The 1074953-nt window shown below is 39.4% G+C and overlaps 3 protein-coding genes across 6 annotated transcripts; 1 reads left to right on the top strand and 2 right to left on the bottom strand.

Moving 5' to 3' along the window:
* Nucleotides 1-78718: 78718 nt before the first annotated feature.
* On the top strand, nt 78719-83124 carry LOC149228265 (KH domain-containing protein At4g18375-like). Its single transcript, XM_089378128.1, has 9 exons — nt 78719-78880; nt 79452-80107; nt 80306-80818; nt 80960-81208; nt 81314-81568; nt 81821-81894; nt 82033-82150; nt 82270-82454; nt 82628-83124. The coding sequence occupies exons 2-8, from the start codon at nt 79505-79507 to the stop codon at nt 82435-82437; spliced, it is 1980 nt and encodes a 659-aa protein (XP_089234254.1). The 5' UTR covers nt 78719-78880; nt 79452-79504; the 3' UTR covers nt 82438-82454; nt 82628-83124.
* A 17101-nt stretch (nt 83125-100225) lies between these two features.
* On the bottom strand, nt 100226-629744 carry LOC149228263 (fanconi anemia group F protein (FANCF)). Of its 4 annotated transcripts, XM_089375663.1 has the most exons (10): nt 629464-629602; nt 629084-629210; nt 519779-519877; nt 519085-519674; nt 433900-434104; nt 340887-341057; nt 190606-190706; nt 102397-102462; nt 102238-102275; nt 100226-100496 (listed from the first exon to the last, which is right to left on the bottom strand). In XM_089375663.1, exons 3-10 carry the CDS (start codon nt 519818-519820, stop codon nt 100426-100428), a joined length of 1284 nt encoding a protein of 427 aa, XP_089231789.1. In that variant the 5' UTR covers nt 519821-519877; nt 629084-629210; nt 629464-629602; the 3' UTR covers nt 100226-100425. The 4 variants fall into 4 exon arrangements, 3 of the variants coding, with proteins under 3 accessions (XP_089231789.1, XP_089231787.1, XP_089231788.1); XM_089375661.1 differs by lacking the exon at nt 629084-629210 and having other exon boundaries at nt 100234-100496; nt 629464-629744; XR_016247192.1 differs by lacking the exons at nt 190606-190706; nt 629084-629210 and having other exon boundaries at nt 100230-100496; nt 629464-629744.
* On the bottom strand, nt 331519-332402 carry LOC149228264 (uncharacterized). The gene is made up of 2 exons (XM_089375660.1): nt 332276-332402; nt 331519-332152 (listed from the first exon to the last, which is right to left on the bottom strand). The coding sequence occupies exon 2, from the start codon at nt 332125-332127 to the stop codon at nt 331672-331674; it is 456 nt and encodes a 151-aa protein (XP_089231786.1). The 5' UTR covers nt 332128-332152; nt 332276-332402; the 3' UTR covers nt 331519-331671.
* Nucleotides 629745-1074953: the final 445209 nt, after the last annotated feature.

Here is a 1074953-nt window from a genome sequence, read left to right as displayed (position 1 = left end):
AGGGTTACTAGACCAGTGTCTTCCTGCATCCTCAATCTGGTTCAGGGACCACTACCACCATGTGTTTTTCAATTCAGAGATTCACCCCACTCAGCTTCGAATCCAATCCGGCCATCCCCCACAAAACGCATGAGAGAACCCATCTCATCAAAGCTATCAGGAAATGGCAAGGCTAGGCTGAAAATATTGTCACACCTGGAAAAACCCATGCAATCCCATGCATGCCAAATCTAGCAAGGAAAAATACACATGCAAGTTGATACCTGCAATGAAGCCTGTTGTAGCTATTGATCTTGCCTTCCCCTGCTTGATCTTTGCTTCCTCTTGCCTTCTTTGCCTTTCTTGCTCCAATGCCAAAGTGCTCCAAGAAAACTCTTAAGTGTCCAAGAGTATGAGAGAGAGAGAGAGAATAATGAGAGAGCTCTAAAGCTAAACTGACAAAAGGTTACCAACTGATCCTCAGAAGCCTTTTTATGAACGAGGCCTCTATTTTCTTCATTTTCCATTATTTTCCTTCATTTTCCTCCTCACATGCAATTTGTGACCTTTCACCTCCTTTTCTCCTAATTTCCATTATTTTCATAAATAAATGTGAGAAAATGCCTTTAAATGCCTTAGCCATTGCCTTTGCCCATTTCGTTAGCCATAAACAATCAAATGAACACCCCTAAGATGTCTTGCCCAACATTTAGCATGGAATAAGTGTCCCAGTCATCCGTGGTTATTGTTTTTAACATTTATTACATGGAATTTTCACCAGGGCTGTTACAAAACCCTCCCCCTTGGGGGACATCGTCCTCAGTGTTCAATCACACATATACCTCAGCAACCTGCTGAAAGAAGACATACTGCTCATGGAGCTTTATAACCCAACTCGATGTAGTATTTACAATGAAAGATCTGCTCAAGACATAACATCATGAAAACATGACAACATACCACATAGTGGACCTTTATAACACAACTCATTATGATATTATGCATACAAGAAAACTCATATGTCATCATAACATCATGATAACATAACCACATGATAGCGTAATAACATAACACCCATACCACATATTGGAGCTTTATAACATAGCTCGTTACGATATTTACATCCATACACGGGTGTACACATAACAACATCATCAAAATATATATATACCAGAACATATGCCAAATCATATACCAAACATATACTAACGTTATATAGCATATATCAAAACATCATAAGGCATATATCAAAACCATCATAAAGCATATACCAAATCATCATAAGCATATATCAATCACCATAAAGTGTATACTAAACCAACATAAAGCAAATACTAAACCATCATAAAGCAAATACCAACCATCATAAGCAAATATTAAACCACCATAAGGCAACCACCAAACCACCATATCAAGCTGCTTTGCCTCAACTGGCAAACAAGGAAGGATACATGGCCCACATCTGATCCGCCATCTCCCATGTAGCTTCATCAGGCAAAAAGTGCTTCCTTTGCACTTTAACTTGCTCTATTGCTCGGTTTCGGAGCATGAGCACCTTTTTCTGCAATATACAATGAGGCTCCACTGGAATTCTCCATCTGGTTCCACTTGCAATACAAAATAGTCAATCACATGATAAACATCCTTAACATATTTCTTAAGAAAATATACATGGAAAACATCGTGGACTTTCATTATCGGAGGCAATGTAAGTTGATAGGCTACTGGCCCAATCCTCTCGATGATACTAAAGGGTCCACAAAACCGTGGTGCCACCTTGGCACATGAGCCAATCCGCAAGGAGCTCTTATTCAGTTTGATGCGCAAGTACACCTATTACCCAACCTGAAACTCCTTAAACAGCTTGTTCCTATCAGCATAGCTCTTCTACCTATCATGTGATGCCTTAAGATTTTTCTTGATCACCTGCATCTCCTATTCCATGTCTGCCAATGTATCTATTCCAATCAATACTTTGCTAACTGGATCATTCCAACTAATGGGAGTGTTACAACTCCGCTCATACAACTCCTCAAAGGGGCTCATCCTCAGTGACTCCTGATAGCTATTGTTGTATGCAAACTCGACCAAAGGGAGATACTCTTCCCACTTCCTCTGCTGATGCATCACATACATCCTCAACATGTCCTCCAATATCTTGTTGACCCTCTCTATCTATCCATCTGTCTGCCAATGATAAGTTGTGTTGAAGGCCAACTCGGTGCCCAATCCTGCAAATAACTCCTTCCAAAACTTGGAAGTGAACTTTGCACCCCTGTTCGACACAATCTTCTTGGGAACACCTTGTAGTCTAACCACGTCTCAAAGGAATACATGTGCCACATCACTAGATAAGAATGTAGACTTCACCAAAATAAAGTGCGCAACCTTTGATAACTTGTCCACAATGACCATGATGGAATCATGCTGCTTCACTGTCTTTGACAACCTTGTGATGAAATCCATGGAAATGACCTCCCATTTCCACTCGGGAATAGCGATCGGCAGTAGCATTCCACCTGGATGTTTGCACTCTGCTTTCACTTGCTGACATTTGAAACATCTCGCCACAAACTCTGCTACATCCCTCTTCAAATTTGGCCAATAGTGATATCTCTTCATTGTTGTGAGTGTCTTATGATAACCTAGGTGACCTAAATAAGGTTTCAGATGAAATTCCCTCAATATCACCTTCTTGAGTTCACTATTATCCAATACATATATCTTGTCTCAAAACCTGACCAACCCATCTGATGTAAGACAATGATCCAAGTCCTATGCACCTGTACCTGTACCAATATATGTACCTGTACCTGTGCTATCACATGTACATGCACCTATATTATCGCCTATACATGTACCTATACCTGTACATGTACCTATACCTATGCATGTACATGTACCTATATTATCACCTGTACATGTACTATCACCTGTACCTGTACTCTGCTGCAACCTATGCACAATCTCCATATACCTGACATCCTGTTGTCTTGCCTGCAAGATCCTATCATGTAAGTCTATCCCATAAGAGCTCATAGCTGCCAAGTGATGTACCTGTACCCGTTTGTTGAGAGCATATGCCACCCTGTTCTCTTTACCCTTGATGTACCTAATCTCAAAGTCAAACTCGTTGATCATGGCCAACCATCTAGCCTACCTGGCATTCAAATTCGGCTGGTCAAACAAATACCTCAGCCCAATGTGATCACTCATAAGCACAAACCGCTTGCCAAGAAGATATTGTCTCCACATCTTCAATGCATGTATAATCGTTGCCAGCTCGAGATCATGCGTGGGATAGTTTTGCTCGTGCTCGTTTAGTTTTCGGGACTCATAACATACCACCTGTCCATCCTGCACAAGGACTCCACCAAACCCTCTCTTACAAGCATCTGTACACACTACAAACTCTTTGTCTGGATATGCAATCTGTAGCACTGGTGCATGTGTCAGCAATTCCTTAAGATGCTCAAAGCTAGTCTCACACTCTGTGGTCCATTCAAACTTCTTACCTTTCCTCTGCAAAGATGTAATAGGATGAGCAATTTATGAGAAGTTCTTGATGAACATCCTATAATAGCCTGCGAGACCCATGAAAGATCTCACCTCATCCACATTCTTAAGAGCTACTCATTCCATAATGACCCTTATCTTCTCTAGATCTACTGCAATACCTTCCTTGGAGACAACATTTCCCAAGTAGTGCACCTCAGTCTGAAAGAAACTACACTTGCTGAGCTTAGCATATAACTGATGCTCTCTCAACAACCTCAATACTACTGCTAAATGCTCGGCATGCTCTTCCTCATTTTTAGAATATACCAGTATATCATCAATGAACACAATAACAAACTTATCCAAATATGGACGCAACACACCATTCATCAAACACATGAATGTAGTTGGAGCATTAGTTAAACCAAATGGAACAACAACAAACTCATAATGCCTATACCTGGTCCTGAATGCAGTCTTGTATATGTCCTCCTCTTTGATGCGTACCGGATGGTATCCAAATCTCAAATCAATCTTTGAGAACACTGCTTCTCCCTTCAAAATCGAACAAGCCATCAATTGATCCGAACTTAAACAAGAATGCAACAAATTACAGATATAACCATAAACACAGAGATGCAACTGAAATAATACTTCATTTCATTAATGTAAAATACTGAAATATGCTCACAAACAGAAATGGAAATAAACCAGCTAGGGCGATGGTAGCTTATCTCTGAGAAGAGATGTGGTGGCTACATGCCTCTAAACTGTGTTACAATGAGGCTCGAAGCCCTATTTATTGTTGAGAAACAATGGAAAACCCTAAACATCCAAAAACCTAACCCCAAAAGATGAAATGCCAAATTGTGGGCCCCGTTTGGGTAAATTGGTACATCAACTTCCCGAGGTCGTAACTTTGGCATACGATCTTCATTTGACGCGGACAATATCTCGTTAGAAAGATCTATCCAAGAACTACAACATTGGGAAGAGCAACATCGGTCCATGGACCATGTTGCTCCCACTTTTCCCAAAAGAAACGTCGTTTAGGGCCTCAAAACGGTTCCGGAAGTTCAGGACCCGAAAACTGCTAAAAATAGTAAAACTGTGCTACAATTAAGGAAGCTAAAAAGCTAAAAGAAGCAATTTTGGGGGTCTAAGTGGACTTGTCGGGTGGCCACCAATATCCACATGGATCATTCCTCCCCCCTTAGGAAGCAATGGTCCCCATTGCGTTGAGTTCCTCCATGAGATGAGGAAACTTCTGTTGAACTTGGTCCCTGGTGAGCCACTTGCCCTGGTGAAGGAGTTGGCCTACTTTGACAACTTGATACAGTTGGATATTCTGTTGGCGAGTGTGCTTGATCTGTGTGTCCATGATCCGATCAGTTGCAGCTTGTTCCATGCAATCTGGATTTAACTCTGTGGGTGTGAGTTGTTCTGCAATGTCGGATGTGTCTAGTAATGGTGGAAAGTATGGATGAAGGCGGTCCACATTAAACACTGGGTGCAGGCCAAGGAATGGGGGAATCCTGAGCTCAAATGCATTATCTCCCACAGCCTTGGTAATGGTGTAAGGACCATATCAAAGTGGTCTGAGTTTCCGATAGGCTCCGATAAGGCGTTCCTTTTGCAAATGCAACCAGACTTTGTCGCCCACCTGAAACTTGTGTGGCACCCGATGTTGATCATGTCACTGCTTGTACTTGGCATTTGATTTCTCCAGAATGTCATGGACCTGCTGGCGAATATGTTGGATGTGCTCAATGAAGTTGTTTGCCTTATCTGTTTCAGACTGGACATGAGCCAAATCTGCGTGAGTAGCTGCAAATGGCATGGCCACATCAATGGGACATATTGGCTGGAATCCCAAGCCAACCTTAAAAGGGTTGTGGCCAGTCGAGCTGTGGGGAGCTCGGTTGTAGCTGTGTTGAACATAAGGGAGACTCTCGTCCCATGTGCGTGGATGCTTTGAGTTGTACATGCGCAAAATGTGTACGATCATCACGTTGACAGCCTCTGTTTGACCATCAATTTGAGGATGAAAGGCTATGGACTTAGTCATTTTGGTGTCCAGCATCGACCAAAGACTGGACCAAAATGTACTGAGGAACCTACTGTCCCGATCTGATATGATAGACTGTGGGATCCCAAAGTGTACCCACACTCGTTCAAAGAAGAGTTTAGTAATGGCTTCTGCTATGATATTCTTCTTGTAGGCCACCATAATGGCCATCTTCGAGAACCTGTCGACAACCACAAAAACATAGTCATTTCCATGCTTAGTGGAAGGAAGGTATGACATGTAATCCATGGAGATGGATTCCCAAGGTTGACTAGGGGTAGGTAGCAGGGTATAGAGGCCTTGCTTCTTGATGGTCGGTTTGGCAATGGCGTAGGAAGTGCATGATCTGATGTACTTCCTGACATCTTGTCGAAGATTCGACCAATAGAAATACTTCTGCAGTACTGCCACCGTTTTCTCGACCCCGAAATGCCCAGCAGCCCGATTGTAGTGTGCTTCCCAAATCATCTTGGCACGCTCACTTGAAGGAACACAAAGGTGACCCAGGTGGCATAACAGGGCATCCTGGAGGTGAAAATCTGGAACATGCTAACCCTCTAAGAGTGTCTGGTATGTGTGGCCGAATTCTGGGTCACTTTTATAGAGAAGTGGCCAATCAGAAGTCTCATGCCCACAAGAGTTGAGCACAGTGGTTAATGCCATGATCGGTGGTCGATTGAGGCAATCTGCAACATTATTGGTGCTGCCCTTCTTATACTTGATATTCAAATGGAACTGTTGTAGGTATGTGGACCACTTCTGATGGTGATCATTCTGCAATTTCCCTTGGGTCTGTATGAACTGCAGGGGTCAGTGGTTTGTGTGGATGACCATTTCCTTCCCTAAAATGTAATGCTTCCATTGTCGGCAGGCCTGCACAATGGTATACATCTTTTTGTCATAAGTGGGATACTTTCGGACTGTATCTGAAAGTGTCTCGCTGTGATATGCCATTAGATGCCCGTGTTGAGTAAGGACTGCCCCAATACCATAGTCAAAGGCATCTGTCTCGACCTAAAATGGTTGTTGCAAGTCTGGTAATGCAAGCACTAGTGTCAAGTAGAGGCGATCGTTCAACTCTGTGAATACCTTCTGTTGAGATTCATACCAAAAGAATTTTGCTTTCACTCCTCCCTTGGTGACTTGCCTCAAGGGCCAAGTGATATGAGAAAATCCCAACACGAACCTACGATAGAAGTTGGCAAGACCTAGAAAGTTGCAGAGCTCTGTCAAAGTGGTTGGAGATGGTCAATCTCGAATGACTTGGATCTTGGCTAGATCCACATGCACCCCTTGTTCATCAATAATGTATCCCAGATACTGAACCTGGTTCATGCCAAAAGTGCATTTCTCCAAATTGGCACATAAATTGTGTTGCCGCAGTGTTTGGAGAACCTGTCGGATGTGGTGGAGGTGCTCTTCTCAACTCTGTATGAAGATCAGGATGTCATCCAAGTATACCACTACAAATGAGTTGGTGAATGGCCACAAGATGTCATCCATTAGCCTCATGAAGGTTGTCGAAGCATTCGTCAATCCAAAAGGCATAACCAACCATTTGAAAAGGCCCTCCGTGGCTTTGAAGGCAATCTTCCACACATCAGAGGGTTCAATTAGTACCTGGTGATATCTTGACTTCAAATCGATCTTGTTGAAATATTTTTCCCCCTTCAGTTGGTCCAGGAGGTCATCAATCCGTGGGATTGGGTACCTATTACGGACAGTGATCTTGTTCAGTGCCCAATACTCAATACAGAGTCTCCATGTCCCATCCTTCTTATGTACCAACACGATCGAGCTCCCATAGGGCGATGAACTTGGACGGATGTGACCTTTCTGCAGCAGCTCCTGAATCTGGCTCTTTATTTCATCATTCTCTAGAACGGAGCACCGATAGATTGGTCCATTGGGTAGTGGCGCACCTAGGGTTAGATCGAAGGAGTGCTTGACCTGACAGTGCAGAGGAACCCCTGCAGGGGAGGTGAAGATGTTCTCGTACTCCTCCACACCTTGTCCATCTGTAGTTGTCATGCGGAGGGCCTTGTCTGGAGGTCGTGGCCACGTCTTCTTCTTTCCTTGAGGGCGTATCATCAGGAAAACAAATTTCCCGGTTTTGGAAATGAGCTTATTGCATTGTTTTGCAGTAACCAAAGAGATGGCGGTAGGCGGTGCTACCTCCGGTATCCTGTACAACTTATTTCCCAAAGTAACAATAATAGCACGGGGCCTTGATTCATACACAGCATGTCGCTTCCACAAGTATGGTTGTCCTAATAATACATCACAAACTTTAAGGGGAGAAATGTCACACAATACCTCATCCGTGAAGGGCTTGATGTTGTATGGAAGGCGACATTGTTGGCTCACGCGAAGATCCCGTCCTTGGTGAAGCCACCCGATGGTGTAGGGTTGTGGATGTGTTATGGTCAGTAAGCTCATCCGCTTCATGACCTCTGCCAAAATGAGGTTCTTTTGGCTCCCGCTGTCGACATTGAACTGTAGTGGGGAGCCCTTTACCCACATCTGAGAATGGAAGAGACTCTCCTCCTCCTCTGGATCTTCGAGTTCCTCCTTTTGGATCTTCGTGGTGGCAACGGTGGCATTGGGTTCCGCATCAATAATCTGTTTCCCTTTGTCATTCCCCTTGTTGGGTTCTGACTCAAAGTCAGAACATGCATCTGATTCTGAAACCTTTAGCTGGGCCACCAATGACTGCTTGGCCCAACACTCACTTGTGTTGTGAGTGGAGCACTTATGGAACTCACACCACTTTCCTATGTCCTTTTTCGGCTTTGCGACGTTGTTCTTTGCTTGTAGGTTTGACGGGTTGTCTTGGGTCACCCCGCCTTAGCTTTGTCCTTTGTTCTGCAGTTTGGCGGCACCTTTCCCTTGATTCAGATTCACAGATCCAAAGTCTCACTTCTTCTGTTTAAACTTTTGCTCGACCTTGACGACATATCAGTATGTCGTGCCAAGCGAGGAGATGTTCAAGAATTCTATTTATTCCTAGATGTACTTGTGCAGGCAGCTGCAGTATTTGAGTACCAAATGCTACTCCAAATCCTTCATACCCAACTTTGTGCGAAGGGTAAGGAAAATATTGGTAAACTCTGGCACATCTCGGTCCCTTCCCTACCGTAGCGTGGTCCACTTTATGTATTGATCCTCATAGCTTCCGACAGGGTAGTACTACTCCTTGATGGCATCCCAGAATGAATCTCAAGTGGGTGCGGCTGAAAATAGTGAGCCTGTACTTTCATCGTTTTGCTCGCAGTAGGTTTCCCACTAGTCCTTGACGTGGGGGGCTTCTTTGAGAAGAGCGAAAATAATTTTTTCCCAACTAGAAAAATCATGAACAAAAAATAACCCTCTAGCAGATTCAACCATTTATCGACCGCATCTGCGTCTATCTGACCCTCGAATATGGGGATTTCAAAATTAACTTGTATCTTAAATGGTGTGGTGTTTCGAGAATAGCTGTTGGAAGCCGATGTGTCGCCCCTAGGTAGCCGCTGAAGGATCTGGGCAAAGTTGTCCATCATCGCGTTCCTTTGTCGCTCAAGGGCTTCTTTGAGCAATATTTTGATAGGATCTCTTGCCCCCTCATCTTTCTTTTCATTCGCCATGGGAGGCCGTCGGGATTTGTGAGGCTGGTCTTGCAAAGGTTCGACCAGTTCAAGCCCTAACTCCTTATATCTTGACCTCGTTGGGGACATGCAAAGAAAAACAAAGAAAAAGCAAACCGCTCTAATACCACTGATCCAGATTTAAATAGGAACGCAAAAAATTACAAATATAACCATAAATACAGAGATGCAACATAAATAATACTTCATTTCATTAATGTAAAATACTGAACTATGCTTACAAACAGAAATGGAAATAAACCAGCTAGGGCGATGGTAACTTATCTCTGAGAAGATATGTGGCGGCTACATGCCTTTGAACTGTGTTACAATGAGGCTCAAAGGCTTATTTATTGTTGAGAAACAATGGAAAACCCTAAACATCCAAAAACCTAACCCTAAAAGATGAAACGCCAAACTGTGGGCCCCATTTGGGCAAATTGGTACATTAACTTCCTGGGGTCATAACTTTGGCATACGATCTTTGTTTGACGCGCACAATATCTCGTTAGAAAGATCTATCTGAGAACTACAACTTTGAGAAGAGCAACATTGATCCATGGACCGATATTGCTCCCAGTTTTCCCAAAAAACGTCGTTTGGGGCCTCAAAACGACTCCGGAAGTTTAGGACCCGAAAAATTGCTAAAAATAGTAAATTGTGTTACAATTAAGGAAACTAGAAAGCTAAAAGAAACAATGTTGGGGGTCCAAGTGGACTTGGCGGGTGGCCACCAATATCCACCTGGATCATCAATCCTCAGCAAAGGGTATATGTTCTTGATAGTCACTTTGTTCAATTGCCTGTAGTCAATACATAATCTGAGGGTACCATCTTTCTTTCTCACAAACAAGACTGGTGCACCCCAAGGTGATACACTTGGTCTAGTGTACCCCTTGTCCAACTTCTCCTTCAGCTGTAACTTTAACTCAACTAACTCAACTGTGCTCATCCTGTAAGGTGCCTTTGATGTTGGAGCTGCCCCTAGCACTAACTCAATCGAAAAGTCTACCTCCCTGTGAGGTGGCAACTCTGTAATGTCCTCAGGAAATACATCCTTGAACTGCTACAACATTGGGTACCTGTTCAATACATCTGCATCCTTGGCCTCCTTACCCTTATCACTAGAAATGTGTATGGAAAATAGCTTGCACCCTTTCTTGTGGCTTCGCTTTGCTTGCATAGTTGTCACCATCCTAACTGATGTGGCTTTCTTCTTACCTTGCAAGATTCTTGGTTCCCCATTGTCATCAACACACTTAATAGCTTTGTCATATCAATCAACCTTGGTTCTATGAAGATACAACCAATCCATGCCCAATAAGATACTGTATGAACCCAACGGTGATACATTCAAATGTGTTGTTGTAATCATACCATTCAAATCAAATGCGCAAGCTCTTACCCAATGATGAACTCGCTTCTTCGTACCTGTAGCCAACTGCACTAACCAAGACTCTGCATGCGACTCCTTATTCAAACCACACTTATCCACCAAGCTAGGACTAACATAGCTATAATTAGATCCAGGGTCAATTAAAATATAAATAACTTGATCACGAAGCTTACCATACATCTCAATGATAGATGTCTGGTGTTTTGCTTGCCCGTTGTCCACTACTGCATAGATACATGGAATACTTTGGCCAACATCCCCAATAGTCTGTGCCTCCTGTGCATTATATATCTTAGACCTTTCACCCTGATGATGCGGACAATCTCTCCTAAGGTGTTATTCACCACATGTCCAGCACTCCAACCGACCAGTGCCCTCACCTCTATGTTGTTTCTGCTGCTGCTGTGGCCCATATCCTTGTCTAGTTGCATTAAATCTCTTTTGTGGTGCCACATTTTCTTTCCCATCTGCATGTTGAGGCCTTGTCCTCTTAGGCTTCCATTTACCTCTACCTTTATCTTTTCCTTTCCATCCATGTTGATATTCATTCTTACGCTTTGATTGCTCATAGCAATGCTTCAGTTTCCCAATGACTTCCTCAAGTGACTGAGGCTCATCATACTCAATTCGATCTCTAAATGCTAATGGCAAACCACTGACAAATCTTTGAACCTTAGCCTTCTCATCAGTAAGATACGGTACATACCTCAATAACTCAAGAAACTTGGTTGTATACTCTTCGTTTGTCATTGACCCCATCTTTAACTCATAGAAATCTTTAGCCTTGCTATCGTAGTACCTTTCTGACAAGTACTTCTTCCTGAAAAGCCTCTTGAATTCCTGCCAACTCAAGTCATCTGTCCTGATGTCTCTAACCCGCTTAACATCTTCCCACTAGATGTATGCTTTACCTTTCAAGCTAAAGACAACTATCTGAGCCTTCATGTTATCTGTGTACTCAAACCTAGCTGTTTACCCTAACGGCTAGTTAGGAGCCCTCTACATCTATTTATTACATTGCCTGGATCTGGTTCCTCATCTTTTCCTCAAGATGAACCACACTAGCTGGTTTGAAACGCGTCGATGAGAATTTTTTCTAATTATAACCTTTTCTAATTTCTTCCCTTAGTCAAACTAGCTGTTGACCCTAACGGCTAGTTAGGAGCCCTCTACATCTATTTATTACATTGCTTGGATTTGGTTCCTCATCTTGTCCTAAATATGAACCACACTGGCTGATTTGAAACGCGTAGACGATAATTTTTTCTTATGTGATTTTTACCGAAAGATGCTAGTAAACTTATTATGGATCACAGAAGTCTTAATTCAAAAACTACTATACTATTACATTTGCATGTAAGCATTTCTTCAAACACTTTACATGCAAACTAATATAGCAAACTATTTGCATACAAGTAAGAATATATCAACTACAAAAATACTATTGCACATCAATACTATCCCCAACCACAAACAACATACTCACTGGGGCATTTTATCAAACAATTTGTATGCAATTAATCATTGAACCATTTAAGCATTTCATCAAACACTTTGCATGCAAACTAATATAGTGAATGTTTCAATGCATATATCCTAAACTGTAGTAGTACAAGTTATGGAAGCTGAACCATGTGATTAGTGGTATTTTCTCTCACTATGGTTCAAGTTTCAACTTCTAAGATTTCATAGATGAAAAGTTATAACAAAAATACCAACACAATTATATTTGGTGCACAATTCTAGGAGTATCGAGAAAGCTCGACTTCCACTGGTCATATCTCCTAAAATATAGCGAATTAATACTTGAAATTTTTATCACAATATCAATGGGATTTCCCCTCATTATACAAAAAAAATTCAGCTCCTGAGAGTGCCCAGAAGAAAGTTATAACAAAAATGTCAGCGTGACCTGTTTGAGGCCTGATTTTAGGAGCATTAAGAAGGCTCGACTCCCTCTACTCATATCTCCTAAAATATTGCGACCTAGTGTCTAAAATTTCTACCACATAATCAGTGGTATGTCCCCTAAATGTGGACAAATTTTCAGCTTCTAAAAGCCTACAAAAGATGAGTTATTGCAGAAATTCCAATATGGCATGTTTAAAGGTGCATTCAGGAAGGTCATCATCCTTAGATCATAATTCCTAAAGTATTATGAACCAATATCTGAAATTTTTACCACATTATCAGTGGGATTTACCTTCAATATGGACAAATTTTCAACTTCTAATATGCCACAAAAGAAAATTTATAACAGATATGATAGAAAGGTCTAAACTTTAACCTTTGTTCTTCATTTCACCTATGATAGAGCCCATCCAATCCAAGTGTTTGAACCTGGAAGCTCTGATACCACTCTGTAACACCCTTTGGGGTAAATTTGCATATAAACAACACAATAGGAACACAAATACGATAAACATATCAGCCATCAAAATCTATATATACATCAATACATTTGAACATGAAAATCAAGGGAATGATTTTTTCATTAATAATGCAATGAACCAACAGGTGATGGGACTACCACATTCCACCCGACCATAGATTGGTTGAGCGAAGTCTCTCTTCAGCCAATCACCCTCGTGCCATATTCCATGCATGAATGTGGGACTCTTAGAACACATCAAGAACACCATTCAATGTGGATGCCACCGGAGTTCTTCGCCTACACCGTGAGGAATTTGAGTGCCTCCTAGTCTCTTAGGCTTTACCATGCATCCACAGTCTAATCTAGGGATCACTAGGCCCTACAACGAGGCATACTCTCCAGGATTTACCATGCATTCCATCCCGGAATCAATAGGCCCAACGGAGAGATCTACCTCTTGGCTTTACCATATATCCCGTCATTCACCAGCAAGGATTCCTAGGCCCACCGAGGCACACAATTTGGCTTTACCGCAACCCACAGTCTGGTTCAAGGGTTACTAAGCCGGTGGCTTCATGCATCCTCAGTCTAGTTTAGGGACCACTACCACCATGTGTTTGTCAATTTCGAGAACCACCCCACTCAACTTCGAATCCAATCCAACCATCCCCCACAAAACACATGAGAGAACCCATCTCATCAAAGCTATCAAGAAATGGCAAGGTTAGGTTGAAAATATTGTCACACCTAGAAAAACCCATGCCATGGTAGAAAAGAAATCCATGCAATCCCATGCATGCCAAACCTAGCAAGGAAAAATACACATGCAAGTTGATACCTGTAATGAACCCTATTGTAGCTGCTTGATCCTGCCTCTCCCTGCTTGATCTTTGCTTCCTCTTGCCTTCTTTGCCTTTCTTTCTTCAATGCCAAAGTGCTCCAAGAAAACTCTAAGTGTCCAAGAGTATGTGTGAGAGAGAGAGAGAATAATGAGAGAGATCCAAAGCTAAACTGGCAAAAGCTTACCAATTGATCCTCAAAATTCTTTTTATGAATGAGGCTTTATGAATGAGGCCTCTATTTTCTTCATTTTCCATTATTTTCCTTCATTTTCCTCCCCACGTGCAACGTGTTACCTTTCACATCCTTTTCTCCTAATTTCCATTATTTTCAGCCCATTTCCTTAGCCATAAACAATCAAATGAACACCCCCTAAGATGTCTTGCCCAACATTCAGCTTGGAATAAGTGTCCCAATCATCCGTGGTTATTGTTTTTAACATTTATTACATGGAATTTTCACTAGGGCTATTACATTAAGTTTACAAGCCCTTCAAATCAAAGAATTTTTAATGATAAGTAAATGAATTGGCAATATGTCTTCTATCACATGCAGCTTGAATCCTTTCTAAAAATGAACCTCTTTGGCTAATAAAAAGTTACAAGTGTTCTTGTACGCCAGCTAACTTGTTTGCTGAAAATTCCAAAAACATTGAAGTAAGCCAGTGTGTGGATAAAATGAAGATCATTGCAAGATACATTGAAATATAGAAGTGATATACAAGTAACATGCGTATAGGAGAGATCAAGACATGCCTGGCATAAACAGAGTACCAAAGCCATTGACTGTTATGACCAATGGAAGCCTAGTCCCCGGGTAATTCTGGAGTTGTTTATTCGCCTCCCAAAGGAGAGAATTGCCCAAAGTGCTTGTACCTATTTATTACCCATCATTTCATGTTTAGTGCAGTTTTTCTCTGGCTTTAATTTGTAAGGAATAAAATCAAATCATCATCATTTTAAAGAAAAGGTGAAACGTCATAAAAAGTTAGAGCAAACTAAGCTTAGAACATTTGAAATTTTTCGAACAAAATAATGAGAGATGGACCTTTATATATGGAAATATGCATGGAACATGAGACAGTTAAGGAAATTGACGCAGAAACCAGTTATCCATTAATGACAATATAAAACATAATCCATAATCCAAGAACCATTAAATGAAGGATTTGGTTAGTATTCTTTAGAGACAGAAATCATAAGAAGGGTACATCTGTCAATGAAGAAGAATATACATTATTGTTGACAAAAAAAACATGTTGTGGAAAGGTTGTTGTTCTAGGAAATAAGTTAATAAAGAAAAGGTCAATAGGTACATAAATGATAATGAGGTCGTTGAAAAAAACATTATTATGAATTGAATCGACATGCAATAAAGCGGACAGAAAAAATGAGCACCAAATTTTTTTTATCACTACAAATCGAAAGAGATACATACATCACTTTCACTTATGAATAACACTAAATAAAAACTGGCTTGTAAAGGAAAAGCAATTCAAATGCCTTTCCTCAGAAGGTAAAATTATGTACTCGAGGGAAGAACAAAGCACAAAAAACATGTGCTATTTGTCAATCTCCTCACATCTAACATAGGGAAACCTCTAATGCAACCAAGAGAAAATTTATAGAAATAGATGATGGTGAGAGAGGCACATGGTAAAATCATTATTAATATTATGATTATTCATAAGGCTGCTTTGTCACACAATAAACACTCATCACTTCCTACTCTTTCGCATTGTGTTTTCCATGCAAGGAGATCTAGGGATGCCTACAACAACCATTTAACTATAATAATTTTTATTGCTTTTAAAATTTAAAAGTAAATGTTAACATAACTAAAATTAAAAGTAAAAGTAAATGTTAACATAACTATCAAGTTGTGGGGAGGGAGGGGCATCAGGGGTAATTCATTGCCTTGATGAAGAAATAGAGATTAAATTTGCATGGGGGTTGGGGAAATCCTCTGATAACCAGGCAAAAGCATTAGCTCTTTGGCAAGGTGTGAAGTTAGCATTAGCAAGATGCATTCGCCAATTTGTTGTAATGGGAGATTCGATGTTAATCATTCAAAATTTTCACAAAGTCAAAGACTCCAATGAGAAAGAATCATATCCCTTAGATACTCGGATAAGGAGGCAAATCAAAAAATTTGACTCTATATCATTCTTCCATATTAAAAGAGAGAATAATCAAATTGCAGACGAACAGACCAACAAAGGAACACAACTTGAACAAGGTGTTCTTCTCTTGGATCTAGGCGATCCATCATTCCATGATGTCTGGATGGTATAATATAATGGAGGTTGGGAATAGATTAATCCTAAAGTTAAATTGGAAGAAACAAACCCCAAGGACTATCATGACCTTAATTAATAATATATTTGAGCCATCAATGATATTCTTGGAGCGACGTTTCTTGGTATTTACAATATGACAGAGTGCCCTCCTAAGTGGCTAATGAAGAAGGCATTTGTCATCGTTTAGGACAAATGTTGTCATGCAACATGCGAATACACCTTGGGACATAAAAATCTACCAGCCAAGTACATCATTCCCTTCTATGCGAAGTAAATGTGGAGAGCTCGAACTTTGGGTGAACGATTTGCTGCAGGATTTAGGTGAAATCAGAAGGTAAACATAGTTCAGAGACTTTCAATATGATATGATGGCAGTGGGAAAAGGAATTGGAAACATTCCCAAATATAAATTAAGAACGATAGGGATGGAGTTGCTCAGAATTACAGTGAAATTTCACGTGTGAGAGCATGGCCTCTCCAAATGTTGAAGGTGGTGAAAATCCCAATATGGTACAGTCAAAGGTCACGATGGCAGATAACCTTACCAAATTGGATAGAGTTTGGGAGCAGATAGTGTTAGAAGCATGACCACACTTCTCACTGATAATGTGGCAGCTAGAGGAACTACAGGAGGATGTGAAGTGGCTTCGATTAACAATGGAAAATTTGGCCACCGAGGTTGACAATCTTAGTTTGAAGGTCGATGCTATAGAGGTGACGATTGAAATGGTTGTTGTAGGCATCCTCAGGGAGGTCTTCGGACTAAAGGAGCCTTCCTCTCCCGATGTTGATCTTCTAGGCAAGCTTGAGGAGAAGATGAATCTAGAAATCCCAATGCAGTCGGTGAAGGAAAATGGGAATGCGCTAGTAGACAGTGGGACACCAAGAATGTAGATTTATGTTAGAATCTCTCTTTATTTTGTTTAAATGTTGTGCAAAACGATAATATATAGCGACATATTTTGGAGAATATATTAAATCATGTCATGGTATAGTTAGAAATAAGCTAGACTTCTTTTTAAACAACTTTGAAATACAATAAATGATAAATAATCAATAGATGTAAAGGCACTCACTCGTTTACCAAATTGATCAATACAAATTACCCATTTCTTAAAAAAAAACCATACATAACTATCAAATTATAAAATTGAAGTTAAACTTTCTCTTTCTTTTACGTATTAGGATTTTTTTTTCTTTTATTTGTCGTGGACTTCTTTCATATGTCTTGGAGCAACACAATTATTTTATTGCGCCTATAAAAAAATCTCTTTGACCCACAAACGTGCAAAAGCACAAGGAATGCGAATATTAAAAGAAAATGCTTGATACCATTATTGTCACACCCCTACACCTGCGGTAGTCTTTCAACAGCTTATAGCGAGGTGCGGCACCACCGAACACTTTCTTCTCACCAATACTTATGTTCATGGACTATGCCTTAACATTTGATACTTAGTTTTATTTTTCTTCACCAATTATTATTATTATCCTTTATACTAATGAACACCCATACACATTCATTATCCACAACAATTATAAATATACAACACAACTGCAACAGTATAAAGGGAGGGGCAACTCCCTAAATATGAGTCTTGCCCGAATTCAATATATATTCAATCTTTCATAAAATACAAGTACACCTTGGAAACCCCAAGTTTAATACTTAGCCAAAATTCTGACTTCGTGTCTTGCCACGAGTTGCCCACCTTATGCACACCTTGCACGGTGGTCACTCTTGCTTCCCACACTTAGCCAAATTTTCCAACCGGTAGCACCTCCGTGCAGCGTCACCCAAAACTCCAACCGTGTTCACCGTTTCAACACACAAGTCTCCTTACCCGAGTTGGGTAGGCACGCCCTCACACGGACCGCCAAACAAAACTCCACAACTGAAATCGTGTTACCTGGCGAGCGGGCGCCTTCGTGCACCCTCCACCCACACTTACGACCAATAGGCGAGCGCCTACACACACCCTCCACCCGAGTTTACCTCCAAACGACAGGCAGGCGCCTTCGTGCAACCCACGACTCGTGCTTCGACCCATCACCAAGACTTCGTGCCAACCTCGTGTAGAGTTGCCCGATGAGCGGGCGCATCACCTACGCTTTGCTGCGGCTCCTCTCTACCCTTCGCACTTCTCCTTCGATGAGCGAGTGATGTTCGAATGCCTTGATCGATTTGCTTGATCAAGTTCGATGATGCCTTTTCTCCAATTCTACAACGTCCATATATATGGGCAGTTGGGCGAGTCGTGCCACCCGGCCGACTCATCCAACTCGTTCAGCCGACGCCCTCATACTTGCAACTTGTTCGCCTTCGTTTGGTCGGCCCGCCCATCACACGGGACCGCCAACCCATCCTTCGCCTGAATCTTCAAGTCTATGAGGTCGGCCTATGGGTGATGTCAACTCGTCCCCACGGTATAAAATCGCCTTAGCCAAGACTCCCACACGCATTTTACCATCGTTCACTCGCACGCCTTAGTTGTAGCTCGTCGTTTCACATCGCATGACTGCAGGTCCTTACATCCTCCTCCACCTGAAGTCATTGTCGTCCTCGACAATAAGCCATCCCGGTAACCATCCTGCCACTAAGATCATCATCTCAATTGTCTCATCCTCGGTCCATGATATCGACCAGTCCATACACTGCAAACATCCCTGCAACATATGTAAAACAATTGTCTCCATCATGTGTCGTCCCATCTTGTGAACTGTTGCCAGATACTCCAACATAACGCCAACATCTTTCTGCACACTTCCGGACCTCACGATTCGAACTAGTCAGGTGATCAGTCCAACTGTCACGCTCAAACCATAAGAATGCACATCCTTATGTCTACACTAGTCTTTCTCAGACTCTGCCACATCCTGGACTCACCAAGAATCTCTCCCATGCTCAGGTCCATGGAAACTCCATCCCATCTGCAACATGTCATGATGCTAATGCCAAACCATTCCTGCACCATCTGTCATACCTGCTCAACCTGTTTTAAGGACTCACTGCTATGAGCAGCTAACAATGAGCCCCATCTTCTATGTCATCTAAGAAGATGTAGAGGGAGTAGAGCCTGAAGGCTCACCCTCACTAATAAGCTCAATCCATCTGTCAGGATCCTCTATCTCCATCCTCTACAGATATGCCACCTGATCCTCCTCATGGACATTCGGTCTCACATAAACATCCTCGTCGTCATCATCCTGACCTCTTCTAGCCTTCTTGACAAATCCAAGATACTATCAGATAGTGTCTCGATAACCAATGACTGCTCAGTAAGCTTTGCCTCAATAGTAGACAACCGCTTACATGCATCATCCAAACGCTTCTCATCCTCCATCTGCATCACTGCCAGTTTACAATCAGGTCTTGTCACACCAATGGTTGGAACACCAATGGGCACATCTTCCCTTCCATCGCAAATGTACAGCTTCTTCAGATGTGGAACAATCATAGCATCATATTGTTTCAAGAATTCCATCCCCAACATAGCCTCATAGTCATCATTCCGCACTATAGTGAAGTCGACTTTCCCAGTCCACTCACCTAGTGTTGTGTCCACCCTTTTAGCTACACCAAGTACAGAATCAGGAGGAGAATTCACCGTCTTCATTTGTGCCTTCATCGGTACAAATTTCAGCCCAATCCTTCTCGTAACATCTTCACTCATGAAGTTATTGGTAGTTCCACTATCTACCATAGTGAGTACCTCCATACCTCCAATCTTCATCGGAACATACTCCAAGTTGTTCCTTTCAGGATCTCTTCGAGAGACCATTTCCGTAGCAGTAGCAGCTCCAAGAATCTGCATCATCCCCACAGAAGGTTCTTCTTTCTTCGTATTAGATTGTGAAATAGCGGCCACTTTTGGTCTAGAAGGGCAATTCTTCACCGTATGTGGTTCAGCACAAATCCAACACTTCAATGGTTTCTTCGTCTTCGTCTTCTCATCCAATTTCGAAGCATCATCTTTCTTCTTCTCTTTCGGCTTATCGAACTTCTTCTTTTTCTCATCAGAAGCTTCGTCATAATGCTCCACCAATCAATCCACAACAGCAAAAGCTTCTTCAAGTGTCTTTATCTTCTGCCTCTTCACTTCATTGCGTGCCCAAGGTTTCAATCCAATAATGAAGTTGAACACCTTGTCCCTCTCTGCCATGTCAGGAAGTTCCAAAACCGCACTTGCAAACTCTCGCTGATATGTCTGTAGGTTCCCTGTCTGCTTAATAAATTTAATCTTCATCCTTGCTTCCCACGTTTCATCCTGAGGACTGAAATGAGCCTACAAAGCTTTCTTCATATCATCCCAAGAAGTAATGTCATCAGCACTACCATTAGCAATCTGATCCATTCTCCTTCTCCACCACATCTTAGCATCCTTTGTCAAGAATTGAGCAGCCACTTTCACCTTTGTCTCATCATCGGATAGACCCAAGCATTTCAAGTATTGCTCCATATCCCAAAGAAAGTTACCAAGAGTCTTTGCACTTCTTGTACCATCATAAGATTCTGGTTCCTTGACTTTCACATGAGACACTCCTCCACCTGAGTTATGTCTCACGGCCTTCTTCAACACTACGATCTCATCTCTTGCATCGTCAAGAGATTTCTGCAAGTTCAAGATCTATGCCAGACCTTGATCCCTCGCTTCTCCAATCTCCTTGACTTCATCTTCAAGTTGTGTACACTTAAGATCAGTGTACTCATGTCGAGTCCGGAGTTCATTGAATTCTTCCCTCGTCTGCACATTAGCCTCTAGTTCCTTCGTGACCAGAGTCATCTTTGTAGTCCAGTAAGATTCCAATTCCTCCATTCTCTCTAGTATCCTTTCGATAAAGGCCTCGGTCGCATTGTGGCTAGATTCACCCGATACAACATGAGTTTCACCTGCCATCTCTGCTTCCTCTTTCCTTCTTTGTGATCTAGTATAGACCATCCACCAGCTTCACCAGTTTCCCTGCAAACCGAACCAGTTCTTGTTTCACTTGTATGTGAAACCAACTTCCTTCACCTGCAAGTACCTGTTTCCACTGTCACTTCGTCACGAACTAGCTCCAGCTGTGAGCTCTAATACCAATTGTCACGCCCCTACACCTGCGGTAGTCTTTCAACCGCTTATAGCGAGGTGCAGCACCACCGAACACTTTCTTTTCACCAATACTTATGTTCATGGACTACGCCTTAACATTCGATACTTAGCTTTATTTTTCTTCACCAAGTATTATTATTATCCTTTATACTAATGAACACCCATACACATTCATTATCCACAGCAATTATAAATATACAACACAATTACAACAGTATAAAGGGAGGGGCAACTCCCTGAATATGAGTCTTGCCCAAATTCAATATATATTCAATCTTTCATAAAATACAAGTACACCTTGGAAACCCCAAGTTTTATACTTAGCCAAAATTCTGACTTCGTGTCTTGCCACAAGCTACCCAGCTCGTTTCTTGCCACGAGCTGCCCAGCTCGTGCACGCCTTGCACGGTGGTCACTCTTGCTTCCCACACTTAGCCAAATTTTCCAACCCGCAACACCTTCATGCAGCCTCACACGAAACTCCAACCGTGTTCACCGTTTCAACACACAAGTCTCCTTGCCCGAGTTGGGCGGGCGCGCCCTCACACGGACCGCCAACCAAAACTCCTCAACCGAACTCGTGTTACCCGGCGGGCGGGCGCCTTCGTGCACCCTCCACCCGCACTTACGACCGACGGGCAGGCGCCTACACACACCCTCCACCCGAGTTTACCTCCAAACGACAGGCGAGCACCTTCGTGCGACCCACAACCTGTGCTTCGACCCGTCACCAAGACTTTGTGCCAACCTTGTGTAGAGCTGCCCGATGAGCGGGCGCATCACCTGCGCCTTGCTGCGGCTCCTCTCTACCCTTCGCACTTCTCCTTCGATGAGCGAGTGATGTTCAAATGCCTTGATCGATTTGCTTGATCAAGTTCAATGATGCCTTTTCTCCAATTCTACGCCCTCCATATATATGGGCGGTTGGGCGAGTCGTGCCACCCGGCCAACTCATCCAACTCGTTCAGTCGATGCCCTCATACTTGCAACTCGTTCGCCTTCATTTGGTCGGCCCGCCCATCACACGGGACCGCCAACCCATCCTTCGCCTGAATCTTCAAGTCTATGAGGTCGGCTCGTGGGTGATGTCAACTCGTCCCCATGGTATAAACTCGCCTTAGCCAAGACTCCCACGCGCATTTTACCATCGTTCGCTCGCACGCCTTAGCCGTAGCTCGTTGTTTCGCATCGCATGACCGCAGGTCCTTACAATTATAGTGGAATATGTGTAGCTTTAAAATAAAAAAGAAAAGGATTATGAAAGAATCACTTTTTATGGTTGTTCATTGTAGAGTTTAATAATATGGTATTAATAAGGATAGAAGCATGATAAATATATTAAAGAAGTTAAAAATAAGGGGGAATTATAAATATTTCATAATTGAAGTTTAATTAATGGTGAAATTGTGTTTAAAAAAAATTCATCTTTTGGGGTGCATTAAATAATTAAACAAGGTTTCAAATTCCATTTTTTTATAATACTAATTTATAAATAGTTTTCAATTAAATAAAATAATTATAAATGTTGAATAATGTAAGAATATAGTATTTATAAAGTAATATTTCATTTATTGTCTATAGGATGTAGACTAATTGGTGATAGGGTGCTGTGTTGAGGCATTTTGTGGTAAAAAAGTCACCGGATCAACACCCTATGAGTATAAATCTAGCCATAAGTACATGTTCATGTGGTCCAAGCTAGGTGTGATCCCTGGGCGATTTGGCAACTTAGATGCCCTTAGGTTGTGGGTTCTCAAGGCACAAGTTAGTCCTCTCAATTTGTGGACAAACTAACACAAAAAGTGTAATATTTTATTAGTCAATTAGATTTATTTTGGGTGGTTGGGATGAATATTATTCTCGCCATCTAGGTTTAATTCCCTTTGAGCTCATATTGAGTGTATTATTGTAATGACTTTGAGTCTTGACGAATATCTTACCTTTCCCTACATGCTAGAGGGTGAGGTATGTGTGTGTGTGTGTGTGTATTATTTTATTTTTGCCCTTATTATATAGAGTTATAATTATTGTTACATTGTTAAAGTGTCTTAACTTTGTATTATTTTATAAAAAAAATTACATAATTTTTATATTTTGTTTGCTCATTTGTTGATTTAACTTCTTGGGGGTTAGCTTACAAGTGATGAGACTAGATATTTTTGGTGGAGGGTAATATTTTTCAAGTATTTGTTAAGTGTCAACAATTATTTAGAGATAAATAAAATTGAACATTGGTTAAAAATTGAATGCACCTAATTTTGTAATGAATAGTATTGATTCAAGCCACTATACCTAATTTTGAAATCACGTAGTTAGGTAGAGTAATTAATTAATCTAGAACACGATTGGCAAAGTAATTGATTGATCTATAACACGATCACTTGACCCATGAATATTGCTCAAATAGATCCATCACCTACGCACACCCAATAACCTAAGTTTTTTCACTCATCTCACAAACTTTGTTGCACCTCTAATTGCTTTAACCACCTAATCAATTTCCCTTCTCCACCACCATGCTAACTACAATTTTCTACATTATCATTTTTATATTGTTTAGATCGTGCTTGGCTAGGGGAATCAATAACTTCTAACTACGAATTTCAATCTCTTTGTTATCTTCACCATGATTGCAATCTAAAGGTCGTGCATAATAATTTAGAGAGTATTGCTAAATGGCCCCATGTAACCATGAATTTTTTATTTCTACATGGCGAAATTGCTATAATATAGAGGTTGCTCATAGCAACCTAGAAATATCCTTGTAAATCATATGTCTAAGGATGTTTGAATCGCTCAAGGTTAACCAAATACTTATTATGGGTTGGCGATCACTAAGAAGAAGAGTGATACCATAACTTTCTAATTTATTGTGTTTCAGTGGCGTCATTGGTTGTTTGCTTATTAGCTATAGAGTAAATAGAACAACATTTTTTTCTTCCATAACTATATAGATCCAACAACATACAACATATAACTTGTCATAATTTTTACATGGCTCAGCTCTTAGACAACGAGATTTACTACACTACAAGGTAAATATTTTTTAGGTAGGCAAACTTTACCTAATTTTTTTTAATTAAAGGATTCCTATTGTGGGATAACAAAATTGAAGAGAATCATAAAAAGCTTTTGCACTAACATAATTGAAGAGAATTATCAAATGAGTGTGCATACTTAACATACAAAAGACACTGACTCGCCTAAACATGGGCATTGTGAATCTCTTATGATCCAATTTCTAGAATCTTTTTTTTGGAGAATTTTATCGACCTTCACAAACAATGTCTCCCATCTAATAACAAAGGGGACATGGGGAAGTCTACGCTAGTAGAATTGAAATATAATTATAAGCCTGAGAAGTTAATATATTTAAAACCCTCTCGCTACCATGAATTCTTTATAAGGCGTGTAATGGCATCATATGCAAGGACAATGGTAAATATTGATATATCAACAATTATTGAAACCACCTCTAACCCATGTTAAAACATCGCTTTGTTGAGAAAAACACAATATTTGTAATATTATTTAGGTAATCTTGAATGGTTATTTTAATGTATAGATGTAGCTCCATTTACCAATAATAGTTTGAGCAATATAAGTTGTGTTTAAAGATAATAAGTCAATCATGCAACTAGGTACAACTAGTAAACAAGAAGTGTGAAGGCATATGTTGATGTCATTGCAAACATTAATAAACAACCATAGGGAAGAATGTCCTAAATGGTGTCATGATTTTAGAAGCTTGGTAACAATAACAACCATCACTTCTCCTTATTTGTGAAAGATAAAGGAGAGTTATACATGTCCCCTTAGCTTGATCTTGGACATGAAACAATGCTTACACCCTCTAAAAACAAGTCTTGGAATGTGCAGGTATTTTTGTTAAACATGGAAGTGTTAAGCATTCGACATTTAATACAAACACTAAAATCACTAGGAAAAATAATCTTTCGATATCTAGAAAGTTACATATCACATAAAAATCAGGACAACATTGTCATGGTTCTGTAATGACTTGAAATGTGGACATGGTTCTAGACTTCAACAAACAATTATTGATTTCAATAACAATATTTCCACTTGACAATACCTATTGTCGAAGATTACAAACAAAACTAATAAATAGTTGTGCATTTACATGCTTGAAAAGGAACGTGTTATATTTACATGTGTGCTTGTGTAGTTATAATAAAACGCGTGGCATATGTTTCCAAAAATTACCAATATTTTTAAACAATACTTCTTTAAAATTAGCAGACAAGCATCCATTCATATATGTGTGCACACACATATACATACATACATACATATATATATATATATATATATATATATATATATATATATATATCCTAACATTTAAAAAATGTTGATATACAATCTTACATTATGTCTACACATCTCCCCTATATTGGGTAATAGAGTGCCTCTCGGTGCAACAACTATTCATATTACTAACAACCATTTAACTATAATAATTTTTATTGCTTTTAAAATTTAAAAGTAAATGTTAACATAACTATCAAGTTGTGGGTAGGGAGGGGCATGAGGGGTAATTCATTGCCTCGATGAAGAAGTAGAGATTAAATTTGCATGGGGGTTGGGGAAATCCTCTGATAACCAGGCAGAAGCATTAGCTCTTTGGCAAGGTGTGAAGTTAGCATTAGCAAGATGCATTCGCCAATTTGTTGTAATGGGAGATTCGATGTTAATCATTCAAAATTTTCACAAAGTCAAAGACTCCAATGAGAAAGAATCATCTCCCTTAGATACTCAGATAAGGAGGAAAATCCAAAAATTTGACTCTATATCATTCTTCCATATTAAAAGAGAGAATAACCAAATTGTAGACGAACGGACCAACAAAGGAACACAACTTGAACAAGGTGTTCTTCTCTTGGATCTAGGCGATCCATCATTCCATGATGTCTAGATGGTATAATATAATGGAGGTTGGGGATACATTAATCCTAAAGTTAAATTGGAAGAAACAAACCCTAAGGCCTATCATGACCTTAATTAATAATATATTTAAGCCATCAATGATATTCTTGGAGCGACGGCTCTCGGTATCGACAATATGACAGAGTGTCCTCCTAGGTGGTTAATGAAGAAGACATTTGTCATCCTTAAGGACAAACATTGTCATCCAACATGCGAATACACCTTGGGACATAAAATCTACCAGCCAAGTACCTCATTCCCTTCTATGCGAAGTAAATGTGGAGAGCTCGAACTTTGGGTGAACAATTTGCTGCAGGACTTAGGTGAAATTAGAAGGTAAACATAGTTCAAAGACTTTCAATGTGATATGATGGCAGTGGGGAAAGGAATTGGAAACATTCCCTACTATAAATTAAGAACAATAGGGATGGAGTTGCTTAGAATTACAGTGAAATTTCACCTGTCTGAGAGCATGGCCTCTCCAAATGTTGAAGGTGGTGAAAATCCCAAGATGGTACAGTCAAAGGTCACGATGGTAGATAACCTCGCCAAATTGGATAGAGTTGGGGAGCAGATAATGTTGGAAGCATGACCACACTTCTCACTGATAATGCGGCAGCTAGAGGAACTACGGGAGGATGTGAAGTGGCTTCGATTAACAGTGGAAAATTTGGCCACCAAGGTTGACAATCTTAGTTTGAAGGTCAATGCAATAGAGATGACGATTGAAATGGTTGTTGTAGGCACCCTCAAGGAGGTCTTCGAACTAAAGGAGCCTTCCTCTCCCGATGTTGATCTTCTAGGCAAGCTTGAGGAGAAGATGAATCTAAAAATCACAATGCAATCAGTGAAGGAGAATGGGAATGCGCTAGTAAACATCAAGACACCAAGAATGTAGATTTATATTAGAATCTCTCTTTATTTTGTTTAAATGTGGTGCAAAACTATAATATATAATGACATATTTTGGAGAATATATTAAATCATGTCAAGGTATAATTAGAAGGTATAGTTAGACATAAGCTAGACTTTTTTAACAACTTTGAAATACAATAAATGATAAACAATCCGTAGATGTAAAGGCACTCACTCGTTTACGAAATTGATCAATACAAATTACCCATTTCTTAAAAAAAAAAACCATACATAATTATCAAATTATAAAATTGAAGTTAAACTTTCTCTTTCTTTTACGTATTAGGATTTTTTTTTTCTTTTATTTGTCGTGGACTTCTTTCATATGTCTTGGAGCAACGCAATTATTTTATTGCGCCACAAACGTGCAAAAGCACAAGGAATGCGAATATTAAAAGAAAATGCTTGATATCATTATAGTGGAATGTGTGTAGCTTTAAAATAAAAAAGAAAAGAATTATGAAAGAATCACTTTTTATGGTAGTTCATTGTAGAGTTTAATAATACGGTATTAATAAGCATAGAAGCATGATAAATATATTAAAGAAGTTAAAAATAAGGGGAATTATAAATATTTCATAATTAAAGCTAAACTAATGGTGAAATTGTGTTTAAAAAAATTTCATCTTCTCGGGTGCATTAAATAATTAAACAAGTTGCAAATTCCATTTTTTTATAATGTTAATTTATAAATAATTTTCAATTAAATAAAATAATTATAAGTGTCGAATAATGTAAGAATATAGTATTTATAAAGTAATATTTCATTTATTGTCTATAGGAAATAGACTAATTGGTGATAGGGTGCTGTGTTGAGGCATTTTGTGGTAAAAAGGTCACCGGATCAACACCCTATGAGTATAAATCTAGCCATGAGTACATGTTCATGTGGTCCAAGCTAGCTATGATCCCTGGGCGATTTGGCAACTTAGATGCCCCTTAGGTTGTGGGTTCTCAAGGCATAAGTTAGTCCTCTCGCTTTGTGGACAAATTAACACAAAAAGTGTAATATTTTATTTGTCAGTTAGATTTATTTTGGGTGGTTGGGATGAATATTATTCTCGCCATCTAGGTTTAATTCCCTTTGAGCTCATATTGAGTGTATTATTGTAATGACTTTGAGTCTTGACGAATATCTTACCTTTCCCTACGTGCTAGAGGGTGAGGTGTGTGCGTGTGTGTGTGTATTATTCTATTTTTGCCCTTATTATATAGAGATTATAATTATTGTTACATTGTTAAAGTGTCTTAACTTTGTATTATTTTATAAAATAAAATTACATAATTTTTATATTTTGTCTGCTCATTTGTTGATTTAACCTCTTGGGGGTTAGCTTACAAGTGATGAGATTAGATATTTTTGGTGGAGGGTAATATTTTTCAAGTATTTGTTAAGTGCCAACAATTATTTACAGATAAATAAAATTGAACATTGGTTAAAAATTGAATGCACCTAATTTTGTAATGAATAATATTGATTCAAGCCACTATACCTAATTTTGAAATCACATAGTTAGGTAGAGTAATTAATTAATCTAGAACACGATAGGCAAAGTAATTGATTGATCTATAACAAGATCACTTGACCCATGAATATTGCTCAAATAAATCCATCACCTACGCACACCCAATAGCCTAAGTTTTTTCACTCATCTCACAAACTTGATTGCACCTCTAACTGCTTTAACCACCTAATCAATTTCCCTTCTCCACCACCATGCTAACCAATTTTCTACCTTATCATTTTTATATTGTTTAGATCGTGCTTGGCTAGAGGAATCAATAACTTCCAACTACGAATTTCAATCTCTTTGCTATCTTCACCATGACTAAAATCTAAAGGTTGTGCATAAAAATTTAAGAGTATTGCTAAATGGCCCTATGTAACCATGACTTTTTTATTTCTACATGGCGCAGTTGTTATAATGTAGAGGTTGCACATAGCAACCTAGAAATATCCTTGTAAATCATACATCTAAGGATGTTTGAATCGCTCAAGGTTAACCAAATACCTATTATGGGTTGGTGATCACTAAGAACAAGAGTGATGCCATAACTTTCTAATTTCTTATGTTTAAGTGGCGTCATTGGTTGTTTGTTTATTAGCTATAGAGTAAATAGAACAACATTCTTTTCTTCCATAACTATATAGATCCAACAACCTACTACATCTAACTTGTCATAATTTTTACATGGCTAAGCTCTTAGACAACACGATTTACCACACTACAAGGTAAATATTTTTTAGGTAGGCAACTTTACCTAAATTTTCTTAATTAAAGGATTCCTATTGTGGGATAACAAAATTGAAGAGAATCATAAAAAGCTTTTGCACTAACATAATTGAAGAGAATTATCAAATGAATGTGCATACTTAACATACAAAAGACACAGACTCGCCTAAACAAGGGCATTGTGAATCTCTTATGATCCAATTTCTAGAATTTTTTTTTGGAGAATTTTGTTGGCCTTCACAAACAATGTCTCCCATCTAATAACAGAGGGGACATGGGGCAAGTCTATGCCAATAGAATTGAAATATAACGATAAGCCTGAGAATTTAATATAATTAAAACCCTCTTGCTACCGTGGATTCTTTATAAAGCATGTAATGGCATCATATGCAGGGACAATGGTAAATATTGATGTATCAACAATTATTGAAACCACCTCTAACCCATGATAAAACATCGCTTTATTGAGCAAAACACAATCTTTGTAATATTATTTAGGTAACCTTGAATGGTTATTTTAATGTATAGATGTAGCTGCATTTACCAATAATAGTTTGAGCAGTATAAGTTGCATTTAAAGATAATAAGTCAATCATGCAACTAGGTACAACTTGTAAACAAGAAGTGTGAGTGCATGTGTTGATGTCATTGCAAACATTACTAAACAACCATGGGGAAGAATGTTCTAAATGGTGTCATGATAATAGAAGCTTGGTAACAATAACAACCATCACTTCTCCTTATTTGTGAAAGATAAAGGAGAGTTATACATGTCCCCTTAGCTTGATCTTGGACATGAAACAATGCTCACACTCTTTAAAAACAAGTCTTGGAATGTGCAGGTTTTTTTGTTAAACATGGAAGTGTTAAGCATTCGAAATTTAATATGAACACTAAAATCACTAGAAAAATAATCTCTCGATATCTAGAAAGTTACATATCACATAAAAATCAGGACAACGTCATCATGGTTCCATAATGACTTGAAATGTGGACATGGTTCTAGACTTCAACAAAAAATTATTGATTTCTATAACAATATTTCCACTTGACAATATCTATTATCGAAGATTACAAACAAAACTAATAAATAGTTGTACATTTACAGGCTTGGAAAGGAAAGTGTTATATTTACATGTGTGCTTGTGTAGTTATAAGAAAACACGTGGCACTATGTTTCTAGTAATTACCAATATTTTTAAACAATATTGCTTTAAAATTAGCAGACAAGCATTCATTCATATATGTGTGCACACACATATACATATGTGCATCAATACCAACTCATAAAAGCAATAGGTTGTGACCATTGTGACTAATAAAAGTTAATACCAACAACACAAACTTCTTTTCAAATGGAAATAAATATTGAACTCATGAGTTTAGGTGACTAACAAGCTCCCATACCTCCTAATCCCACATAACTTTCATATTCTATACCATTACTTCTTACATTTTTTATGCTAATAAATTATGATAAATTCTCCTTTGAAAGAATCTTTCTCCACAGTTGATTCAATTTGCAAGTAACTAGCTAAAACTCTTAGGTTAAAGAGAATTTGGTATTGTTTCTAACATGAACCTCTCACTCACAAATTAATTAACTTTCCAAAAGCAATTTTTTTACCTTAGTGTCCAATAAAACTACTTTTTGCAATGACCAAAGAGAGGGATTAGTTTCCCTACAAAGTTCCTTTGTTATTTAGATAGTTTTATATGTTTATATTAAAATAAAATAAATTAGGAAACTTTATACTATAAAGGTTGTAGCAAAGCTAAATAACAATCATACATAAAATGTTGACCTAAGTTTCCTAACAAAATAGGCAACCCTTATATGCTAAAAACAAAGCTTGCAAATGCCCATAACTAATGCATCCCAAAATTCCTTGTAGGTATACAATCTTAGGAAAACATCTAGAATTCTAATCACTATACTCTCATATTAATATAAGATTTGTTTTTTTAACTTTAAATGGGGAAATTTATATTGTAGAGGGTGTAGAAAAACTAAACAACAAGGGTACATAACATTGTTGGCTTGAATTTCCAAACAAAATAGAAAACTCTTATATGCCAAAGACAAAACTTGTAAATGTCAATGATTAACATGTCTTAAAATTCCTTATAGGTATACAATTTCCCATAAAACATTTAGTATTTTATTTGTGCTACTAGACATGAATTTTAATGAAAAGTGTGTTGAGTATTAGCTTCTTCTAGCTTAATGTTGGAAAAAAATAAAGTTTGATTTCCAAGATCCAAGTCTTCTATCATTTTGTGAATTTTATCTTCCTCCTTGAATTCTATTTGATATGAATTTGTCAACATCTTGTGATTAGAAGCAACAAATTAAGATCCTTTGATTAGATCAAATATCATATTTCTCAATATATTAATTAAAGGTTGAGGGGACACTTACCAAATAATTTTTCAATGGAACACCCTTGCCGAAAATAACAATGATTTCTTCTCCCATGCAAATTTACATGATCCCACCTTGTGTTTGATAAAGCTCATTGGGTGGTTCAAGAGACATACCAACATTTAATCCAAGCATGTGAGAGGAGGTGTGCATGTCCTTTCATATCTAAACACCTCTTTTGAAATGAAATGGTGATGGTCTTGTGACTTGTGGTAATTTATTGTGATTTTGCATGCCTTCACATGCACAACTTGTCATAATTGAAATATCATTTGATAGTGCCAACCCCCATTTTTCCTAAACACCTCTATTTTGAGAGTGGTGATCTTATTAGCTAGAGAATCAACTTGATAATTGCATTATCTTAAAACCTAGAAGAAAGAGACTTTTTGCAAATTGTGCACCTCCTTTTGAATATGAGCTAAAATAGATGCAATCTCACTATTAGATAGGGTTGATTTCCGTAGCATAATTGGATGATTGTGTCTGAGTTACTTATGGTAATCAAAGTCCTTGTTATAGGTTGATTTGTTATAATATGACCATAAGAAAGGACACAAGCCTCGCCTTAATTATTTGTGGGATTTTCTAAACCTTAAATGTAAGTTGTTTCAAGCTTTTCCTTGAGATCTAGGATGACCCCCGGGGCACCCGGCACTCCTGAATATAAGATTCACTACAAATATCATGTTTTTTCCCATCAATGTGTATCACCTTTTTTAATTGGAGAGCATATAAATTTATTGAATAGATTATATTTCCTTATCATATTTCATTATTTTATTGTGTGGATATATCAGAAGAGACACATGAATTTCATTGACTTTTAAAATGATACTTGACATGAGATTTTTCCTATAGTTTAAAGCACAACCTTTATTTATAATCCATATTCATTGCAAGGTATTGCTCTCTTTTTTTCAACCTTAAGTACTAAGAAATGAATCATGTTGATAGTATAAATTCATCGTAGCATAGTATTCCATTTTCTTTGATCTTGATTGGTAAGAGAGATCATTCTTCTTGTATTCCTTCACCAAATGATATTTTATCCTCATCTTTGTACAACTCCTTTGTGAACCAAGTCTTGTTGTATTTATTTCCATCTTCCCTTGGCATTATTTTAAAGATCCATTTTCTCTTTTTGATACATATTTTTTCTTAATTCTCATTAGTACACACAGACACACAAAAGGAAAACCTCATGGGGAACTCAGGGGATGTTTCCCCACAATCATGGATGATACCCTTAATAAACCTATTGGTGTAATTTGATGCATCTCACCCAAGGGATTTTGTAATATTTAATTGAGTTAACCCTTTTGGCATTGTTACTCACTAAAAGAGGGTACCCCTAAGAGAACACTTCTCCTATTCATCTTCTTCCAACCAATAGCCAACAACCCCTGACAACCACCTTGTAGCCGATGTGATGTGCCATTTTATCTCTTCCACCTGTATAAGTTGTATTATTTCCCCGTCCATTTGTCAAGAGAATATGTTAGAAGGTGGACAATGTGACCCAAAAGGTATGTTTTTCATTGTGAAATCGGGTGCTTATGCTTGTTTTTCATTTGGGAATTTTGGGCATGGATTATTGGGTGAATTGGAATAAGGAATGACTTTGACCATGGTTTTGTTCCCTCACCTTAAATAGGGGGTTAATCTTCAATCTTAGTCACGTGGGATATCCCCTATTGGCCTATGGCTTTAGGAAGGACACTACTCGAGAAACTCTGATTTTGGTAGCATGGTCCCGTTTTCTTGTTCCATATTTTCCACTCACTGGTGCACATTAAGAGCCTTATTCCACCATTTCCCTTCTCTGGAGTCCACATGACCATTCGGTCCATAGGGTTTGGCACACACCTTCCCCTTGTCCATATATCTGGGTCAACCCTGGAAACGTTGCCCCAAAGGTTGATGCAACTAAAAGAAAGTTAAAAGCATATCATGGCCACAAGCAAGAACCAAAAGAAAAAGAAAAACATAAAATGAAAAAGATGGTCGAGACATTAGAAAAAGCACATGGGCCAAATCTAAGCATGAACCCTACCCCTGATCATTATGACCATCACCCTGGTTCCTAGGGTCAATGAGTGCCCCATCACATCATTAAAGGAACCCATGTATGTCTCAACCCCTGCTAGGAGATGAACTGCCCCACCTTTGAGGGAGTAATAGCTGCTACACATAATTCACAACATGCTCTCATTTCCTAGAGCTTCGAGCAGTAATACAAAGAAAAATCAAGAAAAAGCAAAAAGAAAATAAAGAGTGGTGGAAAAAAAAATGTTGGGGTAACTCATGCAACCACGATTGCTCCCTCCTCACATTTGTACACCCAATACGTGTACTTCCCCATTATTTCTATCCATGTACCCATAAGGTAGGACAACTTAACTAGGACCCATAAGGTATTATATCCCCATGAGACCTTAACTGGGACCCATAAGGGGCCTAGGTCCACTAGAGGATCATTATGATACCCTATAGGTGTTCAACGTTGACAACCATGGGACTCATATCACTTGTAGAGCATCATTCCATTCCATGGGCACCTACAACACCCTAGAAGTTTGTGTTTTGCCCCACATTATTCATGATATGATGCACTTAGACCAACATGCCCCTAGAAGGCTTAGTAATATATACGAGTTTTGGCAGTTGATTTGAGGCCCAAATGAGGTTTGTATCACCCCTTGAATCATGGGAGGGATAACACCATCCTAAGATCCCTCAACGTTGGAGCAGAATAAGGTATTATATCCCCAGGAGACCCATGGGACCCACACACAAAACTGGGGTTCGCAAGATGATTTGCATGGAGATTTAAGAGCCATCCCATAGATCGACATTTATGGATCCCTCTACACTCACTTTGGCACCGGAGAAGCCCAATGCATACCCTAAAAGGGCTGACACATGCATGACATCAACATTTCAGCCTCTTTTGTGGGTTAATTTTTATGTTTTGCATTGGCTATGAGGTTGGCTTGAAACCTCATCAGATATCAAGCCCATCATTTTACAATTTGAAGGGCTCTTCAACTAAATTAGAGATCATTGGTCACGTATAAATAAGAGAGAGGTCATTTCTCTCTCTCTCTCGTCAGGATCATCTTGGAGAATTCAAACCTCTTAAGAATTTCACACTTGTTCCTTCTTGGTTATTGGAGATTCTTGGAATGCATTTTGATATTTGTAAGTTATTTTGGATTGTATTTGGAGCCATTTCTTTGGTGAATGAATGGATATACTACATGTTATCTTGTAAGTGACTATTGGTGATGATTATCATTTTGAATTTGTCAAATGCATGGAATTGTTGCTTCCAGATTATGCTTGATTGTGCCCTAATTTGTTGAAAATAATTTTTAAAGGCTATATAGTTGAGAAATGCATGTGTTATTCATTGTATATCATGTAATGAATGTTCTTATTGGAGGAATTCTTATAACTCTCCATCAAACTCCATTTATCATTGAGTGGGTAAATGTTGAAATTTTGATACATAATGCATCAAATTTCAATCTCCTTATCAACAAATTTGGCTTACCTATCACATCCTTGACTCCATATGCCTGAAGGACAAGGGACTAGTCCAAGTCTCTGGTGATCATCCCAAAATTTTCTCCATAAATTTATCTCCTTAAATTCGATCCCTTTAAGGCTAAAGAGAAAAATGAGGGCTTGGAGAGAAAGTTTAGGTAGGAGTCTTTTTGGTGGTTTGAGAGCCTAAACATCAAGAGGTAGTTCTTGTCTACATGATCTATCATTTTGGTGGGCGCCTACTCAAATTTCATCCATAAAATGCCTTTCCCCATGTGTTTCCCTAAGAGGGAAACCCTAGTTTCTTCTCCCTCAACTTGAGGACTTTCTCGTGTGTTTCATGAGCCTTGGAATACCTCATCATTTTTGTAAGAAAGCCTTTATTTTTGTTCTTGGCCTTATGAATACCTATCACCATCTAAAAACCTCATAACCTTACGTCTTGAACCTTGATTTATGGGGCTTTTCTTAGGGAGCATTTTACTTCCTTGAAGCCTTGAGCTATTATTGAGCCCCTCTCTTGAATGAGACCTAGCTTGATCACTTTGTGCCTTACACCTAACATATCTATTTTGAGTGATCATCCTTATATTAGGACTCCTCCCATTGGTGAAAGTTTGTAAAGAGCAGGGGGTTTTTGCCAAGGTGAAATTGGGCCTCTACCCCATTGTTAGCACTCTATCTAGCTTTTGTCTTATAAGGGTTCCCTCTCCAAGGCTTGCTATATTTTGTGGTAACAAACATTACTTGTCGGTACAAAACTGACCAAACACCTAATAACATTTGTGACAACTAGTTAAGGCAACACCTCAAGTTTATGGCCCCCACACACACATGTATGTATGTATACATTTAATGTTTTTGGTTAATACAAATGGCATTGTCTAGATAGTAAAATTTAGTGGAGAACCTCACATGTTATGAAATCTTTTTAAGCTAGACAATTGTGATTAAGGAATTACACTATTAAAGTTATTTGAGACTTGCACTTAGTTTATGTTGCATTAAACAACCCATGTATGCATCACACCAATACAGTGGGAGGCAAACATTTATATTTCGATTGAAAATTAAGTATCCATTAAGTTGATCTAGGTTAGGGGTAATCCCTTTTGGCCTACTTAGGATAACATATAATGGAATAACAAGGGAGGAAATACTTCTCATTGGAATTGGGCATTCTCCACGTTAGTTAGGCATCAATCTACTCCAGTCTTCTGATGAATCTAACCTATGACCTCTTGGAATATGCAATGAATTGGAGAATGTTAGAGAACCATCTCACCTAGAAGCATAGGCTTACAAGTGGCAACGATATAACTACACAAATTTAAACTTAGCAAGAGAAGGATGACACGTCACTTTACTAACCAACAAACCAAACACTAATTAACATAATGATATTGGACTAAAAATAATATTTAATGGAAATGCTTTCTTGTTTATTACACCTTTAGGTTATCACAATGTCCTCTTGCGTAAGAGGTTAAACTACAACCAAGTAGAGTATTTGGTCACATGTATGGTACTAAAGTGAGATGGTACTTTAAAGCACATGACCCCAATGTCGTAGCATCAATGATGATGACAATGCAAAATATTGACCTCGTCACGGATACAATTTAAGCCGACATTTCTATTTGGTCCTAGAGTATGACCTTAAACTACCTATGATTTTCTAAAATCTTATCTCCCTCAAACATAAGGAAACACGTGGATGGCTTGAGACCAGAGGCATTTAGCATGAATGGCAGTTTGTGTCCCTACAGACAAACAACTAATTATTCCAGGTGGCTAGGTTATGTTTGCACATAATAATGTAGCTACACGACAAGGTTTTGATATTATATCAAGAAAGGCCAGGTCATTAGCCATGACAATTATGGCATTTTTCTTGCTTTGGAAAAAAAGGTTGTAAGAGTGACTTGGAGAGTTTGAAGTGCAGATTTTCCGGTAGATCCACAAGCTCATGCAATTTACTAAGCATGGAACAAGAATCTACTTCTACTTTCAACTAGTAGAAGCCAATAGATCGATGAAAACAATATGAACAAGAATAAGATAAATCAATAGCACATAACACAAGATGTATCTGGGGAAAGCCACTACTCAAAACCCCTGCTATCTATATTACATTAAATTAGAAATCCAAGATGAGAATACAATGCTTGTTCTCACAAGAACAATCCCAACACTCAACATGATCAATCTCCCTGCTCACAAGCAAGCTCAATCCAATCTCTAGCCTCTTCTACTCCTCTCCAAGCCCCTGATTTCCTTGCACTCTTGGTCAAAAAAATTGGATGAATACAATATGATCTCCTCAACCTTGAGCTCAACCTGCACAAGTATTTCCTATCCTCCACCTAATGACTTCCTTTGGCCAACACTTAGCCAAATTTCCAAGCCTCCAAGCTTCTAATTCCTTGCACAATTCCTAAGAGAGTTAACCATATTTAAAGGGAAATCCTCACTCTATAATTGCGCAATCCAAACATAGGTCCTCAACTAATTGCATGCACCATTTGTACAACTCGGAAAATCATACAACTAATAGTACATTGTCCATGCACTCTAGTCTCAAATGGGTCTTCCTCTGAATTTACATGCATGAGTTTCTCATGAGTGAATCTTCAGTTAGTTGGAGTAGTGCCCTAGGATGCACCAATGCACCAACTCACTACTAATCCTCTACTAGTTCCACAAACAGTTAGAACTAATTTAACTGACTATAACTCAGTCAAACCGAGTTATAATCTGGACCCCTAAAGCTTAGGTATCACACTTACATGATTCTAGATAGACTTCCAACTCGAAATTCCTAAGAATTAAACTTAATTAACTATTTACAAGTTGCTATGAGAATAGAATTCGATTTTAATTCATAGTTTAATTCAAGGACAAATTAAACTGGAATTTCTAGATGTTATTTTAACATTTCTTGTTGTTATTTTCAACACTCCCTCTCAACAAGAAAGGAAATCAACTATATCTCGATCTTGAACCTTTGGAATGTTCTGCATGCAACACTTCCCTCTAGTGTTGTTGCTACAACAACTATAGAAACAAAAAAAAAGCATCCAACCTAAATCAATATGATGCATTTGTCATCAAAGTCTCTGACTGTTATTGCCTCTGTCGACTGAAAACTCTGCGCTTCTGCTAACTCTACCTTTCTGCACTGTTTTCAACCCTTCTCTGCGCTCTTCAGTATCTAACTGCTCTAACCTCTGTCACTATGATCTCTGACTGCATCAATTGCCACTTATTCCTCCCACTACTATGTACTTTGGGCTCCCGTAGCAAGGTACGATCCATGAGATAAAACCTATCAATAGACCCTGCTCAGTTTCGGCCCACTTGGGACTATCACTTCACATCGCCCCACCTCACACCTGGAGGTATGGCTTCATGTGCTCCCTATACCCACTTGGCTCGAAATTTCCCCCTAATGGAGGTCTCTGCATGAGTGGATGCCTCCACTCGATCTCCTCTCTGCTTCTCCAATTGTGGTTGCTCCACAATTGTCTAAGACTGCTTTTGAGGCTTCTTTTAGGGCTGCATGTTGAGAGGTAATTTACTCTCCCTCTCAACCACCAAGTCTCTAACCTTTGCCTTGCTCCTCAAGGCTTTGCATGCATTTTGTACCTCAAGTGCATACAGATTCTTGACTTGCACATCTGCAGTCACGAAATTTTTTGAAAGAAGAGTTGATTTTAAATCAACTATATCTCCCTTATCCAAACTCTGATTCGAACAATTATTATTATTATTATTATATTTAAATTTGGGTATTTTTTCGCAAGGAATCTAGATTTTCTATTTGTTTTAAAAAAAAATCAGATCTGCGCTACAAACTCGTCGCCCAAATAATTCCCGCTCCTCAATCTGCCAATATCAATTATCACAACTACTTTTGTGTCAGTAAACATTCACTCATTTATCTTCCCACTAGCAACCTTCTAGCTCCATTAAGAATTTTGCACATAGGTTCTTCTAAATATGCTCTGAACTTGAGCTCCATAATTATTCTCTTTTATACTGTCTTCAGCTTCGATACCATGTAGATTTTCCTATAGATTCACAAGCTCATGCAATTTACTAAAGCACATGACAAGAATCTACTTCTGCTTTCAACCAACGTAAACCAATACATCGATGAAAACAATATGAACAAGAAGAAGATAAATCAATAGCACATAACACAAGATGTATCTAGGGAAAGCCACTACTCAAAACCCCTACTATCTGTATTGCATTAAATCATAAATCCAAGATGAGAATACAATGCTTGTTCTCACAAGAACAATCCCAACACTCAGTATGATCAATCTCCCTACTCACAAGCAAGCTAAAGCCAATATCTAGCCTCTTTTGTTGCTCTCCAAGCCCCTGATTTCCTTGCACTCTTGGTCAAAGAATTTGGATGAATAGAATATGCTATACTCAACCTTGAGCTCAACCTGCACAAGTATTTCCTATCCTCCACCAGGTGACTTCCTTTGGCAAATACTTAGCCAAATTTCCAAGCCTCCAAGCTTCTAATTCCTTGCACAATTCCTGAGAGAATTAGCCCTTATTTAAAGGGAATCCTCACTTTATAATTGTGCAATCCAAACATAGGTCCTCAATTGATTGCATGCACCATCTGTACAACTCATAAAATCATACAACTGATAGAACAATGTCCCTGCACTCTAGTCTCAATTGGGTCTTTCTCTGAATTGACATGAATGAGTTTCTCATTAGTGAATCTTTAGTTAGCTGGAGTAGCACCAGAGGATGCACCAACTCACTACTAATCCTCTACTAGTTCCACAAATAGTTAGAACTAGTTTAACTGACTATAACTCAGTCAAACTGAGTTATCTAATTACAACTCAAATAAACTCAATCTGGACCCCTAAAACTTAGGGATCACACTTACATCACTCCAGATAGACTTCCAACTCAAAATTCCTAAGTTAATTAAACTTAATTAACTATTTAAAAGTTGCTATGAGAATATAATTTGATTTTAATTCATAGTTTAATTCAAGGAAAAATTAAACTAGAATTTCTATATGTTATTTATAACATTTCTTGTTGCTATTTTCAACATGAAGGATCTCTCTCTCTCTCTCTATATATATAGATATATATTTTCCAAGTAACATATTTTAGGGAAAACCCTCTAAGAGGAACTTCCCTTTCATTTTGAGGATTAACAAGAGTAAGCTATATTCTTTATGGCTTAAGCCCAAGCCAATAACTCATGAATATATCATATTTAACTTATCAACTAATTTGAAATTGGAGGAGAACTTCTCCCTCCTAAAAAACTAACCATCTTTTGATGCTTTGCAAGTAAAAATGGGTCATATGAAAAAAACATTTTTTATGGTCTCTTCAAGGATAACAAGTTAGTTTTCATGTGGACTTTAAACAAGCAACATATCATCATGAAACTCAAAAAATCAATCAATAAGAGAGACAAAACATAATTTGGTGATGGAGTTCACCCCTCCTAGGCTACATCTATGGGTTTGCTAACATAGTTAAACTGCTCCATAGATTTCAGTGATAAAAGAGTACATGAAATGTGTTGACAAATGAGTGGCTAGTTTCCCCTTCAAGGAAACATTCTCCTGCAAAGAAATCTCACTCTAAAAATCATGACAACCTACAGTCAGTCATGAAACAATCAATAAGAAAAGGGCTTTCACATCAAGACCATGTACTCCATTTGAAAATGAGCATACATGTACAACAATTCCACATTGAAGTACTAAAAGAGAGCTTTCCTAAAAAATATATAATGAGAAAAGACAAACATGAGCTACACCATAGAAGTCACAGTTGCTGTAGATAACTTAAGAAGGCAAGAAAACCCCTACAAGGTCCTCTCCATGCTCAAAAGCCTTCAAAAACTATTTCAAACCATTAATTTTACTTGGCACCCTATGACTCAAACCTGCAAAAAGTCCTTCTAGAAGTGCTCCAATTAGTAAAAAAAGGCTTTCATTGGATTCATAATGTACAAAAACCCCTATCTGGGTTCTTCTTGGGCTCAAAAAGACCAAAATCTCATCAATTTATGGCTCTCCCAAGTTTCTTCCTGCTATTCGTCCTCCAAATTGGATCAACCTGCAAACTGAGCGACATTTTCGCCCTTTTATCCACTCGGGAGGTGACAAATTCACCCGTAATAGGTGCAAATTGTCGCTTTTTTAAAATTCCCAATAACCCCTTAAGCACAAATCTAGGGCCACATGGGCATCATAAAGACGAGGGGTGGGACAACGGTTTGCCCCTGCCGACCTTGGCACCTTTTCCTCTTGGTTGTTGATGCTATGCGAGTGATGTGGTTGGGGGCTAAGGATAAACGCTCGCCCCCTCCATGCTAGTCCTCGAATTCTCTGCTGGAGGTTATGCACCATCAATGTGGTTGGGAGCCAGTGTTGACCGCCCGCCCCCACCATTGGAGCCCTCTTCCTACCTGCCTGCAGTCACACGAGCTGCAATGGGACCCAGGGCTAGGGCCTACAACCCCGCCCCCTCCGCCAAGCACCTTTCCAGTATGCACTCGGTCCTTTGGGGGTTCTGTGACCAAAGGGTAGTCCCCTCTTCATTTCTCTATCCACGATTGCGCCAGGTCCTATGGTGTTTAACATGACCGGGGATCGGGGCTCACAGCTCGACCCCTCTCCCAAACGCACCATACCATATGGATTTAAATAAATGTGGAAAACATATGGGTTAAGACCCAATGGATAGGTGAGATGGTAAGGCTTTAGACTGTGTATTGATAGGTCATCGGTTCAATTCCTTCTGAGGCCGCTGAGCCCATAACAAAAAATTTAGCTAGTGTGGAGGTGCCACGTGGCGGCCTCCGATTGGGCCACGTGGTGGCCTCCGATTGGGCTACGTGGCAGCCTCCAATTGGGCCACCAAAAAAAAAAGAACCAATCAGATTTGACAAACTCACCCTATATGATCATAACACGTGGCAAGTTTTGGTTGGTCCCGTACACCCATTTGGCACGCTGATGTCATCATGACATCAACAGTATGAACTTCTCAGTCAGCCTACCTGTAAAAAAAAATTGTCAACCAAAAACTTCATAACAACATAATTTTGTCATATGACATCGGATTGAGGCGATTCAAGTGTCGTTGGAATCAGAACGACAAACACTATGACTTGACACCAATTTTGAAATATTATAGGCACATTAATTGTAGAGCAAACTTTTGATCTCCGGATCATACCTCCCCACTAGGAACTTTTGGACTCCAAAAGTTTAGCTTCTCCTAGTAGACAAAATGAGGAAAATACTCAAAACTTTCCAAATCTCAATCCTTAATGTTTTGTTATCAATTGGTGTCGTCAAGCTCTAATCAAGGTACTCCACCTATCCTCTACGTGAAGTCCTTACCTTCCTGTCAATTCTTATAACCATGCAAGAACAAAACATCGATGGATGGAATCTGAACATTCTCTCCAAACCATCTTTCATGGCGCAAACAAGTTCATCCTACAATTCCTTTGTTGAAGACAAACTTGACTTTCCATCTTTGAAATCGGAAGCAAGTCAATGTTTGCCATGCACTGATTCAAACTTTGCTTTATTGTCCTAAAACCGTGCTTGTACACAAAAGTACTCTAGCTGCAATAATTCAATGACACCTTTGGTTTTGTCCACAAAAACATAGTCATTTATTGTACTATCTTTATCAAAGATTTCATTCACAACAAGCTTCATCTTGGACACTTGTATTAGTGAGTACATGACGCAACTGTAGACATCGAGGATGACATACACATGTTCATCCCAAAAGTCCTCAAACAATTGGACTCATAAACAAGCCAACATAACATGACATGTCGATGAAAAACATACTTGTTTCAAAGAGTGATTATCCTAGTTTCACTTTACAAAATACCCAAAACAGGTAATGAATAACAAGTATTTACAATTTACAAAGCAACAAACTATACAAAAAAATCTACCCAATCTTTGCCTCTCCTAGGATTATGGGTTCTCTTTTTGCATCTATTCTGCTTTGAAGGTTTCCTTAGGAACTATGCTAGTATCCTCTTTGCCACCTGTTTCTTTCCTTGCATTGGATTGCATGACCTCTTTATCCTTCTTGGGACGAAGTTCTGGATGAAGTTTCCAACACCTTTCATTCCCATGCCCATTCATGTTACAATGGGTACATAAATACTTTCGCTTGCCCATCGACAAGGAAGTCTTCAAATTTGAGGGAGGTTCTTCATGCTTGATGCCATGAATTGGTCCATTCTTTTGACCATCATCTTGCGTTTCTCACAATTAGCCACATAATGGTCAACTGCATCACAAAAAGTGCAAGGATACATGTCCCACAAATAATCAAAATTACCAACATTTGGAAAATTCCCATGACATTTATACTTGTCCCTTGGGCTACAACTTTGACGATGTGGACTGGACAATGACATGCAAATTCCTTTGAAGCATTCATATCTCTTGGGAGACAAATTTCCATTATCACTACCATCTTGGTGTGACATATCATCATCTCATGATTTATTTGCCTCAAATAGTTTAGAACACTCTCCAAACTATCTATGACCATAACCCAATCCTTGATATCTTGGTCTCTCCTTCACCATGATAGGATTAGTGATACCTTGGCCATTGATTCTGAGGTCTCCTCCTTCATAACCCATCCTAGCTAGCAGCTTCATACCAATGCCTTTAGTATGTTGTTCAAAGACTGCAAAATATGTGTTATTAACAAAAATTGAAGGATTTGAATTAGAGATGTTGATTACCTCCTTGGATTTGCCACCCATCTTTTATGCTTCAGATGTTGATGATGAATTTGAAGATGACTCAAACCACCCACTTTTACCAATAGGCATATAATGAGAATCTTTGAGATGCTGACAAAACTCACAAGCATCATTCTCCACATAGGATCCATAACCTATGTTTGGACCATGCCCACAAATTGGTTTCACTTGGAGGAATTCTTTGTTGCTCCTGTTAGGGTCCAACCCTAACCCCTTTATTTATGTAATAAGCTCAATGGGCCGAGTCATAGTCATAGTTAGTTAGAGAGTAAATAAATCCCACATTAATAATTGTAAGTGGTTGACCCGCATTGGAGAAAAGGGGCCATAATTAGTTGTAAACGGGACCACAAGTAGTTAGGGTTTTGAATGTCATTTAGCTATAAATAGTCTTAGCTATTAAAGGAAAGATCATCGAGTCTTATTGTAATCGAGCTCTTCTCTGCTAGTGAACATTGGATCTATTTCTGAATAATAAAATACTTGTTGTTTTTCTCATTCTATTTTGTGTTTCGAGCTATATTTCTTCGCATTTATGGTATTCTGGAATTTCTTGCAGGTCAAGAGCATAAAAACTTTTGGAGTGGAACTTTCACCAACTTTTCCCTCAAGCACAAGATGCAACTGGAGGCGCATATGCCTCTTCTCCTCTTCAACAACTTCAAGCAATCTCCTCAATTCAACATTCTCCATTCGAAGAGACAAGTTCATCTCCTCTAGCTCTTAGAGACTTTCACGCTTGTTGTCGATACCTGCAACTTGGTCAGAACCAACTTTGATACCAATTTATATGAAATTGGAGGAGAACTTCTCCGTCCTAAAAAATTGATTGTCCTCTGATGCTTTGTAAGTAAAAATGGGTCCTATGAAAAAAATAAGTTTTATGGTCTCTTTAAGGATAATGAGTTAGTTTTCATGTGAACTTTAAACAAGCAACATATCATCATGAAACCCACAAAAGCAATCAATAAGAGAGACAAAACATAATTTGGTGACGGAGTTCACCCCTCCTAGGCTACATCTCTTAGTCTACTAACATAGCTAGACCGCTCCATAGATTTTAGTGATAAAAGAGTACATGAAATGTGTTGACAAATGAGTGGCTAGTTTTCCCTTCAAGGAAACATTCTCCTGCAAAGAAATCTCACTCTAAAAATCATGACAAACTATAGTCAATCATGAAACAATCAATAAGAAAAGGGCTTTCACATCAAGACCCTGTACTCCATCTGAAAATGAGCATACATGTACAACAATTCCACATTGAAGTACTAAAAGAGAGCTTTCCTAAAAAAAAACATAATGATAAAAGACAAACATGAGCTGCACCATAGAAGTCACAGTTGCTTCAAATAACTTATGAAGGCAGGAAAACCCCTACAAAGTCCTCTCCATGCTCAAAATCCTTCAAAAATTACTTCAAACCATTGATTGTACCTCGCACCCTATGACTAAAAACTGCAAAAAAATCCTTCTAGAAGTGTTCCAATCAATAAACAGAGGCTTCCATTGGATTCAGAATGTCCAAAAGCCCTTATTTGGGTTATTTTTGGGCTCAAAAACTCACCAAGTCATGGCTCTCCTAAGTTTCTTCCAGCTATTTGTCCTCCAAATTGGATCAACCTGCAAACTGAGTGACATTCTCGCCCTTTTATCTACTCGAGACGTGAAAAATTCACCCACAATAGGTGAAAATTATCGCTTCTTTTAAATGCCCAATAACCCCTTAGGCGTAAATCCAGGGCCACATGGGTGCCATAAGGCCGAGGACTGGGCCAACAGTCTGCCCCCGTCGACCTTGGTGTAACAACCTCGATTAAAAACCCATGTAAAAATATATAAGACCACGGTCATGGGACACGTATTCCATGTTGAATGTTGGGCAAGACATCCTAGTGTGGATGTTCATTGGTTTATTATGGCTAAGGAAATTGGCAAAGACAATGGAAAATGTTTTGGAAAGGTATGAGGCATTTTTGGCACATTTATTTATGAAAATAATGGAAATTAGGAGGAAACGAAGGTGAAAGGTCACAAGTTGCATGTGATGAGGAAAATAAAGGAAAATAATAGAAAATGAAGAAAATAGAGGCCTCATTGATAAAAAAAGGCTTTTGAGGATCGCTTGGCAAGCTTTTGATCAGGTTTCGTCAGTGCAACCTTTTGTCAGTTCAGTTTTTGAGCTCCCTTATTATTCTATCTCTCTCTCTCACTCTTGGACACATAGAGTTTTTCTTGGAGCACTTTGGCATTGGATCAAGAAAGGCAAATAAGGCAAGAGGAAGGAAGAGCAGAATTAAGTAGCTACAATAAGATTCTCTGCAAGTATTGATTTTCATGTGAGATTTTCTTGCTAGATTTGGCATGCATGGTATTGCATGTGGTTCTTTGCTGTCATGGCATGGGTTTTGTCAGATGTGACAATGTTTTCAGCCTAGCCTTGCCATTTCCAGATAACCATGGTGTGATGGGGTTCTGTTGTGGTAAAAACACAACCCCCCATTTTTTACTTGTTTAACTCAAATAATGGGGACCCTTTCTATAAAAAATTTGGCTAAGCACCCTTTTGGATTTTTATTTTAGTTGATTGCCCTACGCTTTTGTTAATTTTAGTTTTCTTTGGATTCTTGTTTTGATTGTTTTCTTAGAATCGATTTTTTACAAGCTTCCCATTGACGCTTGTTTCGCCTCATTTGGTCAACTGGTTTGAAAACGGCACTCCTTTGAAGTCTCATCATTTATGTAGCCTGGGTTAAAAAATGCATAAAATGTACAATATTGCATTTGTAAATAAATTAGGTCAATAAGGCATTCATTTTAAATATTAACCCGTAGCGAGTTTTTACTAACATTTTTCATTTTTAGTTATGCGGCCAAATCATTAAGCAGCGGGATTTTAGTAATCTACTCCAATAAATTACTAATCTCGAAAATCATAATTTCAAAGTGGCTGTAATTTATTTTTCATAGCTTAATTTTCATTTTTTTAAAGTGGCTGTAGTTTATAAATAACTAACTTCATAGAAATAAAACCAAAATAAAAAATGATATTAAATCTTAATTTAATTAAATTAATATATAATTAATTTAATTAAATTAGAATTTAATATATAAAAAATAATATATATATAAAAAAAAAAAACTCAATCGCATCGAGGATTTGAATCGCATCGGGGATTTGTATCGGCACATATCATTTCATACCCCCGATACACTCATGCCTCCGATTGCGAATACCACATGTCGCCGATCACCGAATGACTTAAGTCATTTAAGCAAAGGTTCTTGTATCGCATCGGGATTTTGGCTTGACACATTTTAATAAGCCCCCGACACCACTCCTCCTCCGATGCGATAAGTCAATCTTTGACTTCAAACTCCATTCATTGTTTTAAAATGGTTCATTCATTAACGTATGGTGTGATAGGTGCAGTTTAATATGTTTTAATATATTAACATATGGTGTGATATGTTTAGTTTAATATGTTTTAATATATTAACGTATGAGTGGAAAGTAGTTTAGGTTAGTATATCTTTAATATTAGTTTATATATGTTAAATGTAATATATTATATTATATTAATTAAATTAATTAATTATATGTAATATTTAATTAATTTAAATATCAGTTAGATTAATATTAATTAGTTTTTAATTAGATTAATATTGATTAGTTTTTAATTAAGAATGGATTTGTTTATAAATCATTAGTTAGTTAAATTAATAAATAGTTTAGTTTATAATTAGCAATTAAATTAAAATTAATTAGGGACTAATTTAGGATTTAATTTTTAATTCAAATTCTCATTTTTTAGCCCAGCAACAAAATTTCCAGATTTACATCAGATTTGACCCATCAACTTTGGAAGCTCATAAATTGAGTTCTACTTGGCCAAATGAGGCCCATGACGGCTCATTGGAAAGAGAAAATCAAGGAGAACATTTTGAAGGAGGTTTCACCAACAGATTTGATCATTTATTGGGCCAAAAATCAGGCAGAAGATCATGCTCCGAATTTTGAAGACAAAATCAATTTTCTGAGTTATTTTCTTCAATTTCATTTATCCAAAGCCTCTTCTAATTGCAGATCCATTGGCCAATGATATCCTTTGCCAATCAAATCATTCCAAGCATCAATACAGAGCTTATATTTTATTTTCAATTATTTATTTAAATAGAATTTGATTGGGTTTGATTTAATTGCCAGAAATGATATTTTGATTGCATTTTAATTTATTTTGATTTCTTTTGCAGAAAAACAGTGGAAAAGATATGGAGAAAAGGATTTCAAGCAATGAGAATGCTCCAGCAATTGAAGATCAGAATTAGGAGCAATTAAAATTATATTTGGCAGATTTCTCTTCAACAAACTCTCCTCTCCAAAAATTCCTTCACAAATATTATAAATAACTGATTGCAGAATGTAAAAAGGGCTGCTCTCCTCTGCAATTTTAGACTCCATGAAAGCACTATTGTAATTGGAATTTAGAGTTGTAGGAGAGAGGAGTGAAAAATCTCAGATCTGGGGATTATTGAGGATTTTCCCTTTGTATATTGAATTATGCATGAAGAACAAAGCTTGCACTATTGTGGCTCTAGTTTTGAAAGCAGAAGTTCAAGCAATGTAAAGGGCTGTTGGAGACCAAGGACAGAGAAATGGATGCAATAAATTGGTATTTTTAATACTACTGTTTTAAATATCAGTTTCATTTTATGGTAACATGAATGTGTCATTTTATTCATGTTTGTGCATTATTGTCAATATGAGTAGTTTGTCTTAATGTTGTTATCATGTATCTCTGTTCTTATGGATTAATTTCTGATTTCTGAGTAACTACTTACTCTGAAATCTGTCTTATGAAACTGATTTATTGAATGATAATGTGTTGTGAACTATTTCCACATATCATTATTCAATTATTGGATTTATTGATTTGATAATCAATATCATTTTGTGAACTACTTCCTGAATGTTGTTGGTTTATTATTTCAGTTTTAAGGTCTCAATAGAATGTGTTTTGGTAACCATAATATCAGTTAATTGAACTACTTCATTAACTTGATATTCATTATAAACAAGACATATTTAAATCCCAATATTTTAATTATCTTGCTCTTAGTTGGGTTAGATCTATATCTGCCTAATTAAGATAGGATTTAGATTAGTTTCTTTTGCTTGCATCATAGAATAAGCTTGCATTTAGAGTAAATTCTACATTCTTTTAAGTCCTCTCCTCAAAGAGGCAAAACTTTAGTTGTGGCTTGGCTGAACCCAAATCAGCTTAAGGGTCATTCTCTTGCCTGATCAGCAAGAAGAAGTGATCTGATGTCCCTGTCTATTGGTAGTTAAGGATACATTATAAACCAATAGCAATAGGGAGAAGGTAACTGGACCTAGATGAACAGTCGGAGCCACCACACCAAACGGAAAAGGAGCTGCTTCTAAGGTCCGGACCGGGTGGTTATCCCCCAATGTTGTTGTAGCGATTTTCGAGGCATCAACATTATTTGGCGCTAGAAGGAGGGCCTGAGATTTTTGTCTATTGGAGTCTTTTCAATTTTAATATTTTATTTATTGTGATGGCTCCTCTTAAACTTCCAATTTGGAGTTGTATCGATGGACGTGCATCCTCCAATACTCCACCCGAAGTGGTAAGACTCTTGTCTCAGGTAAAGTTTAATGGTAAGAGAGATTCTTCTGCTTTTAACCATGTCTTTCAATTTATTCAAAATGTGTCAAATTACGATTTTCAAGGAATTGATGAAGGCATTTTATGCAGAATTTTTACTCTCACATTTGCGGCAAAAGCCAGAAACTGGTGCAAAACTCTTCCAGTTGCCTCAATCCACAGCTGGGATCAATTTGTTACAATTTTCGTTTGTAAATTTGACGGCTATGATTATGAACAGGTATGTGAAGAAATTGAATATCTACGAAGGTTTAAAAATGAGTCTGTTAATGATTTTAATATGCGATTTCATTTGAATTGCTTAAGATTTAAAGACGAAGATAAACCCACGGAAGAAGAATCATTAGATTGGTTTGAATATGTATGTTCTCTGCCTCCCATTCCCAATCCATATGAAATTAGTTCAAGTTTTGTTTCATCCCCTTCCAACATAAATGAAAATCCCAACATGGATGTGCAAATAAATTGTGATGAAGTGGTTTCACAAAGCTTGGAAAATATTTCCATTCAAATGCAAGAAGACAACAACAGCAATCTTGGAGAAAAAGCAGCCTGGAAATCTGAAAGCTACTGTGAAGAAAATTCGGAAAATCAAATCGCAAATCAGCAAGTACAAGCAGCAATCAAAATGCAAACTGCTGTACAAATTTCTGAATTTCTCCATAATGAGCAAATGCCAAAATCAGAGCAGCAAAGCAGCGTTCTTCAAGAAAGTATGCGCATGCAAAGGAATGATCTGCAATCTGAAATTTACAATGAGCATAATGCACAAGAGCTCTCAAACAGAGACAGTTTTAAATGCATTGTTTCAGGTTCACATTTTTCCCTTTATCATGATATTTTTAATGATAGTAATTTCTCTCCTCTTAGTATTAATGATATTTCAGAAATTAAAGAGGATGAATTAAATGAATTACCATTAAATTTTTATCGAGATAAAGAAACAATAATTGATCATTCTTTTGCCATTAATGAACATGAGATTTTTGTTCCTCATTGTTTAGATATATTGGATGAGATCGAAGGGAATTTTAGAGAATCTTGTAAGGTCATTTATGATAATTACTCTGACATTGAGGATATTGATTTTTATTCTTCTCAAGAGAATTCTCATGATAAAATTCAAATAACATCTGAGGATGAAGAACACTTCAATTTAGGAATTATCTCAACTAATCCTCATTTTAGAGCAGCAAATTATCTTCATGATTTCACCATTCAAGAAAACATTCCAATTTATGATTCACATGAGGATCAAACTCCCATTCCTACTCATAATCATAATTCGTTTTCTATTTCACAAGTTGGAATTCGAAACGTTTCAAATTCCATAATTCTGGCCATTCCTTGTGAAAATGAAATCATTTCAAATCAATCCCAATTGTGCTGTAAAATTAGTTGTAAAAATAGTGATTTCATTTTAGTTTTTCTTTCACAGCTATTTTGTTTAAACTTAGATTTATTTTCTGATTTTATTTTGCAAAATTTTCACACTCTTCGCTGGCATATTGAACACCTTATTATCAAACACTCAATTGATGCATTGCCCAGTTGGGAAATTCAAGTTTCATATTATAATCATCAGCATCGAAAGATATTAATATTCCAATTTATATCAATGCTAATGTTTCATCAAAAGCTTCTATCTTTTCAAAGGCAATGTCAACAAGAGAATGTATTTTTGCAATCTGGCCAGCAATTCAATTCAATTAATAAATTGCCATTTTATTTGACAGGCTTCCATCCATTTTTCATTGACTCATTTGAAAATTGTTTGGGAATTTTTCCTTCAAGGAAAATTGTCAATGATTTAACATTTGTACAAAACACTAACAAATTTTTTCGGGTCAAAGAATCTAAAAGTTCATCTTTACAATCTGGCCTGTTATCTCTTCCTTTGAACATTTCTCAATCCTTAATAGAAATCCATCCAGATTTTTATGATCCAATTGGTAGTCAATTGGAAAGGAAATTTCAGGAGAGAGAGATTTTAATTAAATTCCTAACAATAACTGTACATTCTGATTTCATATTTATTTTCCTTAGTTTAGTCAAATCTGTATTTTTATTACTAACATTTGAACTGTACATAAACGCGGGAATAAAAATGAGAAAATGGCTACACTGGAAATATGACTATACCTAGTCATTTTCATGTATATGGTTAGAATAGGAGTAGAATTAATTTAGTTAGTTTGTTTTATGTAGTTAATTTATTTTCAACAGCTCTGTAGATTAAAAATAAAACAAAGCAATCAGCCATTCTCATGTATGTTCACTGAAACATTTTCTCCTTATCAGAAAGTTTTAATTCTTGCTTGCCTTTTAAAATTTCTTGCAGCAATACTTTAACTCTGCTTATTTTGAATAATGTCTTCAATTGAGGTTGCACTTGGCATCGATTGCCTCAAAGCCACTTTTCTTCATTTCGGGATTTCCTTCTAAGATTTTCTTTTGAAATTTATATGGTAAGGATTTGAGGATATAAAAGCTTCATGATCCCATTATCCTATGAGATGTATGATTGACTATGATAAGCCTAATTCTAATTCAATCATTATCAGTCAATCTAACCTGTCACAGCAATCATATGAAGTTCATATTATATTCCTCGGAATTTGCCAAAAGCTGATCTTAAGGATGCCCATTTTGCCAAGTGCACACATTTAAATCTGTTTTGACATTTTTCTACAATTAGTGGCTTAATCTCATTCTAATCTTTAGTTTATTATCTGATGCTGTAAAAACACATCATGTCTATTTACTAAAGGCATTATTAAAAAGTCACTATAACAATACAGATTTTTCTCAAGATTAATTCGGACTGAGCAGAGGTAATAAATTGTTACTTCACTTCGAAAGGGAAGCATAGTTTCATATTTATTTCTGGTAAATTTTATATTCCATGAACATGAATGATTGATTTCATTTAGGCTGATTGCGCACTTAGATTTAAAATAAATAATGAGATGATTTTAATCAAAGGAAGAATTTGAAGATTTATCAGGTAAAATTTACAGACAAATTCTTTTCAGGTACGCATTTATAACTTTATTTTCATCCATTATTAGTTCTGTTTTTCTTAGCTTATTTTTTATTTATGTTCTGTTTTATTTGCAGGTTTTTATTTCTTTTCAAAATTTGAAGTAAGCAGCAAACTCATTTTAAATTTGCAAACAGGTTCAGGGAAATTCAATTCTGATTCATTAGAGTTTAAGCATTTTTTGTAGCTTTGCTTTCATTCATTAGAAAACCCAATTGAAATTTCAAGAAATATCATAAGACCATTCGCATCATAAGATTTCATCGGAAGTAGTTTTTAGTATTTCTTTTGATAAATTGTTCATCGAAGACCTCCGATGTATTATCATACTCATATGCCATATTGCATTTCGCATATCGGAGCTTTCCAAGTGAAGTATACTTCCATGAATATGAATCGCCGATCTCCGATAATCGACTTTACCGATATTGCGATGACTACATAATTCCGGACCCGATATGAAACTCAAATCAAATTCATAAAATATCGCGTCCGTTCAATCGCAATAATGGTAAGAACATAACTTTAAAAGGACTGATGTTCTGGATCCGATATGTTATTAAATTTTCATCATAAAATTATCGGGTCCATTCTTCATCACATATCGGCATATTGAGAATTGTTAAATCGTGCGCATAACATTGTCGATCACGATCGCCGATTAGCCACGTCATTCATCGCATATCGGCATCGCAACAATCATATTGTGTTACATCGGGTGCTTAAGATTGCCGATCGCCGAGCTACGACTTCCATCGCATCGCCGATATTGCAATCATTTCATCACATTCTTACGCTCACATCACCTCTCTGAATCTACAATGTGTATTTTGCAATATGGGAAGCACGATGCAATTTATTCTCTGATCCCCGATATAATATTTCTTTAATGATGCGATCGCTTCATTTCATTGCACATGTTCTTATCGGCAATTTGCCATTGCAATCTCCGATGCAATAGCTTCCAATGCATGCCTATGAGCCATTAACATTTAATCGATATATGGCATAGCAATAAAGGTGAAGTTCTGCAGATTAAATTTGAAGCATGGTAAAGAAACATGTTATGTGAATCATCCGATACGGCAATGTGTTATTTTAAAAGCGAGCTGGGGTAACCACTATGGTAAGAAAGCAGTTAATGACCAATTTGCAGCATATCCGAATTATTTCAATTTCTCATACATTTTAGTTTAAATATATAATTCCATAATTAAAAATGGAATTCAAGACCTCTCTATCTTCATATTTAAATTTTATTATCATAGATTTGGTCTTGATTCCGAACTATTTATAAAATCATGGAATTTATATGAAACTTGTGATATTTTGAGAAACAGTCATTGCTGCAAATTCTCATTCTCATTTTTGATGCATTTGCTTTAATTTCAACTCCCTTGAACACTAGGCATTTCATTTTTACGTTTTACTGCTTGCTTTAGTGTAAATAAAATAAATAATGATTTTGGGTTACAAGATTTTGGTTAGTGTGACTTCTTCATGTTTTTAATGATAATTAAAATAAGGAGTCAGCTAGTTTGGAGAAATTGATACCTTTCAGGTAAGATCAAAAGCAATTATCCAATGGTAAGATTCATGTGCCCACTTTCATTAATTTCCATTTCATCACTCTAGTTTCATTTTTGTTTTTAAATTATGCTGATATAAAACTCTGTTTTGCAGCTCTCCATTTAAAACTTTCAATCCTTTGCCAGATCATATTTTCAAAGTCCATACTCTTCTCCTGGCTTTATTTCAATAAGCAGCGATAATCTTCATCGAAACAGCTACACCAGGAAGTTTCTGAACCTTTAATTTGTTTCTTTAAGCATTCCTTTTCTTTTGGAAAATGATTAAGATGATGCTTGGAAACAAGAAGACTCATATCAAACAGAAATTATTCATTATGGCTGAATTTTACGATCACTGTTATCTAAAAGCCCAAAGCATTCACAACTCTGCAAGGTATGTTTTTCTAAATCTCAACATAAGAAGGAATGATTACATGCTTATTTTCTTTTTCTTCATATTGTTGGAGACATTGGTATAAACATTCTTGTTTGAGTTTATCATGCGAAACTTGGATTTTCCTTCCCATTTTTAGAGATTTCTTTGTTTTTATTTTTATTGCTGATTTCTTTTCTCACTTTAGCATAAGACTTCTTTTCTTTTGGTTTTCAGTTTTGATTTTGGTGACTTTGCCGTGATTTATATGGAAGGCTTATTGGTTACCTAACAATGGTCAAGATACGTGGAGAAAAATTGTTAATAGTCACCTATTAGCTTTTTCTTAAATCTCTTAGTAAAGTTTGATTTTCTTATTATTAAAGTAGATATACTTAAGGAAGAGATTATCCATCAAGAGAAGTTGGCAAAGTATCATAAAATCTGCAAAAATTCATTTTTCATCAAAATTGTAATCATTTTGAGATTTCAAAATTTTATTAGAATCTTTCAAAGTTTTATTATCAGTCAAGAAAAGTTATTTTTAACCAAGTAAAGATACTTTACAGCAAAGCACCTTTAACTCTGAAATTGTCATTCTTAACTCTTAAGGAGTCAATGATTCTCCCTGTCCCAAAAAGTTTTATTTTTCTAGAGTATGATTCAGAAATATATTTAAACTTAAAAGATAAGAGGTCTCATCATGAGCCTGCTTACCATGATCATAGGGGAAAAATAGGCTGACATTACCAACACTGCTAAACAAACCAGGGTAATGGCTTATGATTGCAAACAATTATAAGACAAGGGGTCTCATCACGAGCCAGCTTGTTCAGTCCAATTTTAACCAGTGAGTGGCATTGTCAACTATCTGGCTACCAAACCAGGACAATGGCTTTTAAGAGAAATAAAAAAAATAAAAATTCAAAGAAAATAAACATATATAAATGGATTTATCTCTAGATCAATAATTCTTAAACAGATGGGATTCTGAATCATTTATGATTAAAAGGTAACCCTGTCGAAACTATAGACGTTTGCTGGCAACAGTGGCTCTACCTATGACAAATGAGTATATCTTAAAAGCTAAGCTGTAAAGTTATCCCTGCTTTATCCCTTCAGCTAATTAATGACTGATATAGAGTTTTGAAATATTTTAATTTATGAGAAATTTTAAGAAAAATTACAGTGAGATGATTCTTGTTTTTATTAAGATTAATGAACCGAGTCAAGCAGAGATAACTGGTTCTTCTCCCGCGTGTCGCCATTGTTGTGGTAAAAACACAACCCCCCATTTTTTACTTGTTTAACTCAAATAATGGGGACCCTTTCTATAAAAAATTTGGCTAAGCACCCTTTTGGATTTTTATTTTAGTTGATTGCCCTACGCTTTTGTTAATTTTAGTTTTCTTTGGATTCTTGTTTTGATTGTTTTCTTAGAATCGATTTTTTACAAGCTTCCCATTGACGCTTGTTTCGCCTCATTTGGTCAACTGGTTTGAAAACGGCACTCCTTTGAAGTCTCATCATTTATGTAGCCTGGGTTAAAAAATGCATAAAATGTACAATATTGCATTTGTAAATAAATTAGGTCAATAATGCATTCATTTTAAATATTAACCCGTAGCGAGTTTTTACTAACATTTTTCATTTTTAGTTATGCGGCCAAATCATTAAGCAGTGGGATTTTAGTAATCTACTCCAATAAATTACTAATCTCGAAAATCATAATTTCAAAGTGGCTGTAATTTATTTTTCATAGCTTAATTTTCATTTTTTTAAAGTGGTTGTAGTTTATAAATAACTAACTTCATAGAAATAAAACCAAAATAAAAAATGATATTAAATCTTAATTTAATTAAATTAATATATAATTAATTTAATTAAATTAGAATTTAATATATAAAAAATAATATATATATATATATAAAAAAAAAACTCAATCGCATCGAGGATTTGAATCGCATCGGGGATTTGTATCGGCACATATCATTTCATACCCCCGATATACTCATGCCTCCGATTGCGAATACCACATGTCACCGATCACCAAATGACTTAAGTCATTTAAGCAAAGATTCTTATATCGCATCGGGATTTTGGCTTGACACATTTTAATAAGCCCCCAACACCACTCCTCCTCCGATGCGATAAGTCAATCTTTGACTTCAAACTCCATTCATTGTTTTAAAATGGTTCATTCATTAACGTATGGTGTGATAGGTGCAGTTTAATATGTTTTAATATATTAACATATGGTGTGATATGTTTAGTTTAATATGTTTTAATATATTAACGTATGAGTGGAAAGTAGTTTAGGTTAGTATATCTTTAATATTAGTTTATATATGTTAAATGTAATATATTATATTATATTAATTAAATTAATTAATTATATGTAATATTTAATTAATTTAAATATCAGTTAGATTAATATTAATTAGTTTTTAATTAGATTAATATTGATTAGTTTTTAATTAAGAATGGATTTGTTTATAAATCATTAGTTAGTTAAATTAATAAATAGTTTAGTTTATAATTAGCAATTAAATTAAAATTAATTAGGGACTAATTTAGGATTTAATTTTTAATTCAAATTCTCATTTTTTAGCCCAGCAACAGAATTTCCAAATTTACATCAGATTTGACCCATCAACTTTGGAAGCTCATAAATTGAGTTCTACTTGGCCAAATGAGGCCCAGGACGGCTCATTGGAAAGAGAAAATCAAGGAGAACATTTTGAAGGAGGTTTCACCAACAGATTTGATCATTTATTGGGCCAAAAATCAGGCAGAAGATCAGGCTCCGAATTTTGAAGACAAAATCAATTTTCTGAATTATTTTCTTCAATTTCATTTATCCAAAGCCTCTTCTAATTGCAGATCCATTGGCCAATGATATCCTTTGCCAATCAAATCATTCCAAGCATCAATACAGAGCTTATATTTTATTTTCAATTATTTATTTAAATAGAATTTGATTGGGTTTGATTTAATTGCCAGAAATGATATTTTGATTGCATTTTAATTTATTTTGATTTCTTTTGCAGGAAAACAATGGAAAAGATATGGAGAAAAGGATTTCAAGCAATAAGAATGCTCCAGCAATTGAAGATCAGAATTAAGAGCAATTAAAATTATATTTGGCAGATTTCTCTTCAACAAACTCTCCTCTCCAAAAATTCCTTCACAAATATTATAAATAACTGATTGCAGAATGTAAAAAGGGCTGCTCTCCTCTGCAATTTTAGACTCCATGAAAGCACTATTGTAATTGGAATTTAGAGTTGTAGGAGAGAGGAGTGAAAAATCTCAGATCTGGGGATTATTGAGGATTTTCCCTTTGTATATTGAATTATGCATGAAGAACAAAGCTTGCACTATTGTGGCTCTAGTTTTGAAAGCAGAAGTTCAAGCAATGTAAAGGGCTGTTGGAGACCAAGGACAGAGAAATGGATGCAATAAATTGGTATTTTTAATACTACTGTTTTAAATATCAGTTTCATTTTATGGTAACAGGAATGTGTCATTTTATTCATGTTTGTGCATTATTGTCAATATGAGTAGTTTGTCTCAATGTTGTTATCATGTATCTCTGTTCTTATGGATTAATTTCTGATTTCTGAGTAACTACTTACTCTGAAATCTGTCTTATGAAACTGATTTATTGAATGATAATGTGTTGTGAACTATTTCCACATATCATTATTCAATTATTGGATTTATTGATTTGATAATCAATATCATTTTGTGAACTACTTCCTGAATGTTGTTGGTTTATTATTTCAGTTTTAAGGTCTCAATAGCATGTGTTTTGGCAACCATAATATCAGTTAATTGAACTACTTCATTAACTTGATATTCATTATAAACAAGACATATTTAAATCCCAATATTTTAATTATCTTGCTCTTAGTTGGGTTAGATTTATATCTGCCTAATTAAGATAGGATTTAGATTAGTTTCTTTTGCTTGCATCATAGAATAAGCTTGCATTTAGAGTAAATTCTACATTCTTTTAAGTCCTCTCCTCAAAGAGGCAAAACTTTAGTTATGGCTTGGCTGAACCCAAATCAGCTTAAGGGTCATTCTCTTGCCTGATCAGCAAGAAGAAGTGATCTGATGTCCCTGTCTATTGGTAGTTAAGGATACATTATAAACCAATAGCAATAGGGAGAAGGTAACTGGACCTAGATGAACAGTCGGAGCCACCACACCAAACGGAAAAGGAGCTGCTTCTAAGGTCCGGACCGGGTGGTTATCCCCCAATGTTGTTGCAGCGATTTTCGAGGCATCAACAGGTTCTCATGTTTTGGTTGAGCTCGATTGCCAGATGGATTCGAAGCTGAGTGAGGTGGATCTCTGAAAGAAAGAACGCATGACCTAGTGATCCCTGAACCAGACTATGGATTGTGGTAAAGCCACTGGCCTAGTGACCCCTGAACCAAACTGTGGGTTGCGGTAAAGTCAAGTATTGTGTGCCTCGGTGGACCTAAGAATCCTCGATCGGTTAATGATGGGATATATGGTAAAGCCTAGAGGTGGTTGCCCTTGATTAGGCCTAGGAATCCTTGCCGGTGAATGACAGGATATACGGTAAATCCTAGAGGGTGGAGTCTCGGTCAGGGCCTAGTGATCCATTGTGGATTGCGGTAAATCCCAGAGACTGGTGTCTCGGTTTAGGGCCTAGTGATATGGTGTGGATTGCGGTCAAGCCTGAGAGATTAGGTGTAACATCCCTGGTGAAAATTCCATGTAAAAATATATAAATACCACGAATGATGGGAAATGTATTCCAAGTTGAATGGTGGGCAAGACATCCTAGGGGGTGTTCATTTGGTTGTTTATGGCTAAGGAAATTGGCAAAGGCAATGGCTAAGGATTTAAAGAGGCAACAAGGTATTTTGGCACATTTATTTTTGAAAATAATGGAAATTAGGAGAAAAGGAAGGTGAAAGGTCACATGTTGCATGTGAAGAGGAAATTGAAGGAAAATAATGGAAAATGAAGAAAGTAGAGGCCCCATTAATAAAAAGGCTTCTGAGGATCAGTGGGAAAGATTTGGTCAGTTCAGTTTTGGAGCTCTCTCATTATTCTCTCTCTCTCATACTCTTGGACACTTAAAGCATTCCTGGAGCACTTTGGCATTGGAGCGAGAAAGGCAAAGAAGGTAAGAGGAAGCAAAGATCAAGCAGGGAAAGGAAGGATCAAGCAGCTACACCATGCTTCATTGCAAGTATCAACTTGCATGTGTATTTTCCTTGCTAGATTTGGCATGCATGGGATTGCATGTGTTTCTTTTCTGCCATGGCATGGGTTTTTCCAGGTGTGATAGTATTTTCAGCCTAGCCTTGCCATTTCCTGATAACTTTGATGAAATGGGTTCTCTCATGCATTTTGTGGGGGATGGCCGGATTGGATTCAAAGCTGAGTGGGGTGGATCTTCGAATTGACAAACACATGGTGGTAGTGGTCCCTAAACCAGACTGAGGATGCATGAAGCCACTAGACTAGTAACCCCTAAACCGGATTGTGGGTTACGTTAAAGCCAGATTGTGTGCCTCAGTGGGCCTAGGAATCCTTGCCGGTGAATGGCGGGATATATGGTAAAGCCAAGAGGTGTATTTTCTCTCTGTTGGGCCTAGTGATTTCGGGATGGAATGCACGGTAAAGCTTGGAGAGTATGTCTTGGTGTAGGGCCTAGTGATCCCTGGATCAAACTGCGGATGCACAATAAATCCTGAGAGACTATGAGGCACTCAAATTCCTCACGGTGTAGGCGAAGAACTCTGGTGGCATCCACATTGATTGGTGTTTTTGATGTGTTCTATGAGTCCCACATTCATGCTTGGAATATGGAACGGGGGTGATTGGCTGAAGAGAGACTTGGCTCAACTAATCTACGGTCGAGTGGAACGCAGTAGTTTCATCACCAGTTGGTTCATTGCACTTATTAATGAAAACTTCATTCCCTTGATTTTCATGTGCAAATGTGCTGATGTATATATGGATTTTGATGGCTGATATGTTTATTGTATTTATGTTCTTATTATTTTGTTTATATGCACATTTACCCCAAAGGGTGTTACAGAGTGGTATCAGAGCATGGTTCAAACACTTGGACTGGATGGGATCTATCATAGGTGAAATGAAGAACAAAGGTTTAAATTTTAGACATTTCTTTCATATATGTTATAACTTTTCTTCTGTGGCATATTAGAAGTTAAAAAGTTGACGATATTGAAGGTAAATCCCATTGATAATGTGGTCAAAATTTCATATATTGGTTCACAATACTTTAGGAATTATGATCTAAGGAAGATGACCTTCCTGAATGCACCTTTAAACATGTCATGTTGGAATTTATGCAATAACTTATCTTTTGTAGGCTTTCACAAGCTGAAAAAAAATTTCCACATTTAGGGGACATACCACTGATTATGTGGTAGAAATTTCAGATATTGAGTCGCAATATTTTAGGAGATATGAGTAGAGGGAGTCGAGCCTTCTGAATGCTCCTAAAATCAGGCCTCAAACATGTCACGCTAATATTTTTGTTATAATTTTTCTTCTGGGAACTCTTAAGCGCTGAAATTTTTTCCACAATGAGTGGAAATCCCACTGATATTGTGATAAAAATTTCATACATTTATTGTCTATATTGTAGGTTATATGACCAGTGGAAGTTGAGCTTTCTGGATACTCCTAGAATTGTGCACCAAATATGATTGTGTTGGTATTTTTGTTATAACTTTTCATCTATAAAATCTCAGAAGTTGAAACTTGAACCATAGCGAGGGAAAATACCATTGATCATATGGTTCAGTTTCCATGACTTGCACTACTATAATTTAGGATATTTGCATTGAATCATTCGCTATATTAGTTTGCATGCAAAGTGTTTGATGAAATGCTTAAATGGTTCAATGATTAATTGCATACAAACTGTTTAATAAAATGCCCCAATGAGTATGTTGTTTGTGGTTGGGGATAGTGTTGATGTGTAATACTATTGTTGTAGTTGATATATGCCTACTTGTATGCAAATAGTTTGCTATATTAGTTTGCATGTAAAGTGTTTGAAGAAATGCTTACATGCAAATGTAATAATATAGTAGTTGTTTGAAGAAAAATGTAAAAGTATGGTAATTGTTTGAAGAAAATGTTATTTTTTTGGATGGGATAGTATTGTAGTATGATAATATGGATGTAGATGATACATGCCTATTTTTATGCCAAGAATTTGAAGAGTTGCATGTAGGGAATTTGAAAGGTTGCATGCAAGGAATTTGAAAAGTTGCATAAGGAAATGGAAAAGTGGCATGTTTTTAGTTATTATGCTACAATTGGAATAAGTGCAATGTTTTTTTACTTAGTCTCATACTAATGTATGAGAAATAAAAATCAATTTATTTTCAAGTGTGGTTAAATTTAGTAGAGCTTTGGAGATCCCATTTCCATAATTGGACATTGGAGATCGGGCCATTATAGTAGCTTCCTCCTTCTACCTTAGTGTGGACCATGGATAGTAAGGGGGTATGCTTATAGGTTGTTAGTATTGGTGAACGCTGATTTCAAATTCATAGACACAATTTCTTGATTTTTGGAACATGTGACTGTCTGTGTATGATATATGTCGCTTACATGTTGATTTCATGATATCTACTTACATCCTTGTATGTTAGGTTACATTTTTTAATATTTTGATTACATGTATCAGTCTTGTAGGTTGATTACAAGAATTGATCGCTTATGTTCGACTACATGTGTTTATGCATAGGTGTAGTTGATTTGGCATTGCTTATGCATACTGTTGGTTGCATGTGGCAATGTGTACAATGGAGTAATGGTTGTTGTTATGCATGTATGGTCGTGGCTATGATTATGCATGTATAGTAGGTTAAACATGCCTTGTGAAGTCATTGTATGCAATTTAGGTCATCATGATGCTATTGGTTGTTATGATGCTAATGAGCTAGTTGAGATAGAGCAAGCGATGCAGATCATCATAATGAGGTTGCAGCATTGGACTTTGGGATAAGAGAAGATCGTCATACATGTATTGTATGTTTGGCATGCAGGTATGTAGATTAAGGATTGTTATATGCATTAGGGTTATATACATTAGGTTTATGTACATGCATTTGATGTTATGGTTACATTCATGATAAATGTTAGATGATTAGTGTAGTTATATGCACATGTGTCAGATAGTCATGAGTGATAGTAACATGTGGTTGTATGCACTGCTTTTGTTGTTTATGTTAGATAAATTGATGATTATGTTATATATTGTTGTTGAGTATGTTCAAGGATAGTTAGCTTGACGATTAGGTTTTATGTTGTGATGAGCATGATATATAGCTTATTATTGTTATGTGTTATTAACTTGATCATTAGGGTTATTTCATTGAGATATTGATGTTGTAATTTGGATTGGTTATATGTGCGATGGTTATGTTCATTGCATTGAAGATATTGATGTTATATGTATTGTGTTAACCTGGTTTGACCTATGCAGATGGTTATGGTTGCAATATTCAGGTATGAGCCGACATATTTTGATATGGTGTCATACTAATCTAGACTGATCGTACATATGTGATTGTTATGCATGAACGACAAATGCTTATGAGCTTATGATGTGAACATATTAGTTAGTTATTGTTATGGATATCATGATTTATGTTTGAATTGATATGTTGTGAAGTTATATTGTGCTAACTAGCTTGATTGTGCAGACAAGATAGCCTCCCCTGAGATACATTAAGGTACGAGCTTGATTATGCCATATATGTGGTGCTTGACTGTTTGATTAGGTCATCTAGTTAATTTAGTTAACATGGTATGTTTGCAAGTGGTTTAATGTTTGATGAATTGCTTAATATGAGTATGTGTTCAAATGATTTCGTTTTAAGATGATTGAACTAACATGTATGTGTTGAGACAATTGATATGTACTTGAATGTAGTTGATAGTTGTAGCATCATGTCTAATGACTGTGGATTATGACATGATTGTTTGTAAAAGTTGATTTCAAATTGATAAATATGATTGTATTGATATTTGGAACATGTGGTTGACATGTGTGAGTAGTTGCAGGGAACATGTCGGTATTAGCCTGACAAGGTAGTAGTTGATATGTTTATATCACTAACAGTTGGGTGATGTGACAGTGCATAGTAAGCCTCGATTGCAACAAGGAAAAGGTCAAAGAAAGGAATTGGGCAAGAATTCCTTTGCCCATGTTTGGAAACCCTAATTCCAAACGAATGAGTTCTTTGCTTACATGAAGTATTCTTAACCTTAATATAGTATGAAATTATGTGGATATGTGCTATATTCATCAACATGTACTTGACAGGTATATTAGCTAGTCTTTAGTTACAGGAGGATCTGTCAAAGGATTGGAGTCCCTTGAGAGATGGCATGGATGTGTTCAGTTGCAAGCAAAGTGCTTGACACAACAAGATGAGGTAACTGGTGTATTGTTATGTTTATTTATGCACTAACAATTATGTGACAATTATGTGTTAATGAAAGCATGATGCAGGGAGTTGCATGGCAATAGAGGTTGCCATGAAATCTTGAAGAAGGCTCGGTTTGAGCTTTCCCTGGGAACCATGGGGATTGAGTCATGGTGTTTGTTGTTAGCATTGTGCTTTTGGTATTTTATGAATTGTTGAGCTTGATTTGCGGCTTTGTTTATGTCTAATGTATGGCCATACCACTTTGTTTGTGGAGTCATGTTGTTATTGGTTTTTATGATCTTCTTCTTTTTTGTTTCTTGACTTGCCTTTTGTGTTTGGATTATTGGGAATTGGTTGAGAAAGAGAAAAATTAATGGAGCTCGGGGAGAGCTGTGTGGTACCCAAAAGATGATGTAAGACTCAGATGAAGCTCAGTGTATGAGTAAGCACCACAGAAGGTAAGACTATGACAATCGATTGGAATGGTTGTGTCCATTGCGATAAATGGACAATGGCAATACAGTCATGAGAAAGGTAACTAGAAAAGGTAAAGTAAATGGATCTAAGGTATCAGTTTCCTTAGCTATATTGGGAACGATCATTCTAGATGTTGTGTAGGAATAAAGGAAGTTCTCTTAACCTAGACCTTATTTTATCTGGCAATTTTGTTATGATCATGATTATGTTGATGTTTATATATGTATACATGTATGTGTGTATGTATGTCGTTGTCTAACATGACCATGATTGTTTTATGTTAATGATTATATATGCATGTATGTATGTATTGGTGTCATTGTTTTACAAGGTCGTCAGGGATCATTATGTCGAAGAATGATTGCTTATGCAGGCGAATGGCATGAAGAGGTTCCTCATCTTACGAGGAATCAATTGGGAAGAGTAGTCACGACAAATATACGAGGTCAATATCATGTGGATATGATTTGGTATTGTATACTTGTATTATGCCTATGTTTATGTTATGTCAGGTAATGTTGAAGGATACATCAACAAAGTGAAAGTAGTGTGGTTTGCGACATGCTAGGGTAAGCATGGATAAGACATAGGAAGCAAGGTTTCTTGGTAAGGACAATATGGTTTTCGATGTGTGGTACCACTATTGTGCATATACTATATATGTTGTACATGTTTCATATATGATGTGTGCACATGTGGTGTTGTGTATATATAGTGTGCGTACATGTTGTTTATGCAGTGTTATGTACAGGTTGGTACAAATAGGGTTGTGCGAATATTGCATATGGGGTGTTGTATACATATTGTACTGTCTTCATGACGTATATGCAATGTGTGTGCATATGGTGCTCTGTGCATGTTGGATATGCAGTGTTGTGTATAGATAATGCTATGTACATGTTGGGAATGCAATGTTATGTACAAGTGGTGTTGCGTGCATGTTGTAAATGTGGTGCTATGTACATATGGTGTGGTGTGCATGATTGTACGAGTGGTGTTGTTGTACATGTGGCATTGTGTGCAGGTGGTGCTGTGTACATGTCTTGCATGTGGTGTTGTGTACATGTGGTGTCGCGTACATGTCGTGCGTGTGGTACTGTGTACATGTGGTATTGTGTACACATTGTACAAGTGGTGTGGTGTACATGTGGCATTGTGTACATGTTGTGCAGGTGGTATCGTGTACATGTGATGTTGTGCACATGTTGTGCAGGTGGTGCGGTGTACAGGTGGTACTGTGTACATGTTGTACATGTGGTATTGATGCACGTGCGGTATTGTGTGCATGTCATACATGTTGTGTTGAGGGCATGTGGCATTATGTGTGTGCATCATGTAGTCGTGGTATTGCGACGTGTGTACTTGTTGTGTTGTACTCTACGTAGGTACATGTATTGGGTGGTATTGCACATCGGGTATAGATGGATGCACTGTGTTTTACAATGGCTGTAGGTGTATGCATTGTACGTCAGGGGTAGGTGCATGTAATGCATGGTGTATGTGTCAGGTGTGGTTGTAACATTCCTTGTGAAAATTCCATGTAAAAATATATAAATACCACGGATGATGGGACACGTATTCCAAGCTGAATGGTGGGCATGACATCCTAGGGGGTGTTCATTTGGTTCTTTATGGCTAAGGAAATTGGCAAAGGCAATGACTAAGGTATTAAAGAGGCAAAAAGGTATTTTGGCACATGTATTTATGAAAAAAATGGAAATTAGGAGAAAAGGAAGGTGAAAGGCCACATTTTGCATGTTAGGAGGAAATTGAAGGACAATAATGGAAAATGAAGAAAATAAAGGCCTCATTAATAAAAAGGCTTATGAGGATCAGTGGGCAAGACTTGGTCAGTTTAGCTTTGGAGCTCTCTCATTATTCTCTCTCTCTCTCTCATACTCTTGGAGACTTAGAGTTTTCTTGGAACACTCTTAGAGGGTGTGGCATACTTGGATTCTTGGAGAAAGAAGGTAAAGGAAGAACAGGAAAGCACAAGAAGGCATCAGCATCAACAACTACATTAGATTTTCTTGCAGGTATCGAGTTGCATGTATGATTTCTTCACTTGTTTTTGCATGCATGCATGCATGTGGTTTCTTGGTTATGATCTGTCATTGGAATGGAGGATGGCCGAGATTGACAGTGGATTGCCTAACCTTGCCATTTCCTGGATAGCCATGGTGATTGTGGGTTTACTTTCATTGCTTTGTTTTTGTTGGTTCTCATGTTTCCTTAGCTTGGGTTGAGTTATTAGTCTTGGAAGCCCTAGTTGAACAAACACTCTAGAAGCCCTGTAATAGCTTGGGTTGAGTTACTAGTCTTGGAAGCCCTGGTTGAACAAACGCTTTGGAAGCCCTGTAACAACTTGGGTTGAGTTACTAGTCCTGGAAGCCCTGGTTGGAAAAACGCTCTGGAATCCATTAGTGGGTTGAGTTACTAGTCCTGGAAGCCTTGGTTGGACAAACGCTCTGGAAGCCCTGTATAAGTTGTGGGTTGAGTTACTAGTTCTGGAAGCCTTGGTTGGACAAACGCTCTGGAAGCCCTGTATAAGTTGTGGGTTGAGTTACTAGTTCTGGAAGCCTTGGTTGGAAAAACACTCTGGAAGCCCTGGAAGGCTTGGATGGAGACCAATCTGATGATGGTTTTTGGTGATGTCCGACCGTGAGGTGGAATCACTGTTTGATGGGTTGAGGTGGGTGGCCTCTAGAAGCCCTAGATGAGTTTTGATTGATGTGTTCTCTAAGATCCCACATTCATGCTTGGAATATGGCATGAGGGTGATTGGCTGAAGAGAGACTTGGCTTAGCTAATCTATGGTTGAGTGGAACGTGGTAGTCCCATCACCGGTTGGTTCATTACATTTATTAATGAAAAAAAAATCATTCCCTTGATTTTCATGTGCAAATGTACTGATGTATATATGGATTTTGATGGCTGATATGTTTATTGTATTTCTGTTGCTATTATGTTGTTTATATGCATATTTACCTGGAAGGTGTTACAGTGGTTGTATGCGTGTGATGCACATTATGTGTATGTGCACCTAGTAGAGGAGAAGGCACTGGGTGTTTGCTGCATATGGCAACTGATCTGGTGTGTGTATAGAAAGAACAAAGGCAGATATAAGGATCAATGAAGGACAAGTATTAGTATTGTATTTCAGTTTTATTATGCATGTGATTTATGATTACATGTGAATTATGATTCTGATTTATGATCTATGATTCTGATTTATGATCTATGAATTTGGTTTATGATCTATGATTTTGGTTTATGATGGTTGCATGTGATTTATGATTTTGATCTATGATGGTTGTGTTTGAGCTAGCCTGATGTGATATCTTTATATATGTTGATTTGATCAAGTATTCTAGTTTGACTTGTTGTGACAGAAAACGAACAAGATTGCAAATATACCTTATTGATGAGCTACCAATGAGGTATGATGTGAATTTATTTCAATTTATTATAGATCTAATGGAAGTTATGTTCTTGGTACAGGAATGCGTGAACATGCCCGACTGAGTGACCGAAATCGATTACAAGAATTAGCAGTAGCAACAAGGGAATTGAAACAAGCAACAGTATGTTGGCAAAGCACTTCAGGAACATGGCCATTATGGGACATTGGTATCCAATGGTGTCCATTGATTGTCATGAGCATGCTATGACCGATATGATGTGTTGAGGTAGGTATATGCCTTGGTTTTTGTATCTTCCGATGCGGGGAAACCTTGCCAAGGGATGGACTGCCTAGGATGGGGGTGCTAGTGGAACTTGGAAGGCGAGTGACCACACGGAAGTAGTGATCGGATTCTTGAGGGACTGTGTAGCATAGAAGGGAAGGCCGAAGATAGATTTGTTTTGGTCATTAGCATTGCCATAGGGAATAAGATGCACATTGGGAGTGTCCCTAGAACAATGAGTCGGTAATTGTTCGCTGAGAGGACAAGTGGCGCAGGATTATAACGTTGGACATTGGATGCAGATTTGACTTTGCAGTGGATTTTGGACTTCCTGGGAAGGAGGTGAATCCTGGTATTACTTTGAGGGTGGAGGTGTGAGCCTCTAGATTCCCTTGTTGATTGATACAGGCATCATATCCTTTATTTGTTGGTTAAGCAAATGTGTATATGTGGTTATTGTAAATATCGTAATGAACTATGTTATAAAGCTCTAGTATGCAATATGTTGTCATGTCATGATGTTTTGCTTTTGAGCAGGTCATTCATTGTAAATACTGCAACGAGATGTGTTATAAAGCTCCATGGGCAGTATGTTTTGCTTTCAGTAGTCATGTTGGTTATAGGTGTCATTGAACACCGAGGACACGTTCCCCCAAGGGGGAGGGTTTTGTAACAACCCTGATGAAAATTCCATGTAAAAATATATAAATACCATGGATGATGGGACACGTATTCCAAGCTGAATGGTGGGCAAGACATCCTAGGGGGTGTTCATTTGGTTGTTTATGGCTAAGGAAATTGGCAAAGGCAATGGCTAAGGCATTAAAGAGGCAAAAATGTATTTTGGCACATTTATTTATGAAAATAATGGAAATTAGGAGAAAAGGAAGGTGAAAGGTCACATGTTGCATGTGAGGAGGAAATTGAAGGAAAATAATGGAAAATGAAGAAAATAGAGGCCTCATTAATAAAAAGGCTTATGAGGATTAGTGGCAAGACTTGGTTAGTTCAGTTTTGGAGCTCTCTCATTATTCTCTCTCTCTCATACTCTTGGACACTTAGAGATTTCTTGGAGCACTTTGGCATTGGAGCAAGAAAGGCAAAGAAGGCAAGAGGAAGCAAAGATCAAGCAGGGAAAGGCAGGATCAAGCAGCTACAACAGGCTTCATTGCAGGTATCAACTTGCATGTGTATTTTCCTTGCTAGATTTGGCATGCATGGGATTGCATGTGTTTCTTTTCTACCATGGCATGGGTTTTGCCAGGTGTGACAATATTTTTAGCCTAGCCTTGCCATTTCCTAATAGCTTTGATGAGATGGGTTCTCTCATGCATTTTGTGGGGGATGGCCGGATTGGATTCGAAGCTGAGTGGGGTGGATCTCCAAATTGACAAACACATGGTGGTAGTGGTCCCTGAACCAGACTGAGGATGCATGAAGCCACTGGCCTAGTAACCCCTGAACTGAACTGTGGGTTGCAGTAAAGCTAGATTGTGTGCCTCGGTGGGCCTAGGAATCCTTACCGGTGAATGACGGGATATATGGTAAAGCCAAGAGGTGGATTTTCTCTCTGTTGGGCCTAGTGATTCCGGGATGGAATGCACAGTAAAGCCTGGAGAGTATTGTAGGAATTTACAGGGTAAGTTCCTCAGAAAGAATACCAAAAGGACACCGCTCACAACCAGATCTCAAATCAATACACCAGTATTTTTGACGTGGTTAAAACCCTCAGAGTGCAAGGAGGGAAACAGTCCACGGCCTGTCCCAACGTGGGTACAGACAATTTATTAATCAAAGAATGAAAATTTACATAAGCTTCTCTCATGCACGGATTACCCGAACAATGACCCTCCATGCACTTTAAATAGAACTCATGGACCAATCGGGTGTCAAGCCACGGATCAAGTGTCGGTAATACCGAGGTGAGAGTGAACCGTCGGATCACTACATATCGTGACCGTCGGATTGTAAGTTACAAAATGTACAACGGTAAAGAAACACACTTTACCTAACTCTAACCTAACTCTATGCTAGACCAAGTTGAACTTAACTATATCCTATGTGTCGGAATATCCTAACATCCCCCCTTAAGAACAACTTGGGATAGGATTGAAGGATTTACAAATATGACACAATAGGAGAAGGAAGGAGGCACTAGAGCCTATCCCCCCTTAGTGACAACTTCCTGAACTCCAAGCATATATCGAAGTTTAGTGAACTTCGCCTCTGTGAGAGCCTTTGTGAAGATGTCTGCAACCTGATCATCCGTTGGACAATATTGCACTTCAAGAACATGGTCATGAATGAGCTTTCTGATGAAGTGCATGTGTAGTTCAATGTGTTTGCTGCGCTGATGCTGGACTGGATCTTTGCATAGCTGAATGGCACTTTGATTATCACACCAAAGTGTGGTTGGATGCTGCTGCTCAAAGCCAAATTCTGATAGGATCTGACGAAGCCACAAGGCTTCCTTACTAGCTTCCACGGCACCACGATACTCTGCTTCTGCTGACGAAAGAGAAATGGCAGCCTGTTTCTTACAAGCCCATGTAATAGGTCCTGAACCAAGAGTGAAGACATAACCGGCAGTAGACTTCCGATCATCAAGGTCACCAGCCCAATCAGAATCAGTGAAACCAACTAACAGAGGAGTTGCTTTGGCACTGTAATGAATCCCAAACTGTACTGTACCTCGAACATAACGAAGTATTCTTTTAGCTGCTTTCCAATGACTTTCACGGGGGTTTTGCATAAAACGAGCAACAAGGCCAACAGCAAAGGAAAGATCAGGACGAGTATGGGTTAAATACAAGAGTTTTCCGACAAGTTGACGGGATAAGGTAGCATCAACTTCAGGAGAAGTACAAGAGACTGAAAGTTTGACTCCAGACTGAAAGGGAGAAGGGGCTGGCTTACAGTCTTCCATGTGAAAATGACGAAGAATATCACAAGCATACTTGGACTGGGAAAGGAAAATACCTTCTTGGGATTGCAAGACTTGAAGACCGAGAAAATAGTGTAAGTGTCCTAAGTCTGTCATTTCAAATTTCTTTTTAAGGCTGGACTTCACATGGTTTATAAGGTTGGGATCACTACCAGTAAGAATAAGATCATCAACATAAAGAACAAGGATGATAAGAGAGTTGCCCACTTTCTTGGTGTAGACAGTATTGTCAGAATGACACCTAGAAAAGCCAGATTCTAAAAGAAAGCTATCCATTTTGGCATACCAAGCCCGAGGAGCTTGTTTGAGGCCATAAAGGGATTTCTTAAGTCGACAAACGAGGCTGGAGTCTGTTTGTATGAAGCCAATGGGTTGTTCCATATAGATTTCTTCCTGCAAGTCCCCATGCAAGAAGGCAGATTTAACATCCATTTGATGGACTTCCCATTTTAAAGAGGCAGCAAGGGAAAGAACAAGGCAGATAGAGTTCATTTTGGCAACTGGAGAGAAGGTTTCAGTGTAGTCAATGCCTTCAACCTGTGAAAAGCCCTTAGCAACTAGACGAGCCTTATGTTTATTAACTTTCCCATCTGGTCCATACTTGGTTCTGTAAACCCATTTGCATCTAACAAGTTTGCGTCCCTTTGGTAGAGGAACAAGATCCCATGTATCATTTGTCATCAATGAATGATATTCTTCATTCATAGCTTCTCTCATGCACGGATTTGCCGAACAATGACCCTCCATGCGCTTTAAATAGAACTCATGGACCAATCGGGTGTCAAGCCACGGATCAAGTGTCGGTAATACCGAGGTGAGAGTGAACCGTCGGATCACTACATATCGTGACCGTCGGATTGTAAGTTACAAAATGTACAACGGTAAAGAAACACACTTTACCTAACTCTAACCTAACTCTATGCTAGACCAAGTTGAACTTAACTATATCCTATGTGTCGGAATATCCTAACAAGTATGTCTCGATGTAGGGCCTAGTGATCCCTGGATCAGACTGTAGATGCACGGTAAACCCTAAGAGACTTGGAGGCAAATTCCTCACGGTGTAGGCGGAGAACTCTGGTGGCATCCACATTGATTGGTGTTTTTGATGTGTTCTATGAGTCCCACATTCATGCTTGGAATATGGCACGGGGGTGATTGGTTGAAGAGAGACTTGGCTCAACCAATCTATGGTCGGGTGGAACGTGGTAGTCCCGTCACCGGTTGGTTCTGTTGGACACCTAATCCTCTATGGGTTGGTGTAGAACATGAACAACCATGAGAGTCCAAGAGACCTTGGGATGTGGAACCCAACGGTCACACGAATGTACTATAAATGTATATCATTGTCAAATAATAGATATACTCTCATGCTTATCTTTAATATAATGTTGCTGCCATGTATGTGTTTAACATGGTATCAGAGCGGGCGATCTCCTGCCCTGCTCAACTGTGAGCCACTTGTTTTTGTGGCCCTTTTGTGCATGCTTGTCCTGCAGCTTTGCCCATTTTCCTGATATAGAAAAATTGACATCTTTCCCTCATACCTAGGTGCACAAGTCTCAAATTAATTTTCTGTACTGTAACTCCTATCAGATTTATCCCTCTGTTGTGCATCTTTTATAGACTAAAAGCACTCTCAGGCAAGCATTATTCCCATGACGGTTTTCTCTGCTCGACTGCTACCTTGTCAGAATGTTGACACTTAATGTTTTGCTGGTATGGACCCCGAATCTCAAAAGCGTTACTGTGGCCTTTACCTGCATATCAATTTTTCCCTCCGCCCATTGAAATTGTTGTCATACCTCATTTTCTCATCATAATTGCTGCCACGACCATTTATATTTTGGATTCTGCCTTGAAGAGCAATTTGTGGTATGTGTTGTTTTTCTGTGATGAATGTTGAATGATTTGCGTTTAGGAAATCTTCTACACAGAGAAATGCTCAATTTCAAAGCAACTCTCCAATCTGGATCATTAGATTCTATTCAGTAGCACTGTATTCTTCTCCTGGGGGAGCTACTGTGACGAACAAGGTTACTCTTGGTCGCTGACAATGGTAGGCTATTTGCTCTTTCACCCGACGAATCAATAGTGTTATAGAGAACTGGATTCTGTTTGAATGTGTTGTTAATAAGCTGTTCACCAGACTACGAGCCTTGTGCCTGGCACATCTTCGACATCTGAGAGCTGCAAAAGCTGTTTTGGGACATCTCCATTCCATTTTCAAGAACTGAAGCAACGTGATTGCATTTGCCCACATCCTCCTCTGCAATGCTACCTGAGCTTCTCTTTCGATGGGAAGAGCTATGAACAACGATTCCAGGATAATTGTTGTGTTCCTCTAAGTGTTTAAATTCTGCAAGATATCAATGGTAATCACCCTTCATCTTAAGATAAAATACCTTGGACTCACCAGATGTGGATGACAGGATAAGATGTGTATCCAGAAGACGTAGAATGCCATCACAAATATTACTGAGCTCAGACTCAAAGTAATATTCAATCACAGCAAGCCTTGCCACTTTCAAAAGCCAAACCATTGTTGTGGAAGATTATTCGTGGGTCAATGGCGTAAATTCCTTAGCTTCCCACTATTATTGTTGACAAATGGTGATGTATTTCAGCTAGCTTGGAGGGATTATGTATTTCTAAAGGCTTTGATAATGCCAAAGTCAGGGCTGAATTTGGGAGCATGGATTCTCCTTCAACTGGTTTGGATATAGTCATGTCAGAATCTAGAGGTATAAAAATTTGGTGAGTTTGTTCTTGCTGAGAGACCCATCGTTGAAACCTTAGGCTGACGGTTCGAGTCTCCTCAAGTGAACTGTGCGCTCATCCTTTAGGGGTTTTGAGTTTTGAAAATTATGTGAGCAGTGAATTCCTTTGTTCCATATTTTCTCTCTCTTTCAGTGCCTACTGCATTCCAGAGGCTCCCAGCGTTAAAAGTGCATATGTGCTAGCATCGTTGATTGAAATGAAGTCCAAAGTCAAATGATTTAAGTTGATTTTGGTTGTTTTTCATCTGCAATTTTCTGCCATAGTTCTGGTCGCTAAAACTAGTAGCCAACTTTATTGTTTCCTCGAGAAGTAACTACCACAACTCGCAACTGCTCTTTGCATAGGGAATTTCTAGTTTTCTGAACAAGGACGACCAACCACTGTTTTCTTAATTTCTAGTGCCAACACTAACATCAACTGAAGGCCCTGAATGCCTGAGGAAAGCTGTTGAAGATGTTTCATTATGCTGATTGATGTGGTTAATTTATCAAATGGTGAGGCACGAATGAGAAGTCAATCATACAAATATTAGGACATAGAACTACAACACAACACAAATTTATCTGGCAAAGTTATTTTCGAACTATATGAAGAGGATCTCTTGAAGTGACTAGAATCTGAGCTTCTATTGGTGCAAGTTAAAGTGCTAATATTCTATCCTTTCCACGCTATATTCAAATCTCTTGTGAGAAAGATGTGGATTCTTAAACACAAATGATGTTAACTTGTGTGGAGAAGGTGTGACCATAGTAACACCGATGTGGCTACATTTGTGGCATTGTATTTAAAACTCATTATGGTTTTTGTGTTCAGTGTTGAAGTTCCCATAGAGTATTAAAGTATATAGAAGTTATCCCCTTATTCCAAACGTTGTATGATTTCACCATTCAGCCAAAACTTGGTGCAAATCGAAATTGGAGCAACTTCTAATATCTTTGAAAATAAGTTAAATAAGTGTATTTTTAATTGAAGCTGACACTCCACATTTACAGAGTTTGATTTGTTGACAAAATGGGAAGACTTTATGGAGTATTAGAGTTATTGAATACACTAATACATTCTAGTGTCGAAAACATAGTCGAAATCAACAAAGACTCTCTCTTTGAAATGCAGACCTGTCTACAAGATGCACAAGAACAAATTGATTTTTTGCAGCTTGAATCTCAACTACAACAGGAAGAATTACAACAATGGAGTCATCATTCTGAACATGTTTCTGTTCAGAAGATTGAAACTCTCTCATAAGCAGCAAGACAATAATGTTACAGTTGATTTAGATCCAGTGCCCAATAAAGCAGCAAAGTTACATGTAGATGCATAAGTTTAGTTTGCACTTCCCCAACCCATCATCAGACCTTGGGAAGAGCTTGCCCACAACAAGCACAAAAATGGTCTTGGATATGACAAGGACGTGTCCTTTCATATTCCAGATTACTCAAAGCCCATTCAGTTTCAGAGTGCTGGATTTCTTCATGGCAGTTCATCTTCAGCTGTTCCAGATTCTGCTCCTCTTCCACAGCAACAACAACAAGTTGTGAAATGCCAAAACTGTGACTGAGTTGGCCATATTAAAGATCATTGTTTTGATCTTCATCCATGTAAGCACTGTTATAAAACCAGTCATTCTTCAAACAAATGCTTCAGAAACAAACCTCCTGCAAGAACAAAGATTCATCTTGGATGGATCGCTTCTTGGCAATGGGCATCAACAGCCAAGAAGATATTCCAGTCATATGTCAGAACTTGTTCTAGAGTATTGAACAATCTTGCAGTTGAGTTTTCTCCATCATCTCACCTTGTATCTGACAGGGGGGAAATGATGGTCATCTACAAGTTGCAAAGCCATATCAAGCGAGCTTGAGCCACAACCTGCCATACTAGATTCAGAGTTGTAGACAGAGACAAATATGCCCCTAAGCATGCCTTTAGTCGATGATACCTCTTCAAAGAATTGGGGACACTTCCTCTAGTAGAAGACTTTAACTTCTTGCCAGTTTCGGAAGAGTTCCAGGAATTGCATTAAGCATTCCAAAGTTGTTGGTAATCCTTAAACCATCATAGGTTGAGACCTCCCTTTTCAGGTTGAGGTTCTCCCTTTTATGCGGGGTGAGACCTCCTTTTCATGGTTGAAGGTTTCCCTCTTCAAAACATTAGGAGCACTTCCTCTAGCAGAAGACCTGAGCTTCATGCTAGACTTGGAAGAGTTCTGGGAACTGCACTAAGCATTCCAATGTTGGTGGTCATCCTTAAACCACCGCCCTTTATACCAACATTTTGGAGAGCACATTTAGCCTAGTGCTGCCATGCATTTTTGCACATTTTGTATTATAGATCTCTTCTTGGACTCATACATAACCCTTCGGATTAGGAGGGGAATGTTGGACACCTAATCCTCTATGGGTTGGTGTAGAATGTGAACAACCATGAGAGTCCAAGAGACCTTGGGATGTGGAACCCCACGGTCATACGAATGTACTCTAAAAGTATATCATTGTCAAATAATAGATATATTCTCATGCTTATCTTTAATATACTGTTGCTGCCATGTATGTGTTTAACAGGTTCATTGCATTTATTAATGAAAACTCATTCCCTTGATTTTCATGTGCAAATGTACTGATGTATATATGCATTTTGATGGTTGATATGTTTATTGTATTTCTGTTCCTATTATTTTGTTTATATACACATTTACCCCGGAGGGTGTTACACTAGGAGACATGAAAATTCCTCACGTTGTAGGTCGAGAAATCCGGTGGCATCTATGCTTGTTTTGGCTTAGTGATCTAGTGGAGATCATGGTAAACCCTGTTATTACATGTTTATTGTGTTGACCTATTGATCCAGTGTGGATTGCGGTAAAGCCCGGTTTCTATTTATGAGGGTGAGGTGGTTTAGCCTCAGGATGCCCTGGTTGGTTCTTTTGGTTTGAGTCCCACATTCATGCTTGGAATATGGCACGAGGGTGATTGACTGAAGAGAGATTTGGCTCAGCCAATCTATGGTCGACTGGAACGTGGTAGTCCCATACTGGGTTGACTTTTGCATTCATTAATAAGAGGTTCTTTCATTGGTATCTTATGTGTAAATGTACCGGTTTATATGTGGATTATATGGCTGATGTATCCTTGATATTTCTATTGTTATTATGTTGGTTATAATCATGTATTATGATAGTGATGATGTATGGCTCTCCTCATGTTTTGATTTGTAAATGAATGAACAATGTATCTATGACGTAATAGACAATAATGCAACTAATGATATAAGGAAACAATGCTCCTTAGCCATTCTTAGATAAGTATGAGACCCCTATGCTTAAATATGTTGTTTAAACCTATAGATTACATATTTGTGACATGTTTGAAGAAATCCCTGTCATGGCTAGTAGGGGTCCAGTCTAGACTTTGTCAGTGTTTTTGCAAATGTATCATTGTTTTGTTATGTAAATTCATTTCTAAATGTGTCATTAAGTTCTGAGCAGTGACCTGGGCTTTGGGCCCGAAAAAGTGGCACAAATCCCAAAGTTGCAGGCATAGGTTTGAGGAGAAAAATCCCCAGACGCATGCATACCCATGCTATGGGAGCATCCAGAGCCTCCTAGACGCACCCTTGTCCATATCATGGGAGCGTCTGAGGGTTTAATGGTCTAAAAAGTCAGTGAGACCCATGAGCTAGTTATCTGAGTGGTTGGGATGACTCTTGGGAGTTTTGTACTAATGTGGAAGGTTTCTATGTTGTGTTTCCGTCAATTCCACTTCCTTAAGGTGACTTAGGAGGTTGAATCCCATTATAATAGCCTCTCGTTGCATATTTACCTCCGTTGGGCGATTACTTAGGTAGATGTAGGACGAGGATGTTACACTTCACACCTTTTCCTTCAGATTATTGGTCATATGCGAGTGATGTAGACGGGGGCCAAGGCTAACCATGTCACAAAGTGAGAAATAAATTGAAATAAGTAAATAACAACTTTCCATCCAATTATATAAACTACACCTAATTAACCCATTAAAAAAAACCAAAAAAAACAACTTTTAAATACTTCCGTGTATTTCAAAAATAATATCCCATTTAAATTTGTGGATACTCATTATAACAACAAAATGTGATAAGGACGGGACTAAAATACCCCAACTACGTAAACAACTTGAAAAATTAACCCAAAATCTCACAAATAAAATACCTAATTAACACATTGATAAAAACAAACAAAATAACTTTTAGATACTTACGCATATTTCATAAATAATATCCCATTTAAATTTAAATTTAAATTTAAATTTGTGGACACTCATTAAAACAACTACGTAACAACTTGAAAAATTAACCCCAAAATCTCACAAATAAAATTCACTTAACCACTCAATCAAACCAATATAATAAATTATAAGAAAGAAAACCCTTCGTTACACATAAGGTCAATATAAAATATGCATTTCCATCGGTGTGTGAACACGGAGCCCCTCCCACACAGTAAAAAAACTCGACCTCTCGATGCCTCAATGAAACCCTAAACCCTGACTCACACACGTCGGTGTTAGCACGAGGCTACCGGGTGAACAAGTGAATCCCTAACGCATGGTATATAAAAATGGGAGACTAGAACCCTAGAGTCTGTGACTTGTTTCGTTTGATGCTGGTAGGCTGTGGTTTCTTGTTCCTGTTGAACGACCAAGGAGAGTCAAGAAGGCGATTAGGGTTTAAGTCCACAAACACTGAAGAGCGTTTTCTTCTGGCTTATTTCTCAATAGCTCGCCTGTCATTACCAGGTAGGTATTTATGCCCTGGCTTCGGTTTTCTTTCATATTTACATGCATATTTGTTCCTTTCCTAGCATTGTATCTCCGCCCTGTTTTTCTTTTTCCCCTTTGGTTTGGTTGTTGCGGCGGTGTTTCAATAGATCATTTCCCCTCTTCTTCTGCGAGTGTGCATTTTTCTTCTGAATTGTATGAGTTGTAGAAACAGTGCCTACTGTCTCGGACGTTTTGCTCTGTTGGAAGGAGCAATATACCCTTTTTTTCCCTTCGTTTTTACTGTCAATTTCTTTCGGTAATCTGTCCTCGTCTTTATTTAGGTCTTCGAGGGTTTTTTTTAGGCTTTCTTGTGGGAACCGTGATTTCTTGTCTTGCATTTCGTCTGCGGCTGGCGATTGTAAATAATTTTTGAATGTAATAGTCAGTAAAAGTTGTCCGAAGTTGTGTACAACCCTTTTATTTCCTGAAAAAATGGACCCGTTAAATGATTGAAGCTTGCTTTAATAGCTGGTTGGTGCATGCCGTAGTTATTTCGTCACTGAATTGGAAGTTTATGTTTGGCTTTGGCTTTTATATTTTATTGTAGGTGTGCTCCCTTAAAATAAGGAGAAGACCCTATTTGTGAAAGGAATTTCTGCCATGGCCGGGTTGCACTCTGCGATTGGAAAGCGAACACGCTTGGAAAATGATCTTGCGGATACCAATGACAGAAATAAGAGGCGGAACCCTGACAGTGCTAGAGAGCAAGCTTGGCCTGTCGCTGATAGTGCTGTGTATCGCATATTGTGCCCTGGTAATGTTGTCGGAAATGTTATAGGAAAAGGGGGTAAAGTAATAAGATCTTTGAGACAAGAGACGCGTTCGAAAATCAGAGTTGCAGATGCTGTTCCAGGCGTTGAAGAGCGCGTAATAGTAGTCTTCAGCCCACCTCCCAGCAAGGAGAAGGAGAAGGATAATGAGGACGGGGATGAAAACGAACCTATTTGTCCTGCCCAGGATGCTCTTCTTAGAGTCCATTCTGTTATTGCCCAAGAATCTTCTGTTAAAGATAAAGATAACGACGCTGACAAAAAGGGGCAACAGAATGCTCGTTTGCTAGTTGCTAACAGCCAGATTGGAAGTTTGATTGGAAAAGGTGGAAATAACATTCAAAAAATGAGAACCGAATCTGGTGCACAAATTCAGATACCGCGAAAGGATGAGTTGCCAGGCTGTGCTTTTAGTTTTGATGAACTCGTTGTGGTATGTGGTATTGAACACCACTCCTTCGTTCTTTTTGTTTGTCTCAGGTCTTTGTGTTTTAGTGTCATTCTTGAATCACGACTATGGAGTCTTCGTACTAAATTTATGTGTAATAGGTGGTTAAAATGTATTATCATGTTTGCTTGCAATTGTTTTAGAAATGTACATACTACTTATGTCGTGTTTATCATTGAGCAGATATCTGGAGATGCAGCAGCTGTAAAGAAAGCATTATATTCTGTTTCAGCATTTCTTTATAAACACCCACCCAAGGAGCAAATTCCTTGGAGTCTTATCTTACCCGCAACTGACCAAAGTTCAGCTGTTCCTGCTGGGGTGCCTGCATTTCCTCCGGCAAATTATCTTCCACAAGGAGATTCACTGTTTACACATCAAAATGTAGGTGCTCCAATTCTTAGTTATGCCTCACATTTATCAGGACTTGGGGGATATGGAAGTGAAGCTGGAAGTGCATGGCCTCTTAGTAACGCTACTCTTCCTATTCTTTCAAAAATTGGTAATTCTGCTACCAAGAAAAGTTCTGAGGAGTTTTCTATTCGAGTACTATGCCCAAGTGATAAAATTGGAGGGGTGATTGGTAAGGGTGGCAATACTATCAAAACCATGAGGAAGGATACAGGAGCAAATATTAAGGTTGAAGACGAACAAGCAGAGTCAGATGAGCGTGTTATTGTAGTTTCTGCGACGGAGGTGAGTAGGAATTTTGTGGTCTTGTATGTTTGCTATATTTTTTTTGTTTCAAATGTTTTATGTTCCTTCTCATTGCATTCCTAGTTTCGATATTTTACAGCAGCTTTTTGATATCTTTTGCGATGTCACTTTCTCCTGCAGTCGGCTGATGATCGTGTTTCACCTACTATTGAGGCCGTTCTCCAATTGCAAGGAAAGACTACAGGAACCACTGATAAAGATGGTGCCATTTCTTCGAGGATTCTTGTTCCTTCTAAGCATATTGGCTGCCTCCTAGGTAAAGGTGGCAACATCATAAGCGAGATGCGGAAGCAAACTCGAGCAAATATTCGTATATTTCGAAAAGATGAGCGACCAAAATGTGCCTCTGAAAACGAGGAGCTTGTTCAGGTTAGTGAGATGGTAAATTTTTTCGTCTATACAGGCATTTGATTAGCGGTCTTGGTGTTGTAGCTGTGTTAAGCCATCTATTTATTATTTCTTCAATCTATTCAGGTTACTGGAGAGGCCAGTGTGGTAAGAGATGCACTCATCCAAATTCTAACAAGGCTCAGGGAGAATATTTTCAAAGACAAGGATGGTGCTAGCAACACAGATGCTGTGCTTCCTTTATCTAGTCTATCTGCGCCTAGTGCGATTTCTCTTTCATCAAGCTATGGCTATGGCACAAGGCAATTTGATTTAGGATCTCCAAGGGGAACGATTGCGGGTAGATCAGCTGCTGGATTAAGCAGTCTTGGAGCACTCCAGGTATAGAATGCGTGTAATGGCAATTCTGATGCGGTTATCTTAATTATTATGCTACTTAATAGCAGTTGGGGTTCTAATTGTTCATTTGCTTGAGTGATCTGTTGTGAAGATTATTTTGTGTATTCTACTTGGTCCAGATTATTAGTCGGCATGCTGTGTTTTTTTGGTTTATGAGGGCAGGAACAGTAAGCTTTGTATCTCTGCAGTGAAAATTAGTGTGTATTCTAATTGACTATTTTCCGATTGATGAAGGCTGGGGCGGGAAGCTATGCATCTCTTCAACCATATTCAGCAGCATATGCTCCAACGAGGACATTTGGTATCGGGTAATGCCTATTTCTTAGTTTAATCAGGTGTATCGTTCTTTTTGCTGTTCGTGCTTATTGATTAATGATATGTTTCATCTGTTGTTATGAGTTATATTTTTATTATTTTGTTAAGCTATGGAGCGTTTGTTGTTGTAGGTTGCCTGGTGGGCATCTGAACAGCTCAATTGGCACAAGTTATGAGATGGGTATACCCAACAGTGCAGTCAGTTCAGTTCTTGGGAGAGGTGGTAGTAATATTTCACACATACGGGAGGTATACTTATATTAATATCCTTTATTTATGATATATTAATTTTCTTTATTCATAATACACACGGGAAAGTGCTTTGGTTTTTTACCTGCTTTTACATAAGAAATGTTTGGCTATGACAGATATCTGGAGCTTCTGTAAAGTTGCGTGACCCTATTACTGGTGCTTCAGAACGTGTTATTGAAATATCAGGCACCCCTGAACAGTCTCGTGCTGCCCAGAGCCTGATTCAAGCTTATATGTTGACTGGTCAAAGCCAACAGTCTCGTGTGACTTCTCGGGCATATTAGCCCTGCTTTACGGCTGGGTAACAATTACTTTTCCTTAACTGGATGGATTTTGGTTCTAATTAGATTATAGCATCTACCATTTATCATAGATTGAACTTATCAAAAGTATTAATCTAAAGTTGTAGTGTCTTCAAGAAGAATTCTCATGCAATCTGATTTACCTCGTTTTCCCTTGTTCTCGTATCCTTAGTTTACACAGCCGCGATCTTTGAAGCCTCCGCCCAAATCTGAAGAACGAATGAGCAGTGTTGTTTGGGAAGCTTATATCCCATTTTTTGGGAGCTGTTGATTTGAATTCACTCGAGGTTTTATTGAAGCCTGGACGAGTCTCCTTTATATTGAATCTTTTCTGCATTATATTAAAATGCCCAGATTTTTACCAGTGAGCTATGGGAACAGGTTTTGAATCGGCTTTAGTATTTCAAAAGCCTCCAAATATATTGCGAAGATTTAGGCAACATGTCATGTTTTGGAGCCGCAACCTGTTATATTGTGGATTTCTAGGACTCTTCTCAGGATTGACTAGATATAGGGGTTGATACTGTCTTGATAGAAAGCTATTTTCGTAGTGTAGCACATGAGAGTCCATCAGGGCATAAATAATCTTGGGCTTATTTGTTTGAGCATATTTATGGATAATGATCGTTAACTCCAATTTGCCTTTAATTCAGACATGTACTTTTGGTACCCTGAGATTATGTTTTAACATTTTCCTTTGTGACTACTGTTTACCCAATGGTAGTCTTCTCTTCTATGTGATTTCCATAATTTGGCAAATCCTTGATTTGATAATTGCTGGTTGGCCAGTCAAAGAAACTTTTCGAATCTTGTCACCTCTCTTTTCTTTCATGCATTGCTTGTTCCCTTTCTTAAACCATCTTGATTGGGTCTACTGATCTTTCAACGTTGTTCCTTAGATTATAGCTTTGTTCATTATATATTTCCTTAGATTATAGCTTTGTTCAACGTGGGTTTTTATAATCCTATAGCCTGTCTCTTTAATCAAATTCTGGCTATTATAGTTTAACCTTTTGGGCATTGCTTAACATTCCCTATGTCTTCTATCTCGGCAGAGATTCTATTATATAATAGCTAGCTTACATTGCCTTTCTTCCTCATTTTCTGTGACTTGGTCACGGATGTTTTTATCCTTTATAATCACATCGCTACTATGCCTTCAAATATTATTCGCTACTATGCCTTCAAATATTATAGGTTTTGTTTGAAATATAGAACATGATCATAGTCTTGTCACCCGTGGAGCGTATGCTAATGCTTTTGCTAGTGTTTCTTATTTCCCCATTCCATCAGCGATAGGGCTAAAAATTGTTGTAGTCGGCTTTTTGACCTGGTACCCATTGAAAGTTGTTTTACTCGGTACCCCTCACCAATACGAATGCTTGTTTCAGATTGTTAAGAAACTAGTTAACCCATTAATATTTTTTTAATCCGACTTCAGAACACTAGAATTGCGCTTAAAAAGCTCTGTTGGCAGCAAATTTTCCCATTCATAGTCATTCTGGTATAGCATCTTTCAAATATGAAATAAACTAGTTATACATCTTAATAAATATTGATCAATAAAACTAGTAAATTTGGTAAAAAAATTCTAAGTTGGCATCTCAGTATGAAATTTAATTGGTTGTGAAATTTATTCATGCTGAATTTATTCGTAGTTTCACTTTACTTTTAAAGAGTAGAATTACGCTGGATGGTGCCTTCCCCCATTGAAAAACGTTTGACATAGTAATTTGGCAACACCAAAATGTTTTGACTGCCTCCGTGTAAATGGCGGTTCTAAATGCTGTGTAGAAGTCTTGCTTGTGACTGTCACGGTCACTGGTTTTGTGAAGTGAAAGTTAAATGTCCTCCAGTGAAAAACATTTGACATAGTAATCTGGCACACCAAAATGTTTTAACTGCCTTTGTGTAGATGACGGATACTAAATGCTGTGTAGAAGTTTTGCTTGTGACTGTCACGGTCACTGGTTTTGTGAAGTGAAAGTTCAATATGGTAAGCAAACATGATTTTTTTATTTTATTTTTATTTTCTCCAAGAAACTTCATTATTTAAAATTTCTCAAGGTTTTGATTCGATTATTTTATTTCTTTTAAACTTGTAGAATTTAGACTGATTAAGTGCTTTCAACTAAAGTTATCTGTGTTGATTGCAACTGCTTAGTTTCTCTCCAGCTAGTTAGAGGGGCTTTTCGACATTTTGAATAGCAAACATGTAACTAACTTACATTTGTATTGGAGATATTACTTTACGGGCCTATATTGGTGTACTGGAAAATTGTAGTTTTTCAAAATTATAAAATGCAAAAATACACGTCCGTGTGCCTCCATGGCAGGCTGTGTGGTGTTATGTGGCTAGTGATGTGTGCTAATTTCTTTGATTTAGTGGTTTATTATATACCGCGCTGTATTCGTTGCATGATGAAAAACATATCGTCTTTTTGCCAACCACTGAGGGAAAATTTCGTTGTTTTGTACAGAATTAGTATTATGCATGTTTCTATTGTTTTCTATTCCATTATGTAATGAGTTTAATGCCAAGTTATAATGTGATTACTATATTTTTAATCTGTTGAGGGTATGTTTATGATTATATGTTAGTGTAGATTAGTGCTTTGAAGGTTTTGATCAAAGTTGTCAGAGTTATGAGCCTACTGTTATGGAAACAATTTATGATTTATGAAGATATGGTACCTGATTGGATTTATGAAATTATGGTATCCGATTTGATTTATGAACATGTAGCAATTGAGAATGATTTATGATTTGTATCAACGTGGTATCTGATTTGATTTATGAACATATATCAATTGGAAATGATTGAGAAGGGCCATTTTATTTTATTTAGTTCATTTATTTAAAAATCAATGGAAAATTTGGAAGGTCAGTAATCTGATAGCAGCAGTTTTAGGAGGTGAGCATGTTGCAGCACGTGGAATAGATCAATCAGATATTGTTATACATTCCTATCTAGCGAGAGGGAATGGATGATTGAGGTTGTCCATTGCGTTGGAGAGTAGGATGAGTTGGTGCTGACATGGATTTTTGGAGAGAGAAATTGCGGATGGTAGTTGTTGTCTTCTGAGTTGGCTATTTTAGATTAACTGGTGATTTGGTGCTGACATGGATTTTTGGCGAGAAATTGTGGATGGTTAATGTTGTCCACTGAATTGGATATTTTATATTAACTGGACGATTTGGATAAACCACTTGAATTTTATGTTAATCAATCAAATCTTAAAAAACCAAAACCTGAAAGAACATTCAGGAATTCATGAAGTTGAATGAAATGTTAAAATTTGAATTGGAATTTGAGATAAAATGGACAATCATAAAAGAACGTTGAATTCATAAAGATGCAATGGATGGAGAAAATAACGAAAAACATTGAGAAAGTTCGATAAAACGTGGAAAATTTCCCAAATTAATTTGAGATAAAATTGAGGAAATCATAAAATGAACATTTAAAGAATTTGAATAAAATGTAGAAAATTGACAAAATTGAACTGAAATTAATGTATAAATCTGCCTTTGTCTCTGGCTTTTACAATGCACAAAAGTCCTTCAAATGCGAAATTGGTTCAAAGGTGCTAGTCTCGAGGCAAATTGGTAACAAGCTAAATATGCTTAAACTTCGGAATTATATGTGGGGTTATTTGATACATACCCACAATTAATAAATTCATCTTCTACACAAAATATAACCAGCTAAATATGAACTGACTATTGATAATGTAGCATGGCATAATTGGTGGTTGTGATTTTATTGCGAAAATACTCGAGGATTTTTAAAAGAGGATTTTTAAAATGGGGAACAAGAGAAGAGTAGTGAAGCTTGTGAAATAGATATTATAACCAACATTTTTGAAACAAGTAGAGTCTATGATCTATTATTTGAACAAATAGTCTTAATCACTATGATCTAGTAAACACAATAATTTATTTCTTTAGGGCATTGACGTTCTCAAGAACACTGCTATTTCTTTTACTTCCACTTTGAATTCAACTTGTTGGAAAGCTGTGGGGGATCTTCGCTATTTCTTTTGCATTCGCTATGAATTCAACTTGTTGGAAAGCTGTGGGGGATCTTCGCTATTTCTTTTGCATTCGCTATGAATTCAACTTGTTGGAAAGCTGTGGGGGATCTTCGCTATTTCTTTTGCATCCGCTCTGAATTCAACTTGTTGGAAAGTTGTGGGGGATCTTCGCTATTTCTTTTGCATCCGCTCTGAATTCAACTTGTTGGAAAGTTGTGGGGGATCTTCGCTATTTCTTTTGCATCCGCTCTGAATTCAACTTGTTGGAAAGCTGTGGGGATCTTGGTTTGTAGGGACTAATAATGGATGAATGGAATGACTTTGCTATTTCTTTTGCATCCACTTTGAATGACTTTGCTATTTCTTTTGCATCCACTTTGAATGTGGGGGATCTTTTTCGTAGGGACTAATAATGGATGAATGGAATGACTTTGCTATTTCTTTTGCATCCACTTTGAATGACTTTGCTATTTCTTTTGCATCCACTTTGAATGTGGGGGATCTTTTTCGTAGGGACTAATAATGGATGAATATTTGCTATTTCTTTGCATCCGCTTTGAAATCAACTAGTTGGAAAGCTGTGGGGGATCTTGGTTCGTAGGGACTACTAATGGATGAATGGAATGACTTTGGTATTTCTTTTGCATCCACTTTGAATTCAACTTGTTGGAAAGCTATGGGGGATCTTTGTTCTCGTAGGGACTAATAATGGATGAATCTTTGCTATTTCTTTTGCATCCGCTTTGAATTCAACTTGTTGGAAAGCTGTGGGTGATCTTGGTTCGTAGGGGCTAATAATGGATGAATGGAATGAATATATTTTATAATTAAAACATGCATGGAACTCCTTGCATACATTGTAACTCTAATTGGCTCAGTTACAATTGCCTCAATCTGAGGACATTGGCTTTTACTGTTTGGCAATATATGCATAGCTGAAAAACCGACTTGTTTTGCTCCCGATATATCTAATAATAGTCGCAACATAATAAATATTATACAGTGAATACATGTAACTAATGTAACAGTACGTTCTTAGATAGAACCAATAAGCATATACATAATAATAAGAGGTTAGTATAAGTTATCCCCATATAATCTATTATGGAGAAAGCTAGAGTGACACATATTAATAATGTCATAACTCTAATAAGCTAGTGCTAGATTAGAGAATACGATAGGTTACGTAGTATGTGTTATAAGTAAGCTCTAAGGTCCATAGATTAGGGATAGACTGTTTATACAGGAGCTCTAGCTTCTCTACTCATATTGTGAAGCTACTCATATTGTAAAGGTAAGCATTCCATGCAAACAAGCTTAACTAGAAACCAGAGCTCCTCTACTCATATTGTGAAGATACTCATATTGTAAAGGTAAGCATTCCATACAAACAAGCTTAACTAGAAACCAAGCTATAATACAAACAAGCTTAACTAGAAACCAAGCACAAACAGCTTAAGTGTTATAGCTATATTATGGATTAGCTTAGACCCTAGGTAAGCATTCCATACAAACAAGCTTAACTAGAAACCAAGCACAAACAGCTTAAGTGTTATAGCTATATTATGGATTAGCTTAGACCCTATGTGTTTATGAAGCTATGATGGATAAGCATTAATATAATAGTCGCAACATAATAATATTATATTAATAATACTCACAACACAACATAATAATATTATATTAATAATACTCGCAACACAACATAATATAATAATATTATATTAATAATACTCACAAAACAACATAATATAATAATATTATATTAATAATACTCATAAAACAACATATATCTAATAATAGGCACAACACAACCTAACCTGATATAGGCACAACACAACATAATATCTAATAATAGGCACAACACAACAGGAGTGTTCATCAACACCCAAATAATATTAAACACAACATTATATCTAATAATAGGCACAAGACCCTATGTGTTTATGAAGCTATGATGGATAAGCATTAATATAATAGTCGCAACATAATAATATTATATTAATAATACTCACAACACAACATAATAATATTATATTAATAATACTCAACACAACATAATATAATAATATTATATTAATAATACTCACAAAACAACATAATATAATAATATTATATTAATAATACTCATAAAACAACATATATCTAATAATAGGCACAACACAACCTAACCTGATATAGGCACAACACAACATAATATCTAATAATAGGCACAACACAACAGGAGTGTTCATCAACACCCAAATAATATTAAACACAACATTATATCTAATAATAGGCACAACACAACAAGAGTGTTGTTCATCAACCCCCAAATATAATATTAAAGCAGTGTTAACTATCTAATAATAGTTAGAATAGAAACCCATAATATTTTGTATAAGCTTAAAGCATTGTTAACCATCAACACCCAAATATAATATTAAAGCAGTATTAACTATCTAATAATAGTCACAATAGAAACCCATAATATTATAAACCCATAATATTTTGTATAAGCTTAAAGCAGTGTTAACCATCTAATAATGGTGAAAACATAATATCTAATAATAGTGTATAATATTAAAGCAGTATTAACTATCTAATAATAGTCACAATAGAAACCCATAATATTATAAACCCATAATATTTTGTATAAGCTTAAAGCAGTGTTAACCATCTAATAATGGTGAAAACATAATATCTAATAATAGTGTGAACAGGAACAACATAATATCTAATAATAGTTGCAACTTGATCATCAACATTCAATTTCAAATATAGTATAAATCACAATGTTTACCATTTAGTAATAGTCATAACATAATATCTAATAATAGTTTCAACTTGATCATTAATATCTAATATCTAATAATAGTTGCAACTTGATCATTAATATCTAATAATAGTTGCAACTTGATCATCAACATTCGATTTCAAATATAGCATTAAAGCACAATGTTTACCATTTAGTAATAGTCATAACATAATATCTAATAATACTTTCAACTTGATCATCAACATTTAATTTCAAATATAGCATTAAAGCACAATGTTTATCTAATAATAGTTGCAACTTGATCATTAATATCTAATAATAGTTGCAACTTGATCATCAACATTCGATTTCAAATATAGCATTAAAGCACAATGTTTACCATTTAGTAATAGTCATAACATAATATCTAATAATACTTTCAACTTGATCATCAACATTTAATTTCAAATATAGCATTAAAGCACAATGTTTACCATTTAGTAATAATCATAACATAATATCTAATAATAGTTTCAACTTGATCATCAAAATTCAATTTCAAATATAGCATTAAAGCACAATGTTTACCATTTAGTAATAGTCATAACATAATATTTAATAATAGTTGCAACAAGAGTCTTGACCATAAACATCTAATAGCTGCAATTTGATCATCAACATTCAATTTCAAATATAGCATTAAAACACAATGTTTACTATTTAATAATAGTTGGAAAAAGAGTCTTGACCATCAACATCTAAATATAGCATTAAAGCACAATGTTTACCATCAAATAATAGTCGAGATAATATCTAATAATACTTGCAGCAGGAGTGTTGACTATCAGCATCTAAATATAGTATTAAAGCAGTGTTAAAGAGCAACATCCAAATATGGCATTAAAGCATATTAAATCTATGTTTCCCAATACATCAGATTTGATTAGACTTCATATAAAAACATAAATACATTAGATTTGATTTGATTGATACATTAGATTTGATTAGACTTTTTATGATGTTAAAACTATGTTTCTCTTAATATATATAGCAACATCTAAATATAGCATTAAAAGCAGTGTTAAACAGCAACATCCAAATATAGCATTAAAGCATATTAAATCTATGTTTCCCAATACATCAGATTTGATTAGACTTCATATAAAAACATAAATACAACATTAAAGCACATTAAAACTATGGTTCCTGATATATATAGTATTATATTATATATAGCATTATAGTATTATATTATATATAGCATTAGATTTGATATATATAGTATTATATTATATATAGCATTATAGTATTATATTATATATAGCATTAGATTTGATATGGAAACATATACGACAGTATTATAGTATACAGTGTTCTAAACAATATTACAATGTTTTAGGTGGGTTATTACATGTTCGATATATGTTTTGATTATCAATTATGTCATGTTTGATTAAACCAAATTAATTTATTTGTTTCAATTTTTAAATTTTATTTATCTAAAATTTGATTGGTTTACAAGGCTTCACTCTTATTTTGTAATCATTGTTTTACCGTTAGCAGCAGGCAGATCTTGCACTTGCAATATTGTGCTAGATCTCATTCTCATTCGTACTTAAGGGCGACAATACACGTTTACTCGTTTCTAGATGTATGAAACAACCTCTAAATTATAGGTATTTCTCTGGATCATACGTACTTAAGGGCGACAATACACATTTACTCGTTTCTAGATGTATGAAACAACCTCTAAATTATAGGTATTTCTTTGGATCATATACTTTAGTGACATAAATGACATGACATGCAAGGCCTTATTGGCATATTGATTATTAAACATGAGATTTAATGGACATGTTTCAAGCAACACATGCTTTGGGCGTTATTTTTTATTATTATTTTGTGTGTAATTGATTAAGTAACTAAAAACCCATATTTCTACAAAAAAAAACAATTACTACTTTTAAAGAGGTGTCTTAAACATTTAATAACTCTCCCACTTTAATAAAACATTAAAACATTGTAATATTGTTTAGAACACTGTAACACTGTTTTATGCTAATTCGTGTCTTAAACATTTAATAGCTCTCTCATAGTTTAATAAAACATTGCAATATTGTTTTATGCTAATTCAAATCATTTTTATTTAATTAAAAACACGTTATCTAATAAGTCTCCCTCATAGTTTAATAAAACATTATAATATTGTTTTATGCTAGTTCAAATCAGTTTTATTGAATTAAAAAAATATTCTGTCCATAAAAATCTTGTATATTTTTAATTTTTATAATTTTATTACGTCTATTTCTCACCTTTATAATATATTAATTTTGCTTTTAATAATTTAAATAATTTTATAAATGAAAAGAAATATATAAATAGTGTGTTATTTAAATTTAATAAAATATTTAAAAATTACCTTATATTAATTAAAATAAAGAATATAGATAGTGATAAAATTTTATGAATAGTTAGTTATATTTAGTGAAAAAGATTTTAGGATTTTGAATTGAATTGAATTGAATGCAACTTGGTCAAAGATAAATTTTATCCACAAATTCATAATTGATATTTTTTTTTTCAAACTCTGTCAATCATTTTCGTAAAAAATTTTCAACAAATTATTTTTAAAGGAAGTGGACACGTTTAGAAAGTCAAAGTGTTGATGGACATTAACTTGTATTGGATTTTTAATTTTTTTTGCAAAGGGTTTATTATTTTAGTTAAATACATTGTTTATATTTTAACAAAAAGTTGCACAAATGCACATAAAATAAAATAAATATATTATTGGTTTTTTCCACCAAGTGCTTCATTTAATTTGCAATAATCATGCACTTCACCATCCTAATCACACATGATAACTTATTTTTAAAATTTATTATTCTCAATTTTCCAAGCCAAAAACAAAACAAAATTTTTTCGTAATATTAAATTTATATAGATATGAAATCAAAGTTTAATAAAAATTCAAAAATTCTCACCAGGAAGTTAAAGTTCTCTACCTGAATGGTAACATTTTTAAAGAATGCCCCCTTGACTTGAAAAGTGTAGGAACCTATGTTATATGTGCGGAAAATCATGATACAAAGGAATGTCCTTCAATACTAGGTCTTAAAGTTGTCTATCAAGAGAAAGTAATACCAAATCAAATAGAACCCCTTTGTTTTATTGCTAAGAGACCATGGCAAAATCCACAATCAAATATGGTTCAGGGTTTCAACACTTAAGCATATGCACAACCATCACAAAGTAATTACACTGCGCCCATGCCTTGGCAACCTTGGCCTCAAACTTGGGCACAAGGATGGAAAAATCCTTATGGAAAGTATGCTCAATATCCTCAATTTCAACAACCTTATCCTATTTTTCCACCACAATATTTTCCTCAACCCCTTCAACCATCTCAACCTCAAAATTCAAATCCACAACTTTCATTATCACTTCCACAAAGACCAAGTCAGCGGCCTACCCAACCACTTCCAAATCCAAATAATAATAAAAGTTCATAGCCTTTTTACAATATGGAAGGACAATTTGCAAACTTACATGATAGTTCCATTAGATCTAAACAATGTTCAACTTAGATTTGGTAGAGTATTGAAAAGAAGTCACCATCTATTGTTATTCAGGAATCTGAAAAAGAAAACCTCTTTGAGGAAGAAACATCTCATCATCAAGAGGAAAATTCTCAAAAACAAACCACCCCTGCACATCTTGGTGGTGTTCTAATAAAATCAACTTCCATCATAGAACAACCTTCAGTTTATGTTCAAACACCACCTTTTCTTGAAAGATTGAAAATTGATAAAGGGGTATAAAAATAGATATTTGTTGCCCAATGCTTGATTATGATATGATAGATGAATTGGAGAATGTTTGCATAAAAATTCTTTAGTTACAAGCTATCAAAGAAATATTAATATTTGCAAAGACAATTAGGGAGTTAAGTATTCAAAAAACTGGAAGAAAAAGAAAAAAAGTAAAAAGAATCCAGTTAATTGGAAAAATTGCAGATATCATGATGGGAAAAACAACAATTCAGAAATATCTTGATCTTGGAAGTCCCATTGTGAAAACACACATAAGTGGTATTGAAATTGCAAACACATTGATTGATTTAGGAGCAACGATAAACATCATGAGTAAACAAACTATGAATCAATTGAAACTTCCTAATTTTCAATATACACCTGCATTTTTGCAATTAACAAATAGATCTGTTATCAAACCTTATGGTGTTAGAAGATATATTTGTATCCTTAGATTCTTGGGAATATCTTGTTGACTTTATGATCTTGACATCCAAAAATAATTTAGGAAGACACCCATTGATTCTAGGAAGACCATGGTTAGCTACAACTGATGCTTTTATAAGTTGTAGATCCAGTGATATGTTTATCTCTTATGGAAGTTCAACAAATAAATTCACATTATATCCTCCTGCAAAAACAACAATAGAGGTAGAAAGTGAAGAATGGATAGATGATGATATTGATATATGACAAATCTTTGCTACTTCACAAATAGATGAAGAAGATCAGATTTTAAATCTAATGGAAAGTAATGAATCTTCTTCATATTGTGAATCTAGTCAAAGTTTTCAAGAACAATGTAATATTGAATATCTATCATCTCGTCAAATGTCTTTACATTCTATGGAGAAATTTGGCAATTCTTTAATAGAATTTTTTCTAAGGAAAACTTTAAATATTAATGATAATCTGGAAGAATCTCAAAAGGAAGAATTGATAAAGATGTTACAAGAACATTCCTCTGCTTATGCATGGGAATACATTGATATGAAAGGAATTGATCCTAACACTTGTATACATCATATCTATATTGAAGAAAATGCCAAACCAATCTGACAACCCCAGAGAAGAATGAATCCAAATTTAAGGGAAATTGTTAAAGAGGAATTACAAAAATTATTAAATGTGAATTTCATTTATCTAATATCAGATAACCAGTGGGTTTCACCATTGGTATTTGTTCTAAAAAAGAATGGAAAATGGAGAGTATACATTGATTACAGGGAATTGAATAAAGCTACTTTAAAAGATCATTTTCCACTTCCTTTTATAGATCAAGTTTTAGATACATTGACAGGGAAACAATATTTTTCATTCTTGGATGGTTTTAGTGGATATAACTAGATCCAAGTAGCTCCATAAGATCAAGAAAAACCATTTTTACATGTTCATGGGGAACCTATGCTTACCGAGTACTTCCTTTTGGGTTATTTAATGCACCTGCAACATTCCAAAGAGTAATTTTAGGCATTTTATCTGATCTAATTCATGATTGTGTAGAAGTTTACATGGATGATTTTACTATCTATGGAAATTATTTTAAAGAAACTCTTAAAAATCTGGAAAAAAGTTTTCATTAGATGTGAAAAAGCAAATCTCTCATTAAGTCATGAAAAATGTTATGTTTTATGATGTTTACTGAGGGAATTGTTTTAGGACACCATATTACAAGAAATGGAATTAGAGTGGATATATCTAAAGTGGAATTTATTTCTAAATTATCAGTTCCACCCTGTCAAAGAGATATTAGTTTTCTTGGTTTTATTGGTTATTGGAACTCTGACTGCCAAAAATCTCTTGAAACATTGAAAGATAAGATCTTTGAAGCACCCATTTTAAGATGACCAAATTGAAAACCACCTTTTCACATTTCAATTTATGCCTTAGATACAGCTTTAGGAGTTGTATTAGGAAAAAATGATTTAACTCATGCCATTTACTATATCAGTAAAAATTTGCCTCCTGCAGAGTTAAATTATACTATACCAGAAAAGGAGTTTTTAGTTGTTGTACATGCCATTAATAAATTCAGACATTACATCACTAGTTATGAAACCTTCATACACAGATCATTCTACAATTAGATATCTAATGAATAAACCAATTACTAATGGTAGAATTACAAGATGGCTATTATTATTACAAGAATTCAATATTACTATTTTGGATAGACCTGGAAAACAAAACACAATAGCTAACTTTCTATCTAGAATCCAAAATGATAATAATGATGTTCCTGTAGAGGATAATTTTCCTCAGGAATATCTTTTTGCAGTATCTATTAAATCTCCTTGGTTTGTAGATATTGTTAATTAGTTGGCTATAGAGAAGTTACCATCATATTTGTCTCCTTGAGAGAAAAAGAAGATTATTCAAACTAGTGCAACCTATTCCTGGATAAATGAAGAGTTGTACAAGACATGACCTTACCTAATCATTCGAAGATGTGTTAGAGAAAATGAAGTACTAGAAAGTCTCTTAGGATATTATTGGCCTTCTCTTTTTAAGGATGCCAAGGAATATGTTAAGAGATGTGACAGTTGTAAGAGAATGAGAAAATTTGTTCCATTAGATGAAATGCCTTTACAACCTTAGTTACTTATTGAACCTTTTGAAAAATGGGCTCTGGATTTTGTTGGTCCAATCAATCTACCATCAAGACAAAAAAGATATATTTTTGTTTGTACAGATTATGTCACAAAATGGGTAGAATCTAAAACACTTTCTTTTGCTATTGAAAATGTTGTATTTTCATTTCTTTTTAAAGATATTTTCACTCATTTTGGTGTTCCAAGGGAAATTGTGATAGATCGGGGCACTCAATTCACATCCAAGCTAGTACAGAAAATAATGGAGGAATACAAAATCAAACATAGAAAGTCAACTCCATATAATCCACAAGCCAACGGACAAGTTAAATCTACCAACAAAGTAATTGAAGCAATTCTTACCAAAATTGTGCATTTGCATAGAAGGAATTGGGCAGAAAAGCTTCCAGAAGCTTTGTGTGCATATCATACCACATGGAGAAATACAACTGGACACACTCCTTATGAACTTGTTTATAGAAAACAATTTTTGTTTCCTATTGAATTCCAGATAAAGACTTTTAAAACAACAACCAAATTGAGTTTTGATTTATTAGAAGCCCAAAGACAAAGAATGGATCAATTGAATGAACTTGATGAGATGCGACAATATTCTATTCAAAGAACCAATCCAATCCAGTAGCAAAGATCTAGGTGGCATGATAAATTTATTAGAGAAAGAAAATTTCAGCCTAGTGATTGGGCATTGCTTTTTGATTCAAAATTTAAAGATTTTCAAGGAAAATTTGTAACTCATTGGTTTGATCCATATGAAATTGAAACTGTGTTTGATAATAGAGCAGTCAAAATCATAATTATTGATGAAGAGAAGTGACATTCTTTGTAAATGGTCATAGATTACGAATATATCATAAACCATTAACAAAGGAAGAATTCATAAGAAATTTGCAAGATAATCTTGATTTGAAGTTGGTCAAGGAAGACTCTTTTTCTCCTCCAACTTAGTCTTTTACTTTCTTTTTCAAAAATAAAAAATATAATGATAATAATTATTATATAACTTAGTCTTTGGCAGCTTATATTTTATTTTCCCTATTCCAGTCCCATTTTATTTTTATTCCTCTTTTTCTACTTTGAAATAATGCAACTATGGAATTATCAACACTCTGCATCTCTAACAGAATGTTGCAGTTGAATTGGCAGATTGTGACCAGAGAAAATGGAAATGATGATAAAAGAAAAATCCAATGAAGATTGCAGCTGAAGCAACTAGACAACCTACAAAAGACAAATCAAAAGCAGTAAGATAAAGGAGCAAAGGTATGTAAATATTGAGTTATATAATAAAGGTAAACATTTGAATTATGAAATAAAAAGATGATTAACCATTGCTACTACCATATTGAATAATGATTACTCTTAATTGTTTTCACACGATTGTGTGGCTGACGCAGAGGGTTAGAGAGCCAGCGCAGAGAATCAGTAGGCTGACATAGAGGCTAGGGAGGTTGACGCAGAGCCTCATAGAGGTGTTGGAGAGACTTACTGAATATCTACTTCCGAAGAGAGGTATCATTGCCAAATTGATTTCTCTGTCGGGTGAGCCAGTTTGGAACCCATTTGTACTCAAGAAAAACTGCTTAATAATAAAACCCTCATAACTATTGCACTAGTTTTCCCAATTTGGGTTTTTCTGGGGACGATTGTCCAAAAATAACAGTGTTTCTTGTGTGTTTGTCTATTTCTTTTAGTTGATGATATGTAGATGGTTGAGACTACATTTGTGTTTGTTTTCAATATTTATATGGTTAAATAACTTGTTAAGAAATTAAACAAGTAGGTGAAATAAACTAGATAGTGCAGGAAGAATTTCTAACGGGTTAGACTTAGAAATTTCAACAATTGTCCCAGAATTGCTATAGGATTGATCTAGATTTGCTACAGGATTGTGATTAACATAAAGAGAGGGGTCAGATCTTATGTTTTATTTGGAGGAATGAAAAAATAAGTATACCACACCTCCATCATCCATCCTCCGACCCATTTAGTCACTTCTCATCCAAAAATTCATCTTTTCCCATGAAAAGAACCCATTTTCACCATTTATTCCACAATTTTCACCACCACCAGAGTTTCTAGTCCGTATCAATGAGCTCACCATGAATTATCAAAGGTCTTGAATGTTTTTCATGAAGATTTTTGTGATCTTGGAGGGGTCTATGTGACTTCTATAGAAAAAAATCCAATCCTGTAGCACCCTGCACAAACCCTACAGAACCACAGTTGGAGCACCAAATTGAAAGGGAAACCAACATGAAGGTATTGGAGGGTCGCTACTTTGGTCTAAAGAAGCTACAAGACCCTCTATAATCTACTACAGGATTCTTGATCACCCAACAAGTAGCAACATCTAATCCAAAGCGTACATGCATGAAGAACATACCTTGGCATCATCATCTTAACCATAAACAAAACTAAAAAATGAAGTAGATCTCCATTTAGTGAAAAGATAAGCATATCTCCATGCATTCATAAATGAAAGAAGAAGACATCCAAAAACACCTGCAAACACTCTTCAACTCCGAAGTACCATCAAGTAGCTCCATAGGTAAGCAAGGTATGCAAATCAAACCCTTTGGATTCCATGAAGTACTATGTAATTGCTCTCTTGTGTGTCTAAGTATTGGTGGTCACTATAGGCATCCAAGAAAGACCAAATTCTCAACCACCCAAAATTAGGGAGTATAATCAATGTGCTACATGAGTGACCAAAATGCTATAGGAAGGAGAGAAAGTGCATAATTAAGGATGCATCAAGCCTATACCATTGGAAAGGAAAAGTTGTACCCATTCCTATTTTCTCTGGCACAAAAAGCTATAGTAAAGGTTTTTAATATATACCATTATGTGTTTTCCTACAATTTGAGTTGAAGGGATACCCTTATTTTGAGAATAACAATATAAAGAACATGTTTTGTGTTTTATCCTTCACCTCCAGATTTTGAAACACCCTTTAGATCATGCTGAGCCCATAACTCTATCACTGGTGCTGAATTTTTTGGATCTTATAGCAAAGCCAACGAGCACTAATTTTGACTTGTCAAAGTTCTTTTTGAGCCATGGGAATGGGTTTTAATTAAAGGGAACCTACAAATCCCTCAAGTATCCATCAACACCCTAAGGTGCTCACCATTTTCCAGGCCACTGTGTGCATTGATTTTTTTGTTCAAGGTGGGCCCCTTAAGGGTACTAGGCTTGGCAAAGGTCTCATACAACCTTGATTTACCCTCCACTACCTTTCCCTACCTTTAGATCACCTTTTCCACACTCAGGATGCTCATTTATTCAATCTCATAGCACTCTGTCTTGATCTTGTAACACTATGAAAAAAGTATCCAAATGCATTCCAATTTTCCCCACAACACTCCTGACTATCCCTAGGCACTCCATAATGATTATAAAACCATAAAAATGAATAAAATGGAATCATAGACCTAGTAGGACTTTTTTTTAGTTAATAAAGTAGATAGACAATCATTCCCAACAATCTTGTATCGAAACGGTAGCAATTTTCTGTGACTTTTTAGCACATGTTAGCAATGGTATTTTGAGTGATTCCACTTGGATTAAGTCCTAAAAGCATTCTATTTAGTAACAAAATTTATCCCATAGCATTTATATTTGATCAAGTTAGACATTTGATAGGTTAACTAGCTCATTGATTCTAGAATTTTTGGTTTTTAGAGTAGTAATTTTCAACTATTTTTTAGCAAATGTAACAATGGTATTTTTGAATGATTCCATTTGGATTGGAGTCCTATGACATCCTAATTAATAAAATTTTTTTCCCCATCTCATTTTCATTTGATTTGCTTGGGCATTTGGCAAGTTAACTTGAGAGAGAGACATTTTGTAACAATCATATAACAATTTGTTTTCGAGATCTTCCTTGCCCAAATTTGCTCAAAATTCATGGTAGAAGTAGATTTATAGCCTATGAATGCCCTGATACCACTTTGGCTTAGGCTTGGTTAGATCATCATTTAACTCTTACATTGCTTACTTCTTAAATGTTGATTTCTGCAATTAGTCTAGATTTACTTTCCAACAAAAGTAGAATATATTTGCTTATTGTTATTTACCTTTTGCAACTTAGGATTGACGACTTACCTAGATATTTGCTCATTTGAAGTTGATTCATTACCTTTTTTCACTTGCATCAAAGGGAATCAGACTAGGATGAGGAAGGTGTCTATTACACATATAGTGTTAACCTCTCTTAAGTTTGTATGAACCCCAGGTTGATAATTTAAGTCGATAGCTTCAGGAATTGCAACATTATTGTTGCAATATTGAGAATCTTCAATTGTGACATCTCTGAACAACATTGAACCAATTGATGACATTTAAGAAGTTTCCAAACACTTGAAGATAGTGACAATATTTTTCCAAAGCCCAACATAAGAGAAGTTTTAGAGAACCTTTTCAAATTTTTTATTTATAATATGCATGCAATTTTATGAATTAATGCTCTTGTGAATTTGGCAATTGTAATGAATATGTCTTTTATGTTTTACTTCCATGTCTCTCCTCTTGATAGTAAGCATATGGACATAAAAGGTATACATAAGGTATATCTATTGACATGTGTTTAATAGTTCCAAAATTGTATTGTCACTATTAAAGAATATATGATTTTATATTAAAGTTTTTATATTTCACCATAAATCTAATGCATGAATACAATGTGTATATGATGATGTCCACAATGAAATTCACATTGTAGTGAGTGGTTAAGTCTCTTATAATTCCACTTAACAATATAGAGGTGGTTAATTGGACACATCATTATATTGGGTAAGTTGGAAAATGTAAAGACACCATATCCTTTCGCCAATTTCACCTGCAAGAAGGAAACAACTCTATGAGCAATTGTCCATCATCTTGTTATATCTATTTCCTATACAAGAAAAGGGTTCATGCTCATGCTCCATTAGCCATTTACATTAATTTTTATAGACAAAAGGTGATAAATTATTTTCTTAAACCTATTTCCTATACAAGGGTTGATGCTCATGCTCCATTAATCATTGCATTTTACATTTTTCTATAAACATAAAAAAAGATTAGAAAAAGCCTTATTAAGCATACTTTAAGGTGAAAATCAAGAATTACAAATGACATAAACCAAAACAAATAACTTTCTTTGTAAATATTATATTTGGAATTTAAACACAATTCAATAGACTACCAAGTAACATATTTGTTCCTAACAGTAATCAATACACACTACACATTACAACAATCTGCAATCATAAGGCCCACAACTACTAAAATCCCCAAAATCTTATGAGTTCATTAATGATGAAAATGGTACTCCAACAAATAAATAGTATAACTCAAGAATATAGTTAACCTTTTATACCTAATGCAAGTCACTTCAATTATTGTATTTTACATTATTTCTATGAACAAAAAAATTGATTAAAACAAACTCATCAAGCATACTTCAAGGTGGAAAACAATTTCAAATGCCATAAACCAAAACAAACAAATCTATTTGCAAATAATATCTTTGGAATGTAATGAAAAATCAATAGAACACCAAATAACATGTTATCATTTCCTCACATTGGTTGGCACACACCACACATTGCAACAATCCACAATCATAAAGTCCAAGTCCACAACTACTAGAATCGCCACATCCTTAACAATGAGGTCATTAATGATGAAAATGGTACTAGAACAAATAAATAGTCTAAGTCGAGAATCTAGTAAATCTCTTCTACCAAATGCAAGTCCCTTTCAATCATATGTTTGTAGTAAATTTCAACTTTTCCTTCGTTTTTGGTCAGACAAAACATTATCATGATGCATGTGAGAGAGGGAGATAAAGAGAGAGAAAAGAAAAAAGTGCCTAGGAAAGGAAAAATATCAACAGAATGCAAATTGGGTAGAATAAGAATGTATGTGCTTGGAAGGAAAGGTAGATTTGAAGGCAATAAAAGTTCAAAAATTGTATGTGGAAAAAGGATGCAAGCAGGAAGTAACAAATTTGCAAGGGTAATTTCTACTAAACCCATTAACACAAAGTGTTTGTATACTTAGAAGCAAGCATTTAGAAAATTCCTTGATGGCTCAACTATGCATAAACTCTCATCAAGCTCCATGTGATGTTGTAGAGTAGAAAAATTGAAAAGACAAACAAGGAAAAAAAAATTAGTCAAATCCGATGTTTATGAACACCAAAGTCCACGGAAAAAAATTATGGTAAATCAAGGGCCACAACACCCATTCCAAGAAGAAAATCTTGCCTGTACCAGTAAACATTAATTGCAAGCACATAAAAAGGGAAGAAAAAGCTTCAAGAATTCACTCAAGCTAGCAGCTAAGCATATGACCATGATTCTAAACTACTTCCTTTTTCTTCCTTACATGCAATTACAATGTAACCTTGGGTTCTAAATTTTATATAGAAAACATTTTGGGTTCCATTAGATGTTATTATCTTATGCACATGAATAAAGTACACTATTATCTCTCTCTCTCCCCCCCCCTCTTTGATGTGCACAAATAAATGTGTACAAATATGTGTGAATGAGAGGATAAATTATAGTTGGGTTGCACCAATTTTTACTTACATTCTAAATGTTTGTCACAATTCGGATGACAAAAATATCTGCTTGAAAGTAAAAAAAGAAAGCAAACATTAGTTAACATGCAAACAACATATCTTAAAGTAATATCACAAAATATAAATGCATAAGAATGCTGAAAATGTAATTTTGTCAGAAGATAACCTGGTTGTTCCAACATTGTCAATTTGCTTATGTATTTCATTCATATAAATAGGAAACAAAGTAGACCTGAAAATTCAAAAATTAATCTTCAATAAAACATGATAAAATTTGCATGACTATCCAAGATAATCTTCCTAATAGCACATGATATCGTGGTATCTAGAATTAAGAAAATAAATAACCAATTAACAACACATAATGAACTTGCCAACTTAACAAAAATTGTACCGAATTCTCGTTTTTTAAGAGGCTGCATTAAATCATGATTTTTGTACTGATTTTGAAAAGTGTTGATGCAACACTAACCTTTTTTTTCGAAAAACATATTTTTGAAACTTTAAATTTTTGTATGTATTAAGTATGGACATTTTTTTTAAATGTTGGTGATTTTCATACCAATTTTGAAAAGTGTTGATACAACATCAACCTTTTTTTGGGACATATTTATGACAATTTAATTTTTCTTATGTATTTGGACCCTTTTTTTTAAATGTTGGTAATTTTCATGTTAGATTTCAAAAGCATTGATGTAACATCAACTTTTTTTGTTGGGTGGGAGGGGACGAGGGGTGTATATTTTTCACACTTTAAATTTTCTTATGCCTTAAGTATGCACATATTGTTTTAAACGTTGGTTATCTAACCATTTTTCAAGTTGTCTTCTTCTTCTTCTTCTTTCTTCCTGAGATGTTTGTTTTTGAAGTGTTTTTCAAGTTTGTTTTTGTTTTTTTTTTCAATGTTTTTGTCATGAAATTTTCAGTTTTTTGCAAAGTTGAATAATAATAATAATAAAATTAATATTTTGAAGTTATTATTATTATTATTATTTTTAAAATCGGAATGAGTAAAATTTGTATTAAATATGTGCCCAATCACAACATATACATGGGAAGTTTTAAAGTATGATCCCTTTCTTCTAAGTCCCTGGGGCTAGAATTTTCTATAAGCATTTTTTAGGACTACATACTATGGCAAAAATCAGATCAGTTATGGAGGTATAGATTTTATAAAAACGACCAAGTAGAAGACAAAATTTACGACATAATGTATGTCAATTACAGATGACTTATTCCCCAAAATTTGTCTGATTGAGGTCCAAACCCTACTTGCGTTGCCTCTAAGTTTCACTATCAATTTCACAGAGCCTAGTATTCAGGAAGTTTACATATTCTTCGAGGTCCACTAGCTAACTGTGCAAAGCCTTTGTCTCATCATCTTGCCTAGTCAATTTTGTCGTTGAGTCTGGAGCTCCTCCAACGCTTGCATGTTGGCCATCATTTGATCCTTGAGTTTCAGATTGGTTACAATCAGGTCCACCTGGAGCACATCAATTTTCTATTGAGAAATCTAAAGGGCTACAACTAAGATGATTTCTCTTCAACTTCATAATTGTTTGTGATGTATTTTTAATTTTCTTGATTATTAACTTATCTTATTATTATGTTGTTATTATCATCAAACAACTACCAAAACAAAAAGATCAACAATACACAAGAACACATGATGTAGGTTGCAAGCAAGGGCCAAAACCTCTCCAATTGAGAGGAAAACCCGCAAATCTCTTCTCTTCTTATAGAATCTTCAAATGACGAATTCTGAGACCTTTAGACCAAGACCAAATACCCTTCCAAGGCCAAGTCAGACCTTCTTGATGATGTGCTTCCTCTATCAAAGTCAAACCCAATCAAATCTCCTCCAACTGCAACTTCGACCCCCAGCTACAGAATTTCGGCCTCTACTGCAGGTCTGAAATTTTCGACCCTTGCAACAGTTACTGCTTCCACACGTGAGCATTTTTTAGGCTTCCAAGGCTTCCTTTGACCTTCGCTTGGGTTTCTCCTTCTTCTAGGGCTTGTAGGTGACCTAATAGACCTTCCTTCGACCTTCTTTCTACAATTTCCTCAACTTTGACCTTGCAACATCAAAACCCTAGCCTTCCTCTTTCACACGTGTGTGTGTGTGTGTGAGAGAGAGAGAGAGAGAGAGAGAAATAACCCAAACCTTCATCCTTCATTCTTCATCCTTCTTCCTTCTTCGCTAGCCTTCTTCTGCTTCTCCTTCACTTAGATGATGAGAAGATGAGTGAGTGTCCATAGGAGGTCGAGTTCCCTCCTATATATAGGCTTCCAAGGAGGACGACATGCCCTAATGAGGCTGACTTGGTCTTGGAAGGTATTTTGACACTTTTAAATACATAAATAATTCATTTAACAAGGTACAATGTGCTCGATGGGGTCTTATTCATATGCAATGACTCTTTTGACTTCTTGACCCTAGGACAAACCTTAGAAACACTCAATGGGTGCTTGACCTCTAAATAAAAGACAAAAATAACAATAATAAGATTTTCTTTCTTTTTACAATGTACAATAATCAAAAGTACATTTCATATTTATGAAGACTGAACCTAGTTACACATTTCAACACTCCCTCTTAACTAGGGAGGTATTCATAATGGTACATGGGCATTATCAAACTGAAGAGATCTCCTAAGAAGAGTTGAATTGACAAGCCATCTCATAATCTATCATTCCAGCTTATCTCTTTGCATCATAGCAACCAACATTGTCACATAGCAAGGCCTTGACTAACATCTCTATCTCTCCACAAGATCAGAGCACAATGTTGACGAAACCAATGACTGATAGACACCATCATCATTGTCTCTCAAGGCACATACCCCACCCAGGTGTTCACAGGGCATGTCCTTTTAGGAAAATTCCTATCTTGGAATAACACATCCTCAAGGAATTTCCTCTTTGACTACTCTTACATCTTGGATTCCCTACCTCATCCTCAAAGAGTATCAGAAACCAAATGCTTACCCAATCCTCCATTCTTTCTTCATGAAGTGAAGACAAGAATGATGTGTCTATCTCTCCCTCTCAACTAGGGAGGATATATCAACCAATCCAAGCTTGTCTCTCAAATACACAAGCTTCTTATTAGGAAGAGATTTTGTCAAGATGTCAGCTACCTGCTCATCAGTGGAGATATATTGTAGTTGCAACACTCCATCTTGCACCAAATTTCATATGTAGTGATACTTGTTATTTATGTGTTTTGTCTTTCCATGGAACACTGGGTCTTCAGACAACCTTATACAGCTGGTGTTATCACAATGTATCACTATAGGGTCCATCGATCCTTCAAACAAGTTGGAAAACAACTTCCTCAACCAGATAACTTCTCTGCTTACTTCACAGGTTGTAATGTATTCAACCTCAACACTATTCAAAGCAATTGATTCTTGCTTTCTACTCATCCAAGATATCATGGAGGATCCCAAACTAAAACATCCTCCAGTAGTACTTCTCCCATCCATCTCTCTGCCTCCCCAATCAGAATATGTATATCTAGTCAAGTGGACATCATTATTTCTATCATATTTCAGGAAGTAGTGGATTGCTCCTTGCAGATATCTCAGTATATGTTTGGCTACTATCCAACGATCATGCTTAGGCTCTACCTAGAACTGACTGAGAATATTCATAACAAAACAAATGTTTGGTAGAGTATTTACCAAATACATCAGTGAACCAACCAATTGTATATACCTTGTCAGATCCATAGGGCTTAATTAAAAACTTCTTAGCCTCTTCAAGTTTGTGATCATATGGGTTGTCATAGGTTTGTAATCCATCATGTCAAACCTTTTCAACATTTTGATCACATACTTTCCTGGACCTAGATATATCTCATCAAGTCCTTGCCAAACTTCCAACCCCAAAAAATATTGCATCAACCCTAGATCCTTCATATCAAATTCTGCTGTCAATTTCCTTTTACACTTTTGAATACAAACTTCCACACATGTCATGAAAAGATCATCCACATATAGAAGAATGATTACAGGCTCATCCTTCACAACCTTGATGTAGAGATTTGGATCAATAGAACTCTCCATGAAGCTCAAACTTTGTAGGTATGTGCCCATGCTTGCATACCAAGCCCTTGGCGCTTTCTTAAGGACATAAAGTGCCTTCTTCAACCTGCATACACGAGTCTCTCTATACTTTACTTCAAATCCCAAGGGTTGTTCTATATAGACTTTTTCATCGATAGTACCATTCAGGAATGTTGTCTTGACATCCATTTGATGGATGTTCCATCCCATCAATGTTGCCAAAGAGACCAACAATCGTATAGTTGTATACCTTGTTGTAGGTGCAAATGTCTCTTCATAATTGATGCCTTCCTGTTGGGAGAAACCCCTAGCCACAAATCTTGCCTTATATTTATCAATACTTCCATCTGCTACATACTTAATCTTGTAGAACCACTTGGAAGTTACCACAGATTTGTCTTCAGGCCTAGAAACAATCTCCCACACTCCATTCTTCATTACTGGTTGATATTCTTCATTCATGGCATCTTTCCATTCTTGATGTTTGACAACCTCTTCAAAAGTGGATGGTTCTGCTTCAATCAATTTTGTCATATAGGCTACATACCTTGAATATCTTTTAGGCTTCTTACTTTCCCTAAATGTACCCTTGGCTACTCCATGTCCCTCTGCATCTAGAAGAGTAGACTTTAACCAATTAGGTCTCTTTCTACTCTCGGGGATGATGACTTGTTGCACAAGTTCACTGGGACCTACTTCTTCATGATTTGAATCCTCTTCCTCCCTAGTGCACTCTTCTTCAAATATTGGAAGTTCATCATTAGAGTCAATCGGGAGGTCCTTTGATTTCTTGAATGTAATTCTTTCATCAAAGATCACATCTCAGGTCACTTCTATACGATGTCTTCCTTTATGTAGATTTTATATTCCTTTGAAGTATTACTATAACCAACAAATATTCCCTTCATGCTTGTAGGATCCAACTTCTTTCTCTTATCTTTCAGAATGTGAATATAGACAAGACAACCAAATATTCGGAGATGGTCTACACTTGGTTTCTTCCCAATGAATGCTTCCTTAGGAGTCATGTTATCTAGTGATCTGTGAGGACTTCGATTTTGAACATACATAGCATTTTTTGTTGCTTCACCCCATAGAAATTTAGGCAAGTCTTGATCATGTAACATGGCTCTAACACTTTCCTCAATCGATCGATTCTTTCGTTCAACAACTCCATTTTGTTCAGGATTATATGGGACTATTAGCTCCCTCTTAATCCCAACCTCCTTATAGAAAGCTATGAGTTCCTTAGATGTGTATTCTCCTCCATTGTCAGATCTTAGTACCTTTATCCTCCTTTCTGTAAGGTTCTCTACTTCAACTTTGAATTCTTGAAATTTTTCGAATACTTCATCCTTGGACTTCAACAAATAGATCCAAGTTTTCCTTGAGTGGTCATCAATGAATGCTACATAGTATAGATGACCTCCAAGAGACTTTGTAGACATAGGACCATAAACATCAGAGTGAATGAGATCCAAAATTTCTTTTGACCTTGAAGCACTGCTTCCAAATGGTCTCTTAACATTTTAACCTAATGCACATCCCTTGCATACTCCTTCATGATCCTCCTTGAGTTCAGGGATATCATTCACCATCGAATTTAGCGCCGGTGAGATTTTGTAGTGAAGGTGTCCAAACCTTTGATGCCAAAGTTCACATGTGACTTACTTCAATGTGAACCAAAGCTTGAGAGAGAGGGTTCATTAATCTGTAGAGTCTTCCTTCACAAATCCTAATGATTTTTCAATTGTCGATGCTAGAGATTTTATTCCATACCACAACCTTTCTATCTATAAAAGCTACTCTATCTCCCTTATCTTCTAGGCATGATATAGAAAGTAATTTTTTTTTGCAAACCTAGTACAAATAGAATTCTATTGAGATAATGTTTCCTCCATTTTCTAGCTCCAGTGAAGTTGATCCAATTCCTCTTACAGGATAACTCTTCTTATCACCAAGTTCAACAAAGTAGGAATATTTTCCTCTTGATAAGGTCTTTAGTTGTTTGTGCTCACCTGTCATATGTCTTGATGCTCCATTGTCGATTACCCAAATATTTTCATCTTCAAACGTACCTGTAAGTGTTGAGAATAACCCTTTGTCCTTTGTAGAAGTCTTGGTCATACTATTCTTGATGGATAATAGGAGATTCCATAATGCCTTGATACCTTGCTTGAGATGACTTGCCACCATAGAACATTGCTTCAATGATTTCTTCAAGGATGTAGTGATCTTCATCATGCCCTTAGCCAACCTTAGCTCTGATACCATGTTGAGAAATCTAAAGGATTGCAACTAAGATAATTTCTCTTCAACTTGATAACTACTTGTGATGTATTTTTAATTTTCTTGATTATTAACTTCTCTTATTATTATGTTGTTCTTATCATCAAACAACTACCAAAACAAGAAGATCAACAATACACAAGAACACGTTATGTAGGTTGCAAGCCAGGGCTAAAACCTCTCCACTTGAGAGGAAAACCTACAAATCTCCTCTTCTTATAGATTCTTCAAATAACGAATTCCAAGACCTCTAGACCAAGACCAATACCCTTCCAAGACCAATTCAGACCTTCTTGATGATGTGCTTCCTCTGTCAAAGTCAAACCCTATCAAATCTCCTCCAGCTACACAACGTCTACCCCCAGCTACAAAATTTTGACCTCTACCGCAGGTCTGCAATTTTTCGGCCCCTGCAACAGTTACTGCTTCCACACGTGTGAGCAATTTCTAGGCTTCCAAGGCTTCCTTTGACCTTTGCTTGGGTTTCTCCTTTTTCTATGGCTTGTATGTGATCTAATAGACCTTCCTTCGACCTTATTTATACAATTTCCTCAACTTCGACCTTGCAACATCAAAACCCAAGCCTCCCTCCTTCGCATGTGAGAGAGAGAAATAACCCAAACCCTCGTCCTTTGTCCTTCTTCCTTCTCCGATAGCCTTCTTCTGCTTCTCCTTTGCTTAGATGATGAGAAGATGAGTGAGTGTACATAGGAGGTTGAATTCCCTCGTATATATAGCCTTCTAAGGAGGACGACATGCCCTAATGAGGCCAACTTCTAAACTGCCAGGCCGACTTGGACTTAGAGGGTATTTTGACACTTTTAAATACAAAAACAATTCCTTTTAAAAGTTACAATGTGCCCAATGGGGTCTTCTTCATATGACAATGACTCTTTTGACTTCTTGACCCTAGGAGAAACCTTAGAAGCACTTAAAGGGTGCTTGACCTCTAAATAAAAGACAAAATAACAACAATTAATTTTTCGTTGTTTTTACAATGTAAAATAATCAAAAGTACATTTCATATTTATGAACATTGAGCCTAGTTACACATTTCAACATTTTTTTCATAAATTGATTGATTGTACTTTGGCAGCTACAATTGATTTTCCCAACACCACTTTTGTTGCCTTTTTATCTGTTGGACCCCTCCACATTGTGTTGATTATCGTCCCCTTAGTCGCATTATTGAACCCCACTTCTAGGTCCTTCCTTCTCATAGATAAAAGTGTCAACATGAGTTGAAATTTCCAAGTCCCTAGATGAACCCGTTCAAATTTCCCTCAATCACCGTTGGGAGTTCAACCTAGGGGTGCTACACCCTGCCAAATTGATAACAATCTCATGCAGGCTAGTAAATTGATAAGTCGTCGAATCTACTGCTTCCCCAAACAACTTAACCACCGACTTTCCAGACTTGCTTATGGGCTCAATTATTCTAGTTCCTCACACACTAATAGTATTTGACCCAGAACACAGGGGGAGATAAATAATGGGACTCTCAATTGGAATTTGTGCATTGTCAAGCTATCTTTGCCATGCAAACCACGAGATCTTCCATAGTCATCGAAAAATGTTAATTGGGCATCTTAGTGACAAATTCCAACCATGGGACGAGATTCCCCTTTTTCAGAGGACCAATTTTGACTATTGAAGCGTTCAATTTGGACTAGGGAAAGTGTACTTTTGAATTTAAAGCCCACATGTGCATATTTGATCAGGTCGGCCCTAAAGCAAATTGGACACCCTTGGAATGCTATAAATACAAGTGACCTCAACCTCATTTGGACATCATCATCATTCGTCTCACACAAGTCTGAGGTAAGGTCACGGAGATTGGTTGGAACAAGTTTGAAATTGCAAGGTCTGAATCTCACATATTTGTTTTTAGGGTTTTGGGTCTCAGCCGCGGGCATGTCATGGAGAAATTTCGACTACAATCGCAGACACAAGGAGAAATTTGACCGAAGCCTTTCAACCACATACATGACACATCTTCCCTACAACTGGGACTTAAAGGTTTGTTTCTCAGTTGACCGAAGTTTTTGCTCGTTGATGACAATGTTCTACAATTGACTAGAGACAGTGACAGTTGATTATATGCCTATGAATCAGGGTTTTGATTATTAGCATTGTTGGGTTCATTGCATGAATATTGCTTATATAGTTGTATGGATGAAGATATGGATCATTGTATTCTCATTTGTTGAATCATTCAATGATAATCTAATAGGAAGAAGAATTTGAAAGGGATTTCCCCATAGTGGGGTTTTCCTTGGTCTTTGACCAATCCTAGTGTCTCTATGTGTGAATGTTTTTCTTCTATTGTTCCTTTATGTTCCGTTGCATTGATGATGATATTGTTCTTTCTATATAGTTGCATATGTTGCTGAATAATGATGTAAATCTGAATAATGTTATGGTGTTGTGGGGTGAATTTAATATGGAAATTATGAAATGAAATTATCAAAGCAAAGAACAATATAGCCCTAAGAAAAATTAACAAATTCCTTACAGAGACAAAAATGAAAATGGAAAGACCCCTCTGCCTATGTGAATCAGGAGCCATGGATTTATGCCTTCGGCTCATGATCCCACATTCAAAAGGAGTAATGACCGCATGGGTGATTTCAATGACTTTTCTTCAACCCAACTTTGATACCATCTTAATTTTTTCTAAGGGCTATATTGTTCTTTGCTTTAGATAATAGCATTACATCTTTTACACATTGAATTCACCCCACAACATCATAACACCATTAGAAATTATGTAGAAAGAACAATAAAAATGCAACAAAACATAAAGGAACAACAGAAGAAAAGCGTGCACAAATAGAGACACCATAATTTGGGTGGAGACCAAAGCCAAACCCCACAAGGAGGAAAACTCGTAATTCAATTCTTCTTCTTCTATTAGAGATTCATCAATTGTTCAACCGAGATATAAAGTACATCCATAGTAATATACATCATCCCATCAAACCTCCCAGGGCTAACCCAAGTCAGTTCACAACTTCGATTATGAATTGACTTTAGATAATCAAATGAGTCCAAGAAGGCTTCTGCCATAACACTGTCTCATAAGTTGTCGTGTAACCACCTGGCCCTGCGAGCCACTGTCACTAGGCCACCCTGGGCCATGCGAACTACTATCTTCGGACCACCCTGGGCCCTGTGAAACATGTCAACAGGCCACCCTGGGCCATGCCAATTGTTGTCACTGGGCCACCCCCATGCCAACTGCTATGACTAGGCCACCCTGGGCCATGCCAACCACTGTCACCGGGCCACCCTAGGCCATGTGAACCACTATCTTTGAGCCACCCTAGGCCATGCCGACTGTTGTCATCGGGCCACCCTGGGCCATGCCAACTTTCGTCACCGGGCCACCCTAGGCCATGCCAACCATCGTCACCAGGCCACCCTAGGCCATGCCAACGTCATCACCGAGCCACCCTTGGCCATGCCAACCATTGTTATCGAGCCACCCTAGGCCATGCCAACTGCTATCACCGGACCACCATGGGCCATGCCAACCATTGTCATTGGACATGTTAACCGTTGTCACCGGACCACCTTGGACCATGCCAACTATTGTCATCGGGCCACGTTGGGCCATGCCAACTGTTGTCACCGGGCCATCCTGGGCGATGTTAATTGCTATCACCAGGTCATCCTGGGCTATGCTAACTGCTGTCACCAGGCCTCCCTTGGCCATGCTAACCATTGTCATCGAGCCATCCTAGGCCATGCTAACCATTGTCACCAGGCCATCATGGGCCATACTAATCATTGTCACCGAGCCATCCTGGGCAATGCTAACTGTTGTCATCGAGCCACCCTGGGCCATGCCAACTGTTGTCACTGGGCCATGCTAACAGTTGTCACCAGGCCATGCTAACTGAGCCAAACCAAATAGGCCATATCATTTGTAGAGAATGCCATACATAATGTGACATTGAGGATGCGACATACATGAGACATAGAGAAACTGTGATGTGAGTGTACCAAAACATGATCGTAGTGATGTGAGACCAATCAATGAATATCGTCATAGAGATGTGACCATATTAATGTGAGAAATCAAAACACTAGTTACGAGTCACTGCAAGCCATGGAATCCTCAAACCATCCTTTAGTATAGGGATTGGTCTTGCATAATACTAGCCTATATCACATAGATATGTGAGCGTTGTAGGAAACATGACAATAATATAAATAGATCGAACCACTGTGCTAATTTCAGACAAAACTGCAAGCCAGTGTGGAGTGTAGCGAGCATCAAAGACTTATGGGAAGAAGATCAAGTCGTCATTTGATCTACAAACCTCAGAGAAGATAGACCTCATAACTCCAAAACAAATTGTTCAATAGAGGAGTATCGACATGTATATATATATATATATATATATATATTTGTTTCCCCATTCGAAAGATCATGACTTATGGTTGAACTATTTGAAGTCGACCTTAAAAATTAGGCAGGAAACTCAAAATTTTAAACTCAAATAATTGTTTGCCTTCAAGATTATTTTTTCAAATAAAAATTTGCGCCAAATAATAGTAATTACTTTATCAATTTTGAATTTTACCCTTGGGGTTTAACAGATTTCCCCTCGACGCTGCCCCATATTTTAACAACTCATAGCATCAAAGAATCAACCATAGAAAAATACACAATAATATATATCTATTTCATAAATCCTGCAAAATTTCCATTGACCTCTTCATCAATACTAAAACAAAAGGAGTTAATAAAAAAAAATTGTCATATTGCCTCTTTGCCCAAACTCTGAACTCTATTCACCGCAATACATAATGTGCATTCATTGTATTTTACAAATACTAAATTATAGAGACAATCCTTGATCTCCATATAAAAACCTTACGTATAACATCACTTAGTCTATGTCTGCAAGTTGAGAAAATAGCAAACCACAAGTGAATTTTGTCATAGAAAAACCTCTGCAAACTTTGTCATAGAGAATCCTCTAGCCTTGGTGAGCAGTACGCAGATCTCTACCCTATGCATTCACTTAACTCCTAGATCTTTTGCCATACCTTTTCCAAATCAATCACATCGATCTGAAACTGATGAAGCGCATGTAGCAAGGGGCTAAGATCAATTAATTATGTGCACAATATATCAATACGTATTCAATTATAACTTTGTGAACTGATCCGGACAAAATTTTCAGCACTGGAATGGATCACATTAGATCCTTCACTGCAAACCAATACATAAAAATAAAACTCAAGCACTCTTGATACAGTAGCATACAAAATTCTGACATTGACGTTATGTTATTGAAAAGTGCACTCTTTAGAGTTCTCACTCACACTGAATTACGATCCCAAACGCCCATGTTCACAACAATCTAAGGTAATTTTTGTTTTCAATTGTAAGCAGTAGCACCTTTAACAAATACAAGATTGTCCTTGTAACAAAACTGAGATAGACATTGTAGTTGTTCGCACCTCTTGATTCAAGTTGAGTCACACTGGTCATATAAATTGATCCTAATCTACAACGTTTTCTCTTCACGTGTGTGCACATCACACTAGCCCAATCAAAGTATGGCATTCATTCAAGATCAATTCGTAGGATGACTCTGTGATTCATCTACAATTTGGTTTCCAATTACAATTGCGCACCACATCATGGCCTTGCATATGTCTACACGAACCGAATCAACCATTCTTTACATCAGGATATATATAATGGATCAGGAAGTAGGCCTTCTAAGGCCTTAAAGCTCTAACACTGGGCTAGGGAAGGGTGGCCGAGAAATAATGATGCATGGGCAGAAAATGATGATGCATGGGGGTTACTAAGCTAACGTTGGGAGCTATTAGGCCAACACAAAGGTTGAGGAGGGAGATGTTGGCCCTGGAGGGGCTTGATCTAGGCCTACGAGGCCTGAAAAATAAAACCCTTGCTTCAGAAAAATATTTCTCCTCTAGATCTGAATTTTGCTGCAAAATCTTCAGTGGGTAACCCTGCAAAATTTTCTAGAGACTAGATCTTACCCTCAAGGGCGTAGATCTAGTTCTACTTCAAATTGATCTCTTGATTCAACTTGCAAAAATGAAAGTGAAACACCCCAAGACCCCAAATATATACAAAATCTCTTAAAAACTCCCAAAACCCAAGTTAGCAAAAATAATTTACAAATTATATTTACAAAAATATTTACAGAATCTACAACTATATAAGGGTTTTGAAAATTTAAATGTTTGAGAAAAATATTTTTATGGCTTTTTACTTTGATAAACGACTAAAAACGCTTCAGAAACCCCATTCACATTATAGCCTTAGCGAAGATTAATGCACCACATAAACACTCAGGATCCAATGAAAATGATACTTCCCCACAGTTTGTGAACTTGGAGACCAAGGACTGAAGTACCTACAAACACTGTATTTATCTCAAAATAATCATATATTAGCACAACACAAGAAATCCCGTAGTTAGTACATACCACAAATCAATGAACATGGACACCTCGAGTTGCACCCCAAAGTCTTTATTATGATAGAAAAAATAGTTCGTAGCAGGACAATAGTTTACACAAATGCTTCAACAACAATTTCTTAGCCAAAAATCAGATGGCTAGAGACTCAAATGACTATATAATTTATAGATAAATCCTCCAAGTGAAAAATAACGGCTAGTTTCCTTGATCCTCGTCAAATAATCTTGGCCGTCGAAAAATACTTGATCATCTTTTAATCTTAGCTGTTGAATTTTTATTTTTGAGGAATTTTCAAATTTATCATTTAATTCAATTTTAATTCGCTCAAAAATAATTATTTTTGAGCTAATTTCCTAAAAATTTGACTTTGAGTTAACCACCAAGGCCCAAGGGTCCAATTTTACTTGAAATATTCAATATTCTCTTGGTGGAGGACCTCCAAAAATTACTTATTTTAAGACCCACATTTTTCACTTGGAGAATTTAATTTTCCTAAGACATTTTAATTTTGACTCTAATTAATTAAATTTGTGGCTTAGGATTTTAATTTAATTCTGCCAAAAAATTTAATTAATTGACAAATGAGGGGATTAATTATTTTTTTCACTGTTTAATATTTTAACCATGGTGTCTAAGTACCAGGGACCATGCATATATATATATATATATATATATATATTACAATTTCAACTCTCAAAGGGGGAATACTCATTCGGCTTAGACCCTCAAGAAACATACCCAATCTGCGACACAATATGAGCTAGTAGACCAAGTGTTTTGTAATAAAATAATTTAGTCAAACAACTTAAATTATTCCCAAATCACTTTTACATAAGACTCCACTAGAACTCTAAGACTCACCTAAGACTTTGACGAAGAATTCCACCCTAGCTTTGGGGTGAGGTTGGAGGGAAAACTATGTCAACCATGTGCGTTTAGAAACACAAATGAATCAGTGAGACGAAAAACACCCTAGGATGAAACTCTCACCAAAATAATAGGCTTAACTAGACTATTACATACATTCATGGTCTTACTATCATCAATTACATTACGTAACTTGTAGAATGGGTTTACAATGACACATGAACTGTTGATAGATGATCCAATCCTGTTGAAAAAATTGGTACTTCCACTTCCTTGGAACTTGGACAAAATGTGTGCAACATAGTCCTCACTAGGAGGTCATGGAAGAATGATTACAACCCAACAAAATAAGCAAAGACAAAAGGTTAATAGTAAAACAACAATGACACTAATAATCGAAGGAAGAGAGATATAAGGTACTTGTCTTTTGAGGATTATTGGAGAATGTTAGCGCCCTATTAATATTAGCCTTCTTCCATCCATCTTGCAACTTTACCATCCTTGTCATCAACATAATGCCATTCTTTCCATGCATAGGCTAGGGGTTCTTCTTTCAGCTGAAATGTTAATTTGGGTTTAGTTCTAGAGTTTTTTCCATAAACCCTAAGTCTTTCTTATTCAAAACCAATTTAGCTGGTTAGGGTTTTCAAACCCTAGATTTCTAAAAAAATAATGCTTTTTTAAAAGATTTCAAACTATGATCCCAAATATTAGAGACAAGGGTGCATATATCAAAATGGAACCAAGTTCAATACATATCGTCAACAAAATACATAATCAGTGAGGCTCTAATTGGTCTCTAGAATCCAAAAACAATGCTACAACTCAAGCTACTAGGCCACTAGCCTACTACAAATCACTAATCAACATGATCACTCATCAAATTCATCACCACTACTAGACATGGGATCATCATCATGAGCCACATAAACATCATTTGGCCTAGAGTCAGAGCACTCCTCAGACTCCTCTACAAGTTGAGTAGTAGTACTAACAACAACAAAAGGCCTAGCAAAACTAGAAACATTAATTGGTCGAGCTACACGACTAGTGGTTCCCTCACCATGTGCCATGCTTGGTGGTTTGCTTCCTTTAGCTCTTGGTTCGGTTAACAGATCTACATTGGGATCAACCCCGACCCCCCCTCCTCCTCCAACTCCATGGCATCAATATAAAAATTAGGATCAAACTCAACTAGTTGAGTCTCCTCCACCCATTCTGAAGTTGGACCAATATCATCCAACACAATGGGATCTATATTGTTGAGAAATCCAAAGAGTGGCAGTTACATGATTCCTCTTATTAATGACATTATCTTGTGATGTTTTTCATTATTATTATCTGTTCTTTTGAATTATCTTTTCTTATCATCAAGACTAATGTCAGGCAACAAATAAAAAAGAACATAAGATGTAGGCACACTACCAGGGAAAAACCCCACTCTAGGGGAAAACCTAGTCAAAGTTCTTCCTTTAGTAGATTCAAGATGAGATGACCAAGACCCTTACAACTTAGACTTGAGACTACCTCCATCAAGTCATCCTCCTTTCATTGTGTTTGCATATCAAGATCTATGTCACACTGTAATAGTACTGAGACCTCATAACACCGAAACTTCATTTATGTGGTGGGACCGATGTTGGATAATCAAAGATATTATATTAGGCTTTGATTCTCCTTTCTTGATAATTACTTGTGAGTGTGTTGGCTTCTTTTACTTCTTTATTATCTTATCTTTCATCAAGCAATTATACATGTATGAAGATCACAAAACAAGAGACACAAGATATATGTTGATTTCTGGTAGCATCGGATGTGCTTTAGCCACGAAATTCGGTGGAGAGGTTGGGGCACATAAGATCTCCAATACCCAGAAAGGGTTTGGGCAGATTCTAAACAGTTCAAGAGATATTATAATAATTAATATTTTTAATGGAGTCCCTAAGTCTAAACTTAGAGAAATTAAAATATTAATGTGGATCAATATAAAAATGTGTTAGAATGGTTCAAAAGACATGGATCAAGCTAGATTTAATCTTAGCCGTTGATTAGGGACTTAATCTTGACCGTTGATATGTCAACAAGAAAAGTATAAGAAGGGGCTTGAGAGTCACTTGGAGAGTACACCACATGAACAGTCATTTTATTCTCTAGAGCATGGTTTGCTAAGAGAGATAAAATCAGTGATTGGAGTTGCAGCTGAGGGGCAATGAGTACAGAGAGACAAAGAGGCAGAGATAGTGCCGGGAGATCAGCGCAAGAGCCAGAGAGTGACGCAGTAGCAGCGAGGGCTCATGCATAGGCAACCAAGAGCTGCGTAGTGCTTCAGAGAGGCTAGTGTTGCTGACACAGAGCCTCCTGAGGCTGACGCAGGCCCATTTAGGGTGACGCAAGGCCAACGCTGGGCAGAGAGAGGTTGATGCAGTCCAAAAAGGCAGATGTTGGGGTTTCTGCGGCAAGTTGGAGTTGAGGAGTCGCGGAAAGGTTTATCTGGGGTTTCAGCCGAGACATTTGTCTCAGACTGAGAGGTACTACTGCCAAGGAAATTCTCTGTTGGGTAAGCTAGATTTGGCACCTAGATTGTACTTTGAAATTGCTTAATAAGAAAACCCTCAGATAGATGCACCGGTTTTCCCGCATTAGGTTTTTCCGGGGACATTGGTCCAAAATAACGGTGTCATTTTGTGCGCTTGTTTCTGTTTTCTTCAATTGATGATTTGTAATATGTTGAGCATGCACTAGTGTTTATTTTTAGTATTTACATTGTAAATAACTTGTTAAGTAATGAAACAAGTAGGTAGGAATAAATCAGTAAAGTGCATGGAGGAATTCTAACTGGTAGACTTAGAAACTTCAACATGGTATCAGAGTGTGGTTATAGATCATAGGAGAACTGAGGACATCAACCGAATGGAGCAATAGCAGGAGAAAACAACTGTCCCGAGTGACAGAAGCTGTTTCTAGCAGAGCAACAACAAGGGAAGGGTGATGCAGTGCCTGCGTCAACAAGGGTGAGCCAGGAAGAGGCAACACAGACGCTAAGGGAGGCAAACGGAGACTCACGCAGAAGATAGGAGGGTTGACGCAGTTGGCTGAGGAGGCCGGGTTGCTCGTGTCAAGATTACGCAGAGCCTAGGAGCTCTCACCTTCAGGTTGCTGGGGTTTAGGAGGCTGTGGGAAAGTTGCAGAGTGGAGCTGGTGAGGTACTGTAGTCAGAACAATACCTGAAAGGGCAAGGTCAAGAGGAGGGAGTTGCTACCGAGGGTTTCTAGTTGAGAAATCCAGAGTAGTGGTGCGATTGCACAGACGATCAGAGTAGGGGGCATCTTGACATCGACAAAAGGATTTCCAAAGAGGGAAATCGAGACTCAGAGGGAGTCACATCGAGAACTTCCAAGAGGGAAGTAGAAGAACATCATGGCGCTACATGAATTAAGAGATCAGGATAGGTTGGACAGAGCATCAAACTTCGCAGTCTGGAAGGCCAGAATCTTTATTCGTACTTGACAAAAATCATGTCAAGCACTTCACCTTGAAGACGATAGGTATCCCAGTCGACCTAGCTGAAAATGACAAGTACGAGGAGGTAATGGTGAGGGCCAAGAGCATCATCCTTGATGGGGTCAAGGACCATGTAGTACCACACATTGCCGAGAAGGAAACGACAAATGAGATGTGGGAGGCCCTAAAGAAATCGTACCAACATATTTTTGTGCATAGAAGAATGTTACTAGAAAATCATTGAGGTCATATCAGATGAAGAAGGGAGAATCGATTGACACCTTCCTCAGAGGATTGAATGAGATCCGAGATCAGTTGACTGCCATAAAAGCCACGCCGAATCAGGAATTGATGGTGAGGATAGCCTTGAATGCAGTCTCAGAAGATTGGGAGGTATTTGTCCAAAGTATATTGGGCAGAGGGACACTTCCACCTTAGGATGAGATGTGGGCGGCTCTTCGCTAAGAAGAGATCAGAGAGCAGACAAAGGCGGGAAGCAACAGTAAGGGGATTAGAGTCAAAAAGGAAGAGGAGGAAGATGTTTCCCTAACATTTGAGGGAAAGCAAGAAAAGCGGAAGAAGGATCTCTCCAAGATCAAGTGCTTCCATTGCAGGGAGCTGGGTCATTATGCGACCTAGTGTCCAAGGAAGAAGAGTAAGGGAGAGTCTTCTGAGACTAAGGCAGCGCCAACAAGGGCAGAGAAGGAAGTGGAGACAGATGATGACTGTGCCATGAGTGCACACGCACCACTTGAGCGGAAGTGGGGAGACATCGAGCTATAGTTAGGCGGACTACAGGCGATGAGGGGCAGGATCCTCGAGGTACCTAGCCTCTTGGATTAGACCTTGCTACGGGAGTCCCAAAGAGGAGTAGCAAGACTGGTTGATGTGGGTAGAGATGGATGTGGATGGAGCAGCAGAGAGAGCTACAGTGCAGGAGTCCCGAGATAGCGCGAGGCTAGCAGGCTGCAAAAGTGCGAGAGGAACGGGAGTGTTGCACCAGTATAGGATGACACAGAGAGGGGTGCAACGGTGCAAGATGCAGGGAGTTGTTGCAACAGCGCAGAGGTCAGAGAGGGAGCACTTGTCAGTGACAGAGGGAGCTTTAGCATCAGGAGGGTCTCTAGGCCAACATAGAGGTCAGTGTTGGGAGATAAGTTACTTACTTCTTAGTAATTGAGTTGCAGTGCAACAGTGGGTAGCATGATGCAACATGATGAGAGGAGTTGCAGTGTTGGGAAAAAGGACCAGCAACAGCACGGATGTAGAGGGAGCTGTTGTACAGATGCAACAGTGGTAGTGGCAGAGCCATGGGCAGCAATACAGGATACAACAGTGCAAAGGATGGTGGGTAGCAGGCCTAGCATCAGCACATGGACCGATGCCGGATGATCAGAGTAATACTCAGTGAGTATTGCTAGAGCACAATCCTCGCTAAGAGGGAGTGTTGATTTGTGGTAGCATCGGATGTGCTCTAGCCACGAAATTTGGTGGAGAGGTTGGGGAAAATAAGATCTCTAATACCCAGAAAGGGTTTGGGCAAATTCTAAACAGTTCAAGAGATATTAAAATAATTAATATTTTTAATGGAGTCCCTAAGTCTAAACTTAGGGAAATTAAAATATTAATGTGGATTAATATAAAACTGTGTTAGAATGGTCCAAAAGACACGGATAAAGCCAGATCTAATCTTAGCCATTGATTAGGGACTTAATCTCGGCCGTTGATATGTCAACAAGAAAAGTATAAGAGGGGGCTTGAGGGTCACTTGGAGAGTACACCAGATGATTAGTCATTCTATTCTCTAGAGAGGGGTTTGCTAAGAGAGATAGAATCAGTGATCGGAGTTACAACTGAGGGGCAGCGAGTACAGAGAGACAGAGAGGCAGAGATAGTGTCGGAGATCAGCGCAGGAGCCAGAGAGAGTGACACAGTAGTAGCCAGGGCTCACGCAAGGCCACACAGAGGCAGCCAGGAGCTGTGTAGTGCTTCAGAGAGGCCAGCGTTGCTGACACAGAGGGCCAGAAGGTTGACGCAGGGCCTTTTGAGGTTGACACAGGCCCATTCAGGGTGACGCTGGGCCAGCGCTGGGCAGAGAGAGGTTGACGCAGTCCAAAAAGGCAGACGCTGGGGTTTCTGGGGCAGATTGGAGCCAAAGAGCTGCTGGAATGTTTATCCGAGGTTTCAGCTAGGACATTTGTCTCAGACTGAGAGGTACTACGGCCAAGGAAATTCTCTGTTGGGTAAGCCGGATTTGGCACCCAGATTGTACTCTGAAATTCCTTCATAAGAAAACCCTCAGATAGCTGCACCGGTTTTCCTGTATTGGGTTTTTTTGAGGAAATTGGTCCAAAAATAACGGTGTCATTTTGTGCGCTTGTTTTTGTTTCCTTTAGTTGATAATTTGTAATATGTTGAACATGAACTAGTGTTTATTTTCAGTATTTACATTGTAAATAACTCATTAAGTAACGGAACAAGTATGTAGGAATAAATCAGTAAAGTGCATGGAGGGTTTCTAACTGGTAGACTTAGAAACTTCAACAATATAGGCACATGCCAGGGCAAAACCCAGACAAGATAATTCTTGCTTTCAATAGTATTCTTTGAGACTCTTTACCCTAGACCAAGACCAGAATTTCCCTCCACACCATGTTAGCCTCCAAGATCTTCGACCCCTTCCAACAACTTCAACTAGGCAACAACTTTCGGCAACAACAAAATCTTAGGAGAATTCGATCTCCCAACCCAGACCACGAAACAAAGAGAGAGAGAGGCACCAAAAGTTTGATTTTCTTCCTCTCTAGACACTCCACCAAAATCACACTTCTTTCGTCCTCCCGGCAATAAACTTCGCACTTCTCCAGCTCTTCTTGAGATATCGAACTTGCTTGAGAGTGAGTGATCCAAATGAATTCGACCTCCTTCAATATATAGGCTTCTTGTGGGTTGAATGGGGTTTGTAGGCCAACATGATGTGGAGGGTACATAATTCATATTTGACTTGATACAAAACCTTTTTACATGGTTTGAAAGCCCAAGAAGGGTCTCTTCGAATATACAATGACTCTATACACTCAATATTAATACTAGGAGTCCACAATGGGGACTTTGACTATATAATGATACAAATGCTTTAATAAGTCATTTTTACATTAATAAAAACCTTTTTCTTTATTCTTTTGACAAGTACATTACATAATGACTCAAGTACATTATTGAAGACCGAACATAGTTACATTTTCTAACAACCTAAACCTTCTTACTGCAACCTTCTCACTGTTGTGGCACCAAATCCTTATCATTGAGGTTACACCAAGACAGAGATTGCATCAAGACTGTGTTCTGTAGTAGCACCGAAATTGTGATAACACCTTACTGTGATAGAACTTTATGTGATAGCATTAGATCCGAAATTATCTTACTGTGATAGCATTGAGAGTATGCATGTACCCCATCTGAGCACCTATAGTGACACCGAAATGTTTTGACTAAACTTCTCACTGTAATAGCACCAAGACTTTCTTTCTGAGATGGCACCGAAACTTCCTTTGAAAGATACGAACTTTTGTGATTGCACCGAGAGTATACCCTTTGATATTCAAATTTCATTTGAGAGATATCTGAAATAAGGCGACATGATAGCTTGAACAGTTGTGACTCCAATTTAGGTGAGGCTGACATGATTTCATTGTTGATTTCTGGTAGCATCGGATGTGCTATAAGTCTCAAAATTTGCAGGGAGGCTTGGACACATGTATTCCACAATACCTAGAAATCGTTTTGGGAAATTCCACTCGAAGACAATTTAATTAAAATAAATAATTATTTTTAATGGGACCCTAAGTCTAAACTTATGAAATTAAAATAATTAAAGGGTATTAATCTAACTGTGGGTGAAACTTATAGAAGAAGGTGAAGATCAAATCCAAATGATCTAAGCCATTGATTATAATCTAATTTGGGCGATTGGTTCTCAATTGGAGGATTATAAGAAGGACTTCGATGGGCATTTGGAACACACACAGGCAGATACTCAATTACCCGAGTTAAATCGATTTTCTCATTGGTTGAAGTTCGGCAAGAGGAAATCGATTCAGAGGGAGAGTTGCATGTGACGAGGAGAGAGCGGGTAGCAGCATTAGTCGGGAGTGCAAGAGCAGAAAACACAGAGAAAAGAAGGGACAGCGTAGAAGTTGTGATGCAGAGGGACAACGCGGAGGCTGATGCTAGGACTGCGCAGTCCTCACGCAGAAGTTGACGCAGTGAGACGCAGAGGGGGGTAGTAGGTCCTCTCCTGGATCAGAATCTCATCGGGAAGTGTGAGAGAACTGTCAGTAAATTTCTCACAAAGATTTCTCTTATATGTTGCTGGTTGTATCTTGTACATGAGATTGTTGAAGAGTAATAAAGAAACCCTCATCTGCTGCACCGGTTTTCCCACATTGGGTTTTTCAGGGGGCAATTGTCCAAAAATAATTGTGTCATTGCGATTGTATTTGTGCTAGTATTTTTCTTTACATTTACTTTCCACAGTATTTTAATTGTGAAGGCTAAAATATAATTTATTTCGATATTTACCATAGAAACACGGTGAATATCTTATTTCTAAATTAATAAGTAGAAGAAATAATATCAATCACTGTAGTTGGATTTCTATCTAGAAATTTTCACATCCATTTGAATGTAGCAGACTAGATGATGATCTATTTGAAGTCGTCTTGATGGAGGAGTCTTTGACCAATAAACAAATTGTCTTTAACCCAAATAAATAATCCTAAAGCCTACAATGGAGGCTTGACCTATAACAATTGACCCAAGATGAAACCCATGCTTTAACAAGTCAATTAATAATAATAATAATAATAATTCTTTTTTCTTTTCTTTTGACAAATATATTACATTTTGACTCCAAGTACAATTATGAAGATCGAACCTAGTTACATTCTTCAACACTCCCTCTTAACTAGGGAGATATTCATATTTACATATAATCAAAGAGGTACATGGAAGATCTCAAAACACATCATCTATGAAAAAGTTTAGGCACCGCAATGCCATGGACTAGATTCCTGACCAGGGAAATCTATCCATTGGTCTCTCAACAATTTAGGCACCGCAATACCATAGACTAGATTCCTAACCAGGGCAATCTATCCGGGTGGGACTAAGATGGACTCAAGCTTCCAGCCTCTCTACGTACCATCAGGCTTACCATCAACCATCAACCCAGGGATTCGGGTGTGTATCCGAAATCAAAGCTCTATGACTAACACCACCTTTCCAACTTCGGGACCTAGATATCAACACAAAGTGTCGTCCAGATGTCCTCCCAGGGAATGCTTCACTCACAAAGTATCAACACTGCTTGATCCGACAAATCAAGTACAACAAATATCTCCTGATCAAACTGATCGGTAACCAGCATGCTATCAAAAACTTCAAGAGATTTACATGTACAAACACAACCCCAATCAATAATATACTTTCACGTGTACATAATCAAATCAAACCTTTAGGGTATTGATGTTGCTTTTTAACATAGTAGGGCTATCAACTGAATCTTTGACAGAAGATTCTTCAATTTTCATTTCCTACTTCACATGCAGCAACATATCCTTCAAAATCCATTCTCCAATCAATATTATGGTCTCCGTCTCAACCAGGGAGTTTTCCTCTATCCAGGCTCCCTCTTAATCTCAGGGAGATCTCTTTTAACCGGGCTCCCTCTTAACCCAGGGAGATCAGCTTCTTCTTTTTGACATCAAAGAATCTTTCATGGCCTCCATTCATCTCATTAGAGTTATCATTACCATCACCATTCTCATCATGCTTATCACATCAACTTTACATCTTCACCATTTTGAAGATGATGTACCTGCACAACTTAGATAGAAAGTATAACCAAAACTAAAGAAGCATGAAGTTAGCCATATCAAAATCTTATAATAACGGAAGCATTAGACAAACATAATCAACAAGAGACGATACTTCAACTTCTTGCCCAAGTTTTGTTACAAACCCTAAATCACATCCACAGCTCATCAAGATATCAAACTCATTATATCTATGGTTTCAATATTTTCAATGACATGACAAGTTCTTTCATATAGCAATCCCTTAAAAACGATTCAAACAAGTAATATGTCTATCATAAGTCATATGTTAGACGACTCACTAGGATTTCATACATATCCTAGATTTCATACATGAGCTTCAATAATCAAAACCAATCACATTTTAATCAACATCCTGATAGCATTTACTAGGGTTTGATGTAAACCCTAGATTTCCATCTATAAATTCTCAACAATCACTATATAGATTCATAGATTCTAGATTGTCCTATCACACATACTAGAGAATTTAACTACTACTAGGATTTAGCTGCTAAACCCTATATTTTCCAAACAACATCATCCTAGACCATCAAACTTTAACTAGGGCTTGTTTCCAAACCCTAGGACAAATGACCATTAACACTTAGGTCAACACATATATCTAGGAATTCATCAACATACCATAAGCACATCATATGTCAGGAAATATTAATACATTAAAGATATACCGACCTAGACTAGGCTAGGGTTTCAACCAAATGAACACATACCTAGGGCTTCATTCCTAGGATCTTACTTTAAATACATAACAAAGGTTTTGTTTATAGGCCTTGTTACCACTCAAACCAGCAGGGGACCTAAAAGGGGTTCCTAAGAGGGCAACTGCTAAGTTAAGGGCAACGGTGGAGGCTTAGCCCACTGTCACCACAGCTAAGTCTCCCTGCTCTTTACGGACTTTCATCGATTGGAGGAGTCCTGGTAGTGTAGGGATCACTTGTAAAGTATATGTCAATGGATAGGTGGAAAGTGACCCTAGAAACCCTTTCCCAAGGATGGAGTGAAGAATGGAACCTGCTTGCTATTTAAGCAAGGGACTTGGTCCTACAGGGGTAAGGGGTGAGGATTAGAGGGTTGAGGGAGAAGGAACAAGCTTATAGACGAGGTTCTCAATACCTATAATCCTTGGGAAACTTGGATTCCCAAATGATCCTTGACAAATCATCTTTATTGAGAAGAAGGACCACACGGGGTCAAGTGGACCTAGTCCAGGTTCGAGGATGGAATGTAGCAACCAATGATGTTCCTATCCTGGACAAGGTGAAAGGAAAGGACCAAACAAGAATATTTACTTCAAAAGGTTGAATTGATCCTGTTGAGGTCTAGCCTTGGGAATGCCTAGGCAAAATTCGATCATAGAGCTAGGGCTTGGGATTCCTGGAGATTCCATCGTTAGAATTGCCTCAAATTTGGAGGAGAGGGAGGGTACCCACCAGTACAGTAGCCTATAGGAGATCGAAGTTTTTCCTTGGTCAATTCCTAGAAAATTGATGTCCTAAGTGACCTAATGGGGCTAGACCTAGAGAAAAAGTGGAAAAGGGTAAAAGAGGGTTAAAATGATCACCCTTTTTTAGGGATCAGTGCCTAATTCACTTGGGGATATGGAGTCAAGGATGATGATGAGTAAGAACTTGGTTTCTTGATCAAGGAGGCCCAGAAAGTCAGCTTCATCCAATGTTGAGAGAAAGAAAAGAAAAGTGACCTTCAAGCATTTATACTTCAAAGCAAATGATGCAAGCTTATCGAGACAAATAATCTCTAGGACATTTCATTCATATAAAAATGGTCCATACATTAAATTACCTCAAACATGCTTAATTCCACCTTTCAATCATGCAACAACTAGCCCTAATTTTAACAGTATGCAACAACAAGAATAACAACATCAAAATTTACTTACAACATTATAGAATATATCCAACCAACATTTCGTTTGCAAGACAAAGCTCCAAGACAAGAAAAATAGCCCAAATCCATACGTCAAAATTCATCCATCTCCAAAAAATATCCTCCAAGGAAAAAATGTGAAGTTCTCTATGATTAGAGAGATCCCAAGTCAAGTGATGATCCAAATGAATGTATCTAACATCAATATATAGCCTCCTAAGGAGTTTGAATTAGCCTATGGGCCTACATTAGCCCCTAATGATAAAATAATGTGCAAATAAAACCCCTATTGGTGACAAGCCCACCAAACTAGCTCACAAGTGTAAAAATAAGCGTCACAAGGGGCCAAATAATAATATGTACATGTCGAGGGGCCCTCCAGAGGCCTAATAATGTCTTGAAGTGCCATATTGAGGAATAAATTCCTCAGAATATGATGGACAAGGGGGTAGCCCCTTGTTCTCCAAGTAGTAGACCTATGGTGCTCCCAGTGGGTTTGAGGGCACATAAATGACCCCATGGGTCTCCATATGAATCGAAGATGTATGTAGATCCTCTGCAAGGGTCCGAGTGATGGAATGAATGCTTCCATGACACCATACAAGTCCTGGGACACCTGCCAAGAGTGTGGGGCTCCTGTAGGGGCCTGCTGGGCATAATGTACCAAGCATATCACCATCATCCGAAAGTGGATCACTAGTAGTCTCTCAGCATCGATGAATATTCGTGGGGTGTTGTCTGCTGCTGTGGAGGCCAATGGCTCTCTATGCACACCCTATATGTGCCAATGTAGACCTCTGGGGGTTAGGATCTCGTATAGGGAGACCAAACCCAAATGGAAACCACCTGTAATCCTGCATAAGATCCAATGTGTCCCCTAGGCTTCTAGTACAACCAGTGATTAAAATAATCAGGTAAAAGAGTTTACAAATCATGGATAACAAAGTGGGCTCTTCATAATGGCATGCCCTTCCGTAGTGGGCTTCAGCATGTGCTAGTGTCTCCAAGCTCCAAAGGGGGTTAACCAAGTACCTTATTAGGTAGTTTCAGCCTTTAAAGGGGATAGTATGTCCAACGTACATCCCTCTAATGGAGGTGGCAAGTGATAAATAAGTGGAATGAATAAGGAATGAGAGGGGCAACCCTGGGCCACATATTGGGGCATAGGGGTATTTGGATAAGGGGAAGCCCATACCTGTGTATGTAATGTGTAGGAGGGAGCAATCGTGGTACACGAAGTGCCCCGGCCTTGATTTTTCCACCCTTCTTTATATGCCTTTTGCCTTTTATGAATTTTCTTTCATTAACTGCTCGGGGCTCAAAGGACAAGAACATGATGTGTAAGATATAGCAGTGATTACCCCCCTTTAGATAGGGTGGTTCATTGCCCTCCAGGGGTTGGGACACGTTATCACTCCAGGAAGCTCTCCTAGGTTGTAGCTTGGAGATGCCTGGTAACATATAATCTTCAATATTGTTCTCGGAACGATTGGAATGGATGAAGGTTTAGATCAAGCCAGATAACCGTTTCAACTTTGTTTTCACTCCAGACATGCATGAACACCCTCAGCTTGACAAGGCTTTAGACCACTAATGCTCAATAGTTTATAGATTCAATGGATAGATGGAGAATACTGACTGTACCGGCAGATGCATACATAAACATATATGAATGGCTAGTTACAGGAAGTAAATGAAGCTTGCAAATCTAATTTATCAACGCAGAGATAAGATGATAGTTATTTGGCATTAGACACAGAAGAAAACATGAATAACCTATTCAATTGCAAATCCAATTTATCAACGCAGAGATAAGATGACAGTTATCTAGCATTAGACACAGAAGAAATCATGAATAGACTATCCAAGTGCAAGCTTAGAACATAAGAGAAATGGATATTGAACATGTAACAACAAAAGAAGCTTGTATTACTGGAATGAAGATGAGACGCTGCAAGGAACAGAATATCCATAGTCTCCAGAAGTTGAACCTTTCATACATTTAACTTTCAACCATTTATAGGCCTTTTACAATGCTCCTGAGCTCTCAAAGGCTTGGAGTGTCTTAATCTATCCCTCTGTCTTTTTAACTGTTTGATGCCCTGACTAGGCAAGCGTGGGCTTGGAGGTTTCTTCTTCTGACAGCAGAGTAACTGCATTCTGGTAGTTTACTGCGCTGTCTGGGAGCTCGCTCGTGCAAGCGATGCTCCATGATCGTTTGTTGGTTGTGGCTGTGTTGCGTTGTTGATGCTCCACGATCGATTCTGTTTCAGGCTGCATCGTGCTATGGCCCTTTTTATCCCTCCGGCCATCTGTCTCCTGGCAATCTGTTTCCCAGCCTCTGTTCTGTGATGGAAAGGGTCTTTGGGCCTCTGAAATCCTTTCAAATGCGGACAATGACTGTTTTCTGTTTAATACAGAAAAACGCTGCAACACTGTGCAAATCCCGCCAATCTCTGTTTATTTCGGACTTCAAAAGTCCTTGAACTCTGTCTATTCCTCCATCGGGTCCGCCTTCTGGGTCGCTATCGCAAATCACTGATGGCCTGTTCCCAGTCTTCCCTTTATATTTGGAAATATGTTAAAAACACTGGAAATACATGAAAAATTGGCTTCGGTGGACCTGAAATAATATATATTTTCATTCCCGAACCCCTTCGGGTCCAGGTCTTATCGCATCGTCGCTGCCCCTTTGTATTTCGTTAAATAATGAAAATACACAAAATACATATGAAAATGGCCTTCCTGTGGACCTGAAATCTTATGAAATAATATTTATAATACTGTCGGGTCCGGTTCGTCGGGTCGCACATATACCTGTGCATAGGCCCCGCCCCATGGTGCTGCTCCACTGCGATATAGCGATGTGATCTGATCGCAATCGCATATTGCTCGTGCCCAGGGCCATTGCTAGCACTCCTTGTAATGCCCGATAGCAATCCTGTGATGTGATGTGGGCCGTCGATCTGCGCGCTTGATTGACAATCCACATTGCATCACTGATCGCCATCGCAAGTTCCACTTGGTCTGCCCTTAATCCATCGGCTTCCTCTGCCGATTGCGACCCACCGATCCGATCATCGGAGATCGCTGATCGGGGGTGTCTTCCGCCCAACCTTAAGTCCTCCTCTGTGTTGGCCGATTGCGACCCGCCGATCAGATCTGGATCATTGATCGGCCAGATCAGACGGTTGCTGTGCGTTTCAATGTTTAAGCCTGCGATACATGTTTTTTCACGGTTTTCTCTGGTTTTTGCCTCCCGATAGTGCTTTTCCGCCCTTCCAAGGGCTCTTCTCCTGCGTTGGTTTTCATCTTTGGCAGGATTTTGCTGTCTTTTGAAGGCTTAAAGAGCATATTTGGATTCATTTTTGGGCCAAATGCCAACAAGGCTAACAGGACAATCATGGGTTTCTGAATGATAAAGGAGGTTCATATAGGGCCTATGGAACCAGGGTGATGACCATGGATTGGGGTAGAGCTCATGTATTGGCTTTTTCCCACATCCTAATTATTTTTGCCCCGACCATCTTTTGCATTTTGTGGTACAATTTCTTGTTAAATGTGGCCAATTATGCTTTTTTCTTTTTCTTTTAGCTGCTTCGACCTCTGGGGCATCATTCTAGGCCGGACCCAAGGTGGGGGCAAGCGGATAGGGAGGTTGGCCCTATGTGGACCCAAGTGGGAGAAATAATGAATGGGGGTATATTGAGTGGAAAGGTAGTAATATATGTGGATAAAGGAACAAGACCACGCACCCAAAGGCGGGTTTTCCCAAATAGTACCACCCTAGAACCAAATGGCCGATAAAGGAGATCCCACGAGACTAAGATCCAGGGGTAGCATCCAAAAGAGATCAAGGGGACAAGAGCACAAACTAAACCCACCCTTTCCGCCAAATCCCCCCATCAATCCATACCCAGAAGTATCCATGAGAAGTAAACCCAATGCTCAATTACCAAATGACAGGACATACCTTTAGATTTGGGAGGCCCACCTTCAAACATACGATCAATACAGGTGGGTGAGGGACCACATGGCTAGCTCAGGTGGCAGAGAAATGGCACAAGCTAGCAGGAGGCTGCAAGGGGCTATTGGTTGCCAGCTGAGGTCCATCATGGAGAAAAATTTCTCCTAGGATATCACCCATGAAGTGGTGGGTAACAGGCCCAACTAAACCCTAAAGATCTAGGGTTTCATAGCTTAGCAAAGCAAACCCTACTATATCAAAATTTCAAAATTTCGAGATTTTAGACAACATCATTCAACCCTAACAAGTTAGGGTTTTCATGATCATACCAAAACCCCAAACATGACATCATCAAAATATCAAACATAATAGCAATTTCTTTAGACTCCTTCAAAACCCTAAGTAGATTAGGGTTTCATTCATTTTCAAAGTACCCTTAGGTTAGGGTTTTCCAAAGAACCTGTCTAAGGTTCTATAAGAGCAATCAAGGATGTACGGAGGGTAGATTTATCAAGTGATGAATCACCCTAAACAAGAATCTTTATGATTCAAGACAGCTAGACATAATGATGTTAGTAATGTAATACAAACTTCAAAAATAAGATGATCATACTTTTAAGAGAATCTTGTAAGGTGTATAGTTTAAGACAAACCTAGAGATGTCTTTTGGCAAACCTTGTAAGAATTCCTTGAGGTGTTCTCTTTGTATCAAGCCATCATTTTTTATACCTGTAGGCTGTAGTCCATACTTGCAAGCACAGCATGTGATACCAAGAACATGAGTTAATTTCTTAAGTTAGATCTTCTACATAATCATGGAGGATGGAATCCTATGATAAGTTGTTCAATCTTTCAATCAATAGTAGGACATTTTACTTTACATCCTAGATTACTTGTAAATCCTAGAGGAAGAAGATTAAGCTTCTAATATGTTATCGAGAGAATACATTCTTTATCCTAGACTACTTAGAAACAAGGATTATATGAACCATTAGAGACAATAGAAATCTAAAAGCTTATAAATATACGTACCTTGTGTTTACATACCTTTGATTTGATAGCTAGATGGAAGAGCATCTTATTGATACTTGATTTCTTTTTCCATAGGCCAGACTTCAGATAGTCTTCAAATAAATGTTCTTGCTTTAGCAAATCCTCCTTTCGTTGCCTTCAATTTCATATATGCATGACTAGTGTTATTTGGTTAGGGCTTCTATAATCTCAGAGTTTGTTGAAGAGGTTTCTAGACTTGTGATGACTCAGTTCATTGTTGTTTCGATCTTGCACATATCAATGGTCATAGTAATGCTTCAACCCTTATATCAGTTCTTCGAGCATACATCACTGAGCCCGAATTTTTTTCTTCTATGACATGACTGTGACTGTGATTACCACCGAATTTCATATTGAACTTGCTACACAAGTTTATCACTAAAGTTGATCCGAATTTGTTTTATCAAGATACACTGATTGTTTTTATCAAGATACACTGAAATCCATCACTATTATATCAAATTGTCTGCTGAGATTTGCACCAAACTTATACTGTTTCTGAGATTATCACTGTCATTCTCCTCTTTGAAATTGACCGAACTTCTTTACTATGACATATTAGAACCCATCATTAAGACATCCAAACCTTCTCCTTCTTCTTCAAGGTGTCTTGAAATAGCTTATAATCTTAGTTTCATTAGATCAGACACGTTCTTCAAGACAAGTGCAAACAGAACCTTTCACTGAGGATGCTTCAAAGATGTATAAGTGGTCTTCAAACTGCCTTTTTGACCTTGACCATAGCTCTGATACCATGTTGAGAAATCCAAAGAGTAGTAGTTGTTGATTTGGGGTAGCATCAAATGTGCTCTAGCCATGAAAATTGGCGGACAAGCTAAAGCACATGAGATCTCCAGGACCCAGAAATGGTTTGGACAGATTGTACCTGGTTTGGGAGATATTAAAATAATTAATATTTTTAATGGAGTTCCTAAGTCTAAACTTAGGAAAAATAAAATATTAATGTGTATTAATATAACAATGGGTTAGAAGGTTCCAAAAGTCATGGATCAAGCTAAATCTAATCTTAGCCGTTGATTAGAGATTTAATCTCGGTTGTTGATGAACCAACGAGAAAGTATAAGAGGAGGCTTGAGGGTTAGTTGGAGAATACACCAGAGTGATCAGACATTCATTTTGCTAGAGCGAGGTTGTTAAGCAAAGTTGAATCAGTGATCAGTAGTGAGGGGCAGTGAGTACGAGACAGAGAGGCAGAGATAATACTGGGAGACCAGCGCAGAAGCGGAGAGAGCGAGAGCAACAGCTAGTCCAGGATATGCAGAGTCCAACAAAGGTAGCGCAGAGCCCAGAGGAACTATGTCATCCACGCAGAGGGTAGAGGGAGTGACACAAAGGGTCCCAGAGGCTGCGCAGTGCCTCAGAGGGCTGACGCAGAGGGTCTTGGGGCTGACGTAGATCAGTAGGAGGCTGACGCAAAGGCCAGAAGGGCCAACACTGAGCTTCAGTTGTGTCGGACAGGGTTTCGTGAGACAGGTTTTCTCAATACCTGTTTCCGAATATAGAGGTATTGCTATAGTGTATTTTTCTCTGTCGGGTGAGCCGGTTAGGCACCCAGTTGTACTCAGATAGACTGCATAATAATATAACCCTCTGAACAGCTGCACCGGTTTTCCTGCATTGGGTTTTTTCGGGGACATTTGTCCAATAATAACGCTGTCACTTGTGTGTTTGTTTTCTTTCAATTGATGATCTTTAGATGTTGAGACTGTACTTGTGTTTATTTTCATTATTTATATGGTTGAATAACTTGTTAAGTAATTAAACAAGTAGGTGAAATAAACCAGATAGTACATGAAGAATTTCTAACGGGTTAGAATTAGAAATTCCAACAGCAGTTACACAATTTCTCTTATTAATGACATTACCTTGTGATGTTTTTCATTATTATTATTTGTTCTTTTGAATTATCTTTTCTTATCACCAACAATGCCAAGCAACAAATAAAAGAGAACACAAGATGTAGGCACGCTGCCAGGGCAAAACCCCACTCTAGGGGAAAACCCGGTCAAAGTTCTTCCTTCAGTGGATTCAAGATGAGACGACCAAGACCCTTACAACTTAGACTCGAAACTACCTCCATCAAGTCATCCTCCTTTCACTGTTTTTGCATATCAAGATCTATGTCACACTGTAATAGTACTAAGATCTCATAACACCGAAACTTCATTTTTGTGGTGCGACCAAGACCTTCTTACATCAACCTTCTCACTGTTGTGGCACTGAATCCTTATCACTGAGGTTACACTGAGACAGAGATTGCACTAAGACTGTGTTATGTAGTAGCACCGAAGCTGTGATAACAACTTACTGTGATAGCATTAGATCCGAAATTATCTTATTGTAATAGCACCGAGAATATGCATGTACCACATCCGAGCACCTGTAGTGACACCGAAATGTTTTGTCTGAAATTCTCACTGTAATAGCGTCCAGACTTTCTTTCTGAGATGGCATCGAAACTTCCTTTCAAAGATACGAACTTCTGTGATTGCATCGAGAGTATACCCTGTATTATCCGAACTTCATTTAAGAGATATCTGAACTTGTTCTTCTATGTTTGAACGAAGTGCTTATGCTTGTATATACAGTAGTCTCCATGAGAAATAAGCCGACATGATAGCTTGAACAATTGTGACTCCATTTTAGGTGAGGCCGACATGATTTCACTTGAATGTAGCAGACTAGATGATGATCTATTTGACGTCGTCTTGAAGGAGACTTGATGGAGGATTCTTTGACCAATAAACAAATTGTCTTTGACCCAAATAAATAATCCTAAAGCCTATAATGGAGGCTTGACCTATAACAATTGACCCAAGCATGAAATTCATGTTTTAACATGTCAATTAATAAAAATAATAATAATAATAAATTTTGCTTTTCTTTTGAAAAATATATTACATTTTGACTTCAAGTACAATTATGAAGACTGAACCTAGTTACATTCTTCAACATATATCAGGGCTTTTGTTCAACAATTGGTTGTGTCTTAGTCAAAGGTTCTATTGCATGAAGATGAGATCATTTAATCATTTTGTTCCAAACAATTTATCTTCTTCATTTGAATCTGCTAAAAAATAGACCAATTGTACTCACACTTAAAAGCACTACGAGTTTGATTAAGTACTCTAACTGCAAATTTTTGCAACTGAGGGTATTGGCTGCCAAACGATTCCCACCAATGTTTACAATGACAATGACTAGAGTTACTTCATTTTTCAACAATTTAGATGATAAGTTTGACATAAAAAGCAAGTATTTACAGTTTGAATATTAAACAATTGAACTTAAAAAAAAAATGCAATTGCCTACCTAGTTGATTCACATATTTTGCAATCTTTGCTAGGTTTTTGTCAGATGTAACGGTGGCCCTAGTGAAAGTATTGATTTTTCGATGTATTTTCCACTGCTCAGACTCATTAGGGACCATGTGCTCCAAACACTCGTACAACCCATCTTTGACCTCCTTAGTCTGGTCTTCTCCTAACCGAGCTCTCTAACGATACCTTGGGTTCAGGAAATACCCAATTGCATGTATAAGATGATGGAGTTGATGGTTCCCTCTATTATCAATGATCTCTTAAATAGGCCCATATTTATCTTGTAGGTTGCTCGTATCTACTCCTTTTCCTAATCCATAGCCTCATAGATGTAGCCATGGCCAATTTTTCTCCATCCACCAAGCACAACACATTAATAAGGGGCTCACCAATTTTTACAAGCCCTATTCTTTTTCCAAAAAGCGTTGTAAAAAAAATTCATTTTAGTGTCTTTTCCTTCTGCTCTATGAGACCACTGAAATGAACTCCAATAATCACTGGAAACCATTTTTTGCAACTTTTGTCCTAGGAAATGAAAGATTGCAATGTGAGGAAGTTACTTGCAAATCTTGTGATGGCAGGTTTAATAAGCTCCTTGCCCCTAGTGTTTTTCCTCATTAGACTCAATACCCATGAGTGATTGTAGATGTATTTTTTAATTGACTTGGCATGCTCTACAGTATTCTTTATCCACTCAACTTTCATTATGTTCTTAAGCATGAGATCTATGCAATGTGTAGCACATGGGGTCCAAACTATTGTTCTATATTTGGACTCTAGCATCTTTCCAGCAAGACCATAGTCTGAGGCATTATCTGTGATGATATACACAATATTTTACTTCACCATTGTCATAACAATCTCATCCAAAAGCTCATATATCAGGTTGGCATTTCACCATAGCAGATGCATCAATTGATTTCAAAATCATGATCCCTTGAGGGCAAGAGACAAGAAAATTTATGGTAGTGTAGTTATTTCCATCAATCCATCCATATGACATGATGGAACAACCTGTTTTGGTCCATAACTCCTTAAACTCAATCAAACATTCTTCAATGGACAAAACCTCTTTTTGCAAAAGAGTTCCTCTCAAGTCATGCATACTAGGGCCTTCGAAGCCCTTTCTTACAAATTTAAAAGTGTTCCACATAGCTTGGTAATAAGGTGCGTAGACAACATTAAAGAGGATATCCACATCACATCAACATTAAAGAGGATATGTTGGGTTGAGTTAGCAATGGTTTGGTAGCAATGGCATTAACAGAGGAAGAGGTGGAGGAAGGTGTGAAATAGCTCTTAATTTCCATCCTTTTTTTATCTTTAACTTGACTTTGAGGTCCAAGAGGGGGAGGAACATAACATAAATGGACATTGGTGGAAGGGATAGAGGAGGAGTCTTGAAGGTCAAAATCATCAAACCCACTTACACGTCTCCTAGCCATGCTTTTGCAAGTTTCTTCTTCCTTAGAATTTTATCTTGTATAGCCTTTTCCCTAGTCTTCTCCACAAACTTTTCAAGGTATTCTACCCTACTAGCCCCTGTCACTTTATCTAGTGCATCACATGGGTTTACTTAGCCACTTATATCAACCAAGTGTTGCTTCGACCTATAAATACCACCCCCTCCCCCAATTGGGTGCTTGCAATATTTGCACAATATTTTTCCATCAACAACATCAAAATGAACCAATCTTTTAAAAATCGAACTCAGACTCTGAACTTGTTGAGGGTCAACTTCGACTCAAACTCCAACTCATAATCGACTTAGACTAGTTGATTCCAATGACTTGATCTTTGTAAAAAGTACATTAAATATTTAATTTTTAATGAAGAAATATAATTTTAGAGATTTTAATTCATGTTTCCAAACTCAAAGCATTCGAGTAATAGATAGAAGACAACATATGATCAAAGTAAGCTCATGAATATATCTATTATATTAAAATGGCACCCAATGCACTGTCCAATACATGTAGTATATGGAGATCAGAACAAAAACACATAACCAAGGAGGCTCTAAAATTTAAATCGCCTCTACAACAAAACAATACAACTACAGGAAATGAGGGGGTTGGCTTACCTTTATAGGCATAGGAGAGGGGCAGAGAGGCTAGGATTTAGTAAAAAAAAAAATTGGAGTCTGCAGCCTGTCTTTTTTTCCCACCACCGAGCCGAACTGGGTTATATCGGGCTCAGTCGGCCCGACCAATCCATTACCGAACTGGATGAGTCAGGGATCAACTCAACCGGTTCGATAACGGACCGGTCCCCGAACCTGTTTAAGAGCCTAGTCTCTGATCACTGTAACGAGCTCTTCGCTCTGTAAGTTCCACATTTTTTTTAGTAATATAAAGAAGCCTTTGGGCGCAAAGTTATGGTGTTATTCTTCAGTCTATTATGGTAATATCATTCTGATCTATTGTGCTTAGTATTCTACTGATGTTTTAACTTTTTATTCCCATTTCCCTCTTGGATTCATTGGTGTATAGTTATCTTGAACCATTATTTGGATTGGGAAGACACTTTAGATTGGGCAAATCTAGTGGATTCTTGTTTGAACCATTAGACTTCCTTCTCACTGTGCCACCCAATCCTTGTGGATCATACAAATTTCTCAAAAAGTGTGTATAAATTCTCTTGTTTTATCAGATTTTGGGCACTTGGGGACATTCTTGTTTGAATCAACCAACTACTCAAGACATAAGAGCTACGAACCCATAGTGGGATTTCTCAAAGGCTTACCATTCAGAATTTGGAGGGAGTTTTCTTGCCATTTGCTCCACAAAAAAACTTATTTATCTTCAAATATTTTTTATTTTAAAGTTCTTAATTAAATAGATCTGCTAATAAAGAGCTTATTATTTGCTATTGCAAACTTGTAAATAATTTTGCATATAAATCTAGCCCTTGTATATATAATTTTTGTTTGTCTTTTATATATTTTTTGGGGTTTTTTCTTGGTTCACTTTTTTTTGCAGATTTGGAGACAAGGGTTTAGTGCCTTATTCTTCATAATCGCAGGTCTCATTTGAAGTTTTAGAGCACTTCAAAACAATTCTCAAAGGAGGCCACAAAGGTTTAGGCCCTTTCTTCCAAGGCCAAGGCCAAACCCTTGACATTGTGTGCAAACGTAAGCTTTTAAAATCTTGGAGGAAGTCGTAAGCCTTTGGAGTGTTGAAATATGTAACTAGGTTCGGTCTTCAAAATGACATATGCAATCATGATTTTAAGTATTTAATGAAAAAAGAAATATAAATTTATTGTTTGTGTTCTTGAGGCATGGGTTTCATGCTCAAGGGAAATTTATTTTTAGGTCAAGCACCCATTTAGTGCTTCTAGGTTTGTCATGAAGTCAATTGAGTCATCGTCATGTATTGAAGAACCATTGGGCATGTTACATATTGTAAAGAAAAACTTATTGAGTCAAAATAGAGTCAAAAGACCCTCCAAGACCTCGTCATGGCACAAAGATCAAGTCGACCTACATGAAGGGACAAGTTGGTTTCAAGATAGCAATCCGTACCCCTCTTAAGCCTATAAATAAGAAGGAATTCGACCTCATTTGGACACTCACTCAAGCAAGTTCGATCTCCACAAGATAGAAGCTGGAAAAGGACGAAGAAGGAGAAGAAGAACAAGTTCAAAGTTTTGGGTCTCTCTCTCTCTCTCTTTTGTTAGGGTTTCTACATTTACTAGGCAAGATGAAATTATGAAGTTGCATCAAAGTTGTGAAGCTGCATCGAAGCTAGGAAGTTGCATTGAAGCTATTTCCTAGCATCGAAACTATGAAGCCACAAGGTCGAAGCTATGAAGTTTTATCAAAGTTGTGACGCTACAAGGTCGGACCTGTGAAGTTGCAAGGTAGAAGTTATGAAGTTGCCTCTATGTCAAAGTTGTGAAGTTGGTTCTAGGTCGAAGTTGTGAAGCTGCTAGGTCGAAGTTGTGAAAGTTGCATCAAGGTCGAAGTTGCAGAAATTGTTGTTGGAGTAGAAGTTATTGGAGAAGTTGTTGGAAGGTTGAAGTTTGTTGTTGGAAGTCGTTCAAGAAAGAAAAAGTTGACTTGGTCTTGGGGGGTCTTGGTCAAGGGTTATAGGTCTTGGAATTCGTCAATTGAAGTTCTATAAAAAGAGAAGAATTTTTATGGGTTTTCCTCATAGTTGGAGAGGTCTTGGCCCCGGATGAACGCCTACATATTGTGTCCTATTGTCTCACTGTTCTTTATGATTTGGTAGTTGTTTGATGATAAAGAACACTAATAATAATAAAGGAAAGAAGAAGTTAATCATTTTAAGGTCTAGAGCATTATAACCCCTTTCCTAGCATCAGAACTGAGATTTATTCAAAGGGTTTTCATTTAAATATGTTTATTAAAAAATTTCCAACATCTATTTGTAAAATCTCACTTGGTGCTTCATCGTTTTGCAGAGCCATACATCATCCCTTTGGGTGAGACCACAAGCCCCTTTTTGGGCACTGATCTACTTAGTCGCAAGCCTAGAAGCGTTTGATCATTTCATTTAATTTTTATCTCATCTAACCCTTGGATTTTTAAGAGAAAATTAGTGTTTTGAAGCGCGTTTCAATCAAGGTTATGATCATTCGGAGGTCTAGTTTTGAGACCATAATTTTCTAAGAGGAAGCCATCCTTCATTCACAGATTTGAGCTTTTCATCACTTGAAGGAATATCAATTATTGTTTAAGGGATTGAGGGCTTAATTTTTTTTCCAAAATTTAATTGAATTTTGGGCCTATTTCTTTGCAAGGTCGTGAGTATTTTAGGCTTCATTTTCATCTCAGTTGCAAGCATTTAAAATCTTGATCCTGCTCTTGATTCTCTAACCCTTATTTGTTTTGGAGATGTTGACCACTGGAGTGGCACCTGATGATTATATGAAGACTCCATGCCCAAGGATGATCCAGAGGACACTTGTACCATCATATACAATCAGTCAACATATTTTTTTAACTCTACTTCTATCTTTTCATCATCTTTCTTGTACCTAGATTCCACACCCCGCGGGGAATTGTAATAAGTGATACTAGTAATGATGAGTTTTTGAGTCTGTAACAGGCCTAGGATGTTGGGACTCGATCAGCAAACGAGTACACCCTGGAGTGTTTTTTTATCTGGTTAATTATCCTTTCTTTTTCAAAGGCGGATAATTTTTTGGGTTTTTTCATCTAGTTTTTACCCCAAAGCCGAGGTGACAGTTTGAAGGTTGAGCCCCTAACACATCTTAGTGTCTAGAGTCAATGTATATTACCATACTAGATCACACAAAAAAATTCGTGGAATTTCGCTACATCTAAGTAGGATTTTTTAATAATTAAAAATTTCCTGCAAAATAGGAGTTTTAAAATATTTTCTATGTAATGATGTAAATAAGTGGCCTTAGGAAATGTCTGGGGCATGTGACTCGAAATCCATTCTCAGAGACCCAACATTATCCTAGGACCCACTTTCGGGGTCAAAAAATGACTTATAGTCCCTCAAAAGCCAATTTTCCTACTGACAGTGGCAAAAATGAGGAAAAAATAAAAAAAAATCAATAATTGGAAAAAAAATTAAATTTTTCCAAGGTCAAAGAAAGTCAAACAAGTGACATGGCAATTCTAGTGAAGGTCAAAGGTGATGTGGCAATCATGTGGGGCCCACCAAGCAAGCCACAACTCAAGTCAAAGTTTCAAATCAAAGTCAAAGGGTAGTCAAATGTAAGTCAAAGGTTCCACGTTGAGTTTATGAGGCACATCGAATTGTTAAAGTTAAACTTTTGATTTAGTATTAAATCAAATGTATGTAATTAAAGTGCAAGGCATATAAAGTTAAGCCTTAATAAAATGAGTGGGAAATGGACCCCACTCACATTCCTTGTCTACATAGGAGGCAATCAAAACAACTATACACACATGTCAAATTGGAAGTGGCAATGCAGTTGTCAAAGGCATCTCAACGCAGATTTGGAAAGATCATTTAAATGCATGAAATCAAGGATATATCTCCACCAAACTGTACACATGTACCAAGCAGCCAGCATAAGGGAACCCGCAGCAAATGAAGCCAACCCATACGCACAGTTAACAACAGCTAATACGTAGCACATTTTGGCATATTGTGGGCACGGATTTTATGGATTAGATGTCAGTTATTACTGCAGTTCTGATTGGAGTTTGTCTCCCACTTAAACTCATGCATTGGTGCTCCTTCTCCACTGCCAGCCAATCAGAAGTTATATACCAGCAATCAAGGAATGCACACAACAGATTTGAAAATGTTCGATGGGCAGTTTGTTGGTGCGATTGGAGAGGTGTCATTGCCTTGGATTTTGATGGAGATTTGATGATAGTTTGTCTCCCTACCACTCCTACTCTCAAAGCACTTGGCAGCCAGGGATATCTATGTTGATTTATGAAGATGACACCTACAGAAATTCACAACAGTCAGAGAACATGTGCTAACAGTCACCTACAACAATTTGATTTCACACATGGAGATATGCACAGCAGTCATAACAACCACTTGTACAAATTCGTTTTTATCATTGGGATTATCTCCATTCCACACTTGTCACTTGCACTCACATTGGGATTGGCTCCCATAGTTCTATTTAAATGAGCTTTGGCTCTCATCTTTGTATCATGTAATATGCTATTGGGCTTGAGGAAACTCTGTCATTTTGTACTTGCATACTTTCTTAATACAATCAAAACTTTGGGGCCATTTGGCTGGTGTTCTCTTGGTGTTATGAAGTGATGTCCTTTCATGCTACTACTATTGTGTTTAATTTCTTTCGCATATAGAGTTAATATTAGTTTATACTTTCAATTTTACTTAGGTTGATGTGTGCAAGCTATCTTGCACATAACATTGATTTAGAGTAGTATTCTAGGGATAAGCTTGCCAATTCATTTTAGGAGGAACGCTTGGTTTATCTTATTCATTATATTGCTCTAATCTTGTGCAAACTAATATGTGTTCAAGTGTGTAGAAAAGATCTTTTGTATTGTGTGCAGGAATCCATCTGGAAGTGGGAGAAATCTCAATTAGATCAACTCACTCCTAGAGTCACAACGATCCAAGACTCGACCATTTTTTCGCTTCAAGTTTTCCATCCAACGAAGAGAAAAAGGGAGTTTTCTTACTCTATAACTACTTGATCATTTATTTAAATTCAAAATACTTATTTGATTCTAGTTCTTTCAAAGTTATATCTCCTATTCAAGAGTCATTTCCAAAGCTAGAAAAGTACAGGGTTCACTCCCATTACTTGAGCTAGTACTTTGTATATTAAATTTTAAGTTTAGTTTTGGTTTCTTTTTCTTAATTTCACACTAACAATTGGTTTTGTGTTTTGTAAACCATAGGTTTGAGCATTGGGCAGCAAGGAGACTGAGGAGAAGCTTTGGAAAACTATTCACTCATGTGTATGCAGGACCCCCTCACGCTATCCAAAGATTGATTTCTAGGGAGGTCATAAGCACTTGGGAGAGAGTTGCAAACTCATCTAGGCTGTGGACCTTTTGAGCCTTGTGAATCTCTTTTGGAGAGTTTTTTCTATCTTCAAGTTTGTTGTTGATATATTTTTGGGGAGAGAGTCTAGCTTTGTTAAAGTCACATCTTTGTAAAGATCTCTCTCGTATTGTGGGTTGCCCTCTTAGAGGCATTTTTACCCGCTTTAAGCGCTAATAAAAGATAAAAAAAAATGTTGGATGGAACTTGGGATTTTTCCCATAGCATCCCCCTTCCTCATTTAGAGGAAGGATTCTTGTGGGTGGCATAATCTTGTTTCTAGTTTTTCTTAGCTTTCTAGCTTTTAATATCATATTGTGCATGCTTAAAATCAACACATTTCACTTCACATGCAAATTTTTACTAATCTTGTATTTAAATTCCCACATGCATACGCTTCCAAATTGAAAACTTGAGAAAATCTCATCTTATGTGTAAACACTTCATACTTTGGCAAGTTTTAATTGTTTCATAATTTCTTCAAGTATATGCTTTACTACTTGGTCAATTTATGCTATATGTCATGAAAACTATTGGAGCACTATCATTTATTTGAAACAATTGTAGCTTAAAGAAATCTATTCCATTTTACTTGTTTATTTTCCATTCAATGGTGCAAACACATATGAGTTTATTTACATTCTAGCCTCTCAAGTTTTGCAAACTATTTCTCTTTGAAGCATTAGTTTAATTTGGGGAATTAACACAATTTGCACTTCATCTAGGCATTTTAGTATAGGAAGGCCCCAAGCCTCACTAAAACTTACCTCCAACTTAAGTTGGTTGAATAGACTTTTAGAGACCCTCTACCTCTATTGACTCATCATTGTGAGATCCAAATATTTGGGCAAGGATGAGGTCTGAGGATTAGGGTTCAACTGTAACTTTGCCTTAGCACTAATCAAATAAAATTAACCAAGAACAACATTCCATCACATTTGCTTTGGTTTAAAGTGTCACATGCAAATCTTATTTCAAGAAGCACTTTGGATGCAAGCATTGTAATCTCTTTTAATTTTGCAACAAATTTACTTTTCTTGTACTTGGAAATTGGCTTATCTTTTGGTTTAATTGCATGTTGTCATGAATGGTTGATTTCACTTTCAAGTACTATTATTTTGGGTTGCAAACTTAATTGCATCTTGGTCTAACATTTGAGTTCTTTTTTGTATCATTTTGAGCAAGATAGTTTCCATGCTTTGATTTGTAGACTTATTCATCTTAAAAGCATTTATAATATCTTGTGTTAACAATTTATTGTTTCACTTTTCAACATTATTTTGGCTTTCCATTTGAAAGCATTTCACTTCATTTTAAGCAAATACAATTTCATTTCTTAAAGAGCAATACTTGGAAGGCACTAGTTGTTTATGTATTTCATGCTTATCTTATGATGGCTATTGCTCATATCAGTTTTTGCTTATAAATCTTAAGGAGATAATCTATTTAACTGTAACAATTCTCCTAAAAACTCACATCTCTTTTTAACTTGACTTTTCATTAGGGACCACCCCCCTTCGCTAACCTAGGAGATAGCTCAAACGGAGAGAGTCGGATTAGTTTGACAACCCCTTCTCTGAGTTCCCTGCCACCAACCACCCCTTGTGCGGTTGAAGGCTTTTCTCAGTGACTTGTAGGTAGGTGTAGGCGGCAGGGTCAACAGGAAAGATTACCAATTTTTTTTTAAGGGTCTAAGCCCTAAAAGCTTAAGAATATTAATTTGAAATTCTGGGCTAGTCATGAGCTTATTCAGGCCTATTTCATCAAGGCCATGCTGAGAGCTTCTTCAAGTGGAACAAATCATCATTTTAAAAAAAATAAAATTTGAAGCCTCAACTCACATGGAATTTTTCATAAAATTTTAAAGAAATGTTTTGAACCATTTTTGTCAAGATCGTGAGCCTTTTGGAGATTTTGATTCATCCTTGTCGGGCTTGTGAGGCATCTGAAGTTTTAGAGCAAAATTGTTGAGGAGTTTGCAGTCAAGTTCTCAAGCAGATCTATTATCTATTGCCTCATCAATATGTTGTAGCTTGAGGAAAGATTTTTATTGTAAGGTTCCATATCATTTTGTAAGTTTTCTCAAGGTTGAAGAACCCTTATTTCTATCTAAAGGGGGTTCTTTCATTGTAATATCATAATAAAAAAACTTTTCCTTGTGGGAGCTTGGGACTTTTCCCATGGTATCCCTCCTCATTTAAAAGGGAGGATTTCTTGTCTTCTTGTTTCACTCTCCTTTTCATTACTCTCCTAGTCTCCAGATCTAATTTGCTAACTAAGTCTCTTGCATTTCATTGGCATAGTTCTCAGTTTTCATTATCATTGCATCTTGGATCTAGTCTTTTGAATTGCATTATATTGGCTATTATTAGATCTGAGATTTATTTTCTAATTGCATATTGGCTATTTGATATAGTTGCATTCAAGTATTTTTGTCTTTAACTCATTTCTATCTTAGATCTGAAGTAGTATCTCTATTTTCTGATTAGCAATCTCCTTTGCCATCATTTACTTGTGCTTTATTGCCTAATTCTCACTTATTCTATCCATCATAATATAAGTGAAGAAACATTCTAAAGAGCATTTTTTATTAAGGAATTTGGGATAGTGTTCTGGTCTAGCAATCATCCCTTTCACTTCTCTTGTTTCATTGAGTAATCTTTACATGCTTTGCTGGTTATTGTCATAAACTAGTCTAATTATAATCTTGTGTTTTAAGTTCTTATCGAAAATCCTGATTATAAGTTTAGATTGGAACATCGTTTATTGAAGCATCTTGTTATAATTTTATCTCATTGAAGCATATCATCTGCATTTCATTCTAGATTTTGCCTTGCATCTCTAAAATTTACCTCCAAGCATAAGCTTGATTGATAGAAATTTTAGGTTGCCTTCTCCACTATTCAATTTAAGAAGCTTGACCCTTAAACAACGGTTAAAACATGTGACCTGGCAATTCTCTTGTGGAACAGTCCCTTGTAGGAACGGAGGCACTTGAGTTGCTAGAAGTCTTGGGTAGCTATTGTTAATGAGGCCAGAGCCTCCTTCCCTAACACTTCTTCCAACAACTTTGTTCTAAGATGGGTTTTGACAATTGAGAAAAAGGCATTCACCATAGTCTTAGGCATATAACTTAAAATCAACCAAGACTCTTGCATCACACATAATTTAGTCTTGCATTCATTCATTCTAACATTGTCATTTTTTGCATTTAAATTGGTTATTGTAATTGGAATTGTGGGCTAATCACTTACTTGCACTTGGAAATTTCATGCTTATTGTCTTTTGAATGTTATATCATATCTAACCATCTTTACTTGAAGTACAAGCTTTCTTTTCTTGCAAATTTAATCTCAAGTCTTATTTCTCATATTTCTAATTGCATATAATCTCTTGTACTAACTCTTGTCTTGCAGCATTGCCTATCTTGTAACTTGGATTGTTATTTTTCTTGCAAGTATTATATCTTCATTTGAGCATTGGCACTGGTTTGTCATTCCTTATCTTGTTGAAAGCCATATTGATCTAATTGTATCTATCTTTTGCATTGCTCATTAATTTTCACACTTTCTAATTAATCTTAGTTCAAGTTATCTAGAAAGGTAATTGCCTTGCCCTGTGTCTCCTAGAACTTGTTGTTTCAACAAGTTTTCCTTTACTAACCATCTTTAGGGACTACCCTCCTTAGCTTACCTAGGAGAGAGCTTAAACAGAGAGAGTTGGGAATAGGTGACAGCCCCTTCTCCGAGCGTTGCGCCTTAAAGTCTATACCTTGTGGGGTTGAAAAAATTTCCCACTTAGGTGTACAACTTAGGCGACAACACTCAACAAAATAGTTTTGTCTTAATGAAGCTTTTCTAGTTTTTCTACATTTGAAAGATAGCAGTTTTGGCCAAAAATACCAAGTTTGGAGAAAGTGCAAAAAGGGGCAAAATTCACAATTCCAGATTGATGTACAAAGAGACCGGAGCACTAGATCACTAATCTAAAAGTTTCTAAGTACTCACAATCAAGAGTATTATCTCTGCCCCATACAAAAGTTTTCTTGATTTTCACTAGATTTTCTTTTATTATTATTATTGTTTTTAATATATAGGTGGATGAAGTAGGTATCCGACCTTCATTGCAGCATTGAGAAAATTGCACAAATTGGACAGAAATGGTAAATGTAGAGACCCGTCACTTTCAAAAAATAGCTCAAAATTAAGCATGATTATAGCCTTAGAAAGGTAATTCAAAGGAGACCATGATAGAAGGTTTAAGATTTCAAAGGATGCATATAATTGTTTCAAAAAGTTGCAGGAACAAGTTCACTTGGGGTAGCTCAATTGGCAATGGCCGTGGAGATGAAGTCTCACCGAACCGGAAGTTTTGGGTTCAAATCTTGTGCTGTCGACCCCGATTGGGGTGATAAGTTGGACATGATGAAGATGTAGTCCTACCAAGCTTACCAAAAAAAAAAGTTGCAGGAACAAGACCTATAAGCTTGAGTGAACAATGCAATTGTCAAATGTGGAAGACTTTTAAAGCAATTTTAATTTGGAAAAAAGAGTTCAGCATGATAGAGGTGCATAATAGATGTAAAAAATGAGCAAGAAAGGTTGCAGATACTTCATGCTGGTGCCTGTGAAGTGGTGTGGAGGCACATTTGGAGGTACAAAAGCATGGTAGTGAAAATGGTTGTTTAATAATAAGTTGAAGGGACCAAGGATCAAGAATGAGAAAAGATAATCAATCTTATGGCATTACTGCAATGTTAATATCAATATAGTTGAATTAATGAAAATTGTTAAGGCTTTTGGAAAATTTAATTTTTGGTTCAATCAAGGAGAAAGAAGGGACCAAGAAGCTAGTGTCTTGAATAAGAATGCATATAGTGTATAGATTGTAGAAGAAAAACTATGAGGGTCATGACCATTGCAGTTAATTATTATGTATAGCCAGGAAACAATGACAAGAATGAGAAGCATAGAACAAGCTAGCAAGTGAAGAAAGACATTAGTATGCATAGGAAATTAATTGACAAGGGTTGCAAAGCATGATTGCAAAAAAGAAAGTGATCGAAGTTTGGTATGGTAGCGAAAATATGTGAAGGAGAAAGAGAACAAGGACTGTATGAGGTGATGTGTGGCTCATATGATAGGTGACTCATATCTATAGGAAAGCATATCAATGCTTGGAATATTTGTAGGCTATGAACCAGCAACTTAAATGTAAAGAATATAGTGAAAGTTCATTCACTTTAAAGGTGCCAATAACACTCCATCGTGTGTGGATTGGTCTTGGAGCATTAGATTGGACTTCATAGAGAATTATCTAATGAAGTGAAGAGAAATTTCAGAATTGAACAAATATACAAACATATAGAGATGAGGACAAAGGATTCCATAATGTGGATACTTAAGCCGTTGAAGGAAATGTAACTAGGCTAGGTCTTCATAAATGTAATTTTGATATTTGTACTTATTCAAAAAAAGAGAAATTATTTTTTGTATTATTTGTCAATGAGTTTCTTGCTCATTTAAAATAGGTCAAGCACATTTTGAAGTGCTTCTAGAGAGTCAAAGTCAAAATGTAATTATGATAAGACCCTTTGAGGGCATGTTACATCATGTATGACATCATACAAGGTCAAGGGAACACCTCCAAGCATGGTCAAATCCTCTCCTAGCATCAACGTGGTCTCCAAGCAGCAAAACGATGGGTAAAAATTGAATTATAATGCAAACTGTAAGTCGGCCTTAAAGACAGTCAAGTCGGCCTAAAGAGGAGGGACAAACCTCTATTTATAGAGGTTGTCCACTCCTCATTCAACGTGCAACATAAGCTCTGAAATCCGCAAGCAAGAGGAGATAAGAAGGACAAAGAAAAGCCAAGGAAAAGGGTCTGTTAGGGCAGTGAAGCAAGGAGGAAGGACAGCGAAGGTCAAGGGGACTGTCTATAGGGTTCAAACAGTCACACGTGCAGAGGAATGAAGGTCTGCCTGCGGCCATAACAGCAGAAAGGTACAGGTCATCGCAGCTCACTGTTTTGGGTGCAAACTAGGCCTACAAGGCCTCTCTCTCCAGCAAGGAAGGAAGTAAGAATCAGCGAAGATAAGAAGACTATATTAAGGCTCTTTTCCACACATGCCGCAAGAAGACACTCCCAGACTTGACAGCAGATGAAGGCAGCATATTGAGAGACCTCATTTGGAGGTATAACAAGGTCTACAAGGTCTCCAAGAAAAGCGAGGAAGGTCCTCCTTATAGCGAAGTAAAGGAGCCCATGTTCTAGGGTTTCCTAGCTTAGACAAGCAGCAGAAAAAGACGAAGTGCTAAGGAGCAAAGTGCTGGAAGGAAGAGGTTCATGTGCCAGAAGTAACAGTGTAGAAAGAGGAAGGATTTGACTTATGCTTGGAGGATATCCTAGTCAAGGGTCTAGGGTTTGGCAGGTGTTCAAATAAGACGCTTCAATAAGAGAAATCTTACAAAGGGTTTTCCTCTCAAGAGTGGAGAGGGTTTGTCCCTGGCAGAGAGCCAAATTTTGGGTTTTTGTTATTTTGTTTTGGTAGCAGTTTGATGAAGCACACACATATGCACTAATAATAAGAAGAAGAAGTATAAGCTAACTAGAAAAAGTAAAAAGATTTCACAAATTGTTATCAACAATTGGAGAATCATCACAACACTACTTTGCCCTAGATTATCCAACATAAGCTGGTTGAAGGTATTGTGGCATTAAGGGAATTATACAAAAACAAACGAGAATTGTAGATGCAAGTAATGCTAAGTGCATTCCAAGTGTGCAAATAGACATTAAAACAAAGAACAAAATAAATGAAGTGATTTCTAGAATGAAAGTATCCGTGAGGCATATTAAGGGGGAAATTATATCTATAGCGGGTGCAAAACATAGTGGACTCTAGAGAAGTCTCTATGAAGCTGGAATGACCTAACATGCATCATTATAGTGTGTTAAAAATGCTAATTAATGAAGTGAAAAATGAGGCCATAATGGCCAAAAAAAGGCAAGTGGTTAATAAGGCTATATTATCAAGATAGAGTAATATAAAGAACAGCACCATTAGTTCTAGAAGGTTTAGGCAACATAAAGTTGAGCAAGATTGACTTAGAAAAGGAAGCAGGTGCTAAAGATGCAATAGCAATATGATATACGAGTTATTTTTCTACCTAAATTAGCATCTAAGTGGAAAATCTAATCCACGATGCAAACATGGGATAACAAATGAAAGTTTTATCACTGTCACTTTAACATAACTTCCCCTTCACTTTTGGCTAGCTCTCAAGAGGTCAAGTGGGGTATCATTTTGATATACAATTTGTGACAAGGAGAGCCTACGTAAATCTTAATTTTGATTAGACTAAGAGATGCAAAGATTTACTCTAACGATGAAAAAGCTTGAACATGAGAGATAAAGGGTCCAATTACTTGATGATATAATGCTTTAAAATGAATAATCCTTATTTAAAGTGAGCACATATCATATCAATCCACTTAGATGCATAAGACAATGAAGCAATATGTGGATTAAACTCAAATCTGGTTTATTATGTGTTAAACCCAAATTTTCATAATTGAGACTATTACGCATCCACATACATGGGTAACCCTAGGACAATATTTTTTTTCCTCCTATGATACAACTTTCCAACCAACAATCCCTATTATGATCCACGAATAGTCAACCTCAAATGGCTCTCACCCATTCTCCTGTCAATACACTCATTGATCTAGCCTCCTCATCCGATGAAGGTGGGTCATCTATTGTGAGGTACATTAACCATGTTTGCATTCAAGTGCTTTCATTTCATGTTTAAGGCATTTTATTATGGATCATAGGTTGAAATTGGATTATAGACCCACTATTGATTGTGTATTGTTCCCTTGCTTCACCTTGGATGTTACCATTTGTCCCTAGTCCACTATGACCTTCTTTAAGGTTTTTCTTTCACTATCTACGAGGGGAATGAATAGGAGGCTCTAATGATGGTAGTGCTTCATGTTATTCGTCTTTAACACTTATCAACATTCCCTTTATTTCATTATCCCTTGTTTTGAATGGATGTTTCCAATCACTTGTACTGGTTTACTCTTGGTCTTATCTTGTGAGAAGGGGTTGGAAATATCGAAGGTTGATGCAGTTGTAAGAAGAGAAAAAGCATAAGCCAAATGTTAAAATTCTAAAGAATGGAAAGAGATGTAAGCAACTGAAAGAAAATTATAGCTTGGGATCTAGCCCCTTTTATATAGCCACTCATCCCTGAGTCTATCCATGCATATAATGCCTATCAAAGTAAAAGGAACTCTCAATGAACATCTCGATCCTCATGAAGTGATAAATTGCCCATCATTAAAGCGTGGTTACATCATCATGATTCATTATTACTCGGTAAATCAATGAAGCTTGTTAAATAAGTCAAAGCATGAAAGAAAAAGCCAAATATGGGTGGTTGGAAAAACAAAGGCAAGGGAAGGTAACTCAAGCAGCTAAGAACTCCCTCTATAAAGGTGGTTATGGACAATGGCTTTACATAACCTAGTATAAGACTATGACACCTTTCATGAAGTGTACCCCAAGCAATAACACCTAATACTTGTACCTATCTTTTGAAAGGGTTAGCCTAGGAACTGTTCCTCCCCATAGGTTGGAAGTATTTAATAAGGTCATATGATAACCCTCCCATACATGAGTATGGCAAGCTATGAGGCAGTATGGCTTCGCAAGATGCTTGCAGGACTATTTGACCTATAGATGGGGCCAACAGTGATTCACTGTGATAATCAAAGCTGCATCAAGCTCTTTGAGAATTTTATGTTTCATGATCGATCCAGATTCCAAACACATCGGGATCAGATACCACTTCATCAGAGACAGGGTCCAAAGAGGTGCTATGAGACTACAATACATTCCTACAGATGAGCAGGTGGCAGATATTCTCACTAAGCTTCTAGTGAAAGGGAAGTTTGTGAAGTACCAAGATAAGTTGGGGGTGGTCGAGAATTTGTCCCTTGTTAGGAGGGAGTGTTGAAGCTTGTGGTAGCTTTGGAAGGTCTTCTGCATAGGCTTGGTGTCTTAGCATGTGGAAGATGATTTATTGCCTCTTTAGGTGCTTGCTTGGTGGAGTAAGTGATTTATGTCTTCTTTCCTAAGTCTAACTTAGGAAAAGTACAATAATTAAAGTCAATTAATTATTGTGGACTATTAAGTCATTTTCTAAGGATAAATAATTTAATTATTTAAGTGACTTAGAAATAATCTCAACCATTGATCTCCAAGATCTTCTAGAAGGGAGATTAGGGTTAGGGATTTGGGCTTAATGAAGATTATAAAAGAAGCCTAGCGAAGAGGTGAAGGCACACAAGAACTCAAGAGAGCAAGTCACAACAAGAGAGAATGATTTTCTCTAGTGCGAGTGGCTCAGTAGACTAAAGCGTAGAGGAGAAGTACGAGAGAATTTGAGGGTGAATCTAGGAGGTTGAGTTATGGAGATTATAAGGATGAGTTGATGAAGAGAGGGAGGTCGAATTTATTGGAGTAGCCAATTTACTAGAGGTTGAGTTTCCTAAGGCACAAGAGCAGCGCATGGGAAGGCGTAGGGTTGATTAGGACGAATTTCTCTAGGCCGTTTTCCTTCAAGGCTTGATTTCCAAGTGGCCAAATTCCTTAGGCTGAATTCATCCTGTGGGGACCGAGTTTCAGGTACCAATTATTGTATTTTTCGTTGTATCTCTTTGGGTCGAAAACCTAGATTTTCCAGATTAATTGATGACAGAGAATTGTTGTGGGTGAATTATTTTTTAAATGTGTTATTGATCTCTTTGATTTAAATTAAGCTGCATATCAATTTCTAGATGTTAAAAATACCAATGATTTTATCTTTCAGTAATTCAGAATTTATTTTGCTAAATAAATAAATTGTTGGGACTAAAATTAATTGCAGTTAGAATATAAATTTTGGCTAATATTTGGAAGTTTAACATTTTTCTAGTGAATTTCTCCCTCATAAAGTGATAGCTAGGGCTAGGAAGTGAAAACCAGGGTTTTCCCCCTTACTCCATTCAAAGATTTGATATTTCCATTGTTAATGTTCCTAAGACTCCATCACCCAAGTAGGGAAAGGGCACTAACATCCCTCTTAATGATCAAAACTTCAAAAACTCATCTTTTACCTCTCTTTTTCATATTTTCAATCCTTCAAGGCAAGCTAATACGGCTAGGGCAAGGGTCGAATTCAACTAGGGCTTGGTCTAAGACAATGTTGGAGCTAATTTGGATGGTTTCCACCTTGCCTGACCTTCATAACTCAAAATTGAGCCTCTTCTTTGATGGAAATTGCCTAATTAGGGCTAACATCATCAACCATTAGCAATTTAGGTATCTTTAAAAAACCCTAGTTCAGCAAAAGGCTTTAGCTTAGGGCTATTTTAAGGTTTTTCATTCCATTAGTTGATTATATTTTTCAAAGAAAACTTTTTCTTTATGCGTGCATGCCTAGATGTACCATTGTTGAGCTACATCTTTAAACCCTAGGCTTCAATTGTTATTTCCTAGGCTTCTTCAAAGGTACATTGTTCCTTTGTACAAAGAATTGTGCCTAACTCCAAGTGAGAAGTGTCGGAAAATCGGGAGGCTCTATGACTAAATTATCGGGAGGCTTTATGACTAAATTAGATTTTCCTTTCCTTAATAATTGCTTGTGAAATTTGTTGCCTTTTTATTTGTTTAGTTCTCCTTCATCAAACAATTATCAAAACGTAAACATGAAGATCACAAGAAAATAGAGAACATAAGATATAGGCTCTAAGCCAAGGAAAAACCAGTGCAAGGAGAAAACCCAGAAAATTCTTTTCCTATATAATCAGATCAAATGAGATATCTAAGACTCATGACCACAGAAAACTTCACCCTCTAGATGTCAATTCAAACCCTCCTTCCCAGCAAATCCATTAGCCAGAGACTAGCAACAAGAAATGTATCAAGGCGGAACTTCCACAAACTTTAAGTTCAAGAAGAAACTCCTTCTCTCATTCTTTGGCCCTCCTCTTCACCTTTGTCCTCTTTGCGATATTTCAGACCAAAATCATCCAAGTGTGTGTGTCGAAATGAACTCCATCTTCCCTCTATTTATACAATCCAGAGGGGTGCGAATAGACATGTCCATTGGGGCATGGCCGACTTAATAGGTAGGCCAACTTAGCACCTAGAAGGGTTATTGACCCAAAAATACATATTTAAAATTATTTTTCTTTGCAATAGGTCCAAATAGGACTTTGACTCTTTTGACTCAAAAAACTAGAAGCATGAAGAACATGCTTGTCTAGAAAACAAAAAAAAATGTTTTTCTTTTCTTTTGCTTTTTACATAAAATACATAATGGTACAAATTATGAAGACCGAAACTAGTTACAATCTCCAACACTCCCTCTTAACTAGGGAGGTATTCATAATTGTACACCTGATACAAGGATACTCTCAAACTAAAATATTCTCATAACAAGAGTCAGATTGACACGCCATCTTGAAGCATCAATATCATAACCAACATTGTCATCATAGCAAGGCCTTAACTTAACAAGCTCTTCTCATTTCATACCATAATGCTGGGAGGCTTTACGTGAGACACCACACTACCTCTAAGGAACATACCCTATCTGAATGTTCACTAGGTATGTCCTTTTAGGACTTATATTTATCTTGGATTACCTATCCTCAAAGAACATTGGTCCTCTTCGACCACTCTTGTCTTGGATACCTGTCCAATCCTCAAAGAGTGTCGATCTACTTCCTATCTTGGATTCTCTATCCTCAAGGAAATCTCATATGCTTATCCAATCCTTCGGACCCCATTCTCCCTCCATGGCCTTCACTAGACATACAATTGTTAGTCGTGGCCTAGTCCATGACACATGAAGAAGAGAATATAATGTCCATCATCACTCCCTCTTAACTAGGGAGATAATCCTCATTCCCTTTAAATCCTTACTCCTAAAACACGAATGATATTTCTTACTTCCTTTCAATTGGGAAGTCATAGCCATGTGTCTTTATCACTACATAAACTACTGGTTCTTCATGGATATCTTCAAGTAGTGGTTGCATGGCTCCTCCTTTCCTTTGCCTCTCATCATAATGGACTTTTGCTATGGAGCAAAACTTTTTCTTCAATCTATGACAAGGTTCAAGCCATCAACCTTTCATATCACTTTCCTCTAGTCATCATCAACAAAGGCATTTTATTGAGCCAATCAAAGTAGAGCTAGACATAGCTCCTTCTAATCATGAAAGTGATCTTCATTATCATCGAAACATAAACATCAAGTTATCCATTTGTATTGCTACCTTTCAATCCCAAGATGATGTAGACATCTTTCACCACATAATCCTCCAAGGATTACCAAAGCCATCCACTCAATCCATGTATTCATTGAATTGAGTTCAAAACAAACAATTGTAGATACACTTGCCTCAATTGCCATTATGCATTCTTGGAACATTTTTCCAAGTAGCAAAATTGTTTCCTTTAAGATCAACATCCTTCCACATATTGTACAAAAATCCTTCTCCATGCTTTTCAAATCAAAGTGCCCATGGAACGAACTAATCAGCAAGCTACAATATCTTCTTCCTTGGAGTTGTCATTGTCAACTCTCTCTCTTTCTTCAGGAGACCATATCTGATGTTGATCAATATCATCAAACGAACTCTCCTTCCAGCCTCTTCACATGCTTTTGCAATATGTCCTACCAGGGAGCCAAGTCATATCCCAAGAAGATCATCACTATCAAAGTTGTCAAATTATAATAGCCTCTTAGACAAGGTGTCAAATTTTGTTATTTGCTCCCTCTGAAGTCAACATTTATTTGCACAATTTATCTTCATATTGCAACAAGATTTTACTTCATCTTTCAATCATCAATGTGCTCCTGAAATGAACTCATCAACTGAAAATTTCAACATTATGTCGATCAAGGTCCTTATAGTTCCCTCTTTTCCATCATGCTCATCATTTTCAAGAAGTCATCAACAAGAACGAGTGTTGCTTGGCTTTGTTCTTCCATCCTTCTCATTGAAAATAATTAAATGAAAACAAAATAATATCAGAGATACAGAAACTTCGACGGAAAAGGCTTTTAAGCATGATTGTCTATTCACAAGGAATGATGATACAATATATATACATCAAGCTATGTCTCAAGATAGTTAATCTATCTTGGACATGCAATCTCTTGGTTGAGTGAATATCTCAACCACACACTAATCTAGGAGGCTAACTAGTTGGAGAGAATCTCTCAACCAACTAGACCTCAACAAACTCCCAAGTATTAGGAACAGACTCATTCTAGAATTGATGAGCACATCAAAGACTAGTAGGAATTATATTTTCCAGCTTTCATAATTTTATTATTTTGGACTTATTGATTGTGAGTATGAGGCCAACATTCCCCCCCTCAATCATAAGTCCAGAGTAAGAACTTGGTACCATCTCTAAGTCTTCATGTTGAAACTACTGAGTTGAGCCTCAATGAAAAACTGCCTGAAAAACTGCCAAAACTGGATGTTGAAAACTCCAATATGAAGAGAGCAAACCAAGAGAAGTGAATCAACTACAAGTTTGACACATCTCTGAAAATGCTTGACAACTCAATCTAATGCCAAGCTACAATGCAAAAGGATCTATCTATCCTTTGTTGGGTCCAATGACCATCCAAGTGAACAAAAATGCCCACATTTTCTCTCAATCAGCATCCCAATCGCTTGTCCACTGACAAATTTTGATTCCCCCTGGAAAATTGTGTTGTTGTCAAAACTTTCAGTCTGACAACCATCATCATCAATTCAATTTCAATTTCATCATCAATTCCCCCCTTTGTCAACTGAAAGGAGAGACCATAACCATTTGCATTTGTTTTGAACTAACCCCTTAAGGTGTAGGAGAGTTTCACTGTTGTACTCCCCCTTTCAGGTGCATGAGAGTACCATCTTTTCACTATTGGCTGCAATATTTGTCTTCATGTGAGATTGAATTTTGCGGTAAAATATATGCAAGCGTTTATCTGTAGATAACCACTCTCAAGGATCAATCCATGCATAATTGATCTTCAATTTGGCTGGCTGATTTCGTTTGCAACATCTCTCTGATGAGTGATTCTTCTTGCCACAATGGTGACAAGGATGGAGATCAAAACAATGATCTTCCATATGACTTGTTCTTTGACAATGTTGGCATTTTGGTTTTTCTTCAACTTTCTCATTGATTTCTGATGTTGTTCGATAAAGAAATCCTCCACTGATGAACTTGATTGGTTTTGAATAATCAGGGATATGCAAGTTGTTGTCATATTTGTCATATCCTAAGCCACGTCGATTTTTGTTGAATTGAATTTCTTCCCATGGTTTAATGATTGGCTTGGAAAAAGAAGGTTGAACTTGTTCATGTACAACTTCTACACTTGAAATTGTATCGTTGAGTGGCTTGGAATCATCTTCATCATTTGAAATTGTATTGTCGAATGGCTTACAAACACGAATCTTCTGTTGTAGCTCATCATGTTGTAGCCGTGACTCAAGTTGGAGAAACTCAACAGTCTCATGTGCATAATGTAGATGCCTTTTAATGTCAGCAACAGTGGCTTTGCTGATTTTCACTATGTCCTCAGAAGTGGATAGGATCAAATTGTTAAGAACCTCTAACAATTGAATACTTTGCTCCATTTGAACTCGCTCGCCTAAACTCGTGCTCGCTTACTTTTAACACTTTCTTGATTTTCACACTCGCTTGATCTTAGATTTGTGCTTTGCTTCCCTCAATTTCACGCTCACTTGATTTTGTTTTAACAAGCTTCGGGTGTCGTCTACCACCGAAAATGCACCCAAGTTAATGATTTTAAAACAAGTTCAAATGAATTTGAAAGAACTTAACCCCCAATCAATTTGACTTAATGACAAGCTTGGGTGTTGGGCTCAATGGAGAATGCACCCCAAAATTCGATTACAATCTTGAATTTAATGATTCAACTCACCCTCTCTAATGCAGCTCCAAGAGGGTGCTTTTATGTTTAATATTGTGCTTCCTTTTGAACAAGGATGCCCCCTTTTGAATTCTACAATTCTTCTTACAAAAGAAAAGAATAAATAATGGCTCTCTACAAACCGTGCGCTTTACCTTTTTAAATCTTTACAATTTCCCAAAATATGAGATAAGGGCTTAATTTGGTTATGGCTCCTCCAATGTAGCAATAATAAATTAAAGCTCATAAATGTGGAATTTAATAAATCTGGAAAACAAATTTAGGATCTTCTTGATCCATACAATCCACACTGCCAACAAATGCACCTACCAAGTTCTTAATGCAGATCTTCACGCAGATCTCAACACATATGTAGCATCCGCAACACAGGTCTTAGCACATGTGCAACATCCACAATGCAACTCCAACGCAAATTTCAGTGTAATCTTCTATGCAGCAAGCTCCAACTCCACGCTAACACAAACTTCATATTAACATACATCATCCAGTCTCCAACGCAGTCTCCTCATGGCTTCACAAACAGTGCAGGTAACTATGCAGTTGTCACACTATTGTAGGTCCATACGACCTCTGCAACTCTTAGCCTTTCTTCAACAGCTGCACACAAAAATTGGCAGCAATCTTCTAGGAAAAATGGCTCGATGATGGATCTCACAACTACTCTTCTCCAACACAGGTTTACAAATCTTCAATGCTCACTTTCTCCACGACTTCGCACTCGATGTAGGGGATCTCTCTACTAGTGGCCTCAAGAGTTCATTTATCACCTGAACAATTTCTCTGTTGAGACTCGTAAGTCTACACAGCTTATTGTTTAGAATTCAATTCTCCCTTCTTCACGCAGGTCGCATCCTTCGTCCGAGTTCTCCGCTTTTCTCCGTTATCTTGGACGTAGGCACTCTTCCAACGATACCGTCATGCCTACTTCCACATGTGACTTGAGCAGTGATTCTCTGACCTCCACAGAAAATCATGCAACCTTCTACAATCGTGCGCTTTTCCTCTTTTGGTCACTACAATTTTTGAATTGGCCCTAGTCTCGGAGTTTGCAGATCGCGGTAAATTGACGCAGAGACCCGGCCAATTTTTCCCAATCTCGTTTGCGCTGAGGACTCACGCAACTACGCAACAATTGGTATTATTTCCTACCACTTTCTCCATTGGCGTGGATTATTTCCACCTAACCTCGGCTTCCCAAACCGCAAACAAAGCATGGGACGAGAATGAGGATCGAGATCGCCGACGTAGAAGAAGAATAGTCAGTCAATCTCATTGTAAATGCACTCTCTTTACAAAGCGGTTTGCCACTTAATGCAAAACCGACTCTTCCCCTTGCCAAATCTCACAATAGTCAATCAATATTTCCTTGGGATCTTCAAATTCTTGTTCTCATCGCATTCTAACTAAGTGTAAATGCGCCTTTTTTCTCCTCGGCTACATTGAATTGTGAACTGGCCTTCGCAGTGTCGGTCATAACCTGCCCTCGATCACACTGGATTGTGTTGAGACCACATCAATATTAACTCTAGTCACATCAGGCTCCATAGAGCGTTGATCACATGGCAATTGACAAACCAACACGACCTCCACTTGTCTCAGTCGTTGGTTCGCTAGACTTAATCGAAGACTGATCATGGTCCTCCTACATTGAATTCCAACGAGTGATAGTCGAGTTATCTAGCGTCAAGATGTTTGGTGCTCGATTGTCGAGCCGTCTAGTGTCGAACTACCTTGAAGATCAACGTCGAATTACGACATCCCGTTGAGTTGAACCACCGAGAGACTATGTGTCAGGTAGTATTGGACTATCGTCAAACTTTGCTCCTGCTACTTGGTGATAATACACCTATGCAAAATATGTAGAAGTCGAGCATCCTAAGATATACAACATCAAATGCCTCAGAACAATTAGAGTAGCATTAGCAACCTACTCGTTCTTGATTCTCTACAGCCAGAGCGATCTATCCTCTATATCTTTCGACCAAGACATCTATTGATTCGAAATAGATGTCCCCCTCAGCTCACATGTCCAATGCTCTATTCCACGCAGCTACACACTCCTTTCTCACGCAAAAGACTCTTCCCGCACTCAACAACACAGGAAATACCTATGCACTGATACCAATTGAAGATAATTAAATGAAAACAAAATAATATGAGAGAGACAGAAAATTTGGCGGAAAAGGCTTTTAAGCCTGATTATCTATTCACAAAGAATGATGATACAATATATATACATCAAGCTATGTCTCAAGATAGTTAGTCTATCTTGGACATGCAATCTCTTGGTTGAGTGAATATCTCAATGACACATTAATCTAGAAGGCTAACTAGTTGGAGAGAATCTCTCAACCAACTAGACCTCAACAAACTCCCAAGTATTAAGAATAGACTCATTCTAGAATTGATGAGCACATCAAAGACAAGTAAGAATTATATTTTCCAAGTTTCATAATTTTATTATATTGGACTTATTGATTGTGAGTATGAGGCTAACACTCATCTTGCTTCCATAATTTTGTGCCTGCAATTCCAGTAAGTATAACCAAGCAAAATATACAAAGACAAGAGCATGATGTCAATTTTGTCAATCTATGGTTTCCATGGTTTTTCAGAGGGTGTACTTCTAGGGTTCTAGATACAAACCCTAAATTTCTTGATCTAAACCTTATTAGGATTTTTAATGGAAACATCAGCCCTAGGGTTTTAACTTTCAAACCCTAAGGTTTATTCAATTCAACCCTTGCTAGGGTTTTACCACATACCCTAGATTATCCTTTCAAAATTTAGATCTGCAAACCCTAGATGTCAAGAGCTAGGGTTTCCTTAGAGGGAACAATCAATTAAGGTTTGGGTTTTCACTTGTAGGGTTAATTCAATCTAAACTAGGGTTAGAAAAATTAAGTGCCAAGAGTCCTCAAGACTCCTCTATTTTCGCACATTTTGCAAACCATAGATTATTAGGATATGCAAAATGTTAGCTTTATACCCTAACAATTTCATAGTCATTTAGACCTATCATGAAGGAATTACAAAACCCTACAAGCATACTGCAAAACCCTAACATGCCCCACATGCAAAGACCAAGCATTATCATCATATCATCACTATTGATCATGATTTATATGTACATTTGACTTTCATGGTTATGGGAAGCTACTTCAAAGAGATATTTGAACTAAAAACATTTTGTCCCTCATCTTTTATCATGGATTCATGCTACAACAAGGCTTCTTAAAAACAATACACTTTTCCACTTTATTATATCTCTTCTTTGTGATATCTTTGTTGAGTAGCTACATTATGTATTGACTTTACCCAAGACTACTTCTTGTAGAGATGATCTCAAAATCTTGATCTTCCTTTTAGAGTTTTGGTCAGCTTCATAGTTAAAGTAAGTTCTTCATTTATAGTTCCTCATACTTGTGCTTCTCACAGGATACAACGCTGGAACTAATCTTGGGTTATCCTTAACGAGCCATAAGCATAAGAATGTATATATGTGATTTGTAAACCAATATGTAAGTCACTTTGATACCATCCTTCATTCGCAGGTCGACTTCATGGTAGATCCTCCATTTTATGTACAGGTCTTTTGTACATTTTGTCCATCGATGCCCTTTTAACTTACATAACTTGTAATTGTTCATGCTTTCATAGTAGCAAGTATCATAAAAATGAGCAATTGAGCCTTTGCAGATTACAAAAATATGGGCCACAAGGAGAAGCCATGAGCATTGTAATATATGTTTTAGAAGTGATCTGATCCATTAGTCCTTGCCATGCGAGCTCAGGAATATAAGTGCCAGCCAACTTCGACGTGTCACTATCTCATGGAACAGAATATATGAGCTTCAAAACAAAGTCACTGTCATAAAGTTAGATGCATGCGAGAGCCATAGAGGATGTGATTTAAGCAGGCCACAAATTGATAGCGAACCATGAGTCATATAAAGAATATATACTCGAACCACAGAGTCGAGCTTCCACTTTCATAATGTGATGTCTGTATAATATTGATCCACTATCACAAGTGATAGTTGCATGCCATGAAGAGGATGTCATGTCGTTGTATACTAATGCAAGCTACAAGATAGTGTTGGAATTTCTAAGTCTATTCGTTAGAAATTCTTCCTGTACTATCTGATTTATTTCTTCCTACTTGTTCAGTTACTTAACAAGTTATTTATTATCTAAACAATGAAATTAAATACAAGTACATTATCAACACATATGTTGATTTGGGGTAGCATTGGATGTGCTCTAGCCACGAAATTTGGTGGAGAGGTTGGGGCACATGACATCTCCAATACCCAGAAAGGGTTTGGGCAGATTCTAAACAGATCAGGAGATATTAAAATAATTAATATTTTTAATGAAGTCCCTAAGTCTAAACTTAGGGAAAATAAAATATAATGTGTATTAATATGAATCTGTGTTAGAGTGGTCCAAAAGACATGGATCAAGCCAGATCTAATCTCAGCCGTTGATTAGGGACTTAATCTCGGCCGTTGAGATGTCAACAGTAAAAGTATAAGAGGAGGCTTGAGGGTCACTTGGAGAATACTCTAGAGTGATTAGTCATTCTATTCTCTAGAGCGGGGTTTGCTAAGAGAGATAGAATCAGTGATCGAGAGAGTAGCTAAGGGCATTGAGTACAGAGAAACAAAGAAGACAGAGATTGTGTCAGGAGAGCAGCGCAACAACCAAGGAGAGTGACGCAGAGCCAGCAAGGGCTCACGCAGGGCCACGTAGACGCAACCAAGTGCTGCATAAAGCACCGAAGAGGCCAGCATGTCTGACGCAGAGGCCCAGGAAGTTGACACAGGGCCTCCTAGGGCTGACGTGGGGCCAACATGAGACAGAGATGGGCTTGCGCAATCCAGATTGGGCAGACGCTAGGGTTGCATGAGCAGTTTGGTGCTGAGGAGCTGTCGGAAGGGTTTTCTGGGGTTTCAGCCAGGAGATTTCTCTCAAACTGTGAGGTATAGCTGCTAAGGAAATTCTCTGTTGGGTAGGCCATGTTAGTGTCAGTCTTTCCAGCCTTCCTCCAGTGATCAAATATGCTCTTACAAAGTGATTGTGAAGTGTCAAGGTCAAATTTTGTCATTTCAGTGAGTCTTCAAGCAAAATTTGGTCACTAGGCATTAGGTCTAGGGTTTGCTTTTACTCCTTCTAAAGTTGTCCAAATGGCGGTCCATGTCATCATTCAGCTGAGTCTATCATCATTCATAGGGTTTTCATTATCATCTCAGTGTCTAATGAGTCTTTTTACAACTTATTCATGCTTCAATTGTGCCTAAGCAAGGTCATTTCCCTCTCCTAGGGTTTTGAAGGCAATTTCTCTTGGGCGGCTAAATAATCGGAAAAACTCATATCCTGATGTTCATACACCTTCCCCTATCCTTAAAGTACCTTATCAAACACTTCCCAACACTCAGATCCCCCAAATTCCTCATTTTTTCACAAACCCTAATTTCTAGCTACAACCTGGCAATTTTCTAGGTTGGGCCTGTGTTTTTCCCTTTTGGACCCCTTCCCCTTGCTCAATCTCTGAGATTCCACTTTCCTCTGCTTCCTAACATCCCTCCCCACTCCCACAAATTTCCCCAAGAATTTAGAAGCCCCCTATCCCCTTCATTTCGCTTCATTTCGACAGAATTCCTTGTTTCACACATCGGGACAAGTTTCACTCAAATGATGTTTCAGAGCAATCAAAGATGAATTTTGGGAAACTAAGAGAGGTTTTTGTCCAGAACATGCCAAAGAAGAAAAAACTCCTTCAATTTTTGCACAGGTGTCATGGTTTGAGAGAAATGTCAAGAATACCGTTGTCTCAGGAGAATCAAAGGCACCTCTGAAGTGACCTTGGGAAAATCAAGTTTTCTCATAGCTTGGTTGGCCAAATGTTTTGCTTGATGGGTAAAATGATAACTAGACACAAATAGCTTTCCAATGAGCTATCATGAGCTCAATTTGGGGTTGAGGAAGGCATTCAAAAGTTGACTGCAACAGTACTCTTCTTTCAGGCAGCCTCATTTGGCACTTTTTGACCAGTCTTGGGAGATTTGATTTTTGACAAGTCAAATCAACTCCAAATTGAAAAATTCCAGTTGGGTTGGAAAGTAGACTCATAGACCTTTCCAACGAGCTATCCTGCACCTCATTCTGACACCGGGAAGGCCTCCAAACAGGGCTCCAAAGTGCGCGACCCGTTGAGGAGGATGTGCGCGACCCGTTGAGGAATTTGTGCCAGATTTGACCAGTTCAGCTCAGAATTTGCAGTTTAGCTCCAGTTTGACTTTCTGAGGTCGATGGTGGTCCTTTTGATTGTACTTGTGGCATTTTTTGGATACTTTTACCCTTGTTTTACTCTTCTAGAAGTTTCTCTCATGTAAAAGGGTAAAATTGACTGTATGAACTGGTTTCCAAGTTTTTAGAGGCAAGTTGTTTTGACTGCCTATTTTGTAGTGCTTAGTTTAAAAGTTGTTCAAACAGCTCCTAGGATAGTGAGCTCGACCCATGGAGGCAGGGAAAGAGGTTAGATCATCTATATTATGTACTTTCATGCTCATTTTCATGGTTGGACTCTTGAGGGAGGAGCTATCATTGTATATTTCACTTGTATCTCTGCAATTTTTGGCTAAGGAAGACCAGGGTTTTGCAGTCATCTTTGGGATTCTTGTGGACTCAGGTGTTGATGGTGTGTTTCTTCATGTTATTGTAAGCTTTGTTATGTGATTCATTTCCTTTCTATACTGCTGCATATTAAACAAATGAAGCGATAAAGTCAGAATTCATGCTTGCCATGCTCTACTTTTAAATTTGTTTAATTTCTATGTTTTCTGCTGTCTAAAGAGAATTCAAATCCATTGTTTGCTCTCTTTAGCCTTCTTATCTTTCTTCCTAATCATCCACTTCAGCTAAAGACATCAATACAGGTTCCTACCTCGCCCCAAAGAACCCCCTGCAGAAACTATGTCAAATCCCCGCACCCAAAATTGCAATTCCTCAATTTGCCACCAAAAACCCAAAAAACCCCAAATCCACCTTTTTAATCAGTTTACTAGCCTAATATCAATGTTACCTTGTTGGTCATCTCATCCCATTGAAGATCTACCGAGATTGACCGGAGAGAGCCTTCTCCTGCCCCGTAGGGCTAGCTACGAGGCTGAATGGTTTGATGTAGCCTTGAGGTTTACCTGTCTCAGCCTGAGGTGAAATTTCAAGCGCTAACATACTGGCGACCATACTGGGGAGAACATATTGATCGTTTGCTCATTGACGTGTTATTTCATAAGTCTTAGACGGAGCCTGAAGTTACGCCAGGAAGCCTTCGAAAACGCTCTTGTTTTACATCAGCGTTAGTAGATAAACGCTGCTTCAGTCAATCTCCGTGAGCTTGTGAATACAACACTTCATTTGCATTTTACCCCAGTACATGTATCAAGTTCAGATCTGATTGTTGATAGTGGACAACGATCAGACACTTGAAAGGCTGAAATCATTCACTTGGCGACTCTAAATCAGTTTCGAGATCAGATCCAAAGACTCCACTGGAGGATGATCCCGACCAGCAGAAACATGAAAGGACAACATGCACAGATCAGGTATTCAAGTTGGAATTTCATCCAAGACATTTTGTTCTTTGTCATAAATTATTTCTTCTCTTTTCCCAAGAATGTCAAGAAGGCTTTGCAAAGTATACTATGCTTGAGAAAAGATCCTCGGCCTGCAGTTGATTCTTTCCCTTTGAAGATTGTGAATACCAAAGATTTGCATGCTTTTAAGCTTGATCAAGATCCTTTTTCTGAATTTTGTGATGAACCTATACCTGCTGTACATACCCCTACCCCTTGTAAAATTCCAGATCGGTATAAACCTCTTGTTTTACCTCCTGTTCTTCATGCTTTCCCCAAAAATTATGATCTATACTTGCCGATGTTTGATGGTGAATGTAAGAATGTCAATGCTGAGCAACATGTGCAGAATTTTGAGAATTTTCTAGATCTTTTTGAAGTTGATGAAGAAGATGTTAGTATAAGGCTTTTTGCTCTTTCTTTGCAAGCCAAAGTGAAGAGTTGGTTCAAAGCCCTGCCTGATGCGAGCATCTCAGATTTCCAGCAGTTCGTCAAAGTTTTTCTCGATAGGTGGATGATTGGGCAGAACCTTTTCTTGATTGTAGAAGAGTATAACCAGCTGAAAAGATTGCCAGGTGAGACAGTACAACAGTTTTCTGCCAGATTTAATCAAGTTTATTATTCAATGCCAGTTGATATAAGGCCTACTACTAGATCTGCTCTCTTGCACTATCCGGGTGCCTTTGATCCGGAGATGGAGTTTCAGCTGAGAGAAAGGGATATTGCAACACTTCATGAGATGCAAAACAGTGCAGTAAATGTAGAGGCTCATCTGCTGATCCGAAGGGCAAGGTTGAAAGAAGAAGAGATGAAAAACATAGATCCGGAAAAAACAACATCTCTAGAGGTAAAGCTTGACATTTTGGTAAGTGCCGTGGAAAGGATGATGGACAAGATCAATGCAAGAAATGCTTATGATGTTCAAGCCCATGGCTCGCTGATTGAAGAAGAACAAGTTGCTGATCCAAAACATTTTGTTTCCCATCCTAGTTGTCATAGCACTGATAATGATTGTTTTGTAGATCACCTTGGCGAAGAAAGATCTGTTGATATGACCTGCATGCTTGATGATATGTTTTATACCGATGATTTGCCTCAGTATGATCAGTATGATGATGATTATGTTCTCCAAAAAGAAGCTAATCTTGCAGACAAATCAGCATCTAGTTTGTGGGAGGAAAAAGTTCATTTTCAGCAGTTTGAGAACAATATTCAGCCATCACATATCAGCTATGATATTGACGAGGAAAGTGCAGCAAATTTTGAAGTAAGTGAAGGATCTTTGCCTTTTTGTTTTGATTCATGTCAGTTCATTAAAGACAACTTCCATGAAATTAGAAATCAGCTGTCAACAAGTTTTGATCTAGACCATCTTGGAGGCAATAAAAACCTTGTTCCAGACTTCTCATATTCAGATTTACAGCCCCCAAATGCCATTGGTTTTCAAGTTGCAGATGAAAGCATGGAAGCTGACATATTTGATCAAATGATACAAGAAGGTGACTCTGTACCATTCTGTTTTGAATCATTTCAGTTTTTGAAGGGTAGAGTGCATAGTAAATCTTCAAATGAACAGCCTATAACAAATCAACAATCTCTCAGTGTAAATGTTGAGGATGAGACAGATGACAACATTCTTGAGCAGCCTGTAGCATCAGATTTGCAGCTACCAAATGAAATTGAAAGGCAGATTACAAATGAAGCTGTGGCAGCCGAAATACATGATTTGATGATACAGGAAGATTCTATACCCTTTTGTTTCGAAGCATTTCAGTTTATAAGGCAGAATTCTCGTAAAATTTCTCAAGAACAAGATGAACAGTTAGAAGGATGTCATACATTTTCAATGGATACATTGCAGCAGTCTTTTCAAGTTTTTCATGATCCAATAGCTGATGTTTTGGATGAGGTTTGCAGTCAAAGTCTTTCTCCATTAACTACATGTGAGCTTGAAACATGTGTTGATATGAATTTGATCCGGCAGCCAATTTCTTTGTCATTTTCAGCAGAGGTCTCGTCACAAGGCTCAGATCAAAGTTTGCATTCATGGTATGAGGAGAAGAGAAATCCATTGGATGAGCTAAGTTCCAGTGTGCTTGAATTTCAAGATCCTTATGCAGTGTTTTTGGAGGTGGATAGAGAAGCCATATCTTTCAATGGATCTGTTTCTAAGTTGTCATGGGAGTTGCCTTTCAGTAGTTCTCTCTTGTTGTTCATAAGCGAGAACTTGTGGAGAATTCGAACAGCAGATCGAATACTTGCTTGGTTACATTGGTTGTTTCATTTCACTTGATCAGGTGATGTATGAAACTGTTAGAGTAGGTTGTGATGAATAAGCTCCCCTTTGAGCATCATTTTCAGTTTGTCGGTTGTGCTTAAGTATCGAGTCAGTTTTTAGTTGAGTGAGAGTCAATTTGTGTTGTCAACTCATCAGTTTTTAGTCATGCATTTCAGCTTGAGTTTTTGACTCCATTGCCCAATGATTGAAAAGCACTGGTCTGCTCTCCCAGAGGTCTAAGGTTCTTGGCACCTCCAAGGAGCTACCATCCCCATTGGAGCCAATGTTAGTGTCAGTCTTTCCAGCCTTCCTCCAGTGATCAAATATGCTCTTACAAAGTGATTTTGAAGTGTCAAGGTCAAATTTTGTCATTTCAGTGAGTCTTCAAGCAAAATTTGGTCACTAGGCATTAGGTCTAGGGTTTGCTTTTACTCCTTCTAAAGTTGTCCAAATGGCGGTCCATGTCATCATTCAGCTGAGTCTATCATCATTCATAGGGTTTTCATTATCATCTCAGTGTCTAATGAGTCTTTTTACAACTTATTCATGCTTCAGTTGTGCCTAGGCAAGGTCATTTCCCTCTCCTAGGGTTTTGAAGGCAATTTCTCTTGGGCGGCTAAATAATCGGAAAAACTCATATCCTGATGTTCATACACCTTCCCCTATCCTTAAAGTACCTTATCAAACACTTCCCAACACTCAGATCCCCCAAATTCCTCATTTTTTCACAAACCCTAGTTTCTAGCTACAACCTGGCAATTTTCTAGGTTGGGCCTGTGTTTTTCCCTTTTGGACCCCTTCCCCTTGCTCAATCTTTGAGATTCCACTTTCCTCTGCTTCCTAACATCCCTCCCCACTCCCACAAATTTCCCCAAGAATTTAGAAGCCCCCTATCCCCTTCATTTCGCTTCATTTCGACAGAATTCCTTGTTTCACACATCAGGACAAGTTTCACTCAAATGATGTTTCAGAGCAATCAAAGATGAATTTTGGGAAACTAAGAGAGGTTTTTGTCCAGAACATGCCAAAGAAGAAAAACCTCCTTCACTTTTTGCACAGGTGTCATGGTTTGAGAGAAATGTCAAGAATACCATTGTCTCAGGAGAATCAAAGGCACCTCTGAAGTGACCTTGGGAAAATCAAGTTTTCTCATAGCTTGGTTGGCCAAATGTTTTGCTTGATGGGTAAAATGATAACTAGACACAAATAGCTTTCCAATGAGCTATCATGAGTTCAATTTGGGGTTGAGGAAGGCATTCAAAAGTTGACTGCAACAGTACTCTTCTTTCAGGCAGCCTCATTTGGCACTTTTTGACCAGTCTTGGGAGATTTGATTTTTGACAGGTCAAATCAACTCCAAATTGAAAAGTTCCAGTTGGGTTGGAAAGTAGACTCAGAGACCTTTCCAACGAGCTATCCTGCACCTCATTCTGACACCGGGAAGGCCTCCAAACATGGCTCCAAAGTGCGCGACCCGTTGAGGAGGATGTGCGCGACCCGTTGAGGAATTTGTGCCAGATTTGACCAGTTCAGCCCAGAATTTGCAGTTTAGCTCCAGTTTGACTTTCTGAGGTCGATGGTGGTCCTTTTGACTGTACTTGTGGCATTTTTTGGATACTTTTACCCTTGTTTTACTCTTCTAGAAGTTTCTCTCATGTAAAAGGGTAAAATTGACTGTATGAACTGGTTTCCAAGTTTTTAGAGGCAAGTTGTTTTGACTGCCTATTTTGTAGTGCTTAGTTTAGAAGTTGTTCAAACAGCTCCTAGGATAGTGAGCTCGACCCATGGAGGCAGGAAAAGAGGTTAGATCATCTATATTATGTACTTTCATGCTCATTTTCATGGTTGGACTCTTGAGGGAGGAGCTATCATTGTATATTTCACTTGTATCTCTGCAATTTTTGGCTAAGGAAGACCAGGGTTTTGCAGTCATCTTTGGGATTCTTGTGGACTCAGGTGTTGATGGTGTGTTTCTTCATGTTATTGTAAGCTTTGTTATGTGATTCATTTCCTTTCTATACTGCTGCATATTAAACAAATGAAGTGATAAAGTCAGAATTCATGCTTGCCATGCTCTACTTTTAAATTTGTTTAATTTCTATGTTTTCTGCTGTCTAAAGAGAATTCAAATCCATTGTTTGCTCTCTTTAGCCTTCTTATCTTTCTTCCTAATCATCCACTTCAGCTAAAGACATCAATACAGGTTCCTACCTCGCCCCAAAGAACCCCCTGCAGAAACTGTGTCAAATCCCCGCACCCAAAATTGCAATTCCTCAATTTGCCACCAAAAACCCAAAAAACCCCAAATCCACCTTTTTAATCAGTTTACTAGCCTAATATCAGTGTTACCTTGTTGGTCATCTCATCCCATTGAAGATCTACCGAGATTGACCGGAGAGAGCCTTCTCCTGCCCCGTAGGGCTAGCTACGAGGCTGAATGGTTTGATGTAGCCTTGAGGTTTACCTGTCTTAGCCTGAGGTGAAATTTCAAGCGCTAACAGGCCAGTTACGGCACCCAGATTGTACTCTGATATTTCTTAATAAGAAAACCCTCAGATAGCTGCACTGGTTTTCCCGCATTGGGTTTTTCCGGGGACATTGGTCCAAAAATAATGGTGTCATGTGGTGTGTTTGTTCTTGTTTCTTTTAGTTGCTGATTTGTAATATGTTGAGCATGCACTGGTGTTTATTTTCAGTATTTACTTTGTAAATAACTTGTTAAAGAAAAATAACAAGTAGGTAGGAATAAATCAGAAAAAGTGCATGAAGGGTTTTTAAATTAAGTAAACTTAGAAACTTCAACATGGTATTAAAGCATCCTTGCAGATCACAGGAGGACTAAAAGACATAAGCCGAGCGGAGCAATAGCAGTAGAAAAAAGCTGTCCCGAGGTGACAGAAGTTGTTTCTAGCAGCACAGAAGCCAAGGAAGTGTGACGCAAAGCCAGCCAGAGCCACGCAGAAGAAGCTGGGAATTGCACAGAGCCTCAGAGAGGCCAGCGTTGCTGAAGCAGGGCATCCCAGGGCTGACGCAGACCCATCCAGGGTGATGCAGATCCAGTGTGAGGCAAAGAGGGGCTGGCGCAGACCCATCCAGGGTGAGGCAGAGAGGGGTTGGCGCAATTCACAGAGAGGTAGTTGTTGGGGTCTATAAGGCTGCAGGAATATTGCAGAGTGGAGCTGGTGAGGTACTGTAGTCAGAACAGTACCTGACAGAGCAAGGCTAGAGGAGTTGTTACCGAGGGTTTCTAGCCGAGGAACCTGGATCAGCAGTGCAGTTGCACAAGACGATTAGAGTAGGGGGCATCTCAACAAGCGACAGAAGGATTTCCAGGAGGGAAATTAGGACTTAGAGGGAGTCTAGAAGAGAACTTCTAGACGAGAAGTAGAGACTCAGAGGAGTCGAATAGAGAAATTCCAGGAGGGAAGTAGAGGAGCGTCATGGCACTACACGGGGTAAGAGACCAGGATAGACTGGACGGAGCATCGAACTTCGCAGTCTGGAAGGCTAGAATTTTATCAGTGCTTGACAGGAATCGTGTCAAGAACTTCGCCTTGAAGGTTATAGCTATCCCAGTCGAACCCAATGATAACGACAAGTACGAGGAGGCGATGGCGAGGGCCAAGTGCATTATCCTTGTCGGGGTCAAGGATCATGTGGTACCACATATAGCCGAGAAGGAAATGACAGTTGAGATGTGGGAGGCTCTCAAGAACCTGTACCAGCATACTTCTGTGCAGAGAAGAATGTTGCTTGAGTACCAGATGAGGTCGTATCAAATGAAGAAGGGTCAATCGATTGACACCTTCCTCGAAGGATTGAATGAGATCCGAGACCAATTGACTGCTATAGGAGCGACTCTGGATCAGGAGTTTATGGTGATGACAACCTTGAATGCTGTCTCAAAAGATTGGGAAGTGTTTGTCCAGAGCATCCTGGGCAGAGGGACTGTCCTACCTTGGGACGAGATGTGCGCAGCTCTTCGCCCGGAAGAGATCAGAAGGTAGTCGAAGACAAGTAGCAATAACAATGGAATCAAGGTCAAGGAGGAGGAGGAGGATGTGGCCCTAGTATCTGAGGGAAAGCAGGAGAAGCGGAAAAAGAAAGATCTCTCCAAGATCAAGTGCTTCCACTGTGGGGAGATGGGTCATTATGCGACCCAGTGCCCAAGGAAGAAGAGTAAGGGAGAGCCTTTTGAGACTAAGGCAGCGACAACACGGGTAGAGAAGGAAGTTTTGACAGACGATGACTGTGCCATGAGTGCACACGCACCACTTGAGCGAAAGTGGGGAGACATCAAGCTGTAGTCAACTGGACTACGGGCGATGAGGGACAGGATCCTTGAGGTACCCAGTCTCTTGGATTAGACCTTGCTATGGGAGCCTCGACGAGGATTAGCAGAACTGGCTGAGTGGGTAGAGACGGATGCAGATGGAGCGGCAGAGAGAACTACAGTGCAGGAGTCCCGAGACAACGCAGAGCTAGTAGGCTGTAGCAGTGTGAGAGGCACAGGAGTGTTGCACTAGTGCAAGAAGGCACAACGAGGTGTGCAACGGTGCGAGATGCAGGGAGTTGTTACGGTAGCGCAGAGGTCAGAGAAAGGGAGCACTTGTCAGTGGCAGAGGGAGCTTCAGCATCAATGGGTGTTTCTAGCCCAACAGGGAGGTCAGTTGGGAGATCAGTTACTTACTTCTCAGTGACTGAGTTGCAGTGTAGCAGTGGGCAACACGATGCAACATGATGAGAGGAGGTGCAGTGCAGATGCAATGCTGGGAGGAAGGACCAGCAGCAGCACGGATGCAGAGGGAGTTGTCGTACAGATGTAGCAGTGGCAGTGGCAGAACCATGGGCAGCAGTACAGGATGCAGCAGTGCAGAGGATGTTGGGCAGGAAGGCCTAGCATCAGCACAGGTACGATGCTGGATGATCAGAGTAATACTCAGTGAGGAGTATTGCTAGCTAAGAGGGAGTGTTGATTTGGGGTAGCATCGGATGTGCTCTAGCCATGAAATTTGGTGGAGAGGTTGGAGCACATGAGATCTCCAATACCCAGAAAGGTTTTGGGTAGATTCTAAACAAATCAAGAGATATTAAAATAATTAATATTTTTAATGAATTCCCTAAGTCTAAACTTAGGGAAAATAAAATATTAATGTGTATTAATATGAATCTGTGTTAGAGTGGTCCAAAAGACATGGATCAAGCCAGATCTAATCTTAGCTGTTGATTAGGGACTTAATCTCGGCCGTTGAGATGTCAACATGAAAAATATAAGAGGAGGCTTGAGGGTCACTTGGAGAATACTCCAGAGTGATCAGTCATTCTATTCTCTAGAGCGGGGTTTGCTAAGAGAGATAGAATCAGTGATCAGGAGAGCAGCTGATGGGCATTGAGTACAGAGAAACAGAGAAGGCAAAGATTGTGCCGGGAGAGCAGCGCAACAACCAAGGAGAGTGACATAGAGCCAGCAAGGGCTCACGCTGGGCCATGCATAGGCAGCCAAGTGCTCCGTAGAGCACCAGAGAGGCCTAGGAAGTTGATGCAGGGCCAACGTGAGACAGAGAGGGGTTGAAGTAGTCCAGATTGGGCAGACGCTAGGGTTGTAGGAGCAATTTTGTGCTGAGGAGCTGCCAGAAGGGTTTTCCAGGGTTTCAGCCAAGAGATTTCTCTCAAACTGTGAGGTATAGCTGCTAAGGAAATGCTCTGTTGGGTAGGCCAATTACGGCACCCAGATTGTACTCTGATATTACTTAATAAGAAAACCCTTAGATAGCTTCACCGATTTTCCCGCATTGGGTTTTTCCAGGGACATTGGTCCAAAAATAATGGTGTCATGTGGTGTGTTTGTCCTTGTTTCTTTTAGTTGCTGATCTGTAATATGTTGAGCATGCACTGGTGTTTATTTTCAGTGTTTACTTTGTAAATAACTTGTTAAATTAAAATAGCAAGTAGGTAGGAATAAATCAGAAAAAGTGCATGAAGGGTTTCTAAATTAAGTAAACTTAGAAACTTCACAACATACAAATCATCAACTGAAAGAAACAAGTACACAAATGACACTGTTGTTTTTGGACTAATGTCCTCGGAAAAACCCAATGCAGGAAAACCGGTGCAGCTATTCAGAGGGTTTTATTATTATGTAGTTTTCAGAATACAACCTGGGTGCCAGATATGGCTCACCCAACAGAGAATTCCCTCGGCAATAGTAGCTTTGAGTTAGAGAAAAATATTCCAGCTAAATCACCGGATGAATGCTCCCACAGCAACAATACAACTTTTGTTGCTCTGCGTCACCTTGATAGGGACTACGTCACCCTATCCAACTCTCCAGCTCCAATATGTCCCACGAAAATCTCCTAGCGTTGCCTCTAGGGCCTGCGTCAGCTTCTCCCGGCTTCTACGCTAATCCTCTCGGTACTAACTCGAACTCTCTGCTATGTATTCACTGCCCCTCAGCTGCAACTCAGATCACTAACTCAATTTTCTGGGGTAAGGTTTGCTGAGGAAATTGAATAAATGATCTGAGTTGCAGCTGAGGGGCAGTGAATACATAGCAGAGAGGTAGAGTTAGTATCGGGAGGATCAACGCAGAAGCCACGAGAGGCTGATGCAGGCCATAGAGGCAGCACTGGGAGATTTTCGTGGGACAGATTGGAGCTGGAGAGATGGATAGGGTGACGCAGAGCAACAAAAGTTGTATTGTTGTTGTGGGATCATTCATCCGGTGATTTAGCCGGAATATCTGTCTCCGACTGAGAGGTACTACTGTTGAGGGCATTCTCTGTTGGGTGAGTCATTTCTGGCACCCAGGTTGTATTATGAAAACTGCATAATAATAAAACCCTTTGAATAACTGCACTGGTTTTCTCGCATTGGGTTTTTCCGGGGACATTAGTCCAAAAACAACGGTGTCACTTGTGTGCTTGTTTCTTTTAGTTGATGATCTGTATGTGGGATCATTCATCCGGTGATTTAGCCGGAATATCTGTCTCCGACTGAGAGGTACTACTGTTGAGGGCATTCTCTGTTGGGTGAGTCATTTCTGGCACCCAGGTTGTATTATGAAAACTGCATAATAATAAAACCCTTTGAATAACTGCACTGGTTTTCTCGCATTGGGTTTTTCCGGGGACATTAGTCCAAAAACAACGGTGTCACTTGTGTGCTTGTTTCTTTTAGTTGATGATCTGTATGTGTTGATACTGTACTTGTATTTAATTTCAGTATTTACATGATAAATAACTTGTTAAGTAACTGAACAAGTAGGAAGAAATAAATCAGATAGTACAGGAAGAATTTCTAACAGATAGACTTAGAAATTCCAACATGGTATCAGAGTGTGGTTGCAGATCACAGGATAACTAAAGGCATCAGCCGAGGAGAGTAGCAGCAACAGAAACAACTGTCCCGAGTGATAGAAGATGTTCCTAGCAGTGAGCAACAAGGAAGGGGTGATGCAGAGACCCTGCGTCATCAACTCGAGCTAGGAGGAGGATCAGCATTGAGGCAAAGAGGAGCAGACCTGACCTACGCAGTGCCTGGTCATCTTTCTTAGTCAGGAAGGATCGACACTGTGGCCAGGAGGTGCAGATTTCGCCAGTGCCGGGATTGCGCAGAGCCTAGAGGCTCTAACCTTCAGATTGTTGGGGCATAGGACGCTGTGGGTAAGTTGCGAAGCGAAGCTGGTCAGGTACTGTGGTCAGAACAGTACCTAACAGGGAAAGACCAAGGAGGAGGGAGTTGCTGCCGAGGATTTCTAGCTAAGAAATCCAGATCAGTGGTGCAGCTGCACAAACGAACGGAGTGGGGCATCTCGACATAGGCAGGGGGATTTCCAAAAGGGAAATTGAGGCTTAAAGGGTGTCAAACCGAGAACTTCCAAACGGGAAGTTGAGAGACTCAATAGGAGTCGATCAAAGGACTTCCAGGAGGGAAGTAGAGAGACTCGAAAGAGTCCAAAAAGGAGCAGCGAAATGGCATTGAATGGGCTAAGAGATCAGGATAGACTAGACGGAGCTTTGAACTTCGTGGTCTAGAAGGCCAGGATCTTGTCCAGTCTAGACAGGTATTGCATCAAACACTTGCCTTGAAAAAGATAGCGATCCTAGTTGACCCGGCTGAAAATGAGAAGTATGAGGAGGCAATGGCCAGAGCTAAGTGCATCATTCTTGACGGGCCTAAGGATCATGTGGTACCACATATTGCCGAGAAGGGTACGACAAATGAGATGTGGGATGCCCTGAAGAAGTTGTATCAGCATACTTCTGTGCAGAGGAAGATGCTTCTAGAAAATCAGCTGCGGTCATACCAGATGCAGAGGGGAGAGTAGACAGATATCTTCCTCGGGCGATTGACAGAGATCTGGGACCAGCTAACTTCCATAGGGGCCACGCCGGATGAGGAGATGTTGGTGAGGACCTGTTAAAATTGGCAACTAGGGCCAAACTCCATGTGGATCATCTTATTTATGGCAGCTGATATTTTCCCTAGATACCTCTCATCAAGAGGTGTAGGATTGATCTAAAGATCATCTGATTCCGATAAGTATTCATGGAGTTATGAATTTATTTGTGTTATAAAACAATTCGTCAAGGTCGACCAACAACCAAATAAACCCCACATGTGCTCAATGTTTTAGTATAAAAGGAGATGACTTGAGAGTCATTTTACACACACTTCTCTCTTGATTTCTCTCCACTCGCTTTGGGTTTTAGCGGAAGAGAAATCTAGGAGAGGAAGCCCTAGACGTTGGAGGAAAGGAGGCTGCCCTAGCCACAACAAAGAAGACAGGTCGGCGAAGCTATGGAAGGGATCTATACGTTGACCTAAAGGAGCCCTTACCTTTGTCATGGAAGAAGTTTAACACAGCTATGGAGGAGGCCTTAACAAGCCCTAGCCGCAGTCCTAGAGGGGAGATCTAACCCTAGATGCAGTGAAAGAAAGAGCCCTAATTGTAGACACCTATACGCTGCCCTAATGAAATCTAACCACAGTCAGGGAAGAGATTTATACATTGTCCCAAGGGTGATCCTACGCTGTCTATAGGATGCCATAACCACAGTCAAATAGAAGGTCTTAGCTGCAGCGAGTCATGGGTCTTCTGGAGGGCCAAATTGTTGTGAGGGAGGCCGAGGTAGGGCTGCGTAGAGGTGTCCTGGGTGGGAGAAAGGACAGCGTATGATGCTATATGGAGAGGCCTAAACACAGGTCCTATGCTGCCGTTCTAAAGATCCCTAGCCACAGTCAATAAGTATCTAATCTCACCGTAACTGCTGGTCATGAAGCTAGCTGCAGTCCTTATGCGGTTGACTGTGGGATAACATGGAGGATACAATAGTGTGCTCTAACAAATAGAGTTGGAGCAGCATGCCAATAGGTAGGACTATTGATGGCCTCACCTAAAGGCTGCCCACCAATGCAACAAATAGAAAATCTTCTAAATAACATGATGATGCAGTTTAGGAGCAATGTTACAATGATGGCATGGGACAGCAACAAAGGCATGCTGACAGCAGCAATGACATGTGCAATGGGACAGCATCAAAGGCATTCTAACAGCAGCAATGACATGTGCAATGGGACAGCAGCAAAGGCATGCTAACAACAACAATGACATGGTGCAATGGGACAACAGCAAAGGCATGCTAACAATGGAACAACAGTATGTTAAGCAAGGTGCAGTAAGCACATGGTGGCAAGCATGGTGCAGCAAACACATGGGACAATATGGCAAACATAGTGCAGCAATGGCACATGATGGTACATGATGCAGTATAGTGATGGGTACAGTCATGATTGATGAAGCATGATGAGATGCAACATAGTGATGATGGGTGCAGCATGGTGCAGCACAGTGAGGTGCAACATGATGACGAGGAGCAACACAATGATAGGTGCAGCATGGTGATGGAGTCACCTGGGAGAATCAATTGAAGCAACATGTCTTCAACTGAGTTCAGCTACTTCATGTACCATCTACTTAGAGATGATCTATGCTCTTATTTAAGATAAGTCGAAGTGTTGACTTCTATTGTAAATGTACTATCTCTCTCTCTCACGCTCTGCTGAACTATTGAAGAACATATAAGAAGAATTAATCAAGCGTTTCCCCAAATTGGGGTTTGTCCCTGGCTAGCGCCACATCTTGTGTCCTCTTGTCTTGGCTTGTCTTCTACGATCTATGTTTATGTTCTCTTTGCAATTTACTTTAATGTTGATGTGATTGCTAATCTGGGAAAGATATTGAGCTAACTGTGAAAATTGAAATAAATTGCGCTAAGCATAGAACATACCTAAAATTAACATGGTATCAAAGCTGAGGTGAAGACAAAGCCCAAGCAAGAGTGAAAAAGCAATCACCGAAGACAGTTGGGAAAGGACAAAAGGATCAATGGATCCCTCATCCCTCTTCAAATTCACCAAGGGTGAAGTCGACGCAGAGAATATTATCAGATGGCGCAACAGAAGTTTCTGATGGCCCACCTAAAGATCACTTCAATTGGAAGTCCGGATCTAAGGGTGGAAGAAAAGGCAGATGCCTTGTTTGTGATAGTTCGGCCACTACGCGAAGGAGTGTCTGAAAGGTAGGGACACATCTCTTGACGAAGATAACAATCATTCCATGGACATCTTAAATGATCGCAGGAATGACAGGTAATGCAGGTCATCAAGGAAATGGCCGACTCTTCAAGGAAAGCAAGGAACCCCAGGTATGAAGAATCAAATGTTGTTTTGATAAGATAAAGAAGAGTTATCTTGTATTTGCCCTCTCCTTCAGATTCTTTGGGAATCTGGCTTATTGATTGTAGTGCTTCAAGGCACTTCATTGGATAGAAGGGTGCTCTCTCTAATTTGGTAGCACTGGAAACAATCGTGGGATTATACTTGGAGCCAATGCCACCTTCATTGGATAGAAGGGTGCTCTCTCTAATTTGGTAGCACTGGAAACAATCGTGGGATTATACTTGGAGCCAATGCCACCTATCCCGGAAAGGGTGTAGGGAATGTTACCCCTCAATTGAATGAGGGTAACTCGATTCATTTACAAGAATCTCTTTATGTACCTGATCACAAGAAGAACCTGGTGTCCATTTCGGTAATGAAAATCAAAGCCTTCTTGATGGCATTCATCGATGGAAAGGTACGTGTTTTAAAATAGAATTTTCAAAGATGCTTTTACTCATGGGTTTAGGGTTGGCGATTTGTATCAAGTTGCAGGAAGTCCATTGGGGACCATGTTGGTTGACACATCTCATCTATAGCACTGGAGGTCTACTTATTGTGGGGCCCTACCCGATGTGAGTCAAATGGTGACAGGGATGCCTGAATTCAAGAAGAGCATGAAGGTACATGTCTAAGATGTACCGAAGGAAAATCTTACAAGGGGACCATTCCCCTCATGTAGCAGGTCCACAGGTTTGGAACAACCCGAGGGGTTTGAGATTCATGATCGGGAATCTCATGTGTGCAGGTGGAAGAAAGCCCTCTATGGCTTGAAGCAAAACACCCCGGGCTTAGTATGAGAGGATTGATAGTTGTTTGATGAAGCTGAGATTCACTAGGAGTGAAGCCGATCCAAACCATTGCTCAAAGGTTGTGGATGATAGACCTCTCATACCGGCACCTTCTGACGACGACCTATTACTGACAAGTGCAGACACTCTCATTCGCAGAAGTAAGAGGGAGTTGGATTTTGGATGTGGAATGGTAAACTGCAAGCCTGTGACTACCTCGAGGATCTTAACTTTCATAAGTTATATGGTAGTGATGCTGGACTAGATTTGGGAAATACCTCTGAGTTTCATAAACTCATTCGTGTTGATGTTCTTGGTGAACTTCTGTCCGGACATATGATTTGTAGTTAGCTCATATATGGTTGAGCCTCATTGGATTGGTGCCAAGAATCTTTTGAGATATCTTCGGGGCACAATCTCTCATAGATTGAGATAAACTACCGGAAATATGAAGCTGCATGATTGTTTGAACGCTAACTAGGCAGGCAGTGTGGAGGATCTCAAGAGCACTTCTGAGTGCTGATTCTCTTTGGGTTCTGCTCAATATCCTGGATGAGCAGGAAGCAAAATATGGTGGCTTTGAGCACTGCTGAGACTGAATACATAGCTACGAGTATGACCTCGTGTGAAGCCCCTTGGTTGCGAGAGCTCTTCAGTGAGATGTTTGTACACATGATGGATACCACCGTGATCTTCTGTGTCAACCAAGGGGGGATTTGATTGTTGAGGAAGCTTGTATTCTATGATTGCTCCAACATATAGACATTAGATACTACCTTATTTGGGATATGGTACATCAATGAGCGAGGAGGCTCTATCGCATTGAGATTGATGTACAGGTCGCAGACATTCCGTCGAAGCCCCGGGGAAAGGTCAAATTTGTGACTTTCTCGAACGACTTGGAGTCGTTGAGAGACCCTCTTATGAGGGTCCAGCATGATGCATGCATTGAGCTCTGGGAGCTTCGGGGGGCTTGGGGTACTGCTTGGAGCAACAAGCGACCATAGGGCGACTCACCCTCCCCTAATGGTGCGTTGTGTATAGGGTGAATGGTTCAGCCTTCCCCTGTGATACCCCGTGGCGACTTAGGGACAGGATGAGTGGTTCTCCTGTCGAGGCATCCTACCCATGCAGTCTGGGACTCATGGGAAGTACCTCTCATCTAGCCAATGAGCAGGGAAATGGGGTTAGGGACCATAGTAGTACTATCGATGGACGCATCGTTGTATCTACCGTACTCCCTATGCTAGGATGACCTCCATTGATCTGGGATCAATGAAATTGATCTGGGATCAGTATGAGTGGTTTGAGACACTCTCTTTTGATATTGATCTCGGATCAATTGGAACTGACTTCGGGTCAGTAAGAGTGACATAAATCACTCTCTTGGAACTGATATGGGATCAGTAAGAGTGGTATCACACAATCTCTTCATATGGAACTGACTTCGGGTCAGTAGAGAATGGTATGAGACATTCTCGATCAATTATTCTTCATAGTTCAGAAGAGCATAGCGGAGCAGAGTAGAGCAGAGAAATGCAAGGCACTGATGGCAGAGATAGTACAGTGGGACAGATGGATCAGCGGATGGAGTTCTTCCTAGTTGAGAGGGAGTGTTAAAATTGGCAACTAAGGCCAAACTCCATGTGGGTCATCTTATTTATGGTAGCTGATATTTTTCCTGGATCCCTCTCATCGAGAGGTGTAGGATTGATCTGAAGATCATCTGATTCCGATAAGTATTCAACGAGTTATGAATTTATTTGTGTTATAAGACAATTCGTCAAGGTCGGCCAGCAACCAACTAAACTCCACATGTGCTCAAAGTTTTAGTATAAAAGGAGATGACTTGAGAGTCATTTTACACACACTTCTCTCTTGATTTCTCTCCACTCGCTTTGGGTTTTAGTGGAAGAGAAATCTAGGAGAGGAAGCCCTAAACGTTGCAGGAAAGGAGGTTGCACTAGCCGCAGCAAAGAAGACAGGCCAACGAAGCTATGGAAGGGATCTATACATTGACCTAAAGGAGCCCTTACCTTTGTCATGGAAGAAGTTTAACGCAGCTATGGAGGAGGCCTTAACAAGCCCTAGCCGCAGTCCTAGAGGGGAGATCTAACCCTAGACGCAGTGAAAGAAAGAGCCCTAATTGTAGACACCTATATGCTTCCTTAATGAAATCTAGCCGTAGTCAGGGAAGAGATTTATACATTGTCCCAAGGGTGATCATAACTTGTCTCTAGGATGCCCTAACCATAGTCAAACAGAAGGTCTTAGCCGCAGCAAGTCATGGGTCTTTTGGAGGGCCAAATTGTTGTAAGGAAGGCCGAGGTAGGGCAGACTGTTTTAGGGCTGCGTAGAGGTGTCCTAGGTGCAAGAAAAGGCATCATATGACACTATATGGAGAGGCCTAAACATAGGTCCTATGTTTCTGTTCTAAGGATCCCTGGCCACAGTCAATAAGTATCTAAACTCACTTAACTGTTGATCATGAAGTTGGCCGCAATCCTTATGCGGTTGACTGTGGGATAACATGGAGGATACAACAGTGTGCTCTAACAAATAGAGTTGGAGCAACATGCCAATAGGTAAGACTGTTGATGGCCTCACCTAAAGGTTGCCCACCAATGCAACAAATAGAAAATCATCTAAATAACATGATGATGCAGTTTAGGAGCAATGTTACAATGATGGCATGGCACAACAATGATGGTATGGGGCAGCAGCAAAGGCATACTGACAGCAACAATGACATGTGCCATGGGACAACAACAAAGGCATGCTAACAGCAACAATGACATGTGCAATGGGACAACAACAAAGGCATGCTAACAACAACAATGACATGGTGCAATGGGACAGCAGCAAAGGCATGCTAACAATGGAACAACAGTATGTTAAGCAAGGTGTAGTAAGCACATGGTGGCAAGCATGGTGCATCAAGCACATGGGACAATATGGTAAACATAATGTAGCAATGGCACATGATGCAATACAATGATGGGTACAGTCATGATTGATGAAGCATGATGAGATGCAACATAGTGATGATGGGTGCAGCATGGTGCAGCACAGTGAGGTGCGGCATGATGATGAAAAACAGCACAATGATAGGTGCAGCATGGTGATGGAGTCACCTAGGAGAATCAGTTGAAGCAACGTGTCTTCAACTGAGTTCAACGACCTCATGTATCATCTACTTAGAGATGATCTATGCTCTTATTTAAGATAAGTCAAAGTGTTGTCTTCTATTGTAAATGTATTATCTCTCTCTCTCTGCTGAACTATTGAAGATTTGTCCCTGGGTTTGTCCCTATAAGAAACATCTATGGAGTTGTGTTAGTTTAGTAAGCGGTAATGAAAGGCCCAAAGGGTAACCTCCCCGAAGGGTAACCTCATGACCTGGAGTCTGATGGCTGGGATAGATGGATGGGTAGGTTAGATAGGCAGGCTAGGCAGGTAGTTTGTGTAGGCAGGTAGGTAGATAGAGAGATAGATAGAGCTGGGGTATAGCTGGGGATAGAACTAGAGACTACGGATGGGGCTTTGACTCAACACGGATGCAGATAAACACGGATTAAGCATAACGAAGCAATAAGATCAAGCATTCATATTCCAAGCACGTATGACCGCATGAGCTTTGATTTCGTGTAACACGTTTTCAAATCTTAGTCCAAAAGCAGATGTCGATATGAATGAGTTACAGGACACAGATATGGCTCCCAAAAGACAGCGCAAGCAGAAAGAAATAGTGAAAGAGGCCAGCCTAGAGAGATAAATGTCAGTAGAACCGGAAGCTTAGGAAGCATCTTGTGTCCTCTTGTCTTGGCTTGTCTTCTGCGATTTATGTTTATGTTCTATCTATAATTTACTTTAATGCTGATGTGATTGCTAATCTGGGAAAGATATTGAGCTAACTGTGAAAATTGAAATAAATTGCTTTAAGCATAGAACATACCTAAAATTAACAGGACCCGCATTGAACGCAGTCTCAGAGGATTGGGAGGTATTTGTCCAGAGCTTACTGGGCAGGGAAAGCCTTCCGGATAGGGAGGAATTGTGGGCAGCTCTTCGTCAAGAAGAGATCAGACGGCTGACCAAGGCGGGAAGCAACGACAAAGGGGTCAGAATCAAAAAGGAGGAAGAGGAAGATGTCGCCCTAGCATCTGCGGGAAAGCAAGAGAAATGGAAGAAGAAGGACCTCTCTAAGGTCAAGTGATTCCACTGTGGGGAACTAAGTTACTATGCGAACCAGTGTCCAAGGAAGAAGAGCAAGGGAGAGGCTTTTGAGACCAAGGCAGCGCCAGCGAGGGCAGAGAAAGAAGTGGAGACAGATGACGACTGTGCCATGAGTGCTCATGCGCCACTTGAGAGGAAGTGGGGAGACATTGAGCTGTAGTCAGACGAACTACAGACGATGAGGGGCAGGATCCTTGAGGTACCCAACATCTTGGATTATACCTTGCTACGGGAGCCCCGAAGAGAAGTAGCAGGACTGAAGGAGGTCGATAGAGATGGATGCGGATGGAGTGATAAAGGGTGCTACAGTGTAGGAGTCCCGGGGCAGCATGAGGCAACAGCGCAGAGGTCAGTAGAGGGAGCACTTGTCAGCGACAGAGGGAGCTTCAACATCGGGAGTGTCTCTAGCTTGACAGAGATGTCAGAGTTGGGAAAATCAGTTACTTACTTCTCAGTGACTGAGCTGCAGTGCAACGGTTCGCAGTGGCAGTGCTATGGGCAACATGATGATAGGGGATGCAGTCAATGTTTTATAACTCCGACTCCGACACTGACTTGGCCAAGGGTTGACGCCGACTCCGACTCCGACTCGGTATCGACTCGGCCGACTCCATTTCAATGACTCGGTCGTTGTAAAAAATACATTAAATATTTATTTTTTTTTATAAAAAAACATAATTTTAAAGATTTTCATTCATGTTTCCAAACACACAGCCCAAGAGCCATTATATGAGGGACATGATCTTTGATTGTGTCCTTTAGTCTAAAAACAAAGTTAATTAGGTTAGAATAATTTTATACATAACATCTTCTTAAGTATTGCGTGTGTTCTTAAAGGTCACAACAAAACCTTGTATACATGTAATCTACCTATCCAGTTAGTCATTGTTACCATTGATTTACCTATGTAGACTAGTATGCATGGTTGATGCATAGTAAGGACACTTCGACATGAGCAGAGACCCAAGAAGTTGATGCACAATCGCTTCTGAATGAAGCAAGGCTTTGAGGGTGGGGAGATGTTGGAAGGGCTTTTAGGCCCTTGTAATAGTCATCATAGATTGAGACACTAGACATTAGCATAAATTAATATATGAATGTATATGTAATAAAGCACATGATAAAGAGAACCTAACAAATGATTAGTTGGAGTGGGTACAAACATTTCAACCATCTCTCTATTGCATAAATACTCATGAAGATGGAATAAGAACTCATTTGGTTAACCTTCCCATAAATACTTATTAAGTATAATGTAATCTCCTCTTGAATGAATGTGTTTAATCTAAAAGACTACAACAGAGGGCATAGTCGGCCAGACTTAAAATGCCATGTCAGCCTTGCTATTGTATAAGAAAAAAGCATATTACACTAATTGAACCTTAGTAAGAGGAATATCAGTACCCCCCTTGCCCAACCGATCAAGATCCTGGTAGTGATTTAACATATAAAGGGAGTAATTTGTAAAGTCAACATTGAAGTTTATTTCAAATTGTAAAGAGCAGGGTATAATAATGCTGATTACAGTGAATGTCATATATTACTTACCAATCAATCAACTAACTATACCCTAAGGCCATATTACAACTGAATGCCGCATTCAGATGAAATTTTAATCAGTTACTTTACATATTTACAGTTTAAGGTTGTAGGATACCGATATACCATGCCATCAAAAGTTCAAAACATCAGAGAAAATATAAAAAAATGCGTTTTTTGGGGTTCACTGGTTGCTGTCCGTGACCCGGCCGGGTTGATATGGACTCGGCCGAGCTGGCCGGGTTAATACCGAGTTGGCCGAGTCATGTAATGACTCAGTTGGCTCGTTATTAACCCGGCCAGCCGAACCGGTTCAGAGGCCGGGTTGAAATTTTTTTGACCGGCTTGGACCAACTCGGCCGAGTCGGTTCCGAGCCGACCGGGTTTAAAAACAATGGATGCAGTGTAGATGTAGCAGTGGCAGGGCCATGGGCAGCGACATAGATGCAGAGGAAGTTGTCGTACAGATGCAGCAGTGGCAGTGGCAGGGCCATGGGTAGCAGTACAAGATGCAACAGTGCAGAGGATGTTGGGCAGGGAGGCCTAGCACCAGCACAGGGACCGATGCTGGATGATCTAGATGATACTTAGTGAGGAGTATTACTAAAGCATAGTCCTCGCTAAGAGGGAGTGTTGATTTGGGATAGCATTGGATGTGCTCTAGCCACGAAAATTGGTGGAGAGGCTAAAGCACATGAGATCTCCAAGACCTAGAAATGCTAAGAGGGAGTGTTGATTTGGGGTAGCATTGGATGTGCTCTAGCCACGAAAATTGGTGGAGAGGCTAAAGCACATGAGATTTCCATGACCCAGAAATGGTTTGGGCAGAATCTAACCGGTTTGGGAGATATTAAAATAATTAATATTTTTAATGGAGTTCCTAAGTCTAAACTCAGGAAAAATAAAATATTAATGGGTATTAATATAAAACTAGGTTAGAATGGTTCAAAAGTCATGGATCAAGCCAAATCTAATCTCAGCTGTTGATTAGAGATTTAATCTCAGCTGTTGATGGACCAACGAGAAAAGTATAAGAGGAGGCTTGAGGGTCAATTGGAGAATACACCAAGAGAGATCAAGAACTCGATTTTCTAGGGCAGAGTTTGTTGAGGAAAATGAGTAAGTGATATGAGTTGCAGCTGAGGGGCAGTGAATACATAGCAGAGAGGTAGAGTTAGTACCGGGAGGATCAACGCAAAAGCCGGGAGAGGATGACGCAGGCCCTAGAGGCAGCGTTGGGAGATTTTCGTGGGACAGATTGGAGTTGGAGAGCTGGATAGGGTGACATAGTCCCTATCAGGGTGACGCAGAGCAGCAGAAGTTGTATTGTTGCTATGGGATTGTTCATTTGATGATTTAGCCGGAATATCTGTCTCTGACTGAGAGGTACTATTGCTGAGGGCATTCTCTGTTGGGTGAGCCATTTCTGGCACCCAGGTTGTATTTTGAAAACTGCATAATAATAAAACCCTCTGAATAGCTGCACCGGTTTTCCCGCATTGGGTTTTTCCGGAGACATTATTCCAAAAACAACGGTGTCACTTGTGTGCTTGTTTCTTTCAGTTGATGATTTGTATGTGTTGATGTTGTACTTGTATTTAATTTCAATATTTACATGATAAATAACTTGTTAAGTAACTGAACAAGTAGGAAGAAATAAATCAGATAGTATAGGAAGAATTTCTAACGGATAGACTTAGAAAGTCCAACAGATAGTCAAAGTGATCCCATACAAGATATGCGGGCAATTCAGATTGATGCCAATAAATTTCGCTAGCTCCAGATCACTGTAATGTCCTCGCTATGTAATAAGACTATGATGCAAATCCATATAAAGGTGAGACCTGTGATTACAAGCCTTAGAGCGAGCTACTGCATACAACAATATGAACCATGCGAGCAGTGTGATTTATGTAGTTATAAATGACCCATCATATCATAGAGCAAGTACTGTATAAAGTCAATGTGCCACGGTGTAATGATTGGATTATAGCGAGTCTTGGATTTCAATTTTATTTCATGCCACCAAGCATAGTGAGAACAACCCATACAACGAGACTTCCATAGAGTAGCGAGACATCCACAGGGAGATACTAGATGCCTTGGATGTGGAATCACATACCAGAGATGTGTGACCATATGAGACAAAGAGATTACCATATAGGAATATAAAACAAGACAGAGAATATGAGTTTCTCACAGTAATGCAAATCCTTGAATTTTAACATCAGTACAGATTTCACATGATCAGATTTTGATAAGGGTTTTCACAGAGTCTTCGTTAATTATGCCATTGTAATATTGACAGCGAGCCTCAGACCATTAATAGATACGAGCCTTCAATAATTATAATGAACAGTTTTTAGGGATACGACAGCGCATGAATCTAAGCCAACAGAAGTGATCTTCAAAACGTCATCCTTCAGCCTTAGCTCTGATACCATGTTGGAAAATCAGGAGGCTTTATGACTAAATTAGATTTTCCTTTCCTTGATAATTGCTTGTGAAATTTGTTAGCTTCTTATTTATTTAATTATGTTCTTCTTCATCAAACAATTATCAAAACGTAAACATGAAGATCACAAGAAAACAAAGAACACAAGATATAGGCTCCAAGCCAGGGCAAAACACCTCCAAGGGGAAAACCCAGAAAATTCTCTTCTTATAGAATCAGATCAAATGAGATATTTGACCCATGGCCACAAAAAACTTCACCCTCTAAATGCCAAGTCAAACCCTCCTCCTTCCCAGCAGATCCATCAGCAAGAGACTAGCAACAAGAAACGTATCAAGACAGAACTTCCACAAACTTTAAGTTCAAGAGGAAACTCCTCCTCTCATACTTCACCCTCTTCTTCATCTCTATCCTCTCTACGATATTTTAGACCAAAATCATCCAAGTGTGTGTGTCGAAATAAGCTCCAACTTCCCTCTATTTATACAGTCCAGAGGGGTGCGAATAGACATGTCCATTGGGGCAGGGCCAACTTGATAAGTAGGCCAACTTGGCACCTAGAGGAGTTTTTGACCCAAAAATACATATTTAAAAATTCATTTTCTTTGCAATGTTAATTTGGCAACTTAGGCACAAATTCCCTCCTTTGGACAACCTTCCTCATCTGGAGAACACCCTCTTTGCCCTTGGAAGAATTTAATATGATCGAGGAAAATTTTAATTTTTGATGGAAAACCCACAAAGTCACAAAAGTACAAGTCGGCCTAAACAAGGAAAAGCCACCTCCAAAATCAGATATAAATACAAGTCAAGGCAACCTCATTTGAATATCATCACACAGATCTTCTTCTTCTCTTTGGAGGTTTGACTACCTATGAAATATTTCTGGTCTCTTTCACACGTGCAAGTACGTGCAAGTAGGAGAGAGGAGAAATTTGATTGGGCCAAAATCTGTCTTTGACCAGTGTTGACTTTTTGGAGTTTTGGAGTGGTTTGACTTGGGGTTTTGGATCTGTTTTGGAGAATGAATTTTTCTATGGAGAGATCGAAATTTTCTAGGCACTTTGACCTTGGTTGATTGCAGTTCTGCAACTAGGGTTTTAACAAACTTTGACTTTGACTTTGACCAATTTTGGAGGACTGTTTTGGGACTATTTTGACTGCATTTTGACCAGCATTCAAGGCCACATTTTTGGATAGCTGACCAAGCTCTTTTGAAGGCAAGTTGACCATTGACCATTGACCATTTGGGATTGTTGTTGTTGCCATTGACTTTGACCAAAATTGCAGATTTGACTTGTTGACCAAATTTGACTATTGGGCTCATCTTTTGGATATTGATTGGTTGGTTTTGTTGGATAGTCAAAGGTTTGACTTTGACTCTTGATTGATGAATTGGAACATTGTAATCTTTTTGTTGAACATTTGATGACAATATAATAGAAGAAGAATTTGAAAGGGTTTTCCCCCTGGTGGGGTTTTTCTATGGTCTTTGACCAAATCTTGTCTCTTATTAATGCTCTTGATTGTCTGCTATTGGTCTATGGTCTCTTCGCTGAACATTTGATGACAATATAATAGAAGAAGAATTTGAAAGGGTTTTGCCCCTTGTGGGGTTTTTCTATGGTCTTTGACCAAATCTTGTGTCTCTTGTTAATGCTCTTGATTGTCTTCTATTGTACATTGCATTTCCTTTTCTATCTACAATTGTTATTTATCATTGGAAAATTAAATTTGATTGGTAACTGAAAAAAAGATAGGGCTAAGAGATTGTAATAGCATAGAACAATGGAAAATTAACATGCAATAGGTCCAAATAGGACTTTTGCCTCTTTTGACTCAAAAACCTAGAAGCATGAAGAACATGCTTGTCTAGAAAAACAACAATAATTTTCTTTTGCTTTTAACATAATACATAATGGTACAAATTATGAAGACCGAAACTAGTTACATTCTCCAACAAGAAGTACTTTGATCAGGCCTCTTAAACATCACCTTCATCCTATCAACATAGAATATCTCTAGGTGATCTATACTGGCTTCCCGTGTGGTGAAATTCCACTAAAGAGCAAAAGGTGGAGTGTTAAGTTGACAGTGGCAGCCACCTCATTGCATTAGGGTCCATCCCTTGCCTTGTGAGGCCTCTAAGAAGGCCTACTAGATTTTGAGGCAACATGCCCATCTAACTATCCTCATCCACCAGTGCATGCTCCAAAGTTTGAATGTCAATCCAATGCAACGGAAGGAAATACTAACAATAAATCTCTAGAAGCCTAAACAAGAAATGTGTTAGATCTTCGAAAGCCTAAGCGGGAAACCTACCAAAAATACCAACACGCGTTGTCCTCCTTGAATGTGGATCTCTTGATAATCTTTAAAACTCATACATTGCTACTCGTGAACAAGGGTGTGCTGGAATAAAGCATTACAACAAGGTACCCACATGGCCAAGGTACTCACAAGTTATCAATGTTGAATGTAGAACTCTGTCATGTTGAGTCCACCCCATGCAATTTCCATGAACCATTGATGTCGAATGATGAACTTTGTAATGTTGGGTTTCCCCATATAATATCTATAAACAGATGTTGGAACTACACCAAAAATTGTATAAGCAAATCTAGTGTTAACAAGACCTAAAATAATTTTAAAATCATTAGTAACATATCTGCCCCCCTTCATTATACCACGAATTTGTTATCTTTGGCATGTCATCATATGGATGGATAGGGTTGAATCATGTTCTGACTATCAATGGTACTTTCAAATAGTGAATACAATGAAAATTGAGAAGACAAGCTACCTATCAAAGAAAATACCTTATAGAAAGGCCACATGCCACAAGTACAGGTGGCATTCTCCAAAGCAACTGCACTCTGTTGGTCAGCAGCTGCATCAAATACTCCTCAACTTCTATTCTCTGTCACAAGAAAAGAGAGAAATTGCCATGTAAGAAAGTCTTCGAAAACTTGTTTTGATATAGATAAGATTCTTAGCAATCAAACTAAAATTTTGACAAAGAATAAAGGTTAATCCTCTTACAAATATTCATTAGATTGCACAATGATTAACCAGACTAATAAATTATGGATTTGCATTAAGAGATACCCTACAGATACTAATGTAACTTTAAATACTTCAATAGTTAAACTTGAATAGGTTGATTTGTTTAGTTTCAACCAAAGTAAAATGTATCTATAAAGATTTGTTTCATTTAAAGCCAATGCCAGATTCTATTCCATTACAAGGTGGTCAAGACAAGTTAGGCTGATGGTGAGAACAAAATTAACCTAAAGTTCCAAAAAATGACTGGTATAACCTTAGCGATGAGAAAAGTTAAAATTAAACTTTAATACAATATAAAAACCCATACCTTATAAAGTTAAAGAAAGTGCCACCCATGGGGACGAATGTAAGGGTTCAAAGGGCTTAAGAAAGAAAACTCCTTCCATTTTTCATCCATGAATTGATTGTGGCACAATTTTACTTCATATTTGTTTCATAATTCTTCCATTGTATATGAATGGGGAAACCTTTCTTCTTTGACATGGAATAAGTGACCAAATGTTGGGAAGCTTTTCAACAAAAACAAACGATAGCCCTAATCATATTTTTCTTATTCATTTGTCTGTTTCCATGCTGATTGTAAACCATATTTAATTTATTTTTTAACTGGCTCTACCACAAGAAAAGGAAGAGCTAGCCAAATTGTCCTTGGCTGATCCCAAAGATGATAACTTGTATATATGTGTTACATTGAAATGTATTTCTATGTTTTTCATGTTATTATGTGCACCAAAAGTGGCATGCATGAATAAGTAATAAGAAATGTTAGACCTTATCCATAGAAAATTCTCATAGGGTAGCACAAATTTCAATTACGGTCTGCTACCCACCAAAAGTAGGTGACCCCTAGGAGAATTTTTCTCCTAATCACCTTCTTCTAGTTGGCAGTCAGCTTCCCCTGATAGCCACCTTATAGCCGATGTGATGTGTCATTCGATCTCTGCCACCTGCATCATCCATATGTTTCCTCACCCATTTTTCAAGAGCACATGTTAGAAGGTGGGCAATCTGATCCAAAAGGTATGTTATTCATTGTGCAATCGGGTGCTTATGCTTGTTTTTCATTTGGGCATTTGGCATGGATTATTGGGTGACTTGGAAAAAGGAAGGGTTTTGACCATGGTTTTGTTCCCTCACCTTAAATGGGGGGTTAATATTCAATCCTAGTCTAGCGGGATCTCTCATAATCAATGTGGAAAAAGTCGAAGTCGGGATTAATTCGGCAAGGGTCCAAAAGTTGAAAAACTCGTTGAAGTCGGGAGTTTTTTGAAAAAGTCCGCAAAATTTAAAAAACACAAAAATATTCATTTTCTTTATTTTTTTTAACATCTAGAGTATCCATAACATCAAATAAATGCATTTCCACATAAACATGTAAAGAAAGCAAATATATAATATGTATATGAAGTCTAGTGCTACATCGCATATCAAAATAGTGAATCAACTCTTGAATCTTGAGTCTTGTCTGAGTCTCAACTCTCAAGAGTCAAAATATCAACAAAAAATATAATAAATGTATATCATGAGTCATCTAAAAGTCATAAAGTAATCAGTCACTGAGATCCTCTTCCCCTTTTACGGGAATAGGGAATGACTTTGCCTTTTCCTCTAGAGGAAGAAGGCCCAGCCCCTGGAAATACAAATGGAGTCAGTCGTCCTCTAGAAGCCGATGGAAGAGGTGGCCTCTGTCCTATGCTGCTGCTGCCCATCCTAGATGGTGTCACCTCCTCCTCATCATCCTCAACCAGCTCTGCCTCCTGACCCTGATGTTGCTCCTCCTCCTCTACCTCTGGCTCTCCCTCCCCTGCAACTGCTACCTCCTCTAGATCCACACCTAACCAATCCGGGATCGAGTCCATGATCGGCCTCTCAGTCTCGACCCTCCATGCAGCAGTGGTATCAATATTGTCCAATGAGATGGCTTCCACATCAGTAGGTGTTTGAAGTTGTCTCCCCCACAATCAAAGATTGTAGTAGACGCAGACCATGTCATTGAGGCGTTGGGATTCCAATCTGTATTAGGGTCATAGATTGTAAATTAGTACTTAGAAAATTTAAATATTAAAAATAATCAAATGAATTCAAAAAAATTTAGTTTGAATCTTTTTTACCTATTGCGCTTTTTGCTGTGTATTTTGTCAAATACACTCCAGTTGCGCTCACACCCAGAGGAACTGCATGTTTGGCTGAGCACTCGAATGGCAAGCTTTTGGAGATGGGGTACTCTGGCACCATAGCTTGTCCACCAAGCATCTACAAGGAAAAATGAGAAACATAAAAAAAACATTGAAATTCTAAACTTGAAAGTTTGAAACAAACTGAAGCTTACTTGGCATTTTGGTCATCCTATTCTTAATAGCCATGGTAAAACCAAATGTGCCACCTCCCATCCTATATACCTCCATTTCTTTAGAAATATCTTCACGTTCTTGCTCAGATGACACCATCCTCTCGACACAAGTGAAGAATCCATCCATCACCTCGGCATCAAATCTGAAACCACGGGCGTAAGAAAATGCGGGGTTGAGGTAGATACCGGCAGCATGAATGGGGCGATGGAGCGTATCGTTCCATCGCTCATCAATCACTCTCCATATGACCTGCTGTTTCTCTAACCCCTCGTCTCCCTTATCTTCATAATAAGCATGAATGGCTTCTTTGGCCCTATCCATGGCCTCATACAAGTAGCCCATTGCGGGCTTGTCTCCATCAACCAACCGATACCAAAGGTTCTGAAATGGCACACACCTCCTCTACTCCTGCCCAGAAGCTCTAATCATATGAAACTAATCTACATATGCCCTCTCCCTCTGGTTTGTGGCTAATAGATAAAGCACGCCAATTTGGTGAAAGAAACATGGTCTTCACATCCCACATGGAATTCAATAGAGACTGAAGAGATATGAAAGTAGTGGCAAATCATGTAATGGCAGGATGCACCAACTCTTTGTTTTTTTTTGAATTTTCTCATCAAGCTAAGCACATATGCATGATTATATATAAATTTTGTTATGCTCCTGGCTGATTCAATAATATCCCTCACAATAAGAATCTTACCTATATCCTCCAACATCAAGTCAATGCAATGAGCAGCACAAGGTGTCCAAAACAAGTTAGGATACCTCTCCATAAGCAACTTACTAGCCGCAACATAATTTGCAACATTGTCCGTTATGACTTGGACAACATTGCTTGGGCCTACTTCCTGAACGAAGAGGTACAACAACTCACATAATGTACGTGCATCTTTAATGTGTGCAAATGCATCAACAGATTTCATAAACATTGTCCCCTTGGGACAACTAACCAAGAAGTTAAGAAGGGTCCTACCCTTCTGTTCAGTCCAACCATTTGACATGATTGTGCATCCAATTTGTTCCCATGATGCCCTAAACTCCTCCAATCTAGAAGTGCAATCAGTCATTTCATCTTGAAGAAGAGGCCCTCTCAATTCTGCAAAGGTGGGGGCTTTGTATCCCAGGGCAACGACAACAACAACATCAAACATAGGCTGGTAGAATGGGTTTGTCTTGGCAATGTTGAAAGGAACATCACTCCATAAAAGACACTTACTGACCAACCTGTCAGCTTCTGCCTTTTCCTTTTTTTTAAGTGTTGATTTGATGCCAGGTTGTGCACCAGGTGTGGTTTTAGGAACAAAAAAAGATGAGATAGATGAGGGGTTGGGACATATGGGTGAGGAAGGTGATGCTAAAGAAGCACTGCCACTCTCAATTCCCCCACTCTTGAGGCCCCTACAAGTTGGAATTTTAGTGCTTCCCTGGTGTCTTTTCCCTCCTCTTTATCCATCAACGATTGAATGGCTTGTCAGATGATTTCTAGAGTTGTATTTGGGCAAAGGTCAACATTTTGCCCCGGAATTTGCCCCAAATGGAATTTTAATCTGTTGATACCTCCTGGCATATGCTTGGCACACAACTTGCAAGTCAAATACATTCTATTGATCCCCACAGATTCGTGTATAGTATCAGGTTCACCATATTTCCACATAACGTCCAAAAGCCTTGGCATTTTGCTCTAAACTTTGAACTTGAATTTAGCGTTGGGCACAAAAAAAATTTGAAACAAATTAAAAATTTCCCATCACATAAGAAGCAAACACAAATGCAATAGTTGATTTTAGATTTTAAAAATTAAATGCCTCTTCTCAGTCACTTGAAAACAATTAGATTCAGTAAACAAGGGTTTGAATTTTTGTCATTTTATTCTTGAAAGTTGAAGTTTTGCTTCAATCTAGATTCTAAACAATGTTTCCCTTTCAAAATTCTAGGCAAAAATAAGATATAAACAAACTAATAGAATTTTAGAGAAGTATAGAAAGATTTAAGAAGCCATTTGTGTAAAAAAACTAAGAGAGAAATTAAAATACATACCTGGCAGCAACAATTCGGCACTTTGAATCTCTCACGTTGAGCAGTGGACAAATCTCCAAATCCCCACCACAAAACTCACAAATATTCTCCTCTAGGGCAATGGCAAACAACTATGAATCTCCACAACGCCGAATGGGAGAAAAAACAGAAGAAAATGATATCATTTTCGGCCTTTTCGGCCTCTTTATTCGCGGCCTAGGAGGACGACCGAATTTTTGGGTCGACTCTTGATAAAATCAAGCATATAACGAAAAAATCACGATTTTTTCGCTTCTGAAAAAGTTTGCAAAAAATTGGAGGATTAAATCGTTTTGTTGAAAAAATCGCAATTTAAGGATTTAATCCCGATTTTTTGCAGACTTTTTCCACACTGCTCACAATGGCCCATGGCTTTAAGAAGGGCACTACTTGGGAAACATTGATTGAGATAGTGTGGCCCCGCTTTCCCATTCCATACATATCACTGCCCTTCGTACATTACGAACCCTATACTCCACCTCCCATCTGCAAGCCCACATGACCATGGGCCCACTGGGTTCTGGCACACCTCCTCCCCTTGTCCACATATCTGGGTCAGGCCTAGACACTTTGCCCTAGGAGGTTGATGCAGCTAAACGAAAAGTGAAAGAAACATATCATGGCCACAAGCAAGAAACAAAAGAAAAAGAATATAAAATGCAAAAGATGGTCAATACATTAACATTAACAAAGTGACCCATAAAAGGGATTTCCTTGTATGTCTGTAACAACCCCTCCAATTGTTGTTTTTGTTTCTTAGTACACTCCTCCAAGGATGTCTTGCCTCTTATTGACTCCTCTTTAGACTGACTTTCTCTTAAAAACAATAAAACATACTTCTTGCTGGAACTAATCAATTTCCTGGCTTGGTTGGCACTTACAGTGAGATTTTTGACTTGCCTTTGTGTGTTATTTTTTGTAGCATCGGATGTGTTCTAGCCATGAAATTTGGTGGAAAGGCTAAAATACATGTATTCTCCAAAACCCAGAAATCGTTTCTGGAAATTCCACCTAGAGACGAATTAATTAAAATAATTAATCAGTTTTTAATATTTCCAAAGTCTAAACTTGGGAAATATGATTAATTAAAGGGTATTAATTAAGTCATGGTGAGAATCTTCTAGAAAAAGACTTGGATCAAGTTCTAGCTAATATTAGCCATCGATTAAGTTTTAATCATGGTCGTTGATGTCTCAACGAGAGATTATAGTAAGAAATTCAATGGGGCTTGGAGAACACACTAGTGTAGTTCGATTTTGCTTGGAAATTGATTTCCAGAGTAACAGTTGTGTGTTGTTGTAAGTGAGTCAATGAAGTCGAAGTAGTGAGAGAAGGGCAAGGATATTAAGGGCGGAAGGAAGTTTCTCCAGTCCGGTGAGTGCATAGTAGAGAGGCAGTGAGCACCAAAAAGAGGCAGCACAGAGCTTCAGAGGGAGATTCGTATTTTGCTGATGAGAAGTCGAGATTCAGTGCCAAAAACCAGACTGGAAGCCCGGAGACCAGGAGGGTTGATTTTCCAGATAGCAGTTGATTAGTTAGCGAGAGAGACGTTGGTTCGAGCTAGGTGATGCAGATCTGCATAGGCTGACGCAGAGGCAACATCTTGAGCCAAGGCCAATGTCGGATCATCGGTGGGAGTGAGATTTTTTCTCACTAGATCTCCTGTCATTTATTTCTCTATATGGAAAGCTAGATTTGAGCTTCCATAGATTTGTACTCAGATTTACCACTACATAATAATAAAACTCTCAGCTATTGCACCAGTTTTGCCAAGTTGGGTTTTTCTGGGGACATTAGTCCAAAAATAACAGTGGTATTTGTGTGTGTGCGCATCTATTCTTCCAGCAGATGAAGAGGGAGTACCAGCTACAGCACAAATGCAGCATATATCAGAGTTGCGCAGTAGTTGATGGGCAGCAGCAGCCAGACATCAGCAGCGTGACAGGAGGTGGTGAAGAGACTCGTTGTTGCTTCAGTGGGTTGCAGCACTAGAACACATTTTTCGTTAAGAGGGAGTGTTCGTTTTTGTAGCATCGAATGTGTTCTGTTCCATGTTACTTGGGAGCCGGAGCGGGAGCGAAAACGGGAGCGGGAGCGACCATTTTCAGAAGCTCCCGATTTGGGAGCGAATCCCGGAGCGATTTTTTTAAAATATATATATTTTTTAATTTTTGATACATATATGTCAACAAAAACATGTAGAATGATGAATTAGATATAAAAAACATAAAAAAGCATAGATTGAACCATATAACAACAATCATCTAGAAGTTATAATCTTCATCAACCACGTCCGCAAGTTAGTAACATAGTAACATACAACATATTGAGTCTCATGATTCATCAATCTTAAAGTTTCAAGCTTTCAAAATTCAATATATAACATTTATCATCATTGATCACCAAAGTTGTACTTGTAAGCTAAGTGTAACCATTACAACAAATAATATCTAACATGAAATGAAATGTTATAAAATGAAATGAAATGAAACAACTTTCAACTTTCATGAAGCATCATATTCATAATTCATTACTAATGAGTTATAATTGCCAACTTAAAACTTAAATTGTCATATATTGTTTAAAAAAATATCATAATAAATATGAAAGAGTCAATAGTTATAAAAGCTACTAGAAACTAGAAAAGAGAAGTAAATCTATTATCTATTTCTTATGCTTGGGCCTCTTGCCACCACGAGAAATCTCTAATTTTTTAGTCTTGTTGCAAAATCAGGATCATTGTCATTAATATCACCCTCCAAGCATTAATATCCAGAGGTATCTTTGTCATTACCTTTGTATCTGTATGGGGATCTTTGTCATTAATATCACCCTCTAAGCATTAACATAAGATAGAAAAAGCATAGTATGTCAAGTCAAGATTTTGTTTGAGTGATGCGTACATTTTTAGAAGGGTCATGATAGAGGAGTTCGACAACCAATGTCACTAACATCAAGGTACATAGAGGGATTGGTACTCTTGATTAATTACGAGTTCCATACCCTAATACATGACAAAATTCAATGGAAACATTGCAATCCCCCAATCCTGAAATCCTGAAAAACTGATAAGTCTGCTGGATTTTGAATGAAATCTAAAATTCTACTTTCTCCATATGAAATCCAATGAGGATGAAACCACTCTCAAACATCCTGAGTCATTTCATGGTAATGTTAAAAATTTAAGTAAAAGGATGAAAATGAAAATTAAAGAAAATGTCACTTTTACTTTAAGAATTTAACTTTCCATGAATAGCATATCAATTCTAGGGCCTAGACTTGATCATTAAGCTGCCCCACTCAAAAACTATTTGTTTCTTTCAAAAAAAATTGCATTTCGAACATTACTACAAAAAAAAAAAGCAAAAAAGGCAAAACGCTCCCCAAAACGCTCCTGAAAAGGCAGGGAGCGAAAATTTTTTTAGGGAGCGCGCTCCCGAAATCGCTCCCTTTTCGGGAGCGCGGTCCCGGCCCGCTCCCGAGTCGCTCCCGCCCGGAGCGCGGATTGGGAGCGGGTGCGAGGGGGGGGGGACGCTCCCCCGCAACTATGGTTCTGTTGATTTGGGGTAGCATCGGATGTGCTCTAGCCACGAAATTTGGTGGAGAGGTTGGGGCACATGCGATCTCCAATACCCAGAAAGGGTTTGGGCAGATTCTAAACAGATCATGAGATATTAAAATAATTAATATTCTTAATGGAGTCCCTAAGTCTAAACTTAGGGAAAATAAAATATTAATGTGTATTAATATGAATTTGTGTTAGAGTGGTCCAAATGACATGGATCAAGCCATATCTAATCTTAGCTATTGATTAGGGACTTAAACTCGACCATTGAGATGTCAATAGGAAAAGTATAAGAGGAGGCTTGAGGGTCACTTGGAGAGTACACCAGAGTGATCAGTCATTCTATTCTCTAGAGTGGGGTTTGCTAAGAGAGATAGAATTAGTGATCGAGAGAGCAACTGAGGGGCATTGAGTACAGAGAAACAGAGAAGGTAGAGATTGTGTTGGGAGAGCAGTGCAGCAGCCAAGGAGGGTGACGCAGAGCCAGCAAGAGCTCACGCAGGGCCACGCAGAGGCAGCCAAGTGTTGCGCAGAGCACCAGAGGGGCCAGCGCAACTGACGCAGGGCCTCTTGGGGCTGACACAGGCCTAGAAAGGCTGACGCAGGGCCAACGTGAGATAGAGAGGGGCTGACGCAGTCCAGTTTGGGCAGACGCTGGGGTTGCAGAGCAGTTTTGTGCTGAGGAGCTATCGGAAAGTTTTTTCGGGGTTTCAGCCAGGAGATTTTTCTCAAACTGTGAGGTATAGTTGCTAAGGAAATTCTCTGTTGGGTAGGCCAGTTACGACACCTAGATTGTACTTTGATATTGCTTAATAAGAAAACCCTTAGATAGTTGCATCAGTTTTCCCGCATTGGGTTTTTCAGGGGACATTGGTCCAAAAATAATGGTGTCATGTGGTGTGTTTGTTCTTGTTTCTTTTAGTTGTTGGTCTGTAATATGTTGAGCATGCACTGATGTTTATTTTCAGTATTTACTTTGTAAATAACTTGTTAAAGAAAAATAACAAGTAGGTAGGAATAAATCAGAATAAGTGCATGAAGGGTTTCTAAACTAAGTAAAATTAGAAACTTCAACATGTTCTAGACACGAAATTTGGTGGAGAGGCTAGAATACATGTATTCTCCAAAACCCAGAAATCGTTTCTGGAAATTCCACCTAGAGACGACTTAATTAAAATAATTAATCAGTTTTTAATATTTCCTAAGTCTAAACTTAGGAAATATGATTAATTAAAGGGTATTAATTAGGTCATGGTGGGAATCTTCTAGAAAAGGACTTGGATCGAGTTCTAGTTAATATTAGCCATTGATTAAGTTTTAATCGTGGTCATTGATGTCTCAACGAGAGATTATAAGAAGAAACTCGATGGGGCTTGGAGAACACACTAGTGTAGTTCGATTTTGCTGGAAAAAGAATTTTGAGAGCAACAGTTGCGTGTTGTCGGAAGTGGGTCACTGAAGTCGAAGTAGTGAGAGAGGGGCAGGGATAGTAAGGCCGAAAGGAATTTTCTACAGTCTAGTGAGTGCATAACAGAGAGGCAATGAGTGCCATAGAGAGGCAGCGCAGAGCTTCAGAAGGAGATTTGTATTTTGCAGAGGAGACGTCAAAATTCAGTGCCAGAAACCGGAGTGGGAGCCCAGAGGCCAAGAGGATCAATTTTCCAGATAGTAGTTGATCAGTTAGCGAGAGAGGCGTTGGTATGAGTTGGGCGACACAGATCTGCGTAGGCAGACGCAGAGGCAGTGAGAGGCAGCTCATCTTGAGCCAAGGTTAGTGTTGGATCACCGGTGGGAGTGAGATTTTTCTCACTAGATCTCTTGTCAATTATTTCTCTGTATGGAAAGCTAGATTTGAGCTTCCATAGATTTGTACTCAGATTTACTACTGCATAATAATAAAACCCTCAGTTGTTGCACCGGTTTTCCCAAGTTGGGTTTTTCCGGGGACATTGGTCCAAAAATAACAGTGTTATTTGTGTGTGTGTGCATCTATTCTTCCAACATTATTTTTCTTCCACGGTATTGTATTTGTGAAGGCTGCAGTGTATTAGTTTCGATATTTACTGTAGGATGCAGTAAATAATTTTCTCAGTTTATTTAACAAATAGAAGAAACTTAATCAGTTGTTGCAATAGGATTCGAGGTTTCCGAATTTTCACATTGTGTGTGTTGATGATGAATGATTTTCCGTCCTTGACAAGTCGATACTCATTGGCTCTCCTCATGAATATTGCATCACGTATGTACATGTATGGACTCCCAACATGACTCCACATACATCAAGGTAAACCACATCTAGGTCTACTTCATCAATAAAATCAGCACTGATAGCAAATCTAATTTTCACTGTTTTGTTACCTTCAACTCTGCATCCTTATTTACCCATCCCAATGAATATGGGTTTGGATGATCACGAACTTCTAGCCCCAACTTCTTGACAAACTTTGCTGCAATGAGAATCGCCTTTGATCCTAAGTCAAATAGAGCATGAATCTTTGTCTTCTCGACCTGTATCTTTATATGGAAGAGTTTGGTCATTTCTTTCTCTTCCTATTGTTGAAGACTATTCAGATTCATCTCCTTCTGTACTAACGTGCAGACGATATTCTCATCCACATCCAAGTTGCTTTCAACTTGGTTGCTCGAACCAGTGGCCATGAGATTCTTCTTTTTGTTATCTTTCTTCTTGTTCTTCAGGTTTAGGTCTGGATGCAACTTCCAACATTTTTGCTCTGTATGGCCATCGATGTTGCGGTGGTTGCTAGGATCTTTGCACAAGTGTGTTGTGGATGTCGTCTTCTTATCTTTTCCCCCTTTTTGCTTCTTCTTCCCCTCCTTAGAAGCTTCTTGTTGCTCCTTCTGCTTTGATCCACATGGTTCCACTCTCTTTAGGCCTATGTTTTCTAGGTATTACGCTTGTACACAACCCTCGTCCACTGATTTGGGCTTGAACAACATGACTTGCTTGCGCAGATGGCGGTGCAGACCCCCTAAATACTTGAGGAGTACATCTGGGTTCTTTGGAGAGATAACCAACATTATAGCTGTCTTTTTGAATTTTGTGGTGTACTCCTCCACACTTTGGCCCGGTTTTTGCCTGAAGTAATGCCACCGGATCCACTGGTCCTTCACGTAGCCAATGGGATAAAACTGTGACTTAATGAGGGTTTTGAAATCCTCCCACTCAGTCACTGGAGGTTCTCCCTCCAACCTTAGGGCTTTTGTGTGGCTTTCCCTCCAAGTCAATGCATGGCCCTCTAATTTCAGCGGAGCAAATGAGATCTTTTACCCTTCCTCAATCTGATGGACACTGAAATAAACTTCCAGTTGCTGCAACCAGTGGTTTAGCTTCAGAGCGTCGATCTCGCCATGGTATGGCTTGATATCGACTTTTGCTTCCATTTTAAACAGGGACTATGATTGGTTCACGGCACTTGAATTGGGTTGATCTTTTTTGGGTCCTTTCTTCGATTGGTTCTCTGTTTCTTCCCAATCTTTTGATCCCCGTTCTAATTTGTCCTCTACATTCGAATCCCCATCTTCTCCAAACATGCCCACCTTGTTATTCAATGCCGCCATGAGGAGGCTTACATTACGGTTGATATCTGTGACTTGTTGTTCCAACTGCGTAAACCTCACCTCTGCAGGGTCACAAGGTTCGTTTATAGATTCGTCGACCATGATGAGGGGTTTACGATTTTCAGCCCTGTTGATCTAGATGTCTGCAATCTCCACAAAATACCCAAAGAAACCTGCTCTGATACCAAATGATCCGTTAAATGTCGTGGATATTCCATTGGATAGTTCGTCACAACATATCCGATAATATTATATTAAAAATTTGAGATTCTACACAATTACAGTTTTATTAAACTTTAAGATCTGTAGATTTAACTGTAATTAGTGCATGCATGCCAATGGAAATTATGCAGAAAAGTAGAGAACGACAGAATAAGTTCACACACACACATAACACACAAGATATGCTCTATGGGAAATCCTTTCGGGGGAAATCCCAACTGGAAGGTGAGGTCACTCCACTCTCTTTCTCTGTCTGGAAATATGGCTGCAGGTACAAAGAAGTAATGCCTATGGCCCGTTGGGTAGTTTCAGAGGCTCAGAAGCGAAGGAAGCGAGGTTGGGTAGTTTCAGAGGGAGATCTCAAGCACTAGTTTCTAGATCTGCACAGTCCAGCCAGGCAGTGAGAGTAGTAGAGAGGTAGAAATCAGTTTCCAGATCTACACAGTCCAGCCAGGCAGTGAGAGTAGTAGAGAGGCAGAAATCAGTTTCCAGTTCATAGTGAAGGAAAAGTTCGATTTGCGTTAGATCTGTAGCAGCAGGCAGTAGGATTGCCAAAGAAGGGTTCCCGGTGAGCAAATCAGTTGATTCACAGGGAAAATCTAGAGCAAAAGATTTGCAGCAAGGGTTTTGCAGTTGCAAATTAACACAGGAAGGAAGATAAAAGCACACGAAGAGGGAATTTCCATAAATTCTCAAAGGGTTTCCAATTGTCTAGTTGCAGGATAGGAAGTAATAATTTCTAGCAGCAGAAGGTTGTAGTAGACTTGTCAGTCTAACCAGTGTGAATTTCAAGGTCAACAGTGCGTGTGTCAGTGCTAGAGAAGGACATCCCTAAGGTAGAGCAAATTTCCCAGAGGAGGATTTGTAGGCTGTGTGAATTCCGGGAAGGACAATGGAGGAGAGTGCAGTAGCAGAGCTGCGCATTTCCAGTTGGGAATCCATGTAGCAGAAGGGAGGTCAAGTGAGTTGTTGGAAGGAAGAGATTTCTTGCATATAGTTCTCTAATTTATTTGAGTTTCACAGAGATGGCCACAACAGGACTCAGAGATCAAGACAGACTTGACAGAGCCTCTAATTTTGGCATCTGGAAAGCCAGAATGCAATTCCTATTGGATGAGCATGGTTTGAAGGAATTTGTCACAAATGTAATGGTTGAACCGACAAATCCACAACAGTTGGCACCCTTCAAAAAAGAGATGGCCAAGACCAAGAGGATGGTCCTAAACAAAGTTCAGGATCATATTGTCCCACATATTGCAGATAAGAATACAACAAAGGACATGTGGGATGTCATTGTAAAGTTGTACCAAGATCCATCTAAGAATCGGAAAATGATTCTCAGGGAGAAGTTGAGGACAATAAAGATACAAAAGGGTGAGAGGGTAACTTCCTATCTCACCAAGATTCAGAGTGTTCGAGATGAACTTGCAGTTGTTGGAGAGAAATCGACAGATGATGAGCTAGTGTGTCCAACTCTAGACGGGTTTACCAAGGAGTGGCGAACCTTCATTCAGGTGATCTAAGGACGGGATAAGATACCAAATTGGGAGTGCCTATGGAGTGATTTCACTCAAGAGGAGCTAAGGCTCAACCTCACTGAGGGTATTATAAGCAACAACAGCAGGAAGAAGAGTGTTAAGTTATGGTATGTTCTATGCTTATAACAGTTTACTTCTTTTTCTTATTATATTCCACAGATTAGCAATCACATGTACATAAAGTAAAGTGCATATAGAACATTAAACGATCGACAGAAAACAAGCTAAGACAAGAGACACAAGATGTGGCGGCTAGCCAGGGACAAACCCCACAATGTGTGGGGAAACCCTTTGATCAAATCTTCTTTTATCTTCAATAATTCAACAGAGAGAAATAGTACAATAAATCTGACTTATATCAGCAGTAGCAAACCCTAGATCAACAACATCAACATTAGTAGCTTCATCATCAAACTAGGGCAGACGATATCTCACAAACTGATCGTTGGATTGGCTTGATTCCACCACCAAAAGTTGCGGCTTCCAGAGGAGGTTCAGATGAACCTATAGCGCAGTTCAGATGAGGAGATCTTCTAGTCCACGCAGGTCAAACTTCACTTCTGCAGTTACAGCTTCACTTTCAGCAGCTTCCTTCAAACTAGGACAGTCGATATCTTGCAAACTGTTTGTCGGATTGACTTGATTCTGTTAGCGCTTGGAATTCACCTAGGCTGAGATAGACAAACTCTCAAGGCTACATCAAACCATTTCACCTCGTAGCTAGCCCTACGAGGTATGAGAAGGCTCTCTCGGGTCAGATTCGATAGATCTTTCAATATGATTAGGCTGACCAATTAAGAATAAAGATTTTAGGCTAGTAAATTGATAAGGGGGTTGATTTAATGATTTTGGGGTTTTTGGTGGCAATTGGTGGAAGTGCAATTCAAGGTGCGGGGATTGAGCACAGTTTTCACAGGGGGATCTAAGGGGCAAGGTAGGAATGAGTGTTGATGCCTTAATCTGAGATGGATGATCAGAGATGATAGAGGAGAAGCTAAAGAGGGCAAACACACAATTCGAATCCTCTCTAGACAGTAGAAAACATTAAAATTGAACAAACTAAAAAGCTGAGCATGTCAAAACATGAGTTCAAACTTTACCACTTCATCTGTCCAATTTAGAAGCATAAGAGAGATGTGAAACACATAAACAAACTTACAAGAACATGTAGAGAACACACCATCAACAATCAGATCCACAAGAATCCTCAAAGATGTCTGTAAAACCCTGGCTTTCCTTGCCTTCAATTGCAGAAATAGATGTACAATACACAATAATGCTTTCTCCCACAAGAGTCCAACCATGAAAATGAGAAGGAGAGAGCATAATATAGACCATCTAGACCATCTAACTCCTTTCCCCACCTCTAGGGGTCGAGCTCAGCTTCCTAGGAGCAGTTTGAACTAATTCTAAACTAAGAACTAGAAAATAGGCAGCCCAACAACTTGTCTCTATTACTTAGCTAACTCATCCATGCATTAATTTTTCACTTTTTACATCATGGAAGCTTCTAGAAGGGTAAAGAAAGATAAAATCTACCAAAGTGCCATGAAAATATTACATTTATCCATCATCTACAAGTAAAAATAGTCAACCATAGTCAAAACAGTGTTTTTTGACCAAAAATGTGAATTCTGGCAAATCTGGAAGTTCTGGTCGCGCCCCTGGAAGTTCTGGTCGCGCCCCTTTACAGCTGTTTTTGAGTGGGTTCCACTGGTCCAAATCAGGTGCAAGATGGCTCATTGGAAAGCTTGGCCTGTCTACTTTCCATCCCAAGTGGAATTTCTGAATTTGGTGTTGATTTGACCCCTCAAAAACCATTTCTCCCAAGGTCACTTTCTGCAACTCAAAAAGTGGGCAGAAAGTCATTTTTTTGATGTATTTTGAGCTTTTGGAGGCTCAAAACTCAAAATCAGGCTTCTCCCAAGTATTGGTAATTTTTCTTTTTGAATGCCCTTTCCAAAAATGCCAAGTTTGCAAAATTCCGAGCAGCCCTTCAAAATGGTCTCACCCGGGGTGAGACCAAACCGTGGGCAAAACCTGTAATTGCACAAAAAATTCACAAATGACAAAATTTTCTCCAAATTTCTTGAAATTTGGGCTGGGAGTCCCCAATCAAGTACCATGCTCAGTCAAAGAGGCTTTGGCCAAAGTTTGGAGTGGGTCGGGCGTTTTCCTTCGTTTTTGTGTTTTGGCCAACCGTCCCTGGAGCACCTTCGTTCTCGCCGGTATTTTTGACATTTTTCTCAAACCATGACACCTGTGTAAAAAGTGAAGGAGGTTTTTCTTCCTTGGCATGTTTTGGACAAAAACCTCTCTCAGTTTTGCAAAATTCATCTTTGATTGCTCAAAAACATCTTTTGAGTGCAACTTGTCCCGATGTGTGAAACAAGGGATTTTGTCGAAATGGAGCGAAATGAAGGGGATAGAGGGCTTCTAAATTCTTGGGGAAATTTTTGGGAGTGGGGAGGGATGTTAGGAAGTAGGGGAAAGTGGAATCTCAGAGATTGAGTGAGGGGAAGGGGTCGAAAAGGGCAAAACACAGGCCCAACCTAGAAAATTGCCAGGTTGTAGCTAGAAACTAGGGTTTGCGCAAAAATGAGGAATTTGGCGGATCTAAGGGATGGGAAGTGTTTGATAAGGTACTTTAAGGATAGGGGAAGGTGTATGAACATCTAGAAACAAGTTTTGCCGGTTATTTAGCCGCCCAAGAGAAATTGCCTTCAAAACCCTAGGAGAGGGAAATGAGCTTGCCTGGGTGGCAACTGAAGCATGAACAAGGTGTGAAATGACTCATTAGACACTAACATGACAATGAAAACCCTCTGAATGATGATAGGCTCAGCTGAATAGTGACATGGACTGACATTTAGGCAAACCCTAGACCTAATGCCTAGTGACCAAATTTTGCTTGAAGACTCACTGAAATGACAAAATTTGACCTTGACACTTCAAAATCACTATGTAAGAGCACATTTGATCACTGGAGGAAGGCTGTAAAGACTGACACTAACAGATTCCACCACCAAAAGTTGCGGCTTTCAGAGGAGGTTCAGATGAACCTACAACACAGTTCATATGAGATCTTCTAGTCCACGCAGGTCAAACTTTACTTCTGCAGTTGTAGCTTCAGTTTCAGCAGCTTCCAGCTTCACATGTGTGAGGGAGAGACCCTTTTCTGCGTAGTAGAGAAGAGACTCTTTTCTGCGCAGTAGAGAGAGAGAGATGTGATGAGTTGAGTGAGTGCAAATGAGGAAAAGTCCTCTTGTATTTATACACAACTGATGATGTTTGAATAGATGCGACTGTTGGGCTTCTGAGCCTACATGAGTTGTAGGTCGGCTTGATAATAATTCCATAATCAAAATAAATTTATATCTCCATAAATACTTATCGGAATAAGATGATCTTTATATCAATCCTACACCTCTCGACGAGAGGAATCTAATAAAAATATTATTAGCCATGAATAAGATGACCCACATGAAGTTTTTCCCTAGTTGCCAATTTTAACACTCCCTCTCAACTAAGGAGAACTTCATCTGCAATCTGTCTATTGGTCGTTACTATTCATCCATCAAATGCACTGCCCTGTACAGCCTGACCCTTGCCCTGCTTTGCTCTATTCTGCCTGTTCTGCTTTGTCTTGTTCTGCCCTGTACTGATCTGTACGGCTCTGCTCTGTTATGCACTGCTCTGCTTTGTTCTGTTCTGCTTTGCTTTTGTCCGAATTATGAAGAAGAAGAAATGATCGAGGATGTATCATACTAACTCAAAGTCAGTCTCAGAGTATGTACCACTGGTCGTAGACCAGTCTCAACCAACCCGAAGTCAATGTCATAGTGAGTACAACTCCACTGGTCCCAGACCAATATCATCCTCCACTGACTCAAAGTCAGTCTCAGAGTGCGTACCGTTGGTCCCAGACAAGTCTCAACTGACCCAAAGTCAGCTTCATAGTAAGTACCACTCCTACCACTGGTCCCAGACCAATCTCAATCGACCCAAAGTCAGCGTCATAGTATGTACCACTATCACTGGTCCTAGACTAGTATTGCACTGACACGAAGTCAGTCTCAGAGTATGTACCACTGGTCCCAGACCAATCTCAACCGACCCGAAGTCAGTGTCATAGTATTGTACAACTCCTACCATTGGTCGCAGACTAGTATCATTGATCCCAGATCAATGGAGGTCATCCTGATTCCTAGCGTAGGGAGTATGGTAGATACAACGATGCGTTCATCGGTACTACTATGGTCCCTAATTTCATTTCCCTGCTCATTGATCAGATGAGAGGTACTTCCCATGAGTCCCAGACTGCATGGGTAGGATGCCTTGACAGGAGAACTAATCAATCCAGGCCTCACAAGAGAACACATCAATCTTGCTACAATCGCCATGGAGAACACATCAATCCAGGCCTCACAGGAGAACACATCAATCTTGCTACAATCGCCATGGAGAACACATCAATCCAGGCCTCACAGGAGAACACATCAATCCTGCTACAACTGCCATGGAGAACACATCAATCGAGGCCTCATAAGAGAACACATCAATCCTGCTACAATTGCCATGGAGAACACATCAATCCAGGCCTCACAGGAGAAGTAATCATCCTGCTACACAGGAGAGCGAATCATCCTGTTCCACAAGAGAGCGAAACATCTTGTCCCACAAGAGAGCGAATCATCTTGTTCTAGTGCGCACCACCAGGGGAGGGTGAGTCACCTTGTGGTCGTATGTTGCTCCGGTAAGAACCACAAGCCCTCAGAGCTCCTAGAGCTCAATGTATGCAACATGCAGGACCCTTGTACAAGGGTTCCTTGACGACTTCAAGTCGTTTGGGAAAATCACAAACTAGATCTTTCCTCGGGGCTTTGACAAGGTGTATCGACCTGTACATCATCTTAATGCGATGGAGCCTCCTTACTCATCGACTTACCATATCCCAGATGATGTCTATCTATTGGAGCAATCGATGAATACGGGATTCCTCAATAATCGAATCCCACCTCTGGTTATTACAGAGAATCACAGTGGTATCCAATGTAAATCCAAACAGCTCACTGAAGAGCTTTCGCAACTAGACTGCCTCACAGGAGGCCGTGCTAGCAGTAATATATTCTGCTTTGGCGGTGCTCAAAGCCACCGACTTTTGCTTCCTGCTCATCCAGGATATCGAAGCAGATCCCAAGGTGAAACAGCACCTGGAAGTGCTCGTATGGTCCACCACACTGCCTGCCCAATCAACATCAGTATATCCAAGTATTCTCACATCTTCGGCAGTGTATCTTAACGCATTAGTAATTGTGCCACGAAGATATCTCAGAAGATTCTTGGCATCAATCCAGTGAGGCTGAACCAAATATGAGCTCACAATGCTAACTGCAAAACATATGTTCGGACGGAGGTTCACCAAGAAGATCAATGCGAATGAGTTTATGAAACTCAGAGGCATTTCCCAAATCTGGTCTGACATCACTACCATATAACTTCTAAGAGTTAAAACTTAAGATCCTCGAGGTAGTCGCAGGCTTGCAGTCCATCATACCGAATCTTTCCAATATCTTTACCACATATTTTCCTTGGGATAGGAAAATTTCCCTTGGCTTCTGCCACACTTCAAGTCCTTGGTTCTTCATTTCAAATTCAGAAGCCAAGTCCCTCTTACATTTGTGAATGAGAGGGTCTGCACCTGTTAGAAAGAGGTCATCCACATACAACACTAGTATGAGAGGCTTGTCATCTTCAACCTTAAAGTAAAGGTTAGGATCGGCTTCACTCCTAGTGAATCCCAGCTTCATCAAGTAGCTACCGATCCTCTCATACCATGCTCGAGGTGCTTGCTTCAGCCCATAGAGAGCCTTCTTCAACCTGCATACATGAGATTTTCGATCATAAATCTCAAATCCTTCGGGTTGCTCCACGTAGACCTCTTCTTTGATCGAACCGTGCAAGAATGCGGTCTTGACATCCATCTAATGTAGGTTCCATCCTTGGGAAGCCGCAAGGGCTATGATCGAGCGGATGGTCGTATATCTGGCAACAGGTGCAAATATTACATCATAGCCTATACCTTCCTTCTGGGAGAAACTATGAGCAACAAAACGAGCCTTATACTTTTCCGTACTTCCATCTGCTGCATGCTTTATCTCGTAAAGCCATTTTGAAGTAACAATTGTCTTGTCCGAGGGTTTGGGAACTACTTCCCAGACATCATTCTCCATAGTGGTCATAACATCCTTCCATACTTGATGCTTGATGGCATCTGAGAATGATGAAGGCTCATTTTGTATGATTATGCTCATACTGGTCAGGTATCCCTGATACCTGTTGGGTTTCTTACTTTCACGGAAGGTTCCTCGGGGTGCAGCATGTCTTTCAGCATCATCAAGTATCCCCCTAAGCCATGAAGGCCTCTTCCTGGAAGAGGAAGGCTCAGGTGGATAAATAGGATCCATCGGTTCTTCCACATCAGGCATTGTTACATCATCATAGAGATAGCTTCCACAATCGTATGGTGTCACGACTCACACCATTCTCCTCTAGAGTATGTGGTGTAGTAGTCTCCCTCTTAATGCCAACCTCAGGTATGCCTGAGTGAACCAACTGTAATATATCGGAGGTCTTGCTTAGGCTTGAGGGGAATGGTCCCCTTTTGAGCTTTCCTTCGGCACATCCCGAACATACACCTTCTTTTTCTACTCGGAATTCAGGCATCCCTGTTACCATATGTCTTACATCGAGTAGATCTTTGTAATGAAGGTAGGCAAACCTCCAATGCCAAAGTTCGGACTGAAGAGATGTGTCATAAGACATGACACCTACCTGACTTTCATTGACTTGATAACATGAAACCCAAGAGTAAAGGCATCTTTAACATTATTTTTCGATACACATACCTTGCCATCGCTGAAGGTTACCTTGTAGCCTTTGTCTTCCATTGCCGAGATGGACACCAGGTTCTTTCAGAGGTCAGGTGCATTTAATACATCCTGGAATTTCTAGCCTTCTTGAATGCTTGTCCTCTTCCTTGATTCCCAGCTCTCCTCTTACCTTTGCTATTGAATTTGTCATTCCTTTGATTGCCATCAGAGGGATTTTGATCATCATCCCAGTGTGAGTCCTTTCTATCAGGGCACTCCCTTCCATAGTGACCTACTTTATTACAAATGTAACATCGTCCTTTTCTTCCACCCTTAGGTCTAGCCTTTCCTTTTGATTTAGACCCGGAATTCTTTCTTTTCTTAGCATGAGAAGAAAAGGCAGCAGGAGGGCCTTTAGGTAATGGCATTTCTTGCTCTTCTACCCTTGTTTCTTCTTAAATGCATCTAGCCATTAATTCCTCGAAACCAGGAATAACATTATGGTTCAGAAGAGTAGTCCTGAACACGTACCATTTGGATGGTAATCCTCCAAGAGTTGTGAGTGCCATTTCCCTGTCAGTAATAGTTTCCCCAATAGATAGGAGATCGTTCTTGATCTCGGTGATTCTTAAGAAGTATGCTTGCATACTCTCATCTTTACCCTTCTTGATTTCCCTCAGCTTATTTCTAAGAAACAAAACTTGATTTGCATCATTAACTTTAAATAAACTCACCAGTCTATCGTAGATTTCCTTGGAGGTGTCCAGTTCAGAGATGTAGGCCACCAAGTGCTTGTCGATAGAGTCCCGGATGATCTTCTTTGTTTTGACTTCTCCATTTTTCCATTTGTTCCAGGCAACAGCGGATGCATTTGATGGAGGCTCAACAATATTGCCTCTTACATGGTCCAACACTCCTTGTTCTTCTAGGGTTAGATTGATAAACATCTTCCATCTGTGATAGTCAGCTTTCTCACGAAGCTTGTCTTCGGCAGGAAAGAATGTTGAAGACCGCATAGTTCTTTTAGGATAGCCTTGCCTATCTTCTCTTTGGTGATTGCTCTTGCTCTTGCTCGGGCTTTGTCTTCACCTCAGCTCTCATCCCATGTTATGGTATGTTCTATGCTTATAACAATTTACTTCTTTTTCTTATTATATTCCACAGATTAGCAATCACATGTACATAAAGTAAAGTGCAGATAGAACATTAAACGATTGACAGAAAACAAACCAAGACAAGAGATAGAAGATGTGGCAGCTAGCCAGGGACAAACCCCATAATGTGTGGGGAAACCCTTTGATCAAATCTTCTTTTATCTTCAATAATTCAGCAGAGAGAAATAGTACAATAAGTCTGATTTATATCAGCAATAGCAAACCCTAGATCAACAGCATCAGCATTAGCGGCTTCATCATCAAACTAGGGCAGACAATATCTCACAAACCGACTGTCGGATTGGCTTGATTCCACCACCAAAAGTTGCGGCTTCCAGAGGAGGTTTAGATAAACCTACAGCGCAGTTCAGATGAGGAGATCTTCTAGTCCACACAGGTCAAACTTCATTTCTGCAGTTGCAACTTCACTTTCAGCAGCTTTCTTCAAACTAGGGCAGTCGATATTTTGCAAACCGTTTGTCGGATTGACTTGATTCCACCACCAAAAGTTGCGGCTTTCAGAGGAGGTTCAGATGAACCTACATCGCAGTTCAGATGAGGAGATCTTCTAGTCCACACACGTCAAACTTTACTTCTGCAGTTGCAGCTTCAGTTTCAGCAGCTTCCGGCTTCACATGTGTGAGGGAGAGACCCTTTTCTGCGTAGTAGAGAAGAGACTCTTTTCTGCATAGTAGATAGAGAGAGATGTGATGAGTTGAGTGAGTGAGTGCAAATGAGGAAAAGTCCTCTTGTATTTATACACAACTGATGATGTTTGAATAGATGCGACTATTGGGCTTCTGAGCCTACATGAGTTGTAGGTCGGCTTGATAATAATTCCATAATCAAAATAAATTCATATCTCCATAAATACTTTGCAGAATCGGATGATATTTATATCGATCCTACACATCTCGACGAGAGGAATCTAATAAAAATATTATTAGCCATGAATAAGATGACCCACATGAAATTTTGCCCTAGTTGCCAATTTTAACAAAGAGAACGTGGCCCTTGCAGGTAAAGGAAAGACCAAGAAGAGTCCCAGTTAGGGACAAGACTCAAAGGGAGAGAAGAAAAAGGACCTATCGAAGGTCAAGTGCTTCGGATGTGGTGAGTTTGGTCACTACGTCACCCAGTGTCCAAAGAGGAAGAAGGAAAAGAAGGGGCAGACAACAGGTTTGATAGAGATCGATGAGTTGACCTCCAGATTGGAGGAATTCGCATTGATAGTAGCAATACCTCTAGATGGAGGGGGAGCATGATGCTTCAGATTGCCAGTATGGGCAGGGTCCATGGGGAGCAACAGGAAGTCTAGATTAGATCCAGTTGTTGTTCACATGGATCAGTACCTTTGCTATGGGAGCCCATAGTCAAAGTAGCAGGAGGATCGAGATGTCAGCAAGGCGCAATTAGGTCTTGAGAGACACTGTAGAGCTAATTGTAGTCAGATACTTTAGAGTCACTTGTAGAGCCAGTAGGGCACATTAGGTGTTTAGTAGACAGTGCAGAGCAAGTTACAGTTGGGAATTCAAGGGACAGTTTCAGAGCCAGTTGTAGGGGCACAGTAGATTAGCATGAGTTTGAGACTCAAAGGGAGTCTAGATTCAGGGGGAGCAACCGTGTGGAAGCTTGATCTCCAGGATCTGAGGTGGTCAGTACACAATTTGTAGTGGTAGCAACAGTGCAGGGGTACCAGCAGTGTGAGATCAGAGATTGATTCAGTTACAATTAGTAGTAAGTGAATCATAGTATGTGCAGTAGTTGATGGACAATGTTGCCAGATTGACTTCTTCAAAGTGATTTCTGATGAAAACTTGATTAAACTTAGAGGGGTGATGAATCAATCTAGTACATTCATGGACATTAAAATTGATTTTCTTTTGATTGATTAACTGAAATTTTTAAAAGAGCAGCTTAACATAGTGAACAACAGATTTAATATGTGACTAGCAAGTAATAAATAAACCAAAATATCACATAAGCACATAACAACAACACATATGGACATCAAATATAAGTGGAAACCTATATAGGGAGAAAACCATGACTTTGTTATTGTTGTGATGCAAAGGCGGGTTCCTACTCCCTTATTACTTCTGATTTTTTGTAGGATACAACCTACATGAGGTTGCTACCTCAATTTTTTTACAAGCTACAACATGCAAGGAAGCTCCAACTCCCATAAGTTTTTTGTAGGCTACAACCCACAGGAGGCTCCTACCTCAACAGGCTACAACCTGTTCTTTATCAAGCTCCAACTTGAAAGGAGACTACAATCCCCTAATACATACAAGAAACAACATGTTGGTTTACCTGGTCATCAATTTTGCATACCTCCATCTTTATCTTTGCCTCTTCTCCCCTTCAAATCTGCTTCACATCAGCTTCATGTGTGCCAAGTAACTCACGAACAATCAACTCTCACATGTGAAAATTTCATGGATCACAGCTACTGGAAATTATTTTCCTAATAGTTAATTTATTTACAATTTGTTATGGCAAATACCAAATAATTCAAATTGTGATCTTCACAAATAAACTACGGAAGAAAATAGCACTGGAAACTGAGAAAATCTAGCACACACACAAAATTAAATTTACGGTTATTTTTGGACAAATGTCCTCCCAAAAACCCAACTTGGGAAAATTGGTGCAGCAGCGGAGGGTTTTTATTATTATGCAGCAGTGAAATCTGATTACAATCTATGAATGCCCAACTAGCAATCCAAACAGGTATTTGACAGAAATAATTAAAGAGAAGAAATTCTCTCACTCCACAAGCAATCTCGGCACTGGCTTCCCAAGAAAAATTGGTCGTCCAAACCCCACTGTATGCCCTCCACACAATCCTTGTGTTGCCTCTCACACATGTGGCTCAAATCTGCCTCTAAGCAAGCCTTCTAGCCTGTGTCTGTAGCTGGAAGTGACTCTCCGGCCCTCTGTAAGACTTTCCCGGCGTCTGGAAGCTTAATCGACTTCCTCCGCAGCTCAATCGAACTGCTCTACTTCAGCTACTGCGCAATCCCTGCATTGCTTCTACGTGGATCACTTCTGTCACTTGTTGCTGCCTTTTCAGATCTGGGAAACTTCCTACGGATCACTGCCCCTGCCCCTTCTTGACACTGTGTCCCTCTCTGGCTTGAACTCTACTACTGCTAACTCAATTTGCACAAGAAACTGCTGCTCAAGTGTGTTCTCCAAGTGCCCATCAACTTCTTCTTATAATCATATGTTGGGACTCCAATGGCCAGATTAAATCTTAATCAAGGGTTAGGATCATCTTGAAGTCAATCTATGTGAGTTTCTAGATTATTTTCACCTTGACTTAATTAATTATGATTAATTAACCAATTTTCCTAAGTTTAGACTTAGGAAACCTTAAAAAATAGGTTAATAATCTAATTAAGCCATCTCTAGGTGGAATTTCCAGAAATAATTTTTGGGTTTTGGAGATCTCATGTATTCTAGCCTCTCCACCAAGTTCCGTGACTAGAACACATTCGATGCTACAAAAGCTAACACTCCCTCTTAGCAAGGATTGTGTTCTATTGTTGCGCACCCTATCACAACACTCTGTCTTTGACTGATACTAGCTTCTGCGCTGCCACTGAAGAATCTGCGTTGCTGCTAACTCTCCACTGTGCCACACTGCATTGCTGCCAACTCTGCACTGCGCTTCTCAGTACTTGACTGCGACTAGTCTGCAACTGTCACTCTGTTTCTAACTGCATCAACTGCCATTGATCCATCCTGCTACTGAATATTGTAGGCCCCTGTAGCCAGGTAATGATCCATAAGGTGGGCTCCTCAATGGATCCTTCCTATGTTTGCAACTGTCTAAGACTACAACTCCATATCGCCCCACCTCCCTCTTGTAGGTATGGCTGCAAACATCGCGAAATTTGATCTACTCATACTGTTGTTGCTACTATTTTGTTGATGCTCCTGCACTGTAGCTGCAACTACTGGATTAATGTGTCTAATCTCCCCAGATCCTGGAGTACTAGCATCCATAGAGATGTTCCCTCTGAAACTAGACTCTCTTTGAGTCTCGATCTCCCTATGGGAAATCTCTCTGCTTCCCCCTGGTAACTCACATTATCCTCCTGCACTGGAAACTGGACTGCTTAGCTCTGCGCTGGGAATCTCTTGGCTGGAATTGCACCTGCACACTGCAACTGGGCAATTCGCACTGCCTATACCACTACAACTAGTTTTGCAACTGTCTCTCGGCTATTGACTGCAACTAGCCTTGCAACTGTCTAATGACAGATTGCCTCTACTGACACTAAACCTGCTACTACAATATTGTGTGCTCTTGTAGCAAAGGTGATGGTCTCACTGCAACAATATGGAACTGATCTGATTGATCTCCTTGTTGCAACTACGCTGGACCCTGTCCATTCGGCACGCTGGAGTTTCATGCTCCTCCTCTCATTTCAAACCTAGTCCCTGGTTAGGACCCTTTATTACTTTGCAACTCGCACTAGACAACTCACACTTCCTCCGACACTTATATCCGGCAACTGGAAGTCGAACTGCCGCCCAGATCTACATTCTAGCTAACTCACACAACCTCCTCTGGCAATCGCGCACGATCATCCTTGCAAAGCTGCAAAATTTGTGAAACTCAAAACTAGAGAAAATAAACCTGAAAATCTCCCTCTTCCTTGTTGATCGGTTGTTGGATCTGCTACTCACATTCCCTCCTGGAGTGAGAAGATCTGCTCACAACTACTGCAAATTTGCAACTGGAAAAATTAGATCTCTAAAACTTGAGATCCCCTTAGAGAGATTTTCCCTCTATGTGTGTAATTTTTCTCCCACCTGATGTTGGTTTTGTTGTTGCAAAACCCTCTGCATCTAACCAAAAATATGCTCAACGAAAATATGAGCTGTTGCAGCTCCCTTTGATTGTTGGAATCACTAAATTTGGCAAGTCGAATTTTTCTGCAACCCTGCAACTAAAAATTGAACTCCTGTCCTGCAATTCGAACTACCAATCTAGGTAGTGCGCGACTTTTGAGAATTTCGGACTGCTGCTCCCACTGAACAACGTAATTCCCTTCTCCGCTTCTGAGCTTCCCAGCTGATCACTCACGCTCTAATACCATGTGAAAATTTCATCTATCATAACAACTAGAAATTATTTTCCTAATTGTTAACTTATTTAACAATTTATTTGCAATTTTCTATGGTAAATACCAAATAATTCACACTTTGATTTTCACAAATAAACTACGGAAGAAAATAGCACTAGAAACTGAGAAAATCTAGCACACACACACAATGAAATTTACACAGTTATCTTTGGACAAATGTCCCCGGAAAAACCCAACATGGGAAAACCGGTGCTGCAGTTGAGGGTTTTTATTATTATACAGTAGTGAAATCTGAGTACAATCTATCGATGCCCAACTAGTAATCCAAACAGCAAGTATCTGACAGAAATAATTAGAGAGAAGAAATTCCCTCACTCCACAAGCAATCTCGACACTGGCTTCTCCAGAAAAACTGGCCACCCAACCCCCATCATAGGCCCTCTGCGCAGTCCTTGTGCTGCCTCTCACATGTGTGACTCGAATCTACCTCTGAGCAAGCCGTCTAGCCTGTCTTTGCTGCTGTGACTATCGGCCTTGTGTAAGACTTTCCCGGCCTCTAGAAGCTTAGTTGACTTCCTCCCCAGCCAAATCGAACTACTTTGCTTTAGCTACTACGCAGTCCCTGCACTGCTTCTACGTGGATCACTTTTGTCACTTGTTGCCGCCTCTTCGGATCTGGAAAACTTCCTCTAGATCACTCTCCCTACCCCTCACTGACACTACGTCCCTCTCTGGCTCGAATTCTACTGCTGCTAGCTCGATCTGCACAAGGAACTATTGCCCAAGTGTGTTCTCCAAGTGTCCATCGACTTCTTTTTATAATCCTCTGTTGGGACTCCAACGACCAAGATTAAATCTTAATCAAGAGTTATGATCATCTTGAAGTCGATTTGTGTGAGTTTCTATACTATTCTCACCTTGAATTAATTAATTCTAATTAATTACCCAGTTTTCCTAAGTTTAGACTTAGGAAACATTAAAAATTAGGTTAATAATCTAATTAAGCTATCTCTAAGTGGAATTTCCAGAAACAATTCTTGGATTTTAGAGATCTCATGTATTCTAGCCTCTCCACCAAGTTTCATGACTAGAACACATCTGATGCTACAAAAACTAACATCATATGTTCTCTAACTCTCTAACATTTATGCCTTCCAAAATCACATCTTTTATAAAGATAGTTTGTTGGTTGTTTGTATTCCACATAAGAATATGGAGTGAACAAGTTTGAATCTTTGCCTTCCACTCATTCATTTCCAAACTCTTCATATTTTGAATATTAGAACACAAATAAGTGCTCAAATATTATTTTCAGCCACCTATAATGATTAAATACACCAACATATGCAAGCAAGTAATACATTATAACATCATAACACATGTAAAACATTCATTCTCCAATGCAAGCAATATGCACGCAACATATGAAAGTAATGCATCACTCTCCAAGGCCATACATTTGTTCTGCAACATCTTGTATCACTACTTCATGCCATTGCCTCAACAACCTTGAGTCTTGCCTTGTCTATCATGGAGTCTTACTTTTGCCTTTCCCTAGCATCACAACAATCTCCTCAAACATCAATCATATGTTGTCAAACATCAATCTCCTCTGCCATCTCCTCAAGCAATCTCCTCAAACATATGCAAGCATCAATCATCATCACAACATATATGCACCTCTTCAACAAACATACCCAAGCCATCAAAACATAATAGACATGCCTTGTTGTTCCTATTGTTCCTTTGCCATCACCCCTTGCATCACATGTTTGTATTACATTCTCATCACAACATGCAATTCATCGCCCACCAGCGGTTGGGACAATCACGGGTTCCTTAATCATCAAATGGGGCACTAGGGTGATGGCCATAAAAGGGTAGAACTCATGTTTGACTTTTGCCCACGTGCTAAATTTTTTATGTCCCAGCCATCTTTTGCATTTTGTGGTACATTTCTTGTTGTAAGTGGCCAAATTATGCTTTTAACTTTCTTTTTAGCTGCATCAACATTTGCGACATCGTTCCAGGGCTAACCCAAATGTGGACAAGGGGAGTGGGAGTCTAACACCTTGTGGACCCAATGGACAAATGTGGACCTAGATTGGAAAATTATTGTTCCTACTAGGAAATTAACAGTCATATTAAGCTAAAAATACAAACACAACACATAAATATTTAGAAAGCGATTAAACAACCATAAATTGCACCAGAACTGTGCCTAACTGAGTCATTTTATTATAAGAAGGAGAGTGAAATGCATGGAATGTGTGCACCTAGGCTTGCCAAAGCAAGCTAGACAATCTCAGGTGAGAAAAATGTTGCCCAGATGCAAGAAAATGAATTATCCTCAATGTTTTGCATTGGTCCTGGAAATTCTGCAACTACTAGCTAAAGAAACCCCTATTTGAGCCCCCAAGAGTGCTCTGAAAATTCTTCCAAATTAATCTTGGATTCTCCGCCACAAACCCAGAAAAAACCCAGGAAGGGTTTGGTCTAGTTTCAACTTTCCAAAATCACCCCCAATTCATATGAGCTCCTCCACTGACTGGAAAATTCGCCCTCCAGGAAATCAACATCTGCAACCCCTCCAAAATACTGAGAAAATTCCCCAACAATCCTTCTTGCACCTCCTAGCAAGCCAGCCCCAAAATTTCTCAGCCAAGTCTTCCCCACAATCAACCCCCACAAAAAAAATGCAAAGTCCAGAACACCTTCTGCGCAAGCCCTAGGAAGAATAATTCGACCTAGGAAATAGTCACAACCTCAGCCTGCAAATCCACCTGAGGTTTGTTGCAAAATGCCCAAGGATTGGTCCTGCAAACACCCGAAACTAGCTCAGCCGGAATCCCTCTCCACAAGAGTACGTGGTCCCTTTTTCTACACCCAGATTGCTTCATAAAGCAGCCCGAATTTCCTATAATCTTCTCTAGAAAGCCTCCAAGGAATTATGACAATGCTCCCTGTTGTCATGCAAAATGTCTAGGCACCACGACAACAGTTCAGATCGGGGGTTGTCACCCTGATCCCCAATCTCTTCGTTTAAGTTGTCTCCCTACAGTAGGCTAAGGGGGGTAGACAATATGGAAAAACGAAATGAAGAAGAACTAGATGGGAACCTACCAGTTTGGGAGACAGTGAAGCAACCAAGTACTTGATTAAGATTTAGCAAGAATTATAGGAGTTGATTAGATTTTAAATGATTGATACCAGTGTCTTATGGAGTCAATGATCTTGCTAGGGAAATTAAGACCAAGTAATTGATTAAAAACCACTGCTTAGATGAATGACTATCTTATATGAAATGCAGATCCTAAAACTGATGTGGGATGCAAGAATCTTGGTTAATTTTAGTTAAATGCCTAATTGAATTTGAATCCTTCGATCCTTTCTGTGTTGAGCTTGATTTCGTAGTAATTGGCAGAAAGAAGATAAGGTGAAGCACACTAAGGTGTGATTAACGATATCTCTCCTGAAAATCTAACATACTCGGTGCCTCCAACACTGCAGAGAGTTGTGGCTCTGACGACTGCAAGGTCACTGTTTTAAGTACTATTAAAAGTAGGCTTCTCAAGCAAAGATGGATGGATACCTATCTCTCTATCAACCAAGCTTATGCTTGGAAGTAAATTTTATTTATGCAAAACTAACTTAATATGCAAACGCACGAGATGATTAGAAGATGAGATGAAGTTAGATTCAAGGATGAAAAGTGCTTATGCTACGATCTGATTCAGAGTTATATATCAAAGCCCTTAATTGTCAAAATGAATGTTCACTTCACTAGACAAAGATTGAAAGATAAACTTCTTAGCAATATCATAATTAGACCACAAGCTTACTTCAAATCTTCTAGATTCTTTCAAATGCAATTATAGCTCAAAGAGAACAAAAACTTATTTGCAATCAATGTCAACAGATGCTCAAAAAATACTCAGTTTATGAAACAAACTATATGCATTTTATCACAATTCCATAACAGAGTACTTAATTTTTAGAAATTAGTTTTTCAGACAGCAGTAAGAAAATTCTTATGACAGCAGCGATATGACAATGAAAACAATAAGCTATCAATGATATTTTTATGCCAAAAATTTACTGAAAAGTTTCCATGCTTGCCCACATGAATTATCAAAAAAATTCAGCCTATTATGATGTGATTTCCAGAATAATATCAGATTTGATATACTTATTACAGCCAACAATTAAAACATAAAATAAGCCTAATGATGAATGCCCAACTCAAGAAATTAATTCCTTAATATATTAGACAATTTAGGAATTGATTTTAGGCTAACCCACATAAAATTTTGCCATTGTTATATTTTAGACTTCAGAAACAGAATTATTCAAAGATAACAGTCAACCAAAATGTAGATCTAGGCCAAATTTTTGATACACATCAAACATAAATGACTTATTAATGTTTTAGCAATTTTTTTAGTTAATTTCAAACCACTTAGATGCGTTTTTCCCCACTATTAGAAAGGTACATGACTGTTGTAGCAAACAGTGAGGAAAAATATGGTTTAGATATCAAAACCTTACACCCTAGGCCTTGAAGATCACTTGCCCAAGTTGTACAAAAAAATTCAATACCTGAAACACAAATTTTTAGCAAATTTTCTACAAAAGGCCACCAATGATTAGCTTCAGAAAATCAAATATTCAAATCAGAAATGGAGCAAGGGGAATCTAGGGCTAATGAGAGCTAGTACTAGGCCCAATAGAACTAGCGTTGGGCTAGGAGAAGGCAAATTTGGGCTTAGGAGCCCCAAAACTTGAAACCTTTGTTCTGAAAAAAATTATTTTGCTTTAAATCTTTAGATTTATTGCAAAATCTTTAATGGCTAGCCTTGCAAAAATATTTTGGACAAGATATTGCCCTCCAAGGCCTAGATTTGTCTCAAAACCCCCAGATCTACTTGAAAACATATCAAATCTGAAGATTTTACTTGGCTGATTTCCCAGATCTATTCCTGCAAACAATCTTTGATCCCAGATCTGTTCCTGCAAACAAATTTCTGAGTCCAGATCTTGCCCTCCAGGGTCTAGATCTTGCCCAGACCTGAAGATCTCTTTGGATAGCAAAATAATTTTTTGGTTGGCCTTGCAAAAATATTTGGGATAAGATATTTCCCTTCTGGGCCTAGATCTATCTCAAAACCCCCAGATCTGCTTGAAAAAATCTCAGATCTGAAGATTTACTTGGATGATTTCCCAGATCTATTCTTGCAAACAATCTTTGAGCCCAGATCTGTTCCTGCAAACAATCTTTGAGCTCAGATCTTGCCCTTCAGGGTCTAGATTTAGCTCAGATCTGAAGATTTTCTTGGCTGATTTCTCATATCTATTCCTGCACAAGTGAAAAGAGAAAAACCCAATACCCAATATGTACAAAAATAGAGAAAATCTCAAAAACCCAAGTGTTAAAATTCAAAATTATGTTACAAAATTTCAGATCTACACAAGTAAATAACAGATCTATACAAATAATTTACAGATCTATCAGATCTGAGGAGTATGAGTCCAACTCCGCTCCCAGATCTGATAATCTAAGGCTCTTAATAGCCAGATCTATCAAAATTTCCACAAAATATTTAAAAGATTTTGAAATTTTAGAGAGGTACTAGCCCAAAAACACCCTGCAGAAAAAAGATTATCGTTAGATAAATCCTGAGGCTTATATGAAGTAGGCTCTTTAGAAAATATGTGTTGAGAGTTGGCTGGTCCAACTGAAGACTATCCCCAAATGCTCAATGAGAACTTGAGAGATCTTCTGCAAACACTAGATCAACCATCAAATCAAGTAGAGAAATAGAACAACAATAAAATTATGAAGAAATAGAGATACCTGCTACTTCAATCAAAATTAAAAATGTTACCCTAGATCCAACAAACTGAATAAGATACCTGTATTCAGATTATTCTAAGAGAGCTATTGATTGATAGTTTTCACATAATATTAAGCAAAAATTAAAACAATGTTACCATAAATTCTTGAAGAGGAACATTACAACACACTGAAACCCCAAAGGCTTTTGCATTAATTCAAAAAGTATACAAGAGAGCTTGAGAACTTAGTACACGATCCAGAGATCGGATCTACTGACTGACAAATGACCTCCTATTTAGAGATAAATCCTCCAACGACTAGTTCGAGTGATCTTCATCAAAGCAATCGACCATTGATGAGGATCAAAATTCCTTTTAATCTCATCTGTCGAAATTTTAAATTCTTGAGGAAATTTGAATTTTTCAATTAAATGCATTTTAATTAATTCAAAAATTAAATTTTTGAATTAATTTCCTCAAAATTTTGACTTTGACTTAACCCTAGGGACCAAAGGCTTAAAATTTAGCAAAATAATTAATTTACGTTAGTCCCTGGACCTCTTAAAATTTAATTTTTAAGGACTAACGAATTTTGCCTTCGGAGAATTTAAATTTACCTAGGACCTAGAATTAATTAAATTTTTAGCTTAGGATTTTAATTAATTTTGGCCAGAAATTTTAATTAATTAACCTATGAGGGGATAAATTATTTTTCCAACCCTCAAGATACTTTACATCATGATTTTTACATTTTTTACATCTCAAGGGGGAAAACCCATTTGCAAAAGACCCTCACAGACTACCCAATTCTACGACACAAATATAATCTAGTGGACCAAACACTTTGTAATAAAATAACCTAACCAAATAGTTAGGATTATTCCGAAATCACTTTTATATAGGCTCGATCTAGAACACTAGGACTCCCCTAAGATCCCAGTGACAAAATCCATTCCGGCTTTAAGGTAAGGCTGAAGGAAAACTTTGCCGACCATCCGAGAATGGATCAGTCAGACAAAAAACCTCTCAGAATGTAGATCGTCACCAGAAAAATAGGTTTACCTAGGTAATTACATACACAACATGGATCTGCTGAGATTATTTACATCATACACAGGCTGGTGATGATAGTTGAACGACACGAACATATCGATCAGGCACTATCCCTTTTGCGAAAAAAGGGGGTGTACTGCTATGGGTCGTTGACACGTAGTGGTCAACACTCCCATAGGATGGTACTCAAGGTCCACCGAAGGAGTGAGATTTCCCCTTAGAAATCTCTAGTGCTGAACAACACTTTGTGACCCAACTAAACAGCTTGAGCAACAATGATGTAGAAGTCAAATTAGCAAAAGATTCCAAATGTTGCATTCAACCTTCTATTTATAATTGTTGCTTCACCTTTCCTTGTGGGTCCCTCATCCAAATATTTCGACCTCCTTCCCGCATAATTGATTTTCCTCCAACGGGTGTGTATTTCCTTGAGGGGTGGCCCCCACATTTGACCAACTCTAATTTTTACCCACTTTTCCTAAGGTGGCCTCCAAAATTGTGTTAACTCCAAAATTGCAAAATTGTAGACCTTCTCGAATAGAATTTATTGAGAAGGGACATTACAGTCCTCTCCTCACAAATGTTGTTTGTCCTCAAGCAACTGTAGTGCATGATGCTGCAAGATCTGCTCAACCTCCCACGTGGCATCCTCAATTGAGAAGTCCTTCCATCTGACCAAGTACTCTTTGATGATTTTGCTTCTTAGCTTTGTTTCCCTTGTCTCCAAAATGGCCTCCAGAGTCAATATCAAGTGCCCCTCATCATCCAAAGGAGGCAGTTCAGTGGTTGTTGTCCCAAGAACTTTTTCTGGCATGAGACATGAAACACATTGTGGACCCTACTTCCTAGGGGAAGCTCGAGCTCATATGCTACCTTCCCAACTCTCCTGTTCACCCTGTAAGGCCCAACGAAACAGGGCTTGAGTTTTTTTGTGCCCTTCTGCGTGAGGGTGGACTGCCTGTAAGGTTGGAGCCTCAAGAAAACTAGGTCCCAACCTCGAAATGTCTCTCCACTCAGCTCCTGTCTGCGTAAAGCTTCTATTGGTTTTGTGTTGTCTGCAGGTTATCCTTGATGGCTCTAAGGATATCTGACTCTCCTGTATCCAGTCCTTGGCCCATACAGTCTCCAAAAGTCACATCAACAAATGTCAAGGCATCATAGCTATACAAGGCACGGAAAGGAGTCATACCTATGGACATGTGGTGGGTAGTGTTGTAGCAGTACTCGCCCAAATGCAACCACTTCACCCATGCCCTTTGTTGCCCGGTCACATAATTGCACAAGTAGCCCTCCAGCCATTTATTTACTACCTTCGTCTGGTCGTCCGTCTGAGGGTGGTAGCTCGTGCTGGGAGTGAGCTCCGTCCCCACAAACCTAAACAGCTCCTACCAGAACCCCCCCATGAACCTGTTGTCCCTGTCACTCACAATGGTCTTCGGGAGACCATGGAGTCTAAACACCTCTCTGAAAAATAGCTCTGCCACCTGTGAGGCTGAATATCGAGCTGGAATGGCGAAGAAGTGAGCATACTTCGTCAACCGATCCACCACCAGATATATACAGTCTCGCCCTTGCACTATTGGCAACCCAGTGATGAAATCCATCGAGATGCTCTCCCACTTCCTCTCAGGAATAAGGAGAGCTTGCAATAGATCTGCCAGATGTATCTACTCCATCTTATTCCTCTGACAAGTATCAAACTCCCGAACATGCCTCAATATGTCCTCCTTGAGGCCCATCCATGTGAAACGCTATCTGATGGGTCGGTAACTCTTTTAGAACCCTTAATGTCCGGCCAAAGGTGAGTTGTGATCCGCTTATAAGATCTCCTTCAGTTGGGAGCCAAGCACTAAGTAGATCATGTCCTTGTAGTAGATCACATCATGCACCACCCTATAGCGCTCATCGTGTGCCATGCCATCAAGGATCTCGCATGCATGCTTATCCTTGGAGTACTCAACCAGTAGTTGCGCTCTCCAATCAGGGGTGATGCTCATGAGTGAGAGGGTTGCAGGCCTCCTAGACAATGCATCTGCCACCACGTTTTGTCGGCCCTTGACATACTCTATGTCAAAGTCATATGCCTGGATCTTGCTGACCCATTTTTGTTGCCTCTCCTCTAGCTGCTTCTGCTCCAGGAAGAATCGAAGATTGTTGTGGTTAGTCTTCACCTTGAACCTGTTACCCACCAAGTATTGTTTGAACTTGGCCAATGCATGCATGATGGCCAGCATCTCCTTGTCATATATGGAGTACAACCTCTCATGCGGTTGTAGCTTCCGACTCTCGAAAGCAATAGGGTGGCCATTTTGCGTCAATATTGCTCCAATGCCCTCCCCTGATGCATCACACTCCAATACGAAGGGCTGAGAAAAATATGGCAATGCCAAAACTGGGCAAGTGCTCATGACCACCTTGAGGCACTTAAAGGCCTCCTGCGTTGTGTTTGTCCAACTGAACGCTCCCTTCTTCGTAAGGTCTGTAAAGGGTGCAACCAGCTGTGGAAATCCCCTCACGAAGCGTCTGTAATAGGTGCATCTGCCTAGGAACCCCCTCAACTCCGTAATGTTCCTGGTTGTGGGCTAGTCAATGATGGCATGGATCTTCTCGTAGTGAACTTTGACCCCATCCTCGCCAATAACATGCCTCGAGTAAAGCATCTCAGTCATCCCGAACTTGCACTTGGACATTGTTAATTTTTCTTAAGGCTATATTGTTCTTTGCTTTGATAATTGCATTTCATTATTTCCATATTAAATTCCCCCCATAACATCATAACATTATTCAGATTTACATCATTATTCAGCAACATATGCAACTATGTAGAAAGAATAATATCATCATCAATGCAGCAGAACATAAAGAAAAGCATTCACAAAAGAGACACCATGATTGGCGAAGACCGTGGCAAAACCCACTATGGGGAAAACCCTTTCAAATTCTTCTTCTTATTAGATTGTCACTGAATGATTTAGCAAAGAGAGTATAATGATCCATATCTTCATCCATACAACAATCCAACAAAATCAACTAAACAACATCCATGAAATGAACCCAACAATGCTCATACTCAAAACCCTAATTCAGAAGCCTGTAATGAACTATCATTGTCTGCAGTCAACTGTCGAACACTGCAGTTAACGAACGAAAACTTTGGATAACTGAAAAACCAAACCCTAGACTCCAGCGGCATGGAGAGAGTGTCATGCGTGCAACAGAGAACTTCAGTCATTCCTTTGAGCCTCCAAGCCTGCGACTACAGTGGAAATTTGCCTTTGTCAAGCATGCCGCTAAGACCTAAAACCCTAGAAACGTGTGCGAGCTTCGAACCCTGTAATTTCTCCTTCATGTGAACTAATTCTCCACGGACGTGCCTCAAACCCGTGCAAGCCAAAACCAAAAAAGAGAATAGAAGAATGTCTCATGATGATGTCCAAATGAGGTTGAGATCACTTGTATTTATAGCCTTCCAAGGGTGTTCAATTTGATTTTAGGATCTACCTGATCAAATATGCACATGTGGGTTGCTAATTCAAAAATACACTTTCCCTTATCCAAATTGAGCAGTTCAATAGTCAAAATTGGTCCTCTCGAAAAGAGGAATCTCGTCCCATGGTTGGAATTTGTCATTGAGCTGCCAAATTAACACTCCCTCTCAGCTAGGGAGAAATTCCAACTGCATCATGTAATCATCGCAAATATCTTGTCATCAAATCATATCCAATCTCAAGTATCTCATCATCAAATATTGTCACTGCTCATCTCTTGCCTATTCCTGCTTATCTCTTGATTGTCCCCGCTCATATGTTGAACATTCTCGAATGTAAAAGAAGAAGAATTTGACATCGAAGGGGAGCTCAATCTACCTCCCTCTATTCATCAGGGAGCCACTACTACCAACCAAAATCACTGTCAGAAGGGAGCCAAATCTACGACCCGCATCAACATCGGAGAGCCTAGCTCAATATGAAACAACATTAGGGAGCACATCTCAACTTGGAACCACATCAGGGGGCTTAATCTCAACCCGGAACTCATGGTGGAGCTAAACATCTACAATCCCATATTGAGCAATAGGTGATATAGGGGAGCGCATCTCAACCCATCATATTTCCCATTGATCTTCCCAACAATGACCCTCAAGAGTCAAGTGGTAGAACACCTACATCATAATTAGTTTGGTTTGTACACCCCCAACTACACTCTCAACCTGTTGGCCAGAAGGGGAGCGATATTTCCAACAAGCCTAGCTTGTGGGTATGATGGCAACTCGGGTATACTCTACATAGACCAAGATAGGGGAGCTAACATCTCCGACCCTATGGGTGACAGATAGGGGAGCGACATCTATGACCCTATTGTCCAAAGATACCTCGACCCCAGGAACCCTCCGCCTCAATTCCACACCCTGGGAGCTCAAACAGGGGAGAAGAGTTGGCTCAGTGTCCTTGATCAACGATGCTCTCTATAGATCAGAAATATATCATCATTCTCATATCTAATAATCATCATGTCTCAATAGCAACAATCTCTTGTTCATACAAGACATATCATAAAAAGGATACCATAGTCATCCTCAGTGTCACTAGATGCCAATGTATGCAGGTTCCATCCATTTATTGTGAGATTACTTCATACTGAATCACAATTGTTTATACTTTAACCATTGTGCCAAGGACAATGAGGCCAATACAAAATATATTAGTCACTGGACGTTACTATGCTCATATAGCATTGTCATCAGGGCAACTCATCAAGTCAAAACCCTAGTTTGTTATCACAGTGAGTTCAATTAGTCCATAACCCAAAAACATGTAAAGCTTCATGTCAATGTTCTAAAGCATATGCATGAACTATCAAACATCATGCCATTTCTCATCTTTATTAATTAGCCAGATCTTGTCAAACCTTTGCAATTGTTATCAAATACTAGCTTCAATGGTTAAATCATAATGACATATTGATATGAATATCCTGGTCACCTGGAAACACAAATTTAGTCAACATATTCACATCATAGTAAGTCAGACATTCAAACTTTCCTGCTCATGGAACTTTTTGTTGTTCGCTCCATGTTTGTAGGACTGTCATCAAGTCTATTTCTGATTTCATGCGCAAAGCTTCACTTTTGTGACCTACAGGCATAAACACACCCATAGGTCTTCTTCTTGTGGGTGAGAGGCTACAGTCGCACCCTTAAGCTTGCTTCTGTGCGGTTGAGGCTTAGGGTAAGCAAAATTCTCTCTTCTCAGACCAAAACTTTGTTGCAAACCAACAATATCAGGTATTTGTCTATTCATGTTCACAAATCATACTTCAACAGTAAAGAAACTTCTATACATATACTGCAAATGATAATAGGTGTAGGGATCTTTATGAAGAGTTTCTCCCTCATAAGACATCAACCTGTCTATAATAATGTCATGCATCAGCAGAACTGTTAGATCATGAAGTCAAGCTATATCATGTTATAAAACATATATCCATCATGGTCATAACATCTCAGCATTAGCTACTTCATCATCACATCAAACTTTCATCAAGGGTTAGAGTCATATGATTAGGGCAGCTGACAAGTGTATTATCATACTTCAAGGATTATGATCACTTCACCTCTTCTTTATCATTAACCATCAAGTCAGGGCATCAAATTTTACCATATGCCATAATTACCAGGCTAACCAAGGTCAACAAGAAGATCTTGAATATCAATCTTATCATCAAGGTTGTCATGCTTATCACAAGCATTATCAATAGTATCAAGCCACCATATATAAGAATCAATGAGCTAGCCTTCTACATGAAATCTGTCATGTCTATAATGAAAGATACATGCCAAATATCAAATATACCAATATATCAAAAATCAATGTAGCTTTACCATGACTACAATGTAAGATACTTGTACAATAACAAGTGCACCATCTCATCATAAATATTAAATACCATGAATCAAACTTACTTTCATATGCATGTATGAGCCATTTGTGAAGTGATATCCTAACCATACCTTAGGGCTTACCTTGCCATCCAATATTGTATTTGAAACAATACACCATACATACCTTGTAGTATTCAGATACCTGTGCACCTTCTTATTTGACATTGGCAGTGGGAACACTTGTCAACTTCTTTGTCATGGACAACTATAGCTCTTCTCCTCTTACACTAGCCACCTTTTCCTACATCTCAGATGATCCTCAAGAAGGATCCACTCATCACAACTCATTAGGAGGTTAGAAACATCCAAATACTCACATATACACACGGGAATTAATAATCAAAACAATAATCAGATCAATAGGTCTAAATAAAAGTAAAGAAATCAAGGAGCACCATAAATCGAAAAGTACTTATCTTCAATGAGAGGTGATCATCTCCCTCTTGAACCAGCCTTCAAGAGCCATGACTATCCATTGACCATATAACATTGTTGCCTTCAATATATTTACCAACTTCATCAGCAACCAAGCCTAATAGAGACTATCCCATCTAGGGCTTCAACAAATCTGTCACAAGTGCTTGAACATCTTTACATTGATCATGCTAGGGTCTCTAGATTGTATATCTCAAATCTTTGTCATAAACCAGGGTTTCTTCCAAACCCTAACCTCATAATATCCATCAAACCCTAATACACAAATTGCCTAGGGTTACCTTCAAACCCTAGTATTCTTTTAGGTCTCCATCATCTTCTCTTGCTTCCATCAATGGTGTCTTCATAGGGGTGATCTTTAATAACTTTTCTTCAACCCAACTTTGATACCATGTTAATTTTTCTTAGGGCTATATTGTTCTTTGCTTTGGTAATTGTGTTTCTTTATTTCCATATTAAATTCACACCATAACGTCATAACATTATTCAGATTTACATCATTATTCAGAACCATATGCAACTATGTAGAAAGAACAATATCATCATCAATGCAGCGGAACATAAAGAAAAGCATTCACACATAGAGACACCAGGATTGGTTCGAAACCATGGTAAAACCCACTATGGGGAAAACCCTTTTAAATTCTTCTTCTTATTAGATTGTCATTTAATGATTCAGCAAAAGAGAGTACAATGATACATATCTTCATCCATACAACTATCTAGCAAAATCAACTAAACAACATCCATGAAATGAACCCAACAATGCTCATACTCAAAACCTTGATTCAAAAGCCTGTAATGAAATGTCATTGTCTGCGGTCAACTGCCGAACATTGCAGTCAACAAGAATTTTTTTTGGATAACTGAAAAACTAAACCCTAGACTCCAATCGTATGGAGAGAGTGTCATGCGTGCGACTGAGAGCTTCCAGTCACTCTCTTGAGCCTGCAACCTTGCAACTATAGTCGAAATTCGCCTTTGTCAAGCTTGTAGCCAAGACCCAAAACCCTAGAAATGCGCGTGAGCTTAATACCCTATAATTTCTCCTTTATGCAAACCAATTCTCTGCGGATGTGCCTCAGATTTGTGCGAGCCAAAACCAAGAAAGAAAAATAGAAGAATGTCTCATGATGATGTCCAAATGAGGTTAAGGTCACTTGTATTTATAGCCTTCCAACTTTCCAAGTGTGTCCAATTTGCTTTTAGGGCCGACTTGATCAAATATGCACATGTGGGCTTTTAATTCAAAAATACACTTTTCCTTATCCAAATTGAGCGCTTCAATAGTCAAAATTGATCCTTTTGAAAAGAATATTCTCATCCCATGGTTGGAATTTGTCATTGCGCTGCCAAATTAACCAACATCTTAGCATAGAACTACTATTCCTCCAAAATCCTCAAGACCTGCTCCAAGTGTTGCAAGTGCTCCTCCCATGTCCTGTTGTAAATGAGTATATCATCGAAGAATACCAGGACAAATCTGCACAGGTGCTTGCAGAACACGTGGTTCATGCAAGACTGGAATGTGGCGAGAGCATTGGTGAGCCCAAAAGGCATCACCAAGAACTCAAAATGCCCATAATGGCATTTGAAGGTTGTCTTCGGAATATCTTGCTCACGCACCCTAATCTGATGGTACCCCGAGCACAAGTCTATCTTAGAGAAGTACTTGGCTCCTCTAAGCTCATCCATCAACTCGTCAATCTGGGGTATGGGGTACCGATTCTTCAACGTCTTCTTGTTCAATGCTCAGTAGTCAATGCACATACGAAGAGACCCATCCTTTTTCTTCACCAGTACCACTGATGAAGCAAAAGGGCTAGTACTCGGCCTGATATGCCCCAGCGCCAACAGCTCCTGGACGAACCTCTCAATCTTGTCCCAGTAGGCCTTGGGGTCCCTGTAAGAGGTAGTGATAACAACGTGAACCCCTTGCTCTAGCTCTATGGTGTGCTCAAACCCCCAATCCGGTGTCCTACCTAGTGGAATATCTCCAAAAACCCCTCGATACCTCTCCAACAAGGCCAATATGTCTGGATGCACCAGTCGTGTCTGCATCCTTGTCTCTGAGATCCTGAGCTCCACTGCCCACTCTGTATCTCCATGCTGCAAGTCTGCCTCCATCTGGTGAGCAAACACCGTCTGAGGTGGGTAGGAGTGCATACTCCTCAGCACTACCAACTTCCCATCTGGGCCCGTGAACTCCATCTCTAGCTTCTACCAGTCAGTGGTGACCTGTCCCAACGAGTACAACCATTGGACACCCATCACCATGTTGGTGTCTGAAACATCGACTACAAAGAAGTGGTCAGTGACAGAGTAGTTCCCCATAGTCACAGTTAAGTTGGGAACATACTTCGTGCACTGCATCGTCTGGTCTCCGGGTACCAACACCAAGAACCCCTCAAATGTCTTTATACGTATGCCCCTCCGCTCTACCATCTGGGCATCAATAAAATTGTGGGTAGCCCCATTGTCCACCAACACTGAGACACATTGCCCCTGCACTATGCCTCTAATCCGAAGTGTCAAGTACTTCGAAATTCCCGGAAGCGAAGCTAGTACACCCCCAAATGGAGCAAATGGTCCCCCTCCCCGAGGTGGCAGTGGTGCTCCTCCTACTGACTGTGGCCCCTCATCTCTATGGCCTACCTCTAACTCAGTCTCCTCCTTCGGCTTACTGTCTAACTACACATCAATGTAATGGGCCTTGACCTTAGTGCACTTGTGCCTTGGTGCCCAAGGCTCCTTGCACGTGAAGCATAGCTTCCTCCTCCCGAGGTCCCTCTGAGTCTCATCATCCAACTGGCCACGCCAAGTCTCCCTCTAAGATCAATGAATTTCTCAGTCCCTTTGAGGAGCCGCAGGTCTAGTGGGTATGAAGGCCCTAGTCTCGGGCACTGCGCCAATCATGTTCCGGGCCCTTGAGATAGCATCCATCAATGATGTGGGCTTGTAGGTCCTCACCCAACCATGCAAAGGCTTAGTTAATCCCTCCACAAATGGCATAATCAACCGGGCCTTTGAAATGTCAGATACCATCACAACCAGCGTCTGGAACTTCGAGATATAGACCTCAGGTTGCCTGTCTATCCCAAATGGGCTAACTCCCCGAGAACTGTAGCTCTAGATCCTTCTTGTCGAACCTATCGATCAACCGCCTGGTGAACTTGGTGTAAGAGGTAATGTGAATGTGCCCTAGTGTAATCAGGATGTGGTACCACCACTCTTGTGCATCTCCCGACAGATGTAGCATAGCAAACCAGATAGCGTTTGTCTCTCGCATGGGGTTCAGGTGAAAGTAAGTATCTATCTTCTGAACCCAAACCCTTGTTGAAAAGTGTAACTAGGTTTGGTCTTCACAATGACATGTGTAATTGTGATTTTATGTAATTGATGAAAAGAAGAAAAATAAAATTATTATTGTAATGTTTGTCTCATGGGTTTCATGAGCAAGGAATTTTATTTTAGTGATGGCTCCCATTGTGAGCCTTTAGGATTTGTCATCTAGTCATAAAAGTCAATTTGAGTGTATGTCATGTATGAAGGACCCTTCTTGGGCATGTTATATATTTATATAAGTCCTTAAAATAAGTTAGAAAGCCCTCCAAGACCAAGACAAAGTCACCTCCTTCAAGTCGGCTTCAAAAGAATAATATAAATCTCTCAAATAGACATGTCGACTCACTATCATGTCATGTCGGCTTATTTTGATGGGAAACAACTATAAATAGGGTTGTTTGTATTCATTTTAGAGAAGAATTTCAAAGATTCGGTCATCATACAATCTAAAGTGTGAAGTACAACGAGGAAGCCTAAAGACCAGCGAAGTAACAAAAGGGAAGAGCGAAGTTCTTAAGGGTATTTTGGGACTGTTTTAAGGGCAGAAAACCTCTATACAAGAAGTTTGTTGCAGTAGTAAAGGTAGAAGGTAAGCAGTGAAGGAGAAGTCTGTTGCAGTAGTAAAGGCCAAGGAGAAGTCTGTTGCAGTAGTGGAAGCCGAGGAGAAGTGCAGTCCTCCTAAGGAGCCGAAGTGGAAGAAGGACTAGTCAAGAAGGCCGAAGGTCTAAAGCAAAAGAAAGCCAAGGTTGAAGAAGAAGCCAAGAAGGAAGAAGGAACTGAAGGTTGACTATCATTGACTAAGGATCTTGTGTCTTGGTCTTGGAGTGGCAAATAGGTCAAGGGTCTTGGTCTTGGTATTCGTCACTTGGAATCTTTATAAGAAGAAGAATTTGTTCGGGCTTTCCTCTCAAGTGGGAGAGGTTTTGGCCCTGATTGACAGCCTATATTCTGTGTCTCTTGTCTTGTTTTGGTTTATGCATTGGTAGTTGTTTGATGAAGAAGAACACTAATAGCCTAAGTAAAAGAATATCCTAATCTAAAGAAGTAAAAAACATTCACAAGCAGTTACTAATAGAAGAGAAATCACTTAATTGTTGTGCCCTAAATTTCTCAACAAGTTATCAGAACTAGTGTTGTGAAAATCGCGATAAAATGAAATAATCGCGATTTTTTCGCTGTCCCGATAAAATTGCGATAACTATATGAAATTATCGCTGGAAATTTTTTTAGCCGATTTTTATGAAATTATCGCGATAAATTTGAATTTATCGTGATAACAATCAAAATTATCATGGGGGTCTCCGACAACGAGGTTTTATAATGTTTTTTTTGGTTTTTTAAGGGATGCTAAATGTTTGAAATGCAATTTTTTTTGAAAGAAACAAATAATTTTTGAGTGGGGCAGCTTAATGATCAAGTCTAGGCCCTAGTATTGATATGCTATTCATGGTAATGTTAAATTCTTAAAGTAAAAGTGACATTCTCCTTAATCTTCATTTTCATCCTTTGACTTAAACTTTTAACATTACCATGAAATGACTCAAGATGTTTGAGAGTGGTTCTAGCCTCATTGGATTTCATATGGAGAAAGTAGAATTTTAGATTTCATTCAAAATCCAGCAGACTTATCAGTTTTTCAGGATTGGGAGATTGTAGTGTTTCTAGGTGACACCACCTACCCGGGCTACCCCTGCCACCAGTAGAGGACGTGGTCTACTTCCTATAGCTCCTACTTCTAGTTCTTCAGCTTCTAGAGCATAGTAGACTCCACTGCCAACTCCACCAGCACCAGCATCTACATCTAGAGGGAAAGGGAAAGCTGTGGCATTTTCTCGCAAGAGGGACAGAGGAAATCAATAGGATTAGACTTTAGTTATTTTCTTCATTTTATTGTATATGACATTATGACATGATGAGATACATTATCATATTTTTTGTTGATATTTTGAGGCTGAGTTGGGACTCAGGAGTCAGGACTTACTATTCAGGACATGTTTCAATGTTATGCGTGATTTTAGCACTAGAAATGATATTAAACATCTTATATATTAGTTCTTTTATCATATTTATGTGTCAATGTATTTATTTTATGTTGTAGATGGTTTAGATATTAAAAAAATTGAAAAAAAATGAATTTTTTTGTACCAAACGATTATTTCCCGATAATTCCGATTTTTTCCGATTTTTTCCTCGTGCCAATATTATCCCAATAACGATTAATGCAACATTGATCCCAGGACCTTTTAAAATTTAACTTTTTAGGACCGACGAATTTTTCTTTTTGTGAATTTAAATTCACCTAAGACCTAGAATTAACTAAATTTCTGGCTTAGGATTTAAATTAATTTTTGGCCAAAAAATTTAATTAATTAACCTATGAGGGGATAAATTATTTTTCGAACCCTCAAGACACTTTATATCATGATTTTCATATTTTTTACATCATAAGGGGAAAAACCCATTTGTAATAGACCCTCACAGACCACCCATTTCTGCGACACAAATATAATCCAACAGACCAAGCAATTTGTAATAAAATAACCTAACCAAATAGTTAGGATTATTCCCAAATCACTTTTACATAGACTTGATCTAGAACACTAGGACTCGCCTAAGATCCTAGCGACAAAATCCATTCCAGCTTTGGGGTAAGACTGGAGGGGAAAACTCTGTTGACCATCCGAGAATGGATCGATGAGACAAAAAACCTCCCAGAATGGAGATCGTCACTAGAAAGGTAGGTTTACCTAGGTTGTTACATACATGACACGGTTCTACTGAGATTATTTACATCATATACATGCAGAATGGGTTTACATTATAACATGATGATCAGACTGATGACGATAGCTGGATGGCACGGACACATCGATCAGGCGCTATCCCTTTTGGGAAAAAGGGGGTGTATTGCTATGGGTCATTGACACATAGTGGTCAACATCTGGCTCTACTTGGGGACACGTTGCTGCACCGGAGCAATGTGAGAATCCAGTATCTACATCCACACAACACACAATATAACATAAGTAGCATCTATCCAAAAATCATCATACAACATTACGTAGAGGAAAAATATAAGCTCTTCATTTATCAACTATCCTAATAACATGAAAAACTCAAATCTAACTACAAAATGAAATACTGAAATAATAGGGTATAAGGTTAGAAATATGATATAAAGATGCCCCATGGCATCAGATGCGTTCAATATTGTGCATACTGAGCATTTGCCTCCTTTCAAGCATATCTGTTGGCTGTTTCTCAGATATGCCATGTCCAATCCTGCACATGGTAAGACTTTTTCCTATCCGAAAATTGAGTTGCTTGCGGCCATCAGATTCATCAAACCGCTTTCTCATTCTCTTTCTCTTGCGCCTTTTCTTTGTGACAGGATGTATCACTGATGATGTGGAACATTCTGCTTGAAAACTCTTAGATGAAGTATGTAAGATATGCATGACATGTCTTTCTTCATTCTGCATCTGCTCTGTCAAGAATGATGGATCAATCTCACAGGTGTCATGAGTTATAACTTGACTTTTTATTTATTATTATTTCTTGTTTGATCATGTCATTTTTAGTTAAATTTTCATTAATGGAGTTAGCCTCTTTCTCGGGATATTCACAACAAGACAAGACCTGTGATTTCCTCTCTTCCAGCCTCTTATGTAATGAACTTATTTCTCTGGCATGTCTTACTATTAACTTCGCTTGATTGAGTTCAGTTTTCACGAATCTTTCTTGCAGAGTGACATGATTAACTTGCATAGCCTTTATTAGATTCTGAATAATGGACGTTTGATTAGAATGATTAACTTCCATTATTTTTAATCTGTTTTCGATGATATCTATTCCCTCTGTATTTATGATACATGGTACCTGTTTTCCTCTATGGCCAATAATCTATTCTGAAGAGATATTTGACCAACTTCGATGCCCTTTATAATTTTATCATTCTTTGCTTTCATGACCATGAAACAATTTTGCATATAGTTTATCTCTTTCTTATGATTTGCTTGCATGGTAGCTAACTGATTATTATAATCGAATCTCATGATGGTCATTTCTTCATCCATAGTTGACATTCTGTTTTGAATCGAACTTATTTCTTCTTGATAACTTGCTTCCATGGTAGTCACTTGATTTGAATGATTGAATTCCATGATCGTCATCTTTTCCTCTAGGGCTAATAACTTGCTTTGCATAGAATTAATTTCCTTGGCATGATTAGCTGTTAATCTTGCTTGATTAAGTTCCATATCTTTAACAAGTTGAGCCTGATTAACTTCTGCATTCTTGATTACTTGAGCCTAATTTATTGTATGTCTTTAACCATTTGAATTAACTCCTTGAAATTATTTTCAACTTCTATAGTTTCCTTTACTTCAGCTTTCGCTTTGACCTTTTCTTTATCTCCATATCTATCTTCAAAGGCATCAATGATTGATTGTAGAGAATCAAAAGTGTTATCAGGGAACTTAATAAACCAATCTAAAGCATCTCCAGATAAGGTGAGAATGAAAATCTTCATCTTCACATCTTCATATTTAGAATATGGGCGACACTTGCTTATATAGAGGCTGACATTCTGAAGGTGAGTTTCGGCAGTAAAAGCATTGTTACCTTGAAAAGGAGGAAATTCATTGATGGTTTCACCCAAAACATAAGAATAACCATGCGGAGCTCCCTGAATGTTAGTAAAATCACAAGGAGAAAACAAGTCAAAATCCATGATGACCTGCTTAACGGGAAAAATATGGGCCAAATGGATATCAGAGAGAGAGATCCCTACTCAAGAAAATCAAAACATCTACAAGAAGCGAGCTTCTAGCAGAAATTCTTGTAAGAAATGGAAGAAGTGGAGTCGCCACTTGAGCATGAATCTCTCACAAAGTTTCCAAAGGTGAAACCGAAAAGTTAGTGGATGGAGGCAGATGGATATTCAGGGAGGGCTCCTTGTCTGGGATTAAATGAATGAATAAGTGGAGTCACCACCCAAACAAGAAACCAACCAGAATGTCCAGGTGCAGAAAGTGAAGATGAAAGGATTAGATGAGAGAGATGACAAGAGTTAGGATGGTGAGAAATGAAGAGACAAAATGACGCCAGAAAAATGAAATGAAATGTCGTAAAGCCAAGGTCCAATAAATTGGTCCTTGATGGCAATGCCAAGGAGTGTTGGCTTTTTCAGCTCGCATGAGAGATGAGAAATGAGAAGAATGATAAGGAAATGTCGTTGAAATGTCAATAATAAAATATCCCCGACAACGATGCCAAAACAATGTTGTGCCGCTTGATGGGCTAATGAATGACAAAAAGATGAGATGATTAGACCAAGGACAGAAAAACTCTATCCCCGGCAACGACGCCAAAAAATGTTATTGCACATAATGTCTAGGCACCGTGACAACGACTCAGATCGGGGGCTGTCACCCTGACCCCCAATCCCTCCGTTTAGATTCTCCCTAGAACAGACTAAGGGGGGTGGACCCTATGGAAATGGAATGAAGGAGGACTTTTGGGAACCAACCAATCCGGAAGACACAGTTGAGTGACCAAATACTTGTTTAGGTCTAGCAAGACTTAAATGATTCGATTTATACAATTGATACCAGTGCGTTGTGGAGTCAACTATCTTGCTAAGAAATTTAGGACCAAGTAAATGATGGACAATTGCTGCTAAGGAAAATGTTATTATGATGAAAAGAGATGCAAGATGCGATTATCAAAGGGATGGGTGAGTAGTCTTGAGGTAAGATCGTTTAAGACTCAAGTACTTAGTATTGATTAACTTTATGACAAGAGTACTTAATGAAATGAAGAGACAATCTTATACAAGACAAAGCGCCAAATATCTCAAGTGCCAATAAGATACACAAGATATATACTCTTAAAGAAAGATCATTAATATGCCAAAAAATTATAATAACCACAAGTCAATAATGATATTAATGTCAAGAAAGAAAACTAGAGCATTTATCCAATTTATGCTTCAATTACAATTATTTGAAAATTACAAAACTAATTAAGAGATAATCAAATAGCCCAAGTTTTCTATTAGATCCAAATCGAATACAAGCTTTTTTCAAAAATACTTAGCTCAATAGATTTCAAAATATTTACCATTCACCAAACAAGAAAACCTTTGGGCAATTTAAAATATTAGACTTATTTGTTCCAAGTGTGTGAAATGAATTTCCTTTAGGCAATGAGCTTGTGTGTATGTGATTTAGAAACTCAGAAAATAGGGGTTTAAATTTGGATTTTATTGCCAATAATTGTACCAAAAATTAGTTGACCTGAACTTATGCAAACAATGATCCAAAAGCACTTATTTTGAAAGATTAGATTTAGGACAGCAACAAATTCTCTAATGACAACAGTAAAACTAAAATGCCAAGATAAGCCAAACATGTGAAACAAATTCTGAATTGTGTTATGAACTCAAATCACTTGAAATTTTAGAATTTGATCTATGGCAGCCAATATGTTTTTGTAATAAAAAAGAGCAGCAAAAGAGACTTTATGACAGCAGGGAAATGCTTGCTGCAATAAAGAAGATCACCCTTCTAGATTCTTATGACAGTTACTTTCACAACAATATTAAAACTCCTAACTTTCATAGAATTGTTTTTTAGGACAACAGTGAATTGTTTAGGACAACAACAAACGAATGTTATGACAACAACAATATGACAATCAAAACAATAAACTATCAATGCTATCTTTATACAAAAAATTTACCGAAAATTTTCCAAATTTGTCCACATGAATTATCAAAAAAATTCAGGTTGTTATGTTGTGATTTGCAGAATTATATCAGATCTGATATATTTATTACAGTCAGCAATTAAAATATGAAATAGACTTAATGATGAATTCCCAACTCAAGAAATTAATTCCTTAATATATTAGACAGCCTAGGAACTGATTTTAGGTTATCCCACATGAAATTTTGCCACCATTAGAAAGGTATATGATTGTTGTAGCAAACAATGAGGAAAAAGAGGGGTTAAAGATCAAACCCTTAGGCCCTAGGCCTTGAAGATCACTTGCCTAAGTTGCCAAAAGAAATTCCAATGCCTGAAACACAATTTTTTTACCAATTTTTCTGCAAAAAACCACCAATGATTAGCTTCAGAAAATTAAATATTCAGATTAGAAATGGAGCAAGGGGAATCTAGGGCCAACGAGGGCTAGCACTAGTCCCAATGGGGCTAGAGTTGGGCTAGGAGAATGCAGATCTAGGCTTAAGAGCCCCAAAACTTGAAACTCTTTTTCTGAAAAAATAATTTTACTTCAAATCTTCAAATTTGTTGCAAAATCTTTAATGGCTGGCCTTGCAAAATATTTGGGACAAGATCTTGTCCTCTAGGGCCTATATCTGTCTCAAAACCCCCAGATCTTCTTGAAAAAATCTCAGATCTGAAAATTTCCTTGGATGATTTCTCAGATCTATTCTTACAAACAATCTTTGAGCCTAGATCTTGCCCTCCAGGGTCTAGATCTGGCTCATATATGAAGATTGTCTTGGCTGATTTCTTAGATTTATTGCTGCAAACAATCTTTGAGCCCAGATCTTGCCCCCCCAAGGTCTAGATCTGGCTCAGATTTGAAGATTTCCTTGTCTGATTTCTCAGATGTATTCCCGCACAAGTGAAAAGAGAAAACCCAGTACCCAATATGTACAAAAATAGAGAAAATCCCAAAACCCAAATGTTAAAATTCAAAATTATGTTATAAAATTTTAGATCTACACAAGTAAATAACAAATCTATACAAATAATTTACAGATCTATAGAAATAATTTACAAATCTGAGGAGTATGAGTCCAACTCCGCTCCCAGATCTGATAATCTAAGGCTCTTAATAGCCAGATCTATCAAATTTTCCACAAAAAATTAGATTTTTTAAATTTTAAAAGGAGGTGCTAACTCGAAACCCTCTGTGTATCACCAACAAAATCTTATGATAAGCTCAGAGCTAATTTAGCTGGGCTCTTTAGAAAACACAGATCGGGAGTTGGTTGGTCCAACTGAAAACTTCCCCTAACGCCCGAGGATCTAAAATCAAGATTTCATTGCAAAAATCAATCCAACCATAAAAAATAGAGTGAGAAAATAATAATAAATTCAGACAAATAGAGATACTTGCTATTACATTCAAAATTTAAATTATTATTCAAACCCCAACGACTGAGGAAGATACCTATACTCAAATTACTCTTCAAAAGTTATCATCAACGGCTTTAGAAAAATTTATGCATGAAAACAACACATCTTACAATATTCCCATGAAGAGTAACACCAGCAGAGTTTAACCCCAAAGTCTTTCTTTATTATCCAAAAAAAAATTACACTAGAGCTTCTTGATAAGCACACGATCAAAAGATCGGATCTATTGACTGACAAATGACTTGCTATTTAAAGATAAATCGTCCAACGGTTAGTTCGAGTGATTTTCGTCAAAGCAATCTCAACTGTTGATGAAGATTAAAATTACTTTTAATCTCATCCGTCGAAATATTTAATTTTTGAGTAAATTTTGAATTTTTCAATTAAATGCATTTTATTTAACTCAAAAATTAAATTTTTGAGTTAATATTCTCAAAATTTTGACTTTGACTTGACCCCAGTGATCAAAAGTTTAAAATTTATCAAAATAATTAATTTACCTTAGTCTCGGGACCTTTTAAAATTTAGTTTTTTAAGATCGACGAATTTTACTTTTGAAGAATTTAAATTCACCTAGGACCTAGAATTAATTAAATTTCTGGCTTAGGATTTAAATTAATTTTTGGCCAAAAAATTTAATTAATTAACCTATGAGGGGATAAATTATTTTTCCAACCCTCAAGACACTTTACATCATAATTTTCATATTTTTTACATCATAAGGGGAAAAATCCATTTGTAATAGACCCTCACAGACCACCCATTTCTGCGACACAAATATAATCTAGCAGATCAAGCAATTTGCAATAAAATAACCTAACCAAATAGTTAGAATTATTCCCAAATCATTTTTACATAGACTCGATCTAGAACACTAGGACTCGTCTAAGATCCTAGCGACAAAATCGATTCCAGCTTTGGGGTAAGATTGGAGGGGAAAACTCTGCCGACCTTCCGAGAATGGATCAGTGAGACAAAAAACCTCCCAGAATAGAGATTGTCACTAGAAAGGTAGGTTTGCTTAGGTTGTTACATACATGACACGGTTCTGCTGAGATTATTTACATCATATACATGCAGAATGGGTTTACATTATAACATGATAGTCAGGCTGATGATGATAGCTAGACAACAAAGACACATCGATCAAGCGCTATCCCTTTTGCGAAAAAAGGGGGTGTATTATTATGGGTCGTTGACACGTAGTTGTCAACACAACTGTAGTCATTTCTCTATCAGACATGACTTCTCCCAAATCTTGTAGTTGATCCCGAATCTCAGATATCCTCATAAAGTATGAGGCTATTCCATCTTCCTTTGACATCTTCAACTTGTAGAGTTCTTGCCTTAATGAGATGACTTCACCAATAGCGCTTACAAAATACAACTCTACCAGTTTGTCATAGATTTCTTTTGAAGTTTCGATTTTAGATACATATGGGATGAGGGGATCCTTGATGGATTCTATGAGACTCTTTTGAGCCCTAACTTCCCCTTTCATATACTTGGCAAGATCTTGAGCATCTTCCTTTCTTGGTTTGGTGATAGAACCTTTGACATGTTCCATAACCTCATTTTCAATGAGATTCAGATCTGTCATTTTCTTCCATGCAAGATAGTTTGAAGCCTCAACCAATTTGTTGCTTTCCTTGCAAAAGGACATTTTGACAAATTCAAATGTGGACATAAATATACTTACTTGATAGGATGATCCTTCTTGTTGTTGCTTCATTGTTGTTGACGATGATATAGATAGAAAACTTCTCCTTGATGAAGGTAGTTTTCTCCAAGAATGACCCTTGATCCCACAGAGAGTGAGATGACATCACTTTTTGATCTAATTTCTGTTGATTTGGGGTAGCATCGGATGTGCTATAGCCACGAAATTTGGTGGAGAGGTTGGGGCACATGAGATTTCCAATACCCAGAAAGGGTTTGGGTAGATTCTAAACAGTTCAGCAGATGTTAAAATAATTAATATTTTTAATGGAGTCCCTAAGTCTAAACTTAGGGAAAATAAAATATTAATGGGAATTAATATGAAATTGTGTTAGAATGGTCCAAAAGACATAGATCAAACCAGATCTAATCTTAGCCGTTGATTAGGGACTTAATCTCGGCCGTTGATATGTCAACAGGAAAAGTATAAGAGGAGGCTTGAGGGTCACTTGGAGAAGACACCAGAGTGATTAGTCATTCTATTTTCTAGAGCGGGGTTTGCTAAGAGAGATAAAATTAATGATCGGGAGATGCAGCTGAGGGGCATTTGAGTACAGAGAGACAGAGAGGCAAAGATAGTGTCGAGAGAGTAGCGCAGTAGCCAAGGAGAGTGACGCAGGGCTCACGCAGGGCCACGCAGAGACAGTTGGGAGTTGTGCAGAGCCTCAGAGAGGCCAGCGTTGCTGACGCAGAGGGCCAGAGGGCTGACGCAGAGGGCTAGAGGGTTGTTGCAGGGAATCCCAGGGCTGACGCAGACCCATTCGGGGTGACGTAGGGCTAGCGTGAGGCAAAGAGGGGCTGACACAATCCAGAGAGAGGCTAACGCTAGGGTTTTTGGGGCAGATTTGTGCTGAGTAGCTGCCGGAAGGATTATCCGGGGTTTCAACAAGGAGATTTGTCACAAACTGAGAGGTGCTACTGCCAAGGAAATTCTCTATTGGGTAGGCCAATTTCGGCACCCAGATTGTACTCTGATATTGTTTAATAAGAAAACCCTCAGATAGTTGCACCGGTTTTCCCACATTGGATTTTTCCGAGGACATTAGTCCAGAAATAATGGTGTCATATGGCGTGTTTGTTTCTGTTTCTTTTAGTTGCTGATCTATAATATGTTAAGCATGCACTAGTGTTTATTTTCATTATTAACATTGTAAATAACTTGTTAAGGAAAATAACAAGTAGGTAAGAATAAATCAGATAAAGTGCATGGAGGGTTTCTAACTAAGTAAACTTAGAAACTTCAACAACTTCCTTTGGATGATTAGTATTCAAAACACTTTAGCTTGAGTAGATGTAGGGTTTTAGCCTTCTTTTCTTGATGATGATACCAATACTTCTTTGTAGACTTCTTTGATCTAGGGTTATGATGCTTCCTTTGACTTCAAGATGATCTTCGCTTTGATGCCTTCCTTGAGATTTGATCCCTGAGTGTCTCTTGATAAGATGCCCTTCCTTGATTTAGTCACCTTAGTTCTGATCAATGTTGCATTAATCGTTATCGGGATAATATTGGCACGAGGAAAAAATCGGAATTATCGGGAAATAATTGTTTGGTACAAAAAAAATTCATTTTTTTTCAATTTTTTTAATATCTAAACCATCTCCAACATAAAATAAATACATTGACACATAAATATGATAAAAGAACTAATATATAAGATGTTTAATATCATTTCTAGTGCTAAAATCACGCATAACATTGAAACATGTCCTGAATAGTAAGTCCTGACTCCTGAGTCCCAACTCAGCCTCAAAATATTAACAAAAAATATGATAATGTATCTCATCATGTCATAATGTCATATACAATAAAATGAAGAAAATAACTAAAGTCTAATCCTATTGATTTCCTCTGTCCCTCTTGCGAGAAAATGCCACAGCTTTCCCTTTCCCTCTAGATGTAGATGTTGGTGCTGGTGGAGTTGGCAGTGGAGTCTGCTATGCTCTAGAAGCTAAAGAACTAGAAGTAGGAGCTATAGGAGGTAGACCACGTCCTCTACTGGTGGCAGGGGTACCCGGGGTAGGTGGTGTCACCTGGAAACATTACAATCTCCCAATCCTGAAAAACTGATAAGTCTGCTGGATTTTGAATGAAATCTAAAATTCTACTTTCTCCATATGAAATCCAATGAGGCTGGAACCACTCTCAAACATCCTGAGTCATTTCATGGTAATGTTAAAAATTTAAGTAAAAGGATGAAAATGAAGATTAAGGAGAATGTCACTTTTACTTTAAGAATTTAACATTACCATGAATAGCATATCAATATTAGGTCCTAGACTTGATCATTAAGCTGCCTCACTCAAAAATTATTTGTTTCTTTCAAGAAAAATTGCATTTCAAACATTTAGCATCCCTTAAAAAACCAAAAAAAACATTATAAAACCTCGTTGCCGGAGACCCCACGATAATTTCGATTGTTATCGCGATAAATTCGAATTTATCGCGATAATTTCATAAAAATCGGCTAAAAAAATTTCTAGCAATAATTTCGTATAGTTATCGTGATTTTATCGGGACAGCGAAAAAATCACGATTATTTCATTTTATCGCGATATTATCGCGATTTTCACAACATTGTTTGCAGGAATAGATCTGAGAAATCAGCCAAGGAAATCTTTAGATTTGAGCCAGACCTAGACCCTGAAGGGCAAGATCTTGTCCCAAATATTTTTGCAAGGCCAACCATTAAAGATTTTGCAACAAATTTGAAGATCTGAAGCAAAATAATTTTTTCAGAAAAAGAGTTTCAAGTTTTGGGGCTCCTAAGCCCAGATTTGCCTTCTCCTAGCCCAACTCTAGCCCTATTGGGCCTAGTGCTAGCCCTCATTGGCCCTAGATTCCCCTTGCTCCATTTCTGATCTGAATATTTAATTTTCTGAAGCTGATCATTGGTGTTTTTTTGTAGAAAAATTGGTAAAAATTTGTGTTTCAGGTATTGGAATTTTTTTTGGCAACTTGGGCAAGTGATCTTCAAGGCCTAAGGCCTAAGGGTTTGATCTCTAAACCCTCTTTTTCCTCATTGTTTGCTACAGAAATCATATACATTTCTAATGGTGGCAAAATTTCATGTGGGTTAGCCTAAAATCAGTTCCTAAGTTGTCTAATACATTAAGGAATTAATTTTTTGAGTTGGGAATTCATCATTAAGCCTATTTCATATTTTAATTGTTGACTATAATATGTTTATCAGATCTGATATAATTCTGGAAATAACATCATAACAGCCTGAAATTTTTTGACAATTCATGTGGGCAAGTTCGGAAAATTTTCAGTAAATTTTTTATATAAAGATAGCATTGATAGTTTACTGTTTTCATTGTCATATTGCTGTTGTCATAACATTTGTTTGTTGTTGTCCTAAACAATTCACTGTTGTTCTAAAAAACAATTCTCTGAAAGTTAGGAGTTTTAATATCGTTGTGGAAATAACTGTCATAAGAATCTAAAAGGGTGATCTTCTTTATTGCAGCAAGCATTTCCCTGCTGTCATAAAGTCTTTTTTGCTGCTCTTTTTTATCACTGAAACATATTGGCTGCCATAGATCAAATTCTGAAATTTCAAGTGATTTGAGTTCATAACACAATTCAGAATTTGTTTCACATGTTTGCCTTAGTTTGGCATTTTAATTTTACTATTGCCATTAGAGAATTTGTTGTCCTAAATCTAAACTTTGAAAATAAGTGTTTTTTGATGACTGTTTGCATAAGTTCAGGTCAACAATGTTTGGTACAATTACTGGCAATAAAATCCAAGTTTAAACTCCTATTTTTTGAGTTTTTGAATCACATACACACAAGCTCATTGCCTAAAGGAAATTCATTTCGCACACTTGGCACAGATAAGTCTAATATTTTAAATTGCCCAAAGGTTTTCTTGTTTGGTGAATGGTAAATATTTTGAAATCTATTGAGCTAAGTATCATTGAAAAAGCCTTGCATTCAATTTGGATCTAATAGAAAACTTGGGCTATTTGAATATCTCTTGAGTAGTTTTGGAATTTTCAAGTAATTGTCATTGAAGGATAAATTGGATAAATGCTCTAGTTCTCTTTCTTGACATCAATATCATTATTGGCTTGTGGTTATTATAATTTTTTGGCGTATTAGTGATCTTTCTTTAAGAGCATATATCTTGTGTATCTTATTGGTACTTGAGATATTTGGCACTTTGTCTTGTATAAGATTGCCTCTTCATTTCATTAAGTACTTGTCATAAAGTTAATCAATACTAAGTACTTGAATCTTAAACGATCTTACCTCAAGACTACTCACTCATCCCTTTGCTAATCGCATCTTGCGTCTCTTTTCATCATAATAACATTTTCCTTAGCAACAGTTATCCATCATGTACTTGGTCCTAAATTTCTTAGCAAGATAGTTGACTTCAAAAGGCACTAGTATCAATTGTATAAATCAAATCATTTAAGTCTTGCTAGATCTAAACAAGTATTTGGTCGCTCAGCTGTGTCTCCCAGACTGGTTGGTTCCCAATCAGTCCTCCTTCATTCCATTTCCGTAGGGTCCACCCCCCCTTAGTCTGTTGTAGGGAGACAATTTAAACAGAGAGATTGGGGATAAGGGTGACAACACCCGATCTAAGTCGTTGCTGTAGTGCCTGGACATTCTGTGCGACAAGAAGTTGTATTAAATGCATTGTCGAGGGAGTGGGGTAACTTTACTTCGAGTATTTATGGGAGGAAAGAAGCTACTCCATTCCAAGATCTATGGTCACTATGAAAGATTGAAGAATCTAGGCTAAAGGCCAAATCTGATGTGGGAGCAGGTGAGCAAAATCAAGCTTATGTTGCAATGACAAAAAGAACAGGACTATTTGGAAAGTTTGGACCTTAGAAAAAAAAGATGAGCATGGCTAAAATACAATGCTATGGGTGTCAACAATATAGGCACTATAGGAGAGATTCTCCTAAGCTCAAGAAGGACAATAACAAAAGAGGAAGAGAAGAAGCCCACATCACCAAGGAAGTGGAGGAAGTTGAAAAGAAGAAATCCAAGCAGGAGGAAGTAATAGATATCCACTATTGAGATAGTCTTCCTCACATAAGTTCTTTTCAAAATTCCTAAGTCTTCTAATATATGGCTATCATGATTCACTAAGTAAAATAATGGGATGCATCAAGGCATCATGGAAGCATTGAAAGCAAGAGCTCGAAACATCATCATAGAAAAGCATGAAAGATGGTTAGAGTCTGATGAATAGGTTGTCATTGATGTCAAAGAAAGAGTAGGTGCATGTATCAGGTAAATGAGAGGTTGCAGAAATGAAACCCTAGCCCTAGGGTTTGAGTTCCTTGGACGAAGAAGAGACCTCGTCTTTTGTTGGCATTTTTGGAGCAGCAAATCAGTGTGCTTGCCTTATAGACACTTGCCATTGGATTCTCCTTGTCTTACTGATTCCGATGGTATGCTGAGCATTTTATGGGTCCTTACCCTTTGAGAGAAATATCCAATAAAAGTTAAAGCCTCGGCCAATGGTCCTATTGTCGCACAAAGTGTCTAGGCAATGCGACAATGCTCAGAGTAAGGGTTGTCACTCTAATCCTTACTCACTCCGTTTAGACTCTCTCCTAGACAAGTCAAGGGGGGTAGTCCCTAAGGTGAATGGATGAAGATAGTCTATGGAACACAGACTCTAGGAGATTTTAAGGATGAACAAATTAATGAATTTAGAATAAGTCTTGGTCAATTGAGATAGATAGATGAAAAATAAGACACCAACATAAGATAAAACTGATTATAGACCAGTGTCTTTAAATTGAATTAACCATAGACTAAACAGAAACAAGTTACCTAGAGAAATTTTATAAATGTGGCAAAGCGACGATCATGAAAAACAAATGCCCAAAACTTTAGCATGTAGGATAATCTAGAAAAATAATCTTTTTTCAACAGTCTACGATTTTTAAACATTTATCGCATCTTGACAATAGAGAAATCACAGAAATTAAGATTATGCACTTAACACCAAAAACACCAAGGAACTTTAAATTAGTATTTTAATTATTCCTTAGCCAATTAGTTGAATGTGGAAAATGAGTATGTAAAACAAATCAAAGGGTCAATAAAATAAATTTTTAATGGGCCATTTAAAAATATTTAATGTGAAAGCGCAAATACACCTTTAATATATTTCATTTTCAATTCTTAGATTTTTTAATTTTTTTAAATTTCTAAATTTTTATGTCTTTGAAATGTTTTTCAAATGAAAATGAAAAAAAAAAAAAATCAAAACCATAAAATGAAAAAAATAAAACACAAATAAAAATGTAAAACAAATGTAAAAATCAAATAAAAAAAAAAATCTAAAAAAACAATAACCAAAATAAAATAAAAAAATCAAACTTCAAACTAAAATGAAATTTGATCAAAGTTTTATTTAAATGGGATCAGATTTCCTTAAAAAAAAGAAAACAAGACTAACCTAACTCATAACAAAGAAAATGAAATCAAAAAGAAAAGTTGAATGATGCTAACCCTAACGAACTAACCTAGAACATAAGAAGTAAAAGTAAAAATAAAAATCGAAATGTTTGCACGGTTTGTTTGCAGGGCTCGACGGCGGGGAAAGTATGTGCATGATGACGGAAGAGAGAGATCGTAGGGAGATAGAGCCGCAGGTTAGGGAGTTTGCGAAAGCGAGTTCGATGGTAGTGGGGAGTTGGATGATGATCACAGTGAGGAGGGGATGTGCAGATGGAGGTCAGATGAGAGCAGCAATGAGGGACGTGGGTTGCAGGTTTGGAGCCGCAAACAGAGCAAGAGGACGCGGGGAATAAGAGAAATAAGAGGGCCGCAGGGTATGTAGGGCTACGAACAGGAGGGAGAACTGTAGAACGCGTGGAGGAAGGAGCTTCGATTTACAGGTTATGGCAGCAATGGAAGGACGCAGAGCTGTAGCTGTGGGTTTGTGGGAGCAGCAGAAGGAAGGATTTTCAAAGGGTTTTGCAGTGGCAAATGGAGGAGAGGGTTGTGGTTGGTAGAGAAAAAGAGGCAAAAAATGCAGGTAGACAAGGGTTAAAAAAACCCGACAGACAGTAAAAAAATTTCGAAGTTTTCCAGAGGGGGAAAATGCAGCAGACAGAAAGGAAAATGGTAGCCCAATAAAACCCTTTAAAAAATTCTCAGAAATTTCTGATTAAGTTGATATATTCTTCTTTAGATTTATCAGTGAAACCCTTGTAAAATTATTTCCAGGTTAAAAAAAATAAAATTAAAACCCTTGAACCGTGAAAAAGATGGATAATATCCCCGCAAAAAATGATTTTGAGGCCAAATCTTACCCTCCAAGGCCTAGATCTGGCTCCAAATCAAACTTTTCCTTTAGATCTGCAACTTGTACATGAAAACAAAAATACCTAGAACCTAAATATACAAAAAATAAATAAAACCCTAGAAACCCAAGTCAAAAATCCCAAAAAAAAATTACAGATCTATGCACAGGAATGGTAGATCTAGCAGGTCTGAGGAGTGTGAGTCCAACTCTACTCCCAGATCTGATAATCTAAGGCTCTCAACAACCAGATTTATCAATTTAGCACATAAAATTTAAATTTTAAAGGAGGTGCTTAGCTCAAAACCCTTCGTATATCACCGCTAAAAATCTTATGATAAGCCCAGAGCTATTTTAGTTGGGCTCTTCAAAAAATACAGATCAAAAGTTGGCTGGTCCAACTGAGAACTTTCCTTAATGCCTGAGGATCTAATAATCAAGATTTTCCTGCAAAACTCAAATCAACCATCAAAATAGAGCAAGAAAATAATAATAAAATTCAGATAAATAGAGATACCTGCTATTACATTCAGAATATAAATTATCATTTAAACCCTAGCGATTGAGCAAACTACCTGTACTCAGATCACTCTTCAGAAGCTAACATCAATGGCTAATAACAAATTTACGCATGAAAATGACACATCTTACAGTTTTTTGATGAAGAGTAACACCGATGAAAATTAACCCCAAAGTCTTTCTTTATTATCCAGAAAAAGATTACACGAGCTTTTCGCTTAGCACACGACTCAAAGATTGGATGGATCAACTGACAAATGACCTCCTATTTAAAGATAAATCCTCCAACGGCTAGTCCAAGTGATCCTCGTCAAAGCAATCTCGACTGTTGATGAATATTAAAATTTATTTTTATCTCATTCGTCGAAATATTTAAAATATTTGGGGAAATTCGAATTTTTCAATTAAATGCATTTCAATTAACTCAAAAATTAGATTTTTGAGTTAATTTTCCCGAAATTTTGACTTTGACTTAACCCTAGGGATCAAAGGTTTAAAATTTGTCAAAATAATTAATTTACCTTAGTCCCGGGACCTTTAAAAATTAAATTTTTAAGACCAACGAATTTTTCTTTTGGAGAATTTAAATTCACCTAGGACCTAGAATTAATTAAATTTCTGGCTTAGGATTTAAATTAATTTTTGGCCAGAAAATTTAATTAATTAACCTATGAGGGGATAAATTATTTTTCCAACCCTCAAGACACTTCAAATTATGATTTTCATATTTTTTATATCATAAAGGGGCAAATGCATTTGCAATAGACCCTCACAAACCACCCATTTTTGCGACACAAATATAATCCAACAGACAACAATTTGTAATAAAATAACCTAACCAAATAGTTAGGATTATTTCCAAATCACTTTTACATAGACTCGATCTAGAACACTAGGACTCGCCTAAGATCCCAGTGACAAAATTCATTCCGAATTTGGGATAAGACTGAAGGAAAACTCTGCCGACCATCCAAGAATGCATCAGTGAGACAAAAAACCTCCCAGAGTGTAGATCGTCACCAGAAAAATAGGTTTACCTAGGTTGTTACATACATGACACAAATCTGCTGAGATTATTTACATGATATATATGCAGAACGAGTTTACATTATAACATGATGATCAAGCTAATGATGATAACTGAACGACACTGACACATCAATCAGGCGCTATACCTTTGTGAAAAAAGGGGGTGTACTGCTATGAGTCGTTGACACATAGTGGTCAACATCTGGCTCTACTTGGGGACACGTTGTTGCACCGGAGGAATGTGAGAATCCAGAATCTGCATCCATGCAACACACAAGATAACATAAGTAGCATCCATCCAAAAATCATCATATAACATTAAGCACATGAAAGATATAAGCTCTTCATTTATTAACTATCCTAATAACATGAAAAACATGAATCTGACATAACTACAAAATGAAATGTTGAAATGAAAGGGTGTAGGGTTAGGAATACAATACAAAGGATGCCCAGTGGCATCAGATGTCCTCTCTGAAGTACAATTTGAGCATTTGGCCATTCGCGGGTAAATCCAGTGGTTCGCCTTCCAATGTGCTCAAATGGAATGAGTTGGGTCCAACAATGCCTCGAATGATGTATGGTCCCAACCACAAACTGTCAAATTTGTTATGCTTTCCTAGTTTTTCATTCTTTCGATCCCACAACAAGACCATATCTCCAACCTGCAAAGATCTAGGACGAGATTTTTTGTCAAAGCTTTTCTTGATGTTAGATTGATTCTTATACATATTATCAAAAGCCTTCCTACGAGTTTCATCCAACTCTACAAGCTGATCAATTCTATTCTGGACAACAGTTTTATCGTTAGTAAAGTGTTGAAGGAGTTGGTAAGCTAGCAATTTAAGGTGCACTGGCAAAGTTGCATCCAGGCCATAGACTAATTCAAAGGGACTTTTACCAGTAGCTTTCTTTTTTGTTATCCTATCTGCCCACAAAGCATACTTGATTTTACTGTCCCAAGATCGCTTGTTATCTCCCACTATTTTCTTGATAATGGTTATAAGATTTTTATTACTCGATTCAGCTAGGCCATTACCCTGAGGATAATAGTTAGATGAATGAGATAACACAATGCCGTACTTAAAACAGAATGATGAAAGTTCCATAGAACTGAAAGCCTTAGCATTGTCAGTAGTGATCTTGGCAGGGACACCAAATCTAGTAATTATTTGATTTTCAAGAAAGTCCATAATAACCTTTTCAGTGGCATTCTTAGCTGGAATGGCTTCTACCCATTTTGTAAAATAATTAGTAGCGGTCAAAATCCATGAGTAGCCATTGCTAGAATTTTCATGAAATTTCCCTATGAAATCCAGACCCCAATGCTGAAAAGGAGCCTCAACAACCACAGGTTGAAGGGGCAGGGCAACTAGCTTCTGTTTCCCAGTGAATAGTTGACAGGATTGGCAACATCTAACAAATTTGTGCACATCAGTAAAAATTGAAGGCCAGTAATATCCAGCTCTAAGGATTTTGTGGGTGGTAGTTCTAGCAGCATAATGCCCTCCACAAAATCCAGAGTGAAACTCGGAAATCAACCTTTTAGACTCAACTTCATCAACACATCTAAGTATAATGCCCTCTGGATTTCGCCACCCAAGGCCATCCTTCATGAGGCAATACTTAGAAGCCTTTAATCTAAGAGCCCTTCTTTTATGAGCAACTAAATGGCTAGGACATGTAAGATTCAATAGGTAATATATAATATCCTTGTACCATTCATGCTCTCCTAACCTTTGCAGCTTAGGTGAAGATGAATCGTTAAGACAAATCAAACCAAGAGCTTTCTCGTTATTTTCATTTAACATCTCAACTAAACCTTGACCCTTGACCAACTTGGTAGGTTTAATTTCCAAATCATATTCTTGAATTTTCGTTACCCACCTAGCATGAGTTCCTAAGCAAACAGTTTGAGTTAATATATCTTTGACAGCCGAATGTGGGACATAAGATATGACTTTGGAATATTCTGCATATGTCTTGAAATGCTTAAGAGATTTAACTAAGGCATAAGCTTGCTTTTCCATGGTAGTGTAATTGAACTCAGAATTCTAAAGCACTCTACTCATGAAAGCAATAGGCTGTTCTTGCCCATCCTTATTTTTCTGACGTAAGACACCAGCGATGGTGTCCATAGAAGCAAAAGAGAAAATCATGAAATCCTGGGAATAATTGGGACTGATTAAAACAAGAGCTTTGGCTATAGCATTCTTTATTTCTTGAAAATCCTTTCTACTGTCTTCTTTCCACAGAAAATTTGCGTCTTTTTTCAAAAGACTTTGAATAGGATTTGCTAATTCTGCGTAGTTCGGAATAAATCTTCTAAGAAAATTTATTTTTCCTAGGAAGTGTTGAAATTTCTACGTCTATTTGTTAGAAAATTAATCTGTATTCTGTTGGTTTATTTCTTCTACTTGTAAATTCTAAACAAGTTATTTAAAACATTTAAATATCGAAATAAACACAATACAGTCACAACATCTACAGATCATCAACTAAAAGAAAACAAGCACACAGGTGACATCATTATTTTTGGACAAATGTCCCCGGAAAAACCCAATGCGGGAAAACTGGTGTAGCGATTTTGAGGGTTATATTATTATGCAGTTTTTTTGAGTACAACTGGGTGCCTAACCAGCTCACCCGACAAAGAAAAATACATGGCAGCAATACCTCTATATTCGGAAACAGGTATTCAGAAAACCTGTCCCACGAAACCCTCTCCGACACAACTGAAGCTTAGCGCTGGCTTTTCTGGCCTCTACGTCAGACTTCTACTGACCTGCGTCAACCCCAGGACCCTCTGCATCAGCCCTTTGAGGCGTTCGCAGCCTCTGGGACCCTCTGCGTCACTTCAGCAGCCTCTACGTGGATGACGCAGTCCCTCTGACCTCTGCGTTGTCTCTACTGGGCTCTGCGTAGCCTGAACCGGCTATTGCTCTCGCTCTCTTTGCTTCTGCGCTGGTCTCTCAGTATTGTCTCTGCCTCTCTACCTCGTACTCACTGCCCCTCGCTGCTGATCCCTGATTCAACTTTGCCTAGCAACCCTGCTCTAGCAAAATGAATGATTGATCACTCTGATGTGTTCTCCAACTAACCCTCAAGCCTCCTCTTATACTTTTCTCGTTGGTCCTTCAACAATCGAGATTAAATTTCTAATCAACGGCTAAGATTAGATTTGGCTTGATCCATGACTTTTGGAACCTTCCAACCCAATTTTATATTAATACCCATTAATATTTTATTTTTCCTACGTTTAGACTTAGGAACTCCATTAAAAATATTAATTATTTTAATATCACCCAAACAGGGTACAATCTATCCAAAACATTTCTGGGTCTTGGAGATCTCATGTGCTTTAGCTTCTCCACCAATTTTCATGGCTAGAGCACCTCCGATGCTATCCCAAATCAACAGGAAGGACTAGAGGGATTTTAGATTATGGGGCAGAGGAATCTTTTGAATTGCCTCAACCCTTTCAGGATCAATCTTGATCCCATCCTTTGAAATTATGTGACCAAGTAACTTCCCTTCAGTTACCCCAAAGATAGATTTAGCAGGATTTAAAGAAATGCTAAATTCCCTACATTTGTCAAAAACTTGCCTAAGATGACTTATATGATCAATACAATTCTTAGAAAAAACAGTAAGGTCATCTTGATATATTTCAATGAATTTTCCAATTAAACCTTTAAAAGCATAGTCCATGGCCCTTTGGAAAGTAGCCCCAGCATTCGTTAAACCGAAAGGCATTCTTATGTATCCAAATGCTCCCCATGGTGTGGTTAAAGTCGTTTTATGTCAATCCTCCTTTTTTACCCAAACTTGATTATATCCGGAAAAACCATCTAACAATGACATCATCCCGGATCCTGTCACTCTTTGCAACATGGTCTCCATATTAGGCAAAGGGTAATTATCCTTTTTACAAGCTAAATTAAGGTTTCTGAAATCGACACACAATCTGATCATACCGTTCTTTTTCCTAACAATCACCAAGTTTGAGCACCATGTAGAATGGCTAGTTTGAGCAATAATTCCAACAACCAACATCTTTGTGAGCTCCTTTTGGACAAAGGGGGCCAGTTTAGGATTTATTTGTCAAAGTTTCTGACGAAATGGCTTAGCATTTTCATCCTTTAAGGGAATGGTATGTTCCATAACATCTTCCCTATAGCCCTTTAATTCATCGTAAGAAAAAGCTAAAACATCCCTATACTCATGAAGTAAATTTATTAATTTCTTTCTTTCATCTTCATTAGTACCTTTACAAATTTTTATAATTCTAGGATCTTTAGATGTACCAATGTTTACTTCAACAAACTCTCCAGGATCAATTTTATTTTCCTCTTTCTTCTTAACAACATCATGCCGATCAAAGTGTTTCTCAAGAGCAACAACATTCCGAGGAGTAGGATTTAAAATATCTTCATCGATATCAAGTCCATCCTCCTTATAATTTACTTGAAAACCCTGAAACTCATCCAAATTGTCTAAGAAGCGAATAATTTGTCTTTCATCATCAAAGACCTACCAATGCTCAGAATTATCTGGGATAGAAGGTCTAAAAACAATTTCCATCTTAATTTTATCTTCAATTAAATTATCAGATAATTGCATGGTGGAAGCAGCAACAACTAACTCATCGACCAAACTATTTTTCTCCCTTGGGATAGCTTCAAGGTTAATGGCATCAAAATACTCCATGGTATCCCACACAACATTCCTATAATTTTTTAATCTCTGATTTTTACATGTGAATTTATTTTTAATTTGCATGATAACTAAATCTGAATCACCCTTGATACTTATCAATTTAACTTTTAAATATTTTGCCAATTCAATACCCAACAACAAGGCTTCATATTTAGCCACATTGTTGGTCGCTCAAAATTCTAACCGATAGGCAAATTTGAAAATATGACCAAGGGGAGATTTTAAAACAATCCCCACACCTTTACCATGCCTAGATGCTACACCATCAAAGTATAAATACCAAACCTTATCTTTTAAATTACCCACTTTTTCTTCAACCTTGGCCTCCAAGGGAATGATAGAATTAGACAGGATAGCATGATTCCCTAGGCTAGGTTGTTCACTTATGATTTCATTGTGGGGACTTTTAGGATCTTCCACATGGAATCTCCTTTCAGGCTCTCTGTTTAACTTAAGATATCTTTGACCATTAGGGGAAGGAATCATAGCATATGACCAGTTCATTTGTATGCTTCCTCCTAAATCAGAGGCCCATTTCCTAGACAACAACATACCCCAAGCATCAGGCACATCAACCACAACAATGTCCATAACAATCATGATATCAGGGTAGACAGACAGATGGACTTGTAGGTCCTTAATCAACCCATGAACTTCAATTTGCTTTGAATTCATTTTGCATATTTTATAGTACGGCCTATATATCTTCAAGTTAAGTTGTTCCATGACTCTCTTAGTCATCACACAAGCGGAAGCACCAGAGTCAAGCATGCAGTTATATAAGCGATAATTGTTCACAAGCAAAGTAATGAAGAATGGAGAGTGTTCTTTATTATCAGAATCCATACTTTGCAAGTATATGGGAGCATCCTGATAGAAAGCCTCAGGAGGTTCCTCTTGAGTAGCATTTACCTGGGTGCTACTAATAACATTCAATAACTTAGTCCTTTGGGAGGGGATCTTTACTATTTCGGTGACAGGGACCAAAACTTTAGAGTTATTAAACCAACCTCCTAAATCAATATTCATTCCAGAAGCTGATCCAAAATTAAGACTTCGAGAATTAACCGGATTATCATTTTGATTTCTCCTTTGATAAGTTAACCCCTTGTCCTTAGCGATTTCAAGGACTCGCTCAGGCGGAGGTTTCTCACCAAAGAGCTTAACTAAGACATTAGTTTCCTGACCAAAATTATTGATACTATATGAAGATGTAAAAGGTTTGACAGATTGACTATTTCCCTTGACCTCTTCCCAATTTTCTTGCGACAAGCGATATTCTTTACCAACCACATTTATCTAGTTACTTGTCCCAAGCATCTGATGATGCATGATTCTCTTGATAGTAGGACAAGTGGCTTCTTCATGAAGCTCATCATAGGCTCTACAATAAGGCGAGGTCTCCTCCACAAGATTATTCATTTCAAGAGGGTGAGGAGGCCTATGCTCACTAGACTGACCTTTCTTTTGCCAATTATTTCGATTATTATTATTATTATTATTCTGACCCCTAGGTTGAGCTCGTTCCATTTGAATCAACCTAGACTATAATGCAATTATCACCTTGGCATGATCAGCGATCATCCTAGCTTGATTTAACTCCATATTTTCTAACTTCTTAAGCAATTGTTGCATAGATTCTTCTTCAGATTCCTTTTCTTTTCCTTTAGGTTCTTTTAATTTAACAGTAGATCTATCAAACCCAGGAACTTCAGATTTGTCGAAGCCTTCTTATCTTTTTCCAGCTCTTTAGCTGTGATTTGACAAGCCTTGTAATCACCAGGCTTGGACCTTCTCAATTCATAAGAAGTGTCAGGATTGAAAGCATCGAGATAGTGTTCAAGAAGCATTTTCTCAGTTGGTTTGTAATTAGTAGATATTTCTTTAAGCATACCATTAAACCTTCTATTAAATTCTTCACACGTCTCATTTTCTTTCTTTTTAATGATGCTAATGGCTTTTGCTAGAAATCGATCTTCTTTCTTATCACCAAATTTCTCTTTAAAAGCATTAAGGAGGGAATCATATGAATCAATGCTATGATCAGGCCTATCCCTAAACCAATCCATAGCATCCTGCTCAAGGGTCAAGACGAAGCATTTCATTTGCACATCCTCATAATTTTGAGCTAGAGCGAATTTAGCCCACCAAGTCTGAAAAGCATATAAATGATTTTTAACAGTGATTGCATTATTTCCTTGGAAAGTGGGTAGCTTGTCTAGACCAGTATTAGGAAGGTTATGGGGATAACCCTGGATGTTAGCAAAGTTAAGAGGCTGATAGATATCCATGATGTCTAGAACGGGAGGATTCAAGAAGAGTGAATGGATGTCACAGAGAGCTTCCTGGCCGAGATTGACAAGGAGTGTACGAGAAGAGAGCTTGTGTAATCTAGCTCTAAGAGCCCTTTCAGGATTAGAGCAGGATTAACAAAGCTGCTTGGATTCTTCCTAGTACACGCCCCTATAGAAGATCAAGGAAGTGGAGTCGCCACTCGGACAAATATCTAACTTAGACACGGAAGACAATACGAGATGAAGATGAGATGAAGACGGAAGGATCAAATGATGAGAAGAGATGAGAGGACCAAGGATAGAAAATTTTTCCTCCAACAACGGCGCCAAAAAATGTTGTCGCACAAAGTGTCTAGGCACCGCGGTGGAACACAGACTCTAGGAGATTTTATGGATGAACAACTTGATGAATTTAGAATAAGTCTAGGTCAATTGAGATAGATAGATGAAAAACAAAACACCACCATAAGATAAAATTGATTATAGACCAGTGCTTTTATATTGAATTAATCATAGACTAAACATAAACAAGTTACCCAGAGAAATTTTATAAGCGTGGCAAAGCGACAATCATAAAAAAAAAATGACCAAAACTTTGGGATGTAGGATAATCTAGCAAGATAATCTTTCTTCAACAGTCAATATGATTTTTAAACATTTATCGCACCTTGACAATAGAGAAATCACAAAAATTAAGATTTTGGACTTTGTTGTCGCGCAGATTGACACGACAACGCTCAGACCGGGGGGCTGTCACTCTGATCCCCGGTCTCTCCGTTTAAGCCTGTCTCCCACGGCTAAGGGGGGTAGACCCTGAGGAAAGATGAAGGCCAACTGCCAGACAGTTGGGCCAGGAGACGAAATGCACTAAAATGACTTGACGAATTGAGCAGACCAGTGCCTTAAAAGATCTAAATGATTGCTAGCTAGATGATCGAAGAACATGAACCACGACTAGCAATCATCAGGAAAAGAGAGCAATGCTTTAAATATTTAGTGAAACCACAACGCTCTTCAAATAACGATATCCAGCAAACTAAGAGAAAATAAATTGCTTCAAACAACAGAGAAACCGGATATCAATTTCGTGCTCAGATCTCAGCGTGAAAGGTACAGCACAAAATAAAAAGACTGAAACTGGCAAACAAATTTTCCACAATTTTTTTTTTTTTTTTTTTTTTTTAAAAGAAAATTTCTATACTAAAGAAAGATTTAAAATCTAAAATCTAAAACTTTTTTTTTTTAAATGAAAATCTAAAAAAAAAAAAAAAAAAAAAAAAAAGAAGCTAATCTAAGACTGAAAATAAAACTAAGCCTAAGATTTAATATATGAACCAAAATAAATAAACAAAATGAAATTTATATGTAGCCTATATACCAAAATCGCATTTTTTTTTTTTTTTTGTATGTAATAAAATGAAAATATGTAAAAAATTTAAATCTAAATACGTAACAAACAAAACCTAAACGAAACCTGCGATGAACCTATGCCTAAAGATCAAAACGCATAGAATATATTTTTTTTTTTAGTTTTTTGTTTGAGGATTTATAAACGTGAAACGTAAATGACAGAGGGGATCTATGGCATACGTAACCCTACGCAAGCTTTGGATCTGAAGAGAACGCAGGCACTGTGAGACTTGGCGGGCGTAAAACGGCAGCGGTAGCAGGGGTCCGTGTGATGGCTCGACAGGGCAAACAAACCAGTGACTCGAAATCAATATGGCGGGGCAAGAAAACGGCTCAGACACAGCAAAAACAAGACCGGAATCTATTGCAGCCACGGGATAATGCGAATAAATACAAACCGACGGTGAATGGGATCGAATACCTCCTAGAAAACACGCAGATGATTGAAGGACGCAGTTGGAAATGAATGCGTTTCACGCGACAGTTTTTTTTAGCGAGGACGTGGGTTTCATGGACGTCATAAGCACAATCAGATGCATGAACAAGTTTGGACGGCAGGCAGAAGGAAAAATGGACAGCGTGAGAATACACACCAGCGAAATTGCAAGGGTATTCAGAAAATCCGAAAATGAAACACTGAGCCGTAATCCTAAAAGGGGCCACGTCTAAATGCAAACAAGATTCCAATGCGATGGGAAAAACAGCAATCGTTTGAAGCTTACCTGGACGCAGACGCAGAGATCTAATAATCGATAAAAATGCTGGTCACGTGCTTGGTTTGGAAATGGCAGATACTTGGACGCTTTACATCTGACCCATTGAATTTTGAAAGTGCTGCAACCTGAGGGTGATCTACAGCTTGGCGAATTGATTGTGACCCTGGCTCGCACAAAAAAAATCAAACACAGGCCAAGGAAAATACGATGCTACACAAGGCCTCTCAAATGTATATGCCTTAACTTCAGATACAAAGATAGAAGATGCATAACCAGAATATGATCAAAAGAAAAATTTGACTTAGCTGTTACCGCCAATGAAACCCTTCAAATCACTGAAATAGGAATCTTGCAAAATTTCCTTCTCTGGCTCTTATTTGGTAGCCTGCAAGATAGACAAATAAAGCCCGCAGATATATGCAAAATTTTGCAGTAAAACCCTTGAAATTTCACCTAAAATCAAAATTTTATAGCTCTAGAACAGCCAAATTTAACCATGATTGCAGTAACATTTTCAATATATCATAAATTTGAACTTTACTGTGAAAATAAAGAAAAATCTCTCATGTAAAAACAGAAAATGAATTTTAAAGATAACCCAGGGCACAAACAACTGGGCTCTGCACAGAACAGCCTGTGGGAGTCGGCTGGTTCAGCCCAGAACTTCCCCAAACGCCCACAAATACTCTTCACTTAAAGTTTTCCTGCACACCTCAAGCAAAAATCAGCAAAGAGGGCAAGAAATGATGCTAGATTTCAAGGAATAATGGAGACACCTGCCACTATTCCAGAAACCCTAACAGCATTCAAACCCTAGCACGTGAGCAAGATACCTGTACTCACAATGCTTTAAAAATCAGCTATTTTAACTGCATGAAAACTGAAATATGCAGAAAAGCAAACACCTCACAGCAATCCCAGAGAGTAACACCAGCCAGTTTGAACCCCAAAGTCTTTTTATTAATCATAAATCGGTTTACAAGAGAGCTTTCAGTACAGACTCACAGATCAGATAAAAATAAAAAATGACCCCCTAAGACCCTATAAAGGAAATGATCCCAACGGCTAGTTTTGGGTGATCCACAAAAATATTATTATTTTATTGCTTAGGGTTTTTGCTTTATGCTTTTTTTTTTTTTTTTTTTTTTTTTTTATATATATATGAATTTATTATTTTTATTCATTAAAAAAAAAAAAAAAAAAAAAAAAAAATTTAAATTTATTTTAAGATGGATCATCAAACCCAGCCGTTGGAATCATCACCTAGCACCTAGGACCTAGGACTCATGAGGGGATTTACAACATTTTCAACCCTCAAGACACATTTCATCATGATTTTTTTACAATTTTTACAATTTACATCTCAAAGGGATGAATCCACTTTAACATAGACCCTCATAGACCACCCAGATCTGCGACACAACTATAATCTAGCAGATTAACACGCTAGGATTCTCCTAAAGTCCTAATAACGAAATGCATCCTGGCTTTGGGGTCGGGTTTGAAGGAAAACTCTGCCGATCCATGGATCGGTGAGACTAAAAACCTCCCGGGACGGAGATCGTCATTAGAAAGTTAGGTCCACCTAGGCAACTTTACATACATGACTCTGATCTGCTTAGATTATTTACAATTCAAACATGCAGACTGGGTTTACAACAGGAAAGATCAAGCTGTCGATGACTGTAGGCTGGCACGGACATGTCGCTCAGGAGCTACCCTTCTCTGCCAACAGAAAGGAGGTGTACTGCATGGGTAGTTGACCAGTAGTGGTCAACATCTGGCTCTACTTGGGGACACGTTGCTGCACTGGTAGGAATGTGAGAATCCAGAATAATACAAAAGATGCCCCATGGCATCAAATATCATCTCTGAAGAACAGCTTGAGCATTTGGCTGTTCGCTGGTAGATGAAGTGGCTCACCATCCAATCTGCTCAAGTGGAATGAGTTTGGTCCAGCTATGTCTCTAATGATGTACGGTCCCAACCACAAGCTGTTAAACTTTTTATGCTTTCCTGGTTTTTCATTTTTGCGATCCCAAAGTAAAACCATATCTCCAACCTGCAAAGATCTAGATCTAGAGCATTTATCAAAGCTTTTCTTAATATTAGATTGATTTTTGCATATAGTCTCAAAAGCTGTCCGACGAGTCTCATCTAATTCCACAATCTGATCTATCCTATTCTGAACAACATCTTTATCAGTGGAAAAATTTTGGAGAAGCTGATAGGCTGGCAATTTTAGGTGCACAGGCAAGGTAACATCCAAGCCATAAACCAATTCAAAGGGAGATTTACCAGTAGATTTCTTCTTAGTAATTCTGTCTGCCCACAAAGCATACTTGATTTTGCTGTCCCAAGACTTCTTGTTATCTCCCACTATTTTCTTGATAATGGTTATGAGATTTTTATTACTTGATTCAGCCAAACCATTACCCTGAGGATAGTAATTCGACGAATGAGATAAGACAATGCCATATTTGAAACAAAAAGATGTAAACTCTGAAGAACTGAAAGCCTTGGCATTGTCAGTAGTGATCTTAGCGGGGACACCAAATCTAGTAATGATATTATTCTCAATGAAATCCATAATCACCTTTTCAGTGGCATTCTTAGCAGGAATGGCTTCGACCCATTTAGTGAAATAATCAGTAGCAGTCAAAATCCAAGAGTAGCCATTGCTAGAATTTTCATGGAACTTCCCCATGAAGTCCAGACCCCAATGCTGAAAAGGTGCCTCTACAATAACAGGTTGTAGAGGAAGGGCAGCAAGCTTCTGTTTCCCAGTGAACAGTTGACAGGCTTGACACGTTCTAACATACTTGTGCACATCAGAAAAAATCGAGGGCCAATAATAGCCGGCTCTCAGGATTTTGTGGGCAGTAGTTCTAGCGGCATAATGACCACCACAAAATCCTGAATGAAATTCGGAGATTAATCTTTTGGACTCAATATCGTCAACACACCTAAGCACTATGCCCTCTGGATTTCTCCATCCAAGGCCATCCTTCATAAGGCAGTATTTAGTGGCTTTTAGTCTAAGAGCCCTCCTCTTATGAGCGACTAAGTGGTTAGGACATGTAAAGTTTGTTAAGTAGTAAACTATGTCCTTATACCATTCATGCTCAGCTAACCTTCTTAATTCTGGTGAAGCTAGATCGTCAAGGCAGAACAAACCAAGAGTCTTTTCATTACTTTCAGCTAACATTTGAGCTAAACCTTGGCCTTTGATCAGCTTAGTGGGTCTAATGTCTAAATCATACTCCTGTATCTTAGTAACCCACCTAGCACGAGTCCCTAAGCAATCAGTTTGAGTTAATATGTCCTTAACAGCAGAATGTGGGACGAAAGCGATGATCTTAGAATAACCCACATAAGTTTTAAAATGCTTAAGAGACTTGACTAGGGCATAAGCCTGCTTTTCCATGGTATTGTACTTCAATTCGGAGTTTTGAAGTGCTCTACTCATGAAAGCGATAGGCTGCTCGTGACCATCTTTATTCTTTTGAAGCAAGACACCGGCAATGGTATCCTCAGAAGCGAAAGAAAAAATCATGAAATCTTTGGAATAATCAGGACTAACAAGGACAGGAGCTTTCGCGATAGCAGACTTGATTTCTTGGAAAGCCCTTTTGCCCTCTTCTTGCCAGACAAATTTCACATCCTTCTTCAGAAGACTTTGAATGGGCTTCGCTATTTCCGCATAATTCGGGATAAATCTTCTAATAAAATTTATCTTTCCCAGGAAAGACTGAAGGGACTTGAGGTTATGCGGGAGAGGAATCTTTTGAATTGCTTCAACTCGTTCAGGATCGACCTTGACTCCTTCCTTAGAAATGATATGACCCAGAAGTTTCCCTTCAGTTACCCCAAAGACAGATTTAGCCGGATTCAAAGAGATGCCATATTCTCTGCATCTATCGAAAACTTTCCTAAGATGATCTATATGGCTGATACCATCTTTAGAGAAAACAGTAAGATCGTCTTGGTAAATTTCGATAATTTTCCCGATTAATCCTCTGAAGGCATAATCCATGGCCCTCTGGAAAGTAGCCCCAACATTTGTTAACCCAAATGGCATTCTGATGTATTCAAAAGTGCCCCATGGTGTTGTGAATGTGGTCTTGTGTCGATCTTCCTTTTTAACCCAAACTTGATTATACCCAGAAAAACCGTCTAGCAATGACATCATCCCAGACCCAGTTACTCTTTGCAACAAAGTTTCCATTTTTGGCAAAGGGTAATTATCCTTTTTGCACGCTAGATTAAGGTTTCTAAAATCGACACAAAGTCTTATTGTACCATTTTTCTTCCTGACAATCACCAAATTCGAACACCATGTCGAATGCCTAGTTTGAGCGATGATTCCTGCTGCAAGCATCTTCGCAAGCTCTTTTTGGACCAGGGGGGCTAACTTAGGATTAATCTGCCTAAGTTTCTGCCGAAAAGGTTTAGCATTTTCGTCTTTTAAGGGAATAGTATGCTCCATAATATCTTCCCTATAGCCCTTCAACTCATCATAGGAAAAAGCCAAAACATCTCGATATTCACGAAGTAAATCAATTAACTTTTTCCTTTCCTCCAGACTAGCACCTTTACCGATTTTAACCATTTTCGGATTTTCAAAAGTACCAATGTTAACTTCAAGGTACTCGCCTGGATCCAACTTGTCTTCTTCTCTCAGCTTCGTGGCATCATGCCGATCAAAATATTGCTCTAAGGCAACTACATTTCTGGGAGTGGGATTTATGATATGTCCTTGATCTAAAGACCCATCCTCGCCAGAAACTAACCGGAAATCCTCAAACTCATCTAAACTATTGAGAAAACGAACGACTTGCTTTTCATCATTAAAAATTTGCCAATGCTCTGAGTTGTCTGGAACAGATGGTCTGAATATTACTTCCATTTTAATTTTATCGTTAATTAACTCGTCAGTCAATTGGAAAGTGGTAGCAGCTACGGCAAGCTCATCTGCCAAACTATTTAGACCTCTAGGAATTGCTTCAAGGTTAAGGGCATCGAAGTGCTCCATAGTATCCCACACAGCATTTCGATAGTTTCTTAATCTCTGATTTCTACATGTGAATTTGTTTTTAAGCTGCATGATAACCAGATCGGAATCCCCCTTGATGCTAAGCAATTTAACCCTTAAAGCCTTGGCCAATTCAAGACCCAACAATATAGCTTCGTACTCAGCAACATTGTTGGTTGCTTCAAATTCTAAACGATAGGCAAACTTGAATACGTGACCAAGGGGAGATTTAAGCACAACTCCCGCACCTTTACCATGACTAGAGGACGCACCATCAAAATACATATACCAGACTTCATCCTTAAGATCTTTAATCTCATCATCGGGAGGAATTATGAAATTAGACATGATAGCATAGTTCCCGATGTCAGATTGTTCTCTAATTATCTCGTTACGAGGCTTCTTAGGATCCTCAACATGAAATTTCCTCTCAGGCTCTCTATTTAGTCTAACGAAACCATCATCGCTAGGAGAAGGAATCATAGCATATGACCAATTCATCTGAATGCTTCCCCCTAGATCAGAGGCCCACTTTCTAGATAACAGCATACCCCAAGCATCAGGTACATCAACAACAACAATATCCATAACCACCATGATGTCTGGGTAGACCGAAAGATGAACTTGCAAATCCTTGATTAAACCATGTACCTCGATCTTCTTAGAATCCATGGCGCATATATTATAGTAGGGTCTGGAAACTCTTAAGTTAAGCTGTTCCATAACCCTTTTAGTCATAACACAAGCAGATGCGCCTGAATCCAACATGCAGTTATTCAATTTATACCCATTGACTAATAAGGTGATAAAGAAGGGTTGATGATCCTTGTTATCAGCATCTACGCTTTGCAGATAAATAGGAGCATCATGATAGTCAACCTCACGAATCTTCTGCTGAGAAGCGTTGACTTGAGGACCCTAAATTGCTTTTAGTAACTTGTCCCTTTGGGAAGGGATCTTAGCGATCTCAGACACGGGAACCCAGATTTTAGCATTATTAAACCAATTCCCCAAATCGACATCTATTCTAGAGTTCATACCAGGGCTTAAAGTTCGAGGAGGAATTTGATTTCCGCTCTGATCTTTATCCCTTCTTTGGTATGTTAAACCCTTATCTCTAGCAATTTCCAGAATTTTCTCAGGAGAGGGTTTCTCACCATATAACCTGGCCAAAATGTCATCTTCGTTTTCAAGGTTATTTATACCAAAAGCAGATTGAGGATTCACAACATCATAGCTCCTTTCCTTAACCTCTATCCAATCATTCATGGGCAAAGGGAACTTGCTCCCTACTACGTTTATTTGCTCACCTGTCCCAAGCATTCCATTATCGAGAAGTCTTCTGATAATGGGACAAGAGGACTCTTCGTGAAAATCAGCACAAGCACGACAGTAGGGAGGAGCATCATCCACCAGATTGGTAAGCGGATTAGGGGGCCTCTACTCACTAGTTTGACCCTTTCTTTGCCAGTTACTATTTCTGTTATTATTATTTCGAGGCTGAAAATTTTGCGGTTGCGCTCTTTCCATTTGAATTAACCTATTCTGCAAAGTGTTTATCTCCTTGTTATGATTAATTTCCATGGTTTCAATTTTCTGAAGCAATTTGAGAACAAGTTCATTTTCAGGCTCCTGGGCTGCTTTTCCCTTAGGTTCCTTTAGTTTCGTAGCAGCCCTATCAAAGCCTGGGATTTCAGACTTCCCAGAAGCTGCCTTGTCCTTTTCAAGTTCTACAGCTAAGGCTTGGCAATCTCGATAATCAGTAAGTTTAGCACGCCTTAACTCATAAGATGGTTCGGGACCAAAGGCATCGATATAAAAATCTTGGAGAGTTTTATCTGAAGGTTTATAGTCTTGAGGTAATTCTCTAATAATACCATTAAACCTTCTGTTAAATTCTTCAACAGTTTCGTCTTCTCTCTTTTTCATCAGAGTAAGAGCTCTTACAAGATGTCTTCCCTCTCTCTTATCTCCAAATTTTTCTCTAAATGAATTAATGAGTGATTGTAGAGAGTCAAAAGAATTAGGAGGTTTTTCTGTATACCAGTCATGAGCATCACCTCCTAGAGTCAAGATAAAAAGGGTCATCCTGACATCTTCATGATCAAAATCAGGAGATCTAGCATACTTAGCCATCCATATGTTGAAATCACGCAAATGGGAATTAACAGTAATGGCATTATCTCCATGAAAGCTAGGCAATTTGTCTATCCCAACAGATGGAATATCATTGGGGGCTCCAGGAATGTTGGAAAAATCACAAGGGGCAAACAGACTCATGGTGTTGCGCCTAACTTGACCCCTAAAGAGCAGATGAACGTCAGAAAGGGCTTCTTGTCCAAGACTTGTAAGGAGTGCACGAGAAGCGAGTTTGTGTGATCGCACCCTGTAAACCTTTTCAGGATCCGGAGTGGGGTTGCACAGACTGCCTGGATGTCTTCTAGTGTACACTCTTCCAGATAATATGGGAAGTGGAGTCGCCACTTGAACAAGAAGCTAAGCACGGAAAAGCTTGAAAAACAAGGACCAAGGACAGAAAAACTCTATCCCCGGCAACGGCGCCAAAAAATGTTGTCGCGCGGATTGACACGACAACGCTCAGACCGGGGGGCTGTCACTCTGATCCCCGGTCTCTCCGTTTAAGCCTGTCTCCCACGGCTAAGGGGGGTAGACCCTGAGGAAAGATGAAGGCCAACTGCCAGACAGTTGGGCCAGGAGACGAAATGCACTAAAATGACTTGACGAATTGAGCAGACCAGTGCCTTAAAAGATCTAAATGATTGCTAGCTAGATGATCGAAGAACATGAACCACGACCAGCAATCATCAGGAAAAGAGAGCAATGCTTTAAATATTTAGTGAAACCACAATGCTCTTCAAATAACGATATCCAGCAAACTAAGAGAAAATAAATTGCTTCAAACAACAGAGAAACCGGATATCAATTTCGTGCTCAGATCTCAGCGTGAAAGGTACAACACAAAATAAAAAGACTGAAACTGGCAAACAAATTTTCCACAAATTTTTTTTTTTTTTTTTTTAAAAGAAAATTTCTATACTAAAGAAAGATTTAAAATCTAAAATCTAAAACTCTAAAACTTTTTTTTTTTAAATGAAAATCTAAAAAAAAAAAAAAAAAAAAAAAGAAGAAGCTAATCTAAGACTGAAAATAAAACTAAGCCTAAGATTTAATATATGAACCAAAATAAATAAACAAAATGAAATTTATATGTAGCCTATATACCAAAATCGCATTTTTTTTTTTTTTGTATGTAATAAAATGAAAATATGTAAAAAATTTAAATCTAAATACGTAACAAACAAAACCTAAACGAAACCTGCGATGAACCTATGCCTAAAGATCAAAACGCATAGAATATATTTTTTTTTTAGTTTTTTGTTTGAGGATTTATAAACGTGAAACGTAAATGACAGAGGGGATCTATGGCATACGTAACCCTACGCAAGCTTTGGATCTGAAGAGAACGCGGGCACCGTGAGACTTGGCGGGCGTAAAACGGCAGCGGTAGCAGGGGTCCGTGTGATGGCTCGACAGGGCAAACAAACCAGTGACTCGAAATCAATATGGCGGGGCAAGAAAACGGCTCAGACACAACAAAAACAAGACCAGAATCTATTGCAGCCACGGGATAATGCGAATAAATACAAATCGACGGTGAATGGGATCAAATACCTCCTAGAAAACACGCAGATGATTGAAGGACGCAGTTGGAAATGAATGCGTTTCACGCGACAGTTTTTTTTAGCGAGGACGTGGGTTTCATGGACGTCATAAGCACAATCAGATGCATGAACAAGTTTGGACGGCAGGCAGAAGGAAAAATGGACAGCGTGAGAATACACACCAGCGAAATTGCAAGGGTATTCAGAAAATCCGAAAATGAAACACTGAGCCGTAATCCTAAAAGGGGCCACGTCTAAATGCAAACAAGATTCCAATGCGATGGGAAAAACAACAATCGTTTGAAGCTTACCTGGACGCAGACGCAGAGATCTAATAATCGATAAAAATGCTGGTCACGTGCTTGGTTTGGAAATGGCAGATACTTGGACGCTTTACATCTGACCCATTGAATTTTGAAAGTGCTACAACCTGAGGGTGATCTACAGCGTGGCGAATTGATTGTGACCCTGGCTCGCACAAAAAGATCAAACACAGGCCAAGGAAAATACGATGCTACACAAGGCCTCTCAAATGTATATGCCTTAACTTCAGATACAAAGATAGAAGATGCATAACCAGAATATGATCAAAAGAAAAATTTGACTTAGCTGTTACCGCCAATGAAACCCTTCAAATCACTGAAATAGGAATCTTGCAAAATTTCCTTCTCTGGCTCTTATCTGGTAGCCTGCAAGATAGACAAATAAAGCCCGCAGATATATGCAAAATTTTGCAGTAAAACCCTTGAAATTTCACCTAAAATCAAAATTTTACAGCTCTAGAACAGCCAAATTTAACCATGATTGCAGTAACATTTTCAATATATCATAAATTTGAACTTTACTGTGAAAATAAAGAAAAATCTCTCATGTAAAAACAGAAAATGAATTTTAAAGATAACCCAGGGCACAAACAACTGGGCTCTGCACAGAACAGCCTGTGGGAGTCGGCTGGTTCAGCCCAGAACTTCCCCAAACGCCCACAAATACTCTTCACTTAAAGTTTTCCTGCACACCTCAAGCAAAAATCAGCAAAGAGGGCAAGAAATGATGCTAGATTTCAAGGAATAATGGAGACACCTGCCACTATTCCAGAAACCCTAACAGCATTCAAACCCTAGCACGTGAGCAAGATACCTGTACTCACAATGCTTTAAAAATCAGCTATTTTAACTGCATGAAAACTGAAATATGCAGAAAAGCAAACACCTCACAGCAATCCCAGAGAGTAACACCAGCCAGTTTGAACCCCAAAGTCTTTTTATTAATCATAAATCGGTTTACAAGAGAGCTTTCAGTACAGACTCACAGATCAGATAAAAATCAAAAATGACCCCCTAAGACCCTATAAAGGAAATGATCCCAACGGCTAGTTTTGGGTGATCCACAAAAATATTATTATTTTATTGCTTAGGGTTTTTGCTTTATGCTTTTTTTTTATTTTTATATATATATGAATTTATTATTTTTATTCATTAAAAAAAAAAAAAAAAAAATAAAAAAATTTAAATTTATTTTAAGATGGATCATCAAACCCAGCCGTTGGAATCATCACCTAGCACCTAGGACCTAGGACTCATGAGGGGATTTACAACATTTTCAACCCTCAAGACACATTTCATCATGATTTTTTTACAATTTTTACAATTTACATCTCAAAGGGATGAATCCACTTTAACATAGACCCTCATAGACCACCCAGATCTGCGACACAACTATAATCTAGCAGATTAACACGCTAGGATTCTCCTAAAGTCCTAATAACGAAATGCATCCCGGCTTTGGGGTCGGGTTTGAAGGAAAACTCTGCCGATCCATGGATCGGTGAGACTAAAAACCTCCGGGACGGAGATCGTCATTAGAAAGTTAGGTCCACCTAGGCAACTTTACATACATGACTCTGATCTGCTTAGATTATTTACAATTCAAACATGCAGACTGGGTTTACAACAGGAAAGATCAAGCTGTCGATGACTGTAGGCTGGCACGGACATGTCGCTCAGGAGCTACCCTTCTCTGCCAACAGAAAGGAGGTGTACTGCATGGGTAGTTGACCAGTAGTGGTCAACAGATTTAACACCAAAAACACCAAGGAACTTTAAATTAGTATTTTAATTATTTCTTAGCCAATTAGTTGAATGTGGAAAATGAGGAAGTAAAACAAATCAAAGGGTCAATAAAATAAATTTTTAATGGACCATAGGCCACATTAAAAATATTTAATGTGAAAACGCAAATACACCTTTAATTTATTTCATTTTCAATTCTTAGATTTTTTAAGTTTTTGAAATTTTTATGTTTTTGAAATGTTTTTCAAATGAAAATGACAAAAAAAAAACCATAAATTAAAATCAAAAATGAAAAAAGTAAAACAAACGTAAAAATCAAATAAAAAATAAAAAATAAAAAATAAAAAATAAAAAATAAAAATAAAACAGTCTAAGAAAACAATAACCAAAAAAAAAAAAAAAATCAAACTTTAAACTAAAATGAAATTTGATCAAAGTTTTCTTTAAATGGGATCGGATTTCCTTAAAAAAAAACAAGACTAACCTAACTCATAACAAAGAAAATGAAATAAAAAAGAAAATTCGAATGCTGCTAACCCTAACAAACTAACCTAAAACATAAGAAGTAAAAACAAAAATAAAAATCGAAATGTTTGCTTGGTTTGTTTGTAGAGCTCGACGACGGAAGGGAGAGATCGAAGGGAGATAGAGCCGCGGGTTAGGGAGTCTGCTGAAGCGAGTTCGATGGTAGTGGGGAGCTAGGTGATGATAGTAGTGAGGAGGGGATGTGCAAATGGAGGTGAGATGAGAGCAACAATGAGGGACGCAGGTTGCAGGTTTGGAGCTGTGGACAGAGAGAGAGGACACGGGGAATAGGAGAAATAAGGGGGTCGTAGAGTATGGAGGGTTGTAGACAGCAGGGAGAACTACAAATCACGTGGAGGGAGGAGCTTCGATTTACAGGTTATGGCAGCAATAGAAGGATGCAGAGTTGTAGCTGTGGATTTGTTGGAGCAGCAAAATGGAGGATTTTCAAAGGGTTTTGCAGTGGCGGATGGAGGAGAGGGTTGTGGCTGGTAGAGAAAAAGAGGCAAAAAACGCAGGTAGACAAGGGTAAAAAGAAACCTAAAATTTTCAGGAAAAAACCAAAACGCAGAGTAAAAAAAATTTCGAAATTTTCCAGAGGGGGAAATTGCAGCAGACTGAAAGGAAAATGGTAGCCGAGTAAAACCGTTTAAAAATTCCCAGAATTTTCTGATTAAGTTGATATATTTTGCTTCAGATTTATTAGTGAAACCCTTGTAAAATTATTTCCAAATTAAAAAAAATAAAAATCGAACGGTTGAACCGTAAAAAAACTGGATAATATCCCTGTAAAAAATGATTTCAATGCCACATCTTACCCTCCAGGGCCTAGATGTAGCTTCAGATCAAACTTCACCTTTAGATCTACAACCTCTACCTGAAAACAAAAATACCCAAAACCCAGATATAGAAAAAATAAATAAAACCCCAGAAACCCAAGTCAGAAAACCCAAAAAAAATTACAGATCTATGCACAGGAATGGCAGATCTATCAAATCTGAGGAGTGTGAGTCCAACTCCGCTCCCAGATATGATAATCTAAGGCTCTCAACAGCCAGATTTATCAATTTCGCACATAAAAATTAAATTTTTAAATTTTAAAGGAGGTGCTTATAGCTCAAAGCCCTTTGTATATCACCACTAAAAATCTTATGATAAGCTCGAAGCTATTTTAGTTGCGCCCTTTAGAAAATACGGATCAGGAGTTGGCTGGTCCAACTGAGAACTTCCCCTAATGCCCGAGGATCTAAAAATCAAGATTTTCCTGCAAAACTCAATTCAGTCATCAAAATAGAGCGAGAAAATAATAATAAAATTCAGATAAATCGAGATCCTGCTATTACATTTAAAATTAAATTATCATTTAAACCCCAGCAACTGAGCAAAATACCTGTACTCAAATCAATCTTCAGAAGCTATCATCAATGGCTAAAAAAAAAATTACACATGAAAACAACACATCTTACAGTATTTCCATGAAGATAAACACCGGCGAAAATTAACCCCAAAGTCTTTCTTTATTATCCAGAGAAAGATTACACGAGCTTTTTGCTTAGCACACAACTCAGAGATTGGATGGATCAACTAACAAATGACGTCGTATTTAAAGATAAATCCTCCAACGGCTAGCTCGAGTGATCCTCGTCAAAGCAATCTCGACCGTTGATGAAGATTAAAATTTCTTTTAATCTCATCCATCAAAATATTTAAAATATTTGTGGAAATTCAAAATTTTCAACTAAATGCATTTTGATTAACTCAAAAATTAGATTTTTGAGTTAATTTCTCCAAAATTTTGACATTGACTTAACCCCAAGGATTAAAGGTTTAAAATTTGCCAAAATAATTAATTTACCTTAGTCCTTGGGCCTCTTAAAATTTAATTTTTAAGTACCGACGAATTTTGCTTTTGGAGAATCTAAATTTACCTAAGACATAGAATTAATTAAATTTCTGGCTTAGGATTTTAATTAATTTTTGGCTAGAAAATTTAATTAATTAACTTATGAGGGGATAAATTATTTTTCCAATCCTCAAGACACTTTACATCATAATTTTCATATTTTTTACATCAGAAGGGGGAAAACCGCTTTATAATAGACTCTCACAGACTACCCATTTCTGCGACACAAATATAATCCAGCAGACCAAGCAATTTGTAATAAAATAACCTAACTAAATAGTTATGATTATTCTCAAATCACTTTTACATAGACTCTATCTAGAACACTACGAATCGCCTAAGATCTCAGTGACAAAATTCATTCCAGCTTTGGGGTAAGACTAAAGGAAAACTCTGCCAACCATCCTAGAATGCATCGGTGAGACAAAAAACCTCCCAGAATATAGATCGTCACTAGAAAAGTAGGTTTACCTAGGTTGTTACATACATGACACAGATCTGCTGAGATTATTTATATGATATATATGAAAAATGGATTTACATTATAACATGATGATCAGGTTGATGATGATAACTAAACGACACGGACATATCGATCAGGCGCTTTCCCTTTGCGAAAAAAGGGGTTGTACTGAAATGGGTCGTTGACACGTAATGGTCAACAGGTCCTAAATCCCCAAGGACTGATGATGTGGCAATAATTAATTATGGATGATGAGGCATCACATTGTTTATATGGTAGAATTTGTATGATGACATTAAATGATGATGTGGCAGCCTAAGGTTGATGAGAAAGTTCTTCATTAAATTAATTTTTAGAGTTAAGTAAAGGAATCAATATTTTTATGCAACCCCCATACTTGGTCAATAACCCCAAAAAGGTGTTATGGTAAGCTTATCAAACAAAATAAGAATAAAAATTAAAATTGATTTTTTAAATTCAAAACCCTAGTCGACTTTATATTTTTGGGCGGTAAATCCAAATCTCTCGAACTGGCTCTCTAGAGACATCTATTCGGTTCATATGAAGTCTATATAAACCAAGGATGTAATCCAAGCAAGATACAAAAAAAAATAACTCGTTTTTCTATCTGCGGCAAGGAATGTGTCAAAGGCTATTTGGTTCATAATATTTAGTTTGGGTTCTTGGCATTTATTTATCTCGTGGGCTCCATCAAATAAACTCCCTGCGGCCAACATATCCTTAAAAATCGAACGAATATTATCTGAACCATTTTCTATTTTTCATTGGATTTTTCTCAAGTATATGTAATATTCCTAATTAGCCATGGCTAATTGGAATATTCGATTTTGTTCAATTTTGCCTTCCATAGTTATTTACAAATAAAAAGGTGAGGAAAGGGGGACATAACTCACTTTATGAATAAAGTCACTCCCTAGTAGCACAACGTTGTAACTTAAAAGGGGAGCCAAGGGGGCCCAAGGACCACGTAGAGAAGGGGCCCACGTAGACACTTGGAGGGACTGCGCAGATGGAGAAGGAACACGTGGCAAGAGAGAGGCTACGTTGGAGGAGGTGGGCCTTAGAGTTTTGAGAGAGGCCAACGCTATAAAGGAGAGAAGAGCCTCCTCATTTTGATCATTCGATTATGTTGCATTTGAGCTAGTCACTTCAACTTAGAGCATGCTGGCTGTTTAGCTTGTCTGTAGCACTGTTTAGTGCATTGAATGTCTCTGTTCAGAGATCTCACCCTTAGCCCTGGGGGCCTTCGAGTGCCTGCTTGGGCAAGGTAGTTTCATCAGTATTTTGCAGGAGGAGCGATTTCTAGAGTTGAGGAGGAGCTGAGTATTTTGATGACTACGCAGTCTTGAGAGGGGAGGACGCAGTTCTTTTGGTAGGAGCTCTGGATTGGGTTTTTGTGGAGGATTTGAGCTTGGAGATTGAGCAAGGGATCAGCCCTTGCATATTGGAGAATTTTGGTAGATTTTCGGGTAGAGTTTTGGAGTATTCTCTTCAGGAGCAGCGCAGAGCCTTGAGGGATAGCGTAGATCCTCAAAGGGGTGATTTTCGGGGGTCAACTATTTTAGAAAAGCTTTCTGGGCTTTTCTGGGTTTATTGAGCAGAGGCTGATTCCAGAGTTTCAGCATTTTCTAAGGAGGGGAACAACCCCAAATCATCATTTGATTACAGCAGTAACAGTAACATAGCAGTTCTCCGGCAATTTGGACACAGTTCAGAGAGAGGCCATTTCCTTACCATTCTGAGTGTATTTCTTCACTTGCCTTGGGCAAGTCGAGGTGCTATCTTTCTGATCACCTCTTGTACTCTTTCCATTACTCAGTATAATAAAATGGCTTAGCATTCCTCTCTGCATTTCTCGAGTTTCTGCTTATATTCCACGTATACATTATTGTATGTTGCATTACTGTTATTTCTCTGGTTGGAATCTGCTTGTGTTTGAGGGATATCTCTGATAAGGGATATTATAGTGATATCAGAGCATAGATCTGGCTCAGCCTGTGGAGCTAGCAGTCTATGACACTGAGGGAGAAGCCCTACATTTGTTACAGAGGTAGGAAATACAGAGATATTGAGCTGAGGTTGGAGAACACCTACTGACAGGGAGACTGTGTTCGGGTGGTGGACACAGAACAGGAGGATCCTGTGGTGAACACAGAACAGGAGGAGCTTGTGGTGAACACAGAACACAAGGAGCCTGTGGTGGACGCAGAACAGGAGGATCAGATGGCAGATGAGGACGGGAAGAGATTTGCGGACATGCTCCTCAAATCAGTGCAGGATCTGTCAAGGCAGATAGAGGTGATAGGGCAGAGATTCACGACGGTGGAGGCTAAATAGCATGAGAACCCACGGGTTTTCCAGGTTGGTGATGGATCGGGTACATCCCACCATTTGCCAGAGCAGGGTGCCACTCAGCGTGATACTACTCAGCAGATGGCCTCACATGCCCCTACACATTCTACCATGCCCACTTTCCTAGGAGCAGACACGGGGGCCGGAGCCCAGCAGGGGGCAGAGCCTGGTCATATGGGCGATTATTTTGCAGAACCAAGCCTATGGGCAGGAGTTCAAGGATGCTCTCTCATTCAGAGACTTTGTTCAGCTCCAGTACAATAGTAGACCCCACGACCATCATAGAGGGTACCAGCATTATCATGATGGAGACACCCACCACACAGCTAGTAGATTCCACTTGCCTACGTTTGATGGCTCATCAAACAGTTCGACAAAGTCTTGGGTGGAGAAGCTGGACATCTATTTCCAGCTTAACCAGATGTCGGAGACGGAGGCCATCAAAGTGGTGACATCACATTTGGATGGTGAGGCCCAGGACTAGTGGTTCCATGGGTTGGTTACACTCTGACACTCCACAGTGACGACATATGCCGAGTTCACCAGGAGACTAATAGAGAGGTTTCACTGGAGGGATCCGGAACAACACTTTGTTGAGCCGACGAGGCTCAAACAGACCGGGAACCCAGAGACCTACATTGCAGACTTCTTGAGGGTTTCAGTGATAGTGCCAGATCTATCCGCGGCACGGAGGATCTACAGGATGCCTTAACCAGGACCCGGACACCTTAACCCCAGAGACAGACTTTCCAACCTAAGGGGAAGGATGTGAGGATTCCGCCTCCAAAGGGGAATCCAGGACAAGCACAGATTGATGATGATGCCAGGAGGGAGCTGAAGAAGAAGCGATTGTGCTTTACCTGTCAGGAGCCGTGGGCATCGGGACATAGATGTGCTGCTGGCCAAGCACATTTTATTGAGGTCTTCTCCGAGAGTAGCGGGGAAGAGGATGATGTGGAGGTAGGAGATAGTCATGCCGTGCAGGATCCTTTGCCACCTCCACCACCAGCAGCAGGTGTTGCAGCTTTTGCACCTACCAGAGGGGCCCTTGCAACATTGCAAGGAGTTCCTAAGTATTTGACGTTGCATGTACGGGGGACAATACGTGGCCAGCGAGTATCAGTTTTGGTTGACAGTGGGGAAACCCACAACTTCATCGATGCATAGATGGTTGAGCGAAGAGGTATACAGACAAAGAGCTTCGATGGCTTTTCAGTTTTGGTCCCAGGAGATCAGACCATGGTGTGTGCTCATTATGTTCCAGAGTTATCAGTGACGATGGGCACCTATACACTGACTGCCCACTTTTTCATGGTCGATATTCCGGACACCAACATGATACTAGGTGTTCAGTCGCTGATCACTCTAGGGAAGGTCACGACAGATTGGAAGGCCCTAGAGATGGAGTGGGATGATGAGAAGACAGGGAGGCATGAGAAGATACGGGGACAGCACACATATCCACCTCAGACTGTTTCGGCTCATTGGATGGAGGCAGTCTTCCAGAAGGGAGACATAGAGTGGGCAGTGGAGCTGCATGCATCAGAGGCAGGGACTATAGGGCAGACGGTGCACCCAGAGATACAGTCCATCCTTGACCAGTATGCCACAGTGTTTGGGGAGATTCCGCCGGGACAGCCACCGGACCGGGGGTTTGAGCACACCATTGAGCTTGAGCAGGGCATACAGGTAGTGATTACTACCCCCTATAGGCATCCCAAGGCCTATCGGGATGAGATTGAGTGAGCCATTCAGGAGTTGCTGGCTCTTGGGCACATTTGGCCGAGCACGAGCCCTTTTGCTTCTTTCGTGGTGTTGGTGAAGAAGGACGACACATTGAGGATGTGCATTGACTACAGGGCCCTGAACAAGAAGACCCTGAAGAAGAAGTACCCCATACCCAGGATTTATGAGTTGATGGATGAGTTGAGAGGAGCACGGTTCTTCTCAAAGATTGATTTGAGATCTAGGTACCATCAGATTCGCGTGAGGGAGCAGGACATTCCCAAGACCGCTTTCAGGTGTCACTATGGGCACTTTGAGTTTTTGGTGATGCCCTTCAGGCTAACCAACGCCCCAGCTACATTCCAGTCCTACATGAATCACATCTTCCGCAGTCACTTAAGGAAGTTTGTGTTGGTGTTCTTTGATGATATTCTCATTTACAGCAGGACTTGGGAGGAGCATCTCCAGCACATTGAGACAATGTTGCGCATCTTGGAGGAGCAGCAGTTCTATGCCAAGCTCTCCAAGTGTGAGTTTGGGTTGACGGAGATGTTGTACTTGGGACACATCATAGGGGTGGACGGAGTGAGAGTTCACGAGGAGAAGATCAGGGCCATTAGAGATTGGCCGGAGCCGAGGAACGTGACAGAACTTCGAGGATTCATTGGCATTTGTACTTACTACCGGAAGTTCGTCAAGAGTTTCTCACAGCTTGCTGCACCCCTGACAAATCTGACGAGGAAGGGGGCATTCAGTTGGTCGGATACAGCGCAGCGAGCCTTTGACAAGCTCAAGGAGGTTATGAGCAACTGCCCAGTGCTTGTATTGTCGGATTTTTCGCAGCCATTTGTTTTGGAGTGTGATGCGTCGGGAGAGGGGATCGGCGCAGTGTTGATGTAGGGAGGTCACCCTATAGCCTTTGAGAGCCGGAAGCTCCTTCCGCATGAGAGGTTGTATTCTATATACGACAAGGAGATGCTGGCCATTATGCATGCATTGGCCAAATTCCGACAGTATTTAGTGGGTAACAGGTTCAGGGTGAGAACTGATCACAACAGCCTCAGGTTTTTTTTGGAGCAAAAACAACTACAGGAGAGGCAACAGAAGTGGATCAGTAAGATCCAAGTGTATGACTTTGACATTGAGTATGTCAAGGGTAAGAACAACGTGGTAGCAAATGCCCTTTCACGTAGACCAGCCACATTGTCTCTTATGAGCTTGGACACAGACTGGAGGGCTCAACTCTTAGTAGAGTACTCCAAGGACAGATTTGCATGTGAGGTTCTGGATGGGTAGGTGGCGGATGACAGGTACAGGGTAATCGATGAGACCATCTACTATAGGGACCGGATCTTCTTAACTGAGGGATCTCAGCTCAAGAAGAAGATACTTCAGGCATCACATGATTCACCATTGGCCGCCCATCAGGGGTTTACGAAAACCTACAAGGCCATTAGAGAGAGGTTCTCATGGAAGGGCCTCAAGGAGGACGTACTCCAGCATATCCGGGAGTGCGATATTTGCCAGAGGAACAAGGGGAAGATGAGCCATCCCGCAGGATTATTGCAGCCTCTTCCCATTCCAGAGGGGAAATGGGAGAGTATTTCGATGGACTTCATCACAGGGTTGCCCATGGTGCAGGGCAAGGATTGTATCTTTGTCGTCATTGATCGATTGACAAAGTACGCACACTTTTTCGCCATATTCGCACACTACACAGCAGCGCAGGTGGCCGAGCTGTTCTTCAGAGAGGTCTTCAGGCTACATGGTCTTCCTAAGACCATCATCAGTGACAAGGACAGCCATTTCATGGGCGGGTTTTGGCAAGAGCTTTTCCACTTGGTCAGGACGGAGTTGACACCGAGTACCAGTTATCACCCACAGACGGATGGGCAGACAGAGATAGTTAACAAGTGGCTGGAGGGCTACTTGCGAAACTATGTCAGTGGGCAGCAGCGAGCATGGCTGAAATGGCTGCATATGAGGGAGTACTGCTACAACACTACACATCACATGTCCATTGGTATGTCACCATTCTATGCTTTGTATGGATATCGTCCTTTATCTTTTGCTGACGTGATGTTTGGTGCTAGCAAAGCTCCGAGAGCCAAGATTTGGATCCAAGAGAGTCAGGATATCCTTCGAGCTCTCAAGGATAATATGGCTACAATGCAGAACCAGCAGAAGCTGTATGCTAACAGGGGTCAGGTGGAGAGACAGTTTGAGGTAGGGGACTTGGTCTACCTACGATTACAACCATACCTACAGTCGTCACTGAAGCAGAAGGGAGCTAATAAGCTCAAGCCCCGCTTTTATGGGCCATACAGGGTGATCTGCAGGATTGGACAGGTTGCATATGAATTGGAGTTGCCCCAAGGCAGCAAGATTCATAACGTTTTTCATGTATCATGCCTGAAGAAGGCATTGGGGCAGCAGGTGACAGTGACAGATGAGCTACCACCCACGGATGATGAGGGGCATTTGGTGTTGCAGCCAGAAGCTATTATTGATACCAGGGAGAGGCAGCTACAGAGCAAGACGGTCCGGGAATTCTTGGTGAGGTGGAAGAATTTACTAGATGAGGATGCCACTTGGGAGAGTGAGAAAATTTTGTAGCATCCATCACTTCAGTTGCTTGAGGACAAGCAACATTTTGCCAGGGGAGACTGTAATATTCCTAATTAGCCATGGCTAATTGGAATATTCGATTTTGCTCAATTTTTCCTTCTACAGTTATTTACAAATAAAAAGGTGAGGAAAGGGTGACATAACTCACTTTATGAATAAAGTCACTCCCTAGTAGCACAACGTTGTAACTTAAAAGGGGAGCCAAGGGGGCCCAAGGACCACGTAGAGAAGGGGCCCACGTAGACACTTGGAGGGACTACGTAGATGGAGAAGGAACACGTGGCAAGAGAGAGGCTACGTTGGAGGAGGTGGGCCTTAGGGTTTTGAGAGAGGCCAAAGCTATAAAGGAGAGAGGAGCCTCCTCATTTTGATCATTCGATTATGTTGCATTTGAGCTAGTCACTTCGACTTAGAGCACGCTGGCTGTTTAGCCTGTCTGCAACACTGTTTAATGCATTGAGTGTCTCTGTTCGGAGATCTCACCCTTAGCCCCGAGGGACTTCGAGTGCCTGCTCGGGCAAAGTAGTTTCATCAGTATTTTGAAAGAGGAGCGATTTCTAGAGTTGAGGAGAAGCCGAGTATTTTGATGACTGCGCAGTCTTGAGAGGGGAGGACGCAGTTCTTTTGGTAGGAGCTCCGAATTGGGTTTTCCTGGAGGATTTGAGCTTGGAGATTGAGCAAGGGATCAGCCCTTGCAAATTGGAGGATTTTGGCAGAGTTTCAGGTAGAGTTTTGGAGTATTCTCTTCAGGAGCAGCGCAGAACCTTGAGGGATAGCGTAGATCCTCAAGGGGGTGATTTTCGAGGTTCAGCTATTTTAGAAAATCTTTCTGGGCTTTTCTGGGTTTATTGAGCAGAGGCTAATTCCAGAGTTTCAACATTTTCTGAGGAGGGGAACAGCCCCAAATCCTCATTTGATTCCAGCAGTAGCAACAACACAGCAGTTCTCCGGCAGTTTGGACGCAGTTCAAAGAGAGGCCATTTCCTTACAATTCTGAGTGTATTTCTTCACTTGCCTTGGGCAAGTTGAGGTGCTATCTTTCTGATCACCTCTTGTACTCTTTCCATTACTCAGTATAATAAAATGGCTTAGCATTCCTCTCTGCATTTCTCGAGTTTCTGCTTATATTCTATGTATACATTATTGTATGTTGCATTACTGTTATTTCTCTGGTTGGAGTTTGCTTGTGTTTGAGGGATATCTCTGATAAGGGATATTACAGTATAGCATTGCAGGTGGATCTTTGATCACATATCTGATTGTTATTTTGGCTTAAATTTATTTGAAGGGTTTCGTTCTGAAAGGGAAAACTCGCAATTTTTTCTTTTTCTTTGCTGCCAAGAGCATCATGAGTCTAAGATCAGCAAAATTCTTTGACTAGTGTTCATATTTATACACTGCAGGTAGCTTGAGCCGTTTTAGGTCATCTTAAGTTTTAACAAGAAGCTCGTTGTTTTCTTGAGTCCTGAAAGGCAGCACTGGATGGGCTGAATGACAAATCTCCATGACATTCTTAGCATCATGTAATGGCCTACGGTCCTGAGGAGCAATTGAGTGAAGGGGCTCTGTAAAAAAAAAAAATTGTTTAAAGGGTTTTCACTCTGGATGTCGAATTCTGTTTGCAGTCTCTGAGGCATGCTTTCTTCAAGATCACATAATTTTTTCTGAAGACTATTACTATGACAGTGGCACGTTCATTTTTGAACCTTCCAATCTGTCTTTTCTGGGCTATTCTCTGTCATCTATGGTCTGTCATTCATTCAACAGAATCAATCACTGCGGCCAGTCTCATTCCTCATAAAGATTCGCTCATATATATACCCATATGGTGAATATCTGTCGATTTATGGGTTGCAACTAAGATTTGGTGATATCACAGTGTATAAAAGTTCGTTGCCTTCACTAAGACTTCGGTTATGAACAGTTGATGCCACTTATAGATTTATGACCCTATTCAAGTCTAGAAGTCCGAAGACTCACAACATCAGCAGAATTATGGAGATGATTTGAAGTGGGTTGTCATACATTATTCTGAATACAAAACTTGACTGCCATTTTGTAGACCTTGATGTTTGATACACTTGTCCATGTTGGAAGTACAACCAACCCAGGCCTGCACATTACAATGGTTATCCTATATTCTGTAGTAAAAATCTTGAGACAATAAGGTAGAAGTCAGCATTTTGAAAAAGTGTGTTATGTTCTTGAAGTAAAATTGGCAACAAGTATATTCAGATTAAGGGTCACCACCATTGTATAGAAGAAGTTTGTTTATACCTTCAAGCAGCATGAGTTACTGAAGAGCAAAAGTTTCTCCCTCAATTTATTAATCATTGTGTATCAGACTTGTGCCTCACTATCACAACATTTTTGTTATCTTTGTAGCAAGGGCTTTACACCATCAGTCAGCATTAAGAGTAGCTTCAGATTGGCATCTACAGTATGAGTCTTGTTGCAAAAGTTTAAACAATATATTTTCTCCTTACAGCAAGGCATCATCAAAAGCACAACAACATTCTTTCCAGCACTCAAGATAAGTCAACAGAAGCAGAAGCAGTTTTGACTCAAGTATACAGCAATAAGCTTTCATCACTATCTCTCTAACAGCAAAGGCATAGTTGAAGTCAAGTCTTTGCACATCATTTTTGCAACCTGTTTCTAGACAGAGGAGTTGGACTGTGATGTAGAGATGTGTGACAGAGCAATAAATGATGATGACCTAGATGACAACAGCACCCATGACCTTGATACCGTAATGACAATGGTGTTATGATATAACCCTGATTGTAGCAGTGATCCTAATTACATATCAGTGACAGCGGACCTGATTATTGTTAGTGGCAGTAATCTTATGACAAGTAGAAGTCCAGTGGACAAAAGGAGCAGCAGAAGTAGCAACAGTTGTGTGTTGCAGTATTCATGTTCAGCATGTGCAGATGTAGTAGCTTAGTAGACAGCAGAAGCAGTGATTTGTGCCTGAAGCAGCAACAGTGTTGGATAACAGTTAGATGTAGAAGCAGCAGGTGACAATAGTGGTGCGGCAGAAGGAGAGGCAACAGTTGAAGGCTTGAAGTAGAGAGTGTGGCAGCAACAAAAGAAGCAGAGTGTGGAAGTGGACAATAGGTACAACAGCTGCAAAGATGGGCTTGAAGCAACAACAGAGGTAGATTAATTATGGCAGCAGAGGCAACAGTTGAAGTAGATGTGATAGTGGCAGCAGAAGCAGCACATGTTTGTAGCAGCAGTTAATTGGTTCATTGTAACTGGGCCATTATCCCTAGTACGGGAACCCAACCATCAGGGAGCCTTGCTTCCTTCCAGATTGCTGGAAAACTCTTGGGAGTGTTTCACTTCCTTCTAGGTCCTCCTGGTAAAGTATTGTATGTACATTGTACACTACATAATACAACGCTTGTTAAAGCTAAATCCCTTGTGTATTGCTCTTCATGTGATATGTTTTATGGTTTTATAATGATGCTCTGAATTGTCTTTAAGAATTAACCAATTGTGAAAAATAATAGGAAATATTGATTCACCCCCCTCTCAGTATTTCCAACAGAATCTACGGAAGTCAAGTATATAGCTCTTGGGAATTTCATTGAAAAAACAAGTGGCAAGGTCATCTAGTACAAGGTTCATCATACATTTGTCAAATGGAAACATCTGCTGATGGGGATACTTTAGATCCTCAAGATTCTCTGATGGAATCTTCATTGAAAGGTTCACCGATCATGAGGGGAAGCAAGTGTTTCATCAAGAATTCCAAATTTGTGGAATTCATGGGATGATGGTATGATGACATAAAAGTGAAGCAAATCAAGGGATTGAAGCTCTTTCAATCAAGGAAGCTGCTGCAAGAAGTCTAGATGACCCAAAGGAAAATGAGGTATGTATGCTTATATTCAATATTAAAGAGTCATGTCATATGGTTGCAGGTAACATGGATCAATGCTCTATCTTGAGAGCATAATCAAAAGGAAGGATCTCCTCCCTCGAAGGAATGCAGGAATGCATGGGTCACACATTCACTAGATGAAATCAACATAATATGTCCTCATATGAAGTATGAGGTGGTTGACAACAATTGAGGAACTTTTATTGGAAGCTCTTGGGAATGAGATGTGTGATGAAAGGAAGGAAGAGATCATGGAATATGCAACCATGGTAAATGCAATCAACATTTGAAAGACCAAGAACATTTGACTAGATATCTCCATGAAAGATATGAAGATTTTGATGGAGTTTGAAAAAGAAAGTGACCCTTAACAATATATATGTTTGGGAGATGTGTCGATATGTATGCAGGATGCTTATGCAAACTAGTAGATGTCATGATGAAAGACCATCACAAAGGTAATGTTGATTTTTAATGCTCATTCCTTTATTTTTATTTGGATAGGTTTATGTAGGGCTTGATGAGCCACAGAAATGGGTAATTATATGGGTTCATTCTGCCTCTTATTTCGACTTAATCCACCATTCTCATTAGTTTAATGCATGTTTTTGAATATATTTATGCTAATAGAGTGAATTGGGTTAGTCACTTTGCCATGTAGTCTAATGAGTGTTTTATGCAGATTTTTTGGACAATTTTGGACAAAGACAAGGAATTTATGAGCAAATGGCAGCCAAACTCGAGGAAAACAGGGAAGAGGACTTGTAGGGGGGGTGTCTCCTTCATTAATGACCCCTTTCCTCGAATCCTCCATCAGCAACTCGGAGCACAAAGGCCCACATTGATGATTCCAAGGGGCAACCGAGCAAGTCAAGTAGGACTGCTGTTTATCTTCAGTTCTAGGAAGCCGAGTTCCTTGATTTTAGGAGGACTGTTGGAAGTCCCCATTTGTATAAATAAGAAGGCTTCAAGCCTCAGTAGGTTAGCCAGTTCTTAGTAGATTTTCGCACTTTTGTGCAGCACATTGGTCAGCTTATTTTCGAGTTCTTTTTTAGAACAGTTTATGTGATGTAACTGTTATTTTTTGATAAATGAAGATGAAACAGTTTTTGAGCCAACACTGATCTCTTTCAGAGGGCTGAAGCTCTTGGGTTAGGGCCCAACCCAAGTTGCCCAGCACCTCCTTTGTGTATTTATATGTTTTCTTGCTTCCATTCATGAGTTAATTTCTGTTGCATAGATTCATTTTGCTTTGTTAGAATAGGTTGCTTTTGATGGTTAACATAGTTGGTTTTGTTTTAGTTGCTCAAGTAGGTTGTTGCAGTGAAAAAATAAGATTCAAAAAGGCCATAGCAGACCCTGATCTCCTTTATCCCTTCTTGGTTCTTGGGACTATGATTTGAGGTCAAGGCACTACTACTGCCACCAAAAACACAGTTTTTGCTCTTCCATGCAACTGCTAGTGTGATAACTTGATTTGGAAAAGTTGATATTGGTTCAGATTCACTTGCTTAGATCATTTCTTGTTCATTTACCATAGTTCTCTCGCATGCTTTTCTGTTCACAAGATACTGTTTAGCATTTTCTGTTTGTAGGTCAGAAATTAGGTCAAGATAGAAAAAGCTCTGTTTTCATGGTATAGTAGTTCTTCCTTTGATCAGTTTTTGTGCAGATCTATTGCAGGACCTTCCAGCTCACCATCCATCCATGCAACAGCCAGCACCAGCTCACTTCTCATAGATTTCCCAGCTCATTCGCAACATTTCGCCAATCTGCCCTAATTTCTGTGTTTTTCCATAAAGCTGTTTTCTTGCCATTTGAACAAATCCAACCATCACGTTCATCCCTGATCTTCTTTGACAAGTTCTAGACACCTCAACACCTTCATCCAGCCTTCAGTTCCCCTTTCCCATCATTTTTCCACTTTCAAAACTCCAAAAATAGCTCTCGGCCTCCTCTTGTAGAACCTCCTGTAGATCCCCTACAGCCTCCTGTAGAATTTCCTGTGAGTGATTTTTCGAACTCTGATCGCAATGGAAGTCTTCAGAAGGGTACTAGGGGCTTTTTAGGACCTCCCCACACCTTCCTCCACATCGGCAACAACCAGCTCCATCTTCCTTTGCCACCGAACCTCTACACAGTCATAGCCAGAGAAATCACAAACATAATAATTTCACATAAAAACACTCAAAAATACAATTTGATGTTTTCTTCTCATTTCTTTTCAGAAGTAGCTTGAATAAATGAAATTTACCTTTTCAGTAGTCAATGGCACTCATTTCATCAGTTTTGATCTCTTTTCCTGCAACAGTAGGGTTAGTGGATAGATTAGGTTTGCTAGGGTTTGCGTTACATTTCAGTTTTCCTTCTCTTTCTGCAAGTAGAATAGCCTCTTTCGAGTTAGCTGTCTTTCATCACAGTTAGAAGCTTCTTCTGAGAATTCATAGAAGTTGGCTTAAGTTCCTAATGAACTTGCGCTAGCTGATCAAGTAATAGCCTGCAGTAAGAGCTAGTACTTGTGCATATAGCACCGTCGCTTCCAAGTTTATTACGAACTACCGGGTTGATAAAAATAAAGAAGGGAGCCCTAGGAGTTGCAGCATTATTTCTGCAATACTAGTGCTCACCAGGGCTGCCAAGCGAAGATCTATGGATGTCTTCCACCACAGATGCACATGTAGTAGGATGAAAGATCCTTAAGTAAACATGGCATGAAGATAGCAACATGGCATGAAGGAAGGTCAGATATGGACTGATGGATCACTTTTCAATGATGACATGGCTGACTCATGGATGAAAGTGATGGATGGTTTGTGTCCTATGTATAAGTCCCTAACATGAAGACTCCTAGATAACGAAAAGAAATTCATGACATCGTGAATGTTGATTTGGGGTAGCATTGGATGTGCTCTAGCCATGAAATTTGTTGGAGAGGTTGGGGCACATGAGATCTCCAATACCCAAAAAGGGTTTGGGCAGATTCTAAACAGATCAGGAGATATTAAAATAATTAATATTTTTAATGGAGTCCCTAAGTCTAAACTTAGGGAAAATAAAATATTAATGTGTATTAATATGAATCTGTGTTAGAATGGTCCAAAAGACATGGATCAAGCCAGATATAATCTTAGCCGTTTATTAGGGACTTAATCTCGGCCGTTGAGATGTCAACAGGAAAAGTATAAGAGGAGGCTTGAGGGTCACTTGGAGAACACACCAGAGTGATCAGTCATTCTATTCTCTAGAGCGGGCTTTGTTAAGAGATATAGAATTAGTGATTGGGAGAGCAGCTGAGGGGCTAAAGTACAGAGAGACAGAGAGGCAGAGATAGTGTCGGGATAGCAGTAGAGCAGCCAGAGAGAGACGTAGGAGCAAACAATGCTCACACAGGGCCACGCAGAGGCAGCTAAGTGTTGTGTAGAGCACCAGAGGGGTCAGCGTAGCTGACGCAGAGGCTCAGAGAGCTGACACAGAGCCTCCTGGGGCTGACGCAGGCCAAGATAGGCTGACGTAGGGCCAATGCTAGGCTAGGAGAGGCTGACGCAGTCTAGATTGGGCAGACGCTAGGGTTTCTGGGGCAGCTGGTGCTGAGTAGCTACCGGAAGGATTATCCAAGGTTTTAGCCAGTAGATTTGTCAGAAACCGAGAGGTATTACTACTAAGGAAATTCTCTGTTGGGTAGGTCAGTTTCGGCACCCAGATTGTACTCTGATATTGCTTAATAAAAAAACCCTTAGATAGTTGCACCGGTTTTCCCACATTGGGTTTTTCTGGGCACATTAGTCCAAAAAGAATGGTGTCGTGGTGTGTTTGTTCTTGTTTGTTTTAGTTGTTGAACTGTAAGATGTAGAGCATGCACTAGTGTTTATTTTCAATATTTACATTGTAAATAACTTGTTAAAGAAGATAACAAGTAGGTAGGAATAAATCAGATAAAGTGCATGAAGGGTTTCTAACTAAGTAAAGTTAAAAACTTCCGCATGGTATTAGAGCGTGATTGCAGATCACAGAAAGACTAAAAGACATCAGCCGAGCAGAGCAATAGCAACAGAAAACAGTTGTCCCGAGGTGACATAAGTTGTTTCTAGCAACGCAGAAGCCAAAGAGTGTGATGCAGAGCCAGCCAGGGCCATGCAGAGGAAGTCGGGAGCTGCACAGAGCCCCAGAAAGGCCAACGTTGCTGATGCAGAGGGCCAGAGGGTTGACGTAGGGCATCCCAGGGCTGATGTAGACCCATCTGTGGTAATGCAGAGCCAGCGTGAGGCAGAAAGAGGTTGACGCTGTTCACAGAGAGGCAGTTGCTGGGGTCTAGAAGGCTGCAAGAATATTGTAGAGTGGAGCTGATGAGGTACTGTAGTCAGAACAATACCTGACAGAGCAGGGCCAAAAGAGTTGTTACCGAGGGTTTCTAGTCGAGGAACCTAGATCAACAGTGCAGCTGCACAAGATGATCAAAGTAGGGGGCATCTCAACAAGTGGCAGAAGGATTTCCAAGAGGGAAATCAGGACTCAGAGGGAGTCCAGAAGAGAACTTCTAGATGGGAAGTAGAGACTCAGAGGAGTCAAACAAAGAACTTCCAGGGGGAAGTAGAGAAGCATCATGGCACTACAAGGGATAAGAGACCAGAATAGACTGGAAGGAGCATCGAACTTCGCAATCTGGAAGGCCAAAATCTTATCAGTGCTTGACAAGAATCGTGTCAAGAACTTCGCAGTCTGGAAGGCTAGAATCTTATCAGTGCTTGATAGGAATTGTGTCAAGAACTTCACCTTGAAGGTAATAGCTGTCCCAGTTGACCCCAATGATAATGACAGGTACGAAGAGGCGATGGCAAGGGCCAAGTGCATTATCATTGACGGGGTCAAGGATCATGTGGTACCACATATAGCCGAGAAGGAAACGACATTTGAGATGTGGGAGGTTCTCAAGAAGTTGTACCAGCATACTTCTGTGCAGAGAAGAATGCTGCTCGAGAACCAAATGAGATCGTATTAGATGAAGAAAGGTCAATCGATTGACACCTTCCTCGGAGGACTGAATGAGATCCGAGACCAGTTGATTGCTATAGGAGCGACACCGGATCAGGAGCTTATGGTGAGGGCAGCCCTGAATGTTGTCTCAGAAGACTGGAAAGTGTATTTCCAGAGTATACTAGGCAAAGGGACACTTCCATCATGGGACGAGATGTGGGCAGCTCTTCGCCAGGAAGAGATCAGATGGCAGCCGAAGACAGGGAGCAACAACAAGGGGATCAAAGACAAGCAGGAGGAGGAAGATGTGGCCCTAGCATCTGAGGGGAAGCAGGAAAAGCGAAAGAAGAAATATCTCTCCAAGATCAAGTGCTTCCACTGTGGGGAGATGGGTCATTATGCGACCCAGTGTCCAAGGAAGAAGAGTAAGGGAGAGTCTTCCGAGACTAAGGTAGCGCCAGCAAGGCAGAGAAGGAAGTTTTGATAAATGATGATTGTGCCATGAGTGCACACATGCCACTTCAGCAGAAGTGGGGAGATATCGAGCTATACTTAGGAGGACTATAGGCGATGAGGGGCATGATACTTGAGGTACCCAGTTTCTTGGATTAGACCTTGCTACGGGAGTCCCGACGAGGAGTAACAGGACTGGCTGAGATACTTAGGAGGACTATAGGCGATGAGGGGCATGATACTTGAGGTACCCAGTTTCTTGGATTAGACCTTGCTACGGGAGTCCCGACGAGGAGTAACAGGACTGGCTGAGTGGGTAGAGACAGATGCGGATGGAGTGGCAGAGAGAGCTACAGTGCCGGAGTCCCGAGACAGCGCAGAGCTAGTAGGCTACAACAGTGCGAGAGGCACAGGAGTGTTGCACCAGTGTAGGAAGGCACAGAGAGGTGTGCAACAGTGCAAGATGCAGGGAGTTGTTGCAGCAGCACAGAGGTCAGAGAGGGAGAACTTGTCAGTGGCAGAGGGAGCTTCAGCATCAGTGGGTGTCTCTAGCCCAACAGGGAGGTCAGTTGGGAGATCAGTTACTTACTTCTCAGTAACTGAGTTGCAGTGCATCAATAGGCAGCACGATGAACCATGATGAGAGGAGGTACAATGCGGATGCAGTGTTGGGAGAAAGGACTAGCAGCAACACGGATGCAGAGGGAGTTGTCGTACAGATGCAACAGTGGCAGTGGCAGAACCATGGGCAGCAGTACAGGAGGCAGCAGTGCAGAGGATGTTGGGCAGGAAGGCCTAGCATCAGCACAGGTACCGATGCCGGATGATCAGAGTAATACTCAGTGAGGAGTATTGCTAGAGCACAGTCCTTGCTAAGAGGGAGTGTTGATTTGGGGTAGCATCGGATGTGCTCTAGCCACGAAATTTGGTGGAGAGGTTGGGGCACATGAGATCTCCAATACCCAGAAAGGGTTTGGGCAAATTCTAAATAGATCAGGAGATATTAAAATAATTAATATTTTTAATGGAGTCCCTAAGTCTAAACTTAGGGAAAATAAAATATTAATGTGTATTAATATGAATCTGTGTTAGAATGGTCCAAAAGACATGGATCAAGCCAGATATAATCTTAACTGTTGATTAGGGACTTAATCTCGACCGTTGAGATGTCAGCAGGAAAAGTATAAGAGGAGGCTTGAGGGTCACTTGGAGAACACACCAAAGTGATCAGTCATTCTATTCTCTAGAGCGGGGTTTGCTAAGAGAAATAGAATTAGTGATCGGGAGAACAGCTGAGGGGCATTGAGTACAAAGAGACAGAGAGGTAGAGACAGTGTCGGGATAGCAGTAGAGCAGCCAAAGAGAGACGTAGGAGCAGCCAGTGCTCACGCAGGGCCACGCAAAGGCAGCTAAGTGTTGCGCAGAGCACCAGAGGGGTCAGCGTAGCTGACGCAGAGGCTCAGAGAGCTGATGCAGGGCCTGCACTAGTGTTTATTTTCAGTATTTACATTGTAAATATCTTGTTAAGGAAGATAACAAGTAGATAGGAATAAATCAGATAAAGTGCGTGAAGGGTTTCTAACTAAGTAAAGTTAGAAACTGCAACAGTGAAGAGTTCTTCAAGCAGTTGTTTGTGCCATCATCTCCACCTGAGGAGCTGCTATAGGTCCCTAATTAAGAGGAAGTCTAGAAACAAGTTTCTTACTTGGAAGAAACTTGGAAATTCTTAAGCCAAGAGGGAGCTTAGGAACATTCCTTCTGTAAGAATGAGTACATTCCTTTATTGGAATAGATATGTGCTCCCTAATTAAGAGGGACATATAGACACATCATTCTTGTCTTCACTTAGGAAGACAGAATGGAGGATTGGGTAAACGTCTGGCATCTGATGCTCATTGAGGATGTACTAGGGCATCCAAGATAAGAATAGTCGTTGAGGACTGATATTCTTTGAGGATTGCGAATCCAAAGTAAGAATAGTCTTGGTGGAACACACCCTGAGAACTTGGGTGGGGTATGTTCCGAGTGTTAAAATGTAATGTCCCAAACGAAGGAAATTTGGAACAAACCCTTCAAATCAAATTATCTAGCACTTAACAGGAAATTGCCATGGAAACCCAAACACCAGAAATTTGACTGAAACCATAAACCCACAAATTGCATAAAATCTCATTAAAAATCACAACATGAGGAACAATGAGAAATGCAACAACCAAAATCCAGCTTTATTATATATAGATAGATGCCAATACAATAGTTGGGAATGACCCTCCGGTCTCCAAACTGAAACAAAAAAACAATCACTACACTTGTGGATTCTGAATGAACCCACCAAGGGGAGATGGGTGCTCGCCCAATCTCTCTAAATCACCCAAGGGTTTTCGTCCTGGGGCTACCAATGGAGTAGAGAACCACGTTCTCAACCTCTCATACAAGAAACAATATCAACTCCAAGATGTCCTCCAATGACCTCCTCCTCCTTTATAGATTTGATGGATCCCTCTAGAACCTCCCATTTTATTATTATTTTAATCATGGAGCAATTTCCCCTCTTTTATTTTAATTAAAATATTCTTTTTAATGTGGGAAAATAGTAAATTGGCCATCTTATCTCCCCATATCACTGAAACTCTCATCTAACCATCCCATCGTGTAGATCTTCTCATCCCAGTTCCAACGAGCTATTACACTAAGGTGTTCTGCCACATATTCCTCCCGGAATGCCACCTTAAGCGTAATTAATTGAGTCAAGCCCACAAATAACTTAGTTTTTTGAAAGTTGTCAAAATGCGTCGGAACGAAAGGCAAACTGTGTGGATGATGGAATATACCAAGTGTATGCCATTGGACCTCATAGAAACTCCTCAAAACTTCCTCGGGACCTCTGATGACATAACTTGCTTTGCTGACCTGGCCATCCCCTATCCTGGAAATTCATCTTGGTTGTACTATGAAGAAGAATAAAAATGGAGACATGACAGTCCTCCCACCCCAAGATTGCTTGCCTTCAAACAATCCAGATCTGTGGACCAATCTCGTGGCCCAATGCAACTGAGACCCAATGCCTGGATCCCATACGAACCACTCATTTGCGTCACACCTCCAAGCTATCGAAGCATGACTGTATCCTCCAGTACCTAGATCCCATGTCCATCTCTGACTCAACCTGCTACTAGTATATCCACCTGTATCCCAATGCCACCAAGAACCAATATCAAGGCTCCATGGCTCTTGCTCTACTATAACTCCAACCAGGAATGCTACTCCATCCACTGCGTACCAACTCATCACCTCTCTCCAATCCAACTCTTGGCATAAACCAAGGTCAATCTCATCATGTTGATGTTGTGCCGAGATACCAATGAGTGGCCAACCTACATCCTGCTGCCAACTGAAGCATGTGATGTCCCTCACCTCTGAGGGTTCCTGCAATATAATGCTCCTAACTAAAAATGATACTCCATCAAAAGGATACCAGCCCATGAGCTCTTGCCAATCCAATGCATGGACACCTGTGCGAGGGATACGTCTGCTATGTTGAAACTGGTCCATGCTCAACTCCTGATGCTCTACCTGGACAATCAAAACATGTCCAATAAATCATGCCTCTCTCCCTCTAATGGGAAAAAGTGGACAAACTATGCTACAAGCCCTGTCTATGTACTCCTAGAGAGGGTTGCTTCCTGAAAATGTTGCAGCTTGTCTGGCTGCCACTACATTTGTTTGCACCTCATCAATGGGTAAACCCAAAGATGGATGCACTGCCACCTCCCTCGACTGATAGGAAGCTCCATGCTCCTCCAGTCCACCAATCTCCTGCCAAACTGTCCTGTCATACTCCAGCATCACCTGAGAACAAGTGTCAGCGAATACCATCACCCTACCCATTGTCTATACCTTTGTCCGCTCCTCATCAACGGCTGACCCCAAGGGTGGATGCTCATCCTCCATCATCATGGGTTCGATATGAACCTCCAACTGGCCCTCCCTAGAAGGCTCACCATGCATACTGCGCGCATCCTCCTCCTCAGTTGACTCATGATCCACCATATGCTGCTCATGCTGAATCACCACTGGTGACTCATCATCCTGAATGTCTCTCCTAGGACCCACTGACTGCTCATCATATGAATCTAGCCTGTTGTCAACGACTCTACATGACTCGTGCTCCTCTATGTGCTCTCTATCCTGAATCATCAGTCGCTCATCTGCTCCTTGAACTCCTTCCCTCATGGGAACAATCAATTGCTCCTCATACTCCTCTACCACACATGGATGCATATTTGGGCTACTGTCATCAACTCCACATGACTGCTCATGCTCCTCAGAGGTATCATCGTATGAACCCATGGACTCATCCAAAGAAGAGTCCTCACCCTGAAAGTCAAAAAGAATCTCCTCCTGCTCTACCTTTTTCATCTCCCCAATGTCACTCAAGCATGAGTGGTTAGGTCCCCAAGGTCCCTTGCAAATAAAGAAAAGTCCCTCCCTCCTCATCTCATTCTTGCTGCATGATCCCCCAATCCTGAGCTACTCCTCCCTGGCCAACTGTCTCCTGTACAGCCCAATGTTTTGCTCAACCAACCTCTTGGCTAGTTCATAAGAAACAGGTGAGACCAACTGCTCTCTCCTCCAAACGGACATCAATCGAGACTGGAACTCCCGACAAATGGCATCACGGCCTCTTATACATGATGATAAGATGGACTACATGTGTGCTATGATTGTGTCAAGATGATGTTTCCTAATGCTGAAGAAGCATTGGAACATTTGCAAGATCAAACTGTCACACCTTAGATCAAACATGATTTCATAAGTCCTAGTCATGGCCATAACTTCTAAAATCTCCAGCTTCTTCCTAAAGGTAGAGCCGACATTGTTGTCCAAGTCCTGAAAAGTCTCTGTTATCAACTTGAAAATTCTCCTCATAACATTATCTTGAATGGTGATGTGGGTGCGGTCAACCTCATAATGTGACTGACACATGATGCAACTGGAAGTTTGACCCCTTCACAAGGTTCCTCCAACAACTTTGCCTATATTAATGCTAGCATGGCTGGTTTCAAAGCCCACATCAACATCTTTTCCTCTAACTGACTCACTTTGGAAAGGAGGTCATCTAGTTCATCAATTTTGAAGAGGACTTTCCATGTGACCATCATGTGCTTCAAATCTGTCCCAAGAGCAAAAATCTTGTGTCCTATTTCCTGCCCCTTCTGCACATCGTTTGGTTGTTCTTTCTGAACAATGGCATAGACCCCTCTTGAGAAAGGTTTCTTATTCTGTTCTGTTTTCTGGTCTATATTGTTGTTCATTGAAGAATTGTTGTGTTGATTTAAGAGTTGTTTTAAAAAAACCATTATTCTGCAAATTGATCAACAAGATGTATGCACTCTACTATGACATCAAACACAACAATGAATTTTGATTACATAGCTGACTCAATATCAACCCTAATGCATTTATCACCAGATGCAACAAAGCTGGCTAACACAGAACCCTGGCAGCATGCAACTCTCTGTGACAACTTTTCCTTTACAAAATAGCTACATCCTGGCTTGGCACTTCTGAGCAACATTAAACATACACTAGAGCTCCTTGTTTCTTAACAAACTGGTTAGTCTTGGATATAGATAACCATTGATGGAGCTTCCCGCAGAATCTAAAAATAATTCTATTCCCCCAGGAAAAATAATGACCCAACGTTGCCCTTGTGTGCCCACGTACCGTTATATCTCTGAGTAAGTTTGTCTGAGCGAATATTCTTGTAAAGAACCCAACTCAGCCTCCCTAACAAAATTAACTTGACTAGATGGATATACTCCAGACCAAACTGCATTGTGCCTATAGTCGATTCACCATATAGTTCTGCTTCCGTCTCTCAAATCCATTTTTGTATATAGTTACACATCCGCTGCTTGGCTCTGCTATGATCTGCGTGGCCCCTCCTCTATGTGACTCCAGTTTCCGAACAGTGTTCCACTCGTGCACTTTACCTAGGCAGGGACAACACACACCACAACGATCCAACCATGCACCGAATCTCCCTTTAATCAAGTCGTTGCTCGACTCCCCTGTCTCTTTTGTCGGTTGCACTAAGCTTCAAACTCCTTAATTGCTCGTGTGGTAGTCGTCACTCTCAGCAATTCCCCATGCAAAATTCCAACACACCCTGTCTATTGTCACTTGTTCTGCAGAGCGTGCTCCCCATGGCTTCTCTGATCACTTATGCATTTGCGCATAGCCCCACAACAGACGTACACTTTCTGCTGATCGAACCATGTTTCTAGTCAAACAGAACATGTGGCTGTCCAAAGAACTCAACCCTGTAAAAAAGGTGTCCCTTGTAGATTTGCCTTGACGATTTATTTCATGTCTCGATTTTGAGTATATAGCCACACTATCCAACAACTCGATTACAACCTTCGTGCTTGTAATATCCCTAACTCGGAATATTCCTCAAACCCCAGCAAAATCTCAACCAGCAAAATGTACAAGTGGTATAGTAGCCGAGAAAAGCACAGAGATGAAATATAAACAGATACTCAAGAAATGCAGCGAGAAATACTAAGCCATTTTGTTATACTGAGTAGAAGAATGAGTACAGGAGGTGATCAGGAAGGTGGCACCTCGACTTGCACAAGGCAAGTGAAGAAATACACTCAGAATAGTAAAAGAATGGCTCAATGTTACTTGGGAGCGGGAGCGGGAGCGACCATTTTCAGAAGCTCCCGGTTTGGGAGCGAATCCGGGAGCGATTTTTTAAAAATATATATATTTTTTATATTTTTTAATTTTTGATACATATATGTCAACAAAAACATGTAGAATGATGAATTAGACCAGTGTTGTGGGGGAGCGCCCCCCCCCCCCTCGCTCCCGCTCCCGATCCGCGCTCCGGGCGGGAGCGCCTCGGGAGCGGGTCGGGAGCGCACTCCCTAAAAAAAATTTCGCTCCCTGCCTTTTCGGGAGCGTTTTGCCTTTTTTGCATTTTTTTTTGTAGTAATGTTCGAAATGCAATTTTTTTTGAAAGAAACAAATAGTTTTTGAGTGGGGCAACTTAATGATCAAGTCTAGGCCCTAGTATTGATATGCTATTCATGGTAATGTTAAATTCTTAAAGTAAAAGTGACATTTTCTTTAATTTTCATTTTCATCCTTTTACTTAAAATTTTAACATTACCATGAAATGACTCAGGATGTTTGAGAGTGGTTTCGTCCTCATTGGATTTCATATGGAGAAAGTAGAATTTTAGATTTCATTCAAAATCTAGCAGACTTATCAGTTTTTCAGGATTTCAGGATTGGGGGATTGCAATGTTTCCAATGTCCATTGAATTTTGTCATGTATTAGGGTATGGAACTCATATTTAATCAAGAGTACCAATCCCTCTATGTACCTTGATGTTAGTGACATTGGTTGTCGAACTCCTCTATCATGACCCTTCTAAAAATGTACGCATCACTCAAACAAAATCTTGACTTGACATGCTATGCTTTTTCTATCTTATGTTAATGCTTAGAGGGTGATATTAATGACAAAGATCCCTATACAGATACAAAGGTAATGACAAAGATACCTCTGGATATTAATGCTTGGAGGGTGATATTAATGACAAAGATCCTGATTTTGCAACAAGACTAAAAAATTAGACATTTCTCGTGGTGGCAAGAGGCCCAAGCATAAGAAATAGATAATAGATTTACTTCTCTTTTCTAGTTTCTAGTAGCTTTTATAACTATTGACTCTTTCATATTTATTATGATATTTTTTTAAACAATATATGACAATTTAAGTTTGAAGTTGGCAATTATAACTCATTAGTAATGAATTATGAATATGATGCTTCATGAAAGTTGAAAGTTGTTTCATTTCATTTCATTTTATAACATTTCATTTCATGTTAGATATTATTTGTTGTAATGGTTACACTTAGCTTACAAGTACAACTTTGGTGATCAATGATGATAAATGTTATATATTGAATTTTGAAAGCTTGAAACTTTAAGATTGATGAATCATGAGACTCAATATGTTGTATGTTACTATGTTACTAACTTGCGGACGTGGTTGATGAAGATTATAACTTCTAGATGATTGTTGTTATATGGTTCAATCTATGCTTTTTTATGTTTTTTATATCTAATTCATCATTCTACATGTTTTTGTTGACATATATGTATCAAAAATTAAAAAATATAAAAAATATATATATTTTTAAAAAATCGCTCCGGGATTCGCTCCCAAACCAAGAGCTTCTGAAAATGGTCGCTCCCGCTCCCGCTCCCCGCTTCCGCTCCCGCTCCCAAGTAACATTGAATTAGACATAAAAAACATAAAAAAACATAGATTGATCATTGAACCATATCACATCAATCATCTAGAAATTATAATCGTCATCAACCATGTCCACAAGTTAGTAAAATACATATTACAACTGCAACATATTGAGTCTTATAAATCATGATTCATCAAATTCAATATTAAAGTTTCAACTTCAAGCTTTCAGAATTGAAAATTCAATAACATTTATCATCATTGATCACCAAAGTTGTACTTGTAAGCTAAGTTTAACCATTACAAGAAGTAATATCGAAGATATTTCTAAGTCCTAACTTCTAACTGTTAACATGATATGAAATGTTAAAAATTTATAAAATGAAACATGAATAATGAGATGAAATGAAACAACTTTAGTCTTTCACAAAGCATCATATTCATAATTCACAATCATTACCAATGAGTTATAATTGCCAAGGCCCAACTTCAAACTTCAAATTTTCATTGTCACAGTGATATAATGTTTACAAAAAATATCATAATGATATGAAAGAGTCAAGAGTCAAGAGTCAAGGACTCAAAACTCAACAGTTGTGAAAACTAAAGTCTAATAGAAACTAAAAAAGACAAGTAAACTGTAAATCTACACGTGGCCCTTGCCACGAGAGTCTCCAGGAGTATAAGCAAGTCGTGGTGGTCTTCTAGGAGTCTCCCGCACAGACCGACGACCAGAACTAGAACCTCCACGCGAGGGTGTAGATGGAGGTGGCGACAGCAAAGGAACAAGACTCGGACCTCGAGCACTGCTACTGGATGGTGGAGGTGGAGGTGGAGGTGGCATGGCTGCTACTTCATTTTCATCCCTTACAAGTTCCTCTTCTAGTTCTTCAATATGTACAATGCCATCCTCCAAATTGTCATCCTCTGGGTGATTGTCCCAAATTTTATATGTGGGATCCTCATTAGCCCGATCACAGTAATGACTCAACAACCTCAAGTTGTAGTGCACATAAGCCAAACTTTCTGCTCGGTTTTCATTAAGTCTGTTTCTTTTCACATTATGTATATAACTGTAGGTGCTCCAACACCTCTCTGCAGAAGAAGAATTTACAACCTGTGAAAGAACTTTTTTTGCCAACTTTGGCAAAAGTCCGTGGCCGCCATATGTTTCCCACCATGTGAGAGAATTAAATTTATCTTTGTTGTCCATTGCATGGAAGTTACCATACAAACCAGTGCCACTGAAGTATCTGCCTATTTCAAGGTGCACAGCTGCACATTCCTCCCTGTCAGGTACCAACTTTTCTAATGCTTCCAGATATCCTTTAGTTACCTCTTGATCTAAATGGGGTTTGGTCCTAACCCCACCCCCTGCTGCAGGTTGGCCCAACCAAGATGTAGAGTAGTATTTTGGCGTAAGGATATACGCCAAGCAATGTAGTGGAAGGTTAAGTCTATTCCACCATTCACACACACAATCATGAATCAGTTTGTACAAGTTGGGATCTCTATTATGAACAATGTCTTTTATTTCCCCCAACATGGTATCCATTTGCTCATACACCTCGCCAATCACTGGTTTGTCTGTATCTGCAAACCGAATCATGTGATAAATTGGCTTGGTGAAATCCAATACCTGCCTCACACTTGTCCAAAATTGCCCATCAAGAGCGGCCTCCTCCACCATTTCAAAACCTGCCATGTCAACTACATTTGTAGCCCTTTCCTTTAACACCTGCCAATGTGGACTTGATACCATGCTAGCTAATGCCTCTCTTACCTTCAAAAGGCGCCTGAAGGTGAGGTAATAGCTACCAAATCTAGTCCTCGCAATCTTCAGCAACTCCAATCTCGAGTGACTGCGGAAAAGGCCATGGGTATTGCTATGATTTGTAATAAATTTTATCATTTGTTTTCCTTTCTTGTACAAATTACCAATCCATTGGTATTGTTCATTTTTGTTTTTGACAATATCATGCAACAGAAGGTTCAATGTGTGAACCAAACATCCAGACCAAAATATGTTCGGGTATTTATCCTCAATAATTGCTCCCGTCGCCTTACAATTAGGAGCATTATCAGTGATGACTTGGATGACATTGTATGGGCCAATACACTCAATTGTTTCAAGTAATGCTTCTGCAATGTTGATGGCGGTCTTGAACTTGTCTGAGTAATCATGTGTAGCTAGAAAGATAGGACCACTAACAGACACAGTAAGAACACTTATCAATGGCTTGCCTTTTACATTTGTCCATCCATCAGATACAATGGACACCCCATTGTCAGTCCAAGAACTTGTCATTTTATTCAAAGAATGTGATATTTTTGCTTTTTCATGATCAAGGCCAACAGTTCTTGCCTTGTCATACCCAGGGCTCTTGTATCCTTTAGGGGCATCATTTATGGCAGAAACCATTTCGTGCCAATAAGGTGAGCGTAGAACATTGAATGGTATCCCACATGCATAGAGAAACCTGTAAACTTTTGAATCCACATCATTCCTACACCCCTCATCAAGGAAATCTGATATGGTTCTACGCCTTAAAGATGATGACCCTGTGCCTCCATGTCCATATCCACTGCCTTGGGAGGATGCTGAAGGAGTTCTTTGTGATTGTGAGCTTGGTTCAAAGAAACCCCTTGATTTTTTTGTTCTGTATTGGGCTTCCTCCTCTTCCCTTATGTATTTGGCCCTATCTGTTGTTGACACCGCTGCACAAGTTTTGATTCCTATTTGTTTCTCTCCATCCCATGGCCTTTTCCCGCAGAGGTGTCTTCTAGCACGGGTGTATGAACCTGTGTAATTAGTGTTGCAATGGGGGCAATGAAATTTAGTGGTTCCACCCCCTCTCCCTGTTTCAGCCCTGTGAACATATTTCCACAATGGAGTTTGGTCTTGTTTAGTTTTTTGAGGGTCATGTTCACCCTCCTCCACCTCCTCCTCACTGGGGTTTTCACCCATTTGACTTTCTCCGGCTTCTTCATCCCCCTCTTCAGTTTGGGGCCCCCTCCGTTTCCTACTCTCCAGCACCATAATAACCATAAAAGGGACCAGGAAGAGGAAAATGCCAATAAATATCGCCAGGTCCATGGTGTTTGATGTTTGTAGGGTTTTGATTCTTGAATCTGCAAATTAATTTAATTTATTGGGATTAATTAATTTAATTTATTAATTTAATTTAAATACATGATCTTTAAACTCAAACAACTAAATTAAATTAACTAAATTAACTACCTAACCAGCTAAACTAACTAGATTACTAAGTTACTTACCTCTGCAGGCTTGCTCCTCGCTCCTTGGCACTTGCTCCTCGCTCCTCAACACTTGCTCTTCGCTCCTTTGCTCTTGCTCCAGCTCCAAACTCAAGCTCAATGAAGTTATAATGAATTTTTTTGGCCCATTGGGCTTATAAAACTAAAAAAAAATTCTAATTTTTTTTATTTTTTCGGGTCCGGCGGATTTTTTTTCCGCCGAACCGCTCCCGGCCCGGCTCGAATCGCTCCCGGAGCGATTTTTAATGTCCGGGAGCGATCGCTCCCCAATCGCTCCCGGGCATTAAAAATCGCTCCGGAGCGATCGCTCCCTGTGTCGCTCCCTAACAGACCAGGGAGCGCACTCCCGAAAATCGCTCCCGTCCGGGAGCGATTTTGGGAGCGCGCTCCCGCTCGGAGCGTGCTTCGGGAGCGGGTTCGGGGGGGGGGGGGGGCGCTCCCCCGCAACACTGGAATGGCTCCTCTCTGAACTGCATCCCAACGGCTGGAAACTGCCGTGCTGCTTCTGCTACTGAAAATCAAATGAAGGTTTGGGGTTGTTCCCCCCCCCAGAAAAGGCTGAAACTCTGGAATCAGACTCTACTCAAAAAACCCAGAAAGCTTTTCTGAAATGGCCGACCTCTGAAAATCACCCCCTTGGGGATCTGCGTAGCCCCTCAATGCTCTGCGCTGCCACTAAAGAAACCCCTCCAGAACTCTGCCTGAAACTTTGCCCAAAATCCTCCAATATGCAAGGGCTGGTCCCCTGCTCAATCACCCAGCACAAATCCTCCTACAAAACCCCAATCCAAAACTCCTAATAGAAAGAACTATGTCATCCCTCTCAGTGTTGCGTAGTCATCCAAGATGCTCAATCCTCCTACCCAAAATGCTGCTGGAACTAATACAAAAATACTGATGGAAATACCTTGCCCAAGCAGGCACTCGAAGTCCCCCGGGGCTAAGGTTGAGATCTTCGAACAGAGACACTCGATGCACTAAACAGTGCTGTAGACTAGCTAAACAACCAACGTGCTCTAAGTCGAAGTGACTAGCTCAAATGCACATAATCGGATGTCAAAATGAGGAAGCTCCTCTCTCCTTTATAGCCTTTGCCTCTCTCAATCCCAAGGCCCACTTTCTCTAGCGTAATTTCTCTCATGCCACATGTTTCTTCCCTTCTGCGCAGTCCCTCCAAGTGTCTGCGTGGGCTCCATCTCTGCGTCCCCCTTTGGCCCCCTTGGCTCCCCTTTAAGTCATGACGTTGTGCTACTAAGAAGTGACTTTTATTCTAAAAGTGAGTCATGTCCCCTTTTTCCTCACTTTTTTTATTCATAAATAACTATAGAAGGCAAAAGTAAGAAAAATCGAATATTCCAATTAGCCATGGCTAATTAGGAATATTACAGTCTCCCCCGGCAAAATGTTGCTTGTCCTCAAGCAACTGAAGTGATGGATGCTGTAAGATTTTCTCACTCTCCCAAGTGGCATCCTCATCCGGCAAATTCTTCCACCTCACCAAGAATTCCCGGACCATCCTACTCTGCAGCTGCCTCTCCCTGGTATCAATAATAGCCTCTAGCTGCAACACCAAATGCCCCTCATCATCCATGGGTGGTAGCTCATCTGTCACTGTCACCTGCTGCCCCAATGCCTTCTTCAGGCATGATACATGAAAAACATTATGAATCTTGCTGCCTTGGGGCAGCTCCAACTCATATGCAACCTGTCCAATCCTGTGTATCACCCTGTATGGCCCATAAAAGCGGGGCTTGAGCTTCTCAGCCCCCTTCTGCTTCAATGACGACTGTCGGTATGGCTGTAATCGTAGGTAGACCATGTCCCCTACCTCAAACTGTCTCTCCACCCGACCCCTATCAGCATACAACTTCTGTTGGTTCTACGCTGTAGTAATGTTATCCTTGAGAACTCTAAGGATATCCTGACTCTCTTGGATCCAAATCTTGGCTCTCGAAGCCTTGCTATCACCAAACATCATGTCAACAAAAGATAAAGGATGATACCCATACAAAGCATAGAATGGTGACATACCATTGGACATGTGATGTGTAGTGTTGTAGCAGTACTCCCCTAGATGCAGCCACTTCAGACATGCCCTCTGCTGGCCACTGACATAGTTACGCAAGTAGCCCTCCAACCACTTGTTAACTATCTCTGTTTGTCCGTTTGTCTGTGGGTGATAACTAGTGCTCGGTGTCAACTCCGTCCCCACTAGTTGAAAAAGCTCCTGCCAAAACCCGCCCATGAAACGGCTGTCCCTGTCACTAACGATGGTCTTAGGAAGACCATGTAGCCTGAAAACCTCTCTGAAGAACAACTCGGCCACCTGTGCTGCTGTGTAGTGTGCGGATATGGCAAAGAAATGTGCGTACTTCGTCAGTCGGTCAACGACGACAAAGATACAATCCTTGCCTTGTACCATGGGCAACCCTGTGATGAAGTCCATCGAAATACTCTCCCATTTCCCCTCCGGAATGGGAAGAGGCTGCAATAAACCCGCGGGATGCTAAGTCATAGGACACGTCCTCCAAGGTCCCGTGTCCCGTATTTAACATGTCAGACACAAAAACGGCCCTAAAACGTGTCGAAAACGTTTTTTATCATGTCCCATAAAACGTAAAACGTATTTGGGCGTTTTAGTCGTGTCCTCCTGGAAAACGAGTATTTGGTGTCTAGAATACATTGCCCTAACGTTTTTTCTCTGGTTGAATACGTACCCCACGAAATCACTAGTTTAAAGCTCACGCAATTATTTTTTTGGGGTTCTTTTCCTATTTTCCTCGGTCGTCGCTGTATATTCGTCGTGTGGAGCCGAGTGTGGAGCAGAGTGTGGACCGAGTCATCTCCATGGACTCGTGGAGCTGTTTGGTCGCAACGTGTGTGAGGTTTAGCAACTTGGCAGGCTGTAGCGTTCAGGTAAACCGTGGTCCGTCGTCCCCCCCCCCCCCCCCGGATCCTAAGCCGGAATCGCGTCCCGTACGGAAGCGTTCCAGAACCTCCAGGCGAAGCGCGATTCCGGTTTTCATGAAGCGCGATTCCGGTTTTTTAAAACGATTCCTGGAAATTGGGTTGCGTTGCCCCGGATCCGCGCTTCAGAGGGCGCTTCGGGCATCCGGAAGCGCCACGCTTCGGGCCCGGAAGCGCACGCTTCCCGAGCGCTTCGGAGCGCTTCCGGAAATTTCCGCGCGGGCAGCCAATGAAACTTAATTTTTTTTTAATTTCTTTTAAAAGTTAACTTAACTTGCAATGAGGGGGTGGGTTAGGGTGAGTTTAGGGTGAGTTTAGGTGAGGAATGAAAAGCATAAAGCTCCCATTCATTCCTCATTTTCTCACTTTGAGTTTATGAGAGTTGGAGAAGAGAAGAGAGGAGAGGAGAAGAGAAGAGAGGAAAGGAGAGGAGAAGAGAGGAGAGCTTGGAGGAGTGAAGAAGGAGGAGCTAGGAGAAGGAGGAGGATCTTGGAGCAAGAGCTTGGAGGACTTCATCTACAAGAGCTAAAGAGGTAAGTTCAAACCCCAAACTCCCTTGTTTTTTTGAAAAAAAAATTGTATTTTTCTCCTCCCTCTCCTACTCTTTCCCATTGTTTCTACTTGCTCCTTTATTTACAGGTTGTCCACCACCTATATCCATATTCCAAGATGGTGTTCTTTTGGCTTCTATGTATCATTCCACTCTTGGTTTTAATGATGGCAAGGGTGAGGAATAGAGGGGAAGAGGAAGGGGATGAACTTGGTCCTAATAGTAGTGACCCAATGTATGATGAGGAGGAAGGGTTTGAAGAGGAAGGGGATGAACTTGAAGGGGACACTGAAGCACAAGATGGGAAAGGTACATCAACACCCTTGTGGAACTATGTGACCAAACTTGATGGGGGAAAGGGTGGTGGATCTTACAAATTTGTGTGCCCTCATGGTTGTCATGGAGGAAAACCATATACGGGTTCATATACCCATCTGAGGAGGCATCTTTGTGGGGTGCTGGACAGTGATGAAAAAAAGGGTTCTGTGGGGGTACAAATTTGCCCAAACATTTCAACTGAAGAAAGAAGAAAATACATCCAAATAGAGATGGCTGCACAAAAAAAAAACAAGAAACAAAAAACTCATTCTGAATCAAGTGCAACCTCTAAATTTGGTAGTTGCCCATCTCCTCATGGTACTTCTGCAACCTCTGGAGGTAGAAGAACAATAGGGGATTTCCTTAATGTTGCTGGGAGGGATGATGTGGATGGAAAGATAGTCCGTTTTCTTTGTGCTTGCGGTGTACCATTCAATGTGCTTCGCTCTCCCTATTGGCATGACATGGTAAAGGCCATCAATGAAGCCCCAAAAGGATACAAGGCCCCCAACTATGAGAAAGCTAGAACAATGTTATTAGAAAGAGAAAAAGCTAAGGTTCAAAGAGCTTTGACACGTTTTACACATGAGTGGGTGGATTCTGGGGTATCCATTGTATCAGATGGGTGGACAAATATTAGAAACCAACATTTGATAAATGTTCTTGGTGTTTCTTCTAGTGGTGCAGTATTTATTGCATGTCATGACTCCTCCTCCATCAGTGCAACTGCACAAAACATTGCAGATCTCCTATTGAAATCAATCAAAGATGTTGGTCCGAATAATGTGGTTCAAGTGATCACAGATAATGCAGCAAATTGTAAGGCAGCAGGAAAAATTATTGAGCGTACTCATCCACACATCTTTTGGTCTGGGTGCCTGGTTCACACATTGAACCTTTTGATGCATGATATTGTGAAACACAAAGATTGTGGGTGGATTGCTGAGGTTTACAGGAAAGGGAAGCAGCTCATTAAATTCATCACAGGGCATACAAGGGTAAACTACTTCTATGGCACTTACTCCAAGTTGCAATTGCTTAAAATTGCAAAGACAAGATTTGCTAGTTATTACCTCACCTTTAGGCGGCTAGTGAGGGTGAGACAAGCTTTAACTAATCTGGTGTGTGCTGAAACATGGGATGAAATTAACACTGACACAGATGGTGCTAATGCAGTCAAGGACACTGTTCTTGACAGTTACTTTTGGTCACAAGTTAAATATGTTTTGCAATTCACCAAACCAATTTATTACATGATCAAGTTTGCAGATTCAGATCGACCAGTAATTGGGGAGGTGTATGAGCAAATGGATAGCATGTTGGGGCAGATTAAAGACATTGTTGAGCCTAGAGATACCACCTTGTACAATTATATTCGTGTAGAGGTGCAAAACCGATGGGAAATGCTAAATATTCCATTGCATGCATTAGCATATGTTTTGACACCTAAATACTATCATCCATCATGGCTTTCAACACCAGCACCTGGGGGGGGAAGCAGGAAAAAACCACACCAAGATAGAGAGGTTCACGAAAAATATATGGCTGCATTGAGTAAATTAATCCCTGATGAGGAGGAGGCTGCATTGGTACGGAGACAGGTGAGCAACTATACGCTCAACACTGGTCCATTTGGGAGCATGCATGCAATTCAAGATCGAGAGACTTTTTCTGCTCTTGAGTGGTGGAACATGCATGGAGGGGGTACTCCACTTCTACAGAGTTTGGCATTGCGGGTGCTATCACAGGTGGTAAACACTTCTTCTGCAGAGAGGTGTTGGAGCTCTTATTCTTTCATCCACAGTGTTAAAAGGAACAGGTTGAATTTAGACCGGGCAGAGAGCTTGGTTTATGTTCATTACAACTTGCGATTGTTGTCCCATTACTGTGAAGATGCAAAGTCTAATAAAGACTTGTTGATTTGGGACAAGAATCCAGAGGAGCCCAATTTGGAGGATGGAGTGTTGCGACTAGAGCAATTAGAGGATGCTCTTATCCAGGTATGTCCATTGTGGTATGAATTTTCCAATTTTCCCTTATAAAGCATTTCTCTAATTCATGTTTTTAATTTTTTTGTTAACTAGTGTTTTTTTTTTTGCATGAATTTTTTGAGCGATTCTAGGATGATGATGACCGTGTTGATATGCCACCACCCCCACCCCCATCTGGTCCCTTGGTTCCTAGGTTCCATGGTTCAACACCAACAGCAGGGGGTTCTTCTTCATCAGTTCCAGTGCCACGACTTACACAGGGACCATCTTCTTCATTGCCACCACGTGGAGGCCCGCCATCACGTTCTATTCGTGGTGGAAGGAGGAGAGATTAGTAGATATATTCACAATCTACTACTTTTTGTCATAGATTACTCATTAGACTTGTAGACTTGTGAATTTGAATTTTGAACCTTTTTGGCTTGGCGGTGACCAAGTGACATATTTTGTAAACATTATTATTTGAATTTTGGACATGACAAATGTTGACAGTTGCTCACTTGCTAGATAAATCATAATATGCTCTATGTTTTATGTTTTATAATATGCTTAAAAATTTGATGTATGTTTGTAATAGCTAGAATATAGATGATTGTTGTACATACTAGTAACTACAATGGAATCATGGATGCCATATCTATCTTGATTTATGCAAAAATATGCATGTTTTCATGTCTTCTACAATTAATTTGGTATTTGGGATGTTTGTTTTGAGTATAAATGCAAAAAAATATAAAAAAAAATATATATATAGCAGACGCTTCCGCGGACGCTTCGCTTCCTAGATTTTTGGAAAATGACGCTTCCGCGCTCCCGCTTCCGCTTCCGCACTTCCGCTTCGCTCCCGCTTCGTGCAACATTGGTTTGCTTACAAAAATTGTGTTAGTTGCTTTAGAAACGATGTTGGCTTTCACGCGGGTTTTCTTTTAGGTAGCTTGATATCACTCTAGATGGTTCAGTTATTTCTCTATCTTTTTGGTGAATGTGAATGATTATTATTTCTAATGGATTGAATGTGCTATCACTAAAAGACATTTAAGCCTTAAAGAAATGCGCTTCGAAAACTTGTGTCAGTCTATAAGACTATTCTTCGAGATGGGCAATTCATAAATGTGGTCTATAATTATAACTTTGTAATTTCTCGGTCGTAGAACAAAATACATCTTAGAATGGACAGAAGAAGAATTCTTTCCTAATGCTTGCAGCGTGTATGAAGTGTGAACTCAAGTAGTTGCCAATCTTGTCATCTTTTAAGATTTGGGAACTTCTATGGTAATCTTATTTTGCGAGTAATGTATGATTATAATATCATAAAATGCAAACTTCTTGACTTTCTCACCTATAATTCGAGTAAAACAAATTTCTACTTGTGTACTTGTGTATCATCAGATTTAAGATTAGGGCTATAAAAGTGGCATTGAAGGCGGCAGTCATCTTCCTAGTTCTCCTAGATTCATCAAATCTTCCTCAATGAACATTGAATATTCAAAAATCAAGACCAAGCATATCACATTCTAATTTCTAAATAGTAAATTCTGATTCTATTTATTTTTTTAAAATGAACTATGAACTTTGAAGTAATTATATTTTAATTTGATTAGATAAGTTGCAGCCTGCAATTTAATATGGATCAAAAACTATATTTCGGTATATATATATATATATATATATATTTATTAAATATATATAAAACATGTCCCTTGTGTCCTATTTCTAGGTTGCTACGTTTCGTATTGAATACTCGTATTTAAGTGTCTCGTGTCCTCATGTCATGTGACTTAGGCGGGATGGCTCATCTCCCCTTTGTTCCTCTAGCAAACGTCGCAATCCCGGATATGTTGGAGTATGTCCTCCTTGAGGCCCTTCCATGAGAACCTCTCTCTGATGGCCCTGTAGGTTCTGGTAAATTCCCGATGGCCGGCCAATGGTGAATCATGTGATGCTTGAAGTATCTTCTTCTTAAGCTGAGATCCCTCAGTCAAGAAGATCCCTGTAGTAGATGATCTCATCGACCACCCTGTACCTGTCATCCGCCACTTGCCCATCCAAAACCTCACATGCAAACCTATCCTTGGAGTACTCTACTAAGAGTTGAGCCCTCCAGTCTGTGTCCAAGCTCATAAGAGACAACGTGGCTGGTCTACGTGAAAGAGCATCTGCTACCACGTTGTTCTTACCCTTGACATACTCAATGTCAAAGTCATATGCTTGGATCTTGCTGATCCACTTTTGCTGCCTCTCTTGTAGCTGCTTTTGCTCCAAAAAGAACTTGAGGCTGTTGTGATCAATCCTCACCCTGAACCTGTTACCCACCAAATACTGTCAGTACTTGGCCAATGCATGCATGATGGCCAGCATCTCCTTGTCGTATATAGAATACAACCTCTCGTGCGAAAGGAGCTTCCGGCTCTCAAAGGCTATAGGGTGTCCTCCCTGCATCAATATTGCGCCGATCCCCTCCCCCAACGCGTCACGCTCCAAAACAAATGGCTGCGTGAAATCTGGCAATGCAAGCACTGGGTAGCTGCTCATAACCTCCTTGAGCCTGTCAAAGGCTCGCTGCGCTGTATCCGACCAACTGAAAGCCCCCTTCCTCGTCAAATCTGTAAGGGGTGCAACAAGCTGTGAGAAACTCTTGACGAACTTCCGGTAGTAAGTACAAATGCCAATGAATCCCCGGAGTTCTGTCACGTTCCTCAGCTCCGGCCACTCTCTAATGGTCGTGATCTTCTCCTTGTCGACTCTCACTCCGTCCACCCCTATGATGTGCCCCAAATACAACATCTCCGTCAACCCAAACTCACACTTGGAGAGTTTGGCATAGAACTGCTGCTCCTGCAAGATACGCAACACTGTCTCAATGTGCTGGAGATGCTCCTCCCAAGTCCTGCTGTAAATGAGAATGTCATCAAAGAATACCAACACAAACTTCCTCAAGTGACTGCGGAAGATGTGATTCATGTAGGACTGAAATGTGGCGGGGGCGTTGGTTAGCCCAAAGGGCATCACCAAGAACTCAAAGTGCCCATAGTGACACCTGAAGGCGGTCTTGGGAATGTCTTGCTCCCTCACGCGAATCTGATGGTACCCAGATCTCAAATCAATCTTTGAGAAGAACCGTGCTCCTCTCAACTCATCCATCAACTCGTCGATCTTGGGTATGGGGTACCTGTTCTTCAATGTCTTCTTGTTCAGGGCCCTGTAGTCAATGCACATTCTCAATGTGCCGTCCTTCTTCTTCACCAACACCACGGAAGAAGCGAAAGGACTCGTGCTCGGCCGAATGTGCTTAAGAGCCAGTAACTCCTGGATAGCCCACTCAATCTCATCCCGATAGGCCTTGGGGTGCTTATGGGGGGTAGTAATCACTGCCTGTATGCCCTACTCACGCTCAATGGTGTGCTCAAACCCCCGGTCCGGTGGCTGTCTTGGCGGAATCTCCCCAAACACTATGGCATACTGGTCAAGGATGGAATGTATCTCTAGATGTACCGTCTGCTCTGTAGTCCCTGCCTCTGATGCACGCAGCTCCACTGCCCACTCTATGTCCCCCTTCCGGAAGATTGCCTCCCTTCGATGAGTCGAAACAGTCTGAGGCGGATATGTGTGTTATCCCCGTATCTTCTCATGCCTCCCTATCTTCTCATCATCCCACTCCATCTCTAGGGTCTTCCAATCTGTTGTGACCTTCCCTAGAGTGATAAGCCACTGAACACCTAGTATCACATTGGTGTCCGGAATATCGACCATGAAAAAGTGGTCAGTCAATGTGTAGGTGCCCATCGTCACTGACAGCTCTGGAACATAACGAGCACACATCATGGTCTGATCTCCTGGGACCAAGACTAAAAACCCATCGAAGCTCTCTGTCTGTATACCTCTCCGCTCAACCATCTGGGCATCGATGAAGTTGTGGGTTGCCCCATTGTCAACCAAAACTGATATCCGCTGGCCACGTACTGTCCCCCGTACGCGTAGCGTCAGATACTTGGGAACTTCTCGCAATGTTGCAAGGGCCCCTCCGGTAGGTGCAAAAGATGCACCACCTGCTGCTGGCGGTGGAGGTGGCAAACGTCCCTGCACGGCATGACTATCTCCTGCCTCCACATCATCCTCATCATCCTCTTCCCCACTGCTCTCGGAGAAGACCTCAATAAAATGTGCTTTGCTAGCAGCACATCTATGTCCTGGTGCCCATGGCTCCTGACAGGTGAAGCACAACCGCTTTTTCTTCAGCTCCCTCCTGGCATCATCGTCAATCTGTGCTCGTCCTGGATTCCCCTTTGGAGGTGGAATCCTCACATCCTTCCCCTTAGACTGGAAAGTCTGTCTCTGGGGGTAGGGTGTCTGGGTCTTGGGTAAGACATCCTGTAAGTCCCTAGTCTTGCTAATAGCGTCTTGGAGTGTGGCTAGTCTAGTGGATCGGACTAAACCCCGAAGTGGCTCTGCTAACCCCTCAACATACATATAGATCCTCCGTGCCATGGATAGATCTGGCACCATCACTGAGACCCTCAAGAAATCTGCAATGTAGGTCTTTGGGCTCCCTGTCTGTTTGAGCCTCATCAGCTCAACAAAATGATGCTCTGGATCCCTCCGATCAAATCGCTCCATCAATCTCCTGGTGAACTCGGCATATGTCATCACTATGGAGTGTCCGAGTGTAACCATCCCATGAAACCACCAATCCTGAGCCTCACCATCCAAATGCAATGTTGCCACCTTGATGGCCTCTGTCTCCGACATCTGGTTAAGCTAGAGATAAATGTCCAGCTTCTACACCCACGACTTTGCCGAACTGTTTGATGAACCATCAAACATAGGCAAGTGGAATCTACTCGTTGCACGGTGGGTGTCACCATCATGGTAATGCCGATACCCTCTTTGATGGTTGCGGGGTTTACTATCCCGCTGGAGCTGAACAAAATCTCTGAATGAGAGAGCCTCCCTAAACTCTTGCCCATAGGCCTGGTACTTTGCAAAATAATCTCGCCCATATGACCGGGCTCTGGCACCTGCTGGGCTCCAGCCCCCGTGTCTACTCCTAAGAAAGTGGGCATGGTAGAGTGTGTAGGGGCATGTGAGGCCACCTGTTGGGTAGTATCATGCTACTCTGGCAAATGGTGGGATGCACTCGATCCCTCACCAACCTGGAAAACCCGTGGGCTCTCATGCTGTCTAGCTTCTACTGCTGTGAATCTCTGCCCCATCACCTCGATCTGCCTCGACAGATCCTGCACTGATTTGAGGAGCATATCCGCAAATCTCTTCCCGTCCTCGTCTGCCATCTGCTCTGCGTCCACCACAAGCTCTTCCTGTTCTGCGTCCACCACAGGAACACAATCTCCCTCCCCGTAGGTGTTCTCCAACCTACGTCCAGTGTCTCTGTATTTCCTACCTCTGTAACAGATGTAGGGCTTTTCCCCCGGTGTCATAGATTGCTAGCTCCACAGGCTGAGCCAGATCTATGCTCTAATACCACTGTAATATCCCTAACCCGGAATATTCCTCAAACCCCAGCAAAATCTCAACTAGCAAAACGTACAAGTGGTATAGTAGCCGAGAAAATCACAGAGATATAATAACAGTAGTGCAACAACAATAATGTATATATGAAATATAAATAGATACTCAAGAAATGCAGCGAGAAATACTAAGCCATTTTATTATACTGAGTAGAAGAATGAGTACAGGAGGTGATCAGGAAGATGGCACCTCAACTTGCACAAGGCAAGTGAAGAAATACACTCAAAATAGTAAAAGATGGCTCCTCTCTGAACTACGTCCCAGCTGCTGGAAACTGCCGTGCTACTGCTACTGCTGAAAATCAAATGAAGGTTTGGGGCTATTCCCCTCCTCAGAAAAGGCTGAAACTCTGGAATCAGACTCTACTCAAGAAACCCAGAAAAACTCAGAAAGATTTTTTGAAATGGCCGACCTCCGAAAATCACTCCCTTGGGGATCTGTGCAGTCCCTCAATGCTATGCACTGCCACTGAAGAAATCCCTCCAGAACTATGCCTGAAACTCTGCCCAAAATCCTCCAATATGCAAGGGCTGGTCCCCTGCTCAATCACCCAGCACAAATCCTCCTGCAAAACCCCAATCCAAAACTCCTACCAGAAAGAATTGAGTCATCCCTCTCAGTGTTGCGCAGTCATCCAAGATGCTCAATCCTCCTGCCCAAAATGCTACTGGAACTACTACAAAAATACTGATGGAAATACCTTGCCCAAGCAGGCACTCGAAGTCCCCCGGGGCTAAGGGTGAGATCTCCGAATGGAGACACTCGATGCACTAAAAAGTGTTGCAGACTAGCTAAACAGCCAGCGTGCTCTAAGTCGAAGTGACTAGCTCAAATGCACATAATCAGATGCCAAAATGAAGAACCTCCTCTCTCCTTTATAGCCTTTGCCTCTCTCAATCCCAAGGCCCACCTTCTCTAGCGTAATTCCTCTCATGCCACGTGTTTCTTCCCTTCTGCGTAGTCTCTCCAAGTGTCTGCGTGGGCTCCATCTCTGCGTCCCCCTTTGGCCCCCTTGGCTCCCCTTTAAGTCACAACGTTGTGCTACTAGGAAGTGACTTTTATTCTAAAAGTGAGTCATGTCCCCTTTTTCCTCACTTTTTTTTATTCATAAATAACTATAGAAGGCAAAAATAAGCAAAATCGAATATTCCTGACTAGCTCAAATGCACATAATCGGATGCCAAAATGAAGAAGCTCCTCTCTCCTTTATAGCCTTTGCCTCTCTCAATCCCAAGGCCCACCTTCTCTAGCGTAATTCCTCTCATGCCACGTGTTTCTTCCCTTCTGCGTAGTCTCTCCAAGTGTCTGCGTGGGCTCCATCTCTGCGTCCCCCTTTGGCCCCCTTGGCTCCCCTTTAAGTCACAACGTTGTGCTACTAGGAAGTGACTTTTATTCTAAAAGTGAGTCATGTCCCCTTTTTCCTCACTTTTTTTTATTCATAAATAACTATAGAAGGCAAAAATAAGCAAAATCGAATATTCCAATTAGCCATGGCTAATTAGGAATATTACAGTGCCTCTTTGACACAACCCAGACTGAATCGGACTCTATACGCGCTAATTTGGATTTTCTACAAAGTCACAGGCAGATCACATGCAGTGGTCCACCACCCTTCTGCTCCGCCAAACAAAGGGACATGACTCGATACAGTCAGCGTGGCCCCCACCCCTGCAATCACTAGCTAAAGAATGGTATTTGGATTTACGCAAGCCTATTTTGATTGACTTAGAGCCGAACGTTCAGACTAGTCGCATGACTCATTAATCAATCAAGTCTCATTACTTCATCGATCACCGTTGGGCCACAAGTTCCTTAGCTACATATCTGGCCTTCCAGTAATGAAAATTTGGCTCCATAATGATACCAGATCTCCACCAAAAATCCATGTGGCTCCACCTTACAACAACGCATCCACGAATGGGCCCCTCCTTGGTTATGAATGACGGTTGAAAGAAGAAGTGTCTCTCCTTTGTTCTACTATAATGTTCATAGTTTTGCAGCTTCTAGAACAGAAACGACTAAAACCAATTTTGTCATTGTCGGCTCAGTCTTTTGCGCAGCAGACAGGGCTTCGGACGGCACGAGTTTGGCTTCACAATCGCCCTGTGAAATTTGGTGAAGTTTGGCCTTTAATTAACACGTCCAAGGATTCTCAAAACAAAACAAAAATCTTCACGGCCCCACTATACAATAATATGCCACAACAACTTCATAAAACCCTTTAAAGAAATTCGTCCCGTAACAATTTATTCCCTCTAATAATACTCCATTTAAATCCACGACTCTTTAAAATAATGATTCAACTTTTACAACCTTGGCGCTTTGCAAAAAGAAGACAAATCTGGATATATGTGGGCCACTTGCAATAGCCAATATGTCGCACACTCATGAAGTAGGATGGCCAAAACAATTTTTTCCCAGATTTGTCGAAATAAGCAAAATTTGACACTTTGCGGAGTCACTGCAAATCACCCTGAAACCTTCAATCTTCTTCTAACGATTATTTGCAACAAAACCCTCAGGTTGAGCCAAGACCAAGGCTCTGATACCACTGTAATGTCCCAAATGAAGGAAATTTCGAACAAACCCTTCAAATCAAATTATCTAGCACTTAACAGGAAATTGCCATGGAAACCAAAACACCAAAAATTTGGTTGAAACCATAAACCCACAAATTGCATAAAATCTCATTAAAAAATCACAACATGAGGAACAATGAGAAATGCAGCAACCAAAATTCAGCTTTTATATATATATATATATATATATATATATATATAGATGCCAATACAATAGCTGGGAATGACCCGTCGGTCTCCAAACTGAAACAAAAAAACAAGCACTACACTTGTGGATTCTGAATGAACCCACCAAGGGGAGATGGGTGCTCGCCCAATCTCTCTAAATCACACGAGGGTTTTCATCCTAGGGCTACCAATGGAGTAGAAAACCACTTTCTCAACCTCTCATACAAGAAACAATATCAACTCCAAGATGTCCTCCAATGGCCTCCTCCTCCTCTTTTATAGATTTGATGGATCCCTCTAGAACCTCCCATTTTATTATTATTTTAATCATGGAGCAATTTCCCCTCTTTTATTTTAATTAAAATATTATTTTTAATGTGGGAAAATGGTAAATTGGCCATCCTATCTCCCCAGATCACTGAAACTCTCATCTAACCATCCCATCATGTAGATCTTCTCGTCCCGGTTCCAACGAGCTATTAAACTAAGGTGTTCTGGCACATATTCCTCCCAAAATGCCACCTTAAGCGTAATTAATTGAGTCAAGCCCACTAATAACTCAATTTTCTGAAAGTTGTCGAAATGCGTTAGAACGAAAGACAAATTGTGTGCATGATGGAATATACCAAGGGTATGCCACGGGACCTAATAGAAAATCCTCAAAAGTTCCTCATGACCCCTGATGACATAACCTGCTTCGCTGACCTGGCCATCCCCTGTTGTGGAAATCCATCCTGGTTGTACAATGAAGAAGAATAAAAATGGGGACATGACATAAAATTATGCAACTACAGTCAAATTCCACTTTGGACAGCTCATATGATGAAGATAATAATTGCAATAGATTCCTCTTTTCAAGAGGACCAAAATCAACCTAAAGATCACCTTATTTGGACAAGCAGAAGTTGGTTTTTGAATTTATTTATTTACTCATGTATATTGGATTAGGTCGGCCCTAAGCACATGTACAATTGGACAGGTCAGCCTCAACATCAAGTGGACCCTCATGAAAGCCTATAAATAGAAGAGACCTCAAGCTCATTTGGACACAATCATCAAGCACTCTCTTCTCTCTTCTATTGTTTGGTTCGCACAAGTCTAATGGAGGAAAGCTCGCGCAAAGGGTCTAAAACTACAGGGTCGAAGCTCGCATGTGTCTAGGGTTTCTGAGCCTTGGATGCACGCTCGTAACTAAGGATTTTCGTCCCTGGATGCTAGCACAGTATGGTCCTGAGAGCGTCCAAGAAGTCTCGGACGCTCGCACACAGTGTCTAAGGGAGCGTCCGAGAGGCTAGGGCTTCCACAATCCAGATCAATCTCAAACGCTCGCATCTCGTTCTCCAAGGAGCATCCAAATCAGTCTCGTACGCTTTCACAGGTTGTCTAAGGGAGTATCCAAGAGGCTAGGGTTTCCCCAGTACTTTTGGACTCCGGACACCCACATACAGTTCTCTTGGGAGCGTCCATATCTATCCCAGACGCACTCATCCAGTTCTCCAGAGAGCATCCAGATCTGCCTTAGACGCTCGCACACAGTATCTTTGCATGTGTCTAGGACCAAAAGATGAAGTATCAGTATTCTGAAGATTCCGCTCAGTGACAGCCATATTCAACAATTGACTACAGTCAGTGACAGTGCATTACAGTCCTCAGAATCAGGGTCTTTGAGTATAAGCATGTTTAAGGTCATGTTATGGATGTTCTAGTTGTTTTGTTGCATTGATGAAGATATGGATCATTGTACTCTCTTTTGCTTAATCATTTGATGATGATCCAAGAAGAAGTATTTACAAGGGTTTCCCCATAGTGGGTTTTGCCCTGGTCTCCAACCAATCTTGGTGTCCCTTTGTGTGCATGTTTTTCTTCTATTGTTCCTTCATGTTCCATTGCATTGATAATGATGATATTGTTCTTTCTATATAGTTGCATATGTTGATGAATAATGATGTAAATTTGAATAATGTTATAATGTTATGGGGTGAACTTAATGTGTTAATGAAGAAATGCAATTATCAAAGCAAAGAACAATGTAGCCCTATGAAAAATTAACATGGTATCAGAGTTGGGCTGAAGAAAAGCCATGGAGATCACCCCGATGATGACACCATTGATGGAAGCAAGAAGAGAATGGTGGAGACCTAAAAGAATTCTAGGGTTTGAAGAAAAACCTAGGCAACTTAATTACTAGGGTTTGATGGATTCTATGAGGTTAGGGTTGGAAAGAAAACCCTGGTTAATGAAAAAGACATGAGATTTAGCATGGTCAATGTGAGGAGGCTCAAGCACTTGTGAAAGATTTGATGAAGCCCTGGATAAGATAATCCCTAGTAGGCCTGGTTGGTTGATTAAAGGTAACAATGTTATGTGGACTATGGATAGTGATGGTTGGATCTAGAGGGAGAGGATCACCTCTCATTGAAGATAAGTATTTCTTGACTTATTATGCCTCTTACTTTTGTTTAGACATATGGACCTGATTATTATGTTTATTGTTTATACATCTTGCATATGTATTTGAGCATATGGATGTTTCTAACCTCCTAGTTGGGATGCGATGAGTGGATCCTTCCCGAGGATCATTTGAAATGCAGGAAGGATGGCTAGAGCTGGAAAAGATTAAGAGGCACTATAGGAAAAAACGACAAAGTGCTACAAGTTGTCTATGTCTAATAAAAAGGTGCACAGGTAATGCATGATATTTTGTATTTCAATAGTACAATTGATGGCTCACGTATCTTTCTTTAATGGCTCATACATGCATATGAAAGCGACTTGGATCTATGTTTCCTATGATGAAATGATGCACCTGGTGTTGAACATTTTGATCTTATTGAATTCTATGAGGATATCTAATGTTGATACATTGATATACTTGATGTTTGGCTAACATCTATCTGTTGGATATCTTGATCCTATAAAGAAGGCTAGCACCTTGACTCTAGTAGATGATACTCTTGATAAGACGTGATGAATTTCACATAGAAGGTTAGCTCATTTACATGATATTATTGATAATGCTTGTGATAAGCATGATGAAAGCTAATGGAAAGAGAGATTGACACTCTTGTTGTTTTGATAAAGTTTTATTGAATGACCTAACTTGATCCTATTGATCATGATAAGCATGGTAACCTTGATGTTAGAGGTATAACTATGAGATTGATATTCTAGATCTCTTACTACTTGTGGTCATGTCTTGATGGCATATGGTAAATCTGAATGCCCTAACTTGATGGATTGTCTTGATAGAAAGTGTTATTATCTTTGAGATGTGATCTCACATCTGTCTGTTTCCCTAATCTTTCAAGTCTAACCCTTGATAAAAGATTGATGCCATGATGTTGATAGCCATGATAGATATATGTTTATGATCTAACAGATCTGTTGTTGCATGACTCTAGTAGAGACAGGTTGATGACATGAATGAAGATGAATGAAGTAGATTCTCAGTCAGAGGGAGAATCTCTTCTCAAGATTCTTACTCACATTACTATTTGTATTATGTATTGTTGAAGTATGATCTATGTGCATCTGACATTATTGAACTGCAGTAAGTCACAGATCTGAATCTCGCACAAAATTAGGGTTTATGTTCCAGACGCAGACATAGAACTAGGAGATTTCTTCCCTAGACGCACGCATGCTAAGGCCAAGGTAGCGTCTAGGAAGCTAAAGACACTCTCATGCTAACTTGAAGGGAGCGTCCAAGGGTTTGACTACAGTTGACCATCATCCGAAGTTTTTTGAAGCTGTCTGAACTCTGAATCAAGGTGTCTCTGACATATTCTGCCACTGTAAACTGATTTCTGAAGTTGTTGGGTTAAATTGCTGATCACAGAAAAATGAAGTATTGTGCATAAAATCAGATGTTCACCTGGAAGATGTCAGTACTACAGATGTGTTGCAGATAATAGTAAGATCTGAAAATAGGAAAAGCTTGAATGTTTTCCATAATATGAACATGAAGACTGAACTTGTGTTTGCAGGTGACCAAGACATACATATAGATATGTCATTATGTTTGAGGTTTGTGCTACAAGAGTTTGGCATGATTTGGTTGATTGATATAGATGAGTTGTGTTTGGAGCTTTGACATGATGCTTGACAATGACTTAGAACTTTGAATTGATGATTGAGATATGTTTTGGACTATAGATCTCTCTACGATAGCAAATTTGGACTTGACCTGATGACTAATGATTTGATTTGACAATTGTTAATTTGCCCTGATATCAATGCTATGTGGGCATAGTAATGACTTATGTGAGTATTCAAAAAAATAGTTTTGTATTGGCCTCCTTGTTCCTAGCACAATAGTTGAAGTATTGATAGTTGTGATTCAGTATGAAGATGTGTTAAAATTGGCAACTAGGGCCAAACTCTATGTGGGTATACTTATTCATGGCAGCTGACATTTTTCTTGGATTCCTCTCGTTGAGAGGTGTAGGATTGATCTAAAGATCATCCAATTCCGATAAGTATTCATGGAGATATGAATTTATTTGTGTTATGGGACAATTCGTCAAAGTCGGCCAGCAACGAAATTGCCCCCACTTGTGCTCAACGTTTTAGTACAAAAAGAGGTGGCTTGCTAGTCATTTGGACACACACTCTTCTTGTGATCTCTTCCTCTCTACTTGTCTGTGGGTTTTGGTGGGAGGAGAGATCCTAAGAGACAACGTTGCCCTAATGGAGAAGGCTCTATGCTATCATGGATAAGGCTAAACACTGGTATGAAGAAGCCCTAACTTCTGGCCTAATGATGCCCTAACTAACACGCAGTCATGAAGGCAGAAGCCCTAACGCAGTCAGGGAAGAAGGTGATATCACAGCAAGGAAGTGATCCTAAGTAAAGACTTCTAGACGCTGAGATATGAGGATCATGTTATGCCCTAGCCGTAGGTCTAAAGGGAGTTTATGCAGCAGAGGAGACCTATCCACGCAACAAGGAGATGTCACCTAACTGCAATCACTAGAAGCCTCTATGTTGCCCTAAAATGAAGGTTCTATGCAGCATGATGTAGGATCCTTTCACGCTGGGCAGAGGAGCCCTTAACTACCCCTAGACGCAGTCAAAAGGAAGACGGTTCAAGCATGCCCTAACCGCAGTCTTATGTGTCACAAGCTGGTGCCCTAGACGCAGTCAATACACAGTCCATGGAGGGAACTAAGCCGCAGTTAAGGAGGGTGCTATAGGCAGCTCAAGGTGGCTCCAAACAGCAGCATGTAAATGTGCATTAGGACGCTGTCATTAGAGGCCTCAATCTGCAGTTAAGGAGGACTGTTAGAAGACATTTAGAGGTAGTTAAGGAGGATTGTTAGAGGACTGTCATAAGCAATTGTTGGTTGTTGTCCTAGAGAAGCTCTCCGCTGCCTAAATATGAAAGAAGCCTAACTGTTGTCCTAAGCTTGGATGAGGTACAGTTGGGAGCAGCTGTCATTGTGGGCTAAGCTGCTAACTATAGCCTAGCTGCTCTGCTAGGCTGCAAGCCATAGCAAGCAGCTAAGGCTGGTATGCATTTGCAGCAAGAGCATGATGATGATGTATTACAGTATACATGTTGCAGCACTATGGTGATATATGGTGCAGCACAATAGATGCAGTCTGGTGCAGCACAATGGTACAACATGATGATGATGGGCATGGATGTATAGCAGCAGCACGATGCATTGCAGCAGCTTGTTGATGATGGGCACAACATGATGATGAGGTACTGCTCAGTGATGGGAGCAGCATAGTGATGAGAGCAGCTCAGTGATTGGATGCAGCACAGTGTCAGGTGCAGCATGATGATGAGGTGCAGCACAGTGTCAGGTGCAGCATGATGATGAGGTGCAGCACAATGATGAGTGCAACATGGTGATGGAGTCACCTTGGAAGATCAGTTGAAGCAGTATGCCTTCACCTGAGATCAGATTAGCTACCTCATTATGTTATCTTCACGATGAAGATCTCTGCTCTTATTTTGACAAGTCAAAATGTTGACTTCTGATGTACATGTATTATCTCTCTCTCTCTGCTGAACTATTGAAGAACATAAGAAGAATTGATCAAGGGTTTCCCCACACTGGGGTTTGTCCCTGGCTGGCACCACATCTTGTGTCCTCTTGTCTTGGCTTGTTTTCTGCAATTTATGTTTATGTTCTATCTGCATTTTACTATCATGCTAAATGTGATTGCTAATCTGGAATTGATATTGAGCTAATATGGAAAATTAAAGTAAATTTTCTGTCAGCATAGAACATACCTAAAATTAACAAGATGGAACCTGCATGACTTATCCTTGATGTATGCATTTGCACCTAGTGATAGAAATGACTTGTATTATGATTATGAGAATGACTTGATGAAGTTTGGATTGGTATTGCATGATAGATGACAGACTTGTTGGCATAATAATAAATGAAGTCAAGACTTGATATGAGCTCTACTTGTCACCTAGTTGAAAGAATTGATACTGTGATATTGATGACTGATAATAATTTTGCTTTGACTTCTAAACTTTGATGAGCTGACTTTGTTGGTACAACATTGATTTATGTAAGGCTGATTATGTTGGCTTAGTAAGGCATTATGCTTGCAGAGAGCATTGCATGAAGCAAGCTCCCCAATCTAGATATGTCCATATTTGACAGTTATCTGATGAAGTCAGGATGATGAGTTCCAAGGTATGGCTTTGATTTTGATTATGGTTTTGGTTTTATATACTGATGGTCTACTCTTGACAGGTGATGAGCCTATGATGATCTAAGTAAGAGGGAGATGGCTTCTGAAGCTCGAAATGATGTATCATGGTATGATGAATCGACTTCTGAAATTTGGGAAAGAAATTTTATATTACAAAGTTGTTGAAAAATGCTTTTGAATAATGGAAATGCAAATCCTTGGATACTCCGATTGAATTACAAGATGTTAAACTTGACTTGCCAACCGACGGTCTATTAAAGCGTTGATGTTCCGTTTTTGAACATCCGCCCATATATATGATCTACATAGAACCTGAATAAATTCATGATTGACCTGCTTCATTCACATAGAGTTGCCACCGAACATCCTTTGAAATGTTTGCATAAGATGTTCTATTTTTTAGTCTGAGATATTTCTCTTGTGATATGTGATTGCATGGATGTATTGTTGTTGATAGAGATTATTGATGAGCACATATGAGTGCTTCCTTTCTATGAGATCTGCCATGATATTATTGATTAAAGGTCCATAACTTTACACTCGACTGAGATTGAGTATGATGTTGCTAGCATGACTAGCTATGAGGCAGGACGTAGAAGCTCCTTAGAGATCCGTCTGATTAGGATATGAAATGACATGGAATCAATGTGATGACAAAGGATCCCATATATATAGTTGGAACTAAAACACTTCCATATATCGAGATAGCGCAATTGTTCGAGACAAGCTTAGGCTTGTGATTGACACCTCCTTGAGAGGGAGGATGATTATGGTATCCTTTTGTGATTTATATGATTATTTATGATCTAACATGATATTTGATTTGATGTCATGTATGAATAGAAAACAACTGCTATTGAGACAAGCAAATACCAGATTTGAGTATGATGAGAGCAGCGCTAATTGAGGACATTGAGCCAACTCTTCCTCCCTGTCTGAGCTCCTAGGGTGAGGAATTGAGATAGAGGGCTCCTGGGGTTGAGGGAACTCTAGACAATAGGGTATGACCCCTATCTGTTACCCATATGGTTGGAGATGTTGCTCCCCTATATTCATAGGGTCGGAGAATGTTGCTCCCCTGTCTGGTCTTTGTAGAGTATACCCCAATTGGCATCATACCCACAAGCAGGGCTTGTCGGGAATACAACTCATTTGGCCAACGAGTTGAGAGTGTACTTAGGGTGTACAACCCAAGTCGATTATGATGCAAGTGTTCTACCACATGACTATTCAAGGTCATCGATGGGAAGATCAATAGGCAATAGGATGGGTTGAGATAACCCTATGCGGTTTTGGGTTGAGATTGAGCTCCCTGATGTGATCCCAAGGTCGAGATGTACTCCCCTATGTGTTTGGATATCCTATTGCTTGATATGGGGTTGTAGATGTATAGCTCCCCCATGAGATTCTGGGTCGAGATGTGCTCCCTGATGTGGTTATAGGTTGAGATGTGCTCCTTGATGATATGCTCTCCGATGATGATTGATGATGATATTCCAGGTAGTAGCCTGATGGATAGAGGGTGGTAGCTTAAGCTCCCCTCCGGTAACAAATTCTTCTTCTTCTAGATTCGAGAATGTTCAACATACGAGCAGAAACAATCAAGAGATAAGCAGGAATAAGCAAGGGATAGATCGAGATGTACATTAATGATTTGTGATGATGAGACACTTGAGATGGTCATGGCATGACGACTACATGATAGAGATGATCAGTGATGATACGTGATGACACTTGAAGATACCAGAATGGCATATTGATCGATGGATAGATATTGGCAGGTGGAATTCTCCCTAGTTGAGAGGGAGTGTTAAAATTATGCAATTGTGGTCAAATTCCACTTTGGACAGCTCATATGATGAAGATAATAATTGCAATAGATTCCTATTTTCGAGAGGACCAAAATCGACCTAAAGATCACCTTATTTGGACAAGCAAAAGTTGGTTTTTGAATTTATTTATTTACTCATGTATATTGGGTTAGGTCGGCCCTAAGCACATGTTCAATTGGACAGGTCAACCTCAACATTAAGTGGAACCTCATGAAAGCCTATAAATAGAAGAGACCTCAAGCTCATTTGGACACAATCATCAAGCACTCTCTTCTCTCTTCTATTGTTTGGTTCGCACAGGTTTGATGGAGGAAAGCTCACGCAAAAGGTACGAAACTATAGGGTCGAAGCTCGCACGTGTCTAGGGATTCTGAGCCTCGGATGCACACATGTAACTAAGGATTTTCGTCCCTGGACGCTGGCACAGTATGGTCCTAAGAGCATCTAGGAAGACTCGGACGCTCACACTCAGTGTCTAAGGGAGCATCCGGGAGGCTAGGGCTTCCGCAGTCTAGATCAGTCTCAGACGCTCGCATCCAGTTCTCCAGGGAGCGTCCAAATCAATCTCGGATGCTTGCACAGGGTGTCTAAGGGAGCGTCCAAGAGGTTAGGGTTTCCGCACTATCGTTGGACTCCGAACGCCTGCATACAATTCTCTTGGGAGCATCCAAGTCTATCCTAGACGCACTCATTCAGTTCTCCAGAGAGCATCCAGATCTGCCTTAGACGCTCGCACACAGTATCTTTGCATGCGTCCAGGACCAAAAGATGAAGTATTAGTATTCCGAAGATTCTGCTTAGTGACAACCATATTCAACAATTGACTATAGTCAGTGACAATGCATTACAATCCTCAAAATCAGGGTCTTTGAGTATAAGCATGTTTAAGGTCATGTTATGGATGTTCTAGTTGTTTTGTTGCATTGATGAAGATATGGATCATTGTACTCTCTTTTTCTAAATCATTTGATGACGATCTAAGAAGAAGAAGAATTTACAAGGGTTTTCCCCATAGTGGGTTTTGCCCTGGTCTCCGACCAATCCTGGTGTTTCTATGTGTGCATGTTTTTCTTCTATTGTACCTTTATGTTTCGCTGCATTGATGATGATGATATTGTTCTTTCTATATAGTTCCATATGTTGATGAATAATGATGTAAATTTGAATAATGTTATAATGTTATGGGGCAGTGTTACTTGGGAGCGGGAGCGGGAGCGGGGAGCGGGAGCGGAAGCGGGAGCGGGAGCGACCATTTTCAGAAGCTCCCGGTTTGGGAGCGAATCCCGGAGCGATTTTTTAAAAATATATATATTTTTTATATTTTTTAATTTTTGATACATATATGTCAACAAAAACATGTAGAATGATGAAATAGACATAAAAAACATAAAAAAACATAAATTGATCATTGAACCATATCACATCAATCATCTAGAAATTATAATCGTCATCAACCTTAGTAAAATAATAAATTAAAATAACATTCAATTCAATAACATTTATCATCATTGATCACCAAAGTAACAAGTTGTACTTGTAAGCCAAGTTTAACCATTACAAGAAGTAATATCGAAGATATTTCTAAGTCCTAACTTCTAACTGTTAACATGATATGAAATGTTAAAAATTTATAAAATGAAACATGAATAATGAGATGAAATGAAACAACTTTAGTCTTTCACAAAGCATCATATTCATAATTCACAATCATTACCAATGAGTTATAATTGCCAAGGCCCAACTTCAAACTTCAAATTTTCATTGTCACAGTGATATAATGTTTACAAAAAATATCATAATGTCATAATGATATGAAAGAGTCAAGAGTCAAGAGTCAAGGACTCAAAACTCAACACTGAACAGTTATGAAAACTAAAGTGACAAGTCTAATAGAAACTAAAAAAGACAAGTAAACTGTAAATCTACAAGTGGCCCTTGCCACGAGAGTCTCCAGGAGTATAAGTAGGTCTTGGCGGTCTTCTAGGAGTCTCCCTCCCAGACCGACGACCAGAACTAGAGCCTCCACGCGAGGGTGTCGATGGAGGTGGCGACAGCAATGGAACAAGACTCGGGCCCCGAGAACTGCTACTGGATGGTGGAGGTGGAGGTGGCATGGCTGCTGCAGCTGCTTCAGCTTCATCCCGTACAAGCTCATCTTCTAGTTCTTCCATATGTACAATGCCATCCTCTAAATTGTCGTCCTCAGGGTGACTGTCCCAAATTTTATATGTGGGATCTTCATTGGCCCGATCACAGTAATGGCTCAACAACCTCAAATTGTAGTGCACATAAACCAAGCTTTCTGCTCGGTTTTCGTTGAGCCTGTTTCTTTTCACATTATGTATATAACTGTAGGTGCTCCAACACCTCTCTGCAGAAGAAGAATTTACAACCTGTGCAAGAACTTTCAATGCCAATTTTCGCAAAAGTCCGTCGCCGCCATATGTTTCCCACCATGTGAGAGAATCAAATTTATCTTTGTCGTCCATTGCATGGAAGTTACCATACAAACCACTGCCAGTGAAGTATCTGCCTATTTCAAGGCGCACAGCTGCACATTCCTCCCTGTCAGGCACCAACTTTTCTAATGCATCCAGATATCCTTTAGTTACCTCTCGATCTAAATGGGGTTTGGTCCTAACACCACCCCCTGCTGCAGGTTTGCCCAACCAAGAATCTGAGTAGTATTTTGGCGTAAGGATATACGCCAAGCAATGTAGTGGAAGGTTAAGCTTTTTCCACCGTTCACACACACAATCGTGAATCAGATTGTACAAGTCGGGATCTCTGTTATTAACAATGTCTTTTATTTCCCCCAACATGGTATCCATTTGCTCATACACCTCGCCAATCACCGGTTTGTCTGTATCTGCAAACCGAATCATGTTATAAATTGGCTTGGTGAAATCCAATACCTGTCTCACAGCTGTCCAAAACTGCCCATCAAGAGCGGCCTCCTCCACCGTATCAAAACCTGCAATGTCAGCTACATTTGTAGCCCTTTCCTTTAACACCTGCCAATTTGGACTTGATACCATGCTAGCTAAACCCTCTCTTACCTTCAAAAGGCGCCTGAAGGTGAGGTAATAGCTACCAAATCTAGTCCTCGCAATCTTCAGCAACTCCAATCTCGAGTGACTGCGGAAAAGGCCATGGGTATTGCTATGATTTGTAATAAATTTTATCATTTTTTTTCCTCTCTTGTACAAATCCCCAATCCATTGGTATTGTTCATTTTTGTTTTTGACAATATCATGCAACAGAAGGTTCAATGTGTGAACCAAACATCCAGACCAAAATATGTTCGGGTATCTATCCTCAATAATTGCTCCCGCTGCCTTACAATTAGGAGCATTATCAGTGATGACTTGGATGACATTGTATGGGCCAATACGCTCAATTGTTTCAAGCAATGCTTCTGCAATGTTGATAGCGGTCTTGAACTTGTCTGAGTAATCATGTGCAGCTAGAAAAATGGGACCACTTCGGGACACAGCAAGAACACTTATCAATGGCTTGCCTTTTACATTTGTCCATCCATCAGATACAATGGACACCCCATTGTCAGTCCAAGAACTTGTCATTTTATTCAAAGAATGTGATATTTTTGCTTTTTCATGATCAAGGCCAACTGTTCTTGCCTTGTCATACCCAGGGCTCTTGTATCCTTTAGGGGCATCATTTATGGCAGAAACCATTTCGTGCCAATAAGGTGAGCGTAGAACATTGAATGGTATCCCATTTGCATAGAGGAACCTGTAAATTTTTGAATCCACATCATTCCTACACCCCTCATCAAGGAAATCTGATATGCTTCTACGGCGTAAAGATGATGACCCTGAGCCTCCATGTCCATATCCACTGCCTTGGGAGGATGCTGAAGGAGTTCTTTGTGAGCTTGGTTCAAAGAAACCCCTTGATCTTTTTGCTTTGTATTGGGCGTCCTCCTCTTCCTTTATGTATTTGGCTCTATCAACTGTTGACACCCCGTTGCAAGTTCTGATTCCTATTTGTTTCTCTCCATCCCATGCCCTTTTCCCGCAAAGGTGTCTTCTCAAACGGGTGTATGAGCCTGTGAAATCAGTGTTGCAATGGGGGCAATGAAATTTAGTGGTTCCACCCCCTCTCCCTGTTTCAGGCCTCTGAACATATTTCCACAATGGAGTTTGGTCTTGTTTAGTTTTTTCACCCTCATGTTCACCCTCCACATCCTCCTCACTGGGGTTTTCACCTATTTGACTTCCTCCGGCTTCTTCATCCACCTCTTCAGGGTCAGGCCCCCTCCGTTTCCTACTCTCCACCACCATAATAACCAGAAAGGGGACCAGGAAGAGGAAAATGCCAATAAAAATGCTCAGGTCCATCGTGTTTGATGTTTGTAGGGTTTGAGTCTTGAATCTGCAAATTAATTTAGTTTATTGGGATTAATTCATTTAATTTATTAATTTAATTTAAATTAATGATCTTTAAACTCAAACAGGTAAATGAAACTAACCAAATTAACTACCTAACCAGCTAAACTAACTAAATGATTAAGTTACATACCTCTGCAAGCTTGCTCCTCGCTCCTTGGCACTTGCTCCTCGCTCCTCAGCTCTGGCTCCTTGCTCCTCAGCTCTTGCTCCAGCTCTCAATCTCTTGCTCAAGCTCTCAATCACTTGCTCAACAAAGTTGTAATGACAAGTTTTTGGCCCATTGGGCTTATAAAACAAAAAAAATTAGCTAAATTTTTTTAATTTTTCGGGTCCGGCGGAATTTTTTTCCGCCGAACCGCTCCCGGCCGGTTAAAAATCGCTCCCGGAGCGTTTTTTAATGCCCGGGAGCGATTAGGGAGCGATCGGGGAGCGATCGCTCCCGGGCATTAAAAAACGCTCCGGGAGCTCGGGAGCGATCGCTCCCTGAAACGCTCCCTATCAGAGCAGGGAGCGTAAATTTTTTTAAGGGAGCGCGCTCCCGAAAATCGCTCCCGTCCGGGAGCGATTTTGGGAGCGCGCTCCCGACCCGCTCCCGAGCCGCTCCCGCCCGGAGCGCGCTTCGGGAGCGGGTTCGAAGGGGGGGGGGGGCGCTCCCCCGCAACACTGTTATGGGGTGAACTTAATGTGTTAATGAAGAAATGCAATTATCAAAGAAAAGAACAATGTAGCCCTATGAAAACTTAACACCAAGAGAGACAATGATGAGGGTGTCTATACATCATTGGTCTCGTCGGCATTGTGCTCAGATCTCATGGAGAGATAGAGTTGTCAGTCAAGGCCTTGTTATGTGACAATGTTGGTTGAGATGATGCTAAACAAATGGGTTACCAATCCGACTCTTCTTATGAGAAATTCTTCAGATTGAGAATAACCAAGTACCATTATGAATACCACCCTAGTTAAGAGGGAGAGTTGAAAAGTGTAACTAGGTTCAGTCTTCATAATGACATGTGTAATTGTGATTTTATGTAATTGATGAAAAGAAGAAAAATAAAATTGTTATTGTAATGCTTGTCTCATGGGTTTCAATAGCAAGGAATTTTATTTTAGTGATGGCTCCTATTGTGAGCCTTTAGAATTTGTCATCTAGTCATAAAAGTCAATTTAAGTCTATGTCATGTATGAAGGACCCTTCTTGGGCATGTTATATATTTATCAATGTTGTTAAAAGCGCGATCGGGATTAAATCGGCGTCGGGAATAAAGCGGAAAAAATCGGCAAAAGCGGGAAAAAAGCGTTTGGCACAAAAATATTCATTTTTTTTCATTTTTTTTCAATTTTTTTAATATCTAAACCATCTACAACATAAAATAAATACATTGACACATAAATATGATAAAAAAACTAATATATAAGATGTTTAATATCATTTCTAGCGCTAAAATCACACATAACATTGAATCATGTCCTGAATAGTAAGTCCTGAGTCCCAACTCAGCCTCAAAATATCAACAAAAAATATGATAATGTATCTCATCATGTCATAATGTCATATACAATAAAATGAAAGTCTAATCCTATTGATTTCCTCTGCCCCTCTTGCGAGAAAATGGCACAACTTTCTCTTTCCCTCTAGATGTAGAAGCTGGTGCCTGTGCTGGTGGAAATGGCAGTGGAGTCTGACGTGCTCTAGAAGCTGAAGAACTAGTAGTAGCAGCTACAGGAGGCTGAGGTAGACGGAGACCACGTCCTCTACTGGTGGTAGTGGTAGCCCGGGTAGGCAGTGTCACCTCCTCCTCCTGCTCCTCCTCCTCCACCTGCTCCTCCTCCTGCTCCTGCTCCTGCTCCTCCTGCTCCTCCTCCTCCCCCTCATCCTGCACTAACCAATCATCAGTGGGATCCATGAGAGGCCTCTCGGTCTCAACCCTCCATTCAGCAGTGGTGTCAATCCCATCCAATGAGATGGCTTCCGTATCAGGTGTCCTCTCTAGTTGTCTCACCCACAATCGAAGATTGTAGTAGACATAGACCATGTCATTAAGTCTATGGGACTCCAACCTGTACAAAGTTCATGAAATAATAATTAATAATTAATATTATAAAAAAAATATTGTTTAAAACTTTAATGAATTCAAAAATTTATTTGGAAATTTGCAATATTTTAAATGTTTAAGTGTTAACCTATTGCGCTTCTTGTTGTGTATTTTTTCAAATACACTCCAATTGCGCTCACATCCTGAGGAGCTGCATGTTTGGCTGAGGATGCGTACGGCAAGCTTTTGCAAAAGGGGTACTCTGCCACCATACATCTTCCACCATGCGTCTACAACAAAATTACAAATAAAATTTTAAATAAACATAAGAAAAAAATGGAATTTGAAGAGACAATGAAATTTGAAACAAAGTTACAAAGTACAAACTAAAAAATACTTGGCATTTTAATCGTCCTATCAGTGATAGCCATCTCAAAGCCAAATGTGCCACTTGACATCTTATATGTCTCAATTTGTCTAGAGATCTCTATACGTTGTTCTGGAGATCTCACCATCTTCTGGACACAGGTTAATAATCCTTCCACGACCTCAGCATCAAAATCAAACCCACATGCATAAGAAAATGCAGGGTTCAGGAAAAGCCTAGCAGCATGAATGGGACGATGGAGTGTGTTGTTCCATCGCTCATCAATCACTTCCCATAGAAGGAGTTGTTTCTGAAACCCATCATCTCCCTTATCATCATAGTAGGACCGAATGGCTTCTTTGGCCCTATCCATGGCTTCATACAAATAGCCCATTGCGGGCTTCTCACCATCAACCAACCGAAAAACCTTTACCAAAGGTTCAATAACGGCGCACACCTCCTGCACTCCCGCCCAGAAGTCTTCCTGGTATGAAACTAGTCTGCATACCGCCTCTCCTTCTGGTTTGCGGCTCATTGACGAAGCACACCACTCCTCTGAAAGAAACATTCTCTTCAAATCCCACATAGAATTCAAAAGGGATTGAAGAGATATGAAACTCGTCGCAAACCGTGTAATGGCGGGGCGCACCAACTCTTTGTTGTTGGTGAATCTTCTCATCAAGCTAAGCACAGATGTATGATTATATATAAATTTTGTGATGCTTTTTGATGAGTCAACAATATCTTTGACAAAGGGAATTTTCCCTATGTCCTCTAACATCAAATCAATACAATGGGCAGCACAAGGTGTCCAAAATAAAGTAGGATGCCTATCCATAAGCATTCTACCAGCAGCAACATAATTTGCAGCATTGTCCGTTATGACTTGGACAACATTTTCTGCACCCACCTCCAAAATAAACACATCCAGCAAATCACATAAAGTTCTTGCATCTTTGATTTGATGAGTTGCATCAATAGATTTGATAAACATAGTCCCCTTGGGACAACTAACCAAGAAGTTTATAAGGGTTCTCCCCTTTTGGTCCAGTCCAACCATCTGACATAACAGTGCATCCTGTTTGTGCCCATGATGCCCTAAAATCCTCCAATCTTTGGGTGCAGTCACGCTTTTCCTCTTGAAGAATCCGGCCTCTGAAATCATGAAGAGAAGGGATTTTGTACCCCGGGCCAACACTGGCAATAGCATCAACAGCAGGTTGGAAAAATGGATTATTCCTTACAATGCTGAAAGGAATATCACTCCAGAGGAGAAATTTTGCCATCAACCTATCAGCTTGTTCTTTTTCAGTTCTTTTTAGCATTGAACCGATAGTTGGTTGTGAACCAGGTGTGGTTCGAGGAACAAAAAATGATGATGCAGCTACCGGATTGACTGACGCTGCAGTAGAACCAGTGCCACTTGGTCCACTTCCTTCAGCTGACCTTCTTAGTTGCCTTTTGAGTTCTTCTTTGGCCTCTCTAGTTTGCTCTAATTCTCCCAATGCTCTCATGGCTCTTTGGATAAGTTCAGGATTTGTATTTATACAGGGCCCCACATCACGTCCAGGGATTTGTGCAAGGTGGTACTTCAACCTGTACACCCCCCCGCTTATCTCCTTTCCACACAACTTGCAATTCAAGTTTTGTCTATCATTCGGAGCTTTAGGTTCACCATATTCCCAGAAAGGATCCAATTTCCTTGGCATGTTTGTTTTTGAATTTTGAATTTGCAAACCTATGGAAAAATAAGGATTAGGAAATAGGAATTTAGGATTACATAATACAAATTACAATTTAGCATTTACAAAATTACAAGTTAATTATTTCCAAAATCCCAATTTCCAAACCCAAGTTACCTAACCAAATGCCAATGGCAAATGCCAAAAAACAATGAAAATTCAAAAAACATAAACAATGTTTAAAAAAAATGAAAAAAATAAAAATAAAAAATTGGTTCTCATAGTCATAACAAATTACCCATCCCAAATCAATGAAAAATTACAAAAAATTCTTTAAAAACAATGAAAAACAAAGTTTTTAAAGAAGCAAAACAAAAAAAAATTAATCTACATACCGTTTTTATGGACAAATTGGTGATCTTGTCTTGGATTTCTCCTAAAAACACTTGGATTCGCTCCCAAAGTCGACCCAAACCCTTTAGCTCTTCTCCTTCAGCTCTTCTCCTCCTCCTCCGCGCGGCGACAGTCAGAAATGGCTTAAAAAATTTCATTTTTTCTTATTAAAAGCCCGCTGCCCGCGCCCTCGGCGATTTTTTCGGGAAAAATCGCGATTTTTTCGGAAAAAAGCGTAAAAAAAAATCCGGCGATTTTTTGGGATAAAACGCGCGTTTTATGCGGTCTTCCGAAAAAAGCGCGATTTTTTGAAAAAATTGCGATTTTATCGCGATTTTAACAACACTGATATTTATACAATTCCTTAAAATAATTTAGAAAGCCCTCCAAGACCAAGACAAAGTCACCTCCTTCAAGTCGGCTTCAAAAGAATAATATAAATCTCTCAAATAGACATGTCAGCTCACTATCATGTCATGTCGGCTTATTTTGATGGGAAACAACTATAAATAGGGTTGTTCGTATTCATTTCAGAGCAGAATTTCATAGATTTGGTCATCATACAATCTAAAGTGTGAAGCACAGTGAGGAAGCCTAAAGACCAACGAAGTAACAAAAGGGAAGAGCGAAGTTCGTAAGCGTATTTTGGGACTATTTTAAGGGTATAAAACCTCTATACAAGAAGTTTGTTGCAGCAGTAAAGGCCGAAGGTAAGCAGTAAAGGAGAAGTCTATTGCAATAGTGGAAGTTGAGGAGAAGTGCAATCCTCCTAAGGAGCTGAAGTGGAAGGACTAGTCAAGAAGGCTGAAGGTCTAAAGCAGAAGAAAGCCAAGGTTGAAGAAGAAGCCAAGAAGGAAGGAGTTGAAGGTTGACTATCATTGACTAAGGATCTTGTGTCTTAGTCTTGGAGTGGAAAATAGGTCAAGGGTCTTGGTCTTGGCATTCGTCAATTGGAATCTCTATAAGAAGAAGAATTTGTTCGGGTTTTCCTCTCAAGTGAGAGAGGTTTTGGCCCTGGATAATAGCCTATATTATGTGTCTCTTGTCGATTTATGGTTTATGTATTGTTAGTTGTTTGATGAAGAACACCAATAACCTAAGTAAAAGAAGATCGTAATCTAAAGAAGTAAAAATCATTCACAAGCAGTTACTAATAAAAGAGAAATCACTTAATTGTTATGCCCTAGATTTGTCAACAGCCCTGGCTAATCTCTTAGCTGACCCATCATAATTTGGGAGTGTAACCTTCCCTGCTATCTTCTGCACCTCCTGACTAGACTGCCCTCCCCGGTAATGAGTCCCAGCTCCTGTGGCATGCCTCTCCTTGAGGTGGAGGTACTCCCCAAAAGACATCACCCTTCTGATCCTGGGGTCTAGCCCCTCATACTCATCAATACTCGAGGCAACTGAGTTCACCAGATCTGCAACAAGGTCAGGCTCCCTCTCCTACTCGGGCTCGTCCATGAAATGGGGCATCGTAGGATGACCTATTTGGCCATGCAGAGGGGTATGAGGTGGCTAGTATCTACGATTTCCTCCCCCTTCTCTGGAACTCCCATCACCTTAGGGTGTTGCCCCTGGTCTGTCATTCACATGCAAGCCCATCACCTATTGCATCATGTCCATCATGAGTTGGCCTTGCCTCAACATCTGTTGGTTGGTCCCCAGCAACTCCTCTAGGATATGGTTTTGTCCTCCCTGTCTAGGTCGCTCTGTATCCTCTCATTTCTCCATGTGCCCTCTTATGTTTCCACCTCTATATCAAAAATGGCTCTAGTGCTCCCTCTCTACCTTGACCTCTACCTCTTCCTCTTCCACGACCCCTCTGGAAGACAACTCCTTGATATCTGGATGGCATCACCTGCTCTTCTCTCCCACGTTGGCCAGGAACATGCTCTGATACCACTTGTAATGTTGCTCCTAGGAAATTAACAGTGATATTAAGCAAAAAATAAACATGCAACACAAAAATATTTAGACAACAATTAAGAAACCATAAATTGCACTATTACTGCGCCAAACTGAGTCATTTTAATATCAAGAGGAGAGTAAAATGCATGGAATGTGTGCACCTAGGCTTGCCAAAGCAAGCTAGACAATCCCAGGTGAGAAAGATGTTGTCCGGATGCAAGGAAAGGACTTCTCCTCAATGTTCTGTGCTGGCCCTGGAAATTATGCAACCACTGGCTAGAAGAAACCCCTGTTTGAGCCCGTACCATATCATAACATACGATCATAACAGACGGGTGAGGGCACACAATGGTTGTCTCAAGTGGCGGAGAATGGTGACACATCGAGTTATCTGGTGTCTGCAAGGGGTTGTTGGTGCAGGTTGAAGACAAATCTAGGAGGAAAATTCTCTTATAGGGGTCACCCACTGGTGGTGGATAGCATGCATTGTGTTGCCATAACTACTGCACATAAGATACTTAGGGCGGGATATTATTGGCCCATTGTTTTGGTCTCTATTTTAGGTATCTGCATAAGGGAGTCGGTATCCAACTGACCTCACAAATCAGGGAGTCAATCTTATATATGATTTATAACAAGTGCAGGAGAGACCTTGCTATGAAAGATAATGGATGAGTGACAGATCTCCCTTCACGCCTCTTCAATAGAATCATTTGGCTAAGGAGAGAATCATCGCTAATAGAATCATCAGTTCGCTTCGGTTCACTATTGGTCATGGTCACGCCCCTCTTGAAAACCCTTATTATCATTGTGTAACGACTATCCAAACCATCCCCTATTACCCTATTACTCTTTCAATCCCATCTATCCCAAAGCTTCATTAGAGCCTCTGCACATAATAATGTTAGCGCGATTTTTCCCACCCACCTAGAGATGACATAACGAGATGAACTTTGGTTAGCCTTGACCTAACCAACTACCTGATACTATGCGGGCTCATCGAACAGCGCGAATTAGCTTGCTTTATGAATTATTAAGGATTTATTGACCTGACCAAAAGAAAAGCCAACTCTGAATACAGATAGCGATAGAAACTGAGATCATATCTGTTATCTAAGTCAGGGGGTCAGTACTTGACCGGGTTGATCAGGGCCTTACTGGGTTGACCCAGGCCCCTCTATTTGGGGCTTCCCCTCAATGAAAAATGAGAGGGAGGTAGTTTAACCTATCTATGGGTGAGGTATGATCGTGTAGATGCTTTTTAGGGTGAGCTAGATACTTACATAATAGAGGTTAGTGGCTTGCCCCAAGTGGGATTGGGATAGCGACACCAACACTTAAGGAAATGATGAAGGATATATGCAAAGGGAAAGAGAAGAGGTGAGGAGAAGCAACTATGCTAGGGAGATTCTAACAAATGCTAGAGGAGAGAGGTGGCAATGCTAGGGTAGTCCCAATGAAGGCAAGAGGATAACTCAATGGTGCAGTTCGGGAGGTAGTCTACATGGTGTGGAAACCACACCGAATGGTTCATAGAAATAGTATGGTGAATAATCCTGCCAGGATGCAAAATGTCTCAAGTTGGGTCCTACTAAAAGTGATGACCTAGGGAAGAATTGACTACTTTGAAGGTGACCAAAGGAAGAGTTAAGACCAAGTTGATTTAGAATGGATGACCTTTTTTATATGGATGTGGATGACCCTTTTTATATGGATATAGGTCACTTCTTCCCTCCGTACTAGCTACCTGACCTTTCCTTCCTGCCTAAGAGGTGGCTTCCTTCCCTAGTTGGGCTGATTCGACTTGGGGTAACATTGCTTGGTCGAGTGATCTAAAGGCTGAGTTGATTCGACAAGCACCCACCTAGACAGTTGTGGTTATGAGGGAAATCTCCCATATTATATTCCAACATGAAAGGAAGGCCACCTTTCCACTAGTGAATTTGCCATCTCGATAGGCCACGTTCGCATCTCGATACGCCACCTATTCTCTATCAAATTTCCCAGTTTCGATTGCTAAGTTCAATGATCAATGAAGCACAATGCTAGGTTATAACTAGCGAATTTCCCATCTCTTGGACTGGTGACCAGGCCACCTTATAACTCTTCAATTTCCCACTTTGACAAGGAGCATTAAGCTCTTGCCCGAACCTCAAAAGGACAACAAACGCCACCTTTGCTTAAGGAATTTCCCAGTCCCGATAGGCAGGTAATAGAGTTGAGAAGGAGCAATGCAACAGGACGCCAAAATTCTTCATTTTCACCTAGGCTTCTTCTTCTGAGGTAACGTGTTAGTAGGCAGGTAAATACAAAGTTGTAAGTGCCCAAGCCCTTCGAATCATCTCCAGGGTTTTGCTGTAGTTCATAAATAAAATAAGGAGGTTATGACGATCCAACTCCTACTGGTTGTTCTTGTGCGCCACCCACCCACTCCACTTCCTGTCTGTCATTGTGTAGGCATAGAAAGGGTGAGGGAACGAACTCTCAACCACTGCCCCCCACCCAATGAGCATCAAGGAAGGCAGAGACTGTTAAGGAGAGGGTGTGTAAGCATGGCTCGACCAATGGGCCGCCATCGATTTATCGTCCAGTTCTAAGTGTCGTACCAAGTACGAAGATGTCTGGTTATCGAAGCCCGTCCAACAAGGCTCTCCTAATTGACAATTATCCATCCATCAATGTTTCTGAAGTTCTGTCTTTAGTTCCTCAATCCGGCCCGGGATCTCTGCTAAAGTTTCTGGCTGGCTATAGAGAATAATCCAACAGGGCAGTTCCCACGGAGGATCCCACCCAGGTTCTCCATCCATGCAAGAAGGTACGCGGAGTGTTAAGTTGTATTTCATCTATGGCACAACTCAAATCTACATATTATGAAGGGGAAGGTAAGGTTGGTTGATTCGGTCCAGATAATAGAAGGTAAATAGCAGTCCCGACTCACTCCCTAAGTGCATGAATGAATCAAGTGGTATAGGGCTACCAGGTATAGTATTTCATATTTTCATCTATTGAAATCTCGTTTTTTAGGGCCACTTGGATCGAGGTACTCAAATTTCGTGATTATTGAAAAATATTGGATGAAAGAAACTTACTCTATGAGCGCGGGATTGATGATATTGCTTCTTGAGACCCTTTTTCCCTTGTCTAAAACTTTTACCTTTGATTTGACGACTTGAACTTAAACGTCGGGTTCTTCCCTTTCTTAGCTTTGTATTGGTTGTATTGTTTTATTATTAGTGGTCTTGTGGTCTTAAGAGGTTATCCCTAAACGAGCTCTCCTGAAATGGCTCAGATGCGTGAGATGGGGAGGGCGGGAATAGTGATATTATTATGATGCTGTATCTCGATCTGCGGGGTGTGAGGTCAACAATTACTTATATATATTGCTAAAGGCTGCTTCGTTTCCCTCATCGTTCCAAATAGCTTGTTTCCTCGATACAATGAATTATCCGGGGTGAACAGAATGAATTATCAGCAAGCAAGGGACTGGTTCCGTCAGTACTTGACGGGCGAGTGCCGAGAAGGACGATCAATGGTGGCTACTATAAGCAGCTCATGTCCTGTACGGTTTTATGAAGATCCCTCCATGGATAGAATATAATAGGGCGGATTCGCAGTGCAGTCTTGAACGATTATTCAGTAGTCGCGATATAAAAGTGAACGAAGGAAAGATGATCTCAGATGATTACTGTTCATGCTATGAGTACAATGGCAAGTAAAATTCCTGAAAATTTGACTACAAATGAGTCCATGTTTCCTTACCAGGCTGTGATTTTCCTGTGCCTTTAAAAATGTTCAATTTATTTTGTGAGTTGAATGTGTTAGGCCCTGCTGTGCCATGAACTGTGCTTAATTTAAGCTTCCAAATATTGTTCTAAAGTAGCATGTAGCCTGTAAGATTTTACAGAACCGCTTCTCTTATAGAAAAAAGAGCATCAACGGGAAAAAAATTAATAATGTTTATAGCTGCATATTATTAGTTCAAGCACTTGTTTCTAGCTCAAAATTACAATCAAATCCAGTTGAAATGAAAGAACATTCACAGAAAATTTTCTCTTTTCCACTGGGTAAAAATAACATCAATGTCATTTATATGTCTACTAGCTTACCAGTTCCTGGTAGAACTTTAAAAGTACACCCCAAAATCACTTGCGTTAATGTATAATATAACTATAATTCATCTAATGGACATTAATAAAATATTTATAGCCAACTTTATTGCATAAAGTGGCTGTAGAAATTGAAACCACTATCCACCTTAAGGAAACAAATAAACTATCATTTATAATCATTCATGTAGTAAATCTAAAAGTGCAATCCAATACACATATATTCAAAGAGAAAGCACATTCATTGTAAATAAGATGTATCTATTTAAAGAGATCAAAATTTATTAAAAAAGTTACTACCTCCAAATCGATAGTTTCCTCCTCAGCATGTTGATGCAAACTTTTGCCTCTGTAGATAATCTGCAGATCATGCCACATTTTGGAAACCGAAATAGCCTGATGCGTAGCTGACATTAATGTTCTGATTAGAGTTTTCCATCTTCTTGAAGACAATCCTAGGAAGCAAATCTCCTGCCCAAGATAAACCCATATCAACATGCTGCAACCATGTTCCAAAACTGCTGAAGAAATAATTAGCACATGTTTCTTTGTATGACCTCTATCTATAATACTCAATGCTGTTCCACTGTATGTCCCAGGAATCCTGGCCAAGAGACCTATTTTTCATTCTGTGATTCTTATTTGTGGTAATATAGCTTCTACTACCATTTAAGAAATGAATCAAACAATTCACAGAATCTCTTTGAATTATCATTCTTGCTTTTTATGTCCTGTTACAGAAAAATCTAGCACCCAGAAAATTGTGAAGTCCCAAGCACCGAGGTGTTAGTTTAGTGCAAATTACAAAGGCTATCCATTGTAGCTCTTTCTCTCTCTTTTGGTTGGCTCTTCTCCCACCTCAAGGGGGCTTCCCTAAAGGTAGGATTATCAAGGCTATGGAGTGGTAGCTTCCATAAAGGGAGGATTATCAAGGCCATGGAGTGGGAGCTTAAGGTGAAATGAAGAGTCAGCCTTGATAAAACAAAGTGTTGTGGTATAGTTTCTGGAAACAGAAGTGGAAATGGGAAAGGAAGGAAGAGGGGAACTAAAGAATGAAATGATGTGTGACTAATGCCTATCAATCTTTTATCAGACAAGGCCTACATTGACACATTCAAAACTACTTCATAGAAAGGCATTAAAATGAAGGAAAAGGCTAGTTTTCCATGTTAAACCTTATGGATGAGAGTCGAGACAACTAGTTTATTACATTCGCCATTCTATTTGATGCTCAAGCAAAAATGGACGGATGTCACACATTCAACCTTGCAGTGTTTGCTGGAAAATTTTGTGAAAACTCATCTGTGAGAGCTAGAGGTGCCACTCATCAATGTAATGTGCAGGTGTTTTATTGGGCTGAATTATTAATCAAATCAGTAACTTGTTAGATGAAAGACAACAATGCAGAAATACAACATCAAGGAAGTCAACAGGGAAAAGGTTCCTCAAATTGATTTGATCCTAAATGAATAGACTTTCATATTAGCATTATAACAAGAGGTTTCACCAATGAATCTACAACACATGAAGAGCAAAAAAAATATACCTTACAGCAATGTAGATGCAATACTTCATTTCCTAATCAAGTGTTCAAGGGTTTGACATACAACAAAGCCCATCAATCATCTCCAAGCTCCAACTTCCAATCTCTTCCCAATCTCTTCATAATCCTCCAATCTCAAATTAAACAAATAAATGGAAAGAAAGATCCTCTTTATATAGGGAGTTTCATCTCTTACAACAAAATATAATATTTGCTAACTCCCTCCATGACAAGTCAAAGAAATAATAAACAAACAAAATAGTTAGATCATGTTGACCATGTAAAGTGGAAGTGTGGCTTCTAATCTCTCCAAAGAAGGTCATCATTGACCACTGGAGTGGAACCTAAAGATTTTTTGAAAACCCCATGTCCAAGGATGTACCAAAGGTTGTTTGTACCATTAGAGATCATCATATCACCAGATTTTTTCAACTCTACTTCCTCTTCTCATCTTCTTCTATTATCCCTAGATTCCACAAGCCCTACAGGGATAATGTAAAGTGATGCTAGTATGATGAGTTTGATGTTGGAAATACTGAGAGGGGGGGTGAATTAGTATTCCTTTTTAATTTTTCTATTTATCACCAAAACAAGTATATATGGAACATAGAAATAGATAGCTGGAATCAATGTTGCATTAATCGTTATCGGGATAATATCGGCGTGAGGTAAAAATCGGAAAAAATAGGAATTATCGGGAAATAATCGTTTGGTACAAAAAAATTCATTTTTTTTTTCATTTTTTTTCAATTTTTTTAATATCTAAACTATCTACAACATAAAATAAATACATTGACACATAAATATGATAAAAGAACTAATATATAAGATGTTTAATATCATTTCTAGTGCTAAAATCACGCATAACATTGAAACATGTCCTGAATAGTAAGTCCTAACTCCTGAGTCCCAACTCAGCCTCAAAATATCAACAAAAAATATGATAATATATCTCATCATGTCATAATGTCATATACAATAAAATGAAGAAAATAACCAAAGTGTAATCTTATTGATTTCCTCTGTCCCTCTTGCTAGAAAATGCCACAGCTTTCCCTTTCCCTCTAGATGTAGATGCTGGTGCTAGTGGAGTTGGCAGTGGAGTCTGCTATGCTCTAGAAGCTGAAGAACTAGAAGTAGGAGCTATAGGAGGTAGACCACGTCCTCTACTGGTGGCAGGGGTAGCCCGGGTAGGTGGTGTCACCTAGAAACATTACAATCTCCCAATCCTGAAATCCTGAAAAACTGATAAGTCTGCTGGATTTTGAATGAAATCTAAAATTCTACTTTCTCCATATGAAATCCAATGAGGCTGGAACCACTCTCAAACATCCTGAGTCATTTCATGGTAATGTTAAAAATTTAAGTAAAAGGATGAAAATGAAGATTGAGGAGAATGTCACTTTTACTTTAAGAATTTAACATTACCATGAATAGCATATCAATACTAGGGCCTAGACTTGATCATTAAGCTGCCTCACTCACAAATTATTTGTTTCTTTCAAAAAAAATTGCATTTCAAACATTTAGCATCCCTTAAAAAACCAAAAAAAAACATTATAAAACCTCGCTGCCGGAGACCCCCATGATAATTTCGATTGTTATCGCGATAAATTCGAAATTATTGCAATAATTTCGTATAGTTGTCGTGATTTTATCGGGACAGCGAAAAAATCGCGATTATTTCATTTTATCGCGATTTTCACAACACTGGCTGGAATAAATGCTTTTATTAACACAAACAGTGCAATGAAATAGATACAATATATAAATAGTTGCAATCAGTTGCCAAGCACCAACTTGGACTTTTGTGAGGCTCCAACCTCCAGAGCACCAACTCTATTTTGCTAAGGCAATAGTTCTGCACTTAGGAGCACCAACTCCCAAGGATTCCAATCCTTTTAGTTCTGAGGCTCCAACCCCGTGGGCTCCAACCCTAACCTGGTATAAACTGTTTTGTTGTTGTTCTCTGCTCCCAAACCTGCTGAGCTTCTGCTTCACTCCTGTTCTCCTGCTTCTCCTAACTCTCCTGCCTCTGCTGCCTCTACCTGAACTTCAGCTTCCTCTCACTCTGATTATTCGCACACGCTTCCTTGTTTTTTCCTGTTTTTGTATTCCTGATGCCTCTGACTGTTCATTTCCGCTTTCCACTGGCTCTTCAACTTCTTCAACACTCGCTTCAGCTTCCTCTACGCTGGCTTGTCCTTTGGCTTCCCTCTTCTTCATTGCTTTGGCTTTTTGGTTTCCTCTGCACTGGCTTACCCTTCGGCTTCCTGGCTTTTCGATTGTTGTAGCTTCCTCTGCCTCTTCATGCTCACTGCTGCGTGTTAAAACTGTAACAGAGCCCCTTTTTCTTTTAATGATAATAGGCATACACAGGACTTTATTGTTTAACGGAGAGACTGTACCAATCAGGACGGACCCACATGCCACGTCCCAATCGCAATTGCAATCGACTTTTGTTCAGGCCTCCTAAACTATCAGAACTGTTATCATAAGCCTTTTGGCCTAAAAACCCTGTGCAATACAATTATTCTTATACCACAAGTGGTATTTCGGAAGGGGCATAAGCGGGAACTGGTATTCAACGGATGGCTTCCGATTCCACTCGGCAGGCGACACGTAGCAGCAGGAAGGAAGAGGATACCGCTTTTTCGGGTGGGTATTCCTCGAGCTATATGTCCACCCGAAATATATGTAGATTGTTGGATCTACAAAGGGATGATCAACGGTGGAGGGTCGGATGCTCAGGTAATGTGGGCCCGCCTTTTTGTGGTCGCAAATGTAATACACTGGAATATATGAAAAAATGCTAAAGGGCGGACTTCAAATTTATTACACCCGCATTTATAACTTTATCGGGTCCGCAGTGTATATCGCAATCGGCGCTTTCAGAGGTGCAAGGCCTTAAGCACTTGCAATATGTCGGATGCGACATAACAATAGACCAAACTGTAATGTTGCATTGGGTCCACAACATTCATCGCAATCGGCGCTTGCAGGAGGACAACCCTTTGTGTATTGCGATATGTGATTACCGATAGGGCGGATGTGATATGATATTAAATCATATTTCAGTGTTTCAGCGGGTCCGCATGTATCGCAATTATATGATATTTATACATATAATGCAAATTTTCCTGTTTTAATGCGCCAAGGCTTAGAGCCTAAAAAGCTGAAATACACTAAAAACATGCTTCATAACACTTTTGGCGGACTTCACTGTTTATGCACCCGAACTTATATGTTCCGTCGGGTCCGCACATATATGTCGTTGTCGGGGGTTTGGGGTGATGGCACATAACCGAACTGCCGATTATCATATCGCCGATATATATATATACCCCACCTCTATACCCCAATATATATATCTTTATCTGCTCCGATAGTGTATTCCAATATAACTAAGTCTTTCGCCTCCAATAGTGTAAATGCATCCATATATGTGTTTTCTGCCTCCGATAGTGTATTTGCATGCATATACACTATATTGTCCCTATAGCCCCTGATAGTGTATTCTTTGGCATTCATTGCTCCGACTGTTTGCTTCCTCTGATGGCTCTATTTGCTCTTTGCTCCTCCGATAGCTCTGTTTGCTCCTCTAATGGCTTTGTTTGCTCCTCTTGGCTCCTCTGATAGCTCTGTTTGCTCCTCTGATGGCTCTGTTTGCTCCTCTTGGCTCCTCAAATATTGCCATATTGACATCAATGACAATCTATGTCAACATTTGAGTCATGTAACAAGTCTAGGTAACTTGAGACCTTGTCATCAAGTGAGTTTACTCTGGGAGGTTTTTTTCACTTGGAATTTATCTCCTTACGAGGACTTAATTAATTGAGTTTTTTCCTCCAACCATAACCCCAAAGCCGGAGTACGGCTTGAAGACGAGGCCTTGGGTGAGTCATAGTGTCTAGAGTCATTGTATATTACCATACTAGATCGCTCATAAAATTTCTTGGAATTTGGTTAGGTCTAGGGGTCATTTTTTTAATTCTTTTAATTTCCTGCAGGGTGGAAATTTGAATAAAATTTGAATGTAATATGTATTAAGTGGTGTCTAGAGAAGTTGTATGGGGTATGTGTGCTCACAATTACACCTTTCATCCTCAACCTTCTACTATGACACACTTTGAGGGGTTGAAAATGTTGATTTTTGGATAGCATCAGATGTGCCCTAGCTCCGACATTTTGTGGAGGGGCTAGAACACAGGAGATCTCGAAAACCCAGAAATCGTTTGGTGAAATTCCACCTGGATTGTATTTTATTAAAATAATTAATATTTTTAATGGGGTTCCTAAGTCTAAACTTAGGAAAATTAAAATATTAATGGGAATTAATGAAAATATGGGTGAGAAGCTTCTAAAAGACGATGATCAAGTCTAATTTAATCTTAGCCATTGATTAGAGATTAGATCACAATCGTTGATATCTCAACAGGAAAAGTAAAAAGGAAGACATGAAAGTCATTTGGAGACACACCAGGGCAAATACTCAGTAACCTGAGGGAAATCGATTCTCAAAAAGTAAGAGTTTGATTTCAGAGGGAGAGTTGCAGGGTGAAGGAAGAGGAGGGTATCAGCATCAGTCGGAGACTGAGGAGGAGGGGACACAGTGCATCAAAGGGACAGCGCAGAGGGACAGCTCAGAGAGGAAGCGCAGCAAGGGACGCAGTGCTCACACAGAGATGACGCAGAGGTGATGCAATGGAGGCTAAAGGGTCTCTCAGTTGTCAAAATTTCTCCAAAGGGTGGAGGAAAATTATCTCAAGTGTTTTCACAAAAGGTTTCTCTATGTTCTGCAAATCATTCATTGTAAAGAGATTGTTGCTGAAGAATAAAAAATAAATCCTCATCTGTTGCACCAATTTTTCCGCATTGGGTTTTACCGAGGACTATTGTCCAAAAACAATTGTGTTGATGTGATTGATTCTTGTGTGTGTATTTCACTATTCTTTTCTCTATGCTATTATGTGACAACTGCAGTAGATGTTAGATTTTAGGCTTCTGTGGAAGTTTTTTGATTCATGATCTGGATTATCCACAGTTTTTAGTTCATTCTGCCAACGTTTCGAACCCCAAAGGGGGTCCATCATCAGGACAAATCAGATAGAATAGAATAAGAATGAGAGATTATTGAGAGAGAAGAGAATTGCGACCTGGATGTAAATAAACAAGAACCCTAATTTTATATATAAAAGCCGACATATGATTTCTGATTATTATTTTATTTATTATTATCCTTTATAATTTTATAAATTTTTAATTTTTAATTTTTTTTTAATTTTTTTAATTTTATAAACATTTATTATTAGTCCAGGTTATAATTGTTATAATCAGAACAAATATTAAAATTTTTACCATAATTAAATTATATTAATTAAAATCATTAAATTAAATTATATTATATTATATTAATATAATTAATATAATTAATTTATTTTATATAAATTATAATTAGTTTATATAATATAAATTAATTTATATAATTAATATAATTAATATAATTTAATCTAAATTAATTAATATAATCTATATAATTTAAATAATTGATATAAATTAATTTATATAACTCATATAATTAATATAATTACCATAATTAAATCTTTACCATAATTAAATTAAATTATATTAATTAATATCATTAAAAAATATTAATTATATTAATATAATTTATTTTCATTTTATATAAATTATAATTGGTTTATATAATATAAATTAATTAATATAATTAATATAATTAATATAATATAATATAATTTAATTAATATAATTATATAAATTTGCTTTAATTGCTTTAATTAAACCTCCGAAATGCAAGACCCCTTATTTCTGATCCTAAGCTTCCAAGGGTCCGGGGGGGTTTATTTGTTTTATCAGAGGAAGCCAATTTCCACTGATTTCACTCCCATTGTCCCTGTTGAGGTTCTGAAGACATTACATGATTTCAATGGCCTCTTTGATTTTTCTTTTATGATAGTTGTCTTCTCTTGCAATTATCTTGGCGCCTTCCAAACACACATGATGTTTGGTCTTGGACGAGTGCTCTGCAAGGGCTGATGTGCGGGATCTTTCATTCTTTATGTCAGCGGCATGCTCTTTAAGTCTTATTTTCAGAGAGCGACCTGTTTCCCCAATATAACTCTTGCCACATGAGCAATCGATCTTGTACACTCCCTTGAGTTGCTGACGATCAATGTTATCCTTAACCGACCTCATCATTTGCCTTACTGTTCCACATGTTGTAAATTGAGTGTGTATGTTCTTCTTCCTTAAAATTTTTGCAATCTTATCTGTAATCCCTTGGATGAATGGAAGGTAAACTTTCCCTTGATTTTCTTTCTTGTCTCCAGGGGGACGTTCAGAGAGGACCCTATCCCGAGCCCTTCTTATAGCTTTTGTGATACTCCACTCATTGTATCCAATGTTTTTGAAGACAGATGTCAAGTGATTGATCTCATCCTTAATGTGATCAGGGTCAGAAATCCTAAAAGCCCTCACAGCTAGGGTGTTTAAGACGCCGGATTTTTGGGAGGGATGATGGTAGGAGTCAGCGTGAAGATAGCTATCAGTATGCGTTTTCTTCCTGTAGACCTGGTGTCCCAAAGTACCATCCTCCTTTCTACTGATCAGAACGTCTAGAAAGGGGATCTTACCATTTTCCTCAAGCTCCATCGTAAATTTGATTTCGGAGGATATAGAGTTAAGATGATTGAAGAACTTCTCAAGCTCTGCCCTACCATGAGTCCAATTCAGGTTGGTGTCATCTACAAACCTTTTCCACCATGCTGGCTTCAAGTGGAAGGAGTCAAGGGCTTTTCTTTCAAAGTACTCCATGTATAGGTTGGCGACAATAGGTGAGAGCGGGGAACCCATGGCGACTCCAGAAATTTGCTCATAATAGTGATCTTGAAAACTGAAAAATGTGAACCGTAAACAGATTTCTGCAAGCTTTGCTGTTTCAGGATCGGTGACCATCTTTATAACATGAACAACTTCATCAAGAGGAATCTTTGTAAACAAAGATACGACATCGAAGCTTACTAGAATATCATCCTTATGCACCCTTTTATTCTTAATAAGCTTTACAAAATCACTTGAGTCTTTTATAAAAGAGTCTGTGTTACCAACCAAAGGTTTTAGGATCTTAGCCACATACTTAGCTAATTCATAGGTAGGGGAACCAATGGTGTTAACAATTGGTCTAAGGGGAACCCCTTCCTTATGGATTTTTGGTAATCCATAGATTCTAGGAATAACCTCACAGGAGGGAATCAACTTCTTTTTTATTTTATCTTCCAGATTGGTTTCCATGATGGCTTTCTTGACTTGTTTTATCACCTTGGGAATAGGGTTGGAGCTAACTCTTCTATAACTTCCACAGCTCAAATGCTCATTCATTTTTTTGAATGTAATCTTCTTTGTTTAACACAACGGTGGCGCCACCTTTATCAGCTTTAAGAACAACTATCTTATCATTATTTCGGAGAGATCTAAGGGCCTCTCGCCCCTCTTTATTCAAGTTACTTTTTGGGCGTTTAGACTTCAGCATGGCTAGGGAACATTCTTGTCTTAATATCTCTCTGTCGTTTGATGAAAGACCTTGAGTCCCATTCTCAATGTTGCAAATGATGCTTTCAAAGGGAATGTTCTTAGTAGAATTCACTTTGATGTTTACTGAAGCGTTTTGTAAATAACTTATTGTGGAAAAGAACTAGGAGAAATAAATCAGTTACTGGAAATTGTGGCATTTAATTAGACTAGAATTAAATAATATAGAGAGAAATAAATTATTCCATCTGACACAATGACATGGAAATTATCCTAAGTCAAAGAGTTGAGTCAACGGACATGTGGGAGATGACTGAGCACACTGCATCATAAATACACCATTATTTCATAAAATCGAATTTCCCAGAGATAAAGCAACAGTTGCACATGTGGAAAATCGAATTTATTAGAGGAACTCATGCACTGAAGGAATATTCCATGGTATATTTGGACTGAAGATTAGGTGGGGCCTCATCTCACAGTTATCTCAAGTTCTTCTACTCACTCTTGAGGACTACGAGTTGCACATGGAGGAATCACACAGTTCTTGAAGGAATCACGCAGTTCATGGAGGAATCACGCAGAGCTATCTGGGGATCATCTACATATGTGGCATCACTTAGTTCGAGTTTGCATTTGTTGACTGGAGTTATCACGATACTTGGATTCACTCATGGATGAGTTTACTATGCCATATATGGAATTCGATTTCCCTTGATGTGCACATATGGAATTTGATTTTGCTCTGATGTCTCTATCTTCTCCACATCGAACTTGACTTATCTTTCCTTGGGATTTGCTCCAAGTTCAGTTCTCACATGCATTCTTCCTTGGGATTTGCTCCCAACTCTCTATATAATGAGGCTATATGCTCTCATATTGTATCATGTAATACGAGCTATTGTGCTTGAGGAGACTCTGCGGGATTGTATTCACTACTTGCAATATAATACAACAATCTTTGGGGTAAAGCGTGTTGTTGTTCTTCTCATTGCATGTGTGGTAAATTCTTGACTTCTTGTTATGCTTCTATTTATTTCCTCATGTCATTATTTCTTTCATGTTTGTTTCAAGTTATGTTAGTATCCAACTATCTCATATTAGCATAAGAATTAATTATTTGCTTTAGGAAAAGAAATTTGCTAATGGATAATAGATATATCTATAGGAATTCTTTCCACTGCACTTATTTAATTTCATGTCGATTTAATGATTTGTGGTGAAGTTTTGTAAATGAATCATTATTTGGTCAAGTTTTTCAAGAGTGAGGGGAAATTCTTGGAGGAATCAACCCACTCTTGAAAAATATTCAAAGAGAACCCGCATGTTTTGAATTCCAAAGTCTCATCTATATCTTATTTGTGTCTTCTAGGGACTCTTTCAAGTTTCTTAAAGCTTTTATTTCTTGCATCAAAATATCAAACTTGGAAAAAATTAATTTTTACGTATTGTACTTCATTTATCAATATCTAGCTATTTCAAAGGGCTAATTCATGGCTAGTCAAAGAGGAGAGTTTGCTCATACTCTTTGGCCTAGCCTCTTGTAGATTATTTTTGTAACATACTTTGTAGTTATCTTGAGCTAACATTTGTTGTTGTAGATTTTTTAACCTGTTCTTTTGCAACTACTTGCAGGATTCATCATCGGAAAATTACTTACAAGTTTGCATGCAGGACCTTGGGGCTCAGTTTTAATGATTACTTCCACCTTTGGGCCAAATTCATCTTGGATAAGGCCGAGTTCTTCTTGAGGAAAGTCGAGTTCATTTTGGCCATCTCTTGCTCTCTCTTGGCCGTGGTCATAGAGGAGGTTAATCTTCTCTTCTTCTTTTTCGGAAAATCTGCATTTTGTTGAGCCTTTGTGGGCCTCAAATTGCAGCAATTTTCAGCAAGGAAAAGTCTATGGTTTGATTCCAATTTGTTAAGACTTTCCTTGGATTTAAGACAAGACTTCATTGTTTTTTCCTTCTTGTAACAACTAATAAAATTTCTGATTTTGGGAGTGTGGGTTTGTTAATTTTAGGTATGTTCTATGCTTAGAGCAATTTATTTCAATTTTCACATATCTTTCCAGATTAGCAATCACATCAACATTAGAGTAAACTGTAGATAGAACATAAACATAAATCGCAGAAGACAAACCAAGACAAGAGGACACAAGATGTGGCGCTAGCCAGGGACAATCCCCAATGTGGGGAAACCCTTAATCAATTCTTCTTATATGTTCTTCAATAGTTCAGCAGAGAGAGAGAGAGAGATATACATTTACAACAGAAGTCAACACTTTGAATTATCAAGATAAGAGCATAGATCATCTCTAAGAAGATGATACATGAGATTAGTTGAAGACAAGCTGCTTCAACTGATTCTCAATCGTGCTGCATCTCGTCATCATGCTGCACCCATTTAGTGAGTTGCTCTTGTCACGGAAATGCAACCAGTGATAGTTGTACCCATACATGTTGTTGTACACACTGCATCCACTATGCAACAGTTGTACCTATACATGCTACTGTACATACTGTCATCACTATGTTGCAATCATTACATGTTGTTGTGCATATTGTTCACTAACTGTCATGCTGCATATAACTACTACATCTAGATGTGTAGCTCGTCAATCCTCATTCTTCAACTGGTTCTCCAAGATGATTACACCACCACTCTACTCCTTGCTTCGCTGACTAATCCTCAATGCAATACTTCTAACCTTTGACAATGGCATTGTCCATCTCTTATTATAGCAGCATTATACAACCCTTAGAACAAGTCTGAGGCAGCCTTTCTGGAGGACTGTTCCATCCTTTATGAGCTCTCAAACAGCTCCCTCTATCCTCAGCCTTCTAGCAAGATACACAACCTCCTCTTTAGCCCTTCAGTCTTCCTTTATCACACAGACACCTACAACAAACACACTGTCCATTCCTGTACCTTTAAGACACTTTCTTGTTGCGTTCTAAGGCTACCTGTGCTATGTCTTAGGGTCTTTACATGGCTGAGTATTAGGGCTCCATTGATAGTGGCTTTAGGCTTCTTTGATTGCGAATATAGAGCTTCTTAAGACAGTGGATTTAGGACCTCTGGGGAAAGCAAATTAGGGCTACATGTTTGTTGCGTATTGGAGCTTTCTTGATAGCATGTAGGACCACCCTTGACAACGTTCTAGTCTCCTTTATGACTGCGGATTAGAGACTCCCTTTAGTTGTGTTTAGGAGCTCTCTTTATAGCGGATTAGGGCCTAAGATTAAGGCACCTTTGACCTACGGCTAGGGCACTTTTAGGACAGCACATTAGGGCTTCTCCTTCAGCTGTGCATAGGCCTCCTTTACTCTGGCTAGATCTCCCTGTTTGGACAGTGGCTAGGCTTCCTCCTTGAGCTGCAAATATGTCTCCCTCTTGACAACATATAGGGTTTCTTTGAGCTGCGTATAGGTCTCCTCTAACCTCCGAATCGATCTCCTCTTAAGACTACGGCTAGGGCTCTTTAGTTGACTACGTCTAGGGCTCTCTAAGAAGACCCTTTCCACTACGTTCTCTTTGAGAGAGGACAACCAAACAAGCGGAGAGGAGAGATCAAGGGAGATGATAGTGTGTTCTCAAATGATTCAAGGCACCTTTATTTATACTAAAACGTTGAGCACAAGTGGGGTATATTTGGTTGCTGGCTGACCTTGACGAATTGTGCATAACACAGATAAATTCATATCTCCATGAATATTTATCGAAATCGGATGATCTTTAGATCAATCCTACACCTCTCGATGAGAGGAATCCAAGAAAAATATCAGCTGCCATTAATAAGATGACCCACATGGAGTTTGGCCCTAGTTGCCAATTTTAACACTCCCTCTCAACTAGGGAGAACTCCATCCGCTGATCCATATGTCCAACTGTACTATCTCTGTCATCAGTGCCCTGCACTGCTCTACTTTGCTCTACTCTGCTCTGCTGAGCTCTGCTCAATTCTGCTCTGCTGAACCATGAAGAAGAAGAATTGATCGAGAATGTCTCATACCATTCTCTACTGACCCGAAGTCAATTTCATTGATCCCAGATCAATATCACAAGAGTGTCTCAAACCACTCATACTGATCCCAGATCAATAGAGGTCATCCTAGCATAGAGAGTATGGTAGATACAACGATGCGTCCATCGATAGTACTACTATGGTCCCTAACCCCATTTCCTTGCTCATTGATCAGATGAGAGGTGTAACGGCCATCTAAACTAATCCACTATATAAAGTTTCAAACTTTATAATAAAAACAAATGTGATGAATTTTAAATAATAAATTTATTTAAAGTTTTATAAATATAATTTTTTTAAAAAAACTTTATAAAATATATATAAATATTAAACTTTACAATATATATAAGTTAACTTTATAAAATATAATTATAAACTTTATAAAATAAATATATATTAAACCTGACAATATATATATTAACTTTATAAAACTAAAGTATATAACAAGACGGACCCTCATGTACGGGGGACGTTTAATTCCAACAGGATAAACTTCAGAGTGCTATGACAGCAGGGAGAGAGACTCATAGCGTAGAAGGCGTGTCGGGACAGGGGAAGGCGGTGGTTGCATGCTGGAGAGCGGCCACCGCCAGGCCCGGGGTTAAAACCAAATTTGTGAACCGAGGACAGGGGGGAAAAGTGGAGCAGTGAAACCAGAGGAGGTGGAGCAGAATTTAGCAGTGACAGAGATTTACTATTGGAAGAGCTTTAATCCGTCTGAGGTTCTGGGCACGGGGGACAGTGGGCTTCTGTGAGAAGCTTGCTGGATTGAGCAGCCAGCCTCTGCGCAATCAAGTTGGGTGGAATTGGTCTCCCTGGGTAATTGGAGCAAACAGCAGCAACAGAACAAAACAGCAACAGTATCGTCGACTTCACGGGATCAGCTAGCAGTTCAGGTGAGTACAAATCATATTTTCATGCTTCCTGCTTTCAAATTTTACGGCTATTACACATGGTATCAGAGCTGCGTTCAAACCCTTCGGGACCTCACAGGCCCTACGCAGCTAGAAATTCGTATAAACCTGTCTGCGCGTATAAAAATCCCTGCGGCATGACTTTCTGTTGTACCGAAGCTATAGGTGTTAATGGCTTAGTTTGGGATTGATACTGGGTCTGTCATAGATTAAGAACAACCCCCCTCCGGCTCGAATCGACGGAAAACCAGAAAATAAATACGTAAATCGTTAACCAGCACAAATTCAATTGGGTTCTTGATTGTCATCGCGCAGACATTCTCAGCTCTGGGTGTTCCTCTGCTGCCGCGTAACGCTATTTTGCAATACGGCAATATACAGAGTATATTGGCTTTAAAATAACCGTGTGCGTTCCATTTGAATTTATATGTTGATTCATTCGAAGGGAATCAAACACGTTTCACATCGCGCAGACATTCTCAGCTCTGGGTGTTCATCCGCTGCCGCGTAACGCTATTTTGCAATACGGCAATAAGAAAATTGACTGTTGAAACCAATAAACAAGCATGGCCATGCCTTGGACCAAACAAACAACCAGAAGAAGCCAATTCGGAAAGCAGAAGAGATGTAATGCATGATTTCGAATTTCCATGGAAGAAAATCACCAGAGCAGGGTTTTAGGTATTCAGATAAAGGTCATTGGGATTTCATCCCAATAGGAGAGGGTAAGTAATTCGAGGCTGTTCCGGTGCCGTAGTTAGCTGTTCTTCGGGACCATCTTGGATGTGTGGAATCGGCGGGTTTGTCATTTCGTTACATTCCATCATTCTTGTGAGTACAACCTCCACATACGAGAATCGCCACGATCCAGGTACCGATACATTCGGCCATGATTGCTCTCTGTCATGCGCAGTACTCACGAGCCGTCATTTGGTTTTGGTCTGGAACACGTCAGATTATTAGTGTGATGTGAACAATGCATGTGACATGTGCCTTGGCTTTAGCGTTTTTCCCATTTCCATTTCGCTCCTTTTACTAAAGGATTCGACCTTGAATGGGCTATTAATCTAGCGTCTTGGTCCCTTCCGAAACAGTACTTCTATACTCTTGAAATTACTTCATTGTCTTGTTCAAGCTGCAGCCTAATCATGTGGTTTGGTTTTAAAATAACCGTGAGGCGATTTCTATGTTCTTAATCCTTTGCTGTTCACTTAAAATTAATTAATTATTTATTTATTTAGATTTTACTGTAAATACTGATTTTTTTTTTTTGGCATTAGCCTCATTAAGACGTTCAGATTCTTGCATCTTAAGCAACATCCACCTGTCAATCAGCATAGTATCTTCTGCATTTACGCTACTTAGCTTAGCTGACAGGTCTGCCACTTGCTTACGCAGTTCACAGTTCTCTGAGTGAATGAAGTTTTGCCTCAAGCTGATTGATCAAAGAATCTTTCTCTTGGTTTTGTGCCTTCAGGTTGCGACATTCTGAGACTTCCTCCACGAGTTGTTCAGAAAGCCTTGCCTGTGCCTTGTAGCACTGTTGTAGCTCAAGCTCCAAGCTTTCTGACTTTTCCTGCGAGGAACATCATAAAAAAAAGAAATATATCTGACATCTTTCAACTCGATTCATCAGCCTTTTGCACAAACCCAGTAATATATTTTTTTTTGTGGATGTAATAGCACAATTCTAGCTCGACAATTCTCCTATGTGCGTGACTTTTACTTGTCTTTTTCTTAGGAACCATCATATCCTAATTTGGACACAGCATTTAAAAGAGACATTTTCAAGAACGTAGAAGCCTCCTTAAAGGAAAATGCCTAGCAAATGTTCCCCAGAATTTTCACAACAGATTCCAGTAAAGAAAATACTACGAAACAATTCTCCAAAATAAGACGTGGGTGGGTCCCACAACTTATAACTGGAAAGAAGGTTAATAAAACAATAGAGAAAAAGCGGATTAAAATTTGAAATTTGAAGTTTCTACCCATACATCTGTATGCGGACTGTGTACACCCACATTTTCTTTCCTACAAATATATTTATATATAGATATGTTGTTTACCTGCTTCTAAACCCCAAACCCATTTCCCCGTTCTAGGTCAGATAGAGTTTATAAAATCAAATTAATGCATTCTTTCCCAATCATCTAGGAGATTGTGGCTATCGAGACATACACTCTTTCTGCAGTGAAGAGTCTCACATAGTCAGGGAAAGTTATTTTGTCAACTCCTTAAACCTCCCATCGTACTCTATATCACATCTGAAATTTAGAAAAATAATCTGCAGCTTTTGCATTTGCCCTGTGAATCCAATTGATATGAAAGTTTATGGCAACAGACTTGTTCTGAGGCCAAAGCATGTCCTGCAGGGTCTGCTCCAAAGCTCTAATGCAAAACATTCAAGAGATATTAGATACCTAAGTCTTTGCATTTATTAAAAGTGCTTTTAGCATGTGGCCTATAATGTAGGAAACTCCAGGAAGAGGGGAGACAATTCCCGATGGGACCTACTACAACAGACTGGCTCGAACAACTACATTATATATCTATCGATCTTCAAAGAGATTGGAAGAGCCAAAATTTTATGCTTTATATAATTCAGATACATCAATAGAAGGCAACCTTCCTAGTGCCCATATATGAGTTTTTTGTTCAGCATAACTTTTCGTTAATTTAATGCAACTCATTGGCTAAAGTATATGTTGAAGAAAGGAGTCACATTCTTGGGAGTTGACCAGTCAAGTAAGGAGTAAAATTCAGGAAATAAAGAGTGAAACAGAGACAGATGACAGAAAATTGTCGGGGTTCAGGTTCCTTGCTTACAATCTGATTAGAAGCAATTTATCAGGTTTCAGGTTCCCTGTGTCCTTGCCAGAGTGATGTTGGGATAAATGGGAATACAGAGAGAGAATCACTTGTTGACAAACTTAAGTTACTAATGAATTCATTTAGTTTCACCTTCTGTTAAAAGTATTTGACAGATCATGAGTGTTACAGTTCGCCACGTAGAGTGAGCTTTTCTTTGTCATAGTAATTCCTCGGATTTCCTTTATTTATCTAATTTAGTTCGAAAACTTCTGAATAATGGATTACAAAAATGCAATGTGGCGAGTGTGAATTGAACCTGCAACCTTCAGATCTTCAGCCTGATGCTCTCCAAGCTGAGTTGTCACATATCGAATAATTCTCTGTCATCCTGTAAAGGGAATGTTCTGAGTCATGGCCGGTATCAGCCAGTTTAATCAGGACATGTCTATGGTAAATTTTACGGCTAAAGGTCAAGCTAATATGGAAACAAACAACCCTTTCTTTTATGGGTTAAATCCATATCCAAGCAATATATTCGGGATATAGGTATATATGACCCCCCTTAAATGTAATAGCCAGATTGAGGTATGACAAGTATGTTACCAATGTACATTATAGCGAGACATCTAACATTTTCATTTTGTGAATGTTATTAGGTAAATAAACTTTAGATGTCTTACCTTAGGAGCTAATAACCATACACTCCTGCATTATTCATATTAGGATAGAATATCCTGCATTAGGACAAGGAGGTCGTGAGACCATCCTCCTTGACCTCGGTACCAGTAAGATCCGCCTAGCAGGTAAAAATAGCAAAAACTATACCCGTTTATAAATGTGATGTTGCAAAAGAAAATTGTGTGTTAAAATTCGGTTATCCACCTCAAATTTTTATAGAAATTTTATTATGTGTTCAGGGACCATTACCATGGTAAGGACGTATGAGCGACGACGACGTGACCAGGCAGCATCATCACCATTAATGCCGCCACCGTCGCCATCATCATCCCCATCACCTTCGTCACCACCAAGACCATTGTCAACATCAAACGCTCCAGCGCCAGAATTGACTGTGATAATGAACTCTTTGGAAGCCTTATTGGAGACATTAAAGGAATCCACTAAGGCCAGAACCAAAGGGGAATTTCATCATGTAGCCACCAGTTCAGTAGAACCAAATAATTATGAGCCCAGAAGACCAAATGAAGACATTTCCAGGGAGCTTCAGAAAATTAGACTCCCAGAATTCTCAGGAGGCCGAGCAGGTGAACACGCTGAAGCATGGTTAGAAGGAATGAACAGATGCTTTAGGTTAAGAGAATATTCGTCTTCGGCAAAAACAAAAATTGCCGTGTTTCAACTAAAGGAAAGTGCCCTGATTTGGTGGGGAAATCTGGAAAAGCAGCTACACCTTACATCAGATAATGCCCCTTGGGAACTATTTGAGGAAAGGTTCCGCGCAAAGTATTTACCTCCATACTTTCAACAACAGCAAGCGAGAGCCTTTCATACATTAATTCAGGGAAATAAAACGGTGGAAGAGTACGAGATTAGGTTTATGGAGCTTGTAAAATACATTCACTACTTAGATTCTGATGAACGTCAAGCTGAACGCTTCATATTTGGGTTAAATCCTCGCATTAGAGCCTTGGTAAGCATGTGGAAACCGTCATCAGTAGCCGAGGCGGTTGAGTGTGGTCGTTATGCAGAAGAGCACCTTGGAATCAGAAATGAGATAGGGCTAGCAGAACCTTTACAATCAGGATTTCCTGGAAAGACTCCTCGAAACTTTATCAACGGAGGTAGCTCAAGGCCACCTTACGATAACAGGTCTACCTCTAGAAATATTGTAACAAGAGCTCCCATGGCAGTAAACACTATAGCCTCGGAACCATCGAACGCTAGGTCATGGTTATCTCAAGGGACTGCCAGCAGAGGTAGAAATTCGAGAGAAATCAGCATGAGAGGACGAAGCTCGTTCTCTAGAAATTCACGTCCTGAGTCAAGAGGATCAATGCCGCTAAATTGTTGGGGATGTGGGGGACCGCATTTTCAACGGGATTGCCCTGAAGCTTCGTCGAATATGTCGCATTGGACTGGAGAGGGACCAATACCAAACAATCAAGATAATCATAGAATTCATGCAGTAATCAGCAACGACCAAGCAGCGCATCAACCTACTATAGCGGGATCTTCAGGTATGGATCAAGGGAATCGTAACGGTCGAACCGTTACGTATACTGGAACGTAGAGTTCGACAGCTGAGGAACCGCCTGGTGGACCAAGTTAGGGTCCATTGGGACAAGTATAGTCCTGGATCAGCAACTTGGGAAAATACGGAGGACATATGCCAGAGATACCCTAATTTATGTCCATTTTGAAGAACCTTACACTATGTTTAGTATATATTTACTTCACTACACTCAGAGACTCAAAAACGTTTTGAATGATTATGGATAAACATGAAATTTTGTGGCATAATATATGTTTAATTCCTGCTGGAACATGGATACCAAAAATAATAGGTGTTTAATTCCTGCTGGTACATGGATACCAAAACAATATATATGGTTCATTTTACTAAATTATAGTTGTCGAAGTAAAGTTAAGACAGTTGAATGATTTTACTTCTGATAGAAATTAAGATATTATAGATCTGATTTATTTATACATGTCAATATGATCAATGGGATAAAAATCAGGAAGTGAATACATTCTAGATGAAAGTCAAAAGACATACATGGAATATGGAAAAATATGTTGTACTGTAGTATCATAAATGAATTAATAAGGGAATAATATGTGAGTTATCTTGAATATGCTGATGCACGTTTTACGGATGCATGGATAAGTGTATGATTGCAGGTAATAGACAGTTACCGGGATGACCACGTGATGACAGAACCTCAGAACAATTAAAGCTCCAAGTGATTCTATGATAGGGTGTTAACCCTGAGTTCTATTGGGAGGGGTGGAGGTGTTACCCACCGTTTATCCTCCGAACCCTGGAGTCATGGGAGGACTGTGCGAGTCACGCTCCCCTAGACGTGTGATGATGACTGCCGGATGCCTACTAGGGATCAGGTCGGTATAACCGACGCTGTCACCTTAGAGTTTATGAATGGTCGGGTCAGTAAAACTGGCGCCATGGCATACTCCAGTAGAGGACGGATAGGATGGGAGCAGAAGAGATTAGGAAGGATAGGATGATTTGAGGATAGCTTGGGGACCTGGATAGAAAAAGTCATATCCATTAAAACCTTAAACCTAAAACTCTAACTTCGGGACGAAGTTTACAGAAGAGGGAGTGTATGTAACGGCCCATCTAAACTAATCCACTATATAAAGTTTCAAACTTTATAATAAAAACAAATGTGATGAATTTTAAATAATAAATTTATTTAAAGTTTTATAAATATAATTTTTTTTAAAAAACTTTATAAAATATAATTCTAAACTTTATAAAATATATATAAATATTAAACTTTACAATATATATAAGTTAACTTTATAAAATATAATTATAAACTTTATAAAATAAATATATATTAAACCTGACAATATATATATTAACTTTATAAAACTAAAGTATATAACAAGAAGGACCCTCATGTACGGGGGACGTTTAATTCCAACAGGATAAACTTCAGAGTGCTATGACAGCAGGGAGAGAGACTCATAGCGTAGAAGGCGTGTCGGGACAGGGGAAGGCGGTGGTTGCATGCTGGAGAGCGGCCACCGCCAGGCCCGGGGTTAAAACCGAATTTGTGAACCGAGAACAGGGGGGAAAAGTGGAGCAGTGAAACCAGAGGAGGTGGAGCAGAATTTAGCAGTGACAGAGATTTACTATTGGAAGAGCTTTAATCCGTCTGAGGTTCTGGGCACGGGGGACAGTGGGCTTCTGTGAGAAGCTTGCTGGATTGAGCAGCCAGCCTCTGCTCAATCAGGTTGGGTGGAATTGGTCTCCCTGGGTAATTGGAGCAAACAGCAGCAACAGAACAAAACAGCAACAGTATCGTCGACTTCACGGGATCAGCTAGCAGTTCAGGTGAGTACAAATCAAATTTTCATGCTTCCTGCTTTCAAATTTTACGGCTATTACAAGAGGTACTTCGCATGAGTCCCACACTGCATGGGTAGGATGCCTCGACAGGAGAACTAATCATCCTTCCCACAGGAGAACGAATCATCTTGTCCCACAGTCGCCACGGGAGAACTAATCATCCCGGCCCACAGGAGAACTAATCATCCTATTGCATAGTTGCCATGAGGTATCACAGGGAAAGGTTGAACCTGTCACCCTATACATAGCACACCACCAGGGGAGGGTGAGTCACCCTGTGATCGTATGTTGCTCCAGTAAGTACCCCAAGCCCCCCAAAGTTCCCAAAGCTCAATGCATGCAACATGTAGGACCCTTATACGAAGGTCTCTCAACAACTCCAAGTCGTTCAGGAAAATCACAGATTTGACCTTTCCCCGGGGCTTTGACAAAGTGTCTGCAACCTGTACATCAGTCTCAATGCGATGGAGCCTCCTCGCTCATTGACTTACCATATCCCAGATAAGGTAGTATTTGATGTCTATCTGCTGGAGCAATCATCGAACACGAGATTCCTCAATAATCGAATTCCCCCCTGGTTGTCACAAAGAATCATAGTGGTATTCATCATGTGTACAAGCAGCTCACTGAAGAGCTTCCACAACCGAGCAGCTTCATACGAGATCATACTCGTAGCTGTGTATTTGGTCTCAGCAGTGCTTATAGCAACCGACTTCTGCTTCCTGCTCATCTCGAAGCAGAACCCATAGAGAACCAACACTGAAAAGTGCTCTAGTGATCCTCCACACTCCTTGCCCAGTCAGCGTTCGAATAATCATGCAGCTTCATATTTCTGGTAGAGTATCTCAATCGATGAGAGATTGTGCCTTGAAGATATCTCAAAAGATTCTTGGCACCAATCTAATAAGGATCAACCAAATATGAGCTCACTATGCTAACTGCAAAGCATATATACGGACAGAAGTTCACCAAGAACATCAATGCAGATGAGTTTATGAAACTCAGAGGCATTTCCCAAATCTGGTCCGGCTTCACCACCATATAACTTCTGAAAGTTAAGATCCTCGAGGTAGTCACGAGCTTGCAGTTTACCATTCCATATCTGGAATCCAACTCCCTCTTACTTCTGCAAGTGAGAGGGTCTGCACCTGTCAGAAATAGGTCGTTTCTCAGAAGGTGTTAGTATGAGAGTTCTATCATCCACAACCTTCAAATAATAGCTTGGATCAGCTTCACTTTTAGTGAATCTCAACTTCATGAGACAACTATCAATCCTCTCATATTAGGCCCGGGGTGTTTTACTTCAAGCCATAAAGGTCTTTCTTCCACATGTATACATGAGATTCCCAAACATGAATCTCAAACCCCTCGGGTTGTTCCAAACCTGTGGACCTGCTACATGAGGGGAATGGTCCCCTTGTAAGATTTTCCTTCAGTACATCTCAGACATGTACCTTCATGCTTTTCTTGAATTCAGGTATCCGAGTCACCATCTGACTCACATCGGTTAGGGCCTCATAAAGTAGATCACAGGTGTTATAGATGAGATACGTCATTATCCCCAATGGACCATCCTGCAACTTGACACAAATTGCCAACCCTGAACCCATGAGTAAAAGCATCTTTGAAAATTTCATTTTTAAACACATACCTTTCCATCTATGAATGCCACCCTTTAACCTTTGACTTCCATTGCCGAAATGGACATCAAGTTCTTCTTGTGATCAGGTACATAAAAGAGATTTTGTAAATGAATCGAGTTACCCTCATTCAATTACAGGGTAACATTCCCTACACCCTTTCCGGGATAAATGGCATCAGCTCCAAGTATAATCCCACGATTGTTTCCATCTCTACCAAATTAGAGAGAGAACCCTTCTATCTAATGAAGTGCCTTGAAGCACTATAATCGATAAGCCATATTCCCAAAGAATCTGAAGGAGACGGCCAATACAAGATAGCGCTTCTTTATCTTATTAGAAACAACAATTGATTCTTCATACCTGGGTTCCTTGCTTTATCAGAAGAGTCAGTCGTTTCCTTGATGACCTACATTACCTGTCATTCCTCTGACCATTGAAGATGTCCCTGGAATGATTGTTATCATCATCAAGTGATGTGTCCCTGCCATTCGGACACTCCTTCGCATAATGGCCGAACTTATTGCAACCAATGCATCTGCCTTTCCTTCCACCCTTAGATCTGGACTTACCAATGAAGTGATCTTTAGCTAGGCCATCAGAAGCTTCCTCCGTGCTATTCTGATAATATTCTCTGCTTCAATTTCACCCTTGGTGAATTTGAAGAGGGATAAGGAATCCACTAATCCTTTTATCCTTTTCCAACTGTCTTCGGTGATTGCTCTTTCACTCTTGCTTGGTCTTTGTCTTCACTTCAACTTTGATACCATGTTAATTTTAGGTATGTTCTATGCTTAGAGCAATTTATTTCAATTTTCACATATCTTTCTAGATTAGCAATCACATCAACATTAGAGTAAACTGCAGATAGAACATAAACATAAATCGCAGAAGACAAGCCAAGACAATAGGACACAAGATGTGGCGCTAGCCAGGGACAAACCCCAATGTGGGGAACCCTTGATCAATTCTTCTTATATGTTCTTCAATAGTTCAGCAGAGAGAGAGAGAGAGATAGTACATTTACAACAAAAGTCAACACTTTGACTTATCTAGATAAGAGCATAGATCATCTCTAAGAAGATGATACATGAGATTAGTTGAAGACAAGCTGCTTCAACTGATTCTCCATCGTGCTGCATCTCGTCATCATGCTGCACCCATTCACTGAGCTGCTCTTGTCATGGAAATGCAACCAGTCACGATTGTACCCATACATGCTACTGTACACACTACTTCCACTATGCAACAGCTGCATATATACATGTTTTTGTACATACTGTCATCACTATGCTGCAATCATTACATGTTGTTGTGCATATTGTTCACTAACTGTCATGCTGCATATAACTGCTGCATCTAGATGTGTAGCTCCTTAGTCTTCATTCTTCAATTGGTTCTCCAAGATGATTACACCACCACTCTGCTCCTTGCTTAGCTGACTGATCCTCAATGCAATACTTCTAACCTTTGACAATGGCACTGTCCATCTCTTATTACAGCAGCATTATACAACCCTTAGAACAGGTCTGAGGCAGCCTTTCTGGAGGACTGTTCCATCCTTTATGAGCTCTCAAACAACTCCCTCTATCCTCAGCCTTCTAGCAAGATACACAACCTCCTCTTCAGCCCTTCAGTCTTCCTTTATCACACAGACACCTACAGCAAACACACTGTCCATTCCTGTACCTTTAAGACACTTTCTTGCTGCGTTCTAAGGCTACCTGTGCTGTGTCTTAGGGTCTTTACATGGCTAAGTATTAGGGCTCCAGTGATAGTGGCTTTAGGCTTCTTTGATTGCGAATATAGAGCTTCTTAGGACAGTGGATTTAGGGCCTCTTGAGACAGAGAATTAGGGCTACTTGTTTGCTGCATATTGGAGCTTTCTTGACAGCAAGTAGGACCACCCTTGACAACGTTCTAGTATCCTTTATGACTGCGGATTAGGGACTCCCTCTAGCTATGTTTAGGAGCTCTCTTTATAGTGGATTAGGGCCTAAGATTAAGGCACCTTTGACCTGCAGCTAGGACACTTTTAGGACAGAACATTAGGGCTTCTCCTTCAGCTGTGCATAGGGCTCCTTTACTCTGGCTAGATCTCCCTGTTTGGACAGTGGCTAGGCTTCCTCCTTGAGCTGCGAATATGTCTCCCTCTTGACAATGTATAGGGGTTTCTTTGAGTTGCGTATAGGTCTCCTCTAACCTGCGAATGGATCTCCTCTTAAAACTGCGGCTAGGGCTCTTTAGTTGACTGCGTCTAGGGCTCTCTAAGAAGACCCTTTCCACTACGTCCTCTTTGAGAGAGGACAACCCAAACAAGTGGAGAGGAGAGATCAAGAGAGATGAGAGTGTGTTCTCAAATGATTCAAGGCACCTTTATTTATACTAAAACGTTGAGCACAAGTGGGGTATATTTGGTTGCTAGCCGACCTTGACGAATTGCCCATAACACAAATAAATTCATATCTCCATGAATACTTATCAGAATCGGATGATCTTTAGATCAATCCTACACTTCTCAATGAGAGGAATCCAAGAAAAATATCAGCTGCCATTAGTAAGATGACCCACATGGAGTTTGGACCTAGTTGCCAATTTTAACAGGGTTTTACCCATTAGTATCCCTATCTCTCCTCCTTTTGGAGAGGCTTAGCGGTTTGACTTTGTTGGTTTATTTCATTTTGCATGCATATTATCTAATTGAGAAATTAACACAACATGCATCACATTCATTTTGCATGCACTTTATTTTAACTTACTACATGTTTTAAATCCATAACAAGCTTAGATTTTTTGCATGCAAGTACTTTTTACTTAATCTTATTTGGCTTGAACATAGTTCCAAGTTTACTTATGCTTCACCATTAAGCACATTTTACATTCATCAAGTATTTGGACAAATTTTCTCCATAAAGTAACATTTTATTTCATGTCAAGCAAGTACATTTCAAATAGAAGTTAATTCTCATTGTTTGGTTAATTTATTTACATGCCCCAAGCATCACTAAAACTTACCTTCAACTTAAGTTGATTGAATAGACTTTTAGGGACCCTCTACTTCTATTGACTCCTCATTGTGAGATCCAAATATTTGGCCGAGGATGAGGTCTGAGGACTAGAGTTCAATTGTAACTTTGTCTTAGCACTAATCAAATAAAATGAACCAAGAACAACATTCCATCACATTTGCTTTGGTTTAAAGTCTCACATGCAAATCTTATTTCAAGAGGCACTTTGGATGCGAGCATTGCAATCTCTTTTAATTTTGCAACAAGTTTAATTTTTCTTGTACTTGGAAATTGACTCATCTTTTGGTTTAATTGCATAATGTCATGAATGGTTGATTTCGCTTTCAAGTACTATTATTTTGGGTTCCAAACTTAATTGCATGTTGTCATCTTGGTCTAACATTTGAGTTATTTTTGTATCCTTTTGAGCAAGATAGTTTCCATGCTTTGATTTGTAGACTTATTCATCTTGAAAGCATTTATAATATCTTGTGCTAACAATTTATTGTTTCACTTTTTAGGGTTATTTTGGTTTTCCATTTGAAAACATTTCACTTCATTTTAAACAAAATACAATTTCATTTCTTAAAGAGCAAATACTTGGAAGGCACTGGTTGTTTATGTATTTCATGCTTATCTTATGATGGTTATTGCTCATATCAATTTTTTGCTTATAAATCTTAAAGAGATAATTTATTTAATTCTAACAATTCTCCTAAAAACTCACATCCTTTTTTAACTTAACTTTTCATTAGGGACCAACCCCCTTAGCTAACCTAAGAGATAGCTCAAACAGAGAGAGTCGGGATTAGTTTGAAAACCCCTTCTCTGAGTTCCCTGCCACCAACCACACCTTGTGGGGTTGAAGGCTTTTCTCACTGACTTGTAGGTAGGTGTAGGCGGCAAGGTCAACAGGTCCAAATTGGAGTCAGAAGTAACAGAATGTATAAGTTACAGCAAGAATCTCCAATGGCACTGATAAGCAGCGGTGGTGAAAAAGATTTGAATGAACTATGGCACAAAAGAATGGGGCATTTGCACCATGGGGCTCTAAGAATTCTCAGAGGAACCATCACAGGAGTTCCAGAATTAAGTACCAAACGAGACGATGTATGCAGAGGTTGCGTACCAGGCAAGTATGCCAAAGCAGCTTATTCCAGAAGTAACAATAGGGCAAAGAGTGTTCTGGGATTAATTGTAATGTTCCAAACTTAAACAAACAGTGATATACAAAAGCCAATTCGATTTTTGCACAGAAAAATTAAACTATCAACAAATATTCAATACACAACAGAAATAGGAACCAGCTGAGCCATTTTATTTATTAATGGAGCAATGTACAATAGTATGGAAAGAGCACCTGGGCTTGCCTCAAGGGCAAGCTAGACAGAACCCAGGTGTCGACAGTAATCCCAAATGCTAGAAAGCAATTGCTCCTCTAAAGCTCTACATTGTCTCCTAGTTACGACAATTGCTGGCTGGAAAGGAGCTGCAAGAAACCCCACCTTCGGTGCTCAGAAAATGATGAAACTTCAGCCACAAACTCCTTGGCCAAAACCTAGAATAACCCAAAAAGGGTTTGGCTTGGAACCAACCACCCGAATTCGACCTCCTTTATGGCCTAATCCCTCCAAGCAGCTTTAGCAAAATGGCCTGCAAGAAATGGCCACAAAGTCTTCCTCCCAGCTCCAAAAAGGAAGCAAACTTCACTCCATATGGCTCCTTCAACCTCCACGGCAAAGCTCAGCCCCAAGGACTGATGCTCTACCCACCAAATGAGCTCCCCAAATACTGCCTCTGCACTGGCCCAAGTAGTGCGAAAGTCACACTACCAAGCCTGAAGTTCAATCAGCTCCCAAACTCCCCCAAAGGCTAACAATCCTCCTTAGCCTCTCCTCCAGAAAATCTCACAGCAAAACTCCACTGCTCAGCTCCACAAACAACTCGGCCTCCTCTCTCACTACGTCTTCCAGAAATACGCACCAACTAGAAGGAAATGCTACTGCTGGAAATCACAATGTGAATTTCCTCCTGAAGAAATGAAGGAAACCTTCCTAGGGTGGCACTCGAAGTCCCCCGAAGAAAGGATAAGCTCTTCGCCTGAAGAACTCATGCTAAACAACGAGTGACTTGACTAAGCAACTTGAGCAACCAAGAGAGATCGATATACACTCATGAATTAATGAGAAGAGGAGAGTTGCCCTCCTTATATAGTTTTTGTGGGGTAATTTTCCCTCCATTTCGTCCTCCATCATGGGCTCCACTTAACCAACACCACGCAAAAGTTATCTCCCCTCTATGCATATCGAACTAGGGAGTGTGTAATTCCCTAGTGAGGGTGGCCACCATGTGTAACTTAACTTTAAAACAAAACATCTTCTCCTAGTCTAATCTCCTAATGGGATCGAATGGGGTCCACTAACTCCAAAATTGACCCCATAATACAAAATTAAACCTTGTTCCAAAATTATTTAGGAAGGGACATTACATTAATACGCTCAGATATCTGCAGACCCATGTCCACAAAAGCTCTTAGTGGTGCCGAATACTTCGTCACCTTCATTGATGACTATTCTAGGAAGACTTGGATCTACTTTCTAAAAACCAAGTATGAGGTTTTTGATCGATTCAAAGAGTTTAGAGCTCTGGTAGAAAATCTAATAAGGAAAAGAATAAAAGTGTTGCGCTCAGACAATGGTGGAGAATACATTGATAAAGACTTCACTGGGTTCTGCACAAGGGAAGGCATCAAAAGAGAATGGATAGCTCCATACAATCCGGAGCTGAATGGAGTAGCAGAAAGGAAGAACATAACTATTGTTGAAGCAGCGAGGGCAATGTTGTATGATCAGGATATGCCCAAATTGTTATGGGCAGAAGCATGCAGCGCAACTGTATATGTTCAGAACAAGACTCCTCACAGAGCATTAGGTAAGATTACTCCGGAGAGTGTCTTCATCGACAAGAAGCCTGAAGTGAGTCATTTCAGAATATTTGGGAGCTTGGCATACTGCCATATACCTGAAGAAAAGAGGAAGAAGTTGGATCAAACTGCAGAAAAATGATATCTTGTGGGATATAGCGAGAATGCTAAGGCATATAGAATCTACCTTCTGGGCAATAGAAAGATCGTAGTACGACGGGATGTAAAGTTCATGGAGGACAGAGCTTTTAGGAAATCCCGATAAATGTCTTCCAAAGAGCAGTCAAAGGATGATCCATTGGTCCAGCCACTTCGACCAGCAGAAACCAGCACCAGTATTTCTCCAAGGCACAAGAATCTAGAAGCATCAGAGAGAATGGAATCTCAGGAGGAGGAGCAAATAGATCCACCCAATACCAGTGGAAGAACGAGTTGAGAACTTCGATAGATACTACGGGATGCAAAGGATTTCATTGGAGCTCCTAGGAACGAGAAAAGGGAGCGTAGACAACCAGATAGATACCAAGCTTTGGTGGCTCAGGTTGGAGAACCCTCTAGTTTTCAGGAGGTCGTTCAGCATCAAGTATGGGTAGATGCTATGGTGGAGGAATACAGTTCCATAATGACCAATGATGTCTGGGAAGTGGTACCTAGACCTCAAGACAGATCAGTTGTAGGTTCGAGATGGATCTACAAGGTCAAATATGTTGTAGATGGCAATGTGGAAAAATACAAAGCCAGGTTCGTGGCTAAGGGGTATGCTCAGAAGGAAGGGATAGACTACGAAGAAACCTTCACCCCAGTAGCCAGGTATACTTCTATTAGATCCGTGATATCCCTTGCAGCACAGATGGGGTGGGAGATTCACCAGATGGACGTCAAGACTGCATTCTTGAACGGGGTGATAGAAGAAGAAGTATACATTGAACAACCAGAGGGTTTTGAGACACATGAGAAGAAAACTCATGTATGTAGGTTGAAGAAAGCCTTGCATGGGCTTAAACAAACGCCTAGAGCATGGTGCAGTCGAATTGACGGTTACTTGCAAAAGATGGAATTCGTCAAGAGTGATGAAGATCCCAACCTCTAATATCTAACTTTAGAGAATGAGCCTCTAATTCTGGTGTTATATGTGGATGACTTTTTTCCGACAGGTTCATCTAGGCTCATCAAAAATTGCAAGGAAAACCTAGCTACAAAATTTGACATGAAAGATTTGGGACGGATGCATTATTTTCTGGAGTTGGAAGTTTGGCAGCAGAGGGGTGAAATTTTCCTTGGACAAGGGAGATACGCTACAAAATTTTTAAAAAGGTTCAGAATGCAGGACTGTAGACCCATGGCTACTCCAATGATTACCAACTAGAAGTAGATTGATGCAACTAAAGATAAAGAAGTAGATCCGACCTTGTACAGGCAGCTCATAGGGTCCTTGATGTATCTGGCCAATACCAGGCGAGACATTTGTTACGTTGTCAACACTCTTAGTCAGTTCATGGTGGAACTGAAGAGGGAACATTGGACAACAGCCAAGCATGTTCTCAGATATATACGAGGAACAATCGAGCATGGATTAATGTACACCCAAGGCAATGATATTAGACTGAGTGGGTTCACTGACGCAAATTGGGCTAAAAGTTCAGTAGATCAAAAAAGTACCGCTGGGTACTATTTCAACATTGGATCAAGAATGACCTCCTGGTATAGTAGGAAACAGAAGTTCGTAGCTCTAAGCTTAGCTAAAGTTGAATATATGGCAGCTAGCACAGCATCGTGTGAAGCCATATGGCTTAGAAAGTTGCTTGTGAATCTATTCAAGAGAAGGATGGAAGCGACCAACATATTGTGTGATAATCAGAGTTGCATCAAGCTCTCTGAGAATCCAGTTTTTCATGATCGTTCTAAGCACATTGACATCAGGTGTCACTTTATCAGAGACTGTGTCCAACGAGGTGCAGTATAGTTACAGTACACTCAGACAGGAGAACAAGTGGCAGACCTTCTCACCAAGGATCTAGGAAGAACAAAGTTTGTTTATTTCAGGGAAAAGATGGGGATGATTGAGAATCCGTTTCAGTAGCAGAAACGGATAGTGCAGTACTTAAGAGGGAGCTACAGTACAGATGCAACAGTGGCAGTTGCAGTGTCATGGGAAGCAATACAGATTGCAGCAGCGCAGTGGATGAAGGGCAGCAGGCCAAGCATCAACAGTGCAGAGGGCCGATGTCATGGATCAGTGTGATCAATCTTCTGGGAAGTATTGCTAGAGCACATTCCTCACTAAGAGGGAGTGTTGATTTTTGGGTAGCATCAAATGTGCTCTAGCTCCGAAATTTTGTGGAGGTGCTAGAACACATGAGATCTCCAAAACCCAAAAATAGTTCGGTGAAATTTCACCCGGATTGTATTTGAATAATTAATATTTTTAATGCGGTTCTTAAGTCTAACCTTCGGAAAATCAAAATATTAATGGGTATTAATGAAAATATGGGTGAGAAGCTTCTAAGAGACGAGGATCAAGTCTAATTTAATCTTAGCCGTTGATTAGAGATTAGATCACAATTGTTACTATCTCAACAGGAAAAGTATAAATGAAGACTTGAGAGTCATTTGGAGACACACCGAGGCAAATACTCAGCAACCCAAGGGAATCGAATCTCAAGAAGTAAGAGTTCGATTTCAGAGGGAGAGTTGCAAGGTGAAGGAAGAGGAAGGTATCAGCATTAGTCGGAGACTGAGGAGGAGGGGACGCAGTGCATTAGAGGGACAACGCAAAGGGACATCTCAGAGAGGGAGCACAACAAGGGACACAGGCCTCACACAAAGATGACGCAGAGGTGACGCAGTGGAGGCTGGAGGGTTTCTTGGATGTCAAAATTTCTCCAAAGGGTGGAGGAAAATTATCTCAGGTGTTTTCACAAAGGTTTTTCTATGCTCTACAAATCATTCCTAGTAAAGAGATTGTTGTTGAAGAATAATAAATAAACCCTCATCTGCTGCATCGATTTTCCCGCAATGGGTTTTTCCGAGGACTATTGTCCAAAAACAACTGTGTTGATGTGATTGATTCTTGTGTTTGTATTTCACTGTGCTTTTCTCTATGCTATTATGTGACAACTGTCGTAGAATTTACTTTGATGTTTACTGAAGGGTTTTGTAAATAGCTTGTTGTGGAAAATAAGTAGGAGAAATAAATCAATTACTGCAGTAGAATTTCATGTTAGAAATTTTAACAAAAACTATGTTCTAGACCCTCAAAACCCACTTTTCCTAAGTTTAGTAGGAAATCTGGTAATAAATTAAACCAGAAATAAATTAAATAGAGAGAAATAAATAACTGTATGTGACAAAATGACATGGAAATGACTTGGAAATTATCTCAAGTCAAACGAATGAGTCAAAGGACAAGTGGGGGATGATTTGGCACCTTGCATCATAAATACATGGCCCACTCAAGGAAATCGAATTTCTTGCCATTAATGTAGTAGCTAGTGACTTGGAAAATCGAATTATTTGAGGAGTTAATGCACATGTGAGATATTTGGAGGATATTGATTGAGATATTCTTAGGAGTTTGTCTCCACTTATGTTCTCTCTTTTTCACACTTGGCCCACATCTCCAAATCGAATTTGGCTCAAGGAGGGACCACACGATTCCCAAGGTGATTTACGTTGGGTTCATTGGAAGCATCTACATGAGGTGTCATCACATGGTTTTCCATGGAGTTTGACTTGAGTTAGCTCTTTGATTGGTTCACACTTGGATTTGCTCATCTTCACACTTGGAGAATTCAATTTTGCTTGAGGATATCTTGGTGCCATATATGGAATTCGATTTGGATTGGTGCCTACTTCACCCCTCCACTTAGAATTCGATTTCCTTCTTGGGATCTTCACCATGGCCGTTTGTCACTTGGATGCTACATTGGGATTTGCCCCCATCTCTCTATATAATAGAGCTTTGAGCTCTTAGTTTGTATCATTTGTTTTCTAGCTATTATGCTTGCGGAAGTGCTGCTACTTTGTACATTTTTCAAGAATTGCAATAAAAAGCTAAGTTGCACGAAACGGGGAAACGGAAACGAGTTTCCGAAACGGGAAGCGAAACGAAACGCGACCTCCCCAAATTTTGGAAACGGGGAAACGCGAATATATATAATAATATATAATAATATATATCTATATATATATATATATATATATATATTAGGAATTTAAGAAATATGTGCAATCATAAAGCATATATGATACTTTCTAATTTATTACATTATGATAAAATTGTCAATTGTCAATGCATAGACTATAAGTATCTAAATTTACATCACATTTACTCATGAATAATCACATAATGAAAATAGAAATATCCAAAATCAGCCACGAGAAATTTCTAATTTTTTGTCTCGTGGTTGATTGGGAGTCTCCTCCTACATAGTCGAATGACCTTAGTGCTCTTGATTAAATACAAGTTTCATACCCTAGTACCCTACATTCTCTTGATTATTGGGAGTCTCCCCTGCATAGAGGGCTTTGTTCTCTCGATTAAATACAAGTTCCATACCCTAGTACATGATAAAATCCAATGGAAACATTGAAATCCCCCCAATCCTGAAATCCTGAAAAACAGATAAGTCTGCTGGATTTTGAGTAAGATCTAAAATTCTACTTTCTCCATATGAAATCCAATGACGGCGAAACCACTCTCAAACATCCTGAGTCATTTCATGGTAATGTTAAAAATTTAAGTAAAAGGATGAAAATGAAAAATAAAGGAGAATATCACTTTTACTTTAAGAATTTAACATTACCATGAACTGCATATCAACACTAGGGCAAACAAATGTAAGAGATCTACATTAGAAAAAAAAAATTTAAAAAACAAATGTTTTTTTGGGGGAAACGTGGCCCGTACGGCCTGGAAACGCGTTTCCGGCCGTACGGCCATGTTTCCGTTTCGGGAAACGTGGCCGTATGGCCGGAAACGCGTTTCCAGGTCGTACGGTACGGGGAAACGCGTTTCGTTTCGTTTCCCCTGGAGAAACGCCCCCTAGGGCCACGTTTCCTACAACTTAGATAAAAAGACTTTGGGGTCCATTCATGTTGTTATTCCTTTGGAGCAAAGTGCATTGTGAGCTATTGGTATAATCTCTTCTATTTATGCTTTGAGTTATTTCATTTTCCATATACTCTTATAGACTTGCTAATGCAAAGTTATCTTGCTTTAACATTTGATTTGGAACTAGGCTTTAGATGGTGGAAGTTCTAGTTTATTTTCAAATAAATTTCTAGAAGTTTCAATTCATTATTTGTCTTTCTAAATCTATATGGACTAATTTGTGATTGGAGTATTGTAGAAGAATTATTTTTGTGGGATCAAACATGAGGGGAATTCTTTGGGAGACCAACCCGCTCTTGAAGCATTTCCAAAAGAACTCTCATATTTTATTTGGATTTTCATAATTCATCTTACGAAAAAGTGTTATTGTAGGATTTGTTTGGACATAGCATGTATACAAGCAAACATTTCATATTTTAAATCGTTTCAAATTGTGTTTCATTGATTTTATATTCGCTACTTGAAAGCATTTTCTAAACTAGAGCAAGTGATGGAATTCACTCCCATCACTTGATTTGCTTTCTTGTACATTATTTGTATGATAGTTATTTGTTTTACATGTTCTCTCTACACTAATTGTGTCTCTACTTTGCAGCTCATAGTTGGAGTGTTGATAACAAGAGACTTGAGGAAAACTCTGACTATATTCTTGCAGGACCTCTCAAGCCTTCAAGGTTCATCTTCTAGGAGGTCGTGGGCATTTGAGGAGGCCTCTCTCACTTGGCAAGGTCGTGGATAAAGAAGACTAGCTCCTCTCTCTTACAAAATTCCATTCACCATTGGAGGCTAATCTTTGGAATACCAAGAGACACCTAACATCTTCAATCTTGAGAGCATTCTTATTGTACTTACATTAGTTTCTAATTTTAACTTTCAAGAAGGAAGTCTAGTGCTTGAAAAGCCTCATATGTTGTAAAGATTCCTCTTGAAGTTTTAATTGAGATCTTTTGGAAGGTTTCTCATCTTTGTAACAATCTAATAAAAAGGCTTAGTTTTTTCTTGTGGGAGCTTGGGTTTCACCCAAGGCATCATTTTCTCCTTATTTAGAAGGAGAAACCTATGGGTGGATTGATCTTGCATTGTTTTCTTAGTTTTCATTTTACATGTCTTAAGAATTAACACAATCTCATCATCACAATCTAACTTTCTAAATTTGATTTTGCTACTAGTTTCCATTTTATGTCTTGCATTTGAAGTTTTGTTTTTAAGTACAACTTGAGATTTCACTTTGGAGCAACTTATTTCATTATATGCAAGCATCTCAATTCATGTGACAAAGTTTGATTTAGTTAATTTGACAATTTGCTTCATGTTTGTCTCACTATAGGCTCATTGGTTACTTGCTCATTTATTTTAAAGTTATTTGTTCACTTTGCAAGCATATCATACTTTGAAGCTTCATCTCATTTCATTGCTTTAGTTGGTTGATCATTGATATATCATTTGTTAAAGCACTTACTTTGAGCAACTTACAATCTTATGTGCTTATGAAGCTTATGTTCTTGTATCTTGTACAATTTTGAGCAATTATCTAAGTTATCTCATTGAGCATATTTCCATTTACTTGAGGCATTTCCTTTTACAAGCACTAATAAACTTACTTGCATTTCATTTAGGCATATTAGCATAGCTTGCATCTCTAATGAAAATTTACCTCCAAGCATAAGCTTGGTTGAAAGACATCTCTTAGGGACCCCTTTCTTTCATCAACTTGAGGGACATAGACCCTCTTATGTGGTTAACACGGTGACCTTGCAGTCGTCAGAGCCACAGTCTCTGCAGTGCCAGAGGCATCGGGTGTGTTGGATATTCCAAGGGAGGTATCGTTAATATAGCCTTGGCTGTCTTTCCTTGGATCTCCTTCCACAACTTACATAAGAGACTTGTTTCAAAACAATCGAAAGAAAGGTCACACCTAGACTAGGCATTTATATTAAAATTAACCAAGATAATTGCATTTAATCTTAGTTTAAGTGCATTTCATGCTAACACATTTTACTATTTTACTTGCAAATTATTCATGTACTTGTCATTGATGAAAATGTTTTGAATTGATTATCTTATTTAGGCAAGTATCATCTTGTTCATTTTTGCAAGTAAAGTTTTAACTTGTTTCTTTTGCAAGTCATTCTATATTGCTTCCTTACATGCTTTGGATTTGTGAATGATTATATATTTTGAAAACATTTCTTGAAAGCAAATTTTATATCTTGCATGTGATATCATATCTTGCTAACATCTTTTGTTTGATTGACAAGATTACTTGTGTTTCAATTTGAAACACTTCATTTTTTAGCAAGTATTATTTATTTTTAAGCAATATTGAAGGCACTGATTTTATGTATGTTAATCTTTGATTCATGTGTTGATGGTCATATATTTCATTTCATATTGTTCATTGTATTTGCTCACAATCTCAAGTATTCCAAATTTGACATCTCCTAGAAACTTTAGATTCCCCCTTTTAACTTAGTTTTCCTTTTAGGGACCACTCTCCTTAGCTTACTTAGGAGAGAGCTTAAACAGAGAGAGAGTTGGGAATAGGTGACAAGCCCATCTCTTAAATTTGCCACCAACGACACCTTGTGGGGTTAAAGGATTTTCTCACTAACTTAGGTGTGTGTGTCAAGCGGCAACAATTCTTTTGGCGTCGTTACAGGGAACAAGTCCTCTTGTACTTGGGAAATCAACTAACATTTTGGTTTTGATATTTTGGACTTTCAGGATTATATTCTTGTTCAATTAACAACTCCACTTAATTCAAATTTTGCAAGAGTTTCTACTAGGAGGCATCCAAGTAGTCTAGTTAACCCACTCTTGAGCCTGAAAGGGTTTTTAGAGAGAGGTTAAAGACACTCTCTCATAGTAGACTTCTTGCTAATCTTGAGCAAGAGGTTATTTCTAATATCCATTTGCTTTTTCAAGAACAAGTAGAGCCAAGCATCATGAATGATCATTTTTCTCCTTGTGATTTTACTTGATTTAATTGAGGTAATGATCTTTTTTGCTAATTAGTTGATGATTCAACCCCCTATTGTAGACCTTGTGATGAAATGCATGATGAAGCTACTTGTCCTTATGTAAGAAGGATTTTGGAAGGATGAATGGCTAGGACAAGTGAGCTAATCAATGTGGTTGGCAAAGAACATCATTTGTCCATGGAGTATTCAATGGGAGTTGTGAAGAATAGCCAAAAGATAAGTAAGAAGTCTCCATCCTCCCATAGTGTGAATAATTTTGAAGAGTTGGATAGGATCACTAATTATATGGGGAAACGTCTTTATCAAATCAGATTTTAGAGATAGCCAAAGATAGAGAAATGGCAAGAAATAAGGAAACAAATCAAAATGCCCATAAAACTTTCACTCCACCTACATCTGGTTTAAGTATTGATTTGGGAGGATGGATAAACAATGCAAAGATCTTAGTACCTATGACTGAAATCCTAAAGATTCTCTCCCAAAAGTTTAAGTTGTTGAAAGCCATTGATGAACCTCATGTGAAAAAAATGTCAAATTCTGTTAAGGATGGATGTGAGGTTGCCCCTATCTATTAATTTTAGGTATGTTCTATGCTTAGAGCAATTCATTTCAATTTTCCCAATTAGCTCAATATCTTTTCCAAATTAGCAATCACATCAGCATAATAGTAAATTGCAAATAGAACATAAACATAAATTGCAGAAGACAAGCCAAGACAAGAGGACACAAGATGTGGTGCTAGCCAGGGACAAACCCCAATGTGGGGAAACCCTTGATCAATTCTTCTTATATGTTCTTCAATAGTTCAGCAGAGAGAGAGAGAGAGTACATATACATCAGAAGTCAACATTTTGACTTATCTAAATAAGAGCAGAGATCATCTCTAAGAAGATGACACATGAGGTAGCTTAATTGAACTCAATTGAAGGCATGTTGCTTCAACTGATCCTCCAAGGTGACTCCATCACCATGCAGCACCTATCATTGTGTTGCACCATGTTGCACCATCATACCGTGTCCAGCATCACTGAGTTGCACCATGCATCATACCATGTTGCACCCCTTTACATCATCATGCTGCATACCTTTCATCATGCTACTTTTTGTAGTGCTACACCATCATTGTGTCTCACTGTGTTGCATCTTTCATACTGCTGCATTATGCATACCGCTGTCATATACTTACAACATTCATCCTAAGATACCAAGGTTGCTTGCTATGGTGCTATGGCCTGCAGCCTAACACATAGCAATGCCAATGTTTTCGAACAGCGAAACTGATTACAGTGACTGATTGTTGCAACAGCCCTAACAGATTCATCAAGCAACCCTTATAATCTGCAGCCTAGGCAAGGGAGACTTCTCTTCAACCATGTTGTTGTTCTAGGCACAAATCCGCCCCAAACCTATCCACGTTGTACGTTGTTCTGAGGTGATTAGGCCTACTGTCTATCACAGTTCAGCTGTCATCTACAACTCACTCCAAAACCCCTTGATTGCAGTCCAAACAACCTTGATTAGGCTTGGCCTCAACAGCCCTACACACAGCTCCTTGATCTTTGAGACAGCCTTGTTCTTGGGCCTGTTTGCACCCTCAAACAACCCTCAAACTAATCCGCACTCCCACAGCAACTCGGCCTCTAATCTAGGCTCTCCACGTTGTCCTGAAGTGACCTAACAACCCTACACACAGCTCCTCCAAAGCTGGGCTATAACCCTTCCTTAGATTTGCAGCTAGGGCTCCAAGACTGTGGATTCAAGGCCTCCTTATGACAGTGGATCTTGCTGCGTATAGAAGCTCCCCTAAACGTGGATAGATCTCCCTTCAATGATCTTGCTTTTGCTGCAGCTACGAGCCTCTTTTGACTGCGGTTAGGGCATCCATTTTTGTTGCGTCTAAGGGTTGTCTCAAACCCTTCCAAAACAGTGTATAGGATTAGGGCATGACTGTGTTTAGCTAGGGCATGATAAGACCTGTGGCTAGGGCATGATAGGGTCAGTTGTTAGGTCTCCTTCACCGCGCTAGATCTCCCTACTTGGACTGCGGCTAGGCTTCATTATAACAACGGCTAGGGCATCCTTCTTTTGCTGCGTATAGGGTCTCCTTCTAGACCTGCGTTTAGGGCTTCATCCTCTTAGATTTCTCTTGCCACTAAAACCCAAAACAAGTGGAGAGAAATCAAGAGTGAAGTGTGTGTCCAAATGACTATCAAGCCACCTCCTTTTATACTAAAACGTTGAGCACGCGTGGGGGTTATTTGGTTGCTGGCCGACCTTGATGAATTGTCCCATAACACAAATAAATTTATATCTCCATGAATATTTATTGGAATCGAATGATATTTAGATCAATCCTACACCTCTCGACGAGAGGAATCCAAGAAATATATCAACTGCCATAAATAAGATGACCCACATGGAGTTTGGCCCTAGATGCCAATTTTAACACTATCATTTTGCAAAGTAGTGATATCTGTAGAGGTAACAAGAACCATCAACCTTTCTTTATTACATTGTTGGTTAATGAGTTACTTTTGCATAATTGTACATTTGATTCTAGGGTATCATCTTGTGTTTGAACTTGAGGATTTCTAGACCTTACCACAACATTTGTGCCATGGATTAAGAAATTATTGAGGTTTGTGGTTTGATAAAGGATCTTCAAGTCCACTTTGCAGTACAAGCTGATATTATGATCACCATGGATATTGTGGTGATTGATGTGTCTAATGCTTGGGGGATGTTATTGTCTAGAAAGTGGGGAGCTTATATAGGGGGTAGTTTGCAAATGGATCTGAGTTATGCTACCATACCAAATAGTGAGGGCATCATAGCCAGATTGGATAGGGAATTGGAGAGAAAGTATCATGTGGAGAATCCTAAGAAGCCTTATAATGAAATTGTTTATGAATCTGATGACTTGGGAAATTATGTTATCTTGGCTAACTCTATTGCTCCTTTGGAGAAGGAAGTGGAAAGTAAGAAAGATTGGATTTGGCATATGAATTTTGATGGTGCCCATTCAAAGTTTGGTAAGGGTGCTGGAATTGTCCTTACCTCCCCCCTTGGTCATATATTCAAGTTTGCCTATAGATTGGAATTTGATGCAACTAACAATGTAGCAGAATATGAAGCTTTATTGTTAGGTCTAGAGTTGGCAAAGGACTTGAAAATTAAAATGCTTAGTATCAAGGGGGATTCTGATTTAGTCATTCTTCAAATAAAGAGTCAATTTGCATGCAAGAATGATAGATTGAAGAAGTATCGTAATGTTGTTTGGGACAATATGGAATATTTTGATGCATTAGATCTTCAAACAATTCCTAGGGAAGGAAATAAACAAGTTGATGAGCTAGTTGTTGCTGCATCTACTTTACAGCTTGGGGAGAACTTGATGGATGATAAGATTAAGATGGAAGTTATTTTTAGACCATCAATTCCTGATAATGTTGAGCATTGGCAAGTCTTTAATGATGAAAGCCAAGTGATTTTATTTTTGAATAATATGAAGGAATTTTTTGATTTTAAAGTTGGCTACAAAGAATAGGGTTTGCAAGTATGAGGAGTGTAATGCAATGTCAAATCCCACTCCTAGGGATCGTGTAGCCATGGAGCAAATGTTTGATAGGCATGATGCTGTAAAGAGAAAAGATGATAAGAAAATTGACCCAGGGGAATTCATTGAAGTAAACATTGGCACCCCTCAAGATCCAAAGATTATTAAAATAGGGAAGAGTACCTTGAGGAAGAAAGGAAGAAATTGATAAATTTACTTCAAGAATATAGAGATGTTTTGGCTTTTTCATATGATGAGTTAAAAGGATATAGGGAAGATGTTATGGAACATACTATCCCTCTAAAGGATGAAAATGCCAAACCCTTTAGGAAAAAACTGAGGCAAATAAGTTAGCCCTCTTGGTGCAAAAGGAGTTGCAAAAGATGCTCCAAGCTGGAATCATAGCTCACACTAGGCATTCCACATGGTGTTCAAACTTGGTTATTGTGAGAAAGAAGAATGGTTCAATCAGGCTATGTGTGGATTTTCGAAATCTTAATTTAGCTTGTAAGAAGGATAATTACCCTTTGCCTAACATGGAGACTTTATTACAAAGGGTAACAGGATCTGGGATGATGTCTTTATTAGATGGATTTTCAGGTTATAACCAAGTCATGGTGAAGAAGGAAGATAGACATAAGACAACATTCACCACACCATGGGGTACTTTTGAATATTTGAGGATGCGTTTTGGACTAAAAAATGTTGAAGCAACTTTTCAAAGGGCTATGGACTATGCTTTTAAGGGTCTAATGGGGAAAATCATTGAGATTTATCAAAATGACTTAATTGTTTTTTCAATACATGGGATTTCTCATGTGGGCCATCTAAAGCAAATCTTTGATAGGTGTAGAGAGTATGGAATATCGTTGAATCTTGCTAAATCTATATTTGGAGTCACTAAAGGGAAGTTGCTTGGTCACATCATTTCCAAGGATGGGATCAAGATTGACCCTGAGAGAGTTGAGGCAATTCAAAAGATTCCTTTGCCTCACAATGTTAAGTCCCTTCAATCCTTTTTAGGGAAGATCAACTTCCTTAGAAGGTTCATTCCAAATTATGTTGAAATTGCTAAACCCATTCAAACTCTTTTAAAGAAAGATGTTAAGTTTGTTTGGGGGGATGATGGAAGAAAAGGTTTTCAAGAAATAAAGGATTCCATTGTTAGAGCACCTGTTCTTGTGAGCCCTAATTATTCAAAGGAATTTTTTATTCTCTTTTGCATCGGAAGATACTATTGCTGGAGTGTTGTTTCAAAAGAACAAGGAAGGGTATGAGCAACCTATTGCTTTTATGAGTAGAACCCTTCAAGGATCTGAGCTAAAGTATAACACCATGGAGAAGCAGGCTTATGCCTTAGTCAAGTCTTTAGAACAATTTAGATTTTATGTGGGATATTCTAGAATAATTGCATTTGTCCCCCACTTTGTTGTGAAAGATATTTTCCCTCAAACAGATTGCTTGGGAACCAGAGCTAGGTGGGTCTCAAAGATTCAAGAATATGATTTAGACATTAGACCTACCAAGCTAGTAAAGGGCCAAGGATTGGCCAAAATCTTGACTGAGGGGAATGAGAAGGCGTTAGGATTGATTTGTCAAAATGATTTGGAACCAACTTCATCATAACTTCAAAGATTAAACCAACTTGAATGGTATAGAGACATTAGTTATTATTTGCAAAATTTATCATGTCCTAGCCATCTAGTTGGCCATAAAAGAAGAGCATTAACGCTAAGAGCAACTAAGTATTGCATTATGAAGGATGGTCTGGGTTGGAGAAATCCAAAGGGGGTGATACTTATATGGGTTAATGAAGTTGAAGCCAAAAAGCTTCTCACTGAGTTTCATTCAGGATTTTGTGGAGGGCATGATAATGCTACAACTCCTACCTAAGTCACCTGACTCCGTTTGGGATTCAACGGATACGGGGATTCGAGTGTTGAATACGGACACGTTGACCCCCCGGAACAGGACACGTTCGGATACATTATATATTATTTTATTAAAATATATATATATATAGATATATTAAAAATTAGATATTTCTTACAAAAATTCTCATTCATGATACAAATTCATTGATTTCAAACATAGATCTTCATCTAAATGTAAGTTTTACAAAGTAACATTATGCATACAAATACAATTGTGACAAATGATAAATCATAATACATATTCAATTCATCAATGATCCAATAGGAGAAAGACAAGATAGTAAGATAAATATACTATAGTTTTCTCATTAAGTCATCAAAATCAAAATTTGTTACATAGGTAGTGCAATGCCAATGGCAAATAGAAATAGCAAATACAAAACAACTACAAGGATACAAGCCTCAAGCCAATAGGTAGCTCATGACTCATGAGTCATCAATCCTCAAAGTCATCATCAAAATCAGCATCACTGTACTCATCATCACAGTCACCACTGCTCTCCTCTGCTGCATCCTCCTCCCCTGTATCCAAAGTCATCTTTGCATCTGCTAGTGTGGAGGATAACCCCTCTACAGTATCACCATCATCAAATGTGACAAGCTCTAGCACTGGATAATTGAGATCCAAGTTAGCCAATGTCAACTGAACACTGTTGTCCACACCCATATCATTAGGAGAGACAACCCACATATTTGTCTTTCCCTTCAACCACTCATCCCTCTGCCTGTAAATAAGACGAAGGTTGGTGTGCACATACACCATTGTCTCTGCCCTAGACTGCTCAAGCATGCTCTTCTTGACACTATACAAATTCCCATATGTGCTCCAATTCCTCTCGCAACAATAGGACGAAGTCACCTGAGAGAGGAGCCTCATGGCTAACTGCTATAGAGGAGGGCTTGTTGCCCCATGATTTTCCCACCAAGAATAGGGCTTCTTAGCCCCCCTGTCTCTAATCAAATCATATCTTGCAAATCGACTAGTGCCAATGGAAAACTCTGCAAAGGCATCCTCCACCTCATCAAGGGATGCTCTATCCTAAAAAACCCACTTGAATGTATCTTTCCTCCCCTGTGAGATTTTACCATCCATGTGAGGAGGGAATTTGCAAGAAGGTCCACCATTCAGCCACTCATGGTTGTAGTATTTTGGGTTCAATGAGTGAGCCAAACAATGTAAAGGTGTGCAATTCTTGTCCCATTTGCTGACAAGAATATCCTGTATGGTGGTGAAGAAGGCCTCTGATGATGTCTCATACTCGGGGCACTCACTCTATAAAATAATGCTCCTCACAAACTCAATCATGGAATCCCATCCTTCATAAACCTCTCCTAGGATGGGTTGGTCTATATCTGCAAACCGAAGCAAAGAAATGATAGGGTCCATAATCTGAATACGTAGATCTACCCTCTCCCACCAAGCATCATCTAACATTGTGTCCTTCACTCTTTTAGAGGCTACTTCATCTGTCTTTCTCCAAAAAGACCAAAACTATCAAATAACCATGGCCCCAAGAGCAGTCTTGACCTCCCTCAACATCTTCAACATGATGAATGAAGAGGCAAACTGTGTATTCGCAATCTTCAACAATCATAGATTGTTTTACTTCTTGTAGATAGTGAGGGCATTTGTATGATTTTGTATGAAGTTACGGATATGTCATGCATCCTCAATAATGTTACAAATCCAAAGCACATCAGAAGCAATAGATTTCAGTGCTAAGTTCAATGAATGGACAATGAAAGGTGTCCAAAACACTTGTAGATATTTAGCTTCCACAATCATACCAGCAGGCTTGCAAACAGGTGCATTATCTGCAATGATTTGCACACAAGAATCAACAACTACATCTTCAATAATGTAATGTTCCAAACTTAAATAAACAGTGATATGCAAAGCAAAAACGATTTACAACACATAAATTTTAAACAATCAGCAAATGCTCATAAAAACTCTAGAAGTAAGAACCAGTTGAGCCATTTTATTAATCAATGGAGCAAGTACAATAGTATGGAGGAATGAACCTGGGCTTGCCTCAATGGAAAGCATGACAGAACCCAAGTGATAATACAATGATCTCAAATGTTGGAAATGACTACTCCTCTAATGCTCTACGCTACCTAGAAAACTACACTGCTGGTTGGAAAGGGACTGCAAGAAACTCCACCTCTGATGCTCAAAAATGTTGCAAATTTAATCTCAAGCTCCTTGACCAAAACCCACAAAAATCCAGAAAGGGTTTGGCTTATCTATGAGCCAAAGTCGAACCCACAAAATGCTGTGAATTCCCCCGACTAACTGGCAATTTGCCCTATTATACGAATTAGGATTTCAGGCCCGAATAGCATTCGAAAAATTCTGAAATTTTAACCACGGAATCCTCTCAGAAAACCCAGAAAAACCCACGAAGGAATTTGGCTGGTTTAGACTTCTGAAATTTGACCCCCTTGGAGCCCAACTTCAACTGCAACTGCAAAACTCGGCCTGCTAGAATCTGCATGTAAATCCTCTTGGAAATGGACCCAAAGTGTTGGGCTGACCTCTGTTATCAATCCCCGACATCTCGGATGGGCTCCCGGCCTATGGCACTTGCTCCTTAGCGCCACGAAATTGTTGGACTAGCCCTCTGCGCTATCCCCAAGCCCAATAATTCGAACTGCTGGGATGCTAGCTCTGCTAGTTCCAAAACTCACAAGAAAGGTTGGCCCTTTGCCGTTCTCCCAATCCTTTAACTCTCCCGGAAAATGCTTGATCACTGATAGCTCCAAACTCCCCCTGTGTATTCTCTAGCTAGCCAGAAATACGCACTCCCTGTTGTGGCTGAATGGTAGTGCTGTAACACACTCCCGAACTCCTGAAATACTTATGGAACTGCCTCTCTAGGGCGGGCACGGATGGTCCCCCGAAGTAGAGGTTGAATCTCTCGCTTGAGAGATTCGTGGCTAAACAGTCGGTTGACTCAGCTAAACAACAGAGCGAACAATCAAGTAATTTTGATTGCAAGGTGTAAGAATGAATTCAAATGAGAGCTCTCTCCTCCTTTTATCTTTGTGGGCCTTCCTTGCCTCATGTGGGACCCTCCATCCAGCACTTCGAATTCCCTCCAAGCCATTCAAATGGCCTAGTTCGAATTCCCATGTAGGTGGCCCCCACCTTCCACTAGCAACCAAATTACATCGAATTTCCTCCTAAGTCCCTAGGTTGAAAATGTTGGGTTCTTTCCCTAAGCCAAAATTGTGCAAAAATGTGTGGAAATACCCTGTTACAAATGTGTTTGAGAAGGGACATGACAGTCCTCGCCCCCAAATGTTGCTTGCCCTCAAGCAACCTCAAAGCTTGGTGCTGCAAAATGTACTCACACTCGCTTGAGAGATTCATGGCTAAACAGTCGGTTGACTCAACTAAACAACAGAGTGAACAATCAAGTAATTTTGATTGCAAGGCGTAAGAATGAATCCAAATGAGAGCTCTCTCCTCCTTTTATTTTTGTGGGCCTTCCTTGCCTCATGTGGGCCCCTCCATCCAGCACTTCGAATTCCCTCCAAGCCATTCGAATGGCCTAGTTCGAATTCCCATGTAGGTGGCCCCCACCTTCCACTAGCAGCCAAATTACGTCGAATTTCCTCCTAAGTCCCTAAGTCAAAAATGTTGGGTTCTTTCCTTAAGCCAAAAGTGTGCAAAAATGTGTGGAAACACCCTGTTACAAATGTGTTTGAGAAGGGACATGACAGTCCTTCCCCCCAAATGTTGCTTGCCCTCAAGCAACCTCAAAGCTTGGTGCTCCAAAATGTACTCACCCTCGCTTGAGAGATTCATGGCTAAACAGTCGGTTTACTCAGCTAAACAGCAGAGCGAACAATCAAGTAATTTTGATTGCAAGGCGTAAGAATGAATCCAAATGAGAGCTCTCTCCTCCTTTTATCTTTGTGGGCCTTCCTTGCCTCATGTGGGCCCCTCCATCCAGCACTTCGAATTCCCTCCAAGCCATTCGAATGGCCTAGTTCGAATTCCCATGTAGGTGGCCCTCACCTTCCACTAGCAGCCAAATTACATCGAATTTCCTCCTAAGTCCCTAAGTCGAAAATGTTGGGTTCTTTCCCTTAGCCAAAATTGTGCAAAAGTGTGTGTAAACACCCTGTTACAAATGTGTTTGAGAAGCGACATGACAATCCTCCCTCCCAAATGTTGCTTGCCTCAAGCAACCTCAAAGCTTGGTGCTCCAAAATGTGTTCACCCTCCCAGGTGGCATCCTCATCCGGCAAGCTGCTCCATTGCACCAAAAATCGCTTGTCCTCAAGCAATGCTTGAGCAAACATCCTCTCTAGCCGTTGCTCCCCACTGTCATTGCAAAATGTGCCAGGGCCCCAGATGTGGCACTGGATCATGCCTGACCTCTGCACTGTCCTGACATGAAAGAATCCTTCAATACCAAGATCCTAGGGAATCATGTCCAACATGAAGCTCCCCTCGCTCCACTCACTATCCTGCCAAGTGAAAGTGCCAGAAGTCCCCTGCTCCATTAGTGACTCGCTAAAGCCCAATGGAAGATATGTATGATCTCCCCAGGCAGTAGCCGGCACATCCCTAAAGGTTATTAAGTTGTGAAGAGTTGTGATGCCCCAGTTCCCTGCTAGTCCCAAAGTGGTGACACCATGCTAACGCTGCGCTACTCTGACTATGTCATACTCCCCATCGTGTGCAGTTAGTATCCTCCTCTCTTGGAACTCGATGGCAGAATACTGAAAGAGTCGAGACACATCCTGCGTGGGCATCTCCATTGCACCAAGGCCTACCCATCCAAATCTAACTCTGAACCTGTGCAGCAACAGAAAATGTCTGCCTCCCCATATGATGAAACCCTCTGTGAACCCCCATGTGTCATCCCAAGAGCGAACTATATCACTCTCTGCCATGACTTCGCTCATCACAAGTGATCTATCGATCAACTGAATCCCTACATCCCATAGCCAGACCTACTGCGACATAGCCCTGTCAACTGATGGAATCCCTCTGGCCCTCGTCTCTAATCCCTGCATGTGATCACTATATAGGTTCCATATATCGTGGGCTAATCTGATGCAGAATAATCTGCCCTGTGCCTGCCACTGTGTAGTATCGGTGACCGTTGGAAGCCACATGTGCCAAAGAGCTACCCCCTGAATGCAACCAAATGATGGGTATCTGATACTCGTAATTGACTCGGGGTATGTGGATCCCTCCTGTCCCTACCAACCATCTCCCCTAGATCTGCCATCTGCCCTCTCGATAATGTGCCAATATAAGGTCTGGAGCCCGGACACATACTAGGAAACTACCTTAGTCATAACCGCTATCCTCTACTCCTGCTCGGTCCCGACATGCCCTGAGAAAAGAGTGACACATGTCTCCCTCGAGACTAGCTCCCTAGACGTAGGCTCGGTGATGAATGATATGCCACCCCTACAGATGATCACCTCATTCCCCAACCTGTGGTTGTCAACTGACGCACCAATCCAATGCCATTGCTGAAAAGTCTCCCCCCAGTGTGTTGAGTGTCACCCAAATATCTCGGGTGAGCTCCTCGTCCCCTGCTGCTCATGCCTAGAGTGAAGGAAGTTGACAACAAAATCGACTGCGCCCGGGAGGGATGTAGAAGATGGTCAAGCATGTGAGTCCCCGTGGATACCATCAAGTATCGCTCATCTGTGTCCCCGTCGATCCTGGGTGAACTACGCCCAAAGGTATGCCCGATGTTTCCATCCAAGGGTCTCCCTGGAGGCAACACTCCAAGACCTCGTTGTGTAGTACTATACACCCCTGCATACCACTGATCATCCTAGTACTCCTGGACATGCCATTGTACACCGCGGCCTACCCCTGTACATTGTTGGATACCCTCGACTACGGTTATGCCATCCTGTATCGTCCTGTGTCCCACCTGTGTCACTGTACCTGTCACTCCCCACATGTACTCAATGCAATGTGAGGCACTCCCACTCCATAGCACAGTCCAACATACTACGACACACCCCCATGCGTCTCCATGCCCATCTGCAGACCACTGCTCTACACTAGATGCTCCTACCCATCCTTGAATGAGATGGCCTAAAGTTGTGTCCATATGTGTCGGCCCGCATCCAACCCAGATCATCACCTCCACTATCGCATCACCATGCTCTTCGATGAGGGGACCTCCCCTCCAAGTCCTCCCTAAGGGATCCAAGAAGTGAACCTCCCTAGGTGTCAACAGCGATGCCACCACTGCTCTGCTCCTCTGTGTCTCACACAAATGCGAAGAATCCCCAGCTCCATACAAGGCACTGTTTGGTGGCCTACCAATGCCACCTCCTCCAACAAACTCCTGCCAGAGTATGTTGATCATCCTGAGACCCCATGTACAATTGTCATACCAAGACAACCCAAGGAGTCTACCCAAAAACTGGTTGGCCACTGGTGTTGACCGAAACTCTCCTAGCGGAGGTGCACGCTCGACTGCTAGGTCAACTATACCCTCTAGGTCGTAGTCAACCAGTATACCTGGAAAATGATAGGTGTTCCCTGCAGGATCCCAATACCAATCAGGGCTTTCATCATCCCCAGTGCCTGGAAACTCCTGATGAGCTCCACCTGGGTCCACTATCATCTCCATAGTCCACTCCACCAGGTACCAACTCAGAATCTCTCGCCATCCAACCCCAAGAAAGTGATCAAACAACCCTAGCATTCGAGTGTTGCACCATGTCCAACTCAGGTCGTCTCATCTCGCTATCTTGGTCAATACATGAAATCTGACTAGGTAGCTCTGTCTCTCTCTGTCCAATGGGCCAAGGTAACCTAACAGTGCTGCCAACCCCGTCTATGTATGCCCAAAGAGGGTTTCTCTCACACCCCAACATGCACTCTAGTTGCACCAATAGGGAATCCAACCGCTCCCCAACGTGAGTCAATTTGGCCATGGACTCGGCACAAACTACTCTCATGCCCTCCAGCTCCTCATTCTGCTGCAGAATAGCCTCACGTACTAACACGACTTTCCTTTGTAATGCTAGAAGGTCGGCCTGAAACTGGTGGAACTGTCGTGGGCATCTATCACCTGTAAACTCGGTCACAGCTCTAGATACCTTAGCAACTGTTGGAATCTCGTCCATGGGTGGCACCCCCTCAACAGATGGCTCTATGTGTGTAGGCTCTATCCTCTCCACCAAGGTGTCAACTGAGGCTATCAAAGAGGTCTCTAATAAAGGTGACTCTTGTGCCACACCGGGTATATCGATGTGCTCCTCACCATCCTGTGGGCTCTCAGCATCATGCTCAACCTCCCCCTCAAGCTCCGAATATCTAAAGCCAGGTCTCCACCAGCGAAAGCTTCCCCTGGTCTCAACCTCTAACCGTCTCTATCCTACCTGCTCTTTCAGGAGATTTGGTGCCCTGATTTGGTCGGCTTCCCCCACATGATGTAGATGGTTGCACCCCCACGGCCTGCTCACCTCTAACGTCTCTGTTGTAAGGGTGAGGATGGGTTTGGTCTGTCACCCTCCTCAACTGGGCCAACCTCTCATTGTCCCAATGAATTCTACCCCAGAATTTCTACATATTGGATTTCCCTTGAGCCATGGGTTTGTCTCCAGTTTCACCCATCACTGTGCACTCATACCCAAAGCTTCCATGATCTTCTGGCTAATTTCCCACAATTGGGCCAAGATCATGCTCTGATACCACTGTAATGTTCCAAACTTAAATAAACAATGATATGCAAAGCAAAAACGATTTACAGCACATAAATTTTAAACAATCAGCAAATGCTCATAAAACTCCAGAAGTAAGAACCAGCTAAGCCATTTTATTAATCAATGGAGCAAGTACAATAGTATGGAGGAACAAACATGGGCTTGCCTCAATGGCAAGTGTGACAGAACCCAGGTGATAATACAATGATCTCAAATGCTGGAAATCATTGCTCCTCTAATGCTTTGCACTGCCTAGAAAACTACACTGTTGGCTGGAAAGGGACTGCAAGAAACTCCACCTCCGATGCTCAGAAAATGCTGCAAATTTAACCTCAAGCTCCTTGACCAAAACCCACAAAAACCCAGAAAGGGTTTGGCCTATCTCCGAACAAAGTCAAACCCACAAAATGGTGTGAATTCCCCCAGTTAACTAGCAATTCGCCCTATTATAAGAATTAGGATTTCAGGCCCGAATAGCATCCAGAAAATTCTGAAATTTTAACCACAGACTCCTCTCAGAAAACCCAGAAAAAACCCACGAAGGAATTTGGCTAGTTTAGACTTCTGAAATTCGACCCCCTTGGAGCCCAGCTTCAGCTGCAACTGCAAAACTCAGCCTGCTGGAATCTACCTATAAATCCTCCCGGAAATGGACCCAAAGTGTTGGGTTGACCTCTGCTATCAATCCCCTGACTTCCCAGATGGGCTTCCAGCCTATGGCACCTGCTCCTTAGCTCCACAAAATTGTTGGACTGGCCCTCTGCGCTATCCCCAAGCCCAGTAATTCGAACTGCTAGGATGTTGGCTCTGTTGGCTCCAAAACTCACAAGAAAGGTTGGCCCTTTGTTGCTCTCCCAATCCTCTAACTCTCCCGGAAAATGCTTGATCACTGATAGCTCCAAACTCCCCCTGCGTATTCTCTAGCAAGCCAAAAATACGCACTCCCTGTTGTGGCTAAATGGTAGTGCTGTAACACACTCCCAAACTCCTGAAATACTTATGGAAATGCTCTCTAGGGCGGGCACGGATGTTCCCCTAAAGTAGAGGTTGACTCTCCCGCTTGAGAGATTCGTGGCTAAACATCTCGTTGACTCAGCTAAACAGCAAAGCAAACAATCAAGTAATTTTGATTGCAAGGTGTAAGAATGAATCCAAATGAGAGCTCTCTCCTCCTTTTATCTTCGTGGGCCTTCCTTGCCTCATGTGGGCCCCTCTATCCAGCACTTCGAGTTCCCTCCAAGCCATTCGAATGGCCTAGTTCGAATTCCCACGTGGGTGGCCCCCACCTTCCTCTAGCAACCAAATTAAGTTGAATTTCCTCCTAAGTCCATAAGTCGAAAATGCTAGGTTCTTTCCCTTAGCCAAAATTGCGCAAAAATGTGTGGAAACACCCTCTACAAATGTGTTTGAAAAGGGACATGACAAATAACTTTAATAAATAACTCACTCATATATTGTGCATCCTTGTATTGTCCAAGTGCATCCACTGCTTTCAAGAAAATTGGACCATTTAAGGAAGACAACATGGAGTTGATGAGTGGGTGTCACGCTGGATCTGTCCATCCATCAGAAACAATGCTAACCCCAGATGTTGGCCATGATGCTTTAATAGACTCAAGCATTTTTTCCACCTCTTTTTTGGCCTTCATCAACAATGTGGTTCTAAGCTTATCTGACCCAGGAGGCACATACCCTGATGGAGCCCCTTGAGTTAGAACTCAGCAGATTTCAATAAATAGAGGTGAGCGTGAAACATTAAAGAATATGAAGTTTTGATAGATAAAAGGCAATGGTGAGATCAAGCTATTCTCGTTTCTCCTTCTGAAAAATCTTGTCCATTGGACCAAGTGAAATTGCCTTTCTTTTTGTTGTTTGTCCCCCTCCTGAACTCTCAATTAGGAATTTGTTACTGCTTTTCCTCAAGAATGGAAGCAGGTCATCATTCTTGGTTTCTTTAGATTTTACAGCCACATTTGTCATACCAACATTGGACTCTCTTTCCATTTCATTCCTCATTGGTAAAGGCACCTTTGTACAAGTTGCAATTCCACAACCTAGTAAAGCCAACAAATGACCTTTCCCATGCAAATATGTGCTCGTGAAATTAGTGTTGCAATAGTTGCTTTTCCAGCTCACATTGCCTCCTCCCTTCACCTTGTTGCTTGGCCCTTGCTCTCCTGAGACATATTTCCACAAGGGATATTTGTTGCATTGAGGAGGAAGTCTTCCCTCAACATTTGAAGTTGTTGTTATTGCCCCACTTGCAATAAAGGGAACACTTGCAGTAGATCCTGATGAAATTGGGAGAGGAGGGGCATATCCAATGGGGACACTCTTCCCTTTCCTTTGCCCCTTCCCTGCTGCCCTTGATCGAGCCATGAATGTTGTAAAAAAAAACAAAAAATGCAAAAATTTGTATAAGAAATGCACATGCAAACTGTTGTAATAAAAATGCAAAAAAAATAGAAAGAAAATGCACTTACATGTTGTTTGAATCTCCTTGAAAATGCTCCCACGCCCTTTGCTAATTGCTCCCAAACACCCACAACAAACTAAACAAGTCAATGTGAAAATAGAATGGCAAAAATTGTCTTTATAACGTCGTGCGGATTGCTAAATTCTGGATTCGAATCCGAAAATCGGGACATGATCCAGATTCGATTGTGTTCCGATCGAACACGTTCGGAAGGACACGAATCTGATTGAATCGTGTCTGATTCCCCTGATTCGGGACATGACGGGCCTGGGGGACGAATCTGGTTTCATAGACTACTACTCATAAAATCCTGAGAGTTGGTTATTATTGGCCTTCCATTTTTGTTGATGTGCACAAGTATGTTAGAGGTTGCCAAGCTTGTCAATTATTCACTGGGAAGCAAAAGTTAGCTTCTTTGCCTCTTCAGCATGTGGTCGTGGAAGCTCCCTTCCAACATTGGGGGCTTGACTTTATCGCAAATTTAATAAAAATTCAAGTAATGACTACTCATGGATTTTGACTACTACTAATTATTCTACTAAATGGGGAGAATTCGTCCCTATAAGAGACACCACCGACAATGTAGTGATGGATTTTCTTGAAGATAAGATTATCACTCATTTTGGTGTCCCTGCCAAGATCACAACTGATAATGCCAAGGCTTTTAGCTCTGCTGAATTTTCATCATTTTGCTTTAAGTATGGTATTGTCTTATCCCATTCATCAAACTACTATCCTCAGGGTAATGGCCTAGCTGAGTCTAGCAATAAAAATTTGATCACCATCATCAAGAAGATAGTAGGGGATAACAAAAGGGCATGGGATAGCAAAATTAAATATGCTTTGTGGGTTGATAGGATTACAAAGAAGAGTTCAACAAGAAAGAGTCCCTTTGAGTTAGTTTATGGCTTGGATGTCACCCTTCTTGTGCACTTGAGGCTACCAGCTTACCAACTTCTACAAAGCTTTACATCTGAAAAAGATGTTGTGCAAAATAGAATTGACCAAATTGTAGAATTGGATGAAACTAGGAGAAGAGCCTTTGAAAATTGTTGTAAAAATCAATCAAAGGTTAAAAGAAATTTTGACAAATCATCTAGGAATAGAAGTTTTTCTAATGGTGATATGGTTTTGTTATGGGATCGCAGGAATGAAAAGCCAGGTAACCATGGTAAGTTTGATAGTTTGTGGCTTGGACCATACATTATCAGAGAAGCAGCTGGACAGAATTCCTACCATTTGAGCACCTTGGACAGAGAATCACTTGAGCTACCTGTCAATGGCCAACTGCTCAAATTGTTCTACAAAGAGAATATTTGATGCCATGGGGCATCTTCTGTATTGTATTTCTAACTTTATCCCTTGTCATTTTGGTTAAGTAGTTTCATTTCATGAATAAATTGTCATTTATGCTCTTAGAATAAATTTTCATTTCTTCATTTTCTGTACTTGATTTCATATGATGATATTTTGAATGGATGCTACTGATATATGTCTTTTGTTGGTGGATGCAAATTCCAGGTTCTTGCATACTATCACTTCCTATCTAGCATGCATCCCCATGTGGAGCCAAATGTTGACCACTAGAGTGGCACCTGAAGATTTTTTGAAGACTCCATGCCCAAGGATGTACCAAAGGCTGCTTGTACCATCAGAGATCATCATATCACTAGAGTTTTTCAACTCTACTTCTTCTTCTCATCTTCTTCTATTGTACCCAAATTCCACAAGCCCTACGGGGATGACGTATAGTGATGCTAATATGATGAGTTTGATTCATGTAATATGCCTAAGTAACATGGGACCTTGTCATCAAGTGAGTTTACTCCAAAAGGTTTTTTTCACTCAGTTAATTATTATCTCCCTACGAGGACTTAATAATTAATTAAGTTTTTTCCTCCAACCATAACCCCAAAGCCGGAGTACGGTTTGAAGGCGAGGCCTTAGGTGATTTCTAGTGTCTAGAGTCATTGTATATTACCATACTAGATCACTTGCAAAATTTCGTGGAATTTGAGTAGGTCTAGGGGTCATTTTTTTAACTTTTTAATTTCTCGTAAGGTGAAAATTTGAATAAAATCTGAATGTAATATGTAATAAGTGATGTCTAGAGAAGTTGTATGGGGTATTTGTGCTCAAAATTACAGCTCTCACCCTCAACTTTCTACTATGAAGCACTTTAAGGGGTAAAAAATGTGTTCTAGACCCTAAAAACCCATTTTTCCTACGTTTAGTGGGAAATATAGAAATAAATCAAATAGAGAGAAATAAATAGCTCCATGTGACAAAATGACATGGAAATGACTTGGAAATTATCTCAAGTCAAACGAATGATTCAAAAGACAAGTGGAGGATGATTTGGCACCTTGCATCATAAATACATGGCCCACTCAAGGAAATCGAATTTCTTGCCATTAGTGTGGCAGCTAGTCAATTGGAAAATCGAATTATTTGAGGAGTTAATGCACATGTGAAATATTTGGAGGATATTGATTGAGATATTCTTAGGAGTTTGTCTCTACTTATGTTCCCTCTTTTTCACACTTGGCACACATCTCCAAATCGAATTTAGCTCAAGGAGGGACCACGCGATTCCCAAGGAGATTTACATTGGATTCATTGGAAGCATCTACATGAGGTGTCATCACATGGTTTTTCATGGAGTTTGACTTGAGTTAGCTCTTTGATTGGTTCACACTTGGATTTGCTCATCTTCACGCTTGGAGAATTCGATTTTGCTTGAGGATATCTTAGTGCCAGATATGGAATTCGATTTGGATTGGTGCCTACTTCACCCCTCCACTTGGAATTCGATTTCCTTCTTGGGATCTTCACCATGGCCATTTGTCACTTGGATGCTACATTGGGATTTACCCCCATCTCTCTATATAATAGAGCTTTTAGCATCATTTGTTTTCTAGCTATTATGCTTGCGAAAGTGCTGTTACTTTGTACATTTTTCAAGAATTGCAATAAAAAGACTTTGGGGTCCATTCATGGTTGTTATTCCTTTGGAGCAAGGTGCATTGTGAGCTATTGGTATAATCTCTTCTATTTATGCTTTGAGTTATTTCATTTTCCATATACTCTTATAGACTTGCTAGTGCAAAGTTATCTTGCATTGACATTTAGTTTGGAAGTAGACTCTAGATGTTGGAAGTTATATTTTATTTTCAAATACATTTCTAGAAGCTTCAATTCATTGTTTGCTTCTCTAAATCCATATGGACTAATGTTGGTTGGAGTATTGTAGAAGAATTATTTTCGTTGGCCCAAGCGTGAGAGGAAGTCTTTGGGAGACCAACCCACTCTTGAAGCATCTTCAAAGGAACTCTCATTTGTTATTTGGATTTTCATAGTTCATCTTAAGGAGAAATGTTCCTTCAAGGATTCGTTTGGACATAGCATGTATACAAGCAAACATTTCATATTTTAAATCTTTTCAAATAGTGTTTCATTGATTTTATATTAGGTACTTCAGAACATTTTCTAAACTAGAGCAAGTGATCGAATTCACTCCCATCACTTGATTTGGTTTCGTGTACATTATTTGTATGATAGTTATTTGTTTTACATGTTCTCTCTACATTAATTGTGCCTTTGTTTTGCAGCCCATTGTTGGATTGTTGATAATAAGAGACTTCAGGAAAACTCTAACTATTTTCTTGTAGGACCTCTCAAGGCTTCACAGTTCATCTTCTAGGAGGTTGTGGGCATTTGAGGAGGGCTCTCTCACTTGAAAAGGTCGTGGATAAAGAAGACTAGCTCCTCTCTCTTGCAAAATTTCATTCACCATTGGAGGCCAATCTTTGGAATATCAAGAGACACCTAACATCTTCAATCTTGAGAGCATTCTTATTGTACTTACCTTAGTTTCTAATTTTAACTTTCAAGAAGGAAGTCTATTGCTTGAAAAGTCTCATATGTTGTAAAGATTCCTCTTGAAGTTTTAGTTGAGATCCTTTGGAAGGTTTTTCATCTTTGTAACAATCTAATAAAAAGGCTTAGTTTTTCTTGTGGGAGCTTGGGTTTCACCCAAGACATCATTTTCTCCTTATTTAGAAGGAAAAACATGTGGATGGATTGATCTTGCATTATTTTCTTAGTTTTCATTTTGCATGCCTTAAGAATTAACACAATCTCACCATCACAATCTAACTTTCTAAATTTGATTTTGCTACTAGTTTCCATTTTATGCCTTGCATTTGAACTTTTGTTTTTAAGTACAACTTGGGATTTCACTTTGGAACAGCTTATTTCATTATACGCAAGCATCTCAATTAGCTAATTTGACAATTGGCTTCATGTTTGCCTCACTATAGGCTCATTGGTTACTTGCTCATTTATTTTAAAACTATTTGCTCACTTTGCAAGCATATCATACTTTGAAGTTTCATTTCATTTCACTGTTTCAATTAGTTGATCATTGATATACCATTTGTTAAAGCACTTACTTTGAGCAACTTACAATCTTATGTGCTTATGAAGCTTATGTTTTTGTATCTTGTATAATTTTGAGCAATTATCTAAGTTATCTCATTGAGCATATTTTCATTTACCTAAGGCATTTCCTTTTACAAACACTAATAAACTTACTTGCATTTCATTTAGGCATATTAACATCGCTTGCATCTCTAATGAAAATTTACCTCCAAGCATAAGCTTGGTTGAAAGACATCTCTTAGGAACCCCTTTCCTTCATCAACTCATGGGACATAGGCCCTCTTATGTGATTAACACGATGACTTTGCAGTCATCAAAGCCATAGTATTTGCAGCGCCGGAGGCATCAGGTGTGTTGGATATTCCAAGGGAGGTATCGTTAATTTCGTCTTGAATGTCTTTGCTTAAATCTCCTTCCACCACTTACATACGAGACTTGTTTCAAAACAGTCGAAAGAAAGGTCACACTTACACTAGGCATTTAGATTAAAATTAACCAAGATAATTGCATTTAATTTTAATTTAAGTGCATTTCATATTAACACATTTTACTCTTTTGCTTCCAAATAATTCATGTACTTGTCATTGATGAAAATGTTTTGAATTGATTATCTTATTTAGGCAAGTACCATCTTGTTCATTTTTACAAGTAAAGTTTTAACTTGTTTCCTTTGCATGTCATTCTACATTGCTTCTTGCATGCTTTAGATTTGTGAATGATTATATATTTTGAAAGCATTTCTTGAAAGCAAATTTTATATCTTGCATGTGATATAATATCTTGCTAACATCTTTTATTTGATTGACAGGGTTACTTGTGTTTCAATTTGAAACACTTCATTTTTAAACAAGTATTATTTATTTTTAAGCAATATTGAAAGCATTGATTTTATGTATGTTAATCTTTGATTCATGTGTTGATGGTCATATATTTCATTTCATATTTCTCATTACATTTGCACAAAATCTCAAGTAATCCAAATTTGACATCTCTTAGAAACCTAACATTCCCCCTTTTAACATAGTTTTCCTTTTAGCATCCACCCCCCTTAGCTTAAATGGAGATGTTAAAATTGGCAACTAGGGCCAAACTCCATGTGAGTCATCTTATTAATGGCAGCTGATATTTTTCTTGGATCCCTCTCATCGAGAGGTGTAGGATTGATCTAAAGATCATCCGATTCCGATAAGTATTCATGGAGATATGAATTTATTTGTGTTATGGGACAATTCGTCAAGGTTGGCCAGCAACCAAATAAACCCCACTTGTGTTCAACGTTTTAGTATAAATAGAGGTACCTTGAAAGTCATTTGTACACACATCCTCTTGGTGATCTCTTCCTCTCCACTTGTCTTTGTGTTTTGGAGGGAGGAGAGATCTAAAGAGGATACGCTGCCCTAGAGGATGCCCTAAATCCCAATGCTATCATGAAGGAGATTTTAATGCAGTAAAGGAAGCCTACATAATGCAGCAAGGAGAGATCAAATTGTTGGTCTAAAAGAGAAGCCCTAACGCTGCCCTATGGAGAAGCCCTAACGCTGCCCTATGGAGAAGCCCTAACGCTGCCCTATGGAGAAGCCCTAACATAACCTATGAAGAGGTATACGCAGTCAAGAAGGGCAGCAATGTAAGCCCTCAACGCAGCCTAGAAAAGGGTCTCTACCCTAAATGGATGCCCTAGAACCTTAACGCAGTCTATGGATTGCCCTAACCGCAGCAAGAGAGGGAGGCTCTAAGACAGCGTGGAGGAGGCCTGAGTTCCTCAATGGAGGCCGAGTTAATTGCTGGAGCAGTAGCTTGTTTTTGGGACAACAATGATATAGTGCTGCAATATTCAAGGGGCAACTGTAAGATGTTGGGACAGCAATGATATAGTGCTGCAATATTCAAGGGACAGCTGTAAGATGATGGGACAGCAATGATATAATGTTGCAATGATCAAAGGGACAGCTGTAAGATGTTGGGACAGCAATGATATAGTGCTGCAATATTCAAGGGACAGTTGTAAGATGATGGGACAGCAATGATATAATGCTGCAATGATCAAAGGGACAACTGCAAGATGATGGGACAGCAATGATATAGTGCTGCAATATTCAAGGGACAGCTGCAAGATGATGGGACAGCAATGATATAATGCTGCAATGATCAAAGGGACAGTTGCAAGATGATGGGACAACAATGATATAATGCTGCAATGATCAAAGGGACAGCTGTAAGATGTTGGGACAACCATATGATGAGACAAAACAATAATGGGACAGCAGTATGGTACTTGGTGCAGCAAGTACATGAAGCAAGCAATAGTACAGCAAGCATGCAAGGTACAACAAGCAAGCACATAGGACAGTATGGCAACATGGTGCAGCAATGGCACATGATGCAGTACAGTGATGGGTACAGTCATGATTGATGAAGCATGATGAGATGCAGCATAGTGATGATGGGTGCAGCATGGTGAAACATGATAACGAAATGCAGCACAGTGATAGGTGAAGGAGTCACCTTGGAGAATCAGTTGAAGCAACATGTCTTCAATTGATCTCATGTATCATCTTCTTAGAGATGATCTATGCTCTTATCTAGATAAGTCAAAGTGTTGACTTCTATTGTAAATGTACTATCTATCTCTCTCTCTCTCTGCTGAACTATTGAAGATCATATAAGAAGAATTGACGAAGGGTTTCCCCACATTGGGGTTTGTCCCTGGCTAGTGCCACATCTTATGTCCTCTTGTCTTGGCTTGTCTTCTGCGATTTATATTTATGTTCTATCTATAGTTTACTTTAATGTTGATGTGATTGCTAATCTGGAAAAGATATTGAGCTAACTGTGAAAATTGAAATAAATTGCTCTAGAATAGAACATACCTAAACCTAACAAAGCTAGAGATAGAGTTGGGAATAGGTGACAGCCCCATCTCTTAAATTTGCCACCAACCACACCTTGTGGGTTTAGGGGATTTTCTCACTAACTTAGGTGTGTGTGACAGGCGGCAACAGGTTACCTCATCCAAAAATAGAGATTAGTGTGCTGGATATCCCCCAAAAAAGATAGAATGCACCACTAAATATTTTGCCATATCAAAATGCTAAATGGACCCACATACAATGCATCCTACAAGGTGCTAGCTCAACAATACATGTAAAATATACATTGACATGGGAGAATATGCCTCAAGGTTCACCTAGAAAGGCTTTGTAACGACCAAAAGTCGTATAAGCAACAGAAATCTTTAAAATACTTCAAAATCATAAATGTCCATTGTAAGACATGTAACTGTATATTGAATTGATGTAAGATATGAAATGATTACAAATGAGAATGAGGGCCTGCTTATATACCCTAGGCAGGTGCCCTTTCATGAATGGTCATGTCTCTAAGACATGCCTCTTCATTACTAACTAACTAACCATTAGTTAATTAATTATTATTTATTATTATTATATTTATATTTATATTTATTATTTTTATATGAATTATATTCATAACATTGCCTCTCTCTTCAAGAAGCTTTGTCCTCAAAGCTTACTGATGAAATGTCGAATCTCTTTTTTCTGCTTGTCGTGAAACTGTCATCGTTGTTGTTACAAGACGATATGATGCTCTGGGTGATAGACAAAATTGTCATACTGAGAATGGATCAGACCATCCTAGATTAATCTTCTGTGGAATCTTCTGATCTCTGAAAAATTGTGATGAATAGTCATTGTAGAACTAGATTTTGGAAACTTCAGCATTCTTGGGAACATAAATTTGTCGTTTATGTTTTGAGTGATACTGGTACGTACATTGATTGGAAAGTCTTCTCTTGTGATTCGGATGTCGATAAATAGTTCTTCTGGTTGGACTTTCCTTTATCATTTTGGCAGTTCCCTGATTTCCTTTAGGTGATGTTGCTGAGTTGACTATTGAATCTTCATTTGGAATCTCTATAGTTTGAACTGCAACTTTTGAACATGTTTTAACTTCTCTATATTTCTCTTCTTCTTTACTTGTGATATCGACTATATCAGTGTTTATTCCTTTATCTTCAACTTGGATTGAAACGACTGACAACTTCAATACTTCGTTTTGAAGTTGTTATAACTTGTCATTTAGTGACTTCTTGTCATTTTTAAGCTTTTTTATTTGCGTAAGGTTTGGTTATGATTCCTTAGACGTGAAAGTTCGCCATTTTCTGAATCGTTGACTTTGTCCTTAGTATCTTTCTCTTTATCTTTTAAATTTTTTATTTTCTCTAATAATTTTTTATTAAGGGTTTTTAGGCACAAATTTTCTTTTTATTTTTCTAATAGATTCTCCTTTAGTTCCTTATCAGAACTTTCTTTTCTTGTTTTAGTCTTTGTTTCTTAACCTTGGACATTTTTAATCTGTGAAAGTAATTTCTCATTGTGGTCCCTTAGATGCCAAATTTCTTCGTTGCTTTCTGTTGATTTTTCTTGAAATCGATCTTCGAGATCTTTATATTTCTTCTCTGATGCTTCGTTCTTTTGTTGAAGTTTTGCGATTTCTTCTTTTATCGTTTTATTTGCATATGCTCATTGTCTTGATGTTCTTCTGTACTAAATAATCTTCCACACCTTGGACAACGTAAATTGCACTTTTTTTGAATATATGTATATCCAATTTCATCTAGACAACTTGGACATTTAGTCCAAAATAGTGATTGTTGTGTGGGACTCATCTTGACTACTTCATTATTTTTGAATTAGGCTCCATTTTTCTTGACTTGATAACTTTCCTTGGTAATTTAATTTAATATATATATATATATGATCAACAATTGTATTTTTTTCTTAAACTCCTTTTTTTATAATTTTTTTCTTTTTTTTTAACTTTATTTTTTTTATAGACCTTGTTTTTCTATATATGTTTATAAAAAAAAAATCTTTTTGAAAAGTTACAACCCTAGTGAAACGTGATTATTCACCACTTCGGGGTATAATATAAAATATATGTCCACTTATGTGCCTTTGACTCGGTTAATTTTCTCCACGTAAAAGTAAAACTTGTCATTCACATAAAGAGATTTTGCATTCATTTTTGTTCTTCTTTTACCTTGAAAATACCATTGGCAATTACCATGGGTTGCTAAAACCACGAGCTTGTAAACTACTTAATGAAGAATCAAGATAATCTTATCTGCTCTTCCTTATATTACGTATAGTTTTAAAGATATTTGGAAAGATTCCCTTTGACTTTATCATGCACTTTTTATCAATGTAGAACCTTTTTATATATATGAATGTTCTCCTTCAAAATTTACATTGGACTATATTTTTATTCGGAGTAATCTATAATGTGACTTTTCGGAGATTCCGATCATCCGAAAAGCGCATTATTCTGGCCAGCCACCTCTCCGTTTTTCCGTCACCTCTATCTCCATCACCTCGCTGGAATGCTACTCCATTACCTCTGTCTCCGTCACCTCGCACGCTGACTACCTACTTTAACTTCACCAACCCTGCTAATGCATTAACGAACTTATCTCAACCACGCCAACTCGATTTGATTTTTCATGTGAACCTCTGCATCCCCTGCTACCCCGCCCTTTCCCAGATCCTCACCACCAGAATTTCCGCTGCATCTGCTCAAGTCTTCGAAACAGAACTGTTGAAGTCTTCGAATCAGGTATTAGTTGAGTTGATGATTAATTTTTTGCCTTGAAAATTGGGATTTCTGCCATTTGACTCCGTCTGTCCCTTAATTGTTGATCTTCATACCTTTGAATTCGAACAAATCTTCAATCTATTTTTTTTTTCCATAAAATGCCCCAATTCTGCCACATATTTTCATTACCCTGAAATTGTTGGATTTGACTTTTGTTGGTTGATTTCTTTCCTTCATATATGGAAACAAATTTCTACCTCATAATACTCTGCCAGCTGAATCCTTTGACTAATGATTCAATATCCTTTATTCTTACTCCAACAAAGCTAACAAATATCAAGACTTGAATTCTATCAGTTTTAGATAGTAAATAATAGAGAAAACTTGCAAATTGATGCCAACCGATCTCTTGTTAACATGAACTGGCACCCATCTCCTTCAAAAAATGTGAAAGGAAGATAAAATCCAATTTGCCAGTGAACCATTAACATGAAAATATACTCCATATATAACTTTAACCCAAAAAACTGTGATGATAATTAAAACAGTTGCAAGAACTCCACCAACTGAAAAATAAGAAGGAATGCACAAAAATTTAAGCCAAACAATTAACATTTGTTTTTCCTCCATTTGTATTGCACTCACATATCTTAACAATACAGTTTCAACACTGCCTTTGCAAAAGATCTTCATTTCATCGTCGCCCTAAGATAGCTATGCACTAGGTATCATCGGTAGGCAACATATCAACATTCTATCCAAACATAAGCTTGTAATTTCCAAAAACATGTGTGTTCACCACCATACAGTGCACCTCTTGGACTATAATTATGTTGTTTGCTATTTTTAATTCCTGTAAATAGAACACAAACAATGAAACCCATACAAGTACAATATCCATATAGATATTAGAGTATTGCTTGAGATACATTAAAATGTTAATTGTAAACCTCAAAAAGATCCCTTATGCAACATGCTTTGTAAAATGATATGCCACATCATTGTTTACCAATGAGCACCCAATACTTGTAGACCACCCAAAACATATTCTTCTGTTCATGAAAGAAATAAGTACAAAAATAAAACAAACCATGAATTTACAATTTTTTCTTCACTTGACAAATTCTTTGAAGGTCACACTAAATCCTTTGAGTAGGGGTATTAAGACCATTTTTTTAAGAATATTGAGCATTGTCTGTCGCTGCTTGTCCTAAAAAGTTGGCTAGCCTAAAATGTGATGTTTATTGTTCTTTTTAATGTGAATCCCTTCTTGTTCTTTTTAATGTGAATCCCTTCTAAATTGGAGAAATTCAAGAATTGAGCATTCATTGTTTGTACGCAATGTTTCTCTATCCCTGGTGCCCTGTGTAGATTCCCTTGACTGCTTTCTGAATTTCTTACGTAGATAATTATCTCACCTATTATGTGAGAAATCTCTCTATATATGAAATATCACACAAAGATAAAATTATTGAAACTTTAGCACACAACCCCTGATTACTATTTCAGTGACGATCATTTAGCATCTAGCTTCTCTATATGAAGCCAAATCATCAAATTCTTGTTTTGATTTGATAATTTTTCTGTATACATTCTTGCAAATTTGTTGGCACAAATCTGGAAAATTATGGTGTTGGATAAGTAATCTTGGAACTGTTGTCTATTGGGCTATCACATTGATCATCAACTCACACCTAGACAACCATTTGACACTTGTGAACTTAGCGGTTCTACTCCAGAGTTTGAAATTTCCTTGGAAACATTTGGCAGCTCCGTGGACAAGTGTCATTCAAACACTTGGTTGTTCATTAAATTCTCGTGTGATGATATGCGACTTTTTGGAGATTCACATATCATATCATATGACAACATGAGGCCCACAGTTACATTGTCAAATTTGTACAGCGTTCACGACATCATTTCCACGAGGCAGGGAACTTTGTCATTGATGTTTTTGTACTACAAACTAGAAGAATGTGGGGTTCTTGCTCAATAAATAGTGTAGAATATTTTCTTTTGACATTTCACCTTCTTTCTTCCATATCTGTCAATGAAGGGACCCACAACAATAGTCTACTTGTAAATGCAACTACTTATTCTCTTCTAAAACTTCATTTTTATATTCAACTTCCTAATATGTTTCCACATTTTTTGCAGACATTGAGACAACATGGAAAAGAAATGGAAGACTATTATGGGCCTTGAGGTGCAAGACCCTAAAGAGAAAATCATATTTTCTAGTAAAGATTTAGTTTGGTTTGAAGTATACAAGATGAACATGAATATTGACTGTGTTGCAAAAATTCCTAAACTAAGAATTAATGATTTTATTCAAGGAGAGCAATCGAATCCAGATGTCCCATGTTCCTTCCAGTGTCGAAAAAGCAAAACTCCAAGATCAAGGCCTGGTGTTGCCTTACTATGGGAACTGTAAGTATTTTAGAAAAGCTTTGTTTACATGCTGATATTAATAGTGCTTTATCATTTGTCATATGTGTTGACATTTCAAAATTTATTTTGTAGTTATACTTGCTCATATGGCCCAGAGGACAAGAGAAGAATGGAAAACCAAACCAAGGCATTCAATTGTCAAAAAGAGGGGTTGCCAATGCCATTTTATTATAAAGGTCATGGTTCAAGATCCCGATGTTGCAATAATAACATACAACATGTATGATCATGAAGATGGGCAAGGATGGCCTTGTCATGGCAAACACGACACTTTAGGTGATGATGGTCCTCAAAGGAAGCCAAGACTTTCAAGAGACATGATTTCTTATTTAGAAAGTTGTTTTTTCCTTCAAGTGCCAATTGACTCTGTTTGTAAAATGCATATTAAAAAATATGTTGACATAGATGCCACAGCTCGGGATAGGGATTTTTTCTTACGCGGAAAAGATATTGTAAACATCTATAATCGTCTGACAAAAGAAAATTATCAATTGCATAGCAAAGATGAAATGAGTGTGATTCTCTAGTATGAAAAACACATAATGATTTCTTCTTCTACCAGAAGCCCAATGGTGGAGAGATCCCTTTTATCGTTGGAATACAAACAAAATGGATGTTGGAAACTATGGTCAAGTTATCCCATAATAGCTTGATAGCCATGGACTCAACATTTAGTACAAATAAATATGGGGTGAGTATTTTTGCAATGATAGTTTGACTAAATCATGTTGGTTATAATGATTCAATATGATTATTGACTTAAAATTAACTTCATTTAGAAAGTTGTTTTTTCCTTCAAGTGCCAATTGACTCTGTTTGTAAAATGCATATTAAGAAATATGTTGACATAGATGCCACAGCTCGGGATAGGGATTTTTTCTTACGCGGAAAAGATATTGTAAACATCTATAATCGTCTGACAAAAGAAAATTATCAATTGCATAGCAAAGATGAAATGAGTGTGATTCTCTAGTATGAAAAACACATAATGATTTCTTCTTCTACCAGAAGCCCAATGGTGGAGAGATCCCTTTTATCGTTGGAATACAAACAAAATGGATGTTGGAAACTATGGTCAAGTTATCACATAATAGCTTGATAGCCATGGACTCAACATTTAGTACAAATAAATATGGGGTGAGTATTTTTGCAATGATAGTTTGACTAAATCATGTTGGTTATAATGACTCAATATGATTATTGACTTAAAATTAACTTCATTTTTTTTAATATGATAGTATCAGTTGTACACGCTTGCGCTGCTTGATGAGCAACAAAGTGGGGTGCCAGTCGCATGGGTGGTGATGTCACGTAATACATCACAAGATATAGCGGTATGGCTGGAGCACCTCATGCATAGGTGTTTTCAGCTTCGTCCTGACTGGAAGGTCAATGCCTTTATGGTTGATGATGCATTGGCTGAAATCATTGCTTTGAGGTAACATCAATATTCTTATTTGACATTGCAAGTTGCATTCATTCTAAATATTTCTCACTTAAAATGAATTAAATATGGCAGGAGAATCACCAGATGTGAAGTGATCTTGTGTATTTGGCATGTAAGGAGGGCATGGCTAAAGAATGTTAATCGGTTGGCCAACAGTTCAGAAAAAGCAAAAGAGATGTTCAATGAACTTGGTTATATCATGAAAATTGTTTCTAATAATGAAGTGGATAATGCAATCAATGGTTTTTTCACCAAATTTGCAACTGAGGAGAAATTTTTGGACTATTTCCACAAGAATTGGGTTGCTGGTGAAAAGATGCGTAAGTTCGCATACTAATTTTTTTAGTTCATACGTTTTTTATTTTATAACAACAAGATATATTTACTAATTCGATTTTTACATTTAGGGATGTGGGTTAAAGGCTGTCGAGATTTTCCTCATGCAAATCAGGAGACAAATAATGTTGTGGAGTCATACCACGATTATCTCAAGACAACCTTTCTATGTGATAGACGAAAGAAATGTTCTCGTAGGATGGATTGGCTATTCTATACTCTAATAAAAAATGTTGAGCCATGTTATCGATTCAAGGAAATTCTGAAAAAAGAAGGATATTTGAACAACCACAAGAAAGAGATGCAGCTTGAATCATCAATGGAAAAGGCTAGAAGAATTCCAGACAGTGATTGCAGGCCTCATGAGAGCATATCTCACGCTTATTGGGTGAGGAGTCAAAGTAAACCTAATAAGCAATATCTTATCATATGGCATCGCACAAATTTTATCACTTGTGATTGCCCATGGTCTATTCGTGGCAACATTTGCAAGCATGCCATAAAGGTAGATTGGTTGCCTTCCTCCTTAATGGATTCAGACCCTTTATTGGATCTTGATACCACACCTAATACATTGATGATTGAATGCCCCTCCTGAGATAAGTATAGAGGCACCAAACCTTGATGCAGATACTAGCACAACTATTATGGATGATGACAATGTTGAAGAACTTAATTTGTTGAGAGAGGAGTTGTTTGGCTATCTAGACCTGTTTCGGAATAGTCCTCCTACTGTGAGCAAGAAAAAACAATTGATTGATTTGGCTAAAAAATTTGTGGATGATGTTAATGATCTTCATATTATGGATTATGACTTCACCCTTGGGTTGGGTGCTTATGAGTCATCTTTGAAGAGGAAGAAGAGTTTCCTTAGTCCTAAAAAGAAAAATAAAAGAAGCAAAAAAAATGCCAGCTTGGATATTGATTTGAATGTCCCTGCATCTGAAGATGAACCATTTCAATTTCAACACCTCAACAAGCGTGGTCGTCCTCGCTCCAACAATGCATCCTCTATTGTCCCAAGTAAGTTCTATAGAGAGATTAGATGATATGTGTTTTCTCTTAACTATGTGCATTGGTTGTTGTTGATGTTGTTAATGTAGTGTTTGAATGTTTGTAAGGGTGCACCATCCCAATACTATGCCTTCACTTGAAGCACGTAGACAGAAGAACCATCGCTCTATTTATCACATGAGTCAAGGTGCATTTGATGGGACACCTAATGATGTAGTTTGTATTCTGATGCCTCTATAAATTACCATCATATTATTTGCTCTGATGGAAATACATTGTTATCTTATAGATACAACATCTTCTTCAATGGATCACCCTCCATCCGAACATGATTGGCTCATTGACAACACCCAAATTGGTGATTTGTCAGGTTTGTTGCTACGTGTTTTCTCTTAACTATGTGCACTGGTTGTTATTGATGTTGTTAATGTAGTGTTTGAATGTTTGCAAGGGTGCACAATCCCAATATTGTGCCTTCACTTGAAGCACATAGACAGAGGCACCATCCCTCTATTTATCACATCAATCAAGGTGCATTTGATGGGACACCTAATGATGTAGTTTGTATTTTGATGCCTCTATAAATTAACATCATATTACTTGCTCTGATGGAAATTACATTGTTATCTTATAGATACAACAACTTCTTCAATTGATCACCCTCCATCCGAACATAATTGGCTTATTGACAACACCCAAATTGGTGATTTGCCAGGTTTGTTGCTATGTGTTTTATCTTAACTATGTGCATTGGTTGTTGTTGATGTTGTTAATGTAGTGTTTGAATGTTTGCAGGGGTGCACCATCCCAATAATGTGCCTTCACTTGAAGCACATAAACAGAAGCATCATCCCTCTATTTATCACATCAGTCAAGGTGCATTTGATGGGACACCTAATTGATGTAGTTTGTATTCTAATGCCTCTATAAATTAACATCATATTATTTGCTTTGATGGAAATTACATCGTTATGTTACAGATACAATCGCTTCTTCAATGGATCTCCTTCCCTCTGAACATGATTGGCTCATTCACAACACCCAAATTGGTCATTTTCCAGGTTTGTTGCTATGTCTTTTCTCTTATCTATGTGCAATGGTTGTTGTTGATGTTGTTGATGTAGTGTTTGAATATTTGCAGGGATGCGTTATCCCAATATTGTGCCTTCACTTGAAGCATGTAGACAGAAGCACCATCGCTCTATTGATCACATGAGTCAAGGTGCATTTAATGGGATCCCTAATTGATATAGTTTGTATTTTGATGCCTGTATTAATTCACATGGTATTATTTGGTCTGATGGAAATTGCATTGTAATCTTACAGATACAAAAACTTCTTCAATGGATCAACCTCCATCCGAACATGATTGGCTAATTGACAACACCCAAATTGGTGATTTTCCAAGTTTGTTTCCATGTTTATGCTCTTACTTTTCTCTTAAATTGTGCAGTGGTTGTTGTCGTTGTTAATGTGGTGTCTGAATGTTTGCATATTGAACCAGGACACAGAATAAACCAGCAGGGTTGAGGAAAAGACATAAAGGTTAACCAATTTGTAGGCTTCTCAAACAAGTTGTGAGAGAAAATGCAGCTTCTTCTTCTTTAATTTCCCACATACCAGCATTCGTGTCATGAATGTCATTGCAGTTGATGATGCTAGGTTGTTGAGGATTCTTGGTGTAGTGACCAGCTTTTGTTAGGTGTGATTCTTATATATGAGGAGTTGGTTGTTAGGGTTTTCTTGGTTTCGCTAGCTAGGGTTTGAAATTGTTCCAACTTGTGATAAGTTACAAGTAAGTTCAATGGTCCAATAATCGAGTACTTGCATATTTGATTATGAGCTTGTCTTCTCTTTCTTCATTGGGTAATTTCCAACACTTTTTTTTATAATGAGAATTTCACATGACAGAATGCAATAAATCATTATATACAACAAAGATTGCAATGCCTCTTGCACCTGAAGCCCTTCTTATATAAAAGGGAAGTAGCTGATATGTATGGTATATGTAGACTAGAAGATGTGTCTCTTTGACAACACTTTTTTTGTTTTTGGTTTAAAAATAAATCAACTTTACCAATATATTTATTAATGGCTATTCCTGTGCATGCTCATATTTCTTCAAAATGGAGTTCTTTTGTGGTATTTTCTAAAATAAAATTCATGTGTCTATACTGAAACGAGTTGTTGGACCTGTACATAATTTCTGGGCAAATTCAAACATTTGAAGGTGACATATATGTATGCATTGTCCATGTGGAAGGTGCTGATACTATTGATATTTTATCTTAATTAAAGCAACACTTATATGTAGTCATATATCTCTTATTTGCTTGCTGATATTTCTCAATCTATCCCACAATTGTTGGCTTCCCCATGGGTTATCAATGGTATGTGTATTTTCATCTTTAATACAAGTGATCTTGGCATGTTCAAAAATCTTGCTACCATGTGGCTTTTATCATATGTTACCGGATCCGTCAAGCCTGATGGCTGGATCCGCGGATCCCCGGATCAGAGACGGATTCGGATCCGGATCCGTAGAGATCCGCCCATCTTCTCTCCATGTGTAAATACCGTATGTCAGCAAAAATTTCTCTCCGTGGGTAAAAAACTGTAATTCAGCACAAAATTTCTAAACAGAAATATCAACGCAAGTCAATTTCGAATGTTAAGAAATGGATTAAAAATCCCTCCGCGAAAATAAACTAGGGAGTTGTTGGACGTCATAAAATTTATTATTTTTACATTGAAATGTATTATTTTTAATACAATATATTATAAACTTTAATTCAAGTGAATGAAGCTAATGATAAGAACGAGCGGATATGAAGTCCGAGAGGGAGTTGGCGGGCCACAATTTATTATTTCTATGTTGACGGTATTATAAACTTTAATACAAAGATATATTATAAACTTTATATTATTTAATACAAATACATATTATAAACTTTAATACAAAGATATATTATAAACTTTAATACAAATACATATTATAAACTTTATATTATTTAATACAAATACATATTATAAACTTTAAAACAAAGATATATTATAAACTTTATATTATTTAATACAAATACATATTATAAACTTTAATACATGTGACGTCAAGATTATAATCTACTCGTATTTATTTAGAAGATATTTTATTTAAAGTTTAAAAAGTAAGTTTATATTTTAATAAATTTTCAAGTTTAAAAATAGTTTTTCTAAAATAAGTTTAATAATTTGCTTAATATAAATAATTATAACTAATAATTAATGTTTAAATATTTATAAATGATGCATTAATTATATTATGATTAACTTAATAATTATTTTTAAAGTATTATATTGAATTTATATATTTAAAAATTTCCATATGTTTTTTTTATTTTATATAAATTTAATTAATATTTATAAATGATACCTTAGGAATTACTTATATAATAATTATTTATTGTATATAAAAATTACATATTGAAAAATTAACATATGTTTTTATTTTTATATTTATATAAATTTTAATTTTAAGAATTATAAAATATTTTATATTTGCTTGTACTGGCCGTTTCCGGATCCTGGCTTTTCAAAAAACTGGCGGATCCGTATCCAGATCCGGATCCGGGTAACTTAGCTTTTATGTTATTTGTGTTATATTGAAGTCTCTTTGGCATATATGTTCACTTTACCTTCCTATTTGCAGATAAAAGCTCAAACAGTCACCTACAACAGTATGTAAACCAACACTTTGACAAGATATCAAAATGGCTAGAATCATATAAACATATAATCTCAGTGGTCATATTTCTGGGTCTACCTAACCGCTGCTTGAAATCTGGGTCTACCTCCTTGAAATATGAAATTATTGAATACTCCCTAAAGACCTGCTAACTGCTCTTTTACTATGCCTGTTGATTCTCCACAAAGAAAAATCTTCCTTTTGATTGTTGATCTTATGTTTCAAATCTGTCTTTAAATCTGCAAACAATTTTTATTCTGTTGATCCTCTACCTTGAAATACTCTGCTTACTCGTTAACTCACATCTCATCCTTTGACTGCTTATTTTTGCCTTAAAATTTGGGAATTTTTTCATTTTTCTTTGATTGAAATATCTACCCATTGATTTCTCTTCTAGAAATCTTAGATTTTTGGTTACAGGTGTCTCATCACTGCTGATATTATGCCAGGATATTTTCAACTAGTCACTATGAAACTGGAGTTTGTTTTTACCTATGTAATCTTCAAGAGACTTTTTTCAATTGTCGAATCTAAATCTATTTAGAATACATTTTCATGTTTTGCAAGACGTAGTATCCTCACAAATATTTCTAGAAGTAACAAGTTTCACTGCAATTGTATGATTTTTCCAATGAAGAACATATCTCCATACTTCTAAAAATTGGCATATTATATGCTCGCAATCTGTAAACTCATTCACTAAAGTTTGGACATCTGCATATAAAACTCTTTATGAACACCAGGTTTGACTAAATTCAAAATTGCTTATTCATAAACAATATACAAAAGTCTGCCTCAGGTATTAACGAAAATATTCATTTCCTCTGCCTCCAACTGCTGTCATTTTCAAGTATAGAAGTGACCTAAAGTCTCAAAAACCTTTAATTAGGAACAGGAATCAATGACAATTTATTCATTGATTTTGAAAAGATATAGTCTTTCCCTGGTAAACTATAGAAAATTTCTCTTGTAACTACAACACTTCTTCTTGTTCACTACAATACCTATAGGGCATCCCTTGTCAACTTCAGATATGTGCAACTCATTCCGGGCTTAAAGGAGTTTTAGATTTAGATCTGACTTCTTCCTCGAGATTATTTGTTTTACAGGCATTCATCTCCATTACAAACTTTTCAATATGAAGGTTCCAAAGTTCAAGAATTCCATATGCTTTCTATCCCATTTATCATGATTTGAAAAGTTGACGAAGAAATCAGGGCCACCATCAATCTAAATTACTGCACCTTTCTTTATAAAGGAAATCAAATGAAAACTGGTCTTTATTTCCAGGATTTGGTCCATAATAGCTCTTTACCAATCCACAATAATATTTGAATCTCCATATGAACCTTGCTGCCAGATACCCTAGTTTTAAAAGGCACTGTCACTTGTGCACTTACCCAGATTTTGGTCTTCAAATTATGCCTACTGTGTTTGCTCCACTACCTGAAGCAAAAATAATTTCCTTGGCAATAAATGGCCTCTGGAAATTTTGGCAGGGAAGGTATTTATCTTCAATTGTCGTCATGTACTGGTACTTTACTGTACAAAAGGAACATACAGTCCAGAAAGTTAGACCTGTGTTTGTTGGTGCATTTTGGCACTTGGTTGTGTGTTTTTTGGCATTCCATAAAAGTGATTATTTATGGCATTCACAACTTTCCTCTTTTTATCATGCAACATACGATTTATCTGATCTGATATGATTGTCATGGCTTCTCCAATGAGCTTGAAAGTTGCCTCTACCCCACAAAATTTGTTCTTATCAGGATGAAAGATCAGAGCAAGCTTTCTATACTACTTTTTAATTAGAGGATCATCTATTGTCGCTTCCAACTACAGGATACCATACCAATCCATACCATATCCATTTGTCTTTTCTTAAGCAACGCAGTGCACATCACTGACAGTAACCATCTGGGAAATATTTTCAAGCCCAAGAAAGAGTTGTTGAGTCTTAAATATATATTTTTGAGCACCTGCAAAATATTGAACTTCAAGCATATTTTCTGCAATCTCTTTTGTTTTGAGGGCTTCTTCCTTAATTCATCAATTCAGCCATGGCTGCACCAACTATTTACAAGTCTCTCCATGAAAGAAATCCACTATGTGTCAAAAATACACATTGTGGACTTTCTTCTTCAAATTATATCGTTATTTAAACTACCATGAATCTTTGTAAAGGATTGTATGAACAGGACACTTTGTTTGACTTTGATTGAAGTTGTCCCTAGTTTGTGTATTTGCAACTCCAAGTCAAAAAAAGGAGGAAAAAAGTGCCCCATAAAATATATGCCGAAAACGCCATTCAACTCTATGCAAGTCCTTGACTACCAACTCCTGAGATGGGGTTTGCCACCCACAATTTTTCGGGAAAAAGTCAGTGTTGTCAATAAAAATAGAAGTGGATTGCAGGGGCGGGGGTAGGGTCAAGACAGTAATTGGTTTTAAAGTCATGGGATGTGCAATTGACATGAGGTCGACTCATATACAAAATGGTTTTGGAAAGTAGGATTGTGGGCCCCCCCTTGGTTAAGTTTCGGATGGGCAAGGTGTCCCGCAATTCACCACATGTTTGCCACATACAAGTTGATCCATAGTCGCCTATGCCCTCCATTGAAAACTGCAAACAATTTACTCAACAACTCTTCAACCACGTTGCATTAACTAGTGTCATCTACCTCGTTGATGAAGATGAAACTAAACTGCGTTTGATGTTGGGGTTCATTTTAAACAAATATCTACAACAAAAGTGTTAGGATATTCCGACACATAGGATATAGTTAAGTTCAACTTGGTCTAGTATAGAGTTAGGTTAGAGTTAGGTAAAGTGTGTTTCTTTACCGTTGTACATTTTGTAACTTACAATCCGACGGTCACGATATGTAGTGATCCGACGGTTCACTCTCACCTCGGTATTACCGACACTTGATCCGTGGCTTGACACCCGATTGGTCCATGAGTTCTATTTAAAGCGCATGGAGGGTCATTGTTCGGGTAATCCGTGCATGAGAGAAGCTTATGTAAATTTTCATTCTTTGATTAATAAATTGCCTGTAGTACCCACGTTGGGACAGGCCGTGGACTGTTTCCCTCCTTGCACTCTGAGGGTTTTAACCACGTCAAAAATACTGGTGTATTGATTTGAGATCTGGTTGTGAGCGGTGTCCTTTTGGTATTCTTTCTGTGGAACTTACCCTGTAAATTCCTACATGGTATCAGAGCTATTTGAGGGCCGCGTCCGTTGGTGATCCAAATCTGAAGCCGGTAGAACTGCATGCGGCTGTCGTTTCCTAGATCTGCTGTTTCTGACTGCTTTCGGGCCGAGAGGACTGCTCTGTTGCGTTTGGAGCATCTGTTCCAGTGAGGAACCCCTTTCGTTTCACGCGAAAAGGTTTCCGGTAGCCCTAGCTGCGTCATTTTTCAGATCGGGAGGTATACAGTGTTTCTTTTGCAGTTTACTGTTATTTTCTCTCTGCTTATTTCGGTCTCAGTTTATTTAGCCTTTTTTTTAACCGGATCTATACCTTTCATTTCTGCGTATGCTCTTTGCCCTGCGACTCTGTGCGATCTGGGCAAATCAGAAACAGAAAGGAAGGATTTTTCTCATGCGTATGCTCTTTTCCCTGCACCTTAGTGTGATCTCGGAAAATCAGAAACATTGAGAAAAATATTTAGTTTTTCGGCTAAAGCTAACTTTGAGATTTTTTTTTTTAAATTTCTAGTTTTTTGGCTAAAGCTAACTTCGAGCCGCAAGGTTCGTTTTTCTTTGCATATTCGTGTTGGGTTTTGTGTTTTGTGTTTTGTAGGGAAAAAGAGCTTTCTCAAGGCAAGCACGCAAACCAAGGCCCCCCCCCTCTCTCTCTCTCTCTCTCTCTCTCAAATTTTTTGTATAGATCAATTGGTTCAAAGCTATTTTAAGAGAGTAGAGGTCTTGGGTTCAAGTCTCCATTTTGTGGGGGCGGATTTTTTCATTCCCGCACATTCGCGCACTTTGCCGGCAACGTCAACAATTTTTTTTTCAAAAAGCCATAACTTCTTCATCCGGAAGCCTTTTTCAGAGCCGTTTTTTTTAAAACCGCCTATTTTTTCGAGATCTATCCATTGGAACACTTACTTTCAGCATCTTCAGCTTCAGTTTTTTTTTCAATGGAAAGTCCATGCCAAGTCATTCTTGACAGCACTAACTACTTCCAATGGGTAGCCTACATGGAAGATTTACTTAGAAGTAAAGGTCTCTTCAGAATAGCCACAACCAAGAGAAGAAACCAAAAGATGAAGACAAGGCGGCAAAATGGGAAAATAGACAAGATCAAGCACGTGGTTTGATAGGGATGTCTATTTCTCCTGATCTTAGATTCCACATTGCAGAACTTGAGACTCCTCATGAAGCATTAGAAAAACTTGCTAAAGTTTTTGGGATTAAAAATGAAATTAGAGCCCATCAACTTGAAAATGAGCTGCTTACTTTGGATCCTAATAATTTTTCTTGCATTGAAGATTTCTTGTCCAAATTCAAGACCCTTAGATATCTCTTGGAAGGTGTTAAAGTTAAGAAAGAAGATGGTAACCTTATTTATTCCATCCTTACTAAGTTGGGACCAGCCTACTCTGTATTTGTTTCCACTTTCCATTCTACAAGGGAAGCTTTCATTTGTCAAGGACAAGACTACAAGGCCCCTTCCTTTGACTCCTTTTGTGATTCCTTAATAAGAGAACAAGAAAAACTCTTACACCTTGGTCTTCTTAATCTTGGAAACTCTTCCACGAAAGCGTTAGCCGCCCAGCAGCAACCAAATTCAAAGAATCCTAAGAAGTCATATCCTCAAAAGAATGGTCCTAAACCATCTCAGCCTCAAAATGAAAGATCATTTCAGCAAAATGATAAGACCAATAAAAACAAATGGAAGAAGACTGATAGACATTGTAACTTTTGTAATCGAGATGGCCACTTAGAATCTAAATGCTTTAAGAAGATGGAAGCCTTGGAAGCCGCAATGAAGAAACATAACATCCATGTGGAGCCTACTTCAACTTCAACTTCCGGAATGGCACTTTCTGCATGTCATTGTCAATCATCTCAGTCTGGTTATGCATTAAATGTATCTTCTTCTTCTTCTCATTCTCATGAGTGGCTCATTGATTCTGGAGCCTCTTGTCACATGGCCAAAAACCAAGCCATGTTTTCTTCTTTAAATGATTGTAACACCAAAAATATATATATTGGTGATGATAGATCTCTTAATGTTGTAGGGACTGGAACTGTTCATCTAGACAATGGTCAGTTTAATGATGTATTATGGGTTCCAAGGTAAAATTGTTGAATTTTCACCTCATGATGTTGTAATCAAGGATCTAAAAGATCCTAAACAGATTCTAGCTACTGGTCTTGCTGATGATTCCAAAAGGTTGTATAAGTTTCACAACTTTGGGTCATCCAATCTTCCCTCAGTATTTGTTGCTCATAATGATGAAGTGAGCAAACTTTGGCATGAGCGATTTGGTCACTTAAACTATCGCTCCCTTCAGCATCTATGTAAAGAAAATATGGTGACAGGTCTTCCTATGGTATCTTGCAGAGATGGTGTTTGTTCCGGATGTGTACTCGGAAAACATCATCGGGACAGTTTTGACAAACGTGCCTCTTGGCACGCCTCAGCCCCTTTACAGCTTGTGCACAGTGATTTATGTGGTCCTCTTCCTGTTGCTTCATTCTCTGGCTGCAAGTACTTCTTAACTTTCATTGATGATTTCTCCAGACGCACTTGGGTATACTTCTTAAAACTCAAGAGCGAAGTATTTAACACCTTTTTGGCCTTCAAAGCCTTTGTTGAAAAACAATCTGGACATCAAATTCTTAAGCTAAGAACTGATAATGGTGGAGAATATGTTAAAAACACATTCATCAACTTTTGCACCGAAAATGGAATTCAAATGCAACATACTGTTCCATACACTCCACAACAAAATGGTGTAGCTGAAAGGAAAAATCGCACCTTAAAGGAAATGGCTAATTGTATGCTGCAATCTAAAGGACTCAGTCTTAGTTTTTGGGCCGAAGCAATTAATTGTGCAAATTATATAATCAATCGCACTCCTACTAAGGTTCTAGAGAATATCACTCCAGAAGAAGCTTGGAGTTCCATTAAACCAGATGTAAGTCACTTTCGTGTGTTTGGAAGTGAAGCATGGGCCCATATTCCAGATGAAAAGCATAAAGCTTTAGAACCTAAGAGTGAGAAATGTACTTTTGTTGGATATTCTGAAGATGTAAAAGGTTATAGACTTATTCCATTTAAGTCCAAAAATGTTATCATTAGAAGAGATGTAAAATTTGATGAAAATAAATCGGCCTGCGAGCCTAGTCCGGCGGATGTGCCACCTCTTCCTATCTCTTCTACTTTTGAAAACATTTCTTCTTCAGATGATGAAAGCGAGGATGATAATCCTCCCCCACCTTCTCAGGATCCTCAACTTCCAAGATGGGTCCGTGCTACTCGGGATGCAGCAGGTGATCTTGCCGGTGATCCTACAGATCAGCGACGTACACGTTCTCAGTTTGAAAGAGCCTCTTCTTTACTGGCTCAAGCTCCAGTAAATCATGATCCTGACACTTTTGCAGAAGCTTCAGGCCATCCACATTGGGAAGCAGCTATGAATGAAGAATATCATTCATTGATGACAAATGATACATGGGATCTTGTTCCTCTACCAAAGGGACGCAAACTTGTTAGATGTAAATGGGTTTACAGAACCAAGTATGGACCAGATGGGAAAGTTGATAAACATAAAGCTCGTCTCGTTGCTAAGGGCTTTTCACAGGTTGAAGGCATTGACTACACTGAAACCTTCTCCCCTGTTGCCAAAATGAACTCTATCCGCCTTGTTCTTTCCCTTGCTGCCTCTTTAAAATGGGAAGTCCATCAGATGGATGTTAAATCTGCCTTCTTGCATGGGGACTTGCAGGAAGAAATCTATATGGAACAACCCATTGGCTTCATACAAACAGACTCCAGCCTTGTTTGTCGACTTAAGAAATCCCTTTATGGCCTCAAGCAAGCTCCTCGGGCTTGGTATGCCAAAATGGATAGCTTTCTTTTAGAATCTGGCTTTTCTAGGTGTCATTCTGACAATACTGTCTACACCAAGAAAGTGGGCAACTCTCTTATCATCCTTGTTCTTTATGTTGATGATCTTATTCTTACTGGTAGTGATCCCAACCTTATAAACCATGTGAAGTCCAGCCTTAAAAAGAAATTTGAAATGACAGACTTAGGACACTTACACTATTTTCTCGGTCTTCAAGTCTTGCAATCCCAAGAGGGTATTTTCCTTTCCCAGTCCAAGTATGCTTGTGATATTCTTCGTCATTTTCACATGGAAGACTGTAAGCCAGCCCCTTCTCCCTTTCAGTCTGGAGTCAAACTTTCAGTCTCTTGTACTTCTCCTGAAGTTGATGCTACCTTATACCGTCAACTTGTCGGAAAACTCTTGTATTTAACCCATACTCGTCCTGATCTTTCCTTTGCTGTTGGCCTTGTTGCTCGTTTTATGCAAAACCCCCGTGAAAGTCATTGGAAAGCAGCTAAAAGAATACTTCGTTATGTTCGAGGTACAGTACAGTTTGGGATTCATTACAGTGCCAAAGCAGCTCCTCTGTTAGTTGGTTTCACTGATTCTGATTGGGCTGGTGACCCTGATGATCGGAAGTCTACTGCCGGTTATGTCTTCACTCTTGGTTCAGGACCTATTACATGGGCTTGTAAGAAACAGGCTGCCATTTCTCTTTCGTCAGCAGAAGCAGAGTATCGTGGTGCCGTGGAAGCTAGTAAGGAAGCCTTGTGGCTTCGTCAGATCCTATCAGAGTTTGGCTTTGAGCAGCAGCATCCAACCACACTTTGGTGTGATAATCAAAGTGCCATTCAGCTATGCAAAGATCCAGTCCAGCATCAGCGCAGCAAACACATTGAACTACACATGCACTTCATCAGAAAGCTCATTCATGACCATGTTCTTGAAGTGCAATATTGTCCAACAGATGATCAGGTTGCAGACATCTTCACAAAGGCTCTCACAGAGGCGAAGTTCACTAAACTTCGATATATGCTTGGAGTTCAGGAAGTTGTCACTAAGGGGGGATAGGCTCTAGTGCCTCCTTCCTTCTCCTATTGTGTCATATTTGTAAATCCTTCAATCCTATCCCAAGTTGTTCTTAAGGGGGGATGTTAGGATATTCCGACACATAGGATATAGTTAAGTTCAACTTGGTCTAGTATAGAGTTAGGTTAGAGTTAGGTAAAGTGTGTTTCTTTACCGTTGTACATTTTGTAACTTACAATCCGACGGTCACGATATGTAGTGATCCGACGGTTCACTCTCACCTCGGTATTACCGACACTTGATCCGTGGCTTGACACCCGATTGGTCCATGAGTTCTATTTAAAGCGCATGGAGGGTCATTGTTCGGGTAATCCGTGCATGAGAGAAGCTTATGTAAATTTTCATTCTTTGATTAATAAATTGCCTGTAGTACCCACGTTGGGACAGGCCGTGGAATGTTTCCCTCCTTGCACTCTGAGGGTTTTAACCACGTCAAAAATACTGGTGTATTGATTTGAGATCTGGTTGTGAGCGGTGTCCTTTTGGTATTCTTTCTGTGGAACTTACCCTGTAAATTCCTACAAAAAGCATCTTGGAAAGTAAATCAGGAGGCATATCACTAACCCTTTTTTGAGCCTACCATAATACAGTTGAATGATATCAAATGAAGATTTTTTCATTTCCTGAGGGATATCATTTAGTCTTGGCTTCTCTGAATATTCATATTTGATCTTTGGTATATCTATGGCAACCAAACCAAGGCGTTGAACATACCCTGTGATATGTCAATTTCTCCCTTGACACCTTGCAAGTCGAGCTTCCTTTCTGTCATCAAGCAAACTTGAGTCTATTATTCACGTATTAACAACAAGGAAATCGATCCCTAATGGAGAGTAGTCTATAATGCGACTTTTCATGCCGTAGTATGCTCGATGGTCAGGGTCTGGGCAAGGGCGGGGTAGCAGGGGATGCAGCGGTTCACATGAAAAATCAAATCGAGTTGGCGCAATTGAGATAAGCTCGCTAATGCATTAGCGGGGTTGGTGAAGTTAAACCAGGCAGTCGGCGTGCGAGGTGACGGAGACGGAGGTAACAGAGTAGCGTTCCGGCGAGGTGACGGAGACGGAGGTGACGGAAAAGCGGAGGGGTGGCTGGCCAAAATAATGTGCTTTTCGGATGATCGGAATCTCCGAAAAGTCGCATTATAGACTACTCCTTTTTATTTTACTAGAATAATCGAAATGTCGATGGCCAAAGGCCTTATATTTTATTTTATTTTGGGGCCAAAGACCTAAATGGCGATATGGAGAATCTCCAAACTTTGAGCGAAACGCTTCAATTACACAACAACAAGGTTGATGAGAGGTTGATGGCCAAAGGCCTGGTGATCGGCCAACATGGCTCTGATACCAATATAATGACCAAAAGTCGTATACGCAGCGGAAATCTTTAAAATACTTCAAAGACATAAATATCCATTGTAAGACATGTAACTGTATATTGAATTGATGTAAGATATGAGATGATTACAAATGAGAATGAGGGTCTGCTTATATACCCTAGGCAGGTGCCCTTTCATGAATGGTCATATCTCTAAGACATGCCTCTTCATTACTAACTAACTAACCATTAGTTAATTAATTCATATTTATTATTATTAGATTTATATTTATATTTATTATTTTTATGTGAATTATATTCATAACACGCTCATTAAGTGCATCCTCCAAGGTTGCCCGAATGAAAAAATGATAAAATAATCCTCCTCCATATGTATGCCCTCCAAGAAAGACACAAAAAAATCAAGGACTGTGTTGACCACTACGTGTCAACTGCCCATAGCAGTACACCCCCTTTTCTTCGCAAAACGGATAGCGCTTGATCGACGTGTTCGTGCCATTCGACAGTCATCGTCGACCTGATCATGTTATTTTGTAAACCCAGTCTGCATGTGTAAATTGTAAATAATCTTAGCAGATCTGAGTCATGTATGTAAATTGCTTAGGTGGAACTAATTTTCTAGTGATAATCTACGTTCCGAAAGGTTTTTTGTCTCACCGATCCATGATCGGCAGAGTTTTCCTTCAGCCCAACCCCAAAGCCGGAATGAATTTTGTCATTAGAATCTTAGGGGAATCCTAGCGTGTTGATCTGCTAGATTGTATTTATGTCGCAAGACTGGGTGGTCTATGAGGGTCTATGTCAAATGGGTTTTCCCCCTTGAGATGTAAAATTGTAAAAGTCATGATGTAAAGTGTCTTGAAAGTTAGAAAATGTTTTAATCCCCTCATAAGTCCTAAGTCCTAGGTCCTAGGTGATTTTTCTAAACGCTAAGTTCGAGGATCCAAAAAGAAAAATTAAAAAATTAAAAAAATTAAATAATTAAAAAAAATAAAAATAAAAAATAAAAAAAAATTAAAAAATAATAATAATAATAAAATAATAATGAGTCAAATTTTTGAGTAAATAAATGCAAAATTTTAATATATTAAAAAGCATTTAAAAATTCGACGGATGAGATTAAAAAAAATCTTGATCCTCATCGACAGTCGAGATTAGTTTGACATGGATCACTTGAACTAGCCGTTGGGAATTTTTCCTTTAAATAGGGTGTTAGGGGTCATTTGAGAGGAGATTGGATCTGATAGTCTGGTGCTAAAAAAAGCTCTCTTGTAGTCATTTTTTGTACAATAAAGAAAGACTTTGGAGTTAAAAATCTTACTGGTGTTACTCTTTTGGAAATTTTGTAAGATCTTTTATTTTTCTACATAATTTTATTTTCAGTCATTAATAATGGCTTGATGAAGATTGATTCAGATGAAGGTATCTTGTCTGATCTCTGGGGTTTGAATGATAGTTTAGATTCTGAAATGTAATGGCAGGTATCTCCATTTGATCTGGAATTCACTATTGTTCTCTCCCTCTATGTTAATAGTTGATTTTAAGCTGTGCAGGAAATCTTAGTTTTGAGTTTACCGGGCGTTAGGGGAAGTTCTCGGCTGAACCAGCCAACTCCCGGATTGCGTTTTCTTAAAGAGCCCAGCCAGTTCTTGATCCAGGGCTCATAATTTGAAATTTTTATGAATACATGAAGGGTTTTTCTAAAGTATCTAACATTAAGTTTAAAATTCTGAAAATATTACTGTGGATTATTGACAAATCTGGCTGCTTAAGAGTCGAAAATCTGTAAATACTGTAATTATTTAGCTGTTTTTTAGGGTTTTTAGGGTTTCATTTATTTTTTGCATTCTCAGGTTCTGATTGTTTGTTTGCTTTGTCTTCAGGATGCAAGTATAGGCCCTTTTTTTTTTTTAAAATTTTGCAAGGATAATCTTCAACGGATTCTCAAATTTTTTGAGGAAATTCGAGGGTTTATCAGAGCTGTCTGCTACTCAGGGTTTCATTTTACTGAAAAATTTCAAATTTTTTTTATCACAGCTCCTGGATTGCTGCCAAGTCTCAAGCAGCTCTATATACAATAGTGATCCTCTCGCTGTCCGCTTAGTAAACTTTGTCAGCAGCTATCACTCATCGCATCGTCCACCTGCTTGCTCCATCGATTATCCTCACACCGTCCAAGCCTTCAACCTGCAAAAAACATAAAAAATAAAAATAAAAACTGAAACCCTTACATTGCATTTTATCATCACATAGCTCGCTCATCTCTCCTCAGATCCTGTACGCTGCTCCTTGTGCTACCTTTCCCTCGACTTGCCCTCATTTTCGTGGTTTGTCTGCTGCCATAACTGCATCCATTCATCCACAACGATCCTCCCCATCGCACTCCCCACGCTAGCCATCCGCGTGCAACTCTCCACATTTCCTTAGTTACCCGCAGATCTGCCCTCTCCTCGTAGCTCCCTTCAACCTTCACGCAGTTCTGAGCTTCATTGCAGTCGAGCTTTGCCACTGCCATTCCTCACTCCCTAACCAGCAAATAAAATATCAAGCGCAGCTCCATCGAAACTCTGCTCGTGCTGCTCCATATGATCCACCCTCATTCTCATCACTCCTCTGTCACCTACGTCCTGCCTTTCCAAACCCACAAACGACACTCTTGACTCCTCATCCGCCGTCCAAGCCGTCGACCTGACCTACATATCAAGCAATGAAACATAAAAAAAATCGAAAGGTCTTTTGATTTACATGTATTTGTTTAGGGTTTAGTCTAGTTTATGTGTATCAAATAATTTGCTTTTCGATTTATTAAGTTAGTATATAGTTCCTTTTTTTATTTAGTTTAGGATTGGTTAGATTTCGTTTAGTTTCAGTTTGATTTCTTTTAAATAAAAAATATAAATAGAAAAGGGGTTAGATTTGATTTATTTTCATTTGTTTTATTTTGATTTTTTATTTAGGATTTAGTTTTATAGAATTTCATTTTTGTCATATATGGTCAGGTGTTAGTTTTAATTTTGATTTCATTTAGTTTAGGATTTAGTCTAAGGTTTTAGATAGATTTTAGATTTTTAGATTTAGTTAATTTAAATAATCATTAAAAAATTAAAAAATAATAATAATAATAATAAAATCATAAAAGGCATAAAATGTTTCTCTTAGTTTAGTTTAGATTTTAGTTTTATTTAGATTTTAGATTTTATATTGTTTCATAGATTAGGTGTTAGTTTTAGATTAGATTTTATTTAGGATCTTAATTTTGTTTAATTTTTAGACTCAAAATTTAAAATAAATATATATATATATATATATATATATATATAAATCACAAAAAGTTGTTTTTCCTGAAATATTTTTTGTGTCACTTTTAGTCTTAGCATATTTTGTCACGTTTCCAAATTCTTGGCATATTTCGTTAAGACTAATAGGTTTTTTGATGTGGGATCAATATTTATCATTTTTATGTGGTTAAACGTACTTAAATGTTCATCTGAAGTCAGCTATGTGAAAGTGGTAACTGGTCAGCATTTAAATTTTATGATCATTTAAAGCATTTAATTTTTCTTGAAGTTTAATTGCTGGATCATCGTTAAGGCGTTGTGCATTTGTTGAATATCTTACATCGTTTGGGTTATTTGATGATAAGTGATTGTTTTACATGGTTTATACTTCTGCAACATTTAATAAATAATCATTTAATCATTGACTCCATAAGGCACTGGTACATTAATTGCTAAATCGCATTGTTCTGTCTCCCAACCCAACTGGTCCATAGTTGGTCTTCATTCATCCCATAGGGTCTACCCCCCTTAGCCGCAGGAAACAGGTTTAAACGGAGAGATCGGGGATCAGGGTGACAACCCCCGGTCTGAGCGTTGTTGTGATAATCTGTGCGACAACATTTTTTGGCGCCGTTACCGGGGATAGAGTTTTTCTGTCCCTGGCGTTTCAACGACATTCATCTTCTCATTTCTCATCATTCTTTCATCTTTCTCATCTCTCATTTGAGCTGGCGGATTCAACATTTTTTGGCATCATTTGAATCTTTTCATCGCCTTATCTTTCGTCATATTAGCAACTGCTCTTCAGTTCGTTTCTTTTTTGGGTGGCGACCCCATTTTATTTCTTTTATTTTTCCCAGACAAGAAGCCTCTCTCATATTAGCTTGTTTGTTGCTTTTTGGATCCTAGAATTAGATTCAGTGTTCAAGTGGCGACTCCACTTCTTTCATCTATTGATTTTCTTAAGCAGAGATCTCGTTCTATCATCCATTTGGTCCCTCGTTATTCATCATGGATTATTCATTTAAACCATGTCATTTTACTGATAATCTCCATGATTTTCTGGAAGAGGCCATTTCTAAATTATTTTTGTTCTCAGGTGGTGATTCAGTCACTGTTAGAAGGCATTTAAACAAGTTTACTTGTGTAATGATCATATATTGTAGAATTCCTCAATATAATCATGAAGATGTCAAAATGCGTCTATTTGTCCATTCTTTAAAGGGTGATGCTTTGAACTGGTTTAATAATTGTCATGAAGATTCTTTCACTTCTTTACAAGACATTGTCGATGCTTTTAAAGATAGATATGGTGATCCAGATAGCTCGCCTTGTGCCCCTAAAATTGTGCAACAGAATGAAAATAATCTTGTAAAAGGTCCAGCTGTCGATGAAAGATTTCAAGACAATTCTACATATCAAAATGTGCCATCCACCTGTACCATTGCAGATCTAATCTATGATAGTGGAAAAGAAGGGCCAAATTGTAAAAACAATGTTGACAATGAAACGGAAGATCAGAAGCAAATTATTAAAGAACTAATGCAGCTGGTAAAAAATATGGAGATCAATCAAACTCATTACGCCAATGAAGTGAGAACTTTATTCACCCACCTGTAAAAACGTAATAAGGAGATGGAGATCATGAAACTTAAACACTCTGATTACATAACCGACATGCAAAATCAACATGCTAAGGAAATTGAGGCCATGAAAACTAATCATGACACAAAAATTAGTTTTATGCAAAGCAAGTTATCAGGCTTAGAGGAAAATATGACGACCATGAAAGCTAATCATGATATGGAAATTAATTCTATGCAAAAAAAATTATTGACCATGGAAGAAGACCATGCCAGGGAAATCAGTGCTATGAAAGTTGAACACTCGAGTCAGATACATGCCATTAAAATACAGGTTCAGAAATTTCAACAATGATCAGGGGATGAAAGAAACCAGGGATCGTCAATAAATCAGGAGCCTCCTTATCTATTACAGCAAGCTCCATCATATTATGAGGTCCTTTGTTCCATTGAAAAGTGGATAATTGAAGATGACCTGGATAAAAGGGAAATTAATAATCAGATTGATGCTCACACGGTTAATCCACCAGTCATTGAAGATCAAGTTATAACTCATGGCACCTGTGAGATTGATCCATCATCCTTGGCAGGGCAGATGCAGAATGAAGAAAGACGTGTCACACATATCTTACATACTTCATCTAAGAGCTTTGAAGCAAAAAGTTCCACGTCACCAGTAATACAACCTGACAGGAAGAAAAAGCGCAAGAGAGAGAGAACGAGAAGAAGATTTCATGCATCAGATGGCCGCAAGCAGCTTGATAGGAAAAACTCCTACCATATGTAGAATTGGACATGGCACATCCGACAAGCAGCCGACAGATTTGCCTGAAAGCAGGCAAATGCTCAGTATACACTATATTGAACACATTTGATGCCATGGGGCATCCTTTGTATTGTATTTCTAACCCTACTCCTTGTTTTTCAGCATTTTCATTTCTGTTTTAGGATTAGATTTACTTTTTCATGTTGTTAGACTAGTTAATAAACGAAGAGCTTATATCTTTCATGCGCTTAATGTTATATGATGATTCTTGAATGGACGCTACTTATATTTTGTTGTGTGTTGCATGGATGCAGATTCTGGATTCTCACATTCCTACAGTGCAGCAACGTGTCCCCAAGTGGAGCCAGATGTTGACCACTACGTGTCAACTGCCCATAGCAGTACACCCCCTTTTCTTCACAAAACGGATAGCGCTTGATCGACGTGTTCGTGCCATTCGACAGTCATCGTCGACCTGATCATGTTATGTTGTAAACCTAGTTTGCATGTGTAAATTGTAAATAATCTTAGCAGATCTGAGTCATGTATGTAAATTGCTTAGGTGGAACTAATTTTCTAGTGATAATCTACGTTCCGGAAGGTTTTTTGTCTCACCGATCCATGATCGGCAGAGTTTTCCTTTAGCCTAACCTCAAAGCCGGAATGAATTTTGTCATTAGAATCTTAGGGGAATCCTAGCGTGTCGATCTACTAGATTGTATTTGTGTCGCAAGACTAGGTGGTCTATGAGGGTCTATGTCAAAAAGGTTTTCCCCCTTGAGATGTAAAATTGTAAAAGTCATGATGTAAAGTGTCTTGAGGGTTAGAAAATGTTTTAATCCCCTCATAAGTCCTAAGTCCTAGGTCCGAGGTGATTTTTCAAAAGGCTAAGTTTGAGGATCCAAAAATAAAAATAAAAAAATTAAATTAAAAAAGTTTAAAAAATAAAATAAAATTTAAAAAATGAATAAATAAAAATTTTAAAAAAAATAATAATAAAATAAGAATAAGTCAAATTTTTGAGTAAATAAATGCAGAATTTTAATATATTAAAATGCATTTAAAAATTTGACAAATGAGATTAAAAGAAATCTTGATCCTCATCGATGGTCGAGATTAGTTTGACATGGATCACTTGAACTAGCCGTTGGGAATTTTTCCTTTAAATAGGGTGTTAGGGGTCATTTGAGAAGAGATTGGATCTGAGAGTCCGGTGCTAAAGAAAGCTCTCTTGTAGTCATTTTTTTTGCAATAAAGAAAGACTTTGGGGTTAAAAAATCTTGTTGGTGTTACTCTTCTAGAAATGTTGTAAGATCTTTTATTTTTCTGCATAGTTTTATTTTCAGTCATTGATAATAGCTTGATGAAGATTGATTCAGACACAGGTATCTTGTCTGATCTCTGGGGTTTTAATGATAGTTTAGATTCTGAAATATAATGGCAGGTATCTCCATTTGATCCGGATTTCACTATTGTTTTCTCCCTCTATGTTAATGGTTGATTTTAAGTTGTGCAGGAAATCTTAGTTTTCAGTTTACCGGGCGTTAAAGGAAGTTCTCAGCTGAACCAGCCAACTCCGGGATTGCGTTTTCTTAAAGAGCCCAGCCAGTTCTTGATCTCGGGCTCATCATTTGAAATTTTTATGAATGCATGAAGGGTTTTTCTGAAGTATCTAACATTAAGTTTAAAATTCTGAAAATATTACTGTGGATTATTGACAGATCTGGCTGCTTAAGAGTCGAAAATCTGTAAATACTGTAATTATTTAGCTGTTTTTTAGGGTTTTTAGGGTTTCATTTATTTTTTGCATTCTCAGGTTCTGGCCGTTTGTTTCCTTTGTCTTCAGGTTGCAGGTACAGGTCTTTTTTTTTTTAAATTTTGCAGGGATAATCTTCAACGGATTCTTAAATTTTTTGAGGAAATCGAGGGTTTATCAGAGCTGTCTGCTGCTCAGGGTTTCATTTTACTGAAAAATTTCAAATTTTTTTTATCACAGCTCCTGGATTGCTGCCAAGTCTCAAGCAGTTGTATATACAACAGTGATCCTCTCGCTGTCCGCTCAGTCATCTTTGTCAGCAGCTATCACTCATCGCATTGTCCACCTGCCTGCTCCATCAATTATCCTCACACTGTCCAAGACTTCAACCTGCAAAAAACATAAAAAGTAAAAATAAAAACTGAAACCCTCACGTTGCATTTTATCCTCACACAGCTCGCTCATCTCTCCTCAGATCCTGTACGCTGTTCCTTGCGCTACCTTTCCCTCGACTTGCCCTCATTTTCGTGGTTTCTCTGCTGCCATAACTGCATCCATTCATCCGCAACGATCCTCCCCATCGCACTCCCCACACTGGCCATCCGCGTGCAGCTCTCCACATTTCCTTACTTACCTGCAAATCTGCCCTCTCCTCGCAGCTCCCTTCAACCTTCACGCAGTTCTGAGCTTCATTGCAGTCGAGCTTTGCCACTGCCATTCCTCGCTCCCTAACCTGCAAACAAAATATCAAGCGCAACTCCATCGAAACTCTGCTCGCGCTGCTCCACATGATCCGCCCTCATTCTCATCACTCCTCTGTCACCTACGTCTTGCCTTTCCAAACCCGCAAAAGACACTCTTGACTCCTCATCCTCCGTCCAAGTCGTCGACCTGACCTGCATATCAAGCAATGAAACATTAAAAAAAAATCGAAAGGTCTTTTGATATACATGTATTTGTTTAGGGTTTATTCTAGTTTATGTGTATCAAATAATTTGCTTTCCGATTTATTAAGTTAGTATATAGTTCCTTTTTTTATTGAGTTTAGGATTGGTTAGATTTCGTTTAGTTTCAGTTTGATTTCTTTTAAATAAAAAAGGGGTTAGATTTTATTTTTTTCATTTGTTTTATTTTGATTTTTTATTTAGGATTTAGTTTTATAGAATTTCATTTTTGTCATATATGGTCAGGTGTTAGTTTTAATTTTGATTTCATTTAGTTTAGGATTTAGTCTAAGGTTTTAGATAGATTTTAGATTTTTAGATTTATTTTGGTTAAATAATCATTAAAAAAAAATAATAATAATAAAAAAATTCATGAAAGGCATAAAATGTTTCTCTTAGTTTAGATTTTAGTTTTATTTAGATTTTAGATTTTATATTGTTTCATAGATTAGGTGTTAGTTTTAGATTTAGATTTTATTTAGGATCTTAATTTTGTTTAATTTTTAGACTCAGAATTTTATAATATATATATATATATATATATATAAAATATAAAAATCACAAAAAGTTGTTTTTCCTGAAATATTTTTTGTGTCACTTTTAGTCTTAGCCAGTGTTTTACAACTCGGACTCGGATTCGGACTCGGCCGAGGATCGACTCGGACTCGGACTCGGACTCGGTAATGACTCGGCCGGCTCGATTTCAATGACTCGGTCGTTGTAAAAAATACATTAAATATTTATTTTTTTTATAAAAAAACATAATTTTAAATATTTTAAACATAATTTTAAAGATTTTCATTCAAGTTTCCAAACACACAACATTATAATATACATGGAAGACAACATATGATCAAAGTAGGCTCATGAACCAATCCATTATATCAAAATGGTACGGTGTACCCAATGGCAATAGTAGTCTGTGACTCTGTCATACATGATCAAAGACTCATCTTTATGTTCCGCTTCATTATTGCTTGACCATCTTTATTGGATTCTCCTCGTCATTACGATTCTAAGGATATATAGCACGCTGCGAGACTCCTTACTGTTTGAAAGATATGTCCAACTTAAGTTGGTGCACCCACTATGTGGTCACAAGCCCCAAATAAGTTGATAATATGGAAGCATATTAAAAGGCTAAATAATTGTTGAAAATGCCAAATTGAACCTTCTAATATCTTGCTGGACCAAAAGGTTGTCAAAAGATTAAGGTTAACATTTGAAAATGTATTAAATATACGAGGAAATTTAATCATACTATGGTCCAAAATAGAGGACAAAATGGCCTCATTTAAGCGTGGGATTCTTGGCTCCAAAACTTGTTTTAATTAAAAAATTAAATTTTTGGGCTTCCCTCCCAAATACTCAAGTAGACTGCCTGTCATGAAAGCCTATCCAAATCTATTTAAACGCACCCATCCTCTCTCCAAAAGAGATAAGATAATTCGGACATCCTTTGATCTGTAACAGCATTGAACTTGTATAAGGGTTTGTGGTTTATAGTTCTGGGATTCCCTGGGTTCGTTCAACATATATTTTCCAGGTTTTAGTCATTTTGTTCTGAGGGCATAATCGTTGGTTTTCTGAAATTGTTTTGACAGTGGTTCACAACTCTATGATTATGACACGGTTCTGATCCTTTACTATTCGCCTCTAGAACAGAGGTATACATTAAAGAATATTTTGTTTAGTGCAAAAGCATTGTGTGGCAGCTAAATGTGATGTATGATATACCCCAATGTCCCTGTGTGTAGTCTACAATAGCTGTTGAATTTTACCAGACCTTTGACACTTAGAAACAAAGCTAGATCTTACATCTTAAAATTACCTCTTTCATTTGAAAATGGGAGGATCCTTAACTGATGGACATACATCATCAAAACATTACATCTCCCTCTGAATCCTTGCTTTAGGAGATCGTCAAGCCCTTGTCAATCTGCACTTCATCATTAAGATGAGACTTTATCATTCTTTGATGTCATTCCATACAACAACAACTGCAGTCTTCTTCCTTACAGAAAGGAGTGCCACTGCCACTATACTTTTGATTTGAAGGCAATGATGCTAAAGCAGGTGATGATACACATTCAATTATGCAAGGTGAACATTCTTGCTGCCATGAAAACTTTGATGTAACTATTGTTGTTACAGACATTACTAATAGAGCCTCCTATTGCAAATCTGAATATTGAAATCCTTGCTTTAGATGACATCTCGATTTGTCTACAGGAGTTGAACACTTCACAACAAGCCATAAATTCTAGCTAACTGATTAATTGTTTCTTGCATACCTCATGTATCCGACCCTGTGAGGCACATTTCAAGCCTAAATACAACTCATTTTTGTGAGGTCGATACCTGGAAGTGTTTGAATATCTGCATATAATCTGAAGTAGATTGCCCTAAGAAGTCTGAAGAATGCATCTGTAATTGAAACGGCCGAGTCATTACAGGACCCGGCCGGGTTGACCGGGTCAGCTATGACTCGGCCGAGTCATTGGCTGACTCGGCCGAGTCATAGCTGACTCGGCCAGCCGAACCGGGTCATGGGCCGGGTCATAAAAATTGGCATTGAAACGGTCAGAAACGGCCGTTTCCGTTTCGGTACGGCCGTTTCGTAAAACACTGGTCTTAGCATATTTTGTCACGTTTCCAAATTCTTGGCATATTTCGTTAAGACTAATAGGTTTTTTGATGTGGGATCAATATTTATTATTTTTATGTGGTTAAACGTACTTAAATGTTCATCTGAAGTCAGCTATGTGAAAGTGGTAACTGGTCAGCATTTAAATTTTATGATCATTTAAAGCATTTAATTTTTCTTGAAGTTTAATTGTTGGATCATCGTTAAGGCATTGTGCATTTGTTGAATATCTTACATCGTTTGGGTTATTTGATGATAAGTGATTGTTTTACATGGTTTATACTTCTGCAACATTTAATAAATAATCATTTAATCATTGACTCCATAAGGCACTGGTACATTAATTGCTAAATCAATCAAGTGCTAAATCGCCTTGTTCTGTCTCCCAACCCAACTGGTCCACAGTTGGTCTTCATTCATCCCATAGGGTCTACCCCCTTTAGCCGCAGGAGACAGGGTTAAATGGAGAGAACGGGGATCAGGGTGACAGCCCCCAATCTGAGCGTTGTCGTGACAATCTGTGTGACAACAGACTGCTCTTCTTCAAGATAAACCCTACAAAAATAGCAGGAGGATAGACTTTCCACTGATTAGGGGACTTTGCATTGTCTTCTGTTATGCCTTTGATTTCCTAGTTCAATGCCTCTTGAATGTCTTGTTGTATTATGATTGAGGAACCATCTTCAACTTCTATGTCAGGGCAACAACCTTTTATAATTCATGTTGACTTTAACCCATTAGTAGCCTCATGGTCCAATTTCTTCATCAGGGCCTTCAACTGTCAATGTTACAACCAGACAGGCTTTCTCTGGTCTTGTTTCAAGTGACAAAATTCAAATATCACTTCACCATCATCCTTGCTTCAAGTTGTCCTGAAATTTAATATTTCAGAATAGGGACATAGATTGTAATTCACTCTCCTGAATGCACAACAGCCAGTAATTCAGCTATGTGCCAAACATTGACTGGTCAAACAATACTTGAATAAAGCAACCATATTTATATGGAACTACCAAAAATATCCATCTAGTATATGAAACATTTAGACTGTGTCACTGTAGTCATGGCTGTTACAACTGCTAAATTGATGGTAGAAGCTCCTTCAAGAATCACCAGATTAGGTTATATGTGCCTGTCTTGGGAAATAACCTACAAAAGGCATCTCATATTTTACTATTGTTGTACTGCCACTCAGAATTTTAATGGGCATCTTAGAGGAGATTAAGCCCAACTTTGCAGCAAACCATAAGGCTGATATGTCATGGAACTAGCATTTTCAATGAATCCTGCAAGCCCATAAATCCCCAGTATGCTGTAGAAAACATAAGATTCTTAGTTTTACCAAGGGAAAAGCTCCTTTGATGTAAAGATCTATTGGCAGGAATCTATTAGGCCTAATTTTAAACTTCCATCCACCAAGGTAATGTGTAAAATGTTGCATTTGCAAGCTTATGATTTCCAATAAGACTTGTAAGAAAATATAACTTGATATTTAACTCAAGTGACACATAGAGATTAAAAGGAGAAATCCTATCTAAGTTTCAATCCTTGAAGAAATTTACTTACAACTATTTCAAGCAGTTTACATTCATCCAATTTCTCTGTTGGCCCTCTTAGAGATTCCAACACTTGAGACCACTGCTGTTTGGCAGCATTGAATATCAAGCTTGCTCCGGATACCATGCTGAGTGTTTTTCCATCAAGTAAATATAATAAACTATTATTTTTCCATTGACTCCATACTTCACTCTTGCACAAGCAAGTGTCATCCCTGCAAATGTATAAAAAAATAAATAAAGCAAAATTAGAAGAAACGGCATGTTTAATATTAGTAAAGAAAGCAGTAGAAGCAACAGAAATGGACTTCTAGTCAGTGTATCTAAAGTCCTCAACTATATATCAATTAATGAGTTAGTCAACACCAATCATATTGATTTGTCTTTCAAATAAAGGCAGAAGATCTCCAAAACAGAGGTGCTACCAAGCCTATTTGCAAGAATTAGACTAGATAGGAAATATCATCCAAAAGCAATCTGAAACCTACGCTGGAATCATCATTCTTATAGAGCTCAAATGAAGGTTCAAGCCCACAATGCCACTTTCCTAATACAATGAATAACAAACCAGCCCAATCCTCTGTAACCTTTTATATGAAGTCCCAGACATGTTTGCTAGATTTCAACTATAGAACTGTATAGGGTTATTTACTTTACCTTATAAGCAGACAATGTGCATGGCAATATGGCTAGTGATAGGTAAAGACAAAGTACAATTTCCAAAAGCTGTTTTGGCCTTCCAAGTGCTGCTATTGAGAATTGTTACCCACCAAAAATGGGTAACCCAATAAGAGAACTTTTTTCCTAATTTGGACAACCAGCAAACCAACAGCCCTAAATATTGCTCAGTTGTGATGATATGCCACATTCCTCAGACATTTGCACAGCTCATACACCTCTCACCATCTAGCATTCCTCTTGAGTGAAGCTTGACTACCACTCAGCAGGTACTTTAACCATTTTGCAATCAAGTTCTTTTACTTAATGTTTTGGGCATCTTAACGTGAATAAAGGGGTGAGCTGGATGATTGACCAATCTTGACTGTAAACTTGTTCTCTCACCTTACTAGGGCGGTTGTCTCTATCTCCAGTCCAATGGAACCTCCTCTAAGGCCTTAGTGTTATAGGATGGGCACTACTTGGAAAACTTGGATTGAAGCAGCGTGTCCATAAAGATTCCATACTTCACACCTTTCATCATTCCCTTAATATCACATCCATCCTTCGAGTTTGATGTCATTGGTTTTGCTGCCTCAAAATGTAGCAGGTCTTGTGAGAGGCCTCACAAGACAAGGACTAGACCAAATGACAACACTATGAGGTGGAGGCCATTTATCACCACAACCACCACCTCTTTCTGTGTAGTGAACTTTCACCACAAGAGTGGCTTCCCTTATGTAGGTCACCTAATGGATATTCAAAGTCTAAGACTTGAAGACTAGGATAGGCCAAGGAATGACATTCAACACAAGGGCAATGCTAAAACTAGCAAGGGCAAGGCAATGTGTGCCCTCCAAAGGCCTATCTAGGGCACAAGTGACCTAGGGATTAGTGAATAAGCAAGGAGAAAAGGCTTACCAAGGTACAGAAGGCCAAGAAAAGTCTTGAGAAGATATATATGATCAATATTCGGAGCAACAAGCCTTCAAAAAGCCCCAAGTTGGAGCCTAAGGCTAGGTTGGGTTTACCCTCGAGCAAAATTACCTAGGGCTTTTGACATCAGCCCTAAAATGGCAGACTTCACCATGGATAAGAGATAATTTTGAGGCAATGAGTCACAAACCATGTGTAGATCCTTCCCAAAGGCAAATGCACTCCCCCTAGTTGAATTTGGCCCTAACCCTAGCCTAGTGGCTTGCCTTAAAGAGCCAAAAATTAAAGAAGAGAGAGAGTTTAGGTTTACGAAAAATTTCATGGTGTGATAACATATGTGGAAAGGCCAATGCTTGATCTTGGGTGATGGACTCTAGAGGGAGATCTACTCATGGAAGAATCAAACCCTAGTATGGAGTAAGGGATAATGAAAACCCTAGTTTTCAAAACCCTAGCTATCATTTTATGAGGGGATAAAATCATTGAAGAGAACTTAACATAAAGACTCATTCAAGGGATTGCCGCACATTCTTAAGGATAATGCATAGAATATTATACCAAGATTTCATAGAAAAATATTCAACAAAACTAGCAAATAGAAACCCTAACAATAGCCATTCCATGCAATAGCCATAAAAAGATATTCAACAATATAGAATACTTACAATAAATGCATGAACCAATCATTTATTATCCCAAAATGATGTCTCCACAACAAGAGAATGTCTCCAAAAGAAAATTCTCCACAAAAGATTACATCTCCACAAAGATCAAGACAATTTAAGCTACATCGAATTCCTTCAAAGAAGTCGAATTGATCCACAAGTGATGATGAAAATGAAATGTGAGGTGACCTCTATTTATATGAGGTCTACCTCAACAAATTTCTAACTAATGAAGCGCCTAAAACAAATTTGACATAAGATAACCTTGGGTTACAAACCAACCCACTAGCTAAGTGACAAAATATACCATAATTGCTCACGAGTGTGAGTCATAGCCTTTAGAAAACCAGACGCAATGCCCTTTTAGTGCTCAAAATGCCATGCCACAGTGGAGGACTGAACAAGTGTCACGATGCTATGGTCATCCAAAATTTGAGGAAGTTCCCTCAAATCCTCCTTTGGGATCCCAAATCTAGTTGGGGTGTCTCCATGCCATCTCCATGGGTCTCCAACTATAAAGAAAAAGGGCCTCCTCCTCCCTCCAAAATTAGGGCTTCTAGAAGTGCAACAAGCCCTCCCAAATCTCTCAATGTGATACCATCCTCATCTGGGCTCTGAATCAAGTCCTACCCATCAAGTTGTGTCAAAGCCAACCTGGGGGCATGTTGGGTCCAATGGTGTCATCATGAAGAATCCTTTATGCTAGCTCAAAGTAGACCAACATCATGGGTCCTGAGGGTGCCCAGGACGTGCAACATATGCTCAAGTCATCAAGAAGCTCAACTCTCTCAATGTTGAATCTACAAAGCCATCTATCTCTCTGAATAGGCATGGGTTCCTATGGAGTGGGTGCCCTCTGTTGCAAATGTAACTAGTTTTGTTCTTCATAATTGTTGTTTTACTCATCTAAATATGTATCTTATGTACCAAACAAAAGAAAAGAAGAAAAATTTATTATTGTAAAGCATAAGTTTCATGCTCTTTATTGCTGGTCTTCTAGGTAAAAGCATGTTCTTCATGCTTCTAGGGTTTGTTAGGTCATTGGATTTATTGTCATGAATCAAGAGAGTCAACATCATGTTTATAAGACCCTTCTGATAAAAATATATCTTGTGAAAGAATTTATTTTGAGTCTAGGAAGTCCTGGAAACCTCCAAAGTACAAGTCGGCCCTAGAAGCTTCAAGTCAACCTAAAGGAGGGAATTCAACCCCTTGGAAAGGCTATATAAAGGAGCAGTTTGACCTCATTTGCAACACGTACAACAACAAGTTTGATCTACAATAAAAAGTCGATCTAAGACTAGAAAAGTCAAGGAAGGTGAAGTGAAGGTCTAGAAGGCAAAAGAAGTTGAAGAAATCTTGTTTTGGGGCTATATCTTTCTCACGCGTTCGAGCATCTAGGGTTTCTGCAGCTACAAAGAGGGTCAAAACTGCAAGTCTGAATTGCAAGAGAGTGAAGTGCAAGATCTAGTTGTTGGAGGGGAGAATACTCTATCTTGACCTCATTGACTTTGGAAAGATCTATCGTGCTTAAAGGACTCAAGAAGAAGTTGAATTAGGGTTTTTGCAACAACTATGAGTCTGAAATTGCAGAAAGTTCACAAGCAAGTGTTAAGGTTAAGGAAAATTGAATTAATAAGTTGCCACATTCTGCATTTTCCAACATGGTATCAGAGCTAAAGTGAACAAGAGAAGGCAGTTGGAAGGATCATCTTGTGGACACAAGAAGGGTTTGCTAAGGGGAAAAGGAAGAATTATTGATTGAGAAGAAGGGTCTCATCAGAAGAAAGCTTGAAGAAGAAGACTACAAGAAGGTTGTAGTTGAAGACTCACTGGAATATCTCTCTAAAGGAAGCATCAAAGAACTTTGGTATTATCACATTTGGGAGCCATCATTGAAGTTTGTTTGATGATCTTGAAAGCCTCGAGAAAGTTGGAGACATCATCAAGGGAAGACACTTGATCTTCAAGTAAGTATCATTTTATTACTCTATGTTTGAATCTACAAGCCATATGGGTTCTTCCTACAAGGAAAGCAATAAGCTTGTTGGCTCATCAAATTTCCTAGCATGGAAGAAAAGGATTGACCTGACTATTACAGAACATGAAGTGATGGAATATGTTACTGGTGAAATTACTGAACCTAGCAAAGACAAGACTCAAGAACTAGCGAAGTACAAGAAAGGGGAAGTAAGAGCACACAGGATCATCATTGAATCCATTAAGGATCCGCTTGTTCCATTTATTTCAAACTTGAAAACTTCAAGGGCTATGTATGACAAGCTAGTGAATTTGTACTATGTAAGTACATCAAGAATAAAGATGTCTTTGAGGAATAAGCTATATAGAATGAAGAAATCAAAGGATGAGGACATGTCATCCTTTCTAATGAAGATCTCTCAATTAAGAGATCACTTGTAGGAGCTTGCAGAGACAATTTCTGATTCAAAAATGACCATGTAATGTCCCAACTGAAGAAAATTTGGAACAAGCTCTTCACATAAAATTTATCATACACTTAACAAAAGATTTCATGAAAAATAAGCAAATAAAGCACTTCAATCTCATAACACAATGAACAGGAAATTCTCAACTTTATTATATTATAAGAACTAGGGTTTACATGCAAATACAACCCATATAGTTGAGATAGTTGGCCTCAACAAATCTACAATACTGCCACAATGGGCCTCCCAAAACACACTGAAAATCAAATCACTGCAACCTATGAATCCTGATGGATCCACCAAGGGAAGAGAGGGGTGCTCGCCCACTCTCACTGAATCACCCGAGGGTTTCCATCCTTGGGCTACTGCTAAAGTAGAGAACCACGTTCTCAAACCTCTCCACAAAAACAATACTCAAATCCAAGATGTCCTCCCATGGCCTCCTCCTCTTCTTTTATAGATTTGATGGATCCCTCTAGAACCTCCTATTTTATTATTATTTTAATCATGGAGCACTTTTCCCTCTTTTATTTTAATTAAAATATTCTTTTTAATGCGAGAAAATGGTAAATTGGCCATCATGTCTCCCCAGGTCACTGAAACTCTCATCTAACCATCCCATCATGTAGATCTTCTCGTTCTGGTTCCAACGAGCTATTACACTAAGGTGTTATGCCATGTATTCCTCCTGAAATGCCACCTTAAGTGTAATTAATTGAGTCAAGCCCGTTAATAGCTCAGTTTTCTGAAAGTTGTCGGAATGTGTCGAAACGAAAGGCAAACTGTGTGGATGATGGAATATACCAAGCGAATGCCATTGGACCTCATAGAAACTCCTCAAAACTCCATCGGAACCCCTGATGACATAACCTGCTCCACTGACCTGGCCATCCCCTGCCCTGGAAATCCACCCTGGTTGTATTATGAAGAAGAATAAAAATGGGGACATGATAGTCTTCCTGCCCCAAGATTGCTTGCCCTCAAGCAATCCAAATCTATGGACCAATCTAATGGCCCAATGCATGGATCCCATATGAACCACTGGTCCATGTCACGCCTCCAAGCTATCGAAACATGATAGGATCCTCTAGTACCTGGATCCCATGTCCATCTCTGACTCAACCTGCTACTAGTAGATCCACCTAGATCTCAATACCACCAAGGAGCATCAATGCTCCATGGTTCCTGCTGTGCTATAGCTCTGACTGTGAATGTTGCCCCCCCAACTGTGTACCAACTCATCACCTCTCTCCAATCTAACTCTTGGCATAAACCAAGGTCAATCTCATCATGTTGATGATGTGCTGAAATACTAATGAGTGGCCAGCCTACATCCTGCTACCAACTGAAGCATGTAATATCGCTCATGATCTCTCACAAATCCAATGCATGGACTCCTGTGCAAGGAATACATCTGCTATGTTGATACTGGTCCATGCTCAACTCCTGATGTTCTACCTGGACAATCAAAACATGTCCAAGAAATCCTGTGTAATGGATTTCACCTGCGAATATATGATAATGATGCCAATATACCCAATAATATAACATGAAAATGCTTCTCTTTATTAATCAAACCCTTGAGGTAGGGCAACACCATACAATCACACCTTAAGGAAGGAGAACACTCCACAAGCCATATGCTTGTCCATACAATATTCCTTGACATCTCTCAATGGGGAGTCTCTAGCCTCTCTATATGATTCATACATACAATACCATGGTTCTCTCAATACCATATATCTAATACAACGGGCTTATCTTATAACTATGGCCCATCCCATTATTACATTATTCCCTTGGGTACCTCCCTCTGTTCCCCATACTATCCCTCCTAGGTATACTACATTCCACCCCCCTTAAACATGTTTCGTCCTCGAAACATAAGAAGAACACAAATAATAATATCTACTCAAAAGAGTAGTCCACTAGTACCATACACATGCATCTAGCCATGCCAGAGAGAGGTGATTACTCGATCTAGCTAGTGCGTCGCTCGCTTGATATGGGAGTTTATCCTGACGGTTCCTCTGTGTTGATGTGATGTGGGTGGATTGTCGCACTTCTTTATCTGTCATGTAGGATTGTTGTTTTTGTTGCTAACTGACGCAGGTTACCCCTGCAAAACCCCGAATCTCTATCCACCATGCATATAACCATGCCCCTCAGCATTTGCCCAAATCAAAATCTTCAGTATCTGGCAAATTTTCACACCTTTAACATTCACTCTGCGTTGAGCGCTACAATTCAACACTTTTTAACCCATTTAAAAAAAACAGTCTAGATATTTGACCGCCATTAACTGTTGGTCACACAGTTTCACACCATCCCTTTCTACCTACAAATGCCATTCAATTTCAAGGTTCATTAAATCCAGAACCTTCAACTAATTCAAGTCTATTCTTTTAATTGAAGCCGAGCGCTCCTTCTTCAGACAGATTTATCCAATCTTCAATATTACAGCGCCACAGATTCCAGATACTCCTCTTCAAACAGATCGGTTCTCAACAATAAACCGAATTTAAAAACTCTGCACAATCTCAGCAACTCGTCCTCTTTTGATGATGCTATCGCTCAAATCCATATCTTCGAGGTTCCTGTCTATTAATCACTGCGCCCTTCAAGTCGACTCAACAAAGCCGATATGCAATTACCCAACTTAAATTCAATTCGACCCTTTTTCTAAGATTATCGATCCTCTTTTTATTTTCCGTCTTCTCCATCATGTGCAATCTTCAATGTGAATTAATCGGCAATCGCAATCACGGGGATTGAATGCCACAGCCCCGTTTGAACCACAGTTCCGATCCATATAATCGCCGACCGGAGATCACATGCAATCTCTCCTGTTCCGATTTGATTACAATTGTCACAGTTCCGATCCTATGAATCGGGTTGGAGATCGCCGATCCCATGCCAATTCGATATTACTACAACTTTCACCATTCTAAATTGCTCCACAACTCCAATGCGCACCGATATGATATCAAACACTGTTTAAAGCGATTCAAACTCTGACATATGCCAATTCCACAACGTCGATGTAACTCTCCGCTGCTCCGATCCGATCCAATCGGAAATTGGAAATTAGAGATCGCTGATCTGATGCGATACCGCTTGCCACAGTTCTGATTCGATTCAATTTCAAAACCAGCTTATAACGCTTCGTGTTCGTCCAAAGGGTTCTGTCAATGTTTTGACATTAAATTCTTTGTATTGAGGACTTTTCTATGAACAATCTCGACTATTGTTCGATTCACATCAACACGGAAATTCATATAATTAAATACACACACAGAACCGCGACTATATCAATCAAATCAATACATAGCTCATCCTTGAGAACTCGATTTATCTGTACCAGGATTCTAATTGAAAGAATTTCCATACGCTATGCTTTGGTTCCACCTCATTCAACCATAATTTCAACAGACCTTCAACAGAACGCTCATACAAAACAGTTAAACGTTGTTTTAAATCACCACCGATCTTTTTCGTGATCGATGGTCGATCAACAAGCTCGCATTATTAACAAGTTTATAGAAACACACACGCATCACAATCACTTCAAACAATTACATAGAGAAGAACCCTGTCCAAACTCCACAACTCATCGTATAATAATACATTCAATATTTATTAAAATCACAATAAAACAGCAGAACAATCCTCGGCCTTTGGCCCATTACACCATGAATTAGATTTCTGTCAAACAAAAAATCCACACACACCTCCCTGCAAATTTGAGCTTTCGCTCCACACAACAACACCCCAACACTGCCAAGATCTCCTCGCTCATTACAATTTCCTCTCATTAATCCTTCCAGTAATTCTGCTAACAAATTGATACATAATCTTCTATTTTTAAAACTCTACCAGAATTCCCTATTTACTAGTTCTCGTGCACACATATTTAACAAATCTTATTTCTAATTTAAGATAAGGCAATCTCATACTTATTTCAATAACAAACTGTTTGAGAAGTTTTATCCTTCTCAGTAATCCCGAATTCGACCAAACAGTTAATGAATTTTACTGTGATTAGCCACAACATGTGGACAATCCTCCACATTGCTGGTTAATGCCGATGCTCCTGCATCACTAATTCGTTGCCATCTTGTTGGTTGTTTTCTTGCTGGGTGATGTGGGTGGTGATATGTTGAAGTTTTAACCAATGGTGTATCTTGCTTTAATTCACCACCTAATTGAGCCTGATTGGTAGCTGGTACATGTTGTGGCGCCTGTTGTTGTTTCTTATCTTCCAGTATTACTTCAACCACGGATTCCTCATCTGATGTGTCAGTCCCTGGAACATCTTCTGCTTCAGCCTCCTTGGACTCTACCTGTTTATTGATGGAAATATCCTGTAATGTAATTTTCTTCTTTTTATACCAGAGCTTCAAGAATTTCTTCTGCACATTAATATTGATAGTACCAACAGATTCCATCCAAGGGTATCCCAAAACAACATCCACATTAGCCATATCTGAAGCATAAAAATCAGAATGCAATACATACTTGTCCATAGAAATCTTCAAATCTTTATAAACTTGCACCTGCTCATTATTAACCTGTGTGTGCTCCATTTGTTTAGCTGAGATTTGCAATCTTTTTGCCAAATTAACATTTATAAAATTTTGCTTGCAACTAAGATTTATAGACACAATGATCTTCTCCTTCTGAATACATCCATGAACCTGTAATAAGGAGATACCAGTAGAAAATAACCCCTTACATGTCTCATTCCCCTGTTTTCTAACATGAGACCATTTGTCCAAAAGGAGTTTTTCAAATTCTTCATCTGAAAGTTTGGACAACTGCACACTGTCAAGTGAGTTCCACTATATGGTAGCCTCATCTTTCATACTAAGCCATACTAAACCTTTCCAATGTTTTGGCCATAATGACTTTTCTCTTTCTATGAATTTTTCAATAGTAGGACCATTGTCTTTTCCTGTAAAAATAAGATCCTTGCTAGAAGCCATGAAGAGGGTTTTGAAAAAAGTCACTTACTTAGCGAAAATTTGAAATGGTCATAGTTCAGTCAATATTGCTCGGAATCCTTATTATGACCTATTTTCGTAAATGGAACAGTCATTCTGCATCTTCCCATGTGATAGAAATCCCGATCTAGGCACTAGAATTTCATACTTGCGCTGCAACAGTCCCGCCGTCACCCAAAAAAAAAATTGATTTTAAATCAGCGATATCTCCCTCATCCGGACTCTGATTCGACCGATTTTTTTTAAATTGGGTAATTTTTCAAGACGATCTCAGATCTGCAATTAGTTTCTCAATATTCCCCACAAAAACGACAAAAATTAACTGGAGATCCATTGTCCACGAATTTTCGTCAAAAAAAATTATGCAACATAGCTAATTTTTAAATTTAGCAATATCTCCCTCATTCGGACTCCAATTTCGCCGATTGTTTTTTTGAAATTGGATATATTTTCGCAAAGAATTCAGATCTGCAATTTGTCTCTTCAAATTCTGCACCAGAAATTATAGATCTGATCTGCAAACTCGCCGCCCCAAAAAATTCCTACAAAAATAAAAATAAAAAATCTCTGCTTTGCCCAAAAAAGTGCTCTGATACCACTTGTAATGGATCTGACTTGCAAATATATGATAATGATGCCAATATACCCAATAATAAAACATGAAAATGTTTCTCTTTATTAATCAAACCCTTGAGGTAGGACAACACCATACAATCACTCCTTGAGGAAGGAAAACACTCCACAAGCCATATGCTTGTCCATACAATATTCCTTGACATCTCTCAATGGGGAGTCTCTAGCCTCTATATATGATTCATACATAAAATACCATGGTTCTCTCAATACCATATATCTAATACCACGGACTTACCATATAACTATGGCCCATCCCATTATTACAATATTCCCTTGGTTAGCTCCCTCTGTACCCCATACTATCCCCCCTAGGTATACTACATCCTGCCTCTCTCCCTCTAATGGGAAAAAGTGGGCAAACTATGTTGCAAGCCCTGTCTATGAACTCCTGGAGAGTGCTACCGCCTGAATATGTTGCAGCTTTGCTAGTTGCCACTACATTTGTTTGCACCTCATCAATGGGTAGACCCAAAGATGGATGCATTGCCACCTCCAACAGCGCCTATCATTTACTAGCCTCCTGCAAGACTACCCTGTCAACCTCCAACATCTCCTGAGGACAAGTGTCTACAAATATTGCCTCCCTAGAGGCTGCCTGCACATCTATCTGGTCCACTCCAATGGCTAGCCCCAAGGGTATCTGCTCATCCTCCATCATGGGCTCAACACGAGCCACTAGCTCACTCTCCAATGTTGGCCCATCCCGGACACTGTGTGTCATCTGTCTCATGCTCCTCTATGTGCTCTCTATATTGGATCATCAGTCGCTCATTTGCTCCCGGATCTCCTTCTCTCATGGGAACAATCAGTGGCTTGACATACTCCTCTTCCACACATGGATGCACATCTAGGCTACTGACATCAACTCCACAAGACTGCTCATGCTCTTCAGAGGTATCATCATATGAACCCATGGACTTGTCCAAAGAAGAACCCTCACCCTGAAAGTCAGAAGGAATCTCCTCCCGCCCTACCTTTGTCACCTCCTCAGAGTCACCCAAACATGAGTGGTCAGGTCCCCAAGGTCCTTTGCAGATGAAGCAAAGTCCCTTCCTCCTCAACTCATTCTTGCTGCATGACCCACCAAACCTGAGCTGCTCCTCCCTGGTCAACTATCTCCTGAACAGCCCAATGTTCTGCTCAACCAACCTCTCGGCTAGTTCATAAGCAGTAGGTGAGACCAACTGTTCTCTCCTCCAAACAGACAACAATCGAGACTGCAACTCTCGGCAAATGGCATCACGACCTCTCATACATGATGACAGGATGGACTGCATGTGTGCTATGACTGTGTCAGGATGATGTTTCCTAATGTTGAAGAAGCATTGGAACATCTGCAGGATCAAACCATCACACTCTAGATCTAACATGATTTCATATGTCCTAGTCATGGCCATAATTTTCAGAACCTGAAGCTTCTTCCCAAATGTAGGACCTGCACTGTTGTCCAAGTCCTGAAAAGTCTCTACTATCAGCTTGAAAACTCTCCTCATAACTTCATCATTGAAAGGAGGTATAGGTGCAGTCAGTCTCATGATGTGACTGAGACAAGATGCAACTGGAAGTCTAACCCCTTCACAAGGTTCCTCCAAGAACTTGGGTTGTATGAGAGCAAGCATAGCTAGTCTTAGAGCCCTAATTAATTTATTCCCTTCTAACTGGTTCCCTTTGGAAATGAGTGCATCTAGTTCATCTAATTTGAATAGAGATTTCACTGTGACCCTCATGTGTTTCAAATCTGTCCCAAGTTTAAATATTTTGTGTCCCAACTCATGCTCCTTTTGTAAATCTTTTGGCAGTTCTTGCTGGAGTAGGGTGTGGATCCCTCTTGAGAATGGTTTGTTGTTCTGTGTGGTTTTTCGATCCAAATTGCAGTCCACTAATGTACTGTTGTGTTGATTTAAGAGGTGCTTTAAGTACTCCATCGTTCAGAAGCAGCAAAACATCAACATACAAGACTTTGACTAATGTCACAACAATGATAATACAGTGATATGACCAGTTGTCTCAATATATAGGCCCTAATAGATGACATCACATACATTAGGCAGGTAAATACATAGCGACTTTGCATACAGCTATTTCTCTGAAAGCAACATGCAAAACTGGCTCAACAATTAGGCTGCCAAGCACTATACTCTGATTAATAACAGCAGTAAGCTCTCAGGATAACATGAGCTCAATGACAGACCGAGATTAGCAGCTTATACAAGGCAATGACCGGCTCACATTAGTATATATATACTAACATCTATACTCATCCAAGACTTGAGACAATGTAGTGTTGCAATGCTTATGGAAGTGGACAATACAGGGCTCATAATAATATTAATCTCAGCAGCAATACCTCAACTTAATACCTTCAACATCATTAATAGCAGCATATGACAGCGGCATGCTCTGTCCACTAACTTTAGAATAAAAATGCCTATTGATACAGTTTACTGACCTTCAACAATTTTCTGAGTTTACAATGAAGTTTTAGTGACACTATTGTGGGAAGTCTGGCTGTATGCTAATATGTCTGTTCCTTCTCATAGTTTTAACACACAGTGGACAGTAAACTAAACCTCCAAAGGGTTCAAACTGATATGTTCTTTACTCGTAATTTTATATATTAAAAACACATGAAAGCAGTTCTTTGGGGGCTCACTATGCCAGCTTCCCCGAATTCATTAGACATCATCAGCACTAAGTATGGCCAGTCTAGCAAGAGTATAATACGTTGAAATTTATGAAGGAACCTGGTTTAAGATGATTGCTAGTAGATACGACTCTGTGATCAACACATCCAGTACTTTGAGAAGCCCCACGATCTGTGTACTGTACCAGGAATCTGCCTTTCCATGCCCAGAAATGAGCCACGACCAGTATGTACGCTCAGCAGCTTCTCCTTTGTGTCAACCATTAGTACACCATCTTCAAATAATGTTCTGTCCTTTGAAACTTGCATGCTCAGAAGGAGGATGGTACGCAACACGTCCAACAAAAAAGTGGTTCACGGCCTGCCTATTGCTGATATCCTCTACAAGACTGACTCGTGCTCCTCTCTGCCAACAGAAAGCTCCAGAACAAGGGAAATATGAACCATCCAAAGCCGAAAATCTTTAATGGCCTCCACACAAAAGTGAAACTTGCTCCATGGTAACAAGATCTCGTCCCATTTATATGGTGAGTCACTTAGCAGCTGAGACCAAGAGATTCCTTTCGTTTTTCTCCAGGGAACTCGTCCAGCATCAAATATAAGGAGATTTGACCTCCTATCTTTCCAAGAAAAACTTCATCCAGCAAGGGTAGGGAAAGCCTCGAGCTCTCTTCGTGCTCCAAAATCGAACCGACGTTAGCCTCTGCTCCTTGGATAACAAATGTGCAGGGTTGATGACGGTTCCTCTCTGCACAAGTAGAAGTCCAGCCTTCTTTCATATGTACCCAGCAATAAAAATGAGGCAGCAATTTCAATCAATGATAGGCATAATTGCTTCAGGTTCACATTCCATCTCCAATGACGAGTATCACGCAACCAGTAGTGAACGACGCAGTCCCTTCTAAATAGTGAAACCCTTGCCCTATGTACTCAGTCATGAACACTTCAGAAAATGCATACAGTGTGGTGCTTGAAGACAATTGAGCAAATCGTCCCCTTTTAAGATTTGATTGACGGCCCTTTAAATTTAGTCTGGTCTCACATACGAACGCATCTTTCCTGAGCTTTGAACCTAGAGTCTCAGCGTGCAAATTTGATATAAACCTCTTGAATGTTGGACTACGACTGATGAACAAGGCTCCTCGGCGTGTACTTTAAAATACTTCAAACTCCTTGTCTCTGCTAATACGACTTAGCTAATGTGCAGAGAAATGGCGGTTCCTGTAGCTGCTCAAAATTAATCCGGCCATAAGATAATCACCTATACCATTTTCTCACGGCCAAATAAAAATCATATGCCCCTTTAAAAATAAATTTGGGCTGGTGACCTCGGTTCTCCAAAGCTTAGGAACTTCAGCCCTCACCTTGTTAAACAATTGCGCTTGGCCCCAAATAAATTTTCTCGACCCCGCATTTGATTTTGTGGAATGATTATTAAGTAGACAATAAAACCAATGAAAATTTGGCTACCACTTTGCAACAAGAAATTTGTAGAATCGTTAATGCCCAGGACAAATTTCTCTGAAAAAAATTATTTTCTGCAGTGAAATTACAACTCCGACAAAATGGAAGAACTTCTGCAAATAATCTTGAAACCCTTGAAACATAGTAGTCGCAACTAAAAATTGAAAACCCGTAGGCTGAGCCAAGATCAAGGCTCTAATACCACCGTAATGTCCCAACTGAAGAAAATTTGGAAGAAGCTCTTCACATAAAATTTATCATACATTTAACAGAAGATTGCCATGTAAAAATAAGCAAATAAAGCACTGCAATCTCATAACACAATGAACAGGAAATGCTCAGCTTTATTATATTGAAAGGACTGGGTTTACATGCAAATACAACCCATATCGCTGAAATAGCTGGCCTCAACAGATCTACAATAATGCCACAATGGGCCTCCCAAAACACACTAAAAATCAAATCATTGCAACCTGTGAACCCTAAATGGATCCACCAAGGGAAGAGATGGGTGCTCGCCCACTCTCACTGAGTCACCCGAGGGTTTCTGTCTTGGGGCTACTGCTGAAGTAGATAACCACGTTCTCAAACCTCTCCACAAAAACAATACTCAAATCCAAGATGTCCTCCCATGGCCTCCTCCTCTTCTTTTATAGATTTGATGGATCCCTCTAGAACCTCCTATTTTATTATTATTTTAATCATGGAGCGCTTTTCCCTCTTATATTTTAATTAAAATATTCTTTTTAATGCGGGAAAATGGTAAATTGGCCATCATGTCTCCCCAGGTCACTGAAACTCTCATCTAACCATCCCATCATGTAGATCTTCTTGTTCCGGTTCCAACGAGCTATTACACTAAGGTGTTCTACCACGTATTCCTCCCGGAATGCCACCTTAAGCGTAATTAATTGAGTCAAGCCCATTAATAACTCAATTTTCTGAAAGTTGTCGGAATGTGTCGGAACGAAAGGCAAATTGTGCGGATGATGGAATATACCAAGTGAATGCCATCGAACCTCATAGAAACTCCTCAAAACTCCATCGAAACCCCTGATGACATAACCTACTCCACTGACCTGGCCATCCCTTGACCTGGAAATCCACCCTGGCTGTACTATGAAGAAGAATAAAAATGGGGACATGATAGACCATCTGTGTATTGAATGCATTGCCACTGGAATGGAGCAACTTTGTAACAAGCATCAACTCGAAGAAAGATTCAACTCCTTTTGATGAGTTGTGGACTCAATGCATCTTGGAAGAAATTAGGATCAAGATGAAGGATGACACTGGATCAGATGAACAATCTCAAGCCTTTAAAGCTAGAGTTAAGAAGCTGAAGAAAGGAAAGTTTGAAAAGTCCAAGAAGAAAGATATGTCCAAGGTTCAATGTTTTAAATGCAATGAGTATGGCACTTTAAGAGGGATTATCCAAACCAGCAGAACGACCTCCTAGAGTAAACTCACTTGATGACGAGGTCCCAAGTTACCTAGGCCTTTTACATGACCTGATTCCTCATACTAGTATCACTTTTACATCATCCCTGCAGGGCTTGTGAAATTTGAGTATAATAGAAGATGAGAAGAAGAAATAGAGTTGAAAAACTTTGATGACATAGTGAACTCTAATGGTATAGGAAGCATTTGATACATCCTCGGGCATGGAGTCTTCAAAAATTTTGGGTACACTTCAATGGTCAACAGGTCTCTAATCCTGTAATCACCCGTAAAAAGACTAGTAACATTAGGATGGGCATTGACTTTAGAGACCTTAAACAAGTATGACTGAAAAATAATTACCCACTAGCAAACATGGAGAACTTGTTGCAGAGAATAATTGGATCTCAAATGATGTCATTTCTTGATGGTTTCTCTGGGTACAACCAAGTTGTGGTAAAAGAGGAAGATCGTTTAAAAACTGCATTCACCACCCCATGGGGAACTTATATGTATCTTAGGATGCCCTTTGGCTTACTCAATGTTGGTTCAACTTTCCAAAGGGCCATGGATTTCGCTTTTAGAGACCTTATAGGGAAAATCATGAAAGTATACCAAGATGATTTAAGCATAGCTTCCAAAGAAAGAGGAGATCATTGCAAACATCTAAGAAAGGTATTTGAGAAATGCAGATAATACAACATATCCCTCAATCCTAAGAAATCTATCTTTGGGGTTGATAGAGGCAAATTGCTAGGGCATGTGGTATCTAAAGATGGGATTAGTATTGATCTAGAGAGAATTGAAGCAATCAAGAAAATACCTCCCTTAAAGGATAAGGGCTCCTTAAGATCATTCTTTGGCAAGATTAACATTGTAAGAAGATTTGTGCCAAACTTTGCTGAAATTATTAAACCCTTGAACAACCTTTTGAAGAAAGATGTTCCTTACACATGGGATGTTACAAAGAATAGTTCTTTTGAAGAAATTAAAGAAAGGATTGCTTCTGTCCCTGTCCTTGCTAGTCCTGATTATACTAAAGACTTCATCATCTATTCATTTGCTTCTAAAGATACTATTGCTGGTATACTTATGCAAAAGGATGATCAGGGGAGGGACTGACCAGTGGCCTTCATGAGTAAACCATTTAGAGATGCTGAGGCAAAATACACCCTTACTGAAAAACAAGCTTATGCCCTGGTTAAGTCTCTCAAGTACTTTAGAGCATATGTGGGGTACAATAAGATATATGCCTATGTCCCTTACCCTGCCGTGAAAGATGTATTATCACAAACTGATTGTCTTGGATCTAGGGGGAAATGGGTGGCAAAAATACAGGAATATGATTTAGATATATGTCCTAAGAAAATTGTTAAGGGTCAAGACTTGGCTAAAATGTTAACTAAGAGTAATAATGAGGCCATTCAAGAAGGTGAAAAGGAGCAAGTATGTGCTACCTCTATTGAACTTGAAAATGATGAATGGTATCCAGTCATTATCTATTACTTGTGTCACTTATCTGCTCCTCCACACCTTGTTGATCACAAAAGGAGAGCCCTAGGATTACAAGTGACCAAATATTGTTTAACCCAAGATGACCTTGATTGGATGAGCCCTAGTGGGATAATCTTACAATGTGTGAGCAAAGAAGAATCTAAGAATCCAATAAAGGAATTCCACGTAGGATTTTGTGGCGGACATTACGCTGCCAAGACTACCACACATAAGATTCTAAGGGCAAGATATTATTGGCCATCTATCTTTGCTAACACATTGAATTTCGTCAAGAGATGCCAACCACGCCAATTATTTGCCAAAAAGCAATAGCTCACTGCTATGCCCCTCAAAAATGTCATTGTGGATGCACCTTTTCAAAAATGGGGTTTGGATTTTATTGGTGAATTCAAGGACAACTCAAGCAATGGGCACAAATGGATTCTACTGCCATTGATTACTTCACCAAATGGGTAGAGGTAATTCCTACCAAGAAAGCAACCGATCAAGTGGTCATGGATTTCCTTGAGGAGAAGATCATTACTAGGTTTGGTGTTCCCGCCATGATTGTGACAGAGAATGCAAAAACATTCGATTCTATGGCTTTAACATCCCTATGTAATATGGAATAATTTTGTCGCATTCATCTAGCTATTATCCTCAAGGAAATGGTCAAGTTGAGTCAAGCAACAAAAACCTAATAAAGATAATCAAAATAACGGTTGGCGAGAACAAAAGAAACTGGGATAGCAAAATAAAATATGCATTATGGGCTAACCGTATCACTGTAAAGGCATCAACTGGACATAGCCCATTTCAACTAGTTTATGGTGTTGAAGCTAAATTGTCTGTCCAACTCTAGTTGCCTACCCTTGAATGCATGAAAGCATTCCTCCCCTTGTCCATAGTTTGGGTCGGGCCTGGAACTATGCCCGGAGATTGATGCAGCTAAAAAAAAGTAAAAAGCATAATTTGGCCACTCTCAACAAGAAATGTACCATAAAATGCAAAAGATGGCCGAGACATACACATTCAGCACATGGGCAAAAGCCAACATGAGCTCTACCCCTATCATCATGGCCAACATCCTTGTTCCTAGGGCCTCTCATATTCGCCCCCTGCATCATTAAGGAACCCACGATTGCCCCAACCCTCTGTGGGAAATCAACTGCCCAACCTTTAGGGGGTAATCACTGCTATATCTTTCACATCATGCTCTCATTCCCTAGAGCCTCGAGCAGTTATAAAAGAAAAATCAATAAAAGGCAAAAGGCATATGAAGAAGGGTGGAAAAACAAAGGTCAGGGTAACTCATGTACCACGATTGTTCCCTCCTACATCTATATCCCCAAGTGTGGGCCTCCCTCATCATAGCTACCTTTGTACCATGGCATGTGGCTTGGAGCCTTCGCAAATGACCCACTCTATTCCATCATTATATCACATGACACCTGCCATATGATGGATTTACCATGGACCTATCACTCCCTTAGAGGATGAAACCACTTAATAGGGTCCTTGATTAACCTCCTTCTTGAAATTGGAGACACCTGTACACTCTAAAGCCCATTATGAAAGGGCATGCCACTATGAAGTGCCCACTTGGTTCCATGACTTGTAAGCTCATTTGCTCAATTACACTAATGATTTGTTGTACTGGAAGTTGAGGATATGAATTAGATCTTATGCAAGATTGTAGGTGGGTCTTCATCTTGGGGTTTGGTCTCCCTATACGGGGCCCAAGCCCTCTAGAGGGTCATATTGGCATTTATAAGGTGTGTGTTGAGAGCCATGGGCCTCCACTATAGCAGAGAGCGAATGGCCATGCCATGGGATCCTTTAGCACCACTCATTGCTCGTGTTCCATTTAGTTGATGATGATGATGCACCTGGACCACCTTGCCCAGTCGGCTACACACTTGACAGTTGATCCAAGACCCAGATGGGGTTGTGTCTCACTATGGGAGACAAAGGGAGGGCTTGCGTCATTGTTCCAGCCCTTGCAGATGGGATGCATGCTTGTTCGATTTAGTTGGATAAACATGAGGATGATTTTGTGCCCCCACAGCCACTTAGAAGCACCACAGGTCATTTGCTTGGAGATCAAGGGCCATCCCCTTCATCACTCTCTCTGGAGCCTTTCATTCCTTTTGGCACATGTTGGACTCCATTTGGCCTTGCAACGGCCCTCCCAGCTACTTGTCTATCATTTCGGCCCTCTTGAGAGGCTTAGTTTTCATATTATGGAGCTATTTTGGTGCGCTTGTGACAAAGTACATTATTTTATTATTAGGGGCATCATTAGGGCTAATTAGGACAAGTCGAATCCCTTAGAGGATCATAAATATTGATGAGACGTTCATTTCATTCCTCGTCATCGCTTGGACTTGTATCTCTTTGGAGAAAAAACTCGGACCTACAATTTGATCGACGAATTGGATGTTAATTGATGCATTTTGATTTTGGATATTTGCTACTTGTCTTGGAGCTTCATTTTTGCAAGTCTAATGGATGGATATAGTCTTCTTGTCATGTAAGTGCTTTATTGTGAAATTTTTCATGTAATTTGTCTAATGTATGGAATGTTATGCTTGATTAATTTGTGCCCTAATTAATGATGTGAAATTCATAAACACATTGTAATCTTGGCTTGTCGTATATATTATTCATCTTGGCAAGGACATCGAACTATTCTTAGCGGTGGGTTAATTCTTTACACCTTGAAACTCCATTATTTTGCACAACAAAGCATAAATCCTAGTTGCCACCTTGTAGCTACTTCTCTAGGACACATGAAGGTGCAATAAGGCTCCTTGAAAGAGAAAGAATCCTAAATCAAAATCACTTTGACTCCAATCTCCTTAATAGGCAAGGCACTCCTCTACAATTCCTTGGTGATCACCATAAATTCTCCTCATTTCTTAAAGTTTTATTGCCTAACCCTAGACGGCCTTCCTAGGGCATCCAACGATTTCAATTCTAGCCATTAGTTTGCTCAATGAGTTGGTAAGGAGCTGCACTTGGGTATCCTCTACATGCCCTCCAAATTTGAAGCCAATCCCACGAATGGTTTGTGAGATACACGAAGCCCTAGCTCCCAAACCATTTAGCCCTCGGTCCTTCTAGGTTAGCAGCCTTCAAAGGGATCTATTTCGCTTGAAAACTCAAAGGAAGTTTACTTATTTTGATCCCTTCTTCTCCCTCGCTTAATCTAGACCTTTTGTTTGAAGTTTCACCTGAAACCCTAGGCTTTGCTTGGGTCCTCTCGGGCTTCTCTATGGTCCCATTTCTTCATCATTCATTATCTCACAAGGCCACCTAGAAACCTTCTTCCCTTAGGAATCTTAGGTCTAGGACATCCCTTATCAAGACATATCTCTAATCCTAGGTCTAGGCCTCCTTTGAGCCTTTCTTGCAAAGCCCCACACCTTGCTTCTAAAGAAAGCAAACTCCATCCTTTGAGTCTCTCCTAAGAATGGGCTCTGTTACCCACCATTTTGTGGGTGTTATCCCTAGGAGAAAAATATTCTCCATGATGGTCCTCAGCCGGCAACCCCTTACAGCCACAAACTAACTCGTTGTGCCATTTTTCCGCCACATGAGCCAGCCATATGGTCCCTCACCCATCTATTATGATCATATGTTTGAAGGTGGGCCTCCCAAGCCTAAAGGTATGCCTTGTCATTTGGTAATTGAGTATTTTAGTTTACTTCTCATGGAAAATCTTGGGCATGGAATAATGGGGGGATTCGGTGGAAAGAGTGTACTAGGTTTGTGCTCTTGTCCCCCAGGTCTCTTTTGGGATGTTAACCTTGAACCCTAGTCCCATGGGATCTCTTTTATTGGCCTTTGGGTTTATGGGATGGTATTACATGAGAAACCCTGATTTTGGATGCGTGGACTGGCCCCTTGATTCACATATATCACTCCCCTTCCGCTCATTATAACCCCTCTCATCACTTCTTCCGCCTGGTTCCACATTCCTCCACTGGGTCCACATAGGGTCAGCGAACCCCTCCCCTTTGCCCACATCTTCGGTCGGGCCTCGAACAATGCCTCGAAGGTTGATGCAGCTAAAAGAAAAGAAAAAGCATAATTGGCCACACTCAACAGGAAATTGTACCACAAAATGCAAAAGATGGTCGGGGCAAACACATTTAGCACGTGGGCAAAAGCCATTACATGAGTTCTACCCCTTCCATGGCCATCACCCTGGTTCCTATAGGCCCTAGATGAGCCTCCACTATCATTTAGGAACCCATGATTGTCCCAAACCCTGGTGGGCGATGAGTTACCCCACCTTAAAAGGGGGTATCCATTGTTATACTTTGCACATCATGCTCTCATTCCTTAGAGCCTCGAACAGTTAACCAAAGAAAATCATAAAAGGCAAAAGGCATTCGAAGAAGGGTTGAAAAATCAAGGTCGAGTAGCTCATGTACCACGATTTCTCCCTCCTACACATCATTTACCCCAGTGTGGGCTTCCCTTTTTTTTGCTACCCTTGTACCATGGCATGTGACCCAGGTTGTTCCCCATCACCCCCTACTACTTTCCGTCATTCTATCACATGCCACCACCATTTAAGGGATGTACCATGAACATATCACCCCCTTTAGAAGCAGAAACCACCTAATAGGATGATTGGTTAACCCCCCTTGGAGCTTGGAGACATTAGCACATACCAAAACCCATTATGGAAGGGCATGCCATTATGAAGTGCCCACTTGTTTTCCATGGTTTGTAAATTCTTTTACTTGATTGCTTTAATGACTTGATAAGCTGGAAGGTACGTGGATGCATTGGATCTTATGCAGGATTGAAAATGGTCTCCATTTAGGGTTTAGTCTCCCTATAACGGGTCATAACCCTCCAGAGGGCTACATTGGCACATGTAGAGTGTGTATAGAGAGCCATGGGCCTCCAGAGCAGCAGGCTATGTCACAAGGTTCGTCGAACTTTAACCTTGAGGTTCGAATTTTGGCGAACCTTAAAAAAAGTATGAGGTTCGGCGAACCTCATTGATCCTTATAGCCATTAACCAAGTCCATAGATCAAAACTCAGAAATTCATATCACAACTCAAGCTTGTAATTTATCCTTGCAATTTACATGTCCGTGATAGCATTTTTGATGTTTACTGATGTTGATTTCTTACTATTTTATCATATAATTAATACATCTGTATATATATAAATTAACCTAATGGCGAACCTCATCCGAACCTCATCAAAAAATTCGAACTCAAATTGAACCTAATCATTGCCGAACTCGAACCCGAACCATGTGACATTGGAAGCGGGTACAATTCCATGGATCCCCAGAGTCATTTAAAGATCGCTTATGGTTCACCTATTGGGCGAAGAGGATGCACCTGGTTCACCATGCCTAGCCGGACCCATACTTAAATTATGCGCTTGGCAGATGACCCAGGACTTGTATGATGATGTGGCATCATTTATACTATCATTCGAGCCCTTGCATATGGTCTTCAAGCATCTTCAATTTGTTTGGAGACCCATGAGGACACTTATGTGCCCCGCACACCCACATGGGAGCCCCACATGTTTACTACTTGGAGAATAGGGGCCACCCCCTTGTCCATTGCTTTTGGAAGTCCTGTTTCACATTATGGCACCTATGGACTTCATTAGGCCTCCTCCAAGGCCCAACGACGTGCCTTATTGATCATTCAACCTCTTTAGGCAAATCAAATTCATTTGGACATTTAGAAATACAAGTGATGTGATTTCATTTTAGCATCATCACTTGGTTTGGACTTGTATCTCTTAAGAGAACTTCGTTATCCTTCTTGGTGGACGAAATTTTGGAGCATGGAATGAATTTTGATGCTTGGATTGCTTTCTCTTGTCTTGGAGCTTCTCGATTGGCAAAATTATTGATGGTTGGATATATTCTTATACATGTAAGTACAATTTAATGTTATTCTTTCTTTACTTTGTCACATGCATTGTTGATAGAATTTTCGCTATACTAGGTCTAATTTGTTGCATCCATTTATGCGAAGTTGTGGAAATTATGTTTCTAGATAGTGCTTCTTCATGTATGGGCCATGTATGATGAATGAATGTTCCTAGGGATGTTCCATTGTTGAATTTATCCCAACAAGCTATCTAATCTTGCAAAACAAAGTATAAAGTTTTCGAAGTTGCTCTCCCTTGCCCTAATGCTAAGCAAAGTTGTCTTTGAAGCCTCCTTGACCTAGAAAACGAAATCCATAATCATTATTCTTTTGACTCCAATCTCCCCAAAGGATTAGGCATTGGTCTACCATAAGGTGATCACCTTAAAACCTAACTTTTCTCTCACCTTCTTCCCTTTTCTAGGCCTAGTCCCATTAGGTCTCCTAGGGCATCACATTTCTTGCAAACCACTCACCAAAAAATTTCAATCTCTTGGCTCCTACTGTGTTGGTGTGTCTCCTAGGTCTCCTCCAAATTTGAGGGAATTCTGACGGTGGGATTGTGAGATATCCCAAGCCCTAGCCTCGTGATCGAATCTTGCCCTTGGTTTCCTTAGGCTAGTAGCCTCATTGGGATCATCATATTGCCTTTATTAGAAATTATTTCTTCGATCCCTTTCTCTTCCCTAGTTGGGTCAAGTACATCATTGGTTGCTAAATCCCATTACCTTGACCTATCCGGGGTCCACTTGGCCCCGTGTGGTCCCATTTCCTATCAAAATTGATTCTTCAAAAACCACTTGGGAAACCAAGTTCCATAAGGATTTTAGGGATTAGGAAGCTCCTTTGCAAGTCATATTCCTTAAACCTAGCCCTCAAATCCTCATCAACCCCTCCTAGAGAACCCTACACCTTGCTTAAAAACCAAGCAAGCCCTAATTTTGAGTTTCTCTTGGGAAAGAGTTATTGGAATCACTTCCTATCCATTTCATTGATTTACCCTATATATATTGGGTCTCCTCCCATCGGTGAAAGTCCGTAAAGAGTAGGGAGCTTTAGCTGTGGTGATAGTGGGCTATAGCTCCATTGTTGCTCTTGACCTAGCAAGTGCCCCTCCAGGACCCCTACTAGTTTGAGCGGTAATAGGGTCTAGAAATCACTACCTATCCCATCATTGACTTATCTTTCATTAGTGATTCCCATCATACCAAGACTCCTCCCATCAGTGAAAGCTTGTAAAGAGCAGGGGACAACAACTGAGTTGACAGTTGGTCCTTGTCCAATTGTTGCCATTGATTTAGTAGTAGTCCCCTAGGAACCCCTCCTAGGACCCCTATTAAATTAGGCAGTCACGCTCCCCAAACCTAACAAATCCCAAAAAATTTATGAAACTCAATGAATGCCCAGCATTAGGTTCATGGGAAGATTTTGTAATATGGAAACATAAACGACCAAATCGCCCACTATTCTATGGAGTCAAAATTTTTGTGAAATGAGGCTAAGGGAAAATTTTGGATTCCAAATGTTTGTGCACCAAGGAAAACTCAAACTTAATCATTTCCCAAAAGTGGACTCAAAAAACAATTAAATTCAAAAGCATTTTGGGAATGCATGAGCAAACACTTTCTAAGGTTCCCAAAACCATTTTAAGATCAGTGGGACAGATTAACCAACGTAAAGCCTAAGATCAAACATTCTCAAACCTCATAACCAAAGGGATGCAAGAGAAAGGACCCAAAATGCTACTACCTACAACAAAGAAAACTTGGCATTGATATTTTAAGGGAAACTCAAAGACTCTGGAATAAACTTTAAAACTCAAAATCCAAAACAAAGGGTACCTGGCTTTTTACATTGAGCACTTCATGCCAAAACATTGACAACCTTATTTTTCAGTTCCACTATTTATAGTTTCATCTACTTCATCGGCTTCACTTCCCACTCAAGCGATTGTGTGTGGATTAACACTAGTTGAGAATTGAGAAAAATCCTAGAATAGAACAGAATGAACTACAATTTTTTTCTTTAGGAGAGATCCTAACTAAGGAGTATTTTATCTTTCAGTGGCCTTCCACTACGAGGTCAAAGGGAGATTCCAATGTCTCTACAAAGATGCAAACAAATCCTTACTAATTTTATTCACACACTATGATCAACAATGCCTAGCCTTATACATCAGGGAGGCATGTTCTCTTAAGTGGCAGATAATACAAGGCTCATTTAACATGGTTCCATAGATTGTTTCTTTGTTTCCTCCAGAATCAAAGACAAGAGAGACAATGTGTTCTATCAATACTTAGTTACTACTTCTAGGGCTTCCCAGTTTCATTCTCTTACACACGTCACTCAAGTTCCTTGTCGAATTGCTCTGAGAGTTTCTATGAAGGTCATTGCAACTCAAGAAAGTCATCTTTCTTCACAGATGCACATTACTAGTTTCTTCTTTTCTAATAGGGGTTTGTCAACCTTAGGTGTTAGGAGAGACCTCCCTTATGCCTCCATCCCTATCAGCCTAGGCCACTCTCTTGACGAGATTATTCAACAGGTAATGAATGCAAACATTTGCATTGTTGATTTAAATGACAAGTAGGGTATACTCTCTCCTCTATTGGCTATAGGTTTACGTACACATCCCGTAACACACCCCCTTAAGCGAGGTGATCGCTAGGTTACCCAACTCTCATGTTACAGTTACAAGAATAGGGTAAGAATTTTTTTTTCTTTTAAGTTGGGCCTCAACTTCTCATAAAATTGAGGCTCCTCTCTGCAAAGCTTTTGTATGCAAATAATGCCTGTTACCTTTTTGTAGTTTAATGACAAATTCCAATCATGGGACTAAATTCCTCTTTTCAAGAGGACCAATTTTGACAATTGGAGCGCTCAATTTGGACAAGGGAAAGTGTATTTTTGAAGAAAAGCCCACATGTGCTCAAAAGGACAGTTCGGCCCAAAAGAGAAATTGGACACCCATGGATGTCTATAAATATAAGTCAAGTGACCCTCATTTGGACATCATGATCATTCTTTTTTCTTTTGGTTTGGCTCGCACAAGTTTGAGTTTGGGTCACAGAGATTGGTTCGTACAGGTTCGAGATTGCAAGGTCTGAAGCTCGCACATGTGTTTAGGGTTTTGGTTTCTAGCCGCAGGTTTGCTTCAGGCAAATTTCAATTGCACCCGCAGGCATGTAGGCTCATGCGTGCGGTTGGAGGGTTTTAGGCACATGCACATCACACTCTACGTTCAGTTTGGAGCTAGGGTTTGAGTTTTACAGTTGATTGTAGATTTCGACAGTTGACCGCAGACAGTGACAATTGACCGCAGGCTTCTAAATCAGGGTTTTGATTATTAGCATTGTTGTGTTCATCTCTTCGATGTTGTTTAGTTGATTTTGTTGGATAGGTTTATGGTTGAAGATATGGATCATTGTACTCTCCCTTTGTTGAATCATTCAATGACTATTTGATAAGAAGAAGAATTTGAAAGGGTTTTCCCCATAGTAGGTTTTGCCCTAGTCTCTGACCAATCCTGATGTCTCTATGTGTGAATGCTTTTCTTCTATTGTTCCTTTATGTTCTGCTACATTGATGATGATGTTGTTCATTCTATATAGTTGCATATGTTGTTGAATAATGTTATGTTGCAATGGGGTGAATTCAATGTGTAAATAATGAAATGCAATTATCTAAAGTAAAGAGCAATACAGCCCATAAGAAAAATGAACATGGAATCAAAGTTGGGATGAACAAAAGTCATTGAGATCACCCCTGAAGAGACACCATTGATGGAAGCAAGAGAAGATGAAGAAGACCTAAAAGAATGCTAGGGTTTGAAGGAAACACTAGGCAATTTGGGTATTAGGGTTTGATGGATAATGAAGTTAGGGTTTGGAAGAAACCCTGGTTTATGGCAAAGGTTTGAGATATGCAATCTAGAAACCCTAGCATGATCATGTTCTAACTCTTGTGACATCAAATGACTCTTGAAGGTTGGTTCAAGAGGGAGATGATCACTTCTCGTCAAGAGATAAGTACCATTTAGATTTATGTTATTTCTTGATTAGATTTATTGTTTTGCTTATACTTCCTGAATTAATATTTGAGTATATGTATACCTCTAACCTCTAGATGAGATGAGAAAAGAAAATCCTTCTTGAGGATCATCTAATGTGCAGGAAAAGAAAGCTTGTGCAAGAAGAAAAGTGTTAGCGGAAAGTTGACAAAGTGCTACAGCTACCAATGACAAATAAGTGTTACAAGTTGCAAAGGTATATGAATACTACAAGGTATGTAAGCTGCAATATTGGATGGCAAGGTAAGCCCTGAGGTATGAAAAGAATATGAAAGTAAGTTTGATTTATGGTACATGTGATATATATTGGTGCTCTTGATATTTGGCAAGCATCTTTCATTTTAGACATGATGGATTTCATAAAGAAGGCTAGCACATTGTTTTTGATATATGGTAGCTTGATGTTGTTGTTAATGCTTGAGATAAGCATGATGAAAGTGTGACAATAAGATTGATTCTCTTGTTGATCTTGGTAAAGTTTAGTAAATTTGACATGTGGTAGAATTGGAAGCCCTGACTTGATTATTATGATCCTTGAAGTATGAAGATACTCTTATATGACACTAACCCTTGATGAATGTTTGATAACATGATGGTGACTTGTTATGATATATGTCTAAGAACCTGATATAGTTTGTGATCTAACAATTTTGTTGTAGCATGACAATATTATGATAGACAAGTTGATAGTGATGATTGAAGAGGCTTCTCATTTAGAGGGAGAAACACTTCATGAGATTTTAACTCCTAGTACCTGATTGTTGAAGGAAGGATTCTGGACATGAATAAACATCTGATGTTGTTGAAGAAGTTTTGGCAAGTTTTGATTTGAGCAAAAAAAGTTTCTCCTAGTCCAAGCCACAACTGCTGGGAGAAAGGCTTAAGAGTACAGTTATAGGCCTCACAACCGCACGGAAGAAAGCATATGGGTGCATCTGTGCCTGTAGGTCGCAAAAACTGAAAGTCTTATGCACAAGATCAGGAGTGCACCAAGAGTATGACAGACCTACAAGACATGGAGTAGATGATGAGAAAAAGGCATAGTATGGTCTGAAGCAAGCTCCCCGAGCCTGACAAGTTCGCATTGATTGTTTCATGGTGAAGCCTAGAAGCAGTATCGATCCAAGTTTATCTAAGGTATGCCTTTGATTTTGGTTTTAATGCTATAGATCTATTCTTGATACGTAGTGAGCCTCTGAGGATTAAGCGTAAGAGGGAGATGGCCACTAAGTTCGAGATGAAATATCTTCCGGAGATATGAGTCTGCATGGATAAACTGATAATTAGAAGAGCACAACGAGTACATTGTTGCTAGCATGGCTAGCTATGGGGCAGTTTGGTTAAGGAAGATCCGTGGAGAGATGTTTGAGCAAAATCTAGATATGACAGTGATATATTGAGATAACAAGAGTGCGATTCAATTCACAAAGAATCTCATATGTGGTTGGGACAAAGATATGAGATGGCGCTGCTGTATGAGACAATCTTAGGCTTGTGGTTGCAGCCTCCATGAGGGAGAGGTTGAATAAGGTATCCTTTTTGTGACATATTTTTGCTCTAATATAATGTTTGATTTTGATGTCCTACATGAACAGGAAAACAAAGGTTGTTGCTCTTGGTGATGTTTGAGGCAACTCTTCAGTGAGTTGGTTAAGATGGTACCGGATGTGAGCATATTGATATGTTTCTGATCTAAAGAGAGCAACATGGATTGATGGATATGACCCCCTTAAAGTAAGGGTCTTGGTTGATCGAGGACACTTAGCCAACTCTTCCCCCATGTCTGAGCTCCCAAGGTGAAGTATTGAGATGTAGGGCTCCTGGGGTTGAGGGATCTCTGGACAATAGGGAATTAACCCTATCTATTACCCAAAGGGTCGGACATCTTGCTCCCCTATCTTGGTCTATGCAAGGTATACCACAGTTGGCATCTGTCTTTCCCACCCATCTGGCCAATGGGTGTTGGCTGCTTGAGTTAGGCATGATCCTTACTATTTATGGTAAGTGGCATCCCGCTCAAGCTAGAGATGTGGGTGTTCTACCACTGACTCTTAAAGGTCATGTTGGGAAGATCAGCAAAGTTTCTCGGGTTGTAGCATTGGTTCCCTGCTGGCAAAGTTTCCTAGGTTGTAACATTGGCTCCCTGCTGGCATAGTTTCCTAGGTTGTAGCATTGGGCTCACTGCTGGCAAATTTTCCCGAGTTGTAGCATTCGGCTACCTGCCGGTAAAGTTTCTCGGGTCGTAGCATTGGCTCCCCGCTAGCAGAGTTTACTAGGTCGTAGCATTGGCTACCCACTAGCAGAGTTTCCCGAGTCGTAGAATTGGCTCCCCATTGGCAAAGTTTACTGTGTAGCAACATTGGCTTCCTGCTGGCAGTGATTCCGGGTGGTAAAAGTGGCTCCCCGATGGATAGAGGGTGGTAGATTGAGCTCCCCTCCGATGTCAAAATTCTTCTTTTAGATTCGAGAATGTTTAGCATATGAGCAAAGACAAGCAAGAGATAAGCAGGGATAAGCAAAGATGAACCGAGAGGAGCAGCGACGACATTTGATGTCAAGATACTTGAGACGGGTCATGATATGATGACAGGATGGGAATTTATCCCTAGCTGAGAGGGAGTGTTAATTTTTGGCAGCTCAGTGACAAATTCCAAACATGGGACTAGATTTCTCTTTTTGAGAGGACCAATTTTGACTATTGGAGCGCTCAATTTGGATAAGGGAAAGTGTCTTTTTGAAGAAAAACCCACATGTGCTCAAAAGGATAGGTCGGCCCAAAAAAGAAATTGGACACCCATGGATGCCTATAAATACAAGTCAATTGACCCTCATTTGGACATCATCATGATCATTCTTCTTTCTTTGGGTTTCGCTCGCACAGGTCTAAAGCTGGGTCTCGAAGATTGGCTCGTACAGGTCCGAGATTGCAGGGTCTGAAGCTCGCACGTGTGTTTAGGGGTTTGGTTTCCAGCAACAGGCATGTTTCAGGCAAATTTTGGTTGCAATCACAGGCACGCAGGCTCATGCGTGCAGTTGGAGGGTTTCAACCGCACGCACATCACTCTCTATGTATGATTGGGAGCTAGGGTTTGAGTATTATAGTTGACCACAAATTTTGTCAGTTGACTGCAGAGTTCTACAGTTGACCGCAGACAGTGACAGTTGACCGCAGCGTTCAGAATCAGGGTTTTGATTATTAGCATTGTTGTATTCATCTCTTGGATGTTGTTTCGTTGATTTTGCTGGATAGGTTTATGGTTGAAGATATGGATCATTGTACTCTCTCTTTGCTGAATCATTTAATGACAATCTAACAAGAAGAAGAATTTGAAAGGGCTTTCCCTGTAGTGGGTTTTTCCCTGGTCTCCGACCAATCTCGATGTCTCTATGTGCGAATGTTTTTCTTCTATTGTTCCTTTATGTTCCGTTGTATTGATGATGATGATGTTCTTCCTATATAATTGCATATGTTACTAAATAATGTTATGTTGCAATGGGGTGAATTCAATGTGTAAATAATGAAATACAATTATCTAAAGCAAAGAACAATATAGCCCTTAAGAAAAATGAATAATGCCTTCATCAGGGAATTTAACAGGTCTTGGCTGATCCATAGAACTTTTAGTGGTTCAATCAACCAAAACTGCATCCTTCTCATGTAAGGATCTCTTCAGAATTTCTATCATCACAAAGGTGGTTGTGTTGAATTTAAGTCATGATACATAAATCTACACTTTTTATGAACAAATACCTACACTGGGAATCTCAAACTTCCTAAACACTCTCCACAACAGACAGTGTATATGCTAAAAACTTGGATCGTAGAGTCAAATAGGCAGACACTGCATATCTAAAAGAAATTTTGAAGAGTGGATTGTATGTACTAATTTTGCATAAACCAGATTTCTGGAATTTATGACAGCAAATGAAATTGCAGCTTCAATCACATACCTTTTATTAGGTTGAAAGAAGGAAATTACATCAGCTAATCATTAGCAAAAACACCATCCCAAAACTTGAAGTATCTCACTCTTAACTTATTTATCTATGTGATGTACCCTACCTTTCTTTTATAGACAAAGAGGACAAGAAATACAATGAATGTAGACACCTAGTGATGCCCTTACAACCTAACCCTAAGCACCTAGAAGGCATGTGCTTAGCCTTAACGGATATGCTTGCCTAGAATAGAGTACCCACTAGAAGAAAGGACAAGAATGCACACTTGCATCTCTCTTCCAATCACAACGGGCGTTGAGCTCCTGTAAACAGAAACTCGACCCAGTAGAAGCAATTAGGATTACAGAAATGCATTGGTGTTATGAATAAAATATTCATAAAAAAAAAATATATTAATTAAATATTTAAATTAATTAATGACTATTAATTGTGAAGGGCAGGGGTCAAAAGTTGTGACCATTCACCTTCGTGGCCAGTCAATACCTATATAGGCACACCGCCACGAAGGATTGTAATCATCATTCAGATTTTATTCAATAATACAATTACTATTTACCTATGTTGCCAAGAAACGTGGGTTCGGGGACGGGGACGGGTACATCATTTTTTGAAATAGGGTGCGTGGGTTCGTCGGGGGTATATTATAATTTATATATATATAATATATAAATATTATATTTTATAAATTATAATATATATGAATTTGTATATTTTTCAACTTTAAACAAGAAAACTAAAATATTTATGATTTAAACTTTATATATTTAAACATGCACATCATTGAACATTCAACATTCACAATGAAATTTCAAAATTTCTAGTTTGATATCAAGTGCAAATTGGAGTTTACATATTAATAAGAATCATGATATATGTCCATTGTCATACTACATTCAAAATTTGCCTTAAGGCATCTCCAAACAAGAACTAGGAAATTTTAAAATACTAAAATAAAAATAGCTAATAGTGAACAATGGCTTCCTCAAGCCATGTCATCAACATCCATGTCATCAGCATCACTCAGATCTTCAGTTAGCATGCTCTCCAAGTAGGAATCACTCTCATCTTGAGGCTCCTGCTCATCCATAGCAACTGGAGGTAGCTCAATAAGGCCATCTAGTTGTATCTCCTCGTCCACACACATAGCATCATCTATGTATTGGTCCCATCTCTTGAAAGGACCCTCCTTGTACCCAGGGTCCTTTCAAGATATAAGGCAAAGTGTGCTATGAATGTACACTAAGTTCTCTGCCTTCTTTGAACCCAACCTATTTCTCTTTACTGAATGGATAAAGGCATAAGTACTCCAATTCCTCTCGCAAGATGAAGAACTAGCTACCTTGAATATTAGGGGAACCCATTAAATTAATTAAAAATTTAAAAACAAAAACTAAAATGAACCCCAAAGAACCCTAAAGAACCTGATTTTGGGGTTCCAAGTACCCATCATCAGGGTTCTTCGTACTTGTCAAGACAAAAGAACCCAAATTTTTTTAATGGAGAACCCGGTTCTTCATTGGAGAACTCGGTTCTTCATTAAAGAACCCGGTTCTTATGGGTTCTTCTCAGAAGAACCCGTACCCGAATCAGGTACTTGGGGACGAGAACCCGAGACGGTTCGAGAACCGCACCCCCGGGTTCACAAACCCATGCAACATAGCTATTTACACTTATATACAGAATCTACACACAATTATCTTGCATACTAGAGTTCTTTCTTCAACAGTGGTACCAGAGCCTTTGATCCTTGCAACGTTGTTCAACAATCAATTCTTCATTCCCCGTTCCATACTCCCCTACAGGTCGACTAGTTCGGTTCCATCTACATTCATTGTCCTCTTCTGCCCTCTGTTGATCATTTCAGTGTTCACTCATCCCCATTTCATTGCCCTTTCCACTGTGAACATCGTCTATCTATTGTTCCCTTGACGCCCGATCTACCTGGCAAACTTCCACCGGTCTGTTGACCCCTGTTCTATCTGCCGCTTTCCGCTGCCAAAATCTCGTCTACCTCACTTTTCTCCCTGTCAACGTGTCCCGACACCCTCCACCAATATGTTGTACTCATCTCGTTCGTTGACCCCGTCAGTGCTCCCGACCACATCATTCCAACCATTCGTTGTCCACTCCACCGCATCACGTTCACCCTCCCAATGGGCCCGACACCTCTGCCATAGCTATCTCCGCCGCCATTCGTCCCAACAAGTACTAGGTCTCTTCTTGATCGGCGCATCGTTTGACCAACACTGTCCATTAACAACTATAGTCAAAGTTATATAATATATATATATATATATATATATATCAATTATTTATATATTAATTAATTAAAAAATAATAATGGTTCTGCTAAGAAAAAAATAACAAAATGGGGAATAATAATCACGAAACCGACATTAATAAATATCGAGAAGAACTTGATACAGTACATCATTTCCTTGACAGTGTCGAAAAAAGACAACAGAAGAAGATGATTGAAACTCAAGAGGAATTAGAAAGTGATAAAAAAAGATAGACAACATTGAAAAAATGTTCAAGGAATGTAGAACTGAGAAAAAAGGGATTTTGTTATCATTGGCAAGCCTTCTTAAAAATGAGGGATGAAGACAAGCTTGAGCCAGCCTATAAGGTTAACCCCTCTTTGCACGTACATGTGAATCTCGGCTGCCTACCCGGTTCGGATTAACCCGATAACTCTCTCGTATCGATTCTTTGTATAATGCAATACAATACCCATGGTTGGTTCGTTGCGGCGTTGGGAAGCATCATGCTAATATAACCTCCTATGCGGGGGTGGGTACCTTGGAAGTAAGGTGCTCCTGATGATGCTACGGGTGGCTCTCCTTCTCCAGTGTGGAAAAAGTCGGGAAAAAATCGGGATTAAATCCCCAAAATGCGATTTTTTTGGCTGGCCGATTTTTTCCCAGTTGAAAAAGTCAGGATTAAATCAAAAAAGTCCGGATTAAATCGGGACTTTTTCCAAAAAATCGTGAATGAGGTAGTTTCTTTAACGATTTTTTAGTTTTTTTTTTTAAATCAGAATTTTATTGAAAAAGTCGGGATTTTTTAAAAAATGAATATTTTTGTATTTTTTTAATTTTGCCGACTTTTTCAAAAAACTCCCGACTTTAACGACTTTTTCAACTTCTGGACCCTTGCCGATTTAATCCCGACTTCGACTTTTTCCACATTGGGTTAAACAACAACAAGAACGAATTGATCCGTTAATAGAAAGGGTGAATTCATTTTTTGTAAATCTGTTAAATGCTCAAAAACCTACACAAAGTCCCAAATCCCAAGAAAGCGAAATCCCCATAAATCATGAGATTCCACAAATACACTTCTCGGGTAGTCAATACTATACAAAAGTTCCAAAAAAAAGACTCTCAGCAAATTAAAAAGGAGTTACCCAAGTACGATGGTAAAGACCATAAAGGCACTATTGTTTGGGTTAATAAAATGGATGCAATTTTTTAATCAAACCCACCATTAGGTGAACATGAGAAAATCATGACAGCTTCCAACAATTTAGAAGTAGAGGCATATGATTGGTTCCTGTCGTGGTCTAGCAAATGTGATGCTCGTTCCTTTCATTGGAAGACTTAAGTGGATGCCTTGCTAAAAAAAATCTTCGACGAAGAAGAAGATGATGTCTACGAAAAATCTGTTCATCTCAAGCAAAAAGGATCTGTAAGCGAATATACCCACGAATGGGATGTGTATTAGCTACAAGACAGAGGATTTACTAATGAACAACTACTTAAAATGTATAGATGTGTACTTAAAGGCTATATTTGTGCAGAATTGAAATTGTACAAACCACAAACTATCGAAGAAGCTAGACATGCAGCAAATCTTACTGAACAAAAACATAAGTTCAAAATGTCATCATTCAAGGAAGACGAAGACCAACAACAATACTCAGGTAAAAAAGAGTCAAACAAATGTAGGTATTATGGAGACAAATGGACATCAGGACACAGATGCCTTAACAAGAAATTATATGCTTATGAAGTTGAGAGAGAGTCAAACACTTCAAGTAATGAGTCAGAGAAAAGGATAAAAAACAAAAATAATTGTCGCAAGTGCGGAGAAAATTGGGCACCAGGACATAAATGTGAAGACACATCCTTACGCTCCTATAAAATATTAAATGGAAGGCAAGTTGAAGTATAGGAACCTGATGAAGAAATCGTTATCACACACAATGAAGATTTAGATCCTGAGGAATCATCATTATTTGCAATCTCATGTGTCCAACAAAATCAGGATGTAGGAAGCAAATTTTCAAAAGATCAAAAACAACAAACAACTGCAAAATACGTTCCACCACACCTTCAGAAGCAGAGAAACTAGACTCCAAAAATAAAAAACACGAAGCTCACAACACCACCAACAAACATGACAAGAAGGTTACAACCTAAAACCCTGAAGCTTAAGGGGATCATAAGAAAGAGAAATGTCAATATACTTGTAGATTCTGGCAATACTCATAATTGTATAAACATCGATCTTGCTAAACAACTTGATCTTTGTGTATGCCCAATCAAGGACCTGACCATGACTGTCACTACTGGGAAAAAGTTTGAAAAGATAGGAGAATGTCATAAGGTTTCAATCCAAATACAAGAACTAGAGCTACAAACAGATTTATTTGCCATACCACTCAAAGAAATGTTTATAGTGCTAGTTGCAAAATGGTTAATACAATTAGGAAGCTATACTACAAACCTTGAAGAACAGTTCATGGAGTTTAATTGGCAAGGACGACATTATAAATTATATGGTGTTAACACTTCCAGCTTCAAGGAAAGTGCAAATACACATGAGGACTTCACCAACTCACAAGGCACAAACAAAGTCAAAGTAAAAGATGTCATTCCATAGCAACGTGTTCAACTAGAGAAAACCCTTCTTGTTATGCTTTGAGGACAAAGCATCTCTAAAGGGGGTGGCAATGTTATGAATAAAATATTCATAAAAAAATATTAATTAAATAATAATATTAATAATAAATTAAATATTTAAATTAATTAATGACTATTAATTATGAAGGGCAAAGGTCAAAAGTTGTGACCATTCACCTTCGTGGCCAGTCAATGCCTATATAGGCACACCGCCACGAAGGATTGTAATCACCATTCAGTTTTTATTCAATAATACAATTACTATTTACACTTATATACAGAATCTACACACAATTATCTTGTGTACTGGTGTTCTTTCTTCAACAATTGGTGTGGATAAGTGTGTTAAGGGACACTACAGAGCTTTACTACCTAAGAGTTATAGTGTGACACATTGGCATTCAAGATTTCTGCTTCATAGAGACTCTTCTCCATGCTTAACTGTGAGTTCTAGTTCTAAGTTTCCTTTTTGTTCTCTTTCAACCAAATGACTGTGGCTCTATTCAACAAGGGACTTGGGCTTTATGGATTCTTCTCCAATGGCAAACTAATGACTCTTCGTCCAAACTACTAACTTGTTCTTTAACACTCAACAATTGTTAGGCTCCACCTACCAGGAAACAAATTATGTCCAAATTCAAGGTCACAACAATAATTATCCTTTACAGATTATCAAATAACAAAACTTTTATCTTTGCGCACAGATTGTTCCAAGGACAAAATAATGAAAAATGTCATCTTTGTTGATGCTTTTAACGCTTTGTTGTCTCGTAAAAGAGAAAATTAGAACTGAACTGGGCCATTGAGAAGAAATACATGACCCAAGTAAGAAACTACTCATAGCAGGTTAGTTGTACCGAATAATGATCTTTGTCATAATCCAGGCTAATTAAATTTCTAGATTAACAAACATTAGTCACAGAATAGTGCACAACACAAATAATGTTTCACAAGATTCAATCAATAAGAACCTTGATATTCTTCAAAGCATAATGGGATTGCTTTTTGAAGTGCAATTTGAATCAAGGAATAGGGAAACAAGGATGGTTGAGTAAGATTTAATTGGAGGAAGTAAATAGAGGAATTAATTCCTCTGTGTTGTCCTCTACGTGACCCTCCTAAAACATTTAATCCCGATTCCCAACTGACACATTACCATAGTCCATAGCAACAGGAAAACTAAATCTAGAATCATATAACGAATGGAAGAATAGCAAGGCTGGAGCAGAAAACTTAAGATCGTTAACTTACTCACAAATCAGAATGCCAAAAGATAGCTACAGTTTAGCCTCAACTAGAAATTAGATAGCTATGATGTAGCTTCAGCTAGAAATTAGATAATTATGATGTAGCCTCAACTGGAAATTGGCTGAAACCTTAGTTTGTAAATATCACACGAATAGTTGACCCTAATGCTAAATATTATGCTTTGACTGTGATTTGGTATTGTTACACACCAAACGTGGGCGACACACATAGGAGAAATTTTTCTCCTAGATGGTCCTCAGCCAACGGCCAGCAGCCCCTTGCAACCACCAGATAGCTCGATGCGCCACCATCTCTGCCACCTGAACCAGCCATTATGATTCATCGCCCATTTGTTATGATCGTATGTTAGAAGGTGGGTCTTTCTGTTGAAAAGTGTAACTAAGTTCAGTCTTCATAATGACATGTGTAATTGTAATGTTATGTAATTGATATAAAGAAGAAAATAAAATTATTTTTGTAGTACTTGAATCATGGATTTCATGATCAAAGAATTTTATTTTAGATAAGGTTCCCATTGTTAATCTCTAGGTTTTGTCATCAAGTCATAAAAAGTCAAATTGAGTCAATGTCATGTATGAAGGACCCTTCTTGGGCATGTTTCATATTTGCATGAGTCATTAAAAGAATAAAAGGCCCCGCAAGACCAAGCCTAAGCACCTCCTTCAAGTCGGCTTCGAGAAGGAATAATGAATCCTCTTGTTACATGTCAATTTGTCGCCATGACACTTAATCAGTTTATGGGTCTTTTTACCATCCATGAACATGTTTGAACCAGCTCCCTCAGAAGTCAAACAACCCAAAATATCTTGAAGTGGATGAGAAATTTGGGGAATATAGCTGTCACACCTTTATTAAGTTCCACTTGCGCTGATTTTTCTAGAGTTTCCTGCTCATTCCCTGGAATTAACTCTGAGAACAGCGCAGAGTTGTGCTCTTTCTATCACTATAAACCCACGCAAGTGAATTCAAGAAAGTAAAAATAAAAAGTACATTCTAGAAACATAGTTGGTCGAATATTTCCCAACTAAAAGCTTCTAGGTGATGACTATTCGAACTATAACCCTCAGATGATGCATCTTAATCCCTTTTCTCATGGTAACCTAATCCCTCAATGAAGGAGTCTCATCCTCCTCTTTTGGATCTGAAACTTCTTCCTCTTGGCCTATAAAATGACTAGAGGGTAGAGGGATTGAGGAGGTCAGAACTCAGAGAAGACAAACTTATGTTGTTGGTTTGAGATTGGAAAGCTTGTCATCTAAGGAGGAGATTGAAGGCATTTGGGAGGGACCTCATGGCATCAAGGCGAAGGTTGTAAGGCTCCTCTTAATCTTTGATTAATACAAATGAACACTTTCTCCCATTGATTTGTCTTATTGGAATAATGAATGGTTTACAATTGTTTATAATGTTTATTAAGGCAAATTCAATTCCTAATCTCCTTGATCATTAGGTTAAGTTGTTTGGATTATTATATCGCATGTGCTTTTGATCCTTTTATGGTCGATGTTTGCAGGTCTTATCAAGCATTGAAGAGCTGCATCGAATCACAACAAGGGATCTTCATCAAGCATTTCGTGAAATAGGTAAGAGGCTCATCCATTAGCTTTAATTCTTATAATTCAAACAAGTTCAACTTAGGGAAAGGGTCAGTTCAATTGTCTTGCTTGTTTCTAGTTTTTGTCAAGGATCTAGGGAGATCGCTCTTGTCCGCAAGAGGGATTTGTCTAGTGTAACACCTCTCCAAAGGATATGTCGGCCTAGATCCTTATCAAGTCAGCGTATATGCATGGGCAAATCACTATATATAGGCAGCTTGACTCTCATTTGGAAGCAAGCAATTCAGTCAAGGTTTGGTGCAAAAAAGAAGCGCAAGAAACACTAGAAGGAAGCCTCATAATCAAGCGCAAAAGAAGGGAAGCTATATGAACCATTTCAGATATGTTCTAGGGCTATTTCTTGTCACACGTGCGAAGAAAGGAGGCAGCATCTATTGCAGAAGAAACCGAGAAGATTGCTAGAAGAGCCGAGCCTAGTAAGATCCCTTGTGAAGACGAATCAAAGGAGAAGTCATCAAGCCGAATCAAGGAGAATTCATAAGAAAGTCTCCCCTCCAAGCGAAGTGGTAGCAAAGTGCAGAAGTTGGTCACACGTGTTGCAACTAGGGTTTCTGAAGAAGCCAAGGGTTGCAAGTCTGATCCTAGAAGTCAAGATCTAAAGAATAACCAAGAAGGAAGGAGTAGCAAGTAGTTTGACTATTGAAGAGGTTAAACTAGGAGGTCTTGTGACTTGGTCTTGGAGAGGTCAATAAATCAAGGGTCTTGGTCTTGGTATTCGTCAATTGAAGTCTCTATAAGAAGAAGAATTCTTTTAGGTTTTCCTCTCAAGTGGGAGAGGTTTTGGCCCTCGCTGATAGCCTACATTTTGTGTCTCTTGTCTCCTCTTTTGTTTATGCTTTGGTAGTTGTTTGATGAAGAAGAACATTATAGTAATCTAACAAAAGTAAAATCCTAATCTATTGAAGAAAAAATATTCACAAGCAGTTATCATCATAGAGAAATCACCTATTATTGATGCCCTAGATTTCTCAACATGGTATCAAAGCTAAGGTGACAAAGTCAAGGAAGGGCATCTTATCAAGGGACAATCAAGGTTCAAATCACAAGGAAGGCATCAAAGTGAATCTAGAAGTCAAGATCTATCAAGAAAAAGTCTACACTAGAAAGAAGTCTTGGAATCCTCAAGTCATCTCAAGAGATCTCAAAGACCCTTCTCAAGTTGAAGGACTTATACATCAAGTTCCTTTTTAGAGAAGTAAGACCAAGAACGTTGTCATCAAGATTTTGAGGTGATTAGAGAGGTCTTATACATCAAGTTCCTTTCTAGAGAAGCAAGACCAAGAACGTTATTATCAAGATTCTAAGGCGATTAGAGATAAGGACTTATACATCAAGTTCCTTTCTAGAGAAGCAAGAACATTGTCATCAAGATTCTGAAGCGATCTCCCTCTCGTTGAAGCAAGGTTCTTACCATTGAAGGCATCATCAAGAATTCATCATTATCATCAACAAGGACATCACCATCAAAAGATATAAAGTGATTTGCTTTTTATGGAGTAGACGATCACTCTTAAAGAGATCTATCTTCATCAAGGAGAAGTTCTCAATCATCTTTACTATCATCAAATTCAAGGAGGCATCAAGTGGAAGAAGCATCCTCTCAAGTAAGTATATTTATCCCTGAATCTGTCAAAATGTCTTTTTGCAAGGAAATCAACAAATTGGTTGGGGCTTCAAACTATCTTGCATGGAAGAAGAGTACAGATCTGAATCTCATAGAAAATGAGGTTATGGAACATCTCAGAGGATCTATCACCAAACCAGTGAAAGAAGATGCTCAAGCACTTGCAAAATATATGAAAGGGGAAGTTAGGGATCAAAGGATTCTCATAGAATCCATCAAGGATCCCCTCATTCCATATGTATCAAAATTAGAAACTTCAAAAGAAATTTATGACAAACTGGTAGAGTTGTATTCTGTAAGTACTGTAGGAGAAGTCATCTCATTAAGGTAAGAACTCTACAAGCTAAAGATGTCAAGAGAGGCAGGACTAGCCTCATACTTTATGAGGATATCTGAAATCAGGGATCAACTTCAAGATCTAGGAGAAGTCATATCTGATAGAGAGATGACTACATTTGTACTAAATGCACTACCGGAGGAATCGGGTAACTTTACTTCAAGTATCTATGGGAAGAAAAAAGCTACTCCATTCCAGGATCTATGGTCACTATGCAAGATTGAAGAATCTAGGCTAAAGGCAAAATCTGATGTAGGATCAGGTGAGCAAAATCAAGTTCATTCTACAATGACAGGAAGAAAGCGAAAATTTGGAAAGTTTGGTTCTCAGAAAAAGAAAAGGAACATGGCTAAGATTCAATGCTATGGATGTCAAGAATATGGGCATTACAAAAGAGATTGTCCTAAAACCAAGAAGGACAATAACAAAAGAGGAAGAGAACAAGCCCATATCATCGAGGAAGTGGAGGAAACTGAAAAGAAGAAGTGCAAGAAAGAGGAAGTAAAAGATCTCTATTATGATTGAGATAGTCTTTCTATCGTAGCACTTGTCAAGATCTGTTTTTCAAGTTTCCTTGTTGTAAAGTATAGCTATTAGAAATCATGATAAGATGCATCATGACATCATAAGAAGCATTAGAAGCAAGAGCTCTTGACATCATCATAGAGAAGCATGAAAGATGGTTGAAATTAAAGTCCAAGGAAGGATATAGCTCTTGAAAACCTCATTAGTAACATAGGTGGTACTTAGGGGAAAAGAAAGAAAAGGTCATCTAGTACAAGGCTCATCATACATCTGTCAAAAGGAAACATCTGTTGGATGAGGATACTCAAGATCCTCTATTGGAATCTTCGTCGGAAGGTTCACCAATCAAAAGGAAGCAAGCGTTTCATCAAAAATTCCAACTTGTGGAATTCATGGGATAAGAGTATGATGACAAAAGAGGTAAACCAGATCAAGGGATTGAAGTTCTTTCAATCAAGGAAGTTGTTGAAGGAAGTCTGAGATGACCTAAAAGAAAAACGAGGTATGTATGCTTATATTCGATATTGAAGAGTCATGACATATGGTTGCAGAGAACATAGATAAATGCTCTATCTCAAGAGCATGATCAAAAGGAAAGGATCTCCTCCATTAAAAGGATGCAGGAAAGCATGGGTCACACATTGTCTAGATGAAATCAACATAATATGTCCTCATATGAAATATGAGGTGGTTGACAGTGATTGGAGGAACTCAGATTATAAGTTCCTAGGAAATGTGTGAAGAAAGAAAGAAAGAGATCATGAAGTATGCAACTATGGAAAAAGGCAATCAACATCTTAGGACTAAGAGATCTGACTAGGATATCTCCATGAAAGATATGTAGACTCTGGGGAAGTCTGAAAATGAAAGAGACCCTTCACAGCGTATATCTTGGGGAGATGTGTCAATATGTATGCAGGATGTTGATGCAAACTAGAAGATATCATGATGAAAGACCATCACAAAGGTAAATTTGATTTAATGTTCATTCCTTTATTTTTGAACAATATCTGGATGGGCTTATGCAAGGCAGCAAAGGAAAGATCTATGGATATCTTCCACCCATTATGTCCATGTAATACAATGAAAGATACTTAAGGAAACATGGCATGAAGAAGGCAACATGGCCTGAAGGAAGGCCAAATATGAACTGATGGATCACTTTCTGATGAAAGGAATAATGACATGACTGACTCATGAATGAAAGTGATGGATGGTCTGTGCCTCACAAAGAAGTCCCAAAACCTAAAGAAACCTGAATAAAGAAAAGAAGTTCATGGCATCATGAGGAGGAGTTCTTCAAGTAGCTGGTTGTCCCATCATCTCCACCTGAGGAGCTGTTCTAGGTCCCTAATTAAGTGGGAGCTTGGAAACAAGTTTCTTACTTGGTAGAAACTTGGAAGCAAAATTCCTAAGCCAAGAGGGAGCTTAGGTACATTCCTTCATTGGAATAAGTATGTCCTCCCTAATTAAGAGGGAGAGATAGACACATCATTCTTGTCTTCACTTGGGAAGACGGAATGGAGGATTGGGTAAACATCCGGCATCTGATGCTCTTTGAGGATGAGTTAGGGCATTCAAGATAAGATTAGTCGTAGAGGACCGGTATTCTTTGAGGACTGGGAATCCGAGATAAGAATAATCCTAGTGGAACACACCCTAAGAACCCGGGTGGGGTATGTTCCAAGAGAGACAATGATGAGGGTGTCTATACATCATTGGTCTTGCCAGCATTGAGCTCAGATCTTGTGGAGAGATAGAGTTGTTAGTCAAGGCCTTGCTATGTGACAATGCTTGTTGATATGATGCTATACAGATGGGTTACCAATCTAACTTTTCTTATGAGAACTCTTCATATTGAGAATGACCAAGTACCATTATGATTACCTCCTTAGTTAAGAATGAGTGCTGAAAAGTGTAACTAAGTTCAGTCTTCATAATAACATGTGATTATAATTTTTTGTAACTGATGTAAAGAAGAAACTAACATTATTTTTGTAGTACTTGAATCATGGGTTTCATGATCAAGGAATTTTATTTTAGTTAAGGTTCCCATTATGAACCTTTAGGTTTTGTCATCAAGTCATAAAAGTCAAATTGAGTCGATGTCATGTATGAAGGACCCTTCTTGGGCATGTTGCATATTTGTATGAGTCATTAAAAGAATAAAAAGGCCCTCCAAGACAAAGCCTAAGCACCTCCTTCAAGTCGGCTTCAAGAAGGAATAATTAAACCTCTCCAAAGGATATGTCGGCCTAGATCCCTATCAAGTCGGCTTCTATGCATGGGCAAATAACTATATAAAGGCAGCTCGACTCTCATTTGGAAGCAAGCAATTCAGTCAAGGGCTGAAGCAGAAAAGAAGTGCGAGAAACACAAGAAATAAGCCTCACCATCAAGCGAAGAAGAAGGGAAGCTATATGAACCATTTCAGATCTGTTCTAGGGCTATTTCTTGTCACACATGCGAAGAAAGGAGGCAACATCTGTTGCAGAAGAAGCTGAAAAGATTGCAAGAAGAGTCGAGGCTAGTAAGATCACTTGTGAAGACAAATCAAAGGAGAAGTTATCAAGCCGAATCAAGGATAACTCATAAGAAAGTCTCCCCTCCAAACAAAATGGTAGCAAAGTGCAGAAGTTGGTCACACATGCTGCAACTATGGTTTCTGTAAAAGCCAAGCGTTGCAGGTCTGATCCTAGAACCGAGATCTAAAGAATAACCGAGAAGGAAAGAGTAGCAAGCAGTTTGACTATTGAAGAAAAGGTTAAACTAAGAGGTCTCGTGACTCTGTCTTGGAGAGGTCAATAGGTCAAGGGTCTTGGTCTTGGTATTCGTCAATTGAACTCTCTATAAGAAGAAGAATTCGTTTGGGCTTTCCTCTCAAGTGGGAGAGGTTTTGGCCATGGCTGATAGCCTACATTTTGTGTCTCTTGTCTCTTTATTGTTTATGCCTTCGTAGTTGTTTGATGAAGAAGAACACTATAATAATCAAACAAAAGAAAAGATCGTAGTCTATTGAAGTAAAAAGCATTCACAAGCAGTTATCATCCTCGAGAAATCACCTAATCTTGATGCCCTAGATTTCTAAACACTTCCAACCTCGAAGGTATGGCTTTTCATTATGTAGTTGGGTATTTTTGCCTACTTATCATGGATACTTCTGGACATGGATTAGTGGGGGAATTCGGCAGAAAGAATATGCTTGGTTTGTACTCTCGTCCCCCTGTCTAATTTGATGGTTAAACTTGTATCATAGTCATGTGGGATCTCCTTTATTGGCTACTAGCTTTAGGAGTGCCACTACATGAGAAATCTCGATTTTTTTTGTGTGGTCCCACTTCCCAACACCACATACATCACTCCCCTCCACCCACTATAACCCCCTTTCACACATTTCCCATCTGGGTCCACATTTGTCCATTGGGTCCACAAGGAGTCAGCATCCCCCTCCCCTTTGTCCACATTTTGGGTCGAGCATGTTACAATGTCCCAGAGGTTGATGCAGCTAAAAATAAAGTAAAGCATAATTTGGCCACTCTTAACAGGAAATGTACCATAAGATGCAAAACATGGCTGGGATATACAAATTTAGCACATGGGCAAAAGCCATCATGAGCTCTACCCCTATCATTATGGTTATCACCCTAGTTCCTATGGCCCTTTATATTGGCCCCCTGCATCATTAAGGAACCCATGACTGTCCCAACACCTGGTGGGCAATGAACTGCCCAATCTTAAGGGGGTATCAATGCTATATCTTACATATCATGCTCTCATCCCCAGGAGCCTTGAGCAGTTATAAAAGAAAAGTCAATAAAAGGAAAAAGGCATATGAAGAAGGGTGGAGAAACAAAGATCAAACTAACTCATGTACCATGATTGCTCCCTCCTACATTCATACCCCCAAGTGTGGGCTTCCCTCATCATAGCTACCCCTGTACTGTGGCATGTGGCTTGCAGCCTTCCCTTGATGCCCTACTTTGTTCCATCATTATATCACATGACACCTGTAGAACCCTATTTTGAAATTTAACCAAAAAAACTCAAATTTAACAATTAAAATCAAAATTTTTTGCCCAAAGTTTAGAATTTAACTAGAGAAATAAATTTAACAATTCCATTACAAATACTTACCTAGAATTCTCGTTTGAAGGCGTTTTTGGGTTGTTGTTGCTCCCGCTCCTGCTACCAAACCGACCCGTTTTCCTCCCAGCCTATTTGGGATCAGCCTATCCAGTTCCCAGACCCAAAAGACTTCAAAATGGAGATCTTCTGCCCCTGTGCCCAAAGCTCCAAGAACAATCAACACTCAATCATCCTCTCTGTCTATGAATTTCTTGGTATTCCTCCTCGGTCTATGAATTTCTTGGTAAACCTCCTATGTCTATGAAAGACCAAAACAAAACTCCCACTCCAAAAGAATTTTCCTCTACACCCCGTCGTTCTCCCTTCTGCCTCTCTATATTCACTCCTTGGCGGTCACCACTTCTTTACCAACTGAATCCGCCACTACCCTATACGGTGACACCTCAAATCATTTTGTTAACGTGTTATCACATTTGCTTATGGTATTAGTAGGTTGACATGTGCATTAGGTTTATTTTTAAAATTAGTATTTATTTATATATAAATTCCCTTGGCCCATACTATGTATTACATGTTTGTTTAATTTGTTATTTGACATAATTTATTAGTATAATTTATATTGATATATTTTATAGTATATATATATATAACCACCTTTTCAATTGACTAGTAATTTTACATTTATATTTATAACCAAATTTACTTTATAGTTTAGATTTATATTATTGAGATTATTTAGAGTATTGCTTATTAATTATGACGCAATGAGCAATATGGGTGTTGATGGGTAAGGGTGTAACTTCTATCTGAAGGAGTGTCGTGTTATTGAACATTTATAGTCAATTTAGAATGTTTACTAGTGCATTGCATGTGATGCATGCATATGTAGTTATCATATGCATGCTTCGTACGCATGCTAATATTCCTATATTCCCTGTGATTCAATGGGTCATTACAACACCTGCCACTTGAGGGATGCACCATCGACCTGTCACTCCCTTAGAGGTTGAAACCATGTAATAGGGTCCTTAATTTACCTCCTTCTCGAACTTAGAGACACTTGTACACTTTAAAGCCCATTATGGAAGGGCATGCCACTATGAAGTGTCCACTTGGTTCCATGGTTTGTAAGCTCATTCACTCAATTACATAGATGATTTGTTGTAATGGTCGGTAAGAAGACGCATTGGATCTTATACAGGATTGCAGTTGGGTCTTCATCTTGGGGTTTGGTCTCCATATCTGATGTCCAAGCCCTCTAGAGGGTCATATTTGCATTTGTAGGGTGTGCGTTGAGAGCCATGGGCCACCACTATAGCAGAAAGCATAGGCATTGAGAGCCATCGGCCGCCACTATAGCAGAAAGCATATAGCCATGCCATGGGATCCTTGAGTACCACCCATTGTTCGCTCGTGTTCCACCTATTTGATGATGATGATGCACCTGGACAACCTTGCCCAGCTGGCTACACATTTGCACCACACACTTGGCAGTTGATCCAGGGCCCAGATGGGGTTGTGTCTCACCATGGAGACAAAGAGAGGGCTTGCATCATTGTTCCAGCCCTCACAGATCGAGTAGAAGCTTATTTGATCCACTTGGAGACCCATGAGGATGTTTTTGTGCCCCCACAGCCACTTGGGAGCAGCACAGGTCATTTTCTTGGAGATCAAGGGGTCACCCCCTTTATCACTATATTTGGATCCCTTCCTCATTTTGGCACTTATTGGACTCCACTTGGCCTTTCAATGGCCCTCCTAGCTACTTATCTATTATTTTAGCCCTCTTGAGAGGCTCGTTTTCATGTTATGCAGCGATCTTGGTGGGCTTGTCACCAAATATTGGTATTTTGCACACTATTTTATTATTAGGGGCAACATTACGCCTAATTAGGCAAATCAAACCCTTAGGTGATGATATATATTGATGAGAGGATAATTCTATTCCTCATCATCACTTTGATTTGTATCTCTCTCTCTTGAGAATTTCACTAACCTATTAGAGGACGAATTGGAGAATCATTCATGCATTGTGATGTTTCGATATCTTTTATTGATCTTGGAGCTTTGATTTTGTCTTAATTTGATGGTTGGATATACTCGCTATACTTGTAAGTGTTATCTTATTTGTATATCTTGCATACATGATTAAGGTATGGAATTTTCGCTCATGAATTTTGATATTTTGCCCTAATTTAATGCGAATTTATCAAATTTAGAGCTTATGAGGATATCGCATATGTTACATGTTTGGAATGTTCCTAGGGGTATATTATCTCCATAATTAACTCAAGAAGTCATCAAATTGTTGAAATAAGAAGTTTAAATTCTTGTGGTAACGTAGTAGTTGCCCCTAAGGTTATGTGAAGTTGCAACTGGACTCGTTGATTGGGTAAAAACACTACAAAAATTGAAAGCACATTAACTCCATTCTCCCAATAGGCCAGGCACAGATCTTATCCTTGGTGATCATTCTCACTTCCTCTCCTTTCTAAGCCCTAAACCTAGAGGTCTCCTAGGGCATCAAGCAAAACCTTATTGAGCCATCCTTTTGCAGAGTGAGTTGGGCTACAACTGCATTGTGGTGTTATCTAGGCCCTCACAAATTTTGGAAGATTTTTCACATCTAGATTTCGAAATATCTCAAGCCCTAACTCCAACTTTGTTCGTGTCCCTAGATTTCCTTTGTTAGTGGCTTCCTTAAGGGTCATTGCATTAAGTTCAAGTCAAATTCAATTCCATTGGCCCTCTTCTCCTTCCTTGCTTGGTCAAGATCTTTTGTTTGAAGTTTCACTAAAAACCCTTGGCCTTGCTTAGGTCCTCTTACCGCTTCTTTGTGGTCCCACACCTATTTCACTCATTATTTCACAAAGACCACCTTGGAACCCTCTTCTCCTAGGAATCTTAGGTCTAGGGCATCCCTTATCAAGTAATATCCCTAAATCCTTAGGTCTAGGCTTCTTTCTAAGCATTTCTTGGAAAGCACTACACCTTGCTTCTTGAGCAAGTAATCTCTATCACTTGAGTCTCTCCTATGAATGACCTTTTGAAATCACTACCTTTCCATCATTGCTATAGCATTCATAGTGATTTCCTTTATACTGGGACTCCTCAGATTGGTGAAAGTCCGTAAAGAGCAGGGGCCATTGACTGTGGTGACAGTGGGTCTTTGTCCCATTGTTACCACTTTGTCTAGAAGTTTCCCCTTTGGAACCCCACCTAGGACCCCTACTAGATTGAGCAGTAACATTTTTGGCATCGTTGTCAGGGAAACAAGACGTGTGTCTTGTTCCCTTACGATATTGTTGACATATCATGCTTGGCGATTCCATTAGAAGAACAAAGCCCTAGTTCTTCATCAAATTTAAAAGTTAATGCTTGTAGGGTGAAGCAAGCATCTATCAAGGCATTTCAATTCACCCTGGAAACTCCACTTAACTTTTATATGCATGATCATGAAGAATGGTTGATTATGGGAAGGAACTTATACATGACCTGGAGAGCCTTTCTAGGTTACGGGAAAGACTGGATGGGTGGAATGAGTTTTGTGAACATATAGTAGAACATAAGGATGAGGACTTCTTGCTCAACTTCTATAATAAAAGTAGGCTTGACCTCTATAGTGTACAACGTGAATATGAAGAGAGTCCTTCAAATTATCACTTCAGTGAGCTTGTCTAATACACTCGACATTCAACTCTTTGTGTCATGCAATTAGAGAAAAATATGGCTCATTACCCAATGAGGATTGGGATGACCAAGATGACCAAGAGAGTGAGGAAGATACGAGGGAGCTGTCAATTGCAAATTTGGAAATTAACAATAATGAACTCAAAAGCATCTCCTCTAAAAAAGAAGACGAAGATCTTGATCTTGAAAGTCTTTAGTGGTTGCAAGAAAGAATGGTGGAATATGAAGAATCTTGAAAGTAGCTTATGAACAAATGTAACACTGAGGATGTTTTCTCCCATTTATATGAGCAAGCATAGAGGTTATATGTTATGAATTGTGAATATAACAAAAGTCCCTGAAATGATCTATTCCTATAACTATGTTACCAAACTCATGTGATAGAGACTCTTCATAGTATTCTTCAAGAAAAGAAAAAAAAGGAGTCCTCCTTGCCTAGAAGTGAGGATGATTTTCAGGGAAATCATGATGATCAAGCAAATAAGAAATCCATGGAGATCCTTGGACTGCAAGTTTGGGAATTGGGTTTGAGCATGGTATGGGTGAAGACCCCATTGAAGTCCATATCAATGAAAATGATGAAGTGAGGCCTTTCATGCAAGAAGAGGTGCTCTATGGAAATATTGTAGCTCCTTGTGAGGTTGACATTTCCGATTTCTTATGCATCAATGAGGGAAAATGGGAAGTTGGCAACCATCATTTTAGCAATGACCCTATTTATGATATTGACAACAAGGTTGAAATTGATTCTCCCTTTCCTCAGGACATAAAACATAATGATATGCCTATTCACACCCCTGAGAGGGACAATCATTGTTTTCCCATTCATGAAGAAGGTCTGTTGGAAGTAATTGGCCCCATTTATGATACTTATGATAACACTGACAAGAGCCTTACTTTCCCTTGGCTTTTGAAAGATCCCAAAAGCGTGACTACATTATCCATCAGCCTTTGCCTTGCCCTTTCTCATACCATACTAATTTTGATGAACCCTTTTCACTTCCTAAGTATAATATTGAGGAAGAGCCGCCTATTAGATATATCCCTTTTTCCCAATCATACCCTCAGGATTATGAGTACACAATTGTTGAAATTTCTAAGTATTACCCATTAGAAATTTTATCTATATTCTCTGGTTTATTTCTCCTACTTGTTAATTACGAACAAGTTATTTAAACATATAAATATCGAAATAAACACAATACAGTCTCAACCATCTACAGATCAACAGCTGAAAGAAATAGCAAACACACAAGTGACACCGTTATTTTTGGACAACTCGTCCCCGGAAAAACCCAACTTGGGAAAACCGATGCAGCAATTCTGAGGGTTATTTTATTATGTAGTCTATCTGAGTACAACTGGGTGCCAAACTGGCTCACCCGACAGAGAAAATAATCCGACAGTAATACCTCTCTATTCAGAAGCAGATATTCAGAAAATTTGCCCCACGAAACCCTCTCCAACACAACTGAAGCACTACATCAGCCCTCCTGGCCTCTGCATCAGCCTAAAAACCCCCTGCGTCAGCTCTTTGAGGCTCTGCGCAGCCTCTCTGGCTCTCTGCGTCACTCCAGCAGCCTCTGCGTGGATGACGCAGGCCCTCCTGGCCTCTGTGTTGTCTCTGCTAGCCTCTGCGTGGCTCCCTCTAGCTTCTGCCTCTGCGCTGGTCTTCCGGCACTATCTATGCCTCTATATCTCGTACTCGCTGCCACTCAATGCAAATTGATCACTGACTCGACTTTTCTTAGCAAACCCCGCTCTAGAAAATCGAATCACTAATCACTCTGGTGTGTTCTCCAACTGACCCTCAAGCCTCCTCTTATACTTTTCTTGTTGGTCCTTCAATGGCCGAGATTACATCTCTAATCAACGGCTAAGATTAGATTTGGCTTGATCCATGTCTTTTAGAACCTTCTAACCCAGTTTTATATTAATACCCATTAATATTTTATTTTTCCTAAGTTAAGACTTAGGAACTCCACTAAAAATAATAATTATTTTAATATCTCCTAAACCAGGAAGAATCTGCCCAAACCATTTATGGGTCTTGGAGATCTCCTCTGTGCCTCTCCACCAATTTTCATGGCTAGAGCACATCTGATGCTACCTCAAATCAACACTCCTTCTCAACGAGGATTGTGCTCTAGTAATACTCCACACTGAGCATCACTCTAATTATACGGCACCAATACCTATGCTAATGCTAGGCCTCCCCGTCCAACATCCTCTACACTGCTGCATCCTGTACTGCTGCCCATGACGCTGCCACTGCCACTGCCACTGCTGCATCCTGTACTGCTGCCCATGACACTGCCATTGCCACTGCTGCATCCGTACTGTAGCTCCCTCTGCATCCATGTTGTTGCTGGTCCTTTCTCCCAACACTACATCTGCACTGCAAACCCCTCTCATCATACCGCATCGTGCTACTGCACTACAACTCAGTTACTGAGAGGTAAGTAACTGATCCACCCAACTATTGACATCCCTGTCAAGCTAGAAACACTCCCGATGTTAAAGCTCTCTATGCCGCTATCTCGTGCTCTCTCTACTACCTCTGCGTTGCTGCAACAACTCCCTACCTCTCGCACCGCTGCAAACCTCTTTGTGCCATCCTGGATTGTTGCAACCTCCTTTGTGCTTCTCGCACTGCTGCAGCCTGCTAGCTTTCCGCTGCCCGGGACTACTACATTGTAGCACTCTCTATCGCTTCATCCGCATCTGTCTCTACCAACATCCACCAGTCCTGCTACTCTCTCTTCGGGGCTCCTTTAGCAAGGTATAATCCAAGAGGTTGGGTACCTCAAGGATCCTGCCCCTCATCGCATGTAGTCCTCCTGACTACAGCTTGATGTCTCCCCACCTCTTCTCTAGAAGTACATGAGCACTCATGGCACAATCGTCATCCTCCTCTACCTCCTTTTCCGCCTTTACTAGTGCTGCCTTGGAGTCAGACGCCTCTCCCTTATTCTTCTTCCTCGGACACTGGTTCACATAATGACCCAGTTCCCCACAGTTGAAGGACTTAATCTTGGAGAGGTCCTTTTTCTTCCACTTCTCCTGCTTCCCCGCAGATGCTAGCATTGCATCCTCTTCCTCTTCCTTCTTGATCCGGACGCCTTTGTTGTTACTCCCTGTCTTGGACAACCATCTGATCTCTTCTTGACGAAGATCCACCCACAATTCTTCCCAATCAGGAAGAGTCGCCCTGCCCAAAATGCTCTAGAAGAATGTCTCCCACTCCTTAGAGACTGCGTTTAGAGCAGTCCTCACCATCAGCTCCTGATCCAGCATGGCCCCTATGGAAGTCAGTTGGTCCCAGATTTCCTTCAATCTGTCAAGGAAGTGATCTATCTACTCCCCCTTCTGCATCTGTTATGACCGCAGCTAATTCTCTAGTAATATCTTCCTCTGCACGAAAGTATGCTGGTACAACGTCTTCACAGCATCCCACATTTCCTTTGCTGTCTCCTTCTCGGCAATATGCTGGACCACATGATCCTTGACCCCATCAAGGATGATGCATTTCGCCTTGGCCATTGCCTCCTCGTACTTTTCATTGTCAGTTGGGTCAACTGGGATAACCATTGTTCTCAAGGCAAAGGCCTTGATGCGATGTCTATCTAGAATGGACAGAATCCTGGCCTTCCAGACCACAAAGTTGGATGCCCCATCCAGCCTGTCCTAAGCCCTCGGTCCATTCATGGCCATCTCTCTGCTATTGCTTTCGACTCCTACGAGTCTCTACTTCCCTCTGGAAGTTCTCTCTTTGACTCCCTCTGAGTCTCGATTTCCCTCCTGGAAATCCGCCTGCCAATCGTCGAGTTGCACCTCTCCGATCTCCCATACACCTGCAACACTGATCTAGATTTCTTGGCTAGAAATCCGCCTAGGTAGCGACTCCCTCTACCTTGCTTTTGCCCTGTTAGGTATTGTTCTATCTTGGCAGCAACAACACCCCACCAGCTTCACTCCCCGCAAATTGCCCACGGTTTCCTAAGCCCCAGCAACTGAAGGACTGAGCCTCTAGGGTCTGCACAATCCTGGCACTAGCTGAAATGCTCCACTAACCAATTGCGTCAACCCTCCTAGTCTCTATGTGGTTCTTCGTGAGCCTTTTTTGCCCTCCTCAACCTCTGTGCTGGCCTCTCTCTGGCCCGAACTGATGACGCAGTCCCTCTGCGTCAACCCTTCTCTGCTACTTTCTTCTAGGAACAGCTTCTGTCACTCGGGACAGTTGTTTCTGCTGCAAATGCTCTGCTTTAGCTGGTGCCTTCAGGTCTCCTGTGATCTGCAACCACGCTCGATACCATGTTGAAATTTCTAAGTATTACCCGTTACAAATTTTATTTGTATTCTCTAGTTTATTTCTCCTACTTGTTAATTACGAACAATTTATTTAAACATATAAATATTGAAATAAACACAATACAGTCTCAACCATCTACAGATCTACAGATAAACACACAAGTGCACCGTTATTTTTGGACAACTCGTCCCTGGAGAAACCCAACTTGGGAAAACCGGTGCAACAATTCTGAGGGTTATTTTATTATGCAGTCTATCTGAGTACAACTGGGTGCCAAACTACCTCACCCAACAGAGAAAATAATCCGGCAGTAATACCTCTCTATTCGGAAGTACATATTCAGAAAATTTGCCCCACGAAACCCTCTCCAACACAACTCAAGCACTGCGTCAGCTCTCTGAGGCTCTGCGCAACCTCTCTGTGTCACATCAACAGCCTCTGCATGGATGACGCATGCCCTCCTGGCCTCTGTGATGTCTCTGCTAGCCTCTGCGTGGATGACGCAAGCCCTCCTGGCCTTTGCATTGTCTCTGCCAGCCTCTACATGGCTCCCTCTAGCTTCTGTGTCTGCCTCTCTGCCTCTGCGTTGGTCTTCCGGCACTATCTTTGCCTCTTTGTCTCGTACTCACTGCCCCTCGCTGCAAACTGATCACTGATTCAACTTTTCTTAGCAAACCCTGCTCTAGAAAATCGAATCACTGATCACTCTAGTGTGTTCTCCAACTGACCCTCAAGCCTCCTCTTATACTTTTCCTATTGGTCCTTCAACAGCCGAGATTACATCTCTAATCAACAGCTAAGATTAGATTTGGCTTGATCCATGTCTTTTAGAACCTTCTAACCCAATTTTATATTAATACCCATTAATATTTTATTTCTCCTAAGTTTAGACTTAGGAACTCCATTAAAAATATTAATTATTTTAATATCTCCTATATGGGAAGAATCTGCCCAAACCATTTCTAGGTCTTGGAGATCTCACGTGCTTTAGCCTCTCCACCAATTTTCATGGCTAGAGCACATCTGATGCTACCTCAAATCAACAACAATCATTGCCCCTATCCAACATGACCATCAAATCAAGCAACCTGTTTGTTGTGCCCATCCATCTCACCAATCCCCTTTCTCTTCCTATCGTGACCTTGTGGCTTCCACGAAGCATAGCATTATGAACGATGATTGTGATAGGAGATTCTTGAGTTTGATCATTCATTCTTCCATCTGTTCTTAGAAGAAAGGCTTCGTACTTCTAGATTGACTTATTTCCCCCCATTGAGGACTCCTTTCTATGTCATATGGATATTCCCACCTCCTATTTGCTCCATATTTCATATGATTGTGTTTATGCTGGCTTTTGGAATAAGCAAGCATGTTTGTATTGATCTTATGATATGTTGGTTACACTGGCTCTATGATTACACTTAGTATTTGTCTAATATAATATGCGTCTAAGGGTAAGATATATTGCATATTGATTTTTGCGTTAGAACTAGCATCGTATCCTTTTATCATACTAGAGTAGGTGCATTTAGATTAAAATAGAATTTAGAATAAATTTTATTTCTTGTTGATTTTATGGCCTAATGTTAAGCACGGGTGATCATAAGACACCAAAAAAACATGTTGCCATGTGCGCTTAGTCTTTGATGTGCAGGTAACAGATCTATGGTTCCAAAGATTGTTGGTGTTCAAAAGACCTCCCCATTCGAGTACATTCGTGCACTCTACTGAGAGTACAAATCCCAGTCGAAGCTAGATGTTACCCACCACATGTGGCTGACACCCATAGGAGAAATTCTTCTCCTAGATGGTCCTCAGCCGGCAGCCAACAACCCCTTGCAACCACCAAATAGCTCTATGTGCCACAATCTCCGCCACCCAAGCTAGCCATTATGATTCCTCGCCCATCTGTTATGATTGTATGTTTGAAGGTGGGCCTTCCAACCCCGAAGGTATGGTTTTTCATTATGTAGTTGGGTATTTTTGTTTACTTATCATGGACACTCTTGGACATGGATTAGTGGGGGGATTCGACAGAAAGAATGGGCTTGGTTTGTACTCTTGTCCCCTTGTCCAATTTGGTCATTAACCTTGTATCTTAGTCCCATGGGACCTCCTTTATTGGCTACTAGCTTTAGGAGTGCCAGTACATGAGAAATACCAATTTTTGTTTTGTGGTCCCGCTTCTTGACACCACATGCATCACTCCCCTCCGCTCTTTATAACCCCTTTTCACATATTTCCCATCTGGGTCCACATTTGTCCATTGGGTCCATAAGGAGTTGACATCCCCCTCCCCTTTGTCCACACTTTGGTTGGACTTGGAACGATGCTCCGAAGGTTGATGCAGCTAAAAAGAAAGTAAAAAGTATAATTTGGCCACTCTCAACAGGAAATGTACCATAAAATGCAAAAGATGGTCGGGGCATACAAATTTAGCATGTAGGCAAAAGCCATCATGAGTTGTACCCCTATCATTATGGCAATCACCCTAGTTCCTAGGGCCCCTTATATTGGCCCCCTACATCATTAAGGAACCCATTGTTGTCCAACCCCTATTAGGTGATGAACTTCCCAACCTTAAGGGTATTCACTGCTATATCTTACACATCACGCTCTCATGCCCTGAAGCCCCGAACAATTATAAGAGAAAAATCAATGAAAGGTAAAAGGCATATGAAAAAGGGTGGAAAAACAAAGGTCGGGGTAACTCATGTACCACAATTGCTCCCTCCTACATTCATACACCCAAGTGTGGGCTCCCTCACCATAGCTACCCTTGTACTGTGGCATGTGGCTTGGAGCATTCCCCTGATGCCCCACTTCCTTCCATCATTATATCCATAGTTTTAAAAACCGGAACCAATGACCAGACCGGTCCACCTAATAAACCGGGTTTCAATCCAGAACCGGTCAAACTGGGACTTGCCATATCTCAATCAACCAGTTTAAAAAAATACATGAAATAATTAATTTTTAATGAAAAAACTATTTTTAAGATTTAAAACCATGATTCCAAACCAATAGAGACAAAATATGCAAAGTTTGCTCATCTATATACCATGTAAAGGTGAATATATCAAAATGGCACCAAGTGCAATACATATCATCAACAAAATAAATAAGCAATGAGGCTCTAAATGGCCTATAAAGTCCAAAAACAATGCTACAAGCTATGGGGCCATTAGCCTACTACAAGACAACAAGTGTAATGATACATATCAATGATCAACATGATCATTCCTCATCATGATCAAATTCATGACCACTACTAGACATGGGATCATCAACAGGAGCTACATAAACATCATCTGGATAAGAGTCTGAGGATGCCTCAGCCTCATCTGCAACATCAGTAGTAGCACTACCAACAATAACAATACAAGTGGACCTAATGGAAGCACGAGTTGGTCGAGCTATGCGACTAGAGTCTTTGTTGGACATTGGATAAACCAACGCTCCCCGTGTGTTTCGTGACATGGACTAACTGCCTCTCATGGATCCTTATCTCTAGTGATGCAATCGTTGACTAACACCTGCGGGTTTTGGTCTAACGGCAATCGTGATTCCCAACAAGTGGTATCAGAGCGTAGGTCACGAGTTCGATACACACCCGGCTCGCATTGGGGGGGAGATTGTTGGACATTGGATAAACCAACGCTCCCCGTGTGTTTCGTGACATGGACTAACCGCCTCTCGTGGATCCTTATCTCTGGCGATGCGATCATTGACTAATACCTGTGGGTTTTGGTCTAATGGCAATCGTGATTCCAATAGTCTTCCATTGGTTGTTTGCCTTTGCTTGATGCGACTACTAATTCTAGTTCCGATGGCGTTGCCGCTACCAAATCTGCTTCATCCCCCCTAACGCCATGTCAATATCAAAATCAGCATCAAACTCAGGATCTTCAGTCTCCTCCACCCATTTTGATGTTGGATCAATATCGTCCAACACAATGGGATCTAGATCAAGTCTTTTGTTCATCATTTGGTTGCACCTTAGTCAAAGGTTGTATTGCACGAAGACAAGATCATTTAACCATTTTTGTTCCAAACGGTTTCTCTTCTTCGTGTGTATGTGCTCAAAAATAGACCAATTGCGCTCACAACTTGAAGCACTACAATTTTGGCTGTGGACTCTAACTGCAAACTTTTGCAATTGAGGACATTGGCCACCAAATGACTCCCACCAATGTGCTGCAAAGAAAAAGACATTAATTAGTAACTTAGTTCATTTCATTACTTATTTACAAGTATTTACAAACAATTTGAATTGTAAATTTGTAAACAATTGAACTTTAAAAGAAAAACAAATTGGAATTGCTTACCTGGTTGATCCACATCTCTTGCCATCTTTGCCAAGTTTTTGCCAAAGGTACCTGCTGCCATACTGAAAAGAGTAAGTTGTCTATGTATTTCCAATTGGTCTGCATGGTTAGGGACCATGCGCTCCAAGCAATCATACAATCCATCTTTGACCTCCCCAACCTGCAGATCTCCTAGCCGAGCTTTATAATGATACTTTGGGTTCAAAAAATACTCAGCTGCATGTATAGGACGATGGAGTTGATTGTTCCATCTGTTATCAATGATCTCCCATATATGCCCATATTTAGCTAACTTATCCTTGTAAGTTGCCCGTATTTGCTCCTTTACCTGATCCATAGCCTCATAAATGTAGCCCATGGCCAATTTTTCCCCATCCACCATCCATAGCACCTTAACAAGGGGCTCGGTAATTTTCACAAGCTTTGCAAACCTTTTTCCAAAAATAATTATCAAAAACTTTCTTTTTGGTGTCTTTGCCATCTTGTCTAGAAGCCCACCAAGATGAAGTGCAATCATCAGAAGAAAAAAAATTCTGCAAGTTTTTTTGTTGAGAATTTTCAATTGAGACATTGCAATGTGAGGAAGTGAGTTGCAAATCTCGTAATTGCAAGCCTAACAAGCTCTTTGCCCCCAGTGTTTTTCCTCATTAGGCTCAATACCCATGAGTGGTTGTAGATGTATTTTGTAATGCACTTGGCATGCTCTACAGTGTTTTTTACCCACTCCACTTTGCCTATGTCCTCAAGCATGAAGTCTATGCAATGTGCAGCACATGGAGTCCAAAATATGGTCTTATATTTCGACTCAAACATCTTTCCAGCAAGAACATAGTTTGAGGCATTATCTATGATGACCTACACAACATTTTGCTCCCCCACTTCCTTAATAATGTCATCCAAAAGCTCAAATAGAAGGGTTGCATCCTTCACCTTATCAGATGCATCAACTGATCTCAAAAACATGGTTCCTTGAGGGCAAGAAACAAGGAAATTAATGATAGTGTAGTTCTTTCCATCAGTCCATCGATCTGACATGATTGAACAACCTGTTTTGAGCCATGAATCTTTATACTCAGCCAAATACTCATCAATGGAAGAAATCTATTTTTACAAAAGAGCTCCCCTCAAGTCATGCATAGTAGGGCCTTTCAAGCCCTTTCCTGAAGCTATAACAGAGTCCCACATAGCTTGGTAATAAGGTGAGCGAGCAACATTAAATGGGATATCTGCATCATACCACCATCTAGCAATGTATTGAAAAGAAGATTCTTTGCAATGTTTTTTCCAATCTTCATCCAAAGTGGGTTAACGACTTGGCTGGGAGGAAGTGGAATTAGCAAAGGCAGTGGTGGCAGAGGATGAGAAATATCTTTGGATGTTCGGCCTCTTTATTCATTTAGATTGTTGGCCTTGATGATAAGACCCAAGAGCAGGAGAAACATAGTGAAAGGGGTCATAAGTGGAAGGGATAGAAGAGGTGTTTTGAATCTCAAAATCATCATAACCACTCTCTTTCATGGCTTGTAAATTTTCCTTCTTCCTTGCAATTTCTTCTTGGATAGCCTTCTCCCTAGCCTTATTCTCCTCAAACTTCTCAAACTTGGCAAGGTATTTTGCCCTAACTAGACCTATCAGTTCCTTTGGTGCATCACATGGCTTTACTTAGCCTCTTATCCCAGCCAAGTGTTTTTTCAACATGAGAATACCCCCACCTCCAATAGATTTATTGCAAAATTTGCATATCATTTTTCCATCAATCACATCACAATGAGCCCATGCATTGTCCTTGGCTTTTGGAGGCATGGTGGCTAGAAATATTTGAAATTTGCAAAGAAATATGCAATTAAAAAAAATTGTAGCCAAGAAAAATAGAAAACCTAAGATAAATTTGGGAAAACAATGGCCATATTTAGCCTACAAAATTTGATACCAAAGAACTAGAGATTTGATAACAACGTAGCATAGAACACATAAAAACATTAAATACATGGACAGCAGTGAAATATGGATTTTTTGAAGTGAAAATCCTTACCTAGAAATCAAACCTAGCCTCCTTAGCCTCCTCTTGAAGATGCCAAGTCTACTAACAACTCCAAACTATCTCCAAAATAACTCCAACTCCAACTCCAAGCCTCAAAGATGACTACTCCGGGAAAAACTCAACACTCTCCAAGCTCCCAATGAAACTCACAAAAACTCCAAATGAGATGTGTGAAACAAATGAGAGGAGAGACCTCCTTTTATTGGCTTGGAGGAGGTGTTTTTGGAGCAAAACAACCCTTAGTTTTCCTCCTAACCACCTTAGAAGCCACAAAAATTCTTCCTGGTGGGTCCACGGCTAGCATGGCAATGAACCAGCCAATTTATGACGGAACCGATCGGTTTACCTATAAACCGGTCAGTTAGACTTGGGTTTCGTGAAAAATCAGCGAAGTTGGCCCTCTGACCGGGTTTTTTGCTTGGTCTGGTTGGTTTAGCCAATGAACCGGCCGGTTTGACCGGTTTTCAGTTCAGACCGGCCAGTTTTTAAAATAGTGATTATATCACATGACACCTGCCACTTGAAGGATGTACCACCGACCTGTCACTCCCTTAGAGGTTGAAACCACCTAACAGGGCCCTTGATTAACCTCCTTCTTGAACTTGGAGACACTTGTACACTCTAAAGCCCGTTATGGAAGGGCATGCCATTATGAAGTGTCCACATGGTTCCATGGTTTGTAAGCTCATTTACTCAATTACACTGATAATTTGTTGTATTGGAAGATAAGAAGACGCATTGGATCTTCTACAAGATTGGAGGTGGGTCTTCATCTTGGGGTTTGATCTCCCTATATGGGGTCCAAGCCCTCCAGAGGGCCATATTGGCATTTGTAGGGTATGCGTTGAGAGCAATGGGCCTCCACTATAGTAGAAAGTAGATAGCCATGCCATGGGATCCTTCAATACCACCCATTGCTCGCTTGTGTTCCACCTATTTGATGATGACGATGCACCTGGACCACCTTGCCCAGTTGGCTACACACTTGCACCACAAACTTGGCAGTTGATCCAGGGCCTAGATGGGGTTGTGTCTCAGCATGGGAGACAAAGGGAGGGCTTGCATGATTGTTCCAACCCTTACAGATGGAGTACAAGCCTGTTCGATCCACTTGGAAACCCATGAGGATGTTTTGTACCCCCACAGCCACTTGGGAGCACCACAAGTCATTTGCTTGGAGATCAAGGGGCCACCCCCTTTATCATTATATTTGGAGCCCTTCCACTCATTTTGGCACATATTGGACTCCACTTGGCCTTTCAATGGCCCTCCTAGCTACTTATCTATTATTTTGGCCCTCTTGGGAGGGGCTTGTTTTTTATGTTTTGGAGCTATCCTAGTGGGCTTGTCACCAAGTATTGTTATTTTGCACATTATTTATTATTAAGGGCATCATTAGCCCTAATTAGGCAAATTGAACCCTTAGGGCATGATATATATTGATGACAAGATCATTCTATTCCTCATCATCACTTTGATTTGTATCTCTCTCTCTTGAGAATTTCGCTATACCAATTAGAGGACGAATTGAAGAATCGTTGATACATTTTGATGTTTCGATATCTTCTCTTGATCTAGGAGCTTCGATTTTGTCTCAATTTGATGGTTGGATATAATTGCTATACTGTTGGAAAATACTGAGAGGGGGTGTTGAATCAGTATTCCTTACCAATTAGCACTTTTAAATCATTTCAAAGCATTAGTTAATCTTCAATTATTATTAATGTTTATGCAGTAATAACAGTAAATAAAAGAACATAGGAGGCACAAAAATTTTAGGTGGAAAACCCCCTCTGGGTCATGTTAGTGTCAGTCTTTCCAGCCTTCCTCCAATGATCAAACATGCTCTTACAAAGTTATTTTGAAGTGTCAAGGTCAAATTTTGTCATTTCAGTGAGTCTTCAAGCAAAATTTGGTTACTAGGTATTAGGTCTAGGGTTTGCTTTCACTCCTTCCAAAGTTGCCCAAATGTCAGTCCATGTCATCATTCAGCTGAGCCTATCATCATTCAGAGGGTTTTCATTATCATGTCAGTGTCTAATGAGTCATTTTACACCTTATTCATGCTTCAGTTGTGCCTAGGCAAGCTCATTTCCCTCTCCTAGGGTTTTGAAGGCAATTTCTCTTGGATGGTTAAATCACCGGCAAAACTTGTTTCCTGATGTTCATACACCTTCCCCTATCCTTAAAATACCTTGTCAAACACTTCCAATCCCTTAGATCTGCCAAATTCCTCATTTTTGCGCAAACCCTAGTTTCTAGCTACAACCTGGCAATTTTCTAGGTTTGGCCTGTGTTTTGCCCTTTTGGACCCCTTCCCCTTGCTCAATCTCTGAGATTCCACTTTCCTCTGCTCCCTAACATCCCTCCCTACTCCCAAAAATTTCCCCAAGAATTTAGAAGCCCCCTATCCCCTTCATTTCGCTCCATTTCGACAAAATTCCTTGTTTCACACATCGGGACAAGTTGCACTCAAATGATGTTTCAAAGCAATAAAAGATGAATTTTCAAAAACTGAGAGAGGTTTTTGTCCATAACATGCCAAAGAAGAAAAGCCTCCTTCACTTTTTTCACAGGTGTCATGGTTTTAGAGAAATGTCAAAATTACAATCGCCGGATCCAAGGCGGTTAGCCAAGGCACAAAAAAGGAGAAAGAGGCCCAATCCACTCCGTATCTTGGCTGAGGCATCCCTCAAAGATCATGGCACTCACTAGCTTAGCCACAGCACAAATCCCAAAAAATTTTGAGAATTTTGAGTAATTTTGGCATTTTTTTGAAATTTACAGGTTTTGGCTCCTCAACGGGTCTCACCCCCGGTGAGACCCTTCATCATGGCACCTCCTTTTCACAAAAACTCATCATTTCCTGATTTGTTATGCAAAGTTACATATGCCCATGCATTGACTTGAGTTTTTATGGGGTTTTGGGCCTCCAGAAGGTCAAAATACATGCAAAATTTGACTTTCTGCCCCTTTTTTGAGTTGCAGAAAGCAGTCTTGGGAGAATTGAGTTTTGACTAGGCAAATGACCTCCAAATTGAAAAATTCCAGTTGGGTTGGAAAGTAGACTCAAAGACCTTTCCAACGAGCTATCCTGCACCCAATTCTGACACCGGGAAGGCCTCCAAACAGAGCTCCCAATGTGCGCGACCCGTTGAGGAAATGTGCGCGACCCGTTGAGGAAACTTTGCCAGATTTCACTGTAACAGCTCGGAAAAGCACAGTTTGACTTGGTTTGACTTTCTGAGGTTAATGATGGTCCTCCTTGATGTCATTGTGACACTTTTTAGACACTTTTACCCTTTTGTAACTCTTCTAGAAGATTCATTCATGTAAAGGGTAAAAATTGAATGTATGAACTGGTTTCCAAGTTTATAGAGGCAAGTTGTTTTGACTGCCTATTTTCTAGTGCTTAGTTTAGAAGTGGTTCAAACAGCTCCTAGGATAGTGAGCTCGACCCATGGAGGCAGGGAAAGAGGTTAGATCATCTATATTATGTACTTTCTTGCTCATTTTCATGGTTGGACTCTTGAGGGAGAAGCTATCATTGTATATTTTCACTGTATCTCTGCAATTTTTGGCTAAGGAAGACCAGGGTTTTGCAGTCATCTTTGGGATTCTTGTGGACTCATGTGTTGATGGTGTGTTTCTTCATGTTCTTGTAAGCTTTGTTATGTGATTCATTTCTTTTCTTTACTGCTGCACATTAAACAAATGAAGTGTTAAAGTATGAATTCATGCTAGCCATGCTCTGCTTTTAAATTTGTTTAATTTCAATGTTTTCTTCTGTCTAAAGAGAATTCAAAGTGATTGTTTGCTCTCTTTAGCTCCTCATCTTTCATTCCTGATCATCCATCTCAAGTTAAGGCATCAATACTGTTTCCTACCTCGCCCCAAAGACTCCCCTGCAGAAACTGTGTCAAATCCCCGCACCCTAAATTGCAGCTCCTCAATTTGCCACCAAAAATCCCAAAAAAACCTCAAATCAACCTTTTTAATTAGTTTACTAGCCTAATATCAGTGTTACCTTGTTGGTCATCTCATCCCATTGAAGATCTGCCGAGATTGACCGGAGAGAGCCTTCTCCTGCCCCGTAGGGCTAGCTACGAGGCTAAATGGTTTGATGTTGCCTTGAGGTTTACCTTTCTCAGCCTGAGGTGAAATTTCAAGCACTAACAGGTCAAAAACCACTCAACGTTTTTCTAATAAATTCTTTAATCTTCAGCCCCAATAGAAATGAAAGCACCAATTTCCTAGAATTCTAGAAAAGCATTCTTCTCCAGCTCCCAGTGGAAGGATGCCGCAACGCCCTGGTTTCTACTGTAATCAACTAAATGGATGCCCCAACACCCTAGACCAACCTACCACCCTGAAGTGTTCACAGGCTCCAACCTGTAGGCGACTTCATGCACCAGCCTAGCACCTCCCTGCCACCCTATAATGACTGAAATGAGACAAGAGTGTGGATTCCCGTACCAGGGACAATGATCCACAATACAATATGATTTACAATGATTTTGACCAAACACCCAATCACACTATGACCTGCAACCCAACCATGACATCATCCCAACAGAGACTCCTATACCTCCCAACAATGCCTTTTCGACTCTAGGCAGATTGATTCTTTTACAATAATGACTCTTCCAATGATGACACTTTTACAAATGATTCTTTTACAACTTTACAATGACGACTCTTGGCCTTGACACTTCTTCACAATATGCAGATGACTGTCTTGTCTTCAAAGGATGTCCTGTTGACTCTTGGCCTTGATACTTCTTCACAATATGCAGATGGTTCTCATGTCTTCAAAGGATGTCCCATTGCAATGCCTCTTTTGATTTGATACTTCAGCTCTTGAATTATTGCTTGAAGTTTTACTTGAATCTTCTTCTACCTACATGCAAAATTTGCCTGGCGAAACCAATCCCAAAACAAAACAAAATACCCTTCAACTTACCTTTGCCTGCAAAACACATGTAAGTGCATAATAATGAATAAATACAAATTAAAATTACAATTTGTAACTGAAGTGTGCTTGTCACTTCTGTTGTTGACTTGTTGTAGCAGTAGAAAAAGACTCCCACTCTTGATATAGGCCTGGACTCTATGCAAGACTATATCCAAAACTGACCTAAAGATATATACAATAAAAACTAATGACAGACCCTAGACTTGTGATGGACCAAGTTCTAAGTACAGCAACAGAGACCATTCCATCAACTATGACAAGACAGGTAATATACACTTACAACATCATATAGATTTAGCAAACTTGGTGTAGCATCAAGAATATGTAGCATAAAATGTGTAGTATCAAGAATAGGACATCCGAAAAACTAATTGTGACATATAGAGACATAGAGATATAACCGAGACACTGTATATACTTACGTTGTCCTGCAAAAACATATGTCAGAGATGATACTCAAAATTCAAATGTAAACACTAATCATAAACACCTTGTTGTAGGAGACTTACTCTTAATTGTTGATGTGTGGTCCTTACTGCAATGATCCTTGAATGCATGTTTTTTCTTGCCTTCTAGGAGCTCAATATTTAATCTGTCGTATCTATGTAATTTCGGCCCTCCAGGGTCTGAAATTTTGTCCTGTGGTAGCCCTCTGAGTCCTCTTTCCAACCCCACAAGTCTGATCAAGATTGGATTCTTCAAGAAAGAGTTATGCCCCATCTCCCACGATGACCTGATTATAGACTTGTTCAGTAAAGCGAACTTGTACGAAGTGCCACGTGTCACTGTTGCGACCTTAGGTCCTGAAAACGCTACTCAACAAACTATAGTCCGTCCTCTTTCTGTGACTATTTACGATGACATGTTTTAAGCCACAAAATCCCTACTAGAGGAGGATATGAGGGTCATTATTTAGATGAATGTCTTGAGTTGAGAGGGTCTTCAACAAGTGAACGTTGGAGGGATTTTAGGGGCAAATTTCTTTTATTAATTATTGACTATTCAATGACCACAACCAATTATGAGTGCCATGCCACAACCCCATAGGGTTTTAGCCCACTAACTGGGGTTACTAACTTCAAACATGAATATCTCTCAAACCGTGAAAAATTACTTGGCATGCCATATATCAACGGAAACATCTCGACGAGTAGAATCCATCTAGAAGATCCTTCACTCAAAATAGAGTAAGTTGTCAAGTCAAAATGCCCTTGCAAAATCAGATTAGCCCTTGGTGCTGCTTGGGTTGACATCAATGACAACCACTGATCAACATATACTTGTAAGTGTTATTTCATGCTTATCTTTATCTCATGTCTACATGATTAATGTATGGAATTTTCACTCATGAAATCTGAAATTCTACCCTAATTTAATGTGAATTTGTCAAATTTGGATATTGTGCACATATTGCATATGTTACATGTTTGGGTATAGTGAATGAATGTTACTAGGGGTACATTATCTCCATAATCACCTTAACAAGTCATCAAATTGCTACAATAAGAAGTATAAATTCTTGTAGTAACCTAGTAGCTACCTCTAGAGCCATGCGAAGTTTCCATAGGACTCCTTGATTGGGTAAAAACACTCAAAAATTGAAAGCACATTAACTCCATTCTCCCAATAGGCTAGGCACTAATCTTATCCTTGGTGATCACCTCAGAGAAAATATTTTCTCACTTCCTCTCCTTTCTAAGCCCTAACCCTAGAGGTCTCCTAGGGCATTAACTGAAATGTTATTGAGCCATCCATTTGGAGAGCAAATTGGGCTACAACTCTATTGGGGTGTTCTCTAGGCCCTCACAGATTTTGAAAGATTTTTCATGGCTAGATTTTGAAATATCTCAAGCCCTAGCTCCAACTTTGTTCTTGTCTGTAGGTTTCCTTGGTTAGTGGCTTCCTTCAGGGTCATTGCATTAAAATTTCAAGTCATTGAATTCTATTGGCCCTCTTCTCCCTCCTTGCTCGGTCAATATCTTTCATTTGAAGTTTCATCAAAAACCCTTGGCCTTGCTTGGGTCCTCTTAGGGTTTCTTTGTGGTCCCACACCTATTTTACTCATTATTTCACAAAGACCACCTTGGAACCCTCTTCTCCTAGGAATCTTAGGTCTAGGGCATCCCTTATTAAGCAATATCCCTAAATCCCTAGATCTAGGCTTCTTTCTAAGCCTTTCTTTGAGAGACCTACACCTTGCTTCTTGAATAAGTAAGCTCTATCATCTAAGTCTCTCCTATGACTGGGATTTTGAAATCGCTACCTTTTCATCATTGATATACCATTCATAGTGATTTCCCTTATACGAGGACTCCTCCCATCGGTGAAATTTTGTTAAGATCAAGGGACATTGACTGAGGTAACAGTGGGTCTTTGACCCATTATTGCCACTTGGTCTAGTAGTTGCCCCTTTGGAACCCCTCCTAGGACCCCTGCAAGATTGAGCAGTAACAGGTACTACTATATCTCATAGCAAAAATGCATAAGTCAATGTTATCGTCAACCCTCAAGGCACTGTAGATGGGTCATGCCAAAGAAATCAAATAAGAATGTAGAGAAAGGTACACATAGATGAATGGCCATAGGAGAAAAGCAACCGATACACTGAGAACTTCGATAAGTCATGGATTGGCACACAACTATTGTGAAAATTTCTAAATAGAAATCCACTGCAGTGATTAATATTATTTCTTCTACTTATTAACTCATAAATAAGTTATTCATAGTGTTTCTATAGCAAATATCGAAATAAATTCTACTGCAGCCTTCAAAATTAAAATACTGCGGAAAGTGAATGCAAAGAAAAATACTAGCACAAATATAAACACGATGACACGGTTATTTTTGAACAGTTGTCCCTAGAAAAACCCAATGTGGGAAAAGCAGTGCAGCAGATGAAGGTTTCTTTATTATACTTCAGCAAAATCCTCATGTACAAGATACAACCAGCAGGATAGAAGAGGATTCTCTATGAGAAATTTTACAGAAACTTCTTGACGAGTTTCTAATCCAGGAGAGGACCTACTGCCCCCTATGCATCTCACAGCGTCAGCCCCTACATGAGAACTGCGTAGTCCCAGCGTCAAACTGTCTCTACGTTGTCCCTCCTTTGCGTCATAGCCTCTACGTTGTCCTCTCTCTGCTCTGCGTCTTTTGCTCCTTACCTCTAGACTAATGTTGATACCCTCTCTTTCCTTCTCACCTGCAACTCTCCCTCTGATTCGATTTTCTCTTGTTGAACTTCGACCAGTGAGAAAATCGATCTTACTCGAGTAACTGAGTATCTGCCTCTGGTGTGTTTTCCAAATGCCCCTCGATGTCCTTCTTATAATCTTCCAGTTGAGAACCAACGGCCTAGATTAGATTCTAATCAATGGCTCAAATCATTTGGACTCAATCTTCGTCTTCTTCTAGAAGTTACACCCACAGTTTAGATTAATACCCATTAATTATTTTAATTTCCTAAGTTTAGACTTAGGGTCCCATTAAAAATAATTAATTATTTTAATAAAATTGTCTCTGGGTGGAATTTCCCAAAACGATTTATGGGTATTGTGGAATACATATGTCTAAGCCTCCCTGCAAAATTTGAGACTTAGAGCACATCCGATGCTACCAGAAATCAACAACTATAAACATAGTTGGTAAAACATATACCTATGTCTGTCAACAAGTTGTCATTGTAATACATGCATGAAAACCAGAAATCAACAACTATAAACGTAGTTGGTAAAACATATACCTATGTCTGTCAACAAGTTGTCATTGTAATACATGCATGAAAACCACAGGTTACTCACATAGGACATCCCCAAGTATGCTTATGATTCAGATCCACATGTTTATAACCATTTTCCTCTATGGCACAAGGATTTACACCTAAGTACACATAATTTATAACCTGAAAATTTCAATTTAGTTCAAATCTCATTTTTCTTCACCAAGTTTGAGTTTCCTGCGCCTTGCCTCCGAGCTCTGCCTCTCCCAGGACATCTCGACTCCTATTCCCCTTTTTTTTCTCCCAAGTATCACCCGGGTCTGCTTAAAAAATATCTGCCTCTTTCTGTTTGTTTGCTAATCTAGCCCAAAACAAGTGAGCCAATCAAATCCTGCCCAATTGTCCCTCTTGTTCCATATTTTTGTGTCAGTTAGCCTTACCATTGCTGATTAATTTTTGTCTGCTTGCCAAGTCTTGCAAGCCAATCCCTATGATGCCACCTGCCCCCTAGCTTTCCAATTGTCCCCAAGCAAAGTCCTTGTTGGAAAATCAGAAAGGCAAAAAGATTTTCTTATCTTGATAATTACTTGTGATTTCTTTGTAATCTTATTAACTTCTTTTATGTTTTCTTTTATCTTCTTATCATCAAGAAACTACCAAAATATAAATTCATGAAGATCAAAACAACCAAGAGATAGGATGTAGGCTCTCAACCAAGGAAAAACCCCTCTTCTAGGGGAAAGCCCAAAAATTCTCCTCTTCCTTTAGAATGAAATCAAATAAGACAACCAAGACCCTTTGACAAAGATCTACTCCAACCACCAAATCAGCCTCCCAGGAAAACGATTTTGCAGCTTTCGGCATGTTCTGCACCTTCGATTTGTTAACTCAGTTCTGCACCTTCTCCCTGTTCTGCACCTTCGACTCATTTTTGTAACTTCAGCCTATTATGCACCCAGTTCTATACCTTTGGCCTGTTTTGCACTTGGTTTTGTACATTTGTCTTGTTCCGCACCCGATTTATTACCTTCGTCCTGTTCCACACCCATTTTTGTACCTTCGGCCTTTTCCACACCCAGTTTTGTACCTTCGGCCTGTTCCGCACCCAGTTTTGTATCTTCGGTAGAAACTTCAGTGTGATACTTGAACTTTATTGGCGTAATCCATAAACAAGTCGAATGCACTACTTATAAATAGTCTTTTTGTGTGGTCAAATTCCCTTTATGAGGCCGACTTGAATAGAGGGCAAGCCGACTTGGTGGAGGAGTAATATATGACAAATTTACATAAAATAAATTTTCTTTCTTTGACATAACAAGCCCAAGAAGGGTCTAGTACATCAGTGACAAGGGCAATGACTTACGACACAAATCCTAGAAGCACTCAATAGGTGCTTTGACCTAGAAACAAAATAAAATGAGCAAGAAACCCATGCTTTATAAAAATATTTTTTTCTTTTTCTTACTTTTACAAATACATATGAATTACATCATGTCATGAGCTAGACAACAATTATGAATACCGATACTAGTTACATTTTCAACACTCCCTCTTAACTAGGGAGGTATTCATAATTGTTTAACCGGTACAAGGTTGACCTCAACTTGAAATGTTCCATGAAGAGTAAAATAGCATACACAATGCTAGATACCAAACTGCCAACGTATCACATTAAAGATCCAAGTGTGAAGACACTATTTCAAGAATCTAGGTGTCATCTCCAAGACACAAATTCAAGGAACTAAGACATTAAGAGGAACTAAGGTGTCATCAAGGCAACATGCCACTATAGGTACCATCAAGCTACAGTCCTAGAATGAATCCAACAGGATGTAGATACCATCTAGGCCTTCATGCCAAGACACCAACCCTCAGGGATCCAAGTATCATCAAGGTCAAACACTAAAACAAAGCTGCACAAGACCAAGATACCCTCCCACACCGGGATCTAGACATCATCAAGGCCAAACCATGACATGAGATCTCAATACCAACTAGGCCAAGATGTCCTCCAAAGTACTGTCATACAGGCAATTTATGGTACTCTTCTCTCCCTCTCAACCAAATCAGAGACATCCACCAATCCAAGTATGCTTTATCAAATATTCGAACTTCTACTGGAGACATCAACACATCAGCAGTTTGTTCATTTATCTGAACATACAGTAGCCTCACAACCCTAATCACTTCCAATATATTGGTTCATATTATCAATATGCTAGCACAATCGCTAGGGTCCTCAATTGTTCTGATGTTGCTTAGGTTATCTCAATATCCAAACAAATCTAGACAAAAGCTTCCTTCTCCAACTTCTCCACCAGCACCAAACCCAGCTTCAGCAATTCTCAAAACAATCGAATCTTATTCACAACACATCAATACCAACCATCAGCAGTGCCTTAGCTATTCTCTGATTCTTTTCCTTTATCGATATTTTCCAAGATCATGTTCTTTCTCTTAACTATGGTGGATTTACACTTTTGTTCATCAAGCTCCCTCTCAACTTAAGGAGATCAACAACTTTATTCTTCCAGCTACACAGGCTCTTTCTTTTGCATCATCATATCATCGGAGAACTTCAACCTTCCAAAACGTCATTTCTTCATATGAAAACAAGGTCATCATTCAATCATTGATGTAAACTTTAAATTCATTAGGATTCTTGCAGCTTCCTCTTTCCATCATGCTCATCACCATCATAAGGTCATCATCAAGTATGAGGTAGGCATACCTCTTTGCAACTATGTGCCTGCAAATCTCAACCACAAGTACAATCGAGCACACAAATATATATGTACAAGAGCTTGAAATTAACTTTATCAATAACATGTTATCACAATGAGAGCATCTAGGGTTACTTCAAACAAGAAAATAAACCTTAGATATTCAAAACCTAAACCCTGTTAGGGTCTCAATTGTACGAAAAAATGTATACCTAGGGTTACATTTTTATGCCTTGTTGACCACTGAAGTGTACCTAAATATTTTTTGAAAACTCCATGCCCGAAGATGTATCAGAGGCTTCATGTACTATCAGAGTTTTTAAACCCTATTTCTTCTTCTCATATTATTCTCATGTTGTACCCAGATTCCACAAGTCCTACGAAGATAATGTAAAGTGATGCTAGTGTGATGAGTTGAGTCATGTAACAGGCCTAGGTAACTTGGGACCTTGTCATCAAGTGAGTTTACTCTGGGAGGTTTTTTCTACTTGGTTAATTATCAGGTTCTTTCGGGGACTTAATAATTAATTGAGTTTTTTCTTCCAAGCATAGCCCCAAAGCCAAAGTGCAGCTTGATGGCGAGGTCTTGGGTGATTCCTAGTGTCTAGAGTCATTGTATATTACCATACTAGATCACTCATAAAGTTTCGTGGAATTTTATTAGGTCTATGGGTCAATTTTTTATGTTTTTAATTTCCCGCAAGATGGAAATTTGAATAAAATTTGAATGTAAAATGTAATAAGTGATGTCTAGAGAAGTTGTATGGGGTATGTGTGCTCAAAAGTACACTTCTCACCCTCAAATTTCCACTATGACACACTTTGAGGGGTAAAAAATAAGTTCTAGACCCTCAAAACCCACTTGTGAACTATTTTCAACTTTATTTCTCCAACTGAAATCATTATTTTAAATTTTGTGTTGAACACTATCTCATTGTTCTTATTATGAAGCATTGCAATCAACATTTCTTTTGGGAAAGAACTTACATGCATCTCATTTAGGCATATTAGCATAACTTGCATTTCTAATTAATTTTACCTCCAAGCATAAGCTTGGTTGAATAGAAATATTAGGACCAAGATTTTCTTGGAAATTTCTTCCAATCGGTATGGAGTAAAGTAAAGTGGTGACCCTGCAGTTATAAAGGTGGCATTGTCCCCTTGTAGGAACAAAGGCACACATGGCTTGTAAGGATTAAGGGAAGGGTATCGTACACGAAAGCAAGAGCTTCCTCAGCCACTCTTCCTTGCAGTCACCCCAATTTTTACCCTTTGGTAAGAATATGAAAGGAGAATCTCTCACCTAGAATAGGTGTTGTCACACAGATTGTCACGACAACGCTCAGACCGGGGGCTGTCACTCTGATTCCTGATCTCTCCGTTTAAGCCGTCTCCCGAGGCTAAGGGGGGTAGGCCCTATGGGATGAAGGAAGACCAACTGTGGACCAGTTGGGTTGGGAGACACAACAAGGCGATACCAGTACTTGATTGATTTTAGGAATTAATGTACCAGTGCCTTATGGAGTTAATGATTAAATGATTATTTATTAGATGTTGCAAAAAATATGAACCTTGTAAACCAATCATTTATCATCGAAATATCCCAAGCGATGCAAGATGTTAAATAAATGCACAACGCTTTAACTATGCTCCAACAATTAAATTTCCAAAAAAAAATTAAATACTTTGAGCATCCATGAAATTTAAATGCTAACCAGTTTCAAATAGTTAATCTCCAGATATAAACATTTAGGCTCATTTAACCACAACAGAGAAAGACTGTAAAAGGAATTTTCAAAATTTAATTAGTCTTTTTTTTTTTAAGAATTTTTTAATTTTTTTAAATATTTTTTTTTATATTTTTGGATCCTCGAATCTAGCCTTTGGAAAAATCACCTAAGACCTAAGACTTAGGACTTATGAGGGGATTAAAACATTTTCTAACCCTCAAGACACTTTACATCATGACTTTTACAATTTTACATCTCAAGGGGGAAAACCCATTTGACATAGACCCTCATAGACCACCCAGTTCTGCAACCAAATATAATCTAGCAGATCAACACACTAGGATTCCCCTAAGATTCTAATGACAAAATTCATTCCGGCTTTGGGGTTAGGCTGAAGGAAAACTCTGCCAATCATGGATCGGTGAGACAAAAAACCTTCCGGAACGTAGATTATCACTAGAAAATTAGGTCCACCTAGGCAATTTACATACATGACTCATATCTGCTAAGATTATTTACAATTTACACATGCAGACTGGGTTTACAACATAACACGATCAGGTTGATGATGGAAGTCGAATGGCACGGACATATCGATCAAGCGCTATCCCTTTTGCGAAAAAGGGGGTGTACTGCTATGGGTAGTTGACACGTAGTGGTCAACAATAGGCATTTAGTTTAAAACTTACCAAGCTAATTGCATCTCAACTTAGTTAAGTGCATATCATTCTAACTCATTTACTTTTCTAGAATCTAAAGCATTTTTACTTGCAAATTTATCTCATGTACTTGTTGTGGTGAATAACCTCATAATCCATTGAAGTTGTCATTTGTTGTTGAAGTATCTCATATAGCAAGTGCTACACTTTTCTTTTGAAAGTAAAGTTTTGGTTCATTAAGTTTCATTTTGCAAGTCATTGTCCTTAAATTGCTACTTTACATGCTTATGATCATGAATGATAATATCTTTGCTTAAAACAGTTCTTCAAAGTGCAATTTATATCTTGCAAATTGATATCTCTTTATCTAACATTGATTTGTGTTGCAGAACTACTTGTTATTTACATTTGGGCAAGTCTTTATTATTTTTTGAAGCAATCATTAAGGCAATGGTTTTACATGTTTATCTTTTGGATGATGTGTTGATGGTCATTGAGAGTATCTTTATTTAATTATTGAATTCATATCTTGTATTGCTCATCATATTCACTAGGCTTGCTCATAATTTTGAAGTAGTCCATTTGATTTAGGATCTCCTATAAACTCATATCATTTTCATCTAACTTTTCATTAGGGACCACCCCCTTAGCTTACCTAGGAGAGAACTTTAATGGAGAGAGTTGGGAATAGGTGACAACCCCATCTCTTAGGTTTGCCACCAAGCCACACATGTGGGGTTAAGGCCTTTTCTCACACTAACTTAGGTGTGTGTGCTAGGCGGCAGCAACATGCCCTAGACTCTTACAATAACCTTTGCTAGGGTTTTGTCACGAACCTTAGATGTTGTTATCAAAACTTAGATATCCAATAATTAAGTCATGTTAGGATTTCAACCATACCTAGGGTTTCACTGTTGATGCCTTGGGATCTTTTATAAACTTTTACAAGGGTTTTGTCATAAACCCTATATACTACCACCAAACTCTAAAGAGCTAGGGTTTTATCATATGCCCTAGATACCATAAACAAACCCTAAAATCAAAAATCTAGGGTTTCATCAAATAGCAAAAGATAGTTATTATAAGGGTTGATTTAATCTAAACACCCTTACAAAAGAATCTTTACGATTCTATACCAAAACCCTAGCAATGATCGTACCTTCTCATATAATGGAGATATGCTACAAATTTTGTAACCTCGTACATACCTTGAGTTGCTTCTATTTACAAACCTTGAAGGGCTTTCTTTGCAACAAAGTTTCTCAAGTCTTCCTTTTGGAGGCTCCCTTTGAATCTAACCACAATCCTTTCTTCTTTAGAATATACCTGCAATCCTTCTTCCAAAGAAAACACAAGGAAAGGATTATAATCAAGCATCAAAAATAAAGTTAAATATGTATAGAGGGAATCAACAAAATAATGAAAGAAATAAGGAATACTTATCTTTTGTGAGAAGGTAGAATCTCCCTCTTAATCTTGCATCAATCTAGTTTTGTGAGGGATTTCTTCAACTTATCAAAACAACTCAAGAACTTTTTAACAAAACATATTAGATCTATAAACCCTAGAAATCAAAAAGAAAGATTGATCCTAGAGTTAAACATAAGAGAAACTTTACAAGACCTAAAAACAATAACCTATACTATAAGCAAAGGATATACAAGGGATAACATCTCTAAAGACCTATGTTGCCAGGAAACATGGGTTTGGGGACGGGTACGGTACGTCATTTTTTGAAACAGGGTGTGTGGGTTCTTCGGGGGTATATTATAATTTATATATATAATATATAAATATTATATTTTATAAATTATAATATATATGAATTTGTATATTTTTCAACTTTAAACAAGAAAACTAAAATATTTATGATTTAAACTTTAAATATTTAAACATGCACATCATTGAACATTGAACATTCACATTGAAATTTCAAAATTTCTAGTTTGATATCAAGTGCAAATTGGAGTTCACATATTAATAAGAATCATGATATATGTCCATTGTCATACTACATTCAAAATTTGCCTTAAGGCATCTCCAAACATGAACTAGGAAATTTTAAAATACTAAAATAAAAATAGCTAATAGTGAACAATGGCTTCCTCAAGCCATGTCATCAGCATCACTCAGATCTTCAGTTAGCATGCTCTCCAGGTAGGAATCACTCTCATCTTGAGGCTCCTGCTCATCCATAGCAACTGGAGGTAGCTCAATAAGGCCATCTGGTTGTATCTCCTCATCCATACACATAGCATCATCTGTGTATTGGTCTCATCTCTTGAAAGGACCCTCCTTGTACCCAGGGTCTTTTCAAGATATGAGACGAAGTGTGCTATGAATGTACACTAAGTTCTTTGCCTTCTTTGAGCCCAACCTATTTCTCTTTATTGAATGGATAAAGGCATAAGTACTCCAATTCCTCTCTCAAAATGAAGAACTAGCTACTTGGAATATGAGGGGAAGCCCATTAAATTAATTAAAATTTAAAAAATAAAAACTAAAATGAACCCCAAAGAACCCAATTTTGCAATTCGAAGTACCCATCAACGGGTTTCTTCGTACCCATCAAGACAAAAGAACCCAATTTTTTTAATGGAGAAATTGGTTCTTATGGGTTCTTCTCAGAAGCACCCGTACCTGAATCTGGTACTTGGGGACGAGAACCCGGGACGGGTTCGAGAACCCCACCCCCAGGTTCACGAACCCATGCAACATAGCTAAAGACTTAATAGAATAAGTCTTTGACTTTAGAGTCCTTAGTTTTGGTCTTCTTTGGTGGAGCTTCATAAACTACAACTGTAGCTTGGTCTCTTTTTCTCTCCTTGTTCTTCGGATTTTCAGGACATAGGTTCTTATCAATGTTGCACGACTCGTACTCATATAAGACTCGTCACGGTATTGACTCGTCGACTCATATAAGACTCGGGAACGACCCTTATAAGACTCGTATAAGACTCATCAAAATACAAAAAAACATTAAAATATGGTAAATTTTAACCACAAAAAAGAAACTAATGACAATACCAATCCTTATAAGTTATAAAAACCACAATATATGCAATAATTTCATAACATCATCTTATATCTATAAAAGTACAACATAACGTATTCGATTTTTGTAAGAAAAACATTTAGATACTGAATAAGAAAAGGACTCATGATTCCATAATTAACATCAAAAATGCCAGCAAGTTCACAAGTCAAATACATATGTCATAAATGATAAATGATTGTCTCATAAGTTCATAACAATCTTGAGTCTCATCACTCATGGACGACTACGCCTACAATAAGCCCTCGTGGAGCTAGTGCTAACATCAGAAGGCTGAAGCAACTATGAGGCAGGTGTATTTGGAGTCTCCATTTGAAATGGAAAACTAGAGAGGTCCTCAGTCTCTTCATCAAGCCAACTCAAATCAGGGGACTCCTCCTCCACAACCCAATTAGACTCTAAATCAATAGTATCCAATAAAATTGGATCTATATCCTTCCGTTGCACTTGTTTTGTGAGCATTCGAAGGTTGTAGTAGATGAAAACCAACTTCTCCAACCTCTCATGCTCCAACCTGTTTCTCTTTTTGTTGTGGATGTGCTCAAACACTGACCAATTGCGCTCACAAGAAGAAGCACTGCAGGGTTGACTCAAAAATCTAATGGCAAATTCTTGTAATTGTGGTGCCTCAGTGCCACAATCTATCCAACAATGAGCTGTAAAAAAATAACAACAAAGATTATCAGTTTGCAATGCCAAACTTATAAAAGAGAACTAGCAAAATTACAAGCTAAGTTCTAACAATTTGCACTTACAAGGCATTTTCTTGTCCTTGAGACGTTGGCTTGAGTTGAATCCAAACATGCTAGATGCTTCCTTGTACATATCTCGTTGTATGTTGATTTTGTCCTGAATATCTTGATTCAGGAACATCTTCTCAATGCATATCATGACACCTCTCATCACCTCAGGATCTCTTTGAATGCTAGACCCCTCATTATAGAATAAGCTCGGATTGAGATATGCTCCTGCGGCATGCAATGGTGAATGTAGTTGCATGTCCCACCCGGAATCAATAATTTTCCATATAGGGAGATATTTAGATTCATTTCCCTTATAGAAAGTCTTGATGGCCTCTTTGGCCCTGTTCATGCCCTCATAAATATATTTGCAAGTTTCTCTCCATCCATCAATCTCAAGACTTTCACAAGGGGCTTAGTGAAGCTGACAATCTCAGCGACTTTGTCCCACAAACTATCACCAAAGACAAATGCTTTCACAGACAATGCTTCTGGTTTTGAGCTATCTTTCCAAAATACGCATTGTTGGCTACAAAACATTCTTCTCAAAGCTTGGTACTCAAACAAAAGGCTTTGGAGGGAAAGAAAGTTTGTAGCAAACCATGTGACAGTTGGGCAACTAAGCTCACCCTATGTGAATTCCCTCATAAGGTTCAACACCCAAACATGATTATAAATATACTTGGTAATTTGCTTGCTTTCTTGCACAACATCTTGCACCCATTCCAACTTCCCAATGTTCTCTAGCATCAAGTCTATGCAATTGGTAGCGTATGGAGTCCAAAAAATGGTGGGATATTTGGCACAAAGCAACCTTCCATCTGCCACATAATTTGCTGCATTGTCTGTGATTACTTGGACAACATTTGTAACCCGAACTTCCTCCACCACATCCGCCAACAATGTAAAAATCAAATGTGCATCTTTTACATTTGCAGATGCATCAATGGATTTTAGGAACATGGTTCCTTTAGGGCAAGCTACAACAAAATTTATTATTGTTCTACCCCTTTGATTTGTCCACCCGTCAGACATAATTGTACAACCTGTAAATTTCCATGAGCTTTTAATGCTTTCCAATTGTTCCTTGACACACTCAAGGTCCTCATCTAACTCTTTCCCCTTAAGTGCATTATAAGATGGGGCTTTGTATCCAAGACTAGCACTTGCAATGGCATCCACCATGGGCTTGATATAAATAAGACTTTGCATAGTTGAATATAACACTGTTATGGTACCAAAACCTCCTCACTGCCATATCTACCTCCTTCCTCTTCTTTTCATTAAAACTATCCAAGGTTGGTTGAGATCCTGGAGTTGTACGAGGACTGAAGAAAGAAGAGGTTATACTCCTATTTGCCACAACACTTGAAGAGGAGTTACCAATACCTGGACTTTGAATTTGTGTTTCACTCTGAGATGAAGATCTACCTATCCCAACAATCTCATCCTTCCTTTTTGCCCTCTTAGAACTTTCTTCTTTAATGGATTCCAAAGCAGCTGCCATTTCAGTAGTGACTTCATCAGGGCAATTTTGACAACATCCCACACCATTCCCAGGAATTCTGGCTAGGTGGTATTTTAGCCTGTTTATGCCTGCATGCATTGTGGCATTGCAATAATTGCACTTGACATGGTGGTCATTACCGGCAATGATTCGTTGACCATGTGCCCATGCCAGATCACGAGACTTTCTAGAACCCTTTGGTGGCATGGTGACAAAATCTGGAAGAAAAAAAAAAAAATTTAATTTTTTTTGGTTTTGAATTTTTTTTTAATTTGCAAATTTTTTTGGCCCTGTGGCTAAGTTTCTCAACCACACAGGGCCATTGTGTGGCTAAGAAACTCAGCCACATGGTTGCAGACTGAGGAAGCAGTCCTCCTCAGCCCCAGACCCTATGGCTGAGATTCTCAGCTACACAGGGCCGTTGTGTGGCTGAGAAACTCAGCCACAAGTGCAAAAAATTTTGCAAAAAAAAAAAGAAAAAAAAAATTAATTGAATACAAAAAAATTACATGGAAAACATTCAAACAAGGTTCACGAAGCTTACCTAAAGCTGGGTCTGATCCGATGAAGCCTCCTTTAGCCTCCTCCAAGAGCTCCTTCAATGTGCAATGGAGTCACTCAACACTCATAGAAATTAGCCAAACACTCAAATGACAAGTGAATGACAAATGGAAGGGAGAGAGGTGCTTATAAATCATTTTCTTCCCTCCAATTTCCCTTTCCCTCCACCTCATTTCCAAAAAAGAAAAGAAAAAAATAAAAATGTGCCTTTTGAGGCTCGACAGGTTCTATAGGGGTCCGATACGGGTTCTATGGCATACCCGTAGGTCTTCTACGAGTAGCTGAGTATAATAAAAAACCCGCCGAGTCCAGGTCTTAAGCACGGGTTCTATGCGAGTGACTCAGCTCGGTATAGAACTTGCCAAGACCCATGGGTACTCGCGGGTCTTATACAGGTGGTGCTTCACTGGTTCTTATAGTGTCCCATCTTATGCCAATGATAGTATCTTCATGATCCATCTCCATATGAGTCTACTTTTATCAGAGTGCCCAAGGATCTAACTTTGTTGATTTGGGGTAGCATAAGATGTGCTCTAGCCACGAAATCTGGTGGAGAGGTTGGGGCACATGAGATCTCCAATACCCAGAAAGGGTTTGGGCAGATTCTAAACAGATCAAGGGATATTAAAATAATTAATATTTTTAATGGAGTCCCTAAGTTTAAACTTAGGGAAAATAAAATATTAATGAGTATTAATATGAATCTGTGTTAGAGTGGTCCAAAAGACATGGATCAAGCCAGATCTAATCTTAGCCGTTGATTAGGGACTTAATCTCGGTCGTTGAATCGTCAACAAGAAAAGTATAAGAGGAGGCTTGACGGTCACTTGGGGATCACACCAGATGATCAGTCATTCTATTCTCTATAGCGGGGTTTTCTAAGAGAGATAGAATCAGTGGTCGGGAGAGTAGCTGAGGGGCATTGAGTACAGAGAAACAGAGAAGGCAGAGATTGTGTCGGGAGAGCAGCGCAACAGCCAAGGAGGGTGACGCAGAGCCAGCAAGGGCTCACGCAGAGGCAGTCAAGTGTTGTGCAGAGTACCAAAGGGCCAGCGTAACTGACGCAGAGACTCCCAGAGCTGATGCAGGGCCTCCTGGGGCTGACACAGTCCAGATTGGGCAGAAGCTGGGGTTGCAGGAACAGTTTTGTACTGAGGAGCTGCTGGAAGGGTTTTTCCGGGGTTTCAGCCAAGAGATTCTCTCAAATTGTGAGGTATAGCTACTAAGGAAATTCTCTCTTGGGTAGGCCAGTTACGGCACCCAAATTGAACTCTGATATTGCTTAATAAGAAAACCCTCATATAGTTGCACCGGTTTTCCCGCACTGGGTTTTTCCGAGGACATTGGTCCAAAAATAATGGTGTCATGTTGTGTGTTTATTCTTGCTTCTTTTAATTGTTGATCTGTAATATGTTGAGCATGCACTGGTGTTTATTTTCAGTATTTACTTTGTAAATAACTTGTTAAAGAAAAATTAACAAGTAGGTAGGAATAAATCAGAAAAAGTGCATGAAGGGTTTCTAAATTAAGTAAAGTTAGAACTTCAACGAACTTGATTACCGAGTCTTTATTCATCATACTCTTCATAAGATCATCATATCTTACTTATTAAGTCCCTGCAACATTTACTGACAAGTACCACCAAGCAAAATATACAAGTACAAAAGCATGAAGACAATTTCATTAATCTATGGAATCTTTAGAGAGAAAAAATTCCTAGGGTTTCCAGATCCAAACCCTAAGTTTCATGATGTTACCTTTCGAAACATCAACTAGGGTTTGAATTTCAAATCCAATTCTCTAGGGATTGTTATTTCTCCTACAAACCCTAGACACCAAAGGCTAGGGTTTGTATGAGGGAACAAAATAGAATAGGGTTAGGGTTTTTGAATAGGGATCTCTAATTTAATATCCATCTAGGGTTTATAATCCTAGATATTCAAAAATCTTCAACAAATATAAGAATACAAACCATAGATTTAAAAGCATATAGCAAAATCCTAATGCATATTTATATATAGACCTTTAAACAAAAACTTCACAAATGAACATGTTAGGTTATGCATACCTTTCAGTAGCCTTACTTACCCTTTTTTGAAAGTAGTTGCTTCCCAAGTTATACTTCCTTCACTGTTGTCTTCAAAATATTCTTCACGGGATCTTTGATTTTATCTTTGTTATTCAGATTCCTTGAAATGATGACAAATGATGTCTAAAGAGTGCTTCTTGACACCTACACTTTCTTCATCCTTCTAGCCCAGGTCTGCGGTCTAATCATAGTGTTTATGACTTATAAAGATGCCCAAAAATATGTTCTTGAATTTGGTACTGCTTTTATAAGGTTCGGTCTTCTTCAAGTTAGCTAGTAGTATACTAGGACTTGTATATGATTTTCAAAGACTTCCTTCCTCCTAGTAGATGAAAATCCTTCAATAGATCTTTAAAAGTCAAATGATGAGACTCCTCTTTTCCTTATGATCTTTGAATCTTCTTCTTGAATCCTTATGAGAGCAATTGACCTTCAAGCTGCCTTTTTCCTTTTTCTACTTCACCTTAGCTCTGATACCATGTTAGAAAATCAGAAAGGTAGAAAGATTTTCTTATCTTGATAATTACTTGTGATTTCTTTGTAATCTTATTAACTTCTTTTATGTCTTCTTTTATCTTCTTATCATCAAGCAACTACCAAAACATAAATGCATGAAGATCAAAACAACAAGGAGACAGGATGTAGGGTCTCAACCAAGGCAAAACCCCTCTTCTAGAGGAAAACCTAAAAATTCTCCTCTCTTCCTTTAAAACCAAATCAAATGAGACGACCAAGATCCTTTGGCAAGACCTCCTCCAACCACCAAGTCATCCTCCCAAGAAAACAATTCTGCACTTTTCGACCTATTTTGCACCTTCGGTTTGTTACCTCAATTCTGCACCTTTGGCAACGTTTTGTACCTGCAGCCCATTCTACACCCAGTTATGTGCCTTCAACCTGTTCCGCACCCGGTTCTGTACCTTCCGCTTGTTCCGCACCAAGTTTTGTACCTTCGACTTTTTCTGCACCCAGTTATGTACCTTCGGCCTATTCTGCACTCAGTTTTCTACCTTCGATAGAAACTTCAAATATGATACTCAAATTTTCTTGGTTGAATCCACAAATAGGTCGAATGCACTTAGTATAAATAGTCTTTTTGTGTGGTCGAATTCCCTTTATGAGGCCGACTTGAACAGAGGGTAGGCAGATTTTGTGGCAGAGTAATATATGACCAATTTACATAAAATAAACTTTCTTTCTTTGACATAATAAGCCCAAGAAGGGTCTAGTACATAATGATAAGGAGAATGACTTATGACAAATCCTAGAAGCACTCAATAGGTGCTTTGACCTAGAAAAAAAATAAAATGAGCATGAAACCCATGCTTTATAAAAATAACTTCTTTTTCTTACTTTTACAAATACATGAATTATATCATGTCATGAGCTAGACAATAATTACGAAGACCGATACTAGTTACATTTGCAACACTCCTCAGCCCTGGAATCCGTTGTCCCTTTCCCTCAGCCCATGTGCCCATATATTATTTTTTTCGGAATATTTTACAAAAGTGAAAAGTGACCAGGCTATTACACATCCAAACATCATTGTGTCTACACTGACTCTCTCCCTACTATGTTTTAGCAATGATGGCCAACTACCCTCAGCCCATGTGCCCATATATTATTTTTTTCGGAATATTTTACAAAAGTGAAAAGTGACCAGGCTATTACACATCCAAACATCATTGTGTCTACACTGACTCTCTCCCTACTATGTTATAGCAATGATGGCCAACTACTAGAGGAGAAATATTTGTTTCTAGCTACAATTAAGAAATATGTTTTCCTACCATGTTGTCAACCTACTTTACAGAGGGTTCCTTACTAATTTTTACACCTTATTCTGTTAGGACACCATTTACGAGAACCGCTGTAAAACTAGAATTATATTTAGAATCTTGTAAAGTAGTAAAGAAAAGCTTCTATTTATAAAAAAGGAATATTCATTGTAGAAAAACTGGCCCAAATACCAAATTGGCAGATTTGCATAAAGACAAGATTATAGATTTTGGAGTATTAATAGCATGCTTTACTGTGTATAATGGCACAAAGAGACTTTGAAAACAATCTCATGCACTTTATGAAAGATACTTATGATATTTAGCAAAAAGGACCCCATTTAAGAGAACTGCTGTCAAAGTAGAGTTAATATTAGAATCTTTTAATTAGTAAAGAACAGTCTCTATTCAGAAATAAAGAAGGAATGTTTATTGTAGAAAAATTGGCCCAAATACCAAATTGAGAGCATTGCATAAAGACAAGAAGATAAACCTGGGACTATTGAGTGCATGCTTTACTGCATATAATGGCACAAATAGACTTTCAAAACCATAGTTTTAAAACTCTGACTCGGATTCGGAACCGGCCGAGGGTCAACTCCAACTCGGACTCCGGCTCGGTATCGACTCGGCCTAGTTGATTTCAATGACTCAATCGTTGTAAAAAATACATTAAATATTTATTTTTTTACGAAAAAACATATTTTTAAAGATTTTCATCATGTTTCCAAACTCAAAGCATTAGAATATAGAAAGAAGACAACATATGATCAAAGTATGCTCATGAATATATCTATTACATCAAAAAGGCACCCAATGCACTGTCCAATACATGTAATATATAGAGATCAGAACAAAAACACATAACCAACGAGGCACTAAATGGCCTCTACAACAAAACATCACTAGTCACTATTGCTAAACAAGGCAAGATCATTTGGTTCAGACTCTGAACCCGAGTCAGATGGGAAAACTCATGGCTCCTCCTCACTACTGCTCCAAAAACCAACTCCAACTCTTCACAAACTCCTCACAAATGCTCACACAAATGCAATGAGATAGCTGTGAGTAAATGTGAGGTGGTTGGGTCACTTTTATGGGGTTGGGTCAGTTTTATAGGCTTGGGAGAGGGGTAGAGGCATTAAGAAAAAAAACCAAAAAAAATTTGAATTTGAAGTCCGAGTTGCCACCTTTTTCCCCACAAACTAGATCGGTCAGTTTAAGATAGGCTCGGTCGAACTGGCCAGTCCGTTACCGAACTGGACGAATCGGTGTCCGGCTCGGCCGGTTCGGTAACGGACCGACTGTCGGACCAGTTTTTCTACCTAGCCGACCCGGGCAGGGGTCTAGCTCAGTCTACCAAGCCGAATCCGATTCGGACCGGCCTAGTTTTAAAACATTGTTCAAAACAATCTCATGCACTTTGTGAAAAATACTTATAAACTTTTACAACAAGTATGTGATATTCTGAAAGGATAAAATAGAATCTTCACCCAAAGTTTGAATGAAGTACAATGCACATATAAAGTTACAATACAGTTTTTTCATACATCTTCTATGATGAATACCAACCCGCCAGATTTACCTTGAAGAATTTACAGAGCTGGGGTCATCTTGCCATATGTGATTCTCAGACCCGACTTTATTTTGCAAGACTGACTCAGACAGAGCCTTTAATCCATTCTGAAGTGATATAATGCAAGCACTTGCAGCATGCCTCTTTATAATTTCTTCAATTACATAATTTGTGAGTTGGTGGCTGGAGTTTTTCCTAGCCCCTGCCCCCCCAACATGATAAACTGATTCAAAATCAATTTCAGTTTGTTTAGACTCTCCCTGGGCGTTTTGAGGTTCATCCACAGCTTCTTTCCCCAGTGCACTAGGACCAGGTGAAATGACAACTTCATCCTCTTTGAAATTACTACTTCGCCTGTTAATAGAAACTGAAGTACCACCCTGTTTGGCTATTTTCAATTCATTTCCTACAGATATGCAACCTTCTTCAGAAAGCAAGGCTGCCTTGGAATGATCTCTAAGATTATTTGGATCCATTTCACCGACTACAGTGAATACAGCAGTAAGTTGATTATCTGTAAGTTTGACTGCCTGTAGTAGACTCCCCAAAATCATTTTTCTGGACTCTGCAAGAGTTGAAAATGATAACTGAGGCAGGCCCTGCAGTTTTTCCAAGCAAATTCAATTATCCCAAGTCAATTTACAAAAGAAAAAACACTGGCATGCAAACCCCCGAAATAAAATAAAAATGTAAAGCATTCTGCCTTTGGGAAGACAGGGTCAGATGTCAGTTGAGATAAAGCCATGTCAAGTGCTTGCTTGGATTGCTTTCCTTCTTCTGATGCAGGAATCTTCCCCAAGACCTGAGAGGTAGACAAAAAAAATGAATCATATCGTAAATCGCAATCACCAATCTCAATTCATATTTCTCAAATGATATCATCCTAAACTCTTGTCAAAGAGCTTATCACTCTTTACTACACCCCAAAGAGACACTAATTTCAACATACAATTTCTACCAGTTATACTATTAAAAAACTCCTGAAGAATAATTATTTTACTAAAATTCTAACAAATACAAAATCACATCCAAAGTGAAGCTCAAGAGAAATATGAAAATTTGCTTTATATTTACACTTAAAAGCCTGGACTTGTTTAAAATTAAAAGTAAACCTAAGACACATGACACATCCCCCTAGGGCTACATGTCAAAGACTCGAAATACATGAGATGTGACATGTTGCTTTCACGTGTTGGACACAAGTTTGGTACCTGTCCTGTTTCAGGACATGTGTCAAACTCATGTTAACAATATGCCCTAGCATGTCCCAATGTGTCGAACGTAAGCACAAGAAGGGAATCCATAGGGAGCAAAACATAGTTAGAAAAACAAACTTTCTCTTCTTTTTTTCGCATTCAACCACAGGAAAATGCTCTAACATTACGTAGGTGAAGGAGGAAAAACAAATTTGAAGGGATTCCGAGAGATTTGAAGGCATCCTAACTTCCTAGATTTGTCATTTCTTCAACAGAAGCATTCTTCTTCATTCAAACTGTTACCCACTACAATGATGATTATGATTCAGTGCACTTTTCCATATATGACAGATATTTGCAGGTGTTTCAAGCCAATTGACTGTTGTCATCCTGAGACATTTTATGGATGCACGCTTTTCCTGGAATTACCCTTATGGTTCTTATTGAACTGACTAACTGCTCAACAATTGGGTGTGTGATGTCTAGAAAAAGGTGGATAGTGCGAAGTGATTGGTTCAATATTTTGATGGTGTTTTGAGGCTGTATCATGTTTAGCATGGAGATCACAGATTTAGAGTTCGACTGATGGTTTCATTGTGTATTGGTTACGAGAGTATATACCACATTGTTCCCATTCTCTTACATGTTGATCATCACTATATTCACATGGTTCCAATCATTATTATGGTTTATGACTATGGTTTGGTGTGGCTCTGATCCTCATCTGTGAGCATCCCTAGCTATCCAAAGTTTACTAACACTTGATGCACTTTATTATGAGGACTATAACATTTAGAGGAGCATTGCCCTTGTACACACACGTTGAGGTTGATTATAGAAATTTAATTGCTATTTTGACCTTGTTTTGACTAGATGGAGGCTTGTAGCATGAGCACCCTAGCTTAGTGGGCTTGATTTCACACTTGTTTGGGTTATGGTGATGTGGACTAGCTTATCAGGTGGAGCTCTCACCCTTTTGGCACATATCTTGAGGTGCTCACCTATTTTACCATTATTTTATTACTAGTTGTTGGGGCTGCCCCCTCTGATTGGTAGTTGGTTCGATGTTTAACCACCTTTGCACATGATGGAAGAGGGTTTGACACTTTCTATCTTGGATATAGTCGTTGACACAGTTTTGGGGAGGTTTATTACAAAATAGCATCCAAGGCTAGGTTGATAATATGATATAGTTGTTGGTATAGTTTGGGGAGGTTTATTACAAAATAGCATCCAAAGCTAGGTTGATAACTTGATATAGTCGTTGGTGTTGAAGAAAGTGTAACTAGGTTCGGTCTTCATAAATGTAATTTTGATATTTGTATTTATACAAGAAAAGAAATATTATTTTTGTTATATTTATCAATGAGTTTCTTGCTCATTGAAATAGGTCTAGCACATGTCAAAGTGCTATAGGTAAGTCAAAGAGTCAAAATAAAATGTTGAAGACCCTTAAGGGCATGTTACACCATGTATATTTATGTATTAGAGTCAAAGATATCCCTCCAAGCAAAGTCACAAGTCCTCTCCATGCAACGACATCACCAAAGAAGCAAAAACGAAGTGGAAAAGTCAAGTCGGCCTAAAGGAGGGACAGTCCTCTATATATAGAGGTTGTCCACTCCTCCAACGACAAGCAACAACTACCTCTGAAATCAGCGAAGAAGATAACCAAGAAAAGGGTGAGAGAAGTCGAGCATAAGGAGCCTCTAGTGCAGCGAAGAAGAAGGAGACTAAACCGAAGTTTAGAGGGCTGATTTAAGGGTGAATTACAGTCACACGTGCAAGAAAAGGAGGGCAGTCTGCGGTCACTACAGCAGCAATATCACAGTCATATATTTCTCTTTGTTTGGGCTAGAAACTTAGGCCTATAAGGCCTCCTACTCAAGCGAAGAAGAGGCTCTCCCAAGCGAAGGTAAAAGGAGTCAAATACACAAGGAAACCTCCCACACATGTAAGAAACTAGGGCTGCAGTGCTGTCATATCAAGTCTGCAACTACACATCAAGAAGGTGCTCGGTTGGTCAAGAGAAGGAAGGCATCTCCATAAGTGAAGGACCTCACTAAGGATCAAAGATAAAGTATCTCTTCTAGAGCTCACATAACAAGGTCTATCACCAGTTGCCAGAAGAAGGAGGACAAAGTGCCGGGGAACGAAGTGCCGGAAGAAGGAGGACGAAGTGCCGAGAAACAAAGTGCTGGAAGAAGGAAGGACTTGACTTGTGCTTGGAGGATATTCTTGTCAAGGGTCTAGGGTTTGGCATTGATCAATAGAAGCTTCAATAAGAGAAATTTACGAAAGGGTTTTCCTCTCTAAGAGAGAGAGGTTTTGCCCTAGTAGAGAGCCAATATCTTGTGTTCTTGTTTCTTGTGTTTTTGATAGCAGTTTGATGAAGTAAACACACATACAATAATAATAAGAGAAGAAGATCAAGCTAACAAGTTAAATTGAAAAAGTGCTTCACAAATTGTTATCAAGTTTAGAAGAATCCTACTATATCTAATTGCCCTAGATCCTTCAACAGTTGCCACAGTTTTAGAGAGGTTTATTACCCTGTGAGCCATGCATTAGAGTTGGTTATGAGATCAACCTCGCCTTGGATGCTATTTTGCGAATGTTTCTAAACTTGGCATCTAATCAACCTCTTGTTTTGAAGGTCAATCCTCTTGATGAAGATCCATTGCATATTGTTTCATGATTTGGAGGCCCACACATGCAACTTTCTGATTGATTTTGCACATTATTCCATGGATCAATTTCCTTTGGAGGAGATTAAGGAGGAAGTTCAATCTTTGACCATGATCTTTCACCTATTTGGAGGATGTGTCCCACTTCTCTTATAGATCATCTTGATGGAGAACATGTGACATTGCCACCCATATTTTATTACTTATTTGAATTGTCCATGTTGCTACCCTACATACACACCTAAGCTAATGCTGGGAAAATCCTCAACCACACTAGGTGTGGCCTTGGTGGCAAAGCTCAGAATTGGGGTTGTCACCTAATCCGAATACTCTCCATCTAGGCTCTCTCCTAGCTAAAGCCAAGGGGGGTAGACCCTAAGGAAGTTTTCTAAGGAAAGCTTGCTAAACCTAACAAGTTCTAGGAGATGATTAGTTAACCAATTAAAGCATCAACCATTCAAAGACTTGAAATGTAACTTGAAGCAAGGAATTAAACTAGCAAGTATAAATAAATCATGAGCATATAATTAACATCAACATGTAAATAGATCAAAATGATTCAACAATATATCCTGCAAGGAAAATTGATGTAAGTAGACCAGTGCCAATAAATATAATCTTGCAAGAAATAATATGAAATATGCTCAAAAGTAAATGACAATACTTGCAATAATGGAAATGCTTTCAAGATACACAAGTACAATGAAATGAGAAGCTGCAAGACAAGTGTTAGTAAATCAAATCAAGACTACAATTACAAGATATTAGATACAACTTTGAAAAGATGAGCAACTTAAATGAAAATGGAACTTGCAAGTAAAATAAGGCTTGTACTTGGAAATGAATATGCTCACATATGATGTAAATGATATAGCATCCAATGGAAATTCAAGATAAACACATGAGCATGAACTAACAAGATACAAGAATGTAAATGAAGTACTTGCAAATGAAATAAATGTAAGTGCTCACAATCCAATTTGCATGTATTTGAGAAAGAGCTTAAAAGAAATGATCACAATTGCATGCAAGGTAACCCAAAGTTGTAGAAGTGAGTGTGTGAAGTAAGTGTTCTTGGTTGATTTTATTAAAGGCCTATCTAAGGTGTTACTCCTTCTCAAATCCTTCACCCTTGTATGGATAGAGGTTGTTGCAAGGGGCCTCAAGTAGAGAAGCTTAGCTTCATTACCAAAGATCCACCTAGTCCCTCAAGTCAACCTACATGCCACCATTCCAACGCAGGACTTAGCCATACCCTAACTGCATGATCATGCATTTTAACCTTTTCTCCAAACTTAGACTTGGGATCTTCAAAGAAGATTTCCTAAAATGTCTATTCAACCAAGACTTATGTCTTGGAGGTAAATTTTAGAAGGATTGCAAAATTGCAAGTGTAAGTGAGATGTAAATGATCAAATTTGATTGCAAGTAAAAGTAGTATTTCAAGATGGCTCAAAATAACTTCATAAAGATACCAATCCACAAATGATTACACTATACTTGCATGAAGATGAAATGAACTTATGATGAAAAATACTAGTTGAAACTAGATGACAAAATCAGAAAATTATATCAAAATGGAAACCACATTAGCATGTAAAGTGACTTTGCATGTCAATAGAAAGAACTACAAATGAGATGTAACAACCCATTAATAAAATTTTGGACCTTAAAATTTTATAAATATATATCTATGTATTAAAATTTATAAAGTATGTGGTTAAAACCTTATAATATGAATTTATAAATTATATTAATTAATTTTATATCATACATAATTTAAATATTATAAAATATACTTATATCATATATAGTTTAAACATTATGAAATATACTTTACATCATATAGTATTTAAATGTTATAATATATATATACCTTAAAGCTTTATAGCATGTATAATATAAACGTTATACATTATGTTATTAAAACTTTATAAACATCATGATGAAAGTTATAAAGGTATCAGTTTAAAAACGTATAACGTATGCTGAAGTGTGATATTCATAAATGTCGGCTGCCCTAAAAATCACCTTATCCCAGCCATTAATAAAGTCGAGGAATCAGCTGAACATTGATTGCTAAACGCAGAAGTCAGTGGAAAATATCCGAGAACCTTGAATGCAAGAAAGGCGGTGGCTGCAAGTGGGAGGGCGGCCACCGCCAGACCAGGGGTTAAATAGAAGGGTCTGAACCTGAAGAAGGGGGGAAAAAACCAGAGAATTAAGGATTCATCAGCAGGAAACCAGGAGAAGTAACTTTGCAGTGGAAGAGTCTTGAGTGATCTGAGTTCTGGGCACGGAGGGACAGAGAGCCTCTGTGGAGAGCTTCTCTGGATTGAGCAACCAGGTTGCTCATTCTGGTAGGGTGGTATTGGCCATCCCGAAATTGGATCAAATCAGTCAGCAGTTCAGGAGTACCAGTTCAGCAGCGGAATCGGAAGTCAGCCAGCAGCTCAGGTAGGTACAGATTACAGTTTCATACATTACTGTTTTCAAATTTTATGAGTATTTCTTTTTATGGTTGCTGTAATGCGAAATTAGGGTGCTACATGAGAGCTACAAATGAAATAACACCGTTATGGGCATTTAAATGGACTATATCAGCTGCAAATAAATCAGATTTGCAATGAGTAGATGAGCAATATAAAACACAAATTGCAAGTGCTAAATTAGCTTAATAAAAGTGTGAATTAGTGAAAAACATGAGCAAGTAAATGAGTGAAATGAAATGGATCTAGGCTACTTGCAAGAGTGAAAAGAGAACTTGAAAATGCAAAGCAAGAAACCAATCACCAATGCTACCTCCTACTAAATGAGGAGATTGGGATGCCAAGGGGAAATCCCCAAGCTCCCTCAAGACGAAAGATTTACTTTTATTATTTAGACAAGAAGCCCTCTTATAGAGAAATGAGGGACTTTGAGGCTTGAGGAGAGTTTACAACAAGCTCAAGAGAGCAAACTACTCTTCCTCAAGATCGAATACAAAATACAAAGAATGAGAAACTACAATTTTATTGCAAAGTTACAACTCAAGAGTGCCTCAAAGAGGCAACTTGCATTCCTCAAGGGGATCAAACTTGATGGCTCAATTTCTCAAACTTCTAGAGGAATTCGTAATATCCCCAATTTTGATTTTTCATTTGAGGGGATTAACGGAGTTTATTGGGGAGGTGCTAAGCATAGCACAATTTTGTAATCTGGACATCAGAGACACTTTTGGTGCATGGGACTTCAGAGAAATAGAAAATTACAGCTCTAGTGGAATGTGTTGAAATATGTAACTAGGTTCAGTGTTCATAATGACACATATAATCATGATTTTATGTAATGAAAAAATAAATTAGATATGTTTTCTTGAGGCATGGGTTCATGCTCAAGAGGAATTTATTTTATAGGACAAACTCCCATTGAGAGCTTCTAGGGTTTATGAGTCATTGTCATGTATGAATGACCCATTTGGGCATGTTACATATTGTAAAAAGAATTTATTTGAGTCAAAGTCAAGTCAAAGAACCCTCCAAGACCAAGTCATGATGCAATATTCAAGTTGGCCTAAAAGGAGCAATTCAACCCAATGAGAAGCCTATATAAAGAAGACATCGACTTCACTTGGAAGACACACTTCACTCACACAAGTTCGATCACAAGAAAGGAAAAGAGTGCCAAGAAGAAGAGGATGAAGGAGGAAGAGAAAATCGTGTTTTTGGAATTGTTTCTAAGCTACCTCTCTCCACAAATGTGAAGGAATTCGGGTTCATACTGCTACAAAAAAAGCCGAGTTGCAGAAATGAAGTTAGGTCATCAAGAAGAGCCATTCTAGAAGTTGAATTCTCTAGGAGAGAGAATCTACCCAAGCAAAGGAGAAAGGAACAAGATCACACCATCATTTCTCACACGTGCTAGGGTTAGGGCTTTTGCAAAAGAAGTTGTTGGGCAGGTCGAAGTTACAGAAGAAGTTGTTGGGTAGGTCGAAGTTGCAGAAGAAGTTGTTGTGCAGGTTGAAGTCACTGAAGAAGTTGTTGGGCAAGTCGAAGATGCAGAAGAAGTTGTTAGGCAGGTTGAAGTTACAGAAGAAGCTGCTGGGCAAGTCGAAGTTGCAGAAGAAGCTGTTAGGCAAGTTGAAGTCGCAGAAGAAGCTGTTGGAAGTCAGAATTTACGAAAGTTGTTAGAAGCAAGGTTTGACTCAATGTTGGACGAAGCGGGGACGCAGAAGCGTCATTTCCCAAAAATCTAGGAAGCGAAGCGTCTCGGAAGCATCTACTATATATATATATATATATATATATATTGCATTTATATTAAAAAAAACATCCAAAATACCAAATTAGTTGTAGAAGACATAAAAACATGCATATTTTTACATAAATCAAGATAGATATGGCATCCATTGTACATCAATGATTAATTATTCTAGCATCAACCATCTAGAATCTACTTGTCTAGCCTTTGCCTCTACTTCAATTCTATAGGGATATTAGTCAACATTGCCTAATTTTGATCAAACAGCTTAATCCAAGCCTTATAATATGGTAGAGAAAGCTTAACATGCCTGATCAATGATTTTGACTTGAGTGAAGGGTACATAATTGCTAAGGCCATGACAAAGAAGTTCAACAATCAAAAACACTAACACTAGGGTACATATAGGGCTCAGTGCTCTTGATTAAATGCCAATCACATGCCCTCATACATGATTTAATCCAATGAAACGCCACAATCCCATAGATCCTGAAAACTCTTAAGTCCGCTGAATTTTGAATGGGATATGAAATTGTATTTTCTCCATATGAAGTCTGATGAGGTTGGAACCACTCAAAAACATCCTGAGTCATTTCATGGTAATGTTAAAAATTTAAGTAAAAGGATGGAAATGAAAATAAAGGAGAATGTCACTTTTACTTTCAAAATTTAACATTACCATTAGGGAGCATCTAGGAAGCATCTAGGGAGCATCAAGCGACACCTTGGGACGATTCGGAAAGTGTCGTTCCTCACATAACAGTTTGAAATTTCCAAAAAAAAAACAAAAAAAGCCTAGTGAAACCGTTTGAACCATCCACCTTCTCTCGGATCCGCTCGAGATCCGCGATGGATAGACGCCTGAACCTCCACAGATCCGCACCCGATCTTTTCCAGATCTACGGATCGGGCAGCAAGAACCGCAGATCGGGCGCCCACAAATCCAATTTTCCAACAATCACCAAAAAAAGGCGGAACTGCATATCCATCGAAGGATCAGTGGCAGATCCATACGTGACACAGTTTTGCCTCCAGATCCTTGGGGGGGGCGGCCCTTGCAACACTAGTCAACTTTGACTTGGTCTTGGAGGTTCTTGGTCAAGGGTCAAAGGTCTTGGAATTTGTCAATTGGAGGCCTATAAGAAGAGAAAGAATTCTGGTGGGTTTTCCTCTCAAGTTGGAGAGGTTTTGGCCCTAGCTCATCACCTACATCTTGTGCCCTATTGTAACGACCCACCCCAGATTACGAACAGAATAAGAGTATTAGCATCCATATGAAGCATGCATATGATAGCTACATATGAATGCATCACATGCATTGCACTAGTATACTTACTAATTGATTATGAAGGATGTCTAAATAAAGGATACTTACTAATTGATTATGAATGATGTCTAAATAAAGGATAAACGAATTAATTATTTAAAAAAAAATACTAGATTGAATACCTAAACCATTAAGAAGGTAGATCTTGTCCTAAACATGACATTCTCAAAAATAGTAAATATCTCTTTATTATTTTAGTTATTGAATAGTATTAATACGTATCATTTTGCAACTTAATTATTCTTTCAACTATTATGGATCACAGAAGCCTCAATTCAACTATTAATTATTCTTATTAAAAACCCATGTCATTAATGTATATAAATTATTTGTTTGAAATAATCATATAATTAACCAAAAGCTTATTTAAATGATAATTTAATTCAATTAAAATAAATAAAATAATTCATTTATATGTTAAAATAAAGCAATTGCTTAAAAATAAAACAAATTAATTAAAATAGAAATATAATAAAATAAAATATTACTAATTCCTAAATCTGGAAAGGAACCATTCAACGCTTCATTTAAAGGAAGAATATAACCGCCTCTAGCCAAAACAATAAAGGTCTAGAAGGTACGAGGATTGCAACGAAAGGAAGCATGAGCGAGTGTAAGGGAGGAGGAGGCCGACAGCGAGGTCGTTGAAGGCGGTGGCTTTAAACATATAAGGAACGAAAGAGGGCTGAAGAAAAACACCATTTTTTTCTGACTGTGGGAAATTCTTTTTGAGTTTGAGAGAGACAGAGCAGGAAGTTCTAACAGAGTGACAGACATTGAGCTTGATTGTTCTTGGGGTTTTGGGTGTGGGGGCCAAAAGACTTATCTTCTGGATTTGGGGACCGTATAGGCAGACCCTAGATAGTCTAGGAGGAAAAAGAGCGGTTTGGTAATTGCAGCACCAGGAACAACACTCCAAAACACCTTCGACCGATTTCCAGGTATTCTCCTGCAATTTAAATTTTCTTTAAATTCTAGTTACTGTCTGTAAAGTTAAGACTTTATATTCTTTGGTTAAAATTACACAGTTAGGGCTTTACACCTATTGTCTTATTGTTCTTTATGGTTTGGTAGTTGTTTGATGAAAAGAATACTAATAATAATCAAGTGAAAGAAAAAGCTAATCAAGAAAAGTAAAAAGACACCACAAACAATTATCAAAGAAAAGAGAAATCACCTTCACTTGTTGCCCCTATATTTCTCAACATGGTTTCAGAGCTAAGGTGACAAGTCAAGGAAGGGCAGCTTAAAGAAGGACACTCAAGGGCCGAAACACTAGAAGATCATCAAAAGCATCAATCATCAAAGAAGTTTCTAAAGAAGACCTCAAAACCCTAGTTCGTTCAAATAAGGACTCTACACTTCAAGCATTCTTGGGAACCTCGCTCAACCATCACATCGAGAAGAAGGAGACCTCAAAAGACCCTACCTCTACTCAAATTAAGAAGAACCTCAAATTGAAGCATCTGGAAGTCTACACATCCAAGGGAAGCAAGAAGAGAGGTGTTATCATCATCATCAAGGATTCAAGGTGATCTCCCTCTCCTTGAGTCAAGGATCACTTTTGAAGGAAGACATCTTCATCAAGAAGTCATCCTCCACTATCAATATCATCATCAAAATCAAGAAGGTAGTAGGTTGAAGATATTGTCATCAAGGAGTATCTTCACAAGTAAGTATCTTCACAACAAGTTGGTTGGGGCATCAAACTTTCTTGCATGGAAGAAGAGAACAGATTTGATCCTTATAGAAAATGACGTTGTGGATCATGTTAAGGACTCAATCACTAAACCTCCAAAGGAAGAAGCTCAAGCACTTGCAAAGTACATGAAAGGGGAAGTAAGGGCACAAAGGATTCTCATAAAATCCATCAAAGATCCCCTCATTCCCTATGTATCAAAGTTAGAAACATCAAAAGAAATATACGACAAACTTGTAGAATTGTTCTTCGTAAGCACTGTAGGAGAAGTGGTCTCATTAAGACAAGAACTCTACATGATGAAGATATCAAAAGCAGAAGGAATAGCCTCATACTTTATGAGGGTGTCAGAAATTAGAGACCAACTACAAGAGTTGGGAGAAATAATGTCTGATAAGGAAATGACAACTATAGTGCCCAATGCACTACTAGAGAAATGGGGCAACTTTACATCAAGCATCTATGGAAAGAAGGAAGCTAACCCCATTCAATGAACTTTGGTCAATATGCAAAATTGAAGAAACCATGCTGAAGGCAAAAAATGATGTAGGATCAAGAAAGCAAACACAAGCATTTGCTGTCATGGCTAAGAGAAAAGGGAAGTTTGGTCCTCAAAAAAGGAAGAAGAATATGGCCAAGGTCCAATGCTATGCCTATCAAGAATATGGGCACTACAAGAGAGATTGTCCCAAACTCAAAAAGGACAAAAACAAAAGAGAAAGGGAAGAAGTCCATATCAATGAAGAAGTGGAAGAAGCTGAAAATAAGAAATCAAAGGAGGAAGTAAAAGATCTCCACTATTATTCATTATTGAAATAATCTTCTCCACCTAGTTCTTTTCGAGTTTTGTAAAGTATAGCTTTCATAGTAGAAAGCATTAGAAGCATGGTAGGATTCATCATTTTAGGAGATGGCATTATAGCATACAATGGAAACAAGAGTTCATGACATCAAAATAAGCTTGAAACATAGCTGAAGTAGAAGACTGTGGTAGTCATCATTAGAAGGAAGTAGCTCTTGGTAACCTCACTAGAAGCATAAGTAGTACTTATGAAAGAAGTCATCTAATGTAGAGCTCATCATACGTCATTGGAAATTAGCATTTGCAAGATGAGGATAATCAAGATCTTCCATTGGAATCTTCATTAGAAGGTCCATCTCTTGAAAGAAGCAAGTGTCTCACTAAGAATACCACCTTGGATGGGATTCACTATTTAGAAGAATGATGGTATAATGACAAAGGAATGCAGCATGTCGAGATGGTTGAAATACTCTCAATCAAGGAAAGGAAATTGTTGAAGGAAGTCTAGATGACCAAAAGAAGAAAAGAGGTATGTATGCATATGTTTGATAAGTTAGGTCATGTCATCATATAGTTGCAAATAACTGGATACTTTACCTCATGAGTATGATCAAAAGAAAGGTTTCTCTTTTGTTAGAAAGATGCATTGAAGGCATGATTCACTTATTGCCTAGATGAAATCAACATAATATGTCCTCGTATGAATAATGAAATATGAGGTGGTTGACAAAGATGAAGGAACTATGACTAGAAGTTCCTGGGAAGAAATATGTGAATAAAGAAAAGAGATTGTGAAAGATGCAACTATGGTCACCTAGAAAAGGCAATCAACATCCAATGACTAGAAGAATTGGCCATGATATCTCCATCGAAAAGATATGAAGACCTTGGGAGAGTCTGGAAAGAATGAAGACCCTTGACAATTGAATATCTCAAAGATGTGTCAATATATATGCAGGATGTTGATATTGCAACAAGCGAATGTCATGATGAAGGGCCATCACAAAAGGTAATTTTGATTTCATGTTCATTTTGACTTTTGAACAATATCTGGATGGGATAATACAATATTACCGAAAAAGAATTGGGGAAGTCATCTACAAATAAGTACTCATGTGGAAGGAGGGAAGATCGTGAAGGATACATGATGTGGAAAAGGTAGTTGTATGAAGGAAAGTCAGATATGGACTAGCATATCACTTTCCAATGAAAGGAAGGACGACATGACTGACATGGTTCATGAAGGAAAGTGATGGATGGTCGATGCCCTACAAGATGAAGAAGAGGAAATTCATGACATCGAATGAAGGAGCTTTGCGAGCAGCTAAAGGTCCCATGATCTCCACCAAAGAAGAGATAGTTGTTGTCGGAAATAGGTCCCTAGTTAAGAGGGAGACCAGAAGCAAGTTTATGGTAAAGAAGAAACTTGGAAAGTATGTCCCTAGCTAAGTGGGAGCTTGAACAAGTCCCTGGTTGAGAGGGAGCTTGGGTACATTCCTTCATAGGAATGGGTATATCCTCCCTAGTTGAGAGGGAGAGATAGGCACATCACTCTTGTCTTCACATGGGAAGAAAGAATGGAGGATTGGGTGAGTATCTGGCATCCGATGCTCTTTGAGGATGTGGTAGGGCATCCAAGATAAGAGTAGTCATGGAGGACCGATATTCTTTGAAGACTGGGAATCGAAGATAAGAGTAGTCTTGGAAGGACATACCCTGTGGACACCCGAGTGGGGCATGTTCCTTGAAAGACAATGATGAAGATGTATATAAATCATTGGTCTCTGTTAGTTTTTGTAACATCGGGTGTGTTCCAGCCACGAAATTTGGTGGAGAGGGTAGAATACATGAGATCTCCAAAACCCATAAATCGTTTCTGGATATTCTGCCTAGAAGTGTCTCAATTACATTATTAACTGATTTTTAAATATTTTCTAAGTCTAAACTTAGGGAATATGGTTAATTAATCAGTGTTAACTGAGATCAGTGTTTTAAAAACCGGCCGGTTTGAATCGATAACCGGTCAAACCAGCCAATTCACTAGCCCACTGGGTCAAACCGGCAGAAAAACCCGGTTTGACCCCTCCCTTCGCCAAAAAATTAGAAAAATCGGTCCTAACCGGCCGGTTTAGGATGGAACCGACTGGTTTATGGTCAAATCGGCTGGTTCCATCATAAACTGGGTGGTTTATTGCCAGGGCAACCATAAACCCTACAAAATGCATTTTTTTGAGTTTTGAAGCTGTTTTGAGGGAATTTTGGGGTTGTTTTCCTCCAAATATAGCCCCTTCAAGAAAAACATGCCTACCCTCTCATTTTTCTGACACATCTCAAACCTAGCAATGTTGGTGATTAATGGTAATGTTAAATTCTTAAAGTAAAAGTGGCATTTCCTTTAATTTCCTTTTTCATCCTTTTACTTAAATTTTTAACATTACCATGAAATGACTCAGGATGTTTGAGAGTGGTTTCGACCTCATTGGATTTCATATGGAGAAACTAGAATTTTAGATTTCACTCAAAATTCAGCAGACTTAATGGTTTTCAAAATTTCATAGTTTGGGGGTTTGCAATGTTTCCATTTGATTCTATTATGCGTGAGGGTATGAGATTGGCATTTGATCAAGAGAATGAAGCCCTTTCAAAACCTTGATGTTGGTGGCATTGATTGTTGAACTTTGTTGATGTTGGTGGTATTGATTGTTGAACTCCTCTACCATGTCCTTAACAAGAATGCACTCTTCACTCAAAGGAAAACCACTGGTTAGGCATGCTAATCTTTTTCTACCACATTATAAGGTTGAGGAGATGAACCCTTCACTCAAACCAAAATCATTGGTTCGACATGTTAAACCTTTTCAATTTCTATCATGTTATATGGTTGAGCAATCCAAGTCTAAAGACTTTGAGCTAGATGATGTTTATGTATCTCTTGTTGATGATGTTTATGTATTTCAAGTAGCGTTGAATCAATGATGAGTTTCATGAGTGACCATGTTGATCAGTGATTTGTAGTTTTGATGTCTATTTTTGCTACTACTACTAAAGTTGTAGAGGAGTTTTATGAGTCCTCAAACTCTGAACCATATTTTTTATGTAGCTCATGTTGATGATCTCTTGTCTAGTAGTGGTGATGAGTTTGATCATGATAAGGAGTGATCATGTTGTTGATCACTGATATGTAGACTTGTAGTAGGTCAGTGACCCCATAGCTTAGAGCATTGTTTTCGGACTCTAGAGGCCATTTAGAGCCTCATTGATTATGTATTTTGTTGCGGATATGTATTGCACTCAATGCCATTTTGATATATTCACCTTTACATGGTATATAGATGAGCAAACCTTGCATATTTTGTTTCTATTGGCTTGGAATCATGGTTTTAAATCTTAAAAATAGTTTTTTTCATTAAAAATTAATTATTTAATGTATTTTTTAAAAACTGGTTCGTTTAGACCTGACCAGTCCCGGTTCGACCGGTTCCGATTCGAAACCCGGTTCATTAGGTGGACCGGTCTAGTCACCGGTTCCGGTTTTTAAAACATTGATTGAGATAAGGTGAGAATAGTCTAGAAACTCACACGGATCGATCCAGAGATGATACTAGCCATCGATTATGTTTTAATCTTGGTTGTTGGTACTCCAGTAGTGGATTATAAGAGGAGGTCGATGTGGTGATGGAGCATACACCAGTGCAGATACTCAGTTGCCCACACAGTTCGATTTTCTCAGTGGCAAAGATTCAGCAGAGAAGATAGAGCCAGACATGAGTAAAAGGTGGTTGAGGAGGGTAGCAGCATTCCAAGAGGAAGTTTTCCAGTTCCAGGAAGAGGCAATAAGAGGAAGGCCGAATTCCACAGAGGCTCTGCGCAGCCACTACGCAGAAAGTGACGCAAAAGCTCCAGCGTGAGGCTAGGAAGCCAATCTCGGGGGCAAAAATTAGCGGTGGAGTGAGAGAAAAATCTCACAATAATTTTGCCAGTATTTTCCTCAGATTAGATTGTCAGTAGAGCATCTAAATTATTGTACTCAGATTTGTTGTTGAAGAATAATAATAAAACCCTCATCTGTTGCACCAGTTTTCCTGCATTGAGTTTTTCCAGGGACAATTGTCCAAAAATAACTGTGTTAAAATTCTTGTGTGTGTGCTAGAATTTCTCAGTTTCCAGTATTTTTATTTTCTGCAGTATTTTTATGGTGAAAATTGCAGTTGTGATTTTATTCGTTGTTTGTCGTAGCAAATAAACTACATAATTAAATTTACAGTTAGAAGAATAATTTCCAGTTGCTGCAATAGATGAAATTTTCACATGGTATCAGAGCATAAATGATCAGCCAGGAAGCTTAGAAGCGAAAGAGAGAATTTCGTTGTTCAGTAAGAGCAGCAGGCCGAAATTCTTGAGGCAACGTAGATCCTTGATAGACAAGCCGAAATTGCTGAGGGCAGCAGTTCGATTTTCAGTTGTTGGTTAGCAAAAAAGTCGAGTTGCCTGGATTAGTGATTCCAACAGTCAAAGGGAGCAGCTGCAGCTCAATTTTTCGCTAAGCAGACTCCTTGGTTGGACGCAGAGGGTTTTGCAGCAGTTTGAAATTGCAGAATCAGCGTCGGGAGGAAAGAGGAGTAGCACACAGTAAATTCTTCAGCATGACCATGGACAGAATTAACATTCAGGAAGCTTCAAATTTGTCTTCCAGGTTGGAGGACGAATTTGCTTTCTTATCAGGATCAGCTTCACAGGGTGTTTGGTACATAGACAGTGGAGCATCAACTCATATGACAGGGGTTAGAGAATATTTTTCTAGCTACAAGGAGGAGCAGATGGACTTCCAGATTACTATGGGAAACAGAACGAAATGTACTCCAGTAGGGAGAGGTACCATAGATTTTCAAAGGGAGTTGGGAGCAAGCACAAGCACTACAAATGTATTGCATGTGCTAGGATTGGGTATGAATCTAATTTCAGTAGCCCGGTTACAAGATAAGGGGTATTATATACACTTCCTAGGGAAGAAAGTTTTTGTCAAACACTCAAGCTGGAAGAAGGTAAAGACAGATTGGAGTTCGAAGCAACAAATTGTACAAGTTGTAGCTCGACTCTCCAATGGCACTAATAGGCAGTAAAAGTAGCAGTGGGAAGGTGTTGAATGAGTTATGGCATAGGAGAATGGGACAACTACACCATAGAACACTTAAAATGCTCAGAGAAATAGTAACTGGGGTTCCAAAACTTGGCACAGAATACGATGATGTGTCTAGAGGATGTGTACTTGGGAAATATGCTGAGGCAGGATTCCCAAGAAATGACAGCAGCGCAGATGGCGTGTTAGGACTTATACATTCAGATATTTTTGGACTGATGTTCACTAGAGCTCTCAATGGTGTCGAATACTTTGTCACCTTTATTGATGACCATTCCAGGAAAACCTAGATCTACTTCTTGAAGACCAAAGATAAAGTTTTTGATCATTTCAGAGAGTTTAAGGCTCTCGTGGAGAATGCGACGGGGAAAAATCTCAAGGTGATTCGCTTAGATAATGGTGGAGAATATATTGATAAAGACTTCACAGATTTTTGCGCGAAGGAACGCATCAAAAAAGAATGGACAGCTCCATATAATCCACAGTAGAATGGGGTAGCGGAGCAGAAAAACAGAACCATAGTTGGGGCTACAAAAGCATATGACCAGGATTTGCCCAGATTTTTATGGGCAGAGGCATGTAACACGACAGTGTATATCCAGAACATGACTCCTCATAGAGCTTTGGGGAAGAAAACGCCAAAAAGGGTCTTCACAGGGAAGAAGCCAGAAGTTAGTCACTTCAGGATCTTTGGCAGCATTGCTTATTGCCACATGCCAAATGAAAAGCGTACCAAATTGGATCAAACTGCAGAGAAGGGATTTCTCATCGAGTATAGCGAAACCTCAAAGGCATACAGGATCTACATTCCTAGCAGTAGGAAGATTGTGGTGAGACGAGACGTGAAGTTCATGGAGGACTGAGCTTTCAAGAGGTCTCGTGAGATGCCTGCAGGTGATCAGAATCAATCTGCAGAAGCTCCTCTGGTCCAACAACAGGGGCAGCCAATGGGACAAGCAAGAGAACTGTCACAGGGATCGAGTACAGTGACTAGTACTGGTATTTCCTCAAGTGCAGGAGATCAACGAGTTCTTAGCAGACAAAGTAGCAGAGGCAGGATGAGGAGCTGGTTGAACCTCCCACCACTAGTGGTCGAGCCAGCAGAGAGGTTCGTCAGACATTAAGAGATGCAGAGGAGTTTATTGGAACTCCTAGGACAAACAAAAGACAGCGCAGACAACCTGACAGGTACCAAGCATTGGTGGCTCAAGTTGCAGAACCTTCCAGCTTTCAGGAGGCCGCACAACATCAGGTGTGGGTAGACGCCATGGTAGAAGAGTATAGCTCTATCATGACGAATGATGTTTGGGAGGTGGTACCAAGGCCTAAAGACAAGTCAGTTGTAGGTTCTAGATGGATCTACAAGATTAAGTATGCTGCAGACGGCAGTATGGAAAAGTACAAGGCTAGGTTCGTGGCAAAGGGGTATGCACAAAAAGAAGGGATAGATTATGAAGAGACCTTCGCCCCAATTGCCAGATACACCTTTATCCGATCAGTTATATCCCTAGCAGCTCGAAAGGGATTGCGGATTCACCAGATTGACATCAAGACAACTTTCCTGAACGGGTTGATAGAGGAAGAGGTGTACATAGAACAGCTAGAGGGCTTCGAGACTCATGAGAGGTGCACTCATGTGTGCAGACTGAAGAAAGCTCTATACGGACTCAAGTAGGCTCCCAGGGCATGGTATGGTTGGATTGACAATTACTTGCAGCAGATGGGATTTGTCAAGAGTGACGCAGATCCCAACCTTTACTATTTGATGGTAGAGGGTGAGCCACTTATCCTAGTTTTGTATGTGGATGATCTTTTTCTGATAGGATCATCAGGGCTCATAGAGGATTGCAAGAGGAACCTAGCAGCGTTGTTTGATATGAAGGACTTGGGGTTGATGCACTATTTCCTAGGATTGGAAGTGTGGCAGAAGGATGGGGAGATCTTCCTTGGGCAAGGAAGATATGCTACAAATATTCTGAAGAGGTTCAGAATGCAGGATTGTAGACCCATGTCTACGCCCATGATCACCAACTGGAAGAAGATAGATGCATCAAATGACAAGGATGTCGATCCCACCTTGTATAGACAACTTATTAGGTCTCTCATATATCTATTCAACACTAGGTCAGATATTTGCTTCGCAATTAATACTCTCAGTCAATTCATGGTAGAGCTGAAGAGGGTACACTGGGCAGCAGTGAGGCATATTCTGAGGTATGTGTGCAGCACAGTCGAGTATGGATTGAGATATACCAAAGGGAATGACGTCAGACTATGTGGGTTCACAAATGCAGATTGGGCAAGCAGTTTAGTAGACAGGAAAAGTACCTCTAGGTACTGCTTCAACATTGGATCAGGGATGGTTTCATGGTGCAGCAGGAAGCAGAAGTCAGTAGCTCTGAGCTCTACAGAAGCAGAGTACATGGCAGCAAGCACAGCTATGTGCGAAGCTATATGGCTTCAGAAGCTGCTAGTAAGCTTGTTCAAGCAGAGAATGGAGGCGACCAGAGTCTACTGTGATAATCAGAGTTGCATCAAGCTCTCTAAGAATCTAGTGTTTCATGACAAGTCGAAACACATAGATATACAGTGTCATTTCATCAAAAATTGCGTACAACGTGGGGCAGTCTAGCGATAGTATGTTCCAACAAAAGAATAGGTTGCAGACACACTCACAAAAGCTCTAGGGAGAGCTGAGTTCGTATATTTCAGAGAACATATGGGCATGGTAGAGAACCCATTCCAGTAGCAGGGACAAATTTTCAGTTGCAGATGTTGCAGTTGTAGCAGCAACAGATGAGCGGGAGTTGTAGTGCAGATGCAGTGTTGGCAGCGATATGGCAGTGTCAACAGCAGCACAAATGCAGTGCATATCAGAGTTGCGCAGCAATGGTGGGTAGCAACAGCAAGACATCAGCAGCATGACAGGAGATGATATAGAGACAGAGTGTTGTGGCAGGGTGTGCAGCACTAGAACACATTCCTCGCTAAGAGGGAGTGTTAGTTTTTGTAGCATCGAATGTGTTCTAGCCACAAAATTTGGTGGAGAGGCTACAATACATGAGATCTCCAAAACCCAGAAATTATTTCTGGATATTCCTTCTAGAATTGTCTCAATTACATTACTAACCGATTTTTAAATATTTTCTAAGTCTAAACTTAGGGAATATCATTAATTAATCAGTATTAATTGAGATAAGGTGAGAATAGTCTAGAAACTCACACGGATCGATCCAGAGATGATCCTAGCCATCGATTATGTTTTAATCTTGGTCGTTGGTGCTCCAACAGTGGATTATAAGAGGAGATCGATGTGGTGATGGAGAATACACCAATGCAGATACTCAGTTGCCTAGGCAATTCAATTTTCTCAGTGGCAGTGATTCAGCAGAGAAGATAGAGCCAAAGGGTGAGTAGAAGGTGGTTGTGGAGGGTAGCAGCATTCCAGGAGGAAGTTTTCCAGTTCCAAGAAAAGGCAGTAAGAGGAAGGCCGAATTCATAGAGGCTCTGAGCAGCCACTACGCAAAAAGTGACGCAGAAGCTTTAGCGTGAGGCTAAGAAGCCAATCTCGGGGGAAGAAATTAGCGGTGGAGTGAGAGAAAAATATCACAATAATTTTGTCGGTATTTTCATCATATTAGATTGCCAGTAGAGCATCTAAATTATTGTACTCTGATTTGTTGTTGAAGAATAATAATAAAACCCTCATCTGCTGCACTGGTTTTCCCACATTGGGTCTTTCCAGGGACAATTGTCCAAAAATAATTGTGTTCAAATTCTTGTGTGCTAGAATTTCTCAGTTTCTAGTATTTTTCTTTCTCGCAGTGTTTTTAAAGTGAAAATTGCAGTTGTGATTTTATTCGTTGTTTATCGTAGCAAATAAACTACATAATTAAATCTATAGTTAGAAGAATAATTTCCAGTTGTTATGTGACAATGTTGGTTGATGTGATGCAGAACAGATGGGTTACCAATCCGATTCTTCTTATGAGAATTCTTCTAATTGAAAAAGTGCAAGTACATTGTATGGATTATGAATACCTCCCTAGTTAAGAGTGAGTGTTGAAATATGTAACTAGGTTCGGTCTTCATAATGACACATGTAATCATGATTTTATGTAATGAGAAAAATAAATCTAATATTGTTTTTTTGAGGCATGGGTTTCATGCTCAAGAGGAATTTATTTTATAGGTCAAGCTCCCATTGAGAGTTTCTAGGGTTTATGAGTCATTGTCATGTATGAATGACTCATTTGGGCATGTTACATATTGTAAAAAGAATTTATTTGAGTCAAAGTCAAGTCAAAGAACCCTCCAAGACCAAGTCATGATGCAATATTCAAGTTAGCCTACACTCAAGAACAAGTCGGCCTAAAAGGAGCAATTTGACCCAATGAGAAGCCTATATAAAGGAGACATCGACTTCACTTGGACACACTTCACTCACACAAGTTCGATCACAAGAAGGAAAAGAGTGCGAAGAAGAAGAGGACGAAGGAGGAAGAGAAAATCGAGTTTTTGGAATTGTTTCTGGGCTACTTCTCTCCACACGTGCGAAGGAATTAGGGTTCATGCTGTCGCAGAAAAACCAAGTTGCAAAAGTGAAGTTAGGTCATCAAGAAGAGCCATTTTGGAAGTTGAATTCTCTAGGAGAGAGAATCTACCCAAGTGAAGGATAAAGGAACAAGATCATACCATCATTTCTCACACGTGTTAGGGTTAAGGTTTCTACAGAAGAAGTTGTTGGCCAAGTCGAAGTTACAGAAGAAGTTGTTGGGCAGGTCAAAGTTGCAAAAGAAGTTGTTGCGCAGGTCTAAGTTACAGAAGAAGATGTTAGGCAAGTCGAAGTTGCAGAAGAAGTTGTTGGGCGAGTCGAAGTTACCGAAGAAGTTGTTGGGCAGGTCGAAGTTGCAAAAGAAGCTTTTGGCTAGGTCGAAGTTGCTAAAGAAGCTGTTGGGCAGGTCAAACTTGCAGGCTATTAGGCAGGTCGAAGTAGCAAAAGAATTTGTTGGAAGTCAAAATTTACAGAAGTTGCTAGAAGCAAGGTTTGACTTGGTCTTGGAGGTTCTTGGTCAAGGGTCAAAGGTCTTGGAATTTGTCAATTGAAGGTCTATAAGAAGAGAAAGAATTCTGGTGGGTTTTCCTCTCAAGTTGGAGAGGTTTTGGCCCTGGCTGATCGCCTACATCTTGTGTCCTATTGTCTTATTGTTCTTTATGGTTTGGTAGTTGTTTGATGAAAAGAATATTAATAATAACAAGTGAAAGAAGAAGCTAACCAAGAAAAGTAAAAATACACCACAAACAGTTCTCAAAGAAAAGAGAAATCACCTTCACTTGTTGCCCCAAGATTTCTCAACAGATTGTGGGGGCCACAAGAGAAGGAAGTTCGACCCAATGGAGCAATTTGCACTTCCCGGAGGATTGAGAAAGAGAAAGGGTGCGAACTAGTGGAGAGTGAGGGCCACCAAGGAGGAGAGGGCCAGCAATAATAAATGGAGCATGGAACCTCTCATTTGGACATCTTTGGTCATTTTATAATTCAACACTAGTTCTCTTGAGCTACTTAGCCAAGACAACCCGTGTTGTTTAGAAAAAAGAATTTCCGAGCGAGAATTCCACCCTCATTTCGAAGAACTTCAAGTGTCTCCCTAGTGAGGCAATTTGGGGAGTTCAATTCAAAGCTTCCATTGGACATCATTGCAAGAGTTTACTCAGTAGTGCACATTTCTTAGGCGTAGAGATATTTTCATGGAGCAAATTGTGGGAGCAAGCATGAGTTAGTGGCTCCGGGCTTCACAAGGAATTTTCTTATTGTTAGACCAGAGTTTGGACAATGATTCGTCGAGATTGATTGGAGGCTATTACCTCGGACAATTTTTCTATCTATTGGTAGGGGCACAGAAGCTATTGACCTAGTGGTACACAAGGGTTTAGAGAAGTGGAGCCGGGCGAGATAAAGGTTAGAGATACGAGGTATTTCTCAGTGGAGAATTTAGTCAAAGCTGGGAGAAATTTCTTGTGGTGGATTTGGGCATAATTCAGTAGTATCAATATTGTGGGGTGTTTTCTGGCCAGATTGGGCAATTCACACTTGTTGGGGGTCAACTTGGGTCGGTGGATTCAGCCCAAACCCTTTCTCAGTTTTTGTGGGCTTATTCAGAGGAGTCTGATGTTAATTTTTCATAAAGTTATGAGCAGTTTAGAGGGAAGAAACCCTAGTTCTATTCCAGCAGTGGAAGTAGTAATTTTCTGGTTAGTATACAGATTTTGTGGGAGTCATTTCTAGCACTACGGTTCATGAGATTTTTCTAGGTTATTTTGTGTTTCTTGTGAGGAGGCTCTAGTTAATTTGCCATAATTTTCTAAGTACTTTTGAGGGGTGAAACTCAGGGTCATTTCCCAGCAACTACAGCGGTTTCCTAGCAACAGGGCGTAGTTTCTTCAAGGGCACTTTCTAGCACATAGAGCATTGTATGGACACTTGGGTTTTTGCCATAGCTTGTAGTAGCAAGCCCAAGTTCCATTTCTATCATTGATGTATTTATATTTTATAGATCAATACGATGGCTTGGCTATTTGGTGCCATTTTCGGTGTTTACTATTTATAGCTTGGGTGCATCAATGATCAGAGTTTATTTGTTGTAGCTTAGTTCAAGTATCAGTTATTTGATATAAATTTCAATTTGGGATATTACAGTGGTATCAGAGCATGATCTTAGCCAATTGTGGGGAAGTTAGCAAGGTCATGGAGGTGTTAGACATACATGCTCAATGATTGGTGAATTTATGGACATGCCAATGATGCAAAAAGGGATCATGGACGAGTTGGTATGGCAGAACTAGGAGATTCTGGAGATGATGCAGCAACTGGCAGGCATACGAATACAAAACATGCACGGCACCAAACCTCCTCAAAAGGAGTGGACAGGACAGGGAAAATTAGAGGGTGAGACCAAGTTGCGCTTCTGAAGGTGGAGACCTAGCTTTAGATATCAAGAACCTAAGGAGGAGTTTAAGCATGAGGTTGAGGGCATGCAGAATTATGAGGAGCACGTAGATACACCCAGTGTGACGTAGAAGTCACCCTTGTTGGAGATTCCTTTGATAGCCTCGGTTGACAAATGGTGGAGACAGTTAGGCATACACCCGTAGGGCCATCCATTGATAAGGTGTCAAGGGACACAAAGGTACCCATTGTCGATGAGGTGTCAGGAGGCACAGAGATACCCACAATTGATGAGGTGTCCAAAGGCACATCCATCGTTGATGAGGTGTCAAGAGACACAGAGATACCCAGAGTTGTCCCTGAGTTTACAGATATTAGCCGCCCACAGCAGTTTCATCAACTTCAGGTCGACCTTCTAACATTGAAAAAGAAGGCCACGATAGTCTGAGAGACCATTCTGCAGCAAAACAAGGAGTTGAATGGCATGAGAGCAGTCTGTGTCAAGTCAGCAGCCATGCTGACTCGCGTTGGGGAATGGTTGGATTCCCTAATGGTACAGCTAAAGGAGTACACAATGGAGCGTCAGAGCAGCCCTCTTCAGGCATACTAGATGGGGCTTGCAACATTGTTAAGTTACCTTTGCATATTGGAGAGAGAGAGGCAGAGTTACTTACACAAACCTCATGTGTGGACCAGGTTAGTGAGTTGAGGCAACATGAGTTGTGCAGAGTGCAGCATTCGCATGTTGGGGTTGTTGCATGTATGAGTACATGTGCATTCGATCCTTCCCTCGGGGTCGGATGACGAGAGATTCTAAGTTGGTGCCTAGTGGAGTGGGCTACAATTATGGAGATGGTAGTAGACCGAGGTAAAGCTGAACATGAGCTTCCATACATTGGGGATACTGGAAGCCTAGACTGGCATTCGGATGCAGGTGGCACTACATATCATTTACCAGATATGTCGGTTAACTAAGACATTGGTGGTATAGTTGACCTCGCAGTTGAGCATACACATTCACTAGGGGAAGTTTCAGTCAACACCAATGGCCAGTCAGTTTATGGACAGACTCCCCGAGATGTCTTGGTATGATGGTTGTACATGGTATCACAAGATGATCAGCATACTCTAGCAAGAGTTTGTCGAAAGAGGTGGAATTGGCAGGCCACCAGGCGGTGTCTTGTATGGGATTGAGGGTTCTCCAGCTCCAGGTCAACCTTTTAACATTGAGAAAGAAGGCCACGATAGTCCGAGAGACCATTCTGCAATAGAACGAGGAGTTGGATGGCATGAGAGCAATCTGTGTCAAGTCAGCAGCCAAGCTGACTCGCGTTGGGGAACGATTGGATTCCCTAATGGTACAGCTAAAGGAGTACACATAGGAGCGTCGGAGCAGCCCTCTTCAGGCATACATAGATGGGGCTTGCAGCATTGTTAGGTTACCTTTGCATATTGGAGAGAGAGGCAGAGTTACCTAGACAAACCTCATGTGTGGACCAGGTTAGTGAGTTGAGGCGACATGAGTTGTGCAGAGCGCAGCATTCGCATGTTGGGGTTGTTGCATGTATGAGTACATGTGCATTCGAGCCTTCCCTCGGGGTCGGATGGCAAGAGATTCTAAGTTGGTACCCGGTGGAGTAGTCTACAATTATGGAGATGGTAGTAGACCGAGGTAAAGCTCAACATGAGCTTCCATACATTGGGGATACTGGAAGCCTAGACTGGCATTTGGATGCAGGTGGCACTACCTATCATTTACCAAATATGTCGATTGACTACGACATTGGTGGTATAGTTGACCTAGCGGTTGAGCGCACACATTCACTAGGGGAGTTTCAGTCAACACTAGTGGCCAGTCAGTTTATGGACAAACTCCCTGGGTTGTCTTGGTATGATGGTTGTAGATGGTATCACAAGATGATCAGCATACTTTGGCAAGAGTTTGTCGAAAGAGGTGCCATTGGCAAGCCACCAAACAGTGCCTTGTATGGGGTTGAGGGTTTTCCCCAATTATGTGGGGCACAGTGGTCACAGAGGAGCAGCGCAATGGTGGCATCACCACTAGTACATATGGGGATTCACCTCTCATGTCTCTCAGGGAGGATTTGGAGGCGGGGCCCATGCATCAAAGGGTATGGTGATGTGACAATGAAGGTGGCTCACACTTGGGGAGGTGATTGCAAGGGAGTTGCGTGATGCACTTTCAGCAAGACAGTCTGAGGCATTATATGAGCATGAGGTAAAGTGGACGGTAGACCTCGTCTACAGGAAGACGTTTAGACGCTAAGCAATATCGAGGTGCTGCGCTTTCAGGAGACATGATAGCAAAGCTCACGGTGTGGTATGGCAGGCGCAAGGCATTTTTCAATGCACCAGATTGATTCATGATACGTGGAGTCTATATATTGATTGAATGCGGGGAGCAGAGACGTGGGACAAGTGGATTGCAGCAGTCGTCAAGAGTCAAGATTATGCTGCAACGGATCTGGTTATGGGATCCAAGGATTCAGTTGGTTGACAGGACATTCCATTTCGTGATGAGCAAGATCAGGGAAGAGGGTGATCTAGCTTACTTTGGAGTTGACACATGGGTAATCATTGAGGCCTCCATTGTAAGGCGAGGCATACTTTTCCTATTGCTGCTTAGGATCGGGATTAGCAGTGGATGGGCAAATATTGACATCATGGAGATCTCTGGGTAGGAAGAATTTGGCCTTCACTGATATTTTGCCATAGAGTTTCAGGAGAGGAGGATACAACGTGTGCACGATGGGCAGTCTTTCATAGTCAGAGTGGCACAGCGACAACATGGTGGCACCCTTTTTAGACTAGCATGGGATCTGAGCATCAAAGGACTTATCAGTCTAGCTACCCTTAGGGATGAGCTGGTTTCCACAGGGGAAGATCATTCAGATCTTCCATTGGGGTTTAGTGATTTGTTGTTGGCATGGGGGACTTCACTAGGATGGAAAGATGACTGGCAAGAGGAGATCAAGGGAAGCCCATGTGGGCGAATATTCATAACCACAAGGAATGGCTTGTATCTTCAGCGGCTTACCGTTAGAGTGCATGAGATGGACTACTTGGTAGGGCAGCTTCATGAGGAGTTGGACAGAGTTTTACATTATCAAGATGCTTTACTTATTGGCGGTAGGCAGAGGGCTTTTGATGCCTATACCTAGCGGGATAGTGAGTAGAGCAAGGACTGCTTCACATTGATCAGGATGGTTTGGCATCCTGGTATTGAGGGACTCCTTCATGATAGGACAGTGCAGAGATCAAGGACGATCTAGTGGCACATTTGGGACCCTGGTATAGTTTGCAGTGACAGTGGGGATCAGTAGTTAGAGAGGGTGCTTATTCAGGCATTGCTTGAGGACAAGCAATTTTTGGTGGGGAGGATTGTAAGATCCCCAATTTTGACTTCTCATTTGAGGGGATTAATGGAATTTATTAGGGAGTTGCTAAGCATAGCACAATTTTGTAATCTTGACATTAGAGACAATTTTGGGTTATGGGACTTAAGAGAAATTGAAAAGTACAGCTCTAGTGGAATGTGGGGGCCACAAGAGAAGGAAATTCGAACAAATATAGCAATTTGCACTTCTTGGAGGGGAGAGAAAGAAAGGGTGTGAACTAATGGAGAGTGAGGGCCACCAAGGAGGAGAGGGCCAACAATTATAAATAGAGGATGGAGGCTCTCATTTGGACAACTTTGGTCATTTTACAGTTCAACACTAGTTCTCTTGAGCTGCTTAGCCAAGACAACCAGTGTTGTTCAGCACAAGGAATTTCCGAGGGGAAATTGCACTCTCATTTCGAAGAACTTCGAGTGTCTCCCTAGTGACGCAATTTGGGGAACTCAATTCAGAGCTTCCATTGGACATCATTGCAAGAGTTTACTCAGCAGTGTGCATTTCTTAGGCATAGATGTATTTTCATGGAGCACATTGTGGGAGCAAGTGTGAGTTAGAGGCTTCAAGCTTTGCAGGGAATTTTCTTATTGTTAGACCGGAGTTTGGACAGCAATTCACCGCGCTGGATTGGAGGCTATTACTTGGGACGATTTTTCTATCTATTGGCAAGGGCGCAGAAGCTATTGACCAAGTGCTACATAAGGGTTTATAGAAGTAGAGTCGAGAGAAATAAGGGTTGGAGATAGGAGGTATTTCTTAGTGGAGAATTCAGCTGGAGCTTAGAGAAATTTCTCATGGTGGATTTCGGCATAATTCAGTAGTATCAAAATTGTGGGGCGTTTTCTAGCCAGATTGGGCAATTCGCACTTGTTGGGGTCACCGAGGGTCGGTGGATTCAACCCAAACCCTTTATGGGTTTTGTGGGTTTATTGAGAGGAGTCTGGGGTTAATTTTTTAGCAATTTCTGACAAGTCTAGAGTGCAGAAATCCCAGTTCTATACTAGTAGTAGCAACAACAATTTTCTGGGCAGGGCACAGATTTTGTGGGACTCATTACTATCACTGGGGTCCGTGAGAGTTTTCTGGGTTATTATGGGTTTCTTGTGAGGAGGCTCCAGTTAATTTGCCATAATTTTCTGAGTACTTTTGAGCGGTGAAACTCACAGTCATTTCCCAGCAACTGTATCAGTTTCCTAGCAGTAGGGCGTAGTCTCACATAGGGCATTTTATGGACACTTGGGATTTTTCCATAACTTGTACTAACAAGCCTAGGTTCCATTTCTATCATTGATGTATTTATATTTTATAAATTAATACGATGGCTCAGATATTTGGTCCCATTTTCCGTGTTCACTATTTATAGTTTGGGTGCACAAGAGTTTATTTGTTGTAGCTTAGTTCAAGTATCCGTAATTTGATGTAAATTTCAATTTGGGATATTACAGAATCCTTGCGCAATGGAAAAGGGTAAGAGTGTGGCTTTCAGCACAAGCTTTGGTAGGTGAAAAGGCTCAAATGATTAGTTCTTTAGTCCTTCAATCCTCCACCTACAAATCCTTTCAAATAATGCCTCAAACCACATCTTCAAGCCTCCATTAGGACTGCGCAAGCATAAAGCATAAGAGAATTAGATCAAAAGAGGAATATAAGCCACTATAAGGGAATATACAACTAGAGTATTGTTATTTCTCAATCTAGCAGAGTCCTAGGAGGGGTTCCAAAGGGGCTACTACTGAACCAAGTGACAACAATGGGACAAAGACCTCTTGTCACCTTAGTCAATGTCCCCTGCTCTTTACGGGCTTTCAAGAATGAGAGGAGTACCAGTATAAGAGAAATCACTATGAATGGTATATCAATGATGGAAAGATAGTGATTTCAAAATCCCATTCATAAGAGAGACTCAGATGATAAAGCTTACTTGCTCAAGAAGCAAGGTGTATGGCTCTCCAAGAAAGGCTTAGAAGGAAGCCTAGACGTAGGGATTTACGGATATTGCTTGATAAGGGATAACCTAGACCTAAGCTTCCTAGGAGAAGGGGGTTCCAAGGTGGTCTTTGTGTAATAATGAGTGAAAAATGTGTGGGACCACAAAGAAGCCCTAAGAGGACCCAAGCAAAGCCAAGGGTTTTTGTTGAAGCTTCAAACAAAAGATCTTGACCAAGCAAGGAAGGAGAAGAGGGCTAATGGAAATGAATTTGACTTGACTTTTAATGCAATGACCCTTAAAGAAGCCACTAACCAAGGAAACCTAGAGACAAGAACAAAGTTGGAGCTAGGGCTTGAGATATTTCAAATCTAGCCATGAAGAATCTTTCAAAATTTGTGAGGGCCTAGAGAACAGCGCAGCACAGTTGTAGCCCAACTCGCCCTCCAAATGGATGGCTCAATAAGATTTCTCTTAATGCCCTACGAGGCCTCTAGGTTTAGGGCATAGAAAGAAGAAGAGAAAGTGAGAAAAGATATTCTTTGAGGTGATCACCAAGAATAAGATCAGTGACTAACCTATTGGGAGAATGGAGTCAATGTGCTTTCAATTTTTTGAGTGTTTTTACCCAATCAAGGAGTTCTATGCCAACTTTGCATGGCCCTAAAGGCAGCTACTAGGTTACTGCAAGAATTTATACTGTTACAACAATTTGATGACTTCTCAAGGTTAATATGGAGATAATGTACCCCTATGAACATTCAATCACTATACCCAAACATGTAACATATGCAATATCCTCACAAGATCTAAATTTGACAAATTCACATTAAATTAGGGCAGAATTTCAGATTTCATGAGCGAAAATTCCATACATTAATCATGTATACAAGAGATAAAGATAAGCATGAAATAGCACTTACAAGTATAGCGAGTATATCCAACCATCAAATAGAGACAAAATCGAAGCTCCAAGACCAAGAAAAGATATCCAAACATCAAAATGCATCAATGATTCTCCAATTCGTCCTCTAATAGGTATAGCGAAATTCTCAAGAGAGAGAGATACAAATCCAAGTGATGATGAGGAATAGAATGATCCTCTCATTAATATTTATCATCCTCTAAGGGTTCAATTTGCCTAATTATGCCTAATGATGCCCCTAATAATAAAATAATGAGCAAAGTAAAATTACTTGGTTACTATCCCACCAAAATAGCTCCATAACATGAAAAATAAGCCTCTCAAGAGGGTCAAAATGATAGATAAGTAGCTAGGAGGGTCATTGAAAGGCCAAGTGGATTCCAATATGTGCCAAAATGAGTAGAAGGGCTCCAAATATAGTGATAAAGTGGTGGCACCTTGATCTCCAAGCAAATGACCTGTGGTGCTCCCAAGCCGTTGTGGGGGCACAAAAACATCCTCATGGATCTCCAAGTTGATCGAACAATCCTATACTCCATCTGTAAGGGTTGGAACAATGATGGAAGCCCTCCCTCTGTCTCCCATGGTAAGACACAACCCCATTTGGGCCCTGGATCAACTGCCAATTGTGTGGTGCAAGTGTGTAGCCAACTCGGTAAGCTAGTCCAAGTGCATCATCATCATCAAATAGGTGGAACACAAGCGAGCTATGGATGGTATTGAAGGATCACATGGCATGGTTATTTGTTCTCTATTATAGCGGAGGACCATGGCTCTCAACGCACACCCTAGAAATGCCAATATGACCCTCTGGAGGGCTTGGACCCCATATAGGGAGACCAAACCCCAAGATGAAGACCCACTTGCAATCCTGTATAAGATCCAATGCGTCTCCTTACCTTCTAGTACAACAAATCATTAGTGTAATTGAGTAAATGAGCTTACAAACCATGGAACCAAGTGGACACTTCATAGTGGCATGCCCTTCCATAATGGGTTTTAAAGTATACAAGTGTCTCCAAGTTCAAGAAGGAGGTTAATCAAGGACCTTATTAGGTGGTTTCAACCTCTAAGGGAGTGACAGGTCGATGGTACATCCCTCAAGTGGCAGGTGTCATGTGATATAATGATGGAACAGAGTAGGGCATCAAGGGAAGGCTCCAAGCCACATGCCACAGTACAAGGGTAGTTATGATGAGGGGAGCCCACACTTGAGTGTATGAATGTAAGAGGGAACAATCATGGTACATGAGTTTCCCCGGCCTTTTATTGATTTTTCTTTTATTATTGCTCGGGGCTCCAGGGGATGAGAACATGATATGTGAAACATAGCAGTGAATACCCCCTTAAGGTTGGGCAGTTCATCACCCACCAGGGATTGGGATAATCATGGTTCCTTAATGATGCAGGGGGCCAATATAAGGGGCCCTAGGAACCAGGGTCATGGCCATAATGATAGGGGTAGAGCTCATGATGGCTTTTGCCCACGTGCTAAATTTGTATGTCCCTACCACCTTTTGCATTTTATGGTAGATTTCCTGTTGAGAGTGGCCAAATTATGCATTTTACTTTGTTTTTAGCCGCATCAACCTCTGGGGCATCATTCCAGACCAGACCCAAAGTGTGGACAGAAGGGAGGGGGATGCTAACTCCTTGTGGACCCAATGGACAAATGTGGACCCAGATGGGAAATATGTGAAAAGAGTACAAACCAAGTCCATTATTTCCGCCAAATCCCCCCACTAATCCATGTCTAGGAGTGTCCATGATAAGTAAGCAAAAATAGGCAACTACATAATGAAAAGCCATACCTTTGAGGTTGGAAGGCCCACCTTCAAACATACAATCATAACAAATGGGCAAGGAATCATAAATATTGGCTCAGGTGGCGAATATGGTGGCACATCGAGTTATCGAGTGGCTACAAGGGGTTATTGACTGTCGGCTGAGGACTATCTAGGAGAAAAAATTCTCCTATGGGTGTCACCCACGTGTGGTGGGTAACATCTGGCTCCAACTGGAGCTCTCAGTATAGCGAACAAACATACTCGAACGGGGAGGTCATGAAAACACCAGCAATCTCTTGGGACTACAGACCTATTAATTGCACATCAAAGACTAAGCACATGGGGCAGCATGTTTTTGTGGTGTCTTATGATCACCCATGCTTAACATTAGGCCATAAAATCAATAAGAAATAAAATTTATTCTAAATGCACCTACTCTACTATGATAAAAGGATATGATGTTAGTTCTAATGCGAAAATCAATATGCAATGCATCCTACCCTAGCATGCATATTATCTAAGACAAATACTAAGTGTAATCATAAAGCCTGTGTAACCAGCATATCATTAGATCAATATGAACATGTCTGCCTATATGATTACTCATGCAGTAGATCCGAAATCAAACATAAACACAATCATATGATGGAGCGGGTAGGAGGTGGGAAAATAAGATATCGATATGACGTAGAAAGGAGTCCTAGATGAGGGAAAATAAGTCAATCTAGAAGTACAAAGCCTTTATTCTAAGCACATGATGGAAGAATGAAGGATCAAACTCAAGAATTCCCTATCACAATCATTGTTCATAATATTATGCTTCGTCGATGCCACTAGGTCACGATGGGGAGAGAAAGGGGACTGAGGAGATGGAAGGACACAACAAACAGGTTGTTTCATGTGATGGTCATTTTAGGTAGGTGCAACGATTGCGTAGTCAAAATCCTAAGGGTATGACTGGGAAAAACGGATATATCTAATGGGTGGCTCTTCCTCAATATCATACTCTAGGAAGAGAAAAGGATTCATCAATATTAGTGATGGTATGAGAAAGGGTGAGACAATGACTCATGGATAATGTAGTCACGCTTTCGGGATCTTGGAGAAGGCAAGGGAAAGTAAGGATCTTGTCACTGTTATCATAAGTATCATAAATGGGTCTGGTTACTTCCAACGGACCTTCTTCATGAATGGGAAAACAATGATTGTCCCTCTCAAGGGTGTGAATATGAATATCATTATGAGTAATGTCCTAAGGAAAGGGGCAATCAATTTCAGCCTTGTTGTGAGTATCATAAATAGGGTCATTGCTAAAACAATGGTGGCCAACTTCTCATTTGCCCTCATTAAAGCATAAGAAGTTGAATATGTCAACCTCACAGGGAGCTACAATATTTCAATTAAGCACCTCTTCTTGCATGAAAGGCCTCACTTGATCAATTTCATGGTTGTGGACTTCAATGGGGTCTTCACCCACGCCATGCTTAAACCCAATTACCAAACCTGTAGTCCCAAGATCTTCCATGGATTTCTTATTTGCTAGATCATCATGACTTCCCTGAAAATCATCCTCGCTACTAAGCAAGGAGGACTCCTCTTTTTCTTTTCTTAAAGAATACTATCAAGAGTCTCCATCACATGAGTTTGGTAACATACTTCTAGGAAGAGATCATTTGAGGGACTTTTGTGATATTCACACTTCACAGCATATAACCTCTCTGCTTGTTCATAAAACTGGGAGAAAACATCCTCGGTGTTACATTTGGTCATAAGTTGCTTGCAAGATTCTTCATATTCCACCATTCTTTCTTGAAACAGCGGAAGGATTTCAAGATCAAGATCCTCGTCTTCTTTTTAGGAGGAGATGCTTTCGAGTTCCTCATTGTTAATTTCCAAATTTGCAACTGACAGCTCCCTCGTATCTTCCTCACTGTCTTGGTCATTTTGGTCATCCAAATCCTCATTGGGTAATGAGGCATATTTTTCTCTAGTTGCATGACACAAGGAGTTGAATGCTACAGTGTAATAGACAAGCTCACTAAACAGATAATCTGAAGGACTCTCTTCATATTCCAGTTGTACGCTATAGAGGTCAAGCCTGCTTTTATTATAGAAGTTGAGTAAGAAGTTCTCATCCTTATGTTCTACTATATGTTCGCAAAACTCATTCCACTCATTCAGTCTCTCCTGCAACCTAGAAAGGCTCTCAAGGTCATGTATAAGTTCTTTCCCATAATCGGCCATTCTTCATGATCATGCGTATAAAACATAAGTGGAGTTGCCATGGTGAATTGAAATGCCTTAATAGACGCTTGCGTCACCCTACAAGCGTTAACTTTGAAATTCAATGAAGAACTAGGGCTTCATTCTTCCAATGGAGTCGCCAAGAATGATATGTTGATAATGTCGCAAGGGAACAAGACACGTGTCTCGTTACCCCGCCAACAACGCTAAAAATTTTACCACTCAATCTAACCAGGGTCCTAGGAGGGGTTCCAAAGGGGCAACTACTAGATCGTGGCAACAATGGGACAAAGACCCCCTATCACCTTACTCAATGTCCCCTGCTCTTTAGGGGATTCACCAATGGGAGGAGTCCTGGTATAAGGGAAATCACCATGAATGGTATATCAATTGATGGAAGGATAGTGATTTCAAAAGCCCATTCATAAGAGAGACTTAGATGATAAAGATTACTTGCTCAAGATGCAAGGTGTATGTCTCTCCAAGAAAGGCTTAGAAGGAAGCCTAGACGTAGGGATTTAGGGATATTGCTTGATAAGGGATCACCTAGACCTAAGATTCCTAGGAGAAGGGGGTTCCAAGGTGGTCTTTGTGAAATAATGAGTGAAAAAGGTGTGGGACCACAAAGAAGCCCTAAGAGGGCCCAAGCAAGGCCAAGGGCTATTGGTGAAACTTCAAACAAAAGATCTTGACCAAGCAAGGAAGGAGAAGAGGGCCAATGGAATTTAGTTTGACTTGAATGTTTAATGCAATGACCCTTATGGAAGCCACTAACCAAGGAAACCTAGGGACAAGAACAAAGTTGGAGCTAGGGCTTGAGATATTTCATAATCTAGCAGTGAAAAATCTTTCAAAATTTGTGAGGGCCTAGAGAACACCCCAGCACAGTTGTATCCCAACACGCTCTCCAAATGGATGGCTCAATAAGATTTTGCTTGATGTCGTAGGAGACCTCTAGGGTTAGGGCTTAGAAAGAAGGAGAGGAAGTGAGAAAATATATTCTTTGGGTGACCACCAAGAATCGTTGGACATTGGATAAACCAACGCTCCCTGTGTGTTTCGTGACATGGACTAACCACCTCTCATGGATCCTTATCTTTGGCGATGCAGTCATTGATTAAAACCTGCAAGTTTTGGTCTAATGGCAATCATGATTCCCAACAAGTGGTATCAGAGCATAGGTCACGAGTTCAATAAACACCCAGCTCGCGTTAGGTGGGAGATTGTTGGACATTGGATAAACCAACAATCCCAGTGTGTTTCGTGACATGGACTAACCGCCTCTCGTGGATCCTTATCTCTGGCGATGTGGTCATTGATTAAAACCTGTGGGTTTTGGTCTAACGGCAATCGTGATTCCCAACAAGGATAACATCAGTGCCTAGCCTATTGGGAGAATGGAGTCGATGTGCTTTCAATTTTTGGAGTGCTTTAACCCAATCTGTAATGTCCCTTCCTAAATTATTTTGGAACACGATTAATTTCTACAATGTGGGGCCAATTTTGGAGGTGACGGGGTGCATTTCATTTTTATTAGAAGACTTAGGAGTTAGAAGTAAGTTACTTTGGGATTTTGTTAGTAGCATGTGGGGCCACCCACACAAGGAAATACACACTCCCTAAGCCAATGGTTTGAAATGCATGAGAGGGAAAATCGAAGGCTTAGTGAGGGACCTGCGAATGAGGGAAAAAGGAAGGAAAAAGGCTCCTCGAAATCTATAAAATGGAGGCAGCACTCTTCATTTGACATATTTGGCATATCGAATTTCTTCTCAGTTGCTCGAGCTGCTTAGCCGAGTCACTTGTTGTTTAGCAAGAGTTTTCCAAGCAAAGAACTCACCCTTTCTTCGGGGGACTTCGAGTGCCACCCTAGAGAGGTTCATCCATAATCTTCCAGAGGTGATTTTCAGTGTGGTTTCCAGCATTTGTATTCAATGTCTCCAGGTGGTGTGTATTTCTAGAGGACGCAGTAGGAGAAACCGAGTTGAGATCTTTGCATTCTTCTGGGGAGATTTTGTCGGGAGAAATTCTGAGAGAGAAGCTCTAGTGTTTTGCTGCCTTTTGGGTGAGTTTGTGGGTTGAAGGAGAGAGCTTTCATTCAGTGGGAATTTCGCACTTCCTGGGCCAGCGCAGAAGGGAGAGATTGGGCACACGTGGGTAGTGGAGACTCAGCCTTTGGAGTTGTTCCTTGTCGGGAGAAATAAGGGAAGCATTTGTGGAGGTGATTGCTACCTTTCCAGAGTGTTTGGGGAGGATTTTGCTAGAGTATTGACAGTGAGTGTGTTTCAACAATTCTGGAGGGCATAGGGCTTTTTGGGGGTCGATTTTGGAAGGTCAAAATCCGACCAAACCATTTCTGGGTTTTGTGGGTTTATTGAGAGGAGTCTCTGACTAATTTTACAGAATTTTCCGGACGATATTCAGGCCTGAAATCCTAATTCTTATAACAGGATGAATTGCTAGTTAGTTGGGGAATTTGCACCATTTTGTGGGTTCGACTTTGGCTTGGAGATAGGCCAAACCCTTTCTGGGTTTTTCTGGGTTTTTGGTGGAGAGCTCAAGATTAATTTGGTGAAATTTTCTGAGCACTTTTGGAGGCTCAAACAGGGGTTTCTTCCAGCCAGCAATTGTAGAATTTCTAGGGCCAACGCAGAACATTGAGGAGAAGTCTTTCCTTTGCATCCGAGCAACATTTTTCTCACCTAGGATTGTCTAGCTTGCTTTGGCAAGCCAGGTGCACACATTCCATGCATTGTACTCTCCTTTGACAATAAAATGGCTCAGTTTGGCACAGTTCTGGTGCAATTTTATGGGTGTTTAATTGTTGTCTGATTTTTTCTGTTTCGTATGTGTATTTTGCTTGTTTAGCACTGTTATTTCTTTTTTGGAACATTACAGTGGTATCAGAGCATGATCTTGGCCTAGCTGTGGGTAACCAGTAAGATCATGGGAGATTTGGGCATGTATGCACAATGACGGGTTACATCGTACACCACCCATGGCTCAAGGGAGATTCAGTATGCAGGAATTATGGGGTGGAATCCGCTGGAACAATGAGAGGTTGGCTCAGTTGAGGAAGGTGTCAAACCATATCCATCCTTTTCCTTACAGCAGAGACACTAGAGGTGCACAAGTCGTGGGAGTACATCCATCTACACCATGTGGGGAAAGTCGACAGAATCAAGGCACCAAATCTCTTGAAAAGGAGCAGGCAATGCAGGGATAGTTAGAGGATAAGTCAAGGAGACGATTTTGCTAGTGGAGACCTGGCTTTAGACATTAGGGTCCTGAGGAGGAGGCTGAGGGTACGCAGGGTCATGAGGAGCACATCAATATACCCAGTGTAGCACAGGAGTCACCATTGTTGGAGACCTCTTTGATAGCACCAGTTGACACCTTGACGAAGAAACTGGAGCATACACCCATAGAGCCATCTAATGATGTGGTGTCTATCGTTGATGAGGTGCCATTTGTTGTTGAGGTATCCATTGATGAGGTGTCCAGGACTATGTCCGGATTTTTAGGTGATGACAACCCACAGAAGATTAGGGAGGAGTCAGGAGACACATCCATTAGTGAGGTGTTGATGGGCATAGAGGCACCCAGATCTGTGACAGAGTTCTCAAACGACAGCTACCTACAGCAATATGGAGAGCACCTTGAGGAGCGTGAGCTAGATGAGGATGTTATGCTCGATGAGCTACTTGTGGAGGGACAAACTCTTGTTGTGCCCATGGTAGAGGGGGATGGGCAATCATATGTTGGACCTACCATCGACAGGGAGCAGATAGATGCGCAGGCAGCCAACAGAGTTGCAGTCCTTCCAGACAGTAACTCTCTTCAGGCTTACGTAGATGGGGCTTGCAGTATTGTTAGGTTACCTCTGCACGTTGGAGGGAGATTGGTTGGGTTACCTAGACAGGTTGTATATGATGATCGGGCCAGTGAGACGAGGCGACATGAGTTGCGTAGGGTGCAACACTCGCATGATGGACTTGCTATGTACTCGAGGACTCTTGCATTTGATCCCTCTCATGGGGTTGGGTGGCAAGAGATATTGAGTTGGTACCTGATAGGGCTGACTAGGTTTTTGGATACATCCATGATCGAGAGCATAGTTTAACAGGGGTCGTGGTTTTCCAGAGGGGCTCGAGGGCTGGATCATCGTTGGGACCCAGGTGGGACTCCCCACCACTCCATGGATTGGGTCGATCATGGTATTAGTAGGATAGTGGATCCAATGATTAGACTCACCCCCATTCTCATATTCCCACCAGAGTTTTGGACAACACCCGTGACAGGTCAAGTAGACAGAGGAGGCAACCGCCATGAGTTGTCTCGGCATGTTGGCTGTATGTGGGGGCATAGGATGATCAGTGTACCTTGGCAAGAGTTTGTCGAAGGAGGTGGCATTGGCAGGCCACTAGACAGTGCCTTGTATGGAGTTGGGGATTCCTCACACTTGTGTAGGGCACAGAGGACACCGAGGAGCAGAGCAGTAGTGGCATCACTACTAGTACCTAGAGAGATTCACTTCTTGGGCCCCTCAGGGAGGATTTGGAGGGGAGATCCCCTCATCGGAGAGCATGGTGATGCGACGGTGGAGGTGATGATACAGGTCAGGTGCAAGCCGACGCATATGGACACAACTTTAGGCCATCACATCCAGGGATGGGTAGGAGCATCTAGCGTGGAGCAGTGGTCTACAGATGGGCATGGAGACGCATGGGGGTGTGCCGTAGTATGTTGGACTACGTTGTGGAGTGGGAGTGCCTCACATTGCATTGAGTACATGCGGGGAGTGACAAGTGTAGTGACACAGGTGGGACACAAGACGATACATGATGGTATAGTCGTAGTCGAGAGTATCCAGTGGTGTACCAGGACAGGTTGCGGCGTACAATGGCATGTCGAGGAGTGCAGCGATACTGGGTGGTATGTAGTGGCAGATGATGCGACGCAACGGACGCTTGGAGCGTTGCCTCCCAAGAGACTTATGGACAGGGGCATTACATGTACCATTGGATGCAGCCCACCTAGGATTGATGAGGACACTATTGAGCATCTGGGGGCACCATGCTTAGTGGAGACATTGCTTCGGGGGGGTTATCAGCAGATCCGAGACAAAGAGGGTATCGTCCGTAGGATTACTCTTGAGCATTCCAACAAACTCTTGATCATACCCATCCTCCTCTGGTGTTGTTTACAGTTGCAGAGTGTTTGTTTATTGTCCCTTGACACTCTCCATTCAGGGAACAAGGCTTGGGAGGCTCACCCTATGTAGTTGGATGAGACACCTTGTGTCATGAACCGGGAGGAGACTCCCCAGTTGAGACACTTGGTAGGTGCACGAGTTGATGAATAGAAGCTTAGCGATGGCGTGGTTGATTGTCGAGGTCGCATATGTTCCACCATTGGGCTCACACTCAGGGAGGCAACCAAGAGGAAGTTACATGTTGCTTTTTTAGCTGGACAGCTCGAGGCGTTGGTGGAGCATGAGGTGTAGGGGATGGTAATCCTTGTCAGCAGGATAATGTCGAGGCTTCCGGCAATACCCAAGCACACCATCAGGAGTTGGAATAACAAATCTTGTTGTGTGGTTTGGCAGGCGCAGAGCAGTTGGTTATTTGCGACACAACTTCTTGATGCTCGGTGTCTACCTATTGAATACCTACAAGAGACAAAGATGGGGCACAGAGGGGTCCCAACAGCTAGCAGCATATCACAGCAACAGGCAGAGAGGATTTGGTGTTACATCTTTGTCGGGTTAGGGTTTTGGTTGTTTAGGGTTTTCTCTTATTGTTCAATAATAAAAAAGCCCTTGAGCCTCATTGTAACTCAATTCAGAGGCATGTAGCCGCCACATCTCTTTTCAAAGATAAGCTACCATCGTCCGAGTTAGTCTTGTTGTCGCGCGGATTGGCACGACAACGCTCGGACCGGGGGCTGTCACTCTGATCCCCGATCCCTCCGTTTAAGCCTGTCTCCCGCGGCTAAGGGGGTAGACCCTGTGAGATAATGAAGACCAACTGCCAAACAGTTGGGTGGGAGACACGATGCACGATATGATAGAAGCACTAAAATGGATTTAGAAATGAAAAGACCAGTGCCTTGTGGAGTTAATTTTTAATCGATTAATTATCAGATGCTGAGGAATATAGACCATGCAGAGCAAGCATTTATCATCAAAGCTCGAATGATGCAAGATATTAGTTAGAATGACGACGCTCTTATAATGACAAAAGCTCAATAACGATATTCAGCCACTGGAAATTTCGAAAAAGATGAATGCTTAAAACCACCATGAGAATCGTAAATTGACCAGATATCTATTTCGCATCTCGGAAAAAAATTAGATCTTCAACATGAAAGATATATCGTGAAGGCAACTGAGACTGGCAAAATGATTTTCCAAAATTTTTTTATTTTTTCAAAGTTTTTTTTTTTAAATCAAAAATTAAAATCTAATTAAAGTCTAGATCTAAACTTAAAACTAAGCTAAAATTAAAATCTACAAATTTAAAATCTAATAAATCTAAAGGAATTAAAATCTCAAAATCTATTCTAAAAATCTAAAAAATTAACTATACAAAAAGATGAACCTAAGAAAATCTTTTTTATTTTTTATTATTTAAAAAAAAAAAATAAAAAAAAATAAAATCTAAAACATAAGATATAAAAAGAACTAGATATTAAAATCTAACTACAACGATCTTAAACTAAACATAAATTAAAATCTACGTTAAATCTAAAAATAACATAAAACTATACAAATTTTAAGCTAAAGCTAAAGCTGAGATTAAAATCTAAACAAAACTATATGGAAACTTAAACCTAAGTCTAAACAACGATATGCATATCACAAAAAAAAAACAAAAAAAGCGGCACGCATGAAATCAAAATGCCAACGAGTCTCACAGTGAACCCTAGCCGCATACATAACCACGTATAAAACAGTCCATTATGCATAACACGATACACCAAGGCGACTGAGAAGGCTTCTCAAAATCGTAATCGATGGCCGAATACGTTAAAAATATTTCAGTGCGATTAAAGGTGACAGGGAAATGAAAAATCGATTGATGCTTACCGATAATACGCAGAGGTTTCGAAGAGAGTTCCTGGCCCGATGATTTGAGCATGACTTGCGACGGAGTCAATGGACTGAGGCAGCGGTGTGTATATGGTTGATTGTCTGTATTTTATGTTTGCAGGTGCCGCGTGAGGAGCGATGTGCATAGAAGCGAGATTTGTAGGAACGCTTCCAGGTTGAAAAATCTGCGTGATGAGCTCAGAGCGTGAACACCTCCAAATTTTGACGGCTAAAACAACGCAGCCACGCCTATATCGTTCGAATACGTGCAGACAAAACGATACCCGCAGAGAGCTGAGCGTTTATGAATGGAACGGTTCTCACACTGCCAGCCGACACACTAGTAAATGAAGCGATTTGCTCATACGATGAACTGAAACCTTGCCTCAGTCGATGGTGATGACACATCAAGATGCCATTTAGGACTTCCTTTCCCAGTGAACTGATTGAAAACCGATGCTGCCGGTTCGGATGGAAAATGCAACCTTGATCTCCTTCTGAAAATCTGATCTTGATGAAAACCTTGAAGTTGAAAACACAAAAATACAAAACCCTAAAAAAAAAACTGTACAAAGCAAAATCCTGCAATCTGAAACCCTAGAACAGCTGCTAATTTACAGATTTGGCCCCTGAAATGCCAGATTTAACAATAATTGCAGTAATGCTTTCAGAATATTAGAAATTTTGAACTTCACTGTGAACAGAAAGAAAAATCTCTCAATGTAAACCATGAAATAAACTTAAAAATTTAACCCAGGGCACAATCAGCTGGGCTCTGCACAGAACAGCATGTGGGAGTCGGCTGGTTCAGCCCAGAACTTCCCCAAACGCCCACAAATATCCTTCACCTAAATGGTTTCCTGCACACTTCCAACAAACTTCAGCAAAAGGGGCAAGAAATGCTCCTAGATTTCAAGAGAAAATGGAGATACCTGCCATTTTCCAGAAACCCTACAACATTCAGGCCCTAGCACGTGAGCAAGATACCTGTACTCACAATGCTCTAAAGAAAATCAGCTGTTTTAACTGTTGAAAACTGAAATATGCAGAAAAGCAAACACCTCACAGCGATTCCAGAGAGTAACACCAGCCAGTTTGAACCCCAAAGTCTTCTTTTATTAATCAAAAATCAGATTACAAGAGAGCTTTCAGTACAGACTCACAGATCAGATGACTTGAAATGACCCCCTAAGACCCTATATAAAGGAAATGATCCTAACGGCTAGTTCGAGTGATCCATGTAGAAATGATCTCGACCGTTGATGAGGATCAAGACATCTCTTGATCTCATCCGTCGATTTATTAACTTAAAATATTATTATTTTATTAGTTAGGGTTTTTGCTTGATTTTTTAATTTTTTATTATTTTTCATTATTTTATTATTTTTATTCATTTTTTATTTTTTAAATCATTTTAAAATGGATCACTGACCTAAGCCTTCGGAAACATCACCTAGGACCTAGGACTTAGGACTCATGAGGGGATTTAAAACATTTCTCGACCCTCAGGACACATTACATCATGACTTTTAAAAAATTACATCTTAAGGGACAAACCCATTTAACACAGACCCTCACAAAACACCCAGCTCTGCGACACAACGATAATCTAGCAGATCAACACACTAGGATTCTCCTAAAGTTCTAATGACAAAATCAATCCCGGCTTTGGGGTCAGGTTTGAAGGAAAACTCTGCCGATCCGTGGATCGGTGAGACAAAAAACCTTCCGGGACGTAGATTATCATCAGAAAGTTAGGTCCACCTAGGCACATTACATACATGACTTCATGTCTGCTAAGATTATTTACAGTTAATACATGCAGAATGGGTTTACAATCAAAAAGATCAAACTGCTGATGATGGCAGGATGGCACGGACATGCTGATCAGGTGCTGCTTCTTTCTATCAAGAGAAACGGGGTGGACTGCATGGGTAGTTGACCAGTAGGGGTCAACATCTGGCTCTACTTGGGGACACGTTGCTGCTTGCAGGAATGTGAGAATCCAGAATCTGCATCCATACAACACAAAAATAAGTAGCGTCCATCCAAAAATCAGCATATACGTTAAGCACAATAAAGATAAAAGCTCTTCATTTATTAACTATCTAAAACAGAAACGAAGATGCGGAAAAAAAACAGGGAGTAGGGTTAGAAATACGATACAAAGGATGCCCTACGGCATCAGATGTTTTCAATATAGTGCATACTGAGCATTTGCCTGCTTTCAGGCAAATCTGTCGGCTGCTTGTCGGATGTGCCATGTCCAATTCTGCATATGGTAGGACTCTTTCCTATCCGAAAATCAAGCTGCTCACGGCCGTCTGATGCGTCAAATCTTCTTCTCATTTTCTTCCTCTTGCGCTTTTTCTTTCTGGCAGGATGAATTACTGATGAGGTGGAACTTTCTGTCTCGAAACTATCAGATGAAGTACGCGTGATATGTCTCTCTTTAGCCCGCATCTGATCTTTATCATTCTTAAGCTTATCTGGATCACCATCAATTATCCACTTAATGACCTCCTCATAGTAAGATGGAACTTGTTGCGGCAAATGAGAAGGCTCCTGGTTTCTCTTATCATCTGACCATTGTTGAATCTTTTGAACTTGTATTCTAATGGCATCCATCTGACTAGAGCATTCTTCCCTTATAGCGCTGATTTGCATGGCATGGTGTTCTTGCATGTGTTTTATTACTTTATCATTCTTTTCCTCTATGTCCATCAAGCGATGTTGCATGAGATTTATTTCTTCTTTATGATTCGCTTGCATGTCAGCAATTTCCGTTTCATGTTTAGTTTTCATGGCCTCAATTTCCTTAGCATGCTGATTTTGCGTGTCCTCAATCTCCTTATTACGTTTTTCCAGATGGGTGCGTAAAGTTTTAACATCATTGATAAGATTAGTTTGGTTGCTTTCCAGATTTTTCACCAGCATCTTTAAATCTTGTATTATTTGCTTTTGCTCCTCCTTTTCATTGTCATTTATCCCTGATTTTTCACTATCCTGAACTTGATCTGACATATTCTGATCTTGAACTCTTTCTTCAACAGCTTGACCTTTAATATGATTACTTTCTTCTTTTTGCACAATTTTAGAGGTAGAAGGCAAGCTGTTTGGACTATCATATCTATCTTTAAAAGCATCGAGAATGTCTTGTAAAGAAGTGAAAAAATCATTAGGAAAATTATTAAACCAATTCAAGGCATCACCCTCTAAAGAATGGACAAATAGACGCATCTTGAAGTCTTCATGATTATATTGAGGAAATCTACAATACAAGATCTTTACACAAGTAAATATGTTTAAATGACGTTTAACAGCGACCAGATCATCACCCGAGAACTTTAATAATTTAGAAATGGCCTCTCTCGGAAGATCATGGAGATTATTAGTAAAATGACATGGCTTACATGAATAATCCATGATGAACAACAAGGGATCAAATGGATGATAGAAAGAGATTTCTGCTCAAGAAAATTAAGAGATGAGAGAAGTGGAGTCGCCACTTGAACAACGAATCTGATTCTAGGATCCAAAAAGAAACCACAAGCAGATATGAGGAAAGATTCTTGTCTGGGAAAAATGAGAAAAGTGGAGTCGCCACCCAAACAAGAAACAAAACCGAAGAGATGCTGCTGATATATGATGAAAAGATGCCAAAATATTGAATCTGCCAGCTCAACCGAGAGATGAGAAAGATGAGAAGATGAATGATTGAAAGTCGTTGAAACACCAAGGACAGAAAAACTCTATCCCCGGCAACGGCGCCAAAAATGTTGTCGCGCGGATTGGCACGACAACGCTCAGACCGGGGGCTGTCACTCTGATCCCCGATCCCTCCGTTTAAGCCTGTCTCCCGCGGCTAAGGGGGGTAGACCCTGTGAGATAATGAAGACCAACTGCCAAACAGTTGGGTGGGAGACACGATGCACGATATGATAGAAGCACTAAAATGGATTTAGAAATGAAAAGACCAGTGCCTTGTGGAGTTAATTTTTAATCGATTAATTATCAGATGCTGAGGAATATAGACCATGCAGAGCAAGCATTTATCATCAAAGCTCGAATGATGCAAGATATTAGTTAGAATGACGACGCTCTTATAATGACAAAAGCTCAATAACGATATTCAGCCACTGGAAATTTCGAAAAAGATGAATGCTTAAAACCACCATGAGAATCGTAAATTGACCAGATATCTATTTCGCATCTCGGAAAAAAATTAGATCTTCAACATGAACGATATATCGTGAAGGCAACTGAGACTGGCAAAATGATTTTCCAAAAATTTTTTATTTTTTCAAAGTGTTTTTTTTTTTTTTTTTTTTTTTTTTTTTTTTTTTTTTTAAATCAAAAATTAAAATCTAATTAAAGTCTAGATCTAAACTTAAAACTAAGCTAAAATTAAAATCTACAAATTTAAAATCTAATAAATCTAAAGGAATTAAAATCTCAAAATCTATTCTAAAAATCTAAAAAATTAACTATACAAAAAGATGAACCTAAGAAAATCTTTTTTATTTTTTATTATTTTTAAAAAAAAAATAAAAATAAATAAAATCTAAAACATAAGATATAAAAAGAACTAGATATTAAAATCTAACTACAACGATCTTAAACTAAACATAAATTAAAATCTACGTTAAATCTAAAAATAACATAAAACTATACAAATTTTAAGCTAAAGCTAAAGCTGAGATTAAAATCTAAACAAAACTATATGGAAACTTAAACCTAAGTCTAAACAACGATATGCATATCACAAAAAAAAACAAAAAAAGCGGCACGCATGAAATCAAAATGCCAACGAGTCTCACAGTGAACCCTAGCCGCATACATAACCACGTATAAAACAGTCCATTATGCATAACACGATACACCAAGGCGACTGAGAAGGCTTCTCAAAATCGTAATCGATGGCCGAATACGTTAAAAATATTTCAGTGCGATTAAAGGTGACAGGGAAATGAAAAATCGATTGATGCTTACCGATAATACGCAGAGGTTTCGAAGAGAGTTCCTGGCCCGATGATTTGAGCATGACTTGCGACGGAGTCAATGGACTGAGGCAGCGGTGTGTATATGGTTGATTGTCTGTATTTTATGTTTGCAGGTGCCGCGTGAGGAGCGATGTGCATAGAAGCGAGATTTGCAGGAACGCTTCCAGGTTGAAAAATCTGCGTGATGAGCTCAGAGCGTGAACACCTCCAAATTTTGACGGCTAAAACAACGCAGCCACGCCTATATCGTTCGAATACGTGCAGACAAAACGATACCCGCAGAGAGCTGAGCGTTTATGAATGGAACGGTTCTCACACTGCCAGCCGACACACTAGTAAATGAAGCGATTTGCTCATACGATGAACTGAAACCTTGCCTCAGTCGATGGTGATGACACATCAAGATGCCATTTAGGACTTCCTTTCCCAGTGAACTGATTGAAAACCGATGCTGCCGGTTCGGATGGAAAATGCAACCTTGATTTCCTTCTGAAAATCTGATCTTGATGAAAACCTTGAAGTTGAAAACACAAAAATACAAAACCCTAAAAAAAAAACTGTACAAAGCAAAATCCTGCAATCTGAAACCCTAGAACAGCTGCTAATTTACAGATTTGGCCCCTGAAATGCCAGATTTAACAATAATTGCAGTAATGCTTTCAGAATATTAGAAATTTTGAACTTCACTGTGAACAGAAAGAAAAATTTCTCAATGTAAACCATGAAATAAACTTAAAAATTTAACCCAGGGCACAATCAGCTGGGCTCTGCACAGAACAGCATGTGGGAGTCGGCTGGTTCAGCCCAGAACTTCCCCAAACGCCCACAAATATCCTTCACCTAAATGGTTTCCTGCACACTTCCAACAAACTTCAGCAAAAGGGGCAAGAAATGCTGCTAGATTTCAAGAGAAAATGGAGATACCTGCCATTTTCCAGAAACCCTACAACATTCAGGCCCTAGCACGTGAGCAAGATACCTGTACTCACAATGCTCTAAAGAAAATCAGCTGTTTTAACTGTTGAAAACTGAAATATGCAGAAAAGCAAACACCTCACAGCGATTCCAGAGAGTAACACCAGCCAGTTTGAACCCCAAAGTCTTCTTTTATTAATCAAAAAATCAGATTACAAAAGAGCTTTCAGTACAGACTCACAGATCAGATGACTTGAAATGACCCCCTAAGACCCTATATAAAGGAAATGATCCTAACGGCTAGTTCGAGTGATCCATGTAGAAATGATCTCGACCGTTGATGAGGATCAAGACATCTCTTGATCTCATCCGTCAATTTATTAACTTAAAATATTATTATTTTATTAGTTAGGGTTTTTGCTTGATTTTTTAATTTTTTATTATTTTTCATTATTTTATTATTTTTATTCATTTTTTTATTTTTTAAATCATTTTAAAATGGATCACTGACCTAAGCCTTCGGAAACATCACCTAGGACCTAGGACTTAGGACTCATGAGGGGATTTAAAACATTTCTCGACCCTCAGGACACATTACATCATGACTTTTAAAAAATTACATCTTAAGGGACAAACCCATTTAACACAGACCCTCACAAAACACCCAGCTCTGCGACACAACGATAATCTAGCAGATCAACACACTAGGATTCTCCTAAAGTTCTAATGACAAAATCAATCCCGGCTTTGGGGTCAGGTTTGAAGGAAAACTCTGCCGATCCGTGGATCGGTGAGACAAAAAACCTTCCGGGACGTAGATTATCATCAGAAAGTTAGGTCCACCTAGGCACATTACATACATGACTTCATGTCTGCTAAGATTATTTACAGTTAATACATGCAGACTGGGTTTACAATCAAAAAGATCAAACTGCTGATGATGGCAGGATGGCACGGACATGCTGATCAGGTGCTGCTTCTTTCTATCTAGAGAAACGGGGTGGACTGCATGGGTAGTTGACCAGTAGGGGTCAACAAGTCTTATTTCCATTTTGTTTATAAGCATATTTCAGTATTTGATATTAATGAAATGAAGTGTTATTTCTGTTGCATCTCTGTATTTGTGGTTATATCTGTAATTTATTGCGTTGCTGTTTAAATCCAGATCAGTGGTATCAGAGCGGTCTGCTCTCTCTGTTTTTTTTTTGCATGCCCCCAAAGAGGTCAGCATATAAGGAGTTAGGGCTTGAACTGGTCAAACCTTTGCAAGACCAACCTCGCAAATCCTGACGGCTTCCCATGGCATATGAAAAGAAAGACGAGGGGGCAGGAGATCCTATCAAAATCTTGCTCAAAGAAGTCCTCGAGCAACAAAGGAATGCGATGATGGACAACTTTGCCGAGATCCTTCTGCGGCTACCCAAGGGCGACGCATCTACTTCCAGCGGCTACTCTGGAAGCGCCACACCTTTTAAGGTACAAGTTAACTTTGACATTCCCATATTTGAGGGTCAGATAGATGCGGATGCCGTAGATAAATGGTTAAATCTGCTAGAAGGATATTTTTGTGTTCATGATTTTTCTAGCCGGGAAAAGGTCACTTTTGCACGTCAAGGACTGGTGGTGAACCTACTAAGAGCAGAAGGATGACAGTACAGCCTCATTGTTTTCAACTGCACCCACTTGGAATTCATTCCGGGATGCCATCAAGGAGCAGTACTACCCTGCGGAAGCTATGACGATAAATATATAAAGTGGACCACGCTGCGGCAGAGAAGGGACCAAGACGTGTCGGAGTTTACCAATATTTTTCATATCCTTCGCATAAAGTTGGGTATCAAGGCTTCTGAGCGGCATTTGGTACTCAAATACCGTGGCTGCCTACATAGGTACATCCAAGACGAGATGGGGTTTTGGACATCTCCTCGTTTGGCACGGCGTACCGATATGCTGTCAAGATCAAGCAAAAGTTTAAACAAAAGAAGCGACACTTTGGATCTGCAAATCCCAAGAACAAATGACAAAGTCAAGGGTGGGTGACCCAAGACAACCCGTTGAAGCTACAAGAAAAGAACACCACGAAGTCAAAGAAGGACACAGGAGAATGGTGTGAGTTCCATAAGAGCCCCACTCACAACACAAGTGAGTGTCAGACCAAGCAGTCGTTGGTGGTCGAGTTGAAGGCTTCAGAATCATATGCATGTTCCGACCCTGAGTCAAAACCCGACAAGGGGAATGACAAATGGAAGCAGATTATTGATGCAGAGCCCAGCGCCACTGTTGCCACCGCCAAGATCCAGAAGAATGAGCCCGAAGATCCAGAGGAGGGGGAGCGTCTTTTCCACTCACAAATGTGGGTGAAGGGTTCGTCGCTACAATTCATTGTTGACAGTGGCAACCAAAAGAACCTCATTTCAGCAAAGGTCGTGAAGCAGCTGGGCCTACTAACCATACCACACCCGCAGCCATACAGCATTGGGTGGCTTCACCAAGGACGAGATCTCTAAGTCAGCCAACAGTGCCACCTTCCCTACAACATCAAGCCCTTCACAAATGAGGTATTGTGTGATGTTGCTCCTCTCGACGTTTGTGATGTATTATTAGGACAACCATACTTGTGGAAGCGACATGTTGTATATGAGTCTAGACCTCGCTCTGTGATTATTTCTTTGGGTAATACGTTATACAAGATATCGGAGGTAGCCCCACCTACCGCCACCTCTTTGATCTCTGCTAAGAAATGCAGTAAGATCATCTCCCAGACTAGGAAAATTATTTTCTTTCTGGTTTGCTCTCAAAGTAAGGGGAAGATCATAGCCACATCCATGGCCCCCGAGAAGGGTTCTTCCACGCAGCAAAAGTAGGTGGATACGGTCATGAAAGAATACAGAGACATCTTCTCCTCACCCACAAGGGTACCGTTGCACTGTCAGGTCAAGCATTCGTTCGATCTGACTCTCGAAGCACCTCTACCCAATGGGTCGATATATCATCACTCCATTGTGGAAAATGCCAAGTACAAGCAACGACATGATCAACATCGGGTGCCACACAAGTTTCAAGTGGGCGACAAAGTCTGGTTGCATTTACAAAAAGAACGCCTTACAAGAGCCCATCGGAAGCTCAGACCACTCTGATATGGTCCTTACACCATTACCAAGGTTGTGGGAAACAATGCTTTGGAGCACAACATTCCCCCATTCCTTGGCTTGCACACAATGTTCAATTTAGATCACCTTCGGCCATATTGTCCACCACTGTTGGACACATCTGACATTGCAGAACAACTCACACCAACAGAACTCAACCCGGACTACATGGAACAGGCCATAACTGATCAGATCATGAACACACAGATCAAGAACACTCAGCAACAAAGGATACAGCTATATCGAGTTGTTAAAGCAGGCCAACTCCTTCACCAAGGCAAATGGCTCACCAGGGACCAAGTTCAGCGGAAGTTTTCTCATCTCATGGAGGAACTCAATGCAATGGGGACCGTTGCTTCCTAAGAGAGGACTGATCCAGGTGGATATTGGTCGCCAACCACCTATTCCACTTTGACCCTCACCATTGTTTCTTTCAGTTTTTCAGTTTCCTTAATTGTAGCACAGTCTACTATTTTTGGCAATTTTTTGGGTCCTGAACTTCCGTAGCCGTTTTGAGGCCCTAAACGACGTTTTTTTGCAAAATTGTTTGGCGATTAATATGGCAATCGCGTCGGCTACTGTAGTCCTCAAAGAGATCTTTCCAACGAGGTATCATACATGTCAAACGGAGATAATATGACCAAGTTACGACCCTAGGAAGTTGGCTGCCCAACTAACCCCAACAGGGCCCATAAACTCTTGGTGTTACATCTCCTCAAGTTAGGGTTTTGGTTGTTTAAGGTTTTCTCTTATTGTTCAATAATAAAAAGGCCCTTGAGCCTCATTGTAACTCAGTTCAGAGGCATGTAGCCGCCACATCTCTTCTCAAAGATAAGCTACCATCGCCCGAGCTAGTCTTATTTCCATTCTGTTTGTAAGAATATTTCAGTATTTGATATTAATGAAATGAAGTGTTATTTCTGCTGCATCTCTGTATTTATGGTTATATTTGTAATTTGTTGCATTCTTATTTAAATCTGGATCATAGGAACACTCATTCACTATACTCAAACATGTAACATATGTAATTTCCTCATAAGAGATAAAAATAAAGATAATCATGAAATAGCACTTCCAAGTATAGTGAGTATATCCAACCATCAAACTGAGACAAAATCGAAGCTCCAAGACCAACAAAAGATATCCAAACATTAAAATGCATCAATGGTCTGAAATCCAAATGATAATAGTCATCCCCAAGATGACAAGGGATGACTTGTACTCACACTTGGAGCCCCAATGTCGGAAAGAGCTAATGCCACATCACCCATCTATCCCGTGAGAGAGTGACGTAGGGCACCCAGAGCATGGATTTTCAACATGGAGTAACTTAGAGACACTTTTTGAGGTCTCCCATTAACTTGGAGTTGATTATGATATTGGCTTGGGACATCTCACTAGCCTATTCCATGCATTTTTGTAACATTTATGGCCCAAAAAGGACATGATTTTGTGCTTTTGGAGGATATTGACCCACATGTGTGGGATTTTATGGCATTATTTTATTGATTTGAGCTATGGGGTTGGCTTGTAACCCCTTGTCTTGTCAAACACTCAAATCCTAACTTGTTTTAGCGCTTCTAGGCCAATAATTTTGTAAAAGTGAAGGCATAGACCTCATATAAATAGAGGATCCCTTTACTCACTCTTATCATCATCACAAATGTGAATTCCACTCTCCTTTCCAAAGTGTGACTTGTCTTAGGCTTTTTTGTTGCTTGGTAAAGATGTGATTTTATGGAGCATTTTTCTATTGGAGATTGATTGCATCAAAGATGTCTTTTTGGGATTGAAAGAAGGCTTTTTCTTGGAGAGATATGAAAATTTATTGCTGATTTTTCATTATTTTGCATGTGAATGAATTAATGCTAGGGTTTCTCTTTGTTTCATGACTAAAGGCATATTATTTATTGGAAATCTTGGTTAAACTTTGCATGTTAAATATATTCTTCTTTGAAAACCATAGAAGAACTCCTAATGTGCATCTTCTATTTAATTTCTCCCCTCACAAAAAAGATAGTTAGGGTTTTACAAGAGGAAAACATATTTCCCCCGTTACTCCAATCAATTTTTCTTTTCCTTGGAAATTTTCCCTAAAACTCCATTTGCCCAAGTACACTGTACGAATAGGTCCTGGCCAAAATTGTGTTTGATCAATATCATTAAAACTAAAATGTTTTCCTTTCTTCCACCTAAGTTTTCATCCACAAACATCCACCCAAAATGACCTTAGAAGCAAATCGGCCTTAGAAAAGCCCTAGCAGCTTTCTTTTATATCTCCTTGGCATTTTAAGGCAAGTTGCTAGGGCATTTTTAAGGCCGATTTGCTTCTAAGGTCATTTTGGATGGATGTTTGTGAATGAAAACTTAGGTTTTGCCTCCTTATACATTTTAAATGCAAAATATAACTTTTGTTGTGGTGAATCCTCCCCAAATAAGGTTGATGCCATCCTTCTTAATCTATTTTATGCCCTATAAACCCTAAACCCTAGCTTAAATTCAACTTGAAACCTATTTGAGGGTTTATCTTGTTCATTTGTTGATCTAATCATTAAATAAACCCTTTCTCTAACTCTTACATGTTTAGGTACTCCTTTATCATTGCACATCAATAAGCCCTAGCTTGTAGCGGTTCTTGTTCATTCTAGGGTTAGAATACTTGTCCATTCTCGGATGGTCGGCAGAGTTTTTCTTCAGCCTTACCCCAAAGCCAGAATGGATTTTGTCACTGGGATCTTAGGAGAGTCCTAGTGTTCTAGATCGAATATGTGTAAAAGTGATTTGGGAATAATCCTAACTATTTGGTTAGGTTAATTTATTACAAATTGCTTGATCTGCTAGATTATATTTGTGTCGCAGAACTGGGTAGTCTGTGAGGGTCCTTTTCAGATGAGTTTTTCCCCTTGACATGTAAAAATGTGAAAAATCATAATGTAAAAGTGTCCTGACGGTTGGAAAAATAATTTATCCCCTCATAGGTTAATTAATTAAATTTTTTGGCCAAAAATAATTAAAATCCTAAGCCAGAAATTTGATTAATTCTAGGTCCTAAGTGAATTTAAATTTTTCAAAAGCAAAATTTGTGGGTCCTTTAAAAAATTAAATTTTAAGAGGTCCAGGGACTAAGGTTAATTGATTATTTTGCTAAATTTTATGCCTTTGGTCCCTGGGGTTAAGTCAAAATCAAAATTTTGAATTAATTAAAATTCATTTAATTGAAAAATTCGAATTTCCTCAATAAATTAAAATTTTGACGGATGAGATTAAAAAAAATTTAATCCTCATCAACGGTCGAGATTGATTTGATGAGGATGACTCGAACTAGCCGTTGGAGGATTTATCTTTAAATAGGAGGTCATTTTGTCAGTCCGATTCATTCGATCTTTGAATCGTGTACTGAGCTCTCAAGCTCTCTTGTAAACTTTTTTGAATTAATGCAAAAGCCTTTGGGGTTTCAACGTGTTGTAGTGTTCCTCTTCATGAATTTATGGTAACATTGATTTAATTTCTGCTTAATATTATGTGAAAACTATCAATCAATAGCTCTCTCAGAATAATCTGAATACAGGTATCTTATTCAATTTGTTGGATCTAGGGTAACATTTCTAATTTTGATTGAAGTAGCATGTATCTCTATTTCTTCATAATTTTATTGTTGTTCTATTTCTCTACTTGATTTCATAGTTGATCTAGTGTTTGCAGAAGATCTCTCAGGTTCTCATTGAGCGTTTGGGGATAGTCCTTGGTTGCACCAGCCAACTTTCAACACATATTTTCTGAAGAGCCTACTTCATATAAGCCTCAAGATTTATCTAACGATAATCTTTTTTCTGCAGGTTGTTTTTGGGCTAGTACCTCTCTAAAATTTCAAAATCTTTAAATATTTTGTGGAAATTTTGATAGATCTTGCTATTAAGAGCCTTAGATTATTAGATCTGGGAGCGGAGTTGGACTCATACTCCTCAGATCTGATAGATCTGTAAACTATTTGTATAGATTTGTTATCTACTTGTGTAGATCTAAAATTTTGTAACATAATTTTGAATTTTAACACTTGGGTTTTCTGGATTTTCTCTATTTTTGTACATATTGGGTATTGGGTTTTTCTCTTTTCACTTGTGCAGGAATAGATCTGAGAAATCAGCCAATAAAATCTTCATATCTAAATTAGATTTAGACCCTGGAAGGCAAGATCTGGGCTCAAAGATTGTTTGCAAAAATATATCTGAGAAATCAACCAAGTAAATCTTTAGATCTATGCTAGATCTAGACCCTAGAGGGCAAGATCTGGGCTCAAAGATTGTTTGCAGAAATAGATCTAAGAAATCAACCAACTAAATCTTCAAATCTGAGATTTTTCAAGCAGATTTGGGGGTTTTGAGACAGATCTAGGCCCTGGAGAGCAATATCTTATCCCAAATCCTTTTACAAGGCCAGCCATTAAATATTTTGCAATAAATCTGAAGATCTGAAGCAAAATAATTTTTTTTAGAACAAGGGTTTCAAGTTTTGGGGCTCCTAAGCCCAGATCTGCCATCTCCTAGCCCAACGCTAATTCTATTGGGGCTAATGCTAGCTCTCATTGGCCCTAGATTCCCTTGCTCCATTTCTGATTTGAACATTTGATTTTCTAAAGCTAATCATTGGTGGGTTTTGCAGAAAATTTGGTAAAAATTTGTGTTTCAGATATTGAAATTTTTTGGCAACTTGGACAAGTGATCTTCAAGGCCTAGGGCCTAAGGGTTTGATCTCTAAACCATCTTTTTCCTCACTGTTTGCTACAGCAGTCATATACCATTCTAATAGTGGTGAAAAACACGTCTAAGTGGTTTGAAATTAACTAAAACATTGCTAAACACATTAATAAGTCATTTACGTTTGATGTGTATCAGAATTTGGCCTAGATCTACATTTTGGGTCACTGTTATCTCTGAATAATTTTGTTTCTGAAGTCTGAAATATAACAATGGAAAATTTTCATGTGGGTTAGCCTAAAATCAGTTCCTAAGTTGTCTAATACATTAAGGAATTAATTTCTTGAGTTGGGCATTTATTATTAGGCTTATTTCATGTTTTAATTGTTGGCTGTAATAAGTATATCAGATCTGATATAATTCCGGCAATCACATCATAACAGGCTGAAAATTTTTTATAATTCATGTGGGAAAACTTGGAAAAAATTCGGTAAATTTTTGGCATAAATATATCATTGATAGCTTACTGTTTTCATTGTCGTATTGCTGCTGTCATAAAGTTTTTCTTACTGCTGTCCTAAAAATTAATTTCTGAAAATTAAGTAATCTGTCATGGAATTGTGATAAAATGCATATCCTTTGTTTCATAAACTCAGTATTTTTTTTTGAGCATCTGTTGACATTGATATTGAATTACAAAGTTGTTTTTGTTCTCTTTGAGCTAAATTGTATCAAGAAGATTTGAAATAAGTTGGTGTTTTAACTATAGTATCTTCAAGAGTTTATTTTCTAAGTCTTCATCTTAAAAAAGGCGAGCATTTCATTTGGGTAATTGAGGGCTTTTGCGGCATAAGTGTTTTCCCATTTTCGAGTCTAACTTCATCTCATCTTCTGATGCATTTGCATATAAGTTAACTTTGCATAGATAAAATTTACTTCCAAGGATAAGCTTAGTCGATAGATAGATAGATCTCCATCCGTCTTTTCTTGAAAAGCTTGTTTTAATAGTACTTAAAACGGTGACTTTGCAATCGTTAGAGCCACAGTTCTCTGTAGCGCCGGAGGCACCGGGTATGTTAGAATTTCAGGAGAGTTATCACTAATCACACCTTAGTGTGCTTCTCCTGATATTCTCTCTGCCAATTACTACGAAATTAGGCTCAACAAAAAAAGGATTGAAGGATTCACATTTAAATAGGCATTTAATTAAAACTAACCAAGATTCTTGCATCTCACATTAGTTTTAGGATCTGCATTTCATATAAAATAGTCATTCATCTAAGCAGCAGTTGCTAATCGATTACTTGGTCTTAATTTCCCTAGCAAGATCGTTGACTCCATAAGACACTGGTATCAATCGTTTAAAATCTAATCAAATTCTATATGTCTAGCTAAATCTTATTCAAGTACTTGATCGCTTCACTGTGTCTCCTGAACTGGCTGGTTCCCAACTAGTTTTTATTCATTCTACTTTTCCATAGGGTCTACCCCCCTTAGCCTATCGTAGGGAGACAGCTTAAACAGAGAGATTGGGGATCAGGGTGATAGCCCCCGATCTGAGCTATTGTCGCGGTGCTTAGACATTCTATGCGACGACATTTTTTGCGCCGCTGCCGGGGACATTTTATTCTCGGCGTTTCAACGACATTTTATCTTCATTCTTCTCATTTCTCATCTTTTCATTTCAACCGACAACGACAACATTTTTGGGCGTCGTTGCCGAGGACATTTTATTCTCGGCATTTCAACGACATTTCCTCATCATTCATCATTTCAATCATCTCATCTTTTCCGTCGTTCATTAGCCGGTCAAGCGACACAACATTTCCTGGCGTCATTTTATCTTTTCATTGCTTTATCTTTCGTCATCTCATTAATCATTTCATCTACACTTTTAGCACCTGGACATTTTGGTTCGTTTCTTGTTTGGGTGGCGACTCCACTTCTTCCATTTATTATTTCTCAAACAAGAAACCCTCCCTTGTATCCAGTTGTTTGCCTTTTGGATCTTAGAGCTAGATTCATGTTCAAGTGGCGACTCCACTTCTTTCATTTTTTACAAGAATTTCTACTAGAAGCTCGCTTCTTGTGGATCTTTTGATTTTATTGAGTAGGGGTCTCTCTCTATCATCCATATGGTCCCTCATTATTCCTTCAGGCAATTCATCATGGATGATTCGTTTACCCCGTGTCATTTTACTGATGTTCTCCATGATATTCCGGAAGTGGCCATTCATAAATTGTCTTTGTTCTCGGGTGGTGATTCAGTCGCTGTTAGAAAGCATCTATGCAAGTTTACTCATACAATACTCAGATATTGTCGATCTCCCCAATATGATCATGAAGATGTCAAAATGCGTCTATTTGCCTTTTCTTTAGAGGGTGATGCTTTGAATTGGTTTAATAATTGTCCTGAAGATTCTTTCGCTTCTTTACAAGACATCGTCAATGCTTTTAAAGATAGATATGGTTATCAAGATAGCTAGCCTTGTGCCCCTAAAATTATGCAACAGAATGAAAATGATCTTGTGAAGGGTCCAACTATCGATGAAAGATTTCAACACAATTCTCCATATCAGAATGTGCCATCCACTTGTACCGTTGCAGATCAAATCCATGATAGTGGGAAAATAGGGACAAGTTATCAAAACGGTGTCGACAATGAAAGGGAAAATGATAAGCAAATTATAGAAGAACTAATGCGGCTGGTAAAAAATATGGAGCTTAATCAAGAAAAATTTGTAACTGATTACATCAAGGATATGAGAACTTTATACACCCACCTGGAAAAACGTGATAAGGAGATGGAAATCATGAAAATTAAACACTCTGATCACGTAACCACCATAGTAGAAAAGTGTGCTCAGAATATGGAGGATATGAGGACCGACATGCAGAAGGAAATGGAAACCATGAAAGCTAATCATGGCAGAGAAATTAATTCTATACAAAGCAAGTTATTAGCCCTAGAGGAAAATATGATGTTCATGGAATTTAATCATTCAAATCACGTGATTGCCATGGAAACAAGTTATCAAGAAGAAATAAGTTTGATTCAGAACAGATTGTCAACTATGGATGAAGAAATGACCATCATGAGATTCGATTATAATAATCAGTTAGCTATCATACAAGCAAATCATGAGAAAGAGATAAACTCTATGCAACATTGCTTGATGACCATAAAAGCAGATAATGACAAAGTAATAAAAGATATGGAAGCTAGTCAAATATGTCTTCAGAATAAGTTATTGAGCATAGAGGAAGACCATGCCAAGGAAGTCAGAGCTATGAAGGTTGAACACTCTAACCAGATGGATGCCATAACAATACAGGTACAGAAACTTCAGCGTTAGTCAGAGGATGAAAAAAACAAGGAAACATCAATAAATCATAAGCCTCCCTATCTGCTGCAACAAGCTCCATCTTATTATGAGGTCCTTTGTTCCATTGAAAAGTGCCTAATTGAAGGTGACCTCGATAAAATGGAAATTAATAATCAAGTTGATACTCACACAGTTAATCCACCAGTCATAGGAGATCAAGTTATAACTCATGACACCTGTGAGACTGATCCATCATTCTTGACAGAGCAGATGCAGAATGAAGAGAGACATGTCATGCATATCTTACATACTTCATCTGAGAGTTTTGAAACAGAATGTTCCACATCGTCAGTGATATAGCCTGCCACAAAGAAAAAGCGCAAGAGAAAGAAAATGAGAAAGCGATTTGATGCATTAGATGGCCGCGAGCAGCTTGATTTTCGAATAGGAAAAAGTCCTACCGTATGCAGAATTGGACATGGCACATCCGAGAAACAGCCGACAGATTTGCCTGAAAGCAAACAAATGCTCAATATGCACTATATTGAATGCATCTGATGCCATGGGCATCTTTGTATTGTATTTCTAACCTTATGCCCTATTATTTCATTATTTCATTTTGTAGTTAGATTTGGCTTTTCATGTTGTTAGAATAGTTGATAAATGAAGAGCTTATATCTTTCCTGTGCTTAACGTTATATGATGACTTTTGGATGGATGCTACTTATGTTTTGTTGTGTGTTGCGTGGATGCAGATTTTGGATTCTCACATTCCTCCAATGCAACAACGTGTCCCCAAGTAGAGCCAGATGTTGACCACTACGTGTCAACGACCCATAGCAATACACCCCTTTTTTCACAAAAGGGATAGCACTTGATCGATGTGTTTGTGTCATCCAGCGATCATCATCAGCTTGATCATCATCTTATAATGTAAACCCTGTCTGCATGTGTATAATGTAAATAATCTCAGCAGATCCGTGTCGTGTATGTAATCACCTAGGTAATCCTACTTTTCTGGTGACGATCTACATTTCGGGAGGTTTTTTGTCCCACCGATCCATTCTCGGATGGTCGACAGAGTTTTGATTCAACCTTACCCCAAAGCCGGAATGGATTTTGTCACTAGAATCTTAGGAGAGTCCTAGTGTTCGAGATTGAGTCTATGTAAAAGTGATTTGGGAATAATCATAACTATTTGGTTAGGTTATTTTATTACAAATTGCTTGATCTGCTAGATTATATTTGTGTCGCAGAACTGGGTAGTCTGTGAGGGTCCTTTTCAGATGGGTTTTTCCCCTTGAGATGTTAAAAATGTGAAAAATCATGATGTAAAAGTGTCCTGAGGGTTGGAAAACTAATTTATCCCCTCATAGGTTAATTAATTAAATTTTTTGGCCAAAATTAATTAAAATCCTAAGCCAGAAATTTGATTAATTCTAAGTCCTAACTGAATTTAAATTTTCCAAAGGCAAAATTCGTGGGTCCTTTAAAAAAATTAAATTTTAAGAGGTCCAGGGACTAAGGTTAATTGATTATTTTATTAAATTTTATGCCTCTGGTCCCTAGGGTTAAGTCAAGGTCAAAATTTTGAGAAAATTAATTCAAAATTTTAATTTTTGAATTAATTAAAATTCATTTAATTGAAAAACTTGAATTTCTTCAATAAATTAAAATTTCGACGAATGAAATTTTAATCCTCATCAACGATCGAGATTGCTTTTACGAGGATCACTCGAACTAGCCATTGGAGGATTTATCTTTAAATAGGTCATTTTGTCTGTCAGATTCAACCGATCTCTGGATTGTGTACTAAGCTCTCAAGTTCTCTTGTATACTTTTTTGAATTAATGCAAAAGTCTTTGGGGTTTCAACGTGTTGTAGTGTTCCTCTTCATGAATTTATGGTAACATTGTTTTAATTTCTGCTTAATATTATGTGAAAACTATCAATCAATAGCTCTCTTAGAATAATCTGAATACAGGTATCTTATTCAGTTTGTTGGATCTAGGGTAACATTTTTAATTTTGATTGAAGTAGCAGGTATCTCTATTTTTTCATAAATTTATTGTTATTCTATTTCTCTACTTGATTTGATAGTTGATCTAGTGTTTGCAGAAGATCTCTCAGGTTCTCATTGAGCGTTTGGGGATAGTCCTCGGTTGGACCAGCCAACTCTCAACACATATTTTCTGAAGAGCCTACTTCATATAAGCCTCAGGATTTATCTAACGATAATCTTTTTTCTGCAGGGTGTTTTTGGGCTAGTACCTCTCTAAAATTTCAAAATCTTTTAAATATTTTGTGGAAATTTTGATAGATCTGGCTATTAAGAGCCTTAGATTATCAGATCTGGGAGCGGAGTTGAACTCATACTCCTCAGATCTGATAAATCTGTAAATTATTTGTATAGATCTGTAAATTATTTGTATAGATCTGTTATTTACTTGTGTAGATCTGAAATTTTGTAACATAATTTTGAATTTTAACACTTGGGTTTTGGGATTTTCTCTATTTTTGTACATATTGGGTATTGGGTTTTTCTTTTTTCACTTGTGGAGGAATAGATCTGAGAAATCAGCCAATAAAATTTTCGGATCTAAGCTAGATCTAGACCCTGGAAGGCAAGATCTGGGCTCAAAGATTGTTTGCAGGAATATATCTGAGAAATCAGCGAAGTAAATCTTCAGATCTGAGCTAGATCTAGACCCTGGAGGGCAAGATCTGAGCTCAAAGATTGTTTGCAGGAATAGATCTAAGAAATCAACCAAGTAAATCTTCAAATCTAAGATTTTTCAAGCAAATATGGGGGTTTTGAGACAGATCTAGGCCCTGGAGGGCAATATCTTATCCCAAATTTTTTTACAAAGCCAACCATTAAAGATTTTGCAATAAATCTGAAGATCTGAAGCAAAATAATTTTTTTTAAAACAAGGGTTTCAAGTTTTTGGGCTCCTAAGCCCAGATCTGCCTTCTCCTAGCCCAACGCTAGTTCTATTGGGCCTAGTGCTAGCTCTCATTGGCCCTAGATTCCCTTGCTCCATTTCTGATTTGAATATTTGATTTTCTGAAGCTAATCATTGGTGGGTTTTTGCAGAAAATTTGGTAAAAATTTGTGTTTCAGATATTGAAATTTTTTGGCAACTTGGGCAAGTGATCTTCAAAGCCTAGGGCCTAAGGGTTTGATCTCTAAACCATCTTTTTCCTCACTGTTTGCTACAGCAATCATATATCTTTCTAATAGTGGTGAAAAATACATCTAAGTGGTTTGAAATTAACTAAAAAATTGCTAAATACATTAATAAATCATTTATGTTTGATGTGTATCAAGAATTTGGCCTAGATCTACATTTTGAGTCACTGTTATCTCTGAATAATTCTGTTTCTGAAGTCTGAAATATAACAGTGGAAAATTTTCATGTGGGTTAGCCTAAAATCAGTTCCTAAGTTGTCTAATACATTAAAGAATTAATTTCTTGAGTTGGGCATTCATCATTAGGCTTATTTCATGTTTTAATTGTTGGTTGTAATAAGTATATCAAATCTGATATAATTCCGAAAATCACATTATAACAGGCTAAAAAAATTTGATAATTCATGTGGGCAAACTTGGAAAAATTTCGGTAAATTTTTGGCATAAAGATATCATTGATAGCTTACTGTTTTCATTGTCGTATTGCTGTTGTCATAAAGTTTTTTTTACTACTGTCCTAAAAATTAATTTCTAAAAATTAGGTACTCTGTCATGGAATTGTGATAAAATGCATATCATTTGTTTCATAAACTCAGTATTTTTTTTTGAGCATCTGTTGACATTGATATCGAATTGCAAAGTTGTTTTTGTTCTCATTGAGCTAAATTGTATCAAGAAGATTTGAAATACGCTAGTGTTTTAACTATAGTATCTTCAAAAGTTTATTTTATAAGTCTTCATCTAAAAAAAGGCAAGCATTTCATTTGGGTAATTGAGGGCTTTTGCGGCATAAGTGTTTTCCCATTCTCAAGTCTAACTTCATCTCAGAGCCACAGTTCTCTGCAACGCCAGAGGCACCGGGTATGTTAGAATTTCAGAAAATGTATCGTTAATCACACCTTAGTGTGCTTCTCCTGATCTTCTCTCTGCCAATTACTACGAAATCAGGCTCAACACAGAAAGGATTGAAGGATTCACATTTAAATAGGCATTTAATTAAAATTAACCAAGATTCTTGCATCTCACATGAGTTTTAAGATCTGCATTTCATATAAAATAGTCATTCATCTGAGCAGCAGTTGCTAATCGATTACTTGGTCTTAATTTCCCTAGCAAGATCATTGACTCCATAAGGCACTGGTATCAATCGTTTAAAATCTAATCAAATCCTATATGTCTTGTTAAATCTTAATCAAGTACTTGATCGCTTCACTGTGTCTCCTGAACTGGCTGGTTCCCAACTAGTTCTTCTTCATTCCACTTTTCCATAGGGTCTACCCCCCTTAGCCTGCTGTAGGGAGACAGCTTAAACGGAGAGATTGGGGATCAGGGTGACAGCCCCCGATTTGAGCCGTTGTCGCGGTGCCTAGACATTCTATGCGACAACAGGCTCTATCATTGTTACAGGAGAAGGTCACAAGTTTTATGAAGTTTTGTATAGAGCATGATGGTGTTTCTAAGGGATGCGTGCTTGGCAAGCAGGCCAAGGCAACATTTCCTAGACATGAGACCACATCCAAGGGTGTTGGATTTGGTGCATTCTGACATCTGTGGCCTTGTGTCAGTGGAGTCTATCTCGGGTAGTAGTTATTTTGTGACGAATTTACTTCTTTAAGGCCAAGGATGATGTCTTCCAAAGGTTTCAAGAGTTCAAAGCTCTTGTGGAGAACCAGACTGGGAAGAAGATCAAGGCCCTAAGATCAGAAAATGGGGGTGAGTATACCTCCAATGAATTTAACAATTTCCGCAAGGAAACAAGAATCAAGAAAGAGTTGACAATGCCCTACAATCCGTAGCAGAATGGAGTAGCAGAGAGGAAGAACAAGAGTATGGTCAAAGCAGCTAAGGCCAAGAACACATTGAAGATTGAAGCATCAAGATCAAGAAGCAAGGGCACACAAAGGTTGAAGCATCAGATCTGTTGAAGTTTCTACGTCTACTTAGTTAGAAACCCTACATGCACTTTATCTAATTTATTCCTACCTACTTGTTATTTTACTTAACAAGTTATTTACAATGTAAATACTAAAAATAAACACTAGTGCATGCTCAACATATTACAGATCAACAACTAAAGGAAACAGAAACAATCACCATATGACACCATTATTTTTGGACCAATGTCCCCGGAAAAACCCAATGTGGAAAAACCGGTGCAGTTATCTGAGGGTTTTCTTATTAAGCAATATCAGAGTACAATCTGGGTGCCGAAACTGGCCTACCCAACAGAGAATTTCCTTGGCAGTAACACCTCTCAGTTTGAGACAAATCTCTTGGTTGAAACCCCAGATAATCCTTCCGGCAGCTCCTCGGCACCAATTTTCCCCAGAAACCCCAGTGTCAGCCTCTCTCTGGACTGCGTCAGCGCCTCTCTGCCTAACGCTGGCCCTGCGTCACCTCGAATGGGTCTGCGTCAGCCTTAGGAGGCCCTGCGTCAGCCCTCTGGCCCTCTGCCTCAGCAACGTTGGCCTCTCTGAAGTTCTGCGCAGCTCCCGACTGCCTCTGTGTGGCCCTGTGTGAGCCCTGGCTAGCTCTACATCACTCTCCCCAGCTACTACACTGCTCTCCCGGCACTATCTCTGCCTCTCTGTTTCTCTGTACTCAATGCCCCTCAGCGGCAACTCCCGATCACTAATTCTATCTCTCTTAGCAAACCCCGCTCTAGAGAATAGAATGACTGATCGCTCTGGTGTATTCTCCAAGTGACCCTCAAGCCTACTCTTATACTTTTCCTGTTGACATATCAACGGCTGAGATTAAGTCCCTTATGAACGGCTAAGATTAAATCTGGCTTGATCCATGTCCTTTGGACCATTCTAACACAGTTTCATATTAATACACATCAATATTTTATTTTCCTTAAGTTTAGACTTAGGGACTCCATTAAAAATATCAATTATTTTAATATCTCCTAAACTGTTTAGAATCTGCCCAAACCCTTTCTGGGTATTGGAGATCTCATGTGCCCCAACCTCTCCACCAAATTTTGTGGCTAGAGCACATCCGATGCTACCCTAAATCAACAAGATCTACAAGCAAGGGTCCTAGATCCATCAAAGACAAGGAGGATTACCATCTCCTCTCCTAGATCCATCAATCTAAAGGCCTCTACAAGAAGATACATTTGAGAAGGGTTCACATCAAAACTCATCGTCTTCAAAGAAAGGTACTCAAATCCAGGCCCATCATTGAAGATCTCCAGATCTACACATTAAGAAGTTTTCATCAACAAGCAAATCTCTCACAAGGCACCTTGAAGGAAGCATTTTGAAGAACTCCAAGATCCAAGAAGCCAAAGCTTCAATCATCAAGGAAGCAGCAAGATCTCTTCACAACAACTCTCTCAAGTAAGTATTTTTATGTCCTCTTCTGAACATATCAAAATGTCTTTTTGCAAGGAAAGCAACAAATTGGTTGGGACTGCTAATTTCCTTGCATGGAAAAAGAGGATTGATCTACTTCTCAAAGAAAATGAACTTCTGGACTACATCAAAGGGAGTGTCATTGTTCCTACTAAGGAACAAACTCAAGCCCTAGCAAAGTATAATAAGGATGAAACAAGGGCTCAAAGGATTCTAATAAAATCCATCAAGGACCCTCTCATTCCTTATGTTTCCAAACTTGAAACATCTAAAGAAATCTATGATAAGTTGGTGGAGCTATTCTCAGTTAGTACAGCTGGAGAAGTGATATCGTTGCGTAATGAACTATACAAAATGAAGATATCCAATGAAGAAGGAATAGCTCCCTACTTCATGAAGGTCTCTAAGATGAGAGACCCGCTGCAAGAACTAGGAGAAGTTAGGTCACAGAGAGAAATGACAACTGTAGTGCTTAATGCATTACTTGAGGAATGGGGCAACTTCACATCAAGTATATATGCCAAGAAGGAAGCTACCCCATTGAATGAACTTTGGTCTCTATGCAAAATTGAGGAGACTAGACTCAAAACCAAAGACGATGTGGGATCAAAGGAGCAGGCATTTGTTGCTATGGCCAAGAGAAAAGGAAAATTTGGCAAGTTTGGTCCACAAAGAAAGCGTAAAAGAGATATGTCCAAAGTCCAATGTTTTGGTTGCCAAGAATATGGACACTATAAGAGGGATTTTCCTAAGTTCAAGAAAGACAACAATAAGAGAAAATGAGAAGAAGCCCACATTACCCAAGAAGTGAAAGAATAAAATAAGAAGCAGAAGAAGGAGGACCCTTCGGATCTCTACTATGATTGAGATCAACTTCTTTACATAAGTCTTCTTTAAAGTTTTGGGTATCATAGGAACATGTAGCAGTAGGATAGAATGCATGATTTATGAGAATGACATCTTCGGGAATATAGGAGCATTATGTAGAGATAGCTCAGATAAAGATATTCATGTAGGAAGGATGTAGCCATTGGATAACCTCATCAAGGCATAAAGGAATGATCATGATCAAGAAGAATCATCTTAGAAGGCCACTATCATCAGCAGAAAGGAGCATTTGCAGAATGAGGACTACTCGGATCCTCCATGAAATCTTCAATAGAGGGTTCATGACTTTAAGGAAAAGCAAATGTCTCAATAAGAATTCCACTTATGAGAATTCAAGAAAGGATGATATGTAAGCAAGGAAAGATGTGGCAAAGCAAAGGAGATTGAGATAATCTCAATCAAGTAAGTTGTCAAAGGAAGCTGAGATAATCAAGGAAAGGACTAAGATGAGGTATGTACGCATATATGTTAAGTCATATCATCATTTACATTAATGAGCATGGAAAATTGCTCTGGAAGCATGGTCTAGAATAAGGTAGATCTCCTTTCATTAAAAATATGCACGAAGGCATGGTTCACTCACTGATAAAGGTCAACATGAGAAATATCCTCATATGAAGTATGAGGTGATTGACAAGAGAACCTATAAAGAAGCATATGTGAAAAGCGATCAAGGATAAAAGGACACCATGGACACTAGTAATCAACATCCGACAGATTTGTTGAAGGCATTGTTGAAATTTCTAAATATGACACGTCAGAAATTCCAATTGCATTATTTGGTTTATTTCACCTACTTGTTTATTCCATTAACAAGTTATTTATACATATAAATACTGAAAATAAACACAAATGCAGCCTTAACTCATATATAGATAAGCAACTGAAATACAAAACAAACACACAAGGGACACCATTATTTTTGGACAATCATCCCCAGAAAAACCCAATGTGGGAAAACCAGTGCAGCAGTTCTGAGGGTTTTATTATTATGCAGATTTCTTGAGTACAACTAGGGTGCCAAACTGGCTCACCCAACAGAGATTTTTACACGGCACCAATACCTCTTCTCGGAGACAGATAATCAGCAAGTCTACCCCACGAAAATCCTTTCGGCGCTTCTCCAAGGCTCTGCGTCGGCTCTGCTAGCCTTAGCGTAGCTCTAGAACCCTCTGCATCAGCCTTATGCCTCTCTACGTCAGCTCTTTGGCCTTCTGCGTCACCCACGCAGGCCCCTCAGCCTCTGCGCAGTCTCTAGTTGCCTCTGTGTGGCTCTTGCTGCCTCTACGTAGCTCTGGCTGCCTCTGCGTCAACCTCTTCAGTCACTGCGCTAACCCTCTGGCACTATCTCTGCCTCTCTGTTATGTACTCACTACCCCTCGCTGCAACAGATCACTTGTTCGAATTTTCTCAGCAAACCCCGCTCCAAAAAATCGAACTCACTGATCAATCTTGGTGTTTCTCCAACTGACCCTCAAGCCTCCTCTTATACTTTTCCTATTGAGTCTTCAACGGTCGAGATTAAGTCCCTAATCAACTACTAAGATTAGATTTGGCTTGATCCTCGTCTCTTGGAACATTCTAACCCAAAATTATATTAATACACATTAATATTTTAATTTTCCTAAGTTTATACTTAGGATCCCATTAAAAATATTAATTATTTTAATATCTCCTCATTCGAGTAGAATTTCTCCAAACGATTTCTGGGTTTTGGAGATCCCATGTGCTTTAGCCTCTCCACCAATTTTCATGGCTAGAGCACGTCTGATGCTACCACAAATCAACACTCCCTCTTAGCGACGAATGTGCTTTAGTAATGCTTCACCATGGAAACATCACAGTGATCCTCCGCACCAGTACCTGTGTTGATGCTTGGCTCGCTGCCTCACATCATCTACACTATTGCTTCTTGTCTCGCTACCCATGACATTGCCTCTACCATTGCCACTGCTACATCTGTACTGCAGCTCCCTCTCCATATGTTGCCCCTAGCACTGCCACTGCTAACTGCTGCACTGCAACTCAGTTACCCAAAAGTAGGTAACTGACTTCTCCCAAATTCTGACATCCCAGTCAGTTTGTAAGCCACGTGACACTGAAACGGCCTCTGCTGCTATATTGTGCTCCCTCTGTTGCTAATGCGTTGTTGCATACAGCTCCGTGCCCCTCGCACTGCTGCACCCTCCACTACGATGTCTCAGATTTCTGCACCCAAGCACTGCCTTGCTGCTCCACTACAATTTTCTCCACCCGACATCTGTCATTTTGCTATGTCGTTAAGGGCTCCCGTAGCCGGATATGATCCAAGAGTTTGGGCACCTCAAGGATCCTTCCCCTAGTATGTAGTCTTTCTGACTACAACTCGATGTCTCCCCACCTCTTCTCTAAAGGCGCATGAGCACTCATGGCACAATCGTCATCAGTCTCGACCTCTTTCTCTGCCTTAGTCGAAGTTGCCTTGGAGTCACAAGCCTCTCCCTTATTCTTCTTCCTGGCACACTGGGTTGCATAATGACCTAGCTCCCCACAATGGAAGCACTTTACCTTGGAGATGTCCTTCTTCTTCCTCTTCCCCTGTTGTCCCGCAGATGCCAAAGCCGCATCCTCCTCCTCCTCTTTCTTGATTCGACCTCCTTTGCTGCTACTCCCCACCTTGGTCAGCCATCTGATCTCTTCTTGGCAAAGAGTTGCCCACATCTCTTCCCATCCTGGAAGAGTAGCTCTACCCAAAATGCCTTGGACAAATGTTTCCCACTCCTTGAAGACTGCGTTCAGGGCAGTCCTCACCGTGAACTCCTGAACCGGCGTGGCCCCTATGGAAGTAAGTTGGTCCAGAATCTCCTGCAATCTGAGGAGGTATGGATCTATCTGCTCCCCCTTCTGCATCTGATATGACCGTAGTTGATTCTCTAATAGCATCTTCCGTTGCACGGAAGTGCCCTGATACAATGTCGTCAAAGTACCCCACATCTCCTTTGACGTGTTCTTTTCAGCAATATGTGGTACGACATGATCCTTGACCCCATCAAGTATTATGCACTTTACCTTCACCATTGCATCCTCATACTTCTCATTATCAACTGGGTCTACTAGGATAGCCACGGTTCTCAAGGCGAAGCACTTGATGCGATGTCTATCCAAGACTAACAGGATCCTGGCCTTCCAAATGACAAAGTTGGAGACCCCGTCCAACCTGTCCTGATCCCTCAGTCTGTTCATTGCCATCTTCGCTCCTCTTCTAGACTCCCTCTGAGATTCGACTTCCCTCCTAGAAATCTCCCTCTAAGTCCTGATTTCCCTACTGGAAATCTTCCCGCCAAATGTTCAACCGCTCCTCTCCAATCCTCTTTGCAACTGCAACTCGGACCTGGATTTCTTGGCTAGAAATACGTCAAGGCAGTGACTCCCTCTACCTTGGTTCTGTCCTGTTAGGTACTGTTCTACTCCGACAGAAATAGCACCCCATCAGCTCCATAATATGCCCACAGCTCCCTAGGCCCCGACAACTGAAGAAACTAAGCCTTCCAGCTCTACGCAATCCCAGCAAAGGCTGAATCACTCCTTTGGCCAACTACGTCAAGCCTACCTGGCTGAGAAGGATGACATGGCTCTTCGTGAGCCTCTTCTGCCTCTGCGCTAGCCCTCTCTCTGGCTCGAAATGATGACGCATGCCCTCTGCGTCACTCCTTCTCTGTTGCCTTTTGCTTAGGAGCAGCTCTATCTCTCAGGACAGTTGCTACTGCTGCAAATTTTTGATATTGCTGGTGCCTTCAGTCCTCCTATGATCTGCAACGCTCTGACACGATGTTGAAATTCCTAAGTTTGACACGTCAGAAATTCCTACTGCATTATTTGGTTTATTTCACCTACTTGTTTATTCCATTAACAAGTTATTTATACATATAAATACTGAAAATAAACACAAATGCAGCCTTAACTCATATACATATCAGCAACTGAAATACTAGACAAACACACAAGGGACACTATTATTTTTGGACAATTGTCCCCAAAAAAGCCCAATGTGGGAAAATCGGTGTAACAGTTCTGAGAGTTTTATTATTATGCAAATTTCTTGAGTACAACTAGGGTGCCAAACTGGCTCACCCAACAAAGATTTTTACACGGCAGTAATACCTCTTCTCGGAGACAGATATCCAGCAAGTCTGCCTCACGAAAATCCTTCTAGCACTTCTCCAAGGCTTTGCGTCAGCCCTGCTAACCTCAGCATAGCTCTAGAACCCTCTGCGTCAACCTTCTGCCTCTTTGCATCAACTCTCTGACCTTTTGCGTCACCCACGCAGGCCCCTCAACCTCTACGCAGTCTCTAGTTGCCTCTGCGTGGCTCTTGCTGCCTCTGCGTAGCTCTGCCTGCCTCTGCGTCAACCTCTTCAGTCACTGCGCTGACCCTCTGGCACTATCTCTGCCTCTCTGTTATGTACTCACTGCCCCTCGCTGCAACAGATCACTTGTTCGAATTTTCTTAGCAAAACCCGCTCCAAAAAATCGAACTGACTGATCAATCTTGGTGTATATCCAACTAACCCTCAAGCCTACTCTTAAACTTTTCCTGTTGAGTCTTCAACAGCCAAGATTAAGTCCCTAATCAACGGCTAAGATTAGATTTGGCTTGATCCTCGTCTCTTGGAACCTTCTAACCCAAAATTATATTAATACACATTAATATTTTAATTTTCCTAAGTTTATACTTAGGACCCCATTAAAAATATTAATTATTTTAATATCTCCTCATCTAGGTAGAATTTCTCCAAACGATTTATGGGTTTTGGAGATCTCATGTGCTTTAGCCTCTCCACCAATTTTCATGGCTAGAGCACATTCGATGCTACCACAAATCAACAGGCATCTCCTGAAAGAAGCCATGAAAGTTCTAACCAAGGAAGAAAAAGATCAAAGGACCCTTGACACCTGGAAAGGCCTTAGAGATATGAACATGTAGGATGTTGATGATTTAAGCCAACAACATGTCATGATGAAGAGCCATCTCATAAGGTACTATTTGATTTAATGCTCTGCTTTGATTTCTTGAATAATATATGGATAAGTTCATGCAGGGCTACTGGAACAAGGGTTTTAAGTACAAGTACAACTTGCATTCATGTGGTGGATGGAAATTCCTGAAAGAAACATGATGAAGAAGAAGTAGCCATATGACAAAGGTTCCAGATATGTATCAAGAAGGCCACTTTCCATGGAGAAAGGAATGACATGACAAACTAAGAAGGAAAGTGATTGATGGTTGATGCCCTACAAAGAAAAATCTCGACTGAATTTCATGACATCAAGGAAAGAAAGTGATCAAGCAACTGAAGGACCCACAAAGAAGAAGTTGTTGATGGAAAGGAGAGTCCCTAGTTGAGAGGGAGCTCTGACAAGTCCCTAATTAAGAGGGAGCTTGGGCAAGTTCCTGGTTAAAGGGAGCTTGGGTACATTCCTTCACAGGAATGGGAATATCTTCCCTAGTTGAGAGGGAGAGATAGACACAACATTCTTGTCTTCACTTGGGAAGAAAGAATGGAGGATTGGGTAATCATCTGGCATCCGATGCTCTTTAAGGATGTGTAGGGCTCCACGATAAGAGTAGGCAAGAGGACCGATATTCTTTGAAGGCTGGGAACCCAAGATAAGAATAGTCCTAGAAGGTCATACTCAGTGAACACCCGGGTGGATATGTACCTTGAGAGACAATGATGAAGGTGTCTATAGTCATTGGTCTCGCCAACATTATGCTCTGATCTATTGAGAGATAGAGTTGTTAGTCAAGGCCTTGCTGTGGAAACAATGTTGGTTACTCTGATGCTATAACAGATGGATTTCCAATCAGATTTCTCTTATGTGAATTCTTCAAATTGAAAATGTCCAAACACCTTGTAAAGTAATTTATGAATACCTCCCTAGTTAAGAGGGAGTGTTGAAGAAAGTGTAACTAGGTTCGGTCTTCATAAATGTAATTTTGATCTTTGTACTTGTAAAAGAAAAGAATTATTATTTTTGTCATTATCAAGAATGGATTTCTTGCTCATTTGATAGGTCAAGAACATGTTTAAGTGCTTCTAGGAAAGTCAACGAGTCAATGTAATTATTGAAGGCCCATGTGGGCAAGTTACACCATGTAAACATATGTATTAGAGTCAAAGAAATATGTTTAAGATGATCATCCAAAGCAAAGACAAGTCTCCTCTTCAAGTCGGCTCAAAGAAATGAATGTTTGGTGCACCCAAAGTCAAGTCGGCCTCACTAGCTCAAGTCGGCCCAAAAGGAGGGACAGACTCCTATATATGAGGCCATTCGACCTCATAATTAGACCATGAAGTGATCTCTGAAATCGGCACAGAAGAAAGTCGACAAAGAGGTGCGAAAAAGAAGCATAAAGGTGATTCTGGGGAAGCGAAGAAGGAGAAGAAGAATCTGAGTTTTGGGGACTGTTTTTAGGGCTCTTTTCTGTCACACGTGCGAAGGTAAGAGAGGACATTTTGTTGCTGCAACAAGTCAGAAATTGCAGCTCTACAAGAAGTTTCAATTGGGTGGAAAAGAGGCTCCAAATAGGCCTCCATATCAAGCGAAGTAGGTCCCACATCTAGTTAAGAAAAAGAGCAAGTAAAAGGGTTTAATTCAAGCCCTAGTTCAGCCACATGTGCGAAGAAATCAGACCTGCAGTAGGGTAAGAGGATCAACCTCTCAACTCGGAAATATCTCTCAAGGAAGGTCTCATTCTCTAGCCTAAGTGTCAAGGAAAGAGAAGATTGCCAAGCGAAGTAGAGAAGGAAAGGAAGACTCCAAAGAAGAGGTCTCTAAGGAGACCTAGGGTTTCTGTAGTTACTGGAAAAAGAGCTATCAGCTGCCGGAAGAAGTAAGAAGGAAGAGATCAATGTGCAAAGCAGAAGAAGGCAGTGATTGAAGGACAAAAGGAAGAGAGACTGTGTCTTGTGCTTGGAGGATCTACTGGTCAAGGGTCTAGGGTTTGGCATTTGTCAATTGAAGCTTCAATAAGAGAAATTTGCAGAAGGGTTTTCCTCTCTAGGAGAGAGAGGTTTTGCCCTGGCTGAGAGCCAATATCTTGTGTTCTTGTCTCCTTTTGTTTTGGTAACTGTTTGATGAAGAAAGAGAACACACACTAATAATAATAAGAGAAGATTGTGCTAATAAGAAAAGTAAAAAGTACTTCACAAATAGTTATCATCGTCAGAAGAATCTCATCATACCTAGATGCCCTAGATTCTTCAACAATTTTGAGGCTAAGAGCACATTCAATGCTACCAGAAATCAACACCAACGACTCATCATATTGATCATTATGCCCTCTTGAGAGGCTTATTTTTATGTTATTGGGCTATCTTGGTGAGCTTGTCACCAAGGGATGTTATTATTGCACATTATTTTATTATTTGGGGCTTAATTAGGCCAATTAGGCAAAATCAAACTCATTAGAGATGGTATAAATAGATGAGAGGTGATTCATTTCTCTCATCATCACTTGGATTTGGAATTAGTAGCTACTTGGAGAATTCCGCATTCCCTTTTGGAGGACGAGTTTGGTTTCATGAATGAATTTTGATGTTTGGATTCTATCTTCTTGGTCTTGGAGCCTCATTATTGGCATAATTTGATGATTGGATATACTAATTTGTACATGTAAGTGATATTTTCATGTTTATTCTTTTTATTTACTTTGTCACATGAATGTTGTTGGGATTTTCACTATCTAAGTCTAAAATTTACTACTATTCTATGCGAAATTGTGGATTTTTTTATCTTTGAAGCATTGCATCATTAAATGTGTCATGTATGAATGGGTGAATGTTCCTACAGGTTATCTTTGTTGAAAAGACCTTGATAACTGATCAATTATTTCATATCGAAGTATAAAACATTCTGGCAGCTGCTCTCATGCCCTAATTGCCATGCGAAGTTATCTAGAGGTCTCCTTGATTGGGAATAGTCTCTCCAAATCACAATTTCATCTTGAATCCATCTCTCCCAAAGGAAAGGCACTAATCCATCCACTGGTGGTCACCTAAATGCTTATTTTCCTTGCCTCCTCTCTCTTTCTCTTTCTAGGCCTAGCCACCATAGGTCACCTAGGGTATCAAATAAATCTCATTGTAGCCATCAAAATACCTCGATTTTTGGTCCATAACTGTGATATGGTTTCCTCTAGAGGCCCTCCAAATTTGAAGCAATTCAAACAGTGGGATCCTAAGATATAGCAAGCCCTAGCTCAAGGACTATTTCTTGCCCTAGGTTTCCCTTGGCTAGTGTCCTCATTTGGGTCATTACATTCAATCCTCAAAAGAAAATTTGTCCTTTGATCCTCTTATCTTCCCTAATCAAGTCAAGCCCCTACTTGATTGATCAATTCCATACCCTTGACCCAATTCTACGTCCACTTGGTCCTTTGTGGTCCCGCAACTTTACAACTCTAATTTCACAAAGATCACATAAAGGCCAATTCTCCATAAGGATTTTCGAGTCTAAGAAACCTCTTGACAAGATATATTCCCAAACCCTAGCCTCAAGAATCCTCTTAGCCCTTCCTAAAGAGCATATCACTTCGCTTTTCGTGCAAGAAAGCCATATAATTGAGTCTCTCTTGTGAATAGGCCTTTGGAATCACTCCTTATCCTCTTATCGATCCATTCATCTAGTGATTCCCCTTATATTGGGTCTTCCCCCATCGTTGAAAGTCCATAAAGAGCAGGCAGCCTCAGCTGAGGTGACAGTGGGCTATCGTTCCATTGTTGCACGTTGATCTAGTAGTTGCTCTATAGGATCCCCTCCTAGGACCCTTACTAGTTTGAGTGGTAACAAGAACAAGTCAGCCCAGGCTTCCATGAGCCACCTATTCGACCTCTTGAACAAATATATATAGAGGGCAGTTCGATCACTTTAGAGGACACTTACTCATCATCATCACACATATCTTTTACACCTAACAAATGAAGAAAAGGACAAAGGAGAAAAGTTAGCTCACACGTGTGGAGATATTTTAGTGAAAAGAAGGCTGAATTTCAGAACTTATTGCATGGCCGAAATTTCAAGATTTGACCAAATTTGGGACATTTTGACCATGTTTGACTTTGATATTGGAGGTGACTTGGAGGAGGGTTGGACTTGACATTTTGGTGGCAGTTTTGGGTCTTGGTCTTGGTCTTGGATATCTTATTTTGATCTGATTCTATAAGAGAAGGTTTTTTTGGTTTTCCGTCTTGTGGGGTTTTTCCCTGTCTTGGAGCCTAATTCCTAGTGTCTCGTCTTTTGTGCATTATGTTCTCTATGTTTTGCTATTGTGTAATTGCTTGATGATATAAATAAACAAGTAAAACTAAGAAAAGAATACAAATTAGTCACATGTAATTCCCATGATAAGAAATTCTATCATCTAACAGAATTCCAACATGGTTTTAGAGTTATGGTAAAGTGAGGAGCACTACTTAAGAAGCCCTAGTAGAATGACTAGTGTGCAAGAAAACCTAAGAAGCTAAAGATCATTGCATCCATTAATTGAAGGCATGTTCTCTCTCCTCCAAAAACAATTTGTTGACACGCATACATAAGAGCAAGTTATAGGATACTAATAAGAGTAAGAAGCAAATAAAATGGAGTTCATTGGATTACAAATATTGTTGATGTTCTATCTACAATTATTGTCAATGATGATAAGACATTGAAGCAATTGTTGCAAGCATAGAACATACCATAAAAATTAACATTGATTCTCCTGCTACATGTTGTAGCTGAACCATCCTGTGTTTTTGTTGTGCTACTCTGATATCACATTGTTGATGCCCCTGCACTGCCTCTGTGTTGGTGCAACCACCACAACTGTGTGTACTGATATATCTTGATCTACTATGTCACTGCAACTGGCTCTGCAACTATCTCTTGAGTGTCTCACTACACCTTGTTGGCTCTGCACTGTCTCTCAAATATCTGACTGCGCCTTGTTGAACTTTCGATTCTCTTGCTACTTTACTTCTTGGGCTCCTATAGCAAAGGTATTGGTCCATCTAAGGAATCTCATACACAACAACTAGATCTAATCTACTGATCAAACCCTCTATGGTTGGACCCTGCCCAATCTGATATATTGGAGTGTCATACTCCTCCTCCTCCTGGAGTTACTGTTGCTATCAATGCGAATTAATTCTCCAACCTGGCAGACAAATCCTTGATTTCTGTCGAAGTTATTGTCTGCTTCCCCTTCTTGTCCTTCTTCCTCTTCGGACATTGGCTAACGTAGGGACCAAGTTCACCACATCCAAAGCACTTGAACTTCAACAAATCTTTCTTCTTCTTTTCTCCTTTAGAATCTTGTTCCTGGATGGTACCCTTCTTCGCTTTTCCCCTCCCTACAAGAGTGATTTTTTCCTCCTTAACCTTCAGTCCCTTGCCATTGCTACCAGTATTAGCATCGACAAGGCTCAGCCTCAGCTCCCCCTGAGTGAAGTCACTCCACAGTCGTTCCCAATCTGGAAGCTTATCACCTCCAGAGATCACCTGGACAAACGTGCGTCATTCCTTGGTAAACCCGTTTAGAGCTATTTGTCATATCCAGAGATCACATGGACAAATGTATGCCATTCCTCGGTAAACCCGTTTAGAGTTATCCACACAAGTTCGTTATCTGGTAGCTTCTTTCCAACTGCTGCAAGTTCATCTCTGACTAACTGTATCCTGGTGAGATAGGACGTCACATTCTCGCCCTTGTTCATCTTGATTGTCCTCAGCTTCTCCTTGAGAATCATTTTCCGGTTCTCGGACGGATCTTAGTACAGCTTGACTATGGCATCTCACATCTCCTTTGCAGTTCCCTTCTTTGCAATATGCGAGACGATATGATCTCATACACCATCAAAAATCATCCTCTTCACCTTGGCGTTATCCCTCCTGTAGTCATGAAACTGGATGGGATCTATTGGTATAGCTATCATTGTTGTAGCGAACTCCTTCAGACCATGCTCATCCAAAAGGAATACATCTTGGCATTTCAGATGCCAAAGTTGGAGGCTCCATCCAACTTGTCCTGATCTCTCAATCCTGCTGCAGTCATATCTAGAAAACTCTACGAAACTCAATAAACTAGAAAACTCTCACTCCTTCAATTGGAAAATCAATCTAGAAACATTAAGTTTCCTCTGCAAAAACAGACTCGGCCTCCTTCTGCAGACTCACACACTTTGCTTGTAACTCTAACTGGCAACTCATAAACGCTTCCAGAAATTCGTTCTAGCAAATATACTACCTCCCTTTGTCCTCTGAAGCTATTTGTACTTCCTCCGGCAAATAGATCCAAACAACTGGAAATGAAATTACTGCTTCAAATCTACGAACTAGGTAAACTGGCTATTCGTTTTGCTTGCTTCAGTCCTCTTCCTGCAGATAAATTGACCTTTCTTTGACTCTGAGAATACTGGAGAAATGAAACCCTCGTGTCCTTTCTCTTCCTTGCCCGCACTAATCTACTACAAACCCTTTGCGCTAGATTTGCTCTTCGAAATCTGATCTGCCTCCAAAAACTCTTTGCAGCAAACTTATTGCCTGTTGTTACTCACTGAGACAGCTCACTTCCTCCAAATCACCTCCCTAGACTAGAAATCGAACTGTTGCCTCTCTACAATTTGCATTGCCTGGCTCGACCTGCGCAAATCTAGTTTTATATGCTTCAAATCTCCTCTGAACTCCACAACCCTCGCTCTAGAGCCTCTCTGACCTGATCAACTTTCATACCATGTTAAATTTCCATGATTGCAATTACTAGATATTATTCTCCTAACTTGTGCAGTTTATTTGTCCTTTGTAAATTAATTTAACGGTAAATAGTGAATAACTCACAATTGCAATCTTCACAAATAAAATACGTTGTGGAAGATAATATACAAAACTGAGAAAATAATGCACACACATAAAAATATGACACCGTTATTTTTGGACAATTGTCCCATGAAAAATCCTAAAGGGAAAACCAGTGCAACAGATGAGGGGTTTATTATTATTCAGTAATTTGAGAAATTACAACTGGTTGCCTTTCATCGGCAAACCCCCGACAACTAATAATCTCCACTGAGAAAAATATATAAGAGACTCTTTGTCTCCCTCTGCTACTCGATCTAACCCTCTCTAGGCAACTCGCACTCCTCCAGGCTATTCACACTACCTCTAGGAAATGTGCACTACTGCTCTTGGAAACTCGTTCAGCCTCTGGAATCACCTCCCAGCGAATCATCCTACCTCCTGGACTACTCTAGGCCCACTTGCTCTACCTCCAAATGATAGATCCGGCCTCTGGTTCACTGAAGAACATCCTCTGCCACTCGCACTATCAACTGGCTACTTGCACTGACTGAATATGGCCTCCTCTTCCTGTCTCCCAGACACTAGAAAATCTGAGGAAAGCTACTCTGAAATCCTACTCCCAAATCACTATTGAACCCCTAACTTTTGATGCTTCCCTAGCTTCAACTACACCCTTGTTGAACACCTGCAACTGGGTAGTTGAACTGCTCTCTCAATAAATTGGGTCTTCTCCAAACCCTTAGACCTGCTCTTATAATATCTCATTGGAGTATCAACAACCATGATCACATCTCAACTGATGGGTAAGATCATCTTGACTTCATCAATGGAATTCTCTAGAGCAAAATCGAACTCCATCAATTAATTCACTTCAATTAACCAGTTTTCTTAGGTTAGACTTGGGAAAATTTTAATTATTGGCTAATTAATTTAATTGAGGTGTCTCCAAGTCTCCTCGTGAAACCTTTTCTGGGTTTTGGAGATCTCGTCTTCCTTAGCCTCATAGACACCACATAGACTAGAACACTTGTTCGTTGCTACCTCACACAAAACCTAACATCTTGTGCATCACAAAGAGTAGTCGAAGCATCCCAACGCATTTCCAACATAGTTTCATCTAACCTTCTAAAGTCATCAACTAAATTATCCAACAGGAAATCTTCAAATTCTTCTTGCCCACAATGTAAGTGGACTAATATGGAACCTGTTTGACCATCATTTGAAGCATCTATTCTCAAAATCAGTCGCTAGGACAGAGGACACGAGGAACTTCTTAAGAATTGTCTTCTAGTGTGTGATTGTGTCTAATTCACGATAGTTGTTTTGTTGGGTGTTGATGCTAAAGAGCTAGGAGTTGAATAGGGTTTTGTACACTCTAGCGAAAGGTGGGGCATGCTAGTTTTTTGGGAAGGGGGCATGCATGAGGAATCATTTTGGAGTGAAAAGCTCATTTGTGCCAAAAGGGGAGGGGGATTAGGGACTTTACATGGCAATGAAATGTCAAGGGTCTAGAGTTTAGGTTGGGAGGTTGGTCGATCCACACAAGGTAGGGTGTAATGGCTTTTTAATCTCCAACACGAGTAACTCTATATTGGGAGGAAGCTTAGAGGTGTTCTTAGGTATTTCTTCCAAGAGAGTGGTTGGGGGAGTACAAGTAGGTGCATGGTAGAATGGTTAAGGGAGGTTCATCTGATGGAGATATGGCAGGGAAAATTGGAAAACGCAAGAGTCGAGGTCAATGACATTCATCAAGTGGGTGCAGGTGTGATATGGAGGGGTAACAAAAGTAGACAGAGACATACTTGAACCTACCGTGAGATGGTGTTGTTGTGGCATTGAATGTGGTTGTGGTTGTGATAGCCTACAACTAACATCTAAGATTCTAAACCAGCTGGAAGTTGCAAAGACGAGGATCACAAAGTGGATGTAGAGTGGTGATACTTCTTTGGCAAAGGCAATGTGAGCTCCACTTCTTATGTTTGATTTCTCCTCCTCCTTTCAAAAACAAATGATAATTTGGATGGCTAGACAAAGGCTGATGAGTGAAGAGCCATTCAACAAATATTGTGATACAAAGTATTTATATGTGCAAAAACAAATCTAGGTATCTCTGATTATGTCAACACCAATCTATCCCAGCAAATATCTTTTGGACCACACTGGAAATGCTCAGATTCCATCTTAAACGAATTGTCAAGATCTAGTGGAACAACCAGAAGCTTCCATGGATATCTCTTCATCAATCCATCGCTACAAAGGAACACAAGCAAGTAAAACAAACTAATATCCTTTCGTAACAGGGCATGTGTGCCCATTAGTGATAACATACTGGTGCATGAGTTATGCAAGACCTCATTCAGAGTCAAGTACTCATAGCATTGGACTTAAAAGTGGCATCACAACTCATTTATGTTCTCAAATAATAACTATCTTCTTGATTTGAAAAGTCATGGAAAGGTGTTCGTTGTCCTGATTTCAATATGGGCATATCCCTTTAGTTTATAGAAGTGAGAAATATTAGTAGCATTGACTTTCATATCCTTGTCAGCTATTCCATATGTCAAACTACCTCAACCAAGGCCCATTATGTCATGTCCCTTCCTAAAGTATTTTGGAACAAGATTATTTTTTGTATTATGGGGCCAATTTTGGAGCTAGTGGACCCCATTCGATTTTATTAGGAGATTAGACTTAGGAAAAGTTATTTGTTTTGTAGTTAAGTTACACATGGGGGCCACCCTCACTAGGGAATTTAGTACTCCCTAGTGCAATTTGCATGGAGGGGGTTAACTTTTGCTTGATGGTGGTTAAGTGAGGGCCCACGATGGAGGACGAATTGGAGAGAAAAGTGCTCCAGGAAATCTATATAAGGAAGGCAATTTTCCTCATCTCAATCATCGTCTGAGTATATCGATTTCTCTTTAGTTGCTTGAGCTGCTTAGCCGAGTCACTAGCTGTTTAGCACGAGTTCTTCAGAGAAGAGCTCACCCGTTCTTCAGGGGACTTCGAGTGCCACCCTAGGAAGGTTTTCTTCATTTCTTCAAGAGGAGGATCACATTGTGATTTCGAGCAATAACATTCACTTCCAGGTGGTGCGTATTACTGGAGGACGCAGTGGAGAGGAGGTCAAGTTTGTTGGTGGTGCTTTGCAGTGGAGTTTGCGTGTGCGATTTTCCATAGAGGAGGCTAGGGAGGATTGTCAGCATTCGAGAGAGTTTGGGAACTGATTAAGTCTCTTGCTTTACAATGTGACTTTCGCACTACCTGGGCCAGCGCAGAGGCAGTATTGGGAGCTCACTTGGTGGGTAGAGTATCAGTTCTTGAGGCTGAGTTTTTTTGTGGAGGTTAGAGGAGATATTTGGAGTGGTGTTTGCTTCCCTTTCAAAGCTTGGACGAGGATTTTGTGGCCATTCCTTGCAGGGCATATTTTTGGAGCGGTTTGGAGGGCATGGGCCACAGAGGAGGTCGAATTTGGGAGGTTGGGTTCAGGTCAATCCCTTTCTGGGTTTTTCTGGTTTTGGCCAAGGATCTTGGGGCTAAAGTTTCATCGTTTTTTTAGCACCAGAGACGGGGTTTCTTGCAGTTCCTTTCCAGCCAACAATGCAATTACTAGGAGACAGCACAGAGCATTAGAGGAGCAGTTACTTTCCAGCATTGAGATTATTGTTTGACACCTGGGTTCTGTCAAGCTTGCCTTTGAGGCAAGCCCAGGTGCATTTTCCACACTATTGTACGTGATCCATTCCATTAATAAAATGACTCATTTGGCTCTCATTTCTGATGTGTATTGAGTATTTGCTGATCGTTTAATTTTTCAGTGTATGAATCGTATTTGCTTTTGTATATCACTGTTTATTTAAGTTTGGAATATTATAGAGGTATTAGAGCTTATATTTTGGCTCAGTCGTGGGAAAACATTTCTATGAGTGAGGACCGGCAGAATATTACTTACAGAAGACAGAGGTATCAGAGCAGGGAAAGGGAGTTGGAGATTACTCCAAACACGAAGGATCGTGGGAAGACTGTGGTAGCAGAAGATATGGGTGAGCCCAAGAGCAAGGAAGAGATGGCCTTCGATAACCTCTTGAAGGCTTTGAGTGATTTGGCAAAGGGGCAGAAGGAGATGTTGGACGAGATTAAGATGCAAAATCGAGAGTAAAGCACTCACCAGGAGTTCGTAGTTGGAGAGACTTCAAGGGCCTCTCAACAGTTCAATCACCTTTCACCTACTGTGCAGCGGCCATCCTCGAGTGAGCCAACTAAAGCTACATTTGTTATGCTCTTGACCTGCGACAAATTCCAGAATACCAAATATGCAAAGAAATACAACCCAGAACACAGAATAAAATGAGAAAAACAGCAAGTATTTTATTATTCATAGATGAATGCAATGTTCACTTGCCTCTTCGAGGGGGCAACCTCCAACAGAGCAAAGCTCGATTACAAAATAAGACTCGATGATCTTTCCCTTCTAACTACGACTATTTATAGCTAAATGACCTTCAACAACCTAACGACTAGTGGTCCTTTGCATAACATGGGTTAACCACTTTATTTATTAATTATGGCCCATTTGCAACTAACTGTGGTCCCTTTCTTAAATGCGGGTCAACCACTTACAATTATTAATACGGGCTTATTGACTCTTTAACTAACTATGACTATGACTCGACCCTATTGGGTTTATTACATAAATAAAGGGGTTAGGGTTGGACCCTAACATGCCCTCCCCCATCAAAAGCAGCCTTGTCCTCAAGGCTGAAGCTGCGGAAACTGCTAAAGAATAGTGGTTGGTTCCCAGGTCGCATCTTCTAGAGAGGTGTCTTTCCACTTGACGAGGACTTCCTTGATCGTGCGGCCGCGCAGATGTCTTTCACGAGTGTCGAGGACCTGTTCTGGTTGGAGCCAGAGTGAACCTTCCTCATCCAATTCGGGTAGACTGGTTTGAATTCTGCAATTGTTCCCCACCACTTTCTTAAGGCATGATACATGGAAGACTGGATGGATTTTTGAAGTTGGTGGCAAGGCCAGCTTGTAGGCTACTGCTCCAATGCGCTGAAGTATTTGATAAGGTTTGTAGAATTTTGGAGCTAATTTCTGGCAGCCCTTTTCTTTGAGCGATGTTTGCTTATATGGTTGCATCTGTAGGAATACCTAATCCCCTTCTTGAAATGTGCGCTCTGAACAATGCTAATCGGCCTGTTGTTTCATTCGATTCTGAGCTTGATGGAGATTATCTTTGAGACGAGCTAGCATGGCGGCACGGTTCTATAGGAGTTGATCAGCTGCTTGCACCTTAGAGCACCCAAGGATATAAGAAATAGGTGAAGGTCGGAGTTGGCCATACACTGCTTCATATGGAGTCATCTTAGTCGCTTCATGATAGTTAGTATTATACCACCATTCAGCTAAAGGTAGCCACTGTACCCATTGATGTTGCTTTTCTGAAGTGAATCATCTTAGGTATGTCTCCAAACATTTGTTGACTGCTTCAGTTTGACCATCGGTTTAGGGATATTAGGCAGTACTTAGTTGGATTTGGGTGCCTTTTAGCTTGAAAAGTTCTTGCCAGAATTTGCTGGTGAAAGTCGAGTCACGATCGGACACAATGGAAGTTGGCATGACATGCAATTTGAAGATCTGGTCCATGAAAGCTTGAGCCACCAAAGTGGGGGTAAATGGGTGGGGTAGAGCGCAAAAATGAGCATATTTAGAAAGTTTGTCCACAACCACCATGATGACAGATTTGTTGCCCGACTTTGGGAGACCAGTAATGAAATCCATGGAAACATCCGTCCAGACGGAGGCAAGGAGTGGCAATGGCTGTAAGGTTCCTGGTAACCTCATTGTTTCTCCTTTGTTGCATTAACACACATCACATTCAGCTACAAAGGTAAGAATGTCATTTTTCATGCCTGTCCAAAAGAAAGAACGACGAGTGCGAGCATAAGTCTTCTGAAAGTCTGCATGCCCTGCAGTGGGAGATGAGTGCAACTCTGCCAAAATGCGATTTTTGAGGGTGGATGTCGGTGATATAACTACTCGATCCTTGTAGCGAAGAATCTCATCCTTCCAAGAGTAGCCGACTAAGGAATTAAGATCTGCTTTCAAGTTATTAATAAGTTGGAAGAGAGAGGGGTGCGAAAACCATTCCTTGTGGGCTTCTTCAATCCAATCTGGTACGGGAAGAGAGATTGATAGCAGGGTGCTTTCGTCCTCAAATTGGCGCGATAAAGCATTCGCTACTACATTGTCACACCCTTTCTTGTAAATTATCTCATAATCATATCCCAACATTTTGGCCAGCCATTTATTTTGTTGTGGCAAGGAGAGACACTCCCCCAAAAAATATTTGAGGCTTTGATGGTCTGTGCAGATTTGGAAACGTCGCCCCAATAAGTATGGTCGTCCGGTATCTACTACATGTAAGATGGCCATCATTTCTTCCTCATAGGTAGATTGACCCAGATGTTTCCCACTCAGTTGTTGGCTGGTGAAAGCCAAGGGTCAACCTTCCTGCATTAAGACAACACCAATACCATTACCTGAAGCATCACAATCAATCACAAAAGATTTGGTGAAGTCTAGGAGTGCCAATACTGTAGTGGAACACATGGTCTATTTGAGAGCCACAAACGCCTGTTGTGTTGCATCGGTCCATAGGAATGAATTTTTTCTTAAGAAGGTTAGTGAAGGGTCTAGCAATGCGACCATAATTGCGGACAACTTTGCGATAGTAGCCAGTGAGACCCAAGAATCCCCTCAGACTCTTCAAGGTTTTTGGTTGGGGCCAATCTTGCATTGCCTGTATCTTTTTGGGATCAACACACCTTCACAACCCACAATGTTTCCCAAATACTCAAATTCTTCCATGCCAAAAGAGCACTTGGACAATTTGACAAATAATTTGTGATTCTGGAGCAGTTGCAAGATCAGGTCTACATGCTGAAGATGTTTTTCCTACGTTAGGTTGTAGATGAGAATGTCATCAAAGAAAACGAGGACAAAATTTCGGAGATATGGTTTCAACAGGTGATTCATGAGGCTTTGAAAAGTAGAAGGAGCATTAAAGAGACCAAATGGCATGACCAAGAATTCGTAATGGCCTTCATGAGTTCGAAAAGCAGTCTTGGGAATGTCTTCTTCTTTCATGCGTATTTGGTGATAGCCAGAGCGAAGATCTAGCTTCGTAAAGAATTGAGCACCATGTAGTTCACCAAGCAAATCATCAACAACCGGAACAGGGAATTTGTCTTTGACAGTGAGCTTGTTGAGGGCCCAAAAGTCCGGACACATGCGCCATTCTCCATATTTCTTTAGCACTGTGACCACTGGTGATGGATAAGGACTGATGCTAGGACGAATAACCCCTGCTTCAAGGAGTTCCTTGATGATTTTCCAATTTCATTCTTTTGGGTGAAAGGATATCGATATGGGCACACATTAGGCAATTGGGCCCCCTGGACCAAAGGGATGCTATGATCATGTTCACCTCTAGAGGGTGGAAGCTCTTTAGGTTTGTCAAATACCTGCTGGTGGCGGTCTAAGACCTCTTGCATCTTAGGATGAATATGAAGAGTAGTGGATTCTATGGCCTGGATGGTATTAAACTGGGCGATGACTCCATGATGGCCCTTTTTCAACAACTTTTACATTCGATGCGAGCTAATGATAGTAGGATCACTTGCCTAGAGTCCACGCGGTGTATGAATGTGGTCATTCTGCTTAAAGCTCATATATAACTCCTGGAAATCCATTGTGATTGGGCCTAGTGTGCGAATCTGTTGACACGGCGAATTTTCGTGTGCCAACAAAAGGGAGCCAACACAATCGCAGACCAGATTAGATTTGCTTTCGTTTGGAATGGCTAGTTCCGACGGGTTTTAAAGGACCCCGTAAACTGTTATAGATGTTGAAAGATTGCTCCCAAAGGAAGACTTCCATTAAATCAACAAAAAAAACAGCTAACCTATATGTATCAGATCCTATCTATATTGATTCTAACTACTTGTGCTAGTCCTAACTATTCTAACCTATCTTGCAGGAGCATAACAAAAGAGATTAAACATCATATATAGATTCCAAGTCCAAATGAATCAATTATTGGTTCACAGATGAACAAGGTTGTATTAAATCTTAATTGCAATCTAATTACTTATACAGGGATACACATTCCTTTCCATACAAATAAAACTTGCCATTGATGTTTAACAAAGTTTCAAATCAGCAACCGCTCATGAATTAACCATGGTAACAAATCATATTTGAATAACCAAGACTAGTCACGAACTGTCTGTTATCAATATGCATGAAACAAAACACATTTTTATTTATGCCAGCAACAACACCCTGATTCTAAACACATGAAAGAAGAGGAAAATAAATCTGAAAAAAGGCTCTTTATTGACCCAAACAGTCTTCTTTATTAGCACAATAAATCAAAAGTTGTTATGCCCAAAAAAAAAGGTCCTGTACCCATCTCCGGAGGTAATACTTATGCAGAAAAGACTGACCCTCCGTTTCCCCCCCCCCCCCCGACTTTCCACCTTCCTGCTCTTTTCCATATACACATTAAAATATACAGATGTGGAATCGATCGGTGAAATGGCTAACACATAGAGGGCCTATCTACTGGAGCGCTTCATTTCCTGGGGAAATGAATAGATGTTGATTAAAAGAGAATGATTGTGTGTCATCTCTTCACACCTGTATTGAGTGGACGTTATTCCCTATTATTTCCTTAAGGAAACTGAAGACACTATACTCATCATCCCACATCTAGCATGATTGAAGGTGTGTTTGGCGGTAATAGCATCTTGATGGATCAGCGCTGTCATGAGTGCTTCCTCTTGACATAGAGTGTGCCTCCGTTATGCACTATGGCGGTTCGTATCCCTTTCTTGCAGAGTATGTCTTTGCAATATCGACATCGGTGGTGCAGAGGTGTCGTCTTGATATAAATCGCATTTATCCATTACCGGGTCCACTCGAACGTGCCTCTCTTCTCTTGGTCCTCGCCTACTGAAATAGTTCATATTAGCTATGATTATGAGAAATATGACAAACATGCCTAAAAACACAAATCTTGCTCTCAATAACACTTTTATAAAATCAAAAGGAACAAGTGTGAAAGAATCAGCCCTGGTTTAGCCAAGGTTGTGATGCGATCAAGTCACAATCGGACATCGCAGCGAGCAGTCATATGCAACATCACCCCTCGTCCTGCCGATTGCGATTTGCGATTGGCCGGACCCGAAAATCTATGTGTTACGTTTAATAATTCTGACGGGTCCGCCATATCGCATCACGCCTTATATATAATTGTTGGGTTTCGCTGATTGCAATTTGCGATTGGGAAGTGGACCCGAAGTCATATGTGTTATGCTTAATAGTCCCGTCGGGTCCACCATATCGCATCGCGCCTTATGTGTAAGCTTTGAATTCCGCCGATTGCGATTTGCGATGGGCTTCAGACCCAAAATCATATGTGTTGCGCTTAATAATCTCGGCAGGTCCGCCATATCGCGAAACGCCTCATGTATGGGCCATGGGTTCCGCCGATTGCGATTTGCGATGGAGGAGCGGACAAGCGATTGTGATAAGCAATGTAACGGCGGACCCGAAAGGATATGGGCATGGTTAATTGCATTTGAAGTCCGGAAGGTCCTCGCTTATCGGATGCAAAAGAGGAAGGCACAGTGTAACCGCGGAACTTGAGAGATTGTGATAGTGATAAAGGCAGGCATCAAGAAATGTATAAAGACCGAAACAACGCAGAAAGGGTAAGTTAAATGTGATTACAAAGTATTTCTATTACAAAGTGTTATAATAGAAATAAAGGCGTGATAGAAGGTTTCGTGGGTTGAGTCCAGATACGACCATAGTAAAGAGTGGGGTTGGTTATATGTGTAGGCATAGAGCACCATGAAGGTTTATGAGGATTGAAAAAGTCCCGATGGAAGACATGAATGAAGGGCTAGACTGGGTTATAAATGAATCATGCCGCAGAGATTTATTCAAGGGGGGTCTTAATCATTAAGAGTTGAAGATTTGACTCAGCAGAGAGTTAAAATCCCTGGGATAAAAACAGATCATTCGGGGAGTTATCATTCGAAGAAATGAAAGATCAAAATTCTAGGGGACCCATTCAAATTTGCCACCAGAGCAGGTTTTAATAGGGTGGTGTTGTGGCCACAACAAATGGCGAGCCGTTGGGTGAACCAGTTATCTCTGTTACCAAATAAACTTTTGATCTGTAGAACATCAAGGTGTTAAGATCAACTTGAAATGTAAACCGTATAGACGGACATGCATGGGTCCACTTCAGCATTAATTGCTTTAGGCAGGATAAAGACAAATAGCTTCTACTTACTGATAGGGTTTTGACAGGCATTCTCCACTGGTCGTATTATGGGATTTATTGACCTTCCTTTACCCGTTTTCTACTTTCAAAATCCTTTCGGGGCCATCACCGATCTGTCAATACCTGTTTAGGTGTGTACCTCAGCTCTTTATCGCTCATCAAACTTGATGTAGATATGTTTATCAAATACTATCGTTTGAAGGTATTGACAGATCGCAATCTGAAGAGAGTTATAAAGGCGAATGAGGGCAATCTGAAGGTACAAGGTGGGGAATGAGGGCAATCTGAAGAGAGGGCAATCTGAAGAGAGTTATAAAGGCGAAAACGAGACAGAAGGACCGGAATCAATTGGATGAAAAGGACTGAAATTCAAAACAGAAGGAAAATAAACTTTGCGAAAAAAAACAAGAACGGACGGGACGAAATATAACTTAAGCTAACAGCAAAAATAAAACGAATCCTAACCTACTCAGGAGGTAACCACTATGTGGTGGCTACTGGAAGTATCTCTTAAGATGTTGGCCATTAACAGGGAGTTTTTCAGTTTCTCCCTGTAAAGTCCTCAATCCGTAAGTTCCCTGACCAATTTTTTCCTCAACTTGGAACGGGCCCAGCCATAAGTGTTGGAATTTTGTGTGCTTACCTTTTGGCTCACTCAACTTGTCCCATTTCAAGACTAGCTCTCCTACTTGGTAATCTTTATCTCCTGCCAGATGGCGATCAAACCATCTCTTCATAATAATTTGGTGATTTCGAAATTTATTCTTGGCTTTATCTCTCAATTCCTCCAACCTCACCAGTTGGTTGATCCTTTTTTGAAGTAAGGCTGAAGGGGTCCCTCTCGAAGCTTGGGAGAGCTGTAAAGAGGGAAGGGTAACGTTAGGAGGCAAGATGGCTTCCTGTCCATAGACGAGGAAGTATGGGGAGTTTCCTAATGCTACTTTTGGGGTGACCCTATCGGCCCAAAGGGCGTTTGTTAGAGCGTTGTGCCAGTTCCTCTGGTTGTTGGCGACAGATTTACAGATTATGCAGATGAGGTTTTTATTTGAGGACTTTGCAACTCCATTTCCCTGGGGGTAATAGTTTGATGCATACCTTATGCGAATTGATTTATCGATAGCAAATTCAGTCAATTTTAGTGATGAAAAGTAAGAAGCATTATCAAATATGAGAGCGTCAGGGATGCCAAACCTGTTGATAATAAATTTCTCAATAAAAGATATTACCTCGTCTTTGTTAACCTTCTGAAGCAGGATGGCTTCGGTCCATCTGGTGAAGTAGTCAGTTGTCGTGAGTATATACTTATGTTGTTGTGAAGAGTTCGAAGTGATCTCACCTATGACATCTAAGCCCCATTGTTGGAACGAGCGATAAATCATAACAAGCCTGAGGGGAACGGCTGGCTTTCTTTCTCATCCTGCGGCAGTTTGACATACCTTGCATTTCCAAGCGTAGGCATGCGAGTCTCTGAACACTGTGGGCCAATAATATCCAGCTCTTAATATTTTGTGAGCAGTGGTCTCTCCTCCATAGTGACCACCTATTGGGTCGTCGTGCATTTCTTTTAAGACATGATCGGCATCATCCTTTTCCAAACACCTCAACCAAACTCCATCATAATTTTTTCTGTATAATGTGTCATTTGTCAAGTGATACTGATTAGATTTCAATCTGAGCGCTCTCCTTCGTGATGCATCCACGTGCTCAGGACATGATCCTTGTGTTAAATAAAAGCATATGTCGTAATACCACGACTCAGGGTCCAAAGGGACTCTCGACGTTTCGCGCTCAGACATCAGCGTCTCATTAATCCATAGGGGCTCCTCCCTGAATTCTACTTGTGCATTTTGTATGCTCTGCACTTCTGGTTCTTCGGAAGCTCCTTTATCCACCAAGGCTTCTGCCACGAGCTCACACAATCCCTGCCCTCGAACTATCTTCGTCGGCTTAATCTCGAGGTCGTATTCTTGAAGGGTGGTTATCCAATTCCCTCTCCGTTCACCCATTTCTTTATGTACGAAGAGGGCTCTTACAGCAAGGTGGGGAACGATTACTTTAGTCCTGGCCTTTAATAAATAAGGGCGGAAATGTTTTACGGCTTTAAAAACCGCAAAACCTTGTTTCTCCACGTCTAGGTAGTTCAATTTTGCTCCCTGAAGATTAGAGCTCATATAAGAAATAGGGACTTCGTTGCCATCATCATTTTTTTGGGTGAGGATTGCGGCATATGAAACATCAGAAGCGAAAGTGTACAAGAAGAATTCCTTGTCGAAATTGGGGTTGACCAATGCAGGAGCTTCTGCGATGGCCTCCTTAATTCGCTGAAACGATTTCTTAGCTTCATCGCTCCACCTATACACAACGTCTTTCTTCATCATTAGCTGCATGGGACACACTATTTCTGCAAAACCTGAAACGAATTTCCTAACGAAATTAATTTTCTCGAAGAAAGATTGCATTGCCCTTTTATTTGCAGGGGGTTGTATTCTCATGATGGTCTCTATTCTTTCAGGATCAATAACAATCCCTTCTTTAGAGAGGATATGACCCAGTAGTTTCCCTTCTGTAACTGCGAAGACGCTCTTCTTGGGATTCAACAATATTCCGTATCTTTGGCATCTTTCGAAAATCTGTTTCAGGTGATAAATATGATCCCTTTTGTGATACGAATACATAGTAATGTCATCCATGTACACTACTACTGATCTGTTAATCAATCCTCGGAAAGCTATGTCCATAGCTCTCTGAAATGTGGCGCCTGCATTAATAAGTCCAAACGGCATTTTGCGGTATGCGTAAGTGCCCCATTTAGTGTTGAAGGTTGTCTTAAGCTGATCTCCATTTGATACCAACACTTGGTTATATCCTGAAAGACCATCCAATACGGACAATAGGGACAACATTTTAGACCCAGAAACGCACTGAAGAATGTGTTCCATAGAAGGGACAGGATAGTTATCTTTCTGCGATGCTTTGTTCAGGTTTCTGAAATCAATACATAACCTGATGTCTCCATTTTTCTTTCTTACTGGCATGAGATTGGCTACCCAGCGGGTGTGCCTGACAGGAAAAATGATTTTGGCGTCCAGCATTTTGTTTAATTCTTTCTTCACCAACAGTTCCAGGCTTGGATGCATCTTACGAAGCTTTTGTTGGTATGGCCTAACATCCTTCTCCAACGGAATCACATGTTGCATAACGCTGGTATCGAAGGTTTTTAAGTCGCCATATGTCCATGCAAAGACGTCCTTGTACTCTTTAAACAGCTTAACAAATGCAGCCTTTTCTCATGGAGAGCATCCCAAGCCCAAATTAACAATTTTTGGGTCTTCTTTGGTTCCAAGGTTGACCGATTCATACTTCATGGATGAGCTATGCGTTTTGCAGTTAGTCGGCTTCTTAAATTTATCATGCAGGTCATACAAGTGCTCCATCTTGACAACTGACTTGGGAATTATATTGAGTTGCTCCTTTTCCTCATCTTTACTCCCATTCATAAGTTGGTCATGCTCCTTTTCATCAATGACTGCGTTTTTGAATGTTTTTTCTCCATGCAGGAACTCAAGGATTTGCTCATCACCCTCGAACACCTGCCAATTCGAGATGTTATCAGGCACAGATGGTCTGAAAATCAATTCAACATAACATTTATTTTTTGTTCAGTCTAAGATCAAGCAAAAGTTTTGCAGCCATACCAGCGATCAGATCGGCATCTTGGTTTTGCCCACGAGGTATGTATGTGATATTAAAGAATCAAAATTGTCAATTAAGCTCCATACCTCATGTTGGTATCTTACCAAGTGTGGCGAATTACAGTGTATCCTTTTCCTTACTTGGTCCACAATTATCTGTGAGTCACCAAAAACTTTAATATTTTTTACCTTCATATCAATGGCTTTTTTCAAGCCCTGCAGCAAGCCTTCGTATTCTGTTGTGTTGTTGGTGCACGTGAACTCCAACCAGCTGGCCATCAAATGTTGGTTCCCTTGCGGGTCAATGAGGATGCTCCCAACACCTGCACGTTCAAGGCAGTTAGAGCCATCAAAGTAGAGTGTCCAGAAAATAGAATCTAATGTTACATTAAATGAACTTCTTCCTACGAAATTGGTTCTATCATCTACTATATTACAGGGTGGCTCATCAGTTGGACTACGGGGGAGAGCTTCCAACTGTGTGTTTGTCACAGTTTCTTCAACTGTCTCTGCATGGAATTCTCCAAAACAGGTTTCGATGGCACAAACATCAAAACTATAATTCCCAAGGATAGAGTTGGTAAACATTACAGGTTCATTGGGGCCGTTTAGTTCCGTCACCACATATTTCATGTATCTTTCTCGATCAACTCTCAGCATATCACCTTTTCCCTTCTGAGGCAGCAAGAGATGGGACTAATCAGTTGAGAAATATCCATTCAAATTTGCTGACCAGTCCCTACTAAGAAGCATTCCATATGCCTCGGGTATGTCAACTACCACTATGTCAATGACTTGTGTGTATTGTGGTTTGGCAGCCATCCAAATCAATACATCTTTCAATTCTCCAATTACTTTCACATTCGTTCTGTCCAGTTGCATAATTCGAGTTCCAGTTTTCTCGGGTATTGCATGAAGTCTTTTAGCAACAACGTAAGTCATAACAGTGGACGAGGCACCGGAATCTACCAAGCAATTGTGTACGTTCATGTTGAAGATCTCAAATGTGATAAGGAAAGGTGGAGTCATGGATTTTGATTTCCTTCCTATCATGGCCGCACTGACATCTTGAGGCTTTCAATTCATTTTTGACAGAGTGGCTTCCATGGCTGATGGCGTTTGGGTTGTACTGGGGGTACTAACAGGTCTGGATGCCGACTTCTTGGTTTGGCTACTCGGAATGGTGGGAGATTTGCAATTCCGTTCATTCATAGCTTTCAAGAGCAGATCTCTTTGCTGCGTTAATTTTAGCAAATCGAAGTATGTGATATTAGCTCGAGATTTCTTAAGATCATCCACAATGTTGTAATCAATGTTATAAACAAGGTAGGGCAGAGTAAACATACCGGTTTTGCCGTTTTTAGGTGGGAGTTTACCATTTTGAGTCGCCTTTGTTGCAGTCGAAGATGTATTATCTTTCTCTGGATAGTTTGCAACTGGAGTACTCTTGGAATCACCACTAGGTCTACCCTTCTCAATAGGAACTTTGGGAGCGGATGCCTTCAAAGGGCGAACATCTTTCTTTGTCTGGTCTATAGGCTTCATCACACCCGCAAGTGGCCCTTTAATTCGTGTGTGGATTTCATTAGTGTGGATTTCTGTCGTACTATCTCCTTTGTCGTCATCGTTCTCATTTGTATAGAAATCCCACAGTACATTGATTTGAGATTCCTCGTCCAAGGGCTCTTCTACTTGGTATTCTTCCTCATTTTCTTGTTCTAGCTCCAGCTCCACTATAGGTTCTTCTTGCGATCCAATAAGAGCCAGCTCTTCCGTATTTAAAATCCCTTCATTGGGTGGAGCAGGCAATGCAAGTTGGCCATGACCACCTTCTATCTTCTTACAATAGAAAGGTTTGAAGGATTTTCTGCTGTTATAATCTCCTCCATTCCCATTTGTACTTTCTCCGGAGTTCCTTTTCATATCGATGACTGTGTTCATCAACTTCTTAATGATCTGATGCAAACCTTCCACATCTGTGGTATCCTTTTCTTTGATCTCAGCCACTTTGTTATCACTCCCATTATTTTTCTTGGATGACTGAGAGGCTTTCTTTTCTTCGGTTGTATGATGACATGCTGTGAAGCTGATCATTTCATTCTCGACTTTTACTGCTTCATCGATAGCACCTTGTAAGGTTTGTGTGTTACTCCTCTTGACCCACATCGCAATAGGGACAGGGAGAGCAGTGATGTAGAATTCCATGAGCACCTCCTCAATAGGTCTAGCGTTAGCCAGGATTCTGTTGAACAAAGTGTTGAACCGGATGTTAAAATCCTTGACCTTCTCTTTGGTTTCCATTTTCAAATGGGATAGTTCTAAAACTAAGGCCGCAGGTGTTTTGTCATCGCCAAACTTGTCTAAAAAGGCTTGTTGAAAGGCACCCCATGAGGTGATCGATCCTATTCTCAAGCTAAAGTACCATGTGGAGGCCACACCAATCAGAGTAAAAGGGAATAAGCGACATACTACATCTTCATCGGCTACCCCCAACATGCGCACGGCTAGGAAGAAAGAGTGAATATGGTTATCAGCAGTGTCTCCCCACTCAGGGTCGAATTTAGGCAATACTCTTTCTGCATTCTTGGGTAAGGCATGTTGCTGCCCAGGTACCGCTACAGCATCCTGAGCGAGCTAGGGAGGGAGTGCTCCCGGAGGAGGTGGGGGTTGATTCCCACCTGGAGGAGGCGGTAGAGGCTGATTCCCACCTGGAGGAGGCGGTAGAGGTTGATTCCCACTTGGAGGAGGAACGTTAGCCATAGTATGATTTGGGAAGTTCTGGTTGAAGGTTTCTTCATTAGGATTTTCCAAATCAAGCCAGGGATTACCTTTAGAGGGGGAATCCTCAGGAATTTCTTCCCAAGGAGTGTCGATACTTTGCAAGGACTCTAACACAATATCTTCAAGAGAAGGGGCTACAAATTTCCCTTCGCTTATGGGAAAGACCCTTGGCTTTCTTTTAGTTGTCGAGGTAAAGAGTGAAAGATGGGCAGCTGAAAAAGGGAACGAGCATAAGCCCGAGTAAGTACTCTGACTAGTTGTTCCTGAGTGACAGGATACTCCCATAGTCTCTCTTCTTTGGGTGACCCAAACACGGGACTTAGAGGGATCTCTGCTTCTTCGAAATGAGGCTCTTCCAAATGAGCGAAATGATCTTTTCGACCTTTATGATCCATACATTAATCTTTTCGAATCCATGCACGACATTTATAGATGAAATCATGAAAAGCTGTGGACGGCGGTTCAGGCCCTCCTTCTAGCGCCAATTTTGTTGACATGGCGAATTTTCGTGTGCCAACAAAGGGGAACCAACCCGATCGCAGACCAGAATAGATCTGCTTTCATTTGGAATGGCTAGTTCCGACAGGTTTTAAAGGACCCCGTAAACTGTTATAGGTGTTGAAAGATTGCTCCCGAAGGAAGACTTCCATTAAATCAACAAAAGAAACAGCTAACCTATATGTATCAAATCCTATCTATACTAATTCTAACTACTTGTGCTAGTCCTAACTATTCTAACCTATCTTGCAGGAGCATAACAAAAGAGATTAAACATCATATATAGATTCCAAGTCCAAATGAATCAATTATTGGTTCACAGATGAACAAGGTTGTATTAAATCTTAATTGCAATCTAATTACTTATACAGGAATACACATTCCTTTCCATACAAATAGAACTTGCCATTGATGTTTAACAAGGTTTCAAATCAACAACCGCTCATGAATTAACCATGGTAACAAATCATATTTGAATAACCAAGACTAGTCACGAACTGTCTGTTATCAATATGCACAAAACAAAACACATTTATATTTATGCCAGCAACAACACCCTGATTCTAAACACATGAAAGAAGAGGAAAATAAATCTGAAAAAAGGCTCCTTCTTGACCCAAACAATCTTCTTTATTAGCACAATAAATCAAAAGCTGTTCTACCCAAAAAAAAAGTCCTGTACCCATCTCCGGAGGTAATACTTATGCAGAAAAGACTAACCCTCCGTCTTCCTCCGCCTCCCCTGACTTTCCACCTTCCTGCTCTTTTCCATATACACATTAAAATATACAGACGTGGAATCGATCGATGAAATGGCTGACACGTAGAGGACATATCTGCTGGAGCGCTTCATTTCCTAAGGAAATGAATAGATGTTGATTAAAAGAGAATGACTGCGTGTCATCTCTTCGCACCTGTATTGAGCAGACGTTATTCCCTATTATTTCCTGAGGAAACTAAAGACACTGCGCTCATCATCCCACATCTAGCATGATTGAAGGTGAGTTTGGAGGTAATAGCATCTTGATGGATCAGCATTGTCATGAGTGCTTCCTCTTGACATAGAGTGTGCCTCTGTTATGCACTATGGCAGTTCGTATCCCTTTCTTGCAGAGTATGTCTTTGCACTATCGACATCGGTGGTGCAGAGGTGTCGTCTTGATATAAATCGCATTTATCCGTTACCGGTCCACTCGAACGTGCCTCTCTTCTCTTGGTCCTCGCCTGCCGAAATAGTTCATATTAGCTATGATTATGAGAAATATGACAAACATGCCTAAAAACACAAATCTTGCTCTCAATAACACTTTTATAAAATCAAAAGGAACAAGTGTGAAAGAATCGGCCCCTAGTTCAGCCAAGGTTGCGATGCGATCAAGTCGCAATCGCACATCGCAGTGGGCAGTCATATGCAACATCACCCCTTGTCCCGACAATTGCAATTTGCGATTGGCCGGACCCGAAAATATATGTGTTGCGTTTAATAATCCCGGCGGGTCCGCCATATCGCATCGCGCCTTATATATAAATGTTGGGTTTCGCCGATTGCGATTTGCGATTGGGAAGCAGACACGAAGTCATATGTGTTATGCTTAATAGTCCCGTTGGGTCTGTTGTATCACATCACGCCTTATGTGTAAGCTTTGAATTCCGCCGATTGCGATTTGCGATGGGTTTTGGACCCAAAATCATATGTGCTGCGCTTAATGGTCTCGGCAGGTCTGCCATATCATGGAACGCCTCATGTATGGGCCATGGGTTCCGCCGATTGCGATTTGCGATGGAGGAGAGGACAAGCGATTGCGATAAGCGATGTAACGGCAGACCCAAAAGGATATGGGCATGGTTAATTGCATTTGAAGTCCGGAAGGCCCTCGCTTATCGGATGCAAAAGAGGAAGGCGCAGTGTAACCGCGAAACTTGAGAGATTGCAGTAGCGATAGAAGCAGGCATCAAGAAATGTATAAAGACCGAAACAATGCGGAAAGAGTAAGTTAAATGTGATTGCAAAGTATTTCTATTACAAAGTGTTATAATAGAAATAAAGGCGCGATAGAAGGTTTCGTGGGTTGAGTCCACATACGACCATAGTAAAGAGTGGGGTTGGTTATATGTGTAGGCATAGAGCACCATGAAGGTTTATGAGGATTGAAAAAGTCCCGATGGAAGACATGAATGAAGGGCTAGACTGGGTTATAAATGAATCATGCCACAGAGATTTATTCAGGGGGGGTCTTAATCATTAAGAGTTGAAGATTTGACTCGGCAGAGAGTTAAAATTCTTGGGATAAAAATAGATCATTCGGAGAGTTATCATTCGGAGAAATGAAAGATCAAACTTCTAGAGGACCCATTCAAATTTGCCACCAAAGCAGGTTTTAATACGGTGGTGTTGTGGCCACAACAGAATCCATTCAACACCCAAGACAATCTCACAACCACCCATATTAATCGCAAACATGTGGGTCTTTAGGTGGTAGTCTCCCATCTAAATTTTAATATTTTCACAACGGCCTTCACATTTCATTGTCCCCCCATCAGCAACAAGGACTTGGAAATTAGAGACTGCCCTTACAAAACAATGAACAGCTTCTGCGACTCGCTTATGGATAAAATTATGAGTGTTGCCACTATCAATCAATACCACTACGGGGTGATGTTTAAGAAAGCCTATGATTTTGAGAGTTTGGGGCGCAGAAATGCCCGCCAAAGCATGTAGCGAGATAACTGGGACATCTGGCGTAGCTGTGAGATCATTGTCATGTTGGGTTTCCTCAGCTTCGTCCTCTGGCCCCCAAGGGGTGGGGCTTCCTCAAATAAGCTGTGATCAGTAGCATCAATTTGAAATAATTTGGGTTCCTTGCATTTATGCCTCAGGGAGTATTTGTCATCACAGTAGTAGCACAATCCTTGTTTTCGTCATTCTGCCATTCCCGTTGGAGACACCTTTTGAACCTTAAGTGTTTGGGTAAGGCCCTGAGCCTGGGTGGGAAGCCCCTTGGCTGCAAAATTTGGACAAGTAGACTAAGCAGCTAAAGCAAGTTCCACTTCGACAGCCTTTGTGCAAGCGTCTATCCATGTAGGTGGGTGGTGCATCCGGACATGTGCTTGGATGGCTTCTTTGAGACCACTGATGAAACACTCCAAGTAGAATTCATCTCCTAGACCTTCTGTTCGGATGGCCAATGTCTCAAAGGCTGCAATGTAGTCTTTTACTGTGCTTGTCTGTCAAAGCTTAGTAAGACGGCCCAAAAAATTAGATTCTCTGTCAAAGCGATCACAAAGGGCTTTTGAGAACACCTGCCAAGTTATGTTCCGGGATAACATTTCACATGCCACTGCTACCATTGCCATCTCTCTTGGTCCAAGTAAAGGGCTCCCACACGTAGTTTAGTTGCATCATTGTGGATATCATTCATAATGAAATATTGTTCCATTTGTACTACCCATACAGCCGGATTAAAGCCATCAAATTTATACATGTCCAGCTTGGGTGGTCGAGGGTGGGAATGTTGGTGATTTCCATGGAAGTGAATATGATGGCTAAATTCTCCTTCAAGGTGTTCATCAATACTATGCGCCTCCTGATGAAACCTCGACGTGCTCTTAGTGAGGTGTTCAATGAATGTTGAAATTTTGTCCAATTTTTCCTTGAAATCATCCAACCTTGTTTCAAGGCGCTCGATCTTCTCATTGGCCATGACTTGAGCTCTGGTTTCTACCATACACAGATCTCGATCACTTGAAGTCACTTCGAAAAAATTTGGGACCACCAGAAAATTGAAGCTGACAAGTGAATGGTACCACTGCAATCAGCTCGTTGTCCTAAATCTTATGGGCTAAGTCTCTTGTAAGCGTCCCGGTTTTTTCCTTCGAACGGAGTTTTACTCCCTGCTGATCAATACTACAATGGCCGAATTCCAAAAAACTTGATCCTGCCCAATGTCCTGTGAAAATCGGGCCCGAACTATAGCAACAGCAAGCCTTACTGCGCAGAGAGTCAGATCTGCCTACGAAACCCCAACTGTTGAATGTGATGTGCATTGCAGTGGCAAAACCCCAACTGTTGGATCTGATTGGTGCGGCGGCAACAGAACCCCAACTGCTAGATCTGAATTGTATTGCAGCGATAGAACCCCAACTGTTGGATCTGATCTGGAAGATAAGATAATGGGCGATCTTCAAAGAGCAGAGGGAACTATGGTCACAAAGGAGTGTCAGGTGCTACAGATCGCAATATACATAAGGGTCCAACAATAGTACTCGGCCCAATCTTTCAGGGCACTAACAAAGGAGGATCAACCGTGCCCTTAGTCGTACTATCCGACTACCCTATCGTATGCGCGAGTAATCTCCCCAAGTGTTGCTCTCAGTGTACTATAGCAGCAAGACGGTTGACGGCTTATCTAAGGCGAGGTTTCAGGTGATCCTAGGGGGCTTCCAATATACCAAAGGGTACGTGGATGTGCAGTCCGTGTGTGGTTCTGTCTAATTGAAGCATAAAAATTGATAGCTTGTAGACTTGAATGTAAAAAAATACACAAGAGGTATTTAATAATAATAATTTATTATATATAAAAATGTACGAGTGATATGAAAGTTACAATGAGGCCTTGCTTTTATACCTAAGCAGGTGACCTTTCATGATTAGGCATGTCTTTTAGACATGCCTTTCTACTTAACTAATGACTATTTAACATAATCAGTATTTGATTATTTAACATTTATATTAATTTTATTTATCTCACTTGTTATGAATTATATTCATAACGTAGCCCCTTCCTTCAAAAGCTTTGTCCTCAAAGCTATATTGCTGGCAATTGTCTTTGCGGTTGTCGTCTCGGCATATGGAAGGTGGAAGGTCTCTATCACTGGTGGCTCAGCATCTATAATTCGCTAGTAACTCTATTTTGAGTCCAAGGTTGTCTTCTTCTTTTTCCCCTTTTTTTATTTAAGATTTTTTTTTTTAAATAAGTTTTTTTAAGAATTTTTTTTTTTTTTAAATAATAATTTAATTCATTAAAATATATTAATTAATTAAATTATAATTATAATATATATGTTATATAATTATATGATATATAAATAACTATATATAAATATAATTATATAATTATGTTATATATATATATATATATATATATATATATATATATATATATATATATATATATATATATAACGTATATATATAACTATATATATGAACCAAAAACCAGACGTAGGTACGGCAGATTCACATTGGCAACCAACGACACAACATACAGCAGCTTACACGCTAGCCACTAAATGACATGACAACCAGACTGAGCATATGGCGATGTAAGATTTGTTTACGCTACGCAGCACCGGTAACCCGCAGACGGCTAGTGACACGTTTCCTCCGCGCTAGAGCACTCAGACGTTACGAATGGCGGCTGATTGTCCACGTTCACCGCAGCATAACCCGCAGACACTAGAATGTTTCTCCAGGTCACGAAGCACCCGGATCGCTGAATAGTGTATTCAAAGCACCCGTTGACCATTTGTATGGTTAACATAGCATTTAGTTCAGGCAAATCGACAGCGTATACAACGGCATTTCCACGGAACCGATGCCAGAAAATGCTCGCTCCAGCCAAAACGAAATTACAGGAGCAATTAACCATGATTTTAGATTGACCAACAATTCTAACGTGTATCGAGCCACGAATTATACGCACCGAGCCCGTATGACTCGACGCCAGAATCCATCCGTTGACCCTTCGAGCGAGGCATGTCGCTTGACGACAAGGGACACACTGTTCTTTTAACATATGCCGATCTGTTAGGCGGAAAGAGTGTTTGCCTTTAACTTGTCTGTTCTTCACATCAACCTTGTTCCCACAAAGAACAATAGGAATATTCTCAGATACCCTGCAAAGATCCCTCTGCCAGGTTGGTACATTATTTTTGTAAGTTAGACATGCAGTAACATCAAACATGATTATAGCACACTAGCCATGAATGTAGTAACCATCTCGCAGGCCATCGAACATCTCTTGACCAGCTGTGTCCCAACAGAAAAATCAAATCTTCCCACAATTAGTGAGAAAATTGAGAGGGTGAACCTCAACCCCGATTGTGGGCTCATATTTCTTCTCAGATTCTCCTATAAGATGTCGTTTGACAAATGTCGTCTTCCTAGTGCCCCCATCGCCAAAAATGACAAGCTTGAAGCTCGGGCAATCTGCCTGTTGGTCAGGAAGAGCCATTGTGTTGCTATTTTTGAAGTGACCGACATCAACTTGAGCAATAGCTGACTCCAATTGTTGAGTGTCTACAACCTTCGTCAAGCTCTCATGATCTTTGAACCATACAATTGCTCTTGTACATTTCTCAAATTTGGAAAATGGAAAAATAAAAACCTTGAGAAGTCTCAGAGTCACGATAGATATGACACTTACTACATCAGCTGGTGATACATCTTTTTCCAGGTTATCCAAAATCAGGTGTTTTGAAAGAGAAAGTTGTCCCCCATGCTCTGCCTCAAGGGAATCATTCTCAGCTTTTACATTTTCAGTAACCTGTATAGAATCATCCAACTCAATTGGCAACAATTCAAATTGGGAAGGTCATTTTTTCCTTCCCGTTTGTCCATATTTAAATTTGTTTCTTCAAGACTACTGCTAGTGATTTTTCGTGCATCTATTATTCTGGTACAAGTTCTTTTTTTCCTACTGCCCAATTTCATTGGACTCTCCTTTGTTTTTGGTTTCCCCTATTCATGTTCTAAGTTGGTTGAATCTCTTTTTCTTGTATTTGTTCTGTCGCTGCCCCATTCCATTGGTCTCTCCTCTGTTTTTGCTTTCACCTGTTCATGTTCTAAGTTGGTTGAATCTCTTTTTCTTGTATTTGTTCTGCTGCTGCCCCATTCCATTGGTCTCTCCTCTGCTTTTTCAGTTGCAAATTGCACATGTCCAAAACCTCTAAGGGAGCCATCGTCCCACTTAGCCATTCGAACCTCAACCACTTCTCCAGCTTCTTTAGAAAATTCGAACAGATTGTCTTTGTCAATAGAGTATGACAAATTTTCTATAAAAAGTGTCCTTGATCCCGGAGTTACTGGAGCCTTTGACTTGTTTGGCGTAAAATCCTGATACTTCTGATATTTTGGAGTCGCCAAAGTATCCTTTGCAGCTGGAGTTTGGCCTTCCATATCCTCCATTTCCTTGTCACTGTCTTCCTCTCGTTTAGAACCCTTAGCAACTTGATGTTTATATTTAGGTTCATCATCACTCTCCTCTCAGCTTTCCTCTTCGCTGCTGCTCTCTTGCTCCACAACTTTGGCAGGTTTTTGGCCCTTTGCCACCTTATCAGTGTGTTGCTTAACCTTTGGTTTAGCATCACTCTCATCTTCCTTATTATTGATTTCCTTTAGACATGTTTTAACTTCTGCATATGATTTTTCTAAACGCTGAAATGCTTCTTGAATTTTACTAAATTGCTCAACGCATTCAGGGCGTGAATGTGATCGCACATTGTGCGGCGAACAACGTTCAAAGACTCGCATCATTATATTATGCGCCATGGCTCTGATACCACTGAAGCATAAAAACTAATAGCTTGTAGACTTGAATGTAAAAAAATACACAAGAGGTATTTAGTAATAATAATTTATTATATATAAAAATGTATGAGTGATATGAAAGTTACAATGAGGCCCTGCTTTTATACTTAAGCAGGTGACCTTTCATGATTAGGCATGTCTTTTAGACATGCCTTTCCACTTAACTAATGACTATTTAACATAATCAGTATTTGATTATTTAATATTTATATTAATTTTATTTATCTCACTTGTTATGAATTACATTCATAACACTAATGCGCTACTACTCGAAGGGGTACCCACAGGGGTTACAAGGGAGTCCAACAAGCGTGACCACCTCTTGTATTTCCTGCGTGCATGCCTCCCCAAAGCTGCAGGTTTATGCGCTCAAGGACAAATCATGTGATTTAAAGACGTCGGAACACGTCTCTAGCCTAAAAAAAAATTCTGCAAAAATGGAGGTACCACCAGCCCTGGAAAGTGCTCTGATACCACTTGTTATGCTCTTGACCTACGAGAAATTCCAGAATACCAAATATGCGAAGAAATACAACCCAAAACACGGAATAAAATGAGAAAAACAGCAAGTATTTTATTATTCAAAGATGAATGCAATCTTCACTTGCCTCTTCGAGGGGGCAACCTCTAGTAGAGCAGAGCTCGATTACAAAATAAGACTCGATGATCTTTCCCTTCTAACTACGACTATTTATAGCTAAATGACTTTCAACAACCTAACGACTAGTGGTCCTTTGCATAACATGGGTTAACCACTTTATTTATTAATTATGGCCTGTTTGCAGCTCACTGTAGTCCCTTTCTTAAATGTGGGTCAACCACTTACAATTATTAATATGGGCTTATTGACTCTTTAACTAACTATGACTATGACTCGACCCTATTGGGTTTATTACATAAATAAAGGGGTTAGGGTTGGACCCTAATAACTTTACCATCTTTTATACCTTTGGCTCAGGGAAAGACTAATGGAGGAGAGGATCCATCATTGATGGGGGAGCATTTCCGAGAGTGGTAGTCCATGGGGGCAGACTTTAGAGAGGCTCTGACCTTCAGAGACTTTTGCAAGCTCAAGCAGAACGAGAAGGGGAAAGGCTATGGTACGTAGAACTATGAGCTACATCGTTCTATTGGGAAAATGTATTTTCCTACATATGATGGCACTTCCAAGTGCACAGCACATGCTTGGGTAGAGAAGTTGGACACATACTTCCAACTGAATCGGATGACAGAGGTAGAGGCCATCAAGATGGCCACATTGCACCTGGAGGGGGAGGCACACGATTGGTGGTTTCATGGTTTGTCCACTCTGGGGCATGCCAGCGTGACCTCCTATGAGGACTTCACATGGAGAGTAGTGGAGCGCTTTGATCAGAAGAATCTAGAGGCTCATTTCAGGGAGTTGACCCAGCTCCGACAGATAGGGCATTCAAAGCATTATATCTCAGAGTTTTTGAGGATCTCAGTCACCATACCTGATTTGTCAGATGTGAGGAGAGTATACACATTTGTAGAGGGGTTGACAGAGCCATTGCGGGGACTGGTGAAGTCTCGCAAACCATCTACTCTTCTGGAGGCAGTATCTTGCACTCGGGATTTGCAGGGGGCTATTCCCAAGGCCCGAGCTCCATTTCCTTCACGCACTCCCTACCCTCAGAAGGGAAGTGACACTAGAGCACCCACAGCGCAGAGAGCAGCTCAAGGGTGTGGTCAGTTGGATGACGAGACCAAGAGAGACCTCAGGAGGAGGAAGTTGTGTTTTACATGTCGAGAGCCTTGGGCACCTGGTCATCAATGCACAGCAAGCAAGGCCCATTACATCGAGGTCTTCTCAGACAATGATCAGGAGGATGATGGGGAGTTGGAGTTTGGTGGCGGAGACAGCGAGGATCCAGCAAGGAGAGGACCACCACCACCACCACGTCAGGGAGGAGCATCTCGGTCGGGGGAGTCCTAGCTTCTTTGTTCGGGATTCCCAAATTTTTAACTATGAGGATCAGAGGTACGGCACAGGGGCAACGTGTCTCAATCTTGGTAGACAATGGGGCCACCCACAATTTTATTGATTCTCAGATGGTCCAGAGGATGGGCATCACCACTACAGAGTTTGAGGGGTTTTCAGTCTTAATACCAGGAGACAGGACCATGCAGTGCACTCGATATGTTCTTGCTCTGACAGTGACGATGGGGAACTATTCGATGACAGATCAATTTTTCGTGGTGGATGTACTAGACACCAATGTGGTGCTGGGTGTCCAATGGTTGTATTCCCTTGGTCGGGTCACCACCGATTGGAAACAGTTGGTGATGGAGTTTGCTGGACCAGATGGCAAGCCAATGGTTCTTAGGGGCATGCATTCGTACCCCCCTCAGACAGTTTCGGCCCATCGAATGGAGGCCGATTTGAGGCATGGAGATATAGCATGGGCAGTAGGGTTGAGGATTTCAGGGGCTGGGGGGAAGACTATACCACCCCATTCCGACATACAGGCAGTACTAGATAGATATCTGTTAGTCTTTGGAGATATACCGTCAGGACAACCACCTGACAAGGGATTCGAGCACACTATAGAGTTGGAGCCTGGTGTGCAGGCAGTCATCACTACACCCTATAGGCATCCCAAGGCCTATAAGGATGAGATCGAGAGAGCCATCAGGGAGTTATTGGCATTGGGTCAAATCAGAACAAGTTTCAATTCGTTTGCTTCTTCAGTTGTGTTAGTAAAGAAGAAGGACGGGACTTGCCACATGTGTATTGACTACAGGGCCCTCAACAAGAAGACATTGAAGAACAGGTATCCCATTCCGCGCATTGATGAGTTGATGGACGAGCTTAGAGTTGCCAAGTACTTCTCTAAGATAGATTTGCAGTCAGGATATCATCAAATCCGAGTGAGAGAGCAGGACATTCTGAAGACATCCTTCAAGTGTCATTATGGGCATTTCGAGTTCCTGGTCATGCCTTTTGGGTTGACCAATGCACCAACTACTTTTCAGTCATGCATGAACCATGTGTTCCGAGGCCAGTTGAGGAGGTTTGTACTGGTATTCTTTGATGACATCTTGATCTACAGCAGGACATGGGAGGAGCACCTACAACACTTAGAGACAGTCTTGCGTATATTGGAGGAGCAGCAATTCTACGCCAAGATGTTCAAGTGCGAGTTTGGGCTGACAGAGATGTTTTGCTTGGGACATATCATAGGTGTAGATGGGGTCAAGGTGCACAAGGAGAATATTCGGGCCATTCAAGATTGGCCAGAGCCCCGAGATGTGATAGCGTTGAGAGGATTTTTGGGCATCTGTACCTATTATCGAAAGTTTGTGAAGGGCTTCTCACAGTTGGCAGCACCCCTTACTGATCTGACTAAGAAAGGGGCTTTTGCGTGGACAGAGGGAGCTCAGGCAGCATTTGATCACCTCAAGGAGGTGATGAGTTGTTGTCTGGTATTAGCACTCCCAGATTTTACTCAGCCTTTCACATTGGAGTGCGATGCATCAAGTGTAGGGATCGAGGCAGTCTTGTCCCAAGGAGGGCACCCAATTGCTTTCGAGAGTCGGAAGCTTCTACCTCATGAGTTGTCGTATTCCATTTACGACAAGGAGATGTTGGCCATAATGCATGCATTGGCCAAATTTAGACAGTACTTGGTGGGGAATCGATTTCGGGTGAAGACAGATCACAACAGTCTTTGCCATTTCATGGGGCAGCATAGCCTCAATGACAGACAGTAGAGATGGGTCAACAAAGTGCAGGCCTACGGTTTTGATATTGAGTATGTGCGGAGGAAGTACAACATAGTGGCAGATGCACTAACCAGGCGACCATCCGGGCTTTCGCTCATGAACATTTGTCATGACTGGAAGGCTCAGTTATTGGTAGAGTACTCCAAGGATCATCGAGCGTGCGAGATCTTGGAGGGCAACTATGCAAATGAGTGCTACAAGGTGATGGATGAGGTTATTTATTATAAGGGGCACATATTTTTGGTTTCAGGATCACAGTTGACAGAGCGCATCCTTCGAGCAGCTCATGATTCTCCTTTGTCCAGGCACTAGGGGTTTAGGAAGACATATATGGCAGTGAGAGAGCGCTTCACTTGGAAGGGCCTCAAGGGAGATGTGTTGAGGCACGTGCAAGAGTGCGAAGCTTGCCAGAGGAACAAAGGAGAGTTGACCCATCCAATAGGATTGTTGTAGCCTCTTCCCATCCCTGAGGGGAAATGGGAGAGCATCTGTATGGATTTCATCACTGGACTTCCCTTTGTGCAAGGGAAGGATTGTATTTTTGTAGTGGTCGACCAGCTGACCAAGTTTGCACCCTTCTTTGCCATACCGACACAATATTCAACCTCACAGGTGGCAGAGTTGTTATTCAAGGAGGTCTTTAGTCTATACGGACTCCCTAAGACCATAGTCAATGACAAGGATAGCCTATTCATGGGAGGATTTTGGCAGGAGCTCTTCAGACTAGTTGGCACTAAGCTCACCTCGAGCACCAACTATCATCCACAGACTGATGGTCAGACAGAGAGGGTGAACCAGTGGTTAGAGGGCTATCTCAAGAATTATGTGACAGGGCAGCAGAGGGCTTGGATTCGATGGTTGCATCTGGGAGAGTATTGTTACAATACCACCCATCATATGTCCATTGGTATGACTCCTTTTCGTGCCTTATATGGTTATGATGCTTTGTCTTTTGCTGATATTGTTTTTGGAGACAACAGGGCCCTAAAGGCCAAGGATTGGATCCTAGAGAGCCAAGATATCCTCAAGGCTCTTAAGGATAACTTACAGACAACCCAGAACCAGCAGAAGATGTATGCTGACCGGCATCGAGTAGAGAGGCATTTTGAGGAGGGGGACTTGGTCTACCTTCGATTGCAGTCGTACCGACAGTCCACACTGAAGCAGAAGGGGGCCGAAAAGCTGCAGCCAAGATTTTTTGGGCCATACAGAGTGATCAGGAGGGTTGGAGAGGTGGCTTATGAGTTGGAGCTACCACCAGGGAGCAGGATTCATAACATCTTTCATGTGTCATGCCTCAAGAGGGTGTTGGGGCAGCAAGTTACAGCAGTCATGGAGTTGCCTCCACTTGATGATGAGGGGCATTTGATCCTAGAGCCGGATGCCGTCTTGGAGACCAGGGAGAGGAAGCTCAGAAGCAGGATCATCAAAGAGTATTTGGTGCGTTGGAAGAATTTACCGAATGAGGATGCCACTTGGGAAGGAGAGCACATTCTTGAGCATCCAGCATTGAAGTTGCTTAGGGACAAGCAACATTTGGGAGGGGAGGACTGTCATGTCCCTTCTTAAATTATTTTGGAACAAGATTAATTTTTGTATTATGGGGCCAATTTTGGAGCTAGTGGACCCCATTCGATTTTATTAGGATATTAGACTTAGGAAAAGTTATTTGTTTTGTAGTTAAGTTACACATGGGGGCCACCCTCACTAGGGAATTACGCACTCCCTAGTTCGATTTGCATGGAGGGGGTTAACTTTTGCGTGATGGTGGTTAAGTGAGGGCCCACGATGGAGGACGAATTGGAGGGAAAAGTGCTCCAGGAAATTTATATAAGGCAGCTCTCCTCATCTCAGTCATCATCTGAGTATATAGATTTCTCTTTAGTTGCTCGAGCTGCTTAGCCTAGTCACTGGTTGTTTAGCATGAGTTCTTCAGGCGAAGAGCTCACCCTTTCTTTGGGGGACTTCGAGTGCCACCCTAGGAAGGTTTTCTTCATTTCTTCAAGAGGAGGATCACATTGTGATTTCCAGCAGTAGCATTCACTTCCAGGTGGTGCGTATTACTGGAGGATGCAGTGGAGAGGAAGCCGAGTTTGTTGGTGGTGCTTTGCTATGGAGTTTGGGTGTGAGATTTTCCAAAGAGGAGGCTAGGGAGGATTGTCAACATTCGGGAGAGTTTGGGAGCTGATTGAGCTTCTTGCTTTGCAATGTGACTTTTGCACTACCTAGGCCAGCGCAGAGGCAGTATTGGGAGCTCACTTGGTAGGTAGAGTATCAGTGCTTGAGGCTGAGCTTTGCAGTGTAGGTTAGAGGAGATATTTGGAGTGGTGTTCGCTTCTCTTTCAGAGCTTAGAGGAGGATTTTGTGGCCATTTCTTGCAGGCCATATTTCTGGAGTAGTTTGGAGGGTGTGGGCCATAGAGGAGGTCGAATTTGGGAGGTTGGATTCAGGCCAAACCCTTTCTGGATTTTTGTGGGTTTTGGCCAAGGATCTTGGGCCTGGATTTTTGTGGGTTTTGGCCAAGGATCTTGGGCCTGAAGTTTCATCATTTTCTGAGCACTGGAGACGGGGTTTCTTGCAGTTCCTTTCCAGCCAGCCGTGCGGTCACCGGGAGACAGCGCAAAGCATTAGAGGAGCAGTTACTTTCCAACATTGAGATTATTGTTTGACACTTGGGTTCTGTCAAGCTTGCCCTTGAGGCAAGCCCAGGTGCATTTTCCACACTATTGTACGTGCTCCATTCCATTAATAAAATGACTTCGCTGGTTCTCATTTCTGATGTGTATTGAGTATCTGTTGATCGTTTAATTTTTCTGTGTATGAATAGTATTTGCTTTTGTCTATCACTGTTTGTTTAAGTTTGGAACATTACACATTCCCATAGACAGATTAATTTGATTTAGTTAGCTGTAACATGTTGAAATCGACTAATAACTTGGGATTACCCCAAAGCTAGCCAGTTGGTAAAGGTATGGTGTTTACAAGTTGCACAACAGCAAACACAGCTGGAGAAGAAACATGAAGGGTTTTACAAATGATACACAAAACTTGCAAAAGACAAGAATTGACGGCATTGGACTAAAAGGTGGCCTCACAACTCACTTATGTTCACAATTGTTAACTCTTCTTCATTTGAAAAGCCATAGAAAGGTGTTAGTTGTCCTAATTTCATGACTGACGTATCCCTCTTTTCGGTACAAGTAAATTCTATTACCAGAATTGAATTTATATCCCCGTCAACTATTTGATAGGAGTATTGTAGCGAATTTCCCTCTTGTGGTCGTCATCCGGCAATACAGAAAATCATATTTCCCATCGCTCCGGAATACTGATTGAAATATATCACTTTAGGTCAAACAGAATCAGGCAAAATCCCTAGGGGTATTATTCACCGATATATGGAACTTGAATCATCTAATCATGTCTGAATTTTCTGCTGAACTCTATCAGATTTGTGACCGGAAAAGAAGCCCTTTTGCTACAGGAATCAAAGCCCATTTGCATAGACAGATTAATAAAACAGAGTTAACTGTAACACCTTCAACTTGACTAATGACTTGGGATTACCACATAGCTATCTGGTTAGTAAAGGTATCGAGCTTTCTAAGCAGAGGTGCAATGTCTGAATCTCACGGAGGCTCCCCCCTCATGTTAAGTATGTTGTTGTAGTGTCAAGGCAAGTTTGGGTTCAAAACTGATACAAATCAAACAAAAACATCAGCAATATCTCATTAAAATATTCATCTTGGTAACTTTCTTTATTGATTTCCTTCGGAATGGGGATAACTAGGGATCAATTTGCATGGTTGACATCTTTGGCTTATAAAAGAAATTATGTTTGGCTTAGGCTACGGAGGAATTAATAACTTGACATCTTGTATACTCGCTACAGTGTTAATTGATGAGCATTGAAAGAATAGAGGAAGGATGTACGTGGAGTCACTCACGTTTTCGAAGAAAACAGCCCACTGTATAGCTTTGGTGGTGTTTTCTGGATCCCAAGAGGCGGGCTCGCCAGATGATTGATAACCAGCAGCCAAAATCAATATGTCCACAAATGCTCGCACGCAGACTAACAAATTCTTTAAGTCTATGTCTGGATGAATCCACCCACAACCCCCTTCCATTGTTGACTCCCAATCGAATGCCGATGATGCGCGGGGGCGGGCGCGGTCTCAGTTTTAATTTTCAAAACATGCTATACCTGTTATTGCCTTCCGTCTCTTGAGTCTCCGTTCTTCGCCTCCTTAATAATTATATTTAAATATTTGATTTATAAATTTAGTGATCAAATTTGTTTAAGCCATTGTAGTTATGGAAGATTATAATAATAACAAATGTTATATGGCAGTTTAGTTGCTAAGTGAGAAATTAAACTAATAGAATTAAATAAACTAAACGGTAGAAATCAAAACATTTATATTCTTTTTGAAGTTGAATAAAAAAATCTATGGCTAGGGAAGGAAATCCTTCATAAGTCAGCGAGGGTGGATTAAGCTTGACTCCCCCTACTTATAAGGAAATTGTGACAAGGGCTCTTAGAGCCCAGTCTCCCTCTAAGGTTGTTCCTAAATGGTTATCTTGTCTCTCAACATTAAGGGGTTGGGGAGCCTTTAAATTCCTTTTCCTTGAGAGATTAATAGAAATTTACATACCCTCCATTATCTTCCTTCAAGAAATTATGGTTCCAAGGGCAAAGGATAGAGAGGTGTTTCGACATCTGTGTCTAGGGTGGTAATTGTTGACCTAGGTTGTTATTGATGTCAATATGACAATATTCTGGATACTAGAGGATGACATGAAGCCAAGGGGATGCAGAGCAGATTCATGAAGAGACAAGAGCAAGGCCATCAGGATAGCCAAGCCATAAGCAAGAGGAGTTACCAAAGGAGGCATATCAAAGCATATTGCAGGATATCAGAGCAAGAGAGGCATTCATATATGCAAGGAGGTCTTTGAAAGACACTGCCAAGCCAGAGGAGCAGATGGAGACGAGAGGAGCCACATTGGAGCAAGAGGAGCTACAGGAGGAGCCATATATATGCCAAAGAAGAGAAGCATACATGGCAAACAGAGGAGCAGACAACCATCAAAGCACACAAGAGGAGCCAAGTGGAGCACACAGAGTGCTTTAACACTATCCGCGGCATAAACATGCATATGGCGGCAAAGACCTCTATATGCATTTAATGCAAACAGAACTATCGGAGGCGGAAGACTTAGACTCATATGCAAATACACTGACGGAGTGGAAAAGGGTAGAGTTTATATTGTATGAGCAGAATAATTTATCGGAGGAGAAAACCCATATACATATGCTTTAACACTATCGGCAGGAGAGGTGCATCGTGAGCCGTCGGATCATATAAATCAACGGTGGAGATCGCATCGGAAGGAGGTATCGGGAGGAAATATGGATGGAGGAATGAAGGCCGTTGGATCTGGATGCGGCAGATCTGACGGTTGACGGAGGTGGAAGACGCACAGAGGTTAATGACCGGGGAACAGGCGGTTTCGCGGGCGGGCGGTATTCCCCGCACCGCCTTTGGGCCCAAGGCGGTTTCCGTATATGGTCGCGCGATCCCGTAAGATCACGACACGTGGCAGACAAAAACCACCGCCCCCGCGGGTTAACGTGCGCGCAAGTCGCGCGATCAGGGCTTGCGACTACCGTCCGATCGTGTGACGGACGGTCAGATGACGAGGAAAGTGCGCGGGGTTTAATCGTGCGGTAAACATAGCGGAGACCGTCGGATCATGGGCGATCGACGGTGGAGATTCATGGCGATTATGATTGCGATATATACAAATGGACCCGATGGACTCATCAAAACAGTTTATATAATATCGCGTCCAGTAGGGGAATCGGTCATCGACAATCGCATATGTTATGAAGCCTTGCCACACCCCAGTGCCGATTGCGATAAGGTTGCGGATCCGACGTGAATACTAACTATGGTTCATTGTTATATCGCGTCCATAGGAGGATCGGTCGTCGGCCATCGGCAGAGTCATGGGTCCGATATATAAAGGATCCCCGGCAGTCACGAATCACCGATTGCGATTTTAGCGCGGACCCGATGTAGAAATAAATATGATTGTAATATTTTCTGAAGTCCGCCCTTTAGTTTTTGCCTGTGTTCGATCGTAATTCCTGTGTATTTGTATATATTGCTTGCGCGGGGTTTGGAGACTGAGATACGTTAAGGAATGCTCCCGATAGCTCAAAAGACTGGATTCAAGTCGATGGCGATTGCAATCAGGACGTGGCAAGTCCGTTAAACGTAATACTCTGTGTATGCCCGACATCATTGCCAAACGGAGCACTGTTACGGTAAACAGGGATGATGGTTTCTTTGTGGATCGTTTGGACCTAGCCATTGATTGAACGTGTCTTGTGAATATTGGAATGTTCGGATAAGACAGAGGAAACGTAAATTCGAGAAGCCGAAGAAGCAAGCAAGCGAGGAGGTAACTGACAGGATAAGCGAGCGTTGAGGAAGCCGAAGAGCCTGCGGAGAAAGGAAGCCAAAGAGCCAGCGAGAAAGAGGAAACGAATGGACAGAGGCATGGAATGCATAAAAACAGCAAAAACAGAGGACTGCGGAGGCTGTTGGTTGTTGCGAAAAATCAGAGTGTGAGATAGCAGAATCAGCAGCGGTGAATGATGTTGAAGGTTGTTGAACGCTGTGGAAATAATCTGGAGGAGACAGAGGCAGCGAGAGGATCCAACAGAACAGAAAGAGGGCCGAAGGGCCAACAGGACAACAGACAGTCGAAGGGGAGAAGTAGCTAGCAGAGAACATAAGCTTGAACAAGAAGTTGTTCTTTATGCAGAGCTTAGTGCAACTAACAGTAGACTGACTAGAGCTGTGTGAAGACATTATCAGAGAGCATGAAGGCTATTGGAGACTATGCGTGGGCAGTGTGCAGAGTTGTAAAGACTCATTCATAAGAAGACTAGTTGTCATTGATACTGTAGTTTGGAGACTACAGTGAAGCTGTAAATAGACAGAACTCAGCAGAGAAGAGTTCTGAGAGCAGAACATTACTATCAAATGAATCTTGACAAGTAAGAAGGATTGGAGTCCTTAGGGTTGGTGCCTCAAAAGCAAGAAGGATAGGAGTCCTTGCGGCTGGTGCCTCAGAAGCAAGAAGGATAGGAGTCCTTGGGGCTGGTGTCTCAGAAGTAAGTAGGATTAGATTCCTTGGGGATGATGGCTCAGAAGTAGGAAGGATTGAAGTCCTTGGGAGTTTGTATTCCTAAGTCCAAGATTGGTGTCTTGGCGAAATAGAGTTGGTGCTCTGGAGGTTGGAGCCTCACCAAAGTCTAAGTTGGAGCTTGGCAACTGATTGTAACCATCTATATATTGTATTTATTTTACTTCACAGTTTATATTAATAAAAGCATTTATTCTTGTTGTTCATCTTGTGTTCTTAATATATATGTTTTAACTGGTAAAACAATAGTGGGAAAAAGAAATATTGATTCACCCCCCCTCTCAGTATTTCCAACAATTGGTATCAGAGTAGGTACCTTCATTCAAAGCTTAACAGCTTGAAGGTTGAACCTTAGAACACAAATGGTGAAGTCAAGGAAGAAAGTCTCCAATCCTCCTAAGAATGTGTCTCCCTCCACTACTAAAATAGAAGACAATCAATTTGAAGAGGCTCCAAGGCTCAATGGGAACTTTAATATATGGGAAGCAAGAATGAGGAATTTCTTACAGACTCAAGGCATTGAAATCTGGAAATCAGTGATTGAAGATAGCAGGATGGATAGAGAATCCAAGGAGTACAATGAAAAAGCAGTAAAGGCAATCTTGAATGGGCTCCCTAATTCTATAAAGAACAATCTAGGAAAAGGTTCATCAGCAAAGGGCATATGGGACAAACTTCATGATCTTCACTCAAAAGGAGCATTGACCATCAGTCAAGAAGATGATGGAAATCTAGAAAGAAATCCAGAACCCATCATAGAAGCTGAAAATGAGAATGATGACATCAAGGCTGAAGCAGACCTAGAAGATGAAGAGAATGAAAAAGACTTTGTAGAAGAACTCCTCGCTCAACTTATGACTGCCATGGAAGAGATTAACAATCTGAAAAAGGAAAATGAGGCACTTAAGAAGATAGCTCCAGTTGGTGACCAAGATCAAACAAGAAAGAAAGTTGACCTCATCAAGCTTCAAATACAAGAAAGGGATGAAGAGCTTGCCAAGCTTAAGAAGGAATTTCATCAAAGCAAAAGGAAGCATCATGAAGAAGTCATATCCAAGACAAATCAATTGAATAAAGCAAAGAAGCAGGAAAATACCTTGCCATGTCAACTTGAACAAAGGCACAAGAGCGTGAACAAACTTGAAGAAGAGATTGGTCAGTACAAGGTATAGGTCTCCTCCCTTAAGTCTCAATTGCTAGAAGCCAGGAAACAGGCACAAGGAGCTGAGAAGAGAATGGAGAGCAGTCAAGCAAAGAATGAAGAAATCTTCAAAATGAAGTCAAATATCATCTCCCTTAAAATAGTAGCAGCTGAAGCTACTCGTAGCAAGGAAGAAACTGAGGAACAACTTGCAAAGAAGAATAGTGAGTGTGAAAGATTGGAAGAAGAGATTGTCCTCCTCATAAAAAAGGTTGAAGGGATGAACAAAATATTGAAGAGCTCTCAAGCCTTGGATGACATGCTCAACTATCACAGATGTCCATCTAATAAATCAGGTCTCAGGTATGCAGGTGAACCCTCAAACAAGAATGAAAATGCTTTAAACAAAAGAGATGTGAAGAAGTCAGAAAGAAATGGTGATGCTCCCAGCTCCAACAAAGGCAAGGAGAAAAATCAAGGCTACAATAGAAGAAATCCTGCTCCAAGAAGAAAGGTAGATGATGTCAAAGATGCGAGAGGCAATGGTTATCATCAAAGGATCTCAAGACAGAAAGGCTTCAGAAGTACGTCAAGGAAACCTCCATCTCCCAGGTACCAAAGTTCATTTTTTGGTTATTGTTATTCTTGCTCAAACTTTGGTCACATGGCAAAAGACTGTAAAGCATATCATAAAGATAGATGTTATGGTCCCCAACCATCTCATAGAGATAGATGTTGTAGTCTCCGACAACCTCCAAGAAACAATTTTGCAGGAAGAAATCATGAATTCTTATTCATGAACAATGTAGAATGCTTCAAGTGTCATAACATTGGTCATATGGCACGTGATTGTAACTTAACATGGGCTCTTACACAAGCTAGAACCATGCAAAAGAAGAAAGTTACACAAGTATGGAGAAGGAAGGAAATACAATCCGAAAGTCCCTTGAGTTCTTCAGCCAACAGCATATGTCATTGGCCTAAATTTTTGAGAATCTAAGCATTTTATAAGAAGACTCTACCAAAAGGAGACGATGCATACAGTTAGGGGGAGCCTGTAATTCTTGATCATTATCGCTGAAGCTATTAGTAAAAGGGTCCTTATGAAATCCTTGCTGAACTATATTAACAGTCATTCTTTGATGAAGATCATGTCTCAGGAGCACTCCATTGAAGCATATGATCCTATAACCATTCTTTGGACTGTTGTTAAAGAAATAGGGCAAACAACCATGGTGTTGTTATCATAGAAGTTTATGTATTAACTCGGGAATTAAATGTGAGAACAGATAAATTCTGGACACTGATAGAGGCAGTCTTCAAACAAACAGATACATCTGGAATGAAGTCTGAAGTAAGAGCAGCTGGCAGCATATAACAAACTGAAGCATTGCAAAAAGATGTAGATCAGCAATTGTATTTAAAAGACAGTCACAGATTGGATATCTGAATCTGTAGAGATATGTACAAGAACACAAGGAAAAGATGGCTCATAGGAAGGAGAATGTTGTGCAGTCAAGCATAACTTAAGCTGATACAGATCACTTAAGAAATATAGCAACAGTAAGGCACAACCCCTCACATTTTTGTCCAAATGCAATGATGATTGAATACTAGATGGCAGTAACTTAAGAAGAAGCACAGAGACACAAAGGAACTCAGATCTGAAGAAAGATAGCAAGAAAGACAATCTCAAGGGCATTTTCTCTTGATTCGGACTATGAAGGTCTCTCAATTCTGCCTATGGAGACATCAATATGGATTGAAGCATGAAAGCCTGGACTTGGACACTTGGTGTATGGCCGTTTGCAATCTAAATGAAAGCATTAAAGTAGAGCATCCTTAAGCATTGTTGAAGCCATGATAAAGTAGTTCTAAGACATGAAGAGGGAATAATGTGCAAATTGATGATAAAACATCAATCCTTCTATCTTGAGTAAAAAGAAGAAGAGCACTATGACAGGGGGAGTCACAGACCCATGAAGATCTACCATTCATGAAGAACAGAAGCAGTTTGATAGGGGGAGTCCCAAAGCACTCCTTTGCCATTGATGTCAAAGGGGGAGAGAAGAAGAATATTGCCATCAATAACAAAGGGGGAGATTGTTGACCTAGGTTGTCATTGATGTCAATATGGCAATATTCTGGATACTAGAGGATGACATGAAGCCAAGGGGATGCAGAGCAGATTCATGAAGAGACAGGAGCAAGGCCATCAGGATAGCCAAGCCATAAGCAAGAGGAGTTACCAAAGGAGGCATATCAAAGCATATTGCAGGATATCAGAGCAAGAGAGGCATTCATATATGCAAGGAGGTCTTTGAAAGACACTGCCAAGCCAGAGGAGCAGATGGAGACGAGAGGCCAGAGGAGCAGATGGAGACGAGAGGAGCCACATTGGAGCAAGAGGAGCTACAGGAGGAGCCATATATATGCCAAAGAAGAGAAGCATACATGGCAAACAGAGGAGCAGACAACCATCGGAGCACACAAGAGGAGCCAAGTGGAGCACACAGAGTGCTTTAACACTATCCATGGCATAAACATGCATATGGCGGCAAAGACCTGTATATGCATTTAACGCAAACAGAACTATCAGAGGCGGAAGACTTAGACTCATATGCAAATACACTGACGGAGTGGAAAAGGGCAGAGTTTATATTGTATGAGCAGAATACATTATCGGAGGAGAAAACCCATATACATATGCTTTAACACTATCAGTGGGAGAGGTGCATCGTGAGCGGTCGGATCATATAAATCAACGATGGATATTGCATCGAAAGGAGGTATCGGGAGGAAATATGAATGGAGGAACGAAGGGCGTTGGATCTGGATGCGGCAGATTTGACGGTTGACGGAGGTGGAAGACACACGGAGGTTAACGACCAAGGAATAGGCGGTTTTGCGGGCGGGCAGTATTCCCCGCACTGCCTTTGGGCCCAAGGCAGTTTCTGTATATGGCCGCGCGATCTTGTAAGATCACGACGCGTGGCAGACAAAAACCACCGCCCTCGCAGGTTAACGTGCACGCAAGTCGTGTGATCGGGGCTTGCGACTACCATCCGATCATGCGACAGACGATCAGATGACGAGGAAAGTGTGTGGGGTTTAATCGTGTGGTAAACATAGAGGATACTGTCGGATCGTGGGCAATCAACGGTGGAGATTCATGGCGATTATGATTGCGATATATACAAATGGACATGATGGACTCATCAAAACTGTTTATATAATACCGCGTACAGCAGGGGAATCAGTCATTGGCAATCGCATATGTTATGAAGCCTTGCCACACACCAGCACCGATTGCGATAAGGTTGCAGACCCGACGTGAATATTAACTATGGTTCATTATTATATCGCGTCCATAGGAGGATCGGTCATCGGCCATCGGCGGAGTCATGGGTCCGATATATAAAGGATCCCCGACAGTCACGAATCGCCGATTGCGATTTAAGCGTGGACCCGATGCAGAAATTAATATGAGTGTAATATTTTCTGAAGTCCGCCTTTTAGTTTTTGCCTGTGTTCGATCCTAATTCCTGTGTATTTGTATATATTGCTTGCGTGGGGTTTGGAGACTGAGATATGTTAAGGAATGCTCCCGATAGCTCAGAAAACTAGATTCAAGCCAATGGCAATTGCGATCAGGACGTGGAAGGTCCGTTAAATGTAAAACTCTGTGTATGCCCGACATCATTGCCAAACAGAGCACTGTTACGGTAAACAGGGAAGATGGTTTCTTCGTGGATCGTTTGGACCTAGCCATTGATTGAACGTGTCATATGAATATTGGGATGTTCGGATAAGACAGAGGAAACGTAAATTCGGGAATCCGAAGAAGCAAGCAAGCGAGGAGGTAACTGACAGGATAAGCGAGTGTTGAGGAAGTCGAAGAGCCTGCAAAGAAAAGAAGCCAAAGAGCCAGCGAGAAAGAGGAAACGGATGGACAGAGGCATGGAATGCATAAAAATAGCAAAAACAGAGGTAGCGAGAGGATCCAGCAGAACAGAAAGAGGGCTGAAGGGCCAACAAGACAGGAGACAGTCGAAGGGGAGAAGTAGCTAGCAGAGAACATAAGCTTGAACAAGAAGTTGTTCTTTATGCAGAGCTTAGTGCAACCAACAGTAGACTGACTAGAGCTGTGTGAAGACATTATCAGAGAGCATGAAGGCTATTGGAGACTATGCATGGGCAGTGTGTAGAGTTGTAAAGACTCATTCATAAGAAGACTGGTTATCATTGATACTGTAGTTTAGAGACTACAATGAAGCTGTAAATAGACAGAACTTAGCAGAGAAGAGTTCTGAGAGCATAACATTACTATCAAATGAATCTTGACAAGTAAGAAGGATTGGAGTCCTTGGGGTTGGTGCCTCAGAAGCAAGAAGGATAGGAGTCCTTGGGGCTGGTGCCTCAAAAGCAAGAAGGATAGGAGTCCTTGGGGATGGTGTCTCAGAAGTAAATAGGATTGGAGTCCTTGGGGTTGATGCCTCAGAAGTAGGAAGGATTGAAGTCCTTGGGAGTTTGTACTCCTAAGTCCAAGATTGGTGTCTTGGCGAAATAGAGTTGGTGCTCTGGAGGTTGGAGCCTCACCAAAGTCCAAGTTGGAGCTTGGCAACTGATTGTAACCAGCTATATATTGTATTTATTTTACTTCACAGTTTATATTAATAAAAGCATTTATTCTTGTTGTTCATCTTGTGTCTGAATATATATGTTTTAACTGGTAAAACAATAGTGGGAAAAAGAAATACTGATTCACCCCCCCTCTCAGTATTTCCAACAGTAATATGCTTCTATGGATTCCATTGGTCTATTTGGAGGGCCCCTCTCCTTATGGAATCCAAAGTTTGCCTCTTTTTAGGTCCCCTCCTCTTTTGTTGGCATTATCTTAGAAGGGTTTGTAAGGGGCTTCCCCTTAATGATTACGTTGGTAAATTGCTATGGACCCTATGGAGAGAGGGGGATTTTTTGGATAAGTTTCAATCCAATGGATTGCTAGGGGAACATTCCCTCCTTTTAGCAGGAGATTTAAATTTTAATATCTCGCCAAGGGATTATTGGGGGTCTCGTGCCCGCTTGGATCCTCTGGCTTCCTATTTTTCAGAGATGTTATGGAAGCACAATCTTCAGGATATAGCTCATTTCCCTTTAGCTCCTACTTCGAGAAATGGCAGGTTGGGTGTGGAAGGTATTGCCAAGCGTCTCAATACATTTTTAATGGTTGGTCAGCTAGAGGATGATGTGGGGAGATTCAAATCCTAGATATGTCAAGATAAAATTCCAAATCATTTGCCAGTTCTCTTGGAATTGGATTTTGAAAATCACAGGCATAAATACCCCCTTCAAATTTAACCATACATGGCTGGAAGATGATTCCTTTAGAACTCTAGTGAAGGGTTGTTGGCAAAACAATGAGGTCTTAAATTGCTCCTTTGACATGGACTTCCTTGTCAAGAAACTTGGGGAGCTCAAAAAGGAGGTTGTGGTTTGGGAAAAAGAAAAGTAAGGGGGGGCATAAAGAGGATTTGTTGGCTTTGGAATTCAAATATGGACATCTCTCTTGGATCTTTTCTAAATCTCTCTTTCCAGCAGAAATAGTCCAGAAAATGAGTCTCTTGGAAGCTAGAAAAGCGCAGGTCTGAAAGATGGAAGAAGAGATTTGAAGACTGAAAAGTAGGGCGACTTGGATTAAGCAAGGGGACAAGAATACAATTTTTTTTCATAATTTTGCAAATCACAGAAGGAATATTAATTCTCTCTAGGAGCTTGAGATGGTTGATCGTAAGATTGTTACTAGTCAACAAGATTTAAAGGTTGTTGTTGCATCCAACTTTTCCTCCCATTTTAGAGATCCGAGCACTTCCAACATTGTCTCCCAACTCCAAATCATTTGAAATTTACCCAAAATTCTTTAGTCCCGAGGATTCTGATCTGATTACCAACCTTGTCTCCTTTGATGAAATAAAAGGGGTTCTGAAGCTTTTTACCAAAGATAAAAGTTCAGGCCCTAATGCCTTGACAGTCAAACTCTTCCTTTCCTTTTTTGACCTTATGGGTCATGATCTTTGTAAAGCAATGGAAGAATCAAGAAGGGTCGGAAAGGTCTCCAAAGCCATAAATGCAACTTATATAGCTTTGGTCCCAAAAAGCTCCAAATCAAAGACCTTACTTGACTTTAGGCCCATATCTCTATGTAACTTAGTATATATAATCATATCCAAAGTGATATCAGATAGTATCAAGAAAACTCTTGCCGAAAAGATGTCCCATAATCAATTTGGCTTTCTAGCTAACAGGAAAATTCATGATGCTACTCGCATCACCCAAGAAGTTCTACATTCCATAAAAGAAAAAAAATGGAACCCTTGATTCTCGAGATGGACCTCAACAAGGCCTTTGACAAAGTAAATCGAACCTTTCTCATATTAGTCTTATTACAAACTGGTTTGGGATTGGAGGTCACCAATTGGATTATGGGTTGCGTAACCTTAAAAACTTTTTCCATTTTAATCAATGGCTCTCCTTCCAACACCTTCCCCAACACCAGAGGACTTATGCAAGGGTATCTGTTGTCTCCCTTTCTATTTCTACTTGTGATGGAAGACTTAAGGCTCCTATTGCTCAAAGGAAAACAAGAAGGAAATATCAAAGGTGTAAAATTTGCTTTTAATCAATACATCACCCGCTGCCTTTTGTGGATGATGTTATGTTGATAGGGGTTGGATCTGTCTCATAATGGAAGGCTTTCCACAGAGTTATTAATATTTTTTTGTCAAGCTACAGGGATGGATATTAGTGCATCAAAATCTACCTTTCATCACATTGCATTCAGTTCTAAGATTCTATCATGCATTAAAAACAAAGTGCATTTTTAAATGGATTCCATTTAAAAAGGTTTTAAATACTTGGGTTTCTTCCTAAAACCAAATCACTACCATAAAGTGAACTAGATGTGGCTGCTCAGGAAAGTGGAACAAACAAAAAAACGTGTGGTGCTATAATTGGTTGTCTCTTAGGGAAAGAATGATTTTAGTAAAATTTTTACTAGAAAACATTTTAGTCTTCTGGCCATTACTAAGATCTATTCTACACCACGTTAGGCAAAGGATGTGATGAGCCTTGGTATTGCAACAAGAATGCTGCAACTCCCAAGGCTACCGACTTTAATTATCAACTCGGGGTTCGTACAAACTTAAGAGGTGTCGACACTATATGTGCAGCATACAATGTGTACTTCCTTTGTTGTCATTATGTAATGGAGTGCATGTACTGAAGTCAAATTCTAAACTAATTGCATAAAATGAAATGTTCGAAATGGAATCTTAACCTATTGCAAGAAAGAAAGTACAAGGAAAGAGAATGAAATCAAATGCTAAAACACACCATTTTCTAACTAACTCCTAAGAGGCTTTGCTTCAAAAGAATGCTAAGTTAACATGTATGCAATCCTATTGTCCTAAACATGCAAATTCAAACCATCGAACCTTCTACAGTTGTGCATGTAAATGAATAAAATAAGTTTGTTTTACTTTTTGTCTTTTTTCATGTGAGAATGTGAAAGCTAATCTATTTTGGTGATGTGGTTGGTGGCTTGGAGATGATGGTGAATGGTGAGAACATTTGGGAGACAAGTAGGGACCCTTTTCTAGCTTCCTAGAGGCTTTTTCCTCAATTCGGCCTCAAAACAGGATGCTACAGTGATTTCCTATAGGATCCCCTGATTTCCTACAGGATGTACATATTTACTATAATTCATCGAATGACCAAGCAAATCAAATCCAAATTGGATGGGACAAATTTTGGTATTAACTAGGATGTCTTAGGTCCCCATTCCAAGTGGAATCACTCAAAAAGACCTCTGTTAACCCATGCAAAAAAAAAAAGACATTACTAGTCGAAAATCTAGAAATTCGAGAACTAGTGAGCTAGTAAATCTAAAAAAATCCTAACCAAATCAAGTGAAAATGCAATGGGGTAATTTTTGTTATGAACTATAATGTTTTTTTGATCTAATTCAAGTGGAATCAATTCGATTGAAGCTCGTTAGCATGCTCTAAAAAATAGCAGAAATTTATTGTTCTTTGCTAAAAAGGAGGTCCAACAATCTAGATTTGGGAATAAGAAGACTAATCCAAGCAACTCAATGATTATTATGAACTTTCAAAGATTTTCCAAGGATGAAATAATTCTTGTGATCCTGCAAAAGAACTTACATCAACCATTTAACTCAATCCTACAATAATAAATCATTAATACTAAATGCAGAAATAGAAATAAATAAAAATTAGAGATGCATGTGAATAAGCAATGAAAAGAAGGAAAGAAAATGATACAAAAGGGCTCTGAGATTCCTGGGATGGCCAAGCCCAAGGAAACTCAAAGACCTATGGAGGAGAACAAGATTTAGAAGCTGAACATGACACCAATCTTCATTATTTTCATCAATAGAATTACATCCTTGCAAGAAAATACAATGGAGCTGCAAGAATACAAGCTTTCTCCACAATAACACTAATGAAAATCCCTCCCTAGAGGCAAATTCGACTTGGTACTTATACAAAATGATTAGGAATCATTCCCCATGAATAAAGGAAGCTTTCCCCACCAAAATCCCTTGATTAGTGGATCTAGTCCCCAATACTAGGAATTTGCATTAAATGGCTGGGAACACATTCCTGGATTTTCTCAATCATTCCCTAGAGGCAAATTCGACTTGGTACTTATAAAAAATGATTAATAATCATTCCCCATGGATGGAGTAAGCTTTCCCCACTGAAATCCCTTGATTGGTGGATCTGCTCCCTTGATTAGTGGAACACATTCCTAGATTTTCTCAACCATTGGAGTTCCACAATGTGTGCCATAATTCCATAATATCTTGTTGACTTATTATTTATTATTGATCCTCTAGTAGTAGGGAACAAGTCCCTAAATTATCTCCTCCTCCAACCCTTCATAATCTACCCAATATTCTCATAATATTCCACAAAAATAAATAATATTACGCACAAATATTCAATTATTCATAAACCTTCCTAATGAATATATTAAAGTTAAAAATAAATTATCTAATGCAAAAAGAGAGGTTTAATGTGCTAAAGGATGGTCATAGGCCTTAATTTATGTTTTAAATTAGAGGCATGTGCCTTAATTTATGTCTAATTTATAGGCCCATCATAAACCCCTACTGAAAGTGTTGCTCATCCTCTGAGCAACTTAGTGACTTCATTATGCCTCATCCATAGCCCTGGTGGCCTCTCTCTTGTGCATTAAGAATCTTGGTTGTAAGCTCTGCAAGGACAAGCCCAAAAACATATTTGTTCAAAGAAAAATCATTGTTTCTTGAGACCATCAGCTTGCTTTCTTGCCCTTATTCAAGATGAGTTCTTGAATATTTTTTTGTTTAACAAGGTCTTCCATATCCTTATCAACCTTTTGTTACCTTGTTACACCATTTGGACACCTCTAAAACCTTCAAACTTCCTTTAGATGAGAACTAGGACTGCCTCCTGTAGGATTTTTGGGTCACTGTAATTCCTACAGGAACATCCTGTAGAAAACACAGTCCCTTTGTAAACTGAAGTAAAGGAGTGGAAAAAATGACAGAAATGGTGGAGGAATGAATGGTAATGAGTAGTGAAATAAAACTGTGAGTGACAAGGGTCTCTTTGTGATCCTCCTTTGCTCTTTGACCATCCTTCTTGCTAACCTGCAAATGGAAATTTCATGAGAATGGAGAGGATGCTCTCTTTGTTTTTGTTTTTGTTTTTTTTTTTCTTCAAGAATGAAATGGGATGGATGAATGATGAATAGATAGTGAATATGAAGTGGATGGAGGGCTTGGAGTGTTGTGGTGACCTTGGCCTTTGCAAAAATTTCTTCTTTTAACTGATGTCCTCATTCCTTGAAATCATCACCCTTCATAGTTTGACTTTTCAACATTGCATGAGTGAAGGAGTGAGCTGCAATTAACTAGTTGAAGGTGGCTGAGACTGCTGACCCATCCTTAGCTTATAAAATCTCATCTCTCATGCATTGACAACAAATTTCTAACTATAATATGCTCAAGAGAAGAGGTCAAAAATATTGCATACCTGTACCTACCTAATGGTTGTTAGAGAGACATGCATGTTGTTGTTGAGTTGATGTTGATGTGCAGGTGTTGGATGGTGATGTTGATGATCCTGATGTTGCTACTAAGCTCTGGAGGAGCTTATTTGACCTCTGGATCTCCTTTAAACTGTTCACTGCCAATCCTGTAGGTGTTGTTTTGTATCTTGTAGGTTTATAGGACATCGAATTGTTTTGTCCATATCTCCCAAATGGTAGACTGGATTGAGATGAAACTTTTTGAGCATGTTTCCATCATCATTATGCACCTCCCCATAGAAAATTTTTGGTCAATGGATGCATGGATCTCGAGAAAAACTAAAAACAGTTGAAGGTGATGGAGACCGATTTCTTGGAAACCGTGCATTGGAATTTGCTAAAATTGCTTGGTCATGCTACCATCATCTGTATGCATCTCCCCATGAAACAACTTTTTAAATGGATGCACGGATATTGAGAAAATTCAAAAATGGCTGAAGGTGATGGAGGCCAATTTCTTGGAAACAGTGCACTGGAATTTGTTGAAATTGCTTGAGCATGTTACCATCATCCATATGCATCTCCCCTTAAAACAACTTGGCAAATGGATGCATGGTTTTCAAGTTATGGCAAAAACAAATTTATTCTCTATGTATTTTTGTATCTTATAGTAAAACAGAGCATCCTGTAGTTTTTTAGGACAACAAGGAAAATGAGTGGTAGAAGCTTGAGAATGATGAGTGGATGGTGAAAATAGACGAGGGTGATGGATTGGCATGGCCTTGTTGGAGCATTTGAGGGAAGTAGGAGAAAGTCAAAATTTGACTTCTTTTGACTAGGCTTGACCAATTTTCCTTTTGGTACCAACTTGTTCTTGTTGCTTGCAGATGTTGGAAAGTACATACATGCATGGAGTAAGGATTCTTTTATTTTCTCTCTCTTTTTTTTTTCTTTTAGGCCTACTAGCTGTCTCAATGAGGTTTTCAACTAGTAGGTCTGCCTAGGTGCCTCAAAGGAGGTTTTCACCTAGGATCTTTTTTCTTTTTTTCTTTTTTTCTTTTTTCCCAACCCATTGACCGCCTCATGGATTTTTTGAATCAATGAGCCAGTTTGAGGCACCTCAAAGGAGGTTTTCACATGAGATATTTTTTTTTTTACCCTACCCTACTTGAGAAACATAATCACTTTCAAGTATAAGAATACTTCCAATGGAGCCATGTGCACATCAAGATGACAGAAAAATTGATGTGTAGGCTTGAAATGTATGCTTTGACATTTAGCTGAATTTGAGAGACCAAATGATTGGACTTTGATGATATCAAGCACAATTGAAGAAGAGGGTTTTGCTGCAACTTAATGACTGTTTGGAACCATATTTCAATATAGTTGTGATGCCCCTGGTCCACTTGCTGATTTGGATCATACTTCATGTATTTTTCTAGCATGACCTTAAAATCTCCCTCTTTTTGTTGATTGTTCTCTTGAATACATGGAGGATTTGATGGTAGCCATGAGGGAGTTCTCTCGATCTCTAATTTTGATGTCTACTCTTCATCAATCGCAGCCCATGGTTCTGTGGTCTTCTTATTTGAATCTTCTTCTTCTCGATGTGGTCCTTCAATGATATCAAGATAATCTCTTTTTTGCAATACTCTTCCTGAGCTATGGTGAATACCATTGAGCTCAAGAGAAGTTGTTTGGAAATGTTGTACCTCAGCGTTGTAAGTGGGCTGAGCTACTTCAATGTGTGGGTTTGGAAATGGTGGTACAGGTAGTTAAGTGGGAGTGTATATTTGAGATGGATGTGGATGGGGTTGTGGTTGTGGTGGAGGTGAATGGTAATGATAACATGGAGTTTGGTTTGGAGGATATTGAGGAAAATATTGAGGATAATATTAAGGATATTGTGGATGGCTCCCATAAGTTCCTTGCCAACCTTGTTGCCAAGATTGGTTTTGGGGTTGAGATGGCCAATGCTACCAAGGAAAGAGTGTGTTCCAATTACTTTGAGGTGGATGTGCATAAGCTTGAAATTGTGAATTAGGCTCTTGCATCATATCCAGCTGAATAGGCTGCCATGGTTCTCTTGGAGCGACATAACATTGATGCATTGGCAATTGACTTGCTCCATTGTCCTCTTGGTGAAATTTCTTCAACCTTGGTAATGATGGCCAATGTTTAACATCATGTGATTCTGCAACACAAATACCATAATTTTCTTTTCCTTCATCTTGCATTCTTAACATTTCTACTCGTTTTGTTAAATTGCTAAGAATTTATGATTTAAAATCATCAAACAAATTTCCAAGTTTAGCTTGACTTATCGATCTTGATGCTGATTTACCTACCCTTGCTTTTCCTCTTGATATGTGTTTGCATGTTTCACAAATTTCCTCAAATGATAATTGATATACATCACCTCTACTTATGAGATTAAGGAGATCAATCCACTCATCCCTAATTGTGCTAAGTAAGAGGGTTTTTAGTGTGTCGGATCCTAAATGATGTAGTTTTTCCCTCTTAAGGTTATACATGAACCTCTCTATTAGATCCTCTAGATTCTCATCTTCTCTTTGATTCATTCTAAAGATTTTTTGTTTAAGATCATGATCTTTATATTTTTCTATAAATATATTTTGCATATAATTCCATGATCTTATTGAATTAGTCCTTAAACTCATGAACCATTTAAGAGCTCTATCCTTCAAATTTGTCGGAAACAACCTCAGTTTTTGAGTTTTTAATAAGTAACCATAAGATCTAAAAACAATCTAAAATTCAAAGAGAAAGGTTTCTGGATCCTCTGACCTTAGACCATGAAATTTTGGAAGAAAAGATGGAGGGATGTTCTTCATGTACACACTTCCATCAGTATCTTGAATGGGAAATCCAATAGGATCTTCTTCATCGTCATCATCACCATCAATTTCTTCTACATTCTTAACCATCTTCTTCTTCTACCTGCAAAAGTGAATGGTGATATGGCTCTTACTGGATCATGTGATCAAATGGGGGTGTGGATTGGTGTTGGAGAATTTTGTTTTTGTTTTTATGATTGAATGAAAACTATAATGCAATGCAATTTTCTACTTTTGAAAATAAATGCCTAATGATTTTTTTTTATTTTTTTATTTTTTTATTTTTTATTTTTTATTTTTTTGCAAAAATAAAAAATAAATTAATCAACTAGGGAAGAAAGCAATGCATACTTTGACACCTCCCTGAAAACGGCCCCAAAAAGTGATGATCCTTGGTATTGCAACAAGAATGTTGCAACTCCCAAGGCTACCGACTTTAATTATCAACCTGGGGTTCGTACAAACTTAAGAGGTATCGGCACTATATGTGCAGCATACAATGTGTCCTTCCTTTGCTGTCATGATGTAATGGAGTGCATGTACTGAAGTCAAATCCTAAACTAATTGCATAAAATGAAATGTTCAAAATGGAACCTTAACCTATTGCAAGAAAGAAAGTACAAGGAAAGAGAATGAAATCAAATGCTAAAACATGCTATTTTCTAACTAACTCCTAAGAGGCTTTGCTTCAAAATAATGCTAAGTTAACATGTATGCAATCCTACTGTCCTAAACATGCAGATTCAAACCATCAAACCTTCTACTGTTGTGCATGTAAATGAATAAAATAAATTTGTTTTACTTTTTGTCTTTTTTCATGTGAGAATGTGAAAGCTAATCTCTTTTGGTGATGTGGCTGGTGACTTGGAGATGATGGTGAATGGTTAGAAGGTTTGGGAGACAAGTAGGGACCCTTTGCTAGTTTCTTAAAGGCTTTTTCCTCAATTCAGCCTCAAAACAGGCTTTCCTACAAGATTCTACAGTGATTTCCTACAGGGCCCCCTGATTTCCTACATGATGTATAGATTTACTATAATTCACCGAATGACTAAGCAAATCAAATCCAAATTGGATGGGACAAATTTGGTGTTAACTAGGATGTCTTAGGTCTCCATTCCAAGTGGAATCACTCAAAAAGACCTCTATTAACCCATGCAAAAAAATAAAAAACATTACTAGTCGAAAATCTAGAAATTCGAGAACTAGTGAGCTAGTAAATCTAAAAAATTCCTAACCAAATCAAGTGAAAATGCAATGGGGTAATTTTTTTTATGAACTAGAATGTTTTTGTGATCTAATTCAAGTGGAATCAATTCAATTGAAGCTCGTTAGCATGCTCTAAAAAATAGCAGAAATTTATTGTTCTTTGCTAAAAGGGAGGTCCAGCGATCTAGATTTGGGAATAAGAAGACTAATCCAAGCAACTCAATGATTATTATGAACTTCCAAAGCTTTTTCAAGGATGTAATAATTATTGTGATCCTAAAAAAAAACTTACAACAACTATTTAATTCAGTCCTACAACAAGAAATCATTAATACTAAATGCAGAAATAGAAATAAATAAAAACTAGAGATGCATGTGAATAAGCAATGAAAAGAAGGAAAGAAAATGATACAAAAGGGCTTTGAGGTTCTTGGGATGGCCAATCCCAAGGAAACTCAGAGACCTATGGAGGAGAACAAGATTTAGAAGCTGAACATGACACCAATCTTCATTATTTTCATCAATAGAATTACATCCCTGCAAGAAAATACAATGGAGCTGCAAAAATACAAGTTCTTTCCACAATAACACTAATGAAAATCTCTCCCTAGAAGCAAATTAAACTTGGTACTTATACAAAATGGTTAGGAATCATTCCCATGAATGGAGGAAGCTTTCCCCACCAAAATCCCTTGATTAGTGGATATAGTCCCCAATACTAGGAATTTGCATTAAATGGGTGGGAACACATTCCTAGATTTTCTCAATCACTCCCTAGAGGCAAATTCGAATTGGTACTTATACAAAATGATTAAGAATCATTCCCCATGGATGGAGGAAGCTTTCCCCACCGAAATCCCTTGATTAGTGGATCTGCTCCCTTGATTGGTGGATCTGATCCCTTGATTAGTGGAACACATTCCTAGATTTTCTCAATCATTGGAGTTCCACAATTTGTGCCATAATTCCATAACATCTTGTTGACTTATTATTTATTATTGATCCTCCAGTAGTAGGGAACAAGTCCCTAAATTATCTCCTCCCCCAACCCTTCATAATCTGCCCAATATTCTCATAATATTCCACAAAAATAAATAATATTAGGCACAAATATTCAATTATTCATAAACCTTCCTGATGAATATATTAAAGTTAAAAATAACTTACCTAATGCAAAAAGAGAGGTTTAATGTGCTAAAGGATGGTCATAGGCCTTAATTTATGTTTTAAATTAAACGCATGGTCCTTAATTTATGTCTAATTTAGAGGCCCATCAAGATGTTCAGTTTCTCGTGGACTAGCAAAAAAAGTAAGGAGGGGATTTATCTAGCCAATTCGGACACTTATCGAAGGCAAAAAATTTCGGTGGGTGGGGTTTCAAGAATCTGACCTGGTTTGGAAAAACCCTTGTTCTTAAAAATCAATGGAGAGGTTTATTTGGGGAGGGGCTTTGGAGCCAAGCTATTAAATAAAAATATTTTAAAAAATGTCGGTGGTGGAATGGCTTAGAAAAGCTTCAAAATATCCAGTTTGGAAGGGATCCATTGTTTGGAAGGCACTCACAAATTCTTTTCCTTTCCTCTACAATTGGCTTGCCTTGAAAGTTGGATATGGCAAGCAAGTGATTTTTGGCAAAGACCCATTTATTGGTGGAGCCCACGTTTACAAACATTCTTCCAATTTGATTTCTTCTTTAAACTCCAAAGGCTACAACTAACTAAATCATGTAGCCTATGAAAATAATGGGGTACACTCACTGAAATTGTGAGGAAATGAAGGAAAATACTAACAAGTTGTTTTGTTATTTAGCTAAGAGAACGCATGCTCTCCAAATTGATTTTATAATCTTGAACCTAAAGAATAGTGATCTGATGGCATCAATATCAAATCTTATGAAAAAGAAATTGAAGTTGGAAGCTCAAATAACCAAATAGGATGATAATATGGATGTGTTGCTTCGAGAAAATGAGGAATTGAAGTTTATAATCGAGGCGCTCTGTTACAGGGAAAAGTGTCTATGCAGAACTGCTAATCCCACTAAGGCTGGTAGCTACCTTAGAAACAAACAAAGTAAAGCTACTTTCGTTTTCCTTTATGAAAGATAGATGAGGGAAGAATAAAGGAGACAAACCTCTGTCTTGCGCTTGGTTCCTTGCTCGATTCCTCTCTCTTCTGATAGTCCTTTGCTACTCGCTCTCTTGTATACCCAGCTTCACAGAGTACCTGCAGAATCAAAGCAGCATAACACTATACGAGAACATGGATCTATTATCATAAACAATCTAGGATCAGATGTAAATTGACCATACAAATGCATAAAACATAAATCACACAAGAGTATGGAGGAAAACTTGAATAGATTTATTGATAATCAAGAAAGAGCCAAGAGAGTTACAACCAGTTGTTCTGACCCAGCATCATCCTCTCAGCAAGTAAGCCCTTCTTCACCTCATGAAAAGCTTAGATCATCCAACACTATGATATTGCCTCAAGAAACTAACAACAGTTCCTTACAAGATGCAAAATTCCAGCCTCTGGATCTCTGGGATGAGGGATCCATATATAGATGTCTGTAAGGGAGATGAGTCAGCTTGTGATTTGATTGGTGTCTTCCCTCTGATAGTTCTTGCTTGCACTTGGAGATTGATGATCTCTTACTCATCCTTGGTTGAATTCAGAGAGGCAAGTGTCACAGGAGAAGTTTCTGGAAGATTCCATGCTTCTCCACCTCGCGGATTGACACTGCCATTTGTCCTTTCTCGCTCATCGCACCCCATAGAAGGGCTTTTTGAAATGCAACGCACCCACTGTGTGTATTTAGGTGAGATGCAACGCACTTTGCCTATGGAGCAGGTGAAATGATCCAGTTTTGACCAGTTCTGAGTAGTTTTTCATGGAGAACTTCTGGGAGAAGCTGTAATCAGCTGACCTTGTTCCTTCAGGGGTTGGAACAACACTTTTAGGGACTTAGGAGCCCTTGGTTTATGGGCATTTTATGCTTGGGGTTGCAGTGCCCAAAAATGTCTATAATAGTTGCCCCCTAAAGCATGAGGTCGTTTAATCTTTTTGATGTCGGGTGAAATGCTTTATCATGAGGATGCAAAGTTCTTTCAAGCTAGAAGGAGACCTGTAATAAGATACAATATAATACCTTATCTTCATAATATTTTCATGATCTAGCTGAGTCAGGCATTCCCATGCTCAGCTTTATAAATTCATTTTCATGTACATAGGACAGACAATCGTCTGAGTGTAGATTGATGATTCTGGTAGAGCCATCATCCATTTGATTGGATGATTATCTGTGCAACAACGATGTACATTTGATGTCTTTATTTTTCCTGAATATATATCGCAGCTCAGATGGATGAAACTAGATCCGGGGTCTTCAATCTCGTTTGATCTTCACTCAAAGTACAAGTCGATCCATGTGAGAGATGTTCTGGAGTCGAACATGGAAAGACATCGCCTGATTACCAGCCAATGATTTAAGCTGTTAACAGGCGCGAGAGGAATCACCGATAATGATAATGATCCTCAAGGTACTGCAGTACAATTCACGTGGTGTGAATAAGGGACTTGGCGTCGAACACCACGCAAAATATTTCGGTCGAAGGCCATTGATGTAAACCTGTCGCCGGAAGTGAGAAAATTGCCATTGAGGCATGCAAGCTTCAAAGTACTGAAATGGGTGTTCCTAGATCGACTTCTTGGATAATGAGCTAATGTCGACAAGAAGCGATCCGTCATAGGAGGGCCTTAATGAATCCCACATCAATGACATGGAACGGAGCAAATGATTTTAATGGAGGTGAAAACGGTCTGGTGATATAAGGTTCAGGGTGGCGGTCATGAAAGAATGGAGCGTAAATGTATTGCAGCGGGTGAGACACAGGTGAATTCTCTGAGTGACTTCTCTTGAACATATCGGCGACACTGACATGATGGATTGGTAGCATTAACCCCAAATTTTGATGGTGTGATGTGACCATGGTGATGTGACCGGTGAATGAAACAACCCAACCCGACTTGGATGCGGAGTGAAAGTGTCATGTTCAAGAGCGACTTGCTACCAACAAAGTTTCTTCAAGTTTTCTTCCCAATTTTTCCCCAGTCATTGCTAACCAGTACCTCTTTATTTTTGTCAAGCTTGAGGAGGATAACATATGCTTGTTCTATAATTTTCCCTTTGGGCAAACCCATCGCTATGTTTTAACGAGCCTAGCGATAGTGAAACTCGTTCTTGTCTGCTATGGAGAAGTTTGTCGCTATTAGGTTTTAATGAGTTTAACGACAAGGATAACTCGGTCCTTTTCAATTTTAGAGAGTCTGAAAAGGGACGTAAAGGAAACTCCAAAAATCCTTTTTCGTCATCTAATCCCTTAAGTCCGAAAAAGTATAAAACAATACAGAAGGGATGAATTTTCGATACTTTTAACGAGCCGAACAAAACAAGCGCTCGATCTTTTTGTGTAATAATCCCTCAGGTCCAAAAAGATTAAAATCTAAAGGAGGGATAACACTTCTGGTCCCTTTGACGAGCTGGAGAGGCCAATGGCTCAACAATCTTTTCATGTTTTACGAGTCAGTTGAAAAGAGCTTAAAGGAGACTCGTTTTTTGAGGAACAAGTGATAAATTCGGGTAGCAGCTGATTCCAGGTAAGGTTTGGAATTTTCCAATCACGGCAGTGTTACAAGGATGGCTAACAGGGTCACTCTTCGCAGCTGTTCCTCAAAAGGGGTAAACAATCAAATGGAGGTGAATGATCGGCCAATACAGAGTGAAGGTGATGATGAGAACACGACCAAGGCTTTAAAGGTTGAAGTACTACATTCACGACGGTTATTTACCAGAAATTGGTTCATTTTTTATTGAGCTCAAACGCTGGGGGAAACATTTGCTCATTGCTTATGTTTATTTTTTAACGAGCATGAAGTCCGTGTTAAAACTGCTCGACATAACGGTCGTGTCTTGACTTTACCATTAATAGCTTCGTTCTTTCAAAGATTGTACTGCATGCTCAATTGCTTCATCAAACTAGTTAGAAATGAACAATATATGTTTGAAAAATGAGTTAGGACACTAATATTTTACTCGAATTACTTAAAAGTAATTTAAAAGTGATTTTACCTCTCATTTTACCATTTCATTTGAACTTTGGCGTGTTAGAGCTTTGGAGGTGCTTTCCGCCTTTGATTTTTCACCAGCTGATTCCAGGAGATTTTGTGGACGATTTTCGGCGCCGTCTGGACCAGGTAGGAGCTAAAGCTGAGCTCTTTCATTTCATCCTTTCCATTTTGCATTCTGAGCTTGACTTCTGGTTTTTCTGAGCCTCTGGGGTTTGAAAAACTCGCCCTGGCTCCATCGCACCCTTTATGCATCGAAAGGTGCATTGGATGTTAGCCTGTCCACTGGCCAATTGACATGCAACGCACCTAGAACACTACTGTAGGTGCGATGATCGCAAGGAAGGAAATTTATGCACAATTTTTAATGGAAATTTTTGCTTGTTTCTCACCAAATCAGGATCTAACTCTTCTCTTGTTTGTTTTCAGAGATTTATTGGAGCAAAATGACCATTACATGGCGAGAACGTGAGCATGAAGAAGATGACATGCTTGCTTTACATGATCCGGTTACAATAAATGCATTACGGAACTGCGGCCTGTTGAAGTTTTTCCGCATTTCTTGCATGAGACAACAAATCAGCTTGCTGCAGTATTTTCTCGATGCTTGGGATCCTACCAGCCAGGTGTTCCAGATTAGGGGCAAACCCAACCCCTTGACTGTAGTGGACATCTATTTTTTGACCGGCTTATCGAGGTAGGGTGCCCCCATCTCTTTATCAGGTTTGGCTCGTGGAGGTGAATCTGTGAGAGATTATGTTCGCAGGTATTGCAGAGAGGGCTCTTAGCCAAGTAAAGACGGCAAGATCATCATCCGAGATGTCACTGACAGGTCTTTGAGGACCATTTTGTTCACTTTTGGTAGGATGGCTGGTGGTGCGGCTCTTCATGTGGCCAACCGATCTTATATGCAGTATGCCTTGGAATGTCTCGAACCGAAGGTGTTCAACTGGTGTGACGCAGTACTCCTTGTGATGAAAGAACAATTGACCAAGGTGAAAAGCGGGAGATTGAAGAACTTTGGATATGGTTCTATTTTGACTGCCTTCGCCTTGGAAAAGATACCACTGATGCAGCCGCAGTATATTGCACTTGGTTTACCTCCACCGATTGAACCACGTATGCAGAGATGGGTCGACCATATGTCTAGGCATTCTGGTCAGTCTCAGATTTCATTTTCTGATACCTTCTTCGGGTGGTTCGATTGTCAGGAGATGGTTTATTCCGAGTATCCATATGCTGGTATGGACTTCCGGGGTGACCCGGATTTGGTATTGCCGGCTGGCAAACAATGGGGTGCCATTGGTAAATTCTTGACCATATTTATGTTTATCGTTTTTCTTTTTATAATGTCCTTGTGCTTTATTCTATCAAGACTAATCAGAACTCATGTGCTCATGCAGATGTTGGTCCCGTTCGGCCAGTAGTACGCCTGAGAGTGCTAGCTGTCGCTCCAGCAGGAGAAGCTGTGGGAAGGGCTATCCTTCGCGACCTTGATGTGGCCGAGACTCTTTCAGCATTACAGGATCAGGTCGAGGGCCTCACTCTCGGTATTCCGGATGTGAGGACTGACGAGCTACCTTTGAGGTTGCAGCGACATACTACTGGCGTGCCAAGTCGATGGACTAGGCTTTTACGCATGATTGCACAGGCGGTGACTTGTTATCACCAGCATCATTAGACTAGGGTGCCCCCTAGCGTTTTGAGTTTTGGGTCATTTGACCAATTTTGTCTTGGTTACAGAACATTATGTGTAAACCATAAACAGTTATATATATATATTTTTGATTTTCAGAGTTTTATTTTGGTTAAGTTACATGATCCTGATGCAAATATTGATGAGATGCTTCTTTTTATAAATGTTGCAAATGTCTATCTAACACATAATTTGCCAATGAGTCAATTAATGTGTTTAAGCTTCTGGAAATATGCTGATATTGAATAAAATCAAATTGCCTTTCCAAAATCTTGACCCTTAGGAACATGCGATAGATAGCTGGATTTCGGACGGAGTAGATACCAGTGAGCTATAGTATGACGAGCTGTGAGTCTAGCCTGACGACCAGTCGGCATATGCCATGTGTGATGGCATCAGAGAGAAGTTCTATCAATGCGCTATATTCAGCGATGTTATTCGTTGATCGACCAATACATACCCCTCTGAAACTTACTAACTCGCCGCTTGGATCAAAAATGGCCCAGGCCGCAGAAGATAGGTTCCGCGAACTACGACTTGCTCTGTCGGCATATCCAACAAAAGATTCCAATAGGTTCGACATCTGCGACAAATGTAAAAATCGGACTTACTTGACCAAAACAAATACTTTAGCGAAAACAAAAATGTAACAAAAGCATATAGGTTACCACACTGAATCATGCATAGTAACGCTTAAGGTACAACCCATTACGAGGTTGCGCCAGTGGAATCCCGTCATAATCCATTAACTCGTAGGCTCCTTTTGCTAACACTCGCTTAACAATATAGGGGCCCATCCATAAAGACTTGAATTTACCTGCTCCCAATTTATCGGATTCTTGGTCATAAAGCAAGACCAAGTCACCTTCTGAGAAGACACGGGGTTTGACATTCTTGTCGAACTGCGCCTTGAATCGTTTCTTATGGGCTTCGTTAGCCAAAGCGGCATTACGACGGGTTTCATCCAATTGGATTAGTTCCAAGAAATGAGCCTCCTCTTCTGAAGTTCCGGGGAGAAGGTCGATTGCGAGTTTGAGGGACGAGATTTCACACTGAACTGGTAAGATTGCTTCTAGGCCATACACCAGTTGGAAAGGTGTAAACCCGGTCGCATTCCTTACCGATGTTCGATATGCCCACAAGGCTGAGTACAGGATCAGGTGCCAACTCCTTTTGTGGACTCCAATCATCCTTTGCAGCATGCGCTTTAGGACCTTGTTGATTGCTTCAACTTGTCCGTTGGCCTGCGGGTAGTATGGAGTAGAGCTGTCGTGGGACAACCCTAATTTGGTAGCTAATTCGACCATCATGTGATTGCGAAAATGCGATCCATGATCTGTGACTATAGCCTGTGGAATGCCGAATCTGGCGACTACATGATTAAAAAAGAAAAGGGCAGTTGTTTCACCAGTGTTATCTAATGTAGGCATCGCCTCGGCCCATTTGGTAAAATAGTCCACTGCGACTATGATATACCCATGCCCCCGGTCGAGGTGGGGTTACATGTCATGAAATCGATGCCCCATTTGGCAAATGGCCCAACAACAACTATTGGCTGCAGAGGTGCGGGTGGTCTTCTGGTTTTGCTATCGAAAATTTGACAAGCATGGCAACTTCTGACTGCGGTTATGCAATCTTTGAACATTGTTGGCCAGAAGTATCTTGCTCGTAAAAATTTTTGCGCCGTAGCGTAACTGGATTGATGTCCCCCACACGCGCCTGAATGGCAATCATTCAGGACTTTTTCGGCCTCCTCATGGGTGAGGCACCTCCGTAGAACTGTATCGACACCACGACGGTAAAGTGTATCACCGACGATCATGTAGTCTTTTGATTGGTATTGAATACGTTTTTGTTTGGAGCGAGAGGTATTAGGCCTATATTTTTGGGTTTGGAGATAAATGATTATATCTCCATACCATGAATTACTTGAAGATATCAGAAACAAAGATTCATCCATGATTGTTTCTTCGGATGTTTCATCGTTGGATGACGATGGGAGATCGCATAATAATTCTGTGAAAACCAGGGCTTTCTTTGACTTGGATTTTACAAATTCCAGATCAAACTCTTGTAGAATTGCTATCCATTTTGAATATTTTCCCCCCAGCAACTGTCGCGACAATATATAAGTCATGGGGTTGCAATCTGACAGAATGGTAGTTTTTCGAAAGAGGACATAGTGTCGAAATCTCTGTATCGCTTGAACAGCTGCGAGCGCTAGCTTTTCAACATAACAATATTTGCTTTCTGTATCATTTAAGTTCTTACTCAAATAATATATAGGATGTTCAATTCCGTTGTCTTCTTGAACTAAAACCATTGCAATGGTTGTATCCGTTGCAGCCAGATACAGGTTAAAGTCTTTTTGATAATCAGGAGCGTACATTAATGATGCTTTCATTAGGGATTCTTTTAAGCGCAACTTGATCCCAGACGAAGGACACTTCCTTTTTCAATAGACGTGTATAACCTTTAGCAAGTTCGGCGTAATTTGGAATGAACCTCCTCAGAAAGTTTGCTTTCCCTTGGAGTTTCTGAATCTAAAGCAAATTCGAAGGTGGAGGCAAATTAATGATTGCCTGAACCTTACATGGGTCGAGACGAATCCTGTCTTTTGAGACTACAAAGCCAAGTAAACGACCAGAACTGACACAGAACACACATTTGTGTGGATTGAGTCGTATCTTGTAGTGTCGGCAACATAGAAATATCGCTCTTAAATGTTGCGGATGATCAGTCCGCTTTCGCGAATGAGCCGGAAGGTCGTCGAGATATGGTTGAACGATGTTTTTGATGTCATGGAAGGCATAATTCATTGCCCTCTGAAATGTTGCCCCTGCGTTCTTTAAACCAAAGGGTAATTTTCGATATGCGAATGTGCCCCACGGAAAAATAAATGCATTCTTTGACTGGTCCTGTGGGCGGATATTTATTTGATTATACCGGAGAATCCATCCATAAATGAAAAGATTTCACATCCGGCGCATTCATCAATTATCTGGTCAATGAAGGGTGTAGGGTAGTTGTCTTTTGGACAAGCTTGATTTGCATCCCTATAATCGACGCACACTCTAATCGTTCCTTGTTTTTTCATAACAGGAACAATGTTCGATACCCAATCGGTTAGAGGAACCGGGTAAATGAAACCAGCATGGAGAAGTTTTTCAACTTCTGCCTTGATGGCAGCGGCTTTCTTGGGGTGCACCTACCTTAGCCATTTTCGTACTGGTTTGACATCTGGATACATCTTAATTTCATGTTCAACGATACTCGAGTCAAAGCCTGGCATTTCATTATATGACCAAGCAAAGACATCTCTGAATTCGCGAAAAAGAGCGTTATATATTTCCAGTTCGGAAGGAGAACAACATTTGCCAACATAAATATTCTCTACAACATCTGTTTTGGTCGAGATATTTATGGCGATAGTCTCTTCAATGTTGGACAAGTTTCGCTCGGAATCCACCGTGTTTACAGTATTTGATAGGAAATCAAAAACTGAGGGATGATAAAGGTCATCAAGAGTATCTTCTTCACAATCCGGAAGAAGGGAACGATGGTGGTAATCTTCCCATGGTGCCCCTTCAATTACCATTGATTGAACAATTCCTTCATCGGTGTAATGCACTCGCGACCAAGGATCTGAAGGGGTGCCATATTCCTTAGACCTATCTATCCAAACGCTTGGTGAGCGTTGATTTGGGTTTGCCTCCCATGCTAGGAACATTGATTGCTACAATATTTCCATTGGGCTTGGAGGCAATACCTGCGTATGATCCATGTTTATATCGTTTTCTGAGATCTTTTTAATCGAAGATATCATATTGCAGGTTCCTACTGATGCTACTTCCGCCAGATTTATTGGAGGTGGAAGGGCAAAAGTTCCCATTAATATAGGGTCTTTTAGTAGGCCTACTCCGATATTTTGAAGCGAATGAGGGCTTCCATGGATCATTGGAATGCTTCCCGTAACTTGAGAACCATTAGGGAGGAAAGTTTGTTTATCGACGATTGTAATCCCTCCTTGAAAGGGAAACGCAACCTTCCTAAAATAGGTCGACACAACAGCAGCCATAGCATATATCCATGGTCTTCCCAGTAGGATGTTGTAATCGAGGTTTCTGTCGATTACTTCAACATCTATTTCTACTGTTTTCCCCCTAGTTCAACTTGCAAGTTACTTAGAATACCATATGGGGTATATGTTCGTCCGTCGAATGCTTTTAATGTCGTCGAAGATCGCGACAAGGTTGGAGATCCTAAAGTTTTCCAGCAACTCATCGACATAATACATGTAGATGCCCCCTCATCAATAATTGTTCGATGAACAGTTTTGTTGAGGGCTTTCACTTGAATGAGGAAAGCTAGTTGAGTTGGTAACTGAGGATCGTATCCTTTATGATTAAAGGACACAAGATTGGAATCCTTTGGGTCTATCCCACCGATGGCTGATAATAAAGCCTGCTTTTGGGATGGGCAATTTTGCAGTACCTCAAGTGTCGACATAGCGGATGGCGATTGGGCCAGATCTTCCACTATATTATAATGTTGTGCCGCTCTAGCACGAGGATTAAATGTCGACTTGTGTACTACTCCCTTTGGCGGTTTTATTGTCAGCTCAGGAATGATGGGCGGCGCAACTTCTGTCGAAGTTGTTGTCGAACTACTAGGTTGATCTTTATCCTTGTTGTTCGACAGCTGTGGATTCCCGTAATCTTTGTTCCTTGTCGATATCAAAGCATCATTTTTCTGTTTGGAAAACGACAACATCAGCACTTGAGACGGGGAAGCATTTCCACTGTCAACCAGATTTGTCCCTGGGTTCGGAAACGGATCAGTTAATACTGCCGAGGTTTTTGAATTCTTGAATAATTTTTTAAGCTCAGCTCTGTGTGGACAATCTGATGTCCAATGATCCTCATCACATATAAAGCATGGATTTTTTGGTTTCCTATTTCCAGGAGGGTTTGCAGAAGATTTTTCAGGTGATGATTCCTCCTGTTTCTTCTTCTTCCCTTTGTTTTTCTTCTTGCCTCCTGGTTGCTTGGTTTCTTTGCCTTTATCTGTCGAGGCGACATTTACTTCCAAGGCAAGAAGTTCTTCTTTTGCATTTTGACTGGAAATCTTACGGGCCTTTTTAGATGTAGCCTTTGTCGATCTCGTGTCTTTTGCACCAATCACACCATTGCCGGCATGAGAGTCATTGTTTGATTTAGGAGGAGGAGGGACCGAGAATTCCGGTCTAGGAGCGTCAGGTATTTTATCGTAGAGTGTGCCAGACTAAGTGTAAATCAAGTCTAAATATTGTGCACGAGCGATAACTTGCTCTTTGGTGATGACTCCCCCTTTTGCCACATCTTCCGTGATGGAAGGCAATAATGACTTAATAAACCATTCAGCTAAAAGCTGATCAGGAACATACGTTTTTACCATTCTACGATGACGTCGCCACTCATGTATATGATCAGATATGTGAGTGGCCGTTGTTTGTTTGAAATTGGTAAGAAGTTCTATTCCCGTTTCGTACCTTATCGGTAACTGAAAATGGGTTAAAAAGGTTGTGGCTAGGGCACTGAAGTTGTCAAATGGAGCTCTGGGCAACTCGATATACCATTTTGCTGCCGGACCAGTTAACGTCCTTTGAAAAAAGGCGAAGCCTAATCGAATCATCGTTTAGGGTGTTTGACGAACACCACAGATGAAAGGTCATTACATGATTCGACGGATCTTCACTCGGATTTACATTAAATTTAGGAATATCCGATGGAAGTTTATGTGGAATCGCTGGCCACCAAGGGGCGTAAGCGATTGGATTGTTTGTTAACCGATTTAAATCCGGTAACTCTAAAGTCGCCACGAAGGGTAACTGTTGATTCAGGTTAGGCGAAGCATACCCAGGATAAGATGGAATCGCTTGAGCAGTGGGTCTTTGCATACCAGCATAATGCATTTGATGTTGGTAACTTTGGTAAGGTTGGTGGGCATAACCATTGTAGAATGGTTGATTTTGACCGTTTTGAATATACGGCTACCCACTATTTGCAAAGATTTGTTGCTCAGATCCTTGGTATACTTGTTGGAATTGCGGTTGTTGGTATTGCACCAGCCATGGTTGTGAAGCCATGTGCTGTTGCCCTATACTAACTGCTTGACCAAGATGAGGGGTAATTGTACCCGTTTGGGCCTGTGTCATTCCACCAGTCGGCGATTGTGGTTGAGTCGCAGGGTCAAGAGGCTGTTGCATTACAACCTGAGAAACCTGAGGTTGGCATACAACAGGCAACGCTTGTACTTGCGACACCGTCACAATAGATGGTGTAGTTGGTATATTTGACATAGGTAAACATTGTTGCATCGAATATACAACTCTTGGTTGTTGAGGTAGTATCGGTACCCAACCGCTAGATGTAATTCCAGCATAACCTGAATTTTGTTGTGAACTCCTGTATGGCTGTCCTCCCGGAGGAGACAATGAAAGGGTATACTGCCCCCCATACGGCGGTAATCCGGTACTTAAAGGAATGGTTTTCCCTTGAGGACCGGACTACCCAAATTGACATCCTGAAGGATCAATTTGTTGAGACTCAACATAAGAGTTTCCGGATACTATTCCGGATGAACAAACAGGAACGGACCATACTGTCGAAATAGCCCCTGAGTGGGCCCCTTCTAGCGATTGAGAGCTAGTTGGGACAGATGGTATACCGGCGAACATTGTTGGAGTGATAGCAGGAAGTTCTACCGTCGTTGTGTTGGACGACATAGTCCTAGATGTCGACGATTGTTCAGACATTTCTAGTCTATCCCAAAGATTACCTAGCGATTCTACAAGAGCTTCCGCTGGCGATAGACTAATTTCTGATGAAGAAGGATACAGAGTTATCCCAACTCCAAATTGCGATGGAGTACTAGATGGAGGATCCTCCACAATCTCTTCTATAGCAATTAGACCAGGTGGAAGAGGTAGACCGTCAGGTCCGTAAAATATTTCTGGTGCTGAAGAAGGTATGGAATCTGCAGCGACAGATGTTTGGGGAATAACACTCTTTGAATCAGTTGTAGATGAAATTGGTTCAGTAACACAAGTGTTTACCTTCAAACTAGGATCAGAGCTATTGTCCCTCGGTGGCTGCTGAACTTCTTCTGTAAAGGCAGGGATACCTGTTATCACCCCAAAAAACTCACTTAGGCTGTAAATCAGTGATGCTCAGGAACATTAAAAATTCAACAGTTTTGTTGGATGAAATGATGGATAAATGGAAGATGTGCAGCACCTTCAAGCCAGATAACCACTCCTACTATGATTTACCACAGGCATGGGTGAAGACCCCCAAACTACAAGGCTTTCAACCCCCAACTACTCACGGTTTAAGGTAAAAGTGAAAATGGAGAAGACTGATTGCACCAGCAGATGCACAGAGCTCTATGATGGCCAGCTGTAATCAGTTAGAGGATCTGCACGACTATTATTCAATAGACAGTGAGGATGACAGCTCTCTGCTATTTGAACAACAGCAACCTGCAAATAGCTTCAATGAGCCACTAAATCATAATACAGAGATGGGATGATAGCCCCTCTGATATCAAACATTTACAACACATAAATAAATGTAAGCAGGCCCAGCCTAGAACAAAAAGACAAGAAGTGAAAAGTGAGCAGGTGACAGCGAAAGAAGCTTGTATTAATGGAGATCAAGACCAGAAGCTGCAGGTCTCATAGTATTAACAGTCTCCAGAAGTTAAAAGGCTACAATAAGCTCTCATTCATCAAACACTCATCATCTCTTACATCTGTTTTCTGGGTATATATGGTGTTACACTACAAAATATCTCTGCTACCCCTGCGTGGAGGAGCCCATAAATGGCCACCAACCACATTTACATTCAAAAATGGGGCTGCTGATACAAATCTGGCTGTGTTGTAAATGGATTTGACCCCTCTGATGCTCTGCTGTCCTCCCTTGAGCAGGTGGCGTGTAATACCAAAGGAACCATAACCATTGAATGCTCTGCATTGATAAATGCCGTCCTGCTTCCTCCTCGGCCATACTTTTGATTAATGGCAGCTGCTGAATCATTAAAACGGCTCAATCATGACTGTTTGGCTTTAAATCAGAGAAACGATGTTGTACTGCTCATTCCCGCCCATCACTGTTTCAACTTTGGCTTTAAAAGGCTCGGGCATGGTTCAATCATCTATCAGGTCCGCCTTTCGGGTCGCAATGCATATCTTAACCGGCCAATCCTCTGTTTCTTTATATTTGAAAATACACATAAAACTGCTGCAAAATCATGAAAAATGGCTTTGGCGGACTTGAACAATATATATATTTTACTTCCGAACCCTTTCGGATCCGAAACTCATCGCAATCGACACATAACTAATGGTAAAGGCCCGCCCTTTTGAAAGCGCCGATGCGATATCGGCGACCGCTGCGGACCCGATAAAATATAAAATGCAGCGCTGTATGGCTGTCGGGTCCGGCCCATCGGCGATTGCATCTGCCCCTTTGACAATGCTGATAGCGATACACCGATGCGATATCGGCGATCGCTCATCGGCGAATAATAAAGCCCAATTCCTTTGTAAGTCCTCCATTGCGATACGCCGATGCGATATCGGCGGTCGCTCATCGGCAAAGTCTCATGTCGCTGCCACTGCCCGCCTCCTCCGATTGCGATATGCCGACGCGATCTGGACCGATGATCGGCCAGATCCAACGACTCAGATTGAAGCGGATCCTTAAGCCTGTAATCTTGGTTTTTACATAGTTTTTGGGGTATTTCTGCCTCCCGATAGTGTATTTTTACCCACCAAAGGGCTTTTCTCTTGCAACTTTTTCAATCGGTAGAAAGCTTTTAGCCATAATTTGAGGATTTCGACAGCATCAATGAATCCTTTGTCATGATTATAAGCATTTTTACAGCCTTTGAGAGAATTTTGAATCCATTTTTGATTTTTTGTTCAGCAAAGCTAACAATACCAAAAATGTTTGGAGTAACAGGAGTCTCCGATGTTGTTGGAACACTTGTTCTAACTTTACCAGGAGATTTGGAACCGGTTAAACGAGTTCGCTTTGTCCGTAATAGTTTCGATTTCGGAGACAAAGACGGTTGACTCGTAAGCCTCCGCGAACAACGGGGTTTCAATTGACTTTCTTCCACGATTGCGGATTACTCAATCAACCAAAAATAAAGGGGAAGTATGTTTCCAAATTAGATGAATTTTAGACGCTTTGACACAACTTGTTTTTTCAATTTTTAAGAGTAAAGAAAAAACAAAAGATGACTCTAGTCGCCTTCAGTTTTTAATGAGCCTGAAGTGACAAGTGCTCAGATGGACCTTTTCCGTTAAGGAGTCTGAAAAGGAACGAAAGGGACTGCTCTGGAAATCTAGACAGAGGGATTACCAAACCAATCGCAAAACTGCAGAATACTTTTTACGGTACAACAGTCAATCTTCCCGAATGCTGTGTTCAGTGCATTGCGATCGATAGGGCGGCAGACATGGCTTCCTATGGATAAAGGATTAAGCCTATTGTGGTCTCCCAAAATATACTCTATGGTACGTGGGAGCACAAGTCCGTACTGGCACTTGTCGTCTCAAAATGGAGGAATCACCCAACCAACAGTGAGAACAACAATTACCAGGCTTTACGACGCCAGAATACGTCTCTAGCCTAGACTTCTAGATGTTGTGCGTTAGGTTCCAAAGCATTGTTAGATTCATTAAATTTATTTTATAGTTGATCTTGCTTAAGAAATTTGCCTTTCGGGTTCACCGCGTGATGTAGATGTACAATTCCTAAAATGCAATCTAAGATGATAAACAGTCGTTTTATCTTCTTTGTGCAATGAAAATCCTAGCTACTAAGGAAAGAGAGACAATATTCTTTCAACAAAGAGCAAAGAGCACACACTATATGCATCGTCCTAAATCAAACCAATCAAACAGTCTAAATGCAAATGCACATGCATGTATTTGTTTTCAGCCTTCTTAATATGTGAATGATAAAAGAAAGCTAATGCGCAAATCTGAATTATTTTTCAAAGCGACAATTACTAACAAGTTTCTTTTCAAAATCAAAATGAAGACAATGACAACACTTTGCGATTTGGAAATGAAAACTTGCTTTCGACACTAGAAAAACTACCAATTCAGATCAAATACAATAGTAACAGGGTAATCAACTATCAAGAACAATCAAATTCTCTTCTATGACTGAAAACGACACTTGCGACACTTTCAAATCAAGAAACGACAGTACAATTACGTTACTTCTTTGTAAGGGAGAACTGAAAATGACTCAACAAATACATAAAAACATTTACAGTTCTTTGCACAATGGAGGCGGAATAACAACAAGGAAAGGGGTTTCAAACAGAGGTGTACTGACTACAGGCAACAAAACTCCTGAATAGATCTGAAAAGAGTGAACACAGAAACCAAAATTCAGGAACAAGGCCTTGTCTGATCAGCGCACCTGTAACACAGTGAATTTGAAATGCAGCGCACCTACTACACTCGGGAAGTGCGCTGAATTTGAGATTCACAGAACAGACAATGCGTTGGACCAGGGACGAGACTTTGATTGGGTTCCGGGTCACAGTTTGCAGTTCAGTTCAGGGATTTTGGCCGAGCAAGTGGTAATCAGTAAATCAATCACAGGGGTAGATCTAAGGAGGTTACTAGAGCCACCACAAGGGCAATTAGAGAGTTTGTAAATCAATTGTTTAATTCATAAACAAAACTTGGAGATTGACTGAAGCGGCATTTATCTACTTTGCATTTGCATAGAAAATGCAGTTCGAAGGCTACCTGGCTCAACTTCAGGCTCCGTCTGTAAGTTTATAAAGTAAACAAATGTAGATAAACAAACAACCTAGTCGCTCCCCAGTGGAGTCGCCATTTTGTTACAGGGAAAAGTGTCTATGCAGAACTGCTAATCCCACTAAGGCTGGTAGCTACCTTAGAAACAAACAAAGTAAAGCTACTTTCGTTTTCCTTTATGAAAGATAGATGAGGGAAGAATAAAGGAGACCAACCTCTGTCTTGCGCTTGGTTCCTTGCTCGATTCCTCTCTCTTCTGATAGTCCTTTGCTACTCGCTCTCTTGTATACCCAGCTTCACAGAGTACCTGCAGAATCAAAGCAGCATAACACTATATGAGAACATGGATCTATTATCATAAACAATCTAGGATCAGATGTAAATTGACCATACAAATGCATAAAACATAAATCACACAAGAGTATGGAGGAAAACTTGAATAGCTTTATTGATAATCAAGAAAGAGCCAAGAGAGTTACAACCAGTTGTTCTGACCCAGCATCATCCTCTCAGCAAGTAAGCCCTTCTTCACCTCATGAAAAGCTTAGATCACCCAACACTATGATATTGCCTCAAGAAACTAACAGCAGTTCCTTACAAGATGCAACATTCCAGCCTCTGGATCTCTGGGATGAGGGATCCATGTATAGATGTCTGTAAGGGAGATGAGTCAGCTTGTGATTTGATTGGTGTCTTCCCTCTGATAGTTCTTGCTTCCACTTGGAGATTGATAATCTCTTAGTCATCCTTGGTCGAATTCAGAGAGGCAAGTGTCACAGGAGAAGTTTCTGGAAGATTCCATGCTTCTCCACCTCGCGGATTGACACTGCCATTTGTCCTTTCTCGTCCATCGCACCCCATAGAAGGGCTTTTTGAAATGCAATGCACCTAGTGTGTGTATTTAGGTGAGATGCAACGCACTTTGCCTATGGAGCAGGTGAAATGATCCAGTTTTGACCAGTTCTGAGTAGTTTTTCATGGAGAACTTCTGGGAGAAGCTGTAATCAGCTGACCTTGTTCCTTCAGGGGTTGGAACAACACTTTTAGGGACTTAGGAGCTCTTGGTTTATGGGCATTTTATGCTTAGGGTTGCAGTGCCCAAAAATGTCTATAACACGCTCAAGACTCAAGTGAATAGTTTGGAATACTCCCATGCAACATTAGCTCATTCTAGTGCTCCTTTTCCAGCCAAGTGTTTTGAGCTAAATGAGCCTACTTTGGAAATGGGTGGCCTCTTTTTTATTTCAAATTAAGTCAATAATGAAATGTTAATTTTGTCTTCTAGGTGGTGAGTTTTGTATGGTCTATACCTATGAAGCTCCATTTTTATTTAGCAATGTATGAAGTCTCTGTAGAAATTATGGTAGTTTGGATAGATAAGAGGGATCTGATAGAAAAAATGAAAGCAAATTAGTGTACTTATAAGTGAAATTGTTGCGATCTCGATGCAGACTTGAATACAAATATATTCTCATTTTGGTTAAAAAAAATACTTGCAAAAAAGGATTAAATCATCTCATACAAGTTTATATGAACAATTATCAATTGTAAATTAGGTATTTATACCATCACTTATATATTTGATCTACGTGGATTTTAGTGGCCACCCACATCTTTCACTATCTCAATGATTATCTTCTTCTTGGTAGTTTTTTTCTATTATTTTTTAGGTCCCAAACTTTCAAGGTTGTTTAGAGTCCCTAAACGATGTTTTTTTGGAAATTTGATGTGATTGTCATGACATAACCTAGCCCTAGTCAAAAGTTGTATTCTCGGGGTAGTTCTTCCCAATGAGTTGTTATACACCCCAAACGGACATTATATGCAAAAGTTGCACCCCCGAGAAGTTGATGCACCAACTAACCACCTTGGGGCCCACAAACCTTTCGATGTTTTAGCTTCTAGGATTAGAGTTGTGGACCACTATAGTTGTTTCTCTATGTTAAAAGGTCATTATTTCGACTTCTTGTGTTAGCTTTTTGCAAATACACAACCACCATCTCTGTGTATTCAGAGATAGCTACCCCCATTCCAACCAGTTTGTGCTCTATGGTATTATGTTATTTCATTTATTAATAGAAGTTTGATTTTCAGTGTATTACTATCTTTTATGTTATGTTTAACTATGCGAGTTTCATTTCCTTTCTTACCTTTCATTTCATTCCTTGTAAAACCTGAATAAGTGATATCATAGAAATATGCTCCTTGTTGTTTCTCAATGCACAAACTCGATTAGGTAACGGTGCAAAGAGCTGGGTCTTGAGCTAATTCACTTGGGAACAATCACTCTCACTAACTTAAGTGGCCTATGTCTCCACCCACAAAGCCTATGATCTTTCCTCACTACGTTGACTCCAACTCAAATCTGATTTGTCTTTTTTCCTTTCTTCTTATCTTATTTGCTCTCATTTATTTTCATATTTTTCTATAGGCCTACCCATTATTTTTGTATGACAACTCGATATCTTTCCCTTTTGGACCTTCGCCCTTTGTCTTGCTATTGACATGGTTATCCTAGTCACCTTCTTAGCAAGTGAGTGAGGGGTAAGTTAGTCAGCCTTTGATGGGGAAGTGAGAGAGAATGGGTGCATCAAAGTGTGGGTGTTTTAGTCATTCTAGAAAGGGCCATCTTAGCGAAAGAGGGAAGGTATGACTATTTCGCAATGGAAGTATTGGGAAGCAGGCAGGGGAGAGTGACCTGCCATGGGAAGAAGATAGGAGACAGTGACCTGCCATGAGAAGAATGCAGGAAGTAGTTTTCTCCTGCACTCGGGGACGCTCGAAATCGAAGCGAGGTTGATACATGCAAAGCGTGAAAGTAAGCTCCAAGCATAAATTTTCGAGTTGGTAGGGGATAACTTTTGGGGTGGACGTGAAATAGATATAGAGATAGATAGTAGCCCCAGTAATAATGAGAATTTTTGAGGAGGTATTGGTAGATTCTTCTACATGAACTTAGCCTTAACAAAAAGGTTGATAATTTAGATTACATAACCTGGTGTATAATCTGATTAGGAAAATTAGGTAGAGCTTAGTAGTACCTAAATCGAACTTAGTGTACGGTAGGTATTACTACTATAATAGAGACAACCTCAAATAAAAGGACTAGATTCACTATACGATATATATGGAATATATGAGGTAAGGGTTGTCTCAGGTGGATTACACATCCATACTTGTCTCCTTCCCCACTTTTGTCTCCCAACATGAATTCAACACGCATGATTCCCATGCTTCGAATGCTCTTCCAAAGTTTTCTACAAATGTCCCTTCCTCATCCCTATTTGCTCAAGTTGTCCTGTGTTACTGTCAGTCTTTCCAGCCTTCCTCCAGTGATCAAATATGCTCTTACAAAGTGGTCTCAGAGTGTCAAGGTCAAATTTTGTCATTTCAAAGAGTCTTCAAGCAAAATTTGGTCACTAGGCATTAGGTCTAGGGTTTGCTTTCACTCCTTCTAAAGTTGTCCAAATGTCGGTCCATGTCATCATTCAGCGGATTCTATCATCATTCATAGGGTTGTCCTCATTATGTCAGGTTCCATTGGGTCATTTTACACCTTGTTCATGCTTCAGTTGCGCCTAGGCAAGGTTCATTTCCCTCTCCTAGGGTCTTGGAGGTAAATTCTCTTGGAGGGTCAAATCATCGGAAAAATTTGTATCCTGATGTTCATACACCTTCCCCTATCATTAATGTACCTTATTAAACACTTCCCATCACTGAGATTCCCCAAATTCCTCATTTTTCCACAAACCCTAGTTTCTTGCCACAACTTGGCAATTTTCTAGGCTAGGCCTGTGTTTTGCCCTTTTGGACCCCTTCCCCTCACTCCATCTCTAAGATTCCACTTTCCCCTGCTTCCTAACATCCCTCCCTACTTCCCAAAATTTCCCCAAGAATTTACAAGCCCCTCATCCCCTTCATTTCGCTTCATTTCCACAAAATTCCTTGTTTCACACATCGGGATAAGTTTCACTCAAAAGATGTTTCAGAGCAATAAAAGATGAATTTTGGAAAAATGAGAGAGGTTTTTGTCCAAAACATTCCAAAGAAGAAAAACCTCCCTCAAGTTTTACACAGGTGTCATGGTTTTAGAGAAATGTCAAAAATACAATCGCCTCGGGAGAATTGATGCACCTCTGAAGTGACCTTGGGAAAATCAGGTTTTCTCCTAGCTTGGTTGGCCAAATAACTTTCTTGATGAGTCAAAGGATAACTATACAAAAATATATTTCCAATGAGCTATCATGAGCTCAATTTTGAGTTGAGGAAGGCATTCAAAAGTTGACTGCAACAGCACTCTGCCTTGAGGCAGCCTCATTTGGCACATTTTGACCAGTCTTGGGAGATTTGATTTTTTACAAGTCAAATGAACTCCAAATTAAAAAATTATGGTTGGGTTGGAAATTATACTCAAATACCTTTCCAACGAGCTATCCTGCGCCCAATTTCGACACCGGGAAGGCCTCCGAAAGCCTCCTGTAAAATTCACTATGTGGCGCGCGGCGCATACGGCCAACAAGCCCAAAAACTTCAAAATTTTGCTCCAAAATTGCCCAATATGCTTGGATCATCATTTGTACAAGTAGGTAGGGCCTCCATCTCTTTTTTTTTTATCCAATTTTGGTGCTTACTTCATGGTGTTTGATGAATGGTGATTGTTTAAGAAATCAAACCCTACTTCTTCATAATTTCCAAAGCAACAGTGCTAGGGTTATGATTGACAGTTTTGCTACCAAGTTTATCATTCCTCCATCACTCCCTTATTCCATTTGTCCATTCATTTCCTTATTCCCTAAGTTCTCCCACCCCCTAAATTCACATGCCCTAATCCTATACCCATTGTCCCTATGTACCACAGCCCCTTCCTACTTGGCATATTTTGATAATTGAAAAAAAAGACACCAAATTCTCATTTCATACACTTGGCAATTGGAGATAAAGGTACCAATTTCTCATTTTCAACAAGCTGAACATATCATTGGCATAGACTGGTAACACCATGGAGACGGACACCGACACATCATACAACCGAGACAGTGATTCTACCACAGAACTGCATGTACCAGAAGGGCACTAAAATGTCGAAAAAGGGAGGATAGACTTCGAATCTTGGCCGAAGCTTCTTTAGCTGAACATGGCACTTGATGAGGTGCCTTCAGCCCAAATTTCAACAAGTTTGGAGAAAATTTTGTCAATTTTGAAATTTTTGGTTAAAAAAACAGGTTTTTTGGCTGAACGCGTAGCGCACCGCGCGCGACCCATAAGATTGGGAGGTCCAAATCACAAATGGTTTGCATTTTTGGATTTTTCATGATAAAATATACATTTTCAACTATTTCCAAGGCATTTCATCAAGGTTTGGGTCCCCAAAAGGTCAAAAAACATGCAAAAAATGACCTCACTGCCCCTTTTTGAACACACAGGAAGAAGTCTTGGGAGAATGCACTTTTGGAGGGGCAAATGGACACCAAATTTTAAATTTCCACTTGGGTTAGAAAGTAGACATCAAGACCTTTCCAACGAGCTATCGTGAGCTCAATTTGGATGCCGGGAAGTGCCCCAAAAGCAGGTGGAAATGCGCGCATAGCATAGGGCTCAGGCGTGCGGCGCATCAGGGTTTTTTTTTGCACAATTTTCATCTTCAGCTCAGGAAACGAAGCCAGTTTGACCAGTTTTGACTTGTGATGGATTTTTTCACTGCTCTTGATGTAATTAATGAAACATGATGTAATTTTGGCACTTTATTACTTGTTCTAGAAGATTCATTCACTAAAAAGTGAAAATTAAATGAATGAATCAGTTTCCTACCTTATAGAGGCAAGCTGTTTTGACTGCCTAGATTGTAGTGCTTTGTTTAGAATTGGTTGAAACAGCTCCTAGGATGATGATCTAGACCCCTAGAGGCAAGGGAATGAGTTAGCTTGCCTATATTATGTATTTTCTTAGTCATTTTCAGGGTTGGACTCTTGGGGAAGAGGCTTTGAGACTTTATTGTACATTTTACTTCAGCATTTTGGCAAAGGAAAGACCAGGGTTTTGCAGCACTGTTTGGAATTCTTGTGGCTTTATGTCTTGATGGTGTGCTTCTTTCAGTACTTGTAAGTTTGTTATGTGTATCATTTTCCTTCTCTCATCTTCTACAATTGAACAAATGAAGTGTTAAGGTAGAATTCATAATCTGTAATGCTCTGCCTTTAAGTTTGTTTGATATCCTATGTTTTCATCTGTTTAAGGAGAACTCTTGAGGTTTTCTTGCTCTCCTTAGCTCCTCACCTGTCTGATCTATTCACCTCATTGCTTTTAAAGCATCAAAACAATTGCCTACCTTGCTCCAATCAGACCTCTGCAGAAACTGTGTCTCATTCCCGCACCCAAAATTGCTTTTCCCTTTGATTCAACAAAAACCCCAAAAACTCACCTTTAAACTTCTGCACTTAATACCTAGCCTAAGATTAGTTACATTTTCAGTCATCTCGAGCCTCATTGATTATATTTTTCCGAGATTGACCCGGAGAGAGCCCTCTCCTGTCCTCGTAGGGCTAGCTACGAGGCTGAGCGTGGTTTGATGTTGCCTTGAGTTTTGCTTTCCTCAGCCTGGGGCAAATTTGAGCGCTAACATCCCGCATCGTACTTTTCCTCCTTCCTCCCTCAAATCAGACTCCAAATCTCCCTCCCATATGCCTCTATGCTTTGTTCCTAGAACTCCCCCTCCCCTATCACTTTCAAGGCTCAAAAACCATGTAATCCATCTTTTTTTCCTACCTCCTTTGTCGCTCCCTGGTTAGGGAAATGCTAACGGATTGGGTAGGCAGAGAAGGAAGTGCATTTGGCGTAAGACAGGTTTGGTTAGCTTCATGGTTATCAAAGACATCAACCTTTCATAGGTTATTGGATTCAACATAAGCCCTACCAAATTTTCTTGAATTGGGGGTTGGCTCATAGAAAATTGGAAGCCCACACTTGGTTACTCTCCAATTTTTCATTTGCTTCGTCATGGGTAGATGGTCTTCATTTTTTATTCTAAGGAGGATAACAATAAAATGATGGGGCATAGTTGGTCCCGGGGAAAAGTTGTTTTTCCCTTCAACATTGGTCTATCAATTTCAACCCATCTAGGGAGCATGTGGGCTCCATTAAAGTTTGGTACATCCTTCCAGGTTTGCCCCTACCCTTTTGGAAATTCGATATTCTCATGGCTATAGGAAACAATATTAGCTCCTTCATCAACTTGGAACCTAGTTGGGAATGAAAATATGATTGCAAATGGGCTTTGCTACAAGTCAAATTCAATTTAAAAGAAGGACTTATTGTGGATACAAAGTTTGGGGTCAAAGGTCATAGATGGAAACAAAAATTAAACTAATGGATGCTACCCTTCACATGCTTCCATTTTCATGAAGTAGGACACCTCCGGGAGGATTGTGAGTGAAAGGGCCCATTATCTTATGTTTTATTTGAGAAAAAACAAGTATAAAAGAATGATATTTTTTCTTGTCCAAGATCTTCTCCCTCAAGGTCACAATTTTTGAAAGATACTATGGACCCTTCTCCAACTTCGACAAATTCTTTAGGTATGATATCTTCTCTCCCTCACTTTATTTTCCCTTTCCACTCTTGCAAATACCCCCCACCCATCTCTACTTTTCCCTTGGCTCCCCTATCCACTTTGGAGTCTTCCCTTCCCTCCCCCCTCCTGCCACGGTTCTTGACCCCCTTGTGCCCCACCCTCTCCAAATTTTCCCTCTTCCTATCCCCCCTCCCCTACAACATTCTATGGAATATAAAATATGTTATGCACTCTTTTCTCACTCTAAATTATAGGAGGTTATTCCCTCAAGCGTGGGCCCAACACCCAACATTCATGTCCCTAACCACGTTGGTTGTAAATCTAATCTTCCAAAATCCCAAGAAAGGGATCTAATCAAAATCAGGAAGGGGAAACAAGTTCCTACCTCTAGGGCCCTTAGAGCAAGCAAATCCCTCTACAACTAATCCAAATTATATTTCTCTCCTTCAATGCTAGAGGGTTAGGTAGCCCCCACAAAATACTAGCCCTTAAAAGGATGGTTGCTAGCATCAAATTGGATGTAATTCTTATTCATAAAACTATGTGCCTTGGGGAAAAAGCAATGAGCTCCTTAGCATATTTTTTGAAGGAATGGTCCTTTAATCATTTGGACATGGAAGGACACTCTGGTAGCCTCATTACTAGTTCGAGCCTCAATTTCTCATTAATATCTTCTTTTCTTATGCCTTCTGCTATTCTTCTTAAAATGAAACTTACAGATTTTGAATATGATATCTTTGTACTTATTATTAAGTGACCTTATTTTGACCGAGTCACCTTTTGGTAGGAATTAGTCTCGTAGGTACCCTAGAAGATCCTAATACCATTTTGGGATGCGACTTAAACCTCACTACCTCCTTGAGAGTAGTTTGTGGTCTAAACCCTCATCCACATTCAAAAATCATTTTTTTTCAAGATTTTATGTTAAAACGTCAATTAATTGAAATTGAGCTAGTCAAGCTCTTACCAACCTAGAGAAATGGTCACTCGAACAACAATGAAGTTTCAAAGAGGCTCGATCACTTCCTTATCACCGAGGGCCTATGGAATTCACAATGTACAATCATATCTTTTGTTGAGATGGGAGGTCTATCAGATCACATCCCATCCTCCTCCATCTAAATCCTAGGGGTAATTCCAACTCCTACAATTTCTCTTCAACCCCCCTTGGCGACAAGAGGACGATTATTTCTCTCTAATGCATACATCTTGGAACAACTTGGCTTCCCAGAAGGATACTTCATACATGGCACAATTTTCCCCAAGCTATGAAGAAGGCTTCTCATATATGAGAAAGAGAAGATTATGCAAAATTTGACAAGGAATTATTGGAGGTGGAAAAGAATCTTTCAAACATACAGAGTACCTTATACTCTGGGTTGGTTTCTTTGGTGGCTCTATAGGAACTACTCTCCCTTGAATTAAGAAGACACTCTCCCCTCTTGCTGTTTGGAGACTTTTGTGGTTGAGCTTTAAAGAATATTCTATTAGAGATAAATCCATAGTTGACATTTTAGATCGATGTTTCGAGTCACAAATAGGACCCGTCATTAGGACAAGTTGTTGAGACAAGGTAAATTAGGAAGACAAATAAATAAATAAAGGAAGAGAGAAATAAGGAGGAGAGATGAAAATAGGTTATCCCAACAAGAAAAATAAAATGAAATGAAGTAATAAAATGAGGCAAAAAATAGTAATAACCGAAATCAGAAGAGAGGGATGAACCCTAAAAGCAAAAGCTCAAAGGAAAAGGAGAATGGAAAGGGACGAAACAAATATACTAAGGCATAAAAGGGGAAGAAAGAGGGAGGAAGAAAAGAGGTAAAGGAAGGACGCAATAACAATCCAAGAATAATTTCATGAATAAAATTAAGCTAATAAAGGAGAATCCATTAGTCTAGTTCAATAAGAAATGGGTAGCCTATTCGTAGATTTAGTTGCTTTAAACTTTGTAAACCTCACATGTTGTGTATGGGATTCCTATAAGGGAAAATTGTACAAAGTATGACGTGTTATAACATCACTTAATATGAAACATAGTTTTTTTATACCTTTTGAGAGTGTACAAATGAGAGATAAGTCAATCCATGTATGTAGACCTTTGGTGGACCAAAAATACTTTTGTAGAGAGATTTGATCTGTGAGGATCTCTAAAACCCTAAAATTTTGATGTCTTCAAATTCTGATGAATTTTTCTCATGTCAAAGAACTCCTCGAGAGTTGGCCAAAACACTTGAACGAAGTAAAATGGACATTATATGAGAAAGTTATGGTGTTTTGAAGTTTTGGTTCAACAGGAAAAAAGCTGGTGGGGTGTATCACGTAGAAGTATGGACAATACATATGTTAACAAGTGGCATGAAAACAGTGTGACACGTGGTAGGGTCTGCTGAAATGGGCAATAGGTGGTAGCACTAGGGATGGACATGTGGTAGTGATCCAGATCTGAGGGGCTAAGATCCAAGAGCTAAGAATTGTGAGAGAGGAGGAGAGAAAGCATACAAATATGATGTGAAACTAATCAAAATGACATTGATAAAAATACAAGAACTGAAATACATCACAAAAATATGAATGTTCCATGGCCTCTGTAGCAACCCATGTTGCTCTAAAAAACCCTTGGCATCCTTTGTGGCCCTCTGCACTTGGTATTCTCACATTCATTGTTATTATAGATTTATACAACCATTTCATATCTTAAAAAAATTGTATGCAACATATAGAAGCATGCATGACCTCATTTCAGACATTTCTTAGGGTGCCCATGGTGGTATGGTTGCCATAGAAGCACAATGATGGATGAAACGCAGAGTAGCAATCTTGAACAAAATTAATGAATGTTATATGACCTCCACAAAGAATTTCAAAAGGTACAAAATATCTTATTTTAAAGTATTTTATAATAACCCAAATGGGTATTTTACAAAATTTGATTTCGTTTCTTAGTTTGAGAGATATGAGTGGTTTTAAGTTACACATGTATGTAACGTTACACGACCACGCGTAGGAATCATTTTCTCACTCCACAAGTCATAAAAGTGAAAATATGTTATATCAATGGAAATATCTTTTCAATACCTTAAATGGGTCTTCGACGGAATTTGATTTCATCAACCGTAGCAGAAGTTATTAGTAAAGTTGCAGTAAGAGGTCTATTGCTAGAAAAATTCAAAAGATTCCTTCCCACCGATGATTACTTTCTTTTGTAAGCCAAATAGGGTCACAATCATCTTTACAAAAAAGAATGCTAGCTTGCTCACTTCTAGTCCTAGCATTGAAATCACCCACTATAAGGACTTCACCTAGCTGTGAATATGTTGCAATATCCGCTTTTAAGGCTAAAAATGGATCTTTGTGGTCAAGCCCTCTACCTTTGTAGATTTTTGAAACCTGCAGCGCAAAATAGCATGCTGCAATTCTGATGTGGTTTCCATTTTCTGATATTTTAATCCAAATGAATTGCTTATTTGAGTCTTCTTTTTCTAATTGAATGAGACGACCTTCTTTCTCACTTACTAAAACCATGATACCCCCGTGTCCTTTGCCATTCCCTGCTACCTTGTTCCACACTGCCATCTTCCAGTATCCTTCAAACATAGGTGTCTTGCACCCTTCATGCTCATGTGTTTCTATGAGGCAAATTATGTCTATCTTTTGCAATAGGCCCTAACCTAGGTCCTCGTCTCCATGGGTAACCTCTGTAGTTCCAACAAACTAATCTTAAGGAAACATGGGTATGACTTGATTTCTATTTATTTTGACATGCAAGACTCACATTTGAATCTTTGTCCCTGCTTTCCCATACTGACCTTGCTTTCTGATTTTGTTAAAATTGGCAACTAGGGCCAAACTCCATGTTGGTCATATTATTTATGGCAGTTGATATTTTTTATTGGATCCCTCTCATTGAGAGGTGTAGGATTGATCTAAAGATCATTCGATTCCGATAAGTATTTATGAAGTTATGAATTTATTTATGTTATGGACAAATTGTTAAGTTGACCAACAAATTATGTAGGCCCAGAAGCCCAACAGTCATGTTTATTCAACCTCTACGTTTTAGTATAAATAGAAGAGGACTTCAAGTCATTTCTACACACACTTGGATCACTTCCTCTCTCTAATTGTCTTTGGGTTTCAGTAGGAGGAGAGATCCTAAGGAAAAGTCAGAAAAGCTGGAAAAGCCGGAACTGTCGGAAAAGCCGAAATAGCCGAAAAATCCGGAAAAGCTGGAATTGCCGGAAAAGCCAGAACTGCTGGACTAGTCGGAAAAGCCAGAATTGCCGAAAAAGCTGGAACTGCCGGAAAAGCCGGAAACTCCAGAAAAGCTGGAAATACCAGAAAAGCCAGAAAATCCAAAAAAGCCAGAAAAGCCAGAAATGCTGGAACTGTCGAAACTGCCGGAAAATCCAAAACTGCTGGAAAAGCCAGAACTACCGGGAACTGCCGAAACTGCTGGAAAAGCCGGAACTACCGAGAACTGCTGAAACAGGCGGAGCATCTGTCTCTGAAGGAAGGCAACATGATGTATGAGATCATGGGCAACATAATAAGCAGCATGATGATATGAGCATGGGCAGCATAAGATGCATGATGATATGAGTATGGGTAGCATGATGTATGAGATCATGGGCATCATAATAAGCAACATGATGATATGAGCATGGGCAGCATAATGATTCATAATAATATGAGCATGGGAAGCATAATGATGAATGAGATTATGAGCATGGGCATCTTGATGATGAATAAGACCATGGAATATGCAGCATGATGAGCAGCATGAAGATGAGAGAAGCTCAGTCATCAAGGTTCATCACAAGTGACAGTACAGCAAGGTGTCACATGGTAATGTGCAGCAAATAGACGAGATGCAACACTATGATAGGTGAATGAGTCATCTTAGAGAATCAGTTGAAGCAATATGTCTTCAACTGATCTCATGCCGATATCAAAAGTCAAAGTGATTGACTTCTATTGTAAATGTACTATCTCTCTCACTCTCTCTGTTGAACTTTGAAGAACATAAAAGAATAATTGATCAAGGGTTTCCCCACATTGTGGGGTTTGTCCCTGGTAGCGCCACATCTTGTGTCCTCTTGTCTTGGCTTGTCTTCTGCGATTTATATTTATGTACTATCTGCAATTTACTTTATTCTGATATGATTTCTAATGTGGAAAAGAAATTGAAATAAATTGCTCTAGCATAGAACATACCTAGAATTAACATGGTATCAGAGCTGAGGTGAAGACAATGCCCAAGCAAGAGGGAAAGAGCAATCACCAAAGACAATAGGGACAAGACAAAAGGATCAATGAGTTCCACATATCTCTTCTAAGTTCGCTAAGGGTGAAGTGGAAGCAGAGAATGTTATCAGAATGGCACAACGGAAGATCACTTCATTGGCAAGTTCAGATCTAAGGGTGGAAGGAAAGGCAGATGCCTTGGTTGCAATAAGTTTGGCCATCATGCAAAGGAGTGTCCGAATAGCAGAGACACATCTCTTGATGAAGATAACAATCATTCCAAGGACATCTTCAATGATCAGAGGAATGATAAGTAATGCAGGTCATCAAGGAAATGGTCGACTCTTCAAAGAAAGAAAGGAACCCTAGAATCTCTTTTATGTACCTGATCGCAAGAAGAACCTGGTGTCCATCTCGGAAATGGAAGTTTAAGGTTTCAGGGTGGCACTCATCGATGGAAAGGTACGTGTTTGAAAATAGATTTTCAAAGATGTTTTAGAGTTCAGGGTTGTTTCAAGTCCACTGGAGACCATGTCCATTGACTCAGCACCGGAGGTCTGTGAGTCAGATGGTGACCGAGATGCCTGAATTCAAAAAGAGCATGAAGGTACATGTCTGAGATGTACCGAAGGAAAATATTACAAGGGGACCATTCCCCTCATGTAGCAGGTCCACAGGTTTGGAACAACCCATGGAGTTTGAGATTCATGAACGGGAATCTCATGTATACAGGTGGCAGAAAGCCCTCTATGGCTTGAAGAAAAACACCACGGGTGTAGTATGAGAGGATTGATAGTTGTTTGATGAAGCTGAGATTTGCTAGGAGTGAAACCGATCCAAACCATTACTCGAAGGTTATGGATGATAGACCTCTCATATTGGCACCTCATAAGGCGAACCTATTTCTAACAGGTGCAGACCCTCTCATTTGTAGAAGTAAGAGGGAGTTGGAATCCGAATGTGGAATGATAAACTGCAAGCCTGTGACTACCTCAAGGAAATTAACTTTCAGAAGTTATATGGTAGTGATGTCGGACCAGATTTGGGAAATGCCTCTGAGTTTCATAAACTCAATCACGTTGATGTTCTTAGTGAACTACGGACATATGTTTTGCAGTTAGCATGGTGAGCTCATATTTGGTTGAGCCTCACTGGATTGGTGCCAAGAATCCTATCAGATATCTTCAAGGCACAATCTCTCATGGATTGAGATACACTGCCGGAAATATGAAAACTGCATGATTATTCGAATGCTGACTGGGCAGGCAGTGTGGAGGATCACTAGAACACTTCTTAGTGTTGGTTCTCTTTGGATTCTGCTTCGATATCATGGATGAGAAGGAAGCAAAAATTGTTTGTTATAAGTACCACCGAGACCGGATACATAACTACGAGTATGACCTCGTATGAAGTTGCCTGGTTGTGGAAACTCTTCAGTGAGTACACATGATGAATACCACTGTGATTCTCTATGACAACCAGAGGTGGGATTCGATTATTGAGGAATCCCGTATTCAATGATTGCTCCAACAGATAGACATCAGATACTGCCTTATCTGGGATATGGTAAGTTGATGAGCAAGGAGGCTCCATCGCACTGAGATGATGTATAGGTCGCTACACTTTGTTAGAGCCCCGGGAAAGATCAAATTTGTGATTTTCCCGAATGACTTGGAGTCGTCGAGAGACCCTTGTAAAAGGGTCCTGCGTGTTGCATACATTGAGATTTGGGAGCTCTGGGGCTTACGGTTCTTACTGGAGCAACATACGACCACAGGGTGACTCACCCTCCCCTGGTGGTGCGCACTGGGACATGATGATTCGCTCTCCTGTGGACAAGATGATTCTCTCTCTTGTGGGACAAGATGATTCGCTCTCTTGTGGGACAGGATGATTCGCTCTCCTGTGGACAGGATGATTCGCTCTCCTGTGAACAAGATGATTCGCTCTCTTGTGGGACAAGATGATTCGCTCTCTTGTGGGACAAGATGATTCGATCTCCTGTGTAGCAGGATGATTAATTCTCCTGTGAGGTTTGGATGATGTGTTCTTCGTGACGATTGTGTAGCAAGATGATTAATTCTCCTGTGAGGTCTGGATGATGTGTTCTCCATGACGATTGTGTAGTAGGATGATTAATTCTCCTGTGAGGTCTAGATGATGTGTTCTCCATGATGATTGCATAGCAAGATGATTAATCCTCCTGTGAGGTCTAGATGATGTGTTCTCCATGACGATTTTGTTCTTTGAAGAGTCGACCATTCCCTCTTGCGTGCCATCAAGATCTGATTCTTTGATGGCATGCTTCACCTCCTTAATAATTCTAGAAATGGGATTATGATGTATCTTCTTGTATCTTCTTGGCTCCCCCTTTATCAGTGTTCAAGATAACAATACTATCATTATTCCTTAAGTTTTTGAGAGCCATCATTTTTTCTATGAGTTAGGTTAGACTTCATAGGTTTGGCTTTCCTCATAATGTGTGCACAATCATGTTGAACACGTTATTTATCTACCTCACTCCATCCTTGAAAACTATATTCCACACTACAAATAATGCTCTCAAAAGGAATGCACTTTGGGGAAATAACAAACCCCAAGCCTCTATTTAACACCTTAACTTCTTCACTCGCTAATTCACGTGTAGAGACATTGACAACCTTTTTCTTTATTCATTATTTAAATAATGGGTGGTGTCAATAGTGTTAATATCCCTGGTAGCTCGAGAGGGTTGAAGAACAGGGATAACAACGTTATTGATACTAAGTGAAGGGCTATTGTTGTTGTCATCAATCATTTACAATGTTTAGGAACTTGGGGTTCCTAAACATTTGAGAGCAATTATGCATAGGCTGTATGAAGAGGTAAAAGTCAAAATTATAACTTCAGCAGGGATTTTTGAAAGTTTTAGAAGCGATATCGGGGTCAAGCAAGGTTGTCCACTGTCTCCTACCCTTTTTGGTTTATATATCGACAAGCTTGAGTAGTGGTTAAATTCACAAGGGGGTGATGGTATCTATTTGGGCAAGTTTGTTATAAGGCTTCTTTTGTATGCATATGACCTTATTTTGATTGCTAAATCAGCTCTTAGTTTGCAAGAGAACTTACTATCCTTTGAGCATTTTTGTAGAAGTGTGGGGATGCAAGTCAATATCAACAAAGTGAAAGTAGTGGACTTATATAAGAAAAGAAAACATAACCAGCATAAGTTCTACTTTGAAGGCAACATTCTGGAAGAAGCTGCGGATTACAAGTACCTCGGAATTGACTTCAACAAAAATCTAAGTTGGAATGGTTGTAGAAAGAAAAGAACTTTGGGGGATTGGAAAGAATTTTATGCTTTTCAAAATAGGTGTAGAGAGGAAGAGTTATGGGACTGGAAAACCACTCAAACTCTTTTTGGGCTTCTAGTGATTCTGGTGATTCTCTATGGTTGTGAACTATGGGCCAGCAGTACGTCCGACATACATTGGAGACAAATTGAGAAAATTCAGAAGCGTTTGATTACAAACAAATTTAAGATTAAAAGTGCAGTTCCTTATGGTATCTTGTTAAGTGAAACAGGGACTGCTCCTATTGAAGCAATTGCTATGGTGTGAGTCATAAGGTATTTAACAAAAAATGAGCAAATGGAAGAGGGTAGATGGCCTAAGGTTGTCTTTAATGATAGATTGTGCAAGAGAAGAAAAAAATTGAATGCAGCAAAATAACAAATGGTTTAGTAAATGGGGTATTTGCTTGAACGCGTGTCCCATGAACAACAAAGAGATAAAAGCTTTTGTTATGGAAAAGTTCCACAAACGTACATGGGATAAGGAGCTAGGAAGAAAGAAAAATTACTATATTGAAGTGTTTAATCCCACTCATAGTCATCAACCAAAAGCATACATATAGGCCAATATCTCTTGGAAAGCCAAAATTCTTATTGCTTAGTTAAGGACTAATTCTCATAAACTCCGTTGTGAAACAGGGCGCTGGAAAAGGCCAAAGGAAGTGTGGGAGGAAAGAGTATGCATTTTTGTTCTTCTGGAAAAGTGGAAACATAAAAAAAATTTCATTTTAGAATATGAGGGCTTCAAAGACAACAGGGAAAGTTATGCAGATATGCTGGTAGCTATCTCTTGGGATAATCTATTTAGTGAGGGGTTTTTCGAGAAGCTGGGAGCATTTATTTTGAAGCTTAACAGAAAAAGGGCCAAATACATCAAGCAGACGAAGAAGCAATCTGTCCCATAGGCTATCTTTAGCCTAGTGGATGTTAAAATAATTTCGTTCTTTCCTTGAATTAACACTTAAAACCAAGTCCAAGGTAGGACGATAATGTTTATGGAAGCAATCAAGCCCATCTCTCGAGCCTATTAGTTGTGGGATAGTTCCCTCCAAGGTACATACTTCACGACTAATGAGGTGAGATAATGTGGAACCATGAGGCCCTTGAACCCTCCCAACCTTTAACTAGTCATAACTCCACAACCCTTAGGAGTTTTTTGGACTATCATATGCCATTGGAAATGTATTTCTAAGGACCATCCAACAAAGTAGTTTAGAAGAGCGTCCAAGCTTATCTTCTATAGACAAAGTGCCTTCAACCAATAGGCCATTGACCCATACATCGACTAGTTATAGTCACAATTCTTTTAAGGATTCTTCAATTATTCTGCTACTATGATGGTTCTCTACCAATTATCAAAACAATAACTTGATGTTTCCTTTCACATCAATGAATGGACAACATCGATCTCCAAAACCAATCACAAATGTCAATCAATCACAAAACTATGTCCAACAATCTCCACCACTGTATCCAACATCATATGAGATGCTTCACATTATAATAATAGAATGGTTGCTTAGTTGAGGGGGCTCGAAGACATCGAACAAATATGATGAACTCTGTTATCAATTGTGTTTTTCAAGATTTTCTTACTGCTCATTTCTTCAAGTCTTTCTAAAATTGCTCATTAAGTTTCACAACTTAAACTAAGTTGACTCACATTTAATCTAAGAATTGCTTTTGTAAAATGGTCTAGGCTTGCGGCCCCTAAGGAACTTGGCAGTTTGGGTGTCAAAAATCTCCTTCTCTTTGCAAAGGCCCTGACTAGTAGGAATTTATGGATATTAATATCAGGTGAATCCATCTAGACCAAAGTTATAGTTTTAAAATAGTTTTTTGGCCTACCCATTATAGACGAGATTTGGCTCCTAAATAAATCCAAAGGATTGAATATCTGGAAGGCGATGGTGACATCCTTCCCGTTGATCAAGAAGTGGATCTCTTGGAAAGTTGACGATGGATCACAAATTTGTATAGGTAGGGATACATTCTTTGGTGCTGGGAATGACTATGTTATATATCCTCCCTTGTTACAAAAGCGCAAACAAGCCAATATATTTTACTTATGAGATGTAAAGGCACAACCTCCACAAGTCCGAGGATTTGCAAGATAGAAATTGGCCCAAATTTTGGGCTTGGAAGATGATTTCACTAAGGAAAGGGCTCACTATATACTATTACTCACACAAAAAATCATCAACCTCAAGCCAGACGTCCTTGACATGCTCTTATGGACTAAAAATTCCAAAATTGGTGATTTCAAAGTCAAATTAAGATATAAGTTATGGGTCGAGGGACATTTTGAAGGACATAAGATCTAGTGGTGGAAGGCTGTTTGCAAAGTCAATAATGCTCTCAAATCAAATATAACTACCCGGTTAACACTCATAAAAAAATTACTCACATGGGAGGTTCTCTCTACTCACAGATGGTTCAGCCCCAATAGAGGTCTCCTATGTAATTCACAAGAAGAGATAGTTTTACACCTCTTCGTTAGATGCCAATATGTGACTCGAATTTGCACATACATTCAGATAGAGCTCAATCCAAAAGCTCGATGGACTTCATCATCCCTTGCAGGTAGCATTAGATAATGGTTATCAGATAAATATGTTCATTCATTTTCCAGTCTACCTTGCATTCTGAGCTATAATATCTGGAGAGTCTGTAACATTATATGTTTCGAAACAAGGAGATGGATTTAGAGCAGCGCATAAAAAAAATCACATACAATGCAAAATAATATAGGATAAAACAAAAATATGCTTTATAGCATGTGCCACATATGCCTGAACTTGATCATGATATTCCTTGGGGCTTCTTTGACAAAGCAAGTCAAGGACATATGGCGCGCCCCCGCCCCCGCCCCCCCCCCCCCCCCCCCCATGGTGTTGGAGTGGTCCATAATTTAAATCAAACTCATTTTCTTAATTTCCATTATTCACATGGCAAAGGATCTAATAAGAAGGAAAAATTCATTGGCCTATGGTTTCTCCTTGAAATTTCTAGGAAGAAAAATATCTCTAGCCTCCAAGTATTTGGTGATTCTAAACTGGTGATCAATTGGGCTAATAGAAGGTCTTTAGTACAAAACATTGGTTTTGATTAGCTTTTATAAGACATTCAACAGGTGGCTAGCTCATTTGAATGAATTTCTTATAAACATATTTTACAAGAACTAAATGAAGAAGCAGATGTTGTATCCAAAGAATCACTAGATCTCTTCCCAGGTTTATTTGGTATATAAAAATTCAACAATAGGGAAGAAATTGAATCCATGGAGACTCACATGTAATTCACTCAGTTGTCCATCTACTCATCTTCTCCCTCCTTCTTTATTGTTGCAAGATTATGTAAATGTTTTTCCCATTTTTTCCAATGACATAATAGTTGGAAGGAAGAGAAAGAAATATTGAAAAAAGGACCATAGGATGCAAAGAAGTAATGATTTCCTTCGATAGGATATTTGACAATATGGAAAATCAAGAACAACAAGCAAGTTTGGCTTGAGGAAGATCCCTAGATTAGGGTAGGAGAAAATTATAGGCTATCTCAAGATCTATTAAACATGTTACATGATACAACTCTCTTCTCTCTTTGGGATGACTGCTTTGTTGTCCACAAATCTTTTGGTATGAATAGTTTGCTCTCCATAAATAAGATTTGTCTTGAGGAATATATTGCCATGGAATTAAAATGTTATATGGAAAACTTAGTTTTAAGCTTTATATGATTGGATGATGAGGTGGAACACTCACTGAGTTAGTCATTAAACCCAACCATAAGCACCTTTTTACAAAATTGGGATATAAGACATGGCGTGAAACATGTTTTAGTGAAGGACATTGTTGGTGGTGGGAGCGCCTATGGAAAATTCATGCCCCAATAAAAAAACATCATTCGCCAACTTTAAACAATAAGCTCTTAACATTGGAAAATTTAATCAAATGAGGATGGATTGACCCTAGTTTTTGTCCTTTGTGTGAAGGTGAGGCATAATCTATTAATTACTTGTTTATTTCATGTGAATTAATTGGGAGAGTTTAGTTTGCCTTGAAGATAAGATTTGGTATTTCTACTACTTGGGAAGGACATAATCTGGAGTCTTGTGTTAGTCCTTGCTTGAGTGAGGCTTTTCTCTAGTGCTATGGTTCTCTTCCTCTGTTTTTGTTTTATTTTATTTGGTGGACAAGGAATTTGTTGATTCTAGACAACAAACCAATTTCATTTGAGATTATGGTAGAACAGGTATTTAAAGTAACTAATGGATATAGGTTAGATACATTGTAGTCCAAGCTTTGAGTTCTGATCATGCCTCATGTGGTGAAAGGAGTCACAATGGTCTTCTTTGATGGGGCTAGTTAAGGACATCTCTTGAGATATGGTGTTGGGTTGGTTCTCTACCTATCCGGGTCTCATTTTTTTAAGATTATATATGCTCCATGTCTTAAGTCCAATATGAAAGTTGAATTTATGGTTTTTTTGATGCCCTTATTTCATATTGTGAAAATCAATCTTTCTAAGCTACAAGTCTTGGGGGATGCCAACAAATTTATTGACTAGGAGAACGATAAAGTTGAATTCGAAAATGTAAGGATTCAACTCATTATTGTTCAAATGAAGGATCTTATCTAGAGTTTGGATTGATCTCCCTTCTCTCATATTTACAAGAAATTAAATGCTCATGCTAATGAAATTTGTAAGGAAGCTCTCTTCCCACAGGTTGGAGCATTTGTCATCCATGAATTATTTGAGGATCATTTGGTCCATGATATGTATTATATATATATATATATATATATATATATACATATATATATATATATATATATATATATATATATATATATATATATATATACATACATACATACATATGTATGTATGTATTTATGTCAATTAGGTTTAGCTTGGGTGGTTGGGAAAAATAGTTGTTATCCTCCTCATTGAGGTTCAAATCCCATAAATTGACATGTTAACCTATTGAAAAGAGTAATCTATGTGGTGATCTTAAAAGAGTACATAATGTGTCACTACCATGGTACCATCAACTGCACTATTGCGCTTGCATTAAGAGGAAGGGTTATTTATTTCCTCGGGTGGTTTTTATCTATGGGAAACACACACGCATGCACACACGCACACACACACGCACACACGCACGCACGCACGTGCGCGCGCACACATACACACACACGTGTGTGTGTCAATTAGGTTTAACTTGGGTGGTTGGGAGGAATAGTTGTTATCTTGTTCATCAAGGTTCAAATCCTGTAAGTGACATGTTAAGCTATTGAAAAGAGTAATATATTCGGTGATTTTAAATAAGTACATAATGTGGCACGATGGGGCTTGGTCAACCTCTCTGATGAAATCAATGGGATGTTCTCTTTTTCTTTCTTACTAATCTACAAAAAATTGAAGACCTCACCAATTTTAGCGAGGATTCCTTTTGGAATGTATGCAAGTGAATAGTAGTAAATAGATATGGCTTCCAACACTATTTAACCCATAGTTAATCTACCAACCATTAACAATTATCTTGTACACTAAGAGGAAATCCTTTCTTGATTTTATTATGAACCAAAAATAATCTTCATACCCGTACTTGTTAGCCTTTAACTCGAAACCAATGTATTAGAGCCCTATGTTGAAATCATTGACTTGAAATTGAAGTATAAAGTGGATGGCTCCTTCCTACTTCAAACTGTCTCACAAAAATAGATGGAATGTCGAAATTCCCTTGTAGATTAAACTGATAATGCAATGTAACTAAAGCAATATACTTAATCTACTTCTACAATCAAACTTGCGGAAGCTTAATCAATTTTGAGCAAGATCAAATAGAACACATATAACAGATGGAGAATAAATCAATCACACATGAACACAGAAGAATACTCTAGGGAAAACCTCAGCTAAAAACCTCGATATCTGTATTATCATACAAGTGGAAATATCTCAGGATTACACAAAGATTTAGCTCTCAAGCTATCTAGCTCTCAGTACAATCCCTCACTGCTATTCATAGACAGAATATAAAACACATATACCTTCCTTCAGTCCTCCAAGCCTCCTATTTCCTTGCGCAGTTTCTCTTGGGTTCTCAAGTTGCCACCAGTGTGTAATAATTCCTCACACACTGCTCTGACCTCTAAAATAACTGCGCAATCCTCAAGGAATGAATCCTTCTGCATGCAAGAGATATCCTCATGGGTATATTCTTGCAACTGATAGTACACTATCCCTTCCTTTAATCTCAACTGGGTCTTTGTCTGAATTGACATGCATGAGTTATTTATGAGAGAATACTCAGTTATTTGAAGTACACTAGTTGCATGCATGCATGCATTAACTAACTGAACTCACAATCAGTTCCACAAACTATTGGAACTAATCTAACTGGACTTAACTCAGTTAACTGAGCTAACTAATTACAACTCAAGTACAACTCATCCTCATCTCCTTAATTAAGGGATAACTTCCTCAATCAAAGGGATAATTGTTGCATGACTTCACAAAGACTTCACGTTTGATTTTCTCCAACTAATTAACTCAAGATGAATTGATTAATTATTTTTCAAACAGCTGATGAGACTAAATTCGAATTTTAATTCAAGGACAAATTAAAATTGGAATATATCCCGAAATGCTATCTATAGCAATGCTATTTTTAGCATTTCTTGTTGCTATTTTCAACACTTCCTCTCAACAAGAAAGGGATTATCTACCACCCCGATCCTGTCTCTATGGAACTCGAAACATACTGCAACAACATGATCCTCTTCACCACACAGTCTTGAAGATGATGATACCGGATATCGATGTGCTTGGACCTGTCATGAAATACTAGATTCTCAGAGAGTTTGATACAACTCTGGTTATCGCAATAAATCACAGTTGGATCCATCCTTTGATCAAACAAACCAACTAGAATTTTCCACATCCAAACGGCCTCACATGCTGCCTGGCTTGTAGCCATGTATTCAGCCTCTGCTGAGCTAAGTGCAACTGACATCTGTTTCCTGTTGTACTAAGAAACTGCAGCTGAACCAAGGTTGAAAATTCCTCCTAATGTGCTCTTCCGATCTTATGGACTCCCTGCCCAATCTGCATCGGTGAAGCCCTGAAGCTTCACTCCCTCTGTCCGTCTTTACCATAATCCATACTGAGATGTGCCTCTGAGGTATCTCAGTACATGCTTAGCTGCCTTCCAAAACAACTTGGTAGGCTAAACCATAGCTTGCCTCAGCTGGTTCGCCACAAAGCACAAATCTGGTCGTGTGTTCACTAAACACATCAATGAACCCACAAGTTGCCGATACATAGTAGCAGCTACTACTTCACTTGAAGTAGCATCCTCTTCCCTCCAGTTACCTGCTAGAGGAGTCTGCATGGGCTTGCACTTGTCCATGTGGAATCTCCTGAGTATCTCATTGGCATACTTGCCTTGAGACACAAACACTTCCCCATCCTTCTGCCACACTTCCATGCCTAGAAAGTAGTGCACGAGACCCATGTCTTTCATCTCAAACTCTCTTGCAAGATCCTCCTTGCAAGACTTGATGAACTGATCATCACCTGTTAATATTAGATCATCAACGAAAAGAACAATGATCAATGCCTTACCTTCTACCATGATGTGGTACAAGTTCGCATCCGCTTCACTCTTTGTGAAACCCAACCCGATGAAGTAGCTGTCGATCCTGGTGTATCAAGCACGAGGTGCTTGCTTTAGCCCATACAAAGCTCTCTTGAGTCGGCACACATGCGACTCACGATCGAAGGTCTCAAATCCTTCCGGTTGCTCTATGTACACCTCTTCCTCAATCTTGCCATTGAGGAATGTTGTCTTCACATCCATCTGATGGGTCTTCCAACCCATTTGTGCTGATAGTGCCAATATCGATCTGATAGATGAGTACCTTGCTACAGGAGAAAAAGTCTCATCATTGTCAATCCCCTCGACCTGTGAGAAACCACGAGCAACAAACCTTGCCTTATGTTTCTCCACACTACCATCAATAGCTTACTTTACCTTGTAAAGCCAACAATAACTCATAACTGACTTATTCTCCGGTCTTGGAACCACATCCCAAACACTGTTCCGAACCATGGAGTCATACTCCTCCACCATAGCATCAACCCAAACAGGCTACTGCACTGCTTCCTCAAAGGTAGATGGTTTGGTCTCTACACACTCCCCAACAAGGGCCATGTAACCAGTGTACTGCTCAGGTGAACTCCTCTGTATGCACTGAGAAGATGGTTCTCCCACATTTTCTCTCGCATCCATCAACAATCTGTTAGCTTCCCTTGTGCGTTTCTGCCCCTCTCTGGAAGACTCTGCATGAGTGGATGTCTCCAATCCTGGAACCTCTGCATGCGGCTGCTCCGCATCAGTCTGAGGCTCCTCCTCCTTAGGAACCAAAAGTTCTTCCTCTGCATGCAACTTGAGCTTCCTCTCAAGGGAAACTTGCATGGCCTTCTACTCGTCAAACTTTAGATCTCTGCGTACCAATGTCCTCTGACTGGTAGGGAAGAACACCCGATAGTTGTGGGGTGTATCAGTGTACCCCACAAGTATCCCAAACTCAGCTGTTGGCTCAAGTTTCTTCCGGGCATCTTTGGTCACATGGAAAAATACCGATGAGCCAAAGATCCTGAAGTGACTCACATCTGGTCTCTTCCCAGAGAAATCTTCCTCTGGTGTCTTCATCCCAAGTATGCGATGCGGGCTTCTATTTTGCAAGTATACCGCTATATTGCATGCCTCAACCCACAAATGAAGTGGTAAGCCTTGGTCATGCAACATCACCTGAGTTGCTCCCACAATCGTTCTGTTCTTCCTCTCGGCCACCCCATTCTGCTGTGGGTTATGGGGTGCCGTCAACTCCCGTTTAATTCCTTCTACTACACATAAGTCCTTAAACTCTTGAGAGACATACTCTCCACTGTTGTCACTTCTCAAGGCCATTATCTTCTTCCCTGATTCCTTCTCAACCAAAGCTTTGAACTCACAAAACTTGGAGAAGGTCTGATCCTTCTTCTGCATAAAATAGATCCAACACTTACGAGAAAAATCATCAATGAAAATAACATAGTACCTTTGTTTCACGATGGATGCTGTCGAGAATGGTCCACACACATATGTATGAACTCGCTGCAAGATCGCCTAAGCTCTACTGTCTTGATCATGAAAGGAAGATTTTTCATACTTACCCAAGGTACAACCTTTGCATGTATCTACTTGCTCAAGTTTACCTTTGGGAAGTCCGGTAGAGATTTGCTGCATGATCTTCAAGGCCCCATGATGCAAGTGGCCCAACCTTCTATGCCATAACTCGCCAATATCTTGGCTTTGCACCAACTCTGCTTTGGAACTCAATGCAGCATAGTCATCTACCTCTAGCTTGTAGAGATTCTTTACTCGAATCCCAATCCTCTTAGTCTGACCCGTGGCGGTGTGTCTCAGGAACACCTTTCCTTTACTGAAGACTGCATCATAGCCTTTGTCTTCCAACATTGCGACAGATACCAGGTTCTTCTTCAGTCTAGGCACATACTTTACATCATTCAGGGTGAGAGGAGCTCCAAGCTCCCTCTAAAACACAATCGTGCCTTCACCTGAAACACGATACTTTCCATCATCACCCATCTCTATGCGCATCTGGAGGTCTTCTCCTAAAAGGTACTGAATAAACTCTTATCGCCGGTCATGTGGAATGAGGCTCCACTATCCAGGTACTAAACACAACCCACCATCGATGAAACCATACATGCGATGAGGGTAAAATCCAATTTGAACTGTGAGGCCAGTGCCTCACCATTTGATCCTTTGAGGATCCCTTCTTCGATTTCTTCAATGGACAATTAGTTGCATAATGGCCCACCTCATGACAATTAAAGCATCTCACTTTAGATTTGTCAATCTTCTTCCCAGCATGAGAAGAAGTCGATTTGGAATGGGAAGCCTTCCCTTTCCCTTTCCTCGCCTTACTGGCTAAGGCTAGATTTTCTTCATCATCATGCTTAGATGAAGAACCATCTCTGACGCTTCTCCTGATCTCCTCCTGCATCAGATCCGACCACAGTCATTCCCAATCTGGTAGTTTCTTTCTTCCATTCACTGAGTCTTGGTAGCTATGCCATCTCTTAGGAATACCGAGGAGAGCAAGACTCACCATATCATCATCAACTGTCGTGATTCCTACACTTCCAAGCTCATCTCTGCAGGTGGTGAGCTTGTTCAGATATGTAGAGATCGTGTCGCCCTTTTCACACTTGATTTTCTGAAGCTTTTCCTTTAGCGCTAGCTTCCTCTGGTCGCTGCTATTCTGATATAGATCCTTCAATGTCTTCCACATTGAAAACAGAGTCTCCTTCCCATGGAGACTCGAGACAATATGGTCTCGAACTCCCTCCAGGAGAATTCCCCTCACTCTCGCCACACATTTCTTCCATTCCGCCAATTCTTGGGCATTAGCTACTGCTGGCTTGGGGACTTCTTGATCAATGAAGTCCTTCAAACCATTTTCTTCTAATACTGCTTCCATGCAATCCTTCCATGCTATGTAATTCAAGCTGACATCCAAGGCATACTCGAGTCTCAAGCAATTGAACGCCATTGGTGAACTTTGAGATGTGATAAGAAATTGATTTTCTACCTACAATCAAGAACTTCACAACTTCGAATTTTCCCTTCACAGTATACTGTTCTCTGCTTTGATCACCTTTGCTCTGATACCATGTAGAAATTCTCCTGTAGATTAAACTGATAATGCAATGTAACTAAAGCAATCTACTTAATCTACTTCTACAATCAAACTTGCGAAAGCTTAATCGATTTGGAGCAAGATCAAATAGAACACATATAATAGATGGAGAAGAAATCAATCACACATCAACACAGAAGAATACTCTGGGGAAAGCCTCAGCTAACAACCCCGATATCTGTATTATCATACAAGTGGAAATACCTCAGGATTAACAAAGCTTTAGCTCATAAGCTATCCAGCTCTCAGTACAATCCCTCACTGTTGCTCATAGACAGAATAGACAACACATATGCCTTCCTTCAGTCCTCCAAGCCTCCTATTCCCTTGCACAGTTTCTCCTGGGTCCTCAAGCTGCCACCTGTGTGTAATAATTCCTCACACACTGCTCTGACCTCTGAAATAACTGCGCAATACTCAAGGAATGAATTCCTTCTGCATGCAAGAGATATCCTCATGGAAATATTCCTGCAACTGATAGTACACTGTCCCTTCCTTTAATCTCAACTGGGTCTTTGTCTGAACTGACATGCATGAGTTATTTATGAGAGAATATTTAGTTATCTGAAGTACACTAGTTGCATGCATGCATGCATTAACTAACTGAACTCACAATCAGTTCTACAAACTGTTGGAACTAATCTAACTAGACTTAACTCAGTTAACTGAGCTAGCTAATTACAACTCAAGTACAACTCATCCTCATCTCCTTAATTAAGGGATAACTTCCTCAATCAGAGGGATAACTGTTGCATGAATTCACAAAGACTTCATGTTTGATTTTCTCCAACTAATTAACTCAAGATGAATTAATTAATTATTTTTCAACAGCTGGTGAGACTAAATTCAAATTTTAATTCAAGGACAAATTAAAATTGGAATATATCCTGAAATGGTATCTATAACAATGCTATTTTTAGCATTTCTTATTGCTATTTTCAACATGGAAGGCTTATGATTATTGATCTCCATATGAAATACTTTCCCATACATATCTAAATCTTTATTAAATACCTATGCATATCTAAGGTCTTCATCGCCAAACAATATCACATCATTAACATACATCAAATGGCTTAAAATTAGGTTTTTTCCCATATTGATTCCTTTTATACCTCCATGGGACCATTTATGTATTAAATACCTATTGAACCCTACCACAACCATTAAAAAAAAAAGGATCGGTAACAAGGGGCAACCTTGCCATAATCCCCATCCAAATGTTTGATGAAAATTGTGGTTGAACAATCATTAAGAGAGAGAATGAAATGGATGAAAAACAACCTTCTACCCAATTTTAATACTTTGTCTTGAACCTAACATGAAGAAACATCAACCTTAAATATTCATAACTAATATTGTCATATGAATTGTAGAGATATAGTTTTATTATAGAAGATTGCATATTTTCAACCTTTCTAGAATGGAATCTTTCGTAGGCTATATTAATGGCTTCATGAATCTGTCTATTATTAAGGAGACGAAACTACTTAGAAATAGAGGAACATGCTTGAGTCTCCTTACCATGACTTTTGAGACAATCTTGTAAAATAAATTGCACAAGGAATAAGATTGAAATCCTCAAAGGTGTTAGGAGTATCATTTTTGGGGATCATTTCCAAGAAAGTGGAATTTAATGCTTCTAAGATCTTCCCAAGCATGAAATATTCTCAACTACCACTAACAAATCATTTTCCAATAACTTATAGAAACCAATCTAAAACTCCATTGGAAACCCACTTGGTCCAAGACTATTGGTTGTTCTAAGATGATTACTCCACATCTTTTAATTCCTATTAGGAAACTTCTACCATTAGGTTCATGTTTCCTTATTCATCTCTAAACTTATGAAATTAAGATGACAACCTTTCTATCTTTGCTATTTTGGCCTTCGTTGGTTCCTACAAGATTTTTTAGAAATGACTAGCACTAATTATTGTATACCTTGGCATAGATGTGACAGAAGTTGATGTTTTTTCCTCCTTCTACAAACTACATTGTTATACTCTCCAATCTCCACTTTGATTTTTCCCATTCCAATAATTCCTTCTTTGTAGCTTCTAGGTATTGAAGAGTCTTTTACTCTTCCTTTGTAAATATGTCCATGGAATTCCTATTTTAAACCATTGATATTTTTTCTTCAACCCCACTAATCTATCTTTGGAAGTCACTGAAATTTCTATTTAACTGACCAATGGTTTAACTCTTCATTCTTTTTAGAATATAATCAAACGTAAACATGACATTATCTTCCCTATTCTTGTCAAGCCTTTTGTATTCTCCATTGACCATTTTATTAAATTTTAGATCCTTGAGACAATATACTTAAGTTTGAATGGCCCTTGGGATTTTTCATCTATTTTTCTACTTGAAAAAAATAGGAACATGATCCAATATCCTCCCATCTCTTATCCATGACATAGTTATTCCTATTTCGTCCAAAAGACCTTTTGTTGGTAATAATATTTATGATATGCCTTCACTTCTTACATGATTGTTTCTCCATTTTGAAACCAAATTCAAAGGCTCTATGTCATAGTGCTTATAAAACTCATTCTTATGAAGAAGAGATTATGCTAAGGGGTCCTTTTTCCTTTATTCCCCCAATAATTATTGTTGTATGGGTATAAAGTTCATATCCCCTTTGAGTGTTACATTGTTTATTTTGTACACTTCCATGTCAAACAAATTATCCCAACATTGCATCATTTTTCCAAGAAGGACCATGAACAATAATCAAGGTGATTGTTTTTCTCAACTTACCTTAATAGCTCTAGGAATATGGTTGATGGGAGGAAAAAACAACTTCATAATTGTAAAGGTTTATTCCATTTAATTGCTGGGCACCTAGATCTCATGTCTAAACTCTCAGCTACAAAACTCCATGCTATAAATGTTATCAATAGCATATCTATAGTATTATGCGTAACTAACATAGTCTCTTGTGAACATAATATTTTTGGTTTATGGATACTAACTAACCTCTTTAGGGGCTTATTTTATGGGTACCCTGCAAATCTCTCACATTATAAGATATGATGATTATCTTTGACCCTTGGAGTAAGCCTTCCTCGCTCTAAAGACCCCATCAATGGTTAATTGATTGCTAACTTGTATTTCTTAGCTTTCATATTCCCTTACTAGATTAAGAAGATATTTCCTCTCTAAAGTTTCATGTTGTCTCTAATGACTTTTTCCCAATCTCCATTACAAACTAATATCCTTATGTTCTTCCACATGTTACTCAATGACCTTAAATGATAATTTTTGATCCAGACTTATGCACGAACACAAAAAAATACATATATAAACATAAACACAAAGATTCAATAGAAAGAAATCTTCATTCCATTAATATCAAAGAACTGAAAGATGCTTACAAGCATAATGGAAATAAACTAGCTCTGGTGACGGTAGGTTATCTATGAGAACAGATGTGGCAGATACATGCCTCTAAACTGTGTTACAATGAGGCTCAAGGGCCCTTTTATTATTTAACAACAAAGGGAAACCCTAAACAACCAAAACCATAACTGCGGGAGATGGAACGCTAAGAGTTTGTGGGCCTCGTTGGGGTTAGTTGGGCAACCAACTTCTCAGGTTCATAACTTGGTTATATGATCTCTATTTGGCAGGTACGATACCTCGTTGGAAATATCTCTCCCAGTACTACAAGATTTGTGATAGGCCCCTACTTATGGCTACGGTCATGTTGCGGACCTTAAAAAAACGTCTTGTAGGGGGTCAAAACAACTCCAAAAGTTCAGGACGCGAAAAAACTACTAAAAATAATAAATGTTGCTATAATAAAGGAAGCTGATGAAACTGATTGGAGGCTTAGGTGGAATAGGCGGGTGGCCACCAATATCCAATTGGATCATTTTTTTCTCTAGGCGGTGATAAATATTTCAGAAGAAGCACTTGACGTGCTTTAGCTATCTATACTCATGAGATCTTATTATTGCCTCCTTTGATTGGGTTTTTGTTACACAGTATTTAGTCACACCTCCTGCACTTCCTTGTGACATACTGTTGAAGCCCCGAAAATCGAGTCTACAATAAGGGGGATACCCACCCTGTCCGGACCTTGAAAGCAGCTCCTTTTCCATTTGGGATGGTGGGTCCGACTGGGGATAATGAGACAAGTTTCCCAATTTGTGTGTGATGATGAGAGTCGATGTTTCCCTTTCTAAAGATTTCTAAATAAAATTCTTTTAATCTAAGTCTAATTTAAAACATGCAATTATATTCTAATGAACAGAAACATCTAATTCTAAAACTAACCCGGGATTTAACTTTTCACTTATGCGATCTAAAATAATTTCTAACAGCAATTGGTAATAAAGATCATTCAATTGCTACGAGAAAAGAATTCATTAAAAATGAATTGTTTCGTATAAGAAATTAACCGAAACAATTTGTGAGAAACATATCGCATAATAAGTCATTCATACATTAAAGCATAAACAGAATAGTCACCACCGTACAAAAGTGCCAAATGATAACTCAAACATTCAAGCTTTCATATATAAATAACTGAATATAAAATATTACTTTGACACATAAGCATAAATCATTAAGAGATAAAAGTACCATTGATAACAAGTCCTACTCATGAGCTTCAGTAATATAGATTTATCTCTTCTTAATTCAATATCTAGTAAGAGTACAGAAATGCATTTCAGTAGCAGACATTAAACACAAATATCAATAAATCTCGTTCCATTCATTCATCAAAACCTCCTTCGAGGGTGCAGAAGTGCATGTTCTGAGGAAACGTTTTTGACAAATTTCAGGACCCCTCTCTAAATGCATGAGAGGGGTTAAAATACTACTAAGTAAGACTAAAAATAGTTTATTACAAAAATATAGGAGGAGGTTTAAATGACCGTCCTCATCTAAGGCAAAAATAAATAAAAAATAAAACTAAAATTGCATCTGGAAATTAACTATCTATGTATCTGTTCTCTGAGGTTGCAAGCATTTAGCATTGGCTTGAGGAATGTTGGTTGGCCGACCTCCGATTTTAGTTGTCCCGCGAAAACAGAATCGGCAAGTGCTGGCGCTATCTTCTTGGCAGAATTTATAAGGCACTTGAGAGTCATGCATGGACTGTGTAGTTTAACCAAGTATTGCCAGTAAGTGTCCCAATTCAACTTGGTTAATTTTTTAATGGACTTTGCCTTCTCCTCAACTTTCTGTCTCCAGTTTGTCTGCAGTTGTTGTGCCTTTGGGAGAAATCTCGGAACGGTTTCTGATATCAGGTTTTCTCTATGCAGAATTTCATTGCAACAGTCAATGACATTGTTCGATGTTGTCGCTGCTTCTTCTGCTGCCTGTTCTGCCTTTTTAATCTGTGCATCCCACTTATGGAACAACATTTCTTTGTGGGCTTCATTGATTTTGAGCAAGCCTGCTTTCTTTCCTTCCTCCGATTCCTGCCAAATCAAATAATCAGAAATTCTTTTATCAATCAAATCATAATCGAGTCGCAAATCCACGACTTGACTTGTAATTTTATCGCTCATCTCGCAATGGGAACTCCATTGCGATATTCTTTGGCAGAGTGCCTCTTACTGTTGCAAGAGTTGGTCATTCAAGGCAAGGGCTTCTGAGACAAACTCTGTAATTTTGGGGTCATATTTATGCATTTCTAGCATGGTCTGTAATTGATTTTCCTTTTCGGCCAAATTTCTCTGATACCCCAGCTGCATCTGTTGAAAATTCTGTTGTAATTTTTCTAATTTCTCCTCTGCTTCTTGGTTGGCACTGGCCTGCTGTAGCTATTGTTGCAAAACTTGGATTTGTTCCTCTCTATCCTTAAGTAATAGCTATACCTCGAACACTTTATCAATGGTAGCAGAAGCATAGGCTCCTGCGATCTAGGATAACTTAGTCAAATTTTCAGTAGGGTCAGTGGTAGGGTCTCGCCAAAGGACATCTAGCTGCTCTGCCTCAGGTGAGAGCACGCTATCCAATTTCCATTTCTTTCTTTGTCTTCTTACCACTGCCTTGTGCTGCGGACTATAAAATACATCTAGAGGAGGAATCTCCTCTATCTTCAACATGATTTCAGACGATGGGGTTATGGGAATATGCTCCATTTCTGGAGCATTGCTGACTGTTCCAATGACCATATTTGTTACTGTCTGTACTGTATTCTCAAGTGTCTTCGTGTTCTGCTCCTCAGTATTAATCAATTCATTAAATGTTTCCCACTCTTTATCCAGCTCAGTTCTCACTGGCTTTGGTGGCTGGATGAGGGGAGGGGGAACCTTCACCTGTGGTGTCATCAAAACCTGTTGCTTTGGGTGCTCTTTAGATTGGGCAGTATCTCTGACTGACCCTTCACTTTTATTATGGTTTCTCTCGGACCGTTTAGAGCGTTCTGGTGATTATTTCCCAGACTTAGACCTAGACTTGTCTTTACTCGAGCTTCCACTTAAACTGACGCTGGGAGTTGGCTGACTTATTGGTTCTAAGCGCAACTTATCCAAGGGGATATTTGCTAATCTCCTCTCTCTGTAGAGTTTGAATTCTTGGAATTCCGTTGGGGGAAATTGAATTTGAGCCATATGAAAAATGTCTTTTAGTGTGCTTTTCTGCTGGAAGATGTCATCAAAGAGATCATCTTCTTTAGAAAATACCTTTATCTTGACAACTGTAGTAAAATTCTTAATGACATCAAAGGGATCGAATTGTCTCCCTGGAAATTTAAACAGTTGTAGACTCAGCATGTTGTCTACTTCTTTGAATGCATGACCTAAATCAAACAGTGAAAAGGCCCCACAGGCCACAGGAAATTGCGGCCAGATGGCCTTCTTCTTGTCTTTCAATTCTTTGCTCATTCCTCCCACCCCGCAGGTCTGGTAGGCAATTTCTCGAGCCAATAACTTATCAGGGACATACAAGGGTAGCACATGAGGGGAAGCAATGCTTCCAAATACTCTGACATAAGTGAAAAATTCTTCTCCAAACCATCTTCCGACAGGGAGAATATCAACTTCCGCTTCGGGGGAAAATCTTGGGGCGTCCTTATTATACAACATTCTGTGAAGAGGTAACATAACTCCGTGGAAAATTCTGTAAAAATATGGGGTAAACTTGGAATCCCACAATTCCTTATGATAGACGTGAATGGGCAAGGAATTCTGTATAGTCCACTTCCAACCCATTATAGGAAATCTAGAAACATAACAGATTGCATCCATGACATAAGCAACTAAAAAGAAAGGAGGATAAATCCTTTGAGAGGTAGTTCTTTTAGACCGGTAGTTCCAAATGGCCGAGGCTAAATTGTCAGACAATATCTGGGCCCAATCCATAATAGTGGCATTAGTGGCCGCATCTAATAGGGGTAGCCATTTGGATGAAAACTTGTTGATGTCAGGCCTTCCAAATAGCCTACATAGCATAGCAGCAGCAAAAAAATATGGGGAGGAGAGGGAACCAGTACTGTACATACCGTGTTTATCTTTTTTCAATGGCTCTTCCTTTGCCGACCAGTTCTTGGTGCACTCTGCCAAATCTTCGTTTTCTTTGGCGAACTTTTCCACGAACTATTTGTTGTAGCTTGCCTGCGACTTTGGTAAATGATACATAAGCCTTAAATCCTGTGGGGTGAATGACCCAATGAGCTCTTCGCTTTGAGACTTGAATTGTCTGTCTGTTATATCAGCACTGTCCAATACCCACTTGACCATGTCTGTATATGGAAGTATCTTAGGCCTTCTATTCGGTGCAGGAATGAACATGCAAGTTCAGTAATTGATGCTTCAGATGACCCGTGTGAGTCTGCTGTCGCTTTAACTTCCATAACTCTGGGGTTTTCTTCTTCGAGCAAACTGTACATGCCTTCCCAAGTGGATATGCTGACATCTCTGGTACAGGTGGTGTCTATGAATAAGGGCGTCATCTCTTTTTCCTCAGCAACCAGAGCTTTTCCCTTCTTTCCCATTACATTCTGCACACTGCTCTGTATATTATTCTGCTTGCTGCTCCTGCAAGTTTACAAGTAAAGAAAGAATAATGGTAAGAGATAAGGTGACGAGAAAGCTCTTAATTCCGAAATCATATCAAATGGATCACCCTATGTGAAACAACCTTTCGATCAGATCTAAATCTTATCTCATAAATGACCATCAGTAAACCACTAAATTGACATTAATGCACATAACTTCGTATTGGATTACGGAAAATATTTCATTGAACAATGAGCCCTGTTGATCTGTGATAAAGCGATTTTGCGATTTGCTTCGCAATATCGAGATGCTTTATTGGATATCATAGGATCTGGATGTTTTATCTTAGGTGGTACTTTCTGCATATGAAATTTGCAATGTGCGATGAGTCTTTAAGGTGCACGCTCTCGCATCATCGCGTTTTCGCAATTCCGAAAGTTTGTTTATATGATGTCCTCCATTACCTTTTGCGATGCGATGTTTTATTGTTAAGAGAACGATTTTATTTGAAACTTATCATAAAACTTAAGTTTTTGGGTTTTGCAGATGTTTTTCCTAAGTTTATGATAGTGTGTTTTATTCAAAGGGAATATAAGTGATAGTTTTTTATTTTTTTAGAAGGGTCCCCATTTATTTAGATTTAGTCATAAAACTAAATAAAAGGCGGGTTGTTGCTGGCCAGAACACATACCTCAAAGTGCCCGAAACATGACCATTATGGAGTGTACTCATTCATGTATACAACTCAGATCCCTCCTAAGTCATTGATTGGAAAATACATTGAGCTTTCCTTGAAGAAATAACTCTAAAAGCCCTAATGGAGAGTCATCTCTCTAATAAGGCTCAAAACAACGATGGTCGCATGTTGCACTGTACTTGACCAGCGATGGCATCACTTTTTTCCTTTGCATAACCGCGATGATCCCAAAGAGGTAATTTTCCCAAAGAGGATGAGAAGCTTCATGATCTAGAAGCTTCCAGAGCGACGAGTTGGAGGTTGTTTGGCATAGATGAGGTCGAATCCTCCCAACTTGGCCTCTTGGTCTTATCCCTATGAGATACCTCCTTGAGATGAGGGCCTAATCCTATCTTTGGAGAGGTCCTAACTCCCTTTCCTAGCCTATAAATTCATCCTCTCCCATTCCCAAATGGTTGGTCTATGTCTATTTGCACCCTTATGCTGAGATTGTGCCTAAGGCTATTCATTTGACTTGGAGAAGGAGTGCTTGGAGAGTTCTTGGCTTGGACTTGGATTACCACTCAAGGACAACCTTTCAATGTCAAGGCTTTGTTTGTAAGCTTCCCTTTATTTCCTAATAATATACAATTGTTGGTTCATCTTCCCAAAATATATATGTTCATGTATTATTTAGCTTGACATTCCTTGAGCAGTTAAGTAGGTTGTTATTGGATTTTCTATTGGTTTCGGTATGCTTTGTTGTCTCTTGATCACTTGTGCAAGTACATAAACACTCAGAGAAGCAGGAACAAGTCCATGACACAAGCGGTTCAAGGCCCTCAATAAAGGAAATCAGAATAACATCAGAACGAGGTAGGTCATCTCTTTTGTTCTTCTTTTCAATTATAACCCAGGAAGATGTCTAGTTGATTATCACTTCAGTTGCTAGACCCACTCATTGGGCTAGAGGGATCGTCTCTGTCCGTAGAGAGGATTAACCTTGACAACAAAATGGCGACTCCACTGGGGAGCCTATGATCCTTTCCATTCAATCCTTCACCTTGTTCTTGTGACGAGTTTGACCAACTGTCCGTTTTCTAGCTTGTTTGATTTTCTGTAACTATTTTCACTTGCTGGTGATTGCTTGAGAACATTGATTTTTGTCTGGTCTTGAAGATTTCTTATTTTTTATTTATTTTTCTCACCCATCGCGGGTTTACCTCTCACAGTCGCGATGGCATCGCAGATGTTTTAATTACAGTCACGATGATCGTTGTTTTGCCTATGACAGGCACAATGATCCCAGAGTATAAGAGAAAATAGGGTTTTTCTTCTTGTTTTCAGTCTTTGTGTCCTCTATCAGTGATTTTCCAGAGTGTCTATGGTGTTTTTGATTGATTGTCTTGATTAATTTGCAAAATTTGTCTCATTGGCTTTGAAGTGAAATCTGATTGAGTTCTAGGGTTTCTAGTCAATTGGTCATCACTTGCTGCTTGTTGGTGTCATTGAGATACTTGTTTTGCTGATTGATTGAATGTTGTTTTCTGTGGAAATCATTGAAAACATCATTTTTCATTTGTTTTAGCTTGTATTTCGAAATTTACTTTTCGTGAAAATGCATTAGATTAGTTGCATTGAAAAGTTATTTTTTGAGATTCATCATTGAGAATAGATCACATTTTTCATTGATTGAAAGCTAAAAACTGTATTAGGTGCATCAAATCATTCAAAATGGAAAGAAAAGCATAATTCATATAAGTGCATCTTTGTAAATTAAAATCATTTTGGTTTCAGAAAAGTTGCATTTAGGATAGTGAAAAGTCAAGATAATTTTTTACTTTTGGCATTGCATTTAGTGAAATGAAAGATTAGATTTCGTTTTCACATTTTACATTTGGAAGACGAAAGTGAAAGTTAGTGGAAGGCATTTTTCATGATGCATTTTTTTTGATGCGTTATTGATTGAAATATATTCCCTTAATTAGTTTAGCTTTCATTTAAACGAAAGTTTTCCTTTTCTCATATAGTTGCATCATAGGTGTTCAGGTGACATCGTTTTGAGCCTCAAAACCGAAACATAATTTCAAGGTCAACTTTAAAATCTATCAATTAATCTAAGGAGCATTTGAAACATTAATGCTTCATACTTAGTGGTCTAGGCTAGAGACTTGTTCCAGCGTCTTTAAAACTTAGCAGTTGTCATTCGCTCTTGCATTAGACAACGTATGCACGGACTTGTGCTCCCCGTACTGTCGCGTATATAAAAGGAGACCCTCATAGGTTGCAAACCTTTATCCATAGGAAGCCGAGTCTGCTGCCATGTAAATGTGATACACTGAACACAAAATTTGGGGAGATTGCCTACACGTATGTCAAGTCCTTGGTAAATTTATTTGCTGAGGTGTATATTGCAGTTCACGGTTACTTGGTACTCCTTTTGCCTAGAGTTACCTGAGTAGTCATTTTGATCTTTTCTGACTCCTTAAATTTGAAAATCTTGTTGAGAACTTGTCCTTTCGAGCTCACTAAACCAAAGAAAGCGACTAGAGTCACATTTTTGTCCTTTTCTCGACTCTTAAAACATGAAAAGGCAAAGTTTTTGTTTCAAATTCTAAAATTAATTAACCGCGGAACAACATCCTTCATGTGGAAATACTCCTTAGTAGATATTAGGTTGATACTGATGGCAACATTCCTTGAGTTTACCAGTCAAGGAAACCCCTTTAACGGGAATCCTAGTCCTTTTCCTTCTTTTGGAAATGCTGGTGCTCCTTATATGGAAACATTGTCCCTTCCTGGATTGACCATTGGTCTTCCAGTTTGGTTATTTTCGACCTCGGTGATTTCGAGTGTCGAAACGTATTTTCAACCAAGTTCTTCTCCACCTGAACAACATCAACCTCATGTTGATCCTAAAGTTGACCCCTTGCCTTCTTCGCCTATTTCTTCACCTCATTCTTCCTCTTCGCTTGGTGAAAGTCTGGATTCTAGTAACCAGGAAGTTAAGAAGAAGAAGAAGAGGATGAAGAAGAAGAAGTAAAATAAGTAAGGGGGCAACCAAACAACTATTGTTATCAATGCAACTAATGAAGAAAAATGTTCTAACAAACTTCAGAAAGTAAAATTCCCTTGCATGTTATGTAAGTGTGACCACCTTCTTCAGAATTGTCCTGGTATTCCCAAGGTCTTAGAAGTGTGGTCCGCAGGTTCACATCAACCTTTGTCATCAGCCTCTGGCGATCATGCTAGTGATAAACCTTCAACTAGTAAATCCCATGGGAAAAAGGGAAAAGTCAAATTTCCCTGTAAGTTGTGTGAAGGTAATCATCCCATTCACCTTTGTCCTCTTATGGATGAAGCTTCCAAAGAGTTGGAAAACCTTACAACTTCTCAACCTTGTCTTCCGACTGGGTATCGAAAGCTTTCCCCTGATCCTCTGCTAGTTGATCCAGTGTTTGATTGAAAGTCATATTTGGTCAATCCCACTCTCTCTAAAAGTGAGTCTCATGAGTCCGTTCTCGACCAACCATTGATTGAGAAACCGGTAGACTTGACCCCACCTTCAGTTAACCGTACCTTTCCGGTAGAGAGTGAACCTCATACTGCTCAGGTTCTTCTGGTTTCTTCAGTTTTGAATGAACTAGAGGTAAATCTTCCTATTCCCGAGGTGCATGAGAGCATTTCTATTGTTCCCATAGATCAAGAGGGTAGCTCTCACGTTCCTACAACACCCCCTCCCAGTAGTTTAGCCACTTCTTTTGATTGGAGTTGATTGACAGGATATCACCTTCCGTCTTATGTGCCTTTCCAAATTAAAGTGCAGGCTTACCATATGGTCGTACCTAACACAGTCATAGACGAGGGAACATCTGTTAGTATCCTGTCCTCAAATGCTTGGAAAGCTTTAGGTTCTCCTCAGCCTGTCCCCCCACCCAGAATCTGTTAGCTTTTAATAGAGGAACCAATAAACTATTAGGGATCCTTCCTAAGTTACCTATTATTTTGGGAGGAAATAATGTCTATATAGACGTGATGGTTATCCAAGGCCCATTGGATTTTAATCTACTCCTTGGCCGTGACTATGTTTATGTCATGGGAGCTCTTGTTTCTTCTCTCTTTCGAGTGATGTGTTTCCCCATGAAGGAAGCATTGTGATCATTGATCAACTTACATTCATTGGTCTTGAATCAACTACCCACCAACTATCATCCCTAAATGGTTCTCATATGCAAGCGGTATCACCCCCGCCACAGGTTAATTATGTGGCCACCTCTTCCATTCCCACCTCTATTGATGATCTAGTAGGTGATGTAGTACGCCATGTACCGGGGGCATTGGAGCCTGATTGTTCCATTGGATCCCTGGACATGTATCCCTTCTAGAGTGTTATTCTCCCATCTTATGAACATCTTGGAAGCCATGGCCTCTTTTGGTATGTGATCAAGGTATGGAGCAAAGTTCTCTGTCTTGTGTCAAGCTCCTTAAAAAATGAAACAAGGAATCTGGAGCAGATTTCCCTGTCTTGTGTCAATCTCCTTAAAAAATGAAACAAATCCCCTTCCAATTCGAGTCTTTGATAAGATCTCGTAAAATCCCAGTCGAGTCTTTCACTTGATCTTGTAAGTGAATCTTCATTCCATCCACTTAGGTGAATGAAATGAAGCTTGGGGGGGAATGTACCTCGAATTGAGACATTATGTTGGGGGCATGCAGACTTATCTCGAGCATAGTTTATCTTTGTTTCAAGCTTGTGTAAAAATGAAACCAAACCCAAGCATAGTTTATCTTTTTTTCAAGCTTGTGTAAAAATGAAACCAAATCCAAGCATAGTTTTTCTCATGTTTCAAGTATACTCATTGAGCATGTCGATGTTTCAAGCTTGTGAAAAATGAAACCATTCCCACTTTACATCTTGTGACTGCCTTTTTATTAGCCTATTTTTTCATATGAGCCTTGGTTTTTTCATTTCCATCGTCACGATCTCTTTGGTCGATCATACGCTTTCGCTTGGTTGTTTTACCTTTTCCCAAGGAACATCTGTGATGAGTGGTCCTATTAACCAGCCTCTTGACTATTACATGTTTTGAGCAGTTCCATCATTGTTGGAACCTGTTGCTATCCTTTTATACCACTCGTTCCTCCACGTGGAGTCCCCTTTCAGCTCTTTTTCAGGCTCCAAAAATATGAAAAGATTATCAAGTACTTGTCTTTTCGAACTCGTTAAATTAAATGAATTGACGTTGTCTCAGTATATGTTTACCCCTTTTTCGAGCTGAGATTGACTATTTACAAAAAAGGTACACCTTAGTCGAACATGGCTAAGAGGTTCTCTCGAATATTGTTTTCTACCTTTTCGAATTCGAGAGACAAATTATGAAAAGGGACCTAATGGAGTTTTCTTTTTTGTCTCTTTTTCAAACTCTCTAAATATGAAAAAGACACTTAGTTACTCTTCCATCGCACTTGTAAAGATTAAACGACGAAAGACTTGTCACCATGACAAGACTGAGCTTCTCCTTCCTAGGGCTCGTAAAACCTACTAGGATGGATTCATCTGAAGGATGAAATTATACGATAAGCATATGGAATCCTCTTCAAGCTTGTGTAAAAAGAAAGAGGTACTCACTAGAAATAGTGGGGGGAAAATGAAGATGAAACATCCTTTGTATAGGCAGCATGTCTCTCTTGAACATGACACTCTTATGCTCTCATGTCAGGTTTGGGGTATCCTCACTTAGTCACTTGTCCTTCCGGGTTTGGGTGACCCATTTTGCCTCTCATTTGACTATTCCACCTCGTCATTATGACCCTTCTAATTCTTCCACACTCCGGAGTCGTGTCGCCAATATCTTCAAGAGAATTCCTATCTGCAATCTATTACCTATACATTGTTTAGCCTTTTCTCATAGTCCTCGAGCATACTTGTTTATTCTACTTTATTCCTTGTTTCGTTTCAATGATGAGGGAATCATTATGACCCTTCTTCGATGGGTCACTTCCTGTCGACTTCAGCTCATTATCTAGGAAGATGACTTAGAAACTCCCTTTCAGTACCTTAGAGCTTGCATGCCTTAATGGAAAGTTCTTCGCATCTGATGATAAGTTTTCACTATTGACCTTCGATTAGGTGATTCCACAAGTGTTCGACATCAACTTCATTTTCACATTCATGGATTGTACAATCGTACCTTGAGGACCATTTTCATTATTGGTGGCTTCTCTCGTGCCTGTTAACGGTCCACGTCATTGGTCGGTAATCAAGTGGTTTTCTAGCATGTTCGACTTCGACACATTCATTCGCATGTTAGAATTCATACTTTGGTCGGGTCGGGATGGAGCGCAAGACCGTGAGTCTTGTCTGATATGACTCAGGTTGCGTGGAGTTATATGTTATTCTTGATTGTGCACATGTTTTTGTTATACGGATGGATGTGACCATACCATGGGACTTTATATTTATGATGATGATCCTTCTATATTGGATGGCTGCGTCCATACCTTGGATCTTATATTTACCGATGATCTTTCTTATTTGGATGGCTGCGCCCATGCCATGGATCCTTTCATATAGTCCTTATTATCCAGATGGCTGCGCCCATGTCATAGATTCATGTCTTGATCTCAGATATGTATATGTATATGCGTCCTTGATTTATAGGTCTCCTAACAGTGTGTGTCCTCGTCCTTGCAAGAGATCGTAAAGCATCTCAGCCATCAATCCTCATTCTGCCTTCATGCTTTAGGGGGCATTTGTTATACATTATTTAGTCACACCTCCTGCACTTCCCTCTGACATACGCCGAAGTGCCCGAAAGATGACCATTATGCAGTGTACTCATTCATGTATACAACTTAGATCCCTCTTAAGACATTGATTGGAAAATACCTTGAGCTTTCCTTGAAGAAATAGCTCTAAAAACCCTAATGGAGAATCATTTCTCTTATAAGGCTTAAAACAACGATGGTCGCATGTTGCACTATACTTGACCAACGATGGCATCGCTCTATTCCCTTGCATACCCGCGATGATCCCAAAGAGGCAATTTTCCCAAAGAGGATGAGAAGCTTCGTGATCTAGAAGCTTCCAGAGCGATGAGCTGGAGGTTGTTTGGCATAGATGAGGTCGAATCCTCCCAACTTGGCCTCTTGGTCTTATCCCGATGAGCTACCTCCTTGAGACGAGGGCCTAATCCTATCTTTGGAGAGGTCCTAACTCCCTTTCCCAGCCTATAAATTCATCCTCTCTCACTCCCAAATGGTTGGTCTATGTCTATTTGCACCCTTATGCTGAGATTATGCCTAAGTCTATTCATTTGACTTGGAGAAGGAATTCTTGGAGAGTTCTTGGCTTGGACTTGGATTACCACTCAAGGAGATTCTTTCAACATCAAGGATTTGGTTGTAAGCTTCCCTTTATTTCTTAATAATATACACTTGTTGGTTCATCTTCCCAAAACACGTATGTTCATGTATTATTTAGCTTGACATTCCTTGATCAGTTAAGTAGGTTGTTATTGGATTTGCTATTGGTTTTGGTATGCTTTGTTGTCTCTTGATCACTTGTGGAGGTACATAAACAACAAGAGAAGCAGGAACAAGTTTGTGACACAAGCTGTTCAAGGACCTCAATAAAGGAAATCATAGTAGCATCAGAACGAGGTAGGTCATCTCTTTCGTTCTTCTTTTCAATTATAACCTAGGAAGATGTCTAGTTGATTGTCACTTCAGTTGCTAGACCCACTCATTGGGCTAGAGGGGTCATCTCTATCTGCATAGAGGATTAACCTTGACAACAGTTTTATTCTTGCCAATATCAAGATTTGGTCTCACTTCTTGGATCCTTTCTTTTAAGTGTCATTATCCATAATTTTTCCAAATCTTATTCCCATTTTAGGGGAGATGGAACAAACGCTTTTATATATTGACACCCCCTAGCCCATTTACATATATAACTCTTCTCTTATGGATCAATCAAGGAGGAGATCACTTTTTGGGTTTATGATTCCCATTATGGTCCTTTACTTTGGTTTCAATCATATCTTCAAAGGTTTTAGTCCTTGTGTTTCAGGAATAAGTACCCTAGGGCTTTGGGTTAGAACCCCAATAGAGCAGAAGCAAACTACAACAAGAAACACTCATACAACTCAGGCAAAATGCTTATATAATCAAACTACATAAGAGTGACTGTACTCGGATTTCCTTCGTTCGAGTAGGTCCTGCAGGGTTCAAACCCTCTGCAACTCCCGATGTTCTTCAAACCTGAAAATCATTCAATTCGAACATACATAGTAGTATAGAGGTAAAGCATATTCACGAAATTGACTTTATATCATATAAACAAATGATTGATCATACATCAAAATGACATTCATATATGAATTAAAACATAATTTGATGCATAAATAAAGTTAATTTCAGAAACAAGACAACATTTCTTTTATTGCAATAAGCTATAAATAACATGGAGAGAATTCACCTGAGTCTTCTTCTTCCGGCTCCAAGCGGAATCGTCCTCCAGATTCGTCCTATCCCGTCCTTCAACAATCTTCTTCCATCACCAACACCGTGATATCTCAAGCAAAAGGAAGGATATCTATAATCAAGGAAACAAGGGTTTCTTGAAGCTTGGGGAAGTGCATGAGGCACAGGGATTCATCAGACTCAGTTAGGGATAATCTCAGTATAATAATTCTATCTCTTCTCCCCTAAGGCCTTCCCATAGAGGTGTATTTATACCTCTCCCAATTAGTTTTTTAGTTGGGAAACAATTGGGCCACGGGCAATAGGAGGTAATCAACAGGTAAAACCCGTGAACTTCACCCATAATTAAGGAAATTTAATTTTTTTAAGTGTTTTAATACATATACGCGGGTTGGGTATTGACTGACCCATGTGTACACGCTTTTAGCTCAGGGCAAAGTAGCGTACATGGAATAAAACACTGTTTTTTTATATCTTTGGACCAAGTCTGGAAGGAGGGGTTGCCCTAGGCCATAAACCAAGCATCAAAAATACCAAGAGTGGTAAATGGTGCTATAATAGATGCCCCCTAATATATGAGGTCAGAAGGGGTACATGATGGCCAAAATGTATTAAGTGTATGGAAAGAATCATGCCGAGACTGAGAAGGACTTCACCAGAATTTAGCCTACCAAGCCATCAAAAGAGATCAGAAAGAAACTATTGCCTGAGGCGGGCATACCCATGCTCAGAGAAAGTAAAGCATGTTCACATATCAAGTACAAGTGGATCCAATATGTATACAAGTATAAAGGAACTGAAAGTACATAATGGATCATCTGATTGTGATTGAAAAAGTACATGTCTGAATATCACATATAAGAAGATGATCAATGATGCTGAAAGATGAAGCTGATCACTGATGTCAAAAACTGATCCCAATAGTATCAAATGAACATGATGGAATAAAATGATACTACATCGCAACTCGGATGCCAGCATATAAGTTGTCGTTGTGAATAATTGCAACATATAAGGTGGATGGTGTCAACTAGCAGCAATAGGAGCAACTGACAAGTGAACCAAAACATGCTGATGCAACCCGAGGTCTTCACCGACCACCATGGTACATTTCTACACAATGGGAATAAATGATCTGAGGTCGACCACGTGAGAAATCATTTGATTACCAGTCATTGATGTATACCATTAACAAATGCGAGACTACTCACCGATAATGATAATGAGAGTCAAGGTACCCAGTACAATCTAACAAGTGCGAATGAATGAGCTGAAGTCAAACACTTGAAAGAATCTATCAATCAGGAGACAATGATGGTTTCCCACTGTCGATAGCAAAGGAATCTGCCACTGATGACTACAAACCCCAAGGTACTGCCAAATGGACTCTAGATCTTTTTCCCAGAGCAAATGAGCCATAGTCGATAGGAAAAGATCCGCTAGAAGGAAGGCATTAAGGCATTCTTCATCAATCTAGCGTGAGTGTAACTTGTAGGCCAATAATGTGGAAGGAATCAGAGGAAAAAGATGTAGTAACCCAACCAAAGCATGTTTCCGGCGTACACAAGATGTAGCTAGCGCATGATAGAAACCCTCTGAACCAACCAATAATGAAAGCTGACATAGAGGCGAGGAATCCACCAATATGGTCAAATGGAAACCAAGGCACTGCATGAATCCCAATGTGTGATAATGAAAGATGATGTCGAACACAAGGGAAACCACTCATTCAAAGACCCATGATACTGATCGATGTTGAGCATAAGGTGACCTATCAATAATGAAAATAGGGCTAGGGTGCGGTTCTAGGTCTTCCCTCAGAGCAATATGTCGTAGTCGATAAGGACAGGACCCGCCAGCAAGAAGTCAATGGAGACCTTCTCAAACCGGCACGAGCAAAGGACCAATATAACTGATGTGATGACAAACATGACACTGACAACCAGGGATGGCCGACTGAAAAATAGGTCAAGAGACACTGTAGAGAGGCCAACTCAGGCTTACTTCCCTTGAACAAAATCACGACTCAATGATGACTATATGGCAGCATATGATAACTTTGTATAAGTTTGTCATGCAAGAGGCATGAAAAAACTCTCCATATGATTGGAAGAGGTAACCAATCGGAGGAGTACTGACTCAATAACAAGGTTAAGGCGCACCTAAGTCAAACTAAATCCCACCCAAATGGAGGAGAGACTTTCTTTTGAGTGCTTTGTTCAAGGGTGACACGACTGACTCTAGTTGCCAACAAAATATGGAAATGTTGTCCCATTCCCGCTCTTTTTGGAATATATAATTTTTTTGTCTTTTTCTTTAAGCTAGAAAAAGAATAAAAGAATGCTATAGTACAGTGGAAAGAACAAGTGTCAAAGAAACAGATGATCTAGTTCCTGGGAGGGGAACATTCCTATGCTCAATGCAGGGAGGTGAAACTGGTCAAGGACACTCAAAGGGATGCTCTTTCCACGGGTAAAAGGATGCATCAAGCTGCAGAAGCTAAGTGATTGCATGGTTGATTTTGTAGAAGACATGGTCAAATAAGTGGCTTAAACATGATTCCAAGTGAAGCCGGCTCAAGGCCAAAAGGTGCAAAGAGTCAAAATGCAATGCAACAGTACAACTTAACACAAAGGAGCCTCTAGGGTATAAGGCCAGAAATTAACGCAGAAGAAAGGAGAATGCGTCTTCAACACATCAGTCATGGCGGGACTAAAGAGGACTCCCGAGCCTACTCAGTATAGTAGCATGGGCAACCAATGTCAACGAGGTTATAACTAAGATGCCCATGTAAAGGATGGCTCTACCATCGCATCATGATTTCAAAATCAACGAGTGAAAATGGTTTGCTAACCAAGATACGATGGGGTCAACCCTATGGCTAATGTATTGCTGAAAGGAGGCTAGTATGCAAGATGCAGTAGAAAATGGTTTTCCCTAACCTAAATGCCAGTGAGTGAACAATACTTGCCATGACGGGTTAGCAGTCATGGGACCGAAATAACATCTCGAAGAAGTCTCAAGAAAAAAAAAAACAAACAAACAACAACAACACAACAACAACCCAATCTCGATAATCCAAGCCCATAGGTCAAAAAATCCATGAGACAAAAATCAATTTTTGAAAAAATATTTTGGAATTTCAAAGTTATATAATGACTTTTGGACTCACAATTTTTTCATTTCTGTTTGGAGCAAAGAGCTGTGGAGAAAAACGAAACAAGCTTTCCTCTGAACAATTGCACTGTTCAAATCACCCCAAATTCACTAGGTAATCCTCAAATCATACTTGTAATGTTTTATGATAGTTTTTAGAAGTTTTCTCAAAGTTTTGACCGTGGGAAACTATGCCCAAAAATCCAACTCTGTGTACATGCGGGTTGGATGTGATCAACCTCCGTATATGACGACCCTACACGTGACTGTGTGTAAAGGGAACCCGCATGTATGTGAGTTAAAGTTTTAACATAAAAACTAACGGTTGAAACTTCAATTTTTTGTAGGATGACTATCAATTGGAGGGAAAGAGAGCATACCACTATTGATAATGAGGTAATGAATGTTGCTCTGAGATGCACTAGATGCTCTGAGAGGTTTGGCTTACTTAAGTTATTTAAAACGCCAAATATGAAAGCCAATACGCTCTTGCTCGAACTTTTGATCCACTACTGGAGCGCAGAGGATGACACTTTCATGAAAGACCAGATGCCCTCTATGGATTGAGATCGAAGATATCTATTTTATTACTGGTCTCTCCTGAAGAGGGGAGGTCGTGCGTTCGACAGGCAGGACGAGAGGTAGTCTTTCGGTGGAAGACTATGTCCATATATATTGTCTTGGACATCTAGAGGAGATTGGAAGTCAAATTTCAATCAAACATGTGGAAAGTTTATCCCTGAGGATTTGGCTATTTACCATTGCACGGGTAAATGGGTCAGCTTCCCTGCATCAGTCGTCACGAGTATCTATGAGTCTGGCAGTGGAATGTCTTACCATTGTATTTGACCGGTGCATGCCTCTTCTGACTAACATGAAGAGTCAATTGACCTCTATACAGAAGGTTCAGACGAAGAATTTTGGATATGGAACCATCTTGTGTTCATTATTTTTCGAGAAGGTACCTGGGCTACGTCCCAAAGTATCAATGTCCATCAGCAGCCCTAGAGATCCATGAATGGGTAGATGGGCGGACTTGATGAAACGCCTTGGAGGCGGTGACATGCCTAGAATGACTTTTGATGATGAGTTTTTCACCTGGTGGGATCAACAGATCATCACAGTCGACGACTACCCATATGCCGGTATGGATTTCCGAGGAGATCCAGACTTAGTGTTACCACCAAATGTGGCATGGGGAGACATAGGTAACAATTTTTAAGATTTTTTGGATTTTTTAATATGAAATGAACTTAGAAAATATTTTTGATGAGACAAAATACTGACAAAATATAATAACCATGTTCCAGATGTGGGTCTAGTGAGACCAGATGGATTTCCGAGGCACAAGTGTCGCAAAAGAGGGGCCGAAGAGGCAGCAACTGAGACATAGAGAGTCCTTTATGTTGTTCAAAGAAACCTGGTGAGATTAACTCACCAGGTGCCTATGATAGCTGTAGAGGATGTACCTGAGGAGATGCAGCGGCGTGTGGTAGGGGTACCATGGGACTAGGTCCGGATACTTCGGCGTGTAGCCAATGCCATGGTTAAATTTTTAGCCGCTCATCTTGAGCTAGGTCAATAGATAGATCTATGTATGACTGGACATGATTATGGGCATAAGCCCAAACTTTGAGGGCATCTTGTCCCAATTTTGTATATTATTTTTTGAACACTCCATCTATATACAGGCGATTTTATGATATATATACAGATTCAATTTTTTGATGTTATTTAATTAGATGAATGATTAATGTGCCAATCTAATGCTTCATTAGCAATAGTCTGCTAATGAATTCTCAGATTGTGGAATGTGAACATATGTGATATAAATAAATGATCGTTGTAACACTCTCACTCTAAAAAATTGGTGATACAAATAAGGATCACAAACCCGATAAGTGTTATTTAACTACGACACCACCGGTTGTGAGTCTAGATAAAGTACCAATGAATCAATCCCATAAGATATTGCTTCAGATAGTAAATTAAGAACGACAATATATTTGGCAATGTTGTTTGAAGCAGGGCCAATACATACTCCCCTCGATAGCATCAACTGGCCAGGTGGATAATAGATCACCCAAGCCGTGAAAGAAAGATTTCGAGTGTGCCGACTTGCACCATCGGTGAATCCAAAATATATCGAATCATCCATCAATACCTGCTAAAGCAGATAAAAAAATGTCGATATCACAAAATGGCAGACAAATATGTACAAACATACAATATATACAAACAAGTAATTGCTCGGCCAAAGCCTAAGCAAAATACTTCTTGACGTAGAGCCCATTTCTAGGCTCGCCAGCTTGTTCCCTTCAAATTCAATTAATTCATAAGCCCCTTTTACCAAAACTCGCTTGACTATAAAGTGAACATACCACATAGATTTGAATTTTCCTGCCCCCAGGGCATCTTTGTCTTGGTCATAGACTAAGACAAGGTCGCCTTCAGAAAAAACCCGAGGACAGACAGCTTTATCATATTGAGTTTTAATCCTCTTCTTATGGGCTTTGTTAATTATGGCTGCATCTCGACGCTGCTCATCAGGATTTTCCAAATGAACGAGTTGTTCTTCGAGACTAGACATCTCTGGAAGAAGTTCTACAACTAGCTTAAGGGACGAAATTTCACATTTGATAGGGAAAATAGATTCCAACCCATAAACTAGTTGAAAAGGAGTAAAACGGTGGTAGTCTTAACTGAGGTTCGATATTCCCAGAGTGCTGGGTACAACATGATGTGTCAATTGGATCGATTTTTATTGATTGTCCTTTGCAAGATGGTCTTAAGGGGCTTATTCACGGCTTCAACCTGCCCATTGGCCTGAGGATAATATGGAGATGAATGCTCCTGTCGGAAGCCCAACTTGAGAGCGAATTTGGTCATCAGTTCATTTTGGAAGTGACTACCATGGTCAGTGACAATCTCTCTTGGGATACCAAATCATGAAATAACCTGGTTGAAGAGAAACAAGGCTGCTGTCTCACTATCGTTTTTGTAAGTAGGCATGGCCTCAGCCCACTTTGTAAAGTAGTCTACAGCCATAATGATGTACTTGTGATTCGCCGCCGAAGGTGGATTACAAGTAGTAAAATCAATGCCCCACTTCGTAAATGGACCAACAGTGGTAACAGGAAAAAGTGGAGTTGGATGCATGCACATTTTGCGAGTATAAATTTGACAAGGATGGCAACGCTTGATCGCTTCAATACAATATTTGAAAATCGAAGGCCAAAAATAGCCTGCACGCAAAATTTTCTGGGCTGTTGCAAGCCCTGATAGATGACCGCCACTAGCTCCACTGTGGCAATCATTAAGTACAAACTCAACTTCTTCCAAAGTTAAGAAAATCCTAAGGATTGAGTCAACCCCTTTGCGATATAATGTATCACCAATAATAACATAGTTTTTGGCAAGGTGACGTAACTTTCGACGCTCATCTTTGGAGAAAGCAGGCGGAAACTTCAAAGTCTAGAGATATATAATGATATCTCCATACCATGGATCTTGTGAAGAAATGAGGAATAAATGTTCGTCAGGAAAATTTTCCTCATAAACTATAGCTTCATCACAAGGCAGCTCCGAAATCAATTCCGAAAAAACTAATGACTTCTTAGATTTAGTTGACAAGAACTCGAGATCAAACTCTTGCAAAATAACAATCCATCGATTATACTTGCCCCCAATCACTCGCCTACTGAGGACAAATTGAAAAGGATTGACAACCGCTAAGACGAACGTTTTGCGCAGCAGAATGTAATGACGAAGCCGTTGGACAACATGGACAGCTGCCAAGGCCAATTTCTCGATGGGATAATAGTGTGGCTCAAGCCCTACTAAGCCTCGACTCAAGTAGTAGATGACATGCTCACTGAGAGCATCATCCTCCTGAACCAGAACCATACCGATGGTTGATTATGCCGCAACGAGATACAAAAGGAAATATCTGCCATAATCTGGTGGACTCAACAATGGAGCAGAGGTTAATGCTTTTTTCAAAGCATCAAAAGATCGTTGCGTGAAGTCATACCATAAAAATGGAACTCCTTTATTAAGCAAACATATAAATCCTTTGGTAATCTCGACGTAATTTGCTATAAATCTCCTCAAGAAGTTTGCCTTTCCTTGGAGACTTTTGATCCAGGTGGATATTGGTGGCCACCTGCCAATTCCACTTGGACCCCCACCATTGCTTCTTTCAGTTTTTTAGTTTCCTTAATTGTAGCACAATTTACTATTATTATTATTATTATTTTTTATTTTTATTTTTTTATTTTTTATTATTTTTTTTTATTATTTTTTATTTTATTTTATTTTATTTTTATTTTTATTTTTATTTTTATTTTTTTATTTTTATTTTTATTTTTATTTTTATTTTTTTATTTTTTATTTTTATTTATTTATTTATTTTTTTTTTTTTTTTTTCGGGTCCTAAACTTCCGGAGCCATTTTGAGGCCCTAAATGACGTTTTTTTGGAAATCTATCGCCAACGATTTTTTTCTCTAAAATCGTCTTTTCCGCCATAGTCCTTGGAGAGATATTTCCAATGGGTTATCATGTGCGTCAAATGGAGATAATATGACCAAGTCGCGACCCCGGGAAGTTGGCTGTCCAACTCACCCCAACAGGGCCCATAAACTCTTGGTGTTACATCTCCTCGGGTTAGGGTTTTGGTTGTTTAGGGTTTGCTCTTATTGTTCAATAATAAAAAGGCCCTTGAGCCTCATTGTAAGGTAGTTCAGAGGCATGTAGCCGCCACATCTCTTCTCAGAGATAAGCTACCATTGCCCTAGCTGGTTTATTTCCATTTTTGTTTGTAAGCATATTTCAGTATTTTACATTAATGAAATGAAGTATTATTTCCACTGCATCTCTATGTTTATGGTTATCTCTATAATTTTTTGCGTTCCTGTTTAAATATAGATCAGTGGTATCAGAGCGGTCTGCTTTTTGTCTTTGTTTTTCTTTGCATGTCGCCAACGAGGTCGGGATATAAGGAGTTAGGGCTTGAACTGGTTGAACCTTTGCAAGACCACCCTCGCAAATCTCGACGGCCTCCCATGGTAGATGAAAAGAAAGACGAGGGGGAAGGAGATCCTATCAAAATCTTGCTCGAAGAATCCCTTGAGCGACAAAGGAACGCAATGATGGATAACTTTGCCCAGATCCTTTAGTAGCTACCCAGGGGCGACGCATCGACTTCCAACAACTACTCTAGAAATGCCACACCTTTTAAGGTACAAGTTAATTTTGAAATCCCCATATTCGAGGGTTAGATAGACGCAGATTCCGTTGATAAATGGTTAAATCTGCTAAAGGGTTATTTTTCTGTTCATGATTTTTCCAATTGGGAAAATATTATTTTTTCTCTTCTCAAAGCAGCCCCCCACGTCAAGGACTGGTGGGAAACCTACTGCGATTAGAAGGATGAAAGTACAAGCTCGCTATTTTCAGTTGCACCCACTTGGAATTCATTTTGGGATGCAATCAAGGAGCAGTACTACCATGTCGGAAGCTATGAGGATCAATACATAAAGTGGACCATGTGTGGCAGGGAAGGGACCAAGACGTGCTAGAGTTTACCAATATTTTCCATACCCTTTGCACAAAGTTGGGTATCAAGGATTCGGAGCAGCATTTGCTACTCAAATACCATGGCTGCCTGCACAAGTACATTCAGGAAGAAATAGAATTCCTGAACATCTCCTCGCTCGGCACGACATACTGATATGCCATCAAGGTTGAGCAAAAGTTTAAATAGAAGAAGCGTGACTTTGGATCTGTGAATCCGAAGCAAGGGAAAGGTACCCCAAACCGCAGAACAAGGACAAAGCCAAGGCGGGGCGGCCCAAGACAACCTGCCAAAGCTGCAAGCAAAGAAGAGCGCCGCAAAGCCAAAAAAGGACACAGGAAAGTGGTGTGAGTTCCATAAGAGCTCCACTCACAACACAAGTGAGTGTCGGGCCAAGCAGTCACTGGTGGCTAAGCTAAAGGTTTTAGAATCCGATGCATGTTCCAACTTTGAGTCAGAACCCGACAAGGGGAATGACAAAGGGAAGTAGATTATCGATGCGGAGCCCAACACCACCATTGCCACCATGAAGATCCAAAAGGAGGAACTTGAAGATCCAAAGGAGGAGGAGCATCTCTTCCACTACCATATGTGGGTAAATGGCTCCCCGCTATAGTTCATTGTCGACAGCAGGAGCCAAAAGAACCTCATTTTGGTAGGGATTATGAAGCGGCTGGGCTTATCACATCCGCAACCGTACACCATCGGGTGGCTTCACCAAGGACGAGATCTTCGCGTGAGCCCGCAGTGTCGCCTTCCATACAACATCAAGCCCTTCACGGATGAGGTATTGTGTGACATTGCTCCCCTTGAAGTTTGTCATGTATTATTAGGACAACCATACTTGTGGAAGCAACATGTTGTGTATGAAGTAAGGCCCCGTGATGTTATTGTTACTTTGGGAAATAAGTTGTACAGGATACCGGAGGTAGCACCGCCTACCGCCATCTCTTTGGTTACTGCAAAACAATGCAGTAAGCTCATTTCAAAAACCGGGAAATTTGTTTTCCTGATGATACGCCCTCAAGGAAAGAAGAAGGCGATGGCCACGACCTCCAGACATGGCCCCTCCGCACAATAACTGCAGATGGAAAAGGTCGTGGAGGCGTACGAGGACATCTTCACCTCCCCCGCAGGGGTTCCTTTGCACTGTCAGGTCAAGCCCTCCATCGATCTGACCCCAGGTGCATCGCTTCCCAATGGACCAATCTATCAGCGCTCTATTCTGGAGAACAATGAGATCAAGAGGCAGATTTAGGAGTTGCTGCAGAAAGGTCACATCCGTCTGAGTTCATTGCCCTGTGGGAGCCTGATCGTGTTGGTACAGAAGAAGGATGGGATTTGGAGACTCTGTATTGACTATCGGGTGCTGAACAAGATCACTATCCGTAATAGGTACATGATCCCACGGATTGATGACCTCCTGGACCAATTGAAGGGGGAAAAATATTTCAGCAAGATCGATTTGAAGTCAGGATATCACCAGGTACCAATCGAACCCTCCCATGTGTGGAAGACTACCTTCAAAGCCAAGGAGGGCCTTTTCGAATGGTTGGTTATGCCTTTCGGATTGACGAATGCTCCTATGACCTTCATGAGACTAATGGATGACATCTTGCAGCCATGCACCAACTCATTTGTAGTGGTATACTTGGATGACATCCTGATCTTTAGCCAGAGTTGGGAAGAGCACCTCCACCACATCCGACAGGTTCTCCAAACACTGTGGCAACACAAGTTATGTGCCAATTTGGAGAAATGCACTTTTGGCATGACCGAGGTTTAGTATCTGGGATACATTATTGATGAATAGGGGGTGCATGTGGATCCTGCCAAGATCCAAGTCATTCGGGATTGGCCATCTCCAACCACTCTGATAGAGCTTCGCAACTTTCTAGGTCTTGCCAAATTCTACCACAAGTTCGTGTTGGGATTTTCTCATATCACTTCGCCCTTGAGTCAAGTCACCAAGGGAGGAGCGAAAGCAAAATTCCTTTGGTCTGAATCTCAACAGAAGGCATTCACAAATTTGAAAGATCGCCTCTACTCGGCACCAGTGCTCGCATTGCCAGAATTGCAATAACCATTTGAGGTCGATACAGATGCCTCTGACTATGCTATTGGGGCAGTCCTTACTCAACACAGGCATCCAGTGGCATATCACAGTGAGACACTTTCAGACATAGTCTGGAAGTATCCCACTTATGACAAAGAGATGTATTCCATTGTGTAGGCCTACCGACAATGGAAGCATTACATTTTGGGGAAGGAAACGGTCATCCACACAAACCACCGAACCCTGCAGTTCATACAGACCTAAGGGAAAGTTGTTGGCTTGTTAGGGCCTGACCCAGGTTCAAAAGTGTTTTAGCTAAACAAATCCCGAAACTATCAGCCCTTTCGGCAACAGTTCGCGGAGCGCGGATTGAGGTCTCACACGAGGTAGTATGGGAGGGTGCTGGAACCATGTTTCTGCACCCTTGGGATGTCTTGATGCATCTTGGAAGGCTCGCGATCCTACTCTACGCGCTGTGCTACTTCCACACAACTGTCTGTCCAGTGCAACTGCCTTTGCATGGCTTAGTGAAGATCGTGAATATTCTTTACCCTTTACTGCGCTTATTAGTATTATAGATCTTGAGTTAAATTAAGTGGGCCCAGTACTTTCATTTACCATTCAACACAAACAGACATGCATGTAATCATAAACTGTAAACATATGCTTAAACAGAAAACTTAGAGACAGAGATGAAATATTCCAAAACCAACTTATCTTTATTAATGCCTTTTCCAGTTACAATCCACTTCTTGCCCTGCGCACACAGCTGCGAACTCTACTAGGCCTTCATGCACACAACTGCGGAGCCTCTATCTACTACCACGACCCAAGACTTGGACTTACAGACTCAGAACGAAGATCGCATTCAAAAACCCATATCCCTTAAGATCTGATCTAAAACTTACCTCTATCCTTAGAGCCTCGCTCTATTTATACATTCCCATGGTTCGCAAACCATGGGTAGGCCGACTCACTTTACCTTACCTTACATTATTTGAGGGTTGACAACCCTTTGACTTGAATCATTACAATTCGTGCTCTGTGCACTTCGTGGAGCCTTTACAATACCATTACCCAAAATTGTGGGCTTTAAGCCCCAAAACCGTTACGCGGGGGATCCGTTGCCCAACAGGCCCCCAACACAATCATCGTGACTCGTCCCGAGTCACCTAGCTGGTGCGGTGATCTTCGCACGAAGTTCATCCAGCAACTTCTGCGCTTCTCTTATGTCCGCAACACATTCTTCCGATGTCCGCTGTACCTGTTGTGCGCGTATCTCCGATGCTTCATCATCAGGTGCAATTATTTGCCTGAGTGTGTATACGCCCTGCATCTATGCCAACTTTGCCTTGATCTTAGCTGTGACCATGAATGCTTCCTCGAGCCACGGTTGGATGCATTCCTTAAGCACTGCTTCTTTTTGGTGCGCGGCGTCCACCTGCGCTTTGAGACCCTGGGCCTCCCTCATCTTGGCTAGTCGCTGAGTAAGGGCGACCGTCTGTGCAGTCCCCCAGATATTGTCATAGGCCTGCTATAGTTCCCGAGCTTTTGTCTCCAACTGTTGTAGCGTTGGGTCTTCCTATAGTGAAATGAGGGTGAAGAGTGACTGATCTAACAAGCCCGTGCAATCTTGTATAACACACTCAATTGTTTGCAACCCTGATTGAATGTCGCGATTTTGCTGCTCTCTGACTTCCGGCGGTGTAGCAGGCTGCGCTTTCATCCTCAGTTCCGCGATCTGTAGGTTAAGGTCCATCTGGATCTTTGTTGCTTCCTCCTGTGCCTTGCGTAATCCACTGGCTAGTTTGTGGATCCAGATACCCACTAGTAAGTCTGCTACAATATGTAGCTTGGGGACGCGTCGAGATACTTCCTTGATGATTTGCACCAACTTCTGGGCCTATGCTACCGCTTCATCGCATTGAAGGCTCAGCTGCTCAATGTTGATGCGCTGTTCACTGAGCACCTGGACCGTGCATCCTTCCCTAGCGCGGAGCTCTATCGTTGCTCCATCCTACAGCTGGTATAATATTTCTCGCGGCAAGGCAGCCAAGTTTAAACCAAGTCCCTTGAGTCGGCTTACCATAGCTCTATCCTTCGTATTGGTCGTTGTCAGTGCTCCTTCTGGCAGCACGATATCATTTGTCATTTTGGTTCACAACAATTGCTTAGTTACTGACGTACCCGTATCCCCGGCTACTGTTACTTGCTGTGGAGCCCGTACCTGAAGTTCCTGGAGTTGCGCCCTGAGCTCCCCCAACACATTCTACTACTCCGTCATTGCCTCCTAGAGCGCCTCCCTGGTGACTTCGCGAACTGTGTCGCCGATGTTGTATAGGTCACCCTTGGTCAGTGTGATAAGCTCCCCATCCAACTTGGAAGCCTTGGTCTTCTTCCGTGGCCCTGTTCGTTCGGTCGCGCACGACCGTTTTAATTGTGTAGAGGTGGTGCTTGGGTCTGCGCCTTCCGTCGTATCATCTGTCCTTTGTCCTGTGGTCACGTTCAGGCCTCTTTCTTCCTATGTCGTAGTGGCCCCTTCTGCTGTTGTCTTCTCTGCAACGGCCTTTGCGGCCTCCCGGGACACCCGTACTTCCTCAGCTAGCTGTTCGTTCCGCTTCTATTGTACTAGTACATTAGGGGCAACCTTCTATCTTTAAATCTCTGTCTCATCGCATCCCACAAAATTTGGTGCGCGCCATTCCGGTGGCCATGTGTCGAGCACTGTAAAAACAATGTCATCTATTGCGATGAAGGGGAGCATGGTCCACTTCTACTCTAGATCCTGTCGTGCCTTGATATACACATTGTGCATATCTGCTTTAAAGTTTGCAAAACTCTTCAGACTGTCGTAAACCGAGGGGGATAGGTGCGGCCGCTTGTTGATCCATAGTCTTATGCTCGCTTCCATTAGTACCCAGAAGATCTTGGTTTCTCGGATGTGCGTGGCATCCTTTGTTACCCATAACGACGCATATTTTGCTGCCTCTGGCCAGTCCTGCTCAACGAGAGGAAACTGACTATCCTCAGGCAATTCTCCTGTAACCAATAGGATAGATAAGAGCAACCATGCATAGTGGAAGGTCTTACCCTACTCCTAGGCCTCCCTACAGTTCGTCAGGAATTCCTCGCAGAGGAACTGTGACCAGTTGAATTGTACCCTGTTTGCGCATTGCTCGGACAATGCGATGATCATTGCTAGTACCTCATTACCACGACATTTTCTCATCACCTTCCCTGCCAACAACTGGGTAGCGACGCGGACCCCTTTGTCCTGAATGCTAGTAATAACGTAACCCCTCTGCTTTTTCTCCAACTTATATTTCTTTTTCATGGCCTCTGCAATCGTCAAGTCTCCACCTGCACCAGCTATTTCCGCGGGGTCCCTTCCTGCACAGGGAAGCCGAGAAATCCTATGCATGAGCTCCGCCGTGATGGGAATGGGCTCTTCTAGCCACAAGTACCCATCGTGCACTAGGCAAAGCAGTTTTCGGATGACAAATATCGTGATTGGGGCCCGATGAAAGTGTGGAATTGATAGGAGGTGGAGTAGCCCGACCTCCTCTACCCCGCGCAGCCACTTTCATGGCTGCAGTGTTGTAACTGCCCCCTCCGTGCGTAGTTTCATCAGCTGGCTAGTTTCCAAATGAGGAAACTTCTCGCTATCCATGAGGTCCTAGTCTTCAAACTTCATAGTGGGTACACGGCCCACAACTGAACCTTTGAACAGAACTTCTGTAGGGAGGAACGGGGTGTTGAGTGTGCTCTTAATGGCATCCAAATCTTTAGGTACTTTTACCCTCCCTTTTCGTGGAGGGACATACTTGGGCAGCTTTGCCGTGGTGCGTACTGGTGGGGTGTCTTCTTCCATCTCTTCCTCTGGTTCCAGCTCTTCGACAAAGGTTGGAGGATCCTCTTCCTCATCATCGCTCTCAATATTGACTGTTTTGCCCTTCTCTTCCATCGACAGTTTGCCGAACCGCGGGTTTCACGGAGACATACGGACTGGTCCGGCTACCTGTGGATCCTTTTTGGCCCTCAGCGTTCAAGGCGATTTTGGAATTTCTGGCGCATCCTCGACTGGTGACATAGGGCTTGGTGTGGCATCCTTGGCGGTCGACATTGCTCTTCTGAGAAGGTCCTGCATCTCTTTCGGTAATGCTTCAAATGCTGAACTCGCTATCAAAGCCTCTAAAGCCGTAAAGTCCATGCGCAATAACTGAATTCTCAAGTTGCCAAGGGTTGTTCGGCGGATGACCATTTGGGATTTATAGGCCTGCTGGAATTCAAATTCGATTGTTCCCCCCTTTCTTGGCTCATTAATGCAATATTGGCGGCAGATCTTTTCAAATCTAATTCTGAACCCGTGTCTTAATTGTCCGCCACCCACTCCTCGTTGCCTTAAATTGGACATCTTGTCATGAACAGTGTCACCAACGGTCACTTTCCATCCCATCCACGCGGTAGCACAGTCCCTTGTGCACGAGCGCGATCTGTGTGTCATACTGATCTTACGTGCAACGTCCGGGTCGTGCAGCTCCCATATAGACTTTTTTATAGTCCCGCACTCTCTTTCAACTGCGTGGAGTGCTGAGACTGTGCTTCCTACGAATAGTTAGGTGGTCACACTACTGGTGCGAGGCTTCGAGTCACTGCCCAACCCGGTCCGCAGGCCTTCCTTAGTTACCCTTGAGCCAATCAGCACCTCGTGTTCTCCCCTATGTGGAGTGCTTTCTTGGTTGCTTCGCCTGATAAGGTGCGGTCGTAGCCATGGTAGTATAGTCACCAGCTCCCGGCAGCAATCTGCTAGCGCAGTGGTGGGTTTGCCCATACATGGCCCCGTCCTACTGTTGGCGCGTAATGCTTGCGAGATTTTGGTTTCCAGTTCTCTGATATCCTCATCCATTAATGCGCTTTTTTGCTTCAATCATACCTGATCTTCTTCGAGTTCGCGCAGCTCAATGTTCCCTCGCTGAATGGCTTCTTGAATCTACATATGTTCGTCCTCGCTCTGCTGCATAATTTCTTCGCTCTGGTCCTCGTGACCTGCAATTATGGGAGTGATTGTGTGAGGATTCTTTCCCAAAACTACGGCCTTGACTCTGCTCGTCGTCTTCGAAACCTTTTATGCGCCCCGGTTCCCGCACATGGCCCTATATGCCCATCGGACCGCTGGCACGCGCAGGTCCCAATCAGTTCGTCCTATCTGGTAAATTCTGTTCATGATTCCACATAGCTTTGTGAAGGCGTCGACGTGAAATTTTTGTGGCATGCGTCGCATTCCCTGATGTTCGATCCCTAGTCTGGGAGGTGCTTGCATAGCACACGTCTGCACGCATCGACACAAATGGGCGTGCCCACTGCTGCGTCCTGGCTGCCCAGCTTACGTTCGTCGCTGGGAACTCCTAGGTCGTAAGCGCATCCATCTTCTACCTTCGCACCAGTTCCCCATAGTCTTCTGATGTATATTCCCCCATCGTGCGGGTGTCGCGTGCAATGCCCGTTCTAGCGCACCGTACTACTGCTGTTCCAGTACCGCTCTTTCACATTGGTCTAAGGGTTCCTCCATGTTTGTTACCCCATCATCTATTGGTAGTTCCCTTGCTTCAGTCGTCACGCGCCGTAGTGATCTAATCATCATGTTGCAATTCAGCGTTGTGACTTCGTGCAACCGGTTCTGCCAGCGTTCTATTTCTTCATCTGAATCCGAAGTACAGGAACTGTCACGTTCCCATGAGATTCTTCCATCTTCAGTCGGGTTCACCTGATCCTGGTCTTGCGCCGTTATCTGGTAAATGAAATCCAGCTCCTCGTCGCTGTCATCCTCGCGCACAGGTTCAGTATAGCGCGCTCCTTCGGCTGGATCTAGCGGAACTACTACGCGTAGGGACTTTTTCTCAAAAATCATCTTCCGCTTCTTCAGGTTGATGACTCCGTTCATATCCGTGGCCCAGTCTATTCCTAGCAACGTGGGGTAAGGGTTGTTGTCATCAACAATCTCTATTACCTCAAAGTCTGTCTGTGTGCTTGCGCCTTCGATATCAACTGTTACCCCCTGCAACCTTCCCATAGGCAAGATCTTTTGTTGGTTCGCCATCCATAATTGAATAGGAGACCACTGTAATGCGGGCCTGCCCATGCGTTCCCATGTCTACTTTGGTAACACATTCGGGTCCGAGCCCAAGTCCAGGATTACCTGATCCATCTCATAATTGATAATCTGCGCCGTCAATCACATTTCTCTCACGGTGCATAATGCATGCTTTCCCAATTTCCAGACTACGCGTGGTTCACCTGACCTTGCGCACCTAGCGATCAGCTCATGTAGTCCCTTAACTGCTTTATTGTTGCGCAACAGCTTCATGCATGTCTCTAAAAAGGTAGTAAGCATAGAAGGATCCATTCCCGGCTCTGGTAGATCCTTACTACCTGAAGTAGAGGCCTCCGTGAAGCTCTTCTTAGCTTCCATAAATGTCTCCCTTGCACGTTCCAAGTCAAACTCAGGTCCCTTTGTAGGAGCCTTGCATACCCATGTATCTTCCTCGGGCTGCTTCCCCTTGTCTTCCCCTATGGTTGCGTCGCTTCTGAGCATCATGTTTACGTTGGGGTCCTCTTTGCACGGTTCAAAACTCATCATTTGGATATTCTGAGTCGAAGTAGATTGCAGTACCCATTTCTCGTGCATCTGTCCAATCAACATAGGAAAATTTACCATTTCATGATCAAACTACTCATAGTACGAACAAGATATTCTTGTTGGATTGGTACAATCACGGGCGTAGTGTCTCGGTCCTCCACAATTGTAACAGAGTAGTTGTCTGCGGCCTCTGCCTGGCCCCATTCCTCCTCGTCCTCGCCCTCACCCTTGGAATCCACCACGCGCTATTGCTGCGGCTGGATCCTGACATCACGCTTCGGTTTGCATCCTGTAAGCATGTGTTCGATCCATCAACAATTCATAACTTCGACAATTTCGCTCATCGTGGCCCACTGATCTACAAAAATTACAGAACAGCTGCTCCAGAGTTTGTGTATACTTCTGCAACATGTGATAGTTTTCCGTCGTATGCTTTCCTCCCACCTGACAGATCGCGCACTAGAGCGCGGGTGCTGCACTTGGTCCTACCTGTGCCTTTGGTCTCAACGACATTGGTTCCCCTCCTTCCAAATAGTTTTCAAATACAGGATAGTGATCCTTATCGTGGCCCTGACCTTTTGTTACAGGGAAAAGTGTCTATTTAGAACTGCTCTATCCCACTAAGGTGTGACAGCTGCCTTAGAAACAAACAGAGAAAAACTACTTTTGTATTTCCTTTATGAACTATAGACAGAGAGGAATAGAAAGAACCAACCTGTGTCTTGCGCTAATCCTTTGATCCAATCCCTCTCTTCTTTGACAGCTTCCAGCTACTATCTCCCTTACTTGCCCAGCTTCACCAAGTACATATAAGATCACACGAGAAGAAAACTATACAAAGACATGGATCTATATTCATAAACAACTTAGGATCAGATTTAAGTTAACCATACAAATGTAACAAGCATCAATGATACAAAAGCATGGAGGAAAAACTCAAATAGTTTTTATTGATAAACAAGAAGATCCAAGAGGAGTTACAACTAATGGTTCCTGACCCAGCATCAACCTCCCAGCAAAGAAGCCCCTCTTCACCTCCAACAAAGCATAGATCACCCAATACTCTGATGTTTGTCTCAAAACCAACAACAATTCCTTACAATGTGCAAAATTCCAACCTCTGGATCTCTGGGATGAGGTATCCATATATAGATGTATGTAAGGAGGATGAGTCAGCTTGTGATTTGATTAGTGTCTTCTCTCTGTCAGTTCTTGCTTCCACTTGGAGACTGAAGGCCTCTTACTCATCCTTGGTCGAATTCAGTGAGGCAAGTGTCATAGGAGAAGATTCTGGAAGCTTCCATTGTCTCTCCACCTCGCGGAATGACACTACCATTTGTCATTTCTCGCCCAACGCACCCTCATAGTGCATTTAGGTGCGTTGCAACGCACCTAGCCAATGTGTTTAGGTGCTATGCAATGCACCTAGCCAGTGGAGCAGCTGAAATGATCCTGTTTTGACTTATTCTGAGCAGTTTCTGGTGGAGAACTTCTGGGAGAAGCTGTAATTTGTTGACCTTGTTCCTTTAGGGGTTGGAAAAACACTTTTAGGGACTTAGGAGCCCTTGGTTTATGGACATTTCATGCTTGGAGTTGTAAGGCACAAAAATGCCTATAACAGTTGCCCCCTAAAGTATGAGGCCGTTAATCGGGTGAAATGCTTTATTATGAGGATCCGAAGTTCTTACAACGCTGGGAGGAGACCTGTAATAAGATACAATACAATACATTATCTTCATACTGTTTTTCATGATCTAGTTGAGGCGGGCATTCCCATGCTCAGATTTATAAATTCATTTTCATGTACATAGGACAGACAATCGTCTGATTGTAGACTGATGATTCTGATAGAGCCATCATCCTTTTGGTAGGATGATTATCTGTGCTGCAATGCTGTACATTTAATGTCTTTATTTCCTTGAATATATATTGCAGCCCGGATGGATGAAACTAGATCCGGGGTCTTCAATCTCGTCCGATCTTCACTCAAAGTACAAGTCGATCCATGTGAGAAATGTCCTGAAGTCGAACATGGAAAGACATCGCTTGATTACCAGTCAATGATGTAAACTGTTAACAAGCGCGAGAGGAATCACCGATAATGATAATGACCCTCAAGGTACTACAGTACAATTCACGTGGTGTGAATAAAGGACTTGGCGTCGAACACCACGCAAAATCTTTCGGTCGAAGGCCATTGATGTAAACCTGTCGCCGGAAGTGAGAAACTTGCCATTAAGGCATGCAAGCTTCAAAGTACTGAATGGGGTGTTCCTAGACCAACTTCTTGGATAATGAGCTGATGTCGACAAGAAGTGATCCATCAAAGGAGGGCCTTAATGAATCCCACATCAATGACACGGAACGGAGCAAATGATTTTGATGGAGGTGAAAACAATCTGATGATATACGGTTCAGGGTGGCGGTCATGAAAGAATGGAGTATAATGTATGGTAGTGGGTGAGACACAGGTGGCTTCTCTGGATGACTTCTCCTGAACATGTCGGCGACACTGATGTGATGGATTGGTAGCATTAACCCCAAATGTGGATGGTATGTTGTGACCATGGCGATGTGACCGGTGAATGAAACAACCCAACCCGACTCGGACACGGAGCGGAAGTGTCATGTTCAAGAGCGACTTGCTACCAATAAAGATTCTTTGAGTTTTCTTCCCAATTTTTCCCCAGTCATTGCTGACCAGTACCTCTTTATTTTTGTCAAGCTTGAGGAGGATAACATATGCTTGTTCTATAATTTGCCCTTCGGGCAAACCCATCGCTATGTTTTAATGAGCCTAGCGATAGTGAAACTCGTTCTCGTCTAAAGACAAGTTTGTCGCTATTAATCTTTTTAACGAGTTTAACGACAAGGATAACTCGGTCCTTTTCATTTTTAGAGAGTCTGAAAAGGTACGTAAAGGTAACTCCAAAATTCCTTTTTCGTCATCTAATCCCTTAAGTCTGAAAAAGTATAAAACAATACAAAAGGGATGAATTTTCGATAGTTTTAACGAGCCGAACAAAAAAAGCGCTCGATCTTTTTGTGTAATAATCCCTCAGGTCCAAAAAGATTAAAATCTAGAGGAGGGATAACACTTCCTGTCCCTTTAACGAGCTGGAGAGGCCAATGGCTCGGAAATCTTTTCATATTTTATGAGTCAATTGAAAAGAGCTTAAAGAAGACTCGTCTTTTGAGGAACGAGTGATAAAATGGGTAGCAGCTGATTCCAGGTAAGGTTTGGAATTTTCCAATCACGGTAGTGTCACAAGGATGGCTAGTGAAATCACTCTTCGCAGCTGTTCCTCAAAATGGGTAAACAATCAAATGGAGGTGAATGATCGGCCAATGAAAAAGTGGAGGTGACGGTGCAAACACGACCAAGGCTTTAATGGCTGAAGTACTTCATTCACGGTGGTTATTTACCGGGGAATAGTTCATTTTTTAACGAGCTTAAACGCGGGTGGAAACATTTGCTCGGTGCAGGTTTATTTTTTAAGGAGCTTGAACCTTGCGGTAACACTGCTCAATTAATCCAGTCGTATGATAAGAATGTCTCATATAAAACGGCAATTTTTAGAGTTTTGCCCCACATCCTTCCTTTATGCAAGTTAGGAAATGACCAATCCTACGGGTTTAAAGGGTTAGAGGTCCTAAAAATTTAAAAAATAAATAGTCGCTCTTCGCTTGCATGCCAAAAGGCTTGCATGCCCCCAGGTATAAAACAGAGTTTCAAGGTCACCCTCTATTCGAGCTGACAAAACATTTGTTTTATCAGGGAGGGTATACCTCTTACAGGTTACCCAAAGATTGTTCTATTCACGGCGTAAATAAAAAACTTCTTCGACGATGTCTACCGAGATAAACAAAGGTGAGTGGCGGCGCTCGCCAACTCACATAACTTTGACAAGAGAATCTTGTTCTAGAATAACCCCCTCTTCCAATCACGGACGGGGGTACAGACTAGTCATATTCTCCCGCGGAAACCTACCCTATACCCGAAGTTTCCCTGCCGAAGCAGACCAGGGTGCATGCCCCCTGGGTTTCAGTCATATCCCTCCGAATTACTCGCGCTCATTGGGAGGACGGACTGGAGATTGAGACATTTCTTGCATGAAAAGACCATTCAGGGATGGTATATGACTATTTGCTATGCGTGATCCAGGAAATGAAAGCTGGTCCACGAGCTTGACCACTCTTCCTTCGTGCGGAAAACACATCACTCTAAAGAGCGATGAGACAATGGCTCTCATGCAATAAATATAGTCTCGTCCAAGGAGTAGATTGTAATCTAGGGGTCCTTGAACTACCATTACGTTCATGTGAACGGTTTTCCCTCTCTATGTTATGGGCACATCGGGAAGGATCCCTAACGGTCGACTGGTTCCTTTATCAAAGCCTGTCAGATTTCTCATCTCAGGCAAAAGCGATGGCGAACCAAGCGCTTTCCAAGTAGTTGAGGAAAGGATACTCACAGAAGCCCCCTCATCTATGATGGTACCAGCCATAACCATTATATATATTTGAACGATAATTCAGAATGGTATGCTTGCTGGTAAACGGGGTCTGCCTAGTTGATTCCAGTCGAAGGAGACAACTAGGTTGCTTGGAGGTGGGACCGAATAGACGGCCGGGTACGACTCTGACGAACTTCCTTCCTGCGGTAAAGGAACGGGTAAATTTCCCCCATGTTCGTTGGAGTCTGTGCTTATGAAAAGAATTTGGACGGTGTCATCCTTGTTCTCTTCAGTGATTGTATCATCTGAAGATGAAACCTCTGAAGGCAAGACCGGGTCAACTGCCGCCTTGACCTTTTGACTTTCGTCTGGTATGGATCCAGATGGTTTATCTTCAATGATAAGTGCTTCAGCCTACCACCTGAGCGGGCCAGCCGGAATTTCAACTAGTGACGGACTTGGCAAGAGTTTTTTATATCTAGGAGGAAGTCGTAACGGTGAAACCGGACGATCATCCAAAACTCTTTTAGCTTCGTCTAAGAAGGGACAACGGTGAACGATATGATCGCCTTCACACAATTTACAAGGAAATCTATATTTTCCTTTTTGTCCTAGGGCTTCACTTTCATTAGTCAATGGTGTTCTTTCAACATGATCATCAGAGGTTGACGACACCGGGTTGTGCAAACGAGGAGACCAGTCCCTTAATATCCGAGGGATGCAAGGACAATCTCTGTGAAAGTGGTCTCCTTTGCAAATGACACATGGCGATTTAGGCCTGGTCGGTGCAGTGTGTGGATTTTCGTTAGACGACACTCGTTTTCCCCCATTCGCCTTTGGCTCCTTCTTCTTCTTCTCTTTCTTCTTCTTTCCCTTCTTCTCCTTAGGAACTCGACTTTTGGCTTTACCAGCCCCATCAAGCGAAGAGGAAGGAGGAGAGGAAGAATTAGAGGAAGTAGAGGGCTGGTGGGCAACTCTGGATTCGTCTAATTGCTGATTCGATTGTTCAAGAATAGTGGTGTTCTGAACGACAGAGGTTGAGAAGAGCCATACAGGCAAACCAATTGTCAGCCCTGGAAGCGACAATGTGGCCATATGGGGCACACCAACATCTCCCCAAGAGGAGAAGGGACTAGGATTTCCTCCAAGGGGAATTCCTTGGTTGGTAGACTCCATTTTCTCAAACCAAGATCAACGTAGGAAAGGGTAATGAATATTCCGTTTAAAATAAATTTTAATACGCTTTGACACAACTTGTTTTTTCAGTTTTTAAGAGTCGAGAAAAAACAAAAGATGACTCTAGTCTCCTTCGATTTTTAATGAGCCTGAAGTGACAACTGCTTAGATGGACCTTTTCCGTTAAGGAGTCTGAAAAGGAACGAAAGGGACTGCTTTGGAGATCTAGGTAGAGGGAGTACCAAACCAATCACAAAACTGCAGAATACTTTTTACGGTACGACAATCAATCTTCCCGAATGCTGTGTCCAGTGCATTGCGATCGATAGGGCAGCAGACACGGCTTCCTAAGGATAAAGGATTTAAGCCTATAGGGGTCTCCCAAAATATACTCGACGGTACGTGGGAGCACAAGACTGTACTAGCACTTATCGTCTCAAAGTGGAGGAATCACCCAACCATCAATGAGGACAACAGTTACCAGGCTTTACGACGCCGGAATACGTCTCTAGACTAGACCTCTAAATGTTGTGCGTTAAGTTCCAAAGCGTTGTTAGATTCATTGAATTTATTTTAAGTTGATCTTGCTTATGAAGTTTGCCTTTTGGGTTCACCACGAGATGAAGATTTAATTCCTAAAATGCAATCTAAAGATGATAAACAAACTTTTATCTCTTTTGTGCAATGAAAATCCTAGCTACTAGAGGAAAGAAAGACACAATCTTTTCACAAAGAGCAAAGAGCACACTCTAAATGCACTTTCCTAAATCAAGCCAAACAGACTGTTAATATGCAAATGCACATGCATGTATTTGTTTTCGACTTTCTTAGTATTGATGCTAAAAAGAAATTTGATGTACAAATTTGAATTTGCTTTCAAGTGACAAACACAAACAAGCTTCTTTTCGAAATCAAAAGATAGAGAGACACTTTACTATTTTGAAATGAATACTCGTTTTTGACACTAGAAAGTCACAAATTCAGGCCAAAGGCAATAGTAAAAGTATAATCGACCATCAACAGCAATCAAACTTTCTGCTATGATCGAAATCGACACTTGCGACAGATCTAAATCAAAGGACGACAGTACGACTATTCTACTTTTGCAATGGAAAACTGTAAACGACTCAACAAACACACAAAAACATCTACAGTTCTTTTGTACAAAGGAGGCGGAATAACAGCAAGGAAAAGGGGTTTTAAACAGACATATACTAATCACAGGCTGCAAAATTCAGAGACAGAACTGGAAAGAATGAAGCACAAGAACCTCAGCTGCACAGGGCTAGTCTGATCAGCGCACCTGTAACACAGAGAAACTGGATTGCAGCGCAGGTTGCCCTTTCGGGAAGTGCGCTGAAATGCAGGAACTCTTAACAGTACCTGCACTGGGCCAGAAACGAGAATCTGTCCGGGTTCTGGGTCACAGTTTGCAGTTCAGTCTTTGGTTTTTGGCCGAGTAAAAACAATCAGTAATGCACAATCAGGGGTAGATCTAAGGAGGGTCTAAGAGCTATCACAAGGGCAATCAGATCATTTGTGAATCAGTTGTTCAAATCATAAACAGATCCAGTGAATGGATTGAAGCAGCAGATGTCTACTTTGCATTTGTTATGGCAAATGCAGTTCGAATGCTACTTATAAGTTTATGAAACAAACAAGAAAGAGATACACAAACAAACTAATTAGACATTCTTCCCCAGTGGAGTCGCCATTTTGTTACCGGGAAAAGTGTCTATTTAGAACTGCTCTATCCCACTAAGGTGTGACAGCTGCCTTAGAAACAAACAGAGAAAAACTACTTTTGTATTTCCTTTATGAACTATAGACAGAGAGGAATAGAAAGAACCAACCTGTGTCTTGCGCTAATCCTTTGATCCAATCCCTCTCTTATTTGACAGCTTCCAGCTACTTGCTCCCTTACTTGCCTAGCTTCACCAAGTACCTGTAAGATCATAGGAGAATAAAACTATACAAAGACATGGATCTATATTCATAAACAACTTAGGATCAGATTTAAGTTAACCATACAAATGTAACAAGCATCAATGATACAAAAGCATGGAGGAAAAACTCAAATAGTTTTTATTGATAAACAAGAAGATCCAGGAGGAGTTACAACCGATGGTTCTTGACCCAGCATCAACCTCCCAGCAAAGAATCCCCTCTTCACCTCCAACAAAGCATAGATCACCCAATACTCTGATGTTTGTCTCAAAACCAACAGCAATTCCTTACAATGTGCAAAATTCCAGCCTCTGGATCTCTGGGATGAGGGATCCATATATAGATGTATTTAAGGAGGATGAGTCAGCTTGTGATTTGATTAGTGTCTTCTCTCTGTCAGTTCTTGCTTCCACTTGGAGACTGAAGGCCTCTTACTCATCCTTGGTCGAATTCAGTGAGGCAAGTGTCATAGGAGAAGATTCTGGAAGCTTCCATTGTCTCTCCACCTCGCGGAATGACACTTCCATTTGTCATTTCTCACCCAACGCACCCTCATAGTGCATTTAGGTGCGTTGCAACGCACCTAGCCAGTGTGTTTAGGTGCTATGCAACGCACCTAGCCAGTGGAGCAGCTGAAATGATCCTGTTTTGACTTATTCTGAGCAGTTTCTGGTGGAGAACTTCTGGGAGAAGCTGTAATTTGTTGACCTTGTTCCTTTAGGGGTTGGAAAAACACTTTTAGGGACTTAGGAGCCCTTGGTTTATGGACATTTCATGCTTGGAGTTGTAAGGCACAAAAATGTCTATAACAGTTGCCTCCTAAAGTATGAGGCCGTTAATCGGGTGAAATGCTTTATTATGAGGATCCGAAGTTCTTACAACGCTGGGAGGAGACCTGTAATAAGATACAATACAATACATTATCTTCATACTGTTTTTCATGATCTAGTTGAGGCGGGCATTCCCATGCTCAGATTTATAAATTCATTTTCATGTACATAGGACAGATAATCGTCTGATTGTAGACTGATGATTCTGATAGAGCCATCATCCTTTTGGTAGGATGATTATCTGTGCTGCAATGCTGTACATTTAATGTCTTTATTTCCATGAATATATATCGCAGCCCGGATGGATGAAACTAGATCCGGGGTCTTCAATCTCGTCCGATCTTCACTCAAAGTACAAGTCGATCCATGTGAGAAATGTCCTGAAGTCGAACATGGAAAGACATCACTTGATTACCAGTCAATGATGTAAACTGTTAACAAGCGCGAGAGGAATCATCGATAATGATAATTACCCTTAAGGTACTACAGTACAATTCACGTGGTGTGAATAAAGGACTTGGCGTCGAACACCACGCAAAATCTTTCGGTCGAAGGCCATTGATGTAAACCCGTCGCCGGAAGTGAGAAACTTGCCATTAAGGCATGCAAGCTTCAAAGTACTGAATGGGGTGTTCCTAGACCAACTTCTTGGATAATGAGATGATGTCGACAAGAAGTGATCCGTCAAAGGAGGGCCTTAATGAATCCCACATCAATGACACGGAACGAAGCAAATGATTTTGATGGAGGTGAAAACAATCTGATGATATACGGTTCAGGGTGGCGGTCATGAAAGAATGGAGTATAATGTATGGTAGTGGGTGAGACACAGGTGGCTTCTCTGGATGACTTCTCTTGAACATGTCGGCGACACTGATGTGATGGATTGGTAGCATTAACCCCAAATGTGGATGGTATGGTGTGACCATGGCGATGTGACCGGTGAATGAAACAACCCAACCCGACTCGGACACGGAGCGGAAGTGTCATGTTCAAGAGCGACTTGCTACCAATAAAGATTCTTTGAGTTTTCTTCCCAATTTTTCCCCAGTCATTGCTGACCAGTACCTCTTTATTTTTGTCAAGCTTGAGGAGGATAACATATGCTTGTTCTATAATTTGCCCTTCGGGCAAACCCATCGCTATGTTTTAACGAGCCTAGCGATAGTGAAACTCGTTCTCGTCTAAAGACAAGTTTGTCGCTATTAATCTTTTAACGAGTTTAACGACAAGGATAACTCGGTCCTTTTCATTTTTAGAGAGTCTAAAAAGGTACGTAAAGGTAACTCCAAAATTCCTTTTTCGTCATCTAATCCCTTAAGTCCGAAAAAGTATAAAACAATACAGAAGGGATGAATTTTCGATAGTTTTAACGAGCCAAACAAAACAAGCGCTCGATCTTTTTGTTTAATAATCCCTCAGGTCCAAAAAGATTAAAATCTAGAGGAGGGATAGCACTTCCTGTCCCTTTAACGAGCTGGAGAGGCCAATGGCTCGGCAATCTTTTCATATTTTACGAGTCAGTTGAAAAGAGCTTAAAGAAGACTCGTCTTTTGAGGAACGAGTGATAAAATGGGTAGCAGCTGATTCCAGGTAAGGTTTGGAATTTTCCAATCACGGCAGTGTCACAAGGATGGCTAGTGAAATCACTCTTCGCAGCTGTTCCTCAAAATGGGTAAACAATCAAATGGAGGTGAATGATCGGCCAATGAAAAAGTGGAGGTGATGGTGCAAACACGACCAAGGCTTTAATGGCTGAAGTACTTCATTCACGGTGGTTATTTACCGGGGAATAATTCATTTTTTAACGAGCTTAAATGCGGGTGGAAACATTTGCTCGGTGCGGGTTTATTTTTTAATGAGCTTGAACCTTGCGGTAACACTGCTCGATTAATCCAGTCGTATGATAAGAATGTCTCATATAAAACGACAAATTTTAGAGTTTTGCCCCACATCCTTCCTTTATGCAAGTTAGGAAATGACCAATCCTACGGGTTTAAAGGGTTAGAGGTCCTAAAAATTTAAAAAATAAATAGTCGCTCTTCGCTTGCATGCCAAAAGGCTTGCATGCCCCCAGGTATAAAACAGAGTTTCAAGGTCGCCCTCTATTCGAGCTGACAAAACATTTGTTTTATCAGGGAGGGTATACCTCTTACAGGTTACCCAAATATTGTTCTATTCACGGCGTAAATAAAACACTTCTTCGACGATGTCTACCGAGATAAACAAAGGTGAGTGGCGGCGCTCGCCAACTCACATAACTTTGACAAGAGAATCTTGTTCTAGAATAACCCCCTCTTCCAATCACGGACAGGGGTACAGACTAGTCATATTCTCCCGCGGAAACCTACCCTATACCCAAAGTTTCCCTGCCGAAGCAGACCAGGGTGCATGCCCCCTGGGTTTCAGTCATATCCCTCCAAATTACTCGCGCTCATCGGGAGGACGGACTGGAGATTGAGACATTTCTTGCATGAAAAGACCATTCAGGGATGGTATATGACTATTTGCTATGTGTGATCCGGGAAATGAAAGCTAGTCCACGAGCTTGACCACTCTTCCTTCGTGCGGAAAACACATCACTCTAAAGAGTGATGAGACAATGGCTCTCATGCAATAAATATAGTCTCGTCCAAGGAGTAGATTGTAATCTAGGGATCCTTGAACTACCATTACGTTCATGTGAACGGTTTTCCCTCTCAATGTTATGGGCACATCGGGAAGGATCCCTAACGGTCGACTGGTTCCTTTATCAAAGCCTGTCAGATTTCTCATCTCAGGAAAAAGCGATGGCGAACCAAGCGCTTTCCAAGCAGTTGAGGAAAGGATACTCACAGAAGCCCCCTCATCTATGATGGTACCAGCCATAACCATTCTATATATTTGAACGATAATTCGGAATGGTATGCTTGCTAGTAAACGGGGTCTGCCTAGTTGATTCCAGTCGAAGGAGACAACTAGGTTGCTTGGAGGTGGGACCGAATAGACGGCCGGGTACGACTCTTACGAACTTCCTTCCTGCGGTAAAGGAACGGGTAAATTTCCCCCATGTTCGTTGGAGTCTGTGCTTATGAAAAGAATTTGGACGGTGTCATCCTTGTTTTCTTCAGTGATTGTATCATCTGAAGATGAAACCTCTGAAGGCAAGACCGGGTCAACTGCCGCCTTGACCTTTTGACTTTCGTCTGGTATGGATCCAGATGGTTTATCTTCAATGATAGGTGCTTCAGCCGACCACCTGAGCGGGCAGCCGGATTTTCAACTAGTGACGGACTTGGCAAGAGTTTTTTATATCCAGGAGGAAGTCGTAACGGTGAAACCGGACGATCATCCAAAACTCTTTTAGCTTCATCTAAGAAGGGACAACGGTGAACGACATGATCACCTTCACACAATTTACAAGGAAATCTATATTTTCCTTTTTGTCCTGGGGCTTCACTTTCACTAGTCGATGGTGTTCTTTCAACATGATCATCAGAGGTTGACGACACCGGGTTGTGCAAACGAGGAGACCAGTCCCTTAATATCCGAGGGATGCAAGGACAATCTCTGTGAAAGTGGTCTCCTTTGCAAATGACACATGGCGATTTAGGCCTGGTCGGTGCAGTGTGTGGATTTTCGTTAGACGACACTCGTTTTCCCCCATTCGCCTTTGGCTCCTTCTTCTTCTTCTCTTTCTTCTTATTTTCCTTCTTCTCCTTAGGAACTTGACTTTTGGCTTTACCAGCCCCATCAAGCGAAGAGGAAGGAGGAGAGGAAGAATTAGAGGAAGTAGAAGGCTGGTGGGCAACTCTGGATTCGTCTAATTGCTGATTCGATTGTTCAGGAATAGTGGTGTTCTGAACGACAGAGGTTGAGAAGAGCCATACAGGCAAACCAATTGTCAGCCCTGGAAGCGACAATGTGGCCATATGGGGCGCACCAACATCTCCCCGAGAGGAGAAGGGACTAGGATTTCCTCCAAGGGGAATTCCTTGGTTGGTAGACTCCATTTTCTCAACCCAAGATCAACGTAGGAAAGGGTAATGAATATTCCGTTTAAAATAAATTTTAATACGCTTTGACACAACTTGTTTTTTTTTCAGTTTTTAAGAGTCGAGAAAAAACAAAAGATGACTCTAGTCTTCTTCGATTTTTAATGAGCCTGAAGTGACAAGTGCTCAGATGGACCTTTTCCGTTAAGGAGTCTGAAAAGGAACGAAAGGGACTGCTCTGGAGATCTAGGTAGAGGGAGTACCAAACCAATCGCAAAACTGCAGAATACTTTCTACGGTACGGCAGTCAATCTTCCCGAATGCTGTGTTCAATGCATTGCGATCGATAGGGCGGTAGACACGGCTTCCTAAGGATAAAGGATTTAAGCCTATAGGGGTCTCCCAAAATATACTCGACGGTACGTGGGAGCACAAGTCCGTACTAGCACTTATCGTCTCAAAGTGGAGGAATCACCCAACCATCAATGAGGACAACAGTTACCAGGCTTTACGACGCCGGAATACGTCTCTAGCCTAGACCTCTAAATGTTGTGCGTTAAGTTCCAAAGCGTTGTTAGATTCATTGAATTTATTTTAAGTTGATCTTGCTTATGAAGTTTGCCTTTTGGGTTCACCACGAGATATAGATTTAATTCCTAAAATGCAATCTAAAGATGATAAACAAACTTTTATCTCTTTTGTGCAATGAAAATCCTAGCTACTAGAGGAAAGAAAGACACAATCTTTTCACAAAGAGCAAAGAGCACACTGTAAATGCACTTTCCTAAATCAAGCCAAACAGACTGTCAATATGCAAATGCACATGCATGTATTTGTGTTCGAATTTCTTAGTATTGATGCTAAAAAGAAAGTTGATGTACAAATCTGAATTTGCTTTCAAGTGACAAACACAAACAAGCTTCTTTTCAAAATCAAAAGATAGAGAGACACTTTACTATTTTGAAATGAATACTCGTTTTTGACACTAGAAAGTCACAAATTCAAGCCAAAGGCAATAGTAAAAGTATAATCGACCATCAACAGCAATCAAACTTTCTCCTATGATCGAAATCGACACTTGCGACAGATCTAAATCAAAGGACGACAGTACGACTATTCTACTTTTGCAATGGAAAACTGTAAACGACTCAACAAACACACAAAAACATCTACAGTTCTTTTGTACAAAGGAGGCGGAATAACAACAAGGAAAAGGGGTTTTAAACAGACATATACTGATCACAGGCTGCAAAATTCAGAGACAGAACTGGAAAGAATGAAGCACAAGAACCTCAGCTGCACAGGGCTAGTCTGATCAGCGCACCTGTAACATAGAGAAACTGGATTGCAGCGCAGGTTGCCCTTTCGGGAAGTGCGCTGAAATGCAGGAACTCTTAACAGTACCTGCGCTGGGCCAGAAACGAGAATCTGTCCGGGTTCTGGGTCACAGTTTGCAGTTCAGTATTTGGTTTTTGGCCGAGTAAAAACAATCAGTAATGCACAATCAGGGGTAGATCTAAGGAGGGTCTAAGAGCTATCACAAGGGAAATCAGATCATTTGTGAATAAGTTGTTCAAATCATAAACAGATCCAGTGAATGGATTGAAGCAGCAGATGTCTACTTTGCATTTGTTATGGCAAATGCAGTTCGAATGCTACTTATAAGTTTATGAAACAAACAAGAAAGAGATACACAAACAAAATAATTAGACATTCTTCCCAGTGGAGTCGCCATTTTGTTACCGGGAAAAGTGTCTATTTAGAACTGCTCTATCCCACTAAGGTGTGACAGCTGCCTTAGAAACAAATAGAGAAAAACTACTTTTGTATTTCCTTTATGAACTATAGACAGAGAGGAATAGAAAGAACCAACCTGTGTCTTGCGCTAATCCTTTGATCCAATCCCTCTCTTATTTGATAGCTTCCGGCTACTTGCTCCCTTACTTGCCCAGCTTCACCAAGTACCTGTAAGATCACAGGAGAAGAAAACTATACAAAGACATGGATCTATATTCATAAACAACTTAGGATCAGATTTAAGTTAACCATACAAATGTAACAAGCATCAATGATACAAAAGCATGGAGGAAAAACTCAAATAGTTTTTATTGATAAACAAGAAGATCCAGGAGGAGTTACAACCGATGGTTCCTGACCCAGCATCAACCTCCCAGCAAAGAAGCCCCTCTTCACCTCCAACAAAGCATAGATCACCCAATACTCTGATGTTTGTCTCAAAACCAACAACAATTCCTTACAATGTGCAAAATTCCAGCCTCTGGATCTCTGGGATGAGGGATCCATATATAGATGTATGTAAGGAGGATGAGTCAGCTTGTGATTTGATTAGTGTCTTCTCTCTGTCAGTTCTTGCTTCCACTTGGAGACTGAAGGCCTCTTACTCATCCTTGGTCGAATTCAGTGAGGCAAGTGTCATAGGAGAAGATTCTGGAAGCTTCCATTGTCTCTCCACCTCGCGGAATGACACTACCATTTGTCATTTCTCGCCCAACGCACCCTCATAGTGCATTTAGGTGCGTTGCAACGCACCTAGCCAGTGTGTTTAGGTGCTATGCAACGCACCTAGCCAGTGGAGCAGCTGAAATGATCCTGTTTTGACTTATTCTGAGCAGTTTCTGGTGGAGAACTTCTGGGAGAAGCTGTAATTTGTTGACCTTGTTCCTTTAGGGGTTGGAACAACACTTTTAGGGACTTAGGAGCCCTTGGTTTATGGACATTTCATGCTTGGAGTTGTAAGGCACAAAAATGTCTATAACAGTTGCCCCCTAAAGTATGAGGCCGTTAATCGGGTGAAATGCTTTATTATGAGGATCCGAAGTTCTTTCAATGCTGGGAGGAGACCTGTAATAAGATACAATACAATACATTATCTTCATACTGTTTTTCATGATCTAGCTGAGGCGGGCATTCCCATGATCAGATTTATAAATTCATTTTCATGTACATAGGACAGACAATCGTCTGATTGTAGACTGATGATTCTGATAGAGCCATCATCCTTTTGGTAGGATGATTATCTGTGCTGCAATGTTGTACATTTAATGTCTTTATTTCCCTGAATATATATCGCAGCCCGGATGGATGAAACTAGATCTGGGGTCTTCAATCTCGTCCGATCTTCACTCAAAGTACAAGTCGATCCATGTGAGAAATGTCCTGAAGTCGAACATGGAAAGACATCGCTTGATTACCAGTCAATGATGTAAACTGTTAACAAGCGCGAGAGGAATCACCGATAATGATAATGACACTCAAGGTACTACAGTACAATTCACGTGGTGTGAATAAAGGACTTGGCGTCGAACACCACGCAAAATATTTCGGTCGAAGGCCATTGATGTAAACCTGTCGCCGGAAGTGAGAAACTTGCCATTAAGGCATGCAAGCTTCAAAGTACTGAATGGGGTGTTCCTAGACCAACTTCTTGGATAATGAGCTGATGTCGACAAGAAGTGATCCATCAAAGGAGGGCCTTAATGAATCCCACATCAATGACACGGAACGGAGCAAATGATTTTGATGGAGGTGAAAACAATCTGATGATATACGGTTCAGGGTGGCGGTCATGAAAGAATGGAGTATAATGTATGGTAGTGGGTGAGACACAGGTGGCTTCTCTGGATGACTTCTCTTGAACATGTCGGCGACACTGATGTGATGGATTGGTAGCATTAACCCCAAATGTGGATGGTATGGTGTGACCATGGCGATGTGACCGGTGAATGAAACAACCTAACCCGACTCGGACACGGAGCGGAAGTGTCATGTTCAAGAGCGACTTGCTACCAATAAAGATTCTTTGAGTTTTCTTCCCAATTTTTCCCCAGTCATTGCTGACCAGTACCTCTTTATTTTTGTCAAGCTTGAGGAGGATAACATATGCTTGTTCTATAATTTGCCCTTCGGGCAAACCCGTCGCTATGTTTTAACGAGCCTAGCGATAGTGAAACTCGTTCTCATCTAAAGACAAGTTTGTCGCTATTAATCTTTTAACGAGTTTAACGACAAGGATAACTCGGTCCTTTTCATTTTTAGAGAGTCTGAAAAGGTACGTAAAGGTAACTCCAAAATTCCTTTTTCGTCATCTAATCCCTTAAGTCCGAAAAAGTATAAAACAATACAGAAGGGATGAATTTTCGATAGTTTTAACGAGCCAAACAAAACAAGCGCTCGATCTTTTTGTGTAATAATCCGTCAGGTCCAAAAAGATTAAAATCTAGAGGAGGGATAGCACTTCCTGTCCCTTTAACGAGCTAGAGAGGCCAATGGCTCGGCAATCTTTTCATATTTTACGAGTCAGTTGAAAAGAGCTTAAAGAAGACTCGTCTTTTGAGGAACGAGTGATAAAATGGGTAGCAGCTGATTCTAGGTAAGGTTTGGAATTTTCCAATCATGGCAGTGTCACAAGGATGGCTAGTGAAATCACTCTTCGCAGCTGTTCCTCAAAATGGGTAAACAATCAAATGGAGGTGAATGATCGGCCAATGAAAAAGTGGAGGTGACGGTGCAAACACGACCAAGGCTTTAATGGCTGAATTACTTCATTCACGGTGGTTATTTACCGGGGAATAGTTCATTTTTTAACGAGCTTAAATGCGGGTGGAAACATTTGCTCGGTGCGGGTTTATTTTTTAACGAGCTTGAACCTTGCGGTAACACTGCTCGATTAATCCAGTCGTATGATAAGAATGTCTCATATAAAACGACAATTTTTAGAGTTTTGCCCCACATCCTTTCTTTATGCAAGTTAGGAAACGACCAATCCTACGGGTTTAAAGGGTTAGAGGTCCTAAAAATTTAAAAAATAAATAGTCGCTCTTCGCTTGCATGCCAAAAGGCTTGCATGCCCCCAGGTATAAAACAGAGTTTCAAGGTCACCCTCTATTCGAGCTGACAAAACATTTGTTTTATCAGGAAGGGTATACCTCTTACAGGTTACCCAAAGATTGTTCTATTCACGGCGTAAATAAAACACTTCTTCGACGATGTCTACCGAGATAAACAAAGGTGAGTGGCGGTGCTCGCCAACTCACATAACTTTGACAAGAGAATCTTGTTCTAGAATAACCCCCTCTTCCAATCACGGACGGGGGTACAGACTAGTCATATTCTCCCGCGGAAACCTACCCTATACCCGAAGTTTCCCTGCTGAAGCAGACCAGGGTGCATGCCCCCTGGGTTTCAGTCATATCCCTCCGAATTACTCGCGCTCATCGGGAGGACGGACTGGAGATTGAGACATTTCTTGCATGAAAAGACCATTCAGGGATGGTATATGACTATTTGCTATGCGTGATCCAGGAAATGAAAGCTGGTCCACCAGCTTGACCACTCTTCCTTCGTGCGGAAAACACATCACTCTAAAGAGTGATGAGACAATGGTTCTCATGCAATAAATATAGTCTCGTCCAAGGAGTAGATTGTAATCTAGGGGTCCTTGAACTACCATTACGTTCATGTGAACGGTTTTCCCTCTCAATGTTATGGGCACATCGGGAAGGATCCCTAACGGTCGACTGGTTCCTTTATCAAAGCCTGTCAGATTTCTCATCTCAGGCAAAAGCGATGGCGAACCAAGCGCTTTCCAAGCAGTTGAGGAAAGGATACTCACAGAAGCCCCCTCATCTATGATGGTACCAGCCATAACCATTCTATATATTTGAACGATAATTCGGAATGGTATGCTTGCTGGTAAACGGGGTCTGCCTAGTTGATTCCAGTCGAAGGAGACAACTAGGTTGCTTGGAGGTGGGACCGAATAGACGGCCGGGTACGACTCTGACGAAATTCCTTCCTGCGGTAAAGGAACGGGTAAATTGCCCCCATGTTTGTTGGAGTCTGTGCTTATGAAAAGAATTTGGACGGTGTCATCCTTGTTCTCTTCAGTGATTGTATCATCTGAAGATGAAACCTCTGAAGGCAAGACCGGGTCAACTGCTGCCTCGACCTTTTGACTTTCATCTGGTATGGATCCAGATGGTTTATCTTCAATGATAGGTGCTTCAGCCGACCACCTGAGCGGGCTAGCTGGATTTTCAACTAGTGACGGACTTGGCAAGAGTTTTTTATATCCAGGAGGAAGTCGTAACGGTGAAACCGGACGATCATCCAAAACTCTTTTAGCTTCGTCTAAGAAGGGACAACGGTGAACGGCATGATCGCCTTCACACAATTTACAAGGAAATCTATATTTTCCTTTTTGTCCTGGGGCTTCACTTTCACTAGTCGACGGTGTGCTTTCAGCATGATCATCAGAGGTTGACGACACCGGGTTGTGCAAATGAGGAGGCCAGTCCCTTAATATCCGAGGGATGCAAGGACAATCTCTGTGAAAGTGGTCTCCTTTGCAAATGACACATGGCAATTTAGGCCTGGTCAGTGCAGTGTGTGGATTTTTGTTAGATGACACTCGTTTTCCCCCATTCGCCTTTGGCTCCTTCTTCTTCTTCTCTTTCTTCTTCTTTTCCTTCTTCTCCTTAGGAACTTGACTTTTGGCTTTACCAGCCCCATCAAGCGAAGGGGAAGGAGGAGAGGAAGAATTAGAGGAAGTAGAAGGCTGGTGGGCAACTCTGGATTCGTCTAATTGCTGATTCGATTGTTTAGGAATAGTGGTGTTCTGAACGACAGAGGTTGAGAAGAGCCATACAGGCAAACCAATTGTCCGCCCTGGAAGCGACAATGTGGCCATATGTGGCGCACCAACATCTCCCCAAGAGGAGAAGGGACTAGGATTTCCTCCAAGGGGAATTCCTTGGTTGGTAGACTCCATTTTCTCAACCCAAGATCAACGTAGGAAAGGGTAATGAATATTCCGTTTAAAATAAATTTTAATACGCTTTGACACAACTTGTTTTTTCAGTTTTTAAGAGTCGAGAAAAAACAAAAGATGACTCTAGTCGCCTTCGATTTTTAATGAGCCTGAAGTGACAAGTGCTCAGATGGACCTTTTCCGTTAAGGAGTCTGAAAAGGAACGAAAGGGACTGCTCTGGAGATCTAGGTAGAGGGAGTACCAAACCAATCGCAAATCTGCAGAATACTTTTTACGGTACGGTAGTCAATCTTCCCGAATGCTGTGTTCAGTGCATTGCGATCGATAGGGCGGCAGGCACGGCTTCCTAAGGATAAAGGATTTAAGCCTATAGGGGTCTCCCAAAATATACTCGACGGTACGTGGGAGCACAAGTCCGTATTGGCACTTATCGTCTCAAAGTGGAGGAATCACCCAACCATCAATGAGGACAACAGTTACCAGGCTTTACGACGCCGGAATACATCTCTATCCTAGACCTCTAAATGTTGTGCGTTAAGTTCCAAAGCGTTGTTAGATTCATTGAATTTATTTTAAGTTGATCTTGCTTATGAAGTTTTCCTTTTGGGTTCACCACGAGATGTAGATGTAATTCCTAAAATGCAATCTAAAGATGATAAACAAACTTTTATCTCTTTTGTGCAATGAAAATCCTAGCTACTAGAGGAAAGAAAGACACAATCTTTTCACAAAGAGCAAAGAGCACACTGTAAATGCACTTTCCTAAATCAAGCCAAACAGACTCTCAATATGCAAATGCACATGCATGTATTTGTTTTCGACTTTCTTAGTATTGATGCTAAAAAGAAAGTTGATGTACAAATCTGAATTTGCTTTCAAGCGACAAACACAAACAAGCTTCTTTTCGAAATCAAAAGATAGAGAGACACTTTACGATTTTGAAATGAATACTCGTTTTTGACACTAGAAAGTCACAAATTCAGGCCAAAGGCAATAGTAAAAGTATAATCGACCATCAACAGCAATCAAACTTTCTCCTATGATCGAAATCGACACTTGCGACAGATCTGAATCAAAGGACGACAGTACGACTATTCTACTTTTGCAATGGAAAACTGTAAATGACTCAACAAACACACAAAAACATCTACAGTTCTTTTGTACAAAGGAGGCGGAATAACAGTAAGGAAAAGGGGTTTTAAACAGACATATACTGATCACAGGCTGCAAAATTCAGAGACAGAACTGGAAAGAATGAAGCACAAGAACCTCAGTTGCACAGGGCTAGTCTGATCAGTGCACCTGTAACACAGAGAAACTGGATTGCAGCGCAGGTTGCCATTTCAGGAAGTGCGCTGAAATGCAGGAACTCTTAATAGTACCTGCGCTGGGCCAGAAACGAGAATCTGTCCGGGTTCTGGGTCACAGTTTGCAGTTCAGTCTTTGGTTTTGGCCGAGTAAAAACAATCAGTAATGCACAATCAGGGGTAGATCTAAGGAGGGTCTAAGAGCTATCACAAGGGAAATCAGATCATTTGTGAATCAGCTGTTCAAATCATAAACAGATCCAGTGAATGGATTGAAGCAGCAGATGTCTACTTTGCATTTGTTATGGCAAATGCAGTTCGAATGCTACTTATAAGTTTATGAAACAAACAAGAAAGAGATACACAAACAAACTAATTAGACATTCTTCCCCAGTGGAGTCGCCATTTTGTTACCGGGAAAAGTGTCTATTTAGAACTGCTCTATCCCACTAAGGTGTGACAGCTGCCTTAGAAACAAACAGAGAAAAACTACTTTTGTATTTCCTTTATGAACTATAGACAGAGAGGAATAGAAAGAACCAACCTGTGTCTTGCGCTAATCCTTTGGTCCAATCCCTCTCTTCTTTGACAGCTTCCAGCTACTTGCTCCCTTACTTGCCCAACTTCACCAAGTACCTGTAAGATCACAGGAGAAGAAAACTATACAAAGACATGGATCTATATTCATAAACAACTTAGGATCAGATTTAAGTTAACCATACAAATGTAACAAGCATCAATGATACAAAAGCATGGAGGAAAAACTCAAATAGTTTTTATTGATAAACAAGAAGATCCAGGAGGAGTTACAACCGATGGTTCCTGACCCAGCATCAACCTCCTAGCAAAGAAGCCCCTCTTCACCTCCAACAAAGCATAGATCACCCAATACTCTGATGTTTGTCTCAAAACCAACAACAATTCCTTACAATGTGCAAAATTCCAGCCTCTGGATCTCTGGGATGAGGGATCCATATATAGATGTATGTAAGGAGGATGAGTCAGCTTGTGATTTGATTAGTGTCTTCTCTCTGTCAGTTCTTGCTTCCACTTGGAGACTGAAGGCCTCTTACTCATCCTTGGTTGAATTCAGCGAGGCAAGTGTCATAGGAGAAGATTCTGGAAGCTTCCATTGTCTCTCCACCTCGCGGAATGACACTGCCATTTGTCATTTCTCGCCCAACGCACCCTCATAGTGAATTTAGGTGCGTTGCAACGCACCTAGCCAGTGTGTTTAGGTGCTATGCAACACACCTAGCCAGTGGAGCAGCTGAAATGATCCTTCTTTGACTTATTCTGAGCAGTTTCTGGTGGAGAACTTCTGGGAGAAGCTGTAATTTGTTGACCTTGTTCCTTTAGGGGTTGGAACAACACTTTTAGGGACTTAGGAGCCCTTGGTTTATGGACATTTCATGCTTGGAGTTGTAAGGCACAAAAATGTCTATAACACCTTTACATTTTATGCACTACATTTCTTCGCACGCTTCTGGCCGGGGTGCCCTATCCTGCTTCAAAATATGCATTTCCAAGCATAGGTTCTGTAGTTGTGCGTGGATTTGTTGGACTCCCAACCCCAGATCTTGTATCGGTGTTTCATGCAATCTCATCACCATTTCCAATGCTTCTGCCTGGGTTGAGAGCTTCTGCTGTGACAACGTCGTCCTCAGGTGTGGTGTTAAAGACACCACAAACCACGCTCAGTGCTGCGCATCCTTTAGCATCATATTAGCCTCACAGATCGTACTCTTCAGCCTCTGATCTAGATCCCAGGGGGTCTCTCTTGGAAGCATCGCGATCTCTTTAAATCCGATGATCGACTGTGTTTCTGATTTCGGCCGACTAAATTCTCTGTTCAACGCGTTCTGGATCTCCGCTATTCCTGCTTTTGGATGATCATTTGAGTGCTTAATGTACCATGTCAGCGTGTGATCCTGCAGTGCACTTACTAGTGTGGCCTTCTTAATGTTGTCATCCGTGACCCCATGTGCTTCCCACACTGCTCTTACCATGAACCAGAACTGATCCGGGTCCTCGTTCCCTACTCCTTTGAATACGGGTAGCTTGATCGCACTCGCCATGCTGAACTACGGATTTGGTGGAGGTGGGGTGGTTGAATATGGAGGTGAAGTAGGTGAGGTGGGTGATGGCGTAAGTGGAGGTGATAGCTGTGGAATGCGCTGCCTTATCAAACTGACCACACTTCTTGGAGAAACCCGAGCGCGCTCTTCCTCGCTGTCTTGTGACGGAGAAATTAAAGGACTGTTCCCTAACCCTTCGATCGCTTTGTAGATGTTTCCGCTCCAGGTTGCTCCACTCATTAATGTATTCACATAACCTTCTTTTCACATAACAACATCGTAATCCAGGTATTCATGGATTTGATGTACCTACCCCACGGTCCCTTAAGGAACCAACGTTCTGTTTTGCTATAACTCACAGTTGTGCCTATCGCGAACCCAATGATAAACCCTCCTATTATCCGTTCGAGCCAATGGTCCACGACCGTGCGTTCTTATCTTCTGATGCCTATAGTCTGTGCACTAACTCCGGAGTCCACACTATCGGTTGATCGAGCTTACACCTTCCCTGGCTGTCGGCTAACCTCATGATCCAATAGTACAACGCTGAAGAGAAGGTCGTGAAGAAGATCTCGTGGATTTATGTATATATGTAGCGATCAAACCACCTCTTCTCGGATATCTGTGGAGTCCTGTTCTCCTATGTTATGAACTCATGAAGCTTCTGATCCAACCAATCTTCAATTTCCTTCTTCGTAGGGTTCTAGTGTTCTGACATCAGACATCCCTTAGGCAGATCCCGTCTCGGCAACGGAACCATTTGTTGGCTTGTTGGGGCCTGACCCAGGTTCAGAAGTGTTTTAGCCAAACAAATCTCAAAACTACCAGCCCTTTCGGCAACAGTCTGCGGAGCGTGGACTGAGGTCTCACCCGAGGTAGTATGGGAGGGTGCTAGAACCAGGTTTCTGCACCCTTGGGATGTCTTAATGCTTCTTGGAAGGCTCGCGATCTTACTCTACGTGCTGTGCTACTTCTGTGCAGTTGTCCGTCCAGTGCAACTGCCTTCGCGTGGCTTAGTGAAGATCGTGAATATTCTTTACCCTTTACTGCGCTTATTAGTATTATAGATCTTGAATTAAATTAAGTGGGCCCAGTACTTTCATTTACCATTCAACATAAACAGACATGCACACAATCATAAACTGTAAACATATGCTTAAACAGAAAACTTAGAGATAGAGATGTAATATTCCAAAACCAACTTATCTTTATTAATGCCTTTTCCAGTTACAATCCACTTCCTACCCTGCGCACACAGCTGCAGGGGTCTGTGCACACAGTTGCGGACTCTACTAGGCCTCTGCGCACACAGTTGCAGAGCCTCTATCTACTACCACGACCCAAGACTCGGACTTACAGACTCAGAGCGAAGATCGCATTCAAAAACCCATATCACTTAAGATCTAATCTAAAACTTACCTCTATCCTTAGAGCCTCGCTCTATTTATACATTCCCATGGTCCACACACCATGGGTAGGCCGACTCACTTTACCTTACCTTACATTATTTGAGGGTTGACAACCCTTTGACTTGACTCATTACAATTCACGCTCCATGCACTTCGTGGAGCCTTTACAATACCATTACCCAAAATTGTGGGCTCTAAGCCCCAAAACCGTTACGCGGGGGATCCGCTACCCAAAAAAATTGCAGAATGATTGCCATCAGAAGTGGTCCACATACCTGCAACAGTTCCATTTGAATATCAAGTATAAGAAGGGAAACACCAATAATATTGCAGATTGCCTCAGTCGACCACCGATCATGGCGTTAACCACCGTGCTCAACTCTTGTGGGCATGTTGATGCCTCTAAAATCCTAGCATCAACATCGGGGAAAACCACCCGGTCTGGACCTTAGTGCAACTCTTTTTTCGTTTGGTATGGTGGCTCCGACTGGATATAATGGGACTAGTTTCCCAATGATGTATGAGTTGATGGGTGGTTGTTTTATAACGTGTAACGAAGGTGATAAGTGTTTTATCCTACAATTCAAAAATATACAAATATAACTATATAACCCGGGGATCCTGTTAACAATGCGATTTCTGATTATTTCTAATAGACAAATACTCACAAAGATGGCTTATTCGTAAATAGAAATATGTATTCATATAATGATTACTTTGTTTAAGAAATTAAACAAAGTAATTATAAAAACATTATCGCATTCATCACAATATATATCGCTGACATATATCCTTTGAAATAAACAATTCTCAATCTTCAGAAATGATATAATAAAGAATCGTTTGAAAAATCATACATATATCAACAATAGCAACTTTTAAGAAATGTTCATTCACATAAAGAAATAAGACAAAAACAATGATAGAAGTACCGCATGCATTTGAATCCTTTCGATGTAAAAAACACTCCGATTCCACTTTCCTATTTGAGAAAACCTCCAGAAGATGCAAAAGTGCAAGTCTTGAAAAAGCTTCTTTCACAAAAATGTAGAATCTTTGATCCACTATTGATAAAATATATATATATATATATTTAGAAGTAAAGAAGTGCAACTTCTTAAGTCAAATCTTATACAAATTGAGGACCCTTTCTAAATACATGAAAGGGTCTTAAATAATAAAAATAAAAACAAACTATCAACAAAAATCGCTATGAGCTGTTCAAACTGTAGACATGAAAATATGGGATTTGCTATAAAAATAGCAGTGCGATAGCGATTGAACTAATTCATTGAATTGACTTCCTTTCTTGTGCTTGTAGCTGAAATATTGTGAGAATTGGCTGGATTTTCGAAGGTTGACTCATCCTGGAATGTAGCGGGGATGTGTAGGTGGCATTGGAGAGTTCGGGAATCATGCAGCTGACTGCGTTGGAAAGGAATTTCATGGCCATCTGCTGGCTATGTGGCTTGACTAGAAAAAACTAGAATGTATCCCATGTCAAGTTTTTCACTTCTCCGATCTATTTTTCTTTGCTTGCCAGCTCCTGTCTCCAATGATGTTCCAGTGCCTTTGCTTTCGGGAGCTTACCTGGAGGGCAATCAGAGATCAAATTAGGCATATGTAAACTGTTATTTACTAATTTGATTATACCGTTCATTGCATCTCTGCATCTAGAAGTTTCTCTTTCGGATTTCATTAGCTGGGACTCCCATTCTGAAAACAGGATTTCCTTGTGCGATTCTTGTATTTTTGGTAAATTAGCAGCCATTCCTTCTTCGGAATCTTGCCAAGAAAGAAATTTTTTTATCCTTTCATCTACTTTTTCCATTTCCAATCTGGTGTCAACTGCCTTCTCATTCAGTGATGCAGAGATATCGCACAATGGGTTAGCCAATGATATATTATGGCAAAGGATGTTCAACTGTCAGGACAAGGCTTTGGTTATCTCCAAGGCTTCTTTTTTTAATTCAGTAACCTGTGGATAACCCCTGTACTTTTCTATCTGTAATTGCATTTGTGCAATTTGATCTTCCTTGTCCTTCTTTTCCTGCTCAATTTTCATCTGAAGCCTGCTTAGTTGCTGTTCAAGCTGACTAATCCTTTGCTGTTCTTCTGCCGATTGCACTTCAAGTTGAGTGATCCTTTGATCCTTTTCCCTGATTAGCTGGCTGACCTCTGAGGCTTTGTATATTGTTGTTGCTGTATAAGCCCCTGCATACTAAGATAATTTAGTTAAATCCTCAAAAGGATTGACTTCTGCCTTCCATACCACATTCATCATTTCGGCCTGAGGAGTTAGAAGAGGTCCTTGATCAATTTTCCTCTGTCTTTTAACCACAACCCTGTGCTTCGGACTGTAGAATACATCTAGGGGTGGTATTTCTTCTATTTTTAGTACAATCTCCTCTGTAGGATTTTTGGGAATGATTTCTATATCCTGCTGAATCTTGGGTAGGCCGCTTGTCCCTTCAATCAGAACACTAATAACCTCAGGCTTTTGTGCTGCAGGCGATTTTGGTGTAGTGAGCTTTTGGGAGTCATTCGGGTTCTTGATGATTAGATCGAACTACTCCCATTCCTTGATTAAAGCAGGATCAATATTTATATCAGTATCAAGGATCTCACTAGTTCCTTCCTTTGTCTGCTCCCTTTCAGGGCTCTTTTCCTTTTCAGGAGTCTTTTCAATAGTTTTTTCTTCACAATGGCCTTCCAGTTGCACCATAGAGGTAGTATTTAACAAGTCCAGAGGTAGTGTTTGCAACCTCTGTGTCCTGAACTTCAAAAATTCCTCTAATCCCTCTGCTCCCAATCTGATTTTTGCTAGATGTTTCACTTGAGAAAATAACTCAGCTGAAGTGAACAAATCATCATAATCATCCTTCTCATGTTCAAACTTGGCAAGTTTGACATGAGAGGTGAAATTGTAGGCGACTGCTTTTGGATCATACTGCCTCTTTGGGATGACTGCTAACTTTAACATTTTAATTTTCTCAGCTTCCTTCTCTGCATGTTTGAAGTCATGCAGTGTGAAAGTACCACATCGGAGGGGGAATGAAGGCCACATTTGTTTTTTGGACTCCTTTAGGTTCCTTGACATCCCTGCCTCTGTTATCTGATAAGCTATTTCTCTGGAAAATAGTTTATCAGGAATGTATAAGGGGAGGACATGTGGATCAGTAGTGCTGCCAAAAAGTCTGATGTAGGTGAACTTCTCTTCACCGAACCAACTACCAATTGATGTTAGGTCGACACTAGCTTCATCGGACAACCGAGGAGCGGGTTTGTTGAATATAGCATAATGAACAGGCAAGACGAAACCATGACAGATTCTATAAAGATGATTTTTATAATGGGCTTTCCACAATTCCTTATGATAGATATGAATGGGGTTCAGGTCCTGTGGAGTCCATTTCCAACCTAAAATGGGGTAATCAAAATTGAAACAGATGGTGTCCAAAATGTAGGCACTCATATAAAACGGGGGTATTACCCGGGTAGTCACAAACCTGTTTCTTCTATAATCAAGGATTTGGTTGGCCATTTTATCAGATAAAATGGTTGCCCAATCCATGATATAAGAGTTAACTGTTGCTTCCATTAAAGGCACCATTTCTATAGAAAACCTAGCCAAATCATGGACTCCAAAGAGTTTGCATATCATAGCACCAGCATAGTAGTAAGGAGATGCTAAGGAGTTTACGAAGTACATACCCGACGGTTCATGCTTGTGTTTATTTGGGTAATGCCTCCACTGTTTGATAGGGTCAGACGCCGCGTCATTTTCCTTGGCGAAGGATTCCAAAAATGCCTTGTTGTACTGCTTCTGTGGTTCAAGAAAATGGTACATATTTTTGATATCTTCTGCCTTGAATGACTCGAACATCCTTCCATCAGCCATAAAGAATGCTCTATCTGTTATGTTGATACTCTCAATTATCCATCTGACTAAGTCATTGTAGGGTAATATTTTAGCGAGGGCTGCTATTCTGTGAAGATAGGAGCTGGCCAAATCCTTAAGAGTACTCTCTGATTTGTCAGTGGAATCCGCTGTTCCCTTTTCTTCTTCAATCTCTTCTGGATCCTCGGCTTCCAGTAAATTATATATGCTTTCCCATGAAGCCTGGCCCAGACCGAGGCAGGTAGTATCAGCTATCAAGACCTTTTTTACTGGTTCCTCTTTGGTTATGACGGGAACCTTTGGTTTCTTTGATTTCTTCATCATTTTCACTGGATTCATAAATTCAGACTTGCTCTGCACAACGAAACAGAAGAATGTAACAGAGGAAATATTTGCTCAAAGCTAATACACAGTATACAAGATTAACGACAATTAAGCGCAATGAGTGTTATGGATTTGATATATTACACTACCACGGATGAAATCCTTGAAGGATTCAACCATAACTGCTTAATTAATGATTTTCCGTAACTGCCAACGTGACACTTAAATGCCATAAAGATATGTCGCATCGCAAATCTTGATAACAATTCTTTTAAAATAAATATCGTAACTTCCCGATCAGCGATAAGTGATTAATCACATATCGCAGATTGGGAGGTATAACCGTTATGCTTAACTGTTTCCTTTGTAAAGTTCCAATTGCGATAGATGGTAAGCGGGATCACTTGAATAAAATGTTTTGCTTTTTATTTATAATTGACTTATAATTTAGACCCGCAAACATTCGCTTAACGATTATATTTCACCTTTATTGAAAAATGCGCTTTCTAATAATGAAATCGCATCGCCGGATTCCAAATGGGCATTTGTTATGCATTTTGTGCTTTTAGCGATGGCTGATTGCGATCAGCTTATTGCATCGGAAGATTTATATGACCCCTTGGAATGATTCCTTGATAAGTTGCGATATGCACTTTCTGATGGCGTTATTGCATCGGCAATTGCCAATGGAAACCTTAAGTCTATCTTTTAAACAAAGGATGCGACACATTCATTTATATTTGTTTTATGAGAAGGTCTTGTTTAATATTTAAATTGGATCAGACTTTTTCATAAGGATTTTCATGTGTTGTATAGATTTTGCAAAGTTGCGATTATTATTGAACATAACCTAAGAGCAAAAGACTTATCACAACTATTGATTTTTTTAAGAGTTTTATTCATTTTATCTAAGTTCTAAAAAGGGGACCCATTTCTTATTAAAGTTTTAGATACAATTTTTGAAATGGGGAGGGTTGTTGTATAGCACAACACTTGGCGATTCACTGGGAGAAAATGTTATCTCTGAGAAAATAATGCAATATCAATAACTTTCTTAATTTGGAAACCACTGAGGATAAAGAAAACCATCTAAGAATAGTTAAATAAAAATTAACTCTGAATATAATGACAATTTTTTGTAATTTCTTTTCCAATCTTAAAAATAAAAAATAAAAACATTCTGGGCTTCTTCAAGCTTTGATTGGTTGATACAGATAAGGTAGGGGGCTTCTCCAACTTAGCTTTTAAGTTTACTCTGTTGTCATAGGTAGTGCCTCTGCTGCCAGCAGACATTTATAGTCTCGACAGGGTTACCTTTTAACCACTAATCATTCATTGTCCCATCCATCTAAGAGTATAACTTTTGAAAGATAAATTTAAAAAGATATGTTTACATATATATATATATATATATATATATATATATATATATATATATATATATATATATATATATATATTTAAAAGATAAGATGCCATTGCCCTGGTTGGGTGGCTAGTTATTGACAATGCCATTCACTGGTTGTAATTGAACTGAACAAGCTGGCTCGTGATGAGACCCCTTGTCTTATGATTATAAGCCATTACCTTGTTTTGATATGCAGTATTGGTAATGTCAGTTTAATTAGTTCCCTATGATCATGGTAAGCAGGCTCATGATGAGACCCCTTATCTTTTATATCAAACATATTTTAGAATTACACTATGAAAAATCATGAACTTGGTGGATGGGGCGAATGACTTTTTCCTTAAGAGTTTATAGATGACAATTTTAGAGTTCTAGATGCTAAGTCTGGAAAAGTCTTTACTTCTTACAAATAACATCTCTCTGCTCTTTAAAACTTGGAATGATTTACAATATTTTCAAGGCTTGTGAAGATTTTACAAATCTAAAAGAGGTTCTCAGAGTTTTATATTTTATCTATCTTTCTAAAACTGTAGTCTTTTCCTTAAAGGTTTCCATCTATTGAAAGTAAGTATTTACAATATTTTCTTAAAGAACTTTCCAATAGTAAAAGGTCAATGGAAGACTATTTACAACCTTATTATCTACAAAAATTTAAAATAAACAAACTTGCATAATGAATATTTACAAGTAAGAAGGGGTTACCTCCTTAAGTAAAGAATTTCTTCAAGATAAGCCCATTGACAAGAAGAGAATCTCTCTTTCCTGATAGGTCTTGCAGTATGAACGTTGACGAGCCTATCTTCTCAATGATTTGAAATGGTCCAAGCCACATCTTTGGAAATTTGGTATGTTTGCCTTTGTCTTCATGTGCTTTTTCCAATTTCAGAACAAGATCACCGATTTGTAAAATTTTTGGGCCGGTATAATTTTCATCAAAAGAAAATTTAATGACCTGTTGACGTTTTACATGTGTGATTTTGGCTTTTTCCCTTTCCTCCTCTAATTTAAGGATTTGATCATATCTTAATTGAATAGAGGACGAAGGATTTTCTTCAATAAATTGTACTAGGGCCAGAGATGGGAGTGCTAAGTTTGTTGGTATTACAACTTCTTTCCCATACACTAAGTTGAATGGAGAAGTACCTATTGAGGCCTTTTGAGTTATGCGGTCTACCCATAATGCAAATATCAAAGACTTATGCCAATTCTTTTGATTCTGATCAACAATTCTTTTAATAATCTTAATGAGATTCTTATTAGTTGATTCTGCCAAACCATTACCTTGAGGGTAGTAGTTTGCAGAATACTTTAATTTAAATCCTCTCTTAAGAGAAAATTCAAGTATGGTACTTCCAGAAAAATAAGATGCATTGTCAAAAATAAGGGCATTAGGTACACCAAACCTGGTAATGATGAATTGATCAATGAACTCAATGATTGCATCAGAATTGGCTACCTTCAAAGGAATTGCTTCTACCCACTTCGTGAAGTAATCCGTGGCTGTAAGGATGTATCTGTGTTTCTTGGAAGAATGTGGAACAATCTCTCCTATGATATCCAGCCCCCATTGTTCAAATGGTTGCTCAATGTTCACTGGTTGTAAAGGAAAGGCTGGTTTCCTTTGTCTTCCACTAGTAGTTTGGCATATCTTGCATTTCCTTACATAGTCATGGGCGTCTTTAAACAAAGTGGGCCAATAATATCCAACATGTATTATCTTGTGAGTTGTTGTATCACCTCCAAAATGTCCACTTGTTGGACCATCATGTAATTCCTGCAAAACCTTTTGTGCTTCAATTTTTTCAAGGCATCTCAACAAAATTGAATCATAATTCCTTCTAAATAACACATCATCAATGATTTCGAAGTGTTTTTCTTTTAATCTTAAGGCACGTTTGTTTTTGTAATTGAAACTAGGAGGAGCATATCCATTTTTCAAATAAAAGACCAGATCTGCATACTGAGATTCAGAATTCATGATACTTATCTTGTTTACTTGAAGAGCATTATCTGAATCTTCATGTTCTGGAATATTAGAAGCTCCTGCTAATAACCTGCAAAAACCTTGTCCTCTTACAATTTTCGCTGGTTTAATATCTATATCATACTCTTGTAATGCTGTAACCCAGTTGGCTCTCTTCTCTCCTACTTCCCTTTGGACTAGCAATTGTCTCACTGCAGAGAATGGGACTATTACTTTTGTATGTGTTTTTAGGAGGAATGGCCTAAAGTGTTTGATAGATTTAAACACAACGAAAGCTTGTTTTTCTACTTCAAAATAGTTAAGTTCAGCACCTTGTAAATTAGAACTGAAGAAGGAGATGGGTGCTTCAATTTGCTGATCATTGATTTGCGTTAACACTGCTGCATAAGATGTTTCGGTAGCTAAAGTGTACAAAATAAAATGATTGGAAAAATTAGGAGTATTTAATGTAGGGGCATTAATGATTTCCTGTTTGATTGAATCAAAGACTTCTGTTTCGTTATGTCCCCATTTGAAAACTGAATTTTTCTTAATCATGGTCTATAAAGGTAAAACAATCTGAGAAAAATCAGGAACGAATCTTTTTACAAAATTTATCTGTCCTAAAAATGATTGCATTGATTTTTTTATTGTGTGGCAGAGGAATATGAGAAATTTCTTTGATCTTGTCTGGATCAATGTAAATGCAATCTTTAGATACAATAAATCCTAAGAGTTTACCTTCATCAAGAGCGAAGAATGATTTCTTGGGATTTAAAGAAATCTCGTATCTTTTACATCGTTCAAAGATTTGTTTCAAATCATGTAGATGATTTGCTCTTTTCTTGGAAAAGATAGTTATGTCGTCTAGGTAGACAACAACTGACCTGTTAATCAAACCCTTGAATGCTATATCCATTGCTCTTTGGAAAGTAGCTCTAGCATTAATCAAACCGAAAGGCATTTTCTGATAGGCATATGTTCCCCATTTGGTTCTGAATGTAGTTTTTAGTCTATCATCTGGATGTACCAGTATTTGGTTATATCCAGAAAAACCATCCAGAAAAGACATCAACTCTGAACCAGCTACTGACTGAAGTGTCTGCTCCATTGTTGGTAATGCGAAATTATCTTAGCTTTCAAGAGTTTATTCAACTCTGCTTTGATTTGACTCTCTAGAATTGGGTGAATTTTCCTCAATTTTTGTTGTACAGGTTTCTCCTCAGAAATCATTAGAATTGTGTGTTGTATGATAGAAGTATCATACGTTCTCAGATCGTCATAATTCCAAGCAATTTTTTTTTTTTATATTTGTTTAACAATCTGATAAAAGAAAATCTTTCTTCTGAAGTGAGCCCTAGTCCTAGATTAACATTTTGTGGTTTGGACTCAGTGCCAAGATTTACTAATTCAAACTTCAAAGTAGAACTTTGAAGTTTTGAATTAGTGACTTTTTTGAACCTATCTTTGATATCATAGAGATCTTCAAGTTTGACCATAGATTTAGGTATAGAATTCTCATTCGGTCTTTGTTTTATTTGAAGATCATGATCATTTTCATCAATAATCTGGTCATCATAAGATTTTTTAGAAGTTAAGAAATTTAAAATGTCTTCATCATGATTAAATACCCGCCAATTGGTGACATTGTCTGGAACAGATGGTCTAAAAATTAATTCAACTGAAAACCTATCAGGACTGTAATCCTCAGATGGAAGGAGCTTAGAAGCAACATTAGCTAATAAATCAGCTGCTGCATTCTGAGATCTAGGGATAGGAGAAATATTAAATGCTAGAAAATGAGATATGAGGTCTTGAACCAGGGACTGATAATGCTTGAGATGTCCTGAAAGGCAATGGATAGTGTTCCTTACCTGTTTGATGACAATCTCAGAATCACCAAATACTTTTAGATATTGAATCTTCAGGCCTATTGCTTTATAGAGCCCTTGAATCAATGCCTCATATTCAGCAGTATTATTTGTACACTCAAATTCTAGTCTGCATGATAGCATAGTTTTTTCCCCTTTAGGACTAACTAAAATACATCCTGCTCCTGCACCGTCATTGGATTTTGATCCATCAAAATATAAAGACCAAAATACAGGCTTATCTATAGGTTTATTTACAATTTCCTCAACAATAGTAACACACCTTGAGGTATCCGTATGAGAGAAATTTTCTATCTGTGATGTGAAACTATTAACAGAAAAAGGTGATGATTGAGCATTAAAATTACCAAAGAATGATTTGGCTGAGTAATTTCTGAGAATGTTGTTATTGAAAGCTATAGGTTGGTTTTCCTACTCAAACTCTGTTATAGTATGGGTCATGTGTTTCTCCCGATCGATTTTGATTTGATTTGGTTTCCCTTTATAGGGAAGCCACATATGAGACCAATCAGTAGAAATGTAACCATGGAGTTTCTCAGACCAATCCCTGCTTAAAATTAAACCATAAAACTCAGGGATGTCAGCAATCAATATATCAATTCTCTGGACTACTCTAGGATCAGCTGATAACCTAATGGTGACTGAATTAATCTCTCCTAAGACTTGAACCTTAGTTCAATCTAACTGAACAATATGTACTGCAGATTTTTGGGGCTCAATGTTTAATTTTGAGCAAACTGAGGCTGGAATTATGTTTGATGAAGCCCCTGAATCTATTAAGCAGTTGTGCAGATTTCTATTGTAGATCTCATAGGTCAAGAGAAAAGGAGGAGTATGAGAATTAGATCTATCTCCGATCAAAACAACATCAGTAGCATCTACTTTATCTGATGGTGGCTTACTTGATCCTTTAGCCGCCTTGGATAATACAACATTTGGAAGAGGAGAAGAAGGTACTGCATTTAACTCTTTGAGCAACAATTTCTGTTGATGTTTGAGCTTGCTAAGCTCAAATAAAGAAATATTTTCTCTAGTCTTCTTCATGTCTTCAATAATGTTGTAATCCATAGAGTCAGAGACTACCAATGTCTTAGATGATGAGGGTGGATTGGAAGATGATGGCTGATTTTGGGTAGGCAAAACTAGAGTTTTCTTCATGGGAGCCTTATCTTTGGCAGTAGGGCTTGTATTTTTCTTCTTTTGAGTTGTTTGAACAGGCTCTGCAACGATTTTACTTCTGGTATTTACTAGGAGAGCTTCCTGTTCGCTTTCAGTATCAGAGTTAGGCAAAATGAAGTCCCACATACCGTGAAATTCAACTATCTCATCTTCTTCTGTTTCCTCTGATGACAAAACTGTGTCTTCATCCTCATCATCATCTGGATTTGATTTTGCATTAGATATGGCATTAGGTGGTTTTGATTAAGCTCTTTTGAAGTTCCTAAATGGTTTTTTAGTGGAGGTTTCAGCTACCTGTTTCTTTATCTCTACCATTTCGTTGGACATAGTCTTCAAAACTTTTTGCAAACCCTCCATATTGTATGGATCTTTAGCTGCTTTCTTTTTTGAATCATCTTTAAAAGTAACTTTTTTGGACTTTCTTTCTACAAGAGTGGTTTTCTTTTCTAAAGCAATAATATGTTTTTCAACGAAGATCACTTCTTTCATATTCTCTGCTAAGGTGGGCTTTGCAGCCCTATCAACGAAGATGGTTATGTTCGAAGGTAAAGCAGAAATATACCATTCCCTGCAGACAAGACTCAAGGAACATGGAGCTGATATTAGGAATGAAAGGTCTCGAACTTCGGCCCTTGTAGAACATTCCTCAAAAACCAAGCACCAGGTCTGCTTGGCAAACACTTCAATTATCGCACGGGAAGAAAAGCATCATAGGCGAAAGATCAAAGAAGCTCTTGAGATTATCAAACATCCACATAATCTCAACAGGGACAATGGTATTGAGATTAATGGAAGCTGGCTCCCCTTAATCAGAGAAATTAAGATCCCCAGTACATCTCAGGTATAGTGCTTACTAAGTTGATTTCTCCCCCTCCTATTCTAGCATTTAGTAGTTAGTAGTCTTACTTTCATCATTACTCCCCATAATAATTCTTCAACAATAATAATTTTTCAATACTATTAAATATGAATTATAACATTTACAAGAATAATTATGATATTAGCTATTACTATTATCATTAATTATTATTATGAAATGTTATTATTTATTATTTATTAAGACCTATGAATAATTCTAATAATTAATTAAACTATTAACCAAATTAATAAAAATTAATCATTTAGTAGTAATTATTAAGATTTGTTATTATTATGAACTATTAATATTAAATATTAAATAGTTATTAATGATTATTATTTACTTTAATACATTACATTAACATTTTTTTTTTATCGATAAAGACTAAATCTATTAAGTAAAATATAGTACAATCAGGAGAAGCAAGAGACCGACAGACCGGAAATGATGGATCCATCAACCTCGGTCCCGGATGAAAGATACAATCTCAGAGCTACATCAGATGATTTGAGAGCAAAAACTGACTAACTGACTTTTACCCCATAGGGTCAGAAACTACAACACAGTGTTTTTTCCCTTTCTTTTTGTTGACTTTTGTCCAGCCATCATGGGGAGAATGAGCTAGAACAACTTGAAGACTGGAATTCTCTATCTTCGGGAACTCCTTTTCTGATTCAGAGGAGGAAGTCTCATGGGCCCGTTTCTGGGAGATTGCTGTGACATGGGTGTGCCCCTTAGTATCCGTGGGCGGAACCATCGGCTGAGGCGCCTGGTCCGGTTCTGAATCGCTTTCCTCATCCTCCATACTTGGGGAGCTAGAGCTCCCAGCTGGCGGCGGTGGACAGGGAGCCCAACGCTTGGGTTTGGATTTTGCGAAGATGCCCTTTTTCATTCTTGCTGTCAGCGATGGGCAGGAGTTCTGCAGGTGCCCTGTTAGGTGACAATGGCGGCATCGGAAGGCAGTGTTTTCGTAATCTAGAAACTGGGTCCAAACAGAGTCATTGATCTTGAGATTGATTTGCTCTGGAAATCCCTTGCTTAAATCTAGCTCCACACATACTCTAGCATATGTATAGAGACCTTGCCGTTCCCTCTTGTAATCTCCCATTAAAAAGCAACCCAAGGTGTTGCCTATTTGCCTGTATACTTCTGTGCGCCACAGGTGTATTGGGAGATTTGGAAGTCTAATCCATACAGGGGCTTTAGTGATGACTGCAGAAGCTGGGTCAAAGTCTGGGAACCATGGAGTTAAGAAGAGGCCTGCTGAACCCATGAACCAAGGGCCTTCTTCTAAGGCCTTTTCGTAGTGCTCGGGGTTATCGAACAGCACTATAAAATATCCCTTTGCACAGAAATAAACCTTGCAATGGTCAGTCCAGTTGTCATTGATCCAGTCATAAATATCCTTTGAGCGTAGCCAGAGCCCATTGAATCTGCAGATGATGGCCCTTTCAGCAAATTTTTGGGTGTCGTCTGCAAGGTCAGAGTAGGAGATCTCAAAAGAGGGAACCTCCTCCAGTTTGTCAACCAAAAAAGGCTTGGGTTTGGGAGGTTCCGGGGTTGCGGGTATCTCAGAGCGGACTGCAGCTTTGTAGGAGTATGGAGGAGCAGAAGAGGATTGCCCTGCAGCTCCACCTCTCAAGCGAAAGGAAAACACTAAAGAACTGTTGTTTTTTATGCTGTAAAAAGAGAGAGGAAGAGGATCTTCGAGCTGTTTACCTTGGAAAATAAGTCTCTGTAGGGCTGAGGGGATCCCAAGTCTGTGCTCCAGATTTGCTTTGAGGTTCTGCACCAGATCTGTAGGGTTTACCCATTGCAGAATGGTCTTGCCCAAGATCTGTGCTATTTGAACCTGAAAGGGGGCAGAGGAATTATCAAAAGATTTCTGGAGCAGCACGGGGCCAGAATCTTTTGAGTCTCCCATCTCTTGACGCAAAGGCGGCAGCAGGAGAGAAGAAATCTTCTGCCTGAGGTTTCTTTGGCTCCAACTCGGATCTGCAGCGAAGGGAAGGGCGACCGATCTGTGGAGAGGCCCCTGATCAATGGAGGGGCCAGAGCTGCCATGGCTATGCGCTCCTGAGCTCAACGCCTGGAAGTTCGCCTCTTCCTTCGGCTCAACCTCCGCTTGGAGCTTCAACTCGGGTTCACGCCTCCAATAGATCCTGAATCGAGCCCTCCTTTCAGCAGCAAGTCCATGCATAGGCCAAGCGGCGGCCGAGGACAGGGAGGCGACAATGGCTGCATCTTCGCAGTTGGGTTTCGGCTTCGTTACTCTGCTCAATGCCTGATTCGGCTCCGGCCTTCTTATCTGGAATGGATCTTCCCCTTCAGCGGCAGAGATCCGAGGCCAAACGGAGGCCGAGGGTGCTGCGGCGGTGACGGTTGTAGGGTTCATCTTTCGCAGCCCTCAAATTCAATGCAATGTGAAAATGTTAAAAATGTTTTCAATACATTACATTAACATTAATATTATTATTAATCATAATTTTATTAATTATAATATTATTATTAATATTAATATATTAATATATTTAATATTTAATATTATTAATATTTAATACTTAATATTTAATATTACTTTTTAGTGTAATAATAATTTAAATATACATTTTTATATATTCACATACTAATATATATTGAATATTAATACGAATATTTAAAAATGAAAATAAAAAGAAATATTTAATATAATAATTTTGATAATGACTATTACTATTATTTTTATGAATTGTTGGTATTATTAATTATTATTTAAGATCCAAAAAAAATAAAAATTTAATGAATCTATTAATTGAATTGAACCAGTAATAAAAAATTAAACATTTAATAGTAAATAATAATAAATATTGATGATAAAGATTAAATAATCAAAGTATTTATTCATTTTTACATTAATAACTGTATTAAATAATAGTTTTTAAAATACTTTAAAATACTTCAAAACTATTTATTATGATTAAAAATAAATGAAAAGATTAAAACAACCGACATCCATTTAAATCTTCTCACCTAAAAACTATTTAAAACCCTAATTCAAGCTCTTCTTCTACCAACATTCAAGAAGTCCCGATGATGGATCCCTGTTGGGATTTGAAACGTTGACGAAAAATGGTTTTTACTGTGGGTTCTCCGGTTACTAAGTTAGAATATACCATTCGCTTCAGACTTCTTCACTAGGCTTAGACGTAGCAGGAATTTTATTTAAGAGCTTATTAAATTGCAAGTTGAAATCTTTAATGGGTTCTTTTGACTCAGTTTTAAGATTGGAGAGATCATTGATTAATGTCGCTGTGGACCTATCATCTCCGAACTTAGTTAAAAACTGCTCTTGGAAAGCATTCCAACTATTAATGGATCCTGGTGGTAATGAAAAATACCATGATCCAGCTGCTCCTTGTAAGGTGTATGGGAAAAGCCTAACAACAACATCTTCTTCTGTCACCCCATTTAAGTTTATTGACAACATAAAATTGTTTATATGTTCTTCTGCTAGTATGCCAATATCAGGATTAAACTTTGGTAACCACTTTTCAGGATGGGCCGGTAATTGACTCAAGGGTGCAGGCATTGCGACTGCCCCTGGATTTGTCCATGGCCTCGGTTGTGGTTGATTTTGTGCCATTGTCGCACTAACAGCAGAAGAAAGTGAGGATGTAGTTAAAAGTGGTTGGGTAGAGGATATCAGAGTACCTGTACCCTTTTGGATTATGATTTTGAGTTGGGGAATGGATGAATGACTTTGCAATGGTTTAGATGAAATGGATGATGATGAGGAAAGAGCCTCACTGTCAGACTCTAACGGTGTCTTCCTAGCTCTTTTTCGACTTGGCAGAGGAAATTCTGTTGGTGGGATACCAAGCTTTTCGCTTTGTAATCTTGTAAGAGGCTGAGAAGGGATATATTGCAAAGTCACACTGCCTTGGGATAACTTAGATTGTTCTTGAGATATTGAAAACCCTTGAAGTTTATGAATTAAAGACTGAACTTTAGGGGGTTCAAGGGAAGAATTGTCTGATATGTTCAAGTTTTCAGCAGTGGGTGTTGTCTTTTCAACTTCTCGCTTGAAAATGGGAGATTTAGAATGCGAGGGAGAAGTTGGAGGAGATGGTGAGGGAGATTTACTCTCAGAATGGGCTATGGATTTGGATTTGCTCCCCAGTCAACTTCTAGCGCCAAAAATGTTGATGCCTCTAAAATCCTAACATCAACATCGGGGAAAACCACCCGGTCCGGACCTTAGTGCAACTCCTTTTCCATTTGGTATGGTGGCTCCGACTGGATATAATGGGACCAATTTCCTAGTGATGTATGAGTTGATGGGTGATTGTTTTATAATGTGTAACAAAGGTGATAAGTGTTTTATCCTACAATTCAAAAATATACAAATATAACTATATAACCCGGGTATCTTGTTAACAATGTGATTTCTGATTATTTCTAATAGACAAATAATCATAAAGATGGCTTATTCGTAAATAGAAAGATGTATTCATATAATGATTACTTTGTTTAAGAAATTAAACAAAGTAATTATAAAAACATTATCGCATTCATCACAATATATATCGCTGACATATATCCTTTGAAATAAACAATTCTCAATCTTTAGAAATGATATAATAAAGAATCGTTTGAAAAAGCATACATATATCAACAATAGCAACTTTTAAGAAATGTTCATTCACATAAAGAAATAAGACAAAAACAGTGATAGAAGTACCGCATGCATTTGAATCCTTTCAATGTAAACAACACTCCGATTCCACTTTCCTATTTGAGAAAACCTCCAGAAGATGCAAAAGTGCAAGTCTTGAAAAAGCTTCTTTCACAAAAATGCAGAATCTTTGATCCACTATTGATAAAAAAATATTTAGAAGTACAAAAGTGCAACTTCTTAAGTCAAATCTTATACAAATTGAGGACCCTTTCTAAATACATGAAAGGGTCTTAAATAATAAAAATAAAAACAAACTATCAACAAAAATCGCTATGAGCTGTTCAAACTGTAGACATGAAAATCTGGGATTTGCTATAAAAATAACAGTGCGATAGTGATTGAACTAATTCATTGAATCAACTTCCTTTCTTGTGCTTGTAGCTGATAGATTGCGAGCATTGGCTGGATTTCCGGAGGTTGACTCATCCTGGAATGTAGCTGGGCTGTGTAGGTGGCATCAGAGAGTTCGAGAATCATGCAGCTGACTGCATCGGAAAGGCATTTCATGGCCATCTACTGGCTATGTGGCTTGACTAGAAAAAACCAGAATGTATCCCATGTCAAGTTTTGCACTTCTCTGATCTGTTTTTCTCTGCTTGCCAGCTCCTGTCTCCAATGATGTTCCAGTGCCTTTGCTTTCGGGAGTTTACCTGGAGAGCAATCGGAGATCAAATTAGACATATGTAAACTATTATTTACTAATTCGATTACACCGTTCATTGCAGCTCTGGATCTAGAAGTTGCTCTTTCGGCTTTCATTAGCTGGGACTCCCATTCTGAAAATAGGATTTCCTTGTGCGATTCTTGTATTTTTGGCAAATTGGCAACCATTCCTTCTTCAAAATCTTGCCAAGAAAGAAAATTGTTATCCTTTCATCTGCTTTTTCCAATTCCAGTCTGGTGTCAACTGCCTTCTCAATCAGTGATGCAGAGATATCGCACAATGGGTCAGCCAATGATATATTATGGCAAAGGATGTTCAACTGCTGGGACAAGGCTTTGGTTATCTCTAAGGCTTCTTTTCTGAATTCAGTAACCTGTGGATAACCCCTGTACTTTTCTATCTGTAATTGCATTTGTGCAATTTGATCTTCCTTGTCCTTCTTTTCCTGCTCAATTGTCATCTGAAGCCTGCTTAGTTGCTGTTCAAGCTGACTAACCCTTTGCTATTCTTTTGTGGATTTCACTTCAAGTTGAGTGATCCTTTGATCCTTTTCCTTGATTAGCTGGTTGACCTCTGAGGCTTTGTCTATTGTTGCTGCTGTATAAGCCCCTGCATACTGAGATAATTTAGTTAAATCCTCAGAAGGATTGACTTCTGCCTTCCATACCACATTCATCATTTTGGCCTGAGGAGTTAGAAGAGGTCCTTGATCAATTTTCCTCTTTTTCCTCTGTCTTTTAACCACAGCCCTGTGCTTCGGACTGTAGAATACATCTAGGGGTGGTATTTCTTCTATTTTTAGTACAATCTCCTCTGTAGGATTTTCGGGAATGATTTCTATATCCTGTTGAATCTTGGGTAGGCCGCTTGTCCCTTCAATCAGAACACTAATAACCTCAGGCTTTTGTGCTGTAGGCGATTTTGGTGTAGTGAGCTTTTGGGAGTCATTCAGGTTCTTGATGATTAGATCGAACTGCTCCCATTCCTTGATTAAAGTAGGATCAATATTTATATCAGTATCAAGGATCTCACTAGTTCCTTCCTTTGTCTACTCCCTTTCAGGGCTCTTTTCCTTTTCAAGAGTCTTTTCAATAGTTTTTTCTTCACAGTGGCCTTCCAGTTGCACCATAGAGGTAGTATTTAACAAGTCCAGAGGTAGTGTTTGCAACCTTTGTGTCCTGAACTTCAAAAATTCCTCTAATCCCTCTGCTCCCAATCTGATTTTTGCTAGATGTTTCACTTGAGAAAATAACTCAGCTGAAGTGAAAAAATCATCATAATCATCCTTCTCATGTTCAAACTTGGCAAGTTTGACATGAGAGGTGAAATTGTAGGCGACTGCTTTTGGATCATACTGCCTCTTTGGGATGACTGCTAACTTTAACATTTTAATTTTCTCAGCTTCCTTCTCTGCATGTTTGAAGTCATGCAGTGTGAATGTACCACATCAGAGGGGGAATAAAGGCCACATTTGTTTTTTGGACTCCTTTAAGTTCCTTGACACCCCTGCTTCTGTTATCCGATAAGCTATTTCTCTAGCAACTAGTTTATCAGGAATGTATAAGGGGAGGACATGTGGATCAATAGTGCTGCCAAAAAGTCTGATGTAGGTGAACTTCTCTTCATCGAACCAACTACCAATTGATGTTAGGTCGACATTGGCTTCATCAGACAACCGAGGAGTGGGTTTGTTGAATATGGCATAATGAACAAACAAGATGAGACCATGACAGATTCTATAAAGATGATTTTTATAATGGGATTTCCACAATTCCTTATGATAGATATGAAGGGGGTTCGGGTCTTATCGAGTCCATTTTCAGCTTAAAATGGGGTAATCAGAATTGAAACAGATGGTGTCCAAAATGTAGGCACTCATATAAAACGGGGGTATTACCCGGGTAGTCACAAACCTGTTTCTTCTATAATCAAGGATTTGGTTGGCCATTTTATCAGATAAAATGGTTGCCCAATCCATGATATAAGAGTTAATTGTTGCTTCCATTAAAGGCACCATTTCTATAGAAAACTTAGCCGAATCATGGACTCCAAAGAGTCTGCATATCATAGCACCAGCATAGCAGTAAGGAGATGCTAAGGAGTCTACGGAGTACATACCCAATGATTCATGCTTGTGTTTGTTTGGGTAATGCCTCCACTGCCTGATAGGGTCAGACGCCATGTAATTTTCCTTAGTGAAGGATTCCAAAAATGCCTTGTTGTACTGCTTCTATGGTTTAGGCAAATGGTACATATTTTTGATATCTTCTGCCCTGAATGACCCGAACATCCTTCCATCAGCCGTAAAGAATGCTCTGTCTGTTATGTTGATACTCTCAATTATCCATCTGACCAAGTCATTGTAGGGTAATATTTTAGCGTGGGCTGCTATTCTGTGAAGATAAGAGCTGGCCAAATCCTTAAGAGTACTCTCTGATTTGTCAGTGGTACCCACTGTTCCATTTTCTTCTTCAATCTCTTCTAGATCCTCGGCTTCCAGTAAATTATATATGCTTTCCCATGAAGCCTGGCCCAGACGAGGCAGGTAGTATCAGCTATCAAGACCTTTTTTACTGGTTCCTCTTTGGTTATGACGGGAACCTTTGGTTTCTTCGTCATTTTCACTGGATTCATAAATTCAGACTTGCTTTGCACAACGAAATAGAAGAACGTAATAGAGGAAATATTTTCTCAAAGCTAATTCATAGTATATAAGATTAACGGAAATTAAGCACAATGAGTGTTATGGATTTGATATATTACACTACCGCAGATGAAATCCTTGATTGATTCAACCATAGTTGCTTAATTAATGATTTTCCGTAACTGCCAACGTGACACTTAAATGCCATAAAGATATGTTGCATCACAAATCTTGATAACGATTCTTTTAAAATAAATATCGTAACTTCCCGATCAGCGATAAGCGATTAATCACATATCGCAGATCGGGAGGTATAACCGTTATGCTTAATTGTTTCCTTTGTAAAGTTCTGATTGCGATAGATGGTAAGCAAGATCACTTGAATAAAACATTTTGCTTTTTATTTATAATTGACTTATAATTTAGACCTGCAAACATTCGCTTAACGATTATATTTCACCTTTATTGAAAAGCGTGCTTTCCAATAATGAAATCGCATCGACGGATTCCAAATGGGAATTTGTTATGCATTTCATGCTTTCAGCGATGGCTGATTGCAATCGACTTATCACATCAGAAGATTTATATGACCCCTTAGAATGATTCCTTGATAAGTTGCGATATGCGCTTTCCGATGGTGTTATCGCATCGGTGATTGCCAATGGAAACCTTAAGTCTATCTTTTAAACAAAGGATGCGACACATTCATTTATATTTGTTTTATGAGAAGGTCTTGTTTAATATTTAAATCAGATCGGACCTTTTCATAAGGATTTTCATGTGTTGTATAGATTCTGTAGAGTTGTGATCGTTATTGAACTTAACCTAAAAGCAAAAGACTTATCACAACTATTGATTATTTTAAGAGTTTTATTGATTTTATCTAAGTTATAAAAAGGGGACCCATTTCTTGTTAAAGTTTTAGATAAAATTTCTGAAATGGGGAGGGTTTTTGTATAGCACAATAGGGCATGAGACTTATGATTGGCCACTTCTCTACAAAAGCGACCCAGAATTCGGCCACACATACCAGACACTCTTGGAGGGTCATCGTGTTCCAGATTTTCACCTCCAGGATGCCCTGTTATGCTACCTGGGCCACCTTTGTGTTCCTTTAAGCGAGCGTGCCAAGATGATTTGGGAAGCACACTACAGTCGGGCTGCTGGGCATTTCGGGGTCGAGAAAATGGTGGCAGTACTGCAAAAGTATTTCTATTGGCCGAATCTTCGACAAGATGTCGGGAAGTACATCAGATTATGCACTGCTTGTGCTATTGCCAAACTGACCATCAAGAAGCAAGGCCTATATACCCTGTTGCCTACCCCTAGTCAACCTTTGGAATCCATCTCCATGGATTACATGTCAGGCCTTCCTTCCACTAAGCATGGAAATGACTTTGTTTTTGTGGTCGTCGACAAGTTCTCAAAGATGGCCATTATGGCGGCCTGCAAGAAGAATATCATAGTAGAAGCCACTACTAAACTCTTCTTTGAAAGAGTGTGGGTACACTTTGGGATCCCACAGTCTATCATCTTAGATCAATACAACAGGTTCCTTAGTACATTTTGGTCCTGTCTCTGGTCGATGCTGGACACCAAACTCACTAAGTCCATAGCCTTCCATCCTCAAACTGATGGCAAGACAGAGGTTGTCAATAGGATGATCGTACACATTCTGCGCATGTACAACTCAAAGCATCCACACACATGGGACACGAGCCTCCCATATTTTCATCACAGCTACAACCGGGCTCTCCACAGCTTGACTGCCCACAACCCTTTTCAGGTGGGCTTGGGATTCCAGCCACTATGTCCCATTGATGTGGCTATGCCATTTGTAGCTACTCATGTAGATTCGGCTCATGTCTAATCCGAAACAGATAAGGCAAAAAACTTCATTGAGCACATCCAACATATTCGCTAGTGGGTCCATGACATTCTGGAGAAATCAAATGCCAAGTACAAGCAGCGACATGATCAACATCGGGTGCCACACAAGTTTCAGGTGGGCGACAAAGTCTGGTTGCATTTGCAAAAGGAACGCCTTATCGGAGCCTATCGGAAACTCAGACCACTCCGATATGGTCCATTACCAAGGCTGTGGGAGACAATGCATTTGAGCTCAGTATTCCCCAATTCCTTGGCCTGCACCCAGTGTTCAATGTGGACTGCCTTCCGCCATACTTTCCACCATTACTAGACACATCCGACATTGCAGAATAACTCACACCCACAGAGTTAAATCCATATTGCATGGAACAAGCTGCAACTGATCGAATCATGGACACACAGATCAAGCACACTTGCCAGTAGAATATCCAACTGTATCGAGTTGTCAAAGCAGACCAACTCCTTCACCAGGGCAAGTGGCTCAATAGGGACCAAGTTCAACAGAAGTTTCCTCATCTCATGGAGGAACTCAATGCAATGGGGACCATTGATTCCTAAGGGGGGAGGAATTATCCAGGTGGATATTGGTGGCCACCCACCAATTCCACTTGAACCCCCACCATTGCTTCTTGCAATTTTTCAGTTTCCTTAATTGTAGCACAATTTACTATTTTTAGCAGTTTTTCGGGTCCTAAACTTCTGGAGTTGTTTTGAGGCCCTAAATGATGTTTTTTTGGAAATATACCGCCAACGATTTTTTTTGTTTATAATCATCTTTTTCATCGTAGTCCTCAGGGAGGTCTTTCCAACGGGTTATCATGCGCGTCAAATGGAGATAATATGACCAAGTCGTGACCTCGGGAAGTTAGCTATCCAACTCACCCCAACGGGGCCCATAAAATCTTGGTGTTACATCTCCTCGGGTTAGGGTTTTGGTTGTTTAGGGTTTTCTCTTATTGTTCAATAATAAAAAGGCCCTTGAGCCTCATTGTAAGGCAGTTCAGAGGCATGTAGCCGCCACATCTCTTCTCAGAGATAAGCTACCATTTCCCTAGCTGGTTTATTTCCATTTCTGTTTGTAAGCATATTTCAGTATTTTACATTAATGAAATGAAGTATTATTTCCGCTGCATCTCTGTGTTTATGGTTATCCCTATAATTTGTTGCGTTCCTATTTAAATCTGGATCAACTTTGAATTTGACGAATGGAAGACGGGGGAGGAAACTGAATTATTGCCTCAACCATGAAAGGATCAACAAGAATCCCTTTAGTCGATACGATGAATCCTAACAGTCGACTGGATGTGACCACAAAAACACACTTATTTGGATTCAACTGGATTTTATAAAAATGACGTCTCTCAAAAACTAACCGAAGGTGGCTAGGATGATCAATTCTCTTGCGAGAACGAGCAGCTAAGTCATCCAAGTATGCTTGATAACATGTTTGATGTCGTGGAAAGCATAAGACATGGCCCACTGAAAAGTAGCTCCAATGTTTTTAAGGCCAAAAGGCATCTTCTTGTATGCAAACGTGCCCCAAGGAAAAATAAAGGTTGTCTTGTGCCGATCCTCTGGACAGATAGTAATTTGATTATAACCAGAGAATCTGTCCGTGAACTAAAAAGTTTCATTACCCGCACATTCATCAACAATTTGATCAATAAAGGGAGTGGGGTAATTGTCTTTTGGAAAAGCTTGATTTAGATCCCTAAAGTTGATACATACTCGGATCGTTCCTTGCTTCTTATCTATCGAGATTGGATTGGAAACCCACTTAGTTAGAGGAACGAGGTATATGAAACCCGCCTTAAGTAGCTTTTCAACTTCAGCTTTAATAGCTGCTGCTTTCCGAGGATTGATCGGTCGAAGTTTTTGACGAATAGGTTTGGTGTTTTCGTACGTCTTGATCTCATGCTGGACTATAGATGGATCAATTCCAGGCATTTCCTCATAAGACCAAGCGAACACATCTCGAAATTCTTTAAAGAGGTTGGTGTAGATTTGAATTTCTTTAGGGGAACAATCAGCTCCGATGAAGACATTTTCAATTACGTTAGGATTCCTAGAGATGTTTACAGGTACAGTTCGTGAGATAACCGACATGTTACCTTCGACAGAAAATTGTGCTGGGGCCAAAGGGTTTGAAACTGTAGAAACATCACTAGTAGACAGATTGGAAAAACTAGATTCAACTTCATGCAATGGAGGAAGAAAATATGAACGATGATGTAAATCCTCCCATGGTTGATCTACACCCATCATTGCCTCCAAAATTGCTTCTTTAGATGGTAAGACTGTATCCAAGAAATCTAGATCTGAATTAGAATCGAGGTTCCAAGCTGTAGCCACATCGCCATCTAACTCCTCTTGTGAAAAAGGAGTGGGATGGTTGTCTGCAGAGTTAATGATAGATTGATAACTGAGTTCCGCTGCAAACATGGGAAACGCATTCCACCTACCTGCCCTCCATCTAATGTGGTGGTAGATGAAGGTAAGGGCCAAGGGTCCGAAAAAAAATGAGTTCGAAAGAACTCTTTCCGAGAAGGTCCCCTAGAGGATGAAATTGCATTAATTCTAGCTGTAGGAGTAGGAAGATAAAATATACCCATTAACGAAGAGCACATCCCAACTCCTAAATTCTCAATAGGTTGACGAGGATTGTCCACCAATGGAGCGATAGAATCTGAAGTTCCGTGGGAGTCACCTGGAGAATAATCCAACTGATCAATCTTAACAATCCTCCCCTCATGAGGAAAACAGAGGATGCGGAATAATGATGAAACTATGGAATCCATCTCATAAATCCAATTCCTGCCTAAGAGGAGGTTATAATCTAGGTTCGCATCGACGATTTCTACCTCAATATTCACTACCTTTCCCCCAACAAAGATAGGAAAGGTCGGGATAATCCTTTGCGGCCTATGCGAATGTCCATAAAATGCTGTCAAAAGAGTCGGTGAAGGAACAACTGAAGGTGATCCAATGGCCTTCCAACATGACATAGACATCATGCATGTGGAAGCTCCCTCATTTATAACTGTTCGAAAAATATTGGTCTTTCGGTATGTGGACTTATCTGGAAAACCATATGGTGAGGAAGTCTCTTTTTGACATTCAACATATCAAAAGTGAGCACTAAGGAATTCTTTGGATCCACTGCACCGATTGCTGAAAGCAAAGCACTTCTCTGAGCAGGGTATGACTGGAGTACCTCCAATGCAGACATAGCACAAGGACTTTGAGCCAGATCTTCTACAATCGAGTAGTTCTAGGTTGCCCTAGCATTAGGGTTAATAGTCGAGCGCTTTGCGGAACCTTTCAGTATCCGAGGTATAGACTCAACAGAGGGTCGCTCAATATGAAGTGGTTCAGTGGCTTCGGGAACAGATTTAGCCGTAGATGTTTTTGATTCACCATAAACGCGTGCTCTTGTAGTGTCGTCGATATGAGAACTCATCATATAAACATTTGAGGAATTTTCCCCTTCCTGGTTGCCCCCTGTAGAGGTACCAGCATTTGAATTCGTGCCAGCAAGTAATTGTTGCCCTTAGGGAAAAGGGTTAGTCATAACAGCTTGGGAGCTAGAGGACCCTTGCTGTACTAATAAGCACTGAGCGTCTTGCATCTTAGGGCAAAGGTGAGTCAGATGATCTCCATTGCATAACTTGCATGGAAATTTTACCTTTTTCTTGGACTCCTTCCTACCCTCACCGGCACCATTGCCGGGTTTGTTTGCATTGCCTTTCCATTCTTGGTTCTTCTTCTTACCTCATCCCTTCTTCTTCTTATCAGATCGTTGATTTCCTTTGGGATTAGAGGTTTGAACGACGTTTATAGAGGTAGGTTGGGAAGGTGTAGGTACAAACAGTGCTGCCTAGTTAGAAGAAGCAATTTGTAGAGACAACTGTTGTAATTGGTTCAATAGGTTCACCGCGTTAATATCAATCGATATGACTATACCATCGGCGTGGGGGCTTGGTTTCAGTTTGGCTAAATTGACCTTAGATCTAGGAGCATTAGGTAGAATTTTCTGAAGAGTCCCAGACTGAGAATATATCCGTTCCAATTGCTGGGCTCGGAAAATGGCCTACTCTTCGAAATAAACGCTGGAAAGAGACACATCCTTTGAGATCTCAGGTTTTAATTATTTGAGAAACCATTCAAGAAGGAACTCTGGTGGGATTTCAGCTTTGATAAGCCTTTTTCTCCTTCTCCATTCCTGGATGTGATTCAAAATGTGAGTTGCGGTGTCTTGCTGAAAGCTAACCAGAAGTTTAGTTCCAGCTTCATATCGGACAAGCAACTAAAAATGGTTCAAAAAGATATTAGCCAAATCACAGAAAGAAGTATAGGTGCCCCCTGGCAACTCTATATACCATTTGGCTGCATTTCCGGTTAGGGTACGCTGGAATAACCTCAACCTGATTGAATCATCTATCAAGGAGTTGGATGAGCACCATAAGTGAAATGTGGTCACATGGTCTCTCGGATCTTCACCACTCTTCCCTTCGAACTTTGGGATATCCGAGGGAAGTTTAGTTGGGACCGGAGGCCAAGCCAGATTGTATCGAATCAGATCATTTGTCAATTTAGTTAAGTCTAGCAAGTTTAGCGTGGCCAGAAAAGGAAGTTGTGTCAGACCTTAGGAATTCCATCTAGAGCAAGCGGGGTTCCCAAAGGCTTGAAATGGATGACCTGGATTTTGAAAAACACCAGGTTGCCCGAAGTAACTCATAGAGCCTACTAAACCAAAATGTTCTCCTTGTGGTCTAGCAAAATTCGAAGTTTGACCAACTCCTGCCGAAAATCCTCCGTAACCAGTGAAGTTACCCCCTAATGAAGTGTTGAAAGGAGCTGATAGCCCCTGATAAGGATTCCATGTGTTAGAAAAGGGTGGAAAATTCTGAAACGAATTAACTAAAGAATACGACACATTCCCTTGTTGGCCGAAAAATTTATTCCCAGCTCCTATCCCACTAATTGCAGGGTTTGTCCAACTCTGGAAGGTGTTATTACCTTGACTTGTAAAAGAAAAAGGCATTGACCCTACTGTTGGATTGGAATGTGGTATATGACCACTTCCAAATGGGAAACCCTGAAAAGAAGCTGATCCACTCATCATGGATGTAGAGGCGGTCGATGGTATGTTCAAAGGAACTGAAGGAATCCCATAAGACGACATTCCATAAGGGATAAATCCAAAACCGGATGCATTAGCCTGAGAATTTCCACTCGTTGATGGAATGGAAGTAGAGCCAAATATAACTGTTTTGGGAGTAATAGAAGGGATGGAAATAGTTCCTTCTCCTTATACAGATATGGGAGTCTGCATGCTCACAACACTCATCGTAGATGCCATGCTTCCAGCAGTGGTCATCGAAGGAATAGATGGATGTAAACCTAGGCTCAAAGGCCTATGAGTTGGGGTTCCAACGTATAATAGAACGCCTGGATGATCAGGAGGAAGAGGATAATTCGAAGCCACAAGAAACTCTGAAAGCTCTTCAACTTCGATATTATCTTCTGACTGAAAGAATACTCGAGAAAGAACTGGCGTGTTCCTCTCTAACTCTGTACTGGTGCTAGGTTTATCTTGTGAATCAATGACCCCAAGCGGAGGATCAATCTCTGATGTGCATGCTGCCACCGGTTGATAACCACTGGAAGAATCGCTCTTATGCCTTCTAGGAGAAGGCTCAGGACTCATAGGTGATAGCCCACGAAGTCTCCTAGACCGTCGAGATGGTCGATCAACCACTTTGAATTATTTAAAAGATATACTTAAAGACTCAAAAAATTATAAAGCTAGGCTGACTAGGAGCAAAGAACACTCACTAAAAAGTCCCTAAAGATATCAACAATCAAACAACTCTCAAGTATTTTCGCTCTGGGTGATTAGGACCGGACATCAAAATACGTGAAAGTTAATAACAAGGGCCTTCCTAAAATAGACTGGGGTAATTACGCCCTAGGCCTACTAGCGAAGGTATCAAAGGTAGTTACGTTGACCTCCAGACAACAACCTTTGCTGGTGCAAGTACCTAAGCTTCACAAGGGTACCCTCTAGAAGTACTATTGAATGTGATACAACGTCAACCTCAGGTGCCATGGGATTCCCCTCTGCAGCCACCTGTGTGATCCCTAGGATAGGCAACTATGGTCACCAACTCGTATCAGAAGCCGGGCGGAACAGTTGTGAGGTGGGATCCGATAAGTAAGAGAGGGGGTATCTCTCGTCCTTATCTTCACTCTCCCTCGTGCTTTACTCCCAGTTACGGAGCTTTCCCAGTCTCCCTAACGCTATTGGATTTCGCTCATTAATCAAACTTCTATGTTTTGTAATTTTGAGCGGCCTTGGAGAGTTAACTCTCCTCTTGCCTAATCCAAGGGCCTAATAAACCTAATCTTGTTGTGTATTCTGATGACAATACAAAAGTTATAGTTTATTTTAATTAATCGCTTAATTTTAATGGCTGTTCTTTAAGATAAGGGTATAGATGGGAGTGAAAGCAATGACGTTTGTATGACGCAACAGAAATCAATGAAAAACTAACTACATGAATGCAATAATTTTTTCTTCGATGAAAAGAGATCTCTATCTGGGTTCTACGAAACTTATATAAAGCAAAGTACTTTTTCTCTTCTTTCCTTGAAGCACTTCACACACCCAAAAACTAAAAGAATATGAATTCTTTAACAATGCAAACTACCCTAATGCAAGATATAATGGAGACATAAGATCCTAAATCACTCAAAAAGCAAAAGCAATTGTTTATAACTATCAATGAGCCAACTTAAGTATTGAAGAGGATACAATTTTTGAACACAAAATTCTCTCCAAGCAAGAAGGACAAATTGTAAAAGATTGCAATTCACTTTCAAAAACCAAAAGAAACCGAAAACCAAACTTGGCAAAAGAAAAGCATAAACAAATTTTTTTGAGATCTTTTCTTTTTAAAGAAGCAACCAAAACAAATTTTTGAAATCACCCAAAATGCTACTAAAACTCAAAAGATCGAAAAAAGAGCACAAGGAGTCTTTGCAAGTTACAAACTCGAAAATGAATGAAAACTTGAGCAAAAAGACTTCAACTTGTACAAAACGACCCAAACAGTAGCAAAGAGCTTGACAAACTGACCAAGAAGCCAAGAAAGAAATATTTCCAAATTCGTCAAAAAGACTTTCAAAAAGAAAGAAAAGCTATGAGGCCACAAAACAAAGGAAAGCAAAGCAAGTAGATGTGAAATCCGGGCTTGACACTGAAACTAAAAACAATCTCGTATTTTAGAGGACCAGAACCATCAAGAACTTCAGGACGAAGTCTTGTGTGCCAAAACACAAATTACAAACTCGCTAAAGAAGCAAACCTAGGCCAAATCTTTTCAATGAGGAAGAGACTTCGAAACAGTAAGCTTGCAGAATAATTAAATTCTTCAGACAGAAATTGACCACACAGAGACTAAAAAGACCAAGCAACAAATCTATATGGGTAGAGAGATTTGAAAAAACAATGCAAAAATTTGCATACGCGACTATGTTCAAACACAGAAGCGTGCACATGCGCTTCTGACAAAGGAAACTCGTGTATACACAAGTTCACTTTACAGAAACAAGCGTGTATACGCTACTATAAACAAAGTAAAGAGTGTATACAAAGCTTTGCAAGAAAAATTAAAAACAAAGTCTGATCCAAAAGATCAGACTTAAGGTCTGAGACTCTAGTAGACCAAATAAGACTGTAACAACAAGCAAACCAAATACTGGGCCCTGATTGACACTAAACAACCCAAACCAGGAATAATAAGATTGCTATCCCCAGTGGATTCACCAATTCTGTTTCGGGAATAAGTACCCTAGGGCTTTGGGTTAGAACCCCAATAGAGCAGAAGCAAACTACAACAAGAAACACTCATACAGCTCAGGAAAAATGCTTATATAATCAAACTATGTAAGAGCGACCGTACCCAGATTTCCTTCGTTCGAGTAGGTCTCGCAGGGTTTAGACCCTCTGCAACTCCCGATGTTCTTCAAACCTGAAAATAATTCAATTCGAACATACATAGAAGTATAGAGGTAAAGCATATTCACGAAATTGACTTTATATCATATAAACAAATGATTGATCATACATCAAAACGACATTCATATATGAATTAAAACATAATTTGATGCATAAATATAGTTAATTTCAGAAACAAGACAACGTTTCTTTTATTGCAGTAAGCTATAAATAACATGGAGAGAATTCACCCGAGTCTTCTTCTGGCTCCAAGCGGAACCGTCCTCTGGATTCGTTCTATCCCAGCCTTCAACAATCTTCTTCCATCACCAACACCGTGATATCTCAAGCGAAAGGAAGGATATCTATAATCAAGGAAACAAGGGTTTCTCGAAGCTTGGGGAAGTGCATGAGGCACAGGGATTCATCAGACTCAGTCAGGGATAATCTCAGTATAATAACTCTATCTCTTCTCCCCTAAGGCCTTCCCATAGAAGTGTATTTATACCTCTCCCAATTAGTTTTTTAGTTGGGAAACAGTTGGGCCACGGGCAATAGGAGGTAATCAACAGGTAAAACCCGTGAACTCTGCCCATAATTAAGGAAATTTAATTTTTTTAAGTGTTTTAATACATATATGCGGGTTGGGTATTGACTGACCCACATGTACATGCTTTTAACTCAGGGCAAAGTAGCGTACAGGAAATAAAACATTGTTTTTTTTATATATTTGGATCAAGTCTGGAAGGAGGGGTTGCCCTAGGCCATAAACCAAGCATCACAAATACCAAGAGTGGTAAATGGTGCTCTAACACTTTGCCGCTTAACAATGTAAACTTTGAAATGGGAACTATGAACTCAAAACGGGAACTCTGGCCAAAAAACCCCGTAAAAACATCAAAAAGCAGTGCTAAAAACAAAAAGTGTTGATGCTGGAATAACACTTTTTTTTTTTTTTTTTTTTTCTAGGGTACATTTTCAACATGTTTTAAAAATGACGGTGAAAACCAAATTTTTGTGGAAAAATTGTCCAAAAAACACCCTCAAAACAAAAAGTGTTGACATTGGAATAACACTTTTTTTTTTTTTTTTTTCAAGGGTAAAATTTCAACATTTCGAAATAATGGCGTAAAATATTTTATCATGACCCCGAAAAACATTAAAATTTAAAAAAAATAATGAAAACATAAAAAAAGTAAAAACAATGAAAAAACACACAACGAAAAAAGTTAAAAAAAAAAAACAAAACATAAATTAAAATATATACTAAAAGAAAAACATAAAATAAAAATAAAAAACAAAAAAAACCAAATATATAAAAAAGGACAAAAAGAAATCAAACATTAAAAAAAAATTCAATAATAAAAATGTAAAAAAAAAACAAAATTAACGATAAGAATTAAAAAACTAAAATAAAAATAAAAATTATAAACAAATAAATAGTAAAAAAAACATATTTAAAAAAAATGGAAAAAAAAAATATCTTCTAAACCATAAAAAAATTGGCAAAAGAAAAGAAATATGAAAAAAAAATATAACACTATAAAATTAAGTAGGTAAAAATAGAAAAATTTAAAAAACATTAACAGAAAACTAAAAAAAAATATGAAAATTAAAAACAAACTATATTTAAAAAAAAATAGAAAATTAACAAAAAAAAATTAAAAACTACTAAAATTAAGATTAAAATGTTGATTACTTAAAAAAAAGAAAAAAAAACCAAACCAAACCACAAATTATAAAAAAAAAAACCAAAAAAATATGAAAATGACGTAAAATATATGTCTTTTCAAATTAAAAAATAAAAATTAAAAAATTAAAAAACATTTATAGTTTATAAAGAAATATGTATTTTTGATTTAAAAAGAAAATTAATTATTTTTTATTAAACTTACATTTTTTTTATTTAAAAACAAAAAAATAAAAAATTTAAATTATTATTATTATTATTATTTTTAACTATTTTATTTATTTATTTATAATTAAAAAAAATTATTAAAAAATTTAAATTTTTTTTAAACAATCTTCTTCTTCTTTTTTTTTTTTTTTAATAACAAATTTAATTTTAATTTTAATTTATTAATTAATTTTTTTATCTTTTTATTTTTTTATTTTATTTGTTATTTTTAAATTAAAAGAATCATAAAAAAAATTTGGTTTTTTTAACGATTTTTTTTTCTTAAAAAAATGGCTGTGGCCCCTCTGCTCGCCCGCCGCCCATGGTGGCGCGACCCTAGGCTGAGGGCTTGCACGCAGACCGTCCGCCCAGGCCGTGCCACCACCGACAGTGGGTGGGCGGAGGGTCTGCGTGTAGGCCCTCCGCCGAAGGCCATGCCGTCACGAGTGTCGGGCGGGCGGAGGGGTGATTCTGAAATCACCCCTCTGCCCTTGGTGGCGCGGCCCTGGGTGCAGGCCCTCCGCCCAGGGCCATGCCACCATGGGCGGCAGGCGAGCAGAGGGGCCACGACCTTTTTTTTCTTTTCTTTTTTTAACCTTTTCACCGCCTACGTGCCCTTTACGCCCAGTCATTCCGAATAACACTTGCCCCCCCCGTATTACCACGACTGCTGGCACGGAGTTAGCCGGGGCTTCTTCCTCGAGTGCTGTCATGATCGAAACTCGACGAAAGAGCTTGACAAGCGACAGTGCCCTTCTTCACCCACGCGATATTGCTGGATCGGGCGTGAGCCCATTCTCCAATATTCCCCACTGCAAAAAAATCAATTTTTTTAATTTTTTAATTTTAAATGTTTTAATTTTTAATAAAAAAAATTGTTTAATTTATTTATTTTTTAATTATTATTATTATTTTTTAATTAAAAAAAACTGTTTAATTTTTTTTTAAATAATTATTTATTTATTATTATTTTTAAATATTTTTTTTTAATCTTTAATTTTTTATTTATTTTATTTTATTTTTAAATAAAAAATGTAAGCTTAATAAAAAAGAGCAGGGAGCGAGGGTTCTGAACAGGGAGCGATGGGTGCGAGCTGGTAACATTGGTGGGGCAAGGAGGGGGGAGCTCCAGTCCCTCCTATAGTCAGGTTGTAGCGGACAGAAACAAGGAGGCGGGTTCGAATCGATTCAAAAAACCAATGGAGGTAGAAACGAAGAAAGTAAGTAAAAAAAAGTTGGAAAGGAGCAAACCTCATGAACAGGAGGAGAATCACGAGGAAGTCAGAAGAGAGAAGAAGACAAGCGATAGTGGTAAGAGAACTGAGCACAACACTGTGACTGGACCCTGTAAACCCAGGTCTACTATTAAACCCCGGGTTGTCCTAAATGATCCTGCGCTACAGGCGCACAGGGATCACATGGCGACATATGCGGTCATATGCAAATTTATGGGAATATGGCCAACGGAGAAGGCTTTGTACATATGGATAAGAAATTACTGGAAGCCAAAGGGAGAAATAACTCTTCATCTTGGGTCCAAGGGTTTCTTCACAGTGGTTTTCACAAACCTAGAAGATAAAGACAAAGTGTTCGAAGGAGGACCATATTTCTATGCTGTTGCAGGACTATACATGCGACCATGGGTGATGAATTTTGTCCCGGAGCGGAAAACATTCACGTCGGTACTGGTATGGATTAGACTCTACTCCCTACCTTTAGATTATTGGCTGCCTAAATCCTTAAAAGCCATAGGCAATAAATTAGGTCATTTTTTAAAAATATCAGACGCGACTCTGCGAGGCAAATATACCTCCTTCGCCCGCATATGTGTAGAAATGGACCTATCGGGAGCACTTTCGGATGAAATTATTCTAGAAGTATATGATGAAGAATGGGTGCAGGTAGTGGACTATGAACATGTCCCATTCAGATGTCGTAAATGTCATGAACATGGGCACCTCTTCAGAGACTGCCCACTTAACAAACTGGAGGACAACATGAAAACCAACATAGGCAAAGATCTTGAAGGCTTTACCAGGGTGGGAGGCAGAGGGAAAGGAGGGTAAAAGGTACCAAAAGAAACCTAGTGAGGGTAAGCAACCAAGTCATAACAGTTTCAAGATTTTAGAAGAAGAAAGTGGGAACAATGGAACGGACAAGGCACCGGAGGATAATCCTGCAGAGAAGGAAAAAGATGACAACATGGAGGTCACACATGAGAACAACAAACTAAGGGAGGATCTGCCAAGCACTATGGAACTGGGCATGGATCATGAGATGACCCCAAGTGAAGTTGGTATGGAGGACCATGAACTACAGTAGATTCTTGAGAGGGAGAATCTGGATCTAGAAAAGTTCCTGGAGCAGGGAACCAATAGAGGTGTAGATTCTCTACCACAAGAGGAGTTTGACAGAGTACAACAGCTCTTTCTCTGAAGATCTCAGGCAAAGGCTGTTGGAATCAAATGGAACCATGACAGCCAGGAAAATAGAGAGGTAAAACCGATGGAGGTAACATCAGGATACTCTACCAAGAACCCAGGCAGGAAAAGAGGAAGGAAGAGACATAATGAGCTACTAACAGAGTGTGTGAAACTCATGATTAACTCAGGCAAGATGAAAGATCTTACTAGTTACTCATTTACAAACGTTTCATAATGAAGCTCACAACTTGGAATATTAGGGGTCTAGGAAGTAAAAGAAAACAAAGAAATCACAGCAATAGAATAAAAGAAGAAAAACCAGATATGGTGTTTATACAGGAAACAAAATGTTTAGTAGAAAAAATCAGAGAGATACATAGCAAATGGCTTATTAAGTACGAGTATCTAGAAGTCAAAGCAAACAATACAGCATGAGCAATTCTCACTCTTTGGAATCCCCAAAAATTTGGAATCTTGGATGTTGAAGCATCCAGGAATTACCTTTCATTGGTTATCCAACCTTTGGGTGATAAGGAACTCTATATGATCACAAATGTTTATGGTCCTCAAAAACTTGAAGACAAACTCAAGCTACTCAGCTCACTGGAGGAGCTGAGAGAGAGACATCCTGTTATGCCCTGGATTCTGGGAGGGGACTTCAACATGATCAGATCTCTTACAGAGAAAAAAGGCAGGACCAGAATACTAGGTAGAGACTCCATTGCCTTCCAAAACTTCTTAAACAATATGAGGCCGGTGAATACGGAGACAATAAATGGCACCTTCACATGGAACAATAAGAGGGTAGGGGCTTCTCAAGTTGCCTCTAAACTAGACAGATTCATAATGTCGGAGGACCTATTTCTCACTGGCCTTGACTTGACTACTTTAATCCTTCCTTTTGGAGGCTCGGATCACTGGCCTATCCAGCTTGAAGTTGCTTTTATAGGCACTCCAAGGAACATACCTTTCAGGTTTTAAAATGTCTGGCTCACTCACCCTGACTTCATCACCAACATTGGAAAATGGTGGGTGGAAGACATGTCCGTTCAAGGCACGAAGATGTTCCTACTGCAATAGAAACTGAAACACATCAAACTCAGGTTTAAAGAATGGAACAAAAATGAGTTTGGCAATATTTTCAAAGCCAAAAGAGAAGTTGAACAGAAACTTCAGGGAATTAACCAAATCCTCATCATAGATGGCTTTACCGAGGAAAGGAAGACGCAAGATGAATCTCTTCAATAGGAATGGGAGAACAGGTGCCAGCAAGAGGAGATCTTTTGGAGATAGAAATTGAGAGTGCAGTGGATTAAAGAAGGGGAAAGAAATACAAGGTTTTTTCACAAGTCAACCATGGATCACAAGGCTCATAACAAGATTTTAAAACTCAAAGATACTCAAGGGAAATAGCTAAGCACCCACAAAGAAACGGAGTCTATTCTGGTACAACATTTTCAAAGCATAGCCGAGGAGCCTCTCTCAGACATATCACAATTCATTAACAACTTCACACAACACATTCCAAAACTAGTAACCAGGGAAGACAATTACAATCTCAATAGGCTAGTGACGGAAGAGGAGGTCAATGAAGTCATCAAAGAGATGCAAATTGGGAAAGCTCTAGGCTTGGATGGGTTCAATGTAGACTTCTTCAAAACATGCTGGGAAATAGTCAAACAAGATATCCTTGATGTAGTGGAGGATTCTAGAAAATCAAAAATAGTTTTAAGGGCGCTCAATGCATCTTTCATAGCCTTAATCCCAAAGCAGGAAAAAGCTATGACACCCGATAGATACAGACCCATAGCTTTATGCAATGTGGTGTACAAGATTATTTCTAAAGTAATTGAAAACCAACTCAAACCCCTTCTTCCAACTCTTGTGTCTAAGGAGCAAACTGGTTATGTGGAAGGAAGGAAAATTCTCAATAACATCATTCAAGCTCACGAGGTGGTTCATTCTCTCAAGAGCAATAAGCATGCGGGTATGATCATACAGCTTGACCTAGAGAAATCTTATGATAAGCTAATCTGGTTGTACATCAGGGAGGTACTAAAAGCTTATGGCTTCGACCACAACTGGATAAGATGGGTAATGGCCCTTGTTACCACAGCTAGTTTTTAAATCCTTCTTAATGACTCTCCATCCAGAACATTCAGGCCTTCGAGAGGCCTTAGACAAGGGGATCCGCTTTCCCCCTTCCTCTTTATTCTCATGATGGAAGGTTTAGGCAAAGCGATCAACTCAGCCAAGGCGGAAGGAAGAATCCAGGGTCTCAAACTAACCCTGAATGGGGACACCTTGACTCATCAACAATTTGTGGATGACACCATGCTACAGGGTACACCCACGGTCAAGGAAGCTAAAGCTTTCAAACAAATCCTAAACAATTTTTCTCTGGCTGTTGGTACAGAGGTAAGCCTCACAAAATAAAAAAATTTATTTTTCAATATTGACATTGCCATTCAGAGAAATCTCACCAGAATTCTCAGCTTTCAAAGAGATCAACTACCCTCCAAATACCTGGGAATACCTCTTACAAATAAACCTTTGAGTAAGGAAGTTTGGGAGTCAGCGACAAATAAACTGCAGGACAAAATTAGAAAATGGACAAGCAGATCCTTAAACTTAGCAAGAAGGCTAGTGCTAACAAAGGCTGTCCTGCAAACCATACCCATCTAGATGTTTTCGACTCTTCTTGCCCTAAGAGGAGTTTTACAACACATCAGGAACATCCAAAGAGATTTTCTTTGGGGCAAAGGGGAAGAGAAAAAGAAATGGGCTCTAGTAGCTTGGAAAAAGCTCTGCAAACCCAAAACCCATGGTGGTTTGGGACTTCATGACCTGGAAACCCTAAGAAAAGTTTTGGGGGCAAAACTTTAGTGGAGATGGATAAAGGAAACGAGAACCCCTTGGGCTAAGCTCTAGAAATAGAAGTATGCAAATAACTAGCAAGAAAGGGACCATATCAGAATGACAAGGCTCATCCAGTGCTCCCATATTTGGAACAATGCCTGGGAGAATAGAGCTATTGTTCAGAAGCATGGTTTTTGGGAGATCAGAGATGGAAACCTAGCCTGGTTTTGGGAGGATAATTGGCAGCATGAGCCTAACCTATGCAGAGAAGGACTAGACATTCTAAAAAATGACACTGACAATAAAGGGCTGCTCAAGGTTAGTGACTTTTGGGATCAGACAAGGGACAATGGCAAATGGAGAACTTGGAGGGACCTAGTATACAGTGAAGAAACCCCTTTGAAAGCCCAGGCTGAAGCTCTTGCAGTGATCCTGGAACAGAGAAAGATTTTGACTTCAACTTCATCTAACCAACTAAGATGGGGAAGAAACAACAAAGGCAACTTCAACCTCAAAGAAGCCAAGAGAATTGCCACTAGACTTGACTTTCCAAACCCTGATAAGACATGGAAAGACTTATGGAAGAACTCGCACTGGATAAAAATCAAATTGTTCATGTGGTTGGTACATCATAAAAAAGTTCTGACTTGGGAAAATCTAAGAAAAAGAGGCTTAGCTGGTCCATCTAGATGCCAGCTATGTGGCCTGCAAGAAGAAATGATGGATCACCTACTTAACCTCTGCACTTTCACCTCTACCTTATGGAATTAGGTAGCTTCGATTTTCAGGCAAACTGATAGGGACGAAAGTAGCATCACTGGAAATTTGAAGAATAGGAGGAAAGACTTCTCAGAAAATGAGACAGTTAATAAAGCATGGACTCTGTTTCCAGGTCTTTTGATCTGGGATGTCTGGAAAGAAAGAAACAACAGATTTTTCAAGAATAGAACGGGCTCAACCCAGAGCATCATAGCTCAGATTTTAAGGCAGATCAAAGAAACTGTAAGCACCCTTATAAAGAAACCTCAACCCTCCTCGAAACCAAGATGCTCACCTTCTTTTGCATTTGGGCCTCGAGTCGCATGTCCCCTAGGGCATAAGCAAGATAGTAAAACATACAATAGCGGGGAAGGACTTCTGGCAACCACCCCCCCATGGTTTTTTGAAATTTAATATAGATGGAGCCTCTAAGGGAAACCTTGGGGTTGTTGGTTATGGAGGAGTCATAAGAGACGAACAGGGAAGCATAAAAGTTATCTTTCATAGTCATTTCGGGAATGCCACAAGCAATATGGTGGAGCTCTTGGCCCTAGAGAAATGCCTAGAAATCCTGATTGAGTACAATTTACACAATACCATCATAGAGGCAGACTCTGAATTGAAAATCAATTCGGTCAAAAAGATAGGTAATGGCACAACACCAGAAAAAGCATCAAAACACTGGCGGTTATTGCAGGTCTATCAACGTGTTCAACTCCACCTGAGAACCCTAAGAACACTTGGATTTGTTCATGTTCGCAGAACTGCCAACAGATTAGTGGATTGTCTGGCGAATGAGGGTGTGCTTTGTACAAGAGATAACATGTGCTATGCGTCAGAGGAGACTCCCTTAGGGAATCTGTGTGAAGACTGTCACAGACAGGTGACCGCAGATAGGGAGTATCTTCAAAGCATGAAAGATAGGCAGTAATTTGACCTAAGGAGACAGTAAAAAGTGCACCAATGATAGGGAAGAAGAAAGAAGTAAAAAGTGAGCAGGTTGATGGGCAGTCGACCTTTGATGGTAACGAGCGCCAACATCCGACGGATATCGGGCAGATAGTTTCATGGAAGATAGCCTAGAAAATGGACCCGAAAAATTATAGAGCGACGGTTTAGGCCACCCATCGGGTCCGTTTGGGATTTTAGTGGGTGTGCATGTTGCGGGCCTGAAATCATTTCAGAACCGTCGGATCGGCGAGGTCCGGATCAAATGGGAGTCGGGTTATATAACTAATCAAGAGTTAAAATTGAAAACGGACCCGAAATTTCTTAGAAAGGAGTTTTGCTTTCTCTTCGGGTCCGATTGGGTTTTAAGAGGTGGGCTTGTTAGTTCATCCGATATAGATCTTGGCCATCGGATCCTCGAGGGTTGGATCTCTCATTCTTCGGGTTGTCAAGTCTCTCTAAGCTTTGTGGGCCATAGGTTTGTGTGGGCCGTAGGTTTTTGTGGGCCCTCCTCATTTAAGGAGAGAAGGGCTCTTTGATGCGCGGGACTTCTGAAGTCTAGAAGGCCCGTCAGCGCATTAGTACTTTGCTTTTTATCTTTCAGGTTAAGAAGGAAAGAAGGTTTTCTAAAGCGAAATTTGATGGTTAAGTAGTGCATCGGTGGAGTATGCACTGGTTTTGTGGCTTTGTTTGTTGCAGATGTTGCCATTTTTGGCACTGTCTTGCAAAATGTACATTATGTAATATTTTTTCTTGATTAATGGAAGGCCTCACTCTTATTGAATAAAAAAAAGAAAAGAATATATATATATATATATATATATATATATTAATTAAAAATACATATTTCTTTAGAAATTTAAATGTTTTTAATATTTTTTTTTTTTTTAATTTTTTTTTTTGAAAAGAAATATATATTTTTAAAATTTCTATATATATATATATTTTTTTTTTATTTGAATTTTTTTTTTAGTGCTTTTTTAAAATGTTTTTAATATTAATTTTACTAGTTTTTTATTTATTTATTTTTTGGTTAATTTTTTTTTTTTTTTAATCTAGTTTGTTTTTAATTTTTAATTTTTAATTTATTTATTTAATATATTTTTTAAATTTTGTTTTTTTGTTTCCAAATTCTTTTATGGTTTATGAGATAATTTTTTTTTGTAACATTTTTTATTTTGTTTTTTGTCTTTTTTATTTTTTTTAAAGTAATCAACATTTAAAAAAAGAAAAATAAAACAATTTGAAAATTCGTTAAGTAATCATAATTTAAAAAAAAATTGGACATAATAAATTTTAAAGTGTGAAAAATAAGTCCTCTAAAAAAAAGGTATGTTGCATCAACACATTGCATTAGCATGTTTCAAAATCAGCATGAAAATCACTAACATTTAAAAACAAATATTTATATTTGATACATAAGAAAATTTAAAGTGTCAAAAATATGCTAAAAAAAAAGAATTGTATTCTGCATTACCACTTTTCAAAATCGGGTCACGTTTTTACTACCCCTACGAAATGGGTAATTGTATCGGTTATTTAAAGTGCCAAAAACTATTCTCTAAAAAAAAATATGTGTTTTCTGCATCGCCCCTTTTCAAAATTGGGTCATTTTTTTGCTATCTCTACGAAACGGGTAACGGTATTAGTTCCTGTTTCAAAGTTTACGTTGTTCCTTACATTGATGAACTCTTTACAATACAATGACCAAACTTCATTTCTACCTGTTGAGTAGTGTCAAACTTAGGGAGTTTTTTTTTTAGGGACTTGGACTTTTATTCCTGCAAAATTTTGGAGGATCATGGAAGAATATATTAAAAGTTGATTCACCAATAACATCAAATGACTTACTTTTTGTTTTTTTTTCATTGTATTCTCCTCTTCCTTGGCTTGACAAGGTGCGAACAACTTGATCTCGTCTTCAATGTCCTATTGCATCATAGTTCATCAATAATCACTTCATTAGGGATATTCTTGATAAGACATCCTTTACACAGATAACTACATATGTGGTAGAAACTACTCCTAAAAGGGATTTTTACATAGTCTAGCTCTTGAATATAGGACAAAACTCTAATGTGTGTGTGTGTATCAATTCCTCCAGATACACCATCATCAAGGTTCATCTCCAGATAAACCATCATAGCCACAAAGGTACTTTCTAGGTTCCCGTTCGTATAATCAATATCCAAAATTTCACCTAACTTGTTCTTTTTAACGATTGGGGCTTTTTTAGTATAAGGATCCAAGGGTATAAAGTGTATTTTAATGCATAGAGGTTTTATATATATTCTCTCCTTCATAATTTTGAAAAGAGAAACAATATGGAGCTATCCCTATACTTACCATATTCAATTATTTATCTATCCTTCTTGGACTTGGAAATGATTTTTATCCATCCCATGCCTAATTTGTGGAAAATTAATGCATATCCCAATTGTTGCTTCTAGACTTGAGCGATTAACTAACTCTTGAATCTTTGTTTTCCCTGGTAATGTTTTTTCACAATAAATTGTTGGGTCCCTATAATACTAGTGTAGCCCCCTTATTGTTATTATTTGTGTATCCCCCCTATTATTGTTGGTGTGCCCATGTAGCCCTCATATTGTTATTGGTGTGCCCCATAGAAGCCCATTATTGTTATTGTGGCGCCCTTACATTATTATTGTTATGTAGGCTCTGATTATATTGTGACCCCTTAAACTCCTATATATACTAGAGAGGTCTTGTCATTTGTATCATCCAAGAATTATTCATTTATGTGATGTGAAGGATATTTATCCCTTGAAGAGGCTAATTTTCAAGTCATTATTTTCTTCTGCTTTGTGATTTGGTTGCATAACATTTGGTATTGTGACTTTGGATTCTAGGGTTTCGCTACTTCAAATAGTTCATCTTCGAATTTTCGCTATAACTATTTTTCTACGAAGCATCAGAAGCTAAAATTTCAACCATGTGGAGCCAAAATATTGGTGAATTTATTGTAAAAATTTTAGATCTTGGTTCGATATAGTTTTTGAAATATGGTTCGAAGAATTTAGGGTTTCTGCATGCTCCAAAATTTTGTCTCAAATATGTGACCTAGGGAAAATCGTCATAACTTTATTTTAAAGAATTGGATTTGAATTCCGTAAAAAGTGACTACAAGTGCACAAAATTTAGTATCTCTTGTATAAATTTCGGAGTTGAAGGTTGAAAAAGTGACATGTGGCATCCCATACAAGTTCGCTCTACTGAACCAGTCCACAATCAGGGCATCGTGATAGATTTGGCATAACTTTATATTCAAGAATCCAATCTTGGTTTGACTTGTGGCGTTGGAAATAAGACTCAAAGTGCTAAAACAAGACAAAATTTCAAACCTCGGGAGGCCAAAATTTCAGAGATGCAATAGTTTCAATATCAAGCTCTAAAAAGCAAGAAGAAAAATGTGTGTATTTTTTAAAATTTGAATAAGTTTTGTTTGAAAAATCAGTCTGAAGTAATTCAAAGGGAATAGTAAAGTATATATATCATTATTTGGTTCCAATATTCCTTGAAAAAAAAAAAATGGATACTCCCAATAAGCAACCAGAAAGATCTTCTATGACACATGAAGAAGATGAAGAAATGAAACATGATATATAAAAATTACACGACCAAATGCAACAAATTTCGCTCTTGCATTGAGTAACTAAAAATTAAATGGAAGTTAAGATCGATGGTTTGAAGAATGTTTTAAAAGAATACATGGAAGATTTGAAGGATGGACTAAAAGCAGACATGGAAGGCTTGAATGAAGGTTTGAAAAAGTTGCTACTGGAAATGCTTCCTAATGGTGAAAGGGTATTCCATGAAACTCATGATGAGAACAAAAGGGATGTTAATAATGATTTTAGAGACTCTAACTTTAGATTGAATACCAACCACATTCTAAAGATCAATATGAGGAGGTTTGATGGCAAGGATGTTGTAACATGGATACTACACATGGAGCAATATTTTGATCTACATGATGTGCAAAACACACAAAAGGTACACATTGCATATTTATATTTAGAACCCAATAAATTTGCATGGTATTGATGGATTTTCTCTCGTAAAACACTTGTCAATTAATGGTAAATTTTTACGGAGGAAATGACAACACATTAGGAGGATACAAAGAGAAACACATTCTTTAGCCAATTAATAAATATCAAACAAAAGGTTTCAATGGTGGAGCACATTGAGGACTTCCAAAAATTGGATATCAAGTTAACTGATATTCTAGAGGAGCATAGAATTAATGTATTCATAGGTACTTTGAAGGATAACATCCAACATGAGGTTCCCCTTTGGGAGCCTGATTCATTGGAGAAGGCTTTAGGGTGGCAAGAAAAGTGGAAAGAAAAATTATGGAAACAAGGAGGTATACCACTCACAACTATAAATATGGAAGTGTTGTTGATCCTAACATTCTATAACCTACAAGGTTGACACCACAACAATTGGAGGAAAAAATAGCAAAAGGGCTTTGTTACGGTTGTGATAGCAAATACACTAAAGGTCACAAGTGTGCTGAGAATAAACTATTTTACGTAGATTGTGAAGAGGAGGAAGAAAAGAAACAAGAAACATCAAAAGAAGAGGATATACACAAATAACCAACCCCATTGAAAGAAGAAATGAATATGGCCATATCTTGTAATGCATTGAAGGGGATTACCACTCCTCAAACTCTCAAGATAGAAGGATATATCAAGAAGAAAAAGGTAATAATGTTGATTGATTCAAGTAGTACCCATAATTTTATTCATTGTAAGATAGCCAAGGAACTGAATTGCTTTCTATATCCAGCAATAGAATGTCAAGCACTAGTACAAAATGGCCAATTAGTTACGAAAAAATGACTAAATTTTGCATATAAATGACCAATTTTGGGTCGGTGACTAATAGTAGCTAATTTATAGTATCTTATAACGCGACCAACTTTTAGTTGTTTTTAGCTTAGTCATTAATTGGTTGTCTAAATTTTATGGTCTAGTAGTATATTTAGTCATTAGTTTAGCCATTAATTTCCACAATTAATGACCAAATAAACAACAAAATATACTATTATATGATCACCCGAGAAAACCAATTAATGACCAAAGAAATATGACCAAAATGTTAGTTGTGTTATAAGATACTGTAAATTAGCTACTAATAGTCATATATATGAAAAATTTAGTTGTCATTTGAAACCAATTAATGACCAAAGAAATATGATTAAATTTTGACCATTTTATAAGATACTATAAATTAGCTACTAATAGTCGTATATATGCAAAGTTTAGTCGTCATTTGTAATAACAAATTTATCATTTACAATAGTCTTTTATCTTTTTTTGGTAATTCCATATTCTTTATATGAACTACATATTAAGAAGTTTATATTCATTTAATTTACTTTCATTAATAATCATTATAAACGACTAATTTAGTCATTGTATATTTATTTTATTTATATACATTATTAATCAATATAAGCTACTAATTCAGTAGTTTTGTATTCATTTAATGTGTTCATTATTAATCAACAAAAATGAATTAATATGATTTTGTGACTATATTAAAAAAATATCATACAACATTCATGCCCATATAATATGAAAACACACAACACAAATGTTAACAATAAAGTTTAATTATCTCTTTAATTAAAATGGCCACAACCAATTAAAAAATGTCAAATAGTACAAGAGGTGAAAAGCAAGTGACTAAGTGTGATCTTAAGTTTTCGAAATCTAGAACTTTACAATTTGAAAGCATCACAGTGATGCACCTAGCCTGTCACTCAATTTCCTACTTAACCCAACAAAGGGATGGGATATATAGAACTTAAAAATGTCAAACATCTGTGTACCAAATCTAACAGTAAAACATAACTCTCTTGACATTTTCTTTCAGATCTGGTAAGGGTCGAACACTTGTTCCTGTAGGTACACGAGTGCTCTGAGAACCTGAACTAGTTGCAGTCATGTGACTACTAGGAACACCACTAGATAAGGAACCATTGTTTGATGTTTCTGGCTCCATATAAATTAAGCCCGAAATGTAGCCAGATGGGCATAATACGCTTGGGGTACCTGTACATAATAAAAAATAAAATATATGTCAAGGACAGTCCCCAAATATATGAACCAAGTATATATTTATGATTTAGCATTGGAGACCTACCTATACAAATTAAGCGTGTACATCTCGCATATCTGCCATAAACCAACTGGTACAAGTCAATAGGAACCGGTACAAGTTAATAGGAACCCAATAATGTACAATGCATTAGTTTTTTTCTAAATTTGTTTCAATTTAAGAACAAAAACCATCTACCATTTTTCAACTAGATGAGCACAAACTTCATTTTTTCAAAACTAAAAAACAAGCATTGCTCAAGAACTAACATTATTTCAAACATTAATTAAAATTTACCTTAAAACCAACTACAACTACATATCTATTTATATTTTCCTTCTAGAACTTCCAACTCTTATCCTACTGCTTAAACACGAATTTTACAACTTGAAACTACAAAATTTTCAATATACAACTCAAAAACCAATAAGCAAAGTAAAAGTCCAAACTTATAAGAAACACACTAAAAATGAATTATAACATTTTGAAAATAGGTTATCTAATCTACACAATGCATTAGGGGTAAAGAGGATGAGGTAGAGATCTACGTGTAACAAAGATTTTTGGTCAAGGACTACAATCCATCGGTTGTGAATTTTTTTTTCATCCCAAAGAACATGATAATGCACAAATCTACTAGTTCCATGTAAACATCATAAACATAGATGGGTTAATCTTCGAGTCAACATGTTCATTTTTTCTAAGTTGGACATCATAATAACATCTTACCTTAAGAAGATATCAATCTATTATCCAACCAAAGGAAAAATGTAATATCAATGGTACCTGAGTACCAACATCGTTGCAGAGGTAAAAGTCAAATTCTATTGGATAGAAAATTTTTGAGTCAACTACAATGCCTAACATATCATCAAAAAGGACCGTAATCACTAGCTCTTTTGTAAAATAAAAGGAAGCTTACAATAGAATTATGATCAATAGAGGGCTATCATACACAATATGTGTCAACTAATAGTTGTGTATTTTGTTAGCGCTTGAAATTTCACCTCAGGCTGAGAAAGGTAAACCTCAAGGCTACATCAAACCATTTAGCCTCGTAGCTAGCCCTACGGGGCAGGAGAAGGCTCTCTCTGGTCAATCTCGGCAGATCTTCAATGGGATGAGATGACCAACAAGGTAACACTGATATTAGGCTAGTAAACTGATTAAAAGGTTGATTTGGGGTTTTTTGGTGGCAAATTGAGGAATTGCATTTTTGGGTGCGGGGATTTGACACAGTTTTTGCAGGGGGTTCCTTGGGGCGAGGTAGGAGACAGTATTGATGCCTTAACTTGAGATGGATGATCAGGAATGAAAGATGAGGAGCTAAAGAGAGCAAACAATGACTTTGAATTCCCTTTAGACAGTAGAAAACATGGAAATTAAACAAATTTAAAAGCAGAGCATGGCTAGCATGAATTCATACTTTAACACTTCATTTGTTTAATGTGCAGCAGTAAAGAAAGGAAATGAATCACATAACAAAGCTTACAAGAACATTGAGAAACACACCATCAACACATGAGTCCACAAGAATCCCAAAGATGACTGCAAAACCCTGGTCTTCCTTAGCCAAAAATTGCAGAGATACAAGTGAAATAATACAATGATAGCTTCTCCCTCAAGAGTCCAACCATGAAAATGAGCAAGAAAGTACATAATATAGATGATCTAACCTCTTTCCCTGCCTCCATGGGTCGAGCTCACTATCCTAGGAGCTGTTTCAACAACTTCTAAACTAGACACTAGAAAATAGGCAGTCAAAACAACTTGCCTCTATAAACTTGGAAACCAATTCATACATAACATATTTACCCATTACATGAATGAATCTTCTAGAAGAGTTAAAAAAGGATAAAAGTGTCTTAGAGTTACAAAAATTACATCAAAGATAATCATCTTCAACCCCAAAAAGTCAAACCAAGTCAAACTGTGCTTTTCCGAGCTGTATAGTGAAATCTGGCAAAGTTTGCTCAACGGGTCGCGCACCTTTGGAGCTCTGTTTGAGGCACTTGCAGGTGTCAGAATTGGGTGCAGGATAGCTCGTTGGAAAGGTCTGTGAGTCTAATTTCCAACCCAACCGGAATTTTTGAATTTGGAGGTCATTTTCCCTGTCAAAAATTAATTCTCCCAAGACTGGTTTCTGCAACTCAAAAAAGGGGCAGAAAGTCAAATTTTGCATGTATTTTGACCTTTTGGAGGCCCAAAACTCCATAAAAACTCAAGTCCATCCATAGGCATATGTAACTTTGCATGAAAAATCTAGAAATTCTGAGTTTTTGCAAAATGGAGTTGCCATGACAAAGGGTCTCACTGGGGGTGAGACCCGTTGAGGAGCCAAAACCTGTAAATTTCCAAAAAATGCCAAAATTACCCAAAATTCTCAAATTTTTTTGGGATTTGAGCTGTGGCTAGGCTATTGAGTGCCATGATCCTTGAGTGAAGCCTCAGCCAAGATACGTAGGGGATTTGGCTTCTTTCTCCTTTTTTGTGCCTTGGCCAAACTCTTTGGATCCGGCGATTGTAATTTTGGCATTTCTCTAAAACCATGACACCTGTGCAAAAAGTGAATGAGGTTTTTCTTCTTTGGCATGTTATGGACAAAAACCTCCCTCAGTTTTCAAAAATTCATCTTTTATTGCTCTGAAACATCATTTGAGTGCAACTTGTCCCGATGTGTGAAACAAGGAATTTTGTCGAAATGGAGCGAAATGAAGGGGATAGGGGGCTTCTAAATTCTTGGGGAAATTTTTGGGAGTAGGGAGGGATGTTAGGGAGTAGAGGAAAGTGGAATCTCAGAGATTGAGCAAGGGGAAGGGGTCCAAAAGGGAAAAACACAGACCCAACCTAGAAAATTGCCAGGTTGTAGCTAGAAACTAGGGTTTGCACAAAAATGAGGAATTTGGCGGATCTAAGGGATGGGAAGTGTTTGATAAGGTACTTTAAGGATAGGGGAAGATGTATGAACATCAGAAAACAAGTTTTTCCGATGATTTGACCGTCCAAGAGAAATTGGCTTTCAAAACCCTAGGAGAGGGAAATGAGCTTGCCTAGGCACAACTGAAGCATGAATAAGGTGTAAAATGACTCATTAGACACTGACATGATAATGAAAACCCTATGAATGATGATAGACTCAGCTGAATGATGACATGGACTGACATTTGGACAACTTTGAAAAGTGTGAAAGCAAACCCTAGACCTAATGCCTAGTGACCAAATTTTGCTTGAAGACTCACTGAAATGACAAAATTTGACCTTGACACTTCAAAATCACTTTGTAAGAGCATATTTGATCACTGGGGGAAGGCTGGAAAGACTGACACTAACATATTCCATAACAATTATCTTCTTATCTGGCAACATGTTTCTACTCTTGTCTGTATCATTTCAATCTAGTTGGTTGTTTGTAAAGAATCTAGTATGTTGACATTTTTGAACCACCATAAAAGTAACTGGAGGTTGATAATTTGGTGAGATTTTTGAACCACCACAAAGATTCAACTCACTGCATGGAGATAGTCATTTCAAGATGGATAAGATGGATACATGGATTTTCCCACAATTAGAAAAAAAATGGATTTTGAACCATGAATTTTGAATGTAACATTGCAAGGGTTCTCTTATAGTTATAGATAAACAATGACTTTGTACAAAATAAGGCATAACAAGGATTTTAAGAGGATCTTCCTCAAACAAGAAACAATGAAATTTGATAATTTTCAAAAATTAACCTTAAAAACATAATTCTCTTTATGCATATCCCCAACCTTATGAGGACACTTATTTCTCTCTAGACACTGAATCCAATGAATACTCCTATTGATCCTACAGTGAAAAAGTATGGTGCTTCCATTAATTACATATGGAATTTGGGGGTTCTTTTCCTGCCATTTTTTCACAAATTATAGTGCATGATTCTTTATTCATTATTTTGGATGGTGCATGAGCATGTAATCATCTAGACCCTGCATAAACAAAGATGTCATTGGGCTGGGAAAGTTGGATGGTTTGGAAAGACATTACTAGTTCTGACAATGGCAACTTAACAAATAACAATTAATTCTGCTCATAGAAGATGACAAATTTATAATCTCTCAACTTCCCCTATTTTGTTTCATACCTTTATCCCTACAAAATTATCCCTTTTGACTTCATCTCTACATAAGGAAACCAAATTGCAAGTGATTATACCTTGTCTCAGTGCGAGTTATAGACCAGTTTTGTCATAGGTTCCACAATTATTCCCTCACCTACGGGGAGTATTATATAATTCTTATATTTCCAAAACATAAACTATTAAATTCTCTTTCAAGAATTCAAGAAAATAATAAGTGACAAGTATCTAAAATGCCATGAAAACTTACATGTATTTTGGAAGGGTGGACTCATAAAAGTATCCATACTTGATGAAAAAAAATGCATGACCAGAAAAACTTTGTGGAAGGGAAATTGATACATCGACCTAGTTATTTTTGTCTATAAAAACCATCTTCTCAATATCCACATAAATCAAATTTCAACTTACAAAGAAATTCAAATATTCAGAAAAGACACCATACCTTGGTTTTTTGGAAACTCTGTATTCAACTCTGCTATCATCCTAATCATGAGAAATTGATCAATAGATCCTAGAAACCCTTCTAAACTTCCCATGTGTAAAAATCCATTCCCATCCAGACCACCTCCATTACAGGTAGTGAATTGTGCATCTAGTGGCATTGGTGGGCTAGAGGAGAACACTTCAATACTAGGCACTGCAGAATCTTGATTGAAACTCATGTTTCTCATGGATGAGACATCCAATGAGGATGGTTGCATGAACATAGGCACTTCCATGACCCTTTCAACCTGACTGATGTAAACAATTGGGTCAATTTTCAATTGGTTGCTTCAAATGCAGGGCATAAAAAGCATTGGATCACAAAAACATGTACATACTAAGAAGGAGAACGTAAGCTAGCTTTGAAATCTTACTTTCCAAAATTTTCAAGTGAAAATGTGTGATCTAGTGTGTAAGTTAAGTAGAGATCCCACTAGAGACGACATAATGTTGCTTTCTTGTTTGAAGTTGCGAACGTTGTTGAATATATGGTGATCATGAGTACACTCTTTCAATAAGATTCTCAACGCATTAGTTGCTATATCATTAAATTTTTGTGAAAATAAATTAAATGCAACAACTAAACAATTATGAAAATCTAGTTCCATGTCAAATCATGGTTGCATGGGTCAAATGCTTTACAAAATTCATCTGTTCAAGCATGGAAAAATTGAACATAATTTAGGATGGTTAAGTACTTATTAAGCTCAAGTCTTGGTGCCTTTACTTTGTAAATAAATAGAGATAGGAGGTTACCTAGCGCCCTTTCCATCACTATGAGGTGGTGTTGTTTTTCAAGAAAATGGTTGAATAACAAGATATTCTCTTTTACTTTCAACCATATGTAGTAATTCTTAAAAATTTCATGATTTTCCCTCTCAAGTATTTTCCACACTATAAAATTCAGTAACGATTTTCATGTCAAGTTTAATGACACAAGTAGAACATTTAGGTTTTTTAGAAGACTGGAAATTTTATCGATCATGCCTTAAATGCTTTGATCTACCTTGTTACTCATACTATTCATCCACATTAAATACTTTTTCACCAAGTTAATCAATAACAAACAAATCACTTCCTCATCTTAAATCATGTTGGTTAAATTTTTCACATTCATTACCTATTCTACTAGCCTTCCAATTTGTGTTTGTGTTTGTGCCAATAGTGCACTTTTTGCAAGTTAGGTTCTTGTGATGCCCAACCTTGTATGAGGTTATGGGAAAAGGAATGTCATATGTGACAAATGAAAAGGGAGTAGAGCTAGAATAGTTAAATGACTATTAGCTAGACCAAAATAAATAGGAGAGAGTTCAAGTTGTAGATAATTCATTGCATAGGTTAATAGTGTCTTTATACAAAACTTGCAAAGCATATTATGTATGAGTGCAAGTGTGTAAGCCTAAAAATTACAAAAGTTATTTTCTAGAAAAAAATGAGATGCTTGACAGTTATTAGACATACTGCTTGACTTTGATCTCCAACTCCAATATAACCTAGGCGTAGGGGGACTACATTTCAGAAAAGAAAATTAGACGCATCAGTTCCTTGGTCCATAATATCCATCTAGAAAAATACATTAAAATCACACCACTTTCACAACTCCATACAAAATCATTACAATACTATAATATCTTCAACTAATTTTTGTAACAATTTTACCTTTGTAAACACACCTATAGTTCGGTGCTCTGCCATGAAGATTTATGTTAAAAAATTAGAATATCCCAATTTACTAAAAATATAATAATGGATATTTTTGCCAAGAAACATCTAAAACATCCATCAAAGCATAGATTTCAAAATGGAAACAACTAAACTCAAATCCCATTTTCCATCTCAAACACCCTACAAATGTACTTACCATCAGGATCAACAATTCTTGCCATATGAAGGGCATCAAAATTTGACAAATCTGCATTTGCAAGTGAAACTGCTAGAATTATGCATGTTTCATGCTTGATGTATGACAAAATCATTGCTCTAATATGGGCTTCAATATCAGAAGGTTGATGATCTGAAATGGAGCAGATTAGTAATGATGTGCTACTTCCCCATTCAGAATTAAACCCAAGATGATTATCATTTCCTTTTCAAGTGCTTAAGGATTCAAAACTTTGCTTAATCAATAGATTTTCATGAGAGTTTCTTATGTAAGTGTTATGACCAATTTAACATAAAAACATATGCTGAACAACAACAATATAACAACAATTAACATCAAAATAAAACACACAACAAGCACATGATAAAGGAGTTCACCCCTCCTGGGCTACGTCTCCTTGGTCCAGCTTCCAATGGCTTAGGCCTCTATATTATGCTCAAATTACATCAAAAGTGTGCTTACAATGCTCAAATGTCTCTACAATCTGTCTCAATGAGTTAAGATTACTAAAAAATGGCTATCTAGCCTTTTTTTTTCATCCAATTTGGATAAGAACTGAAGAAGTTATGACTTCTCCCAGTTCCTCCACTAATTGTTCCATAAATTGCTCTAAACCGACAGAAAACTACATTTCCTCTCCAAAATTCGTTAAGGAAGAAAAAATTTCATCACACCGTGGGCCATATCCTGTCGGCCATATCACAATCGCAATTGGCTAAGTTGTGGGCTCTTAACACTGCAAAATGTTGTGATGAAGGGTTACGGATCCGACGGGATATTAAACCAGAACTTATAAAACTCCCGCGTTCGGAATCCTTCCGGTCATCGCAATTGGCAGTTCAACGACGAAGGTTTTGTTACACAGAAACACTGTTTTTTTTTTTTTTCGTTAAAAGACTATCTAGGCTATTATATTATATTTACAAATAAACATTACAGACAGTGAGACAGGCATTCCAGGGCCAGCAGTTGCACCTTGGATAGTTTAACCTTGAGACAAAAAGCTCCCTCGCAGGGGCAGCACCTACAGACCTTCCAAAATTACCTTCCAAACTAACAGAGACTCTCCAAAATCTATTTGCTACTGGAGGCCCAAAGGATGTGAGAGTCAGCATGCTAAGGGACCTCATTACTCTGAACAGACCCAAGACCGCCCACGCAAGGGCTTCCGACATACACTAACTGAACCCAACAGTAAAGAGAATTGAGACTAGACTCGACATACATAAACCAGAAAGACAGACTCAGAAACTGCCAACCAGCAAGCATAGTGAAATCCGGAACCGACATACCCGCAGAAGCATTAGTCCTGGTTTCTAGCTGAGAGAGGAGGAACCGAATGGAGTCGAGGCTCAGTGTCCTGGTCCTCGCAGAGGCTTGGGTCTTCCACCACGTAGCACCATCCCCGTCCCTCAGGGACTCCTTCCCACATCGCTTTCCACTTGTCCTCATCAATGCCCGGAGGTGCTGGCCCCAATGGGGGTGAGGTGCGTTGCATAGTCTCCTCCCCCAAATTGCCTGCCTCATTCGGTGGCAGCACCTCAGTAGTTTCCTTAACAGGGCTGTCCTTACCGGAACTTCCTGGAGGCTTCTCCATCGCGTCCTTACCCGAGCCTTCTGGAGGTTGCTCCATCGTGCCCAGAGGATTTCCGGCTCCAGAATCTTCAGGGATTTTTGTGAAGAGAACATAAATGTGGGCTTTGACTCCTGCATTTTCCATTGAGCTACCCAGAGTGAACACCACCGAGCCAAATGTCGGAAGCAATGGCCCTCCCTCGCTTGAGCTACCGACCTCCAAGAATTGCCCACATGGGAGCTGTGTGGCTCTTGCCCGCCTATGACAGTAGCAGCAACAACAATGGTGATGCTCGTCTGCTGCAGGGGTTCGAGAAGAGGATCCTCTCCCTGGTCCTCGTCTGCTGGGCTGTCGCTCCCGTAATTTGACCATGTTTTCTTCGTTGCCACCCGCGTATGCCCACACCAATGGAACGATTTCTGAGCACCCTCCTCCTGCACACGAGTTGGCCCTTCTCGCATCCAATTGAACCAGAAACCCCTCGAATTGCCTCCTCTGCTTCCGGCTACAACCTGAATTACAGCGGCCGACCACAGCTTGAATTGCAGCAAGAGGCCTAACATCCACCACCTCGCAGCCTCTCTGCTCTCGCACCCGTCTAACTTTAACCTGCCGATGCACCCACATCCTCTGTTGATAACGTGTGCCATTCCCTCTCTGCATCCGAGCATTAACTGCACTCTGCGCCACCATCGAGAACCTCTGCCTTGCATTGAATGCCCTTTGCTTCTCTGCTTAACCATTATACTGTGACGGCGGTCGAACCAGGCTCATTAAGGTTACCACGGGGCGGCACATGCTGGGCATGTGGCACGTCCCCCCTTGACAGGTCATCACCCGCATCCGGGGATTCAGCATCCCTGTGGAGTATGCTTTCACAGTCCTGTTTCTGTTGGTTGTTTAGGATGCAATCCAGTTTGCCTTCTAGGAAAGGCTGGTCACAGTCTACCCCAATATTTGCCAGGAGATCAGCTATCTTATTACCCTCTCTTTTGGTGTGATGGAAGGAAAGGGCATTGTGATTGCGCAGTTCATAAGCAATGTTGCTGAGCCTGGCCTCTAATCTCCAGCTGTTAGTTACCTTCCTGGCTTGAGAGCCATTTTGAATGCGAGTTGCCATGTTTATTAGGATTTGTGAATCACCCTCTACAATCAGCGGTTGAAGATTAAGGCGTCTTGCTACCAGGATCCCCTGCCACATCCCTTCCAACTCCGCCGAATTGTTGGTATCCCATCCTATATTGCCGAAGTAGATCTGTAGGGGAGAGCCGCTGTGGTTCCTTATGATGCCCCCAAATCCTGCTGGCCCAGGGTTGCCTTTCGAGGCTCCATCAAAATTAAGTTTGTATGAGTTGATGGGTGGGGCAGTCCAACCAGTAACCTCCTTGCCTTTTCGGTTCGCTGTCTGATGCATGGTAGGCTCTTGTAGCAGCTGCAACTTCCAGTTGTCTAGGATGTTTTTCTCGTTGTCTGTTGTAGGGAGATCCTCTTTATTCCATGTTCTCAGAAGCATGGTTTCTTGGAGATTGCTGTGTATGCTGTTCCAGATGTTCTCAGTGGTCCTACTTTGATTTTTGAATATGCGCCTGTTCCGCTCCTTCCAGATGTTCCATAATAGAGTGCCCGGGATAATATTCCACAAGTGGTTGAGAATCTCACAATTGTAAGGTCTTTTCGGCCATTGACGGATGGTGTCTATGATACCGTCAGCTTCTCTGCATCGCCTTTGGCATCTGAACTCCACCTTTTCCCATAAATGAGTGGCTATTGAGCAAGTTTCCAGGAGATGCTGCAATGTTTCCTCATTTTGAAACCAATTATGGCATATGGAAGGTCCTTGAAAATTACGTTTCCTTAGCTTGTCCCATGTGAGAATCTTCTTGTGCCCAACCAACCAGAGGAAGTGTGATATTTTAGGTCAGGCTTTGAAGCTCCATATCCTGTCCCATAGAGGATCCGATCTGATGGGGAAGTTGCCTAACAGATTGTAGGCTTCTGAGGTAGAGTAGGTGCCCTTAGGTAGGTAGCCCCATCTGAGAATGTCCTCATTGTTTTCATATCTGATTCTTCTTTTTTTTAACTCGTTTTCTAGTGCTGCTATCTCCTGGGGGCTATTGCTGTTGGTTATTCTGTTACCTAATTGCCATTTCCTGAATCCGTTCTCCACTTCCTGTGTCCAGAATTGATGCACCTTGGCTTGCTGCTGCTCCTGGCTGCTTGGGATGGTCATTGCAGAGAGAACACTTGAGAGTTTGGGCGTCTGGTTCCAGGCATCATTCCAGAACCTAGCACTGTGACCATTCCGTATTTCCCAAAAGCTATGTTTCTGAACGAGCTGATGATGCTGTTTGGCTGCGTTCCATATAATGGACCCATTGGCAGTGGGCATGAACCTTATGAGTTCTGCTTGGGGCATGTTGTTGGCATATTTTGCAGTCCATATTTTGGCCCATAACTTGTCTGGATTAGTCATCCATTGCCACCATATTTTGGCCGTCATGATGGCGTTGCTGTACTCAGGGTCCTGAAGACCAATTCCTCCTTTGTTTTTGGGCTTACAGACAGTGTCCCATTTAACCAGTGCCCATTTGCGATTGGTAGCAGAACTTCCCCAGAGAAAGTCGCGCTGCAGATTTCTCAGTCTCTTTAAGACCCACTTAGGTGCAGCCAGGATGGAGAAAAGATAGAGAGGCATGGCTTGAAGGATGGCCTTGATAAGCACTACCCGGCTAGCCAGATTTAGGGAACGATTGGTCCATAGATTGAGCTTGGACTCAAGCTTCTCCAAGAGGGCACGCCATGCAGGCTGCTTTATAGCCGAGTCTGTGAGGGGAGCCCCCAGGTACGTGGAGGGGAGAGAAGCGGATTGGAAACCCAGGATACGGGTGACAGCGAGCTTAACAGACGGAGGGGTATGGAAGAAGAATATTTGAGATTTGGAGCTATTGACATGAGTGCCTGAGGCCTTTGAGAAGTCGTTGAGCAGGGTTTTCAACCTAGAGGCTTCCTGAGCTGAAGGATAGCCATAGAGCATGGTGTCATCAACAAATTGCTGATGAGAGGAGGCCGGTGTGCTGTGAATGGAGATCCCTTTAATCTGGTTAGAGTGGAGGGCTTGCTTGATGTGCCTGCCTAGACCTTCCGCCATAATCACAAAAAGGAATGGGGAAAGGGGGTCCCCTTGTCTGATACCCCTGGAGGGTTTGAAGGCACGGGAGGGTAAGCCATTGACGAGGATGGAGAAATGAGAGGATGAAATGAGGCTCATGATCCATCTTACCCAAGAGTCACAGAATCCAAAAGCTTTCAGCATATGTTGGATATAAGACCAGCTGAGCTTGTCGAAGGCCTTGGAGAGGTCGATTTTGAGTAACATACCAGCTTGGTTGGATTGCTTGAGCGAATGTATGATTTCATGAGTGAGGATAATACCATCCATGATCTGTCTACCCTCAACATATCCTGACTGCTTCGGAGAGATGAGCATGGGTAGAAGAGGTTTGAGCCTGTTGGCTATGACTTTGGATATGACTTTGTAAAGAACATTACAGAGGGCAATGGGTCTAAATTTATCAGGGGTGATGGAGTTTTCCTCTTTGGGGATGAGAGCTATAAAGGTGGAGTTAAGGGAGGGGAGCAGCCAACGAAGGGCTCTGGATTCTTCTACTATTTGCCAAACCTCCAGTTTGATCAGGTCCCAGAAAGCATGAAAAAATGTAGTTGTGAAACCGTCAGGGCCAGGGGCTTTACCTTCTTTGAGCTGCGCCATGGCTTCGTCTACCTCGTGAATGAGAATTGGGCGCATGAGCAGCTCGTTGTGCTCCTCTGTAACCAGCCTGGGAATGTTGCTGGTAATTTTCTCAATTGCACTCTTCCTATCCACCGTCTGCTCCTGGTGTACCTGCTTGAAGTGATTGATGAGGATTTCCTCTATCTTCTCATGATCTTCTTCTTTGGTTCCCTCTGGGCTTTGGATGAAAGGAATTTTGTTGTGCATTCTTCTTTGCACTGTAGTGTTGTGAAAGAACTTAGTGTTGCGTTCCCCTTCTTTTAACCACCTGATTCTTGATTTTTGCCTCCAGTAGATTTCTTCCTGCTTTCTTCGTTCTTCGAGCTGATTGTAGATATGCTTCTCTTTGTTCAAGGTTGCCTCCGTGTGCCCTGTGTTGATTACTGTCTGGTGTAGATCCTTGAGCTCCTGATTGAGCTCCTGTTGTGCTTCAAAAATGTTCCCAAAGGTCTCCCGATTCCATCGTTTAAGGTGGCCTTTTAGGAATCGCAGTTTCTGTTGTAGCTGGTACATCCTTGAGCCTTCTGGTGGGACAAAGGAGGTCCATATGGTTCTGACGAAGTCCTTGAATGCTGGATGCGTTAACCAAAACCCTTCAAAGCGGAATGGTTTTTTGGTTCTGTCCCCTGGTCGTTGCCAATGCAGAGCTATTGGCCAGTGATCCGATCCAGAGTGTGCCAAAATTTCCGCAGTGAAGTCGCCACCGAGATGGATCGCATTATCCGAGATCAAAAAGCGATCGAGTTTGGAGGCAATCTGGTGCCTACCTCCTCTATGATTGCTCCAAGTGAAGGTTCCATTGCAGAAAGACATGTCGATGAGAGAGGCGTTGTGGATGAAGTCCTTGAAATGTTCTGCTTCAGGTTCCAATCTGGATCTTCCTCCTGTTTTGTCCTCGATTTTGGTTATCATATTAAAATCACCTGCAACTATCCAAAGCGGATGCTGCCTGTTGGCGTTTAGCGCCTCAATGGTATCAAGGAGCATTTTTTTGCTGCCCCCGTCCTGCGGAAAGTAGACATTGGATAAATTTCCATGAACCTTGGTGCCCTGAATGTGAAAGGCAGCTTGAATGAGGTGATGGGAGGCGTGGAAGTCAGTAAGCGAAATTGCCTGTGTGTTCCAGGCGATTGCTAGCCCTCCCGAAGCCCCCGTTGCATCCACGGCTACTGAGCAGCAACCTGGCCAGGCCTTTGAAAGTATTCGACCTAGCGTGTGACTATTGCATTTTGTTTCTTGGAAGAAACACATTTGCGGTTTTTCCAACTTGATCATGTTTTTTAACATCCTAGATTTTGCGGGGCTATTAAGCCCTCTTAGATTCCAGGAGATAAGCTTCATGGATAACTAGTTTGGGTGGGGCTGAAGTACTTCGTAAGCTTCGCATACCTCCCTGAGTCCACCAGGAGTTTGCCTACCTCCATTGTTCTCTGAAGATCTGTCTTTCTCCCTCTTTTTTTGGAATCCTTTGGACGTAGATTGCTGTCCCAAGCGCCATCAGGTTGAATGCCTAATTGCTGTTGGTGGTAGGCTCTGGAGATGACCTCTTCCAGCTTTTCTAAATCAGTCTCTGAGATGGAGTCATACGCCTCTTTCCTACAAGCTAGCTCCAATCCAATGATGTCCAAGCCATGGAGATCTATTCTTTCAGGTTTTACTTCCATGATTTGAGCTTGACTTGTGTCTTCTTGAGTGATCTCTGAGATCTTTATGGGTGTCGACGTCTCATTCTTCTCTTTTTCCTTGGGGATCTCCTCTGGTTCTTTCTGGTGCCTGCTTAGGATGGTCGGGATTAGAATGGGGGTTTTTGATTTGGGAGGGGGACTGGAAGGGGGGGGGTGGGTGGAGGAGGATGGGCGAGATGGGGTGTTATTGTCATGTAAGACTTGATCTTCAGGGAAATCGCTGAGAGACTCAAAGCTGTTCTTGGAAGCAGGGTTGTGGGAGTTGGGAGGCTGGGGTTTAGAGGCGTTTGGGGGCTTCTTATGCGTGCGTTTTCTATAAGAGACCTGGGTGAAGCCATCATGAGATGGGGGATCAGAAGATTCAGGCGGGCTGGCTTTTGCAGAGAGAGGACAGTCTCTAAACAGATGCCCTATTGCATGGCATCTACGACACCTGAACGGCACATGCTCATAGTCTAGGGGCTGAGTCCATTCCTCGTCGCGATGGGCTAGGGTTATTGAGTCAGGAAGAGCTTCATTAAGACGGATGAAAACACAGATCCTTGCGTAGGATATATACTTACGAGTTTTTGTGTCCTCAGATGCTCTGATATATTGTCCCACTCCATTACCTATGCGCTTCAAACTTTCCTCTTCCCAGTATTCATCGGGGAGCGAATATAACCTGATCCAGACCGGAGCCCATGTGAGATCCTCCTTGTCAGGGTTGAATCTGGGTTTCCAGTTTGTGATATAAAGGCCTGCTGAGTTAAAAAAGTACGGCCCCCCTCCTAAGATCCTGTATTTATCTTCTAGGCAGTAAAAGATGGCGGTGAAGAAGCCCTTCGGCCCTAGCTGGAGAGAAACATCTCCCTTAGGCTTCCACTTTGCCGCGATCCATCCATTTAGGGCCCGTTCAGTTGGCCAGAACCCTATAAATTTGCCAATGATTGCATGATCTGTCATAAACTCAATCCTACTGTCAATCTTATCTCCAGGCAGTTCTATGCGCGGCCTAACCTTGGCTACCGGTCGGCAGGTGGAAGAAATGACCTGCGGTTCAGTCGTCTGGGTGTCTTGTGCTTCTGGTTTATCATTGTCGTCTTCCTGATGCTTTTTCCCTTTGCTCAGTATGTCCGGATCCACAGATCCAAATGTGACTTCAGGTCCCGTGCCATGCTGTGAAGGGGAGGGCTTTGACGCCCCCCCCGGGGGTTGAACCATTGTTGTTCGCTGCTCCCCTGCAGCTCTGTCACGCTGCAGCGAATAATGATCAGAGCTTGAGCCTGATCCGCCGTGCAGAGTACGCCGTCGAGGGTTTCGTCCTTCGAACCCTAGCTCAGTCGCTCCTCATCTCCCTCCTACCTGATCATCCCCATCTACACAGAAACACTGTTATTGTGGACCCGCTGGGACTTTAAACTGCAACATAAACATTCATCGTGTCCAGGGTTTATCGCCTTCAGAACTGACCCGTGCGGGGGCCAATTCCTATTGCCAATGCGATTGCGATATGCGATTGCATCGCATCGCAACTCCAACCTTGCCGGGAGCCAATTTGTAACCCGAACCTCCTATTGCTGCGATATGCGATTTGCGAGGGCCAATGGCAGGCTGCCACTTGGCGCCTCCTCATTCGTTGAAGACCTTTCCACATCACCCCAATTTTGCCATGTAGGTAAGTCAAACTTGATCTTTGACTTTCTCTAACTTTTGCATACGAACTCGGATTTGAGTTCCATTCACACCATTGGATTCAGAATGACGAGCTCTTTAATCTGAAGTTGAATTTGACAAGATTCTGACACTTTTATTTTTGAGCATAATTCTGAGCACCTGATCACTCCTCCCCACTGGAAGCCTTTTGGACCCCAAAAGGATCACTTTCAGTTATTGAACAGATGAGGGTACTGTTCCCTCACCTTCCCCACTTCAATCCATTTCTCCTTGTCATTTTGTCAAGTATAGTGTCTTGCTGAAGCACATCAAGGAATTCTGGAGAAAAGTCTTCAATAAATGGAATTTGAACATTCTCTCCTTGATATTCAATCAAAGGAGGTTCATATAATCTCAAATTTTCAACATTAGCAATGGAATAGATTTGCATATATGAAGGCAAATCAAGCTTGAAAGCATTATTACCAATCTTTTCCATAATTTTAAATGGACCATGACGAGTTGGTTTCAGTTTTTTACCTTCACCTTGAAGCCTTTCCTTGCTAATGTAAAGCCAAAATTCATCACCTACTTGAAACTGATGATCCACACGATGCTTATCATGCCTTACCTTATACTTTCCTTTACTCTTTTCTAGTTGTTCTTGAACTACTTGATGAATCAACTGAATTTTCTCTACGAATTTCTTTGCTCTGTCTTTATCACTATGTCCATCTATACCTACATCTTTCTCAAAGATGTAATCCAAAGGCATTATAGGAAAATAACCAAGACATGCTTCAAAAGGAGAAGTTAGAGTAGAAGAGTGTTTTGCTCGGTTGTAAGCATGCTGAATATAATGCAACTGTTCATCCCACAACTTAAAATTTTTGTTACAATATCCTCTTAACAAATGAATGACTGTTCTGTTAACCACTTTAGTTTGACCATCTGTTTGTGGATGGAAGGTTGTACTTTTCTTCAATTTGGTGTCCATTAAGTTCCATAAACTTGACCAAAAATTCCCAACAAATAGAGAATCGCAATCACTTACAATAGTAGGCAATCCAAAATGAACCCATACATTTTGAAAGAAAAGTTGAGCTATTTTTTCAACTATAATTTGGTTTTTACAAGGCATTAATATGCACATCTTGCTGAACCTATCCACAACTAAATACAAATAATCACGACTTTTCCTTGATAAAGGAAGACCTCCTACAAAATCCATAGAAACACTTTCCCATGGTCGTGAAGGCACTAGAAGTGGCGTGTACAATCCTAGTTTCCTATTACTTGGCTCACTAACTTCACGTAATGAACAACCTCTGATAAAACGTGACACACTTTCAAGCATACAAGGCCAATAAAAATACCTCTGAAGATTTGCCACTGTTTTACTTACACCGAAATGTCTAGCAATAAGAGAAGTGTGCGCTTCCCTTGTGACATTTACTCTCTCTCCCTGTGGAACACAAAGTTTTCCCAAATGATATAAAAAATTATCATGTACATGGTAGTCTAATTCCTCAACTTGGTGGCCTTGAATCAAGTTTAAATACACCTCTTGAAAGTCAACATCCTGTGCGTATTGTTCAACATAACTTTCAGGTAAAACATAATTATTCTTGAGTAAAATGGCTACATTTACAACCAGTCTAGAAAGAATATCAACAACTCTATTATAAATGCCTTTCTTGTACCTGATTACCAAGTGGAATTTCTGTAAAAATCCCATCCAATGAAAGTGCCTTGACTGCTGCAATTTGGTTTGAGATTGCAGATATTGTAGAGGTTGATGATCAATGTGAATAATGGTTTCTTTTCCCATCAAATAATGCTTCCATTTCTTCACACTTTGTACCAATGCATAAAGCTCTTTATCATACGTAGGATAGTTTATAACAACACCATTAAAAATATTAGAATGAAATGAAATGGGCTTACCATGCTGTAAAAGAACTACACCCATGGCGTAGTCACTTGCATCTATCTGTATTTCAAAGGGTTGTTTCAAATCCGACAATGCTAAAACTGGGGTTGAACTGATCTTTTGTTTCAAAGCATCAAATGCTTTTTGTTGTTTGCCTCCCCACTAGAAGACAACCTTCACGTTGGTCAATGCATGTAGTGGAGCTGTTATGGAGGAGAAATTGGAAATGAACTTCCTCCAGTACTGCGTTTCTCCTAAAAAACTCCTTACTTCTGTGACTGATTTGGGTATTGGCCAATTCACAATGACCGAAACTTTAGAGGGATCAATATTCAGCTCACCTCCTCCAACTATGTGGCCCAAATACACTAAGAAATTTTTACCAAATTCACATTTAGACATCTTCAGAAATAATTTTTCTTTCCTCAAGACATCCAACACTTTCCTAACATGCTTGACATGCTCTTCTCGTGATTTGTTGAATATCAAAATATCATCTAAATAGACAATTACAAATTCATCAAGAAATGATCTTAAAACATCATTCATAACTCTCATGAATGTAGCTGGAGCATTGCAAAGACCGAAAGGCATAACCAGCCACTCAAATAATCCCTGTTTGGTTTTAAAAGAAGTCTTCCAAATGTCCTCCTCAGCTATTCTTACTTGATGATATCCACTTCTCAAGTCTAATTTAGTGAAATACTTTGCATTTTTCAACTGATCTAGCAAATCATCTATTCTGGGTAGTGGGTATCGATTCTTGATTGTAATATTATTTAAAGCTTGATAGTCTACACACATGCGCCAAGTTCCATCTTTCTTGGGTACCAATACAATTGGTGAACCACATTGCGAAGTAGAGGGACGAATTACTCCTTTATCTAACACTTCATAGACTTGTTTCTTAATTTCTAAGCTTTCCAAAATTGAGATTCGATACATACCAATATTTGGGAGTGGATAGTCTTGCTGTCGCTGAATTCTGTGCTGAATTCCCCTTTTTGGTGGCAATCCTTTTGGTTCTTGAAACATGTCTCCATATTTATTGACCACATAAACCAAGTCAAATTTCAGCTTCACATCACAGCCTGCAAAGGATTCCTACTCTGAGTCATTCTTCTGCTTGATCATAAGAAGCATGAGACTCTTGTTGGAATTGACCAATTGCTTCATTTCAACTGCGCTTGCCAAAGACAGACTAAGCTTTTTGCGATGGGCTCTCACAGTGTACTCCACTCTGTTTTTGAACAAATGATATTTGCTCTCAAACCTATGGAAAAGGGCTTTCCTATCATACAGATACGGGCTTCCCAATACAATCCCTGAGATACCCAATGGCACAACATCTAATTCAACTTCATTAATGAAATTGGCGGTGATTGCAAATCTGAAAACACATTTCCGTGTGACCTGTGAATTGGTGTCCTTGGTTATCCAACCCAATGGATATGGTTTATGATGAGGCACGGTTTCTAGATTCATTTTCTTAACCAAATCCGCAGAAATCAAGTTGAGATGAGATCCACTATCAAACAACATATCGATTTTCATATGTTTGGAAATAACTCGGATGTGGAACAACTTGATTCAATTTTCCTCATTTGAAATGCTGTGAGAGTTATTTGTTGCACTGGTACTTGCTACAACTGCCTCTTTGCTTTCTTTTGCCACAACTTTTTGCTTGGTGACTGTGGTTGCTATTTTTGTTTCATCTCTTGATTCTGAACCCAAGTCTTGTTGTGCACCAACGTTGGTCTTCTGTTTCCCTTTATTGTTAAATTTCTTTGGTCATAATTTTGGATGAAGCTTCCAGTAATGCGCTTCATCATGTCCCTCCTTGGAACAATTCTTGCACACGGGTTTCTACCCTTCTTTCTTAACAAAATCATTTTTCTTCTGCTTTCCTTTAAACTTCTTCTCTTTTTCTCCACTCTGAAATGGCTTCTTATTACCTTCTTCCTTTATATTTTTCCCTCTTGCTTCGAGGTGTGTAACTTGAACACAAACCTCATCAAGATTCGTGGGACTAAACATAAGAATGGTATGTCGAAGATAGTTATGCAACCCTCCTATGTATTTCAGCAAGGTATCTTGTGACTGTAAGTCTACTCCTAGCATAAGAGCTCTTTTCCTAAACTCTTGAGTATACTCTTACACATTTTGACCTTTCAACTATTTGAAAATTTTCCAATTCATGATAGCTTTGTGCATATGAGCTAAAGGGTAGAAATGTAATTTTTATAGCAGCAATGAAATCAAACCAAGAAATAGAGATCTTACCATGTTTTTTGATCTCATCTTGAGTCCTTGCTTCCAACATACAAGTGTTGCGTTGTAACATTCTTGTTTTTGATAAGTTAGCTACTAGATAAAAAATCAAAATGCCATACAAAGAATGATAAGTTAAGATATGGACCAAAAACAAGATGGAAAATAAAAATGTTAGAAGTGATTATTATTGCAGGTCCATATATAAAATGATAGCTTAGTTTCTCTAGAAAAGGAAGGCAAAATGAAAATGATAGATAAGCAATAAAAGAAAAATATTTGCTTTAGGAAATAAATTAAGGTTGCTAGCTTAAATGCACCTTTGAAAAATGTCCTTTTGATTAATCATGCTTAAGTTCTTTAATTACGATTTAATTGTTGTAATAAAGCTTGATGACATTATAAAATAAGTGACAAATGACTCTTTTGTCGTATTGGTGGAAACGAAAGAACGACACATCAGGCGCCGATAACCAACACACTTTTTTCAACGAAGATCCTTCACTCTGCCCAGATCAACGGTGGAAGAAGCCCTTCGGCCCTCCCTTGGCCGTTTCACGTTAACGCGAGGGGGGGGGGTTCCGAAAAGCAATTTTCATGCTTGCTACTTTTTTCAACGTAGTGCCTCCAAAATGTTCCGGACCCCCAAGGCCCGAAACATAAAACCATTGTGACCCCCCACCCCCCCCCCCCCCCCCACAAAATCCGTTTCTGGTTTTCTTCCATCAGACCATTGACTTCTCCCGCACCTTGTGCGTCCATTATCCTCCATCCAATAACGAACCTCCATGTCACCCATCCATTTTCACTTACCCATTCACCGCCCACCACGTCATAATACCATTTCCCTTACTGTCCCAAGCTGTTGTTGTGTCTGATTATCCGTTTAAACAACTGTTAAGAATTAATTCACATTTCCCTTACAAACTGAATGCCTACGACTAGATCTAAACAGTTAATTGAGCCCAATTGAACCTATAAATCCTCCATGGCTCCAATCTTTGTCACTTTTCACTTCCATCCATAAACAAAAAGCACCAGTTTGTCGCTCTGTGTATTGTCTCCACTATTATCAATTTTAGGTTAAAAACAACTTTTGAATTTCCTTTGTGGTAGTGATGACTCCTAAAGGAGAGATACAAAAGACTGCTGAAGAAGGGAATCCCTCGACAATATCCCTTGATCTAGATCATATGCCACTTGTAGACTCCCTTTTCAAGATCAATGACTATGAATGTGAATTTGATTTCTATGAATTACATTCATGGTTAAAACTGAAATATACTGATCAGGAGGACTCCATTCGCTTTTGGGAGACTCTTCTGCCATTGTTTTCTTTTCCTAAGACCCATCAATTCCTTGATCTAATCTCTTGGTGTCAAGCCAGGTATGACCTTGTGCAAAGAACAGTAATGACTCAGGATGGAAAAATCCTGATTACCATCACTGCTCAGAGCATAAACCAGATGCTAATGATACCTCCATCTGATTCCCTTAGCCATTTCTCACCTGCAGCTCTCATGGACCTCTACAATAAACTCACCTTCCGTCAGAGAGCTTTTATCTTTGAAATTTTCCTACTAGAAGTTGCTGAATTACCTAAGAGAAATACTGCATATTCATCATCCATGTTCCCTGAAGCTACTAGGCATATTATCTCTTTTTTATCATACCTCATAGGTTATGAAAATGACCAAGTAGTTGATGAATCCATCCTTGGGTTCTTTTCTATCTTTAGCAAAGAATATCAACCTACCTTCATGTATAATTATAGCCACTTTCTGGCTGATAATATACATGAACAGTTTATGAATTTGACCACACAAGGAGTATTTAGGTACAATTCAGTTATCATTCATCTAATTTTGTTTCAACAGGGAGATCTATTGCCTATTCAGCTCAATAGACAAGATGAGCAGGGAGTGAATCAATCAGTGATTCACTGGATAGAGCTAGTAAGAGTAGGATCATTAAATTTTACATTCTCCCAGTTCATTGATTCCTTCATACATCTAGTTCTCCAATTACTCAATAGCTAGGCAGAGCCCAGAATTGGAGAAGAAATTAAAAAGACACTGCACCTATCAGAGCAAACCAAGACTGGTGACTGGTACCTATACCAGAATTACACTGAGATTAGGATCTATGGCAGTGAGTTGGCTCCATACAAACTACCTAAGTATGTGCCAATGAGAATATTCTCACTGGAATACATCAGGCAAATGATAAATATGGATGAAGTCCATTTTGTCTCAGGCAAGAAGAAATCACAGTTTAAACTCAAAGCCAAAGTAGGGAGTTTTATCTGTAACACTAGGTTTGCAGGTACAAAAGCAGACATATTGCTAAAGAACATGAACCTCCAGCCAAGCTTCACTTGGTCTTATGATCCTTTTGGGATTATTTTAGCTCTCAGAGTGCAGTTGAAGGCAACACCTTACAACCATACTCCCAGGCCAAAATTGGAGAAGTTCATGAACCATGAGTAATGGTCTGAAGGTACTCTCACAGAAGCTGATGAACAAGTTATATCAACTCCTCAGACAAAGACTCTAGCTACACAGAGCACTCAACATAAAAGAGGTAGAGAAGAAACTCAGTCAGCCATAGAACCAGGTAAAGAGTACTATATCTTGCAAAAGAAGTTGAAAACTGGACTGTCAATGTCATCAGGAAGCAAGCCACCAGAGATAATTGATCTTGGAGAATTGGAAGATGTTTCATCAGCAGGAACCATTGATCCCAAGCCTCCCTCTACTTCTTCAACTCCTTCAACTGAACCTATGGAGATTATCCAATCAACTGAGACCAGCTCAACAGGGGATACTAATATCTTCTCAACATTTTTGGAAATCAAGCAAAAGAATGAAAGTCTTAAATATCAAGTTTACAGTAAGTTTTGGAAATAGACATCCACTTCTCAACATATACTTCTCTCTGCCTTCGACAATGAAAGAGGAAGGACGCAAATGGAATTTTTGTAGGCTCAGATTCCATTTCCTAAATCTACAGCAAACTACAAGAAGACCATATTCTCATTTGATGTAAACTAGATACATCCCATTGATCAAATGGATTTGCATAGGCAATCAGGTGAGATGCTATTTTCAACAATAACCACAACTGCCATGACTCTTCCCAAGCTTAGAACTGCTTTTTCCAATGTACAATCATAACTTAATATTGAAAAGTTGTCATCCTTGTCTAAGGATAACAAATTAAAATCTTTAGAAGATATCATTATCAAGATTGGATATGATCCTCAGGACTATAAAGCAATTGAAGAAATACTGCAAAAGAAGAATGTTGAGATTACAGCCTTGAAGAAACAGTTGAAGTTGCATTCAACTGAGGATCCAAAGACTAAAGAAATGGCAAAAAATGAGAAGCACAGCGAGGAGATGTTAATGCTCATTATTGAGCAAAACATACAGATCAAGAAAATGGAGGAGCAGATAGAACAACTCCTCAAGGAAAAAGATACAGGACAACTTGCTATGACCTCAGTGACAACAATTCCAATGACAAGTGCAGATTTAAGTTCATTTCCTACTGACATTGCCTCGTCTTCAGCAACAGGTGAAACAACAAGGATATCATAGGAGAAACAAGCACAAAAACAACAAATTGAGAAATTACTCCAGAAGTTCCAAGCCCTGGAGTCACAAAAGGTAAAAAATGATACCTTGTATGTAGAAGAAATGCAGAAGTCACATAGGTTAGAGCTTAAGGTTAAACAATTAGAAAGCAAGACTCTACTGGTAGACACTTTGGCCCAAGCCAAAGAATATATTTGGTTAGATATTAGCCACTCTATCACAGAAGTATGGCCATCCATACAAATCATTTTTGAGTAGCAAGAACTAATTGTTAAATGCAGAGCAGAGATAGAGACCCAGAAGGCATCATTGGGCACAAAACCCAAAGAAGCATCAGGAATGATCAGGGTACTGAATTCTAAGACTAGGAAACAGTTACAAGAGATGAACATTCCAGCAAGGACAGCTACTATTTTGGAAATTAAGAAAGTCCTAGTGAAGAAGAATCTCTTAACTTAGATAAAAACAAAGTGTGATGCTTTGAACATTACAGTCAGGAGGTTTCACTCTAAATTCAATATATTACATAAGAAAGGTTTACCATAGATAGCATCATCAAATGATCAGCTAGTAAAATGGGAGGATTAATGTGAAAGGCTTTATACAATTGCAGCACACAACAATCAATTTGCAGGTATAAAAAGGCAGATTACTGACAAGGAGTTTATGGAAGCTTTAAGCTTAGACCTCTCCATTAAATATGAAATCGATCAACTTTTTCTCACTAAACCCAATTTTGAGAGATATACCAAAGTTGATGAGACACTTAGAAGGATGGTAAATCTCGAGATACCTAGTGAGAAAAGGTGGGATCAATTGTGTGAAAAAATTGATTAACTTTTCATTCCAACAAGAAGACAACAACATATTTTGAAGGAACAGTCATCAACAAATTCCTATCTAATAGGACACATCATGCAATAGTTTATCTTTTCCTATCTTCTTTCAAGCTATCTTGTAATCAGTTTAGGATATTTTGTTTAGAACCTGTATAAATAACTCTCTTCTATGAGTTATTAAAGGTGGTACCTTTCATGAGCAATTTTTTAAAAGCATTGATGTACAAGCTGTTTCTAAATAACTGATAATAAAGCAAAGGATTCTGAATTTGGTCTCATACAGTTTCATTTTCTTCTGTAAGTTTTTCATATATTTCATTCATTATGTTTATTCTGCATATGTTTAGGCTTTACAAATATATCAGGTGAGAATAAATGTGGTACAATTATTCATAAAATTCCTTTCTGAAGTTATTATCATAAAGAGATTGGGATATTGGACTATCTGTCTAAAAAGCTCCCTCTAAATCATAAAATTGTCAGTATCTTATGTAATCTTAAGCATAGTTTGTTTAACTTTGAACATTGGACAAAGTTTTTCTTACTTATGATAATTTATCTTTTCGTATGAAATCTAAATTAATCATACCTCCTTAATATTCTTTCTAAACACCTTATGAATTCAAATCACTGTGTGAACTCAAATAACAACCCTTCGATTATCTATTAGTACAATCTAAAAGAGTTAATACATCATTCTTACAGTTTGTTCCATGTATTGGTCCTCCATAAAAACCAAAACCAAAACCCCTAAAACAAATATCTTAGATGCTCTGGCATGATCAATTGACCATTATCATCTCAGAGGAACAACATCAATCTGGCACCGTTGCCAGGGACTCAAATTTTATTAGTTTTCCTGGGACAAAGACATAAACCCTATTCCTTTAAGGTGACTAAAGGTCTAGATAGGTCAAAATCCTTCACCTGGTGACTCCACTGTATCAAACTAGCACCTTTTAAGCACACTAGATCTCGCTCTGAATCTAACACAGTTAGTCCTCTGTCAGATCCAGAAAGACTTGTGAGAAAGGCTAGTTCTAGAAGGAGACATCAACCATATTCTTCTACTTCAGCCTTTCAGCCTGAAGATATATTATAATTTGATCCCTATAGTAATATTTCATCCAATCCAGATTAGACTCATTCATCACTTAAGGTTGCTAAACTTTTAGATAGGGGAGTTGATTTTAAATAAGATTTCCTTATTCATTCACTTGAATCTCATCAAGAACCTTTACTTCCACCAGGATCACCTAAATTTGAGTCTGACTTGGGTGTTCATTTACCTAAATACAAACCTACAGACTTCATATCCCCCACTATTTATTCATTCCCTTCCACTTCTAAAGAACCTAAAGCTTCCACGTCTGAACAACCTGAAGGGACCTTTTCTATATATTCAAATCCACTCTTTGAAACAAAAGAGGATATTCAGTCACATGTTTAGAAGTTATTTATTAAGACTCCCTTAAAGTCATATAGGAGACCTCCTCATTCATCACCTCCACATAGGTATACACCTTCTTTATCACCATCTTCCTCTTTTTCTTCTTCAACATCTACATAAACATCTCACACACCATCTTCAACTATGAAATTCCAACCTATTGTATAGGCTAGATATGCATCTTTAGTTTTACCTCAAAACCTCGATGCATTCCCTCCAGGATATTTAAAACATCTTCCTAGGTATAATGGAGAAACTGGTTCCTCAGCCGAGGACCATCTTCAAGCATTTCTAGATTTTGCAGATAATATGAACATTGAGCAAGAAAATGTCTATATGAGGTTGTTTGTTCAATCTCTTGAGGGAAATGTAAGAACCTGGTTTAGTGTTAATTTTAGGTATGTTCTATGCTAGAGCAATTTATTTCAATTTCTTTTCCACATTATCAATCACATCAGCATAAAGTAAACTGCAGATAGAACATAAATATAAATCGTAGAAGACAAGCCAAGACAAGAGGACACAAGATGTGGCGCTAGCCAGGGACAAACCCCACAATGTGGGGAAACCCTTGATCAATTCTTCTTTTATGTTCTTCAAAGTTCAGCAGAGAAAGTGAGAGAGATAGTACATTTACAATATAAGTCAATCACTTTGACTTTTGATATCGGCATGAGATCAGTTGAAGACATATTGCTTCAACTGATTCTCCAAGCTGACTCGTTCACCTATCATAGTGCTGCATCTTGTCTATTTGCTGCACATTACCGTGTGACACCTTGCTGTACTGTCACATGTGTTGAACCTTGATGACTGAGCTGCTCTCATCTTCATGTTGCTCATCATGTGGCATCTTCCATGGTCTTATTCATCATCAAGCTGCCCATGCTCATGATCTCATTCATCATTATGCTACCCATGCTTATATCATCATGCATCATTATGCTGCCCATTCTCATATCATCATGCTGCTTATTATGCTGCCCATGATCTCATACATCATGCTGCCCATACTCGTATCATCATGCATCATTATGCTACCCATGCTCATATCATCATGCTGCTTATTATGTTGTCCATGATCTCATACATCATGCTGCCCATACTCATATCATCATGCATCATTATGCTGCCCATGCTCATATCATCATTTTGCTTATTATGCTGCCCATGATCTCATACATCATGCTGCCTTCCTTCGGAGACAGATGCTCTGGCTATTTTGGCAGTTCCCGGTAGTTCCGGCTTTTCCAACAGTTCTGGCTTTTTCGGCAGTTCCGACAGTTCTAACATTTACGCATTTTCTGGTATTTCTGTATTTTCTAGTGTTTCTGGCAGTTCCAGATTTTTTGGCTATTCCAGCTTTTCTGGCAGTTCCGGCTTTTCCAGCTTTTTCTTAGGATCTTGCCTCCTACTAAAACCCAAAGACAAGTAGAGAGAGGAAGAGATCCAAGTGTGTGTAGAAATGACTTGAAGTCCTCTTCTATTTATACTAAAACGTAGAGGTTGAATAGACATGACTATTGGGCTTCTGAGCCTACATAAGTTGCTGGCCGACTTAACAATTTGTCCATAACATAAATAAATTCATAACTTCATAAATACTTATCGGAATCGGATGATCTTTAGATCAATCCTACACCTCTCAATGAGAGGGATCCAATAAAAATATCAGCTGCCATAAATAATATGATCCACATGGAGTTTTTCCCTAGTTTCCAATTTTAACACTCCCTCTCAACTAGGGAGAACTCCACCCGCTGATCCATATGTCCAACTGTACTATCTCTGCCATCAATTCCCCGCACTGCTATGCTCAGCTCTGCTAGCTCTGCTCTGTTAGCTTTGTTGGCTCTGCTCAGCTCTGCTGGCTCTGCTAAGCTCTGCTAGCTCAACTCTGCTCTGCTGGCTCTGCTTAGCTTTGCTGGCTCTGCTATGCTCTGCTCAGCTCTGCTGGCTCTATTGGCTCTGCTCTGCGTTGCTTAGCTCTGCTGGCTCTGCTCAGCTCTGCTCTGCTCAACTTAGCTCTGCTGAACCATGAAGAAGAAGAATTGATCGAGAATGTGTCATACCATTCTCCACTGACCCGAAGTCAGTCTTAGAGTGTGTACCACTGGTCCCAGACCAGTCCTCAACTGACCCGAAGTTAGTGTCATAGTAGGTACAACTCCTACCACTAGTCCCAGACCAGTACTCTACTGACTCAAAGTCAGTGTCAGAGTATGTACCACTGGTCCCAGAACAGTCCTCAATTGACCCGAAGTCAGTGTCATAATGGGTACTACCACTAGTCTCAGACCAGTATCATTGATCCCAGATCAATGAAGGTCATCCTAGCATAGGGAGTATGGTAGATACAGCGATGCATCCATCGGTACTACTATGGTCCCTATCCTCATTTCCCTGCTCATTGATCAGATGAGAGGTACTTCCCATGAGTCCCAGACTGCATGGGTAGGATGCCTCGACAGGAGAACTTAATCAATCCTGTCCTCACAGGAGAAATAATCATCTTGCTACACAATCGCCATGAAGAACACATCATCCAAGCCTCACAGGAGAATTAATCATCCTACTACACAATCGTCATGGAGAACACATCATCCAGACCTCACAGGAGAATTAATCATCCTGCTACACAATTGTCATGGAGAACACATCATCCAGACCTCACAGGAGAATTAATCATCCTGCTACACAGGAGAGCGAATCATCCTGTCCCACAAGAGAGCGAATCATCTTGTCCCACAAGAGAGTGAATCATCTTGTTCACAAGAGAGCGAATCATCCTATCCACAGGAGAGCGAATCATCCTGTCCCACAAGAGAGCGAATCATCTTGTCCCACAAGAGAGCGAATCATCTTGTCCCACAAGAGAGCGAATCATCTTGTCCACAGGAGAGAAAATCATCCTGTCCACAGGAGAGCGAATCATCCTATCCTAGTGTGCACCACCAGGGGAGGGTGAGTCACCCTATGGTTGTATGTTGCTCTAGTAAGAACTGCAAACCCCTAGAGCTCCTAGAGCTCAATGTATGCAACATGTAGGATCCTTTTACAAGGGTCTCTCGACGACTCCAAGTCATTCGGGAAAATCACAAATTTGATCTTTCCCCGGGGCTCTAACAAAGTGTAGTGACTTGTACATCATCTCAGTGCGATGGAGCCTCCTTGCTCATCGACTTACCATATCCCAGATAAGGCAGTATCTGATGTCTATCTGCTGGAGCAATCATTGAATACGGGATTCCTCAATAATTGAATCCCACCTCTGGTTGTCACAGAGAATCACAGTGGTATTCATCATGTGTACTCATTGAAGAGTTTCCACAACCAGGCAACTTCATACTTGTAGTTATGTATCCGGTCTTGGCGGTACTTATAACAACTGATTTCTGCTTCCTGCTCATCCATGATATCGAAGCATAATCCAAAGAGAACCAGCACTGAGAAGTGCTCTAGTGATCCTCCACACTACCTTCCCAGTCAGCATTTGAATAATCATGCAGTTTTCATATTTCCAGCAGTGTATCTCAATCCATGAGAGATTGTGCCCCAAAGATATCTCAGAGGATTCTTGGCACCAATCCAGTGAGGCTCAACCAAATATGAGCTCACCATTCTAACTACAAAACATATGTCCGGAGTTCACCAAGAACATCAACGTGATTGAGTTTATGAAACTTAGAGGCATTTCCCAAATCTGGTCCGACAGCACTACCATATAACTTCTGAAAGTTAATATCCTCGAGGTAGTCACAGGCTTGTAGTTTATCATTCCATATTCGGAATCCAACTCCCTCTTACTTCTGCAAATGGGAGGGTCTGCACCTGTTAGAAATAGGTCATCCTTTTGAGGTGCCAGTATGAGAGGTCTATCATCCACAACCTTTGGGTAATGGTTTGGATCGGTTTCACTCCTAGTGAATCTCAACTTCATCAAATAGCTATCAATCCTCTCATACTATGCCCGGGGTGTTTTGCTTCAAGCCATAGAGGGCTTTCTTCCACCTGTATACATGAGATTTCCGTTCATGAATCTCAAACTCCACGGGTTGTTCCAAACCTGTGGACCTGCTACATGAGGGGAATGGTCCCCTTGTAATATTTTCCTTTGGTACATATCAGACATGTACCTTCATGCTCTTTTCGAATTCAGGCATCTCGGTCACCATCTAACTCACAGACCTCCGGTGTTGAGTTAGTGGACATGGTCCCTAGTGGACTTGATACAACCATGAACTCTAAAACATATTTGAAAAATATATTTTCAAACACGTACCTTTCCATCGAAGAGTGCCACCTTGAAACCTTAAACTTCCATTTCCGAGATGGACACTAGGTTTTTCTTGCGATCAGGTACATAAAAGAGATTCTGGGGTTCCTTGCTCTCTTTGAAGAGTTGACCATTTCCTTGATGACCTGCATTACTTATCATTCCTCTGATCATTGAAGATGTCCCTCAAATGATTGTTATCTTCATTAAGAGATGTGTCTATGCTATTTGGACACTCCTTTGCATGATGGCCGAACTTATTGCAACCAAGGCATCTGCCTTTCCTTCCACCCTTAGATTTGAACTTCCCAATAAAGTGATCTTCCGCTGTGCCATTTTGATAATATTCTCTGCTTCCACTTCACCCTTAGTGAACTTCGGAGAGATATGTGGAACTCATTGATCCTTTTATCTTGTCCCTATTGTCTTTGGTGATTTCTCTTTCACTCTTTCTTGGGCATTGTCTTCACCTCAGCTCTGATACCATGTTAATTTTAGGTATCTTCTATGCTAGAGCAATTTATTTCAATTTCTTTTCCACATTAGCAATCACATCAGCATAAAGTAAACTGCAGATAGAACATAAATATAAATCGCAGAAGACAAGCCAAGACAAGAGGACACAAGATGTGGCGCTAGCCAGGGACAAACCCCACAATGTGGGGAAACCCTTGATCAATTCTTCTTTTATGTTCTTCAAAGTTCAGCAGAGAAAGTGAGAGAGATAGTACATTTACAATATAAGTCAATCACTTTGACTTTTGATATCGGCATGAGATTAGTTGAAGACATATTGCTTCAACTGATTCTCTAAAGTGACTCGTTCACCTATCATAGTGCTGCATCTCGTCTATTTGCTGCACATTACCGTGTGACACCTTGCTGTACTGTCACATGTGTTGAACCTTGATGATTGAGCTGCTCTCATCTTCATGCTACTCATCATGCTGCATCTTCCATGGTCTTATTCATCATCAAGATGCACATTCTCATGATCTCATTCATCATTATGCTGCCCATGCTCATATCATCGTGCATCATTATGTTTCCCATGCTCATATCATCATGCTCCTTATTATGCTGCCCATGATCTCATACATCATGCTGCCCATACTCATATCATCATGCATCATTATGCTGCCCATGTTCATATCATCATGCTGCTTTTTATGCTGCCCGTGATCTCATACATCATGCTGCCCATACTCATATCATCATGCATCATTATGCTGCCCATGCTCATATCATCATGTTGCTTATTACGCTGCCCATGATATCATACATCATGCTGCCTTCCTTTGGAGACAGATGCTCTGGCTGTTTCGACAGTTCCTGGTAGTTCCGTCTTTTCCAACAGTTCTGACAGTTCCGACATTTCCAGCTTTTCCAAAATTTCCGGATTTTTCGGCTTTTCCAGCTTTTCCGGCTTTTTTGGTATTTCCGGCAGTTCCGGCGTTTCCGGCAGTTCTGGCAGTTCTGACTTTTCCGACAATTCTGGATTTTCCGGCAGTTCCTTCTTTTCTGGCAGTTCCAACTTTTTCAGCTTTTCCGGCAGTTCCGGCTTTTCTAGCTTTTCCGACAGTTCTGACTTTTCTGGCTTTTCCATCTTTTCCAGCAGTTCCAGCTTTTCCAGCTTTTCCGGCTATTTCGACTTTTCCGGCAGTTCCGACTTTTCCGGCTTTTCCAGCAGTTCCGACTTTTCTGGCTTTTCCGGCTTTTTCTTAGGATCTCTCCTTCTACTAAAACCCAAAGACAAGTAGAGAGAGGAAGAGATCCAAATGTGTGTAGAAATGACTTGAAGTCCTCTTCTATTTATACTAAAATGTAGAGGTTGAATAGACATGACTGTTGGGCTTCTGAGCCTACATAAGCTGCTGGCCGACTTAACAATTTGTCCATAACATAAATAAATTCATAACTTCATAAATACTTATCAGAATTGGATGATATTTAGATCAATCCTACACTTCTCAATGAGAGGGATCCAATAAAAATATCAGCTGCCATAAATAATATGACGCATATGGAGTTTAGCCCTAGTTGCCAATTTTAACATTTAGGCAGTTACCTGCAAATTCCATTAGGTTTTAGGAAGAGTTAACAAATATATTTAAAAACCAATGGGGTGTGAAGAAAGACGCTCTTTACTTTTTGACTGAGTTTGAAGAACTTAAAAGAAACTTTGGTGAACTTGTATTTGACTTTATTAAAAGGTTCAACAAAATTTATCATAAGATGCCCCCTGATTGCAAACCCCCTGTAGTAGCAGCCAAATCTAGGTTTTCAAAAGCCTTTGAAGATGATTTTGCTGTAATGTTAAGAGAAAGAACTTCAAGGACTCTTGAAGACATGCAAACTAATGCTATAGAGGTAGAAGCAAATAGGGCTGCCTCAACCACTTTAAAAGCTAAAGAGGAAAAGGCCCAAAGAAAACTTAAATCTAGTCAAGAGGCCTCAACTTCCTCTAAGACTAAAACTGAAGATTCTAAAATTGATGAGATTACTTCACTTCTTAGAAATATGTCCAATAGAATTTCCAAGATTGAGACTCAACCTAGAACAGTTCAAAAAACAGTAGCTCGACCTCAAAATCAAAATCAAGGTCAATACAAAAGAAATCCACAATTACAAATTCTTCAAAGACCTAGTAATGATCAACAGGTTCCAACTCCTTTACTAATAGATTATCACCAGCCTAATGAAAATACGATGACTATCATCGAAGATATTAACAATATGGATATCTCTTCTGGTCATACCAATATCATTCCTCTTCCACAAAATAAGCAAGTTCAGGAAGATCAAGAATCCTCACAAGTTTCCAAATACCATGCCTTCTCTGAATTCCTAATTGCAGAGCTAAACAAAAGATATGATCTTAGACCTAGATCTCGCCCTGGAAGACCTCCTAAGGAACCTTCAACAATTGAACCTCATGCCAAAACTGTTGAAACTCAGACAACTACTATTTGACCATTAAATCAGTCAACTGATACAACTCAAATTGAAAAAACTGTCTTGACTGCATTTAATGTTGTGAAAGAGTTAGAAAGAATTAAAATCCCTATACCACTTTCAGAACTTTCCAAAAACCCTGGATATAAAAATTGAGTTTCCAAATGGATACAAAACATCTCTGTTGTTGCTGAAAGTGATGTTATTAGCCTTCAAGATGAAAAACCAGCAATGGTCTTTGGTCCTAGCTCATATATGATAGATGAAATAGTACCCCCTTTCTATGTAACACTAAAGACAAATGACTCCATGCTATATAATTGTATGCTTGATTTTGGAGCATCACACAATCTCATGCCAAAAACCATCATGGATCATTTAAATCTTGACATAACTAGATCGTATCAGGATTTGTTCACCTTTGATTCCAAAAGAGTACCTTGTCTAGCATTGATTAAGGATTTAGTAGTCACTTTTGCCCAAATCCCAGTAAAGAGCATAGTGTTAGATATTGTTGTCAATGACATCCCTCCAAAATTTGGAATGCTCCTTTCAAGGTCTTACTGTGCCAAATTAGGGGGAACTCTTCATATGGACATGTCTTATGCCACTATTCCAGTTTATGGGGGAGAAATCCTTAGGTTGTATAGAGAGGTTAGATTTGTCCAGATGGTATGCAAAACAGATCAACCAAAGAACCACCCCATTTATGAAATTGATCAAGATTTTGGCTGTTTTAAACTCTCTTCAAATCAAATATATGAATCTCAAGTAAAAATTGAAGATGTAGTTGAAAACCCTGTATCAAATAAAACTGATGTATGGAAGCTATTATTTGATGGTTCTTGTGCAAAGGATGGAGTAGGGGCTGGGGTAGTATTAATCTCACCAGAAAAGGAAAACATAACACAATCATGTAAACTTGATTTTGAAGTCACCAACAATGTAGCATAATATGAGGCTTTCCTTCTAGGACTACAATTAGCCAAAAGTTTAAAGGTACACAACCTGAGTGTTTTCACTGACTCAGAGCTCATTGTAAGACAAGTTAGAAATCTTTGCAAAACAAAGCATCCTAGGATTAGGTCTTATAGAAATCAGGTTTGGGATTCCATTGAAAATTTCTTTGATTTCTTCAACATAACTTATGTACCTAGAAATGAAAACGTACTTGCAGATTCTTTCACTGTTTCTGCAAGCTCATTTAAGATTCTTGATCGAACACAACTATTATACCAAATCCAGGTTAAATACAGGCTATCTATACCTGATAACCAAAATCATTGGTAGGTGTTTGAGGATGATGAACAACTAAAATCTTTCCTTCAACTTGTAGGTGAATTTTCTCTTCTACAAATTGATGAAGAAAATATTGATATGGTCAATCCTCAAGCTGCTGATGATCTAGAATTATATTCCAAGATTGCAGATCATGATATCATATAATTATCAGACAACTTCATTCCTAAGGGGTTAATTCCTTTAGAGAAATTATTCGATTATAATGATGTCCCCCGAAACCCTCCATCCATTTCTCCTGAAGATGACATAGAAGAAATCAATATTGGATCCCAAGAAAAAGTGCAAAATATAAAAATATCTACATCTTTAGCCCCAGAAGTTAAAGATGAATATCTTAAGTTACTTAAAAAATATAAAGATGTTTTTGCTTGGTCTTATGCTGATCTTAAAACTTATGATACATCCCTTATTGAACATAAGATCCCACTAAAAATTGAAGCTAAACCCTACCAACAAAAACTCAGAAGAATTAATCCAGTTCTTCTACCAACTATTGAGAAAGAGCTTAAGAAAGTGTTAGATGCACAGATTAGTCTTCCATTGAGATATTCAAATTGGATTGCCAATCTAGTACCTATCAGTAAAAAGAATGGTGAAATCAGACTTTATCTTGATTTTAGAAACTTAAATAAAGCATCACTGAAGGACAACTATCCATTACCTAAGATGGATTAGTTACTTCAACAATTTTATGGAGCCAACAAAATTTCTATGTTAGATGGTTTTTCTGGTTATAATTAGATTATGGTGGACAAAGAAGATAGGGAAAAGACTGCCTTCACAACACCTTGGGGTAATTTCATGTATGCAAGGATGCCTTTTGGTTTGACAAATGTAGGAGATACATTCTAGAGAGCTACGGATATAGCTTTTGTAGACCAGGCAAACAAATTTCTTGTTATTTATCTTGATAACCTTACAGTTTTATCTAATTCTGATAAAAAAATTTAAAGCACTTGATGAAGGTTTTTGAAAGATGCAAGAAATTTGGGATATCATTGAATCCAAGGAAGTCTCTATTTTCCATCTCAGAAGGGAAATTTATTGGCCATATAATTTCTAAATATAGAGTAGTTATTGATCCAAACAGAGTATCAGCCATTTATACATTAACATTACTAAGAAATAAAAAAGAAGCTCAAGTTTTTCTTCGTAAAATAAATTTTTTAAGAAGATTCATACCCAATTATGCTGAAATTGTCAAAGATATAACTGATATGCTTAAAAAGGGTTATGAAGTTAAATGGTCTGTCTCTTCCAGACATGCATTTGGTGAAATCAAGAAATCTATCTCTGAAGCTCCAACCCTGGCCAACCCTGATTATACTAAACCATTAAGTATCTTTTCCTTTGCCTCTGAAACAACCCTTGCTGCTATTTTACTACAAAAGAATGAAGATTCCCATGACCAACCTATAACCTTTTTTAGCAAAGTCATGAGATATGTTGAGCTCAAATATGACATAATCAAGAAATAGGCTTATGCCCTACTCCAATCCTTGAAATCTTTTAGAATGTATGTTTTACATTCAACCATTATAGCCTATGTTCCCAAGAATGCTATTAAAACTGTTCTCACTCAACCAGATACTTATGGGAGGAGAAGTATATGGATCACCCAAATTTTGGAGTATGATCTAACTATCAAAACCACAAATTTGGTAAAAGGTCAAGGATTAGCTAAACTTTTAGCTGATTCCAACTGTAAAGTGTTAGGCATCAACTCTATTCTGGAAATACCAAGGGAGAATCCACAAGAACCTTCCCAAAGTTCAGATAGGAAGAATCCACAAGAACCTTCTGTCTATGCAGAAGGGGAGAATCCACAAGAACCTTCCCAAAGTTCAGATAGGAAGAATCCACAAGAACCTTCTCTCTATGCAAAAGGGGAGAATCCACAAGAACCTTCCCAAAATTTGAATGAGAAGAATCCATAAGAACCTTCCCAAAATCTTGAAGAAAAGAGTCCACAAGAAACTTTACCCTCATATCAGATTCCTTCTGTACACATTGATGAGAAATTTCTTTTATCATATTGGTATCAAGATATTGTAAATTTCTTAATTCATTTTGAGTGTCTTGCATCATTTTCCAAAAGTCAATGTAAGACTCTCAAATTGAAAGTAGTCAAGTACTGTATCATAAATGAAAATCTATATTGGAAGGACCCACTCAATATCTTGCTATTATGTTTAATAGAATCAGAGATTGAAGGGATCATTGATCAATTTCATATAGGATTTTGTGGAGGACATTATGCTTGGAGAGCAACAACATATAAGATATTAAGAGCAGGATTCTATTGGCCAACATTGTTCTTACAAGTAGGAGCAAAGGTCAGAAGTTGTGTCCCTTGTCAGATGTTTGCTGGTAAGCAAAAACTAGCAGCTCTTCCACTGATCCCAACAATAGTTTCAGCACCTTTTCTCCAATGGGGATTAGATTTTATTGGAGAGATTCATCCTACTTCAAGAAATCAACATAGATGGATCCTCACTGCAATAGATTACTTTACTAAATGGGTGGAAGAAATTCTAGTAAGAAATGCTACTGACTCAATAGTAATCAAATTCATTGAAGAAAACATTTTATCTAGGTTTGGTTGCCCAACCCAGATTGTTACTGACAATGCCACAACATTTTCCAGTGTCAAAATGATTGAGTTCTGCCAAAAATATCATATTCTGCTACATCATTCAACTCCATATTATCCTCAAGGTAATGGTATTGCAGAATCATCCAATAAAAGTCTGGTAAAGGTTATCAGAAAAACTTTAGTAGGTCATAAAAAGAGCTGGGACACTCATCTAATTTATGAATTTTGGGCAAATATGATTACTCCAAAGAGATCTACTGGAAAATCTCCTTTTCAGTTAGTTTATGGGAAAGATGTAATTTTCCCTACCAATTTGGCCTTCCCTGTTTTAAAGTTTCTGCAGGATTCAACTGATGAACCTAATGATTTTTCAAGGAGGATAAATCAAATCATTGAACTTAATGAGAACAAAGATGAAGTTCAATACAAATTGAAAAAGTATCAAAATAAGATGAAGAGCCTTTTTGATAGAAGAGCCAGGGAAAGGGACTTCAAGGAGGGTGATCTAGTTCTAAGATGGGATTCTAGAAGAGAAGACAAAGGAAAACATGGCAAGTTTGACAACCTATGGTTTGGACCTCTAGCTATTGCTGAAGTAAAGGGAAACAACACTTTTGTGCTACAAAATCTTGAGGGACTATATTCCACTTATCTTGTTAATGGAAGGTTTCTCAAACATTACATTCAGTACTGAGAAGTTGAAGTAGATTTCATTACTACCATTGTAAAAAGTTCGGTTTATTTTACTTTTCAAAATGTCAGTGTGAGTTTTTCACAGCAAAGACTCCATAGCCCGAGGAGAAGGCACATGGATCTGCAGGTTCTCTGCATTCTACAGGAGAAAGCAGTCCCCAGTTGGAGCCGATGTTGTAACATTCTTGTTTTTGATAAGTTAGCTATTAGATAAAAAATCAAAATGCCATACAAAAAATGATAAGTTAGGATATGGACCAAAAACAAGATGGAAAATAAAAATGTTAGAAGTGATTATTATTGCAGGTTCATATCAAATAAAATGATAGATTAGTTGCTCTAAAAAAGGAATGCAAAATGAAAATGATAGATAAGCAATAAAAGAAAAATATTTGCTTTAGAAAATAAATTAAGGTTGCTAGCTCAAATGCACCTTTGAAAAATGTCCTTTTGATTAATCATGCTTAAGTTCTTTAATTGTGATTTAACTGTTGTAATAAAGTTTGATGAAATTATAAAATAAGTGACAAATGACACTTTTGTCATATTGGTGGAAACGATAAAACAATACATCGAGCGCCGATAACCAACGCGCTCTTTTCAACAAAGATCCTTCACTTTGCCTGGTTCAACGGTGGAAGAAGCCTTCCACCCCCCCCCTTGACCGTTTCACGTTAACCGGGGGGGGGGGGGGTCCGAAAAATAGTTTTCACGACTGCCACTTTTTGCAATGTCGTGCCTCCAAAATGTTTCAGACCCCCAAGGCCCGAAACCACAAACCATTGTGACCCCACCCCGAAATCCGTTTCCGGTTTTCTTCCATCCGACCGTTGACTTCTCCCACGCCTTGTGCATCCATTATCCTCCATCCAATAATGAACCTCCACGTCATCCATCCATTTTCACTTACCCATTCACCACCCGCCATGTCATAATACCGTTGCCCATACGCTCCCAAGCCGTTGTTGTGCCTGATTATCTATTTAAACAACCGTTAAGCATTAATTCACATTTCCCCTACAAATTGAATGCCTACGGCTAGATCCAAACAATTAATTGAGCCCAATTGAACCTATAAATCCTCCATGGCTCCAATCTTTGCCACTTTTCGCTTCCATCCATAAACCAAAAGCACCAGTTTGTCGCTCTGTGTATTTTCTCCACTATTATCAATTTTAGGTTAAAAACAACTTTTGAATTTCCTTTGCAGTAGTGATGGCTCCTAAAGCAAAAATATAGAAGACTATCGAAGAAGGGAATCCCTCCATAGTCTCCCTTGATCTGGATCATATACCACTTATAGACTCCCTTTTCAAGATCAATGACTGTGAATGTGAATTTGATTTCTACTAATTACATTCATGGTTAAAACTAAAATATATTGATCGAGAGGACACCATTTGCTTCTGGGATACTTTTTTGCCATTGTTTTCTTTTCCTAAGATCCATCAATTCCCTGATCTAATCTCTTGGTGTCAAGCCAGGTATGACCCTGTGCAAAGAACAATAATGACTCGGGATGGAAAAATCTTGATTACCATCACTACTCAGAGCATAAACCAGATGCTAATGATACCTCCATCTGATTCCCTTAGCCATTTCTCACCTGCAACTCTCATGGACCTCTACAATAAACTCACCTTCCCACAGAGAGCTCTTATCTTTGAACTTTTCCTACCAGAAGATGTCGAATTACCTAAGAGAAATCCTCCATATTCATCATCCATGTTCCCTGAAGCTACTAGGCATATTATCTCTCTGTTATCATACCTCCTAGGTTATGAAAATGACCAAGCAGTTGATGAATCCATCCTTGGGTTCTTTTCTATCTTTAGCAAAGAATATCAACCTACCTTCATGTATAATTATAGCCACTTTCTGGCTGATAATATACATGAACAATTTATGAATTTGACCACACAAGGAGTATTTAGGTACATTTCTGTTATCATTCATCTAATTTTGTTTCAACAGGGAGATCTATTGCCTATTCATCTCAACATACAAGATGAGCAGGGAGTGAATCAATCAGTGATTCACTAGACAGAGCTAGTAAGAGCAGGATCATTAAATTTTACATTCTCCTAGTTCATTGATTCCTTCATACATCCAGTTCTCCAATTACTCAACAGCCAGGCAGAGCCCAGAATTGGAGAAGAAATTAAAAAGACACTGCACCTATCAGAGAAAACCAAGACTGGTGACTGGTACCTATACCAAAATTACACTGAGATTAAGATCTATGACAGTGAGTTGGCTCCATACAAAATACCTAAGTATGTGTCAATGAGAATATTCTCACTAGAATACATCAGGCAAATGATAAATATGGATGAAGTCCATTTTGTCTCAGGCAAGAAGAAATCACAGTTTAAACTCAAAGCCAAAGTAGGTAGTTTTATCTGTAACACTATGTCTGCAGGTACATAAGCAGACATATTGCTAAAGAACATGAACCTCTAGCCAAGCTTCACTTGGTCTTATGATCCTTTTGGGATTATTTCAGCTCTCATAGTGTAATTGAAGGTAACACCTTACAACCATACTCCCAGGCCAGAATTGGAGAAGTTCATGAACCAGGAGCAATGGTCTAAAGGTACTCTCACAGAAGCTGATGAACATGTTATATCAACTCCTCAGACAAAGACTCTAGCTACACAGATCACTTAGCATAAAAGAGGCAGAGAAGAAACTTAGTCATCCATAGAACCAGGTAAAGAGTATTATATCTTGCAAAAGAAGTTGAAAACTGGGTTGTCAATGTCATCAGGAAGCAAGCCACCAAAGATAATTGGTCTTGGAGAATTAGAAGATGTTTCATCATCAGGGACCACTGATCCCAAGCTTCCCTCTACTTCTTCAACTCCTTCTTCAACTGAACCTATGGAGATTATCCAATCAACTGAGACCAGCTCAGCAGGGGATACTAATATCTTCTCAACATTTTTGGAAATCAAGCAAAAGAATGAAAGTCTTAAATCTCAAGTTTACAGTCAGTTTTGGAAACAAACATCCACTTCTCAACATAGACTTCTCTCTGCCTTCGACAGTGAAAGAGGAAGGATGCAAATGGCATTTTTGCAGGCTCAAATTCCGTTTCCTAAATCTACAACAGACTACAAGAAGGCCATCTTCTCATTTGATGTAAACCATACACATCCCATTGATCAAATGGATTTGCATAGGCAATTAGGTGAGATGCTATTTTCAACAATGACGACAACTTCCATGACTCTTTCCAAGCTTAGAAATGCTTTGTCTAATGTATAGTCACAGCTTAAGACTGAAAAGCTGTCATCCTTGTCTAAGGATAACAAATTAAAATCTTTAGAAGATATCATTATCAAGATTGGATATGATCCCCAAGACTGTAAAGCAATTGAAGAAATACTACAAAAGAAGAATGTTGAGATTACAGCCTTGAAAAAACAGTTGAAGCTACCTTCAACTGAGGATCCACAGACTAAAGAAATGGAAAAAAATGAACAACACAGGGAGGAGATGTTAAAGCTCCTTATTGAGAAAAACATACAAATCAAGAAAATGAAGGAGTAGATAGAACAACTGCTCAAGGAAATAGAGATAGCACAACTTGCTGTGACCTCAGTGACAAAAATTCCAATGACAAGTGCAGATTTAAGTTCATCTCCTACTGACAATGTCTTCAGCAACAGGTGAAACAACAAGAATATCACAGGAGCTACAAGCACAAAAACAACAAAATGAGAAATTACTCCAGAAGTTCCAAGCCCTAGAGTCACAAAAGGTAAAAAATGATACCTTGTATGTAGAAGAAATGCAGAAGTCACATAGGTTAGAGCTCAAGGTTAAACAGTTAGAAAGCAAGAATCTAATGGCAGACACATTGGCCCAAGCCAAAGAAGATATCTGGTTAGATACTAGCCACTCTATCATAGAAGTATGGCCATCCATACAAATAATTTTTGAGCAGCAAGAACTAATTGTTAAATGCAGAGAATAGGTAAAGACCTAGAAGGCAACATTGGGCACAAAGCCCAAAGAAGCATCAGGAATGATTAGGGTACTGAATTCTAAGATTAGGCAACATTTACAAGAGATGAACATTCCAAACAGGACAACTACTATTTTGGAAATTAAGAAAGTCCTAGTGAAGAAGAATCTCTTAACTCAGCTAAAAACAAAGTGTGATGCTTTGAACATTACAGTAAGGAGGTTTCACTCTAAATTCAGTATAAAGAAAGGTTTACCAGAGATAGTATCATCAAATGATCAGCTAGTAAAATTGGAGGATTACTGTGAAAGGCTTTATACCATTGCAGCAGATAACAGTCAATTTGCAGGGATAAAAGGGCAGATTACTGGCAAGGAGTTTATGGAAGCTTTAAGCTTAGACCTCTCCATTAAATATGAAATTGGTCATCTTTTTCTCACCAAACCCAATTTTGAGAGATATACCAAAGTTGATGAGATACTTAGAAGGATGGTAAATCTCGAGATACCTAGTGAGAAAAGGTGGGATCAATTGTGTGAAACAATTGATTAACTTTTCATTCCAACAAGAAGACAACAACAACGGATTTTGAAGGAACACATCATGCAACCATTTTTCTTTTCTTATGTTCTTTCAAGCTATCTTGTAATCAATTTAGGATATTTTGTTTAGAACTTGTATAAATAACTCTCTTCTATGATATTTTGTTATTAAAGCTGGTACCTTTCATGAGCAATTTTGTAAAAGCATTGATGTACACTCTGTTTCTAGATCACTGATAATAAAGCAAAGGATTCTGAATGTGGTCTCATACAGTTTTGTTTTCTTCTGCAAGTTTTTCATATGTTTCATTCATTATGTTTATTCTGCATATGTTTAGGTTTTATAGAGATATCAGGTGAGAATAAATGTGTTACAATTATTCTTAAAATTCCTTTATGAAGTTATTATCATAAACATACTATGATATTGGACTGTCCGTCTAAAAAGCTCCCTTTAAATCATAAAATTGTTAGCATCTTATGTAATCTTAAGCATAGTTTGTTTAAATTCAAACATTGGACAAAGTTTTTCTTACTTATGATAATTTATCTTTTTGTTTGAAATCTAAATTAATCATACCTCCTTACTATTCTTTCTAAACACCTTATAAATTCAAATCACTGTGTGAAGTCAAATAGCAGCCCTTCAATTATCTATTAGTACAATCTAAAAGAGTTAATACATCATTCTTACAGTTTGTTCTATGTATTGGTCCTCCATAAAAACCAAAACCAAAACCCCTAAAACAAATATCTTAGATGCTATGGCATGATCAATTGACCATTATCATCTCAGAGGAACAACATGTTGCACCCTCCATTCTCAATGAAGCTAATTGAATTTTGATGTCATCCTCTTGAAGGTTCTGAATTCTACAATACACCTCCAACTAACGAATCCAGTTATTCGGCTTCTCTGCATTAATTTCTCCATTGTACATAGTCAACTTGAATTTAACATCAAGATTTAGAAAAGGTGATTTACTAACCCCTTTTGAAGAATGATGATGAGGATGAGTAATGATGGTATTTATGGAAGAGTGTGAAGATGCTTTCGAAGAAGAAGATGAAGAAGATGGTGGAGATGATGGAGGTTTGCCTCCATTCCCATTACCTCCTTTTACTTTATCTTCTTTTCCATTACCTCCTCTTGAAGAGCCTTCTCCATTGGGAGGCTTGGGACTTTCTCCTTGCAATATGCTATTCCTCTCTTCAAAGAGGACCTTAACCATCTATGTCATATCAAAGAAAGCCTTTTTGATGGTTTTCTCATCTCCTATCATGATAGGTTTCCTTTAATGAGACATAATCTCTAATGACTCAACTGGAACTTCTACAGCTTGAGGATGTACTGGTGTAGAAGAATTTGGCAACCTTGCTCTTCTTCCATTTGACCCAACTTCAAGGATTTTAACCAGCTTCCCTTCTCCTCTTTTGATTTTTAACCTTGTAAGCATGACATAAACTTGCAAACAATTAAATCATTCTTTCACTAAGAAAATCTAGCAAGAAAAACTAGTGCTCTGATACCAACTTGATCTGAAATGGAGCAGATTAGTAATTTTGTGCTAATTCCCCATTTAGAATTAAACCCAAGATGCTTATCATTTTCTTTTCAAGTGCTTAAGGATTCAAAACTTTTGCTTAATTAACAGATTTTCATGAGAGTTTCTTATGTAATTGTTATGAACAATTTAACATAAAAACATATGTTGAACATCATTAATATAACAACAATGAACATCAAAATACAACACACAACAAGCACATGATAAAGGATTTCACCCGTCCTGGGCTACGTCTCCTTGGTCTAGCTTCCAATAGCTTGGGCCTCCTTATTATGCTCAAATTACATCAAAAGTGTGCTTACAATGCTCAAATGTCTCTGCAACATGTCTCAATGAGTTCAGAATACTAAAAAATGGCTATCTAACATCTTTTTGCATCCAATTTGGTTAAGAACTGAAGAAGTTATGACTTCTTCCACTAATTGTTCAGAAAATTACTCTAAAAACTATCTGAAAACTACATTTCCGCTACAAAATTCGTTAAGGAAGTGAAATTTTCGCCACACCGTGGGCCATATCCTGTTGGTTGTATCACAATCACAACCGGCTAAGTTGTGGGATCTGTTGTAATGGCTACAACCACCCTCCAAAATTTTGCCTTAACTTCATTTTGGAGCCTCCCTACCAACCATCCTCAGTAGCATGTCTTGCACTGTCAAGTACATGAGCTTCAGTGGTTTTCTAGCAGCTTTCCAGCCTGTGCATGATAGCTTGCTTCACTCCCCTCACAGGCTGCTACTCCAGACTTGGTCCAGCTATTGGCTGAGCAACTCCCTCAAGAAATTGTGCAATTTTGGAGGGGAACCAGCCTTCCCTCCAGAAATTGCGCAAATATTATTGGCAGCCTGCTGGGCTCAGAAACTGCGCAATCCTGTCAGCCAAAATTCCCTATGAAAACTGCGATCTTTTGCCCAGCCGTGCTGCTCAGCCCAGAAATTGCGCAATTCTGGGCAGCAGTCAGCTGCTCCTCCTAGAAATTGCGCAATCCCTTTGGACAGCTAGCCCAACTTCCTCCCAGAAATTGCGCAAAAATATCCCTCAGTCAAGTAGGTTGTTGCATGTGCCTTCAGGTTGACCGGTTCCACCCGGGACCGAGAAAAATTGACTTGCATGCATAGGCTACGTTTTCCGGAAATAGCAAAAAGCAACATGAAAAAAGCAACGTTTTCCGGAAATAGCAAAAAGCAACATGAAAAAAGCATCCCTAGATTTTAAGGAGCTATTTTTAGCAGTTGGAGGTTACATGCAAAGATCATTTTAGAAACCTTCCTCCAACTGTTGCTTTTTCCTAGATTTGTGGCATGTGAGTCATGAGCCTCGAACTTATTTATTTGATGCTTCAGAGCTCATTCTTCACATCGATCTTGGGGCTCTAACATCCCGCATCACATCCAGGAGTATTCGACACATCTATCTCAACTATTTCCAGGTAAGTCTGCTTAACTTGTCTTTTGCAACATTTCTGTCGCTTTTTGTGTTTTGGCTTGTGTGAGTGTTGTCTGCTTGATTTCTGTGAATGCTTGTTGTCATTTTCATGCATATTAGCTTGTACAAGCACCATTTTAGTTTTCGTTAGCATCTCACTACTGTCGCATGCATGACATTGTTTTGCATGATACGTTGCCTATTCGGCAACTCATTTCACACACATGTATGTTGTTCCATTTTCTGAATATTGCATTCACTATTTTCATGCATGATCATTCACCTTTACTTACACTCAATATCGCCATGCATTCACATATTCATTTACTTTTAATTGCCTGTCGGCGGGTCTGGGCAACCTTGGCCTGGACTCTGCCTCACCAAGACAACATTGCGCAATTCTGAGAGGGAAGGCTCTTCCTTCCTCCTAGAAAATGTGCAATTCTATCCAGTGACTGCCCTTCAGTCTTTCCTTGCATAATTCTGAGAGGCAATGACTGCTGGCCCAAAAAATTGTGCAATGCAGTCCCTAGGCCTGCCATAGTTGCGAGCTGAAATTGCGCATTGTGCAATCCCAGCAGCCATCAGGCCAGTCTGGATTGCGCATTGCACAATCCCAGCAGTCAACTAGCCTCCCGAAAGTCTGGACTACCTTTTACATAGTTCCGGAAGTTAGTCTCCCAACCTCCTAGTGAAAATTGCACAATCCTTGATAGTCAATCCCCCAGGTATGTTGCATGTCATTCCTTAAGTTTTCTTTAGTTTTAGCTGACAAATTTCTTTCCATGTCTCCAGATATAGTAGGTGTTCGTCCGTCTCTCATTAGTTCAGGATCAATGGCCTCTAAGAGAGCACGGTCAAAGGACACCGACGACAGCACAGCTGGAGCAACAATTGAGCGAGTGTCTACAAGTTTGCTAATCTATGAAGACACCAAGCTAATCGTAGACAAAAACATCAAGCTGAAATGGCAAGAGGTCAATGATGCATTCTCAGGCACATTCGGGGAAGATATTGAAGACCCCCAAGTCTATGTGAACATTCACAAGTTTGACTTACACCGGATTGCATGCAGGTATCATGCATTCCCATGCACATACATGATACATTGGATCGTCTCGCACACTGATCTCAAGACGATGACATGGAGTAGTGTCAGCGGGATGGAGATTGCTACCTTTAGGGCATAGGATTATTAGCAAATGTACCATTTTTCGAAGCTAGTGATCACCATGGAGACACCCTTCAACATACCCAACAACAATGCCAATTCCAGGGATATCTTAAAGAACTGGATGAAGGAGCCAGCCAAATTCAGGATGACACCCAACCAGATTTACAAGACAAAGATACTGCGAAAGGCGTATCAATACTTGGTCATCTTTGCATGTCGCTTGTATGGCCAAGAGAGCACGGAGACCTTCCCGCAGAGTTGGGTGATCGCGTTGGACCAACTGGCCAGTGAAGGAAAAGCATGCAACTGGTCCGACATGTTGGCTCACAGGTTGAAGGAACAGGTAACAAGAGCTCGACAGCCGCCCAAAGGTTAGCAAGCATAAATCTACATGTCCGCTTACATCTTGGATGCAATCTGTGCCTGTCAGGAGTTCCCGGGCATGAAGTGGGCATGGACATCGACAGAAACCTCTGTCAACACTTATTGTAAATTGTTTTCCGAATGCAGCTTCAAAGGAGTTATCACACAGCTATCAAATCATTTTGTCACCCCAGTGTACAAGATGATATTTGAGCAAAATCCACCTTGCATTTCAAATGAAAAAATGGAGGCACTGATCGATATAGTAGATTGGCACACCTCACCGTCTGACACCTTCATACGTATGTACAATGCGGAGAAGCCTCGAGATGTTTTGCTGAAGTTTGCCGTGGACAAGATCGTCATGCAAGAAGCATCATACCACATCTCGGTAGGATTGTCAGCTAGGCTGCACTGGAAGAATAAGGCACCTTGGCCCACTCTTCCATTGTGGATCAGTTTGTATGAGATACAAAACCTCAAGCATGTGGATGTCAAAACAGAGGATATCAAGAAATACCCTTTCGATGTCTGAAGCTTCAATCCGTATGACCCGCATTGTATCGTGAAATATCACTGCGTGAGAGTACAATTTCAGTGGATCCACGGGGCGTGTCATTAGGTGAACGAAGACCCATGGAGATATTGTTACAAATTCTCGAGGCCTAATGAATTGGTCGACATCACTGTGGAATGGTTAGTGAAGCATCATCCAGGAGAGCACCAGCAATAGAGGTAAAAGGCGAGAGGAAGATTGTGAACAGAGCGGAGGCAGAACAAAACTACAAGTTCAAAGTAGACCCACTTTTATAGAAAGCAGCTTTAGCAATAGAGGCAAAGAGGCAACAACGAGACAGGAGGAACACACAAAGGTAGAGAGAAAAATAAAGGATGGAGGAAACAATGGAGTTGCATGAGTTGAAGGAGCAACTCCAGTAGGAATAGGAGTTGTGCAGAAAGGAATTGGAAGCGCAACAAAAACAGGTACAACAGGGGGTGAAAATTGTACAGACATATGAAAGTAGACTCATCCGAACAGCTGGCACCAAGCAAATAGGGTGAGAAATTGTAGGAGCAGGACTTCTCTCAAGAGATGGAACAAGAACTTGAGCAGATGGATACAGATATGGAGCAACAAGAGCTAGAGCAAGACATCATGCCTTACCACCAAGAGGTCGACCTACCAGTTTCACTGGATCCATAAGAAGGGCAAGTCCCAAGCGACCAAGGAGACACTGAGATCCTTGGAGACAATCTGGAAGAATATATGCACAACATATCATTCGACGAGTCACATCATAGAGTTGTGAAATCGTGCAGAGTGTCTACTTCGGATGATCACACATCTCCTGCGTAGTTTGAGGAACAAGTGATCGTGTTTGACATGTGCAAGCATCCAACAGCATTGGCCGATGATACCAGAGCATATGCCAAAGCCACTAGCTCGAGCATTCACTTCTTGATAGATGAGAACGAATGAATGGCTAAGGAGTTACATATGACCAAGCAAGGAGGAGAACTGGTTACAGTATCTTCCCTACCAGAATTGAAGAAGGCGACACTAGATGAAGTATTGTCCCTTTAAACAGTCATGCGGACGTTGTATTCCAAGTTTGGTACCATGCATAAAGCATCTATCCATCTCAACGGTTGGCAGCAGTGATGTGCTAGGAGATCACGTATCTTGTCAAAATTGCATACTCGTGTTGACTACATGCAAACATGGACAATGAGATACAAGGGAGCCCCATTACGCTTAACCAAGATGATGAAACCCAGAGCGGTTGAGCTAAAGGCACGCATTCGGAGCCATATTTGAAACTATGAAGAACTCCCGCAGCTCATCACTAGTTTGCAAGCTTCCCATGCACGGGAATTTAGGAGTATGGATGTTGTTGTGTGCGCACATGTGATCACATCTATCGGGACACTCACCGAGGCAAAGACGAAGACACAAGTCCTACTAGAGCTTGACTCGTACTTTGACGAGTTAATGAGCATAGCCACCAGTGCAGGCTTGGTGATTAGTGCAGACACCATGCATCAATATGTCACTGGTCTAGCCACACTCAAGACAATGATGCACATGTTATTAGATGAGTTGGATAGAGGAGCCAGAGCGGTGTACCCAAATGCTACAAAGGCAAGAGTTTGTTTCCAGAAAGATGTCACCACAGAGTACACGGACACCATCGCGGACTACCGAGCTTGGCATCAGTTCGCTACTCTCGACCACTGTGAGGATGTCGAAGAGTTGGTCTTCTCGCAGTTGTCCGAGTCATATTGATGCCTTGCATGGCTTGCTCAAGCCTATTTTGTCTCACATGGGTAACGTCTTGTCAAGTGGAAGTTCAAGTGTCGATAGTTGGATGTAACAGTCATAGAGTAGATGAAGAGTCATGAGGGTATATGAACAGTCATAAAGGGGAATGTCAAGGGTCACCCCACCTTTTGCTATATATAGTCCCTCATAACTCATTGTAGAGGCTTTTGGTCAGCCAAGCTTCCGATAGGATCATCTTATAGAAAGCTTGGAGAGTATTATAACAAGCCTTGGCTTCTCCACTGTGCAGAGCTACTATATCTCTTTGGAGGAGCAGGCGACAGTGAATGTAACATTCCGTTGTCGGAACTAGTGGTTGGTCATGGTTGTATTGTATGACTGGAACTTTCACTTCTTAATATAACAGAGCCAACATGTTTCATGCATATGTCGTATTGTATTTCAGCTATCTTGTTTACTCTAAATGATATATGTATCTGTTTGCTTACGCATGCATGTATGGCTTTCCTATATAAGTATGTATGAATCTTACTGAAATGTGTTGTTGGTTTAACCATCACTTTGGATTGCTATCTTACTTGCCTTCCAGTTTGTGATGCATCTTTGCTCATGTGTTCCCTTCTTAACTCCATGCTTTCACAGGTTTCCAAGGGGCACACTCACATCACCCTCCGTGTGTTAGAACCACTCATGCACCTTCCTTGACTTGCTACATATGTCACACCCTTGCTACCAATAGGGACATCTTGCCTCTGTGCGCAACCGCGGTCAAGGCGATACCGTATGACCCACTGTTGGGACTCCTACACCAAACAGTCTGAGGTCTAGTTGGGACTTCTTACCGAGGAGATCCCCTGACATGTTGGCGGGTCCAACACCGTCAACATTTCTAGCACTAGAAGGAGGGCCTGATGACAAGTTGTGCCCTCTCATTTGGTTTTGAACCTTTGCACATCTATCATGGATTCCATCACACTCATCCCTCCACGATGTCTTTCGCATGCTGAACCTCTCAACATCATGAGGGAGTTTTTTGATCTCTTGTCTGAATTCATGTATGATGGTGAAGGCGAAGTTGCATGGCCTGAGTACTTAAAATACTTCTATGCAATCCTTGATATTGCAGACAAGTTCTATGCAAAAGAGGTCGACCTACTGCTATCATACACACTTCACAAATCTCCACAACGGTGGTGCTGCATTCTACCTCCCGGCAATGTGCACTCACTTGAGCAGTTCTATGATCTCATTGAATCTACTTTCCATCATTTTGATCCAGAACCTCTTGACCAAAAAATGTTACAACAACGGAAGGCCCCACATGAATCGCCTATGGAATTTTGGGAACGCTTCCGTGTGTTGCAGTTTCAAGCTCCGAAAAGTCAGATGAAATTTCCATATCTTTGGGATAGATTCGAATATTGTCTTAACAAATCAATCAATCCCAAGAAGAAGTTCAAGCCCAAGCCCCGCTTAGCATACTTCGGTGATGGAGTTGCACAATCACAGACAAACACGGTCGCTGTCACAAGTGACTGTCCGTCGTCCCCTCATCAAACAGCTCCACCACTACAGAGTGATGTGGGAGAACATGCATACACATATGTTCAATCATCACATCCTCCCGACATCACTCCTTCCGATTTTCGCGCAAGCTTGGTTGTGAATCCATTGGGTTATCACATGCATTTTTTCCCTCAACCTCCGTCTTCATACTCGGATGATCCTATGGATTGCATTGTCTTGTGTTCTTCTGTTCTAGACCCTACACTTGTTGTGAACGAGGATCAGGTTATCGACGTAGTTGGTGTTGTGCAACCAACCTGCGTTTTTGTTCATGAAGAGTATGACTGGGAGCTTGAGTATCAATCCTTGGCGAAGGACAACTCCCTTCCGTTTGAGCCTCCTCTGTTCTTTCCTGACATCTTTGGTGATTCTTCCATCCATGATTTTGCATGTGTATCTCTGTCTACAGATGCACCCATTGTTGATCATTTGCAGAACACATCGGATGTCAATCCATCATCTGACAACGGAGAGGACAAATTATTCATTGAAAATCCACTTGAATTTTCATTTGCTTTTTCCAGAAACGCAGAGGGTGAATTTTTCCACTTCTCATCTACCCCTTTGTTTGATTCATTAGATCATGAGGATGCCGATGAAATCATTGATTTTGCTGATCGTAGCTGTTATGATCTATTTACTCCTATATTTGATCATGATGATGATTCTATCGCAGTTGATTTTTTGAAGCCACCTGTTTATGATGATCTATCTATCGATAAAGTCGAAACCCCACAGACTGTTGAGGCACTTCAACCCGAGCTTATGGTTATGTCAGATCCTCGCTGTTGTGAGGTTGGTTTCACTTCCGATTAGGAAATTGTTGAAACACCTAAGGCTCCTCATCACTCATCTGTATGCATTGAAGATCAATCTCACACACAAATCATGCTTCCTCCACTTGAACTACACGATCCCATCGCTCATGCATTGGAGGAATCTTACATAGAAAGCACACGTGCACGATGCAAGTTGTCTTTGTTTCTTTCGTTTGCTTGCATGTCACAGTCCAAAGTATGCATATGCTTAACAACTACACACAGTATCACACAACACCGTGATAAGTCCACGGATTGCATGTCATGAGCTTGCACTCATGTATGTTCTACGGACACATTTAAGCTTGGAGTGTGTTTGTCTTCATTTTAATATCTTTCATGTTTGCTGGTTCGCACAGCTATGCCTTCACCAACATGGGTCGACCAATGCACCAGTCGCTACATTGGAAGTATCACTTCACGTGATCAGGCTCATGCACTGTTAGCTTAGGAGGAGTATTGTTTGTTTTTGGTTTGTTTACTTGCATGTATGTTTGCTTCCTATCTTGCATGTGTGTTTGCTTCTTACCTTGCATGTTTTTTTTCTTGCATGCCTGTTTTCTTACTCGCATTGCTTTCGCATTTACTTTTGCTTCCGCTTTGTTTTGTTATTTGTTTGCTTGTTTATGTTCGTAGGTTAGTTTCGCATGAAACTGTGTGCGACTCTTGAAACAATCTGGGTAAAGTACAAGAAGGCTTGTGCAGTTATCAGTACTTATCTGTCATCCTACCTCTATATGAAGAACTTGTTACCTTTAGTCCATGATACGTCGATGGAAAATACGCGATGTTCGAAGTGAACATTGGTGAAAACACAATGCTTGCGTGCTAACTAGTGTCACCTCTCTAGTTGGTTATTTTTGGGTTAATCCTTGTCAGCTCAGTCAAGTATAGTAAGATGAGGTTGAAAACCTTAACAAGCATGTCAGAGGTATATATGAACTACTTCTCTGAAGGAACAACCTCTTTTGCTCTCAATAAGTCGGGATCCCTCTTCCACCTCTGAAATGAATAAGTGTTGTGCACAGTTATGAGAATGAAAAAAAAAATGAAAAGTGAAAATTTCGCAAAATAAATGAAAATGAATAAGGTGAAAGAGGAGAAAGGCTTCCTGCGCAAAGAGGTGATGAAAGTAACTCTGCTGGGGTATTGACCAGGCTTTGCTGGAAACGGAGCGATGCCTGTGTTCCTGCGTGACTCTGTCGGGGTACTGTCCAGGCCTACTAGCAGCAGAGAAACACTAGAGATGAAACTAAAACTTTGACGACTATACTGCTTGTGCACCAATATACCCCTCATCTCGAATCGAAACAACTATGTTGAATTGGCTTGGAATGTGTGTTGATCGACCAAGAGCTTGGCAGATGCTACATCCTATAGTCAAGCAAGTGTGGAAACCAAGATGAATAGAGAATTGAATAATACTTCTAGAGGTATTGGACTTGCTTTTCACGAACAAGGTCCATTCAGAGAGCTGGAATTCTACCAGTGTATCGCCAAGTGTTGTAGCGGCTACAACCACCCTCCAAAATTTTACCTTAGCCTTGTTTTGAAGCCTGTCTACCAACCATCCTCAGCAACATGTCTTGCACTATCAAGTACATGAGCTAATTAGTGGTTTTCTAGCAACTTGTGAGCCAGTGCATGATAACTTGCTTCACTCCCCTCCCAGGCTACTACTCTGAACTTGGTCCAGCTGCTAGCTGAGCAACTCCCTCAAGAAATTGCGCAATTGTGGAGGGGAACCAACCTTCCCTCCAGAAATTGCACAAATTTGACTGGTAGCCTGCTAGGTTCAGAAATTGCACAATCCTGTCATCCAACCTTCCCAGTGAAAACTACACAATCTGGCCCAGCAGTGCTACTCAGCCCAGAAATTGCGCAATTTTGGGCAGCAGTCAGCTTCTCCTCCCAAAAATTGCATAATCCCTTTGGACAACCAGCCTAGCTTCTTTTTCCTGAAATAGAAAAAAGCAACATGAAAAAAGAATCCCTAGATTTTAGAGAGTTATTTTTAGCAGTTGGAGGTTACATGCAAAGATAGTTTTAGAAACCTTCCTCTAAGTGTCGCTTTTTCCTAGATTTGTGGCATGCGCATCATGAGCCTTGAACTTATTTATTTGACACTTCAGATCTCATTCTTCACATTGATCTTGGAGCTCTGACATCCCACAACACATCCAGGAGTCTTCGACACATACAACTCACCTATTTCTAGGTAAGTCCGCTTAACTTGTCTTTTCTAGCATTTATGTCACTTTTTTTTTTTGGCTTGTGTGAGTGTTGTCTGCTTGATTTCTATGAACGTTTTCTATCATTTGCATGCATATTAGCTTGTACAAGCACCGTTTCAGTTTTCGTTAGCATCTCACTGCTGTCACATGCATGACACTGTTTTGCACAAACGGTCACCGATTCGGCGACTCGTTTCACACACATGCATGTTGTTCCATTTTCTGAATCTTGCATTCACTATTTGCATGCATGATCATTCACCTCTTCTTACACTCAGTATCGCCATGCATTCACATCTTCATTTGCTTTCAGTTGCCCGTCGGCGAGTCTGGGCAACCTTGGCCCAGACTCTACCTCACCAAGACAACATTGCGCAATTCTGAGAGGGAAGGCTCTTCCTTCCTCCCAGAAAATGCACAATTCTGGCCAGTGATTTCCCTCCAGTATTGCCTTGCACAATTCTGAGAGGCAATGACTGCTGGCCCAAAAAATTACGCAATGCAGTCCCTGGGCCTGCAATAGTTGCCAGCTGAAATTGTGCATTGCATAATCCCAACAGCCACCAGACCAGTATAGATTGCACAATCCTAGTAGTCATCCAGCCTCTCGACAGTCCGGACTGCCTTTTGCACAGTTCCAATAGTCAGTCTCCTGGCTTCCCAGTGAAAATTGCGTAATCCTTGCCAGTCAATCCCCAGGTATGTTGCATGTCGTTCCTCAAGTTTGCTTTGGTTTTAGCTGACAGATTTCTTTCCATGCATATCTCCATGTATCCAGATATAGCAGGTATTCGTCCATCTCTCAGCAATTAAAGATAAATGGCCTCCAAGAGAGCAGGGTCAAAGGACGCCAACGAAAGCGCAACTGGAGCAACAGTTGAGCGAGTGTCTACAAGTTTGACGATCTATGAAGACACCAAGCTAATCGTAGGCAAATACATTAAGATGAAATAGCAAGAGTTCAATGATGAATTCTTAGGAATATTTGGAGAAGATCTCGAAGACCACCAAGTCTATGTGAACATTCACAAGTCCAACTTGTACTAGATTGCATGCAGGTATCCCGCATTCCCATGCGCGGACATGATACATTGGATCATCTCGCACACTAATCCTGAGACGATGACATTGAGAAGTGTCAATGGGATGAATATTTCTACCTTTAGGGCACAATATTATCAGTAGATGTACCATTTGTCGAAGCCAGTGATCACCATGGAGACACCCTTCAACATACCCAACAACAATTCCAACTCCAAGGATATCTTGAAGAACTGGGTGAAGGAGCCAACTAAATTTAGGATGACACCCAACCAGATTTACAAGATGAAGATACTGTGGAAGGCGTATCAATACTTGGTCATATTTTCATGTCGCTTGTATGGCCAAGAGAGCACCGAGACCTTCCCACAGAGTTGGGCGATCGTGTTGGAACCACTGGCTAGTGAAGGCAAAGCATGCAACTAGTTCGACATGTTGGCTCACAGGCTAAAGGAACAGGTAACAGGAGCTTGACAGCCTCCCAAAGGTCAGCAAGTAGAAATCTACATGTCTTTTTACATCTTGGATGCAATCTCTGCTTGTCAGTAGTTCCTGGGCATGAAGTGAGCATGGACATCGGCAGAAACCTCTGTCAACACTTATTATAAATTGTTTTTTGACTGCAGCTTCATAGGAGTTATCACACAACTGTCAGATCATTTTGTCACCCCGATGTACAAGATGATATTTGAGCAGGATCCACCTTACATGTCAAAGGCGACAATGGAGGCATTGATCGATATAGCAGATTGGTATGCCTCACTGTCCGACACCTTCATACAGATGTACAACACAGAGAAGCCTCTGCATGTTTTGCCGAAGTTTGCCATGGACAAGCTTGTCATGCAAGAAGTATCATACCACATCTCGGCAGGACTGTCAACTAGGCTGCACCAGAAGAAGAAGGCACCTTGGCCCACTCTTCCATTGTGGATCGGGTTGTACGAGATACGAAACCTCAAGCATGTGGATGTCAAAATAGAGGAGATCAAGAAATACCCTTTCGACATTTGAAGCTTCAATCCATATGACCCACATTATATCGTGAAAGATGACTACTCGAGAGTACAATTTTAGTGGATCCATGGGGCATGTCATTATGTGGAGGAAGACCTATGGAGATATTTTTATAGCTTCTCGAGGCCCAATGAGCTGGTTGGCATCGTTTTGGAATGGTTAGCGAAGCAGCATCCAGGAGAGCACCAGCACCAACAGCAGCAGAGGTAAACATATCAGAGCACGACAAAAGCAAGAGGATGATTTTCGACAATGCGGAGGTAGAACAAAGCTACAAGTTCAGAGCAGACCCACTTGTATAGAAAGTAGCTTTACCGATAGAGGTGAAGAGGAAATAGTGTGACAAGAGGAACGTGCAAAGGCAGAGAGAAAAACAGAGGATGAAGGAAACATTGAAGGAGTTGCATGAGTTGAAGGAGAAACTCTGGAAGGAACATGAGCTGCGCAGACATGAGAAGGAAGTGAAACAAGAACATGTACAACAGGGGGCACAACATGCACAGACAGATGAAACTGCACCCGTACAGGTAGTAGACTCATCTGAACAGCTGGCACCAAGCAGACAGGGTGAGAAGTTGTAGTAGCAAGACTTCACTCAAGACATTAAACAAGCACTTGAGCAGATGGATACAGATATGAAGCAACAAGATCTAGAGCAAGACATTGACCTCATGCATTACCACCAAGAGCTCGACCTACCAGCCTCACCGGATCCGGAAGTGGAGCAAGTCCCAAGCGACCAAGGAGACACTGAGATCATTGGAGACAATACAGAAAAATAAAGGCACAACATATCATTTGACGAGTCGTAGCTTAGAGTTGTGCAATCACATAGAGTGTCTACTCCGGATGATCACACATCTCCTACACAGTTTGAGGAATGAGTGATCGTGTCTGACGTGTGCAAGCATCCAACAGTATTGGCCAATGCTACTAGAGCATATGCCAAATCCACTAGCTCGAGCGTTCGCTTCTTGATAGCTGAGAATGACGAATGGCTAAGGAGTTACAAATGACCAAGCAAGGAGGAGAACTGGTTACAACATCCAACCACGCAGAATTGAAGAAGGCTTTACTAGATGAAGTATTGTCCCTTGAGACAGTAATGTAGGCGTTGTATTCCAAGTTTGGTACCGTGCATAAGGAAACTGTCCATCTCAACGGTTGGCAGCATTGATGTGTTAGGAGAGCACGTATCTTGTCAAACTTGCATACTGTTGTTGACTACATGAAACATGGACTACAAGGGAGCCCCATTACACTTGCCCAAGATGATGAAGCCAAGAGCGATTGAGCTGAAGGCACGCATCCAAAGCCAGATCTGGAACTATGAAGAACTCCTGCAGCTCATCACTAGTTTGCAGGCTTCCCATCAATGGGTATTCAGGAGTATGGATGATGTTTTGCACGCACATGCGATCACATCTATTGGGACACTCACCGAGTCAAAGACAAACGCACAAGTCCGATTGGAGCTTGACTCGTACTTTTACGAGCTGATGTGCATAGCCACCAGTGCAGACTTGGTGATCAGTGCAGACACCATGTATCAGTATGTCGCTGGTCCATCTGCACTCAAGACAATGATGCATATGTTATCAGATGAGTTGGACACAGGAGCCAGATCGATGTACCTAGATGCTACAAAGGCAAGAGTTCATTTCTAGAAAGATGTCACCATAGAGTACACAGACACCATCGTAGACTACCGAGCTTGGCATCAGTTCGCTACTGTCGACCACCGTGAGGATGTCGAAGAGCTGGTCTTCCCACAGTTGTCTGAGTCATAGTGATGTCTTGCATGGCTTGCTCAAGCCTATTTTGTCTCACATGGGTACATGTGTAGATTGTATGTAACGTCTTGTCAAGTGGAAGTTCAAGTGTCAATAGTTGGATGTAACAGTCATAGAGTAGATGAAGAGTCATGAGGGTAGATGAACAATCATAAAGGGGAATGTCAAGGGCCACCCCACCCTTTGCTATATATAGTCCCTCATAACTCATTATAGAGGCTTTTGGTCAGCCAAGCTTCTGATAGGAGTATCTTAGAGAAATCTTGGAGAGTATTGTAATGAGCCTTGGCTTCTCCACTGTGCAGAGCTAGTATATCTCTTTGGAGGAGCAGGCGGCAGTGACTATAACGTTCTACTGTCGGAACTAGTGGTTGGTCATGGTTGTATTGTATGACTGGAACTTTCACTTCTTAATATAACAGAGCCAACACGTTTCATGCATATGTCATATTGTATTTCAGCTATCTTGTTTACTCTAAATGATATATGTATCTGTTTGCTTACGCATGCACGTATGGCTTTCCTATATAACTATGTACGAATCTTACTGAAATGTGTTTTTGGTTTAACCATCACTTTGGATTGCTAGCTTACTTGCCTTCTAGTTTGTGATGCATCTTCGCTCATGTGTTCCCTTCTTAACTCCATGCTTTCACAGGTTTCCAAGGGGCACATTCACATCACCCTCCATGTGTTAAAACCTCTCATGCACCTTCCTTGACTTGCTTCATATGTCACACCCTTGCTACCAACGGGGACATCATACTTGCATCTACGCGTAACCACAGTCAAGGCGATACCGTACGACCAACTGCTGGGACTCCTACACCAAATAGTCTGGGGTCTAGTTGGGAATTCTTACCGGGGAGATCCCCTCACATGTTGGCGAGTTTAGCGTCGTCAACAGACTCTTAACATTGAAAAATGTTGCGATGCGGGGTTATGGACCTGACGAGATATTAAACTGGAACTTATAAAACTCCCGTGTCTGGAATCCTCCCACTCATCGCAATTGGTAGTTCAAAGGTGAAGGTTGTGTTACACGGAAACACTGTGATTGTGGACCCGCTGGGACTTTAAATTGCATTATAAACATTCATTGCGTCTGGGGTCTATCGCCTTGAGAACTCACCCATGCCGGGGCTAATTCCTTTTGCCAATGTGATTGTGATATGTGATTGCATCACATCGCAACTCCAACCTTGCCATGAGCCGATTTGTAACCCGAACCTCCTACCGCTGTGATATGTGATTTGCGAAGGCCAATGGCACCTGATCAGTTGATCACTCACTGGAATCTTTGTTATACGTATAAAGTATACAAGGGTTATATAAAGAACATTTGGAGAAGGAAGTGTCATGCAACTCCACGAATATGAAGGATGTGACATGCAACTCCACGAATCCGAAGGATGTGACATGCAACTCCACGAATCTGAAGGACGTGTCATGCAACTCCACGAATCTGATGGCAATCTGGTTATAAAAAGGAAGCATATGTTTTTCCCAAGATTTAATTTGTTGTCGTATTACTTCAGCCCTAGGATGATCATCCTTGGCTTCCTGTAACTTAATCATAAGTGAAATGAGATTTGGATCAAGCCTATGCATGCATCAAGCATATCTTTTGTACAATTTGATTTCAATCATTCCCTCTAGTTCTAGTACACCACCTTTTGTTGTTGTTTCTGCATACATTTCAACTTCATCTGAATTAAATTGCTATCAACTACCACCCATGCTCCTCCCCATAGTTCCCCTGTTTTTGGTATGTAAACAAACACAAGTTGCTTTTATGTGCAGAGATTCTCCACAATGGTAGATCCAACTTGAAGAATTCCTTCAAAAATATCCCTTTGACCAATAGAGAACCCTCTCCAGTTCACCAAGATAAACAGAGGAAGCTCTTCCTTGTTAAAATATAGTAGGGTTTGTGTTGTTTTACATGCTAAATATAGAAACCGGACCTGGCCTACTTGAGGTACTACTCTCTCATCATAATCAAGTTGACCAGGGTCTGCGGGAATCAGCTGCATCACTGTTTAGGTCTCAACATCAATAACACCCACAGGGATGCCTCTAACCACTGTTTTTTTCCATGCTTCTAATGTCTCTATGAAGCACTCTTTGTCAAAGAGGCCACCAAGCCACCTATCATTATCTTCTACACCACGAATAGCTGCACAAGGATCACATGAATTCTTTAGAGCATATTCAACTAGTCTATATGGAGGATCTAAATGCTTTACAATAAGAAGAGGTCCTCCTATATATGAAAAAATTATATGCAATGCTTCATAAAAAAGTTTTCAATTGCCCCTACATTGTACCAAAAAACCCACTAAAATTCACTATTTCATTTTACAAGAATGGCAAGGACCAAGTCTTACAAGGTCAAAGTAGAAACAAAATCAAGCTTTGAAATACTCAAGCTTGCATCATATTTCAAGAAGTTTCTTTATGCAATGTAAATATCAACTTCATTCCCTACAAAAATATTCTCATTTCCATTTACTCCTAAGAAATGTGTTATTGGAGATGGTGTCAGTCCAATGCTTGTACTGACCCCTGCATAATCATGCAGATATTGAAGCTCGACCTGTCAAATTTACAATATATAACGTACACAAATTTAAAGTGTAATTTGTGTCACAAAAAAATTACAAATGTACTTTTATTAGTATAAAGCATGAATAATGTTGTTAAGAATTATGTTTATCATAACATACAAACATGAAATTTTACCTTGTAGATAAGCTTGTGACTATTGATGATCAAAATTAGGGGGCTTGTTGAAGCGTGACTAATACGGATGTCTGAGTAAATGTCTACAATATTACAAAGAAAAAGCTTGAGATAGAAATAAGAACAAGATGTTTTTGTTGCAATGGTTCTTCCCTTCTCAGGTGAGACTGAGTGGAAGAGCACACTACAGATGAAAACTACAACATATTTCAAATATATGCATTCAGGAAAATGGAACAATTGACATAAATGTCTAATCACCTTAATTGTCATGTCTTTCTGAATGGTAAAAAGGAATGCCACAATAACTGAAAGAGTGTTTTAACTTATAGAATGTAGCATTGTCCCAATTAATACAAAGTACTACAGGTTGTTACTTTATGAAAAAACACCTACATTAAGCATGAAAATTGTTCAAAGATAACTATCATGTCAAACATAGATTTTATTATTCAAATCCTACAATTAATAGAGACAACATCTTGCATAGCTAGGTTTTCTCTTTTAAGTTCTCTATTCTTAGGGGCAGCCATGAATTCCATAAGGTGGGCTCGCTCCCTCTCCTCCTTCGATCCAGCCTTTGAGGTAGCCACAAAAGCTTTCAAATATCTTGTGGCAGCTTCTTTCTAAAAATCAAAAGAGCCATAACATCAACCAAATGATCGTTTGTTAAGAAATGGAATAAGTTCTTAAACTCATTCCATCAATCCAAGGAGAAAAGAACTTCATTTCTACCTCTAAAATTTGTGCTTCAAAATATAGATTCAATTATCAACTACAAACCCCAAAGTTACTTGAGGACATCACCCATTGTCACCTTGGTGATCATCCTTCTCACATAAGGCTAGATCTCCTCCAACATAAGGGAGGAATCCATGATAAGCCTACAGATTTGTCCTTCAAATGCTAAAAAAAACATATTTGCAAAAGGATATTGTCTTTGTCTTTTAAGATTTAAAATGGGAAGCTAGGCAAGACCTAGTGCCTAGTGCCTGGCCTATAGAATCTAAGAAACAAAAATAACTTTAAAATTGATGAATAAGATGCAATTCATGACAAAACAACCAAACAACAAGTGCTACCTGTTGGGCACTGGAGAAGGTATGTTATTTTCATTTACTTTGTTATCTTTTCTTCAAAATTCACAACCTTTTCACATCATGAGCTAGGCATATGACACAAGAATGTGATAGAATCTAGAGGATTTATATGTAATATGAAATAACTAATAATTACCCTCTTCTATGCAGGAAAAGGAGAAAACGGAAGACCATCATCCCAAAAGAAAGAACAAGAACAAGTTAACTGTTGTCCCTTCGGCAGGGAACCACGTTCAAACAAGGCGATCCAAATTGGAGCGTAACAACCAGAAAAAGGAAAAGGAGATTTCCAGTCAGCGCAAAAGAACAGAAGGATAAATGCAAATTAATAGCTTGGCGAATCCCCTCAGGATCCTTCGATCCTGAGGGATCGCTATCTTAACAATCCTTTGTATTGTTGGTATCGCCGCTCGGTTGTTATAAGAAGGGGCAGCACTGCTAGCCCGGGGGATGACTGATTGTTAGTTTTATGAAATTCTCCTTTGTATTTGAAACTTTGATCATCGATTCTTGTTGAAGATTGATCCACTGTAACTCTGTTTTGATGTTTTAATATAAATTTGGTTGATGTTCCATCTTTGATTCTGGAGTAATCTCAAGCGGTGTGTCCCTGGAGGCTAAGGGCCCGGCCCTGGTGGATCACTCGCTCTTGTATCATATTTCTGATTCATGTGTGGTTTGATTTCTTTCATTTACTCTATTCAGTAATCTAAGGTGCTTTACTATTTCACATATCAGCTCTGTTATAAATACTTGATTGAATACTATTGTTATCTGCAATAGGAATGCTATGTTATCATTCTAACATTGTATCGTATTGTTGTTCTTTTCGACAATTGATATAACACTTCTGTTCCTTATAGATTGACATTTGATTACAGTTCAACTGCGCTATATGTTCCTAAATCAGTACTACTGTATGATTTATTCTTAAATTGTGACTGTTGTTCATTTAGAATTGCTATTATGTTACAACTGCCGTTTTGTTATAATTGTTGTTACTTTATAGCTGTGATTCATGCGTATTGTATCGAAGCTCAGATTACTATTCCTTTTGATGTTAAGTGTGTCGCGTGTTTAACTTGGGTTGCTGTACATTCAGATCTGAGTTGCTGTTCTATACTTTATTTCTAATAGTTTGCTGTTCCATTTCTATTTGCTGTTCAATTCGAAAGATATTACTTAATTCCCGTAGATTATAATTATTGCTGCATTCATTTCCATAGATTAAGGGTTTGCTGTTCAATCCTGTTAAATAGAGATAGTTGTTGTTCTATTTCCTGTCAATTGAAGATTATCATTGCTTTGGTGTGCAGAAGGTCTGAGACTGTAGTGAACATCGACATACACTGTCTAGTTCCCAGTTTGATGATCCTTCCTTTGAGTGCCTTTTTGATTGCATCAGTTTACAGAGGGAAGAGTTATTGTTACTGTACCCTTGACTGATAAATTGTTGGAGCTTTCTGAATGCATGATTTGAGTCCTAGGTTTCTTTTTGCAAATAGATTTCATTCCAAGCATCCGTTTACTCTTGTATTGAGAGCACTATACTACTAGCATTACTCTGACAAATGACCACCTCAAACTGAGTACACTCTTTGAAATAACAAATCGTTCCTGGATTGACAATTAATGTAGGGTAAATAGAGGTAAAAAAGACCCTTTTTACTGCTCGACATTTTGGCGTCGTTGCCAGGGAAGAGTGTAGCCATTTGTTTCTTTTCCAGAGTGATGTAAGAACCTCCTAGGAGAGAACTGGGTTTTAAAAATGGAAGGTAAGAACCTGTGTATGAAGTATGTAATAGCCCTGCTTCCCTGCCCGCTTTCTTGCAGATTTGTTGCTGTTTTCTTTGGGTAGAAATTAGCATTTGATTTATGTGCATGACTAAGCAAAAAAAGCCTGAAAAAAATCCTAAACCTCTACCCAAGCCTGATAAAGCTAAGGGGCCTGTGACCCTTGGCCGATCGACCTTTATAGACGAAATCCTTCAGAATGCAGAATCTTAGCCTTCAGTAGGACCTAGAAAAGTTGCTTCTAGACAACCTATTAGTTCCCTTCAGGCCACAGGATCACCATTTGTAGCCTTTGCTGAGGTGCATAGTCACACCGAAGAGCAAGATTTTCAAGAAATTGAGAATTATAGCCCAAAATCATTGCAAGAAGGGAACCTTAGCAACCTCTGTGAAGGGAGAGGAGAAACCGGGGAAACTGAAGTACTAAGATCTCCTCTTGGGAAAATTCAGCCATTAAGTAGCCCAGATAAGGGAAGTGCTTCAAAAATCATTCATAACGAAGTTGAAGAACCTCAAGAGCCAGAATCCCCCTAGACATTAGGCACTCTCATCGTCCCAGATAAAGGAAGTGTTGTTAAGGCCATTGGTGTTAAATCCATTCCTCCTCAGCCTAGGAATACCCTTCTAGATATCCTAGAAGGTTATTGGCATATATTTGACCAAATGGCCCAGAACCAGCCAAACACCCAAACCTCTACACTGCAATACCCCATTGTGGATACTGCAGCTAATGCACCTATGAAAGAAATCCCTCTATAGCATATCCCTACATTCCATGGCCTTACATCAGAAGATCCAGATGCATTCCTATTTGAATTTGATGTGCCATGTAGAGGATATGACTATACCACCGACCCCCAGAAACTGAAATTGTTTCCCTCTACATTAAAAGGGGCTGCTTTAAGATGGTTTATGGGATTGGGTGGTGGTGTTATAAACAATTGGGATCAAATGAAAGATGCTTTTCTAAAGAAATATCAGGACTATTGCAAGTCTAGAGAGTTAAAAGATGAAATATTTCAGATGGTAGCTAGACCAAATGAAACATTTGAACAATATGTTGAGCGTTTTCAGTATAATCTTCAGAGATCTCCTTATGCATCATTACCCTTACCTGATAATGTATTAAAAACAACATTAATTAGGGGAATGAAGGAACAATGGATTGAAACACTAAATATTATGGGAAAAGGAGATATTTATCAGGAAAATTTTGCTGACATTATTGATTTATGTATCAGGAGCTCGAGAGGCAGCACAAGACTAAAACCAGCGGAACATGACAGGTTTACAAGAGACAAAAAGATCTCTGCAGAGGGAGTAACTCGCGCAGAAATTGGAAATTTATTAGAAAATTTTAAAACTGACATATTGGGGACACTGACAACACAACTTGATATTATGCAGGCCAAACAAAAGCAAGCAGAGGCAGAACAAAATTTGGCAATCTTCTGTCCTAGATGTAGAAAGAAACACAGCCACAAGGAGTGTCCATTAGATGCAGTCCAAGTTTGTGCCATTTGTACAAAAGACCATTCTACAGAGAGTTGTCCCTCACTTCTTGGATTGAAAGCAGTATACAAGGAAGCAGAAGAAGAGCTAGAACCGGTGTACTTACTCAATCAGCGTTGTCAATGGAAGCCACGACAATCAGGTATGTTCCCAGTCCCGGCTTCTTCTTTTCAGCCTCCACAATATCATGATCAACAATATAATACAATGTGGCAAAATCAACCTCCATTCTCAAATTGGTCACAACAACCATTTCCTTCATCATCACCATGGACGAATCAAGAAAGCCAACCCAATTGGCCAAATTTTCCCTATACCCCACCATATTGGAAAAACAATGTATATCCAGCACAATGGTCCCCTCCTACTTCACAGAGTCAAGCCTGGTAGACAAACTGGCAAAGATCGATGAATCAGCTAGTAGGAACCATTCCGCTCCCTCAACCTACACTGCCAGCATTACAACAAAACCCCCAGTCTAATTTAAGACCGCAACTCCCAACCCAACCCAACCCTAATCTGAATAATAGACCAGTCCAATCTATTCAAATAATTGAAACACCAGAGATAGGAACCGATCTAAGGGAGTGTAATGATATTCAATTAAGATCTGGGCGCATCATTGAAACAGAGGGAGATAAAACCGCTCAAGTTGAAAATCAGTTACCTATAGAACAACCACTACAAGAAGAGGATGTGATCAGACAACAAACTCATAATCAAGTAATCACATCTTCCCCTCCATTCCCAGAGCGATTAACTATACCTCGACCTCTACAACATCCTGATTTCGACATTCTGGGAGAACTTAAAAATCTGTACATAAAAATTCCACTCCTCCAAGCCATCCAAGACATCCCAATATATGCAAAGACCATTAAAGAGCTATGTATAAAAAAGCCAAGGAGGAGAATAGCAAATAACCCAACAGTCCAAGTAGTTGGTACCCTATCTGATCTATTATCAGGAAAAGAAACACCCGTTAAATATGAAGACCCAGGAAATCCAATAGTAACAGTACAAATCAATGGACAAACCTTCTCAAATGCCTTAGTTGATCTAGGAGTTGCAATCAATATCTTAACAACCACCACTTGTCAAAAACTGGGCATTACATCAATAGAACCGACTTCCACTTTATTAGAACTAGTTGATCGATTCGTGGTTAGGCCAGAGGGAACACTACATGATGTCATGGTATCCGTTGATTCCTCGGAGTATCCTGCTGACTTTTTGATAATAAACCCCAAAAACTGACTTGATGGACATCCATTGATTTTAGGCAGACTTTGGCTTGCAACCGCTGACGCTTATATTAGCTGCGGACAAGGCAGTATGACCATAACTAGAGGAGCTAATATCAAGAATCTAGCTTTATATCCTCCAGCCCAACCAAGTGTCATAATAATAAAAACTAAAAAACATCCTGTATCATACCTCACTGAAAATATTAGATCCCCATTAACCATAGAAGATGCCCTCGATTTCAAAGACCAAACAGAGGATGATGTCATTAACAACTTTCTTATCCAGACTAAGTCCAAATCTGACATACAATGTCACATGATAGAAGCAGCATTTGATAATGAATTAGAAGAAGATCCTCTCAAAGATACTCATGATCAAACAATACCTACTACCTCTGTCTCAAATAGCAAAACTGTAGAAATTGAGCCAAGAAATACTTTAACCATTAATGGCAACCTGACTCCAGAACAAGAATACAAGCTAATCCAGCTACTGAGAAAATACAAAGAAGCATTTGCATGGGATTACCCTGACATGAAAGGAATTGATCCCTAGTTATGTACACACCACATTTACATAGAGAAGGATGCAAGGCCCGTTCACCAACCACAAAGGAGACTTAACCCTCATCTAAAAGACATTGTAAAAGCTAAACTTCAAAAACTTTTAGATGTGAACTTCATCTACCCTATCTACGATAGTAAATGGGTCTCTCCACTTGTTGTGGTGCCAAAGAAGAATGGAAAGTGGAGGATTTGTGTAGATTATATAGAGTTAAATAAAGCAACACAAAAAGACCACTTTCCCCTTCCATTTATTGACCAAGTATTAGAAACTTTGGCAGGAAATAAATTCTTTTCTTTCTTAGACGGCTTCAATAGATACAATCAGATTTAGCTTGCCCCTGAAGACTAAGACAAAACCACTTTTACTTGTCCTTGGGGAACATTTGCCTACAGAATTTTACCTTTTGGCCTATGCAATGCCCCTACCATATTTCAATGGGCTATCCTCAGCATCTTTTCAGATTTAATAAATGAAGGGCTCGAATTATACATGGATGATTTCACACCATATGGGGATGATTTTGACCCAGCATTCGACACACTGGAAAAAGTGTTGCAGCGATGCATTGCCACCAGGCTCTATCTGAGCCATGAAAAATGCTATATGATGATGACTGAAGGACTTCTTCTAGGCCATTATATTTCAGCAGCTGGAATACAGGTAGATCTGGCCAAAATTCAAATAATTTTGCTAATTCCTACTCCTACCACTCAAACAGAGGTATGCAGTTTTCTTGGATTCTCTGGTTATTATAGAAGATTTATAGAACATTTTTCTCATATTGCTGCATATTTATATGCACTGACAGGGAATGTTGACTTTGTTTGGACAAAAAAATGTGACCGTGCTTTCGAGAATTTAAAAAAACCTGTGTCAACAACCCCAGTTCTTAGAGGTCCAAATTGGGACCTGCCATTTCAAATTTCATCAGACGCTTCAGATACAGCTATTGGAGCAGTTCTTGGGCAAGAAGAAGATAAAAAACCATATGCAATTTACTATATTAGCAAGAATTTATCCCCTGCTGAATTGAACTATACTGTTACCGAAAAGGAATTTTTAGCTGTAATACATTCTGTCAATAAATTCAGGCATTACATTACTGGATATCTTGTTATCTTGTATATAGATCACTCTACCATAAAATATTTAGCAAATAAACCAATCACAAATGGTTGAGTAACCAGATGGCTGATTTTATTGCAGGAATTCGATATCACAATAAAGGACTGATTTTCCCTTGCGAATGCCAAAACCAGTGGATGCAACGGCAGTCAAAGATCAATTCCGAGATGAACATTTGTTTGCTGTCACTATTAAAACACCTTGGTATGCTGATGTTGCAAATAATTTAGCAGTAGATAAATTACCAAAACATCTGACCCCCAATGAACGAAAGTAGATTGTCCAGCGTAGTACTCGATTTTCTTGGATTGGGGGCTATCTATTTCATACAGGGGCAGATATGCACATAGGGAGATGCGTCTGCGAAGATGAAATTTTTGACATTTTGAAAGCTTGTCACGACGGACCGTGTGGCGGACATTTCGTCGATTGAAGAACTGGACACAAGGTGCTGCAAACATGGTATTATTGGCCCACGATCTTCAAAGATGCAAAGAATTTTGTTCAAGCTTGTGACAACTACCAAAGAGTAGGACACCCTGGACAGGTTGATGAAATGCCCCTGAACCCACAGCTAGTTATTGAACCATTTGAACGATGGGCGCTTGATTTTGTTGGTCCAATCAACCCATCGTCAAATCAGAAAACATACATTCTGGTAGCAACAGAATATGTCACCAAATGGGTTGAAGTAGAGGCATTGCCGAGAGCTACAGAGGATTTTGTCATTCAGTTCCTGTTCCACATATTTGTGCGATATGGCCTCCCAAGAGATATAATTACAGATGGTGGACCACAGTTTGCTGGTAACAAGATTGCTGCAACACTAAAAAACTATCATATCCAGCATAAAATTACTACTCCATACCACCCACAGGCAAATGGTCAAGTAGAAAGCATGAACAAAATAATAGAAGCAATACTGACAAAAACCATTGCGTCACACAGACGCGATTGGGCTACAAGACTGCTAGAAGCATTGTGGGCATATAGAACAACATGGAGAAGTACTACCGGTTATTCACCATACCAGCTAGTATTTGGAAAGGAACCCATCTTTCCGATAGAATTTGAAATACAGACATTACGAATAGCACAAGAGGTCGGTCTAGATTTAGACGAGGCTCAGACTAATAGATTATAGCAGATCAATGAGCTAGATGCATTCAGGCTCTCTGCCCTTCAACATACTAGGTTAATAAAACAACAACGAGCCAAATGGCACGACGCCCTCATTAAAAAGAAAGTCTTCCGCGAAGGAGATTGGGCGCTCCTATATGACTCTAGGTTCCAGGATTTTCCCAGGAAACTTCAGACTCGCTGGCTGGGACCATATGAAATCTAGAAGGTACATGATAATGGCACCATTACTCTAACCACTATTGATGGATCCGGACATACCTTTAAGGCAAACGACCACTGAGTTCGATTATACTGCAAACCACTTACTCGGGAATCCTTCTACCAGCAACTCTGCGAAGACTTCGACATGCAAATTTTGGCCGAGGAAGAGAAATCTTCCTCACCTTTGGTTAAGTAATTCGACTACTCTTACACACTGTACATAATTTTTTTGTTTTGTATATATTTTTTTCTTGCAGTTGTATAACATTTGCACTTTGTTGTTCCTTTCGAAAGGAACAACATTTTCACCATTTTGTTGTTCCTTTTTCAAGGAACGACACTTCTGCACTTTGCTGTTCCTTCCGAAAGGAACAACATTTTCACCATTCTGTTGTTCCTTTTTTAAGGAACAACACTTTTGCACTACTGTTGTTCCTTTCAAAAGGAACAACATTTCTGCCGTTTTGTTGTTCCTCTTCGGAAGGAACAACACTTGCATTTTTTTGCTGTTCCTTTTCCCAAAGGAACAACATTTTCGTTTTCTGTTGTTCCTTTTCCCGAAGGAACAACATTTTCGTTTCTGTTGTTCCTTTTTCCGAAGGAACGACACATTCTTGTTTCTGCTGTTCCTTTTTCCGAAGGAACAACATTTTTGTTTTTGCTATTCCCTTTCTCGAAGGAACGACACATTCTTGTTTTCTGTTGTTCCTTTTTCCGAAGGAACAACATTCTCATTTTCTGTTGTTCCTTTTCCCGAAAGAACAACATTTTTGTTCTGCAAGGCACATTTTTGTTTCTACTGTTCCTTTTTCTTGAAGGAACAACATTCTCATTTTCTACTGTTCCTTTTTATGAAGGAACAACATTCTCTCTCCTTTTTTTTTTTTTTTGAACGACGCATTTTGTTTTCTGCTGTTCCTTTTTTTGGAGGAACAACATTTGTGATTTCCGCTGTTCCTTTTTCGAAAAACACAACATTTTTGCATTATTTCGCTTGCGCTTGTTTTCTTTGCTAATATTCTTCTTAGTGCACAACAGTTAAGAGTTTCTCTTCCTTTTTTCTTGTGATTTTGTACATAGCACTTGTTTTATCTTTTTCTTTTTTGTGTGTGTTCTATCATTCGGGTCACTTCTATACACTTATGCAATGAATATGAGAACTAGAAGCTGCTGAAATCACCAAATTACATAAAAAGTCGCTATCTTTACAAGAATTTGCTCTGAATTGATAAGAGAAAAGAGGAAAGGACACAACTATTGATTATCTTGTTGTCACTGTTCTACTAATACCGATATGGTTGGTTATCTTTATCATGATGGTTCCTTCTAAAATCTCATAATCCTCTTTGATCACTATTAAGAATAAGAATGAAGGGCATATTTTTCTATTGAGATGTTAAGACTTCTTCCACCATCTCTACTCTTAAGGAGTTTTGAACCACCCTTTGTGTATAAATAAGGAAAGTACTCTATAAAAAGAAAAAGTAATAAAAAGAAAAATGTTTATATAATTTGCTAACATGGTTTGTCAATGAAGGATAAGGGGTCTCATTGGGAGCCAGCCTACCATGATCATAAGGAAGAAAGTGAAGTGGAATTCCCACTATGGCCACCACACCAGGGATATGATCCAAGGGGCACATTAGGAAAATAAAAAAGTCCTTGGAATAGGAGATCTCATCACGAGCTGGCTTGCCCACCTTTCACTCCTTCATAGTGAATGGAATTATGATTTATCTGGTTACCAAGCCAGCATAATGGCCTCCATTTTGACATTCCACAACACTTTTCTAAGCATACACAAAGGATCATGGTTCCAAGGGTGAAATAAACAACTCTGTCAAGATTATGGACACCTGTGGGCAACAGAGCTCTATTGATGGTATTGAGGTCACATTCTTTATACACCAATAACACTTATGAATCCCTTCTTCTACCTTTGTAATGGGTCAAATACGATTATGAACATAATTATTTCAAACCTATAATACATGAAATCTATTATAATCAATCATGACGGAAAAAGTTGATCGTGACTGCACTGAACTTTTGTGCACGTCAGCTGTCCTATCCTCCAAATCTCGCATCATATCACGGTATTCTCTTATTTATTAAGCGATTCTATGATATACCTCGATTTTGGTAATCTGCTCATTCTTATAAACATGGCATCTCGGTATACGCTACTCCTTTCTAACTCTATATCATGTCAGTCCAACACTTCGCTCCCTCACTTGACGGCCGAGAACGACCTATCACATTGCAGGGGGGGAGTAGGTGACCTCATAATTCACTGGCATATGTGTCAGTTTTTCATTTGGAGAACTTTTACTTGGGAATAGTAGGCTTAACGGTATATTGTTTTCCAATTTGCATGGCTTGATGTTTCAAAATTATTTCTGTATTATGCTCTGCAACAATTAGCAATAATTTGAACTCTAAACAAGCTTGTTGTTTAGTCATTTTATCTGTGGTTGCTAATAGCTTGAACAACCTGCTGTTCCATTGCTGTCTCTATGTTTTTACAATTTGCTAAGCATGGGAGGAAGATCAAATCGTAGAGAACCACAAGTGTTGACAGTTTTTGATGCCGCACAGGAAATTCTAACAAGGGCAGGATGGATAGTTTATCTCGATCATCTGAAACAATCCAACGAGACCGTGGCAATTGAATTTTGCAGAACCTGCAAGAATATCACTCCGCGGTAAGAGGGAGATAGATAGCAGTCACCGACGACATAATTGCAGAAGTTTAGGGACTGCCAACCACTGGATCTGTGTGGACTCTAAAGAAAGTAAAACTGCAAGACGCCATCAAACTTTTCCAAGATGAAGGTCAGAACCTGACTCGAAGTGGAAAGGGAGTTCTACCAGCAGCCTTGGGAGAAATATGGGCAGAATTGGCAAGAGTCATCCAGAGCTACATCACCTGTGAAGGCAGGAAAGACGTGGTAAGACCACGACACCTTAAAATTTTAGCCGTATTAAAATAGAAATGCTCTGTGAATTTGCCTGCATTTTTAAATTCTTTACTACATGATGTTGCTCGAAGCATGAAAAAATCACGACACATAGAATCGATAGTAAGTCACCATGGGCTGATACGACTGATAGTTAGCTACAGTATTGCTCAACAACAGAGTAGCTGGGAAGAACTAATTTTTACAATAGACGGGGGACTGGCTTTACCAGCCCCCAAACGAAAGCATACTGCAAGTACATCAAATAGACCATTGAAACAGAGGAAATTCGTCAGATTGGCATGGATCAGAGGGAGACTGGAAAATTCCCAAGGGAACACCAGTCAACCGGTGGAAATAGTTGATTCAGGGGATGAGAAACCCCCACAATTGGAAGGAGAAGAGAATGAAAGAGAATTGAACGATGAGGGAGAAATAGAGGAAGAGACCAAACAATCTGGTCAGGCTGAAGAAGAAACAGAGAAATGTGAGGAAAGCACGTTGCAAAATCCGTTGTGAGAGGATGAATTGGCCCAGATTTTGGCCAACATGGAAGAATATACTCAACCTCTTAGCACACTAAACCTCCACACCGAGGAAGAGCCACAAGAGCACTCTTTTCGTGATAAGAGCACATCCAAAGAGTTATGCGACGAGGAAGAAGAAGAAGAGAATCACTCCAGCCATGATGAAAGTGCATCTAGAGAGAAAAATGATGAAGATGAAGAAGAGGAACAATTTGTTCCAAGTCATAATACACCAGAAGAAGTATATGAAGAAGAGAGGGGGGAAGAAGAGGTTACCCAGGAAATTGCAGAGCAAGCTAGGGTATCTACCCCCGAACAACCCAATCAGCAGAATAATGAGGAAGTACCCTAAGAGAAAAATCAAGAAATTGGTCAAGAAGAAAGTCCAGGCCCGAGTGCACAAACAACCGTTCCTTCCAATAAAACCGAAGAAATCAAAAAATTACAGAAGGAACAACAAAGACTGCTCAATGTAATTGCGTGACTTTGACAACAAATCAGGATTCTGAATATGGGGAAGAGAGCAAAAAGGAATTCGGTGGTAAGGCATGCAACCACTCCAGCGAAACCCCTCAAGAAAAAGATCAGGAGGACTCAAGTCCAACATACTATTCAAAACCAAAAGGAGCAGCATTTAGCTGTTGCCCATGTTGAATTACAAACAGATGATATATCAGCATGTGACAAAGAAGTTCAGACAGAGGCACAATCCTCTGAGGAAATTCGAACCATAATTACGAGACGATGCAATAAGAAGATTCAAGTGAACCTCCCGCTTACAATTACCATGTGGGATAGTGATCCGAGGATAGTAACCCTACGAGAGGGTTTGATGCAAGTCCAGCAAGCAGTAGAAAAACTTACAGAACAAACTATCTCTCGAGAAAAGTATGAAGAATTACAACAGCAGCTGAGGAATGTCAACTTATCTAAAAGCCAAGCCTTTGAAGGATGGCGAAGGGAAGAAGATAGGGTCAAAAAGGTAACTCATAGACTAGATGTAGTTATCAAACAAATGGATACCTTATGCTCTTTGTACACTGACGTCCTAGCATGTAGAGCACCTGCTAATAATTATGCCTTGTTTTTAATGGAAAGATATTTGCAATTGAAAATTAAAGCTGTTAGAGCAGGAGCCCCAATAGAAATAAATACTGTTGACGATTTCATAAATTGTTGTAAGCACTATGGGGTAAAGGTTCAGAGATTGTTATGCGAGTTCTATTTGCACAACCTTGTGTTAGATCAAGAAACAGAGCAGAACCCTGGCCCTTTCGTTGGGGATATCCAACTGCAGGCATTCATTTCGTTTGGAGTTAATCAAATAAAATGGCTTAAGGCCTATAATGCCTTCCAAAGACAAGAAAATGGATTAGACTTATGGGTAAGAGCTGAGCCTAGAGATCCATTGCAGTTATGGAATAAACATAGAAACCTCATGAGGACTCCGGGCGTGATCGAAGCATTAGGACCCATTCATACAACAATCAATTGGCAAGGGATAGAATACTTTTTTACCATCAAATACCTTGCCATTGCAGCTGCTAAATTTCGATATCAGACTTCTAATCCGAATATCCAACTCAGGGAACCGTTTAATTATGAGAACTTTAAGTTAGCTGCTGATCGCTTGAGCCTCTATGGTGATCTTATTTTGAGGGAAGGGCCATCTTGGTTAGGTTATAGGTTCCAAAGTCCGGTCATTTGGCATCCCGCACCAGGATACCAAGCCTTATACGAAATTCCTGAGGGCCAGATAGGACATCTTTTTGAGCACCTAGCTAGGCATCATGGCTGTAGACCTCCTCATGAGATCCCGTCTCCAACCTACTCTCTCACCGCCTTGCATGTCAACTACAATGTTTTCATGAGGGCATGAAAAAGGGTAAGCAGGGGGGTGTGTTGGGCACTGGAGAAGGTATGTTATTTTCATTTACTTTGTTATCTTTTCTTCAAAACTCACAGCCTTTTCACATCATGAGCTAGGCATATGACACAAGAATGTGATAGAATCTAGAGGATTTATATGTGATATGAAATAACTAATAATTACCATCTTCTATGCAAGAAAAGGAGAAAACGGAAGACCATCATCCCAAAAGAAAGAACAAGACCAAGTTAACTGATGTCCCTTCGACAGGGAACCGCGTTCAAACAAGGCGATCCAAATTGGAGCGTAACAGCCAGAAAAAGGAAAAGGAGATTTCTAATTGGCGCAAAAGAACAGAAGGATAGCTACAAATTAACAGCTTGGCGAATCCCTCAGGATCCTTTGATCCTGAAGGATCGCTATCTTAACAATCCTCTGTATTGTTAGTATTGCCGCTCGTCTGTTATAAGAAGGGATAGCACTGCTAGCCCGGGGGATGCCTGATTGTTAGTTTTATGAAATTCTCCTTTGTATTTGAAACTTTGATCATCAATTCTTGTTGAAGATCGATCCACTGTAACTCTGTTTTGATGTTTTAATATAAATTTGGTTGTTGTTCCATCTTTGATTTTGGAGTAATCTCAAGCGGTGTGTCCCTGGAGGCTAAGGGCTCGGCCTTGGTGGATCACTCGCTCCTGTATCATAGTTCTGATTCATTTGTGGTTTGATTTCTTTCATTTACTCTGTTTAGTAATCTGAGGTGCTTTATTGTTTCACATATCAACTCTGTTATAAATACTTGGTTGAATACTATTGTTATCTGCAACAGGAATGCTATGTTATCATTCTAACGTTGTATCGTATTGTTGTTCTTTTCGACAATTGATATAACAATGTTGTTCCTTACAGATTGCCATTCGATTACAGTTCAACTGCACTGTATGTTCCTAAATCGGTACTACTGTATGATTTATTCTTAAATTGTGACTGTTGTTCATTCGGAATTGTTGTTCCGTTACAACTGCCATTCCGTTATAATTGTTGTTACTTTATAGCTGTGATTCATGCATATTGTATCGAAGCTCATATTACTATTCCTTTTGATGTTAAGTGTGTTGCGTGTTTAACTTGGGTTGCTGTACATTCAGATCTGAGTTGTTGTTCTATACTTTATTTCTAATAGTCTGCTGTTCCATTTCTGTTTGTTGTTCAATTCGAAAGTTGTTACTTAATTCCTGTAGATTATAATTATTGTTGCATTCATTTCCGTAGATTAAGGGTTTGCTGTTCAATCCTGTTAAATAGAGATAGTTGCTGTTCTATTTCCTGTCAATTGAAGATTATCATTGCTTTGGTGTGCAGAAGGTCTGAGGCTGTAGTGAACATCGACATGCGCCGTCTAGTTCCTAGTTTGATGATCCTTCCTTTGAGTGCCTTTTTGATTGCATCAGTTTACAGAGGGAAGAGTTACTGTTACTGTACCCTTGATTGATAAATTGTTGGAGCTTTCTAAATGCATGATTTGAGTCCTAGGTTTATTTTTGCAAATAGATTTCATTCCAGGCATCTGTTTACTCTTTTATTGAGAGCACTATACTACTAGCATTACTCTGACAAATGACCGCCTCAAACTGAGTACACCCTTTGAAATAAAAAATCGTTCCTAGATTGACAATTAATGTAGGGTAAATAGAGGTAAAAAAGACCCTTTTTACTGCTCGACACTACCAGTCAAGAATATATTTAATAAATATGTAACAATGTTGTATCCTAATAGATGGAACATTTGAAGACAATGTTCTCCCCCAACTTGATCTCTTGTAAGTCACATAGATGAGAATTACCCTTGAGGTGTGTGATGTGGTGAGTTATCTCAAACCAAATCTAGTGGGAGCCCACTCTGAATGAACCAAGGGGAATCCTAAGGTTGTGCATCCAATGTCTATTAGTATAGATAGGCCTAACAATAAGAGTCACTTAGCTACATAAAGCACTCAAAATAATAAAATGACATATTCAAGCTAATGCCCTCAAGGAGGGAAATCCAAGTGATTTGGATGTAGCTTGTAGATATCCTCTCTAATCTCCTAGGTTAAGTCTCATTTAGATAATAGGAGCTGACCTAGAGTGTCTAAAGATTACCTAAAAAGGGCAAGTCGATTGATAGAAATGGCCACTAACTAAGAAATTAAGAAGAACCCACAACAATTACACCAAGGAGGGGTCTATTAAAGCAATACCCTAAACTCCACCTAGATGATAGATTGAGGAATTGCATGTTTGCAGTAGATGAAGAATCGTAATATAAGGGTTTAGAATCTCTCTATCCTAGCCCAATCAACCCAAAGCAAGTTAGGTCCCCAACCCTTGAAGCCATAAAGGGTCATGGCTCTAATGATCATGTCCAAAGAGGTGCATCTTGAAAGAGATGTCCTAGAGAACTATCTATTTAGCCAAGAAAACCATATTCCTTATTAAGTTGGGGCTAGAAAGCATGCCTCAAGCTAAGCTAGACTCCTAATATCTGACCCCCAAGTATGTGTAGGTTGTAGTAATCTCAATCCCATCCCCTCCAACATAAAAATGGTAGTCAAAGAGAGCATGTTGAGACATGCTGAAGATCATAACCTTAGTCTTACTAAGTTCAAATGTCAACTATCAAAGATCACAAGCGTTGGATAAGGCATTAATTTGTCCTTACAAACCCTTAGGTGAGGTGCCAAGAAGATCATGTTGTTGAAAACTAAAATCAAGGAGATCAATACGTTGGGTAGAAGACAACCAACACCATCCTATATGTTCTCCTAAGAAAGTAGTCCATCTCATCGATATAGAACCCAAAGAGAGTTAGTGAGAGAGGGAATTCCTATTTGACCTCTATAGTACTCCTAAGGTAGTCTAAGAAGATGTGGATAGTGCAAAAAAGGCAAAGCACTCACTCATAATATCTCGTGATAGAAGGCCATCATAGGAGTGCCTTAATAATACACTCTATTGCAAAACAATTCAGAAACAGTTGGTGAAAAACTGCTCTGATGCTAATCACTGCCAAGCGTTGCCAAACCCTAGCCAGTAGCCGCCCCTGACTGCTCTCACTGTTGCCGCCCCGCACCTCTGTTGGTCGCCTGCAATGGAAATGGCGGTAGGAGGGGAGAGCTCCGCCTCCCCTCCAATAAACTCCACAAGCTCTGACAAATCTCAGTTCGTCCAGCCTCAGAACCCCTCTGGCGCAGGCCCAGACGTAGGACAGGAAGGACATCAGACAAATGAAGCAAAGCATCATACGGCTCCGACAGAAGAAGACAAAGAGATACACAACAAAGCTAAGGCGTCTCAGCCAAAGGTAACCTCAGCTACTTGTATCCCAAAAGCTGCCGACCCCATCAAAGTTGAACTGCCTAGCCACCGCACCAATGGTGAGATCCAGTACATGCAAGATCACGCACTAATCGGAAAGTTTCTAGGCTTCTGGCCTACGGAAAAAGCCTTACAAGGTTGGATAGCTTCCAAATGGAAACCCAAAGGACAAATTACTCTGCAACTAGGTCCAAAAGGCTTTTCACAACAATCTTTCACTGTGTGGAGGACAGAGTGCGAATATTCGAAGGAGGCCCATACTTCTTCAACTCTTCAGGCCTCTATCTCACAGAATGGAAACCAAGATTCAATCCCGACAAGGAAGATTTTAGCTGGGCTCCAGTCTGGATCAGGATGTACTCCCTCCCAGCGGAGTACTGGAAAGAAGAAACGCTGGCGGATATAGGCAACAAACTTGGCACCTTCATCCGAGTCGCGGCTGAAACAAAAACTCGCAAATATACCTCATATGCCAGGATCTGCGTCCAAATGCATCTGACCAAAGCTCTAGCTGATACGGTAAGACTCTATCACGATGATTATGAATGGACACAACCTTTAGATTATGAGCATATTCCCTTCCGCTGTCGCAAGTGTCACGAGCATGGCCATCTCTTCCGTGACTGTCCATTAAACTCTTAGTCCAAAGCAGCTGTTGCTGTCTCTGATAAAGACTCCGAAGGTTTCATCAAAATTCCCAACCGTCGTAGGCATGCTAAAAAGAATCAGCCAGTCATAGACAACGCTCTCAAAACTGACTCCCAGAACAGATTCTCTGTTCTTGCAACGCACAACAAGCAAGATCATCCCAGTTCTGAACCCCCGCGCAATACCTCTTCGCCCTCTTCCTCCCTCATTCCCTCAGACCCCTTGCAACCCTCTGATCCTGCTCTTTCGAATCCCATTCCAAACCCTTCTTTGGAGAAAGGAAAATCGGTGTCAAGTCTCAGTCCCTTCTCCTTCTCCCAAGAGAAACCTTCAGTGGATAATAAGCAGCAAGACTATGATATGGAGACAGATGTTACTCTGGCTCTCAGTCTTCAGCAGGAAGCGGATGAGGAAGAACTAGGGGAAACCACTGTCATGGAAGAAGATCAGGCGGATGTTAGTATAGATGGTTTAGACATCTTCACACTTGAAACGGCATGCAAACAGAAAGAATACAACTCTATTCAACCCTGGAAAATAGATAAGCTGGAAGGAGTTTTAGCCAAGGCGCAGCATAATAAAAGCCTTGGCATACAGGGAGGCAGCCCATGGGACGGAAAAAAGGTGCTCAAAGATCTTAAGAAACGAGGAAGAAAGACAGACCTTCAGAGAACCATAACATTAGGTGAAATACTTATGGAGTCGGGGCGATTCCCTAAGTTGACAAAGTTCTACAAACCCAAATCTCAGTTTACATGAAGTTAATATCCTGGAATGTGAGAGGACTCAACAGCCCCTCAAAACATCGAATGATCAAAAACTTGATTCAACAAGAAAAGCCAACCATAGCTTTTCTGCAAGAAACAAAAAGCAGCACTGAAGCTATTGAAAGAATATGCGGCAAAGTCTGGGCAGGAAGCAGCGCCATCTCAGTAGACGCCTCTGGAGCCTCAGGCGGTTTAGCCATTTTGTGGAACCCGCAAATCATCACACTTTATGACTTCCATGCCACTCTCCATCTTATACAAGCCTCCTTCCACCTCATTGGCACCGGAATCCATGGGCATCTCACTAATGTTTATTTTCCTCAGACAATTCAGCAAAAACTCGAACTGCTGGAAACGATCTCTATACTCAATGAAAACAGGCAATTCCCGCTCTGGATTGGCGGCGGTGACTTCAACATAATAACATCCATGGCAGAGAAGCAGGGAGGTAGAATCAGGCTCGACAGTGACAGCGAGGGCCTCAAAGAATTCATTCAAAACAATCATCTTATGGACATACCAACCTCCAATGGCATTTTCACTTGGACTAACAAGCGTCGAGGTATTCATCACATTGCCTCCAGGCTTGATAGATTCCTTCTTTCTGACAATGCAATCCACCTGGGAGGGGATTTCAATGCTTCCATCATCCCCCAAAGTGGCTCTGATCACTGGCCAATTTTGCTACAATGGTCCAGGCCAGGTAACCGCTGCAACAGACCTTTTAGATTCGAAGCATTGTGGCTAACAAATGCCACTTTCAAGATGGTAGTCAGCGATGCATGGACAGCTTACATTCCGCCAGAGGGAGCCAAAATGTATCAATTCCAACAAAAATTAAAAAATCTGAAACATGTCCTCAAAGTGTGGAATCGCACAAATTTTGGCAACATACAGGAGAAGCGCTCACAATTGGAACAGCAAATGCACATACTCCAACAAACTCTCATCCTTGAAGGCAGATCAGAAGAACAAGCACAGCAGGAACAGATCCTCTGGAATCAAATTGAGGAATGCAGGAAACAAGAGGAAATACTCTGGCGGCAAAAATCCAGAATCAACTGGCTCAAAGAGGGAGAGAAGAATACAAAATTCTTCCACAAAGCCACCATTCAAAGGCGCATGCACAATAATATCATGTTCATCAACAACCAACAAGGCGAAAGAATTGAGGAACATGAGGACATGGAAAAGGAATTCACAGGGTATTTCAAGGAAATTTTAACGGAACCCATTGAGAACAGGGATGCAACAATCAAAGCCATCACGCAGCATATTCCAAGCATCATAACTGAGGATCACAATAACAGATTAATCCAGCCCACGACCCTGCAGGAAGTTGAAGAAGCCATGGCTCAACTCAAAGACGGAAAAGTGCCTGGGCCTGATGGCTTTACAGCCAATTTCTTCCATGAATTCTGGGAACTCATCAAAAATGAAGTATGGGACCTCGTTGAAGAATCCAGAAGCATGCACTGGATCCTCCCGGCCCTCAATACCACCTTCATAGCTCTAGTACCCAAAGGCAGAGAACCCAACAGGCCAGAAAAATACAGACCAATTGCATTATGCAATGTTATTTACAAGCTAATCTCAAAGGTCATCACAAATAGGCTCAAACCTCTCTTGCCCTTACTCATATCTCCGGAACAAACAGGATACGTGGAAGGACGACAGATCATGGATGGAATCATACTATCAAATGAGGTAATACACTCATTAAAGATTCTTAAGAAACCAGGTATGATTCTAAAACTCGACCTCTCCAAAGCTTTTGATAAGCTTAGTTGGAATTTTATTCACAAAATGCTTTTAGCCTTTGGCTTCAGTGCAACCTGGACCAGGTGGATTATGAACCTCATTACCTCTCCAAGCTTCTCTGTTCTTTTGAATGGCTCTCCCTCATCCCCCTTTCGACCCTCTCGAGGCATTAGGCAAGGGGATCCTCTTTCACCTTTTCTCTTTGTTCTAATGGCCGAGGGCCTCAGCAGACTTCTCAAATCAGTCGTTGCCTCTCAAGAGCTTAAAGGTATTTCTATCCATGGTCTCAATCCTCTGTCTCATCAGCAGTTCGTTGATGACACCATGCTATTTGGTCATCCCTCCTCGAAAGAAGCCTCTGTGTTTAAGTCTCTCCTCTCCCTTTACTCTGATGCCTCTGGCACCTCCATCAATGCCTCGAAGTCTCAACTCTTCTTTTTTAACACCCCCCCCTCCACTCAAAGGAATATTGCCAGAATTCTGGGATTCACCATTTCCCATTTGCCATCTAAATACCTTGGAGCTCCCCTCTCAGACTCAGCTATCAAACATGCTTCCTGGCAGTCTCTCCTTGATAAGCTGGAATCAAAACTCTCATCGTGGACCTTTCGTGCTCTCAACATGGCAAGTAGATTGGTCCTGATCAAGTCGGTCCTTCAAGCTATGCCGCTGTACCTCTTCTCCACCATGGCAGCTCCAAAATGGGTCCTTAAAGCCATTCGCAACCTTCAGCGCAACTTCCTTTGGGGTTCCACTAGTAGGAATCGAAAATGGGCTCTCATTAATTGGAAAGAAGTGTGCAAAATCAAATCAGAAGGAGGACTAGGGCTTCGAGATCCGCTTCAAAGTAACAACACTATGGGAGCTCGAATGTGGTGGAACTGGATCTCCAAGCCTCATTCACCTTGGGCTCGTTTATGGCAAGCAAAATATGCTCTGGGAAGTCAATGGCACGATCTCATCAGAATTAACTCCACAGCCCAAGGCTCACCAATCTGGAATGCTGCAAAGATACACAGCCGCTTCATTTAGGAACGCAGTTTCTGGGAAATCCACTCAGGCACGTCAACCAAGTTTTGGGAGGATTCGTGGCAGCAGCTCCCTAAACTTGCGAATCTATTCCAAATGCCCCTCTGGCAATCTTATATGCAGCAAGAAAACCTCATTCAGGTTCAACAATTCTGGCAACAAACAGAGCATCATGGATACCAATTATGGAAACCAGCGAGCAGCTGGCAGAGGGATTGGGAGGGCGAAACATACTCAGACATGGATCAGGAACTCACTCATCGCAGAATCCGTCACTCCAACCAGCAGGATAAGCTCAAATGGGGTCACACGCACAAAGGCACATTCACCACTAAAGAAGCACATCATCTGCGCTATTCAAACACCCAAGCGGATAAAGATCAAATTTGGGCACGAGTTTGGCTACCAGGGCTATGGCCTAAAATCTCAACCTTCTTATGGCTGCTCAGTAAAAAGCGCATTCTTACTTGGGACAATTTGATAAAAAGGGGATTCATTGGGCCTTCTAGATGCCCAAATTGCAATCTCAACGCTGAGACAATCAGCCATTTAATGGAGACATGTCCGCTAGCAAAGCAACTTTGGGAGAAAGTGGAGAAATGAAACATGAGAACAGAACCCAGGGGTGAGGATGTAACGGAAAATATCCGGAACTGGGACAAGAACCCATTCAAAAGCAAACTTCTCAATACTTTATGGGGTCTAATACCAGGCTTTTTGTACTGGATTCTCTGGAAAGAGCGCAACTCTCGAATCTTCAACAATACTTCCCGGACAATTGACGCTCTGTGGCTCATCTACAAAAGAAATATCCAGGAAACCTTAGCCATAAGAACCTGGTATGATACAGACATGCCAGAAGCGCAACAAGAGAGGGATATTTTTAAAGAATGGAATCTTGACCTTTCCGCCTTTGCAAAGGTCATTACCCGTCCCCCACGCAGCTCCACCTCCCCGTCCTCCTAGTCCCCACCAGCTTTCAACTCATTCAAGCTCAATTTCGATGGGGCAGCTAAAGGTAATCCTGGTCCTGCAGGATTCGGAGGAATCATCAGAAGCCATACAGGAGCACTTTTGCATATCTATTATGGCTCATTAGGCAAAGACACCAACAATGTAGCTGAGCTGGAAGGACTCTGGCAAGGGATCTGTCTAGCAGAGCAAAAACACTTCTTCCCTCTTGAGGTTGAGGGCGATTCTCTCATCCTAATAGCAGCAGCCAAGAAAATTCAGGCAGGGGCAACAGCAGTCAAATTAGCAACCAGCTGGAGATTACTAAGCAGGTTGGAATCCCTGGAGGCAAAGCTTAAGAATCCAGAAAGTATAACCTTCCAGCATGTGCGAAGAACAACAAATCAGGTAGCTGACAGAATGGCTAACCAAGGTGTTTCTCATACATCACCATACTTCTCCGGCTCCTTGGACATGGTTGAGGATGAACAACTTAAAAAGGACTGCATCGCTTTGGTGCAAAAGGACCTCTCCCTCCCGGATGCGAGTGGTTTTATTGCATAGCAGGTCCGTGGCTCGTCATAAGGGCAAGTGTCCGCCCGGACGAGCCACGTATACCAGGACGATTAGCATATGGTATAGCAGCGTGAAGCATTTAAGTTTGGAGGTGATGGTTTATTGCAGTCGAGTCCTTTCGGCATTTACTGCCCTTCTTGGTAACCGGAAAATGGCGCTTCAAAGCCATGGCTTCTCTGTCATTCTCCCGTAGTTTGTGTTGGCTCATGCTCTGGTTCCGAGGGAGGTTGTGTTGGCTCATGCTCTGGTTCTGAGGGAGGTTGCGAGGAGGTATTCCTACAATTCGAACAATTCGGGGATGTATGGCATCTCTGTCATTCTCCCACAGTCTGGCATAAGGATTAGGTGCTCGGAGGTGGTGTGGGCTCATTATCTGGTTCCGAGGGAGGCTGCGAGGGGGTATACCTGCTACTCGCACAATTCAAGGATGCAGCGAGAGCGCCAATGAGGGATAAGTCGGCGCGGGAGTTCCAGAGGCCGGGCATCGTCTCAGAGGCAAGCCCCCTCCCCCTCCTCCTCAATCGAGGTTTCTTCCGACCGCAGACGCTCCAGGGGACGGGCAGTTGGCATAGGTAGAGTAGCGGAACACCGAGAAATGATGGAATGTGGGCACTCTGCGCATCCCATGGTCAGATATTGTATTCCATGTTCTCTGTCAAATTCTACCTTCTTTGTAATGGTTTTGGTGGAGCACTGCAGCAATCCTCGAGGCTAAGATGATGCTCTTCAAGCCAACCCTCCGCAGATTCCTGGGTTGGCTCCCACAGTAGATATGCAACTTCCCGCCATTGATATGTTGCGCCCTGTTCAAGACAGCTTCTCCCCAGATCCTGGGGCAGGCCCAAGTGAACCTGTGCAGCGTAGCATTCTCACTGAACCGGACATCCACAAGCTGCCCAAATGCAAAACGGAGGAAGATCCGCACACCACTGATGATGACTAGTTCGCTCTGCAACTCGCCTCAGGTTTCTGAGAAAGGAATTTTTTCACTGTCTGCTCTCACCGCTATCTTATATGTGTCAGGTCTTTGTCATTATGTAATTCTGTCCTTCTCTGTTACAGTGACGACTATCCATAGTTGTTCCAGTCTCTATGTGTTTCAGTTTCAGCTAATCATGTATGTTCAGTGTCGGTCTCATGAATGTCGATTTGGTTCAAGTGTCGGTCTTAAGTAATTTTGGAGATGATTATTCCTGAGCTTACTGTCAGTCCTTCGACAGGAATCACAGGGCTTCAGCTCTGTTGTACCACTGATGTTGTAATTTTTTCCTTTTTTGTAATATAATAGCATAGTCTTATTCAGAAAAAAAAAATATCTCGTGATAAAAGCCAATGTTGTATCACCTCTAAAATAAGGCCTCTCTCATGACAGAGTCAAATGCCTTACAAAAGTCAACAAATCAACAAAATATTTTCAAAGAGAAATGATGGGCCTCTCCGATAATGGCACAAAGAGTGAAAGATGTGGTCAGTAGTTTGGTACCCCTTGTAGAACCCTAGCTACATTCTAGCTCTAAGGTTCCTCCACTCTAGCTCATTTAATAATCATGTGGGGTATTGTACCATAGAGCATGGAAAATGTGTGTGCAATCATGATGGTCCGATAATTGTTTTGGTCTTAAGCAACCCCCAACTTAAAATTGGAGTGGATGATATGGTGGGGTCATCACAAAGAGAAACCTAAAAAAACAACATGATTAAACAAATCAACAATGTGGGAGTCAAGGGGATGAATACCATGCTTGAGGAACTCAACCTAAGAGGCTTCCCCATCAACAATGCTACTAGTGCTCATGATCCTGATGACCCTCCCAAGGTTGAACTAGAAAATATATAGCAATAAAAAGGAAGTGAAGTGATGCACACTAGAGGTTGTCCATAGACATCATAGAGGGTGGTAGTATGCAAGAACAAGTAATGACTCATGAGAGAAGACTAGATAGGAAAAAGAGCACTTAGTGGGTGGTGGAGGCCTTCAAGCTGTGAGGAATGGACTGATCATGAAAAATAGAAAAATGGAGATGTCTATGGAGTTTTCCCTCTTTGTTAGACCAACAATTCATGGGGAAGAGGTCAAGGATAGGGACATGGTGTAGTGTCAGATGGTGTTGGGGACCAGGGTAAGAGTTAAGGGAAGCCTCTTGTTACTCCTCAAAATGCATCTACATTTTGGGGCATTCATTCCAGCAGTGCAGTGATTAGGATGTGAACCTTGGAGGTGGAGACTAGGTTGAGATTTTTCAGAGGCTTTTAATGGCATCAAATATGGAATATGAACATGCTAAAATGGCTTCCTATAGGGCTTGACGTAGTGCCTTTGTTGGAGCAGCCAAGCATGCACTCTGAGACTTGTTCCTATCATGCTAGCTAATTGTATCTACAGGTCTGAATGACTCCTAAAATGGGTCCAAAATCAAGTTTTTTTGTGTAGCCTGCAACAGTTGATCAACTGAAGTTACAGAGGGTTTTCCTTTTGTGAGGGTACTTGTTTTATCAAATGCAATGCATTAGATTTTTTGGCACGTGACAATGTGGGTCATTGATTATTTCACCAACAACATAAGAAATAACACCGGACCTTCTTGAGGGTGTTCATCTGAGAATTGCGATCAGGGAGACGCCTTGATATATCTTCCCCACCAAATGGGAGAGTCACACCTATTCTTGGAATAGCGACTCCATACTCAATACACAAAATAGATGCAACTTGAGCACTAATATTCACAACACATGAAGTCACCACTTTATTTCCAAATGTTGTGGAAGGCTTTCCTGGTGGATTACAATAGTATTGAACTACAAGTCCCACAACAATTGTTCCATTTCATGATTGTCAAATGTTTCTGAACCTATTTTCATCACCTCTAAGATTATTTTCTTGTTCTTCTTTTTTTTCCTCTCAAAAGATGTGAACAATGCCATGTTTCACAAATCATTGTCCAATCTTTCATCGAATTTCAAATCCACTACCTTGGCAATGGAATCCTGCAAACCTTCAAGCTTAAACTTCTAAGAAACAATAAACCAGATGAAACATCAAAGATACCGGTCATCTTCTTGAAATGGTTATGTGGAATGCAAACTCTCACAACTAAAGACAATATCTTCTAGACACAAAATTCCACTAGAAATAATAAGATGCTCCTTTTGAACATGTCCATGACAGTTGTAAACTCCATTTCTAGACAAATTTTTCTTTGCAAGATTCTACTACAACATGCCTATCATTATATCCAACTTCTTCCATTAGGCTTGTTAATCAAAAAGAGGTTAGCATGGAAATTTTTAGATCACAAAGTGTAAACTCATTCCAAACATTGGCTTCTCCAAAAGCACAAAATCCAAGTATACCAAAATTGTACACCTGTAATGTCAAATTGAGGAATCATTAGCTTGTGAAATTGAGAACAAAAGGCTTTAGGAGAATGTTGTCCTTTAGAGGCCTCAAGCTACAACAATTGGAGTCCAAGTATGACACTTTCATAATGCTATCTAGGGCATTGAACAGGAAAATGAGCAACCAATGGAGAAAGATACAAAGGTAGAGGAACCATCAGTGACAAGTGATGTTGGTGTACTGGCACCAAAGGAAGAAGACCAGGCCAGGGAACCAAGAAAGAATTCAACAAGTCCAATTGATGTGGATTCAAGCATCAAGGATTGACTCCTAGACCATGGATTTTCTGGTGCACATGTTTTCCTCTGTTTTTGAAGAATTTTGTGTTACCCCTCAAAATGTATGGATATTTTAAAGCATTTTTTTAGCAATACAAGTAAATTTTTATGAGAAATCAAGCTAGATATATTGTCATTAACAACCCTTCCAAACATAGCCCATTAGACTTGTTTGTGGTGAATTGTGAATTAGAAGATGATATTTTTCACAAATCCATTTAGTATCAGCACAAAGTCTCAATGAAGTTATTGTATCACTGTCATAAGCATTCAACAGTAGCAAATGAAGGTGAACGTTATGCAACGACAATGTTGATAGTCTACAGGAAAGGAGTTTAAGCTCTAGATTAGAGGAGATTGTTGACCAAGAAGTATTGTTGGAGATGATATTTTGTAATCGTGATTATTTTCAGCTATGCCTCACCTCTGCAATCCAATTTTTTCATGTTTCTAGTGAAGAACATACAAGTAGAGAATCTAGATGATGACAAAGGGGTAAGAGGATTTTGCATAGCATGAAAATATTTTGTTAGATGATTGAACAGTAAACTAAATACAACTTCTTTGTTTATCTTATGTACTAGGTGGAATGATGTTAGCTAAGTTATATAAATTAAAAGACAACTTATGTTGGTAAAATTGTACCTCTGTTCAATATGGAAGCCTGAGTATATGTTACAACAGAAGGTTGAGAAGGCTTATTATCTCACCATGTTCATGTCACTTTGCCATCAACTAGATTACATGTGAGGATGAATGTAATGTCCCTAGGGAATTTTTTCCCTTAGGGTTTCAAAAATCCAAGAAATATTTCACCAAATTCACAGTATCCTCTAAAACCTTTGCCAATGACAAATAAGATACAATAGTGAATAGATAAGCAACATCAACAGAATATACCAATTTATAGATCTCACAGGCTCATTCCCTAATGCAATTCTAGCACTAGTCCATTAATAGTATTCCAAAGATTTCTTTGCAACCATTCTCAACTCATGAACATGAAACCAGGTATGTGGAACTTGAACCACAATTCACACAAAAATTGTAGTACAATTGACTGCTAAAGTATTTAGCTATTCTACTAGTCTACTAGATCTAGTCCTGACCTTATAGTAAGCCTCATAAATCAGTCCACTTATGGGCTTCCTGCTGTTACTGATAACTAACTGATTCCTGGTACAGACCCAACGAAATGATCATTGTTATCCCAATATGGTTCGCTACCTCTTAAAAGACCAAAGATGGCCCTTACTACTTCAGAGAATGATTAATTCCTAGACTGCTGCCCTAAACATCCTTAGGATGGATTTAGGGTGGTGTCGCTATCCTAAGTAGCCTTAGGAAGAAAAACCAACCTTAGACCATACCCTAATGTGCCTCTGGTCAGCCACAGGAAATTCGGGAGGGTTTCCACAATGAGTTTATTTGTTGATCCATCCACAATTAGGCCTCTATGCCTTAGAGAGGGCCTTCGCTACCTCAATCCCCCTCAGTTAGGATGTTGGTGACCAGGTAAATCTAAGAGATATCCTTTGTTGCTTCAGGATATCCATAGAACTAGACTTTGCTACCATGAACCAGAATTTCAGTAACCATGTAAGCCTCAGTAAATTTGATCCTTTCTTTCCAAGCCAAATCAAAGGTATCTCAAGAGCTATCTCATTGCCCTACCACAGAGAAATCCTTTTTGCCTCAGGATATCCTCAGAATTAGCCCTTGCTACCCTGAATTAGAACTTTTGTGACTAGATAAGCTTCAGGAAAGACCTCCACTACTCTTGAAATAGAATTTAGTGATCAAGAAAATAACCATAGAGAAATTGCTTCCTTGCTTGGAAAACCAAACCAAATATGCTCCAAAATATTGTGTTGTTGAAATAGGACAGAGAGAGGGAGAAGACTAGCTAGGGTTGGAATTTGTAGTCAGTAGAATATTGTCTCCTTTGAATGTTTATACTAAAGAAAATTTGACATTAATAAATTATGGATATTGTTGACTAATATTTAGAAGGTACAACAGGTCAAGGTTGTTCATTCACATTTCGGTTATTGAATCACTAAAGAAGAAAAATCTGGAACTACCTGTGAGCTACATGGACTCCTGTAAGAGATAATCTACTACCTAGTTTCACCCTAAAATGCCTATGGTCAGATCTAGAACATATTGCAAAATATTCTTAAAAGAAGGCATTTGTAGTGGGCACTTCAGATTCTTGAAATATATATGTTTCCTTCACCACTGAAATTAGCCAGCAATATATTCAATCTAATTGTGTAGTTTGAGAGGTGGATATTGATAGCTTTTTCAGATTCCAAAATAATCTTTAGTCATAGTCACCAAATTTACATGAGAATATACATGAAGTCAATGCTAACACACATCATAATCTTTTCTGAACCCACTTTGCATACAGAGAAAAATGAAATAAGAAAAATATCTAAAAACATACATGTTGAGGCTTCAACTATTGTCACTGATAGCAAGCACCAAGAAAATAACATAGAAATATACCTATAGCACAACATGTTCCAAAGTGTTACAAAATAAATTTTTCCCACTGGTAATAGTTTGATAGATAACAGCTGGTGTGTCATCTTTTAAGAATGCCAACAAGACTGGAACCATCTGAGATAAGTGTTCCAAGTTCTTCAAACCAATCTCTTCTATCATCCTGCCAAAGTAAGTTCAGTTTAGTTGCACTTTAACACCTACACTGTTGATCATAGTAAATTCCAAAACATACAGTTAAGGTATAATTTCAGATTTATCAATTGAAATTCAAACCTTATAAGTACAAACAAAACAACATTTAAATCATAAATATATTGAACATTGTTTTAAAAAATGACATAATAATAAATTTTAAAATATTATATTAAAATATAATTTCAAATTTATCACCTTAACAACAAGCCTATCAAATATAAGATCATTCATTCAAAAACTTAAACAAATATACTTATCATATATTGTAGCATTTATTGCAGAGAGTTGTTTTGAGATGTCTTTTTAGTTTAGGTTGTTTAGTAACTGGAGAGTTTCTATTCTGCCAAAGTGGACCCAACTACTTACAATGACCTGCTTACACGGGCAAGAGCACCTATGAGGGGTGGAACACGTCTCCAGGAATTTGAACCTTGGTACAAGGAATAACACCAATTATGACTCCTACATAACTATTGAACCAATACCATGTTGAAAATTATTTCTAACTTTAGAAGTTTGCAAGAATGGGTGAAAATCGATTGAAGTGTGAAAGTTAAAGGGGAATTTCAACTGGTTTTGTGTTCTAGAGTTTATTTTCTTGCAATATGTTTTTGAATAGCATGCATCTAGTGCAATGGATGACATGAAATTTGTAGTAATTATTATTATTATTTAGTTATTCTTTTCATTGTTATTGTTATTGTTATTTTGTTTTTGGTCAAAAGCAGGGGAAACACTTCCCCACTATAACATGGGGAAGAGCATTGTCAAACACAATGGACCATTGGCTAAGTTGTTACATTTGAGGGGTTTCTATGCCCTATAAAATCCATTTGGACTTGAATTTTGTATTGTCCTCTTGGCCTCATCATGGGCCCATAGTAACACAATGGAGTGTGCTTGTCAGGGTTTGAACCCAAGTCATCATATGCACTCCCTCTTATTGGTAGACCATTTTTTCTTGCAGCTCATGTTGATGGCCAAAATCCCTCTTAAGGGTGCCACTAACATTGCAGGATAGCCAATCAAGATAGTCCTAGTCAACTTCTGTGCCTATAGGGAATAGAATCTTGGTCTCCAGCATGGAAATTGGTCCAACTTACCACTAGACCAAGCCCTATGTAGGCTAAATGTTGACGGTGAGAAATTTCCAGAGGGAGCCATTGATGTTGGAAGCTAGCCAATGGGGATAAGCCTGGTTACTTTTGTGCCAAATAGGAATAAAAAATTAGTCCCTAACATGGTATATGTTCTTAGATTGCACTAGAACAAGCCTAATCGACTCATTTTTTTATTAGTAGGAATGATAGAGATGTGTTTTTTAAGGAGATTTTGGCTTTAATCTCTTGAAGAATGTTCTTGCTGATTTCCCTCTATGTGTGAGATTTTCTAAAATGGCTCCTTAAATTCTGATGACTAGAAACACTAAAGGATATATGTAATGCCTGGGAATCTTCTTAAAGCTTGAAGTGAGAATGTTAGCAACTAGCTATAATTTCTTGTTTTGTATCAATAGTGAATTGAAGGAATTTGGACGCGGGGAAATTGGACTTCACCGGTTGATTTTGGAAATGCACCACTCAGGTACACATGATGTTATGGGTACTGTAACTTTTTTGTAAACTGCCAAAGTAAGAAGTTGGACTAAGCTAAGCAAGAATCAAGATGATAAGAGGAAGGAAATTTCAACTGGGTTCTGGCACATGTAGAAATGGAGAAATCTTGTTTGGAATATGAGCGGTGTATCATTTTGTAGTTGTCAGAAACAAAATTCAACTGGGTTCTGGCACATGTATAAATGGAGAAATCCTGTCTAGAATATGAGCAGTGTATCAGGTCTTGTTTTTATGATTAACCTCCAGATTATCATCTAGAGGATCAATGGAAGAAGGAAGGAGTCTAAGAATAGATGCAAGGTAACAAGGTTGTTTTGGATATTTTTGTAATAAAGAAGGGAAAAGGGGCACCTAAAAGGAAACCTTATGCTCTCAAGGAAATGAGCTGGTAAGAGAAGATAAACAATCCAGGTTGGAAAGATATTTGAATATTGAACAATCAAGCCCACATGGGAAATATGAAAAACTAATATGCAGAATATGCTATTTTCTTCAACTGTATGTGAGTCACCTCTAGCACAAGTTTCTTTGAGTTTGGAGTTGTTAAGATGTTGGATCTTTGAAATCATCTTTCTCATCAAGGACATGATAATTGTTATTTATAAGATTTATTGTCAATCTGAATTTTTTTATCCAGGTTGTGTGGCTATGTTAAAGCCTTTCAATTTGTTTGGGAGGTGGTAGATTGGATTAATTTTCTTAATTTCCAGTGGTAAAAAGTATTGCATTTTTATTTTGTGGTGCATGTTCGAAATTGGGGGATCAATCATCTGTTTGTTTTTTTCCAAGATTATTTCAGAAACAAATATGGGAGTGGTTAATAAGTTAATTTTTGTTTTGTGTGGTGATTTCAAATTCAAACAGAACTAGAAGTATTGTGAGTCATTTTGAGTTACTAGGTGATTGACAACGCCTTTAATTAAATTTATAGGACTTTTCATTATTCATGCTAACTCTCCACAATGACATTGTTTCTGAGGAAAATGTGTAATGAGGCATAAATTTGGCTTTAGGTTGTCTTTTGTTTTTACACTGGTAATTAAGAGACCTTGTATAAAGTTGTTTAAGATGGGTTTGTAGTCGAGAATTAGTATTGTATGCTACATTCAGTTTAGTAATGTGCTAGGCCAGTTGGTGGTACAAGTTTTGATAAAACTAAGTACATGTTCAACAAAAGACACCGATGGACATGCAAATTTAGTAGCAAAGCAGAACTGTATGAAACTTTAACTCGTGGAGGATGGACACCAAATGAATAGATGCTATATAAAGTGAGAATTCATATCATGTGGCTCCATATTTCCGATGGATTTGTAGGAAGCATTGGAAATATTTCCTCTTGGGGAGGAATGGATTTGCAGATTAGCTCCCTTACACAAGCTGTGGACAAAAAACACTTCCTCTTTTGTTGCCTTGTTTATTATGAGATCCATTGCAGATACCATTGTTTTTCAGGGATTTAGGGGGTTTTCTTTCTATCTTCCTAAAATACCATGCTTAGAGGCGTTTTTATCAATTTATCAAGGAGTAGATGCTACATCTTTAGCCTTCATAATAGTGGCTCAAAATACCTTCTTCTATTTGGTCATGACTACTAATATGGATAAATGCTTGATGGCTACTACTTAGGCGAATGATCACACGCCCACTAGACATTGTACCTCAATGTGCTCTAATTGGCCCCAAGTCAGGTGATGTTTGGGAGTGAGAGGAGATATAGATTTTCTCAACAGTGGCATCATTATGGTATTGATTCTCATGGTTTGTCTCCATCTTCTTCACTCTTATCATGGGTTCTTCTACCTTGGATGAAGGCAGAGGCTTGACCTTTTGTTGCACCTCGTCTCTAGTTTCTTCTACTCTTTCCCCTTATGGTTAGACCTGGAGGTTGTTGCAGATCACTCCATAAGAGCCCATTAGTCCAGACTTTAGGGCACTCTCTAGACTCTAGTTTTGCTGTAGGAATTATTGTACATTGCATAATCTATTTTCCATGAAAGATTCAACAAAAGTAAGGTAAGATTTCAAATACTTGAAGGTTGGTCCACTAACTCCTCTCCAAATACACATTATCCTCACCTAAAAAGGAAAATCTATGTGGAGGATCACATCACTTGATGCCTTGAGACATTTCAATAAATACTTAAAAGGAAACAATTGAGTTCTATAATGTTGATTCTCAAATGGTTAAATTCAAACAAGCTAGCAGAAACTCTTCAATATTGACAAGAGGGCTATCTCTATAGTCCAAAGATTTTTGTTCTATGTTTTCTCCATAAATCGAGCAATTTTCACTCCTGTTATCAATAGAAGAATGGGAATTAAAATAGTTGAGGGATTTTTGAAATATTCTCTTACAAACAACCATGCCTCCTTACCAGGAAGAAAAAAGTAACAATTTTGTTGAATAAGTTAGGTCTACCTTTCTATGGCTCAAGATATTTGAGAAACTCTAGCAAGGCCCTATTAAGCTTAAGAAGAACTTAATTCTATTTGTAACTTCACCAATCTTAGCCATTGTTCCATATTTCTAAGATAGACTTAGCCCCCATCATATGCCATATCTGGAAGAGTCCATCATCCAAATCTAATAATGGTATCCTAGATCAAAGACAATTTGAATTTAGGCAAGCAAGCATAACTTGTATGCAATGGTATTGAAAGGTTTACATGCAATCCTTATTGAAAGGTTTACTCTTCAAAAGGTTGGTCTTGAAAGGCCTTACTGGCTTGGTCCTGACTAGAAGTTTAATCCTCCTTAGCCAGTTAAGGTTGCACCAGTGAAGACTTTCTAGATTGATTGTGACATAACAAGAAATCCATTGCCTTGGAGAATTGTAGATGCTTAGAATAGACAACCATCTTGGGCCATTATAAACCTCTCTTCTCAGTTCATCACCTCAAATTATGTTTTCTGGTGATTTTCTGGAAACATCTATATTCGTTGTAGTTTCATATCAGTTTTTTAAATATGTAGTCTGAAAGTCACATTATTAGAAAATAATGACTTATGAAAACACCATATGGGGTTTCAATGGTTTAAATCCTGAGAAACAATTATTCATACTGCAAGTAAGATGGGTGTGGGTGTAATTTTGAGCTTTATTTCATTAACTAGTTAAAAACCATTTTTTAAAAATTCACTGCAAGTTTTTATTATTTAATTAAATTCTTTATATATGCAATTGGAGTTTTGATATCAGTGTCCCCTAGTAACCAAATTAAGTTAATGGGACTGGAATATCTCTAGTAGAATTCAAAGGGAAAAGAAAAGAAAATAAACAAGCAAGCCCAAATGATGCCCAGAAAGAAAGTCGTAGAGAACCCTTCAAGTCTAAATGAAACCTACAAAGAGAGCCATAGATATTTCCAAATGGTTAAGGGGATGAAGAACAAAGAGGTCCAAAACCTAGCTCCTAAGGACAAATAATCTAGTAAATATGTGATGTGTATTGTGACCTTGAGTTTGTTATGATCTAGGGGTTCTCAGAGCACAGAGGGAGATTGTACTTATTTTTATCAAGAGTCTATTTGTAGGTTGGTCTATTCAATGTTGAGCTTGTATATTCAACACAATTGTAGCTTGTCAACATGGGTTACAAGCAATAGTAAAGATCTTGGGTTCAAATAGATGAGAGCAATGTTCAAACCCCATGGAAGACATGAGTGGCTATCAGGTTGAGAAACAAAAATTGTGTAACAAATAAAAATTCTCTACTTCTATTTTTATAGCTTGAAGAGAAGGCATTTAGAAGGAATCATGCACATACCGTGGATGAGAGAAAAGAGGCTTCCATTGGGATAGTGATAATAGACAAGAAGCTTCTCCTTGTCCTAGAAATAAGCTCTCAAAGAAACTATATTCTGGTGTCAAATCTTACCCACCATCTCCATATGCCTCTCAAATTCATCCATAGTCATCTTGTTATAATTCTCCAATCTCTTCACAATTACAATCATTTTGTTATTCGGCCTTATAAGTAGTCCCTCGTATGCCTCTCCCCATAATAGACAAGAAGCTTCACCTTGGCCTAGAAATACTCTCTCAAAGAAACTGTATTTTGGTGTCAAATCTTACCCACCATCTCCATATGCCTCTCAAATTCATCCCTAGTCATCTTGTTAGAATTCTTCAATCTCTTCACAGTTACAGTCATTTTGTTCTCCATTAGAGCCTTATAAGTAGTCCCTAGGATGCCTCTCCCCATAATTTTAGCAGATGCACGAAGCATATCCTCCAAAGTGTACATCTGAGCTTCCCCACTATAGAACATAAGAACCCCACTCCTCTGTTGCTCATACTGAAGGCTCTTAGCATCTGTATTAACATAATACATATCAAAACTAGTCTCCTCAATCGAAAGCTTCTCACCTGCAACATTTTCATCCTCACAGCCATGCTTCTGGTTTCTGTACCTCTTGCCATAAAAGATAATAAGGAACACCATGGCAATCACCCCAACAACGGATCCCGCAACAATTAATGGTATCATTCCTTGATTTAGCCTGTCATTCCTCTTAACAAATGGTCTAAAATATTGCTCTATAGGCAAGCTTGTACTAATAGGGCATGGAGAAGGGGTCACAAGTGTGTTAAGTACGCAGGGCCTGGGCAATGGGCTCCCACAAAGCTCCGGGTTTGTTTCTTCATCTAAGCTTGCATATTTTATGGAATATCGAAATACTGGAGTGTAGATTGTTTACTATTCAATGTGATTACAATATCTGGTAAAGCTGCTTTGGTGCTTTGGTTCTAGAGTAAGAAGTCTATCATAAAGCTGAGCAAAAACCATTTTAAATTGACTGATTGGGCTGCTATTAACAGGATATGCATAGCGGGAAAGGGAACACAGTATAAAAAAATTACTTTTTAATTTGAATAATGGCAGGTTGCATTCTTATTGTCCACCTTTTTATCTACATTTATAGATATTTCATAGATGTAGTGTAATGTTTACGATATCATAATTTCATAAAAATAGTGTAATGTTTATGGTACTATTTTAAATTATTTTAAAAAATATATATTATATGTTTCATATTTAGTGTAATGTTTATAATATTATAGTGTAATATTTTTGGTATTATTTAAATTATAAATATATTGTAATGTTTATGGTATCATATAAATTATAGATATATTGTAATGTTTATTGTATTTTGTTGGGTAATTGACTTGGTCAAATGTTGGATATCTAACGAAAATTGAATGTTTGTTGGATATTCAATTAACATTTAGTTGTCATTGGATATCCAACTAAAGTATTGTTGGATATCTAACGATATGAGTTTTTTTTTAAATACAAAAATTGCAATTAAAATCCAACAGTATGGTCAAATTGTTGGAGTATAGCGTCGATTTTCCGCCCATATGTACTTGAAAATATCCATCGACGTCAAATTTTCCATTAGGATTTTCCTCTACGAATTAACCAACACTTCTCCTTGCATGTATTCTTCATAATGTATTTGACCATGCTATAAGCCCACTCCCATTTTGGATAATCTGTTAGTCTTTGAATTTAATTCTTTATGAATGTGATCAAAGGATATAACCCTGAAGATTCTAGTAAGCTCCATAACTCTAATCATCCACTGGTACAATAAGGAAGTTTTTAAGGAAGTATAACCTTTCATCCAATCTATAACATCATTTGAATCCTATATCTCATAAGTTTAGATTGTTGAAGTGACACAATTAAAATGACTAACATAAAAAACCAATTCGTATTATTGTAGTACTTGTTACGTAGTCATATTTTTATTCCTAAACTAAATTAGTCATTCATGTTAGTCATTTTTAGTTGTACTACTTATTAGCTAGTCATATATTTTAAGTCGGAACTAAATTATTCATTTATGTTAGTCTTTTTTAGTTAGGTCACTAAATATTGCTCATTTTTTGTAGTATTTCACTTGGAAAAGTTGTGGTGACCAGCTTTTTTAGGCACCTAGTCACTAATTTCTCATTGTCTACTAGTGAAGCGAATGGTGGCAAATAGAGGAACTATAAATTGCTTTAGGAAGTTCCATAATATCAAGCTAACCATCGGGGAATATGTATTGAATATTCCAAAGCTTTCCATTCCAATGAGTGGTGCTAATGTTGTACTAGGAATTTGAAGGTTACAATATTTGGGGATGATAGCTTTTAATTTTCAAGAACTCTTCTTGAAATTTTTTTGGGAAGGAAAGGAAATTGAATTAACGGGTGTCACAGGGAAACCAAGGAAGATAAACAAATCTAATGACATGACAAAGATTTTGAAGAAACAATAACGAGGCGTAATTTCACAATTATGCTCACTAGAGATTCAAATATCGAAATCATATATTTCTCCAGGTCTCCAAAAAGCATTGGAAAATCATTCCGAGGTATTTGAGACTCTTAAAGGCCTCCCACCTATTCATTCTTATGATCATGCTATTCACTTGATTCCAAGAATTGTTCCTCCAAACATAATACCCTATAGATATCCTTGTGCACAAAAGAGTGAAATTGAACGCATGGTTGCAAAAATGCTAGAGGCCTGTATAATTCAACCTAGTCAAAGTTCTTTCTCTGCTTCAGTAGTATTGGTGCACAAGAAGGATGGATCATGGCATATGTGTATGGATTATAGGGAGCTCAACAAGCTCACTATTAAAGATAAATTTCTCATTCTTGTCATTGATGAATTGTTGGATGAATTACATGGAGCAATTTACTTCACCAAGCTGGATCTTCGTTCAGGATATCATCATACTAGAATGAAGGCTGAAGACATTTTGAAAAGAACATTCAGAACTCATGAATGTCATTATGAATTTTTGGTCATACCTTTTGGCCATACTAATGCACGTTCCACATTTCAAGGTTTGATGAATTCAATTTTCAAACCCTTCATTAGAAAATTTATGTTAGTATTTTTTGATGATATACTAATCTACAAAGTCTTGGGAGGATCATGTTCAACATGTTGACATGGTGCTCAAACTATTGGAGGAGAAATAATTATATGCAAAAACCTTCAAAAGTTTCTTTGGAGTATTGGAGGTGGAACATTTGGGTCATATTGTGTCTCATGAGGGTGTTAAGGTAGACCCTAACAAAATTAAAGCCATTAGGGAATGGAAGATCCCCACAACCCTAAAGCGTCTTGGAGTATTTCTTGGGTTGGCAAGGTATTATCGCAAGTTTGTTAAGAATTATGGGAGGATATCAACGCCTCTAACAACATTACTGAAGAAAAAACACATTTTCTTGGACTCTAGAAGCGACTAAGGCATTTGAACATCATAAAGAGGCAATGTGCCAAGCATCGGTCTTAGCTACACCAAACTTCACAAAAACCTTTATTGTGGAATATGATGCGTCACGAAATAGAATTTGTGTTGTTTTAATGCAAGAAGGAAGACCCATTACTTTTTAAAGTTGTCCAATCAAGGGAAGGTACTTACACAAACCTATTTATGAGAAGGAAATGTTGGAAATACTACATGCACTAAATCAATGGTGACCTTACCTAATGGGAAGACGCTTTAAGATAAAAACAGACCACGACAGTCTTAAATACTTTTTGGAACAAATATTATCTTCAGAAGAGCAACAAAAATGGCACACAAAGATGTTGGGTTAAGACTTTGAAATCATTTACAAAAAGGGGAATAAAAATGTTATTTCAGATGCACTCTCAAGAAAATATGAGGATGTGGAAGAATTTCTCTGTGCCATTTCTATTATCCAAACTCATTGTATAAATAAAGCAAGGGATGAGTGGAAGAATGACAAAGAGGTGTGGACGCTCATTCAAAAGTCGCAGCAAGATCCTAGTACATATGATACATTTATCTAGAAAAATGATTCATTATGGTACAAAGATCGCTTATATCTATGGAAGAATTCCCAACTCAAACAAAAGATTCATTTGGAATTGCACACATCCCCCTTAGGAGGGCACTCTGAATTTCTGAAAACTTATCACGGGGCCAAGAAGGAATTTTTTTAGGATGGCCTTAAATTTGATATTCAAAATTTTGTGGAAGAATGTTTGGTTTGCCAACAAAATAAAGTTGAGACAATTAATAAACTAGGTTTGCTACAACCTTTAGCCATTCCAAGTCAATGTTGGGAGAAGGTCTCAATGGATTTTATCACAGGTTTACCCAAGTCTGAAGGAAAGTGTGTCATCATGGTGGTAGTTGATATACTTACTAAGTATGCACACTTTTGTGCATTCTCTCATCCTTTTAAAGCCAATACAATTTCTACCACATTTATGGAAACAATTCAAAAGTTACATGGAAACCCAAAGATTATTTTAAGTGACAGAGATCCCATTTTCACTATATTTTTTTGGACAAAATTGTTTTCTTGTCTTGGTACTCAATTAGCTCATAGCTCATCTTATCATCCTCAATCTTACGAGCAAACTGAGATACTGAACAAATGTTTGGAAGGATATCTTCATTGCTTCGTATTTGATAAACAAACTCAATGGATCGAGTGGTTACCTCTGGTTGAATGGTGTTATAACATTTCCTTCTATACTACAACAAAAATGACCCCATTTATGGCACTTTATGGATACCATTTGTCGTCCATCACATCATTTTTAAGAGAAAATTATAAGGTTTAAGTAGTGGAAGATCACATCGAGCATCAACAACAAGTTCTCCAACTCTTAAAGGATAACCTCATTTTGTTGCAAAATCAAATGAAACAACAGGTAAATCAGCATCATAGTGAAATAAGCTTTGTTGTAGGCAACCGAGTATTTTTAAGGCTACAACCATACAAGAAAATTTCCCTCAAGCAAGCTAAGAAGGATAATAAATTATCACTCAAGTATTATGGTCCTTACAAAGTGTTGAAAAAGATTGGTACTATGGCATACAAATTGGAGTTGCTTGCATATTCTCAAGTACACCCAGTTTTCCATGTGTCATGCTTAAATAAGGTTATCGGTGACAAGCACCCAGTTCAAATAGTATTTCTAGAACTTGAAGAAGAAGGAAAAATCATATTGGAGCCTCAAGCAGTCACGGAAACAAGAACTTGACAACTACAGAATCAATCAATTTCAAAGTATCTCATTAAGTGGAAGAACTTACCCACTGAAGATTCACATTAGAGGATGAAATTTTTATACAGAAACATCTAGAGCTACTCAAGCATTGAGGAAAACACTTTTTTGAAGGAGAGGGGCATGTCAAGTCCTTATAATACTAGTGTAGCCCCCTTATTGTTATTATTAGTGTAGCCTCCTTATTGTTATTATTGTGCCCAAGTAGCCCCCGTATTGTTATTATTATGCCCATGTAGCCCCCATATCGTTATTGTTACATTATCCCATAGAATCCCATTATTGTTATTGGTGTGCCCTTACATTATTATTGTTATGTTGGCTCTAATTATATTGTGACCCCTTATACTCCTATATATAGCAAGGAGGCGTTATCATTTGTATCATCCAATAATTCTTCATTTATGTGATGTAAAGGAGGTTGACCCTCAAAGAGGCTAATTTTCAAGTCCTTATTTTCTTATGTTTTCTGATCTGGTTGAATAACATAAATCAAGACTCTAACCACGATCACATCCAAACCTATTACCATATTTATATTCTCCTTTTTTAGTTTAACGCACTTCACCTTCTTCTTCCACCTTTTCTCTAGATCTCCTACCTACTTCCTACCTTCAGTTCTCCATGCACTCCTTAACAACCTTTATTTTCTTTAGATAGCTCCTCAATAAAAAAAGGAATCCTCTTAGGATTCTATGGGAAATGAATGTGGCTCATCCCTTACTCTCGTATCTAGATTTGATTGAATAGGTTCACTATTTACTTCTTCCTTTTATGAATCTAGTTGGTTATCATTGTGGTATAGGGTATATGACAATTGGGCCTTATTAGAGTATTACCTACTATCAATATGTTTTGATATGGATTTATTTATTTTACCCTTTACATTAGATCATTTATCATATCCATGAAACCCCTCTATTCTTCATTTGGAGCCTAATACTATATCTTTTCAAACATGTTTGGAAATGGTTTTTAAACCTATCTAGAGGAGGGGTTGCATAAGGAAAGCTTTGGGTCCCCACCTCTTATATTTAAGTATTAGAAAGACAAATAGAACTTACCTTATTAGGGATAAATTTGTTTAATTTTCCCTCGCCATCTCTCATTTTCTACATAAATTGTCATCCTCTCTCTCTCTTGTCCCTCACTATATCTTCTCCCTTTCTAGACTTGACTAGAGTTGAATGGGAAGGAGAAATTAAAAATTAGAACGCTAAAATTTAGCCTCAAAAAATTAGAAGGGATTATCTAAACTTTCACTCTCAATTTTATCAGCTATTGTTTTATAATAGGGTCATGATTAGGTTATCTTCAAAAAATACGAAGCGATGTCTATGAAAAGCTTGGTGAAGATGCATTGGTGGTGTGGGGCTTTGATCAAAAGAGAACAAAATTATGGTTAGGGTTTATCAAAATAGGACAAACTATGGTTTTTAGTGATTTATTCTTATTATTTTTTTCCCATGGCTTAATAAGTTTTATATATTTTTCCCTTTCAAACTCTTTGAGAAAATTATTTGAGTATGCTAAAATTATGTTAGATGGAATTTTTGGTGTTAATGTTTTGTAGTATGATTTGCAATTTTAATTGATATGTTGTTGTATCTTGAAAAAGTGTATGTTGTATTAGTGGATTGGGAAAAAAAAATCTTTATTAAATGGTTTGTTCATCAGGACATTTTGAAATTGTAATCATTAGAAATCAAAATTTATGTTAAATCCATCAGAAGTTTAATAGTTTAGCTACATGATCCAAATTTTTAACATTGACATAATAATTATTGAAGTTCAACCAAATAAAAACACTATATAAGAAGCATTACTATTACTTAACTAATACACATGTGTGCACACACATATGCACATGTATGTGTACGAGTTGCACTAACACATTGGTTAAATCATAAACAATTGTTGGGTAGGAGTCCCCTAGGTCCAAGTTTTGTCTAAGTTATGTAAAGTCTCTGCATTTTGAGGAGCGGAGTGCGATTAACGTAGAGTTCTAAGAGTCAAAGGGGATTTAGGGTGGGTCAAAGCCCCTTATTTTGTAATGGGATGGGATTATTTAGAATATTTTGAGCTCTACCCATGGTTTGTGGACCATGGTATTGTAAGGGTAAAGGATATATAAAGGGATGTCTTAGCAAGTCTAAGGCAGTGATGGATGTAATGTTGTGAATCTATTTTGGATATCTTTTTGTATTTGGGTGAAGGGGAAGGCTCCTACAACTGTGTGGACAGAGATCTTGGTAAGTCTGCAGCTGTGTGCCCAGGGTCAAAAAGATTGTATTAGTGAAGCTTTGGATTAAAAAAGAATAATTTTGAACAGATCTATGTATTTTTATATGTTCTCGTAGTTTATGTGTTTTTGCTTGACTATGTTTCACTTTTGTATATTCCTTCTGTAATTGCATCATGAAGGTTAAACTACTATTTTATATGATGAATAATGCATGTTAGACTAGTTACGTGCAACTCGCAAGTTTGTTAAGTAGGAAAACACTCTACGACTGTAACAATAATATTAACAGATTCACAAAGGTCAGATTAAGTCCTAAACTAAAGAAACCTTATAGCCACACTACATAGTCCCTCTAGATGCAGAAACTTGGTTCTAGCATCCCCTAATATCGCCTCGGGTGATACTGCGGTCTGCGCAAGCAAGTTGTTGCCGAAAGAGCCAGTGGTATAGGGCTTTGTTGGTTAGCGCAGCTAACTGTGAACCTGGTTCTAAGCCCCTCAAGCCAACAAATGGTTTCGTTGCCAGGACCGGGATCTATCTGAGGGATGTGTGATGTGGCGACCGACTAGAAAAGAGATCCAAGGTTGGGTAGATCGGAAGTTGCATGAATTCACAGCATAGGAAAGAAGAAATCCACAGCAATTGACAGAAATGTGGTTAGAGAGGTATATCTATATGGAACAACACGAGATATTTTTCGCATCATTCGCTAACGAGTTACACGAGTGGATTTCAAATCTAGCTACAAACAAGCCCTGTTGGAAACACGACGATCCTATTGTGTGGACCCCAGAGCTGATTAAGCGACTTAAGGAGACTGAAAATAAGGTCACAAGGGTTGTTGACTACTGGATTGATAGTATTCTCGGAGGCTTTATTATTGAATTTGTAATTGACACAACAATATCCTACAGTGAAGCTGAGCGTCAATTTTTCAAAGGTCCATGAGGTAAGTATCTGAATTCTTTGAAGCTCTAGATTAAGATGTTGTTATGTGAAAAGGGTGTTATGCCTATAAATTGATGTTTAAAAGAATTCAGACTGGATCTACGTGGAGCGGAAAAAGATTCAGATTAGACTGTGACAAATTTATTGAGGGTGAGTACAGTTCATTATTGGGTGAATCAGAAAGCGAAGAAGAAAGGAGAAACCCTAGTACACCTAGAGGTGCGACGCAGTTAGAAACTCAAGGCACTTCTGGGATTCCACATCCATCCACTCCACCTCCACCTTTGCCTCCACCTCCACCTCCACCACCACTATTCAACATGGCTAACGCAGTGAAGATGCATATTTTTAGGGGTCAGGGATTAGAGGATCCTAATAAATTTTGGTTTGTCATAGATGTTGTGTGGAAAGCACAACAGATCAATGAAGAAGATATGAAGAAAGTGTAGTTGGTCACAATGTTGCAGGACAAAGTGTTGTCATAGTATATCAAGTATAGTACAACTCACCCAGCTACTTCGTTAGCTGAGACAAAGACTGCACTGAACGTGGAGTTCAAGAAGCCTAAGTCACAGTCATAGTGTATTAGAGAAATGAAAGAAATTAAGAAATCAGTCAATGAGACTGCTTGGGATGTAGATCAGAGGTTAAAATTCTTGTTGGGGCAAGTCAACTTCCAGATCTCTGACGAACAACACAAAGAGTGGTATATAGCTGCGTTATTGCCACATCTCTGATTACCATTATTGCAGCAAAAGATTGGGATGCAGGTCAAAGCATTAGAAATCACGATGAAGTTAGAAGATTCGCTGGTACAAGATACTCACATAGGGGTTCAACAGATATAGTCCCAGTTAGCAAGCTTGCATATGGAACTGCAAGATTTGAAGAAAGGTAAGGAAGCTTGGTCTGAGATATGCTCAGAAGTTTGGTGTCTAAAGTGTAAAGCGGAAGGTCACTATAAGGACTAGTGTCCTGTCTATCCTGATTATTTGGCTGGCGGAGGTCCCAATCCTTTGAAGTCGGAGCCTAGTGCTAGACCAAGTACCAGAACGAGCGTATGGTGTAGTATTTTCTGAGTTGCAGGCCAACACCCGACCAATTATTGTTATTTGTTACAAAAATATGTGGAGTCGCCAAAGAAATTATTTTGTAATTTCTATTGATCAGTAGGACATGACGAGAGGGATTGTTACAGCTATGACTTGATGGTAGATAAAACTCCATCATATAGGATACAAGTTGAAGGCTGCGCACACGAATATCATGGTTCACTTGTGGCCCGCAGAGGATTTCAAGCTAGAGGACGTGGTCGAGGATGACGCGTTGGACAAGGTCGGGGTCAGATCATATGTTATAACTAAGGTGAAGCTGGCCATTTTCCGAGGGATTGTCAGAACCCCACTCGCCCTTCCTGTTAGTATTGTAGACAGTTTGACCACATTATAGAGGATTGCCCTGTTTTAATGGCTAAGGTGTAGAAAAAGAAGAATTAGTAGCCTGCGCAAAATTTACAAATGATGAGATCTGAACCACGTGAAGATGCTCCAAGCATTAATATTGTGACACAAAGTGGTGCGGCTACAAGAGAATATAGAGCAAAGGGTAAAAATCCTATGGAAAATACATGGGTTAGGAAGGTAGGAGAGAAGAGTATTGGGTTCGATCTACAGAAGGAAAAGGCAACCTTCATGGAGGCAAAGAAGAGTTTCATGGACCTAGGAGCTTCGACATCAAGGACGCAAATGCAACTAGTACCAAGGAAGAACACTCCTGAAGTAGTTACTGTGATAAAGAACCCTGATTCGACCATTCTAAAGTCCTTTCTGCAGACATGTATGAAGTTGCTAAGGGACCAAAAAGCAGTGGAAGGGTTGCAAGAATTGATCAACAACTACGTCAGTAAAGAGAATTCACAGCCTGAACAACATGCAGTAAATAAGGTCAACAAAAATAAGAAGAGAATTGGTCAGGAAATGTGATTAACTGCGCAAATTGGCGAATTTGAAATGGATCAAGTAATTATGGACTTGGGATTGGATGTGAATGTCTTACCTTGGGAGTGGATGGGGAAACCAAAGCTGCAATGGTCACCGATTCAGCTGCGCATGGCCAACTAGCAAAAGATTATCTCCATGGGTCGATTGCAGGGAGTTGTTGTAAACATTGAAGGAGAAAGCATGATGGCGGATTTTGAAGTCATTGAGATTGTGGATGATAGTAATCTGTATCCAAATTTACTCGGAATTGATTGGGCTTTTGATATGGACACCATAATCAATCTAAAAAGGAGAAGTATGGTATTTGAAAAGAACGGTACCAGGGTCGTTGTTCCTTTAGATCCCTTTGAAGGAGCATGATATACATATTCCTTCCGTGAAGAATAAGGTGATGAAGATATTGATGACACCTACAAGTTAACTGCACGAGACGAGGATTGTATCAACCCCACAACAGATGGAAGGATAAGTTGGGAGAAGGATAGTTGATGTCATTCAAACTTGGATGAAGAATTGGAGAACTAGAAGAACCGGTTGCACGAAGTTTCTACTCTGCACTATAATAGACTAACAAAATATCTTCACTGCATATCAACCGAGGTACATAATTTGCCATATTATGATGGGATAGGTGATGTCAGCTTATTTCTGGATGAATTTGAAAGGGATGTACCGGAAGAAAAATGATTCCAAGCCTTGGATATAGCTTTGAGGGCTATGCCTGTGCATTGGTGGGGCACACATAAGGATAATATAGGATATTGGAGGGAGTATCGACGGTTGATGAGGCTCAGGTTTGGTCATGAAAACACAAGGATCATAGAGAAGTACAATGGCAAGGATGATCCCTGAGATCATTTGTCTCGTTGGACTAAGGCATGGGGTGAAGAACCTCAACCATAATGGGTACATGTATTTGTTCACACGTTGGATGTAATATCGATGAATTGGTATCTTGAAACGGAGTTGCACCATGGAACCGCCGATTGGAATGATCTGAAGGAAAGTTTTATATTGACTTTTAGCTTTGAGGATGGTTTTCAATGTATAGATGATGCCCTTCAAGAAATTAGAGCAGCAATTTTTCGGACACCTAATGAGCTAACGACTTGGGTATAGCCTGACTGGAACACGCAATTCGAGCACACACTGGAATGCTATAATATGACCGCTGTGGAGGGCAAGGAAGATCCGCGTAGCATTAATATTCATGAGTCAGAAGGAAAGCGCAAAGCGGCAAGACCAGACGTTGAAATACCTAATGTAACACATCTTGTTAAGATGAAGCAGGTCAATATAAGCTCGGAGGCGAAGCCCAAGTTCGCACGCATAGGAGATTACTGGGATGAGGATACAGTAGGAAAGGTCATCGAATTACTGCATGAGTATCAGGAGTTGTTTCCAACAAAGTTCACGGAGTTAAAAGGAATTGTAGGAGATTTGGGTGTAATGAAGATCACTTTGAAGCCAGATGTGAAACCTGTAAAAAAATGACCTTATAGTCTCAACCTAAAATACAAAGAGAAGGTGAAGGAGGAACTTGAGAAGATGGTCGCAACTGGCATAATCGAACCTGTAGAAGAATTTGAATGGGTGAGTCCAATGATAGTGTAGGAGAAAAAGACTAAGGGAGAAATAAGGATCTATGTCGATTTAAGGAAGTTGAATGACACATGTGTGCATGACCCATTCCCAACACCGTTCACGGATGAAGTTTTGGAAAATGTAGGAGGACAGGAGGCCTACTCCTTTACAGATGGGTTTTCAGGGTACCATTAGATTAAGATAGCGATAGAAGATAGAAGTAAGACCACTTTCGCTACTGAATGTGGATCCTTTCAATATACAGTCATGACATTTGGGTTGAAGAATGCACCGGCGATATTTTCTAGAGTTGTCGTCAGAGAGTTTAAAGAATTCATTCATAAGTTTCTGGAGGTTTACTTTGATGATTGGACAATATTTGGACTATTAAAAAAGCATGTCCCGAGCCTGCGCTTGATGTTGGATATTTGCAGGAAGTATCAAATCTCATTGAACCTGAAGAAGTGCATTTTTTGTGTACCTTATGGAATTTTACTGGGACATGTCATTTGTGTTGGGCGTGGAGCTTGATTATCTTTTGTATTCAAAGGTATTGCCACATTGGACCCCAGTTCGTAATGGGGCGGCAACACCGCCCGTAAAATATTCACTGCAGGGGGGGTCCAGGGGGGGGCAGTTGCAACCATTGGGAGCGCCCCCCCCCCCCCCCCCTGGTAGGGGGATCAGGGGCAGCGTCCCCGAAGCTAAGAATAGATGTAAAATTGCCTTGTAAAATTTTGTAATTTCGTAGTCAATCTAGGTCGTTCATTAGGCAGAGATCTAACGATAGAAGTTATGTTTAATTTAGGGTTTTTTACCCTAAATGCAACCCCTCGCTATATATGAGGGAATTGTATTGCATCTATGTATATCTATATTCTGAGTGAGGAAGAGAGAGGAGATTGAGAGCGAAGATGGAATTACAACGAATCTGATGTAGGTTGTATCTCTTCAGTTTGTTGGATAATATAAAAAGAAGGACTAGCTATTTCTCCGTGGACATAGCCCAAACTGGGTGAACCACGTATATCTGTGTCTCTCTTGTTTTATGCGTTTTTGTGTTTATATTTCTGCAATATTTTATGTGTTCCATTTCTCTGTAATATATAATTCCCTAACAACTGGTATCAGAGCCGAAGGTCTATTTGGCTAATAAACTCGCACGAGAGAAGGGTTCCTAGTTCAAGTGGGAGCAATGGCGGAAGATGGTAGGTTTAGGGTCAAAAAATTTAACAGCCAAAACTATTAGTTGTGGAAGATGCAGATGGAAGATTATTTGTACCAGAGAGATCTGAACCAACCATTGAGCGGAAAGACAAAGAAGTCGACGAGTATGACAGACACAGAATGGGATATTCTTGACAGAAAACCACTTGGAACAATACGGCTGTGCCTAGCGGCATTGGTAGCGTCTAATATTTCAAAGGAAACGACAACAGAGGGTTTAATGTCAACATTGGCCAAACTATATGAAAAACCCTCGGCCTCAAATAAGGTATTTCTTATGAAGTGTTTATTTAATATGAAGATGTCAGAAGGTGGATCTGTTACTGATCATTTAAATGAATTTAATACAGTTACCAGTCAGTTAAGTTCTGTAGAGGTAACTTTTGATGATGAAGTTAGGGCTTTGTTAATTCTGTGCTCATTGCCAGAAAGTTGGAATGGTTTAGTTATGGCCATTAGTAACTCTATCTCTGGATCTAGTACTTTAAAGTTTGATGATGTTGTCGGTGCAATCCTTAGTGAGGAAATGTGACAGCTCCAGTGAGACATCAAGTAATGCTTTGACTGCAAAGACTAGGGGAAGAAAAATGGAAAGAGGAAAGAGCCCTGGATATCACAATAAGTTGAGAAAAGGCAGATCCAAGTCCAGATCGGGGATAGTGTGCTGAAAATGTGGGAAGAAAGGACACCTGAAGAAAGACTGCAAGTCTCGAAAGGGAAAAGAAGGAGACGCACAACAAGAAAATAATCATGAAGTGAATGTAACAAGTGATGTGTTTCAATATGCTTTGATTCTTTCATTAGAAAATATTATTGAGGCCTGGGTGGTAGATTCAGGGGCCTCATTCCATGCCACACCTGATAGGAAACATTTCTATGATTATGTTCAAGGATATTTTGGATAGGTTCGATTGGGTGATGATAAACCCTGTAAAATCATTGGAATGGGTATAGTTTTCATAAAACAACAAAATGGAAATCAGTGGCTATTAAATGAGGTAAGGCATGTTCCAGATCTAAAGAAAAATCTGATTTCAACAAGGCAGTTGGGAGGTGAAGGTTGCGTAACTACTTTCACAGATAAAACCTGGAAGGTCACTAAAGGATCCTTGATAAATGCGAAAGGAGGAAAGGTTGGTACATTGTATTTATGAAATGGTATTTCTAATTCTGTTAATGCTTTAACCTCTACAGGAGAAGATACGGCATTGTGGCATCATAGGCTCGGGCACATGAGTGAGAAGGGGATGCAGATTCTTCACTCAAGAAATTTGTTGCCAGGTTTGAAGCATGTTGATTTAAAATTATGTGAGAATTGTGTTTATGGAAAACATAAGAGAGTTAGATTCCTTAGAGTTGGGAAAGAAAAGAAGAACAAAAAATTAGAGCTTGTGCATACAGATGTATGGGGACCTGCTCAGGTATCATCTCTTGGTGGCTCTCGTTATTATTTTAATTTTATTGATGATGAAACCAGAAAAACCTGGATTTATTGTATTCGAAATAAATCTGATGTATTTCATACTTTCAAGAAATGGAAAGCTTTGGTTGAAAATGAGATAGGAAAAAGGTTGAAGTGTCTCAGATCAGACAATGGAGGTGAATATTGTAGCAAAGAGTTTGATAGGTATCGTTTAGAGAATGGAATTCGTAGAGAGAAGACAGTTCCAGGAACACTACAAGAAAATGGTGTGTCAGAAAGGATGAACAGGACAATCATGGAGCGTGCAAGGTGCATGAGATTGCATGTAGGATTGCCTTTACAATTTTGGGCAGATGTTGTAGATACTATTGTTTATCTAATAAACAGAGGGCCTTCAAGTTCCTTGGATGGTGGTATTCCAGAGGAGGCATGGACATAAAAAAAAAGGTAAACTACTCTTTTTTAAAGACTTTTGGTTGTGAAGCCTTTGTCCACATTAATAAAGAAAATAGAACAAAGCTTGAGGCAAAATCAAAGAAATGTACCTTTATTGGATATGGTGTTAATGATTTTGGTTATCGCTTTTATGATTATGAAAAACACAAAATCATTAGGAGCATAGATGTCATATTCAATGAAAAGGTTTTGTATAAGGATTAGCTGCAGGAAAAGAAACAGGAAAAAGAAAACAGAGAATACACAGTGCTTGACGAGATCACAGGAAAAGTGATGGTGCCTGAAAATCATAATGATCAACAGCCAAAACAACAACCACAACAGCAAAAAGAACCTCAAACACCTGAAAGTGGTGTTAGAAGATCTACCACGATAAGTAGACCTCCTGAACGATACTCTCCTTCATTATATTATGTATTGTTGACATATTCTGGTGAACCAGAATGTTATGAAGAAGCAGTGCAGGTAGAAACCAAGAAGAAGTGGGAGCAAGCCATGAAAGAAGAGATGGACTCCTTGGCACATAACCAAAATCGGGACTTGGTCAAGTTGCCTGCAGGTAAAACAGGATTGTAGAATAAATGGGTTTACAAGTTGAAGGAAGAAGATGGAGGTAGAAAAAGGTATAAAGCTATACTTGTGGTGAAAGGGTTTGCACAGAAAAATGGTATAGAATTTGATGAGATATTTTCTCCTGTTTTTAAAATGACTTCAATCAGAACTATTTTAAGTCTAGTAGCAGCTAAAGATTTTCATCTTGAGCAGTTAGATGTAAAGAAAGCCTTTCTCCATGGGGATTTGGAGGAAGAGATGTATATGCAACAACCACAAGGATATGAGGTAAAAGGGAAGGAGAAACTAGTGTGCAGGTTGAAGAAGAGCTTGTATGGCTTAAAACAGGCTCCAAGGCAGTGGTATCTAAAATTTGACAGGTTTATGTCTGAACAAGGTTATACTAGATGTCACTCTGACCATTGTGTTTATCTCAAAAGGCAAAATGATGGAAGCTATATTATATTATTATTGTATGTAGATGACATGCTTGTTGCAGGTTCTAACATGCAGGAAATAAATGCGCTCAAAAGAAAATTGTCAAACTCATTTGCAATGAAGGATTTGGGTGCTTCAAAACAAATCCTTGGTATGAGAATAACTAGAGACAGGAAGAATTGCAAATTAACATTGTCTCAAAGTGAGTACATAGAAAAGGTGTTGAAAAGGTTTAATATGCAGAATGCAAAACTAGTTAGTATACCTTTGGCTAGCCATTTCAAATTAAGTAAGGAGGAGTGTCCCAAGACTCAGGAAGAAATGGCTCATATGTCTAAAGTTCCATATGCATCAGCAGTTGGAAGCTTAATGTATGCAATGGTCTGCACAAGGCCTGATATTGCACATGCAGTGGGAGTTGTAAGCAGGTACATGAAAAATCCAGGAAAAGAACATTGGATGGCGGTGAAGTGGATTCTCAGGTATTTGAGAGGTACCACAAATCAATCATTATGCTTTGGTGGTTCAAACATTGCTTTACAGGGATATGTTGATGCAGATATGGCGGGTGATAGAGATAACATGAGAAGCACAACAGGGTATGTGTTTACTGTAGGTGGAACAACTATCAGTTGGGTCTCAAAATTGCAAAGTGTTGTTGCACTCTCAACAACAGAAGCAGAGTATGTTGCTACTACAAAGGCTAGTAAAGAAATGATTTGGTTACAAAGGTTTCTGGATGAATTGGGTAAGAAGCAGGAGTTGGGCAAGTTATAAAGTGACAGCCAGAGTGCCATACATCTTTCAAAGAACTCTGCATTTCATTCCAATACAAAACATATACAGCTCAAGTACCATTTCACACGGTCGGCGTTGGAAGATGGACAATTGAAGCTAGAAAAGATACACACTATCTAGAATCCTGCAGATATGTTAACAAAAGTTGTAACTAGGGAGAAACTGAGAATTTGCTCAGTTTCAATTGGTCTTCAAGTATGATGAAGAAGATGAGAAACAACCAGGTCCAAAGTGGAGTCATTGTCCAGCAAATGAAGCAGCGGTGGAGTTGCTATAATCAGTCTCCAAGTGGGAGATTGTTGGGTGTGGAGCCTAATTATCTTCTGTATTCAAAGGTATCGCCGCATTGGACCCTAATTCGTAATGGGGTGGCAACGCTGGCCATAAAATATTTGCTACAAGGTGGGTCCATGATCTGAATTGGATCCTAAACACTCTCTAAGTTTTCATAAACTCTTTCAAGTTATGCCAAAAGATTCAAGTCTTAGAAAGATCAAGCTATCAGAAGGAATCCTCGTGACAGTTGCAATTGTGATCAGCGTGGGGCAATGAGGACCCTCAGTCGAGCGCGCAGACCGTTGGCCCATGGTAACGCGCACTGGCGCAAATTGGCGAAACCAGAGGCTAATTCAAGAAACGGGGGTAGTTTCTGATACGTGATTAGCGCTAAAGTGCTAATCGCATATCGTAGGGCGTCCCCCTCAGTGAAGGAAAGCCCTGAAGTGCCGAGACCCAAAATGACTACGAAATGTGGAAAAGTAATTAATTCAGTTCCGTGGATTCCACAAAACTGGTAGGATATCAGAAGGCCTCAAGGCGGTAAGCAGTTTCAGCCAAGTTCCACCTGATGCCACACATTGAGTGACACGTGTCTAGCAGAAGAGAGAGAAAATCGCTCACATCATACGGGTAAACGTCATGCTACTTACCCGCCCGATATGAATGATGACCGTAGGATTTTGGGGGCCCAGATCAACAGCGAAGGTGCGTCCCGATAAATGACCAGATTTGACAGGGTTATAAAGCAAGATTACATGGGATTTGAAGTCCGATGTGGATGGTGAGTTGGAAAAATATTTGTGTTTCGCGACCAATCTTGGAGCAAACAAAAATAACGGTCATTCAAATTTGTCCAAGGAATCTGACACACTCACCCGTTGCATAATAGGTGGCCACCTCCCTGTGAAGCGTTACACAATGATGGTGACGCAGAACAGGGGAATTAAAACGGACAGAGTCAGAAGAACTAGAACGTTGGGAAGCGGAAATGAACCGACAAAAAGCAGACTGGCTTTATGTAGGAATTTACAGGGTAAGTTCCTCAGAAAGAATACCAAAAGGACACCGCTCACAACCAGATCTCAAATCAATACACCAGTATTTTTGACGTGGTTAAAACCCTCAGAGTGCAAGGAGGGAAACAGTCCACGGCCTGTCCCAACGTGGGTACAGACAATTTATTAATCAAAGAATGAAAATTTACATAAGCTTCTCTCATGCACGGATTACTCGAACAATGACCCTCCATGCGCTTTAAATAGAACTCATGGACCAATCGGGTGTCAAGCCACGGATCAAGTGTCGATAATACCGAGGTGAGAGTGAACCGTCGGATCACTACATATCGTGACCGTCGGATTGTAAGTTACAATATGTACAACGGTAAAGAAAGACACTTTACCTAACTCTATACCTAACTCTAAACTAGACCAAGTTGATCTTAACTATATCCTATGTGTCGGAATATCCTAACATCCCCCCTTAAGAACAACTTGGGATAGGATTGAAGGATTTACAAATATGACACAATAGGAGAAGGAAGGAGGCACTAGAGCCTATCCCCCCTTAGTGACAACTTCCTGAACTCTAAGCATATATCGAAGTTTAGTGAACTTCGCCTCTGTGAGAGCCTTTGTGAAGATGTCTGCAATCTGATCATCTGTTGGACAATATTGTACTTCAAGAGCATGGTCATGAATGAGTTTTCTGATGAAGTGCATGTGTAGTTCGATGTGTTTGCTGCGCTGATGCTGGACTGGATCTTTGCATAGCTGAATGGCACTTTGATTATCACACCAAAGGGAGGTTGGATGCTGCTGCTCAAAGCCAAACTCTGATAGGATCTGACGAAGCCACAAGGCTTCCTTACTAGCTTCCACGGCACCACGATACTCTGCTTCTGCTGACGAAAGAGAAATGGCAGCCTGTTTCTTACAAGCCCATGTAATAGGTCCTGAACCAAGAGTGAAGACATAACCGGCAGTAGACTTCCGATCATTAGGGTCACCAGCCCAATCAGAATCAGTGAAACCAACTAACAGAGGAGCTGCTTTGGCACTGTAATGAATCCCAAACTGTACTGTACCTCGAACATAACGAAGTATTCTTTTGGCTGCTTTCCAGTGACTTTCACGGGGGTTTTGCATAAAACGAGCAACAAGGCCAACAGCAAAGGAAAGATCAGGACGAGTATGGGTTAAGTACAAGAGTTTTCCTACAAGTTGACGGTATAAGGTAGCATCAACTTCAGGAGAAGAACAAGAGACTGAAAGTTTGACTCCAGACTGAAAGGGAGAAGGGGCTGGCTTACAGTCTTCCATGTGAAAATGACGAAGAATATCACAAGCATACTTGGACTGGGAAAGGGAAATACCCTCCTTGGATTGCAAGACTTGAAGACCGAGAAAATAGTGTAAGTGTCCTAAGTCTGTCATTTCAAATTTCTTTTTAAGGATAGACTTCACATGGTTTATAAGGTTGGGATCACTACCAGTAAGGATAAGATCATCAACATAAAGAACAAGGATGATAAGAGAGTCACCCACTTTCTTGGTGTAGACAGTATTGTCAAAATGACACCTAGAAAAGCCAGATTCTAAAAGAAAGCTATCCATTTTGGCATACCAAGCCCGAGGAGCCTGCTTGAGACCATAAAGGGATTTCTTAAGTCGACACACAAGGCTTGAGTCTGTTTGTATGAAGCCAATGGGTTGTTCGATATAGATTTCTTCCTGCAAGTCCCCATGCAAGAAGGCAGATTTAACATCCATTTGATGGACTTCCCATTTTAAAGAGGCAGCAAGGGAAAGAACAAGGCGAATAGAGTTCATTTTGGCAACAGGGGCGAAGGTTTCAGTGTAGTCAATTCCTTCAACCTGTGAAAAGCCCTTAGCAACAAGACGAGCTTTATGTTTATCAATTTTGCCATCTGGTCCATACTTGGTTCTGTAAACCCATTTACATCTTACAAGTTTTCGTCCCGTTGGTAGAGGAACAAGATCCCATGTATCATTTGTCATCAATGACTGATATTCTTCATTCATAGCTGCTTCCCAATGTGGATGGCCTGAAGCTTCTGCAAAAGTGTCAGGATCATGATTTACTGGAGCTTGAGCCAGTAAAGAAGAGGCTCTTTCAAACTGAGAACGTGTACGTCGCTGATCTGTAGGATCACCGGCAAGATCACCTGTTGCATCTCGAGTAGCACGGACCCATCTTGGAAGTTGAGGATCCTGAGAAGGTGGGGGAGGATTGTCATCCTCACTTTCATCATCTGAAGAAGAAATGTTTTCAAAAGTAGAAGAGATAGGAAGAGGTGGCACATCCGCCGGACTAGGCTCGCAGGCCGATTTATTTTCATCAAATTTTACATCTCTTCTAATGATAACATTTTTGGACTTAAATGGAATAAGTCTGTAACCTTTTACATCTTCAGAATATCCAACAAAAGTGCATTTCTCACTCTTAGGTTCTAAAGCTTTATGCTTTTCATCTGGAATATGGGCCCATGCTTCACTTCCAAACACACGAAAGTGACTTACATCTGGTTTAATGGAACTCCAAGCTTCTTCTGGAGTGATATTCTCTAGAACCTTAGTAGGAGTGCGATTGATTATATAATTTGCACAATTAATTGCTTCGGCCCAAAAACTAAGACTGAGTCCTTTAGATTGCAGCATACAATTAGCCATTTCCTTTAAGGTGCGATTTTTCCTTTCAGCTACACCATTTTGTTGTGGAGTGTATGGAACAGTATGTTGCATTTGAATTCCATTTTCAGTGCAAAAGTTGATGAATGTGTTTTTAACATATTCTCCACCATTATCAGTTCGTAGCTTAAGAATTTGATGTCCAGATTGTTTTTCAACAAAGGCTTTGAAGGCCAAAAAAGTGTTAAATACTTCGCTCTTGAGTTTTAAGAAGTATACCCAAGTGCGTCTGGAGAAATCATCAATGAAGGTTAAGAAGTACTTGCAACCAGAGAATGAAGCAACAGGAAGAGGACCACATAAATCACTGTGCACAAGCTGTAAAGGGGCTGAGGCGTGCCAAGAGGCACGTTTGTCAAAACTGTCCCGATGATGTTTTCCGAGTACACATCCGGAACAAACACCATCTCTGCAAGATATCATAGGAAGACCTGTCACCATATTTTCTTTACATAGATGCTGAAGGGAGCGATAGTTTAAGTGACCAAATCGCTCATGCCAAAGTTTGCTCACTTCATCATTATGAGCAACAAATGCTGAGGGAAGATTTGATGACCCAAAGTTGTGAAACTTATACAACCTTGTGGAATCATCAGCAAGACCAGTAGCTAGAATCTGTTTAGGATCTTTGAGATCCTTGATTACAACATCATGAGGTGAAAATTCAACAATTTTGCCTTCACCTGAATGAGTTATCTGATAGACAGATAGAAGGTTGGAGGATAAGGTTGGAACACATAATACATCATTAAACTGACCATTGTCTAGATGAACAGTTCCAGTCCCTACAACACTAAGAGATCTATCATCACCAACATATATATTTTTGGTGTTACAATCTTTTAAAGAAGAAAACATGGCTTGGTTTTTGGCCATGTGATAAGAGGCTCCAGAATCAATGAGCCACTCATGAGAATGAGAAGAAGAAGAAGATACATTTAAAGCATAACCAGACTGAGATGATTGACAACGACATGCAGAAAGTGCCATTCCGGAAGTTGAAGTTGAAGTAGGCTCCACATGGATGTTATGTTTCTTCATTGCGGCTTCCAAGGCTTCCATCTTCTTAAAGCATTTAGATTCTAAGTGGCCATCTCGATTACAAAAGTTACAATGTCTGTCAGTCCTCTTCCATTTGTTTTTATTGGTCTTGTCATTTTGCTGAAATGATCTTTCATCTTGAGGCTGAGTTGGTTTAGGACCATTCCTTTGAGGATAAGACTTCTTAGGATTCTTTGAATTTGGTTGCTGCTGGGCGGCTAACGCTTTCGAGGAAGAGTTTCCAAGATTAAGAAGACCAAGGTGTAAGAGTTTTTCTTGTTCTCTTATTAAGGAATCACAAAAGGAGTCAAAGGAAGGGGGTTTGTAGTCTTTGCCTTGACAAATGAAAGCTTCCCTTGTAGAATGGAAAGTGGAAACAAATACAGAGTAGGCTGGTCCCAACTTAGTAAGGATGGAATAAATAAGGTTACCATCTTCTTTCTTAACTTTAACACCTTCCAAGAGATATCTAAGGGTCTTGAATTTGGACAAGAAATCTTCAATGCAAGAAAAATTATTAGGATCCAAAGTAAGCAACTCATTCTCAAGTTGATGGGCTCTAATTTCATTTTTAATCCCAAAAACTTTAGCAAGTTTTTCTAATGCTTCATGAGGAGTTTCAATTTCTGCAATGTGGAATCTAAGATCAGGAGAAACAGACATTCCTATCAAACCACGTGCTTGATCTTGTCTATTTTCCCATTTTTCGGCCTTGTCTTCATCTTTGGGTTTCTTCTCTTGGTCTGTGGCTATTCTGAAGAGACCTTTACTTCTAAGTAAATCTCCCATGTAGGCTACACATTGGAAGTAGTTAGTGCTGTCAAGAATGACTTGGCATGGACTTTCCATTTTTTGAAAAAAAACTGAAGCTGAAGATGCTGAAAGTAAGTGGTCCAATGGATAGATCTCGAAAAAATAGGCGGTTTTAAAAAAAAACGGCTCTGAAAAAGGCTTCCGGATGAAGAAGTTATGGCTTTTTGAAAAAAAAAATTGTTGACGTTGCCGGCAAAGTGCGCGAATGTGCGGGAATGAAAAAATCCGCCCCCACAAAATGGAGACTTGAACCCAAGACCTCTACTCTCTTAAAAAGTCTTTGAACCAATTGATCTATACAAAATATTTGAGAGAGAGAGAGAGAGAGAGAGAGAGAGAGAGGGGGGGGGGGCCTCGATTTGCGTGCTTGCCTTGGGAAGGCTCTTTTCCCCTACAAAACACAAAACACAAAACCCAACACGAATATGCAAAGAAAAACGAACCTTACGGCTCAAAGTTAGCTTTAGCCAAAAAACTAGAATTTTAAAAAAAAATCTCAAAGTTAGCTTTTAACCGAAAAACTAAATATTTTTCTCAATGTTTCTGATTTTCCAAGATCACACTAAGGTGCAGGGAAAAGAGCATACGCATGAGAAAAATCCTTTCTTTCTGTTTCTGATTTGCCCAGATCGCACAGAGTCGCAGGGCAAAGAGCATACGCAGAAATGAAAGGTATAGATCCGGGAAAAAAAAAAAGGCTAAATAAACCGAAACCGAAATAAGCAGAGAGAAAATGACAGTAAACTGCGAAAAAACACTGTATACCTCCCGATCTGAAAAATGACACAGCTAGGGCTACCGGAAACCTTTTCGCGTGAAACGAAAGGGGTTCCTCACTGAAACAGATGCTCCGAACGCAACAGAGCAGTCCTCTCGGCCCGAAAGCAGTCAGAAACAGCAGATCTAGGAAACGACAGCCGCATGCAGTTCTACCGGCTTCAGATTTGGATCACCAACGGACGCGGCCCTCAAATAGCTCTGATACCATGTAGGAATTTACAGGGTAAGTTCCTCAGAAAGAATACCAAAAGGACACCGCTCACAACCAGATCTCAAATCAATACACCAGTATTTTTGACGTGGTTAAAACCCTCAGAGTGCAAGGAGGGAAACAGTCCACGGCCTGTCCCAACGTGGGTACAGACAATTTATTAATCAAAGAATGAAAATTTACATAAGCTTCTCTCATGCACGGATTACTCGAACAATGACCCTCCATGCGCTTTAAATAGAACTCATGGACCAATCGGGTGTCAAGCCACGGATCAAGTGTCGATAATACCGAGGTGAGAGTGAACCGTCGGATCACTACATATCGTGACCGTCGGATTGTAAGTTACAATATGTACAACGGTAAAGAAAGACACTTTACCTAACTCTATACCTAACTCTAAACTAGACCAAGTTGATCTTAACTATATCCTATGTGTCGGAATATCCTAACACTTTAAAGCCATGAACTGACAGAAGCAGAGGACAACATAGAGGAGAGTTAGTTAGACATAGAAGCTAAGAGCAGAGAACAAAGAGAAGAAGCTGAGCTGACCTGAAGGCAACATCAAGCCAGATAGAGCTAGAGAGAGTCAGAGATTCTATGTACTCCAGAGAAAGCTTGAGAGGTTCAAGCGAGCTCCTTGGCATAGGCCTGTCATGTATGAGTTGCAGATTGGGCTCGTACTATTGTGACCAATATAGGTCGAGTTTTAGTAAGGAGAGTCTGTGTACTCTAGTCTTATTGACTCATATATGTTGAGTGAGACTCAAATTGAGCTCACTGTTGTAAAAACTCTGCTTTGAAAACATAATAGAGAGGCCACCATTGAAGGCTGGACCAGGAGACGTAGCCTAGGAGCATTGGGTGAACTCCTTATTAAACTTGTTGTGTTTACATGTTTGCCTGTTATGTTCTCTAACTATCCTAGTGTCTATGTATTTCGCAATCTTATCGATCCATTTCATAAATTAACATAGGCACATCCATGCACATGAATCTATAATATCTTTAATATTTTGTCCTTGATAAATTCCAGATCAAGTGATATCAGAGCTTTAGGTTACTAAGGTTAGACAAGCGTGTGCTGGATTTTGTTGTTGAATGCTAACTAGATCAAGCTTAAATTAGGAGAAGGAAAGTTGGTTGAAGCTAACCCTAAAATTGGAAGAGTCCACTCTAAGAGGAAAATGTCAAAAGAAAACCCCTTGGAATCATACTTCCAGTTCATGGATGGTTTCATGACCATGAAAGCCATAGTAGAGGAAATGTATAGAGAATTTAAGAAAGGTAGAGAAGGAGATCCATCAAACTCCAAACAAGATAAAGGAGCAGAAGAATCTCTCCTCCATGACCACTCTAAAGGCAACTGGAAAGAAGAAAAACTTCCCACACCTCCTAGTAGCCCTGAAAATAAAAAGATGACACCTTTGATTAAATTAGATGTTAAATTTGATTTGTCGATATATGATGGAAATTTGAATGCAGAAAAGCGAGATAATTGGATTAGACAAATTGATGTTTAATGCAGAGTGCAGAGCATCGATTCAGACAAGAGTAAGATTCATCTGGCCAGCCTACGCCTTGGAGGCATTGCCTTGGTATGGTGGGAAGGTAGGACACAAGCTGACGTGAAGAAACATGGTAAAATTCTTTCTTTCTGGAGTGAATTTGTTTCTGCAATTAAAAAACAATTCTATCCACTAGCCTATATGCAGCAAGCCATGATGAGCTGGCAAACTCTTCGCCAATTGAAAGGGCAAAGTGTACAAAGTTACACTCAAGAATTTAGGAAAAGAGCTTTGATTCTAGGAATTTCTTTAGACTCACCTGAAACTCTGCTGAAGTATATAGGTGGTCTACACAGCTACTTAAGGCACACTATTCTCATGTTTAATCCCACTAGCATAGATGAGGTATCTGTTCAGGCTACACATCTAGAGGCTAGAGGAAAGAATGTGAACCCAGAAGTTGGGGGATCATCAAAACCCACTGCAAGCAAAAGCAAGGAAAAGAGAAAACAGAAATGGAAAGAGAGGAAGGCAAATACTGTACAAAAGACCAAGTCTTCATGCACTCACTGTAAGAAGGATGGGCATGATGATGAACACTGTTGGATCCTGCATCCGGAGCTGAGACCCAAGAAGTTTGAGGGCAAGAAGAAGAAGACTGTTGCAGCTATTCAAAAGGATTTGGGGTCAGACTCAGGAGATGAAACAACAATTGTAGCCACAAGTATAAAAGGTAAAAATTCTGAAGCATCTACTAGTAATTTTGCACAATCTACTGATAATGAAGAAAATGAGAGGAAAAGACATGAGATTTTTCATATTCGAGTTATTTCCAAGCATCAAAAGATTGATACTTTGTTTGATAGTGGCTCACAAGTAAATTTAATTTCTAAAGCAATTGTAAAGAAGTTGGGATTACTAACCACACCTCACAAAAAGCCATATCCATTAGGTTGGTTATGTGATAAAGCACAGCTACAAGTGACTAGACAATGTAAACTTAGGTTTTCTTTTGGGTCAGCATTTGTAGATGAGGTTGAGTTAGATATAGTTCCTTTGGATATATGTGGAATTGTTTTAGGAAGTCCTTACTTGTATGATAGGAAAGATATTTTCTATAGAGCTGAGAACAAGTATCAACTCATTAAAGATGGAATCGAATATATTGTAAGAGCTCATAAACTCAAGAATAATTATACTCTCATAAACTCAGGGTAGATGAAAAGAATTGTAAATTCATGCAAACAATTTTTACTGATGGTTGTAAAGGAAAAGAAACCTGATAAAACCAATGTATTTGAGGGTTGTGATGCTAAACAACAAGCTGATTTAGAAAAATTTGTTTCAGAATATGATATATTGTTTCAAGAACCTAAAGGTCTACCACCCAAAAAGGAAATAGTACATGATATTAATTTGCAGCAAGATGCTCCATTGCCTAACATCGGAATGTACAGGTTGTCCGCTTTAGAGAATGCAGAAATCAAGAAGCAGGTACAAGAGCTGCTCGAGAAGGGGTTCATCAGACCTAGCACATCACCATGTGGGTCTCCAATTGTCTTGGTGAGAAAGAAAGATGGCTCATGGAGAATGTGCATTGATTACCGAGCACTGAATAAGATAACGATAAAAAATCATTATCCTCTTCCTCGCATAGATGATCTATTAGATCAATTAAAAGAAGTTGTTTATTTTTCCAAGTTGGACTTGCATAGTGGCTATCATCAGGTCAGAGTTGCAGAGCAAGATGCATGGAAGACTGCTTTCAAGACAAAGCAGGGATTGTATGAGTGGTTGGTTATGCCTTTTGGCTTAACTAATGCTCCTGCTACTTTCATGAGAGTAATGAATGATGTACTCAGACCTTTTCTTGATGATTTTGTCATTGTATATTTGGATGACATTCTTATATTCAGTAAAACATGGGAAGAACATTTAAATCATGTTAAGCAGACTCTAGATGTTTTGAAAAGAGAAAATCTTTATGTTAAGCTCTCAAAATGTGAATTTGGCAAAACATCTTTGAATTATTTGGGTCATATTGTAGGGGGTGGTGAATTGAAGATAGATCCCTCTAAGGTTGCAATCATTGTAAACTGGCCTAAACCCAAATCTGCTACAGAAGTTAGAAGCTTCTTAGGAGCAGCACAGTATTGGAGAAATTTTATTTCTAACTTTTCCTTAATTGCAGTTCCCTTACATGCTTTAACAGGATTGAACAAGGTGTTTCAGTGAGGAGGCAAATAGTAGAAATCCTTTGACACCTTGAAAGTAAAGATTAGTACATCACCAGTACTAGCACTGCCCGATCTTCAAAGACCGTTTGAGATTGAAACGGATGCCAGTGACTATGCCATGGGAGCAGTGTTGATGCAACACGATAAACTCATATGTTATCATTCTGAGACATTTAATTCTGCAGTAGTTAACTATCCAACATATGATAAAGAATTGTATGCATTAGTACAGAGTGTGAAAAAGTGGAAACATTACTTAATGGGCAAAGAGACAGTTATACATACTGATCATCAACCACTTCAATATTTACACTCCCAAACTAAGTTGTAGCAATCAAGACACTATAGATGGATGGGTTCTCTACAACAGTTTCATCTAGTCATCAGATATAAAAAGGGCATACACAATAAAGTTGCAGATACGTTGTCCAGACCAATCATAAATGCATCCACTATACTTAAGCATAATTCAGTATTGCAAAAAAGCTACATTGAACAGTATGCTCAAGATATAGATTTACAAGATGTATATGCAACTTTAAGTCATGGAAAACAAGTAGAAGAATTGGATTATCATGTTAAGGACCAGCTCTTGTATCATTTTGGAAAGTTATGCATTCGACAAATTGAAAGAGTAAAGATACTTCAAGAGGCGCAAACTTCTTTAATATCAGGTCACTTTGGTGTAAGCAAAACAATTGCACAGCTGCAAAAATTTTGTTATTGGCCAAAAATGAATGAGACAGTTTCTAGATATGTAAGAGGGTGTACTATGTGTGCTAAAAGCAAGCCCAACAATAGAAAACTAGGCTTGTAGACTCCGCTACCAGTTCCTTCTCATCCTTGGGAAAGTGTTTCCATGGACTTTGTTGGAGGACTGCCTAAATCTAGGAAAGGTCATGACTATTTATATGTTGTTGTGGATAGGTTCAACAAAATGTGTATTTTAATACCTTGTAACAAACAGATTACAACTGAACAAACTGCAAAGTTGTTCTTTCAACATGTATGGGTTCATTTTGGATTACCCACTTCCATTATATATGATCGAGATACTCGACTTGTTGGGAAATTTTGGTCAAGTTTATGGGAATTGATGGACACCAGACTGAAAAAGAGCACAACTTTTCATTCACAAATAGATGGCCAAACAGAAGTAGTCAACAAGACAGTGATCCAGTTGCTCAGAGGCTATTGCAGCAAGCATCCCAAACTTTGGGATGAACATTTATGTTATGTGCAGCAAGCTTACAACCAAGCTAAACATTCTTCTACATAGAGATCTCCTTTTTAGACCTGTTTTGGTTTCACACCAAGGTCTCCCTTGGATTTTGTCTTTAGTAAAGACATAGTGGTTGATGGACATAGTGATGTGGACAAGGCGACCAAGTTCATCGAACAAATACAAGAGATTCACGAGGCAGTACAAGAACAGCTGGAAAAGAGCCAAGCCAAGTACAAGGCAAGGCATGATAAGCATCGAATGGAGTATAGTTTCCAAGTTGGTGATCAAGTCTAGTTGTATAGTAGCAAAGACAAAATGCAAGGTGAAGGTAAGAAGTTGAAGCCAATAAGGTATGGACCTTTCAAAATACTTGAAAAAATTGGTGAGAATGCTTTTCGCCTTGATTTACCAGCTTACATGCACATCTACTCAGTTGTTAATGCAGACAACTTGAGACTATTTGAACCTTCATTAATTGAAGATCCCGAAGAGTAGAGTTAGTTGCCTTCTATTGATGATATGTTACCTGAATATCTTAATGAATTGCAGGAAGATATAGTTCTGGACAGGAAGGTGAGAACTACGCACAAAGGGGATGTTGAGTACCTCAGGCTTGGACTCAAAGGTTCAAAACCAAGCAACGCGAAATGGATAGAAATTGGGCAAGCGAGGGATCTATACCCTCACTTGATTGATTCTTAAAAATAAACTTTTGGTGGTCCAAAATCTTTTTCAGTGGGAAGGTCGTGATCCGAATTGGATCCTAAACAATCTCTAAGTTTTCATAAACTCTTTCAAGTTATGCGAAAAGATTCAAGTCTTAGAAAGATCAAGCTATCAAAAGGAATCCTCGTGACAGTTGCAATTGTGATTAGCGCGGAGCAATGAGGACCCTTGGTCAAGCGCGCAAACTGTTGGCCCATGGTAATGCGCGTTGGCGCAAATTGGCGAAACCAGAGGCTAATTCAAGAAACGGGGGTAGTTTCTAATACATGATTAGTGCTAAAGCGCTAATCACGTATCGCAAGGCGTCCCCCTCAATGAAGGAAAGCCCCAAAGTGCCCGGACCCGAAATGACTACGAAATGCGGAAAAGTAATTAATTCGGTTCCATGGATTCCACAAAACCGACAGGATATCGGAAGGCCTCGAGGCGGTAAGCAGTTTCAGCTGAGTTCCGCCCGATGCCACACATTGAGCGACACATGTCCTGCGGAAGAGAGAGAAAATCGCTCACATCGGATGGGTAAACTTCATGCTACTTACCCACACGATATGAACGACGATCATAGGATTTGGGGGGCCCAGATCAATGGTGGAGGCGCATCCCAATAAATGACCGGATTTGACAGGGTTATAAAGCAAGATTACATGGGATTTGAAGTCCGACGTGGATGATGAGTTGGCAAAAGATTCGTGTTTTGCAGGCGATCTTGGAGCAAATGGAAATAATGGCCATTCAAATGTGTCCAAGGAATCTGACACACTCACCTGTTGTAGAATAGGTGGCCACCTCCCTATGAAGTGTTACACAGTGATGATGACACAGAACGGGGGAATTCAAACGGACAGAGGCAGAAGAACCAGAATGTCGGGAAGCAGAAACGAACCGACAGAAACTAGATTAGCTTTAAAGCCATGAATTGACAAAAGCATAGGAAAACATAAAGGAGATTTAGTTAGACGTAGAACCTAAGAGTAGAGAACAGAGAGAAGCCGAGCTGACTTGAAGGCAGCTTCGAGCCAGGCAGAGCCAGAGAGAGTCAGAGAGTCTGTGTACTCCAGAGAAAGCTTAAGATGTTCAAGCGAGCTCCTTAGCATAGGCCTGTCATGTATGAGTCACAGATTGGGCTCGTACTACTGTGACCAATAGAGGTCGAGTTTCAGTAGGGAAAGTCTATGTACTCTAGTCCTACTGACTCATATCTGTTGAGTGAGACTCAAATTGAGCTCACTGCTGTAAAAACTCTGTTTTGAAAACATAATAGAGAGGCCACCACTGAAGGCTGGACCAAGAGACGTAGCCCAGGAGCATTGGGTGAACTCCTTATTAAACTTGTTGTGTTTACATGTTTGCCTGTTATGTTTTCTCTAACTGTCCCAATATCTATGTATTTCGCAATCTTATTGATCCATTGCATAAAGTAACATAGCCACATCCATACACATGAGTCTGCAATACCTTTAATTGTTTGTCTTGGATAAACTCCAGATCAGTCCAGGGGGGTCCGGGGGGGGCGCTATGGCTGCGACCTTTGGGAGCCCCCCCTGGTGAGGGGATCGGGGGCAGCACCCCCGAAGCTAAGAATAGATGTAAAATTGCCTTGTAAAATGTTGTAATTTCATAGCCAATCTGGGTCATTCATTAGGCAAAGATCTAACGGTAGAAGTTAGGTTTAATTTAGGGTTTTTTGCCCTAGAAGGCAACCCCTTGCTATATATGAGGGAATTGTATTGCGTCTATGTATATCTATATTCTGAGTGAGGAAGAGAGAGGAGATTGAGAGCGAAGAGGGAATTACAATGAATCTATTGTAGGTTGTATCTTTTCAGTTTGCTGGATAATATAAAAAGAAGGACTGGCTGTTTCTCCATGGATGTAGCCCAAACTAGGTGAACCACGTATATCTACGTCTCTCTTGTTTTATGTGTTTTCTATGTTTATATTTTTGCAATATTTTATGTGTTCCATTGCTCTGTAATATATAATTCCCTAACAATTTGTAAGTAGGGGTTGATGGTGGACCCTGCAAAAATCGTTGTTATTATCAATTTATATCCACCAAAGAACGTGAAGCAACTACGTGAAACTCTTGGACACACTGGATATTATTGAAAATCCATTAAGGCGTACGCACAGATCACTGTGCGGATGGAGAAATTACTAAAAAAGATGCCACCTTTTGTTGATACAATGAGTGTCAAAACAGCCTTGACATCTTAAAGGAGAAAATGGTCACTATGTCGATCCTGATGTTTCCTGATTGGAAGAAGGAGTTCCACGTTCATGTGGATGCGTCATGGATAGCTTTGGGAGTTGTCTTAGTGCAGCCAAAAGAGGGGGATCTTGATCACCCCATTGCATTTCAGAGTAAAAAATTGTCTAAGGTGGAAACGAATTATTCCACGGCGGACCGAGAGGGCTTGGCTATGGTGTACGCATTGCATAAGTTCAGGATTTACTTGTTAGGTGCGCACTTCAAGATGTTCACAGACCATTCTGCACTAAAATATTTGGTGAACAAGACTGTGTTGGGGGGAAGATCTATAGGTGGCTTTTATTATTCCAAGAATATTATTTGAAGTAATAGTCAAGCCAAGATGACTAAACGTTGGGCCAAATCATCTGTCTAGGATTGAGACTGGCGAAGAACTGACCAACATTGAAGAAGGATTATCAGATGTGCAACTCTTCGGAGTAAGGGTTGTTGATGAGCATTTTGTAGGTATTATTTACTTTTTTACTACTGGATTAGCCCCTACGAAGTATACAATGCAATAGAAGAAAGAACTACTAGTCAGAGCTGCGGATTTTTCTATGATTGTTGGGAATTTGTATAAAATGGGCCCTGATGAGATATTGCGCAGATATGTCCCTAAGCACGAAAGACATAATATTTTGGTAGAAGCACATGGTGGTGTCATAGGAGGACACTACACAGGTAAATCCACCGCGAAGAATATTTTGAGAGCAGGACTATGGTGGCCCACGATGCACAAGGATTCTAAAGACTATTGTAGTGCTTGCGATGTTTGCCAGAGGACCGGAAGACCATTGAGAAGAGATGAATTGTAGTTTAATCCACAAGTTACTTTGCAAGCTTTGGAATATATAGTACCAAGTCTTAGAATCACAGCAGTCATGAATATGGCAGACAACGATATTATGGAAGAAATATTGGAACAACTGCTCGCACTAGAAGAGGATCGCTTTCTTGCAGGATTTCACCAACAAGTACAGAAAGCTTGGGAAAAGGCATGACACGATCAACATATTAAGCAGAAAACTTTTAAGAATGGAGACTTAGTTATGTTGTGCGATAGTAAGTTCGCAAAATTCCCTAGTAAGTTCAAGATGCATTGGATAGGACCATATGTTATCAGGGATATTTTAGATGGTGGCACAGTTTAGCTCGCGAAGCTGAATGGTGAATTATTTGCTAGGTGAGTAAATGGGAGTAGGTTGAAGCTCTACAGGGACGATTCCATCCCTGGGATAGGGTGATTACTATATGAACGTAGGAAAGTATTAGTGCTACAGGTAGTTGGAAGGAAGCACGGGACTATAAAGTACTCTGCCAAAGAAGGACTTTGTTGAAGAGAGAGGGTTGTGCGGTATTCAAGAGGATGGCGCAGATGGAGGAAGTTGTGACGAAGAAGGGGTACCTCCACTATATGGAAAGGTTTGATGCAGTTAACCCAGAATATGACCATTGGGGTGGCTACAGATGATTTGACAGAGAAATTGTCGTTAAAAGGAGTATGGGAAACACATTTAAGGAGCATATTTGGGAAAATCTGCCGCCAAATTTGCATTTATGAGGAGGATCTAAAGGAGATCAAGGAGTTTGAATTTGAAAAAGGTTATAAATATGGCACCCCACTCCACATTTAGACACTTTTCTTGTTGAGAACTCGAAGTGTGATTTTTTGCCTAAGTGTGAGCCGAGTGTTTTGCTGCATGTCTGGTTGGAGTTGGGAGGAGATTGAGCAAGAATTTCTTAGGAAAGGGCTAGGATCCATTATGACTGCTACACCGCTAGTACATGCCACTATGCCAAGATCACCAAGAACAAAGCCTAGTACCACCGTAGCAGCAACCATGAAGCAGAAGAAGCCACAAAAGCCTCCAATTAGGCAATCACCACGGAAAATCCCCATGGAACAACGATATAAGGAGAGAATGGATAAGCTGAAGCAACCAATGGAGCCTGAAGATTTGGATGAGGAAGAAGTGGCTGGAGAAATAGAGGATATTAGCGTAGATGAGGTGGAACCAATCTCTAGGTTGCCACCCTATATGTCGTTGCAGAATCCAAACTTGAAGGTGACCAGGTACCCAGATGCTATAAAATTTAAGGTCTTTACACCCCTGTTACTAAAGGACGTACCGATTGAGGGAGACTTGTTGGCAAGGGTGCCACAACTACGCATGGAGGACTGGGATCTGAATGATCGAAGAAAGTATCCCTAATTCGAGCCTAGCAAGTATCTGAAAGTTGTTTACTATGAGGAAGTTGGAGTCACAAGGGTCGAACCACTATTGTGGGTAGTAGGAATTCAACGAGTTAGGTTGTTGAATATGCTCTATGTTCGACACTTTGGGCGCAACAACACAAATACAATTTGCGTGCACCACCTGTTGGAATTGGTACATGATGGGTGTCTGTGGCTCGGTACATCGATCCCAACTGATGATATGTTAATTCAAAGGATTACTGTGTTGCCTTACCAAGGAGTAAACCCCACTGACACATTTGTTGGGAAGTCTCAGGAGAAAAAGTTGGCTGATCAGATGAAGAATGACTTTGGTCTGGTTAAGAAATATCAGGGATATGCTATTAGCTCTATTAGTGATCCAGCGGTGCATTTTTTTGCGTACATTTTTGCTAGTAAGATAATGAGGAAGTCTCGGGTGGATGAAGTGTCGACCCCAGTTGTATCTTTGGCTGCGTAGTGCAGCAAGGGGGTCCAATTTAACTGGGTAGGGTATTATGTCAGGAATTTTTGGACGACTGTCGAGAAGTGCAAGAATACGAGAAGCAATTCCACTATGCACGGTTATTTCTCTTAATTGCATTAACAGCATGGAGAACATTGTATGAGTCACAGTTCTCCACTGTGGACCCTAATGTGTGCAAGGTTGCGAGGTATGCCTCGCTGTGGGCGTCTAATGAACCAACCCAGGTTACAGAGAACAAATTGTTCTAGGCCTTAGTTGAGATGGATATGTGCACGGTGATCAGCCAGAAGTCGCAACTATCACCAAGTCTTTTCAATAATATCATAGCATTGCTGACTTTAAAGAAGATTTTCACCATGTGTATATCCACGTGAAGAAATATTTGGAAGTGGTATGGTACGAAATACCATTCTTAGTTACTGAGGAGGAAATCTTGTTCATAATAAGAAAGTGGTCTAGTAATTGGCTCACTCCCGCTGTAGAGGATCTAGAGCAGGCAGGCACAAGTAAGACACACCAAACCACTAGAGGTGCGCAGACCAAAAATCTAGTCGCAAAAAAGAAGGTGCCTCAGAAGGTCACAATTGACCTTGAGAATGATGTAGGAGGTTAACGAAAATGGGGTGGTAGTCTGGAATTAGACTACTGGTTAATTTTGTAACCAATCAGCTGCGCACAAACAGATTCTGTACGTGGATTCCCCCCTGAGGATCCTGCTTATCTGACCAATCAATGTTGGTCCCTCGTTGACTTCTCCCTTTATCAAGCGCTTCAATCAGCGCCGTTGATCTCACTTCTCTAGATCCAACGGATATCGCGTCGTCTGCTCACCAACTAACCCAGACGATCTCCACTGTTGATGTGACTCGTCCAATCGAACGGTTGTCACGCAATCTCACGTAGATTCTTGCATGACTAATATCAGGTCGAGAGCGCACGATAAAAGTGGTTTTCTCATGCTATGTGTCGCCCGCTAAGGTTAACCGCGTGAAATTTAGGAATACCGCTTACAACCTTTAGGGCACGCGAGATACTGCTTACCACTTGCCGAATACTACCACGTGCTCAATTCATACTTTTAAGAAAGACGCTTAAAGAAAGATTTAGCGCTTAAGCTCAATATTAGATCTTAATACTAATTGACTATGATTTATATATAAAATGTATAAACAAAGAAAAATGCCCGATTAGGGTCCAGAACGTCGAAACACAACTACAAATGAATTTCTGCACCAGAACAGTGCGTCACACCACATTTCAATCAATTATTCAACAAAATGTAAATTACAGAGTCTTGGCCCTCTCAAATTGATTACAACATTTTTTCTGACCTTTGTTTCAATCTCAAACCCTATCTTTGTCACACCTCTCGCTTACTCACTCTATTCTCGATCATCTAATCTCTTTGTCATTACATTCTTTTTCCTTTTATGAATCAAATCCTATCCTAACTGCATTGACAACTCAATCTCTATTTTTATCAACTCAACCATTAAATCCCTATTCTCAAGCTCTGACACACACCTATACTAACAACTTATCTCCTATTCTAAAAATAATACAATATTCTAATTATTACAATAATTGGAGTAAAGATAATTTTCGAGAGATCCAACCCTCTCTACTACGAATTGACTTTGACCACTTAGGTAAATGAAATTCATCTCTTGTTAGCCACAACATGTGAACATACAATCACATTGTTGGCTAAGTCTGGATGCTCCTGCATCAGACTCCCGAGGAAGAAAAGAATCATTCACCAAACTTTCAAGGTTTACTCCATACTTTGCAACTCTGTTGTTGTCAACCAACTGGCATCCTCTATTGGTTGTCCCTTCCATTTGACTAAATACTTAAAATAAACATGTCCTCTAGTTCTTTTAGTTACTCTTTTCTCCAAAACAGCTTCCACCTCTTTCTTAACTATCTTTGGCATTTGTTCTTCCCAATTTAAAGTTTGAACTTCATCTTCTGCAGGCTCCTTCTATAGCTTTGTCTCTGTCTCTTTGTATGGATACAAATCTGCAACATTGAAGATAGGTGATATTCCAATCGCTCTTGGCAACTCAATTTCATAAGCATTAGTTGAAAACTTCCTCACAATTCTGCATGGCCCTATCTTTTTCATCTTTAGTTTATTGTAAGTCCCAATAGGAAATCTTTCTTTTCTCAAGTATTACATCACTAGATCTCCTACTTGGAATTCTTTTTCTCTCCTCATATCAGCTCTCTCTTTGTATTTTCCACTACTTCCCTGCAATTTGCCTTTGACATCTTCTTGTTGTCTTTGCATCTACTCTGCAAACTCTTCAACTTTTGCACTTCTTGTCTCCTGTTGACCAAAATTTCTGAGCTCATACACACCTCTTGGATTCATTCCAAAAAAAATCTGAAATGGACTCATCCCAGTACTTCGGTATGGAGTGTCATTATAAGCAAACTCAGCTTGAGCAAGTGCTAAATCCCACTACCTAGGATTGATATACACTAAAGTTCTCAATGTGTTTCCCAACCTTCTGTTTACCACTTGGGTCTGTCCATCTGTTTGAGGGTGATATGATGAACTGAAACTAAGGTTGGCTCCTAGTTTCTTCCAAAGAGTTCTCCATAAATGCCCAACAAACTTTGTATCCCTATCAGACGAAATACTTAAAGGCAATCCATGTAACCTTACAACTTCTAAAAAAAACAGATTAGCAATATGTGTTACATCACTAGACTTTTTACATGCAATGAAATGTTCCATTTTAGAAAATCTATCTACCACAACATAAATGGATTCATTCCCTCTTTGAGTTCTAGGTGACCCCAAAACAAAGTCCATACTAATTGCATCCCATGGTTGATCTGGTATTGGAAATGGCTGGCACAATCTTGTATTTTGGCTTCTCCCTTTAGCATGCTGACAAATTCTGCACTTCTCAACAAATTTCTTAACATCAGTTTGCATCTTTGGCCAATAGTAAAAAGCATTTACTTGAGCAAAGGTTTTGTCTTGTCCAAAGTGCCCAGATAATCCTCCACTATGTTTCTCCTTGATTATGTTTTCCCTCATATAACATTTGGGAATGCAAAATTTGTTACCTTTAAACAGTAAACCTCCTTGGATAAAATAATCTAACCACTAACTTCTATTATGAACTATTGGATTTTGTACAACTGCATAAATATCTTTGAATTTTGCATCATCTTTATACATATCAACCATTTCTTCAAATCCTACAACACCAACTCTTAATTCTTGTACAATGAAATTTACCCTTCTCAAAGCATCAACAACTTTGTTCAACTTACCACTTGTGTGTTTTATCACAAAAGTAAAACTCTGTAAAAAATCTACCCACTTGGCATGTTTCTGGTTCAATTTTGGCTGGTTGTTTATGAATTGTAATGCATGATTTTCAAAATATAATACAAACTCCTTTGGTAGCAAATAATGTCTCCATTTTTTTAAAGCTTGCACAATAACATAAAATTCTTTATCATAAGAAGAATACTTCTTCTTAGCTTCATTTAGTTTCTCACTAAAGTAGGTTATTGGTCTCTGTTCCTGACTCAAAACGGCTCCAATTGCAACTCCACTAGCATTAGTTTCAACTTGGAAAACTTTCCCAATATCAAGTAAATCTAAAACTGGTTTTTTCTATAATTTTCTTCTTCAGCAACTTAAAATTTCGGTTTGATGCTTCTGTCCACTTGAATGGTTGATTAGTCTCTTTGATTGTTTCAATAATTGGTGCACAAATCTGACTAAAACTTTTGATAAATTTTCTATAAAAACTTGAAAGACCATGAAAACTTCTTACCTCAAATATGTTTCTTGGAGTAGGCCGGTTCCAAATTGCTTGGACTTTCTCTGGATCCATTTTCAAACCTTCTTTCATGAAACTACATTTGTTCAGATTTATCAGAAGTTTCTCTTTTTGCAGAGTTCTTAAAAACAACTTAAGATGCCCCAGATGTTCTTCTTTGCTTCTACTGAAAACTAGAATATCATCAAGATAAACAATGAAAAACTTGCCTGCATATTCCTTCAAGACTTCATTCATTAATCTCATGAATGTGCTAGGTGCATTAGCGAGTCAAAAAGGCGTCACTAACCATTCATACAGCCCACTATTTGTTTTAAATGCAATCTTACATTCTTCTCCTTCTCTAATCCTTATTTGATGATATCCACTCTTCAGATCTATTTTAGAAAAATACTTTGACCCACTTAAACAATCCATCAAATCATCCATGCGTGGTAAAGGAAATCTATACCTGATAGTAATCTTGTTTATAGCTCTGGAATATGTACACATACACCATTCACCACCTTTCTTTGGACTGAGTACTGTTGGTACATCACATGGACTAAGACTCTCTCTGATTAATCCCTTATCCATCAGTTCCTGTACTTGTCTTCCAACTTCTGCATTTTCTTGAGGAGTTAACCTGTATGCTACTTTTTTTGGAAAACTTGCTCCAAGTATTAGACCAATATGATGACTAATACTCCTAATGGGTGGTAATGCATTTGGAAACTCATCCATGATAATATCAACAAAATCATTCAATAGAGTTTTGATTTCTTTAGATAAATCATCTAAGTTTGTGGAAGTTAAAATTACCTTAGGTCTCCTTATGACAGCAAAATGCATATGTTCATCCTTCTTGACTTCTTGCAGCAATTCTTTCCTACTCATCGGCATAACACTGTTTCCAGGCACTTCTTTGCCTACTTCATCCTTTAATGGCAACAGTGTGTGTTTATTTCCATCCTTCTCCAGAGTGTAAGTATTTCTTCTCCCATCATGAATAGATTTTTGATCAAACTTCCAAGGTCTTCCCAGCAACACATGGCATACATCCATTGGCATTACGTCACACAACATCAGATCCTTATAAGTACCAATATGTATCTCTACCTTGCATTGTTCTGTCACAATAAGTTGATGTCCTTTTTGCAGCCATGATACTTTGTAAGGAGTACGGTGTACTGTTTTTACTAGTACTAATTTGTCCACCATTTCTATAGAAACAAGATTATCAGTGCTTCCACTAAAAATTATCACTTTACAACATTTTCCTTTGGACTTGCATGTAGTTTTGAATAAACTCTTCCTCTGAGCTGGTTCTCTTGTCTCTTTCTCTACCTTAAGCAGTACCTTTTTCAACAACAAGGATTCTCCTACTTCAGGTGATCCTTCCTTGTTTGCAAGTTGAGGTTTTTCTTCCTTTGCCTCAGCCACATTCACATTCCTCTAATTTGTTACTTTATTATGAGGACAGTCCCATGATCCATTTCCCCATTCTCCACATGCGTAACACCAAATTTCTCTTTCTCGACCTCTTCCTCTGGGTGCAAATCTTCCTCTACTAAATTCTCCTCTCTGTGGTGGTCTACTACTTGAACTTCCTGCTTCACTCTGATGGTGATGAAATATTGGTTTGATAGTTCCTCTACCTCTTGCTGAACTTTCCCTCTGTTCCTTTGATTTTGCTTCCTCAACATCTTCTCTTCTGCCTTCAAAGCTGCTTAATAGGCATCTTCAATTGTCTTCAGACTCAGCAAGTTGATTTCATCTTGTATTTCATATCTCAAACTATTGATGTATCTGGATACCTTTTCTACATCATCCTCTGCATGTTCTGTTCTAATGCTCATCTTATAAAACTCTTATGTGTATTCTTTGATAGTCAGTCCTTTTTGCCTCAAATTTTGCAATTGTTTGAAAAGATTTAACTGATAATCTTTTGGCATAAATTTGGATTTCAATCTACTTACCATTTTATCCCATTGTTTGATATTGGACTTTCCCTTTCTTGCTTTGGATGTTTGTAATTCATCCCACCAGATAGCTGCATGACCCTTCAATCTGGTAACTGCAAATTTCACCTTATTTTTATCATCAACCACCTCATAATCAAAATACTTGTCTAATGAACTGATCCAGTCCATCAATTCTTATACATTAGGATTCCCGTCATTCAAAGGTATTTCCACCTTTGGTATTCCACTTGCTTTGGCCAATATCTTGAGAACTTTGGTAGCTTCACTTTCATCCTCTTCTTCTTCCTTAGAAGATTCTTCTGCAGCACTGGTGTCTCCTTCATCAGGTGCTCTCTTTTGATCAGTCTCCATTGTCTCCATCCTTGTACGTAGATTCCGGATCTCATCCAACAGAACTGCATTTGCTACAGGTCTCCCCCGACCTATGCCTCCTTCTCTCCTAGGTGGCATGCTTAATGTAGAAAAACTTAATCCTTGCTCTGATACCAAAAATGACGTAGGAGGTTGACGAAAATGGGGTGGTAGCCTTGAATTAGACTACTGGTTAATTTTGTAACCAATCAACTGTGCACAAACAGATTTTGTATGTGGATTTTCCCCCTAGGGTCCCACTTATCTTACCAATCACTGTCAGTCCCTCATTGACTTCTCCTTTTATCAAGCGCTTCAATTTGCATCGTTGATCTCACTTCTCTAGATCCAACGGATATCGCGTCGTCCACTCACCAACTAACCTGGACGATCTCCACCGTCAATGTGACCCGTCCAATCGAACGGTTGTTGCGCAATCTTGCACAGATTCTTGCACGACTGATATCAGGTCAAGAGTGCGTGAGAAAAGTGGTTTTCTCATGCTAAATGTAGCCCGCTAAGGTTAATCACGTGAAATTTAGGAATACTGCTTACAACCTTTAGGGCGCGTGAGATACTGCTTACCACTTGCCGAATACTACCATGTGCTCAATTCATACTTTTAAGAAAGACGCTTAAGGAAAGATTTAGCGCTTAAGCTCAATATTAATTCTTAATACTGATTAACTGTGATTTATAAATAAAATGTATAAACAGAGAAAAATGCCCGATTAGGGTCCAGAACACCGAAACACAGCTACAAATGAATTTCTGCACCAGAACAGTGCATCACACCACACTTCAATCAATTATTCAACAAAATGGAAATTACAGAGTCTTGGCCCTCTCGACTCGATTACAACAGTTTATTTGACCTATGTTTCAATCTCAAACCCTATCTCTGTCACACCTCTCGCTTACTCACTCTATTCTCAATCATCTAATCTCTCTATCATTACATTCTTTTTCCTTTTATGAATTAAAGCCTATCCTAACTGCATTGACAACTAAATCTCTATTTTTATCAACTCAACCATTAAATCCCTATTCTCAAGCTCTGATACACACCTATACTAACAACTTATCTCCTATTCTAAAAATAATACAATATTCTAATTATTACAATAATTGGAGTAAAGATAATTTTCGAGAGATCCAACCCTCTCTACTACAAATTGACTTAGACCACTCAAGTCAATGAAATTCATCTCTTGTTAGCCACAACATGTGAACATACAATCACATTGTTGGCTAAGTCTGGATGCTCCTGCATCAGAGAAGAACATCGCGCAGGAACTAGAGTGCAAAGTTGAATAGGAGGAACCAACCATCGACGAGGGAGCTCAAGGTGGTGATGACCCTTTTGTGGACACAGAGGACTTCAATTCCCCGTTTATAGTGAAAAGACGGAAGAAGCAAAGTGTTGGAGGCACGCAGAAGAAGCAGAAGTCTAAAAGATCTGTTGGCGCAGCGTTGATGGTCCTCACTGAGGGGGGACATCGATGAGATAGCAGACACAATATAGACTATGACAGATGACTTCTAGGGAAAAATTGAGGACCAGTACAAAGAAGTGTTGATAGAGGTCCAACAGGGCCTCAAGAAGCTAGAAGTTCAGGTGAGCACGGTTCAAGCGAGCATGATTCAGGTGAGCGTGGGTCAAGCAAGCGTGGAAAAATTTAGTACCACTAAAGAAATCACATACGATCTCCAAGCAGTGCAACTACCAGGGGTTTCTCTCCATTTTGAGACAACCAAAAACCAAGAGCGTGCACAGTACTGGAAAAATCTAAGTCTCAACCTTGTGGCGTTCCCCATTCAGGAATTGCATGATTTACACCAGCGAGTCTCTGACGAACTGAAGATATGGGATCAACGAGCTATGTTGCTTGACTATGGTTCACTTTTGTATATTCCTTTTGTAATTGCATTGTGAAGTTTCAACTACTATTTTATATGATGAATAATGCATGTTAGACTAGCTACGCTCAGCTCACACGTCATTTAAGTAGGAAAACACTCTACGATTGTAACAATAAGGTTAACAGATTCGCGAAGGTCAAATTAAGCCCTAAACTGAAGAAACCTTACAGGCACATTGCATAGTCCCTCTAGATGCAGAAACATGGTTCTAGCATCCCCCAATATCGCCTCAGGTGAGACTACGGTCTACGTAAGCAGGTCATTTCCAAAAGGGCTAGTGGTATAGGTATTTGTTGGTTAGCACAACTAACTCTGAACCTGGGTCTGAGCCCCTCAAGCCAACAAAAATGAACAATATCTTTTATAAAAAAAAATATTTCCTAACATACTAGATTTTTATCAAAACATAATAACGATGATTTTTAACATTATATTGAAACTTTGGATTGAAACCTCAAATAAATTATTCCGTAAAAAATAAAAAATAAAAAAAAAAGAACACTTCCCTTGTTCCTTAATCTCATGTTCCTATAACTATAATTATTATTTTTCATGGAGGTTATACCTATATTAGATTCCTGATCCATGGGAACTGCCATAACATCTAGTTAGGGTTAAGGAAACTAGGGTTTCTCCCTAAAATCTAAGACTCCTGAGGCTATGGTGTTGGGAGGCCCTGAAATCTATATGCTAGAGCGATAGAGGGTTGTCATGGTACAGTTATCAGATAAAGAGGTTAAATTATTATAGTTTTCTATCATAGGAGAGGCTCAATATTCTTTGTGATAGTTTGTTCAGTTTTGGACCCATTATCAGCAGTTTAGTATGGGTTTCCAATTGATCTAGCAGGAAAGAATGTTTTAGGTGCATGGAGTATGAGGAATTAGTAGATTTTGATTCGGTAAGCCATGTTACCTCTATTTTTGTTATTTTACTGAGTTCATTTCTTCAAGGAAAGGTAGGGTTCAAACCCCTAGTTAAATGGATTGGGATTTTGACCCCCCTAGGGACTGTAGCTATGATAGAGGATCGACCTTTTGGTTTGGCTTTGGAAGTTGAATTATCTTTTCTTTCATGGTTTCCCTCAGCCAAACCTTATCTGTAATAGAGCGGGATCACAAAACCATGTAAGCCATGTGGGGCTTTACCTCGGCTTCTTCTCCAACATTAACTGAATACATACATTTTCTAGTGGATATTGCTCCAACCACTCCCTTGGGGTTAAGGCTTCCACCATATTTCAATAGCATATTCATTATTGAAAGTGATGGTGTTTCGGGGCTTCCGGTAGAGGATTTTTACCAAATCCATGAGTTTCATGATACAAGTAAGGGTCAGGAGGTTTACGAGGGTCTACAACTTGTTTTCAATAGTTTAATAAATTCTCTCTTGGCAACATATGATCGTGCTATCCAAGAATCAATAGTAGGTGTAATAAACACCTCAGGATAGTCTCAGACCTCTAGAGAAGGATCCTCTCAATCCTCCATAAAAGGGCCAAATAAGGAAGGTAACCATAAAAAAAGTAGGGTTCTCAAGAACAATAAGCCCTAACAAAATTAAATATGGTTTTGGGAAAAGACATGGTAATGAAAGAGGTGGTGGAGCTAGGGGAAAAACCCTAGTTAGAAGAGCTAGGGGCATAAAATTTTCTCTCTTATTTTTGAAGGAATGGCTTGAAGTGACAATAATATGAAAGTTACAATAAAAATCTCCTATTTTCTTGCTAGCAAAGGGTGGGATTCAGGTTGATTTCCAAATTCACAAAGAGGCCCTCACAATGTCAAAACTAGTGTGGGCCATAGTTTCTACTCATGTACTACTTAAATTATGGACACCATTATTTGTTGATAGTTGAGAGCGGATGGATGTGGTGCCCATTTAGGTTAGGCTTCCAAGCTTTCCTCATAGATGTGCAAAGAAGAGGTATTCCAGGACCTAGGAAACAATTTGGATACTTTTATGGAGGTTAATTAATCCTATTGGGAAACTAGGGATAAATATGGCTCACATATTGGTAAACCCAGATATTAGGAAGGGACTTTATGAAACCATAGATATCAGAGTTGGGAGGGAATGACTACAAATATTGGACTACAAAGGTGTGCCTTTTAGATGCAGCAAATACCACAAATATGGACACCGGGTCACGAATTATATCCTACTTATGAAGAAGAAGATGTGAAATGTTGTGTTAGGGAATAAACATAAGGTGGATGTGAAACCCTCTATAGATTTGAATGCTCAGCTTCTGGTTGGCTTGGATCCAAGTTAACCCAAGAAGACCATCACAAAGTTCAATATATGCAGAGAGGAGACACAGGTTCACCAACCAGATCATTATTTATAGGATGCAAATCAATGTTTCAATCCATGAAGGTTAAACAACTACAGGGGTCGATACTTCTTCGAGTATTTATTCACCCTTTCCTCCTCTTTCTTTACTTGTATTTCATTTATGGGTTTGGGGAAGGATTAGGGAGATGTCTCACTTGGGGAGGAGTAAACAGTTGTCAACTCTTTGGTCACATCCTTTTCTCCTGCTCAAGCATTTTGTCCTTACCCTTAACCAGAGGTGGGTTTCTCATCCGCTATTGTTTCTCTATCCAAGGGATGCTTTTAGGATCAAGAGGAAGGTGATATTCTATAAAATTTATGCTCAATACTAGTTGTTCCTCTCCTTTATAATCTTCCTGGGTACCTAGGGAAATTTACTTTCTTTTCTTAAGGAGATGGAGTTTGGGATAGAAATTAACATATATCCAAATTGAAGGAGAAGATAAGGGAAGAGGTGGCAACATGTAAACAATTATCAACAAGTGGGGTGCTTAGACCGTTAAAAGCCTCGGTGGGGGGTAATCCACGAAAATCCTTTCATTCAACCATCAATATTTGGAAAGTTCCTCCACAAAATTTGCCTTCAAGTGGTTGATACAAGTAAAATCTCTCGATATCATTTTTCTCCGGGAAACTCTTGGGGATAGGGCATTAATTAAAAAATTTCTTGAATCTTTATTGAGTGCTAGACATTTGTGGTTTTAAATGTTAGTGGATGGTCAAGTGGTTTATCTCTAGTGTGGAATGGGAAAATATTAAATATTATCAATTCTTGGAGTATTGTCTCAGGATTAGGTATAGACGTTTTTGCTAAAGTGTTGGGCACTCCTCTAACCCTTGTACATATTTACAGGCCTTATGTAGAATTGATTTTCGGAATAAATATTTTGATAAATCAATTTTAAAATATAAATCTTTGATTATTGGTGGATATTTACATTTCTCAATGGGAGCATCTGAGGTTTGGGGGACTAGAGCTAGGGTTGATCCCTTATCAAACTATTTCACCCTATAAAATCCTGGTACAAAATCTAGTGGTGTTGAGCTTGTTAAGATAAATCTTACCTGGAGAAATCATCATATAGGGGAAGATAGATTTGAAAAAAGGTTGGATCGGTTTTTTTCTCTTAGAGCCTTCATTTATCAAGTTCAACTTCACCAGATATTGGGTGAGCTCAGGTGAGGAATCTAATTATTCTCCAATTTCCCTGTAAATCAAAGGTCCAAACCCTAAGCTTGTTAGTCACTTTAAATTGAACTCTTTTTTGATGAAGAGGAGGATTTCCTCTTGATCATTAAGGAAAATTGGAAAATATTCAACCATCTTTCAGGAGACTCGGCTACTAGGAAATTTAAAAAAAAAAATTAAAGGCTCTAAAGAAGCTAGCATCAGATTGGTCATTTAGGAAAAGATAAAGGGAATAGGAGAAAAATGTTCTACTTGAGCATGAACTCTCTTCTCTTACTAACACAAGGGAAGAATTATTTACAAATGCATAAACCATATAAGGGTTAATCAAGTTGGAATCCAGGAGAAATTTCATTATGGAATCAAAAGAAGCAACCTTGTTCCTCAAAAGTAGAGCTATCTGGTTACACTGTGTGGATGAGAATACAATTTTTTTTCAATCCTGATCTGAATTGGATCATTATATTGTTTTTCATCCATCTCGATGCATTTGGAGTGGAAAAAGGGGAGGAATTAGCTCACGGGACCATTTTTATTAGCAAGACCCAGTTTGGTGAAACGGGTTCTGAAACCTTCCAAGAGAATTTTGAGGCGTTAAATTCCATTTTTTGGGGGTAAAAATTCACTAGTTTCTTGTAGCACCCTTTCATGCTATTTTGCACACAGAGACCTTTCCAACGGCGCAGGCGTCGTGTCAATCAGAGTATGCAAAAGTTATGCCACTCAGAAGTTGACCTTCCTATTTTCACACCTGTAGTTTGGGAGGATGTCATGTCAGCCCCCATTATTCATGGAAAACAGGCTAGCCACATGTCTGTGATGTAAAATACTCTAGAAGAGTCTATTTTGTAACTCTAGTTAATATTTGATGTAGTCAAACTTAACCACTAGTAGGTTATCGGGTTGTGTTATAACCGGGCCACTAGGAGGAAGAGTCATTCCATTCTTTAGAGAGAATTTTGTTTCATATTTGAGAAAAGATAGCCAGGAGAGATAGGAAGTAGAGCACACATAGAGGCTTTTTGCACTGTAGGATCCCATGGGCCACAGGCATTACTTCTTTGTACCTGCAAGCATATTTCCAAATAGAGAAAGAGAGTGAAGCAGCCTCACCTTCTAGTTGGGTTTTCTCCCTAAAAGGTTTCTCAGAGAGCATATCTTGTGCCTTGTGTGCATGTGTGCTTATTTTTTCATTCTCTACTTTTCTGCATAATTTCCATTCACATGCATGCACTAGTTACAGTAAAATCGATAAATATATAAATTAAATAAAACCGTAATAGTGTAGAATCTCATATATTTAATATAGTATTATCAAATTTGTTGTGACATACTGTCCAGTGGAATATCCACAGGAGTTTACGGATCATTTAGTATCGAAGTAGGTTTTTTTGGGTATTTGTGGATATTTGCAGGGGATCTAGGCCTGCGGGATCAAAAATCATAAAACCCTAATCATGGTTGACGAATCTGTAAATGAACCTCGTGATCCTGCAGAGGTGAGGTTTTCACAACTTAAACAACAAGTCACAGATATAAACCGCAACGTAAACCTCCTCATGATTGCCCTAAGAAATAAGCTGTGGATATTTGGAGAAGATGGGGGTTCGAATGTAGAGGACAAATCAGAAGGGGGATTAGGAGAACAAGACGACATGGAGAACCAACCGAAGAAAGAACTCGTAAAAGATCAACCTAGTTCGAGCGTTGTGAATCAATGCCTATTCAAAATGGAAGAAAAAGTAAATATCAAGTCGTACCACGGTGAGATCGACACTCTGAAGCTCAACCACTGGAAGTTTATTTCAGCATCCATCAGATCGAGGAAGGGCAAAAGATCTCATTCGCGCGGCTGAAACTAAAGGGCCATGCACTGACTTGGTGGGAGAGCCACACGGAAACCCTGAGGTTGGAGGGAGAACCTCCAATGACTAAGTGGGAGGATTTTAAAAACCTCATTAAGTCACAATTTTATCCCATTGGGTACATGGAGGACCAGTGGATCCAGTGGCATTACTTCAGGCAAAAGTTGGGCCAAAGTGTGTCAGAGTACATCACAGAATTCAGAAAGATGTCTATAATGTTGGGTATCACTCCAAAGAACCCAGGTGTACTCCTCAAGTATTAGGGGGGTCTGCACTACCATCTACGTGAGAAAGTGATGTTGTTCAAACCCAAATCGATGGACGAGGCTTGTGTACATGCACAGTACCTGGAGAAAATAGGCATGAAAAGAACGTAATCAAGTGGATCGAAGCAGAAGGAGTAACATGAAGCTTCTAAGGAGGGGAAGAATAAGCAAAAAGGGGGAAAAGATAAAAAGGCGGCATCCACAACACACGAGTGCAAAGATCCTAGCAACCACTGCAACATTAATGGCCATACGGAGGAGAAGTGTTGGAAGTTACATCCAGAGCTAAACTCGAAGAACAAGAAGAAAGATAACAGGAAGAAGAATCTCGTGGCCACTGATTCGAGCAACCGAGTTGAAAGAAACTCAAATGTGGATGAGAAGATCGTTTGTACATCAGTGCAAAAGGAGGTGAATCTAAGTAGCCTTCAGCAACATGAAGAGAAAGAAATGACCAAATTCTTCCATAAAAAGATACAGGTCAAGAAGACAAATATTGATGCTCTGTTTGACTCAGGATCACAGGCAAATTTCATTATAGTAGAGTTGGTCAAGAAGTTGGGGTTGGAATTTTGTGACCATCCAAACCCATATCCACTGGGATGGGTAAATAAAGATGTAGATTTGAAACAAAACAATGCAAAATTAGATTTGCTATCATTGCTTATTTTATTGGTGAAGTAGATCTATGTGGTTCCCGTTGATGTATGTGGAGTTGTGTTTGAGAGTCCATACATGTACATGCATGATGCAATATTTATGAGGAGAGCTAACCAGTACCAGCTCATCAAGGATGGAAATTCGTTCATCATCAATGTGCACAAAGGAAAGTTGAAAATTTCACTCGTAAGTGCCAACCAAGCCAAGAAATTGATTAGTTCCAACAAGAAGTATGTTTTATTGTTTTTAAGAGAAATTCAATCTGAAGAGGAGTCAATAAGAGGCAAAGCATCCCTGGAGGGGTGTACTAAGAAACAAAAACAACAATTGGAGGAGTTGTTACAGGCATACAAGGATGTTTTCCAAGAGCCTAAAGGGTTACCACCTAAGAGAGAAGTGGAGCATGAGATCTAGTTATTGTCAGACTCCCCATTGTCAAATATTGTCCCTTGTACAGGCATTCTGTTATAGAATCAAGTGAGGTGAACAAATAGTTGCAGCAATTTCTAGAACAGGGTGTCATTCGACTAGGTACATCACCATGTGGGTCACCCATCATCATTGTGCCAAAGAAGAATGGGACTTGGAGGATGTGTATATATTACAGTGCATTCAATAAAATCATGCTCAAGAACAGATACCCCCTGCCTAGGATAGAAGATCTGCTAGATCAGTTGCAACAAGCAAAGTATTTCACCAAGATGGACTTGAAGTCTGGATATCACCAATTTTGAGTCAAAGAAGAAGATACATGGAAAACTGCCTTAAAAACTAGACAAAGTTTGTATGAGTGGTTAGTTATGCCATTTGGCCTATGTAATGCACCAAATACATTTATGAGATTAATGAATGATGTACTCCGCCCTTTTTTAGATTCATTTGTTATTGTCTATATGGATGATATACTAGTACACTTTGCTACCTAGGAGGACCATATTTCACATTTGAAGCAGGTGTTGGAACATTGAAGAAGCACCAGTTGTTAGCAAATCTCAAGAAGTGTGTGTTTACATAGCAGTCCTTGGTGTCTTTGGGGTATGTGATCAGTGGAGGAGAGTTGAATATAGATCCTTCCAAGATGGAGGCCATCATGAAATGGTTGGTGCCTACTAATGTTTTTGAGGTCAGGAGTTTCATTGGGGAAACATAGTACCTGAGAAAATTCATAACCTCGTTTTCAGCGGCAACAACACCACTCCATGTCATAAAAACAAGTGGTAAGAGTTTCTAGTGGCGGAAAGGTCAGCAGAGGTATTTTAAGGAGCTAAAGAATAACATAAGTCAAGCACTAGTTCTGGCATTACCAAACTTGCAATGACCCTTCTAAGTGGAGATATATGCGAGTGGGTATGCTATGGGAGTTTTCTTGAGGCAAGGAGGAAAGCCTGTTTGCTACCATTATGAAGTATTTCATGGGCCAGTTCTTAACTACCCTATATATGATAAGGAGCTCTATGAAATGGTGTAAGATGTGAAGAAGTGGAAGCACTATCTGATGGGAAAGGAGATAATAATCCACACATATCACCAGCTATTACAGTACTTAGATGCCCAAAGTAAGCTATAGCAGACTAGGCATTACAAGTGGATAGGGTTTTTACAATAGTTTCATTTGGTGATCAAGTATAAGAAGGGAAACACAAATAAGTTGGATGATATGCTTTCAAGGCCACCCACATCAAAGATTACACCTTTGGGGACTCTTATGCACATGGAGCCATTCACCCATGATTCATATAGAGAGCCATATTTAGAAGATAAGGACTTCAAGGAGGTGTATCAATAGCTGCAGAGTCAAAGTCATGTGCACGATGGTGACAACACCGTTGACTACCATCTCCAAGATGGGTTAATCTGCAGACTCGATAAGCTATGTGCTCCTAAAGGTGAACTCTTGTAGCTTATTAGAGAGGCTCACACCTCCAAGGTTGCAGAGCACTTTGGTGTAGGGAAGACCCTAGCTAACTTGCAGAGGTATGTGTATTGGCCCAAGATGCAAGAGTAGGTAGTTAGGTTCATAAGAGGATGCATGCTTTGTTGTACCAGCAAGCCTATTAATAGGAAACAGGGTGTGTATTATCCCTTACTTATACCTACTCGTCCTTAGGAAATCATTTCTATGGACTTTGTGGGAGGTTTAACGACAAATGGGAAGGGACATGACTACCTATTCATGGTAGTTGACAGGTTCAGCAAGTTGTGTGTTTCGATGCCCTATAAAAAGACCATCAATGGACAAGAAGCAACAAAATTGTTCTTTGGACAGGTCTAGGTGCACTTTGGGATACCAAGGAGCATCATCTCAGACAAGGACACAAGATTTCTCAGTGCATTCTGGACTACATTATGGGAGAAGATGGACACAAAGTTGAAGAGATATACAGTTTTCCATCCACAGATATATGGGTTGATAGAAGTAGTCAACAGGACTTTGGTGCAGCTTCTGAGGGGATACAACCAGAAGCATTCGAAGACCTAGGATGAAACTCTGGTATATATACAACATTCTTATAACAGAGCATTCAACACTGCTATAGGAAAGTCCCCATTTGAGAATTGTTTTGGATATTTTCCACCTTCACCTTTGGATATTGCATATGGGTAGCAAGGAGGAGTGAGGGAAGATCTTACAGGAGATGCTTTAAGGGCTGAAAAATTTATAGAGAAGATCAGGTAGATCCATCTACAGGTACATGACACACTGCAAAAGTCACAGGAGAAGTATAAGGCCAGGCATGATCAACATAGAACAGAGAAATCATTCAAGGTGGGAGATAGAGTATGGCTACAGTTGAACAAGGAGAGGTTGCAGGGGCCTGGTAAGAAAATCAAGGCTCTAAGGTATAGTCCCTTTGAGATATTAGAAAAGGTGGGTGATAATGCCTATCGACTCAGTTTACCAACATATATGCACATTTACTCTATTTTGAATGTAAATAATTTGAAACTCTATGAGCCTTCCATGCTAGATCAGGATGAGGAACAAGTCGTACCTTATGTGGAGGATTTGGCACCATACGCTCAGGCAGAGTTGATAGAAGATACAGTTTTGCATAAGAGGTCCAAAACTACAAGACAAGGGTAGCATGACCTTTGGCAGATTGGGTTGAAGGGATAACTCCCTATAAAATCTAAATGGTACAGCAAGGAGAAGGTGGAGGAATAAGTTCACGAGACGGTTTTTACCAGCAGGACCCAGTTTGGCGAAACAAGGTCCAAAACCTTCTAGGAGTGTCTTTAGGAATAAAACAACGTTTTATGGGTGTAAAAATTTGTTTATTTAGCATGACACCTTTTCATGTTGTTCTACACACAGGGACCTTTCCGGTGGCTCAAGAATCACGTCCATCAGAGTCCGTATGCAAAAGTTATGCCATTCAGAAGTTGACCTTCCTTTTTTCACACCTATAGTTCGGGAGGATGTTGCATCAGCCCACATTATTCATGGAAAATGGGCTAGCCACGTGTTTGTGATGTAAAAGACTCTAGAAGAGTCTATTTTGTAACTCTAGTTAAGAGTTGATGAAGTCAAACTTAACCACTAGTAGTCTATCGGGTTGTCTTGTAACCGAGACACTAGGAGGAAGAGGCATTCCATTCTTTCGAAAGAATTTTGTTCCATAATTGAGAAAAGATATCCAGGAGAGATAGGTAGAGCACACAGAGAGGATATGTGCACTGTAGCAGCCCACAAGCCACAAACACTACTTCTTTGTACCTGTAGCCATATTTCCAAACAGAGAAAGAGAGCGAAGTGACCTCACCTTCCAACTGGGTTTTCTCCCAAAAGGGTTTCCCAGAGAGCATATCTTGTGTCTTGTGTGTGTGTGTGGTTATTTTTGCATTCTCTAGTTTTTTTCATAATCTCCATTCGCATGCATGCACTAATTACAGTAAAATATACAAATCTAGAAATTAAATAAAATTGTAATAGTGTAGAATCTCATATTTTTAATATAGTATTATTAGATCTGTTGTGACAAACCATCCAGTAGAATATCCACGACAGTTTACAGATCAAAGCCTATGAAAAAGGACAAAAAATGTGTAATATTGTCTAGAATATGTAAAATCAGGAGGGGGGGGTAATCTGTAATTTTGAAGGTCTAGCCATGATTGGGAAAAATAATTTTCAAAACCTCTTCAAAGCAAATGAAGGGGTTAATATTGCAGAGGTCATTAGGGTTGCTTAGTTTTTTCCACATTTTGTAGAAAAGGTTAAAATATATCCTTAATGGAGGAAGTTTTTGAGGATTAACTAAAGACAATCCTATCTAGATTTCAAAAGGATAAGAGTCCAGGGCCAGATGGATGTGAGGTGGAATTTTTCTTGGGCCTTTTTGTGGTGATTGGGAATGACCTTCTAAAGGTGGTCAATGAATCCAAGATAAATGGAAACATGTCATCGACTTTTAATTCAACCTTCACATCACTTATTAAGGTGGATAACCCCAATCTTTTGAGGATTTTCACCCTGATATCTCCTTGTGTAACTGTATATACAAGTTGATAACCAAAGTAGTGGTGAGGAGGATTAAGGCAATCTTGTTAAAATCGATATCAAAATAGAAGTTTGGGTTTTTGGAAGGTAGACAAATTCATGAAGCTATATGATTAGTTCAAGAATGTTTTCACAGTATCAAAATTCACAAATTAAAAGGGGTCATGTCAAAAATTGATCTTTCCAAAGCATATGAACGGGTGAGTTGGCTATACATCAAGTTGTTGTTAACCCATGTGGGTTTTTTTAGAAAATCAGAAAGGCATAAATATTTTCTTATATAGATAATTACTTGTGATTATTTTATCTTTATGTTCTTATTTTATCTTTTAGTTCATTAAGCAATTACCAAAACAATAGCACAAGGACAACATATGTAGGCAGATAGTTAGGGCAAAACCTAGTCAACAATTCTTCCTTTAATAGTTTCTTGAGATAGTCTAAGACTCTTGACCAAGACAAAGACTTCCTCCACACCAAGTCAACCATCAATCCTTCTTGCAGATGATAACTATTAAAAAGAAACTTTGACCTAACATCATCAATATGCAGTAGGAGCTTCGACTAGACAAAGAAAACTTCGATCTCCCTAGATAATCCTTGGAAGTGAGAGAGAGATGGACCAATTTTTTTTTTATCTTGGTGTCTTCTATATTCCTCCAAAATCTCGCACTCCTTTCCATCCTCCTTCGAGCTCTTTTCGAACTTCGCACTTCCCAGCTTCCAACCTCTGGATATAGAACTATGTGTGAGAGAGTGAATTACTCAAATGAATTTGAACTGCTTTATATATATAGCCTTCTAGTGATCTGAAATGGGCCACTAAAGGCTTCTTGTCAACTTACAAGAATGTCTCCCACTCCAAAGCTTATATGTTCCCAATATCTATGCTTATGATTGATAATTTGTGGAAATAAGCACTTGAAATAGGTGTATGCTTGTGTTTGCATTTAATTGTTAAGTGCTTTAAGTTGATTTTCTTAAACTGATATAAAAGCATATAATAGAAAATAATGCAAATAATAACAAATGCACATAACAACAATATAATTAGGAGTTCACCCTGATATCTTGGGCTACGTCTCCATGAGCTCTAGTCAACTCAACTAGGCTCTTTGGGATTATGGTAATGCTTCTTTTACAAGTTCCACACTCAATTCCATTGGTTTACAACTAAACCTATGGGTTTAGAATACCATCTTATCCCGCTGGTTGTCCATACTCTGCAGACAGATCTAGGCTTCTCTGGACTAGATTCCTTCAATCAGCGCTCTGGGCTATCTTGAGCTCCTGGCTTGGACCAACTCCCTCAGAATTCTTTGACTGTCTCTGGAATTCCTTCTTCTGTCTTCAACACACATCAGAACAGCTTGATCATTTGATCTCTTTGTTGTTCAGAACTTCATTACAGCTCCATGGCTCTTAGAATTCTGCTTTGAGCTTTTTGGCTCTGAGGCTCTACCTCCAACCTCTGGTGACTCTGCCTCTGTTAAGCCTCCAACCTCTGGTGGCTCTTTCGCTATCCTCCCAACCTCTAGTGGCACTCTGCGAATCCTCAGCTCTACGGCTCTCTGGCCTTCTGCACTCTGCAACTCTGTTACGCTCAAGCTTCTAAGGAACTACGGCTCCGACCTCCCAACCTCTGGTGGCTTCGACCTCTACCAAGCCTCCAACCTCTGGTGGCTTGCTGGCTTTACGGCTCTATGGCTCTCGGCTCTTTGCTCAGCTGTGAGCTCCCTGAAGGGAAAACTAGCTTCTTCGCTTGGCTCTCTAGCCTTTGAAGAATCCTTCGACTCTGCAGCTTCCATCCATTCCTCTATATGCAATCATGAGGAATCATTCCTCTATGGCTCTGCATCCGGCCCTCTGGCTCTATGGCTCTGTGGCTCTACATCTAGCCCTCTGGCTCTGCGTGCTTCATAACGCATTCCTATTACAGAAACGCCCGCTTATAGCATGGTATAGGTGCGATGGATTGTTTCCAATGGGAATGACACAGTCGGCCATTCTTCTGCCTACATTATGAAAATAGCCAAATAACGAAATACACAGCCAAAACACATCATGGGCCTTAATACTAGACTTCAAATGGCCTTCAATCGCATCTATAAACCCGTCGGGTCCATCCTGTCATTGCAAATCGCAATCGCATAGGTGGGAGGTCAAAAACATCAATACACAGGAAATACATAGAAAATCCACAAATCTGGATTTCAAATATTATTCAATCGCATTCATAAACCTCATCGGGTTCGTGCCCTAATCGCAATCGCGTCTCGCATATGTCAACGACCCTTTATATGGTTGCGATCCCGATCGTCGATCGCCGATCACCGATATCGGCGCATCGCATATCGCTATCGCAACGACCCAGGGGTTTATACAACTTTCCAATGGTTGTGTTGACCCGATATATATCGCCGATGCCGATCTATCGATCCGATCATCGCAATTGCAAGTCACCCATTGCAATCGTTGATCAGCTCATCGCTTTAATCGCATATCGCATATCACTCTACCCGGGGTTCCGATATGGCATGAAGGCTTTCCTCCGATGCGATATGTCGGAGATTGCAATCAGGGAGTCCTTCTGCCTTTGCTTAAGTCCTCCCTTTGAACTCTTCCGATGCGATTTCCTTCAATGAACCTTTAAGTCCATTTTTATAAGGACTTGCCTCCATTTCTAAGGATAATGGGCAATCTTCTTTTTGCAATAACTCCTTCATCCGGACTCCATTCTAGTCCATTCAAATTGCAGTAGATTTAGATTGAAAAGATCTACACAATGAGCCTATTCCCAAGAGAATACTTTGACTTTCATTTTCCTCTGTGAGGAATATTTTTAGACTTAGAAGTCTATACTAGATCCATTTTGGATCATGCCTTACCACTAAAAAGCTTTTGGACTCCAAAAGACTGATATACTGATCTGAATAGTAAAAGAGAATACCTCACCATCTTCTTTCAACCTCCATACACTTGCCTTGCTTAGTGCATCTAAACCAAAGCCTTTAAACACTTTCCTTCCTGGATGTGCTGGTCCACCTGGGAAGAACTGTCTTCCTCCTTGACTTCATGCAGAACTCCTGCTGACAAGGTTACAGAAGGTAGTTTGAACTTCTCTTCCTTGATCATTGATCCAAGGAGTCTCAAACAAATGTGAAGTTGCATCTTCTTCACAAAAATTTTCATTTGTACCTATTTGATATATTGTCAACAACAACTGTTAACAACAACAGGATTACCGACAACAACTGGATGGCCTAAACTCTTGCTTCAACAAAAGAAATAGATTTCACATCTTGTGAACACCTCCATGTCTTTACATCTGCATACAAATGATTGACTAGATAACAAACCAACAAAACATGCCTTTAAAAAAATTGACCCTTCAAGTCAAGCATGTAGAAAAAGAACTTTAGGATTCTTTTTCAAAGATGAAACACTTCATCATTATCTCCATCTTGGAGACCAAACAACTTTTCCCAAGTCAATATTACATGCATGTTTAAAACAAAGTAATCAACCCTTCAAGCTAATCACACATACATGTTTAAATACAAGGAAATCGTCAACATCCTTATGTTCATGCATATCATGCTTATGCATGTGTTTCATCTTTCAACTTTTTCTTAAACACATTGTACTTTCGAAGCTGAAATGAATATAATGTTGTAGCAATAAAGTGAGTCTCCTACTCAACTTTTCCATTCACCTTCTTGGTAGAATCCTGCAACTTGCATTCCATTAACAAAGAAATGCAAATAGATGCATGTATATCAATAGACATGCACTCTTAATTGGATAAGAATTCTAACCATTTCTTACCAATCCATTTCAAAAGTGCTACCTTTGTCTACACATCAGCATCAACATGTGAATCATCCTGAAACACATCAATCATGGAATCTTTCTTTCCATTCCTGCCATTCTCTCTTTCCACCTTCTTCAAGTTTCGTGGAAGCATTGTTGGATTCGAAGTCCAACACTTTTCAGCAATGTGTCCTTGCTTATGGCAATAAGTGCAACACATGTGCATCTCCTCAACAGCATGATTTACCTTGTCTAATGGACCTTTGGCTTCTTGCTTCTTTTCCTTCCAAAGTTTCCTACATGTGGCCATCTTCTTCCAATAGCTAGAAACAAGATGGTTAACCAAACCACAAAAGGAACATGCAATGCTTTTCCAATGCTTATATGGAAATTTATCATGCTTAACATAATTAAAAATAATATGATTAGAACCAGATTTATACCTTTCTCTTTCACCTTTATTGCCTTCATGAGGAGGTGAATTGAATGAAGAAGTAGCTCCCTTTGGAAGACCACCTCTTCAATGGTTTTAGATTTTCCACAACTCTTTGGTTCAAGTGTATGCTTATGAACACCTTCTTCCTAAAAACAATGTTTCAAGCTATTGCATTCCCCATGAATACAATCTTTACACTCTTGAGGTAGAAGACCTGAAATGAAACTCCTTCTTGGAACTGTTTCAATTGTATTCATGGCAGCTTTGTAACTTTCTCCATAAGATTGTCCATAGCCAAGACCCAAATACTTAGGCCTTTCCTCAGCCATTATTGGCTCAACAATACCCTGTGCATGTTTGCCCAAGCCTTTTCCTTCATGGCCCATATTAGACATTAACTTGGACCCTATGCCTCTAGTATGTTTTTCAAAAGAACCAACATAAATATTCTTAGAGGATATTGAAGACAAACTGGAATTATTTACCTCTTCTTCAAGCTGATACTTGATTAAGGCTTCTTTGGTAACAAGGAGCTATGTCTCCAACTCATGCATCCTTTCCAGGTTCATATTTGCAATATCAAGTTGCCTCTCCATTTCCTGCAATTTGTCAGAAAGCAACTGCTTCTCTTCCTTCGTGGAATTCAACTTCTCTCGAAGTCCAACACTCATTTCTCTCACCATATCCATCATGATGAAAAAGTCTTGCTTCATGTCTTTATCATAGAATCTTGTGATGAAGGAATAATTTGAGGACTCACTTGTAGAAGTTGTCATTATGAAAATGAACAAAAGAACTTCAAACAAGATTAACAAAGAGCTTATTCAAGCAACCTTTTGCAACAAACCTCTTGTGCTTCAAGGGTTTCTCTGAGGTCCTTTGGGGTAAGAATAATGCCTTCAGCCCTTCTTCCTTCTTGTCCTCTCCTGGACTTAGCTAACAGCAGCTTTCCCTGAACCTTTGCAAACTCAAACAATAGTCAGTTTACAAACAATCAAACAGTAGAATCCTTTGTACTGTTTAAACACCTTTCAAGTTAAACAAGCAAATAGATTGCTCTGTCAATCAAGCATCCTGCTTTGATCGATCAAGCATCATGATACCACCTGGTCTGGTATAACTTGCTCTAATATAACCAGCTCTGATACCACCTGATTCGAAATGGGGCACTAAAGGCTTCTTGTCAACTTACAAGAACCTCTTCCACTCCAAAGCTTATAGGTTCCCAAGATCTATGCTTATGATTGATAATTTGCGGGAATAAGCACTTGAAATAGGTGTATGCTTATGTTTGCCTTTAACTGTTAATTTCTTTAAGTTTATTTTCTTAAACTGATATAAAAACATATAATAACAAATAATGCAAATAATAACCAACACACATAACAACAATATAATTAGGAGTTCACCGTGATATCTTGGGCTACATCTCCATGAGCTCTAGTCAACTCAACTAGGATCTTCAGGATTATGTTAATGCTTCTTTTACAAGTTCCACACTCAACTCCATTGGTTTACAACTGAACCTATGGGTTTAGAATACCATCTTATCCCACTGGCTGTCCATACTTTGTAGACAGATCTAGGCTTCTCTGGACTAGATTCCATCAATCAGCGCTCCGGGCTATCTTGAGCTCCTGGCTTGCACCAACTCCCTCATAATTCTTTGACTGTCTCTAGAATTCCTTCTTTCGTCTTCAGCACACATTAGACACCAACAACAGCTTGATCATTTGATCCCTTTGCTATTCTGAACTTCATTACAACTCCATGGCTCTTAGAAGTCTACTTTGAGCTCTTTGGCTCTGAGGCTCTGCCTCCAACCTCTGGTGACTCCGTCTCTGTTAAACCTCCAACCTTTGGTGGCTCTTTCGCTATCCTCACAACCTCTTGTGGCACTCTGCGAATCCTCAGCTCTATGGCTCTCTGGCCTTCTGCGCTCTGCAATTATGTTGCACTCAAGCTTCTGAGGAACTGCGGCTCCGGCCTCCCAACCTCTGGTGGCTTTGGCCTCTACCAAGCCTCCAACCTCTGGTGGCTCGCTGGATTTACAGCTCTTTGCTCTGATGTGAGCTCCCTGAAGGGAAAACTAGCTTCTTCGCTTAACTCTCTGGCCTTTGAAGAATCCTCCGACTATGCGGCTTCCATCTGTTCCTCTCTGTGAAATCATGAGGAATCATTCCTTTGTGGCTCTGCGTCTAGCCCTCTGGCTTTGTGGCTTTGTGGCTCTGTGGCTCTGCATCTAGCCCTCTGGCTCTACATGCTTCATAACGCATTCCTATTACAAAAATGCCCGCTTATAGCATGGCACAGGTGCGATGGATTGTTTCCAATTGGAATGACACAGTCGGCCGTTCTTCTGCCTACATTCTGAAAATAGCCAAATAACGGAATACACAGCCAAAACACATCATGAACCTTAATCCTAGACTTCAAAAAGCCTTCAATGACATCTATAAACCCGTCAGGTCCGTCCTATCATCGCAAATCGCAATCACACAGGCGGGAGGTCAAAAACATCAATACACGGGAAATACATAGAAAATCCCCAAATCTGGATTTCAAACATTATTCAATCGCATTCATAAACCTCATCAGGTTCGTGCCCTAATCGCTAATCACAATTGCGTCTTACATATGTCAACGACATTTTATATGGTTCCGATCTCGATCGCCGATATCGGCGCATCGCATATCGCTATCGCAACGACACAGGGGTTTATACAACTTTCCAATGGTTGTGCTGACCCGATATATATCACCGATGTCGATCCGTCGATCCGATCATCACAATCGCAAGTCACCCATCGCAATCGCTGATCGGCTCATTGCTTTAATCGCATATCGCATATCGCTCTGCCCGGGGTTCCGATATCGCATGAAGGCTTTCCTCCGATGTGATATGTCGGAGATTGCAATCAGGGAGTCCTTCCACCTTTGCTTAAGTCCTCCCTTTGAACTCTTCCGATGCGATTTCCTTCAATGAGCCTTTAAGTCCATTTTTATAAGGACTTGCCTCCTTTTCTAAGGATATTGGGTAATCTTCTTTTTGCAATAACACCTTCGTCCGGACTCCATTCTAGTCCATTCAAAGTGTAGTAGATTTAGATTGAAAAGATCTACGCAATGAGACTATTCCCAAGAGAATACTTTGACTTTCATTTTCCTCTGTGAGGAATATTTTTAGACTTAGAATTCTATACTAGATCCATTTTGGATCACGCCTTCCCACTAAAAAGATTTTGGACTCCAAAAGACTAATATATTGATCTGAATAGTAAATGAGAATACCTCACCCTCTTCTTTCAGCCTCCATACACTTGCCTTGCATAGTGCCTCTGAACCAAAGTCTTTAAACACTTTCCTTCCTGGATGTACTGGTCCACCTGGGAAGAATTTTCTTCCTCCTTGACTTCATGTAGAACTCCTACTGAGAAGGTTACAGAAGGTAGTTTGAACTTCTCTTGCTTGATCGTTGATCCAAGGTGGCTCAAACAAATGTGAAGTTGCATCTTCTTCACAAAAATTTTCATTTGTACCTGTTTGATATATTTTCAACAACAACTGTTAACAACAACAGGATTACTGACAACAACTGGATGGCCTAAACTCTTTCTTCAACAAAAGAAACAGATTTCACATCTTGTGAACACCTCCATGTCTTTACATCTACATACAAATGATTGACTAGATAACAAGCCAAGAAAACATGCCTTTAAAACAATTGACCTTTCAAGTCAAGCATGTATAAAAATAACTTTAGGATTCCTTTTCAAAGATGAAACACTTCATCATTATCTCCATCTTGAAGACCAAATCAACTTTTCCCAAGTCAATATTACATGCGTGTCTAAAACAAAGTAATCAACCCTTCAAGCTAATCACACATACATGTTTAAATACAAGGAAATCATCAACATCTCTGTGTTCATGCATATCATGCTTATGCATGCATTTCATCTTTCAACTTTCGCTTAAGCACATTGTACTTTCGAAGCTGAAATGAATATAATGTTGCAGCAATAAAGTGAGTCTCCTACTCAACTTTTCCATTCACCTTCTTGGTAGAATCCTGCAACTTGTATTCCATTAACAAAGAAATACAAATAGATGCATTATATCAATAGACATGCACTCTTAATTGGATAAGAATTCTAACCATTTCTTACCAATCCATTTCAAAGGTGCTACCTTTGTCTACACATCAGCATCAACATGTGAATCATCCTTAAACACATCAATCATGGAATCTTTCTTTCCATTCCTGCCATTCTCGCTTTCCACCTTCTTCAAGTTTCGTGGAAGCATTGTTGGATTCAAAGTCCAACGCTTTTTAGCAATGTGTCCTTGCTTATGGCAGTAAGTGCAACACATGTGCATCTCCTCAATAGCATAATTTTCCTTGTCCAATGGACCTTTGGCTTCTTGCTTCTTTTCCTTCCAAAGTTTCCTGCATGTAACCATCTTCTTCCAACAACTAGAAACATTATGGTTAACCAAACCACAAAAGGAACATGCAATGATTTTCCATTGCTTAGATGGAAATTTATCATGCTTAACATAATCAAAAGGAATATGATTAGAACCAGATTTATACCTTTCTCTTTCACCTTTATTGCCTTCATGAGGAGGTGAATTGAATGAAGAAGTAGCTCCCTTTGGAACACCATCAACCTCTTCAATGGTTTCAGAGTTTCCACAACTCTCTGGTTCAAGTGTATGCTTATGAACACCTTCTTCCTAAAAATGATGTTTCAAGCTATTGCATTCCCCATGAATACAATCATTACACTCTTGTGGTAGAAGACCTGAAATGAAACTCCTTCTTGGAACTATTTCAATTGTCTTCATGGCAGCTTTGGAACTTTCTCCATAAGATTTTCCATAGCCAAGACCCAAATATTTAGGCCTTTCCTCAACCATTATTGGCTCAACAATACCCTGTGCATGTTTGCCCAAGCCTTTTCCTTCATGGCCCATCTTAGACATTAATTTGGACCCTATGCCTCTAGTATGTTTTTCAAAAGAACCAACATAAATATTCTTAGAGGATATTGAAGACAAACCAGAATTATTTACCTCTTCTTCAAGTTGATACTTGATTAAGGCTTCTTTGGTAACAATAAGTTGTGTCTCCAACTCATGCATCCTTTCCAGGTTCATATTTGCAATATGAAGTTAACTCTCCATTTCCTGCAATTTGTCAGAAAGCAACTTCTTCTCTTCCTTCATGGAATTCAACTACTCTCGAAGTCCAACACTCATTTCTCTCACCATATTCATCATGATGAACAAGTCTTGCTTCATGTCTTTATCATAGAATCTTGTGATGAAGGAATAATTTGAGGACTCACTTGTAGAAGTTGTCATTATGAAAATGAACAAAAGAACTTCAAACAAGATTAACAAAGAGCTTATTCAAGCAACCTTTTGCAACAAACCTCTTGTGCTTCAAAGATTTCTCTAAGGTCCTTTAGGGCAAGAAGAATGCCTTCAGCCCTTCTTCCTTCTTGTCCTCTCCTGGACTTAGATAATAGCAGCTTTCCCTGAACCTTTGCAAACTCAAACAATGGTCAGTTTACAAACAATCAAACAGTAGAATCATTTGTACTGTTTAAACACCTTTCAAGTTAAACAAGCAGATAGATTGCTCTGTCAATCAAACATCCTGCTTTGATCGATCAAGCATCATGATGCCACCTGCTCTGGTATAACTTGCTCTGATATAACTAGCTCTGATACCACCTGATCCGAAATGGGGCACTAAAGGCTTCTTGTCAACTTACAAGAACCTCTCCCACTCCAAAGCTTATATGTTCCCAAGATCTATGCTTGTGATTGATAATTTGTGGAAATAAGCACTTGAAATAGGTGTATGCTTATGTTTGCCTTTAACTGTTAAGTGCTTTAAGTTGATTTTCTTAAACTGATATAAAAGCATATAACATCAAATAATGAAAATAATAACCAACACACATAACAACAATATAATTAGGATTTCACCGTGATATCTTGGGCTACGTCTCCATGATCTCTAGTCAACTCAACTAGGATCTTTGGGATTATGGTAATGCTTCTTTTACAAGTTCCACACTCAACTCCATTGATTTACAACTGAACCTATGGGTTTAGAATACCATCTTATCCCGCTGGCTGTCCATACTCTGCAGACAGATCTAGGCTTCTCTAGACTAGATTCCTTCAATCAGTGCTCCGGGCTATCTTGAGCTCCTGGCTTGCACCAACTCCCTCAGAATTCTTTTACTGTCTCTGGAATTCCTTCTTCTGTCTTCAGCACACATCAAACACCAGCAACAGCTTGATCATTTGATCTCTTTGTTGTTCTAAACTTCATTACAGCTCCATGGCTCTTAGAAGTCTGCTTTGAGCTCTTTGGCTCTGAGGCTCTGCCTCCAACCTCTGGTGACTCTGCCTCTTTTAAACCTCCAACCTCTTGTGGCTCTTTCGCTATCGTCCCAACCTCTGGTGGCACTCTGCGAATCCTCATCTCTACAGCTCTTTGGCCTATTGCACTCTGCAACTCTGTTGCGCTCAAGCTTCTGAGGAACTACGGCTCCGGCCTCCCAACCTCTGGTGGCTTCGGCCTCTACCAAGCCTCCAACCTCTGGTGGCTCACTGGCTTTACGGCTCTATGGCTCTCAGCTCTTTGCTCTGATGCGAGCTCCCTGAAGGGAAAACTAGCTTCTTCGCTTGGCTCTCTGGCCTTTGAAGAATCCTCCAACTCTGCGACTTCCATCTGTTCCTCTCTGTGAAATCATGAGGAATCATTTCTCTGTGGCTTTGTGTCTAGCCCTTTGGCTCTATGGCTCTATGGCTCTGCATCTAGCCCTCTAGCTCTGCATGCTTCATAACGCATTCCTGTTATAGAAACGCTCGCTTTTAGCGTGGCACAAGTGCGATGGATTGTTTCCAATGGGAATGACACAGTTAGCCGTTCTTCTACCTACATTCTGAAAATAGCCAAATAATGGAATACACAACCAAAACACATCATGGGTCTTAATCCTGGACTTCAAATGGCCTTCAATCGCATCTATAAACCCGTCGGGTCCGTCTTGTCATCGCAAATCGCAATCGCACAGGCAGGAGGTCAAAAACATCAATACACGGGAAATACATAGAAAATCTGCAAATTCGGATTTCAAATATTATTTAATCACGTTCATAAACCTCATCAGGTTCGTGCCCTAATCACTAATCACAATTGCGTCTTGCATATGTCAACGGCCCTTTATATGGTTGTGATCCCAATCGCCGATCGCCGATCGATGATATCGGCACATCGCATATCGCTATCGCAACGAACCAGGGGTTTATACAACTTTCCAATGGTTGTGCTGACCCGATATATATCATCGATGTCGATCCATCAATCTGATCATCGCAATCACAAGTCAGCCATTGCAATTGCTGATCGGTTTATCGCTTTAATCGCATATCGCATATCGCTCTGCCCGGGGTTCCGATATCGCATGAAGGCTTTCCTCCGATGCGATATATCGGAGATCGCAATCAGGGAGTCCTTCCACCTTTGCTTAAGTCCTCCCTTTGAACTCTTCTGATGCGATTTCCTTCAATGAGCCTTTAAGTCCATTTTTATAAGGACTTGCTTCCTTTTCTAAGGATAATGGGCAATCTTCTTTTTGCAATAACTCCTTCGTCCGGACTCCATTCTAGTCCATTCAAATTGCAGTAGATTTAGATTGAAAACATCTACGCAATGAGATTATTCCCAAGAGAATACTCTGACTTTCATTTTCCTCTGTGAGGAATATTTTTAGACTTAGAAGTCTATACTAGATCCATTTTGGATCATGCCTTCCCACTAAAAAGCTTTTGGACTCCAAAAGACTGATATACTAATCTGAATAATAAATGAGAATACCTCACCCTCTTCTTTCAGCCTCCATACACTTGCATTTCATAGTGCCTCTGAACCAAAGCCTTTAAATACTTTCCTTCTTGGATGCGCTGGTCCACCTGGGAAGAACTGTCTTCCTCCTTGACTTCATGCAGAACTCCTGCTGAGAAGGTTACAGAAGGTAGTTTTAACTTCTCTTCCTTGATCATTGATCCAAGGTGGCTCAAACAAATGTGAAGTTGCATCTTCTTCACAAAAATTTTCATTTGTACCTGTTTGATATATTGTCAACAATAACTGTTAACAACAACAGGATTACAGACAACAACTGGATGGCCTAAACTCTTGCTTCAACAAAAGAAACAGATTTCACATCTTGTGAACACCTCCATGTCTTTACATCTGCATACAAATGATTGACTAGATAACAAGCCAACAAAACATGCCTTTAAAACAATTGACCCTTCAAGTCAAGCATGTAGAAAAAGAACTTTAGGATTCTTTTTCAAAGATGAAACACTTCATCATTATCTCCATCTTGGAGACCAAATCAACTTTTCCCAAGTCAATATTACATGCATGTTTAAAACAAAGTAATCAACCCTTCAAGTTAATCACACATACATGTTTAAATACAAGGAAATCATCAACATCCTTGTGTTCATGCATATCATGCTTATGCATGCATTTCATCTTTCAACTTTCGCTTAAGCACATTGTACTTTCGAAGCTGAAATGAATATAATGTTGCAGCAATAAAGTGAGTCTCCTACTCAACTTTTCCATTCACCTTCTTGGTAGAATCCTGCAACTTGCATTCCATTAACAAAGAAATGCAAATAGATGCATTATATCAATAGACATGCAATCTTAATTGGATAAGAATTCTAACCATTTCTTACCAATCCATTTCAAAGGTGCTACCTTTGTCTACACATCAGCATCAACATGTGAATCATCCTGAAGCACATCAATCATGGAATCTTTCTTTGCATTCCTGCCATTCTCTCTTTCCACCTTCTTCAAGTTTCATGGAAGCATTGTTGGATTCAAAGTCCAACACTTTTCAGCAATGTGTCCTTGCTTATGGCAGTAAGTGCAACACATGTGCATCTCCTCAACAGCATGATTTGCCTTGTCCAATGGACCTTTGGCTTCTTGCTTCTTTTCCTTCCAAAGTTTCCTGCATGTGGCCATCTTCTTCCAACAGCTAGAAACATTATGGTTAACCAAACCACAAAAGGAACATGCAATGCTTTTCCAATGCTTATATGGAAATTTATCATGCTTAACATAATCAAAAGGAATATGATTAGAACCAGATTTATACCTTTCTCTTTCACCTTTATTGCCTTCATGAGGAGGTGAATTGAATGAAGAAGTAGCTCCCTTTGGAACACCATCAACCTCTTCAATGGTTTCAGAGTTTCCACAACTCTCTGGTTCAAGTGTATGCTTATGAACACCTTCTTCCTAAAAATGATGTTTCAAGCTATTGCATTCCCCATGAATACAATCTTTACACTCTTGAGGTAGAAGACCTGAAATGAAACTCCTTCTTGGAACTGTTTCAATTGTCTTCATGGCAGCTTTGGAACTTTCTCCATAAGATTGTCCATAGCCAAGACCCAAATACTTAGGCCTTTCCTCAACCATTATTGGCTCAACAATACCCTGTGCATGTTTGCCCAAGCCTTTTCCTTCATGGCCCATCTTAGACATTAACTTGGACCTTATGCCTCTGGTATGCTTTTCAAAAGAACCAACATAAATATTATTAGAGGATATTGAAGACAAACTGGAATTATTTACCTCTTCTTCAAGCTGATACTTGATTAAGGCTTCTTTGGTAACAAGGAGTTGTGTCTCCAACTCATGCATCCTTTCCAGGTTCATATTTGCAATATGAAGTTGCCTCTCCATTTCCTGCAATTTGTCAGAAAGCAACTGATTCTCTTCCTTCATGGAATTCAGCTGCTCTCGAAGTCCAACACTCATTTCTCTCACCATATCCATCATGATGAATAAGTCTTGCTTCATGTCTTTATCATAGAATCTTGTGATGAAGGAATAATTTGAGGACTCACTTGTAGAAGTTGTCATTATGAAAATGAACAAAAGAACTTCAAACAAGATTAACAAAGAGCTTATTCAAGCAACCTTTTGCAACAAACCTCTTGTGCTTCAAGGATTTCCCTGAGGTCCTTTGGGCTAAGAAGAATGCCTTCAGCCCTTTTTCCTTCTTGTCCTCTCCTGGACTTAGCTAACAGCAGCTTTCCATGAACCTTTGAAAACTCAAACAATAGTCAGTTTACAAACAATCAAACAGTAGAATCCTTTGTACTGTTTAAACACCTTTCAAGTTAAACAAGCAAATAGATTGCTCTATAAATCAAGCATCCTGCTTTGATCGATCAAGCATCATGATACCACCTGCTCTGGTATAACTTGCTCTGATATAACCAGCTCTGATACCACCTGATCCGAAATGGGGCACTAAAGGCTTCTTGTCAACTTACAAGAACCTCTCCCACTCCAAAGCTTATATGTTCCCAAGATCTATGCTTATGATTGATAATTCGCAGAAATAAGCACTTGAAATAGGTGTATGATTATGTTTGCCTTTAACTGTTAAGTGCTTTAAGTTGATTTTCTTAAACTGATATAAAAACATATAACAGCAAATAATGCAAATAATAACCAACACACATAACAACAATATAATTAGGAGTTCATCGTGATATCTTAGGCTACGTCTCCATGAGCTCTAGTCAACTCAACTAGGATCTTTGGGATTATGGTAATGCTTCTTTTACAAGTACCTCACTCAACTCCATTTGTTTACAACTGAACCTATGGGTTTAGAATACCATCTTATCCCGCTAGCTGTCCATACTCTGCAGACAGATCTAGGCTTCTCTGGACTAGATTCCTTCAATCAACGCTCAGGGCTATCTTGAGCTTCTGGGTTGCACCAACTCCCTCAGAATTCTTTGACTGTCTTTGGAAATCCTTCTTCCATCTTCAACACACATCAAACACCAGCAACAACTTGATCATTTGATCTCTTTGTTGTTCTGAACTTCATTACAGCTCCATGGCTCTTAGAAGTCTGCTTTGAGCTCTTTGGCTCTAAGGCTCTGCCTCCAACCTCTGGTGACTCTGCCTCTGTTAAGCCTCCAACCTCTGGTGGCTCTTTCGTTGTCCTCCCAACCTCTGGTGGCACTCTGCGAATCCTCAGCTCTATGGCTCTCTGGCCTTCTGCGCTCTGCAACTCTATTGCGCTCAAGCTTCTGAGGAACTGCGGCTCCGGCCTCCCAACCTCTGGTGGCTTCGCCCTCTACCAAGCCTCCAACCTCTGGTGGCTCATTGGATTTATGGCTCTATGGCTCTGAGCTCTTTGCTCTGATGCGAGCTCCCTGAAGGGAAAACTAGCATCTTCGCTTGGCTCTCTGGCCTTTGAAGAGTCCTTCGACTCTGCGACTTCCATCCATTCCTCTCTGTGAAATCATGAGGAATCATTCCTCTGTGGCTCTGTGTCTGGCCCTCTGGCTCTGTGGCTCTGTGGCTCTGCGTCTAGCCCTCTAGCTCTGTGTGCTTCATAACACATTCCTATTACAGAAACACTCGCTTATAGCGTGGCACAGGTGCGATGGACTGTTTCCAATGGGAATGACACAGTCGGTCGTTCTTCTACCTACATTCCGAAAATAGCCAAATAACAGAATACATAGCCAAAACACATCGTGGGCCTTAAGCTTGGACTTCAAATGGCCTTCAATCTCATCTATAAACCCATTGGGTCCATCCTGTCATCGCAAATCGCAATCGCACAGGAGGTCAAAAACATCAATACACAGGAAATACATAGAAAATCCGCAAATCCGGATTTCAAATATTATTCAATCATGTTCATAAACCTCATCGAGTCTGTGCCCTGATCGCTAATGGCAATCACATCTCGCATATTTTAATGACCCTTTATATGGTTGTGATCCTGACCGCCGATCGCCGATATCGGTGCATCGCATATCGCTATCGCAATGGCCCAGGGGTATATACAACTTTCCAATGGTTGTGCTGACCCGATATATATTTCCAATGCCAATCTACCGATCCGATCATCGCAATCGCAAGTCACCCATCACAATCGTTGATCGGCTCATCGCTTTAATCGCATATCACATATCGCTTTGCCCGGGGTTCCGATATTGCATGAAGGCTTTCTTCCGATGCGATATATCGGAGATCGCAATCAGGGAGTCCTTCCTCCTTTGCTTAAGTCCCCCCTTTGAACTCTTCTGATGCGATTTCCTTCAATAAGCCTTTAAATCCATTTTTTAAGGATTTTCGTCCTTTTCTAAGGATAATGCGCAATCTTCTTTTTGCAATAACTCCTTCGTCCGGAGTCCATTCTAGTCCATTCAAATTGCAGTAGATTCAGATTGAAAAGATCTACGCAATGAGACTATTCCAAAGAGCATCCTTTGACTTTCATTTTCCTCTATGAGGAATATTTTTAGACTTAGAAGTCTATACTAGATCCATTTTGGATCATCTTGTGAGGTTGAATTACCCTTCTTGAGGCCAACTTGATCTTCTTGAGGTTGAATTAGTGTGGAGGAGACTAAATTCATTTTTGACTCAAAAATAATTCTTTTTACATGATTTGAAATCCCAAGAAGGGTCTCTTGTAATGGTAAATGACTCTAATGACTCAGAATAAATCCTATAAGTCCTCAATAAGGAATTTTACCTAAAAAAAGATGACCCAAGCATGAAACTCATGCTTTAATAAGTCATAATAATAATAAAGATATATTCTTCATTCTTTTGATAAGTACATTTCATTATGACTCAAATACATTTATGAAGACCAGACCTAGTTACATATTTCAACAGTCCCTCTTAACTAGGGAAGTATTCATAAGTACAAGTACAAGGAAGATCTCAGAGCATATGAACCATGAATAATTTAGGCACCGCAATTCGATGGACTAGATTCCTGACCAGGGCAATCTATCCAAGGTTCTCTAACAATTTAGGCACCACAATGCCATGGACTAGATTCTTGACCATGACAATCTATCCAGGTGGGACTAAGATGGACTAAATATTTCAACCTTTCTAGGTACCATCAAGCTTACTTTCTAACCATCAACTCAGGGATCTAGGTGCATATATGAGGTCAGAGCTCCATGACCAACACCACCCTCCCTGCTCTGGGAACTAAACATCAACACAAAGTGTCGGCCAAATGTCCTCCTAGGCAATGTGTCTTACACACAAAGCCTCAATGCTCTGATTATTCCAATCGATAACAAATCCTCCCTTATCAAAAAAATCGGTAACAAATCTCTCTCGTGTGACCTTCGGGGGTTTTCCAAACAATTGGTTCTACCTCTAAATTTATCATAGTAGGACTTTCAAACGAATATTTATATAAGATTCCATAAATCTTTTGTTCCTACTTCACATGTAGCAACATATTCTACAAATAGATCCTGCTTTTCTTATCTCAACAACTCCTCAAAATGCATTCTCCACTTTTCTTCTTTCAAGGTGTCCATCATGACTATAATATGCCCTCCCTCTCAACTTAAGGAGATTCCTTTCATCCAAGCTCCCTCTGAAACTTAGGGAGATTATTTTCATCGAGCTCCATATTAACTTCGGGGGCTCAACTTCTTTTCTACGACATCGGAGAATATTTTATGGCTTCCATCTTTCCCATCAGAGTTATCATGACCATTATAAATTTCTTCGTCATGCATCTTCACCATATTGAAGATTATATACCTGCACTACTTAGATATCAAGTACAACCAAATTTATAGAAGCATGAAGTTAACCATATCAAATTCATATAAGAATGGAAGCATTCAACTTTATACATCAGATACCCAAACTTAGTTACAAACAAGAGACAGATACTCTTCAACTTCTTGTTGGGGTTTTTGTCATAGACCTATTGAAGGGTCGAAGTGTCTGCCACAACATTAGGGGAAACCGCCCAGTCGGGACCTTAGAGCATATCCTTTTCCATTTGGGATGGTGGCTCCAACTAGAAATTATGCGACCAGTTTCCCTTAAAATAAATTATAAAAATGGATGGAGTATATAAGTATGATTGATAAGATATAATTAAAACTGAAAATAAAGAGTACTTAAACTAAATATCTATCCTGGGAAAGCTTATCTGTATATGTGATTCAAAATGATATCATAAGCAACATGACAATATTGATTATCTTGTTATTACGAGGATAAGGCGGATAATGATAACTAATTTAATCAAACAGTTAATCAAATTAGTTCATGAATTCGTTACACATATAAGATTTCATTGTTTATACATATAATATATGATTTCAATCACACATATCAGTAGTTAAAAATGTACAATTTCTTACAACACATATATGATAAATGTAATCAAATAACCACTCAACTCTTAAGGAAAGAATTAATAGACAAATATTAGTACCCGATATATCGTAACTCTGCTCATGAGAAAATAGTAATGGTTCAACTTTCTATTAAGATAAACTTGAGTCACAATAGTGCAAACAAAAGCATTCTTTCCAAAATTCAGAACCCCTTCTCTTTACAAATGGAGGGGATTTATAGTTTCAAAATAAAATACAAATATAGCAAAGTAGAGTAAAAGCATGAAGTGGTTTTAACAAACAACACTGAAAATAAACCAACAAGACATTTTTAGAATTTGTTATAACAACTTGACTAGGTTTGTCAAGAGGATTGTCCTCCCATTCACAGTTGAAGTTCGTAAATATCTTTCATGGGATTCAATTCAGGTGGAGTCTTCGACTAAATCTGCATTTGGCTAGTAAATATGACATCTCTTAATGATGGAAACATGTGAGTGGTTGTGTTGGATAGGCATTTGAGAATTAACCATTGGCTATGAGGTTTGAATAGGAACTGCCAATGGCATTCCAAGTCAAATTTAGATAGTTTTTCAATTGTTTCACTAGTTTTTTGGATAATTCCTGCCATGTTTTGGTTAGCAGTTTGATATCTGGTAGAGCTCCCTCAGGGAAATTTGAAATGAGATTTGCCTGAAACAAATTATCGTTGATGGTTTCAATGAGGTTCTTAGAGATATCTCTTGCATTGAATATTGTTGTCACTACATGCTTAAGGAAGATCTCCCATCAGCGTTGTCTTTCCATGTTATGAAACCTCTAATATTTTCTTCAATATCATCAAAATGCATTCTAAGGTCAGATAATTGGTCCACTAGGGACCTACCTATGTGACACAAATCATGAATAATGGCTAGCTTTTGACAGAATACAATTTGTTGTTGAGCAAGGAGAGTATTTAACTCTCCTGCTTCCTTTTGAACTATGTTAATTCAGGATTAACTTTAAGTTGTTTAATCATGTTCTATAATTCATGTATTTGAGTGTCTCGGGCATGAAAATCGGAGTCATGTTGGATTTTAAGGGCATTGAAATTGTTCTAGAGCTCAACAAATTGTCCTTGTCATTGGTTAGCAATCTTTTGTTTCTCACTCTCAAGACTTTGTTATAACGGCATAATTATGTCCTCCTTTTCCTTCAATAACTGTTATATTTCAATGGCTTTGTCCATAGTTGCAGAAGCATAAGCTCTCGTGAACTAGGTGAGTCTTCCCAGTTCCTCTAAAGGAGTGGATACAAAACCCTTCCATACTACTTCGAAAGAAGTGTTTCCAGGAACTAAGGCTTGGGACTGCTCAATTTTCCTTTTCTTCCTTTTCCTTTTAACAATGACCTTATGTTCAGGACTGTAGAATATATCAAGGGGAGGAATCTCTTCAACCCTTAATACAACCTCAGAGGTTAGGAAGGCTGGTATAATTTCAATGTCTTAAGTTTCTAAAGGCTTATTAGGGGCCTTTATTGTAATCGGAGTCTTTTCTAAAATTTCAGAAGTATCTGAGATCTTCTCTTGTGAGGGAGTCTTCAAAACTTGAGATTCCTTTTCTTTCATAACCTCGCTTTATTGTTCCCACATATGCTCAAGCTTGGAACTTGGAAAAATACCTTCAGTCTGAGAAGAAGAATAAACCCTTGTCTCCTTTGGTTGAGGAATATCAGTAACCTATGTGGAATGAACAACTATAACCTCATCTTGACATGTGCTTGAGTAATCTTTAATGAATCTATAGGTAAATGGGATAGTTGTGATTTCCTATATTGAGTGAATTGAGTCATTTCTTGTGGATTTAACTGTTATGTTGCTTGTTTAGTAACCATTGAATAGGTGGAAGATTTTTCAAATAAGTCATCAAACTTGTTTGGTTCATGAAAGAACTGTCTGATGCTTGACTGTGCAGTAACCTTCTTGACAGTTTGATGGGGATCATACTATCTGTTAGGGATAGTAGGAAAATTGAATTCTAAGATATAATTAATCTCAATGGTTGCATGTTTGAAATTCTCCAAAGTATATATACCACAATGAAGAGGGAAAACCGACCATACTTTCTTATTGGACTCTTTTAGGACTTTTGAAATGTCATTACCTACGCTCTGGTATGCTATCTCTCGAGCCAGAAGTTTGTCAGGTACATATAGAGGAAAGAAATGGGGATTAACAAGACTACCAGAAACCTAGACATAGGTAAATAACTCCTCTCAAAACCAGTTTCCAACTCAGAGTAAGTCTGTTTCAGCTTCTGGGGAAATCCTAGGAGTTTTCTTGTCAAAGATAATTTGATAAATAGGAAACATAACTCTATGGAAGATTTTATAAAAGTGTGGATGATACTTGGAGTCCCAAAGGATATCATGATATATATGAATGGGGGTTGGGTCCTCTAAGGTCCATTTCCATCCCATAGAAGTGAAATTCATATTGAAGAATAGTGCATCCATTACATAGGCGCTCATGTAGAAAGGGGGGATTATATTTTTTGAAACTCTACAATTACTTCTAAAATTCACAATATGAGTGGCTAGGTTATCAGATAGTATATTTTCCCAATCTAAAATATATCCTTCTGAGGCAACATCAATTAGTGGTGTCCATTGGTCGGAGAATTTCTATGTATTGGAATAAGAAAAGAGCCTACATACATACTATAAGGACCAGCGAGAGAGTCAACTACATACATACCCTTTTCCTCATGCTTATGCTTGTTGGGATCTCTTCTCCATTCCCTAATGGTTTCTAATGCATCATCAATGTTTCTCATGAATTTCTCCACAAACTGTTGTTTATATTTGTGCTTAGGTGGTGGAAAACGGCACATTGCACTAAAATCAATGTCATTGAATGAGCCAATAATTGTTTGCTTTTGTGTCACGAACTTCCTTTCTGCAATGCTTAAGTGATCAACGACCCATAAGATCATATATGTATAAGGAAGGATCTTGGGTTGGGCCGCAATCCTATGAAAAAATGAATTTTCCACATCATTGTAAGTGGTATCAGAGACTGGTGTTGAATCCTCAATTGTGATGGTTCTTTCTGTGACTCTAGGTCCTTCATCCTCAAATAGTTTATAAATAGATTTCCAATGGGCATTACCAGCATATAGAGAAGAGACTATATTGGAAAAAAATCCTAGTGCATCGGGGTTTTCAGCTGGTGGAGTAGCCGACTACTACTGATAACATGTTTCTTCTTTGCTTTAGCCAATTTAGACATGTGTTCTGAGTTGTGCTTGTCGGGAATATCCTGTAATGAAAAACACAAGACTGGGCGATGACTTCTTCATCTGAAAGACTTAGCGCAAATAACGATTTTTTCACAACGATTTCTATCTTAAAAGGCAAATTATGATAAAATCAAATTGTAATGAATGAGGCTGATTATAATTTCGAAAATCATAAATTCACCACTTTCAGATATTAAATGTAAAAACATGAATTCACGTGGGTTTTCACACATCAACGTATCGGAAGAAATATATTGGAGAAATCACTTGGCTTCACATTAGAAAGTTACGATATAGGAAACTCCCGATAAATCATATTTAAAGAAATAATGAAGAACAAGCAGAGGCAGGAAGTGATATCAGAATTTCTATATCGGTGATTTAAAGAGCAAGAACCCGATATGAAAGTCTTGATACAAGCTGAGGATGGGAATATCAGAGGTTTCATGATATCGAAGGGGACTAGTATTAGATATATCGGATATCGGAAGTGGGAAGCATTGGAAATATTGAGATATCGTAAGTAGTGGATAGTGGAAGCGCTAAGTATCGATGTTTTTGAGATATTAGGAGTTTTAAGTATGGCACACTTTTAAAGTTACGATATTTATGGATTCAGATATGCCAAGTGGAAGTTGTGGGGCTGACAACTCTTAACGTATTTAATTTAAACAGGAAGCGTCCGACTTAACTTCACCTTTTAGCAAAAGCCCCTTTAATAATTATATTAACTATCGGGAATGTTTGATTGGAGAGTGATTTTATCATAACTTTCTTATGAGGAAAGTTACGATATTATAATGATCTGATACAAATCTTCCGATAATGCATTAATTTAATAACAAAAAGGCCTATCGGGGTTTTCATTTATCGTAATATTTGTAAGGTTGGACCTCCGATACTTGGGTTCTGATAAGAGAAAATTTCAAGTGAGAGGGTTTTTTATTACAAATTCAAAAATGCCTTATCTTTATTGAACACTAAAGAGTTTTATTAACATGAAAGAAGGGTCCCCATTATTTATTATATGACTAAAATAAAACTAAATGGGGGGGTTGTTGAGTACTACAACAATTGGTGACATATTGGGTGAAATAGTTATCTCTGTAAAAGTAAATGAAATTTTAACTACTAAAGAAAAAGACTTAGAAAGATGAAAATATTTGAAATTTAGATTGATAAAGATTACTCTGAATAAAAATAACTCATTACTTATAAATTTTCACAACTTGTTATTGATGAAAATCTTTATTATCTTTGTCAGTCATTTAATCAGATGTAAAGATAAAGTAGAGAACTATAGAAGCTTAGCGTTTAGATAGATTTATTTGTCACTAGTAGAGCCAATTCTACCAGTAGGCATCCATAGCATCGACAAGGTTACCATTTAACCAAATTGTTCCAGTATCCCATCCACTTATAGTAGTATTTTAGAGGTTTTTTTTTTAAAGCTACTTGAAAGCCATTGTCTTGGTTTGGTAGCCAGATAATGACAATGCCATTCACAAGTTATAACGCTATTAAACAAGTCGGCTCATGATGAGACCTCTTGTCTTATAGTTATGCAACCATAAGCCATTATCTTGGCTTGGTGACCAATCATGATAATGTCAACATCATTAGTTTTTCATGATCATGGTAAGTCGACACATGACGAAACCTCTTATCTTTCAAGTTTTTAAATATTTTTTAATTACACTCTAAAAATGTAAAATTAGTGGATGGGGAGGTAAATTCACTCCTTAAGAGTTGTGGATGACAATTAAATTCAAAAGATGCTAAAAATTCAAAATACCCTTTACTTTTTAAAGAAAATTGTTCATGGCTAATCATAGGACAATAAGATCTTTTAAAGTTTCAAGTTATGAAATATTTACAAATTAATGGATATAAAGATTTCAGATATTGTAATAGATGCAATACTAAACTTCAATGTTATAATTTGCTTTCTAACACTTCTTATTTAATTGATCAAACTTCATGTTAATGATGAGAGACCCCACTATGAAGTCAAAAGAGTATTACCTAACACCACTAGGCTAAAGACACTGATATGTGCATATGGTTATTTACATATTTACAGCACGATAAGTATTTTCAAGAAAAAAAAATCAAAACTATCCCATTAATGGGAAGAGCATCCCTCTTTCCCTGTAAATCTTGAAGGATAAATATTGATGGGCCTAGTTTCTCAATAATTTGAAATGGGTCGAGCCACAACTTTTGAAATTTTGTGTGTTTTCCTTTTTCTTCGTGGGCCTTATCCCATTTCAGAACTAAGTCACCAATATGAAAAGTTTTGTTATTTACTGAACCTGCATCAAACGAGGACTTGACCAATTGTTGGTGGTGGGAATGAACTTGTTTGGCTTTATCTCTCTCTTCCTTTAACTTAATAATTTGGGACATCCTCAATTGTAAAGCAGAAGAAGGTTTTTCTTCTATAGATTGCACTAGGGCTATTGAAGGAAGAGTTAGATTAGGAGGTAGGATAACTTCTTTTACATACACTAAGTGAAAGGGAGAAGTGCCTAAAGAGGTCTTTTGAGTGATTCTGTTAGCCCATAAAGCAAAAACTAGAGCTTTGTGCCATTTTTATTTTTACTTGGTCAATTTTTCGCTTGATGATCCTTATGAGGTTCTTATTGGTAGATTATGCTAAGCCATTTCCTTGAGGATAATAGTTTGCAGAATATTTGAGTTTGAAACCTCTTTTGAGATCAAATTCAGTCATGGAATTTTCGGAGAAATAAGATGCATTGTCAAACATAAGGGCATAAGGAAGGCCAAACATGGTAATAATAAATTGATCAATAAAATCAATAATGTTTTCAGAATTTGCCACCTTCAGGGGTATCTCTTCCACCCATTTGGTGAAATAATTCATAGCAGTCAAGATGTATTTATGTTGTTTAGAAGAGTGAGGAACAATCTCACCTATGATGTCTAGTCCCCATTGCTCAAAGGGTTGCTCAATGTTAACTGGTTGCAAAGGCAAGGCTAGTTTCTTTTCCCTCCCTGAAGTAGTTTGGCAGACTTTGCATTTCCTGACATAAGCATGGGTGTCTTTGAATAGAGTCGGCCAATAGTAACCAACATGCAGGATCTTATGAGCAGTAGTATCCCCGCTATAGTGTCCACTAGCTAGTCCATCATGTAGCTCCTGCAACACTTTTTCTGCTTCAGATTTCTCTAAACATCTTAATAAAACAAAATCATAATTTCTTCTAAACAAGACATTATTGACAAGTTGATACTGATTAGCTTTAAGCCTCAAATCTCTTTTTATTTTGTAATTGGGTTATGCTGGAGCATAACCAATTTTTAAATAAAATATTAAATCAACATATTGAGATTCGGTGTTAACAAGGCATACCTCTATAATTTAAACATTGTTACATGAATCTTCATCAGCTGAAGTGTCAAAAGCTCCAGTTATTAATCTGCAAAAACCTTGAACCCTAACTATTTTAGCTGGCTTTATCTCTAGGTCATATTCTTGTAGAGCAGTAACCCAATTAGCCCTATTTTCACCTAGTTCTTTCTAAATGAGCAATTGTCTAACCGAAGGGAATGGAACAATTACATTTGTATGTGATTTTAGGATAAAAGACCTAAAATGATTTACTGATTTAAACACTACAAAAGCTTGCCTTTTGACATCTGAATAGTTTAGCTTAACTCCTTGTAAATTGGAACTAAAGAAAAAAACAAGAGCTTCAACTTGTTGTTCATTGGGTTGTGTTAACACTGTTGCATAGGATTGTTCGGAAGCAAAAGTGTAAAGAAAAAATTCTTTAGAAAAATTGGGAGTTGATAATGAAGGGGCATCTATGATTTATTTTTTTATTGATTCAAATGATTTTATTTCAGTCTGTCCCCATTTGAAAATTGATTTCTTTTTTATGATGGTCTGTAAGGGAAAGACAATTTTTGAAAAATCTGGGACAAATTGTTTGACAAAATTAACCTGCCCAAGAAAGGATTGCATGGAATTTTTGTTGTGTGGTAAGGGGGTTTTAGAAATCACCTTAATTCTTTTTTGATTTATGCAGATTCCCTCCTTGGACAGAATAAATCCTAGAAGCTTACCTTTGCTAAGAGCAAAAAACGACTTTTTAGGATTTAAGGATATTCCAAATTATCTACCTTTTCAAAGATTTGTTTTCAGTCATGGAGATGATTACTTCTCTTTTTTCGAGTAAATTGTAATGTCATCTAAGTACACAACAAATATCTTATTGATCAAACCTTTTAAGGCAATATCCATGGCTCTCTGGAATGTGGCTCCAACATTAACTAGTCCAAAAGGCATTTTTTTATCAGAATACATTCCCCATTTGGTTCTGAATGTGGTTTTCAGTCTATCTTCAGGATGGACGAGGAATTGATTATAACTTGAAAAACCATCTAGGAAAGACATTAGTTCAGAGCCTGAAATAGACTGCAAAATTCGTTCCATCAAAAGCAAAGGAAAGTTATCTTTTTCACTTGGTTTATTTCAATTCCTAAAATCTATGCAAATTCGAATGTCTCTGTTATTTTTCTTGACTGACACAAGATTCGAAACCCATTTGGAATGTCTAACCGGGAAAATTATTTTGCTTTGAGAAGCTTATTTAGCTCGGTCTTAATTTGAGCTTCAATATTGGGGTGAATCTTCCCAAGTTTTTATCGAATTGGCTTTACATGTGGCAACATAGGTATGGTGTGCTGAATGATAGATGTGTCATAGGTTTTAAGATCATCATAACTCCAAGAAAATACATCCTTGTATATTTTCAATAGATGTATGAAAGCATATATTTCATCTCCTGCAAGTCCAAGGCCTAAATTAATGTTTTGGGGTTTATGATCAGATCCCAAGTTAACTAATTCGAATCTTAAACTAGAACTTTAGAGTTTGCAATTGGTCACTTTTTTTAATCTATCTTTCAAATCATACAAGTCTTCTAACTTCATTATAGGCTTAGGCAAATTATTTTCCTCAAAAGACTTGTCATGCTCATCTTCATCAATGAGCAATTGGTTATGTTATCTGAAATGGGGGAACAAAAAATTAATTCAATTGAAAATCTATCAAGACTAAAATATTCAGGTGGAATGAGCTTGGAAGCAATGTTGGCTAGAAGATCAACACTAGCATTCTGTAATCTAGGGATGGGAGCTATATTGAATGTAGTGAAATGGGAAGTTAGATCTTGGATGAAAAATTGGTAATGTTTAACGTGATTGGAAACACAATGAATGTTTTTCTTGACCTGTTTTACGATAATATTTGAATCACCAAAAATTTTAAGATATTTGACATCAAGACTAATGGCCTTCTATAAGCCTTGTACCAACGCTTCATATTTAGCAATGTTGTTGGTACAATCGAATTCCAATTTGCAGGAAAGCATAGTTTTTTCTCCATGAGGGTTTACTAGAATGCAACCAGCTCCTACACCATTATTAGATTTTGATCCATCAAAGTAAAGAGTCCAAAACAAATTGTCACACTTATTTACATGATTTTCTACAATATTGATACATATAGATGAATCTGTTTGAGAAAAAAATTTGATCTGAGATGAAACAAAATCAACTGAAAAGGGAGAGTTATGTGCTGGAAAATTGCCAAAGAAAGATTCAAGGGAATAATTTCCAAAAATATTATTTGTGAATACTATTGGTTCATTTTCCTCATCTAAATCAGTGACATAATACTTCATATGCTTCTCTCTATCGACACGAAATTGATTAGGTTTTCCATTATATGGAAGCCAAAGATGTGACCAATCAATTGCAAACTAGCCATTTAGTTTTTTAGACCAATCCCTACTTAAAATAAGACCATAGAATTCAGGGATGTCTATAACCAATACATCAATTATTTGACAAACCTTCGAATTTGAAGATAATCTAATCAAAACATAATTCATTTCTCCTAAAACTTTTACTGTTGTCCGGACTAATTGAATAATCTAAACAACAAATTTCTGAGCTGAAATATTCAATTTGAGACCAACTAAATAAGGCATGATATTGGATGATGCACCATAATCTACTAAACAATTGTGAACATTCCTATTAAAAATCTCAAAATTCAAAAGAAAAGGAGTGTGAGAATTTGGTCTATCTCCAATCAAAATAGCGTAAGAAGAATAAATCTTGTCTATAGGGACATTTGGAGGTTTTCCTTTCCCTTTTGAGGCTTTTGTCATAACAACAATAGAAGGTAATAGAGATGCAAGGACTTCATTTAATTCTTTGAGTAAAAACTTTTGATGTTGTTTTAACTTACTGACCTCATATAGGGAAATGTTGGCTTTGATCATTTTCATGTCTTCCATGATATTATATTCAATGTTATTAGAGACTATCAAGGTCTTAGATGATGAGGGAGATTTGGAAGTAGTTGGAGCAGAATCAGAAGATGGAGTAGAAGTCTTTTTAACCATGTCCTTTTATTTAGTAGGAGGAGCAGGGGACTTTTGATTTTTATTTGATAGAGAAGTATCAACAGGTCCCTTACTTCTAGTATTCACTAACATAGCTTCTTCTTCTTCTGAAGTGGTTATAATGAAATCCCATAAACCATGAGCTTCAACTATTTCATCTTCTTGTGATTCCTCTGTAGATAGGGTTGTTTCTTATTCTCCATCATCTTCATCAGATTCTGCATTTGATATATTGGCAGGAGATTGTGATTGTGATGGTTGATTCCTTTTGAAAGGCCGAAAGGACTTCTTTGAAGACTCAGCAACCCATTTCTTGATTTCTACCATCTCATTAGACATTGTCTTCAAAACCTTTTGTAATCCATCCAAGTTGTAAGGATCTTTGGGAGTCTTTTTCTTGGATTCATCCTTGAAAGTAACTTTTTTGGTTTGCTTTCTTTATTCAGTAGCAAACTTTTTGTCAAGGGCTAGAACTCTCTTTTCCACAGATAAAGCCTCTTTCATGTTATCAAGTAGTATTGTTTTATTAGCTCTATCTACAAACATAGAAATATTTGAAGGAAGAGCACTAATGTACCATTCAATCTGCACATCAGTACCAGGTCTGGAAGTATCTAGGATTTTGTTTAACAATTTGTTAAATCTCAAGTTAAAATCCTTAATTTTTTCATTTGGGTTGGCTGTAAGATTTAACAAATCATTAATCAAAGTGGCAGTTGTTCGGTCATCCCAAAATTTTAACAAAAAATGTTCTTCGAACATATCCCAATTTTTTATTGACCCAACAGGAAGAGAGAAATACCAAGACCCTATAGATCCTTCAAATGTGTAAGGAAAAAGTCTGCAAACACAATCCTCTTATGTGACTCCATTCATATTAATGGCTAACATGAAATTGTGAAGGTGTTCCTCTACAAGGAGACCATCATCAGGGTTAAATTTGGGTATCCATCTCTTTGGATGTTTGGGAAGAGGATGTAATGGAGGAGTCATTTGAACTACCCCTGGGTTGTTCCATGGTCTATTTTCCATTATGGGAGTACTAGGAATAGAGGAAGTTGTAGATGATGTGGAGGTTGTAGGAGATTGAGCAATTGAAGAGGTTGCTCCTGTAGTGCTACTAATTATAATAGCACCAGTTGATTGTGGCTGAGGAATGTGGATGGACAGGATTAAAGGATCATAAGAGTAAGGTAAAGGGGTAGAGGAAGAAGTGAGATCAACAGAAGGAGTATGAGGTGGAGAGGATGATGTAATCTCACTAGCAGAAGATTGAGTCTCTAGAGTACTTTTCTTTTTCCGATGAGTGGGTAATGGGAACTCAAAAGGTTTGACTCCAAGTTTCTCACTCTGGGATATAGTTAACACACCAGAAGATTGTAAGGATGAAGTAACACTTCCTTCCGATAAATCGGATTGAACATATTTTTCTCCAGAAATGGAAATTACTTCCAATCTCTGAATCAAAGTCTAGACTTTAGGGGGCTCTGCAGGTACTTCTGTAGAATTTTCAGCCAATTGACTTTGGAAGTGTGCTAGGAGATTTGGTGGTTGTTAGGAGACTTTAGATCTAGGGTTAGGAGATTTGGAATGGGATCTTGAAGTTGGTGGTGACTTTGAGGGAGACTAACCCTTAGAATGACCTTTTGATTTGGAGTTATACCTTGTTGCCATTCATAGTCTAATGGCCCTCCTTCTAGCGCAAAAAAATGTTGAAGGCTTGAAGTCTCTACCTCAACATTAGGGTAAAACCACCCGGTCGGGACCTTAGAGCAGATCCTTTTCCATTTGGGATGGCAGGTGCGACTGGAAATTATGGGACCAGTTTCCGTTAAAATAAATTATAAAAATGGATGGAGTATATAAGTATGATTGCTAAGATATAATTAAAACTGAAAATAAAGAGTACTTAAACTAAATATCTATCTTGGGAAATCTTATCTATATATGCGATTCGAAATGATGTCATAAGCAACATGACAATATAGATTATCTTGTTATTATGAGGATAAAGCAGATAATGACAACTAAATTAATTAAATAGTTAATTAAATTAATTGATGAATTCGTTACACATATAAGATTTCGTTGTTTATACATATAATATATGATTTGAATCAAACATATCAGTAGTGAAAAATGTATGATTTCTTACAACACATATATGATAAACATAATCAAATAACCATTCAACTTTTAAGCAAAGAAATAATAGACAGATAGTAGTACCCGATATATTGTAACTTTGCTCATGAGAAAATAGTAGTGGTTCAACTTTCTATTAAGATAAACTTGAGTCACAATAGTGCAAACAAAAGCCTTCTTTCCAAAATTCAGAACCCCTTCTCCTTACAAATGGAGGGGATTTATAGTTTCAAAATGAAATACAAATATAGAAAAGTAGAGTAAAAGCATGAAGCGGTTTTAACAAACAACGCTGAAAATAAACCAACGAGACATTTTTAGAATTTGTTATAAAAACTTGACGAGGATTATGAAGAGGACTGTCCTCCCATTCACTGTTGAAGTTTTTAAATGTTTGTCATGGGCTTCAATTCAAGTGGAGTCTTCGGCTGAATCCACATTTTGCTGGTAAATATGGCATCCCTTAACACTAGAAACATGTGGGTGGTTGTGTTGGATAGGCATCTGAGCATTAACCACTGCCGAGGCTTGACTAAGAACTGTCAATGGAATTCCAAGTCAACTTTAGATATTTGTTCAATTGTTTCGGCCCGTTTTTTGTATAATCTATACCACATTTTGGTCAGTAATTTGATATCTGGTAGAGCTCCCTCGGGGTAGTTTGAAATGAGATTCGCCTTAAACAAATTATCATTGATGGTTTCAATGAGGTTGTTAGAGATATCCCTTGCATTGAATATTGTTGTCTCTACATGCTTCAGGCGGATCTCCCATTCTCTGAAGACTATTTCTTTGTGTGACTCCTCTATCCTAGGGAGATCAGCTAATCTCCCATCAACGTTGTCTTTCCACGTTATGAAACCTGCAATATTTTCTTCAATATCATAAAAATACATTCTGAGGTTGAATAATTGGTCCACTAAGGAACCGAGTGTGTGACACAAATCATGAATAATGGCTAACTTCTGACAGAATACAATTTTATATTGATCAAGGAGAGTATTTAACTCTCTTGCTTCCTTTTTGAACCCTATTAATTCAGGATTGACTTTAAATTTTTCAATATTGTTTTGTAATTCCTGTATTTGAGTGTCTCGGTCCTGCAAATCGGAGTCATGTTGTACATTAAGGGCATTGAAATTGTTCTGGAGCTCAACAAGTTGTCCCTACAACTGATTAGAGATATTTTGTTTCTCACTCTCAAGACTTTGTTCTAACTGCATAATTTTTCCCTCATTTTCCTTCAATAACTGTTGTATTTCAATGACTTTGTCCATAGTTGTGGAAGCATAAGCTCCTGTGTACTGGGTGAGTCTTCCTGGTTCCTCTAAAGGAGTGGATACAAAAACCTTCCATACTACTTCAAAATATATGCTTCCAGGAACTAAGTCCTAGGACTGCTCAATTTTCCTTTTCTTCCTTTTCCTTTTAAGAACATCCTTATGTTCAAGAATGTAGAATATATCAAGGGGAGGAATCTATTCAACCCTTAATGCAACCTCAAAGGTCGGGAAGGCTGGTATAATTTCAATATTTTTAGTTTCCAAAGGCTTATCAGAGGCCTTTATTGTAATCAGAGTCTTTTCTAAAATTTCAGAAGTGTCTAAGACCTTCTCTTGTGAGGGAGCCTTCAAAACTTGAGATTCCTTTCCTTTCATAACCTGGTTGTACTGTTCCCATATCTGCTCAAGCTTGGAACTTGGAAAAATATCTTCAGTATGAGAAGAAGGATAAACCCCTATCTCTTTTGGTTGAGGCATATCAATAACCTGTGTGGAATGAACAACTATAACCTCATCTTGACATGTGCTTTCTTGAGTAAGATTTAATGAATCTATAGGTAAATGGGATAGCCATGCTTCCCTGTATTGAGTGAATTGAGTCATTTCATGTGGAGTTAAATGCTCAGTTGCTTGTCTGGTAACCATTGAATTGGTTGAGGCTTTTTCAAATATGTCATCAAACTTGTCTGGTTCATGAAAGAACTACCTGATGCTTGACTGCTTAGTAACCTTCTTGATAGTTTGATGGGGATCATATTGTCTATTAGGGATAGTAGGAAAATTGAATTCTAAGATAGAATTAATCTCAATGGTTGCATGTTTGAAATTCTCCAAAGTATATATACCACAATGAAGAGGGAAAATTGGCCATACTTTCTTATTGGACTCTTTTAGGACTTTTGAAATGCCATTACCTACGGTCTGGTATCCTATCTCTCGAGCCAGAAGTTTTCCAAGTACATATAGAGGCAAGACATGGGGATTAGAAAGACTACCAAAAACCCGGACATAGGTAAATAACTCCTCTCCAAACCAGTTTCCAACCTGAAGTAAGTTTGTTTCAGCTTTTGGGGAAATCCTAGGAGTTTTCTTATCAAAGATAATTTAATAAATATGCAACATAACTCCATGGAAGAGTTTATAAAAGTGTGTATGATATTTGGAGTACCAAATGATATCATGATATATATGAATGGGGGTCGGGTCCTGTAAGTTCCATTTCCATCCTATAGAAGTGAAATCCATATTGAAGCATAGGGCATCCATTGCATAGGCGCTCATGTAGAAAGGGGGAATTGTATTTTATGAAACTTTGTGCTTACTTATAAAATTCAGATTATGATTGGCTAGGTTATTAGATAGTATATTTCCCCAATCTAAACTATATCCTTCTAAGGCAGCATCAAATAGTGGTGTCCATTGGTCGGAGAATTCTGTGTATTGGAATAAGCAAAGAGCCTACTTATCATGGCAACAATTTGACTATAAGAACCACTGAGAGACTCAACTGCATACATACCATTTTCCTCACGCTTATGCTTGTTGGGATCTCTTCTCTATTCCCTAATGGTTTCTGATGCATGATCAATGTTGCTCATGAATTTCTCCACAAATTGTTTGTTATATTTGCAATGAGCGGTGGAAAATGGTACATTGCACTAAAATCGTTGCCACTGAATGAGCCGATAATTGTTTACTTATGTGTCACGAACTTCCTTTATGCAATGATTAACTTATCAATGACACATCAAATCATATATGTGTAAGGAATGATCTTGGGTCGGGCTGCAATCCTTTGCAAAAATGAAGTTTCCACATCACTGTAAGTGGTATCATAGACTGGTGTTGAATCCTCAATTGTGATGGTTCTTTCTATAACTCAGGGTCCTTCATTGTCAAATAGTTTATAAATAGATTCCCAAGAAGAATTACCAACATATAGTGAATAGATTGTATCAGAAAGCAATCCTGGTGTATCGGGGTTTTGAGTTGGCAGAGCAACCGACTGCTCCTGAGTAACATGTTTCTTCTTTGCTTTAGCATGGCTTTAGCTGCTTTAGACATTTCTTCTAAGTTGCACTTGTTGAGACTAGCCTGTAATGAAAAACACAAGACTGAGCGATAACTTCTTCACCTAAAAGACTTAGTGCAAATAACGATTTTTACATGACGATTTCTATCTTAAAGGGTGAATTATGATAAAATCAAATTATGATGAATGAGGACGATTATAATTTCTAAAACCATAAATTCACCACTTTCGGATATTAAATGTAAAAACATGAATTCACGTGGGTTTGCACACATCAGCATATCAGAAGAAATATATCGAAGAAATCACTTGGCTGCACTTTAGAAAGTTACAATATAGGAAACTCTCGATAAATCATATTTAAAGAAATAACAGATAATAAGCAGAGGCGGGAAGTGATATCAGAACTTCTATATCGACGATAGCATATCAGGGATTTAAAGAGCAAGAACCCAATATGAAAGTCCTGATACAAGCTGAGGATGGGAATATTGGAGGTTTCACAATATCGGAGGGGACCAATATCAGATATATTGGATATCGAAAGTGGGAGGCATCGGGAATATTGAGATATCGAAAGAAGCGAATAGCGGAAGCACTGAATATCAGAGTTTTTGAGATATCAGGAGTTTTGAGTATGGCACACTTTTAAAGTTACGATATTCCTAGATTCTAATATGCCAAGTGGCAATTATGGGGCCGAAAACTCTTAAAGTATTTAATTTAATCAGGAAGCATCCAACTTAATTTCGCATTTTAGCAAAATCCCCTTTAATAATTATATTAACTATCGGGAATGTTTGATCGGAGAGTGGTTTTATCGTAACTTTCTTATGAGGAAATTTACGATATTATAATGATCTAGTACGAATATTCCGATAATGCATTAATTTAATAACAAAAAGGCATATCGGGGTTTTCATTTATTGTAATATTTGTGAGTTTAAACCTCTGATACTTGGGTTCTGATGAGAGAAGCTTTCAAGTGAGAGGGTTTTGACCTTCCTTCTTGGCCCTCTTGACTTCTTGGAGATTCCTTTCTTGTGAGAAGTGGAGTATGCATTTGAAACTTTTTCTTCTTCATTGTTGGATACTAATGAGATTCTCATTTCTTCGTGGGTGCAAGCATTGCATAATTTCTCGAAGGTGGGAGCTTCTTTCCAACTGTTGAGACTTGAAGCAAAATAACTCCAAGTAAGTGGCAATCCCAATAATGTAGTGATTACTAGCTCCTTTCTTGGTACAATTTCATCTATGGCTTGAATTTCATCTCTGATTCTATATATTCTTACAAAGAAGGAAGCCACAATATCATCCTTTGTCATTTTTTTAGTCCTTAACTCATTATTCAAACCTCCTACTTGACCGATGTTCTTGATAGTGGACAATTTTGATAAGGCTTCATACATTTCTTAGGCATGGTCTATATTGGAAATGTATGGGACAAGATTTTCCTTTATGATTTCTACCATTAGTGTCATAGCTAATATTTCTGACTATCTATACTTCACTTTGTCTGCATCGGATTCTTCGGTAGGTTTCTTCACCTTTCCTTTGACCAAATACAAGATCTTGTTCTTTTTAAGAATGAGGTCAATCCTCTTCTTCCATGACCTGTAGTTTGATGCTCCTTCCAATTTGTTCTCACTCTTTATTGTGTTATACATTGTCCTTGAAGAGCTCCTTATATGATCCCTTGACCAATACTTTAGACTCCTTTCACTAGATACTCAAAACTGCCTTTTTCTTCCTCACCTTAGCTCTGATGCCATGTTAGAAAATCAGAAAGGTAGAAATATTTTCCTATATAGATAATTACTTGTGATTCTTTTATCTTTATGTTCTTATTTTATATTTTAGTTCATTAATAAATTACCAAAACAATAGCACAAGGACAACAAATGTAGGCGGACAGTCAGGGCAAAAGCCCTATCTAGGGGAAAACCCAGCCATCAATTCTTCCTTTAATAGTTTCTCGAGATAGTCCAAGAATATTGACCTAGAAAAAGACTTCCTCCACACCAAGTTAGCCCTCAATCCTTCTTGCAGATGATAAGCAACATTGACCTAGTAACATCAACATGCAGTAGCAGCTCCGACCTAGTAGTAGTAGCAGCAACAACTTTGACTAGACAAAGAAAACTTTCATCTCCCTAAATACTCCTTAGAAGTGAGAGAGAGATGACCCAAAATTTTGATCTCACTGTCTTTTATCTTCCTCCAAAATCTTTCACTCCTTTCCAGCCTCCTTCAAACCCTTTTCCAACTTCCCACTTCCCATCTTCCAGCTTCTGGATATTGAACTATGTGTGAGAGAGTGAATTTCTCAAATGAATTCGAACTTCCGTGTACATATAGCCTTCTAGTGAGGTCGAATTACCCTTATTGAGGCCGACTTGGTGTGGAGGAGACTAAATTCATTTTTGACTCAAAAATAATTCTTTTTACATGATTCAAAATCCCAAGAAGGGTCTCTTTTAATGGAAAATGACTCTAATGACTCAGAATAAATCCTAGAAGTCCTCAATGGGGACTTTGACCTAAAACAAGATGACCCAAGCATGAAACCCATGCTTTAATAAGTCATAATAATAAAAATAAAAATATTTTCTTCATTCTTTTGATAAGTACATTTCATTGTGACTCAAATACATTTATGAAGACCAAACCTAGTTACATATTTCAACAGGTTTTAATCTGGACTTCATCAATTGGGTCATGATTTGACCTCTTTCAGTTTATTTTGTGGTGCTTATAAATGGTTCGGCTTCACCTTTCTTCCATGCCCAGTGAGGTTTGAGACAGGGGTGGCCTTTATCTCCGTTGTTGTTCCTGTTAGTGGTGGAAGGACTAAGCCAAATGCTGGAAGATGCAAAATGTATAGGTCTGTTTCAAGTGGTAATAGCATTTGCCCTGTCCATTACACATTTATTATTTGTATATGACATCCTCATTTTCTATAATGGATTAGTAAGAGATGTTGATAAATTATTTGAACTTTTAGCTCTGTTTGGGAAGGCTACTGGTATGGTTGTTAATGAAAAAAATCTTCAATAACATTTCAAAACTTGGAAGACTTGGAGGTACAACACCTAAGGGATGTGTTTAATTTTGAGACAAGACATCTAGACAAAGGGCTAAAATACCTAGGTTCCATATGAAACTAAATTCCTACAAAAAGGAGGATTGGATCTCCCTAATTTCCAAGCTAGAAAAATGATTAAAAGGGTGGTGTTTCAGGTGGTTTTAGAGGCTGGGTAGGCTAGTTCTTGTAAAATTTGTTTTAGAAGTAATCATGATGTACTAGCCGTCACTGGACTAGATTCTGAAGGGAATTCTTGAAAAATATAAACATATTTTCTTCAAGTTTCTCTCAATTAGAAATTAGGATAATTTTATTCTTCCTTAGATCAAATGGAATAATATTGTGACTCCAAAACTATCGAGAGGATGGGGCTATTTGAAAAAATTTAAATTCTCAAAAGCTTTAGCAGCAAAATGTGGATGGATGCTACTATTAACACATAGTCTCTAGTCTACTATGGTCTACCAGAAATATATTGCACCGAATTCTATTGAGGAATGGATTAGACAGGAAAAAAGTCTCGAGCTAATATTTTTGTTATTTGAAGATCTGTTTTAAACTCTTTCAATTTAATTGATTCTAGTTTGGCCTGGAAAGTAGGAAATGGACATAAGGTTAGCATTGGAGCTTATCCATGGCCAAGAAGTGGTGACAGACACCAACTTTCCCAACCTCTAATTGACTTTCTTAATGACAATGGGAACTCTAAACTATCACATTTAAAAAACCCAACTCAATATACACTTTGGAGATAAGGACGGAAAACGAGAAAAGTACTAAAGTTGGATGTAGGATTTCATGAGGAATGGAACAGGTATTTGGAAGAACTGACAGAGTCTCATATAAGGCTTACAGATAGAAATTATGAACTGGTTTGTCACATTCTCCCTATGGGATCTACATGCCCAAACTTGGGTACATTCACCTAAATGTTGTAGAAAGGAATGTTGAATATAAATGGTGGTGGAAAGTGGTTTGGAAATCAAAATATCCATCAAAGGCCTATATTTTTATGTGGTGTATTTTGGCGAAAAAATCCCAACCTGGGAGGTGATTCAAAGGGCCATAAAATCAGACCTGGGTGGTGCTAACTATGCAAAAGGAGTGAATAAACCACTGATCATTTGATCATGGAATGTTCTTTTACTGCTCAGGTATGGAATACTTGTAGATCAGTTTTAGGATAGGCTAGTAACTGAATGGGCCAGTCTATTGAGGAGACATGGAGGGACTAGACATAGAACATGGAAACTAAATCTTATCGAGCACTTCCTCTTATTATCTATTGGGGTATTTGGTTGGCTAGGAATAAGGCTATTTTTCAATATCTATCTTCCTCCCCTATTCAAATAAGAGTTGAGAGACTCTCAATTCTTACTCACTTTCCACATTCAAAAGACTAAAAAAGTCCATACTGTATAGTAGTAGAGATTCAAAACACTTCTATGCCATGGGTTATTTTTTATCATGCCTCACAAGGAAGTGAACAATACTGTGGTGGGAGAGTATTATAATTTTCCTCATCACACTTATTTCATGTTCAAATGGGATTAGGGAGGGGAAAAAATAATTATGCAAAACTATTGGCCTGCAAATCTCTAATGGCATTTGCAATAGAAAATTGATGTGACGGGCTTCAAATTTTTGGTCATTTTATGTTAGCCATCATCTAGATAAAATAGGTACAACGGTGTCATAATATTATTCTTGCTCATCTATTGGAATATTTGTTGAGGATAAAGCACACTTTTAACTTTTTCTCTTTCCTTCATATATACAAGGAAAGAAATGACACCATGGATCAGTTATGTAAAGCGGGTTGTGCGTTATATAGGGGTCTTTCGTTGATCCTGAGTATATGGATGTTGAGCACTTCATTTTTTACCACCGACCATATATGGATGATCAACAACCTATTGCAACAATATAATATCTCTCCTTATTTTTGTTATTTTTGGTTCTAACTTTTTGTGTTGGAAAAAACATGTCCCATAACTGGACAGTCCTATAATTTATATAGTTTAGCTCTTAAAGTTTGGGAACTCCTTCATTTTTGTATGTAACTTCTAAAATGTAAAATGCATAAAAGGGAAAATTTGTAAACACATTAAACCAAGATATGAATCTGGGAAGATTCAAGTGAATACACATTGATAAATGTGTATATGTAAAATGTAATTTTTTTTTCCATGAAATGAAATTACAGTTTTTCTGGGAAAAAATATTATTTTTCACAATTATTTTTATTTAAACAAATAATATATTTATCATAATTATTTTCACTCCTCAAACATTATTTTTTTAAATCTAATTTAACATCTCTTGTTGAATATTCAGAAGAAAAATATTGCATTCACCTTTCCACAATACATCTACATATCTTCTATGTGATATAATAAACTAAGCATCATATTTTATAATAAATATTTCTACTTGAAAGTTTACAAACATTATTATTTTATATAGTCATAGTATTTTCGTGTAAAAAAATTGAATATAATAACAACAGTCTATCATATATTGAGCTATGATAGGTTTTCCCACTATATAAAAACATTCAATCATATATTATAGTAAATATTTTTACATTAAATGTTACAATTATTATTATTTCATGTAATCATAGTACTCCCATGTAAAACAAATCAAATATAATAATAACGTTGCTCAACGTTATTATTTCATATAATCATCACATTATCATGTAAAACACATCAAATATAACAACAACATTGTGTCATCTATTATAATAAATATTTCTACATTAAATATTGCAAACATTATTATTTAATATAATCATAGTAATACCATGTAAAAAAATCAAATACGATAATAACATTGTTTCTTTGATATAATATAACTATCACATTACCCGAAGGGGATGGGTGTAGATTTCGAAGATGGAATTGGGGGGGCAAGCCCTCCACCTCGGTAAAGAGACATGTATTAAATGTTGGAGGGGCGAGGCTCGCTCCAAGCATGCTCAAGAGGGTGAAGCATCTAGATGTCTTTAAATACGATACGTGAAGAGGTGGTGGGATATATGAATTTTGTTGTGGGTGAGGAAGCTCTGATCTTAGGCGAGGGGGAGGTGTCGAAACCCCCGCGACAGGATACTAAGTTCAATTATGGTTTCAGTAGTGGAGAGTTTGGTCTGAATGTTGGTGTTCTAGCTCAAGAGGTGGATAAGAATGAGACGATGTTATGAAACCAGCTCACAAAAAGATAGAAAAGATAAATCAATGACTTAAAAATCCGCCTCTTCGAGGGGGCAACCTCCTTTACATTACACAAATGAGAAATTCTTGGATGATACAAATGACAAGACCTCCTTTCTATATATAAGAGTCTAAGGGGTCCCAATACAATGAGAGCCTACATAGCAATAATATTGTAGGGGCACAACAATAACAATAGTGGGCTTCTATGGGGCATAATAATAAGAACATGGGGACTATATGGGCACAATAATACAATAAGGGGGTTGCACTAATAACAATAAGGGGTTACACTAGTAGTATAGGGACCTAACATGCCCCTCTCCTTCAAAAAGTGTTGTCCTCAACGCTTGAGTAGTTCTGGATGCTTCTGTATAAAATTCTCATCCTCCCATGTGGAATCTTCAGCGGGTAAGTTCTTCCACTTGATGAGATACTCTAAAATTGATTGATTTCGTAGTTGTTGATTTCTTGTTTTTGTGACTGCTTCTGGTTCCAATATGATTTTTCCTTCCTCGTCAAGTTCTGGCAATATTGTTTGAACTGGGATCTTCTTAACTATAGCCTTCTTTAAGCATGAAACATGGACAGCTAGGCACACTCGGGAAGATGTAGGAAGCTCCAATTTGTATACCATAGTACCAATCTTTTGCGGCAATTTATAAGGACCATAGTACTTTGGTGATAATTTATTATCCTTCTTAGCTTGCTTGAGGGAAAAAAATTTTATGGTTGTAGTCATAAAAATACCTTGTCGCCTATGTCAAAACTTCTTTTGTTGTGATGTTGATCTGGCTGTTGTTTCATTCGATTCTACACGAAAGTGAGGTTATCCTTTTTCTTCTTGATATGTCCTTCTATCTTAAGAGTTTGAGGAGTGGTAATTCCTGCCAATGCATTACAAGATATGGTCAGATTCATTTCTTCTTTCTCTAGGGTTGGTTCCTGGTGTATATCCTCTTATTTTGACGTTTCTTGATCCTTTTCTTCTTTCTCTAGGGTTGCTTTCAATTTTTCTTGCCAACCTGAATGCCTTCTCCAATGAATCAGGTTCCCTAAGACGAACCTCATGTTGAATGTTATCCTTTAAAGTCCCTATGAAGACATCAATCCTCTGCTTCTCTGGAATATCATTTACCCTTATATTCAATTTTTGGAAGTCCTCAATGTGTTATGTCATTGAACCCTTTTGTTTGAGATTTATCAATTGCCTAAAGAAGGTGTTTTTGTTTATATCCTCATAATTTGCTATCATTTCCTTTGTGAAAATTGACCAAGTGACAACTGGTTTACGAGAACAAAGCCCTTTATACCATAAAATTGATTCGGTTCTAAATATAAAGATGCAATACGTACCTTTTGTAACAGTTGCACATCATGTAGATCAAAATATTTCTACATCTGTAGTATCCATGTTATGGGATCCTTGCCATCAAACTTCCCCATATCAATCTTTGGAATATGGTGGGTGATCCGGATTTAAACAAGAACACAACAAATTACATAAATAACCATAAATACAGAGATACAGTAGAAACAATACTTCATTTCATTAATGTAAAATACTAAAATATGCTTACAAACTGAAATGGAAATAAACTAGCTCGAGTGATGGTAGCTTATCTCTGAGGAGAGATGTGGCGGCTACATGCCTCTGAATTGTCTTACAATGAGGCTCGAAGGCCTATTTGTTGTTGAGAAACAATGGAAAACCCTAACTCTAGGAGATGAAGCGCCAAAGTGTGGGCCCCGTTTTGGGTAAATTGGTACATAAACTTCCCAGGGTCATAACTTTGGCATACGATCTCTGTTTGACACGCACAATACCTTGTTAGAAATATCTATCCAAGAACTACAACTTTGGGATGAGCAACATCGGTCCATGGAACCATGTTGTTCCTAGTTTTCCCAAAAAACATCGTTTAGGGCCTCAAAACGGCTTTGGAAGTTCAGGACCCGAAAAATTGCCAAAAATAGTAAATTGTGATACAAATAAGGAAACTAAAAAAATGAAAGAAACAATGGTGGGGGTCCAAGTGGAATTGGCAGGGGGCCACCAATATCCACCTAGAGCATTCCTCCGTCTTTAGGAAGAAATGGTCCCCATTACGTCGAGTTCCTCCATGAGATGAGGAAACTTTTGCTGAACTTGGTCCCTGGTGAGCCACTTGCCCTAGTGAAGGAGTTGGCCTGCTTTGACAACTCGAGAAAAATGGATATTTTTCTAGCAAGTGTGCTTGATCTACGTGTCCATGATCCGATCAGTTGCAGCTTGTTCCATGCAATATGGATTTAACTCTGTTGGTGTGAGTTGTTCTGCAATGTCAGATGTGTCTAGTAATGGTGGAAAGTATGGTTGAAGGCGGTCCACATTGAACACTAGGTGCAGGCAAAGGAATGGGGGAATGCTGAGTTCAAATGCATTGTCTCCCATAGCCTTGGTAATGGTGTAAGGACCATATCGAAGTGGTCTAAGTTTCTGATAGGCTCCGATAAGGCATGCCTTTTGCAAATGCAACCAGACTTTGTCGCCCGCCTGAAACTTGTGTGGCACCCAATGTTGATCATGTCACTGCTTGTACTTGGAATTTGATTTCTCTAGAATGTCATGTACCTACTGGAGGATATCTTGGATGTTCTCAATGAAGTTGTTTTCCTTATCTGTTTCGGACTAGACATGAACCGAATCTACCTGAGCAACTGCAAATGGCATGGCCACATCAATGGGACATAGTGGCTGGAATCCCAAACCCACCTGAAAAGGGTTGTGGCCAGTCGAGTTATGGAGAGCCTGGTTATAGTTGTGCTGAACATAGGGGAGGCTCTCATCCCATGTGTGTGGATGCTTTGATTTGTACATGTGCAGAATGTGTATGATCATCCTATTGACAACCTATGTCTAGTCATCAGTTTGGGGATGGAAGGTTGTGGACTTAGTGATTTTGGTGTCCAGCATTGACCAGAGACTGGACCAAAATGTATTAAGGAACCTGTTGTCCTAATCTAAGATGATAGACTGTGGGATCCCAAAGTTTACCCACACTCATTCAAAGAAGAGTTTAGTAGTGGCTTCTGCTATGATATTCTTCTTACAAGCTGCCATAATGGCCATATTTGAGAACCTGTCAACAACCACAAAAACACAGTCGTTTCCATGCTTAGTATAAGGAAGGCCCGACATGTAATCCATGGAGATGGATTCCCAAGGTCGACTAGGGGTAGGCAGCAGAGTATAGAGGCCTTGCTTCTTGATGGTCGGTTTGGCAATGGCACAGGCAGTGCAGGATCTGATGTACTTCCCGACATCTTGTCGAAGATTCAGCCAATAGAAATGCTTCTGCAGTAATGCCACCGTTTTCTCAACCCCGAAATGCACAGCAACCTAACTGTAGTGTGCTTCCCATATCATCTTGGCACGCTCGCTTGAAGGAACACAAAGGTGACCCAGGTGGCATAACTGGGCATCCTAGAGGTGAAAATCTGGAACATGTTGACCCTCCAAGGGTGTCTGGTATGTGTGGCCGAATTCTGGGTAACTTTTGTAGAGAAGTGGCCAATCAGAAGTCTCGTGCCCACAAGAGTTGAGCACGGTGGCTAACACCATGATCGATGGTCGACTAAGACAATCTGCAACATTATTGATGTTTCCCTTCTTATACTTGATATTCAAATGGAACTGTTGCAGGTATTTAGAACACTTTTGATGGCGATCATTTTGCAACTTCCCTTGCATCTATATGAACTACAGGGGACGGTGGTCTGTGTGGATGACCGTTTCCTTCCCCAAAACGTAATGCTTCCGTTGTCGGCAGGCCTGCACAATGGAATACATCTCTTTGTCATAAGTGGGATACTTCCAGACTGTGTCTAAAACTGTCTCACTGTGATATGCCAATGGATGCTCGTGTTGAGTAAGGACTGCCCCAATAGCATAGTCAGAGGCATATGTCTTGATCTCAAATGGTTGTTGCAAATCTGGTAATGCGAGCACTGGTGTCAAGCAGAGGCGAGGTTTCAACTCTGTGAATGCCTTCTGTTGAGATTCAGACCAAAATAATTTTGCTTTCACTCCTCCCTTGGTGACTTGACTCAAGGGCCAAGTGATATGAGAAAATCCCAACACGAACCTGCGGTAGAAGTTGGCAAGAACCAGAAAGCTGCAGAGCTCTGTCAGAGTGGTTGGAGATGGGAATCCCGAATGACTTGGATCTTGGATGGATCCACATGCACCCCCTATTCATCAATAATGTATCCCAAATACTGAACTTGGGTCATGCCAAAAGTGAATTTCTCCAACTTGACACATAACTTGTGTTGCCACAGTGTTTGGAGAACCTGTCGAATGTGGTGGAGGTTCCCTTCCCAAATCTGGCTGAAGATCAGGATGTCATCCAAGTATACCACTACAAATGAGTTTGTGAATGGCCACAAGATGTCATCCATTAGCCTCATGAAGGTTGCGGGAGCATTCGTCAACCCGAAAGGCATAACCAACCATTCGAAAAGGCCCTCCTTGGCTTTGAAGGTAGTCTTCCACACATCGGAGGATTCGATTGGTACTTGGTGATATCCTGACTTCAAATCGATCTTGTTGAAATATTTTCCCCCTTCAGTTGGTCCAGAAGGTCATCAATCCATGGGATTGGGTACCTATTATTGAAAGTGATCTTGTTCAGTGCCCGATAGTCAATACAGAGTCTCCAAGTCCCATCCTTCTTTTGTACCAACAAGATCGAGCTCCCACAGGGCGATGAACTCAGTCAAATGTGACCTTTCTGCAACAGATTTTGGATCTGCCTCTTGGTTTCATCGTTCTCCAGAATGAAGCGCTGATAGATTGGTCCATTGGGCTATGGCACACCTGGGGTTAGATCGATGGAGTGCTTGACCTAATAGTGTAGAGGAACCCCTGTGAGGGAGGTGAAGATGTCCTCGTACTCCTCCACAACCTTGTCCATTTGTAGTTGTCGTGCAGAGGGGCCCTATCTGGAGGTCGTGGCCACTGTCTTCTTCTTTCCTTAAGGGTGTATCATCAAGAAAACAAAATTCCAGGTTTTGGAAATGAGCTTACTGCATTTTTTTGCAGTAACCAAAGAGATGGCAGTAGGCGGTGCTACCTCTGGTATCCTGTACAACTTATTTCCCAAAGCAACAATAACAACACGAGGCCTAATAATACAAGTATGGTTAGCCTAATAATACATCACAAACATCAAGGGGAGGAACGTCACACAATACCCCATCCATGAAGGGCTTGATGTTGTATGGAAGGCGACACTGCTGGCTCACGTGAAGATCCCATCCTTGGTAAAGCCACCCAATGGTGTACAGTCGTGGATGTGATGTGGTTGGTAAACCTAGCTGCTTCATGACCTCTGTCAAAATGAGGTTCTTTTGGCTCCCTCTTTCAATAATGAACTGTAGCGGGGAGCCCTTTACCCACATCTGGGAGTGGAAGAGGCACTCCTCCTCCTCTGGATCTTTGGGTTCCTCCTTCTGGATCTTCGTGGTGGAAACGGTGGCATTAGGCTCCGCATCGATATTCTGCTTCCTTTTGTCATTCCCCTTATCAGGTTCCGACTCAGAGTCTGAACATGCATCTGATTCTGAAGACTTTAGCTTAGCCCCCAGTGACTGCTTGGCCCGACACTCACTTGTGTTGTGAGTGGAGCTCTTATGGAACTCACACCACTTTCTAGTGTCCTTCTTCGGCTTCGCAGTGTTTTTCTTTGCTTGTGGCTTTGGCGGGTTGTCCTTGACCACCCCACCTTGGCTTTGTCCTTTTTTCAGCGATTTGGGGTCGCCTTTCCCTTACTTCGGATTTGCAGATCCAAAGTCTCGCTTCTTCTGTTTAAACTTCTGCTCGATCTGGACAGCGTATCGGTACGTTGTGCCTAGCGAGGATAGTATCATGAACTCCATCTAGTCCTGGATGTACCTGTGTAGGCAGCTGTGGTATTTGAGTACCAAATTCATCTCAATATCCTTTATACCGAACTTTGTGCGAAGGGTATGAAAAATATTGGTAAACTTTGGCACATCTTGGTCTCTTCCCTACCGCGGCGTGGTCCACTTTGTGTATTTATCCTCATAGCTTCTGAAAGGGTAGTACTGATCCTTGATGGCATTCCAAAATGAATTCCAAGTGGGTGCGGCTTAAAACAGTGAGGCCATACTATTATGAGGAATTTGGTATCTACAGATAAATACTAATTCCCTAGACAGTAGCTATATCTAGAACAATAGTTTAAAGCACTTTAACCTTTCTCTATAAACAATAGATAAGACAAAGGGAAAGAGAGGACCTACTTGTGCTTTCGCTTTTCTCTTGTCTCCTTTGTATCGATCCTGTCACTCCTTCTCGTACTTAACATGCTTGAAAAGTACCTATAAACATCAACAAAAGACAAAGAAATCATCAAAGCAAAAGATCAATTGATTACAAGTAAATGGAATTAGATACATTCACACATATAAGCATCACATATCAAGATAAACATATGGAAAAAGGTGCAAATACTTTATTGAATAGAAGGAAGAATTACAACCATGAAGCATGATTCGAAGTCACTCCTCTAGTTTTGGTTTCATCCATATCACATCATAAGCATGACAATTCAGCAGCATAATGACACTTACAATAGTCTCAAATCTCAAACTAACATTATCTCCTTACAATCATCAAAGTCCAGCCCCTTATCACTTAGATGAGTGGTCAATTTATAGGAAGATGGAGGAGGTTTTGTCATCAATGAGGGTATTGAATGGCCTTCCATACTTAGAATTAGTTCCATGGAGGAAGGGATGAGAGGATAGGATGTATCTTAACTCATTCCTCATCCATTTTTGAGCTCATAGGAGATGATAAGTGTGAGAATCATCTAGAAGGCTCCATAAGATAAGAATATTCCCCAAACATTATGTTAATTTCGCTCAAACTCGCCCAGCGCAGGTCAAAGAGGGCCTAAGTGCTCTGCAGAGCACCCTCGCATGGACTCAACTGCTCTGCAGCGCACCCTTGCATGGGCCTAATTGCATTGGTCCCTCTAGAGGTCATTTCAGGATGTCTTCAGGCCATGAAACTGTCTGGGAAGGAGGCATTCAAAAGGTTGACTTATTTAGGGCATGTAGCAACTGAAATTAGGGTTTGATGAGCCCTAAAACACTGATCTAGATGATGGGAGTGATGTGCCCAAATGGATCTATAACAGCTGCCCCCTAAAGCATGAAGTCAAAAATGTAATGTCAAGTGAAATTCTTTACGATGTGATGAGGAGGTTTCGAAGTGGTTGGTGACCTGCATCGATTACAGTACATAATATCATGATTTTTTTATTTTTTCTCATGAATTGTTGAGGGAAGGCATACCCATGCTCAACATATAAACTTCATTACAAGTACATAGACAGTCGTCTACAGATATAGATCCATGATCGGAATGACCATCAATGTAAAGTCGTTGTACAGATGATTTGGTACATTTCCTGAAATCGCAACCCGGATGGATGAAACTAGATTCGGGGTCTTCTATCTCATTCAATCGTTCGCTCAAGTATGAGTCTAACTATGCGAATATGTGATCTGAAGTCGAACATGGGAAGACACCATCTAATTACCAACCAATGATGTAAGCCGTTAACGGACGCGAGAGAAATCATCGATAATGATAATCATCCTCAAGGCACTGTAGTACATTCTGCGTGGTGTGAATATATGTTTTGATGTTGAACACCATACAAAGTCTTTCGGTCAAAGACCAGTGATGTCAACCTATCATCGGAAGTGAGAAACTTGGCATTGATGTATGCAAGCCTCAAGGTACTAGAAGGGTGTTTCTAAGTCAACTTCCTAGATAATGAGCTGATGTCAACAAGAAGCAACTCGTCGCAAGAGGGCCTTGATGTATCCCACATCAATGACATGAAACGAGTGTAATGATTTTGGAGATGGAATTTGACTAACAAAACAAGGTTAAGGAATGGTGGTCATGAAAATGAATGTTTATGGTATTGCAAAGGATGAATTTTAACTGAATGACTTCTCTTAAACATGTCAGCGACACTGAAATGAATTGGTAGCATTGACCCAAAACAAAGTGATGGATGGTATGATAGACCAATAGTATGATAACCATCAAGCTGAAAACCCAACCCAAATAGTCACGGTGATGAGGTGAAAGTGTCATGTTCAAGAGTGACCTGCTACCAAAAGTGGTTTACCCCTTTTTCCATCTTCCCCAGTCATTACTAACCAATACCTCTTTATTTTTATCAAGCTTGAGGAGGATAACATATGCTTGTTGTATAATTCCACCCTTTGGGTAAATCCATCGCTATGTGATGTTTTAACGAGTCTAGCGAAGGTGAAACTCGGTCATGATCGACAAGTTTGTCGCTATTTGATGTTTTAACGATTTTAACGACAAAGGTAACTCGGTCCTTTTCATGTTTAGAGAGTTTGAAAAGGGACGAAAAAAAAACTCCACAAGTTCTTTTTCATAGATTTGTCTCTCAAGCACAAAAAAGTGTAAAACAATATGAGAGAGAACCTATTGACCATGTTCGGTCAACGTGTTCCTTTTTCGTAAATAATCTATCTCAGTCTGAAAAAGGGTTAAACTTATACTAAGTAGATGTCGTTAGATGTCGTTTCCAATCCGTTAACAAGCTGAAAAGGACAAGCGCTCGACAATCTTTTCATATTTCGAGAGTCTGAAAAGAGCTTAAAGAGGACTCCACTTTGAGGAATGAGTGGTGTCTAGGATAAAAACTGGTTCCAGTGATCTTGGAACTTCTCAAAACATGTTGATTTATGTGAAGAGGATGGCTAATAAGACCACTCATTGCAACTGTTCCTCAAAAATAGTAAAATAACCAAATGAAAGCATATGATCAGCGAAAGGGATGGTGGCGATGGGATGAAAACAACCAAGGCTCATCTGACGAAAGAGGCTGATAGAATGGAAATCACGAAGGGTTAAAAATGGAAATGGGTTCATTTTTACACAAGCTTGAAACGAAAAACTATGCTTGGATTTAGTTTCATTTTTAGACAAGCTTGAAACGAAGAACTATGCTTGAATTCAGTTTCATTTTTACACAAGCTTAAAACGAAGAACTATGCTTAAGTTCAGTTTCATTTTTACACAAGCTTGAAACGAAGAACAATGCTTGAGATTAGTTTACATTCCCCCAGCATGATGAAAGGGAGAGTCTCCTGTAACCAGATGGAAGTCGTTGCAGTGAAGCAGGACGGTTATCCAACACCTTTTTGGCTTCATCCATATAGGGACAAAGGTGAATGGGGTGATTCCCTTCACATAACCTATAGGGAAACTTAACTTTACCACTAGGTGCATGCTCCCCAAGCTTCATTACATTCACCTAAGTAGACTACTCGCGGCTATGAGGTGGATGGAATTAAATTTCATTTACGAGATCAAGTGAAAGACTCAACTGGGATTTTACGAGATCTAACCAAAGACTCGAATTGGAACTTTGCTCCAGGGGTCCTTGTTTCATTTTTTAATGAGCTTGACACAAGACAAGGAACTCTGCTCAGGTTCCTTGTTTCATTTTTTAACGAGCTTGACATAAGACAAGGAACTATGCTCATATCCTTGGTTTCATTTTTTAACGAGGTTGACACAAGACAAGGAACTATCCTCATATTCCTTGTTTCATTTTTTAACAAGCTTGACACAAGACAAGGAACTATGCTCATGGACCTGTTTCATTTTTTAATGAGGTTGACACAGTAAAAGAACTATCCTCATACCCTTGTTTCACGACCCATGATAGGAGGTCATGACTTCCAAGAGGTTCTCATCGCATGGGAGAAAAATGCTCTAGAAGGAGAGATCTAGTTCTAATACCCCCAATACATAATGTACAACATCACGGAATTTATCGTTCGTTGATGTAGGCATGGAATGGGTTGCCACATAATTAACCCGTGGCGAGGATGATACCATTGGAACAAAAGGACCATTTAGGAAAGATGGTTGACTGGAAGCCATATTTGGATCGGGAAATGAAAGCTGGTCAACGATGACAATTCTGCCTTCATGTGGAAAACACATCACTCGAAAGAGTGTTGAAACAATAGCTCCCATGTCATAAACATAGTCGCGCCCAAGAAGTAAATTGTAATCTAAAGGGCCTAGGTCTACCATCACATTCAGATAAACGTTTTTTCCTCCCAAAGTAATAGGAAAGGATACTCACAAATGCACCTTCATCTATAATAGTGCTAGGTATAATCATATTACAAACCTGTATTATGATCTGGAAAGGCACATAAGAAGGAAGACGGCATCCTATCAGTCGATTCCAATCAAAGGAAGTGACCAGACTACTTGGAGGGGGTACCGTAGAAACAGGAGAATTAACCCCTTGAGTTACGAGAGCGGGAGGATTTTCCTCTTGTCTTGATGGAACAGGAGGATTGCCCCCAAGCTCATTGGAATCTGAAGAAACGAAAAGAACCTGAGTGGTATCATATTCACTCTCTTTAGGAAAGGTACGATTAACTGAAGGTGAAATCGGGTCAACTGTTTCCTCGACCTGTGATTGGTTAGGTATAGACTCATGGGATTCACATTCAGAGAGAGTGGGTTTGACCGACGGTTGATTTAGGTCAGTCATTTTATCAACTAGTGAAGGATTAAGGGATAGTCTCTTGTAACTAGATGGAAGTCATTGCGGTGAAGCAAGACAGTTATCCAACACTTTTTGGGCTTCATCCAAATAGGGACAAAGGTGAATGGGGTGATTCCCTTCACATAACCTATAGGGAAACTTAACTTTACCCTTCTTTCCATGAACTTTACTACCACTAGTTGATGGTGTGTCACCAGCATGATCTCCAGAAGTTGATGACACAGGATGATGTGAATGAGAAGACCATTATTCTAAGATTTGAGGAATACCAGGACAATTTCGAAGAAAATGGTCTCCCATACAAAGTTTGCATGGATATCGAACTTTGTGAGGCTTATGGGATGGTTTCTCATCAGAAGTTGCATTCGAAGAAATGGTTGCTTGGTTGCCCCCCTGCTGAATTGGCTTCTTCTTCTTCTTCTTCCCTTTCTTCTTCTTCTTAGCCACCTGGTTACTAGTATAAATACTTTCACTAGGCGAAGAGGAAGAAGGGGAGGAAGAAACAACCGACGAAGAAGGCAAAGGGTCAACTTTGGGATCAACTGGAGGTTGATTTTTTCCAGTTGGAGGAGTACTCGATTGTGGAGAAATCATGACATTTTGAACCAAGGAGGTTGAAAACAACCATACTAGCAAGCCAATGGTAAATCCTGGAAGGGATAATGTAGCCATATAAGGAGCACCAATATTTCCAAAAGGAGAAAAAGGACTAGGATTCCTATCAAAAGGAATTCCTTGATTGGTGGACTCTGGATTTGTCACCATATGTCTCAACCTAATATCAACTAACGAGCGAGCATGGAGGATATTATCCGTGGTCAATTAATTTTATTTTAATCAAAATAACATAACAAAACAAAATAGGGATGATCTAGGAAAAAGGATTACCAAGAAACTATGAACTGCAGATAACCTCCTAGTGAACCAAGAAGTACGAGCAGGAAATCTCCCCGAATGTTGTGTTCGGTGTATCACAATGTACAAGGTGGCCGACTCGGTTACCTAAGGATGGATAGAAACCTAGTGTTATCCTCCCATATATACCCAAAAGTACGTGGAGGCCTAATCCATATTAGCATTGTCTAATGCGAAACCGCACAGTGAGAGCATTCCCATAAAATTTACATATTGTAACACCGCCCTATATACCCGAAGGTACGTGGATGAGCTACGATATACTCACGTACGTGGAATGAGCTATCACACTCAGGATGTATCACAGACAAGCTAGCAACATCTGCTATGTTTTATGACGTCGGAACACGTTTCTAGCGTACAACCTCTAAATGTTATGCGTTAAGTTACAATGCTCCATTAGGTTAATTCAGATGAATTTTAAGTTGATCTTCTTCAGAATTTTCCTTTCAAGGTTCACCGCGTGATGTATGTTTGCAATTCCTAAAATGCAACTAACATGATAAATATTTTTTCATTCAATTTAACAATGAAAATCTTAGCCAGTAGGGATAGAACAATCAGATCTTTGACAAAAAGCAAAGAGCACATCTAATGCAATTTCCCTAGCTATTCCTTTCAATAATTCACAAACTACAATATGAACGATGCAAGTTTTTCTTTTTGATTACCTTAATGTCATGATGAACAATAAAAGGAAACTAATGCACATACAACCAATCAATATTTAACAAGAACGAAGACTTTACGACAGTTCTGTTTTGAAGGAAAAGAAGACTTTTACGACACTTTCTTTCGAACAAAGATTAATCGACTATAATCTAACTTTGGCAATGAAATGATAATGATAAAGAAATCATTTAAGAAACATTAATCAATCAAGTCAAAGTAGGGCTAGCAAAGGAGATACAATCTCGATTTTAGAGATACTACAATCATTGATCTTTCAGCAAGCATAAACAGAAGGAAATTTGGAGAAAAAACCAAATCCAAAGGTGAAAAGTTTCCCTAAGGTGGATCAGCTCAGGATAAAGAGGGCCTAACTACGCTGCAGAGCATTGTATCTCACTCAAGGGTGCTCTGCAGAGCACTGTCCCCTGACTAAGCCTGTGCTGATTCCTGATAGGCCACTCAAGAGTCATCTAACCTCAATTTTTTGACCAAAAAATACTTCAACAAGGTTGAAATACAATCAATGAAACAAAGTAAGGTCTTCTATAGTGTCCTAGGATGTGATAAGCTACTTGGAATGAGGATTGTTCCCCAATATGGTCACCAATTTGTGATGAGGAATTTAGTATCTACAGATAAATACTAATTCCCTAGACAGTAGCTATATCTAGAACAACAGTTTAAAGCACTTTAACCTTTCTCTATAAACAATAGATAAGACAAAGGGAATGAGAGGACCTACTTGTACTTTTGCTTTCCTCTTGTCTCCTTTGTATCAATCCTGTCGCTCCTTCTCGTACTTAACACACTTGAGAAGTACCTGTAAACATCAACAAAAGACAAATAACCAATCAAAGCAAAAGATCTATTGATTACAAGTAAATGGAATCAGATACATTCACACATATAAGCATCACATATCAAGATAAACTTATGGAAAAAGGTGCAAATACTTTATTGAATAGAAGGAGGAATTACAACCATGAAGCCTGATCGGAAGTCACTCCTCTAGCTTTGGTTCCATGCATATCACATCATAAGCATGACAATTTGGCAACATAAAAACACTTACAATAGACTCAAATCTCAAACTAACATTATCTCCTTACAATCATCAAAGTCCAACCCCTGATCACTTAGATGAGTGGTTAATTTATAGGAATATGGAGGAGGTTTTGTCATCAATGAGGGTATTGAATGGCCTTCCATACTTAGAATTAGTTCCATGGAGGAAGGGATGATAGGATAGGATGTATCTTAACCCATTCCTCATCCATTTTCGAGCTCATAGGAGATGATAAGTGTGGGAATCATCTAGAAGGATCCAGAAGATAAGAATATTCACCAAACCCTATGTGAATTTTGCTCAAACTTGCCCAGCACAGGTCAAAGAGGGCCTAAGTGCTCTACAGAGCACCCTAGCATGGACTCAACTGCTCTACAGTGCACCCTTGCATGGGCCTAACTGCACTGGTCCCTCTAGAGGTCATTTCAGGATGTCTTCAGGCCATGAAATTGTCTGAGAAGGAGGCATTCAAAAGGTTGACTTATTTAGGGCATGTAGCAACTGAAATTAGGGTTTGATCAGCCCTAAAACACTGATCTGGATGATGGGATTGATGTGCCCAAATGGATCTATAACACATACTTTCATCCTTCTGCTTGCAGTAGGCTTCCCACTAGTCCTTGACGTGGGGGGCGGCTTTGAGAATAGAGAAAGTAATCTTTTCCTGGTCGAAAAAATCATGAACATAAAAATACCCTTCTAGTAGATTTAACCATTTATCTACAATGCCTGCATCTATCTGACCCTCAAATATGGGAATGTCAAAGTTAACTTGTACCTTAATTTTTGTGGCGCTTCCAGAGTAGTTGTTGGAAGTAGATGTGTCGCCCCTTGGTAGCTGCTGAAGGATCTGGGCAAAGTTGTCCACCATCGCATTCCTTTGTCACTCGAGGGCCTCTTCGAGCAAGATTTTGATAGGATCTCCTACCCCCTCATATTTCTTTTCATCTGCCATGGGAGGTTGTTGGGATTTGTGAGGTTGGTCTTGCAAAGGTTCGACCAGTTCAAGCCCTAACTCCTTATATCCCGACCTCGTTGGGGACATGCAAAGAAAAATAGAGAAAGAGCAGACCGCTCTGATACCACTGATCTGGATTTAAACAAGAACACAACAAATTATAGAGATAACCATAAATACAGAGATACAACAGAAATAATACTTCATTTCATTAATGTAAAATACTGAAATATGCTTACAAACAGAAATGGAAATAAACTAGCTCGGGCGATGGTAGCTTATCTCTGAGGAGAGATGTGGTGGTTACATGCCTCTAAACTGTCTTACAATGAGGCTTGAAGGCCTATTTATTGTTGAGAAATAATGGAAAACCCTAAACATCCAAAACCCTAACCCTAGGAGATGAAGTGCCAAACTATGGGCCCTGTTTTGGGTAAATTGGTACATCAACTTCCCGGGGTCGTAACTTTGGCATATGATCTTCGTTTGACGCACAAAATACCTCATTAGAAAGATCTATCTAAAGACTACAAGTTTGGGATGAGCAACATTAATCCATGGACCCATGTTGCTCCCATTGTTCCCAAAAAACGTCATTTAGGGCCTCAAAACGGCTCCGGAAGTTCAAGACCCGAAAAACTGCCAAAAATAGTAAATTATGCTACAAATAAGGAAACTAAAAAACTGAAAGAAACAATGGTGGGGGTCCAAGTGGAATTGGTGGGTGGCCACCAATATCCACCTAGATCATTGGGTCTTCAATCCTATGTTAGATTCTATGAAATCATGATTAACATTTATTTTTTTCTCATCATGAGTTTCCTCTACTACCTTTTCGTCATTAGGAGGCCTTTCTTGTAGCACTTTTGTACCACCTTCTTTCAAACTTTCCATGCCTTTCTTCAAAAATTCCATGCCTTTCTTCAAATCTGCTTCCATGGCACATATAAAACTATTTATCTTTGCTTCGATTGCATACTTCAAATCATCCATCCAAATTTTCTTACTAGGTGTTTCTATTTTGTTGATTCGAGTCATTCTTTTTCTTTCTTTTAGCATCTCGATCTTGAATCTGATGTATCTCTAAAATTTTGGATCTCCAAGGTCTGAACTTGCGGCCTACATTAGCCCTCTTCTTCCTCTTTCCAATGCCACCGGTCTGATCGAAATTGGATTCTCCAAGAAAGAGTTATGCCGAATTTCCCTGAATGACATGATTATACACTTTTCACTAAAGAGAACTTGTACGAAGTGCCATGTGTCACTGTTTCGACCTTCGGACCTGAAAACAACACACAGAAAGGTACAGTCTGTCTTCTTTCTGTAACTTCTTACAAAATTTGAATCTGATGCTCAGAGAGAAATTTATGATGATCTTCCCAAGGTCACATGTTTGGGATGTAATTCGGGAGCCTGCAGAAACCCTAAATGTATTGGACCTTATCTCTGAAAATATAGTTAAACAAGATCTGAAATTTGGATTCGAGCTTTATCAAGATTTCAGCTCAAATGGGTTTTAATTTCAGAGTCTAAACCTTTGTAGAAAAAAATTATAACACAAATTCCATGATGACCAATTTGAGATGGAATTTTGGAGCTTGCAAAGACCCTAACTTACTCAGCTCATATCTCCTCAAATATAGTGAGACAAGATCTTAAATTCGGAATCAAGGTTCAAAACGATTTTGGCTCAAATGGGTTTTTTCTCAGCATCTGAAACTTCGTAGAGAAAAAGTTATAGCGAAAATTCCACGATGACCTGTTTGGAGCAGTGAAACCCTAGAATCCAAAGCTCTGATGCCAAATGTTATGAAACCAGCTCACAAAAAGATAGAAAATATAAATCAACAACTTAAAAATCAGCCTCTTTGAGGGGGAAACCTCCTTTACATTACACAAATGAAAAATTCTTGGATGATACAAATGACAAGGCCTCCTTTCTATATATAGGAGTCTAAGGGGTCCCAATACAATTAGAGCCTACATAACAATAATATTGTAGGGGCAGAACAATAACAATAGTAGGCTTCTATGGGTCATGATAATAACAACATTGGGACTATATGGGCACAATAATACAATAAGTGGGTTGCACTAATAACAATAAGGGGTTACACTAGTAGTATAGGGACCTAACAAATGAAGAGGTCACTTTGGAATTTTGAGGTTTTCATGTGGTGGATGGGTTCACGAGTGGCAGTGGAGTGTCGAATTTGGGAAAAGGTGAAATGATGGCTAGAAACTAGAGGTTTTAGGTGGATGTCGTCTCTCTGTAACAGCCCCGAGTTAAGTTTCCATGTAAATAAAATAAAACCAAGGTCATGGGACACGTATTCCAAGCTGAATGGAGGGGAAGAATATTACATTGGGAATCACTTATGGTTTATTATTAGCTATGGAAATTGGCATTGGCATTGGAAAAGGAAAAGGGAAATAAATGGAAATTAATACAAGAAATAAAGGAAAATAAGAGAAAAGGAAGATGAAGGGACATGAATATGCATGCAATGGAAAATGAAGAAAAAGGAAAGGAAAAAGGAGAGAGAACATTCACACACACTCTTGGACATTCTAGCATTCACTTAGATAAGAGAAGAGAAAGGCAGAGACAACAGGCACTTGGACAGAAGGAGGACTCACACAAGAAAGCAAGGAACAATCAAGGGAGAGCAAGAGGAAGTTTGGACAACAACAAGCAAGGGCAGAAAATAGTTGTGAATTTGTAGGTAATAGTGTGCATGTGTGATTTAACATTTTGGGATTTTATGCATGGTTTATGTGTTGGTTTATTGTTTATTTTTGTTGTCATTGGCATGGGATTTGTCTGGATATAAAGTGATTTACAACCTTGTCTTTTCCATTTCCTGGATAGACATGATGTAGTGGGTTCCCTGTTTTGGTTAAGCTTTGGATTGTCAGTAGATTTGGATCTTGGTTGAGGTGGTCTAAGGAAAATTCCAAAGGGTTGAGGGTGTATATGGTTTTCTACTATAACTCTTGACAGGTGGGTGGAGATAGGAAAATTCCTCTGGGTATGGTGAAGAAATTCTGAGGCATCCAAGCTTGTTTTGGTTGTGGTAGAGGTGGTTTAGCCTCTAGATTCCCTGGTTAGTTCTGTCTTGGTTTATCCCATGTAATCCACATTCATGCTTGGAATATGGCACAGGGGTGATTAGCTTCAAGAAATATTTGGTTCAACGCAATCTATGGTCGAGTGATACATGGATGTCCCTGACTTGGTTGGCTTTATGCATACGTTATTATGTTACTGAGATCAATGAGCACATGTACTAGTCAATGTGTTGATTTTATGACTGGTTTGTTATGGATTCATTTTGGTTAAATGTTGGTTATAGGCATGGTACATTCTTATTATATGATGTGCTCTTGTTACAGATCTTGTTAATGGTTTCATAAGTTATTGAATTGTTATGATGCATTATCTAACTAGTGTTTGATGCAGCTAGCCTAAGAGGGCATTAAACCTTGTAGATGATTCTCTGATGAAACTAAGGAAACCGTGAACAGATATGCATTCATGATCTTTAGTTACTATGTTTACAAAGTGTTTGCCTAAATGTTTATCATGTGTTTAGCAAGCTTGGGCAAGATCTGAGCCTAAGTACAGATTATGCAAACTTGTGATCATCATAGACAAGGTTCTAGAAAGTTCTAGGTAGTTCTAGGCAATGGCTTGTAGGATAGCCCTAAAATTCTAGCACTGAATCAACGGTCACAAGCACAAAACTGGGGATTTTCAGTTGTAGTTGCATGGAGGACAACTTGTGCGTGCGAATGGAGCCCTATGACCACATCGACTAGACTGCATGCGTGTGATTGGGTTGTAAAGCTTGGTAAAAAGATAGTTCAAGCGTAGGGAAAGATCATCAGTGGATTTTTTCTAAGATATGGGTGATCAGGTATCCTTGGTAGGTTGCAGTAAGTTTCAAGGTCGTACACCCCACTTCCATAACTAGAACTTGGATGTTGGGTCTTGCATAGTAACTCTCATCTCATGTTTACCCTAGTGAGATTGTAAAAGTGGGTAAATGTGGGGTGGGGTGTTACACTCTCCCTGCCATTCTACTCTTGGTTGACTTGTGCTTGTTTTCTTTGGTATCTTTTCTCCTACCTATCAATTGGCTTGGTATTTTGTTATTTCGCTCTAGTGGTCTGGCCTTATTAAGTCGAGATACCTGCTAGTCCTTTGTTCGCTGGTCATTGGGTTTAGAATGGTGTGGTTGTGTCTTGGAGATTAAGTATTTTTTACGTTGATCCATCTCTAGGCTGGAAGTCTGATGGTCTTGTGCAGTAATTGGATTCTTAATGTCATTTATGTGAAATTCGTGTCATATTTTACTATTATGGGTCATTTTTATATCAAAGGTGTGCCTATTCTTTGAGTTTTTTTATGCCTTTGTTTTAGTGCTTTGAGTGTTGGAGGATATAATTTCATTTTTTGTCCCTACCACAATGGGTCTGGAAGTCGTGGGTTGTCTCCTAGCTCGGGTAGATGTAATAAGTCTAAGGACTATGGGTAGTCTATGGTTTTAGGAGTTGACATAATTTTGTGCAAAACTCTCTCCCCATCCGATGGGTTTCTTTGTGTGCATATTCAAAGTGTGCCTCTTCTACACATCATGTCGCCTAGAAAATGTATGTACATCAGGAGAGGAGGTGGTGACAAAGGCCCTCAAGGCCAGCTCAGGTTCCGTTTTTTCACACATGAATCAGTTGATGCTTTCTTCATTGTGGTCCCTCTTGAGACTTGACAGGAAATCTGAATTTTGGAAACCATGGTGAGTGTTGAGTGGCACGCACATTTTAATTCCACGATCTTAGAAGATGCCTCCAGCTAGGTTCCTGACCCTAGTCACACCTGGCGACGAAGGAAACAATACCTCAACTCTACTGCATTACACCATCAAATGAAAACTTTGCTCGCCATGGTACTAAAATATTTTAGCCTCATTGGAAGACATCAAGAGAAATCTAAGAAACCAATGTTTCTTCATGGACAGAATGAATGCAATATTGGCCCATATAGAAGGCCATCTTGAGTGAGATTTTTATCCTCCTACTCATCCTAGTTCAAGTGCAAAGGACCCAACTCCCAACTCCTCCTCATAGTCTTAACTATATACATGTATGCTAGTTGTTTTGATATCATTATATGTTTTGTACTCTTATGTTATAAACATAATGTTTTATTTTTATTTTTGAGTCTTTATGTAATGAGTAGGGGGGATATCCTTTATCTCCTTTGAGATAAAGAGAAACCACCTATGAAAAACAAAGAGCAAGCACTGCATGGATGAACAATGTACTTAGGTTTTGGAAGCGTTATGAGGCAATAAAGAGTTTTAATTTACCAACAAAAAAAATTATAACTCTCACATTATGGTAGTTTGGTGCAGTGATAATGCTACATTGTTCTATACTCTAATGTATAATAAATTAAATGTGATATACGATTATATATTCCACGATATTTTACAATATAATATGATTTTTTTGCTTTTGTCTTTATTGGTTTGTTTTTGTTTTTTCTTTTATCGTGATAAAAAATAAGTGTTGCACGGAAGCTTAGTCCCTCCTGGAAAAGCGGGGCTTGACCGCTGTCACTTTTCTCCCTACACATCATAGACTCTAGTCATGTTTATATCTCTTGTTTTTAAATGGATGAAGAGTTGTTTGAATTTTCAGAATACCCTTATGAGAATTTTAATATTTGGTCCCACCCCCTCTATATTTAGGCTTTGTCATTTGAATCTCCTCATCGCCTATCATGTCAGCACCAACTCCACTTCATTCCTTGATGGACAAGAATAATAAGGTGGTGTGTATCCTACGTTTCATTCTCGTACTATTATCAATGCCATAGCTATGGGCTTGTCTTTACGTGAGGGCCACTCCCCTCCTCTATCCTCCATGCCCTCGATTTATCGCTATGATTTTTCTTCGGAATCAAGATCCCTTATTTCATTTTCTCCAAGGTCCCCTCTAGATGTTACAATATAGATTGAGGACCCAATTGTGTTGCCCCTTTTCTTGTTGATAAATTTTCTTGACACACACCCACCCTCCTTCCAGACTAGGTTCCTTAACAATTCTATTACCCTTAACATGCTTAGTGGTGATAACGTCTCTCCTAGCTAGTCACCACCCCTCCAACTGACAAATAAGGACCCTACAAAGCCTAGTAAAAAATGTGTGAAGAGGAAAGTTTAGGAAATCAGTTTCATTTTGGTAGCATACATCAAGCTTAAATATATTTAAAAGATGGAAGATATTGTAGTTGTTGTGCGCTTTGCGAGTATGCGAATGACAATGGTGGTTAGGAGGTCGTGGACAACAAATGATCCTCGTTGTCTGATACTTGTGAAGGGTTGTATGGGTTATATCATTGCTTTTGGGGAGGGTGCTAACAAGCTACTTCACCATCGTCAATTGGGAGGTTCTCAAGCCTTATACCTCAAAAAATGGACAGTTGATTTTGATGCAAGGACTACAAAACTTTCTATGGTTCCATTTTGGGCAAGGATTTTATTTCTCCCTCTCTTGTTATGGTTTGAAGAAGTTTTTAGAGAAATTCGGAATATCCTAGGTTTTTATTCTATGAAGTTGATACATCATGTCAGAGCTCAAATTACATGTATATGGCCATAATTCTTATGGGGCTAAATCTAGACTCAGACCTCCTACACACCATTTCTATTCAATCTAGGAAGCTTACTCATCGATAAACTTTGGATTATGAAGGTATGCCCTTCAATTGTGGTCATTGTAATTCATATGGACATTTGGGAGAATAATTCTCATTAGGGAGGACAAATAAAAGATGGGTTTAGAACACACATGAGGGGGTGGCAGTTCAAAGGTCGCCCCTTCGGGACTTTGTTGTTAATGACCAAGTAATGCATGCAAAGGAAGGAAGTTATACTAGAGCCTTTGATAGTCCTAAACTGACTACTCCTTTGGGGATTAAAGAGTAATCTCCACTATCGATTACAACGAAACCAAGATTTACTACTATTGCATCAACAAACACCTCCTTAGCAGGAATGCATTCATTTTCCTCCTATTCCTTTCCGTCTTTAAATGTGTAAACACCTATGGATCTACCCAAACGCTAGTTTCTAGTAGCAAAAACTTACTTGATGAGATCCCTTATTTCTCAGTGCCACCTCCTTCCCTAGTCCTTACCCTCTTCTCATCTCACCCCTCTGTAAATCCCTATCTTCCCCACTTTGCACTTTCCTTTCTTCCCAATGAACACTTTTCCATCCCTTGGACTTCTCCTCCCCCTCCGACTTACAAACTCCACTCTCTTCCCCATCCCCTAAAGGATCCCTCTTCGGCCCCAAAAGAACCCTTTTTTCCTGAGCCAGGTCGGGGTTTGGGAGCCACTGAGGATTTGGGCCTTGCAAGCCCTATGAGAGGTAGAAAAGCTTCTCTCTCTTTATCCATGAAGCAAGCTTATTCTAAAATTTGTAAAGGGAAGCAAAAATCAATTATTAGGTCCCTTAGAGTACGTACCCCTTCAATGGTTCCAGAATGAGACTCCTATCTTCAACATTCGGGTTTTAGCCAACCCCACAAAAAGTTTGGCTCTAAAGCGACTCATGGACCTCCATTCTCCACATATCATCTTTATTTAGGAAACCATGATCAAAGGTTTGAAGGTGACATCTATCTTATCCTCCTTCCTTCCAACTTGGTCTTTCCACTACTCGAATGTATTTGAGTGTTCAGGTGGTCGCATCACATGTTGGAAGGAAAATATGTTTATTTTCACATCTTCTTGGTCATCTTTGGCCACTTCTTTTTTATCCATAGATGATGATTTATCTTTTACAAGAATTAATATATATTGGCATACTTTGATAGAATTTTGTTTTGGTATAGAACTTTTAATCTTCCATGCTTCTCCTATGGAAAGATAATTATGGGTGGAAATCTAAATTTCACTGTCACAATCTCTGAAATTTGGGGCCTCGCTTCTCATTCAGACTATCTCGAAAATTTCCTTGTTAACAATATTGGCTCTACAGGACTGGTTGACGCACTTCCCCTAAAGATACTCCCCACTTGGACAAATAATAGAACATGGGAAGCTAATCTAGGTGGATATTGGTGGCCACCCACCTCTTCCACTTGGACCCCCAACACTATTTCCTTTCATTTTCCCAATTTATAGCACAATTTACTATTTTTTGTATTTTTTCGAGTCTCGAACTTCCAGAGTTGTTTTGAGGTCCTAAACGACATATTTTTGGAAAATAGGTGAACTAGTAGAATCCATTGAGGGTTTGTAGTCGAAATTTGTTGTCCTCAGATAGATCTTTCTAATGAGGTATCATAGTAATCAAACAAAATTAATATGCCAAAGTTACGACCCCGAGAAGTTGATGTACCAACTAAACCCAACAGGGCCCATAAACTTTTGCTACTTCATCTCCTAAGGTTAAGTTTTTGCATGTTTAGGGTTTTCCATTGTTCCTAAAAAATAAAAAGGCCTATGAGCCTCATTGTAACACAGTTCATAAGGCATCTAGTCATCACATCTCTTCTCAGAGATAAGTTACCATCACCCAAGCTAGTCTGTTTCTCTCATATATGTAAACAATTTTCATCAATTGTTGTTTTATTAATTGAAATTTTGTTTTGTTGTATCTATGTGTTATGGTTTTAATATGTATTTAATTTCATTCCTACATAAATTTGGATCAGTGGTATTAGAGCGGTATGCTCTTTCTCTGTTTTTCTATGCATGTCCCCAATGAGGTCAGGGTATAAGGAGTTGGGACTTAAACTGGTTGAACCCTTGCAAGGCCGACCCCATTGACACTGACGAACTCCCATGGTGGAAGAAAATAAAGAAGAGGGAGTTGGAGAAACTTTCAAAATATTGATTGAAGAATCCCTCGAGTGACAAAGGAATGAGATGATGGACAATTTTTCCCAGATCATTCTGCAGGTATCATCGGGTGAAACATCTTCATCCATCAGTGACTTTGGAGGCGTCGCCCTCTTTAAGGTACAAGTTAAATTTGACATCCCTATATTTGAAAGCCAAATAGATGTAGATGCATTAGATAGATGGTTAAATCTGTTGGAGGGATATTTTTTGTTCCATGATTTTTCCGATAGGGAAAATATTACTTTTTCACTCCTCAAAGTCGCCCCTAATGTCAAGGACCGGTGGGAAACTTATTGTGAGTAGAGGGACGAGTAGAAACCCTCACTATTTTCATTTGCACCCTTTTAGCATTATTTTTGAGATTCCCTCAAGGAACAATATTACCCTGTCATAATCTATGAAGATAAGGACATAAATTGGACCTCACTACGACAAGGAAGGGACCAAGATGTGTCTACAAACATCTTACATACCCTACGTATGAAGTTGGATATCAAGGATTATGAGAAACATCTGGTAGTCAAGTACTGTGGTTGTCTGCACAAATAAATCTAAGAAGAAATGGAGTTCCTCGACATCTCCTCTCTTGGCGCAATGTACCGATATGTTGTGAGGATCAAGCAGAAGTTTAAACAGAAGAAGCAAGGCTTTGGATTAGGGGAAAGGCACCTCCAAAAAAAAAAACAAAGGAAAGAGTCAAGTTGGATAAGCCTAGGACAACCCATCGAAGCCACAAGCAAAGAATAACCGCTAAGGAGAAGAAGGACACTAAAAAGTGGTGTAAGTTCCACAAGAGCCCCACCCACAACACGAGTGTCATGCTAAGCAATCACTAGTGTATGAGATAAAAGCTTAAGAGTCAAATGCATGTTCCGACACTGAGCCAAAGACCGACAAGGGGATGTATATTATTGATGCAGAACCTAGTGCCACAGATTTCCACCATTGAGGTCAAGAATATTGAGCCAGGAGATCCAGAGGAGGGTTAGTGTCTCTTCCACTCACAGATGTGGGTGAAGGATTTGTCATTGCAGTTCATTGTTGACAGTGAAAGTTGAAAGAACCTTATCATAGCTGAGGTCATGAAGTGGTTCGGCCTATCGAAAACACCACACCTGCAGTTGTACACCATCAAGTGGCTCTACCAAGGGTGAGATCTCTATGTCAGCAAGCAGTGTCATCTGCCTTACAGCATTAAGCCCTTCATGGATGAGGTATTGTGTGATGTTTATCCCCTTGAAGTTTGTGATGTATTATTAGGCCAACCATACTTGTGGAAGCATCATGCTATGTATGAGCCCAAGCCTCGCACTGTTATTATTACTTTGGGCAATTAGCTATACAGGATATAGGAGGTAACCCCGACTACAGCCATTTCTTTGATCTCTGCTAAGAAATGCAATAAGATCATCTCCCAAACCATGAAATTTGTTTTCTTTATGATTCGCTCTCAAAGTAAGGGGAAGATCGTGGCCACATCCATGACCCCCGGGAAGGGTTCCTCCATGCAACATAAACAGGTGGATAAGGTCGTGGAAGAATATAGGGGCATATTCTCCTCACCCACAGGGGTACCTTTGCACTGTCAGGTCAAGCATTCAATCGATCTAAATCCCATAGCACCTCTACCCAATGGGTCGATACACCACCACTCTCTTTTCGAAAATGGAGAAATCAAGCGGAAGATCCAAGAGTTGTTATAAAAATGGAACATCCAACCAAGTTCCTCACCTTGTGGGAGCCCAACTGTACTCATATAAAAGAAGGATGGGACCTAGATACTCTGCATTGATTATCCGGCACCGAATAAAATCACTGTCAAGAACAGTTATCCAATCCATAGATTGATGACCTTCTTGACCAGCTCAAGGGGGCCAAGTACTTCAGCAAGACTGATTTGAAGTCTGGCTATCACCCAGTTCCAACACAAAAAATAGATGTATGGAAGATTTTGAAAATAGCAACAAGAAATGCTAAAAATAGCATTCAATATATTCCAATTTTAGTTTGTCCTTGAATTAAAATTGAGAATTAAAATTTGAATTTACTCTGACCAGCTACTTTAAAAATAATTAATTAATTCATCTTGAGTTAATTAGTTGGAGAAATTCAAGCTAGAAGTCTTTGTGAAGTCATGCAACAGTTATCCCTTTGATTGAGGAGATTATCCCTTAATTAAGGAGATAAGGATGAGCTATATTTGAGTTGTAATTAGTTAACTGAGTTAAGTCCAATTAAATTAGTTCCAACAGTTTGAGGAACTAATTGTGAGTTCAGTCAGTTAATGAATGCATGCATGAAACTAGTGTACTCCAGATAACTGAAGATTCTCTCATAAATAACTCATGTATGTCAGTTCAGACAAAGACCCAGTTGAGATTAAAGACAGGGACAATGTACTATCAGTTGGAGGAATTTTCCTATAAATGAAACTCATCCATGCAGAAGGAACAAGGTTCCTTGAGGATTGTGCAGTTTTACAGGGCGTGAGATCAGTGTGAGTGATCAATGTTACACTTGGTAACAGCTGGATCACCCAAGAGAAACTGCACAAGGAAATATGAGGCTTGCAGGGCAGAGGAGAAGGCTTGTGAGAAGCTTTCATTTCCTGTGAGCATCCAGGAGGATTGTACTGAGAGCTGGCTAGCTGTGAGAGCTAAGGCCTTCGTGTAATTCTGAGATATTTCCACCTTGTATGATAATATAGATAGTGGGGTTTTTATCTGAGACTTTCCTCTGAGTATTTTTTGTGGTTCATGTGTATTGATTCTTCTTCTTATGTTTATATGTGTTCAGATCTGATTCTTGCTCTATCTTTAAGCTTCCACAAGTTTGATAGTAGAAGTAGATTATAGTATTTTTCTTTGGTATATTGCATTATCAAGGTAATCTATAGTCATATTTTCTACATAGATCTCAGAGGTAGATTTGTAGAGAATTTGCAGGAAATTCTACATGGTATCAGAGCAAAGGTGATCAAATTTGTGAAAAATATACAGAGAAAGGAGATTCGAAGTTTGAAGTTCTTGGTTGTAGGTGCAAGATCGAATTCTTATCATACTTCTAAGTTCACTAATGGCGTTCTATGGCTTGAGACTCGAGTATGCATTGGATGGAAGCTCGAATTACATAACATGGAAAGATCGCATGGAAGCTGTATTAGAAGACAATGGTTTGAAGGATTTCATTGATCAAGAAATCCCCAAGCCAGCTGCAGCTAATGCAGAAGAGTTGGATGAATGGAAGAAGTGTGTGGCCAGGGCGAGACAGATCATCCTTGCGGGAGTTCGAGACCATATTGTCTCGAGTCTCCATGGGAAGGATACTCCATATTCAATGTGGAAAACATTGAAGGACCTCTACCAAAATAGTAGCAACCAGAGGAAATTGGCACTCAAGGATAAGCTTCGGAGAATCAAGATGGAGAACGGCGACACTATTTCCACATATCTGAACAAGCTCACCACCTGTAGAGATGAGCTTGGAAGTGTGGGAATAACTACTGCCGATGATGATATGGTGAGCCTCGCTCACCTTGGCCTTCCAAAGAGATGGCATAGCTACCAGGACTCTATGAATGGAAGGGAGAAACTGCCAGATTGGGAACGACTGTCGTCGGATCTCATGCAGGAGGAGATCAGGAGGAGCACATGAGATGGTTTTTCATCCAAGGAGGATGAAGGAAATCTGGCCTTAGTAGGTAAGGCGAGGAAAGGGAAGGAGAAGGATTCTCATTCCAAATCGAATTCTTCTCATGGAGGGAAGAAGATTGACAAATCTAAAGTGAGATGCTTTAATTGTCATGAGATGGGCCATTATGCAACTAATTTCCCATTGAAGAAGTCCAAGAAGGGATCCTTGGAAGGATTTGAAGGTGAGGCATTGGCCTCTCAGTTCGAATTGGATTTTACCCTCATCACATGCATGGTTTCATTGATGATGGGTTGTGGTTGGTTTCTTGAAAGTGGAGCCCCATTCCACATGACCGACGATAAAATTTTATTCAGTCTTGGAGGAGAAAGACCTCAAGATTCGCATAGAGATGGGTGACGATGAAAGGTATAGTGTTTCAGGAGTGGGTACGGTTGCTTTTCAGAGGGAGAATGGAGCTCTTATCACCTTGACAGATGTGAAGTATGTGCCTGGACTAAAGAAGAATTTGGTATCAATCGCGATATTGGAGGACAAAGGCTACGATGTTGTCTTCAATAAGGGAAAGGTTTTCCTTAGACACATCACCACGGGACAGGTGAAATGGATCGGTTCACGAGTCAAGAACCTATATGCTCTTGAGGTTCAAGATGCATGCAAAGCCTTGAGGAGCAAGGAAAACATTGAAGACTTGGTGGTTGAGAGGGAGAGTAAATTACCTCTCAACATGCAACGCCAGAAGAAGTCTCAGACAATTGTGGAGGAGCCACAATTGGCGATGCTGAGAGGAGACCGAGTGGAGGCATCCACTCATGCAGAATCCTCCAGTAGGGGGGAATTTCGAGCCTAGTGAGCAAAAGGATCACATGCAGCCATACCTTCAGGTGTGAGGTGGGGCAATGTGAAGTGATAGTCCTAAGAAGGCTGAAATTGGGCAGGGTCCATTGAGAGGTTTTATCTCATGGATCGTACCTTGCTACGGGAGCCCAAAGTATAGAGTAGCGGGAGGAATCAGTGGGATTTATGTAGTCAGAGATCAAAGTGACAGAGGCTAGAGCAGTTAGATACTGAAGGGCACAGAGAAGGATTGACAATAGTGCTGAAAGGCTGAGTCAGCAGAAGCACAGAGTTTTCAGTCGACAAAGGCAATAGTAGTCAGAGACTTTGATGATAGAGGCATCATTCTGATTTAGGTTGGATGTTTTTTGTTGTTTCTGGAGTTGCTAGAGCAACAACACTTGAGAGAAGTGTTGCATGTAGAACATTCCAAAGGTTCAAGATCAGGATTGAGTTGAACTCCTTTCTTGTTGAGAGGGAGTGTTGAAAATAGCAACAAGAAATGCTAAAAATAGCATTCAATATATTCCAATTTTAGTTTTTCCTTGAATTAAAATTGAGAACTAAAATTTGAATTTAGTCTCACCAGTTGCTTGATAAATAATTAATTAATTCATCTTGAGTTAATTAGTTGGAGAAATTCAAGCTAGAAGTCTTTGTGAAGTCATGCAACAGTTATCCCTTTGATTAAGGAGATTATCCCTTAATTAAGGAGATAAGGATGAGTTGTATTTGAGTTGTAATTATTTAACTGAGTTAAGTCTAGTTAAATTAGTTCCAATTGTTTGAGGAACTAATTGTGAGTTTAGTCAGTTAATGCATGCATGCATGAAACTAGTGTACTCCAGATAACTGAAGATTCTCTCATAAATAACTCATGCATGTCAGTTCAGACAAAGACCCAGTTGAGATTAAAGACAGGGACAGTGTACTATCAGTTGGAGGAATTTTCCTATAAAGGAAACTCATCCATGCAGAAGGAACAAGGTTCCTTAAGGATTGCACAATTTTACAGGGTGTGGGATCAGTGTGAGTGATCAATGTTACACATGGTAACAGCTGGATCACCCAAGAGAAATTGCGCAAGGAAATAGGAGGCTTGGAGGGTAGAGGAGAAGGCTTGTGAGAAGCTTTGATTGCCTATGAGCATCCAAGAGGATTGTACTGAGAGCTGGCTAGCTGTGAGAGCTAAGGCCTTTGTGTAATTCTGAGATATTTCCACCTTGTATGATAATACAGATAGTGGGGTTTTTAGCTGAGGCTTTCCTCTGAGTATTTTCTATGGTTCATGTGTATTGATTCTTCTTCTTATGTTTATATGTGTTCAAATCTGATTCTTGATCTATATTTAAGCTTCCGCAAGTTTGATAATAGAAGTAGATTATAGTATTTTGCTTTGGTATATTGCATTATCAGGTTAATCTACAGTCAGATTTTCTACATATATCTCAGAGGTAGAATAGTAGAGAATTTGCGGGAAATTCTACAGAAGATTGCCTTCAAATCAAAGGAGGTCCTTTTTTAGTGGTTGGTCATGCCCTTCAAGTTGAAAAATTCCCTTGCAACTTTTATGAGGCTAATGGATGACACCTTGAAGCCCTTCACCAATTCATTCGTGGTTGTATATCTGGATGACATCATGATCTTCAACAAGAGTTGGGAAGAGCACTTAAAACATATTTGATAGGTCCTGCAAGCCCTGCAGCAACACAAACTATGTGCCAACTTGGAGAAATGCATCTTTGGCATGATTCAGGTCTAATATCTACATTACATCATTGACGAGCAAGGTGTGCATGTTGATTAAGCCAAGATCTAATTAATTCAAGATTGGCCACCCCCAACCACTTTAAGAGAGCTTCGCAACTTTTTGGGGCTTGCCAATTTCTATTGAAGGTTCATGTTGGAATTCTCTCATATCACTTGGCTTTTGAGTCATGTTAATTAGGGCATAGTGAAAGAAAAAAATTTCTAGTTTGAGTCCCAAATGAAGGCATTGATTGAGCTGAAGCACCACCTTTTCTCTGCACCAGTACTCACATTGCACAACCTGCAGCAAACATCTGAAATTGAGATAGATACCTCTGACTACGCCATTGGTTCAGTTCTCACCCAACAAAGGCATTCGGTGGCCTGTCACAGTAATACACTCTCTGATACAATTCAGGAATACCCCACCTATGATAAAGAGATGCATTGCATCGTGCAGGCTTGCCAGCAGTGGAAACATGACATTCTGGGGAAGGAGACGATCATCCACACAAATCACTGACCTCTTTAGTTTATACAGACCCAAGGGAAGTTGCAAAATTACCGCCACAAGAAATGGTCCATATACCTACAACAATTTCATTTGAACAGTAAGTACGAGAAGAGAAGCACCAATAATGTTGCATATTGCCTCAATCAACCACTGATTGTGGTGTTGACCACTGTTCTCAAATCTTGTGGGAAAAATACTTTTGGATGGCCACAACTTTACAAAAATTATCCAAAATTCGCCACCACATACTAGATGTTGATGGATGGAAAGCAAGTTCCAAACTTCCACCTCCAAGACACATTGTTATGCCACCTAGGCCACTTTTGTGTTCCTTCAAGCAAGCAAGCCAAGATGATTTGGCAGGTGAACTACAACCAAGTTGCAAGACATTTTGGCATATAGAAAGTACTGCAAAATTATTTTTATTGGCCAAATATCTGACAGGATGTTGGAAAATATATCAGATCCTGCACTTCTTGTGCCATCACCAAGCTAACAATTATGAAGAAAGGCTTATATACTCCTCTTCCTACTCCTCTCTGGACCTAGGAATCCATCTCCATGAACTATATGTCTAGCCTTCCTTCTACCAAGCATGGTAATGACTATGTATTTGTGGTCATTTATATATTTTCTAATATGGATATATTGATGGCTTGCAAGAAGAGCATCACAGTAGAAGACACTACTAAACTCTTCTTTGAACAAGTGTGGGTATATTTTGGGATCCCACAGACCATTATCCCAAATCGGGATAGTAGGTTCTTGAGCACATTCTCGTCTAGCCTATTTTCTTTGTTGGACACTAATCTCACCAAATTGACTGCATTCCATCCTCAGACCGATGGCCTGATAGAAGTTGTAAACAATATGATAGTGCACATATTACGCATGTACAACTCCAAGCATCCATAAACATGGGATAAGTGTCTTCCTTATGTGCAACACAACTATAGAAAACCTCTCCATAGCTCGAATAGCCACAACCCCTTTAAAGTGGGCATGGGATTTCAAACATTATGTCCCATTGATGTCCCAATGCCTCTTACGACTACATAAACAAAATCTTCCCATATTTAGTTCGAAGCTGATAAAGCCACCAAGTTTATTGAACGCATCCAACACATCCACCAACAGGTCCATGACATCCTAGATAAACCCAATTCCAATTACAAAAAAAATCATGATCAACATCGAGTGCCACATAAGTTTCAAGTGGGTGACAAAGTTTGGTTGCATTTGCAGAAGGAATGCCTTACCATAGCCCATTGAAGGCTTCAACCACTTTGATATGGTCCTTAAACCATCACCAAAGTTGTGGGCTACAATTCTTTCAAGCTTAGAGTTCCCCCATTCCTTGGCCTGCACCCAATGTTCAATATGGACTACCTCCGACCATACTTTCCACCATTGTTCAACACATCAAACATTGTAGAGTAGCTGACACTATCAAAGCTCAACCCCAATTGCATTGAATAGGCCACGATTGATCACATCATGGACACACAAATTAAGAACACTCGCCAACAGAGGATCCAACTCTATCGAGTTGTTAAATACGACCAACTCCTACACCAAGGCAAGTGGCTCAGTAGGGACTAAGTTCAACAGAAGTTTCCTTATCTCATGGACGCACTCAACGCAATGGGAACCATTGCTTCCTAAGGGGGGAGGACTGATCCAGGTGGATATTGGTGGCCACTTGCTTATTCCATATGGACCCCCAACACTATTTCATTTCAGTTTCCTAATTTATAACATAGTTTATTATTTTTGGCAGTTTTTCGGGTCCTGAACTTTTGAAGCCTTTTCTAGGCCCTAAACAATTTTTTTGGGGAAAACAGGAAAACCTACAACTTTTAATAGGAATTTGTAGTCAAAATTTGTTGTCCTCAGATAAATATTTATAACGAGGTATCATATGAAATAAACACAGATCATATGCCAAAGTTACGACCCCATGAAGTTGATGTACCAACTAACCCCAATAGGGCCCACAAACTTTTGGCACTTCATCTCCTGTGTTTAGGTTTTTGGATGTTTAGGGTTTTCTATTGTTCCTCAATAATAATAATAAAATCCTTTGAGCCTCATTGTAATGTAGTTCAGAAGGCATGTAGCCCTCACATCTCTTCTAAGAGATAAGTTATCATCACCTGAGGTAGTTTCTTTCTCTCATATATGTAAACAATTTCTAGCAGTTGTTATTTTATTAATTGGAATTTTCACTATATCTTTGTGTTTTGGTTTGAATTTTTATTTCATTCCATTCTTGCATAAATCTGGATCAAAAGCATATATCTCTAAAAGATTAGATCAATTCCTCATCTATGGGGATTTTTTAGATATGAATATGCATATGTGCCAATGGGTCTCCTCTGGGAGTGAATCTAATCACCAACCTATCTTCTTAAACATTGACTCCAAACATCCTAAGCCTATGGGGCCATTCAAATTAAATCCACATTAGTTGGAACATCCATCTCTCAAGGAAAAAATAAAGGAATCTTGCAATCCTTACAACCCCTCCCTTAGAGAATCCCCGCCAATTCAATTTCATAGAAAAATGAAAAAAAGGAACCTATTTCCCTTTGGGCTTGTGAAAATAAGCTTGAGGATGAAAATATCTTAACTAATACTGAATCAAAGCTCTAGGAGCTCTTAGAATCATCAAATCACTCATCCTTCTCTCTGAGGAACAAAAATTTGACTTTTAAATCATTGGAGGAAAAAATAAGAACTCTGCTTTTGGAAAAGGAAAGAGAATGGAGTTTAAAAAGTAGGGCCTTATGGCATCAAGTGGGTGATCAAAACTCCAAATAATTCCCTAAAATTTCCAACCATATGAAATCCATCACATTATCTGGGAAATTTGCAAATCAAATGGCACCAGAATCACTATCTTCTCAAACATGTATGAGGAAGGAGGTAATTATTTCAAATCCAGCTTAAAAATGGGTACCAAAGCAAAAATTGACAAAAATCCTTCAACTAGCAAACCTTTTTCTATAAAAATTTGATGAGGAAGGGAATGAGTGCCTTATGGCATAAATAACAAAGGCAGGACTTGAAACAAACTTATGCAATTTCCAAAAAGAAAAGGGCCCAAGTCCTTATGGATTACCAATCAAGTTCTACTTGGAATGCTATGATTTCACTTGAGAAGACTTATTGAGTGTAACTGAATATTCTAGGAGAAATGGTATAATCTTAGCCCCTTTTAATACAACATTCATTGCTTTCATTCCAAAATTGAACAAGCCCATTATCTTTGATCAATTCAGGCACATCTCTCTCTATAACATTATCTACAAAATTATCTCAAAAATCATTGCTCTCTGAATAAAGTCCATTCTTTCAGATAATATATCTATTAAACAATTTGGTTTCTTGGAAGACTGTCATATTCACAAATCCATTGGCCCAAATCTTGAAAGTTTGCACTCTATTCACACTCAAAAGTAAAAAACCATTATTTATAAGGTGGACCTCTCAAAGGCCTTTGATAAAATTGACCTACTTTATCTTAGACTAGTTCTCCTACACTTAGGTTCCTACCCTTCGTTTGTCGATTGGATTTATAGCTACATCAATTCCTCTTCTATGGACCTTCTGATAAATGGATTATCCTCCCCTTTCTTGAATCCACAAAGAGGCCTTAGAAAAGGATTTCCTCTCTTCGTTCCTCTTTTTATTAGTTGTAGAAGGTCTTAGCAGAGCCATCCTAGATGCAAACAGCAGGAATCATATATCGGGAATTAAGATTACCTAGACTTGCTCACTCACTCATCTACTTTTTGTTGATGATATTCTCATTTTCCTTAGATGTGATATTATCGGTCTAAAAAAAATAAAAGTTGTCCTCGACCTTTTCTCCTCAACTACACGAATGCATATTAATTATAAGAAATCATCCCTATACAGGAATGCTTTAGAGGAGGGAGAATCTAAAAATATATCCAATATATTGTCTAAAGATCCAATGACCCTGGGTAGCCCTCTAAAATATTTGGATTTCTTTCTAAAACTAAACAACTACACCAAAGAGGACTGGACATGCTTCTTAACAAAAAATGAACTCATTATCAAAACTTGGTGTAACAAGTGGTTATCAAAACTTGGAAGATTGGTCCAATGTAAGGATGTTATTGAGACTATAAATTTTTACTCAGTCTCCTTATCCTAGGTCCCTCTAAGTATTCTTCATTGTATAAAATAAATGTCTTTTGTTTTCATTAGGTAGGAAAACAAGAAAAAAGGCCTTTTTTCCTTGATTGCCTAGTCTGTTAGAGCTATTCTAAAAGCCTTGGGAGGATGGAGCCTAAAAAACCTTCTCTTTTTTTCCAAGGCCCCATCTGCAAAATATGTTTGGAAAATGATTAAAGGTATCGCCTTATGGTCTCATGTCATGGTGAAAAAATATATATCTCCTTCCTCGACTCTAGATTGGATCTAGTCCCCAAGGAAAACTATAAAAAAAATGGACCATTATATGGAAAACAGCTATTTGTCGGCATTATGGTACATGAGTTATCCTTGATGAAAACCCACTTACAGGTCAGTTCAGAAATGTTAAAGGGCAACTGACAGTGTAATAGGTCTATTCAAAGGTAACAGAGTAATGGTACAAAATAACAGGATGATGGGACAAAAGTTTACAGATCAGAATCAAGAAATTGAGAAAAGATAATGTTTTAAGTTGTATACGTTGTTTGATCTAGTCCAACTTGCGTATACACGTGGTTCCACATAATAAAAAGAGCATATACGTATGCACATAGTTTCACAGAAAGAAAAGCGCGTATGGGATGGAAAATTAAGGTTAAAGAATACTAGGGGTTCCTACCATGGTATTGGCCCATAGTAATGAGTGCGACAAAAAATATTGATCTCGTCAAAGAATACCATCGACATAACTATGGTTTTGATCCGAGGTTTTGAGAAAGGCTAAAACTATATAAATGAAGATCAAAGTGTGAGGGTGTGCAAGTAATGGAAATCTTATGAAGAGTTAGATCAAAACCAAATATGCATGTAATGGGTTATTGATGCTTTGCTTGTTCTAAACTAAGTATGCACCTGAGTGCTTGATGATTGATGAGATCCAATAGATCTGAAATAATTATGCACTAATGAAGGATCAATATCATGAGACCTGAAATTACTTATCATTATAGGATCTGATAATGGATAGTCTAGATTTAAGTGCTAATACATGTTTTATCCTCTATATGCTATGATCTGGGTATTTTTGAAGTCTTGAAAAGTTGTGAAAGTTATAAGTCATTATATGCAGATCTATACGCAGGTTCGACTCGATGAAGGTGTGTATACACGCGGGTTTGGCACTTCCAAGTAGCGTATGCAGAGGAAAGGCTTGTTGTTCATAAATTACTGATCTATCTGATCAGTGTTGTTTTTTTACTGTTGTTTTTCAATGATGTCTTCATTATATCTGAAGGAAAACTGATTGTATAAAGAGATTGAGTCTTGTTGACTGATTGATTGAGTAAGAAGGGTGATCTTTTCTGCTATCTGTTTAGAACTCTTTAATATGACAGTAGATCTTCAAAATGTCTCTGGTTAGTACAGTTTTTGGTTCAGAAGTTTGATGATTCAGTATCTTTAGAGGTATACGCAAGTTGGGTCACAGAAAGTAGCATATACATGCAGGTTGTCCTCATTGAAGTAGCATATACATTCTAACATATGATTTTTAAGGTTGCAGTTGGTTCTGGTTGTTGATGCAACATTCTGGGTTTAGTTCTGTGAACTAGTTACATTGATCTGATTGTTCTAGTTGGTTGATTGAATTTTGATTAAGTGTTGGTTGATTGGGTTTTGAGTTAATGGTTAATTCAATTCTATCATAAATTGATGATTGGGTGATTCAATTATGTCAAAGGTTTCAGTGGTTGTTTGATGATTGGTTGATTCATAAATAAGACGATTGGGTTTCAGTTCTGTCAGAGATTGATGATTGAGTTTCAGTGATTGATGATTTGTCTTTAGTGATTGGTTTATGGAGTAGTGATTGATGGTTGTATTACAATTGTGGTGATTGATTTTGAGCTTCAATGTTACTAATGGGTCCAGTGTGAAAATTTGATCAAACGCGGCCTAAAAATTGTGTTGATGTGTAACATGAGTATCTAGTTTGGAAATTTATGAAACATGGTCCATGGAGGTAGAGTGAAGGTGGTAGCCTTCAGTAGGTCGACGCCTACGTGCTGGTAAACATATCAGCCAGTACAAGAGCTAGGGGATTGGAGCTCCCTTCCAGTAGCAGCTGGAGAATGAGTGAAGGTTGTAGCCTTCGGTAGGTCGGCACCTACGTACTGGAAAACATATGTAGAGTCCAAGAATTGCTTTACCTTGAAACCCTTTTTTCCCATATTTCCTCCTTTTTCATATCGCTATCATCGAAATAAATGCAATAAATATAAGATTTTGTTAAGGTAAGCACACATATGTCATCTTTTTCATATTTTGTCCATATGCCTTATTGTTTTCTTAAAGTTTGCATTTAGCTACAGAATTAACCTGATTCTGCAACTACCTCCATCGTTGACAGGGTTCGAGTGCGCCAACTCAGCAAAGGAGTATATGGGTAGATAGAGAATGATCCTCTCATGGATTTCTTCTTGTTTACTTGAACCAATCCATCAAGATAATCACACTGCAACACGGTCAACCATGACAGTCAACCGCAAGATAATGTGCCGGAACAGAGTCCGAGTTTCAAGAGATATTATCGATTTGCTTTTTCAAATAGAAAATCGATGAATAAGCGATATGATTTGGTTCAATAAGTATTGTAGCGAAGATACTTAGGCTTGAATTGTTCATGTTGTTAATTAAAAAAACTCTATAAGAACAATGGCCGCTCTGTGTTTTGGTGCATGCCACCATATGTAATTTTGAAAGCATCCTATTGAAACTATTTTCTGATTAATAGATCTTGGTTCATACATTTTATGTGCATTGATTAAAGCTACTGATTGCCTCGTGGAGGGCCCCTGCGTGCAGATCAGGTCTTTGACTCACTACAAGTAGATTTTCTTTTGTTTCTTAGAATTCATTTGTGGATGCTTTGTTTTATATTTTTAGGATGCAGTCCAATGGAGTTCGTGATTAAATTGATATCTGCATCAGTAATTTCATTTGATTTATACCTAGCATAACTCAATCATTTTGTTTTCTTTCTACCTAGTATAATTCAGTCATTTCTTTTCATATTTTCAGTATTTCATAGATTAGTAATATCGTTCTTGCTTTACTTTTGCATTGAGTGAAGCTGCAATAGTTGAGAGTGGCAGTCTTTTCTTAGCAATTGAATTCAAGCATCTTTCATTTTCCAATTTGATGAAGTAGGATCTCCTTCACATCATTCCATGCTTTCATAATTAGCCTAGTTTAGTTGCAGCATAAAAATCCAAGCATAATCAAAAACAGTTTAACAGAGTAGAGTTAGGATCATTATTCAACCATCCCACAAAGTTCAATTCAATTAGGATTAATTTTAGAATAACCAATTAACAAATCTCAAAGATAATAATCTAAATAGATAGTAACATCATCTCCATACTGATTCTAGAATTAGACATTAACCATAACATAAACACCTTAACAAAATAAGTAAGTTCTAGCACATACAGTGCACTTGTAATTCATCAGTTTACCTGCCCTGGTTGATAATTCATGCTTGCAATTTAAGAACAATAAATTGACAAAATATTTTGGCGCCATTATCCGGGAAGTACAAATAGAAGTTAAAAAATTCATCAATTAAAAACATGATATGCGTAGGGAAAGAGACTCTAGAGGTAGATTTGTAGGTCGAGGAAGAAATTTAATCCCCACAAATCCACTCACTCCACCACGACTTCGAAGTTCCACACCACCTACTCAAACCCGAATTCCATTTGTAGGACAACGAAGACTTCCTGAAGTCTTGAGATCAGAAATCCAATCCAGAACTTCACCTACTTCATCTACTGAAGTTGTAATTGAAGATAATCCCACCCAACTACAGCAGTAGTTTTTTTATCTTCCACTGGTGAACAGATTCTAGGAGAAGAATTAGTAATTCCCAGTGAAGAAGAGGAACAAGAAACTTATTTTGGCTATCCATTGATAGAGGGACCAGAAGAATTAGAAGAACCTCACATTATTTCTGAAGAATCTATCATGGCTGAAGAAGGGGAAGGTGAGGTACACAATGTCAATGGTGAGAAAAATAGGATTGGAGGAGGAAGAGGTAGAGGAGGAGGTGGAGATAGAAATAGAGGAGGGGGTAGAGGTAGAGGAAATCAAGATCCTTTTGGATTTCCTATTTTTTATGAAGATACAACCCTCACAATGAAATATATTTCTCCTTCTATTATTCCTAATTTCCATGGAAAAGGAAGTGAAGACCCAGAGACATTTCTCTTCGAATTTGAAGTATTACGCAGATCATATGATTATCTACATGATGCTCAAAAATTGAAATTGTTCCCTGCTACCTTAAAGGATTCAGCATTAAAGTGGTTCATGAGTTTAGGGATGAATTATATAAGGACATGGGCACAAATGAAAGAAGATTTCTTAGAGAAATATAGAGATTATTGTATGCCTCATAACATTAAAGATGAAGTCTTCAAAATGACACAAAAAGAAGATGAGAACCTTGAAGACTTAGTCGAGAGATTTGTCTATAATCTTAAAAGAGCAAAAATGGATAATTTGGATGAGGAAACTTTGAAAGCCCTCCTACTCAAAGTTATCAAATATGAATGGATCAATCTCCTTAACTTAATAGGAGAATGAGATATTTCTCAATTACCATTTACAAATATCTATGATTTATGTGTACATATGTCAAGGGGTAAAGCACGAGTTGGAAAAAGTCCTAGAGACCCTCTCTTATCAAGAATCAATAAATATGCAGTTGGGACAGTCAGTAGGGCAGAATTAGGAAGCGTGCTTGATACTTTCAAGACATATATTTTAGGGAGTCTAAGTGAAAAAATAGACACCCTTAAAATATAGAACAAGCAAAAGTCCGAAAATGTTGCATTATCCATTTTTTGTCCTAGATGTCAAAAGAAGCATGCTTTAAGAGAATTTCCTTTAAACTTAAAAACTATAGAAACTTGTGCCATATGTGCAGATAACCATGACACTAAGGAATGTCCTTCTTTACCAGGTCTCAAGGTTGTATTTAATGATGAATGGATACCAGAACAAGTAGACCCTGTTTACTTTATTGCCAAGAAACCATGGCAGAACTCTCAAAGAAATAAACCACATTTACCTGTCCATGGGGAACTTATGCTTACGGGGTACTCCCCTTTGGACTATGCAATGCTCTGACAACATTCCAAAGAGCAGTCCTCAGAATTTTCTCTGATCTTATTCATGATTGTGTGGAAGTGTATATGGATGATTTCACAGTTTATGGAGATTCTTTTAAAGAAGCACTTGAAAATTTAGAAAAAGTTATAATAAGATGTAAAGAAACAAATATTTTGTTAAGTCATGAGAAATGTTTTATGATGTTTAATGAAGGAATTGTTTTAGGTCACCATATTTCAGGAGATGGAATTAAGGTAGACTCATCTAAAGTTGAGGTCATTTATAAATTATCAGTGCCAAACTATCAACGACATGTTAGGAGTTTTCTTGGTTTTACTAGATATTATAGAAGATTTATAGAAAACTTCACAAAAATTGCATCTCCACTTTTTAAACTACTTACAAAAGATTGTGAATTCAGTTGGGATTCTAATTGTCAAGCTGCCTTTGAAACTTTGAAAAAGAAAATTTTTGAAGCACCTATCTTAAAAGGACCTAATTGGAAATTGCCTTTCCATATATCAATTGATGCTTTAGATACAACCTTAGGAGTTGTGTTAGGGAAAAAAAAAAACCTTACTCCTTATGCAATCTATTACACCAGTGAAAATTTAACTCTAACAGAGCTAAATTATACTGTAACTGAGAAGGAGTTTTTAGTTGTAGTTCATGCGATTGACAAATTCAGACATTATATAACTGGCTATGAAACTTTCATTCACATAGACCATTTTTCCATTAGATACCTAATGAATAAACCGATCACTAATGGAAGAATAACCAGATGGCTCTTATTGTTACACGAATTCAACATCACCATTCTAGATAGACCTAGAAAACAAAATACAATCGCTAACTTTTTATCTAGAATTCAGAATGATAATAATGATCAACCTGTGGAGGGTAAATTTCCTGATGAATATCTTTTTGCAGTATCTACTAAATCAACTGTAGGTTTTAACCCCGTAGAGAAATTACCTGCATATGAATTCTAAAACACAGAAAATAAATAATGCAAGAGCAGAACACATAAAACACATATACATAGAGATTTTCCCCTGGATCCCAAAACCGGGACTACCAGCTTGGTTTTTCATTATGTTCCTTTCAATGTTATAATACATATTTATACATGTTGAAGCATCCAATACCATCGACCGAAAACCATCGCGTCCAATACCATGGACCAAAAACCATCGCGTCCAAAAAACATGTGCGAAAATCATGCACAAAACCATAGGTGGGTCCGCCCAACCTAACATAGGGTCCAGAACCAAAATTTTTACGGGTGCCCCTCAAACCCCCTATTAACTATGTGGAAAGAATATAACACAACCCAACATTCTCCCACTTCTTATTTTATTTCCACAGGGGGCCACAAGAGAGCCTAGACATTTTTCCAGCCCTGAAATGCCCATTGTCTCTCTACACCAAGAGAACTTCTCAGAGCTCACAGATTTTGTCAATGCATCTGCAATATTCTTCAAAGTGTCCACCTTTACCAGCAACACCTTTTTGTCTTCTATCATATCCCTCACAAAGTGATACTGAACATCAATGTGCTTTGTCTTTGAATGATATGCGGGGTTCTTTGCCAAGAAAATCGCACTTTGGCTGTCACAGTCTATCCTTATAGCTCCCTGTACTAACCCCATACTTGAACACAATAATTGCAACCAAACTGCTTCCTTGCTTACATGAGTGGCTGCCATGTATTCTGCCTCTGTAGTTGATAGTGCCACTACAGATTGTTTCTTACTCATCCAACTGACTGCATCTCCAAATAGGTTAAACACATACCCACTTGTAGATCTTCTTTGATCCAAATCTCCAGCCCAGTCTGCATCAACAAAGCCACGAATATCCAACATTCTGTCCAATCCTGATCTTCCTTGGTAGCACAAACCATAATCACTAGTGCCACGCAAATACCTGAAAACCCACTTCACTGCTGTCTAATGCTCCTTTCTTGGCTTTGACATAAATCTGCTCAATACTCCCACTGCATGTGTAATGTCTGGTCTAGTACAGACCATTGCATACATCAAGCTACCGACTGCACTTGCATATGGAACACGAGACATGTCCTCTTCCTCTTCTTGTGTCTTGGGACATTGTTCAGCAGATAACCTCACACCTACAGGAATAGGAACCTTCACCAGTTTACTATCATGCATATTAAACCTCAGCAGTATTGTCTCGACATACTTCCTCTAGTTTAACTAGAGCTTCCTCTTTGCCCGATCTCCTTTAATTTCCACGCCCAAGATATATTTTGCAGCACCAAGATCTTTCATGTCAAATTTGGAGGACAATTGGGTCTTCAAATCCTGGATAATTTCTTTGTCATTTCCAACCAACAACATATCATCCACATACAAGATCAGATAAATAACACGGTCACCAATTAATTTAAAATACACACATTGATCTGCTTTGCTTCCAATGAAGCCCAAGTCCCCGTATAAATGTATCAAATTTCTAATACCACATCCTTGGTGACTGTTTTAACCCATACAGAGACTTCTTTAACTTGCATACCAATTCTTTCTTACCCTTCGCTGCAAAGCCTTCAGGTTGCTTCATGTAGATTTAGTCTTCCAGATCCCCATGAAGAAATGTTATCTTCACATCCCTCTGTTCTACCTCGAAATCAAAAGCAACAGCAACAGATAAAAGTAACCTAATAGAAGTTACCTTGGCAACAGGAGAAAAAATATCACCAAAATCAATTCCCGGCACCTAGGAATAACCTTTTGCTACCAACCGAGCTTTGTATTTCTCCACTTTTCCTTCTGCATTTGTCTTCTTTTTGAACACCCATTTGTTGTAAATGGGTTTCCTTCCAGCCGGCAACTCCACCAGATCCCAAGCCTTATTTTTGTGTAAAGATGCCATTTCATCAACCATGGCCTCTTTCCAGAGTTTTCCATCCTCTGAATCTACTACTTCCTTCACAGTTCTGGGATCATCGTCAGTAATAGATAAAGCAAAATTTGAACAGAAAGCAGATGGACTATGCCTTTCAAGTTGCCTTCTTTCTCAAACTGATCTTCTCACAGCCGGAGTTTGTGGCTCTCCATCATCTGATTCCTCCTCTGTTGTAGAGTCTAATTCTTCCTCCTTTAGCTCAAACTCTATCTTCTCAGGTTCCTTTCGTTGGACTTCATGTTTAATAACATCTTTCACCTCTCTGAACACCACATCTCGGTTGTACACAACCTTCCGTGTGACTGGGTTCCAAAGCTTATAACCCTTTAAACCATCCTTATACCCAATAAAGATGCACTTTTCATATTTACTATCCAACTTGGTTCGTTTCTCTTTGGATCATGTACATATGCATCACATCCAAATACCCTTATATGTGAAAGAGAGGGTTTCTTACCAGTCCATACCTCTTGTGAAGTCTTATCCTCCAACACTGATGAAGGTGACCTATTGACCAGGTAACATGTAGTATCCACTGCCTCTCCCCAGAATTCATGTCCTAACCGGCACCCCTAAGCATGCTTCTTGCCCTTTCCATCAACATCTTGTTCATTCTTTCTGCAACTCCATTTTGTTGAGGTGTATATGGAGTAGTTTTCTGTCGTGATATACCACACTTCTTACATAATTCTTCAAATTCCTTGCTGCAAAACTCTCCACAATTATCTATCCTCAGCACCTTTATCTTCTTCTCTATCTGATTTTCCACGAGAGCCTTAAATTCTTTAAACTTGTGAAAGACTTCAGATTTCTTCTTAAGGAAATATATCCATGTATTCCTCGAGATGTCATCTATAAATGATACATAGTACACAGAATTACCTAGTGATGGAACCTTCATAGGTCCAAACACAACACTGTGCACAAGCTCTAATATTTGTTTCGCCCTCTTACTACCAGAGGGGAAACTCACCCGATTCTGCTTCCCATATACACAATTTTCACAAAAATCAAAATCCAGAGAGATATTACTCATACCTTCTACCATACCTTTACCATGAAGTATTCGAAGGCCCTTCTCTCCAATATGTCCAAGCCTTTGATGCCACAACCTGGTCTTCTTTCCAGAGACCACTAGATTTTCTACTCCACTTTCAGGAACCAGAGAACTATTGCACCCATCAATTACAGTGCTACCTTGCAGCTTGTACAGAGTTCCAATCTGAACTCCCCGCATCAATACCAGTGCTCCCCAAACCATCTTGTAGGTACCCTTCTCGAACACTATTTTTACACCTGCATCATCCAACTTGCTTACAGAAATTAAATTTTTGGCTAATGTAGGAATATGCAAAACACCTAGAAGTGTTCTAACCCTTCCACCTTGCAACTTCAACTTTACTTTTCCGCGACCAATGATTCTAGCCTTCCTATCATCCCCTAAGAAGACATCACCACCATCGTATTTCTCATTCTCGCAGAACCACTCTCTATGGGGAGTGAAGTGAAAGGATGCACCTGATTCAATCAACCATGCCTTGTGATCTACATGTGTACTTGAAGAAGCCAAGTACACATCCCCACCTTCATCTGAAGTGGTTTTCACCTCTGTAGAAGGAGCATCATCAGATCCCTTTCCTTTATCAGGAGCTTTACATTTACAGTCCCTTTTGTAGTCCCTTCCTTTCCACATTTCTAGCACACCACCTTTACAGGTTTTCCTGGAGATTTAGATCTCCCTCTAGATTTAGATCTCCCACTCGATGACTTATTTTTGTTTTTGTTCTGGGATCGTCCTCGTACAGACAAGGCATCACCATTCTGGCTCTCTGTATTTTTCCGTCTCATCTCCTCTGTCAACAAGGATGAGACTATTTCATCAAAATGAAAGGCAGTTGCATTGCTACCTATTGCAATAACCAGAATATCCCACGAATCTGGTAGAGAACACAACAAACTGATGCACTTATCTTCATCTGAAATTTTAATATCAACAGATGCTAATTGACTTACCACAGTATTAAATACGTTCAGATGCTCTGTCACCGAGTCTCCATCTTTCATCGTCAGGTTATACAGCTTTTTCCACAAGAACAGTTTATTCACCAGAGACTTAGATTGGTACAAAGTCCCTAACTTGTCCCACAAAGCCTTCACCGTAGCTTCCCCTGATACATTCAGCAATACTGAATCTGAGACAGATAATCGTATTGTGCTCTTTGCCTTCTGATCCAACTTCTTCCATTCTTCATCGAACACTCCCATTGGTTTAGTACCCGGATCTACCGCGATCCACTGATCTTTATCCACCAACAGATCCTCCATCTTGAGTTAACTCAAAACTTTGACCATTAAATTTATCGATCTTTATCTTTCCACTGCTCGCCATCTTCTTTCACCACCAGAATCGATCTTGCAGATATCCCACTGAACAGGGTCTACCACATGCCCGAGCGAAACCCCTCAGCAACAAAGGCATCCCCTTGAAGCCAAAACTGCTCTGATACCAAATGTAGGTTTTAACCCCGTACAGAAATTACCTGCATACGAATTCTAAAACACATAAAATAAATAATGCGAGAGCAAAACACATAAAACACATAACACAGAGATTTTCCCCTGGATCCCAAAAATGTGCTTGATTTTTCATTATGTTCCTTTCAATGTTATAATACATATTTATACATGCCGAAACATCCAATACCATGGACCAAAAACCATCGCGTCCAAAAAACATGTGCGAAAATCATGCACAAAACCATAGGTGGGTCCACCCAACCTAACATACGGTCCAAAACCAAAATTTTCCGGGGCGCTGCCCCAGACCCCATAAAGTGGGGTTACGAGTGCCCCTCAAACCCCCTGTTAACTACGTGGAAAGAATATAACACAACCTAACATCAACTTTGTATGCATATATTGCTAACTATTTAGCTACAGGGAAAATACCATTTCATTTGTCTCCTAGAAAAAAGAGGAGGATAATTCACAATAGCACATCTTATTCATGGATAAACGAAGAATTATACAAAACAGTACCAGATCTCATCATCAGAAGATGTGTTCGAGAAGATGAGATACTGGAAATACTTAAAGCATGCCATGATGAACCATGTGGAGGACATTTTTCTGACAAAATAACTGCTTATAAGGTCCTACTTTTAGGATATTATTGGCCTTCCATTTTCAAGGATACCAAGGAATATGTTAAAAGATGTGACAATTGTCAGAGAATGGGAAAACCTACTCTTTCAAATGAAATGCCATTGCAGCCTCAGGTACTCATTGAACCATTTGAAAAATGGGCACTAGATTTTGTTGGTCCAATCAATCCACCTTCAAAGCAAAAAAGGTATATTCTGGTATGTATTGATTATGTCACTAAATGGGTAGAAGCTAAAGCACTTCCTTTTCCTACTGAAAATGTTGTACTTTCATTTATTTTTTATGATATTTTCACTCATTTTTGTGTTCCAAGAGAAATTGTAACAAATCAAGGAACACAGTTTACATCCAAATTAGTGCAGAAGCTTGTGGAGCAGTACAAAATCAAGCATCGGAAGTCCACTCCATACCATCCACAAGCTAATGGACAAGTTGAGTCTACAAACAAGGTGGATGAAGGAATTCTTACCAAGACTGTACACTTACATAGGAAGGACTAGGCATCAAAGCTTCCAGAAGTTGTATGGGCTTATAGAACTACATGGAAAAGTACTACAGGACATACTCCATATGAACTCATTTATGGGAAGTAGGTCTTACTTCCAAAAAAGTTCCAGATCCAGACCTATAAAACAACAGTCCAATTGGATCTTGACATATCAGAAGCACAAAAGCAAAGGATGGGACAACTCAATGAGCTTGATGAAATAAGACAAGAAGCCTTCCAGAAAACCAGCCTATTTCAGCAAAAAAATATCCAGATGATATGACAAGTACATTAAAGAAAGGAAATTTCATCCAAGAGATTGGGCATTACTCTTTGATTCAAAGTTCAAAAACTTCCAAGGAAAATTCCAAACTCATTGGCTTGGACCTTATGAAGTTGAAAATGTCTTTGACAATGGTGCAGTTAGAATCAGGACTATTGATGAAGAGAAGATTCCTGCTTTAGTAAATGGACATCAAATTAGACTTTATCAGAAGCCATTGAAAAAATAAGAATTTGTCAAAATTTTCCAAGACAATTCAGAATTGAAGATGGTTGAGAAGAATTCTTCTTTTCCACCTTAGAAATTTTATATTTCTCTATCATACAAAATAATAATAATATATATATATATATAATAAAAAAGAAAAATAATAATAATAATAAATAAATAAAATAATGTATAAACATGAAAACCAACAAGTTGTTGGCATGCTTATACAAAAAATTTAAAGTGAAAACCAACTTTTGTTGGCACCTTAAATTTTCTCTCTTTACCATTTCTTCCAAAAAGAAATTCCCTTTTCCTGAGCATCCCTTTCTTTTAAAGGAAAAATATCTCAGCTACAAAATTAGTGACTTTCTGCAGCTCAGACAAGTTTCTGCAGCTCTAATAATATTTCTACAGCCAATTTGACAGGAACACTTGGTGGCTCAAATTGAAGAATAATTGACTCCTTTTAAGTGAAAAGTACCTGCAGAAGATATCAAAGGACAAATAAAGGTTAGCAAATCAGTCGAAGGTATGTGATACTTTAATTTTACAATAAGGGTTAACATATTGCATATATGAATTATGTGGACATAGCACTACCGAAATAAAATGAAATCATTGCAAATCATGGGTGATAGTCGCTTTTCAAATCCATTATAGTCCACCATTTTAACTCCTGTCTCGTCCTCATTTCAAATCCATCGATTTGATCATCGAATCATTGAATTGAATGCGTTCCAATGGCTAACTCATTTCTGCAAGCCTTCATTATATTCACTCATTCTCTCATTCCTCCAGTTCATACAACCTCTCCATCTCTCTCCATCACAGAACGAAACCCTACCAACACCATTTTTCCCTGTCAAGTAAACAATTCTTGAGACAAAACATCTCTCACCATGGGCATTATTGTTCGAACAGAACCAACAGGAAAGAAGTTCTTGGAAGGATACCCTCAAACTAGGGAACTGTTACAGAAAGTACAGTGGTTAAAATTCATAGAAAAATTTGATGGTTTCCACAGGGAGGTAACGAAGACTTTTGCACGATCTTTTGATGGAACAGAGGTTGAAATAGGTGATGTCAAGTTCGCAGTAATAGAGTCCCTGATTGCAGAAGCCACCAAATTTCCTAGAGATGGAGAAAAGTGGTTCAAAAACAGAGGAATCGAAGGGGAAGATTGGAAAATCTTCTTGAAAAACCCAAACATGGACACTACCATCTTCAGAAAAGGTATTCCTAGTTCATCCCTCAAAAGTAAATGGAGAAATTTGCTCCTTGTACTTCAGAAATTTATTACTTGCGAAGGTCGATTTGGATGTATGTTTTTCTACCACATTAGGATAATGATGAATTTCCTTGAAGAACATCAAATGAATCTTCCATACTTTCTCTTGCATAGCCTTAAGAAAATGTCAATGAATGTTCAAAAGAAAATCCAGTCTATAGATTGTTGTAACATATTTCGGTACACTAAATGATTTTATAAATGCACAGGCTGCTAGTCTAAATGTGCCACAAACAAACATCAAATGTGTTTTCATGACAAAGGAGTAAAAGGTTTTCTCTTATGTTTATATGTCAATTAGTCGATATTAATCCTATTTCTAAGTTTTAAATCCTTATATCACCCCTCCGCTCACATTACTCTGGACCTTCATATCCCTAAGTATTAACACCCCTCTTAGTGATCCAAAATGGGTTTAGTTTTCCCTCCATATCAAAAGTCTTCAAATGTAGGTGAAAGTGGGCTCAAGTTGAAGTTCTCGTTAATACGAATCCAACTGCGCAAACAGCGTGTAAATCCGAGCCTAGATGAAGAAATTACAGCCAATTAAATATTTAGGTCAAAAGTCAATGCCTACGCCAGCAGGACACGTGGCAACCTGGGAATGAGTCACAGGTTCTGGATGATGTCAGCATAGAAGGTGAGGTGGAAATCTGTGATTGGTTCACACCACAGTCGTTGGATCATCTGATCAAAGGAGATCGACTCATATCACTTCGAGACATGCAAGCAGGATAACCTTGAAAATAGATGTGATGTGGTTATTCAAAGAAGTTAAACTTCTTTGAGTTCCGGCAAGAAAGCGGTAAACGGTTTCTCGCGTGCCTTAAAGGCTAGAAATGGTTTTTCAAAAATCCTCGTGATTCCACTCAACGATCGACACATAACACACCAAAACAGCCTTTCTCGCGTGCTTTCAAAGAATTTCCACCGGCCCCACCGGGTATCCCATCATGTCATAAGTTAACCCTCCGCCATCTCTCACTCCATCTCCGCCCATCTCCTAATATCCAACGGCCCGCATACGATTTCGGCCCTCCCTTGTCATCCGAACATTATCAACGGGGTGGGGGTCTCAAGTCGGCAGTTTTGGAAACCGCCCTCCACAACTGCCATTCCCTGCTCCTGGTTATTCGAGACTTAAAATCCCAAACCATTTACTGCCTTGACTTACCCCCGAACGTGGTTTTCATCTATTCCATTACCGCTGCTCCTACGTCATCGTCCACCTCCGTTCTCCTACCCGTTGCGCTCCTGCCACTCACCTTCCGCCACATCGTTTGCCGGTTAACTCCACCAATCACATTTACTCCCCACTTAAACCACCCATCTTAAATCACCTCAGCTTTCACGGCATTTCCGCATCCACATCATCTCCTCCCTCCACATCATATACTTGTCCCAAGGTTAGCAGCTAAAATTGTTTCAAGATTTGAAGGCAGCATCTTTGTATTCGAAGAAGACCTAGCAATCAATTGAGCATATTTTGGCATAGAAGATCAAAAGAACACAGCAAAGTAGCTCATAAGGTGACAATGAGGCCAATTTAATAGTGGCACAACTTCACAAGAGGATCCAATCATTAAAATGAATACAGAAGAATAAGCACCAACATTTCATTCGGTTATCTGTAATTGATTTTAAAACAGCTTTAGTAATTGTTATTTTAAGCTCTTCCGTTCTATTATTAATAAATATTGCATTTTGTTGCAAGATATTTTTATGTAAACATTATAAATACTTCATCAATTGAAGTAATGGGTGTGGGGTTTTGATACCAAGACTCTACACTTTGTAATAGCTTCTCTTATTTGATTTCTAAGGAAAGCCTTATGGCTCTGGTTTGACAGAATTTTGTGTTTCTTGTATGTTTTTTAGTATTTCCATATCTATTTTCTACACAAGTTCATAGTATTATAGAAGACCTGGGTGAGAACAGATTGTGTTTCAATCTCTCTGAAATCCCCTACAGATTTATTATTATTTAAAGAGATTAGTATAGCAAATTATCTGTCTGATCTAGCTCCTCTTTGAAATTGGTTATTGTTTGTCCTTATATTTTCTCCTAAATATGTTTTGTCAGGCTGTAGAAAACTTCTACACACATCCAATTCTTCCTAGGTGTTAAGTAATTAGTCTGGCTGCTCAAAGATTAGGAATCTCCTTACATTCTCCTGTCAAATTCTTATACAAATCAAGTCATTTTGTCAGGCTGGAAGCTGACACGTTCAGAAGGGACCCTATGAGAGAGGCATTTAATATGGATAGGGATTGTTATTGATCGCCAACCAACCCCAATTAAAACCATAAATATGGCCATTGTGCTTCAAAGTTTGTTGTTCAATGACAAGTGAATAGCGTTAAACAAAGCCTCGTAACAACTGAGGGAGCCCCCTCTGGTTCAAGGGCTAGCTTAAGCCTAAAGACTGGTTGAGTTGGTTTCCTAGCGTAGTTTTTGCAACCAAGGACTGCCTATGGGAAACAGGTACAACATTTGGCTCCATTTCCAGGGAGAAAAGTAAAAATCTTTCTCCGGGGAACGATAAAGTTTAGATCTATTTCTTTCTGGTGAACAAGGAATAGGCATTTGTATTGGTTGCATTATTTTCACCTGGCGACTCTACTTTTTCGGATGGCGATTCCACTGGATTGCCGATCCCACTCTTGTTTTGAAATTCCAACTACCTTTACTGCTATGCGAGGTTTGTTAATACTTGCAGTAAGTAGTATATGTATCTCCCTCTCAGCCTTAATAAAAAATCTAAAATATCAGCAGAGGATGCAGCTTTTAAAGGATACATGTGAGCATAGGTTTTCTATTGGAATTTATGTTCATATTGTATATATTCTTCAGATTTTTAGCTGTTGGCAACGCGGTTTATCAATAAATCCACTCCGCAGTTTGTTACATTGGAAAGCAGATTTCACCTAACAGTATAATATTTTCCAGTTCAGTTAGATAGAAGTGTAGGGATTGGATATATATTCAGAATTTCAGTATGTAGTAGATCAGTGTGCTCATTGTTTAATGAATGGTGTGATTTGAAGAGCATATGATAGATCAGCTTATATTTTCAGTCTTTAGAATTTTTCAATTTTAAGAATTGAAAGCGTATCCAAATTAGTGCTAGCATATGGTTCCATTTCGCAATTGCAGGTTGCAGTCTGCACTAGCAGGCTATTCAAATGATAGGGTTGATCTAGGAGAGTTGGTTATGATAGATGATGGTTAATGATCAGGTTTACAGTATGACTCCATGCCCAACGCTAAAGACAATTGATCTGCTTGTTATCTGCATCCCACAGGGGGAAGCAGTCCCCATTGGAGCCGATGTTGTAACATATTTTGGCACACTAAATGATTTTATAAATGCATAGGCTACTAGTCTAAATTTGCCACAAACAAACATCAAATTTGTTTTCATGGTAGAGGAGTAAAAGCTTTTCTCTTAGGTTTATATGTTAATTAGTTGATATTAATCCTATTTCTAAGTTTTAAATCCTTATATCACCCCTCCGCTCACATTACTCTCCACCTTCATATCCCTAAGTATTAACACCCCTCTTAGTGATCCAAAATGGATTCAGTTTTTCCTCGAGATCAAAAGTCTTCAAATGCAGGTGAAAGTGGGCTCGCGTTGAAGTTCTCGTTAATACAAATCCAACGTTGCAAACAGCGTGTAAATCCGAGTATTGATGAAGAAATTAGAGCCAATTAAAGATTTAGGTCAAAAGTCAATGCCAACATCAGCAGGACATGTGGCAACCCAGGAATGAGTCACAGGTTTTGGATGAAGTCAGCGCAGAAGGTGACGTGGCAATCTGTGATTTTTTCACACCACAGTCATTGGATCGTCCGATCAAAGGAGATCGACGCATATCGCGTCGATACATGCAATCAGGATAACCTTGAAAACAGACACAATGTGGTTATTCAAAGAAGTTAAACTTCTTTGAGTTCCAACAGGAAAGCGGTAAATGGTTTCTAGCACACCTTAAAGGCTGGAAATGGTTTTTCAGAAATCTACGCGATTCCACACAGCGGTCGACACATAGCACACCAAAACAACCTTTCTGGCGTGCTTTCGGAGAATTTCTGTCAGCCCCACTGGGTATCCCGTCACGTCATAATTCAACCCTCCGCCACCTCTCACTCCATCTCCGCCCATCTCCCAAGATCCGACGGCCTGCATACGATTTCTGCCCTCCCTTGCCGTTTGAATGTTATCAGCGGGGGGGTTCGAAGTCGGCAGTTTTAGAAACCGCCCTCCAAAACTGCCATTCCCTGCTCCTAATTATTTGGGACTTAAAATCCCAAACCATTTATCGCCTTGACTTACCCCCGAACGTTGTTTTCATCTATTCCATTACCGTTGCTCCTACGTCATCGTCCACCTCCGCTCTCCTATCCGTTGTGCTCCTGCCACTCACCTTCCGCCACATCGTTTGCTTGTTAACTCCACCAATCACATTTACTCCCCACTTAAAACACCCATCTTAAATCACCTCAGCTTTCACATCATTTCCGCATCCACATCATCACGTCCCTCCACGTCATATACCTACCTCAAGGTCAGCAGTTAAAATTGTTTCAAGATTTGAAGGCAACATCTTTGTATTCGAAGAACACCTAGCAATCAGGTGAGCACATTTTGGCATCGAAGATCAATAGAACACAGCAAAGTAGCTCATAAGGTGACAGCGATGCCAATTTAATAGCGGCACAACTCCACAAGAGGATCCAATCATTAAAACGAATACAACAGAATAAGCACTAGCATTTCATTCGGTTATCTGTAATTGATTTTAAAACAGCGTTAGTAATTGTTATTTTAAGCTCTTTCGTTCTATTTCTAATAAATCTGGCACTTTGTTGCAAGATATTTTTATGTAAACATTATAAATACTTCATCAATTGGAGTAATGGGTGTGGGGTTTTGATGCCAGGACTCTACACTTTGTAATAGCTTCTCTTATTTGATTTCTAACGAAAGCCTTATGGCTTTGGTTTGACAGAATTTTGTGTTTCTTGTATGTTTTTCCAGTATTTCCATATCTATTTTCTACACATGTTCACAGTATTATAGAAGACCTGGGTGAGAACAGGTTTTGTTTCAATCTCTCTGAAATCCCCTGTAGATTTATAATTGTTTAAAGAGATTAGTATAGCAGACTGTCTGTCTGATCTAGCTCCTCTTTGAAATTGGTTATTGTTTGTCCTTCTATTTTCTCCTGAATATGTTTTGTCGAGTTGTAGAAATCTTCTACACGCATCCAAATCTTTCTAGTTGTTAAGTAATCAGTCTGGTTGTTCAATTATTAGGAATCTCCTTACATTATTCTGTCAAATTCTTATACAAATCAAGTCGTTCTGTCAGGCTCGAAGCTGACACATTCAGAAGTGACCCTGTGAGAGAGGCATTTAATATGGATAGGGATTGTTATTGATCGCCAAACACCCCCAATTAAAACCATAAATCTGGCCATTGTGCTTCAAACGTTGTTGTTCAGTGACAAGTGAACATCATTAAACAAAGCCTCGTAACAACTCAGGGAGCCCCCTCTGGTTCAAGGGCCAGCTTGAGCCTAAAGACTGGTTGAGTTGGTTTCCTGGCGTAGTTTTTGCAACCAAGGACTGCCTATGGGAAACAGGTACAACATAGACAATACAATGTACCATCATGGATTGATAAAAATCTTGATTAAGTTTCATCTTCAAAGCATAGGTGGCAATTGGGAATTTTTTCTAGTAAGAAATCATTTTGAAGAGGAAACCCTTGAACAACCAAGTGGTAGTATAAACCTAAGGGGAAGAAAGAGAAAAATGGAAACAGTAATAAAACAGGAACCCCAATCCCAACAAGAATTATCAGAGGATGAACTACCCATTGTAGATATTTTGCAGAAAATGAAAAAGGGAATTTTAGAAGAAATAAAGCCAGCAAGAAAACAGAGGTTTTACCCCAAACCAAGATCCTTCCTCAGAAAGAAAATCCAAAAGCTAAAGAGAAGAAAACTCAAGGATTTCCAACCATATGTTTAAGAAGAAGTACCAAATTGAACACAATACAAAAAGCAGCCTCAGGAGTTGTAGAATATATCGATCTTGAGTCGAAAGAGCAAATTGAAGATCTTGAGGACTCTCCAAGAGAGTCACTGAGATTGTCACCAAGGGTGTCACCACCTCCCTTCAGTTCACCTCCAAGAAGTCCAGTACAAAGTCCAGGCATTGATCCTGTTCAGCAAGAAATTTATGATTACATAGAATCATTAGAGAGAAAGGAAGCAACAACCAAAGGATCAATCCAAAGTCCAGGAGAAGGAAGTAACCAGTTTAATGAGCCACAAGAACCTTCAACATCTAATGTTTTGAAGCAAGAAATCTTTGAGCTGGAGACATTAAACAAATACCTAAAAAATGAAAATCAAACACTGAAGGCACAGAATGGAATTCAAATTGCCAAGAGTGACAACCTTATTCTTCACTTAAGTCTATGGTATAAAAAGAACAAGAGGTTGAAGAAAGAAAACAGGGCAATGAAAAGATAAATCATCAACCTAAAGTATAAGATCCTCATGAAGAAAACAAGAATGGCAGTGGTTGCTAGAAAGAAGAAGAAATTGAATCCTGGATGTGATAGCAAGAATGTATATGAGAATGACAATGTTGTGTTGTATGAGGACATACAAAACCTCGAGTGTGGGGGAATGTAGAGTCTAAGAACTGCATTACCTTGACACCCTTTTTTCCCATATCTCATCCTTTTTCCTATTGCTATCATCCAAATAAATGCAATAAATATAAAGTTTTGTTAAGGTAAGCACACATATATCCTCTTTTTCATATTTTGTCCATAAGCCTTATTGTTTTATTAAAGTTTGCATTTAGCTACAAAATTGACCTGATTCTGCAGCTAATCCACAGATCTGCAACTACTTCCATTGTTGACAGGGTTCGAGTGCACCAGCTCAGCAAAGGAGTATATGTTTAAATAGAGAATGATCCTCTCATGGATTTCTTCCTATTTAATCGAACCAATCTATCAAGATAACCGCACTGCAAAACAATCAACCATGACAGTCAACCGCAAGATAATGTGCCAAAACAAAGTCCGAGTTTCAAGAGATATTATCGAAAGCGCATACATACACTGATACGCTTTATGAAAGTCGTGTACATATACTAGGGTTTTTGCAGTGTGGATTGTTGATGATATTTGATCAGTTTTGTTTTATTTTTTGTTGTTTGTCGATGATGTCTTTATTATAATACTTTGTGTTTGACAGTACTAATTAGGTTGAATTGGTTATGAAATGTAATGTTGATTAGTGATGATGCTACATTGTGATGATTTGTAATTAGCTCAGTGATCTGTAATTGATTCAATACATGATTAAGTGATTATTTCAGTAATGCAGTGATTCAGATTCAGTTGTCAGTTATTTGAGATATGTACGCAGGTCTTCTACAGAAGCACATACATACACGTGTGTTCTACAAAGAAGTAGCGTATAGTTTTTGAAATATATTTGACCGGGGTTTGCAGTGACAACAATTGGTTTCTAATAGTGTATGGCTTGGTATATTGATGTGTGGTTATGCATTGGTATGATCTGATGGTTTATATCTGGTTATGATTGGTTTGTTTTGGTTGCAATAATTGGTTGAGATTCAGTGATTGGTTTGTTGATGTTTCAGTAGGTTCAATGATTGGATGAGTTGGTTCAGTATTTGGTTTAAGAATTATTACTTGGTTTGGGATTAATGATGAGAGTGGGTCCAGTCTGAAAATATGATGAAATGTGGCCTACATATTTGATGTTCTGATTCAAGTGGATCCAATATGAAAATGATGAAACATGGTCCACAAGAGGTGCTGATGGTTTTATCATTTAGTGGGGGAGTCGAAGCTTCCTTCCAGTAGTAGCTGGTGAATTTGTGTAGGGGGTAGGTGTTCCTTTCCTATAGGAGCTAGTAAATGAAATCAAGGTGTTGGCACTCCCTTCCAGTGGGTGTTGGAGAATGAGAGAAGGTTGTAGCCTTCTGCAGGTGGGTGCCTTCATACTGGTACGAGTCTGTGACAGTGCAAGATTGTAATAGGCTTTACTTTATAATAAAAAAAAGAAGAGAGAGACAACGACAACGGTAGTTTTATCCCACATTGGGTTTCCACCTAAAATCTTGGTTTTCATGTGTGTTGATATGTTTCTTGTGTGTTGATGATATATCTACTTCTTATTGTTCATGGTTATTTAATTAATGAAATAATGATGCACTGGTTAAATATGAAGAGAAGATGTCCCAGGGGGCAGCTCAATTAGTAATCCGAGATATGTGAAATCGTTGAAACTCGAGAGACCCAGGTTCAAATCCCCCCCGTTGCGACCTAGGCTACAGGGATGAGGACATATCATAACCCCCCAGAGGTTTACTGGTAGTTACATGTTAGGTGGGTTGTTGGGTTCTTCTTGGTCACCAAAAAACAATGATGAACAGAAGATGAAATACATGAAGAATTAGTTAATTATAAGTACGTTGTTTTCCTTTAATAAAGTAGTGTACATATTTTTTTGCATGAATGACAGTAGTGTATGGAAATCAGAATATGAAATGAAAAGTTTAAAGCGAGTTTAAAATATTGATTCTCCTCCCCCCACCCTTAGTATGTTTCCAACAACTGGAATCAGATCAGGTCACTTCAGTTAAAGCTTAACCGCTTGGATTGGATCAGGGACAATGGGAAAGAAGCAAAAGAATAAGGAAACTCAAAGGAAGAAGTCAATTCAGGAGAACAATGACAATGATGCATTTGATGCTATAACAATATTTGCATTTGTCAGTTAAGAACAATTCGCAGCAGAAGAACAAGGAAAGTCAGAAACCATGGACAATAAAGGTATGTTTATGCTAAGTAATGGTAACTATTAGGATTGGAAAGAAAAGACAAAGTCTAAATTAATAAACCTCGGATCTGATGTTTGGAATTTAGCATGTAATGGTTGCACTAAAATTCCTCCATCAAGTGAAGAATTACAAAAGAATAATATAGAATTAAATGAAATCATCAATAATATACCTTATTCAACATTAAGAGAAGTTATGCACTATGAAACTACAAAAGAAGTATGGGATAATCTGTAAGTCATTCATGAAGGAAAATCAAAGGAAGAATGTTCATTAATAGAACCATTAGGTAATCTTATTTCTAAAGATGTATGAAAAGATGAGTATGATGGTAAAACAACCTTTGTTTTGTCATATGGAGGTATTGATTCCGAAGAAGACATGTTAGAGGAAGTTCTTAATCTTAGAAGAAAACTTGATTTTACCTTAAAAAGGATTAACAATCTTAAGGATAAGTTGAAGGCATATGATGAGAGGGATCATTTTAAATCGGTAAGTGTTGCAGTAGAATCTAAACAATATCGTGAAGCACTTGAAGTTGAGATCATCTCTCTATGAGGAGATCCTAAAAAATCAAACAAGTGAAATGAAGAGCTACTTCAAACATTTGAAGAACAAGAGAATGGGATGAAGGAAATGATTATCAAATTAATGGAGCAATTAGAAGAAGAAAGAAAGGTTGAAGAAGGAACGAAGATGATCTGAACTTAGACAGGTACACAACAAATTGCAAATATAAGCATAAATACAGAGATGCAACAGAAATAACACTTCATTTCATTAATATCAGAATACTGAAATATGTTTACAAACAAAATAAAAATAAACTAGATCGGGCGATGGTAGCTTATCTCTGAGAAGAGATGTGGCAGCTACATGCCTTTGAACTGTGTTACAATGAGGCTCAAGGGCCTATTTATTATTGAACAACAAGGGAAAACCCTAAACAACCAAAACCCTAACCCTCGGAGATGTAATGCCAAGAGTTTGTGGACCCATTGGGGTTAGTTTGGCAACCAACTTCCCGAAGTCGTAACTTGGTCATATTATCTCCGTTTGGCGCGTACGATACCTTGTTGAAAAGGTCCATCCAAGTACTATAGAATTTGTGTCATGCCCTGCCTATGACTATGTACTTGCTGCGGATCTCAAAAAAAGTCGTTTAGGGGGTCAAAACTGCTCCGGAAGTTCAAGACCCGAAAAACTACTAAAAATAGTAAATGTTGAAATAAACCAGGAAACATATGAAACTGACTAGAGGTCTAGGTGGAATAGGTGGGTGGACACCAATATCCACCTGGATCATTCCTCCCCCCTTAGGAAGCAATGGTCCCCATTGCATTGAGTGCCTCCATGAGATGGGGAAACTTCTACTAAACTTGGTCCCTGGTGAGCCACTTGCCTTGGTGCAGGAGTTGGCCAACTTTGAAAACCCGATATAGTTGGATCTTCTGCTAGCGAGTGTTCTTGATTTGTGTGTCCATGATGAGATAAGTTGTGGCTTATTCCATGCAGTCTGGGTTTAACTTAGTCAGTTAATGCATGCATGCATGAAACTAGTGTACTCCAAATAACTGAAGATTCTCTCATAAATAACTCATGCATGTCAGTTCAGTCAAAGACCCAGTTGAGATTAAAGACAGGGACAATGTACTATCAGTTGGAGGAATTTTCCTATAAAGGAAACTCATCCATGCAGAAGGAACAAGGTTCCTTAATAATTGCGCAGTTTTACAGGGTGTGGGATCAGTGTGAGTGATCAGTGTTACACTTGGTTACAGCTAGATCACCCAAGATAAATTGCGCAAGGAAATAGGAGGCTTGGAGGGTAGAGGAGAAGGCTTGTGAGGAGCTTTGATTGCCTGTGAGCATCCAGGAGGATTGTACTGAGAGCTGGCTAGCTGTGAGAGCTAAGGCCTTTGTGTAATTCTGGGATATTTCCACCTTGTATGATAATACAGATAGTGGGGTTTTTAGCTGAGCTTTCCTCTGAGTATTTTCTATGGTTCATGTGTATTGATTCTTCTTCTTATGTTTATATGTGTTCAGATCTGATTCTTGATCTATCTTTAAGCTTCCGCAAGTTTGATAATAGAAGTAGATTATAGTATTTTGCTTTGGTATATTGCATTATCAGGTCAATCTACAGTCAGATTTTCTACATAGATCTCAGAGGTAGATTTGTAGAGACTTTGCAAGAAATTATACAGAAGATTGCCTTCAAATCAAAGGAGGTCCTTCTTCAGTGGTTGGTCATGCCCTTCAAGTTGACAAATTCCCTTGCAACTTTTATGAGGCTAATGGATGACATCTTGAAGCCCTTCACCAATTCATTCATGGTTGTATATCTGGATGACATCATGATCTTCAACAAGAGTTGGGAAGAGCACTTACAACATATTTGATAGGTCCCGCAAACCCTGCAGCAACGCAAACTATGTGCCAACTTGGAGAAATGCACCTTTGGCATGATTCAGGTCTAATATCTACGTTACACCATTGATGAGCAAGGTGTGCATGTTGATTAAGCCAAGATCTAAGTAATTTGAGATTGGCCACCCCAACCACTTTAAAAGAACTTCGCAACTTTTTGGGGCTTGCCAATTTATATTGAAGGTTCATGTTGGAATTCTCTCATATCACTTGCCTTTTGAGTCATGTTAATTAGGGCATAATGAAGGAAAGAAATTTCTACTTTGAGTCCCAAATGAAGGCATTGATTGAGCTGAAGCACCACCTTTTCTCTCCACCAGTACTCACATTGCACAACTTGCAACAACCATCTGAAATTGAGACAGGTACCTCTGACTATGCCATTGGTTCAGTTCTCACCCAACAAGGGCATTCGGTGGCCTGTCACAGTGAGACACTCTCTGATACAATTCAAAAATACCCCTCTAGGTATTCTTCATTGTATATAATAAATGTCTTTTTGTTTTCGTTAGGTAGGAAAACAAGAAAAAAGGCCTTTTTTCATTGGTTGCCTAGTTTGTTAGAGCTATTCTAAAAGCCTTGGGAGGATGGAGCCTAAAAAACCTTCTCTTTTCTTTCAAGGTCCCATCTGCAAAATATGTTTGGAAATTTATCAAAGGTATCGCCTTATGGTCTCATGCCATGGTGAAAAAATATATATCTCCTTCCTCGACTCTAGATTGGATCTGGTCCCCAAGGAAAACTATAAAAAAATGGACGATTATATGGAAAACAGCTATTTGTCGGCATTATGGTACATGAGTTATCCTTGATGAAAACCCACTTACAGGTCAGTTCAGAAATGATAAAGGGCAACTGACAGTGTAACAGGTCTATTCAGAGGTAACAGAGTAATGGTACAAAAGAACAGGATGATGGGACAAAAGTTTACAGATCAGAATCAAGAAATTGAGAAAAGAGAATGTTTTAAGTTGTATACGTTGTTTGATCTAGTACAAGTTGCGTATACACGTGGTTCCACATAATAAAAAGAGAATATATGTATGCATGTAGTTTCACAGAAAGAAAAGCGCATATGGGATGGAAAATTAAGGTTAAAGAAAACTAGGGGTTCCTACCATCGTATTGGCCCATAGTAATGAGTGCGATAAAGAATATTGATCTCGTCAAAGAATACCATCGACATAACTATGGTTTTGATCTGAGGTTTTGATAAAGGCTAAAACTATATAAGGAGGTGAAGATCAAAGTGTGAGGGTGTGCAAGTAATGGAAATTTTATGAAGAGTTAGATCAAAACCAAATATGCATGTAATGGTTTATTGATGCTTTGCTTGATCTAAACTAAGTATGCACCTAAGTGCTTGATGATTGATGAGATCTAATAGATCTGAAATAATTATGCACTAATGAAGGATCAAGATCATGAGACCTGAAATGACTTATCATTGTAGGATCTGATAATGGATAGTCTAGATCTAAGTGCTAATACATCTTTTATCCTTTATATGCTATGATCTGGGTATTTTTGAAGTCTTGAAAAGTTGCGAAAGTTATAAGTCATTATATGCAGATCTATACGCAGGTTCGACTCGATGAAGGTGTGTATACACGCGGGTTCGGCACTTCCAAGTAGCGTATGCAGAGGAAAGGTTTGTTGTTCATAAATGACTGATCTATCTGATCAGTGTTGTTTTTTTACTGTTGTTTGTCAATGATGTCTTCATTATATTTGAAGGAAAACTGATTGTATAAAGAGATTGAGTCTTGCTGACTGATTGATTGAGTAAGAAGGGTGATCTTTGCTGCTATCTGTTTAGAACTCTTTAATATGACAGTAGATCTTCAGAATGTCTCTGGTTAGTACAGTTTTTGGTTCAAAAGTTTGATGATTCTATATCTTTAGAGGTATACGCAGGTTGGGTCACATAAAGTAGCGTATACATGCAGGTTGTCCTCATTGAAGTAGCATATACATTCTAACATGTGATTTTTAAGGTTGCAGTTGGTTCTGGTTGTTGATGCAACATTCTGGGTTTAGTTCTGTGTACTGGTTACATTGATCTGATTGTTCTAGTTGGTTGATTGAATTTTGATTAAGTGTTGGTTGATTGGGTTTTGAGTGAATGGTTAATTCAGTTGTATCAGAAATTGATGATTGGGTGATTCAGTTATGTCAGAGGTTTCAGTGATTGTTTGATGATTGGTTGATTCATAAATAAGATGATTGGGTTTCAGTTATGTCAGAGATTGATGATTGAGTTTCAGTGATTGATGATTTGTCTTTAGTGATTGGTTTATGGATTAGTGATCGATGGTTGTATTACCATTGTGGTGATTGATTTTGAGCTTCAATGTTACTGATGGGTCCAGTGTGAAAATTTGATGAAACGTGGCCTACAAATTGTGTTGATGTGTACCATGAGTATCTAGTCTGAAAATTTATGAAACGTGGTCCGTGGAGGTAGAGTGAAGGTGGTAGCCTTTAGTAGGTCGACGCCTACGTACTAGTAAACATATCCGCCAGTACAAGAGCTAGGGGATTGGAGCTCCCTTCCAGTAGCAGTTGGAGAATGAGTGAAGGTTGTAGCCTTTGGTAGGTCGACACCTACGTACTGGTAAACATATGTAGAGTCCAAGAATTTATTTACCTTGACACCCTTTTTTCCCATATTTCCTCCTTTTTCATATCACTATCATCGAAATAAATGCAATAAATATAAGATTTTGTTAAGGTAAGCACACATATGTCATATTTTTCATATTTTGTCCATATGCCTTATTGTTTTCTTAAAGTTTGCATTTAGCTACAGAATTAACCTGATTCTGCAACTACCTCCATTGTTGACAGGGTTCGAGGGCGCCAACTCAGCAAAGGAGCATATGGGTAGATTGAGAATGATCCTCTCATGGACTTCTTCTTGTTTACTTGAACCAATCCATCAAGATAATCACACTGCAACACGGTCAACCATGACAGTCAACCGCAAGATAATGTGCCGGAACAGAGTCCGAGTTTCAAGAGATATTATCGATTTACTTTTTCAAATAGAAAATCGATGAATAAGCGATATGATTTGGTTCAATAAGTATTGTAGCGAAGATACTTAGACTCGAATTGCTCATGTTGTTAATTAAAAAACCTCTATAAGAAAAATGGTCGCTCTGTGTTTTGGTGCATGCCACCATATGTAATTTTGAAAGCATCCTATTGAAACTATTTTCCGATTAATAGATCTTGGTTCATACATTTTATGTGCATTGATTAAAGCTACTAACTGCCTCGTGGAGGGCCGCTGCATGCAGATCAGGTCTTTGACTCACTGCAAGCAGATTTTCTTTTGTTTCTTAGAATTCATTTGTGGATGCTCTGTTTTATATTTTTAGGATGCAGTCCAATGGAGTTCACGATTAAATTGATATCCGCATCAGTGATTTCGTTTGATTTATACCTAGCATAACTCAATCATTTTGTTTGCTTTCTACCTAGTATAATTCAGTCATTTGATTTCATATTTTCACTATTTCATAGATTAGTAATCTTGTTCTTGCTTTACTTTTGCATTGAGTGAAGCTGCAATAGTTGAGAGTGGCAGGCTTTTCTTCGCAATTGAATTCAAACATCTTTCATTTTCCAATTCGATGAAGTAGGATCTCCTTCACATCATTCCATGCTTTCATAATTAGCCTAGTTTAGTTGCAGCATAAAAATCCAAACATAATCAAAAACAGTTTAACAGAGTAGAGTTAGGATCATTATTCAAACATCCCACAAAGTTCAATTCAATTAGGATTAATTTTAGAATAATCAATTAACAAATCTAAAAGATAATAATCTAAATACACAGTAACATCATCTCCATATTGATTCTAGAATTAGACATTAACCATAACATAAACACCTTAATGACATAAGTTCTAGCACATACAGTGCACTTGTAATTCATCAATTTACCTACCCTGGTCAATTATTCATGCTTGCAATTTAAGAACAATAAATTGACTAAATATTTTGGCGCCATTATATGGGAAGTACAAATAGAAGTTAAAAAATTCATCAATTAAAAACATGATATGCGTAGGGAAAGAGACTCTAGAGGAAGATTTGTAGGACGAGGAAGAAATTTAATCCCCACAAATCCACTCACTCCACCACGACTTCGAAGTTCCACACCTCCTACTCAAACCCGAATTCCATTTGTAGGACAACGAAGACTTCTTGACGTCTTGAGATCAGAAATCCAATCCAGAACTTAACCTACTTCATCTACTAAAGTTGTAATTGAAGAAAATCCCACATCCCCAACTATAGCAGTAGTTTTTTTATCTTCCACTGTTGAACAGATTCTAGGAGAAGAATTAGTAATTCCCAGTGAAGAAGAGGAACAAGAAACTTATTTTGGCTATCCATTGATAGAGGAACCACAAGAACTAGAAGAACCTTACATTATTTCTGAAGAATCTATCATGGCTGAAGAAGGGGAAGGTGAGGTACACAATGTCAATGGTGAGCAAAATAGGATTGGAGGAGGAAGAGGTAGAGGAGGAGGTGGAGATACAAATAGAGGAGGGAGTAGAGGTAGAGGAAATCAAGATCGTTTTGGATTTCCTATTTTTTCTTGAAGATAAAACCCTCACAATGAAATATATTTCTCCTTCTATTATTCCTAATTTCCATGGAAAAGGAAGTGAAGACCCAGAGACATTTCTCTTCGAATTTGAAGTATTACGCAGATCATACGATTATCTGCATGATGCTCAAAAATTGAAATCGTTCCCTGCTACCCTAAAGGATTCAGCATTAAAGTGGTTCGTGAGTTTAGGAATGAATTATATAAGGACATGAGCACAAATGAAAGAAGATTTCTTAGAGAAATATAGAGATTATTGTATGCCTTATAACATTAAAGATGAAGTCTTCAAAATGACACAAAAAGAAGATGAGAGCTTTAAAGACTTAGTCAAGAAATTTGTCTATAATCTTAAAAGAGAAAAAATGGATAATTTGGATGAGGAAACTTTGAAAGCCCTCCTACTCAAAGTTATCAAATATGAATGGATCAATCTCCTTAACTTAATAGGAAAACGAGATATTTCTCAATTACCATTTACAAATATCTATGATTTATGTGTACATATGTCAAGGGGTAAAGCACGACTTGGAAAAAGTCCTAGAGACCCTCTCTTATCAAGAATCAATAAATTTGCAGTTGGGACAGTCAGTAGGGCAGAAATAGGAAGCGTGCTTGATACTTTCAAGACATATATTTTAGGGATTCCAAGTGAACAAATAGACACCCTTAAAATGTAGAACAAGAAAAAATCTGAAAATGTTGCATTATCCATTTTCTGTCCTAGATGTCGAAGGAAGCATGCTCTAAGAGAATTTCCTTTAAACTTAAAAACTATAGAAACTTGTGCCATATGTGCAGATAACCATGACACTAAGGAATGTCCTTCTTTACCAAGTCTCAAGGTTGTATTTAATGATGAATGGATACCAGAACAAGTAGACCCTCTTTACTTTATTGCCAAGAAACCATGGCAGAACTCTCAAAGAAATCAACCACATTTACCTATGCATGGGAAACTTATGCTTACCGGGTACTCCCCTTTGCACTATGCAATGCTCCGACAGCATTCCAAAGAGCAATCCTCGGAATTTTCTCTGATCTTATTCATGATTGTGTGGAAGTGTACATGGATGATTTCACAGTTTATGGAGATTCTTTTAAATAAGCACTTGGAAATTTAGAAAAAGTTATAATAAGATGTAAAGAAACAAATATTTTGTTAAGTCATGAGAAATGTTTTATGATGTTTAATGAAGGAATTGTTTTAGGTCACCATATTTCAGGAGATGGAATTAAGGTAGACTCATTTAAAGTTGAGGTCATTTTTAAATTATCAATGCCAAGTTGTCAATGAGATGTTAGGAGTTTTCTTGGTTTTACTGGATATTATAGAAGATTTATAGAAAACTTCACAAAAATTGCATCTCCACTCTTTAAACTACTTACCAAAGACTGTGAATTCAGTTGGGATTCTAATTGTCAAACTGCCTTTGAAACTTTGAAAAAGAAAATTTTTGAAGCACCTATCTTAAAAGGACCTAATTGGAAATTGCCTTTCCATATATCAATTGATGCTTCAGATACAGCCTTAGGAGTTGTGTTAGGGAAAAAAAAACCTTACTCCTTATGCAATCTATTACACCAGTAAAAATTTAACTCCAACAGAGCTAAATTATATTGTAACTGAGAAGGATTTTTTAGCTGTAGTTCATGCCATTAACAAATTCAGACATTATATAACTGGCTATGAAACTTTCATTCACACAGACCATTCTTCCATTAGATACCTAATGAATAAACCGATCACTAATGGAAGAATAACCAGATGGCTCTTATTGTTACAAGAATTCAACATCACCATTCTAGATAGACCTAGAAAACAAAATACAATCGCTAACTTTTAATCTAGAATTCAGAATGATAATAATGATCAACCTGTGGAGGGTAAATTTCCTGATAAATATCTTTTTGCAGTATCTACTAAATCAACTGTAGGTTTTAACCCCGTACAGAAATTACCTGCATACAAATTCTAAAACACAGAAAATAAATAATGTGAGAGCAGAACACATAAAATAGATATACACAGAGATTTTCCCCGAACTACCAGCGTGATTTTTCATTATGTTCCTTTCAATGTTATAATACATATTTATACATGCTGAAGCATCCAATACCATCGACCGAAAACCATTGCGTCCAATACCATGGACCGAAAACCATCGCATCCAAAAAACATGTTCGAAAATCATGGACAAAACCATAGGTGGGTCCGCCCAACCTAACATAGGGTCCAAAACCAAAATTTTTACGGGTGCCCCTCAAACCCCTTGTTAACTACGTGGAAAGAATATAACACAACCCAAAATCCTCCCACTTGTTGTTTTCTTTCCATAGGGGGCCACAAGAGAGCTTAGTCATTTTTCCAGCCCTGAAATGCCCATTGTCTCTCTACACCAAGAGAACTTCTCAGAGCTCACAGATTTTGTCAATGCATCTGCAATATTCTTCAAAGTGTCCAACTTTACTAGCAACACCTTTTTGTCTTCTATCATATCCCTCACAAAGTGATACTGAACATCAATGTGCTTTGTCTTTGAATGATATGCAGGGTTCTTTGCCAAGAAAATTGCACTTTGGCTATCACAGTCTATCCTTATATCTCCCTGTACTAACCCCATACCTGAACACAATCTCTGCAACCAAATTGCTTCCTTACTTGCATGAGTGGCTGCCATGTATTCTGCCTCTGTAGTTGATAGTGCCACTACATATTGTTTCTTACTCATCCAACTAACTGCACCTCCAAATAGGTTAAACACATACCCACTTGTAGATCTTCTCTGATCCAGATCTCCAGCCCAGTCTGCATCAACAAAGCCATGAATGTCCAACATTCTGTCCAATCCTGATCTTCCTTGGTAGCACAAACCATAATCACTAGTGCCATGAAAATACCTGAAAACCCGCTTCACTGCTGTCCAATGCTCCTTTCTTGGTTTTGACATAAACCTGCTCAATACTCCCACTGCATGTGCAATGTCTAGTCTAGTACAGACCATTGCATACATTAGGCTTCCGACTGCACTTGCATATGGAACACGGGACATGTCCTCTTCCTCTTCTTGTGTCTTGGGACATTGTTCAGCAGATAACCTCACACCTATAGGAATAGGAACCTTCACCATTTTACTATCCTGCATATTAAACCTCCGCAGTATTGTCTCGACATACTTCCTTTGGTTTAACCAGAGCTTCCTCTTTGCCCAATCTCTTTTAATTTCCAGGCCCAAGATATAGTTTGCAGCACCAAGATCTTTCATGTCGAATTTGGAGGACAATTGGGTCTTCAAATCCTGGATCATTTCTTTGTCATTTCCAACCAGCAACATATCATCCACATACAAGACCAGATAAATAACACGGTCACCAATTAATTTAAAATACACACAGTGATCTGCTTTGCTTCTGATGAAGCCAAGTCCCCGTATAAATGTATCAAATTTCTGATACCACATCCTTGGTGACTGTTTTAACCCATACAGATACTTCTTTAACTTGCATACCAATTATTTCTTACCCTTCGCTGCAAATCCTTCAGGTTGCTTCATGTAGATTTCCTCTTCCAGATCCCCGTGAAGAAATGTTGTCTTCACATCCATCTGTTCTACCTCAAAATCAAAAGCAGCAACAACATATAAAAGTAATCTAATAGAAGTTTCCTTGGCAACATGAGAAAAAATATCACCAAAATCAATTCCCGGCACCTAGGAATAACCTTTTGCTACCAACCAAGCTTTGTATTTCTCCACTTTTCCTTCTGCATTTGTCTTCTTTTTGAACACCATTGGTTGACAATGGGTTTCCTTCCAGCCGGCAACTCCACCAGATCCCAAGCCTCATTTTTGTGCAAAGATGCCATTTCATCAACCATGGCCTCTTTCTAGAGTTTTCCATCCTCTGAATCTACTACTTCCTTCACAGTCATGGGATCATCGTCAATAATAGATAAAGCAAAATTTGAACAGAAAGCAGATGGACTATACCTTTCAAGTTGCCTTCTTTCTCGAACTGATCTTCTCACAGCCGGCGTTTTTGGCTCTCCATCATCTGATTCATCCTCTGCTGTAGAGTCTAATTCTTCCTCCTTTAGCTCGAACTCTATCTTCTCAGGTTCCTTTCGTTGGACTTCATGTTTAATAACATCTTTCACTTCTCTAAACACCACATCTCGGATGTACACAACCTTCCATGTGACTCGGTTCCAAAGCTTATAACCCTTTAAACCATCCTTATACCCAATAAAGATGCACTTTTCAGATTTACTATCCAACTTGGTTCGTTTCTCCTTTGGAACATGTACATATGCATCACATCCAAATACCCTTAGATGTGAAAGAGAGGGTTTCTTACCAGTCTATACCTCTTGTGACGTCTTATCCTCCAATGCTGATGAAGGTGACCTATTGACCAGGTAACATTCAGTATCTATTGGAATTTATGTTCATATTGTATATATTCTTCAGATTTTTAGCTGTTGGCAACGTGGTTTATCAATAAATCCACTCCGTAGTTGGTTACATTGGAAAGCAGATTTCACCTAACAGTGTAATATTTGCCAGTTCAGTTAGATAGAAGTGTAGGAATTGGATATATATTCAGAATTTCAGTATGTAGTAGATCAGTGTGCTCATTGTTTAATGAATGGTGTGATTTGAAGAGCATATGGTAAATCAACTTATATTTTCAGTCTTTAGAATTTTTCAATTTTAAGAATTGAAAGAGTATCCAGATTAGTGCTGGCATATGGTTTCATTTCGCAATTGCAGGTTGCAATCTGCACTAGCAGGGTATTCAAATGATAGGGTTGATCTAGGAGAGTTGGTTATGGTAGATGATGGTTGATGATCAGGTTTACAGTATGACTCCATGCCCAACGCTAAAGACAATTGATCTGCTTGTTATCTGCATCCCACGGGGGGAAGCAGTCCCCATTGGAGCCGATGTTGTAACATATTTTGGCACACTAGATGATTTTATAAATGCACAGGCTACTAGTCTAAATGTGCCATAAACAAACATCAAATTTGTTTTCATGGCAGAGGAGTAAAAGCTTTTCTCTTAGTTTATATGTCAATTAGTTTATATTAATCATATTTCTAAGTTTTAAATCCTTATATCACCCCTCCGCTCACATTACTCTCCACCTTCATATCCCTAAGTATTAACACCCCTCTTAGTGATCCAAAATGGATTCAGTTTTGCCTCGAGATCAAAAGTCTTCAAATGCAGGTGAAAGTGGGCTCGCATTGAAGTGCTCGTACATAGTGCAAACAGCATGTAAATCCGAGTCTGGATGAAGAAATTAGAGCCAATTAAAGATTTAGGTCAAAAGTCAATGCCTACGTCAGCAGGACATGTGGCAACCCGGGAATGAGTCATAGGTTCTGGATGATGTCAGCGCAGAAGGTGACGTGGCAATCTATGATTATTTCACACCACAGTCATTGGATCATCCGATCAAAGGAGATCGACGCATATCGCGTCAATACATGCAAGCAGGATAGCCTTGAAAATGGATGCAATGTAGTTATTCATAGAAGTTAAACTTCTTTGAGTTCCGATAGGAAAGAGGTAAATGGTTTCTAGCACACCTTAAAGGCTGGAAATGGTTTTTCAGAAATCTACGCAATTCCACTCAGCGGTTGACACATAGCACACCAAAACAACCTTTCTTGCATGCTTTCGGAGAATTTCTGCCAGTCCCACTAGGTATCCCATCACGTCATAAGTTAACCCTCCGCCACCTCTCACTCCATCTTTGCCCATCTCCCAAGATCCGACGGCCCACATATGATTTCAGTCGTCCCTTGCCGATCGAATGTTATCAACGAGGGGGTCCGAAGTCGATAGTTTTGGAAACTGCCCTGTTGTGGAGGTAAATCCTCTCTGCGGACACAGACGATCCCTACTAGCCCAGACCAGGTCTAGCAACAATCAAACAATTCTATCACGCAAGTTCATAATTGCAAACAAAAGTGGATGATGAGAACCTACTTGGATTCCAACGCTAATATTCGTAGAAGAGACGTCGCCCTCGTTCCTTTGCCTCGGCCGGTCACGATCCCCACGATCTCCGTGATTGGACACCTGCACATGCAAAGAACAACACAAATACAAGCATAAAATCCAATAGATGCAACTATATATCAGTCAGAAAAGATATAACTCAACATCAATCATAAGACAATGAGAGTGGAACCATAATGATAGTCATCTATTATTGATAAATAACAAAGAAGAATACAACCATTGTTCTGACGTCAAATCCTCCTTTGGCTGGGTAGTCAGCTACACAAGTCTTGCAAAGCTTGTTGGGATGGGAACAAGCCTCTCTCTCTTGGGTGACAAGAATCTCCTCACTTAGATTTGGCCTTATGGGTGCAAAGAAGGCTCTTGCAGCTTCAAACTCTTGAACTCCTGGTATTCTCTATCACTATGCTGGAACTGGAACTAGCTTGCTCAAGGCATAGAGACAAGCTTTTATAGATAGAGAGGAAAGAGATAGGATCAACCACATTATTCATGGGATTGGCTTTATCAATTGGAAACTTCCATGAAAGGTGGCAAACCACTTCCCTTCTATGGAGATTCGAAGCCAAACCATCCTAGCTCAACATAGGTTCAGTTGGTGAATGGGTTAAGGAGAACCTTCGGAAGCTTGTTCGTTGAAAACTTTACTCAATTCGGTTGGCGCGAGTGCGACTCTGAGACAGAGCGCCAACAGTGCGCCCTCTTTAGAGGATTTCCCCCATTGGCGCGGGTAGTACACTGTGGACCCGCGCTAATGCAAAAAGAGTTGTTTTCATGGGTATTCTGCAGGAGATGTCTTCAGGGCATATGAAGCTCATACTTAGAGGAATATGATGCAAGTGGTTTCAGGTCATGCCACTTCTCACAGGCCCCGAAATGAGTCCTCCAGTGTACGGGAGAGGGGTAACAGGGACGATGACAAACGGTGACAAATTGTTGTGTAACACGCCCTCTGAAACTGCCATTCCCCGCTCCTAATTATTCGGGACTTAAAATCCCAAACCATTTACCACCTTGACTTACCCTTGAATGCGGTTTTCATCTATTCCATTACCGTCGCTCCTACATCATCATCCACCTCCACTCTCCTATCCGTTGCGCTCCTGCCACTCACCTTTCGCCACATCGTTTGCTTGTTAACTCCACCAATCACATTTACTCCCCGCTTAAAACACCCATCTTAAATCACCTCAGCTTTCACAGCATTTTTGCGTCCACATCATCACCTCCCTCCACGTCATATACCTGTCTCAAGGTCAACAGTTAAAATTGTTTCAAGATTTGAAGGCAACATCTTTGTATTCGAAGAACACCTAGCAATCAGTTGAGCATATTTTGGCATCGAAGATCAATAGAACACAACAAAGTAGCTCATAAGGTGATAGCGAGGCCAATTTAGTAGCAGCACAACTCCACAAGAGAATCCAATCATTAAAACGAATACAACAGAATAAGCACTAGCATTTCATTCGGTTATCTGTAATTGATTTTAAAACAGCTTTAGTAATTGTTAGTTTAAGCTCTTTTGTTCTATTTCTAATAAATCTTTCATTATATTGCAAGATATTTTTATGTAAACATTATAAATACTTCATCAATTGGAGTAATGGGTGTGGGATTTTGATGCCAAAACTCTACACTTTGTAATAGCTTCTCTTATTTGATTTCTAATGAAAGCCTTATGGCTCTGGTTTGACAGAATTTTGTGTTTCTAATATGTTTTTCTAGTATTTCCATATCTATTTTCTACACATGTTCACAGTATTATAGAAGACATGGGTGAGAACAGGTTGTGTTTCAATCTCTCTGAAATCCCTTGTAGATTAATAATTGTTTAAAGAGATTAGTATAGCAGACTATCTGTCTAATCTAGCTCCTCTTTGAAATTGGTTATTGTTTGTCCTTCTATTTTCTCCTGAATATGTTTTGTCGAGCTGTAGAAATCTTCTACATGCATCCAAATATTCCTAGTTGTTAAGTAATCAGTCTGGTTGTTCAATTATTAGGAATCTCCTTACATTATTCTGTCAAATTCTTATACAAATCAAGTCATTCTGTCAGGCTGGAAGCTGACACATTCAGAAGGGACCCTGTGAGAGAGGAATTTAATATGGATAGGGATTGTTATTGATCGCCAAACACCCCTAATTAAAACCATAAATCTGGCCATTGTGCTTCAAACGTTGTTGTTCAGTGACAAGTGAACAGCATTAAACAAAGCCTCATAACAACTGAGGGAGCCCCCTCTGGTTCAAGTGCCAGCTTGAGCCTAAAGATTGGTTGAGTTGGTTTCCTGGCGTAGTTTTTGCAGCCAAGGACTGCCTATGGGAAACAGGTACAACATAGACAATACAATGTACCATCATGGATTGATAAAAAGATTGATTGAGTTTCATCTTCAAAGCATAGGTGACAATTGGGAATTTTTTCTAGTAAGAAATCATTTTGAAGAGAAAACCCTTGAACAACCAAGTGGTAGTATAAACCTAAGGGGAAGAAAGAGAAAAATGGAGACAGTAATAGAACAGGAACCCAATCCCAACAAGAATTATCAGAGGATGAACTACCCATTGGTAGATATTTTGCAGAAAATAAAAAAGGGAATTTTAGAAGAAAGAAAGCCGGCAAGACAAAGAGGTTTTACCCCAAAACAAGATCCTTCCTCAGAAAGAAAATCCAAAAGCTAAAGAGAAGAAAAATCAGGGATTTCCAACCATATGTTTAAGAAGAAGTACCAATTGAACACAATACAAAAATCAGTCTCAGGAGGTTCAAAATATATCGATCTTGAGTCGAAAGAGCAACTTAAAGATCTTGAGGACTCTCCAAGAGAGTCACTGAGACTGTCACCAAGGGTGTCACCACCTCCCTTAAGTTCACCTCTAAGAAGTCCAGTACAAAGTCCAGGCATTGATCATTTTTCAGCAAGAAATTTATGATTACATAGAATCATTAGAGAGAAAGGAAGCAACAACCAAAGGATCAATCCAAAGTCCAGGAGAAGGAAGTAACCAGTTTAATGAGCCATAAGAACCTTCAACATCTAATGTTTTGAAGCAAGAAATCTTTGAGCTGGAGACATTAAACAAATACCTAAAAAATGAAAATCAAACACTAAAGGCACAGAATGGAATTCAAATTGCCAAGAGTGACAACCTTATTCTTCACTTAAGTCTATGATACAAAAAGAACAAGAGGTTGAAGAAAGAAAACAGGGCAATGCAAAGATAAATCATCAAACTAAAGTATAAGACCCTCATGAAGAAAACAAGAATGGCAGTGGTTGCTAGAAAGAAGAAGAAAGTGAATCCTGGATGTGATAGCAAGAATGTATAGGAGAATGACAATGTTGTGTTGTATGAGGACATACAAAACCTCTAGTGTGGGGGAATGTAGAGTCTAAGAACTGCTTTACCTTGACACCCTTTTTTCCCATATCTCGTCCTTTTTCCTATTGCTATCATCCACATAAGTGCAATAAATATAAGGTTTTGTTAAGGTAAGCACACATATCTCCTCTTTTTCATATTTTGTCCATATGCCTTATTGTTTTATTAAAGTTTGCATTTAGCTACAAAATTGACCTGATTCTGCAATTAATCCACAGATCTGTAGCTGCTTCCATTGTTGACAGAGTTCGAGTGCACCAGCTCAGCAAAGGAGTATATGGGTAGATAGAGAATGATCCTCTCATGGATTTCTTCCTATTTAATCAAACAAGTTTATTAAGATAATCGCACTGCAGAACAATCAACCATGACAGTCAACTGCAAGATAATGTGCCAAAATAGAGTCCAAGTTTCAAGAGATATTATCAAAAGCGCATACATACACTGATACGCTTTATGAAAGTTGTGTACATATACTAGGGTTTTTGCAGTGTGGATTGTTGATGATATTTGATCAGTTTTGTTTTATTTTTTGTTGTCTGTCGATAATGTCTCTATTATAATACTTTGTGTTTGACAGTAATAATTAGGTCGAATTGATTATGAAATGGAATGTTGATTAGTGATGATGCTACATTGTGATGATTTGTAATTAGCTCAGTGATCTGTAATTGATTCAATACATGATTAAGTGATTATTTCAGTAATGTTGTGATTCAGATTCAGTTGTCAGTGATTTGAGATATGTACGCAGGTCTTCTACAGAAGCACATACATACACGGGTGTTCTAAAAAGAAGTAGCGTATAGCTTTTGAAATATATTTGACCAGGGTTTGCAGTGACAACAATTGGTTTCTAATAGTGTATGGCTTGGTATATTGATGTGTGGTTATGCATTGGTATGATCTAATGGTCTATATCTGGTTATGATTGGTTTGTTTTGGTTGCAATAATTGGTTGAGATTCAGTGATTGGTTTGTTGATGTTTCAGTTGGTTCAATGATTGGATGAGTTGGTTCAGTATTTGGTTTAAGAATTATTACTTGGTTTGGGATTAATGATGAGAGTGGGTCCAGTCTGAAAATATGATGAAATGTGGCCTAGATGTTTGATGTTCTGATTCAAGTAGATCCAATATGAAAATGATGAAACATGGTCCACAAGAGGTGCTGAGGGTTTTATCATTTATTGGGGGAGTCGAAGCTTCCTTCCAGTAGTAGCTGGTGAATTTGTGTAGGGGGTAGGTGTTCCTTTCTTATAGGAGCTAGTAAATGAAATCAAGGTGTTGGCACTCCCTTCCAGTGGGTGTTGGAGAATGAGAGAAGGTTGTAGCCTTTTGCAGGTGGGTTCCTTCATACTGGTACGAGTCTGTGACAGTACAAGATTGTAATAAGTTTTACTTTATAATAAAAAAGAAGAGAGAGACAACGACAGCGGTGGTTTTATCCCACATTGGGTTTCCACCTAAAATCTTGGTTTTCATGTGTGTTGATATGTTTCTTGTGTGTTGATGATATATCTACTTCTTACTATTCATGGTTATTATTTAATTAATGAAATAATGATGCATTGGTTAAATATGAAGAGAAGATGTCCCAGGGGGCATCTCAATTAGTAATCCGAGATATGTGAAATCGTTGAAACTCGAGAGACCCGGGTTCAAATCCCCCCTGTTGCAACCTGGGCTACAGGGATGAGGACATATCATAACCCCCTAGAGGTTTACTAGTAGTTACGTGTTAGGTGGGCTGCTGGGTTCTTCTTGGTCACCAAAAAAAAATGGTGAACAGAATATGAAATACATGAAGAATTAATTAACTATAAGTACGTTGTTTTCCTTTAATAAAGTAGTGTACATATTTTTTTTGCATGAATGACAGTAGTGTATGGAAATCAGAATATGAAATGAAAAGTTTAAAGCGAGTTTAAAATATTGATTCCCCCCCCCCCACCCTTAGTATTTTTCCCAACTACTGGAATCAGAGCAGGTCACTTTAGTTAAAGCTTAACAGCTTGGATTGGATCAGGGACAATAGGAAAGAAGCAAAAGAATAAGGAAACTCAAAGGAAGAAGTCAATTCACGAGAACAATGACAATGATGCATTTGATGTTATAACAATATTTGCATTTGTCAGTTAAGAACAATTCGCAGCAGAAGAACAAGGAAAGTCAGAAACCATGGACAATAAAGGTATGTTTGTGCTAAGTGATGGTAACTATTAGGATTGGAAATAAAAGACAAAGTCTAAATTAATAAACCTCGGATCTGATGTTTGGAATTTAGTATGTAATGGTTGCACTAAAATTCCTCCATCAAGTGAAGAATTACAAAAGAATAATATAGAATTAAATGAAATCATCAGTAATGTACCTAATTCAACATTAAGAGAAGTTATGCACTATGAAACTACAAAAGAAGTATGGGATAATCTGTAGTTCATTCATGAAGGAAAATCAAAGGAAGAATGTTCATAAATAGAACCATTAGGTAATCTTATTTCTAAAGATGTATGAAAAGATGAGTATGATGGTAAAACAACCTTTGTTTGGTCATATGGAGGTACTGATTCAGAAGAAGACAGGTTAGAGGAAGTTCTTAATCTTAGAAGAAAACTTGATTTTACCTTACAAGGGATTAACAATCTTACGGATAAGTTGAAGGCATATGATGAGAGGGATCATTTTAAATCGGTAAGCATTGCAGTAGAATCTAAACAATATCGTGAAGGACTTGAAGTTGAGATTGTCTCTCTATGAGGAGATCCTGAAAAATCAAACAAGTGAAATGAAAAGCTACTTCAAACATTTGAAGAACAAGAGAATGGGATGAAGGAAGAGATTATCAAATTAATGGAGCAATTGGAAGAAGAAAGAAAGGTTGAAGAAGGAACGAAGATGATCTGAACTTAGACAGGAACACAACAAATTACAAATATAACCATAAATACATAGATGCAACAGAAATAACACTTCATTTCATTAATATCAGAATACTGAAATATGCTTACAAACAAAATAAAAATAAACTAGATCGGGCAATGGTAGCTTATCTCTGAGAAGAGATGTGGCGGCTACATGCCTTTTAACTATGTTACAATGAGGCTCAAGGGCCTATTTATTATTGAACAACAAGGGAAAACCCTAACCCTCGGAGATGTAATGCCGAGAGTTTGTGGACCCATTGGGGTTAGTTTGGCAACCAACTTCTCGAAGTCGTAACTTGGTCATATTATCTCCGTTTGGTGCATACGATACCTTGTTGAAAAGGTCCCTCCAAGTACTATAGAATTTACGGCAGGCCTTGCCTATGACTATGTACTTGCTACGGATCTCAAAAAAAGTCATTTAGGGGGTCAAAACTGCTCCGGAAGTTCAAGACCCGAAAAGCTGCTAAAAATAGTAAATGTTGAAATAAACCAGGAAACATATGAAACTGACTAGAGGTCTAGGTGGAATAGGTGGGTGGACACCAATATCCACCTGGATCATTCCTCCCCCCTTAGGAAGCAACGGTCCCCATTGCATTGAGTGCCTCCCTCAGATGGGGAAACTTCTACTAAACTTGGTCCCTGGTGAGCCACTTGCCTTGGTGCAGGAGTTGGCCAACTTTGAAAACCCGATATAGTTGGATCTTCTGCTAGCGAGTGTTCTTGATTTGTGTGTCCACAATGCGATAATTTGTGGCCTATTCCATGCAGTCTAGGTTTAACTCTATTGGTTTTAGTTATTCTGTAATGTCTGGTGTGTCCAACAATGGTGGAAAGTATGGTCGAAGGAGGTCTACATTGAACGTTGGGTGCAGAAAAAGGAAAGGTAGAATGTTGAGCTTGAAGGCATTGTCCCCTACATCCTTGGTGATGGTGTATGGCCCATATCGGAGCGAGCGAATCTTGCTATGGGATCCAGTGAGGCACTCCTTTTGCAAATGTAGGCAAACTTTGTTGCCCACCTGGAACTTGTGCAACACCTGATGTTGATCATGGCGTTGCTTGTACTTAGCATTGGCTCTGTCCATTATATCATGGACCTGCTGGAAATGTGTTGAATGCACTCAATGAAGTTGCTAGCCCTGTTGGTTTCAGACTAGACGTGAGCAGAATCTGTCTGAGTGGCTACAAATGGTATGGCCACATCAATGGGACATAATGGTTGGAATCCTAACCCTACCTGAAAGGGGTTCTGGCTTATTGAGCTATGGAGAAATCTATTGTAGTTGTGTTGGACATAGGGGAGGATTTCATCCCATGTGCGTGGATGCTTCGAGTTGTACATGCACATAATATGCACGTCATCCTGTTGACAACCTCTATTTGGCCATCAATTTGGGGGTGGAACGTTGTGGACTTAGTAAGTTTGGTATCCAGCAAAATGCAATTAGGAATCTGCTATCCTAATCTGAGACAATGTACTGTGGGATCCCAAAGTGTACCCACACTCGCTCAAAGAAGAGCTTAGCATAAGTTTCTGTTGTGATACTCTTCTTACAGGCCGCCATAATGGTCATCTTAGAGAATCTGTCGACAACCATGAAAACACAATCGTTGATGTGCTTGGTAGAAGGAAGGCCCGACATGTAATCCATGGACACAAATTCCCAAGGTCGAATAGGATTAGGTAGAGGAGTATATAGGCCTTGCTTCTTGATCATTGGTTTGGCAATGGCGCAGTTGGTGTAGGATCTAATGTACTTCCCAACATCCTGACAAAGTTTCGGCCAATAAAAATACTTTTGTAGTACCGCCATTATTTTCTCTGCTCCAAAATGTCCAGCGACTTGACTGTACTATGCCTCCCAAATCATCTTGGCATGCTCGCTTGAAGGAACACATATATGTCCCAGGTGCATAACAATGCATCCTAAAGGTAAAAATTTGGAACTTTCTTCCCTTCTAGGAGTCTCTGGTATATGCTGCCAAATTCTGGATCGCTCTGGTAAATATGCGACCAATTTAAAGTCTCATGCCCACAGGAGTCGAGCACAGTGATCAGCGCCATGACTGGGGGTTAGCTAATGTAGTCAACAACATTATTGGTGTTGCCCTTATTATACTTATTGTTCAAATGGAACTGTTGCAGGTAGGTGGACTATTTCTGATGGCGATCATTTTGCAACTTGTAAAAATTTTGAATAATATAACACTTATTCACAGAGATTATCCTGATTATACACTATTGCGGAATGCATGCATAATACATAACCTCCTCTACGTTGATCATCAATTTTGCGGAATTAAAATCAATGAAACATCAATCGCATGCGCACATTAACACAGTATGTAACCGGGGAAAGCATACAGCTGAAAACCCCCAACTATCTGTATATTATAATGATAGAGAACATGTAACAATACATAGTACAATACTCCTCACAAGTACTCAGTACTATCTCCACCTGCTACACACAAACTAGCTCAGATCTGAATCAAGTCACAGGTTCAAATCTCCTCCGCTGTCTGCCTGCCTCTACTGCGCAATCCAAAGCAAGAATAGGAATGATCCAAGCTCATTTTCCTTGGCTTGTACTGCGCAATCCTCATTGGCAATCTCCATCCATGCATGTGCAAATCTCATGCACATCTATAGTCACAACTGATAGCAGTCTCACTCTTTCACCCACCTCTAACACTTGTCTCCATTGAACTGTCCATGCACTGAGTTAACTGATGTATTCTTTAGTTGCTTTATGAGTTAATAATTAGTGAATTAATTAATAATTAATTCACATCACTCATCACTAGTGTATTCTGCAGTTAGACTAAATACAACTAGTTCAACTAAGTCAAACGGAACACAACTCCATCAACTCCTCAATCAACTCCACCAAACTCAATCACTTGAGTTTTAACTGAAGTCCATCATGCAATAGCTCAACTGACCCATAAGAAAAGTGTATTTCCTTCTGACAGTTGCATGTGCCACATCCATAGCTCGAACTGAAGTGCTCCAAGAGGATAAGATAATGTTTATAGTCCAAATATTATTAAGAGCTAATAATATTCGATTGTTCTATTTTTAGCCTAGCAGTCTAAAAATAGACTCCGCCCATATGTCTAAAAATAGAAGTACATCTATTTTTACCAAAATGACCAATCATCCACAAATAGCATCCTGCAACTCATAGACCATGATCCATATGTCTAAAAATAGACATAGTCTAAAAATAGACATAGTCTAAAAATAGACTTTGCGCCAAAAATAGCCTGTGGGCCCACTTAGTGAAGGCGAATTCTTTTCACTAAGCTCCATCATCTTGTTGCATTTTCAACACAACTTCCCTTGTGCCTGTATGAACTACAGGGGTTGGTGGTCTGTGTGGATGATTGTTTCCTTCCCCAAAATTTAGTGCTTCCATTGACGGCAGGTTTGCACAATGGAATACATTTCTTTATCATAAGTGGAATACTCTCAGACTGTGTTTGAAAGTTTCTCACCGTGGTAAGCCACTCGATGCCCATGTTGAGTAAGAACTACACCAATAGCATAGTCACATGCATCTTTCTAAATCTCAAATGGTTGTTGCAGGTCTAGTAATGTGAGTATTGGTGTGGAGAAGAGGCGATGCTTCAACTTGGAAAGCACCTTCTATTGGGTTTTAGACCAAAAGAACTTTGCTTTCACTGCCCTTAGTGACTTGACTTAAAGGCCAAGTGATATGAGAGAACCCCAACAAGAACTTGTGGTAGAAATTGGCAAGGCCCAAAAATATGTGAAGCTTTGTTAGAGTGGTTGGGGTTGGCCAATCCCTAATGAATTGTATCTTGGTTTGGTCCACATGCACACCTTTCTCATCAACGATGTACCCCAGATATTGAACATGGGTCATGCCAAAAGTGCACTTCTCCAAATTGGCACACAGCTTGTGTTGTTGCAGGGTCTAAAGGACCTGTCAGATATAGTGGAGGTGCTCTTCCCAACTCTGGTTGAAGGTCAAGATGTCATCTAAATACACCACGAAGAATGTATTGGTGAAGGATCACAAGAGGTCGTCCATCAGTCTCATGAAGGTTTTGGGGGCATTCGTCAACCCGAAAGGCATGATCAACCATTTGAACAAGCCCTATTTGGATTTGAAGGCAGTCTTCCACACATCGGAGGGTTCGATAGGCACTTGGTGATAACCGAACTTCAAGTCAATTTTGCTGAAATATTTGGCCCCCTTGAGCTGGTCCAGAAGGTCGTCAATCCGTGGAATTGGATACCTGTTCCGGACAATGATCTTGTTTAGCGCTCGATAGCCAATATAGAGTCTCTAGGTCCCATCATTCTTTTTTACCAATACAATTAGGATCCCATTCGGTGATGAGTTTCGCCTGATCTGCCCATTCTGCAACGGCTCCTGGATCTACCTATTGATCTCATCATTCTCTGGAACAGGGCATTGATAGATCAGTCTGTTGTGTAGCGGTGCGCCCGGGGTCAAATCGGTGGAGTGCTTGACCTAACAGTGCAGAGGTGCCCCTGTAGGTGAGGTGAAAAAGTCCCTATACTCCTCCACAACCTTGTCCATCTGTTGTTGCTATGTGGAGGAGCCCTGTCTGGAAGTCGTGGCCACAACCTTCTTCTTTCTATGAGGGTGAATCATAAGGAAAACAAATTTCCTAGTTTGAGAAATGATCTTATTGCATTGCTTTGCAATGATCAAAGAGATGGCGATCAGCAAGGCTACCTTCGGTATCTTGTACAACTTTTTGCCCAAATTAATAATCACAGAGAGAGGTCTAGACTCATATACATCATCTCACTTCCACAAGTATGGTTTTCCTAATAATACATCACAAACTTCAAGAGGAAAAACATCACCAAGTACCTCATCTATGAAGGGCTTGACGCTGTAGGGAAGACAACACTACTGGCTGACGTGGATATCTCGTCCTTGGTGAACCCAACCTAATGTTGTACGACTGTGGATGTGCTATCATAGGTAGGCCCAACTGCTTCATGACCTCTGTTGAAATGAGGTTCTTTTGGCTCCTGCTAATGACAATGAATTGCAGCGAAGAACCCTTCACCCACAATAGTGAGTGGAAGAGGCGTTCCCCCTCCTTTGGATCTTCAAGCTCATTCTTTTGGATCTTGGTGGTGGCCACGGTGGCACTATGATCCACATCAATGATCTGCTTCCCTTTGTTATTCCCCTTGTCGAGTTCTGACTTTGAGTCGGAACATATGTCTGAATCAGAAGCCTTCAACTTGGCCACCAGTGACTGCTTGGCCCAACACTCACTTGTGTTGTGAGTGGAGCTCTTATGGAACTCACACCATTTTCCCGTGTCCTTCTTTGTCTTCATGGTGTTGTTCTTTTCTTGCGGCTTCGGTGGGTTGTCCTGGGTCACCCCGCCTTGGCTTTGGCCTTTGCTTTATGGTTTGGGGGCGCCTTTTCCTTGCTTCAGATTTGCAGATCCAAAGTCTCGCTTCTTCTGTTTAAAATTCTGCTCAATCTTGACAGTGAATCGATATTTCGTACCAAGAGAGGAGATGTCTAGGAACTTCATATTATCTTTGATGTACTTGTGTAGACAGTCGTGGTACTTGAGTACCAAATGCCTTTCAGAATTTTTGATACCCAATTTTGTGCAGAGGATATGGAAAACATTTGTGAACTATGGCACATCTTGATCCTTTCCCTACCGTATCGTGGTCCACTTTATGTATTTATCTTCATAGCTACTGACAGGGTAATATTGTTCCTTGATGGCATCTTGAAAATAATCCCAAGTGGGTGTGCTTGAAAACAGCGAGGATTTCCTCTTGTCCTTTTGTTTACTGTAGGTTTCCCACCAGTCCTTGACGTGTGGGGGGGCTTTAAGAAGTGTGTAATCTTTTCCCAATTGGAAAAGTCATGAACAAAAAAATATCTTTCCAACAAATTCAACCATTTATCTATGGCATCTGCATCTATCTGGCCCTCAAATATGGGAATATCAAAGTTAAATTGTACCTTAGAAGTGGTGGCACCTCCAGAGTGGTTGCAAGATGAACATGCATCGCCTGTGGGTAGTCGTCTGAGGATCTGAGCAAATTTATCCATCATAGCATTCCTTTGTCGCTCAAGGGCTTCCTAAAGCAATATTTTGATAGTATCTCCTGCCCCCTCGTCTTTATTTTCTTTCACCATAGGAGGTCATCGAGGTTTGCGAGGCTGGTATTGCAAAGGTTTAAACAGATTGAGTCTTAACTCCTTATACCTTGACCTCGTTGGGGACATGCAAATAAAAACAGAGAAAGAGAAGAACACTCTCATACCATCGATCCGAACTTAGACAGGAACGCAAGAAATTATAGATACAACAAAAAATATAGAGATGCGGCATAAATAACACTTCATTTCATTAATATCATAATACTGAAATATGCTTACAAACAGAATGGAAATAAACTAGCTCGGGAGATGGTAGCTTATATCTGAGAAGAGATGTGGTGGCTACATGTCCCTGAACTATGTTACAATGAGGCTCAAGGGCCTATTTATTATTGAACAACAAGGGAAAACCCTAACCCCAGGAGATGTAACGCCAAGAGTTTGTGGGCCCCGTTGGGGTTAATTGGGTAGCCAACTTCCCTGGGTTGTAACTTGGTCATACTATATCAGTTTAGCACGTAAGATACCTTGTTGGAAATGTCTCTCTGAGTATTACAAGATTTGCGGTAGGCCCCTACCCACTGCTGCTACCTACATCTACGAACCTGTTGTGGACCTCGAAAAAACACCATTGAGGGGGTCAAAACTGTTGCGGAAGTTCAAGACCCAAAAAACTACTATAAATAGTAAATGTCAAAATAAACCAGGAAACAAATGAAACTGACTGGAGGTCTAGGTGGGATAGGTTGGTGGCCACCAATATCCACCTGGATCAAAAGAAGCAGTATTTGGAAAAGGAAGAACAATTCCAAATGATGGAAGTTGAGGTAAACATTCTAAAAAGTAAATTAGAAGAAAAGGATAAACACTTCAAGGTAGTACTAAGATTTTGGATCGCATTATTAGTAGTCAAAGGTCTCCTTCCATTAAATCTGGTCTTCATTTTCATGATACCGTAAAAGGAGAATCTAGTTCACAGGCTTGTGCAAGGATATTGAAGGATAACAATACGAAATCTGAAATTCTTGTTAAAGAGATAAGAAGTCAATCAGATGAACATCCAAGAAAGATGAATTTTCAAAAGAAATCATTTGCTCCTAATAATAGAAACATTAATCGATTCTCTCATCTGATCAATAATGTTGAACGCTTTATATGTCATAATTATGGACATGTTGCAACCAATTGCAAAAGCAAATTTTTTCGATCTCAGGCAAATAGCCAATTTACAGGAAGGTCATTAGCTCCTAGGTACTCAGGTTTCTTCAAGGGGTACTTTTTTGCATTCAACATATTTGGTCACAAATCTATTGATTTCAATATAAGGCATATGAAACAAACATATAATAATTCGCTAGCTCCATTTTATGGTCATATAAGATGTTATGCTTGTAACAAGTTTGGGCATGTAGCAAAAGAATGCAGGAACAAGGTAGTGGACTATAACACCCCCTCCCAAGTCTACCCAAAGTAACCATGCCAACCGGGGTAAACATGAGGAGAGATGCTACTATGATCATATTTGAACTTAAGGAAGTGGAATAGACAAAACTTCACACACATTCATACAACATCATCAACATAAGCCACTCAGACAACCTGTCCCTATGTCCCATTGTTATTCTGCATCTCTTAGGCCATATTCTCTCTCATGCTATGGGAAAGGGAGTGACCAACAACCTAAAGTCGCTCTCACAGGCTTGCCTGCCAGCGACTACGGATCAAAATTGCTAGTTTTGTGCCAGCAACCCCAGGATTTAAGCCACTTTTCTAGCCCGTAATCCTGACCTCTACCTAGAACTTGTTGTAACTTCCATAATTCATTTAAAACATGATAACAATGTTGATCAATCAAAAATCACCCTCAGGACTAGGCCTGAGCATCCCCAACCAAGACTGACATTCTGTTAAACACTTGGCATCAATGCAACCTACAAATCTAGGATACAAGACATAACATAAATGACTGAAACAACTTATGAAACATAACCAAAAGGACACCTCCTTCTCCACTGAACTACTACATCATCAATTAGGTCTTGAATCCATCCATTTAACAATTACAACTAAATATGTGAAATAACCATGACATGAACTAGTCATTCAACCATGCTTATAACCAGCATAAAACCATATAAATATTAGAGATATGACAACCATTAAATCCACATATAAATCAGTGAAAAAGTAAGAGAACTTAGCTTTTATTAATCATACACAGTTCTGACTAGGTTCGGGACTTCCACGTATCACCTGACCATAGACATCACTGAACCAAATCTCTCTTTCATCCAGTCACCCCCATGCCATATTCTAAGCATGAATGTGGGATCTCATAGAACAACCAATCTAAGAACAACCAAGGGAATCCATAGGTTGAACCACATCCACCCTCACCAAACCGTGTTCACACCAAAACCGGTGCTCCGATCACAACCAAAAAGAACTTGGAATGCCATTCGGAATCCATCACTATCCTTGAGGAATTTTTCATCTCCTTGTCTCTTAGGCTTTACTGCAATCCGAACATGAATCATTAGGCCCTAAACTGAGACTATTCCCTCAAGCTTTACTGTGTATCTCGCCAAAACCGGTTAAGGGATTCCTAGGCCTTTGGGAATGAACCTTGAGACCACCTCTGCCCAGATTCTAAAATCCATCCGGCAATTCCAAAGTTCTAAAACTGAAATAAACATTCCAACATACCTGTTGAGCCCTGAACTTGCATCTTTCCTATACACCTTCCTAGACCTTTTCCATTCACCTAGACCTCCTAAGCTATCAACACCATTGCATATTAATCATAAAAGATCACTTAAAGTGATTTTTAACTATGTTTTGTGTCTGCTATTTGAATTATATTTTTGCTCATTGAGCTGCGGAATCCTGTCACTTTCCGCAGCTGCTTCAACTTTCCGCAGCCGTTTTTGTTAAAGTCTACATTGCAGGCGTCATCAGGCAAGCGAGCCACATGGGCAAGTTGGAAATGACTTGGACATGGATCGAGTCCTATTGGCTCAGTCGGATTCATCAGAGGAGGTCGTGGTCAAACAGAAGAGTCCTACCGCAACAGAACTCTGTTTCCAAGCACGTGAAAGATTTTCGTGGCCGTTTCTAGATTTCTGGAGGCACGCTAACACATGTAGGCTGCCCACAATGTGAATCCAACAAGCCGTTTTCCATAGATTGCATAATCTCGACAGCATGACGCTAAATCCATGGACACTGTCGTTTACGTGTCCTCTGTCAGCGCAGTTTTTAGGAAAACAGTTATGTAACCTTATGTTATAAATAATGTGTTTCTATATGCATAGTAGTTAGTCTTTTGAATATATTTTTGTTGTTAAAAAGCCCACTGTGCCGTGACACTAGTTTCATTATTGTGACTGCGTTCTGAAATATATGAGAAGACTCTGTTTCTGAGCATAATTCTTGATTGATAGCTGTTGCCCGAGGTTGTGCAGAGGGCCCCTACACACGCCGAGGTTTTGTTTCTTATTTGCTGTACAGTTTCATGTTGTGTTTCTTTATGTTTATTATGCCATAGTTATTCACTTATGTATATTTCATTTACTATGGTACTAACGTTTCATTCTTGTTCATAATTTTACATGCTTTACATTGCTGTTAACGCTGATCAGTGTGTATGTTCCAGATTACAGTAGGCAGCCCAGGAATTTGCATATAATTTTCACAATGACTAATGACATGGAATCAGTCTTTCTGCTGACTTACTTTTCTTAGCTTTTAATTCCAGTTCTGTTTTGTTTATTTCAGTTTTGTTCATTGGCTTTATTAGTTAGCTTAGATATTAAATTGCTCATATCATTGTCAGTTACCTCCGAAAGCCATAGCGAGACTAATGGCGAGGGATTGAAGTATGAGTGTGTAATTTGATATTAGTTTTATTTTTCTACAATTAGATATCAGATTGCTCAAGTTGTTGATGATTACCTCCGAAAGCCATAGCGAGACTAACTGGCAAGGGGTCAGACTATGAATTGAAGTGATTTGATTTTAAGTTTCCTTTTCTGCAATTAGATATCAGATTGCTCAAGTTGTTGATGATTATCTCCGAAAGCCATAGCGAGACTAAATGGCAAGGGGTCAGAATATGAATTGATGTAATTTGATTTTATCTTTACTTTACTTGCAATTTTTTTGGATTTCTTTGAGTACAGTAGCTTAATTCATTTCTTTTGTATTTAGACAGCAGCAGGGATAATGGTTTCATGATCAATAGTTCACTGTTTATTTGATTAGAATAGTGGCACATTTTCATTTTATTTTAGGAATTAATTTCATCATTAGCATGTTCTAAGACCTTCTGAAGTTTGAAGTTTTGGAAACCATTATAAAGGACATAATTGCCTTGAACATTTATATCCATACTTGTCTTTTATAATTTCCATTTCACATTAGGAGATAAACGAAGATAAAAACCCCCAAAACAAAATAAAAAAATCAAAAACGACAAAAAGTAAGAAATAGGTTATCTTGCACATATAGTGCACCACACTTCAACAGTTTACGACTCCCGGATTGACAATTAATATAGCAATTTAGGACACTCTAAATTGACCAAATAATACCATGGCATCTGGAAAAAGGCTAGGCTAGACTAAAATCCACTGTCATAACCCGACAATACAATGCCACCGACAACAAGAGAACCATACACCAACATGCAAATCCATGCATGTCCAAAAAAAATTGGAAATCACACATGCAAAAGGTTACCTGCAAGTGTTCATGTTGATGTTACTTGAGTCTGCTTTCCTTTACTTGATCCTTGCTTTCTTTTCCTTTCCTTTCCTTGTTTGCCCTTTCCTTTTCTCCAAACTAGAGTGCTCCAAGAAATCTTTAAATGATTAAGAGTGAGAGAGAGAGAGAAGAATGAGAGAGATCCAAACTTGAACTGACCAAGAGATTACACTGACCAAGCTTCCCCTAACTAAGAAACATGCCAACTGATCCTCAAAAGCCTTTTTATCAATGAGGCCTCTATCTTCTTCATTTTCCCTTATTTTCCTTCATTTTCCTCCTCACATGCAACCTGTGACCTTTCACCTTAACTTTCTCCTAATTTCCTTTATTTTCATAAATAAATGTGCCAAAAAATGTCTTTTTGCCTTTTAATGCCTTTGCCTTTTCCTTTTCCAATTTCCTTAGCCAAAACACACAGCCAATGATGCCCACTAGGATATTTTTTCCGAACATTCAACTTGGAATACATATCCCTTACCCGTGGTCTTATTTTGCCTTTGTTTACTTTATTACATGAAAATTTCACTGGGGTTGTTACAAAACCCTCCCCCTTGGGGAACACCATCCTCGGTGTTAAACCACACCAAGACCTCAATAAAACCACTGAAAAGCAAACATACTGCCCATGGAGCTTTATAACTTAGCTCGTTGTAGTATTTACAATGAATGACCTGCTCAAAAGTAAAACATCATGACAACATGACTAGATAACAACCATACCACATATTGGAGCTTTATAACACAGCTCATTACAATATTTACAATAACCACATATTCACATTTGCTAAACCAAGAAATAAAAGGATACAATGCTTGTATCAATCAACAAGGGAGTCCATAAGATCACACCTTCACCCTCAAATTATTACTAGGATTCACCTCCTTCCCAAGAAGTCCAGAATCCACTGTCACAGTCAATGTTGCATCCAATGTCCAGCGCTACAATCCTGCGCCACTTGTCCCCTCAGTGAATAGTCACCGACTCATTATTTTAGGGTGCACTCCAAATGTCTATCTGATTCCATCTAGCAATGTTAATGACTAAAACCAATATATTCATGACCTTCCCTTCTTTGCTACACAGTCCCTCAGGAAATCCGGTCACCCCCTTCCGTGCAGCCACTCACCTTCCAAGTTCCACGGAATCCCCTAACCTGGGCGATCCATCCCTTGGCAAGGATTCCTCGCATCGGAAGATCAAACAACCAAGGCATATACCTGCCTCAAAACCATCATACCAGTCATAACATGCTCATGGCAATTAATGGACACTATTGGGTACCAATGTCCCACAATGGTCGTGCTCCTAAAGTACTCTGCCAGCATACTGTTGAATGTTTCAATTTCTTTCGTTGCTTCTATCAATTCTTGCAATCGATTTAAACCACCCAACTGGGGAGTTTCATGCATTCCTGTTCCAAGAACATAATTTCCATTGGATTCAAATAAATTGAAATAACTTCAAATCATTCCTCATTGGTAGTTCATCAATAAGGTACACTTGCAACCATGTTCGCTTCCTATCACAACAATTCAAACTAACTGTTTGATCAAAACATCATGTATAAACATATCACATCTAGTTGGCTCAAAACACAACCATCACATGTAACCATCATAAACCAGAATCATAGATCACATATAATCATCATAGACCATAGTCATAAGCCACGTGAATAATAAAACTGAAATAAAACGATGATACTTATCCTTTCATAAATCTTTAGCTTCTACCTTTGTCTTTATTCCATACGCACTCTAGATCGGTTGCCACACCAGACAAACACACAGTGCCTTCTCCTCAACCATGTGCACATACACATAGTTTGCATCACACACATACAACTACACATGTCACACAACACCATGCAATACATGCATGTGCACCTGTGCCATATGTACCACATGTACACAGTACCACCTGTACACTGCAACCACCAGCACAAGGTGTGCACAACATCACATGTACATGGCACCACCTGCACAATGTGTACATAACGCCTTATGTACATTGCACCATATGTAAAACGTATACATAATACCACAAGTACATAGAATCACATGCACGACATGTACAAAACATCACATGCACGACATGTACACGGTACCACATGCTCACAACACCACTTGTACAATCATGTACACAACACCATATGTACAACATGCATAGAACACCATATGTACATAACACTGCATATCCAACATGTACATAACATCATCTGTACACAACACTGCATATCCAACATGTGCACAACACCATATGCACACAACACCGCATATCCATCATGTACATAACACCATCTATACCCAACACTGCATATGCAATATTCGTACAACATTATCTGTACCATCATGTACATAACATTGCATAAACAACATGTACACACGCTATGTATACACAACACTGCATGTGCACAACATCATAGATGCAACATGTACAACATATACAACATATGCACAACAATAGTACCTCACATCCAAAAGCACACTGTCTCTACCAAGAAACCTTGCTCCCAGTGTCTTATCTATGCTTGTCCCAGCATGTCGCAGACCACACTGCTTTCATTTCGTTGATGTATCCTTCCAAATTACCTGTCATAAACATATGCATAATACAAGTATACAATATCAATTCATATCCACATGATACTGACCTCGTATATTTGTCGTGACTACTCTTCCCACTTGATTCCTCATGAACCAAGAATCTCTTCATGTCATTCACCTGCATAAGAAATCATTCCTCCACAAGAACGATCCCTGACAACCCTGTCAGACAGTGACAACATACATACATATATAATCATTAGCATAAAACAATCATCATCCTGTTAGACAATGACATACATACATACATGCATACATATATAAACATCAACATAATCATGATCATGACATAATTACTAGATAACATAAGGTATAGGTTAAGATAACTTCCTTTATCTGTGTACAACATGAACAACATTGAGAACAATCATTCCCAACATAACCAAGGCATTTGAAACCTCGGATCCATTTACTTTACCTTCTCTAGTTATCTTTCACATGTTTGTACTACGACTGTCCGTTTACCACTATGTACCAACCAGTCCAACCGAATGTCATAGTCTTACCTTCCGCTGTGCTTACTCATGCATAGAGCTTCATCTGAGTCTTACATCATCTATCGGGTACCACATAGCTCTCCCCGAGCTGCATTAACTTTCCTCTTTTCCAACCAATTCTCAAGACTCAAAACATAAAAGGCAACCCAATAAATAAACAAGAAGAAGATCATGAAAACCCATAACAATAATACGGCACCGCGGCAAAGTGGCATATCTATGCACCAGACACATGAAAAATCGCAAATTAGGCGCAATAATCGCAAAAGACCAAAAACACAAGACTAACAACAGACGCGATCACTCAATCCCCATGGTTCCCAGAGCTTCCAAAGGAAAGGTCAACCTGAGCCTTCTCCAAGATTCATGGCAATCTCTCTTGCCATAAAACTCCCTGCATTACACTGCCCGGGATGGCTAATGAAGAAGGGGGAGGTGGCCGTAATAACCTTCTCTACCACTTTGTTTGGGGGGTGCGAGTTCAGGGGGGGGGGTATAAACACATAAAGTCAGTGCATAAATAAGCATAAGAATACATCAGTTACCTTATCTTGTCATGCCAAGCTTGCTCCCTTGCAACTGAACACATCCACGCCATCTTTCAAGGGACTCCAATTATCTTGACAGATCCACCTGTAACTAGAGACTAGCTAATATACATGTCAAGTACATGTTCATGAATCTAGCACATATCCACATAATTCCAACAAAATCAAGGTTAAGAAGACTCCCTGTATGCAAAGCACTCATTTGTTTGGAATTAGGGTTTCCAAACTTAGCCAAAGAAATTATTTCCCAATTCATTGCTTTTACCTTTTTCCTTGCTGCAATCGAGGCTTATTATGTGTTGTCGCATGACCGAACTATTAGTTATATAAACACATCAACTATTACCTTGTCACTACATACCAAGCATGTTTCCTGCAATTGCTCACACATGTCAACCACATGTTCCACATATCAAGACAATCATATCTATCAAATTGAAATCAACCTTTACCGAGACTAACAATCATGTCATAATCCATAGTCAACTCATAGTCATCATTCATAATACATAATTCTACAACTATCGCCTATCATACTCAAGTACATGTCAGCGATCTCAACTCGTGTATTAGCACAATCATCTTAAAACAAGATCATTTGAACACATACTCATATTATGCAATTCATCAAACATTAAACCAACTTGCAACATACCATGTTAAATAAATCACCTAGACGACATAATCAAATAGTCAAGCAACAAATATAAACATTAAGCGAACTCGTACCTTACTATGTCTCAGGGGAGGCTATCTTGTCTGCACAATCAATCTAGTTAGCACAATATAAATTCACAACATATCAACTCAAACATAAATAAGATCTTATATCCAGAATAGTCACTAGCTAACATGTTTACATCATAACTCATACACAATTATCATTCACACATATGCAAAGTCAATCTAGATTAGTACAACACCATACCACAAATATGTTGGCTC

Source organism: Pinus tabuliformis, chromosome J (assembly GCF_031772625.1).
Source record: "Pinus tabuliformis cultivar Carrire ecotype Pingquan chromosome J, CPIR1, whole genome shotgun sequence".
Classification (NCBI taxonomy): Eukaryota; Viridiplantae; Streptophyta; class Pinopsida; order Pinales; family Pinaceae; genus Pinus; species Pinus tabuliformis.
The sequence above is the reverse complement of the archived record's forward strand: the minus strand, read 5'-3'. Positions and strand labels throughout refer to the sequence as shown.

Excerpts from the sequence above, each read along its gene's own strand:
- LOC149228265 (XM_089378128.1), top strand. The coding sequence starts at position 79,505 with ATGGCCGGGTTGCACTCTGCGATTGGAAAGCGAACACGCTTGGAAAAT. Across the intron at positions 81,569-81,820 it reads GCAGTCTTGGAGCACTCCAG|GCTGGGGCGGGAAGCTATGC; the intron begins GTATAGAATGCG and ends CGATTGATGAAG. Across the intron at positions 82,151-82,269 it reads ATATTTCACACATACGGGAG|ATATCTGGAGCTTCTGTAAA; the intron begins GTATACTTATAT and ends TGGCTATGACAG.
- LOC149228264 (XM_089375660.1), bottom strand. The coding sequence starts at position 332,127 with ATGGTCTATGTCTACTACAATCTTCGATTGTGGGTGAGACAACTAGAG.
- LOC149228263 (XM_089375661.1), bottom strand. The coding sequence starts at position 629,643 with ATGGAAGGGGGTTGTGGGTGGATTCATCCAGACATAGACTTAAAGAAT. Across the intron at positions 519,675-519,778 it reads CTGACCCTGTCTTCCCAAAG|GGCCTGCCTCAGTTATCATT; the intron begins GCAGAATGCTTT and ends GAAAAACTGCAG. Across the intron at positions 190,707-340,886 it reads AGGAAACTATCGATTTGGAG|AGAATAGAAGTTGAGGAGTA; the intron begins GTAGTAACTTTT and ends TTCTTGTGACAG.